Consider the following 1,136,187-nt stretch of genomic DNA (forward strand, 5'->3'; position numbering starts at 1 on the left):
ACTGCGCCATTTCCTTTCCCCAGAAGCCAATTAGAGTATTATTATTTCTTCTTTCCCTCCCTCCTTTATCCCTCCTTTACGGCGCGGTTCGGGTGTCTACCGAGATATATCAGACGGGTACAGTGCTTTGCGCGCTCGCCGCGCCATCTGCCGTGAGGTCACACCGCGCGGCTCGTCGCCACCGCCGTTTGTTATGACGTCACACCGCGTTCTTCGTCGTTGCGCTCGCCTCCGCTTGCTTCGCCAGCTGCGTCGCATGCCTGATAACATGTCGGAGGATGGAAGTGGAGAGCTCGCGTGCGCCTCAACCAAAGATGTGTCGTCTTTAATGCAACAACATAGCTAGACAACCAGACTAACCTGGACTTGCAATCAAGATTAACCAAGGATATCAATGCTATGCCTTAGCTCTCGCTACGTATATCCTGGCATAGCCGAGATAAGGCACCGCCAATTTTCTCTCTCTCTCGCTCCTAATCACTACTGCTCATACGCCACTAGTAGCAGCGAGCCTTTCCTCAAAATCCAACTTTAAATTTTCAGTTTTCTCTTTCCTCTCTTCCTCCCTCCTTTATCCCTTCCTTAGCGGCGCGGTCTGGGTGTCCACCAAGATATGTGAGACGGTTACTGTGCCATTTTCTTTCCTAAAAAAACAACAAAACAAGTGAGTCGACAGCGTTCGTAGAGTTAATTGGCGTCGAGAACATTGCAATGACCATTCCATTTCACGAAAGAAAAAGCGCACAACCAGCTCCGTTAGTCAGTGGTTGTTGGTTGTGAAACTTTATTTCCAGCGTATATAGAGGAGCGACATGAAGTCGCCCCCCGCTTAAACGGCGGCCGCTATCCCTTGGGCAGCGGCGGCGTCTTCAGCCAGCTGGAGGAGCTTGATCTGTATCTCCGGGTCGGGGCTGAGCAATAGAGCCTCCCAATGAGCAGAGTCGGTAATAAAGTGACTCGCGGGTAGGGACTGCGGGCAGTTCCAGATCATATGATTTAGATCGGCTTTCGCATCACAATTTTTGCATTTGTTTGAGTAGAGTCCTTCCGAATAGAAGCTACACAATTGGGGATTTGGATAGGTGTTAGTTTGAAGTTTACGCCAGGCTTTGGCCTGTTGCTTGGAGAGCGTTTTATCTGCTGGGGGGAATCTGAGCCTTGCAAGCCTGTAGTGCTGCAGGATTTCTCTGTAAGAAAACAACCTGTCCTTGCCAGAGTATAGGGCGGGTGGGCTGCACGACCCAGCTCGACGGGACAGTTCTCGAGCTAGGTTATGAGCCGCCTCATTACCAGCAAGGGAAGCATGAGCAGGCGTCCAGATTAGGCGAATGCGCCGCGTGGGCTGATACTTTAGCAGAATCCTTGCTGCTTGTGGGGAGATTCTTCCAAACGTGTAGTTACGTATAGCCAATTTTGAGTCGCTGACAATGGTTTCTGCCGAGGATCCCACAATGGCTAGAGCGATGGCTGTTTCTTCTCCAACATGTGTGTGCTGAGTGCGTATAGTGCCCCCAGTTGAGTGTACCACGTTCCGTGGTGACCACAGCTACCATCTTGTCAGCCGAAGAATCTGCCGCATCTACATATACCACAGAGGTATCATTAATAAAGCGTTTGCCTAATGATTTGGCTCTCTCTGTACGACGTTCAGCGTGGAAATCTTTGTGCATGTTCCGAGGTAGTGGAGGAATGACCAGAAGCTGGCGTATATGTTTGGGAAGGTCAGTTGTGGGTCCGCCTTGTCGTTCGTATGTTATGCCTAGTGTGGACAGAATGTGTCTGCCAGTTGGTGTGGCCGATAGTCGTTCGTACTGCGAGACGGTTACCGCTTCAATAATCTCGCTTAGGGTGTTATGAAGACCGAGACCTAACACTTTCTCGGTCGCTGTGTGCATGGGTAGCCCAACTGCCTGTTTGACGCATTTTCTGATTATGGCCTCCACTTTTTCTTCTTCAGCTGACCTGAGATGTAGGTAAGGGCATACGTAAGCTATTCGGCTTATCACAAAGGCTTGTACTAAACGGAGAGTATTGCTTTCCTTCAAGCCCGAGTGGCGGTTACTAATGCGGCGAATGAGTCGCATAATTTGCTGCGAGGTTCCCTGAAGCTTCCGAATTACGTCACCATTGAAGCCGTGTTCTTGTAGAATTAGGCCCAAGATTTTAATTTTGGGCACTCGAGGAATGGGGACTCCGCGAATACTGAGTTCGAGGGCCGGTGGGGTTTGCGCAAGGGATCTGATGTTGCGGAATATGAGAAATTCAGATTTGGCTGGAGAGCACCGCAGCCCCCTAGGGTCTACATAGTTCCCCACGATATCTATTGCATGCTGTAGTCTCTCCTCGATTTCGGCATCATTGCCCTCGGTGGTCCACAAGGTGATATCGTCAGCATAGAGGCTGTGGTGGAGTTGCGGAACCTGCGCTAATTGGTGTGGAAGTTTCAACATTGCAACGTTGAAGAGAAATGGTGATAGGACCGATCCCTGCGGGGTGCCCGTGTTGCCGAGGGGGAAGTCATGCGAGTGGAGACCTCCTACTTGAAAATGCGCATTTCTACCTGAGAGAAAGTCGCGGATATAGTTGAAGGTGCGGGCTCCCACCCCGAGTTCATGCAGGTTCTCCTAGATCGCATCATGTCTGACATTGTCAAAGGCCTTTTCCAGGTCAAGTCCAAGAATTATTCTGGTGTCCCGCGTTTTTGCCTCAATAATCTGATGTTTGAGCTGAAGCATTACATCCTGCGTAGAAAGTTTTGGTCGAAATCCAATCATGGTCGGAGGGTACAGCTCGTTCTCCTCCATAAACCGGTTGAGGCAGGTATGAACTACGTGCTCCATGAGCTTACCTACACAAGACGTGAGCGAAATCGGCCTGAGGTTCTCAAGGCTGAGTGCCTTCCCTGGCTTTGGGATGAGAATGATCTCTGCCGTTTTCCATATTTGTGGGATGGAGCCCTCCGACCAGCATTTCTGCATATACTCAGTTAGTAATTGTAGCGACACTTCATCCAGGTTGCGGAGGATCTTGTTCGATACTGCATCTGGGCCAGTGGCGGATTTGCACTTTAGCCTGGCAATCTCTGCCCTAACCTCATCCACAGTAATGGGGGAGTCGAGCTGCGTGTTTTCCGGACCAGCATAATCTGGTAAGGCTTGGATAGGAGCATTGCCAATATATCTATCTTTAAGTTCAAGGAAAAGGTCCTCTGGTGGGCCTACATACTCATGCACAAGCTTCTGCAGGTTCTGCCTCTGGGTGGTTCTGCTACCTGTAGGGTCAAGTAGATGACGGAGCAAGTGCCAAGTCCTAGAGACTCCCATATTGCGATCCATTTGGTTGCATATGTCATCCCAGTTTTGTTGAGTAAGTTTAGCTGCATGATCCTCGATCTCCTTGTTTAGCCTAGCTATTCTTCTGCGCAGATTGCGGTTCCACCGCTGTCGTTTGAGTTGGCTCTCGAGTCCTCTCTTTGCCTCCCATAGGTGAAGAAGCCGGCTGTCCGCAATCTCCAGGTGGTCAGCCTGGTCTAACATATGGGTGACTGCTTTGGCATCTTGACAAAGATCCTGTGCCCAGATATCTATGTCTAGTATTTCGGGGGTATCAGCTTCTCGGGCGGCTCTTTTAGCGCGGAACGTGTCCCAATCGACAAGGGTGGGGGCTCGAGCGCTACGACGTTTGGGGCCAGTTGAGGTCACTATTTCCAATATGTAGTGATCGCTGCCGAAATTTTGTTGAGTGTTTATCCATGTTGGAGTGCCCGAATTTTTAGCAAAAGTCAGATCGGGAGACGTATCCCTGGAAACACTGTTACCGCAGCGGGTGGGGACTAGTGGATCTGTAAGAAGAGTCAACCCACACTGTTGTGCGGTGAGCCACAGTTTTCTACCTTTAATGTCCTCCTGTGCATAACCCCAAGCCGAGTGTTGGGCATCAAAGTCTCCCGTGAAAATGACGGGGTGATTGCCTGCGAGCTTCAGAGTCGCCTGAAAAAGCGGGCCGAAGCTTGCTTTCCGTAACTTTGGGCTGCTATAGACATTCAGCACAAACAGACTGTGGTCGGGTTTCCTAGGCGGAATTAATTCGACTAGCACGTGTGTGACATTTGTGACTGGGGTATCGTGCTGTACTACCGTAATATTTCGTTTGACAAGAGTCGTGACTCCAAGCGTTCCACCCCCCGATGAAAAGGATTGATACCCAGCTAGCTTGCTATTGGTTTGTGTCTCTTGTAGTGCGATTAAGTCCGGTCCGTCCCTATTGTTGAGGAATTGTTGGATTACAGCTCGTTTGCGGCTAAATCCTCGGCAGTTCCACTGCCAGATGGTGTAATTGGGTTGTGGCGCCATGTTGTTGCTAGTCGGATACCGCTTCAGAAGAAGCGGGTTTGCGAATTTTTTGAGGAAGGAGCCTGCTCTCTGCTTCCTGCTGCCAGCTGCCTAAGTTAATTCCTGCCGGTGTCTGCATAATTCTTCCATGATGGAAGTCATTGTAATCTGCACTTGAATGAGGGTGCTGTTAGTCTGCATTTCATCATCATCATCATCATCAGCCCTACTACACCCACTGCAGGGCAAAGGCCTCTCCCATGTCTCTCCAATTAACCCTATCCTTTGCCAGCTGCATCCACCCTTTGCCTGCAAACTTCTTAATCTCATCCGCCCATCTAACCTTCTGCCGCCCCCTGCTACGCTTTCTCTTGGAACCCACTCCGTTACCCTTAAAGACCAGCGGTTATCTTGCCTTCGCATTACATGCCCTGCCCAAGCCCATTTCTTTCTCTTGATTTCGACTAGGATGTCATTAACCCGTGTTTGTTCCCTCACCCACTCTGCCCGCTTCCGATCTCTTAACGTTACACCTATCATTTTTCTTTCCATGGCTCGCTGCGTTGTCCTTAACTTAAGCTGAACTCTTTTCGTTAGCCTCCACGTTTCTGCCCCGTAGGTGAGTACCGGTAAGATTTTGCTGTTGTACACTTTCCTCTTGAGGGAAATTGGTAAACTGCCACTCATGATCTGCGAGAATTTGCCATATGCGCTCCATTTCATTCTCTCCGGCGGAGGTTGAGTGGGTAGGGGTATTGGCGCCATCAGTCGTAGGCGGTGACCCAGCCTGCATTTGTTGCTGTTTTAGAGCGGCATTTTCTTTCTTTAGGTCCTCGACCTCACGAAGTAATTTCCCTACCAGCACTTTCAGGTCTGCTAGCTCAGAGGGGTTGGAGTTAGATTTCTGGGAGGCTTTATCTGCCCAGCCTACCTTTTGCGTGCCGACGGCGTCCTGGTTCAAACCGGGGTTCTGTGGCTGGTGTGAAGGAGTCCTGGATTTGGAGGCCGACCGGCCTCTCGGTTCCAGTCGTGGAAAGGAGCTGGATCGATTTGTTCGTCCCCTGCTTTTGGAGCGGCTGCATCGCTCTTTAGACTGCTGCGACTCTTGGCTATGCTGGGTCAGATGTTGGCGTTCCTGTTCCCAGCGGCGTTTGCTGACAATGTATGGAGTGCAGTAGATTTCGCGGCATTTGTTGCTGCCCAGTTCATGGCCCTTACCGCATAAGGCACACTCAGGCTCGCAGCTATGTGTCTCAGGAGGATTGGCCACGCCGCATCCGCGGCAGCGAGCGTTTTTCGGGTCCGGGCAAACGTCTCTGCGATGTCTGAGTTGTCCGCACAAAGAACACACTTCGTATTTTTTTTGTAGAGGCAGCAGCGAATCATGCCACCACCGAAGCTGATCCAACGGGGAACTCGCTCACCGTTGAAGAGAATGAGGACCGTCTGCGACTGCGCACCCATGCGCCGGACTCCACATATTGGAGGATTCCTTGGATGCTGAAGGTTCGCAAGGATGTCAGCGTCCGATAGATGTTTCGGAACGCCTTGGATCACTCCTTTACCACTGCCATCCGGCGTGGCGACATACGAGGTGATGGCGATCTTGTTCTCGCCGTAGATGAGCTCCTTGATGTTTAAGTAGCGTTCCACTCGTACCGCGGAATGGGTGGCCACCAGTAGGGTGTGTTGCTTGAAGTTGAGTAGCATGCAGTCTTCAGATGATTCTGCCAAGGTGAGGCCCGCGGCGTCCCGGATGAGTTGAAAGATGCCGAGTTGGCCACAGCTCTCGAGTATACGGAGGCCGCCCGATGGCCGGAATATCACCTTGGTTAGGCCCTTGGGTAGGCGAGGTAGGTTCGACGCCACCGATTGTCGAGCAAGTCGTCGGCCAAGCTTTTTCGCAGAGGAGTCGGCAGAGTGCCGCATGCTGCCCTGTCCCTGGGCGCGATCGGTTCCATTGTGTGCCGCGGGGTTATTCCTTTGGCGTTCGTGACCGGAGCGTTTCGATTCACCGACGGTGAACCAACCATATTGGTGCGAAACTTCTTCGGAGCTAATGTCAGTCCCCTCCACGGTGACTTCCATGTCCAATGTTGGAGGAAGATCCCACTCAGATAATGCGGCACAGCCCCGTCAGAGCGGGGTCGCTAGGCCTGGCGTGGGCCTAGCGGGCCGTGCGTACCGGCGAGAGCCAAAACGCAGAAAAGTCCGCAGAAACAGGCAAAAAGGGATTTGCCGATGCGTCCGACGGCGTTATCCGAGCTTCGAAGACGAAATCCAGGCAAGAGCGGCGCTGACCGTCGCTGAATTCAGCGGTGGGCATGGGTGAAGCGAGGAGCGTTCGCGCGAGCGTCCGATCCACGCCACGTCCGAGCCGGTTCTCCTAGTGAGTGGAGACATTAATCTGGCTTTCCTTTTGTATATCCTGAATTAGCTGGGCTAATCCACATTATTTTTTTCTTTGCGATGTCAGTGCATGCACATTTACGTCCTCGCGTGTTTGAAAAAAAAATGAAGCTTGGTTTTGAGGAAAGGAAGCGGCGCATTAACTGTCTCACATACCTCGGTGAACACCGGAACAACACTGTAAGGGAATTAATAAAGGAAGGAGTCAAAAAAGAGATGAAGAAAGAGGTGCCGTAGTGGAGGTCTCCGGAATAATTTCGACCGCCTGTATACGTTTAACGTGCGCTAACATCGCGCAGCACATACGCGACTTGTGAGTTTCGCCTCCATCGAAACGCGGCCGCCGTGGTCGGGTTCGAACCAGGGTACTCTGGCTCAGTAGACGAGCGCCTTAACCACTGAGCATGAAAGTTAGTTTTTAGGAAAACACATTAATGGGGTATTACATTTGTCGGTGGACACCCGAACCGCTACATAAGTGAAGAGATAAAGGAGTGAAAGAAGAACCGAAGAAAGAGGTGCCGGCATCAAAACTTTTCAGGAAGCTGTTGCTGTTCCTTAGAAGAAGAAGAAGAAGAAAAGAAAAGTGCACACGCCTGCCTACTGGCTCAATCCGAGCCACACTCGCTGCCGCGTGCTGAAAGTTGGAGAGATAAAGGATAGGTGAAAAAAGATAGAAAGAAAAGGCGCGCGCTAATAAGCCGTGGGCTGCTCGCAGAGGCAGCGCAATACCGCGCTCGGTTGCGGCGGTGGCCGACTGACGTCATAGCTGTCACGTGGTTGCTCAACAGTTCGAGGTCAAGCTCGCGCACACGGCAAAGAAGCTATGGAGGGGAGTAGTACAGCTTTCGCTTTAAAAAAGAAGTGGCTGTGGCTAATTCGCCCTAGCAAGGATACACAGAGCGAAAGCTCTTATAAGCATGGTTAGATACGGTAAAACTTTGGTTCATTTCTATTTCTTCAAGACTTCAGCAAGAGTAGAGAGAGAGAGAGAGAAACAACTTTATTGGCAAATATTTGTAGATCGTGGGCGACAGTACCTCAGTTTGACCCCGTACTGGGGTGACCTCCAAGGCCCCGTGAACAAGCACTTCCTGTGTTGTCCTCTCCTGCTTCAGGCGCAGTTAATTCCAGCTTAGAAAAGGAACCAGCGAAAATAGACGCAAGGCAAGAACAAAGGAGGCACACACCACCAGCGTTGTGGTGTGTGCCTCCTTTGTTCTTGTCTTGCGTCTATTTTCGCTGGTTCCTTTTCTATGCAATATGAACCAACTAGCCCAGCAGTTTGCACTACTGAATTAATTCCAGCTCTCTTCGGAGGGAGCTGGTAGGAGCATACGAGGTGACGCTTAACTTCATATCCCCATAATATATGAGCTTGGGTTGACTATTCCTGACAATTTACGCATGCGGGGTTATACTCCCCTTTCGTAATAAATAACATACTTTGGGGGCTTCGAATGCATCGAGTATGAATCCTTCTTAGCATAGTTGCTCGTGCTTTGCTAAGGTCCGCACGTTACCCGCCGCGGTGGCTCAGTGGTTAGGGCGCTCGGCTGCTGATCTAGAGTCTCGGGTTTGAACCCAACAGCGGTGGTGGTACTGGTTTATTAAAGTAATAGTAAAAAGGAAGGAAAAGATTTTTGCCAGCCCCGGCATCTGCCATCGATACTGAAGCACTTGAGTTGGGGCTGCGGAAATAAGGATAGCAGGCTGAGTGGAGAAATGAAATGAAAAAGGTGAGGGGACAGGTAGAGAGAGGATAGGGGGAGAAGTATTATATACAAACTATTTACGCAATAAATGTGTCTAGGTTGTGCGCGTGATTAGTTCATGATGGAGCAATAAAAACACGCGAACAGCACCGTGTTGACTACAGCTGGAGTGGGGCGTTCAGCTGGCAATCATTCAAGGTAGAACTCGCGGAGCGTTCGGTCACTGCGCGTAACTACCTGGCGGAGAACAGACGGAACGTCAAGCCCGTGTGTTCGAGGAATGCACAGAGACTCACCAATGTTCGCTCACGAGAGCGCGCACTACCCTGCGGCCACAATAGCGTCTTGATGGAGTCTGGTAGTATGGCCCTGCGCCCTATAGGCCGCAAGCATATCGCGACGAGCATCGCCGCACGCGGCACAGTGAAGGAGCAGGTGTTCTAGTGCTTCCACTGCACCGCATCCGTCACACACATCACTCGTCGCGATTCAGTGACGCACCCGTCGTTCCCCGGGCCACACGCAGCCAATGCGCGCGCGGAGGATCATTACACGTTGTGACCGTGTGATTGCGCTACAGCCGGTGATACTGTCGATGCGCTCACCTCCTGCGATACGTAGGTCGGGGTTCTGCTTTCGGAGATGGTCGTGGATGGCCGCACGCACGTCCTCCAGCTCAAGGGGCAGATCGCTGGCAGGTAGTTTGTGTGCAGCGGTCGCGAGGACATCAGCTTTCTCGTTGCCGGTGACGCCGCAGTGACCGGGCACCCACTGTGCACGCACGGCGCGTCCTCTCAGCGCGAGGCGCTCGGTGCGCGAGCGAATTTCCCGCACTAGTGGGGTACCGCGGCCGTTCGATTGCAGGCGGCTGACGGCGGTGCGGGAGTCGCAGAGCAGAGCACTCCTGGGCGGCGGAGGGCCGAGGGTGAGCAGCAGGTCCAGCCCGAGCCGGATCACCATAAACTCCGCCGTGGTGGAGGAGCCCAGGAAGGTTGCGTGTTTCTTGCTGTGCAGTCGCAGGGCGGGGATGGTAGCCGCCGCTGCAAGAGAGCAGCTGTCGCGGGCCACTGAGCCGTCGGTGTACACGAGGAGATGGTCCTGGAGCTCCTCGTGTATGACGGATCTGACCAGAGGAAAAACGCTAAGGCGCCCGTGTGCTGTGCGATGTCAGTGCACGTTAAAGATCCCCAGGTGGTCGAAATTATTCCGGAGCCCTCCACTACGGCACTTCTTCTTGCTTTCTTCTTTCACTCCCTCCTTTATTCCTTCCCTTACGGCGCGGTTCAGGTGTCCAACGATATATGAGACAGATACTGCGCCATTTCCTTTCCCCCAAAAACCAATTATTATTATTGCTTCGCCTCCATCGAAACTCAGCCGCCGTGGTCGGGTTCGGACTACCTCCGGGATCGTCTTTGCCTTAGCGCGTATTTAGTATCCTGTCTTTCTATCCCATCTCTCAGCTCTCCTACTATCTGCACGTGGTAGCGATTGTCGCTCGGATTGAGCCAGTGAGCAGGCCTGTGCATTTTCCTTTTCTTTCTTCCTGGCAACAACATCCTTTCGGGTTCGGATGCGGGTACTCCGGATCACTAGCCGAGGTCGTTTTTGCCACAATGTTGTCAGTCCTAATGCATGCAGCCCCCCTCTCTCACTTCCGCCACATGCCTCAAAAGCGTGATGGAGGCGTCCACTCACCCATGGAGCCAGTTATGCGCCATTCCTTTCCTGAAAATCATTGGAGCCTAGGACGTTGGCAACGCCGGCGTCAATAGAGAGTTTTAGTTTCACGTACGTAGAGGGTTCACGTACGCAAACGTGAGAAGTCTACGTAGCGTGCACGCAGGTGGTTTCAAACCCTTATAGTTACACGTACGCGAAACACGCCGCGCGTTACGCCTAGCGCCATCTACTAAGAAACACAGACACTGGTTGTAGCCAAAATCATCCAAGACAAGTCATTAAGCGAAGCCATTCATAGCGAGATCGTTGCTATGACAACGACCAACGCTACTTCTTCAGGCTTAGCAGCTGAAAAATCGCCCTTCTGTTTGAAAAACAAAAGCTATTTGTCGCTTGAAACCTTATGCGAGGGTAAGAATGGGCAAATCGAAGGCGAATACAGCAGTTTAGATCACCATATCGCCTCGAGGGATTAGCGACGAAGCTGTTATCGAAGTGAAGCGGCGGGCAGGGTGCCGCCATGTTTGTCAACGCTATGTACGCAAGCAACGCAAAGACCGCAACGTAAAAATCCGAATCTCACGTACGTACGTGAGACTAGCGCATATCCCTTGCGTCCTGCGCATGCGCACTGGTCACCCGTAAGAGCTCTACGTACGTGAAGCCTCTACGTACGTGAAACTAAAACTCTCTAATAACACAATGAACGCCGACGGCGGTGGCTGAGTGACGTCATTCCTGTCACGTGATCATAATGTCATGTGAAAAAAAAAAGTGGCTGTGGCTAACTCGCCAGAGCAAGGATGTACTGAGCGAGAGCTCAGTTAAGCATTGTTAGGCATGGTTTAGCTTTGGTTCACCTTTATTTCTTTGTCTTCAGCAAGATCAGAGGGAGAGAGGAACTACTTTATTGCCAAGGATATGTAGATCGTGGGCGACTGCACGTCAGTGTTACCCCCATACAGAGGTGACCTCCAAGGCCCCGTTAACAAGAGCTTACTGTGTTGTCTTCTCCTGCTTCAGCAGCAGTTGATTCCAGCTATCCGGAGGGAGCTGTTACGAGGATACGAGGTGGAGGCTTGGCTTCACATCCCCGTGATATGTGTCTTGGGTTGCCCATTCCTGGCAATTGAGCCAGGCGGGGTTATACTCCCCGATCGTAATAAACGAATACCTGTGGGGGCTTAGAATGGATCGAGTCTGGATCGTTCTTAGCATCGTGGCCTGTGCTTTGCTAAGTTCTGCATGCGGAGGCGGATAAATCCGTCTTCTATCCTTATAGTAGTTATGTCATGCTAGTTGGTCAGTGCTTCACCCCGCTGGTCCGAGTCTGAGTGACTAATCTCCCGGTTCGTCAGACCTCGGGCTATACGATATGCCTCCTCATTCCCCAGATTCCCTGAATGAGCTGGGACCCACACCATTTGTATTAATTGTTGTTGAGTGCAACCCCGCAAGATGAGGGTTGCCGTCTTGCTACCGCGCCTTAACAGAAATTCGTAATGGCCCGCTTGGAATCACTTAACACGGTGTGCGTCGATGCATCCGTGATGGCTAGCAGCACTGTAGCCTCTTCGGCTTCTACAACTGCGGCTGCTTTAACCACAGCCGCGTTAATTATTCTTCCTTCCCCAGTCACTCATATAAGTACTGTCACTTTGCGATAGGTTTGCTTAGCTGCATCGACGTATACTGCATGGGGCTCGCAGTCCTCCGGGTCTTTCAACGCATCAGCACTCGGTTTTCATCTCCCACCGTGTCGGCCTCGAAGCATATTCTTAGGTATTAGTTTGACGAATAACTGATGTCGGAAGACGACCGAAAGTGGCGTTCGGCCTCCCGATTCCATTATAGGATTACTCTTGACTTTGCTTATTATGTATCTCCCAGCCCCAGTACGAGACAGCCTTTCAGTCTGTGATGTCTTGTGAGCCTCAGTTAGTTCGTCTAGGGTATAATGGACTCCTAGCCCGAGAAGCAGTATCTGTCTCAGTGCTGACAAATTTGGGCAGTCCTTGAGCAGCTTTGTACGCCGTACGTATGACAGTGTTCACAGAGTCCTGCTCATTAAGACGAAGGTGATAGTATGGGAAGGTGTGATTCGACTAACAAGAAAATCCTGGGTTAGCATGCATAGATCAGTCTCGTCCATCCTACGATGCTTTGTGGCCGCTCTCTTAATGAGTCCGGCCATTTGGCGTGCAGTCGTTTGTAACATTTTGTTGGCTTCGCCATTGTACGTATTACGCTAGATTAACATACCTAACACCCTGATAACCGGGACTTCCGGCACCGGATTCTCAGCCACAGTGATGTTTATGCTGTCCGTGCTGTTCTTTTGTTCATTTTCTGATTGAATTGATGTCGGACGTCTTCCGACATCGACAAATCGTCAAAGTAATACCTACGAATACGCTTGAGAGGCAGACACGATGGCAGACGAAGAGCGAGGGCTGATGCGTTGAAAGTTGAGTGTGACTGCAACCTCCATGCATTACACGTAGATGCAGCTAAGCAATCCTGCCACAAACTCGCTGTATTTTTTTTCTGTAAATAGTGTACAAAGCTCTCCCCTGTCCTTTCTTGCTATCGCTCCCCCTATACTTCTCGCTAATCGCTCCCTTTTGCCGCCGCTGTGGCTGAGTGGCTACGGTGCTGGGCGGCTGACCTGAAAGACGCGGGTCGATTCCGGCCGCGGCGGTGGAATTTCGACGGAGGCGAAACTCTAGAGGCCTGTGTACTGTGCAATGTCAGTGCACGTTAACCAACACCAGGTGGTCGATACTATCTGGAGCCCCTTCTCCACGGCGTCGCTCATAACCTGAGTCCTTTAACCCCATAAATTAACCTATCCTCTCTTTTCCCCTTTCACCCGGCTGCATCTTGCTTGCTTAAGATATTGTTTTTCTTCACATTTTTGTTTAATAAACCACTACTACTAATACCGCCGGGAAATGAAGAATAATTAACATGGCTGTGGTTAAAGCAGCCTCAGTTGTAGAAGCCTGTTGAAGAAGTTGTTGACAGGCTATCCGCATCGGCGTGCTTGCGTCCAGATTTGGAGACGATCGTCATGTCGAACTGCTGGAGGCTCAGGCCCTATTGAGCGAGGCGGCAGGAGCGGTCCTTCGGACTGACAGCCCAGCACAGTCTATGGTGAGATGAAAATGAAAACTGGTTTTAGCGTTTTTCCTCCATAAAAAAAAGGCGGCTGCGTTTTTATGGAGGAAAAACGCTAAGGCGCCCGTGTGCTGTGCGATGTCAGTGCACGTTAAAGATCCCCAGGTGGTCGAAATTATTCCGGAGCCCTCCACTACGGAACCTCATTCTTCCTTTCTTCTTTCACTCCCTCCTTTATTCCTTCCCTTACGGCGCGGTTCAGGTGTCCAACGATATATGAGACAGATACTGCGCCATTTCCTTTCCCCCAAAAAAAAAACCAATTAAAAATTGGGGAAATGAAATGGCGCAGTATCTGTCTCATACATTGTTGGACACCTGAATAATAATAATAATAATAATAATAATAATAATAATAATAATAATAATAATAATAATAATAATAATAATTGGTTTTGGGGGAAAGGAAATGGCGCAGTATCTGTCTCATATATCGTTGGACACCTGAACCACGCCGTAAGGGAAGGGATAAAGGAGGGACTGAGAGAAGAAATGAAGAAAGAGGTGCCGTAGTGGAGGCTCCGGATCAATTTAGACCACCTGGGGATCTTCAACATGCACTGACACCACACTGCCCTTCCCCAACCCACAATTTCACCAGAAAGGTGTATAAGAAATCCTTTGGCGTCATGAACAGCGCCTTGACCGAGAAGCTGATAAACAGGGGGGGGGGGGGGGGCTACGGCACATATGAGGAGCATGTAAAGCGAAACCATGCTCAGGTTTCAACTGGAAAGACGTAGAAGATCGTCCGCTGGTATAGAGCGCAACTGGGATACCTAGTAGAAGACGAGGGCGAAGACAAGACCGACATTGACAACAAAAGGAGGAGCAATTTCTTGGTTAAACCGGTGCCCAGAAACATGGACATGAAGCACCACGAAGGAAGAAGGGTGGCGAGATCATCGGAGTTGGGCAGGCTCCAAAAGAATAAACAGATGGTTTTGTATGTGGACGCGTCCAGGTACAGAACAGAGGAGAAAAAGATGCCGCCACCGTATGGAAGACGAAGTAACGAGCATTAGCTACTTGGCTTACTACATGTAAATTAAATTTGCTACAATTAGATTTAAGTGAGGTACACTATTGGAATTACGAATTTAACACCTTTGGATTTATAAGTGACGTCAGCAATCAGTCATTCACTAGATATATCAGTGACGTCACCAATCAATCACCAGTTCGATATAATAATAACGTCCCTAATTAATCACCTAATGGGTTGCTATATCGATTTAGTATAGGGCCGTCATCTTGGAATTAGAAAATTTCACCCCGAAGGAAGGTGGTAGCAGACCCGAAGAAATCGAGAAAGGTGTTGAGTAAGAGCTAACGCACTTAAAAAAATATGCAGTGGTTTAACTTACGCAACCCTGGAATTTAGCAAAAAGCAACGACTTACTAAGCGTTTGAGGCTCGTGTATGGAAGCTCCGTTACACGCTCGCGACAGCCGTTCTATATATAAACACACGACCACGTGGCTATGACGTGATATTACATCGTCTTACGACACACCCATCGTATGTCATCACGTGGCTTCACAACACCCCATCGGATGTTCTCAATGTCAAAGGTCACCCAGAGCGAAAGGTCAACTAAAGGCCATGAGTCAAAGTCAGGGCTCAAGGATTCGAAACCAGAACTGTGTCACATATGGTCATAGACGGCTATCCTTGGCTGGGCTGAAATTTGATCAAGGTCATTGTGCTGCCTACCCGAAGATTGATTTACTTGGCATAGTAATGCTTTCCGCTCCAACATTAGCTGCGGTTTAACTACTGCAGAACCTCAGTGGTTAGCGCGCTCGGCTACTGATCCGGAGTTCCCAGGTTCGAATCCGACCGCGGTGGCAGCGTTTCGATGGAGGCGAAACACATAGGTGCCCGTGTGCTGTGCGATGTCAGTGCACGTTAAACATCCCCAGGTGGTCAAAATTATTCTGGAGCCCTCCACTACGGCACCTATTTCTTCCTATTTCTTCCTTCTTATTTAAAAGGTTTTCGCCACTTTTTTCCTATGTGCGATCTTGGTTGTTTTATGGTCGAAAGCTTCGTTGTGCGTTGCCTAAACCCCTGGATCCAGATGCCGTTTGGCGTTGTTGCGTTCGAGTACTGCGCGCGCTATATCCTCCTCGAACGCTGCATGCCCTTGGGTGGCGCTGTGAGCGCGCGAAGCGAGTGGACATACAGCGCATCGTCTCCACCAACTTTTGGCTGGAGCCACGGTTCCTCGGCCGGAACCCCGTCAACACAGCCGCGTCTGTGTTCGCGAAGTCGACAGCTACCTGTGGACACCACTCACACACAGGTGGGGCAACATTTACGCACTTTAGGGCCGATCCTCACTTGCGTTTCGTGGCGACGGCGCTAGGCCTAACGCCTACGCCGACGCTCGGCCGTGAGTGAGTCGCCCACCCGTGTCAAGATGGCTGCCTAAAAAGTACAACGCGGCTACGACCCGGACGCCATGGCCTGGTCCGAGGTTCCTTCAGCTCCAACGCCTGAGAGTCCGGATTCTGCGCCCATCGAGAACCCCAGGCTCTTCAAACTAGTGGAACGCCGCTCCCGCAAGCGGGACGCCGCCTCCAAGAAAGCGGACGCCACGTCGGCAGGCCGCTCAACACGGCACAGCGCTGCTGCGCGCGCTGCAGCGCTTCACGGAGGGGCCCAGTCTAAGACCGGACCCTCTTGGAAACCAAAACCACTGCCGCGTCTTCATCCAGAAGACATCGTCATCATCCTGAAGCCCCGGGTGACCGTCGCTCTCAGGGATGTCTACCAACATGGCGAGGTGGGGACAGCGTTCGCGGACTACCTGGGCGCCAAGGCCGCAGCATCCCTCAGCCTGCTCCCCACATGGGAGCAAAACCTGATCGTCGCAGGCACCAAAGAGCCGCACGTCGCGGACAAGCTTCTGCGGGATTTTCAACTAACATCACCGAAGGGCCAGCTCTCCATGTATGGCCAGTTGAAACTCACTGGAGACGTGTGCCGCGGCGTCATCACCGTGGCCAAGCACGAGACCAGTGAGTCCCTCCAAAACAAGATCCAGCGGCGTGCTGGAGAGCTTGCCGATATCCGCAAGCTTGGCAAATCCGACGTCGCGTCGCTCACCTTCGTGGGAAAAGTGGTGCCGCGATATGTGCATTACAACTCGGAGGTGACCCTTGTGCGTCCGTACAAGAGAACCATTCCGGCCTGCGTGCGGTGCGGCACTGTGGGCCACCGAGCAGACACCTGCCCCTGCCCGGATGAAAAGTGCGGCCTGTGTGGCCAAACGGCGCCGACCGTCGACGGAGTCAAGGCGCAGCATGAATGCAGTCTGTCCTGTGCAGTCTGTGGGCAAGCCCACGCTACCAACTCCCGCGACTGCACGGGAAAATTCCGGCAGCTCAAGGTGCATGGTCCCAAGGCTAAGCGCCCAGAGGTGCCAAAAAACCAGCGACCTGGCAAGCAGCCGAGTCATTCAAAACCAGGTGCCGGTGGCGGAACGCCGCGTGGTGCTCACGGCACCGACCACAAGACATCGTCACCTTCTTCACCGTCGGTGAAACCAGCGCCCGGGAAGAAGACGGCGCCTCCACCGCCCAGCGGCAGAGACACTGGCCACTTCCCGGCCCTCAAGACAATTGGCGCTGCCGACGCCCGGGCATCAGCGCCTCAACACCACAAACAGGTGAGCAGCTGGGCTGAGATCGTCTCCTCTTCCTCCCATCCCTCACCCTCCCCCGTAACCGTCTCTGCACTCGACGCGGAATACAAAAAACAGATAGACGTGCTCCGGGCACAGAATGAGCTTTTGCTCAACAAAATTCAAAATTTAGAATCAAAATTGGCGTCCGCCGCACCGAGCCCGCTGAACTCGGACGCAATGGAGAGCGACGCGGAGATCTCGCCTGCCCTCGTGACAGCCATCTCTGCGATGGAGGAGCCCTTAACCTCTAAATTGCGATATATGATCGAGACCGCCATGGACCAGATCTTGACAAAGGTGAAATCTGCCGTCCCCGCGGTGGTCTTAAAACACATCTCGGACAACCCCCGCCTCCTCCGTCGGACGGGACCCATTAGGGACGTATCCCGCCCTTCAAAATTCACCCGTCTGATTATTGATTCGGACAATGAGGACAACTGCCCCGCTCCTTCCGTCATGACCCCCTTGATGGCGCAAGTAGCTGGCTCTGAGGCAGCCAATCCCTCCTCCTCCCCCCAAGAATTTTAAATCATGGCGAGACACCTTAATCAAAGGAATTCCGCCATCTCCAATTCGGCCATGTCAACTTCAATAACACAGTGGAACTGTAGAGGCTTTAAGGACCGCACTAAGCGGGCCAATTTCCGCCTCTACCTTGAAAATTTCGAGTCCTTACCAGCCGTGGTTGCCCTCCAAGAGCCAGGCCTGGGCGCCACAATTTCAAATTACACGACGTTCCAACAGGATCCCGCGTCTTGTCTTCTTGTCCACAAAGACTACACAGCAAATCTAGTGGATCTCGACCTCCCACTAGAGTACTCTTATGTAATGGTGACCCTCCTACCAGTCCGCCGCAGGGACCCACCGTTGCATATACTCAACGTGTACTGCTCTCCCAAACTAAAGCGAGTGACTTTTGCGGACCTCTTTAGCCGCGCGCTAAGAGTAGCGGGCCGCGATCCCCTGCTTATTGTGGGCGACTTTAACGCTCCCAGTCAGCAATGGGGGTATCGCAAGGAGGAGTCACGCGGGCGTAAGCTGGCGGAGCTTGCGTCCACGTTGGGCCTCACCCTCCACACGGACCCTGTCCACCCAACCCGGCTAGGAAATTCCGTGACACGGGATACGTGTCCGGACTTAACCTTCACTCGCAACATACAACACGCAGACTGGCTCAACACCGAGGAGACCCTCGGTAGCGACCACTGCATCATTAACACTACACTACGCACACGCCCCCTCAAGCGTCCCAGAACACAAGCCCATATCCCAGATTGGACGAAATTCAGGCAAAATTTTAACTCACATGATAATACACCCATTTCCGCGCAAGGCTACACAGCATGGTCCCAACAGCTGCTGGCACACCTTTCCTCGCATGAAACACACATCCAGCTCTCAGAGGCGGTCACGGACGTGGATAACCACCTTTTACCCCTCTGGGAAGCCCGTCGCAGCCTCGTCCGCCGTTGGTGACGCCAGAAACACAACAGAAAGCTTAAAACTCGAATTGCCGAGCTTACCCAGAAAGCGGCAGAGTACGCGGCCCAACTCGCCGACTCCAACTGGGTAGATAGATGCAACACGGCCACGCGACAAATGTCCAGCCGAAACACTTGGCGTCTCTTTCGAGCCCTACTCGACCCAACCCAAACACGAACCGAAACACAAAAACATTTGCAGCGAGCCATGCACCATTTTCCTGGCAACACGACTCAACTGGCACAGAAACTTCGGGACCGGTATCTGTGTACAGCCCAAGACCCCCGTGGATCTGCGTACTCTTATGCAGGCAGAGAGAACACGGAGCTGGATCAACCTTTCCAGCTCCATGATCTGCGGGCGGCTCTCGCCAAAATGAAACGGGGCACTGCGCCAGGACGGGATAAGGTCACCGTCAAGCTTTTGACGAATCTGCCCGACTTGGCATACCAGTCCCTCCTGGAATACGTCAATGCGATTTGGCGCGGGGACACCCCCCTGCCAATCGAATGTAAAACGGCTTTGGTGACTTTTATTCCTAAAGCTGGCAAACCAATTGACACACAAAACCTCCGCCCCATCTCTCTCACCTCATGTGTGGGCAAACTAATGGAGACGATGGTGCGGGATCGGTTATCTACATATCTTGAACACAAACAAGTCTTTGCGAGCACCATGTTCGGATTCCGCCCACACAGATCCGCACAGGATGTCCTCCTGCAACTCAATCGGGAAGTCCTTGACCCCCTCGAATGCCCCCATAAAGACCGGGTAGTACTCGCCCTGGATCTTAAAGGGGCTCTTGACAATGTAACACATGAGATCATACTCACTAACCTAAGTCACACCGACTGTGGCCTCAACACATTCCAATACATAAGCCAATTTTTAATGGATCGTCAATCCTACATTCGAATTCAAGATAGAGACCATGGTCCTTACCTACTCGGCACGCGGGGAACCCCTCAAGGCGCGGTACTTTCCCCTCTGCTCTTTAATCTGGCCATGATGCACCTGCCGGCCCAGCTGAGTGGTGTCGTCGGCGTGCAGCACGCCCTGTACGCCGATGACATCACTCTGTGGGCCACACAGGGCAGCACAGGAGACATTGAAACCAGCCTGCAAACAGCGGCGACGATAGTAGACCGCTACGCCCGCCGCTGCGGTCTTCAATGTTCCCCTCAAAAATCGGAAATTGTGCACCTCCGCCCCTCACAGAAGTGCACAACTAAAATATCTCTCTCTCTTGAGAGCGGTCCCATACGCGAAAGTGATGAGATACGGGTACTCGGACTCTACATCCACAACCACAGGCGGCCAGACACTACATTGGCCAAACTCCGTAAGGTGGGGGACCAGGTGGGCCGCATGGTCCGCCGGGTTTCCAACAAACGCGGAGGGTTACGAAGTAAGGATGCCTTGCGGCTGGCAAACGCCTTCGTAACTAGTCGAATTCTCTATTCGACTCCTTATCTCCACCTACGGAAACAAGAGGAGGACGCCCTTGAGGTCATCCTTCGCAAAATTGTTAAACGTGCCCTTGACCTCCCCATCACTTCTTCAAACAGCCGGCTTATGGCTCTTGGGGTGGTGAACACTTTCCGGGAGCTCCGGAAGGCGCACCTTACAAACCAGTACACGCGCCTGTCGCTAACGGAGTCGGGTCGCCGCCTTCTTCCTCGACTCCATATCCAACGCACCCCTCCAATGGAAGACAGGTTTTGCATCCCGGAACTGTGGAGACGTGCCCTCCACGTGCGGCCTCTTCCAGCAAACATGTCACACGAAGACCATAATGGTCGGCGCCTGGCACGAGCGGAAGCGCTAGCCCGATATTATGGCAACAAAACAGGTGTCTACTACGTGGACGCCTCCGGCCCTCACCACGGGGGATGGTACACGGCCGCGGTAGTTCACAACAGCAACACAATTAACGGCCTAACTTTTAGAGCCCGCAGTGTAACACAAGCAGAAGAGGTCGCGATTGCTCTCGCGGCCTCACATTCCAATTCAAAATACATAATCACCGACTCGGGAGGGGCCTGTCGGAACGTCGAACAAGGCTGCACTCCCTTCCTAGCCTATCGAATATACCAAAATTGCATACGGGATACGGACCCCGCACACCGTTACCTCATATGGGCCCCTGCTCATCAGGGGTTGGCAGGAAACGAGGCAGCAGACGCAGCCGCCCGCGCGCTCTCTCACCGGGCTGTTTTCTCCTCCCCATCCGATCAGGAACCCGATTTTAATCCGGTCTATACATTCAAAGATATTACAACATATTATCAAAATTGTCATCGCCTTTACCCTAGTCCATGTAAAGGCCTGAAGAAGGCGGATGAGCGGCTCCTTCTCCGCCTTCTCACCAATACATTGCTGTGCCCGGCAGCGCTAAAACATTTTGACCCCTCCTTTAGTGGCAGCTGCCCACACTGTAGTGCAGTGTCCTCTGACACCTATCACATGGTTTGGGCCTGCCCCTCCAACCCCGCTATTCCCCCCATCCCCAACCCAACCCGGGAGGACTGGGAGGCGACCCTGCTCGGCTGCCACGACTTACAGGCCCAACAAGCCTTAGTCGGGCGCGCCCGGGCGGCGGCAACCGCCACTGGGGTCCCATACTAGGGACCTCCACCTAGTGCTTGTACGGATCGGACCCTTACGGGCTGATCCAAACATACCTCCTATTCATCCGTAATAAATGTTTTCACCACCACCACCATGCCCTTGGCTGGTTGTGCCGTTCCGTTCGGAGTTTAACGCGATGGCTGTAAGGAGCTCGTTCCGGAGAAAAGTCGGCGTTGTGGGCCGTTGGCGTTGTTACACGAAACACGAGAATGTACAAATAAAAATTTCTGAGGGCACTTAATTCTGCTTACACGCAGATAATGCGAACGCATGGAACAGAACTCGGGTTTTTTTTTACGACTCCAATAGGCCTTGTATCTGCAAATTTTTTTTTATGCGTTGCATATTGCAATCACTCAGTTCAGCCCTTGGGCGCGGCCGGGCAGCCACCAAACCACGTGACGTGACGTCACGACAGCCGGAGAAAAAGCTGGGCCCCAACTCGCGCGGTCGCGCGCGGCCGCAGCCACCACCTGACTCCTGCTCCTCCCGCTAGGGGCGCTGCGCCGGCGCGTGACGTCACTGAGGAAAAGCTGGGCCCCAACTCGCGCGGTCACGCGCGGCCGCAGCCACCAGCTGACTCCCGCTCCTCCCGCTAGAGGCGCTGCGCTATGATTGACGTCACGGCATATGTATAAAAGAGCTGCGCTCTTTCGCCGGGACAGTCTTATAACCCTTTCACACGGGAATTTCGAGGGCCCTCGAACCGATAGTCTATCGACTCAAAGGCGATCGAGCGCTGCTACACGGGCAGTTTCAATGGCGATCGAGTCAATAGCCTATCGAGTCAACGGAGCAGCACGGAACTCCATCGAGATATGCAACGCATTCTTGGCTTAACCAAGCTAAGCCTGGCCATTTTATGTTATTTTTGTTTTCTATTTCTCATTTCAGTTTGTTTATTTTTTATTTCTTTCTATTACCTATGTTTGTCATTTTCCTTTTATTTCTTATTTCTTATTTTTTCATTTATTTTTAAGGGTTTTTTTTGCTTTTTATTCGGTTTTAGTATGCTGACGTGTTTAGTTTGATTGACAGATATAGTGTGACACGTTTCTGCTTACATCCCCGCTGGCGAGTCATGAGCCTATACAGGCTTTCGCCATAAAAAATCGCTTAGACAGTGGGAATGGAAACAAGGGCTCAAATTGCGAGGTGAGTACGCGCAAACGCGCTAAGAAGGCTCGTTGATTCGAACTGAATAGAATTTGTACTTAGTGAATGCGTTGTGGTCTCTACTTCGTGAAGTGTCTGTATACTGATGCGCTCATGAATAATTATGTGTGTGCAAATTTTTAAACGGGACCCCATAAAAATCGCGTTCTGCTTTATAATGCATTTCAAGTTACTCTAATATGAACTAATCACGCGCACATCCTTGACACATTTCTTATTGTGTAAATAGTTTGTACATATTACTTCTCCCCCTGTCCTCTATTCCTGTCCCCTCACCTCTTTCATTTCATTTCGCCATTCCGCCTGATGTCCTTTATTTCCACTGCCCCAGCTCAGGTGCTTCAGTATCGATGGCAGATGCCGGGGCTAGCAAAAATCCTTTCGTTCCTATTTACTATTATTTTTTTAATAAAACCTCTACCACCATTTACTCACGTGAGCTGTTTGAACGCAGCGCCATCTCTGTTAAAGACATGAAGTTAATGCAAATAGGTTGCACTGAGGCATGATAGGTTGGAAAAATGGCCGTGTTGGGTTTAAAGCTCCTTGATCAAATTATAAATGGGGTTTTAGTTGGGTTATGTGTTTGTGTTGATGGAGTTAGGCGTTCCAAAGCGATTCAGGCTATGAGAGACGCCGTAGTAGAGGGCTTCGGTAATTTCGCTGATCTGGAGTTAATAACGTGGACTGACATCGTATAGTGGTTGTGGATTTCAATTTAAGGAACCAGCAAACGAAATCATTGAAGACGTCAACTGGTCCAAACGCTGAGCTCGGTGATAACATGACGGTTCCGCCCCTGCGCGCGGCAGTGTGGGTTCAACACATCGCGACCTCTTCGGTCTTTGCAGACGGGCAGGCAGCGGTGGCCGGACCTGCGTGCGTCATGTTTTGTGCGTGGGCCAACCATTGCAATGTCGTGGGGCGCGCACCGCGCGAGCGCCTGTGATGTAGCTGCTGTCCGTGTGCCCTTGTGTTGAACGAATGCGACGCAAACGAGGACGCAGACCTCCAATACATCCTTTGTCTTTCACTGCATACCTCCGCCTTTCCCTGACGGCGTGGCTGAGGTGTCCACTAATATGTGAGGTTGTTACTGCGCCTTTCCTTTCCTCTAAAATCGCAACGGAGACGCGCAATAGCCAATTAGGGGCAGCATCTCCGCAGCCAATTCGGACATCTTTCGGCGGCGGACGGGCTTTCTTCAGAGGCCTGCTAGAGACTCAAGGCCATTTGTTTCTTGGGCAAGGCGTTGCGCCGAACGGGCGAAGGCGTTCCGTGGACTCCCTGGCAGATCTGCAACACACTGTCGGGTTCGTTTCTTAAAGGCGAAGCATAAGCGTCCTCCAATTTATTTGTGCCGCCTTGTTAAATTTGTTTGGCCAATGCTTTTATTTTCTATGTACGTTAACTTAATTCATCTACCTCGTTAAAACAGACGAGGTAGGTCCTCTGTCGCTGGCGTTCTTTCACTCGAAGACGGCTCTCCTGCCGAGTTACCCGCTACTCCGTTACGCGGTCACGTGGTCACCGACTGCCTGCACCCCGAGCCTTGCTGTTCGGGCAGCTTTGTCGTCAGAGGCTGCCACGCGCTTGAAACGCTCTAGGACGCATTACGTAGCTGCGAGCTGCGTGCAGTGCTCGTGGATCCCGGGCGTGTTTCATGTGAGGCGAAAAGGAGTATCTGCGCAGCAACGCCCTCGCGTACTTGAGCTATCGGTGCGCTGCTCAGAGCCACATCTCTTGGTGGAAATGAGGAGGAGCCATTGAACTAGACACGTTTAACTGCGCAGTCCATCCGTCGTAATTGATTCGCAGGAAGGATATCCGCCGAAACGATTAGCCTCGCAGTGCATTTCAGTGATTGCCTGGATGCCTATATGTCTTGGCTGGTGGAACTAAAATCTTTAGTATAGAGCGAGGGCCGACTGTCAGACCATTGATGCGCAGCGTTCCAGTAGTACCAAGTTGTTGTGGACCTTAGTGTGTGACTTAGCAGTTGAGGTATGCTCGTTAGAGAGGGAATTAAACGCCGCAGCTAACGCCTTGGATGCGTTGTACCTCTACCCAAACTATCCGGAATGCAACTTGCAGGTAGTGCCTAAATAATATTCTTTTCGATTAAAATCAGCTAAGGCGCACACGGAAAGCCATATTTCGGTCTGACCTTATAGCGAACCAGTTGGACACCCAGGTAGCGCTCTTGATCCGTGAATGTCACCATTTGAAACACGATGTCACGTGAGTAAGCTTCGTTGCTGTTGTCGCTCTGCTGCTGTGGCCTGTCTCACTGCATCGAACGGAATAACATTCCTTTTGAGGTAAAGGTGCTTTGGTTTGGTTTGATTTATGGGGTTTAATCCCCCAAAGCGACTCAGGCTATGAGGGGCGCCGTAGTGGAGGGCTCCGTAAATTTCGACCACATGGTGTTATTTAACGTATAATGACGTCGTCCAGTACATGGGCCTCTAGAATTTCGCCTGCATGAAAATTCTACCACCGCGGCCGGGATCGAACCCGCGTCATTCGCGTCATTAGCCGAGTGCCATAACCACAGTGCCACCGCGGCGGCTGAGGTGCAGATTGTGTTATCCCTTGAAGGTAAAAAAAACGCGTGTTCTGAACATCAGCGCTCGTGTACGGGTGCCATGCAGTTGCCTCCCCATATATGCTCCTTTTGTCCTGCTTGCATTTTGAAAGTGACGATCATGTCTTTGTTCGTCGCCGCAGGGCTTCTGCTGCGCACCATTCCCGCTTTCGAGTCAACGAGGCGAGCACATAGACCTAAGCCGTCTCGCCCTTGGCGGGTCTTGCCTTCAACAACACTTCACCGAGTGGGCACCGCTGTAGCTCAGCGGCTCGTTGTAGAGCCAGATGGACAAAAACCGCGGCGATCAAGCACCTCCGCCCCTCGGTCGCGCTCGCGGCCGTTCGCGCGGCAGGGCACGGGCCGTGGTCGTATTGCCCGGAGCACAGCCGTCACCTACGGTGCCTCAATTTCCTGCTGCCATGGCGCCGCCAGCGGCTTTGCCAAGGACTCCTGGTGTTTTGAGGCCTGCGGCGGTGTCCTTGCCGGCGCCTTCGGTGGCGCCGTCGATGCCTGCCCTCGACAGCGTGGAGGGCCTGTCGTTCTCCATCGACAGGGTAGCCATCGGACACTGGGCTCACCACCAGCAGATGGCGGCGATGGCGCCTTCAGCTGTGTTGCCGCAGGTGAGTTATCTCTTGTTTACAGCGACAGCTGTTAAAGGGCCGTTGCCTATGTTTTAGCCCTAGGTCTATGGGATTTAGCATCCCAAAGCGACTGAGGCTATGAGCGTAGTGAAGGGCTCCGGAAAGTTTGACCACCTTGGGTTCTTTAACATGCACTGACATCGCAAAGTACACGGACCTCTAGAATTTCGCCTCCATGGAAATTCGACCACGCCGGACGGGATCCAACCCACGTCTTTCGAGTCAGCAGCCGAGCTCCATAACCACTGAGCCACCGCCGCGGCACCCCTGGGTTTTGGGTCGTAGTAGTAGAATTTCGCAACTGAAAGATGGCTGCCACAGAAACCGTCCGAAGAGTTGCTACAGTAGGCAGGGGAGGGTGAACGAGGAATGTGAAAAGTATGGATAGAGCGGAAGAATATGCAATCGGGGGCATTTCAATTCATAACAACATCTGTTAAAGGCCCGTTACCCTGGGATTCGGGTCGTAGTGCTACACGAGAACTTAAGTGTTACTCTGTAACTAAGCGCATGTGCATGTTGCTCTCAAATTCATTTACTCTATATAATGAAATGAAGATAACCCCCCAGTTGGCCCTCAGTCTGGCATTTCACAGTGGTGACACAGAACACAACTTGCCGAATTTCGCCCGTATACATTAAACGTCTTACTGAATTAATCTAAAGACGAGAAGCTGCTTCAACTGGAAACGGAGCTTTTCTACGCTAAGATGGTGGCCGTGGAGCGCAGGTGTCGCCTTTGCCGTCTGTTTTCGCGGGCAAAATGAAGAGACTTCGATACTGTTCATAGTATCACCTCCTTTCCTGCGGTCCAAGCATGGCCAGAAATCTACCTCACTGTCACCGTGTGTGGGGTACGGAAGGCTTTACTGAGGTCGCCGTATATGCCCGCTGAGATTGTGCGCTTCGAAGAGAAGGAGTAGCATATCCTTGTTTCCAGTGTATATTGTGTATGCTGATGCTGGGGTAATTGAGTGAAGGAGATGATGATGTGCCCAGCTGGAATAGTTTCCAGGGTGGAAGCATTAGGAGATTGACCGTATGGGCTGGAGGTGTATATGTGACACGAGAGCGTGTGGGGCTGTACACATCGCGTACGTTGCAGTGCCCAGTCAGTGTGAATATGAGACCACCACGTCATTGTACGCCACCATCTGGTTGCGGCACTGAGTTGTGTGATGTGTCGCGCGTACGAGCCGCCGGTCTTCGTCTAGCCTTGATGTCATGCGATGGGGCAGGGGGCAAATACTAGGTTAGATGAGGCGTGGGTATTGGTAACGTGAACAGAGATATCGAATGGGGAAAGGCGGAAATGACGAAGTAGCCAGGGGTCCCTTGGAAGGCGCCGGATAATCATGCAATCTGTCGGTTCCGGTGAACGCCAGGAAGACAGGTAAGAGGTAGAAGAGACCGGTGTCCTGTAGTCTGATGTTGACTGGGGAGATGGAAAGAAGCTTCGTGTAAATTGTTTAGGCAGAATCGAGCCTGAGTTGTTGCTTGGTAAGGAAGATTTAATTCTCTAATAGCATGAGGATAGCTATAGTCATAGTTATAAAGGAGGCCGGCGTGATTACATAAACAATTGCCGCCCTATCTCAATCTTGCCTGAGTCCTAAAAAATATAGATCGTATCCTGAAAATGCGGGAGACTAGAGGATTTACGGCTTTGAGAATGTTCGCGACCATTGATTTCAGGCTGGTTATGCTTTGCGTTATGCAGGAGATTTGTTGTAGGTATGATACCAAACACTCCTTAAAGGCAGGTCATTGCTGTTCGAGACAAGTACTTGATGAAGGGTGGTTGGATGAGGTTAGCTTGGGTGGTACAAAGCCAGGGAGAACGCCAGGATGGTGCCTGGCTAGGATGATACTTGGCTGAGCAGGTGTTGACTTGGGCAGCCCGCACTAGAACAAGGTGAGCTGTTCAATGAATGAATGTGGGATTGGATGGTGAGACCTCAGCTGCTGTCCGCTTGTTCCGCGGCGCAGGTGTCCGGTGTGAACGGGAAGGGGGTTGCGGTGAGGTAATTTGCACTGGAAATCTTTATAGTCTGGCCCAAGTTGCCGTATGACTGAGGACCCAAGCTGCCGTATGAGGCAGGACGAGCGTCGGTGCTCCTTCCGATCTGTGTCCAGGTGCGGATGGGGCAGGCGATCACTTGAGGTGTGGTCCGACCGGAGTGCTATGGAGTGAGGTAGGTTGAGTTTTGTGGGTTTTCCGCGTCATAATGGGTGTCGGTTGCAAGCGTACGGACAAGCGTTCATAGAAGATGAATTCGGTGACCATAGACCGCCTGTATACTAACTCAGTCTCCGCTGTCGGACAGAGCACCTCGTATTGAAAGGGGTGGTCCCCTCCGATGTGTTAGCACCACGGTGTGCAGGATTGCGGCTCTTCTTCGTGAAGGTTGGGTGCACAGGTTCAGCATAGCCAGAAAGTGGTTCTGAGCTTTTTAATATGCGATGCCCACACTGTAGGCACTTTTATTGTTTTAGAGCCTTAGTTCGATCTGGTTGGCAGCCATATTGCTTGGACCTATTTGCAGCAGTCAAAAAGAGCAGGAGTTTTTACAGCAGCGCGTATCTGATGTAACGGTTGTACGGGTTGTTGCAGTATTCAAGATCACCTCGTTGATCACCTCAAGAGGAGTATGAGTTAAGGCGTAAGCCTATCTTCGCTCATGAGTGCCGTGGACGGAAGTTGTGCACGGAAATTTTTAGCACGAACTGTCAATCACATGTTGTGTGGTTAAAAAATAAAAAAAGCTAAGCAACAGTTCACAAGCAATTAACGTATATGCAATGAAATAAAACAAAACAAAAACGTTAAAATAAAAAAGCGAAATAAAAAAAACAAATATTACAAAAACGAAATAGTAAAAGTTAACAAAAGTGACGACAAAAAATAAAAATACTGAAAAATAGAGGGAAAGCTGGTTTTTGGAGGAAAGTAAACGACAAGTAACTGTCTCACATATATCGGCGCACACACGAACCGCGCTGTAAGGAAAGTGATAAAGGGAGTGAAAGAAGAAAGGAAGTAAGAGGTGCCATATGGTGATCTCCGGAATAATTTCTACCACCTCGGTATCTTTAACCTGCACCGACATCGCACAGCACAGAGGCGCCTTTTGCGTTTTGCCTTCACCGAAACGCGACCGCCCACGATGGATCGAACCAGGGTACTCCTGCTCGATAATCGAGCGCCCTAACCGCTCAGCCACCGCGGCGGGTGAAAAATGAAGGGAAGGACAGAGGACATGGGTAGGGTTTCGTAATTGTGCTCTTAAGCAGAATTTGCGCATTCGTGTAAATTTAAGTATATCCGTATTGTGAGCGGCGGCTTTGTGTGCAAAGCTGTCTCCTTCACTCTCTCTGTATGCCTGCCTGCAGCAGTTCCAGTTCGCACCGGCCGTTACACCTGGCGACAGTGGCGACTGCGGCCGCCAAGAAACCCGGCGTCGCCGCGACGAGTTCGCCGTGTTCGAGACGTGGCCTGCGCACATCGACAACAAGAGGGGCACTTCGGGCAGCCCCATCAAGGTTGTGGCCAACTACTTCCGGCTGCTTTCCATGCCCCAGTGCTGCATACACCAGTACCACTTGGAGTTCACGCCGACGGTGGAGTCTAGTCGCATGCGGTGCGCCCTGCTCGTGGATTACATGGACATGTTCGACAAGTGCCTCGTGTTCGATGGCATGTCTGACTTGAAGTCGCCCAAGCGGCTGAACCAGGACATCACCGAGGTGTTCCCGCAGCGGCGCACCGATGGCATGATCATCTTCGTGCGCTTCAAGTGAGTCCAGGAACTGGCCCCGTTCAACCCGAAGCTGCTGCGCCTCTTCAACACGCAGATGCGCCGCAACCTGGAGCGCCTGGACTTTGTGCAGATCAACCGGTACTTCTTCGACAAGCGCGCCGTGGCGAGCATTCCGCAGCACGCACTGGAGCTGTGGCAGGGGCTCGTCACGGCCATTGGTCAGCACGATGCGGGCGTCCTGTTGGTCACGGACACGCTGCACAAGGTGCTGCGTCGCGACAGCGTCTTCGACCTCATGTCTCAGATCCAGCACGTCCCGAACTACAAGAACGAGTGCGTGAAACGGGTGGCCGGCTGCATTGTCATGACGCCCTACAACAACAAGACCTACAAAGTGGACGGCATTGACTGGGACATGAACCCGGCCTGCACCTTTCAAACCAAGAAGGGGCCCAAGACGTACGCCGACTACTACCGGGTACGTGTTGCTACTAGTGGCATGTTATAGGTTATGTGCAAAGTGGTCAATTAACTGGTGGCGTCGTCGACATCACATCAGAAACTTCTTCCAATGCATTATGCCAGGAGGGTCCATTCCGAAGTGGTACCCGAATGTTTTCAAATTTGTCTCTCCATCTGGCTCAGCCGCCTCTGACTGAATCGCGTTTTCCGTCCTTTGATGTCTTTCTGTGACAAACCACTACCTATCTGGCATGCAGCTCATTCAGTTTCCTCAAACAGTTATCCTTGTGTTGCAAAGCCCAGCGTATTTGAGGGTTGGTGTGCTTAGCAGTATTGCTGCTGGTACGACTGACCCCGTCTGTCCTTGGTCGATGCCATGTGCAGAACCAGTACGAGAGGCGCATCCGCGACATGCGCCAGCCGCTGCTGGTGGTCCGTCCCAAGGAAAAGGACCTGCGCGCCGGCCGCACGCAGAACATCTACCTGGTGCCGGAGCTGTGTGTCCTGACGGGACTCACTGACGAGGTGGGCAGTCGGTTTGAATGTAGTGCTGTTTGACCTTTTCTACGGAGGCCGCTGTTTATAATGCGTATAACTCCTGTGTTCGCGACTTGGCCGGGGGTTTAAGAAGGAGGCGGGGAGGGATAAGGCCATTGATGCGCTGATCGGCGAGCGTGGAAAAACAACTTGGAAATACAACGCACAGTTGTGGGAGAGGATGAGGTACCGCGGCACGACGCATAGGGCTCTGCAATGACGGCGCAGTGCGCTAAGTGGAAATGGTGTTAAGTTTAACACCGTAACAGTTACAGCTGTGTTCTCTTTTAATGCGCGGCAAACGGAAACGTTTGTCAATTTGTCATGTGGCAAACCTCATGGCACTTCTATTCAGCAAGCCATAGTGCCAGGAAATCTAGTCCAACAATGCCTATACGGCTGTTCGACACCTATTCGGCTGTTTGTCACTCGTTTTTTTTCTTTGTCAGCGTCAGCTGTTAAAGCGGCAGCAGATATAGATGTAGTTTGGTCATAAAGCCCTGCATTCTACCGCGTGATCTACAACAGCGTCAGCCTTAGGAGCTTAATTTAATTCAATTCACATATTACCTGCTTGCTACAGTTGACAGGTTGCAGTGTGCAAATAGGGAAATCAGCTTTTCGCATAGAGCGGAGAGGGGCAGGGCAAGTACTAGACGGATGGTAGAGAAGGTGGAAGGTGATAGGTCGCTAGATAAGAATTCGCTTATTCTCATGACCACGGTTAGAGTCGGATACACCTCAAGAACGAAGCGACTTCTCGCCGTCAAAGGACATCCTTACAGCCAACGGCGTCGGCCTATTCTCATGGCAATGGAGTGAGCGGCGCCACAGTGCAGTGAGGAAACTATCCCTTTTTCATCTGCGACTCCTTGCATTGTCACGCTAAAAAGGTCGTGAGAACCACCGGCTGATGCCAGTGGTCGCAAGTGGGTCCTGTGACGGGGGAAAACCGCTTTTTTCTTGTCTTGTAGGTTATCGCTTATGATTGAGAAAGGAGATTCCCGGGCCAAAGGAATAACAGCTTTCGCCGATTAAGTGGTTAAGCTGGTCAGGGTAGCTCTGCTTAGTCAGCTTATATAGAATAAGTGCCACCTGTTGCTTACAGGATCAGAGGCAGGAGAGCGCTCGAGACAACGGGAGCATGGCTGTCGCAGCGCATTACCATCTGCCACTGCGTCATTCGTGACGTCGTCTATCGAATGCACCGGTCTACTCTACTGAAGTACCAGTCGTCCTGTTTAGAGTAGAGCGCGTCTGCTGTGAATGCAATGCTACTCCACCCTCCGCGGTGGCCCTGTGGTAAGAGCGCTCGGCTACTGAGCCTTAAGACCTGGGCTCATGGCTGCGCGCTTCGATGGGGGCGGAACGCCGAAGGTGCCCAGGTACTGTGCGATGTGAGCGGGCGTTAAAGAAAACCAAGTGGTCGACAATAATGCGGAGCTTAAACTCCCTCAATTTACAATTGATATTTTACTTCGTGGCGTGGATACTTGAGGCTGTATTCCGAAGGTGTTCACGGAACGGGCAGGTTCACTTCTGTCCGCACCGGTTGGTTCCAGCCCAAAACGCGGGCGTGACGGCTGCGTGGCGACACCTGACGTATTTTTTCATGTTACGCCATATTACTATGGTGTTGAACTTAGTACTGCACCAATAATAGGGTCATTGCACTAAGGACGGAACACACGGACGCCGTTAGAACACCGGGTGATGTAAATTGCTTCGCGCCCTCTATAACGGCCTCCCTCATGGCTTGTGTTGCTGTGGGACGCTAAACCCCAAGTACCGCACTGTACCGTTTTAGTTCGAAAACACAATTATGATGGGTTATCCTGGAGCAAGATTTTGCGCTGTTTGTGGCTTTGTGCCATCACTGTCGACGGTGCCGCCATCGTTTACAATCCTAGCGCCACCGCTTGGCCAATATTCTCACCCATAACGCGTCGCCTGCGCGCTTCGCCATCCCCGCACACAGCGCGCTACAGCCGTCAGGGTCGGAATCTCGTGAGCAACAGCTCATGCCATGCCGTGTCTTTTTATGCGGTTCTATTTCAATAGCTAGGGTTTATGCAGTTCTGCTTCCCCACATTTAATCAATTTAGGTGAAAATTCTCTATCATTTTTATTCGCGCATGACCACATAAATTCGTTATTCTATTATATGCCTGGAGGCTATACTTGCGCAGCTTCCAGGGCGTTTCAGTCGGCTATAAATTTCCCCACTAGACGCCGGCTGATTTCACCGCTAGGCCTCGGCCGTTTTGGTTGAACAGGCGAAGCCCGTCTAAAGTTTTTCAAAATGGCGTTTCGACAGTGACAGAGGCAAGAGTGTCCCTATCGGACAACGCTATAGTGGTGCCTCAAATGGACTGTCTGTCTGTATGCATGCAAAAGGCGACAGTTTATAGAGTACCTTTCCTGTGTAAACTTTTACGAGTACTTCGCAGGCGTTATCTTCGGCGGTGGTAAGAATTCCGAGCTTCGCTCCCTTTACTCCCACCCCGCGGGCGAAGGAGAGGTGTTTTGTTAGGTCACATAAGTGATCGCTCTCCGAGCGTGTCAGCAGCTTCAAGCGTGCTACGCTCTATCCGCATCAACGTATTATCCGTGAAGCTTGCTTCGTTACGATGCGCGGCGTACTCGTGGGTGTGCTACGAGATATCCATTCAACCTTTTACGCGATTAGTACGCGTTAACCGAAACGTTCGCGATAAGCCACTACGCCGTGAGCGGGCATCAAGATATGAGGCTGAATGGAAGCGGAGGCGGGGCATTTCGTGCTGCAACTTCCTAAGCGCACGTTTTCCTCATTCGAGTACGCCTTGAGCTGGCTTGACGAGGTTTTACTGCATTACAAAGCTGGTACCGCAAAATGCTTAGGACTTAGTATGTACTAAAAACCTGAAATTAAAATGGAAAGGTTGGAAAGCAGAAATGGGGGTTTGTGCTTCTTCTTCATAAGGTTTGTGTTCGAATTGATTTGAATGCGCTACAAACTTTTTTGGAGCAACGGGCTTGGGGACGGGAAGGCGTCAGCATCTTTTACCGTTCCTTGTAGAACCATAAAGCGTGCCCAGCTTAAGCCATGCCTACATGAATGTATGCAGTTTGTGAGAACTTGAAGATTACGGACCCCGCGCTGTGTCGTGGTCGGTAAGGGCACATGTGCTCGTACAAAGGCTAGTTTGTGCCATTTTTAAAAGTGGTTTAGCATATAATGGGTATACGGGCCTTCTGGGACCCGACCGAAAATCTTTGGCGGTCTCTGAACCATTGAAGCTACCCAAATAGGTGTCGCTGTCCGCCACCGCGGTGGCTGAGTGGTTATGGTTCTCGCCTGCTGACCTGAAAGACACGGGCTCGATCCCTGCCGGAGCGGTCGCATTTCGATGGAGGCGAATTTATGGAGGCTCCGGTACCGTTCATTGTCAGTGCACGTTAACGAACTCCAGGATGTTGAAATTATCCGAAGACCCTCCACTACGGCTTCCCTCATAGCCTGAGCTGCTTTGCGGCGGCCATAGACCGCAAACCACAGTTGCTGTCTAACGGGCCCTTAATTGCCTCGCAGATGCGCGCCAAAGTGTCCGTGATGCGGGACCTGGCTCAGCACACCCGTGTGGAGCCTTCCAAACGGGTGCGGAACCTGCTTGAGTTCATGGACCGCATCAACAACAACGACGCTATCCGCAACGATATGGACAGCTGGGGGATCCGGTTCGACGACTCGCTCGTCAGAATCGACGCCCGCGTGCTGCCGCCCGAGAAGGTGATGCAGGGCAGCAACGCGTACCGCTACAGCGCGGCCACGGCCGACTTCTCGCGCGAGACGCGCAACCGGCCGCTGCACGTGGCCGTCGCCGTCGAGTCGTGAATCGTCCTCTGCCACCGGCGCGAGGAGGCCAACGTGACGGAGTTCGTGCGCACCCTGATGTCTGTGTGCCCGCCCATGGGCGTCAAGATCAGCCAACCACGCCTGGTGCTGCTGGACGACGACCGGCCCAGCGGCTTCGTGGAAGCCCTGCGCCAGCTAGCCAGGACCGCTATGACCTGATCAAGACGGAGGCCTGCGTCGACCTCGGCCTCCACATGCAGGTCGGCCGAGGCTATTGTTCTTTGTCGCCCGAGCGGGTAGCGAGATCCAGTAAACACTCTCGATTCGCTTTTCAAGACTTCTCCGGAGTCTGTTTTTGCGGTGCTGTAAGATGACCATTGTACATGGGGCCTGCGGCTTCAACAAGCTATCCTCGTTACAGCTTTTTCTGCAGACCTCTGGCTTCCTTTAAATTGAATTTTATACCAACAAGAGTTCTTATCATTATTATAGAGCGCCGAGTCCAGCTTCCTTGAAACGCAATTGTAATCATTTGGAATGAGTGTTCGCTTCGCTCTTTGTGTGCAAAATAGGAAAGGTGTGTGCTGTGATGTGGTGTGCTTTTCAAGACTCTAATAATTTATAATCGCCTCATTTCAATTCTTCGGTTGGTTTCATTTGTACAAACGGAGGCTCCAATTAGGCATAACTGGCGAGAACGCCGTGCGAAAAGAGAATAATCACTTCATTTGACGTGGTGAGCAGCGAGAAATTCTCTGGCCAGGAACATCACTGTCAAGTTGGTCGCGCTGTAATCTATATTACTGTCAAGATTAGCTGTTGCCTCTTTTCGCTGCGCTGTAAACAGTTACGCCAAAAGCGATGCGAGGGCTGTCTGGGTGTGAAAGTTGGTCGATGTGTATGTAAGTGTTAACGTAGCAAGGAGCTGTGGGATCAGATGAGGCAAGTAGACTGAAGAAAGCAAAGCCATGGCTAATGCAGTACAGTGCATAATAGTGCCGATGGCCCTCATTGTTTTCGCTACACTTTCCAGGTGATCCTCGCCCGCACCATCGGCAACCGCAAGAACATCCGCTCGGTGGCCACCAAGGTGGCGGTGCAGCTGAACTGCAAGCTGGGCGGCGAGGCCTGGTGCCTGGAGATCCCTCTGGTCAGCACCATGGTGATCGGCTACGACACCTACCGCGACTCGAGCTCACCCCATCGCTCGGCGGGCGCCTTCGTGGTCAGCATTAACAAGAGCCTGACGCGGTGGTACTCGCGCGTCTCCTTCCACGACACCCACGAGGGGCTGGGCCACTCGCTTGCCTCGCTTCTGCGTGACGCGCTGTGCAAGTACTCGCAGTGCAATGACGGCGCTTCACCCGACCGCATCATCTTCTTCCGCGACGGGGTGTCCGACGGACAGATCCCCCAGGTGAGCATTTCTGGTGGTACTCTGTTTACCTGCAGTTTTAACGGGACAGCGTCAGAGGCGTTGTTACCCGGAACACCAGGCATTGGCCTTGTGAGCGAAAACATTCTCCGCCAACGCTGCCCCAGTGTACGACTTCATGGTGTTAGCTACGGGAACTTCGTATTTGCATCGGTATGCTCAGCAAACATGAAGAAGAGTAAATACGAATGTTCGCGGAAACATCCTTTCTAAGACACAAGTAGCGCCGTCTACCTCATGGATTTTGCACTACTATTGCAATGTACAGCCAGCTTCGCTATATCCGGTATATTTCCTGGTTAAATCAGAAAATGAATCTTTTAAACGTGTGCAGCACAACAGGACGAATCGTTTGACACCAACCGGAACCCCCTCCGACAGGCGGTTCGGCCGCAATGGCCGCCTGAACATCCTCGTAATGTACAGTTTGGGGCGGGAAGATCATCGGTGCGAATCTGGCACATATTTTGAGCTTCATCTCAATTAGCAGTTTTGTCTTTCGGAACATGTCACGTCATTTGGCACCACATTGAACATTCTGCATCTTGCTGGCGGCCACTAGAATTTATGCAAATGGTGCCGCTATACTAGCACATATATAACGAGTCGAAAATATAGGTGTCTATTCAGGCGCTACGCAACTACTTTTGCTGTAATGTAGCGAGGTCACCTGGCAACTTTTGTGGTCAATTTGATTTCATTGCATACGGACGCGTCCTTGACAAACGTAAGTAAATTCACGAGCATGACTTTGGCAGGTGGCGCCCACAGAGCAACCCAAGAGGCAGGTAGGCCATCTAGGTCACTTGGCCTTGCGGCGTCGTCGGAGCCTGCCTACCGGATAGGGAGCAAGCTACGCACTATCGCAGATGGCAGTTAATCATTGGTCGCTCAAAAAGAGAAACCTGGGGCGCACAAGGGCGCAGGCACGTTTCTCATTGCTTAACCGCTGAACCACTACGCCAGGAGGGGCATGAGGAGTCCCATGGTTCTATGAATGAAGAGAATGACCTTTTGCATATATAGGAATCAACCTTTTATGCTGTCGCGTCATATCGTTAAGGCGGAGCTTAAATGTTCTCTCCAATATTTGTACTGTCGTCATTGAACTGTATTCTTATTTCTTGGCTTTACAAATGCTCATTCTTTCTAGTTTTTGCCAATCCTTCCTGGACCACTTGAGCTCTGCAGTATTATGTAAATGAAATCAAATAATGTAGGTGCATGTGGAGCGTATTGCAGGTTCGTAGTGCAGGCATTTTGCGCTGTAACTGTAGTGGTGGCGAACATCCAAAATTTTCGGAGCCCTTCAGTACGGCATGCCTCATAGCCTAAGTCGCTTTGTGACGTTAAACCCATGTAATCCGCGAAACATAAACATCCAAATACAAGCGAATCAGGTTTACAGGTAAGCTGCTTACCTAAATTGTAATCGCTTGCTACATAACTATTCTAGTTATTCAGGTAGTCTCAATGAGAGACACGTAGCTGGCCGATGATAATGCCATTCCCTAAATAAATTCCAAGAGTTTCCGTCGAATTTCAGTAGAAATACATCGAAAGTCTATTACTATCAGCAGGAGTTCTCTGCAGGGGATATCAGCTATTAAGAGTTTCCTACATTTACTGGTCGAGAAGCACACCCACGTTCTCTTTGTGGCTTCTAGAAAATCGAATTTCGAAGACGTGATTATAGCCTGATGTATGGCACCGTATGGCCTCGAAAACTGCGTGGCTTGGATGGTGCAGGCGTCGCATCATCAAATCTCTCCCGCCTGGACCGGCCATTGAAGGTCGCAGAAAGAATATGTCTAACCATTTTTATAGATAATAGCATGATTGACCTGTTTTGTAGCCTTCGCCACCACTGGTAATAAATACATGGGCGCGAGGATTCATTGCATCTCGGCAAGCATTTTGTGGGTGCTAAACCGTCCTGGCGAGACAGACTTCGCATTTTGGCCCCGTTAAACTGCAAGTTATTGATAAACGTTTCTGCTATAGCGTGTTTCGTAGCAGGGAAGAGAAAACATTTTAGAGCGATCAGTTGGATTGAGGCAGAAGAAATATGACAGCATTCTTCTTTGCCTCACCAGTCCATTTCATTTTTCATTTTATTCTAATTATATTTCTATTCCAGTTCTGAGTCCATTGTCTGCCACTACCCAGTCTACTCCAGTTGTTTTCTATGGAAATTCTGAGAATGAGGCGATTCCTCATACCACTACCGGCGCAGTGCGGGAGTGGTTATGCGATATCCTTTACAAAATGGTCTATAGATAGTCTATATACTTGTTATAGACTCTATCGCCTTCCTATAGATATTTATTTTTGTCTATTCATAGTCTAAAGACTGCAGACAATAGTCAACAAAAAGTGTATGGCCATAAAATTATAGCATCTGCATAGACTTCCTATAGGATTAGTATTGCCTACAGACTTTTCTGTAGCATTTGTCCATACACAGTCTAAAGACATTATTGACAGATGTCTGTGGAAAGTCTATAGCATTTGTTCATAAAGAGTCTATAGACATTGCAAACAGAAGTAAATGGCCAGTCTATTGACTGTCTAAAGAACTTTTTGTAAGGGATACTTCTGCATTGGAAGGTGGCCGTTTCAAACGCAGCCTTTGAGAACCATGATGTTCTTTCTGAGCTGTGCGAGAAGGAATGGATCCAGGAAGCTTCAATTTCGCACACATCGTTCTTTGGGAGGGTATATATTCTGAGCGGGGGTCTGCTCCTTATCCTCATTCATCGACCCACGTCTTGCTCCTCTCCCCTGGAGGATGACAGTTGACAGGTGGAGGGTGGAGAGAGGGAAGTCCCTTTCAGGTGGATGCTTCACGTAGACACTGCTGGCGAGTTTTTCGCCTTCATGGTCCATTTAATGCTATCACATTAAAAGAAATGGGAGCGGACACTTAAGCTTCGCATTAATGGTATAACGCGATAGCGGAGTGGGTTAGGCTTTCCATTCTCAGCAGTTTGACACCTTTGAACGCATTTTTCATTTTTTTTCAATTGTTTCAGTTAAATTATTGACCAGTCACACACCCTAAATTGTCTTAATTAGCATCGTCAAGCATTGGCTTATCATCCTGAGAAATTTGTCATCTTTGAACACCGCTTCTTACATTTTATTCTTTTTTTAATATTCCAATTCTTCAATTAAACTCAGTTATTTCATGAACTCCTCATCGCCTATCCCACACCAGTGAATCTTCGATCACTAGAACCGCAAATTGGCATGATAGGATTTTTTACGCAGCCCCCCATTATAAAACGCCGGGTAGAATTCCTGCCGCGAGCTAGGCTCCAACTTAGTACGTTTATGCTGCCCGAAACGCTGAATCATAAGAGACAATCCGGAACATTGTGCGGAAAACGCTAGGCATGGTAAGATTTGTTTTTCACCGCCCCAATTATTTAGGGGCCGAATACGACGGCGGCTTTTCGACCGAACGAGATGTATACTCAATCCCCTAAAAACGTTTGGCACTGAGCGTAACAAAGCTTCATGAGATCTGCGAGATATGGTGTAGTGAAGGGCCCGGGGATAATTTAGACCACCAGTGGCTAATTAATATTTACAAGCTGTTTTTAACTTGCATTTACATTGCAGACTACGCGGGTATTTTCACATTTCGTGTCCACTGGAGATGATGCGGCCTCTGTGTTGGAAGTGTGATCAAGCAGGAAAGTGCTGTAGTGGACCACGCTTAACTTTTTGCCGATGCGTTGCAGTGATTACAGAAAGCATTTATTCCACAGTAAACTTAGATTTTTTTCAAGAACGGTAACTTTTTGTAGCAAGGCAGGCTGAATTTCGGACTAATGGAGTAGGATTAGGAATCAAGAGGTTAGGCTCTGAGCATTTGTCATGTACGTGCGCAATTATTTGATTTCCGGGAGTTCTGAATAGCATGAGAAAAGTTGAAGATATTGGAAACCCTGCAGATGGCATCTGCGTGGGCGGTCAATTTTCCATGAGGATGTCATTATGGCTAGAAAGTATTTGACAGGCATGCACGTCTTGCTTGGGACCAGGCTCGCGGCAATACAGTGCGGAAATCGAAAGTTTTAGCATAATGTTTTTTGGTGCTTTCCACATGAGATGACGGAGGCTGTCTGATGTGCAACATGTAAATTCGATGTTGGAAGCCCGAGCAAGTGGCGATAAGCAGATTAGACTTACGCGCGGGATTCCACCACGTTTCATAAATCTACGCATACATGGCTGCCTCTGGGGCTGGGGTGAAAGCTCCTGGTTACTATATGGCGCTACCTGGAGCCCTGGATAGAGCATGCGCAGTGGGTTCTGGCTCGGTTTTTTTCAATAAATGGTAAGAATTGCATGGCATTTTTCATGGCTTCGTGTCATTACGATCTTGTCATCGTGACAACGTTCAGCATCAAAAAGTTCGCAGGAGAAATAATGAGGTGCATGTGGGGTAATTTATTAGAGCCAAAAATGTACCGAAAGTGGGCGGGGCCGGGGAAAAAGTGGCGTGAAATTCGAAAACACAGCAAGTGGACAGAGCTAATGCGTGCTGCCAAATCTGAAAGAACCGGAAGTGAAGACGGAGCGAAGCATGGCGCCAGATTTGGAAACGAAGCGTGGAACCAAGTTAATAAAATCAAAATGGGCAATGATGGAACTAATAAATTTAGTGTGGGAAAGAGGGGCGAGGAGGCGTCAGTGCTTACGAATTCCTCCAATGCGGGTGCTGCAGTGATATCATAATCTTTTTTAACTGTGTTATAATTTGGTCTCACAATCCTCCGTTTTCAGTCATGCACTTTTAACCTTATGTCACCTCTCTGCTTTAGAGCCACCAATCGTCCAGTCACTTTCTGGTAACTTCCAATGCCCTCTCCTGTCAGCAGAAATGCACTGGCAGGTGGTGCTGGTGGCGGCAGCGGGCGCGACTGAAGCGTGTCTCGGGTGTGCGCGGCGCAGGTGAAGGAGTGGGAGATCAATCAGATCGTGGCCTCGCTGCAAGCGCTCTTCCCGGGCGTGCAGCAGAAGCTGGCCATCGTGGTGGTGACCAAGCACATCTCCACGCGTTTCTTCCTGCCGGGCCGTGAGCACATGATGATCAACCCGCTGCCGGGCACCGTGGTCGACAGCGATGTGACGCGCCCCGAGCGGTACGACTTCTTCCTGGTGTCGAAGAGCGTGCGCCAGGGCACCGTGGCCCCGACCTTCTACAATGTCATCTATGACACGACGGGCCTCAAGCCAGACCACATGCAGCGTCTGGCCTACATGCTGACCCACCTGTATTTCAACTGGCCGGGCACCATCCGCGTGCCGGCCCCGTGCCAGTACGCACACAAGCTGGCCTTCCTCGCCGGCCAATCGATGCACGCGGAGCACAACCCGCGCCTCTCCTCTACCCTGTATTACCTCTAAACTGCTGGCGTTCGGGGTTTGCCGACGTTCGCTGGTTTGAGGAAGATGGGAAGGGAGGCTTGCGCCCTCTGCTTTCTTCTGCACTCCTGCGCACAGCATCTAAGGAGTACGGAAAGGGGTAAGCAGGTGTGTGGGATCGACCACAGCATGTCGCCATGGCTGTTCATGAACCAAGCGCCGGCAGAAGCAGGGAGGGCCTTTGTGCCTTTGTCCCGCCTCTGTTGCGCTGTTCACCCACCATGAATTTTTGTGTGTAAATGCTGTCAGTTGGTTTACTTTCCAAAGTTCTTGAAGCAACTTTTTTGTTTGATGTGTTGTCTTTACAAATTGGTTTGCTTTGAATTTGTATTGAAAGTTTTTCTGTGTAAATGTTGTCAGGTGGTTGGTTTGCTTTCAAAAGTTGTGCAAGGAGCTTTTTTGTTTTTGTGTTGTCTTTACAAGTTGGTGTGCTTTGAATTTGTACTGAAACTTTTTGTGCGTAAATGTTGTCATATGGTCTGATTTAAAAGTTGTTGAAGCAATTTTTTGTTCTGTTCTGTTTACATGTTGGTTTTCTTTAAATTTGTATTGAAGCTTATTGTTTGTAAATGTTGTCAGAAAACACTGAAACTGATTTGGTCGGGGAAGTTGTGCCGTTATCATCTGGTAAAAAAAGCCCCCTGAAGCCTGCCAAGTTCCTACATGATAAGTTGATGACAAACCCCATTCCTCTGCTTGCTGCTTTGCTTGGTCTCATAGTTGAAGGGACCATTTGGAACACTCATGCGCTCAAGAGGGGTTAGCTTCTTGTGTGAGAGTAAATAGGCAGAGGGCAGGGGAAGCTAGGTCTTCAAAACGGAAGAATGGTGCTACATCAAGCAGTGTAAGGATCTGAAATTGAAGTTTTTTCCATGTAGCATCTGGGCATGGAATTATTATCCGGCATAGATTTATGTTGTCTATAGATATTTTGATTTGAATTGCGACTGCAAACACTTTATGAAAAACAGTAGTACTGGTCTGGCTAGGATAGTCGCGTAATTTCAGTATAGTATGCTCAGAAAAGCCCCCGAATACTTCCAGGTTTCTACATGTCGAATGTTATGACATTTCCCCGATCCCTTACCTTAACATCATAGTTTACGAGATGGGTTTAAACGCTCATGCCTCAAAAGGGCTAAGTATGTCAGTAGGAGCAGGCAGATGGCAATGGAAGCTCTACTATGTAACATAGGGATCTTTAAATTCTTTGCTTAGGGGCCTTATCTGAGCATAAATTATCAAAATTAGAAACTAAGCAACCAACCTGAGTCGCACGCATTGTATGCGAACTAAAATTATAAAGGACTTAAAAATGCTAATTGCTTCAGAAAGAAGGGTGTTAACTGGAATTGGAATATGCCTAAAGTGCAGTTATGTGATTTATACAAGGCGTGCATTATATAATTCAAGGGTGTATAGCGTAACTTTTCATATTCTTTCCGATGTTTCAACAAGCTTGGCAGTTACCGAGTTTGTGTCATATCGGATGCAGTGTGTCAAAGCATTGAAGTTTGTGTAAATGGTATCAAGAGATGTTGGGCTTCATGTCAGTGAAGTGCTTCTTGCATAATGCCATTTTGTTATTTGGGATATCATACATATGTTGCAGTTGCCCAGCTTCAATTTACTTTTGTGCACTTTTGATGATTTGGACAAACAGATTCTTTTAGATATAATTTCCAGTGTGTTCAATAAAACTCATACTAAGCTTCCCGCTTGAACACTTGCGCTTTATTGATGCAGCATTGGCATGAGACAAGTACTCTGGCTTCCTGGCTGCGGTCTATGCAAACATTACGTGGTTGGGTTCTTTGCTTCGTGTTGTGTAGTGTTACGGTATTGCATGATACTTGTAGCTCTGGTGCTTAATGAAGTAGGAAAGTGATTTGTTCAAAAGCTGCGTAAAACTTACCCATGCTGAAGTTTTCATTTGTTCGTACCAAAATTTGGAACACCAAGAAAGATGCCTGACCACTTGTGTTAGTTGCCCTGAGTATTTTTCATGCCGGGTCGGTATTCTAGGTCAAAACTCCCATTCTCCAGGGAGGCGAATCGAGAAAGACTCCCATGCGTTAAAGATACCCAGGTGGTCGAAATTATTCAGGAGTCCTTCACTAAGGCACCTCTACCTTTCTTCGGTCTCCCTCTTTTTATCCCTTCCCTTACGGTGCGGTTCAGGTGCCCACCGTGATAGGTGCGACCGTTACGGCGTCATTTCCTTTCCTCAAAAACAAATTTTCCTTTTCGATACCTAAACCCCGCTTCACATAGCGCGATTGTCAGCGCAGCGCAGTGTATATGAGCCGTTTTGCGACACCAATTCGCGTCCCTGTCGTCGCAGATTTATTGCGACTGGCTTCCAAGAAGTTCGGCGCATTGCCGCACAGTCGGTGCGATCATTCTGAATACGCCATTCGTCAGTTTGGGCCCCTTGAGGCGCCCTACGGCCAGCTTGGTTCCGACGGTGTGCCGCCTGGCAAGGAACGAAGCTGCGGAAGCCGGGTTTTTGGGAAATTAAAGTGCGTGATAGCTGAATTTAAACAATCCTGCAAATTTAGACAACAAATTGCTGGTAGTTTGGTGGTTTAGTATTGCTAAGTACGAAACATTGTGGGAAAGCATGGTTATTTGCAGGTGGGCCCCACCGTCACGTACCTGAAAGCACGATTGAGGTGTCCACTGACCTATGCAGCCAGTTATGCGGGTCTTGAGCTTTTTCACCATCGTGCCAATTTACCATTTATAAAACGCCGCGTTTACGCAGCAATGTCTACGCCAACCCGCATGCTCCATGTGCCGTGTTCCTGCTGCATCACTGTCCACGCTATCGCATGCCGCGCACATCTGTCACTATCGCAACACTAGTTTGACAATAGTATTGACGAAGATTATGATGTGCAGTGCTCAGCGCGAGAGTGCTGCAAGGCTCTCTCTCCCACTGTCTCTGTGTTTGCGTGCGTGTGTGTGTGTGTGCACGCGTCCGTGCGTGCGCGTGTCTGTGTGCGTGTGGGCGTCCATGCGTGCGTGCCTGCGTGTGTGCGCGTGCGTGTGTGTTGATCACACGCGTGTGTGATCGCGCCTCAACTTTTTCTTTAGGCGTGATCGGCTGAGGTGATATTACAGTGCTTTCGTGCACTGCACAAGCTGCGCCGATCTTTTCGCGCCCTCGAGAATTCAAATCGCAGTGGGGCAATGTTTTTTTCATTTATTTATGGTTTGCCCAAGGTCAAGCTTCACACAATACCTGTGAGCTAGTTTGACGTCGTGAACTAGTGATTTCGCACTAAAATTCCGTTATCTGACGAGGGGCATCAAGAGCAAAATCTTCGTTGTCTTAAGGGCCGTAGCACGCGAGGAGCTCTTTTCGATGACACAGCTAGCCGCCACAGTTTCCATCCTTGTCGTACTTTATTCGTAAAGATGTGCAGCAGGCGCTCACGCAACCCGAACGTCTCCAACCGAAACCGTCACAGGCCATGGTATACCCGCAGCGGCGGCAGACTGGATAGGGCGCTCGTCTACAGAGCCGGAGAACCCGGGTTCGAAACACTGCGGCGGCCGCGTTTCGATGGAGGTAAAACGCAAAAGGCGCCCGTGTGCTGTGCGATGCCAGTGCTCCTTAAAGATCCCCAGGTGGTCGAAATTATTCCGGAGCCCTCCACAACGGCACCTCTTTATTCCTTTCTTCTCTTTATCCCTCCTTTATCCCTTTCCTTAAGGCGCGGTTTGGGTGTCCACCAAAATATGACATCGTTGCAGCGTGATTTCCATTCTTCAAAACCAATTTTAAATTTTCAATGGCATACGCCGCAGCCGTTTGTCGTGTCGGCCCACGCAAAAGCAGTGTCTGGCACACTGCCGATCATCGCCCTCTGTGCTGCCATTGCTGAGGGGCTGTTCACGAGTACCACAACTGCATTTACCGACGAATGGCTCCGCTAGGATTTTGTCCCAACGCGCCACGAGCGCTGCGCAGTAACGGCCGCATCCGTTAGCATATAACTATTCCCGGTCGCCTTTCCCGCGTACTTTCTTATATACGGAGGTCTGAAGCGGAAAAAGTGGCCTAGACCCCGTAGGGAAAACCAGAAGCGGCAACATTTCGGGAGTGGCTGTTCCACTGCAACCAGAAAAAAAATTAATGCAGATTAGCTCGGCTAATCCAGGATATACAAAGCGAAAAATGTCGGCGTTCGCTCTGTTCATCGGTGTTGAGAATGTTCTAGACGGCGATGGCTTTGAGCAAAAGAAGGGCGCATATCTGGCTACCTGGATATACGGACGCCTCATTGGTGCTTTGGTACATGTGGCGGTGGTGAGAGAGAGATGCGGCCTATATGCACAGTGTCACATAAGACACGGCTCACCCCTTGCAGAAAGAATGTGGTGTATCGCGTTCCTCTGCCTTGTGGTCGATGCTACTACGGGCAGACGGGCAGATGTCTAAATGTGCGCCTGACGGAGCATTCTAACTCTCTGGGTGGGAAGGCGAACTCTACTCTGGCGTTGCACGTGCAATCTCGAGAATGCAAATCGGACGATGATCTGTCTCTTTGCACGCCTGACTTCAGCGACACAACTGTAGTTTATAGAAATGAAAAACAAATCTGTCGCGAGATAGTTGAAGCCTTCTACATTGCTAAGGCTAAGGACCTTCACGCTAAGGAATTTGCCTTTTTAGATAACTTGTTAGTAAGACCCTGACATTGAAAAATTTTTTGTGTGCCCTTTCACTGATACGGCTTATGTGCGCGCGCATCTCAGTGCGAGTCTTCGTTGTTTTCTTCCTTTCAATAAAACTTCAGTTGTTAGTCCAGCCTCGTCTTGTTTGCTTCTTCCTTTGTGTCGCGTCTTCTGGCTGGTTTAAAATGAATGCATTAGCGCTGACAGCGTTGTGGCTGATAGGCGGCACTGCAGCTATAGCTGGGCCGCAGTGTTCATTTGGAGATCAATCTCTCGCGATCAACCATCAACTGCATGCCACCTCCCAGCGTGACAGGGACGGCGCGCTGCCTATCCAGTGTGCGGAAGGCAGTCAAAACAGGCTTTTGCAGTTGGACACCAACGCCACGTACATGAAAGCGAGATTGAGGTCTCACTGAACCACGGAGCTGGTTGTGCGCCTTTCCTTTCGCGAAAATGAACGGCCTTTGCAAAGTTGTCAACGTCAATGAACTCTATGAACGTTGTCGGCTCAGTTGTTTTGTTTGGTTTTTGAGGAAAGGAAATGGCACAGTAACCGTCTCACATATCTCTGTGGACACCCGAACCGCGCAGTAAAGGAAGGGATAAAGGAGGGAGGGAAAGAAAGAAAAAACTGAAAATTGAGAGGCGCGGCGCTGCGCAGCGGCGGCACACCTGTGGCTCGGTGCTACTAGTGACGCATGAGCAGTAGTGTCTAGAGAGCGAGATAATTATAATTGGTTTTTGGAGAAAGGAGATGGCGCAGTATGTCTCATATATCGGCGGACACCTGAACCGCGCCGTAAGTGAAGGAATAAAGGAGGGACTGAGAGAAGATAGAAAGAAAGAGGTGCCTTAGAGGAGGGCTCCGGATTAATTTCGACCACCTGGGGTTCTGTAACGTGCACTGATATCGCACAGAACATGGGTGCCTTAGCGTTTTGCCTTCATAAAAACGCAGCCGCCGCGGTCGGGTTCGAACCCACGAACTAGGGAGTTAGAGAGAGAGGGAAATATCCGCGTCAAGGCGCGCGTTGTGACATCACGTGCCTCCTCAGAGCTCAGCCACGGCGTAATCGCAAGTTCGCGGCCAGTAAAGCTTTCGCTTGAAGAGTTATTTGGGAGAAGGAAATGGCGCAGTATCTGTCACATCTTGACGGACACCTGAATCGCGCCTTGAGAGGAGAGATAAAGGAGGAACAGAGAGAATGAAGGAAGAAAGTGGTGCCGTAAAGGACGGCTCCGGATTAATTTCGAATAATAAACCGACTAGGCAATCGCCAAGTCACAGCCGTATGAGTAGCACTTGAGTCTCCCTCGCTGTGTGCGTCTGCTCTGTCCGAGCAACACAGGCATGACCGTTGTAACGACTGCAGACACCGGTGCCAAGTACTCAGTTCTAAGTAGGCCATTCGCTACAACTCGAAAATGGTAACTACGCTTTGTACGGGCACGCAGATTTCTGCTGACGGAGGTCACTTGATCACTCCGACCTGCACAAGCAGGTCCAAGGTAATGGTTCGACAAGAGACGTCACTGGCAACATTCACAGTACTCGAGCAGTGTCCCCGTGACGTCAACCTAAACATGGATTTTTTTAACAGAAAATGCCGCAGTTATGGATCTTCAATCCAAGTCAGTAACCTCCCCGCGAGGCGAGGAAGCCTACGCTCAGCCGTTCGCCTCATCAAGCCTGCCACTTTGTGGCCTTGCATCCTTTGTGGTATTTCTCCAGAACCATTTAACAGTGACTATACGTCTCTTCGAAACCTGTCTTATAATGGTTTGCACAGGTAGAATATTCCGCAATATCACGCGAAATTTTGCCTCCGAGATGACAACCGTTACGATGGATCAGCCATATACGTTCCAGATGACGAAAGATATCATCGCTGATGTGACATCTGCTTTTCCTGCTCCTAGGTTATTCCGTATCGTTATAATTTGGCAGTTTCTTGTTGTCAGGTGATAACCGAATTCTATTATCGAATCCATTTATCGGGCGAAATCGTAATCATACAATGATTTCTGCTCCCAGTCCCAAGACATCTTAAATCAACTTAAAAGTAAAGTAAGACAGCGCTAAAAAAAACACGCGCAAATAGACAGTAGACAGGACGGGCGCTCAACTCCAATCGTCAGAGATCAATCGCTGAAAGACAAGAGTTATATATTATCGTCTCCGAATGATAGCACCAACGGTAGCATTTGCAACTAACATGTTGAAATGGCCGCATTTTATCCAGTTGATCGCTCGCAAGTGCCGGCGTATTTTATGAATCCGTCGACAGTCCCGCATCAGTTAAAAAAAGCAGGAGAATGCAAGCACGTAGACAGAAAACAAAAGCATGAGCGTTTGAAAACTCGGCTATAAGCCAGTCTCTTCGGAGGTTACTTTTCTCCGTCCTTAACGAAACCTATGAAACGCAGGGCCGCTGGTTCGTAGTTCACCACAGAGCCCTGGTCACACTGGCGACGGACTTTGTGGCAAATAGCATTGGACGCCCACAGAGCCAGTTTGTATCGGTTTTTGAATACTCCTTTTCACGCGAAGATTATTGTCATTTAGATGTTAGCGAGAATGTACTCCAGGTATACATTTTACATGGTACGCTTTCAACTAAATATGGCCGATTGTTTCCACGTAACCTTTCTCAAGGCGAACCTAGACAGCACGTGTGCGGAAGAATATCTGACTAAAACTAAAATAACGTGCAGATGCCGTTCCTGCTCATATTGTGGACGATCCTGTATTGGAACGCGACGAAGAATTCGGGCATGCTCCTGACGGTGACGTTGCACGCCTGTCTGGAGCTGAAGCGTCCGTAGCTGCCCCCGTGTGGTCGGTGTCTCGACGGCGACTGTGAGCAGACCGTGAGGCAGGCCCTTCGGAAGAACGTCCGGAGCATGGAGGTCTTCTCTCCCGACTTTAGCGCCGATGTCGACCAAGTGCGGTACGCTTCTAGGGTGGCGCGGAGCCCCAAGGCGAAGCTCAAGGCGTCCACCACGTCCGACGGGTGCTTGGCGTCACCCGCCTGCTTGTGGCACTTGGTCGCCGTCTCCAATAGTGAGGTGACGGCGCGCTCTTGCTCTTCGGTCGTCGTCTTGGGCGAGAGGAAGGCATGCACTATTCTGGTGGCCATGAAGAAGCCCAGAGAGGCGTAGTTGAAGAACTTGTCCGCCTCCCCGTACACCATGGGCGCGAGCAGGACGTAGGGGGACAGGCACATCTACTGGCTCACGTCGGCGAGCAGCTTGCCATCCATGCAAGTGTCGAGCAGTTCTTCGGGCACCAGAAAGTGCGCGTGCCACATGCTCTCCTGGTAGAGGTTAGGCATGGCTGGAAACGTTTCGTAGGCGCTCTCCAGACGGCTCATATTGAGGTACGGTCCCGAGAAGACGCTCTTGTAAGAATACGAGCGCAGGCTATGGCTGAGCAGAATCCGCGCCGAGGTCTCGACACGCCGATTGAGAGACACCCGCTTGACGAGCTGAAGCGTGACCAGGGTCATCATCTCCTTGATGGCGATCACGGTGCGCTGCGGAGCGAGCGTAGATATTTCGAAGGAGCGCCGAGCAGCGGACAGTTCCTTGGCGTTGAGCCACAGCAGACACGTCTGGCTCGCGACGTCCGGCCGGCCGCCTACCTTCACGTTGAGGTCGTACTCGGGTGAGACAGCATTCACGACGTGCGCGAACAGGTACACCGAGCGGGCCGTGTCGTCAGCGAGGGCGAACAGCTGCAGGCTGGTCTTCAGCAGCTTGGGAGCGTCCAAGGCCACCGTCGAGTCATTGGTGTCGTTCAAGCGAGTGTGTCTTTCCACGGCTTGTAGCCAGCTCGCAGTGTCGCCGAGTCCGAGGTGGGGCAGGGCAGTCTTGGTGTCGGCGAGGAGCCTGGACTCGTTGCAGTCGCGGCTGCTGTATGCTTCCAGGATCTTCCGGTGGAGTTCCGGCGCTCGGTTCGTGATTACTTGTGGATCTCCTTACAAAGAGCGGTTCACCAGGATGACCACCGTCTCAAGCAGTGTGGTCAGCCTCGACGGACTGATCAGCTTGTCGTCTTCGAGCGGAGAAACGACGAAGCTGTACTTCAGCTCGAGCGTGACCACCCTGATGACCACTGAGACGGCGAATCGTGCGCTCATGGCGACCATCACGTCGACCAGTTCGTGGGGGCTCCTCTTGGCGATGAGAGTGTCCCAGCGGAGGCCGGTGGGCTCCGAGATGCGCTCGACGAAATAGGCAGTGTCGTGGCGACTCTCCATGTCCTGCGAGCGAGAGAGTTTCACAGAGTGCGGAGTTGCACTGCGAACGCGTCCGGTCTGCATCTGCCGTGAGAGTTGCATGAAACCAGTAGGCTCAGAACAACACGTATAGGGCGCAGTGCGGCCTTATAGTTTGCAAAAATAGTAAGTTCTGTGTGAACCAGAAGAATGTTCCGCATAGAATTAGTCAGAAAGCACTGAAACCCTCACATAGGCCATGAATGTTGTCACCGTACGTACGTATAGGTGCCCGCAAAATTTTTCGGAACACGAAAATTACAATTAAGCATAATTACTGGGCAGCCTAAGAATATGCGGCCATGAATTTAAGGGTGTGCATTGATGTTCCCAGCGTGAACTGCACAAGGCATTCCTCATTGCCTGGCTGCGCTTCTAGTGAGCGAAGAAATTGACGTTATTCTTAATTTGGGCGTTCCGAAAACTTTAGCGGGCATCTGCCCGTTCGTTTGATCTTGTGCCGTTGCCTAGAAAGAGGAGTTACTATCCAAGCTCCGGTAAGTTGGGAGGAGCGTAACACCAGCTGCGCGAGAAGTTTTTCGGGAAGAGAAACATTGCTCGCACAATCACTATGGTGTCTAGCGCCGCCGCGGTGGCTGAGTGGTTATGGCGCTCGGCTGCTGGCCCGACAGACATGGATTCGATCCCGAAAGCGGCGGTCGCTTTTCGAAATGCTAGAGGCCCGTGTACTGTGCGATGTCAGTGTGCGTTAAAGAACAACAGGTGGTCGAAATTCCCGGAGCCCTTCACTACGGCGTCTCATAGCCTGAGTCGCTGTGGGACGTTAAACCCCCATAAGCCATAAACCTATGCTGGCTGTGACAGGTACAGCCAACTGCCAGTGCAGTGGCGCATCGCTAAAGCGCTGTGGCAAAACGCTGATAGTGGCAGGAAGGCTCGCCTCCATCTATGAACGTCAGGTAGATGATTACCAATTCTGTATTTGCGCAATACATATCGCATCGTACCCTCAAGGCAGAGTTAAGTGTCCCCTCCTTTTCGAGAATGAATACCTGGTTTTGTACGTCTACACGGTTTAACCAGGTTAAACCACTACTAAAATCCGATAGTGTTAGTCATATTGAATCTTGAATGTTCCGTGGAGTAGAACTCGGTGTTTAAATAGTTTTTAAAGGTCATAAAAATGCGAGCCCCCTATGTCGCTCAACAAGCGCTCCGTCATCTTGACGCAAGGAAAACTCGGCAAAACTTTAATTGTTCGAGCATTGTGCGTGCAGCAGCAAGTGGGGAGCCTAAGCGTTACATTGCCTCCGCAAAGGGAATTTTAGTGTAACACCCCAAAATATAGAAGGCGCTGTTCAGAGTAGACCCACTCCAAGCACGGTGAGTTCCGTGTAGCCATATGTCTCATGCGTGCCATCCATCTTTTAAGCTTCATTCTCAGGAAATATGGAAGTAAATGTGGCTTCGTTCTGAGGACCACGGGCGGGAGATGGTTGCCGTTTGTGACTGCTTTGAGCCAAATAATTGCGAATTAGAACCCTGCCTGGCAATGAAATGTTTAATTTGGCTTCCTGGCTTCTTTCCGGCTACTCTTAACTTCTATTTTGGCGTATTTACTGGCCACATTTTTTAATCCCACCGTCACCACAGTCGAGAACAGGGCGATTAGGGATCCTAGGGAGATAGGGAGCTTACACGTCTGCGCAGCGCGACTCTAAAGAACGCGACATGTTGAGAAAGATTAATGGGCACGGCGAAACCCGAGGGGTCATATCGCTCACCAAACAATTTGTTTTTTCCCTAGGTTTGCTGCTTGCTACCGTCGCTTCATCGTACAAAGCAAGCTCATCGACAGTGCTCATCGTGCGTGACGTGAGACTACCGCCCCCTTTTCCTCGCCTTCTGCAATCTGCCGGCCATAAAGTGCGCTACGATGCGCACGTGAAATCAGCTACCATATCGGGATGCCCTATAAAAGTCCGGCCACAACAGTTCTTCGCCAGTGGGCAGGACGAAACGAGAGGGATTATGTCGCTCACCAAACAATTTGTGTTTCTTCACTAGGTTTTGCTGCTTGCAAGCGTCGCTTCATCGTACAAAGCAAGCTCATCGACAGTGCTCTTTGTGCGTGACGTGGAAGACTACCGCCACCTTTTCCTCGCCTTCTGCCACCTGCCGACCATAAAGTGCGCTACGATGCGCACGTGAAATCAGCTACCATATCGGGATGCCCTATAAAAGACCGTCCACAACAGTTCTTCGCCAGTGGGCACGGCGAAACGAGAGAGATCATGTCGCTCACCAAACAATTTGTGTTGCTTCCCCAAATCAGTTTGCCTGTCTCCACTATCCGCAGTAATGATATTACATTGTTGGTTTTGCCATTCCCACGGACATGTTTGTCAATTGCTTACGACTGCTTCTGTATGTGTAAATTGCTTGTTTGTGGCGACATCGAAGAACATCCTGGCCCCACAGTTGAAGAGATGTTTGCTCACCTTCAGATGGGGCAGGCAAACATATTAACTGAGCTAGCTGGTATTCGGGAGCGTCTTACATCAAATGAACAAGCTATTACCACTGTTAACATTCGGCGGAATCAATTTGACAAGTTGCTGCTAGAGATTGGCGTGAACACTTCCCAAATCCAAACATTAGAAGACAAAGTTATAGCCTTAAATCAGAACGTTAGCAAACAGTATGAAAACTGACTGATCTTGAAAACCTCAGTCGCCGGTCAAACTTAATTGTCTTCGGTATCAAAGAGCAAGATAAGGAAGATGATGAGGCGTTGCGTAAAGCTGTCATCCGTGACATATTTTTAGAAAAACTGCAACAGTCCTGCAGGTCTGTCGCACGTATTCACCGTCTTAGAAGACAGCCAGAAAAAAGGCCTATTATTGTACATTTTCAGGACTATTTAGAAAAAGAGGCTGTTTTTCGCAACGTACGTAAGATAGAAGGTAGCGGTATATCTATTCAGAATGACTACAGCAAACAACCTCTGAGAAAACGTAAACTTCTATGGGAAACTGCTAAACCAGATGTCGACAGCAGGAAACGTGCTTTTGTTATCAATGATAAACTGAGAATTGATGGCTGCTTCTACGCTTGAGATGATAATCGAATTCAACGAATTGCCATCAGCCGCGAAAGCCAAACTTCTGATGGCGAATGACGCAACACCTGCGTCGTTTCTAAAACTCTGAGAGTTTTAAATTTCAGTGCTAGAAGTAAAGTAAATAAGGCTGAACAGCTTGAATTCCTTCTCCTCAAGTATGACCCACACATTACAATTGTCACAGAAACGTGGCTGCACGGTGGTTTTAGCGACGAAATACTGGTATCACCATCGCATAAGATATTTCGCCGGTATCGTGGATCAAGGGGCCGTGGTATTGCTGTTAAAAAAACACGATTACTTATGAAATACTTCCTCAGATTGATAACCATAAAAGACTATTTGTTAAGATTAACTGTTGAGGACAGGTAGTTGTGGTATGTGCAATTTATAGGCCACCGCCATCCCCTCCCGAGTTCTTGATCTCACTGCGTGACTACGAGCTTGCGCTGCAAAACCGGCAAATTATTATGACGGGTGATTTTAACCTACCTGCAGTGGACTGGCTACATAGGCCTGAAATACGGTTTGTGGATAGCCCTCTTTCCGACACAATGCTTGCATGCGACTTAAAGCAAATCGTACTTGAAAACACGCGCGATAATGGTGACACGGCTAAATATTAGACCCTGTATTTGTTAGCAAGAATATTAGAGTTCGAGGTTTGCGTGGAGGAGGGAATATCGGACCACAAGCTTGTGCAGTACAGTTGCAGCCTTGATAACTGCAAGAAAAAATACATTAAAGGTTGTAAAACTGTTAAAGACTTCAGTCATGCCAATGATCAATCTGTCCTTGACGAACTACGGAAGCTGGTTGACAACTTACCAAAAACTGACATTACTTCACTATGGCAGGCGTTTGTAACTTGCTGTAAATACTGCATCGATGCCTTTTTTCCGACCAATGCATTAAAGCAGAGTGAACAAACCCATAGGTTGACAGAAAAATTATACATTTTAAGCGTAGGCTAAAACGCGCAAAAAAGCGGAAGAACAGAAACTCCGTAGATATTCGCCAATTTCAAACTAAGCTTTCGGATGCATTATTGCTAGCCCGACAAATATTTTTCCAGTACCTTGCCGAACTAAATAAAAACTACCCCTGATAAATTTTGGCGGTACCTTGGAAATAAGAGTACACACCTGCAAGAAATAAGGCAGAACGATAATGTGATTGCGGATCCACAGGAAATTTCCAACATAATGAATGAATATTTTCATTCTGTATTCAACCAGGTTGATAGTGTCACAGAGGCTTCGTCTTCTTGCTACCAAGTGTAAGACATCATATCTTTTGAGGGCGTGTTTTCATTATTGCTAAAAGTTAAACAAAAATCTTCTGAAGGCCCAGATGGCATACATACCGAATTCCTTCCTTCTTCGTCACGCTGAGCCTGTTGCACAGAGTTTGACAGCTTTTCTTTATCTATTAGCACGGCAACTTTACCTGACGATTGGCATGTGGCCCATGTTATAGCAGTCCAGAAAAAAGGTGACCGCCAGCTTGTGGAAAAATACCGCCCAATTTCACTGACATCTACGAGCTGCAAAACACTAGAACACATCATCGCTCACTACATAACAAAGTTTCTTAAAGCTAACAACTTACTCTCTCCATTTCAGCATAGATTTCGGGGGTGTTTGTCGACATGTACTCAACTTTTAACAACTACTCACGAAATAACTCTAACACTTTATTCTTCTGGGCAGGTTGATCTTATCTTCCTTGATTTTAGCAAAGCTTTTGATCGCGTTCCTCACGGCAAGCTTCTTGAAACACTTACAAATTTTGGTCTTCCTGCATTCATCATAAAATGGATAAGAGCGTACCTTTCGAACCGCACTCAGTTCGTGGATGTCAATGGCCATGCCTCCAATGTGTTTCTGGTTTCGCACGGAGTGCCTCAAGGAAGTGTACTGGCACCAATTCGTTTCTTTATCTATGTTAACGATATGACTAGTGCCGGTCATCCTCATGTTAACATCAGGTTGTTCTCAGACGATTGTCTGCTCTTTAAGCAGGTTACAGGCCGTGACGACCAACTTCACTTACACAATAGTATAACCACACTTAATGAATGGTGCACGGCTTGGTCTATGACCCTAAACACTGAAAAAGCGGTCTTACTTCGCGTCACGAACAAAACACAGGCAATTTCATTTTCATATTGCATCAATAATACTCAAATAAGGAAGTCGCAGAATACAAATACCTAGGCGTAACGTTTACAAACACTCTTTCGTGGTCCGGACACATTGATAACATTTGCGCATCCGCTTCCCGAAAACTCGGCTTTCTGCGTCATAAGCTGAAAACAGCACCTTCTGATTTGAAAATGCTAACCTACAGAACTTACGTATCCGAAATTAGAGTATGCAGCCATAGTATGGGATCCCTTTCATCTAAAGCATAAACATAAACTTGAAAGGGTTCTGAGGCGAGCAGTGAGCTTCATTTTCAACAAGTTAGGCCCACTGATTCCCCGTCACAACTCATGGTTGACAACCATATCCCTATCTTAGAATTGCGAAGTACTATAGCACGACATAAATTTATTTTCAGGGTGTATGACAAGTCGCTAGAGTTTAATAGACGGCCATACATTCAACGTTACCTGCCACGCGTGTCAAGGCACCGTCACGCTCACAATTTGCTGCCTTTGCATGCCCGTACTAACTTGTATAAACATTTTTTTTCCTCGTACAGTTAGTCAGTGGAATGGTCTCCCCTCTGAAATTTTTTCCGCCAATAATTTTGACCATGCGCTGCTGCTGTATTTTGGGTCGCGACATTCTGTGACGTTTTTTCCCTACTTTTATCAGGTTATCATTAATCTAAGGGGTAGCGCATGCAAGTTTATTTCTGTGAGATTGCGTAAAAGCAATTCTACGTAACTGATATGCGTGCTTGTTCACTTTTGCTCTGTTCCCATGTTTTTTTCTCTTTCACATGTTAAACGCAAGAGCTTATTTATAACTGATGTTAATCGGAAGAAAATGTTGTACGACATGCCCACCTGCTTGGTCTCATTGACACCGCAGTATTTGTAAATAAATAATAAATAAATAAAATTTCACTCGACCAAGAAGCCATTTGAGAGTGCTGCGTTCAGTTTTTGAGGTAAATGGCGATACAACCACTGCAGCCGCTTCTAAATGCCTCGTGTGCACTTCAGAGGCAGCACGCCATCAATCCTGATGACATACAATGCGCGAAGAGCCGTCAAGCCGTACTGAAGCTGCGGCTTCATATTTTGGATCCTCCTCCATCGAGATGGAGTCAGAACACAGCTGCCAACAATTAGCGCGCGCTTTATCACGCATAATGTTCGATTTTATCATGCATCTTCGGCATCGTTCAAAGACACTTCCGGCGAATGGCCTTTTCCACATGTTATGCAAGAAACATTGCAAATTGCCAAACAGTTTCTAAAGTGTATGCTGAGTGCGTGTTCTTTTAATGTGAGGAAAGAAGATGCGCTACAAAAAAAAACTAGACTGGCTAATGGCAATTGCACGAGTAGGGTTTGGGTCAACGGCTTCAATGCGAAACAGCTTCAACCTTCCACTGAACTGCTGCCGAAAATGTCACAACTATTCTCGCAAGATCACCATCTACGTGCACTGATCAATTAATAATTCTTTTTTAACGCACACGTGGCTTGAACATCAAGCAAATTGGCGAGAATTTTGTGGTGTTTGTTTTGTTTCTTGAGTTTATTCTGGAACTTTTCGTCTCGTTCTTTCATAACTACTGTATTGATAATATCGCTTCTGTACTGTTTGGGTACAAATTTGGCGCCAACATTATATATATATATATATATATATATATATATATATATATATATATGGAATAGTTACATTTGGCAACTTCTAGCTTGAATTCTGGCTCCTTTTAAACATTGGTTCCTCCCCTCCGTTAAATCCATGCTTGAACATTGCACGCTTATCAAATTCGTATAGTGTCATCTGTTTAGGTGTTAACTGTGGAACCGCCGCAGAACTACCTAACTATGGAACCACTGTCACGGCACCTGTGACACCACGCGCAATCAATCACGCTTTTTTGGAACTTCCCCTCGCCTTCAATAAAAAAAAGTTCTAACGGAACGGCCACAAATTCAAGCCAGCAGATGTGACTCGAGCGTTACGCCAGCTACAGTGGCATCACCGCAAGGCCTAAACGTAGTTTTCACCAAAGTCATAGCGTCCACCATCTCTGGATCCGTAAACGCAGCGAAAGCCTCAGCGTTTTGTCAACCTGCCGTTCCCAACCGGTTCCTGCGGACACTGTGGCAGCTAGCCACAGTACCGAAAGGTGGCGCCCGTGACCTCACGTGAAATTTATCTATAGCTCAACATGGGGCCGCCGCGGTGGCTCATTGGTTACGGCGCTCGAGTGCTGACTCTGAAGAAGCGGGTTCGATCACGTCCACGGCGGTCGAATTTGGATGGAGGAGAAATTCTAGAGGCCCGTGTACTGTGCGATGCCAGTGCACGTTAAAGAACCGCAGGTGGTCGAAATTTCCGGGGGCCTTCACTACTGCGTCACTCACAGCCTGAGCCGCTTTGGGACGTTAAACCCCCGTAAAACAAAATATAGCTTACCATGTAGCAGGAGCGGTAGTAAGCGGCCAGCTTCTCGAACGTGGCGTAGGCCCTTGTGAACCCCCGTGGGTAGGAGGTGAGGGCGTCGCGCAGGGCACGGTGCCCCTCGGCCGTCAGCGCCGCTTAGAAGGACGGCGCGGCGCCCCATCGGCCGCACACGTACTCGTAGAAGTCGTCGCACGGCGACACCCACGGCTCAGACACCCTGTCCAGGAACGCCTCGGCCTCCTGCATTTCGATGAGACGCCCCTCATGACTGAGAAACCGACAGAAGTGCAAAAGATTCACGGGGACACCTAAAAAGAAAAGAGTAAAAAGCGGGCATGTTGTCCTTTAGCGCACAGCAATTTACACACTCTGCAAAGAAAGAAGTTAAAGGGGAGTGTGGTGTCCTCTAGCACACTCCCTTTTTATAAAATGGAGCTTACTCCCATTTGACTCCCCAAATAGGCATACTCTTGTTCAGAGTTCACAATATGTGTCGACAGTGCGATAGCACTAGAGTTTGCTGATGCTTTCACCGAAGATGGCGTCATTTCCGATCTGGCGATGTCATGTCCGGTCAGATGAAGTTACCACGCACTCGGGAGAATGGAAATTATCCGACGTGGTCCCGTCACGTCGTTCCAGCCAATCGGCGAATTCTCTGACCAACGACACATTTTTTTCCCCAGTGAGGCTTCTAAGAATGTCGAATTATTAACCCAGGTACTGGCATGCGGAGCCTATCACCGTCTCAGCCGCACCCACAGCAGGACAAAGGACTCTAACTATGACCTCAAATTCGTCTTCGGCCTGACTACGCCCATTGCAGGACAAAGGCATTTCCCGTATCTCTCCAAATAACCGTGTCCTGTTCCAACTGCGGCCACCCTATCCCCGCGAACTTCTTAATACCAACCGCCTACCTCACTTTCTGCCACCCAAATTAACCAACACTCAAGAAACGTGCGATGGGGATAGACGCATAATTGCACAGGAAACGTTAATCATAGAAGAGGCAAACCGCACCCTGCAAGTTGTCTCATTTGCGTGTCTTAACAAATAAAGATAAAAGGAGAAACGTCGAACGTGGCATCAACCACAAGGATATGCATGTGTTATGCAAAACGGGCGCAGTGTCTCAGGCTTCCGTTTACTTGCCTTCTGGTTTATGTAGGCCAGACGGTACCTTGTAATAACAAGGTCAACGAGAACATGAGAAGTCGTCGGAATCGAATTCCGAGAAACGTCGACCAGAACGCTGCGAATATTGTGATAGCGAGTGCTTACCGCTTGTCGGGTTGACAAAGTTCGTCGGCTATGCAAAAGTCCAAACGGCACGGGACATCCTTGAAGCCTCCAAGATATCCGAACACAGTCCGTACAAGTGTGTCAGCGGGATTTCGTTTCATGTATTCTATAAGGAGTTGAAATTTCTCGGTTGCACGAGATGATTGTGTTGGCGCTATGGACGGTGACGAGTATTTACTGCGCATGCGCACCGTTGGTCGCAAAAAGGTCTAAACACGAAGAGGGAAGGCACAACAAGTGCTTGAGGTGTCTTCTTGTGGTGTCTTCCCTCTTGTCTTTGTGTTTCGACCTTTTCACGCTTTTCTCCATCATGATCTTTCACCAACTAGCCCAAACGACAGTCTGAACATTTTAGCGCTGGCAGACGACAGACGAAGGGAAGACGAGACACACAGTGCTACCGCTCTTTGACGGTAGGAAGACAGCGCTGTTCCAGAAATCTCGTATCGACAGTCTACGCTCGTCCCACTTACGTTTAGTGTCTACATCATCTCGCGTGCAGCTTTTGTGTCAAATAACGAATATTATCGTAGCCCTGAACGAGCCGTAATAGGGGAAGCTCACCTCGCAGGCTAGGCATTTGCGCGGAGGCGCACCGATGACGTCAGGCTCAGCGAACAGCCAGGCACCAAGAGAGGCGAGCGCTCCGAGGAACACCAGGGCGACAGCCTGGTTGAGCGCCAGGCTCAGGGGTAGCACGTCGTTCGGCTGTCGGTGCTTGGGCTTCTGGTCCCCGCTGAGGATCTCTCCCGAGAAGCGTCAGTGCACAGCCGGCGGAAAGAAAATGTGTGCATGGAAGAACGCCTTCATGACCAGAACGACGATTACAAACACTGATGAAACATTCTCCACTCAAACCGGCTGGTTCCCTGCCATTATTTTCGCGTTTCGATGGAGGCGAAACGCTAAGGTGCCCGTGTGCTGTGCGTTGTCCGTGCACGTTAAAGATCACCAGGTGGTCGGAATTATTCAGGAGCCCTCCACTACGGCACCTCTTTCTTCCATTCTTCTTTCACTCCCTCCTTACAGCGCGGTTCAGGTGTCCGCCGATATGTGAGACAGATACTGCGTCATTTCCTTTCCCCTAGAACACATTTATTATTATTACAGTCTCCACATCATCATCATCTCCTGGCCAAATTCATCAACTAGGCCGTTCCTACATTAGGTGTCTCCTACATATCTCCAATTACCATGTGCTGTGTCAGGTATCACTGCTCTGGCTCCGTATGCTTCTGAGTCTCATCCGCCCACCTTATTCTCTGCCACTATCACTTTTCTTACCTCGTCTCGTCTTGGAACGCACTCTATGTCCATCAGCGGCCATCGGTTATCTCGCGTCTGGATTACAAGTCTATACTGTGGCCATTGTTTTTTTTAAATCGTAGCTGGATATCACAAAGTCTTGTATGTTCCCCTACCTATTGTGCGCTCTCCCTGTCTCTTAACGTTATAACTAGCATTCTCCTTCGCATAGCTCATTGCGCTGTCATAAATTTAAATGCAAGCTTTTATTTTCCCCTCGAAGTTTTTGCGTCTTATGAGTGGACTGGAGAAACACAACTGTTTTATTCTTATACTAGCAGACTGATAGTCATGACCTCTTATTTAAATACACCCATTTAAGTACTTATACAGCGCCATAATTTGGAGAATGTTGTGAGCAGATATGGGTATGAGCAAAAAAAAGGACACTATTCGAAACGTGCAAAAACACCATCCATTCATATGGTTTTAAGATTTACACAGGGGCAAAATACAGCGAGAAAACCAAAAATTGTAGATAACCCTTGTGTCAGCAACAAGGCCATTTAGAATTCAGACTAAACTTAGCACTACTATGGCAAAAGAAGCTGAAATAAAGTGATTGCTTGATTGATTGATTGATTGATTGGATAACAGGGAATAACATTGCAGGTGCTGCAGAAGCAATATCAGCATGCAGGCAAGTTATTCGTCTCTTTTATGGTGCAGGAAAAATGCCTAAGGTTCGCCTTCACAACACTCTTTTGAAAAGGAGTTCAATGCGCAGTTTCCACTGGAGACATAGCAAGACGTCGGCTGGACAACCTTACCACATATTGAGTCCCTCGAGTGCAGCGCCCTTCCCTCCTGTCTTATTTCCTACCCATCTTATATTCCTGACGCTAAAAAACATGTCACTATCCACAGAAAATTATTTTCAATGATTCTTCACAATATTCTATGCGAAGATTCAGTGTCGCTCTCCTAGAACAAAGCTATTGCACACGCATCTTAAACTCTATTGCAAAGACTTGTTTTTCCCTACCTTCTACCCGTACAAATTCCCGAGCTGCCAACAACACCGACCTACACTCTACCATTCATTTTGGGCCTGCGTGACATTAATTCCTAAGCTTCCCCATCGCTCCTCTTGGGAAGATGCCCTGTCCAGCACGGAGCCGACCCACCAGTGCCGGCTCATCGAGCATGCCGAAAGGATAGCGCAGGCCAGCGGGCTATGGAGTGATCGCCCTTCTTTTTAACACTGCTATGACCAGCACGAACGCGCAACACCAGAGACAGCTGCTCTAGCGGGCCTGCGGGGTCGCGGTCGCACATGGAGCCCTGGACCGAGGGCTCCACTCAAAATTTCCCTCCTCTTCCTCCTAGACCTAAAGAAATTAAATATTGTGTTGCATGATACGCCAAGGCAAACACCTATACTGCGTGAGGGTTAGAAAGCGCTAACTGGCATGGAAAGGACACACACGAACACACACGACGTTCCCTTACGATGAAATACCAACTATCCCCCATAACAGCTCTTGTGATGTATCCTACGCCCATGACGTTTTCCATTCGGGAACTCACGGGCTCAGTTCACCCTCCGACAGGACGTCCGAGTCTTGCTTCATACCTTCCTGGCGTGTGCCAGATGCCGGGAGGTATCGCCCTGGGGATTCGGCTTCCCACTGTTCAGCACAGGTAGCCCCGAAACAATGGCGACCGATGGCGTTCCACTGCGCTTTCAGCTGCTAAGACCATAAATAAAGGACGCTGAGTAACGATGATCGTGGCTTAGCGCGTGACACTTCTTTCTTCTTATGCACGTTATGGCCACATGGGAGAATGATTCCAGTGTCATAAGGCGAGATAGGCGAAGGGAAAGAGAGAAAGATAAAGCTCCTTATAAAGAAGGATTGTATTCAGCGTGTTAACTCCGCTGGCACGTAACTCTGCGCTTTGCACGGGGTTTACAGACAGAAAAGCGGTTTGAGAGGAGCACTGGAAATAGCTTTATAAATTTTTTGTAAAACATGTTGTCAGATAATATTCTTCAAACAATAGTTAAAGTAATGTACCAAATACTGCGTGAGGAATAAAGGTAAATCGGAACATACACATGCATCTTGCGGCCGAACTCGGCGCCAATTTAAACCACGATCTCTCAATACTTCCCTGCTTCGCACCCACTAGCATCTTTAGCTGTTGCTTTTTTCCTGATGTGATACAGCTGTGGAATAACCCAGCAGGGGGGCGCCTGCAGCTTGCAGGCGTCGCGACGGTGTGTGGCGACACCGCGGGTTCCCGAGCATCCGCAGGGACATCCCCGCAGGGGATGATGGTGCACAGTGCATCACCACGGACCCGAGCACCCGCGCCTCGCCGTGCGTGGCATCGCCGTGTCCGGGGAAAAGGGGATCCTGGTGGTTGAGCCGATTCTGAGCGTTTGGACCTTTAAGCCTCTCGGCGGAGGCAACGCACCACTTTGGCCCCAGCTTCCAGTAGACGGCACCTCCGGCCTGACCCGACCAGGGGAAATCGGCAGTCGCTTTTTCCTGTCGTCCTCTACATCTTTTACATTCCAATCTTCTTTCTGATTACTGTCCTGTCTACTCGTCGTTTCTTAGTTTTTTCATTTCTTCATGGGCGGCTAGGGTTAACCTTGTGTGACGAACTACCCTGGTTTCTTCATATTTGGTAATAGTTGAGGTGTACAACTGACGTGGGCAAGACTTGCGTGCCAATTGCTGTCCCGTCCCCTTGTTGGGCTCCGTGGTGGGTGGCTGAAAAACTAAATTTTTTTATGGCTTCCCTCCATTCCTCACCTGATCGCTCTCTAAAAAGAGGGCGGAACGAAGATTTAAAAAAAAATAAAAGTGTCATTCCCAAAATTTCATGTCATTCACAGCAAAGCTGAAGAACAACAAGCAAGACTGACACTGTCCAGCACTCCGAACTTGCAAACATTGTATGGATAGAGGAGATTCCTGTCTCCATCACGTCACACCGATCTTTGAACACAGTCCGAGGCGTCATATCAGAAATTGATTTTGTTCACCTCTCTGAAAAAGAAATGCTTGAATGCCTTGCCGACCAAGATGTCATAAATTTTCAGCGGATAAAGATCAGGAAGGATAACAAGGAAATAGATACGAAACACATGATCCTCACTTTCAACACCAGCACACTACCTGAAAGCATTGGAGTCGGGTACCTGAAAATAAATGTAAGGCCATATATACCCAACGCACGCGATGTTTCTATTGCCAGAGGTTCGGCCACGGCTCACAGAGTTGTCGCGGCCGCAAAACTTGCGCCAAATGCTCCTCGAAGGACCACCAGTCAGTGAATGTGTTGCTGCCCCGCGGTGCACAAATTGTGAGGGAGACCATGCTGCATACTCCAGAGCTTGTCCGTCCTGGAAAAAAGAAAAAGAAATAATTACTCTGAAAACCACTGAAAACATTTCTTTCAAGGAAGCGAGAGAGCGATACGCCGAAACAAACCGATTCTCCTTCACTGCGAAAACAACCTTCGCCGATGTGATGCGTGGGCGCGGCGCATCACACCAGGCTTCGGCACCTGTCCAGGCCGCACGCAGTGGGCCTATTGCAGGGCTATCCGCGCCCCCTGGTGAAGTAGCTGATACTACTCCGCCAACCCCAAAGCAGGCTGCACAGACCCCCGGGTCAGCGGGCCTCAAGACCTCTTCCCACAGGTCGAGGTCTAACTCAAAAATCAGGGTGCATCCTGCACGGTCGTCCAGCGCCTCTGCTGATGCGATGGACACGACCCAGGGCAGCCCTGTGCCGTCCACATCGGGCGGACGGCGGAGGTCTTTGGATCGATCAAAAAAATGTGAGGCTCCGAGTCAAGGGGCCAAATCAAAGTTAATCTAATTTTATCTGCACACACGCACACAACATTAAGATGGGTTTCATAATACACTGGAACTGCAGAGGTCTCGTAAATAACTATAACGACATAAAAGACATTTTAAACACAATTTCTCCTATTGCTTAATGTGTACAGGAAACCAATCTAGGCTCTCAGTACACAAATGTGCTAAAGAAGTATACTTTCTTCCGCTGCGACCGAGAGGGGGCGAGCAGACTCTCGGGAGGCGTAGGAATCATTGTGCAACCTGGCGTAGCAGCTAGCGAGATCAAACTCAAAACTAGGTTCGAAGCCGTAGCAGCCACCGTGGTTGGTTACAAAACCATTACACTTTGTAGCGTATATCTTCAACCACATCTCAAAGTAAGACAGCATGAATTAGAGAGCCTTTTACACCAGTTACCGGAGCCATACTTGATAGTTGGCGATTTTAATGCACACTCTTGTTTCTGGGGCAGTGAGAAAACCGATAGCAGAGGTCAGGTTATTGACAATTTTATACTATCCAACAATATTTGTTTATTGAACACCGGTAAACCTACTTGTTGCGAGATTTGTCTTTTAGCTCTCCTTCAGCTTTTAACGATTTTAAATGGGATGTCTTAGACAACCCGTACGGAAGCGATCATCTCCCTGTTAAAATCTGCCTGTCACCCCCACCATCAGTCACCCAGACAAAACCACGGTGTTGGAAGCTCAATTTAGCAGACTGGCAGCTGTTTAGAACAGCAGCCACGTTAGAAAATATTACGTGAGAAAATCTTAATGTAATAGAAATAAATGAAAAGTTCACAAATTGCATTCTTTCTGCCGCACGATTGGCTATCCCCCAATCTTCAGGTATAGTACAACGCAACCATAAAATGTGGTGGACACGAGATTGCAAAGAAGGAAAAAAAAACAACAAAATAAAGCTTGGGGTATATTTCACCGATACCCCACACAGGAGAACCTTATAAACTTAAAAAAAAGAGCAAAAGCGCGGTACATACGTCGAAATGCCAAAAATTATCCTGGCAGCGTTTCATTTCCTTGATAAACAGCCAAGTCTCTTCGAAAAAAATGTGGGAGGCAGTACACAAAATGGATGGTCGCTACTCTCCATTCACAGTTCCTCTTCTGACCACCCCTGGTGTACAGACAAATAAAAAAGAACAAGCAGACATATTAGGCGAACATCTTTCCACTGTATCTAGTTGCTCTAACTATACCGAATCATTTTTAAAATATAAAAACACAGCCGAAAAAGAAAGACGGCCGATAAAGGGCAGTGCTCACGAAGCATATAATAGCCCATTTACACTACAAGAAATTAACAGTGCACTTTTTTAGGGTAAACAGACTGCACCAGGACCAGATGAAGTCCATTACGAAATGCTTTCCCACTTGCCCGAACATGCTGTAGACTCGCTTCTGAAATTTTTTAAGAAAATATGGTTATCAGGAGATATTCCAGAGGCATGGAAAAAAGCCATTATTGTACCGTTTTTGAAGCCGGGAAAGTACCTACCTCCCCTGGCAATTACAGGCCTATAGCCCTAACAAGCGTACTTCCCAAATCCTTCGAAAGCGTCCTTAACCTTAGATTAATGTTTATATTACAATCCCGTGATCTTCTTGACATCCATCAGTGTGGGTTTAAAAAGGCGTGCTCTACAACCGACCATCTAGTCCGCCTAGAGAACACAGTCCAAGGAGAATTTATACACAAGCAACACTGCCTTGCGGTCTTTCGAGACAGGAATGACACTTCGCACAGTAGTCTCTAACATCCTGTCGCATGCCACTCCAAAAGTACAAACGCTCCACACGCCTGCGTGTCTTAGCTACGCCAAAATGACCGGCGCATGGCGCATAGTGAAACGCGCGAAGAACCCTTTCTGTCCACGACCGAGGTATGACGACTCTCTCCCAAGCGGTTTTCTCTGGTCTCCCTTTCCTGGTTGGCCTCGTGCGCCGACACAGGGTGCCGTCTTTGCCAATGAAATAACCTAGCTGTTCGGGGTGAGACGGTGCGCCCTCTAAGCTTTCGATTATTCGCTTCAGGTCAGGATCTTTGCACTGCTCTGTGCGTAATTCGGCGGGGTCGACTACGGGGACAAACTCATCTATAGCTGCCACGGCAGCTGTGCGGCTGAGTGCATCAGCATTCAGATGTGTCTTTCCTGACTTGTGCTCAACTTCAAAGCAGTATTCCTGCAGGTGTAGATTCCATCTAGCGAGTCGCGAGCTAGGGTCCCTGACACTCATCACCCATTTCAGAGGATGGCAGTCTGTGACTAGCTTGAATTTGCGGCCGTAAAGGTAGCATCTGAAGTGCTTTACGGCCCAGACAACAGCGAGGCACTCCCTTTCCGTAGCTCCGAACTTTTGCTCTGTGGGGCTCAGCTGTCGGCTAGCAAAAGCAACGGGATGTTCTTTGCCCTCGATAACCTGAGATAGCACGGCACCAACTGCGAACTTTGACGCATCTGTGGCCATAACGAAGGGCAAATTAAAATCCGGGTGGCGCAACAGCGGTGCACTCATTAGCTTCCTTTTCAGGGCCCCAAAAGCATTCTCCGCGTTTTCGTCCCAGCGAAAGGCGTTATTTTTGGCTGTTAAGGCGGTGAGCGGCTTGAGAGCTTGGCGAACTCCTCTATGTGCCTTCGGTAGTAACCGATCAGGCCGAGAAACTGCCGGAACTGGCGGACGCTAGTCGGGGATGGAAAATCCGAGACACACATTAGTTTCTCAGGGTCCGGTCGCACGCCGTCAGCTGAAACAACGTGCCCGAGGTATTTCACCTCGTTTTTGAGGAATTGGCACTTAGAGGGCTTCAGCTTGAGACCCGCTCCTCTTAGTCGCACCAAAACCTGCTCAATATCGCGCAAATGGTTCTCAAAACTGTCACTGTATATGATAATGTCATCCATATACACGAAGCACAGCCTCCCCACAAGACCTGCCAGGATAACATCAGCGGTTCTCTGCCAGACAGCAGGGCTGTTGGCCAGACCCATCGGCATTCTTTTCCATTCATAGTGCCCTGAGGGCGTGTTGAATGCCGTTTTCTCGGCATCTGCCGGATCCATTGGTATCTGCCAGAATCCCGCCGCCATGTCCACTACCGTGAAGTACCTGGCAGAGCCCAGCTGAGAAAGCGTTTCCTGTATATTGGGGATGGGGTATGGATCGATGCGAGTTACGGCATTTAGTTTGCGGTAGTCCACTACCAATCGATACGAGCCATCTGGCTTTTCCACCAATAGTGTTGGTGCTCCCCAGGGTGACTTTGAGTGTTCGACAATGCCGCGATCAATCAGGTCCTGCACCTGCCGCTCCATCTCCTCACGTTGGGAGTAAGGAATCCTGTACGCACGCTGGTAAACGGGCGATGAAGTGCCGGTTTCTATCCTGTGCTTTATAACGCCACAGCAGCCCAAATCCAGGTTGGACGCGGCGAATACCTCCGAGTAGTCGTTCAGCAAACCAGCCAGAGCCTCCCTCTACCTGGATTTTACGTGAGAAAGATCGAACACCTTTGGAGCAGCCGAAGGACTAGCATGCTCTACAGTTGCGAGTACCGTATCGGTGGGCTCACGTTTCTCTATCGCAGAGGTGAAGAAAGCCAATGTTTTGTTCTTGGGAAGGCTCAGTGGCTGCTGGCTACAGTTAACCACCCGTAGGGGCACCCTGTGGGCGTCATTAACTGTCACGAGGCGCGCGGCTGCCTTCAGGCCATTGCTGAGAGAGTCGACCGGCTCAAGCACTCCCACGGCGCCGCTCTCTACATCTGAAGGCATAAACGCGTACAAAATGTGCTCCGACCAAGGAAGGACGACCGCCTCATCGACCAGCCTGACGGCAACCCGCGAATATACCTTCTCCAACGATCCCACTGTTTGACGGGTGTCAATATCGGTAATGCGAATCTCAGCCCCGCTCCTGCTCAAAAACGGAACTTTTGAGCCGCCCGCATTAGCCTCTTCCTCAGAGAATGAGACTACTACCTTCCCTTTTCTCAAAAAATCCTGCCCTAATATACCTGACACTCCGTTTGGCAGAGACACCGTGTCCGGGCATACGTAGCAGGGGTGCTCCAATGCCATTCCGCCGAGAGAGAAGTGTAACCGGTAGAGTCCACTTATGCCAAGAGGATCCCCCGTTATGCCTACAAATTTGGTTGCCTTACCACCAGACGCTTCCAACACCTCGCGGTCCCCCTTCCTTCGAAGCGTGTTAAAACTGCTCTCCTTAAGCAATGTCACCTTTGACCCCGTATCTATCAACAATTGCATGCAACAACTATTTAACTTGCAGCGCACAACAGGGCATGCCTCGTCGGCCACACAAGCTACCACCACCTCATCATCCACTGCTCCCTCCCCACGCTCCTCAGGCTGGGGAGGACTAACTAGTTTTTTGTCTCGGTATCTGGAGCCCCGCTGTAGGCTTGCTTAGGGCGTGTCTCGCCTGCTTCTCTTTGTGGCTCCCCACGGCGCACGTTTAGGCAGAACCTGGCGATGTGTCTGCGACCCTGGCAAGCGAAGCATACGATTTCTTCAAAATCTCGCATACCGCGCCTGTAGCTTTGTGGCGGTCTCCGGTTTCCAGCGAATGGGCGCTGTTGAGCGCGCGCATCAACCTGGCGTTCTACCTGCTGAGATAGCAGCTGTTCTAAGCGATCTAACCGCTCTGTCAAGAGAGCAACCTCAGGGTTGAGCACCGCTCTCTCTATGACGCGTACTCTCGCTGCGGCTATCGTTAACGCCTCATTTTGTTCCTCATCCAATGCGGCCTCCACGGCTTGGTCGAAATTGCTCGGCTTGCGCGAGAGCACGAACCGGCGCACGGGGTCTTGCAGACCAGCCACGAACAAAGCGGTCATTTCCTCTTTAAGTATATCCTCCGCGTATTTCTTCTTTAGCTGGTCTCCTTCCTCCTCCCTGCTTTACGTATCGCGCGCTAAGCGCTGAAGCCGCGACGCAAACGTTCGCACGTCAACCCCTACCATCTGTCCTGCGTCACGGAACCTCTGTACCCGCACGTGACGTGGTTCAGTGTCGAAATGCTCAAACGCGAGCTTCTTAAATTCCGCAAATGATTTTGTGGATTTTACCTTTTCGTCTCGCCATGCAAAATCATGAGCAGCTCCTGCCATCTTACACCTCGCCATTCCCAGCATTTGAGCATCGGACCATCCCCCCATTTTCCCAATATCTTCTAGCATGGAAAAGAAATCGCAGATTGGAACCCCTGTCTTATCTCCCGTAAACGTCGGAATGACGCTTCCTAATGCCAGCATGCTTGCTCCGAGCGACGGCTGTGGAGTGGGAGCTCCCTCAGATACAGACATTTTTTTTTCTCAAGCCCTCCAGTGCCTCAAGCCTCTCAAATGGGGGTAAAAGTCCCACAATCAGTCCCGTGATTCTCTTTTGATTACAATTTTGAAGTCATGAATGTCACAGCATTCAGAGGACATTTGCTTTTGAGACCCCACTTCTGACACCAGTGTGATGACCCCCATAATGCGCAGGTCCACACGGGACAGAGAGGCAAAGAGACACCGTATGGCTCAGTTTAAACAAACAGATATATTCAATAATTATACATGATTAAGATTCAGAGGCTGGGGCGTCCGAGCTTACGTGCCGACGACTTCATGGGGGCGATGGAGTGGCTCCGGAGTTGGGCTCGAGCGGTTGCTGGCAGAAGCTGCACGCCGTCGGGCTTCGGCGCTGAAGGCCTCTTGGCGAACGATGTCGTCCTGAGCGTCCCTCTTCCGTACTGCTTGTCGATTTTTATATCCTCTTCTCCACACTCCCGAGGGTGAGGACGCCCACGCCAGAGGGGAAGGAGGGGGGCTAGGGCTTTCACTTGGGCGCACAAACATACCACCGCACTTATGGTCTCGCCCCCCTCACGTGTTGAGCCCGAGGGAAAGAAGGTTGTCTTCGAGGTAGCGCATAGCGTCGGCTGTGGTAAGGCGCGCTCTGGCCCGCTGACAGTTCCCGCGGGTCACTGGCCTCCGCTCTCCATCCATCTACTGACACTCGCTCCTCAATGTAAGGCGCGCTCTGGCCCGCTGACAGTTCCCGCGGGTCACCGGCCGGGAAAGTGGTCCCTTGTCCTGGGATGTGCTCGGGAGGCCTCCCCTGGAACCGCCACGGCAATTGGGGAGGATAAAGCCCGTTTCCCCGCGGCGGCGGCGGCGGGTCCAGTTGGGTCCGGTTGGGCTTAAACCCCTTCGTTCTGGTCGTCACTCTCAAAGAGCATGGCTGGGTAATTGATGATGCCGCTGTCATCTGGGTCTCCGTCTACGCCGCGCCATCGAACGCGGAACCTCGTAGCACACACAAGGAACGTCACAACAGCAAGCTACTTGGAACTTGTAGTTGATTGCCTGGTAGCGGATAAGCCACTCCGATATAAAACAGGCTGGAATATGCAAATAGCTACGCTGAAACATTCAATCACAGATACTACCGGGGTAATGTGCAAACCTGAAGAAATAGATGGGAGATGGCGGGAATTTGTTTTGGCATCTGCTCGTGTTTTGTGTTTCCCTGCCTTCTGGTGGCACTCTGTAGTTGTGGTAGTTATGGCTACCCTTTAGTGGTCATTAGCAATGCCAGCAGTCAGGGTGAGCTTGTCAAGGCCCACTCTGTACGGATTACTAATCCCAGGAGAGTTGTCAGCATACTCTCCACAGCATTTTGAACTTGTTGCAACCCTGGTTGCCTATTGTTTCTGTCCATAAAAAAACATGTAGTCGCTGACATACTCCAAAATTGTGTTATGAAAGCTCTCCAACGCAGTTTTAAGGCCTTTTTATATCTAAGAAAAACCTTGTTCAAATACATGAGACACTGGCAGATGCTGGCTTTGTGCATGTACAGATTCGATGCCCATGTAGCAATGGTGGCATGCAAAATAAAAATGAAAGTTCAGAAGCTAGAAAAATGCCCTAACCAAAAATATAGCACTTGGCTTTAAAGGCAAGTTCATCATTGTTTCGTGGTGCTTCTTTTTAGAATGAAACAACTAACTCATCTAGCTCTCCATGTTATCGTGACTGATGCCTCTGAGACTTGCAGGTACTGAGAAAATATGTTGAACAATGATCGTTATGTTAGCATAAAGTTAAAAAACATGCCAATATGTAACATGTGTGCACAGGCCCCTTCCTCTCTTCTGCACATTTTGTGCTGCAGAGTTCTGGCTATAATTCTGCCGTACTGATATCATTTTGATGGGACTGTAATACAGAAACCTTAATTGTACACAGGTCAGCGTATTTGTTGTAACCCACAGCTGACTGAAATGCCAGTGAACAACCCTCACAAACCTGGGATAAATTGTATGTGTGTTGCAATAAAATGTATCTTAAAACTGCCTTTATCCTTACCCAGGCATTTTTGATGTAAACTGTCTTTGCAATCTCTGTTTTACATGGCCAACCAATTTAGTTCATGACAGCTCATCACTAACTTTTTTTTGTCAGTGTGTGAACACCAAGGGTGCAGTGTTAGGTTACAAGATTACTTGGACACTGAAGACAAATTCTAGTTGCTATGTATCAACAGACTTCTGCATTCCAATTACGAAGTGGTTACTTTAATTGAAAAATTTTTAAGCTGGTAAAGGTAAAAAATTTAGTGCAGGTATCGCCACCACCAGCCCTTTTCTCAAGTAAATTGTGATGGTGCCAAGACTGGTTTCGCACCATTCACTTCTTAGCAGGGATGACAGAGCATTTCTCAGTCTAGATATGAATTTGAATGATGTAGCGAGCAAAAAACTCATTTTTAAATGCAGTTTTTCCAACAATAAATATATATTTTGCTGCTGAAGAAGTAGCGAAATTGCTAAAAAGGGCAGTACAACATAATTTTACTAATAAGAGAAAATGCGTGGACATGTCCTTAGTGTCCCTTTGAGAAGCAGTACGTTTTTTCTTTTGTGTGCTCTGTTAGCTATAGTTGAATACAACTCAAGAATGAAGTGGCAAATGCTTCTCTATAAGTCACCTCGCAAGTTGTTTGCATGGAAGGTACGATAACCTGAGCCAATAGGATGGCGCACAATAAATAATTGAGTCGCTGCGTGCCTACCACACCCATTGCCTTGTGACAGGTAGCTCCATTTCTGTGAATGAAGGTGTACTAGTGTTTAGGCTGTTTATTTATTCAGCAGGTGACACAAGATGTCGTTTTATTTTTTTGTTTGTTTTCGGATGGGTGGACATGTTCGCACAGTGAAGAGGGCATATACGGCCCACTTTTCTTTTTGTCATTACTTGTCCATATTCAGTTCCTTAGTTGTCACGTCACAGTTGTTTGGATAGACATTTATCCACTCCATTGGGGTCTATGCCCAAGGCAGCTGAGTCAAATCCAGGCGAGGGCAGCCACATGTTGATAGAGGTGAAGCGGAAAACACTATGCTTAGTCAGCGCATATGCGGTTGAAATTAATCTGGAGCCCTCCACCATGGCGTCTACAATAGATCATCAGATACATTGTCATTCTAATTTTTGCTAATCTCAATGTGACAGTGCTCAATGTGATCGGCTTGTATACGCAGACGTTTAATGGATAACATTGGCCTGTTAACGGGCTCACATCTCATCTTCATCATCAAAACTCGCATGAACACTGGTGGTTGTGTCCTCCTCCTCTATGCTCATTACAACGCCTGATTCTTTGAGAGGCATCTGCCACTTCATTCTTGAGTTGTATTCGAATATACTAAACATGGAGAAATGTAACTGATATTGTATGTCACTTGCTGATGTGTTGTTCGTGTGGTCTGTGTACAAAACTATTACTCTTACGCCATGATATATTATGTAGTGTTTTTTGTATTATGTAGGGTTGTTTCATTAAACAGATGGCATTGGTAGATTCTGTTTGTACGAGGCGTGATCAGTATATTTTTTACCTCCATGGTCTTTAACACATTTATTACCTCATGAAAGGAAAAGACGTTACAATGAAAAGAAAGTTTGATGTTCCCACTTTACATGTTTTTATTTTGCACATGGCACCACCGATATTGAAGTAGTCACAAAAGAAAGGTTAGTATACATCAGTGTACGGTTATAACAGTTTTTTGAAACCAAATTTTGATGGCAGAAGGTGTTCTTATCAATATCAACCGTCGAATGAGTCATATTTATGGTAATGTGTATGTTACGTTTCCAGTCAGAAGGTGAGTACAAACTGTACGTACATGCAAGATCCAGCTGTGTTGAGTGTGAAAGACGAGGAGCGCAGTGGATGCCCGCTGGCTGCAGCTCACATCTGAGCTCGTGGCACATGTGGATGAAGGTATTTGTGGTGATTGTCAAATTGAGGAGACGGTTATTGCGGGCATTCTTGAACTTGAGGATGCTGAAGGACCGTGCACTTTTGCTTGAAATTTGTCGAAAAAAATCCATCATTCAACGTGACAATGCTTGGCATGACAACAAGTTAGGTGGGAGAACCGCCTTGTAGAATAAGCTGCAGTTTCTGGATGTACTGCCTCACCCACCCATAGTTCTGTCCTAGTGCCTTGTAGCTACTGGCTATTCCTTAGCCGAAGAAACGTTTGAAGACCTTTAGTACCCAGTTGGGGCCATCAGCCTCATTGTTCTCTCAGGGCACGTAAACAATAGTGAATCGATGAAGCAAGGGCATCAGTGTAAGTGGGTGACTATACCAAAAAATGAATTACACCTCTGAAAAAGACACCTGAAGCTTTATTTTTATAATAACATCTTTCACTTTCAGTAATTAGCATATTATAGACAATGAGGCAAATTTTTCAACACACCTCTCAAGCTTGGGATATATGTATGTGAAATGTTTGCATCCGTATAGTCACTTCCTTATTATTGGAAGCTACTTGAGTCATTTATCCCATGGACCAATGTTTTCTGGCCTCATTATCTATTATATTTAAGATGGTTTCCTTGGATTAATTATACTTCTTTTCCTGATGGTTTTCTAAAATTTTTTTTTCGAATATGTGTGCTTCAGCTGAGATGTAGCTTTGAAACAGGACGGTATTGGAATGCCATATGCTTGTTCACACATGTTGTGCTAAGCTTATACAGCGTGGAATGGTACTATACTTGGGATTTAACACGTTAGAGGGACCTATTTAGATCCCCTGTGTTCTTTAAATATGAGCTCAAGTGCGCCGCGTGAAAGACAAGATGAAATGTAATCCATTTATTTCATATGAGCATTATAAAAGGCACACATATTGTTACGTGACGGCAAGCAGCCGTAGACATTACTACATAACAGATGACGATGGAATGATTTAATGGCAGTGGGCCTAGCGCGAGCGCTCCGTGCCGCGCCACTGCCCACTTTGGTGTCTTCGAGTTCGTGACACTACCCGGGGCTGCCGAGCGATCGTCCCGGTCGCGCGTATTGAAAGACCGGCAGTGAAGATGAAACGCAGGGCGCGACGATGAGCGTTACAGGACGGATGAACAGAGAAGAGGAGAAGATGCAGGGCTTCCCGTCACGATGAAAGAGATGAACAGATGATGTTCAGATGAGCGCTCGTCCAGGAAGCTTTCCGGTCATAGCTAGGTCACCTTGAGCCGACGGCCGAGGCCCATGAGCACACCGAACGGCATGAGCAGGGCCTGTGTTCGTATATGTTGGCGGCTTCTAGGGTCGGTGGAGTAATAGGTTCGAGTAGCGGCGGCGTCGTCAAGTTGTGTCTTCTGGTCGGGGCAGGGGATGGGGCTGGGGTGAGTGGCATGGTCGGTTCTGGTCAGGCGGGATGGGGCACAACCGGGCGGTGCAGGCAGGACACACGACCGACGTCCACTGCACACGCAGCACGCCGAAGCTCCAGGACTGGGATGGGGATGAACTCCGCACCTCACGCCAAATGTTACGTGACGGCAAGTAGGTGAAGACAGTACTACATAACAGATGGCAATGGAATGATTTAATGGCGGTGGGCCTAGCGCGAGCGCTCCGTGCCGCGCCACTGCCGACTTTGTCGTTTCTGAGTCCGTGACAATATCAGCTGACTGAGATACGCAGTTCACCCATATGAGTGATACGAGAGCTGCATATTGGCTCAAATGAGTGATATGATGGAAAGACACATATCGGCTCATTCGGGTGATGCGAGACCCATATTTCGGGTCAAACAACTGATACGATAGACACGTATCAGCACATACGAGGGACACATATTGCCGATACCAGGCACACGAAGGACACATACCAGCCCATACAAGCCCATGGGCGACTGCTTTTGCATCCTGAAGAAAGAAGCATTGCATGACTTTACTACTCACCTCAACAGTCTGGAGCCTAGCATACAGTTCACCGTTGAAGAGGAAATCAACGGCCGCCTCCCATTTTTAGATATACTCGTTTCCAGACAGTCCTCACGTCTAAACTTCACCATTTACAGAAACTCCACGCACACCGGCCGGTACCTACATTTTAAGTCCGTTCACCCTGATTGCCAGAAACGTTCTGTGGTGTCATCGCTCCTCCGACGAAAAGAAATGTGTTCCAGAGGAGAAGACCAGATTGCTGAAGATGTGCGTGTACGGCGTGACTTGTCCACATGTGGCTATCCTGTACACGTCATGGACTCCGTACAGCGCCAAATGGAACGTCCTATGCTGCAAGCTAGTCCCGATACCCAGAAACGAGCCGCGATTCCCTATGTTCCTGGCATCAGCGAACCTTTGGCGCGCATATTACGGTCCTACGAAGTTAAGACCACGCATGTGCCAGCTCGAAGACGTCAAAGACAAGCTAAAGAAAGAAAAGTTCCCACGTGTCGTGTACTCGATACCTTGAGCGGACTGCCCATCTGTGTATATCGGCGAATCGGGTGACTCTGAACGAAGAATACGGGATCACCAGAGTGACGTCTGAAACCGGCGCGCAGGTCAAAATGCGCTTGCCGAGCACTCGGTCTCCGCCGCACACAACATAGACTGAGCCGAAGCACGTGTGATTGCAAAAGAAAGGGACAGCAAGTCATGGCTCTATCTGGAATCACTGATTATTCAGACGACAGCGCACACGCTCAATCGAAATGACGGGAACTTGCCCCCAATCTACGCCAGGTGTCTGGGGTCGCTCATGCCCCGAGTATAAATAAAGGACGAAGCTACGTAATGCCTCATTGGGAACAAGGCTCTCGTGGGGGAGCCGAAACGTCATCCCATCTTTTCTTTTGGTCGGCGCCTTCTTCTTTCGTCACAAGGGATACGAAGGACACATATGAAGCCATACCAGGGAAACGAGGGACACAAATCAGCCCATACGAGTGATACGAGGGATACATATCAGCCATACGAGAGACATATTGCCTTATACGAGACACATATTGGACACATATAATCTCGTATGACCACATACTATACACATATAAATTCATACGGAACATATATGCGTCCATATAATATTTTTCGATAGGGAATGCTGGCTACACTATTAGAAGGTCCGTGATGAGGGCGACGACGTCGTTGCACCTCAGCGGCAGGTTCTCTGTGTGTGGAATTGTCTCCTGTCATTTGGTTGAGTATCACCCGTTCCATTATCTGGCGAGGACAATCTTTTGAGGCAGCGTCATAAGGGCCGCGGCAAGTAGCACACGTAAGGACTGTTGCCCGTCAAGAATCGCCGCTGTGTGGCTGAGTAAAACCGTGGGCACAAGGTGGGGAAATTGCACACGCTACTCACGTGTTTTATTGTCATGCATCATTGTCATGCATTTCCGGCACTGGGGAGGCTTCGGGAAGAAATGCTTACCGGCATGCCGAAAGTGCCCAACCTTCACCTACGTTAGAATGAAGACAATTTAGAAGGTCAACTTGTTGCATTTTGTCCTTCCAAGACGCTGAGCTTGCTGTATTTTTAAACCGTTGGTAGCTGATTGAATCAAAATGGGCAGATCAGTGTCGCGGATGGCTACGTCGACGTCATAAATGACGCCTGCCGTAGTGCCACTGTCGATAAGGACATGAGAACGAACGAACGCTGATGCCGCCGAGCGTTCTGATCTTGCTTAAACTCTCAAGCGCGTTCCGGTCCATGACATCATTGGCGACGACATTCCAAAAACGAGTTAACCCCACATCTGTAATCACTCCCGGGACGCGGTCCTCCAAGAACGCAGACGTGTCTTGCCTATTGATGTGGTTGAAATTGTCGGTCGTAGTCTCTGGCACAAATTAAACAGTATGTTCCGATGATCCTCGCTTCGTAGTGGTTGTGGACGTACTCGACGACGACGAGTCCTCACCTTAGCGCAGTCTATGTTTGGGCTTCTTGCTTACGACTCTGATGAAGCCGTCACCAGCCGAAGAGTCATCACAGGTGGCCGAGTACACCACGGTGGCCTGGGTGCTTGCGTCATTCGGGAGGCTAAGACGTTTCCTCCGGGCGGCAGCTGACCGACCGGACTGAAGTTCAACAGCGTGCGATTCCAGCACCGTCACCAAAAAAAGATTCAAAGAATCAATTGTTTCATTATAATGTCGTAAATGGGAAAAAAATTGAAGAGGTGGAGGGACGGTGTTCTGGTCTAGAGCCACTTCATCGTCCGCTAACAAAAATGGTTCAGCTTAAGTGGAAGACAACGCAGCGTGCCATAGAAAAAATGAATAAATGTAATGTTAAGGGAGTATAACACCTACCTTTTGGGATCGTGTTTGTTTGTTTGTAATGTTGCGTAAGGCATTATTATACATAGAGTACCATCTAGTATTCTCTCACGACCGTTAAATAATTTATAATCGCATTTATTGTTCGTCCAGTCTCGGTTTCAACACTCGAACAAAGACAATGACGTCAATGTGTGCTTACACGTCACATGAGCCATGAAAAAACTGCAATATAATCGCGGCTTCTACATTCGTTGTCATTCCGGCATTTGAGGAAGGCTGATTTCTGCACTGCAGTAAATTAAAACGATGAAGCAGCGATTTTGTGAATATTTTTCTATAGCTCACTTGAAAGAAAAGCCCTCTTTGACGTCAAAGCCATCGTACGGCAGCTGCAGCTGAAACTGATACAGCATGACAGAAAAAAAATAAACCAAAAGAACGCGTAGGTCAACTCCACGCAGCTTTTGCACTCACTAAGTCTTCATTTTATTGCTCCTAGGTTTGCTGATGTATGTGTAAGGCATAACGATGTTTAGCCTAGAAAATTAGAACAATTTTTTTCGCTACTCATTCAAGATTCAGGCGCCGATACCAAAAGGGTGTAGTGGTCACCATACGAAAGTTCACTCTGTTTTAGTGTTGGCGATTCATGGGCAGGAACTGTCTTAAAGGGGCCCCGAAACACGTAATCAGTGCATTGTTTTGCCTTTGGTTGCATAGAATGAGTTATAGTGATGCTATTACTATCGGTCGTACCACGTATAATCCGGAGTTTAATATTTTAAATAGCTCGCAAAAACAAATTCATTGCGATGACAATGTCACCATACAGTGGCGGTTTTTAGCATTGGACATGACATCACTCTGTGGGAGCTTGATTATTGGACAAACAGTAAATGTACTGCTAATTGGGTTATTAACTAGAAAAACGTTTCTTCAAGTTTTTGTTTTATATTACATCAACAAAAGCAACTTGTTTTCCTTAGATAAAAGCGATGTAAAGCAAGCAAAACAAAAATACGCCACCAGAGGCTCTCGCTGCTGTTTGCATCGAACGACCTTACGCCTCTCTCTAAACATCCTACGACATAGCACACCACACTTTTGGCTAGTCCCTATGTATCTCACAACGGCTCTGCGGAATCGATCCGATCGAGCCATTGCACTCTATAAGCGCTCATTTCGGTCCCAAGGAAGGATATAAAGAAAAAAGCTCTTCGTTTCACATATAGCAGATCGCATCGCCAGCTTGTGGAAGATCATTGGGCGGCGGCGCCAGATAGCGCCACGTTCCCGTCAACAGCGCGCGCTCCTTGCTCGCCGTGACCAACCAGCGCGCTAGGGCGACGAGCCATGGTAGGCGGTAAGCAGTAGCGGTACGCGCTATGCTAAATGTGTCTGATATCTTGCGCAGGCCACCACACCGTTCCAGTATCTCGCGCTTGAATTCTGATCCAGTTCGGATCGCGTTCGGACCCATAAGTCAGGGAACGTCACTGATCAGCGTTCCCTTCTGCGCCGTCGACGTGACGATGAAGCATCGCTGGGTCAGCTGGGCGTTCACATGGATGATGTAACCACGCAAACGGCGCTGCCAGCCTTGGCAAGAACGAGTTACAGAGAATAGGCAACCATGGAGTGCAAACTTCAGTGAAGTGCACAGATCGGCGGTTTTGATTGGTTCCACTAAGCGTCGTCATTGGGAGAGAGAAATGAGAATGAGAAGCCGCGCGAAAATCGACTTGAGGGTAGCATTTTGTTTGTTTGTATTTTGAAATTTCTTCATTGAATAACTCCCGTTACTATGCATCGATTCTTGCAATCATTTTTGAGCCAGCATCTATGTGACATTAAGAATCCATCTGAAGTGTAACCGACATCCGTTCAAGCAGTGTTTCTCAGCCCCTTTAAGGCACAGTAGATACCTTGAAGAAATGGCCAGCAGTGATGGCACCTGCATTGCATTTATGACCTTCTGTAGTTCATGAAAGATCTGGTTTCATCAAAAGTAGCCTCTTTGTCGAATATGGTTACCTGCCAAAACAAGCAAACGTCAGTTGGTCATTAGTGTCTCTAATTCTTGCTGCTGTGCGCACCGGCACTCATGATCGTTGAATTAAAGTGCGTTCAGTGGATGTGATATTAACCTTTTCGTGCGACAGATTTGTTTGTTGAGTGGAGTCATTGAAGCAATACAAGACATATTTCTAGTTCCAGGCCTTTCTGGCAGCATATTGAACATTCAGTATTCTGGTAATAAGCTGTGTAGGCGGCACCTTGTCTTCATTTTCCCTAATTAGAGCATCTGGCTCTGACGGAGCACTTTCATTCTGCAGTGAAGCCGTAATGGAGGACTCGCCCAAACAATTTGAAATTCACTTTACACATGAATCACTTAGCTGGCAGGAATCATTATTTTGGTTATGTTATGGCACTTTTATGCAAATCTGGCAGTTCTTCTAAGGAATGAAGACAGTATTGTTAATTGTGCCATATATGCACACGATTTTGCTGAACTGCCAAAACCAGCTGCAGTGAAAGCTCTTTAGTTCAAACCTGATTGATTCGAATTTCTTGATAATTAAACTGTGCGACTTGCTCCGTTCATGCTCCATTGGAGTCAACGTGGAATACTCATTAATTTTAACATGTGATGAATGGGTTGCACCACTGATAATTCGAGGTATGCATCGCCTCTCCTGGGCGGCATGGACACGTGGTGAATGAAGTAGTGGTCCCATGAGGTTGCCTTGTTTGTTTGGAGCAACGTGGAGAAGGTAAAATCTGTATGAGACATTTGAGGCCGGGCTCATTTGTGGCGACATGGTGATGGCAGTCGTGCATTATGTCTAAGAATCGTACCTGGCTTCTGCTTGCAAACGCTGATCTCAAATGATTCAGCAGCCTGTGTTGCCACCGCTTGTTGAGGGATGGGGGACGCAACTAGCGGTGACAGAATGTGGCCACGCAGGAGCCTTGCTTGCTTCGTTGTGTGCACAGGCGTGCTGTAACATGCCAGGTTTTCCGAATTCTAAACCACGTAGTCGGGTACGAAACGCAACGGTGCTTTTTCTATGTTTGCTGCATGTCTTCTTTTCCAGTGCACTGGATTGGTGTCGCGTTTTGTGCGATTGGTTGTAGCCACAGCGGTGAACCTGTGCGGGGTGCCATGGCACAGTGGCTTAGAAATTTTTGTTTGCAGTAATTATGGCACCAAAACGCTTCAGGAAAAGATTGAAACCATGCGCGAAGTCGACGCCAGTTCGTTATCAAAACTGTACTGCACCAAAAAGCATGCTCCTCGGTTGGGCAGTTTGCGACCCAAGGTCTGAATGTTGGAAATGTGTAGGTTGTGCTCTTTTTGGAAGAAAAGTAGAATCGCACAGCATTCGCCTGGTTCTTCATTGTACAATCTTGCGATCATGCTTGCAGGCAATCGCGCGCAATTCATGCCTTCAGAGCAGCCTTCTCTTGCGCAAGTTAGGACACACTGAACGCTACCTGCCTCACCTTCAATTTTGAAGGCGAAAAAGGCTTTCTAATAAGTTCTGGACTTAAAATAGATGTTGTTCGTTGCGTTCTGCAAAAAGAAAGAGAAAATGGTGACGTCTGAATGTTTTGGAACAATTAAATGGGTAATGCCACTACCATGCTGCTTCCAGATTACAATGTACCGCATATTCTGTTCACTTTCGTTAGTATGAACTTCAGTTAATTCAAACTGCATCTGCGGCCACGTGAAATTCGTATTAATGAGCTTTTTTTGTACTTAACTGCAGCAGTGCAATTTTGATTGCTGCAACAATGAGGGAAGGAAGCTTTGCGCTTGCTCAATACTATTCTAGCAGCAGTGTGATGTAATCTTCTTACTTATTTGAATGTATGCCCACAGTGATAGCTCATTTGTTTGCAGGCAATTTAATATTTAGTTATACATTCTTGTGAAATTGTTCGGACGTTTTTTTTTGTTCGTTCGGAGATCTTTTTCACTTGCGGACAATAATCATGAGAAGGAAAGAAACAGTTAGCTTCTTGCCCTCCTCCTGATGGGATGGCCGGATTGGGCTAGTCCGTTGCTCGTCGCGAGCAACGGATGGTGATGGCATGCTGGTCGGTGATCGATATACGGCGGTTAAGAGTACGAAGCGATTAGCGGTCTTCGCCCGCTCGTCTGGCGACACGTTGCCGGTTGGGGCAGCAATTCCAACTTCTTGGCAAACAAACTGATTTATTCAAGACGGAATTGATAAAAAGGGAGGTGAGCAAAAGGAAAAAAGCAGTTTTAAAATGCTGTTTAAAAAAAGGTTGAAAACGGCCGAGCTTGAGAATCGGCGCGCTCGTCCCAAGTCATTATTTCCAGCGGGTTTTTAACCCCTTTGATAATTGGGCGGAGCTTTAGTAAACTAGCTCTTGCCCACTTTTAACCAATAGTAGTGCAGTGGAACCGTATGTGCAAGTGGGCGGAGCCCAGGGCTCACCGGTCCGAGCCCAGTGGACCCCGCACCTCCTGGAACGTACAGGGCGCGTGACTCCGCGTACGCAGCACGCTGCATGCACATTGCATCGATTGCCACGCATCGGATTTGCCGCCTCGGCTGACAGAAAAGGAATGTTTTCAGCGGGACAAGGTCGTTTGCCCCCTGCCGGGCAGCAGGGGATGACTCGGCGCCAGAGTCGAAATTATAAGTGCCGGTAGCCGGCATCGATGCACCCTACGCGCGGGCGTAGCACCTCTCAGTAAATTGCTCTATTTCCCACGGGGATGACCGCTCCCGGGAGCGGGGGGAGGGGAACGACCCATCTGCGCCGTGGGATTCTAAGTTAACAGAAACTATTATAACACAGATGACATCTCACAGTCAATTTTCGGTGGTAAAGTTAAGACAGGCTAGCATTATACATGCGCCTTTGAAGTTCCTGGTGTCGAAACTAATTTTTCTATTTCTTGATCCATGTGTCCCCAGTTCATAATATTTATAATTATTTAGAGCCTATATTTTTCCTCTAGTTGTGTGAAACTTTTTAAGCATGACTCTACTTACATTTAATGTGCTTCAGGTCAGGCGTAGATGTTGCTTAGTTTTTGAGTCATTAACAAAATATTTGTGCTAATGCAGCAGCAGGCAACCATGATGACTAGAGCGGAGCAAGGTCTGCTGTGAAAATAGACTCCACGAGGGATGATAGGAAGGTAAGGAGTTTTGTTTAAATGAAACCTAAATACTTCGAGCATTTATGCATGATTGCATTCCTCAGCGCTGCAGGTATCGCAATGAGAAATAAATGTTTCCAGGAAAATGAATTTGCAGAACAAATGAACTGTATACTTTTGTTGATGGACAAAAGATGATCGAGTATTTGCAGGTGAAGGATTATGCAGAGACCCAACAAAAAAAGTTGGTCACGTGAATTAAATGCGAGTTTCACTTCAAGTACTGTGCTATACAAATAGGGAACACTTTTTTGGCGAATGCAGGCACCGGAATATTTTCTAAGGGCTCAGTGTTATTGACTTTTTAATTCATTACTGTATAAGGGGTCTTTGGATTCCATGATAAAGGAATGTTGAGTATGCAACATAAAAATGAAAATGTGCCTGTACATACAGCGTCGCACCGTTCGCTTTTGTCTTCAGGTGATGTCAGAGCCTGTGTTTAAGCTTGGCCAAGAAATAGCAGTTGAAATTTCTGCATGCGATAAAATCGTATACTGTATTTACTCGTCTCTAAGCAACCCCCTTTTTCACAACCGTGATGCATATATAGCACTCATTCCTCTGATATGCGCTGGAACACTGTTTAGCAGTACTTTATTTTTAGAGGTTCAAGGGGTGTTAACAGTACAGCTAATGTTTTCTGTCGCACAAATGTTAACCTTTGTTTTGTTTTTTGTAGACATACGCTGGAAGTGACACATGGATAGCAAAGACTTGTTGCGCAGACTGTTCCAATACTTCACGGATGCTATGTTTTGTCGAGTGTCAATGGGGCTACTCTGGACGCCTGAGGAATTAAGTAACAGGAGTGTGACTGGAACGTTGTCAAATACGTGCCTTTCGCTTGGGAAGACCCAAGCAAAGAAAGCTCTCACACCACAGAAACTTGAATCTGTAAGAGGCACGTTCACCCTGATACTCTTACTTCGTTCCATCATGAAGTTGCTCCTTTTGAGACTCTTAGCTTCGCATATGCAGTAAGCTTCTGTATGCATCAATCACTTTATTGCGAGAGCTGTAAATGATGTAAGCTTGGCACTTTTTGTTTGCTCTCCTGTTGCATACCTCAAGTGGGCATTGCACCCGGCAATGCTAAGCGGTGACAAGAAGCGAAAGCGCATCAGAGCTGGTTTGGAGAAGCTTTCTCCTACAGTTGTTAATGACAAACATGAAAACTGAAAAAGCTGACAAAAAGCTTGAGAACTGCTTTTTTCGGTGTTCTTGGTGTGACGAAAATTCCCAATGCATATAGTTGGACATAATGGCTTGAAAATTGAAATTATCTGAAAAACAAGACCTAGTTGTCTCTGTTCCTTGACGTGTTGCCAGTTTGGCTATTTGGTATGTAAATTTCACTGATTTTGGAAAGAGTTATCTACGAAAATTAACTTTCAGCTGCAAGTAGCCAATCTTTTTCTTTCTGCAAAGCTTCAAATCCGAGCTATTTTTGTTTTATTTAGCTAAGTTTCATTATCAGCTTTGTTCCTTTATGAATATCGGTAACATGGAAGAAGCCATTGAAGGCCGGCACGCGTGAATCGGTTAGCACCGAAAGGCACCTTCTTGTTCCCCACTGAATTAACAGTTTTTCGGCGGCAAAAATTTGCTGAAACAATCTACAAGTGCTAGATTTTGGTATTGGAGGCATTCGGAACCAGCCATTAATCCAAGTGGTTAGGACAGGGGGCAATTCATCTTGGGCAGCCTCAATATTCGGCAGTGTTATAGAAGAGGTAAGATGCCCAGTTTATTTGTAATTTTTTTAATATTGAAACTCGTTTAGAAACAATATCACTGCAGAAGGTATGCTGCAGTGTGTCACAATTACCTTTTTAAAGCCCTATTTCTCGCCAAAGGTTAGGTCACGAGCACCCGCACCTGATGATGGAACCGATAAAACGTAGAACGGCAGATTGAGCGAGTTGGAAATGCTCCATAATATTAAAACAGCGCTAAGCAACAAGGACGAAGAAAAAACGCCTGTGTATGTGTTCCCTTCGTTTTTCGTCCTTGTTGCTTAGCGCTGTTTTAATATTATCGACGATAAAACATCACTCAATGCGTGACATGGGCAAACACATCTAGTTTGTACTGGAGCAACAACCGGAAATCACTGAGTTTCCCTGGCCGTTGTAAGCAGTTGGTGTGAGCATAGGCGGCATTTTATATCAAAATATGCAGCGCGGAGCAGTCTCGAACCAGAATCTTAGGGAAGGATGAGCGTTTGTATTGCAATTTTTTGCATGCATCATGTGAACTATACCCACCTTTGGGGTCATATTTTTTATTTTTACAATTTATATACCTTTGTCAGCGTTCGTTTGGGAGTGGACAGAACTAGAAAGATGCCCTTTCATTTTTATACAGCACTGTGTGGCCTTCACACTGGTGAAGCAAACCGAGAAGAGGCAAGAAAGCGCATGAAATATGTAAGTAAGCACCTGGGACCGAAGTTTTCAGACCTACAGAGGCGGTAACTTCCAGATATATAAGTTTGATTTCAAGCATGTGTGGTTTTCTTTTCCCTCAGCCTTATTTTATTTCCTTATGCTCATGTGTTCTTTGTTTTTCTTGCAAATTGCTTTTACTGACTGTCTTGAAGCTTTCAGTTGCAGTTACTGTTTTCGGATATTGAAATTGCCTTTATGTTCTTAAGGTCATGTTCCTCGTGTTCTTTGTTCGGCATTTCATATTATGCAATTTTTTATTAGTGCAATGCTCTGCATGCGCGAACCGATTGGGGTTAGCTGGAAGAGTTTTTAGACTTGAGAAGATTTGCAGGTTTGAGACCTAGCAAGTGTGGATTTCAATTTTCATGTGTGTTTTTCAGTTTCTTGTGTCTTTCAAGTTTTCTTTTCAAATTTATATTTACTCACTTTTTCAGGGAGGTTTTATTTGTGATATTGAAATAATTGTCTGTTTTTCTGCTGTTCAGTTCACGTTCATCGTGTTCTTGATTCATCAGGTTATATTTAGGGTGTTCCATATTGATCCCTCTGGGTTCTAAAAAACATCGTGCGCAACCTGCTTGCCCATTTGACCTCAAAGACATACCAAAGGGTAGGTTGTGATAGTCCGTGCTTTTCAATAAATAATTTAACCGTCAGAACTTGCCTGAATGGTCCGAAATCTGTGAAAAACTGCATTCTTCTGCGCAGAGAATTTTCGTCTAGGTGAGCGGAGCAGCAGATTTGACAAGCTGCGCCATCTGGAGTTCCGCGAGACCCCCCTCCCCACCTCCGAGCAGAAATCTGCTATCCCGGTCGCCTCTGTAAAAATTCCGCGCGCAGGTGGTTCCAGTTTTTCACCGCTTCCGGACATTCCAGAAATGTCCGACGTTCAACTATTTATCGAAAAGCGGAGACTGTCATAAGTTACCATGTGATCTGTGTTCGAGTAGAAATAGACGCGTGGCTTGGGCAGGATAATTTTTAAAAACAGGACAGGTGATACAGAACACCATTTATCTGCTCTGAATTCATTTCAAAGTATGCAAATAATGTTAAGAGTGAAAAGTCTTTACCGCCCTTTTTTACGAGGAGCGCCGCAGCTGCCAGCTTTCGTACCTTGGCAGTGTGCTAGAATTTTGTTTTTGGGGTTCCTCTTTTAGCTTTTGAATTGTCCAAGATTTGTTCGGAAGCTTAAGGTCAGATATCACTTAGATTCCTTCCTGAATGAACCCGTAGCAGGTCAGTGGCCAGCACATTTTCTACCCTTTGTGGGTGACAAGCTTTAAAGTTCAATGGCCGAGAACCCAACAGGCTGTTGGTCAAAATGCCTAAAGCCTGTAAGCCAAAATACCAAAAAATAATTAACCGACAGAGCAAGCATTTAGAACAGGCTCATAGACTAACAAGAAAACAGAGCAGACCCTCAAGCCCACAGGTAATCAAGGTAACAGAACAATAGATTCTCAAGCCCGTAGACAAACAAGCCAAAAGAGCAACAGACCCTCAAGCCTACAGACATACAGGCTTACGGGTCCTAAATTACGGAATACCTAAATATTCTGCAATTCGCTGATGACGTTGTCTTAATAAACTGCGATTCGCTGGTGACATTGTCTTGCTGAGTCAAAAAGGAGATGAAATGCAAATCATGATCAATGAGTTAGACAGACAGAGCGGAACGGTGGGTCTAAAAATTTACGTCGAGAAAACCGAAGTAATGTTCACCAGTCTATCAACGAAACAGCAGTTCACAATTCAAAGCGAGGTGCTGGAAGTGCTAAAGGAATATGTCTACTTAGAGCAGGCAATGACAGATGATTCGTATCATGAGAGGGAAATAACTAGAACGATAAGAACGGGGTGGAGCTCATATGGCAGGTTCTCTCAGATCTGAGTAGCAGGTTACCAATATCGCTCAAGAGGGAAGTGTACAACAGCTGTATCTTGCTGGTACTTACATACAGGGAAGAAACATGGAGGCTAACGAAAAGGGTTCAGCTTACGTTAAGGACAACACAGCGAGGCATAGAAAGAAAAATGATAGGTGTAACGTTAAGAGACCGGAAACGAGCAGAGTGGGTGAGGCAACAAACGCGGGTTAATGACATCCTAGTCGAAATCACGAGAAAGAAATCGGCTTGGGAAGAGCATATAAAGCGAAGGCAAGATACGCACTGGTCCTTAATGGTGTCTGAGTGGATTCCAAGAGAAAGCAAGCGTAGCAGGGGGCGGCAGAAGGTTAAGTGGGCGGAGAAGAGTAGGAAGTCTGCAGGCGAGCCAGCATAGTGCGTTGTGATCGCTGTCCGCCTTCAACCGTCGTCCGCACAGGTAGGGGCAAAATTTCGACGTAGCCCAAATGATGGCAAGGCACTCTTTCTCAGTTGCCGAATAGTTAGCCTCGGCATTGGAAAGAGAACGGCTAGCGTATGCGATGACTTTCTCCAGCACGTCGCTTTTTTGAACGATAACGGCGCCTTGGCCTGCGCAGCTTGCGTCGGTATGAACTTCAGTATCGGCGTTTTCATAAAAATGCGCGAGTATTTGCGGGGACTGTAAACGACGCTTAAGTTCCTTGAAGGCTCCTGCTTGCTTCGCTTCCCATTTAAATTGCACATCTGCCTTTGTGAGTTGGGTCAATGGCTCCGCGATGCGTGAAAAGAATTTGACAAATCGTCGGTAATATGCGCACAGTCCGAGGAATCTGCTCACAGCTTTTTTATTGGCCGGCGGTGGAAACTGTTCAATAGCAGCTGTTTTCTGTGGGCCTAGGCGTACTCTCTCCTTGCTAATGATATGACTTAAAAGCAGCAGCTCTTCATTGGCAAAGTGGCTCTACTTTGCTTTCAAGGTTAGGCCGGATGACTTGGTTGCGTCTAGTACTTTTGATGCCTTTTCAGGTGCTCTTCAAAGTTCGGGGTGAAGAGAACGACGTCATATAAATGTCGCATACAAATTGCCACTTGAGGCCTGGCAGTACTGTATCCATTACTCGCTGAAACGTCGCTGGTGCGGAACGGAGACCAAATGACATCACCGTGAACTCGAAAAGCCCATCCAGAGTGATGAATGCGGTCTTCCCGCCATCTCTTTCATAGACCTTAATTTGCCTGTAGCCGGTCTTGAGGCCCATTGATGAGAAATACTCGGCGATGCAAAGCTGGTACAGTGTGTCGTCGATGCGGGGGAGGGAGTACACGTCCTTCTTTGTTATGGTGAAAAAGTGGCGATAATCAGCGCGAAACGAAGGGCGCTGTCGTCTTTCTTCCTCACTAGAACGACCGGTGCCGCCAATGGCCTATTTCAAATCTGGATGACGCCGTCGCGAAGCTTTTCTTCCACTTCATTCCTTAAGGCTTGTCGTTTTCGTGGCGACACACGGTAGAGGCTTTGGCGGAGAGGTCGGTAGTGCTGGTCGGTTATAATGCGATGCTTGACAATCGGCGTTTATCAGACCTTCGGCGATGACGAAAAACACTCGCTGTAGCTTTGAAGCTTACTGCGGATATGGGTTGTCTGTTCCGGGGTAGGGCTGGGTTGAGCGGGCGAGTTCTGTTTGTCAGGCGAATCTTCTGCGGTTGGGTAGGAGAGGGCGAAGGAGTCTCGCGCGTCGGATATTTCGTCGAAGGAAGCAATTGTCATTCCTCTCTTTATGCTAGCCGTACTTCGGCTTGAGCATTCCGGAAATCTGCGTTGCCTCTTGCGATGCCGATTCCTCGCTCCAGAAGCAACGCCATGTTCCCGTCGATGAGAGCTTCTATGTTCTTAGCGTCCGTGACACCTACGGAGACCATGACGCTTGACTGAGGTGCGACGCTCATTTGCTCATCTAGGACACGTATAGCAACATGCTGCTCCATGGCTGTCATTGAAGGGACGGCTTCGTCTGTCGAAAGCGTGACGAGATTGGAACGCAGGTCGATGATCGCCTTATGCTCATTAAGGTTATCGGTGCCGAGTATCACGTCACGGGGACATTGCTGTAGTACTGCGAAGGTCGTAGGATATGTTTGTCTCCTGAGGGCAACTCGCGTAATGAGGTTTCCTCCGGCGGTGCGAATTTGTGAGCCATCCCTGGCGGACGTAACTTTCCTCAATTGCGCGAAACAATCCGTGCCCGCATCGACTAGAGCAGTAACATTCCTGCCGTCGATAGTCACTTCTAAGTCGGAGGTCCTGGCTGTTGCATTGCGCGTCGCGCTCGACTTCAGGTTACGGCGTCGTCGCATAGGTGTATCGCGGGTGGACCGTGTTTTCGAAGCTTTTCTGGGTGGCGGCTTCGTTCTGAAGGCAGTTCGCGTCATGGTCGGGGTTGTTATTTTGTGCGGCGTCGGTGCAATGAGTGCAGACTCTTCATGCGGCGTAGCGGGTGCAGCGTCTTCATGGGATGTGGTTGGTAAAGGATATTAGGGTTTGCGCTCGTGAGAAACCTCACCTCCAGGTGTTGCAGTCATTGGTTTCCCCTACGGAGAGCTGGGAGACCTTCCTCGTACTACGGTTGCGTAGCTGCGCGTGGCGACGCAAAGCGCGAGGTTGACGGCGATGGTGAGCGCGAAAAGTGGTTCGTCGTGTACTCCTCTCGACGCAGGTACTCGTCGATTTCCTGCGGACGTTGTCCGAAGCGTGGTCGTTTGACGTTAACGGGAAATCCTCGAAATCCGATACGTCGGTATGGGCAGTGACGAAGATGATTGCCGGTCTAACCGCAATGGAAGCACAACGACCGCTTGTCGGAAGCGCTCCAGGCGTCGCATTTTCTGGGGCTTCAGCGTCAATCATAGGCTGGGCGGGCGGAGCCAGGGAGTTCCCCTCCCCCCCTGTGGGGGGAGGCGTTCAGGAACAAGTCGTTCATGTCGGAGAGCCCGTACGGGTTGTCGTTGAGGCTGAGAATTGCGTACTGAAGCGGTGTAGGTCATGGCCCGGGGTTCTGTGGCTGTCGGGGGTGCCAAATGCCTGTTGCACGTTTTCCCGTACAACATCCATGAGAGTGGCTGATTGCGGCTGTGGGGAGGATTGCAGTAACCGGCGTAGCTCCTCGCGGGTGATTTCGCAGATAATTTCCCGCAAGTTGTCGCTGGTAGTTGTCGTCGTCTCCGGACGGACTGCACAGACAGAGTAAGGGCGGTTGTACTGCCCAGCCCGGAAGTCGAAGGTCTTCTCGATTGTGCGGGCTTCTTGCATGAATTCCTCGACTGCTTTTTTACAGCTGGCGGACGAGGCTGCCAAAGAGCTGTTCTTTTACGTCATGCATTAGAGACTGAACTTTATTTTCCTTGTTCATCGCGGGTTCGGCGGGGCGAAAGAGGCGCTTCTTCTCTTCGACGTAACCGTGGACGGGCTCGTTCGGAACCTGGATCCTGTACTCCAGGAGCCGTTTGGCTCTTTCTTCCCTCACGACACTGGTGAATACTTGCAAACATTCTTTCTTGAATAACGCCGTTGCCGTTAAGGACGACCCGTGGCTTTCGTACCACGTACGTGCTGAGCCATCCAGTGAGAAAAATACGTGTCCAATTTTTGCCGCATCATCCCACTTGTTGAATGATGAAACGCTCTCAAATTAGTTCAACTAGTTTTCTGGGTCTTAGCCTAGGGATCCATTTAAATCTGGCGGCAACCGCAGCTGTTGCAGTACGATCAGTGTCGACATCTTTGGCTGGGTTGTGGTGCTCGTAGCAGTGTCTTTTCGTTGTCGGGTGCGGTTCATCGGGGTCCAGAACTCAGGCTGTTCTCCCTGGAGACGTCGGCTGGTTCAGTGAACTAGGGGCTCGTCCTCGATGCGAAACGCAGGGGGCTGGCGTCGTGACTTGAATGAGGCATCCGGAACATGGAAGGCCACCCAGCACCTCCACCAGTTGTCACGAAGTGGTCACTGCAATCCTAAGAGCAGAAAGGCTGCGAAAATGGTGTCTAAACAAAACTCTTTATTTTGGGCTGACTAGCGCCCACAATGAACTGAATAACTCGGCGGCGGCATAGCAAACAAGCGTGCTCGGCGGTCGTAGAATAAAATTCCCGCCGCTCTCGGCAGTGCTCAATTTAAAGCTTCCATTGAACTTTCGAGATATGGCAAAGCTAGTGTGAAATTCTGTAACAATGTAGAATCGGCTCCGCCTGGGTGCGTTCAATCGCGATAAGTCTGGTCACGTCTTGCATTGCAGACAAAGCGATTAAGCGTCATGCCGGCAGCTTTGAAGAATGAACAAAGAAACAATGCAAAGATTCGAGGCAATATTAACCAGGTTAAGAGGTCTCTTATAGAGACTCTAAAGAATCACCTTACAGATGTCGAAAAGAAATAGGGGCGCAAAGTGAGCGAGCACATTCTGAATTGCCACAATTGCACTCCACCGCTTGCAAACACTGCAGTGTTGCAGAGGAGCAAAACGTAACTACAAAGGCAATAGCTGAAGGTGTCGAGATTGAAAAATCTCGTAGCATGTGTGTCAGTATTCCCTCAATAGGTCTCCCAAAAAAGCACTCCAATGTCTTGCGCAACAATGGAAATGCAAGTATGCACTTAACATCGTGGGATGATGGGATCCCAGCTCACTTGATATGTCAGTTTGTCATTTCTTTCCTTTCATTTTGTTGCCAGGAGCTGCAGTATAAAATCAAGTGGTCTCAGTAAAGACATCCATGGTTACCCTATTGAAAAATCTCGTATATATGTGTTAAATGTGTCTCATGTCCCTCGTATATACGAGGGCCACGTAACCTTTGTACAGATACGAGGGCCTCGACATGGGGATACAATTGTTTGCCTGTTTGCCTGCAGTTACCAAGAACGAGAGCTAAAAGCATTTCAAGCTTACAAACTAGTTCTAAATATGAGAAGCCATCGTACCTGGCCATTGACCTCAGCAAGAACACCTGGATTCCATGGTGCAGCAGGACCCATGCTAGTGGAAGCCTGGAAAGTGTGCAAAGTGTTCGCATTTGCAACAAGAGTAATGTACAGTGTCGGTGAAGACTTAAGGACAAAGGCTTTTCTCTTCAGCCGCATAACAGAGCCATTACAGCAATATTAAAGACCAAGTGACCTTGAAGTGCTAACAGGTTTCTTCTTGCGATACAGAAGCTTCCTGCTTGACTACAGTTTTGAATGATCCGCTACATGAAATATTCTAGGAACATTGATTTCACTACAGCTGAATGCTGTAGCCTTAACACTTTTGACCTAGACTGTACATGGTACATTAAAGGGACAGTGAGGAGAACTCAATCAAATTTATTTTGTAAGCAAAATCTGATAGTTCAGCATTTCATGGCTTTGTTGCCACTTGTCCGAGAGCGAAAGATGCATTTACTTCAAAGAAATTTGCACTCGAAGTTGAAAAACTTTTTCCCGCCACTCCGATTCAAACTCGGGAACTCTTATGACATCACGGCGTACTCTTATGACGTTACAGGACGCAGTGACAAGAAATATGACGTAAACGCAGACTCCGTGATTTTTCGCGGCTAGCGGTGCGGTCTAGCAGCAGCCAAAATGAAAGCTACCGCCGCCACACGTTGAAGGCATGTATCGGGGGTCGCTACCATTGCTTCGTTTACGTTTGCACCGGCGTCTTGCCAGCGTTACCATGGATCCCGTTCCCGAGCCCGATGACATAGTTCTCGCAAAAACTCCGGCCTGCATTTCAGCGACCTCGGCCCCACAGAGCATGCGATGCCTTTGAGGGAGCACGGTTAGTTAGGCGCTGGCGGGTCGTTCCCCCTTCCGCCATGAGCAGCCGTTGCAAATTAAATATCATAACCCCAGTGCGGAGAGTCGCGAGGGGCCAGGACAAGGTCAGTGCGTCGCGCCCATCGGAGGCTGGCCGGGGCTTTGAGGTCAACAGATTGTGATTCCTTGAACGGCGCGGTTGCACGGTGCAGAAGACGGCGTCCAGGTCTCCCACGGTTGCAAGGGCGAGGTTATTTATTTTTTGCCACAAAAACGGATGGGTACTCAAGAGCGCTCGCATTTAAAGTAGGCGGCTTGAAAGTAAGGCCGACGCTTCAACGGCTTCTCCGCGTTCCCGGAGGTACAGGGTCCACTGGATCGGGTTCTCTCGCCCACTTGCATGTACCTTCAGATATGTACTGTGAATGGATTAAATTAGTCGAGAGTTCGAAAAGAACAGCACCGCCCAACGACCGAAGCTATTGAATGATGTCACAACGCGCACCTCGCCGCGGAACCGTATCAGTCTGGTCTGGCTGGCACAGCTGGCGCACTCGGCGCAAAATAGAGACATGCTCTAAGTCTCCGCCTATGTGGTCACAGTGCGCCTAAGCTGCCGAACGCGTCACCGGTCAAGCGCAGTTGTAGTATAGAGGGTCTCGCTTTGGCCGACGTGACGTTGGTGTGCAGTGCGCGCGCATGCGTTACGCCAGGCTATAAACGCGCATTAAAGGGACACTGAGGAGAAATTGAGATTGGCTTGTATCGATAGAATACAAGCTCCTGATCACGAAAACGCAACTCTTACTGAAAACAAAGCTCTTGCAAGGTAGAAAATAGCAAGGACCGAAACACAGGTATCGCCGCCACAGGGCAATCTCGCAAGTACAAGCGTGATGACGTCATAGGACAAGAGACGCCACCTTGGAGGAATGTTCCTTTTTACAAGGAAGCTGCTAAACCTCTGAGGCTGACAAAAGAAGGTTGCGCGGTTCAATATTGCAGTAAGTTCTATATTAAAACCGATAGCGCACTTTTATCACTCAAGGAAGGCAGACAAAACACAACCTGAATGTTGGAAGCAAAGAAAACCAATGCTTGGAGGCGCCACAGGCAGCCACGAGAGTTTCGATTTGTTATGGCGCTTCGCGTCTATGAGCTTTGCGTGCCCCGAGGCTTTGTTTTTGACGCACCTCAATTTACAAGTGCCGAACAGCAGAGGAACTCTAAGTGCCGCTTCAAGTGCTAGTTAACCTTTGAAGGAGCCTGTTAAGGCTGGTCAAATGATCGCCACGGTCGATGAAAAACTATCATGGCACGATGGTCGGTGATCGTACAAGGCAGTTCACAGTATAAAGAGCACTTGTGTCTTCACACGCTCGCCCGGCGAAACATTCTTGGCTGTGCCGGTCAACTTGAAACTACTTAACGGAAATCATTTATTAGGGACGGGAGACAAGGTACAAGGCAGTTAAAAAAAATTGATGGCCTAGCTATGTTAGGCCAGGATATACGTAGCGAAAGCGCGGAGACTTCTGCATCGGAAGAGTGCAATCACTAGATACGCCTCAAACTACAAAGGCCCTTGTTCGATTCTGAGCCTCGGCACAGGTTTTTTTTTTTTCAGTGAGTGGGCGGGGGGTTTCAGTGGCTACCATAGGTGCCGCGACTGAATACGTTGGTTAGCTGTTAAGCGCAGGCTCTGTTAAGGTGCGTTTACACTCCGGGGTAATGCGCGCGCTGCATGGCGACGTCACATCGGCCAAACCGAGACTCTCTATGCTCCAACTGTGCTTGACCGCCGACGCGTTCGGCAGTTTCGGCGCACTCTGACCGCACTGGCGGAGACTTTAAGCATGTCTCTATTTTGCGGAGGGTGCGCCAGCCACCGCCGGCCCGGCCAGACCAATTCAGTTCTGCGGCGAGGTACGTGTTGTGACGTCATTCAATAGCTTCGGCAGTTGGACGCAGCTGTTGTTTTCGAGCTCTCGGCTAATTTAATCCATTCACAGTACACATCTGAAGGTACATGCAAGTGGGCGAGAGAGCCCGACCCAGTAGACCCCGTACCGCCGGAAACGCGCGGAAGCCGATGAAGCGTGGGCTTTACTTTCAAGCCGCCAACTTTAAACGCAAGCGCCCTTTAGTATCCATCCGTTTTTTTGGCAAAAAATAAAATAAATAACCTGGCCCTTGCAACCGTGGGAGACCTTGATGCCGCCTGCAGCACCGTGCAACCGCGCCGTTCAAGGAATCGCAATCCGTTCGCCCCTAAGCCCCGGCCAGCCTTCAATGGGCGCGACTCACAGACCTTGTCCTGGCCCCTTGTGACTACCCGCACTGGGGTTATATTTGATTTGCAACGGCTGCTCATGGCGGAAGGGGGAAACAACCCGCCGGCACCTAACCTAACCGTGCTCCCTCAAAAACATCGCACGCTCTGTGGGGCTGAGGTCGCTGAAATGCAGGCCGGAGTTTTTGCGAGAACTTCGTCGTCAGGTTCGGGAACGGGATCGATCATAACGCAGACAAGACGCCGGTGCAAACGTAAACGAAGCGACAGTAGCGACCCCCGATAGATGCCTTCAACGTGCGGCGGCAGTAGCTTTCATTTCGGCTGCTAGACCACACTGCTAGCCGCGAGAAATCACGTCTGCGCGTACGTCACGTTTCACGTCACTGCGTCCTGTAGCGTCATAAGAGTGCGCCGTGATGTCATAAAGTTCCCGAGTTTGAATCGGAGTGGCGAGAAAAACTTTTTCAGCTTTGAATCCAAATTTCTTTGAAATAAATGCATCTTTCACTCCCGGACAGGCGGCAACAATGCCTTGAAATGCCGAACTATCAGATTTTGCTAACAAAAATAATTTGATTGAGTTCTCCTAACTGCCCCTTTAACAGAGGCTGCGCTTATCCGCTAACCAACGTATTCGGTGGCGGCATCTATGCGCGACACTGAAACCCCCCACCCACTCACTGAATAAAAAAAAAACCTGTGCCGAGGCTCGGAATCGAACCAGGGCCATTGTAGTTTGAGGCGGACTCTACCACTCCGCCATGACGGCTCAAGATTTAACCATGAATAAAGGCGCATCTAGTGAGTGCACTCTTCCGCTGCAGAAGTCTCCGCGCTTTCGCTACGTACATCCTGGCCTAACAAGCTAGGCCATCAATTTTTTTTAACTGCCTTGTACCTTGTCTCCCGTGCCTAATAAATCATTTCCATTAAGTAGTTTGAAGTTGACTGGCACAGCCGGGAATGTTTCGCCGGGCGAGCGTACGACGACACAAGTGCTCTTTATACTGCTAACTGCCTTGTATGATCACCGAACATCTTGCCATCATGGTTTTTCATCGACCGCGGCAATCATCTGGCCAGCCCTAACAGGCTCCTTCAAAGGTTAACTAGCACTTGAAGCGGCTTGGAGTTCCTCTGCTGTTCGGCACTTGTAAATCGAGACGCGTTAAAAACAAAACCATGAGGCACACAAAGCTCATAGACGCGAAGCTCCATAACAAGTCGAAACTTTCCTGGCCGCCTGTGGAGCCGCCAAGCATCGGCTTTTTTTGCTTCCAACATTCAGGTTGTCTTTTCTCTGTCATCCTTGTGTAATAAAAGTGCACTATCGGTTTTAAAACAAAACTTACTTCAATATTGAACCGCGCAACCTTCTTTTGTCAGCCTCAGATTCGCAGCTCCATGTAGGAAGGAAAATTCCTCCAACGTGGCGTCTCTTGTCCAATGACGTCATCACGCTTGTACTTGCGAGATTGCCCTGTGGCGGCGATACCTGTATTTTGGTTCTTGCTATTTTCTACTTTACAAGAGCTTTGTTTTTCAGTAAGAGTGGCGTCTGTATTATCAGGAGCTTATATTCTATCGATACAAGCCAACTTCAATTTCTCCTCAGTGTTCCTTTAATTGGCATCTCCAGGAGATTTTAAAGCACTTTGAGTTTACTATCACATTACACTTCTTGAACCTTGTCTCAGTTGCAAGAAATAATTCTGCAAAATAATGAAATGTAAACAACTAGAACACAAACAAAAACTGCATTTCGACCACAAAGCCATCGCTAAGCAACACTGCTCCGAGCTGCCATAGGTTAAAATTGAGCCTAGGGCTGCTCTGCAGGGAATTTTTTTCTGCTTCATATTATTCGGACAGAAAATTTCCCATTTCCGAGAGGTGTGCAGTGATGCTCATCCCCATGTTTCCGGTTTCTAGATTGTTTGCCTGCATTTATCAAGGATGAGAGCTAAAAGCATTTCAAGCTTACAAAATTATTCTTGTAAGATCGACAATTGGGCTTTGATGCCCCAGCGCCCCGTGCTGAAGAAGGAGCAAAACACAGGCGGAAGACGAGGCTGACAAAGTTCAGTTTGGCACACAGAAACGCTTGGCTACCGAGGTGCGCTGTACTAGCAAAGATTGTGCCCGTCGACACTTCTTGTTAGCACTGCGCACCCAGCCCCTCCACAAGTGTGAAGACGCAAATCAAACAAGAAGTGTGGACGGCCACAATCTTTGTTAGCACGGCGCACCCCGGTAGCCAAGCGTTCCTGAGCACCAAACTGAACTTTGTCAGCCTCGTCTTCCGTCTGTGTTTTGCTCCTTTATCAACACTGGCCGATGGGGCATCAAAGCCCACTTGTCTTAAATTCTAAATATGCGACACCTTCATACCTGGCTGCTGACCTCAGCAAGATATCCGGGTTCTGTGGTGCAGCAAGATCCATGCTAATGGAAGACTGCAAAGTATGAAAAGTGTTCACATTTGCTACAAAAGACTAATGTACAAGGTAAATTAAACGGCAACTTCAGAGGATTTTCAAGCATATTCTGTTCACTATCATATCACACTTCTTGAGCCTGGTCAGAGTCCCGAGAAATAATTTTTCCAAATAAGGAGCAAAGAAATAATGAAATACCATTAACTAGAACACACAAAAACTTGATTTAAATCAACAGATCAAAATATGATGTTAAAGGGTTTTACTGGTAACACTGGTGACTCACATTCTGTAATGCACCAACTAGCTTTAAAGGAGTATAAACACCCAGCTTTTGGGTGTGTGTTTTTGCTTTCTAATGAGGCATCGGGCATTATTATACATGGATTACCTTGTGGTATTCTCCTATTCTCAAGTCTAGCAAGAGAACAGCAGTTCACAATTGGTAGCGAGGTAAGGGAAAAGGTAAAGGAATACGTCTATTTAAGGCAGGTATCAATAGTGACAACTGATCCGGATCATGAGGGAATAACTAGAAGGATAAGATTGCGATGGAGTGCATATGGCAGGGTCTCTCAGGTCATGAATGGCAGTTTACCAATATCCCTCAAGAGAAATGTGGGCTACAGCTGTATCTTACCAGTACCCACCTATGGGGCAGAAACGTGGAGGGTAACAAAAAGTGGTCAGCTTAAGCTAAGGACAACGCAGTGAGCCACGGAAAGGAATTTGATAGGCGTAACGTTAAAGCAGTATAACACCTACCGTTTGGGTGCGTGCTTTCTTGCTTGTAATGATGCATAAGGCATTATTATACAAGGAGTAGCAGCTAGTAATCTCTTACGACCGCTTAATAATTTATAATAGCATTTATTTTTCGTCCAGTTTCGGCTTCAACACTTGAACAAGGACAGTGACGTCAATGTGGTGCTTACAAGTCATGAGACATGAAAAAACAGCAATATAATCGCTGCTTGCACCTTTGTTGTCATTCCAGCAATTGAGGAAGGCTGATTTCAACACTGCAGTAAATTAGAACAATGAAGCAGCGATTCTATGGACACTTTTACATGGCTCCAGTGAAGGAAAAGCCCTCTTTGACGTCAGAGCCATCGTTCGACTGTTCCAAAACTGAAACAGCGTGCCAGAAAAAAACAATTATAAATTATTTAGCGGTCGTAGGCAAACATCACATGGTGATTCATGCCTAGTAGCGCCTTCTGCATCATTGAAGAAAAGAAAACATGCCACCAAAATTAGGTGTCTATACTCCTTTAAGAGACCGGAAGCAGGAAGAGTGGTTGAGGGAACACACGTGGGTTAATGACATTTTATAAAAAATCAAGAGGAAGAAATTGGCTTGAGCGGGGAATGTAATGCGAAGGTAAGATAGCTGTTGGTCCTTAAGGGATTCCAAGAGAAAGAAAACATAGCAGGGGGCGGCAGAAGGTTAGGTGGGCGTATGAAATTAAGAAGTTTGCAGGCATAAGGTGGGCGCAGCTGGCAAGACATGGTTAATTGGAGAGACATGGGAGAGGCCTTCACCCTGCATTGGGTGTAATCAGGCTGATGATGAAGATTCTCCCATGACTACTCAATAATTTATAATCGAATTTCTTTCTCGCACCGTTTCAGTTTCAAGAGCTGAATGGGGACTATGACGTCAAAGTGAGCTTATAGATCATGCGAGGCATGAAAAAATGCAATATAATCGGTGCTGCTACATTTGTCATTCCGACTATTGAGGAAGGCTGGCTTCAACACTGTAGTGAATTAAAACGATCAAGCAGCAATTATATCGCATTTTTTCCATGCTTCACGTTACATATAACCTCTCTGATGTTCATTATGAAAAAACCTGGCGCTATCAAACGACGACACAGAGGGGACACAGCGCTACTCGGCTGTTCTTCACTCGGCTGTTGAAACCGAGACACCATGGCAGATAAATTCGATTATAAATTATTTATAGGTCCCAGGCAAACACCACATGATGATTCATTCATAGCAGTGTCTTCTGAATCATTGTAGGGAAGAAAACATGCCACCAAAATAAGGTGTCTATACATCTTTAAATCTTTAAATTATCATTGGACTTTTTGAAATTGCCGTGCTTGGAGAGCGTGTTCGCTGCCAGAAAATTCACTCCTGACAGGAAGGTGCATCATGCTCACATGAACTAGTCGCTGCCAGAACCAGCCTGCTGGCAATCATGGCGCCAAGGCCGACCATGGATCACGGTGTCTGTATGCTATCGCTTTTACTGCAGAGCTAGCACTCGAATGAAAGGCATTACAATCTGGCCTTGCATGTCGGCCACGCACTGCGTGTGCAGGCATGATGATCCACACTGGCAAATTTTTATTTTTGATGAGTCAAATGCAAGGTGAAGTATGCATACGGTTATTTCTCAGGTATTTTAAGCACTTGTGGCAGAAGACCCGAGCACCAAGCTTTATGGCAACAACCGAATCGGCACACGCAAGGTTATGCTTCATCTTCAGCTGTGAAATGAAAATGACCTCCGTAGAGAATAAAAATTTTGAACAACAAATTTGGCAGAGCACACATGCACGTCAGCCGGCAGCCACTACTTAAAGTGCCCCGACCACCCTCTGGCTGAAATGTCCTCTACCAAGGTTGTTGTGAGGCACCGTCCCTGGAACACACAACCGCAAACAATCTTTATTAAAAGACATTATATTGGAGTTACATATATGGCAAACTAGCTACTTTTCCACGCTCCTCTCCTTCCATTCCCTCTCAGAGGTTTTACTCCCTTCCGCTTGGTCCACTAGCTTTAGTCCTTAATCCCTGCTTGTTCTGTGTGACTGCCCTTCCGTTTACAAGAGTAGACAGCACCCCTTTTGTTTGAAAGTCAAATGGGGAGCTTTCGGTGGTGTCCGCGTTGGGCCTGTTATGAACGGAATGCACACCAGCCGAAGAGGAATAAGGTTCAGATCCAATCGACAGGGATGACCACGGTGGCGCAGCAACAGCAGCGGCAATTTCGACAGCGTCATCAGGTGGCCGACGGCTGCACAAAAAAAGGATGACTAGCTGGTAAGGAGCCTGTTCTTGCCACGCTCGGCTCGATGCAAATGACCTTCCCCCTTTGACTGGTTCCCTGCAAGAAGCGACCGACGATGAACAGTTGACGGAAAGAAGGGAACAGTGCCTTCCAGTAATTAATCATGTCTTGACAAGAGCCGCCCCGACCGGAGAGAGCCCACCGCAGTTGTAGCCCACAGCGCAGCACCGGTGTTTTCGATAGACACGTGAATAATAATTATCACCCCTCGTGAATAATAATTATCAGAGGCCCTATCCGTGTCTCACGTGGCCCGATTCGCTTTGGTATGCCGCATAACCGAAGAATAGCAGGGCTTATAAATTTCCAGCAATACATATATTTAACCAGTATCATGGCACTGAGAAAACAGGCCACCGAGTTGCAAGCCGAAGCTAAGACAACGTGCTGCAATGAGAGAAGTGCGCTGTCCCGCAACGCCGTATCGGTGGGCTCGATACAAAGCTCTCTGTTGCTGAAGGCAGCCTGGCTGCTCCCCCAAACAATAAATATTTTAGACAACAATGCGAGGAGGCAATACGAAAAATGAAACTTTGACCTGACATGAAGCACACAATATATGAGAGAACAAAAAACAGAACGATGCTTCCATTCCACATGCGGTTCTCTAGTGTCCTACGCAATCTTTTACAATGGTAGCATTTAAGCAATATCTCTTTACTACAAATCAAAGATCTGCTACAAAGCTCTCTGTTGCTGACGGGAGCCTGGCTGCTTCCCGCAACCATAAATATTTTAGACACACACAAACAGAGACGCCTGCCTGGCTCTGATGTATGCTGCTATGTAATGTACATATTGCGACTGGTAAGCGTGCGAGTGGTAGTAGCAGAGGCATCCGCAGTAAAACTTCGCCCAGTACATACATGTATCTGTGCAACTGTTCTTGCTGGCTAAGACTTTTCAAGGTCCATTGCAGTGATTTTTCTCTTGGACACCCTCTGGATAAGCTCCGCTTTTGTTACTGGAACACAAGAAATGAGAGATAAAATAATGAAAGCGACAGCAAACACAGGGCAAGCTATGGAAACGGATCAGTTAGTGTGTCGCGTTCATTGCTTTCCAAAAATCATATGATGCGAAAAATTAGCAGATCTGAACACAGCCGATTTCTCCCTGCCTCATGCAATTACTTGAATTCATGAAAAAAATCACGATATATTATTTCGCTCAGAGTGACGCTTACGTCGAGACCTGCTACAACGCGACCACGCAGTTTTTCCCTTCTTTGGGAAGCGTGCGCTGGGCTGCTGTGTGCTCGGATCGCAAGCACAGAGGAAGTGGTATCATAAGCGTTCTGAAAGTGCTCGCAACAGTAAAAAAGCATGTGCATCGACTTTATGTAAAACGCCACCAAGCTTTGCTAAAAGCATTAGGCTTGACTGTACACGCATCACACGTTTGGCACTTCTGAAATCTGACCAAGTAGCGAAGTAACTGCAAAACTCACCTCCAAGCTCCATTACTTGGGCGGAATAGAATGCCTTCTCATCTTTTCCGCCGCGCCAGTAGACGTCCTTTTTTTTGCCTGGTCGCTAACGCCAGTCGGTGAGTCATCATGGATAGGTGTAGCGCAAAGGAACCAAGGACAACATAGAGACGTGTACGATAGCTTTTGCGCCGTCGGTCGAAGTATTTCACGTACGCATAGTTCGCCGCAGCTGACGAACCCATAGTCGAAGTGTCACATGTGGCTGCAAAACACACAATCTAATAACTGTAACAACCGCACACACCGACACGAGTGACGACGCAAACGTTGGACGCAAACGACCGCAGACTTGGATTGGCTTGGCGACGCGCACCGCACAGGGCACTGCATACGATGATGATGATGACCTCTTCTTTACAAACCAGAATAATAAATACGTTTTATTCGTTCAATTTCGTCTGTTTGTTTCCTGCGGCAGAACTTGCGTCTCCGACCGTGATCTCTATACCGCTCCATGTCGCAGCCTCCTCGTGCAGCGCATCCGGCCACCCAGTTGACTGCTGATTGACCGCATGTAGTAGCAGACGACGCGGGGCTCTACACACCATGAAATACTTATAGTTGAAAAGTTGCAAATACTACTTTGAAGGGGAAATAGCTATGAGTTCCGTGTCAAGCTGTGCCACAGAGCGTTGGTCCAACATAACGAGAACCAACTGCAGAACCATCTAGCCCCTCAAATCGGTCTTGCACCTGTGACTGCCCATGGAGTGTGAATAGGGTAGCTTAGTGTAACTCTGTGGGCTCTATCATGTATGAGCTTTATGGTACCACTGTAACCTAAATGTTTGAAGTGTTCTGCGATTTTTGATCGCCACTGCATTAAACAAAGTAGTCGCTATGTGACAAATCGCTTTCGGTTTCGGTTTCAATGCTGGAAGCTATAGTGGCGTGCGGGGCCTGATTGTGCTTTGCGCTTTTTACTTAGTGCTTTAAGCAGAAAGTTTTGTGTGGCTTACGACAAACAGGAAGCACCTATAAAGTCTGGGCCTAGCCGTCAGACGACGCTAGAACATTTTCAGTTTCGGTTTCGAAATATAAAAGCTTCTGTTGCGCGGCTCTTGATCATAAATAACGCTGGGCCCTTCCCTGTTCTCTGCGCTGTAAACAGCAACTTCTTTGTTATCTGCGATAAAATAAACACTTCTTCTAGAACTCCCCTAAATGCAGCAAGTGCTTGAAAAGTCTGTAATTGCTGCAAAAAAGTATTTTCTGGCACGGTGCGAGGTAGATATCATAAGTACTATATTGCCACTGACCTGAAATCAGCGACTTAGGACCAGCAGAGGGAGAAATATAGACTGCTGAATAGGTAAATTGATGCACTGAAAGAATTTATGTTAAGAAATCAGAAGTGTGCAAGGTACGAGGAGGAAGAGGCTATCAAAAAGAAACTGCTAGTGTGCGCTAGAACACGGAACTGGGTAGCACAACCGCGCCCTCGATCGAGGAGCTTCGATCGAGGTGATCGAGGACCTCTGTAATTATGGTTTCGCAGTGTTCTCTGGCACACCGCTGTTGCGTCCGGGTCGTGATGGCAGCGGGTGAAGGTTTGGGCTATGCTCGAGACAATTAATAGTATAGCCAGGGACTCCGGAACTCTTTTTTTTTAGTGGGAGGGCAGGACTTCGAGCTTATTTTGTTGTTTATTTTTTAATGCTCATTTACATAATAAATTTTATATATATATATATATATATATATATATATATATATATATATATATATATATATATATATATATATATATATATATATATATATATATATATATATATATATATATATATTCAATGTTCAAAGCTTGATGCAAAGTATCACGATGCGGTGACGACACTCCAGCTGTCAGGAAGACAACAAAAGGCTTCCAAAATTAACTGTTTAAGGGGCTGACTCACGCCCACTAAGAACTGAATTACTCGGCGGCTGCAATAGGCTTAATCATGCGTGCTCGGCGGTCATCGACCTGAATGCCATGCTGTTCTTGGTCGTGCTGAATTTAAAGCTGTCAAGGAACCTTCGAGTTAGAGAACCAAAAGCAGCAAGAATCTGGAAAAATGTGGAATCATTTGCACGTGGCCATGATCAACGGCATAAGTCTGGTCGCACCTCGCATTCCAAAACAAAATGATAAAGCGGCGTGCCGGAGGTTGTGAGTGCGAACGAACAAACGGAGCAAAAATTTATGGCAATATAAAATTAATTGAAATGAGGAGCTTATAGGTGGGACGCTGTACGCACGAGGAGTGATCAATGCCATTAAAAAAGCCTGTGCATAGTTTGTTTAAATTCTGCTAATCGTGATTATGTACGCGTTCAGGTCGATATATAGTCGATCGAATTCTGTAGGGACATGACCGGTTCAGGTTACTCATATACCAAATGTTTTACAACTGGCTACTAAGCCAAGCAGCTCATGCAGCCCCACTGTGCTTTGAATTAAGAGGTTAGAACTAATATGTGTTTCAATTTTCAGAAATCTGATCCAAGTAGAAGCAAATGGAGATTGGGGGGGCACATCCCCTCTGAAAAATGTGGGGGGGGAGGGGACCTTCCCCATTGCCACCCCCCTGTTCCGTGCTTCTTGAGTATAGCCCCACCTGAACTCGGGTAGGCAGCCCTATAGGTACGGGATCGGCCCACTGGAGTGGGTATATCTCGCATATTTTATATCTGATATTGGTCGCAAAGCCGATGTCTATTGGTAAACAAGTTTAAAACATCCAAGGTGTTCTGAGAGATGTTCGATCCAGTGAAGCATTCGGTCAGGAAAGACCTTTGAAGGCAGTTCGCAGTGTATACCGGATTGTTTTTTTAAGAATATATAGCTTTCGTCGATATATAGGAACTTTTTGGAATTCTTTTATTGACATATATCAAATAAACCCTTCATTTCTGCAAGAAAAAAAAACGCACACGGGTAAGCGGCCCTATAGATACGTGATCGGCCCGCTGGAGTGGGTATATCTCACATATTGTATATCTGACATTAGTCGCAAAGCCGATGTCTATTGGTAAACAAGTTTGAAACGTCCGAGGTGTCCTGAGAGATGTTCGATCTGACGAAGCATTCGGTCAGGCAAGATCTTTGAAGGCAGTTCGCAGCGTATACCGGATTGTTTTTTTCCGAATATATAGCTATCGTCGAACTATAGGAACGTTTTGGAATTCTTTTATTGACATATCTCAAATAAACCTTTCATTTCTGCAAGAAAAAAAAAAAACACATGGGTAAGCAGCCCTATAGATACGTGATCGGCCCGCTGGAGTGGGTATATCTCACATATTGTATAACTGATATTGGTCGCACAGCCGATGTCTATTGGTAAAGAAGTTTGAAACGTCCGAGGTGTTTTGAGAGATGTTCGATCCGACAAAGCATTCGGTCAGGCAAGATCTTTGAAGGCAGTTCGCAGTGTATACCGGATTGTTTTTTTCCGAATATATAGCTTTCGTCGAACTATAGGAACTTTTTGGAATTCTTTTATTGACATATCTCAAATAAAACCTCCATTTCTGCAAAAAAAAACACACACGGGTAGGCGGCCCTATAGATACGTGATCGGCCCGCTGGAGTGGGTATATCTTGCATATTGAATATCTGATATTGGTCGCAAAGCCGATGTCTAGTGGTAAACATGTTTAAAACGCCCGATGTGTCCTGAGAGATGTTCGATCCGACGAAGCATTCGGTCAGGAAAGATTTTTGAAGGCAGTTTGCAGTGCATATCGGATTGTTTTTTTCCGAATATAGAGCTTTCGTCTAACTATAGGAACTTTTTGGAATTCTTTTATTGACATATCTCAAATAAACCCTTCATTTCTGCAAGAAAAAAAAACACAGACGGGTAGGCGGCCCTAGTAAATAGAATGGTTAACAGAATAACTGAATGGTTTGAAAGGGCCAATGCAACATGTTTTTACTAAGAACAGAAATTATGTGGACATGTCCTTAGTGTTCCTTTGAGAAGCAGTATTTTCTTTTGTGTGTTGTGTGAACTATAGTTGAATACAACTCAAGAATGAAGTGGCAAATGCTCCTCTATAATTCCCTTCGCAAGTTGTTTGCATGGAAGGTACGACAACGTGAGCCAATCAGGATGGCGCACACTATATAATTCGGTTGCTGCATGCCTACCACACCCGTTGCCTTGTGACAGGTAGCTCCATTTCTGTGAATGAAGGTGTACTAGTGTTTCGGCGGTTTATTTCTTCAGCAGGTGACACTTCATGTCTTTTTATTTTTATGTTTGTTTTCAGATGGGCGACACGTTCAATCAGTGAAGAGGGCATATATGGCCCACTTTTCTTTTTGTCATTACCTGTCCATATTCAGTTCTTTAGTTGTCACGTCACAGTTGTTTGGATGGACATTTATTCACTCCATTGTGGTCTATGGCCAAGGAAGCTGAGTCAAATCCAGGCGAGAGCAGCCACATGTTGATATAGGTGAAGTGGAAAACACGCCTCTTTGCTGTGCTTTGTCAGCGCATATGCAGTTGAATATAATCTGGAGCCCTCTACCATGGCGTCTACAATAGCTCATTAGAGACATTGTCATTCTCATTATTGCTAATATGTGCTCGGCTTGTATACGCAGACGTTTAATGGATCACATTGGCCTGTTAACGGGCTCACATCTCATCGTCATCATCAAAACTCTCATGCACTGCTGGTTGTGTCCTCCTCCTCCATGCTCATTACAATGCCTGGTCCTTTGAGAGGCATCTGTCACTTCATTCTTAAGTTGTATTTGAGTATAGTAAATATGGAGAAATGTAACTAATATTGTATGTCACTTGCTGCTTTGTTGTTCGTGTGGTCTGTGTACAAAACTCTTACTCTTGTTCCATGATATAGTATATATGTAGTGTTTTTGTGTATTATGTAGGTTTGTTTCATTACACAGATGGTATTGGTGTATTCAGTTTATACAAGGGGAGATCAGTATATATTTTACCACCTGGTCTGTAACATATTTATCACCTCGTAAAAGGGAAAGACGTTACAATGAAAAGAAAGTTTGATGTTCCCACTTTTCATATTTTCATTTTGCACATGGCACCACTGATATTGAAGTAGTCACAAGGAAAATGTTAGTATACATCAGTGTACGGTTATAACAGTTTTTTGAAACCAAATTTTGGATGGCAGAATTTGTTCTTCCTATCATTATCCACCATCGAATGAGTCCAATTTATGGTAATGGGTATGTTATGTTTCCAGTCAGAAGGTGGGTACAAACTGTACGTAGATGCAAGATCCAGCTGTGTTGAGTGCGAAAGACGAGGAGTGCAGTGGATGCCCACTATCTGCATCTCGCATCTGAGCTCGTGGCATATGTGGATGAATTTATTTGTGATGATTGTCACATTAAGCAGACGGTTATTGTGGGCATTCTTGAACTTGAGGGTGCTGAAGGACCGTGCACTTTTTCTTAAAGTTTGTCCTAAAAAAATCCATCATTTAATGTGACAATGCTTGGCATGACAACAAGTTAGGTGGCAATACCACCGTGTTGAATAAGCTGCAGTTTCGGGATGTTCTGCATCACCCACCAATAGTTCTGACCTAGTACCTTGTAGCTACTGGCTATACCGTAGCTGAAGAAACATTTGAAGATCTTTAGTGTCCAGTTGGGGCCATCAGCCTCATTCTTCTCTGAGGGCATGTAAACAAGATTAATGCATCGATGATGCAAGAGCATCAGTGTAAGTGGGGGACGATATCAAAAAAATGAATTACACCTCTGAAAAAAGACACCTGAAGCTTCGTTTATAATAATATCTTTCACTTTCAGTAATTAGCATGTTATAGACAAGGAGGCAAATTATTCAACACACCTCTCAAGCTTGGGATATATGTATGGGAAATTTTTGCATCTGTATAGTCACTTCCTTATTATTGGAAGCTACTTGAGTCATTTATCCTATGGACCAATGTTTTGTGGCCTCATTATCTATTATGTTCTAGATGGTGTCCTTGGCTTAATTTTACTTTTCCTGAGGGTGTTCTAAACTTTTTTTTGAATGTGTGCACTTCAGCTGAGATGTAGCTTTGAAACAGGACAGTATTGGAATGCCATATGCTTGTCCATTCATGTGCTAAGCTGATACAGCGTAAAATGGTACTATACTTGGGATTTAACATCCCACCACGTTAGAGGGATCTAATTTGATCACCTGTGTTCTTTATTTATGAGCTCATGTGCACCGCGTGAAAGACAAGATGAAATGTTATGCATTTAATTTCATACGTCGAGCCTTTTAAAAGACAGATATTGTTACGTGACGGCAAGCATGGTGAAGAGTACTACATAACAGATGGCGATGGAATGATTTAATGGCAGTGGGCCTAGCGAGAGAGCAGCGTACTTCGCCACTGCCCACTTTGTCGTCTTCGAGTCCGTGACACGACCCGGAGCTGCCGAGCGATCGTCCCGATCGCGCGAACTGAAAGACCGGCAGTGAAGACGAAACGCAGTGCGTGACGATGAGCGTGACAGGACGGATGAACACAGAAGAGAAGAAGATGCAGGGTTTGCCGTCACGATGAAAGTGATGAACAGATGATGATCAGATGAGCGCTGGTCCAGGAAGCTTCCGGGCCGTAGCTAGCTAGGTCACCTTGAGCCGACGGCCGAGGCCCATGAACACACCGAACGGCATGGGCAGGGGCTGTGTTCGAATATGTTGGCGACTTCTAGGGTCGGTGGGGTCATAGGTTCGAGTAGCGGCGGCGTCGTCAAGTTGTCGTGTCTTCTGGCCGGGGCAGGGGGCGGGGCTGGGGTGAACGACATGGTCGGTTCTGGTCTGGCGGGCTGGGGCACAACCGGGCGGTGCGGGCAGGAACACACGACCGACGACCACGGCACACGCAGGACACCGAAGCTCCAGGACCAGGATGGGGATGAACTCCGCACCTCACGCCAAATGTTACGCGACGGCAAGCAGGTGAAGACAGTACTACATAACAGATGGCGATGGAATGATTTAATGGCGGTGGGCCTAGCGCGGGCGCTCCGTGCACGCCACTGCCAACTTTGTCGTCTTCGGGTTCGTGACAATATCAGCTCACTGAGACACGCAGTTCACCCATATGAGTTATACGAGAGCTGCATTTGCCTCAAATGACTGATACGAAAGACACATCGGCCCATTCGGGTGATACGAAATCCATATTTCGGCTCAAACAACTGATACGATAGACACGTATCAGCCCATAGAGGCATACGAGGGACACATATGCCCATACGAGGGATACGAAGGACTCATATGCCCATACGAGGCATACGAAGGACACATATCAGCCCATACGAGGGATATGTAGGACTCATATAAACCCATACGAGGGATAAGAGGGACACATATCAGCCCCTACGAAACAGATTTTGGACACATATCAACTCGTATGACCACATTCTAGACACATATCATCTCGTATGACCACATACTAGACACATAAAAATTCATACGAGACACATATGCATCCATATGAGATTTTCTGATAGGGTAGTTAGCTCTTACCTGTCAACTTTGTCCCATCCTTTGGAGTCTTTATTCGCTTAAAACTAATTCCAGCTGTAACTTGCTTTGTCACAATCTTTGCTTTGTTCGACAATGTAATTTGTGTAAATGATCATATTTTCTATTCACATCCATGACCAAATGCTTCTCACGAATGGACCAACGTGTTCAGAGCAAGTCTTCTATTGTCAGCGCCGTTTTGCCACATTCAATCAGAATCAGTGCATTAAAGTGGAATATCAGAATATATTCAACCGCACTAAAAAAAGTTATAAAGCGTTTGCTCACCATTTCAAGCATTCAGAATTGAAAGCACCATCAAAAATAACCTTTTTATTGAACCCCAAGAATAATCTCTCTCATTCTTCTTTAGCGTTCAGGTGTTAATGCTGCTAGGAACGCAAATACGATCTTTTGCTAATGGAACATTTTTAAATCGATTGTCTCTTCGGAGAAATGCAGTCTGTAAATGAAGAAACATTTGCGTTTAGAAATTGAAGGCTTGCTACCTGAAATTCAGGTAATATATTGAGATACTTTCGTGAATTACATTCGGCCAGGGCAAATCATTAAAAATATTTACACCAGTCTACTACGGTACTGATGTATTGATACTGTCCATTTTAATACAACCGAAAATATCTTGATTGTCCTGAGCGTTGTAAACATAGAAACATAGCCCAAAAGCCACGAAGATGTAGAGCGAAGTGTACTTTTATGCGAACGAATATGACAGGCCGTTCAAGCGACACGCTGCTGAAGCCAGATGTCGGTCCCTGCGCTATTTCTAATAGAGACATTCGCTAGAGAAGAAACGCAACGTGCACTCTTCACACCATCGACAACGGATCTGCTGGCCAGGCCCGCCAGAAAAAAGACTGTGTCGCCATTGGAGCACAGGTTTATTCACTAGGACGTCGAGTTCAAATTCAAAAACGAAATCATGCCGGATTAGTGGAATCCTAGCACAATTCTATTAATCTTTTTCGGGAAGAAGTACGGCTTGCAACTGTTTTGCATAGACTGCAGCCGACTTAATGGCCCGATAAGATGACTTATAGCCGCTACATGATGAGCGTCTAAGTGGCTCCCTTCATCTGTTTTTTTTCTTCACAAAACTGCGATCAACTTACGGGCGAGTTCTTGTGCATCAGACGGGCAAAAGAAAAACGGTATTTGAAAAGCCGGTTGCCCGGTTCACGGCAACACCTGCTGAATATTTTTTTAAAAATTTTTTTAATAATAAGTTCAATAAAACTTGAGAGATCCAGTCGGCTTCGCAGGAGCGCCTCTTAGCAATCATAAATCGCAACTACAAAGGATTCGCGGAATCGCGGAAGAAATGCGGAGTTCGGAATCTACATACTCAAGGTGACTTCTCCAAAGGAAAGAGTGCGGACAAAGAGTTAAGGTGACCGACTTTTCTTTTTATGCTATATCCCGTACCTGTGCGTAGCATCTCTATTCAAGGGCACGTGATGTCGCACCGATGGTGACTCTCTCGGATGCCGCTGCCCGTCACGTAGTAGGGCGGACGTAGTTTTGACGATATTTTTGGCCCGAGGTTGCCGGACGTTTACAAATATAAAGCTGAATAGCAAAAATATGCGACTTTTCAGTACCTCTTCATCCACCCTCTTGACGACGTTCCTTTTTACGTGACGCGTGTGGAAAAAGATCTATGAGGCAACGAAGTGTAAGTTTTTTGCTCGACAACAGCTCCCCGCTATTCCCCTATCGGCGGGATTCTGAGGCTTTGATCGGTCATGACGGCGCGTCGATAGGAACCGTCAAGACGAGGGGGCGCGTGAAGTTGCCGTCGCCACCGCCGGCGCGTGCCTGCTCCGGGAAGCTGTGCTTGGAGGGCAGCATTGCTGCGTCTTCACGGAGGTGTCGTTATGGTCGGTGCTGGCTATTTTCAATGCTTAAGAGATCTCTTTGTGAAAATTGGAGAGCATAAGTTCAAATATATTGTACCGTGTCATCATTTAGGCATATATGTACATGAAAACATCGTTGCGTTAGCCCAAAAGGGATAATGCACGCCGGGAAAGCTGGGGACCTCGACTGAACTGCGCGCTTCGGCCTTTGTTTTGGAGTTCGTTCAAGGAGGTTTCAAAGAAGAATGTCACACGTGTGTGGAACATCAGAAGCTCTCCGGCCACCGTGGTTTTCGAGCGCCGAAAACTCGCTATATACCGTTTGCACGCCGAGTATTTATGAATTGAAAGATCATTGACGCAAAGTGGAATTTTTAGATATTCTCAATACCACACGCTATTCTGTGGAAGTGTTTAGTCTGTCAGCAAGCTCTGTGAAGGAAAAAGGGCATAACTTGACATTTACTATTTGGTTTGAGTTATTCCTGGTGTTTACATTCAATGCCAAGTAAGGAAAATTGGAAGACTTTTTGTTAAGAGAAATTGTTTTACAGTGTCTAACTTGGAGCTATTCTGATGCCCTAGATTCTATCTTCAAACAGGACGCAGTAGGTATACAAAATGGAGCAGTTGTTTTGTAATTGTCAGCATTCAGATTTTGCAAACTTTACTGATATGATCAAAATTTTCGTCTTCGGCTTTTGAACACGGATATATTAGCTAGCATGCCGTGTATGCGATAATATTTTTCTTTCGTTGTCTCGTAATTTTGGGATTCAGAGGTTCGAACAATGATTCTCAAAGGAGTCGGGAGCGTTAATGTCCACTTGCCGCCCATAGAAAACTTCCTGCTGCACAGTCATTTGCTGAATTTGTTGTGTACAGATGCATTCTGCTGCCCGTTCAGGCCATCTTATTGTTAAAGAATGGAATCTTTCGTTATGTAAGGCACTGCAACTTCTGCTGTTGATTCGACAACATACTGTTGTAATGCAGTATTGCAACGTGTTCGTAACCTTTCTTTTCAACTGGATATTCTTAATAGAAACACGTTCGCTTCACACTGCTTTGCTAAGACCGATGGCGACCTGCGTGTCAATGAAGAAAACAAATTTCCTCATGATTCGGATGCTGTGAAGAATTGCATAAAATCCAGCATTTCTTTAGTTCAATACACTTAAAGGCACTGATTTGATCATTCTCAGCTTCAACTTTTTGCAGCGCACCTCCCTGACGACAAGCTGTCATTTTGAACCGGTGCTCGGCTTTTTTAGCCGCGTCCATCACGTTGAGGGGTTGAATCTAGCCTCCCGTGCCTCGTCATAAAGCGCGGCATTTTCGCTGCCCGTTTTTGTTCATAACTCAAGTGCAAATTGCTGGCAGCGGAAGAAAGGAGCTTCGGCCAAAAAACCTGGAACTATAAGATTATTGGGTACATTGGGAATTTCTCTTGAACCTTCACAATTAGCATGAGTTCTAGGAGCTTTAATTTTAACAATGCCGTCATTTAGAGGCTATATCCTGTTTTCTTCGCATTTTAATTAGCATGAATTGCGGGTGGTTTGTAAACCACTGACAAAAGAGGAATTGTTAGAATCACGTGCATCTTGTTAGTCAGCTTCAGTAAAATTTAGTGACCCTAACAACGGATTCTCACTTGGTACATAAATGCTCCCTTTCCTGCCCAATCCCTCCCGAGCTGCCCGACGTTTATTATAGATTTAGAGCATACCGTTCCCGTGTTTACGTTACCGTTTACTGGGCCTGGCTAGGGACATCTGCGCATGCGCGGTCATCACACCACCACTAGAAGTTTACGGGATTTCTTTTAGCGTTGCAGTGAGCTAGCGTTTGCAAGTAAACAAACATGGCAGGGCGCTGCACGGCTGCTTCGGACCAAACACAGCACCGCCGCCATAATGTTTTATACCATTTCTCGCTATAAAAGAAGTTTTTAGCATATAATTCGCATGCTTCCTCTAAGAGTAGAGGTTTGATTAACAGCTGGGCTATGTTTTTGAGATAATTTGGCGATTTTCCAGTATCTAATCCTACATCGTGAATATTGTGCGTTATCGTGTGCATAGCCAAAATAGCGCAACGTATGCCTATATGCAGCAGAAGTAATCTGATAGGCAGAAGATCGACGACTTGAAGAATCGAGCAGGATGCATGTGCACATCACAGCGTCTTCATCGTTCAAAAGATTTAGTTGTCCTCCCAGCGTCCATAGAACTGCACACCGCCCCCCCCCCCCCCACGAAGCAAAAGCACAGCTCCAGTGCGCACTACACAGCTAGGGAAATGCAAGTTGCAAGGCGTGAGGCATGTACGATGTCGGTGCGCGGTGCAGCCAGCGGGGATAGTAGCTGTAACGGGGTGATCTCGCACGTTACCGCGTACACGGGACGCACGTCACGCTAAGAGCCTGTACCCACGCAGCACAAATGTAATGGCCCGACAGAGGAACAATGGTGACAAAAATTGGCATGAATATCGGTCCTACTTCGCCTGTTATCAAATACACGAATGTTTCCTACAATGGCCCATCATTTATGCCACAACAGGACCTACTATCAGCCAGTGTAAGTATCAGCAGTGGCCCATTTTTCACGCCCGGGCTGGCCCTATGTTCGGCCAGTAAACAATATGCCTATATGCAGCCACTCTACGCAGAATAGCCCGACATTCGCGCCACTACTATCCACATATCCTGAAAGTCTATTAATACTGGCCCAACATTCGCACCGACACAATACCCATGTTCAGCCGGTCTATACATAATGGCCGCGAGTTTGCGCCACCACTAGGACCATGTTCATTTTATTGACCCTGGTTCAAAATTCATCTCTAATGAATTACCGACGTCCTTTAGAGGTGGGTAATGAATTTCAAGGACAGTTCCAAAGTCAATGTGGTGGTGGTCCTCGTAGTTTTATTTCCCACGCGTTGCTTTGTATTCTACAAGTTGTTTTTGGCCACAACGGTCAATCTTTGATGCTACACTGCCAGTAGACCATTGATGCCTGTGGACTGGGCAGCAACAATGATGTTTTTTTTTTTTGCAGCAGCCGAAGCATGCATAGGTTCTGTGCCTGCATACAAAGCAGGCAGTGCAAATGGATAAAATGACAGAAATAAAGGGTTCAAAGAAGAACATTTATTGTTTATTCGGTGCCAGTACATCCCAAGATGCACTTTGCCTAGACCCACTGAACTGATAAGTCATATCGGCACCAATCATTACACACCTTCTGTAAGAAAACCATTGCACTGCCTTGAAACAATTACCTTGCCAAGCTATTGCACGGTGACTTCTCTATACACCGAAACGGCAATGTGATGTACGATGTGATCGCCAGTGTAAGTATTATCATCGCCGGAAAGATACAAAGGTTAAAATCAAAGAGTGAATCTTGTGGCCCACACTAGGCGAGACATTGCGCCAAGTCGGAGGAATGGGAGTAGTGTGGGAGACGGAACTGTTACATGAAAACCACACGAGACCATTTTTCTGATAGTCCATGGATGATTAATTCAGAGAGATGGGTTAAAATTAGCTGGAAACCAGAATTCCGCGTTTTCCGGTACGCCTGCAAGTCGCCAACACAAAGAGACACGGCACAAAAACTATTACTCATACACTCACGGACCTGCTGCAGTAGAATAAGCGCTTCTGATATTCATCTTGCACAAACGATAGACGCCGAAAGTCTACATGAAAGCAATATGAGTTGTTCCACACTACACTCCACCTTACTGATTGGAAAGTTGCCGTTCAATAAATCGATGTCACCAAAGACGAAGAATGAAAATATATCAGGGCATTTATGTCTGCTTAAATGAAAGAAAGTGCAAGCATTGAACCTTCTAGAAGGCGGGTTGTTTCACGACGCCAGCACGCAATCTAATTATTTTTAAACTGTTTATACTTCTGTTTTTAAAAATGTTTAATTTTTATTTATTTATTTCTTATTTAATTTTCATTTTGTTTGATATTGCACTTTTTAATCATTTTTCTAGTCACTTATGTCGGCTTAGGTGCAGGCGTGCGAGAGCATGGAACTTTCTAGAACATGGGCCTTTTTCTTCGATGCAGTACGCGTCTTTTTTGTTTTATTACTATATTTGTTCGTTTTTATTTATTTTATTTTCACGTCTAGGTGCTATGTCGATGTTCGTTGCTGTATTGACATCCAGGTGCTATGTCGACGTGCGTGGTTATTGTGTCGTCGAAGTGTAATTAGTTAATTGCAACTCATCATCCAAATGTTTCCCACATCAAGATCTCATCACGCACTATCTAACACAATGAAAGTGTAAGATCCCAGCACGCACTACATAACAGAAACTTTTCCAGTTATCTGAACAGAACGACGTAATCATGCGGAGGAAGTATCCCTGACACAAAACACGGGACATTAACACAGAGTATTGTGACGTCGAAGTGCAATTCTCGTGTTTCATTAAATAACTAATCACAAGTCCTGAACCAAATTTCTTCCACAGCAAGATCTCATCACGCACAAATAGAATAAAACTTGTGCACATATGCCTTTTGAGAACGAGACAATCGCGCGGAGAAGCTATGTCGACGTCCATGGCTACTATGACGTCGAAGTGCAATTTTCACGTATAATTAACTAAATAATTACCTAAGATCAACCAAATTTTTGTCGTGGCGAAATCTCAGCCCACACTATCTGACACAAGAAACACTTGGACATTTACCTTTAAAGTATGACGTAATCTTGCGGAGAATGTTATTCTGACAAAAAAACTCGGTAAAGAGCCATTTAATGCTTTCGCATAAAAATATCTCACCATTCTAGGTGCAATCCCTAGCGCACAATGCCAAGGTAGACATTTCTCAATGAGAGTTGGCACGCAAAAGTCGCCCGGGTGCCCTGTCACTTTTTATTTTCTGCCAGAGAAAAATAAAAGTCGGCGCTTATTCAAAGCAGCAATTACTCTAATAACCATATCCATTTCCGAATGCATTTCAAGATTTTAAGTACGCTGGTACTCAGAAATGAAAGCTTGCAGGCCAAGCTACTTAATGTCGTCATAGTTCTGAAAACATATGAAATGTGGATTTTAGCATGCGGAGACTACGAACGGCATCAGATTGATAGTGCATGCGTCCTCGACGCGCCGGTTGTGTGGCTTCGCGCCGCCTTGCTTCCCACCGGCGATACGATACGTGTTGAGCGAGTGTCGAGTAGAGGAGGCAGTTATGCGGCAGGTTCGTTACATTTTTCGGAGAATTTCTAGTTAGCAAGAAAAAGAGCAGCTGAAACAAGGGTTGAGAAAACTCTAGGGGGGCTGATGAGCTGCGCAGTTCATAGCTGGGCGCAAGGGCAAAACAGGTTAGAGAAGGTCAGTGTACATAAAAACACAAAGCAAAAATAACTTCTAACATGCTGGGGGTAGCGCTGTTCCAATAAAGACGTCCGGCCGGGCCAAAACGCGACTGTATGGGACTTCAACGCGATGGGGAGGTGTGCAACGAGTGAAAGTATTCCGGAATGCTTGAAGGATGCGTCGTAGAAAGTTGAGAAGGGAAAAGAGGCAAGAAACCGACAGCCCGAAGATGTCAAACAATTGTCTGCGTGCAAGATGAAAAGCAAGAATGAAAAGCGAGCCCCATGTTTGGCGGCCATAATGTTGGAAGAAGAAAACGTGGCGTTGGCTCATCGATTTCGCCAAAACGGCTCCAAACATTAGAGTAATGTCTGCGGTTGTGTGCCTCTTTGGTTCAAGCAGAGGAAAAAATTCTTACAATAAAACTACCAAAAAAATGGAGCAATAACTAAAATTAGCATGCACAATGCGTGTTCTTCGAGTGTTTCATTTATTATACATGTAGCGCACAAAATAGGATATCACGCGTTCAAGCAGCACCATTCTTCAATACAATAAAATGATTCGATAGCAGAGCGAAAAGTACTCTACTTTTCATACACAGCAATGTAGACAGATCGGCCATGGTCATCTGGCCCGACCTTGCATGTCTGCGCTAGCTTGACTTGACGCGTTACTCAGTGCACAGGAAAGCAAACAAAAACAAGTAGATTTGCGATCGGCAAATACTTCCGATCTGAAAGTAAAATTAATGGAAGCGCCATCAAAACAGAATACCGAAAACACAAAAAAATAACAAAATTTACTACTTTGAAAGAGCTACCCACATTACAGACAGAACAGCGCGTAGTTTGACAGGGAAAACGAGAGACACGACACAAACGTCAGCTATGTCAACTGCGTTTGTCTCTCGCAAGTTGCTACGTTTGAGGGTCTGATAGCTAGCGGTTTGTTGTTAAACACTGTTCTAGATGGGAAGTTCCTGACTATACGGTAACATGGGTGTTTGTGCAGCGAACGGATTTTATGCGTTGCATATTGCAATCACTCAGTTCAGCCCTTGGGCGCGGCCGGGCAGCCACCAAACCACGTGACGTGACGTCACGACAGCCGGAGGAAAAGCTGGGCCCCAACTCGCGCGGCCGCAGCCACCACCTGACTCCCTCTCCTCCCGCTAGGGGCGCTGCGCCGGCGCATGACGTCACGGAGGAAAAGCTGGGCCCCAACTCGCGCGGTCGCACGCGGCCGCAGCCACCACCTGACTCCCGCTCCTCCCGCTAGGGGCGCAGCGCTATGATTGACGTCACGGCATATGTATAAAAGAGCTGGGCTCCTTCGCCGGGACAGTCTTATACCCCTGTCACACGGGCATTTCGAGGGTCCTCGAACCGATAGTCTATCGACTCAAAGGTGATCGAACGCTGCTACACGAGCAGTTTAAATGGCGATCGAGTCAATAGCCTATCGAGTCAACGGAGCAGCACGGAACTCCATCGAGATATGCAACGCATTCTTGGCTTAACCAAGCTAAGCATGGCCATTTTTTTTTAAATGTATGCGCATGTGAGCATAATTCGTCTGGCTGTAAGAGACGTTTCGTTGAGTTCTACGTAAATTCTGTTCATGGGCGACATCCTCTAGCACCAGAGGAAAGATGAAAACCTAAATTATGTATTGGTACCTGTCGTTTAAAGTACGAATGTCTCCTGGACCCGTAGACTATACATCTATAGTATGAGGTAGAACGCACCACGGAGCAATAAATTTATAAAAGAGGTTTTCTGCCGGCACCCCAACGATTTCGTTACATAACTGTGAGTACTACGTTGAGGGATCTAGAGGCTTTTGTTTTTCAGTGCGTTTATATGAGGCAGGAAAGTGATTGTTCTGTCAAAGGTTAGCCCCGCCGCGGTGGCTCAGTGGTTAGGGCGCTCGACTACTGATCCGGAGTTCCCGGGTTCGAACCCGACCGCGGCGGCTGCGTTTTTATGGAGGAAAAACGCTAAGGCCCCCATGTGCTGTGCGATGTCAGTGCATGTTAAAGATCCCCAGGTGGTCGAAATTATTCCGGAGCCCTCCACTACGGACCTATTTGTTCCTCTCTTCTTTCACTCCCTCCTTTATCCCTTCCCTTACGGCGCGGTTCAGGTGTCCAACAATATATGAGACAGATACTGCACCATTTCCTTTCCACCAAAAACCAATTATTATTATGTCAAAGGTTATGCCTAGAAATGTGTTCTCACATTTTACGAGTATCTGTGTTCCGTTCAGGTGTATGAATTGGTCGGCCTGTATGCCTCGTCTGAGCGAGAAAAGAATGGCCGCTGTTTTCTTTGTGGAAAACTCGAAACCGTTCTCTTCTGGGTATGTCATTAGTTTCTTCATTGTCAACTGCGTTTGTCTCTCGCATGTTGCTATGTTTGAGGATGTGCAGGCTATATGAAGACCATCAACATGCACTGAATACAGGATGGACTTCGGCACTAATTTACTTCCGAATTTCATTTTTTATAATAAATAAAGGCGTGCTTAATATACACCCCTTAGGTACTCTATTTTCTTGAATGAAGTTCTTCGAGAGGATTGAGCCTAGGCGTACGTGAAAAGAACGGTTGGAAAGGAAGTCATTCAGGCAGTTCAAAATCCTACCACGGATACCTATGTCCCCTAGGTTGCAGAGGATGGATTCCTTTAGTCTGTGTCATACGCTTCCTCGATATCGAAGGAGACAGCGAGGCAGGCTGTTTTTGTATAAAAGCTTCTGCGCGGTTTCGAGGGGAACTAGATGGTCAGTTGTTGAGCATGAATTTTAAAACGCATTGATGTATTTCAAGAAGTTCACGGCATTCATGCGCAAATGTTAGTCTTATATTTGAGACACTTTCAAAACATTTGGTGAGATAGCTTTTAACCGCTGGCTGGTTTTCTAGGTTTCAGGAATGGCAATATGACTGCTTTTTCCCACACCTTAGGTATGTTTCCTTCTACGAATAATTCCTTAAAGAAATTCAAGAGGGCCTCTACGGCAGGCTGGGAAAGATGGGCAAACATTTCACACTGTATCTTGTCGGGTCTTCGAGCATTTTTGTTTTGCCGGAAGACAGTATTCTATTGATTTCTTGGATAGTAATTAAATTTCATTGCTGCTTTGCACCTCCACTTGTTGGAAACCTTTCTTTTTGGCAATAATTTTGTGTTTTAGAAATGACTGCGTATAGAGCGATGAACGGGAAATTGTAGGGAAGTGTTCCCCCAAAATGTCTACCTCTTTTCCTGTGTTTATTTTTGTGTCATTTTTTATCAAAAGTTATCGTGAATGGTGAGAACCGGCCCTTTAGTTTCCTAACCTGCTTCCACATTTTCTTGTATGTTATTTGACCGTTTATAGCTGAAACATATCTTTGCCATGAGGCTTTCTCGGTACTGCCACGGACTTACTGAGCTTTTGCTCTTGCCTTTTTAAAATGCACGAGGTTCTCCTGTGTGTGGTACCTGCGAAATTTACAGCAAGCTTTATTTTGTTCCTCCTTGCTTCCTTGAAATCTTGTGTTCACCACACTTTGTGCTTTTGTCTCACCACTCCACAGGACTGACGAACAGCGAATGGTGCACTAGTTATGACAAGGTTCGTGAACTTTTCATTTCACTTTTGATTGCTCAGATTTTCTAAAAGTGTTTTTTCTAATGTTGCTTCTGCTCTAAAAATTTTCAACGTCGCGTTTTTATTGGGATAATTTTTGGTGGAGATGTTAAACTGATTAGAACAGGGAGGTGATCGCAACCATATAGGTTGTCAATGATATCCCATTTAGAATCGTTAGAAACAAAAGGTGAACTGGAACATTTATCTAAACAGTCATTTTCCCTGAGGTTGGGGAGCAGTTTGTAGCCTTTTCCGTATTTGAAAAATATACATTATTTGTGTGGAGAAAACCGTCGATTATTTAGCCTCTAGAGTCACTGCGTTCGCTGCCCGAAAAGGGAGTGAGCGTTAAAAGCCCCATCTACAAGATATGGCTCTGGAAGTTCATCAATTAGTTCTTGCAGATCATGGACTTTTAATGTAAATTTTGAGGAAGGTATACCGAACAAATTGTTTTTTTTTGTAGTTGATGATGCTGACAGCAACCGCCTTAAGTTTTTTTTTTTTGATTTCTTGACTTGTGCGCCGCTTTGGACGACAATTTCGACGCCTGCCGAGAGTCTATTTGCCTGCTCGCGATCGCGTCGAAAAGTTTTATAACGTCTCAAAATTTTTACATGCCGTGGACCGAGATTAGTTTCCTGAATATATAAAGCTACTGGCAACATTAACCCTAGAAAATGTGTTATGTCATTGTAATTGCTCAGCCGTCCTCTTAAGTTTTAGAGAACCACAAAAAGTCATTCTTGTGTTTCTGGGTGGGAATGGAACAGAAGGAAATTGCTTTTCTGGGCCCGTTATCAGGGCTATGTCGTTTTGTCCCCCGAGACAGCCGTTCCGCCACTGTAAAGCAGGTGGAATGGGAGTTACATCCATCACCTCACCAGAGGTGCTGGAGGACCGCGACGCCGCAGATGTGTTCGTTTCCGGCCTCACCCGGTGGAGGGAAGTCCTGCGGGGTGCCCACCCTCGGATCGGTGCTCCTTTCTTTGGAGACGGCAGAGCCGCGTTCGCCGTCCATGCTTGCGGCGTGGATGGCCATGCCGTAGGCTTAGTGAAAGTTGCCTGGGCAGATGTTGCGGTGCCACGTTGTGCACCGCTCCTGCGCACCACATCAGCAAAGCTTGTTTTCGTAGAAAAGTTTAAACTGTTCTTTGCGCGAAAGAGTAGTCGCGCTTCTTTAATCGCGATTTTTTCTTTTATGCATTGTATTAATCATTCTCGTCCTTCCATGAGGGACTTAAAATTAAATAGGCGGGGTGATCACCTTTGCAGTTTTGCGCAGCGAAGTGCTGCTCCTTCACTATTTTCGGAAATATTTTTTTTGTGGCACATTTAGCGCAAAATTCGCGGCCACGGCAGCATTACGACACATGGTCATATCTGTGACATTTAAAGCATCTTTCCGCGTTTGGTATGTAATGTCCGACGCTTATTTTGAAATAGCCTGTTTCTATTGACTCAGGGAGTGTGCTCGAGATGAAGGTCAGGACCCGATGTTTTGTGGGTATTTCTTTGTCTGCCTTCCTTATTTTAACACGATGTACATGTGCGACATTCTGTTCTTTTTAACCCTCAAGCATCTCTTCTTCAATGAGGAGGACGAAATCTGATTCAAAAATCACACCACGGACGGTGTTTAGAGAGCGCTGTGGTGTAATTGACCGAAAGGTTTCCTCGAAGGACACAAGGCCGGAAAGTTTCGAGTGTTGGGCTATGTCTCCGAGTTCACGCACCAATTCTTCAGAAGGCATAATGGAGAATAATGAGCCTGGACCCAAGGCATCGTTTAGACAGCTGGGCACTAGTAATAGAGACATGGTTCTCGCGGTGTTTGCTATTTCTTCACAAGAAGAACATGGTATTTTGTAAATGTTTTTTTGTTTTTAGAAAATTTGTGCAGTTGCATCGGTCCGCCCTTTTTTGTGACGGCGATAGCTTTTTCGGAGAGGGGAGCCATAAAATGTGCGTGTTATTCGGCTGTGGTGCCATCCACCAACCAAGGAGCCCTACGAGGGGAGATGGCAGAAACTTGCAAGTGTGTCCCTCCCACGCCAGCTCTACACCAGGAATATAACCAAATATGAAGCAACTCGGAGTAGTAGGCCACACAGGATGACCCTCGCCGCCAGAAAAAAGGAAAAACCAAAAAGTGAACAGGGGACCGGAGAGTTGTCACAAAAATAAGGAAGTGAAAGATAGAGGGGAGGATAGGAAATTGCGACTGCCGATTTACCCCATACAGGTCAGGCCGGAGGTGTCGTCTACAGAAAGCCAGAGCCAAAAGGATGTGTTGCCTCCTCCGAAGGGCCTTAAAGGTGGAAATGCTCGGCATCGGCTCGACCACCACAATCCCCTTCTAACCGGACGCGGCGATGCCACGCACGGCTAAGCGCGAGTACTCGGGTCCGTGTAACGCACTGCTCACCATCATTTCCCAGTGGATGTGCCTGCATGCGGATGCTCAGGAACCCGCTGTGACGCAACTCACCAGCAGCTGCATGTTGCAGATGACCCAGCGCCGGCGTAGTGAGCTGGTGGCGTCGTCATAGCAGATGGGCAGATCCGATCGAAGAAGGCCTGAGGAAGAGTTAATAAGAGCTGAATGGGCGCTTAAGAATGCAAGGCCAGAGATCGCGTCCAGAGGGCACCTGGACAGAATGGTGAGTAGAACTAGGAGGTGACGGCAACGGTGGTGCTTCAATCGGTTACGAGAACGGTCGGCGTGACGACGGGGTTTAAAACTTCCGGAGTAACCGGGTTCGAACCTAACCGCGGCATCCGGGTAGGCGCCCATGCGCTGTGCAATATCAGTGCACGTTAAAGATCCCCAGGTGATCGAAACTGTTCCGGAGGCCTCCACTACGGCACCTCTTCTTTTCATCGGTCAGTCTGTCGCAAATTGGCAACGCGTACCCGAAATATTTCCAATTCCCCGTCTGCTCGCCATAGAAAGTAATGGAACCAATTTCTCATCTCGAGGAACCATTCATAGTTCAGTTTACGCGTCAACGAAATTTTTTCTATGCGAAGCTGTGTTTAAAAATATACATATTGGGAACAATTAATAACTGCGCAAAAGGCACGGGACAAGAAAGAAGAACACGCGTCTCACGTGTGCTTTTTCTCTCTTGTCCCGTCGTTATTGCGCAGTTATGCATTGTTCCCATTATATCGTACCAATAAGGCTCCCACCGCACTCATCTAGATTTAAAAATATATCTTACAATAAAACAAGCATATCGCCGCCCATCTGTGTACTTCCGTAGGTCCACACTGCTTTGTTCTCCTAAACTTTGGCTGGACCCAATTGATCCACTCATTCAAACAGACATGAACACCGCCAATGCTTTATGGTGATGAATATTGGCTGGCTGCCTTGCGAGAAGGCGCCGGTGCAAGCTCCCGTTTTCTTCCAAGCCAGAGTCACAACCAATCCGTCGCCAAAGGACGCAGCAGCCTGGCAACAGCAGCAGCTCGCTTTCCGTAGTTTTTTTTCACGCGTGCATGTGTGCTGCAATTGACACGAGCAAGGCGACTTTCTGTTGGAAGCGGAAGTTCCATTCTTCTGAGGAGCTCAGTGATGAAGCGAATTATTGAGGGTGTTCGTCACACCGACGCATTATTGGATGATGAGAGCGACGCAGAAGATTTAGCAACACCATCTGCACTAAAAGTAATCAAAGCATTGGATGTGCTCCGCAGATTTATTGGTCCCGCGATGACGATGTCGCGATGCAACTGCTCACCCAGTGCGAAAGTAGCTCAGATGACACTCGTGGCGAAAAAAAAGAAGCACAAGAAGCTGTCCGACTTCATTGGAAATAAATGTTTTGGTACTATGTTGTCCAACCTGACAGTGTCTTCGGCTATTTTCCTCTAAACGAAACTTCGCTTGAACGCAATTTTTCGCGCACCCCGTCCGTTTCGTTGTAGCGAGGTTCAACTGTACTGAACAAGGTTGACGACAGGGCGAGTTAGTGCTGATTCAACTCAAACCAAGCTAGAAGACACAACACAGGAGAAGAGATGGGCACAAGATGAGGCTGGACTAACAACTGAAATTTTATTGAAGAAAACTCGCAGAAGAAGATCCGCAAAGGGATGTGCGCACATTACCTCAAAGCAATGAAAGGAGAATAAGCAATGGGAAGTCGCTCTCCTGTTAGTGAATCAACTAAAAAAAGCGAATTCCTTACGGTGAAGGCTCACCAACTGCTTAGCCACACACGTGTCTTCAGCCTCACTGATGTAGTAAGCCTCAACAATCTCCCGACAGACTTATCACTTCCATAAACCACTGATGTGTCGTAGAAATGGGGCGTGCAGAGACAGGTCGTCCCCCGAGTAGCATTCACGAGATTGAACTTGCACTGCCCGATTAGAATTCGCCTTCCCCCCTACAGAGGGCAATTGCTCGAACAGGCGCGAATTCAGTCATCTGCCTGTCTGCCCATAGTAGTTTCAGCCACAAGAGGGCAGAACGCAGTAAACCCTATTACTTTTACAAATGGTGAACCTTTTTTTATATGACACCATGCAATGTAGACGATTACCCGTAGTTTTATCGAGCCTTCTTATAACGGCGGTCCAAATGCCTCCTATCTTGAACTTGGCTGTGAAGACATCAGCAACATTATACTTTGCCGCGACTTTCTTGAGACAGTGCGAAACACTGTGGAGAAAAGGTATGTCAGCATCATTCGTGTGTGTTCCTTTCCCTCGAGCAAGTGAAAATACGCTCTGGAAGGCGGGCGAAATGGGCAAGTGGTAACCTACCGGCCATTAGTTTGGAAACTTGCTCAGAGATTGCGTCCTGAGCGCAGTGACAGAATGACTTACGTAAAGCGGACGTCTCGCATGCAATTGCAAACCCATCAAGTGTTTCAATCATTGCTGACGTTAGCGAGTGACCAATACACCTCTTCACTATCCTTCACCAGCTTCGAGTGGTCCGGTTCATAGCTAAGAAGAGGCTTCGCCGGTCTTTGGATATTTTTCTGCCCAAAGTCAATGAGGCGTTAAAGCCCTGTTTGGAAGAACTTGGCATTGTAGCATTTCATTATGTTGATGACCTAAATGGTCAAGCGGGAACCCAGCTGCCATTAGCTTGGAAACGTGCTCCGAGATTGCATCCTAAGCATAGTGGTGGCATGGCGTACTTAAAGCGGACGTCATGTATGCGATTGCAAACCCATCAAGTGTTTCAATCTTTGATGACCTTTTTCAGTGACCAGTATACCTCTTCACCATCCTTCACCAGCCAGGAGTGGTCACGCTCTGTCAGGATATTGTGGGCGGCTTGATGGTTGGTTGCCGCCGAAATTATAATTAATCGAGCCAACCTGCCCACTACTGCACTCTCTGTAAGTTCGGAGGGGGAGGAGCGACCAACTTCTCCGGCGCGCGTGCGAAAGATGAGATTCGACTGCTGACCGGCGATAGGTGCCACGCCTGATTAGCCGTTGACCGAAGGCATGAGGCGTAGAGAAGTTCCGTAACGAACCCTTTTACTTGGGCAAGAACAACCACAGTATATTACAAAAATAAGTCCAACAAAGTAGCGTTCGTGAAAAGGCGCGACGCAACTTTAACAAGCACAAATCGAGCATGAAAACACTACAATCGGCATAAGAACGAAAGCAACAGGTCGATTAATGTACAACAATGTTACGAGAAGGAAACATAATATAAAAGATTACAACGAGAAACGCAGCAAGCAACAAGAAAGAAAGAATAGAGTTCAAGTAAGTGGGGAGAAACGGCGGCTTAGCTGCGAAGTGGCAATGTCGGGTCGCAGGGAGCGTCGGGCTGCGGTTGCTCGTCGCGGGGCTGATGGGGGCCTGCGGATACGGGTGGACTTGTGCCCTGCGTCTTCGGGTACGCCGTCGCCGCGCTCTACGCGTCCGACCACCACCTAGGCTCGCTTCGTGACCACATTCCTGGCTGACCTCACTCACGACAGCACGCACCGAAATCTCCAGACCAACTGCCCTGTACGCGGCGTTTCCGCCGGCGCGTTTTTGTGGGAAAAAAACAAACCAACACAAAAAAACTCTTCAGGTGCCGCGTACAGAAGAATGCAGATCTTGAAAGGGGAAAAATACACGAAGGAATGTTGAAAGAATTCGGCATAAAGCTCTAATCCAAACGAGGGGATTCTGTGCGGACTACGAGGGATGCCGGGCAATCAACCCGTTTTTGTTTTTCCCAGTGGAAGCGCTCGCCACCTACACGGCGACAATGCCAGGAGGGGGTGGAAGGGCTTTGAGTGACCACCCCAGCGTCGCGATGAGTTAGCCGTTTCCTCTCGGGGGAGAGGGACAAAGTCGTCGCCGCTGCACCGCGACATGTTTCTGGAAAAACAGCGGCGCCTTGGCTACCACTGCCGCAAAAGTCAAGGACGGACAGGGCAGGGACGAACTTTGTGACAGGCTCATAACTAAGAAGAGGCTCCGCCGATCTTGGGCCATTCTTTTGTCCAAAATCGCTGAGGCGTTAAAGCCCTGTTTGGAAGACCTTGGCATAGTAGCATTACTTTATGTTAACTAGTTAATTTTCTTGGACAAGGAGGGCTGAGAAAAGCTGGCACATTAGTTTTAGGAATCTATAAGGCGTGTCATGAAAGCCTACCTTTTACGCCTGAATTTCCTAAACAGAACCATATGTAGTTTCTTGATTTAGACCTGCACTTTGCGGACAACCATGTGTGTTGGCAACACAGCTCAAGAATGGGAAATATTTTAGCTATGAATCGTACCACTCGAGGCTGATGAAGGACGGGTTGGCAATAGCGTGGTTCACTACCGATTTAAAGAAGTCATGGCATCACAGTGTCGAGAACTTATTTTTACAGCAGGTTTCCAAGCTAATGGAACCTGGGTTCCCACTTGCTCATCCTGCGCGCCTGTCAGAACGGGTTTTCACTCACTTCAGGGAAATGAACATTCACTCGGATGATGCTGGCATAGTGGAGTGGGGCAAAAAGGCAGCTTCTATATTTTACCTCTACAGTATTTCGCACAGTCTCAAGAAAGTCGCAGCAAAGTATAGTGTTGCTGTTGTCTTGACAGCTAAGAGCAAGGTAGGAGGCCTCTGCACTGTCGTTAAAACGAAGCTTGATAAAAGTATGGGCACATAAGAAATGTTCAACAGATGCAATAGGAATAGGTTTCATTGTGCTTCACTGCCTTGTGGCTGAAACTAATACGAACAGACAGGAGATGTCTGAATGGGCGCCTGACTGAGCACTTTCAATCTATAGGAGGGAAAAGGCGAATTCTAATCGGGCACTGCACGTTCAATCTCCTTAACGCAAATCGGAGGACAACCTATCTCCTTGCACGCCTGATTTCCGCGATACAGAACTAGTTCATGAAAGTGATAACTCTATTGGGAGGTAGCTGAGGCTTACGACATCAGTAAGGCTAAGGAGACGTGTGCGGCTAAGCTGTAGGTGAACCTTCACCTAAGAATATTGCTTTTTAGTGAATTCACTTGTGTGCTAGTGACTTTCGACTGTTTTTAATCCTTGCACTGCTATGGGGTTTTGCGCGCGTGCGTCTCTTTGCAGGTAATCTTTGCCGCTTTCCCTCACTAAAATTTTAGTTGCCAGACCAGCCTCATCTGGGCTCATCTCCTCTCCTATGTTGTCTTCCGGCTGATTTTAAGATGTAATTCTGAATGCTGGCAGACACCAATTTTAGTCTAGCGCACAGGCCGCACATATAATGATTGCTTATTTATTACAAAGAATAATCCTTGCTTTATCAAATTATGCATAAGGTAAATGACACTGCCTCACAATAAAAAATGACTAGCCCTCATGTCCATAACGCAGAGTTACAGCGAACAACAGGGCGCCATAAAGCTGGACCCATATCCAAAAGCTTGCACTTAAGGCAATGCAGAAAATAAGATTGGAATTCTTACCAAACCCCATCACACTGCAGCGCAAAGAATGTGGCAACCAATAAACAAGAAAGAAAAATGTGACTGTAGGTAACAGCTAATCACACGCAGACAAGCTACAAAGTGAGCCCATGAAAGTCTTGGAAGGTGACGTTCGACAAAAGGTGACAAGATGCATATTTTTATTTTTAAGGTTTTGAAAGCATACTCAGCCCTTTAAATGGCAAATACCTTCGTAAAAAACATAGCATAAGCAGCAAATATTTTAAGGAAACAATTTTTTATGCACTTTATTGTTCTTGAAGCATGAGTATTTGCACAGCAGTCAGTTTAATGCATGCATCCGAAAGCAATGCTATGCCGAAAACTGTACTTGCAGCAAAAGCTTGCTTTACTGAGTGAATATCATTGGCTATTCGCAAAATTTCCAGCCTCCTTCAGGTAGCTGGCACACATAGCACACAACTTGGTAGCTTCCACGACTTCCACGCTACTCTTGGTCACTTGCAGTTGGAAAAAAATTGAGGCATCAGAGAGATATCAAATTTGATGTAGATTGCGTTGTTTTAATGGCCAACTAAGGAAACAAACAGCATTTTTCATAAGCACAATCAATATTTCACACTAGCTTTCTACAGCAAGCAAGGTTTATCCCGACCTCAATATCACTGCCTTGCTGTACGGTCGAGCACGACTGCGTATAGTTCTTTGGTGTAAAATGCTTGCTAGCGCAGAGCCTTCGGCCTCGCTCTGGTTAACGCAGACAACCTCGGAAAGGACAATCGGAGCTAAGAGCTTTGAGTTATAGATACTCAGAAGCTCGGTGATCCTGCGGGAGAACTTTTGGTTGGGTGACACAGTAACAAACTGCTCCAGTTGCTTTCGCTCAATGGACCGCAGCGGTGGCCAAGTGGTTAAGCATCCGCCTCGCATGCGGGAGGTGTGGAGTTCGATCCCCAGTGCCGCCGGCCACCCACCGGTGATACAACGGGTACAAGATTTCCCCTGGTCTGGTGCTCGGATTATATAGGGTAAAATGCTTGGGAAATAGGTGCTTGATCCCGCGTTAGAGAATCCGAAAATGCCTTCTGCATGACACTGTTTGGCCATAGATGCTCTTGCGCCATAAAATGCTTAATCATCATGCTTTCGGTCCACTGCAAAAAACCTGGAACAGCAAAGACCCATCCTCCTTTTTACAATGCGAAAACAATTACTCAGATTCAGCGCACGCATAATAAATGCACTCCTACCTTCGAACAGAGCTTCATAATTATGGTTATAATTGTTGTAATTAAATACCAGTCAGTACATGTAGTTTTGAATTTAATCTAAAATATAAGCAACTCGACGAACAACAATACGCATTAAAAGGAAAATAAAAAGTACCAGCATTGTTTAAAACATCTACGTCACGATAAATATGTCACATCCACTACCCTCTAGCGGTTCTTGAACTTTGTGCACCAGCAAACCACACTTTCTTAGAGGCACAATTGCACACACAAATTGGGTTGAACTTGAGCTTTAAGAATCCTTTTGGGTTACAACAAACCGGACAAACCAGGTTTTACCTAAGAACCAAGGGTCCTGCGAATTGTTTGACAAGCCCAGATAGGCGCCCTCAAGACTACGGCCTCTTTCAGACGTCTCCAATTTTTCCTGTCCTCCACAAGCTGCAGGGTCCTCAAATTTTACTATTCCACCTGGCTCAGGGCCTGCCGCTGCCCTTCCCACTCTTGGAATCCTGCAGCCCTAGAAGATCATCAGCTGTTGCTTTTACCTTACGGCGTGGTTCAGGTGTCCAACGATATATGAGACAGATACTGCGCCATTTACTTTCCCCAAAAAACCAATTATTATTATTATTGCTTGTATTATTTTTGTTTTAGCACTGCTTTCCCCAGAGCAAAACTGCTGGATATTGTACTTTCAACAGGTTTGTGCGGCGTGCAAGGGGCTTGTGTCATGACGAGTAGGAGTAAATATAGCCTAGTGAATTTGTCATGCCACAACTACGGCTGCAGCCAGATATGAATAGGTGGAGCAGCAAAAAGACTTTAGAGATATTTAGAGATTTTTAGACCGGTGGGTTCAGTATTTTGTTTCAAACATGATTGCGAATTGAACACGGTTTATTTTGCATGAAAACAAAGGAATGACATGCATACTGGAGTTTGCAAGGATGCCCTGTGGATATTAGAAAACACTGCCGCCCTTGCTTTATGCTTATCTTTTTAGCTTCATCTATAGCTAATAAACTCCATAAATCATCTGGAAATACTTTGGTTCATAAAGACAAGCTACCGTGCCCTGATTGGAGCACAGTGGACTTTCCCTCAAGCCAAATTTGAGTAAATCAGTGTCTCACTATATTAGGCATATCTAAGTGCAATGAAGATTTTAAATGTATTTTAGAGAGTCAGTGCCTCAAAGGGAAGGTTATGGAAACAAGTGCAATTTTATAAGCTTCGTAAGCACATATGCTTGCCCAATCTACTTATGCATGTAACCGAGAAAGTTGCCTTGAGAAGATATTTACTACTGCAGGTCACAGCACTCCTGTGCCAGGTAGCGGTTTACAAAAGCAGTCTGCATAGATAGCTTACTAAGTAATGTCATTGCGGTTGAATATAAAACTGACAATCCTTGAATATGGAACTTACTAGCCAGGCCATAGGTCCTGAATATAAGCTGCACATATTTCTGCAGATAGAAGTAGCAAAGCAGTAGAGAGATAGTCTTCTAATGAAATGAAAAACAGAATGTTTATCTGGCATTTAAAATCATTGGCCTACTACTAAGCGTGAGAGAGATTAAGAGGCAAAGGCAACGGCGAGGAGGTAGGGAAAATTGTTAACGTTTCGAGAATATAAATTTCAACAAATTTTCAGAAGTGATTTTCTGGAAATGATTTTCAGGAGGCCATACTTTCCAGCTTGGCTCTCCCAGGGGACGGTACTCTAGACCAACCGTCGCTCCCCCAGCGCATCCAGCAGTTTGTACGCGAGGAAGTCGAATGCCAGCTATCTTTGTCTACCTCCCCACCTACGTCTGCACCATCGCTCACTCCCAACCTACAGCGTGTTATCGAGGAGTAGGTCGCTGAAGTCCTGCCACCTCCTCCTCAGCCACCTTTGATCGCGGCTCCTCTAACGTAAGCCGATGCCGTGGTGCGGTCGCAGCCCTCGCCTTCTGCCCCTGTCTACAGGCCACCTACCCGGCAGTTAGAACCCCAGCGACCTGCAACCCCACATTACCGTCCGGTTGCCCGCCCCCGATCACAGCCGCAGCCACTCAGCCCCTGACAATTTGCCACGCCTGTGACGTCGCTGGCCACGTGGCTCGTTTTTGTCGCAGTCGTGACCACCGTCCCTACGATTATAGGCGTGAGCCGACGTACAACCTTCTGCCGTCGCCCTCGCCTGCATCACGGGAGCCGCCTAAGGATTCTTCTCCTAGCTACCATACCCGCTCCCACCGCTCGCCGTCCCCTTCCTGTCGTTCCCGTTCTCCGATTCTCCGCCGCTAACCCACCGTCCACGCGAAAAACTAACGGCCACAGTTCCGGAGGCAAGAACTCCGCCGCCAGCAACTCACTCAAGACCTGTTTCTATGGCTGCCAATATTATTACCGTGTTCGTTGAGGGAATCGCCGTGGAAGTACTTGTTGACACTGGCGCAGCCGTTTCCGTTCTTAGTCACACCCTATGTCGCAGACTCAAAAACGTGACGACGCCCCTTCGACCCGTTTCTTACCGCACAACCAGCGCTCAGGAGATTCGACCGTTAGCAACCTGCACCACCCGCCTGCTCATTGAGAACGGTCCATACACAATCGAGATCACCATCATCGCCCGCTCCTCTCACGACGTTATCCTTGGTTGGAACTTCTTCTCCTCACATCACGCCGCTTTTGACTGCGCCCGTGCTCAGCTTGATGTGTCGCCCTACAGTGACGACCCCTTGTACGTACCCGGTGCTGCTGCCGCTACTGTGGTCGTCTCAGAGGACAGAGACGTTCCGCCTTTCTCCTCAGTGCTGGCGCCTCTTGTGCTGCTCTCTCAGATGCAACTGTCACTTATGCCTCCTCTTTACGATGCGCTGACGAGAAGTCTGTTTTGCTGCCTCATGCCGTGCTGACAATTGGTCGTGGCTCCAGCGCTATTTAGGTTGCCAACCCGTTCTCCTGCCCTACCACTTTATTCCGTCGCCAATCGCTTGGTCGTGTTGCCTTTCTCGATCCCGCCACAGCATACCTACTCGTTGATAGTACGGCCGGCCTTCACGTCAGCGCCATTACGCCTGTTTCCATCACCAATCAGTATTCTGGCGACACTTTTCACCGTTCCGTCGACGCCGCTGTGACGTCTACCCAACGAGACTAGCTTGTCGCCATTCTTCAACGTTTGCAAGCTTTGTTTGACTACCAGCAACCTTAATTGGCCCGCACCACCACCGTTACCCACTGCATTGACACTGGAACCCATGCACCTTTTCGCCAACATCCGTACAGCGTGTCAGCCGCTGAGCGCCGCCTCATTGACAAGCAGGTGACCGACATGCTTAAACGCCACGTGATACAGCCGTCGCACTGCCCGTGGGCATCGCCAGTGGTCCTGGTAAAAAAAGACGGTTTCATTCGTTTCTGCGTGGAATACCGTGATCTTAACAATATTACGCGCAAGGACGTTCACCCTCTCCCCCATATTGACGATGCCCTCGACTGCCTGCAGGGCTATGAGTTCTTTTCTTCATTTGACTTGCTATTCTGTTACTGGCAGGTGACGATGGCGGAGGCCGATCGCCCAAAAGCTGCATTCGTCACACCCGACGGACTCTATGATTTTAATGTCATGCTCTTCGGCCTCTGGAATGCACCTGCCATATTCGAGCGCATGATGGACAACATACTCCAAGGCTCAAATGCACACATGCCTTTGTTATCCAGACGACGTTGTGATCTTTTCCCCGGACTTTCCGTCTCACCTCCAGCACCTGGCCGACGCTTGCCTGCAACTTAATTTGAAAAAGTGCCGCTTCGGAGCTCGGCAGCTCACTATTCTCGGACATGTCGTGTTGAAGGATGGCGTTATTCCGGTCCCAGCCAAGTTGCGAGCTGTGGCGGAATTTCCAAAGCCCTCTACTGTAAAAGACCTCCGCAGCGTCGTCGGCCTCTGCTCTCACTTCCGCCGCTTTCATCGACCCGGTTGCCAAGCTCTTTTCAAGCCACCACCTTTCGGCCTGGTCGCCAGCCTGTGATTAAACGTTGACGACACTCCGCCGCCTCATGACCACTCCACCAATCCTGTGTCACTTCGACCCTCGTTCTCCGACGGAACTCCACACTGATGCCAGCGCCGTCGGCTTCGTTGCAGTACTCGCTCAGCGCAAGCAGGCTTTGACGAATACGTTTTCGCTTACGCTAGCTGGACACTCACAAAAGCTGAAGCCAACTATTCTGTCACCGAGAAGGAGTGTTTAGTCATCCTTTGGCCTATCGTCAAATTTCGCCCCTACCTGTACGGGTGCCCTTTTGACGTGGTAACCGATCACCACGCCCTCTGCTGGCTGTCCTCTTTGAAAGATCCCTCTGGTCGACTGGCGCGCTGGGCTCTGCGACTCCAAGAGTACGACATTCGCGTTATCTACCGTTCCGGCCGTAAACATGCCGATGCTGATACCTTCTCACGTTCCCTTGTACCATCTGAGGCAGCGCCTTGTATACCCGCCCTGCCTTCTTTGACGTTTGAGTCCTCTGATATGGCTTCCGAGCAACACAAAGACCAGTGGATCACTTGCCTCTTAGATCTCTTATCTGGCAAATCGTCTCGACCTCCTTCCCGTGCCCTCCGTCGTCAGTTCCACCATTTCGCCATCCGAGACTACCTTCTTTACCGCCGCAACTATCTCCCAGATGGTCGCAAGTGGCTTCTTGTCATTTCGACACATTTGCGCTCCTTCATTTGCTTATTCCTACCACGATGATCCCCAGTGTGCCCATGCCGTATTCTTGAAGACCTTCACGCGTCTACGACAGCGGTACTTCTGGAGTGGGATGGCCCGTTATGTCCGCCAGTTAGTTCAGTCCAGCACCGCATGCCAGCGACGCAAACCTCCACCTCGCCGACCCGCCCCTCCTACGCAGCCGCTGTCTTGCTCAGCGCAGCCCGTCGAGCGTGTTGGCATCGACCTCTACAGCCGTCTTCCAAGTACATCAATCGGGAACCGTTGGATCATCGTTGCCATCGGCCACCTTACTCGCTACGCTGAAACGTCGCCTTTACCATCTGCTACAGCCCACGGCATTGCATCCTTCATTCTCCATCGCATCATCCTTCGCCGTCGTGCGTCCAAAAAGCTGCTCAGTGATAGAGGTCCTGCCTTTCTCTGAAGTTCCAGAAGCTCTCCTTCAGGAATGCATCGTCGTTTACTGCTCCAGCTCCGCCTACCATTCCAAGACAAATGGCATGGTTGAGCGTTTTTACCACACCCTCGGCGACATGATGGCCATGTATATCGCTTCCGACCATTGTGACTGGGACCGCGTTATCCCTTTTCTCACATACGTTTATAACTCCGCTGCTCAAGCCACCACCGGATTTTCTCCGTACTTTCTCCTGTACGGCCGTGAGCCTTCTTGCACAATGGACCCCATTCTACCTTACCGCCTTGATGCTTCCGACTTTGCAACTCTTTCTCGAGCCGCAACTTATGCCGAAGAATGCTGACAGCTTGCCCGGTCCTTCAATTCTCACGCCCAGCAGCAACAGAAAAGCACCCGTGATCCCCCTGCACTTCCTCCCGCTTACCTTCTTGACTCTTTGGTCTGGCTCTGGGTACTGTCCTCAGGTCCCAGCCTTTCCTCGAAACTTGTTAGCAAGTACCAGGGACCCTACCGTATTCTTCAGCAGATTTCCCTCCTCAATTATCTCATCGAACCCCTTACGCCTTCCCCTGATCATCGTCACCGAGGCCGCGCCACTGTCCGCACGACCCGCCGGAATCCATACGACGACCCCGCCATCGTCACAATGTCCTATGCAGCCAGGATGGCACCCTTTAGCCCGGAGGGAGTTGTGAGACTGGCCTTCGGCTTTAGGATCTACAGAGGCTGGCACTTAACGAAGAATACGACGAGAAGCGCCGAACGCTTTGTCCCTCATGCATGCTCTGGACTGAACGCTGCCTCAGGTCTGTGTCTGGACTGTACCGCGTGTTGTTCGCGACCGCGCGTTTTGCAAGACGTTGCTTATTACATAGTCAATATTTTGGTTGGTTTTATCTGGTTTAACGCTACACAGCGGTGCAGACTACGCGGGACGTCATTGTCGAGGAATGGATAATTATTCCAGTGTGTTGATATCGCAGAGTACCTGCACCTCTAGCATTTCATTGCCAACAAATTGCGACCACTGCAGCTTGAAGTGAACCTGCATCCTTCAGGTCAGCAGCCAAGCACCATAACCATGGCTTCCATTTGGCATGGCAAGCTTAGTTTAGTTTATTTAGGTTTAACGACCCAAAGAGTCTCCGGCTATGAGGGATGTGGTTGTTAATGGGTGACATGCATGAAAGTAGTGACTAACGGGGTTTACAAAGTTCACTACAGAGAGAGTGTGCACTGATGAGGTTTTGAAGTTTGTTTAATCTACAAACGCTACATAAGTGGACCAATAATTCATTACAAGTAAACGCTGCCTATCGCAGGCTAAATGACCTAAAGCACAAAGCAATATGTCCATAACATAAAGGCAAGGACGCAATTTTCTGCTGCCAGCAACCACTGCACTACCCAAAAAGACAGTCAGCTTTTCAAAATGCATGTCCTGCCTAAGTTCATTCATAATTTCAGTTCAAAGTTTTACTTGCATTTATTGCCAACTCACACAGCTCTCTCTCAAACTTTTAGCGTTAGCCCTATGATTTTTTTCAGTGGTTTACGGCAATGTTCGCAAATTTAAACCTTTGTTTGCACCAAACTTTGCCTGACAGCTTTGTAGGAGCAAGGTAGTTTTAAGTTTTTGTTTTGAGCATACTGCAAGGCGCTGTTCGTAACTTCTGCCTGCATGCCTAAGGCATTATATCCCGTTCTTCTCCCAACCATTTCTTTCAAATGCTCTACATCTGTGCACGACCTCACCTAAATGTGCCCTGTTATCACTTCCAGTACCTCACTGCCTATCGTAAAGTGTATTTCCAGATTTTTGAAAATTTTTTCTTGGCTTTCTTCATTTGCGCATTAAGCATTAGTGTCCTCATTCATAAACTACAATTCCTTACCACTGATACTACAGCAATAACATTACAAAACCAGACGTAACTAAGACGGTTTCCACAAGTCTTCACGTTTCCCAAACCGATCCATTCCTAGAAAGAGAAGGTCACCTGATCTGGCGTAGTGAATTCTCGTTCAATGTATGTGATTCTACAAAAAAAGCAACATTGATTTAATGTCACTGCTGCCAAAACTACACTTATCAATAGCTGCATAGCTAGGACTTAAGAATTAGCTTCCTACAATCGTCGAAAAAACATAAACGCACTCAGTAGGCCTTCTCCTCACATAAGTAGGCTGGCATAGACTTTACTTTAAGGACGTGTTTATTCCTCGTTAGTGTTGACATATGAACACATTCATTGCAGTTCGATACTCTTTCTGGTCGACATATTCATAAAGCCGAAATAGGCTACTCAGTGTGTCGTCTCATCGGTGACAAGTTTTTGCTCGCCAGCTCTTCTGTCGAGGCCTGGCTGGGTGACTATCCGAGTCTCGTCCACATCGCTCGTTAAAAAGCCTTTCACAGCGCTGAATACCTGGCAATCATTAGTGCTGCTGTACTCAGTCTAGAGTGACCACAGAGGTTTTATAAGTGCGACCGACCGGTGCAATCCCAACATGTTCTGCTAGCTAGCCCACAGGACCCCGTCAGCATTGCCAGCAAGCACTGACTGTTAGAGGCGCTATCAATGAGGTTCCAATATTTGAGCCTGTGCCCCTTGTGTTCACTTAATGCAGGTGAAAGGTTAAACTAACCCCCAAGGCCAATAATTAAAATTATTTTATGCTCTATTCAGTACCTGTGATTGCAATGGGCTAGAAGGTATCTGTTTATGTCCAGAAGAGAAAAGATTAAAATTGTTATTGTTTATAATTTCGTATTTCTCCCCTCTAAATATCTAGAGCACACGTCGTATGCGCTGTCATGGCTCGGAAGGCTCCGATTTCCTTTCCCCAAAAACCAATTATTATTATTTTTTTGCGTCGTTGAAAAATTGCAACTCATAAACGATTTTTTGATCAAGAATATTTAAATTATGCTCAAAACAAAAACTTTATACATTTACAAACTTATTTTTGCTTTATTTACGGGTATCAAAGCGCTTTCAGTTACATTTGCTGTCATGTCGGGCATTGCGCATGTCGTTTGTAGAAGCTGCGATCCTGTTATCCCACGTCTCCGGGATCGAACCTGACCGCGGCGGCTGCGTTCTATGGAGGCGAAACGCTAAGACGCCCATTTGCAGTGCGATGTCGGTGCACGTTACTGATCCCCAGGTGGTGGAAATTATTCCGGAACCCTCCGCTACAGAAACTCTTTCTTCGTTGCTTCTTTCACTCCCTCCTTTATCCCTTCCACTACGTAGCGGTTCAGGTGTCCTACGATACGCGCAACAAATACTGCACCATTTTCTTCCCCCCCTAAACCAATAAATATTATTATTATTTTGCGCCGTTGAAAAGTTGCCGCACATAAACCTTTTTTTAATCACGAATATTGAAATTATATTCAAGACAAAACATTATAGATTTAAAAATTTATTTTTGCTTTATTTATGGTTATCAAGGCGCTTTCAGTTACTTTTGCTGGCATGTCGCGCATCGCGCATGTCGTTTGTAGAAGCTGCGATCCTGTGATGCCATGACGTGACCCGGATGTCCTAGCAGACGACGACGCAAACGACGCTGTTGACGAATGCAATTTCGTTTGATGCCAGGTAAAACCACTAAGTTGCGAAAAAAATCGTGAAGAACAACACCGTATGTCAAGCTGGCGAATACCGTGGATATGTTTAACGCGAGTGGCACGGCGCAGAACAGTTGCGATGGATTAATTTGTGCGACACTGGCATACTCGCCGGAGATCTTTAAACTTACATCTATCTGTGACCAGTACAAGCCAATTGCTTTGATATCAACAGCGTTACGAAACTACGTCGATACTTGCGTCACACTTCAGGTAATATGGAACAGCGGCTCACGCTCGTCCCGTCCTGTTCGCGTGTACTTTCACAAGCAAGAGCCCACATGGAAACGCATCGAAGCAACCGTGTTTTCGAGTTCATATCATTCGGAGAAATAGGACCATCTTGTTTTGACAAGTACTCCAATTGAAGTTCTGAGCCATTGGGTCACGAACGGTGACGATGGCGCAGAGGACGAGCTAACTAATCGCCGCATAGCAGCCGATATCTCAAGCAAATCTGCAGTAAATTTCTCCACCAGCGCTGCAAACATGGGCATAAAGTCTCATTCGCAGGCCAGTCACTCGCTGCTCGATTTTCTAGCTTTGTGATTGCAAGTCGCAAGCTGCTGAGCCAATCAATGAACGGCCCGAGCTCTCGGCAACGATGTCTCCCACGGGCGCGCCGGGCAACGAACTGCGCTCTGCTCCGGCGGTCCTGTCGCTAAGCCTAGCCGGTTCCACATCGAGGCCGCAGCTGAGTGCACTTCGGAAATGGCTGGCGCTGTGGTGCTACTGTAGTCATCGTTTTGCTGTGAACCCCGTCTCATAGCAAAATAAAGATATGCTCGGTTTTCGCGACACCTTCAGGAGCAGAGCTAGCAGAGGCCAGGCGAGCCGCAGCGGAGCAGCAGCAAAGCCTATATGGGGAAGGCATTTGTTCGTACTGCTGTTATCGCTTACACCAACAACTCGATATTGGCCAATGACACTCCATCCGAGGCTTTAGTATGGACGTGAGCAAACATTACTATCGCATTTTTCTGACCCCGCGGGCGCCATCCAGGCTGGCAGGCCAGCCCCAAGAAGCACGCCCTTGCGTTATCATGACGCTTAATTGTATGTCTGTGGTGCACATTGATGCCACCAGACATCCTCCTATTCGCTCAGATTGTCCTACACACTGTCACACTGAGAACCAGATGATTTTATAGGACTGAGCTCGAGGGCACAGGAGACTGGGCCAAAGTAGACGAAACTCTCCAAAGCGCGGGAATGGCGTCATTCCCAAGACTTGCTCACTTCGCGCGAGAATCAAACGAGAAGGCGGCCCGCAGGTTGCCCTTGCATGTGTTAGCAAGCGACTGCCTGATCGCAAGCGACTGCTGGTCACATGCCCTTTGCGAATTACAAGTCTGAAAGGGAATGAAAAGCACGTTCACAGTAGCGACTCGCAGATTTCGCGCGAGTTAATCCTATTGGTCAGGATGGGACCCTTTTGGGAAGTCGCTCGCTGAAAGATTTCTTGCGGCGCGACATCATTTTGCAGAATTCCTCACTCAGTCTGTAGCGTCGCGGGTATAAACTCACGTCACTTGACCAATATCCGGGTTCTTTTTTCGCCGGGAAATTCAAGCGGAGGCGCGAGGCAGCACCCCATGCGCGCGCCGTTTCTAGGCGTCTGTGCTCAAATGGTTTCAAACACGCCGGTGGTCGCGTTGCGCCTTCGGCTGCATACGCTGTTCTCTAAGTTCAGCTGGAAGTTTGTGTAAATTTCATGAAATATTCAGCAAAGGTAATGAACGACGTCGTGATATATATTTTTTTCTATTTTATGATATGCAGCACGCCATTGCGGCTAAAGAAAATTCTCCGCCAACTATGGATCACTGTTGTACTTAAGAGCTTTCTCTACCGGAGCTTCAAGTACTTAAATCGGTTTAATCAGTAACTTCGAGAAGACCGCATACAAACAACCGAGGGTGTTTAGTTCCGGAAACATCTCTTCTAACACAAAAGCAGCGCCATCTGCCACAAGGACTTTGCACTATACTTGAGACTTACAGCCACCTTCACTGTATTCGGTGTACTTCGTTATTATATATCACTTAATAATTTGTGCAAACGTATGAATTACAACGCGATGATTCATTTTACACCATCCGGAATCCCCTGCGACAAACGGTTAGGCAGCAATCAGCGTCTGACGGTCCTCTGAATGCAATGTTTGGGGAAGACAGGTTGTCGGTGCCAATCCCACACCAATTTAGGGCTTCATCCAACTAATGATTTTATCCTCAGCAACATGACAAGTCATTGGACATCACTTAGAACATTCTGCGTGAAATTGGTGGCCCCCAAATTTGACGCAAATGGTGGTTCTGGGGAATGGGTCCCTTCGATGCTGCTATACTAGCACATAGAAAACGGATCGAAGGTATAGGTGTCAATTGAGGCGCGACGCGCCCGTTGTTGCTTTGTGAGATACTGCGGTAACTATTTTGGTCAAGTTGGCCTTCACTCCAGACAGACGTATTCTTGACAAACGTAAGTAGTAAGAGCTAACGCTCTTAAAAACAAACTTTTGAAACATGATTTTGGGGTTGCTTCAATTAGAGAACTAGTCATGTGTGCATATGCATGCATTCAGCTTTTGAGATAGCCCGGCGATTATGGCGAAAATTTTCTCTGATGGACGATTAACAATTCTTTTTCGCAATTAGGTTACTTAATTACCCGTCATTAGCCGACGCGTATTTTTGTCCCTGGTCTTTTCTCCGCATGCGGTAGTAGCGGTAAAGCATGTTACGTGGCTGGACGAACACGCCACAAACCCAAGAGGACACTCACTTTCACCAGCGCAATTCTTCGTGCGCATGCCGATTGGTGTGGCCGCTGGGTACTTGGTGCCACCGCAAGCACGGGCGCATACATATACACCACTGGCTTCCCCGTCTGCGCATTACAGCTTTCTGGCTTCCAAAGCAGCGTTACTCTTGAGCATGCACTATACTTTCTTCGTCACACTGTCATGCGCGAATTGAAGGGATGAGGGCGCGAGCGGCGCATCTCTTCCCTGCCAATTCTCGTTCGAAGGGAGCCAGGTCTCAGGGCGCCAGTTGCAGACTCGACTAGCTTATGTGAACTGATACTTCATTGCGCTCGTTGCCCGTCACTAACCGATCAGAGCATCTCGCATCGCCTTCGCGACTGGACAGAGTGAACACGCTTTTACTTGCCATTGCTCAATTTGTGTGTATGGCTGTCACACAACGGTGCGACAGGATTTCCAGAATTCTGCAGTAAAACAGAATTACCCTCGACAGGAATCTGGCACACGACACATTTCACGACAAGCTCTTGTGTCTCGCGACAGGCCGCGCGGCAGGCACTTTTGTCGCGTGAAAATAGACGTGCTAGAAGTTTGTCTTGCGACTGAACCCACTAAAGACATTTCCGTCGAGGCACACAGTCTCTGCCGCGCGACACCAGTCCCTCTTTCGCACGACAGTTACATGCGACAGAAACCTATTGCGCGACAAATCCTGTGACAGAGACCTTCGCACGACAAAATACAGGAAAGATGTCGTCGTGCGAGAGAAGCTACTAAAACACCTTTGTCGCGCGAAAGAACATACGACACGAACATCTGTCCCACGACACAAAGCACGACAAGAAAGCTTGTCTTGCGACACAAAACCATGTCACGCGACAGATGTGCGACAAAAAATTCTTTGTGTGTTTTTATCGGGTATGCAGGCTTTCATCAACTGGTTTTGCATTCTTTTTCGAACAGCACACAAGCGCACATCCCCGAGTCGTCGTCGTCATTGTTGTTGTTTATCTCGGTAAATATGCACATACCCACGCGGGGGATCCGCGAAGGTACGGTGATGAATGACAACGAAGTATATGCGCTGAAAAAAAAGGCATGAGGCGGCGGGGTAGAATAGTGGAATGAGAAACCAAAAAAAAATGTTGGAAAATAAACAAATTCAACAAATGCGAAGTACCAGGAATAGAATAAAATACAGTTTTCTGACATGCGGCAGACATGTGTACACGGGTAATAGTGACCGACCAGTTGCAATAATGTAATCATGTAGGGAGAAGCAACAACTACTCAACAAGAATCCCTTGGCGCTCGCACCGAACGAGAAAAGAACTGGAAGAGAAAGGCGGAGCCCTAAACTCGAAAGAGGGACGTCGAAATACTGCTTTCGGTGAAATGCGAAGCGTCGGAAGAGGGGAGAAAATGTTTTATAGTTTCAAATGCCTCACATGAGTAACAAACGTTCGTCGTAGAGAACCGGCATATTCACAAGTACAAATGTAAGTGGGGGATTCTGCATTGCTGAAGGGTCATTGACACCTAACACCGCCTTGCTTTACACGACCGGAGATCCCTTGGGTAATTTAAGTGTTGAAAACACATTTTATTGAGCTGCGGATCACTTAAGCTGGCTTAGATATGTTGAAACTGCTGGAATCAGGAAGTATCCAACAGAATGAGGTGAGAGACGGGAAAGATGACGGGGGCACTGAGAGCTCACCTTGCCAATATATCTGCCACCTTGTTAAAATAGACACCCAACTGACCAAGTACACAGACAAAACACACCTCCCTCACTGTGTCCGGTACAAAAAATTCAAGAGGAGGATTCAATAGAGATTTTCCGGAAGTTTGGAGAGAGGCTGAAACTTAAAGGCTGTCTGCAAGGATAACTACCCGTGCTACATGCCTCAGAATTTTGAGAAGAGCCAAATTGATAGCCAAAAACTGAGCACAGAATGTAGTAGTATTGTCAGGAACACGAACGGAATAGCTACGAGCTAGATCCTGCGAATATATCCTATGGTTTCAGCCTCTCTCCAAACTTCCGGAGGCATCAGTGGGGAGAACAGTATGGTGAGGAATATTCCCTAGGTGTTCAGCAAGATGTCTATGTAGGATATCTGCGGTCATATGTTTCGCATGGGGCGGAAAGACGTGGTCCTAATATAAGACAGGGTCAACGTGCGTATCAAGTCGTTCCAAGATCAGATCGACCTGAATAGGACTAATAGGTAATGCGTGAACCTCACCTGCGGAGGCGAAATCATGTGTGGTTGGAATAGCAGAATGGGAGTATTAACGCTGGGTTGCGGATCAAATGACCTTTGAAAAGAACGCACTGTGAGAAGGTGGCTGCGGGAATTGAGATGGGGGATACGGGCTTCCAGCTAACTGAAAACATTTGAAGCTGATTTTGGGAGCCCGAGGCAGAGCCGTAGGGGACGCCTTTCAAGGTCTGCAGCTTGTAGTTTTCGCTGCCAGAGAACAGGACGCAACGAACATACAGAATGAGTCTCTTATAAGCCTTATACAGGAACAGGAACGTGTCGCGATGCATGTCAAAGTTTTTATGGCCTACTCGTGTCAACCGGCCCAGAACACGTTCCATGTTAAGAACGTTGTTCTTCGTATGCTGGCGCCACTCCAAACATGGGTCTAAAATCACACCTGCGGAATTGGGGTGGAGTGGTAGACTAACGAGGAGAACGAAGGGGTGTCTGGCGGAAATACCACCGGACTCACATTTGCTAGCATTAATTCAATAATTAATTTGGTCCAACCAGTCTTCAAGAGCATTAAGGTATGGTTGCGAAGTTGAATAAAGAGCATGAATATCCTTTGCTGAGGCGAAAAAGCTATAACGTCTGGGTATACTAAAACTGTTAGGTTAGGATGGCTGGGGACGTGCCGGACCAATGTGTGAAACATCAGCTGTGACGGAAAATATTGTTGCGGCGCCCTCTTGATTGAACGTAGGTAATAAAAGAGAAAGATCCCTCTATACGGAGTAAAAAAATGTCCTTGAAAAATTACCCGTCGTGGTGGTTCAGTGTTTAGGGCGCTCGGCCACTGATCTGGAGTCTCGGGTTCGAACCCGAGTGCCCGACTGCAGCGGCTTCGTTTCGATGGAAGCGAAACGCTAAGGAGCCAGTTTGCTGTGCGGTCTCAGTGCACAATAAAGATCTCTAGGTGGTCAAAATTATTCCGCAGCCCTCCACTTCGGAACCTCTTTCTTCCTTTCTTGTTTCACTCCCTCCTCTATTCCTTTCCTTAGGGCGCGGTTCAGGTGTCCGCCGGTATGTGAGACATACTGCGTCATTTCGTTACCCTAAAAACCAATGTTCATTTTCATTTTTCCTTGTAAAATTCACAAATTCAAGCATAAATGTTGTGCGGTGGATGTAGGTATGCTGATTTTTTAATCAGAACCGCGTGCTCCGCGTTGAAATTGGCCTTAGCAGCATGAAGTGTCTCCAAGGCTGAAACTTCACTCTTGCGCATTGAGAGTCGGATTCGGTTCCCTAAATCCACATGCGCGGACCATATGAAACAACCTCGACGAAAGCCTCGATTTATGTGGAGCTAAGGCTGTCAACGTGATGAGCATGCTTTGTGAGGCGACTATGTACTACTCTCTCTATCAACCTTACAAAAATTGAGCCTGAAGCAAATAGCCGTATATTGTCTAATAGAACTCCATTCTCTGTATTTTTTTAAAAGCAAAATTCTATTCGAAGCCTTCCAACCGAGAGGAATAGATGTTTTTCCAGTGATGCATTTATAATATGCAGAAGGCCAGTTGCGTAGTCTTGCGCTAAACTCTTCAACATGCCCTCAGTAACCAAATCAGATCCCGGGGCAGCAGATTGCATTAAGGAAACAATTGAAGAGGAGCTCCAACACGTAGACTTCAGCATAGTCCGAGCTGGGGGCGTGTGTGCATAAAGGTTCCATTCTCGGAATCTGGAAGCGTAAAGCCGGCCCCTGAGCGATGCGTTCAAGGTTTCGCTTAGCCTCCTCTGGAGACAACGCGATTGACTTTGCGCGGTCGGAGGCTGGAGAGTTCTTATTCTGCGCCATGAAATATATAGATCGTTCCCATTCTGCGGTCTTGAGAGATGGGTATTGAAATTTTCATTATATTCCTCCTTTGCTTTTTTGACAGTTCTTTTGAAACACGCAGAGAACTTATAATTTATCCAATTAGCTGAGCTCTGCTTATAGGAAAGAATTTTCCAGGCTGCTTTTCTACTACAACTTTTCTCACACTAGACGGCTGTCTGGCCGGGGCTGCAGCGTACACGAAGAATACAGAGCTCTCGACAGCATCTTGCAGAAATGAAATTGCCCGCTGAGCACTTCATGCTCGAGTTGAGCTCGAATTGAGGCTTTATTACCTCTTGATGTTACCCATGAATTCCCAGAACAAAACGCAATGCGGTTTCTAGAGTTAAAGGTTTTTTTCGGAGAGAACCATGTCCGCTGGCTATTTGAACCAAGAGCCAATAAGCCCATCCTGCCTTACGACTCAGCCCACTCAAAACTTATAAAAAGGAACATCGTGAAGTCAACTTTTATAAAAGCACTCACAAAATCTTGTGAACACAAGTTGCATGACAGTTTCTCGAATCAGGTGTTGGGGCTGACGCAATCAGGGTACCCGCAATTTCTGCTGTCGCCAATAGCAAAAAAAGTCCTGATAGGTATGAAGCATGATAGGGAAGCCACGGAAGACACGCGACAGCGGAACAAAAGGGTTGCCGTTTTGCCGTATCCGCACCAAATATCTCATAATCTTAAGAAAATTGGTTAAAAAGCAGGTGTAGACGTTGTCTTTTCAGCCCCACTGCGCTTGTTCAGCCTGTGCAAAAAATTGAACAAAAAGAAAAAGAACAGTAGCTGTACAACCCGGCACCGAGACCCTTTTGTGCCTTGTGTGGTGGGCGCCGTGTATTCCATCCCTTAAACTTGCGGTAAGGCTTACATAGGCCAAACAGGAAGATGTTTAAATGAAAGGTTAATAGAACACAAGAACGACTTAACTGGGGCGCCATTGAGGAATTTGCCCGCACATTGCCGGGTATGTGACAGCAAAAAGAAATGCATTCCTAACTTTAAGAAGCCAACTGTCTTGAAAAAACATAAAAACCAAATAACGCGCGAAATCATTGAAGCAGCCCACATCTCAGGGGATAAGGAAGGTTGGGTTAGCACCCCTTCTATTTCATTATCTCAAAAAGAAATCACCTTCCTGTCAGGTTTCATCTCATTTTACCCGGTTTTTAGAGGCACACTTCACATGTCGCTTTTTCGTTCTAGCCGTGTTAATTTTTGGCGCTTATCCTTCGTTTCGATATTTTTTTCGTATTCTCACCAGCTCATGTTTTGGTTTTTTTTAGCAAAATCGCGCCCTCAACTCTGTTTTGTCACTCGCGCATACTCAACCCTGTTTTTTCCATTTTGTTTACACATGTCATTCATGCTCCATATCTTTCATCTCTTTGTATAGTGTGATTCCTGTTATCTTTTGATGCCCTGTAAATCGAATGGGTCCCAGTTTGTTCGCGTGGCTTGACCACTCTCTCTGGTGGGCTTTTCTTAATGTGTGTATATAAGTGCGGGTACAGTTTTTGGTTCAAATAAAAGTTGGAAGTTCAGCGCTCTGTACTATCTTCTTCTTCCTTTATGTGTTCGCGCTGCTGATACATATGAATTGAGGCCGACATCAATTTTTTGTACGAAATGTCTATATACATATTTCATGACTGCACCACTTTTTCTGAGGGGAGATCATATAATAGTAAAGGTTATTCGAAAGTTGTCATTACATGTATCTGAGTCCTCTATTGAACATGCTGATACCCCCCCCCCCCCCCTACGAGCTAATAAGTTAAAGGGAAGCTGAAACGGTTCTCAAGTTGCGTGAAAAGCTGTGATTGGTAAGAACGGACCTTGCAATTCAGGTCTAAATTATTTCTCGATTCTCTCCGCAAAAACAGCTGCAATCGCTGCTCAAAGTTGCGCCGCCGACACGCCCTCGTCGCTTTCGGAAACGCCAGGTGGGGGAACAGCAAAAAGGAAGAACTGGCGGGTGTGACGCTATTCCCGGAGATGGTTTATGCTTTATGGGGGTTTAACGTCCCAACGCGACTAAGGCTATGAGAGACGCCGTAGTGAAATGCTCCAGAAATTTCGGCCATCTGGGCTTCTTTAACGTGCACTGACATCGCACAGCTCAGGGGCCTCTAGAATTTCGCCTCCATCAAAATTCGACTGCCGCGGCCGGGATCGATCCCGCGTCTTTCGGGCCAGCAGCCGAGCGCGATAACCACTCAGCCACCGCGGCGGATTATTCACGGAGATTTGGCCGGCCGTCCTGCTTTGCTTGCTACGCTGTGGCCCCCGCTTTGTTGAGTTACGCCATCTACTGTCAGTGCTGTTGCTTTCCTTATCTCGGCGTTCTGTATAATGCTTGAAGCCTGCAAATAAAGCAGTTTTGGCATGGTACTTTTTTCGAACGGCGCTGAGCACACAGTTTGGTAGAATCAGTCGGTTGTTCTCCTCTAGCCTCTTCTACGATAACCTGGCAAACTGGTAGTAGACAGCATGCCGAAACTTCCTGCACAAAACCTTTATTGCATCAATATTTGCCTTTTCGTTATATTACTTTCTTGCCTGTTTGTAAACTTATTGCCTTTTCTAGCTGGTTCACATCCATGCTTAGCTAAACCCACTTCCAGCACTGCGTTACTGATGCAAAAAGTCTAACTCTTTGAGCTCATTATGCAGTGTGCGCCTTTTTGCTTTTTCCAGATTCCTTGCACCCCCTGGAAGCACAAGCAATCTTCTTAATATTTTACAGTGCGCAGGACATGCAGCTACAGGTAATTGAAAAAAAATCTGGTTATATCAACCTTGTATACTTGAGCAATGCAAACATTTGCATTCACGAACGCCTATCTTGGCTGACGATCGACAATGATTTCAGAACTGATGCAAATTTGTCCTTGAGTCAGAACGGAAAATTCGTCGAGCCGCGGTGCCCATATATCTGCCACAAGAAATTCTGCTGGTTATCTCTATACGCAAGAGCAGCAACTATAAATATCTCGCAGCACACTAGTTTTGATGAGCAGCACTGCAAGCTTCGAAACGCAGCCGTAATTGTTGTTCAAAAGCGTGTTCAGCATGAAAAAAAAACACGCACGCGAGTAAGCGCAGAACTTTCGTAGTTGAACCGTACTTGGACATTAGACAGATCAAATAGCGCACACGAGAGGTTCCTGCGTCGTCTCGTCTCTCGCGGTGCAGTACAGGAGAGAATACACTCCAGCTCATCCATATTAGCATTCTTTTGTAGTTCTAAAAGATCTTTAGGTGTAATTAGGCACGTCGCTATAAATAAATAAAAAACAAAACCTTTACCTCACGCGAATTGTGTAAGAATGCCAGCGATTTGAATTCGATCATGTTTGCCGGCGTTACAAAAATTTGGCTGGCCGATTTTTATGCAGCAGTGAGTACACAACTTTTCGACGACCTTTACTTTTTTATTGCCGCTTGTACATGCACCCACGCAAAACAAATGCCCGCTCATGCACCTACGCAAAATATACGGATAAGTAGAGATTTCGAGCACGTGAAAATGTCGCTACTTCACTTTCCCTGGCGGCGCACTCCGCGGCGTCACCGGCTCCGGCGTTTTCTGAAGCTGCTGATCAACGACCAGAACATGTAGGGCGAGAGTCTAAACTGTCCAACACAGCTTCAATTACCCATAATTTCCATAACGCCGTTCTTAAGCCAACCGCAGCAACGTCTTCGGAGCTGACGGTAGATCCTCATGGATAACGTCGCGACAGACCCGGCCAATCGCGGGCAACAGCAGCATTCACTCGGCACCCTGACGGGATGTGAGGCCTTTTCTTCTAAAAAATTGGATTTTTCGTTTATTTCCGCCCTTTTTGAATGAGATATTCTTCCTCAGCGGACAAAAAACTATAATTTCTAGCGCAGAACTCATTTTTTTTAAAACAGTGCTTCAGCTTCCCTTTAAATTTATGACAGAATGAGAAGATCCTCGGGTAAATGTTACTGTTCTAAATTGAAGGAGCGCATACATTCATAGACATCCATGACAAGAGAAGCTTGCCGCAGGAATCTGAACGACTACCCCAGACACTGTGGCACGAATTAAAATCCTCCGCGATGGCTATATTGTTTGCGCCGCTCCGTAAGCTATCCAAACTTTCTGTCCTGTGAATGCCAAGAGGGAAGTAGAAGTTTGCAATAGTTGATTTAGCGCATTGTGGAAAGGATATATCGACCGCCAACAGTTCGCAGTCAAAGAGCATAACTTTTTGCGAAATAGAGGCGCGGTGATATACTTTTGTAGTGATAATGGTTATTAACCCGTCGCCCCTGCGGTTAATGCGACCTACTTTGAAAGCACAAAATTCTTCACTCAATGGATTGAAGTGGAAACAGCAATTTTTTGTGGAAAATCAATACATTTGAATTATGTTTATGAATTAGTTCATGATTAAGGAGGAAATAATGTACGGAGTGGCAATCTCTCCGAAGAACTTTCAGGCCTGCCTTTATTATTGACTGAAGAAAAAGGCAGCAACAGCCTCTTTCAGCGCATTATTCTGGGCGGTTACCTTGTGGGCCCTTTTTTTTTAATTCTCGAACAACTGACTTCCAAGGTGTGGAAGAAGCTCGACGCTTCTCGGAACGGCAAAACATTTCAACATCCATGGTACAGATATCTACGTGAGAAGCACTGCCAGGTGCGCTGTTGGCACGTAACACTCGGGATGCCTCAGGTGGCGACAAGGATGGATGGATGGGAAACTTTATTTGGTACTGCAAATGGTGATAATTAACCCCTAAGCGGGCCACTCCCACGTCGGGACCGGAACGCCAGGCCTCACGGCCACGTCGTGAGCATGCTGGACAGCCCAGAATTGCTCACCCAGGTCCGGGCTGCGAAGTACAGCCTCCCACTTGGACGCGTCCTAAAACGCCGAGTCTTCAATTCTTTCGCAAGACCAGGGCATATGTATGAGTTTGGCTAAAGCACCACAATCCTGGCAGTAAGGCTCTGTATACGTCTCAGGATAAAACATCTTCAGCCTCCGTGGGCAAGAATAAGTACCAGTCTGTAGCAAGAATAATGTATGTGCCTGAGCCCTGTTTAGCTTTGGATGCGGCAAACCGTAAATCCTGCGATTAAGAAGGTAATACTTCGTGATCTCATTGTATGTGGAAGGGAAGTCTTTTGTTCTCGGGGAGTACCGCCACGATTACCAGCACGATTTAGGAGAGATTCAGACGTCGCCACCAGAACAGAGGATTGAGAAGGCACAGATTGGCCTGCAACAAATTGAAATAAAGCCTCGGTAAAATTACACAGCCTCGCTCCACTACCACTGACAGACCCTTATATATCATTAGCGCGAACACAAACAGGAAGAAGATGCAGATTGGACAGAGGGCTGAAAGATGGCATATGGTTTAAGAGCCTGTTTTACTGTGGATACTATCGAAGCAGTCATACTTGAATCTAGTTCTCCAAAAGCATATTGCGCACGGCTCGCGTAAGAATTGCTCTTCCGGTGCAGACGTGCATATGCAACTGCACTCGAGCATTGCATCACTTGAATTATATCTAAACGGCTTCGTACCTCCGCTCGTTTCGAACATTTGACATCACCTGCTGATTGGTTGCAGTTAGGAGCAAACATTGAAGCTGATTAGAGGCGCAGCTGTCAGCTGAATGACCTTCTCCACAAACACGGAATTGGGTCACCGATTTGCACGCTTTACCATTGTGACAGAATCTCCTGCAGTTGGTGCATTGTAGAGGGTGGGGATGCAGAGGGTTCACACCATACACTGTAGGCGAGACCTCAAATTCAGAGGAGAGGAGGAACTAGCAAAAGTTTCTATGACGGATTCTCTCGCTACACGCAAACCAGTTACTTCTCATCTACACCGATGAACATAAAGAAGCCTCAAACCTGCATCCTGAAACTCTTCCTGCCTTTCCCGCCGAGAAGATGCTGGATCGACACCACGAACAATACCTTCGGATCATGCGAGCTGTTCTGGGATGAAGGCTTTCACCAGCGATGACTCGAAAATTTTGAATATGCGCAGGCTTGCAGCCAATGCCTCTGCGGGTAAATCGTCGCACCTCAGAGATCTGTATATAGTGGTTAGTTAGAGAACTTAGCTTCAGTTGAAGAACTTCAGACCATTTCATCTTGATCATGCCCTCACCGATCACTGATTTTTCCGAAAAGCGTTCAGCGGCAAGCTTAAAGGTGGGCAAGCTGCAAAACAGTCTGCCGACCCTCCTCCGCCCAGAGAGGTCAGCGGCACACCTGAGCCAACCGCGCCCTCAAATTCCCATAAACCGCGCCTACATACTTAACCTTACACCTGGCCTAATCACCTTACGCAGAACGGCATCACCAGAGATGAACTCGCAGGCTGCAGTAAGACAAAAATGCTTATCTCTCAGTCAAGTACCAGCAGCTCTTGCCCAACTGGTTGTTGTTGTTTGCCTCACAAAAAGACACTTGCCCAAATAACGATGCCATTCATCGTCGTTAAAAAAAACACATCGTCGGCTTCCCAGTGCCCGCTGCAATAGGAACGGCAACACTGCAGTTCTTCAGCTTTGTGCTCGCTTTAACATATTCCTTTGTTTCTTCATTCTTTCCTTCCTTAAAAAAAGGCCGGTAATTCGCTTCCTGTATACATCAGTAACTGCAGAAAATAAAAAAGTTTCCCGTCATAGAGCTGAATCGCTTTGACTTCCTGTCACTAGACGGCGCCACAGTGCTTACACATAAGGAGCAAGGAGAATTGATTAAACAGTCATTACCGGGACTAATATACTCCGATGATATAGTGCTAATGGCTGACAACAAGGAAGATTTACACAAGTTGATAGCCATATGTGGTACAGAGGGAGATAGATTAGGTTTCAAGTTTAGTAAGGAAAAATTTGCAGTCATGATATTTATTGATGAGTCGGCGAGCATAGAATACAGGAGTTCAAGCTAGAAGTAGTGGAGGAGTACAAGTATCTTGGGATCTGGATAAATAATGGTGTTGAGTATCTGACAGAGCATGAAAAATATGTAATAAATAAAGCTAGTGGGAATGCAGCTGTCATGAAAAATAGGGCACTGTGGAATTACAATAGGTATGAAGTGGTAACAGGTACCTTGAAACGGGTGATGTTTCCTAGCCTGACTTTCTGTAATGCGGTCCTGTGCATGAGACCAGATGTTCAAGCAAGGTTAGAATTTAAACAACGTGGCGTAGGGAGGCTAGCTTTGAGAGCACATGGCAATACACCAAATCAGGGGGTGCAGGGTGATATGGGATGGGCGTCGCTCGAGAGAAGATAAGCTAGCAGTAAGACAACATTTGAGGAGCGATTGAGAAAAATGGGGAAAAGCAGTGGGCTAGGAAAGTTTTCATATACCTGTATATAAGGAATGTTGATAGGAAATGGAGCAACGGAAGTAGAAAATTGACAAGCAGATATCTGGACAGCAGTATGGGGGAAATCAGCAATTATCTGTTAAGAAAAATGTTAAGGAAACAGAAAGAGCTCTGTGGAAAACAGGCATGCTGAAGAAATCAGTACCGGGAACGTACAGAATTTTAAGCAGGAAATTGCCAAAGAAAATTTCTGTGATAATTGTAGTAGGAGCTCTTTGCTGTTTCAGGCCAGGACGGAAGATTTGCGGAATAAGACATATACAGTCAAGTACCACGAGATAGGCACGTTGTGCGTTGCGTGCGCAGTGGAGGAGGAAACGGCTGAACACATGATACTTTTCTGTAAAGGGCTCACCCTACAGTGGAAAGCAGCGGGGCTGATTTATCCAAGGCATTGGGGTTTAAGGACAGTGAAGAGAAAGTAAATTTTAAGCGGGTAGAAGTAACCAAGCGAAGGTTATCTGATTAGTGACTAAAATAGAGAAGAGTAAAATATCATGTCATTGCAAGGTGGCTTGAACCACCGCCCGATTTTAAGGGTTTAGCCATCCATCCATAAACCATGCATCTAAAACACCCGAAGAAGCAACGAAGGTATTACAGTTGTGTTTTTTACACCATTAGCAGCGCAACGAGTTCTGTGTACGGAAGATTACTGTGTTCTGCGTAGAAAAATTGTCTACGAGCCAGGGCAGCTTTTCTAATGCGCCCATGATGCTCATGATATGCTGAGAAAAGTATTGTTAAAGTATATGTAACGTGTCACTGCACAGAAATGTTTGAAATGTATTGGTATTTCTGTTTGCCGTAAAATCTAGGGCATTTTCCATCAAGATGACGCGTTTTAGCCTTACGGTTACTTGTTACGGGAGAGATGGTATGCTGTAACGTGTTCTGGCGTGCTCAGCGCTAACCGGAAAGTCCGGTGTCCGGCAACGCGGTAAAAGCGCTGTAAACACGGTAACCATATTCTACAACTTTATGTTGTTGGCTCGCACGGTACTGATATTGGGTTACAGGATGTTTTCCTGCTTTTTTGCTGACAACAGCACAAAGCACGCATAGTGACGCGAATGCTAAGGTCACTTTTAACACCTTGAGCAACGCTCAAGAAGTATTTGGTTTGGGCTACTTGGTTCATAGGTCTAGTTGATGTCAGGACGGCGCGAAAGGAAAAAGGACAAGAGAGGTACTGAGACAAGAGAGGATTTGCGTCTATATGCGTTCTTGTGCCTCTCTTGTCCTTGTTCCTTTCGCGCCGTCCTGACATCAACTACAGCTGAGCAACGCTCACACGCGTCCACGCAGCAATTAATCACTCAACAAAATACGCAGCCTACTCCTAGAAAAAGGTATTGGTAAAGAGCGGACACTCCCATAAGGCCCTGCGGCCGAGCTGCTGCACTGCCGCCATGCGTCGAGGGTCTGGTCTGACCAATAGTTTGGTCCTCCGAGGTTTTAGACCCGGGCTTTAGCTATGTTTCGATTTCACTTTCGATTCCAATGCTTTTTATTGTGAGTTGCATTTGGCTGCTAAAATCGTCTTCTACATCGTATTTAGTGGAGTCAAAGGGCTTCAGTATATCATTTCTATGCATGCTGTGTATTCAGACATAATAAACTCGCGGATCGCAGCCTTTTTACTCTAAATACCGCCAGCATTCTCGAAGAACCTTAGCAAAGCTGACTTAGTTTGTGAAAATTTGGATTAGGCGATCAGAGCTATTCTTATCACTATTTTTTTGCCGTTATTGAGCAGCTTTTCTCTGTTGCGCACAATAGGGCGGTGTGGTTCCATACAAAAAAAGTTAGTTTTTCTTATTTTCATTTTCACTTGTACAGAACGAATACTGGATCACACACTTCATAAAATTGATAATATAACAAAGAGCAACAAGAAAGAAAATTTGGTAAAGCACGTGCACCATTTGACGTGCAGAAGAAAAAAAGCGCATACGCGCTGCGTGTTTCCGTTCCAGAACATCACCCGTGAAAGCAACACAAAAGCAGTTCCCAAGTATTTTGTTGTGTTCGGTTTTATGACACATCGGCAGCTAAGACCATCATGCGCCAAAAGCACTTTATAATATCTCCGTTTATTGTTTTAGTGGTTTAAGTGTATAAGTTGTTTTGTAACCCTACAGCAGGTTTATAAAGTTTGCATCTTTTAGTGACGAAACAATAGAAGAGATCTTCAATAGTGAATTTTCTCCTAACAGTGAAAAAGAGTGTGATGGGATGTGCTCGCATTAAAATTATGGCAAATGCTTTTTCCTAAGTTTTCCTAGTCCTGCGAACCTGTGTAGTTCAGTTCGTGAGTCTGTTAATCTTTGTTTAATAAATATGCACTGACCACTTCCTCTGCACTCCTTTTAATTGTTATTAAGCTTGCAAGTGAAAAGCAACCAAACAACATTGCAATATTCTAGAACAGGCCTGACAACTGTTTATATGGAAGTAACTTTGTTTCAGATGTCGCTAGCATAAGGTCTTTGTTAATGAAAAGTAGTTGTTTTAAGGCGGTTGATATGGCATTGTTAACAAGAAAATCCCATTTGAGGTCAGAAGTCAGTGTTATGCCTAAGTATTTACTGAGAAGTTTATGAATGTTTATTACTGGTTACAGATAAAGTAACTTAGTTTTTAACATTAATAGTCATCTACCATTCTTCGCACCACTTCGTCACTGGGGCTGAAGCGTTATTGAAATTTATACGGTCACTGACACAGTTAATTCCCCGATAAAGTACACAGCCGTCAGCAAAAAAGTTTAATATTTTGCGAAATACTTGCTGGTAAGTCATTTGTAAAATTAAAACTAATACTGGGGCCAACGCGCTTCCTTGTTGCACACCGGATGTTACATTGTTACTTTATGTTATATGCCACCGGATGTTACATTATGTGTGGGAGGAATATTAGCTTTTTGTCCAATGTTACCCTAAGAATTTATGTTCTTGTTTTATTAGGAGAACGTTTCATTTAAGTACAGGGTGAACTCGGGCTGCAGGCCTCTCCTGAAGGAGGTAAGGACAGCTACAGTTTTTCTTTTTTTGCAAAAACACTTAATCCATTTTTGTCTAACCAATTACCAAATTTATTAATGTGAGTTGTACTTGTCTTTAACACGTTGCTAACCTGAATGACGCGCATGCAATTTGAATGTCATCGACACAAACTGAGTACCTAATAGCCTTTGAGAATACTGTAGCTATAGAATTCATTTTTAGAATCAAAACTACAGTGCTTAAAATGCGTCCATGAGGCTCACCGTTCTCGTGGGTGAAGTTCTTCTACAGTGTTGAACGAGGTGAACTGGAAATGTGCGCTTCGACAAGAAATATTGTCATGCAGCTTAACCTTCTGCCGAGGATGCCCAGATCTGCCAGGTCGTGGTGGATTTCAATCGTCCAGGTGGTATTGTAAGTTTTTCCGTGTCAAAGAAAACTGCCAGACAGCGTTGCCTTTGGATTAATGCTTCTCGGAAAGTGTTTTCAAGCCGGACAAGGTGATTCTCTCGTGAACAAGCCTTTTTGAAGCCGCACTGGTAGAGGTCAAGCAGTTCGCGAGATTCAAGAATAAACATTAACCGAATATTATCTATGCTGTCGAAGGATTTGGCAAGGCAGAAGGTAAGCGCTATTGGCCCGTAGGTAGTAAGAAAGGTTGGCAGTTTTCGAGGTTTCATAAATGGCACAATAACTACCTTTTTTCAAACCTCACGCATGTACGCCGAAATGTAGATTTTGTCAAAAAATTTCAAGAGCGCTTCAACTGCGCGTTTGCACAATAGGCTAACATTTGATTAAATAGATTTTGTCAGGGTCTGGGGCAGTCTGTTTACATTAGTGAGTACTGTATAAAGCTCATGAACTGTAATCAAACTATTGTAAGATCCGTTAGTGTAACCACTCGTTGGAAGTCATTGTTTTTGTGCTGTGATTTTGTACTTTAAGAAAGTGTTAGTATAGTGCACTGAACTAGAAACATGGAAGAAGTGCTTCCTAAGTATGCCGGCCTGTTCGTGAATACTTGTTTGAGCATCAGGGGGCGTCAGGAAAGGAATTGCTGGAGGGGAGACCTTGCCATCAAGTTTGCGAAATTGCTCCCACATACTTTTTGATGTACGACAAATTTTTATAAAAGACACATAACCTTGCCATGAAGTTTTCTCAGCAATATCAAGGTTATATCAAGCTTTGGCCCTCACTTTTCTAAAATTGATTAGGTACACCTGTGTTGGCTATCGGCAGAAAATTTCCAAGGATTTGTTTGGCTTATTTTTTGCTTCTCCTTATTGTCGTCTATACAAGACCTTTTCCTTCTTTGGTACCACTCCCGAAATCTGGGGAATGACTGTCTGAGCAGAGGCAATGATATATTTTGTGAACATCTAATTTAACTCGTCAACGTCGAGCCCGGTCAAAAAGATTTCCTCCAAAGCGCCATTTTGTCGGAAGAGCCCCTAGTCGGCCAAGGCAAACTTGCAATGCCGTGGTTTAATTAAGGTGGTTGATGATGAACATGTTAGACTGATAATGACAGGACAGATGATCGCTACGGAAGATACGGGTTGTCAAGAAATTCCTATTTAAAATTAGTAAAAACACTTGGTGAACAAAAAGGTAAATATAGGCTGCTCATTTTCCGACTCCTTGGAGAACAGTAAGTGCGTTTACCCGTGTTCAGGATGCAGACATTATTTCAGAGAATAAAATCTTCTAGAATCTGGCCTCTGACATCCGTTTGTTCATTTCCCAACAAGGATGAGTATCCATTAAACACCCATCTAAAAATATGGCTCTGGTAGTGGTAATAAAGGTCTTTCTAATTCGTGATGTGTGACGGTTAGGTGAGGTTCAATGTACTAAATGGAATATAATGTTCTGGTTTCAAATTGAAGGACGGTTTCCGCAGCTGCCTCATATAAGGTTTTTTGGCCAATCGGCGAGTTGCAGCACATCCCTGGGCCACAATTGCAGCGCTTTCAGAGAGCCTGCTTGAGTTCTCTCAGTCACAACGAAAGACTTGACACTTTTTAAGTATTTTTTTGTGGGCATAGCTTAATTGCCTGGAGATAGAGCACTATCGAGAAGAATGAATTTAAAATATCTGTTATGTGAGAAAAGTTCTTGAAATGTCTACGACATTTCCAGTGGCATATATATGTCATTCTTAAGACTACTTGGGGATAAGGCTAAAACACTTGGTTAGTGGGTCTTTTGGACATGTAATTGGGATTTTATCTTTTTTTTGCTTTATAGTGCTTTGCCGCCGGTGCAGCGGGAGCGAGGGAGGAGTTGTGTCTATCGCATTCTCAGACATGCTCGACGAACGAGCAGAACGCACGATTGTTTTCAAGTTGGGCCTCTCCACATGGGATGAGGCGTTGATGCCGGCTGCACAGGAAGTCCGCGGGGCTTGTTTTGTGGGTGGTGGCGCAGAACTACCAGCGGTAAACAGGGGCACGTGTGAGCCTGCTCCAGGCTCACTATGTGTGAGCTGTGGAGGCGCCGCAGATCACTGTGATGCTGTGCCTTGCTGTACTACAGTGAAGTGGCTAGGATTTTGTAACGAAAGTTGCTTACGTGGTTTTATGAGTATGTTTCCGTGATCTTAATTGTAATAATTTTTTTTTCTTCCAGGCGGAGCATGCCCGTGAGTAAGCTGGGTGGCTTCCCTCTTGTGTTACGAAAATATGGGGTTTAACATTGCAGTTTTCAGCGGGATGGTCGTGAGAAGCGCATGTGATGCAGGTCCGTTGGCCCCGGCATCTTTGCGAATCGTGGCCGTACCTCTGGAATAAGTTGCATTGAGGTGCATTCGGTATCTATGGTCTGAGTCTGAGGTTTGTGTATCCTTTTTCGACAAAATCAGATAGTATACTACAGGAAAATGTGAAAACTAAGCGCTTCGTTAGTAATAATATTAATAATTGGTTTTTGGGGGAAAGGAAATGGCACAGTATCTGTCTCATATATCGTTGGACACCTGAACCGCGCCGTAAGGAAAGTGATAAAGGAGGGAGTGAAAGAAGAAGGGAAGTAATATGCGCCGTAGTGGAGGGCTCCGGAATAATTTCGACGACCTGGGGATCTTTAACGTGCCTTGACATCGCACAGCACACGGGCACCTTAGCGTTTATCCTCCATTTAGTGTTTCCATGTTATCGCTGCTTATTTTGATTGTGTAGACATTTGTTGAGTTTTGCTCTTTGAATCCGTCTAGGAGTTCTTCTTTTAGGTACTTCAGATCATCATCGGAAATTACTCCGCGAACAGTTCAATAAACGATGCTGGCTGATTGTCACTGGTATTTCTCCAACACGTGTCACACCTAACATTTTATAATCTTTGTGATTATGAAGGACTTCCAACAGGAGGCCGCCACTTGCTAGCTTCTTGATTTTGTAGCCTTGTCTAATACATTCTGTTAGCGTTCTCGTTGCAATAAAGGGTGACACCAGTCGTGCAGTAATGTCCGCGTGCTTGCTGTGGACCACGTGGAACCTTCAAAAGTTTGCGTTTTTTGTTGCGAAAGCAACGCTACGCCAGCCAGCCAGCTCGGCTCGTCGCATCGTCGCACTTCAGCCATATGCCGTGGCCCATGAACGACCTTGAGCCGCCGTTGCCTAGCAACGCCCCAGCCCCGCTGCAACAGATGGCGCCGCCGTCGTTGCTCGCTCCATCAGATGTGCTCCGCTGAGCTAGCAGTGTGCGCCGTGTCGGTTTCTAACAGCGGCGGCGGCATCGGCGGCGGCCCAAGGCCAATTTTCGATTGTGGCGGCGCCGGCGGCGTGAAAAGATAAACCAGAAATTAAAAAAATTATTCCTCTACAGCCTTCTTTGCTAAACTGGTTGAAATTTGAAGGATTTTCGTACATCAGAACAGAATACAGAGTGGTCATTCCACGCCAAACTTCCCAGGCATTGCGCTCGATAATCTCCAATTTGTTCAAAAAAATTCATGGAAACTTATCCTTATGTGCGTTATCAAAGCCTGAAATATTTTTGCCGAAAATATTTATTCGCGAGGTGAGGGCAGTTTGAACAGTTAGAAAAGGCGACAAACCAGGCATCCCTCGATAATTAATAAAAAATTCAAATTTTTGGAATACACGTCACCGGTTTTTTTTATAGACTTTTGCACAGATAAGGCCTCTCGATATAATACAGAGCATACAGATTTATAGGGCATAATTGTTTTTAGAAACCGAAGCAAAGTATGAAAATGTACGATTTCTGCAGTTTTTTGTTTTAAATATCAACGTGCCCTCGAAAATTCGGAAATAGCCGTATTGTTTTTCGAGATGTCTAGTACCTATTACAAATGTCACTGGTGATGAAACTGCATACCTTTAAGTAAAAAAAAAGGTTCTAATGTTGCAAAAATGGCGTTTTTGCCAGAAACACTCGTTAATTTCAGCCTGACGTAGTTCAAGCAAAAATAAAAGCCTTACCGGTTTATATTCATTCAATTCTGAATTTTTTATCGAGGTGATTTTTATTTAAAGCGAGCAAAAAAATTTAAGTTGAGCTCTTACGCCGCAAGTTGTGTCGTATCTTAAAGCTTCTTCGCCGCAGAACATGGCACTTGGAATGGCACAACACTTACGGCTAGTAGCGGATTACTTAGGACAGTTTATTTGTAATCATTTCTAATTTTTTTATAAAAGTAATTGTTATTTAAAAGGGGAAAGTTTCAGAAATGAAAGGCAATAAACTGTTCTCCGTAACACGCTATTGGCCATTAGTGTTGTTTCATTCTAGGTGCCATGTTCTACGGCGAAGAGGCGTTAAGAGACGATGCTACTTGTGGGGCGAGAGCTCAACTTGAAAATTTTTTCCTTGCTTTAAACAAAAATTACCTCGAAAAGATTTGGGAAATGGCTGGTTATAAACTGGTCTACGTAACCCGATATAGGTTGTATGTTTACTTAGACCACCTCAAGTCAAATTAACGAGTGCTTGTGGCTCAGAATGCGCTTTTTGCAACTTTGGAATCTTTTTGCATCGATGTACGCCGTTTCATCACTGTAGCATTTGAAATATGTACGAGACATCTAGCAAAATAAAACGGCTATTTCCGAATTTGCAGGACCACGTTGATATTTAAAACAAAAAAACGACAAACATGGCACATTCCATACTTTTCTTCGATTTCTTAAAATATTTGTGCAATATAAATCTGCATGCTCTGATTTATATCGAAAAGCATTATCTGTGCAAATGTCAACGAAAAAAAAAACAGGTGAAGTGTTTTCTATAAATTTGAAGTTTTCGTTAATTATTATGCAGTGCCTGGTTTCTCGCCGTTTCTAAACATTCAAACCGCCGTCACCTCACGAATAATTTTTTTCTGGAAAAATATTTCAGGATTTTATTACGCACATTAGGATAAGTTTTCATGAATTTTTTGACCAAAATGGAGATGATCGAGCGCAACGTCTTGGACGTTTGGCATGGAATGACCCAAGGGATTGAAGGGTGAGAGAAATGCAAAATGTTCTTCAGGAGCACAAATGGGGCTCTGAATTGCGAGCTCTTGTGGGCCCGGCACGGGCTGCCCATAGGGGCCCGGCGTAGAATATGTGCGGGATTTGCAACTCGGCACCGGGGGGGGGGGAGGCGGGGCACAAGGGCAGCCCAGAGGGCTTACTACATAACACCACGCAGCTCAGTCCGGTCCAGCTTGGGCTAGCCCATCCGAGTTCTCTTGGGCTAGCCTATCCCAGGCTTCCTTGGGCTATTTTGTCTTGGGTCCCTTGGGCTAGCCTGTTCTGGTCCCAATTGGGCTACCCTATTCGGGCCCAGCGTCGGCTACCCGTGCATGGTCCACCTATGCTGTCCCCACAGGGCCTACCTGAACAGCCCAGTGGGCTTCTTAGGGGACACTTCAGTAAAGTCAACAATGGTAGCCCATATAGAAAATATATAACACATAGCTGTATATCTTTGGATCCACCGACCCAATTGATTTAAGGCCCACATTTCCAACCCAGAGATGCTTTTTTCACATCAGTATTTTTTGTTTGGTTTGGTTTATGGGTGTTTAATGTCCCAAAGTGACTCAGGCTATGAGAGACGCCGTAGTGAAGGCCTCCGGAAATTTCGACCACCTGGAGTTCTTTAACGTGCAGTGACATCGCACAGTACACGGACCTCTAGAATTTCGCCTCCATCAAAATTCGACCGCCGCGGCCGGGATCGAACCCGCGTCATTCGGGCCAGAAGCCACTCAGCCACCGGCGGCCAGTATTTTTTGTGTACATGTTACTATTGAAATTACATTCCACGTATCTGACATTACAAGACAAGTAAGAATGCTTCTTATATTTAATTTTTTTCCAAGACATTCGAAGTCTATTTTTGGGCATTCATGTTCACGAAGCCCCAATTAATAGAGAGAAGGGTCGACCCCCTTCATTTGCACTATTCGACCGCCATACCTGTCTCTTGGCCCCCGCAGAAACGCAGCCACTTTGCTGTTAATACCTTCCATGGTGGCTTTTGGAACTCTGCGCTGCACAGCAGCTTTAAAAGTGAAAAAATAAACACATCAAATTGATAATCAGTATGGTGGATAAAAACCACTTTGCACTGTATTAGAGTCACAACTTCCAGAAAAGGCTTCATAGCCCTGTGGGATGCTACAATGTGCAATGCTTGACATATCAGCAAATTTCTTTTGCTGTTAATATTCATAGCCATAATAAGCATAAATATCCATAATATGAATTACTGAAAGGTGCATGAGCCATTAAAGGACTATAGACACATATATTTATTTTATTGCATCTTTTCTTCGGTCAAACAATGCGTTAGATAATAAAATACATAAATTATCAGGTGGTATTTGCCTGCAACCGCTGAATAATTTGTAATAAAGTTTCTTCTCTTATGCGGTTTTAGATTCATCGACCAAACGACGACTCTCGTCAAGTTGATGTTTTGGTCACATGATAAAACTAGAGCAACTGTAATACAGTCGCTGATACGTAGTTTAAATGCAATACGACATTTATTCTAGCCTCTTTCATAGCCTGGAATGACAAAAAATGACCTGTCTGAAATTATACAACCAATTTTCATGCCTCTTGTGAACACCAACATCAAGTCGCAGTCATCGTTCGACTGCTGCAACCGAAACAGCGTCACGAAATTCAATTATAAATTCTTTAGTGGTCGTACATGTATAGAATATCTTACGCACGGTTTGAAAGTCCTTTAAATTTGGATGCCTACTCAGTAATTGATAAGGGAAGTGCTGGAAACCACACCAGGTTGATTGAAAGTAGCTTTTGCATGCATTTTGATGGTGTGTTTACAAACTGTCTATAACCTTCCGAAGATTCACATCTACCCACCAAAAATTGCGCTATACATATATAAATGCTTGCTTTTCGCCCCGCCCCTCCAATGTGTCCCGGAGGGCCACAGCAGTCTTCACTACAGTCTTCATAATACGTTTTGTAGCCTCATCAGCTTTCTCACCCCTATGAGTGTTAGCTTTTTAATCTCAAATAGATTATACAGATTATACAATGCGAACTATTCCATGAAAACCAAACAATGAATCTTTAATAAAACTCCCTCTTCGAGGAGCCAAGTGCCAGTCTACAAAAATTGAGAAGCATGTAGAAAGGGATCATAGAGAGGACTCAAACAGACCTATGATCACAGGGGTGTGACCCAGCCTACTGATAAAAGAATTCTCTATCGTCTTCTATACGCCCTTCTTAGCATCAACATATTAACTTCCTTTTATACATGACTAAATGCCATATGATTCCAAAACAATAGGACATAATAGAAAAGTGATGCCATTATTTTAAGGCCACCTTGAACCATGAAAAAATTGCAGTCTGGAGCAACATGAGTAATGTTAGCACATAACCGTCAGCTGCTACTATGAACAGCAAGACTAATGCTTGTGCAAATTTCTTGTACTAGGTTAGATAATATCTACAGAAAATCCTCATTCAACTACACTAGTACCAAATGATGCTTACGGGTCTACAAATCCAAACGCAACAGGAGACAATTTTCAAGTCCCAACTTAATCTGAACTGCACTCACCATGTGCAGAGGGCTCAAATTAAACTACACCTTAACAAAGCACTATGCATCAAAATTATGTTAAAAGGAATCAAGACGTTGCCAGTAGTTCATAGGCACAATTGAAAGAAACGGAATATACCCAGTTGAAGCAAACACCAGCCTGTTTCTTGTGTGACCCGGTATAGTGTTTTCTGGTGTCACCATGTGTGGTGTTTCGACCAGACCGGGATCTCCGACAGGGGTCCCGATGTGGCGTAGTGTGGTGTGCTTTAGTGTGGTCTGCTCTGGTATTCTTTGCTGTGACCCGTATCCTTGATACCGGCTCTGGTGTTCTTCGATATAGCGTTTCCTGGTGTGCTCGGTGTACCAGTGGATTTGGTGTCGTGGGTGCACCGTACAATGTGTTGATAGAGATGCCGAGAGTTTGGACATACTATCGTGACCAAAATTTAAAAATCCCTGCGAACGCACGTCAAATGGTGTAAAACGGCAAGCACTCCAGATGTCGAGACAGGTGCACTGACATCCAACAATCTCGCTGCGCCGGTCTTCAGGGCACGAGCATTTCATCAGATGGCGCCTGCACGCAGTTAGGCATAGTGTGGCACACACTCGCAGTGTCATAATTTTTCACATGATTGTACACTGAATCATGCACATAACCACACTATTTCTGTTCTTGCTGAGGATGAAGAGGAAGCAAGTGTCGTAAAGAAATAAAAAATGCTCATATTTGCTCAAAAGCATCGTCAGCTTTATTGGTAGACAAAATTGGCAGTATAGTGCAGATGGTGCATCTTTCATCATTGCGTGCACCTTTTCTGAAAAAGTCGAATATGTTGCATTTCTCTAATAGCAGCTTGACTCCAGCTGTGCAGCCACAATGCCTGAAGAACAGAACAAAATTACGAATTTGTGTGATATACAGTATAATAATCAATGTGCAAAGACCACTAGCAAATACTGTCAAGAAATTTAGCTCAGTGGTGCAAACATATACTACACATTGAATACGACTCGCAATGCCTCTGCAGTAAATGAGATGTCTTCTGGTTTATAGTAAATGAATACTACTCACATAAAGCACCCTACTTGCATTCATTTGCTGAAATCAGTTGCTGGATGAGCTAGTATTTCACACTTTCATTCACACAGTGTGACGATGAACACAGATAAGAGAGAAGATGCCGAAAAACGCTTTGAGGTGCCTACACCCTCGCCCCTGCTCGTCATCATGCTCTGTGAATGGAAGTGTGAATTAAGCGTTAAGTGTTTTTCTTTTGTATTCATAGCTAACTGCATATATTTACACCACAACTGGGTTCTGCTGCATCATGATCTGAATTCCTATGATATTTTGGCGTTGCAGCTGATATTGAGCATGACAGTCCTTGTAACACAAAGTCAAGCTTTCTGGGAGCATCAACAGTACTCTAGAATTTCGTGTAGTTTCATTCATTACCAGAGTCAGAGATTCTAATATTTGGTAACCTAGCGAAATAGTTTTATAAAAAAATTGTACTGCTGCAAAAAAATACAAGCAATTAAGAGGAATAAAGGAATTAGAAAAATGATTAGGAGATGCCCGTAAATATGGGCACAAAAGGAAAAGGAGATAAGATGTAGTTCCCTCTAAAAAAATTATTGGATGCGAGAATATTTCAGGTTGACAAAATCAATGTATTGAGATCTGTTATGCACACAGGGTGCAGAACAGTAAAGCACTGGCAGGCTGCCTGTATTTAGAAGACCACTCCTCTTCATTTCTGCCTATTTTGGCAGCAAAGCATAAAAAGCCGACTGCTGAAATTTATTTTAAGATGAATGCTACATACAAAACGACAAGGCTGGTAGGTTAATGATTCGAAAGGAAACCGTAAACAAGATGCTCTCAACCCTGACACTGCTCAAACCACAACAGGTGTGCAAAAAAATCTGCCAGATTATTTTTCCTGCTGAATGTATTGAAACCAAAGCAGCCTTAGCGCACATCAGTTTTGTTTAGGTATAATTTGCTATGCGCATCCTGAGCCTCTGGTGCAGTTCACTGCACAGTTCCTGTAGACACTTGCACACATACAATACCCACAGTAGATTCTGCGTACTGTGCACTGCCCACTATGGTGCCTAGCACTCCCTGTCTTCCAGTGAGATGCACGTCTTTTGGTGCATCCATGCATTAGGGTTCCAGTTACGAAAAATATCCGAGTTGATTACGAGTTAAGTCAATAAGCTTAACCAGTTGACTGGTTCTAAGCAGGCAGATCACTTGCAAGACCCGCTTCTCAAAGCAATGCAAATAACAATAACGGCTTCAGGACAATGTAGTGGAAGGCTCCAAAATAAATTAGACCAAGAGGGATTTTTTAAGCTTCGCCGACACTGTATGGCAGAGCGGCGCCTTTTCCAAAGTAGCAATGTTTACTGCCACACATATACATAACACACAAGTCGCATGATCTCTCCCAACATGTATGCAGCAAAGTATTGCACCCGCTTCAAGCCATCTCTACATACCCCACTGGGCCGGCCTTGCTAAGTGGTAAATAAGTGGCTAAGATATGCTTTGTCATATTCAATGCCGCACAGTATTTTCACCAAGCATGTAGCCAAACTAGCAAAAAAGTGCTCAAGCACACCTATGCTGGAGTAAAAAGTAGCCAATTTTTTTCTACCTGTAAACTGAAGTAGCCGAAGTTAGAACGTGATTTGCAGAACTTTGCATAACAGCTGGACAGGAGAGCAGAGAAGGTAAGAGGAATTAGGGGCTCATTATGTTGTACTTGATGGACTCTAACAGTCACTTCCATCATGGCATATGTCAACTAAACAATAGGCCAGCTAGCATTCAATTCAAGCCTGTTTTCATGCGAAATGCCTTCAGTGATGGCTAAAAGTTATAGCATACAAATTTTCATCGTTAAACAGAGACGACTAGAGGATTCAAGACGATGGCAAATGTGGCGACAGCCACGAATGCCTATACTGAATCAGCATCATATTGGCCTCAGCACTTAAAATTCAAACTTCAGGGCAAATGACTGCTAAGTACAATCAGTCTTCTGTTTCCATGGCATGAGTATTCACTAAAAGTTGTTCATTATGAGTAATTTCACTGATCATGCACTGCCGCACTGCACACAGAGCCAAGGCTTTTAAGCTGTTTTTATCCTCGCACGAGCTAACAGCACACATCCATTAACCTCCTGTAAATAAAATTTAACATGAAGACGTCTACAATTATTTGGTCTCGTCTTGCATGTTTGTAATTATCCTTTGTTTGTCGGATTTATATTACAAACCAAAAACAAACATGAGTCGTAATTCTCACATACACTGATGAAGTGAGTACATGCCTTTGATATACATACAACTAAAGCTAACAGTTACCTCTCAGTGCATCCATTTTTCACCTCAGTGAATTATGATACATCACTCCAGCGCACAAAAACACGAACGAAGAGAATAGACACCCAGGACAGCAGACATATTTTTGTGCGCTAGAATAATGTCTCATAGTTCTGCCCGGAATCAACTATCCCAGCCGTTTATGCTTAGCCTTGTGGAGAACCTTTTCCTTGCCTTCCGCTGTCACCTCCTGAGCACTTGCCACTGGAACTGCATTGTACAACTGCTTCTGTTGACTAGATGGTAGTGGCAGTCCTCTTGTGAAGTACTGCATCCTTTGCTATTCCCTTCATGGTGTCAGATATTGCCTTCTCTACCTTGAATTCAGATGCCACTACAGAAAAAAGAACACGCGTATAAAAATTCTTTGCCATATTCGCAGCCAGAAATATAACAATTGTATTTGTACACTTCACAGCGGCAGTATGCTTTAACGCCTGTTGAATTAAGAAAGTAAGAAATGATATCGTTTATTACCAAAACCAGACTTACACCTAGACGTTGATAGCACCACGCAATAGGGGTAGCTCTGATAGCAGTGTGAAGTACCAAAGGCAACTGTTTGATTTGTATTCTAGAATTTTCAACTTTTACTGCGCAATTACAGAAAAAAATTGACATCATTTCAATCGCAGATTAGTATGTGTAGCAGCAAATACTGACAATAAAAATAGTTGGATCACTGCCAGTGTTTAAATCAACACGCAGTGACTGCTAAGAGTAATTTTCTATTTACAGTTCTTGCCCATCCCTTTGTCAAACAAGTCACTAATGCCGGTTGACCTCCAGTAAAGGTACTGTGTCCTCAACATGCTGCCTAGTTAGCAAATTTCTTGTAGTCAAAATTGAACGAAACATTACTTAACATTTTTTGAACAAGATGCGCATGAGCTATTGATATATTCCAAGGCAAACAACTTAGTGCCTGAGAATAGTGTTCAACGAGGGGCACGCACGCAAATGCGCTGGACTTTCCACTGTTTCCTTATGCAAAGTATTACAGGAGTGCATGGCCTCTGGTGTTCATGCTAAGAAATACAAAATATAAAGAGAAACAAAACTGATGACCAAAGAAAATTTAGACAAGTGCCGTCAATACACCTTATGTGATACTAGAGACTACAGATTCATATTGAAGTAGTAAAATTGTCATTTTGAAATTTTGCAAAATGATCAAATTGTGATGAGCTTATTCAGTATGCCTTTTCTTCACACAAATGGTTTCCTGCGGCTCTGGTGCACTTTAGTTTATTTTATTACAGTGCCTTTAAAAGACAGAAATTGGCCAAGGACCACAAAATGGTAATAAGTGTGCATTATCATTATCATTTGCATGCTTCATGACTTCTTAACGCAACCTCCCATATGACCCACATGATTTGCTGCAAGAGCAGAATTTCAGTGTGCACCATTCACATTCCATGAAGGGCCTGGCTGCATTTTTCAAGCCTTATACTCATTTTAACAATGAAAGTGCCATTGAGCGAGTTTGACAGCAAGCAAAAATATGATTTGAACCCTATAGCTCAAGGCAAGTTTCAAGTGTTCCGTAACAATATGCTTGTAAACATACAACTTCACGTGCCACCACTCACCAAAGTTGCCTTCAGATCTCAGCTTAGGTGTGCATCTAAAGTGAGGGTGGGGTGCTCAGTTATAATGACCAGTTGTCACGGCTGGTACATTGTGCTACCTACTTCAATGATGAAGGCTGTGACAAACTATCCTCCAAAATCTGACATCTGGCATAAAGGCTGAAAAGCAAAAGCAAATGAAGGACCACTGAGACCTGAAATTCTTCGCTGCTTGCGCAGTTATGCACATTATAAAAAAGCTGGCAAACGGCACAAAGTTATACTAGTAATTTGGCTGCAGATGCTCGCTCATTTGAGCCTCAGTATCCTAACGAAAGCAACAAAAAAGACATAACTGTTGAAGAAGGCATAATAAGCGCCGATAAACGCTTATGAGCAGTGAGAAAAACAAATTCTAACCCCTCATAATATTACAAAAGTCATCCAGCGAGGCCACTGTGTCAGTCATCAACTAAAAAACTATTTACCAAATATACATCGTAAATGCCCAAACTCTACACGAGAGCAAAGCATGCCCTACACTTGTGAAACATATTTGTGTCACTGTAAGATTTTTGGCAACAGTAGGCCTCAGCATTAATGGCATATGCTAAAAATTATGAGGGCACCTAAATGATGCTGTAAAATTTAGAATTCAGCCTTTCAGTAAACCGTATTTTGTATAGTACCATGAACACCATCAGAGGACAATGCAAAAATGAAAGGAAAGCTGCCAGCTGCCATGAGGCCTGCCACAAAAAAAAACACACCGAAGAAAAGTGATGCACAAACGAAAAAGAAGATGTTGCACTACGCGGTGACACAACACAAAATACCAGATGAAAACAGGGCACAACCAATGAATGAAAAGAGAAGAACAAAAAGAAGGCAAGCAGTACTAAGCACTGCTACCTTTGCAATTTAAGAACAGTGAAATGTGCAACACCTGAAAAATTCGTTTCAAGGCTTATAAACACGTGTGTTTGGTCACATAATTTTTTAAAATGCTGCATTAAACATTAGAATACATGAATCCCTAAGTGGTATTTGCCTATCAATAAATATTTCATAATTCCATTCCCTTACCTCAGGGTTGATCAACCCAATGATGGCTGTGATGCCTGGTTGGCCTTTAGGTCTGCTGAGGCATGGAAAGGGCTACAATACAAACGTTGATATGCAGTTTTGTTTCACTACAGTATCTAGAACAGCCTGTTTCAAAAGCTGCAATGAAAACAAATGCCATATCAGCAGCTACAATACCAGTTTTCTGGCTTTTCTCATTGCCTAAAACCGACTAAACGTCGCAGCCATCGTTCGGTTGATAATACTAAAACAACAAAAAGAAAGACGATTATAAATTATTTAACAGTCATAGAGCAAATATTACGGGGTATTCCACGTACATTAATGTCTAAGGCATCATTTGAAAGAAGACGCAAGGTGTACATATAATATGCAGTTTCTTTCAAGCTTTCTTTAATTATGATATCAGGTAGCATGCTGAAAGGTTGAGTCAAACTGGTTACTACAAGCTCCTAGTTTCCTCTAAGTGCAGTAGAGCAAGCATATTCACTGCACTTGCAATGTGTCACCACCAAGCAAGTGAAATCGCAAAAAAATCAAAACTCACCATGATAATAACCGAAGAATCAATTTTTGGTGAACATTAACCTTTTTTCATTTAGCACCTGTAGTTTTTTGTGCACAGGCTATGATTGACAAACCCTGGAGTAGTTTGCAGTAGACGGTGCTTATTTTCAACTCATATTTAGAGGCAGTAAAAATATTGCCACTACAGTGAGAGGTTCGTTTAACAGTATCTCCTGCTGGGCTAGTTTGTGCACATTTTGTAACAAAAGTAAAAATTAGCGCAGTTTTTACATATGTTATTCAGTGAGAGGCCGCAGAAGAGAAGCTTACAAGAAAAGCTGTCAAGTCCAATTGATGTTTCATCTTTAAAGCGCATTCATAGCTGCACTATATAACACCATTCTTATTCTTTTAACCTAGTGAAATAAGACGCCTTTGCTGGAGCAGTCTCTCAGGAGTTCCATGTGACATCGCCATTACTGCAGAAGGATGACATGGTTATCCTTCTGATATAATTGTTTATGAGGAGTGCCATGTGAAAAGGGAACTAGAGAAAAGAAGGATAAAAGCATTGTTTTCATGCTATAATATCGCCTTAAAATGCTTCCCTCTAGCCTATTACTTCATATTGGTGTTTTTTAAAGCCTGGCTGCATTGAAGGGGGTCTCTAGTTACTCGTGAAAATGTGGGGAGGGAACTAGAGAGAGAGAAAGAAAGTGCCTGAGCTGAGGCTATGCCAGTGTGCTGGTTGTTGCTGTGCAGCCTTGGAGCTGAACGGCCAGCTCTGGACTCGCTCCTGGCATGAGGGTGCGGGTTTCACTTTTTCTTTCACCCTGTGCGTTGTGCCGTCAAGTTTGCATTTTTTCCGTATCAGCTTTAACAAAATGTGTTCATGATTTTTGCTAAAAATCACCATGAAATTTTTGAAATTACACGAGAAATGTTTTAACCACCAGAAAATAAAAATAAAAGTGCTTGCTTTTTTATTCGAGAAGTGTGCCATGAGGCATAAGTTGAAAAAAAGAAGATGGGAAGGAATGTACGGGATAGAAAGTTAAAAGGAGGAGTGAAGACCCGTTGCGCTGAGGTAGCCCCAGAGGTCACTGATGAAACGGTTGTTCATAGTCCACTTCACATAGTCACTTTCGCGGTTCCTCCGCAGGCCCACCTCTCTGAGGAGCCGTTTTCATAGCAGCCGTCGCTGGGCACGTCCACAACAAGTGCAGCACATCACAAATGTCCGGTGCAGCGCTAGAGTGAGGGCACCTGTCAGGTGCTGGCAGATCATTGGCACGCCACCTATGACGGACAGATGGTGTCAGAGCCACGCCTGCTCGAATCCGCCGCACGGATACCTCCTCCTGTCAAGTAAGGCTATGGGGGAGAGGGTGCGAACATGGAGGAATTAGAGCGCGCGTTCGCTGGCGCAAAACTTCGGAATCGAAAACATGGGACAGGAATGGGTCTGGGGTAAAAGGGGAAGGTGGCGGATCGTCTGATGTGAAGATGAAGCATAACATCCGCTTGAATGATATGTGGATACTGAGCATGGCCGCGAATCCAGTGTATGCGCACAGGACATGGATACTTTGCGCAGAGCACATCAATTGATTACGTAATCCGGACTATCCGTCGAACAGCCTTAAGCTGTTTAAGGGCTGCGCTGAAGTCGGTGTAAATATGAACTGTATTGAATGTTTGAACGAGCGGAAGGGAAGCAATGCCATTATAAATGGCTTAAACTTCCAATGCCATGGGAGTGCACGTATCCGCAGTACACGTCGCGCGACAGTAGAGATGCGGATGAGATGGACTATAGACAGCAGTAACTCCCTTCTCTGCAGAATGTGATGCATCCGTGTATAATATGCACCCTTCAGGCAGATACGCTGCTGATACCAACGGGGAAACAGTGGGCCGATTGTCAGTGATCTGGCAATATGACCACGGAAGAAGTGTCATTATACGATGAAGTTAGAGACACTGTTTTCGAGCTCTATTTGCCACCCGTTGGTCGATGAGTTCACTGAGTGTATTAAGTTGGGCGAACTCCTGCAGCACAGCTGTGGGTGTTAAACGAGGGAGATATGTTATGACGCGCATAGCCTCACGATTGATAGCTTCAAGGGAGTCCCGCTGTCTGCGGGTGAGACGTTGAAATTGTGCCTGATATACTATCCGCGGCTGAAGGATAGGGCGCACAAGATGGCGGGCCGTATGAGCACATGCGCCACCAGGGCGCATAGCTATGAGACGAATCAGACCTAGAGTAGTGTGAGCCGATTTACGGGTGGCTGTCAGCCACGGGGTGCCAGTCCCAGATGTAAGGAGGAAAAGACCAAGAATGCGAACAGTTTCCACCTGAGGAATCGGAGAATTATGTACCGTAATTTTTAAAGGGGGATCTTTCCGTAAGCCGGCTTTATTTTCAATGCGAATGAAACATAATTTAGTAGGAGAGAGTGTTAGACCCAGAGGTGGGAGCCGAGATGTCAACCCATCCAGGGCGTGCTGAACGACTCACTGATGAATAGACGCATCTAGATGACAGCACCACAAGGTTATATCATCGGCATACGCAAGCACGTGGATAGAAGGGATAGTCTCCACGGCTCGAACAAGAGCAATTAGAGCCACATTAAATAATGTGGGGGCGAGAACGAAGCCCTGCGGCACTCCTCTATTAGAAGTGAAGTTACCAAAGGGTTTTCCGTGAACACGCACGCTGAAGGTTCGATTTGCTAAAAGGCGTGAATGGAGAGGAGGAACCGGTGAGGGAGACCAAACGTTTTAAGGGAAGAAAGATTGGCAGAGTGAAGGATGTTATCATATGCCGTTAATATGTCTGTAGCGAATACGGTTCGTACAAGGTGACTCTCCGGAGAGTGGTCAAGCACACCAGCATCCGAAGTTGCAAGGCCGTCCTGCGTCCCAATTTTAATCAATTTGGGAATCTGGGTAACAATCATGGGATTCCAGCCAACACGACATGCATGCGGCTAGGATGTTTTCATAAAGCTTGCAGTTGGTAGGCGTAAGGAAAATTGGACGAAGGGCCGAGAGATACTGGATGCTAACCTGAATTGGGTATTGAAAGCACAATAGAATGCTTCCAGTCTCCCGGGATGACGCCATAAAGCCACACATCGTTAAGGGTATCAAGTAGGGTTTGCAAAGCCCTCCCTTCCAAGTTTTGGAATAAGGGGTTAGGTATGCCGCCGTGCCCGGGAGTAGTAGTAGTGTTTAAACGTTCAATGGAGGTCAGCAGCTCTGCCACGGTGAGGTCAGAAGTAATCCCATCGGAGGGTTCTGTAACAGATAAGTCAGGTGGAGACGTAGCGGTGCAGGCAAGGTTTGGAAAAATTGACGGGCCGCTTGTTGTGGAAATGTGTCCTCATCCACATTTAACGCGAGGCGAATGCTCTCTGTGTAATCTGCAACCTGAGAATTGCGCTCCATGGCGTGAAACACTTTCCAGAGATGTCGATTGTCCTGCGTAGAGGGCAGGTCGGCACACCATGCCGCCCAGCGTTGCCTGCCCAGCCGCTTTGCATAGCCCCGCGCCCGTGTGGTAGCGCGGTGAAGAGTAGGAAGAGCCGATAGGTCATCGGGGTGACGAGTAGCGTAAAGATCCGCCTAGCGAAGAAGAGCCCACAGACTCGGGAGATGTATGTCCGGGTTTGGGTCATCTTCATTTACTGTAGTGGTAATAGTATGAGTAGCGTGAACAGCAGATAGCGTAGACAGGGCTGAAGAGGTGTTGAATGTAGATAAATGATTGTCTGCGCGTACAGATTTCTATGATGTTATTCGTACAGTTCGGCGCATTTTCCGTAGACGCGTAGGTGTGAGGGAAATAAAATAGGGCTTTGATCGCAATCCTAAGTCAAGATCAACAGCCCAGCGAGGGTTACCGGGGCCGAAGCACAAAGTCAAATCAGGTGATTACGGGCCACCTCGTGGGGGGGTAGAAGTATCTGGGTGGCTTAAAAGTTAAAAGGAATGATCCGAAAAGCTTCCTTGGATGTGTGCGCCCCTTGAAGAATTCGATGGGTAACCCCACGCTGTGTGTGCACCGTTGAAGTCACCACCAACTAGAATAGGGATACCCGAGTTGGTCGGACGTAGAAAACGAACCCGTCCCAGACTGGATCATGCGGAGCCAGGACGAATATAAAAAGAAATAAGGACAAGAAATGTGCTTGCAGGTTTTACGACAAGGGCGACAACCTCTTGACGTGTGTTGCATCATCGTGAAATTCAAGCAGTGTGTGCGAAACTGAACTCTGAATATAAATTGCAGATTTACCTGGGCTGAGGGAGGAGGTGGTGCAATGGCGATCGGGGATAGAGGGTTAATGGTATGCGAAGAAACCTGAAAGGCGTGGAAGTGAATTATGCTCTTGCAGTAGGAACGCCCATGCCTTCAGCTTTCCGTCGCGAAGGCAGATGTTCACTTCAGAGGGTTATTAGTGAATCCTCGACAGTTCCACTGCACCAAAATAGATTATGATGCGCTATCTATAACAAGGCCGATGAGCTTCCACGATGACGGATGTCACCTGCCTCATCAGCGCTAATACCTTATCTACTGTCGGTGTAGTCACGTCTAACAGGTGGTCGGAACCTGATTGTGACCCAGTTCTTACTCGAGGTGATTCTTCTGATGATTGCTCTCGAGGTATTAGAATTCTTCTAAAGGATTCAGAACGACGCTGTTCCCGGCGCTGGGTGAGTTCGTCTAGTCGGCGGCGAGCCTCCGCGATTGCATTGTCTAAACCTGTGTCTTCACCTGTGGTATCCACATGTGATGTCTGCCCTGTACGTTTTAGCGTACCATTTCATCCGGGAAGGTGAGCCGCTTGTGCATATGTATGCTGGTGAGGAGACTGGTGAGGACTAGCTTGCCCCTGAGAGTTCTGGTTGGGGTTTCTTACTTGAGAATGCGCCCACCTTGCCGGAAATATCTCCGCAGGGGCGTCGTCAGCATTCGGTCTTTCGGAGGGCACTGAGCGACCCACGCTGCAAGCGAGAAGACAGGAAAAAGCGAAAACACAGAGGAAGGAAGGCCTCAGACGTTGCTTGCACATACCCACTACGGGGGAGTGGCCAAGACAGAGGCGGTTAACTGCTGGGTAAAGGAAAATATAGACGGGAAAAGGAATGGTAATAGTATGTAGTCTTATAGATTGGAAGAGGGAAGGATAAGAGTCCTGTTAACTTGGAGATCGAAGACGGGACAATGGCTTAATGTGCATAATAGTATACAATGCCTGTAATGTTTTAATATCGCACTGATTGAGAGCGGGGAAAAGAAATTTAAATGGGAGTCGCTGCGTTTCTTGAAAATTTTGCACAGCAGAGCGCACACTCCTGTCGCTTTGTCCAAGCAAAGAAGCGCCAATGGAAAGAACAACCGCGGAGGACACAGGCAAGCCCTTTTGATGAAATGGAATTTGCAATAGACGCTTCCTCAACTGAGAGAAGCGGCGGCTGAACCGCAGGAAATGATCTATTGTCTGAGGCTCGGGACAAAAAGGGCATAGTGGGGAAGCCGCCAGTCCAGATCTGTGAAGGGAGAAATTTAGAAGGGGAATCCGGCAACGCAAGCGTGTGAAAGAGACCTCTAGTCTGCGTGAGCGCCAGTCTTTGCTACTCCAAGGATGCAGAAGATGCTGATATTCGGGAGATGATGTAAGAGCCGAGGCAGCAAATTCCTGAAATATTGTGTAGCTGCGAAACCTCACCGCCGCTTTATATGCACACGTTCGCAGGACAGCAACAATTTCGCCGCAGAGAGCGGCTCTTGCTGAGGAATTTGCAACCTCATTTAAGTGAAAGCCCATGTGACCTGGACCCAAAAGCAACCTTACCGAATTTAGATGGAGCGGAATCAAGAACTTAAAGAGGCGTAATGCCCGAGACTCAGTGGGTGAACATAGTGAAGAGCAAATGGAGAGTCTGTGATAACCACGACCTTGGAAACGGTAGTTTCTAATATTCGTAAGGCTAAGATTACTGCTAATAATTCAGCCAGAAAAATTGGAGTCAAATCAAGAAGACGAAGAAAAAAAGACCAATCTAGTGAAGGGGAAAAAATTTCCACACCTGTCTTTTCGCGATACTGCGAGAAATTGGTGGCAATAAGAACATGGGAGGCAAAGGACCTTAGGTGGACCTGCAACAGACCCTGAAGAAGCGGGAAGGGCTGCAGCTTTGCATTCGATGGGAAAATGTCATCGAATTTCATCTTAACAGATGATGATTTGTTATACATTTGGCGGACATCTGTGAAATGACTATTTAAGGGATCAAGGAGGAACTGAACGTAACATTTCTGCGGAGTATGAAAACGAGACCAGGCGGAACTAAAAAAGGCGAAAGGTTGACTAAAAATATTATACTGGAACTGTGAAGAGGTGAGTCGCTCAAATTTAAAAATGTTTGAACTGTTAAAAGTCGAAACCTAGCTGATAACGATAGTATTCGCAGCTCAAGATGCAGAAAAGCATTGACGACATGTTTTGGAAGCCCCAGAAAAAGCCGCAACGCCTCACGCTCCAACAGCACAAGAGGGCGAAGTTTATAGGCAGGAGCTCCTGAGAATAAAACACACCCGAACACCAAAATTGAGCGGACGTACATTTTATAAATCATCACAAGTGTATGCCTTCTCATGCATGACCTAGCACTACAAAGCCTGCGGAGGATGCCAATGGCCCGAACTCCTTTTGCAGAAACTTGCTCAATGTGTGGCTTCCAGGATAGAGTAGAGTCGTATATAACTCCGAGATACTTCACCGTCTGATCTTGAGGTATTATGTTTTTTCTATAGATAAGGCTGATATTTACAGGAACAGAAACCGCACTGCATTTTTACTTGTGTTTCTGTGTCCTGCCTCTACGGCCTCGAAGCGTTCGATAAATGTTGTACTGGGACTGGGACATTCCATCCTACCTGGGCGAACCTGGGGAGGTACGTTGTTTTCTGGGAAGGTAGGACAAGCAGGGGACCCAAACGCGAGTTTGGAGCAAGAATTTTGAAATCAGACACAAACAGCACATGAACAACAGCAGCACGGACCACGGCACTGCACGGCGTAAGTCCTAGCCGGATTTCACGCCGGGATGCACAGAAGGAGAAGAGGGGGGGGAGAGAATTTTCTTCGTCCTGCCACGTGACCTGGCAGCCAGCGCGCTGGACTTGAACGGCGTTGGGAAACACGCTAGGCGCTGACGCGTGGCTATTAGCGTTGCGCGTGTCATGGCAGATATTTCCTGCGAACAATTTCAAAATTGCAGTTAGACTAAGGCGCTTCGGGCCTCCATGTATCATCGCCGTGCATTTTGGATGTCAAAAGCAGGCGACAATGTTTCAGCTTCATGCAGAACAACCTTACAAATTGGTTTCTGATCGTTTCTCTTTTCTTTCTTGTCTTTTACAGACCGGATTAATGAGCTTCACCGCATACTTTTTAGCACAACGCCAAGTTTCACCTAAACCGCATTTTGGCTTATGCTACAAAGATAAGATCTCCAGAACAAGTCTGCTTTACTGAAGTTCAAAAAAAAGTTTAACACTAAGCTTCTATTGTAGCTTTCAACAAAATGTGTATCACTGCAAAAGCTCATTAAATCGAACATCAAGAGACCGTAAAAAATTCAAATTATCAAATGATTCTCCAAAAAACTGACAAGAACCACTTGTGCCAGAGTATACCAGAATATAGGTCGGAAGAGGGGGCCGTCTCAGTAATTGCTGGCAGCCAGAGTTCGTCTACTTATATGATTTTTTGTATTGAAGTGCATGTTACTTAAATTATATGCTTAATTACCTATTCTATGTAGTATCTATTTAGATTGAATGCGGGGAATGCAAGACATTTGCCCACATCCGTCTTGCTTCATCAACATGATGAGTGGTCCAACCCATATACTGAGCATATATTTGCCCGCACTTCACCCATGCAGCTCATTTACATGTGATGTAGGGTATGCAGCCAGGCTAATGTCAGTGGGACTAAATGTCAATATGTGGCGTCGGGCAACGATCGCCAAAATTACGCGTGATGTTTCTGCACTGAAAACTCTAGAATAATCGACGCAGGACTTACAAAGGCTGCACGAAGAAATATAGTACTTGTTTCCACACTCAATGTCGTCAGAGTGATGCACGGGAAGCCCCCATCGGGGTTGCCAGAAATTCACCATCGTATGGTCCAGGTTCATGCACCTACATTTTTGCCACTGCATAGTCCACACTTAGCCCTTTTCTACCAGATATGTAGGTGGGGAATATGTGGAATTGGCAGGAATTGGCGCCGCCCATGTATTTTCTACGCGGTACCCTTCTCGTCTGTAGGCGGGAATATTAATGGTTGCCACACGCAGCTAGCCTCTTTGGATCGTTGAGGGTGCTGCATAGGCAGCCCCTATTGGGGTTGCCCATACATCACCATCATGTAGCCCCATATTTTATGCAGACAAACTGCATGCAGCCGGTGCTTAGCTCTTTCATACCGTGTTTAGGATACAGGCGAGGAAGATGCGGGAATGACGAATGCGCCCACGCCAAGCCCATGCGGGACCAACGTAGGTGCTGCTCAGGCAGCCCAAACAGCGCATGCCTATAACGCTTCGCCACTGTGAAGCCCAAAGTTTAACCCCTGTATTCTCCACACGGGACCCATCTTGGCGGAAGGCGGGAATACTATCTCTTTCCCACACAAAACCACCGTGGCTACCTAAACGTGCTGTACGGGCAGCCCCAAGTAGGGCTCCCACACTTCACCATGATAGAGCCCGCACTTTTGCCCGCATGTATCTGTGCTGGGACCCAGGTGGGCTACCCGCTCTTTTTAAGCCCATGCATAGCTGACGAGGGGCCCACTCAGGCATAAAATGGGCAGTCCGAACGTTTTTGCCAGCACTGTGCCCACGAGGGACCCATGTATGTTTATTGCGGGCAGCCACCAGCCTCATTGCCCATGTCGGACCCGCATGGGCCAGCCACCTTGTACTGCTGGGGCTCTGTAAATCTTCGTTTTTAGGCGCATATTAAAAAAAATAGCCACATATCACAAGCGCGTATGTTGATTGTGTTTATATATTTCTTGCTCACGAACGTGCCGAACCATTTTTTTTCGGCGTCGTACACGCATTTGTTTTCTCTTTTCTATCCTTCGGTTATGCAGGTATTTTTATATTGCGCAGACAGTGAATGCGCCCAGAATTGTTAAGCCGGCACCGACAAGCGTGAGACTCGATATTTTAATCGTATTTGCACTTGTTCACAATGAGATTGTGGTTATACAATATTTTTTACGTAAAAATAAAGGGTCCTCTTCAGTGACCAACTTTTGCCTGAGGAGAAGAGGCAGGGAGGTTAACCGGCAGAATAACCGGTTTTCTTCCCTGAACGGGGGGAAAGGTAACTTTTGCTTGGTTCAGCCCTTTCTCTGTAAATCAATCAGTAGATGTTATAACACGAACATTTCCGCCTGGGCAGTTTGTGAAATCACTTGTTCTGAATATTAATCACCATTTGTTTTAAGTAGCTGTTTGTATAACAGGCTTTTCCCGAAATAAAAAAGTAATTTTTTTTTGCAGCAGGCGAACATTTTTTTAGGCGAGATATGTTACGATGCGTTGATGCCGTTTTGGGGCATATCGCTGATTCCACCCGCAGCCACAGTGCCCGCGACCACCCTGAAGTCGTGATTTCGATGTTCCGAAACCGTTGTTGCTTAAAGTTGCGCCAAGTTGCGCTTTTGACGAAGTTCCGGAATGGCACGTTGCTGTGTATGTTGACGATACTCATATGTAGACACGCGGAGAGCAGGGTTGCTTTTGTTTGTTTTCTTTTGATTCATTGCAACACACTTGACATGTTGATTCCTTGGCATGATTATATGCACCCGAAAGGAAAAAGAATAATCAAACAAGAGAAAATAAAATCTCTAACGCAGCTGGATTTGCAGGGAAAAATATATTCATATTTATAGGGCACGCCATCGCGCCGAGTGAAAACGTGGGCGGCGGCGGTGGCGGAGCCCCGATCAGTTTGCGTCGGCAGCGAGGACGCAGGGAGGGCCGTCGGCCGCGGCACGCCGATACCTCGGCGCACACATCAAGGTAGAGGGAGAGGAGACATCGCCTCGCGGGGGGTATATGTACATATTCGCTTCCCCTCCGTGAATTCTAGTGGTTACGGAGAGCGCGAAAGAGAGGCAAAAACAAAAGAACGAAGCCAGGAAGAGGGAACGCGCTCAAGAGACCGCAGAAGACACGCCGCATCACCCGAGAAGCGTCGTAACAAAGATGCGGCTAGAAAAAGACGCGCCACGTCTAGGAGTGGCTCTTGAAATGCGGAAGCGAACAGTTTGAGTTCTCGAGAGCGTCGTAAAGAGACGCTGTGTAGACGACATGCCGAGGAAACGAAGCTTTCGCAATTAAACTGGGGTTAACTAGACCTAAACCACAGCCAATTTTGTTTTGAAGAAATCTGCAGTCACATCGGTACGCACTCGTTTCGGAGGGCGGTCGGTTGCAAGAAAGAAAGTACCGATAAAAAGTTTTGTATCCAGCCGCGGTGGCAGCCAACCACCATGGAGCCCAAGGAGGGGAGGGGGACCTCGACTTGTGACCAGGTTCTGCCCTCGCCAGCTGTACACCACGACTATAACTAAATATGGGACAGCTGAAGGTAACTACTCCGCACAAGGTTAGTCCTAGCCGCCCCTGAAGAAAAGAAGAAAATCCGGGAAACGCGGAGCAGACAGGACAGTAGTGAGAAAGAAGATCGGACAGTAAAAGATCGAGAGGAGGACAGGAGAAGACAACGACCGATTTCCCCTGTCGGGTCGGGACGGAGGTGCCTTCTAGAGAAAGCTGGAGCCAAAGTGAGTGTTGCCTCCTCCGAGGGGTCTTAAAAGTCCAAACACTTGCCATCGGCTCAACCACCAGGATGCCTTTTTCTCTGGACAGGGCTGAGCCACGCACGGCTAAGCGCGGGTTCTCGGGACTGTGGTGACGCACTGCTCACAATCAACCCTCTGCGGGAAGTCCCTGCGAATGGTCAGGAATTCGTGGTGTCGCAACTCGCCACCGTCTGCGTGTAGCAGACGCCCCCCGCGGGGAGAGTTCTCAAGTAACGAACATCCTCTTCTGGAAAAGACGTCGCAAAAACAAACGGGTGGCTGCACGGTAAATGTGCGCCACGGCTCATATTCTATGATACATGCGCAAAATACGTTCAGGCAGCATAACAAAGGACTTGCAAACATTGTTCTCAGCTCAAGGAACACCAGAAATATTTGTGAAGACCAAAGGAAAAAGCTACCCGAAAAACGACAGGACGCGTTGAAAAGGGCAGTGAGGACAGCGTAACCAGATTAACATGACCGGAGCAGCATCTGCGTCTCTATGGAAATGGGACACGTGAACTCAACCCGGTAGATGCTTGACAAGCGGTTGACCTTTGAGGTGAAGTGGAAGCACACATCGCTACGCCGCCTAGCGGGTGGTGAGACCCTTGCTTGCTCGGCTGCGGAACGGCTCGAGTGTCCGCTCTTTACGCAAGCACGTTTTTCGATGACCTACGAACGCGCGCGCCGCACATTACGGGAGGTTGCACTCTAGCGTTTCTGTCACACATCTCCACATTGCAATTGCACCCGATAACACCAGATAGATAAGACGGACTACACGGCAAGCGCATACCGAAAAGCTCAAAGCGAGAACAGCGCACAGAAGCAAAGCGTGCTGCCGCACAAGGCATGCGCCGTCTGAAAAGAAAGAACGCCCGTCCTGTCCGGCCAATCCCGGTGACCTGCCATTACCTCTCCCTAAGCAGTGGCGCCGTTACCAAAAAGAGCTGTCACAATTGTAAACACACTCAAGACGCGCTCGGCCATTGCACTCAACACACGTCTGCGCTCAGTATCAGACGTATTGCACGACGTAGCGCTGGACATCGCAAGGGCATGCGCGAGGATGACGCAATCCGCCTCGTAATGGCCCCGGCCATGATTCGAATCAAGTATGGTATCCCTTACCACAATATTGATCGCACCGGCGAGAGTAGGATCGATATCCTTATACGTATCCTCTTTAAAACAGCTCTGGGCCTTTCCATGTGCACATGAACCACTAGACTGCTTGCACTTGGGATTCGCAACACGTTTGTGGAAATCCCGTACGCTGTTCTGAAATTCCAACACACTCGTCTCTTCACCACCTCGGCGGGTAGGGCCATTCTTTCAAGTATAGGCGATCCGCAAGCCACCAGGACCATGAACCGGAGTTCTTCCAAATGTTGTCCGCTCATGCCTATACATGGACCCATCCCTCGCCATATGAATCACTAGTCGCAGGCCCCGCGCCGTCAGGCCCGTCGTCGCAGGCTCCGTAGGCACCTCAGGTATGTATGTGGATGTGGTTTCCTTTGCACAGCCCCACAGATATGCTTGCGCTGCTGTCAATCACTCCAACGCCCTTTTTCTTGAATCTTCTTTCACGGCACGGGATCCGGCGGCCTCAGAAGTCATTGCAATAGCTATCACCATCATAATGAGCGACACCCAACACCACAGCTCTCACGTTTTTACCGACTCCCAAACAGCATGTAGAGCCTATACAAGTGGACGCGTCCCGCACAAGGCTCTCCACGTACTGGGCAGCCATATCCAGTATGGTCATGTCACCACCTGCGTCCCAGGACATACAGGTCGCAATGGCAATATGAGGGCAGATCCCCTTGCTCAAGATTACACCAACCATCCGGGGAACACTGACTCTACTCACATACTTTCCTCAGTGTCCACCACCTACACCAAATTCACCCACCATTATGCGCAGATACATGCCCTCGGTGTGGCGAAATTCCGCCATTCACGCACATTACCTGGACATGCTCAAATAAACCGAACCACTTAAAGCCGAACAACGCGGCGCTGGAGCACTGGGAGGTGACGCTGGCCAGCGGCATCCTGGAAAACCAGGAGGCGCTAGTCGCCATCGCCAAAGCATCGGCAGAAGCCAGTCATCGTGGACTGAGGGCAACACCCATAGTCTGCTCCAGTATTCTTTTTACAAATAAATGTTTATTCTCTCTTTCTGTCGCCCATTGGCCAAGGTCGATAGAGCGATGTAGATAAGAGAAATCGTAAGCGTCTAGAGTTTCTGCGCCGAACACAAAACAAAGACGAAGACAGAAGACGCGAGGCAGCAGATTACCGATGCTGTTTTCATTATTCCACGCTCGCTGCGTATTCTTCCTTTGTCTTTGCCTTAAGTTTCGCGAAGAAGTTCTTATTGTGAACCTAACATAAGGTCCAACTACATGGCCAGGATTTTGGTCCATGCGCCGCTAGTTCACAAAGCCGCCACCACTTGCCGCATGAAGTTGAGCTCCTCCTCCTTCTCTTACATTCTTCCTCCCTGGTATAAGAGAGAGACGCTAGTAAGCTTCGCCCATTGTCCACTTTGTGCGTCCTCCCCTCAAGCCCAACTTCTCGATGGGGGGGGGGGCTTTGCGTTTCCGTTTTTGTTTCTTTTTCACCCAGTGTGTTCAGGGCGGGCTGACTGTGCGGCTCCCTTAGTCAGTTCCTTCGCTGGGGTGCAAGTAAAGAAAAAAGTCGGGTTACGGTTAACGCGGTGTACACGCACGCGCCGTCTTCGTCCGACTTTAAGTGGTCATCGCAAAATTAGTGCAGGCATATATGCACATCACGCAAGATATGACTAAAAGTTCCAGAATGCGTACATAACTTTTTAAGACAACGAGAATGCCAATAACGGCTGATAAATACCAGCTTGTTGCTGCTATAATCAGACAGTGGGGCCCTAAAAGCCCAACAGTTGCTCTCATTAAACCCATCGTCGGTAAGCTTTAACACATCACTTATAATAAAACTGAAATTTACTACCTTATTCTGACGCCCGCATCTTCATGACCTTACTGACCAGCATGGTGACGTGACTCGATTACGACTGACGCTGAATACCCCCGGAATGCGGTGTCTCTGTCGTTAACTGTGATTGCTGAGGCGGCCTCAAATAGAACATGGACGCAAATGAGATTCTCCAAAAGGAGGCCACATAAGTTGTGGAGAGAAGTTGAAAACAGCGAACGTTTACACTTTTTACATAGACGTGTACCACTTGCAACCGCCACACATCACTATGCTGGTTGTGAGGAAAGGACAGGTGCAATATCCGCGCTACAATGAGGTCAGCCACATGAACTGCACTGTTTATGAGGGAACCTGGGCAACCAGATGTGCACTGCGATGGCATTTCAAACGTGCACTGCAGTAATTATAAAATACTTGTGGCCTAATTTTCATGAAACACGAAGAACACAAAACAACACAGCGTGACACGATACAAAAAAGTATAAACATCTGATACATCAATACACATACAGCGGGAAAATATTGCATATCGAGACAGATAATCAGAAATACGGCGAGAACGAAGAATATATAGAACACATATAAGCCACTATACGCATAAACAAAACATTTCACACTCGCTTAGTCGTACAAGCGATACTGCGAGTTTTATCACTGAGGGAAGAGACATAGTAAACCGTTACATGCTGCAAGTGTGCACATACTGCTGTACGAAAATTTTGGTGAATATTTCCTTCAAAAGTAAAAAATAATAATAAAAAAACTGAGGCATACAGATTTGTGGAACGTCTTCGAACAGGCAAGGGAACTTTTTGTTATTAAAAGTCAAGTCGGCTGCTAAACACATCGTTTTTGTCTTTCTTTTCGAAGCATTTCACGCAATTTGAGAAGTGATTTTACTTTTGTTGAAATGCCAGCGGTTTTCATTGCGGTCCGCAGTTCAACCGCGTCGATATCCTCGATGCAAGAGGGAGGTGTATCCTCACGCTCCATTTCAGGAGCGCTTCGAGCCCTGTTTGTGCGACTGTCTCCAATTATACCCTCAACCCAGTACAAAGGATGTGTTTCTTTTACGCGCAACTTTTTGTATACGTGAGCGCTATATTCAAGGCCTTTTGCCAGCTTCTGCGCATCGGCGACAGCATTCTATTTATTAGATTTTGCATGATGCAAATGTTTCAACTTATCATTCTTTTTCTGAATGCCTTCGCTGGAAAACCACCCCAAACACTTGAATTCATAATGCTTCTTTGAGGCCTGAAAGGCAAGAATTTGATTATATGGCGTCATTCTTTGAGTCCCGTAACCCTTAAGCCCTAGTTCCCCAAGTTTTAAGTACGTATTATGAAATTTTGTCGTTTCTTGCTCGATGCTTTCGCCGGTCGGTTTATGTTCAGAATGATCAAAAATGCGACTAAGCATTATCCAAGGTGATATGATTTTGTTTTCTATTTTCGGGCAGAGTTTTCCAATGAGCCTCTCTGGCAGCATTTCGAGCAGGCGCTCGCAGGAGTCTCTTTTATTACAGGTAAGTTTTTTTTCTTTTCTTTCGTCCGGCCACAGTTCAAATTTTATACCGCGGCTGTTAATTACCTGCACAATCGCTTCCACATGAGTGCCCTTGGTGTTTAAGTTCGTAACCTTATCGCGGTTGTCTTTGTCCATTGCTTCAACAATCAATCCATCAACCAGGCTATTGACGACTCTAATAAGCTTGTGTAAAATATCTGGAACCACAAAAGCAGGTTCCATGTTGAATAGCGGAACTACTCTCATTCCGTGTTCTGAAGCAAGGCCGTCCTCTCTCGTGGTTTTTAGGGTGCGCAAAAGAGGCTGCTTATTAAACTCCTCTGTGATCGCCCCAGGTCCGCTTCATTCCATTAAATTTGTACGTCAGAAAGGACATGGGTGCCTAGAAGACGCTGACTGCATTGCTTGAACTGTGAGCAAGAACCTTAGATCGGAGCCTATACAGGCTATGATGGGAACTTCCTGTCCCTCCAAGCTGACACTGACCCTTTCCACAACCCTGTTAACTACGTCAATCAAATGCTTCAGACTTTCGCTAATCTGAAAATAGTTTTCAGAAACTTCGACGCTGCGAGCAGGCGATGAAATGTATGGCTCTGCAGCCGGAGGCTGCTGCCATTAGGAGAAAAAAGAGAGTTATCCAGCTATTTCGTGACAACACAGCCATCTCCTATTTTAACCAAAATTGGCGGCGACCTGTGCTCTTCTGTCATACCTCTAATGAATGCGTACTCCGCAACGGCATTTTCAAGTTCGTGCACAAAAGACACCTGAGCGCCAGCTGCTTCTCCTGGGGTTTTAAACACAGCAGTGCTTTCGTCTAGTTTTTGCCTGAATGTTGGCAATCAGTGTTATCAAAACAGTGTTCATCTTTCGTCATCCGTAACGAAGCCACCAATAATTCCGTAAAAATATCTAATGCCTTGAATGTTTACTTCCAATCTGTGTTGTTGTCTGACACAGACGAAGTTTCAGCCTGTGAATCTTCTGAAATGTGAAACTCAATTGGTGACATCATAATTAGTGAAGAGGTTGTGCCTAACCTGGTACTGAAATTGAACACAAAGAATCGACTGTGCCTGATGGTATACGAAACTCATTTCTTGAGCGCTATTTATTATTGATTGCTCGATGTCTAATCATCATCTTCCGTGAGTCGTTAACCTCTGGTGCGGTACCATCATCCTGGGAGATAGCGAAGGTGCTCCATTGATCAAATCCAGTAATGAACAGTTTCTATCTAATTGCAGACAATTTTAATAACACCACATTCGTGCTAAATTTTGGAACACAAAATGTATAAACATTTAGTAGAATTTCTGGAATCTAACAATATGCTCTCAAATTTTCAGCATGGATTTAGGCAAAGTTTCAGCGTCGTAACACATCTAATTGAATTTGTGCACGACCTTAGGGGCTGCACAGTAGGGGCTGCAGTATGTATTAGAAATAAACAAAAAATAAGCGCCAGATCAGAGCACACCACACTGTAGCACAGTAGGACTCCTGTCTCAAATCATGCTCGGCTGGGAACACCAGACGCGATCGCACTAGCGTCTGGTATGACCTGAAAGGCCGTGCCTGCTACACCGCTGCAGTGTAAACACCTTAAAAGGCCAGTGTTATTTTCAAGAGGGCTTCTAAGACCCTGGCTTCAACCAACACAGGTGGCGCTATCGTCCATGCAACTCTAGCCTGCCAAATCCTCTCGGCAAGTAACCGGACAGAGGGCGACAAGAGGTACAAAGGAGGGGTGCACTGACACCGCAGGCGAGGGTGCACAGCCTGCATTTGTTTCCCTGGTCATTGAATGCCTGCTTACGCCAATTTTTTCACTACCGGCGTTGTAATCGCTTCTCAATGTCTTCTAGGCCCTGTCATTTAAGAAGTAGCAGAAAGTTCGATACTTCATATTTATAAATACGAACTTTAAGATCTTTTTCGACCTGAACACTTAGTAAACATATTTTGGTATGGCCTTACAGCCGGGCTCCCTGCTGCTAGCTGGTTTACGACTACGTTATATTAGTCCTAAACTTTTAACTCTAGTTTACTATGAAATAATCACAATGCGCCAAATGAATGCATACAAAACTGAGCTCTTAACAGCTTATCTCAAAAAGTAAATGGAAAAAAAATTTGACTGGTGTGAAGGACTATGGCATTTATTACACTTCACAGAGTACACACTTCAGAATCTAGTCAGTTTTTTGAAAATTGTTGACCTGAACCCAAGCATCAAACCGGTAATAGCCAGGTAATGGCTGAATACAGTGCAAAATTGGCTCCAATAAAAGTATTAATCGCATCTGACAGGAGTGCTACCCAATCCAGTGTTTGAGCCGAAGCACCTCGCTGGTTTTCCAATCACTAGCGTGTAATGGCATACAAGGTTATTGATTGGCATGGATGGCATTCGTTAGCTATTCAATATTAGCCATCCAAGATTCCTCACTGGCGCATCTATCATAGGCAGCAGGGCCAACCCAACGGCTATCCATTATTTCTCGCCCAAGCTTATTCACAGGTTGTTCGCAAAAGGCATCCAGCCCCTTCACTGCCTACCAAATATTTTTCACCCAAGTTTGCCTGCTCGATGTTCACCGCATGCATCCAGGCACAGCCACCAGCAGTCCCATTAGTCGTTCCCCAACGTTGCTTAGCGTGCATTTTGCGCGTCGCACTGCCAAATCGATCTTTGACAAACGTTTAATTTTGGCAAGCATTGTCTATACTTTAGGTTTGTAAATGCCAATTTATATTTCTACATGCATTCAAATTGAGCAAACCAGCAATGAATTTTAATGTTTGAACAATTATTAAAACATATAAAAAGCCGCAGGTCTAGGTGGGTAGTGGAGGCTGCGCGGAAGCGATTAATTAGTCGTGAAGGGTCTTATCAGGGCTCGACCGCTCATAAAAGGCTCCGATGCCGAAGCAGGCCCCGGGTTCGAGGGAGCGGCTGCTCTGAGGGCAGGCCCGGGTGCTATCCCTGCAGCACCTCAGCAATGCGCTTTTTACGGCCGCATACCCAAGTCACAAGCTGCGGACAGGCGCTTGCCGATGTATGCCTGGACAACTTGCACAGCCGTCCTCTCCTTCTGTGATGGCATCTGCACCTACCAAGAACAAAAAAACGTTATTTGGCAAAATTAATTTTGAAGAATAGTAGCTAGGATAGATAGTACATGCAGTAAGGATTAGAAATAAAAAAATACCCTGTAGTCCTCTGCAGATCCTTGCCGAAATAAAAGATTTCTTGGTGAACTTGAGCTGGTCGGGAAAATACATAATAGCCTTCACAACACTGTCCACAAGCTCTGGCAGCTTGCTTGACCCTAGCTGGGCGAGCTGCCGGCGCTGAAAACAAGAAGCAAATTATTGTGAATAGCAATTCCAAATCACAAAAATAGAATGTCTTCTGTTACAAAACACACTGCTCAGCTATTAGGTCATGTATGTTAAGTCTTACAGTGCAAGAAGGAAAAGGAACAATCTTGAAGAAACACGTCGAACCTTTTGCTTTTTCTCGAGAACATATCTGCATATCTCAAACGTGTTTCAACGAGCAGCCGGTTTCTACCCCAACCCAAGGACTGCGTCCCCACAGAGACACATGCGGATGCAATTTACAAATGCAATGTTTCATGTGCCCAGTATTATTATTCTGCGAGACAAGAAGCCTCTATCAGAGAATCAGGCAACACCATCGCCGAGTATTGTGAACGCATCGACCACAAAGTCGCCTTCGGAGATGAGCATCTTAATTGACCGTGAAGGATAATCCGATCAAAGGGAGCCACGTTGAGTCATGATATATCCGGTTCACAAAGGCGACTGTGAATAGAGCTCTGGAAAAGCTCCGCTCCGCGTGCGTTAATAGACTTCGCCACGTGTTAACAGAACGTAAGCGAAGGCCGTTCCGTGCTGATACTGGCTCCCTTTTCAGTCAGCCATCAAGAAAGGACCGAGCTGCTCTCGAAATATTCGGTTGAAAATAAATTATTGCTTGTGTGAATATTTTAAAAGTTTTGTTTCCCTTTTGGATTCTAGTTAGATTGTACGACGATTGCATGAAAGCTCTGCACAAGACATGCTCTGTTCTGGTCATGCAATTCCGACATAACTTCTCCGAAGACGTATGACTCAGAAAAATAAATGCAACGTCTGCTGGTCCACAATGACCTTTGGTTTACTATAATTGAAATTATGAATTTGAAAAGGAGCAATACTGAAGCCGAAGCTCATGACTACTGAATCCGATCTAAACAGAAATAGCATTCCCGGGGAAGAATTTGTTGAAGGATATGTAACGCCCATCGTTACGCAAAAACACATCATGTGCGACCATTAAACTAAATCATGAGAAAAGTCAGCGATATATTATATGGACAAAAAGTTTAACTGTACAGAGAATTTCACCTGAATTCCTGCAGTTTTTTAAACTAGAATTTTAAGTTGGAAGAGCGCTTTTTTCGGCATATTATTGACAGAGAATGCTTTAGATTTCAAGATGTGCTAATTGGCAGTCCGGTTAACTAATAGTGGGCATTAACGTTTTTAACCATTAATGTTACACTTCGTAATTAGTGAGATGCAGGTGGCCCACCTTAAGAAACCTCCATATCTAATTTGGGATTTCGAAAACACGGTTACTCTGGCTGCTCTGACCCAACAAATCTTGTCTACATCGCGCTAAAACACGCGCGCTTTTGAGAACCTTCTACGCAAAGGAACTTCTCCAGCCTAAATAGCAAGTTTTGGGCCACAGCATCGAGGGTAACAACATTTTCGAAACTAGGAAAACTGATTTGGATATTAAATACAGTGGGTTAGCGCCTGTCAATAATTAAGGAGTCTAGCAATAATAGGAACCTAGTTAATTATTCTTTATTTGTTAACCAAGCTGCTAGATAGAACATCTTAGCTGTGTTCTGATGGACCACATTACTGACAATGCTATAGAAGAAGCACTCTTATGGCTCAAGAATCCGATTTTAAAAATACAGAAAATAGGTGAGCTAACACATAACAGCGTGTATTCTGCAGATGGCGGGTCGTTAGTTTTATGTACGTGCAAAGCAATACAGACCAAAATAAAATAAATACATGCACTCACGCAGTAACCAGGAGGCCCCAAATGGTTTGCGATACCTATGAAAAAACATCAACTGCAGAAGGAAAAATCCAAGCCCGAAGAGCTGTGTGCTCCTTCAGTAAACCAAAATAAACGTTGCTGTGGGTGCTGCTACGAACGGCGACGGCCAGTCTTGTTTAGCAATAGCGACAGCCAGTCTCGCCTGTTGGAAGGCAACACTTATTCTTTTACTGGGTGGCTCCGATGGTGATCGCTCCCAGGCAGGCCGTCAAGGACCACGCGGAATGGACCCAGGTGTCAGCTCGTTTTAATTACCTAGGTTTGCTGGTCGGAGTATGAGACCCGAAAGAACGGAGGCCTGAAGGATGCCGGCGCAGCGAGGAAGCGGCCGTTATCTTCCCCATTCGCTGTGACTATGTCGGGGAACAAAGGGGCCTCGTTTCCGGTGGCTCTACAGCGTTGTGAGCACCACGGCGGGCACTGTCCCCAGCCATCACAGGCATTGCACGACAAACGACCACTTTTCGGCTTCTTCTCCTTACCTTGCGTTCGGCGTTCCGCGTCGGTTGTCATCTGATAAAGCACAGGTGCCAGTAGCACGTGGGAACCTTCGACTGGCCAGATAACATCACGTTCAGCAGGCGACCTGAACCCGACCGCATCCTCCTCTCACCCAGACTCAACATGTGACGGGGGCGTGTCCATATGTGCGGGGGTGTGAGTTTGTGCGAACAAGAACAAAGTTTCAGGATGCTCCACCCCGGCGAGTGCGTCCTCAACCTGGGGAATCTAGGGACGACGAACAATATAAAACTCAGCAGCGAGTGCACTAAAACAGCACCCGATTCACTCTTATGAACTCTAAAAATGTAAATAAACCTACTGTACTGTTTTATTCTTTAACGGAGTCCGGCAACGCCCTTCGAAGACGGGGTCTATGGAACTGAAAGAGTCAGCCTACTCCCGGGCCCCTTCGTCTCCAACTCTAATGGCACCTGTCGCATTGAAGCGCAATCCTCAACACTGGTGGCCTGCGATGGGGTTAAAGCCCCATCCCCAGCAACAGGTTGGCAGCGGTATGATGAACCGGGTGACATGGTGCTGCATTTACAGGTGAGTATTTGGTTTTTGCTTTGGATCCTCCAGGCTTAAGAATCTGCTTTAAATATTTGAATTCCTGGTTGATCTGTAATACCGAAATGGTTTCTCAGAATCACTATAAGCGAGCAAAACCAATATTTAAAAGCAGCGACCGTGGATCTGACGAGGTTGTTGAAGTCGATCTTGCTATTGATATGCGAGGAGCTGTCAGTGGAGGTGCCGAGCAAAAGAACAAGAATTTAAATATGTAATCCCATTCCTAAATACGTCGAGAATACACGATAAGCTTGTTGATACGTGGAACCTGGTACAAGAGGTGGTACGAAAGGTTGAAGAAAAAGCCAACTAGGAGGAAAAAGCGCGTAATGAGAAAGCCAAACAAGAGGAAAAAGCGCGTAAGGTTAGAGAGGGAGCTTACCGGAAGTGGGAAAAGGAGAAGGAACGCTATATGTGTGAAGCCGAAAAAGAAGAAAAGGAACTGAAGCGATTAGAGCTTAAACTCGAGGCTCAGAAAAGGTGGCTCGGAATGCTCAACGTGTTTAATGGGAAGAATTAGCGAAGAGCGAGGCTGTCTCTGTCTATACAGCGCCCTCCACGTTCCATTCCGTCGCCGAGCTGGATAGACTTGACGCCATAAGACAAGATTGTGAAACTGCGCACAACCGGCGTGGATACCACACCACAAAGCAAGGCCAAAAGAAAGTGCCTACACAGGGCATCACAGAGTTAGCTAGGTGCGTCTCCGCGACAGCTAGTTCAGAAAACGTGAGGAAAGAGCATGGATGGCGTCGTACAAAGCCGAGCCAAGAGAGAGCTCCGAACACACGCTGTGCAGTGAAAATGGAAGCCGTCGCCGAGTTGGTTAACCGTCACGACGCTACAAAGGGTACAGGTGGCTAACCGGCACAGGTGTGAACGGCATAATTTCCTTAAAGGTAGAGGTTTGACAAGAGAAACAAAGGGGGCCATTTAAGGATCGTGAATCGTGTCAACTGCGAGGTGAGGCGTCACTGCGGCGTCAGTGAACAAGCCAGAGTTGTGTCTACCTCAACGCAGCTGGCGCAAGCTTGCGGACCTCTAGGTGTATTGAAACGCAGTGTTGAAAACCACGTATAGGACAAGAACCCGGTTGCCGACGAGCAGTCAGTTTCTGTGGAAAGCACTCCAAACTATAGGCAGACGGCGGAGGACTACCTTCAGGGAAGTGAACTGCTGAACTCGGGGGTAGATGAAGGTCCGTCTGTCAGCTATCTGGAGCTGATATTCTGCTGAGAAGGCAAGGAGGTCAGCTTAGATTTGGATGAAGGTTTCCAAGGTGTCACTGTAATACTAGAGGAAGCTACTTGTGATCAGGAGACGCACACGGAGCAGTCTAGACGGATGAAAAGGAAAAGGGCAAGGGCCAAGACAAAACGTAGGAAACGTCAAGCACAAAATTCAGTTCCGCAGACAGGTGCTAACGTTAGCAGAGATGGAAATGCAGCAGAAGAAAAAGCAAAACCTTCCCGCATTGAACCTCGTAAATTTGCGGCTAAGGTTACTGCTCAGGCGAACTGCCCAGATTGTTATAAACCTGACCGCAGTAACAGAAAGGGAAGACCGTATCTGGTAAGAAAAAACAGGGGCGAGGATTTGCAAAGGGCATAGGCCTGCACCCTGACCTGACAGAAAGGTGGTAAGGAAGAAAGGAAAGCTACCCGAAAGCACAGAAGGCGTTAGAATGCGCGAATCTCGGTGCATGCGAGCGCAGGTATAGATCGAAATATAACACGCATGCAGGCGTGCTCAGCGCGCGCACTTGTAAAGACAGATGCGTCCTTCAATATCTGCACTGTATTCCAGGAAGCGCGCAAATCGACAGGGTGGCCTTGCTTCCGGCTTGGGGACGAGAATAAAGGGCAGCTTCTCGGTGTAGTCACAGCACGTTACACAGTGTCGGCTACCGACTTTGTGAGCTTTATCAAGGATTTCTGAGTGTGTCGACGAGGCGCGCAGACGACAGTGGCAGTCAGGAAAAGCTTTCTTCAGTTGCCGTTGTCACGAGTTGACAGCAGTACAATGAGTCAGAGCGCGGCTCAGGCGAGTGCGTCTGAAGGGACTAATCCTTTAAACCCGGAGGTGGTGACTCAGCTTTCACCCCGCGTAGCCATCTAATGTAGCAGTTTTTTATTCTTCATTTTTGTGTTTTTGAATGAAGGGAAGGAAAGACTACTTTGTTTTAGGTTAAAGATTTGGATTTGATCAAATGTGACTTTTTCTTATAAATTTCATAAAGGTTATTGTGCCATTTACTTAGCAATGAAGACTGAAGTTGTCGTGAAATCAAATGAGAAGGAACTCACAAGAATAAGTAGAATCGTTCAGATGATACGTTGATTCTTTAATTGGAGCCTTTCGCGACAGACTTTTTTCTCCCTGATTTTTTGGCACAGGTTTGCTTTTGTATGTTGAGTAGATTCGGGCCTGCCAAACATGGTTGAGATACCAAGGGTTTGTTGCTACATTAATGACAGTGTAGGTAATTAATTGCTAGGGCAATGAAAGTACATAATTTTGGTCGCATTTGCATACCCGTGTTTAGCAGCGCGTCATTAGTTAGACTTTTGTGTTATTCGGAGATTAACCCAATGAAGCGAGGCTGCAGAATTTTGTGGAGAACAGCTGTAGCAGCTAAGTGCACAGGTTATGGTGACTAGGTGCAGGTTATGGCGACATTTTTTAGACTCAATGAGTCTAAGACAAGCCCCTCGCGCGTACGGCAATTAGTAACGATTGTGACGCGCTGTCTTATATTTGAGAGTTCAGCTGGGACCGTTGATTCTCAGACCCGAGCGTTCGAACTTCTTTGTGAAGAACCCGTAAATTTTTGAGCGTGGGCGAAATTTCAAGCAGACTTTTGATATTCAGGTGCTATAGGAGGATCAGAGCTTTAATTGATAAGGAATGTAGTTTCTTTTCAAAATTTTGTAGGTTTTGACACACCACCGTTTATCGTGCAACAAGGCAGTCTGCCTTTGGTGATCTCAGATGTGATGCGGTCGCTCCTTGACCCTAACTTCGGGCGAAATTGAGGGGTCAGTATTCCGGAGCAGGATTTTTTTCGCACTAGAGGGAAGCCTCGCGGGTCCTGAGTGAATTACGAGCGCTTACGGGTGAAGCAGTGCTTTGCTGTTTGGAACGGCCAATCTATGCTTTCTTTTGTTGGAGGTTTAGTTTCACAGATCACCGGAGAACACTCAGGCCGAAGAATGGACTAGGCTACAGATGCACCCGCACTGTAAAAAAATCCGCATAATTACATAGAATGTGAGCGCTAACCTTGTTGCCGCAACATGTGCTGCAACACTGCGTTGTGAACGTGCCCTGTAGACATATGATACGGCGCATTCTGCAGCAACTAGGTTAGCGCACACTTGCTACGCAGTCCGCCATAACGTCCCGTGTGCTGTAAATCACAGTGTGTGTGGTGTTTACTTGTGAACATCACATCTACCGTCATGACAAAACACAACATATGTGTTGTAACCTTCATAACACCACATGTTTGTTTCTACACAACTATGTACCATGTTCTGCACAATGGCAGCACTGTCATTGTGTAGTAGTAAAAAGAAGAAAATTTGACGCGTTATGTGACGCTCCATGACGGTCCCATGACGGTTCAAGTTCATTTTTGTACCTTGATAGAACGACGTTTATTTGATGCTGGATGGGAAAGTACAGCGCAAAGAAACACGAGGACACAAGGAAGACGCATGGGACACACGAGCGCTCGTATCTTTTTTGTGTCATCGTCTTTCGCTGCACTGCACATTTACATCATGAATCGCCAACATGCACAGACTGCCACCTTACCGATGCTTCATGGTGCATGATGTGTTTCGTGTGTACCTGGCATCTCAGCTAAAAGAAACAAACTTTGAAAAGACGGGAATTTTCTATATGAAACCAACTGAGGGCTGCTGAAAGTCGTGTGACCTAGCCTGCGTGGTATTTAGGTCTGCAAAGTTATATGCTTAGTAAAGGCAAGTTTTCAGTTATTGGCTTGCAGAATGAATTGCCAAACCAGAAGTTGTAGATCGTCTTGAAGGGCAGCTGGCTTCATTTGCATCACAGTACCATTCACGCAGCTTTATGTATTGACCTTAAACTATTAGTGACCAGCCGCTGGCATATAGCTCTCACCCATAACACACAAAGCCTGATAGGATACAGTGCCTAGGAGAAAAACTTATTTTGTTCTCAGATACACGTCTTGGAATCAAAAAGCGCCGCTGTCTTTGAAGGCTGTTAAAGAGGAAGTAATCTACGTAAATGGTACCTTGGTGTAAACATTTCAGCAAGCAGTTTTTCAGACAATCTACAATTTCGCAATGGAAACTGTTTTCCTTGAATCCAATATTTAAAGATTTAGCTAACTGGTCTTTACTATATATTGAACTTTCGAGGAAGACAATTACTGCAGGCTAGGCCACCGAACTATAAGCAGCCCTCAGCTGATTTCATTTTGTTAGGAACCTAGTCTTTTTAAAAGCTTGGTTGTATCTCAGTGAGGCACCCAGAATAAGATGCACTGTTTTGCTTCACATTACACAGTCATTTTCTATTCAAGAGCAGGTTATGTTCTTCACTGAGGAGCAAGACACACTCTTAATGTTAAATGTGTCGTGTCGGGCATAAAATTTGTATGCATACGTATCCTGCTTTGAGCCCAGGCTGCCAAGACACGAGTTACATAGGAATTAAGCATCCACAGAGTGAGGTGAAATAACCATCATTAAAATTTATAAGATCGGGCAACTGCTAGCGTTATACTGACAGCAGATGCAGCATACTCCCAGCTAGCAATTATATTAATACCAGTTGCCATCCGAGGTATTGCAGTGAAATAGAAGACATATTAGAGGATGACACTTGAGTCTCCTCGCATGTCCTTGTGGCTCAGATAACCTAATTGTAAATTCACATAGATCTTATAGCTTCTTGCACTTCGCAATCACTGAATAAAAACTGCCTTTGGCACAAAATGCGCACAAAGACCAAAGATATTTAGAGAAAAACTGTGGTGTTTTCTGAGTAGTGTACATTGCGGTTTGAATTAAATAAACAAAATGGTAAAGGAAAAAGTATGAAGATCTGGTGAAATATAGAACAAATTCTAATCATCATCAACATTAACCTGACTATGACCACTGCATCTTTGAAAGTAAGCTAATGGCTTGTAGATGTGCAGCAGTTTGTTACATGATATCTAATAAATATTGCATTGAAATTCAATCTTGTCAAAAGCTCTACTTACAAAGATAAAAATGATACAAGTAGTATGCACAATATATACAGAAAAAAATGCATATAAACACGAACATATTTGCATTAGCTCTCAAGTTATTGTGTAAAATGAAACAAAATTAGAGCTGCGCATTTTTCCACTTTATCTTGAACTCCTTGGGCTGGTGAAGGGCGCTGCACACTTTCGGATCCACCGACAGGATGTTCAGAGACAAATTATGGCCCTCTCCGGGTTGATGCCTACGAGCGGCAGAAAAAGAAGTTATATTTAGAAGCTATACCATTCAACATGGATAAGCAAATATCCAGGGCTAGCTGTGTGGATAGTACCCATAAAAGAGTAGGTTAAATTCCTTGAATTCGAAAATTATTGCAGCCAAAATCTCTATAGAATTAACAGTTCATAACACCATTCAAGTAATAGTTATTGCAAATTTTCATGTAAAACAAAGTGCCTCAAATATTTACAAGCACGCACAGCAAGATGCAATGTGCTGGTGTGATAGCTACTGCTTCCCTCAGCCAGCACACATGAAGTTACTCCAGAAATTCCAATTACTCGCTGCATTAAGATGTCGGAATATTTTACATGGCCAATTTGTCCGCAGAAGTCTGCATAGCACCTAACCCGCGTTTTTTTTTTACTGCAGATAACCTCTTATCGCTTACCGAAATATTGTAAACTGAGCCAAAGCCACATAAACACTAGCTCATAGAACTCAGCATGCATTTATAATGCGTCAAATAGCAACTCTAAATTTGAAGAACGTTTACAATATGAAAATTTTAATTTGTTGCTTGATGCCTTGATACCACGTAACTGTTTAGCTCCAACTAAACATGAACATAAAATAATTCTGATGACATCTTCTTAAGACAAGAGATAAAACTGCAACCGCTTTCAAATTACACATGTTGGAACAAAGCATAGCTCAAGGCATTACGGCAGGTTTTGCATTACAGCATATCATGATCAGCCTGGCTACACCCACTGCAGGGCAGAGGACTCTCCCATGTATCGCCAATTATCCCGGTCCTTAGCCAGCTGCGCCAATCCTATGCCTGCGAACTTCTTAATCTCATCCGCCCACCTAACCTTCTGCCGCCCTCTGCTACGCTTGTCCTCTCTTGGAATCCACTCTATTACCCTCAAGAACCAGCAGTTATTACATGCCCTGCCCATTTCTTCCTCTTGATTTCGACTAAGATGTCATTAAACCACGTTTTTTCTCATCCACTTTGCCAACTTCCAGTCTTAATGTTAAACCTATCATTTTTCTTTCCATAGCCAGCTGTGCTGTCCTTTATTGGCCTTATAATTTCTGCTCCATACATGAGTGCTGGTAAGATACAGCTTTTTTATCTTTTTCGCTTAAGGGATAATAGTAAACTGCTATTCAAAATCCGAGAGAACCTGACCTATGCACTCCACTCAGTTTCTCTAGTTACTTCCCTCTCATGATCCAGATCAGCGATCACTACCTGCCCTAAGTAGAGTATTTCCTTACCACCTGCAGCCCCATGCTACGAATTGTGAACTGCTGTTTCCTTGCGAGACTATTGAACAATACTTTGATTTCCTTCATGTTAATTTTTAGACCCACCGCTCTGCTCTGACTGCCTAACTGCATCTCGTGTTGAAACAGAAGTATGCAGCATACAGGACTTCAATCGCAGCCAAGAAGCTTGGTCTTTCAGCCCAATATCACAGTGCATATCCAATCAAATATGTTCATGAATAGAGAGATCTCTTTACTATCAAGAGCATGCTCAATCAAACGCTGAGTTGTGATTAGATGTCACTGAACAAATTAATTTCTTACAGCTGGTGCTCACAGCAATATTTTTCACACAATTGTTTGAGCATGAGGCATTCTAAACCTACTTACATAGGCAGCCAAGCCACCACTGCTCACAAAATCACGAAACCATCATGTGCCACGTTGATGGTAGATGCTCAAGCTACTACAGATGCAGATATGGGACTGCATGAATTATTTTTAAGAGGGGACTCTGAAGACAACATTACATAGCATAGATTAGAATTTTCTTGCCTAACCAATAGGGCATAAACTGTGCAATGCGATGCAAGGCACCACCTCTCAGTAGACTGGAACATGCGCTGTGGTACTTTGTGATAGTATGAGCTAACTTGATGCCTCATGGCATTCTTGAAGCTGCACTAAGCCTCTCTTTGGATACTTTTTAGCAAATCTGATGCATACTGTGTGCACCATATCGGACGGTGTATGCTGAGTGATATTTTTTTAATGTTTACAGACTGTTACTGTAGAACTGTCATGCAACTATGACCATGCTACAGTGCCGTTTATGCAGGTTCATTGCACAATATTGTGGACATTCGGTAATTGGTGTAGCTGAAGAATTATACAACTAAAATGTCTATGTACTTTTATTCATTATTTTAAAGGGTAGGATACTATTGCAAAACTGAACGCTGGCAACATTGGTGAGCCCAGTTGAAATGTGGTTCGAAATATCAAAACTCAAAAAAAGCACCTGAAAGAAGAGCACATTTATAGAATGGTGCTGCTGCACGTTTACTACTTCTACATCACAATATACACAACCTGCATATGTATATGTGGCACACAAATGCAAGCAATGCCATTTTATAAATGCAAGAATATAGAGGCATAGAAAAGCAAAATTAACGTGTTTTTAAATGTGTACTTCGGAAGCTCAGTATCCCAAACCGCACTGCAGATTAAGAAAATTAAAAACTGAGCTCACCTTCAAGGTTGGCAGTCCTTAATTCTGCAATATATTCATGCCCAAATATTGGCCCTGACTAATTTATTTGAGTTAAGTGCCTAAATCATCGGCTCTATCAAGTACATATTATGCGCCTTCTGTACAATCCACCTGTACAAACCACAGCCACATATCTTTTAGTAATTAAAATGAAAACCTACAAACATTACATAAAACCACCCACATATTTGACCTCCTTCTTTTGAGAGGAAGTTTTGTTTTGCTTCACTTGTTCTCCCTTTCGTGATCACACTGCCCGAGCTCATGCTGACCGCAATTCTGTAGGTGAGCACTTGACCGAAAAGGCTTTTAGTAAACCAAGCTGTAAGAATTGAATGTTTAGTTAGGGCAATTAGCTTCGGACCCAGGCGACCTGAGTGTCAATTCACGTCATTTGATGGAGGCAACACGCAAAAGGCACCAGTATGCTGTGCTATGTCAGTGCACATTAAAAATATCCAGGTCGGTAAAATGTAATCAGAAGCCCTCTCTACAGGATCTTTCTCTTGTTATTCTTTTAGTCCTTACCCTCAAATTGCCCTTGAGCTGTCCACTGAGCAGTGAGAGAGCTATGTTTCATTCCTTTCTTTAAAAAAAAGACGTCCTGTATGGCTGTGCGATTCCTTATATTTTCTGCACTTTCAATTTCCAACTACTTCAACAGTCTGCTCCATAAAGGATGTGCACTTTTCCTGGACTTTCAATTTTCAACTGGCTCAAGAATTTGCTTCATAAAGGATGTGCACTTTTTCTGCACTATCAATTTCCAACTGGCTCGACATGAGCAGCAATGTTTCAAAGTTAAAACTGGACAGAAAAGATTTGTGTTTCAGCATAGCTTTATCATGTACTGCCACCGTAGACCACTTCCGCCTGCAGCCAAAGGGCCAGGTGAGCTGCTTAAGGCTGGTGAAAGCAGTGTATGGTTGTGGTACACGGCAGAGGTATATATATAGAGGCCCACAATTCTGCTGTTGCACATGATATGAAAAGCTGTTTTATGACCGTAAAGTTACATTCAACTTTTCTTGTCATAGTACATCCCACATTTTCTAACAATGGGCAAAACAGAACGTAGTACAGGCATCTGAACTTACACTCAGTCATGACGCAAGATGACTGGAACATTTATGAAGACATGAAATTAGCAAGAAGTAAGGTGAGAAAACTACTCAGCACTACTGATGAATGACTTCAACGGAAAGGTAGGCAGGAGGAAGAAAACAAGACTGCCAGGGAATATGGCATAGGTTCCAAGACCAGCACATGGAGGCTATCAGTAGAATTCACAGAATAGTCTGAATCATGAATACCTTCTGCAAAGGGACATACCGAAACCGAAATTATGGACTGGAGAAAAGTTGTGCAGAATAAACAGATGAATTCAAAGTATTGCAAGCAAACAGCTGTTCTGATTTAACCAGGACAGTCAACTTGTATTGAAATGAATAATATTGTCACGTATTGGTGACTGCAGTCGAAGCAGCGATGAAGACGGACAAAAGGTCTTCTAAAAGAAAACTGTTTATTGGGCCGTCTTGCACTCAAAATTGACTGAATCACTCGGCGGCAGCGAAGTGACAAGCGTGCTCGGCGGTCGTCGAGCAGAATGCCCGCCGTTGTCGGCCATGCTCAATCTAAAGCTGATAGCGAATTTTCGAGATAAAGCGTGCAAAGTTACAGTTACATTCCGGAACAACGTAGAATCAGCTCTGCCTGTCTGCGATCAATCGAGATAAATCTAGTCGCGCCTTGCGTCGCAAACAAAGCGATAAAGTGGTGTGGCGGCAGACTTGAAAAACAACTAATACTGCAAATATTCGCGGCATTACTCACGTCTCAAAGAAGCATCGTCCAGATGCATTAAAACAAATAATGCGACTAGTAAGAGAAAAAAAAACGCATCTTGCGAAAATAGAGCATAGAAATGCAGCGGCCTTTAGAGCGCATATTACGGCTTCAGACGGACTACATGGACAACTTCTGGTCGTACGCTGCGTCGCTGGGATGCAGTTAATTGCGTCAAGGATGACTTCATAATCCACTTCACCTAGCCGACGAAGAACCTTGTACGGGTTGAAATAGCGGCGCAAAAGCTTTTCACTCAATCCACGGCGGCGAATGGGCGTCCACACCCAGGCTTGGTCTCCTGGCTTGTATTCCGCGTGGCGTCCGTAGGTTGTAGCGTCTGGCGTCGGACCGCTCCTGATCTTTGGTCCGTAATCGGGCAAGCCTTCCAGCTGCTTTTGCGCGTTGAAGGTAGGCGGCAACGTCGACGTTCTCTTCTTCTGTAACGTTGGGCAGCATGGCGTCTAGCGTGGGCGTGGCCTCCCTGCCAAGGACAAGCCTAAAAGGCGTCATCTGGGTGGTCTCCTGCATTGCGGTGTTGTAGGCGAAGACGACGTAAGGCAGGTTGACATCCCAGGTTTTGTGTTCGGTATCGACATATATGGCGAGCATATCGGCGATGGTTTTGTTCAGGCGCTCGCTCAGTCCGTTGGTCTGTGGATGGTATGCAGTTGTCCTCCGGTGGCTGGTTTGGCTGTAACGCAGAATGACTTGCTTTAGTTCCGCCGTGAATGCTGTTCCTCTTTCCGTGATGAGTACATCTGGGGAGCCGTGACGAAGAAGAATGCACTCCACGAAAAATTTGGCGACTTCTGCTGCTGTTCTGTTCGGTAGGGCTTTCGCCTCGGCGTAGCTGGTCAGGTAGTCGGTCGCTATAATTATCCACTTATTTCTAGATGTTGACGTGTGAAAAGGGCCAAGCAAGTCCATTCCAATCTGCTGAAAGTGCCTTGAGGGTGGTTTATTGGGGTTCAGAAATCTTGCTGGTCGTGTGGGAGGGGTCTCGTCGCTGACAATCTCGGCAGGTTCTCACATAGTGTGGGACATCGGCAGACAGTCGGGGCCAGTAATAATTGTCTTGAATCCGGCGGAGGGTGCGAGTAAACCCGAGATGTACAGCTGTCGGCTCGACGTGTGAAGCCTGTAGAACTTCTTCGCGGAGACAAGCAGGTACAAAAAGGAGGTAGGTTGTTTTGCTCGCGGTAAAGTTCTTCTTCACAAGGACCTCATTCTGCACACAGAAGGAAGACAGTACTCGCTTGAATGAAGTGGGGGGGGGTGAGGAAACCTTGCCTTCCAGGTACTCGATGAGGCCTTTTAGGTCGGGGGACGAGCTTTGCTGCTGAGCAATAGAGCTGGGGCTGATGGGTCCCAGGAAGGCGTCCTCATCGTTCCGGCGGCGGTGTATCTACAGGGGCTCGCGAGAAGCAATCGACGTCAGAGTGCTTGCGTCCGGACTTGCAAATGACGGTGACATCAAACTCCTGGAGTGGCAGACTCCATCGAGCGAGTCGGCCTGCGGGGTGCTTCAAATTGGCAAGCCAGAGTAGCACGTTGTGATCACTGACCACCTTGAACGGTCGTCCGTAGAGGTAGGGGTGGAATTTTGACGTAGCCCAGATGATCGCAAGGCACTCTTTCTCAGTTGTCGAATAGTTAGCCTCGGCCTTGGAAAGGGAACGGCTAGCGTATGCGATGACTTTCTCCAGCCTGTCGCTTTTTTCAACGAGGACGGCGCCTAGGCCCACGCTGCTTACGTTAGTATGAATTTCAGTATCGGCGTTTTCATCAAAATGCGCAAGGATCGGTGGGGACTGTAAACGACGCTGAAGTTCCTTGAAGGCTTCTGCTTGCGGCGCTTCCCTTTTAGACGGCAGGTCTGCCTTCGTCAGTTGGGTCAGGGGCTCGGCGATGCGCGAAGTGTTTTTCACAAATCGTCGGTAATATGCGCACAGTCCGAGAAACCTGCGCACTTCTTTCTTATCGGCCGGCGGTGGAAACTGTTCAATAACAGCTGTTTTCTGCGGGTCTGGGTGTACTCCTTCCTTGCTAACGATGCGGCCTAGAAAGTGCATCTCTTCGTAGGCAAAGTGGCATTTCTCTGCTTTCAAGGTTAGACCAGACGACTTTATTGCGTCTAGTACTGTTCGAAGTCTTTTGAAGGCTCTTCAAAGTTCGAGGCGAAGACAACGACGTCATCTAAATATACCAGACAAATCTGCCGCTTCAGGCCTGCCAGCATTGTATCTACTACTCACTTAAACGTCGCTTGTGCGGAACAGAGACCAAATGGCATCACCTTTAACTCAAACAGCCCATCCAGAGTGATGAATGCTGTCTTCTCGCGATCTCTTTCGTCGACCTCAATTTTCCAGTAGCCGCTCTTGAGGTCCATCGATGACAAATATTTGGCATTGCAGAGGCGGTTCAGTGTGTCGATGCGGGGGAGGGGGTAGACGTCCTTCTTTGTTATGTGTTTCAAGCGGCGGTAATCAACGCAGAATCGAAGTGGGCCGTCCTGTTTTCTCACTACAACAACCGGTGCCACCCAGGGGCTGTTTGAAGGCTGGATGACGTCGTCGCGAAGGAATTCTTCGACTTGGTCCCGGATGGCTTGTCGCTCTAGCGGTGACACACGGTAGGGGCTTTGAAGGAGAGGTCGGACGTGTTGGTCCGTTATAATGCGATGCTTGGCAATTGGCGTTTGTCGCACCTTCGGCGATGTCGAAAAACCCTCACTGTATCTTTGAAGCAGATTCCGGATCTGGTCTTGTCTGTTCCAGTGAAGGGCTGGGTTGATGTCGAAAGTGGGCGAGTTCTCTTGGTCAGTCGGATCTTCTGCGGAGGGGTCGGAGAGGGTGAATGAGCGTCGTACGTCGGATATTTCGTCGAAGAAAGCAATCGTCGTTCCTCTGTTAATGTGTCGGTATCCTTCGCTGAAGTTAGTCAGCAGTATTTTGGCCTGGACATTGCGGAAATGTGCGATGCCTCTTGCGATTCTGATTCCTCAGTCTAGAAGCAACTGCATGTTCTCCTCGATGATACCTTCAGCGTTATTGGCTTTCGTCGCACCTACGGTCGCGATAACGCTTGATCGGGGTGGGACGCTCACTTCTTCCTCCAGGGCCAGGTGAGCTGCTTAAGGCTGGTGAAAGCAGTGTATGGTGGTGGTACACGGTAGAGGTATATATATGGAGGCCCTTAATTCTACTGTCGCACATGAAGTCAAAAGCTGCTTTATGAACGTAAAGATACATTCAACTTCTCTTGTCATAGTACAACCCACATTTTCTAACAATGGGCAAAACCGAACGTAGCACAGGCCTCTGCACTTAAATTTAGTCATGACGGAAAATGACTGAAACATTTATAATAATATTAATTGGTTTTTTAGGGAAAGGAAATGGCGCAGTATCTGTCTCATATATCGTTGGACACCTGAACCGCGCCGTAAGGGAAGGGATAAGAGAGGGAGTGAAAGAAGAAAGGAAGAATTAGGTACCGTAGTGGAGGGCCCCAGAATAATTTCCACCACCTGGGGATCTTTAACGTGCACTGACATCGCACAGCACACGGGCGCCTTAGCGTTTTTCCTCCATAAAAACGCAGCCGCCGCGATCGGGTTCGAACCCGGGAACTCCGGATCAGTAGTCGAGCGCCCTAACCACTGAGCCACCGCGGCGGGTAAAAAACATTTATGAAGATATGGAATTGGCAAGAAGTAAGGTGAGAAAACTAGTCAACACTATTGATGAATGACTTCAACGGAAAGGTAGGCAGGAGGAAGAAAACAAGACTGCCAGGGAATATGGCATAGGTCCAAGACCAGCACATGGGGGCTATCAGTAGAATTCACAGAATAGTCTGAATAATGAATACCTTCTGCAAACGGACATGCCGAAACCAAAATTATGGACTGCAGAAAAGTTGTGCAGAGTAAACAGATGAATTCAAAGTATTGCAAGCAAACAGCGGTTCTGATTTAACCAGGACAGTCAACTTGTAATGAAATGAATAATATTGTCACGTATTGGTGACTGCAGTCGAAGCAGCGATGAAGACGGACAAAAGGTCTTCTAAAAGAAAACTGTCTATTGGGCTGCCTTGCACCTAAAATTGACTGAATCACTCGGCGGCAGCGAAGCAACAGGCGTGCGCGACGGTCGTCGAACAGAATACCCGCTGTTGTCAGCCGTGGTCAGCTGTTGTCAGCCGCTGTTGTCAGCCGTGTTGTCAGTCGAGGTAAATCTAGTCGCATCTTGCGTCGCAAATAGAGCGATAAAGTGGTGTGGTGGCAGATTTGAAAAACGAACAAATACTGCAAATATTCGCGGCAATATCTCAAATATCATTATAGGGTATGCGCAAAAGTGAGAGATAGGGTAGCTAGGCACGATTTTGGTACTTCTTTATGTGGATGAAAGAGCTGATTAAGAAGTACAAACCATTAAGTCCTTTAACTTCATAGAGCTATAGAGGCTAACAAATAAGAACAAGATCAACAGAAAGAGCTTCTGAGCAGGATCTGAAGGTGGAATTTGGGCTAAATGTTGTCAAGAGAAAATTAGCCTTCAGAATAACATATCCTGAAGTGGAGAAACAGCACGGACTCAGGAAGAGATTTACACAGATGTGCAGTTTTTTAGAACAGGTGTTAAACAGGAGTCAATGCACACTCCTTACTTTTGTAGGAAGGACTTATAATTCCAGGTAACGAAGGTGTTCCAGGTAACGAATGTAGCGGGAGAATTCAACAGATACTATCTACAGCAGCTCAAGTTATTAGGACACTAATGATGAATCCAGAGATGTGGAGGGATTGGACGTCTGCAACGTGGTGCCTTAACCATTTTCGTTACTTTTCAACTAAAGTAATGAAACTTCGCCTGCTTATGCAATTTTTCGTTCTTTCTCCAAAAGTGGATTTTCTTTATGTGAGAACAATTCAGTTCTTAAAATAAATACAAATAGTGCTCTAAAATTTGTGAAAACAGAAAATAACCACTCACAAACACTTGTTAATAGTTCATTACCAAGATATCACAAACGATAAGAAGCTCCGTTTCGAACATATTTTTCACTGGATGAATATTTTTTACTTTAATTCACATTCAATTTCAGAGGTCAAAACATGGCAACGGAAGTAATATTACAAAGTGCTGTTCTAAAACATTTCAAAGCAACAAGTAAACTTTAGCAACATTCTGTCGTCTTCACATTTCTCTTTATACAGAAAAAATTATTGCGTTATCTTGAAACGGTGCTGAGATATCCCACTTACAAAACTGACAAGAGCCCAAATTCACATTCTCAGAAAATCACAAAAACAAACAGAAGCCCCTAATAGGCAATGGAGTGCTTTTCAAGAGAAGGAAAGAGCAGCAGCGGGGATCAGTCAGGTGGCTGTATGAGATTAAGATTTTTGCAAAAACTAAATGGCAGTTGCTGGCACAGAGCATGACAACTGGAGCGATATGGGAGGCGCCTTTGTCCCGCCGTGTGACGCAGTAAGGCTTACACTGCTGGTAGCTAAAAAATGTGGAGAGTTGAAGCTTGCACAACTTCCTTTATGTCATGCAGGATATCATTATCCCTCTCTATCCTTACCTGCTTAGTAAGGTGTCTAGTCTTCGAACTTCTGGTAGTGGTCCCGGCACAGATTTGGCCTCAAAAAAATTGTTCTAATACACTGCAGAAAAAGTATTGCAATGGCAACATGTAAGCCCCTACTTTCATTTGTCTCAACACGCAACAAATTTTGTTTACACATGAATACAATCAGTACCTCAATATAGAAAGCATTTAGGCTATTTGTACAAGTAAGGCCATGAGAATCTCTGGACGTTTTTTTTAAAAAAAACAGGATCCAATAATCACAGCTGCAGGATGACAGATGAAATGAAAATGAAACCTGGTTGTTGGGGAAAGGAAATGGCGCAGTATCTTTCTCACATCTGGGCGCACCTGAACAGTGCCATAAGTAAAGGGATAAACGAGGGACTGAGAAGAAATTAAGAAAGAGGTGCTGTAGTGGAGGGCTCTGGAATAATTGGACCGCCTGGGGATCTTTAATATGTACTGACATCGCAGCACATCGGCGCCTTTGCTTTTCGCCTCCATTGAGACGCTGCCGCCGCGGTCGGTTTCAAACCCGGGTACTCCGGCTCAGTAGCCGAGAGCCCTAAACGCTGAGCTACCGCGGCAGGTATGAGTTATGCTCATAAAAACAATTTATAGACATTGTGGGTTCCAGAGCAATAGCAAACTATTACCACTCCGCGAAGGTTGAAAAACAGTGAAAAACATCAGAGAACCAATATACAGCAGGAAACTTCTCCCTAAAGCCGATAATGCACAGAAAGGCAATGGGCTTTACATCTTTACTATGAAATCTGCCATAAAAATAACCTGCAATTATCAGATCACCTATAGAAAACAGGCACTGGAACAATGCTTCGGAGAGCATCACTTTGTATTGTTTCTCAGAGCCGCTGCAGAGGACTTGAAATTTTGCACGAAAGAGTGTGCCCATTGATGCTAACTACCACAATTGAAAAAAAAAACGCTGTTGCGCTACTACCACTAACCTCAAACAAAAGAAAAGGAGTAGAAAGCGCAGAGCCTTCACAGCTCCTTAGAAATTGCCCTACCTTTGTGCCCATTCTAGATGAAGTCACAAAGTGCATTCATAGTGCAAATCATGTTTCCAGGCTTGATGGTTGAACAGTAACCACATTGACAAAAGTGCTTTTGGTTTCGGCTATTTTTGCAACGGGCAAATTTGCCATCCCTAAAAGCAATACACCTTTCAACACACAGCAAAATGAACAGCAGGTGTCCCAGTTGAACAAGGCTGATGTCAATGAAAGCACCAAAAAAATTCTGACAAGCAAAATTGTTGGGGCATCACTAATATGCAAACCATGAATTTAAATGCGCATCACCCGTCTTCAAAAAAGGTCAAACTACTCACTACCCAGTAAAGTTTACTGGTGTACAGTGGATGTTTAAAAGTGTGGTTTTCGACTTTTTAGCTTCCCCTGATACAGAGTGCATTAGTTATTCAGCATTTTCACAGTTCTTACTTACCTGGGAAAAGCACCACTTGATCTGTCCTACTAAATCTGGCGGTGAGGTTACTTGGCGAGGTTGTTCACAAAGTTTCAATTCTTAGTTAGAAAGTGCCTTTTCTTCATTCTCTATACTTGCGCATTTCGACCGTGATGCTGCAGCAGTTGGTCCAGAGCTCTGCTGTGCTAAGTACGTTGCAGACATATTTATGAAGTGTTTTATTGGCACAAGCAGGAAACTGGCTTACACGTCGCATTTCTTTAGTTAGCTTCTTAGGACTTAGTGCAAATCTAGTTGCCAGGACTTTTGCAGGACTGATAAAAAGCAATAAGAACCACAATAATCTCACTGCACCATACAATCTTAACAACGCTGAGTGCCAAAAAATAGGAGATGTGTAAAAAATGAATCACCTTCTCTCTAAATTTACCAGCATTATTATTACCAGCCAAATGTGCCACTGCTGGAAAAACGGCTCCTCCAAATGTCTTGAAATAAATTATTCTTACATTTCATACTCATGCACAAAAAAGCAGAGAAAACTGGAGCAGTCACATTTAAGCATAATACTTCCCTTGACTTGAAGAAGACTACAAATCAGGTTAAGAAATGTCCTTAGCAGTAAGAACATGACCAAATGCAAAATTATTGCCCCATTAGAAAGTGCCACGGGCATATATAAAATACCCAAGAGCTGTGCTGGTGCATGTAGTGAAGGCCATGTGCCATGTGAATTTAAAGGCGGCAGAAGGTGTCTCATGTATCCCTAAGCAAGAAATTTTCTACTGAAAAATCATACTCTACTCCAATTTCACTAGGAATAAAGCTACAAGAAGCACAGTGGAAACAGCTCTCAGCATCATGTTTGCCAACTCCAGCTTCATCCCTGTCGTCCACACTGTTCTGCAACCCCTCCACTGCCCATAAATCTGCCCTTGTATTGTATCTAATGTTCCTTTCTTGCATTGATGAAACAACTGGCTTTATGAAAAATATACAGGTACAAGAATTCAATAGTAATGCATGTACTCGAGCTCGCTATCACCATTGTGAATACCAAGCTTCAGACGGGTGAGGTCAAAAGTTCCTTCCACCACACACACATATGGAAGGCTGGGATGAAAAACAAACTACTCTTCTTGGCCCTGAAGCAGACACGATGCGGTGCACCTATTTGGACTAATGATGCAGACAAGGCAAACGTTCCAGAAAGAAAATAACTGATAATAATCAGAAGAAAAACCTCCCACTTGTCACTATTTTCATACATAAGCTTTGTCTATTTGTTAGCACTGAAGACCATCCTCAGAGCTAACAGGATAGTCACATCTATTAGTACCTGTATGCAGATTATTGCATGAAATACTACCTAATGTGCCCAAGCTGCATGACCTCCAAATTTTGTAATTAATAAGTCTTCATATGCGAGAGAACAGTGTTGAGTTAGCGTGGTAAAGAAAGCTGACTGTGTTTTAATTTTGGGGTTTTTGTATAAAGGACTGACTTGCTAGTCAATATTTTGCCGGTAATTGTAAAAATTTCACTTTCCATATTGATATTTGTTGCCACAGACTGTCCACTCAAGCTTTCTGGTCCCATGTACATTGAAGAAAACAAGCAAAACAATCAGAAAGTGTTTGAAGTGTTATGTATTATAGCATAAATAATTATGTGATTTTAACTGTGTGTTATCAAATATGTAAGCAGACCTGCAAGATTTTTACAAATAGCCTTGCTCAGAAAATAAATTAATGAAGACATCTGTGCAATTTTCATAGTGGAGAGCACTGTGAAGAGAATAATCAAGCTGGGCGTCAGGTGAACACAAACTGAAAGATGATTTCACTAACTGCCTTTGTCCTAATGCACCCACAATGCGAATGTCACGATGGAGATGTCACGATAGAGCACAGCAGTGTAAAATGCAGGCCAAGATCTTTCTTGCTGAATGCTGCATGAAAGAAAAATAGGATGACCACGTCACGAATGAAAGATTGCAAGGTGAGTCATTCATGATAAAGTAGTATGGTCACAGGACACTCTGTCCACAATGGGAATGGTTGTTAGGTACAACCTCACAGGTGTTTTATACAGGGTGTTATAGGGAAGACTAAGTAATTTTCAAAAACAGGATTTTTGAGGTAAAAATATGGCTTCTGCAGCATGGTACTGCTACTGTTGGCGCACGTCAGAAAACTGGCTGAATCATTTTAACTAGTTAGGTGGTTAACAAACTTTCACTAGGTAATTTTAACATTCAGAGCTCGACACCTGGTTACAGTCAGAGATTTGTAGCCAGTAGTTAGTAACCGCCATATCAGTTATTTAGAAATTTGAAAACATAATTACCCACGGTGCTGTGGCCCAACATATTTTGGCTACATCGTGAAAAAATACATGCCCATTTGAAGAGCATGCATGCAAAGCAACCGCTCTAGTGCACGTAAGTAATCGAAACAGCCAAATAATTAAAAAGTTAATTAGAAATTAATTAACCAACTTACTGTCCAGGATAACTACCCAGTTTTCTGGTGTGCCACTACTTGCAGTACCACGCTGCAAAAGCCATAATGTTACCTCAAATATTGTATTTTTGAAAATTATTCTTCCCTGTAACACCCGGCCAGAGTGCAGGGAATGGTCAGGTGCAGTGTTTTTAGAGCATCAAACAACCTTTTGTCTCACTAACCACTGCAATATGCACACTGAGAGAGTTCGCTATGTCACAATGCAAAAGGGTACCGAAGAGGTGTAAGGTGAATTGTTTTTACCATGGTGCTCTGCAAATTGTCTGGTTTTTCTGCATTTGTCAGCTATCAGTCAGCCTAAACGCAACACTTCATACCAAAACACTGCATCTTCATAGATTGTACTGTAGGTGGGGTGCAGAAAATGTGTATGATTTCTGCATGTTTTTCTAATGGCCAGCCATGATCGTGTTCATATACCGTTTATGAGTGGAAGGATTAGTTGGAAGGCTTTCCAACAGAGGTTGCTGCAATGCTACAGTTATTTTTCTTGCTCTCTAGATTAGTACGTATTTCTGGACAGTTTTCAAATGTGTTTTATCAACAATGCCAACTGTCTGCATTACTTGAAGACTGATGGGAGAGTGCTACAGTGTCTGCAAATTAAACATGGGGCGGAAAAGAATGGGAAGATAAAATGAAATGAATAGAAACAGCACATGTTACTTCTGAAACAATGACTGCATTCAACATGATAGCACGAAAACATGGCCCTCATAAAACTGATGCTACATTATGTAAGAATGATTGTTGCTGCCTCTGCAAAGTAAATGTTCTGGCTTTAAATGTAGCTTAAACAATTCCGATTCATGTTTCTCCACCAATTCCAGCAACAAAATCAGTGTAAGAGTTGTCACTAGGAAATCATTGTGACAAAATGAATTTGATAAACCAGTTGACATTCTGCAATAAAAACAGCTTTGACCTAGTAGCTTCAAAACTATGAGGCGCGCCAAAGAAAAAGCTCCTCCTAAAAGCAGTGTCAAAATGTAAAGTGAGAAGCAAAATAAAAAAGTCATCACTATGGTTTGAGATATTACACTACCGAAAACCCCAGCAAAACATGTCTGCGCAGAAATGTGCAAATCCTTTCCACTTTCCAGTAGCAAAGAGATTAATACCAAGTTTTTGGTTGCATGTTCATTCCCTTGTAATGATACGTAAGAGATTAGTGCATACGGGTAACTGCATTTTGTCTTCATGCTGAAAAGTAGCTCATAATTAAAATTTTCTCTTGATGTTACGGTTTCAACAGGCGTTTAGATTATATCACATAAGGTGCTAAAAAAGCAACAATACGCGGCTCATTTCATTCAGTATGATGCTAAAGTCAACCTGCCTCGAATTCTGGAATGACAACGAATTAAGATAGAGCGATTCGATAGCTCTTTTTATGCCACAAGTGAACTATGCTAAGCCTGGATGTGACAGCTATTGTTAGGCCATTTGAAAGCAAAACTGAACAAGAGAAAAAAACTGCACATATTTTTTAGTTGGCAGTTGTAGGTTAATACACGGACGCTAATGCCTTAAGCAAAATTAAAAAGGAGGAAGCACGCAACAGAATCTCTGCATCTATGCTCATTGATATTATGTTCACCAATCTATCTCTTCTCTCGTTAGCCTGACTCGCTTTTGGACGTTAAACCCCCTAAACCAAACCTCTACCTGTTGTCAGGGAGACATTTCTTCAAGGTAATAGTTCATAATTGAAATTTTCCCTCCCATCAGGATAAATCAAACATTAGCAGTGAACATGAATATGTTTGGTTCATGTGAATTAAGCGTCCCAATGCGACTCAGGCTATGAGAGACGCGAATGTCAATATTTACAGCCATACATATGCATCTTTCCTTGTTGACCACAATGAGCAACAGAGCAATGGTAAGGCACCCTGCAAAAAGCAATCATAAAAAGGACTATGCCTACGAAACTTCATGTGAAAATAAAACTGTCAAGTAGACGGACATGCACAAAGATCTTCAGATTCGAGCCGCCGCGGTGGCTGAGTGGTTATAGAGCTCGGCTGCCGGCCCGAAAGACGCGGGTTCGATCGCGGCCATGGCGGTCTAATTTCGATGGAAGCAAAATTCTAGAGGCCCATGTACTGTGCGATGTAAGTGCACGTTAAAGAACCTCAGGTGGTCGAAATTTCCGGATCCCTTCACTACGGCGTCTCTCATAGTCTGAGTGGCTGTGGGACGTTAAAGCCCTATAAACCAAATCAAACCAAACCAGATATTTAAATTCACCTAAAAAGCAACGCACTACTAAAAGACAAACATTAAAAAAGTAGAAATAATTCGAACTATTGATTTTTCGTGGTATAGTAGTCAACTTAGAACATCACAAGCACATGACTGGAAATTCCAGCCGGAAATGTCTCTACCATCTGAGAATTCTTTATAGAATATGATAGAAGGCAGCCATTAAAAATGCCTCACACATGGTTCACAATCCACTACACAATAAGTACAAGGTAGGCATTTCGATGAGCATCAGTGGTCCTGCAAGCATCCACACTGCACTTCCCCCTCCTACCGATTCCTTGATAAGTAGCTTCACTTACTGCCGTAGTGCTCCCAAGCAGTGCAAAATTGTGTAATCAGTGTGCAGTCTCTCGCCAAAGTGGTTAATATATTTCCTCATGCTAAATCAGCATTGGCCCATAAGGCAGGCTGCAGTGCAGAGCTCCGCATGATTTTCCATTCCGTGGGGTTCTTCAACATGTATAGTAACCTCAGCAAAAATGTAGGCATCCTGCTACATAGTACATGGCTTTTACCTACAACACACTGACTGCTATAAAGGTGTGCCAAATGAGTGGCAACTGCCTGTTCTTTCGTCTAATCTGTTTGCTGGCAACTGCACTGTAAAAGCTTCATGGGAGCCAAGCATGGTGCCACTGACGTCACACGGAAGCCATCTATAATATTGCCTCCAAAAAGAGAGCATAAATTAAGGCTCCTGCTACGACAACATCGCAACAAGTACCTCAAGAGATATATTACCACTTCTTGACAACGAACTACACCAAGTAACAATGCTTAATCACATTCACAATGCTGCATCAATAGGAATCTGCACACAAAGCAGGCATTAGCGATGAACCTGGTGTAACGAAGACGACGAGCATATGCGCAAGCCACATCGTCATCGCCTGGTGCATGCTCCTGGCTCAATTGTAAAGAAGACGACGAGCATATGCGCGAGCTGCATGGTCATCGCCTGGCACACGCTCTCGGCTGCACTAGCTGACCCGCTGTTGGCCCTGCTCCCGTTAGGAAGCTTCTCAGAATAAACCCCACCTTACATTTGGTGGAGTTGCGGGGTACGTCCTCTCGCCCTGGAAATCCGCAACCGAACGCTACCCCCTACCGCGATGCCTAACCTCCAACCCGTCCAAGTGAGCCCGGCCGCCGTCATCTGTGCTGGTTCTCTCCGCCAGCGAGACCCCGCTATCTTTAGTGGCACGGGCGACCATGATGTTGAGGATTGGCTCGCATCGTATGCGCGGGTGAGCGCATACAAGTGGGACGCGGAAACGAAACTGAAAAATGTGATTTCCTATCTTACGGGCGTTATGAATCTGTGGTATCGGAACCACGAGGCGGACATTACATCACGGTCTGTTTTCAAATCTAACTTCTCAGAGGTATTCGGCCGCCCGGCAGTCAGAAAACTCCGTGCCGAACAGCGCTTGCGTGCGCGGTCACAGCAGGTTGGCGAGAACTTCACGAGATACATCGAGGATGTCGTCGATCTCTACGAGAGGGTGAGCGCTCAGATGCCCGAAGCCGACAAGATCAGGCATATTCTCAAGGGCAATAATGACGACGCCTTTCAGATGTTGCTGGCGCGAGACCTGCGCACCGTCGCGGAAGTCGTCACCCTGTGTCAGAGCTTCGACGAACTACGCAAGCAGAGGGCTCTGACACGCGAACACACCACGAACGTCGACTCGCTTGCTGGCTTGAATGATGCAAGAGACCAATCATCGCTCCTACCGCACATCAAAAGCTTCATCCGAGAAGAAGTTGCTTGCCAGCTCTCGCTTATTTCCCGCCATCAAGAGCCATCACTACACATAACTCCGAATTTGCGGCACATCATTCAAGAACAGGTCGCTGAACCTCTCCCGCACGCCCCTAAGCCCACACCTCTTGCGGCCCCGCTGACATATGCGGACGTTGTTGCGCGACCTCGTCCACCTACCTATGTTCCGCCTCCTGGTCCCGTTCGAGAGCCGTCTGCTTTTACTTCGCCGCCTGCTCAACTGCGAACCTCCTGGAGCACGCCTGAGAATAATCGACCGCCTGCTCAACTGGGAAACTTCTGGCGCACGCCTGACAACAGCCCGATCTGCTACTTCTGCGGCTTGCCAGGTCATGAGGCGCGGCTTTGCCATCGACGCATGAACATCTCACGAACACCTCCTGAAGTTTCCGGTTACTGGTCCCAGCGTCAGTACTCACCTCCTGCTGAGCCGCCCCTAAGCCGTTCTCTGTCTCCTGAGCACACCGCCTCCTCTGGACACTGTTCGCCTTCTCCACGTCGACGTTCCATCTCTCCGATGCGACGGCGTCCCTCGACCACTCAAGATGAAAACTAGGTGCCGCAGTTCCTGAGGCGAGAACTGCGCAGTCGTCAAAATTTGAAAGGCCTCGTCTGTCTGCCGCCAAGTTAATTGAAGTTTTTGTAGAGGGCGTATCTGTGATGGCGTTTGAGGACACCGGCGCTGCGGTTTGTCATGGATGCAGCGCTTTGCCGATCTTTGAAGAAAGTGAAGACGCCCCTTTCTGGCCTGTCGTTACAGACTGCAAGTGCGCACCTCATCCAGCCGTTAGCAGCGTGCACTGCTCGAGTAGTCATAGCAGACATTCTATATTTGGTTGAGTTCATCGTGCTGCCGTCATGCTCGCATTCGATCATCTTGGGCTGGGACTTCCTATCGCTTCATGACGCGGTCATCGACTGTGCTCGGGCTCAAGTAGCGCTCTCCACGTTGCCGAATCCCGTGCCAGAGACTGAAATTTGCGGTTCCCCTGTTCCTTCCAAAGCTTTTGTCGCCGACAGTACCGATATTCCTGCGTGCTCTTCCGTGATTGTGCCTTTCTCCTGTGCTTGTGTTCGCGATGCCAGTGTCCTCTTCACGCCGTCTCCTACTTTGCTGCGTCGCCATTGCCTGCCGCTGCCTTATGCCCTGCGCACTTTCTCCGCCGGACTCACTGCACTGTGGGTCTTCAACCCGTTTTCAAGCCCCTTCACTTTGCGCCGTGGAGGATAACTCGGCACTGTGCAGCTCTTTGATTCTGTTTTCAACCATCCCGACGCTGCTGCAGAATCACCGCCGGTCGCCATGGACGCCCTCAGCTCACCTACTCCTGCGCCCGCCCCATTGTTGACCGACCTATTCCTTCGCTCTATCGACGCCACTCTACCTCCAACTCAGCGAACGCAGCTTCTTGCGCTACTTGAGGAGTTTCGCTCGTCCTTCGATTGCCACCAAAACGGTTTGGGGCGCACATCGACTGTCGAGCATCACATTGAAACCGGCGCCCACGTCCCTCTTCGACAGCGCCCATATCGTGTTCCCGCCGCTGAACGAATAGTTATTGAAGAACAGGTAGACACCATGCTTCAGAGAGGCATTATTCAGTCTTCCACCAGCCCCTGTGCCTCCCCAGTTGTCCTCGTCAAAATAAAGGATGGCTCCGTTCGGTTTAGTGTCGATTACCGCCGCATTAATAAGATCACACGCAAAGACGTCTACCCTCTGCCACGTATTTATGACGCCCTGGACTGTCTACAAGGCGCGGAGCTCTTTTTTTTCCTTGATTTGCGCTCTGGTTATTGGCAGGTCCCAATGGCAGCTGCTGATCGTGCCAAAACTGCGTTCGTGACCCCTGACGGCCTCTACGAGTTTACCGTCATGCCTTTCGGCCTGTGTAACGCTCCTGCTACTTTCGAGCGAATGATGGATACCGTTTTGCGTGGCCTCAAGTGGAAGACGTGCCTGTGCTACCTGGACGATATCGTTTTCTTTTCACCTAACTTCCAAACGCGTCTATCTCGCCTGCGGGACGTCTTGACATGCCTCAAAAACGCAGGCTTGCAGCTAAACTTAAAAAATGCACCTTTGCAGCCCGTGAACTGACAATTTTAGGTCACGTTGTGTCGAAAGACGGTGTACGCACTGACCCAGCGAAACTTCATGTCGTGACTGATTTTCCTAAACCTTCCACCACTAATGAACTTCGCAGCTTCCTAAGGCTCTGCTCTTATTTTACGCGTTTCATTCGCAGCTTTGCCTCAATTGCTGCCCCTTTGACTAAACTCCTCGGCGCCAATGTCGATTTTTTGACTTGGTCACCCGCCTACAACGACGCCTACAACACCTTACGTCGTCTCCTCACGGCACCTCCCATCTGGCCTCATTTCGACCCGGCGGCCCCGACTGAAGTTCACACGGATGCCAGTGGTATTGGTATCGGTGCTGTGCTCGCTCAGCGGAAATATAGATACGACGAATATGTCGTTGCATATGCCAGCCGCACACTTACAAAGGCTGAGTCTCACTACTCTGTGACTGAAAAAGAGTGCTTCGACATTGTGTGAGCATTAGGCAAGTTTCGCCCTTACATGTACGGCCGTCCTTTCGACGTCGTTACGGATCATCACGCCATTTGTTGGCTTTCCTCTCTGAAAGATCCTTCCGGCCGCCTGGCGCGCTGGGCGCTGCGTCTTCCCGAATACAACATCCCAGTCGTGTACCGGTCGGGCCGCAAACATCAGGACGCCGACGCCTTGTCTCGCTCCCCGCTCCCCGCTCAACTTGCCAGCCTCTGCGAAATCGGAACCCCTGAGAAATCTCCCACCGTCAGTGACATGCCTTCTGAACAGCGCAAAAATCTATGGATTCGTGCTCTTCAGGACTTTCTCTCCGACCCATCGGCGGTTAATCCATCCCGCGCGCTGCGCCGTCAAGCTTCCCATTTTGAGATCCGAGATAACCTGCTTTATCGCCGTAATTATCATTCTGATGGACGAAAATGGCTCCTCGTCATTCCACGCCACCTACGGTCCTATATCTGCTCATGTTTTCACACTGACTTGCAATGCGGTCACGCAGGCCCTTTCAAGACTTACACGCGCCTCCGCCTCCGCTACTACTGGCGTGGCATGTACAATTTCGTTTTTAAATACGTACGCTCGTGACTCGACTGCAAATTCCGCAATTCACCCACTACCCGTACTGCTGGTGAGTTGCAGCCGCTATCATGTCCGCCTCGCGCTTTCGACCGCGTTGGAATTGATTTATATGGGCCCCTCCTCTATACTGCTTCTGGCAAACGATGGATCATTGTTGCCGTCGATCACCTCACGCGGTATGCTGAAACCGCCGCGCTCTCTGCTGCCACGGCACAGGATGTGGCATCCTTTCTTCTGCGTCGGTTCATCCTTCGACGCGGTGCCCCTCGAGAACTCCTCAGCGACAGAGGCCGTGTCTTCCTATCTGATGTCACCAAATCTCTGCTCCGTGAGTGCAACGTCATCCATCGAACTTCCACCGCTTACCACCCTCAGACCAACGGCCTTACTGAACGCTTTAACCGCACTCTGGGAAACATGCTGGCTATATACGTCGGTTCGAACCACACGACCTGGGACCTTATTTTCACGTATATTACATTCGCGTACAATACTGCTACGCAATCTACGACAGGATTTTCTCCTTTCTTCCTCCTTTATGGCCGCCATCCCTCCGTTCCCATTGATACTGTTCTCCCCTACCACCCTGACGCATCTGAGTGCACCACCGTCTCCGAAGCCGCCAGGCATGCCGAAGACTGCCGCCAGATCGTCCGGTCGCTCAAGACAGCTACCCAATCCCTTCAAAAAACGCGACACGATGAATATCAACGTCCCCAACATTTCACTCCCGGCTCTCTTGTCTGGCTATGGATACATTTCAGCACTCCGGCATTTCAGCACTCTTATGGCTCAAGAATCCGATTTTAAAATTACAGAAAATAGGTGAGCTAACACATAACAGCGTGTATTCTGCAGATGGCGGGTCGTTAGTTTTATGTACGTGCAAAGCAATACAGACCAAAATAAAATAAATACATGCACTCACGCAGTAACCAGGAGGCCCCAAATGGTTTGCGATACCTATGAAAAAACATCAACTGCAGAAGGAAAAATCCAAGCCCGAAGAGCTGTGTGCTCCTTCAGTAAACCAAAATAAACGTTGCTGTGGGTGCTGCTACGAACGGCGACAGCCAGTCTGGTTTAGCAATAGCGACAGCCAGTCTCGCCTGTTGGAAGCCAACACTTATTCTTTTACTGGGTGGCTCCGATGGTGATCGCTCCCAGGCAGGCCGTCAAGGACCACGCGGAATGGACCCAGGTGTCAGCTCGTTTTAATTACCTAGGTTTGCTGGTCGGAGTATGAGACCCGAAAGAACGGAGGCCTGAAGGATGCCGGCGCAACGAGGAAGCGGCCGTTATCTTCCCCATTCGCTGTGACTATGTCGGGGAACAAAGGGGCCTCGTTTCCGGTGGCTCTACAGCGTTGTGAGCACCACGGCGGGCACTGTCCCCAGCCATCACAGGCATTGCACGACAAACGACCACTTTTCGGCTTCTTCTCCTTACCTTGCGTTCGGCGTTCCGCGTCGGTTGTCATCTGATAAAGCACAGGTGCCAGTAGCACGTGGGAACCTTCGACTGGCCAGATAACATCACGTTCAGCAGGCGACCTGAACCCGACCGCATCCGCCTCTCACCCAGACTCAACATGTGACGGGGGCGTGTCCATATGTGCGGGGGTGTGAGTTTGTGCGAACAAGAACAAAGTTTCAGGATGCTCCACCCCGGCGAGTGCGTCCTCAACCTGGGGAATCTAGGGACGACGAACAATATAAAACTCAGCAGCGAGTGCACTAAAACAGCACCCGATTCACTCTTATGAACTCTAAAAATGTAAATAAACCTACTGTACTGTTTTATTCCTTAACGGAGTCCGGCAACGCCCTTCGAAGACGGGGTCTATGGAACTGAAAGAGTCAGCCTACTCCCGGGCCCCTTCGTCTCCAGCTCTAATGGCACCTGTCGCATTGAAGCGCAATCCTCAACACTGGTGGCCTGCGATGGGGTTAAAGCCCCATCCCCAGCAACAGGTTGGCAGCGGTATGATGAACCGGGTGACATGGTGCTGCATTTACAGGTGAGTATTTGGTTTTTGCTTTGGATCCTCCAGGCTTAAGAATCTGCTTTAAATATTTGAATTCCTGGTTGATCTGTAATACCGAAATGGTTTCTCAGAATCACTATAAGCGAGCAAAACCAATATTTAAAAGCAGCGACCGTGGATCTGACGAGGTTGTTGAAGTCGATCTTGCTATTGATATGCGAGGAGCTGTCAGTGGAGGTGCCGAGCAAAAGAACAAGAATTTAAATATGTAATCCCATTCCTAAATACGTCGAGAATACACGATAAGCTTGTTGATACGTGGAACCTGGTACAAGAGGTGGTACCAAAGGTTGAAGAAAAAGCCAACTAGGAGGAAAAAGCGCGTAATGAGAAAGCCAAACAAGAGGAAAAAGCGCGTAAGGTTAGAGAGGGAGCTTACCGGAAGTGGGAAAAGGAGAAGGAACGCTATATGTGTGAAGCCGAAAAAGAAGAAAAGGAACTGAAGCGATTAGAGCTTAAACTCGAGGCTCAGAAAAGGTGGCTCGGAATGCTCAACGTGTTTAATGGGAAGAATTAGCGAAGAGCGAGGCTGTCTCTGTCTATACAGCGCCCTCCACGTTCCATTCCGTCGCCGAGCTGGATAGACTTGACGCCATAAGACAAGATTGTGAAACTGCGCACAACCGGCGTGGATACCACACCACAAAGCAAGGCCAAAAGAAAGTGGCTACACAGGGCATCACAGAGTTAGCTAGGTGCGTCTCCGCGACAGCTAGTTCAGAAAACGTGAGGAAAGAGCATGGATGGCGTCGTACAAAGCCGAGCCAAGAGAGAGCTCCGAACACACGCTGTGCAGTGAAAATGGAAGCCGTCGCCGAGTTGGTTAACCGTCACGACGCTACAAAGGGTACAGGTGGCTAACCGGCACAGGTGTGAACGGCATAATTTCCTTAAAGGTAGAGGTTTGACAAAAGAAACAAAGGGGGCCATTTAAGGATCGTGAATCGTGTCAACTGCGAGGTGAGGCGTCACTGCGGCGTCAGTGAACAAGCCAGAGTTGTGTCTACCTCAACGCAGCTGGCGCAAGCTTGCGGACCTCTAGGTGTATTGAAACGCAGTGTTGAAAACCACGTATAGGACAAGAACCCGGTTGCCGACGAGCAGTCAGTTTCTGTGGAAAGCACTCCAAACTATAGGCAGACGGCGGAGGACTACCTTCAGGGAAGTGAACTGCTGAACTCGGGGGTAGATGAAGGTCCGTCTGTCAGCTATCTGGAGCTGATATTCTGCTGAGAAGGCAAGGAGGTCAGCTTTGATTTGGATGAAGGTTTCCGAGGTGTCACTGTAATACTAGAGGAAGCTACTTGTGATCAGGAGACGCACACGGAACAGTCTAGACGGATGAAAAGGAAAAGGGCAAGGGCCAAGACAAAACGTAGGAAACGTCAAGCACAAAATTCAGTTCCGCAGACAGGTGCTAACGTTAGCAGAGATGGAAATGCAGCAGAAGAAAAAGCAAAACCTTCCCGCATTGAACCTCGTAAATTTGCGGCTAAGGTTACTGCTCAGGCGAACTGCCCAGATTGTTATAAACCTGACCGCAGTAGCAGAAAGGGAAGACCGTATCTGGTAAGAAAAAACAGGGGCGAGGATTTGCAAAGGGCATAGGCCTGCACCCTGACCTGACAGAAAGGTGGTAAGGAAGAAAGGAAAGCTACCCGAAAGCACAGAAGGCGTTAGAATGCGCGAATCTCGGTGCATGCGAGCGCAGGTATAGATCGAAATATAACACGCATGCAGGCGTGCTCAGCGCGCGCACTTGTAAAGACAGATGCGTCCTTCAATATCTGCACTGTATTCCAGGAAGCGCGCAAATCGACAGGGTGGCCTTGCTTCCGGCTTGGGGACGAGAATAAAGGGCAGCTTCTCGGTGTAGTCACAGCACGTTACACAGTGTCGGCTACCGACTTTGTGAGCTTTATCAAGGATTTCTGAGTGTGTCGACGAGGCGCGCAGACGACAGTGGCAGTCAGGAATAGCTTTCTTCAGTTGCCGTTGTCACGAGTTGACAGCAGTACAATGAGTCAGAGCGCGGCTCAGGCGAGTGCGTCTGAAGGGACTAATCCTTTAAACCCGGAGGTGGTGAGTCAGCTTTCACCCCGCGTAGCCATCTAATGTAGCAGTTTTTTATTCTTCATTTTTGTGTTTTTGAATGAAGGGAAGGAAAGACTACTTTGTTTTAGGTTAAAGATTTGGATTTGATCAAATGTGACTTTTTCTTATAAATTTCATAAAGGTTATTGTGCCATTTACTTAGCAATGAAGACTGAAGTTGTCGTGAAATCAAATGAGAAGGAACTCACAAGAATAAGTAGAATCGTTCAGATGATACGTTGATTCTTTAATTGGAGCCTTTCGCGACAGACTTTTTCCCCCTGATTTTTTGGCACAGGTTTGCTTTTGTATGTTGAGTAGATTCGGGCCTGCCAAACATGGTTGAGATACCAAGGGTTTGTTGCTACATTAATGACAGTGTAGCTAATTAATTGCTAGGGCAATGAAAGTACATAATTTTGGTCGCATTTGCATACCCGTGTTTAGCAGCGCGTCATTAGTTAGACTTTTGTGTTATTCGGAGATTAACCCAATGAAGCGAGGCTGCAGAATTTTGTGGAGAACAGCTGTAGCAGCTAAGTGCACAGGTTATGGTGACTAGGTGCAGGTTATGGCGACATTTTTTAGACTCAATGAGTCTAAGACAAGCCCCTCGCGCGTACGGCAATTAGTAACGATTGTGACGCGCTGTCTTATATTTGAGAGTTCAGCTGGGACCGTTGATTCTCAGACCCGAGCGTTCGAACTTCTTTGTGAAGAACCCGTAAATTTTTGAGCGTGGGCGAAATTTCAAGCAGACTTTTGATATTCAGGTGGTGTAGGAGGATCAGAGCTTTAATTGATAAGGAATGTAGTTTCTTTTCAAAATTTTGTAGGTTTTGACACACCACCGTTTATCGTGCAACAAGGCAGTCTGCCTTTGGTGATCTCAGATGTGATGCGGTCGCTCCTTGACCCTAACTTCGGGCGAAATTGAGGGGTCAGTATTCCGGAGCAGGATTTTTTTCGCACTAGAGGGAAGCCTCGCGGGTCCTGAGTGAATTACGAGCGCTTACGGGTGAAGCAGTGCTTTGCTGTTTGGAACGGCCAATCTATGCTTTCTTTTGTTGGAGGTTTAGTTTCACAGATCACCGGAGAACACTCAGGCCGAAGAATGGACTAGGCTACAGATGCACCCGCACTGTAAAAAAATCCGCATAATTACATAGAATGTGAGCGCTAATCTTGTTGCCGCAACATGTGCTGCAACACTGCGTTGTGAACGTGCCCTGTAGACATATGATACGGCGCATTCTGCAGCAACTAGGTTAGCGCACACTTGCTACGCAGTCCGCCATAACGTCCCGTGTGCTGTAAATCACAGTGTGTGTGGTGTTTACTTGTGAACATCACATCTACCGTCATGACAAAACACAACATATGTGTTGTAACCTTCATAACACCACATGTTTGTTTCTACACAACTATGTACCATGTTCTGCACAATGGCAGCACTGTCATTGTGTAGTAGTAAAAAGAAGAAAATTTGACGCGTTATGTGACGCTCCATGACGGTCCCATGACGGTTCAAGTTCATTTTTGTACCTTGATAGAACGACGTTTATTTGATGCTGGATGGGAAAGTACAGCGCAAAGAAACACGAGGACACAAGGAAGACGCATGGGACACACGAGCGCTCGTATCTTTTTTGTGTCATCGTCTTTCGCTGCACTGCACATTTACATCATGAATCGCCAACATGCACAGACTGCCACCTTACCGATGCTTCATGGTGCATGATGTGTTTCGTGTGTACCTGGCATCTCAGCTAAAAGAAACAAACTTTGAAAAGACGGGAATTTTCTATATGAAACCAACTGAGGGCTGCTGAAAGTCGTGTGACCTAGCCTGCGTGGTATTTAGGTCTGCAAAGTTATATGCTTAGTAAAGGCAAGTTTTCAGTTATTGGCTTGCAGAATGAATTGCCAAACCAGAAGTTGTAGATCGTCTTGAAGGGCAGCTGGCTTCATTTGCATCACAGTACCATTCACGCAGCTTTATGTATTGACCTTAAACTATTAGTGACCAGCCGCTGGCATATAGCTCTCACCCATAACACACAAAGCCTGATAGGATACAGTGCCTAGGAGAAAAACTTATTTTGTTCTCAGATACACGTCTTGGAATCAATAAGCGCCGCTGTCTTTGAAGGCTGTTAAAGAGGAAGTAATCTACGTAAATGGTACCTTGGTGTAAACATTTCAGCAAGCAGTTTTTCAGACAATCTACAATTTCGCAATGGAAACTTTTTTCCTTGAATCCAATATTTAAAGATTTAGCTAACTGGTCTTTACTATATATTGAACTTTCGAGGAAGACAATTACTGCAGGCTAGGCCACCGAACTATAAGCAGCCCTCAGCTGATTTCATTTTGTTAGGAACCTAGTCTTTTTAAAAGCTTGGTTGTATCTCAGTGAGGCACCCAGAATAAGATGCACTGTTTTTCTTCACATTACACAGTCATTTTCTATTCAAGAGCAGGTTATGTTCTTCACTGAGGAGCAAGACACACTCTTAATGTTAAATGTGTCGTGTCGGGCATAAAATTTGTATGCATACGTATCCTGCTTTGAGCCCAGGCTGCCAAGACACGAGTTACATAGGAATTAAGCATCCACAGAGTGAGGTGAAATAACCATCATTAAAATTTATAAGATTGGGCAACTGCTAGCGTTATACTGACAGCAGATGCAGCATACTCCCAGCTAGCAATTATATTAATACCAGTTGCCATCCGAGGTATTGCAGTGAAATAGAAGACATATTAGAGGATGACACTTGAGTCTCCTCGCATGTCCTTGTGGCTCAGATAACCTAATTGTAAATTCACATAGATCTTATAGCTTCTTGCACTTCGCAATCACTGAATAAAAACTGCCTTTGGCACAAAATGCCCACAAAGACCAAAGATATTTAGAGAAAACCTGTGGTGTTTTCTGAGTAGTGTACATTGCGGTTTGAATTAAATAAACAAAATGGTAAAGGAAAAAGTATGAAGATCTGGTGAAATATAGAACAAATTCTAATCATCATCAACATTAACCTGACTATGCCCACTGCATCTTTGAAAGTAAGCTAATGGCTTGTAGATGTGCAGCAGTTTGTTACATGATATCTAATAAATATTGCATTGAAATTCAATCTTGTCAAAAGCTCTAATTACAAAGATAAAAATGATACAAGTAGTATGCACAATATATACAGGAAAAAATGCATATAAACACGAACATATTTGCATTAGCTCTCAAGTTATTGTGTAAAATGAAACAAAATTAGAGCTGCGCATTTTTCCACTTTATCTTGAACTCCTTGGGCTGGTGAAGGGCGCTGCACACTTTCGGATCCACCGACAGGATGTTCAGAGACAAATTATGGCCCTCTCCGGGTTGATGCCTACGAGCGGCAGAAAAAGAAGTTATATTTAGAAGCTATACCATTCAACATGGATAAGCAAATATCCAGGGCTAGCTGTGTGGATAGTACCCATAAAAGAGTAGGTTAAATTCCTTGAATTCGAAAATTATTGCAGCCAAAATCTCTATAGAATTAACAGTTCATAACACCATTCAAGTAATTGTTATTGCAAATTTTCATGTAAAACAAAGTGCCTCAAATATTTACAAGCACGCACAGCAAGATGCAATGTGCTGGTGTGATAGCTACTGCTTCCCTCAGCCAGCACACATGAAGTTACTCCATAAATTCCAATTACTCGCTGCATTAAGATGTCGGAATATTTTACATGGCCAATTTGTCCGCAGAAGTCTGCATAGCACCTAACCCGCGTTTTTTTTTTACTGCAGATAACCTCTTATCGCTTACCGAAATATTGTAAACTGAGCCAAAGCCACATAAACACTAGCTCATAGAACTCAGCATGCATTTATAATGCGTCAAATAGCAACTCTAAATTTGAAGAACGTTTACAATATGAAAATTTTAATTTGTTGCTTGATGCCTTGTTACCACGTAACTGTTTAGCTCCAACTAAACATGAACATAAAATAATTCTGATGACATCTTCTTAAGACAAGAGATAAAAGTGCAACCGCTTTCAAATTACACATGTTGGAACAAAGCATAGCTCAAGGCATTACGGCAGGTTTTGCATTACAGCATATCATGATCAGCCTGGCTACACCCACTGCAGGGCAGAGGACTCTCCCATGTATCGCCAATTATCCCGGTCCTTAGCCAGCTGCGCCAATCCTATGCCTGCGAACTTCTTAATCTCATCCGCCCACCTAACCTTCTGCCGCCCTCTGCTACGCTTGTCCTCTCTTGGAATCCACTCTATTACCCTCAAGAACCAGCAGTTATTACATGCCCTGCCCATTTCTTACTCTTGATTTCGACTAAGATGTCATTAAACCACGTTTTTTCTCATCCACTTTGCCAACTTCCAGTCTTAATGTTAAACCTATCATTTTTCTTTCCATAGCCAGCTGTGCTGTCCTTTATTGGCCTTATAATTTCTGCTCCATACATGAGTGCTGGTAAGATACAGCTTTTTTATCTTTTTCGCTTAAGGGATAATAGTAAACTGCTATTCAAAATCCGAGAGAACCTGACCTATGCACTCCACTCAGTTTCTCTAGTTACTTCCCTCTCATGATCCAGATCAGCGATCACTACCTGCCCTAAGTAGAGTATTCCCTTACCACCTGCAGCCCCATGCTACGAATTGTGAACCGCTGTTTCCTTGCGAGACTATTGAACAATACTTTGATTTCCTTCATGTTAATTTTTAGACCCACCGCTCTGCTCTGACTGCCTAACTGCATCTCGTGTTGAAACAGAAGTATGCAGCATACAGGACTTCAATCGCAGCCAAGAAGCTTGGTCTTTCAGCCCAATATCACAGTGCATATCCAATCAAATATGTTCATGAATAGAGAGATCTCTTTACTATCAAGAGCATGCTCAATCAAACGCTGAGTTGTGATTAGATGTCACTGAACAAATTAATTTCTTACAGCTGGTGCTCACAGCAATATTTTTCACACAATTGTTTGAGCATGAGGCATTCTAAACCTACTTACATAGGCAGCCAAGCCACCACTGCTCACAAAATCACGAAACCATCATGTGCCACGTTGATGGTAGATGCTCAAGCTACTACAGATGCAGATATGGGACTGCATGAATTATTTTTAAGAGGAGACTCTGAAGACAACATTACATAGCATAGATTAGAATTTTCTTGCCTAACCAATAGGGCATAAACTGTGCAATGCGATGCAAGGCACCACCTCTCAGTAGACTGGAACATGCGCTGTGGTACTTTGTGATAGTATGAGCTAACTTGATGCCTCATGGCTTTCTTGAAGCTGCACTAAGCCTCTCTTTGGATACTTTTTAGCAAATCTGATGCATACTGTGTGCACCATATCGGACGGTGTATGCTGAGTGATATTTTTTTAATGTTTACAGACTGTTACTGTAGAACTGTCATGCAACTATGACCATGCTACAGTGCCGTTTATGCAGGTTCATTGCACAATATTGTGGACATTCGGTAATTGGTGTAGCTGAAGAATTATACAACTAAAATGTCTGTGTACTTTTATTCATTATTTTAAAGGGTAGGATACTATTGCAAAACTGAACGCTGGCAACATTGGTGAGCCCAGTTGAAATGTGGTTCGAAATATCAAAACTCAAAAAAAGCACCTGAAAGAAGAGCACATTTATAGAATGGTGCTGCTGCACGTTTACTACTTCTACATCACAATATACACAACCTGCATATGTATATGTGGCACACAAATGCAAGCAATGCCATTTTATAAATGCAAGAATATAGAGGCATAGAAAAGCAAAATTAACGTGTTTTTAAATGTGTACTTCGGAAGCTCAGTATCCCAAACCGCACTGCAGATTAAGAAAATTAAAAACTGAGCTCACCTTCAAGGTTGGCAGTCCTTAATTCTGCAATATATTCATGCCCAAATATTGGCGCTGACTAATTTATTTGAGTTAAGTGCCTAAATCATCGGCTCTATCAAGTACATATTATGCGCCTTCTGTACAATCCACCTGTACAAACCACAGCCACATATCTTTTAGTAATTAAAATGAAAACCTACAAACATTACATAAAACCACCCACATATTTGACCTCCTTCTTTTGAGAGGAAGTTTTGTTTTGCTTCACTTGTTCTCCCTTTCGTGATCACACTGCCCGAGCTCATGCTGACCGCAATTCTGTAGGTGAGCACTTGACCGAAAAGGCTTTTAGTAAATAAACCAAGCTGTAAGAATTGAATGTTTAGTTAGGGCAATTAGCTTCGGACCCAGGCGACCTGAGTGTCAATTCACGTCATTTGATGGAGGCAACACGCAAAAGGCACCAGTATGCTGTGCTATGTCAGTGCACATTAAAAATATCCAGGTCGGTAAAATGTAATCAGAAGCCCTCTCTACAGGATCTTTCTCTTGTTATTCTTTTAGTCTTTACCCTCACATTGCCCTTGAGCTGTCCACTGAGCAGTGAGAGAGCTATGTTTCATTCCTTTCTTTAAAAAAAAGACGTCCTGTATGGCTGTGCGATTCCTTATATTTTCTGCACTTTCAATTTCCAACTACTTCAACAGTCTGCTCCATAAAGGATGTGCACTTTTCCTGGACTTTCAATTTTCAACTGGCTCAAGAATTTGCTTCATAAAGGATGTGCACTTTTTCTGCACTATCAATTTCCAACTGGCTCGACATGAGCAGCAATGTTTCAAAGTTAAAACTGGACAGAAAAGATTTGTGTTTCAGCATAGCTTTATCATGTACTGCCACCGTAGACCACTTCCGCCTGCAGCCAAAGGGCCAGGTGAGCTGCTTAAGGCTGGTGAAAGCAGTGTATGGTTGTGGTACACGGCAGAGGTATATATATAGAGGCCCACAATTCTGCTGTTGCACATGATATGAAAAGCTGTTTTATGACCGTAAAGTTACATTCAACTTTTCTTGTCATAGTACATCCCACATTTTCTAACAATGGGCAAAACAGAACGTAGTACAGGCATCTGAACTTACACTCAGTCATGACGCAAGATGACTGAAACATTTATGAAGACATGAAATTAGCAAGAAGTAAGGTGAGAAAACTACTCAGCACTACTGATGAATGACTTCAACGGAAAGGTAGGCAGGAGGAAGAAAACAAGACTACCAGGGAATATGGCATAGGTTCCAAGACCAGCACATGGAGGCTATCAGTAGAATTCACAGAATAGTCTGAATCATGAATACCTTCTGCAAACGGACATACCGAAACCGAAATTATGGACTGGAGAAAAGTTGTGCAGAATAAACAGATGAATTCAAAGTATTGCAAGCAAACAGCTGTTCTGATTTAACCAGGACAGTCAACTTGTATTGAAATGAATAATATTGTCACGTATTGGTGACTGCAGTCGAAGCAGCGATGAAGACGGACAAAAGGTCTTCTAAAAGAAAACTGTTTATTGGGCCGTCTTGCACTCAAAATTGACTGAATCACTCGGCGGCAGCGAAGTGACAAGCGTGCTCGGCGGTCGTCGAGCAGAATGCCCGCCGTTGTCGGCCATGCTCAATCTAAAGCTGATAGCGAATTTTCGAGATAAAGCGTGCAAAGTTACAGTTACATTCCGGAACAACGTAGAATCAGCTCTGCCTGTCTGCGATCAATCGAGATAAATCTAGTCGCGCCTTGCGTCGCAAACAAAGCGATAAAGTGGTGTGGCGGCAGACTTGAAAAACAAATAATACTGCAAATATTCGCGGCATTACTCACCTCTCAAAGAAGCATCGTCCAGATGCACTAAAACAAATAATGCGACTAGTAAGAGAAAAAAAAACGCATCTTGCGAAAATAGAGCATAGAAATGCAGCGGCCTTTAGAGCGCATATTACGGCTTCAGACGGACTACATGGACAACTTCTGGTCGTACGCTGCGTCGCTGGGATGCTGTTAATTGCGTCAAGGATGACTTCATAATCCACTTCACCTAGCCGACGAAGAACCTTGTACGGGTTGAAATAGCGGCGCAAAAGCTTTTCACTCAATCCACGGCGGCGAATGGGCGTCCACACCCAGGCTTGGTCTCCTGGCTTGTATTCCGCGTGGCGTCCGTAGGTTGTAGCGTCTGGCGTCGGACCGCTCCTGATCTTTGGTCCGTAATCGGGCAAGCCTTCCAGCTGCTTTTGCGCGTTGAAGGTAGGCGGCAACGTCGACGTTCTCTTCTTCTGTAACGTTGGGCAGCATGGCGTCTAGCGTGGGCGTGGCCTCCCTGCCAAGGACAAGCCTAAAAGGCGTCATCTGGGTGGTCTCCTGCATTGCGGTGTTGTAGGCGAAGACGACGTAAGGCAGGTTGACATCCCAGGTTTTGTGTTCGGTATCGACATATATGGCGAGCATATCGGCGATGGTTTTGTTCAGGCGCTCGCTCATTCCGTTGGTCTGTGGATGGTATGCAGTTGTCCTCCGGTGGCTGGTTTGGCTGTAACGCAGAATGACTTGCTTTAGTTCCGCCGTGAATGCTGTTCCTCTTTCCGTGATGAGTACATCTGGGGAGCCGTGACGAAGAAGAATGCACTCCACGAAAAATTTGGCGACTTCTGCTGCTGTTCTGTTCGGTAGGGCTTTCGCCTCGGCGTAGCTGGTCAGGTAGTCGGTCGCTATGATTATCCACTTATTTCTAGATGTTGACGTGTGAAAAGGGCCAAGCAAGTCCATTCCAATCTGCTGAAAGTGCCTTGAGGGTGGTTCATTGGGGTTCAGAAATCTTGCTGGTCGTGTGGGAGGGGTCTCGTCGCTGACAATCTCGGCAGGTTCTCACATAGTGTGGGACATCGGCAGACAGTCGGGGCCAGTAATAATTGTCTTGAATGCGGCGGAGGGTGCGAGTAAACCCGAGATGTACAGCTGTCGGCTCGACGTGTGAAGCCTGTAGAACTTCTTCGCGGAGACAAGCAGGTACAAAAAGGAGGTAGGTTGTTTTGCTCGCGGTAAAGTTCTTCTTCACAAGGACCTCATTCTGCACACAGAAGGAAGACAGTACTCGCTTGAATGAAGTGGGGGGGGGGTGAGGAAACCTTGCCTTCCAGGTACTCGATGAGGCCTTTTAGGTCGGGGGACGAGCTTTGCTGCTGAGCAATAGAGCTGGGGCTGATGGGTCCCAGGAAGGCGTCCTCATCGTTCCGGCGGCGGTGTATCTACAGGGGCTCGCGAGAAGCAATCGACGTCAGAGTGCTTGCGTCCGGACTTGCAAATGACGGTGACATCAAACTCCTGGAGTGGCAGACTCCATCGAGCGAGTCGGCCTGCGGGGTGCTTCAAATTGGCAAGCCAGAGTAGCACGTTGTGATCACTGACCACCTTGAACGGTCGTCCGTAGAGGTAGGGGCGGAATTTTGACGTAGCCCAGATGATCGCAAGGCACTCTTTCTCAGTTGTCGAATAGTTAGCCTCGGCCTTGGAAAGGGAACGGCTAGCGTATGCGATGACTTTCTCCAGCCTGTCGCTTTTTTCAACGAGGACGGCGCCTATGCCCACGCTGCTTACGTTAGTATGAATTTCAGTATCGGCGTTTTCATCAAAATGCGCAAGGATCGGTGGGGACTGTAAACGACGCTGAAGTTCCTTGAAGGCTTCTGCTTGCGGCGCTTCCCTTTTAGACGGCAGGTCTGCCTTCGTCAGTTGGGTCTGGGGCTCGGCGATGCGCGAAGTGTTTTTCACAAATCGTCGGTAATATGCGCACAGTCCGAGAAACCTGCGCACTTCTTTCTTATCGGCCGGCGGTGGAAACTGTTCAATAACAGCTGTTTTCTGCGGGTCTGGGTGTACTCCTTCCTTGCTAACGATGCGGCCTAGAAAGTGCATCTCTTCGTAGGCAAAGTGGCATTTCTCTGCTTTCAAGGTTAGACCAGACGACTTTATTGCGTCTAGTACTGTTCGAAGTCTTTTGAAGGCTCTTCAAAGTTCGAGGCGAAGACAACGACGTCATCTAAATATACCAGACAAATCTGCCGCTTCAGGCCTGCCAGCATTGTATCTACTACTCACTTAAACGTCGCTTGTGCGGAACAGAGACCAAATGGCATCACCTTTAACTCAAACAGCCCATCCAGAGTGATGAATGCTGTCTTCTCGCGATCTCTTTCGTCGACCTCAATTTTCCAGTAGCCGCTCTTGAGGTCCATCGATGACAAATATTTGGCATTGCAGAGGCGGTTCAGTGTGTCGATGCGGGGGAGGGGGTAGACGTCCTTCTTTGTTATGTGTTTCAAGCGGCGGTAATCAACGCAGAATCGAAGTGGGCCGTCCTGTTTTCTCACTACAACAACCGGTGCCACCCAGGGGCTGTTTGAAGGCTGGATGACGTCGTCGCGAAGGAATTCTTCGACTTGGTCCCGGATGGCTTGTCGCTCTAGCGGTGACACACGGTAGGGGCTTTGAAGGAGAGGTCGGACGTGTTGGTCCGTTATAATGCGATGCTTGGCAATTGGCGTTTGTCGCACCTTCGGCGATGTCGAAAAACCCTCACTGTATCTTTGAAGCAGATTCCGGATCTGGTCTTGTCTGTTCCAGTGAAGGGCTGGGTTGATGTCGAAAGTGGGCGAGTTCTCTTGGTCAGTCGGATCTTCTGCGGAGGGGTCGGAGAGGGTGAATGAGCGTCGTACGTCGGATATTTCGTCGAAGAAAGCAATCGTCGTTCCTCTGTTAATGTGTCGGTATCCTTCGCTGAAGTTAGTCAGCAGTATTTTGGCCTGGACATTGCGGAAATGTGCGATGCCTCTTGCGATTCTGATTCCTCAGTCTAGAAGCAACTGCATGTTCTCCTCGATGATACCTTCAGCGTTATTGGCTTTCGTCGCACCTACGGTCGCGATAACGCTTGATCGGGGTGGGACGCTCACTTCTTCCTCCAGGGCCAGGTGAGCTGCTTAAGGCTGGTGAAAGCAGTGTATGGTGGTGGTACACGGTAGAGGTATATATATGGAGGCCCTTAATTCTACTGTCGCACATGAAGTCAAAAGCTGCTTTATGAACGTAAAGATACATTCAACTTCTCTTGTCATAGTACAACCCACATTTTCTAACAATGGGCAAAACCGAACGTAGCACAGGCCTCTGCACTTAAATTTAGTCATGACGGAAAATGACTGAAACATTTATAATAATATTATTTGGTTTTTTTAGGGAAAGGAAATGGCGCAGTATCTGTCTCATATATCGTTGGACACCTGAACCGCGCCGTAAGGGAAGGGATAAGAGAGGGAGTGAAAGAAGAAAGGAAGAATTAGGTACCGTAGTGGAGGGCCCCAGAATAATTTCCACCACCTGGGGATCTTTAACGTGCACTGACATCGCACAGCACACGGGCGCCTTAGCGTTTTTCCTCCATAAAAACGCAGCCGCCGCGATCGGGTTCGAACCCGGGAACTCCGGATCAGTAGTCGAGCGCCCTAACCACTGAGCCACCGCGGCGGGTAAAAAACATTTATGAAGATATGGAATTGGCAAGAAGTAAGGTGAGAAAACTAGTCAACACTATTGATGAATGACTTCAACGGAAAGGTAGGCAGGAGGAAGAAAACAAGACTGCCAGGGAATATGGCATAGGTCCAAGACCAGCACATGGGGGCTATCAGTAGAATTCACAGAATAGTCTGAATAATGAATACCTTCTGCAAACGGACATGCCGAAACCAAAATTATGGACTGCAGAAAAGTTGTGCAGAGTAAACAGATGAATTCAAAGTATTGCAAGCAAACAGCGGTTCTGATTTAACCAGGACAGTCAACTTGTAATGAAATGAATAATATTGTCACGTATTGGTGACTGCAGTCGAAGCAGCGATGAAGACGGACAAAAGGTCTTCTAAAAGAAAACTGTCTATTGGGCTGCCTTGCACCTAAAATTGACTGAATCACTCGGCGGCAGCGAAGCAACAGGCGTGCGCGACGGTCGTCGAACAGAATACCCGCTGTTGTCAGCCGTGGTCAGCTGTTGTCAGCCGCTGTTGTCAGCCGTGTTGTCAGTCGAGGTAAATCTAGTCGCATCTTGCGTCGCAAATAGAGCGATAAAGTGGTGTGGTGGCAGATTTGAAAAACGAACAAATACTGCAAATATTCGCGGCAATATCTCAAATATCATTATAGGGTATGCGCAAAAGTGAGAGATAGGGTAGCTAGGCACGATTTTGGTACTTCTTTAAGTGGATGAAAGAGCTGATTAAGAAGTACAAACCATTAAGTCCTTTAACTTCATAGAGCTATAGAGGCTAACAAATAAGAACAAGATCAACAGAAAGAGCTTCTGAGCAGGATCTGAAGGTGGAATTTGGGCTAAATGTTGTCAAGAGAAAATTAGCCTTCAGAATAACATATCCTGAAGTGGAGAAACAGCACGGACTCAGGAAGAGATTTACACAGATGTGCAGTTTTTTAGAACAGGTGTTAAACAGGAGTCAATGCACACTCCTTACTTTTGTAGGAAGGACTTATAATTCCAGGTAACGAAGGTATTCCAGGTAACGAATGTAGCGGGAGAATTCAACAGATACTATCTACAGCAGCTCAAGTTATTAGGACACTAATGATGAATCCAGAGATGTGGAGGGATTGGACGTCTGCAACGTGGTGCCTTAACCATTTTCGTTACTTTTCAACTAAAGTAATGAAACTTCGCCTGCTTATGCAATTTTTCGTTCTTTCTCCAAAAGTGGATTTTCTTTATGTGAGAACAATTCAGTTCTTAAAATAAATACAAATAGTGCTCTAAAATTTGTGAAAACAGAAAATAACCACTCACAAACACTTGTTAATAGTTCATTACCAAGATATCACAAACGATAAGAAGCTCCGTTTCGAACATATTTTTCACTGGATGAATATTTTTTACTTTAATTCACATTCAATTTCAGAGGTCAAAACATGGCAACGGAAGTAATATTACAAAGTGCTGTTCTAAAACATTTCAAAGCAACAAGTAAACTTTAGCAACATTCTGTCGTCTTCACATTTCTCTTTATACAGAAAAAATTATTGCGTTATCTTGAAACGGTGCTGAGATATCCCACTTACAAAACTGACAAGAGCCCAAATTCACATTCTCAGAAAATCACAAAAACAAACAGAAGCCCCTAATAGGCAATGGAGTGCTTTTCAAGAGAAGGAAAGAGCAGCAGCGGGGATCAGTCAGGTGGCTGTATGAGATTAAGATTTTTGCAAAAACTAAATGGCAGTTGCTGGCACAGAGCATGACAACTGGAGCGATATGGGAGGCGCCTTTGTCCCGCCGTGTGACGCAGTAAGGCTTACACTGCTGGTAGCTAAAAAATGTGGAGAGTTGAAGCTTGCACAACTTCCTTTATGTCATGCAGGATATCATTATCCCTCTCTATCCTTACCTGCTTAGTAAGGTGTCTAGTCTTCGAACTTCTGGTAGTGGTCCCGGCACAGATTTGGCCTCAAAAAAATTGTTCTAATACACTGCAGAAAAAGTATTGCAATGGCAACATGTAAGCCCCTACTTTCATTTGTCTCAACACGCAACAAATTTTGTTTACACATGAATACAATCAGTACCTCAATATAGAAAGCATTTAGGCTATTTGTACAAGTAAGGCCATGAGAATCTCTGGACGTTTTTTTTAAAAAAAACAGGATCCAATAATCACAGCTGCAGGATGACAGATGAAATGAAAATGAAACCTGGTTGTTGGGGAAAGGAAATGGCGCAGTATCTTTCTCACATCTGGGCGCACCTGAACAGTGCCATAAGTAAAGGGATAAACGAGGGACTGAGAAGAAATTAAGAAAGAGGTGCTGTAGTGGAGGGCTCTGGAATAATTGGACCGCCTGGGGATCTTTAATATGTACTGACATCGCAGCACATCGGCGCCTTTGCTTTTCGCCTCCATTGAGACGCTGCCGCCGCGGTCGGTTTCAAACCCGGGTACTCCGGCTCAGTAGCCGAGAGCCCTAAACGCTGAGCTACCGCGGCAGGTATGAGTTATGCTCATAAAAACAATTTATAGACATTGTGGGTTCCAGAGCAATAGCAAACTATTACCACTCCGCGAAGGTTGAAAAACAGTGAAAAACATCAGAGAACCAATATACAGCAGGAAACTTCTCCCTAAAGCCGATAATGCACAGAAAGGCAATGGGCTTTACATCTTTACTATGAAATCTGCCATAAAAATAACCTGCAATTATCAGATCACCTATAGAAAACAGGCACTGGAACAATGCTTCGGAGAGCATCACTTTGTATTGTTTCTCAGAGCCGCTGCAGAGGACTTGAAATTTTGCACGAAAGAGTGTGCCCATTGATGCTAACTACCACAATTGAAAAAAAAAACGCTGTTGCGCTACTACCACTAACCTCAAACAAAAGAAAAGGAGTAGAAAGCGCAGAGCCTTCACAGCTCCTTAGAAATTGCCCTACCTTTGTGCCCATTCTAGATGAAGTCACAAAGTGCATTCATAGTGCAAATCATGTTTCCAGGCTTGATGGTTGAACAGTAACCACATTGACAAAAGTGCTTTTGGTTTCGGCTATTTTTGCAACGGGCAAATTTGCCATCCCTAAAAGCAATACACCTTTCAACACACAGCAAAATGAACAGCAGGTGTCCCAGTTGAACAAGGCTGATGTCAATGAAAGCACCAAAAAAATTCTGACAAGCAAAATTGTTGGGGCATCACTAATATGCAAACCATGAATTTAAATGCGCATCACCCGTCTTCAAAAAAGGTCAAACTACTCACTACCCAGTAAAGTTTACTGGTGTACAGTGGATGTTTAAAAGTGTGGTTTTCGACTTTTTAGCTTCCCCTGATACAGAGTGCATTAGTTATTCAGCATTTTCACAGTTCTTACTTACCTGGGAAAAGCACCACTTGATCTGTCCTACTAAATCTGGCGGTGAGGTTACTTGGCGAGGTTGTTCACAAAGTTTCAATTCTTAGTTAGAAAGTGCCTTTTCTTCATTCTCTATACTTGCGCATTTCGACCGTGATGCTGCAGCAGTTGGTCCAGAGCTCTGCTGTGCTAAGTACGTTGCAGACATATTTATGAAGTGTTTTATTGGCACAAGCAGGAAACTGGCTTACACGTCGCATTTCTTTAGTTAGCTTCTTAGGACTTAGTGCAAATCTAGTTGCCAGGACTTTTGCAGGACTGATAAAAAGCAATAAGAACCACAATAATCTCACTGCACCATACAATCTTAACAACGCTGAGTGCCAAAAAATAGGAGATGTGTAAAAAATGAATCACCTTCTCTCTAAATTTACCAGCATTATTATTACCAGCCAAATGTGCCACTGCTGGAAAAACGGCTCCTCCAAATGTCTTGAAATAAATTATTCTTACATTTCATACTCATGCACAAAAAAGCAGAGAAAACTGGAGCAGTCACATTTAAGCATAATACTTCCCTTGACTTGAAGAAGACTACAAATCAGGTTAAGAAATGTCCTTAGCAGTAAGAACATGACCAAATGCAAAATTATTGCCCCATTAGAAAGTGCCACGGGCATATATAAAATACCCAAGAGCTGTGCTGGTGCATGTAGTGAAGGCCATGTGCCATGTGAATTTAAAGGCGGCAGAAGGTGTCTCATGTATCCCTAAGCAAGAAATTTTCTACTGAAAAATCATACTCTACTCCAATTTCACTAGGAATAAAGCTACAAGAAGCACAGTGGAAACAGCTCTCAGCATCATGTTTGCCAACTCCAGCTTCATCCCTGTCGTCCACACTGTTCTGCAACCCCTCCACTGCCCATAAATCTGCCCTTGTATTGTATCTAATGTTCCTTTCTTGCATTGATGAAACAACTGGCTTTATGAAAAATATACAGGTACAAGAATTCAATAGTAATGCATGTACTCGAGCTCGCTATCACCATTGTGAATACCAAGCTTCAGACGGGTGAGGTCAAAAGTTCCTTCCACCACACACACATATGGAAGGCTGGGATGAAAAACAAACTACTCTTCTTGGCCCTGAAGCAGACACGATGCGGTGCACCTATTTGGACTAATGATGCAGACAAGGCAAACGTTCCAGAAAGAAAATAACTGATAATAATCAGAAGAAAAACCTCCCACTTGTCACTATTTTCATACATAAGCTTTGTCTATTTGTTAGCACTGAAGACCATCCTCAGAGCTAACAGGATAGTCACATCTATTAGTACCTGTATGCAGATTATTGCATGAAATACTACCTAATGTGCCCAAGCTGCATGACCTCCAAATTTTGTAATTAATAAGTCTTCATATGCGAGAGAACAGTGTTGAGTTAGCGTGGTAAAGAAAGCTGACTGTGTTTTAATTTTGGGGTTTTTGTATAAAGGACTGACTTGCTAGTCAATATTTTGCCGGTAATTGTAAAAATTTCACTTTCCATATTGATATTTGTTGCCACAGACTGTCCACTCAAGCTTTCTGGTCCCATGTACATTGAAGAAAACAAGCAAAACAATCAGAAAGTGTTTGAAGTGTTATGTATTATAGCATAAATAATTATGTGATTTTAACTGTGTGTTATCAAATATGTAAGCAGACCTGCAAGATTTTTACAAATAGCCTTGCTCAGAAAATAAATTAATGAAGACATCTGTGCAATTTTCATAGTGGAGAGCACTGTGAAGAGAATAATCAAGCTGGGCGTCAGGTGAACACAAACTGAAAGATGATTTCACTAACTGCCTTTGTCCTAATGCACCCACAATGCGAATGTCACGATGGAGATGTCACGATAGAGCACAGCAGTGTAAAATGCAGGCCAAGATCTTTCTTGCTGAATGCTGCATGAAAGAAAAATAGGATGACCACGTCACGAATGAAAGATTGCAAGGTGAGTCATTCATGATAAAGTAGTATGGTCACAGGACACTCTGTCCACAATGGGAATGGTTGTTAGGTACAACCTCACAGGTGTTTTATACAGGGTGTTATAGGGAAGACTAAGTAATTTTCAAAAACAGGATTTTTGAGGTAAAAATATGGCTTCTGCAGCATGGTACTGCTACTGTTGGCGCACGTCAGAAAACTGGCTGAATCATTTTAACTAGTTAGGTGGTTAACAAACTTTCACTAGGTAATTTTAACATTCAGAGCTCGACACCTGGTTACAGTCAGAGATTTGTAGCCAGTAGTTAGTAACCGCCATATCAGTTTTTTAGAAATTTGAAAACATAATTACCCACGGTGCTGTGGCCCAACATATTTTGGCTACATCGTGAAAAAATACATGCCCATTTGAAGAGCATGCATGCAAAGCAACCGCTCTAGTGCACGTAAGTAATCGAAACAGCCAAATAATTAAAAAGTTAATTAGAAATTAATTAACCAACTTACTGTCCAGGATAACTACCCAGTTTTCTGGTGTGCCACTACTTGCAGTACCACGCTGCAAAAGCCATAATGTTACCTCAAATATTGTATTTTTGAAAATTATTCTTCCCTGTAACACCCGGCCAGAGTGCAGGGAATGGTCAGGTGCAGTGTTTTTAGAGCATCAAACAACCTTTTGTCTCACTAACCACTGCAATATGCACACTGAGAGAGTTCGCTATGTCACAATGCAAAAGGGTACCGAAGAGGTGTAAGGTGAATTGTTTTTACCATGGTGCTCTGCAAATTGTCTGGTTTTTCTGCATTTGTCAGCTATCAGTCAGCCTAAACGCAACACTTCATACCAAAACACTGCATCTTCATAGATTGTACTGTAGGTGGGGTGCAGAAAATGTGTATGATTTCTGCATGTTTTTCTAATGGCCAGCCATGATCGTGTTCATATACCGTTTATGAGTGGAAGGATTAGTTGGAAGGCTTTCCAACAGAGGTTGCTGCAATGCTACAGTTATTTTTCTTGCTCTCTAGATTAGTACGTATTTCTGGACAGTTTTCAAATGTGTTTTATCAACAATGCCAACTGTCTGCATTACTTGAAGACTGATGGGAGAGTGCTACAGTGTCTGCAAATTAAACATGGGGCGGAAAAGAATGGGAAGATAAAATGAAATGAATAGAAACAGCACATGTTACTTCTGAAACAATGACTGCATTCAACATGATAGCACGAAAACATGGCCCTCATAAAACTGATGCTACATTATGTAAGAATGATTGTTGCTGCCTCTGCAAAGTAAATGTTCTGGCTTTAAATGTAGCTTAAACAATTCCGATTCATGTTTCTCCACCAATTCCAGCAACAAAATCAGTGTAAGAGTTGTCACTAGGAAATCATTGTGACAAAATGAATTTGATAAACCAGTTGACATTCTGCAATAAAAACAGCTTTGACCTAGTAGCTTCAAAACTATGAGGCGCGCCAAAGAAAAAGCTCCTCCTAAAAGCAGTGTCAAAATGTAAAGTGAGAAGCAAAATAAAAAAGTCATCACTGTGGTTTGAGATATTACACTACCGAAAACCCCAGCAAAACATGTCTGCGCAGAAATGTGCAAATCCTTTCCACTTTCCAGTAGCAAAGAGATTAATACCAAGTTTTTGGTTGCATGTTCATTCCCTTGTAATGATACGTAAGAGATTAGTGCATACGGGTAACTGCATTTTGTCTTCATGCTGAAAAGTAGCTCATAATTAAAATTTTCTCTTGATGTTACGGTTTCAACAGGCGTTTAGATTATATCACATAAGGTGCTAAAAAAGCAACAATACGCGGCTCATTTCATTCAGTATGATGCTAAAGTCAACCTGCCTCGAATTCTGGAATGACAACGAATTAAGATAGAGCGATTCGATAGCTCTTTTTATGCCACAAGTGAACTATGCTAAGCCTGGATGTGACAGCTATTGTTAGGCCATTTGAAAGCAAAACTGAACAAGAGAAAAAAACTGCACATATTTTTTAGTTGGCAGTTGTAGGTTAATACACGGACGCTAATGCCTTAAGCAAAATTAAAAAGGAGGAAGCACGCAACAGAATCTCTGCATCTATGCTCATTGATATTATGTTCACCAATCTATCTCTTCTCTCGTTAGCCTGACTCGCTTTTGGACGTTAAACCCCCTAAACCAAACCTCTACCTGTTGTCAGGGAGACATTTCTTCAAGGTAATAGTTCATAATTGAAATTTTCCCTCCCATCAGGATAAATCAAACATTAGCAGTGAACATGAATATGTTTGGTTCATGTGAATTAAGCGTCCCAATGCGACTCAGGCTATGAGAGACGCGAATGTCAATATTTACAGCCATACATATGCATCTTTCCTTGTTGACCACAATGAGCAACAGAGCAATGGTAAGGCACCCTGCAAAAAGCAATCATAAAAAGGACTATGCCTACGAAACTTCATGTGAAAATAAAACTGTCAAGTAGACGGACATGCACAAAGATCTTCAGATTCGAGCCGCCGCGGTGGCTGAGTGGTTATAGAGCTCGGCTGCCGGCCCGAAAGACGCGGGTTCGATCGCGGCCATGGCGGTCTAATTTCGATGGAAGCAAAATTCTAGAGGCCCATGTACTGTGCGATGTAAGTGCACGTTAAAGAACCTCAGGTGGTCGAAATTTCCGGATCCCTTCACTACGGCGTCTCTCATAGTCTGAGTGGCTGTGGGACGTTAAAGCCCTATAAACCAAATCAAACCAAACCAGATATTTAAATTCACCTAAAAAGCAACGCACTACTAAAAGACAAACATTAAAAAAGTAGAAATAATTCGAACTATTGATTTTTCGTGGTATAGTAGTCAACTTAGAACATCACAAGCACATGACTGGAAATTCCAGCCGGAAATGTCTCTACCATCTGAGAATTCTTTATAGAATATGATAGAAGGCAGCCATTAAAAATGCCTCACACATGGTTCACAATCCACTACACAATAAGTACAAGGTAGGCATTTCGATGAGCATCAGTGGTCCTGCAAGCATCCACACTGCACTTCCCCCTCCTACCCATTCCTTGATAAGTAGCTTCACTTACTGCCGTAGTGCTCCCAAGCAGTGCAAAATTGTGTAATCAGTGTGCAGTCTCTCGCCAAAGTGGTTAATATATTTCCTCATGCTAAATCAGCATTGGCCCATAAGGCAGGCTGCAGTGCAGAGCTCCGCATGATTTTCCATTCCGTGGGGTTCTTCAACATGTATAGTAACCTCAGCAAAAATGTAGGCATCCTGCTACATAGTACATGGCTTTTACCTACAACACACTGACTGCTATAAAGGTGTGCCAAATGAGTGGCAACTGCCTGTTCTTTCGTCTAATCTGTTTGCTGGCAACTGCACTGTAAAAGCTTCATGGGAGCCAAGCATGGTGCCACTGACGTCACACGGAAGCCATCTATAATATTGCCTCCAAAAAGAGAGCATAAATTAAGGCTCCTGCTACGACAACATCGCAACAAGTACCTCAAGAGATATATTACCACTTCTTGACAACGAACTACACCAAGTAACAATGCTTAATCACATTCACAATGCTGCATCAATAGGAATCTGCACACAAAGCAGGCATTAGCGATGAACCTGGTGTAACGAAGACGACGAGCATATGCGCAAGCCACATCGTCATCGCCTGGTGCATGCTCCTGGCTCAATTGTAAAGAAGACGACGAGCATATGCGCGAGCTGCATGGTCATCGCCTGGCACACGCTCTCGGCTGCACTAGCTGACCCGCTGTTGGCCCTGCTCCCGTTAGGAAGCTTCTCAGAATAAACCCCACCTTACATTTGGTGGAGTTGCGGGGTACGTCCTCTCGCCCTGGAAATCCGCAACCGAACGCTACCCCCTACCGCGATGCCTAACCTCCAACCCGTCCAAGTGAGCCCGGCCGCCGTCATCTGTGCTGGTTCTCTCCGCCAGCGAGACCCCGCTATCTTTAGTGGCACGGGCGACCATGATGTTGAGGATTGGCTCGCATCGTATGCGCGGGTGAGCGCATACAAGTGGGACGCGGAAACGAAACTGAAAAATGTGATTTCCTATCTTACGGGCGTTATGAATCTGTGGTATCGGAACCACGAGGCGGACATTACATCACGGTCTGTTTTCAAATCTAACTTCTCAGAGGTATTCGGCCGCCCGGCAGTCAGAAAACTCCGTGCCGAACAGCGCTTGCGTGCGCGGTCACAGCAGGTTGGCGAGAACTTCACGAGATACATCGAGGATGTCGTCGATCTCTACGAGAGGGTGAGCGCTCAGATGCCCGAAGCCGACAAGATCAGGCATATTCTCAAGGGCAATAATGACGACGCCTTTCAGATGTTGCTGGCGCGAGACCTGCGCACCGTCGCGGAAGTCGTCACCCTGTGTCAGAGCTTCGACGAACTACGCAAGCAGAGGGCTCTGACACGCGAACACACCACGAACGTCGACTCGCTTGCTGGCTTGAATGATGCAAGAGACCAATCATCGCTCCTACCGCACATCAAAAGCTTCATCCGAGAAGAAGTTGCTTGCCAGCTCTCGCTTATTTCCCGCCATCAAGAGCCATCACTACACATAACTCCGAATTTGCGGCACATCATTCAAGAACAGGTCGCTGAACCTCTCCCGCACGCCCCTAAGCCCACACCTCTTGCGGCCCCGCTGACATATGCGGACGTTGTTGCGCGACCTCGTCCACCTACCTATGTTCCGCCTCCTGGTCCCGTTCGAGAGCCGTCTGCTTTTACTTCGCCGCCTGCTCAACTGCGAACCTCCTGGAGCACGCCTGAGAATAATCGACCGCCTGCTCAACTGGGAAACTTCTGGCGCACGCCTGACAACAGCCCGATCTGCTACTTCTGCGGCTTGCCAGGTCATGTTGCGCGGCTTTGCCATCGACGCATGAACATCTCACGAACACCTCCTGAAGTTTCCGGTTACTGGTCCCAGCGTCAGTACTCACCTCCTGCTGAGCCGCCCCTAAGCCGTTCTCTGTCTCCTGAGCACACCGCCTCCTCTGGACACTGTTCGCCTTCTCCACGTCGACGTTCCATCTCTCCGATGCGACGGCGTCCCTCGACCACTCAAGAGGAAAACTAGGTGCCGCAGTTCCTGAGGCGAGAACTGCGCAGTCGTCAAAATTTGAAAGGCCTCGTCTGTCTGCCGCCAAGTTAATTGAAGTTTTTGTAGAGGGCGTATCTGTGGTGGCGTTTGAGGACACCGGCGCTGCGGTTTGTCATGGATGCAGCGCTTTGCCGATCTTTGAAGAAAGTGAAGACGCCCCTTTCTGGCCTGTCGTTACAGACTGCAAGTGCGCACCTCATCCAGCCGTTAGCAGCGTGCACTGCTCGAGTAGTCATAGCAGACATTCTATATTTGGTTGAGTTCATCGTTCTGCCGTCATGCTCGCATTCGATCATCTTGGGCTGGGACTTCCTATCGCTTCATGACGAGGTCATCAACTGTGCTCGGGCTCAAGTAGCGCTCTCCACGTTGCCGAATCCCGTGCCAGAGACTGAAATTTGCGGTTCCCCTGTTCCTTCCAAAGCTTTTGTCGCCGACAGTACCGATATTCCTGCGTGCTCTTCCGTGATTGTGCCTTTCTCCTGTGCTTGTGTTCGCGATGCCAGTGTCCTCTTCACGCCGTCTCCTACTTTGCTGCGTCGCCATTGCCTGCCGCTGCCTTATGCCCTGCGCACTTTCTCCGCCGGACTCACTGCACTGTGGGTCTTCAACCCGTTTTCAAGCCCCTTCACTTTGCGCCGTGGAGGATAACTCGGCACTGTGCAGCTCTTTGATTCTGTTTTCAACCATCCCGACGCTGCTGCAGAATCACCGCCGGTCGCCATGGACGCCCTCAGCTCACCTACTCCTGCGCCCGCCCCATTGTTGACCGACCTATTCCTTCGCTCTATCGACGCCACTCTACCTCCAACTCAGCGAACGCAGCTTCTTGCGCTACTTGAGGAGTTTCGCTCGTCCTTCGATTGCCACCAAAGCGGTTTGGGGCGCACATCGACTGTCGAGCATCACATTGAAACCGGCGCCCACGTCCCTCTTCGACAGCGCCCATATCGTGTTCCCGCCGCTGAACGAATAGTTATTGAAGAACAGGTAGACACCATGCTTCAGAGAGGCATTATTCAGTCTTCCACCAGCCCCTGTGCCTCCCCAGTTGTCCTCGTCAAAATAAAGGATGGCTCCGTTCGGTTTAGTGTCGATTACCGCCGCATTAATAAGATCACACGCAAAGACGTCTACCCTCTGCCACGTATTTATGACGCCCTGGACTGTCTACAAGGCGCGGAGCTCTTTTTTTTCCTTGATTTGCGCTCTGGTTATTGGCAGGTCCCAATGGCAGCTGCTGATCGTGCCAAAACTGCGTTCGTGACCCCTGACGGCCTCTACGAGTTTACCGTCATTCCTTTCGGCCTGTGTAACGCTCCTGCTACTTTCGAGCGAATGATGGATACCGTTTTGCGTGGCCTCAAGTGGAAGACGTGCCTGTGCTACCTGGACGATATCGTTTTCTTTTCACCTAACTTCCAAACGCGTCTATCTCGCCTGCGGGACGTCTTGACATGCCTCAAAAACGCAGGCTTGCAGCTAAACTTAAAAAATGCACCTTTGCAGCCCGTGAACTCACAATTTTAGGTCACGTTGTGTCGGAAGACGGCGTACGCACTGACCCAGCGAAACTTCGTGTCGTGACTGATTTTCCTAAACCTTCCACCACTAATGAACTTCGCAGCTTCCTAAGGCTCTGCTCTTATTTTACGCGTTTCATTCGCAGCTTTGCCTCAATTGCTGCCCCTTTGACTAAACTCCTCGGCGCCAATGTCGATTTTTTGACTTGGTCACCCGCCTACAACGACGCCTACAACACCTTACGTCGTCTCCTCGCGGCACCTCCCATCTGGCCTCATTTCGACCCGGCGGCCCCGACTGAAGTTCACACGGATGCCAGTGGTATTGGTATCGGTGCTGTGCTCGCTCAGCGGAAATATAGATACGACGAATATGTCGTTGCATATGCCAGCCGCACACTTACAAAGGCTGAGTCTCACTACTCTGTGACTGAAAAAGAGTGCTTCGACATTGTGTGAGCATTAGGCAAGTTTCGCCCTTACATGTACGGCCGTCCTTTCGACGTCGTTACGGATCATCACGCCATTTGTTGGCTTTCCTCTCTGAAAGATCCTTCCGGCCGCCTGGCGCGCTGGGCGCTGCGTCTTCCCGAATACAACATCCCAGTCGTGTACCGGTCGGGCCGCAAACATCAGGACGCCGACGCCTTGTCTCGCTCCCCGCTCCCCGCTCAACTTGCCAGCCTCTGCGAAATCGGAACCCCTGAGAAATCTCCCACCGTCAGTGACATGCCTTCTGAACAGCGCAAAAATCTATGGATTCGTGCTCTTCAGGACTTTCTCTCCGACCCATCGGCGGTTAATCCATCCCGCGCGCTGCGCCGTCAAGCTTCCCATTTTGAGATCCGAGATAACCTGCTTTATCGCCGTAATTATCATTCTGATGGACGAAAATGGCTCCTCGTCATTCCACGCCACCTACGGTCCTATATCTGCTCATGTTTTCACACTGACTTGCTATGCGGTCACGCAGGCCCTTTCAAGACTTACACACGCCTCCGCCTCCGCTACTACTGGCGTGGCATGTACAATTTCGTTTTTAAATACGTACGCTCGTGACTCGACAGCAAATTCCGCAATTCACCCACTACCCGTACTGCTGGTGAGTTGCAGCCGCTATCATGTCCGCCTCGCGCTTTCGACCGCGTTGGAATTGATTTATATGGGCCCCTCCTCTATACTGCTTCTGGCAAACGATGGATCATTGTTGCCGTCGATCACCTCACGCGGTATGCTGAAACCGCCGCGCTCTCTGCTGCCACGGCACAGGATGTGGCATCCTTTCTTCTGCGTCGGTTCATCCTTCGACGCGGTGCCCCTCGAGAACTCCTCAGCGACAGAGGCCGTGTCTTCCTATCTGATGTCACCAAATCTCTGCTCCGTGAGTGCAACGTCATCCATCGAACTTCCACCGCTTACCACCCTCAGACCAACGGCCTTACTGAACGCTTTAACCGCACTCTGGGAAACATGCTGGCTATATACGTCGGTTCGAACCACACGACCTGGGACCTTATTTTCACGTATATTACATTCGCGTACAATACTGCTACGCAATCTACGACAGGATTTTCTCCTTTCTTCCTCCTTTATGGCCGCCATCCCTCCGTTCCCATTGATACTGTTCTCCCCTACCACCCTGACGCATCTGAGTGCACCACCGTCTCCGAAGCCGCCAGGCATGCCGAAGACTGCCGCCAGATTGTCCGGTCGCTCAAGACAGCTACCCAATCCCTTCAAAAAACGCGACACGATGAATATCAACGTCCCCAACATTTCACTCCCGGCTCTCTTGTCTGGCTATGGATACATTTCAGCACTCCGGGCCTCTCCCGGAAATTGCTGGCTAAATATCAAGGGCCATATCGTGTCCTGGAACAATTATCTCCAGTGAACTATATTGTTGAGCCCCTCACGCCGCCACCCGACCTCAGACGCCGCGGCCGTGAGACTGTCCACATCCAGCACCTCAAGAAATACTACAACCCCGCTGTCTTGTCCGCCCCTTAAGTCGCCAGGATAGCTCCTCTTCTGCCCGGGGGCCATTGTAAAGAAGACGACGAGCATATGTGCAAGCCGCATGGTCATCGCCTGGTGCATGCTCCTGGCTCCATTGTAAAGAAGACGACGGGCATATGCGCGAGCTGCATGGTCATCGCCTGGCACACGCTCTCGGCTGGACTAGCTGACCCGCTGTTCGCCCTGCTCCCGTTAGGAAGCTTCTCAGAATAAACGCCACCTTACACTGCTTTCTCCATATTTTTTAGAAAAACTGACAATGACCTACACAAGCGATAACCATGAACGAAATTTGCTCTGCAAAATCTGAATGAGTTAGTGCGTTCACTGAATGCTTGAAGTAAACGATTGAATCCATGGCTAAAAAAAGCACTTTCCTTCCAGCACTAGCTCGATAAAGCCGCGAAACACATATCATTGCAATGGGATCGAGAATAATTTAGCTAACTTGCAGGGCAGTGGAAACTTGAGTGATCCTTTCAATTTCTTAGAGATCATAGGAATTATTCGTTTGAGGCTACAAGAGCTACACTTGGGCTTTGACCCAAGTGCCCACATGTAACCTGCACAAATTCTTTCATCACAATAACTCAAGACTTGAAAAACGTGATCCTAAAGTGAATTGCAGTTTGAAAAAAAGGAAACCAAAAATAAGGTCAGCAAAAAGGATCACAACCTAAACATTGTGGTGCATCAATTAAAAATGTAACAGCTGCTGCGAAGATAAGGAACTTTCAACAGCTATTCAAAACTGTTAAGATGGTAAGAATTAAGGTATCATCATCAAAATGCACAAAGTATGGAGGAAAAACGCTATTTAAAAAATCGAGCATCATAGTTCTATGTGTACTAGACTTAATGAAAAATGATAATCATACAATGAACTGCACTTTCATTTGCTAATGCGTCTGCAAGATGTGCTCTAGGTCCAAACCACATTTATATTTTTTGGGAGCGCGAAATACACGAACACGGAAAACACTTGTGCACAGGACAATGCACTCCACGTATTTCGTGGTTTTAAAAAAATATCAGTTATTACCACACTCTGCCGAAACAAAAATCTTGCAATTTGAACCCAAAACACGTTACAGATAGCTTCGACTACATCGCAGCGCGGTCAAGGATTAACGTCAACCCGGCTAAAAAAACACAAAACTGAATATCCAGCTGGCTGTTTAAGAGCAGAGCATTGCTTGGCAGCTAGGATACCTGCAGAATACAGAGAAGGTTCCATATGCGCGAAGACGAACAAGCTACGCGTTCAGGCGGCGCGGCAAAGTCGACCGCCGTTAGCCCTGTAGCTTGGTATGGAGACGCGCTGGGTGGGACTCTAGCAAAAACTAAGCACGATAGACCAAGAGCTATGGATCCCTAATATTACCCCCTTAACGTCCCCGATTTCCCACATGGGGCATCCTCGCTGCCCCTTTTTCTCGAAACCAAATGGCTCAGGTAGCCGATGGCGGCGGTGGATTTCGCCGCCTGCGTGTCTCTGCTAGCGCGCAGCGCAGCGTCGAGAGGCGAGACACGCGATCTTCACCAGCGGATATCTGCTTTGGTTCGTACAGTACTTGCAAGGTGCGCCGGCGTTCGAAGCAAGGTGATCCTATAACACGAGCACTAATTAGACGAACAAACTTTTGCTTTCTCATTAGCTTAAGAAACGCTGCGCACTTCTTCCGTGGGCGCGAATGGCTAGTTTTACACGCGAGAGCATTGAAGTCCGGCGGCCTCTAATAACGGTATTTTTAATGCATGCGTACATTGGAAGACAGTAGGACGTTTGCTGCACAAATGTATGCATCCAGCACGACATGGATCACGTCAAACGTCTTTGGAACACCGCTGACACGCACCAGGCGCTTTACGCCGCCATGGCCGCCTGAAACGACGGTACTGCGCATGCATCGCTCACTCCACGAGCGCGCGAGCGCGCCGAAGCGCAGATGCGAGCTGTATTTTCCCGCGCAAGAATGAAGTTCGACAAAGTGTAGCATCCTTCTTGCATTTTTAAGCGGACATAGCGCGTGTCGTCTGTATGATGTGTTTTAATTCTTTTCTCATAGAGCCCTGCTCATGCGTGCAAAGATTCAAAAGCTCAAAGTTTAATTGCCCCTTACAATAGTAATGTAGCAGAATACATTTTGAAGTGAGACCTATCGCTGCTCCGCTGCGCTGACTCATGGGGCTTGCACGTTTGGCTTTTTCCCGTAAATGAACAGAAATTTCTTACAGTGCACACAGACGCACATTTAATACACACTACTTCACACAAACACTAGAACACAAAACTAACAAAACTAAAGCAGAACAGAAAGCGTACAAATACACAGGACACAGGACACAGGACAGCGTCTACTACTCGCGTTCTACTGCTAACGTTCACAAAACTAACTAACAAAACTAAAGCAAAACACAGAGTACAAATACACATGACCCGGGAACACTCCTGCCAGCGTCTACTACTCGCGTTCTACTTCTAGAGTTCGGCGATCGTGCTCACGGTTCGGTGCTGATGCAGCGTTGCATGGGTCCTGTAGCCGGCGTCGAGGTGGCGTTCGAAGCGCTCAGGCTGGCGTCGCAGGCAGCGTCGTTGGCGCCGTCGTACGAGCTCCTGGTCCAAGTGCGCGTGGAGGGGATGCTGGTTATGTAGGCGTTGGGGACACGACACCACCCTGATGGGTGGCAACAGCGCTGGAGGCACACGTGGCTGTAGCAGGTGGTTCCGTCAGCCGTTGACTGCCGGAACGGGCTCAGGAACGGCATTAAGTGCACGGAGCGACGCTGTATAAATTGAGATCCCCGGAGCAGTAGCCGCTGTTGCTCTCTTCCACACGATGTGTTCCTGACCCACCGGAACCTCTGCTTCTCTTTTCTTCCCCCGTGCCTCGCAACCCCCTCGCGCTTTTATAACACTGGCGCTGGTACACGTCAGCCCTGTCGTCATCCTCTTCTTATCTCCTCCACCAATCATCTCTTCCCACATCACCGGATACTTCCGCTTAATCTTCATTATTCTTCGGTTAATAGACGTCATCCTTAACGCAATCCTCGTCGTCACCTACAAGCTCCTTGTGTTCACACTTCTATTTCAAACTCTATTACATATGACTTAGGGCCTCTTCTCTCAAGAGTTTTTCATAAAAAACTTCTCACATAATCCTCATCTTCCAACCTTCCAGACAAACTGACTATCTTCTTTGGCTATTCTGGACCCAGCACACAATAGACCGCAGATGCCAAGCACACACCAAAAGCACACCACAAACACAGCACATCAAGTTGCATTTTCGGAACATTAAGACACCACTGCCATTGTCCGTACGGTGTCCTTAATAAACATGTTAATGTCCACAATACACTCCCTTGTATAAGCACATAACGACGACAACAACCGTAATATATATCCCACAGATAGCTAGAGCTGTTCAGTTGGCTCTACTCATGATGTCTGCTCCAACATTATCTCTGCCTTTAATATATTCAACCTTAAATGGGTATTCTTGCAAGGTCAAACTCCAGGTCATGAATTTACGATTGTCCATTTTGGCCTTGATTAAGTACTCGAAAGGCTGACGATCCGTTTGAACTCTATAATGCCACTCATAAAATTAATTGTGAAATTTCTTTACCGCCCATACTACCGCCAAGCATTCCTTTTCAACATTGGAGTAGTTGCGTTCACTAGCCTTAAATCTCTTGCTGGAAAAAAATACTGGATGTAGAATGCGATTTTCTTCTTGCAAAAGTACGGCTCCTAATGCTCTGTCTGATGGATCAGTTCGAAGAATAATTCTTTATCTATATTCGGAGCAAGCAGAACGGGCGGTTTTGCCATGTGCCATTTTAGCATCATGAATACGTTCCCATGTTCAGCAGTCGAATTAAGCTTATTGCTTGCATCGTTCATAGAGCGTTCGGCAAGCGGTACGGCTATGTGCGCACTCAGCAGTTTTTCTTTGTCTATCGAAAGATAAGTGGATGGAAAAAAAATCAAAGTATGCGGGAAGCTGAATACACGGTCTGTATACTTCCTCGACAATTTACCATCGTAGAACAAAAATCTACGGTCGATGATGAAAAAAAAACCTACAGAAGAGGAGTATGAATATGGTTGGCAAAGTAATGGAAAGGTGTTTGTGCTCAAGTGCCAGGGTGAACCGGCAATAAGGATTGCATGTATAACGGCGTCCTGGAAAAGATAAGTTAAATGTGTGCCGCCTTTCCAGTGTCATGCTTATATATTTTTTACTTTTTAATGGCGTCGCCAATCAAGCCTCATCCCTATGATGCTATTGCGCAGTTCTCTTCTTCACGTTCATGAGAGGATGTCAGTCTTTCACGTGATTATTAGAAGCTTAAAAAACAAGCAGATTGAAATTCAAACAGCACTGGATACCCTGAATCTTAGGTTTGATATACTAGCATACACGGAAACATGGTTCACAAATGAAACTGACGTTGTGTATTTCCCTGGATACAAATTTAGAGGCGCGTTCAAAGAAAACCGCCGTGGCGTTGCATTGTACGATATAGAAAATCTTGAATATGGAGCCTTATCAGATTTTCCCTTGTCTGCACGAACTACGAATCGGTTACCTTAAAATGTTCTCGAACACTGCTTGCTTGCATTTTTCGACCCCCTTCTAGTGAAACTGCTGAATATATTCAATTTATGTGCGACCCTTTTGAATATGCATATATTGTAAATATGCCTGTTGTCCTAGTTGGAGATTTTAATATTGCTCTTTTGACAAACATTTAACCACGACGTTATTTTTACGAGGCCATTGAGAAATTTTATTGAACACACGTTATTTAATCACCAACAAGAATACCTTTAGCTAAAAACTAATTAATGGATGCATGTGTTTGAAATCATGAGTTGCCGATTGTCCTATCGGGTGTGCTCACAATTGTTTTAGGCGACCATATACGTATATTTTCTTCGTTTCCCCGGACAAGAAAACGGAAAAAAAATGCCAGCTCAGCATATAGTATATCAAATTTTTAACGAAGAAAATCTTGTTGAGTTTAGATCGGTCATCGAAAGCATTTACTGAAGCAACGTGCACTATGATATAAATTCCAGTATAGAGTAAAATATCTTCCTTCAGTTAGTAAAGAGCAAATATTATACCGCATTACCTTGGACAGTCTGAAAAACCCACAAACAGTCTCGAAAGCCATCGGTAACTAAAAGTTATACAAGCGGATTCAAGCCCGTGATAAGCGTTTTCTCAAATTCATTCGATGTAAAGATCCAGTTTTACTGAAGGAATACAAGAAAATAAGAAATAAGCTAGGTTCCCATAATAAAAAAAAGCAGGAAAAGAATAATACAGAAATACATTTGCACCAGTTTCCAACTGGCCTAAAAAAACCGGAAATGTCTAAATGATCGCCTGGGAAAGGCTACAAGCCTCATTCCTAGCACATTATCACTTAATGATGTTGAATATAGTGGGACTGCTTTGGCAGACAAGTTTAATGTGTATTTTCTGTCCTCTGGTGAGTCGTCTCAGAAAAAAGACAGAAATAAAATTGATCAATATATTGTGTCTCCCATTGGAAGATCTATATTCTTGAATCCGTGCAGTGAACAGGAAGTGTTCACATTCCTTAAAAGCCTAGATAAATCCACTGCCTCAGGTGTAGATGAAATTAAGGCCAACCTAATATAGCTTTTACTGATCTCATCAATGTGCCCTTGCAGCACATATGTAACGAAGCGTTAGCTCAGGGCATTCTTCCTGACGGTATGATAATTTCCAGAGTGGTTGTTTTGCGCAAAAATGGCTCATATGACAATATAAATAACTACAGACCTTAATCTCTCCTTTCTTTGTTTTCTAAGCTGCTAGAATATTTGATCAAAATTAGACTATGCAAGTTCCTTGGTCACCTAAAATTTTGCAAATGAACAGTTTGGGCTTCGTGAGAAGCGGTCAACTTAAATGGCACTGCTCAGTATAAAACAAAAATATTTTCGAATATGGATGATAAACCGTACACAGTCAGAGTTTTTTTTATTACAAAAAGGCTTTTGACCCTATTAAACATGGCATATTTTTTTTATAATCTCCCGTTTTATGGCATTCCAGGAGTTGCCCTACATTCGATCCGCAGTTATCTTTCCGGTCGCGTGCAGTCCACATATCTGAATGGCCGTCAGTCACAACTTGCCCAAATAACATATGTTGTCCTACAAGGGCATATTCTGGATCCAATAGTCTGTATTGTTTATTTTAATGATGCTATTACCATTCCAAGAACCCCTGCAGTAATGTTTTATGCAGATGATACCAGTGTGTTTTTTCATGTCATACATATCAATAATATTCAGGCAGAGGCTAATGCATGGTTACTTGGATTATTCTTATGGTCGAATATAAACAAAATAGATTTAAATGTTAGTAAAATAGAGGTTATTGCATTTAAACCACGCAAGAAGACAGATGATTATAGAAATCAGGTCACTTTCGAAAACAGTGTAATTGAACGCATTTCTCTTTACAAAATTTTAGGCGTCAAGCTTGAAGAACACTGGAACTGGACCCTGCAATAAAAGGATGCATGAAAACATATTCAAGTCACTGTATGTGTTATATAAAATTAAAAACATTGTTCCAAAATGACTGAAGTGGCAGTTATATCACACCCTAATTTATTCGCATCTTCACTATTGTTTATGGATTTGGGGGTGTACAGAAAAACTAACCTCGTGAGGTTGATAAATTTGCGGAAAAAGCCACAAGATATGTCGGAAATCTTGCCTATAAAGATCACACAGGTTTCTAATTTATAGAGCACTCTGTTCTAAAGGTGTATCAATTATTTGACTTGAAGTTGCTTTGTCATATCTTTAAAGATGCAAAGTGTCCCCATCCAAATATCGCGAATTACACTTAAGTAGTAATGCTCCTTACAAGTTAAGACACAGCAACTACCGAATGCCACTTGTGTGAACGAGCTATGTGTTTTCCTATTTCCAAGTGGTTTCCTATTTAATTCCCGATATTGTTAATAAACATACACAGGCCGTGAAAATGATTGAGAAGTATGGGTCCGAGAAATCTTAAAAAGAATGCTTCGTATTACCTGTTTTCTTCTTCTAGCGATTAATGGGTTGTTGATAGAAATATTCATTGTTTCTGATATTTTGTTGACTGTGTAAATTTTATTAAAATTCTGACTTTGTTCATGCCTTATAACTATTCGGTGTATAATTTTGTCTTCGCAAAAGTATTCACTTTCCTCATTGTTTCCTCTGTTTAAAAGTGCGTTCTCTATGTAACAAGTGCATGAAGTTCTTGTTCCTTTATGCTGCCTATTCTAAGCTGTGCGATGGTTGCTTGGGCCTCGTCAGGAAGATCACGTCTGCCTTTTGCCCCTTCACCCAGGACCTTGTCTGAATAAAGAATATCCATCCATCTATACATTCATTCATCCACCCGTCCGTCCATTCGTCCGTTCGTCTGTCCATCCGTCTATCTATCTATCTATCTATCTATCTATCTATCTATCTATCTATCTATCTATCTATCTATCTATCTATCTATCTATCTATCTATCTATCTATCTATCTATCTATCTATCTATCTATCTATCTATCTATCTATCTATCTATCTATCTATCTATCTATCTATCTATCTATCTATCTATCTATCTATCTATCTATCTATCTATCTATCTATCTATCTATCTATCTATCTATCTATCTATCTATCTATCTATCTATCTATCTATCTATCTATCTATCTATCTATCTATCTATCTATCTATCTATCTATCTATCTATCTATCTATCTATCTATCTATCTATCTATCTATCTATCTATCTATCTATCTATCTATCTATCTATCTATCTATCTATCTATCTATCTATCTATCTATCTATCTATCTATCTATCTATCTATCTATCTATCTATCTATCTATCTATCTATCTATCTATCTATCTATCTATCTATCTATCTATCTATCTATCTATCTATCTATCTATCTATCTATCTATCTATCTATCTATCTATCTATCTATCTATCTATCTATCTATCTATCTATCTATCTATCTATCTATCTATCTATCTATCTATCTATCTATCTATCTATCTATCTATCTATCTATCTATCTATCTATCTATCTATCTATCTATCTATCTATCTATCTATCTATCTATCTATCTATCTATCTATCTATCTATCTATCGATCTATCTATCTATCTATCTATCTATCTATCTATCTATCTATCTATCTATCTATCTATCTATCTATCTATCTATCTATCTATCTATCTATCTATCTATCTATCTATCTATCTATCTATCTATCTATCTATCTATCTATCTATCTATCTATCTATCTATCTATCTCTCTCTCTCTATATATATATATATATATAGTAGTAGTAGTAAAGACTTTTATTCGACCATAAGTTATAGGCCGAGCATGTCGACCGCCTGGGCGACCAGAAGCCGCTGTTCTTCCCCTTCAGCGCCAAGCCAGTCGAGCCAGGTGGTGATGGATAGAAAGGGTGGGGGGAAGGAACCCGACTGCTGAGCAGCCGGGCAATAGAAGAGGCAATGGGCCAGGTCCGCATAGATGCAGGGGCAGTTGGGACAGGAAGGGTCCGATCGATAGCGATAGAGGAAGAGGCGGGACGGGGTGATAACTGCATTCATCTGAATGTGCCGAAGAAGGCGAGACTCCGGCACCGTGAGTGATGGATGAGGAGGAGGGTAAAGGCGTTTGTCGAGGCGGAGCTCAAGGTAGACCTCTTTTATGGTGCGGCGAAGGGTGAGCCTCCCACCGTTCTCCGAGGGCTTGGGCCAGGGGATCAACGGTGCCCGGAAAAGTGTGTCGCGGGCGAGCTGATGGGCCAGCTCATTGCCGTCAATCCCTGAATGCCCAGGGACCCAGCGGAGGAAAACGATGGAAGGCTGCAGTGCGGAGACCGCTCGCTCGACCTCCTGTTGGAGAGAAGGGGTCAGGGTGCGTTTCTGTATGTGGTGTATAGCGGCTTGTGAGTCTGAATAGACTGTGTACTCTTGGAGAGAGGGAAGGAGGGCAAATGACTGGAGGGCATGCGCAATGGCGAGGACCTCGAGGGACAATGCGTCTGGAGGGTGTAGATACGGCCCGCTGGTGTGGGTTTCAGGAGAAGGGAGGTGTGGATGGTACAGGGCGTAGCCGCAGGAACCTCGAGGAGCCACGAAGGAGGCATCCGTGTAAGCTACACCCTGGGTATCAAAGAGAGGGGAATGGTGCTGTGCGGCCGCATGACGACGTCCGGCGTGCAGGACGGGGGACATGTTGGCCGGGAGGGGAAGGATACGAAGATTGGGAGCGGGGGTGGGAATAGGAGAGGTAAACGGGGAGATTGGAATGGGCGAGATACCCGCTTGAGTCAATAACCACTGACCCTGACGGGTAAGGGAAAGCCGGGCAAGTTGTGAGTCACGATGGAGACTGATAAGAGAACGAAGAGGATGGAAGAGGCCTGTGGCAAAGAGCTTAGTGGTAGAGGTAGTGATAGGGAGGTTGAGGGCTGCCTTGTAGAGGCCCACAAGGGCAGTCTCGAGAGCGTTAAGTTGAGTCTGATTGAAGGAAGCGTAGGGTGCAAAGTACAAGACTTTGTTGAGGGCCAGCGCGTGGGCAACGCGGCACGCGTGAGCCTCGTGGAGACCTGAGCGTCGAGTGACCACGCGCCGCAGGAGGTGAGTTACAGAGTGGCAGGTGGTGACAGCGCGGTGGAGGGCTTGCACATTCTTAGCCGCATGCAAAGGGAAGCCAAGAACTTTGCACTGTGTGACGACAGGAATGGGAGAGCCAGAAAGGTGGAGAGAGACGAAGTGGTTGTGTGAGCGCTGGTAGGAGGAATGGTTGAGAAGGAGAAGCTCGGATTTCTCAGGAGCAGGAGAGAGGCCAGCGGTGGTGAGAAAGGAGTCGATGAGATCTAGGCCACGTTGCAGGGTGTCCTGTACGTGACCGGGAGAGCCGGATGAACACCAGAGAGTGATGTCATCGGCGTAAAATATATGATGCAGGTCGGGAATTTCAGCTAGCTGGGAGGCGAGAGGGGCCATAGCGAGATTGAAAAGGGTAGGAGAGAGAACAGCACCTTGAGGAGTGCCACGGGTGAGGTGGTGTGGGTTAGACAAGTGGGTATCTACTCGAAAGCGAGCCACACGTTTAGAGAGGAATGAGCGGATATAGGAGTACATGCGGGAGCCACAATCCAAAGAGGCGAGTTGAGAAAGGATGTGATCGTGGCAAACACCGTCAAAGGCCTTGCGAACATCGACAGTCACAAGTGCGTAAATTTGAGTGGGTGTAGGGGACAGAAACGTTTGCTGGAGAATCAGAAACATGTCCTGTGCACAGACGCGGCGTCGGAAGCCAATGAGAGAATGGGGGAAGAACTCCCGTGCCTCAAGAAAATCAGAGAGGCGAGTCAGAGCCATTCGCTCAAGGGTCTTACCAACGCACGACGTCAGGGAGATTGGGCGGAGGTTAGAGAGAGAGGGAGGTTTGCCCGGCTTTGGAATCATAGAAATAAGGGAGGATGTCCAGGAGCTCGGCAAGCAGCCGCTCTCCCAGGCCTCATTGTAGGTTTGAAGGAGGAATTCTTTGGCGCAGTCAGGAAGGTTACGAAGTGTGGTGTATGTAATGGCATCCTCACCGGGAGCCGAGCGTGTAGAATTAGCAGCCAGAGCAGATTCGAGCTCCCGGAGAGTGAAGAATTGGTCCAGATCGGGGTTAGGTCCACCTGAGTACACCGGGTAGGAGGGTGCCAGAGGGGGCGGGAGGTAGAGAGAGGCGAGTTGATCAAAAACTTCGGAGGGAGTCCCCTCAGTGAGGGCTTTAGCTAGAGTGGGAGCAAGGGCAGGCTTACTGCCAAGGAGGGATTTAAAGAGAGACCATGCGGATCGCGAGTGCAATGCAGAATCAAGGCCATCACAAAGAGCACTCCAACGAGAATGCTCGAGGGAGGCGCAGTGGGCGACGATCTCAGCCCGCAGAGCAGTGATCCGGGAGGAAAGTTGGGCATTGTGTGGTTGGGAGCGAAAGGAGCGTTGAAGACGTTTACGGCGACGCCATAAACGGATAAGGTGTGGATCTGGGTCCTGGATTGGGTAACGAGAGCGAACGCGGCGGCTACTGGATGTGAGCGCTGCAGAGATGCGCGACGTCCAGTCGTCGTAGGATTGAAAGGAGTCGGAGGCGAGATTTGTGCGAAAAGCATGCCAGTCAGTGTGAATAACCGGATGACAGCGAGGGATGTGGGAAAGAGAGGTGGTGATATGGATGAGAAAGTGGTCACTTAGAAGAGTTTCGGCTGTCACCTGCCAGTGAAAGGAAAGTGAACCCCGAGAGAAAGTGAGGTCGGGTGTCGTGGAGCGTTGTGAGGCAATGCCCGCTCGAGTAGGAGAGCCAGGAGTATTAAGAAGGGTGAGGTGGCGTTCCTGGGCCAGACAGTGCAGGAGGCGGCCAGGTTTGAGGGTTTGTGGGTAGCCCCAGAGTGTGTGAGGGGCATTAAAGTCACCACCAAAGAGGAGATGGGAGGTAGAAGGAAGAGAGTGAAGGAATTTGCCCAGAGCAGAGAATAAAGAGGAAGTGACAGGGGGGTTGTAAAAAGACAAAAGGACGAGTGAGATGCGGGATCTATCTATCTATCTATCTATCTATCTATCTATCTATCTATCTATCTATCTATCTATCTATCTATCTATCTATCTATCTATCTATCTATCTATCTATCTATCTATCTATCTATCTATCTATCTATCTATCTATCTATCTATCTATCTATCTATCTATCTATCTATCTATCTATCTATCTATCTATCTATCTATCTATCTATCTATCTATCTATCTATCTATCTATCTATCTATCTATCTATCTATCTATCTATCTATCTATCTATCTATCTATCTATCTATCTATCTATCTATCTATCTATCTATCTATCTATCTATCTATCTATCTATCTATCTATCTATCTATCTATCTATCTCTCTCTCTATCTATCTATCTATCTATCTATCTATCTATCTATCTATCTATCTATCTATCTATCTATCTATCTATCTATCTATCTATCTATCTATCTATCTATCTATCTATCTATCTATCTATCGATCTATCTATCTATCTATCTATCTATCTATCTATCTATCTATCTATCTATCTATCTATCTATCTATCTATCTATCTATCTATCTATCTATCTATCTATCTATCTATCTATCTCTCTCTCTCTCTCTCTCTCTATATATATATATATATATATATATATATATATATATAAAATGAGAGCACTCATTTGAAAGCATCCGGGTCATTGTCCTACAGTCGGGTTTTCAAACCGGCCTCCAAAGAGAACAGGGAATCGTATTTCATACATAAATTTCGGACATCAACCTACGGCATTAATAAGAACTTGGGCAATTTTGCCTTCCTCAAAAACCATTCCAATTGAGAAAGAAGCTCCCATCTGTTATTTTCCATTTGTTTTCCTTTTATCCTGCTCACCATGCGCCCCCCCCTCTTCTTTACTCCATGCCGGATTCCTTTTTTCCTCCTTGTCCTCCTAGCCCCCTTCTCGGAATTGTCAGCGGTGGGACGCGCGGCGCAGGCGCTTTCTGACGAACGGCCGGTGGTTGCTTTCTGCAGCGGCTAGTTGCGGGATCGGGTTTCCACACGGCGTCTAGACGACCGCTTTTCCGCCGCTGAGGCGACACGCCGCCCTCGTAACGGTCACTGGTGCCTCTTGAACAAGGCGAAATGATGCAGCCTTGTCGGCTGACAGTAAATTACATTACAAGAGTTATTAACATCTGCACCGCTGGGGAGCGGGTCATGCTATGTGTGCCTTTGTGTTTTGTTTAGGTGTAATCTGGTGTTTTCCTTTTTGTTCTTTTCTTGTTTTCCGTGTTTTCGTTATTTTCCTCTTGTGCTAGAACTTATCGCTTCCTCAGAAGGAAACCTTTCTTGCTTAAGTCTTCGCGGCGAAAATCCAACCCTGTCAGCTCTGCTGCATGTCTGTCACCTCTTTACTTTAACTGGCTTTTTTTAACTTGTTTCACATCCATTCTTCTTTCCCCTTAGTCGACCCCGACACAGAGAGAGAGGGAGAGAAAGTGCCTCCTCTCCCTCTGCATTTAGGACCGTAAATGCGCACATCTGTGTATTCATTCGACTTAACCTTGATGAAGGACTGTCCACCATCTGAAACTGTTTGTGAATAAACCTAGATAATCGAACCAGTTGTGACCTTTTCACTGTATATATATATATATATATATATATATATATATATATATATATATATATATATATATATATATATATATATATATATATATATTGTGGGATACACTGGTATCCCCTCCTCGTCCCCCGCGCCAGCGGCGATCGTAACTTACACGGGCGCGCTGGCCACCAGGAATGTGGAGAGAAGGCACCCCCGCGACTCTGCTCATTTCCGCCCCAGCACTGACGTGACGTCACGGCAGCGCGCTGTCTTCGGCGGAGAGGGTAGCTCACCTAAGCTTGACGGCAACGATTTGCGGCCAGGGAGGCAATGCCCGAAGGGATAAAAGGGAGGAACGCGCGGCGTGAAGCGACTCTCGCTGCCGGACCTTACCGAAGTGCCCCACGGACCCCTTCCGCTGCCCGCCGGCCCCCGAACACCAACGCCAGACGACGTCAACGACCTGGTGAGCTGCTGAATATCTATTTTACGGATAGAACATTCTTCCGCAGTGTGCTTTACCTCGCGTTAGGATAATAAACTATTTCGTAGCGTGCCCTGCCGTTGACTATTTCGTCCGGACCTGCCGTGGCTGCGACTCTGGGCCACGGGTTGGGGAAACGTGTTGCGTACTTGAATAGCGCCTGCGTGTAGCTTGCACAAAAGCTCGCCTTCCCGGCCGGCTGGACGCAGAGCGACCCCATTTCTTGTCGCCCGAACGTGGGGCGAACTAGGCCATCGAGCAGTGACCTTTGTTGAAGTGAACGACTACCGTCGCCCTAACAAAGGATGGCAGCCGACAGGAGTGACTTGCAGTCTTTGTTTATGGTGTCAGATCCAGCGGCACATAACCAGGGCTCCCTACTTGATGCGCCGTTGGAAGGGTTTGAATTTGTGAATCTTGGGCGTTCCACGCGGAATAGCCGAGTAACATCCCCTGACGCGTTGGTAGGACTTAGGCCTGGCATGGGGGCTCCACATCGGGCGCCTCGCCGCTCCGCGGCGCGAACAATGAGGCACCTAGGCCTCATCACACGACGCCATCAGCGGCTGCGCCCAACTCCGGGGGCGTTAGTCCGCAATCATTCGAGGTGCTCTTGCAGAACGCAATGCAGGTTATGCAGAGTCTAGCGGGTATTTTGCAAAACAATTTGCAAGCCCCGGCCCAGTCACCACGTGTTAGGATAGACTTGCCTACCTACACGGGGTACCACGACACTACGGGAGCAAATAAGTACCTCGACCGTCTGCTGCATTATCAGCAAGTGACAGGAATCGCAGACGCCGAAATGCTCGCGCGTGTTGTGCCGGTTTCTTTGACGGAGCAAGCGGCCCGCTGGTACCGACTAGCCGGCAACCGAGGGAGGACAATGGAGGAGTTTTGCGCAAGATTCCGCGACGAATTCCTTCCCGCAAACTATGAGTGGCGTTTGAGGAGAGAGCTGGAGCTCCGAACCCAGCACCCCGACTAGTCTCTGTTAGGGTACGTACGAGCGATGGACGAACTTTGTCGCCTCGCTGACCCTAGCGCCACGAACACAGAGAAAGTTGAGCGTGTCACGAGACAAGCGAACCCGACTTTCATGGCTTACCTGAGAGGAGTCAGGTTCAGAGATTTGGATGAGCTGGCAGCTGAGGCGAACCGCATTCAGGGAGACATCCTCTCTGCGCGAGCGTATCGGCCGCCCCCACCCGCATCGCTGTCACTTGAGCCGCGCTGCGCGTGGAATGGCAGCTCAGCGCGCAGTCCATCTTGAGGTGAAGCGTCAGCACAGTTTGCTGACGAGCGTGTCCCAAGAGGTTGTGAGTTTCCGACCGCGCTTTGGACCCATTCAGCTACGCGTTGCGAACAGCACACGCTGCCGCAGAGCGGAACGAACCGAGGCGAGATCGCGAGGCCGACACGCGGCCCCCACCATCCGCGCCGCGAGTTCGAGATGACCGACCGGAACGGGGCGACCAGCGCCTAGCCCGTCGGGGCCCGGGCAACCGTTGCTACCGGTGCGACCAGCCGCGGCACTTCGCCCACGAGTGTGGCCGCCCTCCCGACCGTGTTTGGTCACGGGCAGGAGGGCGGCCAAAGCCGCCGGTGATCGACCTTCGATCCCGCGCGGCGTACACAGAAAACCCTGGTTTGCTAGTGCCTTGGGCATGCCGCGTAGGAAGTTTTGTTGACCTGTCTGCGCCGTTCACTGAGTTAACGATAGCTCGAAAGAAATTCACCGCGTTACTAGATTCAGGAGCAAGCGCTTCTTTGTTCGGTGACGAGGTGTTAAAGCATCTCCGCGAGAAGAAAATCCGGCTGAGAGAGTGCGATACCACTTTTCGCCTCGCGAGCGGCACAGCGCAATCAAGCGGTGCAGCTAGGTTGGTGGTTCGCTGGGAAATGCGCGTGCGGCGACAACGCCTAGTTCATCTTCCCTGTTTATCTGTTCCTGTAATTCTTGGACGAGACTTCCTAACCAAGACAGGTATTGTGATAGACATCAGCAGCGGAGGCTACAGGGAGCGCACGTCAGGCGCCCTGAAGCCTTTCGCGAAAGCGCCCGCGGCGTCACACACCATTCAGACTCCGAACGCGGTGCGAGCGGGGGGAGACCCTGACAGTGCTGTGGTGTCTTGTCTCGCTTCGTCCCCGTCTTTATTCGCGCTGTATCGCATTATGAAATCCACCCCGCCAGCCCGAGATCCAGGAGGCGAGCGGACCATCGCCGCTGAGGGAGAGGGCAGGGAGAAGGTTGCCGCGGTAGAAAGATGCTCTGCCGCGCAGGGAAGGTCAGCGCACCCCTTGTTGTCGGAAGTGAACAGCGTGACGGAGAGGGAGAAGCCACGGTTGTCATCGCTCCTCTACGAGTACAACGCGACATTCATTGACCGCCCGGGCCTCACTACCCTAGTCAGGCACCGAATAGACACGGGTGACGCACTGCCTTGGAAGTGCAATCCTAGACCAATTAGCTTGGCCAAGAGAAAAGCACTGGACAGCGCCTTAGACGAACTTATCGACACTGGCGTTGTTGAGAGGTCTAACAGCCCTTGGGGCTTCCCGGTAGTATTGGTTCCAAAGAAAGACGATACATATCGACTTTGCGTGGACTAACGCAAGCTGAATGAGGTTACGAGAAAAGACGCGTACCCTCTACCAACCATTTCTTCCTTAGTGTCCAACCTAGGTGGGGCGAAGTACTTCACAACGCTCGATGCTAGCCGCGGATACTTTCAGGTTGAAATGAATGAGCGGGACAGCGAGAAAACTGCTTTCACTTGTCACAGAGGCCTTTTCCAATTCAAGAGAATGTCTTTTGGCTTGGTAGGAGCACCCGCTACCTATCAGCGCCTAATTGACCGTGTTCTGGGAGATGCGAAGTGGCAACATGCGCTCGCGTACATAGACGACATCGTTGTGTACTCAAAAACGTTCGAGGAACACCTGCGCCACTTGAGGGACGTCCTAGAGAGGCTGAGGTCCGCGGGAATCACTTTGAACCCGAAGAAGGCGCAGATCGCCGCGACCCGAATAACACTGTTGGTGTTCACGATCGACAGAGGCCGCATTCTGCCGTGCGATGATAAGCTTGAGGCTTTGCTTAAGTTTCCGTCGCCCACAGATATAGCCGGTCTCAGGCGCTTCCTGGGAATGGCGAACTTTTATCGCCAGTTCATCCCAGATTGCGCAGCGCTGCAGACTTCTTTGACAAAGCTTTTGAAGAAAGGCGAGCGCTGGAGTCGGGGTCACGAGCAAGAGGATGCACTGCGCAACCTCACCAAAGTGATCGCTGAAACGGCTGAGTTGCAGCTACCCGACCAAACAGGAAGTTTGTGATTCAAACCGACGCAAGCGACCTGGGCTTAGGAGCAGTGTTGCTTCAGGAGCATGAAGGCGTTCTCCGTCCGGTAGCTTTCGCGAGGCGTTCGTTGACGCTGGCAGAAATTACTCGGTGACAGAGAAGGAATGTCTCGCGATAGTTTTTGCTCTGCGTAAGTTCGACTACTACGTCGATAGGGTGGCATTTGTGATCGAGACGGATCACATGCGCTCACCTGGCTGAGACGACTCAGCGAGCCGAGCGGCCGCCTAGCGCGTTGGTCCCTGTTGCTGCAGCGTTACGACTTCACCGTGCGCTACCGAAAAGGGAAAAACAACGCGGTGGCTGACGCACTCTCGCGAGCGCCTGTCCAGTGCGAGGAAGGTCACGCGACCGACCGCCCGACAGCCGGAGAGAGTGAGGGACAGACCCGAGCCGTAGACCATGTAGGGAACGCGGATCAACCATTGATCCAGGGCGAGAGCGTGAACCACGTGGACTACGCGAGTTCCGTGGGGATCGTGTTATGCAGGAAGGAGCGGCTCGAAGCTCAGCAGCAGGATCCGTTTTGTCGAAAGGTGTTCGACGGGCTCCGGGAGCCGGGCGGCAGGGCCGCCGCGCACACGGAGACAGCTGGTTTTGCTCTCGGTGCGGAGCGCTCGGAAACAGCTGGTAGTGCTGTGAGCGCGATGGATTCGTATCTGCTGGATTCCGACGGCGTCCTGCTGAGGTATATACTCTCCGAGAACGACACAAACGAGGCGTTCAAGGTGGTGATACCGCGAGTATTGAGAGCAGCACTGTTGCGCTATATTCACGACTCGTGCATCGCTGGGCATGCAAGCGGCCCCAAGACTTACACTCAGATGTGTCGCTTTGCTTCCTGGCTTGGCATGAAAAGGGACGTAATACGCTACGCCCGCTCGTGCCATGTGTGCCAAAGTTTGAAGCCCCAAGGCGGATGACCACCCGGTCTCGTGCACCCGATTAACAGCCAGACGCCCTGGCAAATCGCGGCGTGTGACATCATGGGACCGTATCCTATGACACCGAGTAGGAACAAGTTCTTGCTGGTAGTCACGGATCACTTCAGCAAGTGGGTTGAACTTTTCTTCCTTAGAAAGCTGACGGAACGAGTGATCATGGAGAAGCTGATGGACGCATTCACCAGGTTCGGTTTCCCAGAGCAGCTGATAACGGACAACGCGTCCTACTTCACTGCGAAGGTGTTCGTTGATTCGTGCGCTGCACTCGGCATTAAGCACAAGAAAACGACCACCTATTATGCTCAGTCGAACCCCACGGAACGAGTCAATCGCAACGTTAAGCACTTGCTTGTCGCGTACTCTGAGAGGCACAAAGATTGGGACTCCATCTGCCGGAGATCGCGTTTGCTTTGCGTTCGACCATTAACCGCTCGACTGGGTATGCGCCATCTTCTCTCAATCTGGGTAGAGAGCTGCTGAATCCGATGAACCGGATTCTATCGGACAGCAGGAAGACGCCAGTCGCTTCGTCAGCACGAGCTGAGTACGCGACGCAGCTGCGCGCTAAGATGACGGAGGCCTTACGCAAGGCTCGCCGCAACCTGAGCACCGCTAGGGCGCAGCAGAAAGCACCGTACGACCGCTCGCACCGGGATGTTCACTAAAAAGTGGGCGATCTGGTGTTTCGACGCCAGCACGTTCTCAGCGACGCTAGCAAAGAGTTTGCGGCCTCGCTGGCGCCCAAATTGATCGGGCCGTTCCGCGTGCGAGAGAAACTTTCCTCGCTTGTTTACAGGCTCGAGGAATTGCGGTCTGCGTCTGTGTTGACCTTTTTCAGCGCAGATGGAAAAGAAGCAGGGCACATCAGAACGACACCGTTCCACTACCAACTACCAGCCACCATCCAGCTTCGGCAACGCGCCGCGCCCAAGGCTCGACGCTACACCCCGCCCGCGACCTGCAGTCGCCACCCTGGCAACCCCTGCTACCTGCCACATCGCATCGGAGCTGCCCACCCGTCGACTGTGCGCCACCGCCTGCGGGGGCCCCATTACCACCGCAACCCTGGGTCCTCGCCTGCTGACCAGGTATGCCAGGGCAGCCCAACCGCGGCCTCAACTATAAAGCGCCGCAGCCCTGGCCCCTGAAGCCACCTGACCCAGTACCTCAGGGGCGCAGCCATGGACCTGGCCTCCAAGGCATCGTAGCCGGCGCCAAGGAGGCGGTCGACCGAATTCACCGGAACGGCGCAGCCGCGCGCACTCGGAAGACCGTGACAGGGACCAAGATGCCAACCGTCATCGTGCGGGAGGCCAAGCCCTCGGAGCGAAGCAGCTGATCGGCGGGGGCGTGGCGCGGCCGTCAACCGATGCACCGGCGGGAGCTGAAGAACTTCGAACCTCGATCCCAGGAAGGCGGAGGAGATCAAATAATGTTGCCCCTGATTCTGTGTTCGGGAGGCTTCTTAAGCAGGGGAGGATGTGGGATACACTAATATCCCCTCCTCGTACCCCGCGCCAGCGGCGACCGTGACTTACACGGGCGCGCTGGCCACCAGGAATGTGTAGAGAAGGCACCCCTGCGACTCTGCTCATTTCCGCCCCAGCACTGACGTGACGTCACGGCAGCGCGCTGCCTCCGGCGGAGAGGGTAGCTCACCTAAGCTTTACGGCAACGATTTGCGGCCAGGGAGGCAATGCCCGAAGGGATAAAAGAGAGGAACGCGCGGCGTGAAGCGACTCTCGCTGCCGGACCTTACCGAAGTGCCCCACGGACCCCTTCCGCTGCCCGCCGGCCCCCGTACACCAACGCCAGACGACGTCAACGACCTGGTGAGCTGCTGAACATCTATTTTATGGATTGAACATTCTTCTGCAGCGTGCTTTACCTCGCGTTAGGATATTAAACTATTTCCTAGCGTGCCCTGCAGTTGCCTATTTCGTCCGGACCTGCCGTGGCTGCGACTCTGGGCCACGGTTTGGGGAAACGTGTTGCGTACTTGAGTAACGCCTGCGTGTAGCTTGCACGGAAGCTCGCCTTCCCGGCCGGCTGGATGCAGAGTGACCCCATAATATATATATATATATATATATATATATATATATCGGTGCCGCTGCGGTGGGTGAGTGGTTATGCGCTCGGCTGCTGGCCCGAAAGACGCGGGCTCGATCCCGGCCGCGGTGATCGAATTTCGATGGAGGCGAAATTCTAGAGGCCTGTGTATTGTGCGATGTCAGTGCACGTTAAAGAACCCCAGGTGGTCGAAATTCCCGGAGCCCTTCACTACGGCGTCTCTCACAGCCTGTTTCACTTTGGGACGTTAAAACCCTTTAAACCAAACCTACCTGCCTGCCTGCCTGCCTGTCTCTGTCTGTCTGTCTGTCTGTCTGTCTGTCTGTCTGTCTGTCTGTCTGTCTGTCTGTCTGTCTGTCTGTCTGTCTGTCTGTCTGTCTGTCTCTCTGTTCTATAATCGGGAATAAAGTCGCTGTAGTATCCAGTGAAACCCAAGAGCGACTTTACTTCTTTCTTGGTCGTCGGTATCTAGGCTTGCTCTATATTGACCAAGATGTCGTCTTTCGTCGCGATGCGGCCCATCCCCAGCTTTTGTCTTAGGAAAGAAATGGCTTCAAAGCCCTCCTCACATTTTGATGGTTTTATGGTCAACCTGGCTTGCTGAATTCTGTCAAATAGTTGTTTCAGCGTAATTACATGCTCGTCCTACGCATCTGTTACCACAAGGATGTCATCAATATAGTGCCCACATTAAAAAGCCCCTCCAAAACCTTCCTCATTAGCTTCGTGAATATTGCGGATGCTGTCTTCAAACCAACGGCATCAATTTAAACTGAAATAAAACCGCCGAGCAAGATAAGGCAGTCTTCTCTTTCGACGAATCTTCCGTTGGTATTTGCCTGTACCCTTTAGCTAAATCAAATTTAGACATTAGCTTTTGTGAGCCACCTTAGCAACACCACATCCGCTCTTGGTATAGGTTCAGCATCAGGTACTATGATGTCATTTAGCCGTCGAGAATCTACACAAAATCGGTTAGTATCATCGGGCTTTTTGACAACCATGAGAGATGCATTGTATGCTGACCACAACCTCTCAAGCACACCAAGCTCCAACATATCCCGTACCTCATTTTCAATTGATTCTTGAAGTACTAAATTTAGTCAGTATAGTTTCGTATTTATTGGTCGATCTGTAGAGAGATCTAATTTGCAAAATATGACATTCGTTTTGCCCAACGCATTCTCTTGCTTTGGAGTAGAGCCTTTATCTGTGACCGCAGTGGTGGCCAAGTGGTTGAGCATCCGGCTCGCATGTGGGAGGTGCGGGATTCGATTACCAGTGCTGCCAGGTACCCTCCGGTGATACAATAATTACAAGCTTTACCGTGGTTTGGTGCTCTGATTCTTTAGGGTGAAATGCTTGGGAAATTAGCCTCTGACCCCACCTTGAGAAATGGAAAATACCTTGTTGTATGGCGCTGTTTCTCCGTAGATTCCCTTGCGCCATAAACACCCATAATCATTATCGTCATTATCACCTTTATCTGAGATCTTCTGTCTTCATTCAACTTGGGGTTCATTAGCACCTTATCTCATCCTACAATTTTCTTCCCATTGCACATGGGCACCTCGGCAACATAATTTGTCTGCTCCGCCACTACCGAGCAAGCTACCTTGGGGGCGTATCGTACGGGCACTCTTTCTTTGTATTTTTTCAACATGTTTGCTTGGAAAACCTTCTTGGTGTCATTTATCAATAATTCATAATCCATGTCATTTTTCTTTTGCGTCACAAGGTAAGGGTCCTTTCATTGCATCAGTAACTTACGATCTGTGGGTAGCAGGAGGAGAACCCTGTTACCCGGATTCAGATTTATGTGAGTGGTTTTCTTGTCATAGTAGCCCTAATAGCGTTCGCGCGCCCTTTCCAGGCCTTGATGTGACAGGCTGAACGTTTCCTCCAACTTGTCCCACAAGTCAAGAACATATGTGTATGTTGTCTTGAGATCTGATGTAACCTCTTTGTTAGCCCACAGCTCTTTGAGTATTGTATGTTAACCTCTAGCGGTTCTCTGATACAACATATCGAAGGGAGAGAAACCAAGACACATTTGCAGTACTTCGCTGTAAGCATATAAAAGAGCTGGGAGATATCTATCCAAATCAGTAGGTCTCACCTGGCAAATTTTCCTGATCATATTTTGAGGGTGATATTGATCCGCAAAACAAGTCCATTACACATGGGATGTTACGGTGTTGTTAGCAACTGCCTTACTGACAAGAGGCGCTCAACCTCTTTCATTAGTTCCCGTGAAGTTCGAGCCCTGGTCACTCAAAATTTCCTTCGGCAACCAATAACGCGAGAACATCGCCACAACACCCTCCGCCACTTTAATACTCTCAAAAGTGTTTAATGTAATAGCGTCCGGATAACGAGAGGCCACGTCAACCAGGGCAAGCACTTATCTATTGCCCTTATAGACAGTTCAGTTGGGCAAGATGGTACAGATGCATCTTTTGTGAAACAGTGCAAAAAAAAACTGCGGACAAAACCAAGGACACGAGACGAGCGCTGACCATTAAGTAATGTTTTATTAGCAATACATTGTGCTTATATAGGAAAAACACACACAAAAAGTACATCACATGTTACACTATAATCGATAAAACGATGCCGAGAAGCAACGTGATGCTCAAAGGCCTCTAAGAAAAGCTATCTCTTTGTCATAGTGTGTTACTGATGGTTTCCTAACACACTTTGGCTCTTGACTGATAGGGAAAGCTTGTATTACTTTTCGCGTGGACTGAGAACAGTGCGTGTAAAGCACCTTTGTGCTACGCCACATGACAGTGCAATGGTTCTTCTTCATTACTTCACACTTTTTACAGTCCTTACCAAGTATGAAAGCGCCTTGTTATTCTAGATTATATCTGTGCTCCTCCAAACTTTTTTGAAGCAACGTCTCGTCTGCCCGATGTACAAGGCTCTGCAGGAGAGGGAATTTGGTATGCAAGCCATTTTCGACAAGCGACGAACTTGTCTTTGTGCGCGGTGCAACACCCTTTTCTTTTTCTCATGGTTCCCTATCCCTTTAGATCGCCGGACTTAACTGCTTTAGTTTGGTGGGAGCTGATATAGCTACATGTACTCCATACAGACTAGCCACATTTTTCAGCCCATCGGTGATGCGTTGTACATAGGAAGCAACAGCAACTTTTCCTTTTTTTTCCTTTGGTTGTCATGGGTTTGCTGAGTGTCCTGCTGTTTCACGCACTTGAGCAAACTAGAGCAGGCCTATGTTTCTGTAAAGATTGTTTGCCCGGCAAGCCTAATCCTAGAGAGTTGAGACTGGAAACTGTCGCAGAGAGCATGATGACAGAAATTTGTCACAGAATTCCGAAGGCGGAAACTGACAATGCCGGTTTTAACAATTTTTGAATGACTTGTGTGGGTACTAAGGAGCGGTTCAGTTCATCTAGGTTTGTATTTCGAGCATACATGACCGGAGCCGAACCGAAAGCGTAAATCCAAGCACTGCAACCCATATTCAATGGTGCCTCACAGTTGAATATCAGCCCTACACCAAACTTTCTGAATACCTTCAAAATGTCAGCCATGCATGCTGCTAAGCGATCGCGATCTCTAAACACCAGGTAGTCGTCAAGAAACAAGCGCAGCGGAATAAAATTCTTAATGCTTCATTGAAGCACAGGGATGAAAGGTGTCGTTGCAGAAAGAGTAATACATGGTGTTGCCACATGCTCTTTTCCGAGACTATTGCCCGAAACGGGACGTCGACCTTATGTGTTTTCGCACTGAAAAATATCTCCAGCTGAAGTTTCTTGCACTCGCCAACTTGTGCGCACAGCCGTTCAAGGCTAAGGTTGTTGAGATGCGCCACCGCTTGATTCTTCGTCTCAGCTTCCTTCAAGGGTGATACTTCGAAGTTCTTGACAATCGCTGCTAACGCTTTTTCTTCAAAAGGCGGCAAGAATTTTTGCGGCCTACCTCCGCCTGCAAGGCCTGGAGATTTCTCCTGAAAAATGCTCCATTGTTGCCTTTACACTTAGGAGCATGTCCTATTACCCCGTACGCAGAAATGCGACAACACTACCCTACGAAAGAAGCCATCACTTTTTTGGAGTAATCATCGATCGTAATCTAACATAGAGCCCATATGTCTCGTACATGAAAAGGCGACTGACACCGATCGTTAATGTTCTCTCCTCTTTTGGAGGGAAGTCGTGGGGAGCATCAATACTGTCGGTGCTCCAGTTGTACACTGCATTATCCAAGAGATTCGTTCCATGCAGTATCCCTGCCCTAGGAAACTTATGGAAAACGAACATACGGTGTCGGCAAAGTGTTCAGGCTGAAGCTCTGCGGACGTGCCTAGGACTGCCAAAATGTGCGTCTACAGCCGCAGCAGTAGTCATCGCTGAGGAGAATCCAGTGAATGCTTATGTCTCATTCGAAGCCTTGAGAGCGCATTTTCGTCACCGCTCTCGGAGTTTCGCACACCATCTTGCCAGTCTTCCTGCTAACCGGCCGAGAACATCGTATGCGAAAAATGATTTATCGACGACAGTACTAAAACAGACCACTCTAGAATAATTGCATGAGAAACACGGACACCGACTGCACGTGTACACTGATAGCTCAGTGACCCCTTCCAGTTCCTCGGGCTCCTAGTCATCCCCGTAAAGACTATAGTTAAGAAAGTGAAAAGATCACACCGGATTTCATTGCCTGGTGCAGAACTTACTGCCATTCGTGTCGCTATTGAGCATAACAGTGAAGAAACACCCCATCAATGGGCTGTTTTCGCTGATTTTATGGTAGCCCTCCAAGCGTTACAATCTACTCTTCGTCATGGGTCCCATGAACAACTTGTCGCGGAAATCTGAGAACTCCACCACACAGTCATCAACAAAAGGCACGATATTTTTTACCAATGGCTGCCAGGACAACAGCGGTATCGCAGGCAACCATCGCGCGGATGAGGGCGCGCGAACTGCTCACCATGAGGGTGATTGTGTGTCCATCCCCATCTCGAGAGTCGACGCAGCGAGTAGGCTTAGACCACTGTCACGGGACATCACACATGCCGCGTGGAACTCGGGCCCATTTTCGCATTCGCGTTTAAAAAACCTTGGACCCAGATCTCAAGCTCCGGCTTCCATGCGGCCTACCAAGACGTGAAGCAACTTTATTGTGTCGCCTCTGGCTTGGTGTAGCTTTCACGAAGCACTACTCCTTCTTAATAGGTAAGACTGACAGCCCTGCATGTGCCATCTGCGGGTGTGATGAGACTATAGCCTACATTCTTTGTGAATGCCCTGCCTACAGAGCCGAAAGAGTCTCTCTGCCGTGCACTGGAACATCTAGACCTGCGCCTACTGAAGGAATCGAAGATTCTCGGCAACTGGCCGTTGCGCTCGTCGGCAATGAAGGCCTCCAAGGCACTGCTCCGCTTTTTCAGGACCTCTGGCCTGCACAATAGGCTGTGACTTTACTGAACGCTGTGACTTTGCATAGTGACTTTAATTTCCTGCAACTGTCTTTTCTCCTACCTCTTTTTCTCCCCTCACCCGTTTCTCGCCGTGCAGGATAGCAAACCGGCTAATCGCCTGGTTAACCTCCCTGCTTTTCCTTCTCCTCCACCTTATCATGTACGTGGAAAGGGAAATCGAGAGGGAACTATCGGAACTGTACGTTAAGACCATGAGGTATGTTGAAGACTATCTGGTGTTTACAGACGGCGTTCACTTAGCAGTGCACATGGCTGACATTTTGAAGGTATTCAGAAAATGTGGTGCAAGGCTGGAATTCACCTTGGAGGCACGATCAGACGATGAGTTGCAGTTCTTGGATTTGCGCTTCCGGTTTAGACCCGTCATGACTGTTGAAAATATAACCGTAGATCAACCAAATCGCTCCTTAGTTCCCACTCAAGTCATTCAAAAAATGTTAAAAACGGCATTGTAACTTCCTGCCTTTAGAATTCTTGAGAATATCCTGTCACTTTTCTCTCAGCGACAATTTCCAGTCTAAACTTTCAAAGATTAGGCTTGCCGGGTACTCAAGCTTTAGAGCACCAGAGGCCTGCTCTCGTTTGCTCAAGTGGGGGAAACAGCAGGACACTCAGCAAACTCGTGACAACCAAAACGAAAAAGGAAAAGAGTTGCTATTTTTCCCTACCTACATTGCATCACCTATGGGCTCAAATATGTGGCTAGTCGATATGGAATAAATGTAGCTATATCAGTTCCCATCAAACTAAAGCAGTTATGTTCGGCAATCGAAAGGAAGAGGGTCTACTACCAAATTGCACTCTCCTGCCGAGCCCTCTATACATCGGGAAGACGGGACGTTTCTTAAAGGTTGCAGAAGCACAGAAATAATCTAGACAATAACAAGCAGCTTTCATGCTTGGTAAGCCACTCTAAAAAGTGTGAAGTAAATAAAAAGAAGGAAAATGGTGAGCCTTGTGGCATAGCACAAAGGTGCTTTACACGCACTGTGAGCAGACCACGCGAGAAGAATGGAAGCTCTCAATATCAATCAAGAGCCAAAATCTGTTAGCAAACCGTCAGCTACTCTCAATGACAAAAAGATAGCTGTTCTTGGTGACTTTTGAGCGTCGCATTGCTTCTCTACCTCATGTTTTATCGATTTTAATGTAACATGTGATGTACTTTTTGTCTGATTTCTCCCTTTGTAAGCACCAGGTGTGTCCAATAAAACCTTAGTTGAGAGTCAGCGCTCGTCCCGTGTCCTTCTTTTTGTCCGATGTTTTTCGCGCTGTTTCAGAAATGATGGTATTGCCTTTGCCGGATACTCAAGTGATTGGTTCCACAATGTCAATAGCCACTCTTTGAAACGGTAGGTCGGTGGCTGGCATCTTGCCCAGAGGTACGGGACGAACTCTACCCTTTGGAATTGCACGCTGGCACACGTCACACGAGCGAACAAAGCGCTTAATGTCACTCTATACACCTGACCAGAAGAGCTCCTCTGTGATTCCAGACACCGTCTTTTGAACACCCTGGTGTCTGGCCATAATGGCGCCATGTCCTAAGCGTAGCACAGTCTCTCGCATATCTTTCGGTAACACCAGCTTTTGGACCCGCCTTCCTGAGCTAAATATGCATTCCCTGTGCAGAAGGCCGTTTACCAATTGGTATTCGAATGACGTACGACTCCTCTTTCTTTTCACTTTTTCCCCGACTCTTTCGAAGCAGGCCTTCAAGCCCGGGTCTTCTTTTTGCCTAATGGCAATTTCGCTCGATGTTACGCTCAGGCACATCGTAACAGGAGTAGAGAGCAGACGCTGCGTTGCTCGGGCTGTCGCTTGAGCTCTTGTCTCCACTGCCGACGAGAAACTGACTGCCCCTTGAACCGCCTGAGCTTCCATGGGCCATTCCTCCTTTGGGTGTTCTTCAACGTTGAGAATCATCCACTCAGGATCGGGGATCTCGACACTTCTTGCACCCATAATTTTTCGCAAGATGAGATCGTCGATAGGCTGCCCTGCGCATGTTTTCGCCACCTGTCCAGTTTTTTAAGGAGTGCACACTAGAATCCTGGCTTCAGGAAGTTACCTGACTGTGCCGTCTACAAGAGTGACGGCCAACACTTCCCCTGTAAGATTCTCGTCCTTCGCCAGGCTTCTCTGCACCAAAACCGTGTAGGCTCCGCTCTCTTTATTCACCAAAATAGGACGGTCCCCTGTTTGCGCAACCACCACCGGCATAGGCGCTTTCGACTTAGGTGTTCCACTCACCGCTTAATTTTCTAGCTGCGTGTTCTCTCCTTTTAGATGTGCGACTTCAGGTGGAATGACGAGTTCTGCGCGAGAGTCGATAACGCATGCAGCTTGGTCCTGCGTTCTATATAGGCACTCATTTAGAGTATGTCCCCTCCTCTTACAACCCTGACACACAACCTGTGGTTTTTGGATACCGATACTAGTCCGACAGTCAACTACACAGTGTCCCACCTTGCCGCAGAAAAAAAACCTTACTGGCAGCATATATACACCGCCAAAGGCGCTTGGTTTTGTCGCACTTGTCTCTAGCACCTTTTTTGAGATTCCTCTTTTGCCTTACTCATATTTGTCAGCCCTTGAACCTCAAAGAATTGGTCTGCAGTGTCGGCGAATTCTTCCAAAGAACACAACTTTCCTTCAGGAATAGCGCTAGCGTTCGACTGCAACATGGTAAAAATTGCTCTGTCACCAGCTTGTCACGCACCGCTTCAAACCTTTTTTCTGTGTTTGATATATCAAACCACCTGTCGAAATAGTTGCTCAGCCTGCAGGAAAACTGCTTTGCGGTTTCACAATCCTCAAGTTTCCAGTGCGAAATCTCTCGCAAATCCCCTCGGCCGTAAGCATGAATATTTAGACGAGTGCCTTTTTGACGTTTTCTAGTCCATGGAATCAGCAGCAGACATCCTCCCAGACAAATTCAGCGCCTCCCTACTAAACAAAAGTCAATGCCATGGCCCTTTCACTGCGCTTCCAGCCTTGCCCCAAAGCTATCCGCTCGAATCTTTGCAGGAATGCATCCAAATCATCTCTTCATCAAAAAAAATCCATCCGATTTCTTGGACAAACTCTGGCCGGTATACGAAACTCTGTACACGCTAAGCAACGCTCACCATCGTCTGTGATCTCCTCATATCCTCCCACGCATTGCGCCTGTTTCCAGAAAATCCAGGAGTTGACCGTATCTCATAGAATGCTCCGCAATTTGGACGATCAGTCGATTGCCCAGCTCACGGGGAACTTCAACACATGCTGGCAGAAGGGCACCCTTCCGCAATCCTGGCTTCACGCCAAAATCTTATTCATACCTAGGCCCCACAAACCCCTTACACTTGCAAATATTCGTCCCATCTCACTAACATCATGTCTGGGCAAGCTTTTGGAGCATGTCACACTCGCCCGACTCACCCAACACATGACGGACCAAGACCTCTATCCCCACAGCATGGTGGGCTTCCGACCCCACCTGTAGGCCCAGGACGCCATGCTCCAGCTCAAACAGGATATTTTTGACACCTCATACCGGGCCACACAAAAGCTGTCCACAGCCCCCATAACCGTGAAACTGGAGAGCCGGTACATCCCGGAGGTACACACTCTCCGGGTACTGGGCCTCCACATCCAGAACAACTGGAAAAACACTCTCACCATCCTGAAACTCAAGCAGACGGCGGTGTCGATATCCCACCTAATCCACCGAGTTTCTGGACACCACCGGGGCATGAAGGAGCATGACCTTTGTCGTCTTATTCATGCCTTCGTCCTCAGCCGCTTTCTCTTCACGCTCGCCTACCTGAAACTCCAGGTCACAGAAATCTCCACCCTGGATGCCATCATCCGAACAGCATTTAAGACAGCACTACACCTACCCCTAAATACCTCAACCGAAAAACTCCTCCAGCTAGGCCTACACAACACGATAGGTGAGCTTATCGAGGCCCATCGTCAGAGACAATACATACGTCTCGCGAGAACCACCACCGGCAGACACATCCTACACACCCTCGGTATCAGGATACCAGCCACGGATCCCACACAGCTCCCGGTTCCCCACCACATTCACCGCGAACTACTTATTAAACCTCCCCCTAAAAACATGCCCCCAACTACCACGAACCTCGGTGAAGAGCTCGCGCACGGCCGCTCCACAAAACTATGGCATGGAACCGGATGCCGTTTGGGTGGATGCCGCATGCACAGGCGAGAACGCGGTTGTAGCCATCACGAACCCCTCCCTACAACCGATTGCCACCCTTCACATATCCCCCACTGGCACTTCGGAGGAGGCCGAAGAGGCCGCTATTGCCCTAGCCATCACGCGCACGGAGGCCCAGTATATACTATCGGACTCTAATACTGCCATTCTAAATTTCGCCGTCGGGAGATTTCACGTCCCTGCATTTCGCATATTGAACTCCCTCGCCGAACACCCGCCCCGCCACATAGAGCTCATATGGGTGCCTGCCCACTCTGGGAATCCCGGAAACGAGGCTGCCAAAGCTTTAGCCCCAGGTTCTCTCAACCGGACACCGCCGGCCTCCGATTTGGGGTTCTCACGGAAGCGCATGCATTTCTTCAGTGAACCGACGCAGGCCTGCAAAGCCGAGCGTCGGCTGTACCCCCCACCCCATCCCTCCCTCGACAATTATCATCAGACACTTTGGAGGCGGCTCCAAACACGCACCTTACCCTCCCCTTATATACGCTCGCGCTATCACCAAGTCCACACAAGCCCCTCCTGTACCCTCTGCCCCCACCCTCAAGCCACTCTCGATCATATCCTTTTCCTCTGCCCGGGGGATCATTCCCCGCGGGGCCTGGAGCACCTTACCACTTGGAAGGCTTGGGAGACCCTACTGCGCTCCGAGGACCCGGCCAAGCAAGCCGTCGCCACAGGCCGGGCTGCCAGCGTCATGAGCCTCCGGGACATGAAGGTTTGAGTGCAGTGGGGCCGTGCAGGGGCCCAAGGACCTGTGCGTCCTAAACTCCCCTGTATGTAATAAAGTTTACACCACCACCTTTCCACAAAATAAATTCCTTCTTCCGTTGTATCCTTCTTTTCTCCCGCTCTCCTGCCTCGCGAGCGTCTGCGCGTACTTGCGCCCTTTCCACCCTGTGCCTATTTGCCTCCTCTTCACAGAGACGCATCGCCTGTTGCTAACTTAACCCTAGCTCGAGAGCCAGTTCTATCATTTTTGCCAAATCCATACTTACTGCTGTCGAGAGGTCGGAAAGATCCCAGACAAAACAAAAAGGAACCAGGAAATGAATCCTGGCACAGGCTCGCCACTTAACATTGTCACTGATCCCCAGGGAACACTCAGGTCGAAAGAATGGACTAGGACAACGATGTACCCACACAGAAGCACATTTAATACACACTACGTGACACAAACACTAACACATAAAAGTAACTTACAAAACAAACACAGGTCACAAAGACTACCATTACACACGACCCGGAAACGCTACAACCAGCGTCCACTACTAGCGTTCGGCGTTCGTGCTCACGGTTCTGTGCTGACGCAGCGTTGCATGGGTCCTGTAGCTGGCGTCGAGGTGGCGTTCCAGGCGCTCAGGCTAGTGTCGCAAGCAGCGTCGTTGGCGCCGTCGTACGAGCTCCCGGGCCAAGTGCCTGTGAGGTGATACTGGTGATGTTGGCGTGGGGGGCACCACTAGGATGAGTGGAAACAGCGCTGGAGGCACACCTGGCAGTAGCAGGTGGTTGCGTGAGCCGTTGACTGCCCGGAACGGGTTCAGGAACGGCAGGAAGCCCACGGTGCGACGCCTAAAACTAGAGATCACCGGTGCAGTAGGCGGCGTTGCTCTCTTCCTCCCGAGGCGTTCCTTACTCGCCGGAACCTCCGCTGCTCTGTTCTTCACCCCGTGCCTTGCTCTCTCTCTCGCTTTTATAACCTTGGCTTTGGTACACGTCATTCCTGTTGTCGTACTCTTCTCTCCATAAATCATCTCTTCCCACCTTACGGCATACTTCTTCATCTTTATTCTTCGGTTAATACAGTCCATCCTTACCGCAAACCTCGATGTCTTCTTCAAACATCTTTCGTTCATACTTCTGCTTCAAACCCAATATTGTCTGTGACTTTGGTGATTTGAGTTTTCCTTGGGAGTTGAAGATGCAGTCCAGGAAATCAATGGCGACGCAAGCCCATCTCTTCCTCACCAGCGGTCGTCAACGCTGGCCATTCGAGATTTGTCGAGCCGCTGAGGAGCAGTTACGAACTGCGACAGCCAGTCTGCTTTAGCAACGGCGACAGCAAGTCTCACCTCTTGGCAGCCAACAATAATGCTTATACTGGGTGGCTCCGAGCAACACGATGGTGATCGCTCCCAGGCGTGCCGTCATGGACTACGCGGAATAGACCTAGGTGTGAGCTGGTTTTTAATTACCGAGCTTTGCCGGTCGGAGTATGGGACCCGAAACAGCGGAGGCCTGAAGGACGCCGGCGCAGGGAGCTAGCAGCCGTTTTCTTCCCCAATCTCTGGGGCTATGTCGGGGAACAAAGGGGCCTCATTTCCGGTGGCTCTACGGCGTTGTGAGCACCGCGGCGGGCTAGTGGGCAACGTCCCCGACCATCACAGGCATCGCAGGACAAACGATCACTTTTCGGCTTCCCTTCCTTAACTTGAGTTAGGCCTTGCGCGTCATTTGTCACATGAGAAAGCACAGGCGTCAACGCGTGGGAACCTTCAGCTGGCCAGATAACATTATTCCGACGGCATCCCTCTCTCTCCAAGCATCAAGGTGTGACAGGGGCGTGTCCATATGCGCGGTGGTGTGAGTTTGTGCGAAGAAGTGAAAGTTTGAGGCCACTCCCGCCCCGGCGAGGGCGTCCTCAACCTGGAGAACCTAGGGACGACGAACGATATACAACTTAAAAGCGAGTGGAGTAAACCAGCTCCCGATTCACTCTTATGAACTCTGTAAAAATGTAAAAAACATACTGTAGTTTATGTCCTAAACGGAGTCCGACAACGTCTTTCGGAGACGGCACCTTCGTGGCTGAAATAGTCAGCCTACTCTAGGGCCCCTCCCTCTCCAACTCTGGCGGCACCGGTGGCGTGCAAGCGCAATCTCGAACACTGATGGCCTGTTATGGGGCTGAAGTACCATCCCCAACAGCGCGCGGCAAGCCGTGAGAAACAGGCAGAGAGTGGACAGAAGGCAGAAGCCTCAAAAAGCGCGTAGTCAAGAGGAAATTTCGTTCTTGGCCACGATGGGGCAAAGCGGCAATGGTGTGCGGGCATTAACCTGTCACTGACGAGTTGCTGGTCGCTATCTGCGCCACGCCGCGGGGGGGGGGGGGGGGAGCATTGCAAGGATAGTAATGGGAAGGGCTCGTCGTGTGCTTATAGGAAGGAGGGAAAAGGAGCAAGGGGTAAAAACGCGTGCTTTTCCTCGCGGGCAGCAAGGTAGAGGAGTTTCCAATGCAGGCTAGGGAAGTCGTCGAAAAAAACTAGGCTGCACGCCACGGCAGCCACGGAGAGCCCATTGAAAACGTTCGCGGAAAACGCCGTGCCCGCGGCACTCCTGGCAATGAATCCTCTGTAAGCGGTGTCCATTGCACCGTGCGGCTCAGCCATGGGGCCTGGAAGCGAACTTGGTCTCGTAGATGTCTGAATTGTAAAGCTTCACATGCACATGAAGAGGTTTTGGTAACTGCAAAAGTCCTGGGCAGGTTCGTTTCGCATCGTGAACTGCGACAAGCCATTAATGCTCAACAGAAAACAAATGGGCACGCGAGAAATATATACACGCAGTGAGCGAATAAGAATACCTCAGAGTGAGCGCAGATAATAACTTTAAAGGATAAATACGGAAAGAAGGCAATATATAAATAGCGGATAAGCAAGATTATATTTGCAGTTAAATGTCTCTCTCTCTTTCTCTCTCTCTCTCTCTCTCTCTCTCTCTCTCTCTCTATATATATATATATATATATATATATATATATATATATATATATATATATATATATATATATATATATACCACAAGCGTATGCGCAAAACTGCAAATTAAAGGATTAAAGGACATAAGATAAAGGCCATGATCACAGATCCAGAGATAAAGCGACAGATTGATTGAGACAGCCAGGAAAAAAATAGAGCTGACTACTTCAAGACTGGACAGAAACAGCTGGCCATACGTGAATTGTACAGTTGCGGACTGAACAGTATGGACCACGCTTCAGCGCCCAATCTTATATGACGCGTTTGAAAGTGATAATTACCTGATTTTTGCTTGTATGGATGTAAATGCGGTTCCTATGCTTGTGTTTAAAATAAGGAAGCAGTCTTTCTATTTCTCTTATGATATGCCAGGAAAGAGTTAATTGGAACCTGAAGCCTGTAACCAAGATATTTAAAAAGGTGTGCCTTTGCAATGTTTGTGAAGGCGACTAGTTGTGAGCTGCTATAAGCCGTGTGGCCCAGTCTGCAGCATTTCTACAACCTGAAAAATTTGGAGCACGATTAAGCTTCGTCTTTAAGAGTGAGACGCGAAAGCGTCTTGCAGCGCTGCCAAGGAGTCCACGGAACGCCAAAGCCCGTCCGGCGCGACGCGTGGCCCGCTGGACAATATAAGGGGAGGACGCCTGTCTCACGTATCTCGGTGGACACCCGAACCAAGCCATAAGGGAACGAAATTGAAATGAAAATTGCTTTTAAGGAAAGGAAATAATAATAATAATTGGTTTTGGGGGAAAGGAAATGACGCAGTACCTGTCTCATATATCGTTGGACAACTGAACCGCGCCGTAAGGTAAGAGATAAAGGAGGGAGTGAAAGAAGAAAGGAAGTGAGAGGTGCCGTAGTGGAGGGCTCCGGAATTATTTCGACCATCTGGGGATCAGTAACGTGCACTCACATCGCACAGCACACGGGCGCCTTAGCGTTTTTACTCCACAAAAACGCAGCCGCCGCGGTCGGGTTCGAACGCGGGAACTCCGGATCAGTAGCCGAGCGCCCTAACCACTGAGCCACCGCGGCTGGTAAAGGAAATGACGCCTGTCTCACAATTCTCGCTAAACACCCGTACCGCGCCGTAAGGGAAGGAAAATTTATTTCCGTACGGCGCGGTTAGGTGTCCACCAAGATGCGCCATTTTTCGATCACGGCCAACGACGCCGACGACGCCGGCGTTTCTGCGAAACGAGCTTCTTCACGCTGTCGCGTTAAAAGGTACTCAGTTTTTAGGCTATTCGGCTAATGTTTCATATATTCGCCCAGGCAGAATCGCGTGATAGCAGGAGTTAGCGCCTCAAGACGCACGCTCTCAAAAAGAAAATACGCTAATTTCTGGAGCGCTGCCCCACTCAGCTAGCTTTGCGCTTGCAGTGGCCGCAAAATATGCGCCACTAATCTCCTAATCCGTTCGTGGCCTAGTTCTTTTAGGCGGATAAAAATTGGCAATGGCTCAGCTCAGGTATGCTGGAATCAGCATAGCGAAAGCTGCAGCGGCGTGGATCAGGTGTCCGCCGATATGTGAGACAGGTACTGCGCCATTTCCTTTCCCCCAATATCAAGTTTTCATAAAACGCATGAAACGCCGGCGCACTTTGATGTGTTCAGTGGCACGGTAGGTGTGATCCATGCGAAGGCTGCCGCGGAGACCCGCCCTGATCGGTGGCAGTAAGGGAAGGAAAATGAAATGAAAATTGGTTTTAAGGAAAGGAAATTACACATGTACAGCCGAGGTCACGGTGGCATCGCATGCGCAGGTCATGAAAGTGCGTTCTGCCGTGGTGACGAAACCCGCCGCGGTGGCTCAGTGGTTAGGGCCCTCGACTACTGATCCGGAGTTCCCGGGTTCGAACCCGACCGCGGCGGCTGCGTTTTTATGGAGGAAAAACGCTAAGGCGCCCGTGTGCTGTGCAATGTCAGTGCACGTTAAAGATCCCCAGGTGGCCGAAATTATTCCGGAGCCATCCATACGGCACCTCTCTTCCTTTCTTCTTCCACTCCCTCCTTTATCCTTTTCCTTACGGCGCGGTTCAGGTGTCCAACGATATATGAGACAGATACTGCGCCATTTCCTTTCCCCAAAAAACCAATTATTATTATTATTATTATTATTATTATTATTATTATTATTATTATTATTATTACCGCGGTGACTCAGTGGATAGGGCGTCGACACGCGCGTCGCAATGGAACATTTATTCAATCTGATCACGTGGTCGGTCATGCGGCGAGCCTTCACGTCTTCAGAAGATGGCTCACCCAGCTGGGCAAAAAAGCGACGCTGCAAGCGCTCCGCGTCTTATCGCATCTTGGCTAGGCCCTCTTCTGGCTCCTCAGGCGCTGCTCTCTTGCTTTGCACCGGTTGTTCTTCAGCGAATCTCTAAAGATGATTGAAAAGAAATCCAAGTTGTTAAAAATGTATGAAAACAAAGTCGCTGGCTGATCGACAAAAATTCAAAAAGTATCGTAATAAATTAACTAGTCATTTAAGAAATGAAAAAGGAAATATCTGCATAACGAGTTTGAGTGAAAGTTGCGATGGAAGCGCTCAAGTCGGGATGAAAATAAACTACTTGATTGCAAATCAAGTTCTGCAGGGGTTACTAGTCTCATTCTCGAAGGCCATGAGGTAGAAGGTATCGAGCTTGCAGAAAAGTTCAATAATTTTTTATGGATGGTGTTTCACAACACACACCCACGAAAATTGTAAATACCAATATAAAAGCCCATGATCACAGTGTCTTTTTAGATCCTACCAATGAAAATGAAGTTTGAAGTACTTTTGCTTCCTAAATAAAAACAGAGCATGTGATATAGATAACATTATAAATGTGCCAATAAAATACGTAATTTACAGCATAGCTTCCATTCTCAGCCATATTTACAATCTCGCCCTATCTACTGGTTTATTCCCAAAGTTAATGCAAGTACCAAAATTTATCGTTGCCTACAAAAAGGGGGGTAAAATTGATATGTCTAATTATCGACAATCTCAATACTACCGGCATTTTGAAAAGGATTAGAGGGAATAATCTACAAAAGAAAAATTATTTTTGCTTAAAGTTCAATCTTTTTTCCCCTTGCCAGCAAGGCTTCATCCACGGGAAGTCAATCGAAACAGCGTTATTAACGCAAAAATAAATCATACTGGATGCAATTGAAAATCGAGAAATCTGTATCGTAATTTTTGTAGTCTTTTCAAAGGCTTTCGACCGCCTCAATCAGAAACTGGATTTATATGGCATACCCGTAACGCCCCTAAACCTTATAAACTCTTACCTTCAACATCGTTATCAGAAAGTCCAAATAGGATCCCATCTGTCATCTCAAGCAGTTTGTACTGGTGTGCCGCAAGGCAGCATTTTAGTGCCTCTCCTGTTCATATTACATATAGATTTAAGTGAAGTGGGCACATCTACAAAGACACTATTATTTATCAACGTTTCGACCGCGGTGCGGTCTCTCTCTCTCTCTCTCTCTCTCTCTCTATATATATATATATATATATATATATATAAATATATATTGTAAGGGAAGACTTCAAGGAAGACGTTTATATCAGCCCGCTGGCAAAGACGTGCTCTCAGCGAACAGCACCAAGCGATGACGATGAGAATGTACAGTGCATGAAAAGAGGATGAAGTCGCAGCCAGAGAGGCGACGACGACGAAAGCGCATAGAGGGCTCACACTAGCCACCCGATTCTTGGCCGATCCCCCAGTGTGGTTATGTGCCCTCTTTTGATAGGCTAACAACAACAACAACAACTACCCGCGCGATCAGAAGCGGCCAGCCTGGCCGCGATTAGTCCGATGCATAGCGCCGAATGAAAGGCTTCAGGCGGGAAACGTGGACAATTTCATTCTCGCGGTAACGGCGGTCCGGGGGAGGATCAACAGGGGTGACGTGGTAGTTCACTGGTGAAGTTTGGTGGAGCACCAAGTAGGGAGCAATGAAACGAGGCTGAAACTTGTCACAAAGACCAGGCGTCCGCAGAGGAGTAGAAAGCAAGACTTCTTCTCCAAGGTTGAACGACACAACGCGCTGCGTCATGTCGTAGTGACTCTTGCGATCCTCCTGGCAGGCGTGTGTGTTCAGGCGAGCAAGGTGGCGGCATCGGGCCACGCGGGAGAGAAATTGTTCGGGGAGAGACGGTGAGGAGCTCGCAAGCGTCGAGAAGGGTAGTGGGAGAACGGCCGTACACGAGGAAAAACGGGGAGTAACCAGTGGTTCGTTGCAACGCGGTATTGTAGGCAAATGTGACGAAAGGAAGGACTGCGTCCCAATTCCGGTGGTCAGGTTCGACGTACATAGCAATCATACCTGAGAGGGTGCGATGGAACCGCTCTGTAAGACCATTGGTCTGGGGATGGTAGCTGGACGTCATCTTGTGAAGTGTAGAAGAAGCTTGCAGAACGTTGGCAACAACGGTCGAAAGGAACGTCCCGCCGCGGTCACTGAGAAGCACTTGAGGGGCGCCATGGCGGAGCACGATGGATTGGAGAAAGGAGAAGGCGACTTCGGGCGCCGAGCCATCAGGCAAGGCTGCGGTCTCGGCGTACCGTGTGAGACGGTCGATGGCAGTGACTATCCATCGATTACCTCGTGTAGTGCGAGGAAGCGGGCCATAAAAGTCGATGCCGACGACGGCGAACGGCATGGCGGGGCATCGTAGAGGCTGCAGATCTCCAGCGGCAGGTGAAGTCGCCCGTTTTCGGCGCTGGCAGAGCGGGCAAGATGCTACGTATTTAGCGATGCTGGAGGAAAGGCCAGGCCAGAAGAAACGGCTCTTGACACGGTCATACGTTTTGTGAAACCCTAAGTGACCGGCTGTCGCGTCCTCGTGGAGGGCCTCCAAAATACGGGAGCGAAGTGTACGTGACACCAAGGGAACCCAGCGGGTGCCATCAGGGCAGTAAACGTAGCGGCAGAGCACATCATTTTCGAGTTTGAACTGGCCAAGCTGCCGACGCAACCGAGCGGTAGGAGGGTAGGAAGCTCCCGTGAGACGATTGATTAGCGAGCGGCAATACGCATCGTTGCGTTCGTTCGATGCAAGGTTGTTTAAACCGTCAGATGCGACACAGGGGAGTGCGGCGAGGTGCTGACGAGCTTGTGACGATGAGGAGGCGCTGTGAGATGTGGAAGGTGGAGTTGAAGACAGATACGAAGAGTCCAGAAGAGGGCAACGAGAAAGAGCATCGGCGTCTCGGTGTGTTCGACCGGACTTGTAGGTGACGTCAATACGGTATTCTTGGAGACGAAGAACCCAGCGGCTAAGGCGGCCAGTCAAGCTTTTCAGGCTAGACAACCAGCATAAGGCGTGATGGACTGTGGCGACCGTGAAGTGGCAACCGTAAAGGTAGGGGCGAACTTTATGCACTGTCCAAACGACGGCAAGACATTCCTACTCAGTGATAGTGTAGTTGCGTTCGGCAAGTGTCAGAGTGCGGCTGGCGAACGCAATAACTCTTTCGCGAGTAGTATCACGCTGCAGAAGAACAGCACCAAGGCCGTGGCCGCTAGCGTCAGTGTGTAGAATGGTTGGAGCAGCATCGTCGAAATGGCCAAGGACAGGGTAGTAGGTCAGAGCTAGCTTTAAGTGGTCGCAAAATTTCGTACAAAGCGCCGAAAATAAGAGGGCAGACCGAGGAAACTACGCAGTTGTTTAGTGTGCTAGGGACGGGCAAAGTTCAGGACAGCGGCAAGCTTGTCAGGGTCGGGTCGATTGCCGTCCCGGCTGAAGAGGTGGCCTAAAATTGTGATTTCCTTCCTGGCGAAATGGCACTTTTTGGTATTTAGTTGAAGGCCAGCAGAAGCGAGGCAAGTGAGCACATCATCGAGGCGGCCTAAGTGTTCACGAAAAGTTGAAGAGAAGATAACAATATCGCCAAGATAGCATAAACAGGTTTTCCATTTCAGGCCGCGAAGGACTGTATCAATTATGCGTTCAAAAGTAGCAGGAGCGTTACACAGTTAAAAAGGCATAACATTAAATTCGTAAAGGCCGTCAGGAGTAGCGAACGCGGCTTTTTCCTTGTCGGCTTCATGCATGGGGATATGCCAATAACCAGAACGGAGATCTAGGGTCGAAAAGTATTCAGCTCTTTGAAGAGAGTCGAGGGAGTCATCAATCCGGGGCATAGGGCAAACGTCTTTACATGTGATTTTGTTGAGGGCACGGCAATCAACACAATAGCGCACTGAGCCATCCTTCTTCTTCACCAAAACCACCGGGGAAGACCAGGGACTGGCGGAAGGGCGAATAATGTCTCGGCGGAGCATATCACTCACATTGTCCTCGATGACTTTGCGTTCACATAAGGAAACGCGGTACGGTCGGCAGCGAACAACCGAGGTAACCTCGGTCACGCTGCGGTGCTCAGCCACAGAAGTCTTGCCCAGGGTAGAGGAAGCCACATCAAAAGATCCCTGGTGCTTGAGCAGCAAGTCTAGTAACTCTTGCCGTTGCGACGCTGGGAGATCTGGATTGATGGTGGCAGAGAGGACGGAGAGAGAAACATCCGCGGTGGGAAGCGATGAGGAGGAGCGTGCGGTAAGCACGACGAGGGAAACCGGGAGCATGTCCAATGTGCAGGAAAAAGAAGTGCCTTTGGGTGATACTAGATGTTCACGAGAAGCAAGGCAGCGACGACGGCTGACCCATTTTCAAACCGAATCAGGCTAGGTGCAAAGGCAAGGCCCCTGATCAGATGTCGAGCAGAAGGCGCGATGGACGATGGTATCAGAAGAAAGTCGTACAAGATCTTGACCCCCAGCGGGCAAAACCGTATCAGCAGCGGCAGTGAGGCGATGACAGGGCTCTAGGACTTCATATAATAGGTCGCTCTCAGTCATGTGCACGATGCGGTCACGGCATGAAATAAAAGCACTGACAGAAGATAAGAAATCCCAACCAAAAATCATAAGGTAAGCGCAAGCAGAAAGCACAGCAAATTGTACGTGGTGACGGACACCGTCAATATAAACCAACAGTGCACTTAGCGGATGGGCGAAGGATGACGTCGTTAGCGCCACGCAGGGAAGGCCCAACGTACGGCGTTTTCACCTTCCTTAAGCGAGAACACAAGTCTGCGTGAATAACAGAGACTACAGCACCCGTGTCACTCAATGCCTCTATCTGTAAACCTTCAACCCACGCTGAAACCATATTAGACGGGCGCTCCGAAGGTATTTGTCGGTGTTCAAAGCATGCAGCTTTCCCTCCAAAAACTGCAGCCGCAATTTTTCCGAGCGCCGGTCAGGCGCCGCAGAAGCCGGCCGAAGCGGAGAAGAAGAGCGGCGGAACGGCGAAGGGGATCGAGCTCTGGTGGGCCGACAGCCACGAGGGTGAGCAGAGGTGGGAGAGGTGAAGAAGAATGTCCCAAAGAGTCAGGGAAGGCATGGCGTTGTGGAGAGGGCGCACGAGTAGAGTAGCCGCTTTCGAATGCCGCATACCCGCGACGTTCGTCTTGAAGGCGACGGCGGCAGAAGCGGGAAATATGGCCCCGGAAGCCTCAATAATAAAACATCGAGCGGCTGGGGCGCCAGGGCGAGGAGAACGCTGGCGGTGAGGCTTGATGTGCTAAAGTGGTGACTAGGTCGCGGGGCGGCGCTGGCGTTGGAGGCGGACCGAAGACAGGTGGCATGGCAGTGACCTGAGCGTATGTGGGTGGAGGGCGAATAGCAGGGGTGTCTGGTGCCAGAGAGCAGGCTACTGAGGCCAACTCTTCTTTGATGATGCTGCGAAGGCCAGCACCAGTAGAGGACGGAGCAGAAGGCGCAGGTACGGTGAGGCACGAGAACCGTGAGCGAGAAGCTCCTCATGAATGAGCGCACGAATGAGGGCACGCAGGTCGGAGTCGGTCGGTAAAAAGGAGGCGGCCGGGTCAGGTTGTAAACGAATAGATTGCAGCTGATCGAGACGTTGACAGGTCGCGATGATAGCATCGACCGTAGTAGGGTTTTGGACGTCAAGGGCATTGAACGCCACAGAGCCGATACCCTTCAGGACGTGGCGAACACGGTCAGCCTCGGTCATGGTGTCATTGACACGGCGGCAGAGAGCAAGTACATCCTCAATATAGGAAGTGTACGACTCGGCAGGGCGCTGGATGCGCTCAGAAAGCTTCTTCTTAGCGACTTCAGTCGGAAATATCCGTCTCATGATTTAAGAACCATGTCCGTACAACGTCAGTTAAATAAAAAGACACATTCAGGAGTTTAAGGGAATCGTCCTAGCGGTTGAACGAACTCACGCGGTCGTAGTGGTCAAGCCAGTCATCCACGTCGTCACCGCGGAGGCCGGCAAATATCTGGGGGTGGCGTTGACGGCTGCTCACGGTCCAAGTTGCGGGGGCAGCAGAGGGCGAGCGGGAGGAACCCGGGCCGTCGGCGTTCTCCTCTTGAGGCATGACGGCGAGAGCACACAAGCGACGACCGGAACGCAGATCCAGCGAGAAGCGGGGAAAGAGGATTCGGGGGATCCAAGGAGCACCTCCACCACGTGTAAGGGAAGACTTCAAAGGAGACGTTTATTCCAGCCCGCTGGCAAAGACGTGCTCCCAGCGAACAGCACCAAGCGATCACGATGGGAATGTACAGTGAATGAAAAGAGGATGAAGTCGCAGCCAGAGAGGCGACGACGACGAAAGCGCATAAAATGCTCACAATATATATTTGTTGATGTAATAAAAATATTTTGTATGTATATCTGTGTCTGTGTAAAAAGTTTTCTCTATAGAGTTGGCCGATCGATCGGCCAACACTATAGACAAAATATTACAAACATAAGAAGATCTTCTGATGTTTGTAATCTTTTAAATAGTACTTATATTTCCTGCTGTATGCAATTTAAAAAGGGGTCCCTCAAGTGATCTGCGATCACTTTTTACCCGGACATACCCAAAATTATGATGTAAATAAAATAAACTTGAAACTTGAAACCCTTTATCGATAGCCAGCTCCCAGTCCACAACCGCAGGGTCGGACGAGTTGAGCTTATCATGACTGCGTAGCCGCTCAACGGCTGCTTTTTCCATGGCAATGGCTCTCCGTAGCGCTACTGCATCACACCCGCCTTATACTCACACCGCAGCTCAACGCCTCCCCTAGCGCATTCGCAGTAAGGCGCACCAGCTCTGACGTCACTCGACTCCTCACACATGTGCACATCTGTCTAGGCGCGCGGCGTCTGCTCCACAGTCAGCTGCGAGGCGCGTGGCGTCGCACACCAGCTGCGTGCTCTGACGTCACTCGGCTCCTTGAGCATGCGCACAACTGGCCTTCCAGACGCAGGCGACATGGCGAGACTGAGGGTAGTGTAGCTCTCGCTATAAAGAAAGCTACGTAAATGGAGCCTTATTGAAAATATTTCTGTCTGCTTCAAAATTTACTTTTTCGCGGGCCAATATTTAGGAACTTAGGCTTATCATTCAAATAAATTTTCGATAACGAACAAACTAAGAAGTACGACACATGATTCCCAACAGTGCAAAGAAGGTTTAGCTGAGACACTTTCATAATATTTGCCATTGACTTCCACAAATTTCTATACGTAAGAAATTTCACGCGTGTGAGTAACAGAATACCTATTGCTGATCCTCTTTTCTTAACCACGTAGTAAATATCACATCATACTAAGAGGATGCAAAGGCGCCTCGATCATAAAGCATGCCGGGGATGCGCGAAGATGGCTTGCGTAGTTAAATTAAGAGCTTATATATACGATCACGGCAAGAGTGAGTAGGCGCACAAAATGCGCCAGTGGTCGTATCCAAGTAAATCTTGCTTGTATAGCGCATGAAGCGGTGAACAAAAATGACTGATACACTATACAGTAGTGAGAAGTTTGAATTGAGTAAATAAAAACCCGCAGGACAGTTTCGCGTGTGTAACGAGATTGAATGTTCGGTCGTTCGCTGCAGTGCGAGGAAACAAGTTTTCAGACGGCTGCTATTTTGACAGTTCCAATTTTTTAATGCAGCAATGGCGTCCTCTTAATCGCCAAATGAGTTGTTGCATGCTGAATATCAGAGAACATGTCGTAAGTTCTAACTTATCGCCCACACCACCTGAAAGGTAAGGATATGTACTTGTCACACTGCCTCAGAAAAAAGATATCGACATGCCTCTGAACTCAAGCTCATGCTCGCACTTGTTGACCGGTTTGGGGCCACGCGGAAAAAAATCACAAAGGCACACTTGTCGAAATTCCTGCGACGAAATTAAATTCGTTTGCTAGGAGACTGCATGGATTACAAAAAACGCTGCACAACCCATCGCAAGGAGAACGCCGCGTATTCGGGCACAAGATGCTGGCCGCCCAAAGAACAGAATCTATAATGCGCTGCACTCGAATGCATCTGCAAGCGGAAAGTGGTCTTTCTGAACACGGGCACCCGTGGATCCGTTCTCTGCTTTTTGCCGTACATGGATCGAGGACGTTCTGTTACGACTGGACCTCCCAGCCTGTCTCTACTGTCATGACTGGGGCATCTCAGCCTGTTGCCACAGTTACGCAGAGCTGAGTGACGAAACGGAAAAACGGTGGTGAGTCAACGAAACATTTATGTATAGTATATACCAGGGCGTTGCGTTAACGGCACTGTGGCCAAGAGCACAACGTGCTCAAACAAGGGAAATGGCGAAGCGCCGGGAGAGCGTCTCTCTCGTTGGATGTCGCCGTCTGCTCGTCTCCTCGCGCGGCTAGTTCTTTCATAGCCTCCGATGACTATTTCCTCAGTCAGCCGTTCTAGTCAGGTCACGGCACCGGCCACAGTTCAAGTTTGGCGAATGGACGAGAGGACCTAGGCTGTTTGCAACCGGCAAAGGGCTGCCGGCGAAGCGTCGATTGAGGTTCGAGCCTGCGCTTGCGAGGGTGGAGGGAGGGGATTCCGCAGGCCGTGCTTGGATGAATCATGCTGCAAGCTGCGACATGTCCGAGAGTCCGGGCTTGTGCTGCGCAATAGCGGGCGCACGGCGCCGGCTTCCTCGGAGGCAAGCGGAATGCATGCTTGGGCATAATAGCACCTCCGCCGCCAGGCAATGCGCCACGAAGACGAGCTGATTACACGTGGCTTGGATGCGGGGCGCGCTCGTACGCCAGGCGGCTCCAAGTTCTCGCCTGTGCGCAGCCGCAGATGGCTCCACGCTCCCTTCCGTGAGCAGGTCCCTCTCGTCCGGCCAGGATCACTGCTCTGCTGCCTTGGCTCCCAGGTTGCTCGACCAGCCTCGTTCGGGTATACAGACGGTCATGCTTCTCAGGACAGGTCTCTGATCGTTCTGCACCTTGCTCAGAACCGGCCGACAAGAGGCAACACCCTACACGAGCAAGTGCCCTCTGTCAGCCGCTAAACCACAACACTTCAAGGTCATAAAAACTCTCCTAGCAAAAGTCGTGTCCCCTTTTCGCTTCCTGTTCAACAAGCGGCACATATTCGTCACAGGACTCTTAAAATGAGAACTCAAAGTGCCAAGCACATATAACACGCAGAACGAAATGAATACCTAATAAATTTTGTTCCTTGAAATCACTCGGGCCGGAACTCACAGAGCTGAGCCCGCAAATGAGGACATCCGTTTTGCTCCAGTCTACGAGCGAACTTGATAACTCTTCGCGAAGTGACAAAATAAAGACACGAGGAGGTTCAAGGCAGCTTTGTTGAGAACGTCCAGCTTAGTGCGTACGCGTTCGCGTTTTACTGGCTTCTAACGAACGTTAAACGACACACGCTACTGCGGCAGCTAATGTCTCTTCCTCTTTACTGTAGATGCGCTTGTCGGTCTCTCTGTACTTTTCCTTACAGTTTCTACAAGAGAAACGAGACGAGAACGATTTGCTTTCTCTTGCTGACCAGTTGTCCCTTTCGTTCCGCTTCGCGTGCCAGTCGCGACTTTACATTGCGAGAGCGTAACTCTTCCGATTAGACCATCTGTTCTTTTAACGCGATAGCGTTAAGGACCCCGTGTCTCAAAAAAGCCGTTGTCGTCGTCGAGGGCGCTGGCCGTGAGCGAGAAATCCCAGAAGCATTAATAAATTTATTTCCATTTATTTATTTATTTATCTATTTAGTTCTATACTCTCAAGACCCGAGGGCATTACAGAGAGGAGGGGCATACAAAATCATAGCGGCATTTATTGAACGCTTCATCATTGCTTATTGTAGCGATGGAGGCAGGGAGGTGGTTCCACTAATAACAAGTGCGAAGAATAAACGAACGGAGACGAGTATCAGTGCGGCTTCGCGGGACGCCAACTTTCAACCAGTGGTCGATGCGGGATGCCACGTACGATGAAGGAGTAAGTAATTGCTGAAGAGCAATGTTACGGTAAATTTTTTTTCAACCGACAAAGCCGAAAGTACCTGCGACGGAGAGCAAGGTCAGGAAGATTAAGCGCAGATTTCATAGCAAATACACTAGCAGTTCTTGAGTAGTTGGAAAAAATAAAGCGTGCGTTACGGTTCTGAATGGATTCAATAGTGTGTGAAAGGGCGAGATAACAGAGGTCCCATATTGAACATGCGTATTCCAGTTTGGGACTTATTAAAGCACTATATAGATGGAGTTTTACAGGCACGGTGACCGACGAGAAACGAAGGCGAAGGAATCCAAGCATGCGATTAGCATTATTTGACTCAAATTTAATAGGTATTATCCAGGATAGGTAATTCGTGACGCCAAGGTATTTATAAGATGTTGCTGACATTAGTAAAGAACTGCAAAGGAAAAAGGGGGTGTGATCATTAGAAAGGCGGCGAGAGACTCGCATGTGTTTATATTTTGTAGCGGTAACGGTCATAAGCCAATACGTGCACCAAGAGAAACAGAGTTCAGCTAATCTTATGTAACGCAACACTGTCAAAGTGGTCAGAAATAACGCGATAGAGTACGTAATGAGCAACAAACAATATTATATGGGACGTTAGTTGCGATGGTAGGTCACTAATATAAAAGAGGAACAAAAGAGGCCCTGTAAGAGAGCCTTCCGGAAGTTACAGTGGCAGGACTAGAATCAAGGTTCGTAACGGAGAAATACTGAGAACGATTCGACAAAAACAGTTATTCGAGCCTAAAATCTTCTTGTCAGTACTGAGAGCACTGAGCTTAAGAAAATGTAAATGACAAGAAAAAGTGTCAAATGCTTTGGCGAAACCTAAGAATATGCAGTCCATTACATTTACGTCGTCCATTGCTTGAAATAAATCATTTGTGTAAGACACCAGCTGCGTTTCACATGAAACCGGTTTTCTAAAACCATGTTGAAATGAAGTGAAAAATGTGTTATTTTCTAGGAAAGAGACAAGGTGCGAGTAAATGACGTGTTCAGGGATCTTGCATGGAACACTGGTCAATGAGATTGGCCTGTAATTGAGGGGTGAATGAGTACTTCCTTATTTATGCAAAGGAATCACCTTCTCTACCTTCCATTCACTTGGAATACATCCAGACTGCAAAGATTACGCAAATATCTCACGTAATATCAATGATGAGGATATAGCTATACTTTTCAAAAAATTGATATTAATACCGTCAACGCCCACACAGGAAGAAAGCTTTTCTTTTTGAATCAGAGAGGAAATACCAGCAGAATCAGTAGTTAAAGGATACATTGAAAGATATTCACAATGGTGAACTGGGCGATTAATAATAAAAGTGGTTGGAAACACGAAGCAAATACCTTATTCAGAATATTGCAGCAGTCGTGATCATTTACAGGGTTACTGCATTAATCGTAAAGGACAACAGAATGGATCCTATTATTACTGACCACATTCCGAAACTTTTTTGGAATATCTTTAAAGAGAGACGGTAAGGTTCGCAGGTAGAACTTATTTTTACTTTCCAAGACGGCTTCCATATATGCTGCATTGCAATTGAAATATGCGTTTCAACGGTCAGATGTCCGTGCTGCCTTAGCGCGCCGAAATAGTCTTTACTTTTTGTTCAGAATACGTACTAAGCATGCATTACACAAAGGAGCATTAGAGTTACAATTTTTTCGTTTTTGGGGAATGTGTTCAGTAATTATTGCGTCCACTTTTTCTGTGAATAAAGTCCAGTATGCTGCCCGCAGCTGCGGGTACGCTGCCAGTAGCAGCGAAGCGATCAGGCGCTGAATCCAACTGGCAGACGCGATGCGTGACAGATCCACACATGTAGCATTCATGGCTCATATACAGCTTGTTTGATCGCAGAGAATATGAATTGTCTTGAAAAATTCAGTTAGTTTCTTCCTGGACTGACGAGTGACGTGACAAAAGTCTCCGCTTATCGAAAAGCCAGAGTTTTCAAATATGGGCCGCTGAGAGAAACAGTTGTTCTTTAGTTTCGAGGAAGCGAATTTCTCAATTATGAGTCGGCATTTGTCTTACATTTACGAGCCGAAGCTACGTGCCCGACAAATACTTTCAATACACTGTAGCGCAGCAAAAGACGAGGACACAAGAGACGAGAGACGAACACCACGAGCGCTAACTTCCAACAAATTTTATTCTCCTGAAGCATCACATTTATACACCAGAAAACAGTAATCACACGTGCGAACAGTATCGATTTCTTAGAAAAACGAGCTCTTTATCTGAGAGGAGAATGGAAGGTGTGCTAACGCACGAGCATCCTGACCTATTTATCTTTTCGGCTTCAATGATTTCGCGCGTTAACCTTTCTCTACTTTTTCCTATCACAAGACTTTTATCAAAGAAAGGCTTACAGGATTTTGACTTGCATGCGAGAATGTGGTCAACTAGCGATCCGCCTTGCCCGTTTCTGACGTTGCGAGCGTGTTCCATTAGGCGCTCGTTCAGACATCTCCCCGTCTGGCCGATATAGTGCTTCCCGCATGACAAGGGAATTTGATATATAACACCTTCATCGCACGTGACGTAGGGCTTCTGGTGCCTAGTTGCGCATCCGCGCGCTTTGTTGGTGTTGGTTTTTCCCAGTTTGCACAACGTTGCAAGTTTTTTCGGCGCCGAGAACACGACGGTCGCATTCGCTCGTTGACCAATTCTTTTTAAATTGTGGGAAATCTTGTGTAGATACGGTAATACAACAAGGTTTCTTCGTTCATGAGGAACTGGGTTTGGATTACATTGATTGTCTGGTTTCATTCTCTTAACAAGTTTTTCCGCAACAGAAACTTGAACATGGGAGGGGTATCCGGCATTAGTAAGCCTATTGGACTGCTCTTGAAAACTATCGGTCATCATGTGCGGACAAGATTTCTGGAGGGCATTTCGAAAACATAAATTGACAATACCTCTTTTTATCAGTTTTGAATGAGCGGAGTGATATGGCAGCATCGGCTTGTTGCTTCGCGGCTGGTAGGCCCAGCATATGTGATGAGCGTGAAAGGTGAAGTTAATATCTAAAAATCTAATGGAGTTATCGATGGGCAATTCGCATGTTAAAACAAGCGGTTTAAAATGTTCTGTCATGGTAGTTAAAATGCTATGAGCCTTTGACTCAAGTGAGCCTTGGTCACACTTAACAAGAATAAAAAAGTCATCAACAAATCTAAAGACCTTGATTACGTCCAAGCTCTCAAGGTGGCTGGAAACAGCCTTGTCAAGTTTTGCTAAAAACAGATTACTCAGAATTGGCGCTATGCACGACCCGATGCATATCCCTTCTTTCTGAAGGTAGGGTTTTCCTTCCCAGTTAATGAACGTTGACTGCAAGTAAATAGCTAAAATTTCTAAAAACTGCTCGCCGACACACCCGCCGCATTCTGGAAAGCAACACATCCGAACTCATCTATGCACTCCTCTACACAGCACAGCACCTCGTCGTTCGGCAGCGAGTAATATAGATCCTGAACATCCACTGAAAATGCAACCATGCTGTTATCAGAGCGCGACCGAACAAAGTCTAAAATTTCGTCAGATTTCTTAACCATAAAGGGGTCGTCAAGCGGTAAAAGGTTAAGTTTGCTTTGTAAGTACATTGAAACCGTTTTTTGCCATGTGCCAGTTTCAGAGATGATCACCCTGAATGGTTTTTCCGGTTTATGGGTTTTTGCACTGAAAAACACGTCTAAAAATCTTTTCGTGCATCGCCTATTTCTTTAGCCAGCTTGGTAAGGTTTAACTTGTTGCATAGCTTCTTCGCTTTAGCTTTACTTTTGACATCATTACTTTGTTGCGGCAGTTAAATACAGACGACACGGCTTCGTCAGCCTTGGACTTGTAAAGTTCACAGGATAGAATCGCAAAGCCACCTTCTTTGTCAGCAGGCAGCACGACCAGGTCCTGTTCCTTGATGAAGGACTCGACGCGCTTGAGGGGTAGCTTGGAAGATCCTGGCTTTGAGCACTGCAAAACGTCGACTCCTTCTGAAATGCAGCGGTCGTGTTCCAGTTGCGTTGCACGCTGCGATACTTGGCGTACCATCGCAAGTAGTTGAGCAGCTGACGGCTTGGGCTCCACAGCAAACTTTGGTCCTAACGATAGAACCGTTGATACGTCATCCGGCAGATCCAGGGCCTCCAGGGTGTGGACGGTGCTCCGAGCTGTTTTCGTCCTGCTCGCAAGGTCGGCCCGTAGTTGTGGCAGATGTTGAGCCCACAAGCATTCGGTAGCTTGAGCAGTGATACGCTGGTATTCCCGAAGAGTTCGCCAGGCTGCCTGACTTTCGCCAATCGAGAGAAGTTGAGCCTCGAGGCACTGCCTGTGAAGCCGGGCTTGCCTGTACCACTCGGATTTGGCAAGCTTGCATGCCCTCATGCCGTGACCAGCCGATGGGACGAATCCTCCAAACAACCGCCTCACGTCTTCAGGCAGCAACCTGTTGCGGATGCAAAACGACATTGTGCGTGCACGACATGTTGCAAGCGCTATGAGTGAAACCGTAGCACAGGGATTCTGGTGAACATTAAAAAGCGGGCCCGTTTAATGTTCACCAGAATCCCTGTGCTACGGTTTCACTCATAGCGCTTGCAACATGTCGTGCACGCACAATGTCGTTTTGCATCCGCAACAGGTTGCTGCCTGAAGACGTGAGGCGGTTGTTTGGAGGATTCGTCCCATCGGCTGGTCACGGCATGAGGGCATGCAAGCTTGCCAAATCCGAGTGGTACAGGCAAGCCCGGCTTCACAGGCAGTGCCTCGAGGCTCAACTTCTCTCGATTGGCGAAAGTCAGGCAGCCTGGCGAACTCTTCGGGAATACCAGCGTATCACTGCTCAAGCTACCGAATGCTTGTGGGCTCAACATCTGCCACAACTACGGGCCGACCTTGCGAGCAGGACGAAAACAGCTCGGAGCACCGTCCACACCCTGGAGGCCCTGGATCTGCCGGATGACGTATCAACGGTTCTATCGTTAGGACCAAAGTTTGCTGTGGAGCCCAAGCCGTCAGCTGCTCAACTACTAGCAATGGTACGCCAAGTATCGCAGCGTGCAACGCAACTGGAACACGACCGCTGCATTTCAGAAGGAGTCGACGTTTTGCAGTGCTCAAAGCCAGGATCTTCCAAGCTACCCCTCAAGCGCGTCGAGTCCTTCATCAAGGAACAGGACCTGGTCGTGCTGCCTGCTGACAAAGAAGGTGGCTTTGCGATTCTATCCTGTGAACTTTACAAGTCCAAGGCTGACGAAGCCGTGTCGTCTGTATTTAACTGCCGCAACAAAGTAATGATGTCAAAAGTAAAAGCTAAAGCGAAGAAGCTATGCAACAAGTTAAACCTTACCAAGCTGGCTAAAGAAATAGGCGATGCACGAAAAGATTTTTTAGACGTGTTTTTCAGTGCAAAAACCCATAAACCGGAAAAACCATTCAGGGTGATCATCTCTGAAACTGGCACATGGCAAAAAACGGTTTCAATGTACTTACAAAGCAAACTTAACCTTTTACCGCTTGACGACCCCTTTATGGTTAAGAAATCTGACGAAATTTTAGACTTTGTTCGGTCGCGCTCTGATAACAGCATGGTTGCATTTTCAGTGGATGTTCAGGATCTATATTACTCGCTGCCGAACGACGAGGTGCTGTGCTGTGTAGAGGAGTGCATAGATGAGTTCGGATGTGTTGCTTTCCAGAATGCGGCGGGTGTGTCGGCGAGCAGTTTTTTAGAAATTTTAGCTATTTACTTGCAGTCAACGTTCATTAACTGGGAAGGAAAACCCTACCTTCAGAAAGAAGGGATATGCATCGGGTCGTGCATAGCGCCAATTCCGAGTAATCTGTTTTTAGCAAAACTTGACAAGGCGGTTTCCAGCCACCTTGACAGCTTGGACGTAATCAAGGTCTTTAGATTTGTTGATGACTTTTTTATTCTTGTTAAGTGTGACCAAGGCTCACTTGAGTCAAAGGCTCATAGCATTTTAACTACCATGACAGAACATTTTAAACCGCTTGTTTTAACATGCGAATTGCCCATCGATAACTCCATTAGATTTTTAGATATTAACTTCACCTTTCACGCTCATCACATATGCTGGGCCTACCAGCCGCGAAGCAACAAGCCGATGCTGCCATATCACTCCGCTCATTCAAAACTGATAAAAAGAGGTATTGTCAATTTATGTTTTCGAAATGCCCTCCAGAAATCTTGTCCGCACATGATGACCGATAGTTTTCAAGAGCAGTCCAATAGGCTTACTAATGCCGGATACCCCTCCCATGTTCAAGTTTCTGTTGCGGAAAAACTTGTTAAGAGAATGAAACCAGACAATCAATGTAATCCAAACCCAGTTCCTCATGAACGAAGAAACCTTGTTGTATTACCGTATCTACACAAGATTTCCCACAATTTATAAAGAATTGGTCAACGAGCGAATGCGACCGTCGTGTTCTCGGCGCCGAAAAAAACTTGCAACGTTGTGCGAACTGGGAAAAACCAACACCAACAAAGCGCGCGGATGCGCAACTAGGCACCAGAAGCCCTACGTCACGTGCGATGAAGGTGTTATATATCAAATTCCCTTGTCATGCGGGAAACACTATATCGGCCAGACGGGGAGATGTCTGAACGAGCGCCTAATGGAACACGCTCGCAACGTCAGAAACGGGCAAGGCGGATCGCTAGTTGACCACATTCTCGCATGCAAGTCAAAATCCTGTAAGCCTTTCTTTGATAAAAGTCTTGTGATAGGAAAAAGTAGAGAAAGGTTAACGCGCGAAATCATTGAAGCCGAAAAGATAAATAGGTCAGGATGCTCGTGTGTTAGCACACCTTCCATTCTCCTCTCAGATAAAGAGCTCCTTTTTCTAAGAAATCGATACTGTTCGCACGTGTGATTACTGTTTTCTGGTGTATAAATGTGATGCTTCAGGAGAATAAAATTTGTTGGAAGTTAGCGCTCGTGGTGTTCGTCTCTCGTCTCTTGTGTCCTCGTCTTTTGCTGCGCTACAGTGTATTGGAACTATGTACCAACAAGCCCAAAAAGCCACGCTACTGAAATACTTTCAACGGACACTGAAAGGTTCAGGACTTAAAGAAGAACATCGCGACCTTTCTCCTCTGACTGGGACAAGTTTTCGTTACAGCTGTCTGTTGCGCTGTAACAGATAACATTTTCACGTGTGATTTGTCCTCGAGATCATCTAACCGAGCATTTATAGTGGATGACTCTTCGCGTACTTCCTCGATCACAGCGCTAACAAGGTCACGAGAATTTTCCTGCATGTCTAATGAGTTGACTATAGGACTCAACAGCGGATAAATGAGTGGATAAACAGCGGATAAACAATGAGCGTTACCCCAGCCAGCCGTGAAACCTTCCATTCAGGTCACGGCAGTGGTCATAGTTCCAATTTGACGAATGGACGAAAGGAGCTCGGCTGTTTGCAGCCGGGAAAGGGCTGCAGGTGAAGCGTGGGTTGCGTTTCGAGCCGGCGCTTGCGAGGGGGGAGAGAAAGGATTCCACCGGGCGTGCTTGGATGAATCATGCTGCCAGCCGCGACATGTCGGAGAGTTCGGGAATGCAGCGCGCAACGGCGGACGTACAGCACTGGCTTCCCCTGAGGCCAGCGGAATGCGTGCTCGGGCATAACAGACTCCATATTCGCGCCTCTCTCCAGGGAATCCTCTCACCCAGCGGGCCATTCGCCGCTCCCGCAGATGCTTAGTTCGCACAGATGAGGCAACAACCAGAAATTTCCAGGAAACTCGCGGGCGTTGCACCGAGTTCACTCAGCAACCAATTAGGCCACGTTTCGGGACAGCGGGGTGACCAGGGATCATCATATTGAGTAGTGGGGCAGCGTGCACGCGCACCCGCGTACACGGCGCTCGTTTTTCCCGAGCTTGGGGTGGCTCAACAAAACTCTCCATGTTAACCCAGCGTACGGCGATCAAGAGAGACAGAATGGAAGATTCTATCCTGCGGATGACGCTGCTGCCGCCGCCGAAGACGATGACTCAAAGCTGGGGGAGTGAGGTACGAAGTAGAGCGCAAGCTTTAAAAAGTTCCTAATAAAAGACCCGAATACGTATACGCATAACGCGACCGGCTCCCACACGCCTGCACAAACCCTCAGCCGCGCTCACCGCTGTTTACTTTGAGATCTCGCACTGCGCACGGCTGTCATTGCTACATAGACAAAACTCAAAGGTGCATTCTTAGCTGCTCTTTTTAGCGATACCTACTTTACGGCACCTCTTTGACAATTCAGTGTGGTACCACTTGTGCTCCATGGCGGCGTCGTTGGCCACGTGGTTGTTGAGGTCACGTGGGTTGATCACGTGGTGCGGTCGTTGGTCTCGTGGTTGGTCACGTGGTGCGGAGCAGCTGCTGCTACCGGCGCGCAAAAGCTGCAACAAACAGCTGTGCCCATGCGCCGTGTCAAGTAAGATGAAGATGAAGAAGGAACGTCCAAGAAGGAACTGGAGCGGCTAGAGACTGACTTTGCAATTAAACTGAGCTGGTTCCACTCGGCCAGATGTAGGTATCACGTCACTACAGATTTAAGCAGAGCTAAACCACAGAATTTTTTTCTCTCTTTCGGGGCACTGAGGCCTAAGCAAAATCTAGTTTTCACGGTTTATGAAGTCGAATATATCAATACGAGGCTGGCGCGACATGACGCGTAGAGGCCAACTAGTGCCATGATCAATGTCGGTGAGCCAGAAAAATTGGTTGTACAGTATTGACCAACGTATACGGGGATGTATGCAATTTTGGCGGCTCATCGCAACAGGCAGGAAAACGTTCAACATATGCCAGGATATACACATTTTTTTATAATTGATCTTTACTTGTGAGAAAATATTGACAAACCTACTCAACTCAACCGGTGGGAAAATATTGGGCAGCCATGCCCAATTTTTATACATTGTTCGAAAGCCATCCCAACTTCCGGGACAATATTGACGAACTTATACCAAGATATATCTGATGCTCACTGGCCATAAAGATTGGCATGACAACATCGACCACCGTATGCCATGATGTATGCCACTGTGGCTAGCCATCGCAACTGTCCGGACAATATTCGCCGCCGAAAGCCAGGTTGTACACGGTGTTCAACGCGGTGTTCAAGAGTTATACACCGGTGAATGCCAATTCTGAGGAATAAAGGCATAGCCGGGACATTAATGAACGTGTTCTCGAATCGCATCGCCTTATTGGGGACGCATTGGCAAGAATGCGCCACCGTTGGACACGGATCACCAACGCGTTTACAATATCCGGCCGATGACATGTGCTGTCTGGCAAGGTGGCTCGTTCGCATGACATAAATAAAAAAACCGCATGCACCGCTATAAAGGTTGGCAGAATGCAGGAAAGTTACAAGACTAAAGGGCAGACATTCTCTACTGGATGCTCTTGGGGACCAAAACGCTCAGAAAACAGGCAGCGCGCACGAGGACCGAGCAGGCCGACGTTACAGCTTTTCTTTACACAGCACATGGCAAATGCATCGATGGTTCTCCTACAAACTCACACAAGTGTTGTCAAAAATAAGAATGCCGGAGGTATTCACAAAGAATTCTCCGAAAAAGGTTCTCTCCTTGGGCCGCTTGCTGAGGTGGGGGTCTGGGATTAACACGTACCCACTTGTATATATATACACATCAAATTTAACAAGTTGCTCGGACGCTTTGAAAAATAATTTTTCGCAGTACTTTACTTCTGCCCCCTTGTCCCACTTTCTGCAAACGGAGGCAAAAGCGACAATCAGCAGAACAATCGCAAGTTACCTGCGTGTTTATGAAAATAATTTCGGAGTTTTTTCTTTATACACAAAAGTGCATAATTCGTAAAAATTAGCATCGTTAACATTCAGCATCGAGTAGAACTATTTGGTGCATTCACATTGTGTCATCATTATCATGAGCCTAACTGCGCCTGCAGGACCGGCTTTTCCCAAGTCCCTCGAATTAATCTACTCTTGTGCACACTGCGGCCACCTTTCCGTGCAAATTTTCTGATCTCATGCGCCTCCCCGATTTTCCGCCAACCCGGGCTATGCTTGCCGTTTTCGTTCGCTTCCACATTTCTACCGAACATGTGAGTACGCAATTCAGAAGGTGCTTTATTCACAAGGTTTCTAAATGATTCAATTCTGGTTTTGCGTCAATGAAAATGGCAGGTGCGGTACTCCTAAAACATGAGAACCCAGAACATATTTAGAATATACCTCAGTAACGTAAGGTGGCGGGCCCTTACGGGTCCGAAATGGGCAATGACGGCTGGTGGCTGCCGGCAATAAACCTGCATGGGTCCCTCGTGGGCGCAGAGCTGGCAAAACAAGTTTTGGCTGCCCATTTTATGCCTAAGCGGGCAGCCCACCTGAATCCCACCACAGATACATGCGGGCAAACGTGCGGGCTCCGTCATGGTGAAATGTGGACAGCGCCTCCTGGGGCTGCGCGTACAGCACCTTGAGGAAGCCACGGTGGAATTGTGTGGGCAAATCGATAGTATTCCCGCCTTCTGCCTACATGGGTCCTGTGTATAAAATACAGGGGCTAAATCATAGGCTTCACAGTGGCGAAACGTTGTACTCATGCAGTGTGGGCTGCGTGAGCAACACCTACGTTGGTCACGCATGGGTCAGGCGGGGGTGCATTTGTCATTCGCACGCACCTTCCCCGCCTATATCCTAAACAAGGTATCAAAAAATGCTAAGCATGGGCTGCATGCAGTTCGTGTGCATAAAAGGTGGGGTTACATGTTTGTGAAGTGCGGACAACCCCAATAAGGGCTGCACCCTGCAGCACCCTAAACTATCCAAGGAGGGTAGCTACGTGTGGACAAACATCCACTATTTCCGCCTACAGCCTACAAAGGACTGCGTAGAAAATACGTGGGCTGTGCATGGGCACATATCTGCCATTCCCAAATCTTCCCCGTCTACATATCTGGTAGAAAAGGGCTAACTGTGGACCATGCAGAGGGAAAATGTGTGTTCTAGAACCTGGGTTATACGATGGTGAATTGCGGGCAACCCCGACGGGGGCTTCCCGTGCATCACTCTGTCGACACTGTGCGTAGAACCAGGTAGTATATTTCAGCCTGCAGCCTTCAAAGTCCAGCGCCGATTATTATGCAGTTTGCAGTGCAGAAACATCAAGCGTAATTTTAGCGATCGTTGCCCGGCGACAACTATGGACATTTAGTACCGCTTACACTAGCGTGGCTGCATATCCTACATCACATGTGAAATGGCTGCATGGGTGCCACAGCGATGGAGCATGGGCGCATGGGGGAAGTGCGGGCATATATATGCTCAGTATACGGACTGCTCGTTCAGCACGTTGATGAAGCCAGACGAATGTGGGCAAATAGCTTGCGTTCCCGCGTTAAATCTAAATGGATTCTGCATAGAATATGCAATTAAGCAAGTAATTTAAGTTATATTCGCTTCAAAATGACAATGCATACAGGTAGGCGAATTCCAGCGGCCAGCAGTAACTAAGAGGGTCCCCTCTTCTGACCTATACTCCGATACAAGTGGTTCTTGTCAGTTTTTTTGGGTAATTTGATAATTCGAAATTTTTTACTTTCCCTTGGTGTCCGACTTAATGAGCTTTTGCAGTAATAAACGTTTTTTAAACACAATAGAAGCTTTGAGTCTAACTTTTTTTTGCAGTTGAGTAAAGCAAATATGTTCTGCAGATCATATCTCTTTAGCATAAGCCAAAATGCGGTTTAAGAGAAACTTGGTGCTGTGCTAAAACTATGCAGTGAACGTTCGTTAATCCTGTCTGCAAAAGACCAGAAAGAAAAGAGAAAAACCTAAGAAAACAAGTTGTAAGGTAGTTCTGGAAGGAGCTGAAACATCCTCGCCTGTTTTGACATGAAAACGGCGCGGCAATAATACACGGAGGCGCGACGCGCCTTAGTCTAGCTGCAATTTGGTAACAGTTCGAAGTAATTATTTGCCATGACACGAGCAACGCTAACAGCCATGCGCCAGCGCTTATCGTGCTTCCCAAGGCCATTCCAATCCAGCGCGCTGGCTGCCAGGTCACGTAGCAGGAAACAGCAAACCCTCCCCCCTCCTCTCCCTCTCTGCATTTTGGTGTGAAATCCGGCTAGGCCTTACGCCGCGCCGTGCCATGGTCCATGCTGCGGTTGTCCATGTGCTGTTTGTCTGATTTCAAAATTCTTGCTGCAAACTCGCGTCTGGGTCTCCTGCTTATCGTAGCTTGCACCGCCTGTCACCAATTCAGCCGTTCGCCTACTCTGTAAAAAAGTGACCACGCCGAGAACCATGTAGCCGTTTCATCTTGACAACACGTTCGACTTTAACCGTAGCAGCCGCGGAGCAAGAGAAGAAAGCGGTTACTGGAATGCGTCGAGTCTTCGTTTCCACAACACGTTCGACTTCAACCATAGCAGCCACGAAGCAAGAGAAGAAAGCGGTTACTGGAATGTGTAGAGTCTTCGTTTCCAGGTGAGACCCATAGTGTAGCGCAAGAGTGCGTGCAAAATGCGACCGCGAAAATAAACGAGCGAGCACAAAGGCGAGAAGAAACGGAAGGGACGAGGCTCTGTCAGCTCTCCCCTGTTCAATTTCCTTCGGCATTGCGCGTGAGTCACTGGTTGTTTCCGCGGCAGCAAAGTGCATTCCACATTGAATCATGAACATGCTGGTCTGTCAGTGTTCACAGTTTATGAAGAAATACGCTTGCTATATGGCAGGCACGCGTAGGAGTCCTAAATGTAAATGCGGTAATTGTATACTGCCCAGCAAAACGCGTGACTATTTTTTGGGCTTTCGTGAAGGTGCGTGCCCGACTTCCTGTTCATTATTCGACGTCGAACTTGATCGTGCACTGGTTGCACGCGTGTTTTTGACGCCACTATCGGCCCGTTGCGGACTGCCGATAGCGTGCGACGTTCCGTCTGGTAAGCGTAGTGTTATTCGCTACGCGTATGATCGTCTTTATACTGATTTGACGTGGCGTCTTAAGGCTAGAACACACCTCTACGAGCCGATTACACCACATGTCAAGCTTAGAGTGGGAAGCGTGTGACGCGTCAAGGCATGCAAGCGGCCGAGTGAATAAAAATCATTGCTAATTGTTGACGAATAAGTACCACTAGAAAAGTAGCCCTTTGTAGCCCTTTTCGAATTAAGTGGTTTTGAACAACCAAAGTAGTGCCGAGCTTACCACAAAAACTAGTGTCAGCAAGTGGCGTTATGTATTTGAAGTTTGGCTCTTTAAACATTTTCTTGTGGTTGTGTGAAATGCCAGCAATACAAATAATTATCCGGAAGTGCCAGGCATTGTGGGTGAAAAACTACACAGCTCGAAATTATGATGTTATGCAGCTGAAGTGCCTGTTCTTCAGTAGTGAAGAGGTCTGAAAAGAGCTTCATCGGAGAGGAAGTCTCCACTGTCCAGATTTGGAGCTGTTCTTGTCTGTGCCAGTTCAGCGTACATTGTAGAGTACAAGTATGTATCGAGTTTTCTAAGATCTGTTTTTTTACCTCTGTGTTGACATCAGTGTGTTGCAGTGTCTGCTTTGGACCAAAACATTGATGGCTTGTATTGGCATTCCCCTAATCAAAATAACGTGTGTGTCTCTTCTCAACAGGCCACCATCAGATAGTGCCACTTTCATGCTCAGAAAGAAGCATTGCTTAAATTCAGGGGGGTCTCGGCTCGTCGCAAAACCCCTACCAAGACTAACGAGGAATCTGAGACTCGTCGTACTAGAATGTAGGGAGTGTATGTATCCGAAGCAAGCAACCTTTTTCTTTTTCTTATTAGTGATGGTTGGAACATTTCTCCTGTCTTTTCAAAAATTTCGTGGTGATTTTTATCAAGAATCATTATCACGTTTTCTTAAAGCCGAGACGGAAAAAATGCTATGTACAGCACAACACACAGAGTGGAATAAAAAGGGAAACCCGAACCTTCATAACACGAGTTAGTCCAGAGCTGGCCACTCAGCTCCAAGGCTGCACAGCAACAACGAGCACACTGGCATATCCTCATATCAGCCACTTTCTCTCTCTCCCTCTCTAGTTCCCTCCCCGCCTGTTCTTGAGTCACACGACACCCCCTTCAATGCAGCCAGGCTTTAAAAACACCAATACGAAGTAATGGGCTTAAGGGCAGCACTTTAGGGTGATATTACAGCATGAGAACAATGCTTTTATGCTTTTTTATTTAGTACCCATCTCACATGGCAGCCCTCGTAGACAAATATAGCAGAAGGATAACCATGTCATCCTTCTGCAGTAATGCTGGTGTCACATGGCACTCCTCAGAGACTGCTCCAGCAAAGGCGTCTTATTTCACTTGGTGAAAAGATTATGAATGGTGTTATATAGTGCAGCTATGAATGCGCCTCAAAGATGAAACATTAATTAGACTTGACAGCTTCTCTTCTGCGGCCTCTCACTGTATAACAAACGTAAAAACAGCGCTAATTTTTACACAAACCACACAGAAAAAACAGACAGGACAGCGGCCTTCCTGTCTGTTCTTTCTGTGTGGTTTGTGGAAAAATTAGCGCTGTTTTTACTTTTGATACGCAATGTTACACCAACTAGCCCAGCAAGAAGTACCATTAAACGAACCTCTCACTGTAGTTGCAATGTTCTTACTGCCTCTAGATCTGCGTGGAAAGTAGGCACTGTCTACTGCAAACTACTTCAGGGTCTGTTCAAATATAGCTTGTGCACAAAAAGCTAAAAGTGCTAAATGAAAAAGGGTGAATGTTCACTATAAATTGTTACGTCGGTTATTATCTTGGTGAGTTTTGATATTTTTTTGCCTTTTCACTTGCTTGGTGATGACACTCTGCATGTTCAGTTAATATACTTGATCTAATACACTTGCAGAAAATTAGGAGCTTGTAGTGACCTGTTTGACTGAGCCTTTCGGCATGCTACTTGATATCATATTTAAACAAAGCTTGAAAGAAATAGCATATACTATGTTTGCTTGCGTCTAATTTCAAATGATGCCTTATACACTAATATACAATGACCACGCCTTTATATTTGCTCTATAACTGGTAAAAAAATTTATAATTCTATTTGTCCTTGTTTCATTATTATCAACCGAACGATGGCTGCGACGTTTAATTGGTTATCAGGTCGTCAGGAGCAAGGCTTAAATAAAACAGCATGTCAACATTTATATTGTAGCCTTTTCCATGGCTCGGCAGACTAAATGCCAGCTAGGCATAATAGCCATAATTCGGTTGATCAAGCCTAAACAACATGAGGGAAGGAAATGGAACTATAAATTATTTTTTAGTATGCAAACACCACATAGGGATTCATGTATTCTAATATCTAATGCAGCATTTAAAGAAATATGTCACTAAAATTACGTGCTTATAGTTCATGAAACTAATTTTTTAGGTGTCACACATTTCACTGTTCTGAATTTGCAGAGGCAGCAGTGTTTAGTATTGCTTGCCTTCTTTTTTGTTTGTGCCTCACTTCTCTTCAGTGTTTTTTTGTGGCAGGCCTCATGACAGTTGGCAGTTTTCCTTTCATTTTTGTCTTCTCCTCAGAAGGTGCTCATGGTACTAGACAAAATATAGCTTACTGAAAGGCTGAATTCTAAATTGTGCAGCATCATTTAGGTGGCCTCTGCCTTTCTAGGATATGCCAATAATGGTGATACCTACTGTTGCCAAGAATCCTACATTGACACAAATTTGTTTCACTAGTGCAGGACATGTTTTGCTCTCATGAAGAGTTTGTGCATTTAGAGTGTATAAGTTTGTACATGGTCTCTTAGTTGGTGACCGACACAGTGGCCTCGTTGGCTGACTCGTATTATTATGAGTGGTTAGAATTTGTTTTTCTCACTTTACGGGAGCTTATTATGCCTTCTTCAACAGTCATGTCTTTTTTGTTGCTTTCGTTGGGATACTGAGGTTCAAATCAGCGAGCATCTGGGACCAAAATACCAGTAAAACGTTGTGCCGTTTGCCAGCTTTCTTTATGATATGCATAACTGCACAAGCAAAGCTTTTCAGCCTTTATGCCAGATGTCAGATTTTGGAGGGTAGTTTGTCACAGACTTCATCATTGAAATAGGTAGCACAATGTAGCAGCCGTGACAATTGGTCATTATAACTATTCACCCCACCCTCACTTTATGGGCACACCTAAGCTGAGATCTGAAGGCAACTATGATGAGTGTTGACACCTGAAGTTGTCTTTTTACAAGCATAATGTTACGAACCACTTGAAAGTTTCCTTAAGCTACTGGGTTCAAATTATTTTTTTGCTTGCGGTCAAACTCGCTCAACGGTACTTTCATTGTGAAAATGAGTATAACACTTGGAAAAGGCAGCCAGGTCCTTCATGGAATGTGAATGGTGCACACCGGAATTCTGCTCCTGCAGCAAATCATGTGGGTCATATAGGAGGTTGTGTTAAGAAGTAATGAAGCATTGAAATGAAAATAATGATGCATGCATATTACCATTTTGTGGTACTTGACCAATTTCTGTCTTTTGAAGGCACTGTACTAAAAAGAAACTTTAGTGCAATGGGGCCGCAGGAAACCTTTTGTGTGAAGAAAAGGCATACTGACTATGCTCATGAAAAATTGATCATTTTGCAAAATTTCAAAATGACCATTTTACTAATTGTTTATGAACAAGCACTCTCTAGTTTCACATAAGGTGTAATGACGGCAATTTTCTAATTTTTCTATGGTCGTCAGTTTTGTTTCTCTTTATATTTTGTATTTTTTAGCATGAACACCACAGGCCATGCACACCTGTATTACTTTATATAAGGAAACAGTGGAAAGTCCAGCGCATCTGCGTGTGGGCTCCTCGTTGGACACTATTCTAAGGCACTAAGTTGTTTGCCTTCGGCTATATCAGTAGCTCATTCGCTTCTAGCTCAAAAGATTTGAAGTAATGTTTCGTTCAATTTTGACTACAAGAAGTTTGCTAACTAGGAAGGATCTTGAGGACTCATTAGCTTTACTGCTGGTCAACCGGCATTAGTGCCTTGATTGACAAGGGTATGGGCAAGAACTGTAATTAGAAAATTGCTCTTAGCAGTCACTGCATGTTGATTTAAACACTGGCAGTAATCATACTGTTTTTGTTTTCAATATTCGGTGCCACTCATACTAATCTGCGATTTTCAAAGATGAAATCAATTTTTTTTCTATAATTGTGCAGTTAAAGTTGCAAATTGTAAAAGGCAGAGCAAGCAGTTGCCTTTTGTACTTCAGCACTCACCACTATTGCATGGCACGATCAGCGTCAAGGTGTAAGCCTTGTGTTGGTAATAACCGAAACGATTACTTACACCTGGGTTACACGTGCGCATCGAATGGCTTCCATCCGAATGTCGTTCGGCTCGACTGCCGAACTTGAGCTGCTACACGAAATTTTTCGACAGCATTCGGTTCAGATGCCATTCGAGTCGACGGAGCTCCGCGGAGACATTCCAGATTTTGGAATGCCTTCGAAACGCGGACACAGCCCGAACAGACCAATAGGCGTTGCCGCCGCCATTGCTTCGTCCCGCCCACAGCCGAGCGACTGCTTTCGGCTCTGTGGCTGCTCATATTGTTTTTTTTTTGGTTTTACAGGGGTTTAACGTCCCAAAGCAACTCAGGCTATGAGAGACGCCGTAGTGAAGGGCTCCGGAGATTTCGACCACCTGGGGTTCTTTAACGTGCACTGACATCGCACAGCACACGGGCCTCTAGAATTTCGCCTCCATCGAAATTCGACCGCCGCGGCCGGGGTCGAACCCGCGTCTTTCGGGCCGGCAGCCGAGCGCCATAACCACTCAGCCACCGCGGCGGCCTATGGCTGCTCATATTGATACCCGCTGCTCGATTTTTCTGTATTTGCTTAGCAAATAGCTCATTTTCTGTCTACTTAAGTGCTTGAAGGTAATAGTAAGCCAATGAACATTTACCGCATGATCATGAAATTTCTCAAGCAGCGCGCCGATGTAGACGGCTGCACTCATACTGTTGTTTGAAGCGCTGCGTACGAACAGCTAGGGCTCGATTTCATGACAAAACGCATTCTGCGCTTTAGTTCTATTAAATAAGCTTCTCTTTTTTGTACCGGTCTTACCTATGCTTGTTAATGCTGTCCGGCAATCTGTCGTAGGAAGCACCGATACGATCGCTCGCTTCAGAAACACTTGACAGTCGGGCTGCTGACATCGCGTACGACCGGCGCTTGTCGCTAGTTGTCCCGACATCCTCCGACGCGATCAGTAGTTTATCTTAAACTGCTTTATTAAGAAGTATGATTGGTGATCATTTGCGGTAATTGGAACGGCATAACTTCTTATCCACAAAATAGCAACGGCAACGACTGCTGCTGGCCGTAAAGCAGTGCTGGGCGGGCTAGGTGACCGCGGCGCTTCCCGTACATCGTATGCGCGCCCTGTGATGCGACCAATAGTTGATTTCTGCTCACTGTTGTCAAAACTGCACTCGTTGATCATTTGCTAAAACTTGTGAATTCGCTCTTCACAGACGTAACCCTACGGACTCACTACGCCTAGTCGTCGCGAAAGGGAAGGCAGTCGCCATCGATTAAAATTAAGTTGGCAAGTGCTTATGGCTGGTGAGTGTTCGAGTGTGCACATGTGAAATATACCCGTTAGTTTCGAATATTAACAATGTGGATAAGGTAGAACGGCGAATATATTCACACCGTCGCCTCATCAGCGTGTTTTCGCTAAGCCGCCGGCCTGCCGAGGACATGAAGTCAGACCGTTCGTCGTTCGGCATCGTCGGTGCCGAAGGCCTCAAAAACTTGTCCCACTAAAATCATATATGCTGCTGTTGGCCGTGACAGTGTCGTTGTCACACTAGTGTGACCACCGCCGCCGTCGTCATCGTACACTGAAAACGAGCTGAGGAAATTTCAAATGTGTTCGGAAAGTGTCGTGTAGCGCCCCGGAAGTCCGTCGAGTCAGAATGCAATTCTACTCAGATGTCATGCGAACGTGCCCGTGTAGCCCAGGTATCACTTCCTTGCTTCAACAGGCGTTAAAGCATACTGCTTCTGGGAAGTGTACCAATAAAATAATATAATATACCTTGTTGTGAATATATCTAAGAATTTTTGTACGCATGTTCTTTTTCCTGTAGGTGTATCTGAATTCAAGGTAGAGAAGGAAATGAATGACGCCATGAAGGGAGTCCCCAAAGATGCAGTATTTCGCAAGAGGACTGCCGCTACCATCTGGTCAACAGAAGCCGTTGTTCAATGCATTTCCCGTGAGAAGTGCTCAGGAGGTGACAGCGGAAGGCAAGGAAAATGTTCTCTAGAAGACTAAGCATGGAGGGCTGGTATAGTTGGTTCTTGACAGAATTATGAGGCATCATTCCAGCGCACAAAAAATATGTCCGGTGTCCGTGGTTTCTATTCTCTTCGTTCGTGTGTTTTGTGCGCTGGAGTGACGTTCCATAATTCACTGAAGTGGAAAATGGATGCACTAAGAGGTAATTGCTGGCTTTAGCTGGATTTATCTCAGAGATATATATTCACTCCATAAGTTTATGTGAGAATTACGACTCAGGTTTGTTAGTGGTTTGTAATATAAAACCGTCAAACAAAGGATAATGACAAACATACAAGACGTGACCAAATAATTGTAGATGTCTTCATGTGAAAGTTTATTTACAGGAGGTTAATTGATGGGTGCTGTTAGCTCGTGCGAGGATAAAAACAGCTTAAAGGCCTTGGCTCTATGTGCAGCGCGGCAGTACATGATCAGTGAAGTTACCCATAATAAACAACTTTTAGTGAATACTTCTCATTCCAGGGAAACATAAGACTGACAGTACTTAGCAGTCGTTTGCCCTGAAGCTTGGATTCTAAGTGCTGAGGCCTAAGAGATGCTGATTCAGTATAGGCATTCGTGGGTGCCGTCACATTTGCGATCGTCCACGAATCCTCTGGTTGTTTCTATTGAAAGACGAAAATTTTTATGTCATAACTTATAGCCTTCACTGAAAGGGTTTTGCATGAAAATAAGCTTGAATTGAATGCTTTCTGGCCTATTGTTCAGCTGACAGATGCATGATGGAAGTTACTGTCAGAGTCAATCATGTAGCCTATAATGAGCCCCTCTTTTCTTTTACCTTCTCTGATCGCTTGCCTAGCTGTTATGCATACAGTTTTGCAATTCACGTTCTAACTTCGGCTACTTCAGTTCAAATGTAAAAAATTTTGGCTACTTTTTACTAAATCATAGATGTTCTTGAGCTCTCGTTTGCTAGTTTTGCTACATGCTTTTTAAAAAGAGTTTGTGGCATTGAATATGACAAAGCATATCTTAGCAACTTTTTTTCACACTTAGCAGGGACGGCTCAGTAGGGCCTGTAGTAATGGCTCGAAGCGGTTGCAATACTTTGTTGCATACATGTTGGGAGGGGTGGGGTCATGCCACTTGTGTGTTATGTATATATGTGGCAGTAAAGATTCCGGCTTTAGAAAAGGTGCCGGTGTGCCATACAATGCCAGCGAAGCTTAAAGAACACCACTTTGTATAAATTAATTTGGAGCCCTCCACTACAGTGTCGTAAAGTCATTATTATCTGCCTGATGTAAGAAGCGGTTCCTGCAAGTGATCTTCCTGCTTAGAACCAAACAACTGGTTAAGCTCAATCACTTAACTCGTAACCAACTCGGACATTTTTTGTAACACAAACCCTAACACATAGATACACCGAAAGAATTGCATCTCACTGAAGACAGGGAGTGCTAGGCACCATCGTGGGCAGTGCACAGTACGCAGAATTTACTGTGGGTTTTGTATGTGTGCAAGTGTTTGCAGGTAATGTGTAGAGAACTGCACAAGAGGATCAGGATGTGCATAGCAAGCTATACCTAAGCAAAACTGATGTGCGCTCAGGCAGCTTTAATTTCAATACATTCAGCAGGAAAAATAATCTGGCAGCTTTTTTGTACTTCTGTTGCGGTTTTACCAGTGCCAAGGTTCAGAGTATCTTGTTTAAGATTTCCTTTTGAATCATTAACATTCCAGCCTTGTCGTTTTGTATGTGGCATTCAGCTTAAAATAAAGTTCAACATTCGGCATTTTATGCTGCCAAAATAGGAAGAAAGGAAATGGAATGGTCTTGTAAATAAATGCGGCCAGCCAGTACAGTACTTTTCTGTACCCTGTGCGCATAAAAAGTCTCAATACATGGATTTTGTCACCCTGAAATATACTCGCATCAAATATTTACATCTTACCTCCTTTTTGGGCCGACCTTTACGGACATCTTCTAATAATTCCTGTAATTTCTTAATTCCTCATATTTTTGTTTTCTGCAGCAGTATAAATTTCTTATCAATTTATTTCTCTATGTTACCAAGTATTAAAATCTCTGAGCAAGGTAATGAATGAAATTACCCGAGATGCTAGAGTGCTGTTGTTTGTCTAAGAAACCTTGACTTTATGTTAGGACCATCACGCTAATTATCAGCTGCAACGCCAAAGTACGATAAGAATTTTTATTATGATGCAGGCGTACGCAGCTGGGGTGCAAATATATGCAGTTAGCTACGGATACAAATGAAAAAACACTTAACGCAATAATTCACACTTTCATTCACATAGCACGATGAAGAGCAGGGGCAAAGGGAGAGGCACCTCAAAGCGTTTTTTGCCGTCTTCCCTTTTGTCCGTGTTCATCGTCACACTCTGTGGATGAAAGTACGAAATACTAGTTTATCGAGCAACTGATGTCAAGCAAATGAATGCAAGTGGCGTGCATTATGTGAGCAGTATTGATTTACTATAAAGCAGATGACACTTGATTTACTGCAGAGGCATTGCAAGTCGTATTGAAAATATAGTACATGTTTGCACCCCTGAGCTAATTTTAATTATAGTATTTGCTAATTGTCATTGCACTGTGATTATAATGTATTTCACAAAAATTTGTGATTTTGTTCTGTTGTTCTTCAGGCATTGTGGCGGCACAGCTGGAGTCGAGCTGCTATCAGGGAATTTCAACATATTCGACTTTGTCAGAGAAGATGCACGCCATGATGAAAGATGCGCCATCTTGACCATACTGCCAATTTTGTCTACCAAGAAAGCTAAGTATGCTTTTGAGCAAATGTGAGCCTTTTTTCTTTCTTTACGATAAGTGCTTGCTCTTCATCTTCGGCAAGAGCAGATATGATGTGGTTATGTGCATGCTCCAGTGTACAATCATGTGAAACATTATGACACTGCGAGTGTCTGCCACACTACGCCTAACTGCGTGCAGGTGCCACCTGATGAAATGCTCGTGGCTTTAAGACCGGCGCATCGAGATTTTTGGAAGTTTAATGCACATGTCTCGGCATCAGGAGTGCTTGCCGTTTTACACCATTCGGCGTGCGTTCGCAGGGATCTCTTAATTTTCCTCACAATTGTATGTGGAAACTCGCAGTATCTCTATCAAGACATTGTACTGTACACCAACCGCAGCAAATTTAATGGTACACCAACCACACCATGAAACAATAAACCTAAGCACACCAGCGCCGGTATCAGACAACCGGGTCACAGCCCAGAACACCAGACCAGAACACACAAAAACACACCACACTAGGCCACATCAGGACCCGTGTCTGAAATACTGGTCTGGTCGGAGCACCAGGCGCGATCACACCAGAAAACACTACGTCGGGTCACAGCAGAACCCGTGTCTAAAAGACCGGTTTGGTGTAAACACCAGAAACGGGTTGGTTTTTTTTTTGACTCAGATATATATTGCCTTTCTTTTAACTGTGCCTATGAACTACTTGCGACGTATCGAGTCCTTTTAATATAATTTTGATGCACAGTGTTTTGTTCAGATGTAGTTTAATTTGAGCCCTCTACATATGTTGACTCCGCTTCAGATTAAGTTGGAACTTTGAAATTGCCTCGTGTTGCGTTTGGATTTGTAGACCTGAAAGCTTCTATTTGTACAAGTGTAGTTGAAAGAGCATTTGCTATAGATAATATCTAGCCTACTACAAGAAATTAGCACAAGCATTAGCCTTGCTGTGCATAGTGGCAGCTGACAGTTATTTGTTGTATCACTCATGTAGCTCCAGAGTACATTTTTGTCATGGTTCAAGGTGGCCTTAAATAATGGCTTCACTTTTCCCCCCTTATGTTATTGTTTGGGAAGGACATTCCATTGAGTCATGCATAAACGGAAGTTAATATGTTGGTGCAAGGATGGGCGTATAGAAGACTACAGCGAATTCTGGTATCGTTAGGCTGAGTCACACCACTGTGATTATAGGCCTGTTAGAGTCCTCTGTATGATTCTGTTCTACATGCTTCTGAATTTTGGTTCACTTGCACATGGTTCCTCGAAGACGTTGTTTCATTAAATATTCATTGTTTGGTTTTCATGGCATAGTTTGCTTTGCACAATCTCTATAAATATTTCAGATCAAAAAGCTAGCACTCATTGGGGTGAGACACCAGATGAGGCTACAAAACTATGAAGACAGTAGTGAAGACTCCTGTGGCCCTCAGGTACACATTGGAGGGGCGGGCGAAAAACAAGCATTTAAGTACCTACAGCTGTACAGCGCAGTTGTTGGCGAGTGCATGTGAATCTTCTGAAGGTTTTAGATATTTTGTGAACACACGTCTAATTGCAGGAAAAAGCTGCTTTCAATCCAACTGGTGTGGTTTTCAGCACTTCCATTATCAATTATTTTGTAGGCATCCAAATTTAAAGGACTGTTGGAATCAAATTTTTTGCTTGCGTGCTTTCTTCTTTAAAACTATTCATTAGGTATTCTATACATGTACAACCACTAAACAGTTTATCATTGAATTTCTTCTTGATGTTTCGGTTTCATCAGTCGAACTATGACTGCGCCGTGTAGTTGGTGTTTAAGTCACATGAGGCATAAAAAACGGCTATATATCTGCTGACAGACTGCTTTTCTCATTCCAGGACCTAGAATTGGGTTGATTATATGTCGTAGTGGATAAAAACTACATTTCAGCGATTGTATCATTTTTTCTTGTTGCATCATGTGACCAAAACTTCAACTTCTCGACAGTCACCTTTCGGTCGAGAGAAACGGAAACAGCATGAGAGCAGAAATTCAATTATCAATTATTTAGCGGGGTTGTAGGCAAATGCCACCGGTAATCTATGTGTTTTATTATCTAACACATCGTTTGTCAGAAGAAAACATGCAATAAATTTAGGTGCCTATAATCCCTTAATGGCTCAGGCACCTTTCTGTTATTATTATGGATATTTATGCTTATTATGGTTACGGATATAAATAGCAAGAGAAATTTGCTGATATTTAAAGCATTGCACATTGTAGCATTGCATAAGGTCATGAAGCATTTCATGGAGGAAGTGACTGTAATACTGTGAAATGAGATTTTTATCCTCCATACTGAATATAAATTTGACATGCGTGTTCATTTGTTCACTTTTAAAGCTGCTGTGCAGCGCAGAATGCCAACAGCCATCATGGAAGGCATCAAAAACAGAGTGGCTGCGTTCCTGCGGGGGGGGGGGGGGGGGGGCGAGAGGCCGGGATGGCGGTCGGAAAGCTCGGATGAAGGAGGTGAACTCTTCATCCCAGTAAGTGGGGCTTTGTGAACAAGAATGAACAAAATGTCTTGCAAAAACAAATAGATAAATGAGAAGTATTCGTACTTGCATTGTAATGTCAGATATGTGGAATGTAATTTCAGTAAAAAGATGTACACAAAGAATACTTATGAAGTGAAGAAAGACTCTCTGGGTTGGCAAGGTGGGACTTAAGTCTAATTGGGTCGTTGGGCCCAACGACATACAGCTATGGGTTCTATATGGGTTACCTTTGTTGACTTCCCGCATGTACCTCCTAAGAAGCCCACTGGGACCAGAACGGGCTAGCCTAAGAGGGCCCAGGACGCGCTAGCCTAAGGGAACCTGAAATAGGCTAGCCCAAGCGGCCCCGGTATGGGCTAGCCCAAGGAGGCCCGGAATGGGCCAGCCCAAGGAGATCCAGCGCCCAGCTGCGTGGCGCTATGCAGTAAGCCCGCTGCGCTGCCCTTGTGGGCCCCCGATGCCGAGTTGAAAATCCCGCAGATATCCCACGTCGGGCCTCTATGGGCAGACCGTGCCGGGCTCACAAGGGCCCGCAATTCAGAGCTCCACTTGTGCTACTGTTGTATGTAAACAGACAGCATACTTGTAAGCAGCTCAAGTAAATTTTAAAAAAATCAAAAATTGGCTGCATTTTACTAACTGATTTTAAAGATTTGCTTTCAACCGATGCATAGCCGCGGAACATGATAAAAAAGGAGGCCAGCTAACCTGCAGTGTACCGCCACATCCTAAATATAGGTAAGGCTGGTAAAGCCTTATTAATGACACAAAGATATTCGTACTTGTATTTTCGGCGGCCTGACCGCCCAGAGCATCAGTTAATCGATCAAATAGGTCATCTGGGGTGGGCACTACCCGCGTTTGCGGGGACAGCCTTGAACCTTGTGTCTATAAATAACATGAAGTAAATCAGAAGCAAATCAAACATAACCCTTCCTGCAAGGGTAGGAAGAACCAGCTCGCGTCGAGGGCCTTCTGCCAGGTGCCTCCAGCACAACTACACTCCCACCGTCGCATTGAGCTCTCATTGGTATTGACGCCCTTTGGCACGTAAACCGTTATTGCTTTCTGACAAACACGAAGGAGAACAAGAAGCAGCCGCGGAACCGCTATGCTTATGACGGTTGGTCGGGAAGCAAAAATAATCAGATTCATAATAAACTGCACATCTACAACCAAAAATTTTATCTTTAACCCAAAGTTTCGAAGCCGACTCGGACCTTCATCAGGGGTGACTGAGGGCAGTAGCTAGCGTCTTTTAAGTATGGAGGGGAGGGAAGGGGGTCAAAGGAACGACATCTGTGACGGGAAAGGCGCAGGGGAGGGGGAAGGGGGTTAGCTACGCTGGCGCACTGCAGGGAGGTGGTGAATGGCGACTTTTTTTCGTTGAGTTGAAGAGCGAAGTCCCTGGGTGTATAGTGGGGCAAGTTTAGTTTTATGCGGTTGGTATTGTTCGGGGTAGTTTGGGTATGCCAGGATTCCAGAAGGAGTTTTTTGTGGAAATTTGTTTCGGTTCCGAGGATGCGGGTTTCTTCGAAGTTGATTCTATGGTCGGAGTTCTCAGAATGTTCGGCTACTGGATTGGGTTCTCTTGCGGATTTGCGGACGTTGTTTTTATGTTGCCGAATTCTTTCTTTGTAGCTTGCGATGTAGCTTGCGTCGCAGTCTTTGGGAACAGGTAGGCAAAGCGCAACCGCATTTGTGGGATTGTGTGCAACCTGGAGGCCCGATTGTTTCAAGATTCGGACGATGGTTTCGCTGACAACTCTGACATAAGGTAAAGTGACGTATTTTGGTGGTGGCGTTGGTCTTTGTGCGTTAATTTCTTGACAATGTTGTGTTTTTGACGTCGATTGGTTTTTGAATAGTCTATTGGGTAGCCGTTCATGATGAGTTCTTTGAATATCTTGCATTGTTCTTTTTTTCGGTCGTTCTCTGCTGTTCTGTGCAGCCTGCATGAATTCCATTCTCCCAATATGGGCTTCATAGAGTGTGCCTTGTTGTTTACTTCCCATGTGTCATTTACCTATCAAATCAATGTGTATTAACTTCATGCAGTCTCTATAGACTTGCTGACTTTTTTGTTTTATTTCACTCCTGCAAGCTCAGGAGGCACATATATATGCTGTCTCATATCCCTCTATCCTGACGTGGCTCCGCACCCAGCACAATCTAATAACGTGATCATGCGTTGATTTTTTAATGTTCTATATCTTACTTCTTCATAGAGTTCAACTGTATTTCAAGAATGAAGAGCACGGTCTAACCTCAGTGAATAAGTCTAAATTATACCTTTCTCAATAATATAACTGATCGTTCTGCCCACAGCTACATACACATCATAATATGCAGCAGTGAAAATTAATGCAGTATTTGGCAGCCTCACTATTTTTCACAATTTCCTTGTACTGCAGCACTCCAGGTTTATTTACTTGATTTTGCGCTCTCTCTGTGAAATTCTGTGTAGGTTCTTCTTTTTCTCCAAGAACCCGATATTCCTGCAGTATGTGTTGATGTGGTATTTGTATTTGACTAACGTGTGCTAATGTGAAGTCACACTGACGGTAGGCTGAACCATAGCGGCCTTTGGTTTTGTCTTGAAGAAATTTCAGGTACGGCATCTTTCCCTCCCCCATATTACTTTTATTATTTACTATCGAAGCGCAACAACAGGGCCTTATCGGCTGTGGCTGTATATTTCAAGAATGTTTTGGAAGCCCACTTTCTGTCTATGGGGTGACAGGCGTTTCAGTAGGGACCTTATTTTTATTTTTTTGCGCGAAGAAGCATTGTTCTTCTCCCTCTGAGTGGCGGTTCATCTGTTTGGACGTATAGACTATTTGCGGGGGATGTTCTGTATGCGCTGATTGAAAGCAGCAAACCTAGATTTCCTACATGATCCAGTCGTTCAAATTAAAATGGTCTCGCCAACCAAAAAAATATACTTAAATATTCTAAGCTAGAGCGCACGTCACAGTGGTAAACTTGTATAAGATGTGTTCTATCGGATGACCAATCTTTATTGAAAGTACTTTGAGTAAGTTTGCAATGTGAGACCTTATTATTGATAGGGTTTATGTGAGCTAGAAATTTGCGTTTTTTGTCAAAGATCATAACTAGAAATTTGTGTTAAATCTATAAAGGCAATTTGATTTCGTTTGTTATCAAGATGGAATCGCTTTTTATGCCTCCTTTGAACCACAAAAGAACAGCTACAGATTTCTGTGTAGAACACTGGAATCCATTCCTAATCTTGCCACGCCACAAGTTTCTTTATTGTCAACAGTATTTCTCTCTCTCATGTTGCTAGATTTGCAGATGTGATTGCTATTTGAAGGTCATCAACATATAGCACCCTGCGGTAAAACATTTCCCTGGAAGATGTTCCTCGAAAGAGTTGAACCCAGGCGTAGTTGAAATGAACGACAAGAAAAATTTTCAAGCAGCTGAGCATTTGGGCACGTATACCTAGGTCCGCTATTTCACCTAGGAATCCGAACCTCCACGTAGTGTCATAGGCTATTTCAGATAAAAGGCCATAATAGTCATTTTTATATCAAAGACTGTAAGGCAGTGCATGAATACGTCTCTGACTGCACATCCAAGGCGGATAAGATGGTCAGTTGTTGAGCAGGCATTTTAGAACAAAAACTCTACTCGTCGAGGTAAACTCGCGGTGTCAACTGTGGCGCGCGTATGACCTTCAGCAGACGGAACGGAGGTGCGTCGCAGCTGCGCTCGCTCGCAGCCTCGCTGCGGCGATGAGCAGCGGGAGTTTAATACATGCTTCTTCGGCAGCGGTTGATCAGTCTTGCCATGGATGAAGCGCACGGCGGTCCGAGCGCGTCAACACTTCGCCGGAGGCGCCAGGCTGACCATACTTGACAAAGCTGTCGCTCGTTTAACTAGGGTCAAGCCAGCCTTGGACATCCTAACTTTTTAAACTCACGCAGGTGCTTGTTAACAAGATCACGCGATTCCAGAACAAACACAAATCTGATATTAAGAATGCTTTCGAAGGATGATGCGAGAAGGCTAGTAAGAGTTCTGGAACTGTGACTGATATGGGAGGTTGCTACTTTTTTATATTTCAAGAATGGTACAAGAACTGCTTTTTTTCCGGTCACAGGCATATAAACAAAAACTTTTCTTAAGAGATCCAAAAGTGCGTGTGTCTACAGATCATTCAGACAGATGAGATAGCAATATATAATGTATTCGGTTGACGGCTGCAGCGGCCTGTTTGTCCGCAGAAAGCACTAGATTTATTTCTTAGTTGGTAATTAATCTATTGAAAGGTTCGTTACTGCTTCTACTTGTCGGGAATCTGTTTTCGGCTGTGTTTTTGTGCTTTAAAGATGTCTGCGTGTAACGTGAGCAACGAGAAACTGTAGCGAAATGCTCGCCGCATATGTCTGCCTGTTAAGCCATGCTTGGTTGTGTACCAGGGGTTGTCAGAAGAGGGGCTGTGTAGAGTGAATGCCTGCCATTTAGTTTACAAACCTGCTGCCACAATTGTTTATGTTACAGAGCTGTTTATGGGCGGTACATAATTTTGCCAGGATTCTTTTCCGCAGTTGGAAGGATATTTAGCGCTTTAGGTCTCGCATGTTTGAATTGTATTATCTTCTCAAATCTTGGGTATCTACGAAAGATTAATATCTTTGTGCGGGCTAGTTGGTGCATCATATAAAGTAGCTTATCCAGTGCTTTCGGGTGTCTTTTGTCCTTGTTTCTTTGCGCTGCCGCTTCTGTTATCTAGGAAAGACACTCCATGCTTTATTAGGTAATTTTGTTGCCTCCTTACAATCTCGTGTGCACCACATTTTGCAATTTTGACGCGTAACTCCTCAGTACTCCTGAAGAGCTAAGTGTGCCGCACCAAGTATAGAAGCTGTGCATGTTTCATTAAGTTGTCCAACACTGACGTTTTCTGAATATATTTATTCTGCTCAGTCTGTGGAATGAAGCCTTAAGCGGCATATTTTTGTCGGGCTGATTGCAGGCGAAGTTGATAAGCTGGTGAAAACTGGCAGGTGATCACGTGTATTTGAATTTCCTAAAAAGCCATTTAAAGATGTCTGAAAATTGATGGCGAAGTAAATAATTTTATTTGATTTGATTTTAGGGGGTTTAAAGTATCAATGTTGGTAAGGCTATGAGGGACGCCGTATTGAAGAACAACGCAAATTTCGAGCCCCTGCGGTTCGTTAACGTGCACTCACAGAGCACAGTACACGGCACTCTAGAATTTCGCCTCCATCGAAATCCGACCGCCGCGGCGAAGATTGAACCCACGTGTTTTTGGGTCAGCAGGGGAGTGCCATAACCACTGAGCCAGTGCGGCGGATAGAACTGAAGGATATATCTAAACACCTCATTATCATTGAGTTGGCGGAGCAGTACGTGGGTTTCCCGGTGTTCAGGAAACATACATGCCGAGCGGCATGACTGGGCTCATGTGGGAGCGAAGAAGAGGACGTTCCCGTTCGAACGCGCGCTGCTGGGTTTCTGGCCTTCGGATTAACAAAAGCCTTTTTTTCCGTGCCGCCCTACGTTTGTCGGCGACATTTTGGTGGAGCCGCTGGGTATCGTTCCATGAACGCTCACCCCGTGGGCAACTCTGACGCTGATCAGCGACGCTTGGACACAACACCCGTCCACAAAGCGAGCCGCCGCCTGCGAGGCCTACAACCCGAGTTCGGCCAACTGACAGCGCCGGTAAAAGCCATGACATCCACCGCGGCTAGCCAGACAAGTCAGCACTCCGGGAGTGCCCCGCCATTTGTCCACGCACCTCGATCGCCGCCACCGTTCCACGGGGACAGGTTCGAGGACGTCGAAGACTGGTTGGCCAGCTTTGACCGAGTGGCGAGTTTCAATGAGTGGGACGGCGAGCGCAAGCTGCGCAACGTCTACTTTGCGCTGCAGGACTCGGCCAAAACGTGGTTTGAGAACCACGAAGCTTCCTTTACCACCTGGGAGGCTTTTCGTCGAGAGCTGCTAGCGACATTTACCAGCAGCGAAAGAAAAGAGAAAGCGGAAATCGCCCTGCGCTCGAGATCACAGCAGCCGAACGAGGGCGTCGCGATGTTCATCGAGGACATGACGCAACTGTTCAACCGGGCCGACCCTGCTATGCCCGAAGCCCAGAAGGTACGACACTTAATGCGTGGCGTAAAAGAGCAGCTGTTTGCCGGACTGGTCCGTGACCCGCCACGAACAGTGTCCGACTTCACCAAGGAGGCAATGGGTATCGAGCGCTCTTTACAGGAACGGGGCGCCCACTACGGACGTCAGGCTACTGTAGCAGCCTCTTCCCAGTCCCAGTACACGCCTACGTCGCTGCCCGCCGAGGACCTTCGGGAACTTGTAAGAAGCCTGGTGCGCGAGGAACTGGCGAAACTTCGCTTTGAAGCTCCACAGGTCAGCGTCGCTGCCATTACGGACGTGGTCCGCGAAGAAATCCGACGAGTTGTGCAGCCACCCCCAGCTCCACACCCGGCGCCCTCCGTTATGACGTACAGCGAGGCGCTACGAAGTCCCGGGCCAGCGATGTGAGCCTTTTCCCCCATCGCTCCTGTGCAATACCTGCAGGAGCCAATCGAAACAGCACCCTCCGTGCGGCAGGAGTTCAGGCCCCCCGTGAGCAAAGCGCACGTTTGGTGTACGCCAAACAATCGGCCGCTCTGTTACCACTGCGGAGAGCCTGGCCATATCCTCCGCCACTGCCCCTACCGCAGGATGGGTTTAAGGGGGTTTTCACCTGATTCACCTCGACCACACTACGGTGAAAGACCACGGGATATCGAACAGTACTTGGCTGAAAACGTGCAATCTTCGACCTCGCAGCGACGCCAGTCCCGATCGCCATCCCCAAGGCGGTTCTCTTCGCCCGGCCGCCCGGTATCCTCTGGCCAGTTCAGAGGTACGTCCCCACGCCGGGAAAACTAAAGACGGCGTCCTCTGGGGGTAGGACCGCCGCTGCCGCAGACAGTGAACAGCCTCCATCCGACGATTTTATGCGACGACCCCACCCGCCGACCTTAAAGACGATCCAAACCCGCCGACCTCACCGACAACCTCAGCGACGACCCCATTGACGACGGCACCAAAAACCTCGCCGACAAATTGTCAAACAATTGTTTCCGCCGCCGAAATTCTTGTTGCCGCCGATGGCTATGACGTATCTGCACTCGTCGATACCGGAGCCGACTTTTCTGTCATGAGTAGTAACCTAGCCGCAACCCTCAGAAAGGTTCTAACACCTTGGCATGGGCCGCAGATACGCACAGCTGGTTGCCATGTGGTAACGCCTGTTGGCGTCTGCACCAGCCGTATAAAGATCCGCGGTGCAACTTTCACAGGCTCCTTCGCCGTGCTACGAGAGTACTCTAAAGAACTGATTCTCGGCATGGACTTCCTTAAAGAGTATGGGGCGGTCATCAACCTGCATGAGCAATTGGTATCGTTTTCGACACAGCGAGCCGTTGATACCGACCCCGAGTCGCACAGAGCACCTTTACGCATCTCTGATGACCACACAACGATACCGCCGAGAGCAAGCAAGTTTGTCACAGTCCAGTGTGATACCAGCTCCGGTACTCGGGGCATTGCCGAAGCGAATATGTCGCTGCTACTGTCTCGGCAAGTTTGCGTTGCTCGCGCCCTTGTCGACCTTGTTCACGCACGTACCACGCTCTTAGTGACAAACTTTAGTTGTGAACCCCAACATTTGACGAAAAACACGGTGATTGCCCATTTTGAAGAACTTGACGAACATGCCGGCCAATGTGCCTTATCAACAACGGCTCCCGAAATAGCCGAACAGGACACTGCAACAGCCATTAGGACCGACGTGAACCCTGACCTTCTGACCAATCAGAAACGCCGCGTGGAAAGCCTTATTGACTCTTTCCGCGACTGTTTTGCATCAACATCCAAGGTTCGCCAGACGCCAATAACTAAGCACCGTATTATCGTCGACAGTGACCAGAGACCGCTATGTCAGCGTCCTTATCGTGTTTCGTCGAAGGAGCGCGATGCTATCCGCCGCCAAGTTGCCGAAATGCTCCACGACGACGTCATACAACCATCGACGAGCCCCTGGGCGTCACCTGTTGTCCTCGTCGCAAAGAAGGACGGCAGCCTACGGTTCTGTGTAGATTATAGACGCCTCAATAACGTTACCAAAAAAGTTGTCTATCCACTGCCGCGCATTGATGACTCATTAGACCGCCTCCGCCATGCTACCTACTTTTCGTCACTCGACCTTCGTAGCGGTTATTGGCAAATCGAGGTCGACGAACGTGACCGAGAAAAGACCGCCTTCGTTACTCCTGACGTACTGTACGAATTTAAGGTGCTTCCTTTCGGCTTGTGTTCAGCCCCTGCGATGTTCCAACGTATGATGGACAACGTATTAACTGACCTGAAGTGGCAGCCCTGCCTTGTCTATCTCGACGACGTCGTGATTTTCTCCGACACGTTCGAGGAGCACCTGAAACGTTTGCGTGCTGTCTTCGAAGCAATTCGTTCTGCGGGTCTGTCTCTCAAGCCTGAAAAGTGCCACTTCGCATTTCGGGAGCTCAAGTTTCTTGGCCACATTGTGAGCGCTCAGGGCGTTAGCCCCGACCCAGAAAAGACCGCCGCCGTTGCTGCATTTCTCCAGCCAACAGATAAACGAAGCTTGCGGCGTTTCTTGGGGCTTTGCGCCTATTATCGGAGGTTCGTTCAAAACTTCTCCAAGCTCGCAGAGCCGCTGACTCGCCTGACAAAAGACTCTGAACCCTTTTTCTGGGGCCAAGATCAGGAAAAAGCTTTCATAGAGCTTAAGGCCCGCCTCCAATCTACGCCTATCCTTGCCCACTTCGACGAGCAGGCCGACACGGAAATGCACACAGATGCCAGCAATGTGGGCCTCGGTGCGGTGATTGTGCAGTGGCAAGACGGTGTGGAACGCGTGATCGCATACGCAAGTCGCACTTTGTCCCTTTCCGTAGTGAATTATTCCACAACGAAAAAGGAGTGTCTCGCTGTTGTGTGGGCAATCACAAAATTTCGCCCATACCTGTACGGCCGCCCATTTCGAGTCGTTAGCGATCATCACTCCTTGTGCTGGCTTGCGAACCTCAAAGATCCATCGGGGCGACTTGCACGGTGGAGCCTTCGGTTGCAAGAGTTCGACGTCACCATCGTGTATAAGTCGGGTCGGCAACATAGCGATGCAGACTGTCTCTCCCGAGCTCCTCTTCCGTGCCCACCAGATGAGTCCGACGATGATTCTGCTTTCCTCGGCGCTGTCACCACATCCGACCTTGCCCACCACCAGAGGGCCGACTGCGAACTGCTGCCTCTAATCGAGTACCTCGAAGGAACCGCTCCGTCTCCGCCCAGACTCTTCTCTCGCGGACTTTCGTCGTATTGCTTAATAGATGGAGTCCTCTACAAGAAAAACTACGGCCCGACCGAAACTGCGTATCTCCTCGTTGTCCCAACCGCACTTCGTCAGGAAGTTCTTGCTGCATGCCACGACGACATTTCTTCTGGCCACCTCGGTTTTTCCAGAACATTGGGACGCCTCCGCCACAAGTACTACTGGCTACGGCTTGCTGCGGTCGTCCAACACTACGTTAGAACCTGCCGTGAGTGTCAACGACGGAAGGTACCACCGACAAAACCGGCCGGCCTTCTGAAGCCAATTGATCCACCGCAAATCCCATTCCAACAAGTCGGCATGGACTTACTAGGCCCATTCCCGGTGTCCTCCATGGGAAACCGGTATATTGTTGCTGCCACGGACTACCTAAGCCGCTATTGTGAAACCAAGGCTCTTCCCCGTGGCACCGCGGCTGAAATTGCACAGTTCTTTGTTCACCACATCGTGCTTCGCCACGGCGCCCCCGTGGTTGTATTAACTGACCGGGGAACCGCGTTTACTTCGGCTCTTACACACGAGGTCCTCCGTCTTAGTGGCACCAGTCATAGAAAAACTACTGCTTACCATCCTCCAACGAATGGACTTACTGAGAGGCTGAACAAGACCATCACAGATACGATGTCTATGTATGTCGACGCTGACAATCGCAACTGGGACGAAATAATTCCCTACATCACGTTTGCGTACAACACCGCCCTCCAAGAAACGACGCGCTTCACCCCCTTCCGTTTGGTGTATGGCCGAGATGCCCTGACCATGCTTGACGCCATGCTGCTCCCGGATTGTACCCCCTCGTCTGCCCCAGGCGCTGACCAATTCGTTCGCGATGCAGAAGCCGCTCGCCACCTTGCTCGACAACGCATTCGCCACCAGCAGACATCTGACGCCCGGCGTTACAACCTCCGCCACAGGGAGGTGACTTACCAACCCGGCGAGCACGTCTGGGTATGGAGCCCTATACGTGTGCGCGGTCACTCTGAAAAGCTTCTGCGGCGCTACTTCGGTCCCTACGAGGTGCTACGTCAACTCAGCGATGTGAACTATGAAGTGTACCCGCAAGGAGTTGTCCGGTCTTCTCGCCCGCCCAAGTCTGAAGTCGTCCACGTGTCCCGCATGAAACCGTATTACGCCCGTTAGCCCCTCCCGGAGTTCACATTCAGTGCTGCCGCCACACGCCATCGCACTTTCGGTGTCTCCACACTCTTTATCCCCCTTGCCGGAGGCATCGAGGCGATGCCTCTTGAAAGGAGGGGGGCAATGCCACACTGCGAGCGCCGCCATGCGGCCGAGCGGCATGACTGGGCTCGTGTGGGAGCGAAGAAGAGGACGTTCCCGTTCGAACGCGCGCTGCTGGGTTTCTGGCCTTCGGATTAACAAAAATCCTTTTTTTCCGTGCCGCCCTACGTTTGTCGGCGACAATATCATCTATAACCTGAACTCCCGTATCTGATTTCTGACTTCTCCAAAAAGGGATTCCGTCTTCAGGTCTACAACTACTGATGAGTCTGAAAATTAGTGTAAAAGATTCTCTAAATCCTTGTTAGTAACTTCCAGCTCTGGCTTGAGGTATACAGAGCCCACTGTAATGTTTTATATGTAATAGAAGCTGCTACAGCCTACAACCTAGTTTACTTTTGCCGCGGCGGTGGTTCAGTGGTTGTGGCGCTCGGCCTTTGACCCGGAACACGCGGGTTGGATCCATGCCGCGGTGGGCGCAATTCAAAGGAGGCGAAATTATAGAGGCCCGTGAACTCTGCGCTTTCAGCACGCAATAATGAACACCAGGTGGTCAAAATTTTCGGAGCCCTTTTCTATGTCGGCCCTCATAGCCTGAGGCTTTAGGACGTTATGTTACCATGAACCATGATCCCCTATCTTAGTTTTAATTTTTATTTGACGAGCACCTACTGCACTTTACTGCTGTGCAATAATAGTGACGCTGCCCCAAAGCATGCTCGCCTCCTCTCGATATCGGCGTACAACAATATTATTCAGCACATTCGTGTGCTGCGGACCTTAATTTCTTTATTAGGTAGAACTGGCGATAAGACACAGTGAAGGAAGGATTTCCTTTTCATCGTTTTACTCGTCTTCACTCAGTTTAACAGAATTTTGTAATATATGTGTAAAGAAAAAATTGGTTAGGTTTTCGTTCAACCCAGGGCTTGGAGCCTTTATTTTATTTTTAACGATCTTAGGAGTACCGCTGTCTCTCCGACGTGGACATATATTCGAGGAAGATCGCGCAGGAACACCTGCAATTTGTAGATGTTGGTGAGTTCGGACACCATTGGTTCCTGAGCATCCGCAGGAGGATGATAGTAAGCATGCGCGTCTTTACGGACCAGGGCACCCACGTTGAGGTGTGTGTGGCTGAGCCATGTCTGGTGAAAAGGGGATCTTAGCCGTTGGGCGGATGCCGAGCGTTTAAATCTTCAAGGCCCTTCGGCGGCACCAACATGCCAGTTCGGCCCCAGCTTCCTGTAGATGATACCTCCGGCCTTACGCGACCGGGGGAAACTGGCAGGCCCAATTTTCTATCCTCGCCTCTATCTTATAACTAGACTAATGAAGACATTTTTTTCAGGTTGCCTTCCAGTCACCAAAGTGCAAAGAAAGGCAGCTGAACAAAGTGGAGCCACCAGTGGACGACTTTGAATTGACTCTCGAAAGACCTCTGTGCAACCTCAACTTCGGAAAGCTGCTTGGAAGTGAGCAAGCAGTGGATAAGCTCAGCCTTACCATGACCTCTGCAAAAAAAAATTGAAGCTGCCACAAGGGAGCAAAGAAACTGTGCCGAGTGGTTTTCCCACCGCAAGGGCAGGATAACTGCTTCATTGTTCAAAGATGTTTGCCGTTCCAAACGGCTGAATTGCGAGTCATTAATGAAGAGAATACTTAATGACAACTGCATTACCAGCCTTGCCATGCAGTATGGCATAAATTATGAGCAGTTAGCGAAACAGCGCGCTCTTGCTGCTTTTCAAACAAATCATACAAATTGCAGACTCGAAGATTGCGGTTTAATGATTCATCCAAGGTATCCATATCTTGGGTGTAGTCCAGACGGTTTGCTTGTCTGCGATTGCCACCCCCCCAGCACTTTTAGAGGTTAAATGCCTATATAGCTTGCGGCATGTACATCCGGACGAATTAGAGAGGGGCAGTGCAAGGCAGATTTTTGCTTAGATTCTGCAGGTGTACTAAAGGCAGCACATAAATACTACTACCAAGTTCAGGCACAGCTGCACCTGAACCTGGTAGGGAGCACTGTTTCCTACCTGTACTTGCATGTAGACCTAGGGGGAGCATTGATTCCAGTCAAGAGAGATGAAGGATTCATGGAAACCCACATTAATAATCTTGAAAGCTTTTTTGAGAGCATAATATTGCCTAGGCTGTGAAGAGAGTCGGTTGGTCAATTTGCGAGGACAACATAAGTCTCAGCTGGACGATGCCTTTAAGGTGCAGTGGATATAACCAAGGCTCCTGATGCACAGCAGGAACTTCCTCCTCCTTGCACAGCTGTCTCCTGAAGACGCAGCGGCCATAGAGTGCACTGTTAGTGATGCCTGTGTTCTGCATTTTTTGCTTTATTAGCATGTTAATCGCAGGCACGTTAGCATTTGAAATACATGAGTCAAGCCCTAACAATATTGGGATTGAAGCTGAACCTTTACTGTTCTTGCTGCTCTTTGATCAGAGGGCCCTTCAGATTGCACAGGCCAGCACAAACGAAAACAATCGTTTTTATATGCTTCCTGGACTTGATAGGCAAAGCCTGCTTAAAAATTCGTTAAGTCTTTATCCGATTGATAGCGCGTTCCACATGGATGCGCAGTGAGGCAATTCGCCTGGTTTTTGTCACTTCTTGTTCAGACAGTTGACTCTTTCCTAAAAGAAAACAAATATGAGCATTTCAAACCCAGAGGTGCATGAAAGCTTGCAATGTAGAGAACAGTCTACATACCTCTGGTGAAGGCCGGCACATTCATGCGGATTCCCTGTGCTTCAAGATGTGGCTCAAGCTTGAATCCCCGATCTGCCATAATTTCGTCGCCTGGCACTAAATAGTCCTCCACGCCACATGTCCGAAGTATGTATTTATCGGAGGCCCTTCAAAAATATACATCTGATACAAACATGATTAGCCCATTGGGCGCTATGACTTTCAGAAACTTGATAGGATTTGACCCTTTGTATGCACTGTAGCTCTGTGCCCTTGCCATTAATTTCTTGGGTCTTTGCAACCACGCCTCAGTGCAGTCAAATATGCATGTTGTGCGGTCGTAACCATTCTTCACAAAGGTGTACGGCATACTGTCATAAACTACTGACCGAGGCAGCCACACTACTATGTCTTCCATTACTTTAGCCAAGGTGGACATCATACTTGAGAATATTGTTGACACTGTCGCAATTGAAATGCTGAATCTTCTTGCAAGGTCCCCACAGAGGAGCCCAAGTCTTAGTCTCATAAGTGTGATCAACAGCTGTTGTTCTAAACTCAATATTCCCCCTACTTTTGTGCCATTGGCCCTCAGTAAAATAATGAGCTTATTAAAAGCATTAATTGGGAGGCCAGTGTAGAAGTGTACGTCTTGTGGCGTTAAGTACTGAAAATGAATGCTTCTCATTGTAAGAGGAGTGTTTGAACTGTCTTTTGTGTCTGCATATGTGTGGTCTTGGACTGGTTCCTCCAATTCCCACTGTGTAGAGTTGTCTTTCTTCTCCACCTGAAATAATAAACAATCTTGTATCTTGTTTTGAGGATCCATTTTCTTATATATTACCTTCATTTCTGTTTCCTCAATTGACAAACTGCTGTTTTGTTGGTCAGCGGCCATCTATCGGAGAAATACAGGAAAAGAAAAACACGAAGGCAATGCAGGTTGTCTTGGTTGGAAAAGTGAACTCTGTATGAGCACTCACAGTTGTTTCTTCAAAGCTAGCGTCCAGGCGAGACGAAGCAGCGTCAGTTTTCAATGAGACCTGCTAGAAAAAAACAGGCAACATCAGAAACTACCGTCTGGAAGCTCGGACAGCGTGCAAGTTTATATCCAGTTTACTGCTGCATAGCAAGCTCGTTTTTGGAAATTAATACAGATTTGATAGTTATAGCCATGAGAGTCTAACAACGTGCTGGCAGACAAACACAAGAATGGCAAAAATGGCCTATTTCAGTATGTAGTGGATCTGTATGTGCATGCATGCTTACATCTAGTTTGTTGCTGGTTGCAAAGGCATCTTGAACACTACTGATAACCTGTGAAAGAAAGTGCAGCAGATGGCGGCAATTTAGCTTCAGCAACAAAGGAATGATGAGAGCATGCATTCTTACACTCACTCTGTGGCTGAAAGGCAGGCTGACCGAGTGATGTCCGATACAAACAACCTGCCAACAGAGAAGTACATTAGCTGTGAGTCTACATTCTCAGCACAATGCAAAGCTTCAAATAGTGAATGCACACTAACACTGTGTTTGCTGATTGAGGACAGGCTTGCTGTGGAATCTTCTGTGTTGGATGAGACATGTGCAAACAGTGCAAATAACCCTGATCTCAAATTATCTAGCATGTGATGATGCTTAACAAGCTTCTCCGTACAATAACTCTGGCTTCACTAGAACAGTCATAGCTTCTCGAGACTGGTTCAGTGCAAATGACATGACAAATGCCTCACACCTTTTGTGTGCCATACTTGAGTGTGTTGCTCCAGACGTCACTCTGCATAGCGCCTCTTGCATGCTCAAATATTTTGGGAAAATTTCCCTCAAAGTGCTACACTCTGTTTAGGCAACAAATTGCACAATACACAAAATCATGAGCTCTGAAAGCCAGTGCAGTGCACAATTTCTTTTCTCTGCTTTACATGGTGGCATCAGCATAGATACGTGCGTAAAGCCATCTGCCTGCCAATGTGTTGATGCCTTTGTTGCACTGTATGATCTTTCTAGAAGACTCGCGTTTGTGAAATTGCTGTTCTGTATTTTTTTGTACACGAGTCATTTCTTGCTCGAATGTTTGAGACTGCTGTGTTTTTATTGCTTTGAAACACCTTGCGACCTGTCTGTACTTCAGCCCGCTCCTGTAGAAGCCCGATAAATGTTCACAATATTGTGAAATATTAAATGCGCATTTCTTACATTGTGCGGTGGCGTCTGCTGAACTGCATCAGATGCTTCGGACTCGTCACTTGGGCTTTCTTGTCTCTAAAATGCGAAACAAGTGTAACGTGAGCAACAGGTAGCAAGACAGCAATGTGGGATAGTTGGTTGTACATTTGATGGGAATAACGCGTAACACAAGGAAAAACAACAACTGAAACGACGGCGCTTGGACTTTGATGGGAATAACCCGCTACACGAGTAAAAACGACAACTGAAACGAGGGCGCTTGTCCAAGCGCCGTCGTTTCAGTTGCTGTTTTTTCTTGTGTAGCGCGTTATTCCCATCAAATGTAACGTAAGTTCCAGCATTTCCGTGTACAGACTCAACAATCTGACCTTTCGTTTGACAGGTGGTGGACCACGGTCATCGCGCATCAGGCGTGTGTGGCCGTGGATGACCTCAAACGATTATTATTTCCATTAACGGAAATAAAAAGCGCTCTTGTACATCACATATGGCGGTGGTGAAGTTGTGAAGCTGCACATTTACGTTATCGACAACGTTTTAAGTTTAATCTGCGGCCAGCCAGCGCATATCGCACCGCTGTCGCTGAACGTGCCCGGTGATAGAGCAAGCAATGAAAACAAAAAGTGACAAATGCTGTCTGTTCTTTTACGCACGCAAAATGCAGCATAATAAACATTTAAAGCTCTGCAGCATGCAAATTGCATGTTTACTATACGTAAAACAACCATAATTGTACTCGCCTTTCGCTCGTAGCCGAGATTCAGCATGGGCAGTGGGTTTTGCTCCGTTCGCTTGCCATCGACGAAATGCAGGGAACAGACGCGCGAGTTTGTAGTTGGGGCAAAGCCCTTTCTGTTAACCAGCGACGTCCACTGACGATTCAACTCGGGGTCGACGGGAAATCGGTGCAACATGAACATGTCACACCCGCACTGAGACCTGGACACAGCATGCTTGGCGCAAGTGCTATCGGCGATGTTTTTCCTTTTACGCTGGTTGTTGCCACAGCCGACGACTACGCAGTGCTGACCAGATGAAGTTCGCGCCGAGTACGGCATCGCGGCATTAGTTGCGAAGGGCGAGAAAATCACGATAAGGTACGGATATCTGTAAACAAGCTACGCCGTGAAGGCAAGAGCCGGCGATGTAACAGCCCGCAGCCAGTTGGCTACCGTGGCAGGCTGGAGAAGCGCGCGGTTCGAGAGTATTTTCTCCCTCTCCCAGCAGCCCTCGGTAAAATCGTGTATGCGAAAGAAGCTGAGTAAAAGGAGCCGGATGAGGAGTAAGTGCTATTTTAACTGGCAGTTCTTTCTGGAAAAAGCTATTCAAATACTTCACAGTGTGGTACAATCCGGAGACAGCGATGGCATCACAACGATGGACAGCGATGCACACTTCATTTCAGAAGCATTCACTTTTCACCGGCGAAGCTGCCACAGATGAGCGATTGTCGCGTTCATGGCTACTATTGCTGCAGCATTTAAGCAGCACTTCTTGGTATCTATTGTTTCAAAGTGCATTATGAGGCAAAAAAAAGCAAAACAAAACGGAATGCCACAACATCGCACAAGAACAGGGCCAGTTTGTTTACATCCATGTTTACATCAGACCGCATCTGTCTGCCGCACGTTCTGCGGAGCTACCATTTTGACTATCGAATTAAAAATATTTTAAGAACTGGCTAATGTAGTCCAAAATTTTGCGACTAATGTTTTGTTTATTTCGAGATTTTTGTGTTGTTTTTTCAACGTATGGCATGTACAAACGAATTCTCAATGGCCCCCGAGATTCCAATGGGTATTCGAAGACCTCCTGACAGATCCCCATTGAGTTCGATGTCCATTGACTCATACATAGGAGGTATTCATTGAGGCCGCGCTGAAAGATGGCACGAACGTCGCCGCGGCAAGTGTACCATGTTGGCAGTCGTTTAACGCCAGCACGTGCAGCGTCATGGTACGACGCGAGGTACCCGGCGTGAATTGTTAGTGATCCGTAACATCTTTGCACACTGTTAAATGTGTCAACGTCCACTTTTCTTTGTGGAACACTTATTGTGCATGAATTTTGCAACAGAATTCTGTGCCATGATATAACAGAGCTGGCTGTGCAGCTCGGTAGCAAAACTGCCCAGCTGCACCACACGCAAGAATGTACAGTACGGTCCATTGTTAAAGGAAACATGTGATCGCGTGGCCTCCGCGCTTCACGATGTCCAGCTGCTTAGTCGCGGCGAGAATGAGCGGCATGAGGCGCATGCGCGAAAAGACCAGCCAGCATGCTTACTGCGCATGCGCCTTGCGCCGATAATTCACACAAATTCTCGACGGCAGCGCTCCGCGAATTGCGGAGTCCACACGGTCGCATGTTCCCTTTAACAGTGGACCGTACTGTACACGACTTTCAACTTTTAATATCATTTGATAACGGTCTGCATGAGGTATCATACCAATGACCTCCTTCGAGAGTTTTTTTCCTATGACATCCTTGCGTAGCAACAGCAGAGCAAGAACCCTTTCGTTGGCAGTGTGCACTGAAATTAACTGCACATTCATTTCTAACCCGTGTAAAGCAGTTTACTTGCAGTGCAGGGAAATACATCATGTAAGTACATAACCAGCTAGCTCCAACCTAACAAAATCTCCAAACCACACGCTTTTTGTTGTATGCAATGCAATTACTAGTGTCACTCACCTTCAAAGCCTTCCTTTTGGTCCGTCATAAGGTCTATGGCCGCCTTCAGTCTGATGTTTTCTTTGTGCAGGAGTGCTAACTGCTCCTTTAGGTCACCATTTTCGATGTACAGTGATGTACAGGTCTCACAAATCCCCAAAAGAAAGTTAACATTGGCATTAGCAAAATGTCTGCACTCTTAGCAGTTCACAGCACCACACTCACCTAAGCAAGCATTGTACAGCATGCCAAATGTTTCAGCAACAAAGATACATATAAAGATTCAACAGGTCTCAAAGTGACACATGGACTAAAAACACCCCCATAGTTAAAGGTACTGGAATAATTTAGAGCACATGCAGGTCTTTATTGTGTGCACTGGCATCGCACAGTACACAGGTACTTTGCATTTTGCTACTATCGAAGCGCGGCCACCGAGTGCACACGCTTAATAAATATCTGCCTGGCGGCTACAGCTAATGGAATTGATATTGATTAGAGGCTTTTTTTGCATGGTTTTCATGGTCGTTTAACGTCCCAAACCGACTATGGCTATGAGGGACGCTGCAGTGGAGGGCTCGGAAAGTTTCGACCACCTGGAGTTCTTTAACGTGCACTGACATCGCACAGAACACGGGCCTCTAGAATTTAACCCGCGTCTTTCGGGTCAGCTACATTGATTACTGTGTTGAAGTGAACGTACATGCACGTGGCGGTAGCAGGAAACTGGGCGTCTTTTTTTCAAGCGAAAGAACCCGTTCCAGCTTCAAAGGACAGAATGATCGCATCGCAACCGCATCAAAAGGCGAGAAAAACTGGTAAGATTGAGTCAGAGTAAGAACAGGTGAGATAAAAATTTACTACACGTGGCTGGCTGACATAAGCTTTACCGTCACACTGCCGTTTTGAAAAATTTTCTAGTATAAACAGAGCGCACACAAAAGGCTTATTTACCACGTAGCTGGGCTCTGCGGCCCCATCGCATGTTGTTTCTGCGCGCTTTATTTCCTGCCGGCATTTTTTCTCCATTTGTGTCTGTGTGCCTGTAAAAAAAAAGTCAGAAAAACTTGCAGCACATGAAGGCACAGCTCTAAAGCTGCAGTTTTGTAAACAGTTGAAGCGTACTTACCGACAGCGATGATTTTCGCAGGATGTTTTTCGCCGCGCCAGCGCACGTGGACTTGCGTATTCCATACGCTGGTGTCTTTTGCATTTTGGAGAATTGCCGACGTAATTTTAGTCTCGACGATATCTCGCACAGAGATTACATCAAACACCGCGGCGCTGTCAGTTTTGACCCACTGCACAAGTACGTGCGTCATTCTTCTCAGCAGAGACCGTCCGAGACGTACGAGTGAAAAAAGTCGGACACCACTACCACAGTTGCCGCAGCTACAAATGCAAATAGTGCAAGCACGTGTTAGGCATGCGATCTTTTTTTATTCTCGTACTAGATGGCTTGGTATGGATTCGTTGGATTTGAACGGCATTTGAGCGCGAGAGTAGGATACAAAAAAACAGCAGTTGGTAAACGAAATCAGCTTTTTAACGTTGAACTTTAATAAACAAGCCAGATATCAAAATTTTAGAGCTTACAATTTCTTTCTTGTGATTAGCTTCTTGGTTAGGTAACAAGAAAAGATTGGACTTTTTTTGTCTAGGAAGAATTCCGTGCGGTGCTCCTGAACGTGGTCATGAATGTGGGGGGGGGGGGGGGGGGGGGTCACAGCAGAGCGCGAAATCACGTGTTTTATTCTGTTAACGTGTTTTGCCAAAATCTCGCCTTCAGCTTTCTGATGCCGCTTTAATGGAAAATGAGGCAGTAAAATTCGCAGCTTGACACGATGATTTCAGTATTGGCGCATATCTGTGAACGCGCGGTACACGGTACCGCTCGTGGCAAGGTCTTGCCCTTGACTTCTCGCTAGGAGAAAAAAAATTGAATGACAGTTCAGGAAAGGAAATAGCGCAGTAATTGTCTCACATATCGGTGGACATCGGAACTGCACCGCATGAGAAGGGAGGAAGGTGTGAATGAAAGATAGAAAGAGCTGCCGTAGTGGAAGGCTCCGGAATAATTTTAACCACCTGGTCATCTTTAACGTGCACTGACATCGCACAGCATACGGGCGCTTATTGCGTTTCGCCTCTCGCTTATTGCGTGTTTTTTAAACGCGGCCGTCGCAGTCGGGTTCGAAGCCGGGTACTCCGGCTTGGTTTTTGGAAAGGAAATGACGCAGTAGCTGTCTCACATATCTCGGTCGACACGCGGACCGCGCCGTAAGGGCATTAAGGAGGGAGTGAAAGAAGAAAAGGAAAGTGGCGTCGTAGTAGAGGTCTGCGGAGTAAGTTCAACCACCTGGCCATCACGTCGCACAGCACGTGCACGCGTGCGCCTTTTGCGGGTTCGCCTCCATCGCGAAACAACTAGCGGAACACCATGGCATCAACATGTTTGTGTGAAAATGCGTGTGACTGCACTATAAAGGATTCTGAGGATGCATATATTCAAGGTGCAATATTTATGTGTCATTGGTCCGAACCTATAGCTGTCGCAAGCTAGTCTCCAACGTGTCTAAAACATATGTAAGCTATATGCAAAGAGAAATGCCATGACATCACCCAGATGCTGTACGACGAACGGTTGCTGAAAATTTTGGTGAATGTGATCGGGAATACTGCCACCACATTCCATGCTCGGTTTAAGGCCATATGAAACGCGCGCCGAACAAGCTACGGAAGAGAGTGCAGGAGCTTTCGCTTGAATAGCTGTCTTTTTTTGCACAATATCCTTAAAAAGAGCAGCGTCTACAGGCAAATACGCGTTGACTCATATAAACGAGCGTATTTTTTTTTGCTATCCCCTTGCCTTTTATTATTTTTTTTCAGCAGCCCACCCTGTTTCCAACCGGTTGACCGGTTTGCACGGCCGGCACCTACCTTTTCTTAACGTTTTGTTTTGTTATCCTAAATTTACAGCTAGGTACGTCACACAGTGCTACAAACTTTAGTACAAAATTACTTTGTGTGGCACCATTACTCTGTCACAGACATATTTTAATCGCAGTACATTGATAGTTTCGATTTAAACTCGAACGCTAAGTTTTTGCGCAGTGCATGCTGCGTCTTCTTGCTTTTATTTCATATGCACGCAGTGGCCTAAGCTACAAAATTACACAAGGCTGTCGTGCGCTGTGGAGTTGTTGAATTCGCCTGGAGCCTTTTAGCATATATCCATTTTCTCCCGGCAAAAATTGAGCATTGACAGTCATAAGTAAATATTATGCATCCTGGTTTCAGCGCTTACGCGGCACTTTTGGTTTCGGAAAATTGGTCGTGGGAAAGTTTAAACGATCGATGAATAAAACTTCACGGCAGTCGAGCGATATTAAAGCAAAGAAATATTGTTGTTCCTGATGAAATATATGACACGTATGGCACAGGTGACATATATGATCAGGGCTGGGCTAAGCTGCAATATAGTCATAATATATCCTAAGGATAGAAAATTGAGAGCAACGACAGCCGTACCTGAGGTTCTACTGCGTGTACTGGTTTGGGTGACTGCAGTATGCTGTAGTCAGCCAAACCAGTACAATTATTAGAAGCAGCCTATAGGCTGCTTCTAATAATTGTGCCAGTTTTAAAGCTGGTGCCAGCTGTGTACAACGTACGTCTTTGCCAGAAGCTATAGAAAATAAACCTCTTGGGCTCCAAACTTTTGACAAAGGTATGCATGAATTCATTTATCAGCTGTAGCTGCAGCCAATCAACCTTTTGCCACAGCAGTCAAACTTTTTCGGCTGCCATAGATTATACGGTGTGGTATGGTACGGTATGGTATGGTATGGTATGATTACATGTGAGGTTCAGAGTTCCGAAGATCTGAACTTCCGGATGACGGCCTGCACAGACACCGCAGAGTACACATGAGCTTTTTGTGTTTCGCCATCATCGATATGCGCCCAGAGGCGTTTTTCGATCCACCGCGTATCAGTTTGGCGAGATGTGCTGCGTTGTGAGCGGCAAACACACACACACACACACACACACACACACACACACACACACACACACACACACACACACACACACACACACACACACACACACACACACACACACACACACGCACACGCACACGCACACACGCACGCACGCACGCTCACACACACACACACACACACACACACACACACACACACACACACACACACACACACACACACACACACACACACACACACACACACACACACACACACACACACACACACACACACACACACACACACACACACACACACACACACACACACACACACACACACACACACACACACACACACACACACACACACACACACACACACACACACACACACACACACACAAATATGTCTGTAGTCGCAGATTCACTTCCATTCGTTATGTGCTCGCGTTTAATTCTGGCAGCAACGGTATGTACTTTGCTTTCCTTGGCTACGAACTACTCTAAATTTTGCTATTTTACCTCTGCATTTACAGAAAGATTACCGCCCAATTGGGGCAGCATGATCGAATTTTCTCATACAAATGACATGATTCATCACATATGCGAAGTCCTTGCCATTTGTACCTCCAGTTTTAGTCAAAACAAATATCAGTGGCTGGTTCCTGAACGCAACGCTTGCAGTGCTATATGTGGTCACCGCGTTGAGGTGTGCTGTTCTATAGTTGTTCTAAAATATGATGTAAAAAAAGTGGCATGCACATGTCAGCTCACGTTGAGAATTAGCCATGAACCTTGCATAGCCGATGCTCTGCTAGGAGTACCTACGAATCCGAATCCTGATCCAGTAGAAGACATTGTGCGATCGCACCATCGTGTCTTTTTTATACTAGCATCGCTAGCATCCAGTTCGATCTGCCTTTCCCACGAAATTCGAGTCCTTTGTTCAACCGCTGCTGTTAGCAGCGTGAACGTTCCGTGCGCTGTAGCAGTGTTTGGAAAGGTTCGCTTCACGGAGTTGTCAACATCACGCCTGACAAAAGGTGAGTGCCCTTTGTTTTGGCGGGTGAGTTTGGTTTGTAATGCATGCGTAATCCGCGTTAACATTTACGGAGTGCCTAAAGATACGTCCGGCGTACACACTTCAGCACGTTTGATAAGCGCTAAGACACAAGGGCTAAGCAGAAAACATGGACACAAACGAAGCGCTTCCTCGTGTCCTCGCTCTGTTCAAGTATGCTAAACGTTCACCAACTCGCCCAATTTTCGGTTCTACCCAGTTCATTCTCATTAAAGGTACGGCGGACGTCACTGTAGGTCCATGGCTCAAGTTCGATTCCGAACGTGGCGGTCGAATTTCGATAACGGTGAAATTCTACAGGCCCGTGTACTGTGCGATGTCAGTGCACGTTAAAGAACCCCCGGGGGTCGAAATTTTCGGAGCCCTCCACTACGGCGTCCCTCATAGCCTAAGTGGATTTGGGATGCTAAACCCCCATCAACCAAACCAGGTCCGTGGCTAAAGCCGCGTCCAACGTATGCGTTTCATGCTGTCGGTGCGCCATTGCTACTTGTTATGCGGTCTTCTCTGCAAAGCGTATGCAATAATATAAGGTGCACGCTACATTCGCCTACTTTTGAGGAGCTGCAAAGAGAAGTTTGCCCATTCTTATATATCCGGCTGTCGCTCAGTCATTGCGGCGGCGACGAATCGTATCTAGCTCGTCCGCTCGTCGCGACCCTCCGACATGCACAAAGGAGCCGCGACCTTAAATGCATGCGATTACGTTCAGATGTAGAGAAAGACTTCGAGCACTCACAGACAAGCGTTTTCAGGCGCGGTTGTGCGTGGCGAGCACCACCGTCACTTGCACCAGGTTGCATACGCAAGTGGTGACGCGATGTAAGCCAGCAGATGTGTATTCACTTGCTGTCACCTTGCGGCTCACTAAACAGCCTCTCAATCTGTCACCTTGTTCTGCTCGTAATTTGAGCAAGTTATCGCCAGAATTTGTGGCGGCGGCAGTTGTGCACAGACCTGTGAAGCGGAGTGGTGTGCTTGCTAGGGATTGAGCGCCTGCACACGGCGATGGCCACTGCAAAGCGCCTGCTGGGATGGGGAGTACTCCACCACAAGACACGGGAAAACTGGGGAGGAGCAACTGCAAAGCCGGAAGCGTATACGATTCAGCCACTTCAGGGCAAACATGGACATTTTTTGGGGGAAGACAAGGAAAGTGAGCTGCTCTCAGCTTGGTCTTTTGCACATAAGTTCGCACACATGGAGTTTAGACACCCTCTGGTCCGAACATAGCGCGAGCCGAACGACCTCCTCAGCCATCGCGACACGAGTGAATTGGAGCACGGATGCGGCATGCACTCAACTTCGACTGCGGCTCGCAGCAACGAAGCAAACCTCAAGTTCGCAAAGCTAACTTCGGCACACGACAGAAAATCACAGCTGCGCTCACCGCAGTGACTCGATGGTGGTTGTGGTCGACAGCTTCCAGAGTGTCGTACATTTATTGCAAGATGAAATACTGATTGCTGCCAAATGGATAAAACTATGTTTGATCACTTTTTCATGCACTCCAGCACCACCTGCAACGTAACAAATTTTGTGCTCAGCCAGATCACAAAGATAACAGAAGTTGGTATATATAAAGCAATTGTGCAATGTGTAAACAAATGTTTATTTTTCAGATGAAGCCGGCAGGCGTATATAAGCGGTATCAGCACACTGATGCTGCAGGAATTCCTAGACGCTCAGCACATCGCTACAAGCAGCAGTAGGCTGCTCTGAATGTCTGTCAGGTAACTTTTCCACTGTGGTCCTGTCTGTAGTTACTTCATGTCAGCAAACACAGACAGCCGTTATCATAAGCTTCAGGTTTAACGCTTGATCCATTCTTCCCACCCATTTGCCTTTTCTGTTATATAATGTTATATATGTGGCTTGATAAATTTTATTCTTATATTTTTCCTTAAAAGGTACTGTTGCATGTTTGTGGTATGTGACATGCGAGGCACCTAAGTGGCTTCAAGGGTTTGCATCTGTCATGTCGTGTATATAGCACTTTTCACAATGGTGGCCTTGTCTAGTTCTGCTACATGTAATAAGACTTTATATATAAGTACACTTTTGATGTTAAAAAAATATCTGTACAGTCTACACCAAACCTGTGTACAGTGGTAAAGCAGTGCTTCCAGGCAGTAAAAACTGAAATTAGACAGCAGCCCATATGATTCTTGTATATCTATGTGGCTCTATTTCTTGGGAAGTGTAGCGAGTAGAACCTAGCACATGCAGCACGTTGTTGGTTTTTTGGTGGGGCTCTGGACCACGCAAGTGCTTGACATAAGGAGGAGACAGGTTTTACATTGTATTCTTATGTTAGGAATAACAAAAACAATGACTTAATGCCTGTATTGTGGCTGAAAGGTTTATTATCTGCTGCAGTGGCTCAGTGGGTAGGCGCTTGAATGCTGCACGAGGACGCGTGTTCGAACCTGTGCACGGTGGCTGAGTTTTGATGAAGGCGTATTGAAGGTGCCCATGTATAGTGCGATGTCAGTGCGCATTAAAGAGTCCCAGGTGATCTAAATATAGCCGCAGGCCTTCACTGCATTATCATTCATACATAGCCCATTTTGCTTCGAGATGTTAAACAACAAATACTATACCAGCATTTGTCTACATGCGAAATGCTGTACATCCTGGGAGCTGCACACGGGTATTTCCGACACCAAAACGAGGGCCATTTCTTCTTTATAATAGAATTGTGAATGAAGCCCTTCTGACACCTGGCAGCCCTATTTCTGCATTATGGTCTTTTACCTTCCATGAGGTTTAAAAACAAATTAGAAAAAGGGTAGATTAGTTTATTTTCATAAGAGAAACAACTTTGCAGAATACCAGGCATATGACAGTTGTAAGAAGATGGAGCTTCATACAGGAGTTGAAGAAATTGGATGAGGTTACCACCGGAAATTTTTATAGCAAAGGCATGCATGTCGAGTGATTGAAGCTTTTATCTTCAAGATGACTGAGAGCTGCGCAGTGGTTACTTATCCGTGAACAAAACAATAACAGGAACAACAAATTTAGAAGGGTAATGAAGGTGACCAAAATTCTCTACAAAGAGATGAGAACAAGTCATACTTGTAGAGGTCATTATGCTTACCTGTCCTTACGTCTGAGCTTTTTGCTTGAACTTCTGACGCCTGTACTCATAATTTCCCTTTTATTGTATTCATGCTCCCACCCTGCAAAAATCCCTTGTGGGATTGCAGTATTCATATATAAATAAATAATAAAAACAATGGTTAGCCTTCTGTTCATATACACAAGCTTAAATCATGCAACCACCTCAGTAAATTCATTCAGAGAAGAAAAAACGCGTGTGCATGGGAAGACCTTTTCAAGAGTGGGAAAATGCCAACAGGAGGAATGTCAAAGTCAAAGTCAAAGTCAAAGTCAAATTTATTTTTCTCCGAGAGGAAGAAAGGGGGCAACGGAAAAAAGCTGCACATGCGCAGCTTGACGAAGCCCGGCCCCCTTGGGTACAGTTCAGCAGCAATTCAAGAAAAATAAACAAAGGACGCTCAATGACAAGCATTGTACAAGATATATACATATGGACGACAATGTCAGGGTTTTATACGTGAGATGCAAAAAGTAAGCGGCTGACATAATACAATGCACGTGGTACAGGGCGTAGTTGCAGCAATATGTAAGCAAAAATGTCGTTAGCTGCACGATATAAAGAAAAAAGGAAGGGATATAAAATCATACAGGTGGGCAATAGTGCAGCGGAGGATAAGAAATGAAGCCAGAGACAATGGTGAGGGTATTAACAGAAAGCGGATGCATTACGATCTAATTTTTTGAAAAGTGAGCGTGCAGATTCTGTATTTGTATCAACACCAACGCGACTGAGTGCGTTCAAGAGGACGGCGATGTGGTACGATAAAGATTGATTGCCATATGTTGTGCGGCAGAAACGTTCGACCCATGAATTATTGTGTCTGGTGTTATGACTATGAGTGCGCGTGTCAAGGTTGAATAGCTGAAGAAAATACTGATTATTGGTGCGAACAGCAGTCTTGTACTGGCAAAGAAGGCGGAACGAATACATGGTTTCAATTGGAAGTATGCGATAGGATGCGAAGTATGCGGACGTATGATCACGGTATGAAATATTCGCAATGGCTCGAATTGCGCGTTTTTGACATATTTTTAGTTTATGAATGTTTTCTTTGGATGTGGTCGCCCATACAAGATGACAATAATTAAGTGCAGATAAAAATAAGGCGTTGTACACCATCCTTTTTACTTTTGTAGGTAATATATGCCGATTCCTACTCAATATTCCCGCGATTCTGTTTAATTTGTAGCAAACGTGTTCAATGTGCTTATCCCAGGTTAGGTTTTCTGAGAAAAAGACCCCAAGTGATTTAACGTGCGTTCCTATATCAATTTCATCATTCGCTAGAAATAGCTTTTCTGTGGGAGTGACAGTGGTGTTTCTTGCACGAAAAAGTATTGCTTGAGTCTTTTTTGCATTAATTCTCAGAAAGTTATTTTCGGACCAACGCTTAACAAACTGTAATGCTATATTTGCTGTGTGTATCAAATTGTTTGGGTTATCTCCGGTAATGAAGAGCGCGGTATCATCTGCATATCCAATCCATTGTACCTCGCTTATAGTGGAAAAGATGTCATTTATGTAAAGAACAAATAGGAGGGGACCGAGAATACTGCCTTGAGGGACACCGGAAGTAAGTTTTTTGACGCTGGAATTTTTATTATTATGGCTAACATACTGAGAGCGGTGTTGAAGGTACGATGATAAGAGAGCATTAGAATTTCCCCGTGTGCCATAATGCTGAAGTTTCATTATTAACGTTTTGTGACACACGCAATCAAATGCCTTTGAAAACTCTATATATATGCCTAAAACTAGTTTCTTATGCTCTAGAGCGTTAATAATGATTTCTTTTTGCGTTAAAAGAGCTGATTCTGTGGATTTTTGTTTCAGAAAACCGTGTTGGCAAGGTGAAATGAGTGAATGCTTGCCTAAAAATGAATAAAGACGAATGTGCATAATTTTTTCTAAACCTTTAGAGAACACTGGGAGAATTGAAATGGGTCGAAAGTTATTTATATTATTTTTGTCACCTCCTTTGTGTATTACACTCACCTTGGCTATTTGCATTAGCTCTGGAAATGTATTTAGCTCAAAGGCTAAGTTATACATGCTAGTCAACACTGGAGCGATGATATCAATAATGTATTTAATAGGGGCAATTTGCATGTCATTTGCATCACGAGATTTAGAATTTTTGAGGTTATTATATACATAAATCACTTCACTATGTTTACCACTGCAGACACCTCAGCAAAACAATGGTGACTCATCCAATGAGGAATGCTGTAGAACAATGCTCTAGATGTCAGTGGGAAGTGTGTTCAATTCTGTTCACTCTCATTTAATTACCTATGGTGATTTCAACATGGTGCTTTCAGCATTTTCAAAGCAAAATCTTCATTTTCTTTGGGCGTGCATCTAGTGAAAAGCCACCTTTTTGCACATATGGAACAATTAGCGTTATTGGTAGAAGAGAAAATGGTATGTACAGTGCAGTGCCACTGATTCAAAGTAACTTTTTTTACACAACAGGTTATTTCAGCTGTCTGTTTGGTTAGGTTAACATTAAACACGTTAAAAGGGTCCTGTTAATTTTACTTAGTTAATTTGAATAAATTTTCATTCCCCTTCAAGTTCGAATTATTGCGAGTTGACTATACTGGCTTTTAGGATAATTTTATAATTTGTAATGAGAATTTTATGCTTATTGCATTCGTAGATGCCCTTAAAAAGCAGTGGCTTGCATTTCGGCAAATTTCTTGCAGCAAAAATTTTCTAGAAGCTCTCAGCAAGAAACTTAGATAATGTATTACATAAGTGCAGTACAACTTGTTTACATAAAATTGAACGGCTTATTTGAAACCAGAATGTAAAAATGCATGTTCGCTGAAGATTTCAGAATTGTAAGTTATTAAAAAGGAAACTTTTTTCCCCAAGACAAGCTTCCAATCTTCAAGGCTTCAGCTTGGGCAGCATGCATTGCAGTGACACAACGCCCCTATTCACAAATTCGTGCAGAACGTTGTTTGTGGGAATGAAATTTTTCTCACAAATGTGCGCGTTCGGCCATTCAGAAGAGAAGCCACCAACTTCTCCTCAGGGAATGGCACGTCTCCACTTTTCTCGCAGTTCTGTGAGGCACGGGAAGCAAAATATGGCACCTTTTCGTCGTTGCACTTGTAGCTGTAGCGGCAGCTCATCAGACAAGACGACAGCATCGTTAACAGAAAGCGCATGCTTGCTCACAAATAAATAAACATTTTCATAGCATTCTTCGACACTGTGCTTGATAAGATACCAGAACAAGAAAATTTCACACTGCAAAACGTTGCTTTCTATGCAGTCAGGCGGCTTCCGCTGCGCCATTCACCTTAAAAAGCAAATTGATTTACACCAGCGCTGCTGTAGGGCTGCTTTTGGCAGTGTGCCAAGCTTTCCCATAAAGTTGCAGAGCAGTTTCATGATCATTAAGCGGTATTGGAAAACTGCTAGTACGCTGTGATAGCTCACGGCGAAAAATCGAGCGGCACTCTCATTTATACACGTTTGCATGGAAGCATAATGAAAAAACCACGGCACTTCGTTTTTGTAATTCTGAAGTGCCGTATAATTAAAATTCATACTTCGTAAATGATGTAGAGCAAGGTCGCACTAAATTGTAGCTTATTTGCTGATTTCCAGCAATATTTGTCAAATTATTGCTGACCACTTCATATTTGACATGGTTGTCATTTGTCATATATGGGTGAAATACATACTTATGTGACACCTTGCAGTGGTTTTCTTTTTGGTAACGGAAATAAAGTGATTGCACAGTACCGGAATATAAAAATGTTCCAAGTGCATAGTCTTAATCATGCTGCAGTTGGACTTCTCATGGCAGTTTCAACACCGTCTTTATGTTTATTTGCAGTTCAGCTGATAGAATAGCTGCCAAGATTGAAGCAGCAGTGTGTTCCCCATCGTCATACTTTGAAGGAGAGCAAATGGGAGATATAGGGCATGCTGCAGTTTTTGCTGGACAAGATGCTGATACTGTTCCACAAATGGAGAACTCCCCCGTTACATCAGCACTATCCTCTTCAGATTTTAAAGAGGTGCAAAGGGGAGACATATGTCAAGCTGCAGTTTTTGCTGGGCAAGATGCTGATACTGTGCCACAAATGCAGAACTCTCCCGTTACATCAGCACCCCCTTCTTCAGATTTTGAAGAGGTGCAAAGGGAAGACAGAGGACAAACTGCAGTTTTTGCTGGACAAGATGCTGATACTGTTCCACAAATGGAGAACTCCCCCGTTACATCAGCACCACCCTCTTCAGATTTTGAAGAGGCGCAAAGGAGAGACATAGGACAAGCAGCCATTTTTGCTGGGCAAGATGCAGATACCATTCCACACAGGGAGAACTCTCCTGCTGCACCACTTCGACAGGCTGTAGTTTCAGACCCGCATTACATGGAATCCATCGAGCTAGACCCAATGATATGTGCATTTATACTTATTTTGCCGCACACAAACTGGATTTATCTGTGAATCGGCAGAGCATAAATTGAGGGAGTGCTCCACGTACACAAGATAGTTATTTGAGTAATTTTATCCCCGCATATATAAGAAAAGTTCAAAATATGTTTAGAGATGAAAGGGGTGTGGAGGGTTAATACAAGCCTTGCATTTAAAGAAAACTCATGTGTCAGAGTTGGGTAAACATGGTAGTGCTTTGAAGCTCTAGGAATTCAAACAAGTTGAAATCATAACAGCTTATGCTTTTGTCAAGGGTTGCTTCCTGCAGTTTACACACTATGTGACCAAGTTACCAATAGTTTTAAAGCATTCTGGTGCCAGCGGTGTTTTTTTCTCAGCCCAACCCTTGTTTCCCGGGGCCCAACTGAACCACCACGAGAGTCTTCTTTTGGTTATGGCTCACTCTCTGCGGCACCACAATTAAAAAGAAGCTACAGAAAGCCTTTTGGCTTTGCTCCACAGTCATCTGCCAAAAGGCAGCGAACTACCTGCCACAAAGTACATCTTCGAGAAATATTCTAGAGACCAGGAGCAAGCAATCACAAGCCATTTCTATTGCTCAACTTGCCATAAGTTTATATTGGTGTGGCAGAAGAAGGTGACGATGTTTTGTGTTGATGTGGCCTGAAACATTCAGCTAAGGTGTTGCAGAAGGAAGGGTCGTACTTTCTTTGTTTGGACTGGAGGGCTGAGCACCTTAACCTCCTGAAGGCCAGAGGCTCTCTGGCTGAAAAACCAGGCCTAAAGTTTGATGTTGGGGATCTAACAGAAAGCCCAGTGTACTGCAAACTTCCCCTTGGCCCCGACGACATCACGCTGACATGGAACACAGCTGGCATACCCATCTTTCATTCGTCGGATTACAGTGTGTGGCCATTGGAGTTAATGGTGAATGAGCTGCCTTTCAAAGAACGGATGAACAATTTACTTCTTGAGGGTCTCTGGTTTAGGCCAAAGAAGCCAGACATGCAGTGTTTTTTTATTCCTTTCATCAGGGAAATGAACGAAATGAGCACGAGTGGTTTAAGATGGTCAGACAGGATCGGTGTGAGCCATTTCACAAAAGTCTACTCTGGCCCATGCATTGTAGATACAGTTGCTAGGTGCATGTTGGATAACCAGACACAATTTAATGGGAGTATGGCTGCTGCTGGTGTCTGCACCCTGGCCGCGTCGTCAGGCACGGCAGAGGGCATGCCCGCGTGAATGAAATGATGAGGGCCAGGAAGAGGACAGATGATGATTTCATCAAGGATGCGAAATCTCACTCACCCGGTGTGCTTGGAACCACAGTGTTATCGCTGATGCTGTTCTTTAGCATCACCAACAACACTGTGGTGGACAACATGCATGCTGTGTGTTTAGGTGTTTTTAGAGCTACCACAAACCTATGGCTGAAAGGTGCCCATTCTGGCAACAGCTTTTACATGGGCAGAAAGCTTGCAGCCCTAAACGAGCGGCTGAAGGGCCTCACGCCGCCTTATGAGTTATCCCGCCTGCCTCGCTCTCTATGCCAGAGCAAGTTCTGAAAAGCAACAGAGTTGAGGGCATGGCTGTTGTTTTATTCACCATTTGTTCTTAACGGTCTGTTGCCTCTCCCGTACTTTAAAAATTGGGTCAGGCTAGCCAACATCATGCACTTACTTCTGGCTGACAAAGTTGCCCTTGATAACCTTGCAGCAGTTGAGGCAGAAATTGCTACTTTCATGAAAGAGTACCAGCATTTGTATGGGTTTGTACACATGACATTCAATGTGCACCTGCTGTCGCACTTGTGTGACAGTGTGCGGCAGTGGGGCCCACTTTGGGATTTTTCTGCCCTCCCCTTCGAAAATATGAATGGGATTGTGAAGAAAAGTTTTCATGGAACACAGTACGTTCCACAGCAAATCTGTCAAAAACTTCTATCCCAATTCTTGCCCTCATTGGCAAACACGCATTCATCTTTTGATGGCAAGCCTGAAATCTTACATCAATTTGAAAACCTGACAAGGGGACACAGAAAAATGTTTAGCGTTTGCAAAGGAAACGCAATGACCATTGGTGCTTGCTCAAAAATTCTTACGACGTTCGAAGCTCAGTTCATCAAAAGCAAGGGAATTTCTACTTCATGTCTTATGAAGTTCAAAAAAGTATTTGTTAAGGGGACGAAACTCATCTCCAACTCATTGGACAAAAGCAGTCGGAACAATTCAGTTGTTTATTTCAATGATGGTTCGTTTGGCATTGTTAAATGTGTGCTTGTCACTTGTAGGAAGTGCACTGTGCTCTGCAGGTGTGAGAAAGATGTATATCTGATGCTGCAGGATGTAAGGACAAAGCTCTCAAGGTTCACCATGAGCTTCGCTCGCATGTATTTTTTCGAAACTCGACAGCACTGCAAACTGGTGGATGTTGGTGCTGTGAGTAACAAATGTGTTGCTTTCGCTGTGAATGACAAGCTGTATGCCTGCCCTCTATTCAGGAACATGGACCACTAAGTGGTACATCTGGCTTTGTACATCCTAAATAGCAGGGTACACTTGCCTGGAACATGAACTCTCTGTCGCCACTGCTATGTTCCGGCCTGCGCCTGGTTCAACGGGCTCTTTCAGAAGCGCTCGGATGGCCCAGGTTCAGACTAGGCGGCCACATTTGGTGCCCTGGCCTGGCTGCAGAGCTCGTACCGCATTGTAAATAGCCATCTGCATTTGTTTTGTGTGCTGCATTTAGGAATTCAAGCAATGTCTGGTTTGCAGTGGCAGCACAGCGCTAGGACGCTACATGTGTTGAGCACTTGTAGGCTAGGTTCGCATTTCTTGAATTTCTAATAGTGGTGTTGTTCTACTGCTGCCACCAGTTTTCGGCCTTCGCGTGGTTCAACGGGCCTTTCAGAGGTGCTCGGATGGCCCAGGTACAGACCGGGCGGCCACATTTGGTGCCGTGGCCTGGCTGCAGCGCTCTCGTCTTGTGTGGATGTGCTTGCTTATCAGTCTGTCTCGTGAAAGTTGCCTGTAGGTTTTCAACTTTTTTGTGTGGCACGCCTGATAACATAATGTGTTGCAGCCCATACTGCAGCCGTGTGCATATCCTTTTCTGAGATTCTTGACAATGTATATGCCACTCCTCTTGATGTCTGGGCTGTGTCAACCATCACCTTGGCCGGCACCATTGTTCATGTGTCATAATTATGTTTCTGAGCTTTACGTTTCCACTTTGCTATCCTTTCAACGGCTCGGAAACCAGACCATGCAGTGGTACTCTCGGCAGAACCTGCCTGCTAGAGAGCGCGGTCCCCAGGTGGCGGATAGGGGGCCTGTTCTACGGCAGTGCAGTGACAAGCACAGCCTATGCAGTGGTGCTTGCACCTCGCGGACCAACAGGCAGATGCAGTTTCCCTTAGGAGCGCCGCAGGCAACCATCTTATGGAGCCCTCTCCTCTTACAAACTGAATAAACATGCAGTTTGAAACACCTATTTGTCATATTTCGCATTGTTTCTTCTTTATGAAGCTTCGTGCGGTGTTTGCTTTAGTGAGACCCGTGTAGCATCACATGTGCCCGTAAGCGCTTCGGAACACTTCACATAGTGAAGGTTCCTTATAATGTTTGTGCAGCAAAAACCAATTCAAGAGAAGCTCGACAAATGTAGGGCAGCAAGGGTGAGTGTACACTGAAAATAACGCATTGCAAGGTGCTGTGTTATGGACTGGACAGTTTTATGTGGCCATGAGCAGCGCATCAGCCTTTCATCCGGTATTACAAACCTACTTCACCTTGGGGGATTCCCCTGAAATATAAAACAAACCATTGTTTTGTATCAATGATTCCCCTGAAATATTGCACAAATCATGGTTTTGTATCAATGATTCCTTGTAGTTGACAATTATACAAAGGTCCATGTTGTCTTCTGGTTTGTAGTAGTTCCCGAGTGTGAACACTCAAAGCTAGGCATGCGTGCAGTTTTTGGCATATGCCTGGATACGCTGCTTTATTTCAGCACCTGTGCAGTGGTATTGCCGGAGGAAAGTTTGAATTTGCTGGAGGAGGGGAAAAAAACATAGGCAGCCTTAACAAGTGTGCTCTGCTCCTGCACAGATAGCAGTGACAGGGGACAAGACACGCTTATAAAATGTAATGACTCAATCACTGCATCATAACAAAAAATAGTGTGCGCAGTCGAGCAGAATACGTGGATGTAAATCAAATGAAATAATATGCAGGTAGGCATCAATGAGCAGTAAAAGAATAGAAAAATGCACTACACAGCAGCAGAGGATGAGCTCACGATATCTGAAATGAACAGTGCCTCTTTGCAGAGATGACATACTAATATCAGGGAAACTCGCCTACGGTAAACCTATTCAGCAGAATCGGTGACTGGTAACCAAGCTTTTGATGGCTGTGGTTACTTGTAATGAGTAAAATTCAGATTGGGTTGCGGTGCTGAGTTGGGGTCACTGAGTGATGCCTAGGAGCCACTGATGAAATGGTGTTGTTTTGACTTTTTCTCATGGTTATACCAGTGCAATAGGTGATAACCATGAAGAATAAGTGACCTAATGTTGGCATGGTTAATTAGAAAAAACTAGGTTGTGTTCCACCCAGGTAGATCATAGACTACCCGAAGAGGACAGCGTTGGATTTTGTCATGTTTACCGAGAGAATATTTCTGTCTAAGCATGCTTGAAATTCTTTTATTATGAAATTATCATGTATTTTTAGATCTTTAAAGGTGTCGCCAGACATAAGGAAAGTTGTATCATGTACAGAAATTATAAAACGGGCGGTAGTGCCATGAGTGTCGTTATTCTATAATATACAGATTAAAAACATAAGCCCAAGGATACTGCCTTAATGGGCACTGGTGTGAATTGAATATCTCAACTGCTTCATCATAAAATAATACACATAGGTCATTCAGAATAATTTCAAACTCATACGGTTTTTACTGAACCTGAACTGATTTATCGTTATGCAGCGACACTGACAGACTTTCGACATGCAAGAAAATTGGCCTTTCCAATAACGGGAGAAATGCTAGAGAAAATAGGTTTCTAGATATTTGAGTTTAAGAATGAGAAGCATTACTGCAGTTATTTCCTTGCAAGAACATGCACTGAAACATCTTAGCAGGTACCAACCATGTGGTCAGTGCCAGTGTGGTTTCAGCACTTCTTTGACAAGATCTTCCTATAATCCCCAATGTAACCTGTTATGCGTCTCTCAAAATGAATTTTTTGGGGCGATATGTTCACTTTGTGTACCCATGTAACAATGTAGCACCCCAGTGATATCCCAAATGTCTTCAGTAGTGGCATCGTTGTAATGGTGTCACGTGGCAACTGAGATATGAGCTTTATAAGGAAGGCAATTTGTAATTATGCTTTCATGTACACTAATAGACGCTAAGGTTACAGGATTGATTTGGCATTTTGGTTTCAGATGTGAAGGTATTTTCTGCGGACCTCCGCCTGAAGAATTTGCCAAGAAACAGACTCTATGTCGTAACTAATTAGGATCATATTTGATCAGGCTTGTGTACAAACCCCACCTGCCAGGGTCTTTCGAAAAGATCCCATAAGAAGGGTTTCAGTCGGTAGCTAGCATGTTGAAATATATGGTCCAGACAGCTATGCTATGTATGTTTTGTAACAGTAAAAGCAAAATGCTCAAATGCTTTCGAAATATCGAAACGGGAGTGGGGAAATAGCCCACGTAGGTGATAACAGCTCACAGCAAAGCATGTCAGCCATGTGTAGTTCATTGGCCTTTCATCCGTTGCGTGACTGCTCCTCAGCAGCCTAAAGAAGGTTCCTATAAGTTTTGCTTCTGACATATTTTGTGACACCAAAATTGCAGATGGCGCGCACACTCGCACTAGCTTTCGAAAAGCTGGCTGCCTGGGCTTAAATGCATTCGAGCGTCGCATATGGTTACTGGGTGCAAGCCGTCCGCATTCATAAGAAAATAATTGTGTTCTGCTTATTTTGTAGCACACCGCTGGAAAGGTGAACCGCATTCAGGCACAGTATCCACGGATGCATTGCATTGTGTAATGTTCGTAAATATGGTAAACAGTGCATTGAATCGCTTGAGGTCGGGTTTACATCGGGTTCATAGCGCGTCGTCGTGTCCGTTTTGAGTTGTGCTTTCAATCAACAACACCATGCGGCAACTAGCCGAAGTTCTACATCGGCTTCGTCCTTGATGTTACATGTGTGGAAAAGGTTGTCATGTTTGGCCACCACCGTGGAGGCTACTCCTGCTAGCGAGCTTTCTCTCTTCACAGGATCCCCTCGAATAGTGGTAGAATTGAAATATTTTGCTGCTGCGATGGGGTTGCTTTTGTCTCGTTCAAGTAGCAGCCTTGCTGCTGGCAAGACTGACAGCGCAGTTACAGCCGCATAACCGTGGCTGCGAGCATAATCCGCGGCGTCCCGCATTTCCCAAACTCCTATGCCCGTTTCCTTGCAGAGTCGAAACCAGAACTGAGAGTAAACGCACATGACGGAAACGAAAAAAACACAAAAAAATGAAGTTGAAGCCTTAGGTAGATGCAGGATCCTTTAAGCGTTTTATTTTATTGTAGTGTTTATTTTATTGTGGATAGTATGTGCACTACACATGCTCCAGCTTTTGAGCGCGTTGCTAGTGTTTCTAGTGACGGTTGTCACGTGGTATTTACGTTGTGCGCGCAAGGTTCTTGTCTGCGCACTGGGGTTTTGTCTGCGCGGTAGGGTGACTTGAAACACGTCGGCATGGATCCCGCGTTGCTCGGCGTCATCATTGGCGACAGCCAAGTAAAGTTCTTAAATCGGACACGGTTGTATGTGCCCGCGAGCATGCGTATATGCACATTTAGCTACGGCGGCGCCGACGCACGGCGCCTCCTGGACATAATCAGGAGAATGCCCCTGAAGCCATTGCACTTCGTTGCAGTATACATTGGCGGCAACGACCTCTGCACTGAACGGTCGCCGGAGGACATTGCCGATGACATAAATGTACGCGATCATGAGCGGCTGCGACTGTGTTGAGTGGCGGCTATGCGTGCGAAATGTGGTTTTCGCGGCCGGTAGCACGTGCTTCGCGCAAACTGCGCGACAGATGGCAGGATTATAGCTCGTTTTCCTTGTTTCTTTCCATGTGTCGGTATTAGAAAAGCCGTTACCACAGAAAGTGTTCGGCAGTGGCGTGTCGAGCGTCATTTTCCTGGAGTAAAAGTGGGCGCAGAAAAATTGAATTCTCCACTTTCAAGAGAGAGAGGGTTGGGAAGAGAGAGAAGAATCGAGTGGTTGAGAGGGTGTACATTGCACTGTGATTACTTAATGCATAGCCTGCCGCATGAATGGTCTCTAGCCAATTTTTGTATGCACGTTACATTTCCTCCATGCGCACATGTCTGCATGCTGCTTACAAAGTGTGCCGCAATTGCAAGTAAGCTAGAAGACTTCTTGTTTCATCGTGCAATACGGAGAGAGATGTTGGAATGATATATTGTTCTCATGTACGCAACAGTCGCGTGCTTTGCCACTTTCCCCTCTCACTGCTCTTGTACACCGCAAGAATCAATGTTGCTTGTTTGTTCCATGCAGAAACTAGTGCAGCAGGCAGCCCGTGTGGCCAGAAAAGTTTTCCTTTTTAAAACACCACCGCGGCTGTCCGAGACAGAGGAACAAAAGGAGAGGAGGAGAAGGCTCGATAAATTTCTCGTCAGAAGCCTCGCAGCCTCCGACGATGTGGTGCTGGTCGGCGTGCAGGTAAGAATTCCAAAAAAAGTGAGTCATACAACTCCTATACCCTGCTGATAAAACTGATTTAAGCTTGAACTACACTTTGTTACATCACAAGTGACTAATACGAATCCGTGGACTTACTGTTTCGTCAAGACAAATAAAAGCATACAATGTGATGAGAGCAAAGTCGCACAGAACTTGAAATTCCGCCTTGTCGCGGTCACGCAGTGGTAAATATATCAGAAAGGCACTGCATGCATCTCGGTCCTCTAAGATGCAATAATTTAGTGATTGAAGTTAAAATATACTTTGAGTTGTGTGCGCATTTCCACTGTTTGTCAAATATGTGAGATGTTGCTTTAGTATCGATTTCATTTGGAGGGCCGGTTTGCTACGGGGGGACAGGCAAAACGCGCCCTGTACGCAGCAGATGGCTTCCACGTCTCCCGAGGCTGTGGGGTGAAGGCCCTGGTGAAGGCATTTTCATAAGCAATGAAAATGACATTCCGTCACGTCTTCAACTTCACGCTGCCATGTGGTCGCCAACAGCAGTTGTGGAGAGTATTGCAGTGTGAAGACTGCAGGGCGAAGGGCCATTCCAATGGCCAGTGTCAACAATTCATTACATGAAGGTATGAGAGAGGCACTGAAGGTGCAGTGTTTCTCTGTCATAAAAGTTTTTGCTTTCTGTTTAGTGGTAAATTTAATTTCTGTGATAATTTCTGCAGTGGAGGACAAAAAACAAATGATGAAGGGTGGCAATTTGGGCTAGTTTGTTCATCACAGAAAACCAAAGCCGTGCAAACAGTCAGCGTGTTCTTGGCTTTACTTCTCGGTTGTCATTGTTTTGTCTGCCCTGCTTTGGTTTTCCATAAAAAACAAACTTTTATTTTCAACACATTTCATACTTACTTTATACGTCAAGCATGCTCATACACACCATTAATACAACACTTCACAACGTATTGCCTCGAATGACATGACATCCGCTGATGAAGCCTGTTGATGCAACGTGTGTTCAGTGCTGTGGCAATCTTTTACTAGGAAATAGCATTTCACTGAAGCCTGCATTGCACTACTTGCACTAATGTTGTCCTGTATCGTTCTACAGGACCAGAACATGCAAGAAAGCCCTGCAAAAGCACCACTGCAGAATAAATTTTCTTCCACCGTCACTTATTTTGTATCGCTATCATTCCTAGCATTCATGCATTACCCCAGTGTGAGACCTGATATTTTGGCAATATGTTACGTTCAAAAAGAAGCCAAAAGGATCACTAGCATTCGGCTTTATGGAATTACCGTACATTAAATGCGCAGCATGGCATTGTACAAAACCAGCTTGACGCACAGGGCTAAGATCATTTCGATACTTTTATGTACACCTCGAATGCAACTGTCAAGCATCACTGAGTAGCTGCTTGAGAAGGTGACCAGTTAGCAGTCAAAATGGCTGAAAGGTTCATGTTCTGCTCAGACCCACACAAACGTGCCCACCTTGCAACACATGTTAAGTATACACTCTTAGGAGTGTTCTGCATTTATGAGGTTTTTTTGAATTGGTTGTCGCTCTACACACTAATTATTAGGAAACTTCACTATGCGAAATGTTCCAAAGCTTACGGGCACATGTGACGCTACACGGGCTCACTAAAGAAAACCACAGCACGAAGCTTCATTCATCAATGACCACTGGCTTGGAATTTGCTGTTTTCATCTACTGTGTGTGTTAATCCAGGTAATGCTCCAAATAGTGAGGTCATATGCTAGTCTGGGTAGCTTTGTCATATACATGTTTCGCTGCAAGCAAACTATTCTAGGTGGTTTTTTCATTGAGGATTATGTACAGGTGCGGACAAAAGTAAATGGAGCATGGTATTGCCTTCTAACATTTTTCACGCCTTGTCTAATTGAAATTTCTGGCTATAGTATGCGCCTGCTGGTAGTGGATGCTAGTGCGCTTTGTTATCGATTGACAATGTTTCATTATTGCTAATAGGGAAGGTGCGATTGCACTTCGAACGGAATATCATGCTCTTTTCATTATGTCCGCATCTGTATGTTAAGGAAGCCAGGAGACATAGCATACAAGGAAGGTGTACAGGAATTCTAGTTTTCTTTTTAATTTATGTTTCAAAGAATAGTATGTATTTTATAGAAAGTAGAAGAAAACTACATGCCAATAGTGGGAATCAAACCTATGACCTCCACCTGTCATGGTGCTTTGCCAACTGAGCTATGTTGGTGACTGTGTGACCTTATACTTCTGGTGTATTTGTGTTGCTTGTAACACAAACACATATTAACCCATAACATAAACATACCTTCAGCCTTTTCACCAGTGTCACCTTGAATAGCAGCAGTATATGTGGAACATAGTGTAATACTGCAAGCAGGTCGTGGGTTGGATTCCCATTGGTGGCATGTGGCTGTTTCTCCTGTTTTCTGTAAATAGAAGCTGTATAGAGTTCAAAGGGTTATTTCTGGACACTGGTAGCCGACATCATAAGTTCAAAACTGTGATGGCTTGTCCTGCTTCTCGGGCCTGGTTAATCAGCTTGCGCTGGTCTTCGAGGTCCAAGCTGGACAGGGCCGCCTCTCGCTGCTCTCTTCTGCACTCAAGTTATGTCTATTTATCACTTTGTTTCAACACCATCAATAAAAACAAGCTCTCATTTGCCTGTTCATTGTCGGCTGGCTTCTTTGATATGCATATTGTAATAAGCACCTCATTTTCCTAGCCCTGTCTTTGTTGAGAGTAGTTTAATCCTCGAGGGATGACTTCATTGAGAGTGAGCAACAGCAGCCTCGTTTTGTTTGTGCCACCCAATAAATTTTGCAAGCCAGTCTTGGTATTCATTCTAAGCAGCCCTTTGTTACCGCATGTGAATGTTAGTTCTTATTATTACATTTTAATTTGCTCTTGCCTACCTGTATGCTTGATACTCTAGTTGTATATATATTTCCCCCATGGCTGTACATTATGTTGTGCAGTATTATTTTATTTCGTGTGCTGTGTGTGTCTTTTAACTACTTGAACAACTCTGTTCACGAAATGTCAAGTGCATTCTCCTTTCAGCTTGGTATAGACTAGTCTTTGCACCTGCTCTGCTTTGATGTGTCACTAGAGGCATCATATTGGATTTTGTGCTTTCTAAATGGCTCTTTAAATCAGTAAAAACTTCAGTATTCGTGTTAAATACTTGTGCAAATTCTCATTTTCCTAGCATTTTTGGCTCATATTGAATAAACTGCCATAGTGGTAGAGCGAGGTTTACGACATATTGATGCAAGTGCCCATACAAGAATTTCATATGACTAAAAAATTGCTCTTAAGATATCACACATAATATAGTTATGGACATTGAACACTATATGTAAATTTGCACATCTGGAATGTAACCATAGTGCAGGTACACGGGGTTCCCAAAAAACAAGGGTGAAAGCCCTTAAAGTTTGTGTGTACATGTAGAGAAGTTTCATTGTAGACTATACTTTGCAGACAGGTCAGTCAAATAACACATTTATAGGCTCGACATATAGATTAACCGTGGCATTATTTTCTGTGAACAGTTCAATTGCATGGAATTTAATAGTCCCAATGGTCAAACGCTTTTGAACCACCCAGGACTTGATAGAATCTGCGTGTTCACCATACGCCACGAGATAGCTTTTTAAGCTAGTATACATAGCTTCATGATTTATGGCAGCTATAAATTGTTGTGGACACGATTTATGACTCAAAGTGGCACAAAACAAACAAAACATGCAGTAAAAGGCAGTGGTGGAGCTGCTGCGTTAAATTATGCATTGTGTTTATGCTGAAGCCAAGTAGAGTTTTTGCTCACTTTTGAATTAGAAGGTATTTAGAAATCTTTCACAAGAACTAGACCGAAACTAAAGCCGGCGCTTTGAAATGTTGGCTTCGCGGTCCTTGCATGACATTGTCACGTGTGCAGAGGCGCAGGAACAGGGGTTACAGTGGGACCGACGGCTCCCCCCATTTACAGATCAGGTAGCACAGCTCCCCCAATCAAGGGGCACTTGCTGCACCCCAGATCGCAGGAAAGTCTGGTGTACTCGCAACAGGCTTGAGGATCACACTATATTCGCTTCCAGTCCTGACATTCGCCGCCTTTTTGGATACGCGCGACTCTGCAAAGATAGCGATTTTTCTGTAACACCATTCTAATCACTGCAACTCTAGCGCCTGCATCAGCCCTCAAGAAAAATAATGGGGATGATGATGATTTTTATGAAAGTATCTTTTTCACTCCCCCAGTAGAAACGTATGCACATGTGTCAATATCCAAAAGTTTGAATACTTTGTGAGTAGAGTCTGCTATTCGATTTCAGTCGCACGTGCATTTTCTGTTGGAAATATCTATAGAGTAACCGTGAATTGTGCATTTTCCTGGTCCTATGTACTTGCAGTCAAAAACAGGCGTTTCTAAACAGCGCTCAATATCTTGAGATAAGAACGATCGCGCCCTTGTCACATTGATGAACGTATGCTTTTGTCGTGTGGCCAATCGGCAGCATGCGCGGTAGTACTGGCCGTTACACGAAACACGTTGAAGGCCATTGAAAGCGGCTGCCCTTCGCGCTCGTGGATCAGAGTGAGTGCAGCAGCACGCGGCGCGTCACTGCGTCGTGCCTCCACACAGCCGACAGTGGCTGTGAACGCGCTAGTGCAGTATGTGTACAGGCGCCTGTGCTCCTACCATTTCAGATATCCACGATGCGCGGCGCGCACAAAAGCAGGGCTTGCAACTGAGATAACTGGGTTCTCCGGTCGTTGCGGGAGAACGAACGTATGGGGCCACTCGCATTATAGCCCGAACTGCCGCCTATATAGTTCGCGTTGCGAGCCGTCCCTCTGTTCTTCACCAGCAGTGCATCACTTCGTGCCCTTCAATGCCGATATCTGATGTCAATCGATTGGCCGGTGGCATTAATGTTGAGGTGGAATAATTTAAAGAAGACGATAAATAGTACGTGGACGGTGGAGGCTTCAGTTTCAAGGACTTAATTCTTGCATTTCGTGCATATGTTTTTTCTGAATTTATTACGTTTTCCCTGAGCAACAACTGCTGTTCTATCCAGACTTTCAGTGTTGTCATTATATGTTTTCTTTTTGAAGAGCACTATAGTGACGGGATATCTGGGTTTAAGATATTTTATTTTATGTGTTTTGTTCTGGTATAGTGTCCAGGTGAACTTGCCGGCTTCCGATTAAAGCCGAAATTTTGTAACTTCCTTTTCTTTAAATGATGCAAGAACTGAAATTTTGCTCCGAACTGCAATTTTTTTCTGCTACAAAAGCTGGAATGCCTGCATGCTACATAATACCATTTTCCGCGCTACAAAACCTGATAATGTTGCTACTCGATGCAATTTCTTCTGCTAGAAAACCTGCCTCAAAAAACGAGCTGTCGGTTCCACCACTGAAGGACAGCAAGGTCGAACCCAAGGCTTAAAAGCATGACTTTTTTCTTGTGCACCCTTTGTGATCAAGGCTGAAAAAGAATTGAAGTTTCAAATGCGTATAGCTTTTCAGCCATAGAGTCGCAAGTCTTTGTGACCACACAGTCATCGAGAGCATTTCTTTTTTAAAACTGGGGGACACTAGCTTGCATCTTTGTTGGCATACAACTGAATATAACCCACTAAAGATTGGATGGTTCTGGATGTCATCTCTTTTTATGCCTGTAATCCTGAATGATTACAAAATTATATTTTATTGACTTGGATTTTTTATACTCTGTTAAAGAAGGTTGGATAGCTCAAGGTTTTTATACCTAGGAGCATACATCTTTCTCAGCCAGCTAGAGAAAGTTTGGATAGCTGCCACTCAATAGATGAAGAGACAAACAATTTTAAAGTTATAAACAGCTGGCTAAAGGGGATTTGATGGCTACTAGTGTGCAGACGCAGCTACATACACTTAACTATAGCCAGCTGAAAGAATATTTGAAGACTGCGAATATTTAGCCTCATGTAAACACATTAGTCTACAGCTAGCTAAGGAGGATTTGACGGCAGCTTGTCTATAGCTTTAAATGGATGTACTAGTCTAGCCATCTAAACAAAACAGGTGGCTACAAGTCTTTAGCCTCATAGACATACATTAATCTACAGCTAGCTAAAGAGGATTGGATGGCAGCTTGTCTATAGTTTTAATTGATATACTAGTCTTTAGCTATCTAAACAGAGTCAGATGGCTACCAGTCTTTATCCTCATATAAGTAAATTAGTCTACAGCTAGCTAAAGAGTATTTGATGACAGCTTGTCTATAGCTTTAAATGGATATAGTTCTTACCGGTACTCACCTACGGGGCAGAAACGTGGAGGCTAACGAAAAGAGTGCAGCTTAGGTTAAGGACAACGCAGCGAGCCATGGAAAGAAAAATGATAGGTGTAACGTTAAGAGATCGGAAGCGGGCAGAGTGGGTGAGGGAACAAACACGGGTTAATGACATCCTAGTCGAAATCAAGAGAAAGAAATGGGCTTGGGCAGGGCATGTAATGCGAAGGCAGGATAACCGCTGGTCCTTAAGGGTAACGGAGTGGGTTCCAAGAGAAAGTAAGCGTAGCAGGGGGCGGCAGAAGGTTAGGTGGGCGGATGAGATTAAGAAGTTTGCAGGCAAAGGGTGGATGCAGCTGGCAAAGGATAGGGTTAATTGGAGAGACATGGGAGAGGCCTTTGCCCTGCAGTGGGTGTAGTAAGGCTGATTATGATGATATGATGATGAAGTAGTCTATAGCCATCTAAACAGAATCAGACGGCAACCAGTCTTTAGCCTCATAGACGTACATTAGTCTACAGCTAGCTAAAGAGGATTTGATGGCAGCTTGTCTATAGCTTTAAATGAATATACAAGTCTATAGGCATCTAATCAGAATTAGATGGCTACCAGCCCTTAGCCTCATAAACATACATTAGTCTACAGCTTGCTGAAGAGGATTTGATGGCAGCTTGTCTATAGCTTTAAATGGATATACTACTCTATAGCCATCTAAACAGAATTAGATGGCTACCAGTCTTTAGCCTCATAGACGTACATTAGTCTACAGCTAGCTAAAGAGGATTTGATGGCAGCTTGTCTATAGCTTTAAATGGATATACTACTCTATAGCCATCTAAACAGAATCAGATGGCTACCAGTCTTTAGCCTCATAGACGCACATTAGTCTACAGCTAGCCAAAGAGGATTTGATGGCAGCTTGTCTATAGCTTTAAATGGATATACTAGTCTATAGCCATCTAAAGAGAATAGGACGGTTCCCAATCTGTAGGCTTGTGCACATACGTTTTTCTGTAACCGGCTGTAGGGAGTTCATTGGTATCATGTCTTGAGCTGCGCTGGCATTAGAATCGTCAATAGCCGGCTACAGGTACTCCTGTCGTCCTTTATAGACGATCATAAACGGCCATAAAGGGTGATATCTCACCATAGGCTTTTCTATAGACGGCCATAAGCTATTTTTATGGGTTCTGTGACTCAAAACGCATGCGTGATTGCGTACAATATTTTCTTCTTAAGTACACCTCCGGCCTTTACGGTGTTGAAGAGTTCCCGAACTATATTGTTTGTAATCGCTGAAGTAAATTGTGTAAACTCAGCAGCTTTGATATGACACCTTTACAGTGTAACCCAATGCACAACCAAGCTTGTGGCAGGGTGCTCCTTCTCTCACATTGGTCGCGTTCTATTTCTCGGCAAAGAGCAAAAGTTCCGCTGGACGTTTCGATACGGCAACCGGAACGCAGTGACATCCTGCCGCCGCTCAGAGGCGCAACCGAACCGACATATGTTTCCGGCGTTTCGACCAATCTGGTGTGCCCGTTGCGGCCGATTATGACGCTCTCTATTATAACACAAACTCGGAATACGGCCCCAGTTCTTCCAACTACACGGACAGTTTTCAAAAATACAAAATAATAGCAGAAAAATAAAAACTTCCAATAGGAGCAGGTATGAATGACGACTAAAACATGAAAATTGCAATACAAGAAATAAATGGAGTTTTATCTGCAGAGAAACACAGCAGCAGGCCCAGATAATATACACTACAGCATGCTTTCGCAACTCTCTGAGGCAGCCGTTGCTGCACCATAGATCAACTTCTCCTTCTTGAAAACACTGTACGGGAAACGAACAGACACGAGTAGGCTTGTCTTGCGGTCTTATTTGATATGGGGAAAGAGTGCGCCACCGCTTGGAGGTTCGGTGTACTCCGCGACCTAGCAGACCTAGACATTCTGGGATGGTTGCTGAACTGCCTGACCGGCCTTCTAGCAAATCTTTATTTTCAAGAACGTCTAGGCGCTACCTTATCATTGAGTTACATCCAGGCGAATGGCATACCTGAGGGGTCTGTTCTGAGTAATAAAGTTTTCATAGTAAAAATAAACTCCATAACAAAAATAATCCCCAATTCGATTATGTATTCAGTGCGTGTAGATGACCGGCAAATTGCTTGTATATCCTCCATCGTATCAACATGCGAGAGACAGATACAGGTGACTGTAAATAAGATGGCTAATTGGGCAGATCAAAATAGATTAAAGTTTTCCCCACAAAAATCAGTGACTGTGGTGTTTTCGCTCAAAAGTGGCTCACAGAGTGGCCCCGCCCTATATCTGAATGAATTTGTGCTACCAGTAAAACAGCAAAACAAGTTCTTGGGCATAACATGTGATAAAAAGCTGAAATTCATACCTCGCACAAAAACTTAAAATTAAAGCATCTAGAACCCTCAACATGATCAAGGAAATTTAAATAAATGCTAGGGTTCCGATATGACTTGCTTTTGGCAGATTTGTCGTTCACTAGTGCGCTGCTCTTCAGATTAAGGATGGATAGCCTATGGCTCTGCCAGGCTGATATATTTAAAACGCCTATACCCAGTTAACAGCCTATGTTTCCGCCTTTCATGCACTGCGTACAGAACATTTACCAAAAATAGTCTTTATTTATAAACTAATGAAGCACCTCTAGCACACAGAAGTACAACGCTGACAAGCGTTTACGTACTAAAAGTAAGGTCTCTACCGAAACATATCTCTTACCCAATTGTTGCAAAGTGGACCTCCAGAACACTGTTCAACAGCAAACAATAGTCAATCAGACCTTTGCTTCTCCGCTTCGTGGATAGTTACCACACTTTAGGAATATTAGATACCATCCCTCATGTCGCCCCAAGGCACAGCCTACTGCCCCCCTGGCACAGCCTTCCCAGTCTGTGCGACCTCATGTTAAGACACGACCACACGATCACATATTACAAGAATACCTGGAACTACACGAAAAATCTAAAAACTACACAGTTTTATACTAATGGCTCAAAAAAGCGGAATATATGGGAAGAAGTACTTTTGTTTGGGCTAGTTGGTTCATAGCTGTAGATGATGCCAGTACGAAGCAAAATGGACAAGTACAAAAGAGAAGCAAAAGCACACAACATGCCAGGCGCCGGCAACATATGTGGGCGACGAATGCTGGCGCCTGTCCTGTTGTGTACTTGTGCCTCGCTTGTCCTTCGTTTCTCCGCCATGCAGATATCAACAACAGATATGTCGGACGCGCGGTTGTAAAAGAAAACTGGCAAAAAATCGTAGGGCTTCCTAACTGCGCCTCCGTTTTACTGCCGAATGTTATTCCGTCTGTATATATGTAGAGAAAATAATAAATAACAGCATTAAAAACGGATTAATCTACAGAGATTCACTTAGAGTAATCACGGCAATACACTGCAGAAATGCAGTTGAAACCTTCGTAGCAGACATATTACACAACATGAAAAAAGTCAGAACAAAAGGACACATAATAATAATCTGCTGGGTGCCGAACCATGTTGGAATAAATGGTAATGACACAGCCGACAAATGCTCTGCACAGGCTCGCAGTCGTGCAGTCGAAAAGGTTGGCATGCCCGATAGAGACTGCATGAAATTAATACACAATAGCTTCAAGGCCAAATGTCAAGAAGCCTGGTACAGTGAAGTAACTACAAAACTGCATTTGGTCAAGTGCATACTGGGTGAATGGAAAACCTGTAGTCACCAGGAACGTTTCACGACCAAGTAATTTTATGCCCTCTATTCTTTGGACATACGCAAAAAAGGTGCTATCAAAGTAAATGGAAGGCAATATTAGTGAAATCCTTTGATTCAATACTCCTCGTTTCATGCATATCTGAATAGATACGTGCAGTCTAATTGAGATTGCGCGAATAATGTAGTGCACCAATAAATCTCGCCCATTACAATTAGGAGTAAGAGATAACAAATTTTTTGCTACAGTCACCTTTCACTTACATTTGAAGGTGGGTGTAAATTTTAAGGCTGGTATATGTATCAATACCCAATAATAAGGAAGTTGAATTTCCATTCCGAGTTGCCTCATGCCCATGTCTTGTGGGCCATTCTAACATCTCCATCTGGACTACAGTGCTTTCCACGTTTTCCCGTGCTGCCTCGATTTTCCAGAACCATGGCAAGCTGATGCAAGGAACTGCCAAGGTCCCGGCCGCACAGATAAAAACACCATCATGCATAACGCAAGCATCACCCTTCCTACACAATTACAATGAGCATGCATACAATGACAAGCGTTCCTTGCACACAGGAAGAGGCCGTCTTTCGCGTCTTTTGTTTCTAGGCTGTTTATGCTTTCTTTTTCAATCGAAGCAAATGATATGTTTGTGTCCCTGGCAGTAAACTCAGCTGTGAGTCAGTGCTAATGCTGCATACTTCGTTAATGCGGCGAGTTGGGCTAGTTATAAGCTGTACACTTCATTTGCCCCTCATCAATGAATGCTATTCTTTCTTGATAGTCTTCCTGGACTCAACTCTCAGAGGGTACTTGCCTGCCATTTTATTGCCACCTTATGATTGCCTGTTGACGTACACGAGAGATGGCAATTGTGAAAGCAGTGTAATATTGGCTCTGACTGAGAAACATGCGCTCTACAGGGCCGCAACCCGCAGATGTGCCTTATCTGTTATCATAGCCAGCGTTGTGCTGTAGTTAGGCTATCTAGTTTCCTCTCTTAGAATGGCAATTGTCTGGGTTCTAGCAGGCCAGGCACATGCAACTCTGATGCATGGAGTGCTGCTTACAGTCGTTAGATGCATTTAAATGTGTATTTAAAGATAACAGTCAAAGTGCGAGATTGACTTCCGAGATTCGTGATCGAACTCGGGGGTTATGCAGTTGCTACACGGAATAATCGATCGCCATAGATCATCTCGCACCAAGCTGTTGTGGCGCCACTGTCACAGCCAAAAAATTTGCTGGGAAACTGTTGTAGCATTCGCACAGTTTTCAAAAGGTTGTATTGGTTGTTTTTGTGCAACCGCTAACAATGATAATATGCTTTCCGCAGTGTTTTGTGGCCAGCCTGTCTTTCTTTTCGTTGAAATATGTACAGTCGCGGCCAAAAGTAAATGGAGCACGCTATTGCCTTCTTACATTCTTCACTCGCTTCCTAGCTAAGACTGGCGAATGTGGCTTGTGCAGGCTAGTAGTAGAGGATAGATAGCGTTGTCATCAAGAAATAGTGTTACCTGATGTCCCGTAGGAAAGCACAGATTGCCATTAGAACGAAATGGAGTGCTCCGTTTACTTATGTCCGCGGCTGCACAATTCAGGATGTGTAATCTTTTAGCAATTAAATTGCTTTGGTAGTGCTTCGTTTATGAGTGTTTAAGATTCCAAAGTGACTCAGACTATGAGAGACGCCGTAATGAAGGGCTGCGCCAATTTCGACCACCTGGACGTTTTTAACGTGCACTGACATCGCACAGTACACGGTTCTCTTGAATTTGGCCTCCATCGAGATTCAACCGCCACACCGGAATTGAGCGTCTTTCGGGTCAGCAGCCGAGCATAATAACCACTTTGATTTGAACCCTTAGTGTATAGTTGCTAGCGCTCCATGTCGGAGAGTAGAAGTTTTTACCGCTCAAACACCTTCGAAATCACGAAAAAATCCACACTGTTCCAGGGACTTGGTGCCTATTGGAGCTGCCCATTTAGCAGCATTCAAGGTCTCTTGAGAACTTGATAGACAATCTGTTTGAAAGCATTCGAAATGCCCGTGTGGCACAGTTATTAGATCTTGTGTCGGTTTGATGGTGGGCAGCCTGTGTGCTTGAATAAGTTTTTCCGAATTATTTTGAAAACAGAAGCTTTTCATGGTAGAACAACTTGTGCCCTTTTCGAGATTTTCCACGAAGCGGAATAACTTATCTTTTCGGCATATATTGATACGTTTTTCTCAGATGCTGCACAGTGAAAATTTGTATTCAAACCCCCAACTTGCTGGACTCGGAGAAGCTGAAGGAAGTTTTGGCACTGTGGGACACCCACGCTGAGAAATATAATTAAGGTGATAAAGCCGGTTAAGGTCAACTTGTCTCTCTCTGTTTGCAAGCATGATAAAAATTTGAGAGCCATCCTAAGCAGCATTTTTGCAACACTTGTTGTTTCCTTAAGGCAGGAAATTAGTATAGTGCGTTGAGCAGTGGTGCGGAAGCCATGCAAGGTATTATTGACATCATGCTGGCAACTTCATTTGAAGCTGTATAGTGCTCTTTGAGTCGCACTCAGCTTTCTCGCACTCTGCCGTGCCATGCCCAGCTCTCGCATATTTTTTGGATCCACGCTCAGCTCTCGCTTAGTTTGTGATCCACGTTCAGCTCTTGCACATTCTGCGAGCCATGTTCAGCTCTCGCAGAATCAGTGAGCCGCGCTCAGCTCTCGCATATTATTCAAGAATGTATCGCTCTTTGCATTGAAGATGAGTCCTCGCACTGTGCGTGGCAACAACCACGCTCAGAAGGCCACGCAGAAACCACGCCCAATATTTTCAGCGCGGCATCCTACCTTCCTAACGATGTGGCCTAAAAACAGCAGGCCTTCATGGCAATGCGGCGCTTCTTTTTTTTTTTATTCGAGATGTTTGCCATTAGGCAAATGAGAAAGTGGCACTTCTCTGCTTTCAACGTTAGGCCAAACGAATTCATTGCCTCTAGTACTGTTCTACGCCTTTTTAGGTGGTCTTTGAAGTTCGAGGAGAAAACAACGATGTACTCTAAATATACTAGACATATCTGCCACTTGAGGCCTGCCTTGAAACGTCGCTACTAGTTGAAACGTCGCTGGTGCGTAATACAAACCAAACCAAGTCCTCTTGAATTTGAAGTGGCCATACAGATTGAAGAATGCGGTCTTCTCGCAATCTCTTTCATCGACCTCAATTTACCAGTGCCTGCTCTTTACCTCCATCGATGATAAATACTTGGCGTTGCAGAGCCGGTACAGTGTGTCGTCTATGCGGGAGACAGGGTAGACGTCCTTCTTCGTTATGCTGCTTAAATGGCGGCAATGAACGCAGAATCGAAGTGCGCTGTCTTTGTTCTACACTAGAACAACCAGTGCCGCCCAGGGACTCTTCGATGCCTGAATGACGTCGTCATGAAGCATTTCTTCCACTTGGTCCCGGATGGCTTGTTTTTCCCGTAGCGACACACGGTAGGCTCCCTGGCGGAGAGATCGAGCGTGCTGGTCGGTTATAATGCGATGCTTGGCAATCGTCGTTGGTCGGACCTTAGGCGATGGCAAGAAGCATTCGCTGTAGCTTCGAAGCAGATTATTGATCTGATCTTGTCTGTTGCCGGGCAGGGCTGGATTTATGTCAAAAACGTGCTTCGAATCTCTCTTTAGGTGAATCTTCTGAGACTTAAGCGGAAAGAGTGAAGGCGTCCCGAACGTCGGATAGTTCGCCGAGGAAAACAATAGTCGTTCCTATGTTATTGTGCCGGTAATTTTCGTTGAAGTTCGTCCGCAGCACTTCAGCTTGTCCATTGCGGAAATGTGCAGTCCATCTTGCGATGATGATTCTTTGCTCTAGAAGCAATTCCATGTTCTCCTTGATGAGAGCTTCCATGTTCTTGGCAATCTTGGCACCTATGGTGACTATGACTCTTGATCGGGGTGAGGAGCGGACTTGTTAATTCAAGACACCCAGGGCAACACGCCGCTTCATGTTCGTCATTTAAGGGATGGCTTCCTCCGTCGAAAGCATGATGAGCTTCGAACACAGGTCGATGATCGCCTAATGCTCATTAATGAAATCGATGCCCAGTATCACGTCACGGGAACATTGTCGCAGTACTAAGGTCACATGATAAGTACTTCCCTTGACGGTCACTCGCGCTGTGCATCGCCACGATGGCGTAGTGAGGTGCCCTCCGGCGGTGCGAATTTTTGGACCGTCCCAGGCGGCCGTGAGACCTAACACTGTACCTTTGGTGTTCACGCACTGACAAAAAAAGTTAGTGATGAGCCGTCATGAACTGAATTGGTTGGTCATGTAAAACAGAGATTGCAAAGACAGTTTACACCAAAAATTCCTGGGTAACGATAAGGACCGTTTTAAGATACATTTTAATGCAACACATATACAATTTATCCCAGGCTTGCGAGGGTTGTTCACTGGCATTTCAGTCAGCTGTGGGTTACAACAAATACGTTGACCTGTGTACAATTAAGGTTTCTGTATTACAGTCCCATCAAAATGATATCAGTATGGCAGAATTATAGCCAGAACTCTGCAGCACAAAATGTGCAGAAGAGAGGAAGGGGCCTGTGCACACATGTTACATATTGGCATTTTTTTAACTTTATGCTAACATAACTATCATTGTTCAACATATTTGCTCAGTACCTGCAAGTGTCAGAGGCATCAATCACTTTCATTTTAAACCAGCCAGAAGACGCGACACAAAGGAAGAAGCAAACAAGACGAGGCTGGACTAACAACTGAAGTTTTATTGAAAGGAAGAAAACAACGAAGACTCGCACTGAGATGCGCGCGCACATAAGCACGGGGCCGGAAGATGCTGACGTGAGGTGCGGCGAAAAAAGGTGGCCGCCTTTCCCTACCTCCATGGTGTTTCACACCGACTCAAGAAACTTGCGGCGAAGTATGACGTTGGCGTTGTCTTCACAGCTAAAAACAAGATAGGAGGCTTGTGCGCCAGCGTAAAAAGGAGGCTTGATAAAACATCAAGTGATCGTTCCCGATGCACAGTGTCACATAAGACACGGCTCACCCCTTGCAGAAAGAATGTGGTGTATCGCGTTCCGCTGCCTTGTGGTCGATGCTACTACGGGCAGACGGGCAGATGTCTAAATGTGCGCCTGACGGAGCATTCTAACTCTCTGGGTGGGAAGGCGAACTCTAATCTGGCGTTGCACGTGCAATCTCGAGAATGCAAATCGGACGATGATCTGTCTCTTTGCACGCCTGACTTCAGCGACACTACTGTAGTTTATAGAAATGAAAAAGAAATCTGTCGCGAGATAGTTGAAGCCTTCTACATTGCTAAGGCTAAGGACACGTGTGTGGCTAAGCCGTCGGTAAACCTTCACGCTAAGGAATTTGCCTTTTTAGATAACTTGTTAGTAAGACCCTGACATTGAAAAATTTTTTTGTGTGCCCTTTCGCTGATACGGCTTATGTGCGCGCGCATCTCAGTGCGAGTCTTCGTTGTTTTCTTCCTTTCAATAAAACTTCAGTTGTTAGTCCAGCCTCGTCTTGTTTGCTTCTTCCTTTGTGTCGCGTCTTCTGGCTGGTTTAAAATGATTACTTACCAACTCGCCCAGTCCTCAACCTTGTTGCATCAATCACGATAACATGGACAGCTAGATGAGTTAGTTGTTTCATTCTAAAAAGTAACAGCATAAAACAATGATGAACTTTCCTTTAAAGCGAAGAGCATTTTTGGAGCTTTTCACCTTTCATTTGTATTTTGCATGCCCCCGTTGTTACATGGGTATCGAAAGTGTACATACAAAAAGCCAGTATCTGCCAGTGTCTCAGGTATTGTGAACAAGATTTTTCTGAGCTATAAAAAGAGGACCTTACAAACTGCGTTGGAAAGCTTTCATAACAGGATTTTGGATTATGTCAGCGACTACCAGTTTTTTCTTATGGACAGAAACAATGGGCAATATGGGCTGCGACAAGTTCAAATTGCTGTAGAGAGTATGCTGACAACTCTCCTGGGGATTAGTAATCCGTTCAGAGTGGGCCTCGACAAGCTCACCCTGACTGCCGGCATTGCTAATGACCACAAAAGAGTAGCCATAACTACCACAACCACTCAGTGCAACCAGAAGGCAGGGAACCACGAGCAGATGCCAAAACAAATTCCTGCCATCTCCCATCTCTCATTTCTTTCTTCAGGTTTGCACAGTACCCCGGTAGTATCTCTGATTGAATGTTTCATGGTGGCTGCTTGCATCTGCCAGCATGTTTCATATCGGAGTGGCTTATCCGCTACCATGCTATCAACTACAAGTTCTAAGTAACTTGCTGTGATATGCAGTAAAAGTAGCTCAAAACTTGGCTTAGGCACACAATGCTACCAGCATGAGAGTTACTCTACAAGTGGAAGCATAAGATTTGTGTGGTAAATTATTCGCTGAAGAGAAGCACAAAAGCTGGACCTGCGACATGCACTGTGCTGGAATATGGATGCTCTGAGGAGCACGAAGCATCACATGCTCATAACACAGCACCGGTGCTAAGTTAAGAATATCATAGTGCTCAACCTTGCAGGCAGTTCACAATGAAGAGAGGGGTCTATTCGTGGACACAGTGGGAAGGGATTACCCCCTTTCGTCCGCCACTCCCTGCTTGGTCACATCAGCACGGTCATGAGAATCGGCCGACGCCACCGGCTGGAAGAGGGTCGTTTGACGGGGAAAAGCCAATTGTTCTTAAGCTGTACCCGAGGATAGCTGTTGCCCATAAATCCGTCAATGTTTACGGTCTTTCCCTCTGCATAAGGGTAAATATGCTGGCATGTAAAAATCACTTTACCTTTGTCCATACTTTGCGCTCCTGTGCCTTTCCTGAATATGCACCAATAAGCCCAGCTACAAGTACTCCTTAGAAAACGTGTTATGTTAGGTGCGCTTCTTGAAGGAGCAACAAAGCGTGTTCAGGAGAAAATTCTTTGTCCGTAAGAGGGCAAAGCTGTTCCCTGAGGTTCATTATCACAAAAAACAGCCTCTTTTCTTAAAAATGCACACTACTGGTTGTGTTCTGCACAGTTTGCAAGCTACCTTCCGACTGTCTTTGCTGACCTGGAGGGGAGACATGGACACTTCGCAGTAAAAATGGCTTTGAACGAAGCTTGCACATTTTGGCGCTCACAACTTTCTGAAGAGGTAATCTGATTGCGGCAGGCCCGACCGATACCCGAACAAGGCATCAAGCGCTGCTTAAATCAGCCCGTTAGCAACAACAAAGGTCATTATCAGAACAACTGCCTCAGCCAATGTCGTCGACGAGCCAGGCAGTGTTTCTGGCGTCATAAGCCCAGTACACATTGAGCAAGGAGCACTGCACTATTAAACTGTGGCACAGCACCACCGTGCGGTCCACTGGCACCGTCATCTTAGCCGTCGTCCTGGTCACCGCACTCATCACTGCTGCTGCTGCTGCAGTCACCCTCGCTTGTGGCATCTATCTGCGGTTCCACGTAGTCTGTGTACGACAGAAACCATGGTAGGCCCCTCTGGTATCGTCGTCTCTGCTGTTGTACAAGTGACAACATTCACCGCTGCTGCCAGTTTCGCCTGTGGCGTCCGCCAACGGCACAGACCCAAAGTGGGATTCACTGCTAGACACAGCGACCCTAGAGCTACACGAAACGCGAGCGGAGCAGGAGACAAGTTGGGTTCCGGTTACCAGACGTCGAAGGCGGCGTTTCAGCAGCCTCGCTCGAAGTGAGTGACCGCTGCGCTGCTTTCGTTAGCCAAGTACACCTTGCGACGCTTTGGAATCGTAGATTGGCTGTTCTAGCTCAAGGCGACGTGATGCAAAGGAATTTTTGGCCACTGCTGACCCACTGACTATAGAAGACACGCCATACACGCTTTGCAAAGCTGGATCAGCTGGATTGGCTGGATGCATGACTGTATAAATAGATGGATGGATCAACGTGGCCAAAGGCTTTAAATTGGACAGCGGCTCACGCCAGCTAGCCCGCATCCACCGCAAGGCAGCGCTTTCAGATGAACTGCTAGCAGACGACACACGATGTTTTTGTGACTGCCATTGTAACAAAAGTAGCCCTCGCTGAGAGTTGTTTTTTATTTTATTTCCTTGATTTATTTCACGAAAGCCTGTTATCAGTGACGCATCGAGGATCGTACTTGTAGCGATACAAAAATGCACAGCTGCAACGTTCCAAATCTTTACTTCAAGTCAGAGGAACAAGAAACCGCGGTTGTTATCACATTCAGATTATCCCTGTCTGCTAAAGCTATAGGGAAAACGGTTCAAGGTTTGCCCGACAAGAGAGCTACTAAAAACGCCTTGCATGCGTCTGCGAAGTTCATGACATGTTCCAAAAGCGGAAGCACATTCAGAAACCCCTGGACGCATATTGCTTGCTGCTCGTGACACCATTCCCGCTTACTTGTCCAGACCTGTGAAAAGAAAGATAGAGGCGATTGGAAATCACTCGTGCTGTTAATCTGCTTAATTTTTTAAAGCACTGCAGACACGCTTTCCGTGAAAATTCTTGGAGATGCAGTGAGACGATTTCCGCAGGCAGCATCGAATTTGCGCGCACCGTTTTTCCTCGAAACTGTACACGTGCGAGTCTGTTCCTTCTAGTCCAAGCATTATATTAGCATGTCGCATGTACCTCTCGTTCTCATGGTTGCTGCGCACGTCCTACGATAGCAGTTCGCAATTTGTCAGTTACCTTAATTATTTGTTTGTTGAGATTGAGAGGAGACTTTAATGAATCTCGTTCACTGTGCTTTTTTTCTTGAAGAAATGAAGGCTTTATTTGAGATATGTCAATAAAAGAATTCTAAAAAGTTCCTATAGATCGATGGAAGCTATATATTCGAAAAAAAAACAATCCGGTTCACACTGCGAACTGCCTTCAAAGATCATTCCTGACCGAATGCTTCGTCGGGTCGAACATCTCTCAGAACACCTCGGGTGTTTTAAACTTGTTTACCAATAGACATCGGCTTTGGGCCTCATATCAGATATACAATATGCGAGATATACCCACTCCAGCAGGCCGACTACGTATCTATGGGGCCGCCTACCCGTGTGTGTTTTTTTTCTTGCAGAAATGAAGGGTTTCTTTTAGATATGCCAATAAAAGAATTCCAAAAAGATTCTATAGTTCATTGAAAGCTACATATTCGGAAAAAACAATCCGGTAGACAATGCAAACTGCCTTCAAAGATCTTCACTGACCGAATGCTTCGTCGGATCTCTACATCTCTCAGAACACCTCGGATGTTTTAAAGTTGTTTACCAATAGACATCGGCATGCGAACAATATCAGATATACAATATGCGAGATATACCCACTCCAGCGGGCAGATCACGTATCTATAGGGCCGCCTACCCGTGTGTGTGTTTCTTTTTTTTTTAGAAATGAAGGATTTATTTGAGATATGTCAATAAAATGATTCCAAAAAGTTCCTGCAGTTTGACGAAAGCTATATATTCGAAAAAAACAATTCGGCATACACTGCGAACTGCCTTCAAAGATCTTTCCTGACCGAATGCTTCATTGGATCGAACATCTCTCAGAACACCTCGGATGTTTTAAACATGTGTATCAATAGACATCGGCTTTGCGACCAATATCAGATATACAATATGCGAGATATACCCACTCCAGCGGGCCGATCACGTATCTCTAGGGCCGCCAACCAGAGTTCAGGTAGGCTATACTCAGGAACCACGGAACAGGGGGGGGGGGGGTAATGGGGAAGGTCGCCCCCGCCATTATTCAGGGGGGATGCGCCCCCCTCAGTCTCCATTTGCTTCTACTTGGATCAGATTTCTGAGAATTGAAACACATATAAGTTCTAGGACTCTTTTAATTCAAAGCACAGTGGCGGTGCAAGAGCTGCTTGGCTTACGTATGAGTAATCTAAACCGGTCATGTCCCTACAGAATTCGATCGACTATATATCGACCTGACCGTGTAGATGAACATGACAATGATTAGCAGAATTTAAACAAACTATGCACAGGCTTTTTTAATGGAATTGATCACTACTCGTGCATAGAGCTTCCCACCTATAAGCTCCTCATATCAATTATTTTATATTGCCATTAATCTTTGCACCGTTTGTTCATCGCACTCGCAACCGCCGGCACGCGGCTTTATCATTTTGTTTTGGAATGCGAGGTGCGACCAGACTTATGCCGTTCATCATGGCCACGGGCAAATGATTCCACATTTTTCCGGATTCTTGCTGCTTTTGGCTCTGTATCTCGAAAGTTCCTTGCCAGCTTTAAGTTCAGCACGACCAAGAACTACATGACATTCAGGTCGATGACCGTTGAGCACGCATAATTAAGCCTATCGCAGCCGCCGAGTAATTAAGTTTTCAGTGGGCGTGAGTCTAAACAGTTAATTCTGGAAGCCTTTTCGTTGTCTTCCTGACAGCTGGAGTGTCGCCACAGAAACGTGATACTTTGCATCAAGCTTTGAACTTTGAAAAATAACATATATATATAAAATTTATTAGGTAAATGAGCATTAAATAAATAAATGACAAAATAAGCTCGAAGTCCTGCCCTCACGCTAAAAAAAATGAGGTCCGGAGTCCCTGGCTATACTAATTGTCTCGAGCATAGCCCAAACCTTCACCCGCTGCCATTACGACCCTGAAGCGACAGCGATGTGCCAGAGAACACTGCGAAACTGTACATATAGAACTCCTCGATCACCTCGATTGAGGGCGCGGTTGTGCTACCCAGTTCCGTGTTCTAGCGCACACTAGCAGTTTATTTTTGAGAGCCTCTTCCTCCTCGTACTTTGCACACTTCTGATTTCTTAACATGAATTTTTTCAGTGCATCAATTTACCTATTCAGCAATCTATATTTCCCCCTCTGCTGGTCCTAAGTCGCTGATTTCAGGTCAGTGGCAAGCCACCCTATTCACACTTCATGGGCAGTCACAGGTGCAAGACCGATTTGACGGGCTTGTTGGTTCTGCAGTTGGTTCTGCTTATGTTGGACCAACGCTCTGTGGTACGGTTTGACACGGACCTCATAAATATTTCCCCTTCAAAGTAGTGTTTGTAACTTTTCAACTCTATGTATTTCATGGTGTGTAGAGCCCCGCGTCGCCTGCTACTACATGCGGTCTATCAGCAGTCAACTGGATTGCCGGATGCGCTGCACGAAGACGCTGCGTCATGGAGTGGTATAGAGATCACAGTCGGAGACGCAAATTCTGCCGCAGAAAATAAACAGACAAAATTGAACGAATAAAACGTATTTATTATTCTGGTTTGTAACCAAGAGGTCATCATCATCATCGTATGCAGCGTCCTGTGCGGTCCGCGTCGCCAAGCCAATCGAAGTCTGCGGTCGTTTGCGCCCAACGTTTGCGTCATCACTCAGCACGGTGTCGGTGTGTGTGGTCGTTACAGTTATTAGATTGTGTGTTTTGCAGCGACATGTGACACTTCCACTATGGGTTCTTCAGCTGCGGCGAGCTATGCGTACGTGAAATACATCGACCGACGGCACAAAAGCTATCGTATACGTCTCTATGTCGTCCTTGTTTCCTTTGCGCTACACCTTTCCATGATGCCGCGCCGACTGGCGTGAGCGTCCTGGCGAAAAAAAGGACGTCTACTGGCACGGCGGCAAAAATGTGAAGGCATTCTATTCCGCACATGTAATAGAGCTTGGAGGTAAGTTTTGGAGTAACTTCGCTACGTGGTCAAATTTCAGAAGTGCGAAACATGTGATGCGTGTACAGTCATTCCTAACGCTTTTAGCAAAGCTTGGTGGCGTTTACATAAAGTCGATGCACATGCTTTTTTACTGTGGCGAGCACTAGCAGAACGCTTACGATACCACTTCCTCTGTGCTTGCGATCCGTGCACACAGCAGCCCAGCGCACGCTTCCCAAAGAAGGAAAAAACTCGTGGTCGCGTTGTAGCAGGTCTCGACGTAAGCGTCACTAAGCGAAATATTTTGTGATTTTTTTCATGAATTCAAGTAATTGCATGATGCAGGGAGAAATCGGCTGTGTTCAGATCTGCTAATTTTTCGCATCATTTGTTTTTTGAAAAGCAATGAACGCGACACACTAACTGATCCGTTTTCGTAGCTTGCCCTGTGTTTGCTGTCGCTTTCATTATTTTATCTCTCATTTCTTGTGTTCCAGTAACAAAAGCGGAGCTTATACAGAGGATGTCGAAGAGAAAAATCACTGCGATGGACTTTGAAAAGTCTGAGCCAACAACAACAGTTGCACAGATGCATGTATGTACTGAGCGAAGTTTTACTGCGGATGCCTCTGCTACTGCCACTCGCACGCTTACCAGTCACAATATGTACATTACATAGCAGCGTACTTCAGAGCCAGACAGGTGTCTCTGTGTGTGTGTGTGTCTAAAACATTTATGGTTGCGGGAAGCAGCCGGCTTCCCTTCATCGACAGCAACAGAGAGCCTTGTATCGGATCTTTGAATTGTAGTATAGACATATTGCTTAAATGCTACCGTTGTGAAAGATTGCGTAGCACACTAGAGAACCGCATGTGGAATGGAAGCATCGTGCTGTTTTTTGTTCTCTCATGTATTGTGTGCTTGATGTCAGGTCAAAGGTTCATTTTTCGTGTTGCCTCCTCGCGTTGTTGTCTATAATATTTATGGTTTTGGGGAGCAGCCAGGCTGCCTTCAGCAATAGAGAGCCTTGTAGTGAGCCCACCGATACGGCGTTGCGGGTCAGCGCACTTCTCTCATTGCAGCTCGTTTTCTTAGCTTCGGCTTGCAACTCTGTGGCCTGTTTTCTCAGTGCCATGATGCTGGTTAAATATATGTATTGCTGGAAATTTAAAAACCCTGCTATTCTTCGGTTATGCGGCTTACCAAAGCGAATCGGGCCACGTGAGACGCGGATAAGGCCTCTGATAATTATTATTCACGAGGGGTCTTTAACATGCACACACATTGCACAGCCCTTATGCATACTTGCATTTCATTATCCATTGAAATGCGGTACCCACGCGTCGATCCGCAGCCTCAGTTTCGGTGAATGCTGGCTTCGCTCTTTTATATTATCGGGGATCAGAGCGGATCCAGAAAAAGCGACCAGCGTGGCAGGCTTTTACAACGCACTACGAATAGGGTCCTGTGAATGATCGCTTGAGTTTCTAAATGCATTTTCGCACAGCCTGCTTAATGTTGGAATCAATGACATCCATAAAACAAATTTTGTGATGAGTTAAACGTATTCTGATTTCTTTCAAACTTATTACAACTGTTGGTGATGATTATCAGTTCATTAATAAAATTCGATGTAGAGCGGTGCAGTCTGTGAACACTTTCGCGCGAGGCGTATTATGAGAAAACTGTGGCCGTAAAGAATGACATTGATTTCATCGATCTGCACAGGGATTAGCAGCTGCTGCAAAGTATCTCATCCGCCTCACACAGCACGCGCATAAAATGAAGTTCTCCGCTATCCACGTCTCTTGCATAGTGCGGTAAAGCTCTCAGGAAGCCTTACCGCGCTGGCTCAAGGCAGATCGCCCGACTGCAGTGTCGGGGCACCCGAGATCGATCTCAGCTGCGGAGACCCCGTATGAGTGGAAGTCAAACGCGAAGCAGCTGTTATATTCTCGATTTCAGTGTACGTTACCACCCTCCCCGTGGTCGTCATCGTTCGGGGGCGTAATGGCGTCCCAAGAAGCCCGATTCGCTTTGGTAAGATGCATAACCGAACAATAGCAGGGCTTCTAAATTAACCAACAATACATATATTTAACCGGCACTGTGGCACTGAGAAGACTGGACACTAAATTGCGAGCCGAAGCAAAGACAACACACTTCAATGAGAGATGTGCGCTTTCCCGAAACACCGTATCGGTGGGCTCGGACGCTATCGGCACAGTCTGGTGCGTGCGCTTCACTGCAATGGAAGCAAAGAGCCTGTGCGCTTCTGCATTGTAGCAGACGGCACGAATCACCGCCTCCGGGCCCCTGTGCACCTGCGCCGCTTAGTTTGAATGCACGCCTGATGCGCTCCGCAGAGCGCGGCCACACTGAGCCGTATTCGCATATATTCTGAACGACCCTATACACTGCTTCGCGTTCATTCATCTCGCACTTACTGCACTTTTAGTGTTTCTCTCCGCGCAGTTGAGAGTCACGCACCCAAAAACACAGGAAAGACAAACACGCAGAAGACATGCACACATGTGTAGGTTTGCTTTCCAAGAAATGCTGGAGGGTTTTCGGGTCCCTGCCTCGGATATCCATTGAGGTCAGACAATAGGCAATGGGGCCAGTTATGGGTCAGGTAGCGGCATCGCACCGCTGCCACCACTTGTTAAGATGCAGGGTAGCGTGGTTGGGCTGGAGAGGAGATGTGGAACGATGGAAACTTGACATTTTGGAAAAACACAAAAAAGCGGGTTTACTGGCACTTTGAAGAAACTCATATACATAATTTAGAAAAGAGCAAACAGTAAAAAATAAGGTTAATAGCGTTGAGCCAACTGGATGAGCCTTGTTAAAGAGAACGCTTGTTAATTACCCTAAGGCTCCGCCCCTTCACCAGGCGGGGGTCAATACAATATGTGGCACATTTCTTAACGATGAGAAAACTTGCATATAGCACTTAGCAAGCGGAGGCACTCGTGAGAATGGGTGAGGGAGATTCACAGGTCCGCTGCTCTATCGCACTGTGGTGGAACCGTATTGTAAGCGGCACGTGTCTATTGAAAACACCGGTGCCACGCTGTGGGCTACAACTGCGGTGGGCTCTCTCCGGTCGGGGCGGCTCCTGTCAGACACGATTAATTACTGGAAGAAACCGTTCCCCTCTTTCCGTCATCTATCTATCGTCGGTCGCTTCTTGCAGGGAACCAGTCAAAGGGGGAAGGTCATTTGCATCGAGCCGAGCGTGGCAAGAACAGGCTCCTTACCAGCTAGTCATCGTTTTTTTTGTGCAGTCGTCGGCCACCTGATGATTCCGTCGAAATTGCCGCTGCTGTTGCTGCGCCACCGCGGTTATCCCTGTCGATGGGATCTGCACCTTAATCCTCTTCGGCAGGAGTGCATTCCGTTCATAACAGGCCCAACACAGACGCCACCGAAAGCTCCCCATTTGACTTTCAAACAAAAGGGGTGCTGTCTACTCTTGTATACTGAAGGGCAGCCACACAAAACAAGCAGAGATGGAGGACTAAAGCTAGTGGACCAAGCGGAAGAGAGAAAAACCTCTGAGAGGGAATGGAAGGAGAGGAGCATGGAAAAGTATCTGGATTGCCATATATGTAACTCCCATATAATTTCTTTTATAAAAGAATTGTTTGCGGTTGGGTGCTCCGGAGACGGTGCCTCACAACAATCTTGGTAGAGGGCATTTTCAGCCAGAGGGCGGTTGGGGCACTTTAAGTAGTGGCTGCCGGCTGGCGTGCATATGTCCTCTGCCAAATTTGTTGTCCACAATTTTTTATTCTCTACGGAGGTCATTTCCATTTGACCGCTAAAGATGAAGCATAACCTTGCGTGTGCCGATTCGGTAGTTGCCATAAAACTTGGTGCTCGGGCCTTCTGCCACAAGTGCTCAAAATACCTGAGAAATACCGTATGCATACTTCACCTTCCATTTGACTCATCCAAAAGAGAAATTTCCCTGTGTGGATCATCGTGCCTGCACACACAGTGCGGGGCCGACATGCAAGGCCAGATTGTAATGCCTTTCATTCGAGTGCTAGCTCTGCAGTAAAAGCGATGGCATACAGACGCGACGTGCAGCTAAATTTTACAGCGCACGCACTTCAGAAAAATGTTCAACCAGCTGATATGTACGCTTGTCAAAATTATGCGTGCATTACTTGCTGGCAGCAATATAAACAGCTGGAGGGCGGCAGACTACAGTTGAGCGGAACATATCATGACTGTTTTCTGTTTACAGCCCACAGAAATTATTTCACAAACAGAAATTGCAACTACCACAGGAGAGTCAGTATAGGCAGGGTCGATAATTGACGCCCAAGTATTTAGTGTGTAGTTAACAAATATGCAATAATCTGAGGCTACAACAAGTTGTTTGAGCAGTGCATGTGAAGTTTTTCCCTCCTCCTCCTCATCATCATCAGCCTCACTACACCCACAGGGCAAAAGCCTCTCCCATGTCTTTCCAATTAACCCTCCTATGTGCGGTCAAATGCAAGTTTTTAGAGTGCGACTGCCCGTCACTAATGCTTTTGAGGATATCTCGAAGCTTATATGCAGACTTCACGACAGCACACAACGCACTGAAGGACATATACTTGTGTTGTCGCCGCCGACGTATGCATCTGAGTGCAAGAGTCCGCGGCTGCCCTGAAAAACAAACGTCCTTTCTTTCGCTCCCAAGGATCAGATTTCTAACGTACGCATGCGAGCAATGAGACACAACAGCACGCAAAGCTGTAGAGGGCACTCTCCTTCCGTGATCCGTGGACGGCCTTGACGCCATGATTTTCTGTGGGCTGGTTCTCGCGGCGACCAGTTTATGTGAGCATGATGCACCTTCCTGTCAGGAGTGAATTTTCTGGCAGCGAACAGGCACTCTGAGCGCGGCAATTTGAAAAAGCCCAATGATAAATTAAAGATGTATAGACACCTAATTTTGGTGGCATGTTTTCTTCTCTACAATGATTCAGAAGACACTAATATGATTGAGTCATCATGTGGTGTTTGCCTGGGACCTATAAATAACTAACAATCGAATTTTTCTGTCATGCTGTCTTGGTTTCAACAGCCGAGTGAAGACTGTGACATCAGAGAGGTTATATGTAATGTGAAGCATAAAACAAATGCGATATAATTGCTGCTTGATCATTTGAATTCACTACAGTGCTGAAGCCAGCCTTCCTCAATGTTCAGAATGACAAATGTAGCAGCACCGATTATATTGCAGTTTTTCATGCCTCGCATGAACAATAAGCTCACTTTGAGGTCATAGTCCCGTTCAGTTCTTGAAACTGAAACAGCGCGAGAAAGAAATTCGATTATAAATAATTTAGCAGTCATTGGAGAATCATCCTCATCATCCGCCTGATTACACCCACTGCAGGGTGAAGGCCTCTCCCATGTCTCTCCAATTAACCCTGTCTTGCCAGCTGCGCCCACCTTATGCCTGCAAACTCCTTAATTTCACACGCCCACCTAACCTTCTGCCGCCCCTTGCTATGCTTTCTTTCTCTTGGAATCCCTTAAGGACCAGCAGCCATCTTACCTTCCCATTACATGCCCCGCTCAAGCCAATTTCTTCCTCTTGATTTTGGCTAGGATGCCATTAACCCGCGTTTGTTTCTTCAACCACTCTTCCTGCTTCCGGTCTCCTAAAGGAGTATATACACCTAATTTTGGTGGCATGTATTCTATTCTGCAATGATACAGAAGACGCTACTATGCATGACTCACCACGTGATATTTGCCTACGACTGTTAATAATTTATAATTGTTTTTTCCTGTCATGCTGTTTCAGTTTAGGCTTCAACAGCCGAACGATGGCTGTGACGTCAAAGAGGGCTTTTCCTTCACGTGAGCCATAGAAAAATGTCCATTGAATCGCTGCTTCATTGTTATAATTTGCTGCAGTGCTGAAATCAGCCTTCACCAATTGCCGGAATGACAATGAATGTGCAAGCAGCGATTATATTGGTGTTTTTTAATGTCTCATGTGACGTGTAAGCACACTTTGACGTCACTGTCCTTGTTCAAGTGTTGAAGCCGAAACTGGACGAAAAAGAAATGCGATTATATGTTATTAAGCGGTTGTAAGAGATTACTAGCTGCTACTCCATGTATAATAACGCCTTATGCATCATTACAAAGAAGAAAACACGCACCCAAACGGTAGGTGTTATACTGCTTTAACGTTACGCCTATAATTTTTTTCCGTGGCTCACTGCGTTGTCCTCAACTTAAGCTGAACCCTTTTCGTTAGCCTCCAGGTTTCTGCTCCGTAGGTGGGTACTGGTAAGATACAGCTGTTGTGCACTTTTCTCTTGAGGGATATTGGTAAAGTGTCATTCATAACGTGAGAGACCCTGCCATTTGCTCTCCATCGCAATCTTTTCCTTCTAGTTATTCCCTCATGATCCGGATCAGTTGTCACTATTGATACCTGCCTTAAATAGCCGTATTCCTTTACCACTTCCCTTACCTCGCTACCAATTGTGAACTGCTGTTCCCTTGCTAGACTGTTGAGAATAGGAGAATACCACAAGGTAATCTATGTATAATGCCTGATGCCTCATTATAAAGCAAAAACACACACCCAAAAGATAGGTGTTTATACTCCTTTAAAGCTATTTGGTGGATTACAGAATGTGGCAGCCACCAGTCACCAGTGTTACCAATCAAACCCTTTAACATCATATTTTGATCTGTTGACTCAAAATCAAGTTTTTGTGTTCTTGTTAATGGTGTTTCATTATTTCTTTGCTCCTTATTTGGAAAAATTATTTCTCAGGACTCTGGCCAGGCTGAAGAAGTGTAATGTGATAGTAAAGTCAGTACGTTTGAAAATCCTCTGAAGTGGCCCTTTAATTTACCTTGTACACTAGTCTTTTGTAGCAAACGTGAACACATTTCATACATTGCAGTCTTCCACTATCATGGATCCTGCTGCACCACAGAACATGGATATCTTGCTGAGGTCAGCAGCCAGGTATGAAAGTTTCGCATATTTAGACTGTAAGACAGACAAGTGGGCTTTGATGCCCCATCGGCCAGTGCTGACGAAGGAGCAAAACACAGACGGAAGACGAGGCTGACAAAGTTCAGTTTGATGCTCAGGAGCGCTTGGCTACCGGGTGCGCCGTGTTAACGAAGATTGTGGCCGTCCACACTTCTTGTTTGATTTGCGTCTTTACACTGGTGGAGGGGCTGGGTGCGCCGTGCTAACAAGAAGTGTCGACGGCCACAATCTATGCTAGTACAGCGCACCTCGGTAGCCAAGTGTTCCTGGGCGCCAAACTGAACTTTGTCAGCCTCGTCTTCCGCCTGTGTTTTGCTCCTTCTTCAGCACGGGGCGCTGGGGCATCAAAGCCCAATTGTCGATCTTAGGAGAATGATTTTGTAAGCTTGAAATTCATTTAGCTCTCATCCTTGCTAAATGCAGGCAAACAATCTAGAAACTGGAAACATGGGGATGAGCATCACTGCACACGTCTCGGAAATGGGAACTTTTCCGTCCAAATGATATAAAGCAGAAAAAAAAATTGCCTGCAGAGCAGCTCTAGGCACAATTTTAACCTGTGGCAGCTCAAAGCAGCTTTGCTTAGCGATGGCTTTGCGGTTGAAATGCAGTTTTTGTTCGTGTTCTAGTTGTTGACGTTTTATTATTTTGCAGAATTATTTCTTGCAGCTGAGACAAGGTTCAAGAAGTGTAATGTGATAGTAAACTCAAAGTGCTTTAAAATCCCCTGGAGATGCCAATTAAAGGAACACTGAGGAGAATTTGAAGTTGGCTTGTATCGATAGAATATAAGCTCCTGATAACACAAATGCCACTCTTACTGAAAAATAAAGCTCTTGTAAAGTAGAAAATAGCAAGAACCAAATACAGGTATCGCCGCCACTGGGCAATCTCGCAAGAACAAGCGTGATGACGCCATTGAACAAGAGACACCACCTTGGAAGAATTTTCCTTCCTACATGAAGCTGCGAATATCTAAGGCTGACAAAGGAAGGTTGCGCGGTTCAGTATTGAACTAAGTTTTGTTTTAAAACAGATTGTGCACTTTTATCACACAAGGCAGAGAGAAAAAAGACAACCTGAATGTTTGAAGCAATGAAAGCCGATGCTTGGCGGTGCCACAGGCGGCCAGGAGAGTTTCAACTTGTTATGGGGCTTCGCGTCTATGAGCTTTGTGTGCCTGATGGTTTTGTTTTCGACGCGTCTCGATTTACTAGCGCCGGACAGCAGAGGAACACCAAGTGCCGCTTCAAGTGCTAGTTAACCTTTGAAGCACCCTGTTAAGGCTGGTCAGATGATTGCCGCGGTCGATGAAAAACTATGATGGCACGATAGTTGGTGATGGTACAAGGCCGTGCGCAGTACAAAGAGCACTTGTGTCTTCGCACGCACGCCCAGCGAAACATTCCTGGCTGTGCCAGTCAACTTCACACTACTTAACGAAAATGGTTTGTTAGAGACGGGAGACAAGGTACAAGGCAGTTAAGAAAAATATGCTGATGGCCAAGCTCTGTTAGGCCAGCATATACGTACCGAAAGCACGGAGACTTCTGCATCAGAAGAGTGCATTCACTAGATGCGCCTTTATTCATGGTTAAACCTTGAGCCGTCGTGGCGTAGTGGAAGATTATCCGCCTCAATCTGCAAAGACCCTGGTTCGATTCGGAGCCTCGGCACAATTTTTTTATTCAGTGAGTGGGCGGGGGGTTTCAGTGGTGCGCATAGAAGCGACCACCGAATACGTTAATTAGCGGTTAAGCACAGGCTCTGTTAATGGGGCCGTGAGGAGAACTCTATCAATTTTGTTTGTTAGCAAAAGCTCATATTTCGGCATTTCACGGCTTTATTGCCGCCTGTCTGGGAGCGAAAGATGCATTTATTTGAAAGAAATTTGGATTCAAAGTTGAAAAAGTTTTTCTTGTCACTCCGATTCAAACTGGGGAACTTTATTACATCACGGTGCGCTCTTATGACGTTACCGGACGCAGTGACGTGGAACGTGACGTAAGCGCAGACGTGATTTCTCGCGGCTAGCGGTGTGGTCTAGCAGCTGAAAGAAAGCTACTGCCACTGGACGTTGAAGGCATCTATCGGAGGTAGCTACCGTCGCTTCGTTTACGTTTGCACCGGCGTCTTTCCTGCGTTACGATGGATCCTGTTTCCTAACCTGACGATGAAGTTCTCGCAAAAAGTCCGGTCTGCGTTTATGCGAACTCAGCCCAACAGAGCGTGCGATGCTTTTGAGGGAGCAGGGTTAGGTTAGACGCCGGCGGGTTGTTTCCCCTTTCCGCCATGAGCAGCCCTTGGAAATTAAATATCATAACCCCAGTGCGGGGAGTCGCAAGGGGCCAGAACAAGGTCGGTGCGAACGGCGTGGTTGCACGGTGCAGCAGGCGGCATCATGGTCTCCCACGGATGCAAGGGCCGGGTTAATTATTTTATTTTTCTGCCACAAAAACAGATGGGGGCTCCAGGGCGCTTGCGTTTAAAGTTAGCGGCTTGAAAGTAATGCCCACGCTTCAATGTCTTCCGTGTGTTTCCGGCGGTACGGGGTCTACTGGATCGGGCTCTCTCGCCCACTTCCATGTACCTTCAGATGTGTACTGTGAATGGGTTAAATTTGCTCAGAGCTCGAAAAGAACAGCTCCGTCCAACTGCCGAAGCTAATGAATGACAACACGTACCTCGCCGCGGAGTTTAATTGGTCAGGCTGGGCCGGCAGCGGCTGGCGCACCCTTCGCGAAATAGACACATGCTTAACGTCTCTGCAAGTGCGGTCAGATTGCGACGAAACCGTCGAACGCGTCGGCGGTCAAGCACAGTTGGAGCATAGAGGAACTCGGTTTGGCCGACGTGACGTCGCCATGCAGCGCGCGCGCGCATTACTCTGGAGTGTAAACGCACCATAACAGAGCGTGCGCTTAACCGCGAACCAACGTATTCAGTGGCGGCATCTATGGGAGCCACTGAAATCCCCCGCCCACTCACTGAATAAAAAAAAAAAAACCTGTGCCGAGGCTCGGAATCGAACCACGGCGTTCGTAATTTGAGGCGGAGACTCTGCCACTCCGTCACGACGGCTCAAGATATAACCATGAATAAAGGCGCATCGAGTGAATGCACTCTTGCGATGCAGAAGTCTCCGCGCTCTCGCTACGTATATCCTGGCCTAACACAGCTAGGCCATCAACAATTTTTTTAACTGCCTTGTACCTCTTCTCCCGTTCCTAATAAACGATTTCCGTTAAGTAGTTTGAAGTTGACTGGCACAGCCGACAATGTTTCGCCGGGCGAGGGTGCGAAGACACAAGTGCTCTTTATACTGCGAACTGCCTTGTACGATCACCGACCATCGTGCCATCATAGTTTTTCATTGACCGTGGCAATCATTTGGCCAGCCTTAACAGGCTCCTACAAAGGTTAACTAGCACTTGGAGCGGCACTTGGAGTTCCTCTGCTTTTCGGCACTTGTAAATCGAGGCGCATCAAAAACAAAACCACGAGGCACGAAAAGCTCATAGACGCGAAGCGCCATAACAAATCGAAACTCTCCTGGCTGCCTGTGGCGCCGCCAAGCATTGGTTTCCTTTGCTTCCAACATTCGGGTTGTCTTTTGTCTGCCTTCCTGGAGTGATAAAAGTGCGCTATCGGTTTTAAAACTAAACTTACTTCAACATCGAATCGCGCAAACTTCTTTTGTAAGCCTCAAAGATTCGCAGCTTCCATGTAAAAATGAACATTCCTCCAAGGTGGCGTCTCTTGTCCTGTGGCGTCATCACGCTTGTACTTGCGAGATTGCCCTGTGGCGGCGATACCTGTATTTGGTGCTTGCCATTTTCTACCTTACAAGAGCTTTGTTTTCAGTAAGAGTGGCGGTTTTGTGCTCAGGAGCTTGTATTCTATCTATACAAGGCGACCTAAATTTCTGCTCGGTGTCCCTTTAATGCGCGTTTATAGCCTGGCGTAATGCGTGCACGCGCACTGCACATCGTCACGTCGGCCAAAGCGAGACCCTCTATACTCCAACTGCGCTTGACCGGTGACGCGTTCGGCGGCTTAGGCGCACTCTGACCGCACTGGTGGGGACTTGGAGCATGTATCTATTTAGCGCCGAATGCGCCAGCTGTGCCGGCCAGACCAGACCGATTCGGTTCCGCAGCGAGATACGCGTTGTGACATCATTCAATAGCTTCGTTAGTTGGGCGGTGCTGTTCTTTTCGAGATCTCAGCTAATTTAATCCATTCACAGTACACATCTGAAGGTACATGCAAGTGGGCGAGAGAGCCCGATCCAGTGCACCCTGTATCTCCGGAAACGCGCAGAATCCTTTGAAGCGTCGGCTTTAATTTTAAGCCGCCTACTTTAAATGCGAGCGCTCTTTATTACCCATCCGTTATTGTGGCAACAAAATAAATAAATAACCCTTGCCTTTGCAACCGTGGGGGACCTCGACGCCGCCTTCTGCACCGTGCAACCGCGAAGTTAAAGGAATCACAATCCGTTGACCCCAAATCCCCGGCCAGCCTCCGATGGGCGCGACGCGCTGACCTTGTCCTGGCCCCTCACGACTCCTTGCACTGGGGTTATGATATTTAATTTGCAATGGCCGGATAGGGAAACGACGACTCGCCGGCGCCTAACTGAACCGTGCTCCGTCAAAAGCATCGCACGCTCTGTGGGGCTGAGGTCACTGAAATGCAGGCCGGAGTTTTTGCGAGAACATTGTCACCGGGATCGGGAACGGGATCCATTGAAACGCTGGCAAGACGCCGGTGAACGCAAACAAAGCAATTGTAGTGACCCCCGATAGATGCCTTCAACGTTTTGCGGTAGTAGCTTTCATTTGGGCTGCTGCTAGACCGCACCGCTAGTTTCACGTCACTGTGTCCTTTAACATCATAAGAGTGCGCCGTGATGTCATAAGAGTTCCCGAGTTTGAATCGGAGTGGCGAGAAAAACTTTTTTCAACTTCGAATATAAATTTCTTTGAAATAAATGCATCTTTCACTCCCGGGCAAGACTCGAACTATCAGATTTTGCTTACAAAAGAAATTTGAGTTCTCCTCACTGTCCCTTTATTGTACATAGTACAGTCTTGGTCAGAAGTGTTAAGGCTACAGCTTTCAGCTGCAGTGAAATCAATGTTCCTTGAATGATTCATGTAGCGGATCATTCAAAACTGTAGTCAAGCAGGAAGCTTCTGTATCGCAAGAAACCTGCTAGCATTTCAAGGTCACTCGGTCTTTAATATTGCCGTAATGGCTGTTATGCGGCTGAAGCGAAAAGCTTTTAGCCATAAGACTGCACCGACACTGTACACTACTCTCCTTGCAAATGCGAACACTTTGCACACGTTCAAGGCTTCCACAAGCATGGGTCCTGCTGCACCACGGAATCCAGGTGTTCTTGCTGAGGTCAATGGCCAGGTACGATGGCTTCTCATATTTAGAACTAGTTTGTAAGCTTGAAACGCTTTTAGCTCTCGTTCTTGGTAACTGCAGGCAAACAATCTAGAAACTGTGGAAACGTATAGGGCGGAGGATCAGTGCACACCTCTTGGACACGTGAAATTTTCCATCCAAACGGCATGGAGGGGAAAAAAATTACCTGCACAGGAGCCCCAGGCGCAATTTGAACCTGTGACAGCACAGGGAAGCTTTGCTTAATGAAGGCTTAGATCACTAGACCATGACCACAAACTCTCACCTTTCATGTTCTAATTAGCACAGCATCTTGTGGTAAGATTTAATTGCTGTTTTTTAAATATTCATAATCTTTCATCTGTTAGTTCTGTGCTTCCGAATATTTGGCAGCATTACGGTTGCCAGGGTGCAGTGGAGCCTGAAATAGAGATAAAAAGGCTCATCTATGTTGTCAAAGGCAGCTTGATATGACAGCACACAAACGTGACGTGGTCACCCATCGCGCTGCTCACTCCAAAGAGAGCGATGTGTCATGTTTTATCATTAGTAGCGTTTGCAAGGAAAACTTCCATTTTCGTAATGTTACATACAGGAATCCTAATGAAAAGGATTTTAGCAGTTTTAATGTGGCAAATAACTCTCTCCCCAATCTGTTAAAGGGCTTTATAAAAAGCATATGTGCCGCTGGTTTATTGCAGGTCCACCTCGGGAGCAGAAATTGTCAGTGCAGAGCGGTGGCGCTGGCTTCTTTCCCGAGGTCGAGACTTCTTGTTTTGCATGGACGCCACAAAACTTTTTTGGGGTTCCCCACAAAAAAGACGCTCCTTCCTAGTAATGCTCCTTATCCAAAGAGCCTTAGGGGAAAGAGCGTTCGGAGAAGGAGCATCACCGGCTCAGTATGCCGGCAATTCCTTAAGGCTGGTGCCATGCAGAAGCCTCGGATAAGCTCAGAAAAACTAGCAGCTATGGACAGTAAGCCTCTTTTATTTAGGTACATTTCCTGACTGACAAAGGCATTTGTTTATTTAAATGTGCATGACTTAAATACCTTTATTTTTACAGCACCTCTATGTCTTCAATTTTTTCATGAATAATAGATGCATTTGATGCATACATCAAAGGTGCACGAGCTGCCGAGGATGAGAAAATGCGGAGAGCAGTTGAATGCTACCTGGCGGACATGCTGAGGAACATCAAGTTCTCATCGGCTGCACCTGCCCCTGTAGTCAATGACTGTTGCCCGATAAAAATGATAAAATAAAGGCAGCAAGAAAAATTATTTCATTGATTGCAGCCGGGTATTTAGTGCTGGGATGCTGCATTTGCTGCACTTAAGGGTTGCAAGTTCATTCAGGTAGCCTACATATTCAGAGCTATTAACTGTACACCACAGTACGTGTTGCAAGGTCATTGTATCCCCATGACGAGGCTCTCGTATCTGTAAGAAGGTTACATGGCCTTCGTATATACGAGGGATAGGTGTGACACGTATCCAATACCGTATATATGAGGTACGTATCACACATATATATGTGTTTCGCCATACGTGGAGAGGAACGCGTCTGCCATACGAGCACGTATACATATGAGCATATATGTGGACACATATCTAATAATTGCGTAAATATGAGACACATTTAACACATATATACGAGGTTTTTCAATAGGGCAGTCTTTCATATTATGCACTAAAAAAGATTGTGGACGTAAACATGGCTGTTTGCCGTTTCACAGATATATATCTAGGAATAATTTTGGAAAGGGCGGTCGAATATGACGCATGTATTAATTGGATTTTCAGAAAATTCGGTTCCGCATGACTTTTCGATGTGGAGTTTTTCACTGTGGAGGTTGTGACATCCCCTATCTCTATAAATCCTCCTGTGCAGTAGTAATATAGCAACTCTCGGCCCTCTGTTTCTCTTACCGCTATGAGTAGCTGTTCAAGCTGTTAATGAGAATTTATTAGGGCACTGCTTCTATTAAGAACACATGACATGAAACTAAAATTCGCATTCGCGGTCAAGAACTCAAACTTCTTGTATACATGTCCGTCCTCACGGCTGTTCTAAAGAAAAACTCAGCGGAAGGACGCAGTACGACGCTGAGGTCGTCCAGTGTCACCCTCTGTGTCTTCGTCCTTCCGTTACTTTTGTAGCGACAGCTACATTACGGTAGCATTTCGGGCATTCAGCGTGGCGGCGCGCTACACCGTGTTTGCGCCGCCAAGCGGTTGATCACGTGGTGCGGAGCAGCTGCCGGCGGCGCAACGCCGTGGCTGATCACGTGGTTTGTCACGTGCTTGGTCACGTGACCAAGTTCCACTCAGCCATCTGTAGCAATCGCGTCACTCCAGGTTTAACCAGAGCTAAACCACCGACAAATTTTTTTCTTTAGATCTATGTACCAACTGGCCCCGCTCGCTACCCTACTCTCTGCTGTATTGGAAAGCATTGCTGGCATGGCCAGCTGCAGGAAAACATGCTACGACGTTAGATACAATTTTCAAACCAAAAAATAAATTTTTCGCAATTTTCGAGTTCGTGCCAGAAAGTACATCTGATAGAAGGTGCCAGAAGGTACTTCTGGCATGACCAGGCACCCAAACATATGCAGTGAAAGCAAATTGTAACATGCAGTACAAGAAAAGCTGCTTCAACCCTAAGCTAATGTGTGGCCAGTGCATGGCAGCGTTGTGGGTGGCACAGCCGGAAGCATACATGTGCACACTCATTCAGCGTTAAAGGGAGAGAGATGTGCTATCATTCAGAGAGCATGAATAAAGTGAGGCAAATACGTGAGTCAGTTTAACAACTGCAACACCATAAGTTTTATCATCTTCAGCCTGACTACACCCACTGAAGGGCAAAGGCCTCTCCTATGTCTCTCCAATAACCATTTCCTTTGCCAGCTGCGCCCGACCAATGCCTGCAAAGTTCTTAATCTCATCCGCCCACCCACCCTTCTGCTGCCCCTCGCTACGCTTGCCTTCTCCTGGAATCCACTCCGTTACCCTTTAGCACCGGCGGTTATCTTGCCTTCGCTTCACATTCCCGCTGCAAAGCCCATTTCTTCCTCCTGATATCCCATGAGGAATATTGGTAAACTGCTCTTCATGATCTGGGAGAATCCTTCATATGCGATACACCCCATTCATATCTTTCTACTTACTTCCCTCTCATGATCCGGGTCAGCTGACACTACCGATCCTACGTGGACGTATTCGTTTACCATTTCCAGAACCTCGCTTCCAATTGTAAAGGGCTGTTCTCTTGCTAGACTGTTGAACGTTACATTGAATATCTACCTGTCAATTTTTAAGACCAACCGCTCTGCTCCGCCTAACGCCCTGTTCATGCTTTGCATCTCATCTCCTGAGTTACTTACCAAGGGAATGTCATCAGCAAATCGCAGATTATTTAGGTAATCTCTATTAACTCTTATCCACAACTGTTCTCAATTCAGGCCTCGAAGTAATTCCTGCAAACAGGCGGTGAAGATCATTGGCGAGATCGTGCCTCCTTGCCTGACGCCCTTCCTTATTTTAATTTTATTGTTCTCTTTATGGAGGCCTATGGTAGCTGCGCAGTTGCTATATATATCTTCCAATATTTTAACATAAGGCTCATCTACACCCTGATTCCAGAATGCCTGTATGACCGCTGAGGTTTCCACTGAGTCGAAAGCTTTCACGTAATAAATGAATGCTGTATATAGTAGGTGGTTATATTCTGCGCATTTCTCTACCTCCTGATTCATAGTGCGAATATGATCTATTTTGTAATATCCTTTAAGAAAGCCTGCCTGATCATTTGGTTGATTAAAGTAAGGTTGCCCTGATTCTATTAGGTATGACCTTAGTAAATATCTTGTAGGCAGCGCACAATAAGCTGACTGGTCTGTAATTTTTCAACTTCTTGGTGTCTCCTTTCCTATGAATTAAGGTAATGATTGCGTTCTTCCAAGCTTCTGGTATGGTCGAGGTCATAAGGCTGGTTTTCTAGCATAACTTACCCCCCTCCCCCATCCTTCTAGAGATCTGCTGCTACCTGATCCTCTTGTAGTTGTTTTTGCCTTTTCATTGCTCTTTAATCTTTCTTTACTTCCTTTTCGTTACTGGCGGGATGACGCATTGCTGTGCGCTATTTTCTCTCTCATTAACGCTAGTGAAATCGCCCTCCTTGTCTCTTAACGCATACATCTGGTTTTTACCTATGCCTAGTTTCCTCTTCAAAGCTTTAAGGCAACCTTTGTTCTTTAGAGCATGCTTGATTCTCTCCATATTGAAATTCATTATGCCCGTTACGTTGCTCTTACTTATTAACTTCGATAGCTCTGCTAGTTCTATCCTGTATATAGCATTAGACGCCATCATGCTTTGGCTTTTCCTAATCAGGTTTCTCGTCTCCTGAGATAGCTTGTCGGTATCCTGTCGAACCGCCCTACCGCCTACTTCCACTGCGCACACCGTAATAATAGCCGGCAGATTATCGTTAATTGTATTAAAATTAAATCATCTTCCTCAGTTAAGGCTGAATATCTGATCAGCAGCGACATTCTTTTTTCCTCTATTTTACCTCGTGCTGCTAACTCATAATGGATTTCCTCTTCACTAGCTTCTTTTGCTCCCTGTTCAAGTCTAAGCTAATTAGAGATATTACCATTCTGTGCTCGCTACAGCGCACCTTTCCTAGGACGTCCACATCCTCAACAATGCCAGGTTGAGCGCGTAGTATGAAGTCGATTTCATTTTTAGTCAGCATAGGGGCTCTTTCAGGTACACTTCCTGTTCTGTCGTTCACGGAAGTAGGTATTCATGATCCGTAAATTATTTCTATCTGAGAATTCTACTAATACCTCCTCCCGCTATTCCTAGAGCCTATCCCGCAGTCGCCTACCGCCCGGTCGCCAGCCTTCTTCTTGCCCACTTTCGCATTCAAGTCGCCCATCGGTACAGTGTACTGCAATTTTACTTTGTTCATTGCCGATTCCACGTCTTCATAGAAACTTTCAAAGGTCTGGTCATGATGGCTGGATGCAAGCGCGTAGGCCTGCACCACCTTCAGTTTATTCCTCCTACTGAGCCCAATTACGATAGCTGCCACCCTCTTGATAGTACTATAGAAATTCTCTACGTTGACAGCTATATCATGATTAATGAGGAATCCCACACCTAGTTCTCGTCTAACCGCTAAACCGCGATATCACAGTATGTGCCCGTCCTTTAGTACTGTTTACACCTCACCTATCCTAACTTCACTGAGCCCATTTACATCCAATTTAATGCCCGCTTGTTCCTCGAACAGCGCTGCTAGGCTAGCCTCACTAGGTAAGGTCTAGCGTTGAACGTTGTCAGGTTCAGATTCCAATGGCGGCCTGTCCGGAGCCAGATATTCTGAGCACCCTCCGCATCGCTGCCTCCGAAGAAGGCAGCGATGGCGTAGAAGTATAGCACCCGCCTCGCGTGCAAGAGTACCGGGACTCGAATCCCGGTGCCGCGCAATTCTCCGCCAAGTAAAAAAAAACTCCGTGTGTCGATGGAATTGCATAAGCAGTCGTGGGGTTCGGCCTAAGCTTGGTGACCAGAACCGACAACGCACTGCCTCACCAGAACAGGATTTGACCACCCTGGTGTAGTACATGGTCGCAACCTTCTATGATCAAAGAAATTAACATTCGGCCCTCAGTCCCTAGCGGCTGTGGAGCAACCAACCAAGGTGGCGGTCAGACCTGTGACGCACCATAAATTACCCAACTTCAAAAACATTGCTCAATGATGACTCGCATGAGGTTCTAGATATATTTCAAAAATGTACCAAAATGTGGGCCCTAAAATGGTGCCCCTGTAGGTCTAATATGGGCGGCCCATGTCAACCTCGGAGGGACCAATGTGGGGTTAGCAAGGCGGGCCGCAGTCGGCCTCATGTGGGCTGCCCACATACACACCAATAAGTTCCATTTGGGACTAATATAGGGAGCCCTTGTGGGACTGCCTATCTTTTGCTTGCACTGCTTGAGCACAGTAGACCACCGAGCTACCCCATCGGTCCTGTTTTGGTAGGATCTGGGTAGCTCCTGAGGGCGAATATTATAGCAATTCATCTAAGTTTATCCCTCCAAAATTGGTATGGGACCGATGCGGGTTCAAAAGCAGCGAGTTGAATTCGGGTTCATATGACAGCTGTCTACTCACAATATTCCTCTGGAAATACTATTTGTTGCAGAGTGCTAGTTATACACTGCTTCTGGAGGCAAGCTGGCCAGGGAAAGCCTCCAGCTTCCAGGGTAGCCGTGCACGACAACTTTTCAGGAAGCTTTATTTGAAAAGCTAGCATTTTACATGGCGTTAATGTGGAATGGTTGGCTAGAAAGCATTTTGAAGCACAAATTGATCCTTAAGCAAGCAGTGCAAAGAATGAAACGAAAGGACAATTGGCGCAGCGGAAAAGTAATGTTTTATTTAGGTCGCACCATCCTGTAGCACAAAGTGGGCTATGAAGTGATGGCTCCTCTAGTTTCAATGTGCGTATCATAGATGAGGCCAGGTTGGACGTACGTCGGGTTTGCAACGCGGGCCCCAGTAGCTCTCCCTCCCCTCCCCCCGCTCTTCTCCGCTGCCCACATAGAGCTACCATTTCGGACCCATGCAGGTAGCCCTTGTTGTCGCTGTGCGCATAGGGCCTGCGTTGCTTGATGTCAATAGATAACCGAGCTTGCTGACCATTTTTTAGTGAGATATGGGTAGCCCCCTATATTAAACGGTAGGTTTTCATCTCAGTTTGCACCTACGAAATGAGTATAGAATCAATGCGGGTTAAAAGAAGCAAGCCCAATTGGATCGAGAAAACAGGATACCCACAAGGGGCAGACGTAGATGATATATGGGCAGACCTTCCCCAGACATCCCTATCGTAGCCTCAAGGCGTAATATGCGGCAATTTTATCAATATTATTATGAACTATTCAACCAGCCGAAATTTTCTTTTCGACACGGGAAAAAATAAGCCATGTGGGCTACCCACAATGAGCCCGTTTTGCACCTTTTCCAGGCCGTGCGCCTTATTGCTGGGGTTTACGATGATTGCCTATGCTTGTGTTCCAACTATAGTGAAGTCTGAAGAGTCTCAGGTAACCCACTGTATTCTGATTATTGGGAACAGTAGTTCCTGTGCATTGTATGGTTATTTCGCATCATTTACTTGAGTGCTAGAGCCCAAAGCACTAAAGTTTATGTAATAGAGTAAAAAAATTTGAGAATTATATTACAAATTAACTATAAGTGTGGGTATGTTATGAATGCGCATAATACAAATTTGTGAACAGAAAATATGCATCTGTAACACGACAGAGCCACGCCGGTGGGTTCATCCCCGCTTTAGCCGGTATAGGACGGCAAGCGGCAATGAAGCGACGGCCGCATATGGGCTTACCCCGTTTTTTTTCACATAGCACTCACATTTGTTTTGCATACCCCGTAAAAGACCCCGACAAGTAACCGATGTGGGCAGGCTGTCTGCACGACTGCTTTCTAGCTCTATCACGGCTGAGGTGGCATCCATGCGTTTTTGCGTGTGCAGCCCCAAGTATTCTTAACGAGGTTGTTTTCGCACAGAGCCCACATTTATGTTCCACCTGCCCTCTAGTAACTTAGATGGGAGTGGTGATCATGTGAGGGCGCCATTTCTCCAGCCCCACCGTGACTTATGGAGATGTACAGCGGTTTCGTGTGGGTAACCCCACTAGGTCTAGCACAGGTTTTTTTTATCATAGAGCCCACGTTGAAGTTGCATCTGTACCCCACAGGGATCAATGTGGAAAGCAGTGTGGCATGCCCGTTTCCCAGCCACGATGCGGCATATATGGGACCAACATTGGATTCCAGGGGCAGAACTATTTTGGCTACCAGCGGCTTTTCCAACATACAGCGCACATTAATTTCCATGTGGCTTCATGTGACCTAGATGCGCCCTAGCTGTGCGCCTTCTTTTGCCCTAGATGTGGGCTAGATTTAGGAATGTGGCATGATGTAGCCGTAGCAACACCGATATTGGACTCATGTAGAATCAGCGAAGGTAAGCCCAATTTGAGCTGGCCCAATTATTCCCCACAGGAGACCGACGTAGGTGCATTGGCGGTTACCCCCGCTCCACGTGCCCATGTGGGACCCACTAGGGCCCCCATTGCTTGCTAATTCTATTGTGTAGCAGTTTACATATAAAAAATGTAGAACCTAAACAAGAACTCTCGAGAAACCCAGCTAGTTTGGTTCTCTTTTACTTGGCAATATATTGGTAGCAACTATGTTTTTACACACAATGTCGCTGAAATAATGTTTCAGTTGCGAGTGTAGTGTATCATTTCGCGTTCGTTTTCTCAATCCGCACCTCTTATTAGGCTGTATATTTCATGCACTTTGAACCTGCACTTCTCAGATGATCCAGGTTCATCAAGAGGAAGGAAATACAGCTACCAAAAATAATTTCAATATGAATCTGAAACATTTAAAATCACTATCTTTTAATAATTCTGTTCAAGGCCAACTGAACTGCACAGCTCCAAAGTAAAAAAATTGCTGTCTGATAAGTGCGACACCTAAACTATTGCGCAGCAGGAATGACACGTGCTGACTCATTTTTGTTGCCATAGACAAAGTACAGCTTGTGGGTTTCTCAGTGGGCACAGGCCACTAACCACCGCGGGTTCGGGCGTCGCGCGAGCCAAGGGCCCCGATCAGCCGTCACCACTCGCACCTTGGGGCTCTGCTGTGGCGCACTCAATATCTGCAAAGAGGAGAGCGATTCGCCGAAAAGTCAGATGCCTCCAACTACACGAAGGAGACGTTTATTCACGCGTCCTCTACCGGTACACAGACTCAACAGTCACCAGTTCCCGGGGGTGCGCGAGGATCAAGGCTCCGCTGCGCGGTCGAAGCGACAAGAGTAATGCGCGCCGCTAGCACGCCGCTTCAGGAGATTGTCCTCCCGGCAGTGCTGTGCTCTCGTGTCGGCCGTTGAGCCGTTTGCGAGAGAGAGTGGGCAGTCAACCCAAAGTGCGCCTGCCGGACGTCGCTGAACCCTTGGACAGGCTCGAGCCGCTGCGAGTCGAGGACCCGTTCTGGTGAGTTTGAGTATGCACTTGTCCGAAGGCAAAGGCTGGCCCGGACAGACAGTAGTGTACGCACCTTACGTTGTCTCGGAGGAGCCTCACTCTAGGCTGCACTCGTACGGTCTGGCGGCGCGCGGCCGCCCAGGCGGGTCCCGAATTCCCGCAAAAAGGCACCAATTGCTAAGGCCCTTGGCAAGTCGGCACGGGGCTGCGGCCAAATTACAGTGAATAGGCACCCAGCCACCTCTCCGGCGCCTGAGGCGGGAGAAAGGGAAAGAGGAGAACAACGCGGGATGTCGGCAACAGCCGCGCAAAGGCAACGGCAGGAAGTAAGGATGCACACATCTTCCTCTCCTTAAATACCACCTACCCATCAGTGAATGCAGGCGGCAAAATAAAAAAAATTCACATGAAAAAATAAAACTAGCTACACTCCAGTTTGTGGAGAACCTGTTTTCCCCCTCCATTTCGATGCGGCCCATCTTCATCGTCGGCCGTCGGGACAGACAGCCCCCGGCTGGGCGAGCAGGGAAGTCTCCCTCATGGGGGAAAGGGAACGGCAACGGGAGCGCAACCTCGTTGGTTACGCGGAATTCTGCGGAACCGAGAGAGCCCTTCGGTATCCGGCCAGCGTCACGAGCGGTTAGAGCCGCACGCTCCCGTCACCTTCCGCGGCAGGCGCACGGGGATCCGTTGTGCCTTGCCGCTGGACTTCTGGTTCCACGCAGCGAAGCGAGCGCAGGACGCGCGCTCTGGTCGCCCTCCCCGGCAAATGCTAGGGAATGGCTTTGCCTCAAGAATGCGGCGCGCACGGGAGAACTCGGCCGCCATTATCGGCGCATACAAACGTTCGCCGCCGATACCTCCGAAGTCGCGCCCCTCCCCAGCCGGTAAGTCGGAAGTCCTTCTTACGTAGCCTTCAATTTCCGAGGAATGCCTCGTTGATGTTTTGTAGCTAGCTGGCCCGCTCTGCGTATTGATTGCAAGTGTAATAAATAGCATATGAGTGTTAACGCTGTGTCGTCCCTTCCCTTTGTCGCTCGAGCACGAACCCCTCCGCGGTTAGCGAGCGGGAACGCTAGCTTCATCCGCGGAGTGGGAGTGCGGGTGGGACGGAAGGCTTTGTCCCCCTGTATTTCCACAAGTTCCAGCCATAAACTTGAAAACACGCAGCCAAGAAAAGAAAACAGCACTTCCTTATGCTTCAAGGAAACAAAAACTGAGAACGTGCAGGTTACATACACTGTACACTGTACACAAGGTGACGTGAATGCAAATGTAAAACTTCTTGACAGGTGGATGGCAGCAACGTTCGGTGGCGCAGCCCATTTTGTCGGTGATTCAATGCTCGCAGACTTCAACTTGGGCCGGTAGAAGGACGGACGGCCGGATGTGATATCCCTACCATTAATGACGACGGAGGCCGCGGCAGGGTATTAACCATGCACCCTCGAACACGACGTCATGTTCGGGCACAAGATAACCAGTGCACCCCTCTCGCGCCGGATGAAACAGGCGCGAGCGTTCCGCGGCCTCTTGAGGTGGGGCAACAGCGTGGTGCCCTTCCCGTCCCCATGCTCACGCAGAACCACACAATGGCACAGAAACTCACGTCGAACGGCGGCAACGACCCGCTCATCAGCAGCATCCCGAGGCACCGCGGCAGGAGTCAAAGAACGCACTTTTCACGCGTCCACACAGCCCCAACTTTACCTTCACACCAGCCGCACAAAACCCGGTCCACGACATACGGGCTTTTTAACCAAAAAGCCATCCCTAGACGGAACAGAAGGGACAAAAGGGGCGCTGTACAAAAGAAGGTATCTGCGCTTCAAGCAGATCAGTGTGAGGAAGAGTAAGCTGAAGTTTGCATATGTACAAGTGTGGTTAAATAAAAAACTGAACGCCAACGCCAACGCATAATACATATGTGCATCTCGGAACGTTTCAACAAACAACGGACGAAGAGGAAACAAAAGACGCTAGGAACAGACTAAAATAAACAAACAAATGAATAAATATATGCTCAAGGCTGGAATTGAGCATGCGGCAAACAAAACAAATATACACCGTGCTTCTCCTGGGTGGAGCCCGACGAGAAAGCTCACCAGCTAGCTTAGTCTGAGTGCCTTCGGTAGCGGATGACTCCGTCATCCGGCATCAACCACATTGGTGACTGTCGCATGAGATTGTACCGGTACGCGGTACGCTTGCCTTCCGCAGTACTAGTTGTGCCTTTGCGCTTGCTTGTGATACCAATGGGTACCGGCGCAAGCTCGTCAGACCATGACGCATAGGCCTTCATGTCTGCGATGTGGGCACGGCTGATATTTCTCGAAAGGGGATCCTCAAGCAGACACGCGAGCTGTGACTAGACTCTGACCACTCGGTACGAACCAAGCCACTTAAGGAGCGAGCGATGCTGAGAACCCCTCACTGGCATCGCTAAGAACGTGGTTGCGTTTCAGGACAATACCAACAGCATTAAATGTCAGGCTGCGGTGTTTGCCGTCGTACTGAGCCTCCTGTTGGGCTCTGGCTGCGGCCAAGCTCGGCCTTGCTCTGTTGAGAGCGTGACCAAATCGCTCCCGCAGCATCGACGCATAAGCACAGCAGTCTGCCCGTGTCTGCTCATCGCCGAGCTCGCTTTGCACGTCGTCTGACTTCGGATTCGCCAGCTCCCTCATGAAATTGAGGAAGGCGGGAGAGAAACCAGTTGAGCGATTCTCAGCTGTTCGAATGGTGAACGCAGATTCACTCAAATGGTCTGCCTAATACTTTTGACACTCGGGAACCGCCGCCAGCATTGGCCTGAGCGTTCGGTTAATTCTCTCGGTCAAGTTGTACTGCGGATGGCAGGCTGAAGGGGTGTAGTGCTCAATTCCGAGGGAACTGCACGTATTACCGAACACCTGAGGGATGAAGCGGGTACAACTCGACCCATTTGGAAAATCGGTCAGTGACTAATACAAAGTTAAATGAACCCCTACTTGCTCGTGGGGAAAGGAACCATCAAATCTTAGGTGGCCATCTACTACGGATGCACACTGTCAATTGGTTTCATCATTCCGGGCGGCTTCCCACCCCGTGAGTTCATAGCTTGACAGACATGGCAGAAACAGCAATAGTGAAAAATGTCGCGCTTCATGCCTGGCCACGTCACTGATTGACTCAGTTTTGCAAAAACTTTGGAGCCATTCAGGTGACCTGCCAGTGGTTCGTGAACAGAAAATCGCAATAGTGCGCCGCTCAGACTTTTGTGGATAACCACATTGAACGGGTCAATAGACTTATCATCGGTGGCTATGTACTCCGGGGCGCGCCGCGACACCCTCTAGCCTTTACCCCTCTGCGCCCACTACAATACCAGTAGCGTCACGGCGCTCCGTCTCCCCGAGACCATTGCTCATCTCGCGACAAAAAGAGTGTAAGCAGGGCGACGGAGCTTTACTGACACTGCCTATAATGGCGTCAAATAAAGAAGCCACAAAGGAGCGTTGATGATGAAGATTCACAAATAAGGATGAAGTTCACGTGAAGCGAAGGTTGATGATGGATAATTACAGATGCGGATGGCGTTCCCGAAGAGTGCTCACAGGAGCCATATCTCTGGGCTTTCAGCAGCTCGTTCCGGCTGAAAACGATTCCAGTCATCCCAGAAAAGAGCCTGGTCTTGTCCTCACTAAAGTTTCTAGCCAAAATTTCCGCTCCTGTTTGCGTCTCCGAGGTGCTCACGTGGAGCTTTGCCTCTCGCCCGCTTCGTGAAGCGCTGCTTGCCTGGTTAGCTGGTTAGCGAAATGGGTTGGCCCGTTTACGGGCTCCCCTTCGTTTCCCACAGGCGGCTCGTCCGCTGTTTCGCCACTCCGCTTGCCGGCGTCAAGGCGCCGCTGGCGAATGGGGCACGGGATAGCGCGTCAGCTACCACGTTCGTGCTCCCCTTTCGATACTGCACCGAAAAGTCGTAATGCTGTATCAGGAGAGCCCAGCGCGCCAGCCGACCCGCAGGCTCGCAGAGCCGCATCAGCCAACTGAGCGCACTGTGGTCTGTCTGCACCACGAACTGCGTTCCGTCACGGTAGACGTCGAATTCGCGCAGTGCAAACACGATGGCGATGCACTCCTTCTGGGTCAAGGAATAATTCCTTTCCGAGGGCAGCAACGGGCGGCTGGCAAAAAGCCAGCGGTTGCAGCACGCCATCGAAATCCTGTAGAACTGCTCCTAAACCCAGATAGCTGATGTCCGTCTGGACTACGAACTGTCTGGACAGGTCGGGTTGCCTGAGCTGCGCTGTCTCGACAATGGCACTAGACAGGAGGCGAAAGGATCGCTCTTGCTCGGGCCCCCATCACCACGTGGCAGTCTTTCTCTGTAGCTTGGTCAAGGGAGCCTGCACGCCGGCACAGGCGGGATGGACGACCGATAGAAATTGGCCATTCCCAGAAAACGGTGGAGGCCGCGTATGTCCTTGGACACGGGAAACTCGAGTATGGCTCGGAGTTTCTCCGCATCTGGCACAATAGAGCCCTCGGCCAGCGTGAACCGTAGCAAATGAACTCGGGTCCGCGCTATTTGGGTGCTCGCATGATTCAGAGTCATCCCAGCAGCCCAAATCCTCTCGAGGAAGTCGGCAATGTGGCCTAAGTGTTCATCGAAGGTTCGTGATTATATCACGATATCTTACAGGTAGCACATGGCGTGGTACCATTTCGCTTTCCCTGGGACGCGGTCCATGAGCCTCTGAAAAGTCGCAGGGCCATTGCAGAGACCAAAGGGCATGCTAGTGAACTCAAACAGCCCTCTGTGGCAAGTGAATGCGGTCATAGACCGGTCAGCGTCCACTATCTGGACCTGTAGGTAACCTTTCGAGGCATCTAGCGTTGAAAAATACTGAGCACTGCCCAGGTTTCCTAAGATTGAACGGATTGTCCGGAGCGGATAGGCATCCTTGCCAGTCACCGCAATCAGGCGGCGATAATCCACACACAAACGGTGGCTGTCATTTTTCTTAGTCACCAACACAACCGGAGACGCCCAAGCGCTGGATGAACGACGGATAATGTCCGCCGACAGCAACTCATCCTGCAGTCCATCGATCATCTTCCTTTTTGCCAGGCTTACGGGTCTGTGGTTGCACTTCAAAGGAAGCGCATCTCTGGTGTGGATCTTGCGGATCACTAAAGTAGTACAGCCAGGTTGATCTTTGAAGAGCTCCTCCTGATGCAACAGTGCTATCAAACGAGCCTTCTGTCTGTTATCCAACGTCACCGCGAAGGCGGCCAGTGGCTGTGGTGCCGGGTCGCGCCGCGCCGCGCTAGGTCTCAAAGGGGAGCGTGAACGACGGAACGCTCGACACAAGGGCTTGGCCCAGGTCGCTGAGCGTGGCACTCTCCCAATGCCTTCACTGCGCAGGCAGTTATTGATGCCGGTAGGCACATGAACGGCATCAGCTGGGAAAATGGTCCGTCGTGATAGCCGCCATTCGCAATGTCGACCACAATCCCTGTTTTAAAAATAAAGTCTCTTCCGAAAATCATGGGCACACTGAGCCCTGAGAGGTGGATGAAACACATGCGTCTCGTCCGGTCTCCCCACCTGACAGTCAGCCTCGCGGCGCCAGCAGAATGGGCTACGGCTTTCGCAAGGTTCAATGCCGTACGGTAGTCCCGCAAGCGCACCGAGTACTTTTGCAAGTGACACAACACCTCTTCATTGAACAAGGGAGCACTAGCTCCCGCATCCAGTAACACTAAAAATTCGCGGCCACCAATGGTGACTGGAATAAACGGCACACGCGCACTAGCAAGGCAGCTTGCTCTGTACGCTGAGGGAATCGGCAAAAACCGGGCCGGTCGTCCCTTTACGACCGACCCCGCCGCCGTTTTCCTGCCTCACTGGAGGCATGGCCACGGCGCATTCTATAAGTGTCCCCACTCTTCACAGCGGAAACAGCGCACACCGCCTAGCACTTGGTCGCGGGACAATGCCGCCTCTCCCTTCCTGGGTGCGCCCGCTGCACGGCTAAATGGCCTGCTCTTTCCAGTTTGCCCCTCGGCTGTGCGTGGAGCGCTTGGCGTCCCTCGGCTCGCGGTTCAGAAAACGGCGCAACGCAGGCTCTCCGCCTCCTGTACTTCGTTTTGCCCGCAAACGGCTGCTAAGGCAGGTTGTGCGGGTGGTCGAGAGTGGGGTAAGGGCATGGCTCCTCTCCACTTGTGCAGGCATCACGAACACGGCAGGCAAGGCTCTTAGTTCGATAAGCGGTGCGTGGGTTTCAGATGTGGGTTTTTTTGTGGGCAGAGGCCACTAACCAGCGCGGTTTCGGGCGTCGCGCGAGCCAAGTGCCCCGATGAGCCGTCCCCACACGCACCCTTGGGCACCGCTGCGACGCACTCAACCTCTGCAGAGAGGAGAGGGACTCGCCGCCAAGACACGAGCCTCCAACTTCACGAAGGAGACGTTTATTCACGCCGTCCTCCACCGGTACACAGACTCAACAGTCACCCCATTCCGGGGCGCGGGAGGAGAAAAGCTCCGATGCGCGCTCGGAGCGACAAGAGTAATGCGCGCCGCTAGCACGCCGCTGCAGGAGATTGTCGCCGCGGCAGTGCCGTGATCTCTCTCGTGTCGGCCGTTGGGCCGTTTGCGAGAGAAAGTGGGCAGTTAGCGCAAGGTGCGCCGGCCGGAGGTCGCTGGTACCCTGGACAGGCTGGAGCCGCTGCGGGTCGAGGACCCGTGCTGGCGAGATGGAGTACGTGTAGGGCTCCGGAATAATTTCGACCACCTGCGGATCTTTAACGTGCACTGACATCGCACAGCACACGGGCGCTTTAGCGTTTTTTTTTTATGGAGGAAAAACGCTAAAGCGCTCGTGTGCTGTGCGATGTCAGTGCACGTTAAAGATCCCCAGGTGGTCGAAATTATTCCGGAGCCCTCCACTACGGCACCTATTCTTCCTTTCTTCTTTCACTCCCTCCTTTATCTCTTCCCTAACGGCGCGGTTCAGGTGTCCAAAGATATATGAGACAGATACTGCGCCATTTCCTTTCCGCCAAAAAAAAAACAATTATTATTATATTGTCCGAAAGGCAAAGGTCGGACAGACAGCAGCGCACACACCTTACGTTGTCTCGGAGGAGCCTCTCTCTGTGCTCTGCTCAGACTGTCGCACGGCGCGCGGCCGCCCAAGCGGGTCCCGAATTCCCATCAAAATGCGCCAATGGCAAAGGCCCTTGGAAAGTCGGGGCGGGGCTGCGGCCGAATGACAGTGATTAGTCACCCAGCCGCATCTCCGTCGCCTGAGGCGGGAGAAAGGGAAAGAGGAGAACAGCGCGCGATGCCGGAAACTGCCGCGCAAGGGCAACGCGGCAAGCCCGTATTCCCACAAGCTTTTGAGGAAACTTTTGTTCAATAACGCGCCAGCCAGTGCATGCGCGCTCATTTGTACCGAGATATCGGATTGTCGGCCATATCGTGGACAAGTGGCGCCATCTGCTGCCACCACCGTGATTCTTGTTTGAACGTCTGTTCATCTCGCGGCGGCAGCAATCTTTAGGGCCGGGCTGCACGCGCTAGAAATCTCTCAGACTAAAAATCTTGTGCCTTCGCAATGTCGTTATGTCGAGAAGTAATTAAAAAAATCATTTATGTTAGTACCTCTTCTCTTGACGACATTTGAAAGAATACTTGGAACAGCAACCAACGAGAAGCTTTGAAACACCTCTGAGCCTTACTGGAGCACCTATGGATGCCGTGTAGCCCTGGTAGACCAAACCGTGACGGAAAACTACGTGTCAAAGGGATTCCTGCAATAAAATGGCTGTGTGACATCGAGCTGAGTTTGCAAACTTTCAGACCTTTGAGGTCGCTCCCTGTGACCACCATCATCGGATGGCATGTCTTGCGTGAAATGTACGATGTACACTTACTCTGGCTTTATCTCTCTAAATAAGCATGGGGAACTTCTAGAAGCAATAACAGCAACTGTTTTTGCTCTCGGAGAAAAAATTAAACTTCTTTCATTTCATCGGCACCACTGTGCCTTGAAAAGATACGTCAATTATGACTATGCTGAAGTATGATACTCTGATGACAAACGTCCTCTTTTAAATAAAATTATGGATGTGGCGCTCGGCTGCTTGCCCGAAAGACGCGGGTTCGATCCCGGCCGCGGCGGTCGAATTTCGATGGAGGCAAAATTCTTGAGGCCCGTGTACTGTGCGATGTCAGTGCACGTTAAGGAACCCAAGGTGGTCGAAATTTCCGGAGCCCTTCACTACGGCGTCCATCATAGCCTGAGTTGTTTTGGGACGTTAAATTCCCATAAACCAATCCAAACCAAAATGATGGATGAAGCCAACTTACCTGAAAGGTATTCAAATCAAATCAATTTTTACACCGTAACAAAAGAACTTACGACAAAGACAGGTAAAAGCTGTGAGAAACAGCTTAAGGAGTCCTGACCCCCTAGCCCACCGGCAGCATAGAAGCGTGCGGCTAAGGAGGTACTATACACTTGACCGCATGAGTAAAGCAAAATTGTTCGAACAGGAAAGCACCAGGCTAAAAAGAAATTTAGTGTATGGCATCATTATGAAAACATTTCACGCAGCTGTTTTGGTTTTATAACAGATATGTCAATGTTAGTTTCTTTTATTATGCGATTTAGAAGTGTGGGCAGCAGAAATTTCAGCATTTGATGTACATAATTCGTTCCGCATTTGGCGACGTACCACACATCGGGATGGCGAACATTATAAACAGGGAAGTTCTCCACTAGCCGTGCTAACCTTGTTATGGCATCATTATTTTTAACTAAACATAAATTTTTCATGCGACATACGTTTTAGTCATACATTGATGAAACCTGAATTATGTGGTGCTTCTTGAATAAACCTGCAGGGTGCGAGCGGTATGGGATTTTACAGGCTAGGCGTGAAGCTCTTTTTGGTAAGACGGAAAGTTTACTATTATTTCCAGCTGTTCTTGTTGACCACACATCCTCCGATGCATCAAGACCCCGATTTGGCCAACGGCACCATGATATTGAAGAATACGTCACCCAGCAACCTCCGTGGTCCACGGAGCGTCGTCAGTCCTGATCACCGTCACATCGCCGATCATCGTTTACACCGAATGCGCAGAACGCGCGAGCGACGGGGGCCACTCGCCCAGCCCTCGCCAGGAAAACTGAGGACAGCGAAATCCGGGGGCGTGGTCGCTGGATATCGACGCTGTAAAGATCCACTGACGACTCAGACATCCGGTGATAGAGCTTTGACGACGTCGGCGACAGCAGCTTAACTAACGGACCGTTTCTCAATCGACATACCCGTGCTTCTCGACGGTCACAGCATTAACGCGCTGATTGACACAGGAGCTTAGTTTTCAATTATCAGTGCATCAATTATCAGTGCAAATTGGCAGCGCTTCTAGAGAAAGTTACAGCCCTTTGCTCTAGCGTGCTGATCCGGACGGCGGGGGGCCAAATCCTTACTCCGCTTGGACAGTGCAGGGCTAGGGTCCAGATCACCAACACGACGCTCATAGTTAGCTGCCTGCACACTAAACACAAATCAACCCAGATGGGTGTTTTTGGCTTGTCCTCTTGCATCCTCCCAAATCGAGGTTCGACATACACCGTTTGACTTGGGGCAGATTTCAACACCAAAATATACGGAGGACCTACGGTTGGCGAAGGGAGCAGCTTGGGTGTAGATTTGTACACCACAAAATACGAAGCACTAGCTTGCGCTTGACAATGGGAGTATATTTGGTGTAGATTTTTACACCAAAAAATACGATGTACTTCCGGTTAGCAATGGGAGGTTTCAACCGCGGCGATACGCTTAGCGGTGGCGGCGATGTCGTGTTTATGCAGGTGCCAAGATTTCGCAACGCCGGCATCTAGGAGGAGTAGGTGATGACAGTGGTCCGTTTTTCTATATTGCATTTTTGCTCTTTCTTACAGGGCTACTAGAACTGCTAACTATGTAGGCGGAACAGTGCTAGTTTATTAATCACAATAATCAGGTTCGAATGGGCTTTGTAATCATGAACAAAGCCCAATCGAACTTCAATGTTGAGATATAACAACTAGCCCCGTTCCTTCCATGCCGTTACGAAGTAGTACTGTAAGGAACAGGGCAAAAACGTTGGATGCAAAGTGCATACGAGCGCTGTCTTCACCTCCTCCTGGATGCCTGCGTTGCACGATGGTGGCGCCAAGCATACACACCACGTCCCAGTCACGTCGCAGTGTACTGCCGTACATCGCGAAAACAAAACGAGACCAGCGGTGGCGGCAAGGAAACGTCTTTAATCTGACTCCGCTGAGTATACGGCACTTCTGTAAAAAATACACAAATTATGGCTCCGGCGCTAGCCGAAAGTATCTTGACGGGGTGGTTCGCTATGGGCAAGAAAAGCAGAGTTGGGGAGACGACAGGCAATAACACTGAAAACAAGACCGTAGTAACGGATCTACGTGCCAAATTCCTTCAACACATTTTTCTTCTCGTAAAAGTATACCATCTCTTCACTGTGGTCTAAAAACCGAATCGTTGAAGTTAAAGGACCTGAATGGTGCACAGGCCACTTGTGGGCAGCTCTACTTTGGACAAATAATGTTTGCTATCTCTCTGCCTTTAGAAGTTTTAAAAAGAATGTATTTGTATATTGTATCCTTAAAATCCGTTCATTACTGTTCATTTTTTTCCGAGACTGCAGTTTTAAGCACTTTACAGAACATTGTTACTAGCAGGTCTTAAAAACATTGTTCGCAATTTAACTTGTGCATGCGACTTACATTCATTCCATTGGACGTTCGAAAAAACTGAATTACACAGACCAGCGCTAGAAATAGCACTGGATTATCACAGATGTCAGTTACTAACCTACACACATATCTGAAATATTAACACCAGCAGCATTAAAATGCTGCTTAACATGTCAAGCTTATTCAATTGAAAAGAAATTGAAGAGCCGGCGTAAAGTATAGAAAAGGTCACAAAGACCTGTAGATTACAATTTTATTTTTTTTAAATGGAGGACAATAAACAACATTTGAAACCACAATTCTTGGATAGGTATTACAGGTAGGGACTAACTTGAAATCAACACCTAAAAGTAATCAAAACGATACAATAGCAAATATTAAAAAAGAATGCAGAGTTGAGTTGAAAACTTTTTCGCTACACTTCAGGCTAACTGGTGCTGTCAGGTAAGATTAGCTAAAAAATGTTATGCACCAGACAAATACTTTGGATGAACATAAAATTAGAAAATTATACAGTACATTCCATTTAACACACAATCACATAAAAAGAACAAAAACAACTTTTCACACAACATATGGAGGCCTATGCTCTAGAGAAAGTTTAGGCCCCGAAAGATATGTTAGCAGCCCATTCTAAAAACCCTGTCGCAAATAAAATGGAGCACTCATAACTTATAGGGAAAAAATTAGAATACACAAACACACGCACACATGCCTTTTAATCTCGCTAACAAGTAATAACTAATGCTGAAATACAAGGAATTAGTCAACCTGGTATTACGTGACTGTGCGCACTACAAGCAAAGGAAAAACACATGGGCTAAGTTCAAAGCGGTAAGGACATATGCATTCTGTTTGATCGGGAGAAAGGCATTCATCACCTTCATTTTAGGACGATGTGAAGAAAAATTCCAGAAAAGTTCCTATGGCAACTGATCAGACTGATGACTAGTAACTTTGTGATTTAATAAGTAATTGAATTCCTGAAGACCTGTGTCTAAGCACATATTTGCTTCAAAACTTAATTGCTCACCAAATCCATTATCATCATTAATTTTTTCTCATTAAAGGATATCTATAAATGCTAGCAAATGTGGCATGTTTCGGAACGGGAAGTATATTAAAAAAACAAAAAATTACAAAATGCTGATAGTGCTGCCAGGATCCTGTCCGAGCTAGATGCAAAAAGATAAAAACCATGATTAGCCCATGCAGGAACAAGAAACCAGTGGGGTGAGGATTCTTAGGGACAACGAAATGTTGCTGTTCCTGTTTGTCATGTCTTTCCATGCTGTCACATAATGCGAGTACAGCATTTGTCGAAGATTAGAGCCCAAGGAATTCGCTACTGAGCCTTGTTGTGCATCGCTAGCATTTCAGATCTCTTGAAGGTGCAGCAAATCTGGCCCTGACCACCGTGAATGTTGGACATCCATGGATGCTCAGAGGCCTTATTACGCGGCTTAGAAGCCAAACCCTTTGGCTCTGTACTTTTTGACAAAGGCTCTACAGCAGTTTTCTCACAGATTCATGCTGATATTGTTTCGTTTTCGCTCTGGCCAACTGTATCATGTTAACATTGAAAAGTTATAGCAGAACGGTTTGTGTTCCACTGCCAGTATTCCAAACAGTACTAAAAAACTAGACATGTAAAACATGTACATCAGATAGAAGAGGTAGCTGTGAAGGAAAGACGAAGTGGTTTTTAAAAACTGATGAGCTCAAAACCATCGAAGTGTGGTTTATTTTAAGCCAAGTATCTAAATGCACTCTCAAAAAAGGTCAGCAGAGTGCCTTCTTTAGATTTTCCAAAAGGAACACCCAGAAGGCTGCAAACAGAAGAATCCTCACAGAAGCGATGAGGTTTTCACTACAGGTGATGGCCAATGAACAGGAAAACTGCGCCTTGATAGGTGAGGAGGCATGCTGTAAGTGCTTGGTCCTGCAAAATTAAAAACGAAATATCACTGACATTTCGAACACTTGAAGAGGTGCAAAAAATACTCTTGCATTTCAGTATAATGCACATTATGACTGCAGTATCCTAGGGATGACCTCATGAGTGGGTGATTCACCCCTCCTCAAAGTGAGAAATTTTACATAGAAAAACCATGCTCAACCCAATATTTCGAGAATAAAGTCAAAGAAATCTGATGTTCAAACATTGTCTCTGACAGATTTTTAAAGATAATGGTAAGCAGGCTAATGTACTTCGAGCTATCAACACTCTAGCTTCAACTTCTTTGCCCACCACTATGTGCAGGAGACCTTGGCGTCAAGATTTGTATCAAAACTTTTTCATTCATGATTCGTTAGTATGGATGAATCACTTTGCGAGAATTTTGCTCGGAAACCAAAGTGTCCATATTAAAGAGGTGCGACTGTGCATATGATTTGTTCATTAGAGCCGTGATCACATTTAGTGGGCCATCACAACTGTGAAGAAGTTGAAGAAAATGCTGCAATGGCCTCCCTGCCAACATTTGAAAATCATATTCTAGCTATGAGACAACTGGGCTGCTCAATCTCATTTAATTGCAACCAGTGCAACAGCCTAACTGTAATGGAACTAGAGGCTAAAGAAACAATGGTGAGCCACTGCTCACAAGGGAGCGTGATACAAAGTGCGTATTCGAAAGGTACAGCTGCACACGAAAGCTACCACTCCTGCTTTATCCGTGACATTTGATACATATGGCCACCAGAGGAATTTTTGCTGAGCATCGAAGAAGCAAATGTTCTCTATGGAATCACATTTTGAGCACCTATAACAGCCCAACAAGCAACAATCAATACTCCCAGTGAATCATATTTGTGTGTGTATACTGAAGACCTAAAAATATAAAACTGATATGGTGTTGTTCAAAGTGTATATCGCCATTATACACAGGTTGTGAAGTGGCAGTCTACAATGATTGGATGCCATCGAAGACTACAACACAAAACACTCTTTTCCAAATGAAAATAAAAAATAGCTGCACCGTATCCAGACCTCATTACCATTTGTCAATAAAATGTAAAAACCACAGTCGCAAAAGCAAATAATGGTGATCGCATCTTCATAGTTTCGTGGAAGTCTAAAGAAACCACAACCGTCTCAACATTCGATTATTGGTTATTTGAAAAGAGTGGTAGTGAACAAGCGTGAAAATGAGACGGTAGCAATGCAAATCCCAAAATAGCAGCGTGTCAGTACGCTGAATCTGGTTTAGTCATGAAAGTACTCTATTTTCAGAACTGAGCATAGTTGAAGCAGTTACAATGGCTCCTTAATCCTACTGTTGTCTGTTTTTTAATTGCACGTGTAAATATGCCTGAATTATAAAGAAAATCCCTTGGGGGTCAGCAGCTCCTTACTGTCACTGTTTGCATCCCGCCTCTTTGCAAGATAACGAAACACCAGGGCTTTGTGCCAGCCCATTTCTAAAGTCGATTACTGTCGATTGCATCTCGACCGAAACCAAAACTTGCTACTTCGTTCCGGAACTAAGCGAAACAGATAAAAGTACACAGTTCCACTTGCGCGTTCTTTTGAACGGCCGCAGGAATTCGACCTCGCTCAGTCTCAGTTGCCGTATGGTGTTTTTTTTTCTACACCGTTCGGAAGGTTCCGAATGGCGACAAACACTCCGTTAGAGACGGCTGATGAACGATTGCGGACCTCGTTAGCACACCGTCAGTTCTAGCTGGTGTTGCTTCGGTATTTATGATATCATGTGCACCGTTTTGCCGGTGTTCTCGTCTGGCGATGCGGTGTTTTAAAGCGGACGAACACCGATAAACCACCCATCTCGTGTCATTCGTGTTTAGTGTGTGGTGCTCCGTGACTGTTCTCGTGACCTGCTTTCGGGCGTACATTTTCTCCATGAGAGTTGTGCCGTTATAGACCTGCGGCACAGAACCGTTACGTTTTCTACGGCGAAATCCAACGACACCTCCGACTCTCGTCAACGCAGCTCCCCCTTCGTATTTCCCCTGAAAGTGCATTGATCCCACCGCGCGCCAGTGTTTTTGCAAGCATCGAATGCGATAATGGGCTTCGTGATGGACCTGCAGTCGGAGAGGGCAACCTTTCCTTGCTGCTGACAGACGGAAATCTGCTCGGCCCGAAGCCTTGTCCACCTCCGTAAGAGTCGGTCGGAACTGCTGATTACTAATTTTACAAACGAACCTCGTCACCTTTTCCGAGCTACCGTCATCGCGTGGACCGACCAATTGGCTGATGTTACTGAGTTCTTTGCATGCGATTCCATGGGACGTTCAGACATGTTCCTGGATTGCATCGATATTACCACCGAGCTCTCATGGACTCAACAGCGTGACCTCTGCGCCCTACTGCTCTAATGCAAAACTTGCTTCGCATCCTCCTCAAAAGTGTGGCAAGCGACGATTACGAAGCATCGCATAATCATTTCCCATGACGCTGGCCGCATACGACAGCAGACGTACCACATTTCCTCGAAGGAACGCGCCGCCATCCAAACCAAGGTCAAGGAGCTGCTTACAGATAACATTATTCAGCAATCTAAGAGCCCGTGTTCGTCGCCCGTCGTGCTGGTTAGAACGAAGAATGGGACATTGTGCTTTTGCGTTTATTACCGTAAGCAGAACTCCATAACAAAAAAGTGCGTCTGCACGCGGCCCCACATCGACGACTTACTCGACAGACTTCACCGCGCCAAGAATTTTTCGTCGATAGACCTAAGGAGCGGATATTGGCAAATTGAGGTTGATGAACGGGACCGCGAAAAAACTGCCTCATCACAACCGACGGCTCAAATGAATTTAAGCAGTCCTCTTCGGCCTTTGCTCAGCGCCGACGACGTTTCAGCGCACGATGGAGATTTTCCTGGCTGGCCCTAAATGGCATACCAGTTTAGTTTACCTCGATAACTCGGTGTAGTTTTTTTGAGAAGCCTTCGACCAACACCTTGAACTGAGCACTGTGTTGGATGCCTTGCGTTTGGCCGACTTGACAATTAAACGCGAGAAATGCCGCTTTGGGTACAAAGAACTCACGTTTATCGGTCATATTTTGAGCGCCGACGGCTAAGACCCGATCCCGAGAAAACTGCCGCCGTAGCCGAGTTTTCCCGTGGTACTGTAAAGAAAATGCTGAAGCGCTCCTTCGGTTTATGCGGCTAGTACCCCAGTTTATCGCCGACTTCTCCAAGATCGATGAACCTCTGACCCGTTTAACGCGTGACAATACACCATTCGTCTTGACTGCCGAGCAACAAGCTGCCTTTACAGAGCTGCGCCGACGGATGCACACAACCCCTGTGCTTGCTTACTTGGTGAGGAGGCTGCTACAGAGATACAAACTGACGCTAGCAACATCGAGCTGGGTGCCGCCCTCGTTAAACATCAAGGCGTGGAACGTGTGATCGCATATGCGAGTCGCAGACTCTCGAGCACCGAAATCAACTACTCCACCCCGAAAAAAGAGTGCCTCGGTGTCGTCTGGACCACGATAAAATTTTCGCCTTATATCTACGGTTACCATTTCAATGTTGTCACAGGCCCCATTCCTTGTGCTGGCTGACCAATCTCCGGGACCCATCAGGGCGCTTTGCACGCTGGAGCCTTCGCTTTCAGGAGTTTGATTACAAAATTGCCTATAAGTCAGGAAGTAAACACGAAGATGCCGACACGCTCTCACGTGCACCTGTCGAGCAAGCTCATGACAGCTCAGAGGATCACAATTGTTTCCTAGTTGTGATCAGCAGTTCGGGCTTGGTGGCAATGCAGCGTGCTGACGCTGACTTGTGGTCTGTCATGGATCACCTAGAGGGCCATGCTTACAACGTGCCTCGACACTTTTCCCCTCACTTGTCCTCTTTTTGCATTCGCAATGGCGTATTGTACACGAAAATTTCCAACAACGGTAACCCTAGAGTCACTGCAGCACGGCGGTAAGCAGGGGCGGCCATTTTGTTGTTTATCATTGTTGCCAGATTGCCGCTTCGGCGCTCTCGCCGCTAACCTTGGCCCGGCCATTTTGTAAACAACGTTGTTAGCCACCCTGCGCTGCGGCGGGGATCGTAGCCGTACGGCATGGAAAGCGGAAAGCGCATGAAGCGTTTTCCATCATTCTGCGAGTTGAAACAGCCAACAACGCAGCAAAACGGCATCCTCGTATGCTCTTGTGCAGCTGAAATGCTGCGAGGCGCGGAATCCCTGGTCACTGAGTCGTTCACCGGCAGCACTCGCAGCGTCGCAGCACTAGGACTACCACATTTGCTCGACTGAAAACGCATAAGCCACAAAATGGCAGCCCCCATGAACCGTCGCAGTGTAAACAAATATCACGTGATGCGAACTGACCAATGATCGTGGCGGCGGCACAGAACAATAGAAGAAAAGAGTGCCGGTACTCTAAGTCTTTATTTAGTGACTCTAGGTAACCTGACTTACCTCCTAGTCCTGACATCAGACCTCCGCGACGACATTCTTTCAGCGTGTCATGATGGACCCACCTATGCCACTTGGGATTGGCACGCAGGCTCGCTTGAGTGCGTCAGGTCTATTATTGGCCTAAACTTGCAACGGACATCCACCGCTACGTCAGAGGAGTGTGAGTGCCAGCGTCGTAAGTCACCACCGCTTAAGCCCGCAGGTTTGCTCCCACCAATTGCACCCTCTCGGACACCTTTTGGCCAAGTCATCATCTATATTCTGGGCCAATTCTCTGTTTCTCTGTGTCATCTTTTCGCAATAAGTGGGTAATAGTTGCGACTGATTGTTTGACGCGCTATGCGGGAACTTAGGCGGTGCCGCGGAGTACATCCTCTGAAATCGCGTATTTCTTCATACATCGCATTGTTTGAAGGCACGGCGCCCCGTCTTCCATCATCACTGACAGGGGCACCGCGTTTACAGCGCAGCTCATGCACGAGGTGTTCCAGCTTAGTCACACGACCCACCGGAAGACTGCATACCACCCTGCAGTCAAACAGGCTCACGGAGCTCTTCAACAAGCCCTTAGCACACATGTTTGCAATGTACGTCCACGTACAGCACAAGACTTGGGACGAGATCTTCCAATATGCGACTTTTGCCAATAACGCGGCGATTTGGGAAACGACTCGCCTTACGCCGTTTACCCTCGTCTACGGGCGTGACGTACAAACGATGCTAGACGCCATGCTTCCGTGCACCCCTCACGGTCAGCCGCTCACGCCATACGCCTACGAGTATTCCCGGCACGCAGACGACGCCGGCCAACTGGCCCGTATGTACATCCAACATCAGCAGGCAACAGATGCACAACGCTACAACCAACGACATTCACACGTCGAGTACCACCCCGATGATAAGGTGTGGGTATGGACACCAGTATGTCGCCCAGTCCTGTCGGAGAAGCTCCTGAGCCGCTACTTTGAACCGTACAGAGAGCTTCACCGCATAACGTATGTGATGTATTAGGTCCTCCCCGATGGCACTCTGCCGAGTTCGCGCCCTCGACTTCAGCGTGAGGTCGTGCACGTACTGCGTATAAAGCCTTATTTTAAGCAGTAACGGACGCCTCTTTCGTGCTTTCTTTTGTTTTATTTTTGCCTGCAGCCGTGCAGCGGCCCGTGGCTTGCTTTTCTTCCCCCGTTCACTCAATGTGCACCCACGTCCTAGCTTTATTTTTTGAGGGGAGAGAAAATAATTCCGCCAGGTGTCCCCGGGTGGCGCCTAGAGGGCAAAGAAGTGAAAGACGCGCATGCTCTTGAAGCTGGGACGCTGCTCCAGTGCTTGCTGCCTGTGCCTAGCCCCTTTGGCTCTGAAATTTATTTCTGACAATATACAGAATCTTTGCGTAATCAGGGGTAATGTAAAGAACTGCGATGGCTAGAATTCATGTTTGAAATTTTGCAGCAGTTTTGCATGACAACACACTTTTGCATTTCATAAAAATCTGCAGGCATAAGTTGCTTCGAAGTCATGCTGCACTGGCTGGGACTGGCTGTTCATGGCACTCATGATGGCATGAATATACATATAATCTACACGTATTCGCACTCCGCAAACTCCACGGCAGCAAAACATTTCATTAGAAAATGTATGCATTTTCTTCACCTGCACGTGTGGAAGGCCATTGGATACATTCGCACACAGCTCCCAACGACATGTGGGATGCCACTCTGTCGAAGGATGAATCCCAAAATAAAACGTAACTAATTATTAGCGACGGCAGCGGACGAGCATACCCATGCTACGCTCGTCCGGGTAGAGGAAGGAAAAGAACCTTCTTCCTGCAGCCGGGCAGGCTGTTTTTGTAGCCACCGGCGGTGACGCATGCCTCGCGTGACGCAGCGCTGGCGCTGTGTCTTATCGGCAAGGAATCCAGCGTGTGGCGGTGTTAGGCTGGTCCGGGTGATAACAAGGTGGAAGCTGCGCGGAAATGTGCGCAGAGTGTATCCCCACAGACGTATCGGGCCTTCTGCGGGTCTAATTTGATTCCAGTTTCTCCGTGTCCATACAATTGTTCCCAAAGAGACGAAGCGAAGGTGGATAGCGTACAGTTTCATCCGCTCAGGTAGGGATGGTGGGCGATCCGCAGAGCACACGAAGGTAACCACAACAGATACTCTCGTGGACTGGAACAGGCTGGCACAGAAGGGGGCTCACGGCAGAAGACCGTCAATGTAGACCACAAAACAGAGCCAGGGAGTTAGGATAGAAGGCTGGGTTTCAAAGATCACGAGCACAACACCAAACACTCGAAGATTTTGCGCATCAAGTTACTAACATACAAAGGAACGGAACGCCAAAATGACCCGGACGGCTCTGAACCGGCAACAGCGACCCAGGCAGCGCCGCAACGCAGCGTGAGGTTAGTTAAACATGCAAAGGACTTGCGCCGCCTGTTACGGTACAACGGTATACGGCCGCTCGGTTAAAAATTCTAAACTTAGATAAAAAGAGAGAGAAGGACAAGAAAGTTTTCCTTGTTTAAAAATCTTCTTTTCTATCCGCACAAGAAATGGGGAAAGGGTTGCGGAAGTATCCGGTAAGACAGCGCCTTCCACTTTCCTACGCCTGCCGCTATCAAAGCTGTGATAAAAATCGTGCCAACAGCAACGGCTCAGAGCGTCGTTGTTGCTAACGGCCCGTGTAACCCAATGCTTGATTGCGGTGGACAGCCTTTCGACATGGCTTTGCGTTTTCAAGCCTACGTGATTCGCTTAGTGTCTATTCCCTCGAATTTAGGAATAAACCCAGCGAATAACCGTTCATTTGATTTTTTTTCTGAAAACTTGGTGTGGGGACGCGGAGCAATCGATCCGTTGAAATGATTCTCACGCAAAGATGCCACTTGAGAATCGTGCTGATTTTACTTAAACTAACGCGCGCTATAAGTATTAACAGCTTATAAAATCCATCGTTTAGAAATCCCTGTAGACTAGAGGAGCGGAGGTTTTGTGGTTAACAGTTATCGAATTGCTCCCAAGTGCATAGGTGCAAACAATTAGTCAGCAACTATTGTGCACGACCTTGTCCAAACACGTGTTAATGTGCTCTCAGATGTAGAGCTACCCTGTATATTGTGCATGCGATTTAGAGGGTGGAGCACTGCCTCTGACATGTGACTACACTAAGCCACGGCAATCTCAAAACCACGCTACCGATGCCCTGCACTTTCAGAAGCTGAACTTAATTGCGACAAAGACTTATCCGAGCGTGCACGCGCGTATTGCACGCACAGAAGCTTTGCGAAAGATGCATGACTAACCATTTACAGGAGAAGGAAAGAGGCGAGAAAATAGAAACCGTGAAGCAAGAGAGGCAGTCAATTTATGGTAGCAAGCTGGCTTCGGAGAAAGTGGCGCTGTGGCCTCTCTTTTGTGCTCTGTCTCCTCCAGTGGTATGTAGTGATGGAGGACTGGATTCACGCAGGAAATCGACAGAGGCGGAGGAGCTTTGTTCTGCGCATGACCTAACAGGAAGCGCTCTGGATTTTCACGGTGCTGAGAAGTCTGCGATTCGCGGGCGCGATGATTTCACCTCTACTGCTCAGCTCTAAATGCAGTTTTGTTTTTTTCCCCGGAAACGCGTAGCACTGAAAGCCTAGTGCGTACCCCTCGAGGACTTCCCAACACAATTCGAATCGAGAGATCAGGCTTCCAGGTCACGCGGCAGGTCGAAGTTTCACTGCCATGGTATACCTGCGTGGCCTCAAAACCATCCGCGGATCACACCGTCCGTTCAGCCGTTGTGTTCGGAAGTGGTTTGTACGTTACTTAGTACAAAATCGCTGCTTTAAAATTCATGTTTGCTTTGCCTGGTGATCGTAGATACGGCGGAGCTAGTAAAACGTTCAACTTTCATGCAGTTCGTGAAAATGTGACCACATGTAGAAGTTTGTGGGTTTTCGTCTTAGAAATGTGTTGGACTTTAACGATGGAAGCCTATGCTGCTTTTGCTTAACTGGAACCGGACGACAGTGCAACAAACCAGTTACTGCAAGACGTCAAGTTCTCTTTGTAGGAAATACTTGTTATATCAAGAAAAAATCGAACAAAAATGAAGAACGTAGACAGAACAAACACCACAAGCGTATACAGTGGTTTCCCGGGGCGCACGTTTGAGATTCATTCATAACCAACGTCTGGACCTGTCGACGGAGGTGCTGAACGCAATTTAGGTCGCAGCGGCACCAAAGGTCGCTCGTACAATAACTGTCGCACAGGGAGTCCGAGAGCCCAAAGATTAGCGCACATCTCACACTTGTACTGGCAGATCCACGTTGTCACTCCCTGAAATGCGCCCCTAATTTATAGGTGGCGGCTCGCTGCTTGTCTCGCTAGCGTTGATAGAAGGCGCTTCTGGACTATATCTTCGACGCTCTCACTGCTGTGCTGCTACGAGGCGTAGCCCCTGGCATCCAACAGGCTCTGCGCATAACATGTGCTCATCAGCGACTGTCAAATTTCCGCGCATGCGTAAGGCTTCGAACTGCGAGTGCGTTTCTCGACGCTGCACGATCAGCGTCACGTTCGGCAGCGCTTGCGGTGGGATATTTCCTGTGCGCTACCGTATAGTTTCGCTGTTGAAGGCTGCTACAGCTGTCGCTGCTGCTTTTTGATGTAAGTTTACAACGTTAAGGCGCCTGGTTAGGAAAAATCTGGTGTTGTTCAGGCAGCGTTGTTTTATCCAAAAAGCACATGTCATGCGTCTATTTCTGGAGTAAAAATAATTTAAAATAGCGCCTGTTATGTGAATTGAAAGTAGGCGCATGTCTTAAATTACTTATCTTTCTGAATGAATTATTTTCGGCAAAAACATTCCTCAAATTTTTATCAGGATTCAGAAGCGCGTCTGAAGAGCCACCAGCCAAGCAAGCTTCTAACTAGATCATTTATGCACGCTGATTTGGCTGACGCACAAGATAGGGTGATGTGTGAGTGCCATGTTGGCTGAATTTCAAGGATTCTTCAGTGGTAATCAGTCGAGTTTAGTATATATGGGCTAATGCGTGAAATAATAATAACGTAAATATTACGTGCTTGCATTGCCGTGTGGAGCAGATTAAGAAGAAGGTGGAACTATAGTGGTGTTAATTGTTACCAATATGTGAATGTGAGCAAAGGACTGCGATTGTGGGCAAAGAGAAACCCGTGAAAGATGCCGGGAACGTTTTTGCGTCATACCCTTAACTGCGCGCTTAAGTGCCGGTCAAATTTTTTCTTTGGTTGCTTTTTTTCTGTGTTGGCTCTGTCGAGAAAAAGCCAGATTCCACCGATAACGAAGCTAACAGATTGGAGCTGAAGAGTAGGTCATGGCGGCAGCCGCATGCTTAACCTGTAGCCTCTCATGCTGTGTTTTATGGTGTTCATCAACATTGACTATGAGTATGTGCCACGCATGAACTGCTCTGAAGGTAAAAGTGTGACAGCTGTTAGTAAATATTTTTGTTTCGTTAGCTTCTTGAGTTCTTAACATCAATGAAGTCGGCGCCTTTATACGTATATTTATAAGACCGTAAGCGCTGAATTCTCCTCCAATGAAACTCGTCTTATCAAATTAACAATTTATGATTAAAACATGCTTTATTCATCGATAATATGTACTTACGATATGGGTAATTTCGATTTAAAGAAAAAAGAGGCTTTGCATCCAGTATCAAGCCAGCCGCCACCGCTGTATAATAATCTTGGGTCCTATTCAACGATAGCTTTGCTTTAGTTTCTAACAAGGCTTTATGTTACGGTAAAATATGGCGTTATTTAAGATTGCATCTTTTTATTATTTCTTAGCAATAACGGACACTCACACACTGCTCACGTAGTATAGCTATGTCTGCGAACTGTCTAGTTTATCACTTCAATTTCTCATTCTGATTTGTGGGCTTCTTGCTTAGCCTAAAATCTGCGCAATGTGATTTACAGAAGTATTTTCGGCCCGTGTTTACAAACTACATTTGGCTGTTATGCGAGCACGAAACAGAAGTGTGCTGTTGGGCGAAGCTAGAGCACGGAACGGCAGCAAGACATCCTTCTTAATTGCATTATAATCTACAGTAGCGCACTGAGAAGTAACGAGATACAAAATATGTTAGGCGACAGCCGTTAGAAACATACAGTGATAGAAACAAAGTATCAAGTGAAAATTCCGTACTTTTCCTCCCGCGGTTTTTCGTAGTTTTTGCCCCACTTGCCCAAACGAACATCTATTAATTTTTTTTACTTCGCAGCAACATCCCCGAAAAGTTTTTTTTGTTGCGTCGTGTAAAGCGCTAGTTAAATAAATAGGCACACCTGCTTCGCCAATATCGTGACGCACTGTGAAAATTCTCTTTTTGGTTTTTGGAAGCAGTGCATTTACTTTTGCGCAGCTCCGAAACTAGAGAACAATATTGTTATCCCTGACCTTCCATGTCAGCACGCAGTGGTAGATATCATTATTTGCGCCATGCATTGTTAGGAAGACCAGTTCTGAATTGTAATGCTCGAGACCAAGAATGCGTTTGAAACCGTCAAACCAACAGCCATTTTCAGAAGTGTTCTCTTGTGCCCGATGAGAGGCTCAGGTAGAAATGGATAGGGTTGGCACAGCCGGTGTCAAAACTGTCGGGGAGAAAGGTCATTAACATTTTGGAGAGGCTCCATAGAGATTTTAACGAAGGCCTCAAATGCCAACGAATCGGACTTCTCCCATGGTGATGACGTGGAACACTTCTATACAGTGAGAATAGCACTTAATATCGTGGTCACCGCAGATAGGTTTGTGGCAATTAATTTGAATTTGACTCCGAAGATTTGGTCACAAACCTGATTTGTTCTGCAGTGATGGCCTACCCAGAAAGCCCCCGTATGGGGCTCTTCACATTTCCTGTTTTAGCTATGAATTGTCGACTCAAGATCATTCTGCGGGAAATTTTGGAAAGGTGCAGCAAGTGCTAATTGAGGTTTAGTCCAGCGGTGGTAGCTGTTAAACAAGAGGCAAGGGGCTCAGCGCTTGTTCTTGTACGTCATGGTGCTCTGTTTCATGCCGAGGAGGCCTTGACAAAGCCGCCTCATTGTTAATGCTTCCAGCAGGATGCGCCATCGTTTCCTCCTTTCCCGGAGGTTATACGTGGCTTTGGAAGCAGGTTATGGTACTCAACCAGGCTGCTCAACCTTCTTCGGTACCCAGCCGCAATGTTTGCACCTGCTTCGAGACTGTCGGAGAGGGCGGCATTGCATCGCGTGTATTTGGTACGCAGCCAGACAAGGGAGGCGCTTCCAACCCAATGACTGCCGCCGAAGAAGACGGTCTCTTTGCGCTTTCTACCCAACGGGGACTGCTGCAATTTGGCGTCCCCGTTGAGAATCTAGTGCTTAGGACCTGGGTCGTGCAGTGAGCATGGCCTCAGGAACGTAGCTAGCCATCAAGTTTATATACGCGACCTCAATTAAATCGATTCTTGCCTGATGCTAAGGGGAGTGCTTGGTAATTGAACTTGGTAACTGCCCCTTTTCCTTGCTTTAAGGCGTGCGATCAACTCGGTTTTGACGGCCGCGCCCTTTGAAGAAGAACCGATGGAGACTGACAAACCGAGCTATGCGTGGTCGGTGATCCACGCCATGCACCATGCTGCTTAAGGCAGCCCTGAAGCAGAGCAGTTAGCTTGCAGTCCAGCTTCGGAAGTAATGACGCTTCGGGGCTGCACGTGTCGGTACTATGTCGCCCAACTCCCGGAAAACATGGCGCCGTATATAGGGACGAAAATTTGGCTTGCGCCGGTATACGGATTCATGCGGGTGGTGTGCTTCCAGTGTTTCGGGATCCGCTCACTCTTGCAGGTCTTGCAAGCTGCGTTTTCGCACTTATTTTCTACTTGGGTGGTGGCGCAAAGGTCCCAATTTGTCAGTTTGTAGAATAATGTGGCACAGCGGCTAAAACGCGTTCCGAAAGTGCGCTACGATGCCTGGGTTAATTGGAGACCGTAGCTCTTTTTCTTCAAGTTCTGCAGACGACAATGCAAAAAATATTATATGCGTATGCAAAGCGCAGCTCCTAGCTTTCTTCGTCTTTTTGTGGTCATCTAAATTTAAAATAAAATTTAATGCAGATTTCTTCTCTTCGTGCTTCTATCTAGGCACTGGCATATGTGTCCTCATTGCAAGATCCCTACATATGGCACCTGCAACCCGAACTGGGGGCAATGCTCACTGCATCATCAGATGTCTCTGCGGTCAGTAATAGCGACTTGTGTCTCCCAACCCTTGGATTTGAGCATTTGATTGAATTCACTAAAGCATTAGGGGTATGAAATTGCGCGATTCAAGCCACGTTTCACGAAAATCTTGCACTGTAGAATCTGCAGGCTGGGTTGGCGCGCGTCCTACTGTTGACGGTTACGTCGCGCAAGGTTGGTTTGACTTCTCTGGCTTGGTTAACCAGTAAACCAAGTAAGAAACGACGAATTCGCGATGCCAGCGAGGTCAACCGGTGCCGATTCAGGGCCATTGCTCCCGGGACGGGGACTGTCAAACATGTTGTATCCCAACCGGTGACGGCCACGAGCAGTAATAAAGCATCGGTTCCTTCCTATACCATAAAGTTGATCACACGAAACAGCAAAAATGTTGCGGCGGCACAGAGAATCCAGGGAACTAGTAGAGGCATATCATATTGACAAGGTGGGGTGCAGCATGCATTAGCAAGCCCTCATTATCATTGGATAAACCACGAAATCACCTGTTTGGAGCATGCATTTGCAGCAAGGTAGATTTAATGTGTTCAGTGATGACGCAGTGTTTCTTGAATATTTTTGTCCTGTGTAGTGTTTGGTGGTAATAGTATATGTACACACGTGCGTAATAAATCACCAGTTGAAAGCCAGCGCTCCTGTCGTCGTGTTTGTTCCGTCCTTGTGTTTTTTCCGCGCTGTTTTACCATGGATTCTGGTAAGTACTCTCTAAAGCTCGCAATTTTATTGTTTTATATGTGCCAGCGGTTTGCTAAATAATTTTTCCCAAATCCTGTTGTTTGCTCGACCTGGTGTTCTTGGTTTTGTTAGACGCCTACATCAAGTTAGAAAAACGAGGGCTTGGTCTAGTTTCATGCAAATTTATTGTGGCTTTTTCTGCACGGATCGTAATTGACACACGATGCCTAACGCGCATGATAGGGCGGGAAACCTGCCATGGCCTATGGCTATATCAGAAAGGGCCTAAGCCATTTACTGCCATGGCCTATGGCTATATCAAAAAGGGCCTAAGCCATTTAGGAGCGAAAATTTTGAAACATCTTCACATGAAATCGGTAAAATTGCCAACCCATGCAGCATAAAAATAGAAATCCGATGCTACCATAATGGTGGCTAAAACTTGCGTGGCAAAAAGTCCTACGCCGGCTTTTGGAAAATCCGAGACATTTTTCATCAATGGCCCATTACTCCTTAGACGACTGGGCCTCTGCTTCGCCAGTCTATCGAATGTAGCATATAATTCTTCCCTGGGCTGAGCCTATGCTCAGCCAGTCAGTCAACAATGACCCGAGAGGAGATAGAGGAGAGATTTTTACTGAATACAGGAGAGGCCTGCCTGGTTGGTGACATAGCATGCTACCCAAGGAGAGGGTGCATGAAGAGAAGATAGGAAAAGAGAGCGAAAAAGAGAATAAAAGAAAAAAAGAAAGGGCGAAAGGTGAAATTAAGCATACTCACACTAACACGCTCACAAATGTGCATAATTATCAAAGGGAGTTAGCCAAACCCCTGTCTCCAAGAAAAACTGATAATCCTTTTCTCTCGCGCGCACACGAAGCAGCATCCCTCGAGGGTCCAAGCACACTGTAGGTGCATGGGACCGTCCTAAAGCGTTTAGCAGTGCGTTGCGATGGTTAATAAAGTTTGGGCAACGGCAGATCAAATATGGAAGATCCTCGGGCACACTGCATGTGGGGCACCGAGGGCTACTTGATGCACCAGTTTCATCTAGATAAGATTTATTAAATGCAACGCCCGGGCAATTCGGTGCAAGCAATGGCCCGACGTTCGCGCAAGAAATATGCCCACGCTCAGACATTCCATGCCCAATGGCACGACGTTCGCGCCAAGACGATGTACTTATGTAGCCATCTATGCAGAGCTGCCCGACATATGCACCATGACTATGGCCATGTTCAGCCTGTCTATCAATATTGGGCCGAAATTCTCAGCGACTAAATGCTCACATATAAATAGAACTGTACTAACATATAAATCTGTAATAAGGCAATCTATAAATAATGAATTTGTGTTCGCGCGAGGACTAGGCCCATATGTCAGTTTTTCCACCAATGTACGACATTCTTCCTTAACGCAATTGCCAATATCATTTGCAGGGGGCTTATCATTTTCAAAGGTAACTTAAAAGGGTCCCGTCTCGTGTTATTCCACACCACTTGCTCTGTATGCCACAAATTTTTGCCACACAGCCAAGCTTTCTTGCAAAACAGCAAGCACCCGTTTGATACGTGTGGACTGGCCTACAATACAGACTTATTCTGCTTGTTCTGCCCCTGCCAAAGCTTGCGTATATAACCTCTTACATATAAGCAGCCCGCCGCAAATCAAAGGAACACAATATATTGCAACTACGCTGCCAGTACATCGCGAGATTCACGGCGCCTGGAGCCTTTGAACTAATGAGTCTTACCGGTACTAACAGTTGCAGTGATAATGCATGAGAACTATTGCATGCCTTCGAAGAAAATTATCGCCATGCTCTTGCACCGTGATCTCACAGTATCTCGACGCTGGAAAGAAAATGAAAGATGTATTGAGGATCGTAAATACGATCGTCGCAAAAAAAAAGATGAAAACTATTAAATAGCACAGTGAATGTTGTGCCGCACAGTGACTAGCAAGATGCTAGCAAACAATTGAAAAATTTATATATTATGCATAGTAGGAACAGATATATTACTTCTAAAATATCGAACCGAATTCACCAAATTTTTCTTCCGCCAAATAGGCAATGTCTAATTCTAATTTGCCGTATCACACCCTGAAATGTACATAAATAAAACTCACTGATTGAGATAAATATATTGCTTATTAAACGTGTTTTTATGTAGGATCAAAATTACAGGCCTAAATAATGGGCTTGTCTCTTACGTTTTTTTCATGTAATGCTATCGCAGAGTTGGTAGCATCTCCCCCTAGACATTAAAACAATTTTTAACAAAGTTTTTCTTTGTGGAATAAAGGATTCCATGCAAACACAGCTTGCACAATTTTGTTAAATGCGCTGAATTCAGGAGATTGAGGACTCCTCTATTTTGGAAAAAAGAGCGGTTTATCTATATCGCTTTGCATGCATGTAACAAGGAAGTCATAACTCTGACTTTAAAACCCCAAGAAAGCACTCTTGTGATAGTTCAGGTGTTATTATTTCCTAGGCGACTTAGGGTAAACATTGTTCGAAATGGTAATTACGTATTTTCTGGTCCGTGTTGAAGTGGCAAAGCAAAACAGAAACGGTACGGAAATATATTACTAGTACCCTGACAGGCCTAACGCAGTTGAAGAGTGAGCGCTTCTGCACGAAGCTCGTCAAGTGGAAGCTCGTCAAGGGGGCTCGAATCTCGTCAAGTGGAAACTTCCACTTTTTCTTCGAGCCCTCCTCGTCCTCCGTTAATCTTTTTCTGAGGAAAAAATAAATATTGATTGATTGATACTTATCTTGCACAAACCATAGACGACCAAGGTCCTTATAAACGCCACATGAGATGGGCCACACGAAACACTACATCGCTCAAGAAAAAGCTGTACAACATTTGGTAAATTCATTTCAGGAATGAAGAAAAATAAAGTTCTCACTATTTTGACGGCATTCTTTTGCTCACGGCGTCAAGCGAGACCTTTCTCAATAGAGTACACACGGACCCAAGAAGCACAAAAACACGGCCCGACAGTGGCACAGAAGTTGGGGAAATTGGCATCAATATTGGTCCTACATAGGCTTCTGTTTCATCCGAGACTTTTTCCAACAGTGGCCCATCATTCAAGTCAGGATAGGACCTAGGATCAGCCAGTCTAACTATCAGCAGTGGCACACAGTCCACGCCCGGGCAGGGCCTATGGTCAGCCAGTTTGCAAACGATGGCCCCTCGTTCGCGCCAAGACTAAGCCCATATGCAGCCAATCTATGCACAATGTCCCGACATACGCGCCAAGACTATGCCCATAATAAGCCAGTCTATTAATATTGGCCCGACATTCGCACCGGCACTGTGCCTATAATCAGCGCGCCTATATATAATGGCATCATGTGTTGGCAAGGGCTATGACCATGTTCAACAATTCCATGAATAATAGCCCGGCGTTTGCGCCTGGACTATGCCCATGTCTAGTTTATCCACTCTGTATCAACATTCGTAATTGGTTGTCAATATAATTTACAGATGGAGTAAAGGTGTCAAAAGTTCTTCCTCCCAAGCAGCACAGGTCATCGGCCCAATATTGCAACAGGTTGGTCCCATCCTGGTCCTTTGTAGCGCCAGCTTTGCCAATACAGTTCCAATGTTGGGCCAATTACGTGTGCTGCTTGGGCTTCTTCGCACCTCGTTTGCTTCGAGGTGTTCGGTTATTTGGCGTTGGACGTCTAGCCGACAGCCAGACGATGGACGATTGATGGCACAAGCCAATTCAAGAAGCCGGAAATTTATAACACTTGAAAGGCAGTACAGAAACACCTATGCACAGAAGAAACAGGAGCTATGCACTTAGCTACCAAAGCTCTCTCAAAGTAAAGCTCGTGCTCCAATCTCGCTCTTCACGGCTAGCAGAAAGCCAAGCCCTGTCTACTTTGCTGCGGGAAGCCTGAGGAAAAACCAGAAAACATGAAGCAACGCTCTCCTAAATAGCTTTGTTCGAATGTTCCAGGAACGGGCGACGCCACTGGGACACAGAAAGAGCGTCGCGGCAAGCGTTAAACTAAGTCTCCCTCCCCTCCCTCCCTGTCTTCTCGAGAGCGCTAGAACTTCCAAGAACATAAGTCCGCGAGTGCCCAGCCTTGCCAAGGTCGTGGGTGGAGGAGGTCCTAGGCCCTGGGCTGGGATGGGCTTGCAGCCGCGCGCGCCTTAAGAAATGCTCAGGAGATTTCTTTTTCTATTTTTGGTGCGCGCGCTGGCATCAACTCGCGCTCACTACAGCGGCTTACAGGTGAGTTATAAATATGAAAGTCAGTTGAAAAGTGGGTGTGATGAAGGTCCACCTACTTTTATTCCTCAAGCGTTGCTGAGTATTCTGCAATTTCGTTTTGGCTACAACAGCCAATCTTTCAGGCAAGACTGTAAGCAGCCTTTTGATGTTCGTTGATTCGCCAACAACACTATACACTTCCTATTCTTGTTTTCTACCAGCTGGAGCTTGTATATGTAACCTTTTGCATAAAAGCCATTAAAGCCATAAAATATGCACTGTGGATAGAGCCACTGAACTGATGAGTCATATCAGGACTGTTCGTTATGCTCTTATTGTTGGAGAACTTTCTCACTGCCTTGAAAAAAATTCCTTGCCAAGCTCTTCCACCCTGTCCGCACACCCTACATCGAAGCTCCAAAAAGATGCACGATGTAATCATCTCTATAAATACGATCTTCACAGGAACAAAAGAAAAACTAAAATATGTTTCGTTATGCTCCTTTTGTAAAAGAAGTTTTGCACTGCCCTGAAACAAATATCTTGCCAAGCTCTTCCACGACGACTGCACTCTACATCGAAGCTGCAAAGAGATGCACGATGTGATAAATCACCCAAAATGCGACCTTCGCTGGAAAAATACAAAAACTAAAATAACACAGTGAATTTTGTGGCACACATTGGGCGAGACACTGTTCGCCACACTAGAGTAACATGGGAGACGGAACTCTTACATGAAAGAACTACGAAATCGCTCTTCTTATAATCCATGGGTGATTAATTCAGAATCAAAATGATGTAAAAGTCTCTGTAATCAGGAATCCCGCATTTTCCGGTACGCCTGCAAGTGGCCAAAACAAAGAGACACGGCGCGGAAGTAATGCACATGCCCTGAGAGACCTGCAGCAGTGGAAGAATAAGCGTTTCTAATATTCGTCTCGCACAAATGATCGACGATTAATGTTTTCACGAACGCAACATGAGTCGGTCCACACGATGCTGCACCTCGCTGATTGAAACGGTAGTCAGCTTCGGGTAAATGAATTTAATCAAAGGATGAATAAATTATGTCCTCACAATTCTGGTGTCACTCTTTGCGCACGACGTCAAGCTAGAGATTTCGCAATGAGACTTGGCCCACAGAAGTCGTCCTGATGCTTAGTAACTTTGTCTTTCCCTGCTAAAGAAGAAAAGGTTGGCGCTTAGTTAGAGCAGCAATTATTCCTAAAACCATATTCATTTCCAAATGCTTTTCAAAATAAAAGTACGGTGGTACTCACAAATAGAATATTGCACGCCATGTTACTGAATTCGGTTATAGTTCTCAAAACGTATCAGATGCAGATTTTCGCATGCGAAGGCTGCGAACGGCGCCAGCTTGAACATGCATGCTTCCTCGGCGCGCTCGTTCTGCGGCTTTTGAAGGCTTGGCTGGCCACAGGCGATACTCGGTGACGGAGTCTCGTCGAGAGGAAGAAACGACGATGCGAAGGGTTTGTTCCATTTTTCGGAGAAGTTGTTGTAGCGGGACAAAGAGTAGACGGAAAAGGAGTAGCAGAAAATCTAAAGAGGGTCGGTATGTCAGTACGTTCAACCCGTGGAATGACTCCCACAAGCTGATGAATGTCGTCTTCTACTTGACTGACGTCGCAAAGACCTGGTTTCTTAATCACGAAGACGACATATCCGACTGGCCTACATTCACACAGCAGCTGCGGCAAATTTTTGGCAAGCCGACAGGCCGCTCTGGGCTAGCCAGGAAGCTCGCCGCGCGTTTGCAGCAGCCTGGGGAGTCCTACACTTCTTAATCGAGGACGTTCTGTCTCTTTGCCGCGGCGTCAGTGCTGACCTGCCTCAGTTGGAGTGCGTCCACCACATTCTTAAGGGTATCGGAATCGTCGCTATCAACGCATTGGTAGCCCAGATCCCCTCCAGCGTATCTGCCATTACCACCACATGCCAGCGCCTGGACAAGCTGCAGTCATGCCGTCTTCAGCCAGACCCGAGTGATGGAAGCGTCATCGTCGATGAGAACCTGCGTTTCGTCATCCGTGCCCTGATACGCGAGGAACTCTACTGGCATCCCACCGCTTCGCCATTCCCAATTTGAAAATCCTGCCTGCTACGCCTGATTTGCGCAGCGTCATCAAAGATGAGCTAGCCGGTTTCACCTGCGCTGTGGCCTTCACACACCTTCTAGGCCGCCCACCTATGCTAACGTTGCCTTGAGGCCACGCGCTCTGGTCCCTCCGTCTTGTCCAACGCCTGTCCGTGGTCACGTGGCTGCCATGGTTCTTTATCCCACAGCATCACCTCATGCTCCAGCCCGGCGTACTTTCCGCCCTGTCTGCTTCTACTGCGGGATCCGCTGTCATGTTTCCCGCGTCTGCCGCAGGCGAATGCAAGAGGGACGGCGCGGTTATGCTTCCTTCGAACGTGCACGTGTGCGCCAGCCTATACTTCTGCCATGTCTTTCTCCAAATTTTCCCGTCGCTCTCCCTTACCTCCATACTCCCAGGATGTTACACTGCCTTCTCGTTTTACTCGCAGCCGCTCCCCTTCATCTCTCCCCTTTATCACCTCTTCGTCCCGCCTCGCAGCCCTTCGCTCCTTTCCCGCAAAACAAAACGAAGCAGTTTTTGGAGGGAAAGCTGCTTGCCGTACGAACTGTCAAATTCCTCCTGACCGCCCGATGAATATGTTAACAGTGTGTGTCGAAGGGGTGTGGACTCAAGTTCTCATCGACACGGGCGCCTTTTTCTCCGTCCTTCACCTTGCCCTGCGTTACCTCCTGCGTAGTCACACTTCTATACACCGGGTCGCCTCTCCCTGGAGCCAACGGCACTCTCATACACCGAGCTGGCCAATGCACTGCGCGCGTTTTCACTGATAACCAGCGCTATCATACTGAATTTGTTCTGCTCTCATCCTGCGGTTATTCGCTAATCCTGGGCTGGTGTCACGGATCTCTCCGGAGAAAACTCGGACCGAAAGAATGGACTAGGCGACGGGTGTACCCACACAAACGCACATTTAATACACCCTACGTGGCACACACACTAGAACACGAAACTAAGAAAACTAAAACAAAGCACAAAGACTATAAATACACATGACCCGGGAACACTGCTACTAGCGTCTACTACTAGTGTTCTACTACTAGCGGTCGGCGTTCGTGCTCACGGTGGGTTCGGTGTGGCTGCGGCGTTGTATGCATCCAGTAGGCGGCGTCGAGGCGGCGTCCGCATGCTTGGGCTGGCGTCGCTGGCTGCGTCGTACAAGCTCCCGGTCCAAGTGCCCGTGGAGGTGATTCCGGTGTTGTTGGCGTTGGGAGCACAACCCGGATGGGTGGCAACAGCGCTGGAGACACCCCTGGCTGTAGCAGGTGGTAACGTTCTCTGTTGACTCCCCGGAACGGGCTCAGGCACGGCAGGTAGTCCACGATGCGATGTCGTAGAACGCGAGATCTCCGGAGCAGTAGCCGGCGTCGCTCTCTTCTAGCCAAAGTGGCCCTGACCCGCCGGAGCCTCCGCTTCTATGCTGTTCCCCCCTGTACCTCGCTCTCACTCTCCCATTTATAGCCTCAGTTTTAGTCCACGTAAGCCTTGTCGTTGTCTTCTCTTCTCCACTAATCATCTCTCTCCACCTCATCGAATGCTTCTCCACCAATCATCTCTCTCCATCTCAACGAATGCTTCTTATTCCTCTTCTTTATTCTTCGGTTAATTCGCGATGTCTCCTTCACACCTTTTTTGCTTTAAAATTTAATTTAGGCTCCTTATATATGTGACAGCTAGGAGTTTTTGTCGTCGGTCTCTGCCCTCTCTTCTTGAAACGGACGCCTCATTCACATAGCAGATCCCGACTGGACATCCTTGTCTGACCGTTCACCACCGCGTGTGCTCACTGCTGTCGACTTCGCTCTGCCCCCCTGTCCGTGAACAGCTCATCATTGCCCCTTTAGGCTACGCTTTCAACAGTGATGTGTTAGTGATGCCTGGGCCACTCTGGACCTCCCAAGGGTTCGCTATTGCCTCTTACTTCACAGGCTTCGTCCGCGGTTGCGCAGTTGTCACGGCGCTCATGTCTACATGCCAGTTCATGTTACTAGCGCACGGCGCTACTATTGGCTTCCTGTTTGAGGGTGAGCCTGTCCCTGTCGACACCTACCCGATTTCATGTGCTGTGCTACCAGCGGATACTCCCGCTCCGTGTTTTTTCCTCTGCGCTCGCGGTTGCTTTCATTCCTGACCTTACGTCTGATCAGTCGGCAACCTTAATAGAAGTTCTTATGACCCACCAGAACTCATTTGATGCGTGCATGTCCGCTTTAGGCCAAACTTCTGTAACGTCCCATCGCATAGAGACGGATGGCGCAGCTCTGGTACGGCGACGTGCGCATAGCGTTTCCGCATCTGAGCTAGCGCACGATGATAGAGGACCAGGTTGCAGACATGCTTTCGCGCCATATCATTCAACCGCCTACAAGCTCCTGGTCATCACATATCATTCTTGTCCGTAAAAACGATGGGTCAATTCGTTTCTACGTGGATTACTGTGCCCTTAATAAGATAACCTGTAAAGATGTCTACCCGCTGCCTCGCATCAATGACGCGTTGGACTGCCTCCAAGGCACTGATTACTTTTCAAGCCTCGACCTCCGCACGGAATATTGGCAAAACCCCAATCACGAATCAGACAAGAGAAGGCCACCTTTGTTACCCCCGACGGTTTTTACTAATTCATTGCACAGTGCCTTTCGGACTGTGCAATTTCCCGGCCACATTTGAGCGCATGACAGACCGTGCTACGAGGCAATAAATGGAAGACCTGCTTTTGTTATCCAAATGATTTTAAAATCTTTTCGTCCGACTTCTCCCCGCACTTGCACCGTCTCTACGAAGTTCTCAAATGGCTTACGAAATCCGGTCTTCAATTAAATACCAAGAAGTGCCACTTCCCCATTAAGACCATCAAAGTACTCTGCCACGTCGTTAGTAAGGCCAGAATCCGACAAGATCCTGAAAAATTGCAGCTGTCCTCAATCTTCGTTGCCTCCAACGCCTGAAAGAACTTCGCAGCTTCCTGCGCATAGCGCCCTACTTCCGCCTTTTTATCCGTAATTTCCGATTATAGCGTCTCTGCTCCACATACCATTGACTTCTGAGGCGCTTTATTTGTGGCCCAATGAGTGCTAAGACTCCTTTCACTCCCTCAAGCAGGCGCTCAATTCAACGCCTGTGCTTCGCCATTTTGATGAGGCTGCGCCGAGCATTCTTCATACCGACGCCAGTGAACAAGGCCTTGGCGCTGTTCTCTCACAACGCAACGACACATCCCAAGAGTAGATCGTTGCATACGCCAGCCGTTCTCATGCTGCTGCTAAGCGTAACTACACTATAACAGAGTAAGAATGCCTCCCGTTGTTTTGGCTATCCAGACATTTCGTCCCTACATGTATGGCTGCCGCTTCACCATTGTCATCGATCATCACGTGCTCTGTTGGCTGTCGATATTGAATAACTTGACCGGCCGTTTGGGTCGCTGGGTGCTTCGTCTACAGGAGTCGACCTTCACTATCACGTACAAATCCAGGAGAAAACACCTCGACGCTGACGCCCTCTCTCGTTGCCATTTGCCTGATTCCCAGATCCTATACTCACGCTGCGGCGTCAACAACGTGCTCTACACATCAATCATCCGAGCACTCACTCGACGTCCATGCTAATTTCCTCTCCAATCAGCTGGCTGATCCCTACTGCCGCACAATTATTGCCCGTCTTTGGGATCACTCAGCGGCACCCAACAGTCGCTCGCGCCGGCAGCTTCGGCAGTTCATATTTCAGCACGGAATACTCTACCGCAACACCTACCACACTACAGGTCACCGGGGGGTTCCCGTTGTACCTCGCTCCCTTCGTCATCAAGTTTTAGAGGCTTGCAACGACGACGCCTATGCCGGTCGTCATTTAGGTCACCTGAAGACGTATGACTGTATCAAGAGCTGCTACTTCTGGCCTGGGATCTCTAATAGCGCCTCCAAATACATATTTTCCTGCGTGTCTTGTCAGCGTCGCAATCGTTCATCCTCTGCTCCTGCCGGCCCTCTGCAGCCTTCCTTGCCCATCCGTGCCTTTTTACACCATCGCAATCGAATTGTTTGGTCCCCTTCCCCTTACGCCAGCCGACAACGGTTGTGTTGTCACTGCCATTGACCGCCTGACGCGGTATGCTCAAACAGCCCCGCTTCACTCCGGTGCCGCTTCTGAAGTCACCGAGTTTTTCTTGTTGCGCCGTGGCACTCCTCGTATCCTGATTAGCGACCGTGGGAAGACATTTTTGTCCCACATGCTTGAAGAAGCCCTCCGCGCCACCAAAATTGTTCACAAGACTTCTAGCTATCATCCTCAAACGAACGGTCTCATCGAGTGCTTTCAACGTAGATTGTGGGGCATGATATCTATGTACCGTCTTTTTCAAAAGTAACCGAGCACCAGGGTGTTGATTCTTAGCCATCTAGCGGCGCACTTGGGGCAACTCTTAAGCTGTCAATATGGGTGAGGTAAGAAGACCGTTTGACCTCACCTGTCCATACATTTCGGTTTGTAGGGACACCATATCAGCTCTACTACAAGGCTAAGAAGCGAAACCCCGCTGTTCGGTTACTTTTTACAAAGGGGGTACATTCGGCCTGACCATAAGAACTGGGACAACATTATGCCCTTCGTCACATTTGCCTACAATTCGGCAGTTGAGCGCACCACTGGCGCCCTTTCATCTTGGTTTAAGGCAGTGTTTCATCCTCATTCTATGATACCGCCTTCTTAATTGTGTCCGCATTTCCGCCGGCATCTGTGGGTGCAAAGTTCGCTTCTGGGGTGGCCCATACCCGCCACCGAAGCTGCTCAGGAAGACCGCGAACGCCGCTATGACCTGCATCACCATATTGTCTCCTTTCGACCCGGCGATGAGCCTCTCCTCTAGATACCGGTACGCACGCCTGGATTGTGCGAAAAGTTTCTACAGCGCTACATCGGACCTTATACTGCAGTCCAGCAAACATCCCCCGTCAACTACGCCGGTGTTCCCTCGCACCTTGTCATCGACCACCGTCAACTCTATCAACTGGTTGCTCACGTATCGCGCATGAAGCTCAACACCCGTCGCCCCTCTTCTATTTAATCCGCGGCCAGGGTGGCCGCTTTTCTGCCGTGGGGATATTTGTGTGAGCGCTATGCGCGAACTTCCAATTCTTTCATCTGTTTATTCCCATCATCGTCATAGCTTGGCTGGGCTCTGGGGATCGCGCGCTGAGTTCCTGGCTGTTCCCGAATATAGAGGCCTATGCAAGCCGTGGATCACAATTTTTTTAAATATCACCATTTTCTTTCTAGTCTACTGCCTCCTCACGCTTTATTTGTGCAGCAAGTTGTTCACTTCTGATCCTGTTTATTTGCGGTAAAACCTAAATCCCGCTTTATTCAGATCGTTTCTTCTATCCAAGTGCGCCTAGTTAAATTGTAGTAACGCAAATACCTAATTTATTTCTTTTTAGAGTGAGAATCCTGTGAAAGAGGGATTTTATGGAGACAAAGTTCGTCTCTGTGCTTACCGAGAGCCGGAGATAAAAGCATATTTTATAGCTTCTCAGGCTGTGAATAGCTCCCCGCAGCAATCTTACGAAAAAATCTAGAAATTTGCAATGAACTACAGCTGGCTTCAAGTACCACCTTCGTATCAAATTTTTACTAGTGTAGGATTAGGCTGCGGACTAGAAATCGTAAAAACTGCTGTTTCTTTCGACTGCCTTTTTTTCGATACTATGCTATTCGAGCCGATACACATGAAAAATATCCTAGATGTGATGTTGGCCGCGTTTTTAGTTGCGCAAAGGTATTTGCATGCTAAATGTTTAGAGTTCTAGTGCATCTAATTCTGAATGTCTGTGGGTAGAACAATAAATAAGCTGGAAGAAAAGCGGATAAGACTAGGGTAGTTTTCAGCGTATCTGATGTTTGATTGTTAGTGGGTGGAAGCATTAAATAAGCTGAAATAAAAGCGCATAAGACTAGGACGGCTGATATGTCGCGTTTACACAATTGCGCAGCAGTCCATCGCTCGAACTTTCTGGCGTATCGCGCTCATGTAAAAAAGAAAAATGTGCCAGGAAAATGCACGAATCCCCAAGACAGGGGGCCGATTCACAAGCGCAAGTGGATTGCTTGCGTGAATAGAAAAAGGTATTGGTGGGGTCCCTGTCGGATGAGGATTCGAAGCAACAATTTTTTTGCCGCTTACATCTAATACCATATTGACCAAACACGCTGCTTTTCAAAGTTGTTGCCATGGGGAATTAATACGAGCTCTGCTCAGTTTTCGATCACTTGGCGTTTACATGGTAGTTTTGAGTAAATTCCCGTCAATGTTTGATCCTGTTCAACACGCTAGGCATCTAATTTCAAGTAGCGAAAGAAGCGCAAATAACAAGAACGAAATTGCTTGACGATAACCTTCATTGAAAATAGCAGAGCCATGGGCGGAGTCTAATTAGGTGGCCTTGCAAATATAGGTAAAACAGTGAACTAGGGCCATCGTTGTAGGTGTGATGAAGTGGTACTGCTAATATGAGGGACGCAGCAAACAAGTAGGCCATCATTGCGCGGTGTATTGAATCAACATTGTCAATATGGGAGCTACAGTGCGCAAGTAGGGCCCTCATTAGAAATGCAGTGAATCGGCATTGCCAATTTCGGGGCTGCAGTGCACAAGTTAACACATTTATTACACGCTACGTGGCACACACTAGAACACAAAACAAAAAAAAAACTAACACAAAACACAATGACTATAAATACACGCGACCCGGGCACACTGCTACTAGCATCTACTACTAGTGTTCCACAATTAGCGGTCGGCGTTCGTGCTCACGGTTGCTTCTGTGTGGCAGCGGCGATGTGTGGATCCCGTAGGCGGTGTCGAGGCGGCGTTCGCCGTGCTTGGGCTGGCGTCGCTGGCTGCGTCGTACAAGCTCCAGGTCCAAGCGCCCGTGGAGGTGATGCCGGTGTTGTTGGCGTTGGGAGCACCACCCGGATGGGTGGCAACAGCTCTGGACACACCCCTGGCCGTAGCAGGTGGTAGCGTCCTCTGTTGACTCCCCGGAACGGGCTCAGGCACGGCAGGAGGTCCACAATGCGATGTCGTAGAACGCGAGCTCACCGGAACAGTAGCCGGCGTCGCTCTCTTCCAGCCAAAGTGTCCCTGACCCGCCGGAGCCTCCGCTTCTCTGCTGTTCCCCCCCGTGCCTCGCTCTCCCTCGCCCTTTTATAGCCTCGGTGTTAGTAAACGTAAGCCTTGTCGTCGTCTTCTCTTCACCACCAATCATCTGTGCCCACCTCAACGAATGCTTTTTCTTCCTCTTCTTTATTCTTCGGTTAATTTGCGTCATCTTCTTCACACCCTTTTCCTTTAAAATTTAATTTAGGCTCCTTAATATATGTGACAAGGTCCCCTCTCTCAAAGTTTTTCCACGAAAAACTGCTCATGTCATCCTCATCTTCAAGCCATCCAGCCAGCCGACTATCTTCTGTGGCGATTCTGGACTCAGCACACAACACACTGCAGAGGTCGAGCACATACCCAAGGCACACCACGAACACAGCACACCAAATTGCGTGTTCAGAACACTAACACACCACTGCCGCTGTCTGTACAGAGTCCTTAATAAACATTTTCGTGTCCACAACACACTCCCTTGTATAATAACATAACACCAACAACAACAACAAGGTAAATCCCAAAGACACAATAACACAGCAGCAACATGATATATCCCAGAGACACCCAGAGCTGACCAGTTAGCTCTATCTCTATATAAGTCTAATTTGTGACATATGATCTCAATTTGGCTTGGCCCATCCCATAACCTCTCCCTCTTGATTTGGATTACGGCAGTAATCCTCTGTCTCAATTCAAATTGGGCTTCTTCAGTACCTCATCCCCTCCTGCGTTTTTCTTCCCACTGAACGCGGACACCTCGGCAGCATCACCTGTCTCTTCGGCCACTACCGAACAAGTTGCCCTGGGGGGTACCGCCGTACGGGACCTCGTTCTGCATATTTCTTCAACATATTAACATGGGAAACCCTCTTAGTGCCATCTATCACTACCTCATAATCCATGTCCTTTTTCTTCCGCGTCACACGGTACGGGCCCTTCCACTGCATCAGTAACTTATTATGATCCATGGGTAGCAACACAAGAACCCTGTCGCCCGGATTCAGATTTCTGTGAATGCCTTTCTTTTCATAACATCCCTTGTGGCGTTCATGCGCCTTTTCCAGGCTTTGATGTGCAAGCCTGCATGTTTCCTTCAATCTATCCCGCAACTCAAACACGTATGTGTAAGTTGTCTTGAGATCTGATGCAATCTCATTAATAGCCCAAAGCTCCTTGAGTATTGCAAGTGGACTTCTAACGGTTCTTCCATACAACATCTCAAAGGGCGAGAAACTAAGGCTCGTTAATGGTACTTCGCGGTAAGCGAACAAAAGAGCTGGGAGATATCTATCCCAATCAGTAGGTCTCTCCTGGCACATTTTCTTAATCATATTTTTGAGAGTGTCGTTGAACCGCTCTACAAGCCCATTACACATGGTATAATAAGGCGTCGTCAGTAACTGTCTTAGTGACAAAAGGCGGTTAACATCCGTCATTAGCTCCGATGTGAAGTTCGAGCCCCGGTCACTCAAAACTTCCCTCGTGAACGCATAACGCGAAAACATTTCCACAAGACCCTCCGCCACTTGGATACTGTCAATAGTTCTCAGTGGAATAGCGTCAGGATAACGAGTGGCCACGTCAACTAGAGTAAGCACATATCTATTGCCTCTGGCGGATACGGGAGAGATTGGCCTCACAATGTCGATTGCAACTCGCTGAAACGGTAGGTCGATGCTTGGCATCTTGCCCAGAGGTACGGGACCAACTCTTCCCTTCGGAACTGTGCGCTGGCACACACCACATGAGCGAACAACGCGCTTAACGTCACTCTGAATACCCGGCCAAAAGAACTCGGTGATCCTAGACACCGTTTTTTTGAACACCTTGGTGTCCGGCCATAATGGCGTCATGACCTAAGCGAAACACGGTCTCTCGCATATCTCTCGGTAACACCAGCTGTTGGACACGCCTTCCTGAACTAAATATGCATTCCCTGTGCAGAAGACCATTTACCAATTGATACTCGAATGACGTCCGACTCTTCTTTCTTTTCACTCTTTCCCCGACTCTTTCGAAGCAAGCCTTCAAGCTCGGGTCTTCTTTTTGCCTAATTGCAATTTCGCCCGGTGTTACGCTCAGGCACATCGTAACAGGAGCAGAGAGCGGACGCTGCGTTGCTCGGGCTGTCGCTTGAGCTTTTGTTTCCACTGCCGACGAGAAACTAACTGCACCCGTCTGAGCTGTCGCATGCCTTTCATCCTTTGAATGTTTTTCAAGGTCGATCATCCTCCACTCGGGATCGGGGTCTACGACACCTCTTTCACCCGTAATGTTCCCCAAGATGAGATCGTAGATGGGTTGGTCTACGCATTTTGCCACTACCTCCCCCGTATAATATAGCGTGGACACTAGAATCTTTGCTTCAGGAAGGTACCTCACTGTGCTATCTGCAAGAGTGACGGCCGACGCTTACCCTGTAAGATCCTCGTCCTTCACCAGGCTTCTCCGAACCAAACCTGTGTTGGCTCCGCTATCTCTAAGCATCAATATAGGACGGTCTCCTTTTTGCCCAACTACAACTGGCATTGCTGCTTTCGGCTTGGGTGTTCCACTCACTGCCTCATTTTCCAGCGGCGTTTGCTCTCCATTCAGCTGTGGAACTTCGGATGGCGTAGCAAGTTCTACCCATGAGTCGACAACGCATGCAGCTCGGTCCTGCGTTCTGTATCGGCACTCATCCAGAGTATGACCCCTCCTCTTACAACCTTGACACACAACCTGTGTTTTCTGGGCAGAGCTACTTGTCCGACAGTCAGCTTCACTGTGTCCCACCTTGCCGCAGAGAAAACACCTTACTGGCGCCTTAGACGCGCCGCCATAAGCTCTTGGTTTTGCTGCATCTGTCTTTAGGAACTTTTGGGTTTCCTCCTTTGCCTTACTCAAATTTCTTAGCCCTCGAGTCTCGAGGAATTGGTCTGCAGTGTCGGCGAACTGTTCTAATAACCACAACTTTCTTTCCTTCAGGAATAGCGCCAGCTTTGAGCTGCAAAACGCTAAAAATTGCTCTGTGACCAGCTTGTCACGCACCCCTTCCAAACTTTTTTCTGTGTTTGACATATCAAGCCACCTATCAAAATAGTAGGATATCCTCCAGGAAAACTGCTTACCGTTTTCCGAATCCTCAGGTTTCGCGGTGCGAAATCTGTCACGAAAACCCTCTGCCGTAACCCTGAATCTTTGGAGGAGTGCCTTTTTGACTTTCTCGTAGGCCATGGAATCAGCAGCGGGCATCCTTCCAAACAAATTCAGAGCCTTTCTAACTAAACACATGCTTAATTCGGTGGCCCATTCACTGCGCTCCCAACCTTGCCCCAAAGCTATACGCTCGAATCGTTGCAGATATACATCCAAATTATCTTTCTTGCCATCAAAAGGAGCCATCAGCTTCCTTGGGAAAACTCTGGCTGGTCTAGGAGATTCTGTATCCGCTAAGGAACGCTGACCATTGTCCGTGATCTCTTCATATCCTTCCGCGCCATGCGCCTGTTTCGACAAAATAAACTCCTTCTCCCGTTCTATCCTTCATTTCTCCTGTTCTTCTGCCTCGCGAGTTCTTCTCTCTGCCTCGTGAGCTCTTTTCTCTTCTCGCTCTTCCGCCTCGCGAGCTCTTCTGTCTGCCTCGCGAGTTCTTTCCGCCTCGCGCTTTTCTGCGTCACGAGCGTCTGCGCGTGCTTGCACCCTCTCCTCTCTAAGCCTTTTTGCCTCTTCTTTCTCCTCCTCAAAAAGACGCATCGCCTCTTCCTTGCTTAACCCTAGCTTGGGCGCCAGCTCTAACGTTTTGCCAAGTCCATACTTTCTGCCGTCGAGAGATCGGAAAAATCCGACAAAGCAAAAAAGAAAAAGAAAATGTATCCTGGCATAGGCTCGCCACTTATCTTTGTCACGGATCTCTTCGGAGAACACTCGGACAGAAATAATTGACTAGGCGACGGGTGTACTCACACAAACGCACATTTAATGCACGCTACGTGGCACACACACGAGAACACAAAACAACCAAAACTAACACAAAACACAAAGACTATAAATACACGCGACCCGGGCACACTGCTACTAGCATCTACTACTAGTGTTCCACTATTAGCGGTCGGCGTTCGTGCTCACGGTTGGTTCGGTGTGGCTGCGGCGATGTGTGGATTCCGTAGGCGGCGTCGAGGCGGCGTTCGCCGTGCTTGGGCTGGCGTCGCTGGCGGTGTTCGACGTGCTCGGGCTGGCGTCTCTGGCTGCGTCGTACAAGCTCCAGGTCCAAGCGCCCGTGGAGGTGATGCCGGTGTTTGCGTTGGGAGCACCACCCGGATGTGTGGCAACAGCTCAGGAGACACCCCTGGCCGTAGCAGGTGGTAGCGTCCTCTGTTGACTCCCCGGAACGGGCTCAGGCACGGCAGGGAGTCCACGATGCGATGTCGTAGAACGCGAGCTCACCGGAACAGTAGCCGGCGTCGCTCTCTTCTTGCCAAAGTGTCCCTGACCCGCCGCAGCCTCCGCTTCTCTGCTGTTCCCCCCCATGCCTCGCTCTCACTCGCCCTTTTATAGCCTCGGTGTTAGTCCACGTAAGCCTTGTCGTCTTCTTCTCTTCACCAATCATCTCTGTCCACCTCACCGAATTCTTCTCCATCATTCATCTCTCTCCACCTCAACGAATGCTTCTTCTTCCTCTTCTTTATTCTTCGGTTAATTTGCGTCATTTTCTTCACACTCTTTTCCTTTAAAATTTAATTTAGGCTCCTTAATATATGTGACAGGGCCATCGTTGGAGATTAGATAAAGCGGCATTGCCATTGTGGGGACAAAGAGGACATTCAGGGCTATTGTTGATATCATAAAGGGGCATTGTCAATATGAGCAACACAGCGGACAAGTAGGACCATTGTTGGATACCGCACAGATTGGTAATGCCAATATGAGGACAATGCAGTTAGCTGTGGCGCTATGTAAAGCAAGACACAGCCAACTCTCTCCCGTTATTAGGCTGATGCTTTGTGTTGCTTGCGGAGAAGTCGTTCCAGTTGTTTCTCAATTTCTCTTCCTGGCAGAGGAAAAAAATGTCAGCACTTAGTTAAAGGACCTATTATCCCGAAAAAGATATTCATTTCTGAACGTATTTCAAGAGTAAAGGGCGATGTTACTCATAAAGAGAGCCATGCAGGCCAGGCTGCTGATTTACGTCATAGTTATCAAGAAGTACTGGATGTGAAGTTTTGCGTGCACACAGTACGAATGGCGTCGGATGGAGCGCAAATGATTCTTCGGCGCGGAGGCTGTGATGCTTATCGCCGCCGTGCCATCAACACGCCATAGTCATCGAGTCCGGGAGAAGAGCGAGACGACGAAGTGATAAGTTCCTATCTTCTTCGGCCATTTTGATAGCTCAAAAAGGAGTAGAGAGAATTCCAGAAAAGGTGGATGAGCGGCGCTCGGTGCAGATGGGCGCGGGGGAAGAACATGAACGATGAGGTCAGTATACGTAAAATTATAAAAATAGCACCTAGCGTGGCGAGGGCCAGCGCTGGTCTAAGAAAACAAATAAGCGGCGGCAAAAAGCGACTGTGTGAGAATTGAAGGATAGAGGGAGGTGTAAAACGCGTGAAATACTCCGGAATTCTTCGAGGATCCCTCATAAGCAGTTCAGAAGGCGAAAACAAGGTGGCAAATGACATCGCGATGATGTCAAACTATTGTTTGAGTGCAAGCGGAAAACAAGACTGGAGAGCGACCCTCATGTTTGGCTCTCACAGCGTTGCAAGCAGAAAACGTGGCGCTTGGCCAGATTTCCCCGAAACGGCTCTTGACATTGGCTTAATGCGTGCGGTCAAGTGCCTGTTTTGTTCAGCTTGAGATAAAAGTGTTACTATGAAAATACCAATATTATAAAACGCTAAGATTATCTTGTGCAATGCGTGCTCTTCCAGCGTTTCATATATGATATATGCGATAGTGAAAGGATAACACAGGTACTAGCAACACATTTCATAATACAATGCAATGATTTGCTGGTAGACAGAAGATTCCTCTACTTCTTTACAAAATAAGGTAGACAGGTCTGCCCAAGGCATGGCCATGTGGCCCGCTCATGCCTCTCTACGCTTCCTCAAAATGACGCTACGCGCTGCTTAAAAATTCCTAATTATTCGTATTCAAGCTTTGCGCAAGCAAAAAGCAATCAATATGATTAATATTGGGGTTTGTAAAAAAAACAAGTATTTTATTGAATAGAGACGATGTTTATAGCCAAAAACGTATGCATGCGGCATCAATACAGAATATCCAAAAGCACAGTAATAAAGAAAAATAATGTACTACGTTGAAATCTAGGCTCCTTAGCGGATTGTCACATGCAGTGGACAAGAGACCGTTCCACCTGAGATAATGGGATGCATGTATATAGTGTTGCGTAGGCTCCGCAAGAAACTTCATGAAATACGGTGCTCCACTATCTTATTCATGTGAACTCGGCTGTACATAATGGTCCTTGTTAGCCTGCTTTCGGTTTCGCCAAATTAAATTTCTTCTTGAAGCTACTGGAGGGGTAAGCCTCTGAATCGCCATTCTTCAGAAAGTCTTGCTACCATAGCTTGGCAGCTTGCAAACGAGGACTAAGGATTTGAATTTTTTACCCAAAACACCTTCGGCAGCGTCATATGCTGCGTCAATGACCCATGCACTTAAATGGTGGACACATTTGTTTGCGCTTATTCGAGGTGAAAATGCCTACGTGCTTCATTCACACGACATCTTTTATAGAAATAGTGACTACTTTGCGCCATTTTCGTGATGGCTGTTTTGTCTCAGACCTGAGACAAAGACGTTGATCTGGTATGCTATGGTGGCAGTTAACAGTAGTTGTTATAAGGCAGCACGCATGCGAAGGATTCTGTATAGCGTTTTATAAGACGCCATTATTCGATGTTGCTCTTTTTCTTTGGAGCCATTCCACGCTCGAAAAACGCGCCCTCATCAAGCAGGAAGTGATCTAGGGCTAAGTCGCTGTGTTGCCAGGCAAAACAAAAAGCATCAGAAAAGCTCTGTAGAGAAAGAATGACTACATTAATTGGGTATGCTGTACTGTGGCAAAGCCGCAAAACGGTAAACTATGCACTAGTGTCAATAATGAGGAGATTTCATGAAGCTCTTCTAGTCTGTTGTCCACTTACGTTCATCTTGCTTGGTTTAAGAGGCATATTATAAAGATAGGAGCGCTGTGCACATGCCTATTGTCAAAACAGAAGTTTGAAAACTGTGAATACTGCATAATTTTGTTCCTTGTCTCTCCTTTTACAGTACATTATCTTCAAGAAATAAAGAATAAATTACAGTTTGAATAAGGAAATACGAAAGTTGTATGAAATTTAAATCTCGTTTGTAAGCACAAATTGCAAAAAAAAACATAGTCCCTGCTATGTGCATGCGACATAGGTAATTGAGGTTGCGTGGGAAAAAAGAAAGACCGAAACATGCCGATGCAGCTTCCATGCGCACGAAAAAGATAGCTGCTATTTTTTCTGAATTATGTCAGGAGTATTCGAAGCAAAAAGTTTACTTGCCTCCTGCACCGCATACCCTGATGGCGAAAGACGCCGATTTTCAAAATAGTTGCCTCTGCTTATTCTTAGGTTACTTGGCGTGTTGACATCGGAGTTTTGAATAACTTCGCTTCAATGTTTCATGCTATTTTTGTTGATGAAAAAGACTCCTAATATCAAATAATGAAACAACCATATATATCCAAAGAGATTGCTAGGCGAAAATCGGCTTTGAAAATAGCTGGCAAACTAATGGATGAGCGATGGACTGGCATTGACAATGCAAGGGAAATAGCTGAGAAGTAGGGCCGTCCTCGGAGTTGTAATGAAGACGCATTGCGAACCCGGGGAAAGCAGCGGAGAAAAAATTGTGGAAGGGCACTTTGTTGACCTTAAGTGCGGTAATGGGAAAACCTTTAGCGCGGTTTTGCTGCTCGTGTCACTGATGTCTGGAATTAGCGTAGTCGTTAGTACGCTGGGCAGCGGAACGAAAGGATGGGGGCTCGAATCCCACCGCGCCCAAGGATTTCTCTCTTAAGCAGCAACAGCTATAGCGTGACAGTTTTCGCGGACGTAGGGACGGGCGTACAACGATGAGCCATTAAGGGCTTCCGTCTAAATAGGGCCATTGTCGGAGGTGTACCCAGTAACCAATGAATATGCAGACGATGTTCACAAATGGTGATAATGTCCGTGTATCTACATCCTCTGTTGAGGAGACTATTTTATTCGGATATCTGTTAGTGGATATTCAGAGCATAATCATATATGGTTGTTTTTCTTTCAGCGCATTCGAAGTTTTGGAAATGTGGTAACAACTTACCAGAACCTGATTTTTTATACCATACTTATATATGAACACGCTGAAATTGTGTTCCCTTTGCATTTTCATGATTCCTGTTGCTGCAGTCATATTTTCAGGACCGTATTTCTTCAAGCGGTCGGCTATTTCCCAATTTCACTTTTATTTATGCGTGCAAATGCGTGTATAGTAATAATATTTGAAGAAACTCCTCAAGTTAGACCAACAGCCGCAAACGAAGCGATTTCAAAATAGAGAACCATAATTACAACTCTCTTGACGTTGGACAGCCTTAGGTTATGGGCATCGTCATTAACCGCACCGTTAGCGCCACCACCAGCGCTGCCGCGTCGGGCGCGGCATTGTGATTATTTTTAGCGTTTTTTTTCATGCGTTTATATTTTTGTTTAGCGTATTCACATTTTTTGTTTGTTTTGGCGACAACGTTTTGCTTGTTGTGTACAGTCCTGAGCCCTCATTGCTGGAAGTACTGGGGGATTACGTGGACAAGAGCAATAATGGTGGGTTGTTATGACACTTCTGTCAAGCAAAGTGTTAGTGTTCGTTTATGGCACTGTGTAATTTTCATGCTGGCGATTTCATCAGCCTGTTTTTGAGTTCTGGACTCTTTGAAATGCGTGGTGTTTAGTTAATGCGGCTCGATTTGTCCCCGAAGCGTAGACATTTTACAATAGTGGTGCCGGAATGGTTGTGCTCTGTGCCACTTTATATCTTTAATTATTTATTTATTAAATACCTTTCGGTAGATATTTATTAAATGTCCACTGGACATTAGCTGGTTGGTTGGGATGAAGCAGCATGAGCAATCCCTTCCCTTACGGCGCGGTTCAGGTGTCCAACGATATATGAGACAGATACTGCGCCATTTCCTTTCCCCAAAAAAACCAATAAGAATTGACCTGCCAGACAATATGGAGACCTTCCAATTCGGCACAGGTCATTCCGACAAATTTTTCCCCAGCAACCCCAAAAACGTGACATTGTCCGAATTGGGCCCGAAGCTTACTCCTGACATGCTGACAACATACAAATTGGCCATGGGTCATTGCAAGAATTTGACCTTGGCGATTAAGGAATGCTTCCTCTTTTTGCTAGGTTTAACCAAGTTGAAACCATGTAGTGGACCGTGCCTACCAAGGACGGCGCCTCATGTCCACCATCGTGACTTGCCGTTTGGCCTTGACCTTTGACATTTGCTTTAATGAGCTTTGTCGAGGTGGCGCTACCGCCAGGTTACGTGACGAGACGTCAGCGTATGGCGCTGTATAAACGCGCATAGTCGCGCTTTCTTTATTAGCCATTGAAGGAGAGGAGTAGGGACCGTGTCTAACCATGCCAGAGCTTTCGCTACACTTTTTTGCATAACTGATGTTAAACCCTTCTTTCTATATTTTCCTACTCCCCTTCTCTAACCTCTGCGATCCTCGCTCCCAGCCACTCGCGGTGTCGCTGATCCAACCTGCCTGAATTTTCCTGCGGAGGTTTTTCAACTGCTTTTTCCTTGCTCCTGCAAAAGATTAAATAAATGATACCAACCTATACTGTCGTCGCCTCCTCGTCTCTGGACTCAAAGGGCATAACCTGTGGTTGCCGTGCGGTGAATAGCCACATAACCAGCACGCCGATAAAGCATGGAAGTTCGAGCTGGCGCCATTCGTGCGCTGTGGATGCGAAAAACCACAGGTGATGCGTTATTAGAGCTCTATTATGCGAGCGTAATTAAATAGCATGGCCTGCAGGATCCCATACACCGTGCTACCATCATTTTAGCTTTAAAGTCCCTCGAAAATGTATACAGTAGGCCTGTGATTGCTCCTTTAACTTGAGGCCTAAATAATATTTTCTGGAAAGTAAAAGAAAGCGAGAAAGCACTAAGACGACTTCTGTGTGCCTACTCTCGTTGCCAAGCGTTGAACTTGGCCTCGTGCGCAAAGGAATGCTGCCAGGATGTTGCGAACATTATTTGTCTTTTGAGAAAGATTTTCTCTTATTGTTTACCGCCTTTTCAATCAGCGGGGTGGAATGCTATATGACCCGACCTTTGTTTCCCTCATGAAGATGGTTGTCGTCTGTCATTTGTGCAAGGCGTTAACAAGAAACGCCTGCTATTGAACTGCAGTAGGCCATTCAAAGTATGCGGAACATTTCTATACCGCTTTCCTTTGGCTTGCACCAGAAAATACTGAATTGCCGGTTCGTGAGAATTTTTGGTAAAGTTGTCACCTACCTAAAAAACCATCGACTGTCAGAGCAGTGTCTTCAAGTTGTTTTCAAGTAGGAGTTCTATCGCTCAACGTTACAAGCATGCGGAGCTACGTAGACAAACTCTGATGTTTTTTCGACGAAAAAGGTTCTTTCAGTCTGCTGCGGTCAGCACAATTTTAAAAACTGAGCTAGCCACCTTTGCATGGATTGTGTTACTCCATGCAGAAAAAATTTGTTTAAAGTTCTTTTTACACCAGTAGGGAGGAGATGCCGCTGCCTACGCCATAGCTTTGCTGAAATGAAAAGGCAAGAATGCCAGCTTATAAATTATATATGCATAAATACTATATTAAACAATGAAATGCAGTCATCCGTAAAAAATACTGCATGCTATCTCGTTTTATGACTATTAATACATGTATTTCGGACTGTGACAAAGCTCAGTAGGATTACAAATTAGCGTTTCGCTGCAAAGCAAATTCTATAAATTGGACTACACATATTGGAATTATTGTTTTCGTAGTTTCTAAGGATCACTTACAAATTCGTAAAATTGTTTTTCGAGCAACTTCGGACATAGGTGTGGGACAAAATGCATTTCTATTTAATAATTTTTACTCTTTCCAGCGACGGTAATACTTATGCTGATGATCCCATCGTGAAATTTTTTGCAGCCTCGACTTATTGCGAGGTCAACGTATAAAACCTGGGCGAGTAATTTGTTTCAAGACAGCGCAAGAGTTCACTTGCAATAGGAGTGCTACGACTAGTACCGATGTGACTCATCAGTGCACAGGAGAGGAGCTGCAAGAAGCACTGTATGAATGACTTAACCATGCGATATTAGCTTGCCAAGCTGCGTTGCCTATGCGGAATCATCAGAACAACAGCACTCTTGAGAGTAAACGGTACTTCAATAACCAATGTCGAGGAAGAATATTTAAATCGCCTAATTGCTGACAATTGAAATACGTTGGATAAATAAACTGCTTGCAGTGTTACTCCGTAGTTTTGTCATAGTTACAAAAATTACACATTTTACAAAAAAAATAGGGGTCATAACTAGTTCCGATATCACTCATCAGTCCACAGGAGGAAAGCTCCAAGAATCACATCATGAATGACTTAGCCATGCCATATTAGCTTTCCAGGCTGCGTTGCCCATCCGGAATCATCAGAACAGCAGAACACCTGACAGTAAACGGTGCTTCAATAAACAATCTCGAGGGCGAATATTTAAATCGCGTAATTGTTCAGAAATTAGATACGCTGGATCAAACGACTGCTTGCAGCATTAGTCGGAAGTTTCATATTAGTTACAAAAATTAAATATTTTACAGCAAAAAGCTCCATGGTGCATAGATGGGACCTCTAATTCTATGTGATATTTCTCCACCTGTGTTGTCGAAAATGCCGATGGTATGCAATGTTTGAAGTACCTGTAAGCAGCCAGGCTATTTCAATAACTGAAAAGCGACTGTTAAAACATATTGGACAGTGCTTTGGCAGCAACCTGGGGCAGCAATTTCATTCATTTACGTCGGTCGTATGGCCGATCAGTTATAACTCAAATCCGCCAGTACGTTTCCATGGTCGTCCGGTTATATTCGTTCAATGATAATTTGGCTTTCAACCTCGCCTGCATAGCAAAGGATTTGATCCCCAGATCGCTCCGCTTGCTGTGACCCGTCGACTCCGTATTTGGACGCAGCATCATATATGGAGCAGAACGGCAACTTCTACAAGCCATTATTTTAGACTGCAAAGACACAACCAGGTACCTTCAAAATCAACCCTTCTTTGCTCGTCGCAGCCTTGAGTACATCTTCCCGAATGAGTTCGCGAGCATTCAACTGCATGCCAACTACAAAGTCAGCCTATATTCCCGCCAGCGAGAGGTGGCCCACAGAAACAAGCTCATCAGACTGATGCCTCGCCACAAGGAAGTCAACCCTGCCAATTTCCGTGGAGGCACCCGTTTGACCGTATACAATCTTTCTACCTACAAGTCAACTCAACCCAACTTGCCGTGCTTGAGCTTGGACCAAAATTCAGCGCGGGACGTGCATTGGACAAAACAAAAATAATATGTGCTGTCCAACGTGAAATTATCAAAGTGGACCACAGTCGCCGTGATGAGGCACGAACACGGGCAGTGAGCATTCTTGCTAAACTTCCAAGCCGACAGCCCACATTCACATGCTTGCTGAGGAACGCCGTGCTGTCAACAGCCTGCGGAGGAACCAGGATATTGTTATCCTCCCCGCCGACGAGGGTAATGCCACTGTCATGTTGAACAGGACTGACTAGGGCAAAAAGATGCTGGATCTTCTGCAGGACAGGAGCATTTACGTCGCTCTCAAGAAAGACCCTACATCTAAGTTAGAACGAGAGCTGCAGAAACTACTTGTCGACGTGTTCCACTTCGTACCGCCTCAACATAAGTCACTATACTTCAGGCTCCTCTGCCACAATGGGTCCTCGCCTGCGTTGTATGGCTTGACAAAGATCCACAAGGCGTCATATTTTCTAGCGCTTAGTGAACACAAGGGACGAGAACAAAAATATGCATTTTAGATGTGTTGATGACTAACTTGTAGTAATGAATCTAACATAGTCTGACAAACATAACGATGTGGTGAAAAATGCGCTTGATGTTTTTAATTCCCGTAGAAATCCCAAACAACGAGAGGCTGCAGTTCCTTGATATATAGATTAGGTTTGAAAAGGCACGTGTTTGTTGGATGTATCAGCCGAGAACAAAAAAAAAGAAATTCTAAGTTATCAATCGGCGCACTATAAACTTCTAAAAAGGGGTATTGCCATGAATCTCTTCCGTGATGCTCTCAATAAGTCGTGCGAGCATTGCATCACAGAAAGTGTGAGACTGCAAAAACTTCCCCTAGAGAACGCCGGGTTTCCAGAGGAAACTCTGACATCTGTTGTGGAAAAGCTGCTGAAGGAAGTGAGAACTGGAAGGCGACAAAACCGTGACGATCCCCAGCGGCGGACTCAGCTTGTGGCTATGCCGTATGTTCAAAACATGTCGCACCTTCTAAAAAAGGTGGTGAAAAAGTGTGGCGTCGATATTGTTTTGACTGCCGCGAAGAAACTAGTGCGCTTGTGCCCACTCGTGAACAGCAAGGCAAGGAAGCCAATGTGCACTATGAACCACCAAGGGAAGTTCGTACTATGCAATTTCGGTGTTGTCTATAAAATCCCGCTCACTTGTGGCAAGGCTTATATTGGGCAATCAGGAAGATGCGTTAATGAAAGGCTGAGAGAGCACCGCTTGGCAACAGAATCCATATCGGCGGGCGGGAATCTCACGGTGCACAGCGAACGCTGTCTCAACGAACGGTACCCTGGCGACCCTGACACTGTATTGTGCGCACCAATCTGGCATGAAACAAACCTTCTAGGAACACTAAAAACGTAATCAGAACGGGAAATTTTCTAAGCTATGTGCATTGATAAAGAAGGTTCAAAATGGTCAGCACCCCATCTGTTTATCTATCAAAAAAAGAATTGTTGTTCTTGAAACGTGGCGTTGCTACTGCGCGTGTGTGAATATCAGCAATTGAGATGTCTTATATTGAATGTTTTTTCCAATAAACGAGAGTTGAAGACTAGCGTACGTCCTGTGTATTTGTGTTCTCGTCCCGTGTGTTCACTAAGCGCTAGAAATTATGAGTTCAAACAATATCCAACTAGCCCAAATTTCTGCCTTAATAAATCCACAAGGAGGACGTCCCTATGCGACCGATAGTGTACTTCACCCGTTCCCCCTTGTACGAGCTCTCGGGCTACCTTCACCGCGTCTTCGCGCCGCTAGTCGGGAAAGGATCGACGTTTATACGGAACTCGTACGAGTTCATCGAAAACGTGCGTGACATTTCCTTGGGTGACGATGACTTAATGGTGTCCTTCGACGTTAAGCCTCTGTTCACAAGCGTCCCTGTGGATCTAGCGGTGGATGCATGCGGCGCTGCCCTTCACTTAGACGAGAAGCTCGGCGAAAGAACACCTTTCGAGGCACCGGACCTGTAGAGGCTATTACAATATTGCCTAGAAAACACGTATTTCGTCTTCCGAGGCACCTTCTACAAACAGGTGCATGAAACAGCAATGGGCGCGGCCATTTCGGTCACGGCTTCTAACCTGACCGTGGAAGCTATAGAAAACCAAGCTCTGGAGTCTTTCCAACCTCTTCCTAAGATCTTCCTGCGATATATTGATCATCGCTTTTGCATCATAAAAAAGGATGCACTCACCGCCTTCACACAGCACATCAACAGCATCGCTGAGGCCATGACGTTTACTGTTGAGGAGGAGGTTTCCAACGGTCTACCTTTTTTGGACGTGTCAGTAGAGAGAGATGGCCACCGCCTGTTGTTTCAAGTCTTCAGGAAGCCCACCCACACGGCAGGATACCTTCATTTTAACTCTGTTATCTCTGCATGCCACAAACGTGCCGTTGCGGCTTCGCTAATTCAACGATCCCAGAAAATCTGCTCAAGACCTGAAGATAGTGTCTGGGACTTGATACAAATGCGTCGTGATTTGATGAACTGCGGCTAAACTAGGAATTTTTTGGACTCCGTTGAACGTCATTCGGTGCGGTCATCGGAACCGGTCGGCAGCCATTGCAAAGCATGTGTCGCCATACCTTATGCACCGGGCATATGTGAAGCACTGGGACGTGTCCTGCGCACTTACGACGTGCACGTTTCCCACGTTCCCGCCCGCAAGTTACGGCACGAGCTCGTGAATCTCAAGGCCAAACTAAAGAAAGAAAATTTGCAGGTGTTGTGTACAGAATCCCCTGTGCCAAGTGCGACTATATTTACATCGGCGAGAGCGGGAATTTCGAAAGGCGTCTAAAAGAACGCATCTCGGACGTGAAGAACAAGAGACACTTCCAACGCATTTGAGGAGCACGCCGTATCGGCAGGTTATAGCTGCTAGGAAATTGCTTCTATCATCGCAAAAGAAACGAACTGGCTTTCACGCCAGTATTTAGAGTCCTTGGTGATTCAGACCACCGAAAAAAGACTTAATCGTAACATCGGCAATCTTCCGCCAACCTATGGAAGATGCCTGGAACGATTATTGAAGCCTATTTAAGCGTCGCTGTTCAACAATAAAAATTAAGTGAACAAGGCTTCCGTATGGAAGCCGAAACGTCTGTTTTGACAAAAACCTTTGGCCGGCGTCTGCCGTTTCTTTGTTGAAATGAGTTACTTACTACCCGACCAGACGAGATTTCATCAGACATTAGATTTTATTCAGCAATCTGGGGGCCATTGTTGCAAGTCAGACTGGCTGACCATCGGCCCATTCCTGGCCTGAACGATGGGCAATGATTGTAAAAAGTAGGAATTTGCCCAAGTGACATTGTAGGACCAAAATGAAGTAGGACAGATGTTTGTGTCAAGTTCCGCCCCCTTTATGCCAACGTATATCCGTTGTTGGTGTGCTGCCTGGTGTTATAAATGTGCGGCTACGTTCTTGTACAGTTAGGATGTCGAAGTTACAATCTGGTAGATATCAGTGGAGGTTGGCGTGTTTTGAAAGGATGTAACATAGGTTAGCATGAAAGCAAAGGATGAAACAAAGCAAAGCAAATGACGTATGAAAGGAAGCATTACGCAGTCACTTAAGGAAGGCTCTGTATGATTTTTATGGTTTTTGTATAGTCTCGCTTCGTTCTTCCTACAGGGTACATTATGTGACAGTGCCAAAAGCAGCGTCTCATAGATATCGTATTGCTCATGCACAGATTATAAACTTTATACATAAACCATTCGCCGCACGACTATGCAAACTCTAGCACCTTTATCATGGCCAAGCATGTTTGGGAAGCAAAATCCGCGCGAATGATAAACTGCATCCCAAGTAGCACAGCGTTTAGGGCCCATCTGAGCCCCATGTGGGCAACGTGGGCTTTGGAACCCCCTTTTTACCCAGCTTGGACCTTTGTGGGCATCATGTGGGCAGAAAATTTGGGCTGGCTCATGAGAAGTCAATTAGGGCCCCATACTGGTAATTATGGGGCAATGTGAGCCCATGCTGCCAAGTTCAGCCCACACAGGTTCCTTGCCGGCGACATTAGAGCAAACTTGAAAACGAGTTTGGCTCAATGCAGAAAAACTATGGGCAAGCCCAACTTGGGCAGCCCGCCTACCACCCCATTTGGTCCAAAATGGGCTTTAAAGAGGCTAAACTAGTTTTCATTACCAAAAATACCCAAATGGGGCCTTAGTGGGCTGATTTAATGCAGAACTGGCCTATACACAGAAACATGACGGGCAGCTGTAATTTGGACAGCCCCTCTTGGGCCCAGCTTGGAACCTTGTGGGCATCTTGGGGGCAAAGAAAATTTGGGCTGGCCCATGACATGCCAATTAGCGATCCATATTAGTAATTATGGGGCAATGTGAGCCCATGCTGCCAAGTTCAGCCCACATATGTCCCTTGCCAGCAATAATTCAAACTTGAAAACGAGTTGTGCTCAGTGCAGGAAAACTAGGGGCAAGGCCAACTTGGGCATGCTTAGCGAAATAATGGCGCAGATCAAGTGACAGGACAGCAGGAGAGCACAAACACACACTTGGGCAGCCTGCCTATCATCCCATAGCACTGGTCTACACCAAGTTAGCCCACGCATATAAGCGCCATGTATATGTGCAAGGACAAACCATCTATATGTGGAGGGGCAAACCTGTGCATGGACACATGCACCGGTTTGCCCCTCAAGAACTTATGTGCGACCCGCTAGGGTATTAAGAGGGCCATCCAAGTTGGGCCTGCCCGAGTTCTTTGTGCAGGCAGCTCAGCTACTTCACCGAGACCCTATGCGGGTATAACAGGGCTCCAGGCCAGCTTGTATAGCCCGTGCAGAGCCCATGTGGCATCCGCTAGGGTATTACATGGGCCGCCCAAGTTGCGCTTGCCAACGATCTTTTAGCATGTTAGATTGACTGAAACACCAATTTTGTAACTGCGAATTATATACAAATTTTTGGGGGACAACTTTTTCATGTATTTTTGCAACGTTAGTATGAAAATTTGCAGTGTAGACCATGGCAAAGTGGAAATTCACCGATTTTTTTGGTGTTAATTTATTCTTGCCATGTAACCATAGGCAATGATCAAGACAAAACTTTTTTCCCCATCCATATGTTTGCTTTCCTGTGCTTTGAAATCTTAACGAAAATATGTATAAATGCGACGGTGATGCCTTCATTTTATCTTTTGTGCTTTCCAATGCGACAGTGCTCCGTCGATGCGCCTTACCTTTTGTTACAATGTATGAATGACTGTGAAGGACACTTTCTATGCAGAATTTGCCATATCGAAACCGACCCTCAGCACGTATTGGTCGACTGAGTACAAATATGTAGTACCAACTAGCTTACAGTGCATTCGCATTCTTTCTTTCTTTATTGTTTCCTTAGACACAGTCTAAGAGGGGGTCGAGGCTAAAGGCGTCCACTCACCTGACAAAGGCCTCAGCCCCCTTACACAATGTGAACAAAAAGGATAGTAATTCATACTAGAAAATACATATGTTACATCATGAGACGTCATTATGAGTCTTATAACCCGTTCAGCACTTGAGAGAGCATAAAATTATGATAAATAAAATGCCCGTCTGGATGACGCAGTTGGGCCTTCCAAAATTTTAACAAATTTCAACTTCACTGCAAACTGCTCTACACAGAAGCGACCTGAACATTTTTTTTGTAAGCATATTTATTGTTTTTCCTCACAATTATTTATTGTAAACAACTTGCTTTATGAACAGTTTTACTCAAGAACCTAGTGTACGTATTGACCAGCCACAACTGCTTATAATATTTATTTTCCATACAGTAGAAACAGTTCATTGATTCGCTGCAGTCTTTATAACTTTTCCTTTATGTTTTTTTGATCACATCTATGCCACTGCTTCGCAATGCTGTTACCTTGTTATGCCATTGCCAGCCTTATTCTAATATTCTTGATGGTTTGAAGCAGACTGCTCATTGCAAATCTATAAACTCACTGAAACACCCAGGTTAGGAAAGTAAATACTTAGGTACAATATATAGTTTGGCGCCAGCAGCTCTCGAGAAATATGGCTAGCTGTCTTGCGATCTATCACAGTGTAGCGGCACTAAATTGCCATCATAAGTGTGGCGCCGTCTCGGCTTGCAACACGCGCTGGCTCCGACTGCATGGAGCCACGCGCTAAGGAAAATAAGAGCAGTTTTACACCTGGTTTTTAGCTTATTTTATTCGTCCGCGGCGCACTCGTCTAATTTGTAGGGGACTCTATACTACATAGAGACGGACCCTCCAGAATACCTGTCACAGTGGTTCTCTTGGACAAGTTTTAACACGTAATATGATTCACATTTTGGTTTCTATATTGTGAACATCACTGAGTACATTCTGAATATAAGGTGTGAACTAGCCTCGAAGAACATTAACTGTCATGCAATTGAGAGCTGCAAACTGAGCGGTACATTCTGCACTTTTGCCATGCCTAGTATGCTTATATTATTTCTTTTGTCAAAATCTACCTAAGCTGATTAGTATGTGCCGCACAGTGTTTCTAAGGACCTCATGCTATTATGCAAAAAATGAATAACTGCGCAAAAAGGACGGGAAAAGAGAGAAGAATGACACAAAAAAGAACGTGAAGTTATCGAAGCATTGGAAATCGCGATATTTGGGCCTGAAAATTGTGTTAGCGAGGCTTCCATACACCTGTAGCGCAAGGCGTTGGAGCTTCTTGGTTTTACGTGATGATTATGGCTTTTGTCTTTGCGGTTGGTGCGCATGCGCTTTGTTGTGGAAGGAAAAAGGCGTTGGTGCTATAAACCAGTTGATAGTCTGTGCTTGTCTCGTGTGATTCTTCTCCCTTGTCCCGTCCATTTTGCGCAGTTATTCATTGTTTACATAAAGTCGTACCAACTAGCCCCTCACCGCACTCTCTTAGATTACACCTCATGCTGTAGTGAATGTAGCAGCAATCATCTGGGCGACCCCAAGTGGCATCCTATACATTTTTGTTCATCTGCTGTTTTTGTTCAGTTGCCGGGCTATCATTGCGGCATCTTTTACTCACAGATTTTGTCAGCTCTGATTGCTCATTAAAATTCTGAGCAGTGGAGTACACTCTTGTTGACAACTACAAAAGACTCAAAAATCACAGCTGAATTGAGATCATGCTACATTTTTCTGAATTATTACTCTGTCCATTGACTTAATGGCTTACCGTGTCAACTTTTGACGAAGATATGACCGTTATCTAACTTCTTTGCGGAGAGTTAGTGCATGATCATGCAAACAGCTGGGATGCTGCAAATAGCATGCAAAATGATTTCGTTGCCCTATACAAAGAAGTGCACATTTAACAAAATTTGCTTGTTGGTGCTTGAGCGAGGGGCACTGGCAACACAAGGGGCACTGGCAACCCAGACCAGGGGTATTGAACACCGATTTTGTGCAAACTGATGCTGTCAAATAATAGCAGAAGCAAGACATATTAGGGCTGTGCTAATAGAAGCTTTGGAAATAGAGATAACCCTAAGAGAGGAGGGCTTTTATTTCTTTCACGAGAAACCTTCATAGATAGTCCCAGCTACACCAACAATGCATCGGCCGTGCTGCAATTCGAGCGAAGCAACGTGCCATGCGCATCGGCCTGCAACCGCGGTTCGCACTAAGCAGACAGCCCACATTAAACAGCGTGTCGTCTCTCAGTTTGCTATGCAGCTGACCCATGTTTAACAAGGGGAAGTTTTGGGCCACTTGGTCAGACATGATGTAGAGGAAAAAGAAACCGCAACTTCAGACAGGACGCAAGACTGAGAATTGGTCTTAAGTCCTGTATGAAGTTGTGTTTTTTTCCTCTACAACCTATCAGTGTTCACCTTAACCACACCTATATAGGCCAGACCGAGATAGCATATCTGTGAACACTAACCAGAAGACGTCCTCACTTCAGCAGACATTAGAAAGACATAAAACACTTGTGTGCAACCGAAAGAGCATAGGTAACATGTGTACTCCACCATTATTCCTACAACTCATCAAGAAGATACATTAAAGTAGCTATTTTGTTTGAACAGAACAATAAATGCTGTTTTTACTGCCTGCAACCCCCAACACTCAGTTAAGCAAAACACTCAGATAATACAGCTATGATATGACAACGCTCAAAGTACACAGCTACTACCTATGATACACTAAGCCAAGATACAGTTCTGCTAAATATGATAATGGAGCCAAAAAAGAGCACTGAGAATACACTTCTACCATGATAGACTTCTGCTGACTATGAACATAGGACACAATGCTCAAGATAAACTGTAATATATTCTTAGCTATTAATTATGATGAAGGAGAGGAAACAAAATAAACCCAGTCTTCCACACAACGTTAACACATTTCAAGCGGAATGAACCCACAGGCCACACCCTTATCTCATGAGAAGCATCCTCTGTGCGGAAAATCTTGAGCTGTTATTATGGAAGCGGAGCATAGAAGTTTCTTGCATGAAGAAAGGCATGGCCAAGAAGAAACTTTGGAGCCACCTCTGTCGCACCGACAATGCTGCCTTTGCTTGGTAAGCAACACTAGTCCTTCTCTACACCTCCTTTTAAGGATGATACATCTGTCGAGCGCACAGTCGGTGAGAGTTCTCTCCGTGAATAAGCCAACTCGGGCAATCTTCGGCTCACCTGTCCAAGTGGCTTTCTGCTGGTGCACAACAACCGTTTAACTCAACCAAAACAGTTCTCAAACAGGAAGGCACTGACATTGTCGAGCGGACCATAAATTAAGGCGCCATCTGCAATGTGAAACAGCATGTGTACATTGTAGATCAGAAACTCAGGTCCATAAAGAACTCCACACTTATGTATAAAATACTTCAGGAGATCTGAGGCAAACTTGTTCATCTCTGTCGCAAGAACATCACTGAGCAGAATGCACATCGTCACATGAAGGCACAGGAAGTGTTTGTATTGGTTGTCGTCCAGCAAACCCCGTTGCACCTCAGGGCCAGTGTAGAGAAGGAAAGACCTAAACTCCACTGCCTTCCATCGGTCCAATTCATCAAGGCTTCTGGGCTGCCAAGCAAATCCGGACGGCAGACTTGTTTGCTGCAGTCTTGCACTCATAATGCTCTGCTGCTGTGCGCCGAGACGATGCGGCAATGGTCCAATGTCCACATCGGCAGCAACTTACGGACCACTCCCAAGCACACCGTTTGCAAGTAATCCGCCGGAAAATGTTTCACCACGTCCACATGCAACTCCAAAAGTGGACTTGCAGCGTGGTGGCGGTCAGCGTCGGCCGTTGTTTGGAAAGAATCATCTCTGCGATTCGATTCCCGAAGCAGGACACACGGGGAATGTTTGCCTGTGCTCAATTCTTTCTCCTTTCTGTGTGCAGCGGTCACAACCGTAATAACCAGTACCAGTTGGTACATTTGACATATGAACAAACTGGCGCATCACAGATTACTGCAGCAAGTTAAACACTGTGACATACACCTTTGGTTATGACACCAGAAGCTTCCATAATTTTCATTTCTTATAGAGATAGTCGCAAAACTATTCAATTTTTGTAGGCTTCTTTTTTTGCCACAATAGAGAGAACAAATGGTAGGCTGTCAACTGCATTCGCCACTGAACACAGAAAAACCCAAAAGCCCAGCGAAGAGCTCTTGAATATCGGTAATCCGTCGATGTTCACGTGGAGGTCAACGTTAGTACCTGCAACATCGCGAAGACCGCTCTTCACTCTTTCAAGCATCTGACTTCGTAGGCCAAAATGCCCGTAGTCGTTAAGAACATCAGCTTTTCGCTCAGTCTTCAGTAACGTCCGAGCGTCACGAAGTAACGGGTGGACAAGGCGACGCAAAAGCAGACAGAGTTCATTGACGGCCGAATGGGCGATTGAATGCTTCGGAGCTATGTCCGCTAGCTCTCGTGCAGCATCTGTCGTTGAGGGGCTTGCTTCTGTGCCTTCTTGCGCGATAGACGGATCCTCCTCGGAAGAACACAAATATTTGGCACTTTCATCAGAATCCGCTGGCAAGTGAGATCATTCAGAAACGCCGATTCGTCCAGCGGATGCTTCAAAGCATTCTTCGGGCCTTCAAATTGTGTCCGCATTATCGGCATCGATTTCACTGTCTTCGCGTGCCGTCGTGAAAGGCCCAAGGTCACCCTCGCGGGGGCGGAAATGTCGCGGTAAAAATTCGCTAACCTCCCGGTTCAGCCGCCGGTATTTCGGCCACTTGCTGGTCATTCCAAAAGAGAGCGAGTGCGATCGAGAAGACTCAACCGGAGTGCGCAACGAGCTGGAGCTCTTTGAAGGTAGGTTAATCGATCGGCTCTTCTGCTCAGCCGGCTCAGCGGTCATCGGCTTTCGCGAAAAAACAAAAGTGGTAGAAGCGGAAGTGGCGGAAGTACGTGTGGGTGGACTGAGGTACCTGGGAAGCGAAGTTAAAGCGGCAAACCTAAATTCAGCTTTTGTAATGTTTTCGTCAAGCATAATGACCTCTAGTAAGAGGACTTGAGTGATCACTTTCATTATTTTAATAGAGCTACTACTACTAAATTATTTTCTTCCACCATGACTGTAACTGAGTTACTAGACGAGCAAGCTGGGAAATATCCACAGTGCTGGGATCTAGACGAAACGTGCATTGTTTATGCTCACAATTACTGAGCAAAATTCAGATCACGCTCAGTAAGTAAATCGCAAATTGTAGGCTACTTAAAGTTCTTCCGTGATAAATGGCCTTAAAACCCCTCCATGACGTTTTCTGGCGACCAGGAACTGACCGACGATTAAGGTACTCGGCAATGCTAAGTTTGAGCGCAGCTCTTCAGGTATTTAGGTTTTGTGTTTGAAGCAGGTTTCCTGTGACTGATTGGATCAAAAACGATGTAAATGCGTGGTAAGGCTTATTAAGCTTAAAGAGAAAATGAACATAATAAATAAAATAAAATAAATAAGGAACGAGTAAAGTAATAAAAAAAATAAAACTAAAACCAACAAAATTTCTAGTAATAAAAAACACTAATTAAAAAATGAAAAATTAAGACAGAAAGAAAACGAAAGGCCTTCGCATTTCCGCTCTTAAACAGACTGAAGTGCATTCCTGTAATTTTTTAAAGGCGAAAGCCATTAATAGCTCATCGATGTTGTCCGTCCCTCCGTCCGCGAATTCTGTCACACTATGACGTTATCAATAGCATAATTGCTATAATGCATATACTCTTTGCAATTACTAAGTATAGGCGATTAGTAATTAGTCATCAATCAGTTATCAGCCATTACTTCATAATTAGGTATTAAACAGTAACTGATTAAAAATAAAAGGTAAATATAGACGTACATAAAGGACCTTATGAAAAACCAAAAAATGAAAAGGAAAGTAAAGGAATTAATAATAAAAAGGACAAATAAAAATATAAAAAGAAACGATCGTTAACGTCCCCCTTAGTGTTCCTGAATTTGTAGCCGTGCTGCCCTGCAAGCACTCATTAATTAGTATTTAGTCATTAATAAGCCAAAGTGGGCGGAGAATGGCTTTTGCCTCGTGCACTTAGGCTCGCCCTGAATTTTCGTAGAGGAGCCGCAAAGAAGAGAAAGAGGACCGACATGGAGAAGACGAAGCAAGACGACTAAGACGAGGTGATCAAAGAGGGAGTGTTCTGGGGAACGGCTGCATGTCCCCTTTGATGCGTCAAAGTATATCTATGTTGCTCCTGCCAACTTCTACAACTGAAATTTCAGTGGCCTATCCCAGAAATGAGGTCGAAAGATCCTTAAATATGGATGGACAGTCGATATTTGGACGCCGGAAACAGTCTACTCTCGCTTTTCTGCACGGGGCTCGGTGATGACTGAACGTCTTTTCAAGGTTAATGTGTACAGACAATTAACATTCACACAAAAATATTTTTTCAATTTCCCCCTCGTCTGTTACGAAATTTTTTAGCTCAAAACAACAAGGCGAGATTTTAAGCACAGGGATATGTTTTGCGCTTCTCTGTGTTTCTCCCACGTTACGGCAGTTTTCTGCACAATATTCGTTCATCCCACCAATGCGCGCACCGAACCTCAACTGTGATATGTTGTTGAACATATATAGCTAATTCAATAACTGTCTTATTATTCCTTGTTAAGTTTCCGAACACCGAATGCACTGTGTGGTCACTTTTGTGCAACTTGAAATATGTGCACCATGGCCTAAGGCGCGAACTCGTAGGGGGATGGTGTCCCCTTTTTAAGTATATGCAGCCGACCACCGTAGATTGTGCTCGGCGGCACGGCCGCGAAGCTATAGCAAGAAATCACGATTTGAGAGTCAGTACTTATTGTTTGATTGGAACTAAGCTGCCTTCAGAGCGCACAGATATATGAACAAAAATATACCCAGGAAGATATGACTGAAGATATTGTCGCATAGAAATGGTTGACGTAAGCAGGGCTGATTTACTTGCTTGAATTAGACGCGCAAGACGTTGGAACGCACAAGGGAGCAGGCAGCACGAGAGATGATGAAGGCGAAGCATCTAGCCCTGAGATGACTCATGGCTTGCCAACTGCCAGGAAATGCAGTTTAGCCGCTGTATGGAGCCACTAGAGTAGTTTGTAGCGTAGCATTGCTCCCCCTCTCTTGAAGACACCGACTCGGTGTGGGAGCAATTGCAGGCAGGACCACAAGGGTAGTCGCACTTGTCTGGCGTGTGGTGTAGACACGCTCGAGGGGCTAGCGGGCGTGGTACGGCTTCATCCGAGCGACGTGGACAACTTCGGAGGTCGGCTGTCTAGAAGAACGAACTGTTCCTTGGGGGAGAACTTCGTAGGTAACTTGAGTGAGCTGGCGGAGCACCTCGTAGGGGCCAAAGTATCTGCGTAGAAGCTTCTCAGAGCGTCCCCTCATGCGGATTGGGCTCCACACCCAGACTTGTTCGCCGGACAGGTAACGCGCATTTCGGTGCCGGAGGTTGTATCGCTGAGCGTCGTGAACTTGCTGGTGCCGGATGCGCTGTCGAGCGAGTTGGCGGGCGGCCTCAGCGTAACGAACAAATTGGGCAGCACCCATAACAGAGGGGGTAGCGCTAGCTGGAAGCAGCACTGCATCCAGCATGGTTGTGGCTTCGCGACCATGTACTAAACGAAATGGAGTGAAGCGTGTCGTTTTCTGGACCGCAGTATTATAAGCAAAGGTGACGTAAGGGAGTATGGCGCCCCAGTTACGGTGGTCCGCGTCGACATACATAGAAATCATGTCGGCGATCGTCTTGTTGAGCCCTTCTGTGAGGCCGTTCGTTTGAGGGTGGTAAGCGGTTGTTTTGCGGTGACTGGTGCCACATAGGCGCATAACCTCCTGCGTAAGGGCCGAGGTGAACGCTGTTCCCCTGTCAGTTAAAACGATGGTGGGTGCACCTTGACGAAGCACAATGTTTTCAATGAAAAAGTTCGCAATTTCGTCAGCAGTACCACGGGCTAGAGCTTTAGTCTCACAGTATCGGCTGAGGTAGTCGGTGGCGACCACAATGTAGCGGTTACTCAGAGTGGACTCCGGAAATGGGCCCAGTATGTCCATGCCAACTTGATGGACGGGAACCTGAGGAGGATCAATAGGCTGGAGTAGGCCGGCTGGCTTAGTCGGTGGCGTCTTGCGACGCTGGCACTCGCGGCAAGTTCTTACGTAACGTTTCACAACTGCAGCAACCCTTGACGAGTAGTATTTTTGCCGTATTCGTGCCAAAGTTCGACAAAAACCCAGGTGACCAGAAGATGGGTCATCAAGGCTCGCCTGCAAGACTTCGTCGCGAAGGGCCGTAGGCACGACGAGTAGATAGACAGCTTCTGTTGGGCTGTGGTTTTTCTTATACAGGACGTCGTCACGTAAACAGAACGACGACAGCCCGCGCGAAAAGATTCGCGGGGGAGACTGAGCGCTTCCTTCTAGATACTCAATGAGGGGCCGTAGTTCGCTGACGTCCCCTTGGTGTTGAATGAGGATGGACGTGGGGATGGCACCAAGAACAATCGTCGTCGGGGTCAGCTCGGTTGTTCTCGATAGGAGCACGAGACAAACAGTCGGCACGACTGTGCTTCCTACCAGACTTATAGACGATGGTGACATCGAATTACTGAAGTCGAAGGCTCCAGCGTGCAAGCCGTCCCGAGGGATCTTTCAGGTTCGCCAGCCAACACAGCGAGTGGTGGTCGCTGACGACCCTGAAAGGGCGGCCATATAGGTACGAGCGAAATTTTGTTACTGCCCACACAATGGCCTGGCATTCTTTTTCGGTGGTGGAATAGTTCGCCTCAGACCGTGACAAGGTGCGGCTCGCGTATGCGATTACGCGTTCGAGACCATCCTGCCACTGCACAAGGACCGCACCGAGGCCGATGTTGCTGGCGTCTGTGTGTAGTTCAGTTTCGGCTGACACGTCGAAGTGTCCAAGGATGGCGTGCTTTGGAGACGAGTGCGGAGGTCTTCAAAGGCTTCCTGTTGCTCCAGGCACCAGAACAATGGTTCGGAATCTTTCGTGAGTCGCGTGAGGGGCTCAGCGATCTGGGAAAAGTTCTGCACAAAACGACGATAATAGGCGCAGAGGCCCAGAAAGCGGCGCACACTGCGCTTATCGGTGGGCACAGGAAAAGCAGCCATGGCAGCAGTCTTATCGGGGTCTGGGCTAACCCCTTTAGCGCTCACGATGTGGCCTAGAAAGTTCAACTCTTCGAAAGCGAAGGGACACTTTTCGGGCTTTAGGGAAAGACCGGCCGACCGAATTGATTCGAACACAGCGCACAGGCGTCTCAGGTGCTCTTCGAACGTGTCAGAAAAGATGACAATGTCATCCAAGTACACGAGACAGGACTGCCATTTGACATCGGCAAGAACGGTGTCCATCATCCTCTGGATGGTTGCAGGAGCCGAGCACAGGCTGAAAGGGAGCACCCGAAATTCGTACAGACCGTCCGGTGTAATAAAGGCGGTCTTCTCCCGGTCGCGTTCGTCAACTTCGATTTGCCAATAGCCGCTGCTTAAATCTACCGATGAGAAGTACTTGGCGTAGCGCAGCCGGTCCAGGGTGTCATTAATACGCGGGAGTGGATAAACATCCTTTTTTGTGATTCTGTTTAAACATCTGTAATCAACGCAGAACCGTAGGGTTCCATCTTTCTTTGCCACTAGAACAACCGGCGACGCCCACGGGTTCGTCGAAGGCTGTATCACGTCGTCCTTGAGCATTTCTTGAACTTGGCGGCGAATGGCATCACGCTCCTTCGAAGAAATGCGGTAGAGAGGCTGACATAAAGGCCGTTGGTTGGCGTCAACTATAATTCGGTGCTTTGTGAGCGGTGTCTGCCTAACCTTGGAGGTCGAGGCAAAGCAGTCGCAGAAAGACTGGATAACGCTTTCCAAGCAGCGTTCCTGGTTAGTTGGGAGGTTTGGGTTCACGTCAGTGTTTATGGGAGTGGTCGGTTCCTCCACTGATGCCGGGGCTCCGGACAAAGCGTGCTGTCCCGCGAATTCGCTGAGTTCCTCGAAATACGCAATAGCTGTTCTGCCAGACAAACACTGAGGTTCACAACCAAATTTGGTCGCCAAGAGTTCGGTTCGGCTCCTGTTCAGTTCAACAATTCCTCGAGCAACACAGACTTGCCGACCAAGGAGCAGCAGACATGTTGGTTTCAGCGATGCCACGAATTTTGGTGCTGTTACCACACTCTACAGTAACAAACATGCTGGATCTTGATGGGATCAAAACGTGGTCGTCAGAGACACATAACTTAGCCCTGCGTGGCTCGGTATCGTCGTCGACAGGACCTTGGGTGAAAAACGACACGATTAGCTCCTGGAGGTTGATAACGGCACCGTACACTTGAAGGAAATCCAAACCGAGTATGAGGTCTTTGGAGCATTCGGGTAACACAGCAAAGCAACCAGGGAAATTAACGCCGCGGATCTGAATTCGCGAAGTGCAGACACCGATCGGAGTTACCACGTGGCCACCAGCTGTCCGGATCTGCGGCCCAGACCAAGGGGTCAGAACCTTCCTCAAGACCGTGGCTAACCGTCTGCTCATTACCGAAAAATTGGCGCCGGTATCCACGAGTGCGGTAACGTCGTGGTTGTCGGTGGATACCGGAATTTAGGCGGAGGCCAGTCGGTCGCAGCGCGTCGTCGAGGTCGTCGGGTCAGGTCGTCGTCGGTCGGAGCGTCGCGGCGAATCGTCGGGTGGAGGCTCTTGACTCGGTCCAGTAGTGGCAGCCCTACCCCCGGAGGACGCCGTCTTCAGTTTTCCCGACTTGGGGACGTACCTCTGAACTGGCCAGAGGATGACGGGTGGTAGGGCGAAGAGAACCGCCTTGGGGATGGCGATCGGGACTGGCGTCGCTGCGAAGTCGAAGATTGCACGTTATCAGCGAAGTGCCGATCGATATCCCGTGGTCCTTCACCGTAGCGTGGTCGAGGTGCGTCAGGTGAAAACCCCTTTAAACCCATCCTGCGGTAGGGGCAATAGCGGAGGATGTGGCCGGGATCTCCGCAGTGGTAACAGAGCGGCCGATTGTTTGGCGTACGCCAAACGTGCGCTTTGGTCACAGGGGCCTGAACTCCTGCGGCACGGAGGGTGCTGTTGCGATTGGCTCCTGCAGGTATTGCACAGGAGCGATGGGAGAAAAGGCTCGCATCGCTGGTCCGGGACTTCGTAGCGCCTCGCTGTACGTCATAACGGAGGGCGCCGGGTGTGGAGCTGGGGTTGGCTGCACAACTCGTCGGATTTCTTCGCGGACCACGTCCGTAACGGCAGCGACGCTGACCTGTGGAGCTTCAAAGCGAAGTTTCGCCAGTTCCTCGCGCACAAGGGTTCTTACAAGCTCCCGAAGGTCCTCGGCGGGCAGCGACGTAGGCGTGTACTGGGACTGGGAAGCGGCTGCTACAGTAGCCTGACGTCCGTAGTGGGCGCCCCGTTCCTGTAAAGAGCGCTCGATACCCATTGCCTCCTTGGTGAATTCGGACACTGTTCGTGGCGGGTCACGGACCAGTCCGGCAAACAGCTGCTCTTTTACGCCACGCATTAAGTGGCGTACCTTCTGGGCTTCGGGCATAGCAGGGTCGGCCCGATTGAACAGTCGGGTCATGTCCTCGATGAACATCGCGACGCCCTCGTTCGGCTGCTGTGATCTCGAGCGCAGGGCGATTTCAGCTTTCTCTTTTCTTTCGCTGCTGGTAAATGTCGCTAGCAGCTCTCGACGAAAAGCCTCCCAGGTGGTAAAGGAAGCTTCGTGGTTCTCAAACCACGTTTTGGCCGAGTCCTGCAGCACAAAGTAGACGTGGCGCAGCTTGCGCTCACCGTCCCACTCATTTAAACACGCCACTCGGTCAAAGCTGGCCAACCAGTCTTCGACGTCCTCTAACCTGTCCCCGTGGAACGGTGGCGGCGATCGAGGTGCGTGAAGGACAAATGGCGGGGCATTCCCGGAGTGCTGACTTGTCTGGGCTAGCCGCGGTGGATGTCATGGCCTTACCGGTGCTGTCAGTTGGCCGAGCTCGGGTTGTAGGCTTCGCAGGCGGCGGCTCGCCTTGTGGACTGGTGTTGTAGCCACGCGTTGAGAGCTGACGTCAAAGGTGTCCTCGAGGTCAGCGCACATGGGCCGTACCCAGCACCTCCACCAAATATGTCACTGAGAAACGGTTGACGTATGCAGAGCTGGTTTACTTGCTTTAATTAGACGCGCAAGACGTTGGAACGCGCAAGGCAGCAGGCAGCGCGAGAGGTGATGAAGACGAAGCATCTAGCCCCGAGATGACTCAAGGCTTGCCAACTGCCAGGAAATGCACTTTAGACGCTGTATGGCGCCACTAGAGTAGCTAGTAGCGTAGCAATATATTCTACTGAGACGCCTTGGTATTTCGATGTCAGCCAGATCATATCACTATGCGGTCTGGTGTTCTTGCACCGCCGGTCTGGGTCTAGTTGCACCGCCGCGGTGGCTGACGCTGGGCTACTGACCAGAGTACCCAGGTTCCAGCCCGACCGCGGCGGTTGTGTTTCGATGAAGGCGAAACACAAAACGGTATCAGTGCATGATGAACGTGTGCAGGTGGTCGAAATTATTCCAGAGCCCTCCACTACGGCACCTCTTTCACTCCCACCTTCCTCTCTTCCCTCACATCGCGGTTCAAGCGTCCACGTAGAATTCAGAGATACTGCGCTTTCCTTTCCTGAAAATGCAATTTTCGTATCACTGCTGCACTTTTCGTTCTTTCCCTGACCCTGGTAGTACACTATAGGCAGTACCTCGTGTGTTTAAAGGAATATATAGAGAGCTTTTCTTAAAGGCAAGATACAAAAATCGCACAGAAAGAGGCGCACAGGACGACCCAGCGTCGTGCTGGGTGTCTCTCTGCGTCCTTCTGCTGGTTATATTTTTTTCTAAATATGTAAAAATGATAGGTGTAACGTTATGAGACCGAAAGCGGCAGAGTAGGTGAGGGAATAAACACAGGTTAATGATATCCTAGTCGAAATCGAGAGGAAGAAATGGGCTTCGGCAGGGCATGTAAAGCGCAGGCTAGATAACCACTGGTCCTTAAGGGTAACGGAGTGGATTCCAAGAGAAAGTAAGCGTAACAGGGGGCGGCAGAAGGTTAGGTGAGCAGATGAGGTTAAGAAATTTGCAGGAATAGGTGGGCGCAGCCGGCAAAGGACAGGGTTAATTGGAGAGGCACGGGAGAGGCCTTTGCAGTGGGTGTAGTCAGGCTGATGTTGATAATATATAAGTAGCTTTTAATTGCGTGTTTTATTCTTTGAAATGATGCGTAAAGCTAATTACTATACACTGATCACCATTTGGCATTCGCCATTCATATGCTTTGGTTTCAACAGCAGAGTGGTGAAAAAAAGTTTACGTCGTCCAAGTTCAGTACTGGTGATGCTAGGAATGAAAAGACTGCGGTGTAATCACACTTTCGTCGTTGGGATTTACTACATCGCTAAAATGTTTTGCGCATCACTAACAGGAAGAAAATATTCAGCAAAATTTGGTATCTGCACTCAATGCCGCAGCCAGCCACATTATTTCCTTCTATTTGTTGTTGCTTTGATAAGCCACACTACCAGGTCAAGAAATCTTGGACGCCAGCAAATAACTAATATCATCATAGGATTTCATGACAATTGTCATCTATATTAAGAAAGAAAGCATTAAAAAGTATTTCTGAGAATGGTCACGGTACAGTGTTGTCATGGTGGCGCCAGCGACTGCTCTGTTTAAAAAAAATAAACATATCATCTATCCACATATACAAGGCTGGAAGACCGAAGCGCCAATGTCATTCCGTGGCAGAATATAATCCTAATAATGACGGGAATAAATACCTAGCCGCGAAATTTGCAAAGAACATTTTGCGTCACATTATGCCGACAAATTAAAATACTGATGGAAAACTGTCGATGCTCTAGGAATTGTGCTGACAACCGTTTGCTCTTCAGTGCCGAGCGGTAAGGAAACAAACTGGAACTTCCGGCCCGGACTACTTAGCGCACTGACACGTAAATTCACGGCTCGTATTTGAAATTTCTTCCCCGTATGCTCGCCGTGCCCGTGTTGGAGCTTGTATAGGTGCGTGCAGTGCGTGCAGTCCAACGTGAAGCACCAGCTTTGTCAGCTTTACCATCCGTTTTTGTAAGGCTGCTCTCCAAGATAGGTAAATAAATTTTTGTCAGCACTAGCGTTGGTTTTCAGTAGCCCCTTGGGATTCTACACGTGTAAATGGGACAACACGCATGTGTATGCATACAAAGGCTGCAATGGAGCTGCACCGCTGCGCTCGAGCGCCTGGCTCGCGTGGTTAAACTATCAGCTTGTGTGCAATTTGCAGTTATACATAAATCTCTCTTGCACTTCTCGGGTGCATTATAACTAGCGTTGTTTGCATGCTGACAATCCTAACATGTGACCACCGCTTTGCTGTAGACCGTGGGCTTTGAAAGCGCGGTATATTTCCACCGTAGTGCAGTGTTTTGCTTTGAAGCGGTTGGCGGTTTTCTACATTTGTTGACAGCAACGGTAACTGACGTCTGAGCAGTTGGAAGTTTAGAACGGCATTCATGACAGCCACTACGCAACACCGCTGCTGATGTCAACAGTAGCCGCACGTAAGGTTCCTTGATTACCTTTAGCCGCACGTGGCCGCACAGTTTGCATCGCGGTCACTGCTTAGCCTGTATCGATCGCTACCCCAGCTTTCCGTCCCACGGGACGCTCATTTTTCGAACCTCGCCTTGTGGATAGCACTGTCGCCCTCGTTTGAGCTGCTGCTGGAATCGCTGTTGTCATGCCACAGCTGCACAGACCGCGTTCCTAGCGTAGTTATCCGGCGTCTCTTGGACATTTTGCCTCACAGAGTGCGGAACCCGCAAAACACAACACAGCAAGGACGCTACTACTTCGCAAAAAGCCTACACTTGCTTCTGCCTACGTGCAGGGCACGCCGTGGGCCTCGCACCGCTTTTGCAAAATGGCGGAAGCGCCTCTGTCACGTGGACTCATCTCGGAGCCGCTCCGACTTTTTTCTCGGAGCGCGTCAGAGCGCTCTGAGCTGGAGGCGTGCGCTCATAACGAACCAGCCGAATGTAGTCAGAGCAGCCAGTTTTGACCAGCCGAATGTGCGGTCGCCTCTCAGAGCGATCTAAAGCGAGCAGTCGAAGACACCATAAGAACTGGAGACATCGCAGAGCAGTAGTCGCCTGCTTGAAGTGTAAACACGGGCAAACACATACACATCATGATTACATGGGGGTAACCAGGAGTGTTTCTGAATTTATCCCATTGCAACTAACAGTGAACGGCAAGCTCTACAACAGGTAACCAGGCGTTGGTCGTTAGAGTGCTACAGGACGCGTATCATACATTCGAAGCTTGCATACTCAACAGCAGTAGCTTCATTCCGGGTAGCAGGTAAATATTCTCAAATCAGAGATATAACTGCCGCAATGAAAGAAGCAGCTAGCAGGACACTTAGGGTAAAATCGAGCAGATGTGCGAGAAATAAATGCCGAGGGAATATCTAAGTGGTGTCACCACTCGCGCTACCAAAGCGTGTCAACTTCATTTCTTTGCTACAACTCATACTGGATTAGGGATGCTAACGTATCTGCTTCACGTAGTCAAAATTGCTAGCAAAATATTGTGGGATCAATTCTTTGATAAAACACAGATAGGATAGGATCAGTCTCGCTGTGTCCTCAAGAAACAAAAATGTACTGGAATACCGGGTACATCCGGCATGCCTTTAGCCTGAGCCTTCGGATCGCTGAGACGTGTCTTAAATATGAATTTGCTGGATCTGTACGATGTATTTTTAGCCACTGTCGAAACTAAAATCTGAAAAAAAGATGGCTAGGTCTTACAGTTCAAGAAAGCAATATAATTGCGCTAGAGCCTTGGCAATTCAACCCATTTAATATTGTTAAAGGGGCACTGAGGAGAAATTGAAGTTGGCTTGTATCGATAGAATACCAGATCCTGATCACGAAAACGCCGCTCCTAATGAAAACAAAGCTCTTGTAAGGTAGAAAATTGCAAGAACCAAAACACAGGTATCGCCGCCACAGGCCAATCTCGCAAGTACAAGCGTGGTGACGCCATAGGACAAGAGACGCCACCTTGGAGAAATTTTCCATCCTACTTGGTTTCGCGAATCTCTGAGGCTGACAAAGGTAGGTTGCGAAGATAAATAATGAAGTAAGTTTTGTTTTAAAACCAATAGTGCACTTTTATCACACAAGGAAGGCAGGCAAAAGACAACCTGAATGTTAGAAGCAAAGAAAAGGGATGCTTGGCGGCGCCACAGGCGGCCAGGAGAGTTTCGATTTGTTATGGCGCTTCGCGTCTATGAGCTTTGCGTGCCCCGGGGGTTTGTTTTTGACGCGCTTCGATTTACAAGCGCAGAACAGCAGAGGAACCCCAAGTGCCGCTTCAAGTGCTAGTTAAGCTTTGAAGGAGCCTGTTAAGGCTTGTCAGATGATCGCCACGGTCGATGAAAAGCTATGATGGCACGATGGTAGGTGATCGTGCAAGGCAGCACTTGTGTATTCGCACGTTTGTCCGGCGAAACATTCCCGGCTGTGCCCGTCAACTTCAAACTACTTAACGGAAATCATTTATTAGGGACGGGAGAAGAGGTACAAGGCAGTTCAGAAAACTTGCTGATGGCCTAGCTCTGTTAGGGCAGGATATACCTAGCGAAAGCGCGGAGATTTCTGCATCAGAAGAGTGCATTAGTGCACTAGATGCGCCTTTATTAACGGACGGCCGTAACTTGAGCCGTCGTGGCGGAGCGGTAGCGTTTCCGCCTCAAACGCCGAAGGGGCCTGGTTCGATTCCGAACCTCGGCACCGGAATTCTTTTCTCAGTGAGTTGGCGGGGCGTTTCAGTGGCTCCCATGGATGCCGCCGCTGAATACGTTGGTTAGCAGTTAAGCGCAGGCTCTGTTAAGGGGCGCTTATGCTGCGGCGAGGCGCGCGCGCGCGCGCCCTACACGGCGATGTCACGTCGGTCGAAGAGAGACCCTCTATACTCCAACTGCGCTTGACCGCCGACGCGTTCGGCGGCTTCGGCGCACTCTGACCGCATTGGCGGGGAGATTGGAGCATGTATCTATTTCGCGCCGAGTGCGCCAGCCGCCGCCGGCCCGGCCGGACTGATTTGGCTCCGCGGCGAGGTGCGCGTTATATTCAATAGCTGCGGCAGTTCGGCGGAGCTCTTCTTTTCGAGCTCGGCTATTTTAATCCATTCACAGTACATATCAGAAGGTACATGCAAGTTGGCGAGAGAGCCAGATCCAGTGGACCCGTTGGATCTAGCGGAAGCCGTTGAAGCGTCGTGTGCCGGCTTTGGTTTCAAGCCGCCGACTTTAAACGCGACCGCCCTCGGGCTCCCATTTGTTTTTTGTGGCAAAAAATAAATAAATAACTTGGCTCTTGCAACCGTGGGAGACCTCGACGCTGCCTGCTGCGCCGTGCAACCGCTCCGTTCAAGGTATCACAATCCGTTGGCCCCAAAGCCCCGGCCAGCCTCTGATGGGCGCTACGCACCCCTCGCGACTCCCCGCACTGGGGTTATGATATTTAGTTTGCAACGGCTGCTCTCTGAGGAAGGGGGGAAACCACCCGCGGCGCCTAACATAACCGTGCTCCCTCAAAAGCATCGCACGCTCTCTGGGGCTGAGGTCGCTGAAATGCAGGCCAGAGTTTTTGCGAGAACTACGTCGTCGGGTTCGGGAACGGGATGCATCGTAACGCTGGCAAGACGCCGGTGCAAACGTAAACGAAGCGGCGGTGGCGACCCCCAATAGATGCCTTCAACGTGCGGCGGCGGTAGCTTTCATTTCGGCTGCTGCTAGGCCACACCGCTAGCCGCCTGAAGTCATGGAGTCTCCGTTTACGTCACGTTTCACGTCACTCCGTTCAGCGTCGTCATAAGAGTTCTCCGTGTCGTCATAAGAGTTCTCGAGTTTGAATCGGAGCGGCGGGAAAAAAATTTTCAACTTCGAATCCAAATTTCTTTGAAATAAATGCATCTTTCGCTCCCGGACAAGCGTTAACAAAGCTATGAAATGCCGAACTCTCAGATATTTCTAACAAAAAAAATTTGATAGGGTTTTCCTCAGTGCCCCTTAAACTGGAACATGAGTTGCTTGCTATTTCGTGATGAATTTGTGGCTGTTTGCTCATGACAATAAAAAATATGCCACAAAAATTGGGTCGGATTAAGTTTATATGCACATCGTGATGTCTTGTACGTGACAAAAAATATGCCACAAAAATTGGACTAGATCAAGTTCATCTCCACATCACGATGTCTTGGATATGTAATTGGGAAGCAGACCGAAGTGAAGTTCAGATGCAGTTGAAAAATTGCACTGTAACCCCTGAGATAATAATAATGTAAGCTAGCTGGTTATAAATTCATTTGTAGGGGTTTATTCACTTTCAGCTAAAGAGAGAGTAGTCGAGGTATCAAAGCTTTCTATATTCATTTGCACCATTCCCTTTTCATGTGCCCATTGCAGATTGCCTGTTACCAAACTTTCTGCCTAGGTTAGGATCCAGGAAACGACCTTTTTCTTCGTTACAAACCGCAGGCTAGTTGCTCAGAAGAATCACCCACAGTGCCATATATCCAAATGTTATTTGTTTCGTCCCTTTTGATTGAAATTATAGTAATGCAAAAAGTCACCTTCTGGGAAGGCATTCTCAATGGAGTTGTAGGCATGGAGAATACTTTACAGAGAGAGAGAGAATCTGCAGTTTTCAAAAATTTTTGTTTCTTGCCTGAGTCTTGAACTCAAATTACTGACAAATTCCGGTTTCTGTAAGTCATGAGTTTCTGCGAGGCAAGCTGTGTTGGAAACCAGCAGTGTTGGTATTGGGTTTAGTGCGCCACAAGTGTTAATTACATCCCTTGATGCTTTCCATGCCTAAATTTGCTGCCTTGTATCTTCTACAACCTAGTCTCCTATGCGAAAACCGCAAAAAATGGCACTAGCCGAACAGACTTCACACGTGGGGTCTGCAGACTCTAGAGGCGAGAATTGTGTTTCGCCTTGAATGGGTAAGCTTTTTCCCCTTTTTAAGTTTTTTTGCATGTATCAAAACTTGCTTGAGTGTAGGCTGTAGGCGCTATAACGGGGGCTCAGGTTAACACTAAGGTGGCGGCGGAACCACTGCGGCGACAGTCTCTCGTCTGTTCAGGTTAGCATGCGCTCGCTCTGAGCGATGGCAGTGCGGCTAGGATGATGCCCTTCTTCTTCACAATGGCCCCAGCGAGAAAAAGAGCCATCCTGGCGCGACCTATGGTGCCGACAACACAACCGGGTCATAGTATGGCTTGAGTCGTTCGAGATGCACCGTCTTACGACCACGTCGGCGGAGATCGGCAGATGGTGCGAGGGGCTCAGTAAGGTAGTTCACGGAGGATGTACGCTCTAGGACGCAGTAGAGGCCATGGTATTTCGAAAGTCGTTTTTTTAAATGCCGGGAGCAGTGGAAGGGATCCACAGCCAGACGAGTGAACCGGGTGGGAAATCCGGATCAAGCTGACCGTCGTCATGGCGGTGTTTTTGTACCCCGCACCTACACCAAATCTATCGGGGGGCTAAGGTTAGTGCTCAGGCGGCGGCGAAACCACGGCGGCGACAGAGTCTCTTGTCTGCTCAGGTCAGCAGGCGCTCACTTTGAGCGATGACAGTGCGGCTAGGATGATGCCCTTCTTCTTCTTCATAGCGCATGTATATAATGCAGTGTAGTATACAACCCAAGAAAAAAGCAGCAGATGCCCTTTAAAGGAGGCCCTTCAGCCATTGGTGTCTTGTGACTTTCGTGATGTCGCGGTTAATCCGAGTAAGCCATGGTGAACCCCCTTCAGTGGAGAATACCTGAGGAATTTATGATTTTCTAATGTAACGTTAAGGTTGAACGGCCTCCGAAGAGAACAGCAGTTTACGATAGGTAGCGAGGTACTGGAACTGGTAAAGGAATACCTCTACTTAGGGCAGGTAGTGACCGCAGAGCCGGATAACGAAATGGAAATGACTAGACTGATCAGATTGGGATGGAGGGCATTTGGCACATACTCTGAGATTATGATTGGTAAGTTATGATAATCACTTAAGAAGAAAGCACATGACAGCTCTATCTTACCGGTACTCACGTGTGGGGCATAAAGTGACGGGCAACAAAAAGGGTTCAGCGTAAATTGAGATCAACGCCAAAAGCTATGGAACGGGAAATGATGCAGAATGCGTCAGCGAGCAAACGTATGTTTCTGATAATATAGTTGCACTGGAGAAGAAAAACGCAGGTTATTTAATGTAAATGCAAGGGTAACGGACTGAATTCCAAGGGAAGGGAAGTGTAGTAGGGGGCTGCAGAAATACAGGTGGCAGGATGAGGTTAGGAATTTTGTGGGGATTATGTGGATGCAGCTGGCACAAGGCCGGGTTAATTGGACGGATACGGGAAAAGACTTTTTTGCTGAAGCGGGTGTAGTCAGGTTGATGACGATGAACCCTCTTTCATCTGCCAAACCCTGTGGTGTCAAGCTAGCAGGTCTAAGGGAAATACTATCTGCGACATAATGAGAATCCGCTAAAGCCACTGGCTGCAGGGAAGTCCTTTGAGGGGCAAAATCTGCGTTGATGTTTGAGTTGTATCTAACTATAGTATCATATTGTGTTTCCTGTGTACAACCTCTGAGTCTGTATGTTACTCTTTTAATGCAGCGGCATCACAGTAGAGGGCTGAAGGGTGCATGGCTCAAAGAGATACAGCTGCATCACATGAGTGTGGAGGCAGTGACAGTGGTGGTGACACTGCACTTGTCGAATGGTCTTATTTAACTCAGTAAGAGCTCATTGTTTCAAGTCCGAAACTCTCATTATTCTGTTTCATTTGGTATGGAGACACCACAGAGCAGCAGGTAATGGCATTGAAGTGACCAATCCTATACATATATCATGCGGATTTTGTTTCACACACATCCTTTTTACTACACCTGCAAATGCTCTTGAGGATAATTCCTGTCTCTGGCATGAGATGGGGCAGTGGGTTCTAATTGGAAACTTGAAAACTAGTTGAAATCTACTATGGTTACATGTTTAGGATCACAGGCCTTGCAGTTTTACCTGTTTGCGAACAGACAAAAGGTATCTTTGTTTAAAGGGCTGTAGACACCTAATTTTTGGTCCTTTGTTTTATTGTTTTTAATTATGCACAAGACTACTATACACAGATCACCATGTGGTATTTTCCTACAGCTGCTGTATAACTTGTAATCGAATTTCAGCTCACCTGTTTCGGTTTTGGTTTCAACAGCCGAGTGATGGCTTTACGTCTAGGGCACGTGACAAAGGAAAAACTGCAATATTGTCACGAAGTAGTGACTGCAATCCAGGGAGCAGAACGACAGCGAAAATGCATCTAAACAAAGTTCTTTATCTGGGCTGACTTGCGCCCACAATGGACTGAATAACTCGGCGGCGGTGTAGCAACATGCGTGCTCGGCGGTCATCGAAAAGAATGGTCGCCACTCTCGGCCGTGCTCAGTTTAAAGCTGGTAGCGAACTTTCTAGATGAAGCGTGCAATGTTACTAGAACATTCCGGAACAAAGTAGAATCTGCTCTGTCTGGCTGCGATCAATCGAGATAAATCTTGTCGCGCCTTGCATCGCAAACAAAGCGATAAAGCGGCGTGCCGGCAGCCTTGAAGAATGAACAAACAAACACTGCAATGATTCGCCGCAATATAATTGCTGCTTCGCCGTTTTGATTCACTAAAACGCTAAAGCCAGCCTACCGCAGAAAAAAGAACCGCAAGGAGTGAAGACGTAGCAATTATATCGCAGTTTTTATCCGTCACATGGCCTAGACTTGACTTTGACATCATAACCATCGCTGAACTGTCTACATTGAAACCTAAACAGGTGAGAAAAAATTAGGTTGTTATAAACTATTAAGCTGTCGTAGGCAAATATGACATGGGGATCCGTGTATAGTAAAAGCTTGTGCATTATTAAAAACAATGAAACGTTCAACCAAAATTTGGTGTCTACAGTCCTTTAAGAAACAATTATCAGCTTGAAAGCCATGGCAGAAGAAAAAATTTCCTTTTTTTTCTTACTCCATGGACAATCTGTGTTAGTGGAGGCAATGACTGAGTGCATCCACGAAGATATTTCCTGACCAAGCTAATACAAAGGGCACTCAGTAGGTTATCTGCCCATATATATAAAAAGTATTTAGGAGAAAATTAAACTTTCTACTTATCAGTCTAACCTTCTTGACAATAGCGCGCTAATTTCAATTCACCTCATATGGTTTCTCTTACAACAAAATGAGATGTGTTGCTGCTGCAGGAGGAAACCTGTTACTGCGTCCTTGACAGCATTATCATCAGGCAAGTGTAGCCCGTGCAGAGGTTTCTTCACGTTACGGAAGAAAAAGTAACCACCGGGACACAGGCCTCCACAGCAGGTTCAGTGGTTGAGCTTCATAGTCATTCCCAGATAGTGCAATTTGAAAGACTTGTGAGTTAGAGCATTGTTGTGAAAGAGCAGCAAACTTTCTACAACTTCCCATAATTTCGCTTTGACTGCCCACACAATGCCTAGGTTTATTTTAGAAGCATAGGTGTATCCTGTTATTTGCTGGAGTGGCGTAAACTTTAGTAAAAAAAGACACCTTCTGATTTCTGGATTGCTCTTTTCATAGTACTTCCAGCTGACAATGCCTCATGAAATTTTTTGGAGTGGATGACCCTTTTTCCATAGCCTGCACTCTTGTTTAGACTGTGGATCATCGTGTTTGACTCATGTTCCATCTCCCATGACAGTGCAAGATTGGACGCTTTCTGGATTTTTTTTGTAAGGGCTGCCTAACCCAAAACTGTACTTGGTTGTAGAAAGGTGCAATATGAATGTACAGGAGTGTTGCTATCATAAATTTCATTTTTATTCTTTACTTTGAAAACAATTTACTTGCAAAATGTGGTTTCCTTTCCACCTAGCTTATATTTCACTGCACTTCTTGTCCCGTCACTTCCAATAATTTAACTAGACTGTGCCGCTTATCTGTTTAATTTTAGACTTGCCACAATCTGAACAAAAAAGATGAACTCTGTAATGCTGACAGAACTTATTTCAGTACCCCTTGTATATGTAACAAGCGACATTCTGAAAGTGTTTGTTTTAATAATTAAATATTTGAACCGTGTATTTCTTTCTGTAATTTAGTTTCTTTCCGCTAGCTGTGTAAATTGCCTGGATTGGTTGATTACGTTTTGGACATTCCAGCCCATATAATACCCCTGTCTATCGGGCACCACAAATGCCTATGATAATCAAGTCCTGCGATCGCAGTTTTATCCAAGATCCAAAAGAACAAGCAATGAAACAAGATAGATGCAACCAACAACATTTGAAAAATTATTTTAAAAATACGAATGGTGTCTCTGGGTTTGTTTTTTGTACGCGTGTTTATATTCTATGCACAGCTTTCAAAATAGTAAACGGGTAAAAGTTTTGCAACAACACCGAGAGCCCCTGGTGGCCATGGCACTACACAAAACCTGATGCTACTGATGAGAGTCGCTGCAGCAGTTCTTCTACGGAAGCAATCGTAATAAAAATGTGTCTGAGCTCGACGAATGAACAGAATTCCCGTCTTCGATTTTAGAACTCTTACTTCAGCCGCATCAAGCACAAGAGCGGGCGCTAAGCCTCAACGACTGTTTCACCTTTGGGCTGCACCGTGTAGCTGTGTCGCTGTTCCTTTGAACTTTCAGTCTTATGGGGAAAAGAGGTGCCTTTGGTGGAAAGGCCTGCGAGGAATGCCGTGTGACAGGGGTATAAGTTCAGTTCTCTGTATGTCCATGTGGGCCCTATAATTATCACAACTTTAGTTAGCCTTGATTGTTCATGTCAGCCAGTCATTTACACATGCTCGGGCATTATCGCATCAGTTGGTTGTTGGTTTCTTGCTAGTAGTGCGTGCTGATGTGAATCCGGTTTTTCAGCACAATTACGAATAGTCCTTGGCAGGTTGCCATTTGAACTTTCCCTACCTTTTCCTACTCTCATTGCTGCAACGTTTTTAAATACTAAATAATATTTCCAATTCTCAATCTTTTATTTACTAACTCTTGGCTCTGCTGAATCTCACTGTCAGTTACCTCATTCATCCATGTCACGAACGCGTGTTTAATTATTAGTGCTCTTTTATTCCAAAGCAATTTCACACGCTGACTTTCCCACTTCTTGTTATATCTACATGCAGATATTATGGTATTCATAAGGTAGGCTTTCCATGTGATTGTTTACAGAAATATCAGCCCTATGCTGTGTAGGGAGCTTCACGCTAATGCGATGCATGAGTTGGATAGGAGCGGGGGGGGGGGGGGCACAAGATAGTTGCTGCAGTGGATGCTGGTGGCCCGCTGATTTCATATGGGTGATATGCACTGGCGTGCAGTCGCAGCGCTGCAGTATGACATCACTGCCTGCCACTTTTGCAGTGCACATAGCAGACAAGAACTGCTCTGCTAGCATGCATTCTTCATGCGTTGCATTCCAATTACCGCATGGAATCCATGATCACTGGAGATTTGGCCGGTAGTTGCTGCGCACGACAGCCACCAGAAACTTTCATAAATGAATTCCTCATGAGATGGGCAGCTGTGCTGGTTAGCGCTGCTCTAGCGGAGGTCAAGAAACAGGCCTAACAGCTTCGTGGGCTGAGTTCCATCTCTATTCAGGAATTGAAGTAGTTAGTAAGAGCAGTGCCTCTGTGAAATTGGAGAGCTGGACTTCAGGAGTCTTATTATCCCCCCATTGGAGAAGTTTTTCTACACAAAGGTGGTCATAGACTGTTATAGTCACTGCTCATTAGAAGGCACTAAACTTTTCTAAGTGTTCTTTTTGCACTGTGCACTGTGAGTATGTGGCAGCTGACGCTTGATATTCCGGCTGTGCTTTATCCATGCAGTCTCTTTTTCATGTTGGCTTCTCTCAGAACAGTGCACTGTGCAGATATTAGTGGCCGAGCTTAAGTAGGGAGGTTGCTTTGCCACATAATGATGTTCCATTAATGTCCTGATGCAAGCGCTGATTTCCGATCATCCATGATGAAAAAAAAATACAACTGCCTGGGTCACCACGACTCCACCAAAAAACGAAGCGCACGCCCAAGAAGGTCCAACACGTAATGAGGTTGCATGTCATTTTATATAACCTTTAACGAAACTTTGATGGCCGTCAGGTACTTATTCTGGATGCACCTTGTCCAGGAAGTTTGTATCTATCCCTGAGATTAAAATCTAAAGAAGCACCCTATCTAGGTTACATGTAGTAGAGCTGGGAATTTTTATTTTTATATGAATTATTTATTATTTGATTTATTTTTATGGGAATTATTGTTTTGCCTTTTGTATTATGTTCTATATTTCTAGCCACCTTTGGAGATGAAGGCTTAAAGGGGCCGTGATACAGTCGTTCTTTATATTGCAGCTTCGTAATTCAGCAACTATTACAAAATCTTCTTAATCAATTTTCAAAATTTTAACGCCTTGGATGCTCTCTATATTCTAGAATTGTGATCGAAATTGAGACCGGGGAAACGCCTCCCACTGGCAGCAACTGCCATTTTGAATACATTTGTGACATCATATGGGCACACACGGACCAACATCATCTGCAATCATCGCTGCAATGCGCAGCAAGATCTCTTGTCCCCTGTACTTTTTCGGCAATCAATGTGGTGGTCATCCCTCATATAGGAGCGACTGTTGCTGCAAAAGCGATAAGAGTATAAAGTAGTTTTTCTTCGGTATAGGTAGGGTCTATTCACACTAGGCCGATGCGGCGCCGATCTACAGGCGGCGGACTGGTTGGTATAAAGATGCCGTCACTGCCGCGATGGTGTGTCATGCGATACTGACGACGATGCCAGCACGACCAATGACCGCATATCGTAGTAGTGTAAAGAATGAGCTTAGTGAGATCCAGAAGAGAGCGGATGCTTTTTGGTATGACATTCCTTGAAATTAAAATTTAAAACATTATTGGACCTTATTCTAGCCACGGTGACATACGCGACGTGTGTACACCAGCGAAGATGTGCTTTCAGTCGGCGTCTGTGCACAAAACCCAGCGGCGGGGCAAGTGACATGGGCAAAACACCGCCCGACAATGCCGCTCGTGGCGTGCCGCTAATGCTTGGGCTTGTGCAGCCGAGGGCAAGCTTCATGCCCGGTGAGGCAACGGTCTGAAAAAATCTGCGCTTGCGTCTACTTTATGCGCATCGAAAAAAGCGAAACGGGCGGCTGCGTTTCATATGTTCACGCTTTGATGGCAATTAGCAGTGAACTTTTGCCAGATTTTTAAATTTCTGTCTGCGGTGGACACCCGGCCCTTTTTGTTACAAGGCCTAGCGAGTCCGCAGGATTCGTGTGTGCAATTTTGTTCATAGCAGAGAGCGAACTGATAAGCTTTAGTGTATGCAAATAGTAATGGAGTGTAGCTTTGTCTACACTTGCATTTATTTATATATTCTGTAAAAATGTTTATCTAATGAACTTTGTATTTTATAAAGGCCACGACTGCTTAGATCGCCGGATGTGCGTACAATAAGGGAGAAGTACGGATGTGAACTGGTGTGTAGAGCATATGCTGAGGCTGTCGACCTCCACTGTGGACAATACATTTTTCTGTTTTAATTAATGCGAATTGCCTCCCTCTGAATGTATTTTTAGATTAATCTATTAAAATCAAATATTGGTGACATTGAAAGCAGCAGATACAATTAGCGGGAAGCGCCGCTCCTACGCGAACCATTTCCCAAGCAGGTGATGACATCATTGTCTCTTATTGCAATGTTATTGTAGTGTGCAAACAAGTAAAACTACAATTTATGGACAAGAGCAGATAATATTTAAGATATGAAAAGCCCACCTTGCGTATTATGCCGAGCATACGAACAGTACTGTTTGTGCACAGCAATGTAATCCAACATGAGACCGCATCTGATTTAATCGTCACATTCCTAGGGGACTTTGCATGCATGTAGTCAATGCTAAATGATGTACTATTTATCTTGATACACTCATTTAGATATTGGCGACTATTCATTGGGGCAGGCAGTGAAACATTCGAGTCGCTTTGGCTTTGCCAGCAGCTTGGTTCTGCAAAAGGGCTCTAATGGCTAAGCTATAAGGGCCCTTCCTGGGCGTACGCGATCAGCGTCGGCGCTGTTGGCGTACGCCGGAACGGACGTCGAAAAGGGGAATGCATCTCCATGTTCCAGGTGCTGGCTCGCTTCCCCTCTCGAGTCGACGGAGAGAATTTCAAGCCGCGGAGAGAAGGGGTTGAGGGCGAAGAAAGGACCACTTAAACGAGAAGAAAAGTTCGTGGAACCAGAAAGAGCTTCAAGCCACGAAGAAAGCAGCCACAGAGAGCCCCGCGATCCTCCATTGTAATAAACCGGACCCCTCTTCCGACGTGTACGCGAGCGCCCGTGCGCTGACGCCGATATCTAGCCCGGACAGATATCGGCGCCTCACCGAGGCTCACTGGCGTCTCCTGCAGTGCGCATGCGCAGACCGGTTTTGGCGTACGCCAACAGCGCCGACGCTGTGCGCGTACGCCAGGAAGTACCCTTGGAGTTGGTGCTTAAGAGTTGAAAGGAATGTATGTTCGACTGACACATGCGTGCAGCAGGGAAGCTGTCACATTCGGCACTTTTGTCTGCTCCTTATGCCGCAAGCTCACTGTAGTGACACCTTGTTGTAATTTGTTTAATTATAAAGCCAACAAATAGCTGTTAAGAATTTGGTATCAAGTGACAGAATGCCACCATCATGCACTTCACGGCGTACAGTGGCGAAGGCATGCACGGCACGTGCCGCTTTTCACGTATGGGATCACTTGACTGTTCAAACCACACTAATAACATGCGAATAACATCCGAGTGCAGATAATAAAGCAGGGGCCATTATCTGTTTTTTCAACAATCGGAAAACTGGCGCCACAAGCAAGTCCGCTTTCACAAAGACAGCTAAGCTCGCGTACTAAGCCTTTGTGAAAGAAAACACGGGAAATGCATTTTATTTTGTTATGTAAAACACTTTTCAAGCGACCGCTGTCCACGATGTGCATGCAAGCATGTAGCCAACAGTACGCAGCCGACGACTCGTAGTAGGTATGCTCTCGTGATGTCAGCAGTCAGTGGTTGTCAGACCAGCAATCATTTCGCAATACAGTTAGAACTCGATCTAAAGAAAACCCGACTTATGAAGTTCGAATTCTATGAACAAATTGTGAACAGCGTTCATTCTTCTCGTGAACCCGTAGTAACGAAACAATCAGTAAACCCGATTTACCAGTTTCCCAGGAAGAAATGGGTAGAAAAAAGAAGTGATTTCTTCTTTACTTTTCCCAAAATGCCTCGCAGCTTTTTAGTAGCGCACCAGCAGTAACATCAAGGTGCTCAAGTAATGGCCCAGGTTTTATTTTGACAGCGCAGTAAGCTGCTCCACTGCATGGAGCAATGGGCTCAGTAATCGGCGGCACTTCCACCTTTGATTTGAATCCGTTTTACTTGATGTCGCTTTCATGCGCGACTCGGCTACCTTGGCAGACTTTCCATATGCGCAGGGCCGGGTTATCTGCAAAAGTGATGCGGTAGAGTTCCAGTGCCGCGGCGTTACTATTTTAGATTTCGAAGGGCAGAAAGATTCCGTCCTCTATTTTGCAAATTTCTCGATTTAATGAAATAATTCGTTAAATCAAGTTCTAAGTGTATAAACAAGAAACTTCGTTTTAAAAATATCTAGCACACAGAATCAACTGAAGCTTCCGGGCATTGTAATTTAACGTGTTGGGAACTAAATGCAATTAGCAGGGTATACACGAAAATATGCTGTCACGGCCCTCTTTAAGAGAATCAACTGTAATATAAGAAAAAGCACTTTGTACAGCAGACATAGTGGGAGCAATAAATGAAATTTGAACAAAACAGCTAACACGTAGTCACTTAAAAGTGATGACCTATGCTGGTATAAAGACTCTCTTGTTAGTCTTCACTTTTGTGCCAATGTTGTAGTTGCTTTGTATGCATTTATTTCTTGCTAGTAGCACATCATACTGCAATAAGCGAAGAAAAATATGGTAAACTTGAAAGCAAAAAAATAATGGCAGAATATCTGGCATTCCGGTGTAAGTGTTGGCACTTCATGCAGAGTTTTTAGTCACTCAGCTAACCATTGCAGCGTTATTTTGTTGCCAGAATCAGTGTCGACTCTACATTATGGTTTATGTGCCACCCTGCCTACCACTAGTCGGATATTGTAAATAGTAGTTCTAGTCTTGAATTAAAAGCTGTCTGAAGCTTCCGCTAAGTGCAAGTTATTCATTTGTCCTTGTCTAGTTATGCTGCTGTTCTATTTGCAAAATGAAGAATGGCATTTCATTTAAAGATGAGGAGAGAGTAGCGATGGAACAATATGCTGCAATCAGAGGAGGCCACAGCAGGTAGTAACTACTAAGAAAAGAGTAGTGTACAATTAAACTGCATGTATATGCATGTGTGTACCAGCTGTTTATGCGGTTAAGATTACCATTTTTTTTCTACGTATCAAAGGAAGTATTGAAGAACGGAGCAGTGCAGCAGGGTCATCTGCCAGTCCCATTCGTGAAAGCTGCAGGCATGCGGAAGTTTGCCACGATGTGACCCTGGACGAGGATGATAATTGCAGCGCACCAGAAATGAGGCCGCGAGAATCAACGACTTTTCAGCAGCAACTTCCAGGTGCAGTTACCAAAGAAGCAGACCTTCAGTTGGGCGAGTTAGTATATATGCATCTTTTGTAAAACAGCGTGAACAACGTCAGCCAAGAGCAAGAAGGACACGCTGTTATCCCGTGTCCTTCTTGTTCTTGTCCGACGTTGTTCGCGCTGTTTTACAAAAGAAGCAGAAATATAGTTTTGATATTTTTTCATAACAACCACTTTCTGCTCTGCTTAGCAGTGTATAGCATGCATGGTAATAACTAGACTACCTGCTTGCATATCTCTTTTTCAATCTTAGTTATTTTTTTTATTCAGTGCCAGCGAAGCTTGTAGCTTTCCAAGCCACTGGGAGGTGTACTGTGTGCCTGCATGCTTTTTAACACTAAGTTAGCATTTACTGACAAAAGGAAGGTATAGGGGATATTTTTTTTTGGTCAGTGTGAAATAATATATTGTAATGATTGCAATAATTGATTATAAAGTAAAAGAAAACAACCTAATGCAATCAGATGGGTTTGAACTTATGAGCTTCGAATTTCGCGTTCTACTAACTGAGCACTCGAATCATCTTTCGCAGGTATTTCTTGAGTATAACCTATCCTTCAGATGTTTACGTGCGCCACCCTTGTCTATAGCGCTGGATGTAGTATATCCGGTATAATAGCGACTGAAATGTGATCCAATGGAAGAGTGAGTTTTGTGCGATCACCCTCTCAAATTGGCCATTATAGCCAATTTTCACGCATACCCTGCTTATCGCCTTTAATTCCCAACAGGTTATATTACAATTCCCCCAATTTTCACTTGATTCTGTGCGTTAAATATTTTTAAAACGAATTTTTTTTTTCGTTTCTTTTGCGAGCAGTGCGGACGTGACTCACGTCGGTTCCGTGGAAAGTTGGTTTGTCTGGTGGAAATTGTGCCTATTCATGGAATAATTGTTTGCCATCACCTGTGGAAAGTCACAAGGGTCATCTGGGTGACATTTTCATGAGCGTGAGTGGACGTTTGAACATTTTATGGCCTTTTTGTGTCGACCATGTTTCCCGCCTAGCTAAGCCTACCGCTAGCGGTAAACGAACGCGGCCGCTCGGCGACAGCCGAAGCCCCCGGCGCTCGCTTCGAAACGCCGTTGCATGACCATGGAGGTGACCGTAGAGGGTACGGAGATTACACCCGAAGAATTGAGAACCTCGGATTGGATCACTAAAGTGGGAAAACATGTTAAAGAACTGCAGGACCTCACGAGAGGCGAACGGCGAGGAGGCAAAGATGGAGACGCCAGATTGGAACGCGGAGCCGAATCCGGAGAGGGCAGAAAGATAGCGGCGGAGGCGAACGCCGCATATAAAAAGCTGGGGCAGAAGAACGCGGAGCGCTCAATTGCGTCGTACCTTCCGCGTTTACCAGCTAATGACTACAAGATAATTATTCGGCCGAAGAATGGGCTGGCGCTCGCGAAAGTTCCGACTACGAGGTTGAGTGCGGCGGTGCGTATGGCAGCGCAAATTCCATGGGTCAAAGGGCAGGACAAGGACGTGCTGATTCATAACGACAAACAAGGCACCCTGATTTTCAGCACCCCAGATATGGACACTGTCTGGAAGGTGACCAAGATTAAGTCTATCCATATCGACGACGACGAGTACGAAGTCACAGCGTACCTGGCACCGCACGAGGACTGCGGGCGGGGTGTGGTGCACGGCATCAACCCGAAACTGACCATAGAGGAACTGACAGAGGCCTTCGGTAACCCGAGGAACCCCCCGATACTTGGCGTTAGGAAGATGGGCAACTCCAGTTCGGCGATCGTCATCTTCAAACACGAGACAGTGCCGAGGTGGGTGTACTGTTACGACGTACCCCTAAAGTGCGTGCTCTACAAGAAGCGGTACGAGGTGTGCTACCGCTGTGGCGAGCTAGGACACAGATCGGACGTATGTGTCAGCGCCCAAGTTAAGTGTCTGGGATGCGGAATCATAGCCCCACCCGAGGATCACGTATGCGAGCCCAAGTGTAAATTGTGCGGCAAAGGTCACTTGACAGCAGACCGGAAATGCAAGGAAGCTTTCAGGACCCCTTATACGATAAAGAAGAGGCAATGGGAGGCCAAGCTGGCTATGGAAGTCATGGAAGAGGAAGCGCGGAAGGCGAAGGAGATCGAAGTAGGAAGGAGCCGGTTCGAAAAGCATCAAGGGAGATCCAGGAGTCAGTCAGGAAACCAGAGCGAGTCGAGAGGGAGATCAGAGTCCTTCCCGCGTCTACCGAATCTGCGGGAAGCGGAGAAGCAAAAGAAGGCCCAACCCGGGACTGCGGGCCCCTCCGGAGGCGCTGTCGTCAACAACCCAGCGAGGCCCAAGTCTCCGAGCCGAAAGGTGGGTTGGGTGAGCGAAGCCTCCCAGGATAAACGCGATGAAGAAATCTTCCAGATTAAGGAAGAAAATCGATTGCTTACGGCACAGCTCGCAGCGATGAGCAAGCAAATTGAGGAGCTTATAATAGCGCTTAAGCCTAATGCAGCACCTGCGAAACAATCGCAGATGCCACAAAATCCAGTTGTAAGAGCATCAGAGGAGCAGGGTGCGGCTCAGCCGCCGGCTAAGAAGAGGGCGAAGGAAGTAGAGAAGCCCATAATAGATATGGACACAGAGAAAGTGATAGACATGAAAATAGAACAATTGGAGGCAAAATTTGAGGCCAAATCTAGACAGGACAATGAATGGCGCAAGGCTTTTGAAGAACGCATGTTAGGGATGTTCCAAACCCTCTCAGAGCAGCTGCATCAACGAGATAACAGCGTCGCAGAGCAAATACATCAGAGGGATAATAACCTCACTGAACAACTTAAGGAAGAATTTGCGAAAAGGGACCGGGCGTACGAACACCTCACTCAACAAGTACTAGGAAACCAGATGAATCAGCTGAATGGCAATCATGGCTCACAGATCCAGTAAAACCACCGTTTGGCAATGGAATTGTAGAGGTTTCACGCGCAAGCGTGCTGTCTTGCAGGAATTCCTGAGGAACGGGGACCGACCGGAGCTAATAGCACTACAAGAATGCGGCAGAAAAGCAAAATTGTCGGGGTACAGATCATACGTAGGCGAGGGTGAAAACACGCAGGTGGCCACCCTAGTCAAGCGAAACATCACGGCGGTGCAGCATAACATCGGGAGTACAGAAATAGACCATGCTCTCGTAGAACTGATACCGCGAAGAAAGAGAGAAAGTAGCTTGTTCGTATTAAATGTCTACAGTTCTCCCAAACAAAGGAAATGTGAATTCGGGGATCTCTTCGCAACGACGCGACGTAAGATAAAGAACAACCCGCTGTTGATCGTGGGGGACTTCAATGCTCACCATTCGGCATGGGGATATAAACAGGCTTCAATCAAGGGCAGGAAATTGTGGGACGACATACAGACTCATAATCTGGATTTGATAACCGACCCGCTGCAACCCACAAGGAAGGGAAATAGTTTCGCGAGTGACACAACACCTGACCTCACCTTGACGGGGAGCGGCACTAGAGCCACGTGGTGCAATACAAACGAGGATCTGGGAAGCGATCACAAGATCATAGAAGTGGTGGTAGAAGGAGGCCCGACAATTCCCGGGAAACGGAAGGTAGAGGCCGTAAATTGGGATGCTTTCAGGGCACTCAGGGACAACCCGGCTCCCGTCTCTGACATTGCGGAATGGAGCGATGGGGTGGTACGGTCTGCTAAAGAGGCCACCGAAGCGGTGGAAATCGAGAGGGACAATGAAGCCGTAGACAGGAGATTAATAAATCTCTGGAGGAAAAAGAAAGGGTTGGAGGATCGACTTCGACAAAGGAGATGGGATCGGAATATCAGGAAACAGATAGCGGCTTTATACAGAGAAATTGAAGAGCACGCAATCGCACTCACGAAGCAGAATTGGGGGAACGTCTGCGATCAGATGGAGACGAATATGAGTACCGCACGAACGTGGCGACTTCTTCGCCACCTCTTAGATCCGGATAGCACAAAGTCAGCGTCCAAACAACAGCTGGAAAGACTGGCGCATCAGTTTGAAGGCACTAAGAAGGAACTATTAGAAGAAGTTCGCAACAGGTACATAAATCCCGCCGGACCCGAACCCCTCCCGGACTATGAAGGGGGAGAGAATTCGGAATTAGACGCCCCGCTCTCCCTGGCAGAAGTCAGAGCGGAGATTAATCGCCTGCGGACTAAGTCAGCAGCGGGGCCGGATAGAGTGAGCAACAGAATGCTTCGTAATTTAGACGACAGGTCCATCGCCAACATCGCAACGTACATGCAGGAGTGCTGGGAGAAAGGGACGATACCACAGGAGTGGAAACTCGCTAATCTCATTTTCATTCTCGAGTCGGGGAAGAAACTGGGCCTCGAGAACCTCAGGCCGATATCGCTCACCTCCTGCGTGGGTAAGCTTATGGAACATGTCGTTCAGACGCGGCTCAGTAGGTACATAGAGGACAATGGGCTATACCCAGACACCATGATCGGCTTCCGACCAAAGCTGTCGGCATGCGACGTGATGCTGCAACTCAAGGACCAAATTATAGAAAAGCAAACCCGAGACACGAAAGTGATTGTGGGGTTGGATGTGGCAAAGGCATTTGACAACGTGAGGCACGTGTCGATCTTAGAGAATCTGAACTCACTAAATGTAGGTAAGAGAGTGTATAGTTACATCAAGGACTTTCTTACGAACAGGAAAGCCACTCTCAAGATAGGGGAAGACTCCATCGAGGGCATTATACTTGGTAACACAGGAACGCCGCAAGGCTCGGTGTTATCACCGACCCTCTTCAACATTGCGATGTTGAGACTCCCCGAACTGTTGGCGGACATTGAGAATTTAAACCACACAATATACGCGGATGGCATAACATTATGGATAAATAAGGGGAGTGACGGACAAATTGAAAGCTCTCTGCAAAAAGCAATTGACATCATTGAAGAGTACCTGAAACCCAAGGGACTTAAACGCTCGGCCGAAAAGTCGGAAGCACTGTTCCTGATGCCCCCTGGAAAACGGCGGCTTCACCAAAAGCACGAGGCAAACATCCACCTGTATGTCAATGGCGGAGAGATCCCCGCGGTTGACAGTATCCGCGTCCTCGGGCTAAGGATTCAGGCGAATCGGAAGAATCATGAAACGCTTGCTAGGTTAGAAGCTAGTGCAAATCAGACGTGTCGCCTTATCAGAAGAATAGCGAACAGGCACGCTGGGATGAAGGAGGCGAATCTCTTGAGACTCGTGCAAGCCTTCGTAATCAGTAGGATAGTGTACGTGGCACCCTACCTGAAACTCAACGGAGCGGAACGGAACAAGCTCGAAATCATTATCAGGAAAAGTGTCAAGGTCGCACTCGGCCTACCCCCGAACACATCCACCGAGAGACTTATGAAGCTAGGGGTCTCCAACACTCTCGCGGAGCTCATTGAGGCTGCCCTTACCGCTCAGCATCAAAGGCTACTCGGTTCTGAAACGGGGAGGAAAATTTTAGAGAGATTGGGCTACGAGCCCAAGCATGAACATGCCCGCTCACGAGACATACCACGACAAATCAGGGACAAGATTAAAATCCCTCCGCTGCCCAGAAACATGCACCCCGCCTTTCACGAAGGCAGGCGCAAAGACAGGTCAGAAGCATTACATGCTAGGTATACAGGTCGACAGGACGTCCTGTATACGGACGCTGCAATATATGAGAGCAAAGCCGCACACGCGGCTGTGGCGGTTAAGGAAGACGGAACCCCGGTGGCGTGCTGCACAGTCAGTGGTGTCAAGACAGTAGAAGCTGAGGAAGTGGCGATAGCCTTAGCCGCCAGCCAAGGAGGGGTCAAGGTGGTCATTAGCGATTCAAAAAACGCTGTGAGAAATTACGAATCGGGGAGGGTGACGGAGACTGCCATCCGTATATTAAGCAGGGAAGGAGGACCCAGAGAACTGGTTCTGCTCGTTTGGGCACCAGCTCACCAAGGACTTAAAGGGAACGAGGAGGCTCATTCGGTCGCCCGAGGTCTCACTTACCGGTCGACCCCTGGGACCTCCCAAATCTCTGGAAGTACAAACAGCACAGAGGATATGCGCGCATACCAGGAAATCACACAATATACAGACTAAATCGTCAGATTTATCCGGGAGCGGACAAAACGCTCAATAAAAAAGAGGAGGTTCTTTGGAGGAAATTACAGACAGGGGTTTTTCCCAACCCAGTACTCTACAGCAAGTGGCATCCTACAGTATTCAGGTCAAAGTGCAAATTTTGCGATCAGCCAGCAAATCTGGTCCACATGGTGTGGACGTGCCCGGCTAAATATGATAGCTCACGCACTATAGAATCCTGGGAGGCTTTGCTCCGCAGCCCAGACCCCAACGTCCAGCAAGGCATCATCGGTCAAGCCCTTGCTGCTGCTGTATCCCAAGGGATCCCGGCCGACGGCTAGGGCCGACAGGGGAGATGGACATCTCTCCTGGCGTTCATTGACTGGTGTTACAATAAAGTTGTTTCTCTTTCTTTTGCGAACTGTTTGCTGGTCGGGCAACCTCTGATCGCTGACGTCACGAGCGCATACACGCCAAGCGTCGTCTGCTGCGGGCTGTTGAGGTGCTTGCACGCACACCGTAGGCAGCGGTCGCTCGAGAAGTTTTTTTTTTAGCCTAGCGAAATAAAATATATTTTTCGTGTTCTCTTTTGGGAAGACTTCAACTTGGTACGTGAGCCGAGTGATTCTTTGGAAAGCGGACTTGCTCGTGGTGCCCATTTTCTGATTGTTGAGGAAACAGAAATCGATGGACCGCTTATTTATTTTTTACGCTTAGAAGCATGCTGTTCGTATGTTATGAGTGTAGTCTTTTTTGAGCAGTCAAGTGCTCTCGTATGTGAAAAGCGGCATGTGCCGTGCATGCCTTCGCCGATGTGCGCCGTGAAAGCCGCGGCGTTTTGTAGCTAGCTACCAAGTTCTTGTCCGCTATTCATCACTCGATAATTAAGCTCAAATTATCAAAAAGTGCACTGCAGTAACCTTGAGGCACGAAAGAATCAGAGAAAAGGGCCGAGTGAGACGACGTCTGCCCTGAATGTACGCGTTTGTAAGTCGAAGGTACATTTCCTTCGACTCATAGAACCTTTTTGCAGGAACCAAGCCGCTTGCAAAACCCTACGTAACTCTAATGCTTTCACTGTCTGCACCGATGATTAGTCGCCGCCGTCTAAATGAGTACTTTGAAATAATAGTACAGCATGTTGCTGTGCGCGCACATTGTGTCCCAGGAGTGCGACGATTAGGAGAACTGCAGCCCCGCGTTGAGGTGGTATACATGGCTGTGCGCAAACAGTACTGCTCGTTTGCGTGACACAAAATGCCAGGTGGGTTATCCTAAGCTTTAATATTACGTACTCGTGCTCACAAATTGCACTTTTCATAATTTACACACCATGAAAGCATCTCTAATAAGCACCGATGATGCTGTATTGCCTGCTTGGGAAACTTCGCGTAGGATACGGGCGCTTCCCGTTTATTGTACCTGCTTTCTCTAACAAAGGAGTAAGCCGGGTTAGTTGGTACATTCTTTGCATGGACACAGCGCAGCAGACGGGACCAAGAAAGGAAGACACACACACGTGCGCTGACTATCAGCTGAAAGAAATATATTGCAGCAACGTTAATATATAAATCCCATACATATGATAAAAGCATGAAACCTTAATACTAGGTGACAAGATTCTTCTAATCATCCATCGAGAAATCCGGTTTCTTTTCAAGTAAACAGGAGTGCTGACGCAATTCTCCGCTCGTTGATGTATGGCATACGCCTCAAAAAGTTCGCGGTCAAGCTGGCTCTTTTAGCGTTTAAGAACTTTGGTCCTGTCCAAAGTGGCAGTGCACTGGCATGAGGTCACGTGTTCAGGCAAGTTCTTCCTTGCGCCGTCTTTTATATCTTTATTATGCTCTCTGAGCCTGTCATTCAAACAGCGCCCAGTTTGTCCTATGTATGCTGATCCACACGATAAAGGAATATCGTAGACGACTTCCTTTGTACAATCAATGAAGGCTTTTTCAGGCTTCTTTCCACAGTGTTTTGGCACCGTATCTGCTCGATTCTCAAGCTTGGAAAGTTTTTCGAGCTTGTTTGGCGCAGAGAAGTCCAACCTTACGTCGGACCGCCCTAAGGTTTTTTTCAGCGAATGACGCACGCCGTGCACTAGCGGGATCACAGCAGTTTTCTCTCTGCCCTCGTGCTCCTGCGTCGTTGTTGCCGCTTGCCAGAAGCTTGACCGCGAACTTTTTGAGGCGTATGCCAGAGAGCAACGAGCGGAGAAGTGCGTCAGCACACCTTCTGTTAACTTGAATGAAAAGAATGCAGATTTCTCGATGGATGATTAGAAGAATCATGTCACCTAGTTTTAAGGTTTCATGCTTATATCGTATGCATGGGTTTTATATATTAACGTTGCTGCAATAAATTTCTTTCAGCTGATAGTCAGCACCCGTGCGTGTCTTCCTTTCTTGGTCCCGTCGGCTGCGCTGTTTCCATGCAAAGACTGTTATCGCTTATATCACCAAAATTTAATTTTAGACCGGTTTAGCAAAAAATACGTTCGGACATTACTTGAATTAAGGAAAACAACCAGATATTTTGTCCACAGTCGACGCCGCCGGTTGCTGCCGGCTGCCTTCTGCACATGCTATGCACACAGGGTCACATATATCGACACTTCCCCCTTATTGTACTCGCGTCCTGCGATGTAGGCAGTCATCGCTTTGAGGGCACGGTAGCCAAAACTACGCTCGACAGCTATTTGCAGGCGCTAAAACTTGCGAATTCGCTCTCCGCAATCACCCAAATCGCACACACGAATCCTGCGTACTCGTTAGGCCTCGTCCTGAAAGGGGCTGGCGGTCCACCATCAACCGAAATTCAAGAATATGGCAAAAGTTCCTCACTGATTAGTAACAAAATGTGAAGATATGATATTGTCGCCGACAAACGTAGGGCGGCACGAAAAGGGGCTTTTTTAATCCGAAGGCCAGAAACCCAGCAGCGCGCGTTCGAACGGGAACGTCCTCTTCTTCGCTCCCACACGAGCCCAGTAATGCCGCTCGGCCGCATAGCGGCGCTCGCTGAGTGAGCAGTCTGGCATTGCCCCCCCTCCTTTCAAGAGGCATCGCCTCGATGCCTCCGGCAAGGGGGATAAAGAGTGTGGAGACACCGAAAGTGCGATGGCGTGTGGTGGCAGCACTGAATGTGAACTCCGGGAGGGGCTAACGGGCGTAATACGGTTTCATGTGGGACACGTGGACGACTTCAGACTTGGGCGGGCGAGAAGACCGGACACCTCCTTGCGGGTACACTTCATAGTTCACATCGCTGAGTTGACGTAGCACCTCGTAGGGGCCGAAGTAGCGCCGCAGAAACTTTTCAGAGCGACCGCGCACACGTATAGGGCTCCATACCCAGACGTGCTCGCCGGGTTGGTAAATCACCTCCCTGTGGCGGAGGTTGTAACGCCGGGCGTCAGATGTCTGCTGGTGGCGAATGCGTTGTCGAGCAAGGTGGCGAGCGGCTTCTGCATCGCGAACGAATTGGTCAGCGCCTGGAACAGACAAGGGGGTACAATCCGGGAGCAGCATGGCGTCAAGCATGGTCAGGGCATCTCGGCCATACACCAAACGGAAGGGGGTGAAGCGCGTCGTTTCTTGGAGGGCGGTGTTGTACGCAAACGTGATGTAGGGAAGTATTTCGTCCCAGTTGCGATGGTCAGCGTCGAAATACATAGACATCATATCTGTGATGGTCTTGTTCAGCCTCTCAGTAAGTCCATTCGTTTGAGGACCGTAAGCAGTCGTTTTTCTATGACTGGTGCCACTAAGACGGAGGACCTCGTGTGTAAGAGCCGACGTAAACGCGGTTCCCCGGTCAGTTAATACAACCACGGGGGCGCCGTGGCGAAGCACGATGTGGTGAACAAAGAACTGTGCAATTTCAGGCGCGGTGCCACGGGGAAGAGCCTTGGTTTCACAATAGCGGCTTAGGTAGTCCGTGGCAACAACAATATACCGGTTTCCCATGGAGGACACCGGGAATGGGCCCAGTAAGTCCATGCCGACTTGTTGGAATGGGATTTGCGGTGGATCAATTGGCTTCAGAAGGCCGGCCGGTTTTGTCGGTGGTACCTTCCGTCGTTGACACTCACGGCAGGTTCGAACGTAGCGTTGAACGACCCCAGCAAGCCGTGGCCAGTAGTACTTGTGGCGGAGGCGTCCCAATGTTCTGGAAAAACCGAGGTGGCCAGAAGAAAGGTCGTCGTGGCATTAAGCGAGAACTTCCTTACGAAGCACGGTTGGGACAACGAGGAGATACGCAGTGTCGGTTGGACCGTAGTTTTTCTTGTAGAGGACTCCATCTATTAAGCAAAACGACGAAAGTCCGCGCGAGAAGAGTCTGGGCGGAGACGGAGCGGTTCCTTCGAGGTACTCGATTAGAGTCAGCAGTTCGCAGTCGGCCCTCTGGTGGTGGCCAAGGTCGGATGTGGTGACAGCGCCGAGGAAAGCAGAATCGTCGTCGTACTCATCTGGTAGGCACGGAAGAGGAGCTCGGGAGAGACAGTCTGCATCGCTATGTTGCCGACCCGACTTATACACGATGGTGACGTCGAAATCTTGCAACCGAAGGCTCCACCGTGCAAGTCGCCCCAATGGATCTTTGAGGTTCGCAAGCCAGCACAAGGAGTGATGATTGCTGACGACTCGAAACGGGCGGCCGTAGAGGTATGGACGAAATTTTGTGATTGCCCTCACAACAGCGAGACACTCCTTTTCCGTTGTGGAATAATTCACTTCGGAACGGGACAAAGTGCGACTTGCGTATGCGCTCACGCCTTCCACACCGTCTTGCAACTGCACAATCACCGAACCGAGGCCCACATTGCTGGCATCTGTGTGCAGTTCCGTGTCGGCCTGCTCGTCGAAGTGGGCAAGGATAGGCCTAGATTAGAGGCAGGCCTTAAGCTCTATGAAAGCTTTTTCCTGATCTTGGCCCCAGAAAAAGGGTTCGGAGTCTTTTTTCAGGCGAGTCAGCGGCTCTGCGAGCTTGGAGAAGTTTTGAACGAACCTCCGATAATAGGCGCAAAGCCCCAGGAAACGCCGCAAGCTTCGTTTATCTGTTGGCTGGGGAAATGCAGCAACGGCGGCGGTCTTTTCTGGGTCGGGGCTAACGCCCTGAGCGCTCACAATGTGGCCAAGAAACTTGAGCTCCCGAAATGCGAAGTGGCACTTTTCAGGCTTGAGAGAGAGACCCGCAGAACGAATTGCTTCGAGGACGGCACGCAAACGTTTCAGGTGCTCCTCGAACGTGTCGGAGAAAATCACGACGTCGTCGAGATAGACAAGGCAGGACTGCCACTTCAGGAAAGTTAGTACGGTGTCCATCATACGTTGGAACGTCGCAGGGGCTGAACACAAGCCGAAAGGAAACACCTTAAATTCGTACAGTCCGTCAGGAGTAACGAAGGCGGTCTTTTCTCGGTCACGTTCGTCGACCTCGATTTGCAAAATAACCGCTACGAAGGTCGAGTGATGAAAAGTAGGTAACATGGCGGAGGCGGTCTAATGAGTCATCAATGCGCGGCAGTGGATAGACATCTTTTTTGGTAACGTTATTGAGACGTCTATAATTTACACAGAACCGTAGGCTGCCGTCCTTCTTTGCGACGAGAACAACAGGTGACGCCCAGGGGCTCATCGATGGATGTATGACGTCGTCGTGGAGCATTTCGGCAAGCGGCGGATAGCATCGCGCTCCTTCGACGAAACATGATAAGGACGCAGACATAGCGGTCTCTGGTCACTGTCGACGATAATACGGTGCTTAGTTATTGGCGTCTGGCGAACCTTGGATGTTGATGCAAAACAGTCGCGGAAAGAGTCAATAAGGCTTTCCACGCGGCGTTTCTGATTGGTCAGAAGGTCAGGGTTCACGTCGGTCCTAATGTCTGTTGCAGTGTCCTGTTCAGCTATTTCGGGGGCCGTTGTTGATAAGGCACATTGGCCGGCATGCTCGCCAAGTTCTTCAAAATGGGCAATCACCGTGTTGTTCGTCAAATGTTGGGGTTCACAACTAAAGTTGGTCACTAAGAGCGTGGTACGCGCGTGAACAAGGTCGACAAGGGCGCGAGCAACGCAAACTTGCCGAGACAGTAGCAGCGAGATATTCGCTTCGGCAATGCCCCGAGTACCGGAGCTGGTATCACACTGGACTGTGACAAACTTGCTTGCTCTCGGCGGTATCGTTGTGTGTTCATCAGAGATGCGTAATGGTGCTCTGTGCGGCTCGGGGTCGGTATCAACGGCTCGCTATGTCGAAAACGATACCAATTGCTCGTGCAGGTTGATGACCGCCCCATACTCTTTAAGGAAGTCCATGCCGAGAATCAGTTCTTTAGAGCACTCTCGTAGCACGGCGAAGGAGCCAGTGAAATTTGCACCGCGGATCTTTATACGGCTGGTGCAGACGCCAACCGGCGTTACCACATGGCAACCAGCTGTGCGTATCTGCGGCCCATGCCAAGGTGTTAGAACCTTTCTGAAGGTTGCGGCTAGGTTACTACTCATGACAGAAAAGTCGGCTCCGGTATCGACGAGTGCAGATACGTCATAGTCATCGGCGGCAACAAGAATTTCGGCGGCGGAAACAATTGTTTGACAATTTGTCGGCGAGGTTTTTGGTGCCGTCGTCGATGGGGTCGTCGGTGAGGTCGGCGGTGGGATCGTCTTTAAGGTCGGCGGGTGGGGTCGTCGCATAAAATCGTCGCATGGAGGCTGTTCACTGTCTGCGGCAGCGGCGGTCCTACCCCCAGAGGGCGCCGTCTTCAGCTTTCCCGGCGGGGAGACGTGCCTCTGAATTGGCCAGATGATGGTGCATGACTGGGTGGTGCATGACTCATCTTAGAGACGGCGACCTAGACTGGCGTCGTGGAGGCGTTGAGGGCAGCACATTATCGGCCAGGTACTGCTCAATGTCTCGCGGTCTCTCACCATAGCGCGGTCGAGGTGCGCTCGATGGAATTCCTCTTAATCCCATCCGCCGGTAGGGGCAGTTGCGGAGGATATGACAGGGCTCCCCGCAGTGGTAGCATAGTGGCCGGTTGTTGGGTGTGCGCCACGCGTCAGCTTTTCGAACAGGGCGCGGGTCACCCAGCTCGGCGGAGGGAAAGTACCCCTGCGTTTGTTCAGCAGCAGGGCGGAACGCATGTGGAACTGGCGCAGGTCTCCGCAGAGCTTCCCTGTAGCTCATGATGTACGGCTCCGGCTGCGGTGTCCGTAGGGCTTCGTTGTAGCTGCTGGCGTACGGCTCCGGCTGTGGTGCCGGTGGTGGCTGGACTGCTCGCCGAATTTCCTCGCGGACGGCATCGGCTACAGCTGCAACACTGGCAGGTGGAACATCTAAGCGGAGGTTGCGCAGTTCGCGAACTACACTCCGCACAAGCTCCCGAAGAGCCTCGTCCCCGGCGACTGGCAGGGACGCACAATAGTTGCTGGCCGCAACACTTCCTGGACGACCGTACTGCGCACTGCGATCCTGTAAGGAACGTTCCATGCCTGTGGCTTCTTTAGCGAAGTCAGCGACGGTTCTTGGTGGGTCGCGTATGAGGCCAGCGAAGAGCTGCTCCTTCACACCACGCATGAGGTGGCGCACCTTGGTAGCCTCTGGCATGGCAGGGTCAGCCCGATTGAAAAGACGTGCCATGTCTTCAATAAACATAGCGACGCTTTCGTTCGCCTGCTGTGACCTGGTGCGAAGGGCGAGTTCGGCATTTTCCTTGCGTGCGTTTGTGCTGAAGGTAGCCAGCAACTGATGGCGGAGCACTTCCCAGTTCGTAAAGGATGCCTCATGGTTCTCGAACCATGTCTTCGCAGAATCTTGGAACGAGAAATAGACGTTTCGTAGTTTTCGGTCGTCGTCCCACTGGTTAAAAGTGGCCACACGGTCAAAGCTGGACAACCAGTCCTCGACGTCCTCAAACCGATCGCCGTGGAAGGATGGTGGTGAGCGAGGGGTGAGAACTACAACGGGTGGGACAGTGCCGGAAGGCTGGCCTGTCTGGCTGCCTGTAGTAGACGTCATGGTACGCACCGGCCTCGGTGGCTGACACTCAGGTTGCAGGCCTCACAGGCGGCGGCTCGCTTTGTGGACGGGTGTTGTGTCCAAGCGTCGCTGATCAGCGTCAGAGTTGCCCTCGGGGTGAGCGCTCATGGAACGATACCCAGCGGCTCCACCAAAATGTCGCCGACAAACGTATGGCGGCACGAAAAGGGGCTTTTTTAATCCGAAGGCCAGAAACCCAGCAGCGCGCGTTCGAACGGGAACGTCCTCTTCTTCGCTCCCACACGAGCCCAGTAATTCCGCTCGGCCGCATGGCGGCGCTCGCAGAATGTGAGCGGTGTGGCAATATTGTCACCGATAAACGGTCAAAGCACTCAAAGCCAGGTTTAATTAGACGTGCTACGCGTCCAAGACAGCAGGGAGCTCGTAAGAGGAAGACGAAAACCTCTAGCCCCTCGAGAGCGCAAGGCATGGCAAGTCCCATCTAAAACAGTTCGGCCGCGGCATGCCGCCACTGGATTGGTTGGGACTGTGGCATTACTCCCCCTCTCTGAAGGGCAACGACTCGGTGCCGCAACAGTGAGAAGCACGAAGACAAGTCACTCATAATGGCAAAGCCTTTAGCGCAAAAAAACGAGGACGTGGAAGGAAGACGGGACAGCGCTAACTTCCAACTGGCGTTAATTGAAATACTGAGGCATATATATAGCGAAGCAAGCATAGAAATACACAAAGGATACAAAAGATCACACTCTACGCATGCGCCCACCACTGCAGTCTAGGAAAGCGATTTCCTTGTCAGAAAGATTAACAGAAGGCGTGCTAACGCAGTCCGCTCCCCTTTTCCTAATCAACCGGGCTTCGATTATTTCACGTGTGCAGCGGTCTATACTTTTCGCCTCTACTGTGCATGCGCCGAACATGGGCGCGCATGATTTGCTAGGACAGTGATGACAATGTTCAGACAGGTTACCGTCTCTTGGGTTTGCCACGTTCCGCTTGTGTTCAGCAAGCCTTTCATTAAGGCATCTGCCGGTTTGCCCTATGTATACCCGACCACAGGTTAAAGGAATACTGTATACTACCCCTAGCGAGCACTCCACAAACTTATTTCTATGCTTCACTTTACACCCCGCTGACTGTCTTGGAAAAGGGTCCGTCAACTTACACAATTTTGACAGCTTGTCTGGGGCAGAGAATGTCAACTTCACATCAACCTTTGGCAACCCCCTTCAGCCTATGGGATATGCAGTGCATATAAGGAATCACCACCGTCTTTTTCTTTTCGGCAGATGTTTCGCAACCGCTCTTTTTACGCTTCTTCAACAAGGCTTCCGCCACAGAAACGAGCACTTCTTTGGGATACCCGGCGGGCGCATGCGTAGAGTGTGATCTTTTGTATCCTTTGTGTATTTCCATGCTTGCTTCGCTATATATATGCCTCTGTATTTCAATAAACGCCAGTTGAAAGTTAGCGCTGTCCCGTCTTCCTCTCACGTCCTCGTTTTTTGCGCTAAAGGCTTTGCCATTATGAGTGAGCAGTACCAACTAGCCCAAGAATCAGCACGAAGACAAGGGACGGCACATGTGTCCGGCGGCTGGTGTGGACCGGCCTGAAGGGCTAGCGGGCGTGGTACGGCTTCATCCGTGCGACATGGAAGACTTCGGGGGTCGGCCGTGTAGAGGAGCGAACTGTACCCTGAAGAAGAACTTCATAGTTCACCTCACTGACTTGGCGGAGTACCTCGTAGGGGCCAAAATATCGGAGTAGAAGCTTTTCGGAGCGCTCACACATGCGTATTGGGCTCCAAACCAAGACTTGTTCGCCGGGCTGGTAACTAACAGCTCGGTGGCGGAGGTTATAGCGGCGAGCGGCGAGGGCTTGCTGGTGCTGGATGCGCTGTCGGGCGACTTGGCGGGTGGCCTCGGCGTGACGAACGAATTGGGCAGCACCCATAACAGATGAGGCACTACTAGTAGGGAGCAACATGGCGTCCAGCATGGTTGTAACTTCGCGACCATGCACCAAACGAAATGGAGTGAAGCGTGTCGTTTCTTGCAGAGCAGTGTTATAGGCAAATGTGACGTAAGGGAGTATGGCGTCCCAGTTGCGGTGGTCTGCGTCAACATACATGGAAATCATGTCAGCGATCGTCTTGTTGAGCCGTTCGGTGAGGCCGTTCGTTTGAGGGTGGTAAGCGGTTGTCTTGCGGTGACTGGTGCCGCTCCGGCGCATAACCTCCTGCGTAAGGGCCGAGGTGAAGGCCGTTCCTCTGTCAGTTAAAACGATGGCGGGTGCACCGTGACGAAGCACAATATTTTGAACGAAAAAGTTCGCAATTTCATCAGCGGTACCACGAGGGAGAGCTTTAGTTTCACAGTACCGGCTGAGGTAGTCGGTGGCGACCACAATGTAGCGGTTACCCAGCGAGGACTCCGGAAATGGGCCCAGTAAGTCCATACCGACTTGGTGGAAGGGGACTTGTGGCGGAATAATAGGCTGCAGTAGTCCGGCTGGCATAGTCGGCGGCGTCTTGCGACGTTGGCACTCACGACAAGTTCTGACGTAACGCTGGACAATTGAAGCAACCCTGGGCCAGTAGTACTTTTGGCGTATCCGCGCCAAAGTGCGAGAAAAACCCATGTGACCAGAACATGGGTCATCATGGCACGCCTGTAGAACTTCGTCGCGCAAGGCCGCAGGTACGACGAGCAGATCGGCAGCTTCCTTCGGGTTGTAGTTTTTCTTATACAGAACGCCATCGCGCAAACAGAATGACGACAGTCCACGTGAGAAGATTCGCGGGGGTGACGCAGCGCTTTCTTCAAGATACTCAATGAGAGGCCGTAGTTCACTGTCGTTCCTTTGGTCTTGAGTGAGGACCGACGGGGAGATGGCGCAGAGAAAAATAGAATCGTCGTCGGGATCAGCTCGGTTGTCCTCGATAGGAGCACGAGACAGACAGTCGGCATCACTGTGCTTCCTACCGGACTTATAAACGATGGTGACATCGAACTCTTGAAGCCGAAGGCTCCAGCGTGCAAGCCGTCACGAGGGATCTTTGAGGTTCGCCAGCCAACACAGTGAGTGGTGGTCACTGACGACCCTGAAAGGACGGCCATATAAGTACGGACGAAATTTGGTCACTGCCCACACAACGGCCAGGCATACTTTTTCGGTAGTGGAATAGTTTGCTTCAGATCGTGACAAGGTGCGGCTCGCGTATGCGATTACACGTTCGAGGCCATCTTGCCACTGCAGAAGGACCGCACCGAGGCCGATGTTGCTGGCGTCTGTGTGCAGTTCAGTGGCGGCTGACTCGTCGAAGTGTCCAAGGATGGGCGTACTTTGGAGACGAGTTCGGAGGTCTTCAAAAGCCTTCTGTTGTTTCAGGCACCAGAAGAACAGTTCGGAATCTTCCGTGAGGCGGTTGAGGGGCTCAGCGATCTGGGAGAAGTTCTACACAAAACGCCGATAATAGGCGCAGAGACCCAGAAAGCGGCGCACGCTTGGCTTATCGGTGGGCACAGGAAAAGCAACCACGACGGCTGTCTTATCGGGGTCAGGGCTAACCTCTTTAGCACTCACGATGTGGCCCAAAAACTTCAACTCTTCGAAAGCGAAGTGGCACTTGTCAGGCTTCAGGAAAAGTCCGGCCGACCGAATTGCTTCGAACACAGCGCGCAGGCGTCTCAGGTGCTCTTTAAACTTATCAGAGAAGATGACAACGTCATCCAAGTACACGAGACAGGACTACCATTTCAGGTCGGCAAGAACGGTATCCATCATCCGCTGGAAGGTTGCAGGAGCCGAGCGCAGGCCGAAAGGGAGCACCCGGAATTCGTACAGACCGTCCGGTGTAATAAAGGCGGTCTTCTCCCGGTCGCGTTCGTAAACTTCGATTTGCCAATAGCCGCTGCGTAAATCTAGCGATGAGAAGTACTTGGCGTGGCGCAGCCGATCCAGGGAGTCATCAATGCGTGGAAGAGGATAAACATCTTTTTTTGTGACTGTTTAAACGTCGGTAATCAACGCAGAACCTTAGGGTTCCATCTTTCTTTGCTACTAGAACAACAGGCGACGCCCACGGGCTCGTCGACGGCTGTATCACGTCGTCCTGGATCATTTCTTGAACTTGGCATCGAATGGTATCACGCTCCTTTGAAGAGATCCGGTAAGGTGGCTGACATAACGGCCGCTGGTTGGCGTCGACTATAATTCGGTGCTTAGTGAGCGGTGTCTGCCTAAACTTAGAGGTCGAGGCGAAGCAGTCACAGAAAGACTGGATAACGCTTTCGAGGCAGCGTTTCTGATTAGACGGGAGGTTCGGGTTCACGTCAGTTTTTATGGGAATGGTCGGTGCCTCCACTCATGCCGAGGCTTCGGACAAAGCGTGCTGTTTCGTGAATTCGCCGAGTTCTTCGAAATACGCAATAACTGTTCTGCCAGGCAAACACTGAGGTTCACAGCCAAAATTGGTTACCAAGAGCTCAGTTCGGCCATTGTTCAGCTCGACAATTCCGCGAGTAACACAGACTTGCCGACCAAGGAGCAGCGACATGTTGGTTTTAGGGATGCCACGAGTACCAGTGATGTTGTCGCAATCTATGGTAACAAACATGTTAGCTCTTGACGGGATTAATACGTGGTCGTCAAAGACGCGTAACTTAGTCCCGCGTGACTCAGGATCGCCGTCAACATGGGGTTGAGTGGAAAATGGCACGACCAGCTCCTGAAGGTTGATGACAGCACCGTACTCCCGAAGGAAATCCAAACCAAGTATCCCCGATCAAAACGCACGACAGATTTTTTTGTCGCGCATCTGTCGCGCGACACAATTTTGTGTCGGAAGACAAGCTGTCTTGTCGTGCCTTGTGTCGTGCGACAAGCTTCGTGTCGTGGGTTCTTTCGCGCGACAAAGTTGTTTGTAGCAGGTTCTGCCGCACGGCAGACATCTTTCCTGCATTTTGTCGTGCGAAGAAGGTCCCTGTCACAGCATTTGTCGCGCGACAGAGGGAGTCGTGCCGCGCGACAGAGATTGCGTGCCTCAGCAAAGTTGCCTGTCGTGGGTTCAGTCGCGCGACAGACTTCTATCGCGCCTCTTTTCACGCGACAAAAGTACCTGTCGTGCGGCCTGTCGCGCGACTCAACAGCTTGTCGTGGGATATGCCGCGCGACAGATACCTGTCGTGGGATGAGTCGCGCGACAGATACCTGTCGTGGATTGTGCCGCGCTATAGATACCTATCGTGGGATGTGTCATACGACAGATTCCTGGTGAGGGTAATTGTTTTACTGCAGAATTCTAGAAATACTGTCGTGCTGTCGTGTGACAGCGATAGGATGAAATTGACCAAAGGTACTGCAAAGCGCGTTCATTGTGGCGAGTCGCGAAGAGGATGCGAGGTGCTCTGATCTGTTGGTCACGGGCACCGAGTGAAATGAAGTGCTCATTCAAATTGGTGAATCGAGTTTTCAACTCGCTTCCCACGACCTGGTTCTCTCACCGAACGAGAATTGGCTTAGAGGAGAGGCACTGCTCGAGCACTCACCTAATTCCCTTCTTTTCCCAAATGACAATGTGACGAAAGTAGTGCATGCTCAAGAGTATAATGCGGCTTTGAAAGCCCAAAAAGCTGTAATGCACAAGCGACGAAGCCAGCGGTGCCTGCGTATCCGCACCCGCTTGCGGTGGCGGCATGTAGCTGCAGCTACGACAGCGCCTGCACAGCAATCGGTGTGCGCAAGTCGAATGGCGCTACTGAAAGTCAGTGTCCTCTTGGCTTCTGTGACATGTTCAAGCCATGTAACATAATATACCGCTACTACTACAGGCGCAGAAAAGGCCAAGGACACTTCTATGCGTCGCCGAAAAGAATGTCGTTATAATCGTCAATCAGCGAAAATTACTCGCCATAACCATCCAGCTGCACAAAGGCAGCATGTGTGTACATGCACGCAGTTCTCTGTATAAATGTTCAAAGCAACCCCGATATCATTTTTCCGCGTTCCAGTTTCAAGAGCGTCAGCTCTTACTACTTACGTTTGTCAAGGACACGTCTGTCTGCAGGGAAGGTCAAATTGGCCAAGACAGTTACCACACTATATCACATGCAACAGCGGGCGCGTAGAGCCTCAGTTGTCACAGATACCTTCGATCCGTTTTACATATGCCAGTATAGCGGCTATCGAAGTGGAACCCCGGGGACCCCTATTTGCATCAAATTTGGGGTCCGCCCGTTTGACGCATAACGATCGAAGTGGTGTCATTTGACTTGTCATGTTCCTGAGGATAAAATAAATATTTAGATGAAGCCCAAAATATGTGTGGGATTCGTACCGACGACCTTTCGCCCCCAAACCGTGCATTGCGGGGACTTCCAGACAGCCATAAGGCCTAATCGTTTGTCGCAGAGGGTTCCGGATGCGGTCAAACAATTAGTCTTGTTGTAATGCACACGTTTTTAAAATTCGTTAACTGATATATAAGGAGGAAACATACCGTTTATAGCGAAGGTGGCTGTAAATCGCAATAGTAGTGCAAAATCATTGAAGTAGATGTCGCTGCTTGTATCTTAGAACGAATGTTTCCGAAACGAAACGCCCTCAGATGGTTGTATTTTGTCTTCTCCACGTTTGCTGAGCACCCCAATCTAAACACTTGAAGCTCTCGTAGCTAACGCTCTTAAGTCCAACGCTGATGCAGTGTTGGCGGAGAATTTTTTAGCGGCAGTGACGTGGTGCTTATCATAAAATAGCAAAAAAAAATACTTTACGACGTCGTTCATTGCCTTCACTAAAAATTTCATGACGGTGACACGAAAATGTCGCTAAATATAGACAACAGCGTATGCAGCCGAAAGTGAAATGCGGCGGCCGGCGAGTTTGAACCGATTTGATTTTCGGTCGAAATGAGAATTAAGTCTTGGGACTGACGTCAACCGCGCGCTTTAAAGAGTTTCGCCTGCTTTGACACAGTCTAGCTCCTGTGCACCCGCTCTCGGTCCTCTAAACTACTCTGGTCCCAGTGTGACTGTGTGCTATGACAATCTAAGCGAAAAGGAGGATGTCTGGGGCTTTTGATGTGCACCACGGCCATACAGTTGAGCGACATGATAACGTACGGGCGCGGCATGCCAGCCTGAATACCGGCCGCCAGCGTCAGAAAAATGCGACAGTGATGTTTGTTCATGTCCATACTAAGCCGTCGGATGGAGTATCGTTGGCCAATATCGAGTCGTTGGTAGAAGCGATAACAGGAATACAAACAAATGTCTCCCCACGGCGCCTTTAATTGCTGCTGCTCAATCACGGCTGTCCTGGCCACAGCTGGCTCCGCTCCTGCAGGTGTCGCGGAAATCGAGCATATCTTTGTTTTACTATGAGACGAGGTTCACAGTGAAACGATGACGAGAGCAGCACCTCAGTGCTAGCCAGTTTCGAAGTGCACTCAGCTGCTGCATCGATGTGAAACTGGCTAGGCTTAGCGACGACTAGGGCAGCCAGGGGGTAGTGCGTAGTTCATTGCCCAGCGCGCCCACGGGCGGCGTCGTTCCCGAAAGCTCGCCTCGCTCACTCCGGCTGGCTCACTGATTGGCTCAACAACTTGCGACCTTCACTCGGAAGGCTGGAAAATCGAGAAGCGAGCGGCTGGCGATACTTTATGCCCACGTTTGCAGTACTGGTGAACAACCTTTAACGGCCATATGCTTGGGTTATCGGCTGCGTTGCGGCGAGTCTTAGTTAAGATCGTCCGCGACGCCATCGTCACCCTCCGTGACATACCGGCTGAGAACACAGTACGTGCCGAAACAGCTCGTATTTATCGTAGCGATACGAACTCGAAAACACGGCTGCTTCGATGCGCTAGTGGGCTCTTGCTTGTTAAACTACACGCGATCAGGATGCGGCGTTAGCTAAAGTGAGACGCAAGTATCGACGTAGTTTCTTAACGCAGTTGATATCAAAGCAATCCGCTTGTACTGGTCACCGATTAAGCTGTTAAGTTTCATGATCTCCGGTGAGCGTGCCAGTGTCGCGCAAATAAATGCATCGCAGCTACTCTCCATCGTGCCAATTGCGTTCATCTTATCCACGATATTCGCCAGCTTGAGATACGGCTCTTTTCTTCGCTGTTTTTGTCGCAACTTAGTGATTTTATCTGGCATCAAAAGAAATTGCATTCTGTCAACACCGTCGTCTCCTCCGTCGTCTGCTAGGGCATCCGGGTCACTTCAGGGGATCACAGGATCGCAGCTTCTACAAACGACATGGCAGAAAAAGTAACTGAAAGCGCTTTAGTATACTTAAATAATCTAAAAATAATTTAAAATAAATGCAGTGTCTTTGTTGTGAAGATAATATAAATATTCATGGTTTAAAAAACATATTTTTTGTCGGTTGCAATTTTTTCACCGACACGAAAGCGCAGCCGTCGGCGCCATTGCAGCGCAACCAACGCGTCGTGTTTTGTATTATTTGCCTCTTTGAGGCATTGCTTGAGTAATTGTACGGCGGACACGTGTGAAGAACTCATTAAATCGGAAGGTGAGCAGGAGTGTGTTTTGGAAGCCAACGACCAGGATTTCGGCCTGTCAACATTCGCGAGTTTCAACGGGTAAGCCATGAAGAAAGACAGCGCTGCGACGTCTTGTCATCTGTAAAGGGAACGAAGACTCCTGCGCCGTTTTACTAAGCCTGGATGAATCGCATGGCCGGTGAGTCCCGCTCTGCGTTTCTTTGCTAATGATCTGTATTCACACGCGCTATTTGTATGCGGCTATATAGGGATGTGAGCGGAGGCAGTCCGCCTGCTGTTGCCGCAGCTATAATGTGGCGCCAAAAAAGCAGCGCCTATATCCTGCATGGCAAGTGTTGTTCTCATTGTCTTTATGTGCATTTAGTACTCGCGTGCCGTGGTAAATAAAAATGGCACCAGATATCACAACAGAGTTACGCTTTCACGTGCTAGCGCTTCGACACTCGGTGCAAAAGCATGGATTTGCACTGCGTAGAAGACGATGAGCGAGAAGTGCCGCGCGGCGGAGCGCTCGCGCTAGGCCAGCTGCGCTCAGACACCGCACTTTTTTGCTCAGGGTTAGTACTCATCGGATTAGTGCTTGTGCCTTATTATGCGTCATACTAAATTCTGAGACAGTGATCGCATGCGAAAGGCTAGTTCATATTCATCGCCTTGTCATTTGTAAACTTGTCTGTGCTTCCCCAGTGGAACATAATTTGAGGCAGTGTTATGTCAAAGTTAGATCAATCTTGCCTCTCCTGAGCTGTAAACGTTGATGCTTCCTCTCTTTCTGAGCACTGCGAGCTGTCGGAGATGCAACTGCACAATTATTTAGGTTTTCTACCTTTTTGCTATATCCCTCGCTTTTGCGGCCCGCATTCAAGTCGTTCGCCATTGTCGATGGTTTTTTTTGTTACTTCTTTTCGCTTTGTTATTTATTCTTGGTTGCGTGCCATCAGCAGTGGTGCCGGCGATTCTCCGAGCTCAGAACTTTTCCCAGGGACGGGATCCTACTCACAGACCTCTCTTGGCCGCACTCACGAGTGTTCTTTGGTATTTTTTGTTTCCCTTGCCCTTACTTGCATGGCCAGTCGACAAATTTGTGCAGCTTTTAATCGTATGCAGATTTGTTAAATGCGCTAGCAATTTTTCTATGATGCTAAGCTGTGCTGTGAGATATCAAGCTTCTTGCTAGTGAAGGCATGCTTTTTTCCATTCTCTCTTCTCATTTAACCAAGGCAGACTGGTTGCAACTTTCAAATTAATACCTAGACATTGGTGCAAGGCACCATGATAGGAATTAATGAAAACCTGCACATCCTATATTCAAATTGGTGTGCGGCATTTCAGCCAGCTCATCTTTCAGTGTGGTTATAACAGTCATTGTGACTCTTCTCAAAGGATGAATATGGGTGCATTACATAAAATCTGTTCATTTGTTTTGTCGTGGGCTAGCTCATTGGTTTTTTATTTACTTATACTACGTCTAAGTTTAGTTCTTAAAGCAGCAGACGATTTCCTTTCTTGTCATTCATGACATGGCTACAGCCACTGACAGCTGTTGCTCTGGATGTATTTATTTGCAGTTGCCAGCGGCCAGCATCTATTGGGCCATGCGTGCTTCCTGCCTTCGGCTGTGTCATCCGTCCTGATCCGTTCATGGTAGTTATTCTCTTTCAGTGATGCATATCTTAGCTGCCTATTTAGAAAAATATTTTCAATATAGGCTTGCTGCTAGGTTTAGAAATGCATGAAACTCTACATGCACTTCACAGCAGTACATCAGCTTATAATTACCGGAACTGTAGACTTGTACAAAATATAGTCGCTGATGTAGCTCTTGACACAGCTGCTGTTAACATAAACGTGCTTTGACGTTGCACACCTGTTGCCTGGTATGCATATGTGTCTTCGAAAAGGACCTATATGTTCATTTATTCCTTTAAAACATTGTGCTCTACAATGATGGCTTACCAGTATTTCTGATACAGAGACCAAATTGTCAGACAGTAATGTAACATTGCACGATGACACTAATTCTTTTATGGCATAGCATCCTTGCAATGCACTGGGCAAGCTGCTGTCAGCACAGATTTATTGCTGGTTTATTTCCATACCATATGGTTATACTGCACAGTTTGTACCTCTACCTTCTTAAAGCTGTATACTTAAAAAATTTAAAATTAGTTGAAGGAAAATTCAAGGAAATGTAACAGTAACTGTCTCACATTTTGGTGGACACTAGAACCGTGATATAAGGGAGGGATATAGAAGGGAGGTAATGAAGAGCTGATGCCCATGTTAGGTGCCCCTCTTTAGTTAAACATACCTCACAATTAACACATTTGGTGCAAAACAAACATGGGACTTGCACGCTCACAAGCACCCTCATGTCAGTAAAACAATGTGCCAATGTTGCCGTACTTTAGAGCTTTGCTCTTAAAAGCGCAGCTGACTGCTGCTCAAAGTTGAGAGCAAAAATATGTCTACTTTTCCTCATGTGCAGTCTGCGGTGCTGGTGCCATTTGCAATGGTGATTGACATTGAGTTGCATGATGCGCAGTCCGTTCCTGGAGTTAGCGATTTTGTCTGTCGTGTGAATGTGCTGTTAAATTTAGTGCATAACTATGGTTCTCTAGTTCATTTTAGGTAACTGTGTCCTGTGCCACATGCTACCACCCTTTTTCCCCAAATTTCCTAATCTCATTTAGCCATCTGATTGCCACCCATTCTTGCATTCACCTACTCTTTAAATCCTCCCAGTGTTTTAGTCTGGTATTGCTAATATCTTCTCTGCATTACACATGCATTGCAATTCCTCTTTTTTTGATTTAGTCAAGATATCTGTGTTCCTGTTTCTTGCATAAGCATAAGAGGCGACTCAAGTGCACCATCTGGGCTTGTGATGCAATGTGTAGGGCCCTTCGTTTTTGAGTAAAACCTGGTTTCTCCTTACTGTCGCACCAATAAAGATTTTTAAATATCAGGTTCAATGCAATTTCTGTGCAAATGTGCTTGTAAGAAAGTGTGCTTTGAAAGTGCACAATGCCGAAGAACTGCTGGAGTGTAGTCGATGTCACATAATTCTTCTGACAAATTTTTAAACAATTGTGGTTATTTTATTTCCCTTTTAATGTTTATTGTTTGTCGATTGCTTATAATTTTTGTATAAACTGAAAACTACATGTACTGACTGGTATTTCATTCCAATATTTATACCCATTATTATGAAGCTGTGTTGGAAGGTAGGTGTGCATTTAGTATGCGTGCTTTGAAATTCATTGATTGTTTCTGCAATGCAAAATGGAGGACAGGTCTCTGCTGTGCGAGTTTTTTGCAATGGAGTGAAAGTAGCTGGAGCAGCATTTGCTACTGTGTCACCCAGCCAAAAGTTCTCCCACAGACCACTGAGCTTCTAATATATATGGCTTAAAGCTCGAAGCTCTGGTTGCCCTTTCCGAGGTTTTCTGCATTAACGAGTGCAAGCCCAAGAGCTCAGAGCTAACAAGCAATTGAAACCATAGAGGTTTTCTGTATTAACGAGTGCAAGCCCAAGAGCTCAGAGCTAACAAGCAATTGAAACCATAGAGCTATACACAGTGGTGCTGGGGCCGTGCAGCAAGTCAGTGTGAATTAGGTCGCGATAAACATGGTTTACTGTAGAAAGCTAGTGTGAAAAAATAGTTGCGCTCACAGAAACCGCTGTTTTTTTCTTAGTCGGTCATTCAAACAAAGCAATGCATGTAAAATTTGATATCTCACTGATCCCTCAATTTTTTTCTAGCTAAAGACCAAGAGTTGCATGGAAGTTGTGCAAGCCACCAAGTTGCGTGTTATTTTTGCCAGGGACCTGGAGCAGGCTGGGAAATTAGTGGATGGCCAGTGGTATTCACTCAGTAAGGCAAGCTTTTTCTGTAAGTACAGTTTTTGGCATGGCATTGCTTAGGGATGCATGCACTAATCTGACTACTCTACGCCCGCCCATGCTTCAAGAATAATGAAGTACATGAAAAAAATTGATTGCCAAAAAAAATTGCCGCTTCTGTTATGTTTTTTTCAGGAAAGTATTTGCCATTTAAAGGGCTGTGAAAACCTTAAAACTTATTATGTGCTTGTTGTGGCTTTTTTTCAAATTTCTCCTTCCACTTCTATGTTGGCCTGACCTTGTAGCTTGTCTGCATGAGATTGGCTGCTACCTACAGTTCGCTTTTTTGTTGCTCCTTTATTGCCTGTCACAATCTTTACTTTGCGTGGCAGTGTCATGCATTTTGGGAAGTAATCTTATCTTATTTCTGCACTGGCCTTAAGTGCAAGCTATTGCATGCGGGGCAGGTTTATGGTGTTTTTCTTTTGTTTGCTGTAACTGCAATTTGGCCATGAGGGTTAGAGGCTTAGTTCTTTATTTATTTTGATGCAGTGTCATATACTTCATGCATATATTAATGAAGTAAGCACTAATTTTTGTAATAAATGAACATTCATTATAGCTGTGGCCAATATAAGTCCACTTGACTCTAAATGGCTGTCTTCCGGCCTTCAGTATTACATCTTAAAACCAGCCGGAAGACACAAAACAGGAGAAGAGATGAGCACAAGATGAGGCTGGTTTAACAATTGAAATTTTATTGAAGGAAAGTGGCAAAAGAAGACCTGCAAAGAGATTCAAGGACGCAAAACCCAAAAGCAGTGAGAGGGCAAAAAACAATCGAAAGGCACTGACGTACTAGAAAACCATCTAAAAAACTATTTCCTTACAGTGAAGGTTCACCGACGGTTTAGCCAGGCACTTGTTTTTAGCCTTACTGATGTAGTAAGCCTCAACTATATCAGGACAGATTATTCACTTCCCTAAACCACTGATGTGCCGCAGAAATCAGGCGTGCAAAGAGAAAGGTCGTCCTCCGATTGCATTCACGAGATTGAATGTGCAGTGTCAGGTGAAAATTCGCCTTCCTCTCTATACAGTGAAAGTGCTCTCAGCAAGGCGCACATTCAGATATCTGCTTGTCTGCCCATAGTAGTTTCAGCTACGAGGCAGTGGAACGCAAAAAACCCGTTTACTTTTGCAAGTGGTGAACATTTTTTATCTGCCACTATGCAAAGCGGACGATTACCCGTAGTTGTATCAAGCCTAGTTTGAACGAAGAAGCAAAGGGCTCCTACCTTACATTTAGCGGTCAAGACAACAGCAACATCATACTTTGGTGCAACTTTCTTGGGATGGTGCGAAATGGCGTGGAGGTAAGGTATAGAGCCCGTATTCTTGTGCTGCTCAACTACGTCAGCATCATGTGAAAGGTGTTCCGTTCCCTCGAGAGAGTAAAAACACACTCTGACAGGTGCGCGAGGTGGGCGAGTGGGAACCCAGGTGCCATTGGCTTGGAAACCTGCTCCGAGAATGCATTCTAACCACTGTGGTGGCATGACTTCCATAAAGCGGTCATGATGCATGCGATTGCCAACCTGTCCTTCACCAGCCTCGAGTGGTTCAACTCGTAGCTAAGAGGCTTCCTGATCTTGGGCTGTGGAGCCAACATATGTGGTCTTCCGCAAAGCGCAGGTCTGAGTCAAGAAGCTACAAACGCTTATGCTTAGTGAAAATCAGACATAAAAGATAGGCTTTGACCACATTCCTAAAGATTTCTAAAACGTCTTGTGCCAACTTATCTGAGCCCTCCTTGCGCAAAAAATTAGGTAGCTATCAACATAACGAAATGCTACTATTTCGAGGTCTTCCAAACAGGGCTTTGATGCGGTATCGACTCTGGACAGAAGAATGTCGCGGAGGAACAGTGCAACCTGGGACCCTCTGCATATGCCTGATTTCTGATGTAAACACCGCCTTGCCAACTAACAAAAGTGGAGTTTTCTGGAGTTCTAGTTTCTTGTGGATAGCAACCTGGGCAAGTGCTCTGCAGTGAGCATCGACATGGAGGGCCTGCACTATTCATTGTCACATGATAGACCTCTGAGGCATGTACAAACTGCATCAGGGTGAACAATGAACATGCTTTTACAGATGATTGCGTGATTTCGGTTGCTGGCTTCATGGGGCTGTTGTCCTTTTACTGCAAATCTGCATTTGTCAGTTGGCAGGGCGGTATTTACACGCAGGTCGTACCTTTGGTTAGCAACATTTTTTTGTCTAAAGTCGATAAGGCATTAGAGCCCTGTTTTGAAGACCTTGGAATAGTAGCATTTCGTTATGTTCATGACTATCTAATTTTTCTGGACATAGAAGGGTCAGATAAGTGGGCACAAGATGTTTTAGGAGTCTTTAAGGCATGCGGTCAAGGCCTGTCTTTTACATCAAAATTGTCTAAGCAAAACCGTTAGCAGTTCCTTGATGCAGCCCTGCGCATTGTGGACGAATATGTTTGTCGGGGCTACAGCTAAAGATCGGGGAAGGCTCTTTTTAGCTACGATTCGGACCACTCGTTGCTGGGGAAGGATGGTGAAGAGGTGTATTTGTTGCTGGTTAAGGTCAGTAAAGATGGAAACCCTTGATGGGTGTGCAATCGTGTGCATGACATCAGCTTTACATAAGTCATGCCATCACTGCTGAGGATATATTCTTGTAGCAGGTTTCCAAGCATCTGGGTTCCCACTTGCCCATCTCAAAAACCTGTCATAGTATGTTTTCACTCGCTCGAGGGTAAGGAGCACATACTCCGATGATGCTGATACACATTACTTCCACAGTATTTCAGTCTCAAGAAAGTCGCGGAAAAGCGAAATGCTGCTGTTGTCTTAAAAGCGAAGTGCAAGACAGGAGGCCTTTGCGCCGCCATTAAAAAAGCTTGATTAAACTGGGTACTTGTCTACAATGGACAGTGTCACAAAAAAAGGTTCACCACTTGCAAAAGTAATGGAGTTTATTGCGTTCCACTGCCTTATGGCTGCAACTAATATGGGCAGACAGGCAGATACCTAAATTTGCGCCTGACTGAGCACTTTCACTGTATAGGGGGGAAGGCAAATTCTAATCTGGCACTGCGTGCTCAATCTTGTGAATGCAAATCTGAGGATGACCTGTCTCGTTGCACGCCTAATTTCCACGACACATCAGTGGTTTATGGAAGGGGTAAATCTGTCGGTAGATATTTGAGGCTTAGTACATCGGTAAGGCTAAGGACACGTGTGGCTAAGCCATCGGTAAACCTTCACCGTAAGGAATTTGCTTTTTTAGATGATTCATTAGTATGCCAGTGACCTTTGATTGCACTTCGCCCTTTCACTGCTTTGGGTTATTGTGCGCTTGTATCTCTTCGCGGGTCTGCTTTTGCGGCTTTCCTTCAATGATGCCGCCGCGGTGGCTCTGTGGTTATGGCGCTCGGCTGCTGTCCCAAAAGACGCAGGTTCGATCCTGACCGCGCCGGTCAAATTTCAATGGAGGCGAAATTTTAGAGGCCCGTGTACTGTGCGTTGTCAGTGCACGCTAAAGAACCCCAGGTGGTTGAAATTTATGGAGCCCTCCACTACGGCATTCCACATAGCCTGAGTCGCTTTGGGACGTTAAACGCTCACATATTAAATAATCAAAATCTTTAATTAAATTTTTGTTAGTCCCGCCTCTTGAGCTCATGTCTTCTTGTGTGTTCTAGCTGGTTTTAAGGTGAGTCAGTACCAACTCGGCCAGTCATAAGCTTTGTTCAGTATTACAACATTTTGAATAAAGTGAGAAGTTTACTAGGCTATGTTGCCGGGGATCGTGTCCGCAGCAGTTGTGGGCAACTCAGAAGAGATAGCCTCATACGATTGGTTGTATAATTGGCAGAGGATGATGTGAGGATGCTGCTCGAAAAGGAAATTTCATGATCGGATAATTATTTACAGCAAAAATGTCCAAAAAGTGGCTGGCCAGAGAAAAAGTGCCGCGAATTTTGAAAACTCTGAAAGTAGGTGGAGCTACAGCGTAGTACCAAGTTTGAAAAACTGGAAATATGGACAAGGCCAAAGCTTGGCGCCAAGTTTGAAAACTCGAAATGAGCAATCACGTGACCAGTGATAAGTGTCCTATACTTAACCAGGAGATAGGAAGAAGAATCATAAATTAGAGGCAATTAGGCAATTATTGAGAAGCGAATGGCAATGAACGGGTGATTAGACTGGGCGGGTATTCAGTGAGTGGGCAGGAACGATCCATGGAGGAAAGTTTAAAAACTCGAAATCGCTGCTGGGATGAAATGAGGGTAAAATAAGAGCTAATTGATAACCAATCAAGTCAACGAGAAAACAACCATGGCGCCAAATTTGAAAGGCGACCAGTGTCGAGGTGTCAACGCTTTCACATCTTTTTTGCGCAGGTAGCAGCGATGATCTCTATTTTTCCTTTTTTTTTCAGCCAAGACAAAAACCATTTTTCTTGGCTCATGGGCGATGTATCTAGGAACCTGCGGCAAGGACAACGCTGGAGAGCATGCATCAGCAAGCTCGAAAAAAAAAGCACGGAACAGTAAATAAATATTGATCATTTTCATTTCAATTCTAGTGGTTTTGTGCACGAATTACTCTGGAATGCACAAAGCTTGTGTTAATTGAGAGGTGACCATTAACAAGCTGCGCATTTTTCTGCATTGCCTACTCCAGAACACAAATCCTGTGTTAATTGACAGGTGACATAGTAACGACTGTTACACAGTGTACGAGCACTACACAAGACACACTACAGAAGACAAGGCAAACTACAGAAGACAAGACAGACTACAGAAGTCGACAAACTACAAAAGAGGACAAACTACAGAAGACAGACTATAAAAGACAAGACAGACTACAGAAGACAGGACTACAAAAGACAAGACAGACTACAGAAGACAAGACAGACTACACAAGACATGCACAAAATACGACAAGACTACAGACTACAGAACTTTTCTGTCTTAGAATCCTGTAGTGCGCTTTGACTGGGCCAGGTCTTTGGAGCACTCCGGTAGCACAGCAAAGCAACCAGGGAAAGTAGCACCGCGGATCTGGATTCGTGACGTGCAGATGCCAATTGGCGTAACCACATGGCGCTGGCGGTGCGGATCTGGGGTCCAGACTAAGGGGTCAGCACTTTTCTGAGTGCCGTAGCTAGCCGACTGCTCATTACAGAAAAGTCAGCGCCGGTGTCCACAAGTGTGGTCACATCACGATTATCAGCGATTACTGGGATTTCGGCAGATCCATTCGGTCGCAGCACGTCGTTGTTGTTGAGGTCGTCGGGTGAGGTCGTCGTCGGTCGTATCGTAGCCGCGAATCATCGGGTGGAGGCTCTGGACTTGATCCAATAGCGGCGGCCTTATCCCCGGGGGAGGCCGTCTTCAGTTTTCCCGATGTGGGGACGCGCCTCTGAACTGGCTAGAAAAAGACGGGCGGCTTGGCGAAGAAAACCGCCTTGGGGATGGCGAACGGGACTGGCGTCGCCGCGAGGTTGTTGGATGCACACTATCGGACAGATACTGCTCGATGTCCCGCGGCCGTTCTCCGTAGCGCGGTCGAGGTGCGTCAGGTGAAAACCCCCTTAAGCCCATTCTGCGGTAGGGGCAGTGGCGGAGGATGTGGCCGGGCTCCCCACAGTGGTAGCAGAGCGGCCTATTGTTTGGCGTACGCCAAACGCGCGCTTTGCTCATGATGGACAGGGGCTCCTGTGATACGACGGGTACAGCAGCAGTTGGGTACCGCAGTGAAGGCATAGGAGTGACGGGAGAAAATGCTTGACTCACTGGCCCAGGACGGCTTTGTAATGCTTGACTGTATGTCATCACATAGGGCGCTGGCTGCGGAGCTGGTGGCGACTGAGCAGCTCGCCGGACTTCATCTCGGACCACGTCCGGTATGGCAGCGACGCTTGCCTGTGGAGCTTCGAAGCGAAGTTTCTCGAGTTCTTCGCGCACCAGGCTCCTCACAAGCTCTCGAAGCTCCTCAGTGGGTAACGACGTGGGCGTGCAGTGGTGAGCGGCTGCTACACTAGCCTGACGGCCGTAGTGAGCGCCCCGTTCATGCAGAGAACGTTCCATGCTTGTTGCCTCCTTTGCAAAGTCGGCCACCGTTCTTGCCGGGTCACGTACCAGTCCGGCAAACAATTGCTCTTTGACGCCGCGCATTAGGTGGCGTACCTTCTTGTCCTCGGGCATAGCAGAGTCGGCGCGATTGAAGAGTCGCGTCATGTCCTCGATGAACATGGCGACGCTCTCGTTCGGCTGCTGCGACCTCGATTGCAAGGCGATTTCAGCCTTCTCCTTTCGTTCGCTGGTGTTGAACGTGGCTAAGAGCTCTCGGCGAAAGATCTCCCAGTTAGTGAAGGAAGCTTCGTGGTTCTCATACCACGTCTTGGCCGAGTCCTGTAGTGCGAAGTACACGTTCCGCAATTTGCGCTCGCCGTCCCACTCGTTTAAGCCCGCCACACGGTCAAAGCTGGCCAACCAGTCTTCGACGTCCTCAAACCTCTCACCGTGGAATGATGGGGGCGACCGAGGAGTGTGAAGGACAAACGGCGGGGCATTCTCGGAATCTGACTTGTCTGGCTAGCCGTAGCGGACGTCATCGCCCTTGCTGGTATTGCGAGTTGGCCGAACTCTGGTTGTGGGCCTCGCAGGCGGCGGCTCGCCTTGTGGACTGGTGTTGTAGCCACGCGTTGAGAACTGACGTCAAGAGTGTCCTCGAGGTCAGCGTACATGGATCGATACCCGGCACCTCCACCAAATGTCACCGATAAACGGTCAAAGCACTCAAAGCCCGGTTTAATTAAACGTGCTACGCGTCCAAGACAGCAGGGAGCTCGTGCGAGGAAGACGAAAACCTCTAGCCCCTCGAGAGCGCAAGGCATGGCAAGTCCCATCTAAAACAGTTCGGCCGCGGCATGGCGCCACTGGATTAGTTGGGACTGTGGCAATATGTAGCCACTTGTTTCGCTTTTTTCGATACGGATAAGGTACACAAGCGCAGTTTTTCCGGCCGCCGTCTCACCGGGCATGAAGCTTTCGCTCGGCCGCACAAGCCCAGGCGACGGCGGCTGGCGGCACCGTTGTGCGGCGTTTTCTGCCCGTGTCACTTGCCTCGCCGATCAGTTCTATGCGCAGGCATCGAATGAAAGCAGATCTTCGCTGGTGCACGCACATTGCGTATGTCGCCGTGGCTAGCATGAGATTCAATAAGATTTAAATTTCTTAAGTTTATTCAATGTCATACCAACTAGTCCCCTACCACTCTCTTCTGGTTCCCACTAAGCTGACTCTAACATTACTACGATACGCGATCGTTGATTGTGCTGGCGTCGTCATCGGTCTAGCGTGACAGACCAGTGCGTCAGCGACGGCATTTGTGTACTGATCAACCCACCGACCGTCGATCGCCGTCGCATCGGCCTATAGTGTGACCGGACCCTACCAATACCGAATAAAAACTGCGTTATTATCGCTTTTGTGGTACCAGTCATTAGTATATGGGGGACGACTGCTACATCGATCGCCCGCGAAAGTACAGGGGGGAATGAGACCTCCCTGCGCATATTGCAGCAACGAGAGCAGACGACGTTGCTCTGTGCATGCGTCAGTGACTTCACGAGAGCTTTCAATATGGCGGTCGCTGCCAGTGGGAGGAGTCTCCCGGTCTCAATTTCGATTGTATGTTTTGGAAAAAATTCATCGCGTCCAGGGCAGCCAAATTTCGAAAATTGAATCATAAGCTCTTGCATTAGTTACTGAACCAGAAAACTGCATTATGAAGAACGACCATGTCATGGCTCCTTTAAGCTACCTATAACAGTGGGAGCAAGGGTGCCAGAAAATTCGGGGGACACTAAAGCTCTGCCTTTAAGGGTAAAACAGACAGCGTTAACGGCTCCCGCCTGTGGCCCTCTTTGCTGATACTTGTGAACATACACGGAGTTCACTGCTTGTTTAATCACTAATCAATTTCTTAATTTTCGCCAAAATTATCTCACTCATACTCAGTCACATACAGCAGTAGGCTGCCCTATCATGTGGAATTCCACCTGTCATAGATACCTATAAAGCCTCGTTTTAACCAAGCGACACTAACATGCCGGTGTTGACTAGGAGTATCATGTTTTACTGTGGATGAAAAGGTCCCAGTGGGTTTGATTTCCATGTCACTCTCCCATCTCGAAGTTTACCTTGATAAGCCCGAGTTGTCAGCTCCCGCCATGTCATGTGGCCTCGTGAGGATGCACAATCTGCCGCCAAATCAGTCCCGTCCATGTCACATGAACACGACCACCTGACATAGCCATGGCCATAATTTTACTTTGACAGCACTGACGACATCGGATATTCTGGAGAACGAAGTCTCTAACATTTTGGCGATAGCAAAGGTCTTTGTTCTAATAAAGGGCCTCGATTCTGGCAGCCTTACTGCCATGGGTAGTGCAAGAGGGTTATCGCACAATTTCTACTCTCCCGCCGAATCATGTTCCATGCGACACTCGCTACTGAACATACATGTCTGTCAGTACTGAAAGGAGTGGTGCTGGTGAACATCTCAACGATAGGTTACATGCAGCAAATACCTATGAAAGAAGACTGAACAGCTGTCGTCTTAGCGAAGTTGATAGAGCACCGAACATGATATTAGGCGCTCATAGGTTTGCATCCCACCTTTTTAATCAATTATTTCAATGATTACATTATCAATTTAGATTGACCAACATAAAAAAATTCCCTATGCTTTCATTGATGTCAATGGCTGTAGGCTCCATTCATAAGTGCAAGATATTGCTGTCTGAGAATGTCGCGATGTTTCACTGCCAGTTTAGATGAACCAGAAATTCATAATTTCTGATCAAAGAGGTTCGAATAGAGTAAAATTTTGATATAACAAGCCTACTTTTGGCCTAAAATTTGTTATACACAACAATCGTTCTAAAAATCTGCAAAAGTCTGCAAATAAACCCAAGCAAATGGTGCTCTTGGGGGAACAACAGAAAGGTGTAATAACGAAGAGTTGTTGAATTTAGAGCTTGGTAAAAGCATGCGAAATCTCGCTCTTTTTTCTGTGTAGGAGAGCAGAAATGAACACTAGATGGGGATGCTGGCTCCGCCCAAGTTTATTTAAGAAACAATGCAATCTTTGCTTGGTGGCGCTGAGCAGCATTTGAGAGGACAAAATTCTTCATGAAATCAATTAAATGTAGAGCTTTCTCGACATCAGGCCACAGGTACTTTCTGTAGGTAGCCCTTCAATTTCCTGGCCGTGTCGGCAGCCTCTACGCTTTATAGAGCTCATTCTTCACTTTTCGGTTCACTGTCATCATCCCTAGTTGCATCATCTGCAAGAATCAGCCTCGTCAGCGATTTATTGGTCGGTCAGTACCGGTGCCACGACCAAGTTGTAATGAGCAGAGACTAAGTTCTCAAACGTAACATTCAGAAGCACCAGTCGACATGATGACAAGGTGATCATTCTTCATGTCTCCTTTGGAACGGATGTCAACAGATGTCTGCAATCTTCTGTCTTGCGTTCACAATTGTCGACTGAGTGCTAGATACAACACTGAAGTGCTCAGTAATGTCCCCTTTCGCGCTCGCTGTGGACTACCAAAAATCGACTCAAATGAGACTACTTTGTGCTTCTGCATTGCCATTTTGCGCAACAGAGCTGATTGAGTCATGGAGTGCAGCCGTCTTGCGCGCAGGTCTGCAGATGTGGCACGGGCGCGCGGCATGAGTAGGTGATGGTTCGAGCACGTGCCGGTCATGCGCCTGTCAGCTTGATGCTAGTTCGTACTGCCCCTATATGGTGCGGCATGTAAATGCACGGTCGTTTCATACACACTACTACTGTGGACTATTCAGATGATCAAAATATTGCATTTCTTGCATTTATTACGGCTCCTTGTGCAATTTGAACCATGCGAATACAAAAAAAAACTGCTCCATTAAAACCAATAGCGTGTCAGATTTTGCACTCTTCATTTCGTTATACTGATATTCCGCTGTATTCATGTTTGTTATAACGAGATTAAACTATAGTGAAAGTGCGAATCGAATAGCAAATGCTGTCTGAAATTTAGTTAGAATTATGAACATGAATTTTCATACCCCTAATAATTGTTGCTTGAGTCTTGCTTGCTTGCCTACACAAAGTGGCAGGAAAGTTTTATGCTGATTATATAAAGAATTTGGCAATATATCATAGCATTGATTTTTCACATCGATGAGGTATGGACACCCCATTCTCGCAAAGTGAGTGGGCGACATTCAATTTTATACAGTGCGGTTTCATTTACAGACAACTGTCAAGATTGTCATGACTGCTGTGAATGGCAGTGTGAGATAGCCTGTGGTTTCCTATGACATCACCCTTAGTCGTGGCATTGCAGTTCCAGAGAAGGTCCATAAACTGTGGATATGGGGGCGATTTGTCAGTCTTAGAAATATAAAAGTTATGGTTTTTAAAAACAACTGATTGGCACATCTGCTGCTAGGACCCGGAGCATAAGGCTATAACATGTAACGCTGTCATCACGGTGAGCACATTAACTGCTGTCCAGGCCCCACATTATTTCTGAATTTTAATGCGACAGTGTTATCGATCCTTTGTCACAGAAAACTCTGTAGTGGCGTTGGCCGGGGGTGGAAAGTCCTAATGGAACAGAGAAATAAAAAATTCAGGAACAACTCAGCAATGTTCAGATACACCATATTTCTCTGAGAGGTGGTAGTGGGAATTGAATCCTGTGAGACAGGCACGCTACCCACAGGCCACGAAGCTTTCTCTTTTTCTCTGTTGCTTGTTTTGACAGTTTACTAAAGGTCACAAACAGATTATGTTGTCCATTGCGCTCTCAAAATCGGGAGTGGACATGCGTGACATGCATGTCAGAAACCTCGAACCTTTTCAGAATACAAAGCTGCTCTATCAACCTGAGAAGCTTGTTGTGTTCAAGCTGGATAAATGTAGACCTTATGAATGCGTGAGGCGAATGGGACCCAGTAATGCAGTCGTGTTCTGCTTTTTTTCCCTCAAAACACTCCACATCCTGTACTTTGTAGTGCACCACTATTGCGCTCATCTCGGGAGTACTGACATATTTAAAAAAGCACAGAATTTAAAAAAATATATTTCTGTGCTATGCAATCAGTGTTTGGTGTGAACCAAACTGTGATACCTTTAGCCATACCAAAGCACTCAGAGGAATATGTGCAGACTTTCTGTAATCAAGGATTTTGAACATTTCAGGCTTCAACAGTCGGACAGTGCAGCTCCTAATGGAGATCACAGCTGACATCAAAGAGCTCAAAGGGAATCACGCAGCTGCTCTGCAGCATTGTCTCGGAAAAGAGCTGGTCCCATTGAGTTCCATGGGAGATGTTGAGGAGCTAGAAGAAATCCTTGGAGACCCTGACAGAAGGGCTATTCTGGTGAGCCAGGCTTTTCAGTTGTTGTAAAGAAATGTTTTTAGCATTTCAAGTTTTATAATCTGATTCGTAAACATAGAAATTCTTTAATCAGCACAGTATCTCTCAGCACTGTTTTCACTGGCTATTCAAACTTAAGCAGTTACTTGGTGCTTGAGTTCACGCGGTGAAAAGATGAGCTCAGAATCACCTTGAGTACAGCGTTAAGCCAAAGCTAAAGTGGCAATGGCTTATTTTGGGGTACGGCATGGGTACAGCATTCTAGAAGGCTGCAGTAGAGAAGGTGTAGCTTTTCCTGTTAGCATTCTGAAGTGGCTGCAATGGCACGGTGCTAGCGTAGACAGCAAAGTCCCTCCCGTGAAGGACTCGACACAGATTGATGCCGCGCCTCCCCCCACTCCCTAGATAGCAGGAATAAAATTTCCTGATTTTTATATCGCCAGATTGGCAGTTCAGCAGTATGCTTGCACTTAAATTTATGGCAACGAAAATTAAAAGTACCTGCCTAGAAAATTGAACTTTTCCGGGAACCTGCAGGCATGAAAATATGGAGTGCATGATGACTGCATTTGTATTGCTCTCACAGATTGGCATTTTTTGGAAGTTGCAGCATATTCTTTATCTCTGAGCTGTGCCTTTTTTTTTACCTTTGTCACTCTCGATCAATGTCTTGCAGTTTGCTTGCGTGAAATTTGGTGAAACCATGCTTGGGTTTCCGGTACAGTTAAGAAATATCTGGGGAGGGGGGGGTGGGGGGTTAATAAGGCATGCTTTGTCGCATCACACTGAAAAGCTGTCACTCATGGCTTGAGCATGTTTCGATCAGCTTGGCACCAGCACATTCTTCTTAGCAATGCAGTGAAGACAGTTGTGTCGCTGCATTTATTTTGGTTGCATATGTGTTTTATTTTTCATCATGTGCATGAAATAGCAATTCTTGGGGAAAATTGGCGTCAAAAATTTCTTGTGGCTAAGCATAGATAAACAACGTCTTATTTTCTGTGCCTTGTATGCAATAAATATGAAAATTTATAAATGATCATTCATTATTTATTAGTAATAAACATTTTATTATTATTTGTGCTGTAATGGTTTTCACATCAAGCGACTTGCCTTGATGGGAGGCGACAGAGTGGACGAGGCTACACACCTCATCCTGAAAAATTTCGTAAAGACGCTAGTCGCATTGCAGTTTACTCTGGAAGGTGGAATCCACAGGCGACCTTTTAGGCAGCTTCGCCTGTATAGTGTTGTTGTTGGCGAGTTTTCGCATGCCAAGTTTGTTTTCCCTTGTTTGCACTTTGTGATGTTTCTGGTCCCTCACATTCTCTTTAAGCATTGCGTTTAACTGGTTTCTTGATACACTGTGGCTTTGATTTTATGTGCTAAGCAGTAAATGCAATTATTTTGAGAAGAAATGACGCACAGATACACCCTTTTTCCTTGTATTGCTGGTTCAATTTAACTGACAGCAAGTATTAGGCCTTCAGAATAATCTGCTTGAATAGATGATTGATTAATTATAAAAATGCGCTCTATCACAAGTTCGTCAAGGCTAAGTATCCAAGTACATTAAAGGAATACAAGTCATATAGAAACAAACTAAATAAGGAACTAAAATTGCATAGGAAGTCCTATTTTTGTGCAGAATTCGAGGGTTGTTTCAACAAACCTGATACCTTATGGAGAAAGTTAAATGATGTCTTAAATCGTCGAAAATCAGCTCCGCGAATACAAACTCTAATACTTGGTGGAAACGAAGTATCAGGAAGTGTTCTTGCAAATGTTTTTAATGATTACCTTGTAAACTTTTCTGGTGGTAGTGTGTCGTCTGATATTAGTGAATTTATACCAAACAGAAATTCATTTTCACTTTTTCTTCACCGCTTTACTGAGCACGAGGTGACATCAGTTTTCCTTTCACCAAAAAATAGCTCAAGTTGCGATGCAGAAGGCATGCAGGTTCGCCCTATCAAGTATGTGCTTGATATCATTTCCCCGTACATTACCTATATTTTTAATTTGTCTTTGTCAAGCGCTATCTTTCCTAAACGGATGCAAATAGCCAGTGTGTCGGTATTGTTCAAGAAAGGTGACGTTAATGATACTAAAAATTACAGACCCATTTTTATATTACCTGTTTTTAGAAGGGACTAGAAAAACTAATACTAATGCAGGTTTCGAAGTTTTTTGACAAACATAGCATAATTTCTCCAGCCCTGTTTGGATTTAGAAAACGGTGGTCTACAGAATTAGCACTACTACATCAAAAAGAATTTATTTTATCGCAATTTGAAATTAAGAACATTGTCCTTGGTATTTATATTGATTTTACTAAAGCAGATGATTGCATCCTTCATTCGGTTCTACTTGATAAGCTTGAACTCTACGGTATTCGAGGGCACTGTGGAAGCTTTATAAAATCGTATCTTGATAATCGCTATCAATAAGTTGAAATAAACAATATCCGCTCAAATTTGAAACATATCACCAGCGGCGTTCCTCAGGGTAGTATTCTTGGCCCGTTCCTGTTTATTGTATATATAAATGGCTTAGTAAATATCTATAAAGATGCGAATTACGTAATGTACGCAGACGATGCGAGTATATTTTTTTCATCACCTGACATAAGTAGCCTTGAGAATAAAGCTAACACTGCTCTGAAAATTCTTCATTTATGGTCAAAACAAAATTGTCTACAAATCAATATCAACAAAACAAATGCAATAACCCTTAGGCCCAAATCTAAGCAAATAATCAGATCCGTCAACATTGTCTATGACGATGTAAACATAGAAATTGTAGATAGTTTTAAATTAGTTGGAGTTATTTTCACACAGAATATGCTTTGGGACATGCACATAGAATCGATATTGGGCAAATTATCTCGTAAATTGTTGGCATGATGGTGCGGCTGAGACCACTATTACCTTACAGAATCAAGGTTCTTGTTTCTAACACCCTATTTTTCTCTACACTTTATTACTGTCTGCTCGTGTGGGGTACCACATCACGTACGAATCTAGAAAAAATACATATACTTCAGAAAATGTTTTTGCGAGTACTATTTAACATGCCTTACAATGCCCACACATCAGACTTATTTCCGAAAGCAAATATATTACCCGTGTTTAACCTTTATCATTACAAGTTAAGTCAAGCTTTCAAACGGGAGGTAAAAGAGAATTTACAGTTTCTTCATGAGTTATATAATTTTACCAGGAACACACATTCTTACATCGCAAGGTGTACGGAACAGTGGAAGGTAGTCACTCCGCGTGCCAATCATTCTACACAAAAGATATCATACACACTACCAACACTTTTAAATTTGTTTCTGAAATCAAGTCTTGATATTTATATAACTGATGTACGAGCTTTACGTAAACACTTTGTCACTCAATCTTTCTTAAATAATTGAAGAGCGTTTTTCAGGTAATTTGTGTTTTTGCGCTTATTTTTTGTGAAAATTTCACATGTGGTCAATTGCTATGTTAACCTCCTGCTCAATCGCTGTTTGCCTTGTAAAGGAGGCTGCGGGCTCTAGTCAAGTCGCTTGCCTCTAAAGCGACTTTTACTCGCAGTCTCCTCCATCACTGATGGAAATAAAGAAGTTAATATTATTATTATTATACTTCTTTTAGGGCACTGTAGTTGCTTTGGTGCACAAAAAAAGTAAAAGAACTCTTTGATTTGAATTTTGATTTCTCTGAACTATTACTCTGGTTCTGTCAACTTGCAGTGCTTTAAAAGGGCTCTTTAATTCGATTATTACGGAATTTCAATTCATAGTCGGTTTTTCTTGATAATTGCTGTTGAACACTAAATTTTAACTATCATAGCTTAATGATCTGCTTTATTTACAAGCTTGGTTCTTTATCAGAAAATGATATCATCTGAACAAAACCAAGCCACAAATTGTGGCATTTTTGTTCGAGCATTCAAAAGGCACTGAAAAGGGGGGAGGGCAATGAGGGTAAGAAAAGCTGATAAAACTGGTAGATATTGAATTGCCTATCAGCCTCCTGCAAAAATGTTCAGTATAGCTAATGTAAATCAGAGATATTGGCAGTTACAAACCTGCCTCCATGTTTTACCTCTCAACACCAGCCGCCACAGCTACAGACACAGGAGGGAATAGAAAGGAGGAGGTGCTGCAGTCACCTTCCGGGCCGGGCAAGCACCCGTCCTTTTTCTCTGTATTGCTCGCAAACCAGTGACAGCACTCTGCATCATGACGCCATTTGCGCTAGCCAATGCAATGCGGGCAATCTCGGGCGAACGCCTGGTGGCGTGGGTTGCGGCGCAAGAGCGCGAATTCTCGAAAATGTCCTGCATGTTACCAGCTTGCTCTCGAGGACTTGTACGTGAGTGACAAGCACGCTCAGTGGCATTTCCACTACATAATGCACATATTTGATTCCCACTTTCTCAACCCCTCTCTTGCGACACTTTAGCTTAATTTTGGGCTCTCTAATGTCCACCGTTACTCATATCTAGGCCACCTTCAATTCCAAATGGGCACCGTTATGTTAGAGGCCAGAAAAGTAAATTGGCAAAAAACCCTGCAAAAGGAAAACAGAAGTTGAGAGAGTCGCACACAAGAATTTTTACACTGACATTTGTTAGCGAATATTGTCTAGCATTTGCCCAGCCCTCTTCTAGCTGGGCCAGCTTTAAGATCAGGCCCTGTAATGGTACAGCTTCCTCATTTTATTGGCCTTGAAATTTTTTATAGCGTTTCAGTTGTTTGATCCTTCCTTTTCTGCTCGAGGTAAGCCTGTCAGTTGTTGTGTAAAAAACAAAGGTTTCTCTTAGCATGATGACAATAATGAACCTGATTAGGAGTAAACCATTGGGCGAAGCACCATTCTACGGTATTTACTCGAATATATCGCGACCACGATTGTAACGCGAGGGTAAACATTTCGGGTGTGAAAAGGGGAAAAACTACGGTTGTAACGCGAGGGTAGACTTCGGGCGTGCGACAGAAAAACCGAAAGAACCCGAATGTGATGCGAGGAACCGACATCGCACAGTTCTGAGGGTCAAAGACAACTTTATTGAAATACAAGCCAAACAGGCACTCCTATACACCCTCATCCTCACGGCAGTTGTCGCCGTCACCATCATCATCACAGCTTGACTCTTCTTTGTCACTAGATGCCTCTCGCAGCAGGTCGTCTTCGATTCCGTCTAGAGCATTTGAAATTGAGCATTTCTTAAATGCTCAGTAGCCCAATACATGAGGCAGCCCGTACCAGGCTGCTGAAACCCAGTGGGCAAAGGTAGACGCGCTTGGGCATTTCAGCCTACCTTCAGCTGTTGCTGTTGATCCGCTTTCAATCCACTCCCAGTATAATTGTCGCAAGCGATCCTTGAAGGGCTTTCTCATGCAAACGTCCAGAGGCTGGAGAATGGAGGTCATGCCACCCTGTATAACAACGAGATGCGTTCGGTCACGCTGTAGCTTTTGTTTGATGCCGGGTGTCAAGTCACCTTGGAAAGAGTCCAGGACCAATATTGCATCCAGGTGCAGCAATGCGCCTTGCCTTCGGTCCCTCACGCTTTGAATCCAATATATGACAAGATTTGAGTCCATCCAACCTTTTTCGTGGCAGCGCACGATAACGTCTTTTGGGAAAGTTTCCTTCGGGATTGTCTTCCGGTGAAAAATGTTGAATGGAGGGAGCTTGTGGCCGTCAGCCAAACATGCCAGCATAACGGTAATCCGATTTTTTTTTGCCTGTGCTTCTAAGGCGAACTTCATGCTCACCAGACTTGTGCACTGTTCTGGACATAGGCATGTCCAGATACACGGGGTCTGGTCGGAATTGCCGATATGTCCAAGTGGCATGTTGGTAGAGCGATGAAGATCGATGACGTAGCGCTGGAACTCTCGAAGTTTTGATTCGAAATCCCCTGGCAGCTTTTGGCAAATAGAAGTCGTGCGTCGAAGGGAGAACCCGGCCCTTCGCCTAAACTTCTGCACCCAGCCTCGTGATGCCTTAAACTGGTTTTGGGTCAAACCCGTGCCCTGCGCAACTCCTGTGCTTTCCACTGAGGAATTTCAATGCTTACTCCAAATAGTCGGGAATGTTGCTCGCTAATGAACTCTGCAAGGCGGCGCTCCAACTCCGGAAAGCGGCCTTTCTTGGGCCCCCGAAAGCGTTTTCGCAGGCTGTTGCAGTTAAACAATTCCTCGCGATGTTTGCTCCATCCCCTGATCGTCCATTGGCTGACATCCAGACGTCTTGCAGCCGCTGAATTTCCCACTTTCGCAGCAAGCAGAATGGCGTTGCGCTTGAAGCCAGCTGTATACTGAGCGCGTGAGCACGCCATTCCGCTTGAAAACAACTCGACCGATGATTGATATAGGCCTAAGACTCGAAGCACGGAACGCACAATTATGCACTGGCACTAAAAACGAGAAAGAGCAAAAAAAGCGCGCTGCTGCATGCCCTGCTACCTTTTAGTCACGTGGTCACGTTTCTGCATCAGTTGCAAGGATTAACAGACAGATGGCGGTGGGATCGCTCGATTCTTTGCTGGCATCTTGGCGGCGATTGCGAGCGCTCGGTGCCTCCAAGATGGCCGTTTCAGTTTGTGGTCACAGAGGCCACACAACCTCGCTACAGGTTGCGAGCATTCGTCAAGAGGTGGCGCCCTCTCATCGCGCCTAGTGACAGTTGACAAGTTGGCAGTTGACAGCCGTGCGGTGCGGACGCTTGTCTCGGTGCTCGTCGGATTACGTACGCGTGGTTACCGGGTCCTGACGGACGGACGACTGCGAGAGCGCTTGAATACGACAAATCGATTAGTTATTTCCTTTAATATTTTGAGAGGTTAGATTTAGCCTAGTTTTAGATCTGGGCTAGTTAGGGGAAGTGCTCGCAAAAGAGCAGGTCAGTGACCTAACGGCCGGGCCGTTTCCGGCTGACAGCTATAGATCTGCAGGGCTCACTTGTGAGCCAGGTAGTTAGTATTCCTTTATAGGTGATTGGCTTTAGCGGTAGGAAGAATTTTATTTGAGCACCTGGTTACAAGTGGTTTTTTTTTCTTCTCTAGGATTTTGTGGTAGGAATAATAGAGTGCTGCTAAAATGGTCAAGCAACTGAAGGTTAAATGCAAGGAGTGTGAGACGTAGGCGAATCTGAAAGAAACGCGGTTCGAATCTGTAGAGGAAGCCGAAGGCGCAAATTTTATGTGCAAATGCTGCGTATTAGGTGCACGCCTGGACAGGGCTGACGAAGCAAACACCAGCCTAGCGCTATGTATGTATGCCCTAGAAAAAGAGCTGCAGGCAGAAAGGGCAGAGAAGCGCAAACACCAAGAGCAGCTTAGTGAGTTGTTGAACGCACAAATGGCTGACACCGCCAAGCGAAGTGACATTAGCGGACATTCCAGCGCCAGCCACGTGGATGGGGCCTGCGCTGGCATGGATAGCGATAAGGAGTTAGGTCAGGCGGGTTCAAACAGGAACAGCTACGCACACGCAGCAGCTAGGAAGTCTGTTGGAGATGGAGAGAAGGGGAACAAGATAACTTCCAGGAATGAGGTCACAGCCACAGATAAGAGGCGGCATAATAAACCGGAAGTTTGGATGGAGGAAGCGAGTACCCAAGTACTTATCGGTGGTGACTCAAATATGAGTAGGTGCAAAAGAACTATAATGGAGCGTGTAAAGGCTGATAAGCGGGTAGCAGTCGGGGCATTCCCAGGCAGGAAAATGGACGCAGTACTGAGCGAAACAAAAAATGAACTTTCTAAGAATATTGAAGAGCGCAATTTGGTAGTGATAGCGGCGGAACTAAATGATGTCTTGAATGGTGAAGCCGCAAAAGTAGCGGAAAGATTAGTGGAGGGAGTTGACGATTTAAGGGCGATAGCACACCAAGTCCAGATCGTGGTGTGCACAGTGCCGGTAGTGCAAGGACGGAACGGACAAATTACCAAGGACGTTGTGGCGGTTAATCGGGAGATATGCAAGTTAAGCCAGGAGAAAGGCTTTGAAGTGGCAGACATAAACAAGAAAGTGCATAGAGCAGGCTTTGGCGGAGGCTTTACATGAGATGGCATCCACATTAATAGAAGGCTAGGAGCCAAAATCGGGTGGCGCCTGGCAGGCCGCGCAGTAGCTTTTTTTGGGGGGTCCACTGCGGATCTAGGCATAGGGGTAGGTAGAAGCAAAGTAGAAAGTGTAGCAATGAAGGCTGACGCGAATAAAATGGCCACTAGGAGGTCCAGCAAGAAAACTACAAAAAAGAAATTTAACACTAGGATCAGTATATAAACATACAAGGCGGTAGAAAGAGAGCGAAGTGGTTAGAGATAGAACCGCAGTCGAAGGACGAATGTAATGCCCTCGGGCCCTTAAGGAGAAAATAAATGAAATGAAATGAAGTAGGTGTATACGCGCTATGCGAGACACATCTCAGGGATCTAGAAGACCCGCCATATATTGATGACTACCTCTGGGAAGGGAGCAACAGAACAACAACGGAGTGGAAGGGAGGAGGAGTAGGTATGCTGATACATCGAGGAAAAAATCGACAAAGAATAAAGTCAACTTGCAAAGAACATGTCTGCGTATCGGGCACAATTGCCGGTAAAAGGACATGGTTAGGAGTTGTTTATTTAGGGACAGGGGACAAATGCAGGCAAGAGAACACGGATCTAGTTAAGTGTCTCAATGACGATGTAAAGCAGTTTGGAGAAGGCGCCAATATTATTATGTTTGGGGACAGGAATGGCCACATCGAGGATCTGGATGGATACACAGATTATAACGGGAAGTTGATGCTAGGCTTCTGTGAGCGACACCCTAGTTAGTGTAAATAGAGAAACTAAGTGTGAGGGAGAAATCACGTGGGAATCCCGTAACATGCAAACGACTATTGACTAATGCTTAATCTCGCAGGGGGTGTATAGCAAGCTCGCAATGATGGAAATAGACGAAGAGGTGAAGTACAGCCTCGGTAGTGATCATAAGCGTATTAGTCTACAGTTTGGAGCCCTGCTGTAAAGAGAAATGAAGGGGAGTCAAAAAGAATGCGCGAAATTAAATTACGAATAAATTGCACAAATATCGGCATGCATAGAAGAAGCAATAGAGACACATTCCATGGAAAAGTAGGATTATAATAAGTTAGAACTATTCATTATTACAAAAATAAAACAATTAAAAGGAGTAAACCGCTGGAGAGGAAAGAGGAAGCCACGAAGTTGGTGGAATAAGGAAATTAGGGAGGCCATCGAACAACGACGGTTGGCATTGCGGGAGCACAGAGAAGCAAAGAGGGCGCAGTTATCTGAAGAGTAAATAGGCCTAAAATGGGTATCTTATCGACAAACGAAACAAGTGCAGGTCCTCGTCCAGGCTAAAATAAAGCAGTCCTCTGATCGCGGGCTGGCTGAAGTTAGCGATGCAACTAAAGGGCGGCCAAGAAAATTCTGGAGCCATAAAGGCTGGCTGGGCAAAGTGGATCACAGAAAGCAGGAGAAGATTCATGATACCGAGGGAAAATGTTTACAGGGACATGACACTGTGAACTACATTTCATAAGTTACAGCTGAGTCGTTTAAGAAAGACGATAGAATAATCACCCCAAATGAGGGAGCAACACAGGACAGCACAGTAGAAAACAGCGTAGAACTGACGAACCTTAACTGGAAAAAGGCGGAAGCAAATATTCCAAGATGTACGTCAGCAGGCATCGACGAAATTCCAATCAAGCTAATTAATGAACTTGGCCCAAGAGGAAAGGAAACACTAATAAAACTATTTGAGGCAGTCATAACGAATCAGCAAATTCCGCACAGCTGGAAACAGAGTAAAATGAATTTGATTTATAAAGAAAAAGGCAATAAGACGAACATAAAATCCTTCCGAACGATTACGATAACATCAGTTACATACAGGCTGGCGATGCTGGCGGTGAAAATGAAAATGCAGTCATGGGTAGAAAGTAATAGAGTACTCTGAGAACTTCAGAACGGGTTCAGAAGTGGTAGGCGCTTAGATGATTGCCTCTTCGTGCTTACCCAGTGCATAGAAATAGCTAAGCCGAAAAACAGACCTCTGTATTCAGCCTTCTTGGACATAAGCGGTGCATACGACAACGTGAACAGGGAACTCCTGTGGAACATATTAAAAGGTGAAGGTGTCAGTCATGAGGTAATTAATTTTCTACAGGAAATCTATCGAGAAAATGAAGTTGAAATAACAAGGGAAGGAATTAAGAGTACAACAGCTGTCCAGATACCCAAAGGATTAAGGCAAGGTTGTTCTCTACCACCGCTGCTGTTCTTGCTTTATATGATAAGTATGGAAAGAAGGCTACAAGAAAGCAATCTAGGTTATGGTCTGTCATACACATTAGGCGGAAAGGTTGTTGAGCAACGACTACCGGGTTTAATGCATGCGGAAGATATTGTACTGTTAGCAGAAAGCCAGGAAGATTTCCAAACTTTGATGAATTGCTGTGGAGACGAAGGAGACAGTCTAGATTTCAGTTTTAGCGCAACTTAGTCAGGTGTGATGGTTTCAAACGGCACAACTGATCAGCAGCTTAGAATACAAGGCCATGAAATACGCCGAGTGGCCGAATACAAATATCTCAGGTTATGGGTAAACAACGGGCACATGTACACGGAAACGCACGAACAGCATCTCATTAGAAAAGGGCGAAGAGATGCCGGGATAATTAAACATAAGGCATTGTGGGGGTACAACAGGTATGAAGTCCTCAGAGGTACTTGGAAAGGAATAATGGTGCCGGGGCTTACTTTCGGGATTGCGGTTCTATGCATAAGGGCTGAAGTTCAGTCGCGATTAGAAGTAAATCAGAGAACTGTTGGAATATTCACACTAGGTGCCCACGGGAAAACTACAAACGAGGCTGTACAGGGGGATATGGGCTGGGCAACGTTCGAAGCACGAGAAGCTCAGAGTACAGTACTATACAAAGAACGCCTGAGGAAATTGGATGATAACCGGTGGGCAGCTAAGGTATTTAAATACCTGTACAGAAAGAGCATTGACATACATTGGCGGAAACGAACTACAAAGCTGGCCAGTAAGCTTGCCAGAGACGAGGAAGGAGAAAGAAAGAGCATTAAACGACAGGTTAAAAACGTCGAAGGTAAAAATTGGATAGATTCAATGCAAAAGAAGCATAGTGTAGAACGATATCGATGCTGGAAAAGGAAACGTTTTATGATAACTCAAGAGGCAGTGCCCTCCTCTTTGAAGCTAGGTGAGAGTAACTTAGAACGCGCAGCTACAGAAAAAAATTTAACGAAGAAGATGACACATATGCTGTGTGTGGTAAATCTGTAGAAACAATAAAACACCTTATCCTAAAATGCTATGGTATCCATCCCGATGTCGATGCAGGCACAGTCACTTTTCCTGAGGCCTTAGGGCTTAGAGATAACAATAGTCATGTAAATAAATCTGCGGTGGAAATTAGCAAAAAGCGATTGGAGGATTGGTGGCACAAACGCAGAGAGTTGACATAAGTTTTAAAGTGTAGGAAAACGTTTTCTGAAGAAAATGGCGAATTTTATTAACAACTTACAGCAGAGTAAAAAGAAATAAAGGAAAAAACCTGAGCATAGTGGCAACAACCACTGCCCCGTTTCAAAGGGGACGCTCCTACCTTCCATCCATCCATCCAGTGACTCTAGCTCGCGTCGACCGTTGTTGGCTTGTTCTCACTGGCGTCGTTTTTTTGCGTTTGCGATTAGATTGCCGCTTTGCCCTAGTAGTTGGGACCTGTGGTTCGCGTACTGGTTGACCGGCGAGTTGGAGTGCGTGATTTCGAATGACCAGCACGATCAACGCCCACGTTTGACACATGAAGTAATTTTAATAGTGTGTGTTTGGTGCTCTTCATAGCGTTTTTAAACCTAGTATTCGATAGTAACGCGGGGGGTGATATTTCCTTTTTACTTTCGGTAAAAAATCTCGCGTTACAATCGAGGAAATACGGTAGATTGAGGCAATCTGTGGCAGACCACATTATCAATTGAAACTCTGTCAGTGTTACACTACCTCCTAGAATCTTTCCGTGCTATGCGATGCTGGCACCAGACAAATTGTGCAGCGGCACTCAACTTGTCACTTGCTTGCCTAATGTCGATGTGAAAGGTGCCACTTTCTATATTCTGTTCCACCTTCGAATCCTGACAATGTACGAATGGGCTGCTAACTACTTATGCATCCCCCAGTAGCACAAATGAGGCTGTGAACTGCGGGCCCTTGTGGGCTCGGTAAGGGCTGCCAATAGGGGCCGGACGTGGGATATGTGCAGGATTTGCAACTCGGCATCGGGGGGGACCCTCAAGGGCTGCCCAGTGGGCTTACTGCATAGCCCCACAAGGCTCCGCTCTGGATCCTCTTGGGCAGGCCCGTGCCGAGCCTCCATGAGCTGGCCCGTGCCGGGCCCCCGTGGGCTGGCCCGTTCCGGGCCTGCGTGGGCTGGCCAGTGCCGGGCCTCTGTGGGCTGGCCTGTGTCGGGCCTCCGTGGGCTAGCCCGTACTGGGCAGCCGTGGGCTAGCCTGTACTGGGCCCCTGTGGTCTAGCCGTTCTGGTCCCAGTGGGCTTCTTAGGTGATAACTGGCGGGAAGTCAACAAAGGTAACCCATATAGAACCAATAGCTGTATGCCTTTGGGCCCACCGACCCAATTAGACTTAAGGCTTACCTTGCCAACCCAGAGGCTCTCTTCACATCATCAGTATTTTTGTGTACATGTTACTACTGAAATTACAATGCAAGTAAGAATGCTTATTTATTTATTTGTTTTTGCAAGACATTTGGGCATTCTTGCATACAAAGCCCCAATTACTGGGTGAAGGGCCCGCCCCCTTCGTCCGAAATTTCCGACCGCCATCCCAGTCTCTCGCCCCCAGCACGAACGCAGCCACTCTGTTGTTGCCTTCCATGGTGGCTGTTGGGATTCTGCGCTGCATAGCAGATGTAAAAGTGAACAAATAAACACACATCAAATTGATATTCAGTATGGTGGATAAAAATCACTTTCAAAAGTATTACAGTCACATCTTTCAGGAAATGCTTCATAGCCGTATGCAATGCTACAATGTGGAATGCTTGAAATATCGGCATATTTCTTTTGCTGTTAATATCCGTAACCATAATAAACATAAATATCCATGATAAGAATAACCGAAAGGTGCATGAGGCATTAAAGGACTATAGAAACCTAAGATTATTGCGTGTTTTGTTCTGTCAAATGATGCGTTAGATAATAAAATACATGGATTACCAGGTAGTACTTGCCTACAACCACGCTAAATAATTTATAATCGAATTTCTTCTCTCATGCTGTTTTGATTTCATCGACCGAACGCGGACTGTCGTGAAGTTGATGTTTTGGTCACATGATGCAACTAGAAAAACTAATACAATCGCTGATATGTAGCTTTAATTGACTACGACATTTAATCCAGCCTCTTCCAAGACCTGTAATGACAAAAAATGACCTGTCAGCAATAATATAACAGATTTTTTATGCCTCATGTGAATTAAACACCAACTACACGTCACAGTCATCGTTCGACTGATGAAACCGAAACAGCGTCAAGAAGAAATTAAATTGCAGAAATACTGCACATTGCGCTAGTTGGTGTTGATGCATAGTGGTGGTTCAAAAGCGAAAACACATACAGACCATGTAAGAGACGAGACACACAAACCAGCGCTGAACTTACTACAGATTTTTTATTAGGAAGAAGCACGTCATATATACATACACGAAAAAACAGCGCACATGCGCAGTGTCAACAAGACTCCTAGTGCTAGTACAAGAAAAAACTGCTTTAAAAGCACGTGAATATCTGCAGAACCACTACCCACTAAGTGGCATATTGATTTCTCGAAGCGATAACTATTATTATTAAACGGAGTCGGACTGGCGGCGGTCCGTCGCCGCTGGTGCCTTTTTCCTGTAGTGCCAGATGTTTGTGATCGCTTTCATACTTCATGCGGAATGATCGCGCTAGCTACGCCTTCGCTAGTAACGAAGATAGGCATAATGCCAACTGGCGACAGGTTTCTTCTGTTGTGCGGACGCACAGACATAGCTATGACAACGCCATTTTCCTCGCTTTTCCTCATAGCGGGTTTTCGTGCCGCACTTTACAAAGAACACGCGTGCTGCGCCTTTCAGACCACAGGGACATAGGAAGTGGTGGTACACCGTATGGGGATACACGCAAATCCCTTGTCCCATAGTAACAGCCGCGCGTAATTATCACGCAGTGTTATGCGCGCGCCGTCATGGAGGTTTGCGAGGGAGGGCAGTTACACCACCCCCACTTCTTGACGCGCCGTCGCAGCCGCTGAAACTTTCCCTCTTTCCCCTCTAAGAACAGAGAAACGTCCTCTCCACAGCCTGGGAGAAGGCGCGGTTCTCCCGAGGTTCGTTCGTCTTCTGTCGGAAGCTGCGCACACGCAGGGACCTAGATCTGCCACGGAGACCGCTGCCGGTATCGCCCAGCCACCGCGTGTGACTTGACCTCTGCGGGCTGCGAGCGAGGAGCCACGCGAGGTGACCGAAATCTTCCTCCCCCACCATTTTGTGTGTGTTCCGCCGTTCGTGTACTTTTAATCCCCGTACGCTAGCGGAACACTCCCTCGTTGAGACAGTGGTTTTTTGCTGCTGCTTGTATTGCTCCAGAACAATAAACGCTCATCCGAGTAGAATACTCGTGTTTGTCCCCTCTGGTCCGAACGCGCCTTGATTGCGACTTAGCGCACCGCGGGTTGGGGATCGCAGCTGTGACTGCTGGTGCTGGCACGCTGGTGCTAGAGAGCGTCCGCTGCTTCTAGCCCTTTGAGCCTTATTACAAGAATAAGCCCCATAATCTTGGCGCCAACGTGGGGCCAGAGGTGTGACAAACCGAGTGCTTGTGCAAACGACTGCCGACAGACAGGCTTGCCATGGCGGCGAGCGGTATTGTATTCCATTCCCTGCTGCGGGTGTCCAATATGGCATACATCAGCAACAATTTTACACGAGAGTAACAACTACTGCTGGCGTATTTCCAGAGGTTTAGTAAGGTGTGGGTGCGGGTTAGTTGGTAATGTATTGTAAGACTAAAAGCGAGAACAAAAAACACACGGGCGCAAAGAAAGACGAAGGACAAGCGCCTTTCCTTCTTCTTTCATTGCGTCCGCGCGTTTCTTTTTAGCGCTTTTCGTCTTACAATTCCCAGAGGATGACGCTAGCTCCTGCGATCTAATATATTTTGAGAGGAGCGGTGATTCACGCGACACGCTCTCTCAGAGGAGCCGCGACGCTACGCAATTCTCGCCAAGCGCTCTGCCGCCAGGCAGGGAGTGCATGAAGCAACCTGCACAACATTGCACATCACACGCGGCCCCTAAGCCAGAACTTCGTGGCCAGTCCAACCCCAAAGAGGCTGTGTTGCACAACGCCGTGCGCCTCAGAGAGAGCCTCACGGGCACCGTGCAGAACAACCTGCAAACACGCGCTCCAGAGGCGAGACCGAGGCTACGGTTGGACCTTCCCAACTACGATGGCTATCATGATCTTGTCAGCGCCAACGAGTACCTGGATCGAACTTGACCTATCAGCAGGCGACAGGGCTTTCCGATGGCGAGGTTCTGGCGCGTGTCCTGCCAGTCTCACTGTCTGATCAAGCTGCCCTCTGGTTCGGCCTCACTGGCCACCGGTCACGCACAGTGGAGGAGTTCTTGCCCGTTGATTACGAGCGTCGTCTGGGGCGCCAGTCGTATTTGGGTAGTCAACATTTGGATGAATCCTTACTTGACTACGTGAGGGCGATGGACGAACATTATCGTATCGCGGACCCCTCAGCTCCGAACGGCGAGAAGGTACAGCGTGTCACGCGACAAGCTCACCCTACTTTTGCAGCCTACTTGCGAAGCGTGAAGTTCTGGGATTTGCATGAACTCGCCACGGCAGCCAAGCGCATACAGGCGGACGTACTCGACTCCCGCGCGTATTTCCCAACACCGCCAGCGTCGCAGGTACTTGATCCGCGATGCGCCTGGAACGGATACACTTTCCGCATTCGTTCCCGGGGAGCCAAAATGGTTGCATTCAGTGACGGGCCACTGACAAATGGTTGGCAATTGTCTGACCAAGCGCTCGACCCGTATACGCTTCATATGCGGGCAGCACACGCAGGATCGGGACTGACATGTCGACCCGAGGAGCAAAGGGCAACTGTGGCGATACGCCCGGCAGGAAGGAACGCCCGTCCGGCATGCGGAGACAACTGCCCCGCCCGGCAATGGCGGAACACCTTCTGCTATCGGTGCAACCAAGGAGGGCACTACGCCCGGGAGTGCAGACGCCCCAATACGAAGCGCATTCCGCTGCCCCAACTCAGGTCCTTCAGTATCGATGGCAGATGCCGAGGCTGGGCAAAGTCTTTTCCTTCCTTTTTATTATTACTTAAATGAAACCACTTACTACTGCTACTTTTGGGAAACGAATGGAGCCGCCGGTGAGCAACTCTGCACAGTCAGCGGCAACAGTAGTAGTGCTCAGTGAGTCACACGAACGCCTAGCCCCGGAAGCTTGTCGTTTGGAATCACCCAGGGACAAGCCAGTCCCGCTTATAGAGCTTACGGTTGCTCGACGTTAAGTTCATGGCTTTGCTAGACACAGGAGCGAGTGCATCCCTGTTTGGCGAGGAGGGAAGCGAGCATCTCCGTCGGAACTGACTCCGACTGCGAGAGAGAAACCTCAATTTCCCAATAACCAGCGTTACGGCGCACGCGAGCTATGCTGCGCGGCTAGTGGTGCAGTGGGAGAAACGAGTGAGGCTCCAGCGCCTCGCTCACCTCCCCAGCTCATCGGTTTCAATTACTATTGATAGAGACTTCCTCGCCAAGACGGGAATTGTTATTGGAGCCTGCAACGGAGGATATAGAGAGCGAGCATGCGGCAGCACCCTGAATCCCTTCGATAAACCCCAAAAAGCGCAGGATCGCATTCGCTTTTCGATGCTACGGCCGCAGGCGTACGCAACGATCTCCCGAAAAAGACCCTCGAAACGCCTCCGGCTGGGCTGCCATATCAGCCGGTCGACCGCGCCGAGAAAAAAAGCGCGGAAGAGAACTCCTCCATCCCGTGCCACCCCCTCTCCCCCTTCTGTGCTACTTTGCTCCGCGGCAGCTTTGCTCCGCCCTCTGCTGAACAACTCAGGCATTTCCGTGCTGTACACTTCACCACTCAAAGAAACCTTAACACTACACACTCCAACTCCAGGCAACGGTTCGCAACTCACTCCACAAAACTGGACATTTTTGTCCCATCGAAACAAGACTTTACGTCCGAGGCGACACTTAAACGCAGCACTCATAACTGAAACTGTAGCACCGGTATCCACTAAAGCCAACACAGGTACTCTATCCACTAGCACATTCAATTCGTTTCGTAACATCACTACAGGCAGAGGTATCTCTTCCAGCGGCAGACGTCCAGCGACCTCACCCTCATCGGTCGCGCCGACTAGTTTTCCGGCGGAGGTGAGGAGGATCGGCGTCGGTGTGATGGAGATCGACGAGTGCGGGGAGCTGGAGGTATTGTCGCAATTCTATCCGATGCCGGCGAACGATTTCTCATTTGTGCAGACCATGGGCTGCCGGAATCAGGCTTGTAGGATGGGTACCTGGCAGAAGCGGGTTGGTAATTCAGCCGCGGAGGATAGGTAGAGGAACCGTAATGGGAGTGTTGTCGCTGTCGTCGACGGGGACAAAATCGCGAGATGTGACCGGGTTGGCCACAGCGGTAGCACAGGAGAGAAAAATCAGGAGCAGGCTGCGCCGGCAAGTAGTCATCATACGAAGGACCGGGCCGAAAGTTCTTGTCGTATGTGGCCGGCGTGGGATGGTAAATTCGGAACCGGTGTTCCGGGGGCGATCGCGGTATGTTGCTCGGCTGCAGCTCTCGGGGTACCCGGTGCACCTCAAAGTCCGCTGCGTGAACGGCAGCTGGCGGAGGAGGGCGCGGGGGATACACAGGAGGGAGAGCTGAGGAATCCTTTAAGTAAATGGCCAACTTTGTCCTCTTCTGTCATGTTCGGAGAGACGACCTTGCATAACTTGACGATTTCCTCTATGTACTTCGTACATGTGTCACCGGGAAGCTGAGCCCTTCGCGCAAGCATTTGCTCAGCACGGTTCTTCTTCGCGACTGAGTCGCCGAAACACTTCTTCAGCTCCTCCATAAAGTAGTCCCACGTCGTGAAAGAATCCTCGTGGTTGTCATACCCGGTTAGGGCCGTGTCCGTTAGGGAAAACACAACATTGGCAAGTCAAACGGAGGAGTTTCACTTATTGTAGCGACTCACACGTAGGTAGTGGGTGAGCCATTCATCCACGTCTTCGCTGGTTGAGCCCGCGAACGACCGTGGCTCCCGGTAATGCTGCCGCGAACTGCTGGGCACAGACCTCGGAGCGTCGCCGTCCAGTGCACAGAAGGCGGTAGACCAGCAATGCGACGACTCCAGTGACGGTGAAACAGGGGATCCTTCTTCGGGGAACCAGTATACCCGGCACCTTCCACCAAGATGTTAAGTTCGGGGTTTATTCAAACCACGACGGCCCACTGAAAAACCAGATGGGTTCCAATCTCCAAGCACGAGACCACCAACCACCTCGTTCTCCTCTTCCAGTCTCTACCAAGCGATGCCGACCAAATAGACTAGGCATCGCCTCTTCGTGAGCGTCACAATACTAAAAGAAAAGGACAAATGGTGCCATAAATGGAAGCAACTAAGAACAAACAACTATTACCTAAGCCAGTTTAAGCGCTACCGCTACCTATCTGTGTCTTATGAGGAATAGGAAAAAAGAATATTTTTCTTCACTTCTAGAGGAGAGTCGGGGTAATACGAAAAAAAATGTGGGACATAGTTAATGATGCAATTGGCCTTCGTTCAAGAGTGGATGTTTTGCCTGTATCAGCTAACGATAACACGGCTGAATTATTTATTGCCCATTTTGCCTCCATAGGACCTTCGCAGGCTTCAAGTATTAATATTAATGTAGCCTCGTTAAGACTGCCTGAGCGTGTTCCCAATACTTTCGCATTGCCTGACTTATCAATAGAGGAAGTGATAGCAGCAGTCTCTCAATTGGCAAAGCAGCAGGCCTAGACGCAATACCTGTAAGACTTATCAAAAACAATATTGATATTCTAGGTATCCATTTGTTGCATCTTTTTAATCATTCTCTGAGAAGTGGAGTGTATCCTGACGAGCTCAAAGCCGCTAAGGTTACGCCTGTTTTTAAACGTGGTGAGCGGTCCATGCTATCAAACTATAGGCCAGTTTCAGTATTAAGTGTAATTAATACAGTATTCGAAAATGTTTTCTGCAAGCGAATACAGAGCTTTTTAACTGAGTACAATGTCCTCCGTCCAAATCGGAACGGCTTTCGACCCCAAGGATCCACTTCCTCAGCAGTTCTGATCCTCACACATCTGAAAAATACCGCATTACATAGCAACAAACTGGCCGTAGTTGTTTACTTAGACATATCAAAAACCTTTGACACGGCTGACCATTCGATACTACTGTAGAAATTAGAGACAAATTGTCAAGGGGGGAAAATTTATGATTTAATCAAAAGCTACTTTTCTAGTCGAGAGCAATGCGTTGTTACCAGAACCTATATATCCGCTCCACAAAAAATCACACTTGGCGTGCCGCAGGGCTCTGTACTCGGGTCCCTCCTTTTTTCTGCATACATCAATGACTTTCCATTGTTTCTGAACTATTCTGAAGCTGTTATAAACGCTGATGACACTGCGATATTTTTTACATGATATACATTAGAGGATTGGGAGGGCAAATTAACGAGGAACTTAGTAAAATTTCCCAGTGCTTCGTAAACAATCAGCTCACACTTAACACCGAGAAAACAAAGTATACTTTATTTCACTCAAGAAAAAGAATATTAGCTTTGATAACTTATTTCTAACCTTAAACGGTACATATTTGCTTAATGTCTCCCAAACCATGTACTTGGGTGCAGTCTTTGAATCGGAAATGCATTGGAAGCAGCAAAATAAAATTGTTTGCGATAAATTAGGTTATGGCTGTCATTTGTAATTTGGGGCGAGGGAATATTTTCGTGCACCGATTTTACGCATACTTTACTTCGCGTTTGTCCATAGTCACTTATGTTACTGCCTAGAGACATGAGGCGGTACCTATAAAACATATTTAGAATCAATCTTACGCTTGAAGAAGCGTGCTGTTCGTAACATAACCTTCGAAAAGACAATCGACCCTAGCCGACCACTCTTTGCATACAAACTAAAGATAATTCATATAATAAACACGGTAATAAGAACAAATAATCCAATTCCTCTTAGACTGTTTAGATCGCCGCTGAGACAAGAGCCACCACTAATGATAGATTTCACCTACCGCCTTGTCATAACACTTACGGTCAAAGGCTATTAGAGTACAATGGTGCCCAGATATGGAATGAGATTCTCGATGACATCAAACTCAAACATTATTTTTCGGACTTATTGAATAACATTTTTCTTGTCTGTCCAGAAATTGTGGTACCAAATACGTTTGTGCTTGGTTTTGTACATTTATAAGCCTATTGTTTGTTGTTTTTCAGAATATGTATGTGTTTAACATAGTTGCAATGCCACTATTGTAGCATCTAACGTCTTTTTGTTCATGCATTTTGAATGTCTGCCTTTTTTTAGTAAATATCATTTATTTGGACATTTCACTAGCCGACCTGGCTATGTGCCCAATCAAGTTTTGAAGTATTGGTTTTAAAAAATAAAATGATGATGATGAAAAAAACTCGTGAAAGACTGATGGCACAGCGATGCTGTTTGAGTTTGGTTCGACGGCTAAGTTAACGACTATTATACTCGTCATTTCTATCTATTCCCCTCTGTAGTACTCCCCTCCCCCCCCCCCCCAAAGATACACGAAGACTCAGTCATCAGTACGTAGAAGTGTTTATTTCAGTACCGCCATTCATTTGTCGTCCTGGTCGTGCACGCTTAGGAATGCTCCCTCCAGTGCGTCTTTTCTCTGCGGACCTCCACCTGAACTTCATCTGTCCATGCTGAAGGCTGCGTATTGCCAAGCAGTGCCTCGGTTGAAGTGTGCTCTCTTCTGTCTGACATATCACACAAGTCACCTGCATCTCCTTCTCCTTTCGGCTAGGGCTCTAGCTGATCCGAATAAAGAACGCCTTGTAGTCGCTGTGGTAGACTGCAAGTCGTAGACTTATCATTTGAATTGTAGTGGCACACATGTTACCAAGCTTTAAGTCTATGCACGTTCCTCGAATGTTAGTGCGTAACGCACCCTGGCTATGTGAGTAGCACTGCAAAGCGAAGCCGTTCATCATGTGCTGAATGAGCCATCTCTCCTTTCTAACGTCAACGTTGAAGTCTCCCATAAGCATGACGGGACCTTTGTCGTATATGCCCCGAAGTTTCGTGCTAAAGATTGTATTAATGTCGGCCTGTAGTTCACTGGGAGCAATGTACAGCACGAGGAGGGTTACGGAGTCGCACAAACGAACTGCCAATGCCTCTCCTTGCTCCAAACCGCAACCGCCCTACGTTTGCAACACATTCAACATTTAATCACTTGTACGTACTGCTGACTCAGTGTTCGTTGATCACGGGGAGGGGGTATATGCAGGGCATCTGCAAATCGATGACGTTTCGACGCCGCTTCACTAGCGCGATATTCGGGATGTGGCCGAAGTCGTCGCATCCGTTCTGCGCGCCAGCTTTCGTGCCAGGCTTCCTCTTATTCGGGAGCTGACGGGCTCGGATCGTTTGTCGACTTATCTGGTTGCACACACGCTTCGCTCGGTAACAATGGCTCAGAACTCGTCTTCTACAACTCGCTGACATCCCGATGTCGCCACACCTTTTTGCGTACACGCTTCGCTATGTCACGCGGACTCGGAACTCGAATCCTTTGTTTGAACTCGCTGACATCTTGACGCATGCGTAGCAGCACGACATTCGAGACTGGACCGAAGTCATCGCAACCGTTCTCAAGCAGCGGCTTGTCGGATTTCGCGCCGCGATTCTTCTTCAGGAAAGAGATTTTTTTTTCTGTGGCCTCATCTAACTTCTTCAGAGACACGGCCGCTCTGTCTCGGGCGCCGGAGCGCACCTCCTTTTGTTATACCACGTGGTTATGCAACACCACACAGGGCGTCTGTTTTTTGTATTAGCTGTCGTCCGCTCCGACAGGGGGCGTCAGGCGTCCGTGGGTGACCTCATTACTGCGCACACAGCCACCGTTGCCTACAACGAACATGCCGCTATGCGCAACTTACGGAACAACCTCCGGCTTAAACAGCATTGCTGTTAAAAGTGCGCGTGCCTCTGCTCTTGAACGAATTCTACGGTGTATTCACGGAGCGGCCTGGTTGCACTACGCTGGTTAAGAGCAACATTGAGACAGGCGACGCCATTCTGTAAAAGTGCAATCCTTGGCCAGTCAGCTTGGCTAAGGGGAAGGCGCTCGATAACGCTCTGGACGAACTCGCCACAGGCGTTGTGGGACGTTGAAACAGCCCCTGGGGCTCTTCAGTGGTGCGAGTGCCCAAACAAGGATGGAACTACCCGCCTTTCTGTGGACTATCGACGCCTGAACGTGGTCACACGGAAGGACGCGTCCCCACTTCCGATGCATTCCCTCGATCGTGTCTAATATGGGTGGATCAAAGTGCTTTTCAACGCTCGATGCCAGAAAATGATACTTTCAGGTGGAGAATACTCTGAGTGACCAAAATAAAACAGCTTTCATTTGTCACAAGGGACTTTACCAGTTTCCCGAATGCTGTTCGGCTTAGTGGCAGCGCCCACGATGTACCAGCGTTTCATGGACCGTGTCATAAGCGATGGAATGTGGCACCACGCTCTTGCTTACCTGGATGACATTGAGGTGCATTCGGCGACCTTTGACGAGCACTTACGGCCTCTCAGGGATGCACTGGAATGTCTGAGGTCTCCGGGAATTGCACTGAACCCGAGCAACACCCAGATAGCGGCCACGCGAATAACACTGTGGTGGTTCGCGCTAGACAAAGGACGCCTTGTGCCATGCGGGGACAAGTTGCGGGCTATATTGCAGTTCTCGTAGCCGGCAGCCATAGGCGGACTGAGACGCTTTCTGGGGCTGGTAAACTTTTACCGTGAGTTTGTCCCAGATTGCGTAGCTCTGCAAGCCTCCTTGACGACGTTGTTGTGGCAAGGTGTGAAGTGGAACTGGGGAATCGAGCAAGAGGCGGAACTGCGCCATCTCACTTGCGCGGTCCCGGAAACCACAAAGTTGAGGCTTCCTGATCTGAGCAAGGAATTCGTGATCCACACGGACGCTTGTAAGGAGTAATTAGGAGCAGTACTCTTTCAAGAGCGCAAAGGTAGCCTGAGACCGGTGGCGTTCGCCAGCCACTCATTAACTCCCGCAGAGAGAAATCATTTCGTTACATAAAAAGAATGCCTTGAAAATATATTCGCTCCGCGGAAGTTGGACTAATACGTCGACGGAGTCGCCTTCGTGATTGATACTGATCACATGGAACTCACGTGCTTGAGGCGCCTAGGCGGATCGAGCAGGCGCCTGGTGCGATGGGTGCCACTTCTCCAGCGTTGCGACACTACCGTGCGCTTCAGGAGGGGTAAGAACAACGTGGTGGCGGACGCACTTTCTCGCGCGCCCGTTGATGGCGTGGCAAGAAACAACACCACCAACTCCGCCGCACCCGACAGCCGGAGCAGCGCGACTACCGCGAAGCTCATCTACGCCGCGAGCGAAGAGACAACCCCCCTTCCCACGGCGACAGCGTGAACCACTTGGACTTCGTCACTTCAGTGGTGAGCGTTTTCAGCAGAAAGGAGCCATTGGAGGCACAGGAGGAGAATTCATTTTGTCGAAAAGTGTTCGCCGGCCTCAGGAAGCAGGGCGCCGCGGCCGCGGCGCACATGGAGGAAGCTGGTATTGTTGTTCATGCGGGGCGCTGGAACACAGCTGGTAATTCGGCTTACCTCATGTTATGCCGCCTCGCTGCCTGGCCTGGCATGAAGCGGGATGCGATTCGCTATGCCCGCTCGTGCTACGTGCGCGAAAAGGTCCAGCCGCGTGGTGTACGTCCAACAGGGCTCATGCAGCTGATCAATAGCCAGGGTCGGTGGCAAATTTCAGGTTGTGACACCATGTGACCATTCCCGAGGATTCGAGTGGAAACCACTTTGTGCTCGTTGTCACAGATCATACGAGAAAATAGGGGGAATTGTTCCCACTCGAAAGCTCACGGCACGCCTAATCATGGGGAAGCTGATCAAGGTGTTCACAAGATTCGGCTGTCCCGGGCAGTTAATAACGGACAATGCATCGTACTTCACTGTCAAACTCTCAGTGGTCTCCTGCGCGGCCCTCGGGATTAAGCACAGGCAAACAACCACGCATCATGCCCAGGCGAATCCCATGGAACGCGTGAACCGCAACACTATGCACATGCTCATTGCTTTTGGAGAGATGCACAGCGAATGGGACACCGGTCTCCAAGAGATCGGGTTTGCTCTCAGTTCGACCATGAACCGCTCGACTAAGTACACACCTGCCGCTCTATACCTTAGCTGGGAGCTGACGAACACGAACCCAGTAGAACTTACTCTCCAGGTTCGCAGCAACACCCCAATTGCTTCGTCAGCACGCGCCGACTACGCGATCGGGCTGCGTGCGAAGATGACGATGACTTTTACACAAAGCCCACTAGAATCTGAGCACTGCTCGGGCCTAGCAAAAAGCGCTGTATGATCGTTCTCACGGGGGAATTCACTACAACTCGGGTGTCCTGGTGTTGAGGTGCAGTCACGTCCTGAGCGACGCCAGTAAGAAATCCTGTGCTTCTCTGGCGCCGAAATGGACAGGACTTTATGTAGTCTACGAGAAACTCCCCTCTCTCGTGAGAGTGAGAGCCAAGCTGCTGTGCAGTGCTGACGTGCGTCGCATGGGCCCAGCAGATTTTGAGTTCCCCGGACCTTCTCAATCCATAATTAGGCCCCCGATTTTGGCAGGAGCTTTAGAGGAAGCACAAGCTGGACCACTGGGTCACCAAATTAAATACGGTGGGACCAATGTTTGGATTTTTACCGGACTTGGAAGATTCCACGTGGCCGAGCGGGCGCTAGGCCTAAGAAGGCTTAGCTCGACAACGGGCACTCGCAGGCACCCCGGCTCACCCTTAGGCGACAATGAAGCCCGGAACGGATCCCTGCCCTACGAATTCCCTAGTTTTGAACCGACAATGAGCAGACCGGCCCAGAATTTATTGGAAGCCCAGGAAATGGACGAGGACTACCTCGACGCCACCGACTACGAGAACTCGTCAGACGGGGAAATTAAGGATACTGCCATGCGAGAACAGCAACAAGACGCCCCAAGGGAAGACGTAGCAAATTCGGAATTTTCCCTGTCCAAGCGCCAACAGAAACGCCAACGGAAGAACGAACGGAACACTCCCGAGAATTTTCGATCGACCGCTTAATGTGACCTCGGCGGAAAAACCCCGGCTATTCTCCGCCGGCAGCTGGCGCGACAAATACCGCTACTTGGTACAGCGAGGGAAAGGGAGCGCAGCGGTGGCTTAGGCCGAGGCTGCCACCACTTCTTAAAGACGATTTTAAGATCATTCTGCGACCGCAGGGTCTTGAAGTCAAATCCCAACCTTGCTCATCAAGTAGCCCGCGCTGTATCAGGAGCATGCAACCACCAATGCAAAAAAGATCTGATCATCAGGCTTCGCACCAGTACGAACATCATAATAGTGAGCACGGCAAGCGAGATGGCCGCCTGACACGTGAGACACATTTCAATCTCACTTCTGGGGAAAGCTCATACGAAGTAAGTGCTTACGTGGCAGCCCCGGGAGACACTCGCCGCGGTATGATACATGGAGTGGAGCCCCGGACATCGCTGGAAAAATTGAAAGCCAACCTACGAGTGCGCAGTCAAGAAGTTAAAATCCACAGCGCTCGAATGTTACGACAATCCAAGTCGGCCGTCATCACCTTCGACGGTCCCATAGTCCCGAAGCAAGGCATCTATTGCGCAGACGAGATATGGTGCTACCCGTATCGCCCCACGTGGCAGGTATGCTACATATGCTGTCAACAAGGCCATCGGTCAGACGTGTTTCCGAATCCGGAACTGACGGCGTGCAAGCATTGCGGCACGCAACACCCGGCGGAGGGCCACCAATGCACACCCAAATGCTTGATCTGTGGCGGCAGCCATGTCACCGATCCAAGGAGTGCAAATGACAAACTAAAGAAGACCATAGAACTGCGCAACAACCCCGGCGGCAGCGGAGGCGGCGGCGGCAGCCACGACAGCTGACGACGCAGCCGGGACGACAGCGGCAAAAATCGGAGGTGGTTCAGCTCGGAGGGGGAGACCTCGCGGAGCCGTTCGAGATCCCGGGCGCCAAGGAGCCAGTCGAGGAGCCGTTCACGGTCGTTCCCGCCCCTGGTGCCCCTGGTTGTCCAGCAGCAACAACAGCAAAAGCAGAAGAAACTCGCAAGAAAGTCCTGAGTCAAGGTGAGCTAAAGAGCAGGAAATCCTTGAATTGCTCCGCACTCGGGCGGGGAAACTAAACAGAACACAAACACAAACAACAATAATGCGCTCAAGCAGCAGGAGGACGCGGATAAAGTTATCACAGCCCTAAGACGTGAACTATAGCTCGCCCGTGTCAGCCAGAGCGAGCTAGAACGCCAGGTAGCCCAGCTCACGAAGGCAGTTAAGGAACAGAGACCAAACAGCCGTCCACAGCCGCAACCCGAGCAAATCGAACCGCCACCCTGGCCACACACTGGCAAATAGGATTTAAACAACTTCAAAGCTAAAATGCAGCAGATGTAACTACAAATTACAGAGATACGGAGCTCAATCCGCAAGCAAAAATTCAATGAGAATATTAGAGAATATGTATAACCGTCCCACGGTGGCAGCCCTCGCCAACACAACAACCAACACGGAACCTTAAATATGGCCAACAAAACCTTAAGCCAACAAGAAAACCTAGAAATTTGGCAATGGAACTGCAGACGCTATAGGAGGAAGCAAGGCCTACTTCAACAATACATTCACACAGAGCAAACGCCCGCCGACATTATTGCGCTTCAGGAAACGGGCATTGCACCAACCCTAGGAGGCTACACGTGCTACGAAACCCAGGAAAAAGGAAGGACGGCAATCCTAGCCAACAAAGCAATGATGGCCATAAGCAACGACAGGATAGCTGAAACGGACATAGAGCATGTGATCATAGAAATTATTCCAAAGAAACAGAGGAAAAAGGGCAGTATTTTCATCGTTAATACCTACTGTCCGCCGAAACACAGGAAAGCCAAATACCAAGAGCTTTTTTAAGGCGCCATCAAACTGGCACAGGGCAACACGCTAGTCGTCTTGGGCGATTTTAATGCCCGGGATAAAAGCTGGGGATACAAGGATTTCAATGTTAAAGGAAAGACATTAGCGGAAGCGGCAGAAACTGGAGGCTACACTTTACTCACAGACCAAGAGACTCCGACCACAATAGGAAACAGTGTCAGTACCGAAAGCTGCCCAGACCTCACCTTCATTAGGGTCTGGGACAGGCGCAATTGGAAAACCTAATGGAAAAACTGGGGAGTGACCACTACATAATCAAAACCCAAGTAGCCTCCCATCGACTCAAGCGGCAACTAGGCACTACTAAAATCACAGACTGGAACGCCTTTAGAGAAGCATGCGACGAACACCTCATCAAAGGAGGGATTCAGTCGATTGAAGAATGGGGAAATATTCTGAAGCAAAAGAAAAACTAACACACCAAAGATCAAGAGAACAACACAGACACCCGAAGTAGACGCCAGGCTCCTTAGGCTATGTGAAGCCAGACCTGGTCTAATGAAGAGGTGGAAGGAAGAGAAACACAACAGGAAGCTCAAACTTAAAATAGCAGAAATTTCAATGAAAGCAGAGGAGTGCGCAGTACAGTTGAAAATGAACTGGCAGCAATTCAGTCACTCCCTCAACGGAACTCTGAGCACAGCTAGGACATGGCAGACCCTGAAAGCGCTCATCGATCCGACTACAACCAAAGCAGAAAGCAATAAAGCAATATACCGATTAATCCACCGGTTTTAAGGAAGCGATAAGGAACTTCTGGACAAAATGCGCATCAAGTGCTTCGGGAACACATACCAGAGGACCTATGTAAGGCATTATCGGGAAAAAGAAACTTCAAACCTAGATAGACTCATCACACGAGCAGAAGTCTATGCAGCAGTTCGAAGCACAACTAGGAATACAACAGCGGGTGCAGACAAAATCAACAACGCATTCATTCGCAACCTCAGTGACGAGCTAGTCGCAGTATTAACCGATTTCCTCAACAAGCACTGGGCAGTGGAGACCGTTCCCGAGGATTGGAATCATGCAGATGTGGTTATGATTCCAAAACCGGGTAAAAAGCTACAAATCGAAAACCTAGGACCTATCTCCGTCACATCGTGCCTCGGCAAGCTGTACGAGAGTGTGGTAACGTTAAGGTTACAACAATACATGAAAGATCACGAACTCTATCCCCACAGTATGTTCGGATTCAGGGTGAAACTGTCGACCCAAGACGTACTTCTACAAATCGAAGAAGGAGTTCTAAGTAACGTCCCTAGGGACAGAGAGAACGTACTAATGGCACAAGTATCAAAGGAGCTTCTGGCAACGTAAGCCACAAAACCATCCTGACAGGCCTGGACGACCTGAACTACGGCAGGAGGGTCTTCGGCTACGTCAATGCGTTTTTCTCAGATAGAACAGCGACGATAGGGCTGGGAGAACTCCGTTTGGAGATGTTCCACACCCCTAACAAGGGAATTCCCCAGGGCTCGGTCATCAGACCTACGCTTTTTAACATTGTAATGTTCAGCCTTGCAAAACAACTTCTGGAAGTCGAAGGAATACATCATGCCACTTATGCTGACGACATCACCATCTGGACAAATACGGGCTCATTAAAAAAAGGAAGAAAGACTACAGGAGGCCGCGACCTGTGTAGAGAACTACGTAAACGATAGAGGCCTAGCTCGCTCCATCAAGAAATCAGAACTGCTCAGAGTCTGGAGAGGGAAACAAAACCGCAAATTCCCGAAAAGCGACGAGCTTAGGCTCAACGTCTACCTAGAGGGAAAATCCATACCAGAGAAAACACTCATTAGAACCTTGGACATATGGATACAATCAAACCAACGGTGTACACAATCCCTTGCAAAGGTTCCACGCTACAAGTTGCCCGCATGATCACGCGCGTCTCCCATAAACGCTCGGGCATGCGAGAAGATGACACGCTAAAGCTGGTCAGGAGCCTGGTGATCAGCCGAGTCACCTACAGTCTCCCATACTACAATCCAATCAAAAGCGAAATCCAACAGATTGATGCGATTACACGAAAAGGATACAAAACAGCACTCTATTCACCACAATGCATATCCACAGAGAAGCTTTCAGTACTAGGACTTCATCACAACTTTGAAGAACTCAGTGAGGCACAACACATCGTCCAGTTGCAGAGACTACAGCCGACTCCGTCGCTAAGGGAGCTTCTGCAGAAGTTGGGATGCAACGAACAAATACGAACAAATACAATACATCCAGCGAACCGCAACTTTCGCGGATGGCATACGGGGCACAGTTAGAGTGACCCCCATCCCCAGGAACATGGACCCCATCCTACACGAAGAATGTAGAAAGGCGAGAGCCGAGTACATCTAAAAATCGCTAGCCCCCCAGGCAACAACGGTGCATGTGGACGCAGCGACATACCCCAGAAGGACGGGACCAAACAACCCCAACGCGGTAGCGGCTGTGATAAACTCGGACATGCGGAAAATCATCAGTGCGTCGCTATAGGACTGCACGGTAGTCGAGGCTGAAGAAGTGGCCGTCGCTCTAGTGGCAGTGGAGGGCTACCGGACAAAGCGATCCGTAACAATACTAACCGACTCTCAAACGGCATGCCGAAACTTCATGTTAGGCAGAATAGGTCACAGAGCGCTCCGCATACTCCGCTCTGGGGACCGACCCAAACAAAGCACAGGAGAAGAACCAATAAAACATACTATGGTATGGACGCCAGGACACGCGGGAGTCTAAGGCAACCAAGCGGTCGACAGGGTAGCTCGAGGGTGCACGTTTTACCCAGCTCCCCCCACAAGCGACCTCGAGGGAGCCGAACTTATCCCCAAAGATTACTCGGCAATCTTAAACCACTACAAGGGCTGCAGGAAACGGTGCATCCCACCACATAAATTTCTCTCTAGGGAAAACGCCGTCCCCTGTAGGCTGCTACTGACGGGCTCATACCCGAATCTAAATACACTCAACAAGATGCTACCCACAGAATACACAGACAAATGCCCATGGTGCCATGAAACACCCAAGCTATGTCAAATAACGTGGGCCTGCCAGAAAATAGAGGTGGCACCAAAAATACCTAACTCGAGTGCGCATTAAACACCCACGCTATATCACATAACGTGGGCCTCCAGAAAATAGAGGTGGCACCAAAAATAACAGACCCGAGTGCGAAGCAATGGGAAGGAATGCTCTCCAGCGACCGTCAAGGCGTCCAACTTGGGCTAATCAGGCAAGCACAGCTGGCAGCGGCATCCAATGGAGCCCTGGAGCCCTGGATGAGCGAGCGAGAATGCGGGAAAACCGGCGCCGGCGAAATCCGCAGCAGTGGGTCCGCCTTCGAGTCCCCCGGTCACCCGCGGCAGCGCTTCCGCCCACGAGAGCAGCTTGGTACCCCGCTGGCTCCGCCTCGCAAGCCTTTGGCGGTCGCAGGAAAATGGGACATGATTCGAAAAGACCAGCGCGGAAACAGACAGGGACACGAGAAGAAAAAATACTGACGACAGGACGAGCGCTGTTTTTTTCTTCTCGTGTCCCTGTCTGTTTCCGCGCTGGTCTTTTCGAATCATGTCACACCAACTCGCCCAAACGGCAATTTTGATTGAAAATGGGACGACGAGCCTTTGCCACCCGCCGAGACGGAAAGAATGCGAGCTAAGAGCGGTTGGTGTCACCAGCTGAGTGAAGACGTACTGTATGCTCTGCAACAGGACCAAAGGGGGCGGGATTGCCCCGACCCTGCATGCTGCCCGCATTTCAAGGCGAGTCAAGAGCGATCGCTGCCACCAGCTGAGTGAAGACCTATTGTATGATGCGCAACGGGACCACAGGGTGCGGGATTGCCCCGACCATGCATGCTGCCCACATTTCAAGGCGAGTCAAGAGCGATCGGTGCCACCAGCTGAGTGAAGGCCTACTGCATGCTATGCAACGGCACCACAGGGTGCGGGATTGCCCCGACCCTGTATGCTGCCCGCACTTCAAGTCGAGCCAAGAACCATCGGTACCACCAGCTGAGTGAAGGCCTACTGTAGGCTATGCAACGGGACAACAGGGTGCGTGATTGCCCCGATCCTGCATGCTGCCCGCACTTCAAGGCGAGCCAAAAGCGATTGATGCCACTAGCTGAGTGAAGGCCTACTCTATGCTATGCAACGGGACTACAGGGTGCGGGATTGCCCCGACCCTGTATGCGGCCCGTACTTCAAGTCGAGCCAAGATCCATCGGTGCCACCAGCTGAGTGAAGGGCTACTGTATGCAATGCAACGGGACAACAGGGTGCATGACTGCCCCGACCCTGTATGCTGCCCGGACTTCAAGGCAAGCCAAGAGCCAACGGTGCCACCAGCTATAGTGCCTAGAATATACTGGCTGGTGTGCCGACCGTGGCCTTCCTGGTGGCACCGCGAGCGATGAATGCCGACGGCCGCCGCATGGAGCGCTGCAAGTCGGGAGGGTGCCGCCGAGCCGCAACGCTCTCGCAACATCGGCAAGAGGACGAGTTCATTTTTGCTTTCGTTCAGCTGTAATCGACCAAAGCTGCCATGGAGGCAGCTGACTATAGGTTTCAGGGTTCGTTTTGAGTCTCTGTCGAGGAGCTGCACATTTAGCACTTGTCGCTTGCGCGAAAGCTGCTGTGAAATTCAGCACAACTTCGTGTTTCGAAACACGAAACTTGTGCTGTACATAGATATCTTATATATATATATATATATATATATATATATATATATATATATATATATATATATATATATATATATATATATATATATATATATATATATATATATATATATATATATATGAAGTACTTTTTCGGTAACATTTTCTCTAATAAAGTAGGCGAAACGCTTCGGTTAATTTTATTGGATTATATTTAGATGTTCTCGCTGTGTACGTACTACATTTGCGAACGAGTAAACACATGCAATGTGAATAACGCAGGAAACACAGTCGTGCAACACTCGTTTTTATTCGCGTGATATATCAATCGCGGACATGTTACAGAAGTACAGCAAGCAGGGCCCATATATGCACATGAGAAGCATTTATTGGCAGCGACGCAGTTTTAGAAACTTATGCCGCTGCCTTTGCGCTTCCCTCTCTTTGTTGAGGCCCTTGACAAAAAAACGAAGCCTTAAGAGAACATAAAACTTTACAATGGTAGACAAAACTGCCTTTTCATGCTCTGAGCAGCCAAGTTGAGGAAAAGACAGTGTCTGTAGCTGACTCGAAAATTCAACTAAACTCATTTTATGGAGCTTGTTTTTACTAAAAAACACTGTAAAGGCATCTTCCATGGCCTTTACAGCAGTTGACAAGCTCTGGCTGGGGTACACTAGGCCCCCATTGTCAAAATGGCTACTAAAGTACGAAGCGGCGTCGCCACTGGCTTCAGCTTTGCTTAGACATAGGCAGCCTGCACACTGTGGACAACAGTTCTTAGCAATGATCTTTCTTGCCACGTAGCCTGTAGTGTAGTAGATCAAAGCACTGTGGCTCTTCTTCTCTATGCACGATGCATGGTCACTGCTAGACACGACAGCTTGAAATACATCTTCAGCTTCACTGACGTTTCTGTGGTCAAGAAGGTCATCTATTTTGTCTGAAAGGAACTTACTCGTAATTTCACACACCTCCTTTGGGCTGAGCAGTGCTTTGATTACGTCTGGGTTGTATTTCACTCCTCTAGGTGGCTTTGCCAGGTTGTAAAATGCGAGTAAAATCACAGTCATCAGAAACTGTGACACTGTCGAATGGTCGTTACAGCCAGATGACTGTCTAATTATACCAAAATGGTTTTCAAGCTTATCCTGGCTTAATCTGGATGTTAAAAGATACTTGAAACCCATAGTCGACGTCAGGTAGGACAACAAGCCAAGTGTACTCTTTATGGTAACCCTTAGCCCAGCAGACGTGCTTTCTGTAAGAAAACCACCACCCGTTGGTTTTGCAGTTTGCTCCCATTCCTGCAGATACTCTAGGAAGCCTTTCAGAAATTGCACATTTGGACTGTCAGGCTTGAGTGCCTTCTCGCTTGTTCGCGATGTCATAACACAAATCAGGCGATTCATTTCTTTCACGAAATCTACTGTCGGCTTCACGGTCCTATGTGAGGCTTCAATGTGTTCAATATAAATGAAACGTCCTTTGATGACCTGGTCGCTGAAGAGCTGAAATACGATGTCCACTTTAAATTTTTCAAAGCAGTTTGGCTTAAGGTGTGCAATTGTCAGGCTTGGCACAACTTTCAGTGTAACATTTACTCGATCCGCTTCGAAGGCTGCTAGTACAATACCAATGTGAGCATGCCCAGCTGGTGTCAGGTATCCTTTTCCAACAAATCCATTTCTCACATTCTTCAAAAGGTGTGGAAAATCTGACAAAAAATAGAGCTGCCTTTTAGGATCCACTGGGTGTCTGGTGCTGCTCCGAACGTGGCTTGGAGAACCTTTAAAAAAAAAACTTGCGATCAGTTTCTTGATCACAATATTTAAACATTAGAAACATGAAATTTGCACTAGCACCATGCACACTCTAAACAATCTTGCATTTTGCGTGAAATTACAGCCTTACCCTGTATTCCAAACAGCCGCCACATGTTCCTATTCCAGCTGGCGCCGTCGCATGTTATGCAATCCACGAACAGACCAGCCTTTTCCGCAAGGACTGTGGTTTCCAAAATGATTTTCGCCAGTGTTGGTGCCCTCAAATTGCCCTTTGAGGCAAAAACACCGAGGATTTGCGTCCATTTTTCTGCGGAAAGGTAATCTCTCATAAATGTACGTGCGTTTTACGTATAAAGTTGCGAACTGTAACCAAGAGAAAAAAAAGTTTACCAGTAAATGGCTGCAACAGCACAATCATCCCATGGTCTGCCAGCACATTCTTCTGTTCAGCAGGTGTATGACCCCCAAGGTCAACAAAGCCTTCAATATCACCTGAATTGTAAAACAAAATGCAGAGGAAAAACACCTTGTTTTATGCGCAGACATCTCTCAACACAGATCAGAATATGGCAAAGGTGCTAAACCAGCATAAAAAGAAACACGTGCTAAAAGACTTGACGATCGAATATTACCAGAGCACTGCTCGGCTCGAGCAATATTGTAGTGCTTAGAAGAACATCGTATTTTTCTCATACTGTAAAAGCTCGCTGATTCGGGCTTCAATGGACCGGAAAAAAGTTCGCATAGTCTGAAATTAAGTTCGAACTATCGAATGACCCCGGAAAAAAAAAACTGACAAGAACCGCTTGCATCGCGATAAATTTATTTGGTGAAAGACTTGGCAGTAGTTGCTTGTTATTTTAGATGAGAACGGCGCAACAATCACTATTTTTAGCGGTGGAGCTCTGCCGCTAGTGCATCGCACGCCGCAAGCGCGGAAGATTCACGGGCGATGAATACGGCATTGCTCAGCAGCTCCGAAGCGGCAAGAAAAAAATGTGGATAGGGAAGATTAGCGAAACAGCCAACCAACGCTATAAACGGCGCGTAGCTGGGTTTGGCTGGCTGGCTAGTGCGGTTGGGCGTACGTTTCAGAAAAGCAAAATTGAAACTATCAGTGTGTCCGCTCTTGCAGATGAGGCCGTCCGTCCGCCATCACGCCTGTCGTTCAGCGCACGTCAGAGATGCGCGAGTGATTCTGCAGCACAGAATTCAGCTTTGAGGGTGGCTATTTGGACGACCGCTTGCCGAACCGATACCTGTATGTACACAACCTCCTTTGGGAGCCCGTTCGAATTAACCGGTGCGAGACCCGTAGCTTCCCAAACAGCGAGCGAGCAACGCCATAGACTTGCATAGCGTTGGCCGGCACCGCGCCGGCAGTTCGAGTTATGCGGATTTTCGCATTGCGGGGTTTGAATCAAAGAGCTTTTACCGTATACACAGAACGGTCCAAGAATTCATTGCAGCTATACTCACCAGCTGATTTCACTATTAGGTGCTCCGAAAGCTTTATTTCGTCAATGACGAGGCCACCGTGACGACTGTAAGCATCCATGGTCTTTGTTTTTTCATTTAGGGCATCAATGACCTTTGTACTGAGGCCAAAGCCACCCTTGAAGCGCTGTAGGTACTTTTTCAGGCAAGTTCGCCCTGGCAGAACCATAATAGACTGTCTGCGGAGATGTTCATACAACTTCGGGCTTCGCATCCTCATCAGCATACATTCTAAAATCCACTCATCATCGTATCGCATTCCCTTGTGTTATTTTCATCTTGCAGCAAGGAAACAACTCTTTACAACCAGCTGCTGCTTTGAGGGAAGAGATTTAATTTTGCTGTTAAATGTTTCTTCACTAAGAGCCTCATTTCGCTCTTTCATGTGAGCCACCTGTATCCTTTCATTTGCCAATCTTTTCTTGGTTCTTGACAGGCTTCGAGAAATGTTCCTGCCCTGTTTCTTTTCATCAAATTTTCTGGCAATTTCACTTGTGCTTTGCTTTTTTCTGCACGCTTGGTTTTGAGCCAGAATCCTTTGGTACTTGCAGAAAGCGAAGGATTCGCCTTCAGACCTCACAGATAATGAACACTTCTCAGAAAAAAATCATGCCTTTGTAGGAGGTGTGCTTTCCTGAGGCCGGCTTTATGCCGCATCCATCACAAAGATTTGTCAAGGCAACTTCCTTGATCAAAGTTTCGGCCTCTTCGCAAGTTGTGACGATGTGTTTTGACTTTTCCCTTCCCCTGAGGTAAACCGTGGCTACCACTGATTGTTCATCAAGTAATGGCTTTGCAAATGCTACCATCTTTTCAATGAAGAGGTTAGCGAAATTATTTTTTTCAGCCTCACAATAGGCGTAGGCTAATGAATCGACTGTCACGGATGGCACTTTCATCCATGTCACTGGAATAGCGACGTTGGAGAATGGATGGAGACGATCGTTGGTTGTTCGTGGTCGTTCGTCACCAGCATTTTGCGCTTCGCCAGCGCTTCCTTCTGCAGAAACACAGCGTGGGGTGGTGCACTTTTCAGTTACTGCAGCTCCGCTGTTGGTGTCAGATGCTTCCATGCTCACCGATTCAGCATTATCAATGCCTGAGCACAACTCGGAGGCTTCCGACGCAGCACGCCTGTGACGCTTTGCTGGAGGCTCTTGCTGGCGCAGATTTCTAGTTTTTCTTTTAGCTGACACTTTAGGCAGAATTTGTTCTGGTTAATGCGTGAATATGGAAGGCACGGCGTCGGGTTTCAGGCGCGGTTTATCGCGGGGAAGATCGCTGGTAACACCATTTACGCTGACACTGAATGTGCGCTCGATACAACTGCTCTCAAAATGTTTCTCGCAAACCACAGCAGCTGGCGTCAGCCTTCTGTCCTCTCTTTTGATGTTTCTTTCCCATTCTGCAAGCCGCGTAGCATCAGATGGTGCAGTAAACATGAAAACACGCTCCTTGTTCGAGCGGTAACCGCTTTTACACATTGGCACAAAGCAAGTCTTCTCTTTGCACTGTCGCTTTGGCTTTGACATCTTTTTTGTGCAGTCACATGTAGCTCGTTTAGTGGTGGACACGGGAAAAAAATAATCGAGAGCTCAGTGCATGATTTTACTACACGGTGAAAGCACGCAGAACGGATACACGCACGCACAGAACGCGCGCACAAAACCGACGAAATCACCAGAGAACTGCTCGGAGGAGCGGAGCGTCGACTTTCATGTGCAAGGAGCCACATAGGACAACATACACTGCACCTCAGTCAACAAAATTTCGTGCACAAGCAGGTTAATCGCGCACGCACAAGACCAGGTCGCTGCCTTCTGAAGCGAGAAAACCGCGTCGTCTGCTGCGGCAGCACCCTCCCGACAAGCAGTGCCCTCTGCTGCCATCGGTGGGCGTTCATTGCAAACGGTGCCACCTGCTCCCATTGCGCAGGGCTGGCGCTCGGCACCCTAGCCAGTATATTCTAGGCACTATACACCAGCTGAGTGAAGGCCTACTGTATGCTATGCAACGGGACAACAGGGTGCGTAATTGCGCCGATCCTGCATGCTGCCGCGCTTCAAGGCGAGCCAAGAGCGATCGGCGCCACCAGTTGAGTGAAGTCCTACTGTATGCTATGCAACGGGACAACCGGGCGCGTGATTGCCCCGACCCTGCATGCTGCCCGCGCTTCCCGGGACAGCTGCCCTAGCAGATGGACCATCGGAATCGGGACGTGCCTTCGTCGACCTACTTCTGTACTTGGCTCCGCAATCGTCCATGGGGATCGTCTGCACTGCCTTGCTGTCCTGGCTTCCACGGCCTTCGACGACGGCACCGGAGGCTCTGATCTGAAAGTTTTCTTAATTAGTTTTAATGTTAAACGGCGCTTCGCCAGCCCCACTGGGTACACCGCGCGGTGAACGCGGTCGCTTCTAGGCCGTAGGGCAGTTCTAAGGAGGTGGGAATGCGGGCATACACGCGAATCTCCATTCCCATAGTAAAGGACACGCGTAATTATTACGCAATGTTATGCGCACGCCGTTAAGCAGGTTTGCGAGGGGGGCCCTCACCCCACTCCCGATTGGTTTCGCGCCCTGCAGCGCCGCCGCTGCGGAGCCTTTCCCTCTTTCTTCTTCTAGAACGAGAGACATCCTCGTCTCCACAGCCCGGGAGAACGCGCGTTTCTCCCGAGGCTCACCCGGCTCGTTCGTCTCCTGGCGGGTGCTGTGCAGACGCACGGACGCAGTTCTGCCATAGAGACCGCTCCTCTTATCGCCCGGCCACCGCGTGTGACTTGGCCGCTGTGGGTTGTGAGCGAGGAGCCGCGCGAGGAGGGCGGAACCTTCCCCCCCCCCCCACCACTTTGTGTATGTTCCCGGCACTTTGTGCTTTTCACCCACGTACGAGAGGCGGACACTCCTTCGTTGAGGCGGTTGTTTTGTTGCTGCTGCTTGTATTGCTGAGGAACAATAAATGTTGTGGTTGCGACTTACCACACTGCGGATGGGGGGTCACAGCTATGACTGCTAGGGCTGGCACGTTGGTGCTAGAGAGCGACTACTACATCTAGCCCTTTGAGCGTTATTACAAGAATAACCCCGTAACCGATGACATACCTTTCCCTATGGCTGCATCTGCTCCCGGAAAGGAATTCAACACCTGGGGAAAGTATAACCAGATCGTTCAGTAAAAACACCTGGCGGCCTTCTGTCAACGAATGTGTCGAATGACGAATGTGTCGTTAGTAACCAGTTGAAAAATACACCAGGGCCTGCTTCAACAAGACTCGCTAGTCCAGTCTCACTCTAATCTTCAGACTCAATCACAGCTCGTTGGAGCCTTTATCTTCCGTAGCCGAAAAGCAGCTTGCACGAAAGAAACAAGCCTGCAGCAAGAGAGGAAGTCAAGATTTCAATAAGGCGTAAACCTGGTCTGCTTCGGGCAGTCTCAAAGAAAACTTTTGCCAGTCTTCTTCAACATGGCTGTCATGCGATTGATCCGCCTCGAGTTGCTCGCCAATCGGCTGTTGCGCCGCGAACGAGCATTTCGTGACAGCACCAATACGCTTGACACGTTCAGCGAGAAGCAGCTGCAGCGCCGCTTACGGTTCGGGCGGGAAGACCATATCTCGCCGTGCCAAGCCAAGCTTTTTCGCTCCGGGGTCGAGCCCTCGGCACGTCGCAGCGTTCGGCGTGGCGCTTTGTGCACCGAGCTGCAGGCAATGCTGGCACTGAAGTTTTTTGCCTCCGGCTGTTTCCTGGATTACTTCCGGAGGTGTGATCGGCGCCCACGAATCTACAGCAAGCCGCACAGTACGCCGAGTTGCTGTCGCCCTCGTCCGCCGCAGCAATGATTAGATCTGGTAAGGCTGTCTCCAGCCTTCCATCTTTCCCTGTATGTTGTTACCGCCGCTTGCTTTCTTTGGCTCTGCGTTTTCTCGAATGCATTTTAACCTGTTGCGCAGCTTGAACATCAGCTACCGTACGTACGTGCGACGTCTCAAATGCGTACCTTTTTTCACGCGAAAGGATCGCAAGTAGTGTGTATAGTTGTCGCTGGATGTGAATAATATTTTAATGTTCAAGTGCGTACATCTTGATTCTTTCCTTTCGAGTCGACATTGTGCGATGCTGTGTGATGGTCAAGTGAGATGAATATTATTATAAATGGGACCCCCTTAATATGTGCGCCTGCGAGTGTGTGCAAGCCCGTGCATGACATCGGCGTGAAACTAAAGATGACCACCCCCGTTTTCTTTCCACCTGGCCGTCGTCTAGCCAATTGCAAGATGCCAAAGGCGGCTTCTACGCTGTCGCCGGCTTTCCTTGCGTCGTCGGTGCGCTCGACGGCACCCATGTGTAGATACAGGCTCCCGAAGAGCATGAAGAAGCGTATGCCAACCGCCACTTTTATCACTCGGTTAACGTGCAGCTGGTGGATGATAGCCACTGCCGCATCTTCGATGTTGTCGCACGGTGGCCGGGCGGCACTCAAGACGCGCGGATGCTGTCGAACAGCAATGTGGCCCAATTCTTCGGCAGTGGTGTATACACAGGCTTGCTGCTGGGGGACAGCGGCTACCCATGCAGGCCGTGGTTGATGACATCGTTCCAGACTGCGGACACTGCCGCAAAATGCGCTACATATCTGCGCACGGCACAACGAGGGTGATTGTGGAGAGGTGAGTCTTGATGCTTCGGTGGAAAGCAAACACAGGTACCTGTAGCTAGTTACGCCCTATTGCGTATACGCCTTGTCAAGATGTGAGGAACGCATGAAACGAACAAACGCACACGGCTCTATGTACTCTACTGCACTATGATAGCAGTGCGCAAGTACTCGGCCATGCCACTGTGGAAAAATATGGCATAGGTGTGCACTATTGCTCAGTTTTTTTACATTCTGATTATGCTGTTCAGACAATAGGGCATTAGAAGAAGCTACTTGAACCTCCCCTTAGCCCACGGACTGTGGATGTCTGCAACTCCCTTATTTTGGGCATGGTATGATATTTAATTTATTCCGACTAGCAATACATTCACCATGGCGGGTGATCATAAGCGCACTGTGCTTTCCGCATTTCGTTGGAATATTCAGCGAAGTGAAAATTTACATTACTCAGTGCAAATGTGATTAACTTTCAGACTGTTAATGCATGGTATGCAGTTTACAGATGGCAGCTTTCAAGACACATAACTTGAGGTAGACGCATGTATCAATATTTGCATGCTACGGTCATGTTTGAGGGTGACTGCAGCAGTTACGGGTGATAATTTGCTTTTACAGGACGAGCGGGCAGCTGAAGCGGCGTTTCCACTGTCTGCATAGGGAGCTCCAAATGGCACCTCACCGGTGCTCAACAATCATCTTTGCCTGTTGTGTGCTGCACAATATTGCCAGAGAGTACGCATGCAGTAGCGATGAGGAATGTGTGGTACCGCCACAGGTGCCAGCTCATCCCAGCTGCATGGCTGATAATGGGAGCACAGTGCGAAACGCGCTGGTGCAGCAGCACTTTTCTCACTGTAAGTATCATGATTTTTGTCTAATTTCTCAAATTAATAAAGGAAATATATGTTATCCCCTGTAATACCTTCTAACATATCTGGCCCTGGACTACACGAATGCCCTTGCTGAATCTGTAGTGCGTTTTCTATAACGGATGATAAAGCGACAGCGAATAGAAACATTTTTTTTTCTTTTCGCGCAACGAAAAACCAACTAAGATCAGTGACAAACATCTAAAAAGTTGATAAATATATTTTTTGTTATCCACACAGGAAAACCTAACTTTCAAAATGCAAACAAAAGAAATAAGTTCAAGAAACGCAAACATTAATAAAACAGACATCTGATTGCTTGCTGCTTCTTAGAATGTCATATATATGTATTCTGAACTCGTGCAGACAATATGATCGTTCTTCAAACACTGCTGCTAAAACTTTGAATCACGTATATTTCCGCAAAAGTGCAGGCTGAAATAAGGAATTCAGCCACACCAATCACATCATGAACACAGCGACAGCCGATTCACTTGAGCAGCACATACTGCTTTAAGAAATGGCTGCATGCAGCACAACTAAACACATATCACATACAAGTGTGCTTTTTCAGCAGTATGAAAACTAAATACTCATAACACATGTACTGTGCGATGTCAGTGCACGGTGAAGAACAACAGTTAAAGTTATCTCAGTTCTCCATAAAAGCGTCTCTCATAGCCTGAATCACTTTGGGTTGTTAATAGCCATAAAAACAAAAGCAAATCACTGCTCAGAACGATAAAAGGCTCAAACCGTAATGGGGCTCCAGAAATAACAGATCTGCATCCAGAAACACTGCGGCTTCTATTGGCACGAGTTACGTTCAATCTTTGTCCAGTTAAGAACATCATTAGATCGTTTGCTGTCATTTGGTTTTATGAAGTTTAACAGTCCATAGCAACTCGGCATATGAGGGACGCTGTAGTGGAGGAATCTGAATAAATATGGACATCTGCAGTTCTTTAACGTGCACTGAGATCACATAGTACATGGACATTGAATGCGGGAAAATAGAATCTCTAAAAATGGAATAACATATAACCTTTGCTATAAAGTCGACTGAACTTCAAAATAAATATGGGGCCACTCATCTTCTGTCCCCACCATCTGCCATCTCATCGGTCCTTTCTTTGTTGCAGGTCTAGTTTTTTTTTTATCTAGAGCCTACGTCTCTCTTTTTAAAGAAGTATTTCCAGCTCTAACTCTGCTTTGTGAACCTTTGTTCTGATTTTTGCCTGTGTTGCTGTTAAGACTGCATCAGCAACCGCTTCATATTTGTTGATGACAGCAAGAGCAGCATTACTGACTGCCTTCCAACCATCTACCGCATCTGACAATTTTGCGGCTGCTTCTGTTGTTACTCCTGCTGCCCTCAATTCAACATGAGCAGCAGTTTTTCTGGCTTTCAGAACGTCATGTTTCAGCTCAACATTTCGTCTGTTAATTAGAGGCTCTGATTGTGCTGGGCTGGCTGTGAGAGGCGTGGAGTCAGAGGTGCCACTGCTGCGGGTGCTTGCTGCCCTCTTGTGTTCACGTTTGCTGGCTCTCCAGCTGCTGCTGATGCCTGCGCTTGGGTGGGAACTACTGCTGCTTCCACCACCACTGGTTCTCGGACCGTATCGTCATGCAGACACGATATGCCATCTTGATATGGTAGGCTCCCTTGGCTTACGAGCATCTGAGCCGGCTGTCTCCCCATTTGTTTAAGCAGGATGAAATGTGTAAAACTTTGCTTCTTCGACCGCATCCAGTGGGGCTTGCTAGTCAATGTACACTTCGGTCAGGCTGCTGTGATGCAGCTGGTGCTGCCGCCCTGGATCATAAGCAGTGCCTGGCAAAGCCTGGCCGCCGTCGTCTTGAAGGATCCTGTATGAATTATTTGTGCCTTTTCTGGTCCGTCACATCAAAAGGAGAGTTTGCAGAACGAGTAAGCCACTGGCGCGAATGCATTTTTGTTTGTAGCAATAATGCTGCTGTGTACAGAAATTAGATTTGCCTCTTGAGATTTAAGCCTTATTTGTACAAGAGGTGCTGCATGATGAGATTACAATGTGCCAAACATTTTTGGCACACTGTACGTATTGTTGAATGTCTGAAAGTTTTAAAGCGTTGCTCGCAAGCAAATAAGTGTCATTATGCAAGATAGCTGCCTAAAAGTTATGCTTCACAGTGTACACACACAAATCTAGTGATTGTTTCCTGTCTTTTGTGTGTATGCTGGCAATCTCTACTTACTGTAGCTCAATTTAGAGTGTATTCACTTAGAAGCAACTCACCATCATATATTCAATAATTCTCACCCCATAACTCTTTCTTTCAGTGGCTGAACATGATGAACAGAGTGAGCGCGGTTCATTGCACTCGGGGAGTCATATTATACTTACTCATCTTGATAAACAGCATCAGGTGTGCCCTCCTGCATTGAGTCGCCTGCTCCGACGACGTCCCTGACAGCCTCCAGCAGGGCAGGCAGCCCATACTCATTATGACCAGCACCTACACAATAAAAAATACTGCATTAGGAATTCGCATAAGCAGTGCCTTAGAATGTTTAGCATTACAAGGAATACTTCACAATAAAATGCAGCACTCAGCAGCCATCCCTAGGAGCGAAAGTTCTGTAATGTACTCTGTATTTTTGCGCAGGAAATGTCATTTAGTTAATTGCTTTATTTTTTTACCCAGGACCCTGTGGTAATAAATATTGTCTCTTCGAAATCTGTCGTGCCCAGCGAACACTATTTGTACAAGTGTTGCATGCGACTTTCCTACTTCTCTTCTTTTGTCACATTTCTGCATGTATTCACTGCTTGTATTTGTTGCATGTGCGTAAAATAAACTTTCTTGTGCATTGCTACCATTGCCTCTGGCTTGTATAGCGCTACATGTGCTAGAGCTAATTATAGTGTGTGTCTGGACTGGAAGCTCCTAATTATTAACTTCAACTGCTGCACGAATGTGAAGTTCAACAATCAAGACATCATTCAGACTAAATAAGTGGGCTTTACAAGTGAAAGAGCAACATAGAGACAAACAATATGCTGAAAAAAAAAGACGTTTTTTTGATACGCTCTTTTTCCTTGATAGAGCTTTGTCGTTTTGAGATTTTGTAAGACGCTCCTTGCTATGAAGAGCAAGTTAGTGTTCGATTTTCTTACTTGTTTGGGCTCTAGCTTCACTTCTATCCAGTTATCAAAGTGGCAGTCTTAGTAAAAACTTATAGTGAGGCACACTTACCTGCTTTCTTGTTGTTTCCTGAGACAATCGTCAGGAATCACTGTTCGCTTACTCAGAGCTAGTTATAGTAAATGCCAGTGGTAACGATAGGGGCCTAATAAATAGTAAGATTTGAATGTTGACGCCTAAAATTTTGTTGAACAAATAAACTCAAAAATCTCACACAGGACGCTGCATGCCCGAAAATGTCTTGTACTTGCCGAAATCCATGACACGAAATTAAACAGGAAGAATGTGGTTTTTTCCGCCTTCGTCGATTTGTTGTTCATAAACTGTTATATGTGGATGAGACAACTTTTCTAAGCTTTCTTAGGCAGGGTTGCTTTCACGCGCTCCCATGGAAGTCGGTGTTCGTATGTACTACGCTCGACTGATGGGAGCGGGCCATATTCCAGTGGGCTGCAGTTGCATGGAGCTGCCTGCACAAGTTCACTTTGCGACATAGAGGACCAAACAGCCTGTTCTAAGCATTATGACAAATACAGCATCGTGCGAAACTATTCTGCTGGATGGATCGTTTGAAAGCCCGGTATCTGCGTACTAACCTTGTACTGAATGCAGGGCGCCACAAACTAGAGTCCTTCAGCAAAATTACAAATATCGTCAGAGACTCGTAAGGCGTTTCAGTCGTACAAAATTAGCTGTAGCGATCAGAATCACAGCGGAAGTTTCACTACAAAAAGAAGCGGTCATAAGATCACTTATTGGTTTTTGTGTCGTGCTGGCGCAGGCACTGAATGGCAGTCTTCAGCTGCTGTTTCATATTTTGCCACTTCGTTTTCACTTCTTTCACTTCTCTCTTCGTAGTGTGGGGCGAATTGAGTTTTATGGCAACTTCTGCCCAAGCTTGATGCAGTTTTTTTCTCGTCACAGACGAAATAAATTTGCTGAAATAGGCAGTAGCTTTTTCGCTTGTAATACGCACCAAGTCCATTTTCTCTTCTTCGCTCCAGTGATTACTCTTGAATCACTTGGAGGCCGGTTGCGCTGCCATGCTTGAAGCTGGCGCGTGGGTATGCGGATGTTTGAACGCGGCTCCACCGCTTCTTCAAGAGTGACAGGGGGCAGTTTGGTTTGCAGCTTAAATTTAAAGGCATATGGGGAGGAGAAGCTTTGAGACGGAGAGCAGTGATACTGATACCAAGGGTATGGACTTAATTCCTGCGACTGTGAGTCAATGTACCAACTTCTGAGAGCTATGCAGCGATTACTGCAGCATGCTTTTGCTTTTGCTTCTGGAAACTGCGGACCAAGTTCCTGTGCAGAGGTTACTTTCTGAGCGATTGGATTGTTAGCTGTAAGGGATCGGTGTATGCCTCCAGACTTGTTCGAACCATCCGTCTTTTACGTTCACGGCCCCGCACCGAGAAGCGGCGAATTTCTTGTTAATCCCCGTCGATGTGCCGGCAAGAAGCGTGCAGGACGAGGCAGGCGGGCGTTCACAGGCCAAGGCGACGACAAAGCTAGAGGGAAGGAGAGGGAACGTTTTTCCCGGTACTCACAGAGGTCCTCGTTTTGCAGCGATAATTATTGCGGCTGCGTGCGGAGACACGAGCAGTGACTCTATCGAAGCCGCTATACGCCGGCCGCCCCCTTCGTGACTACGTTTGAGGGGTCATCACTGCCGGGCGAGACGGGTCTGGACGCTCGCGCTTCACTGAGAATAGTAGCCTACGGTCAGCGCGGACGCGGCTAGCAGACGCCGTGGCTGAGCCACCACGACGCCGACGCCCGAGGACAGTGCATACCAACGGCTCTCCAGAAGCGGGCCGGGTTAACGAAACATAGATGTACGACGGGGATGATGACGCGCGTTCAGAGGCAGCAACGACAGGCTGCCGCCGCTTTCCGTATTTTGGGGGACGCCTGTAAACAGTCGTCACGAAGACAAGTAGTTTGTTACATGCAGTGGTAGCGGCTCTGTTGATATTGATAATTGCCGTAATGCTTATGGGATTAAGCCGTAATGAATTGAGCGCACCTCAGCCAAACCATTGCTTTCCAGATAAAATAACCCCCCTCCCCCCGGTTGAAATTGGGAAGGGAGGGTGAAACGCAGCTGTGTGCACAAAATACTTTGGGTCGTTAACGGTGCGTCCAACTTCTGCATTTAGAACGGCCGCGCTGCCGTGGAAAAGTAGAAGGAGGAGGTAAACTTTATTAAACAAGTGGTCTTAGGCGCGGGTTGATGTGACGTTCCCCTCCCCGTGGTGGGCTCCTCTTCTAGGCCGGACGCCAGGTGGCCTACCGACGATATCGTTCGGCGACCTCTTCGGCCCGCTCCCTGATTCGGAGTTGAAGAGGACACCACTCGTTCAGTTCAAAGAGCGCGGGAGTGTGTCCGGATGTTGACACTGAATAGCGGTCAGCTATTAGACACCGCGAACGTCTGTCGCCCTCACAACCGACTTCCGGCCGATTCCCCACCTCATTCCTTGTCAGCGGCTAAATCCCCGGCCTAGGTACAAAAAGTATCTACCGTCTACAATAAGTCTGGTCTGTAGTTCAGGTCTTTCGATTCGTGCAAGCGCTCTACGTCTGCAGGGAAATCCATACTTAGGTTATAATAAGAAGAGATTCGGATTTAATTCTGGACTTAGAGGCTTGCGTTTGTGCAAGCGGGCCCAGGATGTTTTAGTGTTGTTTGGTGGGAACACCAGGCAGTTGTAGTGTATTCTACTATGTACACCACACTGGTTTGGATTGAAATGGTGTACACATCCTAGAGTGCTAGTGTGTTGTGATGTGCATGCCAGGGTGGGTTGGCGTGGTCTAGTGTGCAGCCAGACTAATGTGCACATAAGAGCGTTGGTGTTTATTGAAGTGCACATCAGAGAGATGGTGCTTTCTTGAGCATGTAACACTGCCCACCGAAGCCAATTTATTCGCTCTATTTGGATCCTGAGCAGCTCAGCATAATGATACAATTGATATGTAATTAATTACCTCACACTATAAAATTATAATATCTTTATATCAAAATAATTATGTCTAATATTGCGACGGATTATAGATTCTAGCAAATGTGAAAATTTATTATGACGCGACAATGCAACTTCGAGTCACTTTGAGAGGCTGATTGTGGTCACTCGAAGACACACAGGCGCGAAGTGCCTTTGTCTAACTGCAATTTTGTAATAGTGCGCAAAAATTATTTGTCGTGATACGCGCAACGCTAATAGCCACGCGCCACCGCCTAGCGTGCTTTTCAACGCCGTTCAAATCCAGTGCGCTGGATGCCAGGTCCCGTGGCAGGGCGCAACCCCTCGCTCCTTGTCATCCAGGCATCTCGGTGTGATATCCGGCCGGGCCTTACGCCGCGCCGTGCCATGGTCCGTACTGCTATTGTTCGGGTGCTGTTTGTGTCTTCGATTTTAAAATGGTTGCTGCAAACTCGCGTTTGGGTTTCCTGCTTGTCGTACCTTGCACCGCGTGTCAACATGCAGCTGTTCGCGTACTTTGTCAAAAAGTGGCCATGCCATGAAGGATGGAGCTGTTTCGTCTTGTAAAATACATTCGACGTCAACCATGGAAGCTGCTGCAGCTTTTTTCTTACCGCAGCTGTAAAGGAGGAGAAGAAAGTGGTTACTGCAAGGCGTCGAGTCTTCATTTCCAAGTGAGACCCATAGTGTAGCGCAGCAATGGCCGCAACTTGCGACCGCGAAAGGAACGAGCGAGCAAAAAGTGAGAAGAAACGGAAGGGACGAGGCTATGTCAATGTTGTCCTGTTCGTCACCATTCTGAATTGCGCATAGTTCACGGGTTTCTTTCCGCGGCAGCACAGCGCATTCAACATCGAATCATGAACATGCTGATCTTTCAGTGCTAACAGTACCAGAAAATGCCAGACACGCGTAGAAGTTCTAAATTAATGTAAATGTAGCAATTCGATATCTCCCAACAAGATGCTAGCCCAGCGAAGCGTGTGACTATGCTTTCGGCTTTCGTGAAGGTGGTTGCCTGACTTCCTGCTCATTATTCGCCGAGCGACGTGATTGTGCGCTGCATGCACGCGCGTTTTTGACGCCCCTATATGGGCCCGTTGCGGAGCGCCCATAGCGTGTGCAGCTCGGTCTGTTTAGCATTGTGTTAGTCGCTACGCGTATGTGCGTATTGATTTGATATGGCGCCTTAAGGTTACAGCGCACCTCTGCGAGCCGATTACACCAGCTGCCAATCTCAGGGTGTGTGTGTGGGGGGGGGGGGGGGGGTGTGACGCTTCAAGGCATGCGAGCGACTGATTGAATTGAGCGGTGCGTTGCAGCGCTACCCCAACGTGGAAACCGCATGATCGATCATCTGTTTAACATTGGTAGCGTTGCGTGCAGCTGTAAAGTTCTATTAGTTGCAGGCGACGGTGAATAAAAATCATTGCTAAATGTTGACGAAGTAGCAATAGAAAAGGAACAATTTGTAGGCCTTTCAAATTAAGTGGTTTTGGATAATCTAAGTAGTGCAGAGCTCATCATAAAAACTAGCGTGAGCTAGTGGCGTTATGTATATAAAGGTATTGTGGGTACAAGAATACACAGCTGGAAATTATGATGTTATACAGTTGAAGTGCCTGCTATTCAGTAGTAAAGAGGTCTGAAAACAGCTTCATCGGACAGGATGTCTCTATTGTCCAGACTTGGGGCATTTTCTTGTTTGTACCCGGTGAGCATACATTGTATCGCAAAAGTATGTATCGAGAGTTCTAAAATTCGTTTGTTCACCTCTCTGTTGAGATCAGTGTGTTGCAATATCTGCTTTGAATCAGAACGTTAAAGGCATGTATTTGTATTCTCCTATTCAAAATAACGTGTGTCTCTTCTTTATAGGTCATCATCAGGTGTCACCAATGACATGCTCAGTATGAAGCAGTGCTTAAATTCAGGGGGGTCTCGGCTAGCCTCAGAACTCTTACCAATACTAACGAGGAATCTGAGACCCCCCCCGTACTAGAATGTAGGGAGTGTATGAATCTGGAGCAAGTAACAAATTTTCTTTTTCTTGTTAGTGGTAGTCAGAACATTTCTTATGTCGTTTAAAAAATTTCACGGTGATTTTTAGCAAGAATCATTAATACGTTTTCTTAAAACCGAGATTATTTTCGAATGCGAAGTTTACAGCACAACGCAAAGGGTGGAAGAAAAAGGGAAACCTGCACCCTCACACCGCGAGTGAGTCCAGAGCTCACCGCTCAGCTCTAAGGCTACACAGCAACAACGAGCACACTAGCATAGCCTAGCCTAGCATAGCACAGCCTAGCCTAGCATACCATAGTCAGCTTAGCAACGTTCTCTCGATTTCGCTCCCCACCAGTTCTAGAGTCACTAGAGACCCCCTTTAATTCAGCCAGGCTTTAAAAAACGCCATTAATATGTAATGGGCTGCAGGGCGCCATTATAAGTTGATATTGCAGCATGAAGACAACGCTTTTATCTTTTTTTCTCTAGTACCCATCGCACATGGCACTCCTCAGAGACTCCTCCAGCAAAGACGTCTTATTTCACTTGGCCAAAAGAATATGAAGGGTGTTAATACTCCAGCTATGAATGCGCTTCAAAGATGAAACATTACATAAACATTTAGTCCTACTCCTACTCACCATGCTGACAACTTCTGTTGTAAGCTTTGTGGAAATATGGGGGGACAAAGCCTTTCGCCCCGCCCGCACTCCCACTCCGCGGATGCAGCGTTCCCGCTCGCTAACCGCGGAGGGGTTCGTGCTCGAGGGACAAAGGGAAGGGACGACACAGCGTTAACACTCATATGCTATTTATTACACTTGCAATTAATACACAGAGTGGGCCAGCTAGCTACAAAACATCAACGAGGCATTCCTCGGAAATAGAAGGCTACGTAAGAAGGACTTCCGACTTACCGGCTGGGGCAAGGGCGCGACTTCGGAGGTATCGGCGGCGAACGTTTGTATGCGCCGATAATGGCGGCCGGGTTTTCCCTTGCGCGCTGCATTCTTGGGGCAAAGCCATTCCCTAGCATTTGCTGGGGAAGGCGGTCAGAGCGCGCGTTTGCTGCGCTCGCTTCGCTGCCTGGAACCAGAAGTCCAGCGGCAAGGCACAACGGATCCCCGTGCGCCTGCCGTGGAAGGTGACGAGAGCGTGCGGCTCCAACCGCTCACGACGCTGGCCGGATCCCGAAGGGTTCTCTCCGGTTCCGCAGAATTCCGCGTAACCTACGAGGTGGCGCTCCCGTCGCCGTTCCCTTTCCCCCATGATGGAGACTTCCCTCCTCGCCCAGCCGGGGGCTGTCCGTCCCGACGGCCGACGATGAAGATGGGCCGCACCGAAACGGAGGGGGGAAACAGGTTCTCCATATCCCTCCCTCCTTAAATGTCGGCCTACGGTTGAACCCGTCCATGGATGCCATCGACGAAGGGGCCACGAGCGTTGCGATGATGAGTGCAAGACAGCTCGTACAGGCGGGGTGCCGGGGTCATCCGATGAGCAGCAAGGTCACCAGGCACCCATCCTTGGGTGTTGTTCGCGCCGACGCGCCTTTGTTGGAAGGTAGAGGGGCTCGCCCCCCTCTCTCGTAGCCGCTGCAAACTGCTCGCTGGAGACTCTGCAGCTCGATGACTCATGGCCGCAAGGCAGCAGGCAGAGACCCATACAATGAACAGCAGGCCGGGGCAGCTTCTCTTGAACTCTGCATATCGCTCCTAGGATCTCCAACAGTTTATATCAAAAACAATGGAGACCGCGCAAACTCACCATTTGGTTAAATGCGGAGCAATGCAAGTGCCAAACAATCCTATCCGGCACCGCCCGAACGCTCGGTTCATTTGAACGTAGCTGGCTCACTTCGGACGAAGCACATTCGCGGTTCGCTTTCCGGCATGGTGATGTTAAGCTCACTTGAGCTGCGTTAGCGTCTCTGGTTCCGCGAAATTATAAATTCGCTTCGCAGCCCAAAAAATAAGTTCGTTCGAACAAAGTCAGCTTTCTGTTGTTGAGCGAGACCTCTCGGCTCTAGCGAGGTTAAATATAAAACAAGCAAACCCGTTTGCGCGTGCTTGTGCCACGGTACGACTATGTCCTTCCAAAAGCGACAGGCAGCTCCCGAAGAGCCTTAGGCCTACTCGCTCTTACACTTCCGGGTGCCAACAAAGGGCCAAGGACAATAGCTAGAACACAACGCCACGAGGAGATACGTCTCTGCCAAGGTGACCCTAACGCGAACGGCGCCTACCGCTTCTCGCGGTGTCGCAGCGCCCCGGTGCTTTTCCTGTAATCACGACTGCAATCCAAAACAGCTGACTACGGCACCCTGCTCCCAGAGCCAAAGAGACAGAACAGAGAATATTTACAACTATGTACAAGAAAAATCGGGCCACCCTCCAGGCTTCCGCATTCACTCGCTTCTGGCTTGCTGTTCTCCGTGGACGTCTCGGTCTCGCTCTCCATGAGCGGACCTCGTAGGTTCACCTTTCACAGGTGTACCGATGAAGTGCTCATCAAAAGCGTAGCATGCACGGCAATCCTCCCATGCTGCTATTACGCTCATCTCGCTGTCAAGAAAGCATCTTCGCCTTGTTAGCAACTCCGAATTCGGGTCAGGCCTAACGCTGTTCCAAATCCGGGCGGGCATTCTACGAACCGAACTGACTGCCGTCCCTCGTCCCAAGAGCATGCCACACGTTGGGGCGCCATTGTGGGAATATGGGGGGACAAAGGCCTTTCGCCCCGCCCGCACTCCCACTCCGCGGATGCAGCGTTCCCGCTCGCTAACCGCGGAGGGGTTCGTGCTCGAGGGACAAAGGGAAGGGACGACACAGCGTGAACACTCATATGCTATTCATTACACTTGCAATTAATACACAGAGCGGGCCAGCTAGCTACAAAACATCAACGAGGCATTCCTCGGAAATAGAAGGCTACGTAAGAAGGACTTCCGACTTACCGGCTGGGGCAAGGGCGCGACTTCGGAGGTATCGGCGGCGAACGTTTGTATGCGCCGATAATGGCGGCCGGGTTCTCCCGTGCGTGCCGCATTCTTTGGGCAAAGCCATTCCCTAGCATTTGCCGGGGAAGACGACCAGGGTGCGCGCTTGCTGCGCTCGCTTCGCTGCCTGGAACCAGAAGTCCAGCGGCAAGGCACAACGGATCCCCGTGCGCCTGCCGTGGAAGGTGACGAGAGCGTGCGGCTCCAACCGCTCACGATGCTGCCCGGATCCCGAAGGGTTCTCTCCGGTTCCGCAGAATTCCGCGTAACCTACGAGGTGGCGCTCCCGTCGCCGTTCCCTTTCCCCCATGAGGGAGACTTCCCTCCTCGCCCAGCCGGGGGCTGTCCGTCCCGACGGCCGACGATGAAGATCGGCCGCATCGAAACGGAGGGGGGAAACAGGTTCTCCATAGCTTCTCATGTGGGACCTATCAATGTATTTGCAATATTTTTACTTCCTCAAGATCTGAGTGCAAAATAAGAACCGTGTACTGCAAACGACTTCGGAATCTGTATAAGCATATACTGTGCACAAAAAAGCTAAACGTGGTAAATAAAAACATTGAGTGTTCAACATAATACGTTAACTCGTTTATTATCTTGGTGGGTTTTGGTCTTCTATACTATTTCACTTGCTTGGTGATGACACTCTGCAAGTTCAGCGAACATATTTGCTCTAATACACTTATAACAATATAGGAGCTTGTAGTCATCTGTTTGAATCAGCCTTTCAGCATGCTACCTGATATCATTGTTAAACAAATCTTGAAAGATACTGCATATCACACATTGACCCATGCTGCGCTCACAACTGTTTACATTATCAGTTGGCCAAAATATGTGGCTTGTAATCCACATTTTAAGAAAAAGAAAATACAAAAAAACAAAAAAGACAGGCAAAACAACGATCCCTTTTCTCGTGAACCTAGCAGGAGTGGACGTAGTGAAAAACGGCATAGTAGTAAAAGCATTCAACCTGGCTTTCAAAATGCACACCTTTTAGGAAGCATCAGAACGCAGGGGTACTTACGCCACGCTTTACTGTCTAGTCTTGCTTGGCTCTGCATCTTGACGTGACTAAGCGCATCAAAGTTTTGTTCTGAAGGCAACTGCATTACAGTGCTGACTGTAGAATTACTGTTTTTACTTCCCCCTCTACTAGTGTGGCATCAATTCGAGTTACTCTTCCTGCTTTTTTCATTAAAAAAACTATGGACGCCACATGTTTGACGTATTAGACATTGGTGTACATCGACCACACCGTGATATTCTCTATATGACTGGTAAATATTTTGTAGTTGTCTTTCTTTTTGTTTCAGTTTTAGCAACCGAGCGATAGCTGCAACGTGTAGATGGTTTTCAGGTCATGTCAAAAGCAAAAAACTGGCAATATAACCGCTGATATGGCATTTGTTTCATTCCAGCTCTTGATACAGGCTATTTTACGTTTTTTAGTGAATTAGAACTCCTTACCATCTTTTATGTTATAGTTTTTTTCACGCCTCAGGGGACCTAAAGGCCAACAAGGCATCACAGCCGCCTTTCGGCTGATTTAGACCAAACATGAGGGAAGGAAATAAAATTATAAATTATTTATTGTTATTCAAATACCACTTATGGATTCATGTATTCTAATACCTAATGCTGCATTTAAGCAAAAATTACGTATTGTGAGCACAGTGCGTGAATCTCGTCTTCATCTGTGAATATTATTCATCATCTCGCATCTTCGTCTTTTGAGGAGTCATCTGTGAATATTCATCATCATCTCGCATCTTCGTCTTTTGAGGAGTGGCCGCCATATTTGCCAGCGGGAATAAAGAGCTCGCTTGGTCCACAGTCTCACAAGTGGTGGAGGCTGCTATAGATCCCGCGTCCTCTCCGTCGCCACACTGCAGCTCCGTTCCGGTCGTCACCTGGTCGGACCATCTCCAAAGATGGAAACCGTCGGCCAACAACGCCGTGACGCTTTCGCAGGCCTTGCCGGTGCCTCAGCAGGTGTGCTACTCCTACCTGCTGATCCCTCCGCCCCCCACCCTGACTCCAACGCCCCCGCTGCTCCTATGTCACCTGGACACCCGACATGGGCCGTCACGACCCTTCAGAGCGATCCTCCTACATTTGCGGGTCTCCGTGGTGATGACGTCGAGGACTGGCTCGACCAGTACAATCAGGTCAGTGCCTACAATCGCTGGGACTCTGCCATGAAGCTTCTCCACGTGCCATTCTATTTACCCGCCGTGGCTAAGACTTGGTTCGTCAACCATAAAGATACTATCCCGGACTGGATCCACTTTACATCGCAGCTTCGGCAAATTTTTTGCACTGTTGGTGCCAGCCCGGCCATCTACAAACAAAATTTAGATGCGCGTGCCCAGCTGCCCGGCGAATCTTACACGTCTTACATTGAAGATGTCCTGAGCCTGTGTCGACGTGTCAACAGTGCCATGTCCAAGTACGATCGGGTCTGTCACATTCTTAAAGGCATCGGCTCCTTTGCTTTTACCACGCTGGCTGGCCAAAACCATACCTCAGTCAACGATATCCGCACCACATGTCACCGTCTTGACGACCTCCAATCCCTCCCCTTGCAAGACGCCTGGGACACCCGCCTTTCAACTGATGTGGAGTTGCGCTCTCTCATCCGCTCCATCATCCGCAAGGAGCTGCACGGCTCCACCTTACCGCCGCTGGATTCCCATCAGCACCGGCCTCCGACCTCGCCATTGCGTGATCTAATCAAGGACGAGCTCGCTTCCGTCACTCCTCCCGCGGCGTCCGAACCATCTGTGCCTCTTTGTGCGCCCACGTATGCCCAGGTCGCTGCGTCTCCTGCTCCTCCCGTCTATGCCTCACATTCCACGCCCGTACAGTCGACTTTCGCCTCCTTATCCCAGCGGCCCGCAATGTACCCAGCGGTTTGGCGGCCGCCTTCGCCTCGCCCTATCTGCTACTACTGCGGAAATCGTGGACATGTTGCCCGCGTTTGTCGGCGGCGTCAGCGCGACGAGCGTAACCAGTTGGGTCCCGTTCGCAACGACGAAGCCTACTCATCGTGTGATTACCGCCCTACTTTTGCCTCCAATACTCCTCATCACGACGACACATACTCATCGTTTCCTTATCGGCCAACGTTTCACCCCAACGGTCCTCCCCGCTTCTTCTCTCCATCGACCTCTCCCGACCACTCGCTGATTGTCCGCTCGTGCGCCGCCGCTCCCCGTCACCGTTCCGGCGCTCTTCATCGCCTCTACGTCCAGCCTCTTAGGCACCTGGTCGCAATACGGAAAACTAAATTGTGCAGTTTCCGGAGTTAAAGCTGCACCACTCGCCCACCCTTCAATACCTCCTACGCTGCCGTCGAACTTGTTAGCTGTTAATGTTGAAGGCAGCATTGTAGACGCATTGATTGACACCGGCGCCGCTGTTTCCGTCATCAGTTCTGCTTTGTGTTCCCATCTTCGTGAAGTGCGCACTCCTTACTGCGGTCCTTCTCTCCGTGCTGCTAATGAATCCATGCATCCTTCCGGTCTGTGTACAGCACGCGTCTTTATCAACGGTATCCTGCACCACATCGAGTTCGCTGTACTTCCATCCTGTGCTCACCCTCTCATCCTCGGCTGGGATTTCCTCCACTCCGCGCAAGCTGTCATTACATGTTGCCCTCCTACTCTGGAAATTGTTGACTCCGACCCTTCTGACGCTCCTGCATTTCCATCTCATCACTTGATAAACACCGCGGACCATGTGCTTTATCCCGGCCCCGAAGATGTCATCTCAGTTGCTTCTGCTTACGTCCATGCTGCGGACGTTTTCGCCACAGCCGTGCCCCGTCTTCTATCCAGGGGCATTCTCCTCGTCGCATCCCTTCTTCGCTTCGTCAATGGGACTGCCCTTCTGACTGCGCTCAATACTACGTCGGAGCCCATTCTTCTGCGCGCTAGTACTAAAGTGGCTTCTGTGTCTACCATTCAACCTGTCACCGTTCTTTCCTCGCCACCATCCAGTTTCGCCATTTCGTCCCATCCTTCTTCTCCGGCAGCTATTTCCGCTACCATCAGCGAAGTTCTCACTCCTGCTCAAAAAGCAGAATTGCTTGCCCTCTTGAACAAACATGCCGCTTCTTTCGATACCCAGTCGAAAATCTTGGGCCAAACATCGGCGGCTACGCATCGCATCCACACTGACGGTTCGCGCATCATTCGCCGCCGCCCGTATCGTGTGCCGTCTAGCGAACAAAAAATTATTCAAGATAATGTCACCGACAGGCTCAAGCGCCGCATCATCCGACCTTCTTCAAGTCCTTGGTCCTCACCAGTCGTGCTGGTACAAAAGAAGGATAATTCCGTACGCTTTTGTGTCGACTATCGTGCCCTCAATAAGATCACTCGAAAGGATGTTTATCCACTTCCACGGATTGACGACGCCCTCGACTGCCTCCAAGGTGCTCAATTTTGCTCTAGTCTTGACCTCCGATCCGGCTACTGGAAAGTCCCCATGCATGAAGAGGACAAAGAGAAGACAGCTTGCGCCACGCCAGATGGCTTATATGAATTTAACGTTATGCCGTTCGGCTTGTGCTATGCTCCGGCCACGTTCGAATGCATGATTGACACCTTACTCCGCGGGTTGAAAAGGAAAACTTGCCTCTGCTACCTGGACGACATCGTAATTTTCTCCTCGACTTTTTCTGAGCACCTCGCCCGCCTCGATGAAGTTCTAAGTGCTCTTTCTACGGCCGGACTTCAGTTAAACACAAAGAAGTGTTGCTTTGCTTCCACTCCTATCAAAGTTCTCGCACACGGCGTTAGTCGCAGAGGCATAAAACCAGATCCTGATAAAGTTGCTGCGGTACTGCATTTTCCCCGCCCCACACGGATTAAAGACCTGCGTAGTTTTCTAGGACTCGCCTCATACTTTCGTCGTTTCATCCGAGGTTTCGCATCCATCGCCGCACCTTTGCATCAGCTTCTTGGAGTCAGCACGCCCTTCGTTTGGTCTGAGGCCTGCGAGGCCACCTTTACTTCACTAAAGCAGGCTCTCACACCTGATTCGATACTGGCTCATTTTGATGACAGCGCTTTATCGATTTTTCACACTGACGCCAGTGGACACGGCATTGGTGCCGTTCTTCTGCAGCGCCAGCAATCTTCGACTGATCGCGCGATTGCTTACGCAAGTCGTACCCTGACTGCAGCGGAGCAGAACTACACGACCACTGAACAAGAGTATCTTGCAGTTGTCTGGGCCGTTCAGAAATTTCGCCTCTATTTGTACGGTCGCCAGTTCACTATTGTAACTGACCATCATGCGCTGTGCTGGTTGTCGTCACAGAAGAACTTGTCTGGGCGCCTCAGCCGCTGGATTTTCCGCCTCCAGGAGTATGATTTCACGGTCACCTACAAATCGGGAAAAAAACACAAAGACGCCGACGCGCTCTCTCGTTGCCCCCTCACCTCCGCAGAACCTCTGTGCTCTCCTCCTGTTGCTTCATCGCTCCCAACTACTAATTCCATCGCTACCCACGCCTCGACGGCTGCAGCCATTGATCTGGTGCCCGCTCCCGCTCTCGGCGATGTCGCTTCAGCACAGCGGGCCGACCCTTACTGCCGGACTCTCATTGAACGCCTGATTGGTGCAATGCGGCCTCCAAATGCCCGCCTTCGACGCCAACTCAACTTTTTCAAGCTGCTTGACGGCACCCATCTTTGGCACAATCATAGCTTGTCATTCCCCATTCTCTTCGCCGTGAGGTTTTACAGGCGTTTCATGAAGACCCCGTGGCCGGCCACTTAGGATTCCAGAAAACATATGACAGTATAAAGCGCCGTTTCTTTTCGCCTGGTCTCTCCACCTCTGTCGCCAAATATATTGCATCTTGCATCCCTTGCCAACGCCGCAAACGATCCACGTCTCCTCCTGCTGGCCTTCTACAACCTCTTCCCTGTCCTTCCTCACCCTTCGAAGTCGTTGGTATTGACTTTTACGGTCCCTTGCCACTAACCTCATCGGGCAACCGCTGGATCGTCACAGCCGTCGACCACTTAACACGGTACGCTGAAACAGCACCCGTTCTGTCTGGCTCTGCCTTCGAAATCGCCCATTTCTTCCTCAACGCCATTCTTTTCCGCCATGGAGCCCCACGTGTCCTTATCAGTAACCACGGCAAGTCATTCCTCTCAAGCATCCTTGCCGAAGTTCTTCATGCTTCCCGGACCGCCCATAAAACAACTTCAGCCTATCACCCCCTGACCAATGGGCTCATCGAACGGTTTCACCGCACCCTGTCAGATATGCTGTCTATGTAGATTCACCCTGCCCACACCAACTGGGACGCCATGCTTCCCTTTGTAACCTTTGCCTACAATACTACCGTGCAACGAACAACCAGTTTCTCCCCGTTTTTTCTTGTGCTCGGTCGCCCCCCTATTTTCACTCTCGAAGCATCTTTCTTCTCTGCCCCCACAACCTCTTCCGGCATTTCCTATGACGAATTTACTTCCCGTCTTGCCTACTGTCGCACCATTTCCCGCCTGAACACTGACGCCTACCAAGCCTCCCGGGAAATAACTTACGACTTCAAACACCGTGGAGTGCGTTTCTTCCCTGGTGACGAAGTGTTGCTGTGGACTCCTGTGCGTACCCCCGGATTGTGCGAAAAATTTCTCAGCCGCTTTATTGGTCCGTACACTGTACTCGAACAAACGTCCCCCGTGAACTATCGCGTTGCTCCTGTCCATCCTGCCCATGACCGGCGTTGTAGCGGTAAAGAGATTGTTCATGTGCCGCGCTTAAAGCCCTTCACCCGTCGCCCTACTTCCCTCTAAATTGCGCCCGGGACGGTCGCTTTCGCCCATAGGGGGAGAAAGTGTGAGCACAGTGCGTGATCCTCGTTTTCATCTGCGAATATTCATCATCTCGCATCTTCGTCTTTTGAGGAGTCATCTGTGAATATTCATCATCATGTCGCATCTTTGTCTTTTGAGGAGTGGCCGCCATATTTGCGAGCGGGAATAAAGAGCTCGCTTGGTCCACAGTCTCACAGTATTCACAGTCCTTGAAACTAATTTTTAGATGTCTCATATTTCACTGTTCTCAATTTCCAGTGGTAGCAGTGTTTAGTACTGCTTGCCTTCTTTTTTGTTTGTGCCTCACTTCTCTTCAGTGTTTTTTTTTGTGACAGGCCTCATGACAGCTGGCAGGTTTACTTTCATTTTTGCCTTCTCCTCTGACGGTGCTCATGGTACTAGACAAAATATAGTTTACTGACAGGCTGACTTTTAAATTTTGCACGCATCATTTAGGTGCCCTGTTCCTTTTTAGCAAATGGCATGAATGGTTATACCTACTTATGCTAAGAACCTTGCATTGAGACAAATTTGTTTCACAAGTGCAAGGCATGCTTTGTTCTCATGAAGAGCTTGTGCATTTACACTGTATAGTTCGTGCGTGCTCTCTTAGTTGGTGGCTGACGCAGTGGACTCATTGGCTGACTTTCATATAATTACGAGAGGTTAGAATTCTATTTCCACTGCTTATAAGCGTTTACTGGGGCTTATTATTGCGTATTCTTATTCAACGGTCATATCTTTTTGTTGCTGTACTTAGGATACTGGGGCTCAAATGAGCAATCATCTGGGGCCAAAATACCAGCATAATTCGTGCCGTTTGTCAGTTTTCTCTATGATGTGCATAACTTCAAGTAGGAAATAATTTCAGGTCTTAGTGGTCCTTCATTTGATGTTTCGCTTCAGCCTTTATGTCCGATTTCAAATTTGGATGGATAGTTACAGTCATAGTCCTTATTATTGAAGTTGAATAGTACAATGTGCCAGTCATGACAGTTGGTCATTAAAACTGGGCAGCCCACCTTCACTTTATGAGCACACAAAGCTGAGATCTGAAAGCAACTTTGATGTGCATTGACACCTGAAGTGGTCTTTTGGCCAGCATCTTGTTACGAACCGCTTAAAAATTTCCTTAAGCTATTGGGTTCAAATGATGTATTTTCTTTCAGTCAAACTCGCTGAACTGCACTTTCGTTGTGAAAATGAGTATAAGATTTGTAAAAGGCAGAAAAGTTCTTTATTAAACGTGTATGGAGCCCATCGGAATTTTCCTGCGGCAGGAAATCTTGTGGGTCATATGGGAGGGTGTGTTAAGAAATAAAGGAACCTGGACATGAAATTTATGATGCGCACTTATTACTATTTTTGGACCTATACCAATTTGTGTGATTTAAAGGCACTGTACTAAAAAGAAATTAAAGTGCACCGAAGCCGCTGGAAACCTTTTGCGTGAACGAAAAGCATACTGACTATGCTCATGACAATTTGATGAATGTGTAAAATTTCAAAATGAGCATTTTACTCCTTCTTTATGAACATCTACTATCTAGCGTTTCATAAGGTGTAATGGCAGAACGTATCTCTCATTTTTCTTTGCACTACAGTTTTGTTTTTGTTGATATTTTGTATTTTAGCATGAACAGTACAGGCCATGCACTCTTGTATTGCTTTGTAAAATGAAACAGTGGCGAGTCCATCGTCTCTGCATGTTGACTCCTCGCTAAAAACTAGTCATTTATGGTGCCATGTCTGAGATCTATCTCTCTTGACTAAAACGTTTTATGTGCAGAGGGGTATTGTCTGGGAGTAAGAAATGGAGGCGTAATTGAGAGCGACACCATGCTAACTACGCCTGAATGAAATTGGTTTTAAGTAGGCTAGAGAGCTGACAAGTCTCTTCGTTGTTGCTCAAAGAGGAACAAAGTCGTTTGCCTTGGACTAGTCAATTGCTCATGCATTTCTAGCTCAAAAAATGTTGAGTAATCTTTCGTTCAATTTTGACAACTTCAAATTTGCTGACTAGGCAGCATGTTGAGGACATAATACCCTTACTGCAGGTCAATCAGCTTTCGTGCCTTGCTTGACGAGGACATGGGGAATAGCTGTAATTAGAAAATTGCTCTCAGCAGGCAATGCGTGTTGATTTAAACACAGGCAGTGCTCGTACTATTTTTATTACTAGTATTTGCTGCTACACCCTGTAATCTGCGGTTTTCAACGATGAAGTCAATTTTTCTTCAATAATTGTGCAATCAAAGTACCAAATTCTAAAAGGTAAATGTTGCAGTTGCCTCTTGTACTTCACACTGCTATCAGAACTCAGCACTATGGCATGCACCATCAAACGCAAGGTGTAATTTTTGTGTTGATAATAAACTAAATGATTTCTTAATTTCTTGATTCAACAGGCGGTAAAGCATACTGCCGCGTGACGCTGTGAAGTGCACAAATAAAATTAACAATATATTCCTGGCTGCGTTAATGGCTAAGAATTTTGATAGGGATGTTCTTTTTCTTATAGGTGTACGTGATTTCAAGATACAGAATGCAACGTTCGACACCATGAAGAGAATCCCAAATGACGCGGTATTTCGCAACAGGAGTGCCACTATGATCTGATCAGCAGAAGCTGTTGCATAACAGGAGAGCAAGCTGCCGGGCTAGTTGGTGATGAGTAGCGCTCGTGAACCTGTTTTGTGTCCCTTACTCCGTCCCTCGTCCGGTATTTTGCACTTCTTAGTTTACAACTGTTGCATAATGCAGCTTCAATAATAAGTGCACAGGTGATTGACACCGGAAGGCAAAAAAAAGGTTCTCCACAAAGCTAAGCGTCGAGAGGTGGGCTAGTTGGTTTGGAGCAGAATTATGAGATATCATTCCAGCGCACAAAAATACGTACGGTGTCCGCCTTGTCTGTCCTTTTCGTTCGCGTGTAATTATGCGCTGGAATGATGTTTCATGTTCTTTCCGCAAGGCACTCGCTGAAGTGAAAAATGGACGCACTGAGAGGTAATTGCTAGTTTTAACTGGATTTATCTCAGAGGCAAATACTCACTACAACAGTGTATTGAGAATTACAACTCCGGTTTGTTAGCGGTTTAAAATATAAAAGCACTAAACAATGGTTAATGACAAACATACGAGACGGGACCAAATAATTGTAGATATTCTCCTTATGTGCAATCTTATTTACAGGAGGTTAATTGATGGGTGGAATTAGCTCATGCGAGAATAAAACCAGCTTAAAGGCCTAGGCTCTAGGTGCAGTGCGGCAGTGCATGATCAGTGAAATTATCCATAATAAACAACTTTTAATGAATACTTCAGTATCATGCCCTGGAAACAAAAGACGTACGGTACATAGTAGTCATTGGCCCTAAGCTGGGATTTTAAGTGCTGAGGCCTAAGTGATACTGATTCAATATAGACATTCGTGGGTGCCTTCACATTTTCTATCGTCCATGAATCCTGTGGTTGCCTTTACTTAATAAAAGACGGAAATTTGTATACTATAATCTGTAGCCCTCAGTGAAAGCTTTTTGCACGAAAGTAAGCTTGAAGCGAATGCTAGCTGACAGGCGCCATGATGGAAGTGACTGTACATCATGTGTGCCATAATGAGCCTCTCTTTTCCCTTCCCTTCTCTGCTGTCTTGTCTAGAATTTATGCATACAGTTTTACATGTCATGTTCTAACTCGGGCTACTTCAGTTTACATGTAAAACGTTTTTTTCTACCTTTTACACAAGCATAGGTGTGCTTGAGCTGTCGTTTTCTAGCTTTCCCGCATGCTTTGTAAAAATAGTTTGTGGCACTGAATACGACCAAGCATATGTTAGCCACTTTTTTTCACTCTTAGCAGGGACGGCTCAGTGGGGCTTTTTAGAGATGTCTCCAAGCAGTTGCAATACTTTGTTGCATACATGCTGGCAGGGATCATGCGACTTCTGTGTTATGTATATGTGGGGCAGTAAACATTGCTACTTCGGAAAAGGTGCTGGTCTGCCATATAATGTCAGCGAAGCTTAAAAAACCCCAGTTGGTCTAAATTAATTCTGAGCCTTCCACTGCAGTGTCCTGAAGCCATTATTATCTACCTGATGTGAGACGCGGTTCTTGCAAGTGATCTGCCTGCTTAGAACAAATCAACTGGTTATTAAGCTCATTCACATAACTCGTAATCAACTCGGACATTTTTTCTAATTCGAACCCTAACGTATGAATGTACCAAAAGAAGTGCATCTCACTGGAAGACAGATAGTGCTAGGAACCGTAGTGGGCAGTGCATAGTACGCAGAATCTACTGTGGGTTTTGTATCTGAAAGTGTCTGCAGGTCCAGTGCAGTGAACTGCGCTAGATACTCATGATGTGTGAAGTAAGCTACACCTAATCAAAACTGATGTGTGCTCAGGCAGCTTTTTTTTCCATACATTAAGCAGGAAAAATATTCTGGCAGCTCTTTTTGCAGATCTGCTGCGGTTTTACTAGTGCCACGGTTCAGAACATCTTTAATTTTCATTCAAATTCAGTGGGAGCAAGGTTTTCTTCTAAATGATTAACATTCCAGCTTTGTCATTTCGTATGTGGCATTCCGCTTAAAATAAATTTCAACATCTTTACTTCCGCATTCGTCTAGTCGGCTTTTTATGCTGTGGTGGCGAAATAGGAAGCAACATACGCATCGAGCCAGTGCTTTACTGTTCTGCACCTTGTGCGCATAAATGTCTCAATACACGGTATTGGTCACCCTGAAGTGTACACGTATCAAGTTTTTTTGTTTTTAATGGAACAACAGCTTATCTCGTTTCTGTGCCCATCTTTAAGGGCATCTTATAATCATTTCTCCAATTCCTTTTACTTTTTTGTTTTCTCCAGCAGTTGAATTTATTTTTCTAGGTTAATTTTTCCAGGAATTTATTTCACTAATCATTAGAATCGCTAAGATTGGTAATGAATGAAATTACGCGAGATGCTCTAGTTCTGTTGATTGTCACAGAAATCTCATTTTTTTGTGGCAAGAACTATCATGTTCAATATGAGCTGCGGCAACAAAATATGGCAGAAATTTATATCATGAAGCAGGCGAACCCAGCTGTGGTTTAACTTTACGCAATTAGCCATGAATGGAAAAAACTCTTAGCGCAATAATTCACACTTTCATTTACACCGCAAGATGATGAACAGGGGCAAGTGGAAAGGCAACACACAGCGTTTTGTTGTGTCTTGCCTCCTTCTCCGTGATCTTTGTCACACTATGCGAATGAAAGTATGAAAGACTAGCTCATCCATCAACTGATTTTAAGAAACTTAATACAAGTGGGGCGCCTTAACTGAGTAGAATTGTTTTACTATAAAGCAGAAGACTCAGTTGGTTTACTGCAGAGGCATTGCGAGTCATATTTAATGCGTAGTACATGTTCGCACTGCTGAGCTAAATTTAATGGCAGCATTTGCAAGTTGCCTTTGCGCTGTGATTAGTATAGTGTATTTCACATAAATATATGATTTTGTTCTGTTCTTCTCCAGGGATTGTTCCTACAGAGCTGGAGTGAAGCTCCTATCACAGAAATGCACGATATTCGACTTTGTAAAAAGGAATGCACGCTATGATGCAAGCGGCTTCAGCTTGTCGCACGCTACTGCCAATTTTGCCTACCAATAAATTTAAGGATGCTTTAGAGCAAATGTCAGCAATTTTTATTTCTTTTGATATGTGGTTGCACTTCATATTCGGCAAGAACACAGATGTGGTTATGTGCATGCTGCAATGTACAATAGTGAAACATTATGACGATGCGAGTGTGTGCCAAACTATGCCTAACTGCGTGCAGGTGCCACGTGATGAAATGCTCGTGCCGTCAAGACAGGCGTAGCGAGATCGGTGGATGTTAGTGCGCCTGTCTCGACATCAGGATCACTTGCAGTTTTACACGACTTGGCGCGTGCTTGCATGGATCTCTTAATTTTGCTCGCGATAGTATGTCCAAACAAACTCACAGCAACTCTATAAAGACAGTTTTACGGTACAACAATTACGCCAAATCAAATCGTACAGCAACCACACCAGGAAATACTAAACCAAACCACACCAGAGCCGGTATTTAGACGACCGGGTCACAGCACAGAACACGAGACCAGAACACACTAAAACACACCACACTACACCACATCAGGCCTAAGCCACATCATGAACCGTGCCTAAATTTGCTGTCGCGTCGGAACGCCAGATACGGTCACACCAGAAAACACTACACCGGGTCACACCAGAACCCGTGTCTGAAAAGCAGGTCCGGTGTAAACACCACAAAAAGGCTAGTGTTTTTTTCGACAGGGTACTGCTCCATATTCACGTCAAAACCATCCCACGTCTCTTATAATAACAAACTGCATGCCTGTGAGTGCTATGACTTTTCACTTGGGTATACCTCATCGCATGCGTGTGAAGTGCACAATGGTGTGTAGGATCTGTGTATACGAGGCCGCACAGCAGTGTCCGTAGCAATGATAGAAGCGAGCGCCACCCGTGGCAAAGAGAAGAGTAAGATGTATTATCCAAGATTAGAGGCGGCAAATCTTGCTCGCAAACGTAATGCAGGTTGCATACAGAAAGAACGCGTTCCGGATTGCGGCCGCAAACACAAATGCATTGCAACCGCTGAAGTAGTTTGCGCGCATATAGGCAGTGGCCTAGTGGTCTAGCATACGCCTCGCATGCGGGAGGTGAGGCGTTCGATCCCCACTGCCGCCATATACCCACCGGTGCCGCCATGTACCCACAAAAGGTAGAAGCTTCCCCTGGCCTGGTGCTCTGCTCAACCAGGCTGACATGCGTGGGAAATGGGTTTTTGACCCCACCCTGAGGAAAGGAAAAATACCTTGTGTCATGGCGCTCTTTGCCCGCAGATGAGCTTGCGCCACAGAAATTCACTGTCAACATCAGCATTATGTATTTCAGATTGCCGAGCACTCATTTAAGCACACCTCTAACATGAATCAACACAATGCCGAACTTAGCGTTTTTGCACCATTACATTAAACACTCGTTAATATTGTTCTGCAGTGGATTCGACCTTGCACTTGACGCTCTTTATGAGGGCACATCAGAAAACTAACATCTGTGTCTATCATTACTCCGGATGTGGTTATATGATGAACTTCCCAAAGCACCAAACGTTCATTGGGGCTGGAACCAATGTAAGCTCCAATATCTATCATTCCTGTCGCTTGCATCGCGGTTGTTAGAGCGGAAGGCTCCGGGATCAAGGGTTTACCGTCAAATAAAATCTGGAAGTAATATTACAGGAACTAGAAATCGTTCGTAAAAAACCACGCAGACAACACAAGGCACGATTGTTTGCAATTTATTTCGAAGACCATGACAATGGACCAACAGCTCTGCAGACTGCTAACAAAGCAGTCTTGTCACTTCAAGCCACGACTTAACAGTAACCCTTTCGTGATTACTTTGGCATGCGGACAGGCTTGCAAACATTGGCTTCCATATACGTCGGGCTACTTGAGAAGGCGGGCCGCAGCTGACTATCGCGCTTTAGCCACGTACGTACCAACTTGATAGTAGGTTGCTGGACAGGGGCGGACCATGTGGCGACAGCAGTACCCCTACTTTGCACTGCGGCAGTGCAGTTTACAGAAACATGGTGGTAAGGTTCTTCAGCGAAAAACCTGGCGTTGTCCTGGTGCCGTTGTTGCATCCAAAAACTACATTAAGCGTATGTGAGCGAATTTTAGGGGAAGGAATATAGCTATAAATTTCACTCAGGACTCAAGCTCGCGAACACTGGGTTGCCAGCGAGTCAGGCTACCGAGTAGGGCACGTAGGCACATTGACTTGGTTGAGGTACAAGGATGAAATGGTGATGGCTGTGGGTTGTTAGCTTTCAATCTTGTTGGTTTCACTGCTTTCATATGGTTATTGCGACCAAAAATAGGTGCAGAAAAATGCCCACCTGATTTCACAAAATGCATTGTAAAATTTTAAATGAGCAAAATAAGTGAAATCAGACAGCAGGTTTAAAAGAAATGGCAGGAACACTTAAAGTCAAATTGTCAGTGATGGCAGGATTATTTTAAGAAAATATTAGGTTCCGCCGCGTACATGACTGCTTAATTTTTTTGAGGTGTAGGACCCTGGTACGTTCAGTTAATTATATAGTCCAATACGCATGAGAAGCTTTTAACTCCCATGCACACAAAATTATGATTTTAAAAATAAATCTTTTCTGCAATAAAAGCTAGCTTTCTGTTGACACAATAAATACAAATCAACTTCATTACATGAAGCCTACGACTATACAGCTATCGCCAAAATGGTACGAAGAGTTGATGTATTCGCTATTTTTATAAAGAATACGATATCATCAAAGCGGTTCTTCAGTTTTATCACAAAGAAGTTCAGGAAAATAAATTCACGAATGCAAGGGAAAGTGACGCTGCCAACCACACTGGGATTAGTCTAGGAAAGAAGAAAAGGTTTTAGAGAGAAAAAAGAACAAGCGTTAACACTCGCTTTCAAACCGCGGAGCTAAGAGGGCTACATTTTTTTGAAAAATGTCGATTAAGGGGTTTTTGCACTGCTGTAGCTTCAAGAAGAGAATTAAGTGGGTGATCTCGAGGGGACGGTAAGATGGGCTAAAGCTATTCATAGCCGCAGTTAGATGAATATGACACTGGCACATCGATTTCCCAGTGTTTCTCGCGGAGGCGATACGCCGCTGTTAATATGTACCACATCAAGTCAAGCAGGTGAGAGGCATTCTCCTTTTGCACACGACGAAGAGGCAAGCCGTTCCCTTCATATATTTATATTTTTTCAAGTTAAAATTGCCACGCGGCATAAAGTGTATTGTCTTTAAGGAACATTATGAAACGCGAACAAAAAAGCGTGAGGTTCTGTTATGGATAAAAAGTAACAAACTTCTAGCGTAAATGTATTTCGTCAACCAAAAGTGGAACTTCGAGTCATTATTGGAAGACAGGCCTGCCTAGTGAAGAACACGAGCGTGCACCAGCGAAGTTTTGTTGCGATAGCTACATTACGGTACCTTTCCGAGCCCTCGGCATGGCGTGGCTGTGCCGCCACAATATCATGTTGTTGGTCACGTGGTGCGGAGCAGCTTCCGGCAGCGCGGCGCCGTGGCTGGTCACATGGTTGGTCACGTGATCAGCCACTCGGGCAGCTGTAGCTGTCGCGTCACTCCAGGTTAAACCAGATCTAAACCAACATCAATTTTTTGGGCATGTCCACAGTTGATGCTGCACAGTGGTGTCGGAAGCGTATGCTTCGCAGTAATGGCATTTTTCCGGCGCACGAATTTTCTCACTTCGCCACTGGTGGAAAATTGCAGGCGTAAGGGCCATTTCGATTCGCAGATGGCTGAGACAGACCTCCTCTATTCTTGACAGGCTGGGGTTGGGGTTTTCTACACGGAGGAATGGAACTTGGGAGATTTTTTTATTATTCGAGAAGTGTGCCGTGAGGCATAAGTTGAAAAGGAAGGGGGGGGGGAGGAATGCAAAGGATTGAAAGTTAAAAGAAGGAGTGAAGAACCGTTGCGCTGAGGTAGTCGCACAGGTTGCTAATGAAACGGTTGTCCATAGTCCACTTCACGTAGTCACTTTCGCGGTTCCTCCGCAGGCCCACCTCCCTGAGGAGCCGTTTTCAGATAGCAGCCGTCGCTGGGCACGTCCACAACAAGTGCCGCCCATCACAAATTTCCGGTGCAGCGCTACAGTGAGGGCACCTGTCAGGTGCTGGCAGATCTTTGGCACGCCACCGATGACGGACAGATGGTGTCAGAGCCACCCCTGTCCGAATCCGGCGCACGGATACCCTCCTCCTTTCGAGTAAGACTACGGGGGAGAGGGTGCGAACACGGAGGAATTAGAGCGCGTGTTCGCTGCGCAGAACTTCGGAATCCGAAACATGGGACAGGAACGGATCTGGGGGAAGAGGGGAAGGTGGCGGATCGTCTAATGTATGAAGATGAGTCATAGCATCCGCTTGAATGTTATGTGGATCCGGGGCATGGCCGCGAATCCAGTGTATGCGCACAGGACATGGATACTTTGCGCAGAGCGCATGAATTGATTGTGAAATCTGGAACGTTCCTCGAACAGCCTTAAGTTCTTTAAGGGCGGCGCGGGAGTCGGTGTAAATATGAACTGTACTGAAAGTTGGAACGAGCGGAAGGGAAGCAATGGCATTATAAATGGCTTGAAGTTCCTATGCCAGGGGAGTGCACGTATCCGCTGTATACGTCGCGCGAGAGTTGAGATGCGGATGAGATGGACTTATACACAGCAGTAACTCCCCTCTCTGCAGAATGTGATGCATCCGTGTATAATACGCACCCTTTAGGCAGATACGCTGCTGATACCGACGGGGAAGCAGTGGGGCGATTGTCAGTGAGCTGGCAATAGGACCACGGTGGAAGTGTCTTTAAACGAGGAAGTTTGAGAGACTGTTTTCGAGCTCTATTTGCCACCCGTTGGTCGATGATTTCACTGAGTGTATTAAGTTGGGCGAAATCCTGTAGCACAGGTATGGGTGTTAAACGAGGCAGATATGTATTACGCGCATAGCGTCACGATTGATAGCTTCCAGGGAGTCCCACTGTCTGCGGGTGAGTCGTAGAAATTGTGCCTGATATACTATCCGTGGCTGAAGGATAGAGTGCACAAGCTGGCGGGCCGTATGAGCACGTGCGCCACCAGAGCGCATAGCTATGCGACGAATCAGACCTAGAGTAGCGTGAGCCGATTTACAGGTGGCTGTCAGCCACGGGGTGCCAGTCCCAGATGTATGGAGAAGAAGACCAAGAATACGAACAGTTTCTACCTGTGGAATCAGAGAATTATGTACCGTAAAATTTAAAGGTGGAGCTTTCCGTAAGCCGGCTTTATTTCCAATTCGAGTGAAACATGACTTAGTAGGAGACAGTGTTAGACCCAGTGGTGGGAGGCGAGATGTCAATACATCCAACGCGTGTTGAAGGGCCGACTGATGAATAGACGCATCTGGATGACAGCACCACAAGGTTATATCATCGGCATACGCAAGCACGCGGATAGAAGGAATGGACTCTAGGGCTCGAACAAGAGGAATTAAAGCAACATTAAATAATGTGGGGGCGAGAAGGGAGCCCTGCGGCACTCCTCTATTGGAAGTGAAGTTACCAAAGGGCTTTCCGTAGACACGCACGCTGAAGGTTCGATTTGCAAAAAAGGCGTGAATAGAGAGGAGGAACCGCTGAGGGACACAAAGAATTTGAAGAGAGGCAAGAATGGCAGAGTGAAGGATGTTATCATATGCCTTTGTTATGTCTGCAGCGATTACGGTTCGTACAAGGCGACTTTGCGGAGATTGGTCAAGCACGTCAGCAGCCAAAGTAGCAAGGCCGTCCTCCGTTCCAATTTGTGGGCGGAAACCAATTTGGGAATCTGGGTAACAATCATGGGATTCCAGCCACCACGACAAGCGTGCGGCTAGAATGTTTTCATAAAGCTTGCATATGGTAGGCGTAAGGAAAATTGGACGAACGGCCGAAAGAGATACTGGAAGCTGGCCTCACTTGGGTATTGGAACCACAATAGAATGCTTCCAGTCTCCCGGCATGACGCCAGAAAGCCACACTTCGTTAAAAGTATCAAGTAGGGTTTGCAAAGCCCTCCCTTCCAAGTTACGGTATGCCGCCGTGCCCGGGAGTAGTAGTAGTTTTTAAACATTCAATGGAGGCCAGCAGCTCTGCTATGGTGAGGTCAAAAGTAATCCCATCGGAGAACTCTGTAACCGATAAGTCAGGTGGAGACGTAGCGATGCAGTCATGGTTTGGAAAAAAATGACGGGCCGCTTGTTGTTCAAATGTGTCCTCATCCACATTTAGTGCGAGGCGAATGCTCTCTGTGTAATCTGCAACCTGAGAAGGGCGCTCCATGGCGTAAAACACTCTCCAAAAATGTCGATTGCCCTGCGTAGAGGACAGGCGGGCACACCGTGCTGCCCAGCGTTGCCTGCCCAGCCGCTTTGCATAGCGCCGCGCCCGTGCGGTAGCGCGGTGAAGAGTAGGAAGAGCCGATGGGTCATCGGGATGACGAGTTGCGTAAAGATCCGCCTGGCGACGAAGAGACCACAGATTCAAGAGATATATGTCCGGGTTTAGGTCGTCTTCATTTACAGTAGTGGAAATAGTGTGAGTAGCGAGAACAGCAGAGAGAGTAGACAGTGCTGAAGAGGGGTTGAATGCAGATAAATGATTGTCTGCGCGTAGAGTCCCATGACGTTATTCGTACAGTGCGGCGTATTTTCCGTAGACGCGTAGGCGTGAGGGAGATAAAAATAGGGCTATGATCGCTACCGCAAGTATCACAATCAACAGCCCAAAGAGGGTTACCGGGGCCTAACCACCAAGTCAAATCAGGTGAGTACGGGCCACCTCGTGGTCGGGTAGAAGTATTCGGGTGGTTTAAAGGTTGAACGCAATGATCCGAAAAGCTCCCTTGGATGTGTGCACCTCTTTTGGAATCTGATGGGTAACCCCACGCAGTGTGTGCGCCGTTGAAGTCACCAACAACTAGAATAGGGATACCAGAGTTGGTAGAACGTAGAAAACGAACCCATCCCAGATTGTGAGATGCGGAGCCAGGACGACTATAAAAAGAATCTAGGACATGGGGTGTGCGTGCAGGTTTTACGAGAAGGGCGACAACCTCTTGATGTGTGTTGCACCACCGTGAAAGGTCGAGCGTTGTGTGCGGAACTGAACCGTGAATATAAATTGCAGATTTACCTTGGCTGGGGGAGGAGGCGGTGCAACGGCGATCAGGGATAGAGGGTGAGTGGTATGCGCAGAAATCTGATAGGCGTGGCAGTGCATTATGCTCTTGCAGTAGGAACGCCCATGCCCTCAGCTTTCCGTCGCGAAGGCGGATGTTCACTTCAGAGGCCTTATTAGCGAATCCTCGACAGTTACACTGCACCACCACCGATGATGATGCGCTATCCATAACGAGGTCGAAGAGCTTACACGATGAGGGATGTCACCTGCTTCATCAGCGCTAATATCTTATCCACTGTCGGGGTAGTCACGGCTAACAGGTGGTCGGCCCCTGATTGTGGCCCATTGCTTACTCGTGGTGATACCTCTGATGATTGCTCCCGAGTTATTAGAATTCTTCGAGAGGATTGCGAACGACGCTGTTCCCGGCGCTGGGTGAGTTCGTCTAGACGGCGGCGAGCCTCCGCGATTGCATTGTCTAAAACTGTGTCTTCATCTGTGGTATCCACATGTGATGGATGCACTGGATATGTACGCTGGTGAGGAGACGCATGGTGAGCAGCGGGCTCAGATAAAGGAAGTTCAGGGAAGTCGTTGTCGTCACATGCGAGTGCTGCAAAGCGATTACTTGTAGGAACATCCATTTTTGCAGGCGACTTATGAAACTTCTTCGCTTGCTTCTTCTTTGGACAAGCAGGGGGGGGGGGCGAATGTCATGGTCGGCGATTTGCACAGGGCACAAGGAACTGTTGGTTCATTCATGTCGGCCACAGCTGCTGGATTAGGGCAGGTATTTTGCATATGTCCTTCTTTGTGGCAGTGATAACAAAAAATACGACGAGGTCGGAAGGGCTGTGGTTTGACGATCGCACCGTAGTAGGTAAGGTACTTCGGAAGAGTCAACGGGCCTTGCAGGATGAGCAGGTATGAGCCCCGGTCACCCATAGGCCGTGCTTGCAGTACAACGTGAGTTGAGCACCTAATATTTGCGCGCACCTCCTCGGGAGGGCTTGTGCTGTCGACATGATAAACCATGCAGCGGAGTGTGTCAGGAGCAGATGCAAAATATATTTGCTTCGGGACATGCTTGCTGTCATCCAGGGGAATCCGCGTAACTGCGCAAAGTTTCTGGGCGTCCATCAAGGATGACAAGTTTACCGTGATGGTGTTCGATGGGCGATGGACGACAAACCCGCAGTAGTTCTAAGATCCAAGAGCGTGATTAATTGTGGCAGGGATGGCAGTCATATCAAAGCGCAATGTAGGCTTGATGGTAACGCGGAACGAGTTCGCAGCAGGCGGAAGAGAGCCTTGACTCAGGGGAGACATCTGAGGAGGAGGCTCAGAGGCTGATGACAGCCCTTAGAGGGAATACTGAACTGGCGCGGCGGGCACAGTTTCTTGAGGGAGTGCCACGGGCTCGGAGGCGGTGGAGCAGTCCATGTAACAGGCCAAAGTCGTAGCAAACGAAGACGGCGCAGGCTGGAGGCCCAGAGGCGCTGACGATTGCGTGGGCGTGGAGGCTGCGTCAGGTGGCAACACAGCGGGCATCCGCGTAGCTGTCGTCGACAACGCAGAATCCATGCAGACGCGTAGTGCGGCCTCGCTCGGCAGCGCCGAGCTAAGCCTAGCTTGCCCCTGAGGGTTCCGGTTGGGTTTTCTCACTTGAGAATGCGCCCACCTTGCCGGGAATTTCTCCGCAGGGGCGTCGTCAGCATTCGGTCTCACGGAGGGCACTGTCCGACCCACGCCACACGCGAGAAGACGGCGAAAAGCGAAAACACAGACATTGAAGCAGACACGTAGCCACCCACTAGGTCTTCGTCTTCTTCCAACTTGGGAGATCACTGCGGCACCCGCATTGAGGGAATGTGCAAGCATTGCCGGCTCATCGCCCCTCTTTCCCTAAAGTAATGAAGTTCCATCATCATCCATTTTGAGTTTTCAAACATGACGCAAGCTTTGTTTTCAAATTCTGCGTCAAGCTTCGCTCCGTCCACACTTCCGGTTTTTCAAACGAGTCACGCTTTACCTCCGCCCCTTCCAGTGTTTTCAGGTTGGGCGCCACTTTTGCTCCGGCCCCGTGCACTTTTCGGACATTTCTAGCTATGATTAGTTCACTAATTACACCACATGCGCCTCATAATTTGTACTGCTAGCTTTTTGTTGCTCTGTTAAATGGAATCATTCTTTTACTTATAACTTAATTCCTTCGAATGTTATCATGATGACAAGCTCGAGATGACACGAAACCGTAAGCAATGCCTTATAATGCTTACACATTAAAAGCACGTGTACGCTACCTCACGGAGGCTGTAGATGTTAAACGCGTCTGAAGTGGATCGGATGGCCAAGAGGCACCCGATCCTCGAGCGTGGTCTGCTTTGTAAGCCGCCTCCTCAGGCGGTTTAAAAGCAGACAGCTGAAGCCACTACAGAGAGGAGTAGCACCCCAAAACTGTTTCGATTCACCACAAATATCCACTTGCCCTTCTCAATCTACCCTTTCTTAGCAGATTAGAGAGCCACGCTCTCCTGGCGCCTTTCCCTCCTTATACGAGCGCGATACATGCCATGCGTTTTCTTGCCGATTATTGGCTGCGTTCCAATACTCCCAAGTAGACGGCTACTTAGACGTCTAGACGGACAGCCGCCATCTTGGGACGCGTTCCATTTGTCACAAGGCTTTAGTTACATTATTATGCCGCGAGGCGGCGTGAGCAGTAGACAAGTTCTAATACATGGACACGTAGACGGCTTCCTAGACATCACACTAGACGTCTTGTTAGACGTCTAGAGTATTGGAACGCAGTCATTTATTGCTTCTACCCACTAACGTTCATAGTTGTGCACAGAATAATTCTATATTTTAGTGAGGGCTCCATTACGCCAGCTTTTCGGGTTTTAAGCTTGGCCACCTTGGCTGATCGCGTGGTTGGTCACGTGGTGGGGGCAGCTGCTTTTGTCGGGGGTGCGGAGCGCCGGCGAAATCGAGCTGCACCAGCTGCGCGCATGCGCCGTGCCAAGTGGGGGGAGGGGACAGGGGGAGGGAGTGAATCCACTTGCAAGCACGAAGATGAAGAAGGAACGCTCCTGCGAAAAGGAGTTCCACTCTTCCAGATGTAGCCCTCGCGTCACTCCAGGTTTGAGCAAAGCTAAACCACAGCCAATTTTTAAGCGTGTAATTGCCTTTGCGTAACTAAGAACGCAATCGACTTCATACAAAGGATGTTTTTGACGCCAACTTCTGTGCTGGCGAAGCAAGAAAAAAAATGGCTCTCAAAAGTAAGAGCGATCACTACACTGCTGCTATAGTACGATACAAGGTATAGTATGATACCATATTGCTATAGTATGATACCAGATTACTACTTGGAGCCCGCCCTTTCAAGTTTCAAGTTGGCGAAGGTAGCCCTGTAGTTTAAGGAATAATTGTCTTTAAAAGATTGCGACGTGGAGTGTTCGAGCACGCTTACTTATACGTAGCCTGGGAAGATATTGTCACGAAGTGGCGACTGTAGTCCGGAGAGCAGAGCAGAAAGGCTGCGACAATGGTGTCTAAACAAAACTCTTCGTCTGGGCTGATCTTGCCCGCAATAGACTGAATCACTCGGCGGCGGCGTAGCAAGTCTTCTCGGCGGTCGTCGAAGAGCATACCCGCCGCTGTCGGCCGTCTCAATTTATAAGCTGATAGCGAACTTTCGAGACAAACCGTGGAAAGTTACTTGAACATTCAGGAACAACTTAGAATCAGCTTTGCCTGGATGCGGTCAATCGAGATAAATCTGGTCGCGCCTTCAATCGCAAACAAAGCGATAAAGCGACGTGCCGCAAGCTTTGAAGAATGAAAAAGCAAGCACTGCAAGGATTCGCGGCAGTATTAAATATGCTTTTAGCTCCCATAATTCGCAAACCCAAATAACAACATCTTCTGGAGACATTGCCTCGCTCACTGGAATCTGCGGATAAACAATGAATAAATTCGCTACCTCTATGATAATAAAAATTAACTCGCTCACAAATATAAATATGACACTAAAGTATGATTTAGGGTTTGTCGCTAATAAACGGGAGACATGAACTTGTTGGACAGTCACTGCGTGAAGAAGCAAATTACAAGAAATAACGTATAGATATAACTTAGAATAAATAAAAAAAACAACCATTTCAACCTCTTTAATATAGCTCTTTTAATGCGGCAAACTGTTGGGTCCATTTTACTGTCCTTTTGGCTGTTTTGTATTCATGGTTCTTGCATACGTTTCTGCTTATAAATCTCCCCTTACTTTATAAAAGGTCATAAGTTGTTACCGATAGCAATTATACTGGTTTTTGTTTGCTTTTTTTGTGCACGTTGGTGCATTACTAAGTAGCATATCTTGTCTTTTAAAATAGTTCGGACACTTTGCCATGGCGCCCGCCGACGTGTCCAGTTCTTCGCTCAACGAGAAAATGTATTGATGCTGCTTGAGCATCTGTTATCCTACTGTGTTTTTCACATGTACAGTCTCGGCCATAAAATTACGGAGCATGCTTTGGTGATTCAAGCTCTCGCCACAACTTACCTAACGCAAATTAGGAGGTAGTTCTCGCAGAGCTTAGCATACGTCACTGGCGCGTTCGCGTATTAACAGAAGGCATTCTTATCTCTATTACAGGAACACGTGAAAAAATCTTCAAACCCCGAAGCATGTTCCGTTATATTTTGGCCGCACCTGTACCTCATATACAGCAGTTAAAGACCACGCAATACGCTAGCTAAGTATAGTTATTGTTTTATATTTTTGGTATCTTCAGTGTGACGTTTTTGTCCTAGTCTCAACCAGTCACATGACCGCACACAATGCGCAACTCTTCGGAGCCGTTTTGGCGAAATCGAAGAGCAGGTCAACATTTCCTGCTTCAATGGTTTTGGGCGCTGAACATGAGACTAGTTCTTCATTCTTGCTTTTCCTATTGCACTCAGATGATACTTGTACCAGTTTGCGTCATCATTTCCTTGCCTCTTATCGTCTTCTCATACGCCACCCTTCTTAAGTCCCCCTCTGCTTTAGTCACCTTTTCTGCCCGCCGAGCCTTTTTCTCGGAAGAGTGCATGCCTCCACTGCTCTAGGTGCTAATTTTTCCTTTCTGTCTCACCTAGTGACCTTCCCCATCCTTTTTTACCCTTCGCGCCCAGCTACGCGAGGCACCGCTCACTCACCTTCTCTGCACCTACCTTTATCCCTTATATATATATATATATATATATATATATATATATATATATATATATATATATATATATATATATATATATATATATATATATATATATATATATATATATATATATATATATATTGAATACTGCGGGCAGGCAGAATCTCCAAGCAAAAGATGAAAATACATACGGGGGAAAAAGCAAAGCAATTATGGTAGCACCCAGCATTATAGATACCACTTTCTCTTGCAAAAACAAGACCTCCCTGACACTCGGTCTGGCGTACCATGATGAACTTCCATGCCGCAGCCTCGACTCAACAGGCATGGGCTGTGGTTCGCGCGGCGGCGAATAGCCACAGAGCCAGCCTGCAGAGAGCATGCACGCCCGAACTAATGCTGCTCGTAGCGTGAGTATGCGGAAATTCAAAGCTGGTAGGTTATGAGAGAGAGAGAGAAAGCCGAACGGAAAGGCAGGGAGGTTAGCTAGGCGACGGCCAGTATGCTACCCTACACGTGGGCACGGGAACAGAGGGACAAATAGAAAGGGTAGGTTATGAGAGCTCCGATGCAATTAAGCAGCGTGCCCTTCAAGATCATATTTGTCAGTGCCGCTGTGCTTTTATTTTGAAGTTTCATCCGAAATGAATTTGCTTCGGTGTATGTTTGCTGCTTTGAATGCACGTCGAGTTATTTTTCTCCGTCAGGAAAATAGGAGGCGCCCAAACACTGGCATAAATTTTGTGTGCGAACTATCACTGCGAAATATGTCGCGGGACTTCGTTCGACAAACCTTACAGTCAGAATCTCGCTAACTTTGTTTTTCGTTTTTGGTGGAATGAAATCACCGAGTGGTGACCACGTTTTCCATCAGTGGGTGGAGTGGCTCGATGCATGTTGCGTTCACGATGATGTTGCTCGTCTATCGTTTGCGCAAGAAAAAATTCAGAAGCACTTTCATATGCATTATGGAACTCAGATAAGCATCATATTTTCATACCATTTCTTTTCGGCTGGGCCAACTGCAGGCATGCAAGAAAATGTGTGATCACTGGTTCTAGCGGATTTCAACGAAGTTGTCTCTTAATTTTTCCCAAACTGCATGAATTTTTATTTTTAGCTAACAGTATTAGAGTGAGTTCTATTCAGGCCAAAAGAACTCATAATAACCTGAGCTTTCAGAAAAACTACCTGGTGTCTGCATTTTAGTAAAATGTTGTTTATCACAAATGGTGTACCATGCAGTTAGGGGTAATTTCTGTAAAATTATAAAAGTTCATGTCAACACTAATTAAAAATCAAGAATTACAATACAAAACCGAAGAATGACGTTTTGCTTCAAGAAGTTATTGAAATATACAGCCTGACTAGACAGCAAACCGCATCACCGTAAGAACTGTGGTGGCTCTACACATGTGGCCTTTGTTCCATTGTGCTTAAATGCTACACCTTGACGCTGGTGCGGTGTCTTGAAGCCTAGAACCATTGCTCGTCCAATTCAATGCTTTAGCTCATGATAACTAAGTTGGAGCGCTGAGCTACCTCGTTTCACTATAGCAAAACGGCAAATGGTCTCTTTGTGTTAGCGGCATTCAGAAGCCAGCGGGGGCGCCAAGGTGGCCTTGCGGTTGGTTGCCTGATGAGTGCTCTTATTTCTAAGTCGAATCGTGCAGCTGGCTTCCTATAATCGCGTATTCCTATTTGGCATCATCTAGGTATATGCTGAAATCCTTGGTTTGCTTTCATAGCGCAAAGTGTTTTTCGCACGCGAATTTCTCACTGTGTTTGCCTTCCATCGTTCATGTTCCTAGCCGTGCAACTATCATGCATGTTCCGTCAATCTTTTAGGCAAATACATATTATATTTCATCCGTCTGAAGAGTTCTTCGCATTTTATTGGCTTATTTCTAGCCTTTACTACACTGCACTTGAAGAACTAGCTTCATTACTGGTTTATTTCTTCGTTCATACATGATTTCCAACTTCGTCTCTTTTGCCCACCGCACTTCATTCTGCCTCCAATAGCCGGAGGTTACCTTCTTTGCAGTCCTCATTGAGTATACTAACGCAGCTCCTGACGCCACCTGCGAAATGGTTACAGGATCTCACCCTCAGCTCCACCATAAAATGTGCTAGAGTCCTAACACCGTTTTAACTTAGAGCAATAACTAATTAAGAAGAACATGAAAAACTGAAAATTTGAGAAACCATATAAAATCACTCGATTAGATGGAATATATTTTCTACCGCCGAAACTATGAACCTATATATAGTGGCAAAATTTCGCATAATTGCACAGTGCAGCATTTGTAATGCGCAAGTTGTGGGTTGCTCAGTGGGCACAGGCCACTAACCACCGCGGGTTCGGGCTTCGCGCGAGCCAAGGGCCCCGATCAGCCGACCCCACACGAACCCTGGGGCACCGCTGCGGCACACGCAAACTCTGCAGAGAGGAGAGCGACTCGCCGCAAAGCCACACGCCTCCAAGCTCACGAAGGAGACGTTTATTCTCGTCGTCCACCTGCGCTACACAGACTCAACAGTCACCCCATCCCGGTGAGCGCGAGGAGAAAAGCTTAGCTGCGCGCTCGGAGCGAAGAGACTAAAACGCCGCTAGCACGCCACTGCAGGAGATTGTCCCTGCAGCAGTGGCGTGATCTCTCTCGTGTCGGCCGTTGGGTCGTTTGCGAGAGAGAGTGGGCAGTCAACGCAAGGTGCGCCTGTCGGAGGTCGCTGGAACCCTGGACAGGCTCGAGCCGCTGCGGGTCGAGGACCCGCGCTGGCGAAATTGAGTATGCACTTGTCCGAACGGCAAAGGCTGGCCCGGAAAGACAGCAGCGTACGCATCTTATGCTGTCACGGAGGAGCCTCTTTCTGGGCTCCACTCGGACGGTCGCGCGGCTGCCCAAGCGGGTCCCGAATTCCCGCCAAAAGGCACCAATGGCAAAAGCCCTAGGAAAGCCGGGGCGGAGCTGCGGCCAAAGGACAGTGATTAGTCATCCAGCCACCTCTCTGTCGCCTGAGGCGGGAGAAAGGAAAAGAGGAGAACAACGTGGGATGCCGGCAACATCCGCGCAAGGGAAACGGCGGGAAGCCTGGATTCCCACACCGTCCTCTCCTTAAATGCCCCCTACCCATCGGTGAAAGCACGCGGTAAAATAAAAAAAATCAATTCACATAACAGAAAACTAGCTACACTCCAGTTTCAGCCATAAACCCAAAAATACACACAGCCAAAAAAAAGGTAAAGATAAATAGGCAACCTATTAACAATGGCAAGGACATGAAGAGCAACAGTTCTCATAGTACTGTATTCACCAATAAGAGCAAGAAGGGGAATGCGTTTCAATGATAAGACTCAATCCCTGATTCTGGAAAGCGGACAATGAAACCACCAAGCTGGGGCAGCATAGGTCATTGTAGGAAGAATATCCTAATGATACATTAGGCGCAATTGCGGTTGAAAAACAAAAAAATGACAATGGAACCAATTAAGGAGCTTGTTCATAGATGCAATAATTTTCTCTTGCTAATGATTAACATGGGCAAGAAAGCTTAGTTGGGAGTCAAAAACAACTCCTAATAATTTCATAATGGGTTCACATTTGAGACTATTTGTATAGGCGTACAGTTGGCTTACGTTTGCGCAACGCAGGTACTCCATTAAAAAAATAAAACATAACACTTTTGATGGTTTAAGTGAACACGAAACTTGGCGCACCAGTTTTGAATTACTGGTAAAACATTTGAACCCAATGTTGACAACTCGCGACTTGTCTTTCCAGAGACAAGGAAAATGGTGTCGTCAGAATATGCTTTAATGTAGAAAGGTGAGGGGACAGGGAGACTTAAGAGGTCATAAATTAAAATGTTCCAAAGTAAAGGCGAAATAGGCGAACCTTGCGGACAACCGACAGTAGAAGGCACAGAAAGAGTGCAAGAAGGAGATTGATAGTTAAAATATCGGTCATCAAGGACAGAAGCCAAGATGGAAAATAAATTTCCTGGACAGCGATGTTGTCTTGAAAATATTAAAACCAAAAGGCGCCAAGCATTATCAAATGCACCTCTCAAGTCCAGAGAAATGGAAACCACTGGAACCTTTCGTTGTTTATATGTTTATAATAACTCCCGTAAACGATGGAGAGCCTGAACAGAACTACGGCCATGCTTGAAACCATACTGATTTCTGTGCAGTAGATTATTCTGGAACAGGAAGTACTAAAGACTACCATACAACAAACGTTCGAGCACTCTAACGAAAGTCGAATTAATGCACCTAGGCTGGTAAGAATTGGGAAGGTGCGCTGGTATATTCGGTTTGGGAATAAAAATAATCTTCCCAACTCTTCAAATATGAGGAAAGTAACCCAAATGCAATGCAGAATTGAAAATAGAGAGGAAAAACAAAAGGCGAGCATAACACAAGGCGAGAACAAAACGACGAGCGATCAGATCAGGGCCAGAAGTCCTCAGAGCGATCGAGCTGATTACAGCTTCAGTCTCCGCAGCAGTGAAGGATAAGTCTTGAACTGAGTTGTTGTAAGGCTGAACTATAACGCCGCGAACATGAGTATGGAAAGGAATATCGTAAGAAGAAGTATCCGTGGCGGTCTGAGTACGAAGCAGCAGCTTTACAGTGTCAGGAAGTGTTTCAGTATATGTGTCATCAGAGTACTGAAGAGGAGGAATTAAAGAAGGGCACCTGAGCTTGCAAAAGGTACGTTTGTATGGCTTGTCAAAGAGGTATTTGGGCGTAGCTGTGTAGCAAATATTCAAATAATTATGAGTAAGGCCCGACGAATAAGTTTGCCAGCTAGCTGAGGCTGCGTGCTTTCGGTTGAGGAAGAGTCCGCCTTCCGGCATCAATACCAACGGTGACCATCGCCTCAGATTGTACTAGTGCGCGGTACGCTTGCTTTCTGCAGCAGCAGTTGCTGCTTTGCGTTTGGCTATGATACCAGTGGGTACCGAAGCAAGCTCGTCAGACCGTGATCAAAAGGCCTTCAGGTCTGGGATGAGGCACGGCTGGCTTTCCTCGAACGGGGATCCTCCAGTAGATACGCGAGCGGCGACCAGACTCTGACCACTCGGTAAGGACCAGGCCAATTAAGAGCGAGCGAGACCCTCGAGCCACGCTTTGAAAGACGAGGGGCCATGCCTCTACCCCACCGGCAGCCACCCGCGCATCCTGCCTTTGCAGTTGTTAGCGGGCAAAACGAAGGAGTTGAGCGAATGAGCTCTCGATCCCTACTCGTACATGAGATGAACAGCCTGCGCTGCACCGGTTTCTAAACCGCGTGCAGAGGAATGCCAAGAACTGCAACGCACGGCGGAGGGGAAAACCAGAATCAGCCGCACCTTTGGCCTTGCAGCGGGAGGACACATACAGGGAGAGGTGCCATTATCACGTGACCAAGCTCGCGGCGGTGTGCGCTATTTCCGCTGTAAAGAGAAGGAACACTTGGTTAGGCCTTCTGTGAGGCAGGAAAACGGCGGCGGGGGGTCGGTCGTAAAGGGACGACCGGCTCAGTCTTTGCTAATTTCCTTGACGAACCGAGCAAGCTGCTTTGCTATTGCGCATGTTCATTTTATTCCTGTCGCCATTGCTTGCCGTTAATTTTTGGCTTTACTAGATACGGAAGCCAGTGCCCCCTTGTTAAGTGAAGAGGTGTGGTCCCACTTGCAAAAGCACTCAGTGCGCTTGCGGGACTGCCGTAAGCATTCAATCTTGTGAAAGACGTAGCCCATTCGGCTGGCGCCGCGAGGCTAACTGTCAGAGGCGGAGAGCGGACGAGACGCACGCGTTTCATTCATCTCCCAGAGCTCAGTGTGCCCATGATTCTCGGAAGAGACTTTCTCCTGAAAACCGGGATCGTGGTGGAAAATGCAAATGGCGGCTATCGCGACAGACCATTTTTCCAGCTGAAGTCGTTCATCAGCCCAGCGGCGTCAATAACCGCCTGATCAGTGAAGGCGTTCGGAGAGTGCTTCGCTCAACGACCAGGGCCAAGGCCTTTTGCCGAGCGTTCCGTCATACACGCTCCCCTTTGGGACCGAGCGGCGCGCACGACAAGGCACCACATCCGCCGGCCGCATTTGCGGCAAATTTGAATGACACAAAGAAGACTCGTTTGACAGCACTCTTGCGTCAGTACGATTTGCTCCTCACAGATCAGCCTGGCTTTACTATATCAGTGAGGCACAAGATCTACACCGGAGATGCGCTTCCTTTGAATTGCAACCACAGACCCGTCAGCCTCGCGAAAAGGCAGGTGATCGATAGGTTGCTGGATGAGATGCTGTCGGCGGTCATTATCCGTCGCTCGTCCAGCGCTTGGGTGTCTCGAGTTGTGCTGGTGCCTAAGAAAGATGGCAGCCCCCGTTTATGTGTGGATTATTGCCCTTTGAATGCTCTGACTCGCAAGTATGCCTATCCGCTCCTGAAGATCAGCTCAATCGTAGGAAACCTGGGCAGCGCGCGGTGCTTTTCCACGCTAGATGCCTCCAAAGGTTACCTACAGGTCCAGATGGCGGACGCTGACCGGTCTAAGACCGCGTTCTCGTGCCACAGAGGGCTGTTTGAGTTCACTCGTATGCCCTTTGGTTTCTGCAATGATCCTGCGACTTTTCAGAGTGTCAGATAAAACAGGGAGTCTAAAATATTATTATGAACTACAGATGTTTGAAGAAGATGACGTGGTTGGCGATAAGGATGACGTGGAATAACCGAAAACTACTGAAGGTGAAAAAGAGAAGCATTCGCTAAGGTGGAAGGAGATGATTGGTGGAGAGGACAAGAAGAAGGGGACGACGACAACGATTACGTGGACTAACGTGGAGGAATTACGTGGAGAGAGAGCGAGGCGCGGGGGAAGAATGGGGAAGCAGAGGTTCCGGCGGGTCAGGGACGCTTCGGCTGGAAGAGGACAACGCCGGCTGCTGCACGGGTCTCTACGGCTTCGCACCGCGGACTTACTGCCGTTGCTGAGCCCGTTTCGGGAAGTCAATGGAGGAGGCTACCAACTGCTACGGCTAGGGATGTCTCCAGCGCTGTCGCTACTCATCCGGGTGGCGCCCCTAACGCCAACATCACAAGCATCAACTCCACGGGCGCTTGGACCCGGAGCTTCTACGATGCAGCCAACGATGCCGCCAGCGACGCCAACCCGAGCACGTCGAACGCCAGCTCAACGCCGGCTACTGGACCCATACAAAACTGCATCCGCACCGAACCAACCGTGAGCACGAACGCCGACCACTAACTGTAGAACACTAGTAGTAGTAGACACTAATAGCAGTGTTAACAGTTGTCACAAAATTCGGCGCATATTCGAAGAAATGGGGCTGCGCTTAAGCAATCGCGCCCGCGCGCAGTAAAATAAAACAAAAAAATAGCCGAGAACGAGCCCCTGAGAGGGCGTAGCTTTGCGTATGCTGCTGCCCTTTCCGTTTTGCTCGCCGGCGTGGCGCCAACGGAGACATGGCCGCGCTCTCTCGATTGTTCCAGAAGGTCAGAGCAGTTTCTACTCATTCTCGATGGAGAGGATATATCCTCGACCATGAAGAGTGGTGCCCTCGAGTATCGAGGGAGCCCTCGATACTTTCTGGAACTCAGCCTCCGAGCTTGACCAATGGGTCGCGGGCCCAGTGCGAGGAGGAGCTTGTGCAGTTCATACTGCGTGTATGTGCGCGTCTGCCTTGGCGCAAAGAACCAACAGACGCGGACCGCGTCTATAAATGAGGGATTTAACTGCTTTCCGTCAGCCCGAGCCGCCGTTGAAGCTTCCGAGAAGCGCGCCCAATCGACTTCCGGGAGAACACCACTCGCCGAGCCACGGACCAGCGAGGCAACGTGCGACAGTCTGCGGATCGGCCCCGTCGTGCTTCTCAGGTCGTCGGACTATCGCAATGCCCGGTAAACAAATTGTGTTTTGTTTGTTTGTCTCTCTGTGTTAGTGCACTATAGGTGCAAAGATTTTGAATTCTAATCTCTCTCAAATGTTAGTTTGCACGAGTTGCATTGAATTCGCAAATCACTTCTTATGTGCTCGTACGAGTGATTGTGAAATCCTCTGTTTCGTCTCTTCGCAGTATAAATATTGTTTTGTTTAGTGAACCTTTGGCTCTGACCATTTCTCTGGATTGCGACTGGCGAAAGCTGGGCACCAAACGACCAACCCCTGTGTCACTTGTTAGCTGGTCTCCGGCTGAGCTTGCCATCCTGAGTCGAGGGCATCTCCTTTGTGACCGAGACCGCTACCAGCACACGCTGTAAGGGTGTCTGGGAGCGAACGCAAAAGTGCGCGAAGTGGTGGCACCGGGTAGTGTGTAATGATAGTCTTTTTTGTTTTGTCTTAGTTTTGTTAGTTTTGTGAGCTAGTGTTTGTGTTGCGTAAGGTGTAATAAATTTGTGCCTGTGTGGGTGCACCTGTCGCCTAGTCCATTCTTTCAGTCCGAGTGTTCTGCGGGTAGATCTGTGACAAAGTTGAGTGGCAAGCCTGTGCCAGTATCCATTTTCTTGTTTCTTTTTGTTTGTCTCGGATTTTTCCCATCTCTCGACGGATGAAAGTATGGATTTGGCAAAACTTTTGAACTGGCGCTCAAGCTAGTGCTCAGCAAGGAACAGGCGAAGCGTCTCTATGAGGAGGTAGCAAAGAGGCAGAAAGAGCAGGCAGATGGGCAGAGAGAGGAAAGGGCGCAAGCACGCGCAGACGCTTGCGCAGACGCTCGCGAATCAGAAGAGCGCGAGGTTAAAAGGGCTCGCGAGCCAGAATAGCTAGAGGCTAGAAGAGCTCGCGAGGCAGAAGAACCGGAGAAAATAAGGATAGAACGGGAGAAGGAGTTTCTTTTGTGGAACCAGGCGCAATTCGTGGGAGTATAAGAGGAGATCACGGACAATGATCAGCGTTCCTTAACGGGTACAGAATATTCTAGACCGACCAGAGTTTGTCCAAGAAAGCTGATGGCTCCATTTGATGAAAAGAGAGATGATTTGGACATATATCTGCACCGATTCAAGCGGATAGCTTTGGGGAAAGGCTAGCAGCGTAGTGAATGAACCAGGGCATTGAGCATTTGTTTAGTCGGGGAGGCGCTGAATGTGTTTGGAAGGATGCGTGCCGCTGAATCCATGGACTACGAGAAAGTCAATAAGACACTTCTCCAAAGATTCATGCTTACGGCGGAGGGGTTTCGTGAGTGATTTCACAACGGGACATCTGAGGATTATGACACCGCTAAGCAGTTTTCTTGCAGGCTGAGGAACTATTTTGCTAGGTGGCTTGATATGTCAAACGGAGAAAAGAGTTGAAGGCGTGCGTGACAAACTGGTCAGAGAGCAATGTTTTAACGTTTTGCAGTTCAAGGCAAGCGCTTTTCCTGAAAGTTGTGTTCATTGGAAGTACTTGTTGACACTGCCGAAAAATTCCTCGAGGCTCAAGGGATCAGAAATATGAGAAAGCAAAGGGAGCAAACAAAAAAGGTCCAAGAGACAGATGAAACAAAACTAAGAGCATATGGCGGTGCATCTAAGGCGCCAGTAAGGTGTTTCTCTGCGGCAAGCTGTGACACTGTGAAGTTGACTGTCGGACTAGTAATATTGCCCACAAAACACAGGTTGTGTGTAAAGGTTGTAAGATAAGTGGTCATACTCTGGATGAGTGCCGATATAGAACGCAGGTCCTAGCTGCATACGTTGTAGACCCTGGGGCAGAACTTGTCACACCACCTGAAGTTCCACAGTGTCACGGATCTCCCCGGAGAACACTCGGACCGAAGGAATGGACTAAGCGACAGGTGTACACACACAAACGCACATTTATTACACCCTACGTGACACACACACTAGGACACGAAACTAACACAAAACACAAAGACTATATATACACATGACCCGGGCACACTGCTGCCAGCGTCTAGTACTGCTACAAGCGTCTACTACTACAACCAGTGTTCGACTATTGTTGGTCGGCATTCGTGCTCACAGTCGGTTCGGTGCGGCTGTGGCGTTGTATAGATCCAGTAGCCGGCGTCGAGGCGGCGTTCGACGTGCTTGGGCTGGAGTCGCTGGCTGCGTCGTACAAGCTCCAGGTCCAAGCGCCCGTAGAGGTGATGCCGGTGTTGTGCGTTGGGGGCACAACCCGGATGGGTGGCAAAAGTGCCGGGCGCAGCCCTAACCGTAGCCGGTGGTAGCGTCGTCCGTTGACTCCCCGGAACGAGCTCAGGCATGGCAGGAAATCCACGATGTGAAGCCGTAGTACGCGAGCTCACCGGAGCAAAAGCCGGCGTCGCTCTCTTCCAGCCAAAGTGCCCCTCACCCGCAGGAGCCTCCGCTTCTTTGCTGTTCCCCCGTGCCTCGCTCTCACTCGCCCTTTTATAGCCTTCGCATCAGCACACGTAATCCTTGTCGTCGTCTTCTTCTTTTCTTCTCCACCAATCATCTCTCTCAACCTCACCGAATGCTTCTCCACCAATCATCTCTCTACACCTCACCGAATGCTTCTTCATCTTCTTTATTCTTCCGTTAATCCACGTCGTCTTTTCCACACCTCTTTCTTTCATAATATTATTTTAGGCTCCTTATTATATGTGACCAGGGCTTCCTCTCTCAAGAGCTTTTGCATGGAGACTGCTCACGTCATCCTCATCTTCAAGCCATCCAGCGACTATCTTCTCTGGCGATTCTGGACCCAGCACACAATACACCGCAGATGTCCAGCACACACCAGAAGCTCACCACTAACACAGCACACTCACTGCACTTACGGAACATCAACACACCACTGCCGTTGTCCGTGCGGTCTTCTTAATACACATGTTAATGTCTACAAAACAATTCGTGCTTAATCACATAACAGCAACAATAACATCATCAACAACAACAAGAAGATACATCCCAGATATACCTAGAACTGTTCAGTTAGCTCTATCTGTATACAAGTCTAATTTGTAACATATGACCTGTTTTGCCTGGCCCATCCGGAAACGTCTCCCCCTTGATTTGGAGTAGAACTGTGATCGTCTGTCTTCATTCACATTGGGCTTCATTAGCACCTTATCCCCTGTTGCAGTTTTCTCCCCACTACACGTTTGCACCTCGGAAATATCACGTCTCCTCGCACATGCTACCTTGGGGGCGTACCGTACGGGACCCCTTTCTTCGTATTTATTCAACATGTTTACATGGAAAACGTTCTTAGTGTCCTCTATCAATAACTCAGAATCCATGTCCTTTTCCTACCGTGTCACAAGGTACGGGCCCTTCCATTGCATCAGTAACTTATCATGATCCGTGGGCAGCAGGACGAGAACCCTGTCGCCCGGATTCAGATTCCTGTGAGTGGCTTTCTTTTCATAATATTCCTTATGGCGTTCACTCGCCTTTTCCAGGCCTTCATGCGCAAGCCTGCATGTTTCCTGCAAGCTGTCCCGCAACTCAAGGACGTATTTGTATGTTTTCTTGCGATCTGATGCAATCTCTTTATTAACCCACAGCTCCTTGAGTATTGCAAGTTGACTTCTTATGGTTCTCTCATATAACATCTCGAAAGACGAGAAATCAAGACTCGTTTGCGGTACTTCGTGATAAGCGAACAAAAGAGCTGGGAGATATCTATCCCAATCAGTAGGTCTCTCCTGGCACATTTTCTTTATCATATGTTTGAGGATGTCATTGAACAGCTTTACAAGCCCATGACACATGGGATGGTGAGACGCCGTCAATAACTGTCTTACTGACAAAAGGCGGTTAACCTCCTTCATTAGTTCCGATGTCAGGTTCAAGCCCCGGTCTCTTAAAACTTCCCTCGGGAACCCATAACGCGAAAATATTTCCACAAGACCCTCCGCCACTTGGATACTGTCAATAGTTCTCAGTGGTATAGCGTCAGGATAACGAGTAGCCACGTCAACCAGAGTAAGCACATATCTATGGCTTTTGGCGGATACTGGAGAAATTGGCCCCACAATGTCAGTAGCCACTCGCTGAAACGGTAGGTCGATGGCTGGCATCTTGCCCAGAGGTACGCAATCAACTCCTCCCTTTGGAACTGTGCGCTCGCACACGTAACATTAGCGAACAAAGCGCTTAACGTCACTCTGAACACACGGCGAAAAGAACTCCTCGGTGATCCTAGACAGCGTTTTTTGAACACCCTTGTGTCGGGCCATAATGGCGTGATGTCCTAAGCGTAGCACGGTCTCTCGCATATCTCTCGGTAACACCAGCTGTTGGACTCGACTTCCTGAACTAAATATGTACTCTCTGTGCAAAAGACCATTTACCAATTGATATTCGAATGACGTACGACTCCTCTTTCTTTTCAATTTTCCCCGACTCTTTCAAAGCAGGCCTTCAAGCTCGGGTCTCCAGTTTGCCTAATTGCAATTTCGCTCGGTGCTACGCTAAGGCACATTGTAACAGGAGTAAAGAGCGGACGCTGTGTTGCTCGGGCTGTCGCTTGAGCTCTTGTCTCCACTGCCGACGAGAAACTAATTGCACCTGTCTGAGCTGTCGCGGGCCTTTCCTCCTTTGGATGTTCTTCAACGTCGAGCATTCCCCACTCGGGATCGGGGTCTTCGACACTTCTTGCACCCGTAATGTTTCCCAAGATGAGATCATAGATGTGTTGGTCTACGCATTTTGCCACTACCTGCCCAGTATAATATGGCGTGTACACTAAAATCCTTGCTTCAGGAAGGTACCTTACTGTGCTGTCTACAAGAGTGACGTCCGATGCTTCCTCTGTAAGATCCTCGTCCTTCACCAGGCTTTTCCGAACCAAGATTGTTGGCTCCGCTGTCTCTAAGCACCAATATAGGACAGTCTCCTTTTTGCCCAACCACCACTGGCATTGCTGCTTTCGACTTGGGTGTTCCACTCACTGCCCCCTTTTCCAGCGGCGTTTGCTCTCCTTTCAGCTGTGCAACTTCGGGTGCCTTGACAATTTCTACCCAAGAGTCGGCAACGCATGCAGCTGGGTTCTGCGTTCTGTACCGGCACTCATTCAGAGTATGACTCCTCCTCTTACAACCTTGACACACCACCTGTGTCTTTTGGGCAATGCTACTAGTCCGACAGTCAACTGCATGGTGTCCCACCTTGCCCCAGAGAAAACACCTTACTGGCGCCTTAGGTGCACCTCTATATGCTCTTGGTTTTGCCGCATTTGTCTCTAAGATCTTTTGAGTTTCCTCCTTTGCCTTACTCAAATTTCTTAGCCTTGAGCCTCGATGAGTTGGTCTGCCGTGTCGGCGAACTCTTCCAATGAACACAACTTTTTCTCCTTCAGGAATAGCGAAGCTTTGAGCTGCAGCACGCTAAAAGTTTCTCTGTGACCAGCCTGTCACGCACCCCTTCAAAACTGTTTTCTGTGTTTGACATTTCAAGCCACCTATCAAAATAGGTGGTCAGCCTGCAGAGAAACTGCTTAGCGGTTTCCGAATCTTCAGGTTTCGCGGTGCGAAACATATCACGAAAACCCTCTGCCGTAAGCCTGAATCTTTGAAGGAGCGCCTTTTTGACTTTCTCGTAGTGGACACACCCCTGGCCGTAGCGAGCGGTAGCGTACTCCGTTGACTCCCCGGAACGGGCTCAGGCACGGAAGGTAGTCCACGATCCGAAGCCGCAGAACGCGAGCTCTCCGGAGCAATAGCCGGCGTCGCTCGATTCCAGCCAAAGCGCCCCTGACCCGCCGGAGCCTCCGCTTCTCTGCTGTTCCTCCCCGTGCCTCGCTCTCACTCGCCCTTTTATAGCCTTCGCATTAGTACACGAAAACCGTGTCGTCGTCTTCAGCTTCTCTTCTCCACCAATAACCTCTCTCCACCTCACCGAATGCTTCTTCATCTTCTTTATTCTTCTGTTAATCCACGTCTTCTTCACACCTCTTTCCTTTAAAATTTAATTTAGGCTTCTTAATATATGTGACACAAAGCTAAAATGAGAGCAAACGCCGCTGGAAAATGAGGCAATGAGTCGAACCTCCAAGTCAAAAGCATCAGTGCCGTTGGTGGTTGTGAAAATACGGGACCTTCCCATATTTTTTATTAGATACAGCGGAGCCAACATAGATTTTGTGCAGAGAAGCTTGGTGAAAGACGAGGATCTTACAGGGGAAGTGTTGGCCGTCACACATGTAGACAACACTGTAAGGTACCTTCCTGTAGCCAGGGTTCTATTGTCCAGGCCATATTACACTGGACAGGTAGTGGCACAATGCGTAGGGCAACCCATCTACGATCTCATCTCGGGAGACATTAAGGGTGCAAGAAGTGTCGAAGACCCCGATACCGAGTGGATTCCCGACGTTGTAGAACACGGAAAGGAGGACAGGCCCACGAAAGCTCAGGTGGGTGATGGGGCAGTCAGTTTCTCGTCGGTAGTGGAGACAAGGGCTCAAGCGACACTCCGAGCAACGCAGCGTCCGCTCTCTACACCTGTTACGATGTGTCTAAGTGTAACACCGGGCGAAATTGCAAATAGGCGAAAAGAAGACACGAGCTTGTAAGCCTGCTTTGAAAAAGTCAGGGAAAAAGTGAAAAGAAAGAGGAGTCCTACATCATTTGAAGATCAATTGGTGAACGATGTACTGCACAGATAATGCATATTTAGCTCAGGAAGGCGGGTCCAACAGCTTGTGTTCCCGAAACATAAGAGAGAGACAGTGTTACGTTTAAGACACGACGCCTGTCACCACTTCGCGCACTTTTGCGTGCACTCCCAGACACCCTTAGAGCGTGTGCGGGTAGCCGTCTCGGTCACAAAGGAGGTGCCCTCGACTCAGCGTGGCAAGCTCAGCCAGAGACCAGCTACCAAATTACAAGGGGGTGGTCGTTTGGTGCGCGGTTCCCGCTGGTCGCAAGCCGGAGAATGGGTCGGAGCCAAATGTTCACAAAGAAAACAAAGTTTATACAGCAAAGCGACGATACAGAGCATTTCATAATCTCTCGTACAAGCATATACAAAGTGATTTACAAATACAATGCAATTCGTGCAAAGTAACAAACGAGAGAGATTACAATTCAACAAAATCTTTGCACTTAAAATGCACTAACACAGAGAGAGAAACAAACAAAAGAAAATTTGTTTATCAGGCACTGCGACAGTCCGACAACCAGAGGAGCACGAAGTAAAGAAACCACGGAAACAGCTGTTCCCCGGAAAGAAACACCAAGCTGTGGAAAAGTGGTACAAAGCAGGAACACATGGGATCAGAAACCTGAGCGCCCTTAGAGACACCCAAAGGCGGCACCCGAAAGAAGCGGATGGAAGGCCACCAACATCGCGGCGCCTTTAATTGGCAGCGACATAGAGAAGAGCCGCGCGGGTGGCTACAGACGGCACTTTAGCTCTATACGCCTGCAAGGGGTCTCCTTCCCGAACGATCTCCAGATGTCGGCCACGGCTCAAGTGGGGGGTGGTGATGCGACAACCAAATCGTGTGCACGTGCGGGGAAGACAGGAAGAGTGCCTCGTGGGCTGAGGGGAAAAAACGGGTGGACGGGGCCAATGCGAAGAGTCGTCGAAAGAAGACGTGTGTAATGTTTCTTGAATTCAGCCAGTGTGTTTTATCGTTATTTACTTTTTGTCACCGTGTGATTAATCCGCTATTATTCGAACCCCATAAGTTTAAAGTTCAAAGTAGTAGCATTATCGCTAGGTTCATATGAATCTACTACACATTACATGGTGCCGAAACCCCGGATAAGAAGACACCGGTGAAATCCGAACGGATCCCGAGGGACTCCAAAGACTGAGCTGAAGAAACGACAACATGGGAAAGCTCAAGGCCAAGTGGAGAAGTCGGCGAGGGCAGAACACCATCATGATCAACGAAACTACAGCAGTACTACCGACAGCCGGCGTTCATCAACTGACAGGTCTGCTGCACAGACCACAAGTAAGCAACGATGAACTACGGAAGTTAAACGACGACTTATAGGACAATCTACCCGAGGGAGCTTTCGGGACCAAATTCACCGAGGCCATCGAATACGACGACCTGGCTATGAACACTTTCGGTCTACTCAAGGCTCGGTTAGCAGCTTCGCAACCGACAGCGCCTGCAGTGCCCAACGCCGAATCGACGCAAGCGTCGCTGCCAACACCAAGGCACAGTGGCATAAAGCTCACGAAGCTGCATCAAGAATCATTCAACGGCGAGCTTACCATTGGCAGACTTTTTGGAAATGCTTCCGCGAGACGGTGCATGAAAACCGGAGGTTCTCAAAGGCGAAGAATTATTATTACATAAAGAGCCTCCTCACCGGTCCCGCCTCGTCAGCAGTAAGAGGACTGCAGGCAACAGATGCCTGCTTTGACGACGCAGTACAGATACTGATGCGCCGTTTCGGCGACAAGGGACGAATAGTGCCGGAACACCTTGCAAAATTAAGGATGCTGCCATCAGTGTCGTGTTCAGGAGGTGTCAAAGGACACCGCCGGCTCTACGACGATGTGCGAGCATTCGTTTGCGGGCTCACAGGACTCGGAGTGGCCACGCATGCTTACTCTGCAATGCTTTGCGACATCGTAGTAACAGCGCTGTCGCGAGACATGGTAGTGTAGTTTCATCGACTGAGAAGCCGAGATGCAAAGACCGGTGCATCGTCGCCAGCCGACAGGAGCCCCGCCTCGCCAGCGCAACAGTCCTCTTCTACGCACACATCAGTAAGAGAGAAAGAGCGGTGAAAACAAGATCCTGTCTTTTTGGCCGAGAAGAATCCATATGACATGCAGCGCATAGAAAAACTCACGAATCAGCATACTGCCAGTGCCGCTGTGCTTTCTACGCAATCAGAAAAGACTGAGAAATGCGTGTTCTGTGATTCCAACAAGCACGGCGCTGAGAGTTGCACAGCTGCGCTGACAAAGATAGAGAAGTTAGCCAAAGCAAGAAGGTGCTTTCGGCTCACTAAGTGGGGTCACAGATCTAAGGATTGCAGGAAAAGGATAAGTTCCGAGTATTGCGAAAAAAGACACGCCACCTCAATGTGCAATCTCAGTTGGACAATAGACAAAACCGACGCACCAACTGAGGTCACTGCCACAAACCTGCATGCAGCCGCTAACTGAAAAGAGTCTCACGAGACAGCGCTGCAGACTTTCCGCGCCTTTTCTGTGGGGGACACTAAATACGGCTACATCCGGAGCGTAATGGAAGGTGGAAGCCAGAAAAAATTATTCGAGAGGACATCTCAGAAACACTTGATTTAAAGAGGTTAGGACCGAGCGACTTCCATCTGAACACATTTGGGCAGTCTGTCGCGCATTTACAAAGGTTCCGGTCCATCGAACTTCACCTTCGGAGCAAGTATAGCAGCCAAGAAACCTCAGTACAGGCTATTGAGGTGCCTTTTATATGCAAGGATGCCCAGCAGGTGGCCGCAGATCACAGTGTAGTGCAAAAGATGGAACTCGGAAGAGTGTTGATCGCAGACAAATTTCGCCATCCCGGCATGCCACCTGTCCCAGAAATTGGATTATAAATTGGCGCCGATCACTTCTGGAAATTACAAACTGGTGAAATGCAGCGAAGCAGCGAAAACGAGGGGTTGGAAGCCTTTAACATCAGGCCTGGTTAAACAATCCAGTGGCCGTTCAGTGTGACCTCCAAACTCATACTAGCAAAGAATGTTTGCATATTACGGACACGTCTGCAGACAGCTGTACACTTACCCAGTACGCCGCAGAACTTCGCGAAACTGGACGCCATAGACATCGAAGATTTTCCAGAGACGCCCAAGGCAGCAGCACAGGAGAAGGCGGTTGCAGAAGAAATGAAGAGACAAACAAATCAAATTTTTGTCCCTGAGCCCAGTACTTTATTGCTGCGAGCAGAAAATATAACAGCTTAAATCGCTTGCTAAGAGTGACAGCCTGGATACGAAGATTTGAAAACAACTGTCGGAGAAAAAATGCTGTTGCTGAGGAGTTCCTTACCTTGGAGGACATTGACACGGCACGCAACTTCTGGATTAGATGTGCCCAAAGAGAAGGCTTCGGTGGCCCGCATCTCTGGGTCGTTCGGCGATCTCGCGCTCTTGATGTTACCCAAGATGAGGTCATACAGTAGGCGCTCCATGCATAACGCTGTGACTTCTCCGGTGAAGTACGGAGTTATCAGGTGCACTATGGCTTCATGTTACAGCTGAGTGGAACCATGCACGAAATAAACAGGGATCATTTCTCTTTAAATTCTTCATCCGTAAGCAATTCTCTTTTGATAAAAACGCCGGTACTTCCTGTCTAATAACAGAAACCGAATTTCCCCGAATTTTTCCAGTGAGAACCGGCAATCCCTCAGTTAAAGACCCTGGTCTGACGCACGTAACTGCATAACACAGGACGTCTCTCTCAGTATGCCTGTTCTACGCGGTCGGCACTAATGTCTTCCTCGTCGCTGTTGTACTAAGAGGCATAGGGATGCGACACCTGTGCGACTGGAGTCTCGAAAATTGGGCACGCCACTGCTTTGTGTGCCTTATCTACACATCTGAAACAATTAGCCACTCTCTTGCTCACTAAGTTTCTACGGCAATCAGAGGCGTAATGACCTCCCTTCTTGCACCGGTAGCACTTCACTGAGGGCTCTGGCACTCTTCCGTTCCTCTCCCTTCTTTCGCCTTAAGCAGTGAGCTGACGCTCGCTCTTACTTCTCTCTTCATCGTCCCTCATAAGAATCTCTTTAACCCGTTGAAATTATCTTCCTTGTTTCGCTTCGAACTTCACTGCCTCTCTTTGGGCACTTTGCTTTCCTCGGGACCATGACGCGCACTCTTATTTTATTTGTGCGCTTATTCTCATGGTTTCGCAGCTATTAGAGCCATTTCTCTTTCTCTCTCGGCGGCTTCTCTAGCCATCTCTCTCCGTCTCTCTTTTTCTTTTCGCTCCCTCTCTCCCGTCTATTTCCTGGTTCGCCCAATCCGCAACGTTGGTTTTTTCCAGGCCCAGCTGATGACCCAAGTTAACAATATCTGTTAGGTTCATGTTGGAGTCCCAGCTGCTCAAGCCTCGAGCATAGCTCAACTCGGGGAAGCATATCCAACCGCTTCTGCTCGGCACCTCAAAATATCACTCTGCTGTTAACACTCGTTCACGACCACTTCGTAAACTCCTTCCGACTTTTTCTCCGTCCTCTGCGCTTGCAAAGCACCAAACGCCTTTTCGCGGACACCAGAATGTCACTACTTCACGGACTTTAGCCTGCACTCCCATACACCCTTAGAGCTTGTGGGGGTAGCAGTATCGGTCACAAAGGAGATGCCCTCGACTCAACGTGGCAAGCAAAGCCGGCGACCAGCTACCAAGTGACAGGGGAGGTGGTCGTTTGGTGCCCAGCTTACGCCGGTCACAAGCCAGAAAATGGGTTGGAGCCAAAGATCACAAACAAAACAAAGTTGATAGAGCAAAGGGACGATACAGAGGATTTCACGATCACTCGTAAAAGCGCAGGCAAAGTGATTTACAAATATAATGCAACTCGCGCAAAATTACAAACGAGAGAGATTACAAGTCAACAAAATCTTCGCACTTCAAGTGCACTAACACAGAGTGACAAACAAAATACAATTTGTTCACCGGGCACAGCGACAGTCCGACGACCTGAGGAGCACGACGGGGCCGATCGGCAGTTTGGCGCACGTTGCCTTGCAGTTCCGTCGCTGGGCGGTGGTGTTCTCCCGGGAGAAGAGCGGACGCTCTTTTTGGAAACTTAAAGGCGGCTCAGGCTGACAGACAGCGGTTGAAACCCTCATTTATAGGCGCGGTCCTTGTCTGTTCGTTCTTCGAGCATGGGCAGGCGCGCAGTATCAACTGCACAAGCTCTTTCTTCTTCTCGCACCGGGCGCGCGACCCCGTTGGTCAAGGTCAGAGACCTCGTTGCAGAAGCATTGAGATCTTTCTAGCGTGCCGCCGCCGCCGGCGCGAGAGCGAGTGGGCGAGGGCATCACTTCAGCACGGTAAGCTTGCGCCCATTCCGTCTACAGTGACTAGAAACTACTCGAAAATTCTAGAGAAATCGGCGGCGCTTGGCAATGTTTCCTTTTGCACCGCGCCGGCGAGCGGAGTGGAAAGGGCAGCAGCAGACGCAAAGCTACGCGCTGTCTGGGGTTCTTTCTCCGCAGTGTTATGTTTTATTTTACAGCGCGAGGGCACGATTGCTTTCGTGTAGCGCCATTTTTTCGACTATTCACCGAATGTTGTGACAATGCCATTATGGCCGGACACCAGAGTGTTTAAAAAACGGTGTCTAGGATCACCGAGGAGTTCTTCTGGCCAGGTGTCCAGAGTGATGGTAAACGCTTTGTTCAATTATCTGACGCGTGCCAGCGCACAGTTCCGAAGTGAAGAGTTGGTCCCGTACCTCGTGGCAAGATGCCAGCCATCGACCTACCGTTTCAAGGAGACGCTATGGAAATTTTGGGGCGAATCTACCCAGACTCCCCCGGGGGAATGGATATGTGCTTACTGTGGTTTAAGTGGCCACTCGTTATTCTAACGGTAATCGATTGAAGACTATCGACAATATCACGTGGCGGAGGGTCTTGTGGAGATGTTCTCGCGTTAGGGGTTCCCGAAGAAACTTTTTAGTGACTGGGGTTCGAACTTCACGTCCGAACTAATCAAGGAGGTTGACCGCCTTTTGGCACTAAGGCGGTTACTGACGCCTTACTATCTCATGTGGAATGGGCTTGTAGTGCGGTTCAACGGCACACTTAAAAATATGGTCAAGAAAATGTGCCAAGAGAGACTGCTGATTTGAATAGATATCTCCCAGCTCTTTTGTTCGCTTACCGCCAAGTACCGCAAATGAGTCTTGGTTTCTCACCCTTCGAGATGTTGTGTGGGAGAACCGTTAGAGGCCCACTTACAATACTTAAGGAGCTGTGGGCCAATCAAGAGATTGCGTCATAACTCAAGACAACTTACACATACCTTCTCGAGTTGCGGGACAATTTGTAGTAAACATGCAGGCGTGCACATCGGGGCTTGGAAAGGGCGCGCAAACGCTATAAGGGCTACTATGATAAGAAAGCCACTCACAGGAATCTGAAGCCAGTCGACCGGGTTCTCCTCCTACTACCCAGAGATCATAATAAGTTACTGATGCAGTGGAAGGGCCCTTACCTTGTGACGCAGAATAAATATGGCATGGATTATGAGGTACTGATAAATAACACCTGAAAGTTTTCATGCAAATATGTTGAAAAAGTAGGAAGAAAAAGTTCCCCTACAGTACGTCCCCAAGGCAGCATGCTCGGTACTCGCAGAGGAGACAGATTATGTTGCCGAGGTGCCCACGTGCAGCACGTCCATTGGGAAGACTGTAGGATGGCATAAGGTGTTAATATATCCCAATTTTACTTGATACAGAAGATCACAGATAAAGGCCCTACTCCAAAGCAACGAGGATGTGTTTTCGGTTGTAGCGGGCAAAACTGATGTCTGTTGTAAACTAGGAAGCGCAGAATACTTGACGAGGGAGAGAGTAATTCACAAAAAAACAGGTTCACGAGCACTCGTGAACCTGTTTTTGTGTCCCTTACTCTGTCTCTCGTTCGGTATTTTGTGCTTCCCAGTTTAAAACATGCATTGCCAACCAACCCGGCAGCATGCCCTCCAAAACTGATGTCATATGTTGCAAACTAGATCTTTCTACAGATAGACCAATCAGCGTAAAACAATACCTACTACCTCTAGTAGTTCAAATTCTATTGAAAATGAGGTGCGGGATATGTTGGAGTTTCGTGTGATTGAGAGGTCGTGGTCAGCATACAATGCGCCTCTCGTGGTTATAAAAACCCGACGGTACTAACCAACTGTGTGTAGATTTTCGTCGACTAAATGACATGAGGGTACTCGATGCCGAACCGTGCTGCGAAGAGGAGACGTAGTGTTCGCTAAATTGGCGCACAAAAGGTTTTTTGTAAATTTGACTTAGCTAAAGGGTATTGGCAAACACTAATGGAAGATTCGTCTAAAGAGAAGACCGGATTTTCTTGCTCGGCGGGTTTATTCCAGTTTACATTCATGCGTTTTGGTTTGAAGACAGCATCGACTATATTCAAGAAGCAGATCAGGAAGGTTTTGGATGGCCTAAAAATGTAGAAAACTATATTGATGGCATCCTTGAGGCAACAGATACATAGGTAGAGCATGTAATGGCGTTGGAAAAACTGATAGAATTCAGCAAGCCAGGTTGACCATAAAACCGCAATAGGTGAGCGGGCTTTGACGCCATTTCTTTTTTCGGACACAGGTTGGGGATGGGCCGCATCGCGACGAAAGACATCTTGGTCAAAATACAGCAAGCCCAGACTCCGACGGCCAAGAAAGAAGTACAGTTATTCCTGAGTTTAACTGGATATTACAGGGACTTTATTCCTGATTATGTCCACATAGCCGATCCGCTTGTCGAACTCACTAAGAAGGGGGCAAGCAATAAGTTGAATTAGACATCTAAACTTGGAAACGCTTTCGTGATGTTAAAATGGCATATAGCAAAACCGCTCGTTCTGCTTGCTCTGAATTTGGGTAAAGAGTGTGCTTCGCACTGATGCATCAGACCGATCTTGAGGAGCCGTACTCTTGTAAGAAGAGAATCGCGTGCTACATCGGGTATTTTTTGCAAGCGATTTTCGCTAGTGAGCGCAACTACTCCACTGTTGAAAAGGAATTTTCGACAGTCGTTCGGGCGCTAAAAAAACTCACAATTATCTTTATGGGAGACATTTCCGAATTCAAAAAGATCATCAGCCACTTGAATACTTAACCAAGGCCAAAATGGACGATAGTAGTCATGAGATAAAGTTTGGCCTTGCAAGGATACTAAATTCAGATGGAATATATTAAACGTAGAGATAACGTTGGAGCGGACTTCACGAGTAGAGCCAACTGAACAGCTCTAGGCATCAATAGGATGTATCTTGTCGCTGTGCTAGGTATCTGTCGGATGTATCTTGTTGTTGCTGCTGTTGTGTGATTATACAAAGGATGTCTTGTGGACATTAACATGTTTATTAAGAACAGCGCATGAAAAACGGGAGTGGTGTGTTAATGTTTCGAAAATGCAGTTTGGTGTGCGGTGTTAGTGGTGGGCGTTTGAAGTACGCTAGAGTTCTGCGTTGTGTTGTGTGGCGGGTCCAGAATCGCCGCAAAATATAGTCAGTTGGCTGGATGGCTTTAAGATGAGAATGACGTGAGCACTTTTTCGTGGAAAAACTCTTGAGAGAGGGGGCCTTTTTCACATATGATAAGGAGTCTAAAATAAATTTATAAACGAAAGAGGTTTGAAGAAGACGACGAGGTTGGCGATAAGGATGACGTGGATTAAGCGAAGACTAAACAAGCTGAAGAAGCATTCGATGAGGTGGAAGATGATTGGTGGAGAGGAGAAGAAAAAGAGGGCGGCGACAAGGATTACGTGGACCACCGTGGGTATGTGCCATCGTACTTGAGGCAGCGCGGCGGAGAGCGAGACACAGGCGAAAGAACAAAGAAGCGAAGGCTCCGGCGGGTCAGGGACGCTTTGGCTGGAAGACAGCAGCGCCAGGTGCTGGTCCGGGGAGCCCTTGTTCTACGGCTTCGCATCACTGACTTCCTGGCGTTCCTGAGCCCGTTCTGGAGAGTCAACGGAGGACACTACCACCTGCTACGGCCAGGGGTGTCTCCAGCGCTGTTGCCACCGATCCTGATGGTGCCCCTAACGCCAAAATCACCGGCATCAACTCCACGGGCGCTTGGGCTGGGAGCTTGTACGACGCAGCCAACGACGCCGCCAGCGACGGCAGCCCGAGCACGTCGAACGCCACGTCGACGCCGGCTACTGGACCCATACAACGCCGCGTCCGCACTGAACCAACCGTGAACATGAACGCCGACCGCTAACAGTAGAACGCTAGTAGTAGTCGATGCTAATAGCAGTGTTACCTGGTCATGGAAATTGATAGTCTTTGTGTTTTGTGTTAGATTTGTTTGTTTTGTTTGCTAGTGTTTGTGTCTTGTATGGTGTCATTAATGGTGCGTCTGTGGGCACGCCTGTCGCCTAGTCCATTCTTTCAGTCCGAGTGTTCTCCTGGGAGCTCCGTGACACAGAGGCTCATAGACCGCGTCCTAGGGGAAGCGAAATGTCCCGCCATGTGCTACCTGTATAATATCGTAATTTATTCAAGAACCAGGGATGAGCACTTAAGCCACATTGCCGACGTGTTAGAGAGGGTACGGCTGCTCTGATGACTTTGAATCCAGCGAAAGCCCAAACGCGGCCCCGACTGCAGTTGCTAGGGTTCACGCTGGGCGATGGCTGTGCATTGAGCCAAATGCGGAGAAACTCCGAGCCATACTCGATATACTCGTGTCCAAGCAAATACGGGGCTTCCGCCGTTTCCTGCGAATGGCCAATTTCTATCGGTCGTTCATCTCGTCCTGTGCCCGCGTGCAAGCACCCATGATCAAGCTCTTGGGAAAGACTGCCGCGTGCTGTTAGGGCCCCGAGCAATAGCGATCTTTTCGCCTCCTGTCTTGTGCCATTGCCGAAACAGCGCAGCTCAGGCTACCTGACCGGACAAGACAGTTCGTAGTCCCGACTGACGCGAGCGATCTGGATTTAGGAGCAGTTCTTCTACAGGATTTCGATGGCGTGCTGCAAGTGCTGACCTTTTCCAGCCGCTCCTTGCTGCCCTTGAAGCGGAATTATTCCGTGACGGAGAAGGAATGCCTCGCCATTGTGTTTGTTCTGCGGAAATTCGACGTCTACATTGACGGAACGCAGTTCGTGGTGCAGACAGACCACAGTGCTCTCAGCTGCGGGTCGGCCAGCGCGCTGGGGTCTCCTGATACAGCATTACGACATTTCTGTGCAGTATCGAAAGAGGAGCACGAACGTGATAGCTGAGGCGTTATCCCGTGCCCCACGTTGAAGGCCAGTTGTGGGTTGCTCAGTGGGCACAGGCCACTAACCACCGCGGGCTCAGGCCTCGCGCGAGCCAAGGGCCCCGATCAGCCGTCACCATGCGCACCTTGGGGCACCGCTGCGGCACACGCAAACTGTGCAGAGAGGAGAGCGACTCGCCGCAAAGACACAGGCCACCAAGCTCACGAAGGAGGTGTTATACACGCCTTCCTCCTGCGGTACACGTACTCAACAGTCTCCCCATCCCGGGGACGCGTGAGGAGGAGCCTCACGGAGGAGGAGCCGTCTCGGAGGAGCCAGGGGGATCCCGAATTCCCGCCAAAAGGCAGCAATGTCAAAGGCTCTTGGGAAGCCGCGGCGGAGCTGCGGCCGAATGACAGTTATTAGTCGCCCAGCCGCCTTTGCTTCGCCTGAGGTGGGCGAAAGGGAAAGAGGAGAACAACGCGGGATGCCGGCAACAGCCGCGCAAGGGCAACGGAGGGAAGCCTGGATTCTCAAAAAGGAACCACCGCTTTCACAATGCAGTTAAAGCATTTTCGTGCTGCAGGTGCTGTTACAGAACCAGAAAAAGGTATTTTATGATATATCACATTTTCGATAAAGCTACTTCCAATTACGATGCAAAATGTTTCTCTGACCTAATTTTACCTATCATTATAGATCTAATGACAAAAATTACTCCACGCGTATTTGAAAAAAAAACCACTAAAGAATTCCACAACAAAGTACTCACTGCAAGAATGCATCTACAAAGGGCAGACTACGTTCACGGCGAAGTAACAAATTCCTTTTTATGTTCTCGTTTGCTTAGGACTCATAATGTATGATATCATTTGTATCATATAATATACCCTGTGCAGGGGTTGAAAAATATGTGTTCTATAATAGGTGTTTTCCTATAATTTCCAAGCAAAGGTTAGTCTCCCATGTTATGTTCTCACCAAGCGACATAGATCAATTGTTTCCTTTTTTTCAGAATAAACTTGCCTTCTGACTTCTGCGCTCGGCACATTTCTCCAAACTGTGCTCAACGTCTTTGCATGGAACATTTTCATTCATGAAGAAAATAAAATTGCAAAGTAATTGTATTGGCGTGCATGGGGAGGACCTGCTTCACAAGGTAACCATGTGGGCTAGTTGGTGTGTATCAGACATAACTTCACCAGCGAAAGAACGGGACACCAGGAGAAGAAAAACACAGGACAACGCTGTGTCCTCCTGGTGTCCCTTTCTTTCGCTGGTGAAGTTATGACCTGCTTCACACTGTGTTAGATATTTGCTTGACTAAAAAAGAAGAAATTAGCTTCAACTTTCCTTACTTTTATTATGTGTATTTCGAGGTATGACACGGCGCAGTAGGATTTCAAATCAGCCTTGTGGTACAAGACAAATTTAGTAAAATGGATTCCAGATTTTTCAATTAATGTCATGGTATTTGTTGAGCATCATTTACTAATCATTCTACAAAAATGTTTTGCGAATGTCCTTCCGCACACAGTACGCCATAATGTTCATGCTTCTTAAATAGCTTTTGCCTTTCCTTTTTCCGAGATTCTCGTACTTAGGTTAATCACACCACGCATCTCATTGCAGCTTCGGTGGACTGTGAGATCATCTTGCAAGACCTGGCCAAGGAATTCGCTTCAAGGCATTGCAACTAATCTCTACCACTAGGAGTGGAACAAAAAGTTCCGATATTACTCGAGACTAAAAAAATGTGGAGAAGCACTGAATCTCGAGATCTATTAGCCGCGGATATGCAAAAAATGTTGTTCCTTAAATACTTTGGTAGCCATATTTTTGTGTGTCCACTTGTTGCTTTATGAAAAAGGTTATATATTAAAAAATGAATGAACAAAGCCTTTTCTGCAAGGGAGGTGTGGCACGCGGCCGCTCTTGGGCATATAGGTTGACGGTTTGGAGTGTAGCTGCAACGGCAACTCCTAGACGCTGCTCTTCATAGCCTTCAGAGCTGCACGTGGCAAGTAAGTGAACGTGTCTTAACTACTAGAAGCAAGCCACTCTCACTACCGTATGCCCCGATGGCATGCTGAGCTATGGTGCTTGACTGTTTGGATAATATTACAGGTGAAAGCTTCGGAAAAAAATATTTTTATTACAGATATTGGCACAATGCCACAAATGTCTGCAAAGTAGCTCCCTTGAGCGTCGAAATACTTGTGCCAGTGGCTTTTCTGCTATTTTGAATATTCCCCGGAAGGCAGATTCCTGAAGGTCTTTAAGGGCATTCGAGCAAACTTCTTTGACAGCACTTAGGGTCCCATGGTTGTGTCCTTTGAGGGAGGATTGCACTTTTGCGAATAGGAAGTAACTGCTGGTACCAAGTCAGGACTGTAATCGGGTTGCGGAATTGTTGCGATCTCGTTTATCGTCAGCTGGTCGCTAACCCCGGTGAGGTCTTGCTGGTTGCTTTGTCGTGACGCAGTTTACAATTTCCATGACCGGCAATGGCTAACCTCACTCGGTTGACCTTTGTTTTCAATCTTCATAGAAGCTATAGGTAAAAACCACCATTCACTATCATACCTCACGTACAAATTTGCAGTTTACCACTCCTTTTGCGTTGAAGAAAATAGCATGGCTTTCACTCTGTATTTCCTCAATCGAGCCTTTCGTGAACGAGGTGATGACGGAGTGTGCCATTCGGAACTGAGACGCTTTGTTTCTAAGTAATATTGAGATATCCAAGTTCTGTCTCCCGTGGTTACGTTGTCCAAAAAGCGAGGGTATTCTGCAACGCATTGCAAGTCTTCGCAAGCAGACACTCGCCTCTGCTTTTTCTCGTCCATCAAGACCCGCGGGACGAGTTGAGTTCTGATCATTCATATCACCAAATTTTTATCTATAATGCTGTGCACTGTCATATTATCAATGCCATTTTCATCTGAAAGATTCGCACATTTAAATGATCGTATAAATTCAGCACTTCACGTACACGGTGCACATTCTCATCGGTGCTTGTCGTCGACGGCCGTGCAACGCACAGACCGTCCGCAACACTCTCTTGGCAATATTTGAAGAACTTGTGCAATAGAAAACTGCAGTTTTTGGCATTATTTCATCTTTGAACAATTAGCGAATCATTCCCAACGCCTCCAAAACTAATTTTCTTAGTCCAATACAAAATTCGATGGCGTGCCGCTGTTCAATCGTTGGCTGCATTTTGCTCTTCAACCCGGTCACAAGACAACGGTCTAACAACAACGCGGTGTGGCATAAAGGATCGCTAGCAAACGACTGGCGCTTGGCACGTGCTAAATGCTACATCCCCCGCCACTTCGCATGCGCAGTATGAGCGCGCTGCGACGTGACGTCATGTCAGGAAAAAATTGTTCCCAATGCTTTTTATGCAAACCTATCTGGTCTGCTAGGATCGCCATGCCGTCAAGTGGTATGTGCTGAACTCTGTGTTTCCCTCACGAAAAAAATGGAGGTTACTAATAAATGTTTTCGATCTACCATACAGTGTTCTTGGCAGTAGGTGCATCTGTAAAGCATAAGCGTTTCCTGTTTGGCAAGAGACCAGTTGTAATGTATGTAGACAGTGTACGCTGCAAAGGCAATGACTCTCTTTAGGAGCACCTTGTGGGCTTTCCAGCACGATTTAAACCCTCCACTCAGAACCAGCACAACTCCGCTTGCTCCAGCCACAGCTTTGGCTGCGAAGACAATACCGGGTAATAGCCCGCTGGCAAATTCATTTATTGGGACCTCGCAAATTCGAACAGCCTCCCTCGGTCCCGCGCAAGCAGCAGCACCGCAGAAAGCAGGCAGCGGCAGGCAGCGGGCGCGAGAAACAACCCGGGTAACCTGGGTCGTGGAATTGTGGTTGCGTCTTTTCGCTGTGTGCGGCGTCTCGCTTTAAACTCCTCGCTTCCCGCTGCGTGCACGGCGCGAGCGACGAAGACTTGAAGTGGAAAGGAGGGCTACCCACGTGATGAAGCAGAGAGGAGTTCCGTCTATTTAATTACAACCTACGTATGCGACGAGAGCTGAAGCTGCGGACACGGCCCCGGTACAAGAACGGTATTCAAAGCAAGCCCAGCAGCCCCAAGTTCAGAGCGAGTGGAACGCGTCACCCGACAGAGCCACCCCACCTTCTTCCTCTACCTGAGGCGGAGCACATAGAATGATTTGAACGAATTTGCAATTGAAGGGCGTCTAGTCCAGGTTCAAATTTCAGCGGTCCGTAAATACCGGCCTCCGCCGCCGGCTAAGGAGTGCCTAAAGCCGAGGTGTGCATTGGGCGGCGTTGCGGCGGTAAGAGGTGAGATCCCTCGCACAGCAGGTCAGTGCACGAGTGAGCTGATGCGGTTCGAAATAACACATCGTGCTCTGGATCCTTACAGGTATAGGCTAAGTAGTGCTGGTGCAGAATCTATGGACTTCAGCGCGGCACCGCCGCAAAAGCCAGCACCTTCGTAGAAAGCACCCACGGAGGTCCCTGTATGGCTGAAATGGCTTCAGAACCGCCGGTCGTCACAGCAAGAAGCATGAATGTCTTCACGTTGCTTTAACTGTGGCCAGAGTGGCCATGCAGTCAGATACTGCCCTTCATGATTAGAAAACGAGTCAGGCCGCCAGTGACAGAAGTAGAGTAGGCTGCCAACGCTCATATCATCATCCCCCCCCCCCACCCCCCGTCCGCATTCAAAGCTGGAGATCCAACTGACAGACCTGCTCCTTCACAGACCTCGCAGTCGCGGACGCAATCATTAAGGCGTTGTTGGACACGGGGGCAAGCATCTCGCTAATAGGAGACGAGATCATTTCCCAGCTGCGGTGGAGGTCCGTTCGGTTGCGACAGCGCTGGGTGCCACTTCAGCTAGCTAGCAGAGAGGTGAGGTCATGTGGTGCAGTACACCCGGTATTGCGCTGGGATCAGCGTGCGCGCAAATTTGTTTCGTTAAACTGCCTGCTCTCACGGTAACGGTAATTATGGGTCGAGTGTTCTAGTCGAGCATTGGACTCGTCGTAGACATTACGCGTGGTTGTTACCCGAAGGGCCCGGTCGCCCCACTTAGGCCCTTTGCCAACCCACCGACTGAAACAAGTTCATCATCATAACGCACAGCCGATGCGCCCGCGGCGGAGCGAAATACATCCCACAAGCACCCCCCCCCCCCAACTGTCGAGGTCGGTAATGGCGGCCCGCCTCAATGCGCGCACTCCTAGGTCGGAGAAGAAAATGTGTACTGACCCGAGAGATGTCCGCAGACAAAGACACAATGAGTTTCCCCGTTAAATGCCGACATCAGCAGCGGCGGCCTGTAAACAGGGTTTTACTTTGAGGTCAGACGAGCATATGCAAAAATTACTGGCAGGTGCCAGCGGGCTGCGCGGCCCGAACGTCGCCGCCTCTTGAATTTTTTGTATTACTTTGACGGGATATTCACGGAGCAGTCGGGAAGCACTAGTTTGGTTCAGTACCGCAAAGACGCAGGCGGAGCGCTTTAATGGAAATAAAACTCAAAGCGCCATCAATGCTGCCAGAGGGCAAGTTATCGACGAGGCACTCCAAGAGTTGCTTGATGCTGGCCTCATATGTCGCTCTTCTAGTTACTGGCGTTCCAAGTGTTTCTTGCGCCGAAGATATATCGGACATGACGCTTGTGCGTTGGCAATTGGAAGCTGAATACGGTCACAAAGATGCATATCCCATTTCGAGAATATACGAGATCGTCTCAAATCTCGGTGACGATAAATTCCTTTCGATTCTTCCCACAAGCAAGGGGCACCTGCAAATCGAACTGCGGCCAGGCGACGAGTGAAAATATTACACAATCGCACTTAAGTCTGTTCGAAGCGGAAATGCGAAAACTTTTCCTTTGCTCTTTTTCTGACTCTTCTTCATTTTGATGTTATGGGGAGCAGGCTATCTCGATGTCTATGGCTATTGCGAAGTCCGTTTTCGAGACTGGCAAACTACATCGACGTCCATGACTATCATGACGATCAAACGACCTTCGCTGGACACGAACCGACGACTTTTGCAGGCCTCGAACCCACTACCTTCACCGGGGTTGAACCTATGGCATTAACGGGTGTCGAAATCACGACCTTCACGGGAATCGAGCCCAGTTACTTTGCGAGATTGGAACCCATAAGCTGTGCGGGACTAGAACCCACTACATTTTTCGCTATACCTATCATCATCGTTACAGACATCACCGATAAATTCACCACAGTAATCATCATCGCTACCACCGACAACACTGTCGTTATCATCATTATCAATATTTTATTTTAAACCAAACTGGAAGACTCACTTTCTTGTATAATCAATATGATCTGGAATTGAACAGGTGAAAGCTAGTAATAAATTGGCAGCAGCAGGCGAGGCAGAAATAGCCACACTGAAAGAAACGGTGCAGCACAGAGGAAAGACTCTCATTACAATGAAGCTCGGAACGAAAACGAAAAGTATAGTAGAACATGTAATCTTTAGACTGAACGGTTTGCACGGTGCGAACTTAAGGAAACTGGGAACTTGAGGGAATCACTTATAGAGCTTGCTAGAAAGCTTCATCTGAAGTTTTCCAGCAGAGACATTTAAGCAGCCCACCAGCTGCCTAAGAAAAAAAATATACTGTGCTAATCTGCTTTGCGGTTGTGGCAGGGAAAGAGGCATGATTTGAGGCGAGAAAAAAAATGAATCGGGTGTGTGACTGAAGCTGACTTGAGTCTTTTCTTCAATGGCAACCTAACCGAGATGAATCATGATTTGTTATGGCGTATCTTGGACTTAGTTGTATGCCAGTTGGTAGGACGTCGTGAGTAGCAAAACAGCACGGGACTGAGGCTGGCGCACGCACAAGGTGGCGAAAGTAAAGGGATTCAAATTCTGATGAGTGAAAGGCGGAAAAATCTTCAAAAAGAAGTTGAAAATACCTGTCTTATTCGTGTGAACCGCGAATTTTATGTTGAAGAATTTCTTAAGCAACACCTCAACTACCTTCAGTGAATTACCTTTCTTTACTTGTTTCATGAAATGTTTTAGGCCCCTATTACCACATAATATCATACCTGTTGACAAAAAGATTATGAGTCTACGTAAATATTGCCCGGAATGAAAAGCTGTAGTTTAATGTTTAGTTTAACATGTACATGCTTTCGTGGTCACAGAGATCAATGTGTCAAAAGGTTTCGTACATACGTTTTGAATGCGCACGTCCCGCAGCATAACACGATGGAACCGCCGAGGCGGTGGCATTCCTATTTTTGCAAGCTCTTAGATAGATACTTCTCCTTTAGACGTTATATTCATGCATGCGGAAAACCTTGCCTTTAAAATTACTTGTGTAAATTATGAACTGTTATTGTTAGTGGTGTAGTGCTGTCAGCCTTTTGTTGAAAGTAGATGATGTACTTCTCGTCGAAAGTGGATTGTCTGCCTGGCAGGTGATTTCAATATTAATATCCTATGTCCAATAAATGTCATTGTATCAGATTATTAAACTGTTTGGCGTCTTATGGTTTATCTCTACTGGCGTTGCCGCGACAATAGATACATACATACATACCGTAAGGGCAGGCTTCGTTTAAGACGTTTATTCTAATCATCTGAAAGAGACGTGTTCCGAGCAAACAGCCCCAAGCGATGAGGATGGGAATTACTGGTGAAAGAGAATGAAGTCGCAGCCACAGAGGCGACGACGATCAAAGAGCGTAAAGTGCTCACACTATTGTATGAGTAACAACTACACGCGCGGTCTGAAGCGGCCCGCCTAGCCGTGATTTGTCTGATGCAGAGCGCCGAATGAAAGGCTTCAGGCCGGAAACGTGTACAATTTTAGTCCCGCGGTAATGGTGGTTCGGAGAAATATCAACAGGAGTGACGCGGTAGTTAACTGTTGAAGTTTGGTTGAGCACCAAGTAGGGAACAACGACACGAGGCTGAAATTGGTCGCAAAGAGCAGGTGTCCGCAAAGGGGTAGAAAGCAAGTTCTCGTCTCCAGAGTTGAACGAGAAAATGCGGTGCGTCGCGTCGTAATCACCCTTGCGATCTTCCTGGCAGGCTTCAGTGTTCAGGCGAGCAAGGTGGCCGCGTCGGGCCACACGGGAGAGGAACTAATCGGGGAGAGACGGCGAGGTGCTCGCAGGCATCGAGAAGAAAGAGGCGCGCAGAAGGGTGGTGGGAGAACGGTCGGAAAAGAGGAAAACGGGAAGTATCCAGTGGTTTGTTGCAACGCGGATTTGTAGGCAAAAGTGACGAAAGGAAGGACTGCGTTCCAATTCCAGCGGTCAGGTTCGACGTACATAGCAATCATACCTGACAGGGTGCATTGGAACCACTCAGTAAGACCATTGGTCTGAGGGTGGTAGCTGGACGTCATCTTGTGAAGTGTAGAAGGAGCTTGGAGAACTTCGGCAACAACGGCGAAATGAACGTTCGGCCGGGGTAACTAAGAAGCACGTGAAGGGCGCCATGGCACAGTACAATGGTTGGAGAAGGAAGGTGGTGGTGGTGGTGAAAAACTTTATAAAGTAGAGCAAGCCTTAATTGTTACATCCTAGTGATGGAATTGCTCTTGGATGCGTTTCGTGGCCGGAAGGTGATGCTTCTCAGCGACTTCCAAAGCCCAGTCCACTAGCTGCCGTTGGGCAGCCGGGTCAGGACTGGACACCGCAGCCTCCCATCGCTCGAGGTCTGTGAGTTGCCAATCGGCTGGTGGAAGGAGCTCAGAGCAAGAATAAAGAATGTGTGCAAAATCCGCTTTCGGAGCGCCGCAGAGGGTGCATACTGGCGTGAACAGTCCCGGGTGAACCAGGGCTAAGTGGGCAGGGGAGAGGAAGGTGCGGGATTGTAGCTGTCGCCACGTCACCTGCTGCAATTTTGTGAGAGACTTGTGCGGAGGGGGATACGTTAGCCGTTGCTCACGGTAGTGTAGAGAGGTCTCGTGATACGTGACCATTCGATCTCGAGCGTCTCCCCAGGCGTCACCGGGTCCTGCTCGGCTGAAGAAACCTCGAGCTAAAGAATGAGCCGCCTCGTTACCTGGGTGGCCGGTGTGGGCCGGGACCCAGAGAAGCTGAATAGGTCGGGTAGGGGCGGGAGACCGGCTTAGATGCCGGAAAGCGGGTTCGGAGATGCGGCCTTTCGCAAAGTTACGGACCGCGGTCTCTGAGTCGCTGAAAATGTGGGTCGCCGATATAGTAGCGATGGCTAAGGCTACGGCTGCCTCCTCCGCTTCCGCAGGAGTGGAGGCAATGACAGTTCCTGCCGTAATAGGGGTGTACGAATTGCACACTACCGCCAGGGCAAAGGTGGAAGAGGAGGTGTAAGAGGCTGCGTCGACGTAGACGCTCTCCGGCTGTGCGCCATAGTGTTTGTGTAGGGCTGCAGCCCGAGCAGCAGGACGAGCCGCGTGATGCTCGGGATGCATGTACTCGGGGAGGGGGTGAATGGTGATGAGGTCCCGTGTGCGGCGTGGGAAGGAGAAGGTGTGGGTACAATAGCCAGGGGGTGTAGGCCAATGGCGTCAAGAATGTGACGGCCGGCTAGGGTGGAGGAGAGCCGATCAAGTTGGGCAGATCGATGGGCCTCGGTGAGCTCGGCGAGGGTGTTGTATATGCCCATCTTAAGAAGGCGTTCATTCGACATGTGCCGGGGGAGGTTGAGGGCCGTCTTGTACGCCTGACGGATGAGGCAGTTGACTTTTTTCTCCTCTACTCGGGAGAGGAAGAGATAGGGCAGGGAGTATACTACCCGGCTAAGGACGAAAGCCTGGATCAGGCGGCGGAGGTCGTGTTCCCGCATGCCTCGGTGTTAGCGATTCGTCTGATGAGGCGAACGGTTTGTTGAACGGTAGCAGTAAGCTTGGTGATTGTGGCAGTGTTCTTGCCATTGTTCTGGAGAACCATCCCCAGGATGCGAACTTTGTCTACCTCTGGTATGCGGGTGGCATCAATGGTGTCATCGATGCCAGGTGGGGGAGTTTTGTCCAGTCTTCCCCGAGGGGGGCGAAGGACCAGAAGTTCCGATTTTGTAGGAGAGCATGCAAGGCCGACCTGATGGGCATAGGAGGGCACCACATCTGCCCCCGCTTGTAGTGTCTCTTCAATGGTGCCGACATTACCCGTGGAGGTCCACAGGGTGATGTCGTCGGCATATAAAGAGTGCGAGAGGGCGGGAATGGCTGATAGAGCCTTTGCCATGGGGATGAGAGTTGTATTAAATAGAATCGGGGAGAGTACCGATCCCTGAGGGGCACCTCGGCTGCCGAGGGTGGAAACAGGGGAGGAGAGTGAGCCAAAAGTGATTTCAGCTGTGCGGTGGCGGAGGAAGGCTGAGATGTACTGATGGGTACGAGTGCCGACGTGTAGGGACGACAGGGCGTCCAAGATGGCCGAATGATGTACATTGTCGAATGCCTGTTTTAGATCCAGGGCCAGGACCGCGCGCGTGCGCCTCGTGTTTCTGGGGTGGAGGAAGTCTTCTGAGATCTGAAGCATGATATCTTGGGTGGAGAGGTGGGGACGGAAACCAAACATGGTTGGGGGGAAGAGGAGGTTGTCGTCCATGTGTTCCTGGAGGCGACCAAAGACGACGTCCCATTTCCCTTACGTCTTGCATCGGCAAGATCTTTGAGAAGGAAGGTGGCAACTTCGGGCGCCGAGGCATCAGGCAAAGCTGCGGTCTCGGCGTAGCATGTCATATTGTCGATGGCAGTGACTGTGCAAAGATTATCTCGCGTAGAAAGAGGAAGCGGGCCATACAAGTAGATGCCGACAATGGCAAGTGGCGTGGCGGGGCAAGGTAGAGGCTGCAGATGTCCAGCAGGAGGTGAAGTCGGCTGTTTTCGGCACTGGCAGAGCGGGAAAGATGCGCCGTACTTAGCGACGCTGTAGGAGAGGCCAGGCCAGAAGAAACGGCTCTTGACACTGTCATAGGTTTTCTGAAAACCTAAGTGACCGGCCGTCTCGTCATCGGGAAGGGCCTCCGAAATACGGCAGCGAAGTGCACGTGGTACCACTGGAACCAAGCGGGTGCCATCAGGGCAGTAAACTAGTGGCAGAGACCATCATTTTCGAGTTTCAGCTTGTGAAGCTGCCGATGCAGCCGAACGGTACGAGTGTAATAAGCTCCCGTGAGATGGTTGATTAGAGAGCAGCAATACGCAGCGTTGCATTGATCCGACGCAAGGGCGTTTAAATCGTCAGATGCGACGCAGGGGAGCCCGGTTAAGTGCAGTAGAGCTTGCATCGATGTGGAGACCCTGTAACATGTGGAAGGTTTTGTAGAAGAACGGCACGAAGACTCCAGAAACGGGAAACGAGAAAGGGCGTCGGCGTATCGATGCGTTCGACCGGACTTCTATGTGACGTCAGAACTGTATTCTTGGAGATGGAAAACCCTGCGGCCAAAGCAGCCATGTCAAACTTTTGAAGTTATGCAACGAGCATAATGCGTGATGGTCCGTGGCCGCCCTAAAAATAGGGGCGGAACTGTACAAATGACGGCAAGACATTCCTCCTCAGTGATAGTGTAGTTACGTTCCGCTGGTGTCAGAGTGCGGCTGGCGAACGCAATAACTCTTTCGCGAAAGTACCATCATGCTTCAGAACAGCACGAATGCCGTGGCCACTACCATCAGTGAATAGAATAGTGGGATCAGCTTCGTCGAAGTGGCCAAAGACAGGGTCGGAGATGAGAGCTTGCTTGAAGGCTTTAAAAGCACTTTCGCACTGCTCAGCCCAAGCGAAAACACTGTGAGCAGTGAGGGGCTGACGCAGTGGCACGGCAATGGTAGCGAAATTTTGTCGAAAGTGCTGAAAGTAAGTGGACAGTCCGAAGAAACTGCGCAGTTCTTAAATCTTCTGGGGACGGGCAAAGTTCAGGACAACGGCAAGGTTGTAAGTGTCGGATCGAGTGCTTTTGCTGCTTACGAGGTGGCTGAGAATCGTGATTTCCTTCCTTGCGAAATGGCATTTTTTCGTATTGAGTTGAAGGCCAGCAGGAACGAATCAAGTGAGTGAACCAATCGAGGCGGCGTAAGTGTTCACGAAAAGTTGAAGAGAAATTACAATGTCGTCCAGATAGCATAAGCAGGTTTTTCATTTCAGGCCTCGAAGGAACCAGAACAATGATCTACAATGGAAAAGCATTCAGCTCCCTGGAGAGAGTCAATGGAGTCGTCAATAAGGGGATAGGGTAAACTGCTTTAGAAGCAATTTTGTTAAATGCACGGCAATCAACTCAAAATCAGACTAATTCATTCTTCTTCACAAAACCATCGGGGAAGACCAGGAACTGGCGGAAGCGCGAGTAATGTTTCAGCGGAGCGTATCACACGCATTGTCCTCGACGACTTCGCGTTGAGATAAAGAAGCGCGGTACGGGCGGCAGTGAACGACCGAGATACCATCAGTAACGATGCGGTGCTCGGCAACGGACGTATTGCCCAAGGTAGTGGAAGTCGCATCAAAACAGCCTTGATGCTTGCGAAGCAAGCCCAGTAACTCTTTCCGTAGCGACGACGGGAGATGTGGATTGATGGTGGCAGAGAGGACGGATAGAGAAACGTCTGCTGAAGGGGGTGACGGAGAGGAGGGCGCTTTAAGCACGACGAGAGAAACCGGGTGCGTGTCATACGTGCAGGAAAAAGATGTGCATTTCGGTACACATGAGGATCACGAGAAGTGTTCAAGGCAGCGACAGTGGCTCATCCATTTTCAAACCAAATCAGGCTTGGCGGCAAGGCAAATCCCTTGATGAGATGTCGATCAGAGGGCGCGATAAGCACATCGCCATAAATAGTGGTATCGGAAGTAAGCGTGAAAAGATCTTGACTCCTAGTGGGCAGAACAGAATATGCAGTGGCAATGAGGCGATGACAGAGCTCGGGGACTTCAGATGATGCGTCACTCTCAGTCATGTGGGCGATGCTGTCACGGCAAAGAATAAAAGCACTGGTGGAAGACAAGAAATCCCAGCCAAAAATTATAAGGTAAGCGCAAAGAGTCAGCACAGCAAACTGTACTTGGTGACGGACACAGCCAATAGAAACCCGGAAAGTGCACTTAGCGGATGGGCAAAAGATGACGTTGGTTAGCTCGACGCAGGGGAGGCCATCGTACGCCGTTTTCACCTTCCGCAAGCGCTCGTGTCGTCTCATGTTTCTTCCTCTTGTCTTGTGTTTAGCGCTGCTTCAAGATGACCATGAGTAAGCGTGAATAACAGTGAGGTCAGTGCCCGTGTCAGTCAAAGCCTCTAGTCGTGAACGTTCAATCCACAATGAAACCATATTAGATGGCACTCCGGAAGCATTTGTCTGTGTCCGGAGCATGCAGCTTTCGCTCTAAAAACTGCACCAGCGAGTTTTCCGAGCGAAGGTCAGGCGCCACAGAAGCCAGCCAGAGCGGAGAGGAAGAGCGCCGGTACAGCGAACGGGATCGAGTTCTGGTGGGGAGATAAGGACAAGGCGGAGCACTACTAGATTGAGGTGTACAAAAACGTCCGTAAGTGTCTTTGATGAAACGGCGGTGGTGAAAGGGACCACTAGGAGTACAGGCGCTCTGGAAGACTTAATACCCGCGACGTTTGTCTTGAAGGCGCCGACACCAGAAGCGGGAAATATGCCCCGGAAGCCGCAATAATATTACCAAATCTGGCGGCTGGGGCGCCAGGACGAGTAGAACGGTGGTGTTGTGGTTGGCGATGCCAAAGCTGTGACATGGTCGGGTTACGGCTCTGGTGTTGGAGGCGGACCAAAGACAGGGGCATGGCAGCGACCTTAGCGTACGTGGGGTTGGGTGCCGGGGGGTCGGGTGCCAGAGAGCAGGCGATCGACGCCAACTCTTCTTTAATGATGCTGCGAAGGCCTGCACCATCAGAGGACGGAGCAGGAGGCGCAGGTTCACTGAGGCACGCAGAACCGTTTGCAATAAGGTCCTCACGAATTATCGCACGAATTAGGGCACCCAGGTCGGAGTCGGCGGGCAAAAGGGAGGCAGCCGGGTCAGATAGCAAATGAATGGATAGCATCCTGGTGGTGCCTGCGTGCCCATTTCTGGTGAGGCCATTCTGCGGAGGAGATTTGGCCAGATCTAAGGTTAAGTCTGTAGAAGCGGTCATTGTGCAGTTGAGGGCGCGGCTGGCTCAGGTATGTCACTGACCTCCCCTGTCGGAGGTTTGGCATCCTCCTTTCCCAGCTTGCCCACCCAAAGCTTGCCGCTGGACATTTTTTGGAAAAATGCAATTGACGTCATCCCTGTGGGTCTCGTGCCAATAAGTGAGGGATTGATCAAGATGAAAACCTCTAAGGTTCTTCGGCAGAATCTAAGGTCTCTAGCTACCCACTACCTCCAGATCTCTGAGGTGTGACCGTTTGGCCGTAGAGGCAATTTTTAAGTCCTCTGACATTGCTTGTGTCACAGATCTGCTTCATTGCCAAATTTTTCAGTCATCAGCGGTGAAAGCATTCATTCCCGAAACGCCCGCATGCTCCAATGGTATTGTTCGTAGAGTGGACACAGCATCTCCCCCGCAGGAAATACTGAAGGAGTTTCAGGATGCAGGGGTGGGGTTCTTTCTGACTATTAGTCCCGTAGAGAATTGAATGGTGTGCGTGTAGCGGCAGAATCAGTTATAACACTTTTGCTGGCGCCTGCTGTCCTTCTGAGCTCAAGGTCTGGTCGATAGGGTACTGTGGGGATCCTCTGCAACCCCGTACACTTCAATGCACCAATTGTTGGCGGTTCGGTCACAGTGGTAAGGCGTGTAAATCGGCGACCCGCTGCCGTGTTTGCGGAGAAGGGCATTAGGATGAGAGCTGCGCCTCTGATTAGCCCCAGTTTTGCCTCGACAAGTGCTTTAACTCAGCTGATGTTGTGAACTGTTCGAAGCGAGCTGACGAACAAAGCCTGCTAGATATATGTCAAGCGAAGCGATGATCGAGAGCAGATGCATATGCACTTCTGGATCGGAAGAATAATACATATGCCAGCCTTGCGCGAAGCTTTGTTACAGATATAGAGTCAGGTTTGACTACTTCCATAATGTCTTCAGTAAAACAGTCCCTTTCGGTGGTGGTCGAGCGAATGCTGTGCAATTTCACCGAGGCTTTATCTCAACTTGCTGCAGGCCAATCTCTGCCTTCTCAATCATCTGTTTCGGCGGTGTCACCTGCGTTGCTCCCAAATTGTTTTGCTAGTAAGTGTCACTCCATGTCGCCACCTGACACATCCCGAGTCCCGCCTGCTAACAGTGCTGCTGGCAATGTCTCTCACGTAGATATCTGTAACACAGATGTTGAAATGCTCAGTCCTTTCCAGAAGCGTCGAGCACCTTCCGCATTCTCGAAATCAGCTGTTCCACAAATCAAAGCAAAGAAAGGACCCCCCAAAGTAATCCTCTAGATTGATGTGCTGAGGGAGGGTGTTGCTGCCTCTTTCATCAGTCAATAATCATGGCGGGTCTAAAACTTCTGGAATGGAATTGTCGTTCCGTACTTTCTTCTCTCACGGATCTTGAATTACTTTTTCATAAACATAATCCAGATATTCGGATTTTGGAAGAAACGTGGCTCTCTTCATTTTCATCATTTTCAATTAAAAAATTCTGTTTTCAGGGTAGATCGAATGAATGGAATGTTGGTGGGTTAATAACTAAGATCTCTACAAAAATATGTCACCGGGAATTATTCTCGCAGAAAGTTATGCTCTCTGACTGAGTAGTTGGCGGTTGAAATCTCCCTTCCATAGTGCGCCAAAGTAACCAATGCTAACATGTCCTTTCCTGTATGTGTTCACAGGAAAGACTGTATGGATACGTTACTCAGCGGCGCAAACAGCACAGTCATCGCATGAGATTTTAATTCGCACCACAGTGTCTAGGGTAGTCGCTCTCACTCCTGCGGCCAGCTTCTCTGGTCATGGATATCTGTGAATGTTGTGCGCTGCTGCTATTCGGGAGCAGTAACCTTTATGCGAGGAGTTTCTGGTTCAGTCATAGATTTAGCATTAGCATCTCGTGGGGTTGGAGTATCTGCATGGTCAACAGTAGACTTAGGTACATCCAGTGACCACTTTCCAATAAACATTGCTCTTATATCCTCTGCTATCAGAAACGATGGTGCAACCATGAAATTTGTAAACCACATTACATATAAAAAATTGATATCTGCCTCACTTCCCTCCATAGTTAGCTGAGGTCGAGCAGAAAGAGCTCAGCGGGCAATTTTCTTACTGCAAGACGCTGCTGAAAGCTTTGTATTCTCTGTGTGCGCTACTGTCCCTGCAAGACAGCCGTATCCTTGGTGAACGGAGGAGTATGCGAAAGCTTATCGTCGTAGAAATGCAGCCTGGAAAAGCCTTTCCTATATTCAGAGCCCAGCTAATTGGATAAATTATAAGTTCTACTCTGCATCTTTAAAATAAACTATTAAAAGCAAAAGTGGAATATAATCAAAATTTAAACACATATCTCCCAAATACTCAGAACAAGAAGGCTCTATATAGATTCACGGCGCAGAATAACAACTCTGGCCTCCTACCGCATAAAGTCAATGGTATTGTCTCCGCAGGAAGCTAAGCAAAACCTTAAACGTATCGCTTAGGGGCTGGCTTTACGTTTCCAAGTGCAGAAAACGGAACCTTTACACACTCACACCCCCAGCTCGGACTATCCTGAGGTCGACGTGACAGAGCTCCAGCCAATGGTTTTCTCGATGCAGTCTGCTGCCCCGGGATCTGATGGGGTTACTGTGGGCAAGTTAAAGATTTTAACGCAAGACTTTCTAACTCACCTTATGGATATAGAAAATGCGTTATTGGAAAACTCTTGGATTCCTGACAGTTGGTGAATTGCGAACATAATTTTACTTTTGAAAAATGCGGAGAATGGATTTCAATTAGACAATATTCGGTCGATTGCTTTAACTTCAAATGTAGTAAAGCTAATAGGAAGAGTAGTAGACAGTCGCCTCACAGAGCATGTTGATCACGTTAACGACCTCAGCTCCGCACAGATTGGCTTTCGTCGAGGTCATTCTTTATGGTCCACGCATGTCAAACTCGAGAGCCAAATACGACTCTCAATGCGCAAGAGAGAAGTTGCGGCCTTGGTGAAACTTGACTTGATATGCTAAGCCCTATGACAGCGTTTTGCACACGGTTCTTATTAACTACCTTGTTCAGCTACGTCCACCGCCCTACATCTATGCTTGGATTTGTGAACTTTTAAAAGATAGATGTTTCATCTGTGCACTCTTAATATTTTCACGCTTAAGGCCTGCCACGCACCGGTTTTAAGCGTGAAACGCGCTCCTCGATGGCATGAACTTCGTTTTGAGTACCACGTGACTGAAAATAAGCGTTTTTTTCGTCCATACAAGCGTGATATGCGTTCACGAAACCCCCACTCGCTTTCTTCTACGCGTAATTCAAGATTCCATGCGTGAGGACCGGAAACCTCACGCTTGTAAAAACCCGTGGGCCCGATCTCCCTTGTCCTCAAGCACGCATATATATATATATATATATATATATATATATATATATATATATATATATATATATATATATATATATATATTCTGATACTTATCCCCAACGGAGACAGACGACGCGGCCGTTGCTCGGTTTTGATTTGCTGCTGTAGCTTCCTTTAATTTATTCTTTCTATCATGCGGAAGCATTGAAAGGCGGCGCTCGCTTCAGTGATTTTGGCGGGAGAACGTGGTGTCGCCGCCAGAGCCATTGGAGCTACCGGCCATAACATTCTCTTTTGTGCGTCGGGCCCACCTGCGTTTCAAACGTGTGCTGTGGCGTGCTCGTTTCTGAGGGTGAAGAGTGGCTGAAAAGCAACAATGTTATGACTACGTTGATAACGGTTGACCGGCTTGGTGTGCCGCGCAGTAGGTGCAAAAACGCCGAGTACGACTGCACAGAGTTCACGTGAAACAATGGCGCCGCTCTCCGCGGACTGTGGGCGCTCATCGGCCATTTTTGAATATTTAGGTAAGCAAAGTATTTTTAATGTCTTCAGTAAGTATATGTTTCAGAATATTTTCCGAGCAATCACATTTTCAGAGTAACGTGTAAGAAATCTTGTTTACCTCCCAACTTCGCCTTAGGGTCAGGTCACGTTCTTAGCTGCCACTTGACTCGGGTCGAGTGGTCGGCCGGGAGAGATGACAAGAAGAAAAGAGAGTTGCTCTCGCTGCCGTTGCTGTGAGTCGTCTCGTTCGCCATCCAGTTTCGCCCCTTTCGGCATCTTGCGCTCTTTAGCATTTGCTCTTTGGCACCAAAGTTTCGCGGCCGCGTTGCGGTTCGCGTGTGTGGCAATTTTTGGGAGTAGTACCAGCGGCGCCCATTGAGCCTCCTGGCTACTCTCGCGTGGGGGCAGAAAGCGCCTGCTCCCACCGTTCTCCGCAGAGAGCATCTAAAATGAGACAAATATGGCATACCGCAATTCACAGTCGAAGCGAACATTGTGATGCGTTGAAACTTGTCATATTACATAGAACCGGCGCTTTAAGGCCACACTAAAAACGTGCCTGTTTGTGCTGCACACCGCGGCTGGAGTTCGCTTGTTTTATGAGAGTGAGCGACGCATCGATCTAATAGTAGTGTATTGAACTCGCATGTGACTGTGGGCGGCACTACAACATAATTTTATATTTTATGATACAACTCGGTTACCCTTACGAAATTCAGTCTGCTGGGTGAAGTCGCAGTTGTGTGTAATTAATATTAGCATTGCTGGGAGGCAGCACATATAGGTTTGCGGTCTGGTACGTAGAGCCAGTGCTGCGCGGGCGGGGGTGTTAGCTGTCGCGGCGGCTAAGATGCAGCACAGTGGCGGTCATGCTGTGTTCTCGTAATGACAGCATACGAACGGGCATAAAGGCTATTCTTTTAGCAGCTGAAGAACAGCAGACGTTTTAAAGCCGTGAATTCGGATTTGCACATTTAACTGCAGATCCACAAAAAGCCGTGACAACAAAAAGGCCGTGCTTGGTTTGGTAAAGACTGTTCCGACTAATAGCTTATCTCTGGAATGCCATTAGTGAAGTTCGCGACGAAAGCTTTATTGATACAATGAACCGCATCCACAACGACCTCTAGGTTGAGGATTTTTTCTGATTTACGAATACTTTTCAGACCCTGTGCTGTGCGCATGTTCTTTCGATGTAAATATAGTTACTATACATTTCAACATAGCGACTTTTATTACAATCATTTAAACAATTTGCGACCCTTTTTTGTTTTTCTTGGATGTCATGAACTCTCCTATACTACGAAATTTATTATTATGAACCCATATGTTTATAAACTTCGCTTGTACCGTCAACGGCAAGCCGCATGATAAGCTATAGTAAAAGCGGTCGACAAGAGCACAACGCGAACACCTCGCCTCTGCAACATAGCAGAGGTCAAGAACTACTGGAACGGCTCCTTGCAGTTGGTTTGATGGCGTGAGCTTGGAATCGATGGTAGTATATACCGTATTTCTGCTGAGCATTAAGTTTGCTGCTCGGCGTATTGTTGCATTCCTATGAGGCATTGCTTCCTTAAACAATTCAACTCTACGCCTTAGAAACAAACGTAGAATCTGGCGTTTTTTTTGTAGTGAGCAAATTAGTTGCAGGTTGAACAAATCAACAACGTATCCACATACGAGGTGCTCACAAAACAACTCCCCGTTGTTTTGTGCGCATCACGTATGTGAGTACATCGTTGATTTGTGATGCGTAGTGCCAACAAACCACACCACGTTGTGCGTAACTGTGGAGGAATAAATAATGCGATCAAAGTCAGTTATAAACAAAAACCGATAAGGCGCAAGCTAATATTGTACTCTTTTGTTCAGACCGGTCTCCGCCACCTGCTGAAAAGTGCAACCAATAGGGTCCTGAGCCCACGGCGAGGGAGGATTACTGGGGAACAACCACCATGGCTGTTGATAGTAAGTTTCTATACGTCTGCATTTCGCCAGCTTTTTCAAAGGTATTTCGTCTTAACACAGCTAAGCGCTCTCTTCACAGATGACGACTAACAGTCCTGTAAAGTGAAGCTCATTACACATAAGCTAATGCGCTCGGGACCAAGAAGAATTTCTGCAATATGCAGCTCTGTGATGAGCCATGAAACGAAGCAGCGGCGAAAGTGGATGTCGTACCCTGGCTTCAACACATACCTGCGGCCATGGCTCACATTAGATGACCCAGTCTCAACGGAGAGTAAATAGTTTATAACAACTGAAGTTTCATGCTCAATTCTAAACATGTTCGCTCTGCCAACACTCGCATTTTTGGGCCGTGTATAACGATGATTTAACGCCGCAGTGGTAATGTGAGACTGCGCTAGTTAAATAGTTTATATAAAATTGTAGTTATCTCATTAAGTGAGATTTTTTAATGATTCACTCTGTCAGGTAGCACTTTATTTTGTTAATTTTATATTTGCCAGGTTCCACCCGCAGTCATCGTTGCCTGTGCATTTCGTGGGGCAACAGGGAGCAGCTGGTATGCTGCAGAGAGCCCGTGCATTTGTCAACTTGCAACGCGACACATCTCAGAGAAGATCTTAGTACTTTGTGCATATTACGTAAAGGGCATTACGTATACTGAGAATTTATTCAAGCAGTTGTAGGATGTGCCGGTAGAGCCGAAATTACACACGCGCAAAGAAGTTACAGGATTTTGTTGTCGAAAATCCACTTTAAGAGAATTATAGCCAGGCCGGAATGAAAAGCAACCAGCGCCTTCCTGGCGACCTCCACATCGTGGTGACTCGGACGACAGCCCGAACGTAACCAGAACCGGAGGACCGAAGCTGTACCTTCGAATTTCTGCCTCGCCATAGACCTCCCGCAATATCAGTGGCGCCTAATCCCGCCCCGGGACCCGTCCCGAGTACAGTTGTGGCAACTCCGTCAGCACAGCCCCATTGCATCGTTAGCGCAAGTGGAGGCCCAGCTCAACGTCAGCGGCGTGTCGTCCCAGCTTTGGCTGTTTCTCTTCGCCAAGCGGCCGCTGCCCGCCAACGTCTTTGACCAGCTCGACCTTCTGACGCCGGACGACCGTCTGTTCGATGGACTGAAGGCAGCTTTTTTCCGTTTTTTACGGCGCTCCACTGAACCGCCTCGCTCCCAGATATCCGCCACATAGTGGCGCACCGGGCTCGAGTACAGCTGTAAGCACCCGTCCGACAGCGTCTCCAATACTCCAGGCTTATCAGGCTGTCTCGGAACCCCGTCACTTCTGGCTGCCAATCCTCTCCCGCCGCCCCTGCTCTCCAGGCACCCGCGACTCTTCCGGTACCGCCGGCTTTCTCGGTGCCCCCGGCCCTCCCAGCAACCTCGGCTCTCCCGGTGGCCTCAGCCCACCCGGCTGCCCCAGCCCTCTCGGCGGCCTCGCCTCTACCAGAGCCCCCTGCCCTGCCTGTGTCCTCGGCTCTCCCGGTGGCCTCGGCCCTACCAGCGGTCTCGACCCTTACGGCGCCACCGGCCGCCTCCCTGCCACTCCAGTCCAGCGTCTCCGACCCAGCAATCCATCTTCAAGACACATGAAGTGGGCTCAACAGCAGCAAAGCACACCGCCCTTCGCTGACGTTGTTGCCATTGCCTCCTGGCGATAAGGAATGCTCAGCAGCAGCATGTGCGTCGCGTTTTTCGGCATTTCCATCTGCCTCACCACCCCAGCCAACAGCTGACTAGGACTCCGCATAGCTGTCGAAGCAGCAGCCAACTGTTCCTAACACGCTCTCGGCAAAGCCACAGCCTGCCTGCGACACCCCTAGCCCCTACAAATATCTGCGACGCACTAATAGTCCCACCACGCAGGTTAAGAAGGCCAACCCGTTGTCAGCAGTACCATGCATGCCGAATGTCGCTCACTGTTCTTTGCGTGACAAGGACCCTGAACTAGTGCCAGCGCCTATCCTCAAGTGAAGCCTGGCTACTGATGTGGGCCCTTCTTGTGCCCCTCGATGTTTGCACCTTCAAAGCAGCCTGACACCCGTGGCTCGGCCGTCGCAAAGCAGAATTTCAACGGGAGCTCAGCGGACACGACCTCGTGCCTCCAGCCGATACCATTTACACCCAAACTGCAGCTTCATCAGCCGCCGCTCTGCTCCCGGATGCTGTCATGGCACCGGGGCCGCGTTCGATTGCCGCTACCTCACCAACGTTCTCCTTCGTGCACGGCTCGGCGTTAGTGACAAAGGCGTCACTCGTGCGCCCGCTCGTCTCTTTCAAGCTAATCTTTCTAAGGCTGGCTCTGATCATGTCCTAGCAGCCCCATGCTGTCTACCACAGCCAATCTCCTGCCTGAAATCTCGCTGCGCCCGCCGTAGCCGTTCTCTGGTTACGGGGCAGCTCGGCCCGGCATCACCAACGCTAATCTCGCGACCCTTAACACACCTCGCTCCCTCTGGCGCCACACCCCTCATGCGCCGGCCATCAACTGCTGCACCTTAACCACCAACACGTGGTACACTTTGCAGGCTGACCCATCTTCTTCGCCGGCCCCTCTACGTACCTCGATGCCCCCTGAAACCTCGGCAGCTGAGTCACAGCCAGAGTCGCCCGGACCCCGGACGGCTTGCACGACTCTCGACACATACCGACTGATCATCTGGGAGGGGTGGGGGGGAGGGGGGTGGGGGGGGGGGGCTGTAGCGCCCCACGTAGCCGGCGCTGGCGAAGTGCTGAAGAGGCCGAAGTTTCCTCAGCGCACGCAGTGGAGAACGCTCGGGACCTTGGCCAGGGCCGAACGCTGCCGCCGCCGCTGCGCTGCTGACTCCTCTTCGGCAGCCCTCAATAACTGTGGCCGTGGTCGCCTCACGGAAGGCGACCTCCACAAATGCAAAGGAATTTTATTGTCAATAAACGGAACACAAATTTCAATATCGTGATACAACTTACAAAGCAACACAGTGTTTTCTTTCACTGTAACTTTCAGTCTGCGCTTTCAGTTCAAATTTCACAGCCTCATAGAATCAGATCCCAACACCTTCGCAGGTACTTTGTTAAAATAGTAAGATATATAGAACTGTCGTCTCAGTTTGCCCTAGTGTAAACCCTTGGAACTTTATAAGGCGTTATGTGCCGAAGCGACTATGTTTTTTATATGGCTGTTTATGCTTTTCTGGAAACTAATTTCTAAGAGCTACGAGTTGCACCTACAAATCATGCAGAGGAATAACGCCTGCTTTAATCGTTCTCGTTGGCAGTGCCTTAAAATAAATTGGTGGAGATTTAGCACAGGTATATATCATCAAGTTTCTTGACATCACAAGCGGCAAAAGAAGCATACACTGAAACACCATATCTCAGGAAAGACTCTCCTTAATATCTATATACAGCCTGACGACGTTTACAGGTGTAGTGCATTTTATATGACTAAGCTGCACAGAAACAGCACGCCGTTGCTTTAATAAATACACAATTTCGAAAAAGCAAGCCAAGAAGAAATCAAGATACAGGCCGAGATATTTAACACTGTTCGAATTGGGCAACGACGAAAATTCACCATTGGCACAGTAGCTACGGCGCAGCATATGCTTTTTTTATAGCAGTTTAAGTTTCGAAAGTGGTTCAGGCTATGAGGGACACTTTCGTGGAGGGCTCCGGAAATTTTGCCCAACTGGGGATTTTTAACATTCAATGACATCGCATAGTACATGGGCCGCTAGAATTAAGCCACCATCAAAATTCGACGGTCGCAGCCGTGGACGAACCCGCGTCTTTTAGGTCAGCAGCCGAGCGCGTTAACCATTCAGCAACCCTGGCGGCGCCACCATGCAGAAGAACCAACTCGTGAAGATCTACATTCCTGTGCACATTTCTGAAACGTATAAACGCACTTTTCCTTTTGTTTATGTACATTCGATTTCCAGAAAACGCGTCTATTTTTTGACATCGTGCTGATGTAGTTTCAGAGTCAGTGGGCTTGATTCATGGTTTATTACTAAAGCTGTGTCATCAGCACACTGATATAGTTGTGCATCAAATTTTTAGGCTCACCGTGTCATTTATAATAATATTCAACAAAAAGAGTCACAAACAAAACCTTGTGGAAGGCCATGGTGAATGTCAGAACAATTACTAAATTATGCTTAATTTTCTCTACTTGTTTACGGTGCGAAAGTTAGCTTGCAAAATCTTTTGGTTATGAACCACGGATTCCAGTGCTTTACAACCTATGAAACAAAACAGAATGCTCAAACGTATCGAACACTTTTAATGAATAGAAAAACAACCAAAAACACGTTGATTCTCATCCAAATTACCATTGATAAAATCACCGGAATCTTCAATGAGCTCAACCTTACAAATATTACGACGTAAACCGTGGTGTACTACTCCGACATGAGTACTCACAAAAACATGCCATATTTGTGGACAATTTTTCCATCCGAATGCCAATGACTGGCACTATGGCAAATGGTCTGTAGTTTGTTTGATCTGTCTTTTTTCCCGACTTGCAGATTGGTCTTAGTACTGACACCTTCAGACCTGGCGGTGTTTTTTCTATCACAAAACAACCATTAAGCATATGTAAATATACTTTAAGTTCGCAGTAAATGTTTCGCCAATCACGCCGTGTAATCCCATCGCATCCTGTTAGTTTTCTGTCTGGCAGCGTCCTGATAAGCTTCTACAAATATCCGTCATCAAAGATGGAAAAGCAGCGGAATTGTTTTTTTTTTGCCTCAATATTGGGTGGTAGGAAAGTGAGTTTGTTTTTTAAGTTTCCTAATAGATAATATAAACGCTTCATTAAGAGGGTACAGATTCCACAATGGTAGAAGGAACCTCTTTCCGAAAAGTACAATGCAACATCTCATCCAAACTAGTTTTGTTCTTTCGGCCTAATAACTCAGCACAAATATATTGCTTCTTTGCTAACCGCAGCACTGCAGTAAGTTTATTGCGATGTGCCATATATTCCTCTCTCAAGGCATGATTATCGATGTCTTGTTTATAGTCATACCAAAGTTTGTCTTTTTCAGGAGTTTGTTTAAGTATATCATTCGTTGTCCATTTCTTCTCTTGATTTTTTAACTTGATTTTAACCTCCTTAGTGGAACTGGCATACAGCTCATCAAACTTTGCTACTAATAAGTCATAAACATCAATATGTGTGAGTTAGCAGAGACCTTCAATTGAAAGTTTGGACGGGGCTCCACAAACACTCCTTATCAATAATTTTTATTGTTCTATTAGCCTGACCCGACGTTTTGCTTCCTTTCTTGAGAACACAGCATTATGAAATAATGATCCGCCACCTTTCTTCGTATTACTGCTGCGTTAGCGCTGTTATTCAGTATTCTGGCTGCTATATGGTCGATGCACGACTGGGTAAGTCTCGTGCCCATGACCTCTTTCCTGGTGAAACTATAAATCATATACTCTCTTAAGTATGCAATAAGTAAATCTAGAAAGAACTCAACGCCGGGTTTCCTTCTGAAACGTCAATATTAACGTCTCCAGCTAATATTACAATAATTTGATTCGGGTGTGTTAATGCAATGTCAGAAAAAAATTGTATCGAGTATTTAGCTGGGAGGGTGATAAATTGCTAGCACAACAAATGTCTCGTCTTTGTAACTGAGCGAAAGAGCTACTACTTCTGCCGCAGTAAAACCACACGCTACTCTTTCAATGTTGCAACATTTTTTTACAAATCCTAATACACCACCTCTCCTACCAGAGTCCCGAAAATAAGAGAAATATCGAAAGCCTTATATAATGAATGTACCAGACTCATTCTGTTTAACAATATTTTTAGTCGGAAATACAATATGAAGGTACCCAAACAAATCAGACAAGTATATATTTAGTAAATCCCAGTGCTTCTTGATGCTTCTTATCTTGATCACGACAAGATCTAGGGCAGAATTGAGAGTTAAACAAACTTTTTCTATGTGTATTCCAGTAGCCAAATGAACCGAAGTCCTCACTCACGGATACTCAAGCTTGTCAATGTCACATTCATTCTGAACTCTTATAGCTCTGGTGCTATAAGAATTCCGCGCAAAGATTCTTCCATTTTAACCGTTACAAACTTGTATTCTTTGCTTCCTGTTTTGTTTGCCACAGCAACTTCTTTGAGGAGGCAGACTCTCATTAATGTACACGTCTTCTTCCTTCAGTGCGTAGCGTTTTTTTATCCACAGTTCCCGAACAGTATGTGAATTGAATTTCACTGGCACAGCTGGTTTATTTTCCTTTTGGGCAGGTACTCTGTGCGCAACCTCTACCTATTGAACCGTAGTCATTGGAATCTGTACAGTACCTACCAGTGACCTCAGTATAACATCGAGGTCCTCATTTTGCTCTAGTGTGAGACCACGGATTTCTATGTTATTGCGCCTTGAGCAGGCTTCCGTGTTTTCAAGGCTTTGCTAAGATAACTCAACGTGTCAGCCTACCTTGCAAGGGAATTTGCCCTCTCCTCTTATCTCTCATTTAAGGCAGAAACATCAGCTGAATGCGAAGCCACAGACACCTCCTTTACTTCATATTTAAAGGTGAGAAGTTATATTGACGTCTCAATGCCTGCTATTTCTTGCCCTTGCTTTTCATTGTGTTCAAGCACTGAATCCCCCTTCAATCTCTGAGACTCTATAGCTATGTTTAGCTTGTGAGTTCTGGAATTGACTTTGGAAAGTTTCTCATTTAGTGAACAGTTAGCTTCCATGAACTTATTCGTAGTAGGTTGCTTTCCATCACCTCATTGTCTGTATGAGAATTTTCTGTATCCCACTAATGCGCACACCTCGACAAGTCTGGCACGCACAGATTTATTTGTTCAGTGCTATCAAGGATTTATTTGCAGTCCCAGAGCATTTGATAGAGCGATAGGAACCTTATAATCACTGCAATTCAAACCCATGTCATCACGCACTAGATTTGAACACACGCCACAAAAAAATGAAAATTGCTTTCAGGAAAGTAAATGGCGCAGTAACTGTCTCACGTATCTCGATGGACAACCGAACCGCGCCGCAAGTGATTTGGCTTCTGGCTCACTTGAAGGCCAAAACCGCACGCAACGCGAAATTATTACGAGGTATCGTAGTGAAGCATTCGCCTCAAAACAGGTGGTTTTAAGAGACATAGAAAGGGGAAAAAAAGGCGCGTGTACCAAGCACGCGTGATCGAAACGCCAAGAGTACGTTGATCGCACTCCGACGAAGTGAAAAAATTTGAAGCAATTCAGAATAAAAAAAATTAGCTGCGGTTCAGCTACTACTGGGCCTGGTTCGAGAGTGAAAACTGTGGTTTATCGGATAAGTAGACGTGTCTTGGCCTCTGACGTTGAGTGCGTTCTGCACACTGGATTGGCCACTCACCCCCGGGCCAGGTGGCGGTTAATTAATGGTTGATCGTGAGGGGTTGGCCACACAATGAACGCTGATGCTTATTGCTGCAGTGACGCGTGTCTGACGAAAAGTTGTCGGCGCTAATGCATGCAGCCCACGTCCCACTCTCCACACCGCCACGCATCTCAAAGCGTGAATGAGGCATCCACTAGCCCAGGGTGACAATTATGCGGTTTTGTTTCCACAAAATCATCGGAGTCTAGAACGTCAACGCTAACGCCAAGGAACAGAAAGAACTTCTACGGTCTGTAGCTTCAGTACCGCGTTTCTATTACAACGTTTTGAATGGCAACGTATGCAGCGCACATCTGTCACTACCTCCACGTAGATTGAAGCGCGACTTAGGTGTCCACTGGCCTAGGGGGCAAGTTACGCGCCTTTCCTTTGCTTTCGGCGAAATTTGAAGATTGGTTTTTAAAACTGGATTGGAAGAAAGGAAATGGCGACGTAACTTTCTCTCATATATCGGTGCACACCCGTACCGGTTTTGAGGAAAGGAAATGACGTAGTAACTGTCTCACATATACTGGCGGACGTCCTAACCGCGCCGTAAGGGGTTTGACCTCTGGCTCACTTGAAGGTCGAAACCGTAAGCACCGCGAAATCGTTACAAGGTAGCGTAGTGAAGATTTCGCTTCAAAAATATTCGTTAGCAACTCGCTCCGCACCCCGTCCGACTGCGACCCGTCCAACATCCGAGGCCGTTTAAGTATCTTCTGTCCGTTGCGCCGCAGACTAGCAGCTTTTTTGCTGGTTTTCCTAGTAAGGTCGCTAAGCAGCTGCTGCAACCATTCCGTCTTGAATGGCTGTGTAGTGACGTCATGCTTAAATGATATAGCGGTTCGGGTGCCTAATCATTCCCTTACTTCGTGTGCTATTACTAAAAGATTATCGGACCAGTACTTTGTTGCTTGCCGTGTATCTCTAAGAGTTTTGTTTCCTTCAACGCCACATGCGCGTGAAAAGTTTCTAACCAAATCAAAAGTACAGATCATTTTGGTGACCAACGAAGTTTTCAAAAAAAATTGCCATGCATTTTGCTTGGGTTTCCTTTCTTCTTTCACTCCCTCCTTTATCCCTTCTTACGGCGCGGTTCAGGTGTCCAACGATATATGAGACAGATACTGCGCCATTTCCTTTCCCCTCAAAACCAATTATTATTATTATTATTTTGCTTGGCCGTTTTTGATTGAGGATAGTCCTCCGTAAAAAGTGCACGATAGCTTTCGTCAGCATATGGCGCCTATCGATCGTTTCTTCACATTTTCTAGAAATAAGGAGTGCGGAAAAAACTATAATTGGATCAATTGTAATTTTAGGCAAGCTACATCTCAGACAGCTTGTGTTTGGAGAAAATGCAAACTTTCGCCTAATAATAAAGGCCGCCATTTAGATTGTAAAATTGCTGGAAACAAGGTTGTCGCTTTTCTTGGCACTGCAAAACGCCGCTTTTTCTTTCATAAATATAATAAAGCATCCAAAAGTGCTGGGAAAGCCTGGTCACTCAGGAACCATCTCGGAAGGAAATGTGACTCCGAAAAATGTTTTGTAGGATATTTCACCAGACACCATAGTGAAACAGCGAGTATGTTTAATATTTCTTGTGTCAGCCTTCGAACGAGGCGTCCGCTAGGCCTCGGCAATTCCTGCCTCTCAGGGACTCTGTCAGCTTCCGCCTTTTTTCCGCGGCTTTCAAAACACTACTTCGCCAGGATCATTCTCATGTTTCGAGCGAACAATCCGCCTGGAGTGAATGGCATGATTTTAGCATGCTGAGAAGAATCTTTCAGGCGCTTTCATATATTGGGCTTCTTATGTTAAATGGTTCCCTACATACTGCGTCTGCATGTATTTTGCATATTATCTCAGATTATACAAAAAATTGTACTGTACGTTATGTGTCCTTTCATTCAAAAGTTCTCAGTTCTGTCAGACCAACAAGTTTTTTCCTGCAAGGCCGGGGAACAGCTGCGCTTCTGGAAGAATTTGCAGATGATTTGTACTCTGCTTTTGAACACAGTCATTTTAGATGCGCATTGTTCTTCGACGTATCTAAAGCCTTTGATGCAGTTTGCGGCGACATATTACTTCGTAAGTTATACCACATTGGTTATATGGGGCCCTTCCACGCAGTATTTCAAAACTATCTCGCCAGCAGGCCACAAATGCCTGGTATAAGCACCAAATATAGTAGCAGCAAACTATTTCTTAGTGGTGGTGTCCCTCATGGTTGTTTTTCCCCTCTTGTCGTCTATATATTATCAATTATTTTGTCTCAGCAATCCCAAAAGGTAAAGTGTTCCAGGACGCGGATGATATTGTCCTTCTTATGAAGCGTGTTCATTTTATTACAGCAATCAGTGCAAAAAGCTATGCTTTGGTTTTCCGAAAACAGCCTTACTATCTATCAAAAGAATTCAAATAATATATGCTTCAAAAAAACCCTAAAGAGTGGAGACACTTCCATTCCAGTGTACCTTAATCGCCGAGACTGCATATCCTTTGTGTGTACTCCTTTCGAGTATACGAACACACATAAGTATCACGGTATTCATTTCGACAGGGGCTTCTCCCGGCAAAACCGTGGGGCGCACAGGTGTGTTCAAAACATAGATTAGTAGCATGTTTACGCTTTAATGTTAAAACCTTGTCTTCATTTCACAATCAAATAATGATTGTTAATTCCTTTGCCTACAGTGTTTTCGGTTTCAGGTGGTTTAGATTCCATGTAGAAAATAGTACATAATGATTTTCGCATTGTGCTCCTGATGTTGGCAGAACCGTTTTGTTAACCAATTCGTCAAAATCAATTTGTAAAAATAAATTGAAAGTATGGCTTATAATCGCGTTACATCATCAAACAGAGACATTTTTCATGAACTTGATTTTGCTTTCTGCCCCGCCGCGGTGGCTCAGTGGTTAGGGCGCTCGACTACTGATCCGGAGTTCCCGGGTTCGAACCCGACCGCGGCGGCTGCGTTTTGATGGAGGAAAAACGCTAAGGCGCCCGTGTGCTGTGCGATGTCAGTGCACGTTAAAGATCCGCAGGTGGTCGAAATTATTCCGGAGCCCTCCACTACGGCACCTCTCTTCCTTTCTTCTTTCACTCCTTCCTTTGTCCCTTCCCTTACGGCGCGGTTCAGGTGTCCAACGATATATGAGACAGATACTGCGCCATTTCCTTTCCCTCTAAAACCAATTATTATTGTTATTATTTTGCTTCCTTTAAATCTTTATTTACTTCTACGGTCGTGCAACGCAATTTCTGGACCTATGCCTTCAAGCACCCGCACACCTCCCCGCGCGAGCAGCATAAAAAAAATGCGCTTTATTGTACCGCGTTTCTCGACTATGTATGGAGCAGCAAGACGCTGCATATATCTCAAAGGTACAAAATATTTTGCCAGATGTACATTTTCCTGTGGACTCGTGGACTCAGTTGAAGAGTTTATTAGACAGGCTGTAATATAGGTATATGAAAACAGCTTAACGCAAAATACGAGATCAGAGGTGGACACACCACGAGCGCTACTAACAACAAATAATTTATTGCAACGAGGCAATTAATAGGAAGGACGTAGACACAAACATACAAAAAATAAGGAGTCGCCGCCACATCAGTAAGAATTTATCGGCTATCTAGGAATGCTACCTCTTTGGACAGAAAACTAACAAATGAAGCACTAAAACAAACGGCGCTCCTTTTGCTAATTGCGATGGATTCTATAATCTCTCATGTGAGCTATGTTCCGTGCTTCAAGATTTTGCAGTAATTTAGGTCTGGCTTACACGCGCCTTCTTGGCAATCACGGTAATGCAGCGTGAGGTTACTCTTGGGATTCGAAGTTAACAACTCAGCATGCTCTCTCTGGCGATCACTTTGCGTTCCTCCACACGCGCTGCACTTGCGACGACTTGTCTCTTGTCAATCATTAGGCAATCTATAGTCCATAGCCCTTAGCGGCGGACGTAGTGCCTCCTGTATTACCGCGAGTGCAACGTGCTAGTGCCTACATGCGCCTTGTACTCTCCATACATTGCAACCTACTTGTTTCAAGCGCAGACCTCAGTATTTTGTAGAGACCGAAGGGAGGAGGCATGACTCGGACACACGAGATGCCTGGCGCTTCGGCGCCGCTCGTCGTTCAGGTGAGGTAACTTGCACCTGCGCGGCGCTGAAACTTCAAAATATCTGGCCGTTCTGCTCTCTTGCTCTTTCTTTCGTTGTTTCCCGCTCCCTGTTCGCATTCGTTTTTTTTTCCGAAGAGTAAAATCAGTCTCCACGGAATCTGCACGCTGTCAGCACGTGTCATTACATGCTGCAGCAAGGGCGGAGCCTTCGCTACAAAGAAAAGGGAATATGCAGAGCAAACAAACGCATGTAAGAAAGACAAATACAAGCGCTGACACTACCAACTGAAAACGTTTTATTTGCACGTGCAATAGATACCGAAAAAGGCAGGAAAGATAAAACATCAATTGGTCGACCAGGACGTAAAACAAAAAGGAACCTGAACAAGGCCAGACACTTATCTAGGAAAGCGGACTCAAGATTTCAGACATAAGAGTTCCTTCTTAAGGACGGCAATCGACGGTGTGCTGACGCAGGTCTCCCCGCTTTTGTTGATGATGAACGCCTCTAAGATTTATCTCGCTTTCTTCGTATGCCTTCGCAAAACGCACGTTTCATGTAGCTTTGATTTACAGCTTTTGCAATTTTTACAGTGCAATGGCAAATTGCTACCTGTTCCAGTCCTTATTGAATTTGCGTTATCACGCAGCCGGTCACTGAGGCAACGGCCAGTCTGACCGACGTACGTGCGGCCATAGGTAAGCAGAATTTCATAAACAACTCTATTCTTACAGTCAGTAAAGCGGGTTTCACGTTTTTGGACGCATGATATATTTTTCTTTCCTTTTGGTTCATTTTTCGGCAAAGGCCGTCAAGTTCGTTTCGTGATTAAAACGCAACACGGATGCCAACGTGGTTTTCAGCCTTGTTTAATCGTTGCGATACGGAATGCACATATGCAAGTGCGAGTCTTCTTTTGGTCAACCTGTGAATAGTCGCGCTTCAATTTGGTTTCCGGTATTCTGCCAGGAGCCCCCCTGCCAGATCCATGAGGAAGGCCAAGGAAAACCTGCCGATTCCAGCGTCTTGATTTGGGGTGCAAAGCTGGCGCGCACTCGATGTTGGCATGATCTTCTGAGTGCATCTTTTATTTATGCGATGGCCATACTGCGTTCAACTACCTTTGAGCGCGGAGACTCGAAAAGCCGAGGACATTTTTTAGAGAGGGTGCGTACATCCAGCATAGATGGTGTGGGACAGAAAGTCAAAACTAGATCCAGGAACCTCAACTGGTTGTTTGCGGGAAGTTCCCTTCTCAAGGTAAATCCAGAGATGGTTGCTGGAAAGCAGTCTGAGATGAGGTTCACATAATCAGTGGTATGGTCCCCTGGATGACAGTCGAACAAGAGCAGGTAATAGTCAACAAACTGGAAGATCCGTGTGGTCCTTAAAGTGTTGAGCTGTCTTTCTAGGTTCCTGTCATCGTATGCCAAAACGAGGTCGCTAAGCAGGAACCAAAGCATACTCCTTTTTTCTGGCTGTAAATATCACTTTCAAAGGCGATCAGGGACAACCACAGTTAACATATCACAAGATCCAGGAATGTGTCCACGTTAGTGCCACACGCATTCTGGAAACGAACGGCGCCATAGTCTTCGATGCCTTCATTGACTACGTTATAATGTCAACATGTGGTAGGGGAATAGTACAAATACTTGGCATCGACTGAGAAACCACTCACTGATGAGAGATCGGTCACGAAGGTAATCCGAAACATCGGAGGTCTTTCGCACGAGGTAGAGGTCGTCGACCTTTAGTAAGGCCAAGAATGTTTGCAGAAAATACTCGAAGGGCAGGTGTCAAGTTCTGCGTTCTGAAATGATGACACAAAAAGGAATCCGTGCTTGTGAGTCTTCGCTGTGAAGAATATGTCCTTTGCTGTGAGCAACATCTGCATCCCCTGAGAACACACTCGACAAACTGAAGAAAACCGTTCTGGAGCGTTTGAGACTTGTGGTCAAGGCAGGCTCCAGTGGCTTTTTTCCAAGGAAGAACTTTGAGACCAATGTCCCGCACAGCTGCTGCACCACATGCGGCAACCAATGTGCGACCAGTCTTCTCAAGTGCGCGAGGTTCCCAATCCTCAGGAGCTGTTCCTCCTGCGACTTCCATAGTCCACGCGGATGGTTCTAGCTGGCTAGGACGATGTGGCACACAACCAGCTACTCAAATTGCTGACCGTATGGCTGACTGCCGTTCGTAAGCCACGGTGCGCATGGCCTCTTCACGGGTTTCCGAGAAGGCAGACGGATTATCTCAACTGGAGACAATAACTGGTCCGATAACCGCGACAGTTGAGTTGCTCACAACTTCCGGTGGTAGTGAACTGTTCCAGACGCAGCCGCACATGACGTGGAGCAAAAACATAGTCATGCAACCAATCCGGCGAAGTTAATCTGCGCATCAACTGGTATAACCAAGGTTTTGAGGAACCAGCCACCCGCGGCAGTATTCCTTGCTCGTGGACGGGAAACGCACCGGTCAGTCACTAAGGGCGGCACCGGCCAGCATCTCTGTCGCCTGTTCTTCGTGGTCGTCCGCATTAATGGCACGCGTCTCATAGTCGGCACCGGAGCGAACTTTCTATCTGGGCTGCAAAAGGACGGATACGCTAGCACGGCAAACCCTCACCTGCTTTACACGCATTCAACAACACCGCGATTTCATCACACTAACTCCAGTCAATGACGGCGTTATTTGGGTGAGGCGCTTTTTCAAGCGGTTGTTCCTGATGGCCGACATCAGTATTGACATTTTGCGGGTACACTCCCTGAGCTACTTCAACCTGTACTTAAGCGACTGTGATCGCCGGCTGAAAGACAACTTAATGTCGCTTCCACTGCGAGGACAGAAGTTATAAATGTTGTCTTCTGGAATCTGCCGGTTTCGTCCGACATCAACGTGTTGCAGGATCATGGCCGAATTCTCCGCGCTGAAGAAGCTGTGAAACAGAGCTTTCTATGAGGCACAAGGTGACGCACCTTATAGTCACCGCCGACCACTTCTCTCAGCTTGACCCCGATGGCTTTCTGGACACAGGCTTGAAAACGCTGGTCGGGAGTTTGAACATGTGCTCCAGCTCGGCATATTTTGACCTGATTTCTGCAACCGGTCGTCTGCACTACGCATGGTGCGTAAAAAACTGGAATTCTGAACACTGGCGTCGTTGAGGTGTTTACTGTGCCCTACACGCTATAGAGTAAGCTTTACAGTTCCTAAAGGAATGCATATACATGCAAGCACTGCACATGCGTAAGTCAGGAAAATCAACTAGTAGCAAAAATCAAACGCATATGCTCTGATACGAACGGCACAACCACTTCAGAATTGTGTCCCGTTATATTTGATGCATTGTTTATGTGGGTCTTCTTCTTGATTGCTCAGAAATTGCTTCGACAGGATTGACTTGGACTGAGCGTCAAATATGTAGCTATTTAGTGGCGAGGAGTTATATTTCAATGAAAGTTTTTGTAAGTAAAACGAGCAATTGTTTGTTTCTTGTTGAAAAAAATGCGCACATGACGGCCCAATAATTAGACAAAAGTTAGGAAGTCTCTGTAGAAACTGCTTGTAAGACAAAATCTACGTGAAGCACGAATATCATAGAAACACGACACGGGCAGTATGTTATAGTTCGCGAACAAGGGACTGGCGTCAGAGAGGTAATGGTAGCTTGCAATGTACCGGAGAATTGTTTCATTAAAGGACTGTAATTTTATTCACGTCATTGTTTTTTTTACGCTACAAAGTATTACGCTTGTAGATGTGTCAAGCAAATAATACATGCTATATTAGGAGCATGATTGCATTATCAGGAGCATTCGGCAAAGTGAGAGAGTTGAAACCGGAATGGAGTTTTTTTAGCATTTATCAGTGATATGCCGGTTGTAGGTCAAAGGTAAAACATTCTATCAATATCGTCAAAATATTTCTTTCGGGGTTAGGAGGACGGTTTAAGTTGATTTTGCTTCTTTTAAACTACGCAAATTATCTAACAAGACGTTTTTACAACAAAATGTTTAATGAGGCGCGAAAAGTTAAGCATCTCAAGCCCTTTCGAAAACAATGGAATTCGGCTATTCGGCCTGTATTTAGCCGCCATGTTTTTGTCATCACTTTTAAAAATGTCGAAGTCTGGGCGTTCCATTTCGTCAGGAAACACGCTATTCACTAGCTTAACTACATTCACTAGCGACTTGCTTGTGAACTTGTTACCGCCAACAAGGATCGTATCAAGGTCTGAGTTTGTTTACTTCGCATACTAATTTCCAAGCTACACTGGGTTCTTTTGTAGCAGCACCAAATAAGAGGTGATGATAATATGCAAGCTTAGGCAATATAATCTCGGCATTAATTTTATTCCTTGTCTTCATGAATTCCCAAAACGCCCCTCAGGTACGTGTGCACGGAAAAGAGTGGTACAAGCGGTTTTATGCCTTGCCATTCAAGTGACGTCACGTGAAACAAGTTCTTTTATAAACTTTTTTTTAGGGTTTCTGTGTTTTGAGAAGAAACTGTTGCTCATATAAACTTGTTAATCTTTGATGAAAAGCGGAATACGCCTCATACGCGCATGTCTTTCCAGGTATAAAAGAACAGTAAGATGCCGTTACTTTGTTCTGAATGAGTTCATTGCTTTAGCTGTAACGCACTGAAGGAAAAAAAATTTCGTGGTATGGCACTTTTTCACGTTGTAGCTCCTGGAAAAAAAATGAACACACAATAGCGGTTGCTTACTTCACATACAATTAAGCGGTTACCCAGGAAGCACGCCATTAATGAACCACCGATTACATAACCGTGCCGAAAATAGGTACCAACATCCGTCTTTCATTCGCATGTTTGCAAATTGCTACATTTTATGAGCATGGCCCAGAAATAGAACGATGTTCAGCGACTATGACTGCCAGCAATGGCCCTAAGGTCACTGCTAGTGCATGAATCAATATGCACGATCAGTGGTTTTCTAGTTATTTGCATAGCAGGGCTGCCTGCAGGAATTTCCAGTATAACAAACAACTTGCTCTACCAACAACACCAGCGGTGAATTACAGCACGCAATTAGAGGTACCGTTTGCGGTTTTTAATACCTTGGGACTTTTCACAGTATATTGTGTAATTTGTGAGAATCATGAAACTTTCAAATAATACTAGAATCTGTCCTGATGCAGTGTAGCACTTGATCACAATTAAGTGGTTCAAACAATCATACCGGGCATATTTTATTGAAGCACCACTTATTATCACGTTTGCCGCCGTTCTGATTCTTCAGGTCGGGCTACGCAGCTTGGCAAGCTGATGTGGCAGGGCTAAGACATCTATAATATGATTCGCGGCGCTGTGTCTCCAGTGAACTGATCAGTCGTATCGTAACTACTCATGGCACTTGTATCGCAAGAGAAACTTTTCAGTCCCCTGTAACAAATTCCTCGTCAAGCTTTTGAACGACGACCTCGCAAAACGACGGTGTAAAGAGACGCACGTTGTGATTATCAGCATAAGTATGACCATAGCACGAAAAGGCGAAATTTATTAACACTTTGAATTTTGCGGAGCACAGTGCGTAAGAAGATACTCGCAAAATATTCCTATAGGATAAATTGTAAATGATGCGTAAGGACTATCGCCGCATTAAATGTAAAATTAGAATCGAATTTTTCATATTTGCCTTGCACTGAATTGCCGATTTCAAATTGTAATGCACAGTTTCACACCCCTGAAACACGCATATTAAAATTCATCAAGTTAAATTTAACACTGAATACAAATGAACGCAATTTAAGCTTTATTAGTATATTTGCGTGTCTATAAATAACGAGTTTTTTTTCCACAAATCTTGCGCCTCAGGTGACAGAATCTCCCCTGAATGCACGTCAAAGAACAATTTTGAACAAATATTTTTTCTGTTTGGAATAAACTACTTCGTGGAAAAACGGCTTGAAAAGTCATGCGAAATGCGCTGAAAGCCGCAGACTGGGGGCATAATAATTTGCTCAAGAAACAAACCGACAACACCGAATTGAATGCTATACTTTGAAAATCAACAAATAGAAATTTTTGAAGAGCACAAAATCCTTGGAGTCTATTTTTCGTGTTATTTAAACCGGGATGCCCACGTCGAACACCTCTGCCAAAAACTCTCGTCAGTCTGCGGAGCCCTCTCGCGATGCCGTGAAACTTTACCTTCGAAATGTAAATTTAAAAATTATTATGCATTATTTTTCTCTCACCTTAACTACTGTAGCTTAGTATCGGCCACAATGGCTAAAAATAACATAAATAAGCTTCTGGTACTGCAAAAGAAAATTGTTAGAATAATCGCCGATATAGATATCATGACTACTACGAAATACGCCTTCCAAGGTCATAACACTGTCCGGTTTGATGTTTTGTATTATTTTAAGTTATTGCAAAAAATGTATTTTTCCACGGCATCTATCGTCAGTTTTTACTCCACCTTAGTATATTTAGACACGCGCGGTGCTAACATATATACAAGAAGTACGAGCGCATGGAACATACCCCGCTTTCGCACCGACTATAAATTACAAATGTTGTCTTATAATCTGCCCCATGTTTTAAACACTTATCAACATACAACGGGATGTACAAAAGCTGAGCTGCGGAAATATTTTGTTCAAATACCATTATATGCCTCCACTTGTTGATTGTTGAAAGTTTTGCTTCAGTGTTAATGTTTTTAATGTTTTTTTTCAACATATGTATGGCCATTTTAGTGTTCTAAATTTTTTTAAACATTATTCGAGTCAGTGTATATATGTGTCGAGTGTTTTTTCTTGAAATATTATACTACTGTATGTATGACGAGTTTTGAAAATTTCTTGTGCCGTTCGTGTGCTACTGCTTGTATGGGGACACAGTCAAACTGCCCATGCCACTTTAGCCAAGAAACCCTCCAGTTGAAACTGGAAATAAACTTATTTGTATCTGTATCTTTGTTTTCAAAAAAGTAAGTAGTTTGAGTCGCTTCACGTGCATGTAACATTGGAGACAGACCTCTTACTTGAAAACTACACAATACTTCCCTGAGAGCCCATGGCTTTTTAATTCAGAGGCAGCTTGGGCAAAATGGGCTACAACCATGAATTCAGTACCTTCTGGTAGACCTGCAAGTGGCCAAGCTATAGAGATTTGGGGTGGAACTGGACACATGTTATAACTAGCCTGCTGCAGTGAAAGATTAAGCATGTATTATTCACATCTTGCAGGAACGATAGACGAACAACGTCCTCGTGAACACAGCATGTGTCGGGCCACATGACACTCCACTCTGCGGATTGAAAAGGTGGTCAGTGTGCGGTTAATCAATTCCACAAAAAATTAAACATAGTTCTCCGCATTGCGGTCGCATTCCTTTGCGCACTAAGTCAAAGTAGACATTTCGCAATGAGAGTTGGCACACAGAAGTCATCTTAGCGCTTTGTCGCTTTCTCTTTTCCTGCCGGAGAAAAAACTCGGCGTGTAGTCAAAGCAGCAATTTCACCAGAAACCTCACTGCTCGAACGTTTTTAAAGTGAGGGGACAGTTGTACTCAAATATAGGATGTTGGAGGCCAAGCTACTGAATTAAGTCACAGTTCTCACAACGTGTAAGGTGTGGATTTTCGCTTGCGCAGAGTACGATGGCTGACTGACTGAAAGTCTTTATGTTCAAAATATGTACAGAGAGCGAGTGGAGTGGTCTTTAAGAGGCCTTTCCTTACAAACACTAGGTTGGCTTCTCATTACAGGAGCCGATTGGCTGTAGCTGCTGCTCGGCTGCGCCATACCAGGGTTTTTCGGCTCGCCAGGTCAGAGCAGCCGAGCAGGGCCGCCTCCCAGTCCTCCCGTGCAGGGTTAGGGATAGGGGGAAGGTGCGGAGTTGACTGGCATCACCCACACCTGTAATAAATGTACGAAGACTTTTCTCTACTGTGCTGGCAATCCCCTGTGCACGCAGGGTCTAAATGTTTGATGACTGCCGGGCACAGAAGTGTTTTAGTATAAAGGCGAAGGAGTAAGCGTTCCTCCTCCTTCGTGAGGCTTTTGCAGGGCTTAGGTAACATTGCATATCCGAATTAGAAATATTGGATGATTTTCTTGAAGGTAAAAGCCGGATTGGGGTCGGAGTTCGCATTGGGGGTAGTCGACGGCGATTCCCGTAGAGTGAGCTCGCGGGCAGCGGCGTCGGCCGCTTCATTGCTCTGGAGATCTGAGTGCGCAGGAGTCCATATTTATGTGCGGGACGCGGGAGCGCTGAGATAATTGCTATGCTAAAATCTTCGGTATGCTAAGTAGGAAATAAAGCCCCTTTCGATGTTCCTGCAGGCCGCTCGCGAGTCGGTAATGATGACCCGCAAGTCCTGATCGGCGGCGGCGAGCGCGATTGCCTCCTCTTCCGCATGACTAATGTCTTGTGCTTTGAACGTAAGGCAGTTCACTGAGGTGATTTGGTGGATGACTGCGGCCGTGTAGCAAGCCCGATAGTGTTGGATGGTGGCATCCGCGTAAAATGCTCCATGTTTGTTTCCATAGCTTGCCATGACCTCCGCCCTATGGTCGTCTCGTGTCATGTTGGCTGGAAGAGGGCGTACGTGCAGGGCGTATCTCCGGATTTGGGGGATCTGCACGCGCTCTTCCCTCAGTGTTGGATTGTGGATGTGAAGTCGGGCAAGCAGGCGGCGACCCGACGGCGTCTTTGAGAGTCTTGTGTAGTGGTTTGTCAAGTGTGCTTCTCGGAGCTTCACCAAGGTGCTGACCATCCCCAGGCCCAGGAGGCGCTGGTCGGATGTGGTGACTGGGAGGTCGAGAGCACGCATGTAAGTCTTACGGAGAACCATCTCATGGGCTTTCTCGTCATGTTTGCGAAGGTGGAGATAAGGAGTAGAGTACAAGTCTCGACTGGTTACGAATGCATGCGCCAGCTGCAAGAAATCTTTGCACCGTAACCGCCCGCGCTTATTTGAAACCCAGCGGATTATGCGGCCCACCTGTCCCGCACCTTAAGCACCTCGAAAGAACAGCGCACCTGGAGTGTACTGTACATCCTTTCTCTGTGCATTGGTTATGTGGTTATTCGCCGCGATACCAGCCATAGGGCAGACACGTCTAGTCTAATTGCAGCATTACAGTGGATTGCGCTACGCCATAGCGACTGTCGGAGACAGAAGGAGACGACGAGGAGATAGGCTCATTCTCTCTTTTTTTAAAGAGAATTTTGTCGTCGCAAGAGGATCGGTAACTCAAAAATGGCGAAGGCAAATGCAGAAAGGATGAATGAGCGGTGCTGCGCGTAGCTGGGCTTGAGGGAAACAGATTGTGAGTACGTAAAATCAGAACTAAAATAAAAGCGCTTAGTGCGGTAGGGGCCAGAACTCTCCAGAGAAAACGGCTCGGTAGGAAGAAACGGCGAATATATGACGCTTGAAAAAAAGGGGAATGGGTGAAACGAGCGACAGCGTCCCGGAATTCTTGGAGGATGCGTCGTAGGCAGTTGGCAAGATGTTGAGAGGAAAGGAAACGAGGAAGCTAAGGTGTAAGAATACAACCTGAGAGCGAAACGAAACGCAAGAATGAAGAGCGAGCCTCATGTTCGGTGCCGGAAACATTTGCAGCTGAAAACTTGAAGCTTGGTCATCAATTTTACCATAAATGGCTCTAGATACTTGCGTATTGTTTCCACTCGTGTCCTGTAACTTCTTTGGTTCCAGATGTGATTAACATGTGGCTATGAATAAGCAGAAGTGTGGAACAATGACGACAAATAGCATGCACAATATGTGTTCCTCTAGTGTTCCATATATCAGACATAAGGAATTCAAATTAGCCAAAGGCACATCTAAGCAGCACAATTTGTCAATGCAATAATCCGCTGTCGCAGCGGAGAATCCTCTACATTTTATGCGGAAGGTAGTCAGCTCAGCCCGATCCATGGCGATGTGGCCTGTCGTCACATGTTCTTGCTAGCGAAGAAAAAGCAAAGAGAAACAGGTGCAAGTCCGATCGGTAACAACTTCCCATATCTATAATAAATAAAGACGATATTTATAAGCAAAAATCAACGCAGCAGCGTTAAGCACAAAATAATCAAAAGCACAGTAATATGACGGAACAATTTAAAACCATAAAAAGCTAGCCACGTTAGATTCGCGGTTTGAGATGGCTTGGCAAGTTTTAGAGGAGGTCACGTAAGAAGCAATTCGGTTTTTTGCAGCAACGTATTTTCGACGTGCTCTTTCCATCCAGCATCTACAGGAAGCCCGTGAAATACTAAGAAACTACGGGATTGCGCACTTACGCTACCGTGCTATCGCACTGACAAGCCTGCTATGAATGAATGATGCATGCGCGCTCACCGTCTCACGAAGTGGCGGCGCCGCTTTAAGCGTAGCCTTGAAAGTGCACTAGCACATTCTTCCTCAATGACCTCAATGACCTAAACAGGTTTTGAGCCTTTGACCTACGCATTGAAATCTGTTTGCGTTATTAAGCTTGGCTGACTTTGCCTTCTTTAGTGCCGTACCACAATTTGCTCACGATTTAATTTGATGTATTCACTTCCACTTGTCTGGGCTGTGAGTTGGCTCTTGGTGGCAGCGGGAGTGACTGGGTCCTCGATGGCGTTTCCTATTTTGGAAACGACGTCCAGAACATTATCGTGTTCCTGTCTTTCGATGGATTTCGTTTCGATGTGCATGTTCTTTGAGTATTGCACTAGACTCACAGTTCTCTTCTCGTGTTCTCCTGGATTACCCTCAAGCTGAGCGCATTCACCACGAAGTGCTTGATTCCCATTTTGCAATTTCAGCGTGTACCCTATCTTAGGTTTTGGTAATGTAAATCTGCGAAATACGCGCTTAGGGCTGTTTCTAAATTGATTTCGCATCTCGCTGATTTCCGTGCAAATGCCTCGTTCGGATGCCTCACGTCATAACATTGTGGGTCCGTGCGATGTCTGGAGAGTGTCGATGTCAGTAGCAGTTAACTTGAATGCGGTGTAGCGCACATGTACACCAGAGGTATCAAGCTGTCGGTTCATCATCGTCCTTGCAGGATTTTTTCTCTTTAAGCTATTCGGACGACAAAAAGGTGCGCCGTCCTGCTGGGGGTGGAGTTCTTCATGTTCGTGCCATTTTGGAGGCAGAAAGAGGATTAACCACGCTAGAACGCTACAGGAGGGGGTGGTTTAACACATTTTTTCTTCCAGAAAAGACGCTCTTGGTCACGGTCTGAGCGCTGGTGTTGCGCGAAATCGCTGTTGCTGATCGGTCCTAAAAAGGCGTAACTATAATCCTCTTCCAATGGCTTGTCGACAGGGGCTGGAGACAGTTAGTCCGCATCGAAGTACTTGCGTTCAGATTTGTAGACGATCATTGGTGTAGGTACCGTCGAGAGAGACGGCTGGTGGTATCCTTCAAACTGGTAAGCCAGCATAGATGGCAGTGATAGCCGACCATTTTTAATGGTCGTCCCTGCAATTATAGGCATAGTTTCTACGTAGCCCAGATGATGACGAGCAATCCTTCTCGGGCGATGAATTGTTCGCCTCGGCCTTTCGCAGGGAACGGCAAGCGTGCGCGATTACTTTCTCTACTGTATCGGTTTTCCCAACGAAGATGGCGCCAAGGTGCACACTGCTTACGCAGGTATGATTTTTAGTCTGCGTTTTCATTGAAACACGGGGTGACCGGAGTAGAGAGTAAGCGATGCTGAACTTCTTTAAAGGCCCTTGCTTGCGGAGCTTCCCATTTAAAAGGCACGCCTGCAATTGTTAGCTCGGCCAAAGGTTCGGCGATGCGTGAGAAATGCTTGACAAGTCGTCGGTAACGTGCTGTTACGGTTCGCCTACGACGCGCGGTATAGCCGGCGCGGATGCAACGGACGCCGGGGCTTCGTTCAAAGTGGCGGTCATTTTGACCCGTTCATCGCTGCCGCAACGCTTCCCGCCAAGCGCGTCCAGTCAGGTTTAATGCCACGTGTCTTCGTGTGTGCGTGTGTGTGTGTGTGTGTGTGTGTGTGTGTGTGTGTGTGTGTGTGTGTGTGTGTGTGTGTGTGTGCATGTTTGTGCCTACGCTTGTCAAAGCGCAGCAGCCGGGGAGAGGAGCTCCCCAACTGGGAGGCGAGGAGGTCTGACCGGCGCCGGCCCGGCGGACGCGGCACGTCACGTTTCAACATGTCCGTGCGTCGCCATCTCGAGCGCCTCCTCCCGAGCCATTCCTTCTTGCCCTCGACTCCGAGGGTATAAAGGTAGCTGCCCCGGACGCCAAGAAGAGACTTCGATTTCTTCCGTCGAGTAACGTGGTCGCCCTGACCGACTGCTCTTTTGCGATGCAAGAATAAACAAATTGTTCTGTTGGCAGTCGACTCATCCTTTGCCAGGACCTTCGGATGTTTCCAGCTGTGCCCCAGGCCGCCAAGCCAACGCTACCCTTAGGGCTTGAGACCCATTTGCAACAACTGGTTGCCAGCGGTGAGATCGCGACAACGGAGGCCAGCAGCGAAGATATGCGGACAACTGTATGCTGAGCAGCACAACGACCATCCGGGAGCAGTGCAACGAGCCCTGTGTGATGACTGGTTGCCTGCAGCGGAACGACTGCGCTGAATTCTTGGCTGCGAGGTTTGGTGAGTGCGGGACTTTCTTCTTTTGAGTTTTGCCAGGCTTTTGTTAGTGTCAGAAACAGAGCTGGTAATTGTGTTGTCGTTGCTGCCGGGTTAGTTTGCGGCAAGACAATAGTAGGCAGTAGAGAAAGCAGCATTCGGAGCAACCATGGATTTGAAGTCGTTGCGCAAACTGAAATTGCTGGAGCTTGCAAGAGAGTTGGGTCTGGATGTCTCAGACAAACTCAGAAAACCAGAACTGCTAAGGGCTATTCTTGAGTTGGAGGCTGAGGATGACGAGCTGTCGGAATGCCTTGAGACCATTGAGGAGAGGGAGCAAAAAGAGAAAGACGAGCGCGAACGCAAAGAGCGAAAATAGGAGCGCGAACGTAAAGAGCAAAAAGAGAAAGAGGAGCGCGAACGTAAAGAGCAAAAGAGAAAGACGAGCGCGAACGTAAAGAGCAAAAAGAGAAAGACGAGCGCGAACGTAAAGAGCAAAAAGAGAAAGACGAGCGCGAACGTAAAGAACAAAAAGATAAAGAGAAAGAAGAGCGCGACCGTCAACACGCTTTGGAAATGAAGCGTCTCGAGGTAGAGATGGAACGCGCTCGTAACGGAAGTCAGGCACACGGTGCAGGAGAACGAGTATCGTTCAAAATGACTGACCTGATGCGGCCGTTTAAGCTTGGAGAGGACATTGGTTTGTTCCTGGTTAACTTTGAGCGAACGTGCGAGAAGCAGGGGTTCTCTCGGGAAACGTGGCCGCAGCGCTTGCTCACTTTGTTACCCGGCGAGGCGGCCGACGTAGTCGCTCGCTTGAAGAGAGAGGAGGCAGAGGATTTCGACCAAGTGAAATCGAGTCTGCTAAAAAAGTACAGGCTGTCAGCGGAGGCGTTCCGTCGGAAGTTTCGGGAAAATGAAAAAGGCAGAAGTGAGTCATATACAGAGTTTGCCTACAGGCTTTTGTCAAACATGCAGGAGTGGCTGAAAGAAGAGAAAGCGTTTGGTGACCACGAGAAAATTCTGCAGTGTTTCGGGCTGGAACAGTTTTATAGTCGGTTAACTGAGAACGTGCGGTACTGGGTCTTGGATAGGCCAGACGTTAGTACAGTGGCTAAAGCCGCCGAGCTAGCCGAGGAGTTTGTGACGCGTCGGGCTCGCGGAGCTAAGGACGGTCAAAAGGGTGAATTTGGCTCCAAGTCTGAGAGGCCGAAGTTCACACCCCTGAGAGCAAGGGGGGACACACGTAGTGCGGATGCGAGTGAAAGCAGTCCCACCGAACGTAAGGAGACGGCGGCAGCCGAAGCCGAACGCAGAAAGCGGTTCGAGACGAGGCAAGCGCGTGTGTTATACGTGCCAGAAGCCGGGTCACTTTTCGGCGCAGTGTCCAGAAACAAAAAGAAAAGTCGTGTGTTTGTCATTATGTAGCACTGACGATAACATGAAGCTTCTCGAGCCTTATATGCGAGACTTCCTCGTGAACGGGAAAGAGTGCCGAGTGCTTCGTGATTCCGCAGCTACAATAGATGTAGTTCACCCCTCTTATGTAGAACCCGATATGTTCACGGGCGAGTGCGCATGGATCAAGCAAGCCGTGGAAGCTCATAGCGTGTGTCTGCCCGTAGCAAAAGTGCTTATTGAAGGACCTTTCGGAGCACTTGAGACGGAGGCCGTAGTGTCATCTATGCTGCCCCCCCCCCCCCCCAGTACCCGTACCTACTTTCGAACAGGTCCGATCACCTCCCGCGCGTGAAGGGGCTTTTGATTGGTGAGGCTAGCGTTCAGGCCTTAACCAGATCGAGAGTTCGGGAGCTCGCTGCAAAGGCGGTAGTTGCGGGGCCGACGTTGTCGAACAATGAGAAAGGGTCGGAGGCGCAGCAAGCTGATATTCAGAGCACGTTCGAACTGAATAAAATTGAGCCTGTAGCGTTGAAGGCACCAGGTACTGGACAGGAAATGCCCGACACGGGAAAGTTAGAAGAGCTTCCGGTCGAGCTTCCGGGACTAGGCTCAGTGACGAACAGGCAAGACACCGATCAGGTCATTAGTGACTTAATCATTAAAGCACCGCTGTCGGCTGAGCAGAAATCCGAACTACACCAACTCTTACAAGAGTTTCAAGGTCAGTTCTCTGAGAGGCCTGGTAGGACTTCAGTTGGGGAGAGGAGCTCCCCAACTGGGAGGCGAGGAGGTCTGACCGGCGCCGGCCCGGCGGACGCGGCACGTCACGTTTCAACATGTCCGTGCGTCGCCATCTCGTGCGCCTCCTCCCGAGCCGTTCCTTCTTGCCCTCGACTCCGAGGGTATAAAGGTAGCTGCCCCGGACGCCAAGAAGACTTCGATTTCTTCCGTCGAGTAACGTGGTCGCCCTGACCGACTGCTCTTTTGCGATGCAAGAATAAACAAGTTGCTCTGTTGGCAGTCGACTCATCCTTTGCCAGGACCTTCGGATGTTTCCAGCTGTGCCCCAGGCCGCCAGGCCAACGCTACCCTTGGGGCTTGCGACCCATTTGCAACAATGCGCACAGACCGAAGAACGTGCGCATTGCGATCTTTACGTTCTGAGGTCGAAACTGTGTAACGGCAGGTGCTTTCTGCGGGCCCTGACGTACTCGGTCTTTGTTTACGATATGGCTACAAAGAGCAGCTCTTCATAGGCGGAGTGGTAGTTTTGTGCTTTCATATTTTGCCCATACAGATTGATAGCTTCCAGCGCTGATCTATGCCTTTTCAAGTGGTCTTCAGTGTTCAAGGCGAAGACAAAGAAAGTAATATTTTTTCCGCAGTAGTAAAATCGTTGCAGCCTTGGGGCTCTTCAACGGATGGGTCACGTCGTACCGAAGCATTTCTTCCACTTGGTCCCGGATGGCTTGGCCTTCTCGCCGCGGCTCACAGCAGCGGCTTCGGTAGAGAGGTCGGACCTGTTTGTCGGTTATAGTGCCATGCTTGGGAATGGGTGTTTGTCGAGCCCCGACGACGAGGAAGAAAGCATTGACTGTATCTTTCAAGAACAGTGCAAATCTTGTCGTCTTTCTTACGGCGTCGTGCTGGAAGTTTGGCCATTTCTGTAATGGAAGGCTCTTACAGTGATAGCCAGCCGTCGGTCTAAGAGAAACCGCGTGTTTTCCTCGAGGATGGCGCACTTTTCGGGACAATAAGACTTTACTGGGGCCGTATTCCGAATTTGTGTCATAATAAAATGCGTCGTAGTGCGGATACTGAAGAAGCTTGGGCAAGTTGCTGTAACATTGTCTGTGCACTTGTCTCGTCCTTTGTCCCTTGCGCTGCTGTAAAACAGCGTCGTAATGCGTCGCAGAGGCCACACCTGATTGGTTAAATGCCGGAAGCGGGTGTTGGTTCTTTTGCGACTGTGAGCTGCGGCAGTATATCACTACGTTCCGGTTGCGGCAGCGAACCGGATAGCGGCGCTATTGCTCTTTGCAGGAAAATTGAGCGCGACCGATGCGATTGAAAAAACGTTCAACCGAGAGTTTAGTTGCACATCAGATTCCATTGTGAAGGGGTAATATCAAAGCTGCTTTATTTACCCAACGGACTTCAACAAATAGAAATATATTTCAGCTACTCTATTCTGCATACTTTACGCAACTACGCATGGCTTTTCATTGACAGAAGGCGGCCGCTACAGCAGTCGATCGCCGATGCTAGTTGAAAGACGGGTAGCTTGCCCGCACAACACGGCGCAAAATACGTGCTCCGTGACGTGCTAAACGACTTGTCGTCTGCAGCACGGCTGAATGTAAGTTGGTGCTGTGATCGGACGGTTGTGCGGACTGTATTTTACTTTTTTCATTCTTTTTATGCAGGCCCCGGCTGATCTCTTTGGTGCTGCTGTTAGGTTTTAATTTTTCTGCAACAAATAATTCAAAGAATGGATATAAAAATCATCTGGCAGTATTTCTCTTCATATATGCGTTGGGAGACTTCGCAGACGAGGTTTTCATAGATTCGCCATAGTACAAAGCGAACGCATGCCCACACTGGTGCCTGAAAACTAGCTTGCAAGCAAACTGGCGAGCTCAGTGCAGAGCAAGAACGCCATGAAGAACGCATGCTGCCACTTCACATCTCCCAGAACATGGTTCATTAGGCGCTGCTAAGTAGCGGGTGCTATTACCAAGCCAAAAAACATTCTTTTCAATTGGAAAAGACCTCTGTGACAAGTGAAAGCAGTTTTCTCCTTGCCCCGCTCATTCCTTTCAACCTGAAAGTATCCGCGGCTAGCATCGAGCGTTGTGAAGCACTTCGCTCCACTTAGGTTGGACATTAGGGAAGAAATGGTTGGTAGAGGGTACGCGTCTTTTCTCGTAACCTCATTCAGTTTGCGGTTGTCGACGCAAAGTCGATATGTATCGTCTTTCTTTAGAACCAAGACTACCGGGAAGCCCCAAGGGCTGTTAGACATCTCAACAACGCCAGTGTCGATAAGTTCGTCTAAGGCGCTGTCCAGTGCTTTTATCTTATCCGAGCTAATTGGTGTGGATTGCACTTCCAAGGCAGTGCGTCACCCGTGTCTATTAGATGCCTAACTAGGGTAGTGAGGCCCGGGCGGTCAGTGAACGTCGCGTTGTACTCGTAGAGGAGCGATGACAACCGTGCCTTCTCCCTCTCCATCATGCTGTTCACTTTCGACAACAAGAGGTGCGCTGACATTCTCTGCGCGGCAGAGCAGTTTTCTACCGCGGAAACCTTCTCTATGCCCTCTTTCTCAGCGGCGATGGTCCGCTCGCCTCCTGGTACTCGGGCTGGCGGGGTGGATTTGTCATGGTCTCCCCCCGCTGGCGCCGCGTTCGTATCCTAAATTGTCTGCGACGCCGCGGGCGCTTTCGCGAAAGGCTTCAAGGCGCCTGATGTGCGCTCCCCTGTAGCCTCCGCTGCTGATGTCTATCACAATACCTGCCTTGACTAGTAAGTCTCGTCAAAGAATTACAGGAACGGATAAACACGGAAGATGAACGAGGCGTTGTCGCCGCACGCGTCTTTCCCATCGAACCACTATCCTAGCTGCAGCGCTCGATTGCGCTGTACCGCTCTCGAGGCGAAAAGTGGTATCGCACTCTATCAAACGGATTTTATTCTCGCGGAGATGGTTTAACACCTCGTCACCGAACAAAGAAGCGCTTGCTCCTTTATCTAGTAACGCGGTGATTTTTTTCGAGCTATCGTTAGCTCAATAAACGGCTCTTCCTACGCGACATGCCAAGTGCGCTAACAAAGCGGGGTTTTCTGTGTACGCCGCGCGGGATCGAAGGTCGATCAATGGTGGCTTTGGCCGTTTCCCGACCGTGTTTGGTCACGGGCGGGAGAGCGGCCACAGTCGTGGGCGAAGTGCCCCGTCTGGTCGCACCGGTAGCAACGGTTGCCCGGGCCCCGACGGGCTAGGCGCTGGTCGCCACGTTCCTGTCGGTCATCTCGAACTCGCGGCGCGGATGGTGGAGGCCGCTCGTGCGGCCGCGCGTCGGCCTCGCGATCTCGCCTGTGTTCGTTCCGCTCTGCGGCAGCGTGTGCTGTTCGCGACGCGTCACTGAACGGATCCAAAGCGCGGTCGGAAAACCCCCAACCCCTTGGGACACGCCCGTCAGCAAACCGTGCTGACGCTTCAGCTCTGAATGAACTGCGCGCTGAGCTGTCATTCCACGCGCAGCGCGGCTCAAGTGACAGCGATGCGGGTGGGGGCGGCCGATACGCTCGCGCAGAGAGGATGTCTCCCTGAATGCGGTTCGCCTCAGCAGCCCGCTCATCCAAATCTCTGAACCTGACTCCTCTCAGGTAGGCCGTGAAAGTCGAGTGCGCTTGTCTCGTGACACGCTCAACTTTCTCAGTGTTCGTGGCGCGAGGGTCAGCGATGCAATAAAGTTCGTCCATCGCTCGCACGTATTCTAACAGAAACTCGTCGTAGTGCTGGGTTCGGAGCTCCAGCTCTCTCTTCAAACGCCACTCGTTGTTTGCGGGAATTCGCCGCGGAAGCATGCGCAAAAACGCCTCCATTGTCCTCGTTCGGTTGCGGCTAGTCGGTACCAGCGAGCCGCTTGCTCCGTCAAAGAAACTGGCACAACACGCGCGAGAATTTCGGCGTCTGCGATTCCTGTCACTTGCTGATAATGCAGCAGACGGTTAAGGTACTCATTTGCTGCCGTACTGTCGTGGTACCCCGTGTATGTAGGCGTCTATCCTAACACGTGGTGACTGGGCCGGGGCTTGAAAATTGTTTTGCAAAATACCCCATAGACTCTGCATAACCTGCATTGAGTTCTCCAAAAGCACCTCGGTTGATTGCGGACTAACGCCCACGGAGTTTGGCGCAGCCGCTGATGGCGTGGAATGATTAGGCCTAAGTGCCTCATTGTCCGCGCCGCGGAGCAGCGAGGCGCCCGATGTGGAGTCCCCCATGCCAGGCCTAAGTACTGCCAACGCGTTAGGGGATGTCTCTCGGCTATTCCGCGTGGAACGCCCAAGATTCACAAATTCAAACCCAAAATTATGAAAGCAGTTGAACAGTAACTAGATGAATTGTTTTGTGCAATGGCAAAGATTAAACAGAGGCACTCATGGCTCCCCTACAACTCCATCTAGGTAGGATAAAGAGAGCCTTCCTCTTCCTCTTTCAGCGTCTTTTAGGTTTCAATGGCTCCAGTGCCCGAAAAATGCCTTAAAATTCATAGCCAGTGGTCTAGCTCTCAGTACCGCCATAATGGGTTGTCGCACTGGCATGCGCCGTTGTTTATTAGTCCACGCGTTTTGAACCAGAAGTACACAGCAAACCAGGAGTACTTGCTTTGTAGCACGTCACTTCTTCACAACGCTAAGGTATTTTCGTTTGTGTGAATGGTGATTGCTGATGTTTTATTGCTAGTTCTGCAGAAGAATTCCATTTGCGGAAAAACAGAATTTTTTTCTCTATTCTTCTCTAGCTTAGATACCAAATTTAGCCAAAAAGCAGCCAAGTAGTCAAGCTCAAATTCTGTTAGCAAAGAGGTCCCAAAAGGTGTAATGGTAGGCGGTCTCATTGAAATATGCCATGCCGTCTCTCTCAGTTTATCTTTTTTTTCTATATGACCTAAGCTTGGGTGTGTTGCTGCCCTTTCCCCGGCGCTTTACCTTTTCCGCACCGCTCTCCTTCGTCTTTTATCTCCCAAATGGTCTTGTCCAAGAAGACTTGTACGCAAGCAATCTTAAGGGCGTTAGCTCTTATTCATAACCTTTCTTGATTTCCTGGTGTCTGCTGCCAGCTCTCTTCGGCGTGAAATTTGCTTTCTGAGGAATTCAGGATGGCGGCCCCTATAGTAAATCGACGTAGCAACACAATAGGCGATTGATTCGTGGCGTCATGAGTATATCGAGTTGGTGATCGATTGGTGAGGTCACTGATTTGATGACATGATAAATAATGTCAAGTGATAATGTTTATTCGCTTATAACTAAGTATTAATGAGGTCATATCATAAAACAAATTAGATAATTGGAATCCTTTGGATGAGTATAATATATTAGGCACCAATATTAATTAAGTTATTAGTTATCGTTCGACTTAAATTTTTAATGCTTCTAATTAATATAACCGATGACGTCATGATCTCACTAATGGAACAATCGCAACGGGCTCGATATGTATAATATGTTAGACATCAATATCGCCTAACTAGCTTGACATTTATTGTTAGGCTTAACATGGCGGTCACGACGTCAGCACTGCAGCTCACAAGACGGCAGGCGCCCGCTCGCCGTGTTGAATGGAAAAGTCGCCCAATCACGTGGTATACATTGCTTCAACGATAGATTGCGGTACCAGACAGGTAGCGCTCGTTACTTCAACGTCTTCCAGACAGACGGTGGCGGCATAATGTTTATCAAACGCTGGCTAAATTCTCTGCTTTTTCAGCAAAGGGCTATCCTCTTGCTCTCTGACTTCGCTCGGCGGCGCGGCGTCAAAGAAAGCATGTCCGCACGAGCCGTAAAAAAATTTAGAAGGTTGCAAAAATAGTGGGAATAACTTCGAGCGTGCTCAATGACTCAGTGATGCCCCCTCCAATTCATTCGCGCCGGCGGCGGCGTATCGCAAGAAAGAACTGGAATGTTCTCTAAGTCGTTCTCCGCGCCCGAACACTGAGGAAGCTCGCCTTGGCGCGAAGAACGAACAGACGTACCTGACGCGAGTCCATTTATGAAGCTCGTCAGCCCGACCCTCCGTTCAAGCTTCAGAGAGGTACGCCCGCATGACTCCCAGGTCAACACAACTCGGCCAGCCACGGAGCAGCGAGGCAGCGCGTTTCACTCTTTAGGATGGCCCCATCGTCGTCCTTCGGTTACGGGATTGTAGCAGTGCCGGTGAACAAATTGTTTTGTTTCGTTGCCTCTCTCCTGTGGTAGTGAAGGTTAGGTGCGATTTGTCTCTTGTATTTTGCTCTGTGTCCAATATTACTTGGAACGAGTTGCAGTGTATTGTAAATCACTTTCAATGTGCTCGTTGGAATGATTAAGAAATCCTCTGTATCGCCTCTTTGCCGTATGAACTTGAATCTTTGGCTCCGACCCATTCTCAGCTTTGCGACCGGCGAAAGCTGGGCGCCACACGACCACGCCCCTTATCACTTGGTAGCTGGTTTCTGGGTCAGCTTGCCACTCTGAGTCTAGGGCATCTTCTCTGCGACCCAGACCACTAACTCCACACGTTGTAAGGGTGAATGGGAGTACACGCATTAGTGCGCGAAAAGGTGACAGAGATTGAAGGAAAACTCTATGCTGTCTTCCAGGCCAGTTATGAGTCTTTCACGGTATTCAGTCACCATACACTGCAGGATGGGCGTGAACATTCACCATGAACCTTCCGGTATAGGCTGAATTTTAATCCAGTTCGTGTTTAGTAGAGGGCTCGAAATTAGATTAGCCCACTTTTATTTTTCAAGGCGAAAGTCTTTAATTGCGCATGCTCGCGTCCGACCGTCCGTCCGTCCGTTACGCTCTTCTACTCGATGTGCACGATGAGACTCGAACCACCATCCTTCCATTATGTAGCTGAGCTTGCTAACGACTACGCTACTTCCTTCCAGCGCATATTTAGTTTTCCTTCTCTAGGACGCTAGAGAGTGTTTGCGGAAAGGCGTCGGATGAGACGGATGCCTCCCAAACACCCTCTAGTGTCTCCAGCATTTAAGATTCACAAACAATTGTGTACCTAACACGTGAACTAGAGATCAGTGACACAATCAGCAACACCGCGCTAAAAGCTACCGCCTCAGCGCACTTTAGGTCAACAAAGTGCCCCCCTGAATTTTTTCTTTGCATAATATAACTGGAGCATGTAAACATTTTTTATTTCGCCTCAATCGAAATTACTGCAAAGCGTCTGAACCAAATTCGTTTCAACTCTTGCTAAGCAGTAGAACCGCTTCAACACAGCCGCCACTCAGATGCCTTGGAGAAGGAACAGTTACAGACCGAAACAGGTTTCTTATTCTGCCTGCGCTGCAGCGGTTTTGCCAATTTCTAGCGGGCAATTTCAAGTTCTGTGACGCACCCTGAGGCAATGAAATGAGCTTTAGATACTGGCTTTACGAGAGCCTGAATGTAGCCTGACAGCCTGAATGGAGCCTCCGCCAGTGTGTCCAAGTAGGAGGGTGCGTCAGACGCCTGCTTCGTAAAATCTTGGGCTAAATTGTCGACATCTTCGTTCCCGAATTTCCTAGCATGTGCAAGAACCCGAACTGCGTTAGTGTTAGGGCTTGCAGTCTACATACCTGTTAATGCTCCATCAGATGCTCTGCATTACTTGGAGTGGTCTTATCTAGACGCACCTCAATGATTTCTTTAATTTTTGTACTTAATAATAATATGTATTTATTCTGCCTTTTGTGAATAAACGTTCAGTTGCGAGTCAGCGCGTGTGGTGTCAGTTCAGTCTACGTACTTTGTATTTTGCACTCTTTTATTTTTTCTTAAATGCAGTGCTAATTTGCTCAAATGTCAGTATTATTCCAGCTAATTTCTAGTGCCTTGCGCATTTTCGTCAGTGACAATCGACCTCCTATTAAACCAGCTTTTGTGGCAGCCTTAAAAGCTGTTCGCGCGTACGAGGCGCGTTTTGCTTCTTGACATGCGAAGCGCGCCAATTGTCTTGTGGAGCTGCAACACCTGTGCGGTGGGCTTCGACTGGTCTAGAGCCTAGCCACTGAATATGCCGCATCATTCCTTCGGAATTGTGGTCTCTTTCACGCTTCTACAGGGATTGTGTACGAGTTGCATGTAGGCGGCGCCTGCTGCATCGCAGACTTTACCATGAGTTATGCGACTGGGCAGAGAAGCACGCACACCGAATTCTTTTGAAATTCTGCACGTCCGTGGTTGCGTGTCAGAAAAACGCCATCACCGCCGGGGAGAAAAGTGCTTGTTTTAGGAGGGAGCCACATCCCAGACTCTCATCGAAACATGTTGGAGCTTTGAGTTTTTCTTTTAGTCAAAACTTTACAAGATGGAAAAAGTTTCCACTGCAAGAACCCTCTCCAGGAAAGTTCTTGTGGAAGAGCGATCAAGGCGCACTGTGGAATGTGTAGAGGCCATAAAAAGAACTCGTGTTAGGACTAAACGCAAATGTTTCTGGAAGCCTCTTGTTAATTATCTGACTTCTAGTGAGCAGCGGGCAGTTCTTTTCGTTAAAACAGGATACTTTATTATTTTGCCCACGGTGCTTATCAAGGAAAAGGCCGATGGTGCGATGAAGAATAATGTCAAGCCTGTTAAGATGAAAGCTGCTAAAGCAAAGCAGCAGACTTTGCACCTCTTGTCTTGTTTGAATCTACAGCACTTGATCTCTAGCGTCAAAAGGCTGGAGGCTTAAAGTTTAAGTCTTCTTTTCGACCAAAACGCATAACGAGGGTATACCATACCGCGCTGTTGTTACTCGGCGGTCGACTCTGCAATATGTTGTCTTGGGCAGCATGTAAAAGCACTTAGGTGACCTCGCCATTGAAGACCCGGACACGAAATTATTTGGCTGTTTTGGATTTACATAGACACCAGAACTCTGGAACAGTCTGTGCGCTCAGAGTTGACGCTAAGGGTCTATTCTACTCGCTCCAGTATGGCAGTGTGTTGAAATTTGTTACTGGCTGCTTTACAGGCGATAATAATGAAGATTGCTTTCTGAATGTCTGTGGTATTTCGGTCACTTCTTTTTGAACTTTTACCTTCTTACCTTGCTTCCACCTTCGTAGAATGGAATGGCTGTCTGTTTGATAAGAAAACTGGAGTATGCATTAGTTTAAAAGTAGCTCCAGTACTTAGCGATATTTTTCTTTATATCATTGACAGGTGAACTGATAAGAATGGCCTTTTAAAAAAGATGTTCACGTGCGTTGACGGCTATCTGGTATTCGTAGACAGAGCTTATTTTACCTAGCGTATAACGGATATAGTCAAAATCTTTAAAGAAACTGATTCGGACTTGCGTTCACCTTCTAGCCGCCAGCCAATCATTTTGCAGTTCCTAAAGTCAAACTCGGTTTTCAGCAGGATCAGGTGTGCTGGAAGTATTTCGAGAGTTTCGTGAAAGCGATTTTTAACTTTCATTCAGGACATTCCAAAATTTTGAAAGGCGGCATTCCTGTGGCGTGACTGGAATCATCGTTGCACAAGTCATGTATGACTTGTGAATGAGTTTGAAGAGTGAATGAGTATGACTTGTGAATGAGACTCAATGAATGAGTTTCCGTGAACAAGATAGCACATTAGGGCTGGCTCATTTTCCCGATGACATCTTGTCTCTCGCCTTCAACAAGGTGCTTAAAAACGTTAAAGATAGCATGGAGGTACCGCCCACGATTGCTGAAGTGCGAATAAAATAAAAAAGAAAACGTAGCTCTTGTTTCTTATGTTCATCGTTTCTCTAAAACAATGTCGGTAATAGGTACGCTATCAGTGTGCTTTTTCGGCCCCGGAAAAAGTTGGCAGAACCTTTGCTACGGTTGGCACAAGATCTGGTACTGATGTGCTTGGTGAGGCTATAGAATGTGCTGAGAACCATGTAAACCATTACGTCACTTGAGGAAAAGCGGCGGTCTACAAAATTCTGCTCTCTTGTGGTAGCTCGTATATCGGTCAAATTCGCCGATGCTGAATGTTCGATTGCAGTAGCATAAGCTCTCTCTGAAACAACCACCATCTGCAAATCTAGCGAAGCGTTGTAGTGAATGTCGTGTCTGTGAGCGTTTTCTTGACAAAACCGAAATTGTTTTGGCATCGTAATCAAATAAGAAAAGAAAGTGTTAGAGGCCTATCATATCTGTAAGAATAGGAATGCATGTTTTAGTGATCCATCAATTTTCCTGCATGAAAGAAAGCCTTGATATCTAGATCCACCTCACTGATTTCTTTTCTTTTGTTGTTTTGTTATTATGTATTAAGGCGAAAGCCTATATTGACTCATACTCGCGGCCAAGGCCACGTCCATTGCAACGCTGTGTTCCATGAATAACGGGGAAATAATCAAGATATGAAAAAACGAACTTTAGCATCAAGTCGAGGGTAAAAATATAAACCCGACACCAAGTTTTATGACTGTAGAGTGATTAAGTAACTAATTATAGCCAATTATAGCAAAAAGGGAAGAAAGCAACCAAATGCGTCGTTATAGCAGGGACGTCGATATAGGCACAGGAGAGGGTGACGTTGCACCCGAGGTCGTCATAGAAATGCCGCGCACGCTGGTGATGCCACCTGCGCGCGCGCGCCTCTCTTAAGTTGCGCGCGACGAGATTCCTCGCAGCTGTCGAGGGAGTAGGTTGTGCGCCACCTCCCTCCTATTGTGTCGCCGTACAAATGGAGTCTCACGGTGCAGGTGAACGTAAGCATGCTGCGTCTCCTGATGAAGCCTTTGGGAGTGCCACTGGTAAGGTAATCTGCGAAGCTAGATTCGCAGTCAGCAAGGCCAAAGGCTTTCGCCTTGCCGTACTTTAGATTAGCAAAGTGCTCCCGTAATTTTTTTTAAACTGCGTTTTGTGAATAAAGCATCCGTTGCGAGTCAGCGATGGTGGTGTCTCTTCTGTCTACGTACTTTGTCTTTTGCGCTTTTTTGCAAGACGCAGTGCCAACTCGCTCAAATGTCAGTATTAACCCAGCCCAGGCTGATCTGTCAGGGAGGGACGCAGTCTTTGACGTTGTGTGCCGCCGCAGGGCAACTGATCTGTTGGATTATTTGGAAATGGCGTTTTTGGAGTCGCCAATGGCTCTACGAGTGGCAGGGTGAGCGATGGACAGCGCTATTGCAAATTCTTTTGCAGCTGTAGGAGACTAAGCCTGCGTCATGGCTGCGTTAAGTAGGGTAGCACGAGCTGCGGCAGCACATGCTATGTAGGTGCTGGTATTGCATTTCGTGGCATCGACACAGACTACGTGTGTGTCATCCATATGAGTGCCCCGTCAAAAATTCATTCAAAGTGCCTTCAAGGGACCAACAGTATTTTTGACTGTCCATCCGCACTTCTTGTCTGCATTTTTACATGCACATGCATGAATCTGAAGGTCTTGAAGTAACCTGCATTGGCTGCTCTGTTTGTAAAGGCGCGAGTCTGAAGGTGTTGAAGGCATCTCTATTGGAACTCTGTTGGTACTGGCGCGTGTCTGAAGGCATTTCCATTGGAGCCTGTTTGTGTTGGCGCGAGTCTGATTGTGCTGAAGGCATCTCCATTAGCAGCTCTGTTTGCACCGGCGCGACTCTGACGGTCCTTCAGAAACCTGCATGCAGCTGCTCTGCCTGCGGGCGCCGTTCTGAAAGCTCTGTATGCATGGGGCTTCGGCTGCATGGCTGCCATCTCTTCGGCGGAAAATTATACTGGCAATCAAGCTGACTTAATTGTAAGTGTGAATCAGTTAGCACAAACATTCTAGTATGACCAGCACAACTGCTCACAAGTGGCGATTTATGGGGCAATAAAGCAGCTTACGAAATTAGTGTGGGTTATACACGTGCGCAGAACGTACTACGCGCAAACCGACGCGTGCTTCTGATACAGAGCATATAAATCCCTCAGCTCCCGAAATCGCCGTAGAGCACATTACGTGATCTCATATTGTCGTGCGCTGCAGCTTTTAAAATTTACTCCACTGGCTCGATTGTTTTCATATAACAATAATATGGCACGGTAAGCGTCTCAGGTTTGACAACTGTAGTTATCTGGATTGGCCAAGCGTATATGTACGTGCGCGACGTACGTGCAAGCCCAAATAATCGATCGTGCCTAATTGGATCGCTCCCACTCAGGCAGGCGTCTGCGTTTCCTGAAGCGCATTTATGAAACCGCTCATATGCATTGGCGAAAACCCGGCTTTGGCGGCTTATCTTCCTTCGTTCTCGGCGCAGGCGATTCCGGCCTCGCAGCATGCATGCTCGGCGCGAAATGCAGCTACATCACAAATACATTGCGCAGTTTTATCTACAAAAAATTCCAATTGAGGCGAATGAATTTTAGAGCTGCTACATTAGGATGCACACCACAGCGTCGGTTGCGCCCAATACGTGAAACGCCCGGGCAAAAAAAAAAGAGTTTTGGTATTAACACTTTATAGACTCGGTCCTTCATCGGTTCACTCCGTGGAGTGAAACCGCGCTGTCAGAAGGGCTAATTCAATTCCGGAGAGTACGCGCGCATGCATATATGTGCGGCGCAGTGGTTACACGGCCGGGTGAACTATTCTACGCATATGCACCTACCCTCACTTTTTCAACAAGGTGCAGGCGCTGCATGCATTATCGCCGCGCAGACGCGCATACGCGCACCGAATTTTATTAAGAGATGAGTTATTCACGCATCATTTCAGTCGGGGATTCTATTAAACGCAGCGCTCAGCTTACTGCGTGGCAAGAGTGCACCGAATGCACATCTGTTCAGGCTACACGACATCGCAACCCTACTACATTTTTTTCCCGGAGATAAGGCCGCGGCGCAACTTTTCGATCGAAAGAATTTTCACGATTCTGGAAAGCGCTCTACATTCGCGCCGTCGAAACCGTGCAGTACACGAGTACATCGAAGTCACCCCGAGGCGATCGATGCAGAGCCACACAGCTTCGTTAATCGTGTGCGTCATGCAGCGATCGAGTCACTCCGAGCGCAAGCAATGTGTATCGTTGAAAACATTTAAGTTCCCTACGTGACAGGTACAGCTTGATGTAATTCAAGGTCGCACTGGGAAATGCACAGATTTATGGCTAACCCTTTCCCAGCCCTCTGCTATGTGTCACACTAGAAGAACGGGGACTAACCAATACATCACACTAAACGACCAGCATCATTGGCTAGAGCCTCCTTTGAGGCGTATTCGCCCGAACGTTTTTCGTATCCCTGTAGCTAGGTGTACAGCAACTTAGTCCACAGCAGTAGCAGATCTAGGTCTCGTTACTCACCCACACCTATCGAACATATATGCGTCACAAATAAGTGCACTCAGTTTCGAGGTTGTCATCACACCTGCAGATATGATTTATTATGCATGTTGGACAACAACAAGGCAGAGGGAATAATAAATGGTTAAAAGGAACATGCTGAAACTGAAAAGACATGCCAGCAAATTATGATAAAAAATACAATAAATAATTTATAGTCAAAAAAGCAAACATTTCAAACATACAAAAAACAAGCAAGAGAAAGCATAATCATCCTATGAGGCTGCAAGGCTGGGCATATCCTTCTCTCATGTAAATGCGATCAATGGATTTCATGTGAGCCTGTTTGCCAATGTCCTCTCATGTTTGCACTAAATACTTTGAAGCATAAACGTTACAAGCATAAAAGGAACATTCACATTTGTTTCGTAGCTGTGACCTCAGTTCGAATGTTTGGAAGACAGCAAAAAGGCATCTACATGACACTCTTTATTGGGCTGACTCGCGCCCATAAAGAACTGAGTGAGTCGGCAGCGGCACAGCAACAAGCGTGCTCGGCGCTTGTCGAAGATGATACCTGCCGCTCTTGGCTGTGCTCACTTTAAAGCTGACAATGAACTTTTGACAATGTGACGATATAAAGTTGCCTTGCTTCACACTGAAGATGTAGCATAATTGTTGCCAGCTGCAATGAATTACGTGGCCAAAAATATGAAAAACGTTGGCTCTGAGGAGCTACTTCAAAGGAATACAAAAATAAAAATTACACTGAAACTACCTTCATGAACTGACATCGTACATCACTGCCGTATCAGTCCCTTTCCTTTTGGTTTGTCACTTTACACAAGTACGAAAGATTATTAATATTAAAAAAAGAAACATACTACTCAGCCGCATCATCAAAACGGTACAATTATTCTGATCAGTAGGTGGATGCTGGCACTGCACATGCAGCACATCAAATACGAGCAGTGAAGCAAGCAGTTGTTGGGAGTGGAAATATAGACAGCCTGCACTGTAAAAAATTCCAAGTACATAACATTATGCGCCATCAACTATTTGAACATAAAAAGAACAGGTCTTCTTTGGTGTCGAATAATCAAAACTATGTATAATAATGCTGCCAATTTGAGCTCGAAAGTATCTGGACATTTGAGGGATGCAGCCAATGCGTGCATTGAAAATAGTTCTCAGGTGCTCAGGAAATGCTGGAACAGGGTGTGGCACACCGTAAGCACATGTGTGGTGGCTGCTTGTGTACTAAGCTGCACTATTTCTCCTGGAAATATCCAAATGAGCTGGAAGCTCCAAATTCTTTTCCAAGCAATGACAGGAATGGAGCATAATTCACTGTTAAGCGACCTGCATATGCACCATCTTGGCTGCTGAAACAAGCCGCAGTGTGCGGCCAATTGCATCTTCGAAGGGAAATGTGGAAATGCCCCACAATGGGCCAAACCTGCGAGTGGCTTTAGGTAGGTGCAGCAGCTGATGAACATTAAATGTCATTGCTGTATCATCACAGAGCCTAGCTAAGTGATATACAAAAGACAGCAATAACGCTTCAGCTGTAGAGATGTCACTCTTACTTATGCAGCAACAGAAACAGTGCCTTCACGAGGAGCGCAGTGTACCATGTATGGTCGAGGCAGAAGATCCGACAAGCATAGGACACTATAAAACAAATGCCAGTACCTTGCCTTTCAATAAGCACGCTCTGAGAGGGGTCGCGCAGTTCTCGAGAAAGTAATTAGAGTCTTAATTGTGCACAGTCTACAATCCAAAAGCCTGACATGCCGCCCGATGTAGAAGGCTGAGCCGGTAATTGAAAGCCACAGTTCCATCAGCTGCTTTGCCACGCCCTGAAGTACGCAACGCATTGTTACGTTTCGCCTACGACGCGCGGTATAGCCGGCGCGGATGCAACGGACGCCGGGGCTTCGTTCAAAGTGGCGGTCATTTTGGGCCCGTTCAGTGCTGCCGTAGCGCCTCCCGCCAAGCGCGTCCAGGCAGGTTTCAATGCCACGTGTCGTCGTGTGTGCGTGTGTGTGTGTGCATGTTGGTGCCCACGCTTGTCAAAGCGCGGCAGCCGGGGAGAGGAGCTCCCCAACTGGGAGGCGAGGAGGTCTGACCGGCGCCGGCCCGGCGGACGCGCACGTCATGTCTGAACATGTCCGAGCGTCGCCGTATAAGGCGCATCATCCAGAGCCGTTCCTTCTTGCCCTCGACTCCGAGGGTATAAAAGCCGCTGCCCCGGACGCCAAAGAGAGACTTCGATTTCTTTCTTCGAGTAACGTGGTCGCCCTGACCGGCTGCTCTTTTGCGATGCCAGAATAAACAAGTTCTGTTGCCAGTCGACTCATCCTTTGCCGGGACCTTCGGATGTTTCCACATTTGCCCCAGGCCGCCAGGCCAACGCTACCCTTGGGGCTTGCAACCCTTTTGCAACAACTGGTTGCCAGCGGTGGGATCGCGACAACGGAGGCCAGCAGCGAAGATATGCGGTCAACTGTATGCTGAGCAGCACAACGACCATCCGGGAGCAGTGCAACGAGCCCTGTGTGATGACTGGTTGCCTGCAGCGGAACGACTGCGCTGAATTCTTGGCTGCGAGGTTTGGTGAGTGCGGGACTTTCTTCTTCTGAGTTTTGCCAGGCTTTTGTTAGTGTCAGAAACAGAGCTGGTAACTGTGGTCGTCGTTGCTGCCGGGTTAGTTTGCGGCAAGACAATAGTAGGCAGTAGAGAAAGCAGCATTTGGAGCAGCCATGGATTTGAAGTCGTTGCGCAAACCGAAATTGCTGGAGCTTGCAAGAGAGTTGGGTCTGGATGTCTCAGACAAACTCAGAAAACCAGAAGTGCTAAGGGCTATTCTTGAGTTGGAGGCTGAGGATGACGAGCTGTCGGAATGCCTTGAGACCATTGAGGAGAGGGAGCAAAAAGAGAAAGACGAGCGCGAACGTAAAGAACAAAAAGAGAAAGACGAGCGCGAACGTAAAGAACAAAAAGATAAAGAGAAAGAAGAGCGCGACCGTCAACACGCTATGGAAATGAAGCGTCTCGAGGTAGAGATGGAACGCGCTCGTAATGGAAGTCAGGCACACGGTGCAGGAGAACGGGTATCGTTCAAAATGACTGACCTGATGCGGCCGTTTAAGCTTGGAGAGGACATTGGTTTGTTCCTGGTTAACTTTGAGCGAACGTGCGAGAAGCAGGGGTTCTCTCGGGAAACGTGGCCACAGCGCTTGCTCACTTTGTTACCCGGCGAGGCAGCCGACGTAGTCGCTCGCTTGAAGAGAGAGGAGGCACAGGATTTCGACCAAGTGAAATCGAGTCTCTAAAGAAGTACAGGCTGTCAGCGGAGGCGTTCCGTCGGAAGTTTCGAGAAAATGAAAAAGGCAGAAGTGAGTCATATACAGATTTTGCCTACAGGCTTATGTCAAACATGCAGGAGTGGCTCAAAGAAGAGAAAGCGTTTGGTGACCACGAGAAAATGCTGCAGTGTTTCGGGCTGGAACAGTTTTATAGTCGGTTACCTGAGAACGTGCGGTACTGGGTCTTGGATAGGCCAGACGTTAGTACAGTGGCTAAAGCCGCCGAGCTAGCCTAGGAGTTTGTGACGCGTCGGGCTCTCGGAGCTAAGGACGGTCAAAAGGGTGAATTTGGCTCCAAGTCTGAGAGGCCGAAATTCACACCCAGGAGGGCAAGGGGGGACACACGTAGTGCGGATGCGAGTGAAAGCAGTCCGACCGAACGTAAGGAGACGGCGGCAGCCGAAGCCGAACGCAGAAAGCGGTTCGAGACGAGGCAAGCGCGCGTGTGTTATACGTGCCAGAAGCCGGGTCACTTTTCGGCGCAGTGTCCAGAAAGAAAAAGAGAAGTCGTGTGTTTGTCATTATATAGCACTGACGAGAACATGAAGCTTCTCGAGCCTTACATGCGAGACTTCCTCGTGAACGGGAAAGAGTGCCGAGTGCTTTGTGATTCCGCAGCTACAATGGATGTAGTTCACCCCTCTTACGTAGAACCCGATATGTTCACGGGCGAGTGCGCATGGATCAAGCAAGCCGTGGAAGCTCATAGCGTGTGTCTCCCCGTAGCAAAAGTGCTTATTGAAGGACCTTTCGGAGCACTTGAGACGGAGGCCGTAGTGTCATCTAAGCTGCCCCCCCCCCAGTACCCGTACCTATTTTCGAACAGGTCCGATCACTTCCTGCGCGAGAAGGGGCTTTTGTTTGGTGAGGCTAGCGTTCAGGCCTTAACCAGATCGAGAGTTCGGGGGCTCGCTGCAAAGGCGGTAGTTGCGGGGCCGACGTTGTCGAAGAATGAAAAAGGGTCGGAGGCACAGCAAGCTGATATTCAGAGCACGTCCGAACTGAATAAAATTGAGCCTGTAGCGTTGAAGGCACCAGGTACTGGAGAGGAAATGCCCGACACGGGCAAGTTAGAAGAGCTTCCGGTCGAGCTTCCGGGAATAGGCTCAGTGACGAACAGGGAAGACACTGATCAGGTCATTAGTGACTTAATCATTAAAGCACCGCTGTCGGCTGAGCAGAAAACCGAACTCCACAAACTCTTACAAGAGTTTCAAGGTCAGTTCTCTGACAGGCCTGGTAGGACTTCTGTCCTTACTCATGATATAGAACTTACCTCCCCAGAGCCAGTACGATCCAAGGCGTACCGGGTGTCACCCCGCCAGCGCGATATTATGGAGGCTGAGGTAAAGAAAATGCTACAGCTCGGTGTTATTGAGGCGGGTGAGAGTGATTATACCTCCCCTTTGATTTTAGCTGAGGTACCGGGCAAGGAACCTCGTCCTTGCGTCGACTACCGCAGGCTTAATTCCATCACTAAGGATCAAATTTATCCGATCCCTAACATCGAGGAGCGCCTTGAGAAAGTTAGTAGCGCTCAGTTTATTTCCACCCTAGATCTTGTCAGGGGTTATTGGCAGGTTCCACTTACAGAAGAGGCTAGTAGGTATGTGGCGTTCATTTCACCAATGGGAACATTCCGTCCTAAAATTTTGAGTTTTGGTTTGAAGAACGCGCCATACTGCTTTTCTAGCCTCATGGACAAAGCGTTGCGGGGACAGGAAGAATTCGCTTTACCGTATTTAGACGACGTAGCGATATTCTCCGCATCCTGGTCTGAGCATATGGCACACTTGCGGGCAGTGCTAACCCGCCTGCGCGAAGCGGGCTTGACAGTCAAGGCTCCCAAGTGCCAATTAGCACAGGCCGAGGTTGTCTACCTCGGTCACGTGATTGGACAGGGTCGTCGCCGCCCCTCTGAAATAAAGGTGGCCGCTGTGCGAGACTTCCCGCAACCGCGCACGAAGACCGATATTCGGTCGTTCTTAGGTGTCGCCCGCTACTATCAGAGGTACATCCCCAGGTACTCCGATATCGCGGCTCCCCTGACGGATGCTCTAAGAAAAACAGAGCCCCAAACAGTCGTCTGGAGTGAGACAAAGGAAAGAGCTTTTAGCGCCCAAAAGAGCGCCCTAACAAGCCAGCCTGTGCTACGATCGCCAGACTACAGAAAAGGGTTCGTTGTTCAGTGCGATGCTAGTGAGCGAGACATGGGCGTTGTACTGTGCCAACGGGAAAATGGAGAAGTGGAACACCCCGTCCTATATGCTAGTCGTAAGCTGACCTGTCGTGAGCAGGCGTACAGCGCCACCGAGAGTGTGCGTGTCTCGTGTGGGCCGTTCAGAAATTGTCATGCTACCTAGCCGGCTTGAGGTTTATCATTGAGACGGATCACTGCCCTCTCCAATGGCTTCAGACCATCTCTCCCGAAAATGGCCGCCTCCTGCGCTGGAGCCTCGCTTTGCAACAATATTCCTTTGAGGTGCGTTACAAAAAGGGGAGTCTCAACGGTAACGCCGATGGCTTAAGTCGAAGCCCCTAACGTAGGAATCCGCCTCAAAGTTGTTTGTTACTGATGTTTTCTTCCTGAGGCAGGATTTTTAACATATTGCTTTTGTTTAGTGTTTCAAAGTAATTATGTGCTTTCTAGTGCAATTTTCCAATTTGTGGACGCGTTCTGAGTGCTGCTTGACTACTGTAAGGACCTAGGCAATAGTATAAAAGGGGAAAGAGCCTGGCAGAGCTTAGTGAGGGTTGTCTCGTGCTTGCTGACTGAGCGGTTGCGTTTCGGCGTAGTTCTAACGCTTGCTGGGAACGAGCACAAAAATGGCAACTCTCCCGAAGTCACTTTGCAGTGTCCTGTGTGATCCTGAACCTGAGAACGAGGCCTTCTCTGTACGCTGCGCTCAAGCAACGTCGAGGGACGACCGCTTTCGATTACGAGCATCATCGAGCGACATCCCTCTGGACAGCGGATGCAGTCCCCTGACCATCGGGATCTCCTTCTCCCGGCGGGGCGGTCTGTTACGTTTCGCCTACGACGCGCGGTATAGCCGGCGCGGATGCAACGGACGCCGGGGCTTCGTTCAAAGTGGCGGTCATTTTGGGCCCGTTCAGTGCTGCCGTAACGCCTCCCGCCAAGCGCGTCCAGGCAGGTTTCAATGCCTCGTGTTGTCGTGTGTGCGTGTGTGTGTGTGCATGTTGGTGCCCACGCTTGTCAAAGCGCGGCAGCCGGGGAGAGGAGCTCCCCAACTGGTAGGCGAGGAGGTCTGACCGGCGCCGGCCCGGCGGACGCGCAAGTCACGTCGGAACATGTCCGAGCGTCGCCGTATCGGGCGCCTAATCCAGAGCCGTTCCTTCTTGCCCTCGACTCCGATGGTATAAAAGCCGCTGCCCCGGACGCCAAAGAGAGACTTCGATTTCTTCCTTCGAGTAACGTGGTCGCCCTGACCGGCTGCTCTTTTGCGATGCCAGAATAAACAAGTTGTTCTGTTGCCAGTCGACTCATCCTTTGCCGGGACCTTCGGATGTTTCCAGCTTTGCCCCTGGCCGCCAGGCCAACGCTACCCTTGGGGCTTGCAATCCATTTGCAACAGCATATAATCTGGCAGTAGGCCCCATACAAGATCAAGGCCCTTCAGTCTGAGAAGTGGAGATGGCCCCTTGAAGCCTTCAAGGGCTGCATCTGGTCTCCTTGCTTGCCGCATTGCCTCCAGCACACACCCGTGTGTCCGTTCACAGGCTAGTTTTCCATGGTAGATGTACTTGATCGTGCCTGCAAAAGTTGCGTAATTTGCAGTTCCCGGGATTTCTGTGATAATGTACAGCTTGCAAAATTCAGCCTGAACCTTCCACTTGCATTGGGAGTGAAAACCAGATGTAATGTATACAAGTACCACCTATAAATCTGACAGCCTAGCACCAAAACATACCCAACACATGTCAAAAACTATAAAAGTATTATGCTTTAATACACAGTACATTCACCTATTTGAATCTGCTGGTCTGCATTGGGAACAGCGTTCAAGCCACATAAGGATAGGAAGTAGCTCTATATTCATGAGCATGTTTGTACATTTAAATCCATGCTTTGTTTCAGCCAACTCTACTTTAGCACATTTAAAATACCATTTTGACACCTTATTAACTGTCAGTCGGTATTACTGTGGACGCCTTATGAAACAAACCACCTTTGAAATTGTCACTGAAACTAACCATTAACACTTGTAACTTCCTCAAGGCACGAGGTGCACCCATAATAGGTGCCTGCTTGAGGTCTCTCGGTCACATCGAGGCTTGATACTTTTGAAGAATGTTTTTTTCTGTGGTCCTAGGTTAGTCTCCTGGAGACACAGTGCTACCGGGGAGAATGAATTTAAAATATCTGTAACTTGAGTGTAGCTGTTTAAATGTCCACGAGAGGTCCAGTGAACTAGAAAAGCCATGATTGTAGACTAGTTAAAGATAAGTTTTAGTAACTAGGTTTTTGGGTCTTTTGGACCTGTGATATGGACTTTATCCCTTTTTTTGCACTCAAGAGAGCTTTGCCGCCGCTGCAGCGGGTGCGAGGGAGGAGTTGTGTCCATCACCTCACGAGAGGTGCTGGAGGACTGCGGCGTCACCGCGGGTGTCTGCGTTTCAGGCCTCCCCTGACGGGGGGAAGTCACATGGGATGCCTACCCAAGGGCCGGCGCTTCCTGCTTCAGGAGTGACAGAGCAGCCTTCACTGTTCCTTCCTGGGGCGTCAATGGCCCTGCCATCGGGTCGGTAGAAGCCGACTCGGTAGGTGCCAAAGTGCTGTGTGGGGAGGCGCCCCTGCGCACCACATCAGCGAAGCTGGATTTCGCTGTGAAAGGAAATTGGTTGGTGAGGGCAAACCGCCTTCTCGCTTCTATAAATGAAATATTTTCTTTGGTCTTTAAGGTGATTATCTCATTTTCCTTTTTCCAGGACGGACACGCCCTGGAGTATGCAGCATGGTCTCCTTCACAGTTTGCGCATAGTAGTCTTGCGTCACATTCCTCAGAATGGGGGTCTTTCGAAGCGCAATTCGCGCAGGTTTTTCGGCCGCGGCAACTTTGTGAGCCGTGGCCAAACTTCTGGCAATTCAAACATCGGCGGGGATTTGGTATGTAGTGTCTGACGTTGACCTTTATATATCCAACTTCGTTAGCTTCGGGCAAGGTGCTGGTGTTAAATGTTAGGACCATTTGCTTAGTATCTATTTCCTTCCTGTCCTTGCGGATTTTGATTCTGTGAACGTCAATTACATTTGGTTAGTTAGTCGTTGAAGCATTTCGGCTTTTGTCAGATGGATAAATTCAGTTTCAGAGTTTACGCCCCGGACTGTGTAGAGATCGGTGGGGAGTCACGGAGACAGAGATGTCCCCTATAGACGCAATGTTTCAGAGTTTGGAACATTGTATGCTGTCGCGTAATTCAAGCAGTAAGTCACCGCTGGCCATTTTTGAGACCTTGTAGCCGGGGCCCAAGGTGTCGGTTAAGCATTTCGACACGAGAAATGGGGATAATATACGTGCTTGCTTTCCTTCACATTTACTGTGTATGACATAAAACTTCGTGAATTTCAGTTTCTTTTTGGCAACAAAATCTGCTGTTTTGTTCCGCCCTCTCTTGAGAGAGCGATCTGGTTCTGAAAGGGGGGAGCCATAAAAAAGTAGTTTTTCGGTCATGGTGCTAGCCACCCACCACAGAGTCCAACAAGGGGACGGGACAGGAACTTAAAAGCAAGTCCTGCCTACGCGAGCTGTACACCTCAACTATAACCAAATGTGACGCAACTCAGGGTAGTTCGTCACACAAGGTTAACCTTCGCCGCCAGGAAAAAAGGAAAAGCCAAGAAGTGAGTAGGATGTAGGAGAGTTGTGAGAAAGAGATAGGAAAGTGGAAGATGGAAGGGAGGGTAGGAAAAGGCGACTGCCGATTTCCCCCAGTCGGGTCAGGCCGGAGGTGCCGTCTACAAGAATCTGGTGCCAACGTGGTGTGTTGCCTCCGCCGAGGGGCCTTAAAGGTCCAAACGCTCGGCATCGGCTCAACCACCAGGATCCCCTTTTCCCCGGACACGGCGATGCCACGCATGGCGAAGCGCGGGTGCTCGGGTCCGTGGTGATGCACTGTTCACCATCACCCCCTTGCGGGGATGTCCCTGCGGATGCTCGGGAACCAGTGGTGTCGCCACTCACCAACACCTGCAAGCTGCAGGTGCCCCCCCGTTGGGAGGTGGAGTCGAGGAGTCAGCAAAGGAATGACAAAGGCAAAAAGGGAAATGAGAGAGAGAGAGAGAGAGAAAAAAAAACTTAACTGAAATGCGCCGTATGTGGTAGTTGTGCAAGTTACGGGGCGCCTCAGGCGCAACCACTGCCTGGCTCTTTCCAGTTCTCTTATTTGCAATCGATTCCGCAGTGGTCCACCGCATCACCTGCAGCGGTTCAGGATGCACTGCACCAAATCCCTCGATTCCCAGCGCCCTCTGCACCGACGTCCGCGATTGACGTGGGTGCAGCCTTGGTGCCGCTTTGGTGCAAGAAACCGCGACACCAGCCTCCAAGGTGGTACAAAACAGAAGTGCACTTGCAGACGGATATCAGCAGACGATGCATGTTACCATGGAAATACTAAACATGAATTAAGAGACGTTTTGGCTGTGGTCAACAGTTTCGGTGTCATTCTGCGAGAAAATGGCGCTAAAACTACGTGACAGCTGCAGGGAACTTTCTGTGTTTTGTGCTGTAGCTGCCATGCTAATTGCGACAGAACGTCAGTGTGGGTGCGAGTTCACACAAGACTTATAGCGCAACGACGGTGTGCGGGCTGTTGGCAAATTGCGGGCAGGACGAAAGCGAGCGTGTTTGCTACAACCGGAGCCGGTACCTGTCTCATGTCATGCAGGCGTATGCTGCTGATTTGACGCTGTTGGGCCATTCTGCTAACTCCGGGGCTAGCGCTAAGCGCCGCCCTTCGTTGCGTAGGCGTCGGAAAATATGCAGGGACCTTGAATACAAGCGCGCCGAAAGTTCTTCGAGCGTCTCTTTGAGTGTATGAAAAGCTTCGTGCATTTGCATTTGAAATAGCTTGCGACCACGCTTTTATACCAGTTCGGAATTCGACTACCGTCGGTTCAAGCACGTGAGTTGCCGCATGACAGCACGGAGTCGGTTTCCTTGTATTCACGATGGGAAGAGTAGAACTACTCCATAACAAGAACTATGAGATGTCGTCGTCGTCGTCGACAAATATCAACTCCATAGCCGACTCAAGACTCGTAAGGCACTCAAGCACCGCACACAAAAAATACACGCGAGAGCTCGACACCTCCACGGCTAGCAGACGACAAAACCTGCCTGCGCGCGCTCCATTGAATATTGTCGCACAGATGAGGTATGGCGCTGCTGACGCGCTGCACCTGCACCATGGAACTGGTTCTGCACCACACTGGCACCAGCGGCACTTTTTCAGAATTGGTGATAGAGACCGCTTGGGATCCGGCAAGTGCGAACGCGCTTCGTAACGGCTCTGTACAAGCACGGCGATTTCGTCCGAATTTTGACCCATGCAGTGCCCATCTCTTAACTGCACCGTTTGTAGTGGTGAGCGCTACCATCTGCTAAAATTTGGTGGCCGTCGGTTCCCCCAGGGTGGGCCCACGGGCCGAAAACCGCCCTTTACCGATCAGCTGCCGCACTATGCCTCGCGCCACTTTGCGCTAAGCCTAAGCCGCTTCGACCTCCCCTATATCGACAGTATGGAGGTCCAAGTGATCGGAGAGACCATTAACCTAAAGCACTATGATCCCAGAGACTGCACCCATACCCTGACTTTTACCCGCCCGTCAGAAAGGAGCACCGAAAATCCAGTACTAGGCGAACGCCACCACCGGCTCACGACCTGCAGATTCCGTACACCAAGCGTCCCAGCTGCGCGCGACTCGTCTCCCGGCGCAAAGGTAGCAACGCCAGCCGTGGATGCCTGAGGATGCCTACGAGATAGTGTTTCGTTCAAGCGGGGAACTTAACTTAAACGACCTTCAACCGCGCCAGCTTCGCCTGGCCCTCAAAACTGCAGCCAAGGACCTCCAAGCTCCAGACGCCACCAACTTGCGTATCCACCCCCTTGCGTATACACTAGTAAACGCGCCATGTGCTTTTTAATTTTTTTTTCTTTGATGTACCCTGGGTCCCTTTTTTGGATTTATTTCGGTGTTCCTATGCCAACTTTACATTTACTTACCCTTATGTCAACAGTTCTGTATTATACTGAAGTGTATCCAATTTTTTACTGATGATGTATAGTGCCTTGTTCACTTGTCTTTATTTGTCTCCTTTTTAATTTGTGGTTGATGTTTTGCCGCCCCCTTACACAATGCCCTACGGGCCTCTAAGGTAGTTAAAATAAATAAACCACACCTGCACGGTGAATACCCCGCATCAAGCCGAAGCGCTACACCTGGTCGCCATGAAACAAATCTCAATTCCATCCCAAGCCTACACCATCACCGCCTACATCACCCCCGCCCGGATGGTACAGTAAGAGGAGTAATCACTAACGCCTGCTGGGAAGAAATCCCAGCACAGATTCTGGAAGACCTGATCACGGGAAGCCCTGGCGTCCCCATCATTGATGCACACCGCATGGGACAGACCCCTCGATCGTCCTCACCTTTCGGGCGGGTCTGGTGTCCCGAACCATCTACTACGAAGGCGGACGCTACAGCTGCACTTTATATAAAGGACACCTGGACGCTTGCACAAACTGTGATAAACCAGGACATAGCGCGGATGTGTGTACCCTTCAGCGCACGCACAACTGTTCAAGATGCGGTATCCCGCACCCTCGAGAGGACACCCTGACATGCAAACCAGTGTGCATACTCTGTGGAGGCGCCCACATGACGGGACTAAAGGTTGCAGAGCGAGGGAACGCCGCTGACAGCCCGCTTCACAGCAACAGCACATCTCCCGCACACCGGAGCCAGACGCAGACCGCGCCACCGTTCGTCGCACCAGCAAGTCTCACTCATCGTCTCGTCGCCGCCAGGACCAACATCCCCCACTTTCCTGGGCACCCAGAGTAGCAGGCAACAGCCTCAAAGCTACCAGCAAGCCCTCGACCCCCCCCCCCCCACACAGGTGGACCACCATGACCGGGAGCTCCAGGCCCTGCGAGAGGAGCTGAGTCGTCTTACCTCACTCATCAAGACCCCCACCTCCAACCCTCTACCGCTTCCGCTAATAGTCCCTCCCACGCAACCCACGCTGCTACCTCAAACAGTCCCTGAAAACATGAAACAATCGGACTCCAAAACCCCCACCTCACCCCCACCCAAGAAAAAATGCACAACAGAGTAACCATCCGTCACCAAGGCCGACCTTCAATACCTAGAGGCCCGCATGGACGCTAAGCTCGCCGAAATGAATGCGCGTCTAGAGGCAAAATTCAATCACTTCATCGACCACCTGTCCCAACGCTTCGAGCAACAAATTGAAGTGGAAATTACGCGCATGGTGCGCACCCTTGAGATGAGCCTAGCACGGTACGACACCCGCCTCCGAACAATAGAGCAAGCCCTTCCCTCGCTGCACCTGCCCAATCCCCCTCATCAATCCCGCTCACCTACCCCACAGGACCCCCTACCCATACCACCTACCCTCACCCCACCGAAGCTAGAATTTGGCGGGGCGACCACCTAATTCCTTATCAATTCTGCAATGGAACTGCCGCCACTTCCGGGGCAAGCGCGCACCACTCCAACTCCTCGTACCCACACTTCCCACGCCCCACATCCTCCACCTTCAGGACACACATGCCCCTGCCAGACTTGGCATCTAAACATCCGCTGACTCGGACGCAACGAATACACCCAGGGCTTCCACAGTCACACATATCTCCATTGCACAGCAAACGCATCAGATAACCTCCGAGACGCCCTGCGTGATAACAGAATCCTTGCCAGATGCACAATCCACACCATCTATTTTTATTGCAATTATATACCACACACGTTCTCATCCGATGGCTTCATTGGAAAGGCTACTGCGTGATCTCCATCGTATTGGAGGCAAGCATCCATTGATTATCGGAGGGGGACTTAAACAGTCATCATATTGACGGGGGCTACCGCACCACCACGGGACGAAGAAGGCGACTCTGGTCCTTGGTGCAAGAGCTCCGCCTCACAATACACAAAAACTTTAACACTCCCACGAGAATTGGCAACAGTGTCAGTGGGGACATGAGCCCGGACTTGACACTGAGCCGCAACCTTGCGGGTATTACGTAGAACACAACACATCACACATTAGGAAGCGACCATTATATCCTCTCTGTTACAGCACCGTACAAAAAACGACCCATCACCTAACACACAAACTCACCGAATGGTATGCGGTCCGCGCCTCACAGGCGGCCCTTCCTGACGCTCCCATTAGACATCGACCAGTGGGTGGTATCCCTCATGAACGATGTCTCTGCACACACTCGAACCCTTGGCACCACAACAGATACGCCCACTCTAGACACTCCCGTGTCCATCCTATGGGAGGCCCACCATAGCATCCTAGAGCACTGGAAAGGGAAAAATCTCAATCAGACCCTTAAAAAGCGGCTAGCCGCATTGCAAACACAAATTATTGAGCACTCTGACACTCTGAAGAGCTCTGCCGATCCAACTGGGGACAGATTCGCGACAGTTTGGCTGGCAATCTGTCCTCTAAACGCAGTTGGCAACTCCTCCGTCACTTAAATGACACCACGCAATCCAATACAGCCACACAACACCACGTCACATGCCTTACACAGGACCGACCTTTCCCCCGACGCAATAACCGATATACTTAGGCACACACATACAACTCCCGGTACCTCAAACACCCTGCCCCCTATGCCGGCACCCCGAATGCCAATCTCGACCTGGAGATTACGGAAGCAGAATTAAGAGTGGCCCTCCTGACTCTCCGCTCTAGATCCACTCTAGGAGTTGACCGTATATCAAATAGCATGCTCCGCAATTTGGGCGATGAGTCGACTGCCCAGATCACGGGGTACATCAACACATGCTGGCAGGAGGGCACTCTTCCACAATCCTGGCGTGACGCCAAAATCTTATTTATACCGAAGCCCCACAAACCACTTACACCTGAAAATCTTCGTTTCTTCTCACTAACATCATGCCTGGGCAAGCTTTCGAAGCATGTCGCACTCGCCCGACTCACCCAACGCATGACGGAGCAAGACCTCTACCCGCACAGCATGGTGGGCTTCCGTCCCCGCCTGTCGGCACAGGACGGCATGCTCCAGCTCACACAGAATATTTTGACCCCCTCATACCGTGCCACACAAAAGCTGCCCTCGCCTCGGATCTCTCCAAGGCCTTTGATCGCCTAGACTATCAAGCGGTCATGGCGACACTCTCCCCCTTGAACATAGGTGAACGTATGTACACATAGATTCAAACATTCCTTACTAACCGCACGGCCGCAATTCACTTCGGTCTCCACACAACCCGCTCATACACCATTAGAGGGGTTGGCACCCCCAGGGATCTTTCCTCTCCCTTTCCTCTTCAACGTCACACATATCCCCCTTGCCCGCTAACTACAAACTATTCTCACCTTCCGCATACACTCTATGCTGATGATATCACTCTATGGACCACCCATGGCAGTGATGGAGACATAGAGACTACTCTGCAGTCCGAAACTACCCTCACCCAAACACATGCGTGGGGCATCGGACTCTCATGGCCTCCGGAGAAGTCACAGCTCCTCATACTCCGCCCCACAACCCGAAACTGGACCCCAGCCCCCATAACCCCGACACTGGAAAACCGGTACATCCCGCAGGTACACGTTCTCTATGTACTGGGCCTGCACATCCAGAACAACGGGAAAAACACTCTCACCATCCAGGAACTCAAGCAGACGGCGGTGTCGATATCCACCTAATCCGCCGAGTTTCTGGACACCCCCGGGACAGGAAGGAGCATGACCTATGTCCTCTCATTCATGCCTTCGTCTCAGCCGTTTTCTCTTCACGCTCGCCTACTTGAAACTCCAGGGCACAGAAAGCTCCAACCTGGATTCCATGATCCGAATAGCATTTAAGACACCTCTACACCTACCCTTTAAATACCTCAACCGAAAATCTCCAGCTAGGCCTACGCAACACGATAGGTGAGCTTATCGAGGCCCACTGACAGACACAATACATACGTCTCGCGACAGCCACCACCGGCAGACACATCCTACACACCGTCGGTATCAAGATACCAGCCACGGATCCCATACAGCTTCAGGTCCCGCACCACATTCACCGCAAAATAATTATTAAACCTCTCTCCAAAAACATGCACCCCACCTACCACGAACCCAACTGCAGAGCTCGCGCACGAACCCCGCTTTACAACCGATTGCCAAAATTCACATATCCCCCACTGCCACTTTGGAAGAGCCTGAAGAGGCCGCTATTGCCCTAACCATCGCGCGCACGGAGGCCCGGTTTATACTATCTGACTCTAAAACTGCCATACTAAATTTCGCACACGCGAGGGATCACGTCCCTGCATTTCGCATACTGGATTCCCTCGCCGCACACCCGCCCCGCCACATGGAGCTCATATGGGTGCCTGCCTTCTCCGGCAATCCCGGAAACTAGGCTGCCAACGCTTTAGCCCGAGGTTATCTCAAGCGCTCAACGGCGGCCTTCAATCTGGGGTTCTCACGGGAGCGCAAGCATTCCTTCAGTGAACTGATGCAGGCCTGCAAAGCAGATCGTCGGCTCTACCCCCACCTCATACCTCCCAAGACAATTATCACCAGAAACTTTGGAACGGCTAAAGACACGCACCTTACATTCCCCTTATATATGCTCGCGCTATGACCAAGTCCACACAAACCCCTCCAGTACCTTCTGCCACCCCCCCCCCCAAAGCCATTCTCGATCATATCCTTTTACTCTGCCCACTTGGGAGGCTTGGGAGACCCTAGTGCGTTCTGAGGACCCGGCAAGCAATCAAGCGTCACAGGCCGGGCTGCCAGCGTCATGAGCCTCCGGGACATGAACGTTTGAGTGCAGAGGGGCCGTGCGGGAGCCCAAGGACCTGCGCGTCCTAAACTCCCCTGTGTCTATTAAAGTTTCCACCACCACCAAAATTTTTAAGGAGTTGTGCCATGAACCAGCACTGAATTGAATGCAGCTCTTGTCTACCTCACCAGTGAGGATGCGCCGCCCTCACTTATGAACGGTTTGACCGGTTTTCTCTCTTTGCCTAGGAGGCATGGCTTGCAAACGTCGCCACTCAATTCCGTGCTGTGCAACCAGAGATGCGATTGTCTTTGGGGAAAGCACTCCTTAAAGGCGCCAGTACCGCGTTCGAAATATCGAACGGCCTGCAAAACTGGAGAACAATATAGTATGCAACCAACTATAATTTTACATAATATTTTAAGGTGGTAGTCTTTCTGTTCGATATAGGCACTAATTCGAAAAATGCGGGTTCGATATATCCAGGTTCGACTCTAGTTTAATATTGGCAGAAAAATAGAAGTAGTGATAAAGCATGCAATGTAGCTGAGCATTGTTTTAACCGCCTGAGAGAGAAAAATATCTTTAGGATAACCCAGTATTGAACATTTATAGCTGGGCATTTCTTCACGAACCTGTCTAAAACATAAGCGCATGATTTGCCGTAAGAGAGTCTCGTTTACATGGGGTACCTGCTATGGCAGTAGTGCACATTCAGGCTGGAATGAAATGCAAAGAGCGCCTATGAAGAATACAAAACATTTAACCTGTTTACTTTCAGCTTGAGTATGCAGCTAGCCTGGTTCCTGTTACAGGTTAGGAGATCTACCTAAGTACGCATATATAAACTCTTTCGTAGTAAATGCCCCGCTGCAAAGTAGAAAAGTACAGCGCATGTATGTTCGCATTTCGTTCGTTCCAGCCAACTGTAAATGCAGAGCGTGTCTCTAATGCATATCATTATCAGTGAAGGCTGTCATATCCAATACCAAGGGGATATGTTAAACCTCAAAGAACTCCTTGAAGGCAGGAGTCTGGAAACAAGCCTCTAGACAGATTTAATGTCTAGCACGGCATATAAATTCTTCTGCATTAATAGCGGGCATGTAAGGTCACTACAAAGTGCTCCTGAATTTCATCAAGTAAAGCTTGCTTGGGAGAACGCAAAAAATGGTGAAGTGCAATCTATAGCAACAATATTGCATAAACTGTAAGCAAGGTGAAAAAGAAGGCAATGTTCGGGAAGCACCTTCAGACATTCAAGAATAAAATGATGAGGCATGCTGATAGGGCTACTTGAACAATAGAAAATAGCGACTTTTGCTTAATTAAAATGAACGCTTTTCTGACCATGCAATGAAATAGAGCTTTAGCTCATAAAGCTTCTCATCATTCTTGTTAATAAAAAGGAATTTAAACGATGGAATGCAAGACTCCCTGCACAATAGCATTCTCCTCACACTTCGTTAGACAAGCCAAGGGTTTAGCAGCATGTACTTGTGCATGTGTTCATTTTGCAGCGTCATTCAGTTGAAGCGACACAAAATATTTATTTCCACATTAACCCGTGTACGTAACATCATCACAAAAAATATCTTTTACACTCGACAGAACTACAGCAAAACAGTGGCGTGATCGACACAAGACAGACTCTGGTGGCACACTGAGAGCATGATCTGAAATCAGGTACTACAGACCTGTGGCGCTATAGCGGCTGAATGGTAGTGTTTCGTTGCCGCCTAAATGCTCTCGTGTGCGACAGGCGGGAGCGCTCCACTACAAAGCAGCAGTTAACGTTTGCCACTATTCTTCTAATCAAAAGTGCCCCTCATCGCGACTTCTTCCAAACGTTTTTGCTCCCACTAGAACGAAGCAAATACACGGGGGGCTCGAATGGGAAAGACGCGACATGTTATGCTATCATGTCATCATCTTAATGTAAACGATGCATGTGCTCTGTTCCGGACCGCCAATCAACTTAGAGAAGGCAAAGATACTTATGAATAAACAACAAAGCACGAAGCTCTCAAATTTCAGTGAACATTAGAAGTGGCGCAAGCATCTTACCTAGCCAATAATTCGAAGCTAAGCAGCGGAACAAAATATATCAAGGCCAGGATTGAGCAAACAGAAAATCTTGGAGGAAACCTAAAAGCCGCAACAAGCAATGAGAGCATACAGGATCGAAATATAAGCAGTGGGAGACAGTCAAGAAGTTAGCTTCGATTTGCTGACGGTGCTGCTAAGTATTTACGACGATAAATTGCAGTGTATCTTTAAAGACCTGAGCAGAGAAAAATTGCAGGCATAAAAAGAGTAATTACAAACCACAAGTGAAGTCCAATAGTCTCCAAAAGAACAACAGCCTATGATGAGTAAGTGAACATTAGAAGTTGTAAGGAAGCTCTACGTAAGCCAAGTAGATTTCCAGAGCTAGACCATAAGAAAGAAATTACCAGGAGATTCAGAATTGACTGCAGTCAACTCGGTAGGCATTCCTCTGGTTAGAAGCAGCCTAGTGATTTTGCTCACAAGAAAACCCACATATAGGAACGTGAAGGCAAGCAAACGGTTTGAGATTTAATTCTGGATGATTAGTAGGCCACAGAAATGAAAATGTTCGCAGTAACACTGGACTGTGCCAACACTGATTTCAGACCAAGCCTGAGTTGTCAATATTCTGGCAGAAATAAAAGAAGAAAATGAACCTGACAAGGGCATACGATACAGAGAATGAATCACCAATGTTCTCTTAGGGCAAGAGAATGAATTTGATGATGGATTTTATTGGCACAAGGGCATCTGTGGCCAAAGAGTGCCGTAGAACAAATTAATTTCATCTACTCAAGCTGAGGTAAGAGACCTATTTCCCAATCATTTCATTCCAGATATGCCGTAATGAAATCAGCTTGTATACATTGTATCACAACAAAATTAATTTAAATCGAAGAAAAATGTACCTGGAGACAGGTGGTTACAAGCTCGCCAGATAACATTAGGAGATCTCATCGGATTGTGTGGCACGCAGCTGGTGCAAGACACAGATACTTAGAGATCACTAGAAGTTGCCATTGTCCTGAAGTAAAAGTAAACTAAGCGATGACGATAATGATGTTGGCTACACTCCTGCTCGAGCTGTTCAGGATGAGCTCAGGTTTCGTTCATTCAAAAGAGGCAAGTTTGCTCCGTGTGACAAAAAGAAATTATATAAGTTCACCCAAGAATTGATATCTTGGCGGTATCGGGCTGCAGGTGCAGATGAATTAATCCTGCCACAGAGAAGAGCTACACAGAGCACAAAGCATTTTAGGCCATTCGTATACTGACAGCTCTTAACAAAATTTTATAACTGTTTTAATTGCACAAAAATAAGAACCAGTTTGTGTTGTCCACGTTATTAAGGTAATGAGGCTCTCCTCGAAATTCTAGCAAGAGCTATACTGCAAGTTGTCTCAACTTAGTTCCTATAGCATCAATGAAGATCTTAGACAAACGCAGATTATTCAAGTAGACATTTTATTCATCATGGTGCGCCCAGCAATTTTTAAATTATAGTGCACAGTAATGCAGTGGAGTGCTTGTGGCACAAAAACTAAACCTTAACAGCAAAGAGAACACAAGCTATAGGTAATCACAAATTGCCAAATTTTGAGTGTTTGACAGAACAAAAATGAAAAAAGCCTGTCCACAACTAGAACAAAACAGGGTAATACCGAGCACACATTTGAAAATTATTTCATCCAAATCACAACTCGGGTGCTCCAGCACTCTTCAGCCAGCATGCCATGAAATGTACCTTAGTTCTGGTAGCTGTAAAGAGTATACAGCTGATCCGGCATTTTGATAAGTGAACAGTAACCCTCAATGACCACCAGGCTTAATGCTTTTGAAGAGGATGTTCTAGTAACAAGATGGCAGTGAAACACATAGCAAATTATGCTAGCGTAGCAGTGAAAACCGTTAATCTGAGAGTTCGCTACCATGGAACTCTGAGATAACTCCTAAAGTGTTGTAATCGAATGCAAAAAACGGTTGCCTATTTTATAAACAAAATTCAAGAGGTTGCAATGCAATGGCACGACAGAATTGCTGAAATACAGCACTAGCGATACAATGTACACCTCAGGCAAAAACATGATCAATAGAACATGATCTTTTATTCTTAATTATCAGAATTTAAAGAACCTTGCTTTCCTTGCTCTCATGCAAAATTAAGTTTAGATCGTGAAAGGCCTCCAGAAGACAAGGATACAGAAAGAGATGGCCACACATAGTGCGCTTACTTCCAGTGTCTTTTTGAACTCGTCCACGATCTAAACATGGGTAGCAACTAGCCTAAACTCCGCCGTTATTCCAAATTAAGCCTTTCACAACGTGGAAGCCCCTTTCACCATAAAAGGTGCACCTTAACTGATCCAACACTTTTTTCATGATATGTTTTCTTTAACAATAATCACAGCTTGAAGAGTTTTCAGTAAAACATGCTTTTTTATTCTGCGAATGTATGATGCCAGTGTTCAATGAAATGGCCCTCTCCCCATCTTGATGATTGCTCGAAATCAGGATTTATTGAATCATGAAGCACAGGCTCTGCTTGATTTTTATGTTTTGCGACGTGCAATCCTTCTACTGGCCTTTATGTAGCAGTTTTGTCTACTTAGGTTAACTGTGGCTTTTATATAAAGGTGAAATAGTACTTTGAATGCGAATGGCTTTTTAAAATGCATTTAACGTACAAATAGGGGCTTTAACAGCGCCTGGTGTAAGAAAAATCAGTGGGGGGATCGCAGCGGTTGCCTAGTGGGCTGAGCATCTGTTGCTCGGCTTATATAGGGTGAAATGCTTGAGAAATTAGTCGTTTAAATGGCTAGTTTAAAACTTGAAATAAAGATGCAGCAATAGATACAAAAAAATGATTTGTGTGCTCGCTCATACATGACATCAGCTAATCATAACATAGCGTTGGTAGTAAAAAAATTCATGCGCGAAGCATATACAAGCAGTGTTCTTGGTCATATCTTAACTTCTATGTGCTGTTATGGCGTGTTGTGTGCTAGGAAAAAAAGCAGGTAGTGAGCAGAGTTGTGCTACATCCATTCCTCTGGTCGAATTCGAATCATGTGAAGTGCACCTGAAATTGTTTCATACACAAGTATATTTCTTGCAACAGAACAAAAAGTTTGCTACCCAATGATGTGTTGTGGTTTAAACTAGTAACGAGCATTTTACTACTCTATTTAACACATTATGTAAGACAGTGATGCTGGAGGCACAAAACTAAATATTGTGAGGTAACAAGAGCGAATATGAGCAATCATGTGTTTAAGAGGTGTTGTCAATATACATGTTCCTGAAGGAACTAAAGTTATCCTTCGGAGCATTCAGAGCAAGACAGTTTTGCTTAATGCCATTTTCCAGAACAGGCCTTTCATGAACCAGCTGCAAATGTAAAGAATCTGACATTAAAACCACGCTATGCATATTCTAACGCCAAAGTAGTTGAATACAAGCAACTGTGGGGCCGCCGCGGTTGCTGAGTGGTTACGGCGCTCGGCTGCTGGCCCGAAAGACCCGGGTTTGATCCCGGCCGCGGCGGTGGAATTTCGATGGAGGCTTATTTATAGAGGCCCGTGTACTGTGCGATGTCAGTGCACGTTAAAAAACCCAGGTGGTCGAAATTTCCGGAGCACTTCACTACAGCGTCTCTCATAGCCTGGGTCGCTTTGTGACGCTAAACCTCCATAAACCGTAAAACAAACAAGCAATTTCTATACTAAACCCCTAGTTTTATGGTGGGTCTGTACTGCAGAGTTTTCACTCAAGGTAGTGAAAAGTATCTGCCATCAAACAGGCCTCATCTTGCTTAAAGCAACAAATAAATACTGGGGTTTTAAGGCAGGAAAGAAGTTACAAAGTTCTTTCTACAGGTTTTTAACTTCAGGCTAGATATTTGAAAGATACAAATCCCTTTCCTGCAATAATTGAAGTTTCAACGAATAAAATTTCCCTCCTTGTGAGCGTAAAAGCGCAAAAACACAAGGACACAGACTAAGTCCTTGTGTTTTTGCGCTTTTACGTTCAGAATGGAAAACCAACTCGCCCAAATGCAGCCATTATTGATTTTCATCGTCACAGCGGAAATGGTCTTTTATTTTACGAGTGACCTTTCAAAAGTCTGAGTTTCATGGCAGCTGTAAAAGTAGCCCTGATTAAGAGAAACAAGTCACGACACTGAACCAAGCCCCGTGGCCGGAAAACGGCACATTTTCTACAATATCCTCATAATGTAGCTTTAAAGTAAATTTTAAATACAAATTCTTTGATTTCCTTCATGATTTCTCAATGGTGTATGCATACAAAGCTAACCGTGCAAGATTTTATCTGCACATAGTAGGAGCTGACATGAAAGGTAATTCGCCATACAAAGTGTACATGGTAGAAAGAGAGTAGGCAGATGGTTTCCTCACACTCTCGAAGTGAACAAGAGAGGGCAAAACATCAGGGTGCTTGCCAACGTTTAGACAAGAGGACTTGTTTTTGTCTGGGGTCACCGTATCCAGAGGAAACTTAGAATCTCTCAAGTAGAGGGTTGTCCACCCTTAGTGCGAACACGGGAGCGCATGCCTGTGCTCTTTGGAGGGCCACTGCGTCCGACATCGCCACACATCGAAGTGAAGTGATAGGCGACACGAACCACCACATCCAGGTGCATCTCCTCCTGCACCATTTTGCAGGAAGATGGGTGGCTGTGTCGGACGCAGTGGACTTCTAAATAATGCTGCCATGCGCTCGCATCTTTGCACTAAAATTGTCCATCTCTGTACATTTCGGCACTGGCGTAATTATTTAAAACGCCTTGAAAATGGCCAGATGTTTGACGAGTACTTCACATTGCTGACTTATCATTTTGTTCACCCTATCACCCAATCCCAACCCATCATTTACCCCTGCATCTTCCTTTTCTCTCCTTTCCTTTTTTCTTTAGTTTATCGTTGCACTTTTTCCCTATGCCCTGCACCTGCTCATGTCAATTCTCAGAACCCTTAGCGTCCACAGTCGTCCGCCCCCCTTCTTTTTGCGTTGTCTACGAACCCGCCCTCATTTTCTCTTTTTTCTTGAAATTATTTTGCCCTCCTCCTTAGTATTTCATTCTGCCAAGCTGCTTAACTCCTTTACCCTAGTTTTTCAGTTTAAGGCAGCCAGCCATACCAAGCCACCTGTGCAGCTTCACACAAATCGTTTCAAGCCCACTGCGTCTCCACGCTTTATACCCCGGGATTCCTTTCTACAGAGCTGGCCTTTTCTTTTCACAGTTTTGCAGGTAAACCGGTTAATCCTCTTTAGAAGCCATCACGCCTGGACAAGGTTCACGTTCCCCATTATAACACCCTTCCCATATCGCACCCTTGTTTCACACACCAGGCCTTTCGCCTTGAAGTGAAAATCTTATTTAAGCCCCACCAATGATGAATGCTTGGCCAAACGAAGACATGTCCTCTTGTAGAAACATCGGCAAGCACCTGAAGCTTTTCCCACCCTTATTCAGTTTGTGAGATACCGGGGATAAGTGGTCGAGCAGCCATAGCACAATAAAGCACATTTTATTTACACGAAAGGCTCAGTGCCTTTAGTCCTGACCACATTCTGAATCATGCTTTGGTGGCTTAGTATACCAAATTAAGAGACATGACAACAATACCTAAACTGTCAAGGCTATTATTTGCTATATATGAGATTATAACAATGTCCTACAATAATGAAAACAAACCACCAGAATTGACATCAATGTAAAATTTAGCTGTAGCATACGGCCCTAACATGGCAATCTAGTTAAACGTATATTCTCTTTTCGCACTTTTACAAAGCTCGAGAACAGAATCTCATACATAGTGCCAAAGAAAAGAGTGCATAATAGTACCACTTATGAGGTGTTTATCGGCAACTGCTATCACCAAGGGTATGTAAACGTGCAATCCAGAGTAGCAGAAAGTCTGAAATATGCGCAATTAAAACGAGCCCTATTCTAAGGTCATATTAGAATAGCCGCCATTACTTTACCAACAAAATGAAACTGTACCAATCATACCTGAAGCAGAATAGCTTTACCCCTAGAAAGTCCTGCACTATACACAGTACCAAGATAGCGCTAAAGGTACCCTGAATCAACCACCATTAAGCATATGAAGTAAAATAAGACAAGTTTGATGGTTACATTGTTTCACTTGTTAAGGAACTATAGAGACCAAATTTTTTTCTTGCGTGTTTTCTTTTCTAAATCGATGCGTTAGAAATTCGTGTACATGGAGTACCCGTTGGTAATCGGGTACGACCACTAAATAATTGTAATTAAATTTCTTCTGAACGCTGCTTCGATTTGATCAGTCGTACGATGACTGTGACACGTAGTCGGTGTTTAGGTCACATGGGGTAAAAAAGGGCATATGCAATTGATGACACGTCAGTTTTTGTCATTGCAGGTATTGGAAGAGGCTGGTTTAATTGTCATAGAGAATTAAAACTACATATGAGAAATTATATCAGCTTTTCTATTGTCATACAGAATTAAAACTACATATGAGAAATTATATTAGTTTTTCTAGTGCATCACGTATCCAAAAAATCAACTTGGCGTCACAGTCGTCGTTTTGTTGACGAAACCGAAACAGCATGAGAAAAGAAATTCAGTTATAAATTGTTCATCGGTTGTAGGCATATACCACCCAATATTGCATGGATTGTGATGTCTAAAACATCGTTTTAGAGACGAAAATGCGCAATAAAATTAGGCTTCTGTAGTCTTTTTTGCACCCTATTATAAGGCATCATGTCATCACTCAAATTTTATTTGCCTTGCTGTGATATCAGGGCAGTTGAGTGATTTGAATAATTCCTGACAGTTGATGCTTCTTGCTCATTCCATTCACTCGATATTATTTTGTGCAGTGACCGTTTTCTGGCCACAACCTGTGCACAAACATCAAGGCACCAGTCAACAACAAAGACGGCTGTTAAAAATAATTGAGAACAGAATGAAAAATTTAAAAAAGCACAAGTATTTTGTTTTCAGAAGGCTACAGAAATCGTTTATGGTTTATAAGTGTTGAACATCCCAAAGACACTCAGGCTATGAGGGAGGCCGTAGTAAATGGCTCCGAAAATTTCGAACACCTGGGGTTCTTTAAAGTGCACTGACATCACACAGTATATGGGCCTCTAGAATGTCACCTCCATCGAAATTCCACTGGCGCAGCCGGGATTGAACCTGCGTCTCCCGGGTCAGCAGCCGAGCGCCATAACCACTGACCCACCGCGTCGGCTCTACAGAATGCCTTTCGCGCCGAAATGAATGCTCGAAATATCATCATGAAGATTATCGTACGCGGCCACAGAAAAAATCACAGTATTTTTTATTTTTTAACAAAATAAGAGGAAATTACAGTCAATGCTGCTTGAATTGATTATGTCTTAAAATTTTAAAGTCTATATTTTGTGTAACTGAAAGGAAAGTTAGTCTAGCTCATTTTTCCTTGGCCCTGGACTGACTGCTGGCTCCACTCTAAACTGTGATCAGCCTTCGATGCACTTCCATGTCAAAGTATCAAGAAGTAAGTCACAGCATCCAGCATGATGTGGCACTTGTATGTCATCAATTTATCCCCTGGCTCTTCGAGGTTCCAGAACACATTAAATATCAGTCAATATCTGCACTGTACATAAAGTTCCTTATGGTGCGGTACATCTAGACAGAAAGCATGATAGATTTGTGGATTAGATGAATAAGTTTGGGAGATAAAAAGGACTCAACTGGCGCAAAACAGGATTAACTGGAGAGGTATGGGAGATGCCTTTGTCTTGCAGTGCATGTGGTCAGGCTGCTGCTGATGATGATGATGACAAATACTGCAGTATTGGCCTGGGGCAGCGGAGTGAAAGGAGCCATGACTCAGTGGCTTGAAAATGATGTGAGAGGGTTCACTGGACAAAAACAGGAATTTATACACTGAATGACCCTATATGTATTACGAGTGCACGCACTGGAGAGGAGATAGCAGCTGTGGACGCAGCTTTCCATCGAAGTTTTGAGTCTGTCGAGAATGCACTTGAGGTAATGTATTCCCTGTTTTTCTGCCGAAGGCAAATCGTCAGCGAGTGGAGCTGCTTTACTGTTTATTGTCAAAATCTGCTGCCCACAGTAAAGGAAACTAGGGTGTAGTAAATACAGCATTTTATATTATGCTTTGATCACATGTAGCGAGAATGAAACAGAATATAGACTTGTCTTCTGATGTTTGCACTCCTTACTTTGCGCTAGAGGAAAATGAATTTGTGTACAGTTAACCTACTGCTTGCCACTTTCCTAGAAGAAATGGATCCAGGTCTCAGAAAGTCTACAGAGAGAATACTGATGCTGCTTGAGCATTTTTCTTAACCGTTTTAAAATATGTAGAAGTTACTAATATTTTACGGCCTGATTATGTACTTTATTCTTTGCAAGGAATTTGAGGTTGATGAACGGGGAAAAAATCAGTAATGGTGCCTTTGGTACTTAGCATCTGGACAAACAGCTGACCCACTGGGCGTCCCCAGGGGCTCTGCTACCAGGCGACCCTAGCAACAGCAGCCAATTGTCATTATCCAAAGGAACAATGGGAATGATTACCGAAACGTTAAGTTTACCGACAGCAGATACATGAACTCAAAACAGCTTTCCACGGTTGTTGCAGTGGGATGAATGGCTACAAATCTCTAGATTATTTCTGGTAGTAAACAAATTATCAGAAGACCATCTCTTGCGCAGAATCGTCGCAAAACGCATTCGACACGCAGTACCGACATGAACAGTTTGTGTTTAATTGAATCCAAAAGCTCACCCTTGTCGACCAGTGTTACTTCAAATAGAGACAGAAAGCGCATGCACGTTGTACTGCTATTATCGTGAACATAACATGCGACAAAACGCAGGGTTACAAAATCCGCTTTTAGAGTTTGAGAAAAAATGCTCACCTCACAAGTTCGCCAAACCGGAGACTTGCCTTGCGGCTGCCGGCAAAGGCGCTCGCGATGCACAGAAACAATAAAATCCAAGGTCGTGGAATATATTTGAGATTGACTTCGGCAAAGGCGCTCGTGATGCACAGAAACAATAAAATCCAGGGCCGTGGAGGTTATTTGAGATTAACTTGAGAATTTAATAGAGATCTGCGTGAGGTTGTACATTACATAAGGTGAACACTAGCAAAACATTAAAAAGGCGCAGAGGACTGAGGCCAGAGATAGCACTGTAATTTAAAAGAGGAAAGCACATTCCAGCAAGCCAGAATGAACACACGCAAGCAGTTATGAGAACAGAGAACGCAGAAAATGAAACTTTTTTGTCAGAAGGAAGAGCACAATGCTTATTGTTATGCTGCTTAAAAAGTTGGCATCTAGTCGGCCGTGCTCAATTTAAAGCTGATAGCGAATGTTCGAGATAAACCGTGCAGAGTAACTAGAACATTCCGGAAGAACGTAAAATCAGCTCTGCCTGGCGGCGATCACTCGAGATAAATCATGTCGCGTCTTGCGTCGGAAACAATGCGATAAAGTGGAGCGGCGGCAGATTTGAAGAATGAACAAACGCTGCAAAGATTCGCGACATTACTCCCCTCTCAAAGAAGCATTGGCGCGATCGTTTACAGCACATAATGCGACTAACAACAAAGAAAAGGGATTGTGCTAAAATAAACAGTGTGTGGAAATGCAGCGTTCTTTAGTGCGCATAAGAGGGCTTCAGATGGACGACCTGTACAACTTCTGGTCGAACTCGGCGTCCCTGAGATGCAGTCATTGCGTCAGGGATGGCTTCATAATCCGGTTCGCCTAGCCAACCAAGAACCTTTTACGGGCCGAAATAGCGGCGCAAAAGCCTTTCACCCATTTCACGGAGGCGAATGGGAATCCAAACCCAGGCTTGGTTTCCTGGCTTGTATTCTGCGTTGCGTCATCGTTGTAGCCTCTGGTGACTGTCCGCTGCTGGTCTTTGATCCGTAATCGAGCAAGCCTTCGAGCCTCTTCTGTGCCTTGAAGGTAGGCGGCGACGTCGACGTTCTATTCTCGGGTAACGTTGGGCAGCATGGCGTCTAGCGTGTTCTTGGCCTCCCTGCCATGAACGAGCCTAAAAGGCGTCACCTGGGTGGTCTCCTGCACACCGGTGCTGTAGGCGAAGGCCACGTAAGGCAGGATGACGTCCCAGGTATTGTGCACGGCATCGGCATACATGGCGAGCATATCGGCGATGGTTTTGTTCAGGCGCTCGGTCAGTCCATTGGTCTGTGGATGGTATGCAGTTGTCCTCCGGTGGCTGGCTAGGCTGTAATGTAAGATGGCTTGCGTTAGTTCCACCATGAATGCTGTTCCTCTGTCTGTGATGAGCAAATCGGGGCCCGTGTCCCAGAAAAATGCACTCCACGAAAAATTTGCCGACTTCTGCTGCTGTTCCGCTCGGTAGGGCTTTCCCTTAAGGAGATGCCATATCTGGACTTATATAAAAAACAGATCTGGCATATCAGGAATTGAGCAGATATGGCATATCTGGACACATATGGGCCAGATAAAACATGTCTAAATAAATAAATAATTGGTTTTGGAGGCGCTAAAAACATGTCTGCCCAATTCCTGATTTAAATTACCAGATATGGCATATCTGGTCAGGTATGCCATATCTGCCCAAATTCCTGATTTAAACTACCACATATGGCATATCTGTTCAGGTATGCCATATCTGCCAAATTTCTGATTTGGAGTGCCAGATATGGCGTGTTTGATCAGATATCTGTAGGATTGATGATTTAAAGTACGGGATCTGGCCCAGATAGGGCATATCTGGCCCAAAACCCACATGCTTAAATGTAGATGCTGTCCGATTTGCTGTGCCTAATATGATCTCCATGACCTTTTCTGTGTTTCACATATATCTGGGCATCATTTCTGCCCAGTGTTGACTTTCCTGTAGATGCAATATGCATATGAATACAAATCAGCAACGGTACCATTTTTATTGACCGACTATATAGGAGCCCAGGCCTGCAGTACAGTGGATACAGGGCAAGCCACGCACTAAAGTCACAAGAAGACGAAAGTGGATGTAGTTCAAGAAGGATAAGTGGATACGGGGTAAGCCGCGCACGATAGTCGCGATAAGATGAAAGGCAGCTGTGTCAAGCTGCTTTTTTGCTACGCACGAAAGGCTGGCTTTTGGTGTTTACAAAAGGGTTTATGCTGCCCTCAGGGAACCATAGTGACAGTAATCAATCGATAAAGCGGCGAGCCGTCTGCACGCAGCTGAACACTAACGGTGAGCGCTCTTACTCCCCCCTTCATAGTGCCACAAAAGATCATCCAGCAAGCTAGCTTATTGAAGTTCTTATAAGCGCAGCAATTGCCTATGCACTTAAGATAATATAGAGGGTAAATGCTGACAAAAAATTCTTTTTTCCGACGAACGAGTACAACCCAGCACAAGCGTCTTCTCCTGCTGGTCGCGTTAGTCGGCCTTAAAATATGCTTCTCAGCAAATTTATGAGGATATGGTTGTACCACGTAATACAGGACTTGGCCCAGCTATTTTTGGGCGTGATAAAAGTTCAAGAAGAAGGCGTACTGTCTCATCTTAACGACGCTCACAGATACCGGAGTCGTCGAAACACCCCCGCCTTCCTGACGGGGACACGTGCGCCGCCGTGATTGGCGCGCACGTCGTGCTCAATTGAAGATCTGAGCAAATTGTGTAGTGAAAAGCTCAATCAGCTGTTTCCTGCACAGATAGCTGCTTTGCGTTTTCACTGCGCATATCGCTCAGCTTCGTTCCCAAAGACTGCAAAATTATCCTCTCTGAGAACTCCCACCCCTTCTTCGCGGCCGTGGTCTTGGTGTAGGCTGAAATAGATAAAAACCACAGTTAATTAACACATGACATATTATAAATGCTCGTCATTTTCAGCATATCTCTCTTTATATCAACTTCAGCCAAATTATTTCATGCATACATGTATCTATTTAACTGATTCTGTACAACTAAATGAGTTGAACGTGTGCTTTGAGAGTAACTGCTGGAAAATAAATTAGTGTATATTTCAGCTCTGTTTGAGAGCACTTATTTTTCTTCAAATGAGCAAAGAGCAACGGAACACAATAATTATTATCAGATATAGAGGCAGGGTGCTTTGATTTAAAAACATGCACATCTTCCATGGAAGTGAAGTCTGTATGTGTGGGCTCAACAAAAAATTGCTTAATGATTGGAAGTGCTTTTTTATTCTCCTGAACTGCCAACGAGCAACACAAGTAGTGACGTGACAGCCACAGTTTCAGTTTTCAAACGTATGGCAACACGTGTGCATGAGGTTTATCGTCCCAAAGCAACTTTGGGAGATTTTGCACCACCGATCAAAAGACCTTCATTACAGCCCCTCTGATATGCAATTTCGACCGCAGTAGATTTTTTAAAGTGCACTACCACGCGCAGTACTTTTCCAAAAATTTAAGCCCTAATATAACCTTATTATACTTCTGAAAAATTCCTAAAATGACAACTTTCCAATTAACACATTCTAGTGCTGGATGCAGGCCACTTATCACCACAAACTTCATATTATCATATGCCTGTCTAACTTCCTGCTACCCAAGCTGTGCTTGCCTTCATTCCCTTCAAATCCATTCTCTTACCTTAAATGACCATGCATTAATTATTCGGCTTGGCATTATACACCCTGCTCATTCTGTCGAATTTGAAAAATATTGATGGTGCAGACCGGTGCAAATCAATACAGATTTGCGTGTACGCTGGGCAGGCTTTGGGGAAACAGCCAGCTGGTTTGTCACAAAATGACAAACAATGCATCACAGCAACAATTAAAGTATATCATATATCTTAGCACTCATACTCCACCTTGCTCATACAGCCAGTGCAATCAGTTAATTTCTCTCATCAGTAAACAGCAATAAATGACAAAAAAACTGTGTAGTGCACCTCCAACAATGAGCAAGGGCACCCAAAGACTAAGGCGGAAACAAGAGAGCAGCTAATTCAGCAGAAACGAAACAGTCACAGATCAAAAATGCAGGAACTCACACAGAATGGATTTGACCGCAGCTGGCTCCAACGGTGGCTGTTTCTCATTAGGCCTGTGCGGCCCCTTGGCACGATTGCCTTCCACTAAGCAAGTCAGCAGAGCTTGCTCCGTAAACACAGCTGTCAGCATGGCACGGGCAGTCGCTGTCTCAGTCTTCGACAGTTGTTCAATGTTTTTGACGGACAATGTCGCCACAAAAACACCACATCCAGGCTCCAACTCCATTACCCGCAAAAACAAAGCACACACCAAATAAAGTTAAGTTTCATGTGCAAATCTAACCTAACAGTGCCATTAAAATTCCCTAAGTGGACATTGAGGAAAAGATAGCTTGTATCAAAAGGCTACTGCATTCTAATAAAAAGGAGACCACTTCTACAGCAAACTGAGTTGTAATAAGTTAAAACGAACAAAAGGTACTGGGGGCCCTTAGGTCTCCTTATATTCTGAGAATGCGTAACCATTAAGTGCTACTGTTTCATTTTCTGTTGCATTTTTTAACAAAATTAAATGCGCTTTTGCATGGTTTTTGCGTGGTTCAGCATTTTATTTTGGATTCTACTCTCGAGAGTTTTTCAATGTTATATGATGTGACACTGTAGCCTACCGTTCAATTGTTAATCACAATTAACTAATGGTTAACCAAGACCTGTAATTAGGCATGTCCAATTAAGTTCGGCATCAGCTATTGAATCATATATAATTTGATGCTGTAGCCTAATGTTAAATTTTTAATCACAGATAATTAATTAATGTTAATTAAGACCTAGAGTTAGTTCAGTGCAGTTACACTTGACAGAAGCTATCCAATGATATAACACTTATGCTTCACATAAGCTACACAGACACTATTCTGTACATATACGCCGTGCACACATGAGCCATGTTTTGCATTAAAATATAGGTGTTGCCATGAGTGCACAATTTCTCATAAAAACGAGTGTCGACATAAATTTTCAAGCCTGGATCTAAGCGCCTAGGCTGTAGCGACTAGTTGTTTTCGGTGCAGATGCATGTCTGAATAAAGTGACAGGAATATTTTGAATTGAATTTCCTCAGGCTTAATAATATTAATTGGTCCCCGGAATGTTGCGCAACAACCCTCGTCAGTTTTGGAAATGCATTAATTCCTAACCCTAGCAACACAAGCCCTCGCGACGATGATAACTCTGCCGTTGCCAAACAGGATGTTGCCGAAGTGCTTAACCAAAGCTTTAATTCTGTATTTACTCGTGAACCAGACGGTTATCTACCTGATGTTCCGTCCTTTGGTTTCCCTGTTATGCCCGATATATCATTCGAACCCCATGGTATTGTTAAAATAATTGACGCTTTGAAACTAACCTCATCAGCAGGTATTGATGACATTAATGTTAAGGCACTAAAAACACAAAGCATGTCACAAATAACTGCTCTCTCTCATATCTTTCAGCACTCTATCTTACATCAGGCATTGTACCGTACGACTGGAAAGTGGGTAAAGCCATTCCAGTACCAAAAAAGGGCCTCCATCTTCTCGTCACAATTACCGTCCTATATCTATTACTAGCGTTCCATCAAAGCTAATGGAACACGCAATCTTCTCTCACATCACGAAATTTCTAGTTTCTCTTAATTTCTTTCACGCAAACCAGAACAGATTAATAAAGAACCTTTCTTGTGATACACAATTAGCTCTATTTATTAATGAAATAAGCGCTAAACTTCATCTCAACATTCCAGTGGACACCTTTTTTTTTAGACTTCGAAAAAGCCTTTGACAAAGTTCCACACAAGCGGCTTTTTTTGGAACTCTCACATCTTAATCTCAATTCCCTTGTTCTTGCCTGGATTCGTAACTTTCTAACTAACCGGCAGCACTTTGTTTTTGCTAATAAATGTTCATCCTCCCGCTCTTCTGTTATTTCTGGGGTACCCCAAGGCACAGTCCTCAGGCCCCTTCATTTTCTCATTTATATAAACGATCTACCAATTGACATACGCTCTAATATACGCTTGTTCGCTGATGATTGCGTTTTTTGCAGTCCTATACTCATTAACAATGAGCACCAGCTCCTTCAATCTGACATAGATTGCATATTATCTTGGTGTGATAAATGGCTAATGTCGCTTAACGTGAAAAAACTTCTCTCCTTTCCTTCCACAGGCGTCACTCTGATCCATCTTCAGAGTACTTTATGCTAACTCAGAAATCAGCGCTGTAACAACTTAAATATACTTAGGTCTACATTTAACGCATGATCATAGGTGGTCATACCGTGTCACACAAATTTCAGAGGAAGCTGATCACGCCCTCGAGAATTTTCGGCGAACATTACGTCTAGCACCACCATCGTTGAAATCACTAGCCTATCTAACATTTGTATGGCCTAAACTTGAGTACGCATGCGCTATCTGGAACCCTAATCAAAATAACCTTTCTAATACGCTAGAATCAATTCAAAACCGCGCCTCTAGGTTCATCTTCTCTACTTATTCTTATCATGAAAGTGTCACCAAAACTAAAACGCAATGCTCATCTCTCAAGTTTAACTAGCCGACGTCGCATCGCAAGATTATGTCTGTATCACAAGTTCTATTATCATGTTCCGCACGAGTCGGTTATCATCCCAGCCTACCGCACCTCAAGCCGCACGAACCTTGAAAAGACCAGCTATCCTCCGCCTGCCCGCACATCTGCTCATCAGTCCTCATTTTTTGCACGCACCGCAAAAGGCTGTAATGACTTACCCGGCCACGTCGTGCTTTATACGGATCCATCACTAGTGAAGTCATCGATTGACGCAATATTATGCCCTGTTACCCACTCGCTCATGTAATACCCCTTCAATGGGGCCTTTGAGGTAGTAATAAATAAATAAATAAATAACGTCATATAAAAGTAAGCCTTTTCTTGCTGCCAATGAAGGGAGCATAAATATGCTCGTTTGTCTTGCACTGGTTGTTGCTTTGCTTAAGCAAACATAGCTGTGTGCACCAGCTTTTTCTGTAAGAAAGCTGGAACCTGTAATGTGCGGAATTTGTGCACTTTATATCTCCTGGCATGAAAGGAGTTCAGGAAAGATTTGTGTCTGGCCGCATTGATCTCACAGGTCATGAAAAAACAAAAAAAACACAGGCTTGTTGCTCTATGGTTAAACAAACACAGCTGCTACACATCCCCAGTCATTTTTGTTTGTTTTGTAGCAGTGTGGCACAAACTGCATCTTACAGGTGCACATCATGCCACAAGTGAGGAAAAATCAGCGACTAAAAAAGAAACATCCTTTCCTTTGCATGAGCATAAACGAGAAATGGATCTCTGCTTGCAGAATGTGTAGGAAAGTTCACCAATGTTTCATGACAATATTCAGTAACTCTCTAGTCAAGCATGTAAACCTCAATGTATACCAGAATAATTTTTCCCCATGAACAAAGATATAACTTGTATAAATTGTACCCTCAGAATATTCATTACGCGATGCCTGAAAGGAATTGCGATGTGGCAAAGGATGTCAAGGATTAGTAGAGGTGTCTATTCATTTCGTGCTTTGTGGAAACATTTTTTTTCTCTTTAAGTTTAAGTTTGTTCTTGCTATTTGAACTGCATGAAAATATCTGTCTCAATTTGCTCCAAATTTTTACTACTTTTATCTTGATTGAAAAAATGTTTGCTCACACATCACAATATTAGATGTTTGGATGAAACTGAAACCCGTGTTAAAGACATACAGGAGAAGTAATAGTCGCAAATTGAAGCAAGATATTTTTAAAGAAAAAATTGGCTTTATGAAACAGGAACAAATATTTTCTATTGTGTCATTTCAGTTTCAGTGAACTGTTTTTCTTTGTATGAATGAATGATGTGTATGATCATCTTATAGGCCATCACGTTTGTCACGCTTTGAAGTGGTAGGGAAAGTTTTGCTGCAGTAGTCAGGGAGAAACATTTAAAGATAAAGAATCTGAAAAGATATTTTGATAGGCACCCTGAATATATTGAAAAATTACACGGGCACACTTAAATCTGCTTACTTGTCAAAATGTGAAAGCATTGCGGGTTCCTTACAGTGTACTGTTACGAGTTCCACGTGCATTTCTACTGGTCAAATTTGGAAAAAGTCAAATTTCTGGAGTAAAAGGACAAAATTTGGGGCTGGCCCACTAAAATTTTCTTCCAAATTTGCAAGTGGCTACTGAGGTGGCCACACTTATATTAGGTTAGACATCAATTTCTGTCAAACTCAGATGAAGTCATATTTTGGAGGTCCCCATAGAGACCGAATTTCGGGGTGGGCAGAAATAAGTTTGGAGGGCACCATTGAATTGGTCATTGTCGAATTAGGTTAGACATCATTTTTGGTCCAATTCTGACGAGGGCAAACTTCAAGTGTCCAGAAAAGGGGCCAAATTTTGGGGATGGCCCATCCAAATTTGAAGATGACTATTGATTTGGCCGCACTCAAATTAGATTACATACCAAATTCGGTCAAATTTTCTGGCTATTCAGGCTAACATGCTCTGATAACAGTTCTTACAGACACGCTCTGTCCACAACTTAATTTGCTCCAATAATTAACGAATCATTTAAACATCTCACTAACCTAATTACTCCAACTATTTACATATTTTTCTAATGAACTATTATGTTAATTATCCGTGCAGTTGGTGATTGACAGTGTGCGAACCGTTCTGATGACACACTTGACGACAGGCTCTGTCCACGCCAACTATGACCAAAGAAATGCTTTCGCATTAAAATTACCCAATGAACCTAACAAACGGCATGCTCTGTGTGTGGCTGGTATAAAAAAGTCTTTTCTGATGTGATGAATGATGAATAGGTGGCTAATGCGAGCATTTGTATTTAATGATGTGCAAGGTTGCTACAGTCTTGTGAGTTGCGTCATCCTGTAGCGAAAAAAAACAATTGTAACGGCTGAAATTAAATGGTGCAAATTTCCAAGAATCTTGAGTAGCCACATGACTTATGGAACCAGGCTTCTTGTCCTGAGTGTGCTTTATAATTTTACAAGATCGAATACCAACTAGCTCAACTGTCGATTCTGCTTCACTGCCACACGATTATTACACCTTATAAACATTGTAAATAATGCACAAGATGAATGGTGCCACACACTTGACAGTGCATGAACCCTTCTTCCGACAAGCGGAATCTCTAACTATCCTATACATTATGGCTCACGCTCATCGCTTTTGGGAAGCTGGAAAAAAAAGTAATTTTCTTAATATGTTTCTCAGTTAATAGAATACAGCTTAAAATGCAAAAAAAAATATTTTTGACTATTTTAGGATGAGCGCTTCCACACCACAACTTGCCCAAAAAGTACTTTTGTTGCATTCTGGTAACTGCATACAAAGGGTTGCACTGAGTGTATCTCTACAGACAAAGGCAGGGCATGTGAAGAAAATTGTTCATACAAAACTATGCAGTGGGAAGAAAATGCAATGCAAAACAGTTGAGACCTAGAGGCTGGCTACCCCACAGGTTCAAATTTGGCTATCTCAAGGGTCGAATGCGGCAAACAGACACTGCTGGTAATGTCACACTTTCATTGAGCTCCTGCCCTGTCTGCATTTAACTGTTTAAAAATGAATCACTGGTTTCACTATAAACACTACTCCAATATACTAAGAACCTTTTCTTCAAATATTGCAATATGAAAGGAGGTTGTCTCGTTTCTTATAGGACAGTTCTGCATTTTTTTGCCTGATGTCAGCCAATTGAAACAATTGGACTTAACAGTAGAATTTCTCTCAACTGCAACACTTTCAAAGAGCAAGAAAGGTGAAAGATCTTAATTTACTGCCTACTGAAAAGCTGTATGAAAATACTGCATTGCATATTTTTTCAGTAGAGCTGTATTCCACGCTTGTTTAAGACGAAACATTTTTTACCTAGGTGTTCGTTACAGCCACAAGATGCATTTATGAAGCGTGACAGATGTGAACAAAAAGGCGTCAAAAATGCCTTGAAAATTCAATAATACCAGAGAAATAACCTCCAGACAAGAGAAGAGAGTGCAAAGCCTCATGGCATAGCTATGTCCAGTACAAGACACTGCAGTGCACCTTCAGGCAGGAACATTGCGCACAGAGTACTTACTCCAGGGTCGCTCCATGTGTGCCGCAGCTGTGATGACATGTCACGTTAGAAGGTGCCGCAGCTGCGCTGACTCCAGGAGCCTGCTGTTCATTGTGTATTGGTCCCACAGCACCTTCTCCAGGATCTTAAGCGGCCTGTGCGTAACTGTTATCAGGTGGTAGTGTTGAAGCATCTGTTGATTCTTCTCCAGATGGCCCAGCTTCGTCCATGATGGGTAGTTGCCGAGGGCAATTTCTTTGCTCCAGTTCCTTGACGAGCTTTTCAGCTCTTTTGGGGTAGCCGTCGACTCCTAGTGCCAAAACGATACCGCGCACTTTAGCAAATATTGATAGAAAGCTGTAGTAAGGAAAAAAGTTGGCAGAGGGTTCTCTTATAAATTATTTACCACGGTTAATGCAGGAAATAACACAAGTGCAAATGTACGTATACGTTTTTCTGAGAACAATCTACTGCCAAAAAAGTGCAAAAATATTCATATATTCTTGTAAAACTTTTTATGCTATAACAGTAAGCATCGAAACCATGGTTTGGGCAGGAATTTATACATTACATCGGCAAAGAATGCGACACCATAGCCAACTACAGCTATGTGCCGCGCTAAAACTTAACATGCAGCCCAAGCAGTCAGGTTGCTTTGTTTTTGTTGTTGTGTGTTGGTTTTAAAGGCGCATAAGCAACTGAGGCTATCATGCACCAAACACAAGGTTAAAAGTCTGATGGGTGTATTATTGACTGCAATTGTTCTTTCAAAAAGTCATTGATCTAACAGAAGAAACTTACTTTAGTAATTCCTCACTTACCCCTGCAAATGTTCATTTTCTTTCCTTAAATCTTCAATTTCCTTGTGCAGATCCACTTGGTGGGCTTCTTTGATAGAAGCTAGAAGGTTGTCATCTTGTTTCTTTCGGCAGTGTTGTTTCTAATGATATTAAAGAAGAAAACAATTTGAACACATCTTTGCAAACATTGCATAAAAATAGAGCTGCAAAAATTATAAAATAAGCCAGACGGCTACTGGTCATGAACTCTGAAAGCCTTACATCCCCAAGAGATTGCAGAACAGACAATAAGGTATATAGGAAAGGTTTCTTTATAGAACGATTTTCAACTGTGTTTTTGCGACACTGAACTTGGGTGCATAGAAGAATACAAAGAAAAAGGCTTCACTGGCAATAACAGCGCAGTCTGCCTCTAGCACCCTGTGGCACAGGGAGAGATTTTTTTTTATGTGTAAGCAATAGTAGGCTCATGCCACAGAAAAGTGTTTGCTGAAAATGTGTCTGCCTGCAATCCAAACCTGACCTACGTAGACCCCTAGAACTGGACTTTGTCAGAATTTGACAAAGATTGGTGTCCACCTAATTTAAGTATAGCCAACTCAGTGATGAATTCAAAATTGAGGTGGTCCATCCACAAAATCTGGCCCACCACACACCTGATATCTGACTTCGTCCGAAGCTGACCAAAATTATAGGTGCCCAACTTAATCTGAATAAGGCCATTTTAGTGGTGACTCCCAAATACAGGTCGGCCACCTTCAAAATTTGAAATGCTTCGCATTCTCTGGGCATGAGAGGCTATGTGCACCCTTGGAATTTTTTTTATTAGACTCGACCTTCATATACCTTTTCTTACATGGGCACTTTCATTCTTAACTGAGTGCATTCCTGACTTACATTTGAATAATACTTCTCATACAACACCACATGGTCAAGAAGGTAACCTGCTGTGTGTACAGGTATGCCTGCCATGTTTATCTTGAAAACTTTTTTACTGCCTGCAAGGCTGTGTTCCTTCTGCTTCTCTCTCTCCTGTCATGATAGATGAAGTTGAATGCTATGAAAAGTACCAGTCTACGGCTGCTTTATGGAGCAAGAGAATTATTTTTCTGTGCATTTTCACCACACAACAGACACAGCACGTACAGTTATTGATAAGTGGCATGCACTGTTTTGAACCAGTAACAAAAGACATCTTAGAGCTGCCGTTGAGAAATGCAAAAAATACTAACGCAAATGAAATTTATATCACGTCTTAGACCTGCCCAATTACAAATGCAATCACTGTTTTACACCTCAAAGCCTTGCTATGTGCTGTGGTCTACGAAAGCAGAGAGAATATACAGATCAGAAACAATTTTTTATATATGCAGTACCAGTTACTGCACAGCGGATAATGGCGAAAAAAAATAATTGCAGGTGTCTATGCATGCACGCGCGGGCGCGCTCGCACGTACGCGTGCGCGCACACACACACACACACACACACACACACACACACACACACACACACACACACACACACAAAGCCGAGAACGTACAGCGCTACCAAGAAATAGGGAGACAATATCATGCCTTTTTCCCGGACTCTATTCGTGCAGTCATGTTCTGAAGTGAAATCATTTTTTCCATTTTCCGCATGAGCTTGTGTGCGTCCTCGTAAATGAACAAAAAATTTATGGTTGGGAGCAAGTACAAAATGCGCAGCACTCAATAAAAAATTATTTCTTCTTCAATGCCTACAATCCGAGACATGCAGCACGTATCAAATTTTCCACATTGATGTAAGCACTACAAAATAATTCTTTCTCGAATGAGAGCATTTGGATGCTGATTCGGGTCAAATGGCAGTTTAATTACCATGGCGTAAAAATTACCGCCGCAATACGTCGCTGCACAATCCTTTTCTGCGAGCGCCCTTTGTTCAAATTGGCCTTGTCTAGAATCGGGAACTATACACGCACATGAAGCTGCCAGCACCAGTATTTAACTGACCACACGCCTGCAGGTAATTTAGAATTGCACAAACGTACGTCTTAAGGAGCGATTTGAATATCAGGGCTTACCTGAAACGCCGATGAGTGTAGCAGCGAACGACCCTTGATTTCGCCACTGCACAACAACTTCGCATCCCTCGGCAAGGTCTTCGCCAGTCTTGCTGCTGATGCGATTCATTTTCAAGACATCATATGTCTGCTCATTTTCAAAAAACACCAGGCCGTAACGGTACATTGTAGAAAAAAAGGCCGCGCACGGATGAAAGAAAATCCAACGTTTAGACGGTTATAATGTTGAGCAAACCTGGACCACATTGAACGAGCGCAAATACCCAACGGCGTGAAGGGACCGTACTCTAACCGCCAAACTGCCAGAATATAACGCGCGCTTATGTGCTTTTTTTTTCTCATATAGTTTCAGTTTCAGTCATCTAAGCGGACACGTCTTGGTCTGTTTTGGTCGTGTGCGGCATGAAATATGACTATGTGAAATATGACGGGCTTGCGAAAACGAACTAAGCAGCGACCGGTTTTCTGCAGGTTTTGTGCACCGTACATACATGAGTTGAATTCGTCTATGGCATCACAACTGCCATACGAAGATCGAAACCGAAACTAAACAACCTAAAAATTGATTTAAGAAATGTTTATTGTTGTTTAGCGCAATTCATGTTACTTTCGTGTTTAGTTTTTTGCTGTGCATCCCCTTAGATACATACTACACAACTAAAATTTGGTGTCCTTACTCTTTTATGAATCCTTTGGCGGAGCCTTTTCCAGATGTCTTCTATCCTCCTCCAAATTCAAATGGGCTTGGCGGCGTTCGGTTCTTGGTTCTAGTTCGGTTAGGGTGCCTCAAACCATGCGCGCGCCTGGCGCGCGGCGCGCGCATCGAGGCACCCTAAGAACCTAAGTTCGGTGTGTTCGTTGCGCACAGTTGTTCCTGCGGCTGGCAAAGCGATACATGGTACTGTGTCTACGCCTATTGGCCTGCTCAACGAACAACACTTGGAGTACGCCAGCGTGAACAACTCAGCGACGTAAGTATACATATCACCGAAGTGAGCATGCTTATGGAGAGCTAGAGCGGTGTGCTGCGTGACAAATAGCGTACTAACGTGCGTACCTGCTTTGTTTCTGCCACTGTGCTTGGGCTTTTATCATTCGTTTCGCTGTACTGCAGCACTTGAACGAAGGGATTATCTGTGACAGCCGCTACGTGCGTTAAAGTTTTGTATATTTTGCACCGCCTGGCACGGCTCGAGCCCAAATGACCCCACCACGTGTTCGGAAATGCATGGCCACAATACTGTTTCGGGTTTCTATTTCATGTACTGGGAGGGCCAAGAGTGAACGGGACGTGTGCGTACATGCTCTATCCGCTGGCAATATCACACGGCTGTTTCGCGAGGCAGAGCTCTAAACTTTTTTTTTTCTCAAAACATGCGTCCTGTGAAAATTCATTTGTGATATTACCATGCGTATGGCGTGGCAGTTTTGTTACAGAGTATGTCTGAATTTTTTCCTATCACGTAATTTTATTGCTTGTTCAAGTAAAAAACTTGCAAGTGCATGAAAGGTGTATAGATTTTACGCTCGAATGTTTTGTCGCATTGTCTAGGGTGCAATATGCTTGACAAACTATTTCAAACACTTTGCTCTTATTCCGTCAGGTACAAGAACTGTTGTGGTTTCGTTGCCACTCAAAGATGGATCCAAGCAGAAAGCGCGGCCCTTACAAAAAGTACCTGTGAAATGCTGGACAACTAGTAAGTCTACACTTTTCACATGATCTTGACTCAGTACATTGATTCAGACATGTATATAGGTAATGGTTGCTGCATGAAAGCAGACAGCTCACTAGTATGCATGGGCAATGGATGCATTAACCTTCTAATCACTGTCTCATATTTAAACCAGAAATGTGTTGAACTTGCTTAGCTGCTTTAAGAAATAAATTATCATTCTCAAATGTAAGGTTGGTCATCATTAGAAAGTTCAAGCAGGATAAAAACTTTGCTGACTTAAATACATGTTTATAATTAGAAAAAGGTGCGATTGGAGGAAATACGAGGCCATGAAAGTGAAAGCTATAACTGTCTGTAGTAGCAGCGAGAGGCACGCCTTCCTGTGTTGCTTTTGGCAAAAAGCTCTCTTGCATTTTATGTGAAACATTTCATGTTAAACATAACTACATGGTTTGTCTGTTGCGTGAGTTTTGGGTGTCTTATTGCCTTCATGTTTCTGACTAATTTGGAACAGGCGACCTTCTTTGTCATTTTAGATTTCATATACAAGTGTACTCTTTTGTTTAACATTTCATCTGTAGAAACTGAAGTTTTGTAGTAGTGAAAGGAAACATCATTTTTTATGCTGTTCTCATATGTGCACTCTTTGATTCTATATTTCTCCTAGTTTGCACTGAAATCTAAATGAGGTGCAGATGGTACTAGGCTAATGGACAAATTGATTAACATGCCTTGACTCGAACATTTGCTCCATATGACCAGAAACATACCTTCACTTGAATCGCTCCTCGAGTTTTGGAAAAGATTGATGTCCTCAAGTATATCTCTAAGTTGCGCCGGTGTTACCTTGAGCGCTCCTAGATCGCTGCTCTGCTTATATGAGGGTTCATAACGGCGCTCACCTTGCACTGGTGGCAGCTGTAGAACTCTGACTCGAACTGTTTCATATTGCACTCGTCCGTATACTCATTCTGTTGATCAGTTCATATCAACTGAATTCATTGGCAGCTTTCCTACCAGGCCTCCTAGTACTAATTCCATGAAGAATGAGGAAGTGCCATCAGGGACTGAGATCTTATTGTTGGAAAAACAAGCCTTCGAGAGAAGCTGACTTACAGATAGCGGCAAATTGTTTATTGCTAGAGCAACGGAGATGCTAGCGGGTTCATTTCGGCGGCTGGCACGGCAGAGCCTCAAGTGCCCCCACCTTCCCCTGGGCCGCAATTCTGAGTGCCTGCGGACCGGTTTCTGTACTGTGAAAGGAAGCAAATGGGTAGTGTTTTGTTGAGTATGGGTCCTAGGCCAGGATAAACAAACCAAAAAGTGGCATTTTTCGGTTTTAACCGATGCCATAATATTTTTACCAGCGGATATTTATCAGTGTTTTTCGATTAAAAGCTGAAAATATCGAGCCTACTGATAATCGCGTAATGATGCTGTGGCATGGGCACATTTCAAGCCATCTTTGGACACCTGAGAAATGTTTCACAAACTACCGTGTGCCAAGTTGTGGAGTGCAGTTGGCGGCTAATAGCGAGCTCGGTGTACGTGACAGCTTCCACATACAGCTGCTCACTTGTGGAGAATGGCGTGTTGCATACAGGAAGTTGGGGGGCATCGGAGAAACTGTCAACCTGTGCGAGCATCTTGTATGTGCGCACCAACAGCTTGCCTATCGCCTCAGGGTATGCATGTCTTTCGATGCATAGTGCTGTCCAAGGAGAGAACTGATTTGCTTGTTCCACAAAAGGAGTGTTTGTGGTCAGCAAAAGGCACGGCTTTTCAAGCACATGGGTAATTACAGCTCCCAGCTTGCTTTGAACCCGCAAGTGCCGTTAGTTTTTAGAGAGTTGAACTCTTTGGTTCGGGTGCATGTGTTGCAACTTGCTATAGAAGCATGCGCTGTTTTCACCTCACCTGAGCCCTGACCTTCGCGAGGGCAAGGGAAGGGTAACAAATTTTACACGAAACCCAAATAAAAATAACTAGCTTTCAGACCATTCTTGTACACCGTCTTGTTCTACATGGGCTGTGCGTCGCCAGCAGAGGCTATTTCCACACGCAAATGTGTTTCCAGACATCTTTCACTGCATCTGCTGGTTCATGCAGCCCACAAAACACGTTTTACTGGGCTGTGAATGTATAAATTGCTTGTGAAAGTTGTTTAGCAGACTCAGCATGATTAAATATATATGTTACTTAGAGTGGCATGCAGATTGTGGGCCACATTTTGGCCCTAATCTTAATCTTTGTGGGCAATTCACGCCACCTCGAGTGAAAGGAGATTTCTTGAGGAGGCTTTCCCCGCAGAAATATTGAAATCATGAATCATGATTGACCCAAGAGTGAAGGAGCAGCTGTTTTCTCCATGTTTGTGAAAGTGGTCGTAAAAGTTTTTGCTGTGTTCTGTAATAGCCAGCACATTGGATTCCCAGGTATTAGCCACTGCTATGCCATAGTTAAAAGGCTACACATTCCCATGGTCTCTTTAAAGAGACCAAGGTTAAATAAGGAGTTGGCTGTATTGCGGACTAATTCTATGGATAAATGATATTTTTCACTGAAAACAGAGCCTTTATAAACTACAGAAAAAATACACATGTTACCACTACCTGCCATTTTTGTTCAAATGAGGTGCATAAACAGCAGCACTTTTTTCTATTTATGCATATATATTAGTCCACACTGGTTTCCGTTTCATTGAAGTCATTTTATGTTACCTAGGAATTGGACACACACACATTACAAACAATTTTATTCTTGCTAAACATCAGAGACCAGCATGTGAGCTGTGTGGAGAAGAGATGACAGTAATGCTCATTTTATGCTCGTGTAATGGACTGGATAAACTGAGAAAAAAACACTTCCCAGATTTTTTTTGAGAAACCTATCCCATTCTATCCCAGCCTAATCTTAGGACAATATTCACTCTTCAATATCTCATGTGTCATTTCATTCTTGAAAGAAGCAAAGCTTTTAAACCAGATATTATTTTTTATACAACCCTTTTGATATCTCTCACCTATATACACACTAAACCTTGCGTTTGGCGCATGGTGCCCTTAGTAGCCTAGTGCCATTAAACCCAGCCCAACCGAACATTGGTTTCCACTTCAGTTGTTGGTAGCTAATTTCAATAGAAAAGCAAGAATATATTTTTGTTTTTAAAAAGAGCTGTGAAGAAAGCCATGAAATACCAAGAAATTGATCTCTTCTAACAATTGCAGTTTAATCAAGTTGTCCTCAGTGTGCCTTCAGGCATGGCCCTACCTGCATATTGCAACATTGTGCATACAGTCTTTTATGTCCCTTTTTGATTCCTTTATTTACATTACATTTCCTGTGCTTTGCCATTCTGTGCTTTGCTATCCGCTTCCTTCATATTGTTACAATCGGAGGAAAAGGTATAATTTACCATTGAAAGCACGTTCAGATTGTTGCAAATATAGGAGAATGTATAATGTGCCATTGATAGCATGCTCACTGGGGCGCAACCAGAAGCGAGCCTGACTTGGCTTCAAGTAGGAGTACTTCAAAGAGTACATGCTGAAAATTGAGTTGCTACAAATGTTCGTGTGAAGTACAAAGACTTATAATTTGTATTTTAGCTTCCAAAGGAAACCTGCCGGCGCTAGCAATCATCGTTTGCAGCAAGCTCCAGCGAGGCTTCTGGCTTCAGTGAGACTTCTGGTTCCAGCGAGACTCCTGGCTCCAGCGAGACTCCTAGCCACTGCGTTAGTGGCACTTCGTCACCCTCAGTGCTGGACGATGGACAGGGTGATGTAACCAGTGCTGCCTCATGCAGTGATAGTGAGGAGGATGATCCAAAGAACTGTTCAACATCTGAGATCGATTCTGCAGGTTCTGGTAACCCAATCACTTCGGGGAGCCTCGACACTACTAAGCGTGTACTTTTTGAGGGCAGAGCTTTCAGCAATGTTGACGCATGCATCATTTTAATAGTACTGTTTTTTTTAAGTTTAAACTAACCAGAGAGTGTTTGGACCAGATTTTGTTCATTTTTCAGCTCTTTTGCCATCTTCCAACACACTTGCAAACACGACATTTAAATTCTTCAAGTTGTTCCCAGGATTTCAAAGAGGCACAGAAGTGCAGACACACTTTTTTTGCACAAAACTGTCAGGAATATCTCGAAGTGAATATGACAGCCTGCCCCAGCTATGATGAGGAGTGCCAAGATACGCGTAGCAGTTTTTTATATGAGGTTGACTGACACATTACGGTCATTTCTTGAAAACGACAAAATACATAAGTATTTTATGAAGAGTGAGTTCAGCCAGTTATCTCCCTCTAGAAGATATTGTGGATGGCGCAATGTACCAAGGCAGTGCTACCCACTCATCAGAGTTTAACTTCACGCTCCTCCGGAATACTGATAGTGTACAGGTATTCAAGAGTTTCATAAGTTTATTTTGGCCAGTCCACTGCGTTATCCCTGAACTTCCGCCTCTCATTCGAAAAAAATTTCAAATCCTGACACTCTTGTGGTTTGGTGTGAAACCATTGATAAACACATTCTGAAACCTTTGTTTGGAGTTCCGTCGCCTTGCAAATAACGAGCTTACATGGAGACACCCCGAAAAAGGCAAAACTGTAATATCATATGTCTTTGCTGCTGTGTCTTCAGTTGATGCTGAGGCAAGAGCGATAATGCAAGGAATTCGGCAATTTAATCGGTTCTATGGTTGCTCATTATGCGAGCACCCAGGGAAATCTCAACTGCTGCCAAGCAAAGGTCATGTACACGTTTACATCCCTGGGAAAACGTACACTCTAAGGAATGGTCATAGAATGAGGCGGCAAGCTGAACAAGCTGTCAGCAAAAGCCATCCGGTAAAAGGTGTTAAAGGCCCTACTATTACAAACCTCATCCCAGGTTTCGACTGCAGCACTGGCTTCGTAGTTGATTATATGCACTGTGTCCTCCTTGGGGTGGTGAGAATATTTCTCTGTCTTTGGTTTGACACTAAACATCATGGTCAGCCATGGTACATTGGGCGCCGGGTAGATCTGGTGGACAGCAAACTTCTAGCAATTAAGCCACCAGGTTACATAACTAGAACTCCGCGTTCCCTCAATCACAGGAGCTACTGGAAGGGTAATGAACTGCGTGGATGGCTTCTGTTTTATTGTTTTCTTGTTCTGTTTGGCATCCTACCAGATGCTTACCTGGAGCACTTTAATCTCCTTGTTAGTGGAATCTATATGTTGCTGTCAGAGTCTGTTTCTCTCGAGGAGGTTTATGTGGCAGAAAAATTGTTATTCAAATTTGTTGATGGTGTTCATGCCTTATATGGGGCACGCCACTGCTCCTTTAATGTACATCAGCTTTTGCATCTTGCTGAATCAGTGAGAAACTGGAAGCCACTCTGGTGCACATCAGCATTTCTTTTTGAGAACAGGAATGGGCAATTGCTGCGCCTTATTAAAGGAACCCCGAGCATTGAAAAACAACTTTCACAATTAGTTGGCTTGAGCAATGCGCTGAGCACTCTCCAGAATGAGGTAAAGGAGATGTCTGATGTCGATTTTGTGTTACGCAAGATTGAAAGTGTTCACTTCACGAAGTTGTCGTCTAATGCTGTTATTTATCATGGTGCATCATGCCGACCAAGTGCAGTAGCCAGAAGGGCTTTGATTTCACTCTTATCTTCAATGGACAATGTCAGTGTGTATAGAAAAGTTACAATTGGTGCACAGACATTTTCTTCAGTGCTCTATGCAAAGGAGCCGAAGCGAAACAATTTCACAGTTTTGATGTAGTTGGTGAGGAGAGAACCTTTGCATCAATTCAGTGATTTGCTAAGTATGCTGGAGAACTCTATATAGTTGTAAACAGGCTGCTTGAGCACGCCGAGGAGTACATACACGGAGGGACAGGATTCATACTGCCTCATGTTGTTTCCACATATGTAAATAGCCAGATTGATGTGATTTCAGTTCCGCGAAAGCCGACCAAATGTGTAAAGGTGCTAGATTTTGTTCGTATCTCTCCAACTTCATACGAGGCAAATTTATAACTTACAAAGGCAGAAAAATGCATTGAGCAGTGTGTTTATTCGCATAGAAACACCAATTTGTGGGGAGTTGTACGTGCAGTCCGTGGGAGTCGCTCCACAAGTTCTTTGTTCATGTGTTCTTAGCTACAGGCGCTGTAACATTTGCTGCTAATCTCTTTCAGTGGCGTTAATGCAAGAACACTTTTCTGCAGTCCCTGCTGGTAGTAGTACGAGGACGCTTCATTAAAATCCGTCTTCTAGTTCATAATGCGCCTTTAACTTGTTCAATTTGAAAGGTGTCACGTTCGAAAGAAAGCGTGGAAAGTCTTGTTTTTCAAACGAAAAGATCATTTTTGACATTATCCCCACCAACAATGATGCACCTGTGTCGATAAACGAGCGTTTGTTTACTGTCAGGAAATGAGCTTGCTGCTGACTACACCAACTGCGCATCGCATTAGCGAACTTATTCTTAGACACAAAGTGCATGCCCTTCAGCTCTTCCTTCAGCTTTGGCAACAGCAATAAGTCACATGGCACTACATCTGGACTATCCGGAATTATATTTATCACCTGGTAGCTGACATGACAGCGCTTGGCCGTGCTTGGCCACACGTTTGAAGACAACTGCCACATTAAAGAAGGTGCAGTTGTGAGATGTTATGCCTCAGAGCGTATATGCCTCAGAGTGTTATGCCTCAGCCCATAGCTGTGTAGTAACAATTGAAAGGCATGCGCTTTTTGTCTGACAGTAGACTCACCAATTCAGTGCGTAAATCTCCAGCGGCCAGCCCCATTCTTCTCTGATGGTGCACAAACACCAGTGTATCGTTAATGCACGTTCTTTGTTCCTATGGTAACATAAAAAATGAACTTTTTTATTGAAGGAAAATGTTTCAAGCTTTCTTGGGATTGCGGAATCTTTGTATTTGAAGAGACCAGATGTTACAGATGTTACAGACCAAGAGACCAAACTTTATGAACGGCCCTTGTATATGTGTGATTATATATATTTGGCTTGTTTTCCTTGAATGTCTTTTGTACAATTTGTTTTATCTGCTGCACAAGGTGCAGTTGTTTTTCAGCTGCTCAACAAAGATTTAATGATAAATTTCTCAAGTACAGCCTGATTTATGCTGTGTTGGCACCGGTATGAGCTTCATGATGCCTGTGTATTGATTTGTTGTAAGGGATATTTCCTCTGCTGCTTTGCGGTTTTGCACGCTTTCAAAATAAACATTGCGAAAACCCTTTTCGGTTTAACCTTTACTTTCTGGAAACACGTGTACGTCACACACATCTGAATATTAGTGTTCATTGCTTTTCAACAGGCACGGAAAGTTTCCCTTAGCTTTTTTTCTGTGGGCAGGATTTTGGTGTGGGCAGTTAGCACATAAAAGCTCGTTATGCTCTCACTGGGTTTTCAACTACATTTGCTCTATTACACATCGTTGTTTTCACAGTCAAGAAAAATATTTCTTGAAAGTTCTCTCGTTGCTTAAAAATATGCTGTCGAGTGCAGATGGCTGCTGCTGTAAACAAATTGTCATGTTTGCATGCTTTATACATAGTGTTCAATATCTATCTATCCAGGTTGCAAAAACCGCTTTGCAAACTACTGGACTCTTAGGGCTCAAATGCGACCACAAGGTACCTTGTGATAGTCTGCTTTTCGGTATGTAATGTAACGTGAACTTGCCTGCAGTTTACACAATCGGCGAAAGATGAAAATCAGCTGCGGCAGCACTTTTCATCGTGGCGAGCAGAGCAGATGGTTCCGCAAGCTGCATCATGTGGCCAACTGCTAGGCCCGTCTGTACCCTAGCTATGCGGGCACTGCAGCGCAGTTACCCAGATGGCACAACCTGTAAAATTGGCTGCTTCTCTTGTTGACAACTTTTGACGAAAAGTTGTGCCGCAGCCGACTGCAGCTTCCGATTCTGGAAAATGCAGGTGTTAAATTATTATCAGAAAATGTAGACCTAGTCAATTCGCCTGCAGTTAGCGTTTGGGTCCAAACTGTCCAGTATTATGAGCAGGGGAATCTTTTATAGCGTGGACAAATAAACATGGATCACCTGGTATAATGATGTGCATTTGAAACCCAAAGTATAATTATGTCAGCATACATACATGCTTACAAGAATTATTTTGAAATATTGAGAGTCCTAGCTTCCCTAAATTCAACACAAATATATATGTCAAAACTAAATATGTAGCTAGGCCATGCTGAATGTGTCAAAAAAATTGAAGCTGGGCCACATTATGCCAATATTGAATATATTGCGTATACCGTAGATGAATTAAAGCTAAATGTATTGCTGCATAATGTCCCTAAGGTGCCCAGTAATGGCAGTGATCTGGCCTTATGTAGCGATGATGCCCAGATATAGCCCTGATTAGGTCGTATGAGGTCGCAATGCGCCCAGATATGGCCCTGATCTGGCTGTAATAGTTCGTGACAACGCCAGGTATGGCCCTGATCTGGCCATATAAGGCCGTGACGATGCCACATAAAGACTTGATCTGGCCATATAAGGTCGTCACGATGCCACATATGCCCTGATCTGGCCATATAAGGTCCCGTTACCCGTTCAGATATGGATTATATTTTGCCTGATATAGTCAAATCTGAGCAATAAAAGGGCAACATTTGGCACATATATGGCCATATATGGCCTGATTTTGACCTTTATCTGCCCAGATATGGGTTAATTTGCGGCCCTATATATTTATATCTGGCCGCATATAAAGCATATCTGGACCAGATATGAAATTTTCGTAAGGGTTTACCTCGACGTAGCGGGTCAGGTAGTCGGTCGCTATGATGATCCACTTATTTCCAGACGTTGATTTAGGGGAAAGGGCGAAGCAAGACCATGCCAAGCTACTGAAAGGGTCTTCGGGGGTTTATTGGGGTTCAGAAATCCTGCTGGTTGGGTGGGAGGAGTCTTTCGCCGCTGACAATCTCGACAGGTTTTCCTCCAGTGGGCGCGGCGGAGGCATAGCGACAATGTCGCTCACGAATCCTTTTCTGTTTTACGTCCTGGCCGTGCTTTTCAACTACCCGACACCTTCAACCGCCGAGGCACGCTGCAGCCTTTCTGCAACAGTGGAGAAGGATTACTGCATGGTCAACCCTACCAGTCCCCAAAAATGCGACATCAATGACATGTTCCTGACCATGCGCACTTGGATGTCACCACCTGCCTGACATCCCTTGCCGACATCGGCTACGTGAGCGGCCTGGCAGTGTAAAAGAGCGACAACTTCACGTATCCCTGCCAGTGGGCGCGGCGGAGGCATAGAGACAATGTCGCTCACGAATCCTTTTCTGTTTTTCATCCTGTTGAGAGACGATCACCTTGCGTACGTCTATCGCAGTAACAATGTCTTCCTTTTGCTTCTGCCGTGCCCACGGTCTTTGAATGATGTGCTTACTATGATTTACTATTGATTTGTGAGTCTGCTGCCTTCTTGCGGTGATGTAGAAATAAACCCGGGACCATCTACTGAGGAGATGCTTTTCACTTTAATTGAGGACGTTCGTGAACTCAAAGTTTGAAAGACACTAAAAGCAAGCTGGTCGATACGTCTTCAATTGATCACACGATTGATGTGATTTCGACCACCGTGACGGATTACACATGTACAGTAGATGAACTTCAGTCAACTCTCGAGAAACTTGCTTTGAAGGTAGATGATTTGGAGACTAGGAGTAGAAGAAACAGCCTGATTGTGTATGACATATAAGAAGATACAGAAGAAAACCATCAAAGCCTTGAGAAGATCGTTTGTGAAACCATGCTGGCCGACACTCTGAAAGTACCCAATTTGGCGATCGAGCGTATTCATAGAATCGGTCGCCCGGCTGAAGACAAGTGCCGACCTGTAATTTTTAGCTTGTGGACGGCAGAAACAAGGCTAACATTCTCATGAATTGCAGGAAGCTGAAAGGCACAGAATATAGCGTATCGGAGGACTTCTCACAGTGGGCACACTGAATCCGGAAAAAACTATGGATTGCTACTGCTGAAAACAGAACCAAGGGAGACAAAGTCATGCTGTCGTTAGATAAAATCAAAATAAATTTTAAGATGTTCCGGTGGGATAAAGCACAAGATAAATTAGTTCCACTTTGTTCAAGATGACAGCCTCAATACAACTACAGAAGGAAAGGTTTCGTGTAAATCGAAAACAAAGTCACATTGAAGCAGTTAAACAGGAATTTCGTCTTCTGGATATTAATGCTTAAAGCATTCTGAATAAAACTGAGAAACTTGAACGACTTTTGTGTACGTACGAGCCGGGCGTTGCAGTGCTCACTGAAACCTGGCTGCATGATAACACCCCCGATAAAGACGTGATAACTGCTCGCACGAAATTGTCCGCCACTACTGCAACTATAGAGGTGGTGGCGTAGCCATTGCGATAACGAAAGCAACGGATTATACTCTTCTACCACATGACAGTAGTGCAGAAATGGTCTGGCTTCTGCTTCATACTTCCAAATACAGCATTCTCGTTGGCACGCTTACAGGCTACCAAATTCAGACTTGAGTAAAATTGAGACACTGTATGAACGCATGAACACAAAAAGCGATACGCGCATGTCATTTTGTGCGGTGATTTTAACTTGCCAAAGATAAACTGAGACTCGTTGAGCGTCTCGTCTTCGTACCAGCATTCTGATTTGCTACTTGATATTGCTTTTTCATTTAATTTGAAGCATGTCGTGGTTGAACCTCCGCGGGTCACTGCGACCACGAGTTCACTTTTAAATCCTGCGTTTGTATCTGATGTTATCGACGGCCTCGGGTTTAGGTCGATATTATGCCTGGCATATCCGAACATGACCTAGTGACCTTCAAAATCAAAATGGCACGTCTAATTACACGCAGAACAACGAAACAATTTTATGGCTTTAATAACACTGAGGATGAAAGTATTCTAGATGTTCTTGAACAAGACGGCGACAAATTTTATGCTGCGCAGATTGACGGTGACATGAGTCCGAATGACTTGTGGTTAAACTTTAAAAATACGGTGTACAGATGTATGCATCGGTACGTCCTACTGGGGAATAAAAAAACCACTGCCAGAGTCCTTTGATTACACATGGAATACTTCTTTAAACGCCGTATAAAACGAATTTCCCACAATACATCCAAAGTCGGACACAGTACTCTGGCATCACTTCGCAGAGACTTAAGAAACACAAAAGGTATCAAAATTTCAATACTATAAAGTTAAACTGCACAGTTGTCTGGTTTATGCCCACGAACCTTCTGAGCTCACCTAACAGAAAAAAAGACCCAGTAAACAAACTGAAAATAAATGGTGTGGACGTTAGTGATAACCAAAAAATAGCTGCAACGTTTAATGACTATTTCTCTTCTGTGTTTCTGGTAGGTGATGACCGAACAACTGATTTCAGATCAGGAAATCTTCAAGTACCCTATCTTACTATAAGTGAAGCCGGCATTTTATCCGCTCTTCTTCACCTGAATATAAAGAAATCATCTGTGCCAGATGACATTCTGAATAAGTTTCTTACCAGGTACGCGGAATGGTGCACGAAATACCTCTTTATTCGGTTTCGTTTATTTGGGTTTAACGTCCCAAAGCAACTCATGCTGTTCATGCTATGAGAGACGCCGTAGTGGAGAGCTCCGGAAAGTTCGACCACCTGGGGTTCTTTAACGTGCACTGACATCGTACAGCACAAGGGCCTCTAGAACTTCGCCTCCAACCTCTTTACTATTTCAATGCTAGTCTGCATGGAGGTCCCCAGTGATTGGAAACTGTCTAATGTTGTCCCAGTCCATGAATCTCGTAATCAGCTCCGCGTTACAAATTACAGGCCAATAAGCTTCCTGTGCACTGCAGTTAAAGTAATATAAAACTTCATTTCTAAGCACATCACAACGTTCTTGGAGGAAGACAACTTTTTAGCTCAGTCACAAGATGTTTTCGCCGTGGGTTATCAATTACGACACAGTTATTACATACTACCAACGATTTCTTCTCAGCTCTTGATACAGCAGGGCAAATTGAGGCCATTTTTCTGCATTTTAAAAAAGCGTTTGACCGATTACTCCAGTATAAACTTTTACTTAAACTTAAGCACAACATAGAAAATAAACTAATTCTGCAATTTCTTGACTCATACTTATCCCACCGACAGCCGTATGTGCAGATATCTGGTTCAAGTTCGTCGGTCAATCCAGTGCTCTCAGGAGTGCCGCAGGGCTCAGTGCTCGGGCCACTTCTTTTTCTCGTATATTTAAATGACCTCAACTGCGATTCTACTGCGCAATCTCGTTTTTCGCAGATAACTGCGTAATTTGTCACGCAATTCTCTCCGAATGCGACCAGCTAATTATAGATAAATATATGGGTGCTATTAGTAATTGGTGCAGCAACTGGAAAATGTCGTTTAATGTTAGCAAGTGCAAACAAATGATCATAACCAGGAAATAAGTTCCGTTGATGCACTCAAACAAAATTAACAGCGTCTCTCTTGAACGAGTAGATGAATTTCAGTACCTTGGCGCAACGATCAGTTCGAACCCAAGCTGGAGCCAGCACAATAACAACAAAACATCAGTACCATCTAAAAGACAATTGCTTTTAAAATCCGGCTAAATCATGCTTCCACTAAAACAAAGCTTGTGACGTATACTTCCCTAGTGCGTCCATTGCTCGAATATGCTGACGTAGTATAGGAATCGCATACGAAAATGGATGCCAAATGTATAGAGCGTGTCCAAAAAAGAGCACTACGTTTCATTTTCAACGCCTACAGAAGACAGGTATCGATATCTGATCTTCTTAGCCGTTCCGGTTTACCCTACTTGGAATCTCGTCGCAAAATGCATCGCTTAAAATTATTATTCCACATCGTCAATAATCACACAAGAATAGACTTTGACAATTATATGCAGTACAACAGACGACAAACTCGGCACGAACTGAGTTGTTCGCAGAAATTTTGCTGCCTGCCTGCAGGCCTTTTTTATTTTCCTCTTATTTTCGTTGTTGACAAAGAACTGTGCAATTGTATCCCCACTCCTCCCTTGGCCACCAAAAGGTGGCTGGCAGTATTGATGAAATAAAAAAATGAATATAAAATAAAGTGCGACATCGACAGACAGTCGGGGCCAGTAATACTTTTTTTAATGCGGCGGAGGGTGCGAGTAAAACCGTGATGTCCAGCTGTAGGCTCGTCGTGTGACGGCTGTAGAATGTCTTAGCAGAGAGAAGCAGGTACAACAACGAGGCAGGCTGTTTTGTTCGCTGCGAAGTTCCTTTTCATGAGGACATCATTCTGTACACAGAAGGAAGATAGTCCTCGCTTGAATGAAGCGAGGGGGTGAAGAAACGTTTCCTTCCAAGTACTCGATGAGGCGTTTATTGTCGGGGTCCGAGCGTTGCTTCTGTGCAAAAGAGCTGGGTCTGACAGGTCCCAGGAAGGCGTCCTCATCGTCGTCCGGCGGCAGTGCATCTACAATGGCTCGTGAGAGGCAATCGACGTCAGGGTGCTTGCGTCCGGACTTGTAAACGAAGGTGACGTCAAATTCATGGAGGCGCAGACTCTATTGAGCGAGGCGGCCAGAGGGGTCATTCAAATTGCCAAGCCAGCACAGCGCGTGGTGATCGCTGACCACCTTGAACGGTCGTCCGTACAGGTAGGGGCGGAGTTTTGGCGTAGCGCAGATGATGGCAAGGCATTCCCTATCTGTCGAGTAGTTAGCCTCGGTCTTCTAGCGTATGTGATGACTTTTTCCAGCCCGTCGCTTTTTTTAATGAGAACGGCACCTATTCCCACGCTGCTTTCGTCGGTATGAATTTCAGTATGGTCGTTTTCTTTAAAATGGAGGAGGATCTGTGGGGACTGTAAACGACGCTGAAGTTCTTTGAAGGTTCCTCCTAGCGGCACTTCCCATTTAAATGGCACGTCTCTCTTCTTCAGTTGGGTCAGGTGCTCGGCGATGCGCGAGTTTTCCACAAATGACTGTTAATATGCGCACAGTCCGTGGAGTCTGCGCACGGCTTACTTATCGGCCGGCGGTGGAAACTGTTCAATAGCAGCTTTTTTTTGTTGGTCTGGACGAACTCCCCCCTTGCTAACGATGTGGCCTAGAAACAGCAACTCTTCGTAGGCAAAGTCGCACTTCTCTGTTTTAAAGGTTAGGCCAGAGGAATTGATGGCGTCTAGTACAGAGTCGATCACACTTGTCTAGAGTGCTCGAGAGGTGCCATCTTGGGAGGGTATAAAGCGGAATTCTAAAGCACATATTGACTTTCACTGATAGTGGTTGCGCTGGAGAGCAACAAAATAGACACCTGAATCGCACAGGCACCAGCGCCTTACCGCTAGCAAAGCAGGTGCGAAAAGATTTCACTTCATTTGCTCCGCAGCACACCGCCCGAGCGCTCTAGACAATTGTGATCGAATCTGTACTGTTCCAAGTCTTTTGAGTTCCTCTAGAAAGTTCGAGGCAAAGACAACGACGTCATCTAAATATACCAGACAAATTTTCCACTTCAGGCCTGCCAGCCCAGTATCAATTACTAGCTGAAAAGTCGCTGGCGCGGAGCTGAGACCAAGTGGACTCAAAGAGTCAATCGAGAGTGATGAATGCTGTCTTCTCGCTATGTTTTCCGTCAATCTCAATTTGCCAGTAGCCGCTCTTGAGGTCCATCGATGAGAAATACTTGGCGTTGTAGAGCCGATCCAGTGTGTCGTCGATGCGGGGGAGGGTGTAGACGTGCTTATTTGTTATGTTGTTCAGCGGCGGTAACCAACGCAGAATCGAAGTGCGTTGTCTTTCTTTCTCACTAGAGCAAACGGTGTCGCCCATTGGCTGTTTGAAGGCGGGATAACGCCGTTTCGAAGCATTTCTTCTACTTGGTCCCATATTGCTTGTCGTTCTTGCAGCAACGCACCGTAGAGGCTCTGACGGAGAGGTCGGGCGTGTTGGTCAGTTATAATGCGATGCTTGGCAATTCGTGTTTGCTGGACCTTCGGCGAGGACGAAAAACCTTCGCTGTAGTTTCGAAGCAGATTGCGGCTCTAGTATTGTGTGTTCCGGGGCAGGGTTGTGTTGATGTCAAATGTGGCCGAGTTCTTTTGGTCATGCGAATCTTCTGCGGAAGGGTCGGAAAGGGCGAAGGAGTCAGGTACGTCGGATATTTCGTCGAAGAAATCAATCGTCGTTCCTCTCTTAATGTGCCGGTATTCTTCGCTGAAGTTAGTGATCAGTACATCGGCCGGTTCATTGCGGAAATGTGTGATGCCTCTTGCGATGCTAATTCTTCGGTCTAGAAGACACTGCATGTTACCCTTGATGATGGCTTCAGGGTTAATGACATTCGTGGCGCCTTCGGTCACGATAACGCTTGAACGGGATGGGACACTCACTTTTTCCTCCAGGACACTCAGTACAACGTGACTTTCTAGAGTTTTCATCGAAAGAATGGCCTCCTCCGTCAAAAGCGTGATGAGCTTGAACGCAGGTCGATGATCGTATGATGCTCATTGAGGAAATCTATGCCCAAGATCACTTCGCGGGAGCAATGTGCGAGAACAAATGTCTCAGAATAGGTATGTCCTTTGAAAGTCACTCGCGCTGTGCATCGTCCTGATGGCGTAATGAGGTGACCCCCTACGGTGCGAATTTTTAGGCCGTCCAAAGCCGTCATGACTTTTCTCAGCTGCGCACCGAATGTTCCATTCATCTTGGAGTAATCGGCTCATGAGTCAAATAGAGCGGTAACTTTCTGGCCGTCGACAGTCACTTCTATGTCGGATGTCCTGGATGTTGCATTGCACGTCACCCTCGGGGTCGAATCACGGTTTCGTCGCGTATGCGATTCGCGGATGGGGCGTGTTGCCGAAGCTTTTCTGGGTGGCGGCGTCGTTTTAATTTGCGTCGTGGTCGGGGTTGTCATTTTGTGTGGCGTCGGTGCAGCGAGTGTAGGTTCTTCATGCGGCGTCGCGGGTGCAGCGTCTTCATGGTGCGTGGTCGGTGGAGGATCTTCGGCGTTTCGCTCGTTAGCAACCTCACCTCCAGAGGTTTCTGTCTTTAGTTTCCCCTACGGGGGCTGCGAGACCTTCCTCGTACCGCGGGTGCGTAGCTGAGGCGTGGCGATGCAAAGCGCGAGGTTGACGACGATGGTGAGCGCGAAAGGCGGATCGGTGTGTAGTCCTGTCGACGCAGGTACACGTCGATTTCCTGCGGACATTGGCCGAAGCTTGGTCGTGGGGCATCAACGGCCAATCCTCGAAGACCGATAGATCGGTACGGGCAGTGACGTAGAATATGACCGGCCTCACCGCCGTAAAAGCACAATGGTCGGTTGTCGGAAATCCTACAGGCGTCGCATTTCCTGGGGCTTGAGTGTCGTTCGTAGGCTGGGAGGGCGGGGGCTGGGAGGCGGCGTTCCGGAACAAATTGCTCATCTCGGGGAGGGCGTAGAGGTTGTCGATGGGGCTGAGGAGTCCTTCCCGCAGCGGCGTAGGTCATGTCCTAGGGTTCTGTGGCCGTCGGGGTGCCAAGTGCCTCTTGCACTTCTTCCCGTACCACATCCATCAAAGTCGCTTTTTGCGGCTGTGTGGAGGATGGCAGCAATCCTCGTAGCTCCTGTCAGACCATTTCACGGATAACTTCCCGCAAGTTGTCGCTGGTGGTGGCCGTCGTGTCCGAACGGATTGCACAGGCAGAGGAAGGGAGATTGTACTACCGAGTCGGACGTCGAGGGTCTTCTCGATCATGCAAGCTGCCTATATGAATTCCTTGACTGGTTTTGGTAGCTGGCGGACGAGGCTACAAAGGGTTGGTCTTTTACGCCGCGCTATAAAATCTGAACTTTCTGTGCCTCGGTAAGCTCGGGGTCGGCGTGGAAAAAGAGGCGCTTTGTTTCTGACACGTAACCGCGGACGGGCTCATTCGAAAGGTGGATCCAGGACTCGACGAGTCGTTCGGCTGTTTTTTTCCTCACGACACTGGTGAATACCTGCAAAAGTTCTTCCTTTAATAGCTCCCACGTCGTCAGGGAAGACTCGTAGTTTTCATACCACGCGCGTGCTGAGGCTTCCAGAGCGAAAAAGACGTGCTGGAGTTTCGCCGCACCATCCCAGTTGTTGAATCGTGCCACGCGCTTATATTTTTCCAACAATTCTTCTGGGTCTTCTCCTAGGGATCCATTGATAGTAGGCGCGTTCGGCTGCTGCTGCAGTATGATCGGGGTCGACATCTTTGGCGAGGTAGTGGTGCTCGTAGCGGCCTCCTTTCGCTGTCTGGGGCGGTCCGGCAGTGTCCCGAACTCAGGCTGCTCTCCCCGGAGACGTCGATTGGCTCGGTTAACTGCAGGCTCGTCCTTCGGTGCTAAGCGCAGGGGGCTGGCGTCCCGACTTGAAGAGGGTGTCTGGAACAATATTGGGTACCCAGCACCTCCACCAGAAATAGCATAGTGGTGACGGCAGACGGAGCGATGAAGACCCAAAAAACTTCTTCCAAAAGAGAACTGTTTATTGGGCTGACTTGCGCCCACGACGGACTGAATCACATGGCAGCAGCGAAGCGACAAGCATGCTCGGTGGTCGTCGAACAGAATGCCCGCCGCTGTCGGCTGTGCTAAATTTAAAGCTGATAGCGAACGTTCGAGATAAAGCGTGCAGAGCTACTAAAACATTCCGGAACAACATAGAATCAGCTTTGCCTGGCTGCGATCAGTCGAGATAAATCTAGTTGCTTCTTGTGTCGCAAAAAAAAGCGATAAATATGCGTTGCGGCAGATTGGAAGAAGGAACAAACACTGCAAACATTCGCGACAGTATATACTTTACCAATTGTAAGAGGCATGCGGTAGACTTGCAGGGGGAGTATTTAGTAAGTCTTACAGCAGTTTCTACAGTGCTGGCACTTTTCATTTCTTACATCGCTGTAATATGCTAGCACAGGGTAGAAAGCTTGTAACTGAACAGAAAAATGAATGGCCATGCTATGTCTTAGCCACATTATTAGTACCATAAAATATATGTTTCGAAAAAGGAACTCCTCATATTTAAGTCAGCTTTTCATTCTTAGTGTAAGACTGGCCTTCGGCTCTAGAATCTTCAAAGGCTGGCGCTCAACGAAGACGACGACGAGACGCGCCGAACACTCCGATGATCGAGCGCCGAACGCTCGGTCCCTCGTGCGTGCTCTGGACTGAACGCTGTCTCTGGTATGTGCCTGGACGATAGCGATGGTTGTTCGTGACGCTGTGCTTTTGAAGACGTTTCTTATTACAAGTGGTGGAGGTGCCAACGATCCCCTCGCCGTGAAGCTTCGCACCCTCGCATTGCCTACCGCCTCTGCAATGCCTGAGACTGAGACCGTTACCCAAACCGCTTCAACGCTTCCGTCGGCTGTCTTCTATTCCGGCCCTGCGCGGCAGCGTGACCCGACCATCTTCAGCGGCACAGATGACACGGATGTGGAGGATTGGTTGGCCTCCTATGAACGCGTAAGCGCATATAATAAGTGGGACGATAGCGTCACGCTCACCAGCGTTATCTTTTATCTGAGCGACGTAGCCAATATCTGGTTTCGAAACCACGAGGCTGACATCTCAAGCTGGGCAGCCCTAAAAACCAGTCTCACAGAAGTCTTTGGCCGTACCGCAGTGCGAAAGCTTCGAGCCGAGCAACGCTTGCGAAGTCGGGCCCAGAAAAACCGGTTAAAACATCACCAGTTATATAGAAGATGTCGTCCTCCTCTGCAAGAGTGTCAACCCTTCTATGAGCGAGGTCGGCAAGATCAGCCACATTATGAAAGGCATTGAGGATGATGCCTTCCAGATGCTCGTCGCTAAAGATCCCCAAACAGTCTTCGGTGTCATCGGCTACTGCCAAAGCTTCAATGAGCTGCGCAAACAGCGCCTTTCTACCCGGTGTAGAGGCTTTCAGGAGGCCGCACTTTGCAGCTTGGCTCTCCCTGGGGAAGGTGCTTTGGACAAACAGTCATTCCTTTAGAGCATCCGGCAGTTTGTACGTGAGGAACGCCAGCTATCTTTGTCTACCTGCCCGCCTACGCCTGCGCCGTCGCTCGCTCCCAACCTACAGCGTGTTATCGAGGAGCAGGTCGCTGAACTCCTACCAGCTCTTTCTCAGCCACCCCCTGATCGCGGCTCCTCTGACGTACGCCGATGCCTTGGTGCGGTCGCGGCCCCCACCTGCTGACACAGTCCACAGGCCACCTACCCGGCAGTTACAACCCCAGCGACCTGCAACCACACCTTACCATCCGGTTGCCCGCCCCGTATCACAGCCGCAGCCTCTCAACCCCTGGCGCACACAAGACAACGCCCTATTTGATACGCCTGTGGCGTCGCTGGTCACGTGGCTCGTTTGTGTCGCAGTCGTGACCACCCTCCCTACGATTATAGGCGTGAGCCGATGTACGACCTTCCGCCGTCGTCCTCGCCTGCGTCACACTTGCCGCCTCCGGATTCTTCTTCTCCTAGTTACTATCCCCTCTCCACCGCTCGCCGTCTCCTGGCCGTCGTTCCCGTTTTTCAATGCTCCGTCGCCAACCCCCCGTCCACGCGGAAAACTAACCACCGCAGTTCCGGAGGCAAGAACTGCGTCACCAGCGACTCATTCAAAACCTGTTTCTGCGTCTGCCAATATTATTACCGCTTTCGTTGAGAGAGACACTGTCGAAGCACTTGTTGACACTGGCGCAGCCGTTTCTGCTCTGAGCCACGTCACACCCTCTGTCGTAGACTCAAAAAAGTGACTATGCCCCTTCCTCCTGTTTCTCTCCGCGCGGCCAGCGCTCAGGACATTCGACCGTTAGCTGCATGCACCGCCCGCCTGCTCATCGGGAACGTTCCCTACATAATCGAGTTCATCGTCCTCGCCCGCGCCTCTCACGACGTTATCCTTGGTTGGGACTTCCTCTCCACACATCAGGCCGTTATTGACTGCGTCCGTGCTCAGCTTCACTTGTCGCCGTACAGTGACGCCCCCTTGGACGTAACCGGTGCTGCTATCGCTACTGTGGTCGTCTCAGACGAAGCAGACGTTCCGCCTTTCTCTTCAGTGCTGGTGCCTTTTCTTGTGCTGCGCTCTCGGTGCAACTGTCACTTATACCCCCTCTTTACGATGCGCTGACCAGAAATCTGTTTTGCTGCCTCATGCTGTGCTGACAATTGTTCGTGGCTCCAGCGCTATTTATGTGGCCAACCCGTTCTCCTGCCCTACCACTTTACTCCGTGACCAGTCGCTTGGTAGTGTTGCCTTTCTCGATCCCGCCTCCGCATACCCCCTCGTTGATAGCGCGGCCGGCCTTCACGTCAGCGCGATTACGCTTGTTCCCGTCACGAATCAGTCGTCTGTCGATATCTTCCACCGTTCCGTCGATGCCGCCCTGACGTCTACCCAACGAGGCCAACTTTTCTCCGTTCTGCAGCGTTTTCAAGCTTCGTTTGACTACCAGCAACCTTCCTTGGGCCGCGCTACCACCGTTACCCACTGTATTGACACTGGAACCCATGCCCCTTTGCGCCAACGTCCGTACCGCGTGTCAGCCGCTGAGCGCCGCATCATTGACGACCAGGTGACCGACATGCTCCAGCATCACGTGATACAGCCGTCACACAGCCCGTGTGCTTCGCCAGTGGTTCTGGTCAAGAAAAAAGACGGTTCCATCCAATTCTGCGTGGACTACCGTCGCCTGAATAAGATTACACGTAAGGACGTCTACCCTCTTCCCTGTATCGACGATGCCCTCGACTGTCTGCAGGGCTCTCAGTTCTTTTCTTCATTGGACTTCCGCTCTGGTTACTGGCAGGTGCCGATGGCGGAGGTCGATCGCCCAAAAACTGCATTCGTCACACCCGACGGGCTCTATGAATTTAATGTCATGCCCTTCGACCGCTGCAATGCACCCGCCACATTGGAGCGCATGATGGACAACATACTCCGAGGGCTCCAATGGGACACATGCCTTTCTTATCTAGACGACGTAGTAATCTTTTCCCCGGAATTTCCGTCTCATCTTCAGCGCCTTGAGACTGTTCTTCTCTGCCTGGCCGACGCTGGCCTCCAACATAATGTGAAAATTGCCGCTTCGAAGCTCGGAAGCTCACCATCCTCGGACACGTCGCGTTGAAGGATGGCGTTCTCCCGGACCCGGCCAAGTTGCGAGCTGTGGCCGAATTTCCGAGGCACACTTCTGTAAAAGTCCTCCGAAGCTTCGCTGGATTCTGCTCCTACTTCCGCCGCTTTGTCCGCAATTTCGCCACCATTGTCGACACCCCTGACCAAGCTCCTTTCCAGCCACCACCTTTCAGCCTGGTCGCCAGCCTGCGATGAAGCGTTTACGGCACTCCGTCACCTCCTGACCACTACGCCAATTCTTCGTCACTTCGACCCTGGTTCTCCGACGGAACTCCACACCAATGCCAACGGCGTCGGCTTCGGTGCAGTATTCGCTCAACGCAAGCAAAGCTTTTACGAATACGTTGTCGCTTACTCTAGCCGGACACTCACAAAAGTTGATGCCAACTATTCGGTCACCGAGAAGGAGTGTGTAGTCATCCTTTGGGCGAACGTCAAATTTCGCCCCTACAAGTACGGGCGCCCTTTTGACGTTGTCACCGATCAACAAACCCTCTGCTGGCTGTCCACTTTGAAAGATCCCTCTGGTCGACTGGCGCGCCTGGCTCTGCGACTCCAAGAGTACGACATTCGCGTTATCTATCGTTCCGGTCGCAAACATGCCGATGCTGATGCCCTCTCACGTTCCCCTGTACCATCTGAGGCAGTGCCTTGCAAATCCGCCCTGCCTTCTTTGAAGTTTGAGTCCGCTGATATGGCTTCCGAGCAACGCAAAGACCCGTGGATCACTTGCCTCTTATATCTCCTCTCTGGCCAATCGTCTCGACCTCATTCCCGTGCCCTCCGTCGTCAGTCGCACCATTTCGCCATCCGAGACGAGCTTCTTTACCGCCGCAACTATCTCCCGGATGGTCGCAAGTGGCTTCTCGTCATTAAGACACATCTGCGCTCGTTCATTTGCTCTTCCTACCACGATGATCCCCAGTGTGCCCATGCCGGATTCTTGAAGACTTTCACCCGTCCACAACAGCGGTACTACTGGCGTGGGATGGCCCGTTACGTCCGCCAGTTCGTTCAGTCCTGCACGGCATGCCAGCGACGATAGCATCCACCTCACCGACACGCCGCTCCTATGCAGCCGCTGCCTTGCTCAGCGCAGCCCTTCGAGCGTGTTGGCATCGACCTCTACGGCCCTTCTTCCCAGCACATCAACCGGGAACCGCCGGATCATCGTTGCCATCGACCCCCTTATTCACTACGCTGAAACATCGCCTTTACCATCCGCTACAGCCCACGAAATTTCATCCTTCATTCTCCATCGCATCATTCTTCGCCATGGAGCGCCCAAAGAGCTGCTCAGTGGTAGGGGTACTGCCTTTCTCTCTGAAGTCGCTCCCCCTTCAGGAATTCGTCGTTCACCGCACCAGCTCCGCCTACCATCCCCAGACAAATGGCATGGTTGAGCGTTTTAATCGCACCCTCGACGACATGCTGGCCATGTATGTTACTTCCGATCATTTTAGCTGGGACCGCGTTCTCCCTTTTGTCACATACGCTTATAACTCCGCTGCTCAAGCCACCTCCGGATTCTCTCCGTACTTTCTCTCATACGGCCGTGAGCCTTCTTGCACAATGAACACAATTTTACCTTACCGCCCTGATGCTTCCGAATTTACAACTCTTTCTGAAGCCGCAACCTATGACGAAGTATGCCGGCAGCTTGCCCGGTCCCTCACATCTCACGCCCAGCAGCAGCAGAAAAGCACCCGTGATCCCCCTGCACTTCCTCCCACTTACCTTCCTGACTCTTTGGTCTGGCTCTGGGTACCCTCCTCAGGTCCCGGCCTTTCCTCTAAACTTGTTAGCAACTACCAGAGACCCTACCGTATTCTTGAGCAGACATCCCCCGTCAATTTCCTCATCGAACTCCTTAGGCCATCCCCTGATCATGGCCGCCGAGGCAGCGAAATTATCCACACGACCCGCCTCAAACCATACTACGACGCCGCCATCGTCACATCGCCCTAGGCCGCCAGACTGGCGCCCTTTCGCGCGGGGGGAATTGTAAGACTGGAGTTCGGTTTTAGAATCTTCAGAGGCTGGCGTTCAACGAAGACGACGAGAAGCGTCGAACACTCCGAAGCTCGAGCGCCGAACGCTCGGTTCCTCGTGCGTGCTCTGGATTGAACGCTGTCTCTGGTCTGTGCCTGGACGATACCGCTGGTTGTTCGTGACGCTGTGCTTTTGGAGACGTTTCTTATTACATTAGCATTGATCTTTTGCAAGTTGCCAAGGTTCTAATGTCTTCAGTGGCTATCGTCAGGCCCACTTGTTTGTCAAAGCTCCAGAGTACACGGTGGGCCGTGTCAGTGCAATCAAAGTAAAATCTGGATAGAAAGTTCACGCTTTCAGAGTATTTCTAGAAAAAAACTGCTATTATTTCCTGCTCAGGATGAGGGAACAGCATCGATGGTGCACATCCTCATTGTCACTGTAGGAATTATGGCTGCTCGCTGCTTTTTGGCGACATTTCATTTATCTTCAGGAAGAGCAGGCATTAATAGGCGGAAATAGGTGCATACTAAATTAAACATTGCAATGTACAATGATTTGTTGTGACTGTGCTTTTGTTATCCATGAAGCAGTGAGCGTTTTTGATGGCTGTGTAGCAAAGATGTGACTGCTACACTGCACTGCGTATAGAGATTTGTTTGCCCATGCGTTTGGATTTCTCAGTATCTCGTTTCCTTATTAAACGGCTGAATAAATTGGGCTTTCATCTTGTGGACTTTCATCATGTCGGCAATGTATTTTCAACTGGTGTTCAGTTTCAGTTTGGAAGATTTGTCTAACCGTTGTCTGTGTCTAAATGTTTTCTAATTGTTGATCTCATTACACTGCATTTCTTCTGAAACCAAATGTATCAGTAACATTTTATCAAAAGTTACCCTGTAATGTGGCTAGCAACGTGGCGAAAGCATTTTTATGAAGTCAACGTTCTTCTTTAAACATTATAGCCAACTAAGCCTTATGTTATTTAATGTTGTCCACAATTTGTACCATTCACTGAACGTTGAAGCAAAATTGTACGCTACTTGGGTCTAATCAGAATATCATCCCCCCTCGGATATTTAACATTGCGCATGGGGTTAATCTCAATAGACATGGTCACGGCCATTCGACATGCTAATTTGCAGGCATTGTTTGCTAACAGTAAACCAGACGGATCAGAAATAGGACGTCATGTGACGCCTTTAGTCAGCGGGCCAACGGTTTGTCGTGTAAAAGTTCCGAAACATCATAAGCCTCTTCTGTTTTTGCTACCTTTTAGCAAGTTATTAGTTCGTTTGGTGGAAGCCAACGCTGATGGGGTCATCCGTCTGGTCGTGTTAAGTTTTTAACCCTAAAATAGAATGTTTAGGTTTTTTCCCTGCAACGACTACGGAGGAACACGGATGTTTCATTCAGCACTGAAGTGCGGTCATTGCCTACGTTTCATCCAAAGCAGAAATGGTTCCATTTTCAAAAAAGAGAAAATCTACGATTTATGTGCGAAATTTCTTGCAGTGTAGACAACACATGCCGCGTCGCAAAGCTCGCAAGCACAAGATAGAGCTCCTGTTTTATTTGCTGTTTGGTTCTTGAACTCGCCAAAGAACTTGCAAAAAATTCATCGTCGTTATGAAACTTGTGTACGCTCATTAAATAATAACAAAAACTGGTGCGGTATACAGCCATTTCTGTTTCGCTAGTAGCGTCCAAAAGCGCACCTGAAGATGTATCACAGTGTGCTAGACTTTCGGATGGAAAAGACAGCCGCTGGTAGCAGCGCTTCATCAACGTTGTAGTGTTCGGCGCGCTGTCGCGTCTTTTTGTACATGTGTTGCGAATATTCCACGAGAGGGCAGTGACCTAGGCTGCGCGTCCGGTTTTGTTTTATTTTGTTTTGCTTTGGTGCACGCCGTTAGAAGAGGACTCATGCCTTTTTGGTCAGTCTCCCTATTCGTCCTTGCGGTTTCATTCGCTGCTCCGGACGGCGGGGCTATCTGCCGGCCTCGACCTTGGACCCCTGTCCCCTTAGCGAAGGATTGCGAGACCACCTAGGGAGGACCTCCGGGGGTAAGAGAAAACGCTGACATCAGTTCTGAGCTTTCCTATTCGTCAAAACTGATGAGCCGCAGTTAGCAGTTTATTTTTACGTGTGGAAAGGGGCGCGAGCATCTTCGGGGTGTACCTGCGAAGGGAGCCGCGCCCGGTTGCTTTTTTCTCTAACTACTGCTAGCTGACAGGCGCTCGGTCTGGCCGAGTGCAGAGGGAGTGACCGTTGAGAGCTGGTGGAAGGCGCGCCAGTTTGACTGTTGGGACGCGGTGTCCCTCGCCTTTGAGCAGGCGGTCGGCTAGGCCGGCCGCGGATAGTTGTGGCCGTATACTGACTTTTGTTTGTACTCATTTGTAAATAGCCTGTATAAAAGTTCGTTTCTCACTAAATCGCTTCGCCGGCAAGTCATATCATCGAGAAGCCTGCAAGCGGTGCATCCATTTTCTGGAAAACACCGGACCAACACCACCGGCAAACCTTTTACTGGCGCAGTCGACAGTACTGGTGCTCTGCAGCGGCTCCGAGGAACGGACGAAGACATCCACGGAGAGAACGACGAAGTTCGGCATCCAAGGCGAGATACCGTAAAGACGACAGGCTACGGGGGTACGAAGGTGCGAACCGCATCGGGCGTGAAACGCCGAAGACAAGGCCTTCAACAGACACAGAGTGGTATCCCTGAGCAACGGCGGCAGTTGGAACATTCAAGCGGACACGGGTTTCTGAGGAGCGGACACGGGCGCTATGGGACACCAGCGGAGGGGACACCTTGGTGAGAGGCCCCGCCGCTGCGGCTCATCATCGCGACAAGTGAGTGCCGTTGCGGAGGAAGTAAGCGAGCTCCTGGTGACGGGCTTCGGAGGCTGTTGGGGGCGAAGAGAGGCGACATCCTGGTGCGAAGCCTCTGGAACTGTAGGAGTCGAAGAGGGGACGCCAGCTGAGGAATATCTTGGGCGAAAACTGGTGCAAATCTGCGGAGCAACGAGGAGGCAACAAGAGGCCTCCGAGGAAGAGTGTGCTGCAGCCGTGGGAAAGGACGAGGCGGCATCTGACTGAGAAGTTTGGAGAGGTCTCAGGAGCTATGGGCAGCGACGCGACGGCAGAGTGAGTCCCCCTTCCCATTTGCTTGCCTCCGTAGCGCTCGAGGCGCAGGGTTAGGAAGCAACGGGTGCGATGGCCGCATTCAGGTGTTCGAGTGGGCAATACGCCAGGCGCGCCTTATGGTCCAGGTTGGACGATGTCAGCCTGGAATCCCTCGAGCGCGAACTAGCGATAGCCAAACAAAAGTACAGGGAGATGAAAGAATCTCTCCAGAAAGAGCGAAGTGCGCAGCAGGAGGTGATACCGCTAGAGCGAGCTCAGAGCCGATCACCCCCTCCGGATAGAGGAGACGCAACGAATCGCTGAGCAGTGTAACACAGGATGTGGTTAGTTGCTGCAGCTTGAAGCCGGTAACGATCGAAAGCGCTTCGGGCGAAGCGCAAATCCCGGCAAACAATGTAGAGATTGCTGGCGCTGAGTTGCCGGATGCTGCTCAGTCAGCAATCCAGGTTCAAAAAGAGAACAGCAGTCCCTACCGGCTGGCTTGGAGATTAGCCCCGTGGAGAGGAAGGCCAATAAAACCCATCGGTGGGCGACACACGTGAGGGCATGACGGACTTTTACGCTGAACCTCATGAGCATGAGGAAAAGGGCGACTGGCCAGGCGCAGGCGTCCAGTGTGAACTTTCTTTGCGCATCGACATGGAAGCGGTGCGTCTGGGTGTTTCACCCATGACGCGGATGAAACATCGAGCTCAGAGGTAGCGGCGTCGCTTGAGGCGCAGGTGTCGAAGCTGACTAGAGCTGGTTCTGAGACAGCGGACACGGGTACAAGCAATGCTACAGTGGAGACATTGCCATACGGAGGATCAGCTGGTGTGGACAGTGTCTGCGTCCTTTACCGTCAAGAGAGTACGGAAACACGTCCAAAGTTTGCGACGCACGCCAAATCACGGCACGATCTTGGCGTGCCTTTGCCTATGCAGCCCGAAGGACTGGCGTCAAGCGTAAAGACGCTACAGCAGTTGAGCACGCAAAGCATGAAGGCCTCAGAAAACATGGCTCTGTCCATAGTGAAGGCGCACAGCCTGAGTGCGCTGACCGCCAACGAGGGTCGTAAGGTGGATAGACAGCAGCGCAAACGGAATGTCACTGCGCTGACCGCCTGTGCCGCACCGATATTCGGTCGTAGACGGCGGGTGCGAGTGTTCGACCCGGGAGGACGCCGCTGAATCGTAGGATGCGTTGGCCATGCCCACTCCACCTTTAAGAGGCCTCGTCACGTCCCAACAAGGATCCGTATGCAGGTATGCAACACGGCTAGCCTTGGTAGCACGTCTCGAGATGAAACATACGGCTCGAGTAAGCGCGGATGCAGTAGGTGTGTGGGGGGATCCAGAGTTGGCAGGACTCAGTGTTCAGGGACTGCAGACATGGACATGACCGAATGTTCTTGTGCGGCAGTTATGCTGATTTTACCTTATGTGCTTCAGTGATTACCGACAGTGTGATATAAACTGCTCGGAACTGTCTTTGTTTGCATATTAAAGGTGTTTGAGCGCCCAGAGAATGATGTGCTGTCTTAGCTACAAGATTGAGAGTATTTGTCATAGGCACTGTCGTTAGCATTGTCATTAGCATTGTCATCAGCATTGTCATTAGCATTGTCCTCGGGATGGGTGTGAGTGTGTGACGAAGGGTCGCGGCATGCGGGCTCGCAAGCTCCTGTTGCTTGCTCGTGCAGAGGTAGTCAACCGCCACTTGCCGAACCCTTTTCGTTGTTTGTTGCCTCGGCTTATTTCTGAATAGATTAGCCGAGTCTTGGGGGGAAGGTGTCCCCATTCGTCCTTGCCGTTTCCTTCGCCGCTCCGGACGGCGGGGCTATCTGCCGGCCTCGACCTTGGACCCCTGTCCCCTTGGCGAAAGATTGCGAGACCACCTAGGGAGGAACTCGGGAGTAAGGGAAAACGCTGACATCAGTTCTGAGCTTTCTATTCGTCGAAACTGATAAGGCGCAGTTAGCAATTTATTTTTACGTGTGGAAAGGGGCGCGGGCATCTTCGGGGTGTACCCACGAAGGGAGCCGCGCCCGTGTGCTTTTTGTCTCTAGGTACTGCTAGCTGGCAGGCGCTCGGTCTGGCCGAGAGCGGAGGGAGTGACCGTTGAGAGCTGGTGCAAGGCGCGCCAGTTTGACTGTTGAGACGCGGTGTCCCTCGCCTCTGTGCAGGCTGTCGGCTAGGCCGGTTGCGGATAGTTGTGGCCGTATACTGACTTTTGTTTGTACCCATCTTTAAATAGCCTGTAAAAAAGTTCGTTTCTCTTTAAATCGCTTCGCCTGTAAGTCTTATCATCGAGAAGCCTTCAAGCGGTGCATCCAGTTTCTGGAAATCACCGGCCCAACACCACCGGCATACCTTTTACTAACTTACACAGAATTAAATCTAAGTTAAAGCATAAATTTGCGCTACCTTCCACCAGAGCAGAGTTGGCCTTTCAAAGCATTCCTTTTGGCGCCACCGTTTGGCAAAAAGTGTGCGGTTTTGCCGGCACTGCGTCGCCTTTTCTTATGCCTGGCTCAATCTCAACGTTCTTTCCGAGGACAGGAGCCACGGGGGCTCCGAGGCGCGCTTTAAATTCCACGCTTATTGGATGTTCGGGTCTGTCATGTGAAAAAAATGAATTTACGGCGCATTTTCGTTCGTATTATCTTAGTTCATCCCACATGGTTGTGCTTTGTAGCTCAGACGCCCACCAATTGTTCTAAAGCTTTTTTTTATAGTAGCTCCACCCTCAATCATAATAAGCGAGCGTTCTTTATAACTGCGGATGTTATAAGTGGGCTCGATAGTAACATTATGAGGAAAGGCTGGCGGCGGTTCAATTCATCCACCATAGAGGCACGCACAAATGCCAGAAAGATAAGGTTTCGTATTTATCTTGGCGATTATTAATTATAAAATGTTAAATCAGTCTCAACAGTATGACTGTTCATCTCCAAGAAATGCTGTTAAAGTTTGGATGCCAGCTTCACACCTAACATATTTTGACTGTCTGCTGGAAGCTACCGGCGGGGCTTCCCAGACCGAGGCTGCTCTTCTCTCGCAACCGCCACCTGCTACGACGGACACAGCCCGAGATTGCCGCCTCCCATGACTGGCAGGTGGTGATCACAACACAAAGTCACCTGACCTAATTGGCAGCTGGATCATCCCTTTCAGAGTTCTCGCTCACGCTACTCAAAACGACGACGAAACTAGCGTTTGCGCTGAAGGGCAAATTTGACACTCTCGCGCTAAAATCTCGATCGTCTCTGCAGGGCTCTATGCTCTCGAATGACATCTTTACTGAGTGCCATTTAAAGCTTCTGTGCAGCAGCGAACTTCTGTAGTCAAGTAAAATAACTTTTAGTTCAACAAACATAGAAGCGCCTGTGTAGCCGGGGTATAACTAATGTGCAAATAAAACATGTCCAGTAAACAGACAACGGTAAAAGGCATCTTACCTGCCCTGTTGTGTCATCGCCACGCACCTCTACAGCGTGAAAACCGAGGGATTTGATGTTTGATTTCAGGTGTAGTGCAGGATATCGATCGAGAAGCGCAACGTCTATAGTCGGTGACGAAAAAGCTATCCTCGCAATCGCCTCTCCTCCGGCAGTGTATAAGCGAATTGCGCTTCTATGCAAAAATATATAGTTTTTAGGTATTTAATTGCATCGTTGCGCACTTTATTTTGCAACAACTCGAAATAATTTATTTATTTATTTAACAATACTGTCAACACTCGTGTGAGGGTTCTTTCAGAGAGGATATAAAAACTTCATAAAAACAGCATTATTCACAAGCACTGAATACATCAGCATGAAGCAGTACACACAGTAAAGCATAAAATGGCACTTTCAAGCAAACGGTTAACCTGAGATTGTTCGAATTTATGCAGATAACTCTGTTCCACAACACACATTGGCAAGTCATTCCACATTTCAATTACATAGTGGAAGAATGAATGTCTGAAAATTTCACTACGGGCGTAGCACGGCTGAATTATCCGACTATGATTTGTTCTAAAACTTCGTTTGCCTGGTGCTTGTATGTATGCTTCCATATGGATACTTATCTCTCCTTCGAGCATCTGCAATATTAACTTCAGCCGATTTTTTTTGTCTACGCATTTCTAATAAATCCAGGTTACAGGAAGAGAGCATATTGGCAACTGAGTCTGTCCTTCGATGTCGGCAGCAAATAAAGCGTACTGCGTACCTCTGAACTCTTTCTAATTGTTTCTTGAATGAATTCTGGTTAGGGCTCGATACTGCTCACGCGTACTCAAGGATTGACCTCACAAAAGCTTTATATGAAATTAGACTAACATCCCATGTGGCATGCTCTAATTTTTTCTCAAAAACATAACCTCTGGTATGCTTTAAAGCATACCTCTTCTATATGTGTGCCCAAACTTAACTTTTGTGTTATTGTCTTTCCTAGATACTTAAACTGAGTTACGTTTACCAAACACTTCTCACCAGTGAAGTATGGGAAAAAAAGAATAGGTTTCTTCTTTGCGTGGTGCGTGTATGTTTATTTCGAATAATTTATTGCCATGTCGCATTTTTTTGCACCATTCGCTTAATGCCTTTAAATAGTTATTAATTCTTAGCTGGCCGTCCGTGTCTCTATCTGTAGAACAAATTAAACAGTTATCTGCGAATAGCTTTAGTCGTACATTTGGTTTCATGGCAGCAGAAATATCTTTAATATACACCAAAATTAACAACGGTCCCTGAACAGAACCTTGCGGAACTCCTGAAAGCACTGCTAGTGAGACGTACACATGATAATCCATTTTGACCACCTGGTGACGATCAGTTAAGCACGCTTTGTTCTATTTTACAATATTCATTTTATTTCCTGCTCTTTCCAGTTTAAAAACTAATTGATTGTGTGGCACGTTAACAATTGCTTTCGCAAAATCTACAGGGATTATGTCAATCTGCTGCTTCGCATCAATCATCATTGTCAAATCATGAATTTTCTCTACGAGATGTGTAGTGGTGGAAAGGCCTGCTCTGAATCCGTGTTGGTGCGGGTAAATTATACAACTTGTTTCTAGGTGATGAATGATGTGCTTCGCTATATTATATTCCATACGTTTACAAGAAATCGATGTAAGAGATATTGAGTGGTAGTTATTTTCAAGTGTTCGGTTACCCCCTTTAAACACCGGAATCACTAGTGCATTACGCCAATCTTATGGTACAGCACGGGCGTGCAAAGATTTGTGGAAAATAAGTTTAAGTTATCGCGATGCCCACTCGGCATATCTTCGCAGAAACTGGGTTGGTATGTTGTCTGGTCCATTGGCATTTTAGCACCCAAATAGAGGAGCTGCTGAAATACGCCCTCCCTTGAAATTATGACATCATTCATTTGACTAGGCAACAAGCGTTCTGAAGTAAGGCCTATGTTATCTTTGGTTGAGGTGAATACAGACTGGAAAAAGTTATCTACTATATGCTCCTTTATTATAAGTACCTGATTTTCATGCTTAATCTCCTCTATTCTTTCCTTCCTGTCACTAAAGTATCGCCAGTACTTTTGCGGTGACGTTTTGAGGAAGCGGCTAATTGTCTCATCGAAGAACTTTTTTCAGCTTTTTTCAGTGCTTGCTTCAGCTCAGCAAGAAGTCGCAAAACTTGAAAACATTTATTTTTCTTTTTACGTAGCCTTTTTATTTTACGTTTCATATGAATGATGTCCCTGGTGATCCAGGGGCTTCGGTGCTTCGTCTTTTTAACACGAGTTCGAATATACCCTTCAACGCAGTGTTATACAATTTTGTTAAATTGCTGCCATAACTCTCCTACTGCTTTAAAATCATAGTCAATTTCAAAATTATCAAAGGCTATTTCCAGATAGTCAAGAATGAAGGTGTCGTCCACATGCTCATAATTCTTAACGCGCACAGGAATATAAAGCCTCGAGAACTCACTGATTCTAAGTGGTATCGCAACAACTAAACATTTTGTGGTCAAAGACATCATCTTCAGCGGTAACAGTCTTTTCTTCTGTATTATTTGAGAGGAACACCAAGTCCAACAATTAGCGCGAATTGGGCGTTATTCTTGTATCCTCTTGCACAACGTGTTTTAGGTTATACGCGAACATAATTTCCCATAGTTTCTCTCCGTTAGACGAATCAGTACCGACAGAACATAGGCATTGCCAATTTATGTGTGGTAGGTTAAAATCGCCAGTCAATATCAGTCTCGTGTTTGTTTTCACATCCGCACTTTAAAAAGCGTTTAGTTCATCAAAGAACTCAGGTGAAGCAGAGGGTGGGCGGTACACAGTTTCGATAATGTAAGTAACGTTATAAAACTTTAACTTGTAGCAAACTGTTTCAGCAACATTGAAATCCATCAACAGAGCAGATAAAAGGCTTTTTTACTATGATATAAACGCCCCTACCACGTGTGCCTCTGTCTTTTGTAAACTTTATATAGTCAGGAGGAACCACGCAGTCATCAGATTATCGTTATTAGACATGGTTTCTGTTATTGTTACAACGTTTTAACTTGTGAAAGGAGCAAGTATTCTAATTCTGTAGTCTTATTAACAATGCTTCTCGCATTCAGACTTCAAAGGCGTAGCTATTTCAGGGATGACGTGTCCAACGTCGACTCTTGATTAAGGAATCAAGGTCAGCTACGCTGCCTGGTTCATCTGACTGGTGCTGTCTGGAATTATCAGCCTTATCTCCGCGGCCGGTAGACAGCAGACAGCGTTCGTTTCGCCTGTGATCCCAGATATAGGTTTCGTTGTTTACGCGAAGGTTATCATGGACAAGGAAGCCTTTTTAGCCCTGTCTACGACTGCGCTGTCCCATAGTTGTCGGCATACTTCTACAGTTTCTTTGGCATAGTCAGGGCTAATACGCCAAGAAATTCCTTTCAGATTTTGTTCCTTTTTCAGGACACTCGTTTTCTCTGGAACCGTAAAATTTAAGAACTGGTCTACATTTCTGTTCTTGGGCTTTACCAACGCGATGAATTCGCTCCAGTGTGTCAACCTGCACATAGGCTTTCGAGATATATTCTCCGCAACAAGTTAATTCAGTTTTTATTCTCTTTCCGTTTCAGCGTCTGTCTCAGTTTCAGTGACGCCAAATACTAGTAAATTGTAACGTCGGCTTCGGTTCTCATTATCGATAACTTTTGCAGCCTGCTGCTGGACTATTTCTTCTAACTTACTAATCATGTTATTCATCGCATCAAATGCATCAAGAAGGCTCTTTAAGATGTCAGTGTTTGCGCTCACTGCAATAATAAAAATAATAATAATAATTGGTTTTCGGGAAAAGAAAATGGCGTAATATCTGTCTCGTATATCGTTGGACACCTGGACTGCACCTTAAGGGAAGGAATAAAGGAGAGAGTGAAAAGAGAAAGGAAGAAAGAGGTGCCGTAGAAGAGGGCTTCGGAATAATTTCGACCACCTTGGAATCTTTAACGTGCACTGACATCGCACAGCACACGGGCGTCTTAGCGTTTTGTTTCGATAAAAACGCAGCCGCCGCGGTTGGGTGCGCTCACTGCAACAATTTCACCTTTAATGTCATCCATATTATGCGCTCACTGCAACAATTTCACCTTTGATGCCATCCACCACACGCGCGAACTCCGCTTGGTTCTCAAAAATTTCTTCGAAATTCTCAGTTACTTTTGGCTCGGGATACTTTTCAACGTCGCCCGATATAAGCAGTAAAAGCAGCATCGACAAGCAGTCGTACAAAATTTCACAACACTTTCGAGGGCACGCAAGGCTATCCAGAAGCGGTTGTCACTAAAATAAGCAATCGTATTGCTTGAAACACTCGCCTCCAAAAGCTGTAGCGGAAGCTTAGACATGCTGCTTGTCAGCCAAGTGACGTGCCTTCTGAAGCAGTAGTCGCTGCAATGCTCCTTATGTACAGCGTTGTTGTGCTCGCGCTTCCTTCCTGCTGTGGAGTTCGGCAAAGTTGGGCATGGGGAGGATTCCCTGAAGACCACAGCGAGGGTGGGTGAGCCCTCTGGGGGAGACGTGGCTGCAGGAATGCCGGAAGCAGCGACGACAATAGCGTGCCCACGAGTTCGAACAGGAATACCGGAAGCAGCGACGACCATAAGCGTATTCGTTCCGGTCCTCACCCCGACGAAGTGCGGTATCAGTGTGGTCCCCTTCGGTCACGCTGCATTTGAACAATTGCACGAGTTCCGCACCTTCGACAGAGCTTCCGCGTTCCGGTCACCAGTACAAGATCTTTCAACCCCTGCTGGGTGACAGCCTGCATTCCTGTGTCATGCAGGCGCCTTCCAGGTCAACATGGGCGCGGTCCGGGCACACGTGGAGGCCGCGTGGACGACAACGTGATCGGGTCCTGTTCTCTTTCCCTCGACCGAGCTGCGAGGAAACATCAGGACCGCCCTGCTGTGGGTGGTACCATCAATGTCATCGTGTGATTGGACATCATTCTTCGAACTGTATTCCCCAGCTAGGGATCTGGGGAATACGAAGAGTATTTAGGGAGCTGCTGGTTTGGTACCAGAAGAGAGCCCCCTTCATGAGAGACACCAGACTCCCGACTGCTAAGAAGCTCTCTTTACTGAGAAGCACTCTCAGTTGCCCGTACTTGTACATAATGTAAATAGTCCTTGTCTAAAGTTTTCCAAGTTTTCTTCCTCCGATCGTCCTCGTCTCTTCTCCGGTCCAGTCACGCCACCTGAATCCCAACAGCGTCGAATGTTGACGTCACAGATGGCATACGGTAGTCGAAGATAAGGCATTCCACGACATCATTTTCACGAGGCACGCGGAAGAAGGCCCTTCGTTGACCGTTGCTGGGTGTTGTAGCAATGAAAATCCACGGCAAAATCGGCAAAAGCAGTAGCGGATGCGTAGACATGTTGCTTGCCCAGCCAAGTGCCGTGCCCTATCAAGAGCATAATTTGAGTTCAGTGCATACTAATTAAAGTAAATCATGTAAGCTGTATTCATGCGGTAACCAAAGAAGGCTCTCGCGGTTGTGGTCGGTCAACTACTTAGAAAAAATTGGCTGAAGGCTTAGCTTGGTTAAGCCTGGAAGATTGCGAAAGCAGATCGTTCCAGCCTCGCCTTGTACACATCATCCGACATAGCGCAAGGCAGCGCGCCGACCACTGCGAGGAGCCGAGCTGTAGCCCCATTTATCCTCCTAGCGTGACGTCACACTAGCGAGCGCCCTCTCTCGGTAGCGCCGCAGCAGCGGCGCGCAAGGCCTCGCCTCCACCATCGATGCCGCGAGCTGGGGCCCCGTCTCTGCTGGCCAAGGGAGCGGCAAAGCCGTCGCTAGTCTAAATTCGCTCACAACGGCGCCATACCACCATTCGCAAACCAGAGCGAGGGTAAAGATCAGCCGTCGTTTACGATATCCACTTCAGGGAACTCGGTTAAGCATCCATCTTTCCTTTCTCCGTCGCGCATCGAAAAGCAGCACAGGCAAACGCACAGTCGCCGCTCACTATATCCGTTCCAAGAGAGGCTCCAGACAACCCGCCGTGCTCAATTCTGCCGTAGTGTAGGCGAAGGCTGCACAAGAGAGAACTTCGTCCCACTTGCGATGTTCAAAATCGACATACATAGAACGCATGTCTTCTACGAGCGTTCGGTTGAGGCGGTCAGTGAGTCCGTCTACTTGCGGACGATAAGTCGTGGGATTGCTGTGACTGGTGTGAGTAAGCTCGAATGGAGACCGCATTAATTCAGCCGTGAAGGCGGTGTCACAGTTCGTGATGACGACCGATGGTGCACTGTTACGCAAGACTATAGATGTCAGAAAAAACTGAGCCACCTCGGTCGTAGTAGCGCGGAGAAGGAGCTGTGTATATGCGTACCGCGTCAAGTTGTCTGTCGTCACAGCAGTCTATTTCTTTCCCTGATGACGACACAGAGAATGAGCCCGGAAAGTCCCCGACAACTTGTTGGAAAGCTGCTGTACGTGGTGGTATAAGTTCGAAAAGCCCTGCAGGTTCAAGGGTGGCGTCTTTCGCTGCTGGCAGTCCCGGTGCATCTTCACATAATGCTGGACTAAAGACAGCAACTTGGGACAGTAGTGCATCGCACGAATGCGTGCGAATGTTTGGGTGACACTGATATCGCCGGCCGATGGCTCGTTGTGCAGGTGTGCAAGATTTTTGGGAGATAGCTAGGATGTCATAACCAGTATAGAAAGGTTTCCTTCTTATGTTCGAAGCCCCTAATGTACAGGATGTGATCTTGAAGCCTGCACGAGCAGAAGCAGCGGACGAATGCCCGCGGAAGAGCGACGTCAAGACCCTCGAGGTGCTGTAGGAGCGGGCGTAGTTCGGGGTCAGCCCGTTGAAGCTGGGTCAAATCGAACGACGTGAAGACAGCAAACAACGGGAAGTCGTCCTCAGTGTGAGGCGGGCAACGCCAACAGGTGCATGCGACAAATAGTCGGCATCGTTGTGCTAACGGCGGGACTTGTATACAACTGTGATATTGTATTCTTGGGGCCGGAGGATCCACCTCTTAAGCAGACCCGAGGGGTCCTTGAGGTTGGCAAGCCAGCATAACCAATGATGTGAAAGATGGCCATTCACATCGCGCAACGGCAACCATACAGATAATAAATCTATCAGTCAGTCAGAAAAGTAATCAATCAAGCAAATAATCATTTTATTTTCATCATATAATGATGAGGGTTGGTTCAGGTTAAAAGTGGAAACGCCTTCCACTTGAAACAGTCCGAACCCCCGTAAACATGGCTTGCCGCGTGCGGGGACACGTGTTCAAAAAAAGAAGAAAAAACAACACGTCTAAGATTTGCGTGAGATATAAAGCGCAAAACATTTGGCACATGAGATAACATGACAAGCAAGGCGGTCACAACTTCTCAAATATACCACAAAAAGAAGTGCGTCAAGTGATGAAAATGCGGTCTCAGGCACAAACATAAATGGCATTACAGCTGTTAACATATGTCCCGGATGTCTTTTGGACTGCAGGTGTCAATACAGACGTTCAAAATAAATTTATTTAGCAGTACTGGAACGTTATGGTGCAGCACTTGATGGCCATATGTAATGCGCGAGAACGGGACCCACCAAAACTCGATGTTTCGAAGAGTATATGTTTGATCATTTGGCTTTAGCGCGCACATGTCTAAAAAGCTATCGTGGATAGTGTGAAGGGACTTTTTATACCTTGTGGCTAACTAATATTCGTAAAGTTTCAGAATTTTGATTATATTGACGCGGGTAAACAACTCATCTTTGTGAGCTCGATATTCTGCATTTGCAATAAAACGAATTGCTTTCTTTTGCATTCGAAAAAGTTTTTGGATATCTGTCTGCGTGGTACTGCCCCAGACCAAAATCAATATCTGATATAGGGCAAAAATAGTGCATTGTACATTATGAGTTATATTGGCGCTGGTAAACAGGAGCGATATTTTGCAAGAACACCCGTGAATTACGAAAGTTTAGGTACAACATGTACAACAGACATAATATTCTGTATGGCAAAGGAAGGTTCGTCGTGTACTACTTTATGAGCGTATCTATGAGCATGAAAATCAGAAAATGATCACTATATCACTGCAAAGAACACCCGAACGCCTATCGCTTGCGTCAATATTCGAGGTAAAGAAATTGATTTAAGTGTCTGTGCGGACGGTGACACGGGTCGCAGTTTCTGTAAAACCAGCGAGTGCATTTGACTCTAGGATCGAAAAAGCCTCTGTTCGAGCAGGAGAGCGTTTATGGATATCAATCTTAAAATCTCCTCCAACCCGATCAAAACGCACGACAGAATTTTTTGTCGCGCATCTGTCGTGCGACACAATTCTGTGTCGCAAGACAAGCTGTCTTGTCGTGCCTTGTGTCGTGCGACAAGCTTGGTGTCGTGGGTTCTTTCGTGCGACAAAGTTGTTTGTAGTAGGTTCTGCCGCACGACAGACATCTTTCCTGCATTTTGTCGTGCGAAGAAGGTCCCTGTCGCAGCATTTGTCGCGCGACAGGTTTCTGTCGCAGGTACTGTCGCGCGACAGTGGGATTCGTGCCGCGCGACAAAGATTGCGTGCCTCAGCAAAGTTGCCTGTCGTGGGTTCAGTCGCGCGACAGACTTCTAGCGCGCATCTTTTCACGCGACAAAAGTACCTGTAGTGCGGCCTGTCGCGCGACACAACAGCTTGTCGTGGGATATGCCGCGCGAAAGATACCTGTCGTGGGATGAGTCACGCGACAGATACCTGTCGTGGATTGTGCCGCGCGATAGATACATATCGTGGGATGTGTCATACGACAAATTCCTGGTGAGGGTAATTATTTTACTGCAGAATTCTAGAAATACTGTCGTGCGGTCGTTTGACAGCGATAGGATCAAATTGACCAAAGATGCTTCAAAGTGCGTTCACTGTGGCGAGTCGCGAAGAGGATGCGAGGTGCTCTGGTCTGTTGGTGACGGGCACCGAGCGAAATGAAGTGCTCATTCACATTGGCGAACCGAGTTTTCAACTCGCTTCCCGCGACCTGGCTCTCTCACCGAACGGGAATTGGCTTAGAGGAGAGGCACTGCTCGAGCACTCACCTAATTCCCTTCTGTTCCCACATGACAATATGACGAAAGTAGTGCATGCTCAAGAGTATAATGCGGCTTTGAAAGCCCAAAAAGCTGTATGCACAAGCGGCGAAGCCAGCGGTGCCTGCGTGTCCGCACGCTCTTGCGGTGGCGGCATGTAGCTGCAGCCACGACAGCGCCTGCACACCAATCGGTCTGCGCAAGTCGAATGGCGCTACTGAAAGTCAGTGTCCTCTTGGCTTCTGTGACATGTTCAAGCCATTTAACATAATGTACCGCTACTATACTATATGCGCAGAAAAAACCAAGGACACTTCTATGCGTCGCGGAAAAGAATGTCGTTAATCGTCAATCAGGGAAAGTTACTCCCCATAACCATCCGGCTACACAAATGCAGCATGTGTGTACATGCACGCAGTTCTCTGTATAAATGTCCAAAGCAACCCCGATATCATTTTTCCGCGCGTTTCAGTTTTAAGAGCGTCAGCTCTTACTACTTACGTTTGTCAAGGACACGTCTGTCTGCAGGGAAGGTTAAATTAGCCAGGACAGTTACCACACTATATCACATAGCAAAAGCGGGCGCGTAGAGCCTCAGTTGTCACAGATACCTTCGACCCGTTTTACATATGCCAGTATAGCGGCTATCGAAGTGGAACCCCTGGGACCCCCATTTGCATCAACTGATATATAAGGAGAAAACATACCGGATTAGCGAAGGTGGCTGTAAATCGCAATAGTAGTGCAAAATCTTTGAAGTAGATGACGCTGCTTGTATTTTAGAACGAATGTTTCCGAAACGAAATGCCCTCAGATGTTTGTATTTTGTCTTCTCCACGTTTGCTGAGCACCCCGATCTAAGCACTTGAAGCTCTCGTAGCTAACACTCTTAAGTGCAACGCTGATGCAGTGTTGGCGGAGAATTTTTTTTAGCGGCTGTGACGTGGTGCTTATCATAAAAAGCAAAAAAATACTTTACGATGTGGTTCATTGCCTTTACTGAAAATTTCATGACGGTGACACGAAAATGTCGCTAAATATAGACAGCAGCGTATGCAGCCGAAGGTGAAATGCGGCGGCCGGCGAGTTTGAACCGATTTGATTCTCGGTCGAAATGAGAATAAAGTCTTGGGACTGACATCAACCGCGCGCTTTAAAGAGTTTCGCCTGCTTTGACACAGTCTAGCTCCTGTGCACCTGCGCTCGGTCCTCTAAACTGCTCTGGTCCCAGTGTGACTGTGTGCTATGACAATCTGAGCGAAAAGAAGGATGTCTGGGGCTTTTGATGTGCACCACGGCCATACAGTTGAGCGAATTCTTACAGGTACCTTGGCGTCGGAATAACGAACAAATTAACATGGTCAGATCACATTATCAAACTTTGCGCAAGCACTTCCAGAGCTCTTGGCTTTATCCGAAGATCACTATCAATGTCCCCTGCACCAATCAGACAACAAGCATACGAAACATTCATTCGCGCTAAAATGGAATATGCCTCAGCAATATGGAACCCTCACCAGGTCTACTTAATACAACTGCTCGAAGCTATCCAGAATCGGGCAGCGCGCTTCATAACGTCGCAGTATTCGTCTCGACACAGCGTTACCAACCTAAAATCGTCTCTCGGCCTTGAACCATTAGCATTCCGCAGAAAAGTATCAATTCTTTGTATTTTCCACAAACTATACTTTAACTTCCCCGCACTACGCCAGACTTCGTTATCCACTCCCTTACGCTCATCTCGCTGATTATTCAACTCCCTCAGCATTCAGCGGTTGCATGGTTCATCCAACGCTTTCAACAAATCTTTCCTTCCCATCGCCATAGAGGAATGGAAATATCTTCCTGAAACCGTTGTCATCGAAACTAATCCCACCAGATTTAGGCAGCTAATAACAGACCACTTGATCCAACTATAGCTACTTCCCTCGCGATGCTCTGCGTGCAATTTGAACTGCTTGTGTTATTGTGACACCCCCCCCCACAAGTGTTTTCCCACTTATTTAATTTCCGTACTTTTTAATGTGTAATTTTTATACCACTGCTTTGCCATATATATTCTGTTCTATTTGAATCACCTGACGCTAATTTCACGTCAAACTTGTTATTCTTGTTATTCTTGTTATGCTTTTTTATGCTTACATGCCTTTGTGTGTCCGTTTCACATCACTGTCTTCCCCCCCCCCCCTTATGTAATGTCCCAGACGGGATCTTTAAGGGTTCAATAAATGATGATGATGATGATGACATGATAACGTACGGGCGCGGCATGCCAGCCTGAATACCGGCCGCCAGCGTCAGAAAAATGCGAGTGTAATGTTTGTTCAAGTCCATACTAAGCCGTCGGATGGAGTATCGTTGGCCAATATCGAGTCGTTGGTAGAAGCGATAACAGGAATACAAACAAATGTCTCCCCACGGCGCCTTTAATTGCTGCTGCTCAATCGCGGCTCCCCTGGCCTCAGCTGGCTCCGCTGCTGAAGGTGTCGCGGAAACCGAGCATATCTTTGTTTTACTATGAGACGAGGTTCACAGTAAAACGATGACGAGAGCAGCACCTCAGCGCTAGCCAGTTTCGAAGTGCACTCAGCTGCTGCATCGATGCGAAACCGGCTAGGCTTAGCGACGACTAGGGCAGCCAGGGGGTAGCGCGTAGTTCATTGCCCGGCGCGCCCGCGGTCGGCGTCGTTCCCGAAAGCTCGCCTCGCTCACTCTCGCTGGCTCACTGATTGGCTCAACAGCTTGCGACCTTCACTCGGAAGGCTGGAAAATCGAGAAGCGAGCGACTGGCGCTGCGACAGAGCGATACTTTATGCCCACGCTGCACTACTGGTGAACAACCTTTAACGCACATATGTTTGGGTTATCGGCTGCTTTGCGGCGAGTCTTAGTTAAGATCGTCCGCGACGCCATCGTCATCGTCCGTGACGCACAGGCTGACAACTTCAATTCCAGTACGTGCCGAAACAACTCGTATTTTTCGTGACGATACGAGCTCGAAAACACGCCTGCTTCGATAGGCTAGTGGGCTCTTGCTTGTTAAACTACACGCGACCAGGATGCGGCGAGTGCTAGCCACTGTTGCATATTAGCTAAAGTGAGGCGCAAGTATCGACGTAGTTTCGTAACGCTGTTGATATCAAAGCACTCCGCTTGTACTGGTCACCGATTAAGCTGTTAAGTTTCATGATCTCCGGTGAGCGTGCCAGTGTCACGCAAATTAATGCATCGCAGCTACTCTCCATCGTGCCAATTGCGTTCAACTTATCCACGATATTCGCCAGCTTGTGATACGGCGCTTTTCTTCGCTGTTTTTGTCCCAACTTAGTGATTTTATCTGGCATCAGACAAAATTGCATTCTGTCAACACCGTCGTCTGCTCCGTCGTCTGCTCCGTCGTCTGCTAGGGCATCCGGGTCACTTCAGGGGATCGCAGGATCGCAGCTTCGACAAACGACATGCCAGAAAAAGTAACTGAAAGCGCTTTAGTATTCTTAAATAATCTAAAAATAATTTAGAATAAATGCAGTGTCTTTGTTGTGAAGATAATATAAGTATTCATGGTTAAAAAAACAAATTTTTTTGTCGGTTGTAATTTTTCACCGACACGAAAGCGCCGCCGTCGGCGCAATTGCAGCGCAACCGACACATCGTGTTTTTTTGTATTATTTCCCTCTTTGAGGCATTGCTTGAGTACTTGTACGGCGGACACGTGTGAAGAACTCATTCAATAGGAAGGTGAGCAGGAGTGTGTTTTGGAAGCCGACGACCAGGATTTCGTCCTGTCAACATTGGCGAGTTTCAACGGGTAAGCCATGAAGAGTTCTTTGACGTCTTTTCATCTGTTAGGGGAACGAAGACTCCTGCGCCATTTTACTAAGCCTGGATGAATCGCATGGCCGGTGAGTCCCGCTCTGCGTTTCTTTGCTAATGATCTGTATTCACACGCGCTATTTGTATGCGGCTATATAGGGATGTGAGTGGAGGCAGTCCGCGTGCGGTTGCCGCAGCTATAATGCGGCGCCAAAAAAGCAGGGCCTATATCCTGCATGACAAGTGTTGTTCTCATTGTCTTTATGTGCATTTATTACTCGCGTGCCGTGGTAAATAAAAATAGCACCAGATATCACAACAGAGTTACGCTTTCGCTTGCTAGCGCTTCGACACTCGGTGCAAAAGCATGGATTTGCACTGCGTAGAAGACGATGAGCGAGAAGTGCCGCGCGGCGGAGCGCTCGCGCTAGGCCAGCTGCGATCAGACACCGCACTATTTTGCTCAGGGTTATTACTAATCGGATTAGTGCTTGTGCCTTAATATGCGTCATACTAAATTTTGAGACAGTGATCGCATGCGAAAGGCTAGTTCATATTCATCGCCTTGTCATTTGTAAACTTGTCTGTGCTTCCCCAGTGGAACAGGATTTGAGGCAGTGTTATGTCAAAGTTAGATCAATCTTGCGTCTCCTGAGCTGTAAACGTTGATGCTTCCTCTCCTTCTGAGCAATGCGAGCTGTCGGATATGCAACTGCACAATTATTTAGGATTTCTACCTTTTTGCTATATCCCTCGCTTTTGTGGCCCGCATTCAAGTCTTTCGCCATCGTCGATGGTTTTTGTGTTACTTATTTTCGCTTTGTTATTTATTCTTTGTTGCGTGCCATCAGCTGTGGTGCCGGCAATTCTCCGAGCTCGGAACTCTTCCCAGGCATGGGATCCTACCCACAGACCTCCCTTCGCCGCACTCACGAGTGTTCTTTGGTATTTTTTTTGTTTTTCTTGCCTTTACTTGCATTGCCAGTCGACAAATTTGTGGAGCTTTTAATTGTATGCAGATTTGTTAAATGCGCTAGCAATTTTTCTATGATGCCAAGCTGTGCTGTGCGATATCAAGCTTCTTGCTAGTGAAGGCATGCTTTTTTCCATTCTCTCTTCTCATTTAACCAAGGCAGACTGGTTGCAACTTTCAATTTAACACCTAGACATTGGTGCAAGGCACCATGATAGGAATTAATGAAAAACTGCGCATCCTATATTCAAATTGGTGTGCGGTATTTCAGCCAGCTCATCTTTCAGTGTGGTTATAACAGTCATTGTGACTTCTCAAAGAATGTATATATTTTTTTTTTTTTTGATTCAAAGAATGTATATGGGTGCATTACATAAAATCTGTTCATTTGTTTTGTCATGGGCTAGCTCATTGGTTTTTTATTTACTTATATTACGTCTAAGTTTAGTTTTTAAAGTAGTAGACGATTTCCTCTCTTGTCATTCATGACATGGCTACAGCCACTGACAGCTGTTGCTCTGGATGTATTTATTTGCAGTTGGCAGCGGCCAGCATCTATTGGGCCATGCGTGCTTCCTGCCTTCGGCTGTGTCATCCCTCCTGATCCATTCATGGTAGTATTTCTTTTTCAGTGATGCTTATCTTAGCTGCCTATTTAGAAAAATATTTTCAACATAGGCTTGCAGCTAGGTTTAGAAATGCATGAAACTCTACATGCACTTCACAGCAGTACCTCAGCTTATAATTACCGGAACTGTAGACTTGTACAAAATATAGTCGCTGATGTAGCTCTTGACGCAGCTGCTGTTAACATAAACGTGCTTTGACATTGCACACCTGTTGCCTGGTATGCATATGTGTCCTCGAAAAGGACATATATGTTCATTTATCCCTTTAAAAACATTGTGCTCTACAATGATGGTTTACCAGTATTTCTGACACAGAGACCAAATTGTCAGTCAGTAATGTAACATTGCACGATGACACCAATCCTTGTATGACACCAATCCTTGTATCCTTGTAGCCAAAAGTTCTCCCACAGACCACTGAGCTTCTGAATACCTATGGCTTAAAGCTCGAAGCTCTGGTTGCCCTTTCCGAGGTTTTCTGCATTAACCAGTGCAAGCCCAAGGGCTCAGAGCTAACAAGCATTTGAAACCATAGAGCTATACTATACACAGTAGTGCTGGGGCCGTGCAGCAAGTCAGTGTGAAGTAGGTCGCGATAAACATGATTTACTGTAGAAAGCTAGTGTGAAAAAATAGTTGCGCTCACAGAAGCCGCTGTTTCTTTCTTAGTTGGTCATTGAAACAAAGCAATGCATGTAAAATTTTATATCTCACTGATCCCTCAATTTTTTTCCAGCTAAAGACCAAGAGTTGCATGGAAGTTGTGCAAGCCACCAAGTTGCGTGTGATTTTTGCCAGGGACCTGGAGCAGGCTGGGAAATTGGTGGATGGCCAGTGGTATTCACTCAGTAAGGCAAGCTTTTTCTGTAAGTACAGTTTTTGGCATGGCATTGCTTAGGAACGCATGCACTAATCTGACTACTCTATGCCCACCCATGCTTCAAGAATAATAAAGTACATGAAACAAATTGATTGCCGAAAAAAAATTGCCGCTTCTGTTATGTTTTTTCAGGAAAGTATTTGCCATTTAAAGGGCTGTGAATACCTTAAAAATTTTTATGTGCTTGTTGTGGCTTTTTTTTCAAATTTCTTCCACGTCTATGCTGGCCTGACCTTGTAGCTTGTCTGCATGAGATTGGCTGCTACCTACAGTTTGCTTTTTTGTTGCTCCTTTATTGCCTGTCACAATCTTTACTTTGCGTGGCAGTGTCATGCAGTTTGGGAAGTAATCTGATCTTATGTCTGCATTGGCCTGTAGTGCAAGCTTTTGCATGTGGGGCAGGTATATGGTGTCCTTTTGTTTGCTGTAACTGCAGTTTGGCCATGAGGGTTAGAGGCTTAGTCCTTTTTTTATTTTGATGCAGTGTCATATACTTCATGCATAAATTAATGAAGTAAGCACTATTTTTTGTAATAAATGAACATTCATTATAGCTGTGGCCATTATAAGTGCACTTGACTCTAAAATGGCTTTCTTTAGGCATTCAGTATTACATCTTAAAACCAGCCGAAAGACACAAAACAGGAGAAGAGATGAGCACAAGATGAGGCTGGTCTAACAACTGAAATTTTATTGAAGGAAAGTGGCAAAAGAAGACCTGCAAAGAGATTCAAGCACGCAAGACCCCAAAGCAGTGAGAGGGCAAAACAATCGAAAGGCACTGACGTACTAGTAAACCATCTAAAAAACTAATTCCTTAGAGTGAAGGTTCGCCGACGGTTTAGCCAGGCACTTGTTTTTAGCCTTACTGATGTAGTAAGCCTCAACTATATCAGGACAGATTTATCACTTCCCTAAACCACTGATGTGCCGCAGAAATCAGGCGTGCAAAGAGAAAGGTCGTCCTCCGATTGCCTTCACGAGATTGAACGTGCAGTGCCAGGTGAAAATTCGCCTTCCTCTCTATACAGTGAAAGTGCTCTCAGCCAGGCGCACATTCAGATATCTGCTTGTCTGCCCATAGTAGTTTCAGCTACGAGGCAGTGGAATGCAAAAAACCGGTTTACTTTTGCAAGTGGTGAACATTTTTGATCTGCCACTGTGCATAGCGGACGATTACCCGTAGTTGTATCAAGCCTATTTTTAACGAAGAAGCAAAGGGCTCCTACCTTACTTTTAGCGGTCAAGACAACAGCAACATCATACTTTGGTGCAACTTTCTTGGGATGGTGCGAAAAGCGTGGAGGTAAGGTATAGAGCCCGTCTTTTTGTGCTGCTCAACTACGTCAGTATCATGTGAACGGTGTTCCGTTCCCTCGAGAGAGTAAAAACACACTCTGACAGGTGCGCAAGATGAGCAAGTGCGAACCCAGGTGCCGTTGGCTTGGAAACCTGCTCCGAGAATGCATTCTAAACACTGTGATGGCATGACTTCCATAAAGCAGTCGTGATGCATGTGATTGCCAACCTGTCCTTCACCAGCCTCGAGTGGTTCAACTCGTAGCTAAGAGGCTTCCTGATCTTGGGCTTTGGCGCCAACATATGTGGTCGTCCGCAAAGCGCAGGTCTAAGTCAAGAAGCTACAGACGGTTATGCTTAGTGAAATTCAGACCTAAAAGATAGGTTTTGACCACATGCCTAAAGATTTCTAAAACGTCTTGTGCAAACTTATCTGAGCCCTCCTTGTGCAAAAAATATTAGGTAGCTATCAACATAACGAAATGCTACTATGCCGAGGCCTTCCAAACAGGGCTTTGATGCGGTATCGACTCTGGACGGAAGAATGTCGGGGAGGAACAGTGCAGCCTGGGACCCTCTGCACATGCCTGATTTCTGATGTAAACACCGCCTTGCCAACTAACAAAAGTGGAGTTCTAGTTGCTTGTGGACAGCAACCTGGGTAGGTGCGCTGCAGTGAGCATCGACATGGAGGGCCTGCACTATTCATTGTCACATGATAGACCTCTGAGGTATGTGCAAACTGCATCAGGGCGAACAATGAACATGCTTTTACAGATGATTGCGTGATTTCGGTTGCTGGCTTCTTGGGGCAGTTGTCCTTTTACTGCAAATCCGCATTTGTCAGTTGGCAGGGCGGTATTTACACGCAGGTCGTACCTTTGCTCAGCAACATTTTTTTGTCTAAAGTCAATAAGGCATTAAAGCCCTGTTTGGAAGACCTTGGCATAGTAGCATTTCGTTATGTTCATGACTGTAATTTTTCTGGACATAGAAGGCTCAGATAAGTTGGCACAAGATGTTTTAGGAGTCTTTAAGGCATACGGTCAAGGCCTGTCTTTTACATCAGAATTGTCTAAGCAGAACCGTTAGCAGTTTCTTGATGCAGACTTGCGTTTTGTGGACGAATATGTTTATCGGGGCTACAGCTAAAGGTCGGGGAAGGCTCTTTTTAGCTATGAGCCGGACCACTCGTTGTTGGGGAAGGATGGTGAAGAGGTGTATTTGTCGCTGGTTAAGGTCAGTAAAGATGGAAACACTTGATGGGTGTGCAATCGTGTGCATGACATCAGCTTTAGATAAGTCATGCCATCACTGCTGAGGACGCATTCTTGTAGCAGGTTTCTAAGCTGCTGGGTTCCCACTTGCCCATCTCAACAACCTGTCATCGTATGTTTTCACTCGCTCGAGGGTAAGGAGCACATACTCCGATGATGCTGATACACCTTACCTCCTCAGTATTTCAGTCTCAAGAAAGTCGCGGGAAAGCGTAATGCTGCTGTTGTCTGAACAGCGAAGTGCAAGACAGGAGGCCTTTGCGCCGCCATTAAAAAGGCTTGATAAAACTGGGTACTTGTCCACAATGGACAATGTCATAAAAAAGGTTCACCAGTTGCAAAAGTAATGGAGTTTATTGCGTTCCACTGCCTTATGGCTGCAACTAATAAGGGCATACTGGCAGATATTTGAATTTGCACTTGACTGAGCACTTTCATTCTATAGGGGGAAGGCAAATTCTAATCTGGCACTGTTTGCTCAATCTTGTGAATGCAAATCTGAGGATGACATGTCTCTTTTCACGCCTAATTTCCACGACACATCAGTGGTTTATGGAAGGGATAAATCTGTCGGTAGATAGTTGAGGCTTACTACATCGGTAAGGCTAAGGACACGTGTGGCTAAGCCATCGGAAAACCTTCACCGTAAGGAGTTTGCTTTTTTAGATGATTCATTAGTATGCCAGTGACCTTTGATTGCACTTCGCCCTTTCACTGCTTTAAGTTATTGTGCGCTTGTATCTCTTCGCGGGTCTCCTTTTGCGGCTTTCCTTCAATGATGCCGCCGCAGTGGTTCAGTGGTTATGGCGCTCGGCTGCTGTCCCAAAAGACGCAGGTTCGATCCTGGCCGCACCAGTCAAATTTCAATGGAGGCGAAATTTTAGAGGCCCGTGTACTGTGCGTTGTCAGTGCACGCTAATGAACCCCAGGTGGTCGAAATTTCTGGAGCCCTCCACTACGGCGTCCCTCATAGCCCGAGTCGCTTTGGGACGTTAAACCCTCACAAATAAAATAATCAAAATCTTCAATTAAATTTTTGTTAGTCCCGCCTCTTGAGCTCATGTCTTCTTGTGTGTTCTGGCTGGTTTTAAGGTGAGTCAGTACCAACTCGGCCAGTCATAAGCCTTGTTGAGTATTACAACATTTTGAATGAAGTGAGAAGTTTTTTAGGCTATGTTGCCGGGGATCGTTTCCGCAGCAGTTGCGGGCAACTCAGAAGAGATAGCGTCATACGATTCGTTGTGTAATTGGCAGAGGATGATGTGAGGATGCTGCTCGAAAAGAAAATTTCATAATCGGATAATTATTTACAGCCAAAAATGTCCAAAAAGGGGCTGGGCCGGAGAAAAAGTGCCGCGAAATTTGAAAACGCTGAAAATAGGTGGAGCTACAGCGTAGTGCCAAGTTTGAAAAACTGGAAGTATGGAAAAAGCCAAAGCTTGGCGCCAAGTTTGAAAACTCGAAATGAGCAATCACGTGACCAGTGATAAGTGTCCTATACTTAACCAGGAGATAGGAAAAAGAATGATAAATTAGAGGCAATTAGGTTATTATGTAGAAGGGAAAGGCAATGAACGCGTGATTAGACTGGGCGGGTATTCAGTGAGTGGGCAGGAACGATCCGTGGAGGGAAATTTGAAAACTCGAAATCGTTGCTGGGATGAAATGAGGGTAAAATAAGAGTTAATTGATAACCAATCAAGTCAACGAGAAAATAACCATGGCGCCAAATTTGAAACGCGACCAGTGTCGAGGAAGCATCAACGCTTTCACATTTTTTTTGCGCAGGTAGCAGCGGTGATATCTATTTTTTGTTTTTTTCAGCCAAGACAAAAACCATTTTTCTTGGCTCATGGGCGATGTATCTAGGAACCTGCGGCCAGGACAACGCTGGACAGCATGCATCAGCAAACTCGAAAAAAGATGAAACAGTAAATAAATATTGATCATTTTCATTTCAATTCTAGTAGATTTGTGCACGAATTACTCTGGAATGCACAAAGCTTGTGTTAATTGACAGGAAACCATTAACAAGCTGTGCATATTTGTGCATAGCCTACTCCAGAACACAAATCCTGTGTTAATTGACAGGTGACAGTAACGACTGTTACACAGTGTACGAGCACTGCACAAGACACACTACAGAAGACAAGGCAAACTACAGAAGACAAGACAGCTTACAGAAGACAAGACAGACTACAGAAGACAAGAAAGACTACAGAAGACAAGACAGACTACAGAAGTCAAGACAGACTACAAAAGAGAGGAAAACTACAGAAGACAGACTATAAAAGACAAGACAGACTACAGAAGACAGGACTACAAAAGACAAGACAGACTACAGAAGACAAGACAGACTACACAAGACATGCCCAAAATACGACAAGACTACAGACTACAAAATTTTCTGTCTAAGAATCCTGTAGTGCGTTTTGACTGGGAAGAATAGCTTTGAACCTCTTTTTGTTCACGTATTCCAAGATATTGTCAACAAAAACCTAGAAATTACTTATATTATAATCAGGAGGCCGGTAAATTACACAGCGCATGTAACCACGTGATTTCAAAGCTAGACATTGAATATCTGCATTGATAATGCTGGACTCCGGCATCAGTTCGAAGTCCAGCGCATATTTTACCAGAACTGCCACATCCCCGCGATTTTGTGTGATCGTTTCAGAAAAAGCTTTGGTAACCTGGGGGTTTTTATACTTCGTCCTTTGAGCTATACAAACTTTCTCTTAACATGACCACGTCAAACTCAAACGAAAATTGATTTAAAAACTTAGCTAATTCTCCTTCTTTATGTCTTACGGAACAGATATTAAGGTGAAAGCATGTCAGCCTGATATCTTTGTGGGAACGAACAACGGCATTTACATCAGATTGGGGCATCACCATTTTCATTTAAACGATCTTGTCAAGATCCTGTGTTTGTCGGTTATGAACATCAGACGACTCATATTTCTTTGCAAGCACCTTTCCGTTTTTGACCGAAACAGACCTCCACTTATGTTCTTTCTTTTTTGATATATGCATTTGTAGTAACTGCTTAACTACCGGGCATAAATGCATAAATGTTCGTTGATGATAACGAGGGCGCCAGCGCAGTGGCCAAAATTTTCTGTCGAAATGCGCATCTTTTTCGCCTTCTGTAGCACTGCAACACGTTTGGAGCGGTGTCGGAATTTGACTACAATATTCGGCGCAGCATCTCAGCTGTTTGTACACGATGACAAATCTCAATGTCGTCATCAGCAAAGGGCACGTTTAGAGGTTCCCCAATGTCGTGAAGAATCTTAGGAAGATGCTCGTCCTGTTGTTGACGTATGCAATTTAGTTCAAAGTTACAGACCCTAGAATACTGCTCGGACGCTGTGATCCTCTGCTCATGCCAATTTGTAACATTTTTCAGTTCTTGGCATTCAATTTGCAGTTTTTCATTTTGCTATTTGAGTGTCTTGTTCTCGCACAGCAGAGTGTCGTTTTCATCACTTAGAAACGAGAGGCTTCCCTTCAGTTCCCGTATTTTAGTCCTTAAATCTCTTTCCATCTTAGCTTTGAATTCTCACATCTCCTTTCTTCACTCTTCACGAAATTAGGCCAGCTCAGTCATCTCGAGCTGCTACCTGAGTGGCTCAATGCACAGTACGCAACAGAAGATTCTGCAAGCAGACAGGGCGGAAATACACACAGAGATTCAGTGATATAAAAAATTGATTCCCAACCTGCAACAGTGCCAAGAAAAGCATCACACGATGCGTCTATGCCGCCAGTGCTGCCGCCAAGTGGTCGCGGCGCCGTCCTCCAGCCGCCTTTATAGCAGCTTCTCCTGGTGGGCGTGTTCCACTTGCGCAAGTATCTTGGCCACTATCTTGTGCACGAGCTTTGGATGTGATCGCTGGCGAAGGGTAGATTGTACAGCAAAGTCTGCAACAATGCCAAGAAAAGCTTCACACGACGCGTCTATGCCGCCCGCGCTGCTGCCAAGTCAGTCAGAAAGTCGGAACTTGCTGATCGCCGAGACTACCAGAGGGCCTCAGCTTTAGAAGCCTGCGCTATTGCCATTGAACAGAATAGCACCGAGACCAAGAAATCTGGCATCGGTATGAACTTCGGTGGCAGCTAGTTCGTCAAAATGGGCGAGTACCAGGACAGTCTGTAGCCGCCTCCGTAACTCGTTGAAGGCAGCCTCTTGATCCTCTTTCCATGCAATAGGGATATTATCTCTGGTAAATAGTGCAAGAGGTTCAGCAACTATTGAATTTTTCGGCGAAACGTGTGTATCAGGCGCAGGGGCCCAAAAACCTTGGAAAGAAATGTTTTTATCGGTCGGGCGCTCTAACTATGCCGCAGCAGCAGTCTTCTCGGGGTCTGGGCGAACTCCCTCAGCACTTATCACGTGACCAAGGAAACAGAACTCCTGGACACCGCAGTAGCATTCCGGTGTTTATCGTCACCTGCTTGGAACCAAGAGCCTTTAGCACCATTAACCGACGGCTGAGCTGTTCCTGGAAGGTAAAAGCAAAGGTGACATCAAGGTACACTAGACTCGCCGGCTGTTCGTGTCAATCCAGAGAGAACGGCGTGCATCATCCGTAGGAAGGTTGCTGGTGCGGAAGACATGCCGAAAGGCAGCACATTGACTTCATAAAAGCTGTCAGGGGTCAAGAACTCTGTCACCTCTCTGTCCCTTTCATCCGATTCGATATCGCAGTTACAATTTTAAGGTCCAGTGAGAGAAACATTCAGCACTACTCAGTCGATCCAAGGAGACATCGATACGCGGAAGTTGCTTTACATCGCGTTTCGTGGCACAATTTACTTTCCTATAATTGATAGAGAATCGCAATGTGTTGTCTTTTATCTTCACCAGCATCACACGTAAAGTCTAAGGCTGGTGGACGGTTGTACAATGTCGTCAGTAAGCATTTCTTGCACTTTATTCAGCATAGACTTTCGTTGTATCGGCAACACTTTGTATGAAAGCTGGGATATCGGGGTTACCTCCTCAGCAACAATAATGCGGAGATTGGCTACTGCGGTGTGCCCTACCTTCAAGGATATGGCGCTGACTCTGACCTTCCTAGAAGCCGTGATTGATGTAGACAGAACACTGGCTGCATCTCGTCCTTCTGGTGACTGCGATTCCAGAGCACATATTTCAGCGGTGTCAACAAAGTAGCTAACGTATGTGACGGCCGTTCCTCTCGTAATCGACTGAAATTCGGTTCTGTAATTGGTACGGAATAATGTAGCACAGCGATTCCGTATGCGACAAGCCCTCTTGCACAGCTGATCCCCTTCTCTAGTAAAAAGCTACGTTTCTCTCCGCCACAACACTGCTCAGTCGCTTTGCACTGGTATCATAACGCTGCACCACGGCAGCACCGTCGAGTAGTCAGTAGCAGCGCGCAATCTGTGCATCACGGAGTTGCTCGGGTCAGTCTGCGCAATGGCTTCCCTAGTAAAGGAACTGTGCGTGAATTTGTACGATAACAGATATTTGTGTGCGATCACGCACGTTTTGTGCAATAACTCGCAGAAGTTGAGCGTGGATATGTGTGTGGTGCGTGTGTCCTGCGTGGACATGAGCGTGTACTCTGCGTGGATAGGCATCCACGCACACTCTATCATATCAGTGTACATATTCGTGAAAAAATTGTGGACTCTGTGTAGACATCTCTCCGCGCAGAGACCCGGCGTGGGCACCTGTGTGCTGAGCGATGGCTGGCCCAGGCTGTGCGTGCCTCTGTGTATGTGCTGAGAAAGCTCCCAGAGGCTGTGCGTGGCCATATGCGTGTGAACAAAGCCCACAGAGGCTGTTCATGGTCATGTGCGTGTTGGGTTATTAGCAACAACTTGTCGAGACTGTACAGGCCTGTTCAATATGGAAGGAAACAGAGTTTGAGCATTCACGTAATGATTACTTTTTAATCATATGCAACAGGCACACGTTTTTCTCGTGTATAAATTGTCTTTTGACATATAGTTTTAATTATTCATTTTCAAATTCAGTAGAGAAATAACCAAAAAATTTATCTTTTAGCGAAAACTGCTTAACTTTGATTCTGCATTCACCTTATATGACACCATGCGCACTGAGCAAGTACTTGTCGACATTGCAAGTTCACTGTAAATTAATGCGAAAAGCGAGTGGCTAACGGCTCTTACAGCATCATTTAGTCCTTCTTTTAACCAATTCTGAAAGTTACAGATATGTTATAGATGCATGATGAAAGCCGTCCCTAGCGCTTATGTTGTTGGCCATTATGCAGATGAAAGTCACATTTCAAAATAAGAAGCAATACAACCATTTGTTGCATGCACTCGGATCTAGAAGAGTCAATGAACTGGTATAAATCCGAAGGGTAACATTGTGTGTCAGGTGCAACAAACGTGCTAGGGTATATAACCGGGTTCAACCAAACATGACGTGCAAAAAACGATTTGTGAGCTGTAGCAGGAATGTAAGAGGCAATTTCCAATTCTTAAGGTCATTAGCATAGATTTAGATGCATTTAAAGAGGCTTTGTAAGCCCCACTGAAAAGAGTTTTGAATTCACTGCTGCTGTCAAAAATTCAGAAAGTAGCGCCGACTCTTAATTTCAATGAGAATTAAATAACAGATCTATTATTTATTCCTAGTTCGGCTCCAGAAGAAAGCCAATGAATCTCAACTGTGCCAAGTATATATATACCGCACCAGCATTGCATGATGCATGATGAAGTTTCGGATCTTATACGAGAACCCTCTTTTATGATTGGAATCGTCACTCCTGTCTCACTCTTCATTTTTCTACCATCTGTTTTAAAATTTGCACTACCACAAAGACAATCTGGATGCTATAATGTTGCTCTGATATTGACGAGAGTCACACTCGAGATCAAAAGCAGCCCAACAGTTTGCTGCACAGGGGTGGATTCAATGCAGTGGAATAACTGTGCACGGTAAGCAACGTTTGTAAGGCGTCAAAATTTTCCTTGGAGGTTGTAATTGAGTTTAATCTTGTTTCGTATGGAGAAAGGAAGCTAGAAGTTGTAGCAGATTTTGAATTCCAAGCTCTGCTAGAGAACTTCACTAGCTGATCTACACACATAGAGAGAGCATGAAAAGATTAGGTCAGCAGTGAGGTTAAACGGACACTGAGGAGAACTCTATCAAATTTTTTTGTTACCAAAATCTGATAGTTCGGCATTTCATGGCTTTGCTGCCGCTTGTCTAGCAGCGAAAGATGCATTTGTTTCAAAGAAATTTGGATTAGAAGTTGAAAACGTTTTCCCCGCCGCTCCGATTCAAACTCGAGAACTCTTATGGCGTCACGGAGAACTCTTATGACGTCACAGGACCGAGTGACGTGAAACGTGACGTAAACGGAGACTTCGTGATTTCAGGCAGCTAGCGGTGCGGTCTAGCAGCTGCCGAAATGAAAGCTACCGCCGCCGCACGTTGAAGGCATCTATCGGGGGTCGCTACCGTCGTCGCTTCGTTTACGTCTGCACCGGCGTCTTGCCAGCGTTACGATGGATCCCGTTCACGAACCCGACGACGTAGTTCTCGCAAAATCCCCGGCCTGTATTTCAGTGACCTCAGCCCCAAAGAGCGTGCGATGCTTCTGAAGGAGTACGGTTAGGTTGGGCGCCGGCGGGTCGTTTCCCCCTTCCTCAGGAGCATACCCCAGTGCGGAGAGTCGCGAGGCGCCCGGACAAGTTCGGCGCCTTGCGCCCATCGGAGGCAGGCCGAGGCTTGCTACACATCTGCGACGAGCAGCGCCGTGATCTATCTGTGCGCCCTATAATTGACTGCCTCCGAAGCGTCCCTTCCCATCTTGCTCTGCGCCTGTTCGGCGGCATCACGATATTCTGCACCGTCGCAATATGCACCCTGGTGGCGCCGACCTCTTGCTCGTCGTCCCGACGCATCTCCGCTCCACAGTCCTTGCCCAGCTTCATCACGCTCCTACTGCAGGGCACTTCGGGGTGTCCCGCACGTACCACAGCGTGCACTGGCGGTTCTTCTGGCCTGGACCCTACCGCTCTGTCCGTGCTTACGTTGCTGCCTGCGATCAATGTCAGGGCCTGATATGCTTGGGTATCGGGACCGAGGCCTTCACCGCATGACGATGAACTCTGCAGACGACTGAGGGAAGCCTTCAGGAGGGTTGGTAAACTTGAAGGTTTATTTACATATTTACACCAGAAGCAGGGAGACCAAAAGTCAGAGATGAAGTCCCGTGAAACCAGCCAAATCGCGGCTTAAATACAGTGGATATTCCCTAGGCACCTAGCTAGGGAAACCGGTGGCTGATCAAGCGTCCAATGGGCAGACACACTCTTCATAGTCTCTTCCCTAACCCCGTGACCACTCCGCCCTCACAAATACGTGCACAGGCGATAAAGAATCCTGGCGCCTTGAGGTCCTGGAATGCTGTTTCCGACGGGTTGACTAGGTGCATAAGGTCGTTGGCTTTGCGGGCGGTAATCCCCTCCGTGGGAAAGAAGCGTCCTGACGTCCCAGTGAATTCCAGAGGGTAAAATGAATCAGCCGTGTCCGCCCCGCTTTGTCTGGCCGCGCAGGTGCAAGCGAGCGAGGAGGGTCCGGCGCCTTTGTTCGGGTCTTTCTGACGGTCCACGTGAGGACGCAGTTCGAGAGAAATGCCGCATTCCATACTCCGGACGAAGGGATTAGAGGCCTTTCGTCACAGCTCGCCGTCGCCAGGAGCCGTTCCTAATCCTCTTCTCAGGACGACAGCTCCTTTGGTCAAACATAGTTCGATGGCGCCTGCCGGGCTCGTCTGTTCCCGCTGTCGGGGCCTCCGATCACAACAATCCGTCCGCCGTTAAGAAGACGCCACGAAGTGGTTGCAGCTGGTTGGTGCACCACGAATGGGCGTCAGAGTCCCTGTCGGCCTCGTAGTATTCAGCCCACTTGACCTGCAGAGCTGGCAAGGGTCTTCAAAGGAGCATTAGCGATCAGATCTGAGCTCAGCCCCTACCTCCGGCTAGGCAGTACGCGGCAGCCTCAGAACATTGCCAGGTCTTTAATACGGAGCAATATGGCTGCAAATTTTGGATGACTTAACATTCGCCAACAGCTCATGCCCGGAAGTCTTCTGAACCAAAACTAGTTCCTCTTTTCGTTTTCCTTTTTTCGCAAAGACATGCGTCGATCTCGGGTGGCTCCTTAGAACTTTACAGTGCAAGGGTGTTGGACAGCGCCGCGTTCTCCTCTCTATCTTTCTTGCATGTTGTGTCCCCCTCCGACACCCACGCGTTCTGTGGCGCCCTTTTGTGTGGAAGCTGCGCGCCCTTCTGCGCAGCACGCCGCACGCGTAACCTGTCTCGCGACAACTCCTGTCGTGGTCCCACAATGGAACAGGTGGCTTTCGCCCTGCACGCTTAGTTGGTTGGTATTGCACGCGACGCCTTCCTGATTTCCTGTGCCGCGGCGAAGATGTCGGGCCGTTAGACTGCTGATTAGTTTTGACACTTCCGCTGCTCTTGACCGGCACATCCTTCTTTGCCTGCAGCCGCCTTCGGGAAACTACCATTGTTGATTTTCGCTTTCTGCCATCAGTTCTCTCGGTGCCGTCGCGTGTTGTTAAGCTGCCGGCCATGGCCTCAACACCAGCAGCCGACGTAGCATTTGGCAAATGCTTGTCGCGTTCTCTGTTTTTCTCGCGCAGCGAAGCCACTCGCTTTTTGCTCTCAGTACCAGGTGACGGTTTCCCTGACGAGCCGGTCGCTGCTCTTTCTTCTAAACAAGGTAACTCATTTTCTTGCGGTCGGTCACTAGCCGCTGTGATTTCCTCATCACTGAGCTTCTCTTTGTTTCGATGCAGCGCTGAGCCGCATTCTGCGCTTACAATCGAACTGTCAGCGGGTGCTATCCGTGGGCCACTACCCGTCGGCAACTCAAAACAGTCTGCCCGCATTTGCATCTCCGCAAAGCGTAACACTTCGCTGTTCATAATTCTGGATATCGGAGCAGCGTCATTGCCATTCCGGGTTACAGTGACATCGCACTTTTCAACTAACGCTGCTCTCTGTCTGGGCGCTTCAACGCTGCTGTCAAGTGACTCTGCGTTACGCTCTTCGACGGAAAGCTCTCCTTCCGTGCGGTGACATACAAGTTCGCCGCAGTCTTTCTGGCGCGGAATCTGTGCCTCATTTGCCATAGCGGCATCTGTATCAGGGCTAGAACCGGCTCTTTCTCTGCTCTTGCGAGCAACAATTGTGTCCCTAGCTGGCCAAGCAGGGTTCGTGGGCTGGTCGCTGCACCCTGGTGGGAGCGCGGCCCGCTGCCATCACTACGATCTTTAGAGTGCGCCTCTGTACATGCCGAAAAAGTGGAAGAGGGCTCTTTTTGCCATTCCGTAGGTGTCGGCATTCTCGTCGGACAGCCGCGCTAACACGGCGCCGACAACACAATTGAGGATGGCCGTCAACATCCGTGGCCAGTCGCACTGGTCTGCCTGCTCATCTGCGCAAATGTTTTCAAAATTTGCGAGAAAATTTTGGAAATTTTCTCCTCTTCTAAAAATTCTCAGATGCGCTCTCGCTCTTTGCCATCTGAGCAATTTAACTTTACGCCTGAGCTCTTCCAGTTCTCGTTCGCGTTGCTTCTCTATCTCTGCCTAGTTTGCCACTGTGTTCAGCACCCCTAGCCTAGTGCGTTCTGCCTGTGCGGCCTGAGCTATCTGTAGATCAAGCCGTTTTTCTCGACCTCTATTTCATGCTCTCTATCCTGCTCTTCGCGCTTCCTTTGTTCCTTTTCCTTCTCCAACTCCTCCTTAATTAGCTCCCAACATTCTACTATCTCCTCCTCGTCCCCACCGAAATCCTCAATTGCCCTAATCAATTTAGGTTTTCTACGGATCGACCCGAAATCAATGCCCAATTCCCCGCATACGAGAACAAGGTCTGGTTTGCGCAGCTTCTTGCAGTCCATGACTATTTAAGCAACGGCAAGTCTCTACTCACGTGGTCAGAGGAGCCCCGGCTGCCTCTTACACCAACCTTCGATTACCTAGGCTAACAATTTTCCAAAGTTGTAAAACCTGGCAATGCTCCATGAGAAAGACCGCGCACGTACCATACCAGAGTCAGGACCAGGCGCAGACCATCCCACATCTGCCAACCAGATGATATGCTTGGGTATCGGGACCGAGGTCTTCATCGCATGACGATGAACTCTGCAGACGACGGAGGGAAGCCTTCAGGAGGGTTGGTAAACTTGAAGGTTTATTTAAATATTTACAACAGAAGCAGGGAGACCAAAAGTCAAAGATGAAGTCCCGTGAAACCAGCCAAATCGCGGCTTAAATACAGTGGATATTCCCTAGGCAACTAGCTAGGAAACCCGTGGCTGATCAAGCGTCCAATGGGCTGACACACTCTTCATAGTCTCTTCCCTAACCCCGTGACCACTCCGCCCTCACAAACACGTGCATAGGCGATAAGGAATCCTGGCGCCTTGAGGTCCTGAAATGCTGTTACCGACGGGTTGACCAGATGCATAAGGTCGTTGGCTTTGCAGGCGGTGATCCCCTCCGTGGGAAAGATGCGTCCTTACGGTCCCAGTGAATTCCAGAGGGTAAAATAAATCAGCCGTGTCCGCCCCCGCTTTGTCTGGCAGCGCAGGTGCAAGCGAGCGATGAGGGGACGGCGCCTTTGTTCGGGTATTTCTGCCGGTCCACGTGAGGGCGCAGTTCGGGAGAAATGCCGCATTCCATACTCCGGACGAAGGGATTAGAGGCCTTTCGTCACAGCTCGCCGTCGCCAGGAGCCGTTCCTAATCCTCTTCTCAGGACGACAGCACCTTTGGTCAAACATAGTTCGATGGCGCCTGCCGGGCTCGTCTGTTCCCGCTGTCGGGGCCTCCGATCACAACAGGCCCAAAAACGGCCCCGCTCCCCTTAGTGGCCCGCTTCAGACCGTCGACATTCCGACTGACCCATTTTTTCGTGTTGGTCTCGATCTGCTCGGGCCTTTTGCGACATCAACTTCCGCGAACAAGTGGATTGCCGCTGCGACCGATTACACTACTTGGTACGCTATCACGCGCGCTATCCGGACCAGCTGTGCCTCCGATGTCGCCGACTTTCCTCTTCATGACGTCGTCCTGCTTCATGAAGCTCTCCTCATCTGCTTACAGATACTTTCTAAAGTAGTTCGCGACCTTCTCCGCTCCTTGTCCACCCGTCACAAGTTCACAACGGCCTACCATCCCCAAACAGACGGTCTTACTGAGCGCCTTAATCGCGCACTGGCGGACATGCTGTCCATGTATATCTCCGACCACCATCGTGACTAGGATGTCAGTTTACCCTTCGTGACGTTCGCCTACAATTCCTCACGCCGTAATACCACCGGATACTTCCCCTTCTACCTGCCCTTTGGCCGCGACCCGTTGCTTCCCTTTGAGAGCCTACTGCCTTCTGACGATTCCACTACCAGTTATGCTTGTGACACCATTGCCCGTGCTGACGCCGCCCGCCAAATCGATAGGAATCGTCTCCACGCTTTTAAGACGGCTCAAAAACGTCGTTACGACCATCATTGTGGCGTCCACTACCCTTCCGGCTCCCTCATACTCCTCTGGCTCCCTGCACGCTGTGGGCGACCGTGTGAGAAGCTCCTGCCTCGTTACGTAGGTCCTTACCGCGTCTTGAGGCAACTAAGTGATGTGACCTACGAACTCACGCCACCCCCCCTCTCTTTCCGTGGCCACCTCCACACAGCTTTTGCACTACGCCTGTCTTAAACCCTACCACTCTCACCCACCCCCTAGGCCTCCCCGGTAGAATGCCTTCTTTCGAGTGGCGGAGAGGTAGAGGTTGTGTTGCAGTACACAGTCGCGAAGCGAAGAAGCCATGTCGCTGGGCAGTCGACGACAAAGACGCTGCAGGTAGTGCTTGAGCGACCTGGTTTTCTGGTGTGTCTTCTGTGTACGGCCTATCGGTCCTGCTGCTTTACTAACCCTGTAATATTATACAGCATGAAAACAACAGTTTCATTGCCTTAGGTTTTTTAGTAGGCTTTTTTGGCCAGAGAGATGTGTAGAAATATTTGCATAAGCAGTTATATTGGCGTTCGATTGAAGCAACGTACTATCAGCACTGAATGAAACACGAACAAGAGAAACAAAGTGGCAACAAAAAACACTGACATATTAGCTCCTGGAGTAAAAATATATACGAGGTTGATTAACATCGCAAGAGTCTTCGTGCCTTCAAAGTTAAAATAATCTCAGCTAGTATTGAGCTTCTCCTGGCTAAGTGTTTTGAACATCGGGGCTCAACTGGCTTGTTCGCGTTTCCTTTCTTGCTCATAGTACAAAAACTCCTCACTCTTTTCTGCTGAAGCCACTGGAAGATCATTTTTGTATGTTGCTATGGGCCCACATAGGTAAATCTTCACATAAAATTCTCTTCGCTCTCTTTTTGCTACCCGGCACCTTCTCCAAATTTCACGTGGTGGAGACTGCACCCGGGGAGCAGAAAGACAGCGAAAATTGCGTCTGAACAAAACTCTTTATTTGGGCTCGCTTGCGCCCACAATGGATTGAATTGTTCGATGGCAGCGTAGCAACAAGCGCGCTTCGCCCGCGTCGAACAGAATGATCGTCGCTCTCGGCCGTGCTCAATTTACAGCTGATAGTCAACTTTCGAGACGCGGCGTGCAAAGTTACCACAAAATTTTGGAAGAACGTAAAGTCAGCTCCGCCTAGATGCGATCAATCTAGATAAATCTCGTCGCGTTTTTCAAGCAAATTTATAAAGTGTCGGGCGGGCATGCGTGAAGACAGCCTCGTGCTTCTCGCCCAGACGTTCGCGATCAGCAACATCGCTTACGTTGCGGCCTACCTCAACTGGCAGGTGACTGACAGGACCAAGACCAACACGCTGATCAGACGGGCTTAGAAGACAGCGCTCGGCTTAAAGCAGTAGACACACCAAGTTTTGAAGTGAAGATGGTCATGCGGCACGACTTCTTGATGAGCACAGGTGTGTTCCACATAGTTTAACCGAAGGCTTTGCGTGGAACACATTTTAATTTGGTTTTATATATCTCTCAGGAGAACTGTTCACCTAGCCGCGCCCATCGGCATCAGTATGATCATACACGTATTCAACCAGCAAGCAAAGCAAAGAAAGTGGTGACGCGTCTCTGACATCATCATGCAACCTATGGGCAGATCCGCGGCAGCCCTCTCAGTACTTACACGGCGCTGTGACGCTCTGGGTTGGTCGCCATTTGAGTGCGCGTACAATCTTCGTCGTTCAGTTTTGCTGCTGCTGCCTTCATTCCAACGTGTGCCTGTAGCTACCTATGGCGTTTCAGCAGCATAGCTTTTCATCTAAACGTGCTAAGATTGAGTAGCTGAGTGCACGACTTCATAGTGTATGCAACGTTGGCTTGTCGCCACAGGCCATGCCGCACTACTGCGTAGCGGATGAAAAACTCAAAGCCTGGACAGACTTTGTACGCCATGCCGGACGGACTGATTGGACGCCTGGAAAATACAGTTCAATTTGTTCGCTTCCTTTTTTCTGACGATTGTTATACCCGGAGTCCGACATGCCAGGTCAAATTTTTGAAAGAACGGATGCAGCTGAAGCCTCGTGCATTGCCCACTATACAACCTGCAGAGCGTGTCGGCGCACCGGATGAAAGCTGTGGTGTAGTGGACAAATATCTGAGGCTTGAGGTTTATACTCCGCAGTTTTAAGTCCGCATGCGGCTGCACTTCGACGGAGGACACCACCTCGAACGTTTGTTTTCAATACCATTCCGCGGTTGGACTCCGATGCACTTGCAGCTGATACGTCGGACATGCTTAGCGTCAAACCGGAGTTGTTCGAGCCGGGGTGTGCGACACTTGCTTTGTATGCCTCACTCTTTAGCAGGTAATGTTCACGGGGGGGGGGGCGCTTACGCGCTTACACTCGGCCAAAGAGTAAAGTCTTCAGGTTCCGTTGCCCTCGCTAACTGATCTGCGCCAAACTTTACTCTGCGAGCGCTGCGCGTTTGCGGCCCTATTCACACGAGGTGCATGACGCAGCCACGCAGCGCACGCTTCTGCCACTCGGCCAGCGTCGTTCCTGTCATATGCCATAAACGGTACGTTGTTTTCGAACGTTATTCAAGGGCACGATGGGCAATGTTTGGTAGGCAGCAGCACTTTTTGACGTTGCAGCAGCAAGTGGGCCCAGGCGGCGTCACAGTTGTCTGGGGTAATAAAGGCCAACCAGATAATTCCGGCAAGGTCAAGCCTATGGCTGCAAGCCAACGAAAAAGAAACGATGCCGCAAAAGTAAATGTGTTTGTGCAATTTTGTTGGCATGATGTATTCTCTAACTTGCACTAAAAAAGTCTTGTCACGCCACAGAGGATCTGTACATTCTTTTAAACATGACTGCCTAAGCCTCATTTTTTTCCTAAATATGAATTTTTAGCGTTTATTTTGTTTTGTTTTTTATGCTGAATTTCTGTCTCGGTTCATCTCCGGCAGTATATGCACGGCAGGCGGACCCCGTGCATGTCGGACACCAGTCACGGCTACGAAGTCTGACGCGGCGACATAGTGCTCAGTGCATATGCTGATGAAGCCCAGACAAGCGGTTCTTAGGACAAAACTGAGAACAGTTGTAGTGCAGGCAGAGGGCATGCGGAAGATGTCGGTACGTAAGGGTGCATATCAAGTTGAAAAGGGGAAAATTTGTAAGCATTGTTACAATTATTTTAAAAGTTTTGTTGCGCACACTGATTCCAGCTGTTTTTAAAGTAGTAGGCTGATTTATTTTTTGTGACACTGCATGTACACAAGGTTTTGCCCTAGTGATTTGTCTAGATCTTGTGATTTAATGATTTCCAAAACGTTTCTATTGCACCGAGAAACAACCCACTCACCCACCAGCATTCCTTGTTCAAGTTTGAAAATGTTTTTTTCCAAAGTGTGCGTCTCTCATAGCATTTGTCATGCATCTCATTTATACACTGACATAGTATGATGGAATTTTCAGGATGCCAAAATTATGAGCGTCCACCACCACACTGCTGCAAGACATTCCCCATGACAGGCCCACTCCACTGCCCACAGAGCCATTTTTTAGATATCAAGACAACCCTCGTGACATCTCGTATCAACCTTCTGGTTTGGTTTGGTTTATAGGGGTTTAACGTTCCAAAGCGACGCAGTCTATGAGGGACGCCATAGTGCAGGGCTCCGGAAATTTCGACCACCTGGGCTTCTTTAACGTGCTCTCACATTGCACAGTACACGGGCCTCTACAATTTCGCCTCCATCTAAATTCTACAGCCGCGGCCCGGATCGCACCCACGTCTTTCGGGCCAGCAGCCGAGCACCATAACCACTCAGCCACAGCGGCGGCGATTAAGCTGGGATGATGTGTACCACTCAGAGGACGTTGATGCAGCCTACGAGTCGTTCATTTCTACACTTAAAATGATTTATAAACAACATTTCGAAGAAAAGACTGAAAGGGTGAAAGAAGAAAATCAGAAGCCCTGGCTTACTAAAACGCAAATAATGATGATAAAAAGGAAAACAAAGCTTTTTAAAAACTTTCCGAGTACTAAATCTTTGAGCGACTTGACTAGCTATAAAAATATCGGAACAAGGTGACTGCTCTTTTAAAAGCGCGAGAAAAGAGCATTCTTGAATGTTCAATTTGAGGTCTGTAAGGGAAGCAGCGACGTTTGAAAAAAACTTAATCATTTATTCACTCGCGCATCAACTGCATCTCCTGTCAGTGGATCTCCTGATTGAACTGTATCTCCTGACATCGCACAGTACACGGTCCTCTAGAATTTTGCCTTAATCAAAATTTGACCGTCGTGGCAGGGACCGAACCCGCGTCTTTCTGGCCAGCTGCCGAGCGCCATAACCACGCGGCCACCGCGGCGGCTTGTACCAACCTTCTCTGGACAGGCCTAAACCGCAAGAAGCCCTGGAATATTATTGCAGCTGCTACTGCTATGCTACATGCAGCATATAGTTAAACTAAATTTTGCTCCTAAATGAAGCAGGCCGCATTTTCCTTCGAAGTTACACACATTCATTCAGGGCGTGCTTACAGGTGACGATACGGCAGCTTTTGGAACATAAAACGTGTTCCTAGAACAAGAATAATTTTTGGATGATGGCTTTAAGCAAAACGCTAGCAGCAATAAGAGCCACATAGAACAGAGCACAGTTTTGCCTGGTTCTCTCGTAGCTACTTCCTTGAAAGCTACGAGGGATATTATGAAGGGAACAAAATACGTACTTGAATTTCTGCCTTGAACGATTTGCATGCTAACTATTGTAGTATAGCATGAGAATATTTAGCTTGTTGGTAGACACTTTCTAGCCCTACAAAGAATATGCAAAAGAACTTGAAAAATATATGGCACGTAAAAGTGAGGACAAATGGGAAGAGAGGTATAATGTTTGAAGACGTTCGAAACCTTCGTTTCGGGGAGTGCAACCCGCCTTTCTCCTGCGGCCGCTCTGCGCATGCGCCCCTCGTCTCCAGCTGCACTCGTTCAAAAAGAAAACCACCAGCTCTTACAACGCATGCGCAGTTAATGTTAGTGACAGGTCTATGCTACAGGTGGTGGCCGCTGTCAAGCACACACTTTCCACTCCACAGACACACCTGAGTCCTCGTGGAACCAGATCATGCTTGCGTCTCCCACGTGCATTTGATTTCAGCGAGTAGCTGATGAATTTTCGACACTCTCCAGAGGGCGCCACATCTTGTGAAAAAGAGGTATTAAAAGGGCTCAACAGCTACGAGGCAACTCAGATTTGAACTTTTTCTGTCGATAGATGGCAGCACAAAAATACCGCAAAAAAGAGGTAACTTATATTAGCCCTCCAGGTGTGTAAATTCTACCGCGACACGAAAGTATTAGTTCTTCCGCGAACAAAATGTAGGGCCGAGATCTTTCTGTGTATATCCTGCCAAAGCAGGCAGCCGGAAGCACAAAAGAATAACCCGCCTCTGGGGGTGGTGGTCACAGAATGGACCTTTTTCCAGTAACCCATCACTCAGCTGCCTCAAGGAAAAGTACGTTTTTCGGTTTGGGTCCCACTTAGCTCCCTCGCATCTTTTCTGCGAAAATACATTTACAATGATAGGGTGGCGTATACAACCTGTAGTTAGAAGCAGTATTGGTTTCGCCTAGCCAGAACAGATGTGTGTGATTCACCTTTTGACACACCTCTGGAACACCTCCACGTCCGCACTTCGGCCGGCTATTCGGTATTCCGCGCATTCCTCCGTCGCCACACGCAATACAAGTCTGGTGACCGTGTACGAGTATGGACGCCGATTCGACGACGCGGCCTCGGTGAAAAGCTTTTTGCACTCTCATTGTTTGCGCTGCCAGTGTTTATTTTGCATTGTTTTTGCTTCTGTTCACCTTACTTTTCGATTAAGCATCCGGCCGGTGTTTCTTTGACAGAAGCAATGCCGCGAAACTGTCGTTATCACTTTGTTATGCGAGATGCGATCAGCGTTATCTAGAAGGAATACGGCCAGGTGCGACTATTTCAACATTATTCTATGTTGTTGTAGTTATTTTTAGCGCCTTATATTGAAGGATCCTCTTCGATGACCACCGAGCACGTTTGTTGCTATCAGCGTCGCCGAATACTTTAGTTCATTTATGGGCGATAGTCGCTTCTGTAACTAAATTACTGTTGAAATAATTCTTTTCATGTCTCCTTCACTGCTTATGATTTCACCACAGAACAAACCAGACTTGGGCAAAAGTGTGAGAAGTGTGGTTTGCAAAACCACTGTGATTGTTGCTATTCCTGGTAACTTTGAACGCGAATTTTGTCACTGCACAAGCGACTACCTACTTTTCTGGAGAAAGTTTCTATTAGTGGTTTATTGTTAAAAATAATACAATTGCCGTTTAATCGAAGATGGCCGCGGCAGCCACGTGAATCGCGTGTGCTCTTTCTGTACACAAAAACGGCAGCTCAACTGAATTGTTATAACGTCACGGGTTTGGAAGCGAAAATTCCACACCTACAATGGTTTCCGAAAAGTTCTCATTTAGAGCTCTGCTTTTTATGTTTTATATAATATATATTTATAAGTATTATATATTTTATATAAGTATTTATATAGCGCCTCTTCATGCGTTCTTCTGATTAAAATATGCGACTTTTGGAAGCGTAGTGCGGGACGTGCGACTAGGTGTGGCGCATACTGAGGCGTATGTAATTGGGAGAATAAAGACGGTTGGGCAACGCTTGACACATGCGAAACCGGTTCAGAAGCAAAACTGAATGATTTGGCCTGTCAGGCCATGAACGTTTAGCATCACGTTATTTACACCACAGAGATGTCTACTCTGGAGTTGGGGGCTCGGAAATGCACGAGCTCCTTTCTGCAGATAAGGTGCACGTACCCATGCTTACCCAAGTACACTGCACAGCACCTGCACTGATAACGCGAACATTCTGGCAGAGATATGCCTGGTCGCAAGGAGAATTCGGGAAAAAGAGCGACACTCGACCAAAGATTCGTTAGATAACCGAAGTTTCGATGCCGATTCGTCACATTCTGGTTTCAGTAGCTTGGAGCCAAAGACGAACGTTGGCTTCGACCAGTTCTCATGACGTCGCAGTTGCAGTGTAGCACACGCTGAGCAGGAAAATGAAGGAGGCGGTCCTTTCTTCCATTGATATGGGCTGTAGCACTGCCATACATAGCAGTTCGGGACTACAGCGTGAAATCGCAGGTGATTGGAAAGTGCCTCAGTGAAAGGAGGTTATTCGCTACGTCATGACAATCATTCTACGCCATTAGCCCTGTTTTCATCAACACGATAGCGTCGGGTCGATTAGGGGGTCGGGTTGAGCATGGTCAATCGAATTCAACCAGTGGCTGTTTACATGAACTCGATTTTAGCGATTAGAGACCGGTTCAGCTGTAGCGACACCAAGCGTCGAGCAAGCAGTAGCAGCCTCCAAGATTGAGGCACGTCATCGCTGTATTGAAGGCGCGACGGCGCACGTGGAAAGCAAGTTCGCATTTATCCTCTCCCCTCTCAATAACCCTACTTTTCGACCCAGAAGCGTTTACAAGTACAACGGTTCAGGGTCGAGTTGAGTCACCTACCCCTTACGGCGGAATTGACTGGACCCGACCCGTCGACTCCTGCCTCGGCGTGCGTACGAGTACCGGTCTTCGAACAACCAGGCGTGTGGGTTCATGTAATCGCCGCTATCGGCTCGAGGCCTTTTTATGAGGAACATTTGCAGCTTCATTCTTGACTTCTATCGACACCTGGGTCACTGCTCCCCTGCGCTGGACAAGGAACAATGCTGCTCTCTCACACTGTCCTGGATAGGGAGCCCCCTTCCTGTGCTTTGACACTAACAGTGCCTTGTTGTATGGCTACCTGGAGGAAAAAAGGGGGGGCGCGCTTTTGGGTGTGTGCTTGCATTCCACTTCCTTTCCGCACCAAGAGCTCGAGCAAAGAAGAAACGCAGAAATCTTTTCGGAATACAGCCCAAGCAAGAGAAAAGAAAAGAAAGAGCTCAGGTTCGTCCAAGTTCTGAGTAAAAACCTGCGCGCACGAACGCAGGCAACCAAGAGGTTGGTGGCAGAGTGTAGTATAGACAAAATATTCGGACGCCAGATGGAGCCACGTCGCGCTAGCTAAATTTGGCGCAAATTTGAAATCACCGCAGAAAATACATACACAAGTTTCAGAGCCTGTAAAACGCATACTACGCTCAAAATGAATGAATATTGCGGCTTGCAATCAATAAAGAAAAATGGAGAAAATGTTGCGGACGAAATTCTGATATCTAGTTTAGTTTTTTCACGAGATGACATGAAGGACCGACATATCTAAAAGTGCAAATGTTCTGGATATTTACCTCTGATTTCTAAAAAATGAAACTTAAAAATTATATCTTTCTTTAACATTTATTCTATTCACTCAATAAGAAAACGCTGCCACAGACCTCATGAATGTCGAGAGCCATTTTTAGACACACTACAGCTTCTGAAAGTTCCCATGTATTAGAAAACACTGTCACTGGTGAACCCTCTTAAGCTGGGGTTTAGCTACAGGATTAGAGCAGCTTGTTTGTTTTCACAGATCATCTGATGAGTCCTCCTCCACAAGGAAGTTTACGGTGTATGAGCAGTGCTTGCTGGACCTGACGAAATTTTGCCGGATCTGTCACCTCCCTGCAGAATTGCCAGTGGAGGTAGGAAAGAGATGTTTGTTTTCTTGCCGCTGGTTGCATTTATCTTCATGTACTAGCTTGTCATATCATCTGTTTCATGATTGTATATTGTGCTTGCAGGCAATGACTGGAAACGTGGGAAGTAAGTCGCATGTAGCCCTGAAAATTGCCTCAAGCTTATCACTCGCAGCCGCACACATATTTGGCTGCTGACCAGGTCCTGGTATTCTTCAGTGACATTACCTTCTTTTAACATGCAACCTCATATATTTCAATCCCCTTCAAAGGGAAACTTAACCCACTGCCAGGAATCTTATAAGCTTCAGATTTTATCAGAAGACCAAGCCATGATTGCACAGCGAAAGTTTATGTTTTCCCAAAGTCTTAATTAAGCATTTTCTGTTGAGTCCTCATATCCCCACAGCATGTCTGAACAAGAGTTACAAAATATTCTTTATGTATATTCTTAATAGAAATCGATATGTAAAAAATCTGCTTCTCTTGAGCAAGTTAAAGCACTAATCGTGAGAAAACAGGCAAAATAAAATGTGCCCTGGCCATAGCCGTACGATAACTTTCATAAAACGCACAAGCATTCATCATGAAATCGAATTTTTGTTTTAATCTCACACGCCTCACTTTGTGCAGTTCTATGGATGATTATGCACAATTCAGGTCTTTTTCCGAGTTCTAATTTCTCCACATTGCGCCTTTTGCACGATAATTTGACAGCAGGTATTCCACATAGACAGGTGTGAGTGCAGTACCTCAAGGGGATATAGAGGCCACTTGTGATGCGCCCTGTTCAGGGATGTGACAGAAGGTGGTATAGCTTCATAGCCAGAAGCGTATTTCATGACTTCTTTTCCAGGTATGCAGCTCCTGGCCATGGCGACAGCCACATGCTATGGCGGGCAAATACACAAATTCCAAAGCCAGCAGAAAAAAAAGAAGTTGCCTCTCGATAACATTGAGATTGCTGCTGCCGTCTTGTTTACTGGCTGCAGCCCCACACAGTCTCTCCGGTTCCTGCAAAACGCTGGTATCAGCTGCTGCTCTAGTGCACGTACGACGACATCCAGAAATCTGTGCTGATTCCTCCACTGAAGCAGCTATTTATATTTATCATTCTCTAGTAGAACACTGTATATTAGATAAGAATTAATTGTATTGCTATGGGGAGCTTTCCCCCCAAAACAGTATTTCGCTGAGTGGCACTCAGCATCCAGAAACTAGAAGACTGCTCATGCGCTCTTAATGTCAACTCCAAAACCACAGATAAACATTTCATCGTAGACTGGCAATACTATCCCTCTCTGCAATGCCACCATCCCGGTGGGTGCTAGGCGGGCAATGGCGAGTGGGAACGATAGCGGTTCATACGTGTCACATGTACTATTTTGGAAGGCAGTGTAGCGAATGAGCTCTTGCGATGTGGTGGTGCAGTCTTTTACAAAATATATGACATTAGTCACTATGCATGAAACGCTGTAAAGGCCCGCGCGACATGACAGATTTCTCGCGGGATTATACTGCGGGACGGGAGCCAAGAAAATAGAAGAAAACTTGAAGAATGGTGAACGATGTGGTGGTAACTGTTTTTTCGGCATTTTTAAGACTCTTGGGGTAGAAAGCTTGCTACGAGCAATCTGGCAGGCGGCGTTGGCTCGAGCAATGGCATCACAAGTTTAAGTACTGATGGAGTCGGCTGCGGGCAGCCAGTTGTCAAAGGGCAGCAATGGGTCTCATCCAAAGCGAATATAGAAGCCAGAGCATCCAGCGGTATCATAGCGAGAAGAGTCATAACCTAAGGTCACAAATAGTAGGCTAAAATCCATATTCCAGTGATCATTGGTTACATACGTGCAAACGATGTCTATAAGCATGCAGTTAAGATTTACTTCCATACTGCTGTTCGTCTGAGGTTGATAGGCCGTGGGCAGGTTGTGACGAATGCAGCATGGACAAATAATTTAAACAGCTGCTCTAGAGAGTAAGCAGCGGCTACAGACAGAGGGTTGACAAATGTCATGACGCAGTGTGCATGTGGATTGAATCTGTTGCAAGTACTTTCCGTTTACTGGGAGCAATGCTGCCACACAGACGAGGTCTGTGTTTGTAAGACAATTGAGGTTACAAGCATTTTACTTCTTAAAAGATATTCGAACATTCAAATCATACACACTAAAAAACCCTGCTTTGGTTTTGTTAGGTCTGGAAGGAAGAACAGCAGGCACTTATCGAGCAGCTGAAGGCAACTGGTGCTGCGGCCAACCAAGCTCGCTGGAGACAGCCGTGCAGACTCGCCCGGGTAAAGACAATGTTATCAGCATAGACCTAAGTGAGAACTGAAAATGGCACAGGGCAGTCAAGCACTCCATAAACTACGACGTTCCAAAGTGGGCTGAGAGGCGAACCCTTGTTTGTTTCCCTAGCTTGGATGAGCTGCGCCTCGACAGTAAAGGCGAAATAAGTACATTGGTTTAGGCTAGTTGGTTCATTTGTCGCTTCAGAATGCTCCACAAAACTCATGTCATCACATGATAAATATAATTTTTGGGTCAAAGTTCTGCAGGAGGATGAGAAATGAGCTGAAAGAAGATGGGCAATGCATTCTTCCACCCAGTCCGGAAATGAAATTAGCATTGGCGAAGCGTTGAGAGGCAGTCAATAGAGCATATGGAATGTCTGAAGCCAAATTTGGAGGGATGCAGAAGGCTGTGGCGACTAAGAAAAAATACCAGGCACGAGAATAAAGCAACCTTTCGAAAGCCATGACAGGAAATTGAATTCACCGAAACGATTCTTTTTGGTGCCTGAGCAACGAAGGGCACGCAATGCTGAACGATTCGTTTGTGGGATCTAATATTGAAAAGGGCCTGAGGTGGGATAAGAAGCGGTGGCCAGCGAACAACAGGTCCGCTCAGCCGGAGTGCTTACAATGTTCTCCATGCCCATGCCTGGCTCCTCTTCTTCCTCAGATCTTGGAAAGTCAGATCAGCAGTGTGTAGGGGTGCGTGTAATATGTGTCCTCGGATGTGCTGTGTCGGATGTTCCAGCGTATTCCGGCGTAGCCAGCACCAAGCGAGCGGGACAACTTCAGGCTCAGCGTTGTGTCGGCGCGTGCTGGTAGCGGAACCGGCGACAGTGTATACACTACAGTTTCCTCCGCTGAAAAAGGAGCCACCCTGTCCACTTCCCGATCAAAACTCACGACAGAATTCTTTATCGTGCATCTGTAGCGCGACAAAATTTTGTGTCGCAAGACAAGCTCTCCTGTCTTGCCATGTGTTGTGCGACAGAGGTTCGCGTCGGGGGTTCTTTGCCGTGACAAAGGTGTTTATAGTAGGTTCTGCCACACGACAGACATCTTTCCTGTATTTTGTCGTGCGAAGAATGTCCCTGTCGCAGCATTTTTCGCGCGACAGGTTTCTGTCGCAGGTACTGTCGTGCGACAGTGAGCATCATGCCGCGCGATAGAGATTGCGTGCCTCAACAGAGTTGCCTGTCTTAGGTTCAGTCGTGCGACAGCCATTTAGCACGCCTATTTTTTGCGTGACAAAAGTGCCTGTCGTGTGGCCTGTCGCATGACACAACAGCATGTGGTGGGATGTGTCACGAGACATATACCTATCGTGGGATGTGTCTTGCGACAGATACCTGTGGTTGAACGTGTCGTGTGACAGATTCCTGCCGAGAGTAATTCTGTTTTAATGCAGAATTCTGAGAATACTGCCGCGCCGTTGTCTGACAGCGAAAGGATCATATTGACCAAAGGTTCTTTAAAACGCGGTCACTGTGGTGAGTCGCGAAGAGATTGCGAGGTGCTCTGGTCTGTTGGTGACGGGCACCGAGCGAAATTAAGTGCTCATTCCCAAGGCCAGTCGAGATTTCAACTCGCTTCCCGCCACCTGGCTCTCTCTCCGAACGAGAATTGGGGTAGAGGAGAGGCGCCACTCGAGCACCCACTTCTCTTCCGATCCCTCATGACAGTATGCAGAAGGTTGTGCATGCTCAAGGGAATGCGGCTTTGAAAGCCCAGAAAGCTGCAATGCACAAGGGACGAAGCCAGCGGTGTCTGCGTATCCGCACGTGCTAGCGGTGTCAGCATGTAGCCGGAAACGACAGCGCCTGCACACCAATCGGCGTGCGCAAAACGAATGGCGCTACTAAATGTCAGTGTCCTCCTGGCAGTTGTGACGTGCTCATCAAGCTATGAACCATACTGTACCGCTACTGCTATATGCGGAGAAAACGACAAGGACACTTATACGCGTCGAGGAAACGAATGTCAATAGTAGCCAATCAGGGAAAATTAATAGCCATAATCAGCCGGCTATCACAAAGGCAGCATGTACAAAGAATTTACTGGCACGCAGTTCTCCGAATAAATGCACAAAGCAAGCCCGATATCATATTTTCACGTTTCTGTTTTAAGAGCGCATTAGCTCTTGCTACTTACGTTTGTCGAGGACAGGTCTGCCTCCAGCGAAGGTCTAATTGGCCAAGACAGTTACAACACTATATAACATAGTAGCAGCGGGCGCGTAAAGCATCAATTGACACCCATACCTTCGATCCGTTTTATATATGCCAGTAGAGCGCCTATCGAAGTGGGACCCCGGGGACCATCTTTTGCATAAATTTGGGGGCCGCCCGTTTGACGCAGAATGTTCTAAGTGGCGTCAAATGAGTTGCCATGTTCATCATCATCATTAGCATCATCAGCCTTACTACACCCACTGCAGGGCAAAGGCCCCTCCCATGTCTCTCCCATTAACCCTGTCTTTTGTCAGCCGCATTCACCCTTTGCCTGCAAACTTCTTAATCTCATGTGCCCACCTAACCTTCTGCCGCCCCCTGCTACGCTTACTTTCTCTTGGAATCCACTCCGTTACCCTTAAGGACCAGTGGTTATCTTGACTTCGCATTACATGCACTGCCCAAGCCCATTTCTTTCTCTTGATTTCAACTAGGATGTCATTAACCTGTGTTTGTTCCCTTACCCACTCTACCCGCTTCCCGTTTCTTAACGTTACACCTATCATTTTTCTTTCCATTGCTCGCTTTGTTGTCCTTAACTTAAGCTGAACTCTTTTCGTTAGCCTCACCGTTTCTGCCCCGTCGGTGAGTACCGGTAAGATAAAACTGTTGTACACTTTTCTCTTGAGGGAAATTGGTAAACAGCCACTCATGATCTGCGAGAACTTGATATATGCGCTCCATCTCATTCTTATCCTTCTAGTTATCTCCCTCTCATGATCCGGATCAGCTGTCACTACCTGCCCTAAGTAGACGTATTCCGTCACAAATTCCAGGCTCTCGCTGCCAATTGTGAACTGTTGTTCCCTTGCTAGGCTGTTGAACGTTACCTTGGTTTTCTCCATGTTCATTTTTAGACCCATCGTTCTGCTCTGCCTGTCTAACTCATTGATAATGATTTCCAGTTCACCTCCTGAGTGACTCAGCAAGAAAATGTCATCAGCGAATCGCAGATTATTTAGGTATTCTCCATTTATTCTTATTCCCAACTGTTCCGAATTCAGGCCTCGGAATACGTCCTGTAAATATGCGGTGAACAGCATTCGCGAGATAGTGTCTCCTTGCCAGACGCTCTTCGTTATTGGAATTTTATTGTTGACTTTATGGAGGACTATAGTAGCTGTGCAGTTGCTATATATATCTTCCAATATTTTGACATAAGACTCTTCTAAACCCAGATTGCGAAATGCCTTTATGACGGCTGAGGTTTCCACTGAGTCGAATGCTTTCTCGTAATCAATGAAAGCTAAATATAGAGGTTGGTTATATTCTGCGCATTTCTCTATCACCTGATTGACAGTGTGAATATGATCTATTGTAGAATATCCTTTACGAAAGCCTGCCTGATCATTTGGTTGATTAAAGTCTAACGTTGCCCTGACTCTATTAGCGATTACCTTAGTAAACGCTTTGTAGGCAACAGATAGTAAGCTGATCGGCCTGTAATTTTTCAAGTCCTTGGCGCCTCCCTTCTTATGCAATAACATAATGTTTGCATTCTTCCAAGCTTATGGTACAGTCGAGGGCATAAGGCATTGCGTATACAGGGTGGCTTGTTTTTCTAGCACGATGTCCCCACCATCATTCAGCAGATCTGCTGTTACCTGATCCTCCCCAGCTGCTTTTCCCCTTTTCATTGCTTCTAAGGCTTTCTTTACTTCATCTGTCGTTACTGGCGGGATGCCGAATTGCTGTGCACTGCTGTCTTTCTCATTAGCGCTCTGATTACATTGGCTACTGTACAGGTCAGTGTAGAACTCTTTGGCTACGTTAACTATCTTATCCATATTGCTAATGACATTACCCTGCTTGTCTCTTAATGCATACATCTGGTTTTTAACTATGCCTAGTTTCCGCTTCACTGCTTTTAGGCTACCTCCGTTCTTTAAGGCGTGCTGGATTCTCTCCCCATCAAACTTCCTTATGTACGCTACCTTGCGCTTATTTATTAACTTTGATAGCTCTGTTAGTTCTATTCTGTCGATAGGGTTAGACGCCCTCATGCTTTGCCGCTTCTAAATCAGGTTTTTCATCACCTGAGATAACTCTCCGCTATCCTGTCAAACTCGTTTCGTTTCGTTTATGAGGGTTTAACGTCCCAAAGCGACTCAGGCTATGAGGGACGCCGTAGGGAAGGGCTCCGGAAATTTCGACCACCTGGGGTTCTTTAACGTGCACTGACATCGCACAGTACACGGGCCTGTAGAATCTCGCCTCCATCGAGATTCGACCGCCACGGCCGGGATCGAACCCGCGTCTTTCGGGCCAGCAACCGAGCGCCATAACCACTCAGCCACCGCGGTGGCCTATCCTGTCGAACTGTCCTACCGCCTACTTCTACTGCGCACTCCGTAATTATTGATGTCAGATTATCGTGCATTGTATGAACATCAAGATCTTCTTCCTCAGCTGAAGCCGAATATCTGTTTTGCAGCGCTATCCTACACCCCTGTGCTTTCCTTCTTACGGCGAACACGTTAATGGTCGTCCTCTTTACTAGCTTCTTCCGTTCCCTCTCCAAGTCTAAGCTAATTCGAGACCTTACCATTCTGTGGTCGCTACAACGCACCTTTCCGAGGACGGCCACATCCTGAATGATGCCAGGTTTGGCGCATAGTACGAAGTCGATTTGATTTTTAGTTTCACCATTGGGGCTTTTCCAGGTCCACTTCCTGTTTTCTCGTTTGCGGAAGAAGGTGTTCATGATGCGTAAATTATTTCTATCCGCGAATTCGACTAATAACTCTCCCCGGCTATTTCTAGAGCATATCCCACAGTCACCTACCGCGTGGTCGTCCGCCCGCTTCTTGCCCACCTTCGCATTGAAGTCGCCCATCAGTACAGTACTGCGATTTTACTTTATTCGTTGCCGATTCTACGTCCTCATAGAAACTTTCAACGGTCTGGTCATCATGGCTGGGTGTGAGTGCGTAGGCCTGCACCACTTTCAGCTTGTGCCTCCTATCAAGCCTAAATACTATAGCTGCTACCCTCTCGATAATACTATAGAGCTGCTCTACGTGGCCAGCTATATCCTTATTAATTAGGAATCCCACACCTAGTTCTCGTCTATCCTCTAATCCGCGATAGCACAGTATGTGTCCGTCCTTTAGTGCTGTATACGCCTCACCTGTCCTCCTAACTTCGCTAAGCCCTATCACATCCCATTTAATTCCCGCTAGTTCCTCGAACAGCACTGCTAGGCATGCCTCACTAGATAAAGTTCTAGCGTTAAACGTTGCCAGGTTCAGATTCGAATGGCGGCCTGTCCGGAGCCAGAGATTCTTAGTACCCTCCGCTGCGTCACAGGTCTGACCGCCGCCGTGGTCAGTTGCTCCGCAGCCGCTGGGGACTGATGCCGAGGGTTAATTGTTTTGATCATAGAAGGTTGTGGCCAAGTACTACACAAGAGTGGCCAAATCCAGCTCTAGTGAGAGAGTTCGTTGTCGGTTCTGGTCGCCGAGATCAGGCTGCACTCCAGGCCTGTTTATGCAATTCCATCAACACGCGGATTTTTTTTTTTGAAACCCGGTGGAGAATTGCGCGGCACCAGGATTCGAACCCCGGTCTTCTTCCACGCGAGGTGGACGTTCTACCTCTACGCCATCGGTGCCAGACCCATGCCAGTTTCCATGTTCCTCAGGATTAAATTGATATTGAGATGAAGCTCAAAATAGGTGTGGGATTCGCAACGATCACCTTTCGCCCTGAAACCATGCATTCCGGGGACTTTAAGAAGTCTATTACGGCGTAACCGTTTGTCGCAGAGGGTTCTGGATGTGGTTAATCGATTAGTTGTGTTGTAACGCACACGTTTATGCAATTTATCAACTGATATATAAGGAGGAATTATGTCGTATATAGCGAAGGTGGCTGTAAATCGCAATTGTAGTGCAAAATCCTTAAAATAGATGGCGCTGCTTGTATCTTAGAAGGTTTGTTTCTGAAACAAAACATCCTCGGATGTTTGCATTTGGTCTTCACGTTTCCTGAGCACCCAGATCTGAACACTTGAAGCTCTCGTAGTTAACGCTCTTAAGTCTAACAGTGATCCAGTGTTGGCGGAGAGTTTTGTTTCGCGGAAGTGAGGTGCTGCTTATCATAAAATAGGGCAAAAATACTTTATGTCGTCATTCATTGCGTTCGCTGAAACTTTCATGACAGTGACACGAAAATGACGCTAAATATATAGAACAGCGTACGCAGCGGAAGGTTAAATGCGGCCGCCAGCGTGTTTGAACCAATTTCAACATGGACGGCCAGAAACGGCGCGTGCATGGGGCGCTGCCTGGCGCCTGCGCTTGAATTTTCAAGTGGAGCAAGAACCCTGATATTGGTCAGGTGACGTGGCATTATATTCCGCGACGCTATAGATTGGGTGAGGATTTCCTTGAAATGATGTCGCCAGCCACTTCCACAGAAGGGTGTACTTTCTCGGGTCTCTGCCCATACCCGCCTCCCTCCCCCCCCCCCCGTGACAAATGGGCTTAATCAACTTGCGCTGAATCTGGGACTCGCTGCTCTGAACGCAACTTTAATGCCCATTCAGACTTGCATGTCGCAAAGAGGATCAGACCAGCAGTCGCTTGCGATCACACAGCAGCTCAACAACGCCATTTCTCACACCTGCAAGGGTGACCTGCGGGCCTCCTTCTCGTTTGATTCTCGCGCGAAATGAGAATGAAGTCTTTTGACTGACGTCAATCGCCCGCTTTCAATTGTTTCGTCAGCTTTGGTCCAGTCTAGCTCCTGCGCGCTCGCGCTCGGTCCTCTTAAGTGCTCTGGTTCCCAGTGTGACAGTGTTACGACAACTGAGCGAAGAGGAGGATTTATGGCGGTTTTGACGGGCACCACGGCCATACAATTAAGCGTGATGATAATGAAAGGACGCCCTTCTCGGGGCCGGCAGGCTAACCTGGATGCCGGCCTCTAGCGTCAGAAAAATGCGATAGTTATGTTCACGTCCATATACTAAGCAGACGGATGGTGTATCGTTGGCCAATATCGAGTGGTTGGTACACACTAATAATTTTCACGCGTGGTAAGCTTGAGTTTCGATGATTTTTCGACGCTTATCCTAAGCGTGATGTGATTTCACGCTTAGTAAGTGTGAGTGTCGACTGAGAAATCGCACTTCCTAAGCATGACTCACAGGAGGAGTAACGCTAGCCAAGCGTGAGTGGAGGCAATTTTTTGCAGGCTTGTTTTAGGCGTGGTGCGCTTTCAGCGCTCACGCTATTCATGCGTCACTGGCGATCTCCCGAACGCTATAAGCGAAAGAAAGGTTTTTCACTTTGTCAATGCGGCATTCTCTTGTTGTGTAGGCCGTCAAAAAACATTTACAAGGAAGCTGAAAGGAGGAAATTTTTGTTGTGCCGCATTTATGTGATTTACGGCTGCTTGTAAAATACTGATGATTACTATTAAATAGCTAATTACAACAATAACTTTAATCTCGCGGCTATATGCAAACAAGAACACTGCGCTGGGAGAACGTAACAAAAGATAGCTAGCATTTTAGAAAATCAGAATGTCATTTATAGTACAAGTAAAAAGCAAACAATAACCCATTCCTTCATTAATTCGTTGGCTACTCTCACCATATTGTACTTAGCGGCACATGTCGCGTGCTTGTGCACTGCTCAAGAACGGCAATTCGTCATTCTGTGCTATGTTGCTTGAAACGACTTTGCCTTCACAACAACGCTTTTTCTCGCGTATATACTGAATAACACGCGGGTATCTAAGCACTTAAAAAGTGGCCTAACTACGCTTATTCACTGCCGTCCCTTTACAATCATAGCATGAGCCTGAAAATTCTAAGAAGTAAGTTAACATTTTGTTTTTGTTGAAACTCTGTAGTTTCATGACATCTTCCTAATATGGACTGCGTAGCCAATGAAATAACATAAAAAGAAGGTCACCTCATTTCAGCTTCGCTTAGGAGCTGCATTATGAAAATACACATTCCATAAAGTCGATAGCTTTTAAATAATGCCAAAAATAAGCTTAGAGACCACGAATTTGTTTAGTTTTGTGATGAACCCAAGTTTCGTTGAAGGCAGTGCAAGAGAAATTTTCATAAAATACATTGCGCATGAGCAACTTATCGGTCCTACAACGAACCCTTTGATGTGCATTCTTATGGCGTCATCACCTATACGTTTATAAAGAAAATAAGTAAGGCATGTGGCTAGGTTTTACACGTGAAAGCGAAGCTGATGAGGGCTATACGAACGCGAAGTAAAACGAATTTTAAATATGAGTGGAACTTTTTATTGATCATAAGTTACAAAAATGCTTCTCTAGAAGGACAGTTCAAGAAAAAAAATTTATGAAGTAGAAAATAGGCTCAAGATGCATCCTTGATGCGGTTGTAAGGGATCGCATGAAAACTGCTATGTAAAGTCAAGCGGGAATTAAACTCGAGTACGCATATACCTAATTTTCCACTTTGCCAGCAGATATTAATTTATATCTATTTCATGAATAGATACTTCGGTAGCCCTTTTGCCCTTAAACATGAATCAGGTTTGTGGTGCGCAAGTACACAGGTGAGATATTTTGCTTCCTTGGCACACGCTGTTTGCTTTTCATTCCGCCCTGAGTGTATGCTTCTCCCAATGTGGAGCTTCGACATCAAAATCCCGCAGCCTTTTTTGCGCGCGTGTAGTTTCGACTATACCGGCACATCCTAGCACAGCTTTAATAGAGTCTCCGTATACGTAATGCCCTTTACGTAATATACGCACAAACGAAGCACCAAGGTCTTCTCTGAGATGTGTCGCATTGGAAGTCGACGATTGCACAGGCTCTCAATCTGCAGCATACCAGCTGTTTCCTGTCGCCCCAAGAAATGCACGAGCCGACGATGACTGCGGGTGAAATCTGGCAAAGATAAAATCAACAAAATTAAGTGGTACCTGATGTAGTGAACCGTTGACAAATCCCACTTAATGAAGAAGCTATAAACATATAAAAACTAACTGGTTCGGCCTCACAATGCGTCTGCGGCGTTAAATCTTCGTTATACACGACTGAAAAACAAGTAGTGTTGGCAGAATGAACCAATTTAGAATTGCGCATGAAACTTCAGTTGTAATAAAAGAATTTACTCACCGTTTAGGTTGGGGCAGGTAATGCGAGCCTTGGCCACAGGTATATGTTGAGTCCAGTGTATGACATCCAGTTTCGCCGCTGCTTCGTTTCATGGCTCATCACACAACTCCTCCTTGCAGAATCCTTTCTTGGTACCGAGCGCATTTGCTTTTGTGTAATGAGCTCCACTTGACAGCACTGTTTCAATAGCTTTAGTCGTCATCTCTGAAGAGACCGCTTAGATCTGTTATGAAGGAATACCGTTGAAAAGCTGGCGAAATGCAGACGTATAGAAACTGACTATCAAAAGCCACGGTGGTTACTCCCCTGTAATCCTTTCTCGCCGTGGGCTCAGGACCCCATTGGTCGCAATTGTCAGCAGGTGGTGCAGACTGGGCTGAATAAAAGAGTTCAATATTAGCTTGCGCCTTATCAGTATTGGTTCATAAATGGCTTTGATCGCACGCTTTATTCTTCTATAGTTACGCACAACGTGGTGTTCTTTTGTGCGCACCACGTGTGTGAGTATGTCGTTGATTTGTTCAACCTGCAACGCATTTACTCACTACAAAAAACGCCAGATTCTGCGTCTGTTTCTAAGGCGCCGAGATGAGTCCTTTAAGGACGCAATGCCTCATAGGATTGCAACAATAAGTCGAACAGCAAAGTTAATGCTGAGCAGAAATTACGACATATACTATTATCGATTCCAAGCTGACGCTACCCAACCTACTGCGAGGAGCCGTTCCAGTTTTTGTTGACCTCTGCTCTGTTGCAGAGGCGAGGTGTTCGCTTTGTGCTCTTGTAGACCGCTTTTACTATAGCTTATCATGCGGCTTGCTGATGGCGGTACAAGCGAAGTTTATAAACATATCGGTTCAGAATTATAAATTTCGTAGTATAGGAGAGTTCATGACACCCAAGAAAAACAAAAAAGGGTCGCAAATTGTTGAAATAATTGTAATAAAGGTCGCTATTTTGAAATTCATAATAACTGTATCTACATCTAAAGAATATGCGCTCAGCACAGGGTCTGAAAATATTCGTCAGTCAGAAAAAAATTGTTAACCCAGATAGAGTTCGTCGTGACCACGTTTCTTTGTATCAATGAAGCTTTCGTCGCGAAGTTCAGGAATAACATTACAGACATAAGCTATTAGTCGCAGCAGTCAGTACCAAACAAAGCGCAGGCTTTTTGTTGTCACGGCATTTTTGTGGTGCTTCAGTTAAATGGTTAATTGTGCAAGTCCGAATTTACGGCTTTAACACGTCTGCTGTTCTGAAGCTGCCAAAAGAACAGCTTCTCTGCCCGTTTGTATGAGGTCATTGCGAGAACACAGCATCACCGCCACTGTGCTGCATCTTTGCCGCCGCGACAGCTAGCACCACTGCCCGCAGCAGTGCTGGCTCTACGTATCACACCGCAAACCTATTTGTGCTGCCTCCCAGCGATGCAGATATTAATTCGTAAGGCTAACAGAATTGTATCACAAAATGTAAGGTAAGGTTGCAGTGCCGCCAACAGTCACAGGCAACTTCAATACAATACTTTTAGATCGATGCGGCGCGCACTGTCTTAAAACAAGCGAACTCCAGCCGCGATGTGCAGCACAAACAGGCACGTTTTTAAAAGTGTGGCCTTAACGCACTGGTTCAACGTAATTTGACAAGTTTCAACGCGTCGTAATGTTCGCTTCGACTGTAAATTGCGGTATGCCATATTTATCTCATTTTTGATGCTCTCTGCGGAGAACGGTGAAAGCAGGCGCTTTCTACCCCCCCCCCCCCCCCCGCGCGAGCAGCCAAGAGGCTCAAGGAGCGCCGGTGATACTACTCCTCTCTCGAAAATGGCCACCGACGCGAACCGCAACGCGGCCGCTAAACATTGGCGCCAAAGAGCAAACGCTAACGAGTGCAAGACGCCGAGACAGGCGGAACCAGATAGCAAACGAGACGACTCACAGCAATAGCAGCGAGAGCAACTCTCCTTTTTCCTTGTCTTCTTTCCCGGTCGACCACACGACCAGGGTCAAATAGCAGCTAAGAACTGGACCTGACCCTAAGGCAAAGTTGGGAGGTAAATAAGATCTCTTACACTTTACTGTGAAAACGTGGTTGCTCGGAAAATAGTTCGAAATCATATATCGAGTGAAGACATTAAAAATACTTTGCTTACCCAGATATTCAAAAATGGCCGATGAGCGCCCACAGTTCACGGAGAGCGGCGCCATTTTTACATGTGAACCCTGGGCAGTCGTAGTCGGCGTTCTTGTACCTAAAGCGCGGCACACCAAGTCAGTCAGCTGATGTCAACATAGTCATAACATTGTTGCTTTTCCGCCACTCTTCACCATCAGGAACGAGCACGCCACAGCACACGGTCAAAACGCAGGCAGACACGACGCACAAAAGACTGCAATGGCCGGTGGCTCCAACGGCTCTGGCGGTCAAACCACGTTTTCCCGCCAAAATCACTGAAGCGAGCGCCACCTTTCAATGCCTCCGCATGATAGAAAGAATAAATTAAAGGAAGCTACAGCAGCAAATCAAAACCGAGCAACGGCCGCGTCGTCTGCCTCCGTTGGGGATAAGTATCAGGATATATATATATTCGTGCTTGAGGACAAGGGAGATCGGCCCCACGGGTTTTTATAAGCGTGAGTTTTTCGGTCCTCACGCATGCAATCTTGCATCACGCGTAGAAGAAAGCGAGTGGGGTTTTCCTGAACGCACGTCACACTTGTATGGACGAAAGCGATGCTTATTTTCAGTCACGTGGCACTCAAAACGAAGTTCATGCCGCCGAAGAGCCGGTTTGACGCTTAAAGCCGGTTTGTGCAGGCCTGTAAGCGTGAAAATATTTAGAGTGTAGAAGCGATAACAGGAATGCAAACAAACGTCTTCCCATACAGCCGTTAGTTGCTACTGCTCAATTGCGGTTTCCGGGCCTCAGATGGCTCCGCTCCTGAAGGTGTTGCGGAAACCTAGCATATCATTATTTTACTCTGACACGAGGTTCACAGTAAAACGAAGACGAGAGTAGCACCTCTGCGCTAGCCAGTCCTGAAGTGCACTCCGCTGCTGCATCGATGTGAAACCGGCTAGGCTTAGCGACGACTAGGGCAGCGAGTGATGAGCGCGCAGTTCATTGCCCGGCTCGCACGCAGGCGACGTCGTTGCCTAATGCTCGGCTCATTTACAACGGCTCGCTCACTGATTGGCTCAGCAGCTTACGGCTTGCACTCGCAAGGCTGGAAAGTCGAGCAGCGAGCAACTGGCCGGTGACTGTGCTATACTTTATGCCTACGTTTAGTGTACTGGTGAACAACTTTTAACGTCCATTTGGTTGATGTATAGGCTGCGTTGCGGCAAGTCTTAATTACGCTCGCCCGCGACGCTATCGTCACCTGTCGTGACGCACACGCTGAGAATTTCAATTCCAGTCCGTGCCAAAACCCCTTGTATTTCTCGGAACGATATGAACTCGAAAATACGGTTGTTTTGTGCGCTAATGGGCTCTTGCTTGTGAAATTACACGCGTAAACAACGCGGCGTATGCGAGCCGATGTTGAACATTCGCTAAAGTTTGTCGAAAGTATCAACGTAGTTTCGTAACGCAGTTGGTATGAAAGCAATCCGCTTTTACTGTCAAGTTTGATTACGCTGTTAAGTTTGATGATCTCCGGTGAGTGTGCCAGTGTCGCGCAAATTATTGCCTCGCAGGCACCTCTCTGTCGTGCCACTCGCGTCCAACATATCCTCGATATTTGCCAGCTTGAGATACGGTGCATTTTTTCAATTTTTGTAGCAACTTAGTGATTTTATCTCACAGCAAACGAAATTGCATTCCGACAACAGCGTCGTGTGCTCCGTCGTCTGCTGGGGAAGAAAGAACAAAGAGGTCATAATACGGCTTCAGTCGCTTGACGTGGAGGATTTCGCGGCAACGGCGACGCAACTCCGCTGAGAGTTCAACAGCTCAACGATGTAGTTGACAGGAGAGGTTTGCTCGAGAACCCGGCAGGGACCATGATAGAGAGCAAGCAGTTTCCGAGAAAGGCCGGGGTAATGTGGGAGGCACTGAGAGCCACACAAGTGAGTCGATGGGATAGGATGTAGGGGCCTCAGAGGGGTCACAGTGATGTTTTGCTGCTACTGGTTCTGCGTGGTAAACGACTAAGCGAGATTACTGCATTATTCGGTGTACGTTGCGGCGTAGGAGAGTGGCACGGACTCAGAAATCTCGGTGCGGTGGAAGAGGAAGAGTATCCATCGCGCAGAGGGGCTCGTGGCCGCACAACAGAAATAAAATAGAGAATCCAATGGTGGTTTGAATTGTAGTGTTATGCGCGTAGAACCTTGTCCCAGTTCGAGCGGTTGGAGTTCACGTACATAGCCAGCATGTCAGTGAGGGTCCAGTTAAAACGCTCAGTCAGGCCGTTCGTCGGAGAGTGAAAAGAGTAAGCGGTTTGGTGGATAATGCGGCATTCTTTGAGGAGGGCCTCAATAAGGTCAGATAGAAGTACGCGTCCACAGATGCTGAGCAGTACTTGAGGAGAACCACGACGTAGAATCGAGTTCTTTTGAAGAAAGTAACTAAGGTCACGGGTGGACGCAGACGGCAATGTTGATATTTCTCTGTAATGTGTGAGATGATGGAAGGCCACGATAATCCAACGGCGACCAGCCGGAGTAGAAGGAAGGAGGCCGTAGAGGTCTACGCCAACACAATCAAACGGGCGGGCAAGAGAGGGTAACAGCTGCAATAAAGCAGGCGGGTTGTGGGGAGGAGTTTTACGTCATTGGCAGGATGAACAAGACCTTACAAAGTGGCGAAAAAGCGGTACATGCCTCTCTACTAGTACAGCAGACGCAAACTGTGTAGGTTGCCAATACGTCGCTGTGTGCACCCTGGGGTTCAACATGGAAAGCAGCGAAAATCTCTGTGCGTAGATGGAGGGGGATGAGTAGGAGTCATTTGCGTCAGTCAAACAGTTAATTGCGAAGATAGAGCAGGCCATCCCGAATAGAAAAGAGACGGGCTTGATGTGGGATTGCACGTGACGAATGATCTGTAGCATGAATTTAAAGTCAAGAATAGCGGCGATCTATGGGTCTTCCCACTGATGTGTAGACATGTCTGCAGCGGCAAGCGAAGACAAGTTGGAAGCAGAAACTGGGTCAGACGATGAAGCACAATAAAGCGGTGAGCGGGAAAGGGCGTCCGTGTCACTATGCTTGAGGCCAGAGCGGTAAATTACGTGAATATCATACTCCCGCAATCGTAGAGCCCATCGAGCGAGGCGGCTTGATGGGTCTTTCAGAGAGGCCAGCCACCACAGGGCATGGTGGTCGGTGACAATACAGAACGAACGGCCGTAGGCATAGGGACGAAATATGCAAATGGCCCAAATAATGGCCAAACATTCTATTTCTGTAACAGAGCACTTTGCCTCCGCTTATAGGCCACCACATACTCAGGGAAACCAGCTTTGTGTTAGGTGAGAACGGCACCTAGTCCAATACCGGTGGCGTCAGTGAGAATTTCAGCTGGCACAGTGGGGTCACAGTGGCTCAGTATAGGAGCCGAAACCTAAAGGCGGCGCCGAGTTTCGAAGCCATCATCACAAGCAGGCGTCCAAGCGGACGGGTTAGATCTGCTGGCGAAAAGCTCGGTCAGAGGTGCGATGATAGAGGCAAAATTGGAGCAGGATTCAGACCTAGAAGTGAATTATCTGGGTCCTGAAGGGCCTGCTCAAGAGAAAACCCAGGTAGGAGAAAACAAAACAGTCTAATTAGGCCTTATGACCTTGGCATATGTCAGGTTATGATTTTTAGTGAAGAACGTACGTCAAGGTTAAAGAACTGAAATTCCTTAAAAAGCTTACTTTTTGTGCCCGTCCTGTGTTTCTTTTTCTGCTGTGTTTTGTGCCCTTCTTTCCCGCTGCCCTCAAATGTTTCAAATGAACTTTTGTGTCAGTGGCCTTTTTAATCTCTGACAGTTCACTCAGAGTAATAGACCCTCATAAAGCAGCTAAGTGCACACGCGCTACAACAATCTACCGATAAAATAGCATGACAAAAACACAGTTTCACTACTTCTGTTAGGTGAGGTGTTTTGATCAGATGCTTTTGTTCAGCACTTCATTGTTGCTAAATAAATAATCTACTGCCATCAATTGCAAATAGTTCTTTAAGAAATTTCGAGGGTAGTGCAGCTAAACGTTTTTCTATGTATTTCTTCGCTCTTTCATTTTTTGATAGAAAAGGAATTGTCTGCATGTCTAGTAACTTTTCATCGTTTTGAAAGGTTGTGGAGAACATACGATAGACCAACTGCCTTCATGCATTTATTTTTCCTTTCGAAATGGGGTTTGTGCAAAAATAGGTCAGGGGGAAGAGTTCACGGCGGGCGACACAAAACGGCGAGCAGGACGGCGGGCAGCGCCGACGGCCAATTCAAAAACAGCAAGCGATCTTGGGCAGTGCGGCGACACTTCGTCTTTCATCGGCGCCTCGTCTCCATCGGCGCTCCATCAGTGATCTGCCTATGCGGCGTCACGCCCGGCCGTCATGGTTCGCTACACTTTGTAAACGCAGTCACATAAATATTCATCTTAATCTCGTAAATAAAATGAGGGGTGTGCGAATTCATAGACTATTGCCTAAACACCTTTCAGCGTGTAGTTTAATTCAAGAATGAGGTTTGTGGTTTCATTAACTTTTTGATCTCCCAGACCTGCTTGGGTTACGAGGAAACCCATACTAGAGGGGTCCAGATAATTTTGACCATCAGCTCATCATCGTCCTCATCACCACCACTACCACCACCAACCTGACTGCGCCCACTACAGGGCAAAGGCCTATCCAATGCCTCTCCAGTTAATCCTTTCCTTAGCCAGTTGCGCCCACCTTATTCCCACAGACTTAATCTCATCCGCCCTTCTAACTTTCTGCCGCAAAGTCAGTGCCTTAATATGTACTGACATTGCAGAGTGCCAGACGTCACTGCTGGTGGTGGAAACATTTATTGCGAATATTACAAAGGCTGCAGGCGAAGCCCCCCACATGGCACTTGGGAGCCCTCCTCGTGTAGAAAGGGCCCCTTACAAAGAAAAAAATAACCCTTGGAGGGCTATCCTAGAGAGAACACTAGTAATGAACTAGCGCTGTTCCTGATCGGGAGTACTGGTGAGTAGAATTTCCCAGTAATCTAGGGACACCTCTGGTGCAGGAGGATGTGGGAATGAGAGGCGGGTGATTAGTATGTGTAGGACGTCTCTAGGTGGGCTACAGAGTTTGCAGGTCAGGGGAAATTGATCAGAAAAGCGGGCGTGGAGGAGGCTTGGGCATGCTGTTGTGCGCATTCGTAGCCTGCGCGAACGGGCAGCTTGTGCACGTGTTTCGCCTCCACTGAAACATGGGCGTCCAGCTAGGAGCAAACAAAAATGATGTAATGAAGATCCCTTGAAGGAAGCCCTCCAGCCAATAGCGTTAGCTGGTTGTCATGGTGTCACTGTGAATCTCATTTCACCGAAGAATTATCAGCGACCCAATGCTGTCATGTTAGGAGATTAACTGTGACGTCACGAGAACATGTTCATGCTATTGGCTTGAGGGATTTTTCTGAAGCCCTCAACGGGGCCCTTAACGGGTTTTCAGTTCCGTCTTACTATAATGGTGCAGTTAATAATAACTGGCTGTTATGAAACTCTTTCCAGTAATCAATTTTAGTGTGACTAGTCAAAGAGTGAGGTGGCTAAATTGAAAGTGGAGGTTAAGGAATGCAAAGATTTTGTTCTCAAACGAACACCAAAAAGAAAGTCCAGTAACTGTGGGGTTCGTTGCAGCCTGTTTTGAGAACACGCGAATTAGTGAACCTCTGCGGAGGCATGAAAAAAATTGCTGAGTAATGTCACCTCTGCATACAGATACTTATTTATTTCATATTGAAGTAAACTGCTGTGCGCTAGGCCGCTATGAAGTATTTGCAAGCGTGTTCGAACTTCATTCGCTGCAGTTCCAACCTGATTTTTTCTTTTGCTGTTTATTCTGTTCATGGCTGCAGGGTACCAATAAAGGTGTTGCTGCTTTATCTGTGGGGACTGCTCAATGATCATTTTAACAAGGTATGATAATGTGAAGTGAATTACGTATTATAGTAATGTTCATTGTAAAACGTGGACTAGAAGACTGAGTTCTTGGCAGCACAGACAAAGTCAACATGGGCTGAAGGGGAGCCTAAGTTTGCTTAGCCAAATTTTTGATGAGAGGTTGTCTTCATCTGGGCAAAGCGCTCCAGTTTATTATCTTTCTTTTCCTTTTTCTGCTTCAGTCCAGTCTCCTTCATAACCTTCGCTGCTTTTTTCTCTTTTTTGCTGCTTTTTTTTCCTGTCTCCTTAGCCTTTGCAGCCCATTTTACATCCTGGCCGGCACACAGCACTGCTGTCAGACCTCCCAACTGTGCCGTTTACAAACACCAGCGAGGAATTGTTTATCCTGTGCATGAGCCTGACTGAGGTGGCGGCGAGAATCTCGACAGAGAGCCCTGCAGACCCCCTGCATCAGTGCTTTGTGCATGCCCTCGGTGCTCGCCTTAGGTGCAACTTGTGGAGTTCGGAGTCACTCCTGCCCTCTGGATGTGCCCTGCTGTGACGCTGTGCATATCCGCCTGAGTAGAATCTTGTCATGGCTTCCCTCTGCAGCAGCTTTGCTCACCAAGGCTTGAGTCCGAGAAGCCGGTAATGTCATATACTTTTACCTCTTTTCATTTCGTATTTTCTCTCTCTTCATTTTTGCACCTCAAGTACTTTTGTTATCAGTTCATTCTCCTAGGTCGATAATGCTACAACCTTTAAACTACCAAGCCTTTGCTTTGGCCAGTTTGTCCCATTTAGAACGCTTTGTCTTTAACCTCTTCTTCTCCCGTTTTTTGTTCACTTTGGTTTATTTGCATTTTTTCCTTCTCACCATTTTGCGTTGTAATTTTTTCCTCTTTCCCGTCTCACCTACTTGTAGCATCTTCTCTTTTCTGTGGCATTTTCAATTTTTTGTTGACATTTTGTGTCTTATTTTTTCTTTCCTGCTTACAACTCTACATTTCATTCTTTCTGCCGTTCTCTTAAAGGGACACTAAAGGGAAATACACAGTTATGCTAGACTTTTAAGGTAGAAAAAATTGATAGCAAACTTGTCATTTTTATCAAAAACAACGCTGTTATAAGCCAGAAAACTTTGTGAAACTCTGGCACACTTGGCTCTGCCACTCGAAAATTTGTGCAGTGGCAGCGAGTGACGTATTTAAGAACCAATGCTATTTTGCCCTATCAATGGGCAGTTAGTGCTGCAATACAATGTAAACAGGCGGCGAACATAGCTGATAGCGCGAAGAGTCTCGTAATTAAAACAGCGCAAAAGAGACAACAGAAAGAAACAAAAGAAACAGGAGCGCTGAAGGTTTTGCCCCATATTCTGTGCACTCAGGCTGTATGCAGCCTTTGTACGCAGCAGGTTCAAAACCGCCGAACACTCTTTTGCAGTCTCAGTGGGAAATTATTGTCGACATACGATGAAAGTAGCTCGGCTAGCATACCAGACACTGCTAAGGCTCTCGTATATAAAACAGTGCAAAACAGATGATGGAAACAAAAGTTAACTGCTAACATGACTGCTGAAGCTTTTTCATTGTATTCTGTGAATTAAAGCTGCATGCAGCCGTTTCACACAGCAAGATCAAAAGTGGACGCCATCATCGGTGTTCTTGCTGTGCGTGCTTCCTATGCAGCCCGTTGAGCGATTTTATTCTCAATTAAGCTGTCGAATCGGCTGCTTTGTGCGGGCTGCGGGCTTTATGAAATTTGAGTGCTTGTTCTTTTATGCACATGTACACGTACATAGTGCAACGTACGATGTTTTCCATTTTTTTCTATGCAGAAAAAAGCGAATGTGCTTTTAGATGTGCTAAAATTACATGCGAAGTACTGCATGCATACACCGTCACCTCTCAATTGGCTCATTAAAGAGAAAGATTTCTAGTGCAGATCACCGTACACAATTAAGAGTGGGCTCTATGTGCGCGAAAGAGCGAGCGACGCGACGAGACGGCTCGGCGACGCTCGCTCCGTCAGTTAGTGGGCAACCTCCCATGGAAGCGAAGCGTCAGGCGACGTGCAAAGCTGACTCCGTGCTTTGCGCACACCAGCTTAGTAAACATGCCCGTAACCTGTTCTCTCTCTTTAAAATTTTGTGAGTGTGCCTCATAGTCTGAACAAAAGAAATGTTTCCTCTACGGCAGTGTGTAGCGGCAGTGAAGATAACCAAGACGGCGTGCTTGCGAGACAAAGTCACATCACGGATTCACGGGGGACGTGTGCTTTGGTTCGGAGCCTGTGAACTTCGGCTTAGTAAAAAACACACCAATAAACTGTCTGCGCCAATCTGCTTTGAGCAAACTATAATATACAAGTGACAATGCGCGCCGCGCCGTGTTTCTGCACGTATATACATTTGGAGCGTAGAAGACGAAGTGTCCCTGCTAAGGTGGCTGCACTATCGCTCGACTGAAAAATCTCGCCATCCGCATAAATACGTTACTAATATCAAGAGAAGTGACTTCGCACATCTGAGGAAGCCCCCGAGGATTAATGCGCCATCTGGCGTGGTGGCAGTAAGCAAATGTCCTTCAGTCATCCCGGAAGCTGGACTGGGCTCCGAGGCTAGGCCTAGAGCCACCGGTGACGCGCTGGCAGCGGTGGCTTCGCCGACGTCGGTCCCTGCTCCCGGTCCATCAGCGGCAGCGCTCACCCCACCTTCTTCAAATGCACCAACAGCCCGTGAGCGATCTGCCGTGGCGGAACTGGGCAATGGCTGCACAGCCCTCCACTGCTAGATGGGGTTTCAACCGTGCAGCGTGAGGAGCAGAGCTCTCCAATGGACCTGTCTTCAGCACTTCCATCCGTGCCACCGGCTTCTGCAGTTCTTAAAAGCGCCCTTCAGGGGACACTGCACAGGATTCATCTCCTTCCAACTGCAGCTCACAAGGCAAGCGTTCCTGCCCACCGTAAGCCAACCAGGTGGCTGCGCCCACATCGGGATCGCTATCGTAAAAAAGTGGCCTATAAAGCTCTGCCTTGTGCATCGTTGCAGCGATGGCGTAGAGGTAGAGCGCCCGCCTCGCGTGCAAAGAGACCGGGGTTTGAATCCTGGTGCCGCGCAATTCTCCACCGGTTTTCAAAAAAAAAAATCCGCGTGTCGATGGAATTGCATAACCAGGCCTGGAGTGCGGCCTGATCTCGGGTGACCACAACCGACAACGCACTCTCTCACCAGAGCGGATTTGGCCGCCTGGTGTAGTACTTGGCCACAACCTTCTATGAACAAACCATTAGCCCTCGGCCCTCAGTCCCCAGCGGCTGCGGAGCAACTGACCACGGCGGCGGTCAGACCTGTGACGCAGCGGAGGTGCTAAGAATCTCTGGCTCCGGACAGGCCGCCATTTTAATCTCAACCTGGCAACGTTTAACGCTAGAACTTTATCTGTGAGGATAGCCTAGCAGTGCTGTTCGGGAACTAGCGGGAATTAAATGGGATGTGATAGGGCTTAGCGAAGTTAGGAGGACAGGTGAGGCGTATACAGCACTAAAGGAAGGACACATACTGTGCTACCGCGGATTAGAGTTAAGGCGAGAACTAGGTGTGGGATTCCTCATTAATAAGGATATAGCTGGCAACGTAGAGGAGCTCTACAGTATTAACGAGAGGGTGGCAGCTATAGTAATTAGGCTGAATAGGAGGCACAAGCTGAAAGTGGTGCAGGCCTACGCACCCACATCCAGCCATGATGACCAGACCGTTGAAAGTTTCTATGAGGACGTAGAATCGACAATGAATAAAGCAAAATTGCAGTACACTGTTCTGATGGGCGACTTCATTGCGAAGGTGGGCAAGAAGCAGGCTGACGATCATGCGGTAGGTGACTATGGGATAGGCTCTAGAAATAGCAGGGGAGAGTTATTGTTCGAATTCGCGGATAGAAATAATTTACGGATCATGAATACCTTCTTCCGCAAACGAGAAAACAGGAACTGGACCTGGAAGAGCCCCGATGGTGAAACTAAAAATGAAATCGACTTCATAATATGCGCTAAAGCTGGCATCATTCAGGATGTGGGCGTCCTCGGAAAGGTGCGCTGTAGCGACCACCGAAGAGTCAGGTCTAGAATTAGCTTAGTCCTGAAGAGGGAACGGAAGAAGCTAGTGAAGAAGACCATTAACGAGTTAGCCGTAAGAGGGAAAAGACAGGAGTTTAAGATAGCGCTGCAAAACAGATGTTCGGCTTTAACTGAGGAAGACGATCTTGATGTTCATACAATGAACGATAATCTGACATCAATAATCACGAGTGCGCAGTAGAAGTAGGCGGTAGGACAGTGCGACAGGATACCAGAAAGCTATCTCAGATTACGAAAGATTTGATTAAGAAGCGCCAAAACATGAGGGCGTCTAACCCTACCGACAGAATAGAACTAACAGAGCTATCAAGGTAATAAATAAGAGCAAGGTAGGCTACATAAAAAAGTTGAATATGGAGAGTATCGAGCATGCTCTAAAGAACGGAGGTAGCCTAAATGCAGTGAAAAGGACACTGTAGGCATAGGTAAAAACCAGATGTATGCATTAAGAGACAAGCAGGGTAATGTCATTAGCAATATGGATAAGATAGTTAACGTAGCCGAAGAGTTCTACACAGACCTGAACAGTAGCCAATGTAATCAGAGCGCTAATGAGAAAGACAGCAGCGCACAGCAATGCGTCACCCGCCAGTAACGAAAGATGAAGTGAAGAAAGCCTTAGAAGCACTGAAAAGGGGAAAAACAGCTGGGTAGAATCAGGTAACAGCAGATCTGTTGAAGGACAGAGTTGACATCGTGCTAGAAAAACTAGCCACCCTGTATACGCAATGCCTTATGACCTCGACTGTACCAGAAGTTTGGAAGAATGCAAACATTATCTTAATTTATAAGAGTGACGCCAAGGACATGACAAATTACAGGCCGATCAGCTTACTATCCGTTGCCTACAAAGTATTTACTAAGGTAATCGCTAATAGAGTCAGGGCAACGTTAGACTTTAATCAACCAAATGATGAGGCAGGCTTTCGTAAAGGATATTCCACAATAGATCATATTCACACTATCAATCAGGTGATTGAGAAATGCACAGAATATAACGAACCTCTATATAGAGCTTTCATTGATTACGAGAAAGCATTCGACTCAGTGGAAACCTCAGCAGTTATACAGGCATTGTGTAATCAGGGGGTAGAAAAGCCTAATGTCAAAATACTGGAGTATATATATAGCAACTGCACAGCTACTATAGTCCTCCATAAAGTCAGCAATAAAGTTCCAGTAAGGAAGGGTGTCAGGCAAGGAGACACGATCTCGACAAAGCTGTTCACCGCATGTTTACAGGAGGTATTTCGAGGCCTGAATTGGGAACAGTTGTGAAAAAGAATAAATGAAGAATACCTAAATGAGCTGTGATTCGCTGATTACATTGCCTTGCTGAGTCACTCAGGAGGTGAACTGCAAATCATGATCAATAAGTTAGACAGGCAGAGCAGATCGATGGGTCTAAAAATAAACAGGCAGAAAACCAAGGTAATGTTCAACAGCTTAGCAAGGGAACAACAGTTCACAATGGCAGCGAGAGCCTAGAAGTTGTGACGGAATACGTCTACTTAGGGCAGGTAAGTGGCAGCTGATCCGGATCATGAGAGGGAGATAACTAGAAGGATAAGAATGGGGTGGAGCGCATATGGCAAATTCCCGCAGATCATGAGCGGCAGTTTAACAATTTCCCTAAAGAGGAAAGTGTACAGCAGGTTTATCTTACCGGTACTCACCTACGGGGCAGAAACTTGGAGGCTAACGAAAAGAGTTCAGCTTAAGTTAAGGACAACGCAGCGAGCTTGGAAAGAAAAATGATAGGTGTAACGTTAAGAGATCGGAAGCGGGCAGAGTGGGTGAGGGAACAAACACGGGTTAATGACATCCTAGTCGAAATGAAGAGAAAGAAATGGGCTTGGGCAGGGCATGTAATGCGAAGGAAAGATAACCGCTGGTCCTTAAGGGTAACGGAGTAGATTCCAAGAGAAAGTAAGCGTAGCAGGGGGCGGCAGAAGGTTAGGTGGGCGGATGAGATTAAGAAGTTTGCAAGCAAAGGGTGGATGCAGCTGGCAAAAGATAGGGTTAATTGGAGAGACATGGGAGAGGCTTTTGCCCTGCAGTGTGTGTAGTAAGGCTGATGATGATGATGATGATGATGAAAGCTCTGGCAGCCAAAAGCATGACAGACATTTCGAACAGGATTCTTCAGGCGAACCTGGACGCGTGTCTAGGGACCAAAGGTTTCGTGGCTTCACGTCTCGAATGAAATCTAATACCGACGCTGTGTGGCTCCTGACTTTGGCTGCTGTCGAGCATCTGCAAACGCTCAAGTGCATATAGATTACAAGTGAGATCTCGGTGCCAGTCCACGTCTACCTAGTAGAAGGTTCTGACCTAAAACGCTGTGTTGTTTACAACGTCGACATTGCCGAAGACCAGACGACCCTCCAGCGTGAGCTGTACTGTCCAACCCACCGTGTCATCCAAGCGTGGTATATGCGCTCGTGCATCGTCACACTACAGGGCCTCCAACCCTCCCAGGACAACTTTATTACTATGGCTGTGTTCGGTGGCCTCACCCTTACAAACCGAGTGCTGTCTATTGCTACAGCTCTTTGAGACCTGTTCACATGCGTTGATCATGCCCTTTTGCAACGCAAGAAGAGGCTGGGCCACATGGCACACCATCTTACAGGTGCGGACTTTGGAAGAGTGACGACCAGGAGATCACCTCTCCAACTTTGCCCAACCAAACAGAAACCAACTGAGAAGGTTCGCGTGGGATCCGTAAGCAAGTGCCTCCTAATGAAAACAGAGCCCCGATACAGCCATCCAACAGGTTTGCGGCTCCTCATTGGGATGAAGACGACTGGCCGGAGCTTTCTGAGCACAATCCACCTGCAGCCCCTGCCCAACAGTCATACAGTGATAAAGTGCGCAAGGATCGCCTCGTCTTTAAGTTACGCAAAAGCACAGCATACTGGAACCTCTGCTTGAGGACATATGGCAGCAGTTGACGACCAAATTGCCCGCCTTTTATCCGAGGTCTCTGAGCTACGGCAGCGCCGTGAACTGCTTGCTCGCCGCAGACAATCAGTGGAATCCCACTCCACGCCAATCAATGCTTCTGCGCATTCCAATACGTCCAGCCCTCATGCGTTTTTCGCCGACTATACCAGGTCTTCTGCATTACTGCAGAATAAATCAACAACATCCCTCCTCCGATTTATGGTAAACAAGCTATCGAACCTGACATCAGTTCTATTACAATGCTTGGAAGCCTAATCGAAAATGACGAGTACACGTAGTTCTGGTGTGCTCCAATGGAACTGCAGAGGCCTCTCCACAAAGCTGGGAGAGCTGAAATCTCGACTTTGCATGAACAAGCTCCGGGTGTGGGCCTTGCTCCTGCAGGAGAACAATGGCTTGCCATCCATTCCGGGCTTTAATGAATACATGTCTCCTTCAATGAACGACCGTCGTGTGCACACTGTTGCCCCTCCGGGAAAGGTGGCGGTGTACGTTGATGCGCGTTTTCCTGAAGTTTGCTTCTCTCTAGAAAACTGGTGCACATCATATCAAGACGTAGTCGCAGTGGCTGTTAATCTTCCCCATGGCAACTGTTGTGGTCGTGTTATTCTATGTAAGACCCCCGGTGGAGGTCCCTCCCGCATTAATCTTGGGTGGTTATTAACTCTTCGACGACCTCACCCAGGGTGGCCTGTTTTACTCGGTGGTGACTTTAACGCCCCTCATCCGGACTGGGAGTACCCCACTTCAAACCCCCGCGGTAGGCGTATGCGGGACGCATTGCCGGATCCGCTGATTGTTTTACTCAACCATCCAGATTCAGTAACGCGAACTTTGCGCCATGCTCGCAGTCCAAAATATTCTCCGCACCTTACGTGGTGCTCAGGACCCGGGACTCCATCGTGGCACCTTGAGCCAGACTGCTGGGGTAGTGACCACCATCCTATCATCATCGGTCTCGATTCATCAAGGGCCCGCCGATTACGCCGTAGGTGTTTTGTGGTCAATTGGGACAAGTTTCGCACCACCGTCGAAGATCTCTCTCTGCAATCATCTACACTACTTGTGGACTGCATACAAACTACGCTGAATAAGGCCACTGCTGCCACCTGGACGGATGTGAATCGCCCGGCGCCGGTTGTGGGTCTGCTTAACCTGTGGACTACTCGCCGACAAGCGGAGATGGCAGCTTCCCGAGATCCGACTTCAACGCAAGCACGGACAAGGCTGAATTACCTTACTGCCAAGGCTCGCAGATATGAACGCGATCTCTCGCGACGGCAGTGGCATGCGTGGTGTGATCAGTTCTGGACAAAGTCATCGAATGCTGCTCTCTGGAGAACGTTTCGTGCAATGAAACATGGTTCCCGTCGTTCTGACGCAGCGGCCACAGCATGCTTCGCAGCTAACATAGCTGCGGATGATTTCGCCAGAGAGGCAGTGCGGACGTTTTTCCCAAGTATGTGTTGCCCCCACGGGTCTTAGAGCACCCTTGGCTGCCATTACAGCATATGTAGATGGCCTACCATCTACAGCCGACGCCGAGGGAATTGCAAGGCCATTTTCAATACCCGAGTTGCTTGCAGCAATAGACGAGGGTCGTCGGAAGACTGCGCTCGGTCTGGACTCCATTCCGTACAAGGTTTACAAGAACTTAAGTTCCGCTGTACTGCCTCAACTCCTCTCCACGATTAACAACGTATGGATAGAAGGCGTAGTACCAGAAACCTAGAAAAATCGGACACTGTGATCCCCATACCAAAGCCGGGAAAGCCGCCGACAGACCCCGGACATTTCCGGCTTATATCGATTACGCCAGCATTATGCAAGCTTACTCAAAAAATGCTTGCCACACGACTGTCGTGCTGGCTTGAGCACCATGGTTTCTACCATCCCGCCCAAATTGGCTTTCGTACGTCCATAGGTACAGAAGATGGACTGGCTGTCTTGGCGTCAACAGTTCTGGCCTCAACTCGCAGCCACAATGTACGTACTGTACTAGCCATGGACGTTGAAGAGGCGTAAGATAATATCAGTCAATCTGCCATCCTGGAATCGCTTGACATACTGCATTTCCCCGTTAGAGTGCGCAATTTTGTTAAATCCTTCCTTGAAGGCCGACACTTTGCAATACGCCACGGTGCCATAGATATTACGTCGACGTTTGCTTCTTCAATTTGTCTGCAGCTTTCAGTTAGCAAAACCACGTTCGCGTCAGTCGCCAACCGCTGGGGGCGCCGTAATCTGGCTGCGACACCAATACGTCTCCATCTATCCTGAGCTCCAATTCAAGAAAGATCGACCGTAAACATCTTGGGCTTGAAATAAACGAGTCAGGAACAGGTACTGTTTCGCTTTCTCGGGCTAAAAAGCAAGCAATGCAGGCGTTGGGTCTGATTAGACGCATTGCTCGTAAAACAGGTGGAGCCCGCTCTCATGTTGCATGACCGCTGGTGCGGGCGGTTGTACAACCGCGCCTCGTTTATCAAGCCCAATGCCAGCATTTGACGAAGACTCAATGAGATCGTCAAGAAGCTGTTTTTTTCATTTTCATTTTCATTTATTTACCCTAAGGGCCGTTAGGCGTTACAGAGGGGAGTGGAAATAACATACAAGTACAAAAAACAAAACAGCATCTAAAAAATTTGAATATAGTTACAGCGCACACTGGTTTAATATCAATAACAGTACTAGCAAAAGGCAGCATTACACAAAACAAACCGCAAAAGAAAACAGCAGCTAATAAAATAAAACATACATATAGACAGCGACTTATATAAAATTAGTAACAGCATTACGAAAGGCAACAGTATCAGTAATTTTAGCAATATCGTGGGGAAGGTGATTCCAGCTGACACAAGTTCTGGGTATGAATGAATCGTCAAAACATCTCGTGCGACAAGGGGGGATCTAAGCTTTGTGGCGGTGATCAATGCGTGCTTAAATATACGATGGTCTTTTTAACAGCCTCTCTTTAACATAAGGATTATGATAAATTTTGTGAAAAGTACATAATGAAGCTATTGACCTGCGATGGGAAAGAAGCGGGAGGGAAAGGTTAGCTTTCATGGCAGTTTCACTACTAGTACGATGATAGTTGGAAAGTATGAAACGACAACCCCGGTTTTGAACTCATTCTAAGTCAGAAATGAGAGATTCGACCCCAGGGTTCCACACCGATGAAGCATATTCCAATTTAGAGCGGACCAAAGCTTTGTAAAGTAGTAGTTTTAATGAACTTGGTGCACATGAAAAATTTCTGCGAAGGTATCCAAGGATGCGGTTAGCGTTATTTATAATGTCGCCAACATGACGTTTCCAAGACAGGTTAGAAGAGACATGAACACCCAGATATTTATAAGACGACACAGTTTCAAGAGTGATGCCATTAATGCAGTAGGTAGAGTGTGTAGTAGAAAGACGAGAAATGGGCAAATGCTTGCATTTAGTAATGTTTAGCTTCATATTCCACAGGTTACACCAATCCAGTACCTTGTTAATATCTGACTGAAGAACAGATGTATCATTATCGTCATTAATTTCGCGGTAAATAACACAGTCATCGGCAAAAAGACAAACGGAAGACGATATAGTAGTTGGTAAGTCGTTTATATAAATGAGAAAGAGGAGGAGCCCAAGAACGAACCCCTGAGGCCCATCAGACCCGATAGGCGAGGAATATGAATTGACGTTATTTGCTGTTAAGAACCGACTTCGGTTTGAAAGAAAACAATACAACCATGCAAGTAATGTGGAATCGATGTTAAGGCTGTTTAGTTTAAGAAAAAAAAGCTCATGTGAAACCTTCTCAAATGCTTTAGAAAAATCCATAAATATAAAATCAGCATGAGATCCGCGATCTAGAATGCAATGCAAGTCATTTGTGAAGCATATGAGTTGCGTTTCGCATGAAAATGATTTACGGAAGCCGTGTTGGGCATTACTGAAAAAGCAATTGGATTCTAAAAAGATAGCAAGATGAGAGTAGATGACATGTTCCATGATTTTACATGGAATGCTGGTGAGCGACACAGGGCGAAAGTTATCAGGGCAATGTTTATCGCCAGACTTGTGCAGCGGAATCACCCTCCCAACCTTCCAGTCATTGGAAATACATCCTGTTTCCAGAGACTGGTCAAACAGTTTGGTAAGGATCATTGAACTGTACATCTTTGTATTAACCAGAAATTTCGAATTAATGTTATCGACGCCACAGGAGGAAAAAATTTGGCAATGGGGGTCATCGCTTGACCTCCCCGCATTACCCCGATCGTGGCACTCCAAGAACATGCGCAGCTGAATACACTAGATGAGCTGGTGCAGCAATGACGCGATGCTCGCCGCCTAAAGTCCAGCCTTACACACACAACGTGTGCACTCAGGGCATATGCTTCATCGATATCTGTTCTACAGCCTCCCCCGCCAGTTCTTCCTCTTTGGCATTTTGTGCAGCTAAGTGACAATAAGCCAACTGATCTACGTCGGCCATCATCTACCCGCGCGGCATCGTCGTTTCGCGACCGAATTAAAGTGCAAGACGCCAATCTGCCGCATGGCTCCATCGTTGTGTACGTTGACGCAAGCATCCAGGTCTGCGAAACAACAACGGCACTTTACTGTCCTTGCAAGCCTGCTGTGAACAAAGCGTCAAGGTTTCGCCTCTCAGAACCTCCTTCCTCCTTCTGTGCGGAGATGCTTGCGATTGAAGAGGCACTCTGCTCTGTGGCCGCCGTTCCCATCCTGCCCACGGCCCGCACTGTCATTCGCACCGACGCCCTTCACGTCACACGCCTACTACGACGAGTCAGTCGCACCCATAAATCTGCCAAGACATCCATCGTCTAGCGGCACGCATCCCGCAGCAAATCCGTATTCAGTGGGTCCCGGGTGACCTCATGAGCGCACAAAGCCGCGCAGATTCTGCGACCCGCCTTTCGACCCCAACATCGTCTTTGCCTCGAGTCCTCACTCTGGATAACAACAACATCCTTTTAACAAGAAAGGAGCACCTCCGGTGCCGCACACGTGCTCTAATCCCTCGGTGTGCGGTAACTCTCCCCCGTGGTCTTGCCTGTGCAGAGGAGGTTGCGGTTCGAAGGATACGGGTTGGGGTTGCCCTAACGCCAGCTATGACACGCAAGTGGCCGCATTTCAAAGATTTATAACCCCGCCCCGGGTGTCCAGTCTGCAGGAACAGAGACTGTGAGGTGGATGTCCACCACCTGTTGTGGGACTGCCCGGCGCTGAAGCCGCCGAGAATTCGGCACCAGGCGGCAGTGGGACTCTCACCGGACAATCCGGATTGCTACATTGCCTGGACACAGGGTCCATATCATCGTTCACTTCGTGATTTCATCAAATCAGCCCACCTTTTTTCACTTATTTAAGCAGCTTACTCATCTCTCACTTCATAGTTTTAAGCCCTGAGGCAATAAACATCGCTCCAAGAAAATATACAGTTGGAGCGCAGTGGCACGGTGGATCGAGCACCGGTACCCTCGTCTCGGCACGCATCTCCTCCTGCAGTACGCCCGCTCTTATAGCCCGCTCAAATATAATAAGCCCTCCGTAACCAACAAGTAGATTGTTCTCACTATTTAAATTAAGCGGGTCTGCCTCACTGCTACAGCAAAGCAAATATTTTCTCGACGGTGGCGATGAGCAAGACGACGCGCTTGTTGAGGCCACGGTGGTTGCGGCGATCTGGTATCTCTGAGGAGAAGCTGTAACAAACCATGGACAAACCTGAAACGGCTGTGTGGGGCTCTGATTGGCAAATCACGTGGGGGACTTCCGGGCGACGACCGAAATTTTCTGTTGGTGCACATCCGAGCGACGAGACAAGCGACACAGCAAAAATGCTTCGCCCGACGGCGTCGCTTGCCGCCGTCGCTTTCGCTTTCGCATGAGTTTTCGCCTACATGAAGTGCAGGCTTTAAGGCAGGGTTCTCCACAAGAAAAACGTTAAACCAGTTTATTTGTGTTTCACATGATTATGCGTGCATCTTCTGCTGATAGCTATAGCGGCAGGACGCAGACTGTAATTGAGTGCAGTGTACCTCGATTCCTTTCCGCTTACAGCTCACAGGAAGCCATTCATGACGTAGCAAGCACAACAAGCACAGAAGAGTCATTATAAGGGTTGTCGGCGATACACTTACTCTGCCGTGAGTCAACAGACACGCTCACCAACCAGTGCGCCGACTGACGATAAGTATGCGCGCAATTTTTTACTCAGATATAGCGTTTTATGAGGAATGAAAATGTTAGAGCACGAATGTGCTAATCGCAGGCTTTTCAGCATCCCTCGAAGCATTCATGTGCATTTCGTGATATCAAACAACGCACCAAAGGGCCACACGCTTGTGTTATTTCTGCCGACGTCTGCATGTGTGAGCATGATGAGCTGTTTGTTCTGCAGGCTGTGGCTGCCCTCGATAACCTAACGCAGTTTCACACCATTAGAGCTTGCAACGAGATGGGGCAGAGGTGGCTGGCACAGCCACGTTGCTGCCATGACCACTTCGGTGTTGACTTTAGGTTTCGGGCCGAATTTCCAGTCATTGGAAGCGATACCCTTGATTGGTCAGACGGCAAATTATTTCTCGCCGGCACTTTGAGTATGGAAGAGATTCTGGACTTTCATTTGTGGTTTTCTCAGCAACGCATCCAATTTTCCGCTTAGAAAAAACGTCGGTAGTGTTCCCACATAATAATATATCCGTCTTGCGTGGTTTGACACTTTCCTCGTGTGCCCAATTAACTACTGTTCTGCACAGTTTCTAGTTTCTTTATAGTTTATATGAACAAACGTTCTTTGGAAGTTTTTGTGCTTTTTTTATATTACCACTCTTTGTGGCATATTGTGTTGCTGTTTGTTTTTCAGATTTGAGCTACTACCTCACGCATGCCTTCTTTCAACTACCAACTTTGCGTATAGTTATGTCGTTTTCTGCTTTGTTTTGATTTAGGTTTTTCTTGCGTCATGAAAAGGCATCTTGACATCATGCACTTTGGGAGCCTCTCGCGTTTTTCACATCCCTGTTTTTTTCTTATTTTAAGCATTTAGCTGTTTTTCACCTATCTTCAATTCGTTTACGCCTGGCAAAGCTTTGATGTTACAGACTCGTACTCTTGTTTGTTTTTATCCTTTTTAGAAACGACAAGTAAAAGGGGAAAGTGTTCATGATGGGGAGGGGGGTAGTATTTAATAGGCCCTTTGCTCTGAAGAAGTTCTGGCTAGGAGAACAAGGTTGTCATATGGGAGGGCAAGCTATAATTTGAAATCGGTTGTCCAGGAAGGCTGGCTTTAAAGGGGACTCAAAAATTTGACTTGCGAAACAGTGCTAAAGAAATACGCCAGCTCAGCAGAAAGAAATGCAGGAGGTGGTAGAGTGTGAATGCCGGCTTGAAAAGGTGTGTGTCGCAGCATTGAGAGCTCCCACCAGTGGCATCGTTGAATTGATTCGGTTACCTTGGAAAAACAAGGACTTCACCTATTGTGAAAATATGCTTGCTGTATTCTGAAACATTTTGGGTACGCTGCTTATCTTGAAGTAGACTGGCTAGCTTTGTACTCATGATTTGTAAAATAGCGTTGTGCTGATGAACTGACTGTCCACTCTTTTATGGTTTATTAGAGCCCGTAGGCAACAGTGGCCTGCCGCCGGTTCTGCAGTAAGTGCATGGCCAAATAAGGACACTTGTACTTGCATAACTTTTTCTCAGAATTCTGAAGGCATCACATTGCATGCTGAGCAAGGTTTATGCAAACTTAAAGCAGAGAGCCATTATCAGTTTATTGCAACCATACAGTGAAGCAGTACAGTCACTGACTATGGCGCGTTTCACTTGCATGCGATTTTCTCCGGCGACGCTGCGAAATTTTTCGGTCTGCGACTGTGGAGGGACGTCGGTCTTGTCGAATACAGGTTGCGATCGAGTTCCGTTCGGCTGATATTCAGTCGCAGCGTCAGTGTGCTCGCTCTGCGACTGAACAATGGGGAGCGCCGAGACGGCGTGAGACGTGGGATAACGTGGGAGCTATTGCCGAGGTGGAAGTAAAACTTTATTCTAATCAAAACATACGAAACATTGCTTTGCATCTAAAAATGCGCTGATCATAAAATCATCAACACATTTCGTGGGACCTTCCTGTCGCGTTTATTAATCGGTTGCCTATGCAAACACTGTCTGTCTCTCGTACCGAAAGGGAAAGGTCGAATAAAGAGGTGCCCGAAAAAAGGGGTTCAGAAAAAAATATATTATTTTTACGCACTTATTCTGATGCAATAGGCTTGAAAAAACCTTGAATGCGCTTTTGTAGCTGCTCTAATTATTGGCAACCAGATCACCCTGAATCTTGGAGAAGGCTATGCGCTCACTGTAGGCGGCTCAAAAGCTACTGCTTTTAAATGGTTTACGTAGGACAGCAGCACCTCACATGGTGCGCTGATTTTTGACTCCGCGTCGTCGTTCCATGGGGCAGGAGAATTTTCAAAAATTGGAGTAGAACTGTGTTGCAGCTGCATGAAGCAGTGCTGACCTTGTGACACTGCTCAATGAAATGGGATATATAAAATTATTGAGGAATGAGGTGATCACCCAGCTGATGCAGAATTATGGTACAGCGTGTGAAATAGTGCTTCATAGACACAGTTATAGGAGGGAAAGATTTGATTTCATGATAGTTGTGCTTGCTGTCCATCTGTAATAATTAAGAATGAAATGCACACAGGTATTTTCGACCATCTTGAGAGCAGCAATCTGGTTTTACATCAGTAGGGCCTCATGCTAGCAGAGATCTGTTTGTTTTCAAAATCCTTTATGTAGTTACTTGATCCATGTGTCGACGTGATGTGCGCTTCTTTTTGGTCGAAGAGGTCGGAGACTAGAAATGGCGCTGACACACATGCATGAGTGATGCAACAACCGCGCCTTCTGCTTATGATTGGCGGTAGCTTTCACCATTTTCTGCAAGATTGCACTGCGTGTATTTATTTCCATGTTGCGTTCGAACGTTCCAAATCAAACAGCTTTAACAGTGCATGGTTATAATTCTATAAAAGATCCAGAGAAAACATTTTAATGTCAGTTGAAGTTTCCTTGTACGCGAGCCTTCAGTCTTCTAATGAATGGAAATAAAGTCATTGAATCTGTTGATCTTTGCTAATGCATCAGAATTTCTTAAATTTTGTGCAGCTAAACGTAAGTGTACCTTAATGACAAAAGTAAGTGGTCTTTTGCTGACCACTGCTCACTGTTTCCTTCATGCAGCTACACCTTGGGAATGGGGTGCTCGTCAGAAATGACAAAAAATGTGGCCGTTTTTTTTCAATAATGGCCGCGTTTGGGCGAGTTGTTTTCCAAACTGAACGTAAAAACGCAGAAAACAAGGACACAGAATAACACAGACAACACAATCGCTTACTTCCAACTGATTTTGTTTCATGCAAGAAGCGGGATTTTATACACTCGATAATGCCTGCATGGTATTAAAACAGAGTGTTGACAGATGACAGTCGTTGAGCGACACACTTGAACGATGTAAGATAGGACAACTCTTTTTGTGAGAACAGAATTGACGGAGCACTTACGCAGTCATCGCCAGCTTGCGCTGTCTCCAAAGCCTCAACGATTTCTCGCGTAATTTAACATTTGTTCACGTAAAGGACTTTGCACTTGTGAAAGAGAGGACGACCACCCTCTTTTCTTCGGCTTTTGCATTTTAGACACTGAATGCTCATGTTCCCCCTCCCTTTATTATTGCTCACAACATAGTCATACTCACCCAATCGCTCATTTAGGCATCTTCTCGTTTGGCCTATATAATATTTACCACAGGATAACGGCACTTTGTAAACAACACCTTCTGTGCATCTCAATAACGGTTTTTGATGCCTGATTGTGTAATTAGTTTTCCTGCGTTTTCTGAAGTGATTTGCTTACATAATGAGCTCAACTTATTTGGGACAGAGAACAACACGTCAAAATTAACCCTGTTGCCAATTTGTTTAAGATTGTACGAAAGTTTATGCTTATAAGGAAAGACTGCGCATTTATTATCGGCTGTTTCATCTCCGGCTGTTCCTGAGACTTGGCTTTCCATTTTTTTTTCTTTTTGATAACCCCTTCCGCCACAGAAACCAGCATGTGCAACGGATAACCCACAAGTTGCTACTTGTTGGACTGCAGGAAAAGGTTTTTTCAACTGCATGCTCGCATAACTTTTTTATACAGTTGACAAAACCTCGATGAGCTTCCTTGATCTCTCATAGGTTCAAGTTTCGTGTTGCGTGTCGCAGGGCGTCGACGTTTTAAAGAAGTGTCCGACGACAAACCTCAAGTTTCCCCTTTAAGTGTTTTGAGAGCCCAGAAGCAAGACGTTTTTTGTCTTCTTCCTTGTGATAAGGAAGGTGGTTTTGCCGTGATACCCAGGAATCTTTTTCCTGAAAAATTCCTTCGTGCTATTGAGAAAGTGTTTTAATAGGCAACAAGGTATAAATCTGTCAAAAGTAAGAGTTAAAGCAAAAAAGTTGTATATCTACTTGAATCTCACCCGCTTAGCTCAGTCTGTAGGAAAGGCCAGTGGTCTAAGTCTTAACATATTTTTTTCCGCTAAAACACACAAAATGAAATGTCCCTTAAGAATTATCGTTTCGGAAGCGCGCACCTCGGAAAAATCTGTCTCTGGCATCCAACAGAAAAGTCTAAACAGCTAGTTGTTGATGATCCTTTCATAATAAAAAATTCGAAAGTGTAATTGTTTTTCTAAAACAAAGTGAAGAAACGGACATGGTTGCCTTCTCAGTCGATGTAAAACACTTTAACTACTCGTTTCCGCAAAACGAATTCTTGCAGTGCGTTGAAAGATGTATTGAGAACGCTGGCCCCATTGCTTTCCAGAATTCAGTGGGAGTGAGTGTTGGGAGACTTTTAGAGCTCTTAAGTACATATCTTAATTGAACTTTTGAAATTTGGGGCGAAGACCTGTTTTTGCAAAAACAAGGAATATGTATAGGGTCCATAGTTGCTCCTTTGTTAAGTGACCTATTTTTAGGTGAATGTAACAGAAGGCTTTTTTCCTGTCTTGAAGACGTACGGGTGTTAAAAGTTTTTCGTTTTGTGGACGATTTTTTAATCTTTTTAGACACCACTTCAATCGCCCTCGATGATGTGCTAGGAAGCGTTTTAGATCATTTTAAGCATAGCTATCTCCATTTGTCGTCACGCATGAACTTTCTGAGAACACTAGCATATAGGCTTTCTCGATATCAAGCATAGCATAGGCATAGCAAGCATAGGCTTTCGCGATTACTTTTTAGAAGACCACACCTGCTGGATTTATCATCCCAGTGATGAAAAAATGTCCTTGCCTTTCATTTCCACGCATTCAAGGCTCATAAAAAGAAACATATTTTGTTTAGGGTTTGTCAACTGCATAAATATGTCATGCGAACATGCAATTAAAGAAAGCCTTTTCTTGCAGTCCAAAAAGTTGCAAGATGTGGGTTATCCGTTGCACATGCTGGTTTCTTTGGCGGAAGGACTTATAAAAAAAAAGGAAGCCAAGTCTAAGGAAGAGCCGGAAACGACAAAGCCGATAAAAAAATTTGCAGTCATTCCTTATAAATATAAGCTTTCGCACAATCTTTAAAAAAATGGCAACAGTGTAAACGTTGACGTGTTATTCTCTGCCCCAGATATGCTGAATTAATTATGTAAGCAAAGCACTTCAGAAAACCCAGGACAAACTGGTTGCACAATCAGGCATCAAAAGCCGTTCGCAAGATGCACAGAAGGTGTTGTTTACAAAATGCCGTTATCCTGTGGTAAATATTATATAGGCCAAAAAGGAAGATGTCTAAATGAGCGTTTTGGTGAGCATGACTTTGTGGTGAAGAATAATAAAGGGAGAGGGGAACATGAGCATTCATTGTCTAAAATGCAAAAGCAAAAAAAGAGGGTGGTTGTAATCTCTGTCACAAGTGCGAAGTCCTTTACGCGAACAAATTTCAAATTACGCGAGAAATTGTTGAGGCATTGCAGATAGCTCGAGATGGCGACGGCTGCATAAATGTTCCGTCTATTCTGCTGTCACAAAAAGAGATGTTCTATATTACATCGGCCATGTGTATCATTCGATTACTCTTATCTTTCACCAATCTGTGGTAATGCCTTGCAGGCATTATTGACAGTATAAAATTTCGCTTCTTGCATGAAATAATATCAGTTGGATGTAAGCTCTCGTGTTGTCTTATTCTGCGTCGGTGTATTTTGCGCTTTTACTTTCAGCAATTTTTTCACTTAATTGTTTAAGCACTGTGTAGCAGTGGCCCAAAGAAAGAATTCAGGTCTATATTTATGAAATTCTTCAACCGAGCCCTTAATTTTGAAACCGTTGTGTGTTTTTCTTTTTCTGGTGCCTTTGAAGTTTATGTGGGCAGAGGGCACACAGAAGTGCCGACCAGCATGCGGCTGACGAAAATGAACCGCTATACTGCGGAAATGTAAAATGATTTCAATAAATAATTGCAAAGTTAACTTTGAATCAGGCAATCATTTTGTCTTCATCCTAGCACGTCGTGATCAAAGTAGAAGACATGTTGGCCACAGATAGGTCATGCTTTCTGAATTTAAATTCAAAATTCTTCTACACAGACAATTCAGGGTGGCCTGTGATCCATGTGTATGCTCACATTCATGAAAGGCATAGGTAGAACAGCTTTGGCATGTTTCATGCATCGTGCATAAACTAAATCCTAGATAATCCCTGTATCCTGTATGGGCAAGTTGTTTTAATGACTATAAGTCCAACACATTTATCCCCAAATCCAGTAACTCCCATGTCCCGTAAATCCCAAGTCCCATGACTGCTATGTTCCATAACTCCCGTGTCCCACAACTTCCATGCCCCATAACTCATATGTCCAATAACCCTGTATATATAGGTCCTATATATGTAGGTTTTATCAGTAAGGAAGGCATACTTTAACGCAAAAAACCTACTTTTTAAATTAGTGAAAGGCTTCCATGGAATACCTGGCATACTCGACACTAGCACGCCACGTTGTGCTGCTAGTTTTCTCGAAAATCGTACCAAAATTCTGACTCAACCCGTTGTCGTTCAGCGTTCCAGGTGCATACGATTTCTCCTGCCATGTAGCTTACATATGCCCTTCAAGATGGAGGTTGCTTGTCATAGGGATTCGAAGCGACGACAATTCGAGTATAAACAGCTTCCCAGAGTTTCCCAGACCATCGCATCAAAATGACGGAAACGCTCGCCGTACAACGTTCCAGGTGGTGTCATACGCGCGCGCTAGCGGATGTCCGTCCGAAAAATCTGAAGGTCTAAATCTTGAGTCCAATGACATGCATACTCGGCCAACCTCATCGTCGTGCAACCAGAGTGTCCTAGGGTTCGCGGTCTGGTGCACAACCAATACACATACGCATAAACTCCTATAAAAATAATTGAATGCAAATAGAAATATTGCGGGTAAATACTGCACCCAGGGACAGTAATGCGATCGGAATCCTGTACGTAAGGAGACTTAGGAGTCTCCGCCAAATTGTTTTTTAGCCTAACTGCTTTCTTGGTTTTGGTTTTATTGCTTTAATCAAGCAGCCAGGCCACCGTGGTGTACTCGGCCACCAGTGCTGACCCTTCAACTGACGACGGCTTCATCAGAGTCGTAAGCAAGAAGTCCAAACGGAGACTAGGCAAAAATGAGGACTCGTCGTCGTCGAGTACGCCAACGATTACTACGGAGCGAGGATCATCGGCACATACTGACCTATTTGTGCCTGAGACTCCCACCGACAATCTCAACCACATCAATAGGCAAGCCACGTCTGCGTTCGTGGAGACCCGCGTCCCGGGAGCAATTAAAGATGTGAGGGTAAATCGTTTTAGGAGTGTCGTCGCCATTGATTTCATAGACCGGAACGCGCTTGAGGGATTGAGCCACATCAGAACGCTCGGCGGCATCAGCGTTTGTTCCCATGTCCTTCTAGGCAGTGGAACTACGACAGGCGTCATTTACGACGTCGACGTCCGCATCAGCAACTCTTGTCTGCCAATTTTGATTCAACCAGCTACCGACGGTGCAGCTGTACTGCAAGCTCAGCGCCTTGGGAGGACAAAGTGCATCAAGTTGACCTTCCAAGGGGACTGCATTCCAATGGACCTCAAGGTTGGGCACTTTCGGCATGCCGGTAAGCCTTTCTTCCTGAAGCCTCTCCAGTGCCGGAAATGCATGACAACAAAACACGTGAGCAGTGTGTGCAATTTCCCCATCGTATGCCCACGGAGTACTCAGCCACACAGCGGATATTCTTGCCGGGCAACAGTACTTACGTGCCAATTGCCGCGGCCCTCATGACGCTGCCTCAAACGATTGTCCTCGCCTGTAAAGAGGAAGGGCGATACTCAAACAAATGACAAGAGACAATTACAAACACAGAGAAGCTGCAGCTAAGGTGCAACGACGTCGTCGCCTTCGTATCAGACCTTCTAAACGTGTAGCAAGCATTGGGAAGGATTGTCCAAGAATTTCCGCAACTTGTCCTCCCCCACCACATATTACATTAAGGATTGGGAGCAATAAGACTGGCGAGGCACAAACGGTTGTCGCAGACGGGCCTTGGCCATCACTGCCTGAGCTACACATACCCGCAGTGACCAAGCAGGTATTGCGTACTCAGAGTCCCGAGCGCATTGCTAATCAAGCACAAGTCACAACTGCGGTGCAAGACCGGGACCGCCAAGTGCATTGGCCATCGCTCCCGAAGCACCCAGCACCCACCCATGCACCGCGCACCCAGTGTGTTGAGCCTACTACTGGTCGGGTAGGAGCTCAGAAACCCGACCAGGTCGCAAACGAGCAAGTGATTGCAATGCTAAAGCCAATCATGAATTCCATGCGTGTGCTGCTTTCCAGCGTGCACTTACCAGCTGCACAGAATGCACTGCAGATGCTGTATTTGTTGAATCCAGTGTTTGCAGTTGTCCAATAGCTGGCACAACGCATCCTCCAGCCTCATCCTTCCGAGAAGAAATCCGATGCTTACGTTGTCATCAACATTATCAGCCTCAACGGGAAGCAGCCTTTCATGACACTGAAGCATCTGCGCTGCCTTCTGATGGAGGGCCCTCGATCTGTTCCACTCAGGTCGCAGCCGTCGGCAGCCCTCAATGTGTGCAGGCTACAGCTGCAGCGGCGTGTGACTCACAGTGTTTGTGTCATTGCCTGTCGTGCTTGCTACGGACCACATTTTTCTACTTCTTACTCTTTTACGCCCCCTCATCCCTGTCCCCCTGTGCATGGTAGCCAAGAGGAACATTTTACTGGTTAACCTCCCTGCTTTTCCTCTACCACTTCACTCTGTCTCTTTTTTGTCCCAATAGAACTCCGGCTACACTGTCAGCACGCATCAACCCAGATGGATCCTGCGCCTTTCCTATCCGAAGCCCGAGCACAGTGTAAGGATATTTTGGGTGTTGTCACTGCTCATCCGCCGCGGCGGTGAGCGCGCACAGATTATTCTCGCCCTCTAGTACATGCGCCGACCACAGCGGCGCCGGGGCGCTGCGTTGAAAGGTCTACTCGCTTGCGGAGCGGCGGACGCGGCTAGGCGGTTTGCGCAGCTTTCGGTGCCATTTAAGCTGTGTTTTTCGGTGTTTTGCGCTGCCACAGTGCGTGGCAAGCTCTGGACGTAAGATTCTCAGCTTCCACGTTTTGTTAGGCGTGGTGCGGGAACAAAGTTTTCTAGAACCAACTTTTGTGTCGCGGTTTGGGAGCAGCCCCTGTGGTCGTTATGCAAGCGCACATGGTGGCGCGGACCGGTGCCATGCATGGTCGTCGCGGCATATGTATGTAGATATTGGCTACTATGTGTTCTTTGTTGCGGTAGCAGACCTGAGGGATCCAGCTGGTTCCAGAAACCGATTAGGCACGAATATGGGTAAGAAGTGCTTTGTAACCAACTGCGGATCGGCCTAGCAGAGTTTTCCTCATCAAGCGCAACTTTTTAAAGTTTGGTCGCCAGGCAATCATCGGAGCAGATAGAATATTGCTAAGAAGCGACCACGTCTGCGCGAAGCACTTTCCCGAGCATACGATATGAAATCTCACTACGGCGGATTGAATAGCAAGGCGCTTTTAAATGAAGCCAAGAAGCCGGTGCTGTCTTCGAATGCTGTGTGCAGTATTTTTCTCGGCAGTCCCAAAGCTCTGACAAAAAAAGGCAAGTTGAAGAAAGCCGCCTAGAAAAAGACAGTCTGCAGCCACGTGCGCAAAGTAGGCAATCAAGTATAAGGAAGCGGTCCGCACCCACCGCTGCCGCACTGCCCTCGGGGCCGGCCTGTGAAAAACAAAAATATGCCGATTCATCATAAAGCCCTCAAAAGAAATTCCGCACAGGTGGCTAGAGTTTATCATGCGTGTCAGCTGGTCAAAACACATGCCCTTCTTCCACCATGAAACTTTGAGGCGCCTCCTCACTTAAGTGCAAGCTCCATATTCATCGGCATTCATGGTGCTAAGATTTGTTCTCTTCAGCACTGGTCCGGGTACTAAACCTTCTATAAGTGCTCAGCGTTACCTGTACATGCCGTGGCAGCTGAGCAATTAATTTCTGTTGTTGATCTCGAGGCCAGTTTCTACCCGCTGCTAGTTTTGGTGCAACAAAACACGATGGTATGAAAGGCAGAAGGCATGCCTGTAAGATTTATAACAAATAGGCAGCTACATAAATTGCCGGGCCCTATAACGCTCGGTGGAGAATTTCTTGACCCAACATTATTGAAGTCAACAAATCGCTTTACCACGCCAACTGCAATAATTCTGAACTGACCTCCGCCAATTCCCAGTTTAGAGTCGCGTAAGTATTTTACCTATGCGCGTGCACGCCAGTCTTTCTTTGAGGGAGACAAAAGTTCGGCATCGTCGGTGTCGGCGTAAAAGATGAAAGGAGAAATGTCAGGGGAGTTTTCATAAACCATTTTTGCGTCGCGCAGTTAAAACTGCACTGCACTGGCCACTAAGTTTCGGTCCCTGTGGTCGTTCGTATGTGAAGGCGTTCCGCAACGCGGCACAAGAGCCCGGGTTCTATTCTCGGCTAGAAAGGCATTATTTTGATATAGGCGAAGTGCGGAAAGGCCCTTGACGTTTCTCTGCAATTTAAAAAACAGCAGTTGGCAAACGTTCACCATGTCCTCTAAATGGCGGGCGTAATCTCAGAGTGTCGGAGCATTACATTGCCCAAGCATTGCTTGAATGTACGCGTAGGCTTTTTAACCCAAATCTTAGAGCATGGGTGTTGCGGCCGACAGTTTTATATTTTAGAGCCAGTGCGGTTAATTAGCTGTCGGAATTTGAGCTGCTGAACGAAAAATTACTTTGCATTGAACGCGTTTCCATAATGAGCTCGGTAGGATCGCAAGGCGGCGACCTACCAAGTGTTCCGCGCATTCATGTAGTCCCAGCAAGTAAAACGCGGAGTCGCCCAAAATTATTCGCCGTCGACAGCAGTTTCAACCCTTGTGTTCCTCGCGCACCTAACAGCGAACGTAAGTACATGCCACGGCACCATGAATCGCGCAGCACCTGCATTACGGCGGCCGCTAAGCAGGCAACTATACAAGTCGGCCGTGTGGCGCCATCTGTCGGCGTTCGAGAGAAGCGCAAGGAGCAGCGAACAAGATATGGTAACACCGCCGGGCGCAGTGTCAGCACCTAAATATATTTTTACACCGTGGGCCCAAGTTACTACGTCAGATTTTGGGGTCGATGTTCAAAAGAAAAAATACGGAGCACTTGCAATTCGCAACTGCGGTTCATTTGGGGCAGATTTTTACCTCATATTATGCGGAGTACCTGCGGTTGGAAACAGGTAAAGATTTAGGGCAGATTTTTGCCAAAAGTATAACAAGTACCCTTTTCAGACAACTGAAGCCGATTTTTCCTTTCTTTCGACAGTTAGCAATGGTGAGGCTTTAACCGCTGCGGTAGCTAGAGCATTTAGGTTCGATTGCACATTGTAATTATAAAAGCAGATCGCAGTTACTGGTCGCCGCTACTGGCAGGCGTGTGGTCGCCGCCACGAGCTGCTGTGCTTTTCTTCTCTCACAGCAGGGTGCGGGACCTTTGTTAGTCTCCTCTTTCGCCAGACCGGGCGTGACACTACCGTCTGCCCTCTCCTCCTCTCAAACAGCGGTGACGCCGCTTTTTCTGGTACTGGGCTACGACGCTGAAGCGCTTCTGCCAGCCTTCTACGGTGCGTGCGATAATGCGTCGGTCACCTTGTTCGTGCTGTCCCGGTGGTACTAAATGGTGTACGCGAAACGTTGCAACGTCAGCGCCCATCTGGCGAGTCTGACTGCCGGGTTTTGAGCCTCTTTAACCACGGCAGCGCCTGGTGATCTGTCTGCACGGTGAAGACCGCTTCGTGTATGCACATGTTGAACTGTGACAATGCGAACATGATCGCCAGGCGTACCTTTTCCGTCACGGAGTAATTTCGCTCTGCCGACGTGAGCGGACGGTTACCGAACGCGATAGGGTGCAGCTTGTCCTCGTATACCTGCCACAAAAAAGCTCCAACACCGTAGTCACTAGCATCTGTCTGCAAGACAAACTGCTTTTTCAGTCAGGGGAGGCGCAGACTAGCGGCATTCGCTATCGCGCGAGCCAAGGCACCAAACGCGTAACTCTGTTCCTTGCCCCAGACCTACTTAGAGCCTTTACGCAACAGCAAGTTCAGCGGCCTTGCAAGCTCCGAACAGCGAGAGATGAATTGCCTGTATAATGCAACCATCCCCAAAGACCTCTACAAGCTTTCACATCCATCGAGCAGGGATAGTTCAGAATTTCCAGCAGTTTGACATCCTTCGGTCTCAATGTGCAATAATCCACGACAAAGCTCGAGTGGTTCTCTCATGTCGATGCCAAATGCACTTACATTAAATTTATGCTTATACCGGCACGTCTCATTGTTACTAAAACGGAATTCATTTGGATGAGATGCTCCTCGAACGACTGCGAGAATATGGCAACATCGTCGAGGTACGCCATGGCGTAGTTAAACCTTGCATCGCCCAGCACGATGTCCATAAGTCACATGAACGTGCTAGGGGGTTACAGAAACCAAATGGCAGTAGAGTAAATTCACAGAAGCCGCGGCGGCCGTTGAAGGCAGTTTTCTGAATGTCACCTCCGGCAACCTCAATCTGCAGGTACCCTCTGCTTGCATATAGAACTGTGAAGCACTTCACGTTCCCTAACGCGTACACCCCTGCCTCGATCGAGTGGAAAGGGTACGCAACCGTAGGCGTAAGTCAGTTGAGCTTTCGATAATCAACACACAGCCTGACTGGCCCATCTTTCTTCGGTGCTAGAACCACTGTTGACGCCCGGCGACTTTTATAGGGTCTCACCGCACCGGTAGCAATCATCTCGTCAAGGGTACAGTCGAGAAGCTGTCTCTTGTGCGTGCTTAACTGCCTCGGGTTGCACCTGAAAGGGCGCGCATCACACCTTTCAATCTCATGCTGAAGCAGGTCGGTTCTGCCCGGTTTCTCCGTGAACCAATTCGAAAACGAGAGCAAAGTTTCCGCAAGCCTTTGGCGCTGATTGATGGGTCCTGGACAAGATGCGACAATTGCTTCGAATGGGCCACCGTCTTTCAGTATCTCGAGTGAGCCCACCCCTGCTTTTTTGTCGCTCAGGCGTGGACACCCGCCTTTTGCGCATGGCAGTCGGGAAGGGGTGCGCTTTTGAAGAGATTATGGGGGCGAGCGGGCTGTAGCAATAGCCATTCTTCCCCATGTCGAGCAAAATGCCTTCGCTAGAGAGGAAATCCCCTCGCAGAATGACTGGTATTGACAATCCAGACAGATAGACGCAGCTATGTCGCCGCTTTCTGCCGTCAAAGCGCATAACGAGACGCACGGCTCCCTCTGCCTTCGCCGCCCAGGCTGTTAAGCTTAAGGGATTTCGGCCGGTCTGACACGGATGTTGCCTATGCAGCAGGCCTCGTACACCTCGTCACCGACCAGTGACAGCCTTGAGCACGTGTCTACGAGTGCGTAGTCGCATCGACCCGCTAACTGAACTAGCATAAATAGGCTTGTGTGGGAAATTCCCTGCGCTCCACAAGCGAGCGGCACAAAGGCCTCTTTGTCGCCAGGGAGGCGGGCAGACGACGCGGCATGCTAGTTCTTTTCCTGACCGGCGCCTTGACCTCCGTGAAATTCTCCTGCCGACGGGGAAAGGCCGGTGCCATCACTTATTGCCGCCAGCGTCCGTCGTTTATCTGCGCTCGCTTAGCTTGACACTCCCAAGCCAGGTGACTGGTTGCAATTCCAGCAGAGCCGGTCGTTCACCCGCCACGTGGACGGGGTTCCTGCATTCCACGAAGCGGTTGGGGACGACTCTCCACTTTCTCCGCGCATTTCTTGCGCTCGCTCGGTGTACGACGTCTGTAACCAGCGCGACGCCTCTGCTCAAACGCGCAGGGGTCAAGCGCGCGAGGGACAGCAGGGGATTCCGCACGCCTTCCCACGGCCATTGGCTCTGCGCCCCGGCCCCTTGTCGCAGGGTCTTGGCCCTCATCCCAGTCGGATCCCGGTTCTAGCGAATCGGCTGGCCTAGGGGGTGGCTGGTAGTGCAGTTCGGCAAGTAGATCCGCCTAGACGGCCTTGGCCTCGAGGTTCGCAAACCCACGACCCCGCAAATACGGCTTGAAGCGTTTATGGAACTGCCTGATCACACTTGCGACCTGTTCTTTTTCGGTTGCTGTCGAATCTGCCCTCTTGTAGAGCTCCTGAATTGCGCGTATATACTCGAGGAGGATTTCCTCTGCGTGTTGGATGCGCAACGCGAGCTACTCCAGCATCCGGCGCTCGTAGTCAGGCGGTATGAACTCGGCACGGAAGCGGTGTTTGAAGTCTGCCATCGACTGTAAGGTTGGCTTTCCGCGCCTCCATCGCGCCGTGCTCTCGACAAGTGCTACAAGCAGGACCTGCCTTAGCATCACGTCATCTGGGGCGCTGAGAGCCGTCTGGAAGTCCTCGAGTTGTAAAAATCCGTGGACTGATGTGGCGTCCATGTACCCGGAAAAGGAGGAGACCTCGATATTTATCCGCGGACGCGACGCTGTCGCTGATGCTGCGGCTTTGTTGGCGCCAGCCACCGAACCGACCTGACGGGTCAATGCGGCAAACATCTCCATTACCTGCCCCATTACGAACGTCCCGTCATGGTTTGCGCGTGTTCCGCCGCGTTCCTCGCCTCACTCCTAGCTGCACTGGCATCCAATGCCGTGGCATTAAGTGAGATAGACTTCTTAGGAGGCATAACTCGTTTAAAATGAGGAGATAAGGCGAGAGACTACCCTACGCGCGGCTATTTCAAGCCCGCGTCAACTGCCCGGTCACAGAGGCTAACTCACGGCGACAGCCACACACACAAAGACAATCACATACAAAAATGTCTATCTACAAAGACGACAAATACACAACAGAAAACGGTCGAAAACTACAGAAACCAAGAAAAAACTAATAATAATAATAACTGTTTTTTAAGGAAAGGAAATGGCGCAGTATCTGTCTCATATATCGTTGGACACCTGAACCACGCCGTAAGGGAAGGGATAAAGTAGGGAGTGAAAGAAGAAAGGAAGAGAGAGGTGCCGTAGTGGAGGGCTCCGGAATAATTTCGACCAGCTGAGGATCTTTAACGTGCACTGACATTGCACAGCACACGGGCGCCTTAGCATTTTTCCTCCATAAAAACGCAGCCGCAGCGGTCGGGTTCGAACCCCGGAACTCCGGATCAGTAGTCGAGCGCCCTAACCCGTAGAAAATGAAACGCTATACAAGTATCTACCACGCGTATCTACAAGTATCTACCACATCACGGCTTACCTTCGCGCTAGCTCTAGTAGTCCGGCGTGGTCCCAAAACAAAGAGCGCCTGCCACGAGTCTGGCTGCCTGCTCCAAAATTGGCAGACGAATCATCCACAAGCTTGCTAATCAAAGCGCACGTTGGACGCCATTATTTTTGGGCGATTCGTCTGGGCGAGGACGGACAGACAGGGAGACTCAGGCCAGCTAGTAAGAGCAAAGGTTTATTCTCACATCTAGTTGTCGGCAAGGACAAGGTGTCTTCAGGTCATGAGGTCAGCGGTGTGCATGGCAGGGTGCAAGAGAGCGCCTCAACGGTCGGGCCTCCCTTAAATAGCCCCCCTCCCACCGCACATTCCGGTTCCGCCTGCCCCACTAGGGAAAGTAACGGTGGTCGAGGGTATGCAGGGGGAAGCCCGGGACTTGAGTGGGCGGCCCGCGAGTGGGCCCTACACACAGTGGTTCAATATATCTCTAAAGCTCCTTGATAATAAAAAGAAACGTCTATTTAGAACAGCCAAACTCACTAATGTCGTCGGCGCTTGGTCGAGAAATTTTACATCTGAAAAGGTGTTCGAATCAATCAGCGAAAGCCCAACGCGGATTCTAATCGTCCACTTTGCCCAAATGCTCCGTTCTAGTCCGCAGAAATTCTGGAATGTTATTAATCCCTCGCATTTGAAGGTTTTATCTTACATAGCTCACAAAACTGCCCAGTTTCTGATGACGAAGCTGCAGAATTAATAAATCTTTCTTTTTGAGCTGTATTCACAAATGAGCCGTATGACGAAGCGCGTGAAGTTAATTACTGCTACCATCTCACAATGCCTGAAGTTACATTTGACCCTAATGGCATGATGAACCTCATCGAATCGCTGAAGCCCACGTCTTCAAATGGCAACAATAATCAACTCCAAAGTACTAAAAACACTAAAACGACACGTGTCATCTTATCTCGCATATTCCAGCAGGCCCTTTCATCTGGAGTGGCCCCGGCCGACTGGAAAGTGGGCAAGGTCATTCCGGTTCCAAAAAAGGTCTGTCTTCTTCATGCCAAAGCAACTGTCCTTTCTCGCTTACTATTGCTGTCTCGAAGGCAATAGAACATTTAATATACTCTAGCACAATTATGTTCTTAATATGTATCAATTTTTTCATCCTAGCCATATGGTTTTTTAAATGATCTGTCTTGCGAGACACAATAAGCACTATTTGCTAATGGCATAAGTTCTTCTGTTCACATTAACACTCCTGTAGACGCAGTGTTCATTGACTTCGAGAAAGCATTTGACAAGGTTCCTCACACATGATTTTTTCAAAACTTCCATACCTAAATATTAACCCTTCAGTGCTAACTTGGATCCATTCCTTTCTCACCAATTGTCAGCAATTCGTATAAGCCAACAAGTGTTCATCGCAAAAGTCGCGTGACGTCTCCGGTGTGCCTCAAGGTACTGTTCTTGGCCCCTTACTCTACCATATCTACATCAACGGTTTGTCGAATAACATATAATTTAAAATTCTCTTGTTCGCAGATGACTGCGTAATATATCGCCCCATTTGTAGTACTACCGATATAGCCGCATACTAAATGATCGAAATCTCAATGAAATCTCAGTTTAACAAATGGTTTATGTGTATCAATGCTAGTAAAACATCCGTAATACATTTCCATCGAAACCCCTCCTATCCACTATCCAATTACACCATTTCTGGTTCAGTAATCTCCTGTGTTCCCTCCTACAAATACTTAGGCATTAAAATAACCAGCAACCTTTTGTGGAATGACCAAATCTCTGCAATAACAAACGATGCTAACCAATGCCTTGGCTTTTTTCGCCGTTATCAAAAACTCCCGTGCCCCTCTGTAAAACATATGGCATATCTAACATTCAGTCGACCAAAATTACGGTATGTATGCGCATTTTAGGATCCGCAACTACCATACCTTGCTAACACTTTAGAATCAGTACAAGGTCGAGCCGCTCGCTTTGCTCATTCTGACTACAGCTACTTTACTAGTGTACATCGTCTAAAGTCTCAAGCTAACCTGCCACTTCTCATTCATCGGCGTAAAATTTCTGGGCTTTGTGTTTTCATACATTTTATCATTCAGAGCTATACAGCTCTGTTAGCCTGCACCCTCACCGGACTTAGCAACGTGTCAGCCACAGCAAAAGTGTTTATCCAACTCCTGCCCATACTGCTGAGCATCTTTTCTCATTTCAACATTGCAACAGTGCAACAGTGCAAAAGGCTCTAGTCCACAGCATTTCAAAAGTTATATCGACAAAATTATTTACTGATATGTTAACTAACATCCACTTTGGATGTTGTACTGATATCTCTCATGTAATACCTCATATCTGGGGCCCTTGAGGTGTATTCTAAATAAACAAAATAATTAAAACTATTCCGTTTCATATCTTTCGTCGGTCACTCTCACCCAGAGAAATTCAAAAGGAGAATAAAAATGGCAAAATTATCTTCCTCTTCAAATCAAGTGACAAAACAAACGCACGTAATTACCGCCCCATGTCACTGACTTCTTGACCCCGGCGGGATCCTCGTACACATCATCGTAATAGGCGTTGCGCAGCATCCCGATAGTCCCTACTACATGTTTGCTAACCAGCAGGGGTTCAGAAAAGGCTTCTCATGTGAGACCTAAATATTAGAATTTACTAACTAAATGCTACATAATATATCCATGACGAGCCAACCGCCGGCCATCTAGGCTATACCCGCACGTTGGCTAGAGTACAGCGCGGATCTACTGGCCGAAACTGCCGGCGAAAGTGAAGCACTATGTACGAACGTGCATCGAATGCCAACGCCTTAAATCACCCTCTGAAAAACCAGACGTCCTACTCCTCCCTCTTCAAGTGCCAAAGACACGTTTGAAGCGAACTGGCATGGACCTTCTGGGATCATTTCCGACGTCTACTGCCGGGAATGAACAGATAATTGTCGCCACCGATTATCTAACTCGCTACACGGAGACAAAGGCTCTGTCCAGGGGTACCGCCACCGAAGCAGCTCTATTCTTCGTTAAGAGTATTGTCTTCAGGCATGGGGCTCAGACACTCACTATAACTGACAGCGGCCGAGTTTTTGAAAACCGTTCTCCGCCTCAGCGGTACCAGTCATCGTAAAACGACGGCCTATCACCCCAAAACCAATGTATAATGGAACGCCTCAATAAGACCATCGCAGATATGCTTTGTATGTAGGTCGACGTGGACCACAAGAATTAAGACGAAATTCTTCCGTTCGTCGCATTCGCCTACAATAAGGCACAAGACACCACTCGTATGACGCCTTTCAGCCTCCTTCATGGGCGACCAGTTACAACTATGTTGGATGCCATGTTGATGCTGAATGCCGACGGCGACGATGTCGATCAGGACGCCTAGGGATTTGCACTGCGCGCAGAGGAAGCTCACCAACTAGCGCTTGTGCGATCAGAACTAAGTAGGAGTATGCTGCACGACGCTAGAATCTTCGCCACAGATATGTCATATATGAACCTGGCGACCAAGTGTAGGTCTGGACGCCTATTCACCTCCGTGTACTATCCGGAAATCTACTACGGTAATACTTCGGGCCCTATGTTGTGCTGAGACGTTTAACCGACGTAACGTATGAGGTAGTGCCAGACAGGTTATCGACATCTAAGCAAAGCCAGCAACAAGTCGACGTCGTCCCTGTTGTACGTATAAAGCCGTACCACTCGGACTGATCTTTACGTCTTCCTTCCTTTTGTTGCCATCGGGACGATGCTTCCTGAGGAGGGGGGCAAATGCCGCATAAAAGAAGACGCCCAAGATGAAGACTAGGTCTACGATCACGAGGCTGGAAGAGAAAGAATCTGAAACGCAGGACTCTTTCTGGTTGACCAGTAAACCGCTGACCAGCCCTCGTTGGAGTCGTACCGAGTCGTGACAATATCAGCGGTAGCTTTCAAACAGACCGCATAACCTCTGCCTTCTTTATAGTATTTGACCGCATCGCGCAATCATATTTAATAGTTAAAATCACCTGCCTTAACTTAGACTCACTACCGACCTCTTGGATAATAAATTTCTTGCCATATCGCAAGACGTTTACAGTTTTTAAAGGCCGTCAATCTCCGTTTAGCAACGTACTCTCTGGTACACCTCAATGTAGCATCCTGGGCCTATCCTGCACCTGCACCTCTCAAGTGCAGGACACCCACCATCTCTTTTGGCTTCTGCCCCCGAAAAGCTGCTGATCAAACAAGCTAGCAGGCCCTATAAAATCGACCGAAACAAAGTTTCGGTTATCCCGCACCATTGTGGGATTTCTCACGATATTAAGCAATCGATCTCAAGGCTGGCGTCAGTAGTTTTTTCCGCACCACAAACCTCTATAGAATATCCAAGAGATTGAATGCGGAACACTCGACCGTCGCTTGTTGAAAGCATAATCTACAGCGCTTCGTGAAATGCTCGAAGAACATCGTCTACTCCATACCGCTGTACTGTGTTAAACGGTGTATTGGCCAGACTGAGAGTTGCCTAAATGTTAGGCTATGAGAGTACTCAAAAGATGTTGAAAACAAGTCGGCCAGAAAATTTTTTGACCACTTTCGAATATGCACTAATTGTACTCCCGCCCTCAGAGACACCGCAGTGTTACCTATGTGGAAGACGCAACTAGGAAGGAATATAATAGAAGCTGATGAAATTGAAAAAGCTGGTAACAGGTGCGTTATCAATCCCTCTGTTTTGCTTTCAGAAGAAGAACTCAAATATCTTGCGCAGCAATAGCCATAAAAACTTGCAACCCTCCTCTTGGGGTATCAATTGAATTGATATGTTGATGTGTGAAATTTTTTTGTTGCGAAAGCAACACTACGCCAGCCAGCGAGCCATTTCAGCTCGTCATGCACTTCAGCCGTATGGCGTATTCCGTGGCCGACGAACGACCTTGCGTTGCCGTTACCTAGCAACGCCGCAGCCGGTCTCCAACAGATGGCGCCGCCGTCGACGCCGCTGCCGTCGCCACAGGCACCACCAGATGTGCGCCGCTGGGGTAGAGGGAGAGGAGATGTCGCCTCCGGGGAGGAGGGGGATGGGTGGTATATATATATATATATATATATATATATATATATATATAGGCTCTTCGCCTCAGTGTATTGTAGTCGTTGTGGAGAGCGCGAAAGAGACGCAACAAAGACAGAACGAAGCGAGGAAGAGACAATGCGCTCAAGAGACGCCAGGGCGCGCCGCACGACTCGAGAAGCGTCGTAACAAAGAAGCGGCGAGAAGTCGCGCCACGTCCCGGAGTGACTTCAACTGCGGAAAAGACCGGTTTGAGTTCTCGACAGTGTCGGGATGACACCCTGCGTAGACGACGTGCCGAGGAAACGAAGATTTCGCAATTCAACTAGGGTTAACCAGAGCTAAACCACAGCCAATTTTTGTCCTGCAGTTTATTGCAGAGAGAATATGCTGTACAGTATTGTGCGTTTTTATCGCTGACACTTTCAAAAATTTCCCCGCTTCAACCGCTGGCTCGTTTGCGGTGAAACTGCACACAGAGCTTGCGTATTATGGTAACTTTTGTATCGTAGCAAGTTTGACAATGGTACTTACTTAGTTCAGGCGCACATGATGCGAAAACGTAAGCGTCTACGAGAGATCGGCGAGCCAAAACCCGCAGACGACGCTTTTTCGCTGAAGGGCGGCAGGGGCGCCATCTGTTTTGGGTAGTAGAAACCGTCACGACAAGGCCGCCGAGGCGAGCATTGCAAACAATATTCTTTAAAAGGTGAAGCCTCGTAAATCTTTTGTTCTGATATTTTTCCGCTTAATTAGTCGAAAATTTTGTAAGCGCTTCAGTAGGAGCAGACGAAACGACAGGAACGGCATATTCAAACGCCCCGCGCTCCTTGCAGCGCTCTCCTCGATGGCCTTGTCGGGACGCTTTGCGCTCCTGCAAACAGATGGCGCCACTGCCGCCGTTCAGCGAAAAAGCGTCGTCTGCGGGTTTAGGTTGCCGATCTCTACGCAGACGAATATGTTTTCGCATCATGCACGGCTCAACTAAGTAAGTACCGTTGTCAAACTTGCTACGATACAAAAGTTACCATAATACGCAAGCTCTGTGTGCAGTTTCACCGCAAACGAGCCAGCGGTTGAGGCGGGGAAATTATTGAAAGTGTCAGCGATAAAAACGCACAATACTGTATAAAACCAAGCAATCTTGAAATAAAAACCGAGTTGTTAGTCCGCCATCTGTCCTGTCAAGTTTGTTCCTTCTAGTTGTGTCTCTCTGCACTGAAAAAAATGCCACTCGAACAAGAATTTGTTCACGTTCGGATCAGGTTCTGGTTCACGTCTTTCGGGTTCGATTCCGCGTCCGGCTCCGGGGAGATATTCCGTTCCGGTTCGAAGCGGTTCGGACTGGATCAAGCCAGTTCAGAACTACCAGCAACCGACGGAAACGGTTTGGTTTGTGGTTTATTGGTATTTAACGTCGCAGAGCGACTCAGACTATCAAAGACCCCGTCAATAAGGGTTCTTGAAACTTCGAACACCTGGGGTTCTTCTACGTGTGCTGACATCGGACAGTACACGGACCTCTAGAATTTTGCCTCCATGAAATTTGACCTCCAAGGCTTGGATTTAACCGCCGTCTTCGGTGCAGTAGCGCAGCGCCATAACCACCGAGCCACCACGGCGGCGGTACGGAGACTCGTTTTTATCAACCTTGTTATGCTGCTTGCATTACCCTGTGATTGGTTTACGATATAAAAATTCCAGAATTTGCATATATCGCTAGATGTTCTCACTTTACCCAACTGAATTTACTGTTTTTGCGACACAAAAAAAGAAATTTACTGCAGAAGGCGCCAAATCATATCAACTTATAATTATTGTAAATCGGCTGTGTGTGCACTGAAATCCATCTGATAAGTTATACTGAGTTGTAAGATGGCAGATATTGCGGCTACAAAACCCTCCAGCCTTAGCAGTTTCGGAAACCCCATCGCGCGAGTATAGGTCTTCCTTGAATCTCGGGACCACTGCTTGAGCTCTCTACATCTGCACGTTACCGCACACCACTGAGAAAAGAAGCTGTTCTGTATTGCCAGCTATATATAGACAGACACTTTTTTCATCTCCCCATAACCGATGCCCCAGCACAGCTTTTGAGATGTATGCTTGAAGTAGCTGTCCGTCCTCACCCCTTCTCCGGTCCCCGATCCTCTACCACAAGGGGATAAGAATGTCCACGAGTTGCTCAATCGCACATCCCCCAACTAACAAGAGCCCCATGGGAACAGTGCCTCTAGGCGCTAAGAGCGTACCAAACATATTTTATTTAAATCTCTTTTTCGAAGTCGCCTTTGTAAGTCACGTTATACATCTAGAGCTCATATAGGTCAAGTCACGATATTGATTTTCCCTCTCTCTCTTGTGCGATGTTGCTGCATCCAGATGTTAACGTGGAGTGGTAGAGGGCGGGTCTCGTGAGTGACCCGGGGGGGACGTACTTCGCGACTGGTGAGTTTGAGACAGGCGTGCAGGTCTGCCGACGTTGGCACTTGGAGAGGCTTTCCTCAAAATTACCTATTTAATACAATATTTACAACTTATTTACATATGCCGACAGATTCCGGCCTCTCCACTTTAACTAAAAAAAGACAAAACTCCAACACTCTCGCGACTCCGGACCACCGTCGGCCACCACACGGCCAACCCACCCGGCCGCCGCTCCAACTCTGCGACCACGGGTCCACCACCGGCCGCACACGACCGATCTGTCCGGCTGCCACCAACCAACCTCCCGCGTTCTCCTTAGCGCGCACACATCTCCTTGTCCTCCCGCCAAAACTACACCCTCAGCCAATAGGTGACTTTCCCGCCACATTTCGGAAGCAACATATCACAACACAAAAAAGCACACAATATAAAACACACGCCTTGCAACACAAAAGAAAAGCACAAAATATCGAACACGCGGCTCGCTGCAAGCTGCCGTGGCTAACTAGAAACATGCCACAACGAACGGAAGAAAAACCATTTACGACACATGCGTCCTGTTAGCCGCTCTGGCCTAGGGTGCCCGGATGCCCGCTCGCCTCCGGCGCTGGCCCATAGAGCAAGCGGCCGTGGCGAACTAGAAACATGCCACAACGAGCGGAGAGAAACCCTTTACGACACATGCGTCTGATCGGACCATTCCCCCTCGCTTAGGCCGAGGCTTCCGACACTCGCGCGCGACGCCGCCCTGAGAGCCTCTCCCTTTTGTCGGCGCGTTCCCCTGCTCCCCTTCGGCGGCCCTCCTCACGCCTTACCACGACGTACGCCAGCTGCGTCGTGACAGGTCAGTACCTTCAAAAACACGGGTAATCGTTGCTTCTCGTTAGAAGTTTGAAATTAAGGCTTTGCCCTATGCTGATCATGCGCACTCCTTTGTTTTTATAAAAAGAGTGTGATAAAAGAAGCAGGCTTGACTGGGTTGCACTTCATTTCTGCATGGACTCGAATTTGCAATACCTTCAGTGCGTCTGCGCTGCGACGTTACTGCAAGTGCTACATTGTGCAGAGAAGCAGGGACTTGTGCTACAGAGAATAATTGTGAGTTTTCTGGGGCGTTACCAAAAAGGGTCCGAGAATCGACAGAATTTCTTGCTCCCTCGAGCTAGCCTGGCGAATCTGTCGCTGACATTTCTTTTTTTTTATTCGAGAAGTGTGCCATGAGGCATAAGTTGAAAAAGGAAGGGGAGGGGGGCGGGCTGCAGCAACTTCTTTCAGGGTTTTTGTTTTTCAAAACAACAAACAAACCCATCCTGCCGCCATGCTGAATAGGTGGATCATCTGTCGTTTCTGGACATAGACTTCAGAGAATTTGGGGTGATATATTAGGTTTCCTCACTTCCTCTTGTTTGTTTTTTGCCTAGCCACTCCAGAAGACAGGAGGCAAAGCTTCTGATCTGTCACTTCTTTTTCTGCTCATATTTCTGCAGCCTTACCTGTCATCTTTTGACACTGGTGTGTTAAAGCTAGTTAAGTGGATGAAGATGATTTCTGCAAAAATCTTCATTACGCTTCAAACGTGGCCCGTGCGCGCTAGGACGTGACTTTGCATCAAGACAAGTTTTTGCCGCGGTCGCAGAATTGCTACCTGTGCGAGCAACGAGAAACTATTGAGCAATAATATTATATTTTTGGGTCATGACACCGCGTTTTCTTTGGGACATACTTCAGCAGATATTTGAAGAGATTGAGATAACGCCTTACACTAAAGTTTCTGCCTGTGATGAAAGACTCCAGAATTACGTGGAAAAGTTTTGTTCTAATAGGACTGTTTAGAGTCAGGAAAAGCCTCATGATAGATAAAACGCCAAACCACTGCTTCCAAAATAGTCACTGTTCAGAGAAGAGTTCATTTTAGCGCAAGATGATATACGAGGACCACCTTCAAACTCCTGACTGCTTGTCCTTCCTTATTGTGCGATAACTACGCCGCTGGGACAATTTCTCTGTGATGGTGGCGTGATGGTGACCTGACGCCGTATGCTGAGATCGCAGAATTCAACGCGGTCAAGTCAGGCACGAGGAAGGTCAGGGAGGTTTCTGATATTTCATTCAACAACAGTGAAAAGAAGCTTCGAAGATAGACAAGTAGCATCGGTAAACCAAGCCTCTCTGGTTCGCCGACACTGGTACGAATCCTACTCGAGGCCAGAGTTTGGTAGTCTCTTAGTGCGAAAGAACTGCTTAACACGGTCCCAAAAAGAATAAGTCTAGTAAGATTGGGTAAGTTCGGAGGAGCGTCGCGCGATCTGCACCCAATGGGATGGTGACCTTGAGCGGGACCTAAGCCAAACCTAGAAAGCAGCAGACTATGCATAAATAAAATAAATATTGCTGTGGTTCGGTTTCGAAGCCACTGCGGCAAGAACAGGTTAGCTTCGCTGGCCACTCCACATGAGCACTACGCTATCGCCACAGGTGGTCACGCCTGGTGTTAAACTGCAACGAATATTTCGCGCTGTGCATTGCGCATTGTCTTCTTCAACTTCCATTTGCTGGGCGAACAGATGAGATCTGCGTATCCTAAATCAAAGTTTAACATGGGTTAGCGACAACTTTTCTTCATTTTTTTCAGCAATCGATGCCCACAAATGTACTATTACTATTCTTATTGTGCGAGTGTTTCCCGCCTAGAGATCCCATTTTTTTTAACTGCTTAGGCGTTGGCAAACTTAGCAGCAATCTAAAAATTTCTTCTTCTTGTGACCGGCCTTTATGAACTGAAAAATGCTGAGCTGTACTCAACTTTTTAACCATTCTTTTAATATAGATTGATTACCATTCCTCGCCGCTTTTTATCTTCCGCAAAAACTCGAAGGTGGGAGAGATCGTTCCAGTTCATATAACAGGTGACACTGATTCCTCCAATAATTACCGCCTCATTTCATTAACATGGCTTCCGAATAAAATTTTACGGCACATAAATTATTCACACAATATTGAATTCCTCAAGACGAATTCTTTCTTACAACGCCAAGGATAAAAGTAATAATAATAATATTATTAATAACAATAATAATAATAATAATATTAATAAAGTTTATTTTTCCATCAAAAAGATAGAGGGGGCCGGGGGTAAAAGTTGCAGGACAGCTTCACAAAAGCCCATGGTCCCCTTTACACGACGATACAAAGGCACACGTGAAGTACACAAATTGCAAATGTAGTGTTTATGGCTGGACAAAAAGGTGAAAAATGCTGTTTACATTCATGGCAAACAAAGTGGCGTAGCTCGCGAACCGTAGTGCAACGTAAATCAAGTACGTTATCTTTTAGCTGATTTAAGAAGTAGGCAGGATGTGGGACAGTTTCTCAATGTAATAATTCGCACGATGAGTGACCACCTTGGCTGTAGAATGGCTGTAGAAAACTCTCTTCTTGCGATGCCCAACTCTTTTCTTTTATTACCGACTTGTTTATTGGTCAATATTCTTGATACGGATCGTAAATTTGTGGGCTTCTCGCGAGCTTTCGATTCGTTTATCACGGTATACTGGTTTTCAAACTTTCCCTTCTTATTACTGACCCGAAGGTATTTGCATGGGTTAAGGATTTCTCTTTAACAGGAGCCAGTATGTAACCGCTAAAGAACTTAGGTTCAGACTATATTTGGCATTCTCCAGTATACCGCAAGGATCGGTACTAGGTCACCTGCTTTTTCCTAAATACATTAATGACCTTCCTGATTATCTCTAATTCAAGCATTGGGCTGTAGATATATGCACATTGCGCTGTACATAGGCTCTACAAACATAATGGCGACTGTGTAATCTATCACAAAAATTAAATTCATTGATTTCAGTTAGCTTCAAGGTGATCTCAGTAGTGTATCATATCGGAACAACAAATGGCTAATGCAGCTTAGCACAACTAAATCCAAAGACGTGCTTGTTTCCATCCGCTCCGGCTATTGTGATATATTCGAACATTCTATTAATGATACTCTCCTGTCGGTTGTTAACTCATATAAGTATATTGGCCTTCATATTACAAGCAATCTTTAATTGAACCCGAACGTTAATAGTCACTAACAATCTCACCATTTCTCTTGTAAGGATTGAGAACCGCGCAACAATTTTATTCTCTGTAATTATTCACTTGATTATAACATCATGTCCTATATAAAAGGCATCTCCTTGACTTTTCAGTATGTCAGAAGCACTTCCGGCTCACTCTATTTTCGTAAAATACATTACATTTCTTCCTGTGTTTGTCTGTCTGCGCTGTAAACCCCGGTCAGATTCACTACTAGTGACCGCCTTCTCTGCTCCACTGTCTCTATGTCACTACTAATTAAACGATCACCGCTCAAAGTACCATATATCTTCATTTCTGTTTGGTTTTAGGTATGAATTGTAATATAATGCATCACTCCTTTCAGTTGCGCCTGGGAGCCTTGAAAGTATGCAAAAAATAATTATTATTTCCGCCAGACGTTTAGATGACCCAGCAGAGCCAAACTATGAGCCAACCCTGCTAAATGCTTGCTTTCTCACGTCCACTCGGTTTAAACACGTTAAAACACTACACTTTTACCGTGTGTGTGCATGTGTGTGTGTGCGTGCGTGTGTGTGAGTGAGTGAGAGAGAAAGAGAGAGAGAGAGAGAGAGAGAGTGTGTGTGTGTGTGTGTGTGTGTGTGTGTGTGTGTGTGTGTGTGTGTGTGTGTGTGTGTGTGTGTGTGTGTGTGTGTGTGTGTGTGTGTGTGTGTGTGTGTGTGTGTGTGTGTGTGTGTGTGTGTGTGTGTGCGTGCGTGCGTGCGTGTGTTCTAAAAGCTTTGCTTCTGCTTTGCAGTGTGTTCTAAAAGCTCAAGGCACGAAATAAAATCACTCTCATCATTAAAAAGTCCAACACACTGCAAAAAATATACATGAACGGTAAAAACAAAATACATGATAGCAGGCCCTGATGTCCCGCGCCAATGGAAAAAATATTTGGTAACAGTAACAAAAATAAGACCATTTCACAAGGACGTCGAACTCTGCACTATTGCTCTAAAAAAATGCTACAGCCATCTGGAAGACGTTACATTAACGAGCGTTAGTTGTTTCGTTTACTAGAATTGGCATGAATGAGATTAAAGAGAGGTACACCAATAGAAATACGACAAATTTGGCATCTTGGATTTATAAGTGAGGTCACCAATGTATCACCAAATGGATATATCCGTGACGCCATCAGTCAAATATTAATTAGATATACTAATAACGGCACCAATCAATCACCAATTGGGTTCCAGCATCGAAATTACTATGGGGGCCGCCATCAAGAATTTCGCGGACTAAAAAATTTCACGCCGAAGGTAGGTGGTAGCAGACCCCAAGAAATCAAGAAACCTTTCCTCCTCATTGTAACACATGTGGCATGCCCACATCCACACTTTTCTAATACCTTTGGGAATGTCGTTCCCCACCTGGCAGTACCGCTAATCCCCAATCCCACTCTTTCTACCTGGGAGGCTGCTTTACGGACCGCTCAATCCACTGACCAGAAATGACTGCTGGATCGGGCTTTATGTGCAGCACAAGCCGTGGACGCCTGGACCAGTAGGGAACCGCCCTAGAAAATTTGTTTCTTCTAATAATGTTGTTCCCATCCATCGAACGTGAAGAGTGAGAGGTAACGCTCTTAACTTTGAATGTGGGTTACCTCAGCTAATCCAGGGTATACAAAGCGAAAGCTGTCGGCGTTCATTGCGTTCATTGGCGTTGGCAATGACGCCGGTGATTTTGAGGAAAGAAAGGGCGCATAACTGGCTCCCTGGTAAGTGGGCTCATGCGCACTTTTATCTACGGGGCTAGTGAGAGAGATCTGGGCTGCACATATTAGCGTTGAGAAAGTTGTGGCTCACACGCGGCACTGGGAAATAGGCTGCATCTTTCATTTGGCGATGAACCTCTCGCGATAAACCATTAACTGCCACCCGCCAATGTGCTGGTGATGGTGAAAAGCGTTTATTTAGCTATATATACAGAGAGGCACTCAAGGAGAGGCCCCTAGTGGGTCTCGCCCCTTACATTACAATGCGGAGTCCCTCATTCCAGAACCCCATAGGTCCTGACCGCTGCGCAGGTCTGCCGAACCAGGACCTGTTGGGCACATATTTCCTGACAGCCGAGCAGAGCCGCCTCCCTGTTCTCTCGGGTAGGGGAAGGGGGGATGGGGGGGACAGGATTTCTGCCTGCGTGCCCAAGCCATGTGAAAAGTGTCGGCCACCTCCCCACAGAATGAGCATCGGCCCTCAAAAGAAGAATCAAAGTGCTTGAGAACCGCCGGGCACAGCAGGGTGTTTGAATAGAGCCTAAGAGAGTTTGTTCGCCAGATTTACCCAGTTCCTTAATAGGAACCGGGTAGCGTCAGTGTTCGGCACGATAGTGGTCAGTAATATCTTTAAAAAGAACAACAGAACTGTGATCTGGGTTAAGGCCCTCCCAAGGAGCGCCTGGTGCCCTGTGAGTGCGCGGGCTGCCTCATGGGCGGCTTCGTTACCTGGCATGCCTTTGTCGCCGGGGACCCATACGATTTAGCGATGACTTGGATCGCAGTGACGAGTACTGTGGCGGAGAATTTGGTGTGCAAGTAGAGTGATGCAACCGAACTCAAAGTTATGACAGGCTCGGCGAGAATCTGTCATGATGAATTTAGAGTCGGGATTGGAGGCTGCAAGGGCGATCACTACCTCCTCCGCATGAGTTGAGCTGGGCGCTCTGAACGAGAGGCCGTCCACCTGTTTTCCCGCGTGTATGACTGCAACCATGTACCATCGCCCCCCCCCCCCCCTCTCCCCCCGGAGTGCTGGGGCCTGCAATGTTGACGTAGAAGACGTGTTTGTTTCAGCCATAGTGGCGCTACAGGGCATCCGCCCGCGGCAGGCGCCGGTTATTGTGGACCTCCTTGTTAATCTCTGTCTGAAGCGGTCGAACGTAGAGGGCACGTCTCCACAGTTCGGGCACTCAAATCCGTTGCATCGTATGATGGTCATGTTTTGTATGTAACCGGTCCGAGAGGCGGCGACCGGACACGGTCTGGAGGAGACTCGTGTATTGGTTTACGAGATGCGCCTCGCGAAGTTTCCGATAGGTGTTCACCACCCCCAACGCGAGTAGTGGCGCGTTGGAAGTGGAGATTGGGAGGTCGAGGGCTCTCTTGAAAATTTTGTGAAATACAACCTCCATAATATCTTCATGTTTCCGTAACCGGAGGTAATGAGTCGAGTGCAGTACTCGACTAGTTGTGAAGGCATGGGCGAGCCGCACCGCATCCTTACTTCGCAACCCTCCTCGCTTGTTGGAAACGCGACGAACCATTCAGCCCATCTGGTCGCCGACTTTGTAAAGTTTGGCAAGGGTTGTGGGTTGTGTCTGCCTTGCGGTGCTGATTAATGAAGAGACCGAGTATTCGGAGCTCCTGCGCTTCATGGCTGGGCCGCTGACGAGAGTAAGCTGAACGGAGATTTCGCATTTCGGAGAATGTCAAATATGCACAAATTCAGACTTGGACGGGGAGCACTGGAGGTCGCAGTACGTAGCATTTTGGTCTACTATTCTCGCCGCTGCTTGCAGGCATTCCTTCATGTCTCCCGTTTCCCGTAGTAGCCCAGACGCTGATGTCATCGGCGTACAGTGCATGCGGAACACCGCCGACACTCGCCAGCTGTGCCGGAAGGGGCATCATGGCAATATCAAAAGAGGGGACACCACAGCGTCTTGTTGTGCGCCTTTCGTTCCTATCTAAAACAGGCCGTACTCGGTCTCTTGTATGCCTATATAGGCCAAGCGGTCAGTTAAGAAATGTTTGATGTAGTTGATTGTACGAGGACCGCAGTTGGTCTCGCTAAGATGTTTTAGTATGACGCCTTGTTTATTATTGTTAACCGTACCCTTCAGATCGAGTACTAGGTCTACTTTTTCATTGTGTCGGTGTTCTGTGGGTTCTAGAACCTAGCGATGAAGCTGTAAAAGGATGTCTAGTGCTGACCTATGAGGCCGGAAGCCGAACATGTGTCGGCGAAGGTGTTCTTCACTCGAGATATTAAGAGAGGAGGTCACGGACTATCGTTTCCATCAATTTCCCTACTCATGAAGTGAAGAAGATGGGCCGGAGGTTGTCTGTGTTTGCCTGTTTCCCCACCTTCGGGATAAAGGTTACCAATGATTTCTTCCAATCGGCTGGCAACGAAGTGTCTCCGGTCCAAATGGCGTTGATAAATACAAGTAAAGCTTCGTATGCCCGATCGGGAACGCTTGCGAACAGTTTGACTGTGCCCTTATCCCTCCCGGGCGCCGTCCATCTGCACATTTTGGCAAGCGCCCCGCGAAGGTCGTGAAGCTGGAAAAGCTGATCTAGTTCCGGATTATCACTGCCTGCGTACGAATAATCCTGCCCGCGCGGAACTTGATCCTTTTTGAGATGTTGTGAGCGTAAGACGTTTGCTAGCTGCTCTGTGTTTTTTTCAAAATTGTGTATCGGGCAAGTGAGGTGTTTCTGGGTTTGCGAGCGTGTTTGTGTAGGGTCTATGAGACTCCTAAAAAGCCGCCAAGTGTTGCGGCTTGACATCTGTCTTGCTGCGCTGTTGCATCCATCTACCCCGTCATTTTCAGCGAGGTGGGCAGCATACTGGGCAGCATGCTGGGTGAGGTCAGAGATCCGAGCGCGGAGTTTGCGATTGTGTTTCTTCCGCCGCCATCGTTTAGTGAGGCTGCATCAGGTGTTCATCCACGTCCAATGCATGCTCCGTAAGCTGGATCTGCTTTTAATGTGAACGGAGGTTTTGCATGAGTCCGTGTGCCCAAGTGAAGTAGTCTTGATCCAAGAGGGAAGTTCCTGGGCGGGCCTGGCGGAAAGCATTCCAGTCGGGAACTTTGCATTGTGCAAAGGGGCAATATAAGAGTCGAGTGTTCAATATGCAGTGGTCGCTACGGAGGGTGTCCTCAGTGTTGATCCAGTGTGCGTGTCGGATATGTTCCGTTAGGGTAACGTCGGGGCAGGTGTCAGGAGCGACGGAGTTTCCTACACGTGTCGGGTGGGAAGCGTCGGTTATAAGAGTGATGCCAAGCGTAGATATAAGTTCCGCCAACTTACAACCACGCGACTCTTTCTTCCTATAGCCCCACATGGGACAGGGGGCGTTAAAATTGCCCACTATCTTGAGGGGATTGCCACCCGCGATCCTTAGCGCTGTGCTAAAGATGTTAGAAAAAAACATGTTTTTTATGTTTCGGGGGCAGTAGATATTAGGGATCTGTTCGTCGTATAGAGGGAGGACAGAGAATCACGTACGAGTATTACAGATTGAGGTCGAGATTAAAATCCTGCGCTGGTGTAGGTGTTATTGACTAGGAGACAGGTGAACGAGTCTCGTTGAAAAGTGCTATAGCCCGAGAGATTGACCGCATCGACAGTTTCTTGCAACGCAAGGACTGCGGCGGGAGTTCGAAGTTGTTAATGTACACCCTTAAGTTGGCACGTTTCTTCCTGTCTTTGAAACCCCGACAATTCCACTTTACAAGGGAAAGATTTTGCTGTTTTTACGGAGGCGGCGCCCTCTAGGGGGTTGGTTGGGAGGGGACGCAGCCATGCTGATTTGAAGGGCAATTGCCTTGGAGAGCCGGCACAGGTTCTGTCACCTGCAGCGGGAGCGGTTCTGGCTCCTCCGAGAGTTCCGTAAGGTCAATGGGTCGGTTGAATATTGACGACTGGTTCGCGTCTTTCAGGGGTCCCATTCGGCGGAGAAGCCGAGGGTATGACTCTAGCCATGTCTTAAGGTTGGCTGTCACGGCCGGCGGGCGTAACTGCGGTGGTGACTGCCGTGAGAGGTGGCCTTGGATTTGGCCAAAATTGGACATCTGAGTCGTTAAATGAACGAAGGCATTTTCGAGGGTTGTGAAAGGCATGTCAAAACTAGAGGGTGTCTGGTCCACCGGCGCATCTTGCATCGGTTCTGGAGCTGCCTGGGCAGTGGGCGGGTAGCACCGAGCCGCTTCTAGCGCGTGAATTTTGGCGTGGAGTTGAGCATTTTGTGCCCGGAAAGTCTCGAGCTCACGGCGGATGTCCGCGACGTCAGAGTTAAGGGGGCGGGGAGGAGGAGGAAGATTTAGTGGAAGAGAAAGCAGGGGAGTATGGGGAGGCGGACGAGGCCTCTCTCAGCTGCCTAGCTTGTTCTGTGATGTCTGCTTTGGCGCGCAAGACAGGGGGCCCATGTGAGCCGGGAAAACCCTGTATTAGAATACGGGGGGGGGGAGGGGGGTCACGTGACGCTTTCTAATTAGTTGATCGATGAGGCTTGGGGGCACGCCTGGGCAAGGCGCCCGGCGGTGGCGCTTATCCGATTGTGCCCTGCACTATCTTGTTGCTAGGCGGGGGGGGGGATTTCGGAGCTGGGCCAGGGCCCGGGGCCACTGCACTCTGAGTTTGTTTTCTTTGACCGATCGTGTTGCTGGGTTGTTGCAGCAGTCAGAATTTGGCTTTGCAGTCTTGCAAGCCCGTAGGATGGCCGCCACCGCAGACGATGCAGGAGGGATGACACTCGTTGGGCGCCATTTTGCGGTCTTCGAGGACTGTGACCATTTGGCCGCAGCGTCCGCAGCGATTTTCTTGAGGATTCGGGCAAAATTCCACGCGGTGACCGACTGTGCCGTATCAGACACACGTGGGGATAGTCCGCTTATATTCGCGCACCATAGTCATCATAATCATCATCGTCATAATCATTATCAGCCTGACTACACCTACTGCATGGTGCCCCTCACCATAGTCGCCACACTGTTATAGTGCACTTAACGCGATGCTCTAATCCATGAAGGTGAGCAGGGCAATCGTCGACTTCCACAGCTTGCGGATGAAAGCTATCTCTCCTCCGCGCCACTGGACTTTAGATTTCAGGGTGGTAGAATTTTCCTGCTCATGGATCGTAGTAATCCCCCTGAAGACCTCACCGTCCAATTTAGCGTGCACAACCACCGAAATGGAGCCATTGAAAGAATTAAGGTTAAATTCACGAGCAAGCACGTTCGCCGCATTGACGTCTTGAGACGTAGCGATGATGATATTCTGGTCCCAGATGAGCCAAATACTAAACGTGTCCACCGCAGAAGCATTTACATAGGCTGAGAGCAATGCACCAAGCTCACCGTTCTGGAGGACACCGTTCTGGAGAGAGATCGTCACTCTGGGCTTGATGACGATCGTGAAATATTTTTGTAGACTCGAGGCATAGCGGTGTGCCGGTATTTCTTCGATACCACTGTTTGAGAGAGCTGAGGGCTTCAGCTTGCATTATTCGTATGCACAGAGACAGGGGCACTCACGGATGGTTCGTTGGCCGCCGAGGTGTTCAGGCATTGCTGGCCTTTACGAAGTGCCACCAACGAGACAAGACGATTGTCTACTATCTCCTGCGTCGGGGCGGAAGTTTGAGGCAAAGACAGGGAGCCTGAGACAGCTTATGTACATGTCATTGTCTCGGGATCGTACCCGCGTCGACGCTGAGCCCGCCATGGCGTCCGCGAAAAACGCTCGAGACCGGCTACTTAGTTTTGGGCTTAGCTGGAGCTCCCACAAGGAAAATACATAAATGGGCTTGAAAGGTCCAAAAATTGGCCCACCAGGTCGAGAGCGGTATCTTCGAGGGCCGGGTTATCCGTCTAGCAGAAGCAAAATGTCCGCTGTCTTACGGAAGTTTTTGGTAATCCGGACAAAAATTACCGGAGCCGTAATAAGGCGCATCCGCTCGAGACGCGAGGTGGCCGCATTCCCGTGCCAGGGTGGGCGCGCTGCCTATCCAGAATGCGGAACGCAATCCAAGCAGGTTTCTTTAGTTGAATATCAATGCTCTCTACATGAATGCCAGATTAATGTGTCCACTGACCTACAGAGCCAGATATGCGCCTATCCTTTCGTGAAAATGAACGGCGTCTGCAGCGTTGTCAACGCCAGTGAACACAATCAACGCCAGCGGCTCACTTGTTTTGTTTGGTTTTTGTGGTAAGCAAATAGCGCCGTAACTGTCTCACATAGCTCGGTGGACGCCCGAACGGAGCTGTAAGGGAAGGGATAAAGGAGGGAGGGAACGAAGAAAGGATGGATGATCAAATTGAAATTGGATATTGAGAAAAGGCGCGGCACGGGGCAGCGGCGGAACACCTGCGGCTCGGGGCAACTAGTGGCGCATGCGTAGGCTAGGGACGCTTGGTGGTGGTGGAAACATTTATTGCCGAGTACAGAGCGGGAAAAACCCCCTAACATGGCACGAGGCAACCTTTAGGGGGCTGCCCTTACAAGACAAAGGACAGCCCTTGGACGGCTATCTGCTTCAGGGTGTCTGTAATTATCCGGCGCTGGTCAGCGGCAGCGGAGCTAGCCAGGAGAGTCTCCCAGTATGGCTCCACCATGGTTGTGATGTAGGGTGTGGGAAGAAGGATATGTGAGGAGGATAAGAAGGAAGTCTCCTGGTTTTCCGCATAGCTCACAAAAAGAAAGGAATTGATAGGGGTAGCGGACATGGAGAGTAGGGTATGGAGCAGTTCGGGTCTGGAGTCGGTGCTGGTGGAAGGCCAGGTGGGTTAAGGTGAGGGAGGGAGCCGGCGGTGCGTAAACGCGCGGGGTATCTAGGTAGTAGTTAGGAATATCTTTGAATGTAAGCCGACACACCTGGGATGGTGGAGGAGGTCCAACTCCAGCCCGGAAAGTGAGACCTCGGGCGAAGGTGTGGACCTCCTCGTTACCCGGGAGGCCTGCGTGTGTGGGGGTCCAGATGAGGGTTACGAGGTGGGTGGGGTGCCAGAAGCGTAGATGTCGAGCCGCGGTGCGGATTATCAGGTCATTGGCGAAATTCGATAGGGCGGATTTTGAGTCCGAGACAATTTGGGTGGCAGAGGTGGAGACGAGAGCGATTGCAATAGCAGCTTCCTCTGCAATTTGCGACGAGTCTGTGATGACTGCGGGCCTGAGTATTAGCGACGGCGAGAACCATGCAGGAGCCCGACGAGTACGCTGCCGCGACCACGTAGGCTACCTCGAAACTGTTGTCGTGGAGCTTGTGCAGGGCTTTGGCGCGGGCTGCCCTGCGTTCTCCGTCGTGCTCGGGGTGCATGTTCTTAGGGATTGGAAGGATGATGAGATGGGAGCGTAGGTGTAGAAGTAGGAGAACAACCTCTGTAGGATCGGTGATCGGAGTGATGCCTAGCCGACAGAGTGCGGCCCGCCGCGGTACTCAACAGGCGAGTCAGCTGTGCTGTTAGGGTGTCTTCTGCCAGCTCCTAAAACGTGTTGTGGGTACCGAGATTGAGGATCAGGGCAGTAGAGGTGCTGGGGGTAGGAGGAGAGCAACCTTCGTGCAGCTCCTGAGGGGCGCGTTCATGCGGTCCCGCTCCTTCTGCTTTAGGGGGAGATAAGGGAATGAGTATGCAGTGCGGCTCGTGATGTAAGCTTGGGTGAGGAGGAGAGTGTTACGCGGTCGCAGAGGCGCGCGCCGGTTCGCCACGGGCTGAATGAGACGGGTAGCTTGCTAGGCATGGGTCTGGGGAGATTGGATGGCGTTCCCATGCGCCCCATGAGAGTGAAGGACGAGGCCCAGGATGCGAATCTTGGAGACCAGGGGAATGGGGTGGTTTCCTAGAGTGAGTCAGATGGGAGGGTTGGTGGGGTCGTGCGGCCTCAGGCGGTAGATGAAGAGTTCTAATTTAAAGGGGGAGCAGGCTAGGCCACGAGCGAGCGTGTGAGTCAATGATGTTGAGTGCCAACTGTACGTTGTGTTCCATGTCGGCGTCACTGCCTCAATTATCCCAGGTAGTGATTTCGATAACATAGAGGCTGAAATGTATTTCGGGTATTTGGGCGAGTTCGTGGCGGAGTTGGAGCAGGGCTATATTAAAGAGAATAGGAGACAGTACATCATCCTGAGGGGTTCCCCGCGCTCCCATTGAGACGCCGGACAGCCGGTGGTCGCCCATGGTGAGTGTGGCTGTTCGTTCGGAGAGGAAATCGCGGACGTAATTGTACATCCGTGGGTCTACGCCTAGGGCGTGTAGGCCTTCTAGGATGACTGCATGGGTAAAGTTATCGAAAGCTTTTCTTAGGTCGACGCCGAGGATAGCCTTGGTGTCACCCGCGGGGGACTAAAGAAGGTGGTGCTTGAGTTTTAGAAAGTCGTCCTGGATGGACAAGCCCGGGCGGAAACCAAACATGCACGAAGGCATAAAGTTGTTCTCCAAGTACCGGCTGATCCGGGTCTGGAGAAGGCGCTCCATCACCTTGCCCGCACACGACGTAAGAGAAATGGGACGGAGGTTAACGGAGAGTAGTTTGCCGGATTTGGGAATAAAGTCTACTTTGGCGTCTTTCCACTAAAGTGGGAGGGCGCCACGCAGCCAGCAATCGTTGAAGTAGTCGGTTAGGGCTTTGACGGAGGGGGAATCGAAGTTGCGGAGTGCCCTGCGCACTCCGTTGGGGCCAGGAGCTGAGGCCGCGTTGAGGCGCTGAACTTCTGCCCTCACTTCCGCCTCGGTGATCGGTTGGTCGAGAAGGTCGCTGGAGGAGCCTGTGTAGTCAGGATGGTCTGTGGAAGGATAGGCCGGAAGTAGAGATCACGAGGCTCCTGGCGAAGTTCCTGCGGGGAGGCCTCGGATGTGTGTATGAGCTTTATGAGGTGGTGTTTTGATGTGTCTTGGACTGAGTCGAATCAAACAGATGGCGGAATAGGTTCCAGGTCTGGGGCAGGCTCATGTTGCCGTCCAGCTTGTTAAAGACCCACAAAACCCCCTCAAAATCTCCCAGAAACATCCCATAAGGACATTTGGAATGTCCCCAGGAGGTGCTCATTTTTCCCGAAGACATCCAAAAGACGTCCCCACAACTAACCGTGTCCAAAAAGTTGTGCGTCCCGGGGACGGCCTTTAAAGGTAAATGCTATATTTCTCGGCCCTGTCTAAATAAAATTATTTCTTCTATTTCATGCAGACTTCAAGCATTTAAGCACAAATATGTGCCAAATTTCAGGCACATGCTTACGTTACAGGTGGTGTAATACATCTGTCCACTTGCGTAAATGCTTGCTGGCTAGGCCATTCAGACTTAAATGTTTACATGAAATGTGCTTTAACAAGGTGAAAATTTGGGCTGGTTGGTGCATGATCTTGTGACGGGGCACGACGCTTCATAACAACCAGATTTTTAATGCACATTCGTCGAATATATACATCTCGCTCGTATATAAAAAAAGAAAAAAGCCTGAAAAATGCCCAAGATGTACACGTGGCGGAATATTAAGACACCGCACGCAGATAATCAAATTCTCTGTCACGAAGCGCTATTTAAGGCATGCAGAAACATACGTCGCTCTTTGGTCGGATGTTGTAGGCTTTTGCAATCTCCCTGCTTTGTCGATCAAAATATGACGGGATGACCATTGTGTAGGTAAGCTGCGGAGCGCATTCATGCTCTCTGCAATTTTTGCTAAGGGCGCCATCAGAAATGAATTAGCAAAACATTGCAGAGAGCATGAATGTCACCTGCAGCTTAGGAACACAATCATCATCACGTCATATTTTGATCAACGGACCAGGGAGATTGAAGAAGCCTTCAACATCCGATAAAAGAGCGACGTATGCGTCAGCATACTTTCGATAGCGTTTTGTGACAGCGAAATTATTTGCGTGCGTTGCCCTAATATTTTACCACGTGTACATCTCATGCGTTTGTTATGCTTCTGTCCTTTCCTTATGCAAGCGCAAGATGTATATATTCGACGAACGTGCATTAAAAATCTGGTTGTTAGGCAGCGTCAATTCCCGCCTCTCTCTTGTTTGTTTTGTGTTGCGCTGCTTCCGCCAAAAGGATGTGAAATATGGTAGAATTTTACACACAAAGGAAATATGAATTCAAAAAGTCGCCCGATCCCGCCCATACAACAGGAAATAGCAGCACAATACAGATGTAATTTCAGTTCATTAGATGTGCTCTTTGCATTTAAATGAATGCAAACAGGAGACGCATATGTATGCACCATTTAACATACAATGCGCGTAGCACTACGCCACCAGCATATAATAATGGCAAACTTTTTCCTAGCTCTGAGAAATCTGAAAAAAATGAAAAATGAAGCAATAAAAACGTAATACAGGCTGAAAGTTGACGCACCTTAAGCAAGCATTCTAAAGGGTACAAAAGCATATATGCACACGCAAAAGCAAACGCATGTAAAGCGCAACCTGGGTGCCAAAAGAATATACGAGATGGGCGTACGATACAGATAAGCGGTTTCAGGTCACGGATATTCTGCAGGTTAAAACCTCCCCCTCGCTTTGCCTCTCGCACGAGCCTCGAAGTAAGCTTGAGCGTGTTATCAAAACAGGAAAAAAATTTATTCTACGGGGCGAAAATAAAAAAATGAGCATAAACCAACATACCTTGACGATGTTGCCAACGGAAACCCGGGGATGAAATAAAATGCTGCAACTATATACATGAGTTCAACGAAGCCTTCTGGCCTGCGCCTTCTCACGGCACAGCGAACGCTCAAACATACGCCTTACATCCTCGTTACACCCCTCTTTTATTTTCCTGTGACTAAGTGTGGAGATAAGACTGCTTGGAGCCGGATGGAAAGGGGCGACGTCTTGAGGTAGGAGTCCTGGCGCGCCGCACCCATTGTACAGCAGACCGCGCGTGCGGCACAATACGGCGTGAGAGGCGAGATCAAGGGGATCAAGGCACAAGTAATCCGGTGGGGGTGGGTTGAAAGTCAGCGCCGCGAACACAACACAAACTATACCGCTGCGACAGTGCGGCAATGTAGGTAAAGCAGGTTAATCCATCACACTCGCAGCAAGAGTCTGGTGGGCTTCCGAAGATCTCTCCCGCCTATGACCGCAGGGGACAGCCACGCTGCCACCAACAACACGCCACAGTCGTCGGAGGCGCTGAGGAATGCAGCGTGCGCGCTCGTAGTCGCCCATTGCCTTGAAATCCGCTGCCGCGAACGACGCCTGTAAGAGCGCCATAATGGTGTAGGGCCTTGAAGCTGCGCAAAAGACTTGCGATGCGCCGCGCTCCGCTGCATCTGTTCCAAAAGAAATGATGTGGGCACGCCGAGGTGCGCGGGAAAGCTGCCATTATTCCGTAGCTACGAAGTTTACGACAGCCCAGTGATGAGAGCAAGAGCTGCAGTGCGCTGGGGCTTGCGCGCGAGCGGCTAGGGGCTGCGCGAATACGTGTGCGCAAGATGGCTTCCGTCCAGCGATGAAGCCGGGCGAGCGCAGCGAGGAAGCCGGGCGAGTGATGGGAGGCCATTTCTGCGCCCGTGCTAGACAGCGGCGCAACAAGGACTGCTGGTAGTTGGAGATTCCTGCAGGGACCGCCGCACCGTGCTGCAGTTGAAAACACTATAGAAGACTGGCACGTTGGTGACTGCCGCTCCCGGCGGTGCGATGAAAAGGCAGACCGCCGTCGCCTGCCTGCCTGCAACATGGAGCCGACGGCCTACGAGAGAGATGCGGGGTGAAAAGCGCTTCCTTCGGCTGTTCGAACAAAACGGTTTGATCTCTCAAAACGGCGAGTGCAAGTGCAAATCCTTATATCCCCGTAGCTTTTGGCGCGAGGGAGAGAGAAAAGGGAGCGAGGAATCAATTTGTATTTTTTGTTGAAAAGCATTGGTCCCAAAAACGTGCTCCCAGTTATCTTTCTGGGACCAAAATGCTATGATTTGTTTTTGTTTCTGGTTAACACCCTCGAAACGTATCTAGGCCATTAGTGGGCGCACTTCCCTTTTGCTTGTGTTTTTGTGTCCTGCCTCTACGGCCTGGAAATGTTCGATAAATGTTTTACTGGGACTGGGACATTCCATCCATTCTGGGCGCACCTGGGGAGGTACGTTGTTTGCTGGGGAGGGATTCCCAATTTTTGCGAGACAGAGTTGCAGCATGCGTCTCATTCCCCTTGTTGATCCGGGCCAGCCGGCGTCTGAGTGTTCTATTCCAGCACTGACGCCGCTGACGCACTGACGCGAGAGTTGGGGTAGGAGCGGCCGGGGCCGCTGGGGTCGGTGTAGGGGTAGGGGTTTGGGCCTGCTGGTGGGCATGCAGCTGTACCTGGAAGCGGAGGTTGGTGGTATTGAGGGAGGGGAGCTGCGCGCGGACATGCAGCAGCTCTTCGTAGATTGGGTTGGCGAAGTCCTAGGAAACTACGCGTGTCCCGCTCACTTCGTTGGTGCAGCGGCCTCGTGTCTGGACAGGTGGTCTCAGTGAGACTGGAGGCGGTGGTGGCCTGGTTCCAGTCCAGGAGCGGGACGTGGCCTTGGGCTTGTTAGGGGTGGACGGTTCTTTTGGTGCGGCAGGCTGCAGCACCGGAAATAAATTCGATGTGAGCTGCGGGGCCTCGGGCTTGCGGTTCGTGGAGCGGCTGCGGTGTTGGGGTGGAGCCATACTGGTGGGAGTCTGGCTGGCGTTTGCATCGCCGGCTCGCTTGGTTCCCCAGTACCTCTTTGGATGAGGTACGGGGTGCGGAACTGCGCCTTGTACGTTCTGTCCGCCGTCAGGTGCGTATACCGCAGACCTTGCATAGCGGCGTGCAGGAGTGGTCCTCAGGGGGTTCGACTTGGTCGCAGCCGGGATAGCGGCATTGCTTGGGAGCAGGGCACACATCCGCATGATGGCCGAGTGTGCCATAGTTCCGGCAGTGATCCAGCTTCTTTTTGAAGAGGTAGCACCTATATAGTACAGAGGAGCAGTAGATGTGCTTGGGCACCCCGTCTCTTTCGAAGAGGACGATGATGGACTCTGTCGAGCCCATGCGTCTAATGTCGAGGATGGGAGGGTTCCAATCGTGACTGAGACGGTCCTTGATGTCTTCGTATGAGTGGTTCAGAGGGAGGCCTTGGACCACGCCACGGGCGCAGTCCTCCGGTGCCGTTTTGTAAGAGTATGTGTCGTAGGCGTTGCCTTTGATCAATATGGACTTGATGTCGAGGTAGCGGAGTCTGCGCTGCGGGTTGGAAGTGTTGATGAGGGTGAGATGTTGGATGGTGCTGATGACTGTGTCGGGCTTGGCCTCTTCAGGTCCGAGGCAGGCTGCTTGCAAAATGGCATCGCGAAGCACAACGGCGTTCACCGTCGGAAGGCTGAGGCCGCCACGGGGACGGAGGATGATGTTATGGTCGTCGATGGGGAGCTTGGGATGGCGTAGGGAAGACAGTTGGGGTGGCCGGGGCCGGTGCCCGGCCGGGCTTGAGGCATATTCAGAGTAACGGTGGGAGGGAATTTGAGATTGGAGCTTCGCTAGTCGTGCGCTGATTGCCAGCAGTTAGTAGAGGTAAGTTCCGATGGAGATATGTCTTCTCGCTCTACTACAATGGGTTACATGCCGCCGTCGAGGCGCCGACGCGCTGGTGGTCCGAGCGCGAAGCTGTGTCTCTAGTGGCGTTCGGTATCGGCGGCTGCTGCGCCGCGAGGCTTAGCCTCAGCGCAGTGGGGTGATGAAAAGATATGAACTTGCCTCTTAATGTGGTGCTCCACGTCGGGAAAGATTGGTATCGGCAGGTTCCTGACGAGAATCGGAGGCTGATGACACTAGTTTCAGACGGCTGGCATGAGTCAATGCGGACGTAAACGATAGTTTGCGGAGCGTGTGTGCAGCGCGTCCGCTCACCCGGTCTCCGAACGCCGTTTTGACTAGGGACGCTTACCCGACATGCGCCGCTGACAAGACTAGAAGCCGCCACTTTGGCCCAGTGGTTAGGGCGCTCGGCTATTGATCCGGAGTACCCGGGTTCGAACGAGACCGCCGCGTGTGATTCGATGGAGGCAAAACGCAATGGCGCCCGTGCGCTGTGCGAATTCAGTGCACGTTAATGATCCCCAGGTGGTCGAAATTAATTTGGAGCACTCCACCTCTTTCTTCCTTTCTTCTCTGAGACCCTCCTTTATCCGTACCCTTACGGCGCGGTTCAGGTGTCCGCCGAGATGTGAGCCAGATACTGCGCCATTTCCTTTCCCCAAAAACCAATAATCAAATTTTTTAGTAGTAGTAGTAAGTGGTTCTTATTAAGAGAATAGTATAAAGGGAGGAAAAGATTTTTGCTAGCCCCGACATCAGCCATCGATACTGAAGCACCTGAGCTGGGGCAGCGGAAATAAAGGATAGCAGACAGAATGGAGAAATTAAGTGAAATAGGTGAGCGGAAAGGAAGACAGAATGGGGGAGAGGTAGTATACACAAACTATTTGCACAGTAAGAAATGTGTCCAGGTTGTGCGCGTGATTAGTTCATGATTGAGCAAGAAAAACTACGCGCACAACACTATGTTGACTACAACTGGAGTGGCGTGTCCAGTTGTTAGTCATCCAAAGTAGAACTCGCGGAACGTTCGGTCACTGCGTGTACCTACCTGGCGGAGAACTAACGGCACGTCAAGCCCGTCTGATCGAGAAATGCACAGAGTCTTACCAAGATTCGCTCACGGGTGCGCGCACTGCCCTTCGGCCACAATAGCGTCTTGGGGGTGTCTGGTAGTATGCCCGGCGCCCTATTGGCTGCAAGCATATCCCGACGAGCATCGGCGAACGCGGCACCGAGAAGGAGCAGGTGCTCTGACGTTTCCGCTGCTCCGCATCCTCCACACGCATCACTCGTCGCGATTCTCTGACGCTTCCGTCGTACCCCGGGTCACACGCAAGCAATGGGCGCGCGGAGGATCATTGCACGTTGCAACCTCGTAATTGCGCGATAGACGATTGATACTGTCGATGCGCTCACCTCCTACGATGCGTGGGTCGAGGTGCTTTCTAGCCTAGCCTAATGCTAGGCTAGTGCTGCTCTAGCTGCTGGTCCTTGGACCCAAGATATTAAACTTAGTTTTGGAATATGGCGGAGTGCTAGGCGCACTATGGCACAGGTCGACCCTGTATTGCACAACATCGGGGATCGGCCCGGGGCCTATGGGACTATTAGCGCGAGCCTTTTCTTTCTATCTTTCCTATGCTATCCTCCTATCAAGCGAGCGTGGCTCGGCTTAAGCCAGTATGCTGGCTCGTGCACTTTCCTTTCTTTCTTCCTGTCAGCAGGAACAGCAGCAGGAGCAGCAGCTACAAAAAATTTGGAGCGCGCTCAAGCTTCGTCTTTAGGAGGGTAGACGCGACAGCGTGTTGAAGCGCTGCCAAGGAGTCCGCGGGACGGAACGCAACCGCCCGTTCGGCGCACGCGTGGCCCGTTGGACAATTTAAGGAAAAGACGCCTATCTCACTGTCACCACTTCGCGCACATTTGCGTGCGCTCCAAGGCACCCTTAGAGAGTGGGGGAGTAGCGGCCTCGGTCACAGAGGAGGTTCCGTCGACTCGGCGTGGCAAACTCAGCCGGAGACCAGCTACCAAGTGACAAGGGGCTGGTCGTTTGGTGCCCAGCTTTCGCCGGTCGCAAGTCAGAGAATGGGCCGGAGCCAAAGGTTCACAAAAGAAAAGTTTATACAGCGAAGAGACGATAAAAGGATTTTACTATCACTGGTACGAGCACATACAAAGTGATTCACAAATAACCATGCAACGCGTGCAAAGTAACACTTGAGAGAGATAAACACTCAACCAAATCTTTGCACGTAAAGTGCACTAACACAGGGAGAGACAAATAAACAAAACACAGTTTGTTCACCGGGCACTGCGACAGTCCGACGACTTGAGGAGAACGACTGGCCGATCCGCAGACTGGCGCTCGTTGTCTCGCTGGTCCGCGCTGGGCGAGTGGTGTTCTCCCGGGAGTCGAGCGGGCGCGCTACTCGGAAGCTTGAACGGCGGCTCGGGCTAACAGACGGCGGTTGCGGCCCCTCATTTATAGGCGCGGACTGCGTCTGTTTGTTCTTCGTGCCAAGGCAGGCGCGCGCTTACACGCAGCTTTAACCGCACAAACTCCTTCTCCTTCTTGCGCCAGGCGCGCGCCCCATTGGTCGAGCGCGGAAACCACCTTCCAGAACAATCTAGAATGAATGAATGAAAAACTTTATTGAATTCTTTTGGTCAGTTCCGGAGAGTCTCCTTGCAGCTGCGTCTTGGCGCTTGCCGCAGCCGCCGCCGCCGTCGGGGGCTCCTTAGCAAGGGTGGTCCCTCATTCCAGGGCTCCACTGGTCCTGGGCACCTCGCACGCGTGCTGCACCAATGCCCTTTGGGCGGTGAGCTCGCTGCTGGTGAGCAGGCCCTCCCATTGCTCCGCACTCGGGTTAGTCTGTTTGTGGAAGGTGTAATTGTGTTTACACTCCCATGTGACGTGGTACAGTGTCGGGACGTCCCCGCACCAGGGGCAGCTGTCGCTGTACTGGGTGGGGAACATTTTGCTTAGGACGTGTAATTTAAAGAAGGTGCCAGTCTGCAGCCTCCTTCAGCTGACCGCTTCTTGCTGTGTGAGGAGTTTGTGGGGCGGGGATACTTGAACCTGCAGCCTCTGTAGTGATTTAGGATGTCTGCGTACGTCGGGTCCACCATCGAGGGGTTCTCGAGGTCCTCCGTCAGCAAGGCTCGGTGCGTGATCTCGCGAACCCGGCTGTCAGCCCTCGAGTTGCCCTCGACTCCGGTGTGTGCCGGTACCCAGAAGACCTTTTGCTTCGCTTTGAATCCCGAGGCTCTCGCGCCGAGGAGGATGCGTAGGGTCTCCCTGCAGATCCTTCCTTGCTGATATCGTCTGCAGGCCGTTTTGGAGTCCGTTATTATAATCTGTGGCTTGTTACTGCGGTAGCCTTCGACCGCTGCAAGCGCCACAGCGATCTCCTCCCCTTCTGCCACCGTACGTCCTCTCGCGGATGCGCAGCTGATCGTGTCGCCCGTGTGGTCTACGACCGCCACCGCCACTCTCGTGATGTTGTTGCGTCTATCCCTCGGATATAGTCCTGCGTCCGTGTACACCGTGTTTCCCTGCGTGGCTAGGTGTCTCTCCACGTATTCTGCTCTTGCTTGTCTTCTGGCCGCGTGTAGGTTGGGGTCCATGTTGCGCGGCAGTGGGCAGATTTTGAGGGTTTGCCGGATTTCGTCCGGAATGTTCTCGTCCGGATCTGCTGTGGTTTCCACTCTGTGGCCATGTCTTCTCAGGAGTTGCCTGCCTGTTTCTGTAAGTTCTAGTCTTTCTAGCTGTGCGTTCAGCTGGGCCGCCGCCAACTCCTCGAAGGTGTTGTGGACTCCCAGCTGTAGTAGCTTGTCGTTCGGGGTTTTTCTCGGTAGGTTTAGTGCGGTCTTGTAGGCTTTCCGATCATTCGCGACACGCTGAGTCATCGGTGCGGGAGCGAAAGGGGGGGATGGAAGGGTATCCTTTTGCGCGAAAGGTTACCCCCTTTCTGTCGACAAGCAAAAACTTCTCCAACATTCGAGAAGAATCGACGCCGCGCGCGTCTGTGTTTACTTTGGCGCCCCGACGGCGAGCTGAGTGAAAAGCACCTTGTGCTCCCGGGGGTTCTTCCCCGCTGTTTTTTTGTTTTACTTTACCTCGCGCGGGCGCGATTGCTTAGGCGCAGCGCCGGTTTGTTTCGAACATGAGCCAAATTTTGTGACACTGCCCCTACCTTTAAGAATATTGTGCAGCAATATTCACAAAACACAAAATTCGTGAGCACATGCTTGCGCTCAAAATCTATTTTGCGGACGCCAGAATACATACATTCAATCATGTTCTTACATACATGGCACTTGACAATAGTCACAATGTACTTCAACACATACCAAAACTCGGCAACACATTAACACATTCTTCCAGAGAGGGAGCGCACAAATACGAGGCGTCCGTTACGTTATCTACTTTCTAGATAAATTTATTTAATTTAAAAAAAGAGAAATTTAAAAGAGATTAGAAACATTCCCCTTGCACCTTGGTTTCGGTGACTGTTGGCTTCATTAATATATTTGTCAAACGAGCACCTCATTTCATTTGCCTTGTCTGCTAATAGCTTAACGGGGGTCTCGGTTCTGGCAGTCTTGATGCCATAGGTAGCACAAGAGGGCTCTCGCCCATTTTCCGCCTTCGCCTTTAGAGGGCGTGCTACGTCACATCGCGGTATTACAGGACGTGCTACGTCCACCGCTCTGGACGTGGGTGGCGCCGGCGAACACTCTCAAGGTTCGCTTACACGCAAAACATAAATACCTACGTAAGCAGCAGACTGGACAGCCGCCGCCGTAGCTCAGTTGGTAGAGCACCGGACGCGATATTCGAAGGTCGTGGGTGCGGATCCCTCCGGCGGCATGCTTGTTTTTCTGCTGCTTTAGAGTAATTTTCTTTAAACCAATTGATTGGCATTACAAATTTTAAAAAGTTAGAAACATTCCCTTTGCACCTTGCTTTCGGTGACTGTTGGTTTCCCTAATATATATATATATATATATATATATATATATATATATATATATATATATGTGTGTGTGTGTGTGTGTGTGTGTGTGTGTGTGTGTGTGTGTGTGTGTGTGTGTGTGTGTGTGTTAGCAGACAAGGTATAGGAAATGAGGGGCCCGTTTGGAAACTTATGGAGGGAGCCAACAGTCACCGAAACCAAGGTGCATAGGGTAACGTTTTTTTTATTGTGTAGTGCTTATGAGTGGGATAATAATACTTAGATTAATAAATCGTATAAAGAAAATTACTTATAAAGCAGCAGAAAAAACCATGCCGCCGGTGGCATCTGAACCCACGGCCTCCGAATATCGCGTCCGCTGCTCTTACCAACTGAGCTACGATGACGGCTGTCGAATCTGCTGCTCACGTGGGTATTTATGTTTATTGGGTGTATTTATGTTTATGACGTTCCACGTCACGCTCGCGGTATTACAGGACGTGCTACGTCCGCCGCTATGGTCGAGGGTGGCGCTGGTGAACACTCTCAAGGTTCGCTTACATCCAATAAACATAAATACCCACGTGAGCAGCGGATTGGACAGCCGTCGTCGTAGCTCAGTTGGTAAGAGCACCGGACGCGATATTCGGAGGTCGTGGGTTCGGATGCCACCGGCAGCATGGTTGCTTTTTCTGCTGCTTTATAAGTAAAATTTCTTTAAGCGATTTATTAATCTAAGTATTATTATCCCACTGATAAGCACAACACATTAAAAAAAATAACGCTCCCTTATGCATCTTGGTTTCGGTGACTGTTGGCTCCCTTCATAAGTATATATATATATATATATGTATATTGATAGATAGAATAAACTTTAGTTTCCAACGGATAAGGTGATCTACCCACCCCCGACACGCAGGTCAGGGGGCGGGTGCCCCTGCCTCATATGCAGGCTTGGAGGGCTTGGGTCCCAGCAGCCTCTTCAGCCAGTTCGACGAGCAGAAGCTGGAGCTAAGGTCTGAGCTGCGCAACAGGGTCTCCTAGGTGTCCCTACTGTCTATATTTTGCGTCCGTCCGGGAGAGTACGGGCTTTCCCATATTATGTGGTCGAGGGTCTCTCTCGCGCCACAAAGATTGCATTTATCGCTCCTGGCCTCGGGGAATATGTTGTTCGCCATAACCAGGGGCGGGTACGCATATGTTTTTAGCCGCCTCGACGCGACTGCTTGTCTTTTGTCCAATTTGGGATCTGGCGGGGGTAGCAGTCTACGTGCCAATCTATGGAGCTCGTGATATCTTCATATTTTAGCATGCGCTCTCCGCTCCCTCGGTCATCGAGGGGCCCTGTAGTGGCTCGGCAGTAGACATCTCGAGCCAGCTCGTGGGCCGCCTCTTTGCCGGGGACGGCTTCGTGCGCCGGAGTCCAAATTATTTGAAGTTTCCTTTCCAACTTTCTCTAGCCGAGGATCCTTGCCGCTAAGGGTGAGATCCTTCCCTTGATAAAATTTTGTATGGCACTTTTGCATGCGACTGATGACAAACTTCGCTTCCGTTCCAACGCAAGCTAGCGTGAGCCCAGTTTCTTCGTCAACTTCTATGCTCCACCCGCGCAATGTCGCAGCTGTCGTGGGGTTGCCCCGTCTGCTGACGACTGTTGCGGCTGTAAAATCGCCATCACCTCCCACCGCCTCTACATAGGCCAGCTCATGTTCGAAATTTTGCGAAATCTAATTTCTAATGCCTCGGCTCATTTTTGCCTCCCGTGTTTGTTATATTCTGGGTGCATGTTTTTTTCAGGGGAGGGGGGAGTGAATCATCAGATTTTGTCTGACTTCCATATCTACCTCCACCTTTTGCGTGGGACCCCTATCCAGTTTGATCCCAACTTTGGTCAGAATATCTCTTCCTGCAGTGTCCTCGTGCTGCTAAGTCTCTCAATTTGAGAGTTTCGCACCGCCTCCGCCCATTCTGCCCATGTGGTGTGCCACCTTAGAGCCATTAGTCTCTCTGTTGATGTGCATATGGGCAGACCCAGCACTCCTTTTACGCATTTGCTTATCAGAGGCTCAATCTTCTCTTTTTTCGCCGCTTTTAAATCTAGATACAGCGTTGCGTAGCTCACCCGGCGGAAGATGTACGCCTGTACCAGTTTAATCAAATTTCTTTCATTTAACCCCCTGCCCCTGCTGGCTACCCACCTATTTAGGTTCAGGCTCTGCATGACGTGATTCTTCAGCCTTCTGATAGTCTCGCCATTATGTCTGTCTGACTGGAGAATCTCGCCGAAGATTCTGATTTGCTCGACTTTTGGTACCTCCATACCCGCCACTTTAATTTTGATCTCCTTTGGTGGCTTGCACCTTAAGTGCTTCAGATTATATATAAATAAATATAATTTCGGCGGTGAGCACGATAGGCCTCTCTCGGCTGCGCAAACGACTGTGATGTCGGTGGCGGCCTAGAGCAGGCTTTCCAGGGCCGAATTACTTCCTCGGTTTACCCAAAGAGCGATATCATCCGCAAATATACTACATTTTAATCCCTCGAGCTTTGCCAATTGCTCGAGGAGCTTTCTCATAGCGACGTTGAAGAGCAGAGGAGACAGCACCGTTGCCTGGGGCGTACCCTTACTCCCTAGCTCAATTGCGGGGGATTCCAGCGTTTGCAACTTCATGCAATCAGTTCTGCCCGTCAGGAAGTCTTTGATGTACCGATATGTCCTGGTATCTACATTAACCTTGTTCAGCCCTTCCAGGGCCGCCTCATGTTTCACGTTGTCGAAAGCCTTCGTGAGGTCCAGCACCAAAATGGCTTTCGCATCTTTTAACCTTGAGTCTATTATGTCATGTTTGATTTGGATCATGACGTCCTGCTTACACAAGTGAGGTCGGATCCCGACCATCTCATGTGGACACTGATCGCCCTGCTCCATGAAGAAATATTTTAATACGAAAACTAGAAAAGCCTCCTCAATTGGCAATTATGCGACCAATTTCCTTAACTTCATGCGTTTGGAAATTGATGGAGCACGTCGTCCAGACCAGACTGATTAGCGTGTTTCTGAACAAATTTTTTTCCTTTTCAGAGTTCATATTTTTAGAAATTTTCATATCGTTTGCTCTTGTGACAGTATGTGTGATGTATTAACATTATAATTTAATATAATAGTTGCATATGTTAAGAGAATATACATGCAGTTTTATTCAGTAATTATCATAGCTTGATAGTCGTGCTTCCCAATTTTTGCAATTCAACTTCATCTTTTGTGCTGAGGAAGACCCCACTCCCCGTCCTCCCAAAAGTCCCGTGCTTTGGAAACTCCTCCTGTATTGCTTTTACTGTAATTATGATGTGTGAGACTGTGCCTTCAAAGATGTTATATGACTTCGTGCACGTGATCCAGAATATGTACGCAGGAGAACATGCTGTTTGATATCATGATAAAGCCATGGCACTGGGCCGGCTGGCATCGAGCTTGGCACTTGGTAACCTTGCAGTGCTTGGAGGGATAACAAGACCCGTGGCCTGGCTACCCTCTCAACGCTATTCTGCCAGCTGTTACTCGCCTGAGCCTATCGACCAGGGCAGCTCATCAAAGGCTGCTGTCAGCCACAACTTTCTGACCATCCTCAGCGCCTTTCAGCACAACCAGCAAGTCCAACTGCGATGGGCCGCTAAAGTTTCATGAACGGTGCCCAAGTTCTGGCTCCGAGTTTGGCAAGACTACACTTTATAACCCCTTTCCCACTCTACGACCTCCGCCCAATGTCACCTGCTGCATCTGCATCGCTCTCATGCTCTAGCGCTGGAGCAGCACAAAGTGGGCATGCTCAAGCTACGTTCGTCAGAGTAGCCACCGCCTGGTGCCACAAACAATACTACGCAACCATGGCGGCAGCACGTGAGTAAAGTTCATGTGCAATAAGAGTATTTTTAAAATTCACAAGTTACCAACCGTTTTAGCTTCTTTCATGGCCAGAACAGCCAGCCAAGTGTGCTGAAAATTGCGCCCCTCGCATGCGGATACCACAGGCAAAATATGCCGGTGCATAGCTCCAAAATGCATGTACATTCTGGTGTTTGAGTGTATTTGTTGAAATAAACGAACTATATATATACATTCGTGCTCCTTTTTCTTGCCTAGGCAGTGCTAGAGTCAGTTTATTCGCAAGCCATAAGCGATACTACTCGCGGTAGTAGCACATGCTGCCGCCATATACGTTTAGTACGCTTGTGGCTCGAAAATAATCACAAAGGGGCTCTGCATAGCCAAGGTTAAGAAGCACAATGTACGCAAAACGCGTTTCTTTCAAGTACTGGTCACAAATAGCAATGCGTACACGTGAGGTGAGCACATGCACCTGCAAATTTTACAATGTGGGACCCATATGTTTGGGATACCACTTTAAGCTCATTGAGCTGTGTTTCACTGCTTGGCCATGGAAGATGCCTAAGGTGGCACGTAACGCATTTGTTTCAGTAATAATATGATTGCACACGAACAGCCGTGGCAACAGCCTGTGCCGATTTACGTGCGGATATCACAGTGTAGCAATGCACACACAATGGCTAATTCAGATGTGGTATCAGGCGGTGACTGCTCCAACCAGTTTTGCTCTTGGGAGCCAGATGGCTTTGGCGCTAGAGTGGGGCAGCGAAGATTGTTGGGAGGGATCAAGTGAGGTGAGCAAGGCAGTGGGAGGGGCATGAAAGCAAGCAGAAACGTTGACAGAGAGGGAGAAAGGGCTGGTTCGCTTTTGACACAGACTTTCCTCGAGATACTTCCGGCCTCGGTGGCCACGAGGGGTAAAGAGGAGGATGTGGGGAAGCAGAGGTGTGGGAATAAGAGGGATTCATACGGGCGATGTAACCCCTCTCTAAGTGACGGCCGCTGCATACACGTCCCGCCTTCGAGAGTGCTGCGGCGACGCAGCTTCCGGTTTTGCTGCGGCGCTCACCGCCGACCAAAGAGGGGGCCGTACGTTGAGCCTGTACGCTCAGTCCCCGCCTCCTCGGAGGATGTGGTCTTCGGTGGCATGCGGGGGGTGCAGCCCGCTGTCGTCTCTCTTTTTTTAGCTGTTCCCCCTCAGGGCTTCTTTTCTCTCTCCAATCTCCCTTCCTTAGATGTATCTATTCTGTTTCCCCGCTGGGCTTTTTTTTTACCAACACAACCCACCAAGGAAGCATTGTTTTGGCCCCTTCCTTCCTTTTCAAAACTTCTCAGTCTGTCTCCAAAGCCCAGCCACTTCCCTCATCCCTCTCGGTGGCTCCCTGCTGCCCATGTGAATCGTGAATTGAAGAGCAGGGGAAGACTTTAGGGGATTGGTTACGTTGCTCACCTCCTATCCAAATACATTAACGCCAATGCCCCTCGTGTGAATACCGCTTAAGCGGCAGTGTTCACTGGAGGGTGGGGGTGTAAATATTATCATGTTGAATTTTAATGGCGCAACCGCAGCTTTGGTCAAACAGTGATTTCTTACACAACGTGGGGTCACAGACCAATTTTCGAAGCATTTCAACCCACAGCACGGAGGCAGTTGAAAACCTGTACACAATTTATCAGCGGTGGGTTCCTGGAAGCACCGTAGACTTAACTCCGCCCCTCCTGCATCCGAGCCAGATGCGAAGAAAATTAACAGAGGCTGCAGCGGTTGCTTTTGAGGAATCTAGAAAGGGTGACAGTCAAAGCTACATTAAGCACGTAGCGTGGCAGCACTGATTGCACTGATTGTTGCGCTCTGTACTTGTCGTATGTGTTACTTTATTGTGTCCTGTGTCCTTTGCGCAAGTACATTTTTTGATTAAGCCAGAGCATAGTACCCTTCCCGAGAACCTGCCTCTTGGGCCCGCTGTGTCCATTGTAGGATATTTACTTTCCTGCAGCAGGCTTCTTTATTTGTGCTTTATGCACTTCCTTGAGAGCTTGATTAATGTTCCCGCTATGCTAATACAAATGTTTTATGTGTGTGTAGGTGCACTGTCTGCCCGCGACTGTTGGCTGAAGCTGCACAGTATCATGCCAGCACAATGGCATTGTGGCGTTACCAAATAAACTTGAAATAAACATGTACCAACCAGATCAAGTTTCCACTACAATCTAGAAAGATGTTTAAATCCGGAACACTTGTTCTATGGTGTAAAACGCACACTGACAACGCTGGCCATGATTTAGAAGAGTCCCAATTCCTAGACGAGTCCCATACAGACGCTCCGAATAACCCCGAGGCTTTGAATAATCACGGGTCCCCGATTAATAAAAGGGAAACGATCAATTCGCGGGCTCCGATCAATTCGGGGGGCCCTAATCCTGATCCCCGAATAATCTAGAAAACAGGTCCTGTTTCATAATCCCGGTTTCTGAAAGTGTTCAAACCTACACACATTTTTTTTCAACGCCCTTTGCCACTTAATAAGTGGCAAAGGACGTTGTTCTCATTAGAGGGAAGGAGATGTTTGAGCGTGAAACCACGTAAACATTTTGTTATTGCTTACTGTATGCGCATGCGAACTCCTCTTGTATAGCTGATCTGATAGCCCACACTGTTTTTAAAGATGGCCAGCACAGGCCCTTTGCGCTCAGCATGTAACCTGCTTGCCGCCTGCCAAGTACCAGGAATTAACGTTACCTCAATGTTAAGTCTGCGTCGCCCTGTTCTGGGATGGCAATCATGACAAAATGCGCCCCCTGTTAGATTCTGCAATTTTCGGGGCCTTATCATGTGGCTTAATATGAGGCTGTCAATATAGTAAAGAAGGTGGCAGAGGTTCTTTTCATTCCGATACGAGCGCACGCTCCTGCTACTAGTGTTGTTCGTCGGCCGCAGGGCGACTTCTTCCTCCCTAGTAGCCTTTAGAAAAATTTCCAGTTGTTCTCTTGTTTCTGAAGCGTTAGTTCGGGCTCACGTACACATAAAGTTGCGCACATGCTCGTCAGGAGTTGGCGTGAAAATATTGTGACATGTGGTAGGAATTGCTTTTTCTTGAAAACCTTATCGTCATTTTAATGAAAAGGTATGGGCCGGCCCAGCCTTATTCTGTACAATGGATACGTCTTCCAATCGCATTATGTAGTAGGGATAGGTAATTTCACCAGGGAAAAAGGAAATAAGTGTGGGAGGCATTCACGGTCGGGGTTTTATGTGTAAGAACGCCTGCTCTCCTCTGGAGAAACTTGTAGGCAGTAACCTAGCCACTGCATGTGGCTAGGCCGAGAACGCGCATGGCTGCGTGATCACGTAAGGCACGCTGTGCATGTCGCTCGAGCTCGTTCTGAGCCCGGGCCAGTGTTCGCCTACCCGGGCAATAAACCGTTCGCTGGTCTTGCTTTCCTAAACTCGATATCGTATCAGAAGTATCCCGACTTCCATGGTGAGCAAAACCTGCTCGGGGCCCATCCGATTACCGGCTACTTCTCTTAAGGCGGTACGCGTCAAAGCAGCATCTTCGGCTTGGACTACGTGGCTAAACATGGCGTACTTCGTCAACCAGCCGCCCGAGGCCTTGTGCTTCACGACTATTGCCGAGTGGCCGAAGTGGAGGAAACGATTCGAGCGCTTCTACACACTTTCCTGTCTTTCTGCCTAACCGAGATCAAACTAAGTCGACACACTCCTCTACTTGATGAGCGACCAAGCCGAGTACGTCTTCGCGACCTTCGAGCTCTCAGGAGAGAACGCCCGGAGCATAGAAGTTTTTTTTTTTGAAGCACTACGACGGGTACTTCGGCGGCGCAACGTTAACTTTGAAAGGGCTCGGTTAAACAGAAGGGTTCTACAAGAAGGCAAGTTCGTGGAAGAATTTGTCACTGCGCTTCACACACTTTCTATCAACTGTGAGTACGGCACCCTCCTCGAGGAACTGGTAGGAGGCCGGCTGTCGTCGGCGTTCAAGGTCATCAAATGTCAGCGAGACTAAAACTTGACGAAGAACTTACCCACCCTTCAGAAGGCGTTGGACTCCATCAGGCAGACCGGTAGCGTCCGTCAACAGCAAGCGGAGCTTCACCCTGACACCGGAGCTTCACCGCCAACAAGGTTGCATCAGGCAAGCACCAATCTGGCACCATGCAGAGGTCACCCATGGCAACGATGGACGGTCTCACTTAGAATCAAGGCCAAATCCACGCCCATAAGGCGACTACGTCTCGAAACCGGGTCGCTGGTGCGGAAAAGCCCGACACCCACGTGCAATCTGCCCAGCGCGGTCCCAGGTGCGCAAGGTTTGCCATAAGAAGGAACATTACTCGTCTGTCTGCATGCTACTCCGGGTGGACATCAAAGAAGCACCTGGCCCTGACAGCGAACGAACTTTCATCGGAGCTGTTTCATCCTCTGATACGTCAGCATGGGAGGTGACTATCCTTGTTCGAGGCCAACCCGTCAAATTTTGGATTGACACGGGGGCCGACAAATCAGTCCTACCGCCCGCAATTTTTAGCAGGCTCCAAGATCAGCCTCCGCTGTCACATGCTCTTCGCCAGCTGTATGGTCTCGGTGGGCGGTTTCTCGTAGCCGGAGGTGTAGCACGTCTTCAACTCGCGTACCGTGGCCGCCAAACGCTCAAAGGCGCCTACGCGCTGGAATATGTTCACACTCCCCTACTAGGAAAACCCGCCATCAGCGACTTGCAGATTTTACCCTTCGTCAGCACCATCGCATGGAAGGTGAGCCCAAGAGACGAATAATACCGTGCGCAGCAGCGCCGAGACAACAACAGGCGACATGGCGTGCGTCAGCTTCCAATTCTTCTCGAGGGGAATGAAGTCTGGGTAACAGACCTGAAGAGGACAGGGATCGTGAAGAGGCCCGCAGGGGAGCCTTGGTCCGCAACCGTGGTCACTGGAGACGGCACCGTGCGGTGCAATCGGATCTATCTTGTTCCGTATCCCAGGACTGTGAGAGGAGGTGAAGACAACTAGGCATCTATGTATACGGATGCAGATACAGCCGTAGACGACGCGTCTCTAGGCAGAAGTTCTCTGGGTGAATCACCCGCAACCTCTGTGGACGCCTCTTCGCGCTATCATGCCAGGAGTAGACGCTGTGTAATTCCGCCCAAGAGTGTCTCGTATCTTTCAGGGTAGAAGTTTTAGGCAGCAGCATAGCTACTGCATGTAGCTAGGATGAGAACGCGCCTGGCTGCGTGATCACGTCAGGCACGCGGTGCGTGTCGTGCGAGCCAGTTCTGGGCCTGGGCCAGTGTTCGCCTGCCCGGAGAATAACCGGTCGCTGGTTTTGCTTTCCTCAAATCATCAAATATTATACCCATATTCGTGGGCAAAATATACCTAGACGAGTTTAGTGCCACCGGGCTAGGCGTTCCGCGTCCGGGGGTGCCTTCAGAGAGCCCTGACCGCAATCAATACCAGCTTGCGCGGCCTTGGTCTGTCGCTGAGCGCGGACAAATCGGTGGCCATGGCCTGCGTTTCGCGCTCGCGCGCGCACTTTGCGCCACTGTCACTGGACTGGACTCCGATTCCATGGCGTAAATCGGTGCGGTACCTTGGCCTGGTCATCGACTGGCGCTTTTCCTTCCGCCCCGCGGTGACCAAGGCCTGTCTGCAGATGAAGAGGATCACCGCCGCCGTGCACAAGCTCACCGCTCGAGGCCAGGACATCTCCCAACAAGCCACGCTGCGTCTATACAATGCCGCAGCTTTGGGGGCGGTGGTCTATGCGCTGCCCCTCGTCACGGTGCGCAAGCGGTGCTGGAAGAAACTCGAGCTTCAGCACCGCAAGTCCCTGCGCGTGTGCCAAGGCCTGCCCAAAAACTCGCAGTGCGCCGCAACGTTGGCCGAGGCAGGAGCGTGGCCACTTGAGCTCCAAGCAGCGCGCAGGGCATTGAATCACATCGACCGGCTTCACCGCGCATGGGACGGCGGCTCGCTGCTGCAGCGTATGCGCTCGCACCCGCGCTCACGAATGGGCGCGGCGCTGGTCGAGTATGAGCAATTGACACAAGGCCCACCCCCCTACGGCTCCTGCGCGCCCTGGCCTGCTGCCTCGGAGGTACAGCGAGAGATCGTCGGCATTGCGGGAAAGCGGAGCACACCACTCTGTGCTGTGCAGCAGCTGGCCAGAGTCGTCATACACGAGGAGCTCCAGGACCATCTCCTCGTGTACACCAACGGCTCAGTGGCCCGCGACAGCTGCTCCCTTGCTGCGGCGGCCACCATCCCCGTCCTGCAACTGCACAGCCAGCAACAAGCAGCCTTCCTGGGCTCCTCCACCACGGCGGAGTTGATGGGGATCCGGCTCGGGCTGGACCTGCTGCTCACCCTCGGCCCTCCGCCGCCCAGGAGTGCTCTGCTATGCGACTCCCGCGCCGCCCTCAGCCGCCTGCAATCTAACGGTCGCGGTACCCCACTAGTGCGGGAAATTCGCTCGCGCATCGAGCGCCTCGCGCAGAGAGGTTGTGCCGTGCGTGCACAGTGGGTGCCCGGTCACTGCGGCATCACCGGCAATGATGAAGCTGACGACCTCGCGACCGCTGCACACCAACTACCTGCCAGTGATCTGCCCCTTGCGCTGGAGGACTTGCGTGCGGCCATCCACGACCATCTCCGAAAGCAGCAACCCGACTCAGGCATCACAGGAGGTGAGCGCATCGACAGTATCACCGGCTGCCGCCCACTTACACGGGCACAACGTTCGATGATCCTCTGCGCGTTAATTGGCTGCGTGTGGCCCGGGGAACGACGGGTGCGTCACGGAATCGCGACGAGTGATGTGTGTGACGGATGCGGTGCAGTGGAAACACTAGAACACCTGCTCCTTCGCTGTGCCGCGTTCGCCGATGCTCGCGCGATATGCTCGCAAGGCATACTACCAGACTCCATCAAGACGCTATTGTGGCCGCAGGGCAGTGCGCGCACTCGTGAGCGAACTTTGGTGAGCCTCTGTGCATTCCTCGAACACACGGGCTTGACGTCCCGTTTGTTCTCCGTCAGGTAGTTACACGCAGTGACCGAACGCTCCGCGATTTCTACCTCGAACGATTAATAACTGGACGCCTCACTCCAGTTGTAACCATCACAGTGCTGTGCGCGTGTGTGATTTAATTCCTCTAAAATGAACTAATCACGCGCACAACCTGGACACATTTCTTATTGTGTAAATAGTTTGTACATATTACTTCTCCCCCTATCCTTTCTTCCTGTCCCCTCACCTCTTTCATTTCATTACTCCATTCTGCCTGCTATCCTTTATTTCCGCTGCCCCAGCTCAGGTGCTTCAGTATCGATGGCAGATGCCGGGGCTAGCAAAAATCTTTTCCTTCCTTTTTACTATTATTTTTAATAAAACCACTACCACCACGAGTTTAGTGTTGCTCACTCATTGGGAAAATATATCTCTTTAATAATGCCTGGCGTCTCTGTATTTTCTCGTGCCTAATAACCACTAAAGAGTCCGTGTAAAATGGGATCCTCTCTTACTGACATATAGCTATTTATATCCTTTAGGCATAAAGAACACTGCAAAGCTCCATCACAAGTAGGTACGGGTGGTCTGACGTATTGCCGTCTTTTTGCATGCATAACTCAGTTTGTGTCGGGCTAGTAATAGGCGCTTTTCAGCCGTTGCCTATAACCGACGCATCCGTATGAGCGATACACATTCCTGCGTGTCAGTGAAGGGTGGGCTCTCACTTTTACGTGGTTCTGCATTCAATAAATTCAGGTTGAGCGTTAGTTCTAGCAGGGCCGTGTTGGTTCCAGTGGCGTTCTTATTACGCGCAGCATTTCTCCAGCTCTGCAGAAAATCCGTTGTCGTCGTCAACGGCGGAGGCGGGTTGAGCAAAAATACCGTATTGGTAGAAATCAAGGCTAGGTTAGATGTGAAACGACGGATGTTAGGTGCGATTAAAACATTTAAAAAATTATGTTGAACACTTCTCGGCTGAAATGCCGCCACATGACTCAAACGCTATTAGGACATGCAAGTATATAAGGTAAATAAATTGCCCTGGAATGAAAACTATAGTAACTAGTCAGGAATCGAACCCCTGAACCTTGAAACCCTCAGCTCATGAATAAGTTGTTCTGCGTCACCTATTGAGCAGCCGATGTAATCAAAACGCCGCTGAGAGAGGTAGAAGCGCATGCAATGCGACATGCGCCATTAACGTAGGAGGAAGTAAAGAAAGCCCTAGGAGTAATGCAAAGGAGGTTAGCAGCTGGAGAGATCAGGGGACAGCAGATCTCCTGACGGACGGAGGAGAGATTGTTGTAGAAAACTATCCAGCCTGTATACAAAATGCCTCAGGACCTCGACATTACCAGAAGCTTGGAAGTACACTAAAATTATCTTAAATCATAAGAAAGCAGACTACAAGGACCTGAAATATTACACACCGGTCAGCTTACTGTCCGTTGCCTACAAGGTTTTTTAATATATACATGAACAGTAAAAGAGAGGTTGGTGCCGCAATAGCGGCTCCAAATGCTGCTCTCAACAATTCATAATTACCACTTGTTCCGACGACATACAGTTAAACATAACATAGCAATTAAAACAAAAGTACAAGCGTCAGGATAAGTAATAATCATAAGTGAACATTAATGCTCTGAATGTTAACAGAAACGTACACAATAAAATATACACAACTGATATGAATAAACAAGTAGAGAAAGAAATAAAAACGCTTGTTTTCTGGGAACACAGCAAAAGCAATTGACAAAAATTTTGAAGCACTCACGTATACAGAGGTAAAAACTCAAACATTGGCTTATCCAATTCTTCTAAGCTAAAAATTCCCAAGGGTGCCCCTGTTCTCAAAGCATTACTTCCAGAACGCAAGTTCTCGCGTTTGCTGGGCACACCTCGGCCACGGGCCTTACAGCTTTTGTAGTTTTGTAGACTTAAAGGTCTTTTGTCATGAGCGTTTAAGTCTCCCTTCAGTCGCAACTTACAGTTGTCAAGCACTCGGCAATCTAATAATAGCTGAGCCACATCCTCACTTTCTTGGCCATACGAACACAGTGGGGTCCCTGCGCGGCCAATTCTAGGAAGTGCTTCGTGTATGCCGTTCCTAAACGCAATCTGTGAAGGAGCGTTTCTAAACTTCATTCTTGTAATGTGTAATATGGGTAATTATATATACAGGATGCTTCACCGAAGACTTTACACAATTTTTAAAAATATGGTTTTTGATTTCGAGGAGCCTTTTTCAGCATAACATTGTCAGTGGTGCAGCACGTCAGAATGCAGCTAAGATGTGCTAGCTGGCAGGCTGGTTAACTAATATTGAAAGTTAACTTTGTAAGCATTACTATTAGGCTCCTTAATCATTGAGAGACGTGCAGTGCACTGTAAGTAGCATTCATATCAGTTTTCAAAATTTATATAATGTGGTTACCTCGGCACTGTGACCCATCAAGATTTGGCTATTTCAGCAATTTGCATACAGTGGACAGGTTGCTTTGCCTGCAAGCTTCTCGAAAGCGCTTGTATTTTGGCGCGACGCAGACATAATTTCTTAGGACAGAGCAGTGAGGGTAACTGAGCTTTCGAAATACAGAAAATTGATGTAGATATTGCTTACGGTGGCCTAAATGCATCTCAGTGATTAAGGAGTGTAAGAGTAAGAAATAAAAGGTAATTTTTCAATAGTAGTAAGGCAGCCTGCTAGCCAGCATGTCTTAAATGTATTGTGACGCACTAAAATGCTGGCAAAAATATGCCGGATAAAGCTCTCTTCAAAAGTCTGATTTTTAAAAATTGTGCAAAGTCTTGCTGAAACACTGAAACACCTCGCATGTAAGTTCCAGTATAGAAAATCGTTTCATACATGCAAAAGCCTATGTTGGTTTTAGTTTATTTCAAGAGGTTGACACTTACTTGCATATGCCAAAGCATTTCACCACAGATTGTGGGGAAAACTGTTTTTATTGTCCTCAACATGCGCTGAAATGCTTTATTTACACTAATGCTTGGTTATATGCTTATTTGTAACCAGTATATAGTCTCAGCTTTCACGTGGTGCTACTTTGGTAGACATTTTTAATACATGTGCAATATTGCCTTACTACAGGAATCTGCCAGTGATGATGGCCTAGGGTACACGCCATGCTCTCTTTTCATCGTTGCAAAATGTATAATTTTCTGCGGTACCACTCTCAAGCGGACAATCCTGATTTAAATCTAGTTTTGTGCAAGAGGGAGTTTTCTTACTGCAAAAGCTTTGCTATATGCGTCGACACCCTGCCAGTGATGCACGCAACCAACCAATGCCAGGCTTTCAAGCGCATGTTTTTGGCGCACTTTGCTTTCAATGTTCTGTACCCCAAGGAACCAATCCTTTGCTTGGAGGTCAAACAGCGCTAAGCACAGAGCTCACTTCTTAACTGAGTTGTGGTAACCTTTCTTCTTTATGCTTTGAGACTTTTTACACGTGGAGTAATGATCAAGCTGCAGCTACCCGCGATTTATCATAGGACTTTTTTATAACAATGCCGATAATTACAAAAGCAATCTTGAAAGGCGGAGATGTTTGCTGAACCTAATAAAAAAATCAACTATGAAAAGAAATGTTGCTGCGGCTTGGTTGCTGCAGCTTGTAAAGAAGTTCTGTAAGAAAGTTAATGCACGTATTCAGAAAGGAAACAGAGAGCTCTGTCCTGTTTGCTTCCTTCTACACCCCTCTCCTCATTTTCACGGTTGCATTCTATGCACTTTTTGTAGGAGGTATAGATATTATACAAGGGCAGCACAGGATATCGGGCAGCAATTTTACCGAAGTGTGCATGTGTGCCCTCATGCCGGTAACCCTTTGGTAGTCAGGCAACCATTCATTTGTTATGGGTAGATGAGAATGTTATTCCAATTAGATGAGTTTTATCTGTCATAGGTTAGTAGTTTGCAGAACTTATCACTATGCTTTCGCTCTTTTGCATGCAGGTTTTTGATAAATTATGTGATTCGCATTTCCACTGCAGTTACTGGGAAAGGTTTGTGATCAAATTTGTGATTCGCTTTTCCACAACGGTTACTGAGGGTATATTGGTATAGTGCTCTGCCTACTTTTAAGGTCTGGCAGCAGATGTGGTTCTGGCCTTATCTGGCCGGCATGGTATTTTAAGCGTTAGGACCTTTCGGCTCTTAATTTATGAAAAATTCATCCGACTTCCTTCGGTGTTCAATTCAGAAGGTACTTCTCATTTTGCAGCAAATATTATTTGATCCATACATATTACTCGCTTTCTCAATATAATGTGGAATTGATCTGTAGTAAAAAGTTGCAATATATTCTGACCTTTTGTAAGTACGACAGCAGCCGACTTAATAATAATACATGAGCATATGCCTCTACCAAAGCTACACAAGAAAATCTTAGCATCACAAGAAAAGGGAGATACAATTAAGTGATGCAAGGACGGTTTTCCATTGTCATAATTTTCGAAATAAATGGGAAGGGGATCGTATGTCTTTATATTGATAGCAGTGGTAGAACTTCCACTGAGGCATCGTGGAAGCCATAACACGACACTTTTTCTTGAAGTTCATGCATGGTTTTATGTCAGTTTCCCATGCTCTTACTTGGGGGACGATCTTTGTGCAATCTTAAAAAAAATGAAGAACAAATTGGAACCGGTAAAAATAGGGTATACATAGTAGCGGCACTTGGTGTGCAATGTATACAATGGAGCCCATAAACCTTGTATACACTGGTAAAAAATTGCCTTTGCTGCAATACGGCCTTTGCGCTGTCATGTGTAATTTCAATTAAAACCACGATACTCTGTTTTTTCTTTCCCTTTGCAAAGAGATGTGCCCTTGTAAAGCGATAATACTGCCTGCACACAGATATGCAACTTTCGCAAGTGCATTGAAAGCGAAATGCTGATTGTTTACATCATTATTCACGGTGTTTCTGCATTTTTTTTCAATGCTTCCGTTACTCACCGTAATGCATGAATGCGCACTGAGTACATAGAATTCCACATGCAACACCTGAGAACGTGTCTTTGTTTAGTCTGCGTTTGTTTTTCATCTTCTCTAGTTGAAGTTTGTAGGTTGGCACATGTGCGATCTGTTTTTTATATTACCGTAATATTCACTATGGCATTTCACTGATGAAGAGCATAAGGGATTGCAGTCTACTTCTAGGTACCTGAAGTAAGATATGGTGCTGGACGGGCGAGTATGCAATCTATTGCGCCAGTGAAGTGTCCATTATAGCTACGCACAGAAATGGTTACCATAAGTGTTCTAATAAGTCATCAGCCTAGTCTTCTTCACTAAAAGCTCTTTCCTTTGGCCCCTTTGGTGGCTCAGTGGTTATAGTGCTTGATGCTGGCCCGAAAGACGCAGGTTCAATCCTGGCCACGGCCGTCGCATTTCGATGGAAGCGAAATGCTAGAGGCTCGTGCGCTGTGCGATGTCAGTGCACGTTAAAGAAACCCAGGGGATTGTTATTACCGGAGCCCTCCATCACGGCATCCCTCATAGCCTGACACGCTTTGGCACGTTAAACCCTAAAAACCGAACCATCCTTCTTTTGAGTGGAGGAGTGAGAGAACTAGGAACGCTTGTGTAATGGTGTACTGAGTTCAAAACAAATGAAGCAGCTCGTTTGAGTTTTCTAAAAACTTTGTCATTAATGAAGATTCTGGGAAGACGGGTACATCAAAAGGAGGAGGCCATTGTCGTTATGAAGAGCAAACTAGATAATTGTTTCCAGAAAGCTGAGGCATTGAATGAAATGAGCCAGTGCTCCTCTATTAAAATATGAGCAATTGTTCATGCATCTCTGGCACTACATTGCACAGGGAAGTACTTGAATGAGTGTTTTTCTATCTTAATGAGGGAAACTAGTTTTGGAGGTGAATTTTGGCGGGGAGCGATTAAATTTTGCACGCTTATTGGGAGCTGCACAAAATGAATGCATACAAAAGTTTTACTCCTATATCTCTAGTAGTTCAGACATTCAAAATTTCTTTGTGCTTCATTCTTGTAACAAATTCGCAGAAAGCATGTCATCGCAACAAAACAAAATACAAGCCTAAAAACACCCTTATATTTTATCTACGAGGAAATTTCATGCTGTGACATTCTCAAAATAGTTTTATTTGTGACGTGTTTTTCTGCACAGAACTCTTAGACCAGAATCCTGAGCCGTTCTCTAATACGGCGCGATAGATGACGACTGGAGTCGAGGGTAGGAATTCACCTGCAGCCTGCGTGCGAGGGTAAAAAAAATGTAGTATATATCCAAGCTTTTGTAGTGCACTCATTACAGTGATGACAAATCTGTGACAGTTTGAAAAAATGAGATATTAATTCAGAAATAAAGGGATGTCACTTCATAAAAACTGTATCAAGGAACACAATGCAAGAAATTGCATGAACATTCATGAAGCCATTGTCAGGTTATGATTTCTGTAAGCAGAGCAGTCATGTCAAAAGATTCGAAAAAAACTGCATTTTCACAATGATCTCGGCAAGTTTTGCTGCCTACGGTCACAAAAAATATTTTTAAATTGAGTTCTGGGCTATTTCCTAGAAAAAATCAACTGCGATATAATTAGAAAAAAACACCTAGATACACACCTAGTGTCTTCTAAAATCTGATTTGTTTTCTATATTTTTGTGCTTTGAAAGAAGCATCTCCCCTTAAACATGGGATTTAGTTTACATTTCCTCCTCCTACACCTCATCTTCATCAGCCTAACTACACCTGCTGCGGAACAAGGGCCTCTCCCATATCCCTCCAATTATCTGTACCCTGTGCCAGCTGCGTCCATTTATTTCCTACAAGCTTCCTAATTTCAACCGCTGACCTACCTCTCTGACACCCTCTGCTACGCTTGTCCTTTTTATTCCAGTCCGTTATATGCCCTGTTCATGCCCATTTCTTCTTGATTTAAACTGGGATATCATTAACTTGTGTTTGTTCCCTCCCCCACATGGCTCTCTTCTCTGACCTTACAGCAGAATTTTCCTGTCAGCTCGCTGTGCCGTCTTTAACTTGATTTGAATCGTTCTTGTTTCTATATTTCTAGATTGCACATTTTTCTAGTTTCTAGATATCTTGTTCTTGTTTCTTGATTGTCCAATGAATAAGTGCAGTCGATATATCACTGTTATATACTTTTCTTACTGGCTAGCTGCTTTTCATGATTTGAGATTACTTGCCAAATGTATTGCACCCCATTCTCATTCTTAAATTATTCGCCGGAAATAAAACATGTTCAGTTAATTCTTATTCACTCCAAGTGTATTGTGGGGCTGCTAATTTTTGTATGTATGCTGCTATCATGAACGTCCGTTGATTCCGTGGAAAAGCTGCTACGTTGAGCACTGTGTTCAATCGCAGGGACGCAGAAAATGACTACAGTCCTATACATCCCAGGCAACAGTGATACACTGTGTGATACGCGCAAACTGCACGTATGGAAACCTCCAAGCTTATCAGTGAATTAGTGCTGGTGAAAGACAAGTAAAAGTAAAAAAAGGCTGCCACTGTCTAGAAGACCTTGAACTAACGAGCGTCAACGGAGCGATCGGCGCCTAGCGCCATCTATCAGAGAAATTATGATGCACGTCTACCCGTTGCCGAGTTACACCCCCTCAAGATACGTCCCAAACGGAATTTCCTTCATTTGGGCGTTCAAGTTGGGCGTAGATTTCGGCTTGCGGTGCGATAAGGTAACGCCTCAATTAGCTATTAAATGTATAAACGTTTACCTATTATTTTATTGTGGTTTTATTTCTATACCACAACCCATAGAATTTTATTTGTCTACCAAATTTCGTACACAACTGTACCCGGATGGGTGCACCTTGTGGTCGGTGTATATATATAGTGGAACGAATGTATGCATATATAGTGGTCCCGTAACAGCACAGTTTTGGTACCAGATATAGGATATTTGTTGGTGAGGGTGGGAAGGGATGGAAGAGCACAACCAATTTTATTGGCCGCCATCTTTGATTCGAGACACCGAAACTATGCCTCCATTTTGTCCATGACGTCATACACGTGGAAGAAATGGGAGGGCACAACTAAATTTAATGGGCGTCATCTTGGATGTGAGAAACCGAAACTATGCCGCCGTTTCGTCCTTTGATATCATACTCACATAATTGCACCACTATCCACCACATTGAACCGTTAATAATCATTGGCACGCAGCAGGTGGTTGTTTCTGTAATGCTGTTGTAGATGGCGCTAAAGTCCCATTGCAAGATGTGCTGCTTTCTAGTTGCTACCACAGATGGCGCAGTGATCTCAGGGCGGTAGCAGACCTCACGAAATTTGAAACTTGGTGAGTAAGAGCTAAAGCTCTTAAAAGACATTTCTCAGCTCGCATACTAACTTCCCTGTCCTGACTGCATGTAAACAAAACAAGGGACTGAATAAAGATTGCAGCAATGTCTTTCAGAATCGGCATGTGGCTTTGGTCTTACGAAGCATTTTAGATCTGTAAGTCACAGTAATGATTGCGTGCAGGCATATGTGCTTGCAAAAATAAAACGCCATCATAAATATATCCTGAGTCTTTAAATATGCAAACAACAAAGGATATGCTGAATCACAACCGCTGAAATCTTTCACTAGTCTATGCAATTTGTCTAGGTTCCACTATATACGTTGTACTTAAAGAAATGCACCTACGCTTTTCCCCCATCATGAGCAAGGCTGCTTTCTGACAGCCGAAACGTCATTTCACTTGTCTTCTGGCTGCAGCTGCTTTAGTTGCCATTGTCTACAGCCTTTGTCGAAAGTTTAGAGCCCACTGGGTTTGCTTCTCAGCCATTAAGTGGGGCTTCCGTAGTCCTGCTCATTGAAAAGCGGTTGGGCGAAAATTCTTCCCTTCAGGAAATTTTGATAAACACGGTGTAGCACACAAACCTTGGGCTGTAAACGTTTCACAAAGGGGTACCGTCCTGACAGGGCGGCTATCTATGAAACTCCTTATATTGAGTTTTGAAAAGACATTTCCTTTGAAGGTTGATCATAGTAATTATTTTTTGTCAATGTGCCTTAATGGCTGCTTGCCCAGTCAATATCATAGCTAAAGTATTCGATCTGCTTGGTAAGAGGTCTGAGAAGGGTTTTACTTAACATTTCTCTTAAAATCTAAGATCGCTATAAGAAAAACAAAGTGGAGGGAGCCTACATCAAACAGTAATCTAAGGCTGCGGTTTGGGGAAGTTGTTGCTGGTTCATAGTGTTCACAGTGCCAGCAGGCAGGGACATTCACTTGTGGTGTGCGTTTGTGTTTGTCGCTGTCACTGTAAAAACATGTCACAAGAGTAATAATTACCCTAAACCAATCAAATAAACAAAACCGCGTAACAGGCGATTGCAGCGCTTCTGCCCTTCAAAATCCAGTAGCTGTATTGTCGTACCGGTGATCAAACATCACACATCCTGCATGTGATGTAAATTCTCAAGCCACTTGGTCAAAGCTGTGGTGCTTAACTGAGTGTTCTATAAAGGAGATGACAAAGACAAAGCAGATGACTCATGAAAAAGAATACGATGGCCCTGTGTTTTCGCCGCGTTTCGATCGCCATGATTGTCTGCGCCCGACCTGCAGGCTGCCCTCAGACTAATATTTAGTATATAAATATGTCCAGAACGGTAGACTAATGGGCAAGTTGGTTCATGACAGCTGAAAACAAAGGACACGAGATACACAGAGAGCTAAGCTAACTCCCAACCGAATGGAACTACGCAGAGATCGTTCCCATACCAAAAACAGAAAACCACTCCCTCCTCACGTCATACAGGCCAATTTCGTTCATTGCACATGTGCTAAATTGCTCGAACACATAATATTCAAACACATATCTGTCTTTCTGAATGACAACTCATTAATTAATACCAGACAACATGAATTTAGGCGAGGGTTTTCCACCGTAACTAAGCGCATCGAAACAGTTCATGATTTAGAAGCAGCTTCAGATAAGCAAAGCAAAGTTCACCTAATTTTCCTCAATTTTGAGAAAGGATTTGACGGCGTCTCTCACTCATAATTACTGCTGAAACTAAGGCCCATACAAAAGAACAACACCTTAATTATCTGGATTCAAGAATACCTCTCTTTACGGAAGCAATGTGTTCAAGTCAATGATGCAGCTGCTTCTTCCGCAAACGTTCCCTCAGGCGTTCCACAAGGCTCCGTTTTAGGTCCGCTATTCTTTCTGATTTTTCTAAATGATATCACCAGTGACATAAGCTTCAAGATCAGGCTTTTCGCAGACGACTGCGTCCTGTATAATGAAATACGTAATGCGAATGACCAGGCAGTTTTAAACACCTCCCTATCTAAAATACAAACTTTGTGCTCGAATTGGTAGATGACTATTAATCTTAAAAAGACCGTGGCAATGACCGCTACACGCAAAAAGAACCCCTTAACATTTGCTTGTTACATTAACAACCAGCGCTTATCGGTCGTTTCCAGCTAAAAATACTTAAGAGTTATTATTTTATCAGATCTTTTGTGGAATGAACATGTAACAAACGCCCACAATAGAACTATGAAGAAATTTCGATTTTTAAGGCGTTCGTTAGGGAACGCTTCACCTGAAATTTAACTTTTAGCCTACAAAACATTTATCCGACCCGTCCTAGAGTATGCCGCGATTGTTTGGGATCCACATACACAATCTATTATTGCCAAAATTCAGAAAGTTCAAAGAAAATCAACTAGGTTCATCTTTCACTCACACAGCTGGCGCACGTCCCCATCGTTACTTCTAGAAGCTGCAGAACTGAAAAGTCTCGCATTGAGACGTTACCGGGATAATATGAAAATTTTCTATTTACTCTATCATAACCATCTGAGAATAGACAAAAGTTTATACATTCTGTCAGCTAACCGCCGCTCTGATTTAATATTCAGCTTCCTGTATCTTGCTTGCTGATTTTGATGTTTTTGAATTTGTTGACTTGTGTGGTCCACTCCTGCTTAAGGCCTGATAATAAGACTGGCAGTACCTGTAAAATAAATAAAATAAATAGAAATGTACATGACCACGGTGGTAATGAAACTGATATATTATTGCACTATCTTGATCAATACAGCAAAGTGCAAAGGAAGTATGTGTAATCCAACAGCAAGCAAAGGCACGTGCCTTAGCATGATCTGTTGTCATTGCCATGGCGCATGTTCGGCCAGATATGGAAGTTCTTGTTTCATCATTAATACCAAAGCGGTACTAACACGAGTTTCATCTGCTTTTTTACCGTAAAATTTCATTATATACCTGGCCGCTTTTTCCTTATGCTTTCTAATCACACGTATGTGCGGCTGAAAACAGGGGGATGGATGGATGGATGGATGGATGGATGGATGGATGGATGGATGGATGGATGGATGGATGGATGGATGGATGGATGGATGGATGGATGGATGGATGGATGGATGGATGGATGGATGGATGGATGAATTGATGAACGGACGGACGCACGGACGGATGGATGGATGGATGGATGGATGGACGGGCGGACGGACGGACGGACGGACGGACGGACGGACGGACGGACGGACGGACGGACGGACGGACGGACGGACGGATGGACGGATGGATGGATGGATGGACGGATGGATGGATGGATGGATGGATCGGGCGGTGGCTCAAGCCACCTAGCCACGAATTATGAAATTTTACTCTTCTATTGATTTTAGTCACCAGTCAGATAACCTTCGCTTGGTTACTTCTGCGCGCTTAAAATCTTTTTTCCCTTCGCCGTCCTTAAACCTCAATGCCTTGGATAAATCAGCCCCGCTGCTTTCCACTGTGGGTTGAAGCCCTTTACAGAAAAGTATCAAGTGTTCAGCCGTTTCCTCCGCCTCTCCGCACGCAACGCACAAAGTATCTATCTCGTGGTACCTGACTCTTTGTGTTAGTCCTCAAAACACCCGTCCAGGCCTCAAACAACAAAGAGCTTTCTCTACAATTATCAAAGATATTTTCTTTTGGAATTTCCTGCTTAAAAATCTTGTATTTTCCCAGTGCTGATTTCTTCAGCAATCCTGTTTTCCACAGAGCTCTCTCTATTTCTTGGACTTTTTCTTAACCGATAATGGCTTATTTGCCCCTCTGCTGTCCAGGAATTTGCTTGTCAATTTTCTAGTCCGCTTTCTCCATTTTGTATCAACATTCCTTATAAACAGGTATCTGAAAACTTTCCTTGCCCACTGCTTTTCTCCCATTTTTCTCAATTTCCCCTCAAATGCTATCCTACTGCTAGCTTCTATGCTGCGGAACGACGCCCATCCCATATCACTCTGTACCACCTAATTTGGTGTATTGCCTTGTGCTCCAAAAGCTAGCCTCCCTACGCCACGTCGTTTAATTTATAACCTTGCTTGAACATCTGGTCTCATGCACAAGACCGCATTACCGAAAGTCAGGCTAGGAACCATCACCCCTTTCCACATCCCGCTTACCACTTTATATCTATTTAATTCCACAGCGCACTATTTTTCAAGACAGCTGCATTCCTACTAGCCTTAGTCATTACATATTTTTCATGCTCTTACAGATACTGACCACCGTTATTTATCCACACCACAAGATACTTGTACTCATCCACTCCTTCTAGTGTGAACTCCTGTATTCTATGCTCGCCGAACTCGTCATTAAATATCATGACTCCAGATTTTTTCTTACTAGACTTGTAGCCTAATGTATCTCCCTCTAACCACATGTCTATGAACTTCTGTAAATCTTCCTTGTTGACAGCCATTAGCACTTTACCATTGGCGTTTATTCGTCCCGGTAATGACTGTTTATTTCATTCTCCTTGCTTGAAGAAAGAAAGGCTGAAGCCTAGTCTGCTCCTCTCTAGCTTGGTCTCCAACCCTTGCAGGTACAATATGAATAACAAAGGAGACAGAGGACAGCCTTGCCTAAGCCCCGCTGTATCTCAACATGCTCTGATACATTTTTTTCCTATTTTATAAGCACTCTGGTACCTATATATATATATATATATATATATATATATATATATATATATATATATATATATATACATATGTGTGTGTGTGTGTCTTTTAAAAGATTAATTTTAATTACTCCATCTTTTACATACATTGTGCCCAGTATGTCCCACAGATACTCTTAAAAAATGTTGGCGTAGGCTCCCTTAATATCCAGAGATGCTAGCCATAGGGGTCTGTGTTCCTTTTCAGCTATCTCTATACACTGCGTCAATGAAAACGGATTGTCCTCCAACCTCCTTTGTTTCTTGAACCCATTTTGTAGCTCCCCTAGCACCCCTTCGTTCTCCACCCAAGCCTGCAATCTGTCCTTTATAATCTGCATCACCACCCTGCATACCACAGATGTCACTGTTATGAGAGGGTAGTTACGTACGTCAGATTTGTCCCCCTTTCTCTTATATATCATGTTCATTATACTCAATAGCCATTCATCGGGGACATTCCCATCCACTATCATTTTATTCACTACCTGTATTAATGTTTGCTTGGATTTTTGTCCCAGCTTCTTCATTAACATAATCGCAATACCATCTGGTCCTTTTCACGTGACACTTGGAACCTTCTTCTCTGCCCTTTCCCACTCTCCTTGCTCAAGTGAAGTTCTTGCAGTAACCGGGCTATCTTCCTTCGATAAATTATGTGCAACATACCTTTCGTTAATTTTTTCTGTCATACTTGTTCCTATGTGTTTTATTGCTTCATCCCCTTTTAGTCGAATACCCTGATCTGTAAAAATGGACCTTCGTTCTAGCCTAGTCTTATTACTCATTGCAATTAGATGCTTCCAGAACTTTTGAGCTGCTTTACTATTCTTTTTATTTACTTTTGACATCCATTGGGCACCCTTTCTTTTATATTTCTCATAAACCAAATAGGATGCTTCACTTCTACACTTTATGAAGGTATCCCATTTTCTGTCCACTTCAACTTCCGATTCCCCCCTCTTCTTGAAATATATGTGTTCCCTGGACGCCTCCTGACGTTCCTCTATCGCCCTCTTGACCTCATCTACCCAACAACTCTTGGGTTTGCATCTTTTCTCTTTTAGCTTTACTCGCACCTTGGCTAGCTCTAGCTCCAGTAATCGAGTTTACTTGGTATAAGTCCATTCTGATTCACTATCCTCAAAAATTACTTTCGCAGTTTGTTTGGATGCTGCTTCCAATTGCTTTTCTGAGTAAAAATTCCCCTCTGGTTGTTCATCTCGTTTCAGTGCTACATTGGTTTCTCTTCTGAGACTCAACGTGATACGCCTGTGATCACTACCTAGACTTCTGGAAGAATGTTCATCTATGCTCATTACCCCTAAGCTATTATACACCCTCAGGGACATTAGTGCATAATCTATCGTCGAGTGGAGACTCCCTGCCTCCCATGTTATGAGCCCTTCACACTTCTTGGTACTGTTGCATAAAACTAAATCATGCCTGTCACACATGTCCATCAGAATGCTTCCTGTCGAATCTCTGTAGCCATACAGGTCTTCTATATGTGCGTTCATGTCGCCTAAAATAATTATCTCGCCCTGTCCTTTTAGCTCATCAATGTCGATTACAATGCATTCCAACATTTTCCTGTTTTCCTCTTTGGCATTAGCTCCTGTCCACAGGCATACAAAGCCAAGGGAGGAACAGCGTTTGCACTCCCTCTACTGGACAGAAAGGCAGTCTTTTATGACAATTTGTTCCATATCGCCATGGTGTTTAAGCAGCCGTTCTATGAGGTACCTACTCGCTTGAGTAGATGAAGCGCACAAAAACACAGCACACAGGAAAGGATGACACGAGACACGCGCCTGTCTCGTGTCTTCCTTTCCTGTGTGCTGTGTTTTTGTGCGCTTCATCTAATCAAGCTATGAACCAACTTGCCCAAGAACGTGTCCTACTGAAATACCTACTCGCTTGCCAGATGCAACCTTTAGTGCAAGACAGAGGTATATGGTAAAGAACGCTTTCAGCACAAGGTAGTAAAGGTTCACGGTGCTTTTTGTTGCAAACAGGGGGTGGTAGATCTCTAGAACTTACCATCGCCTAAAACCTCGCGAGCTTCATGTACGCGGACATAACTTTTACACTGATTCTACTGGCAACCTTTTTCAGGTTGCGACTTACACTATGCTTGAAAGGAATAATGCCGGTTTTCTTACCGTTTTTTTCTTTTGACCAAAACCATTATCTCCTTGCTTCTTCGCTGGCATGCTACTGGTCACAGCTGATAATTGTGGTTGGTAACCTGTGGCTAAAAGGCGTGAGACCTGGCTTTTTAAAGCTGAGGCTTTGAAATTGGTGGCATGACGGCACAGGCTGCTGATACCCCCTTGTCACTAAATTGGAATTAACAGTGCCACAGGGAAGGAGGAGCCTATTGTCTACTGGTAGAATGAGCCAAGAATTATGATGTGGTGAGGACTGAAGAGTGAGTTCTGAAAATCGGGTCACCATTTTCTCACTCCTGTCAGTCTGTAAATGCAGAAACAACAGTAGTGGGATCAGGCCAGTCAAAGTAATAATGCTGTATATTCATATACTCATCTGCAAAAATTACAATTTTTGCGGCACCTAACCCTGCTAGGCACGTGCAGAGTTTTCTGCTGTAAAATGATAAAAATATGCAAGTCAAAAAAGTGCAAGGCAGGAGTCATTGCAAACACCACTTTTTAATAAAAATAGAACATTCCAATGTAGAGTAGGTTGACAGGCGTAATGAAAGTAGTAATGAAAGAGTAATGAAAATTGAATTCTAATACCTGTTCTGTTCTAAAAGAAGAGAACTGTGTGGTTGCCAATGACATCCTCAAAACTGGCTAGTACTCTCCTTTTGTGAGGAAGAGAGTAACATAGCGGGAGATTTTTAGCTTTTACTGTTTTTTATTTGAAGTGTGGGAGAGACGTCGGTGCGGTCTGTTGAGCTGGTTTGTGCAACAAGGTGGACACTATATAAGTACACTCATGGACAAAAGTTTCCGTGATGCGTATTCGCAGAAAAAAAAAATTCGTTCGTTTCCTGCATAGCCAGTCAGATAGGATCCGTATAGCATATGGAGCGCACATGTATCCTCATCTTCCTATGCATTTCATTAACCTCCTTCTCGTGACCGCTTCATAATTACTTTTTTTGCAAATCTACATCCCGCAAATTTTTGTCCATGACGGTACCGTATATGATTCAATATTTATATTATAAATAAATTAAACTTACTGAGCAAGCTTTTGTCTTTAATTTTAGGGGCAAGATTATATTGCGAATTCGCTGTCAAAGTCGTACGTGCGCAGTTTTAATTTTTTTAAATAGGCAATCTTGCTTAAAATACAGAGCATCAAATATATATTTGAACCAGTTTTCAGATGCGTTTATAAACGCATTTGAAAACTGATTCCGTTCGGTTTCCTGCATTGCCTAATTAAAATGGCGGCGCTGCGTGTGGTGCCATCGTCGAAATGAGGTTATCTTGTTCTGCATCATCAAATATACAAACTATGCCTGTATTCGGTGCATAAGAAGTGGGAAGGACCATTTCTTAGATATGCAATGCGGGAAAAATGGGAATGCGTATTTTTGAAGTTTTATGTTTCAAACTATACATCGCCAATTGAAAAATTTTAATGCAAGCGCTTACCATTGATGTGGTTGGGCGTAAATTTTGCAATATAACCTTACCCCCTAAAATAAAAATATAAAAGACTATTACTGAATTGTTGTTAATCCATCATCTAATTAATGTTTGGTATGGGGCACATATTGTTCGTCTTGCTCTACAATCGAGTTTAACAGACTGCACTGATTTGTCTCTCACACTTTTGGAAAAAAAAGTATGTACAGGCTAAAAATATCAGCCTGTTGACCTTTATTGTCCATTGAGAAACGATGAAAGCCATTCTTAGGGGGGATAAGTTTGGGGTGAGGAGCCATTGCAAACACCAGTTTTGATTAAAAATTGAACATTCCCATGTGAAGTACGTTGACAGGTATAGCGTCAAGAGAAGAGAAAATTGAACCTGTTCTATTCTGAAATGATACTAGGTTTGATGCATTGGTTTTATAAAATAAAGTGATGATGATGATGATGAATCATATCGGATTGTCAATGGATAAAGTTTTATGTTTGCAACAGAAAACTTTCCGCCTGCCTAGCACGATTGGGTGTCATAAAAATGATAAGGTATATAAATAATTCAAGGCTAAGGAGCGCAAAAGACAGAAATACGCCGAGAAGAATACGACAACACGACACAAGCGTCCACTCGCAACTGAACGTGTCTTGAAAACAAACAGCAATATATACGCAAAAAGGCGAAAAACAAAGCAACAAGAGACTAAAATTCAATGACACCACACCAAGAACCTTAATCAGGAACGAACTGCACGCGCATCAACAAGATATCTAAAGCAATGCAGTGAGCATTGGCACAAAAGAAATACACGACAAAAAAAGAAGTGTAAAGTAAACCTATTTCATACGCCTTATGAAGCATAAGAATTCCTTTAACCAATACCGCTCTATCCTGGCTGACCACTGCCGGGAATGTGCTCGGCTGGGAAAGTGTAAGTAATGCACGCCAAACTTTGAGAAAACCACTGTTCTTTTTTCGCACCATAATCAATTCACGCGTGAATTAAGGGAAGCATATTACATCTAAAATCAATTGACACGTGCATTAGCACCCCTTCATCACCCTAACACGCCATGAAATAGCTTTCCTTGATGATACATGATTTTGTCTCGTGTATTTCTTCTTTCGTGCAGATGTTCACTGCATTGCGTTAGATATCTTGTCGATGCGTGTGCAATCTGTTTTTGATTAAAATTCCTGGCGCGGCATCATTGAGATGTAGTCTCTTGTTTGTTTGTATTTCCGCCTTTTTTCTAGATATTGCTGTTTTATCCCAACAAATGTTCAGTAGTGAGTGAGCACTGGTATCGTGTTGTCGTCCTCTTCTCTGTATTCGTCTCTTTTGCGCTCCTTAATCATGAATACGTACCAACTAGCACAATTGCTCACGTTATCGCAATATAGATGATTACATGGTCTCACTATATTATCACAGTGGCCGACTTCCACCACTGCTGTTGTTTCTGCGTTTAGAGAGTGATTCCAACCTCATTATTTTAGCGCAGAGCTATAAAAAAAATGGCTGTGGCTTAGCTAGGCTATGCCAGGATACGCGTATCAAAAGCTAAGCTTGGTTAGCCTTGGTTAATATTTATTGCAAGTTCAGGTTAGTCCGGTTGTTTGGCTATGTTACTGGCAGAGACACGTTATTTTCCAGTCTTTTTAACGTCCCACAATAATTTTTGTCTAGCTATGTTGTTGTTGCTTTAAAGACGACACATAACGTGCCCTTCTCGCGGCGGCATATTCACGGCGTTTAGCCAGCCGTTCGTGGCGCTGTGCCTCTGTTTCCTGAGCGATTATTTTCCTCTTCATCTCGTTCTAACGTCGATTCCAGGCTTCCTTCTACTTAGAAGACTTGTTGCCGTCCATACTGCATCCTCAACTGTTGTTGCTGCGCACGCGAGCTCTCGTTTTCAATCCTCCGACATGTTATCAGGCATGCGACACAGCTGGCGAAGTGAGCGGAGGCGAGAGCAACGACGAGTGAAGCAGTGTGACGTCATACCAAACACAGGCGGCGGTGAGGCGCGCGGTGTGGCGTCATGCCAGATGGCGCAGCGAGCTTGCGGCATCCACCCAGCTGGGGCGGTTTCTAGGCCACGGCTCAAGATCTCTGTGCCTCCACGGAGCACCGGCGCGGCGAAATCGCAAGTTCGCTGCCAATAAAGCTTTCGCTTTAAAATGGCTGTAGTTAGCTCTGATTAAACCCTGAGGGACGCGATAGCTACATCTGGCCGAGTGGAACTCGCTCAGTTGAATTGAAAGTCTGTCTTTCGCCGCTCCGCTTCGCTGGGCGTTCCTTCTTCACCTTCGTCCAACTTGACACGGCGCATGCGCAGAGATGTTGCACGCCGAGCCGCCAGAAGCAGTAGCTGCTTCGCACCACGTGATCAAGCCATATAAGCAACTTGGCCGCCACAGAGCTCAAGTGGTTCCATGCTGAAGGGTCGAGGAGGTGGCGTAGTGTAGCTATCGCTACAAAACAAATTGGAAGGGACACTTAAGCTCCACCTCAAGGGTATACCGGGAGAGTGTTAATGGCTTAGTTGGCATATATGCCGAACTGGTCATTCTCGACTGTACATTCACAGATCCCTGGGAGCCATCATACTAATCCTGGCACAATGATGCAATAGTTAAGCTATGTGCCACAGCCCTGCGCTGGCAGGTACTGCCACCGATGCGGCTTGTGCGGCCCAGGTTGCTCTTCTCGAGCAGCCTCTCGTGACCAGTCATTAATTTAACTGCCAACTGAAATGGTGGTCCGATTCCTCACAATCCGGCGGGTAGGTTATGATGAGGTCACAAGGTGACATTACCTAGGTAGCTGCCCAAGCTTGTTTTCAAGAGAATTTTTTGTTCACAACACCGATGACTACGGATTTTCTGCAGAACGGGAGCCTTAACTCTGTCCATTAAAAGCTCTTCTCACAGGATAGCGGGCACTTTGTATTTTGGGACAATGCAACAGAGTGCGTGCCAGGTGTTTCACCTGAGATGCTATGCAATTTTAAAAAATAGGCTTTTTGGGCTAGAAGAGTGCTCTTTTCGGCATAGCATTGTCAGCGATGTAAAGCATCAGAATACACCTAGGACGAAAAACTAGATGGCTGGTTTACTGACATTGAATAATTTACTAACTATTACTCTATTGAGAGGCTTGCAGCCCATTGTAAGTAATATACGTAGAAGGTACTAAAATTTCGAAAACGCAGTTGCCGTCGGCTCTGTGGCTCAACAAATTTTAGCTATTTCGATGAGATACGTGCGTTGGAGGGGCTGTGTTACCTGCAGGCTTCTCAAAAGCGCATGTTTTTTGGCGTCATATAGCGAAAATTTGGCCACCTCACCAAGCATAACTGCCTTTTCAAAATTCTAAAAACTAATGAGTACAAAAGTTGGCTACGTTTCTCTAAGTAATTATGAAGACTAATACATGTGCCACACAGGCAAATTTGATGCCATTAACCGCTTATTACCCTAGGTGTGAATGACATTCGTGCGGCGCTGTGTGCATAAATTTAATGATATTAGCCTTACTCCCATTCGCTACCTATTCAGTTTGCTACAAGTCATTTGTCTGGGCAAGCGCATACTCTTGCTCCCATTCCACATGCAGAAAAGCACGTAACTTTTTTAGTAACAACTTCCTGACCACTAGTAAATGGGAAATTCATAAAAATTAAATCAGTAGAGGCATCTCTACTGACTTTTTGATGTGAAGGGCGCCATTTTACCATCACTTTTGACAGATAATCTCGGCTTGTGCGCTGTGGTGTGGTCACACTCGAGTTTATGGCTACTTTTCGAATTGTGAACAAAGAGCAGCGGTATTTTCTGCGAAATATTTTATATATTGCATTTTATTAACATTTTCGTGATACTGTGCTCATTGAAACTGTTTATATTTAGGTTAAATTTTTCACCGCCTTGCAAGCATTATTGTTACGCTGATTTTCGTATAATGACAATAAATGTGGATATGTAGCGCCAACTCTGAAAATATTGGCATTAAGAAACTTAATGCCTTAATCATTTGCTGCCATTTCTTGTGCGCGTGTGGCACGAGTATAACATTAATACCTAAATGTTAACTTCTCAATATTTGCTAACAAGCCTTCTAGTTAGGACATCTCAGCTGCATTCAGATGTGCTACACAACTGACAATGTTTTGCCGAAAGCTGCTCTTCGGTCTCAAAACGCATACTTTTAAATATTGTATAAACTCTTTGGTGAAACGCCCAGCATGTAAGTAGCAGCTGTCTGAGTCAGGATAATGTCACATTCACCAATCTATGAATGTCAGTTTGTAAGGAAAAAGCACATAAATATCTCCTGAAAACTTATTACTGTCTAGCATAACATTTTGCTGCGAGATCTGGTTTTGTGTAAGTGAAATAGGGAATACTGATGATTCAGCCTACATTTTAATTAAATACACAGTCTTCCACTGTGGAGTCAAAAAGCTCTTTGGAAGCACTTTGAAGACAAAGCACTTTTATTCATATATACAGGGGTCTGATTGCAGAGACACTTAAATTGTAATTTATAAGCTACAAAGTAGCGAGAAACAAAATACACGTCCGCCGTGGCCTTATTTGCAAACAGGCTACAGTGTATTGACGCATTTATCTGTGTGAATCATAGAGCCCTCAGGCTACCCAGCAAGCTATTTCAAAGTGTTGTTCATAGAGTCCTTAGGGGTACAACTAAAAATAGATTTGAGCGAGAAGAAAATTTTTAAATTAATATTTTCAGCAATAGATGCATCCTTATTGCTACCACATAAACAAAAAAATCAGGAAAGCGCCAAAAAATGAATTTTTAATCACAAGAACAAATTGCATGTAGTTGTTTTCAGTATAACTTTAACACCCATTTAAGGTGTTCAGTGAGCATTTTTTTTGCAAGCAACACAACCCAAGGCTTGTTATCACCCAATCCAAATTATCAATCAGGAAAGGTTCATTTTCCCTTGAAGTCTTCGATTTTGTAGTGAACTCTAAAGATTACTCAGTATATCATTGCTGTACACAACGAAAGTACAATGTGGGTTGCAGAGGAACTTCTTTTGGTTTTATGAAGAGAGAGTTTGGTAACCTGTTTCCCCCCTCCATTTCCACGCGGCCCATCTTTATCGTCGGCCATCAGGACAACACCGGTTGGGCGAAAAGGAAAGTCTTCCTCATAGGGGAAACGGAAACAGCGACGTGAGCGCCGCCTCGTAGGTGGCCCGGAATTCTGCGGATCCGGCCAGCGTCGTGAGCGATTGCAGTCGCACGCTCTCGTCACCTTCCGCGGCAGGCGCACGGGGATCCGTCGTGCCTTGCCGCTGGACTTCTGGTTCCAGGCAGCGTACCGAGCGCAGCAAACGCGCGCTCTGGTCATCTTCCAAAGCAAATGCTAAGGAATTGCTTTGCCCGAAGAATGCGGCGCGCACTGGAAAACCCGGCCGCCATTATTGGCGCAAACAAATGTTCGCCGCCGGTACTTCCGATGTCGCGCCTCTGCCCCAGCCGGTAATTCGGAAGTCCTTCTTACGTTGCCTTCTATTTCCAAGGAATGCCTCGTTGATGTTATCCAGCTAGTTGGCCTGCTCTGTGTATTATTGCAACTGTAATAAATAGCATATGAGTGTTAACGCTTTGTCGTCCCTTCCCTTTGTCCCTCGAGCACGAACCCGATCCGCGGTTAGCGAGCGGGAACCCTGCATCTGTGGAGTGGGAGTATGGGCGGGTCGAAAGGCTTTGTCTCCCCTCTATATTTCCTCAATGGCGCCCAACGTAGGGCCAGCTCTTGGGACGAGGGACGACCGTCAGTTCGGCTCGTGGAATTCCCGCCCGGACTTAATCAGCGTTGGGCCTGACCCGAGTTCGGAGTTGCTAGTAAGGTTAAGATTATTTCTAGATAGCGAGACCAAGCCCTCCACGGAGAACAGCAAAACAGAAGCGAGTGAATTCGGAAGCCTGAAGGGTGGCCCGATTTTTTTCTTGTATATTGTTCTAAGTATATTCTCAGTTCTGTCTCTTTAGATCTGGCAGTCGGGTGCCGTAATCAGCTTATTTGGATTGCAGTCGTGATTGCAGGAAAAGCACCGGGCCGCTGCGACAACGCGCGAAACGGTGGGCTCCATTCGCGTTAGGCTCACCTAGGCATAAACGTATCTCCTCGTGGCGTTTTGTTCTAGCTATTGTCCTTGGCCCCTTGTTGGCACTCGCAAGTGTGAGAGCGAATAGGCCTAAGGCTCTTCGGGAGCTGCCTGTCGCTTTCGGGAGGACATAGTCGTACTGTGGCACAAGCACGCGCAAACGGGTATGCTTATTTTATATTAAACCTCGCTAGAGCATAGAGGCATCGCTCAGCTACAGAAAGCGGACTTTCTTCTAACAAACTTGGTATTTTGTGGGCTGCGAAGCGAATTTATAATTTTGCGGAAGCAAGACGCTCACGCAGTTCAAGTGAGCTTAACACCATCATGCCGAAAAGCGAACGCGAATGTTCTTTGACCGACGAGTGCCAGCTACGTTCAAATGAACATAGCGTTTGGGCGGTACAGGATAGAATTGATTGGCACTCGCATTGCTCCGCATTTCTCCAAATGGTCAGTTTGCGCGGTCTCCGTTGTTTTTGATTCAAACTTTTCGAGATTATAGGAGCGGCATGCAGAGTTCAGGAGAAGCTGCCCCGGTCAGCTGTCCATTGTATGGGTCCTTGCCTGCTGCCTTGCGTCCGTGAGTCATCGAGCTGCGGAGTGTCCGGCGAGCTGTTTGCAGGAGCTTCGAGAGCAGGGGAGCTAGCTTCCTACCTTCCAACAAATGCGCGTCGGCGCGAACAACACCCTCCCGGCACGCTAATTTTGGGTGCCTGCCGCGGGACAAGGAAGGGTACCCGGTGACCTTGCTGCTCGTGGGATAAACCCGGCACCCCGCCTGTACGAGCTATCTTGCAGTCATCACCGCAACGCTCGTGGCCCCTTCGTTGTTGGCCTCCAAGGATGGGTTCAACCGTAAGCCAACATTTAAGGAGGGAGGGATGTGGAAACCTGTTTCCCCCTTCCATTTCCACGCGGCCCATCTTCATCGTCAGCTTACAGGACCACACCGGTTTGGCGAGGAGGGAAGTCTTCCTCATAGGGGAAGCGGAAATAGCGACGTGAGCGCCGCCTCGTAGGTGGCGCGGAATTCTCCGGAACCGGAGAGGGTCTCTTCGCGATCCGGCCAGCATCGTGAGCGATTGCAGTCACACGATCTCGTCACCTTCCGCGGCAGGCGCACGAGGATTCGTCGTGCCTTGCCACTGGACTTCTGGTTCCAGGCAGCGAAGCGAGCGTAGCAAACGCGCGCTCTGGTCGCCTTCCACAGCAAATGCTAAGGAATGGCTTTGCCCTAAAAACGCGGCGCACACGGGAAAACCCGGCCGCCGTGTTCGGCGCATAAAAATGTTCGCCGTCGATACTTCGGAAGTCGCGCCCTTTCCCCAGCCGATAAGTCGGAAGTGTTTCTTACGTTGCCTTCTATTTCCGAGGAATGCCTCGTGATGTTTCGTAGCTGGCTGGCCCGCTCTGTGTATGAATTGCAAGTGTAATAAATAGCATGTAAGTGTTAATGCTTTGCCATCCCCTCCCTTTGTTTCCCTCGAGCGCGAACCCCTCCGCGGTTAGCCAGCGGGAACGCTGCATCCGCGGAGTGGGAGTGCGGGGGGAAGGAGGGGGGTGGAAGGCTGTTACGCCATATTTCCAGAAGGGGTACTGGCTAAATTCATTGCTGTACATTTCATGAAAGTGAAATGTGAGATTTGCATTTATTTATTTGAAAACACCGCAGCTTTCTTGCATTTTGTTATTATTTTTTGAAGGCAATTAACTACACAATTTCACTGTAGCAAGTGTAGAGTGGTTCTAGCCTTGCTTCAGTGCCATTGCAGGTGTGAATCCTGGCAGGGAGACAATAATAGTAATAATATTATTATTAATAATAATAATATTAAGAAGAAGAAGAAGAAGAAGAATGATAATAATTGGTTTTGGAGGAAGGAAATGGCGCAGTATCTGTCTCATATATCGTCAGACACCTGAACCGCGCATTAGGAGAAGGGATAAAGGCGGGAGTGAAAGAAGAAAGAAAGAGGTTTGGAGACAAAGGCAGAACACAGAAAGAAAAAGCAGCATGGCCTCTCTCCAAAGGTTGCTTCCCTCATCACGTCATTGCAAGACTTCAACATTTAAATGTTGTCAAACTTCACAACTGCTCAGATGAACGCTTGGTGGTCACGTAGTGATAATGCCAAAAGCTGGTGGCATGCCTTATGTGATATTGCTTGTATCACACTGCTTCATGTAGTACCAGTGTCAAACTAGGCACAATTTGCATTTGCTTACTGTTTCATTTGACGGGTTGTATTCATAATAGTTACTTCCCTCATCACATTGCTCCACGACTAACGTTTAACCATTCTGAAACTTAGAAACTGTTTAAACCGATGCTTTATGGTGACACTGTGATATTGTGATTCGCCTGTGATATGCCTTATGCACTGTTGTTTGTAGCTTGTTTACTCATGCTTTACTGCTGTCAAGCAATGAGCAGTTTGCGTGCACTTGCCATCGCAGTTGTTCATTTCATTGTATTACTATTCTCAGTATTGTATTACTATTATCATTTTTATAAGTGTAGTAGCAAGACTTTATACTAAGTCGAGTAAAACACATGCAATTTCTTTGAACATAACGGTACACGTTTCTACTGTACTTGCCATTGCTGTTCGTTCTGCGTGATTTTACTTTTATTTTACTTAGCTGTTGTGTCACAGGAAGTGTAGGCAGGGAAATTTTATCTTTGTCTTGAGTAATCTACCTAAGGTTTACATTAATTACGTGATGCCGAAAGATAATACATAGTAAAATAGTAGTCATGATGATATTGTCTTAATTGACGTATTCTATTCTTGACACTACTTGTTTCCTTGCTATAGAGTGACAAATGCCACTCAAAAGAGGCCCTCAATCCAATGTTGTTCAGAGAGTGCCATGTAGTTTTTATTATTCGGCTTTACTGCACCTGGCAACCTCTGGAATGTTAGGATAGCAGGTGAAAGAAGATGAACATTCTCATGAAAATCTGTTGTCATCGGCTGGCTGCCGTAAGAGGCATTTACCGTTTCATTCTTAAGTTGTACCAGGTTTTAGATAGTCATGCACTGCGTCATTGTTTTAGCTAACGTTAGCTTAAGATCACAAAAGCAATGGAGATAAATTTTTCCACAGTATGGTATGGCATTTGGCCAGGTTAAATGTGCCAAACTGACACATCTGCTACGAGAAAAGCCATAGCCGGTATCTTTAGATTCCACCATTTCTTAGACTCCTCTGCTTACCTCGACTACTTTGCAGAATAACTCCCAGTATTCATGAAAGATGGCCAGTAGTAGAAGGGGGGGGGCGGCTTCATACTTTATAGTCATTGACTTCATTTTAGTTCTGGCAGTTCCAAGTTCCTGCAGGAGTGCCCTCACGTTCGGCTTCTTTATTCAGCTGTGAAAATACCTAAAACCTTTCTCCCTTCAATCGTTAGCTGATCATCAAAGGTTTTAGAGGCACTGAACCTCAGCAGTACATTGTCATGTGAACATATGTGTGTTTCTTTGAAGAGGAACGGCCAGTACCCCTTCACGACCAGGACTCTTCTGCTGGTGTTGATCACCTGCCTCGGTGAGGGATATGACTCAGCCAATAGCTGTGCGGCTCGAGAGTTGTTTGCGGAAGCTAGTCTGAATTGGGTTTGCAGCTCTTACCTCTTTTTTTCTTGCGTTTCAGCCATTTTTATGGATGGCAAGCCAGGTTTCCAAGCTACACAGCTATAAGAATCCTCTTTTGTAGTCAGCTGCCACGGTGGCTGAGTGGTTATGGCGCTCGGCTGCTCGCCAGAAAGACGCGGGTTCGATCCCTTCCACGGCGGTCGAATTTAGTTGGAGGGGAAAATCTAGAGGCGCGTGTACTGTGCGATATCAGTGCACATTAAAGAGCTGCAGGTGGTCAAAATTTCCGGAGCCCTTCAATATGGCGCCTCTCATAGCCTGAGTCGCTTTGGGAAATTAAACCTCCATAAAATAAACTAAACATTTTTTGTTTAGGCAGACATCATTACATTCATTTCAAAAGAATTTGCATTGATTGTTGTTAACTGACCTTGTCGCTGTATTTTCTTGTTGAATTTATATGTGCAATTCTGTTTTGTTTGTAATTCTGTATATTAACACAATTTTCCCACCTGCTATGATCTTGTGTATAAGATCGAGTTTTCATAAATAAAAATAAAATAAAAATAAAACTCTTCATCGTCTGGACTACATCGCTTCGTACATTCAGAACTGTGCCTCTTTTCCTTGTTCCATCTTACAGCTTCCAAAAAAGCGTTTCCAGTCCGGTAGCAATGACAGTACCACTGAGCGTTTGCTCAAACGTTTTTGGAAACTTGCGTACAATTTCACTTGAAACTGAGGAAGAACAGCGCAAAAACATCCAGGACTAAGAACTTGCCCAACAATACACCTTGATTACTTGCAACTGCGCGCAGCACTTTGAACCCAAACTTCTGACAGCAGGCGAGCATCCCATCACTTACTGTCCTCAACATTTCTTGACATGCTCTCATGAGTTGGGGAGGAAATGAGTCCCATGGAATGTAAAACGCTAGGTACAGCATGCTCATGGAAGCCTCACTTCCTTGTGCAGTGGACATCTGTAGAGGTGGGGACGCGGCTGAGTGGAACTTTTCTAGTAAAATGCGTCTACTGACCACATTCAGAAACATTAGGTCAGCTTTCACCACATAGTTCAGGTTTTCAAGTGATTGAACTCCATAGCCCAGTAGAGTCTGTACAGTGAGTTATATCGTTTCTTCATTCATATGTGGCAGCCAACTAGCAATGTACTTTCGCAAGTCCATTCCACTTGTCAAAAGCATGAAATCAAGCAAAATCTATTATAGCATGCCTCAACACCACAACAGGGTACTTGTAGCAGGCGAATTTGACTGCATCAATGGAGTCCAATCTAAGGAGGCTTTCAAGTTCCATGCATTTGAAAGGACTGTCACTGCTTACAATGTTGTTGACTGGCATAGCAGGATAATATTTTGTGTAGACGGTTCTTACAAGAAAAAGTGGTTGTCATTGCTGGCAAGTCTAAGCCTGATTTCACCAAAGGCAGGAGCCTCATAACGACAAGCATGCCTTTTTTGTAAAACAGGCCGCGGGTAGTAGCTTGATCTGTTGAGAATGTATTGCCTTGGTCAGAGATTACCTCAGGTACTTCCTTTTGTATTTCTGGTGTGCAAAGCTCGTTCGAGAATGAGAAAACGTTGACAAGGCCAACAATGCCTTCTCGCGTGTTCTTATATACCAGATGAAGCTGATGGCGCTCAGAATGTGTTCGCGTCAAGTTCCTAAAATTCTGGAAATTGTATGCACACTTATGGAAACAGCTGTGCTTGATTTCACACCTCATTGTGAACATTTGTATCAGTGGGCCAAACTGCGTGATCAGAAAAGGGTAATGAAGCAAGGAATGGTGCTCAGGTTCCGTCGGAAAATTGGGGAACAGATTTGCTGTGCCTGCCAAGTTATCCTCTATTATGTCTTATAGCCTTCATAACCATAGCGATTGAGAGATTGTGAGGGTATGTGCAGTAACAGGCTGGAAAACTTCAGTAAGCAAGTCAACTTTCTGACAGACATCATTTTCACTGGATTGAATGAAACCAAAAAGGAACAATGGAAGAAAGCGCAACATGTTCCAGTTTTGAGCAACATGGGCTTCTAGTGATGAAGTTCACATGGTCAGTCATCAAAATCACCATGTATGAAGTGACAACAATTTTTGCGCTCTTTAAGTCTTGTAGAAAAATCCACTCGAGAACCATAGGAAAATATCTAATGTACAAACAAACGTAAAATGAAACAATGCAGTTAAATAATTCATGTGCCAAACAAGGAGGGATACCAGGAGCAAACACATGAAAAAACTTCAGTTCATTGAATAAGGAACTAAACTTCACTCTCTTCTCTGTTCTTGAACCATTGGCTTGTAGTACTGATATAGCAATATTGTAATTAGCTGGCGTTCTGATTTCTGAAATGCCTGACAGTGCATTGGGAGAAAAAAGGTCAGCTCGTTCAGCTGTCCCAACCTACAGCTGTGACTTGCAGAGCTAAAATTTTCTACAAAGCTTCCAGTTCCTTGGCTTCCGAGGTTGTCTCCTAGAATGACAGTCACAGTGCCAAACAAATGCATTCCTCTTGAAGTTAAAATCTGGTCAGCTTCCAGCCTCCTCACATCATCTGGCAAAGGTGCGAACACTTAAGCCTGCCCGAAATATGCAAAATCGTTTTCATTGCAGAGCAAGTACCGGTTGAGGAAAAGATCTGCGTATCTCTTCCATGGATAGCGATTACTAAGCATTAAATAAACAGCCAGTTGGATTCAAGACCTCAAATGCTTCTGTGCTTTAGGATACTCCTTGTAAAGTGGAATAGACTTGAACCTGTTGCCATCAGTGAAATCTTTCAGGACCCCAGGGGTCTCAGGCAGCATCCTGTCACACCGTGCATTCACCTCTTCAATCTCCAGCGCGGCTTCAAGAGTATGTAGTATTGGTACGTAATTAAAGGTAGCATTCCCGTTCATTTTGTTTTTCCTCAATAATATTTCGACAGGTGATACATACAGGGACTGTCTCTTGAAGAAAGAGGAACGGCTATGTTCTATTATGAACACATATTCTGGCGCCCGATGCAGTGCTAAAAGGTGATCACCTTCGAATGTTTCGTCTATCAATTTTCAATATTGTCACTGCCGAAAGGCTTTTCCCTGAGCTTTTATTTCAGATAGGACACCATTGCTGAAACATTTGCATTCTGTATGTCAAATATAGCCTGAGCAATAATTTGAACATGGCGGTGTGATAACAGCCTGAGGTACAGAGGGCCAAAATCTAAGCTAACATGGTCCCTAGATGTTTCTTGCATGCTACCTTGACATGGCTGCAGTGTACTAGGTAACTTTTCCTCATCTGGTACATCATTCCTAGTTTTTACAACGCAATGTATAGGGGTAACCATTGTTGGAACAGGCCTAGCCTCTTGAACTTCTACATCTAGTGCTATGCACAGGTACTTCCCATGGTAACGTTAAACATGAAAATAAAAAGATGCCTTTTTCGCAAGCTTTCTTACATAATGGGCTTGTGCCCTTTGTACCTTGAAAAATGTGAAGTTTCAGGTGGGAAATTAAAGGCTTGTAGTCTTTCCAAACTTGTATGCAAGTATCGACAGTGAAGACTAGCTCACATGGCTTCACGCTGATGACAACACCACTTCCTTGTTCAGAATGTCGAACTCTTCTGTCTTCATGGCTGAACTGAGCGTAGAGTGAGCCAACTTTGGAAAACTTTCTTTGGCAGTCTTGAAAGGGGCATTGTCCAGGTTTTTCTGCAAAGCTACATGCCTGAGAATTGCGTAAAGTGAAGAGCTAAGACGGCCATGTATACTGCAGGGGTACATCTGAAAAGACCATTACAACGATGAACAGCATTATTAAAACCAAACATTAACGAAGAACTACACTGAGCGACATGAAATTCAAGAAACATCATCCCAGCATTGATCTCATATTCCTTTCACACTGCAGCACGCTTTTAAATACGTGATAGCAAAAATGCTGCAGCGGTATCATTCAAATCGGTTTAAAGGATTATAGACACCTAAATTTTTCGTGTGCGTTTCTTTTTTGTAAAGATTTGTAATGCATTATTATACATAGATTACCACCTGTTCTCCTACGACCGCTAAATATTTTAATCGCATTTCTTTCTCGTGCTGTTTTAATTTTGGTTTCAACAGACAAGCGATGACTGCGACGTCAAAGTGTACTTATAAGTAGTCACGTGAGACAAAAAACCTGCAATATAATCGCTGCTGCCTCATTCGTTGTCGTTCCGGCTGTTAAGGAAGGCTGGCTTCAGCACTGCCGTAAATTAAAACGCTGAAGCAGCGATTATATGAACGTTTATCTATGCCTCACGTGAAACAAAAGCACTCTAAAGTCACAGCTATCGTTCGGTTGTTGAAACCGAGTCCGAAACAGCATCACCAGAAAAATTCGATTATAAATTCTTTGGCAGCCGTAGGCGAATATCAAATGGTGATTCATTCGTAGTAGTGTCTCCCGCATCATTATAGAGAAGAAAACAAGCCACCATATTTAGGTGGCAATACTCCTTTAGTACAGGTAGCTTTCAAAATCTAGCATGTTCTGCAGCGATACAAACATGTTAAAATTCTGTCCCAGTTGACCAGCTCGAATTGCCAAGACACATTAAGTGGAGAAGACTTTTGACAGCCACTGTATATTTGGAAGTGTTGATTTGGCTTTTAAATTATCCTAGCCCCATTAATATGTGCCTCCTGAATGACATCTTATCAATTTGTAAGGTTTTACATACGAGAGAAATGTTTAGTTTGGTTCATATGGGTTTAACGTCCCAAAGTGACTCAGGCTATGAGAGCCGCCGTAGTGAAGGGCTTCGGGAATTTCGACCACCTCGGGTTCTTTAACGTGCACTGATATTGCACAGTACACGGGCCTCCAGAATTTCGCCTCCATTGAAATTCGACCGCAGTGGACAGGGTCGAACCCACGTCTTGCGGGCCCGCATCCGAGCGCTATAACCACTCAGCCACCACGGCGGCTGTACGAGAAAAATGTATTCAACTCTATAAGCCATGGATTTAGGAGCTTGTGGTAGAAATGTCTGTGCGGTTTATATAACGGCACATAAGCCACTGTGCATCCTACTGACTTCCTTCCTTCAAAAGGTGGCCATGAATGTTTTTTCAAGCTAAACTGCAGTCTTCTACGTTCAAGTTCAAAATATAGTTTTGCAGTGATATATATTGTAAGGTAACTTTCTTAAACGCTTATTAAGGTTCTAGAATGATCCACTAAAAATTATTCGGGAAGTTCACATTATTTTGGTGTGAAGTGCCGTCGCATGCCACTGCCCACTTGCTGTACGGGGGTGGGGACCTTGTCAAGCGTTAACCGCTTTTATCCCCATCCCTCCAACACTGCATGGTGATGGAAATAAACTATTATTATTATTATTATTATTATTATTATTATTATTATTATTATTATTATTATTATTATTATTATTATTATTATTATTTAAGACGATATGCTGAATGAACGAAGACAAGTTTTGGTAAAAATAGCGCTGCTGATATGGAACCTGGCAAAACTTCATTAGCACATGTCTTCCATTTTCCCTCTATTCGCACAATGTATGGAAACAAGTGAGTTTTAAACTCATGCTACACAGATGCGCTTAAATAAAATTTGAGTCTGCTGGCATACTGCATGGACTCCCAGGATGATTCATGGGAATTTCCTAACTCGTTCAAACGGTTCAGCGTTCACTCGCTGTGTTGCAATGACGCTTCTGACGTTGAGTTCAGCTTTTGCTTGCTCATGCCTTTACAGTGTGTACGATACAAGAGTAATGTCACAGGCTGGCGGCGGGCGCCGCTCACAATAGGTCGGTGGACCTGCTCATAAGCTAACTTGTGGCTCATTTAGGCTGAGATTCTGATGATGATCTGAGTCATGAGTCTAGACTAACATTCAGATCATGATCCGGGTCAAGAGTCTGAGCTCAGGCTTAGATAATGATCTGTGTTTAGAGACAACTGTGTGCACTTTAATTTTTTCCCTCCACGTTTGCTGATAGCGGAGGTGAGAAAAAAATTACTGCCGCGTCCAAAAACGCTTGAGAGTGACTATTTTTGACGTCTGAGGGCGACTAAAGAAGGGGATTCTGTAGAAACGAGGAAGACAGTGTTATATCCCCTTTAGAATATGCGAATGCAGCATTTAGCCACATGGAGAAGTGTCAAGCAAATTTGAACTAGTTTCTCCGTGTTTCTGCATGAGAGGCGGGGGTCCCATTCTATGGATCATTTACGTACCTCCAGGCTGCATTATTCACAGCATTCCCATGTTCATGGGAATAGGTTTACTTAGGACTGGTAGCGAGAGCTGATCCGGATAATGAAAGGGAAATAACTAAAGGAGTAAGAATAGGATGGAACGCATTTTGCAGGTTCTCTCAGATCATGAATCGTAGCATACCTAAATCACTCAAGAGAAAAGTATGCAACAGCCGCATCTTACCGGCACTCAGTTATGGGACACACACATGGAGGCTAACGAAAAGGGTTCATGTTATGTTAAGGACAACGCAACGAGCTATGGAAAGAAAAATGATAGGTTTAACGTTAAAAGACCAGTAGCGGGTGGTGTGGGAGAGGGTAAAAAATGCGTTAATGACATCCTAGTCGAAATCCAGAGAGAGAAATGGGCTTGGCGAGGGCATGTAATGTGAAGGCAAGATAATCGCTCGTCCTTTTATTCTTCTGCTCTTGTTAATCTCCCATTGATGAAAACCACAAATGAAAAAATAAAAAAACATCCCCTATTCTTCTTGGTTTCAGCGACTGTCAGCTTGCCTCGTGTATGTCATACTTAGCACCTCTTTCCATTACCTTGTCCGCTGGTCCTCAAAGGGTAACGGAGTGGATTCCAAGAGAAGGCAAGCATAGCAGGGGGTGACAGGTTAGGTGAGCAGATTAGATTAAGAAGTTTACGGGGATGCGGTGGCTGCAGCTAGCAAAGAACAGGAATAATTGGAGAGGCTTGGGAAAGGCTTTAGCCCTTCAGTGGGCAAAGTCAGGCTGTTGATGATGTTAATGAGCATCAAAATAAATCAATGAGCCCAAATGAGTGATGAGTCAAATGAGCGAATGAGCCCCGATGAACTGTGAGCTGAAGCGAGTCGCCAGTCGTTGAGTCGCGGACCTCAGATGACTCTACAGTGAATGAGCCCAAGTGAGCTCTCTTGCAAAATTGTTTAGTAATGTTGTTTAGGAAATTTTTATACAAATGTTAATACAACCTATCGAGATTGAATAGAAAGTCTCTTAAATGTGTATATTCTTTGTAGTAACAACCTATCAACAGCTTTCCGAGAATTGGCCACCGTTATCCAAAAGACTCAAGTACGTAGAAAGTCTTTATACTTCCTATCATCTCCTTATCGACAGTTTCTACATTCTGCCTATCGACCACTTACCAAAAATGTCTACCAACATCCTATCAATGGTCTTCTGACAATTCGCCACAGTTATACAAAAGACTCAATTACAAAGAAAGTATAATTCCCACCCATTAACTTATCAACGTCTCGAAATGTGTGCGTTAACTACACTGTAGGACATTTTGATCAACATGGTTTTAGCACTCCAAATCATTTTGTGAACTCTGTATCCTAGCCTGTTTAAAGAGTAACAGAAGCAAAATACAAATTATTAGATTCATTTAATAAACACAAGCCCTTACGTACATAAGCACTACAATATATGCATTATACAACAAAATACCTTACAGAGAATAGGGGAACAGAATACTGCCTTCGGCCCAGAAACCTTAGCCGTCTCAGTTCCCTCTTGCTAACAATGAGTGACACAAAGAAACTGTCTAGCGGTTTTATATGCTTTATGCAAAGCCCTCATCCACCACTAAGTAAATGTTATCGTCTGTAGACATTAGAAATATAAACGGCTATTCTTTATGAATATAAAATCTCATCAATATATATATATATATATATATATATATATATATATATATATATATATTAGATGTGAATACTTTGCAACTGATTGATCCATGCAAGAAAATGTCAACAGAAATTGAAATTATAAATAACAGGATTTAGTTCACGACATTTTGGTAGAAGCAGCCATGCTCAAGTCTTCTGCAGCATTTGAAACAAAAGCTGTGTGCTTCGAATGCTGTAACACCCCTGGAAAAGGCTGGTCCTCCAGTCGAGATTTAATGGATTAAATCCTGTTATAAGTTTCTTGTATACGAGGTTTTCCAGCCGACCTCAGATGCTGGCAATGGTTAGAGACGTTGCTGACCGTTCCCGTGACAGAGACAAGGAACGGCTCATCGGGGATGGTGAGGATTGCGTCATGTGCAATGTGAGTCGAGAGCAGAAGGCAGCCCCTCCGTTCAATATAGTATTGAACTGCCTAGAATGCAACAATTTGACCGTTCTGCAGTCGGACAAGGAAGGGGGCTTTGTTGTAATGCCGCGAGATACATTCAATGAAAAGGCAATGGCTGCCATCGACAAGAATCTCAAGCCTGTACAGTTTCGTGTTTCTGGGAAGAAATCGGCTGCACTCGCACTTTTGAAGCAGTGCCAGCTAGGTGGCTTGGCAAAGAAAGTGGACGGCTCAAAAACCGGCTGCCTGGAAATATTTTTCATAGGAAAGACGCACAAACCTGAATGCCCGCTTAGATCAATTGTCTCAGAAAAAGGTGCGTGGCAGGAGCATGTGGGACATTACCTAAGGGACAATTTGAAGAGCTTGTTGGGAGAAGACCCGTTCCAGATTCGCAGCTCATTGGAACTTGTGAATGATTTGAGAGCCGGCATAATGGGAGCGGCGACTGCCTTCTCGCTAGACGTTGAGGACTTGTTTTCCTCTGTTCCGCATGATGGTCTCTACAACGCAGTTCGCCAGAGGATAGACGACACTGGAGTCATGGTGTTTTAGAATACAGCCGGCATAGGCGTGGACAATTTTATGGAGCTCCTGAACTTTTACCTCTCGTCCACTGTCGTTTCTTTCAGTGGTAGATTTTTGACCCAGAAGTCCGGGATTTGTATTGGCTCGTCAGTTGCCCCGGTATTGTGCGATGTTTATCTGGCTACAATGGATAGAAACATTCATAAGAAACTGAAGGATAAACATGTTGTCAAAAGTTTATAGGTATGTGGATGACTACCTGGTAGTCATGGACACAGCTACCATTGACCATTTGCCGGAGGCCGCTAGTAGTATCTCCGAACTGTTCAAAGGCTTTTTTGGTGGTCTGAATTTCACCAATAAGTTGCCTGTGGATAACAGCATCCAGTTTTTAGACGTGTTGCTTCTTTTTAAGGACGACCATGTTTTCTGGTATTACAACGTGAGGTCTAGAAAGAGTTTGCTACCATTTGACAGCGCGCACTCAAAGTTAATAAAAAGAATGATAGTAACAAACGCACTTCAGGCGGCGGTAGCCAAGAGTTGTGTGCATATGGCAAAATCAAGCTTTGACAACCAGGTACAGCGCCTCTACTCTGCCGGGTACACGCCTTCTTTAGTTACTAATATATGTGAGGCGATGGTCAAAAAGTTAAAGAAGGGGAGGCAGGTCGGGAAGGAGCGAGAGAAGAAACGCGTTGCAGTCATACCGTACCTTCACAAGATGTCCCACAACGTGATAAAGGTAGCAGGACGGTATAACGTCCAGGTCGTTTTTTCCGCACCGTGCAAGCTATCGAGGATATGTGTCTTGAACAACAAGGCAAGACAGGCGACCTGCACTACGAGACACGGGCAACGGTGCACACACTGCCGGACAGGGGTTGTCTATCAGATACCCCTAACGTGCGGTTGTGTGTACATAGGCCAGACGGGAAGATGCTTTAATTTCAGAGCCAGGGAGCACTTCCTCAACGTAGATAAAGGGTCTGGAAGTAATCTAGCAGACCACTGCAACCAGCCTCGACACAAGTGTAAACCTATATTAGAGAACACAAGGTTCTTAGCAACATCAAAAAACAAAACAGAAAGGGAGGTCATTGAAGCCTTCTTTATTGCTAAGGCAGGGGACAGTTGCGCAAGCACGCCCTCAATTTCACTGCACGAGAAAGAAATGCGCTTCCTTGACCATGCCTAAAGATTACTGATTTTACGTGTTCGCCTGCCACTTCCCGTTTGCTCATAAATTTTCCTATGCTAGCCCGTGCGCATTCTTCTCAGGTTTTTTGGTGCGGCTCATAAGTGGTAATTGTCCAAATTCTGTTTTTACATGCGGACTGTTTTTTACCTCTTAACTTATTGGCGTTGACAAATTTTTGCTTTTTAGGTTGTTTTCATTTGGTTTTAGTTGTTTGTGGCATATGTAGGGTTGCATGACGTATTATCTGTTTTTAGATTTCTGAATCTGCTTTCGCTTCGCTTGCTTGGGCCCTTTTAGGCTCGCTCTTGGTTGTTGTTAAAGTGTTCTTGACACCGCCCTTTGGCCACGATGTTGTTTGGCAGTTGTGTTTTTTCTTTGTTTTTTTCCTTGGTTTTTTGCTGGTTAAAGTCCTTTTGATATGCTCACTTCATAAAGTTTCACCCCTTTTTCACTTTTTGTGGTTTTTCCTTCTGGTTCAAGCATGTGTTGGCCGCCCCTCGATGACTGTGGATTAGGTTGTAATCTTTGGCCCCCCGACTGTCACGTGGTGTTTTGCCATATATGGTGCTGGGTGTTCCTCGACAATAAAGAGCTGTTAGTCAGCGCTCGTCCTGTCGTCAGTGTTTTTTCTTCTCGTGTCCCTGTCTGTTTCCGCGCTGGTCTTTTCGAATCATGTCACACCAACTCGCCCAAACGGCAATTTTGATTGAAGTCAAAAATGTCAGAATTAGGGCAATACTTCCTTCATTTCTCGGTAATATATAAAAAGAAAGCTGGTACACTACTTTAGCACCTCGATGCTTATCCAATCTGCAAATTTGAAATTGTGTTTTATATTTAAAGAGAAAAAAATTCTTGAAAATAGCCTCGCTTGAGACTTGTAGTTTTTAAACTTTTCTTCCAGTAAGCGACAACTTCCTCAAAATGACTGAAGTAAGCCAACATATTCCTTCTTACCTCTACATTTAGCACGAAAAATACATGACGGCTTCCTCATCTAGATGCTTACGTGACTGCAACCTTGCGAAAATGAGCTGTTCTTGAAAACGCAACCTTTGCCACGACGTCGTTTATTTTATTTTATACCTTTTCCCCTCAAATATTATCATTTTACAAAACTAAACTCACTGTTGGACTACTGAGCAATGTGTGCAAAATATATAATATAGTCAAGAAAATTAAAAATATTAAATATTTACGCAGTTCGATCTCTCGTGGAATCACCTAATAACAAACTTTTGATCTATTAAAGTTAGGCATCTAGTTGCAATTGAGAAATTTGTAGCTGATCACTAGCCATAGCCATATCAGTTTTTAGAATTTTGAAAACGCAATTACCCTTTGTGCTGTGGCTCAACAAAATCTTGATTTTTCGACTAGTATAAAGCACTGGAGCAATTGCTTTGCCTGCATGCTTTCTAAAGCGCCTGTATTTTCGCAAGATGCAGTCAAATTTTATAGAGCCACAGTGACGAGGGTAATCGCATTTTGTAAACTCTAAACGCTGATATGCCTACTACTAACGACATGCTTCAAGTCCAATTGCAACCATTTGCTTACCTATGATAGTAAAAAGTTTGTTATCAGAAATTAGTTAAACAGCTTACTGAACACAATTCACTGGCTTTCCGATGTCTGCCACACTGGTAATACTATGCTGCAAAACTAATATCTTAAATCCAAAAAGCATCTTTTTGAAAATTACTTCTTTCTCTCTGAAACACCTTGAGTATATACTATATACTCCTCACTTTCCTGTACAATCGGAAGTGAAATAATTTTTTCTGTAACATGAAGGTTCCATGAGCCACATAACAAACTTTTGGAAGAAACTCTGTGCATGCACACACATACACACACTTTGAAGCACTGTTGCTGAAGCAGTAAGAAATCAAAGTGGTTCCCTCTTAGCTTCCTGAGAAGCCAGTCAATCCAGAACAGTAGAGGCAGCCAAAAATCGTGACAAAATGAAAGATGTGAAGCACTCTGTTGCAAGCTTGAAGTGCAGCAACTTGGAACTGGAGACATGTGATTTGCTCCATGTAACTAGATGTGGATTTTTACATTTGACAAGAATCAAATGAAGCTACATGCTTTTATCAACACTTTACAGCACTACAATATGCACATTTAGACTCAATATTTCTAAGGATGTGATTGTTTACCTCTATAAAGAGCTAAAAAATCTCTCCCAGTGAAACAGCACTTAAACTGTTTTAAGACTGACGTTCAAGGCGGCAAACACTAGCGAATAAAAGCCCTGTTAAATATGTGTGAAAAGTCCACAACGATGTAGGTATCAAGCATTGAGGTAATTTTTATAAGCATATATCAATACAAGGACGCTGAGTGACCTGGTTGGTCCGCTATTTGGTGCGCCATCCTGTCCCTTGTCCGCAATATCAGCCAGCGCCCTTGTCGTCAATTGTCTGCATTAATAGCAGGAAGAGGTAGCTTTATAGCCATGAGATGTGTGCATCCACAGCACCAATAGGTAGCTTCCTCCATGGCGGAATGCAGAGGCAAGAAAACTCCGCAAGAGACCGATTCGAAGAATATAGTTATAGCGAATTCTTTCGAAATCAAACCTTGGAGAGGCAACAATCAGCTAAATGTGCACTAAAACGCAGAGCTCAGAGCGGGTTTGATAAAGTTGCTGAGTAATAAGCACTAAAACGCAGCACTTAGAGTTTGTTTGATAAGGTTCCTGAGCAACAGCACAAGCAGCATCACAATAATATAAAGAAATGCAATGCTTCCTTGAACGAGCAAAAGTCTTAACATGCGGTTGCGCTCAATTCTGCCTCCACACTTGAAGACTGATATACACAGCAACTGACATTAACATGTTATGCCTAGTTGGACGACTACAAAGAGATATTTAGTCATTCCAGTCTTTTGAAAATATCTTGCACGCCACCAAAAGTGAAAATTATTTCTTGTTTCTTGACTAGTCTATACTAAACTTCAGGCAGCTTTAGCTCTCAAAAGAGGTAGCTCAAACACACTGCAATATAAATTGCGGACGTTTGTTTCTCTTAGAGCAGCAAGGAGAAAGTAACTCTACTTGCTGTTCAGTTTAGATAATGTGTCAGCATTTGGAGCTATGGCAGGGAGGGGGGGGGGGGTAAAATGTATCAACAAATAGTACACTCTCAGAGGAACCAGTTTCCTGAAATAGTACGTTTGCTGTTTAGTCGCGAGTTTTGCTGACAGAGTACGCAGGTGAGCAAGGTTGTCGGGGTGCCAGAGTGGCCTTTTCTAAAGCAAATAAATCAAAACTTTAAGGCCCACACTGTGTCAGATGCAATGCTTCTAAGTAAAGCCACACAGACGTACGAGAAAGAAAAGCATCAGCAACGTGCCCCTAAAGGCATAGATGGGCTGACAGTTCTTTACTTGTCCCGCAGGACATCACTCCAGTGATGAGGCATGCTCATATCAGTATAAGTTAATACAAGGGTAAGAAGTAAACAAATATATGTGTTCCAAAGAACATAAAAATGAGTACCCAGGTTGTTTTTAGGCAATTACATGCCCCTAATTGCAGCATTAAATGCCTCGTGAAAGGCAATTAAATAATTTTCACAGCTTATTGCGAAAATTGAAGGCACTGGAGGTGGGCAAAGTCAGATGCGTCGGTTCAAGTAAACCAATGGGTCTGGTTAAGGTCATGGCAATCATTGTTGACGTAAGATCAGCTAGTGCAATGCAGCCAGTAATTCAGTGTCGGTATGAATTAAAAACAAAAATGAATAAATTGTGAAGAAGATGATGACCCAGACAAAGCAGATGACTCGTGAAAACGAAGATGGCCCGGCGCGTTAGCCGTATTGTTATCACCACGTGTGTCTGCGCCCGACAAGGTTGCCCTCAGATAGTTCTCGCCGCTGCTGTCTCCTCCGAGCTCTTTTAAATAAACCCCCGCCTTACATTTGGTGGAGGTGCTGGGACACAGCCCTGCAAATTGCGCAACCGTACTCTCCCGCCACCTGCGATGCCTCACGACGTTCAACATCAAGCCGTGCAAGTGGGCCCAGCTGTTACCTGCCCCGGCTCCCTTCGCCAACGGGACCCGGCCATTTTCAGTGGGACCGATGAGCAGGATGTCGAAGATTGGCTCACGTCTTACGAGAGTGTGAGCCTTTTTAGAACAAATGGGACGATGCCACCAAACTAAATAACGTAATTGCTTATCTCACCGGCGTGGCTAATCTGTGGTATCGGAACCACGAGGTGGACATCCGCACCTGGTCTGCTTTCAAGACAACCTTCTCCGAGGTGTTTGGTCGTCCTGCTGTTCGGAAACTGCGCGCCGAACAACGCTTGCGTGAACGGTCTCAGCAGGTCGGCGAAAGCTTTACCCTTTACATAGAAGACGTCATTGACCTATGCAAGCGTGTCAGCCTCAACATGTCAGAAGCTGACAAGATTAAACACATTTTGAAGGGGGTTGACGACGACGCCTTTCAGATGCTGGTAGCGCGCGACTTGCGCACCGTTGCTGAAGTCGTCACCCTCTGCCAGAAGCTTCGAGGAGCTGCGGAAGCAGAGGCTCCTGACTCGACAGCACCCTCGACAGGTTGAGTCGCTTGCTGGACGGACACCAGCACCTGACACCTCATCGCTGCTGCAACAAATTGGACTTTCTTCAGGAAGAAGTGGCGCGTCAGCTTTCTCTTCTGCCAAACCCTATAGGGCAAGCTCCAGATTTGGCTCCGGCCCTTCGACACGCCATCCAAGGGCAGGTTGCCGAGGCTCTTCCACCCGTCCATCCGCCACCACCTGTCGCCGCTCCACTGACATATGCCGACGTTGTCGCCCAGACGCCGCCCCCTCTGGCCGCTCCGCTGACATACGCGGACGTCGTCGCCAGGCCTCGACCGCCTACCTATGGATTGCCTCCAACACCTGCGCGAGCGGTGGTTCCTTCTCTTCGGCCGGCTCCTCGAGTCAGCAATCCCTGGCGCACCATCGACAACCGGCATATCTGCTACAATTGCGGCTTGCCTGGTCATGTGGCCCGGCTTTGCCGCCGCCGTCTCCCAGTCTACGCGCCACCTCCTCCAGCTCCCGCGTACCGGCCTTTCACGAGTCATCTGCTTTCTCTGGCTCATCTTCTTCACAATATTCTTCACATCTTCTTCACAATCATCTTCTTCACAATAGATGATGCTGTGGACTGTTTGCAAGGGGCGGAGCTCTTTTCCTCCCTCGATGTACATTCTGGGTACTAGCAGGTCCCCATGGAAGCGGCCGATGGTCCCAAAACTGCTTTTGTGACCCCCGACGGATTGTATGAATTTACTGTGATGCCATTCGGCCTTTGTAATGCCCCTGCAACCTTCGAACGGATGATGGACACCATTTTTCGTAGACTCAGGTGGAAAATGTGTCTATGCTACCTCGACGACAATGTCGTCTTTTCCCCCAACTTTGAAACCCATCTATCCCACCTGAAGCACGTTTCGACCTGCCTCTATGAGGCTGGCCTGCAGCTCAACTTGAAGAAATGCCGTTTTGCTGCGCGTCAGCTGACAATTTTAGGACACGTTGTCTCTAAGCAAGACGTTCTTCCCGGTCCATTTATACTTCGCGCTGTAGCAGACTTTCCCAAACCCACTTCCATCAAAGACTTGCGCAGCTTCTTAAGTCTGTGCTCTTACTTTCGGAGGTTTATTCGCAACTTTGCTTCGATTGCTGTGCCTTTAACACAACTGTCCGGTAGTTCCGACTTATCGATGTGGTCTCCGGCGTGCGACGATTTGTATAACACCTTGCGCCGCCCCCTCACAGCGCCGCCCATACTGCGCCATTTCGACTCGACCGCTCCTACCGAGGTCCACACGGACGCCAGTGGTGTCGGCCTCGGCGCCGTACTCGCCCAGCGCATCTGTGGTTTTGATGAATACGTCGTTGCCTACGCAAGCCGCACACTTACGAAGGCTGAAACTAATTACTCCGTTAGCGAAAAAGAGTGTTTGGCCATCGTATGGGCCCTTGCCAAATTCCGCCCGTACCTTTATAGCCGCTTGTTTGACGTTGTGAGGACCATCATGAGCTTTGTTGGCTTTCTTCCTTGAAAGACCCATCCGGCCGCCTTGCCAGATGGGCTCTTCGTCTGCAAGGATATGACATCCGCGTGGTCTATCGTTCCGGCCGCAAGCATCAAGACGCTGATGCCCTGTCCCGCTGCCCACTTTGAGCCGAGATCGCCAGCCTTTCCACCTCTGACGTCTCCCCGTCGGCCCTTCACATCAGCAACATGCTCTCAGCGCAACGTACTGACCCCTGGATCGCTTCTCTTCTCGAATTTCTCTCCAACCCCATGGCTGCTTCTCCATTCCGTGCTCTCCGCCGCCATGCTTCCCACTTCGTGATTCGCGATAACCTCCTCTATCGCCAGAACTACAGCACCGACGGCCGCAAGTGGTTACTCGTTATTCCTCGCCACCTGCGCACGAACATATGCGCCTATTTTCACGCTGACCCACAATCCGGTCACGCGGGAGTTTTGAAGACATACACCCGCATCCGGCTGCGCTATTACTGGCGCGGCATGTACACCTTCTTACTTAAATACGTACGCGCCTGTCTCGCGTGTCAACGTCGTAAGTCATCTTCTCATCGTTTTGCTGGAGAGTTGCAGCCACTCCCTTGCCCACCACGCCCTTGCGACCGTATCGGCATTGATTTCTACAGCCCGCTTCCGTACACTGCGGCCGACAACCGTTGGGCTATCGTTGCGGTTGATCATCTGACGAGATATGCCGAAACCGCCGCCCTTCAGTCTGCGACAGCGACAGACGTTGCCTCCTTCCTTTTGCAACGTTTCGTCCTTCGTCACGGTGCACCTCGTGAACTGCTTAGCGACCGCGGACGCGCCTTTTTGTCCGGTGTCGTTCCCGCCCTGCTCCGCCAGTGCAACATAGTCCATCGTACCACCTCCGCCTATCATTGGCAGACGAACGGCCTCACCGAGCGATTTAACCGCACCTTCGGGGACATGCTCTCTATGTATGTCGCATCCATTCACTCGAATTGGGATCTCATCCTTCCTTATGTGACTTTCGCCTACAACACCGCCCCGCAGTTCCCTACTGGCTTCTCTCCTTTCTTCTTTACGGCCGTCATCCATCTGCTACAATGGACACCATTCTGCCTTATGAACCTGACGCCTTCGAATATACCCCTGTTTCCGAAGCCGAGCAACACGCGGAAGATTGTCGCCAAATCGCCCGGTCACTCACAACTGACGTCCAGTATCTCCAGAAATTCCGCCACAACAACGCTCACACCACATCGCACTTCTCTCCTGGTGCGCTTGTGTGGCTCTGGATACCATCAAGTACTCCTGGCCTCTCCTCGAAATTTTTCGCAAAGTATCATGGCCCCTACCGTGTCCTGGAGCGCACATCTCAAGTTAATTGCGTCGTCGAACCCCTCACGCCATCTCCCGATCTCCGCCGCCGCGGCCGCGAGAGAGTTCACATCCAGCGTCTCAAGCCTTACTACAACCCCTCCACATTGTAGTCGCCGTAAGTCGCCAGGATGGCTCTTCTTCGCCGCGGGGATGATTGTGGAGAAGACGATGACCCAGACAAAGCGGATGACTCGTGAAAACGAAGAAGATGGCCCTACGCGTCAGCCGTATTGCTATCGCCACGTGTGTCGGTGCCCAACCTGGTTGCCCTCGGATTGTTCTCGCCGCTGCTCCCTTCCTCCCAGCTCTTTTAAATAAACCCTCGCCTTACAAAATATTCAAAAGATTCCAAATGCATTTCAACTGCACAGTGCACTCGGCTTTGACAAAGGGAGTGTGAAAGAACAATAATCTCAGCAACACTCATGACATATTAAACAAATGCATTTCTTCTGTACAGCTTCAATATCAGCTTCAGAGGTTTTTATGTAAGGGAAGGATAATTTCATATGGTACGAATTATTTATGCTAGCCACACCTGTGCTTATAAGGTACAGTGTTCCATTTGAACGCTAATATTCGATAATGTATTGGCCATTCTGCTATGTCTGTCATTTATCACAGCACTGGCACACTTCAAACTTGCCGTGCCTTGTAACAAATAGGTACTGGTGAAGTAAAGCTATGAAATTTAATTGCTGCTTTTCGACCACTGCAGATATGTTATGCAGCACACATTTTTTTTTATTTCGTCTATAATGTGGTCAAGATTCCCAACCAGAAGCATGAGCATAACAAATTTAAAAAAAGAATTACACGCTATAACACAATGCCCTTGGTTAGAGCGGTGCCCTTGGTTAGAGCGGTGCTCTTGACGCCCGCTATACCTTTTTCCTTTCCTGTTGGCGCTCTTTCAAACAATAAAACAAATGCAAGATATATATATATATATATATATATATATATATATATTAGCAGACAAGTTAAAGTAAATGAGGGGCCCGTTTGACAAACTTTAAGCGATTCTTTAATCTAAGTAATATTATCCCACTGACCAGCACAACACAATAAAAAATAATAAAAATAACGTTCCCCTATGCAACTTGGTTTCGGTGACTGTTGGCTCCCTTCATAATATATATATATATATATATATATATATATATATATATATATATATATATATATATATATATATATATATATATATATATATATATATATATATATATATATATATATATATATATATATATATATATATATATATATTGACACAGGTGATAGAAGAGGAGGACGAAGGGAACTCAGGCGATAGAAGCAGAGGAAGAAGAAAATCTTCATGCTCGTGCTCGCTCTACCGGCTGTGTAGATCCTTGGTCCCCGAGTGTTTTTGATGTACTATTCCTTACAAATCTCGTGGAGGCAGTGCTGGGTACGCTTCCAGACCCGCGCAGCCCACCTGTGATCACGGATCTCACCCCGTTCCACCAGCGCCACGGCCGCCGCCTGCGAGGAGAGTCCCCAGAGTTCGGACCCCTACCGGCAGCCACCAGGACGACACAGCCTCGGACGTCGGAGGAGCCAGCTGCCATGTCAACTGAGAGTAGGCTCCCAGCTCACATCCTGTGCCAGCAGCCACGAACACCCCCGTCTTTTCATGGCGACGTGTTCGAGGACGCCGAGTACTGGCTCGAGACATTCGAGCGTGTCGCCCGTTACAACGGGTGGAGCGATGAGCGGAAGCTCCACAACGTGTATTTCGCTCTCGAAGAGTCGGCGCGGACATGGTTCGAAAACCATGAGGCTTCGTTTTCATCCTGGGAGGCCTTCTGCCGCAACCTGCTCGCCACTTTTCCAAACGCCGACCGCCTGGAGCGAGCTGAAGCTGCGCTACACTCGCGCAACCAGCGCCCGAACGAGAGTGTCCGCATGTTCTTTGAGGACATGACCCGCCTTTTCAAGCGCGCGGACCCCTCTATGTCGGAAGACAAGAAGCTTCGCCATTTAATGCGTGGTGTCAAGCAGGAGCTATTCGCGGGACTCGTGCGCAGCCCACCGCGCACTGTGGCCGAGTTTCTCAGCGAGGCGGCCACCATGGAGAAGGCTCTACAGCAACCAGCCCGCCAATACAATCGTGACGTCAACGCCTTCGGACCAGACACCTGTTCTATGCATCTCGGAAGCGCCCCGGACGACTTACGCGAACTCATCCGTTCCGTCGTCCGGGAGGAACTCCAAGCTCTTCGGACGCCTTCTAACATGCCATCCTTGGCGTCGCTGACTGACGTCGTCCGCGACGAGGTGCGCCTCGCAGCCCAACAACAAGCATCTGAGGTACCCCTCCAGCTTGACGCAAGACCCACGTACGCTTCTGTACTCCGTCAAGCTCCGACGTCGGGCTACACCATCAATGCCGCGGCTCCATCAGTGCGGCCACCGGGTCCCCCTCGTGACCCCGCTCTGCCAGCCTACGAGCGGACGCGTAAGAGTCAAGTGTGGCGGGCCCCAGACCGTCGGCCCCTCTGTTATCATTGTGGCGAGGCGGGTCACCTCTATAGGGCGTGCCCGTACCGCCGCGTGGGCTTGCGGGGTTTCGCCCCGGACGACCCCTGCCCTCGCAATGGCGAAAGGCCACTTGAGATAGCCTCTCACCTATTGGAGCGGCAGACTCTCGTCACATACGGTCGCCGCGGGTCTCGATCACCGTCCCCAATGCGCTACCGTTCTCCAAGTCCCCGCGGAGCGCAAAGCTATTCCGGACGCCGTTCGCCCAGCCCACGCCGGGAAAACTAATGCCGGCGGCCTCCGGAGGCAAGGCCGCTGCTGTAGGGAAATGTGAAGATCCTCCGCCACCATCACGCCGATACGCCATTTCGCCGGGGGCAGGTAGCGACAGCATCCGACACGATACCTCCGATTTGTACGTAACAATTGATGGAGTCGACGTCTCCGCCTTACTCGACACCGGTGCCGATTACTCCGTAATAAGCCGTGCCCTCGCCCAAGAATTAAAGAAAGTTTTGACGCGATGGTCTGGGCCGAGCATTCGTACTGCTGGGAGTCACCTGATTACCCCTGCTGGCAAGTTTACTGCAAGGGTCGGCATCCGTGGTTTTCTGTACGTCTGTGAATTCCTGGTACTGTCCGTGTGTTCGAGGGACTTGATCCTGGGCCTCGACTTTCTGCAGACTAACGGCGCTGTCATTGATCTGAACGAAGCCCGGATCACGTTCTCGACGAAACAGGCCGTGGCGCATACCGACAGAGATCCGGGAATCAACGCTCTGCGTATAGTCGACGATGACATGATGGTGCCACCATGGTCTAGCGTCCTGGTTCTCGTGAGACGACTTGTTCCACGATTACGAGGGTATCACCGATAGCCACCTCCCGCTGCTGCTCGCGAAGGGAATAGCCGTCGCTCGAGGCCTCGTCCAGTTGCATAACGGTTGTACTAGTGTCCTACTCATGAACTTCGCCAACGAGGTTCAGCACCTCGCCAGGGACACGGCTGTTGCCTTACTTCACGAAGTTACTGTGTTGCCTGATTTATGCGCCGTCGGGGCCAGCCCTCAAGACGAGGCCGCACCATGCCACGCCCTGCAGACCGTGAAAATCAACCCGGACTTGGCACCTGAGCAGAAGGATCTTCTGTCTGCTCTTATAGCAGATTTTGCAGATTGCTTCGCCACCAGCTCCAGGGTCGGTCGTACACCTGTCGCCAAGCATCGCATCATCACAGACGAGGCCACGCCGCCTGTATGCCAGCGCTCATACCGTGTTTCTCCTAAGGAACGCGAAGCCATTAAAACGCAAGTCGATGAAATGCTTGCAGACGATGTTATTCAGCCGTCAACAAGCCCATGGGCGTCGCCCGTGGTCCTCGTCAAAAAGAAAGACGGCACCTAGAGATTCTGTGCTGATTACCGGAAACTAAACAACGTGACCAAAAAGGACGTTTATCCGCTTCCCAGGATTGACGATGCCCTCGACCAATTACGTGACGCCAGGTTCTTCTCCTCATTAGATCTCAAAAGCGGATACTGGCAGATAGAGGTGGACCAGAGAGACCGAGAGAAGACGGCTTTCGTGACTCCAGACGGTTTATACGAGTTCAAGGTGCTCCCGTTTGGTCTTTGCTCGGCGCCGGCCACGTTCCAGCGTATGATGGACACCGTTTTATCCGGTCTGAAGTGGCAGTCTTGCTTGGTGTACTTAGACGACGTCGTCATTTTCTCGCCTACCTTCGATCAACACTTGGACCGGCTGCGCATCGTGCTTCGAGCCCTGAAATGCGCGCAACTAACGATCAAGCCCGAGAAATGTCATTTTGGTTTCACGGAACTTCGCTTCCTTGGCCATGTTGTCAGCGCACAAGGCGTTCTCCCGGACCCCGACAAGACTGCTGCCGTCTCCAGTTTTCCGCGCCCAACCGACAAGAAGGCACTTCGACGTTTTCTGGGCCTCTGTTCTTACTACCGGCGCTTTGTGCCCGATTTCTCCAGAATAGCTGACCCGTTGACAGCACTGACTAGAGACGAAATGCCCTTTCTGTGGGGAAGCGACCAAGAAGAAGCTTTTCAGGAGCTCCGCAACCGCCTACACAGCCCCCCGATACTCGCCCATTTCGATGAAGACGCCGCCACCGACATACACACCGATGCCAGAAATGTTGGCCTTGGGGCGGTACTTATCCAGTGGCAGGACGGCGTGGAACGCGTTATCGCTTACGCGAGCCGAACACTTTCGCGATCGGAGGCGAACTATTCGACGACAGAGAAAGAATGCCTTGCGGTGATCTGGGTCATCAGCAAGTTTCGTCCATACCTGTACGCACGACCCTTCCGTGTTGTCAGCGACCATCACTTGTTATGCTGGCTGGCAAGCCTTAAAGATCCGTCCGGCCGGTTGGCTAGGTGGAGCCTCCGTTTGCAAGAGTACGACGTGACTGTCGTTTACAAGTCGGGCCGGCAGCACCAAGATGCGGACTGCTTATCACGCGCGCCCGTGGACCACGCTCCGCAAGAAATCACCGAAGATCTTCCTTTCATTTGTGCTCTTAGCCCATCCCATGTGGCTCAGCTTCAACGAACGGACCCGGAGCTAGCGCCGCTCATCGAGCACCTGGAAGGTCACAGTGGTCGGGTTCCGCGTGTTTTTTGTCGTGGCCTGCAATCCTTCACCATGCGAAATGGCGTTCTCTACAAGCGCAACTTTGGAAAGTCCACCGAAACATTTTTACTCGTGGTGCCCACCCAGTTACGACCTGAGATCTTGAGCGCTTGTCACGACGAGCCGTCCGCCGGCCACTTGGGAGTCAGTCGCACGCTGTCAAAGATTCGGGAGAAGTACTATTGGCCCAAATTACTTCCATCAGTGCAGACCTACGTGCGAACCTGCCGCGACTGCCAACGTCGGAAGTCTCCACCCATGAAACCAGCCGGATTTCTTCAGCCAATAGCGCCACCGAAGATCCCTTTTCAACAAGTTGGAATGGATCTCCTTGGCCCCTTCCCGAAGTCATCCACTGGAAAACGGTGGATCGCTGTTGCGACAGACTACTTGACACGTTATGCTGAGACCACGTCGCTTGCGAGCGGAACTGCTGCCGAAGTAGCCGAGTTTTTTGTCCACAGCATCGTCCTGCGTCATGGCGCCCCTGCGGTCATTATTACTAACCGTGGGGCAGCTTTCACAGCCCGCCTAACCCAGGCTGTGCTGAAACTGACGCACACCAGCCATAGACGTGCGACGGCGTACCACCCGCAGACCAATGGCTTGGTGGAACGGCTCAACAGAACTCTGGCCGACATGCTTTCCATGTACGTGGATATAGAGCATAAAACCTGGGACCAGATTCTGCCATACGCTACATTCGCTTACAATACGGCACTGCAGGAGACAACGCGGCTCACTCCCTTCCAGCTTGTCTTCGGCCGTCGAGTTAGTACTACGCTGGATGCTATGCTGCCTGTTGACCCCCACTGCGAGAGTGACCCTGACCTCGACATCGCCACTTTTGTGCAGCGCGCGGAAGAAGCGCGGCAACTGGCAAGGCAGCGCATACACCGTCAACAGCAACTAGACGCTGGCCGCTACAACCAGGGACGGCGCTTCGTTGCCTACGAGCCAGGCGACTATGTGTGGATTTGGACGCCCGTTCGTCACCGCGGGCTGTCTGAAAAATTACTCCGTCGATACTTCGGCCCATACCGTGTCCTCCGCCGCATTAGCGACGTCACCTACGAAGTTCAACCCGCCACCCAAGCCAGCTGATCCCACAGACGCACGCTTACCGACGTTGGGCACGTCGTTCGTATGAAGCCCTACCACGACCGACCACCCGATTGAACTTGAGGCTGACCGCTGTGCCCTGTTCTATGTTGTGATCCTCGTGCCTCACACTAGCACGCTCGCTTTCTGCTCGTCACTCTAGCGCACGATGGCCGCATCGGGGCGATGCTGCAGGGGAGGGAGCAATGACACAGGTGATAGAAGAGGAGGACGAAGGGAACTCAGGCGATAGAAGCAGAAGACGATGAAAATCTTCTTCCTGCTCGTGCTCGCTCTACCGGCTGTGTAGATCCTTGGTCCCCGAGTGTTTTTGGTGTACTATTCGTTACAATATATATATATATATATATATATATATATATATATATATATATATATATATATATATATATATATATATATATATATCCTGGACCAAAAGATTTTTGTCAGGCTACTAGTAAAGACCAGAAAAAAACAACCGCCTCTGATACCCACACATACCTATTCTTTTACAGGTGACATGTTTGATATCCGGTGTCAATGGCTGATAGACTGCACCAGCATGTCGATGATGCCATTAACCTCAGGTTGAGGTAGCGTTGGCTGAACGACAGATGAAAACAGGTGCAATAGCAGCGTGATAATACCGGTGTGCTTGCTGCACTGTCCTTCACTGCAGGCGTATATGAAAAAAGGCTGAATTAGATGCTTTCGTAAACATAAAGAAGCAACATCGCATTACAGCCTCTAGCGGATCAGTACAATGTATTCAGGAGTGCCGGCTAATGAGCCATTACCTTTGCATCCATTAGTTTGCATAAAAAGGTTCACAAATTCACAAAGTAAATTATAGTTTCCTTAGAGTTATGATTCGCGAATCACGTTATACTTTTATCGCTTCAGACTGAAAATGGGTGAATGACATTCAGCATATTGCACGTAAATCAAATAAAACTACAACAAACCTTCCACTGTGCCATTACCTCAGCTGCAGTGCAATATAATCTGTCGGCTGTATTAAAACCTGGTTTCGTTGACCAAATTTGTTAAGGAACGTATCAATTGATGCAACTTTGACGATGAACGGGCAATGTTTCATATCGAGTAAACGCTTAGGCAGCAGAATCAAATGACGCATGTAGCTACAAGCACTTTTCGTTATAATGGTGTACTTTTTATGGGCTGCTCCTGTTCAGTCCGAACAACACATAAAGCGGCACCCCATAGTTCTCGGCGTGCAACCAAATTCTATAACGTACCTTTTTCGCAACCGCGTTGGTGCAAAGAGCGCAAGAGAGCAATCTAAAAGCCGCATAGCTGGCACGCAAGCGCGTCAGAACACCTCCTCTCAGCAAGCGATCCTGTCGTGCTCGCAATTTGCACCTCACCGCGAACAAGACGTAAAGAGCAAGCCTCAATGCATTCGCAGCCCTCATGCGTCCCCACGACCCAACACAGAAGTAATTTTACAGTTCTCTACTTACATTCGTCAGCAATGGCGGTAAGCCGTTTCTTCGGTCGGGCGTCGGGCGCTGGGGGCTCAGGCGTAGTGTTGAATGCGGTACGTCAGAGCCGTTTTTGAGAACTCCATGCGTGTAAGAACGTCTTACGCCGCGCAGGGGCCATCTGTAAGCTTCCGAGTTCAGTCACATTACCACAACACTAACGAGGCCGCACATTCAACAAAAACAAGCTGAAGAAAGCCACCACAGCTACTACCGCCAGAACTCGACACAAAGACTGCGTTTCAGCGTACTAAAAGAGATAGTTTAGCACACGGCCGATAGTAAGCATGGGGCGCTCAACCCCGCAACCGGCGAATGAAAGGGCGGTGCTAAAGTCGAGTAATGTTAAACGCTTTAAAACAAAACTGGTAACGTTATATTTTCCGCATACTTGCTGCAATAAAGTACAAGGTATTTTAGTTTAATTACGAAAGCAGTTGATCGATAGTGATTTAGGCAAACAAATATGACTACTCGCAATCAGCTGTTCCTGGCGGTACGGCGAACGAAAGCTTTGGAAAGCGGGGCGCGAGGTAGCTCCAGGCGACGGAGCTGGGCTCAAGCGGAGAGCTGCGTCACTCAACGGCGGCACTATCTATCTGATTCTAAGGCTCTAGCTATTCCGCCGTAACTGCGTCGCAGAATCAGGAATGATGATGTTGGCCAGCTTCACTGGTTTCGGTTCTTGATTTTCGCATATTGTGTGGCTTGCTGTGCTCTGCACAGCTTGAAAATGAAAATTCGCTTTGAGGAAAGCAAATGGCGCACTGGCAGTGTTACATATCCCGATGTTCACACAAACCGCGCCGTAAGGAAGGGAAAAAAGAGGGAGCCAAAAAAGAAAGGAAGGAAGAAGTGTCGTAGCGGAGGGCCCGGAATAATTTCGACCATCTGGAGATCTTTAATGTGCACTGCGATCTCACAGCACACGGGCGCATTTTGTGTTTCGCCTCCTTCGAAAGGCGACCGCCACGATCTTACTCTTGCCATTTTGTGTATGTGAGTGTACCCTGAGAACGCAAGCGTCCGCGCGCCGCCGTAGAGCGACATGCGAAACTTCGTGCAAGCCCGCGCTGCCGCATCACCTGTTTTGTGCGCGTGTCCATCGCGCCATTGAGCACCTTGCCCGCTCTGTGCTCGAGCGAGGCCCGCTGGCAGTTTCACTACCGTAGTATTTTATGCGGTACCTTGATTAAATTTTTGCCTCTGCCTTTCGTGGTCCTCGACTCTGCATCACGTCCGCCCCACAATATACAGTATTTCTCGCTATTCGAAGGACTGTAATCTTGAATCAAGGGAAAGGAAAGCATTATTTTTGTAACACTGCTTACCACGTTGGAAGTGCGGGCAAACAAAACGCGTGCACACACACACACACACACACACACACGCACGCACGCACGCACGCACACACACACACACACACACACACACACACACACACACACACACACACACACGCACGCACGCACGCGCACACGCACACACACACACACGCACGTACACACACACGCACACACACACACACACGTACACACACACACACACACACATGCACACACACACACACACACACACACAAAAATAAAGCTGTGTCAACAAGCATACAGGATAACAAGAAAAAATGTGAATAGAATAATTTCATGAATGAAACGCTGCATATTCTGCTATTCCCGTTGCTTCGCATCCTAGCCTTGAATCCCTTACGCGCGGGAGTTTGTGCTCGACCTTATCTAATTTCTCATAAACATGTTCTTTTTTTTCTTTCGTAACTGAATTTTTTTCTGAACAATGTCAAGATATAGTTATTTTCCCCAGGGAGAGAAAAAAATGATTGCGCATAAATTTTTGTTCATAATTTAGAACCAATTCGCCAGTGTAACGGTTTTATTTAAGAATGTATTGGCTTCTTTCCTAAGCATTACAGAAACAATGCTTCCCGTTACGACTCGTTCTATGGGAACTGGGGTTTTCCAGGGAAACATATTAATACGTTTAAAAAATCTTCTCACCATTGTTATTTACAAGAGCCCACTGAGGAATTTTTTTATCGTCGTGATTTTTATTTCAGGTGATGTCTCATTTTCTAGGAGGAGGGATAGACATTTTATTGAAATAGCAAAACCGACGTTCTTGCAGGTGAAGCCCCTACTCCAGGGCCCCACGGGTTCTAGCGGCTCGCTCGGCTTGGTCCAAGGTTTCTTGCTGGCTTCCCAGGTCCTGCCGGGCGAGTCGCGCCTCCCACGACCATTCAAGTTCGTTGCTTGTGACGAGTGGTGACTTTCCCTCTACTGGATTTGTTCACGACGCCAAGTGATATGTTTGAGGGTTGGTGTGTCGCAGCATCAAGAACAGCAGTCATCGTATTGGGACGGGTGTATCTTGCAGAGTGTGTGTATGTTGGGATACGTGTTGGTTTGTAGGCGCCTCCAGTCCCTGGATTGCCAGCGTGTGAGTTAAGCGCCCGGAGCACCGGTCATGTTCGTTCCTACTGCCACTTCACTGGACGTGCCTGACTGAAATAAACATTCAAACGTCCACGCAGTCTGGCCTTTACTCGAACCTCCAGCTGCTCTTGCTCCCTTTGCGAATGCATAGTCGGCGGCAGCGCTTCTCACGAGTTCTATGTGATCGTGTGTTCATACGACCTGAGGTGTGTGCGCACGGCATCAAGCATAATTGGTAGTCGGGTGCTGCCAGCCCCCACCGCCTCAAGTTACGAGTCTCTCACCATAGCTTAATCTTGCATTCGGCTGTGCGCTGCCCGATAGCGTCTGCGCAGCTGACATTCTTAGTGGGGAGTCACTACTTAACGAGGTGAAAGCCTACCAAGAATCTTGTGTGAAGCCTCGGAGTAACTCGGGTGTGCTCGATCAGGTTAGTTCGTAGGAGCGTCGAGCCAGGTATAGCCAATGGGAAGAGGACGTCGCGCCAGCTGCTGCCGAGCGAAGAGTGTGTGATAATGAAGAGCGATCGATAACCGCGTTTGTGTGTATATGCATATGCCAGTGAGGAGAGGTGAATAATTAGCAGATGCTTTCAGACGTCTACTTGGTTTAAACATTGCAACTCAACATTTTTTTCTCGAGTTAATCTGATTCATTGCATTACGGGAAAATAAAAATACAGCTAACACTGCATTTTTCCTGGCCACATCTTCGTACCGTGTTTGCGTTAAAGGAGATGCTACTAGAAATGCAGAAGACGCACTGCGCCGGTGCTTTAGCTGTGCTCAAAACGGGTCCTCCTCACATTCTAGATTATGAGACCGGAGCTCTTACAGCTTTTTCGATATTCGAGGCTCCTCAGTCGCTTTGAAACGCAAAAGGCGCCCGTGTGCTGTGTGATTTCAGTGCACGTTAAAGAGCCCCAGGTGGTCGAAATTACTCCGGAGACCTCCACCACGGCATCTCTTTCTTCTTTCACTCCCTCCTTTATCCCTTCCCTTACAGCGGGTTCGGGTGTTCGGGTGTCAGTATATTTCTACTGACAACAGCACATAGAAAGCAGTAAGAAAATTGTACCAACTTTCTATCAACAAACGCTATAGAATATGCTCGTCTAAAAGATTATGATTGCTAACCTTTATTTTGTGTTTGAGGTTGCTTTAATAGCCTTTAATTGTTCGGCTATAGTACTTGATTATTTTAGGCTTTTATTCACATGACCAAACGTGTTTTTCTGATTTCTAGTATATTTTTACTCATAACAGTGCATAGAAAGCAGTAAGAAAAATCTATTAAAATAGAATGTCCTCTGTTTTGAAAACACGTTTCTATACCCTGATTTGATTCCGAATTAATTTGCTCGAATAACACTGGACGCTTTTCGATATTGAAAAATTGTTAACTAGCTCCGACAGATTTCACTATGCACTCAAGTAAGATGTCACGGTTATGCGAACAATAGTATTAATGACCTGAAGCCCCATGCCGTTCATTTATTTCTCTCGATGTGTCGAACTGCACTAATATCTTCTAGTAACTTTCTGCTGACAGGAGTATATGCAGAGAAGTAACCTTCTATTACCATTTTTATTAACAAAGGTGCATAGAGTGTAAAAATTATTTTCTATTGCTATTTACTCACAAGGGTACATACAAAGAAGTAACTTTCTACCAACTATCTATCAACAATTGTTCATAGAATGTAAAAATAACTACAAGGTTACACAATCTAAAGAAAGTGGATAGCCAATCTTGTAAGGGTTGTGATCGCAAGTGAGTGAGTTCATGAGTTTGAGTGAGCCTCTATAGGTTGACCAAACTTCAGTGAGTAATCCTGAGTGCAGTACTCAAGATTTTGCTGAGGCGCACCGGTCAGTCCTGCTAGACCGAGAGCGACACCAACACGACCAACGCGTATCATATCAGAGCGACAGCTAGGTTTTTCAGCCCAACGAAAGCAAAAACCTGACCATCAGTTCCTACGCCAATCCTCGGAAGGTCGCCGCGCTCAGAGAAACCATTGCTATAAGGTGCTGCGCGACTTCGGTAATTATAGGGAGCGAATTCTCAAGTTTTGTTTTGACAGCAGTGATTTGAGGTTGACCATTTATTAGAGATGCGCATACGAGTGGGAAGAGCCGGTGTGACCCATACTGCCGAGCGCTAAATACTTTGTGTGGCCGACAGCAATCGTCGGTGTCGCTTGTAGATAACAAATTTGGCCGCCTAAATTAATGCGAACGGTCACTGAACATATCTCTATATAAGTTTATTCAAAATCAAGTATTGGTCCTACACGATGCCAAAAACCCGGCAATCAATTGTTCCCAAGCGGGGGATCGCATCGGCTCTCCCTACTGCGCTCGTACTACGGAAACAAGCTAGAGTACAATCAGTGAAATTAAAATTATTTCACGTATATAGAGCAGCACAGATTGAGTTTTATGTCCTGTAAACGTTCTGTTTGTGCACGTTTGTATGCAGCACAGAGTGCATCTTCATCGTCGGCATATTCTTAAAGAAATTTCTCGTCCATTAAATACTGAATGGCCTGCTGTTATCTTAGGCCACCAATTTAGCGAGTATTAGCGAGTATACGAGTTATTTGCTGAAAAGAATCAGAGCAAAGCAAGCAGAAGGTATCGAAATCAACAGAAACATAGCCGTAGCAGATGCGCAGCTCGCTGTGAGTGGGGCAAAGCGATGGCGACGGCTGTAGCTCCGTGCGGACTCTTGCTTAGAAGGCGCAGCGAAGTATCAAATGTCACATCCTACCTGAACGGAGCGTCACTGACGCACATTGCGTGGCAGCGCAAGTTCAGCAGCCGAGTCGAATGACATTCGGTTGACAGCATTTGAAACGCCCGCGTAGGATATGAATGAAGTGCATAGTTAGCGCCCCAAACATTGTTTTGTTAATTCTGGTGCGATTACGGACAGAACGGATCGAAAAAAATAAAAAATTTCATTAATATACCAGGTTCCTTTTCTGTAGCACATGACACACTCTTCGGACTGCGCTGGCCCCTGCAATGCTATTTCAGCTAAAAATGATACGCCAATTTAAATCTATGCTAGCTTTTTGCACCTACGTGCAGATAACTAAATAAAACTAAAAAGATACGATATATACTTGCGACCACATCCTGGATGAGAAACGAGTTTGAAAATCCCGCGCTTTTTGACGATCCATGGTAACCAATCGCGTGTTTGCACCTAAAATTTTCCCGCCTTTATTCACTAATTTTGTGGTGCGCATATCTGCCACGCAAAGAAAAACCTGCGGGCGTTTCATTTTTCCGCAAACAATATCTTCCGTGGGCCTCACTTGTGTCCTTGCCTTCTGCGCGCTTGTTTGGCAGGCAGGCGAGACGAGGAGGCGCCCGTGTTCTCGCCGAGCACGCGTAGTGACCTTCAGTGAATGCTCCAGTTTTTCTCGGGCAATTTCGCTGTCAGTCGCTGCCTGGCTCTCGCCGTGTACTCTGTGTATTCGCCTGCGGACACTTCTGAGGAAAATATAATTTCGGTTTTGTAGATAGGAATTCAGTTGTGTTTCCAATCACATCACGCAGACGTGATGTCGGCTACATCTACACAGCATGCACGAACCGATGCTGAAGCGGCTTTGGTACGCACTCTACATTTCAAAAGAAAAGCATTCGCTCCTAATGCCACGTAGGATTTCTTTGCAAGCGCATTAAGACGCTCCAAACTAATTGGGGAGAATCCTAGCCTTGGGGTCACCAGCCTTTAATGGCAGCAAAAGCAGTCCGTTCACTCGAGATTTTGCAGGGTCCGTGGCGATTAATTTTTGCTGACCTTTTCAATAGCAGTACAAGCCCGCAACAAGACTCCCAAAAGTGTTTCATTCATGCTGGTAAAAAAGTGCATCACTCACGTTGTGTGCAAAAAACCACAGACGAAGCACACCGGTGTCCCCGCTGATGACCGGATTGCCGCCCTTCCGGACGATTATAGATTTTTATGGCGCAAGGGCATCTATGGCCAAAGAGCGCCAAGGCACAATGTGATTTCGTCTTCTCAAGGTGGGGTCAAAGACCCATTTTATAAGCATTTCATCACAGATAAGCCGAGCACCAGGCCAGGAGAAAGCTTGTACTCATTGTTTCACCGGTCGGTACCCGGCGGTACTGGGAATCGAATCCCGCACCTCCTGCATGCCAGGCGGATGCTCAACCAGCCGCCCTTGCTGCTTTTGGCGCCATTGCAAGAATGCAGGGCCGCAGCGAAAGTACTGACTGCAGAATGTATATTCTTCTCATCTCATGAGCTAATATTGCGCTGAATAACTATTCTGACGCTTAAAATATGCGGCGTGGTTAGCAAATGGATGCAGGCGTTTTGAAAATAACTTTTTTTTGTAACAGAGAAGTCCACGTGACCAGTTCTGTCATTTGACGGGTATTGGATCCTAAAATGGCACATTTGTTTCTCTCTTGAACGTGTTTCTGTCATGGTCTCATAACAGACAATTTCTATAGAACATAAAATGTTCTGAAAAATGCCTGTAATTGCACACACATTTCTTACAGTGTAATTTCAATCTCATTCATGAAGCGCGAGAGGTATAGGGTGCCGTTCATGCCCAGTTGTCAGACGGAAAATGTGGCTACAGGTCTCCGTTGTTCGTAACACAACAGACGGAGGCTGCCGTGCCACATCAATTACTAGAGCTCTGGAAGTTGCTTGGGGAACTCCCAAGCGCATGCGGAGGCCCCTAGCTAAGAGTCTTTGAAGGCGTTATGCCATGTCTATGAGTGTGGCCTCAGACACTCTCAAGCTGCTACTTGCACCTTTTCGTCGGACAATGGCAATAAAGTCTTTCATCTTAATATTATTTTATATCTTGAAGAATCGGCAGAGGAGATGCAATTTTTAAAGAGATTTAACTCTTACTCATCACGTTTCGAGATTGCGTGTGGTCTGCTATCGCCCTGAGATCACAGCGCCATGTGTGGCAGCTACTAGAAAACAGCACATCTCGCATTGATACTTCTAGCTCCATCTACAATAGCATTGTAGAAACCACCACCTGCCGCGTGCCAATGATGCCGTCACGGTCCAGTGGGGTGGATACAGGTGAAACTATGTGAGCTTGACGACAGTGGAGGAAATGGCGACATAGTTTCGGTTCCATGAATTCAATATGGCGGCCAATGCAATTTATTTTCTAGTATATTTCTATTGACAGCAGTGAGAAAGCAGTAATAAAATTGCGCCAACTTCCTATCGACTAATAATAATAGAATACGCTCGGCTAAGAGACTGCGACTGCTGAAAATTTGTTTCGTTTCCAAGGTTGCCTTAGTTGCTTTGACGTAGGGGAGAAAATGGCGACACAGTTTCGGTTCCATGAATTCAATATGGCGGCCAATGCAATTTATTTTCTAGTATATTTCTATTGACAGCAGTGAGAAAGCAGTAAGAAAATTGCGCCAACTTCCTATCGACTAATAATAATAGAATACGCTCGGCTAAGAGACTGCGACTGCTGAAAATTTGTTTCGTTTCCAAGGTTGCCTTAGTTGCTTTGACGTAGGGGAGAAAATGGCGACATAGTTTCGGTTCCTTGAATTCAATATGGCGGCCAATGCAATTTATTTTCTAGTATATTTCTATTGACAGCAGTGAGAAAGCAGTAAGAAAATTGCGCCAACTTCCTATCGACTAATAATAATAGAATACGCTCGGCTAAGAGACTGCGACTGCTGAAAATTTGTTTCGTTTCCAAGGTTGCCTTAGTTGCTTTGACGTAGGGGAGAAAATGGCAACACAGTTTCGGTTTCTTGAATTCAATAGGGCGGCCATTAAAATTGATTATCGGCATTATGACAACGGCTATTCATAAAAAGTTTGCCCAATAGAGGACCTAGGAAGTTGCAACAGTAGAGGTTCCACCAAAAGCAAAGCCTTCACTTCCCGGAGGTTCTTTGCTTGTGGTATGACTGTGCGCTTAGTGAAAACTAATATGTTTTGAATAGACGGAAGGATATTTATATCGTATATTAAACATATTTTGCATCCATAAATGAACTAAAAGTATGCATCGAATTGATTCCTGAAGTGTTATGCTTGGTATTCGAAATATGTTCTGAAAATTTGAAAAAAATATACGTGACTTAAAGTATGCATTGAGCACGTTTCAAATACGTGAACAAAATGTGTACGCAATTTTAGCATCTTGCAGTGTATTAAAAGAGTGCTTTCGTAAACATGAAATAAATTCTTCTGAAGTATACTTGAAGTTTAACAAACGGGCAGTCACTCCAAACATATTTGAAGCACACTTTTAACTGTCCTTGAACAATATAGCACTCAAAATTGTGTTTTGGGAAATGGCATTTCCATATTGGCAATGTATTTAAGGTGTACTTTCATAAATATGACATTAATTCGTCCAAAACGTACACTTCAATTCTAACAAATGAGCTGTCCGCGTAAACGTACTTGCAGCACATTTCAAGCTGCCGTTGAACAATCCAGTGCTAGAAATTGCGTTTCGGGATATCACCTTTGATTGTTGGCAATGTATTTAAAGTGTACTTTCGTAAATGCGAAATTAATTCGTCTAAAGTACACTTCGATTTTAATAAGTGAGCAGATCGCTTAAGTATATTTTCAGCACACTTCAAGCTGCCGTAGAACAACTTAGGGTTCGAAATCGCGTTTCGGGGAACAGTGAAAACGCGCGCTTTTCTGCCGTCCTTTCATTTATGATAACTTCAAGCAGGAAGGCAATCACCACTTATATAAATTACGTGTGGACAGCGTGACAGCATTATACCGGCAAGGGCGGGCCCGTAAAAGCCAGCGAAAAGGGCCCCTTGTGGCAAGTCCGACAGGCTCCCCTAGACGCCCTTGTATTTGTTGGTTGACAGCTCTAATCCTCTTCGATGCGGGACGCAAGTTACGACTATAGCAATTCGGTTGAAGATAGGCCCCAGATTCGAACGCGACCGCTTCGATACTTTTGCGACAATTTGGGGCCCACTGCCTTCGCAATAGAAACGCCTCACCGGTCAAGATAATGTGTTGTCTCTCGAGGTCAGAGTAGCTGGTTCTGCAGTAAGTATCTAGGCAGGATGAGCTGCACCACTGAGATGAAGATTTGACTCCAGAAACTGGTGCTGGTTTAGGTACCATTTGCGCTGGCCGAGGGGAAGAACGCTGAAGTGAGGCAATTGAAAGATCCGAAATAGGACCTTACATTTGACCGTTAGAACGCTCCCTAGTAAGCTTCTTCAATGTGAGAGCGGGTGGCACAGCTCAAGAAGTGGAACTAGAATGCTGCACTTGAGTGCTTGAATTTTATCCTGCACCCTTCTGCAGCGCAGGCGCATACGACGCAGATTTTGAAGCTTGGAGTTTGTCATGCTGCATTTGATTCTGGCGCCTTGAATTTACTCCTTCCAGAATTGGTGGAGGTGTTTTTTTTCGAAGCGAGCTGTCGTGAAATATTTCGTGACGCCAGAGGTTTGAAGCAGCTCTCTTTTGCCGACAACCCGAGAAAGAAGCGGCATTATTACCACTACATTTCGCGAACTTTGGTTGCAGGAGCGATTTGCACTAGGTGTTCCCATGGCTCTCCGAACAAATCTTGCATCGGCACGAAGTGTGCCAGTTCTTTGCCATGTGGACAAATCGCTGACCGTTGTAGTAGCAAAGTGCTGGTCTAGAGTGCCTTTGCACAGGACGACTAGTAAAGCCCAAGAACGCCCTCTGGCATTCAGCGGTTTGCTCTGGCCGTGAGAATTTCTGAGTATAGGGTACAGGATTCCACCGCTCCATCCTCTTGACGCCGGTGCATGGTCTCTCGGTTTGTTGATCAATCCGGCATCCCTCAAAAATTCTAAAATTGCCTATTGCTGTACTGGAGAGGAATGCAGCGGATCTTACCGACGTTTCTTGTGAAGGACTGGGCAATGGAAAGATTCACACCTACTCGAGCCACTGCAGATAGCAATAACAGACGCTTAGCTGATGCTTGCGAGGAAGCAGACTGAGAAGCTGCCATCTCTATTTATCCTAAATAAATTAACTTCCTCCTTTGAGGCGGAAATAATTTCTGACGAAAATCTGGGCACATTTGCCAAACGTTTCGGCCCTCTTGTGTCGGACGGAACATTACAGGAAACCCTTCCGATCGCTTTTTCATGTAGGAGACAATTATAAACGGGGCTTCATTACATTCAACATAATGCAGCTCGCTCTGCACGGCCTGTAAGGTGCCCTCACTTTAATTGGCACTTTCCTAGAGGCGAGGTTTTTTGTTTGCCACTTCCTATTGAACCTCTGCTAGAGGATGCGTTGTCATAGTTCCAGCCTCTCAAGCACCACCAGTAATAGTGGCTTGAGGATTTTGTTCAACACGTGCTGGCCAGCCGGCAATTGACTGCATTCAGAAGTGGCATTCATTATGCCTAGGATACTTCTGGAAACATGAGGCCGGGGAGAATGGGAGGTTGGAAGGCTGGGGGTTGGTCTCCAACCACCACGGTGTCTGCGGAGGCGCGAAATCAAAAAGAACGCACTCCGTACCTTGCACTCTACCTACCCGAATCCTGCTGGAACTCTTGCTGGTCATATGAGGACCAGTGGGCTCTCAAAACAGCGATCGCAAACAAAATGCAAAAAAACATGATTAAGTGAAACGGGGCAGCGACCCAACAGGAACACCTCTTCTTCTCCGCATGACTATGGTATTATTAAGGTATTTACTACGGTAATCGCAAATAGAACCCGGACAAAAGTAAAATTCAATCAAACAAAACATAAGGCAGGCTTTCGTAAACGATACTCAACAATTCAGCACATTCACACTATCAATCTGGTGATAGAAAGTTGTGCAGAACACACCCAACCCCTATATATAGCTTCATTGACTGCGAGAAAGCACTCTACTTATTGAAAATTTCAGCAGTCACACAGGCATTGAGAAATCAGGGCGTAAAAAAGTCTCATGTGATACTACTGGAAGATATCTACAACGACTGCGCAGCTACAACAGTCCACCATAAAGCAAAATAATTGCTGATGGCCTAGCTTTGTTAGGCCAGGATATACGTAGCGAAAGCGCGGAGACTTCTGCATCGGAAGAGTGCATTCACTAGATGCGCCTTTGTTCATAGTGAAAGCTTGAGCCGTTGTAGCGGAGTGGTAGCGTCTCCACCTGAAACGCGAAAGGCCTGGTTCGGTTCTGAGCCTCGGCACAGGTATTTTTATACTCCGACGTAACGCGCGTTTATACTCTGAAGTAACGAGCGCGCTGCACAACGACGTCATGTCAGCCAAAGCAAGACCCTCTATACTCCAACAGCGCTTGACAGTCGACGCGTTCGGCGGCTTCAGTGCACTCTGACCGCACTGGCGGGGACTTTGAGCATGTCTCTGTTTCGCGCCGAGAGCGCCAGCCGCCGCCGGCCCGGCCAGACCGGTTCGGCTCCGCGGCGAGGCACGCAGTGTGACGTCATGTGCCTCCTCGGAGCAGAGGCGCGGCTAAATCGCAAGTTCGCGGCAAGTAAAGCTTTAGATTTAAAATTTAGAGGTCACTGCGTCTAACCACATTGTAGGAATGCGAGAGAATTGAATAATTTCTTCTTTCATATTAATTCAGCCTTAATTCATTTTTTGTGATTTTACTATATTTCACATATTAATTCTTATTTACAGTAAATTATTTACTCAGTACCAATTTCGGGTGTTTCAATTTGGTGCCACGCGTTGGCTCCACCCACAATTCTGATTTTTCAAATTTTGCGCCACGTGCCGCCCTAGCTACGCCCACTTTTTGGGCATTTTTGCTCTAATTCACCAACCACACTATCGGCGTAATTTTTGATCATCATTCTCAAATCATCATCTTTAGATTGTAACCACTCGTTTGACGCAAGCTTTTCATAGTACCCACAACGCATTCTGATGCCACTTTTTGATGACATCACCCCGCCAATCATAGCGTAATAATGGTTTGCATTAATAAAATTACAATAAGGAACAGTGCATGAAGGGAGACGAGATCTCGCCAACGCTATTCATCGCCTGCTTACAGGATATGCCTGTATTCCGAGGCCTGTATTGGGAACAGTTAGAGATATGAGAACACCTAAGTAATTTACATTTGGCTAATGACAATGCTTTGCAAATCACTCGGGAGATGAGCTGCAAAGCATGATCATTGAGTTAGACAGGTAGAGCAAAGCAGTGGGCGTAAAAATTAGCGTGCAGAAAACCCAAGTAATGCTCAACAGTCTCGCAAAGGAACAACAGTTCAGATTGGTAGCAAGGTCAGAAATTGGTAATGGAATAAGTGTACTTTGGGCAGGTAGTGACCGCTGATGAGGTTCATAGCGTGAAATAACTAGAACAATAAGATCGGGGTGGACAGCATATGAGTGGTTCTCTCAGATCATGAATATGATCATGGATATATGATCATAAATATCCCTTAACAGAAAAGTGATACATCTCTATCTTGCCCGTACTCACCAAAAGGCCAGAAACATGGAGGAAAACGGAAAGGGCTCAGGTTACGTTAGGAACAACGCAGCGAGCTAGGGACAGAAAAATGGTACAACGTTAACACGACTGAAAGCAGAGAGAGTGGGTGAAGGAACAAAGGTGGTTTAATGACATATTAGTAAAAATGAAGGGGAATAAATGGTGTCGGCAGGGCGTCTATTCTGAAGGCAAGATAACCGCTCGTCCTTCTTTAGGGTAATGGAATGAATTCCAAGAGAAGGCAAGTATAGTAGGGGGCGGCAGAAAGTTAGATGTGCAGCTGAGATTCGAGAAGTTTGCGGAAATACGGTGGCCGCAACAGGAAAAGGACGGGTTAATAGGAGATACATCGGAGAGGCCTTTGCATTGCAGTGGGTGTATTTAGGCTGATGATTATGATGGTGATGAGTGAACCAGTGCGATGGCATAAGGCCACAGAAGAGAGCGCAAGTGAGTGCTCTGTAGTGTCCCTTCCTTCTCTTTCCATCCGCTCTTTTGTCTTTGTGTCAACACGCTCTTTCGTTACTAGCACCCTTACCGCTTGACAGCGAGGCAGACACGCCATCGCTAGGCCATGCAGTCATGTTTCTACGGCTTGGTTAAACCGGGGCTTCATATGCATGTCGTGTGGTCTTTCACATTGTGATTGTTAAACAGGAAACAATGTTCCTGTCAGCTTGGCCAAGAGCAACCGCTTACGAAGCCCATAAACACTCTCGGGTTAATAAACATTCATCAGTTGATGAGTTGAGCCTGATGTAGCATTCGGTGTTGAAGTATTGTACGCATATGACGCCTGACGATTTTATTCTAGCTTCTCCTCCCCTAGATGATATGCGTTTATCAAGGTTAAACTAGTCGTTCCTGCCGTCTTCGTCTTGTGGAACCGCTGTGTTCTTTCGCCAGACTTACGGATGACTAGCCGAAGGACTCTCAGCTCGCACTCCGCTTGCAGCGTCTCGTTTTTCCAATTTTGAGCTAGACTCTTTTAGTCCGTTACTCTTTTCTTCCATATTTTAGCCCCGTAAACGTAGCTGGGCTATTTTGGTTCTGCTCATATCTGCAAAGTATTTTCTCATGCTGTGTTTGAATGTTCTCTCTCCAATCGTGCATCAGTAGACCATATATTGAATTTTTGTCGATAATCAATAACTGTACATACATGTGCTATTTCCCCTCATTTCTACGTTAGTGGCTTGCAACTTATATTAAATATTAGACGGGTAGAACAATGTCTTGCGATATTTTTCTATTTGAGGTGTAATTATTGGTTCTTCGTTTCACTGTGATTCAAGCCGCGGGTTCCTGCACCTGAGGCACTTTCTGTCCATGTGACCAATCGATGGATGTATACGTCAAGCGTACGCTATTTCACTCTAGCAGCTTGTGTTGAAGGCGGTCTTGAAACTTTCCTTTGACGCCTTGCTGTGAACATTGCAGTTCGAGCTGTAACTAATAAGTTGAAAACGTTTCGTTTCCTCGGCAGAGGAAACAAAAGGAATACTGCAGGCCACGCTTGTTATTGGGCTCAGTCAAGTTAGAAGCTGCGTCTTTTGTGTGCCCTTAGTGTCGTTTTGCTCTTACACCATTTTTGCGCCATTTGTATACGTATTGTGCTAGGTAAGTCGATATATTTTTACTTTTTCTTGATATATGCTCTTTCGATTTATTTGTGATGCCATGTTGCGGTGTATACCTAAAACTGCTTAACTATGTATCCCTTGCAGTTTTTGAAATTAAAAACAGCCATTGCCAATGCACTAACTGCCTAATGGCTGCTGAGTGGGAGAAGTTTTTTTATTTTTATGCTCAAATTGAGCGTTCCGTCCGCGTGTCATTGCTGAGCAAATCTCATCGGCTCTATTCAGAGCGTTTTAAGAGCGCTTTTTGAATACTTACGCAATGTCTTTGGGAGCATATTTGCAATCAACTAGGTACACCGTATTACGTCCTTTCTTTAACCTTCCATCTATTAGCATGCTCCTGAAGGTGATTTCGCCTGTTTCAAAGGAGCTCTAGAGACAAAGTGATGTCACATAAGGCAGAGTAAGCAAAGACATTTATGGAGACTGGTAATCTGGCGCAGAAAAACTTCTGATTACAGAACTTTCTCACTCTTTTGAATTGAAACTGTGCTTTTCCATGCACTATAATACGCTGCCTAGTTAGCGACAGGGATATACGTTGCGATGGCTTAGCAGTGTGTTCAAAACGTTTGCGATACTCGAAAACAAAAGTTGACAAAATGCCAAACGGCACATGACGCAAGCGCATGCTACAATTCTTTATTTATAATCCAAGAGCAGTATATATACACATAAACACAGATATTCACGAAACCACAAACGCTACCGTCATTCGTACATGGGACGTTGATATCGACCCCGCATCTGGACCTCTATCATATCAATTTCGTTGTTTTGCCAGCGCAGCTGAGTTTACGCACGTTCTTCTGTGCACTGTTTCACAAAATTTTCCTTTCAGTTTCTTTTATTCTGTTTGCCTGCAGTTTCCTTCCAATGGAAAAATGGCTTGCGACTGTTTTCGCAATGGCTGCAGTACTGCTCTGGATTTCCAGGATGAGTACTTTTTAATATATAGACCATGAACCTGCGCTTCAAATTTCAGATACGATTGACCGACTCGTGGTTATGCATAAGGAAGACCATGGAAGGAAAGCCATTGCAGTCATTCGAAATACTTTCGATGAACTGGGCGCGAATAAAAAAGATATGAAAGAAATGAGACAGGAAGCAACCAAATCCTGTGCCCGGCTGTTTTTGGATAAGGTTTCGGAAAATTTTAGAAAGAAGCATGTAACTCAGATTGTGGCCATACTTTTCCGTTAAGACGTACAAAGAAGGCGACCCTTTCAGGATTATCGTGGAGAACAAGATTATGTGAACAAGTCATGTAGCCAGATACCTGCAAGTGCAACTGCCCATGCTGACTTGTGATGATCCATACATAGCGCAATGATCAGAGGAAGACATCAGCTTATTAAAGAAAAGTCCACCGGCGACGTGTTTCTCTGTGGATGTTGAAGACACGCTCTACTCAAATCCTCAAGACTGCGCGATTTCTGCAGTGTAAGAGTGTATTGACAGCTACAGATCTACGAAGTTGGAGAATGAATGTAGGACGACCGTCAGCGGGTTCCTTGAACTGCTTCCGATGTATTTGAGAACCCTCTATGTGCCGTATGAAGGGAAAGTGTACGCGCAGCCAGGAGGCATACGCATTGACTCATGTCTATCTCCTGCCCTTTCGAACCTGTACATGAAAAATAGAGACCACATCATCAATTCAAAGCTCAATAGCAGAAATATCTTGCCATGCTTACGGTATGAATAAAATTTTTTTATTCTGCTTCAGTGCGAAAAAAGCTGGCGTGGTTGACTCTGAAGTGATCGTCACGGTTTTTAAACAAATGGCTGATGGCCACCTTTTTACCTATAAATTGCCAGAAAAAGCGATAATAAGACTCCTTGAACTAGAAATACAAGAAACCCTCGTGCGACTATGCTGTTGGTGTCATATCAAAGGCTATAAAACAATATTCACAAATGATTCCAGCCAGTCCAACCTTCTCAAAAGAAACGTTGCCCACTCGTGGATGTTGGATAGTTTTATGAACCCCTGCGATAACAAAACGAATGAGAGTATGAGGCTACAGATCAGTCAGTTGGTCGATAGTGATATCATGATCGCGTGAGTGCAAGAGAAACTGCTAAAAACGGAGGTGCTGACAGAAACGGCCAAAAGAGAACAGCTAGTTATACCATATTCACAAAAGTTGCTTTGGTGTTGGGGGGTTTAACGTCCCAAAACAGCTATGAGGGACGCCTTAGTGAAGGGTTCCGGAATTGTCGACCAAATTGGGTTCTATAATGGGCACTGATATCGCACAGTACACGGGATTCTAATATTTCGTCTCCATCGATATTCGACCGCCGCAGCCAGGATCGAACCCTCGTCATAAGGGGAACAGCCGAGCACAATACTCACTCAGCCATCTTGGCGGCATATTCAAAAATGTCGCATAGATTGACGAAAATGGCAAAGAAACACTAAGTGAAGGTTTTAATTAGGGTACCAAAAGCTGATAAGCCACTGGGCCAAATTAAATTAGAAAGCAACAGTGAAAAGCGCAAGGAATGTGAGATCGCCGATAAGGAAGGATTCATACCGTGCCAGAAAGACATTATAAGTGAGATTACAATATCGAAAACAATATTTAGGGCAATCAGCGAGATATGCTAGCACGAGGCTGCTTGAAGATAACAATGATTGCGGAAAAATTGCTCACCCTGAAAATCTAGCCCAGTATTGCAGCCGATTCGAACAGTTGCAAACCATTGCCTTGGTCGCGAATACAAGTTCTGACGCGCATCGCCGGAAAACGTGTGCGGGAAGGACAGCGTATATTTTTTTTGTGAAAAGAGGTGATTATTCAAGTATGCCCAAAAGTACCATGACCACTCCCATGTGTTTCAGTTTTGTCGGTTGAAGGCGATGTTCATGGGTTGCGGTCTGTTCTAGAAGATATTGCTGGAGCTAACGCATGTTTTTTACCGAACATAAAATGATCAAGGTTAAGGAAAAAAACAGGCAACAACGTAACAACACGAATTGTGATGCTTACTCGAAAGAGAAGGCGTGCAGTCCAATTATTAAAAAAATCTGTTTTTTATCACAAAAAAATTTCCGAGACTACCAGGGAATACAAACTCACCATAAAAGTTGCAAGCGTCGAATACTTCTCTAGGCTAAACGTAACGTGAAAAAAATCCCGAAATTTATTTCGATGCGTTTTTAGAGGGTGCGGATATGAGTCGATAAGTATCAATGAATTAGTTCGTAATGACCAGGTCGACACTGACGACGAAAGTAAAGCAACGTGCCTTCACAGCTACTTTCGTTCTGTTTGTTTAGCTAAATAGTACTTGCACTCTGTACCGCCTGTCAACAATGAGCCGAGGATGCTATCAGTAGAAATTAGCATAGGTGGTATTCAGCGACTTCTCGAAAACCTGGACGAGGGTAAAGCGATTGGACCTGATTGTATTTCGCCACATATTCTTAAAAGATGCTCCCTACCTTTTTTCCTTTATTCTTATTTGTTTCATAGCAAATCTTTAGAAAAATTGTCCTTTACTCGATGATTGTGAGTGTTCTCATGTTCCTCGTCAAAAAGGTCGTCCCAAAAATGATGCCTGAAATTATAGACATATATCATTAAAGGCTTTAGCACGCAACATCTTATCCTACATACGCCAGTAATGAGGCATATAACAGAGAGTAAATTGTTAATTTAAGAACAGCTCGCGTTTCTCAAGGGTCTGTCTTGCACCACCAAGCTGAGTGAAATTGATCACGACTTGACATCTGGTGTCGATGAAGGAGGCTTAGCTATTGAGTTTTCTGATTTTCATAAAGCTTTTGATACAGTCTCACACTCGCTTCTCGTTCACAAGCTTCTATTCATTTGCATCCGCTGTTCTGTACTACAATGAAAACAAAGCTACATCCTTAATTAGCGGCAGTGCGTTGTATTAAATGAGAAAAAATTCCAGGAAGGTAAGTGTTGCATAAGCCGTTCCGCAAGGCTCAGTTTTGGGACCTCTTTTGGTATATTTTTTTATTTATTATTGCTACCTTCGGGGCCATACGTATTTTAGAGGGCAGTTATTATAAATCATAGAAAAGGAAAAAACACTAAGACTTTGCATACAAGCATTATTTTCCCGGTTATACAATTCAGGAAAAGAAGTAACGATAAGAATTCTGAGCGCTAGATAAGAAAACAAACAAAGGTAAAAGGCGTAGGCAAAGCTAATGGAGAACAATAAGTACATTTGTTGTGAGCATTAGTATACAATGTTAGCTAAGCTGTTATAAAGGCGCAGGTTGTCTCGATTGCTGGCTGTCGATCCGGAAATGTGGTTCTGCTCATGTACGGGGAACGAACGGCAGTAAACAAGCTTTTGTTTCGTGTGAAATTATCCCGGCTTTGTGAGGGTGATCTAGCCGTGGAGAGACCAGAGACGGAGGAGATATGATTTCATCCTGTAGATTCGGACAGCTGTAAAAAATTTTACAAATAAACAGAACCGTGAAAAGTGTTGACGGGAGGCTAAAGATTGAAGTTTAAGCGTGTTTTTTATGAAGATGACACTTTTAGTAGGAATAGAGTTAAAGAAGATGAAATGGGCAGCGTTATTTTGCACGAGGTTAAGCGCAATAATTAAATTTGTGTACTTGGGGTTCCAAATTATAGATGCATATTCTTGTTTGTAGTTTGCTATGGACAAGGGTTTTATATAACATGATTTTTATGGAGATGATGCGTTTCTCAGAAGGAAATGCATCATCTGCGCGGTTGTATTCCCCGCGACTAAGCTGTGTACCAAAAAATTGCCTCTGACCACGAGGTTTTATGTTTTCAAACAGATTTAATACGAATTCAGACCTGGTACACTATTCGAAAGATGAATTTAAAAGACAAGAAGTGCTTTTTTGTCTGTTTTATCAGAAAGAAAAAAACATATTGAATCCCTGTACAACGTTACTTACGCTATATTTCGTAAAGAAGCTACATATAAGTATTTAGACGTAACACTGTCATCTTATTGCTCATTAATGTACATATTGACGACTTGGTGCGCAGAAGTAGTATGCCACCGAATTTCATGCAAACAAATTTCCATCTCAGCTTAAAAACTTCTGCCTATATGAGCTGCGTAAGATCTATTTTCAAGTATGCCTTTGAAAAAATTCGAAAAAATTCAAAACTATGCAGGTAGGTTTGTCTTGCGACGATTCAGAAGGAAGTAGAGTTTAAAAACCATGAAAGAGCAACTAGAATGGCAACTACTTGCCGCCCGCAGAACAAAAATAATGCTTAGACTGTGACATACAATAAAGCAGAATTAACAAATACCACTCAAAGGCCCACACTATGTTTACAGGCGCATTGACCACTGTCTTAAAATTCGCGAATATCACGTGAATACTGGCACCTATGAAAATTTCTTCGTTGTTGAAACAATGCATGAGTGGAATCGATTAACATACACATAAGTGTGTTGTGTGAATGAAGCTGTATTTTCTTCTATCTTTTAACCGTCCTGCTCTAAAGCCTTCGGGCGCTGCAGGGTAAAGTCTGAATTATTCTTGAATTATTAATATTATGAATTATTATTATTATGAATTATTATTGAAGTCTGACGTATTAAGAATGATTCCACTGGCCTGAAACTGTACGCAAGCAGAAGGAACAAATTGAAAGGGAAATTGTGGAAGCTTTCGTGATCGAAACAGTGGACACAGGAACGTGTGTAAGTATGCCATCTGTCGCGCTGACGAAAAGAAACTGATGTAATAGAAGTGCAGATGCGGGGTCATCGCCAAGGTCACGTGCAGGAATGCAGGAAGCGTTTGTGGTTACTTGGTTGTCTAGTCTAGGTGTATACATTCGCCTCTCTTATGAGAAATCAACAATTGTAAATTGGCGCTGGTTAGCTGTGTCGTTTGTAATTGTGTATCCTTTTGTTTCTATGTAGCGCATGTTTCGAATATGATCAAACAACTGGACCACGTGTGAGCATTGCTTGCAGTGTAAACCTAGCATACACAAGATGCCACACGTAGCTTGATAAATTCCAATTGGTTGTTTTTTCGTCTCCATTCTAACAATTAATCAGCATAAAACATATTACACTATTAATTTCTTATTAGTGAACTTCATAAATGAAGGAAATCAGTAAGTAGAAACACTGCTCTGTGCGTTCCTCGGTGTTATTCTTACGTTTGCCATAGCAAACCGCTTAATTCCAAACTATTTTCTTCTGGATAGCTTAACGAGCTAAAATAATGCAGGATTGCACTTAAGTATGCTTAAGAGCGTAAATGTGCAGGCCCTTCCCTGTCCTCTCTTTCTTTCTTCATTTTTTTTTGTTTCCCACCTTTTTATGGTTGTTTTTGTTTTTTAAAGTATTTTATTTCCTTATTTTTTTTTATCTTTCCGAATATTTATGTCACTTTTCTTCCTTCTTTTTTATTTCAATACATTTATGTTGCTTAAAAATTGTTGCTTAATGAACTTTGGCCATTTTATGTTATTTACCATGCAACTTATGGTTGATAGTTACTGCGGACAACTTCCCTCCACAAACTTTCTTCTACAACTTCCGTCCACGCCACTTATGAGCCAAGGAAGGCTTACGCCTTAATAAGTTCAGGCAGTCTTGAAGTGACGGTAGCATATGTTTCTCGCGCACCTTCTGCCGTCGCCATTAAGAACCGTTCCACGCGACGCTCTTTAATTCAAAGCGTATTAGTCCACTGCTATTGACCAGGGTGGTATTCGTGAGCACTTTCTAAGTTAGCGTGCGCGTTACACGAATTCAACGAAAGCAGAATAATCAGCCGCTGTTAACGTAGTTTAGTTGGTAGAGCACCGTGCGCGAAATTCGAGGTGATGAATTGGGATCGCATCGGCGACGTGATTGTTTTTCTTTTAACTTTTATTCAATTTTCGCCCAACCTAAAAGAATTGCACTATGTAGTTACCATTAAGACCAGAACTTAAAGAATAGTAAGTAGAGAGATACTCCTTTTGCTTTTTTGTTTTCTATTGGTTTTTTACGACTTGTTTACAAACTTACAAAACTTTAACGCTGTGACTTCTTGGTGGACTACAAAACTGATGGCTAGAACGAGCAGTAAAGACAACCAAGGAACCCAATAATCACAATGCTTGTGTTTCTTAGTGTCCCGAAAAACGTTTGATCTCACTCCTGTGCCCTGTCACCCGAAATGATCCGCGGTCCTTCAAACCCGAAATATCTAGTGCTTTATTTATAATTATTCAACGATCTACTCTGAAGAGCGTGGACAGTTTCCATCTTCTTTATTGCTGGTGCTTTAAGATTAGGCAACCAAGAAAATGACTAGCATGATAATATTATTCCAGTTGCCACACATGTAATCTCTTGCATTTATCTTTTTGGTCGGGAGTGCAGAAATTACCTCATTTAGTTCGTTGTCAATGACAGTAGATTGTTGTGTTGTGTTGCGTTTTATGACACACAGGCAAGTAAGGCGGTCATGTGCCAAGCCCGAAAGTATAGGAGAAATTTTCTGGGTAATTTTAAAGAAATTAGGAAAATTGCCGGTGCTTTAGATTGCCTAAATTGCTAGAATTACCTCCTGGTGACAAAAGGAAAGATTTTAGAAACTGGTGCTAATAAAATTATTAAACAGGGTCGGGTAACCTCAGTGGCCATCCTTGCCCGGCACGTATCTCGAGGCTCCAAACCAATCAAAGACCTCAGACATTTTCTCAGGAATGAGGAATGGCTTAGGCATATCAGGCGAAGCACTGGGTGATTATTTAGATTTCTTGAAGTAAACCTCAAGTTAAAAAACTAAAACCAGAGGTCATCTCATTAATTGCAATATCACCCAAGAGCAGAGCTGGGTCAAAAGGAATGCATTCATTATAAAATGTAGACCACTTTGACCTTATCTTTTCCAGTTCAGAGCACGAAATTAAAATGTGTTTTGCTGTATCTTCATCTCCACGTGTGGAAACTGGTTTGTCTTTTTTCGTTAGCAGAAAGTTGTGAGTAATGTGCGTGTGGCCGACATGGAGACCGCAGATAGTTTTTTGAAACATTTCTGGTGGGAATGCCTATAACTGGCTTTACGAAGTGCAGTTTGTTATTTAATGCATTGATGTAAGCGGATTTTCATTTTTCATTGCGTTAAGGCGTATTAAGAGTAGCAAACATTAAAGGGTAGATTTACTTCCATAATTTGCTTGTCACGATCGAGAGCATCACACAAATCTGATTTTTCGTCACCTTTTACGCCGACATAACTTGTTTCAAAGCAGTTTTATGTTTTATCCTTGCGTTATGGCGGTTATTATGCTGTGTGTGATGCCGCCAAGCAGCGGAGTCATTGCATTTCTAGAGTTAACGGCTGTGAGCGCATTATGAGAATCTGTGTATATAACACTAGTTGCGAGGCTCTCATTTACTATTTTTTCTACGGCTACATGGATGGCGTAACAATCGGCCGCGACGACGGATGCGCACATTGGAAGTATCACTATTTTATTCCAATTCTCTGTTCCACGGCGCTTCCGATGTAAGCATCTGCTTTTGAACCCTTGAAATTAACAGCTGTGAAAGTACTGTATTTTTCCTCGACTATAAGAAACTCCTGTATTACGCCTTGCGAAATTTGTTTATTGTGGAACTGTGTAAGAGAGAAATCGCATATTGCAGAAAAATGGTACCTTGGAGGGAGTGGATCTCGCCATCGAGAAATGTTTGGCAATGTGCTAGTACGCCGACGTTTTGGCACAACTCCTCAAACCGCAAGAGCATTGGCCGGGTAGCTTGCGGTTTGTTGTTAAAGTGTGTTCTAGACGGGTACTTTGCAGCGACAGGGTAACAGGTGATTCTGCACTGAATTGATTTTTAGAATGTTCGAGCATGTTAGCGCGGCTCTTCTCTCTGCAAGTGAGGTTTCGTTGGTTTCTACGTACAGAATGTTTATGGGTGACATCCTGTGTGCAGCAGTAGGAAGACGTAACCTTGAATTATGTATTGGATCCAGTTGGTTCAGCTACGATAAATAAGTGATAAATTTGTAAAAGACATGTCCTATCAGAACCCCAGTGTTTTCTTGAGAGTGCTTTAATATATTCAGTGCTCGAGAACCTTTCTTTTCGAGGGAGTTTATGTGTGGCGGGAAAGTGTGCCTTTGTCAAGCGTTATTCCTAAAAAATTTAGGCTCATAATTTACTGGTAGTGTCAATTCATTCAGATATAGAGTATAATCAGTGTGCAACCCTCTTCAAAGCGAGAACAGAACTGCTACCAACTTTTGTGTGGTAAACATGAAACTATTTTTATCGGTCCTTGTCGTTGTCTTGTTTACTGTAAGCTGTAATTGTCTCTCGCATGTTGTGACGCCTGAGGATGTGCAGGCTATTTGAAGATCATCAACGTGGACTGAATATATGATGGACTGTGGGATTATTTTCGTTACGGAATTCATTTTTATAAAACAGGTGTCCAGCTTAATATACATCCCAGAGGTACTGCATTTTCCGGAGTGAGTTCCTCGAGAGGATGGAGCCTTCTCGTTCCTCGAGAGGGTAGAAAGGAAGTAATTGAGGCAGTTCAACATCCTACCACGGGTACCGGCACCCTAGGTCGAGGAAGATCTCAAACCACCAGGTTGTATCCCATGCTTTCTTCATATTCACGAAGACTGCAACACAGTGCTGTTTGTGTATAAAAGCTTCTCGGATAGTATTTTCGAGGCGCCCTAAATCGTCGCTTCTTGAACATGCCTTTTTAAAACCGCATTGATGGATATCAAGAAGTTCGCAGCATTCAAGGACAAATGTTAGTCTTTAATTCAGGTCACTTTCAAATGATTTGGCGAGACAGCTTGTAAAGGCCATTGGTCTAGAGCTACTAGGCGAAGGCGGTGGTTTTCCAGGTTTTACGTAAGACACTATCACGTCTGTTTTCCATGCCTTACGTACTTTTCTTTCTAGTAATGTTTTGTTAACGAAATTCAACAGTGCTCTAGAGGCACTGTTAAATGATGAGAAAGCATTTCATTGTGTATCTAATCGGCCCATGGAGCAGTTTTTTCCAACCTAAGAATAATATTTATTTCCTAGAGAGCAATTAAATTGTTGTATTGTCCTTCCCCCTCCGCTTATGGAAAGTCTTTGACTTCGGCTATATTTTTGTTTTAAAAATGACTGCGTAAACTGCGATACACAGGAAAATGCAGCGAAATGTTCCCCAAAACCGTTTTCCTGTTCCCATATGCTTGCTTGTGTGTCAAGTGTTGTCAGAAGAGGAATTGTGAACGATGAGAAGTTTACGTTCAATTTTCGAACCTACCTCCACATTTTTTTTAGATGTGGCTTGACCGTTTATAGATAAAAGATCTCTGCCAAGAGGCTTTCTCGTCACTGCGACGGACGCACCGAGCTTTAGCTCTCGCATTTTTAAAATTTACGAAACTCTAGTGTTGATCGCTTGTAATATTTACCCCAAGCTCTCTTTTGTTTCCTTTTTACTTCCCTTCGTTCTGTTGTGGACCACACTTACTGGTTTTGCAGAACCACTCCTGAAGCCTGTGGAATAGCTAAGTGTGCAGCAGTTGCGACACAATTTGTGGACTTTCGTTTATCTGATCGACGCAGAGATTTTATAAATCTATTTTTTGTATAATAGCTCTCGCTGTAAAAAGATGCCAATATACAAAATGAAGCTTTCAACGTCTCGCTTATGTTCGGCTGATTTCCGGTGGAGAGGTTAAAGTTATTAATATACAGGGAGGTGATAACTGCCTTATAGGACGATGGGAGCTATTCTCGTAATAATGCTCAAAGTGCTAGAAGCAGTAGTCGCTCTCAAGCATCATCGTGTCAGTCCTAGCAGTCAGCGCTGAGAGCCCCAACGGCGGTGCGGTAAGTCACAACCACGGCGGATTCGGGATAGAGGGGACAAACACGAGTATTCTAATCGCATGAGCGTTTATTGCTCCCGACAAATACAAGCAGCAGCAACTAAAACAGCCGCCGCAACGAGGGAGTGTTCCGCTCACATACAGGGGTGAAAACCTTAAAAAGGCGCGAGCACACACAAAATAGCGGAGGAGGAAGGTACCGCTCTCCTCGCGTGGCTCCTCGTTCACGGCCCGCGGCGGTTAAGTCACACGCAGTGGTCGGACGATAACGGCAGCGTTCTCCGTGTCCGTGGCAGATCTGCATCCGTGCGTGTGCACAGCTCCCGCCAGCAGACGACCCAGCCTCGGGAGAAACGCCCTTCTCCCGGGCTGCGCAGAGGAGGCGGAGGCCAGCGTCATTGCCCTCACTCGCAAACCTCCCGAACGGCTCCAGAATATTGCATGATAATTACGCGCTGCCATTCCTATGGGACAGGGGATTCGCGTGTATCCCCACATTCCCCCGTACTTAATCCTACCATTCGGTCGAGAAGCGACTTCGTTCTACGAGGGGTGTACCGAGTCAGGCGGGCGAAACGGTGTTTAATTTTAAACCATTTAGGTAAAGTTTCAGGTCGAGGCCACCGGTGCCACCGTCGAAAGCCGTAGACGCCAGTAGAGGGAGCAAGTGCAGACGACCTTCATGGACGACCGTGGAGTCAATCAAGTATTGAATGGGATCGATGACCGCAGGCCCCGCTTCGATGGCCAAATCGGCCAGGGCAGCTTTCAAGGGACGCGCGGGCGGCAGGCAGGCTCGGGCAATTACGCACCGTGTTGTCCCTTTGCATAGCGTACAGCAGGCCTCCACTCAGCTGGTTGCTGCGCTCGCTCTTGGCTCGGCCTCTTTTCCTTTTGGCGGGGGTGGCAAAGTCGCGTCGATTCATTTTCCCGCGGCCACCAAGAGCTTGCGAGGCGGGCCAAGCGGGGTACCAAGTTGCTCTCGTGGGCGAAGCCGCTGCCACGGGGGCCGGGAGAAGCCAAGGCGGCTCCTCTGCTGCAGTTTTCGCCGGCGCTGGTTTCCCCGAATTCTCGCTCGCTCGTCCCGCTGCCAACCGGAAGCAGTTTTTCGGCATGGTTGTTCGGCAATCAAAGCGGGCTCTTGGTTATGAAGTGCAGCCGGTTTCCCAAACGGCCTCGTTCTGGATGTCCGAAGCAGCAACGTTCGTCTGAGCGTCCGCAAGCTCTCCCACGGGCTCCCTGCGAAGGCTCCCCTGCGGCTCCAAGGCCGTCTTTTCTTTCTAGTCACTTTCCCATTTTACATTTTTTGTTTACGTTAATCCAACCCCGCTCGGTAATTTCGTAAGAGAAAGCGCGTGCTCGCTCTGGAAGCCACACTGCGAAATATGAAAGGGGTCTTCAGTCCATATTAAGCCTGAGAAATTAGTCCCAGTGCGTTGGCCAGAGTTCTGCCATGGGCGCAAGTTGTAACGAGCCGCTGGGATCTGTTGTCGAGCCTTGCCTCTCGGTGTGGCTGCATGCTGTCGCCTGAGAGCATTCTCCACAGGCCACTCATTCCCTATGTGAAAGTATGGTTTGAGGTCACGAACAGGCACTGGTCCGCCGGTCGGTCTTAGCGTCAAGTCCGCCATCCTGTAGAGGAATAAGGAAAGTTTCTCCCTAACTGCACACGGACCCGTTTATTTCGGCGCCAGAGAAGCAGCGAATTTCTTACTGGCGTCACTGAGCACGTGATTGCGCCTCAACACCAAGACACCCAGGTTGTAGTGATTTCCCGATGAGAGCGACCATACTACGCTTTCTGCTGGGCCCGAGCAGTGCTCAGACTCTGGCGGGCTTTGGGTAAAAGCCCCGTCATCCTCGCGCGCAGCCCGGTCGCGTGGTTGGCGCATGCCGTCGAAGCAATTGGGGTGGTGCTGCGAACCTGGAGAGTAAGTTCTATTGGGTTCGTCAGCGCCCTGTCAAGGTTGAGAGCAGCAGGTGTATGCAGTCGAGCGGTTCCCGGTCGACCAGAGAGCAAACCAAACCTCGGAGAGACAGTTGTACCAGTCGTTTTGCGTCTCCCCAAATGCAATAAGCATTTGCTTAGTGTTGCGTTTCACACGTTCCATTGGATTCGCCTGTGCGTGGTACATGGTTGTTTGCCCGTGCCTAATGCCAAGGGCAACAACGAGTCCACGACGAATTTTGCAGTTTTGTACGATGCATTGTCCGTTATAAACTGCCCGGAGTAGCCCAAAGGTGTGAACACCTCGAACAGCTTAACCATCAATAAAACGGAGAGTTGAGCGAGTTGGTACATACTGCTGGGAATAATAGCGCGTAGACGAGGGACAAAGAAAGTAGAAGACGACATGACCGGCGCTGACTAACAACTGAAAGTTTATTAGAAAAAACACGCAAAATATACTCATTTGACAACCACGGGCGCGTGCGCAACACCAAAAGCCACATTGATAAATCAATCATTTAAATCCAGATACATTAGTTAACAGTCATGAACTGTTACAGAGTGGGTGCTCACGCATGAGTCAAAGTTTTTATGAATATGAAACGCTTCACTCATTTCTCTTGTTAGTTTATCTTTGTGTTTGTACAGGATTCTAGTTTTATTAAAGATGAGTGTACATGATTTTTCAGAAGAATCAGGCTGGTTATTCTGGGGACAGTTCCTATTCCTTTCTTTGTCCCTCGTCTACGCGCTGTTATTCCCAGCAGCTTAACCATGATTACGCATGCCGTCAGCTTTCGAAGTGTGAATAGTTCCACCCATTTGCTGAACTGGCATGTAAGAACGCGCAGAACTGATTACAACAGGTTGCCAAGGACCCTGGCTATTGATCGGCTGCATGAGGCACGGTAGGCGTCCACCACCCGGCTTGACCCTTTCACACACGGCGCATGCGCCGGCGTAGCGAATCGCATCCCACTTAATGCCAGGACAGGTAGCAACGCGGCACAGCTTGAGGTATGTCTTAGGGCCTCTTGCATGCCCATCGATGCGTGTGTCATGAAAGCAGCGTAAACGTGCTCCTCTCTACGTGCGTGGAATCACCACCTTGAAGGACTAGTGTGTAACCTTCCCGGAGGGGATATATCCATCGCGCTCACAGCATTACCAGCTGTGTTAGACCGCCCCGCACAGACACCAATACCAGTGGCCGCCAGCTCCAAGATCCCTCAAACAATTTTCGACAAAATGGATACTACCGATTTGCCTTCAATAGCTCCTTTCTGTTGAAAACGCTCACCACTGAACTGACGAAGTCCAAGTGGTTCACGCTTTCGCTCTGGGAAGGTGAGTTGTCTCTTCCTTCGGGGCGATGGGTGAGCTTCGCGGCAGTCGCGCTGCTCCGCCTGTCGCGCACGGTGGAGTGGGTGCTGGTATTACTTCCCAGGCCGTCAACGGGCGCGCGCTAAAGTGCGTCCGCCACCACGTCGTTCTTACCCCTCCTTGTAGCGCACGGTAAACTCATAACGCTGAAGGAGTAGCGCCGATCGCGCTAGGCGTCCGCTCCGCTCGCCTAGGCGCCTCAGCCATTCGTAAGTGCCATGGGATCAGTCTCAGTCACGAAGGCGACTTCGTCGACGTAATAGTCAAACTTCCGCAGAGCGAAGATAATTACGAGACATTATTTTTCTGTCAAGGAATGGTTTCTCTCTGCGGGCGTTAATGAGCGGCTGGCGAACGCCACCGACCTCAGGCGACCTTCGTGCTCTTGAAGCAGGACTACTCCCAAGCCCAGGTCACAAGCAACCGTGTAGATCACAAATTCCCTTTTCAGGTCAGGCGCCTCAGCTCTGTGGTTTCCGCGAGCACGCAAGTGAGATGACGTAGTGCCGCCTCTTGCTTGGGTCCCCGATGCCACTTCACACCTTTCCTCAACAACGTCCTTAAAGGGGCTGCGAAACACTGCTTGAACTCATGCCGGTTACACTTCAGATACAATCTTTATGTCACACAGGAGCTGACTCAAAAATATTTACGAGAATCGATGCATAGGAGCCGGAGGTAATGGATGAAGAAATTTCAGAATACAAGCAAAGAAAATGCTGCCCTCAACTCGATTACCGCGCAGCTTCCCGTCCCCATTTCCCTCTCCCAATGACGACACTTGGGGGGACCAATCAAAACAGCCCATCTGAGCATGTCGCGGAAGTTTGCACTTCATGGTTGCCTGTTCTCAGTAACTCGTTCATGCTAAGGTTGGCTGCGTCGTTTCCATGGTTAGAGTGTCGTTTATATGTTTCCAACAATCACCGTAACGCACAGCTGGCCCAGGGCTGCTTCGTCGTCACGTCAACCATGCAGAAAGGAACATTGAACAATGGCCTTTCCTGATTTATCCGAGATCGTTTGCAAGATATTGCGACGGAGTAACGACCTGCGCGTTGTTCCCTATGGGGATACGCCGAGAAACGAAGACGTGCTCCAAGCTAGCCCGCCAATAACCACTGTGCGCGGCGTTGACGCCGCCGTTCATCCAGCTACTCCGCCGCCGCACGGTGACCCTGCACAAGCTGACAATGTGCACTGCTAAATGTGGAACGATTGGCTTTTTTTTCTATGCGTCCTTCCTTGGCACCAAAACGAACGCTTGTGCAAAGCAGTGGCTTGATCAGATCGATTCTGCGAAGCCGGTCTCAATATGTATGCGTGCCCAGCGAACTACGGACGATGTACGATGTACGCGAATGGACAGAGATAGCGCTTGGAAAATTATTGCGTCGTGGCCATTGTCACACTGCGAAACGTACCGGCGGAGCGACTGTTATGAGATTACGTTCATTTCTAACCTATAAAGAGAAAATGTGTGGAGAAAAACACAACACTCAGAACATAAACAAAATGCTAATTCATCCAGGTGCACATGCGGCCAGTGTCAAGCTATCCTAATGGCAGCGGAGCGGCTCTACTGCCGAGATCTCGCGCAGTGCGTATCCCGGTTGGACGGCTGCCTCTTCGAGGATGAGTATTTTTTCATCCTCTGTTTGGACACACACATGCTGAAAGTCGCATACGGCGATCTTATTGAGAGGGGCCGTGAGCCCGACATGGATATCAACAAGTAGCTATTTCCCGAGCTGCATTATCTTTGAAAGGCGCCAGCGCTAGTTTGCGGGTCTAATGTATTCCACATTTTTTTCGTAATGAGGCCTCGTAACAGAGAAAGTATGGCACTACCGCATTTGCTTCAAAAGTGAGTGCTGTGCATCAGAAGCAGCCTGAACAGGTTTTCACATTATATGGGGCTTGATCACAGGCCCAGGGACTCTGGAATAGAGGGGGGGGGGTTGCCTTTCCCCTCCAAAATTTTTCCACAAAAGGCACGCCTCTAGATCTCTGACATAACCTTCAAATTTAAGCAGCTATGAATGTAAAGCAGAGTGCGCTGAGCTTGTTGCCTTCTTAGCAAGCCTTAAAAAGTCTAATTTCAGTAACGTAAATTTCTTTGCCCAAAGAAATTGTTGACCGAGCGCTGTTCATGAGCATGATTACTAGCATTGAAAGAGTATGGAAAAACTTTTAATACAGTGAATCACTACTCATGTGTACCTCTCTGTAAATATAAAGTTACTAATTTCAAATTTTATATGGATAAGAAATACTCTTTGAAACAGTGAGGTAGGAATATATGAACAAAAATAAAAATTGAATAAACATTTAAATTAAGCATGGAATTAATCAAAACAACATAAAAACTTGAACACCTGCCCCCACTCGAAAAAGTTCCAGAGTACCTGCACTACCTTTATAACATTTATAGCATTATTATGCGTCTTCAGTTACCCGCCGCTGACTGCTCAGCGCGAGCAGCAAGCTGAACAGTTCACATGCAAATATTGGCAGCTTCTGCAACTTTCTCAGTCTTCTATTTGTGCATGCCAAAGCAGACAGTATGCCATTGCTTTCACTGATGCAGTTTGTTCATTTAAAATTATTGCATAATTTCAGGTGCAAAGCATCATCAATAGTGTATATTGAATGTTTAACAGCATCAGTAACGAATTGCATTCTGGTAGGAATAAAACTGAAAATTTCAGATTTTTTAGAGAACATCTCTGATAGAGCAGAAGGAAATTTAACCCTCCCTGGAGATTCACTGCATAATTTTTGTCTGGTGCTAAATTTCTACTTCATGACTGTAGTGTGTTTTAAGAATGCCACTTGTACTTTTGACCCAATTTTTAAAAAGATCATGATGTAAAAAATCGTCCATTTTAGGGCTCTTTAAAACGGTCATCCGTGCAAAGAAGTGAATGAATACAAGCACGTTCCGGAGCCACACCAGAAATTATGCGTAATGTAATGGCGATCATCTTAAAAACTTTCTTCTGCATTCGTATTGCATGCCTGGCTTCAAGTGGTTGTGCTTGACGTATTGCAACAGGTTTTAAGTATAGCCTCTAGCCGTTTTCGGCACATTATAACCCAGCAGCGACTAACGCAGTCGCGAAACAGGTCGCGTACTCTTTTGTGCACACTGTAACTGTAACGTCCAGAAAGAAATTCCACCCATAGGCAGCTATGGAGACAATTTACAGTGATACATTTCTGTCAATGGAGTGTATGCTAGACATTATAGTCAAACGAATATGCATTAGATCTGAGTAATTCCAGATATCACAGTATGACAGAGTTCTTTACTCTTTTCTTTCCAGATGATATCGTTACGTGGCGTACCGCCAGTTCACGCGATGGATATGGGGGCGGCTTGGTATTGAGCATCGCGAAGTCATCCTTTCGTGTTCTGTGTCGATGATAAGAAAAATGTTCCCATCAGGATCGTACACAGACTTCAAACCCCCGAAACTATAAAGGGCAAAAATAAAAATATGCCAATTTCCATAAAATTTGTGCCATCAACGATCCAGCTTCGTTTAGTTATACTGTGAATAACCTGCACCCCAACAATGCTACATGTGGTACTCTAAGCCACGAAGCAAACAGTATTCCAGACACTGACATAACATAAAAGAAAACATAGATGCGTAACTTTGCTTTCGTTCAAGGCCCATCGTTATAGGGTTTGCACTTTTCATAATTGTGAGGCCAAATATGAGTCCCCTGCTTTTCAGCGGAGTGAGAAGCCAGTCTCTCTTGCACCAGCAATGTACTTTGGGAAGCCTCTTTTTGTGCCCCTCCCACTTCGGGAACCCATTTCTGTGTGTGCTTCACGGCCCTGCCAAAAATAATATAGTTCTGACAGCAAGGTAAAAGTTCCTCCGGCATTGCACTACTTTTTTCTTTAGCATGAGCAACTGTTCAATGTCCATAGCATACCAAGAAATACAAAAGGTCTGTCTTCCTGATGTGTTTCATGCACAACCCCTAATTCTTGCTGCAGAGCCTACTGAAGCAAAAAACACCCGATTCAAGGTAGCAAGGCAAAGCAACTCTTAGTTACAATGGCGATGCCTAAGAATGACTCCAGCATGTTAAGGCTACACAGCGCATGCCTGAAGCGCACCCGATTTATACTGCTGTGGGAGCACAGGTAAAGCACACAATAAGGTATTGCTGTGAAGCCACTACTCGACAACCTGCCAGCATGCCAAATCCCAGTGCAACACATGCAGCAACATCAGGCATCTAGCAGAAGTAGTTCACTGAACCAAGGCCACTGAGAGTGATGAACATTGCAAGCAAGCAGAATAAGCAAAAACAGACGAAGCAACCTGTAAACAGTGTTAGGAACAGTGTCACTTAGTGGTTACGGCTGTAACAAAAAGCGCGGAAAGGGCTTCTCAAAAGAAACTGTTTAATGGGCAGACCTGCGCTGTCGTGGCGCAGGGGTTCACTCGAACACGGGCTCCGTCGGGTAGCGTGTCCGAGCCTTCGGGCTGAGGAAAAATGGAACTTGGAAGTTGGGAAAACATAAACAAACGGGTTTACTGGCGCATTTAAGAAACTTAGTTACATAATTTAGAAAAAGAGCAAACAGTCACAAATTAAAAGCTCACAGCGTAGAGCGACTAAAGGAGCCTTGTCGTCAAGGCCCAGAGCAATCGTTCCAGCTTAGGGTGCTTGCTAAATACACTAAGGCTCTGCCTCTTTCACCACACGAGGCACAGATCGGAAGAGTCACAGCACATATCACGCGGAGCTCCGTGGGAATGATCGGGGAGGATACCGAGGCTACTTAGCCCAAAGCTAACCAGGCACTTCTCAGTCACGGTTAATTTCGGGAAGGCGCCTTTGCCCACTTCCTTTCGCCTTCTCCATTGTGGGTCACGTCTCGCGGCGAACCCGACGTAGTGGACGCCATCTCCTTCCCCCCCCCCCCTCTCCTGAAGATCATGGGAAAGAATCCGCAGGTAGTTTCGCAGAGACATCTTTTTTTCTTTTTCATGGGGTCAACGAGGGGTCAAACGACGTGTCCCCAGCAAGGTTGTAACAGCTTCATCTCCCTCCAGACGAGGCTCGACGGGTAGCAGTCGCCGCTGCTTTCCGAAGAGAAGACTTAATTGCTTGCAGATGAACGAACACTTCTCCGTCGCTCGCAACAATGACTTCTTACACGTTGAACAGATTCTTTTGAGGTTGCTCTGAAACTTCAACCACATGCGCAAGCAAGCACTCAACTCTGCTCCAAGGGAACTAGTTCAAAAGAAGGATTACTACAATCTGGTTACTATAGCTGTTGGAGAAAAGCCCACACTAAAAAAACTCTCAGGACCCACATATGCCGAGAAAACAAAACATACTACTACACACATTCAGGCACATAAACGGACGGAAATAAAAGCTTAAGTAGCAATTTTGGATACCTGAAGAGCATGCGGGACCGCTAAGGAAGAACGGCTAAGTGCGTCCCCGTTTCAATTCAATTTGCCCTTCTTGTACTTATGTCGAACTCATACTGCTGCACAATCAAGCTCCACCTCAGATTGCAATTGCTCTTTGATGTCGAGGTTTGCAGCAAGGAAAGGGGTCAATGGTCCATTTTACAATGAATTTTGCGCCTCCGAGATAGCATTGTAGTTTCCAGATAGCCCAAACAATGCAAGCGCACTCTTTTTCGACGCGTAGTATGCATCTCTCAATAGCTGAGTTTTCGGCTCAGGTAGAGAACGGGATGTTCGTTGCCGTAATCATCCTTCTGGCAGAGAACGGCACCTAGCCGTCACACTGGACCGTAAATTCTCGGTCGCAATACGGAGCTCGCAAAACCGGCCGGCTAATCAGTACCGCCTTCAGGTTTAATAAGGACGCTTGCCTCTTTTCTTCCTAAACTACATTTGTCGGCTCTCTCCTGCGGAGAGCACCGGTCAGGGTCTAGTGATTGTAATATCCCGCAAGCTCTAAGAGTGCCCTAATGTCAGTCTTTCTTCTTGGCCGCGGGAAGTATGCTACCGCCGATATTTTAACCTCACTGGGTTTCCTGAAACCTTGGCCTACGTTGTGGCCCAAATAGTCGACGGTTGCCCTCGTAAGGCAACACTTCTCGGCCTTTACAGTGAGCCCAGCGTGACGCAAACGGCTCAGTACTGCTCTCAGATACAATAAATGGTACGCCCATCAATCTGAGAAGACAGCATTGTCGTCCAAGTAGGGCACCGCAAATGCTTCAAAGCTCTTTAAGGGCTTGTCCATTAGACCGGAAAAACAACCGCAGACCTAAATGTGCCACAGATAGGTATGCATCCCAGTAGCGCTTGTTTTCATAGCAAACTCCCCTAAGTACGCGCTTTAGAACTGAATGCCACGTTTCTACGCTGTTGCTCGGCGGACGATGGCCTGAGCTGTGCACTATCTTAATGCCGTACCGCTCTAGAAATGAGATCGTGAGGGCACTCGTGAATACACTACGTTGATCACTTTGGACCTCGCAAGGGCAACCAACACGGGCAAAGACTGATAACAGGAAATTCACCACACTCTCTGACGTCCCCTCGCGCAGCGCGACCGCCTCTGAAAATTTCTTGGCAGGGCATAACATGGTGAAGATATAACGACACCCTGACACTGTTATGGGCAGTGGCCCAACTACATCTATCACCAACCGGTGAAACGACTGAGTAATGATCGGTACTAAACCCATCGGCACTTTTCACTTACCACGAGCCCCTTCCGACCTGCTGACATGCGCCGCACGGCCTTACAAAACGCTCCATGTCCTTAATACATCCAGGCCAATTGTAATCTTGTAAAAGCCTCTGCTTTGTTTTCCTGATTCGCAGGTGGCATGATTGCGAATTGCCATGGGAAAGACGCAGTAAGTCTTGTCGACACTTCTGGGGAACGACTAATTGGTCTCGCCCCACTCCACGCTTATCCTTGCATTAGAGATAAAGCACACCGCCTCTCAACTGGAAAGCAATATTCTCTTTTTTTCCCTTACTCTTTCTGTGGAGCTTTCTGATCTTCTGTATCGTCGGTTCATTTGCTTGTTCCATACCTAGCTCTTCTTGGTTCTCAGTAGCGTCGTGAAACTGCATGACACTGGCGGCAAAAAAAAAACACTCTTTAGGATTCACTCGTTCCGTGGTTGGTCATGCTTATTGGTAGGCTGACCGGTCTCGGGTGCCTCGTTAGTGCGATTTTCTAAACCCTGTTCATCCATTTCTGCCCCAAGTTTAACAGCTATTTCCTCCGCTGTGGAATTCTCCCGAGTGAGCTGTGTTGTAAGTTCTCGCGCCTTCGAACGTGTTAAAGCGTGCACAACTCGGTCTCCAAAATACATCCTTTTCTCCTGTAATTACATATCTGATAGGTTGGCAAAAAAATACGGATAGCATTTAGATAGCTTTCCTGAAAATGCAACTTCGGTTGTAATCGTAACGAAAGGGTCCCCAATTATCACTGCCCCTATAGGCAAGCACACGCTTTGTCCGTCCACCAGCTGTCGGATCCATGCACATCGGCCTGTGTAATCGGGCGGCGACACATACGACGTATGGACAACATCCATCTTTGCGGCTGAGTCGCACAGCACCCTGCATTGCCTCCCGTTCACTACCAGGTCATGCATGTAAGGTTCAGACAGCTTCATGTTTTTATCGCAGTTACTGAGATACGAGAACGCAAGTTTTTCTTTTTGGCAGTTCACTGCTCTGTGACCCGGCTCATTGAATCTGTAGCAAGTGAGCGGCCTCATAGCCTCAAACACGACTTTTTCTTTCTTCGCTTTGCACCCTTCTCCTTGTCTTCCTTTCGCTGAGGCTTATCGGACGAAACCCTTCTTTCGTCTTTCTCGACTGTAGAGCGCCCAAAGTGCCTCTCGTGACGGTAATTCGCACTCCTTCCGAAATTACGGGGCCCATGAACTCTAGTGTTGTTAAACTGCCGGCACGAAGCATACTCCTCAATGAGTCCGGCAGCTTTTGTCGCAGACGTTACGTTGTCCCGGACCTGTAGCCAATTTCTTTCCTCTTCAGGGAGGCAGTCGTAAAAATGCTCAAACAAAATTCTCTCAACTACAGCGTCCCGGTAACTGTAGACCTCAGTGCTCTTTAACCATTCGACCAAGATCACTTGCAACTTTTACAAAAAATCGGGATAGCTCTCGTCCCTCGAATTCATAGCTCCCTGAAATCTTTGCCTGAACGCCTCGACACTTAGTCTGTGTTTTTGTAGAAGGCAAGCCTTGACCATCTCGTAATTTATGGGGGTTATTCTTGTAATAACGCTCAAACGGCTAGAAGCAGTACTCGCTCTCTAGCACCGGCGTGCCAGCCCTAGCAGTCAGAGCTGTGACCCCCAACCCGCGGTGCGGTAAGTCGCAACCACGGCGGATTCGTGCCAGAGGGGACAAAGACGTGTATTCTAATCGCATGAGCGTTAATTGCTCCCGAGCATTGCAATTAGCAGCAAGCAACAAAGCAACCGCCGCAACGAGGGAGCGTTCCGCTAGCGTACGGGGGTAAAAAGCGCAAAGCAGGGTGGAACGCACACAAAACGGTTGGGGAGGAAGGTTCCGCTCAACTCGCTGGTTCCTCGCTCACGGCCCGCGACGGTCATTTCACACGCAATGGCCGGGAGATAACGGCAGCGGTCTCCGTGGCAGATCTGCGTCCGTGCACAGCTCCCGCCATAAGACAAGATCCCGGGAGAACCGCGCGTTCGCTCTTTCTCCCGGGCTGTGGAGAGGAGGTCTCCGTTCTAAGAGGGGAAAGACGGAAAGTCTAAGCGGCGGCATCGCTGCGGGGCGCGAAAGGAAGCCGGGGCGGCGTGAGTGCCCTCCCTCGCAACCCTCTCGAACGGCACCTGCATAACATCGCGTGATAATTACGCGCGACAGTTACTATGGGACAGGGGAGTCACCTGTATCCCCACATCCCCCCTCTTTAAATTGCCGTACGGCAGCGAAGCGACCGCATTCACCGAGGGGTGTACAGAGTGGGTCCAGCGAAACGCCGTTTGACTTTAAAATCAATTAAGAAAAGTTTCAGCTCAAAGCCACCGGTGTCGTCGTCAAAGGCCGTGGACGCCAGGACAGGAATGCCGTGCAGACGACCACCATGGACGACCGTGGAGCCAAGTACTGAAGGGGGTCGATGAACGCAGGTCCCGCTTGAGATGGTCAGTCGGCCAGGACAGCTTTCCGCGGACGCGCGGGCGGTAGGCAGGGTTGGGGCAATTAAGCACGGTGTTGTCCCGTTGCATAGTGTACAGCAGGCCTCCGCTCAGCCGGTTGCACCGCTCGCTCTAGGGCCCGCCTTCTTTTCCTCTCGGCTTGGCGACAAAGGCGCTTCGACCAATTTTCCTGCGGCCGCCCAGGGCTTTGCGAGGCGGGCCCAGCGGGGTACTATGCTGCTCTCGAGGGCGAAGCCTCTGCCGCGGGGGACTCCAAGGCGGTTTCTCTGCGGCAGTTGTTTGCGGTGGTAGATACAAGCGCCGGTTTCCCCGAATTCTCGCTCGCTCGTCCCGCGGCCGACCGGAAGCTGTTTTTCAACATGGCTGCTTGGAGGTGCAGCAGGCTCTTGGTTCTGGAATGCGGCCGCCTTCCCAACGGCCTGGCTTTCGATGTTCGAAGCAGCAACGGTCGTCTCAGCGCCCGCCAGCTCTTCTCCGGGCTCGCCGCGAAGGCTACTTGGCGGCTGCAAGGCTGCCTTTGTCTCCCAGTTACTTTCCCATTTTACACATTTTTTTAAAACCTAAATTAACCCCGCTCGGTCTGTTGCGAAGAGAAAGCGTGCGCTTGCTCTGGAAGCTACAGTGCGAAATATGGAAGGTGTGTTATGTCCATATTAAGCAAGAGAAATTACTCCTTGCGCAATGGCCAGAGTTCTGCCGTGGGCATAAGTGGTAACAAGGCACTGGGCTCTGTTGTCGAGCCTTGTATATCGGTGCGGCTGCCTGCTGGCGGGGGAGGGTGTTCTCCACCGGCAGCTCGTTCCCTCAGTCAAGTAGGGTTTGAGATCAGTGACATTCACCTGCCCGCCGGTCGGTCTTGGCGTCAAGTCCACCAGCCTGTAGATGAATAAGGGAAGTTTCTCCCTACCTACATTAGAACCCGTTTATTTAGACGCCAGAGAAGAAGAGAATTTCTTACTGGTGTCGCTCAGGACAGGCTTGCGCCTCAACACCAGGGCACCCGGTTTGTAGTGAATTTCCCTGTGAGACCGATCTTACTGCGCTTTCTGCTGGGCCCGAGAAGTGCTCAAATTCCGGCGGGCTTTGTGTAAAGCCTCCGTCATCCTCGCGCGCAGCTCGGTCGCGTGGTTCGCGCGTGCCGACGAAGAAATCGGGGTGTTGCAGCGAACCTGGAGAGTAAGTTCTACCGGATTCGTCAGCTCCCTGCCAAGGTTCAGAGCGGCAAGTTTATACCCGGTCGAAGTGTTCACGGTCGACCTGAGACCAAACCCAATCTCGGGGAGACAGGTCTCCCAGTCGCTGTGAGTATCCGCAAATGGAACGAGTATGTGCTTGGAGTTGTGGTTCAGGCGATCCGTGGGATTTGCCTGGGTGTGGTACGTGGTTGTTCTTTTGTGCTTGATGCCAATTGGCACACAGAAGTCCACAAAGAATTGCAGTGAAGTACGATGCATTGTCCGTTATCAACGGCCCGATGTAGCCGAATAATGTGAGCACCTCGATCAGCTTCCCCATGATTGCGCGTGCCGTCAGGTTTCGAAGTGGGAACAGTTCCACCCATTTGCTGAAATGGTCTGTTACAAGGAGCAGAAGATGGTTTCTAGTCGTAGTCCTGGGGTAAGGTCCCATGACGTCACAAGCCGCAATTTGCCAAAGAACCTGGCTATTTATCAGCTGCATAAGCCCTGTTGTGCGTCCACCGCGCGGCTTGACGCTTTGGCACACGTCGCACGAGCGGGCGTAGCGAATCGCATTCCGCTGCATGCCAGCGCAGGTGGCGATTGGGCGCAACTTATACGTCATAGGGCCATTTGCATGCCCAACAATGCGTGTGTCATGAAAGTAGCGTAAAAGTGATCCTCTCAACGTGCGTGGAATCGTCACCTTGAAGGACTTGTGTGTATATTTCTCGGAGGGATACATCTCTGCAGGATGCGATCGTAGTCGAGCAGATAGGAATCCATCGCGCTCACATCATTACCAGCTCTGTTCGAACGCCCCGTACGGGCAACAATACCAGTTGCCTCCATGTGCGCCGCGGCAGCGCTGCCCGTCTCCCTGCGTAGAACACTTTTCGACAAAATGGATCCTCCCGCTGTGCCTCAAATTGCTCCTATCTGCTGATAACGCTCCCCACTGAACTGACGAATTCCAAGTCGTTCACGCTTTCGCCCCTGGAAGGTGGGTAGTCCCTTCCCTCGGGGTGTTTGGTGAGCTTCGCGGCAGTCGCTCTTCTCCGGCTATCATGCGCGGCGGATTGGGTAGTGTTGTTACTTCCCACGCCATCAATTGGCGCGCGCATAAGTGTAAAGTCGTAACGCTGGAGGAGTAGCGCCCATCGCGCTAGGCGTCCGCTCGGCTCGGCTAGGCGCCTCAGCCACTTGAGTGTTATGTGATCAGTCTCAATCACGAAGGCGACTACGTCGACTTCCGCAGGGCGAAAAAAATCGCGAGGCGTTATTTTTTTGTCACGGAATGGTTTCTCTCTGCGGGCGTTAATGAGCGGCTGGCGAACGCCACCGACCTCAGGCTACCTTCATGCTCTTGAAGCAGGTGTAATTAAGCCCAGGTCACAAGCGTCCGTGTGGGCCTCAAATTCTCTGTTCAGGTCAGGCAGCCTCAGGCTCAGCCTAAGGCAGGCTCTGTGGTTTCCGCGAGCGCGCAAGTGAAATGGCGTAGTGCCGCCTCTTGCTCGGGTCCTCAATGCCACTTCACACCTTTTCTCAACAATGCCGTTAAGGGGCTTGCAGAGCTGCGCAATCTGGGATAAACTGGCGGTAAAAGTTCACCTGCCCCTGAAAGCGTCTCAGTCCGCCCATGTCTGCTGGCGACTGAAACTGCAAAATTTCCCGCAGCTTGTCCTCGCATGAGGGAAGGCGTCTTTTGTCTAGCGTGAATCCCAACAGTGTTACTCGGGTTGCTGCTATCTGGGTCTTGTTCGTGTTCAAAGCGATTCCCGCTTACCTCAGCCTTTCTAATACGTCCCTGAGGTAGCTTAAGTGCTCATCAAATGTTGACGAACACACCACAATGTCTTCAAGTTAAGGAAGAGCGTGGTGCCATCTTGCATCGCCTAGGACACGGCCCATCAGACGCTTGTACATCGCGGGCGATTCGACCAGGCCGAACGGCAATTGAGTAAACTGGAAAGTCCCCTGTAACAAGTGAAAGCTGTTTTCTTTCGGTCGCTGGGAGTCATATCAACCTGGAAGTATCCTCTCCCAAGCAGCAGAAGTAATTGGCCCAACATTGGAGCCGTATTGGCAAGGGCCAGCCCTACAAAGGACCATGATGGGACCATCCTGCTGCAATATTGGGCCGATGACCTGTGCTGCTTGGGCTGCTGGGATAGAGCGTAGTCAAGTTCTCCGCCCCACCAACATTAGACACGATCGAGAGAATGCTCGGAAGTGGTTATGCGTCCTTCCGTGTCACCTCGTTCAGGCATCGATAGTGCACACAAAGGCGGGTAGTTCCATCCTTTTTGGGCAACAGCACCACCAGAAACCCCCAGGGGCTATTTGAACGTTCCACAAAGCCTGTGTCGAGAAGTTCGTCCAGAGCTTTATCGAGCGCTTTCCTCTTACTAAGCTGATTGGCCGAGGATTGCACTTCCACGGAACGGCGTCGCCTGTCTCATTTTTGTGCCTAACCGGGGTAGTGCAGGCAGGCTGCTCCGTGAATACAGCGTCGTATTCGTTCAGGAGCACAGACAAGTGCACATTTTCGTTTCCCGACAAACCGCCTGAGTTGTTCAGCAGAAGGTGGGAGCTCTGCGCTGCCGCCGCTGCGCAGAGTTCCACCGCAGGGGGACAGGGGGTCGCACGGGAGGGGAGGAGTTCCCTTCTGCGCTTTTTTTCTCGGTGCCGTCGACCGGCTGGTATGGCAGGTCGGCCGAAGGCGTTTCGAGCTGCTTTCTCGGGCCATCGTTGCGTATGTCTGCGCGCGTAGGATCTGAAAGCGAATGTGTTTTGAAGCTTTTGGGGGCTTAACCAAACGTTTCTTGTTGCCACATGCTCGCTCTCTATATCCTTCGTTGCAGATTACAATAGCAATGCACGTCTTGGTGTGTAAGTCTCTACCAAGATTAATTGGAACCGATAGGCCGAGGAGGTGAGCGAAGCACTAGCGCCTCACTCTTTCCTCCTACCGCACACACAAGGCGCGCGGCACCGCTCGCGTGCGGTGTGCCGCTGGCTAATCCGAAAGTGAGGTTGCTCGCACGTGGTCGGAGACCGTTTCGATAGAGATTCTCGCATACCTAGTCGCCAAACAGGGATGTGCTTGCTCCTGTGTCTAGCAAAGCCATGAACTTACGTTGAGCAGCCGTAAGCTCATTAAGGGAGACTTGCGCGTTGCTGGGGGGCTCCAAACGTGAATACAGCGGGGCTAGGAGTTCGTGTGACTCACTGAGCAACGCTGTTCACGCCACTAGCTGTGCACTGTTGCTCACCGGCGGCTCCGTTCGTTTCCCGAAAGCGCGTGCTCTTGGTCCACGGGGCGTCTGCACTCCAGGGCGTAGTGACCTCGTTGGTAGCACCGGTAACAGAGGATGTTCCGCCGTTGCAGGGCGGGGCAGTTGCCGCCTCGCGCCGGTTGACCGTTCCCCCCTGCCGGGCGTATCATCGCAGTTTCCCTTTGCTCAAGCGTCCTCGGATCAGCATCTCGTTCCCGATTCTGCGTCCCTTGGCCAGGTACAGCGTGTGCTGCCCGAATAGCGTACGTGTACGTGTCGAGAACTCAGACAATTTCTAACCGTTTCTCAGTTGCCCTTCAGTGAATGCAACCGCTTCGGCACCCCCGGAACGAATGCGAAATGTGTCCCCGTTCCAGGCGCATCGCGGCTCAAGTGCCTGCGAGGCTGTCGGTAGTGGCCGAAACGCGCGGGAGGCGAGTATGTCAGCCTGTATGCGCTTGGCTGCGAAGGCGAGTTCATCCAAATCCCTAAACTGCTTGCCTCGTAGGTAGGCTGCGAAGGTAAGCGGTGAGCTTGTCGCGTGACGCGCTCTACCTTCTCGCCGTTCTGAGCTGAGGGGCCCATGATACGATAAAGTTCATCCATCGCCGTCACGTACTCAAGCAAGGATTAGTCCGGATGCTGGGTACGCAGCTCCAACTCGCGCCGCAGACGACGCTCGTAATGTGCTGGCAAGAACTCCTCGCGAAACCTAGCTCGGAACTCCTCCATTGTGCGTGACCGATGACAAGCAAGGCGGACCCAGCGGGCAGCCTGATCTGTCAGTGAGACTGGCACGACACGCTGGGAAAGTCCACCCGTAGCCTCGGTCTCGTCTCTGAAACGGGTGTTTGCAGGTTGTTCTGCACGATACCCGTGAGGCTCTCTATGAGGCGCAAGGCGTTGCGCAACACAACCTCTTGGGGGTTGGCCTGCCCAGGAAGTTCAGGCTGAGGGGCCTCGAAGGGTGAGCGAGGCTGCGCAGGTTGCGCCACGCTGCCGCACCTGGCGGCATAGCGCTTGGCGAGAACTGCCTAGCGTTTCCTCTCATCTGAACCAATGTGTCGAGTGGATCACCCCGGCTCAAACGACATTAGATCGCAAGGGCTAGTGTCAGCCTGTACGAATACACCGGCAGTAGTTGTTACTGCCGTGTCAACGTTTTGCTCCTGAGATGCCAGATCGGACAGCTACAGCAGGGGCTGGAAGTCAATCTCGCTGGCCGCCATGCCGCCATGGCTAGCCTGTGTGTCGGCAGTCGGTCATATAGACACTTGGTTTGTCACACCTCCAGCCCCACGTTAGGCGCCAAGAATATGGGGGTTAATTATGTAATAACGCTCAAAGGGCTAGAAGCAGTACTCGCTCTCTAGCACCGGCGTGCCAGCCCAAGCAGTCACACCTGTGACCCCCAACCCTTGGCGCGGTAAGTCGCAACCACGGCGGGTTCGGGCCATAGAGGACAAACACGAGTATTCTACTCGGATGAGCGTTTATTGCTCCCGAGTAATACAATTAGCAGCAAGCAACAAAGCAACCACTGCAACGAGGGAGTGTTCCGCTCGGCTACGGGAGTAAAAAGCACAAAGTAGGGTGGAACGCACACAAAATCGTTGGGGAGGAAGGTTCCATTGACCTCGCGTGGTTCCTCGCTCATGGCCCGCGGCGGTCAGTTTACACGCGGTGGCCAGGCGATAACGGCAGCGGTCTCCGTGGCAAATCTGTGTCCGTGCGTGTGCACAGCCCCAGCCAGAAGACGAGCGGGCCCCGGGAGGACCGCGCGTCGGCGCCTTCTCCCGGTCCGGGGAAACGAGGTCTCTCCGTTCTAAGAGCGGAAAGAGGAAGTCTCCTCGGCGCGTCACTGCGGGGCGCGAAAGGAAACGAGAGCGGCGTGAGCGCCCACTCTCGCAAACCTCCCGAACGGCACGTGCATAATATCAAGTTATAATTACGCGCGACAGTTACTATGGGACTTGGGTTCGCGTGTATTCCCACAAGTTGTCCGCGTCCTCCTTGCTGAGCCGCGCGACAACCTGCGCTGCCTCGTAGGGTAGAACCGTCAGTAGCCTCTGAGACAATGTGTCTCAACTGCGGGGCAGTTTCTCGCACGTTCGTTCAAAATTTGCTAGATACAGACCAATATTGCTGATACCACATATGGCTACATGTGCCTAGACATCATGAATTTTGCTTCCTTGTTGAAAAAAGGTACCACTCGCAAGGAACAATTGCCCGATCTCTTGCTCAGCTCCACTTCAAACTTAAGGGGTTCTAATTCCCGCTCCTGTTTTTTTTGTCAGCCTCTCTTTCACGTTCACGCCTCTGTTCCTCTTTATCCTGCTCTTTCTGCTGTCTGAGCTGCTCTTAGTTTTTTGTTCTTTGAGGCTCCACGCCTCACTGAGCTCCTCATGATTTGCCCCATGGGTTTTCGCGACTTCATGTGTTTTCGCGCCAAACCCTTTGTATCGATCCGCAGTTCTGAAAACAACAGCAACAGGTCCGGCTTGTGCAACTTCTTTAGGTTCATGATAGTTCTGTCTAGGCTGTTTCCAAAAATCTATGCAAAAATACCAAACCTCTACGATTTAAGCACAGGTCTCTACTAGTTCTAAATTTTAACCATCTTTTAGAATCCGGTCCACATCCGAGTAAAACCAAGCACTCACCCAGGCATGTGGCCATGTCACGAGACAGCTGCTCTCCCGCTGGTTGAGCGTTGTTGCCGCTGGTAGGTTCCGATCTCACCGCTGGTCACCAGTTGCCGCGGCGCAGGGGTTCACTCGAACCCGGGCTCCGTGGCGTAGCTTGTTCGAGCCTTCGGGCTGAGGAAAAATGAAACTTGAAGGTAGGAAAACGAACAACAAACGAGTTTACTTGCACGTTGAAGAAACGTGATTGCATAATTTAGAAGAAGAGCAAACAGTCACCAATTAAAAGTACATAACCTCCAGCGACTGGATGAGCCTTGTCGTCAGGGCCCAGAGTGATCGTACCGGCTCAGGATGCTTGTTAAATACACTAAGGCTCCCTCCCCCTTTCACATCACGAGGCACAGATCGGAAGAGTCACCGCACATAGCAGGCGCAGCCCCGTGGGAATGGGCGATGATGATAAGGATGTCCGCTGCTACTTCGGCCAAAGATGTACGTCCATCCAAACCAGGTATTTGTCAGTCACGGTTAATTTCGGGCAGGAGCCTTTACCGGCTTCCATGCGTCGTCTTGTCCATCGTGGGTCGCGTCTCGTGGCGAACCCGGTATAGGGGAGCCCATCTGCTCCCTCCCCCTCCTCTTGAAGAGCGTGGGAAATATTCCGCAGGTAGTTTCCCAGAGACATCCTATTTTATTTTTCGTGGTGTCAACGAAGGGTAAAACGAGTTGTTCCCAGCAGGGTTGTAGCAGCACCCACAAAGAACTACATGACTAGGCGACGGCATACCAACAAGTGTAATCGCCGGTCTTCTAACAGAACACCCGTGCTCTCGGCTGTGATTAGTTTAAAGCTGACAACGAACTTTCGAGATACAGCTTGCAAAGTAATTACAGCAGTCGGAAACAACTTAGAATCGTCTCCATCTGGTACGATCAATTAAGCTGAATATGCTCAAGTCTTGTATAACAAAGAGCACGACAACTCCGCGTGCTGGCAGCTTTGAAGAATGCACAGATAACGAATAGAAAGCGTTGCAGCGTTATCTCCCTCTTAAAAAAGTATCGATCTGATGCTTTACAGAAAGAGAATTGTGGGCAAAAATAAACACCAAGTGCCAAAATAATCGCTGAAATTGCTAGCACAGTGTCCATTAGCATCCATAGTAAAGCTTTAGCGCACAACGTGTAAAATTTCTAGGCATGCATGGCGTTACTGAGTCGATGTTGCTCTGTAGGGGCCTATTTCGTAGTCTGTCATACACGATGAACGATCTTCTACAAAAGATTTTAACTCAGTCTGCGACGGCGAATGGACATGCACACCTATACATGGTCACCCCAATCATATTACGCATAGCGTGAACGTAGACTGTCGCGTAGGGTGTCGGTGCACTGTTTGTCTACGCAGGATCGGCAGTCGTCGTGCTTCTTTCATGCGCTGTAGGCAGGCGGCGCTGTCGATATTGTCTTTTTTGACAACGTGTGGCAGCATGACATTGAGCGTGGTCGTGGCCTCCATGCCATGGACGAGCTTGAAAGGCGTCCTCTGTAAAAGGCGAGCTTAAAAGGCGTCCGTGTTGTAAGTGAACATGATGTAAGGCAGGATGACGTGCCAAGCCTTGTGCTGGGCATCTAAATCCAGCCCGAGCATGTCAGGGATAGTTTTGTTCAGACGTTGAGCAAGTCCTTTGGTTTGCGGATAGTACGCAGATGTCATCTGGTGGCTTGTTTGGCTGTAAAGCAGGATGGATTGCGTTAGCTTCCCATGAATGCTCTTCCTCTGTCCATAATGGGTCCTTCTTGGGCGCTGCGTCGCAGAAGAATGCACTGCACGAAAAATTTGGCGACTTCTCATGCTGTTCTGTTCAGTAGGGCTTTTGCCTCGGCGTAGTGGGTCAGGTAGTTTGTCGCTACGTTACTCCACTTTGTTGACTTTCGGAAAATCCAAGCAGGTCCATGCCACTCTGTTGAAAGGGTCTTGATGGAGGTTCATTAAGGTTCTTATTCAATCAGGTTCAATAAGAAGCTTATTTCCACAACACGGCGTTTTCATTTACCTTGAGACTAAAAGAGAATGGAGAGGAAAATTTGTGAAATGCACTCACTCGATGCACTATGCATGCTCAGTGCCGTGCTGAACCATGAAGGTGCCGTGACGACTACATCACTGAACGTAAGTTGCTTGTGTGATCGGACAGTTGTGCGGACGGCACTTTACATAGTTCATCTCTTTTATGAAGGCACTGCAAGAACCACGAGGTACAGCTGTTAGGTTTTTGTTTTTTCTGCAGCAAATAAGTCAAAAGGTTAGCCGAAAAAATATTTCTGTGATTCTCTTCTTATATGCGTTGGGACAATTCGCAGGTGAAGTTTTCATAGGTTCGCCATGGTACGAAGCGCACGCATGCCCACGCCGATGCCTGAAAACTGACTTTCCAGCTAACTCGCGAGCTCAATGTAGAGCCAGGCCACTGCTGTCGAGAGTCGTAAGGGGCGCCGAAAAACCTTCCGTGGAATGTAAAACGCGTCGGTGTAGTAGCACGTCACTGACAACTGACCATACTTGCACAACAACCACTTAACACTGTTTAACACTATAAGACGTTACACCCGATCCTGATGCAGGATGCTCCAACAGCTGACAGAGAGTTCTAGAATAAAAAATGCACGTTCTCACGCAGTAAACGCAAGCATATTCGGGACATTTTGGTTTATGTTAAATCATTCAATGTAGGCAGACGGGAAAACTCCGCTGATAGTGGCGCCATCCGGTTTGAATGAAGAGATCAATTTCTACAACAAAGCAGTGCTCGTTATGCCTAGGAGCTGCCGAATCATCCAATGAAATAAAAAGCAGTCCAAATTTATCATCCGTGTCATTTGTTATAGGCAAGATAAGACAAAGAGAAAGCCCTGCACTCAGTTAATAGCCAGTTCACGTGCCGAAAAACGCACTAACACAGATGAGTTCACATCGAAGCGAGAGGCTCCGCTTTATAGTGCCCCGCCACGTTGGCTATCCTTTGTACGCTATGCGTTTTGCCCGGATTCTTCGACCCCTTTCGCTGCGTCCAAACCACCCCATCTGCTTCCGGCATTGTGACGAATCATGTGTGCCCGCTGCAGCAAATTATGACGCTTTTTATTAAGACACAAGCTCGGAATACGGATCCTGGTCAACCTCATCAAATTGAACATGACACATACGAGTTGGCCAGCTCAGCTCATCTTACAGAAAAGGCGTACCGACGGCTGGCCACAGAGTGAGGCATATGACAACAGCCGAAGCGTGAAACATTCCCTCGCCAGCACCTGCATCCTAAAATTCCTGTCATAGCATCAGGAAGAAAAATGCCGACACAGCTCCAAGACTACTTAGTAGAACGACGCAGAAAAAAATGAGTGGCCACCAACCTCCTTTAAAAGCAGGAAAGAAATGCAATGTATGACGTCATTGAGAGAGTGCACTACACACCGTGTGATTAATGAATTCGCCAGCCACACTACCAGCAACCCAAAGAAAGGGAATTGGAAGCCCGGAGCCAGGTGGCCGGAGAGATAGAAAGCAGGCGATTGTGCACCGCGATCAAGTCTGTGCGAATGCGGGTGCGATAGCATAAACGAGTTGAATATAACAGCGTCTATATTTGAGACTTATCACAAAGACACAAAAAGAATGATATTGGCAAATATTGCAGGTTAGGGCACACTCCATGGTAGTTAGCTTGCACGTCACTTATGAGGCATGGGAGAGTCATCTCTGCCACCAAATCTGGCTGTGATCTGGTCAGTCAGGAAGAACATATTTTGCTGAGGCAGGTCGAAAAAACGTCTTGCTCACAGGAGATTATGTGTCTGGCTTTGATCTTTCGTGCAAAATTTGACCACATTTTTCAGCCATTAGCACCTAAAACATTGGCGAGTAGTTTCGGTGAACTCTGTATTCGCATCCTCTGTGTACTAAAGGTCAATATTTCCTGAGTGCTTAGTTTTGCAGGGTGAATGTCAGCACAACAGAGTTAGCAAGTTTCACTACTGATTCCATTTCTCGAGACTCTACGTGACGCACTTCTCGCCGCACATAGAACACCTTAAGGTTTTAAGTGAGCGAGAAGGTCATTCTCCAAGTACCATGTCGAGATGCCCTTGATAATAAAAGTGTTCACACAGCACTGCGCACTGCGTCAACAGGGCTTTCAATCATGTTTCGTCGATTGGACAGGACTGCAAAAGGATGTCGGCCTGGTCTTCTGTGGAAATATCCAGGCGAAAAATCTGTAGTGTTCAGAATCAGCTGCAAATCAGTGCAAATCTCTCAAATACTAAAGGGCCGTGAAGAGCATTATCAGAATCCTCACCACTTGTTACTTCAGATGACCATTCATTTTGAAACACTCGCTGTCCACGTCGACCATGTCATGGGGGCAGCCACCTCAGGACAGTCGGCCACCTCGTCACAATCCACGATCGTTGAGTCATCCTGATTGATGAGACTGCACTGGTTTGGTGTTCATCCCAAGCTCTGGATGCTGCGTGCAAAGTGAGGCCATGGCCATCTTCTCTGCACTGGCGTCCGATTGCTGCCATCTCCTTACAACTGCTGGCGCCGGAACAACCGTCCCCTTTTCGTAGAGACAAGTACTGCCTTGAAGACGTGGCCGTCTTCCCATACTCGAAATAGTACCAGTTAAAATATGACAGCTGAGGTGACAGTGTACCGAACAGTCTTCATCCTCGTCCTCCCTCGTAACAAACCTTTTGTGCCAAGAGTCAAGGACCTCTGGGCAAAGCTTTCAAGGGGCGCCTAGTTCACAAGGCTTGAATTGAAAAACACCGGTGGGCAGAGCTTGACACCGACGCACAGAGGCTTGTCACAATCAACATGCCCCAAAACGCCTGTGCAAACATTGGTCATTAGTGTGGGTGTTTAACAGTGGCGCCATAGACCAAGGTGTCAGCACGAAAACTGCAGTTTTTAGGTGGCTGATCAGCTGACGTTGCTAGTTGCCTGACGACAAATGCGGCCAAGTCCAGGACTGGGGATGAGTCAGGAGATAGATGGCGCACAAAAAAGCTGTAGGGTTTTAACTTAGTTACACCCATTAGACATGCGAAAACCTGTGTTTTGCAGGGCTGGCTCATGATTTTGCTTTGCTGTGTGGTCGGCACGTCTGGCGACGATAATAGTTTCACAGTAGAATTAGTTGATGACAATGACGATGTGCAAAGCACAACGTGAAAGTTGCGTTGCAGTTCTGGCGTGATCGGCTGCGGTGATAGCATAGTGCTCTTGTGCAGTGGCAAGCGAAGTTGATCTGCACGCACTGTCGCGGGTTCAAGTCTCAGTCGCAGCAATGTTTCTTTAATTCAACACGGCGTAGCCTTGGCGTTGGCATAAACCAAACTGGCAAGATTCTTGGCCGATGTTCGTGAGCGTATGAGTGCTTTCGCACTAAAATGCTCTAACTCCTCATCAACTCCTCAGCAGGTGATGAGTACAGAATTTGATGCAGCCACACCAGCCTTCTATGTGCAGGGCTTACATTTTGGTGAGAGGGATAGCCAACGCTGCCCAGGAACAGCAGCAGTGCCGAAGTTGTGAGGGCCAAAGCAGTCAGCGTGGATTTACAGCAGTGCCGCCGTGACAACAAAAGTCACTTTTCAAAAGCTACTTGAGCACGCCCTGCTCGTTGAGAGAGCGGGATCCAGTCCATAAATAGTTGCACTCGTTGCGCAGCGTGACTGGCGTGCGCCAATGAGCTCCTGCTTTGTGTGCCGTGGCGTGCAAAGTTCACTCATTCAAGGGTTGTGGCTGCTGCTCCTGCTGCTCTCATTCCGTGCCTGTCTGAAAGAAGTGCAGTAAATACTACGGTCGATAACCTCTTGCATGAGTCCTGGAACATACCCTGCAAAAGAAAACAGTGTTATGTAATGTGTATCTAAACTTGATTTTCACAATACAAGTTGTTGCAGTCTTGACTGGGCACACAACTTCTCCTTTTCTGGCCCACAGTTGCTTCCTTTTCGATTGTCGCTCCCCATCCTTGGTGACTGCTTGAGCAAGGCTAGTGCTTTCATTGTGATGGACGATGGCTAGCATAGTCCTAATCATATAACAAGATATTAAGATCAAATGTACAAAAGAGCAGTTAGGCTTATTCTTCAATATATAAAGCAAGACAGCCACCTGTGAAGGGTGTGCCTTGTACACATAATGTCTGTGGAAAATGACGCTGACTTTGGGTCGAACTTGATCAACACGCTGTGGCAAGACTCGAGGTTGTATGTCTGTCCGAATGCCGAAAGTTTCTCAAACTCTTTCAGAAACAGCCTTTCGGATGCAAGTGTAACCAGTCGAGCATAAGCTGGTGTGCCTGAAAATTTTCAGTTTTGAGTGGATACAACTGCAGGCACAGAACATGACTGTACCGGTTGAGAGGCATTTTCCATTCGTTATGCTGTTGTGCAGGCACCTTGGGTATATGTCACCATGCCCAAAATGTATGTTGCCAACATGGTTCAGCATGCCTAGAAAAAACAGTCACGAACACACTGTTATGCAATTTAGTGCTAGCAACATTTTTATCTCGTAATTACACCAATGCACAACATCAGATAGCAGTTGTCATCAAAAGTATATTTGAGAAAATGCCAGCTTTCACAGCAAGTCACCTTGGAATAAGGTCACAAGTGGCATAGGTGTGAAGCGAGGTATTTCCTTGCGACACATGCGACCCAATTTCAAAAAACCTCAGTTGCGCAGACCTCTACAAATAAATTTAGATATAGGTCGGGGGACAAGTCAACCTTAATCACAGAAGACAGTGTGATTATGGCAGAACACTCCCTTTTGAGCTTCAGGATCATTTTTTTCAGTTTGCACATCTAATTAGCATACCAATCCAGCATGGCTCATGAGGGCTTTACTGCTAATCTCTTTAATTAACAAGTGCAGAAATATTACTGGTTGTGTTTCACGAATGAAAACTTCAAGGCTCTTAAATTGCCTAATGGTTAAGGAATGATTTTGCAAGCTTACTTCTCCATATGGGCACCAGAAGTTTTCCATCCCCTGCACTCACTGGAACGCACCAATATAGGTGGTTGACCACAGGATGGACTCAGTGACGAAGGTTACTGCAGCCTGTCTTCTTGTTCGCGGCGACCAGCCTTTTCTTTCTCGATGCAATTGAGATGCTGGTTAGGGCGATTTATTTATTTTTTCACGCACAAATATGCGCTTCACAAATGTGTCGCACACAGACAAAGCATGCAGAAGATGAAATACGCAGTACAAAGGTACAAGGACGCAAAGAAAGCACACAGACACAGCATTCTTTCTGTCTTTGTCTGTGCTACATATTTCAAGTTCAAATTCCACCGACACAAACAAGTATCTACTGGTGAAAAACCGTGTGTTCACCTATAGTATGACCACCTCGAGAGCAGCAAATAAGTGACAAGTTTAAATACATTGATTTGAGTGAAATGTTTCATCACAGTGCATTGTATGCCTATATAAATTTTAATAAGATGAGGAACTTTGTGCATAGCATTGAACTGTTTTCTACCCATCACACGATCATAATGTAGACTCCCAAACCTATTGTCTATACACTAAAAGGCCAACAGAGCGTTGAAACACGGGCGGCTCCGATGGCCGTCGCATGAATAATCTGTCTGCTCAACGAAACGGCAAGGAACTCTACTGATATTTTGACGGCCTTCAAGCAGTGGTTGCGGGCAATCTCAGACACAGGGCTCGCAGCACAACGCTTGGAAATAAAATAAAAGCACCATCATAATCAAATTCAAAATATACAAGTTCGGTGGCAGATCGAGAAACATGTCAGATGACAAAGCGCAGCAACATAGTACCATTGCGTCAAGCAGTACAAAAACAACAAACACCAGTTTCCTCACAGGTGCATCATGAATGCTACTGAAGCAGAGTTGACATCTGAGCTAGTCGGTTTTTCATTTTTAAAAATTAAATAAAACGCACTTGGGACAACAGACAAGGGAGACCTACAAAGGTCAAGGAAAATGCTCTGAAACTCTTGTAGCGTTTAAACCTAGAGAATTTGCGCTCTAGCGTTAAAAAGGCTGAAGGCCTAAGGCTCGAAGTCTTCTTTTCGGCAAAACGCATAAGGACGACATACCCTTCCGTGCTATTGTCACTGAGCGGTCGAGTTGGCAACATGCCGTTTCATGCTTCCTGCAAAAGCACCTAAAAGGTCTTTCCTTAGCGGACCCATATCAGACGCCAAATTCTTTGGCTATTCTTTGGCTGTTGTCGACTACCTTAAGAATCATAATCCTAAAGGAGTGTCTGCATTTAGTATTGATGTTAAGGAGCTCTTCTACTTGCTGCCACATGACACACTGATGAAATTTGTTAGTGATTGCATTACCGAGGATAATGATGAACATTGCTTTGCCAATGCCTGTGATATTTCCGTTCCTTCGTTTTTAGAAGTGCTGTCGTTTTATCTGGCTTCTACTTTTGTTGACTGGAATGGGCATTTGTTTATTCAAAAGACAGGTGTTTGTATCGGATCCAAAGTAGCGCCCGTCCTCAGTGATATTTTTCTGTCTCGAGTTGACTCTTATATAGAAAAGAATCAGTGTGGCCTTGCAAAAAAGATTTTCAGGTATGTCGATGAATATCTGGTGTTTGTTGACCGACATGAATTTACAAGGAGGGCGGTGGACATTAATAATATTTTTAAAGAATATGGGTGGGGATTACAGTTCACCTTTGAAACTCCTACAAACGATTTCCCGCAGTTTCTTGACACAAAACTTCATTTCATGCAGGATCATGTGTGCTGGAGGTATTCTCAGAGGTCTGATAAATCACTCTTAAATTATAAATCAAGCCACTCAAAAATTATGAAGTGCGGCTATGCTGTCTCCTGCTTAGGATCGTCTTTGCTCAAGTCGTGCCCTCACGAAATGAAGAAAAGTTTCTGCGAGCAAGTGAACAGAGTAAGATGGGCTCGATTTCCAGAGGACGTGTTGTTTCTAGCTTCTAACAAGGTGCTCGAAAAAGTAAAAGAGTTCAATAGGTCACTTCTTAAGGTGTTCTGAGGAGCAAAAGAAAAATATTGCAGTCATACCTTATGTTCACCGGTTTTCTCATCAACTAAAAAACGTGGGTAACGGATATGGCGTTAATTTTCTCATCTCTGCCCCTCAGAATGTGAGTATTGTTTGTGCGAAGTTTGCTGTGTGCTCTAGCCGCGGTGTATGTGATAAAAGAAAGCGGTGCACTGCGAATCACGGGAACCGGTATGTCAGATGTTCAGAAGGAGTGGTGTATCACATTCCCTTTTCTTGTGGCCGCACCTATATCGGTCAAAGGGTCGCTGCCTTAATGCGCGCTTGCAAGAGCATTTTTTGTCATTGAATAAGTCGCCTTCATCTAATCTGGCGCAAGGAACGCGAGCGGACGCATGCCATATCGGCTCCGTCAAGTGTCGCTATTGCTTTCGGCGCATCAATTCTGCCTCTCTTGAAATTTGATCGAGTGGGTCCCTAACATCACCAGGACTCTGGAGACGCCAAATTTCATCAGGTGGGCCCAATTTTCGCTTTGCTAGGGGAGATTGTCACTTTGCCACGAGGAGCGGGCGCTAGGCCTAACGGCTGCGTCACTCCCGTGGCGGCGACACCCTCGCCGCATCTCAAGATGGCTTCCCAAGCCCCTCTAAGGGGCTACGACCCTGCCGAAATGGCCTGGACGACTGTTTCGGCACCTCAACATGAAGCTCCCGCGGAACCTGCACGTTTCGAGCACGAGGAGCTCTTTCAACTTGTCAACCGGCGCGGCAGAGCCGGCTCCAACACGGCGGCTGCCACATCGGCGGCGTCCCAAGCCAAGCAGCAAGCCCTCACGCACGGGCCTGCCTCATCGCGTACAAAACAAGCCCAGTCGCGTCAGTGGAAACCCCGCCCAATGCCACAGATGCACCCTGAAGACTACGTGGTCATAATCAAGCCCAGGGTCACCGCCGACCTACAGAATACGTTCCGACGTGGTGAGTTGGGCAAATCCCTGAACTCGCACCTCGGTATTTCTACTGCAGAACACGTTCTAAATATCGTCCCCGCCTGGGAGCAGAATCTGCTCGTTCTGGGCGCACGGAATCCACACCTTGCCGATCGCCTGCTCGGCGAATTCAAGTTGTCGACAACCAAAGGCACCCTGCCCGTACACGGGCATTTGAAACAAACCGGGGACGTGTGCCACGGCGTCATCGGAGGCATCGCCGACGAAGAAACCAGCGCAACGCTCACCGCCCAAATTGCCTGGCGAGGCGGCCAGATTGCCAACATTCGCCGCCTCGGAAAATCATCCATCGCGGTGATCACCTTTGTTGGAAAGGTGGTCCCGCGGTACGTCCACTACAACGGGGAACTCACCCCCGTCCGAGAATACAAGCGCACTGTGCCGGCCTGTGTGAAGTGCGGTACTGTGGGACACCGCGCGGACATTTGCCCCACGCCTAACTCGCCCAAGTGCGGCCTTTGCGGCCAAACTGTGACTGTGACGCAGGACGGCCTTGCGCCACACGAGTGCAACCCGTCCTGTGCAATCTGTGGACTAGCCCACCCCACGGGCTCGAAAGATTGTAAGGCAAAATTCCGCAGACTTCATCTTGCCGGAGTCAAGCTCTCCCAACATGGGGTAACCGAGAAGCCAGCGCCTGGAAACAGGCAAGGTGCCCCCGTCGACGAAGCCACTGGCGGAGCGGTACGCGGCAATCACGCCACCGGCTCGCGCGAGGGAGACATCAACGCGGCCTCCTCCTCTCCCGGAGTGAAGTCAACGGGAGAGAAGAAGCGAAAGAAGAAAATGAAGAAGAATAAGCAGGCGCCACCACCGCCCCCTAGCGGAGACGACGCCAAGCACTTCCCCGCCCTCAAACCAAGTGGCGCTGCCGGAGCCCGCGCCCCGGCGCAGCAGCAACACACTCAGGTGAGCAGCTGGGCAGAGGTCGCCTCCTCCCCTCCCTCCTCCTCACCCTCGTCCCCCTCCTCGGCTTACGGCATTGATGTCGAAAGCCGCCGACAAAATGAGCGGCTAAGAGCACAGATCGGGCACTTGCTCACCAAAATTCAAAATTTAGAGGAAAAGCTAGCTGCTGCGACGGGTATACCGAGTTCCGACGCCATGGAGAGTGAGCCCGAACTGCCGCCCACGTTCGAGTCGGCAATGGCCGCAATAGAGGCGCGTCTCACCTCCCATTTCCAGAAAAAGCTAGAAACGGCGATGAGCTGCATGGAGACCAAATGCTCGGCATCGGTCCCTGCAGCTATCAGCCGGTGCATGAAATCCAACACCACCCGAACGAGCCGGCGGTTCGAGGAGATCCGAGCCTTCAACAGGCACAAGAAAATTATCGGCACTCCCAGAGACGCGGATTCGGTGAACTCCAACCCCGCACCCCAACCCGGTGCTGGCTCTGGGACGGAGTCCCATCAGCCCCCATCTGACACCTCCATTGCTAATGATGGCAGGACGACCTAACAAGCGTTTCCCTCCTCCGAAAACACACAAATTGGTAACCGTAACGCAATGGAATTGTAGAGGCTTCAAGGCTCGGCAGAAACGCGCGAACCTGCGTCTCTACCTAGAAACTTTCGAGGCTTTGCCCGCCGTGGTCGCCGTCCAGGAGCCAGGAACGGCGGCCAAGTTGACTAATTACGCGACGTTCCAGCGAGACCTCTCGTCCTGTCTCCTCGTACACAAGTCGTACACCGCCTCCGAAATTGACCTCGAGCTCAATATACCGTACTCATACGCCATGGTAAGGATCCTTCCTCTTCGACGGTCGGATCCTCCCCTACACGTACATAATGTATACTGCTCCCCGAAACTGAAGCGAGTGACCTTCGCGGACCTCTTTAGCCGTGCACTTAGAGGCGGGTCGCGACCCCCTGCTGATTGTGGGCGACTTCAACGCCCCTAGCCAGCTATGGGGCTATCGTAAGGAGGAATTGCACGGACGCATGCTGGCGGAGTTGGCGTCTACACTGGGGCTCACCCTCCACACTGACCCGGCATTTCCTACGCGCGCAGGCCACTCGGTGACCCGAGACACATGCCCGGACCTCACCTTCACTCGCAACATAAGACACGCTGACTGGATCAACACCGAGGAAACTCTCGGCAGCGACCACTGCATCCTCAACACCACTGTTTATACACGCCCCCTCAAGCGCCCCACCACACAAGCACACATCCCCAATTGGACCACCTTTCGCCAAAATTTCCCATCCGACGCCAACACGAACATCACAAAGCAAGGCTACACGAATTGGTCCCAGTTAGTCATATCGCACCTTCGCTCTCACGAGAAGCAGATACAGCTCACAGAGGCAGTCACGGACGTGCACAACCACCTCCTCCACCTCTGCCAAGCGCGCCGCGGCCTTACGCGCCGCTGGAAGTGCCAGAAACACAACAAGAAGCTCAAAGCGCGCATTGCGGACCTCACCCGGCAGGCAGCAGAGTACACGGCCCAACTCGCTGACTCCAACTGGGTGGAACGCTGCAACACGGCGGCTAGGCAAATGTCGAGCCGCAACACATGGCGGCTGTTCCGAGCCCTCATCAACCCAACGCAGACCCGCACAGAAACGCACAAGCAACTACACAAAGCCATGCACTCGTTCCAAGGAAATACAACGCAGTTGGCACAGGCACTCCGGGATCGCTACCTGTGCACAACTCAGGACGGCCGCACATCGGCCTTTTCCTACGCAGGCAGGGAAAACTCGGAGTTGGACAAGCCTTTCCAGCTTCACGATCTGCGGGCCAGTCTGGCCATAATGAAGAGGGGCACCGCGCCGGGCCGGGACAAGGTTACCGTCAAACTTTTGGCGAACCTTCCTGATTCAGCGTACCAGTGCCTTCTAGAATACAATAATGCGATCTGGACGGGGGAAACCGCCCTCCCCATTGACTGGAAGACGGCCCTTGTCACCTTCATCCCGAAGGCCGGGAAACCAATCGACACGGACAACCTCCGCCCCATCTCTCTCACCTCGTGTGTGGGCAAATTGATGGAGACGATGGTACGGGATCGGCTGTCCGAATACCTCGAACAACACAACACCTTCGCCGACACCATGTTTGGATTTCGCCCACACAGATCCGCACAGGATGTCCTGCTCCAACTCGACCGCGAAATCTTGAACCCCATCACATACCCCCAAAACGACAAAATTGTCCTTGCGCTCGACCTCAAAGGAGCGTTCGACAATGTAACTCACGAGGTCATACTCACACACTTGAGTCAAACTCACTGCGGCATCAATACCTTCAATTACGTGAAGCAATTTATCACGGACAGACTATCATACATCAAAATACAGGACCAAGAGCATGGACCTTTCCTGCTCGGCACGAGGGGGACTCCACAAGGCGCGGTGCTGTCCCCTCTGCTATTCAACATAGCCATGATGCGCCTACCTGCCCTGCTGGGTGCCGTCGAAGGGGTCCAGCACGCGCTGTACGCCGACGACATCACCCTCTGGGCTACGCAAGGATGCCTAGGGGACATGGAGACCAGCCTGCAAACGGCCGCCAGCATAGTAGACCGCTATGCCCGAGACTGTGGTCTGCAATGCTCCCCGCAGAAATCGGAATTCGTGCATCTGCGCCCCTCGCGCACATGCTCGACACAAATCAATCTCTCCCTGCAAAGCGGCCCCATTAATGAATCCAAGGAAATCAGAGTCCTCGGACTCTTCATACACAACCAGCGACGTTGCGACACAACACTCGCCAAGCTCCGGCAGGTGGGGGACCAGGTGGACCGCATGGTCCGCCCGGTTTCCAACAAGCGCGGTGGGTTACTATGCCAAGACGCCTTACGGCTGGCGAACGCATTCGTGACCAGTCGAATCTTGTATTCGACTCCCTACCTCCACCTGCGGAAACAGGAAGAGGATGCTCTCGAGGTCATCCTCCGCAAAATCGTGAAACGCGCGCTGGACCTCCCGGTCTCTACCTCTACCAGCCACCTCATGGGTCTGGGGATGGTGAACACTTTCAGGGAGCTTCGGGAGGCCCAGCTCACCAACCAATACACTCGTCTCACAAAGACAGGGTCGGGTCGCCGCCTTCTAGCCCGACTTCACATCCAGCACACCCAATTCACGGAGGAGAGATGCCGCCTTCCCGTACACTGGAGACGCGCCCTCCACGTGCGGCCTCTCCCCACCAACATGTCCAAAGAGGACCATAATGGCAGGCGCCAGGCGCGGGCGGAAGCCTTGGACCGCCATTTTGGGAATAAACCAGGAGTCTTCTACGTGGACGCCTCCGGCCCGGACCCCAAGGGATGGTACACGGCCGCGGTCGTCCACGAGGGCAAAACAGTAGACGCCCTTACTTTCAAGGCCCAGTCAGCAATTCACGCAGAAGAGGTCGCCATCGCCCTGGCAGCCTCCGACTCCTCCTCCAAATATATAATCACCGACTCGCGAGGGGCTTGTCGAAACGTCGAGCAAGGGTGGGCTACTCCCCTGGCTTATCGCATCTATCAAAATTGTAGCCGAGACTCCGATCCTGCGCACCGATCTATTATTTGGGCTCCAGGTCACCAAGGCCTCCACGGAAACGAAGCAGCCGACGCTGCCGCCCGCGCGCTCTCTCTGCGGGCGTTTCCCTCGGGACCCGACGATGACCAGGACTCCGATTTCAATCCGGTTTACACTTTTAAGGAAATATGCGATTACTACAAATCCACCCACCAAACTCTTCCCACTCCTTGCAAAGGGCTGGTGAAGGCCAACGAGCGGGTACTCCTGCGCCTGCTCACTAACACGATGCTGTGCCCGGCAACTCTAAAGCATTTCAATCCTCAATTCGACGGCCGGTGCTCACACTGTGGGGAGGTATCGGACACCTACCACATGGTGTGGGCCTGCCAGCAGAACCCATCCCTACCCCCTATCCCAAACCCCACCCGAGAGGACTGGGAGGCGACCCTGTCCGGCTGCTGCACCCTCCAGGCCCAAAGGGCCTTAACGCAGCGTGCCCGGGCTGCGGCAACCGCCAATGGGGTGCCTGACTAGGCATCCCCACCTAGTGGTTGTAAGGGCGTGACCCTTCAGGTCACGGACCCCAACACCTCTCCCCATAATTAAAAAATGTTTTACCACCACCACCATCTAATCTCGCTAAGCACTGTTCGAAATGCAGCGGCTGCAAGCCCTTGCTTGACCAAGCTAAAATCTTGTTCCGACACCCTAATCAGCTAACGAGAGAGATTTCAGAGACCTATCACATCCGTAAGAATCAGCACACGTGTGTTGCCGACCCTATGGCGGTTTTGCATGAAAGAGAGTTTTCTTATCTTGACGCACCTGCATGAGCACTTTTCCTGTTACGCCTGCGCGATGGCATTTGTTTTGTTTGTGAATGTTTTGCCTTTTGCATGTTTCTCGAATAAACGCCCAGTTGCGAGTAAGCGCTTCTGTTGTTTGGTCTCCCTTGTCTGTTGTCCTAAGTGCGCTTTACATATTTCTTGAAAATGAATGCTACTACAGCTTGTCCAAAACAATAGGCTTCATTTCAAGAGTGATATGTAGCTGTACCAAATAAGCGTTTTGTTTTATGCCTTTCACGTTATACTTGTTGGTTTATTGCCAGCATTCCTGCAAAATTGGCAGCAATGGCGGTGGCACAAAACGGTAGTGTGTGATGATGTAACCTCTCGAACTTGAGTTTGCTGTGTAACGGCATAACAACTCCTTCTGTTTCAATGCCTATTGAGAGTCTCAAGGTTCTCCACTCAATAGCTTTTAAAAATGCCTACATGACAGGGGTGTTAGCTGCTGCAACAAGTGGTTGTGGCCACAACTAAATGCAAAACAAAATAAAAAGAGAGACAGCTGGCATTCTTGTGGTCCCTGTTCATGTTGCCAGAAAAAGTTGTACATTTTTACATGTTTAGATATTAACGATTTCTCACAGGAAGGTTCATTCTCATTCTCAAAATGCAATTCTCATAGGCACAAAAGGCTGTCAATGCATTACACTGATCGCTTACCCTTTGCAACATGCACGCGTAAAACTTGTGGTTAACACATGGCTCATGCACTTGCATGTGCTTCTTGATGTCCGGGTGACGGCTTGTTGTTAGTGATATAACAGTCACACCCTTGCATCTCAGCTCTTTCAAGTCTTTCACAAGCCCGTACTTCTCCATGGCATTGCTTGTTAATAATTTCCTACTCTGAAAATGTGATGTGATGCATCCCAGAATTATACAACGAGTACAAAAGTGGCAGCCGGCTCCCACATTCAAAGAGGACAGACAGAAATATCACACTCACCTCTCCCATCTGCACTTGGACAAAATGAATGACTTTGCCGGAATCTGTGTCCATGATGCTGTAAGTCAAGTATTTGGCCGAGAAACCTCGCGAGTCACATCGCCCATACCAGCAAAGTGAAGCGGACCATCTAGTGCCTCCAGCATATTTTGCTGTTGAGCTTCGCACATCTGGCAAATCAAATCGTGTAGGATCAGCTTCCAAGCAATGCAGAGAGAAATGCTTCACGTGCAGCCTCTTGGATACCATGTTGAACTATGGATTGCATTCTTGTCACTTTCAGTATTTTTCTCAGTCTACTGCAACATGTTCTGTACTGAACGCTGGTGAAAGGGAAAATATAGGTCAAGAAAATGTCCCCACCACATACATTATGCACAGAAGTATCACGCATTAGACAGCAACTTTCAGATGCAGTAGCACTTGTTACATACATGTCTGATAGCTGGCTGCAAGATGAATGCTTGATACATAAATGCAAACAGCTTGACAGCACACCGATGCCCTCTTGTTGAAGTATCCGCCGCCACAACCGGGCTCGAGTAGCGGCGGCGGCGAGCGCTTTGTACGGCCTGCGCACTGGGGGGGGGGGGGGGGGGGGGGTTCTGTCTGCCTCCGCTGCGTGATCGTGGCGCTGCGACCCTACCGCTCCTCAGCCGGCTCACTGGCCTCTCGCCTGTGAAAGCTTTACTACGCCAGCCAGCGAGCCATTTCGGCTCGTCGCGAACTTAGCTGTACGTCATATGCCGTGGCCGACGAACGACCTTGAGTCGCCGTTGCCTAGCGATGCCGCAGCCGCGCGCCAACAGATGGCGCCGCCGACGACGCCGCTGCCGTCGCCGCTCGCTACACCAGATGTTTTCCGCTGGGGTAGAGGGAGTAGAGCTGTCGCCTCGCGGGGTATATATATATATATATATATATATATATATATATATATATATATATATATATATGCGCTTCGCCTCAGTGTATTGCAGTCGTTATGGAGAGCGCGAAAGAGGCGCAACAACGACAGAACGAAGCGAGGAAGAGACAACGCGCTCAAGAGACTCCAGAAGAGCGCGCCGCACAAGACGAGAAGCATCGTAACGAAGATGCGCCTAGAAGTCGTGCCATTACCCGGAGTGACTCTTCAACTGCGGAAAAGGCCTGTTTGAGTATTCGAGAGCATCGGAATGAGACGTTGCGTAGAGAGCGTGCCGAGGAAACGAACTTTTCACAATTAAACTGGGGTTAACACGAGCTAAACCACAGCCAAATTTTTTGAAGAGCGGAAAACTATTCGGAATCTTTTCAAAAAGTATATACTCAATCCGCAGGCCTACACATGCCTTGCGTATTGATGTATTCGAGTTGATTAGTATTTGGGACCAAAGGTGATGACAATTTGTACCGTATAGTAACGTTATGCCACATATCTCAACTATACTGCCTTTTATGGTCGCAAAAGATCCTGGTCACTATTCACAAAGGGCGTACACTACCCGTTCGACTGCGAAATGAAGCTAGCTGGCAGAGTTAGATGCAACACTGAAGACGACTCAAACGAGCAGAAAATTATCTCTGGCATACAGGTGTATTGTCTAAGAGACTTCTAGATGAAAGATACTAAATCCCAAGTGTTATAACTTCGCCTGCATTTCAGCAAGCTTAGTTCAAAACTAATCGTTTATTTCACTCCTAATGAAACGGAACTCCTAGGAATTCACTCATACTTAATTCCAACTTCAATGACTAATTAAACTACTGGCACCTGTTTTTGGGAAGGTCAAAAAATAACCTCAAAAAATTTTTGTTTTACAGAAAAAAGCAATAACGCACGTAATTGGAACCAGTTTCATAGCCTGCATCCGTCCTTTTTTCCTTGAATATATAATTATCTTAACATTATGCACGAATATCTATGTCCAACATTCTCGAACAAAAATTTTGAATACTTGAAAACGTCAAGGTACTAATTTACAGAAATCTTGAAGGTAAGGGAATATTTGAAGGCGCTGTTTAACAAATTTCGAGAAAGTACGACAATATAGACTGCTGTAGTATAGTCTAATAAGGATTTAGAAAAGAAAACTGTAAACAATCAGAACCGCGTTTAGGTAATCGCCGATTTATCCGAACACACTTAATATGGAATGAAAAGTGAATATACGAGGAAGAGAAAGAAAACTCAAGTTTGGTTTAATCCTTGGTGGTTTATAGCATACACCTACATACATTTTACATGCCTGTCTCACGTGCGCTCCATAAGCAACTTGAATTCATTGCTTCCTACCACATTCATTGTAATTAGCTTCCGACGCCGCATACACTGAGAAAGATCGTATATGTGATTCAGTTGGAGAAGAACCTCAAATTGAGCCATGATGAGTGTCCATCCACCAATTATCGCGTGCTTAAATCCATTACACCGTGAACCACCATCTGCAGTACGCTTTCATTGAGAATGCACGACAAGTGATAACTGTGCAAATCGTGGGTTTAACAAATTTATACCTGCAATATCTACACTGTACTTGTTTTCTTTTCTGAAACTTGAATGTGACATCACTGACCTCAGCCTATGGAACTCGCCCGCTTTAAAAAATTATTTACGGGCCGATCTGCTGCAGTAAATACGTTATGTAGCGAAATTAGTGTTTTGCTTAGGCATCCGTCGGTAATAAAAATTCGAAGGCATCGACGCAACATGCTATCTTAGAAAGGTGATATACGCATATGATTCAATAAGATTCCAAGGTTTCTACCGATTAGAGTGAACAACCACCTATATTCTTGCGTGCCTACTTCTTGAGCTTGTTTACTTTAGCTGGAACCATCACCTGCGGTTAGCCACTAATCTGTAGGCGCGACAAGTGATTACCGCGAGAACAAAATTGATCACAGTATAAAACGTGGATTGATCCCCGAAGTACAAGTCCTGTAGTCGCTTTGATTCCTGAAATGGGAGGGTGACTTGTCGGTAATATTTAACAGCCTGCGCTATTTGAACAATTAACCTCTGTAGTTCTATCTCCATAACGTACATGTCTGTGTTTGTCCTCTGGTTTTTGTTTTTTTCGCAGCGCCGATGGTCGTTAATCAGCGCTCGGAAGTGCGAAACGGTGCGCGCACCACCAGCCGCCACAGATGCGAGCGGCCCGTGAACGGTGGGATCACCGCGTTCCTAGCCGCGGCGGAGAGCGCGACTAGCATAGAGGAGCCCCAATTGTCCGCGCGCTCAGTGCGGAGGCCGTACAAAAGAACGCGCGCTACCCTCGAGACCGGCCGTGCCGCAGCAACTTTTCTGGACTGGCTCCAGAAAAACAAATGGTAGCAGACAGCAATGCGTTTCCAGATTCCTTTTTGTTAAACACGGGCTGTATCATCCATGTCAATCTGTGCTGCTCCATGCATACTGCTGTCACATGAAGGGCAGAATCAGTGACTCTAGTTGACACTTTACAAGGTATCTATTACTGTCTACACAGTGAAAACAATTCCTAAAACTTTCCTCCAAAACGATGATGTTTCTCTGAGAGTGTGCTGGTGCGCTTGGAGTCTCAGAACCTCTGTAAAAAAATAAATCTTGTATGGTATAATAAATCTACAAGAACAGTCACAATTACTATTACAGCAGAAAGTCGGAATACACTTCAGAGATACAACCTTTATGCGTAATGTTTGTAGACTAATTTATTGTCTTCTCTAGTAATGATTCCCCAATAGACGTGTTGGTGCTTATGTGTAGCGCCATCTTTTTGGGCTAACCTGAGCTATTTACAACTTGTATCCTAATTGCTGTGGGAGCTGCTATATAGCACTACATGTAGAAAATTACTTGGTCACTAGTCGTCAGAGCAATCTACGGTGAGTGAATGTGGAGAGATGGACGTCCACATCGAACAGCGTGTAAACATACAATTTTTTTGACAAGCTTGCCAAGACAGCCACACAGACGTATCAGTTCCTTCGTGACGCTGGCGGTTTTCGAGTGACACAAGAGGTTTTATTTCACGGAGAACGTCGATGAAAGACGACACAAGGCAGGGTTCAACCTCACGGAATGAAAACAACGTGGCTCGGATAAGAAAATTGCACATAAAGACCGTACCAATACCGTCCGCATGCTATCGGATGCTCTCCACTTTAATAGCACAACATGCCAGCAAATTATGCGTGAGAACTTGGGGAAACGAAAGCTGAATGCCAGACATGGGCCGCACTCCCTCACACAGGATTAGCGGGACGCGCGGGCATCAGTGAGCGCTGATTTGATCTCCGAGGCACATGAAAGTTGCTGCATTCGACGACAGTATCATTGCTAGAGACGAAACATGGTGGTTTCAATACGATCCGCAAACAAAGAGATAGAGTGCCGAATGGTGGTCCATAAGTTCTCCGGCGTCGAGGAAGGTGCGGCGACAAAAGACCAAAACAAAGACGATGCTGATAGTTTTTTTTTTTGATGGTAGACGTGTCATACACCCTGAGTTCGTCCCACAACGGTAGACGGTGAATCAGGAGTTTTATAACCACGTACTTCAACACAATACTGATGAACTGCGATGCCGTCGCCCCGACCTAAGCGCATCTGGACAATGGAGCCTTCTCCACGATAACGCAAGGCCGCACACTGCTCTCAGCGTGACAAAATTTCTCGCCATGCACAGCATTACTGCACTTCCCTATCCGCCATACTGGACTGACCTCTCCCCATGCGATTTTTTTTCTGTTTACTCGTGTGAAGACATCTCTAAAAGATCGCTGGATGGGGAGCGTCGAGGCCATTTAATACGCCACAACAATGTAGCTGGCCGCTCTGCCAAAAAAAGCGTTTTTCAACGTTTCCAAGACCTCAAGAATCGTTGGAAGCTGTGTATAAACTGCAAGAGAGACTATTTTGAAGAGATTCTGCACAAATGATTTCAATTTTAAACCCATTTTTTAATGAACTCAGTTTCAGAACTTTAGGGACAAATGTAATCACTGCAGGAGTGAAAGGTTCAGGCTAATGTAAAATTAAAAACACACAAAATTGACTCATCACGTGAAGGCTCATAGGTGCCATCACCAGGGAACTTAAAAGGGGGTGGCTCTACTGCTGAGAGTGACAATGCATGCTGATGAGTCAGTGGTGTCGAACACTTTACGACGAAACCTGCAACAAACTCCAATGATGTGTTCAAGGAATCCTCAGATGTGCCATTTGCTTGGCATTTTGTGATGTCAGCTGCAGGGAGCAACACAGGCTCTGTCTGCGTCCATTCATCTTTCATGGCTTTTATCTGGAAGCTAGCCTGTACACCTGAGAGAAAAGTGAGGCATTTGCAATTACACTAGGCATGATGGCGCTTAAATTAGTAATGCAAATCTAAGCTAGTTGTCAAGGACTTGAAAAATATACAACAAACAAATAATCTACGCACACGCGCTGCGTCAGTCTATTGCTAAATATCCGAGTTCTCAACCAGAATTAAATTCCTATAAAACGCGAGTATGTCATTCTTGGAACAAAAAGTTACTTATACACTTCAGTTGTATCATGCGTATGTGTGAAAGCAGTGACCAGCCTGCAGTAGTCGTGGTCTGTTCTGGCAATTGTTGGCAGCTGCAAGGAAATGCTAGGGTGAAAATGAAACACTCGTGCATCAACATACAACCTGGACACTCAGAAAATGTTTTCATGTACTTTCTCTGCAATGTTCAGAGTAGGGCCTGATAAGCCAAGCTTAACTGGTGAGGGAACACCAATTTCCACATTTGCACCAAATCCAAGATAAAATGAAGTCTGGTCTGTAGGCATCTAGGTAAAGAGTATATGTTTTAGCATAATTGCTTTTCACACCAGACCGAACACATAACGTTTAAAATCTCACGCTTAAGCTTGAAGTAGATGATATCTGTGGTGCAGAAACCTCAGTAGAATCAGGTTCGTCACGTTCGGTCAGGTGGCCCTGAAATATGCAGTGATGAACTCCTTGAACTCATATATTACCTGTATATTGTCGCGTAGTGGTGAGGGCAGTCGAAGGAGCGATGAAAATGGACAAAAGGTCTTCTATAAGCAAACTGTTTATTGGACTTACTTGTGCCCAAAATGGACTGAATCACACGGCGGCGGCGAAGCGACAAGCGTCCCCGGCGCTCGTCGAACAGAATGCGCGCCGCTGTCGGCCGTGCTCAATTTAAAGCTGATAGCGAACTTTCGAGATAAAGCGTGCAAGGTTACTAGAACATTCGGGAAGAACGTATAATCAGCTCTGCCTGGCTGCGATCAGTCCAGATAATTCTAGTCGCGTCTTGCGTCGCAAACAAAGCGATAAAGTGGTGTGGCGGTAGATTTTAAGAACGAACAAACACCGCATATTCACGGCAATATCATCATTTCACCGGCAGCTTTCATAACCTGTTATCAGGAAAACAAAGCTTGAAATCAGTGGCAGCCTCTGCAAATAGGCAAAGGTCACACCCTGCCACACTACCTGTTGCAAAAAACCACTGTTAACATATGAAGAAAGATGCCTTAGAGAAATGAATTTCTTTTTTATAGCTCTATATCGACTCAAGTGGACTACAGACAGGTTTATGCTTTTATGTCTATGTTCACACTTTGCAGCCGCAACAAGAAACCAAAAGGTTCACATTCTATTCAGTGCTTCGCACATTGATAAAATTTCTTTCGTCTTTTTTGTTTTATTTCTGCCCGTTTCGGTCGCGCGGGTAAGTCGCAGGAAAGAAAAAGGGAGAGCTTGAAAGCGCGTTTCATTTGCTTTCTCTCGTTAACAGACGGTGCGGGGAGAAAAACGGGAAGGCGCGCGTCACAGTGGTGTACCGCTTACGTGGTTTACTGCCCTTCGTTTTTTTTTTTTTTGCTAGCAGATAATGTGGCAGGGCACGGAGAAGGCTACTCTCCCACTAAAGAAAACTTTGTGCGCTTGTGCGAACTTTCACCGACCTCCCCGGTTATTTTTATTTATTTACTTATTTATTTATGCATTTCATACTGGCGGGGAGTTTTTCGGCCGCCAAGGCTTCAAAATTGGTTACAATGCGCTACAAGACATATCGAAGTAAGGCGACGAAAGAACAACCAAATATAGAAACACCAAAAAGACTAATACAGTGGACTATCAACACTTTCCTCGGTTTTTCTTTCCACCCAGCTCATTTTCTATTATCTTCGACACGCCGCGCGGCCGATGGCAGCGTGATAATATTAAAACGGGGGAAGGCTGTAGGCAGCGAGAGAGTGAAAATAATTGCAAATAATAACGCCAGCTTGAGAATTTGGTTTGTTTTACTCCGCACAGCCGCGCTCGAGAGGTCGACGTGCGCACATAACCCCAACAGGCTGATCCCCGTTGGCCGACAGGCGAGAGCGCTGCGAGCGGCTGATGGGCTATTACTCGTGACGATAGCTCCTTGAGAAAGAACAGCGGTAAAAGCATCATAACCTCATTCATGTATTAACTTTGATAGGCTCATGAAACTATAACGTGGTGTCATGGATCTCCCCGGAAAACACTCGTACCGAAAGAATGGACTAGGCGAACGGTGTACCCACACATACGCACATTTAAAACACCCTACGTTACACACACACTAGCACACGAAACTATCAAACTAACACAAAACACAAAGAGTATAAATACACACGACCCGGGAACTCTGCTACTAGCGTCTACTACAAACGTTCTACTGTTAGCGGTCGGCATTCGTGCTCACGGTTGGTTCGGTGCGCATGCGGCGTTGTATGGATCCAGTAGCCGTCGTCGAGGCGGCGTTCGACGGGCTTGGGCTGGCGTCGCTGGTGGAGTCGCTGGCTGCGTCGCACAAGCTCTCGGTCCAAGCGCCCGTGGAGTTGATGCCGGTGTTGTTGGCGAGGAAACGAACTTTACACAATTAAACTGGGGTTAACACGAGCTAAAGCACAGACAAATTTTTTGAAGAGCTGCAAACTATTCGGAATCTTTTCAAAAAGTATATACTCAATCCGCAGGCCTACACATGCCTTGCGTATTGATGTATTCGAGTTGATTAGTATTTGGGACCAAAGGTGATGAAAATTTGTACCGTATAGTAACGTTATGCCGCATATCTCAACTATACTGCCTTTTATTGTCGCAAAAGATCCTGGTCACTATTCACAAAGGGCGTACACTACCCGTTCGACTGCGAATTGAAGCTAGCTGGCAGAGTGAGATGCAACACTGAAGACGACTCAAACGAGCAGAAAATTATCTCTGGCATACAGATGTATTGTCTAAGAGACTTCTAGATGAAAGATACTCCATCCCAAGTGTTATAACTTCGCCTGCATTTCAGCAAGCTTAGTTCAAAACTAATCGTTTATTTCACTCCTAATGAAACTGAACTCCTAGGAATTCACTCATACTTAATTCCAACTTCAATGACTTATTAAACTACTGCCACCTGTTTTTGGGAAGGTCAAAAAATAACCTGAAAAAATTTTTGTTTTACAGAAAAAAGCAATAACGCACGTAATTGGAATCAGTTTCATAGCCTGCATCCGTCCTTTTTTTCTTGAATATATAATTATCTGAACATTATGCACGAATATCTATGTCCAACATTCTCGAACAAAAATTTTGAATACTTGAAACCGTCAAGGTACTAATTTACAGAAATCTTGAAGGTAAGGAAATATTTGAAGGCGCTGTTTAACAAATTTCGAGAAAGTACGACAATATAGACTGCTGTAGTATAGTCTAATAAGGATTTAGAAAAGAAAACTGTAAACAATCAGAACCGCGTTTAGGTAATCGCCGATTTATCCGAACACACTTAATATGGAATGAAAAGTGAATATACGAGGAAGAGAAAGAAATTGAGCCATGATGAGTGTCCATCCAATATTCTAGACCTCTTATTCCTCAGTGAAATTTTCCATGAAGGAACCGCTGAAATTGATGCAGGCATTTCAGACCACAAATTAATTTCTTTTTTATCAACAATCAACGTGAATAGAAGAAAACAACGCGAACGATTTAAGGTTAGGGACTATGCTAAAGCAGATGATACATCAATTATCGATTACTTAGACCTATACCTAAATGTTGTCCATGATGATGTCGAGCTTTCATGGCAAAATTTCAGGGACATAGCCTCTTATTGCATTAACAGATTCATTCCACTGAGAAGTGTCAAGAAACCTCCATCAAACCCGTGGATAAACAGAGATATTATCCAAACTAAGCGAAAACTAAAGCGAATGAAGAAACATAGCAGGCAGAGTTTGTCTTCCAAAAAATTGAAAACTGAATTACTAACAAAAGTGAAAGCAGCCCGAGATAAGTTTTTCAGTCATGATCTTGTTGATTTAATTTCACATGCCCCATAGAAGTTTTGGCGTTTTTTAGGTCAATCTAAACAGGCAATTCATAAAATTAAGGTTAATGATGAAATAATTGAAGACGCTTCCAGTATTGCCGAACACTTCAATGATTATTTTTGGAGTGTGTTTTCTGACGTGGATGAATTTGAACATCATAACAATGATAGGTCTTTTGTACATGACATTGTGATTTCCAGGCAAGGTGTTTTGGATATGCTCTTAAAAATTGATGTCAGGAAATCTGCCGGGCCGGATAATATACCAAATGCTTTTTTACGACGGTATGCGGAACAGATATGCGTTTTTTTAACTGACTTTTTCAAATTATCATTACAATTAGGAGAAATACCATCTGACTGGCGTACCGCAAGAGTTGTTCCAATTCATAAAAAGGGTGACCATCTTACAGTATCGAATTATCGTCCCATTTCTATAACGACCACTTGCAGCAAATTATTAGAGCACATTGTCGCAGGCTTTATTCGTCAGTTTTTGACAGACCATAATGTCCTCTCTCCATTTCAACATGGGTTTCGAAAGGGACTGTCGACAACAACTCAACTTGTGTCAGTTGTTCATGAAATCTCTCAGGTGCTTGACACGTCCGGGCAAGTCGATATGCTCTTTTTTGATTTTAGTAAAGCATTCGATAAGGTTCCCCATGGAAAATTACTCCACAAACTAGAGCGCATTGGTCTTCCTACAAATATTATAACATGGATCCAGGCCTACCTCCGCCATAGACAGCAATTTGTTGAAATAAACAAATGTACTTCCAATATCCGTCAGGTAACTTCTGGTGTACCGCAAGGCAGCGTATTAGGACCACTCTTATTTTTGATCTATATTAATAATATAGTCGACGTAATTCCTGATGATGTCCATGTTAATTTATTTGCGGATGACTGTGTCATTTTTAGAAAAATTGTTTCCAGGAACGACAGCAATTACTTACAGGAATCAGTTAATGCTATCCGTGATTGGTGTGAACTTTGGTGCATGGAAATCAATGTAAACAAAACAGTTTTGCTGCGAGTCACACGGAAAAAAGAACCTAGTGTATTTTCTTATGTACTTAACAACACAATAATATCTGAGGTTGAAAAATACAAGTATTTGGGTCTCACATTCAACAGTAAACTCTCTTGGTCAAACCATATTTCCATTACATGTTCAGCAGCATTGCGCAAATTGTGGTTCTTGAAAAGGAAACTTAGAAATGCACCTGCAAATACTAAAATGTTAGCATACAACACATTTGTCCGTTCCAAACTGGAGTATGCAGCAGTTGTATGGGATCCTCATACTAAAAAGAATATAATGAATTTAGAGCGTGTTCAAAGGAAGGCTATCAGATTCATCTTTAGTAAATATAAAAGAGAGGATTCTCCGTCTTTAATAATGTTTGCAAATAAAATCAGTACGCTGGAAAACAGGCGGAAGATAAGTCGTCTCCAATTTTTACATAACATTATAAATGGAAAAAGCGCACTTCAGCAACCTCATTACGTAAAACCTCTAAGTTCACGCCAGACAAGACACAGGCATAACCTTTCACTTACGCCAATATTTTCTAAAACAAAATCCCATATGAATAGTTTCTTTCCGCGTACTATACATGAATGGAATTCTATACCTGTCGATGTATTGCAGTCACAAAACTTTGCAGAAGAGCTGGAAAAACATCTTTCTTCCATAAACTAACTGACACAAAACCAGTGTTCACAATCTGATATGTTTTCCTAACTCCTTCACTTTGTGATGCCTTTTTTTCCCCCAGAAACAGTTCTGTTGTTCTGAGTAAAAATTGCCCGCCTGTTTGTTATTTCACATGTGCCACTCTTCATGTTTTGTTCGTTATTGTGCTGGTGCCAGAGCGTATTCATTGAGTAACACTGCTACACCCAGCATTATTTTTCGTTAGTGTTTATTGTTGTTTTGCATTGTCACACTTTTTACTGTATTGCCCCTCCTGCTAGGGCCAGTTTATTGGCCTGCAGTATCAATAAATAAATAAATAAATAAACTCAAGTTTGGTTTAATCCTTGGTGGTTTATAGCATACACCTACATACATTTTGCATGCCAGTCTCACGTGCGCTCCATAAGCAAATTGAATTCATTGCTTCCTACCACATTCATTGTAATTAGCTTCCGACGCCGCATACACTGAGAAAGATCGTATATAGGATTCAGTTGGAGAAGAACCTCAAATTGAGCCATGATGAGTGTCCATCCACCAATTATCGCGTGCTTAAATCCATTACACCATGAACCACCATCTGCAGTACGCTTTCATTGAGAATGCACGACAAGTGATAACTGTGCAAATCGTGGGTTTAACAAATTTATACCTGCAATATCTACACTGTACCTGTTTTCGTTTCTGAAACTTGAATGTGACATCACTGACCTCAGCCTATGGAACTCGCCTGCTTTAAAAAAATATTTACGGGCCGATCTGCTGCAGTAAATACGTTATGTAGCGAAATTAGTGTTTTGCTTAGGCATCCGTCGGTAATAAAAATTCGAAGGCATCGACGCTACATGCTATCTTAGAAAGGTGATATACGCATATGATTCAATAAGATTCCAAGGTTTCTACCGATTAGAGTGAACAACCACCTATATTCTTGCGTGCCTACTTCTTGAGCTTGTTTACTTTAGCTGGAACCATCACCTGCGGTTATCCACTAATCTGTAGGCGCTACAAGTGATTACCGCGAGAACAAAATCGAGAACTGAACCCTCTGCATATGCCTGATTTCTGATGTAAATGCCGCCCTGCCAACTCGTTATAGTTTCTTATGGACAGCAGCCTGCACAGGCGCTCTGCATGGAGCATCGACATGGAGAGCCTGTACTATTCACGGTCACATGATTGACTTCTGAGGCGTGTGCAAGACTGCATCAGGGTGAACAGTTAACATGCTTGTACAGACGATTGAGTGATTTCGGTTGCCAGCTTCATGGGGCTGTTGTCCTTTAGTGCAAATCCGCATTTGTCAGTTGGCATCGCGGTATTTACATTCAGGTCGCACATCTGCTCAGCAACACTTTTTGTCTAAAGTCCATAAGGCATAGATCCCTCTTATGAAGACATTGGCATAGTAGCATTTCGTTATGTTCAGGACTACCTAATTTTTCTGGACATGGAGGGTCAGATATGTTGACACAAGATGTTTTAGAAATCTTTAAGGCGTGCGGTCAATGATTGTCTTTTACATCAGAATTGTCTAAGCAGAACCGCTAGCAGTTCTTGATTCATACCTGAGTTTTGTGGACGACCATGTTTGTCGGGGCTACGGGCCAAGATCGGGGAAGGCTCTTTTTAGCTACGAGTCGGACAACTCGTGGGCTGGGGAAGGATGATGAAGAGAAGTACTTGTCGCTGGCTATGGTCACTAAAGATGGAAACACTTGATGGGTGTGCAATCGCGTGCATGACATCAGCTTTACATAAGTCATGCCATCATTATGCTGAGGACGCATTGTAGCAGACTTCCAAGCTAATGGCAGCTAGGTTTCCACTAAGCAGAACCGCTAGCAGTTCTTGATTCAGACCTGAGCTTTGTGGACGACCATGTTTGTCGGGGCTACGGCCCAAGATCGGGGAAGGCTCTTTTTAGCTACGAGTCGGACAACTCGTGGGCTGGGGAAGGATGATGAAGAGGGGTACTTGTCGCTGGCTATGGTCACTAAAGATGGAAACCCTTGATGGTTGTGCAATCGCGTGCATGAAATCAGCTTTACATAAGTCATGCCATCACTGTGCTGAGTCCGCATTGTTGCAGGCTTCCAAGCTAATGGCAGCTGGGTTTCCACTTGCCCATCTCACCAACCAGTCAGAGCGTGTTTTCACTCGCTCGAGGGTAAGGAACACATACTGGGATGATACTGATATACTTTACCTCTACAGTACTTCACACAGTCTCGAGAAAGTCGCGGCAAAGCATAATGTGGCTGTTGTGTTAACAGCGAAATGCAAGAAAGGAGGCCTTTGAGCCACCAATAAAGCAAGGCTTAATAAAACTATGGGTAATCATCCACAATAGAAGTTGTCTCGTAAAAAAGGTTCACCACTTGCAAAAGCAATGGACTTTATTGCGTTACACTGCCTTAGGGCTGCAACTATTATGGGCCGACCTGCAGATATCTGAATTTGCACCTGGCTGAGCACTTTCACTCTTTTGGAGGGAAGGCAAACTCTAATCTGGCACTGCACGCTCAGTCTTGTGAATGCAAACCTGAGGATGACCTGTCTCTTAGCATGCCTAATTTCCACGGCACATCAGTGGTTTACGGAAGGGAGGAATCTGTCGATAGATAATTGAGGCTTCCTACAATGCTAAGGCTTAGGACACGTGCGGTTAAGCCGTGGATAAACCTTCACCCTAAGGAATTTGCTTTTTTAGATGATTCATTAGTATGCCAGTGACTTTTGATTGCATTTCTCCATTTCACTGCTTTTGGGTATTGTACGCACGTACCTCTTCGCGGGTCTTCTTTTCCGGCTTTCCTTCACTGAATTTTTTTTAAGCCTCCTCTTGAGCTCGTCTTGTCGTGTGTTGTCTTCTGGCTGGTTTTAAGGTGAGTCAGTACCAACTCGCCCAGTCAAAAGCCTTGTTCAGTATTACAACATTTTAAATGAAGTGAAAATTTTACTAGGCTATGTTGCCAGGGATCATGTCCGCAGCAGTTGTGGGCAGCTCGGAAGAGATAGCGTCATAGGAGTGGTTGTGATTGGAAGAAGATGATGTGAGGATGCTGCGAGAAAACAATTTCATACTCTGATAATTATTACTGTCAAAAATGTCCAAAAAGTGGCCGGGCCGGAGCAAAAGTTCTGCGAAGTTTGAAAACGCTGTAAGTAGGCGGAGCTACAGCAAAGAGCCAAATTTGACAAACTGGAAGTCTGGACAAAGCCAAAGCTTGCACCAAGTTTGAAAACTCGAAATGGGCAATCTCGTGACCAGTGATAAGTGACTGATACGTAACCAGAGGATAGAAAAACGAATGATAAATTAGAGGAAATTAGGTAATTAAGGAGAAGAAAAAGGCAATGAACGGGTACTTAGACTCGACGGTTATTTAGTGAGTGGAACGATGCATGGCGGAAAATTTGAAAACTCGAAATGGTTGCTGGGATGAAATGAGGGTAAAATAAGAGCTAATCGATAACCAATCAAGTGAACACGAAAACAATCATGGCGCCAAATTTCAAAGGTGACCAGTGTAGAGGAGGCGTCAACGCTTCCACATTCTTTTTGTGCGGTGATCTCTATTTTTTCTTTTCTCAGCAGAAACAAAGACCACTTTTCTTGGCTCATGGGCGATGTACCTAGGACCCTGCAGCCAGGAAAACGCTGGAGAGCGTGCCTCAGCAAGATCGAAAAAAGCACAAAACAGTAACTAGAAATGAATAATTTTCATTGCAATTATAGTGGTTTTTTGCATGAAATAATCTGGAATGCACAATGCTTGTATTATTTGACAGGCGACCATTAACAAGCTGTGCATTTTTTGTGCATTTCCTAGTCAAGAATACACAAATCCTCTGTTAATTGACAGTTGACACAGTAACGACTGCGACACAGTGTACGAGCACTACCCATGACACACTACAGAAGACAAGGCAAACTACAGAATACAAGAGATTCCACAGAAATCAAGACAGACTACACAAGACAGGACAGACTACAGAAGACAGACTATAAAAGACAAGACTACAGGCTACAGAAATTTTCTGTCTTAGAATCCTGTACTGTCTGTTGACGAGGTACATATGCCAAGTTCCTCTTCACTGCTGTTAGGCTTTGAAGAGAATAGAGCATGCGTCCTTAGCAGCATGCTCTATTCTCTTCATATGAAACTTCCTTATCGGCTACCCTTGTGTCTTATTTATTAACTTCGATAGCTCTGCTTGTTCTATTCTGTCTAGGGTAGGACGCCGTCATGCTTTAGTGTTTCTTAACCAGATGTTTTTGTCTCCTGAAATAGCCTGCTAACATCCGGTCGATCCAACCTATCGCCTACTTGTATGGCGCGCTCCTTGTAGATAACAGTGAGAACTTCATTGCTTGTATGAACATGGATATCACCTTCCTCAGTTAAAGCCGAATGTCTGTTCTGCAGCGAAATCTTGAACTCCTCTACTCTCGCTTCTGCCGCTAACTCTTTAATGGATTTCCACTTCACTAGTTTCTTCTATTCCGTCTTCAAAGATTGGCTTATTTGAGGCATTCACCATTCTGTGGTCGCTACAACGCACCTTTCCAACGACCTCCTTATCCTTTGCCATAGCATGGTGAGCGGATATTATGAAGTCTAATTTGTAGCCTCGACATTAGGGCTCTTCCAGGCCCACTTCCTGTTCTCTTGTCTGCGGAAGAAGTTATTCATATTTAAGCGGGAAGACGGCGACGAGAGTGAGCGACTGAACGGGTGGACGAAGACGACAACGAAGTTCTGTGAATTGTGTGCCGCTCGTAGCTGTTACTTCGCTGGTGTACATTGCTGTAAATATATTCTTTCCCGCAACATATTCGGTGGAGGTGCGCCTTTCCCCTACGTCTACCAACGACGGAGCTCCGCAGCGGCCGACAGCTGCCTGCACTCATCATGACCCAGGACGCCTGCCAGCAAACATCACTATTGGCCATGCCATCACTCGTTGTTTCTGCTCCTCGTAACCCTGGGACATTTTCTGACACCGACAAAGTTGACGTGGACGACCTGATCCAGACGCATGAACGCGTGAGTATATACAACCGCAGGGATCCAACCCTTATGCTCCCTAATGTCATTTTCTACCTAAAAGACACCGCCTTAGTCTGGTACGAGACTCACGAAGATGACTTGACCAGCTGGGATATCTGCAAGCAGAACCTTCGCGACCTGTTTGGACGAACGCTCGGCCGAACACTCGCCGCTAAGAGGGACCTTGCATCCTGAGCTCAAGCTTCTACGGAATCCTATGTTTCGTGCATTCAGGACGTGTTGGCCCTCTGCAACTAAGTTGATAATAACATGCCCGAATCTGACAAAGTGGGTCACGTGTTGAAGGGGATCGCCGAAGATGCCTTCAGCCTGCTCGTCTACAAGAATTGCACTACAGTCGACGACATTATTAAGGAATGTCGCCGCTTCGAGGAAGCTAAAAGCAGGCGTTGGCGGCTGAAGAATGGAGTGTGTCGTTGCATAAGTCCTAAGTGCATGCGTGGAGTGCGATAGACTGGTCTTAAAGCTGCGCGCTTCACGGCGCTGCTGCACCAGCTCATCAATGGTATTGAGCTGCGCATTCTCTTGTAAAGCTATGACCAGTGTGATACATGGAAGGCACATAATGGTTCTCATAGCCTCTCGCCAGTTCTTCCCCCATGGAAGTTTGTACAGCTCAGCGACAACAAGCCAAAAGACAATCGCCAGCCAACATCTGCTCATTCGGCATCACTGCTCTGCCAGAAATTTGAGGAACAAGATGCTTGCCTGCCTGAAGGATCCATTGTTGTCTGCGTAGACGCAAGCATGCAAGATTACAAAACAAAAACAGCTAACTACTGCCCGTGCAGACCTGCCCTGAACCAAACCTCTTGGTTTCAGCTTACGGAAACCCCTTCGTTCTTTTGTGCTGAGCTCGTTGCAGTTCAAGAAGCACTCTGCTCTGTGGCCGAATTAACTATGCTCCCTTCGGCCCATGTTGTCATCGGCACTGACGCCTTTCAAGTTGTCCGGTTGCTACGACGTGTTAGCCGCTATCCAACGATGTTAGGACATCCACCGGCTCGCGGCATGCATCCCGCAGCTAGTACGCATTGAGTGGATCCCACGGGATCTGCTGACCTATCAAAGGCAGGCAGATTTAGCGACCCGCCTTGCAATTCCAAACTCATCACCACCTCGGCTCCTTCATTTGGACAATTTTACCCTCCTTTCATCAAGAAAGGAACTCCTCCGGCGCCGCACACGTGCTCGCATCCCTCCGTATGCGGTAACCCTCCCCGCGGTGTTACCCGTGCAGAGGAGGTTGCGCTTAGGAGGATCCGGGTCGGGGTTGCCCTCACACCAGCCATCACTCGGAAGTGGCCTCAGTACCGAGAACTGTTTCCTCGGCCAGGGTGTCCGGCACGTAAACACGAGGAAATTGAGGCCGACATTCATCACTTACTGTGGGACTGCCCAGCTCTCAAGCCTACAAGCACCCGGCACCTAATGGTAGCAGGTCTTTCGCCAAGCAACCCTTCTTCATACATTGCCTGGACGCAGGGACCATACCATCGTTCTCTACTGCACTTCATGAAATCAGCTAACCTTTTTCTATTCATTTAGATCCTTCGTCACACCTTCACCCATCATTGATGACGTGGGGCAATCAATTTCGCTTCCAAGAAAAAAGCAGGCGTATTAGCCAGCCGTACACACGCCTCCCCAACACGGCTGCCACATCCTCATGGGAAGACCTGCTGCCCCGGCAAACTCCTGCGCCTCCAGAAAATGTGACCCGCATCATTCGACGCGAACCCGAAGCCATGTCCCCTGCCTCCCTGCACCTACGTGATGGTGACAACCACTTGTCCACCATCTCTATGGTACCAGCCGTCGTCCGTCAAGAGCTTGCAAATCTTGGTCACCAACCCGTAAGCCCCGTACGTCCTTCAACCCCACCCGACATCACTGCGATTGCTCCTGACCGACCTTCCTACTTCGCTCCACGTCGACCTAACCCTAACGACTGGCTGACACCCGACGACAGGCTTATTTGTTTCCTCTGCCACCGTATTGGCCACATCTCCCGTCACTGTCGCAATTATTGGTCCCGTCGTAGCGCATACAATCCTCTCAGATGTCACCGCAACGAGGAACAGCCCAGCCAGTTCACGCCCACTCCAGCCCGGCAGACAGCTACAGTCAACGGCCAGTTTTCCCGCCCTAGCCGATTCCCGTCCCCCCTGCGTCGGCAGTCTCGTTCGCCCCTCATCCCCAGGATTCTGGACCACGCGCCTCGAAAAACCGGTCGCGCCATCTCGCGACAGCCGGCGGCGCGGCGGCGCGTAACTCAATGGCGACGAAAAATAAAAATTGATATTTCGTCGCGCATAACAGTTAGAAATTAGCTCTCTCGCCTAGATGTTAAATGCATCTTAAAGTTTCATTTAGTCGAGTTTCATCGATGTAGCTTACATATTGCGTCTGCCATGAGCAATGATCTATGACAGCATGGAGCCTATGGCAAGGTCCTGAAAAATACCCCACTTGACTTCAATTTATCGCTCACTACAGCCCTATTTTAAAACATATCGACAAGCTCTAGCAGGTTCACGTAGGGTAATGTCCTACCTTTAAGGAAGTATAAGGTATTTTACATTTCAATGGCGTAAAAGTCTTCCTGCGCTATTTCACTATTGATCATGCATCATCAGCTTTTTCATGAAACGTGTGGCGCCCTCTCTCGGTGCGTTGGAAAGGCACACGTCCCTGCTCGCGGCCGGGCTCGAGTAGCGGAGGCGCTCGATTCCGGCCGTGCCCTGCTACAGTGTCCCTGCTTTGGTAGGTTGCTTTGGGAGGCTGAGCCTGCCGTACGAATGCGCAGTTTTATCAAAAGTGCCCCCATCGGAGGGAGGCTATGGCCATGGGCTGCTACATAAAATGCTACAAGAAAGCGTATGCCTTCTATGAGGTATATAGAGGAAATTATAAGAAGACTGTTTTGCTTGACAGGTACATTTTTCATTAAGCGCGTACAGTGACCACACCGGCATAGGTGATAGTGGAATTGCGTACGCAATAACAGTGCAAAGCAATGAAGCTTCTAGGTACTTTCGTTCAAGCAGTGAAATTTGTAATTCCCGGACGCTCATACTTAGAGCTCACTCACCGATACTTGTATATGGTTCTTGCACTGTGCATTCAAAATTGTAAAATCGTGTCTTAATGTCTACATTTCAACACTCATGTTATTAGCCTCAATAGCAGAAAGCTCTTCCAATCTTTTGTCGATGTGGTGCAAGTGCAGCAAGGATGCGTTGAAGTGAATGTTGCATGTGTTGCACATAAGAGGCGGCAAACCTGATGCTGCGTTTTATGCCAGTAGGTTATTTGTCCAATGTAACAATTAGTAGTGTGGTAGCTCACATTTTTGTCTAGGTTGGTAAAGTGCTTCTCACGATTCGATCGTTCGCCGTCGAGAAGGGGTTTACCATTGCTGTAATCGATGCTAGTTTCGGCAATTCTGTCAAAGATGTACGTGAAGGATGAACCGCTAACGAAGACTTCATAGAGTGGCATGCTGGGAACTATTCTGAAGAGTGTGCCATCAGTTCGGCAAGCCAGTAACTACGCCGTTACCCAGAGCAGCAATCAAGAGTCAAACTCTAGTAAAATGTTCTTGATTATAATTTAAATCTGCTAAGAAATGAACAGAAGTTATTGTCGGATAACACGATGTTTAAAAGATTACTGGTTTTCTCAAGTACGGTGACTCGGCGCTCCACCCAACCCGTTTGTGCAATGCGCCGCTAGCGCGATTCATTAGCGACAGGACGCTACATGCTCGCGGCCCTGAATATGCAGTGAATTTACCGTGTTGCGAATATGTGCAACAATACCCATAAGCACTTTCGCACGAGTGGCGCGAACATATTTTTTTTTGCATAAGTTCCAACCTACCCTCGTTTTTTTTTTCTGCCGCTCTCCTATCTACTTTTCGCTGTCCTCTCTCTTTGCTTTTAATTCCACCGGTTGCAGTTCCAGTGCTTGAGGGATTAGATAGCAATCACTGGGCCGGCAACAATTTAAGCTTCCTTTTTGTATTCTCGTCAGTTGTTGTTGCCTCTGAAGCTGTTGGCAAACAACTACTTCTTGGATGTATGACTCCCGGGGAGTTAGCGCGGCTTTTTAAGCGCACAAACCGCGGGAGTCAGAAGAGGGAGCCGTTTCCACGGAACGATCCAGCGACTTTTAAATGTGCCATGCATCTCCATGTTCCTGGTGCTGGCTCCCTTCCCCTGTCGAGCGGACGGAGAGAATTTCAAGCCGTGGAGAGAAGGGGTTGGGGGGCGATGAAAAAACAACTTAAACCGCGAAGAAAAGTTCGGGGAACCTGAAATAGCTTCAAGCCATGAAGAAAAGAGCCACCGAGAGCCCGGCGATCATTCCATTGTTATAAACCGGACCCCCCTTCCAACGCGTACACGAGCGCCCGCGCGCTGATGCCGACATCTAGCACGGACGCCTCACCTAGGCTTGCTGGCGTCTCCTGCAGTGCGCATGCGCAGACCGGTTTCGGCTTACGCTAAGAGCGCGGACGCTGAGCGCGTACGCCCAGGAAGGGCCATTCGAGTTGGCGCCTCTAGGCCTTTTTTGGGGTGGGATGACTGTCTTTGAAGTGGCACAGGAGGCCTCCGATAATGATGTCCGGCTTGTGTGTAGTTTGCATCCCTTCCTTTCTGAGAACACTGGCCAAGGTTTCGCAGACACCCTTTACTAACTAACTGCATACGCGTTTTTGCCACCAGCGTGTCCTTAGCATAAGCATATCGAGTTGTTTTCGTTGCATCCTTCTCAGTTTTAGATGATACATCGAGTGAAGAATCTTGGATATCCATTGCCTAGAAATGTTTTCTTTTGATGATGAGTTTTAATGGCGCACTGGCAACCTCGCACCAAGCGCAATGGGTTGATGTGTTTTCTTCAACACAATGTTAGGTGGAAGACCATTTTCCGAGCAATTCAACTCAAGAAAACCAAGCGCCAGGCTTCGAGAAAACTTCTACCCATTGGAAATCAGTGGGTACACGGCGACACTGCAGAACGAATCACACACCGTCCTCGAGCCGCATGCTCAAAGCGATGTGTCATTGCTGTTGTCGCTGATTTTAAAACAAATATGCAAGAATTGGGAATCGTCTTAACCAAAACTTGCTTGAATTCCACCCTACCCTTAGGGCACAATTTTCAGCACTGTTCCTCCCAAAAAGGCTACGGGAACAAGACGCACAACACGCAGCATCAAACGAATGAAGAACGTGGAGAGGCGGTAACGGAAAGGGCCAAGGATGATTTGAGCAGGTGCATAGGCACGGAGAAATTCTTTTTCAAGAGCTACACGGGCAGCCGGTAGCAGGGTGGTAAGAGGGAGGAAGAAAAGGACAGTGGGGAGGGGTCTCCTGCTGTGCCTTTGCCTGCCTTTCTTGTTTTTTCTCCTTTTACTTTTCCTCGAATCGTGGAGCGCAGTCCATGGTTGCTTTTTGGATGCGCTATGTTTCTGTTCCCTAAGGTGCGAAGCACGAGCTGCACGACATAGTCGGCGCCTCTGCGAAAACGGCCCGGAAAGGTCATGGACGCACTCTTGCCTCCAGGCGGTCACAAAAAAAAACTTACAACCGCTAATGTGTCAGTCCTGGCAAATGATTTCTCCACACGCAGGCAAAAATCTCCCAAAAAAGACATCAGAATTTCTGCAGAAGATTCTTTACTGCCTTGAGCCAAACTAAGGAATTCCACCAGCCTTGTTAAAAACACAGCGCATGGCACAGGTAGACAGTGCCACCAAAACCAATTTCGGACGAGTTAGCGTGGTTACGCCAGTTGCAACTAGGAGTGCTAGCACTTCGGTTTTCAGTGCTGTTTCAGTGTTCGGTTCCGTCGCGCATAGATGCAGCTGATGAAGACGACGATATCCAAAATACAGCGCAAGAGACTGGTATTTTATGACACAGAATGTTCGGCTGCGGCGGTGTGGCAGTCGACGGCGGCAAAAAAGCGCTCCGCTGCCGCCGACGCCGGCGAATCGCCCGGAAAAACGCTCCATGCGGGCCACGCTTAACGCAGTAACCAGCAAAACGTATGCGTTCTCGCCGCCTCGGGTTCGAAACTCACTCGCGGCCGTAAAACATTTTCGATTATTTTATTTCAGGTCAAGTAAATTTCAGACATACAAAGAGGCCAAGTCGAAATCCAAAATTGAAGCCTCAGTGCTGCAATGAAAAATGCGACCCCGTTAGCCCGCTGTTCTACCAGCTCGTGGAGGCAACGGTTGGTACCAATGCGGCCACTCGATGCAACCGCATAACCGAGTGGCCGTGGCTCTCATCTGCTCACTCACTGAAAAAGGCAGCGCGTTGGAAATGTTTTCCTTAAGCCCCAACTCGATGGGCACATTATTCCGGAGCCCTCCACTACGGCACCTCTTTCTTCCTTTCTTCTTTCACTTCCTCCTTTACCCCTTCCCTTAAGGCGCGGTTCAGGTGTCCGCCGATATGCGAGACAGATACTGCGCCATTTCCTTTCCCGAAACACCAACCAACCAACTCCTTTTAAAAGACAGCTGGTTCACATGATCTTTGCCTCGCGTCACTGCACCCTAGGCCAACCAAACACAAAGAACTATTGACAGGTTACTCTTGACGTGCAGCATTCATTTTCTCAGAAGTGAATGGACAACTTGCAGAATTGCTGGCTTAAAGGACGGTTTCTTCCAACAACCCACGTTAGCAAACCGCGTTTTCACTTCCTGCTCTGCTGACTAACGGGGTTAGAATGAGGAGAGATGAGTCAGTCGTCCTCCACTGTATTCTGTTTCGAAAAGGTGAGGGGGGCTGCCTCCTATCCTGCGGGAACATGAAGCCCCGACGGTCGCCACCAGCTGTAAAAAAGAAGTTGTCGAAAGGTTACAATGATGTTTTCGATCGTTTCAGCGACGGTGGGGGCGCAAAGCGGGCTCTTCCTGAAGCGGCGAGCCGGTGATCACTCTGCGCGGCCCGTGCACTCGCAGTGGTTTGGAGCCTAAGATACGCGTCAAAAATGAGCATATTCTGTTATTCTACAATTTGCGAACAGTCCAAATAGCAAACATGTTGTTTCTGCCAACATGTAATGTGTTCAAAAAGCAGTGATTAAGTTCATTCTGCAGGTTGGTAACGAGTTTCAGCCTAATGACCCGTCTGTTAATCAGCAACATACTCGTTGCTGATTAACACCATGTCGTCAACACCACCACGACACCATGTCGTCAACGCATTCCTGTTCGGAGTTTTGTTCATGCTGCCAACATAGCCTATTACAGCTGCATGAAAGCAGTGCCGTGCTTGAACACTTAGCTATAGTATGGTGTATATGGTAATATTTTAAGGTGGGCGTTAGCAGCAAACACATTTTTCATCGAGCTTCAGTCCATTCTGGTCTAGAATAAACACGTCTTTCTGGCCACGACGTGACTGCTAAAGAGCGACATGAATGGCAAGAACTTCACAATGTACATATATTTCTCGGATATAATGCGTAAAGTGGTTGTATAATTGTGAACGCTTCTTGGCAACCGTCGTCTGCTCACTCGATCACAGCGTTTTTCCCCGCCAGTCAAAAACCTATTTTCAGCGCTAACTTCGACTGTACTATAAAGCTCGAATGACCCCCTGGCTGCCGCTTCAAACAACAGCTACGTTGCCTCTTCTTTTACCGCATATATGCGACCGACGTACGCTGCAGATGGACTATATATAGTCGGAAATTAGTCTGCAGTAAAGCTACGCGCACATTCAGGGCCACCGAACAGAATTCCTCCGCGAGAAAATGTAGACCACTTGTAAAACTTTTCTGTTTACCTAAACAAGCAGTCAATCAACGTCGAAATTGTAGGCTCAAGGATTTTGATGTTTCTGGCTGTTTGATGCAGTCCAACATTAAAAAGTTGATTTTGATCACTGCTGTAATATTACGCTGCGGAATGGCCATTGTTACCAACTGCTGATTTTTTTTTTTTTCAATGGTATCCTTATAAGGCCAGCACACAATAAATACACATACCGCATTTACGCGGGTAAGGGCCGCACTCGTGTAGGCACGAAACAGCGTTAGACTGTCTGGGTCATTAAAGTAGTTTATTTACGCTTTCGGATAAGTGCCGAAAGAAAAAGAAAGTGAACGCGCAAAATAATTACGCTTCAAAGTGTTCATCGCACTTCACCATGCTAAGTTCGCAAGTTTCAACGACGCGGTTTTTGCGCGCGCGGCACTTGCGAACTAGCGATTCCATGCGAATATCGATAAAGATTTATTTCTAGCCTGTAAAGCAGCCAAACTCAAGCATAGGATCGTATTAATGACCAAGAATCATTTACTGCTGCTTATCTAGACTCTACGTTGTGACACCTTTGGTGTGATTTTTAAAGAAGCCGCTTTGCTTCCATAAAGACTCACGCTATGACATCGGCGCCATCACCGCCTCGTCCGCAGTACCGTACTACCGCCGCGCCACCTCTAAGAGCTAGAATGACCGAATTCTCTTGACGAGTAGCTATCTCGACCCGCTCCTCACATACCTTCAACGTCTACTCTCTCATACAGATAAAGGGACCTCTCCAAACTCATTTTTCGTAGAAGAATGCGAGATTGCCGTCTGTAAACGAGTGTTTTTGGCTGGCAAACTGTAGAGGACGCTCGATATTCTGCAAGTGTGCTCCAAGGGCCGTTTTTGGGTGCACGCGCCCAAAGTCGGCGCTCTTAACATACGACAGAACCGGTCTATGTATGCCCACTGCTGGAGACGCCGTCCAAATACATCGGCGCCAGCTCTAGGGCGCTCGAGCACGTGTTGGAAGCAGGGTCCGGTTAACGGCAGTCGGAGTACAGCGGCGCTCTCGGGGGACTTTTCTTCATGGCTTGCAGCTCTTGCAGGTTCCCAGAACTTCTCTTCGCGGTTTAAATTGTCCGTTCAGCGCCCCTCAACCTCTTCTCTTCACGCCTCGAAATTCTTTCCGTCCGCACAAAGAAGCACCAGAGTATAACACAGTTTTTTCTACCTCTTTCATTTCATTTCCCCATTCTGCCTGCTATCCTGCTATCCGCTGCCCCAGCTCAGGTGCTTCAGTATCGATGGCATATGCCGGGGCTAGCAAAAATATTTTCCTTCCTTTTCGTCATTATTTCAATAAAACCACCACTACTACTACATGCCTCTGACGCCGTTCTGTTCTCCTCAGTACTCAATCCACATGGTCTTGGCCCGCCTTCGCGGCGTGTATTGGCGCCTGAGAAATGGCTGTTGGACAGACTAAGAGAGGAGGAAAAAAGCCAGTGACTTTTGTTTTTTCAGAGCGAGAACCTTATAGGGTGTGCGAGTATCGCATTTTTGCCTGCGAACTGAATAGTTTCGAATTATTATGAATATAGGCAAAGAAAAAATACATGTTGCTGGTAACGACTGAAATGCGCTAACAGACGGGACAGAAAAGAAGAACACATACACATGCGATGGTGTCTGTATTCTCTTCCGTACCGTTGATGCTGTCCAGTCGTTTGCGTCAACATTCACCAACCAGCCCGACCTAGCCCTCTTCAGTGAACAAAATATCGACAGTCAAAAAAAGTTTTTCGCACAACAGAACAAGGAAATATGTATCAGACCATAACTTTATTTTGGTCGTTATTGTGGAGGGATTCACTCGTTTGGTTTTACGAGGTTTAACGTCCCAAAGTCCGGGAAATCAGCTTCGAAGGCGCAGCAAAGGTGTCTGCATTGGTGGAAGGGGTGGGTGGACAATTTTCAATTCTCAGAAAATAAGAATGGTTTAGCCGGGCCGAACACATGTGCATGTGCATGGAAGAAACACACGCCAGAAGTGGAAACGTTTTGCATTCCATACGTGAAAGGCGTGAGCGAGACGCTGGCACGCATTCTCGGTAAAGAAGGGTGCTAACAACGCACAGTCTATTGAGTGGCTTTACGACTACCACCATCGGACGCCTTCTTCCCCCCCCCCCCCAAACGGCCGTCACCCAAAAGAAAGGGCCCAAGAGGTTGTATACCAAATGTCCTGCTCGGTCTTCCCGGAATCGTACATAGAGGAAACGAAGAACTTCGCCGAAATAATGAGGCAACACAAAGCGGACGTCCGACAAATGAACCGTGACCGTAGCGCTGCGGCCGAACACTGCGAGGCATGCGACCACCGAATGGACGTTGACGGCACTAATGTACTGGAAACCGAAGCTAACCCGCACAGGAGGCTTCTACTTGAGTCGTGGCACATCCAACAGACAGGGAAGAATGTTAATCGCTCCCTGGGGACACTTCCCGCTTCTTACATCCATGGTTTGCAGCCACTGACCCGGATGTCTTCAACACGAGGGCTTAAAAAGCCGAGGTTCGAACCATCCGAGGGTTTGTCGACAGCCCGGCGCCGAGATGCGGCGATTTCCCTGTTAATCCCCGTCAGCAGGAAGCGTGCATGGCGAGGCAAGCGGGCGTAGACCGGCGAAGGCAAAGACCGAGCCAGAGGAAAGGAGCCAAGACGTTTTCCCGAAACCGCCCGCCCCCCTTCGCCCGTCTAAGGAAACCACCGCAGTGATAGCGTAGCATAGCGCATGGTCAGCGCGGACGCGGCAAGCAGACGCCGCGTCTAAGCCGCGACGGCGTCGAAGTCAGAGGATGGGGCATACCAACGGGTCCCGAGAAGCGGGCCTGCTTAACGAAACGCTGAAGCGTGTTCAGAGGCAGCAACGACAGGCTGGCGCCTCTTTCCAGATTTTGCGGGGACGCCTGTCAACAGTCGTCCCGAAGACGAGTAGCCTACAACTCGCAGCGGTAGCGATCGGTTGAATATCGGTAATTGGCGTAAAGCTGGGAGCCGCATGGGTATGTTTTGATGTATTTTCATATGTTTCTCTTTTTACTTTTTAAGGGAGAGAGTTTGAGTAATACTGCGGAAGAATGGGGCGTGGCACGTAAACCTGTTGGCCCAAGCATTTCGAGGGTTCATTCCCGGAATTACATTTTCTTATAGCAATTTAGATGTGCTGTGTATTTCAGGGAGAGGGTTTGAACCTTGCCGAAATTGGAGGGCGTGCCATGAAGTTTGTAAACCAATGATGGGTTAGTTTGCTGTTGATTGGGCGATGCAAGAGGTGGGCCGGGTTTCTAGGTCTTTAAAACCAGGGTCCGGAGCCATGGCAGATCGTTCTGAGCTAGATTTAGATCCCTTGCATCTTCGGCGGTGCCAATGAAGGAAGATTTTCCCTTAGCCAGTTCCATGTAACCGCCATCGCCCCCCATACACCTTGCCCTCGTCTCCCGCATAGCAGCTCATAAGGAGGAAGATCAGGCGTTGTCCTCCCCAGAGGTTTGGAAAAACCACGTGACCTAATCAGAAAAAGAAAAATTAAGCTTCGTAAATAAAATACTTTCCGAAGTGGGTTCCGCACCAACGAAGGGAACCCGCCGCATTGGCTCAGTGGATAGGGCGCGATGTCAGTGCACGCTAAACATCCCCAGGTGGTCTAAATTATTCCAGAACCCTCCACTACGGCACCTTTTTCTTCTTTTTTTTTCACTCCCTCCATTTTCCCTTTACGGCGCGGTTCAGGTGTCAGCCGATATGAAAGACAGATACTGCGCCATTTCCTTTCTCAAAAAACCAATTTTCAATTTTTACTTTCAAGGTTAGTTTCTTATAATAATTGGTTTTGGGGGAAAGGAAATGGCGCAGTATCTGTCTCATATATCGTTGGACACCTGAACAGCGCCGTAAGGGAAGGGACAAGGGAGGGAGTGAAAGAAGAAGGGAAGAAGGAGGTGCCGTAGTGGAGGGCTCCGGAATAATTTCGACCACCTGGGGATCTTTAACGTGCACTGACATCGCACAGCACACGGGCGCCTTAGCGTTTTTCCTCCATAAAAACGCAGCCGCCGCGGTCGGGTTCGAACCCGGGAACTCCGGATCAGTAGTCGAGCGCCCTTGGTTTTGAGGAAAGGAAATGGCGCAGTAACTGTCTCACATATATCGGTGGACGCTCGAACCACGCCGTGAGAGGACTGACCTCTGGCCCACTTGAAGGTCAAAACCGTAAGCACCGCGAAATCGTTACGAGGTAGCATAGTGAAGCTTTCGCATCAAAAGTTAAGGAAAATAATGTTGCCGGCCGTGGCAATTGCTATCTAATATCTTAACCTCCCGAGCTGCAGCCGGCGGAGGAGAAAGGGAAATGATATCGAGGAGAAATATAAAGGGGAGCGATAGCAAGGAAGCACAGGATCGAGTATTCGGGTGTGGCTCAATCCCCGGTCCGCTTTTGGAGGGGGGTGCCATTCACATTCCTGGCTTAATATCTCATATGGGCCCTTGAGGCTTGGGTGTTACGCATATTTTTGAAAGTATGGCGGAGTGCTTGGCGTAACGCACTCTGGCACAGGTCAGCCCGGTATTGCACTGCCTCCGGGATTGACCCGTGGCCTACGGGCTATTGCGCGCGCTTTTCTTCTGTCTCTTTACTCCCATCTTTCACCTCCTACTATCAGCACGCAGGCAGCTGGGCGTGGCTCCGCATTGAGCCAGTAAGCAAGCCCGTGCTTTTCCTTTCGTCCTTCTGTCGACAACTCAACTCAACTCGAAAAAAGGAAGCACAGGGGCTCGAGCTGGGTTTGGGTATCGTCGCCTTCATCAACTTCCATTCGGGGGGCGTGAACTGATCAGCTTGGCTGGCCATTGCATTAGAGCAGCACGCCATCGCCGCAGCCGAACACCACGCTGCAAGCTTTCTCGTTCACAGCTCGTCAGTAGACTTAATTGTTGTCCGTAATTTTTTTCCCCGTTGCGAAAAAACTTGACAATTATGGTGAGTCAGGTTATAACTGCAACCTCTTTCGAAAAAAAAAACTGTCGTGTAAACAAATGCGCAACACAAGGTTCTTACTGATGCTTATACGGCCGCTAGTTCTGTTCTGTCACCAGTCATCAGATTTTCTGTACAGCAAAACACCATTTACCATGAAGACACAGACCGTCCCACGGGGAGAAGTTGGGTGCAGCGCTAAAAAAATTCTATTCCACGCATTATGCTCTGGACTCACTGAGTGATAGCTGGGCCTTGGCACAATTCTGAAACGTTTAGCCATATCTTGTGTGATGTGAATATATACCGCCAGTAGTTTTTGACAAATGGCCCCTCAAAGTCGGACAAAGACGGGGCGTGTACACCGCTTCAACCCATCCCGACTTCTTTCTTTTCTTGCACCGCAGTAAAGGAACAGACTAGGGGAGCCGCACAGTCAGCCCGTTTCGAAAGCGCTGGGTGGAAAAAAAAACAGAAACGCGAAGGGTGCCCCCCTCCCGAGGAGCTTGGCTTGAGGGGAGGACACACAAAGCGGACAATGGGCGAAGCTTACTAGCGTCTCTCTCTCAAACCGGGAGGAAGAATGTAAGAGAAGGAGGAGGAGCTCAACTTCATGCGGCCCGTGGTGGCGGCGTTGTGAACTAGGAGCGGATGAACCAGAATCCTGGCCATGACACCGTCTCTCCTCTCCTGGCCCTACGTACGCTCGCAAGCGGAAAACTAGACACTGCAGTGTCTGGAGGTTATGCTGCAATACAACCTCAGTCCCAAAATCGTCGCTTAGCCCTCCGCGCACACCAAAATTTGCTCGCTATTCATGTCGATGGAGTCCCTGTGAGAGCCCTGATCGATACGGGCGCGCACGTGTCCGTCATGAATTCAACCCTCCGACGCCGCCTCAGAAAAAAACTGACCCCTGCTCCCACAACCGTTCTCCGCGTTGCCGACGGCGGAACGCTTCCTGTGGTTGGACTATGCACAACCCGTGTGACCATTTCCGGCCGCCATACATCCGTTCTATTCTCTGTTCTGGACCAGTGCCCACATGACGTCATTCTTGGCCTCGACTTCCTGTCTTAGCATTCAGCCCTAATCAACTGCGCCACCAGTGTTGTCCAGCCTGACCTACTCCTTTCTGCTGAGTCACTGTCCCCAGTTGTATCTCGCCTTTGTGCTGTTGACTTTGACCGTCTAACGCCTAAAGCCGCCACTTACATTTCTTTCTCATCTGTTCCTCCTGTCCCTGATGGTCCCTACGTAGTCGCTCCGGACCTTGACGTTGCCCTCACGCGAAGTATTGCGCTTGCGCACACTGTCTGTACAATGTCGGCCAACCGGGCGTACCTTCCGGTTCTGAACTTTGGCTCGTCTATCCAACCGCTCCCGCAGGGCATCTCACTCGCCACACTCTGCCCGGCTGCCAAATGTGTCATTTCAGCCGTGGGCACCTGCTCACCTTCTACTCACCAAGGCCTGTTGCCTGAGGATACATCAACCGAGAAACCAACTAACGACTACGACGACATGATCTCTTCTGACCTACCGCCGATGCGAGCTCACAATCTTAGTTGCCTTTTATCATCTTTTCGCGACATCTTCGACTTTGATGCCCGTGGTTTGGCTCGAACCTCTGTAGTGACGCATCGCATAAACACTGGTGATGCCGCTCCTATCCACGGACGTCCGTACTGCGTGTCCAGCGCTGAACGCACCGTCATCAATCAAGAGGTGGACAAGATGCTCACAAAAGACATCATCGAGCCCTCGTGAAGCCCTTGAGCTTCACCAGTTGTCCTGGTAAAAAAGAAGGACGGCAGCTGGCGCTTCTGCGTTGATTACCGGCACCTAAACCGCATCACAAAAAAACCTATATCCACTCCCGAGGATCGATGATGCATTAGATTGCCTCCACGGCGCCAAATAATTCTCTTCAATTGATCTTCGATCGGGGTACTGGCAAATTGCCATTGATGAAAAGGACCGCGAAAAGACCGCCTTCATGACGCCTGATGGCTTATACCAATTTAAAGTCATGCCATTCGGATTCTCTAACGCGCCGGCTACCTTTGAACGAATGATGGACTCCCTTCTTCGCGGCTTTAAGTGGTCGACCTGCCTCTGCTACCTTGATGATGTTGTGGTTTTCTCGCCTACTTTTGCCACGCACCTCGAAAGCCTCTCCAGTATTCTGACAGTGTTCCGTAACGCCGGACTCCAGCTGAACTAATGGAAATGCAAATTCGGTCACTGCCAACTCACTATTCTCGGACACCTGGTTGATGCTTGTGGTGTCCGCCCAGATCCAGTCAAAATTCAAGCCGTCAAGGACTTTCCTCTTCCTAGGTCGTCGAAAGATCTGCGCAGCGTTGTCGGCTTGTGCTCCTATTTTCGCCGTTTTATCAAAGATTTCGCCTACATCGCTTGCCCCCTCACCGACCTTCTGAAGAACGACATCCCCTTTAACTCGGGCCCTGCTCAAGAGCACTCATTTTCCTCCCTCGTTCAATTGCTAACCTCTCCGCCCATCTGAGCCCATTTTGACCCGTCGTGTCCCACAGAGGTTCGCACCGACGCCTCCGGATATAGGATCGGTGCCGTGCTAGCCCAACGTCAACAGGTACAAGATCGCGTCTTCGCTTATGCCAGCCGCCTACTTTCCGCCGCCGAGCAAAATTACTCCATTACTGAGCGCGAGTGTCTCGCCCTTGTCTTGGCTGTAGCTAAATTCCGCTCGTACCGGTTCGGCCGCTCATTCGCTGTTGTCACCGATCACCACGCTCTCTGTTGGCTGCCTTCACTAAAAGATCCCACCGATCGCCTTGGTCGCTTGGCTTTGCGCCTCGATGAATCTTCATACTGTGTAGTGTACAAGTCCGGTCGTCGCCAACAGGACGCTGACTGTTTATCCCTGTACCCTGTGACACCACCTGAGCTAGAAGACGCTGAGACCCTGCCCTGCCTCTTAGCTATCACTGCTCTCACCGATATTGCCAACGAACAGCACCGACTCATCTTTACGCCCTATCTTTGATGGCCTCCGCACTGCAAATCGATCTCCGTCTCTGCAACTTTATGTGCTCCAGAATGGCATTTTAGATCGCTGCAATCTACGCTGCGATGGTCCGCCATTGCTGCTCGTCATACCCCAACATCTACGCTCTTCTGTCGTTGAAGAATTGCACGATCTGCCTACAGCCGGCCACCTTGGCGTGTCCCGCACGTGCGCTCGAGTGAGGCACCGCTTCTTTTGGCCTGACCTGTATCGTTCAGTCAAGCGCTACGTTGGCGCTTGCGACCTGTCTCAACGTCGGAAAAGGCCCTCCGCTCTGCCTGCCGGTCTCCTACAACCCAACGACGTACCTACGAAACCTTTTCACAGTGTTGGCCTCGACCTTCTTGGCCCTTTTCCCACGTCCCTCTCTGGCAACAAGTGCATCGCTGTCGCCACTGATTATATGACTCGATACGCCATCACGCGTGCTTTGCTTACCAGCTGCACTACAGATGTCGCCAATTTTCTTCACCAAAACATCAGTCTTCACCATGGCGCCCCTCGTCAACTGCTCACCGACCGTGGTCGTTATTTTTGTCCCGAGTGATTAATGACATTCTTCGTTCGTGTGCCACGCAGCACCACCTCGCGACAGCTTACCATCCACAACCAACCAGCTTACGGAACGGCTCAACCGCACGTTCACCGGCATGTTAGCAATGTACGTCTCGCCAGACCACCGAAATTGAGACGCTGTTTTGCCTTATGTGACTTTTGCATATAACTCTTTACGGCATGACACAACCGGCTATTCCCTTTTCTACCTTTCGTTTGGTCGGCACCCCATCTTGCCTTGGGACACACTCATGCCGCCTTCTTCAGTCGCCACCACTTCTCACGCTCAGGACGCCATCATCTAGGTCTCGACGGCGCGCCAAATAGCCCGTAGTCGGCTCCGTGCCTCACAAGCTTCTCAGAAGTCCGCCTACGACCGCCATCACCGGGCGGTCGAATATGAATCCGGACCACTCGTCCTCCTCTGGACGCCGTCACGCAGCGTCGGTCTCTCCAAGAAGCTTCTTTCTCACTACCGGGGCCCTTACCTTGTGGTGCGCTGTGTCACCGACAGGAACTATTAAATTGCACCCCTTGCGTGCTCGCCATCATCCTCTGGCCCCTCCACCGACGTCGTTCATGTCTGCCGCCTAAAATATCACGACGTCAATACGTCGCCACTCTAACGCCGAGACGGCGTCTCATCAGCCGGGGGTCCTGAAGCGGGACGACGACGACGAGACTGAGTGAATGAACGGGTGGACGAAGGCGGCAACGAAGTTCTGACTGTGTTCTGAGTGCCTCTTGTAGCTACTCCGCGGGTGTACATAGCTGTAAATATATTCTTTCCCGCTACAATATTCCGCAAATTATTTCTCTCTGCGAACTCTGCAAATAACTCTCCCCTGATATTCCTAGAGCTTATCTTATAGCCGCCTGCCTTCTGGTTGCAAGCCTGCTTCTTGCCTACTTTCATGTTGAAGTCGGCCATCGGTACAGTGTTTTGCGATTTTACTTTGTTCATTGCAAATTTCACGTCTTGATAGAAGCTTTAAGGGATGTGGTCATCAAGGCTAGATGTAGGAGCGTAGGCTGGCACCACCCTCCGCTTGTACCACCTATTTAGCCTAATTATGATAGCTGTTATCCTCTCGGGAATACTGTGCGAAGATGAAACTAAGGGGGTAGCTGCAGAGAAGAAATACGACGTTCGGGGACTGCCATCTTACCTTCAGTAGCGGCGGCCAGATGAGCTCTGTTCAACTGCATCGCGTCGATGCTCCGGCAATAAACTGATGACCCTAACAATTTGGTGGAGGCGCTGGGTTCGTCGTCTCCCACAAGACGCAGCCTGAACAACTGGAGCTTCGCCGGAGCCGTCGTATTGCTGGTCTCAAATTCGTGCCATTCACGATGTAGCAGACAGCGGATACTGCACGAACATCAACTGGGGGCCATCCTTCCCAAACTGGTAATGTGCCGTCCACCCCAAACCAGCCCAGCGGCGCATCCGTTCCTGGAGCGCTGTCCCTTTGCTGGGCAGGCCGGTGAAGACATTGACGAGTGACCCACCCACTACGAACGCGTGAGCCGCTATAACCACTGGTATTCGGTCGCAAAAATTGCTGGTCTCAAATTCGTGCCATTCACGATGTAGCAGACAGCGGATACTGCACGAACATCAACTGGGGGCCATCCTTCCCAAACTGGTAATGTGCCGTCCACCCCAAACCAGCCCAGCGGCGCATCCGTTCCTGGAGCGCTGTCCCTTTGCTGGGCAGGCCGGTGAAGACATTGACGAGTGACCCACCCACTACGAACGCGTGAGCCGCTATAACCACTGGTATTCGGTCGCAAAAATTGCGAATGTATGGTTTTCTTGACTCAAACCGCCCTGCTGTGGTATGAGAACCGCGAATACTCATTGTCCACAAGGGAAAGGTTTGCCGATGATCTCAAACTAAGCTTTGACGCACTACTACGAAGAAGAAACAGGCTGAAGAGTCCCTTGCCTAGAGGGCTCAAGCTGTTGGCGAGACTTGCACTAGGTACATCGAGGCTGTTCTCAGCAGATGAAGTGAACTAGACTTGTTGGTTAAGGTTCATATATAAAACAGCGCGAAAGACTGGACGAAAGGAGAACACCAAACAAGCGCTGTTTTTCAAGCAGTGTTGTGCAGAATGCAGGATTACGAACAGCATAGAGCGCAAGGGACGAAAAAGCGTCTGATGTGTAAGAAATGAACTACACATGTGTGGCGATCTAGGCTTGCTGGTGAAGGTTTATGCTTAAAACAGCGCAAAAGATGAGCTGTTTTAAGTTTGAACTGTTCTGAAACGGTGCGAGACATTAGACGCTAGATTGTCTCAACAGAACAAGATACGACATCTCCTCAAGCGTATTGCAGAAGATATCTAGCAGTTTCTTATCGCCGTGGACATCAAAATTTGGTGTCAGATGTCTTCCCGCACTGCCGGACAATCGACGCACTCAAAACTCGCCGTATCCCGCCCAAGTCTGGACGCCTAGCCAATATTGCGACGTTGCCTATTATCGAAGTGTTTCCATCGCAGACTTTTCTTAACACAATGCGTGAAACAGTTCAGGGCGAGCTGGTACGATGTGAGCAGCTTGCCTGGCTTGTACGAAAACATCTTCTTTGGAAGTCCGCCTGGTTGGATTCTTGAAACAATAGTAGAGAGAAAACTGACGCCAGACATATTTTATGTTTGCCCAACATTTCAGGGACCAACCCAGTCCCTTCTTCAGGGGTGACTAAAATAGGTAAATATGTGCCAGTAGCAGCGGAGGGCTGGTTTCGTTCTTCCTTTGCTACCACAAGGCGCAGTATGCTAACTCACGCGGAGGGGAGCGTTCCTGGAGTCTATTCATCACCCCTTTTGTCAGCCGGATGTGCTATGACTTGACATGCCGCTTCTTGATCAGGTTTGGCTCCATGGTCAAGAAGCTCACCTCCTCGAAGGCTATTGCATGGTCGGAGCGTTCGCATTGTTCGGCGAGGGGATTGGCTTTTGAATGCATTAGTTGGATCTCATTCTTTCGTTGCCTTATTCTTTGGTGGACGTTCTTTTTTTCTCCGATGTACGACGTCGAGCACTTGGAGCATAAGGTATTGTAAACGACGTTCGGTTGTTTTTTCTGAGGAAGCGGTCTTTAAATCGTGGCAAGAAGCGCCTGATTTTCTAAACAGGTTTTTGATTCACGCAGATTTCACGTTTTCTCATAATGCGCACAGGTGTCTCGCTGGTTCCCCCTCACGTATGGAAGCACAACTGGCGCGCCTTTCGTTGTTTTGCTACTGTCTGGTCTCTCTCTGATCCGAGCCTGACGGCGACCAACGCGTCAAATAAAGCTACGTGCGTATCCATTCTTCTGTAGATGGCAAAACCAGTGGCTTCTCCGCTTTGGAGGAGCAGATTGACTTTGCTCACATTAGGAGAGAGGAGACGACGGATGCCTTGCGGCTAGTCTGGTGGTTAGTACTAAAATTTAGGTATTGCCTTTATGAGTCGGATTCCCAACACCAAACATTAGATCTCGTCCTTTTCTTATAAAGACGTCTTGTTTAAATATTGGGTGGCGTCAGTTTTCTCTCAACAATAGCTTTTCCGGCCCTCCGACTTCGCTCATCACAGCTATCTTGTACTGGCCCTGTGCCTGCATGGCCTCCGATTTCCACAACTTCATCAACCAATGCCACCGAATACACCTGCCGCGACGGCCTCGGCATTCCATATCCAAGACTACCCACCCTTCATACAGCTTTCACGCCATCAGCGCAGCGCTCATTGCTTTTACTCCGACCATACATCATGACGACCATCTGAGGGCTTCGGTTCCTAGATCCACCATCTGGTTATTCATCGCGCCCTACCATGATAAAGTCCATTGAAGCGCCTTCTTTGGACCGGCCCCTCCCTGTGTGCTACCGGTGCGCGTCGCTAGTAACATTTCCCGAAGCTGCCGTCTCCGCCCGTCATCGCGATACCACTATCTGGCGCCATTCGGTCTCCCGCGCTCCGATCTCACTCTGGCACTACGACATCAACCGCATCGGTTCCTGTACACCATTCCCCATTACCACAGTGTCGCTCCCCACCACCCTTGCTGTAAAACTAACTAGCGTGCCCTATAGAGGTGTGGTCGCTGTACAATGTGCGCTGCAACCCGACATTCCTCCACCTGTCAGCATGTTAAAGAACAAAGTTCAAATGCTTGTTGAAGATGTCTCTATGACTGCGTTGGTTATGAGTTCCTGTCATACCGCTTCTGTCATGAGTTAATTTCTTTCATGAGTCATGACATGAGTCATGAGCTGTGTCATGAGTTATGGAACACCTCTACGTTTCCAGCTACATCCTTAATGTCGTGAAATCCCACACCTATTTCTTTATCCACTAATCCACGATAGCGCGGTATGTGCCCGGAATTTTGTACTACTTACGCCTTACCTGTCTTAATTTCACTAAGCTCTATGACGTGCCCTTTATTGCTTGCTAATTCTTCAAACAATGCTGCTTGCTAGCCTCACAGGATTATGTTCTTGCGTGAAACGTTGCCGGGTTGTTTCTGATGATGGCCTCAACAATATCGCTATATGACTTCAACGCTGTCACTGCGCGCTTTAGGAGACGACAAATCTTGAGAAACCGCCTGCAGCGGTCCCCACCCCTGTGCAATGGGAGGCCCTCCGAGGAGCGCTGGCGGCACGTGACTAGGTTCAATCCGAAGGTGGATTACCGTGTATACTGATGGGAGGGGGGGGCTTACCATGATGAAGACAGCAGATGAAAATGGTTATCTCCGAAGATTGTACAGCAGGCTTGCTCCTACGTGAGCAGCCTGGTTTCTTCTTCTGCTACGCTCCCTTATGTGTGCCACTTCATCCCATTCGCGTCTCACCTCGCTTTTCCCGCTTAGTGGCAGCCCATTTTGTTGTTGCCATATCATTGCATTTCTTAGAGCCAAAACACCTTGTGCTGCTCCGCTGATACATTCCATGTTGCGTTTCTTTATACTCGTTTCTTTGTCCTAGAATAACTCGACTTTTTAGGCTCATTATGTGTGTTTCACTCATCGGGCTAGACCATGGCTCGCGAATCCCGGCTCCAGTTAGGTAAGGCTTTGATCTTTTGTCCAACGTGAGTTATAACTCTATTACTGGTGTTCCCCACTGGTGTTGCGAATTGCTCTTGGCCTTTAATGTCGCCTCCTTTATGCTGAACTATGTCAGGAACTTTAAAATCATGTTACGGTACTCGCAGTTAGCAGTGAAAGATGAGCTGTCCGTGCATGCACCATCAGACCTGGCTTCATTACGGGAAACGTGCCAAGAGTTTTCCAATTTTTTAGCCTGCTCGTATTTCATAAGATTTATAAGCCTGCTTCCTCAGCTAGCACCCTTTGCATACATTTTTGGAGAAGGCAACTTTCACTGGATGAAGTGTCACCTAACCGGCACTCTGCTCAAACCTCGCCTCCTGGCCGTGGTATAGGCACCTGGCATAGAGATCGTGAACAGCGGCTAATTTTCCAGTGTCAAACGTTGAGAGGCGCTTAAAAAGAATATCTCTTTCTTTTATGAATTAGTGGAGTACGAAAAGGAAATGGCAATTTTCGAGTGCACTCGGCTCACGCATCTACTAACTGTCACGACATTGAGACGTACAGCGTGGCTGCTAGAACCAATCAACGTTTTGCTAAGTGCTTTCAGAAAGAAGTGTAGCCGCGTACTGCATCATCCCCATTAAAGACGAGTTTTGAGTTAAAACAAACCGCGGTCAGTGACGGTCTGCTTCAGCTTCTACACTGCTTGCAAGAGACGCATGGCAGAGGCAAAGCACAACGCTACCCATTTGCCGAGCATGTTTTTGCCCAGCCCTTACAGACTAAGCATCGAGCGGAAAAAAGATGGCACTCTGTAATACTCAAGATCACATCAAAGATATTAATAAGAATTTCTAGACGATGCTGGTGGCTTTCATAGAGAATCTTAGCGGGAATCCAGGTTTTGGCCTTCGTCACAAACATAATGGTAACTCGGGTTTCTGGCTTTACCGCGGCAGTATAGAGTCTCGGTAGCGAGCGTCGGCTCCATACCGCGCGTGCTATCTCTGACATAACTGATTTGCCTTCTCCGTGGTGTTCTAGATACACTCATGATCAAGATCATTCTTGCCTCCTGAACAGCACACTGAAGGAGGCTAGAGGGAACCTTGACTTTTTCCGCCTAGAATAACTGCAACCAACGCAAAGCAAGGCAACCGCAAGGGCTCTCTGTTGGCTAGAGAGTGCTCCGTCGCATCCACTCGGTGATGCGGCTGATGAGCATTGAGGCTCACTTCCTCCATGATGGAGCGGCACTTACCTGGCAGCAAAGCGTGCGTCTAGAATATTGTAACCACTTCGTAATGCGCTAGGCGGCCGAGCAACCAGGCGCGTCAACATGGCCGACCTCAGAATGGGCCACAATAATTCACCAACCACTTAAGCTCATCTGAGTGGCCTCCAGGCGAATGGCACGTTTCTGGGGAACAAGAGCGGTGACTTGCACGGTCACTTTGACTGTTACCCAGGTGGGACTTTCCTAAATCGCAAGACACTTGCAATCGCGCTGTGACGACCCCATATACTGCACGGAACCACACGGGACGCAGAGCCAGACACCGTTGGACTACGTTGAGAACAAATATATTGTAAGCGCACTGTGAGATCCCCCCAACCCCTCCCCACCTGACCCCACATCCTCTTCCGGACCTCTTCCGGGCGTAACACAGAGCAGCACTGAACTCCCAAAGATAAACCCAGAAACCAAGCCTCTTCTTTTAGTCCACACTGAGGACAAAAACGTTACCATATTTACAAAGGAGCTGCCACTTTCTGCGCGATCAAAAAGGGAGGAGAGGATATAGCGAAAAGAAGCCAAGTATCTTAAGAACAGTGCATGCTCTCCTGCAAAGGTACTACTTTATGGAAACTTTAAGGAAACATAACTGGCAACTCCAGCATGAGGAGCCAAACCGCAAAACAGGACGTGAATGATGCAGGCGACAACGCAGGGCGGTACTGAAAACTGAACATTTATTGAAAAAACAACAGAGCTTATACGGATTAGTTGCACGTGTAATCTGGCAAACAATCGTAAAATGAAGTTGTAACATGAGGAAGCAGTTCAATGGCAATCATGACGAAAACAATCGGTACGTCGAAGGGGAGGAATCCGAGCAGGGTTGACACAACTAACCTGCGGAAAACCAAACAAAACAACGTAGTCAAACACTGACAGAAACTTTAATTATTTCTGAAAAATAGACACAGGAACGAGCTGACACTCTTATTTGGCACTGATCGCAGGATGGCGACAGCCTCGACAATTTCCCATTCCATCCACCCACTTCTTCTTCATATGATCTCTGTGCAATTCAGCTTATTATAGCAATCTTTGCAACTGCGACACCGAACGGGCAGGGCAGATCCTCCCGGCCTGCTCAAGGAACGCGCATGTTCTTGCAAACGAATGTTTAAACATCTGCCAGTTTGGGGGATATAAAATACCAGAGAGCATGCAAGAGCATGCGCGTTCCTTGAGTAGGCCCAGAGGACCTGACCTGCGCGTTTGCTGTCGCAGTTGTAAAAACTCCTAAGCTAAATTGCACAGAGATCATAGGAAGAAGGAAGGTACACTTGGAAAGGGAAATTGCCGAGTCTATTGCCATCCTTAGATCGGAGCCCGATATGTGTGTCAGCATGTCTTCTGTGTATTTTTCATAAATAATCAGCGTTGGTGCGAGTGTTTAACTAAGTTATTTTTATTTGGTGTTGTGCAGGTTAGTTTTGTCATCCTTGCTCGGTTCCTTTCCCTTCGACGTACCGATCGTTTTTGTCATGGTCGGCGTTGTACTGTTTTCTCATGTTTCATCCTCATTTTACGATTGTTTGCCAGATTACACGCACGACTGATCCATATAAGCTCTGTTGTTTTTTCAATAAATGTTCGGTTGTCAGTACCGCCCTGTGTTGTCGCCTGCCTCAATCCAACCCTGTTTTGCGGTTTTGCTCTTCACGATGTTCTACCAACTGTTCTACAACCAAGTCCTCCTAAGTGGCAATTCAAGTGTCGTAGCTCAGGACTATGAGGATGTTATTAGTTGCAATATAATGCAGAGTTAAACATTTGTTAACTTCGCCTGGTAGATGCCATTACTCTGATTCAGCTTTCTTAGCTGATATCGGAATAACCGTGTTCTACCGGCTAGGTCTGTGCTATTTAGTGACTTCTGGAACTCGGCGGTGCTCGTGGCAGGGGACTTCCCCAGGTGTTGCCTGCGCGGAAGCATTGCGCGCTTCATCTTCCAATAATGTATGAAATAGATCAGGTGGCGTTCCTGCCGTAACCGCTGGCGCTTGCCGGACAAATGCAGGAGAGGACGTTTTCTGCGGACTATCTGCACGCTCTGTCTGATTGCCCACCCCGTCTAAATCTTAGATTTCACTTCGCTTATTTGTTGAAGACAAACCTGGTGCCAACTTCAGGTGGTTTGCATGCATTGTGATCAGGCGTTGGTTCACGTCTCTGATTTTGAAGGTTACTGGAGAAAGCTTCTCGATAACCTTACATGGTCCTCTGCACTTCGTCTGGAGCTTTCTAGCTAACCCTGTCTGCACTTGGCAATTTTTGATGTACAAGGTGCCTCCCACTTGGAACGGCACAGCTCTGGCACCGCCATCGTGCATCTCTTCCTTCTCTTCTCCGCATTCAATATTGTCTTCCTTGCAATTTTTTTTTGCAGCCTGCAATTGCGATTCGAGTCACACCTTACAGTCGGCCAGTTAGGCGTATGGGACGCGAGAGTGAGAATCTGGAAATTCACTGCGCTGATCTGGGTCTCTGCCGTATAGGAGGAAGAATGACGTTTCACCCGTGCGTTCGTGCGCAGTGGAATTATATGCAAACATCGCACAGGAAAGCTACAAGTCCCAGTCATGCTGGTAACACGAGACAAAACGCGATAGAAATCCGGTAATAGATTCGTTTAGTCCCTCCACCGTGTTGTTGCAAGCAGGATGGTATGGTGTTGTCTGCTTCTTATTTTTATTAAGCAACTCTCATACTCTCCTCATTAGTTGCGACACGAAGTTGGTTCCTTGGTCTCTTAAGAGCTGCCTAGGGGTACATGTCAGAGCACGATCTGTGCGACAAAAGTTCGAGAAACCGTGTCTGCTTTTTGATCTCGGATCGACACCCGTTCCGCGTATTTTGAAAGGGGATCTACAAATACTAGTATGACCTGTTTCCAGAAGTGGTTGTGAGCAACTGGTCGACTATGTACATACTAGTCCGCTCCAAGGAAGCGAAACCTCAGGGAACATCTGAATTGATGCTGTCCTGCTGCCCTTGGGTGTTTTTCTCTTTAGACGGAAATCACACTTTGCGCAGTATTCCCAAACGTCACATCGCAAGCCACTCCAGAAGTAGAACCGTTCCACTCCAGCCGGCGCAAGGCGCGTCGTGAAACACACAAAGAACCCTTTCTGTCCACAACCTAGGTATGACGGCCCTTTCCCAAGTGGTTGTCTCTGGTCTTCCTTTTCTCGTTGGCCGCGTCCACCGGTACAGCGTTCCGTCTTTACCAATGAAGCAGTCTAATTGCTTAGGGTTAGACGATTTTCCCTCTATGCTTGCGATGATTTGCTTGGTGTCGGGATATTTGCGCTGCTCATCGCATAACTCGGCAGTGTCAATTACAGTGACAAAATTGCGTACAGCTGCGACGATGGCTTGCCGGCTCAGCGCTTCAGCGTTCATGTGTGCTGTGCCTGACATATGTTTCACCTCAAAGGAATATTCTCGCAGCTGTAGATTTCATCTATTCAGCCGCGGGTTAATGACTCTCATCACCCATTTCAGAGGATTGCAGGCTGTGATTAACTTGAACTGCCGGGCGTAAATGTAGCACCTGAAGTACACTGCCCAAACACACGCGAGGCACTCCCTTTGAACCGTGTGAAAATTGATTTCGCTAAGCAAGATCACCTCTCAGCCTGTGTCTATCAGCCATTCTAGGCAGCAACCATTTATTCTGTAGCGCACAACATGGCAAGCCTCATCGGTAACACAAACCACCAGCGCTTCATTATCCCCTGTTGTGTTTAATAGTTTTCTGACACAGCACGTGCATCCTCTGTACAGTCTTGCCTGGGACAAGTCTCAAGCCCTTCATTTTGAGGCTCACCTCAAGCGCGCATTTGGGCAGAACCTCCCAATCTGTCCTCGACTCCGGCAAGCGAAGCAAACGATCTCCTCAAAATGACTCATGCCGCGGATGAATCTTTGTGGCGGTCTGCCGTTCAAAACGAACGGGCACTGTTGAGTTTCTGTTTAATCCCCGCGTTCCACGTGATGCGCTAGCACCCCTTATAATTGGTCTGGCCACTCTATCAAGAGAGCAAACTTGGCGTTCTGCTGCTCTGTTGCTTGGACGACGCATACTCTCTCTGTGCTCAAATTTAGCTCCTCATATTGCTCCCCATCGCTTGGCCTGCGCGGCAGCACGCACCGACAAACAGGGTCTCGGAAACCGTTCACAGATAGGGCGGCCTTTCCTGTTTCAAAAGCTCCTCCGTGAATTTCTATCTTAGCGGGTCCCCTTCCTTTGTTTCTTAGCGTTTCGCATGCTAGGCGCTGAAGTCGCGACGCAAACGCTCGCAAATCCTCTCCTACCAGCTGTCCGGTCTTGCGGAACTTCTGCAAACGCATGGGATGGGGTTCAGTATCGAAGTACGCGACCGCGAGCTCCTTGAATTCGGAAAATGATTTTGAGGACTGAACCTTTTCGTCTCGCCATGAAAAGTCATGAGCAGCTCCCGCCGTCTTGCACCTTCCCATTAACTGCAGTTGCGAATCGAACCATCCTCCTAGTTTCTTCTAGCATGGATAAGAAATTTGTGAGGGGAGCCTGTAAATGTCGCAATAACGCTTCATAATGCCAACATGCCTGCTCCGAGTGATGGCTGTGGAGTGGGAGCTGTTTCAGATATCGAAATTTTGTGCGCTAATGTCCTTCGGTGCCTCAAGCTTGTCACATGGTTGTAAAAACCACACAGTCTGTCCCGCAATGTCCCTTGGATTAAAATTTTGAAGTCTTGAATATCGCTACATTCTGAGAAGCTTTGTTTTTGAGGCTCTACTTCTGCCACCACGTGTGACGACATGTGACGAAATTTCGTTTCGTCAAACATTTTCTCGCATTGAACACTAATGCAAATTTCTACTTGTTTCACCCTTGGAGCACACTTTGGAATAAGTTGACGACCTCTTCACAATATATGGTGGATTATACACATATAATTCCACTACTTCTCGTAATGCAGCTCAAAATTTTGCGAGCACTCTGTGATGACAGAAACGTATTTACACTTGTAAGGTCGTCATGTGCTGCATCCTGCTCTGGTCTCTTTTGCTTGTATCTCTTTTTGCATTTAAGCCTCTGAGGACGCGTCGCCGGGAAACCAGGCGTCTTTGCAGGAAACTTTTGTTTGTCTTTTGTTTGTGGTTCGCAGTGGCGTTCTGTACAGTTGCACCCCCGAGCCGCGTGGCCGGGACGGCGCGCGCCTCCGTGGGGGGTACTTCAGTTTGTCTTTTTTTCTCGGTGGGAGCGATGTCCGGACGCCTTAGGCGGCACGGTCCGCGCGTTCATCACCCGGCTTTTGATGTGTTTGTTTCCGCGGATGAACTCCGACTTCGCGTGGAGTAAGCATGAGTGTACTAGTGATTGTGTCAAGTCTTTTCGCACTGACATGGCAGTCACCAGCTGTCTCTATAGACGGCGCTTAATTCGCGCATTATTTAGCGCACGGGGCTCCGGACGCCTTCGACAAACCACACCGTGCGCGTCGGTAAGGTGGCTGTGTTTGCGTTTTTCTTTGCCGTACCTCGGAGCCACTGGTCGTAAATTTGCGCTTCTCCGCGGGAATGGATTTCCTGGCATGCCGGACCGGGGCCCAGACGCGTCGGCATCCCAGTCCCGTCGGCTATACATGCATTCCCCGAAATCGTGGGACAGTGACTTTGGGAATGTGGGAGTGCCGAAAGAATAATTACTTCTTTGGATGAAACCCTGCGACGGCCGCGAGCTCTGAGCGGGATGGCAGTTGAGGTCGGAGCTCGGTAGGCAACGAACTTCTTCCGGTATGCTCGCATAGGACGACGGACTGTGCTTAGTCCAAGGGCGGCCCAGCTCAGTTCATCTGTATCTATGCTGCTCTCATCATTTTAACTGCACTGCACTTTTTATTGTTGCAATGAAGTGTGTAACTAAATCAGTTTTCTCAGTTACTCCGGAAAATTCCTGAGGTTTATGTGGCGAATCAGGGAAACAGAGCCTACGAAGAAGAAAGAAGAACCAGAAACAACAAGTGAATAAGGAGAAGAAGCAGTCACTGACCATAGTCGAAAAAAGAAAGACGTTTCGAAACCCGTACGGGTTTCTTGTTCACAGTGAGCAGGACAAGAGCGGTGGCGAATTTATATCCGGAGAATGTGACGTAAAGATCGGGCGTAGATGCCTGGCATGGGGCCAGCGTTCTTGTTTAATGTTGCTTGAGATGTTTGGATGAATAGCGATTCCAGCAGAAGGCGCGTCGTCAGGTTTCTTTCCTTAGATAAGATGGAGGCATTTCCCCAGTCAATCTGGTGGCCAGTGTCGTGTGCATGACCCGCCAGCGCATTTGTGGCATGCTTTTTGTTTTTCACATCACGTTGGTGGTCCTTTATGCGTCTTGAGAACTTCCCTGTCTCACCGATGTAGGCATGATTGCTGTTCAGGCATGGTATTTTGTAGACGACTCCTGGAAACTGCTCATTTGGTAGTCGGTCTTTCACATTCATTAGCTGATTCCGCAGCTTGCTGACAGGCATGTGGGCCACGCGTAAGTCGTATTTTGAGAACACACGAGACAACGCTTCGCTGATACCAGGCATGTATGGAATGCCTGCTCGTGTTCGATATGTCCTACAATCAGTGGTAGCTGGATGTGCAGCTCGTTCTTGTACCTTTGATATGAAGCGGCTCGGATAACCGTTGGCTGACAGTTCTTCGTGCACTCTTTTTAACTCCTTTTCTTGATCTTCTCGACTTTTGCAGACACGTGTCGCACGTTTGGTCAGTGATGTGACGACGGAGGCTTTGTGCGCAACTGGATGATTTGAGTGAAAATTTAAGTACTGGGCGGTGTGCGTAGGCTTTCTGTACACAGAGAACGAAAGGCGATTGTCCCTCCGCTCTACCAGGACATCCAAGAAGGGAATGCGGTTTTCTTGCTCAAACTCGGCCGTGAACTTCAAGCTTGGTTCGACACTGTTTAGTTCATGTAGAAACCGCGACGCGTCCTCTTTCCTTAATATGCAAAAACAGTCGTCGACATACCGGTAGAAGACCTTGGGTGCTGGAGTGAAAGCATTCAATACCTTGTCCTCTAGTGCTTCCATGACGAGGTTTGCTGTGGTGACCGATATGGAAGCGCCCATCGCAGTGCCTTGGGTCTGTCTGTAGAACTTTGAATTAAAGGAAAAATACGTATTGCTTAGGCAGAACCGTAGCAGTGTGCTCAGCTCTGGAACGTCGAAGGGCGTACGACTTGCCAGATTGCGGTCCTTCTCCAACGCTTCCTCGCACGTGGAAACGGCTAGGTCAACCGGGACACTGGTGAAGAGTGCCGTGACGTCGAAGGAGACCATTACGTCCTCTGCGTCCAATTCCAAGTCATGCAGTTTCTGAACAAAATTTGAAGAGTTCCCGATGTACGTCCTAGTCTTTCCGGATAAAGGGCTGAACACTTCGTGCAGGTACCCCGAAAGTCGATACAGTGGCGACCTTGTGAAGTCCACTATCGGACGTAGGGGGACTCCAGGCTTGTGGATCTTCGGTAGACCGTATATAGCAGGAGCCGAACCATTTGTGCATAGGAGGCGGTAGTAAAGTTTCTTGTTATCCGGGGGCACGAGCTTAAATAGGCCAGCCAGCAGTTCTTGCAATTTTGTTTGCAATCTGGCCGTAGGATCGCGTGGTACAGACAAGTAGGTGCCGTCGTTCAGTAAACCGATCATCTTGTCATTGTATTCACTGCGGTTGAGCAGGACGGTAGCATTCCCTTTGTCTGCCGGTAAGATGGCAATCTCCGGGTTCCTTCTGAGGTCGCGTATGGCTCGTTTCTCAGCCACAGAGAAGAGGGGCTTATGCCGCCACTTCGAGAGAACGCCAATGGCGCGAGTGCGGGCTTCATCTCGGACGTTCATAGGTAGCAGGCTTACCGCACGCTCAACCGCACAGATTACCTTTTTCTTTTCTGGTGGGCGATCTGTATTAAAGCTCAAACCGCGGCAGAGGACAGAGGTTTCAGCTGCGCTTGGCTTGTAGGAGGAGAGGTTCACCACAACCTGTCTTTTGTTCTCTTTCTTTGGAATCCGAAGAGCGTCAATCTTCTTCTCATGCGATGCCTTGCAATGCCGTTCTCTTACTGCTGCCGTGTAGTTGGCGTGCAGTTGTACGTCCGGAAAGCGCTCTTGGACAATGTATTCGAGCTGTCTCCGCGCGAAAAACGAGTCGGTCTCGAGGCGCTTTATCTTCGGCCGGCATTCCTGAACACGTGCAAGTACCAGTTTTCTTTCGGCGTGTTGAATGATCTGGTGGCCCCAGACGGAGTGGACGGGAGTTTTGAGACGGAGAGACTTGGGTAACAGGTTCTCCCACCTGCATGTCAGGTTGAAGTCTAGATGGGTCTTGAAGGCTGCGACTCTTGAAGTTAGTGAAACAAAGCGACGTATCTTGGTGACCACATCTTGTCCGTAAATGCTCCGAAAGTTCATGTAGTCAAGAGTTCGACGGAATCCGTCTGGTCAGGCATGGTGATGCAATGAAGTGAAGTAGCAGTCACTGACCATAGTCGAAAAAAGAAAGACGTTTCGAAACCCGTACGGGTTTCTTGTTCACAGTGGGCAGGACAAGAGCGGTGGCGAATTTATATCCGGAGAATGTGACGTAAAGATCGGGCGTAGATGCCTGGCATGGGGCCAGCGTTCTTGTTTAATGTTGCTTGTGATGTTTGGATGAATAGCGATTCCAGCAGAAGGCGCGTCGTCAGGTTTCTTTCCTTAGATAAGATGGAGGCATTTCCCCAGTCAATCTGGTGGCCAGTGTCGTGTGCATGACCCGCCAGCGCATTTGTGGCATGCTTTTTGTTTTTCACATCACGTTGGTGGTCCTTTATGCGTCTTGAGAACTTCCCTGTCTCACCGATGTAGGCATGATTGCAGTTCAGGCATGGTATTTTGTAGACGACTCCTGGAAACTGCTCATTTGGTAGTCGGTCTTTCACATTCTATAGCTGATTCCGCAGCTTGCTGACAGGCATGTGGGCCACGCGTAAGTCGTATTTTGAGAACACACGAGACAACGCTTCGCTGATACCATGCCTGACCAGACGGATTTCCGTCGAACTCTTGACTACAAGGAGAAGAAGAGAGAAAAAAGCGAAGAAGAGCAATGCCTTAAGAGGGCGACGAAGAAGAAGAAGAAGAGCAATAAAAATTTTACTGGCGCAGCCGGCGACAGGATCACTGTTCCCTGTCAGACTTCGGCGACCTTCAACCCTTTCCAGAACGAAGACGACCGGGACGATGGACCATGCCTGAGTAACGTCTCCGCCGGAAGAGGACAGCAGCATAAGTCCACCAGCATTGCGGCCAACGGACCGAGCCAGCAGTGCTAAACGCGTCAACGGAAAGGCAGATCAGTGCTGAGCAACCGTCGTCGCAGCAGCCGTCGACTCCTAACGCAGAGGTCGACGGGAGGAACAACCGGTTGTTAGTGTGCCAAGGGAACGACAGATCAGCGCTGCCGCACTAGCGTGACAGCAGCCGCAGAGTTCCAGCTCAACAGATCGAGCAGAGTTGACACAAGCGGCACATCGGCCGCTGACGTACTAGCGGTGTGCTTTCGCGTTTGCCGAGCCTCACATCAAGCGGCGGCGATGGAAAGCAAAGGACGGGGACAGTGCCTAAAATCGGCCTGAGGGCGAGACCCAACCGCATCAGACGCGGGTGTCGGGGACGACAGGGCATGCTACACCTGTAGCAAGGTGAGTGGTTCTGCTGGTCCTCGGAACCCATTGACGTGGAGCTAAGGCGTTAAGTTGAGTTACGGGTATTTTGCATGATACTGCGTAGCGGGGCAGTGGTGGCAAATATGAGTACAGACGATACTGCGAATCACAGCACAGATTTGAGTGTGGATTGAGTGACGGGAACAGAAAGCGCGACGGGAGCAGCGAAGGGGGCAGGTGACGCCGCCGATTCAAATGCGGCCATGCGGCGGCTGCAGACGGAGTTAGAGTTGAGGAAGACCACGCTACTTATCAAGTGTGAAAGAACCCGGCAGTTGGAACTGCAAACCGGTTCACCGCACTGCTCGCAGGCGGGTGGGCAGCAAACGCGCGAAGAGACGCTGGCGCATTTCTGTAAACGTCTAATGAGTTTGCTTACTCTCATTCCGACAGCTCCGGAAGTACCGGTATAGCTTGAGGGAATCGAGGGCATGTTTCACTGCTATAAGGTGCTGTAAAATGTTAAAAGCCATTTACTTTTGCCTCTGATAAGCGGAAGAATTCCCCACCTTTTCTTGAAGCTCTCTACCGAAGAGCTCGACAGCTACGATGGGGTCAAATAGACCATTCTGTCCGAGCTCCGACTTTCCCCAGGTAACTACCTCAGGCAGTTACGTAGTGCTCTGCCAGCGCGAAACGAGACCTGGCAACACTTCGCGCCGCGAGTTCAGAGCTACCATGCTTTTTGCGCGTCGGCGCGGAGAATTAAGACGCTCGACGACCTGGTTGCCCTGAACGTGGCAGATCAAATGAAGCAGCCGTTGAGCACCGAGTTATACAAATATGTCAAGCGAGAGCAAGGAGACCTCTCTGTGAAGCCTCACTATATAGCGAAGCTTGTGGAGGCGTTCGAGGATTGTGAGGGAAGAGGCTCGGGAAAAAAGCAAATTTTCTTGGCCAAAAGCCCCTTCGCGGCCCACCAACCGGCACCTTCGCAAACGGCTGCTCCAGCTTCGCGGGAAAGGCTGCATACTTCGAAGCCCTCGGAATGCTTTATTTGCAATGGCCCCCATTTGACGCGGTCATACCCTAAAAACCAGGGAAATGGCAACACGCAGAGGAAGAGCGTAAACAGGATAGCTCAAGGAAAACATGACGCCGCTGACAGCTACGGCGACATGTACGTATAGATAAGGCCGGGCAGAGGGCTACCGTGAAGAGTCAGTCCGGTGCATAGCCTCCGAAGACGGAATGACTGGCCTTTCTAGAGTACGCCGACTTGAGGTGCGGCTAGGTGGTTCTGAGGGCGCTGACACCGGCGCTGAAATAACGGTGATTATAGAGGGCGCTATGCCTAGCAGCCTGATGGAGGAGGTAGGAAACGTCACGCTTGTTGCCGCATTTTGTGCTAAAGTGGTAGCGAGACGAGCCAGGGTGCCACTCAGCTTAGCTGCAGGTCGGGATCGGCATGTTAAAGAAAGCGCCTCACTGCTATGCGCCGTGATGCAGGAGCAGGCGTCCAAAGAGCCGACTGCTTGCTTTCCGCCAAGGATTGGCACATGCTAGAATAGGCGCGAAGCAACGCTTATGAGTTCACCGACCAGAGCATAGGGGTGGTCGACACACGGGACGCAGATAGCTGAGGGCAGGAAAAACCTGTCTTCGGCAAACGCCGAGACAGATGATAGAACGGAGGAGGTACTCGTGGCCGCGAGCGAGATGCTCCCCGAGGAAACAAGAGAATGAGGTATTCCATAATGCGGAGCGGTAGGACGAGAGCCTGGCGGAAGCCTGGCGTCTGGCCAGTCACGGAATGTTCGTGCGGGATGGGCTGCTCTACCACACGGACAAAATTGCCGGCATACTCTACGAGCAGCTGCCGAGGGAAAGGAGAAATGATTCTGGCGCATGAGTACTCGTGGGGAGGGCACCTCGGGAAGAGGAAAACAGAATTAAAATGAGCTTCCTCTGGTCAGGACTCAATGCGGATATCAACGAGCATTGTCGGACCTGTCATGAATGTCAAATGAGGTCCGACTGCCGAACAACAGACCGAGTCCCTATCACATCGCTCACGCGGCCTAGTTACCCCATTCAGGTGGCGAACGTCGATGTGGTCGGATCGCTGCGTCCCCCATCAGCAAGGGGACACAAATATGCCATTTGCGTCACTGACCTGCACACACGATTGCCAGAGGTCCTGTGCCGAAGATCGCTTACAACAAGCAAAACGTGTGACGCGCTCCTCGAGATTTTCTCACGCACTGGCGTAGCAGAGACGATATGCAGTGATCAGGGCAATAATTTTGCAGCGCAGATGACGCAACTGTTCTGTGAGAAAGTCGGCAGCTCGCCGCGGTTCTCTACGGTGGAGCATGCTGAGAGCAACGGTTCCACAGGAAGATGGAACCGCGTTTTCAAAAACATGCTGTGTCATGTAATCGACAAGGGCAGGCGTAAATGGGACAAATGCGTACCTTTCCTGCTCTGGGCATAGCGGGATGTGCCGCATGACACGATGGTAGTTTCTCCATTCCAAATGCTATGCGGTAGACGCCCGACCGCACCCCTGTCTATACTACCGAAAACATGGGCTGGAGAGATAGATAATCCCAACACGTTGAGAGAACCGGCAGCCCGGTACTTGGAGAAACTGCGGGGCCGATTGCAAGCTGCGGCTGAAGTGGCGGGTCTGACCGCCACCAAGAAGCAGGGAGCATATTCCACGCACTACAACCGCCATGCGCAAACAATAACATTCAACATCGGCGATGAGGTTTCGCACGAAGAGCCATGGAAAGCTCGACGCGAGATGGTGCGGCCCCTATAAGGTAAGTTCGAAACCCCGCCAAAATTTCTACTAAATAAGAATGGAAGGCGACAAACGGAATGTTGTCCATACCAACCATCTTCGCCCCTATCATGCACGAGTAGGCACACAAGAGTTATTTTGGTGAGGATACTGAGTTCAGAGAAGTTGAGTGTGCTCCACGGTCTGAAGAGCAGCTCAGCAGCGGTCTGCCAGTCAGCGCGACCCGGCATTTGACTGCAACCAGATCTGCAGACACGCGAGCTGGTTGTATCATACAGAGATGTGTTTCTGAGGCTGCCACGAAGGGCCCGCATCGGAGAACATATAATAATGGGGAGGGCTACAGCCTGAAAAAGTGCTATGCATATCGCATACCAGAGCTCCACAAAAAGGAGGTAGCCAGACAGGCGGATGATATTGCCACGAAAATTTGCAGTGTTTGTTCGTTTTTCAAATCTGCCGTCACCCCACTTTATCGCTTTCATTGCGACGGAAGACGCGACTAGATTTGTCTCGATTGATCGCAGCCAGGCTGAGCTGATTCTACGTTGTTCCGAAATGTTCTAGTAACTTTCCACGCTTTATTTAGAAAATTCGCTTTCAGCTTTAAAATGAGCACGGTCGACAGCGGCGGGCATTCTGTTCGATGACCGCCGAGAACGCTTGTCGCTTCGCTGCCGCCGAGTGATTCAGTCCTTTTTCGGTGCAGGTTAGCCCAATAAACAGTTTTCGTTTAGAAGACCCTTTTGTCCGACTTCATCACTGCTTCGACTGCCTTCACCACTACGTGACATCTGGTGGTGGTGCTGGGTAGCCTTCCATGTTCCAGACGGCCCCTTCAAGTCGCGAAGCCAGCCCTCAGCGCTTCGCACCCGAGGAGGACCCAGGAGCTCAGCGAGCCAGCCGGCGTCTCCAGGAAGAGGACCCTGAGTTCGGGAAACTGCCGGACCGCACCAGACAGCGAAAAGACGCTGCTACAAGCACCGCCACCTCGCTGAAGATGTCGACACCGATCATACTGCAGCAGCTGCGGATGCCGCCAACTTTCAATGGATCCCTAGGCAAAGGCCCTGAAGAATGGTCGGACTAATTTGAGAGCGTGGCGTCAATCAACAAGTGGGATGATGCGGCAAAAATTGGACACGTGTTTTTCTCATTGGATAGATCCGCACGCACGTGGTACGAAAACTACGAGTCGTCCCTTACGACATGGGAGCTATTCAAGAGAGAACTATTGAAGGTATTCACCAGTGTCATGAGGAAAGAGCCGAACGACTCCACGAGTCCAGGATCCAGCTTCCGAATGAGCCCGTCCATGATTACTTCGATGAGATGAAGCGCCTATTTCGCCGCGCCGACCCCGAGATGACCGAGGAAAAGAAGTTCAGTTTTTAATGCGCGGCGTAAAAGAACAACTCTTTGGTAGCTTCGTTCGCCAGCCGCCAAAAACAGACGAGGAATTCATGCAAGAAGCCTGCACGATTGAGAAGACCCTCGACATCAGAGCTCGGCAGTACAATCGCCCTTCCTCTGCCTGTGCAATCCGTTCGGACACGACGGCCACCACCAGCGACAGCTTGCGGGAAGTTATTAGCGAAATCTTCCGAGAGGAGCTACGCCGATTACTGCCTTCCTCCTCACAGCCACAAGCATCGACTCTGATGGTTGTGGTACGGGAAGAAGTGCAACAGGCACTTGGCACCCCGACGGCCACAGAACACCAGGCCATGACCTACGCCGCTGCAGTAAGGACTGCTCAGCCCCAACGACAACCCCCACGTCCTCCCCAAGATGAGGCACTTGTTCCACAACGCCGCCTTCCAGCCCCCGCCCACCCAGACTATGACCGACGCTCAAGCCCCAGGAAATGTGACACCTGGAGGACTTCCGACAACCGGCCGTTGTGCTTCCATTGCGGTGAGGCCTGTCATAGTCTTCGTCACTGCCCGTACCGACGTATCAATCTTCGAGGATTTATCGTTAACGCCCCACCACCACGCTTCGGACAACGTCCGCAGGAAATCGACGAGTACCTGCGTCGAGAAGAGTACACGCCGAACCGCTTTTCGCGCTCACCATTGCCGTCAACCTCGCGCTTTGCGTCGCCACGCCGCAGCTACGCACCCGCGGTACGAGGAAGGTCTCCCAGCCCAAGTAGGGAAAACTAAAGGCAGCAACCTCTGGAGGTGAGGTTGCTCACGAGTGAAACGCCGAGTGTCCACCACCGACCACGCACCATGAAGACGCTGCACCCGCGACGCCGCATGAAGAACCTACACTCGCTGAACCGACGGCGCACAAATGACAACCCGACCACGACGCAAACTGCCTTCAAAACGACGCCGCCACCCAGAAGAGCTTCGACCACACGCCCCACCCGCGACTCGCATACGCGACGAAGCCGTGGCCCGACGCCGAGAGCGGCATGCAATGCAAGAGCCAAGACCTCCGAGTTAGAAGTGATTATCGACGGCCGGAAAGTTACCGCTCTAGTCGACACAAGAGCCGATTACTCGGTGGTGAATGGAACATTTGTTGCGCAGCTGAGAAAAGTCACAACGGCTAGGGACGGCCCACAAATTCGCTACGCGAAGGACCACCTCATTACGCCTTCAGGACGATGCACAGCGCGAGTGATTGTCATGTCAAAGGACGTACCTATCCTGTGGCCTTTATGCTACCGCAATGCTCCCGAGAAGTGATCCCGGGTTGTATTTTCTTAATGAGCACCAGTCGATCATCGACCTGCGATCCAAGCTGATCACGCTCTCGACGCACGAAGCCATCTCTTCTATGAAAACTCGGGAACCTCACGTTGCCCTGAGTGTCCTGGAGGAAGAAGTCAGCGTCCGACCCCGTTAAAGCGTTATCGTGACCGTAGACACCACGGAAGCCAATAACGCTCAAGCCATCATCGAGGGCAAAATGCGGTTGCTTCTAGACCGAGGAATCAGCATCGCAAGAGGCATCGCAATGGCCAGGCCGAAGTACTGCTGACTAATTTCAGCGACGAATACCGGCACATTAACAGAGGAACGACGATTGCTTTCTTAGACGAAATATCCGACGTACGAGAGTCCTTCGCCCTTTTTGTCCTCTCCGCAGAAGATTCGCCTGACCAAGAGAACTCGCCCATTTTGGACATCAACCCAGTCCAGCACCGGAACAGACAAGACCATATCCCCAACCTGCTTCAAAGCTACAGTGAGTGTTTTTCGACATCGCTGAAGGTGCGACAAACGCCAATTGCCAAGCATCGCATTATAACGGACCAACACGTCCGACCTCTCCGTCAAAGCCCCTAACGTGTGTCACCGCGAGAACGACAAGCCATCCGGGACAAGTCGAAGTGCTTCGCGACGACGTTATCCAGCCTTCAAACAGCCCATGGGCGGCACCGGTTGTTCTAGTGAGAAAGACGGCGCACTTCGATTCTGCGTGGATTACCGCCGCTTGAACAACATTACAAAGAAGGACGACTACTCCCTCCCTCGCATCGACGACACACTGGACCGCCTCTGCAACGCCAAATATTTCTCATCGATGGACGGCTACTGGCAAATTGAGGTCGACGAAAAAGTTCGCGAGAAGACAGCATTCATCACTCCGGATGGGCTGTTTGAGTTCCAACTGATGCCATTTCGTCTCTGTTCCACACCAGCGACGTTGCAACGAGTAATGGATACAGTGCTGGCATGCCTGAAGTGGCAAATTTGTCTGGTATTTTTAGATGACGTCGTTGTCTTCGCCTCGAACTTTGAAGAGCACCTCAAAAGACTTCGAACAGTACTAGATGCCATCAAGTACTAACGTTGAAACCAGAGAAATGCCACTTTGCCTACGAAGAGCTGCTGTTTCTAGGCCACATCGTTAGCAAGGAGGGAGTATGCCCAACCTGCAGAAAACAGCTGCTATTGAACAGTTTCCACTGCGGGGCGATAAGAAAGCAGCGCGCAGATTTCTCGGACTGTGCGCATATTACCGACGATTTGTGAAAAAATTTTCGCGCATCGCCGAGCCTCTGACCCAACTGACGAAGGCAGACTCTCCAGCCTGTCGCTTTTTTGAACGAGGACGGCGCCTAGGCCCAGGCTGCTTGCGTCGCTATGAACATTAGTATCTGCGTTTTCATCAAAATGCGCTAGGATCGGTGGGGTATAAATGACGCTGTAGTTCCTTGAATGCTTCTGCTTGCGGCGCTTGCCATTTAAAGTCATCGCATACGGTAGCCGTTCCCTTTCAAGGCCGAGGCTAACTATTCGACAACTGAGAATGAGTGCCTTGCCATCATCTGGGCTACGTCGAAATTCCGCCCCTACCTGTAAGGACGACCGTTCAAGGTGGTCAGCGATCACCACGCGCTGTGCTGGCTTGCAAATTTCAAGGGCCCCTCTGGGCGACTCGCTCGATGGAGTGTGCGTCTCCAGTAGTTTGACGTCACCGTCGTTTACAAGTCCGGGCGCAAGCACTCTGACGCCGATTGCCTCTATCGAGCCCCTGTAGATACACCGCCGCCAGACAACGATGAGGACGCCTTCCTGGGACCCATCAGCCCCAGCTGTTTTGCCCAGCAGCAACGCTCGGACCCCGACATAAAACGCCTCATCGAGTACCTGGAAGGCTAGGTTTCTCCACCCCTCGCTTCATTCAAGCCAGGACTGTCTTCCTTCTGTGTTCAGAATGAGATCCTCGTGAAAAATAACTTTGCAGCGAGCAAAACAGCCTACCTCCTTGTTGTACCTGCTTGTCTCCGCGAAGAAGTTCTACAGGCTTCACACGACGAGCCGACAGCTGGACATCTCGGGATTACCCGCACCCTCCGCCGCATTCAAGACAAGTATTACTGGCCCCGACTGTCTGCCGATGTCGCACACTATGTGAAAACCTGCCGAGATTGTCATCGACGAAAGACTCCTCCCACACTACCAGTAGAATTTCTGAACCCCATTGAACCTCCCTCAAGGCCCTTTTAGCAGATCGGCATGGACTTGCTTGGCCGTTTTCCAACGTCAACATCTGGAAATAAGTGGATCATCATAGCGGCCGACTACCTGACCCGCTACGCCGAGGCGAAAGGGCTACCGAACGGAACAGCAGCAGAAGTCGCCAAATTTTTCGTGGAGCGCATTCTTCTTCGATACGGCGCCCCCGAGGTGGTAATCACGGACAGAGGAGCAGCATTCACGGCGGAACTAACGCAAGCCATCCTGCGTTACAGCCAAACCAGCCAACGGAAGACAACTGCAGACCAACATCCGCAGACCAATGGACTGACCAAGCGCCTGAACAAAACCATCACCGATATGTTCGCCATGTATGTCGATGCCGAACGCAATACCTGGGATGTCATCCTGCCTTACGTTGTCTTCGCCTGTAACACCGCAGTACAGGAGACCACCCAGATTACGCCTTTCAGGCTCGTCCATGGCAGGGAGACCACGACCACGCTAGAGGCCATGCTGCTCAACGTTACAGAAGAGGACGTCGACGTTTCCGCCTACCTTCAACAGGCAGAAAAAGCTCAAAGGCTTGCTCGATTACGGATCAAAAGAAGACGGGAAAAAAGAAGGACGAACTAAAAAATCTTTTCTTTGGCTATGTGCCGTTGCGCTGGAATACTATGAACGTGAATCAAGAATAGAGAGTTTTAGTATAGCGTACGCAGACATACGCAAAGGCATAGCGTACGCTATAAAATAGCGTGCTGCGTACTGCGCATGCGCTAAACGCTTTTCCGAGCCGAGGTTTAGCGTACGTGCGCGTTAAGTACGCTATTTCTCGAATTTAGCGTGCGTGCTCTTGCGTACGCTAGGAAAAATAGCGTTGTCAAGATGGCGGCGCCCACGTCCCCCGCTTCGGAGAGAATTCGTCAATGTTGTTGGGTTTTAGGTATATTCTGTGCTTTAATTGGCACACGTGATAATCGCTTTGCCTTGCCTCGCCAACAGCATAAAGAAAGAGGGGTAAACTTGCCCAATTTTTGATTCTGTGTAACGATTCCGCAGCTCTTAACCCTAACAAGACAGAACCGACTGTGGATTGCCTTGCTTTGGATTCTTAAGGAAATGTAGTCACAGCCATGCCAAAAGTAACCGTTTCGGCGGTTAGCTGGTCCGTCTAGGCTAGCCACGAAGCCCGTCGCAGCAACGCTGCGTCGCAGTGCTCGTAGCACGTGTGTGCGTTGACATCGTGGTCGTACTTCTCAGATGGCAGCCACCGTGTTTACAGCGCATAGAGTCTGCATTGCTGTTCACGCTCGCGGATCATCACGGCTTCAATGTCGTCCCAGCTTAAAAATGCTAGGCAGTAGCGGTCCGAAAGGATGCTAGTACGCACCATGACGTTATTAAGAACCTCGCTCGGTTCGTTTACCTAAAAAAAGTCTGAACCCTACCTCCACTGTGCAGAGCACGAACCATTTGGCCATGCAACCGGCGTGATGCGACTTGGATAACCTTGGCCATGCCTTGGCTAAATAGAAAAAACAGTCACAACATATTTTCACAATTTAAATCCAGATGGCGCCACTGCAACCTACGCTATCGTTGCGTTCAGGTTGGCATACGATAAACTAAAAGTGGTCGTGCGACCTCCTCTGTTACCTCCCGCTTAATGCTTGCGTATAGCGTACGCAAGCGCTCACACGCTATACCAAAAGTCTCTAATACCAACTAGCCCAAGAATTGACTCTACGGATCAAAAATCAGCAGCGGTCTGATGCCAGACGCTACAATACACGAGGACGCAACGCGGAATACAAGCCAGGAGACCAAGTCTGGGTGTGGACGCCCATTCGCCGCCGTGGATTGAGTGAAAAGCTTTTGCGCCGCTATTTCGGCCCGTACAAGGTTCTTCGTCAGATAGGTGAACTGGATTATGAAGTCACCCAGACGCAATGACTGCATCCCAGCGACGCCGCGTGCGACCAGAATTTGTCCATATAGTCCGTCTGAAGCCGTATTATGCGCGCTAAAGGCCGCTGAATTTTCATGCTCTATTTTCGCAAGATCAATTTTTTTCTCTTACTAGTCGCATTATTTGTTTTAATGCATCGGGTCGATGCTTCTTCCAGAGGGGAGTAATGCCGCGAATATTTGCAGTGTTTGTTCGTTTACCATATCTGCCGCCACACCACTTTATCGCTTTGTTTGCGACGCAAGACGCGACTAGATTTATCTCGATTGATCGCAGCCAGGCAGAGCTAATTCTACGTTGTTTCGGAATATTCTAGTAACTTTGCACGCTTTATCTCAAAAGTTCGCTATCAGCTTTCAATTGAGCAAGGCTGACAGCGGCGGGCATTTTGTTCGACGGCCGCCGAGCACGCTTGTCGCTTCGCCGCCGCCGAGTGATTCAGTCCATTTTGGCTGCAAGTCAGCCCAATAAACAGTTTTCTTTTAGAAGACCCTTTTGTCCGTCTTCATCGATGCTTCGACTGCCGTCACCACTACGTGACAATATCCTAGATTTAGGTCTAATATATCCAGCCTCGAGTGCATTCGCCCACCCCGTCCTGTGTGTCACTAAGAAGGATGGCTTACTCGGGCTTTGTGTCGACTACAGGGTCTTAAACGCGGCAACCGTAGACGACGCTTTCCCTATGGCACGTCAACAGGAACTACTCTTTCACGTGGGTGGTGCGGCATTCATTACCCTAATAGACCTCGAACGAGGATATTGGCAGATCTCACTAGCGGAAGAAAGCCAGGAGAAAACAGCCTTTGTTACCCATATCCGGCAGTTCGCAACGCGCGTCGTGCCGTTTGAATTCAAAAACGCCGCAGCTACATTTTAGAGCCTTGAACGATCTGCTAAGAGTACACCAAGAGTATGCTTGGGCGTACTTAGACAATATAGCAGTTTTCTCCATAACGTGGGAGGAACACTTTGATGACCTTCTGACGGTGCTCGGCACTCTGCGCAAGGCGACATTCAAAGCGAATCTACAAAAATACCAGGTCGCGGCTCCGTGCATCAGATACCTGGGGCACGTCTTGGGATCAGCACAGGCGGCTCGCCCCGAAAAGGTTGCCGCCATCAGTGAGTCGTCGACACCTCGCACAAAACGCGAGCTGAGAGACTACGTGAAAGCTACGCGGAATCCGCTAGACCCCTCACCGCGCTCACATGAAAGTACCAAATTGTATACCCTGGAATTAAGAGGCAGACGAGGTTTCAGTATGCTAAAGGCAGCACTTTGCACTGCGATGATGCTCTCGACTTCCGACCCCGAGAAGCCGTATTGGCCATTCGTGGATGCTTCCGCATTCGCAGCCGGGGCCTGCTTGGCCAAAATGAATGACTCGGGCAGGGAGCTGCCCATATCATTTGCGAGCCATCGGATAAACCAAACGCAGATGAAATAGGCAAGCGTTGAGCGGGAGCCTGCTGTCATCTGGGCGCTCCGTAGGTTTCGCACGTGTCATGTCTGACCACAACCACCTTGCCTAGCTCACCTCCAGCCAGCCAGTCGGCGCAAAGCTAGCTCCATGTTCGTTGGCCCTGCAGCGATACAACGCGACGGTAACTCACAGGAAAGGAACTGCTCACGCGAATGCTCACGCACTGTCACGCCTGCCTCGCTCACGCGTGGACGCAGTCTCGAACTGAACACCAGAAATAGCTGTCGCCGCCTGTGGTTTCCGAGGGCAAGCATAGGGACCACTACTGGGGCTGTCTCCGTGTGAGATGCATCTGCATGTTGTCATGTACGCCTCTCATGTGGCGACAGTCTGTGTTTCATGTAACGCGACAGCATATTGTTTCTGCATAAAAGTTGCGTTCTGGGCATTAGGGTCATGGAGGAAAAAAAACTGAGGGGGGAGCATCCGGCGAGAGACTTGAAGCCTAGTCGTAAAGAGTAAAAATGCATTAAAAAGATGAGAGTTGGTCCCCCCGTGACTATGCCACGTGATAGCGTGCGGTTGTATCTAGCGTCGCCGGGCGCGCACACGCGCGGTCTACCACGGCATACTGACTGTAGATCAACCTCCTTGCTTTAGAGGGCCGCGCAGTCGCGCGATCACTACAACATGCCAACACCAAAACACTGACTGGGACAGCGAAAGAACGGGGAGGAACCGGCTTCAGAGCGCTTGGCTGGCGAGCACTGGCCGCTTGGCGTCGCGCACCCTCCTCAGTGTTTTTTTTCTTCCGTGAGTATGGTAGTGTTAACGACGACCTTTAATTATAAACGTATCGTGTGCAACAACCAGTGAGGCTGTTGCAACGATCTTGGAAAGAGCGTGCAAGGTCTTCATGTGCTCCAGCTTGCTCGCGTCTCTATTTCTTTGATTATTATTTTTTTCATTTACACCCCCGAGGCCGCGCGGCCGGGACGCCAGGCGCCTTCGGAGGAAACTCTTTTATGTGGTTGGTTTGTGGTTCGCAGTCGCGCGCTGTACAGTTTCACCCATGAGCCGCGTGGCCGGGACGCCGCGCGACTCCACGGGTGAGGAGGGGGGAAACTTTCCTTTCTCTTTTGTTTGTCGGGCGGAGAGGTGGCCGGACGCCTTAGGCGACACAGTCCGTGCGTTCATCACCCGGCGTTCGATGTGTTTGTTTCCGCGGGTGTACTCCGACTTCGCGTGAAGTGAGCATGAGTGTACTAGTGCTTGTGTCGGGTCTTGTTCTCGCACTGACATGGGAGACACCATCTGTCTCCACTCACGGCGCTTAATTTCCGCACCATTAGCACACGGGGCTCCGGACGCCTTCGGCAAACCACACCCTGCGCGTCCGTTAGGTGGCTGGGTTTGCGTTTTTCTTTGCCGAACCTCGGAGCCACTGGTGGTAAATTTGCGCTTCTCCGCGGGATTGGGTTTCGTGACATGGCGGACCGGGGCCCAGACGCGTCGGCTGCCCAGCCCCGTCGGCTATACTTGCATTCGCCGAAATCGTGGGTTAGTGATTTGAGAATGTGGGAGTGCCGAAAGAATAATTCCTTTTTTGGAAGAAACCCTGCGACGGCTGCGAGCTCTGGGTGGGGCGGCAGTTAAGGTGGGAGCTCGGGAGGAGACGGACTTCCTCCCGTACGCTCACTTAGGGAGACGGACTGTCCTAAGTCCAAGAGCGGCTCCGCTCAGTTATTCTGTATCTATGCTGCTGTCATCACTTTAACTGCACTGTACTTTTTATTGTTGTAATGAAGTGTAGAACTAAACTAGTTTTCTCAGTTAATCCCGCCAATTCGTGAGGTTTATTGAGCGCAGCAGGGAAGCGTGACCTACGAGTAAAAATGAAAAAAGAACAAGCAACAACTACTGAAGAAGAAGAGAGAAGAACGCGAGGAAGAGCAGTAAAATGTTTACTGTACTATTTATAATTATCTACTGCACGAGGAGAGAGGCTGCCTCCTTAATAAGCTTTGTATCACGACGCAGCTAACCTCCGTCTTGGTAAGGCGTGAGGAGTGCCACCGAAGGGGAGCAGGGGAACGCGCCAACAGAAGGGAGGGGCTCTCAAAACGACGTCGCGCGCGAGTTCCGGGTGCCTCGGCCTAGGCGAGTAAGGAATGGCTTGTTTTTGAAAGTCGGTCGGTCTGAAACACGAGACGACGACAGGACGGCTTGGGTGGACCAGCGTTGTGCGTTTTTTTTTCTTAACATTCTTGCTGGCTGGTGTTGCAAATGGGTTGCAAGCCCCAAGGGTAGCGTTGGCCTGGCGGCCTGGGGCACAGCTGGAAACATCCGAAGGTCCTGGCAAAGGTTGATTCGACTGCCAACAGAACAACTTGTTTATTCTAGCATCGCAAAAGAGCAGCCGGTCAGGGCGACCACGTTACTCGACGGAAGAAATCGAAGCCTCTCCTTGGCGTCCGGGGCAGCTGCCTTTATACCCTCGGAGTCGAGGGCAAGAAGGAACGGCTCGGGATGGGGCGCACGAGACGGCGACGCACGGACATGTTGAGACGTGACGCGTCCGCCGGGCCGGCGCCGGTCAGACCTCCTCGCCTCCCAGTTGGGGAGCTCCTCTCCCCGGCTGCCGCGCTTTGACAAGCGTGGGCACCAACATGCACGCACACACACACACACACACACACACACACGCACACACGAAGACACGTGGCATTGAAACCTGCCTGGACGCGCTTGGTGGGAGGCGTTGCGGCAGCACTGAACGGGCCAAAATGACCGCCACTTTGAACGAAGCCCCGGCGTCCGCTGCATCCGCGCCGGCTATACCGCGCGTCGTAGGCGAAACGTAACAGACCGCCCCGCCGGGAGAAGGAGATCCCGATGGTCAGGGGACTGCATCCGCTGTCCGGAGGGATGTCGCTCGATGATGCTCGTAATCGAAATCGGTCGTCCCTCGGCGTTGCTTGAGCGCAGCGCACAGAGAAGGCCTCGTTCTCAGGTTCAGGTTCACTCAGTACACTGCAAAGTGACTTCGGGAGAGTTGCCATTTTTGTTCTCGTTCCCAGCAAGCGTTAGAACTACGCCGAAACCCAACCGCTCAGTCAGCAAGCACGAGACAACACTCACTAAGCTCTGCCAGGCTCTTTCCCCCTTTATACTACTGCCTAGTTCCTTACAGTAGTCAAGCAGCACTCGGAACGCGTCCACAAAAGAGAAAATTGCACTAGAAAGCACGTCATCACTTTGAAACACTGAACAAAAGCAATATGTTAAAAATCCTGCCTCAGGAAGAAAACATCAGTAACAAACAACTTTGAGGCGGATTCCTACGTTAGGGGCCTCGACGTAAGCCATCGGCGTTACCGTTGAGACTCCCCTTTTTGTAACGCCCCTCAAAGGAATATTGCTGCAAAGCGAGGCTCCAGCGCAGGAGGCGGCCATTTTTGGGAGAGATGGTCTGCAGCCATTGGAGAGGGCAGTGACCCGTCTCAATGATAAACCTCGAGCCGGCTAGGTAGCATGAGAATTTCTGAACGGTCCACACGAGACACGCACACTCTTTCTCGGTGGCGCTGTACGCCTGCTCACGACAGGTCAGCTTACGACTAGCATACAGGACGGGGTGTTCCGCTTCTCCATTTTCCCGTTGGCACAGTACAACGGCCATGCCTCGCTCACTAGCATCGCACTGAACAACGAACCCTTTTGTGTAGTCTGGCGATCGTAGCACAGGCTGGCTTGTTATGGCGCTCTTTAGGGCGCTAAAAGCTCTTTCCTTTGTCTCGCCCCAGACGACTGTTTGGGGCTCTGTTTTTCTTAGAGAATCCGTCAGGGGAGCCGCGATATCGGAGTACCTGGGGATGTACCTCTGATAGTAGCCGGCGACACCTAAGAACGACTGAATATCGGTCTTCGTGCGCGGTTGCGGGATGTCTCGCACAGCGGCAAACTTTGTTTCAGAGGGGCGGCGACGACACTGTCCAATCACGTGACCTAGGTAGACAACCTCGGCCTGTGCTAATTGGCACTTGGGAGCCTTGACTGTCAAGCCCGCTTCGCGCAGGCGGGTTAGCACTGCCCGCAAGTGTGCCATATGCTCAGACCAGGATGCGGAGAATATCGCTACGTCGTCTAAATATTAAAGCGAATTCTTCCTGTCCTCGCAACACTTTGTCCATGAGGCTTGAAAAGCAGTATGGCGCGTTCTTCAAACCAAAACTCAAAACTTTAGGACGGAATGTTCCCATTGGTGAAATGAACGCCGCATACCTACTAGCCTCTTCTGTAAGTGGAACCTGCCAATAACCCCTGACAAGATCTCGGGTGGAAATAAACTGAGCGCTACTAACTTTCTCAAGGCGCTCCTCGATGTTAGGGATCGGATAAATTTGATCCTTAGTGATGGAATTAAGCCTGCGGTAGTCGACGCAAGGACGAGGTTCCTTGCCCGCTATCTCAACTAAAATAAAAGGGGAGGTATAATCACTCTCACCCGCCTCAATAACACCGAGCTGTAGCATTTTCTTTACCTCAGCCTCCATAATATAGCGCTGGCGGGGTGACACCCGGTAAGCCTTGGATCGTGCTGGCTCTGGGGAGGTAAGTTCTATATCATGAGTAAGGACAGACGTCCTACCAGGCCTCTCAGAGAACTGACTTTGAAACTCTTGTAAGAGTTGGCGTAGTTCGGTTTTCTGCTCAGGCGACAGCGGTGCTTTACTGAGTAAGTCACTAATGACCTGATCGGTGTCTTCCCTGTTCGTCACTAAGCCTAGTCCCGGAAGCTCGACCGGAAGCTCTTCGGGAACGTTTACCATCATTCACACCACTGCTTCCCGTTGTCTATAGGTTTTGAGCAGATTACAGTGGTAAACTTGCTGTGCTTTCCGTTTTCCTGGCAGACTCACCACATAGTTAACGTCCGACATTTTTTGAACAATCCGTGCTGGGCCCTCCCACTCCACGTCGAGTTTGTTTTTTAGCGATGTGCGCAATATCATTACCTCATCGCCCACCTCAAAACGACGGGCCCTGGCTGTCCGATCATAATAAACCTTGGCCCTCTGCTGGGCCTTTGCCATTGCTTCACCTGACAACTCCTGTGCCCTTCTTAAGCGTTCGAGGAGACTAAGCACGTACTCGACCACTACTGGGTCGTCGCCCCTGCCTTCCCACGAGTCTCGAAGCATGCGAAGCGGAGATCGCAGCGAGCGACCGTACACCAGCTCAGCTGGCAAAAAACCCGTAGCCGCATGCGGCGCGGTCCTTAATGCAAACATCACCCCAGGCAGACACAGCTCCCAATCACTTTGTTGTTCAAAACACAATGCTCTCAACACGGGCTTCATGACGGAGTGGAGCTTCTCAACGGAATTCGACTGTGGGTGCTACACTGAGCTGTGTAACAGCTTTACCCCACACCTTTCGAGAAAGGCTGTCGTCAAAGCGCTAGTAAACACTGTGCCCTGATCTGACTGGATTTCCGCAGGAAAACCAACTCGCGCAAATATCGACAGTTGTGCATTGACTATCTCAACTGAGCTGAGTTCTTTAAGCGGCACTGCTTCAGGGAACTTTGTCGCTGGGCAGATCACAGTCAAAATGTGTCTGTACCCCGTAGCTGTTACCGGCAGAGGTCCCACTGTATCCATAACGAGCCGTCTAAAAGGCTCCGTAATGATAGGTACCGACTTCAACGGCGCCCTCAATTTGTCCCCTGGTTTTCCAACCCGCTGACAGGTGTCACATGTCCTCACAAAGTGTTCTGCGTCACGAAAACACCCTGGCCAATAGTACTCTTGCAAGAGACGGTCCTTAGTCTTCTTAACTCCTAGGTGTCCGGACCACGAACCGCCATGCGACAAGCGCAACAGATCCTGACGGTAGCACTGAGGCACGATCAGCTGATCGAACTCGACTCCCCTGCGGTCTAGATACTTCCGGTACAAGACCCCATCTATTTCCACAAAACGAGCATTTTTCTTGGCGATACCTTCCTTGACATTGCAGCGCATGTTTTCTAGGCTGCCATCCTTTTTTTGCTCGGCTATCAAAACCGACCGGCTGACTTTTAGCAACCTCTTAAGTCCATCTGACGTAGGCGCGATGAGCAAATCTGCACATAGCTCTTCTAACTTTCCCGTGTCGGGCATTTCCTCTCCAGTACCAGGTGCCTTCAACGCTACAGGCTCAATTTTATTCAGTTCGGACGTGCTCTGAATATCAGCTTGCTGCGCCTCCGACCCTTTCTCATTGTTCGACAACGTCGGCCCCGCAACTACCGCCTTTGCAGCGAGCTCCCGAACTCTCGATCTGGTTAAGGCCTGAACGCTAGCCTCACCAAACAAAAGTCTCTTCTCGCGCAGGAGGTGATCGGACCTGTTCGAAAATAGGTACGGGTACTAGGGGGGGCAGCATAGATGACTCTGCGGCCCCCGTCTCAATTGCTCCGAAAGGTCCTTCAATAAGCACTTTTGCTACGGGCAGACACACGCTATGAGTTTCCACGGCTTGCTTGATCCATGCGCACTCGCCCGTGAACATATCGGGTTCTACGTAAGAGGGGTGAACTACATCCATTGTAGCTGCGGAATCACGAAGCACTCGGCACTCTTTCCCGTTCTCAAGGAAGTCTCGCATGTAAGGCTCGAGAAGCTTCATGTTCTCGTCAGTGCTGCATAATGACAAAAACACGACTTTTGTTTTTGTTTCTGAACACTGCGCCGAAAAGTGACCCGGCTTCTGGCACGTATAACAGACGCGCGCTTGCCTCGTCTCGAACCGCTTTCTGCGTTCGGCTTCGGCTGCCGCCGTCTCCTTACGTTCGGTCGGACTGCTTTCACTCGCATCCGCACTACGTGTGTCCCCCCTTGCTCTCATGGGTGTGAACTTCGGCCTCTCAGACTTGGAGCCAAATTCACCCTTTTGATCGTCCTTAGCTCCGCGAGCCCGACGCGTCACAAACTCCTCGGCTAGCTCGGCGGCTTTAGTCACTGTACTAACGTCTGGCCTATCCAAGACCCAGTACCGCACGTTCTCAGGTAACCGACTATAAAACTGTTCCAGCCCAAAACACTGCAGAATTTTCTCGTGGTCACCAAACGCTTTCTCTTCTTTGAGCCACTCCTGCATGTTTGACATAAGCCTTTAGGCAAACTCTCTATATGACTCACTTCTGCCTTTTTCATTTTCCCGAAGCTTCGGATGGAACGCCTCCGCTGACAGCCTGTACTTTTTTAGCAGACTCGATTTCACTTGGTCGAAATCCTCTGCCTCCTCTCTCTTCAAGCGAGCGACTACGTCGGCCGCCTCGCCGGGTAACAAAGTGAGCAAGCGCTGTGGCTACGTTTTCCGAGAGAACCCCTGCTTCTCCCACGTTCGCTCAAAGTTAACCAGGAACAAACCAATGTCGTCTCCAAGCTTAAACGACCGCATCAGGTCAGTCATTTTGAACGATACTTGTTCTCCTGCACCGTGTGCCTGACTTCCATTACGAGCGCCTTCCATCTCTACCTCGAGACGCTTCATTTCCAAAGCGTGTTGACGGTCGCGCTCGTCTTTCTCTTTTTGCTCTTTACGTTCGCGCTCGTCTTTTTCTTTTTGCTCTTTACGTTCGCGCTCCTGTCTCTTTGCCCTCTCCTCAATGGTCTCAAGGCATTCCGACAGCTCGTCATCCTCAGCCTCCAACACAAGAATAGCCCTTAGCAGTTCTGGTTTTCTGAGTTTGTCTGAGACATGCAGACCCAACTCTCTTGCAAGCTCCAGCAATTTCGGTTTGCGCAACGACTTCAAATCCATGGCTGCTCCGAATGCTGCTTTCTCTACTGCCTACTATTGTCTTGCCGCAAACTAACCCGGCAGCAACGACAACCACAATTACCAGCTCTGTTTCTGACACTAACAAAAGCCTGGCAAAACTCAGAAGGAGAAAGTCTCGCACTCACCAAACCTCGCAGCCAAGAAGTCAGCGCAGTCGTTCCGCTGCAGGCAAGCAGTCATCACACAGGGCTCATTGCACTGCTCCCAGATGGTCGTTGTGCTGCTCAGCATACAGTTGACCGCATATCTTCGCTGCTGGCCTCCGTTGTCGCGATCTCACCGCTGGCAACCAGTTGTTGCAAATGGGTTGCAAGCCCCAAGGGTAGCGTTGGCCTGGCGGCCTGGGGCACAGCTGGAAATATCCGAAGGTCCTGCAAAAGGATGAGTCGACTGCCAACAGAACCACTTTTTTATTCTAGCATCGCAAAAGAGCAGCCGGTCAGGGCGACCACGTTACTCGACGGAAGAAATCGAAGCCTCTCCTTGGCGTCCGGGGCAGCTGCCTTTATACCCTCGGAGTCGAGGGCAAGAAGGAACGGCTCGGGATGGGGCGCACGAGACGGCGACGCACGGACATGTTGAGACGTGACGCGTCCGCCGGGCCGGCGCCGGCCAGACCTCCTCGCCTCCCAGTTGGGGAGCTCCTCTCCCCGGCTGCCGCGCTTTGACAAGCGTGGGCACCAACATGCACACAAACACACGCACACACGAAGACACGTGGCATTGAAACCTGCCTGGACGCGCTTGGCGGGGGGCGTTGCGGCAGCACTGAACGGGCCAAAATGACCGCCACTTTGAACGCAGCCCCGGCGTCCGTTGCATCCGCGCCGGCTATACCGCGCGTCGAAGGCGAAACGTAACACTGGCCAGAGCGGCTAACAGCGACGCATGTGTCGTAAATTTTGTTTCTCTCCTCTCGTTGTAGCATCTTCTAGTTGGCCACGACAGCTTGCATAAAGGCGTGTGTTCGATATCGTGTGCTTTTCTTTTGCATTGCAAGGCGTGTGTTTTATATTGTGAGCTTTTCATTTGTGTAGTGATATCGTGCGTCTGAAAGGTGGCGGAAGGTCACCTATTGGCTGCAAAAGAGTAAGTTCTAGCTGGAGGATTGCCTACTGGCTAAGGATGTAGTTTTGGCGTGAATTCCAGGGGTGAGTGCGCGCAAAGGATAACGCGGGAGGTTGGTGTGTGGCAGCCGGACATATCGGTAGTGTGCGTGGCCGGTGGTGGACCCGGGGCCTCGAGTTTGAGACGAACGTTCCTTGAGCGGCAGCCGGACAAGTTGACCGTGTGGTGGCCGACGGTGGTCCGGGGTTGCGGGAGTTTGAGCATTTGTTTTTGTTAAAGCGGAGAGGCCGAAATCTTTCGGGTGTACATATCATAATAAATAACTTTTTGAGGAAAGCCTTCCAAGATTTAACCTCAGAAAACTTGCACGCCTGTCTGAAACTCACCAGTCTCGATGTGCATCCCCCGGGTCACTCACGAGAGCCGCCCTCTACTACTCCACGCTAACATCTGGATCCAACAACATCGACGAGGGACAGAGAAAAAATTGGGACTCTTAGTATGAGGTACATCTCGTACATTTAAATGATACCGAGAATTTGGTTCTAAATATAGTTGTTCTCCTCGGAGTAAAAAATCCGCAAGTTTTTTTCAGGTACGTTTACAAAATGACGCGAAAAATTTCAGTCCAGGGACAACACAATGTGCTTAAGACGTCGTGCAAACAAGTTATGTATGCGAGTGTTTAATATTTTTAACACCTAGGATATTACGACTGAAAGAAATTGGCGGTATTTTGCTCTGATTAAACTTGGAGTGAGGCGATAGCTACAGCTGGCCGAGTGGAACTTGCTCAGTTTGATTTGATTTGATTTATTTTTCTTTGTGATGCAGAAAGATGAGCACGAGTAAAAGGCGAAACGCCTGACGATGGCTCTTGCCCCGCATACAGTTTGGCACAAACGTTAAACATATCTTTAAAACGTTTTACGCCAAAGTCTTCTGGGGGAAATAAGAAAGAGAAAAAGTAAATAAATCATGTAACGAAAAAATAATAGAATACAACAAACAATAATTCTTACATGCCGACACGAAATACTTGGTACAAAGATTGCAAATATAACAAGATTCTGATCACTGTTGTTGCAAGCTTAGCAACAACAATATAGCAACATCATAATAAGAACACAACAGTAGATACAAAACGATAATGCACTCCTAAAAAAGTAGCAATTAGGGACATAAACATGGCAGGTTATGTGAGTTCAAAGTTATTTTCCAGCAGCAGAGCTCTAAGCGTATTTTTGGAGACATTAGCATCAGATCTGTTAATTCTTGTAATTTATTTAGAAGAGATCAGCTGTTTTATACTCAATATGTTGTCGTCCGTAATTCGTTCTTATTTTTGGCGGCCGTAAAGTTTATTTACGGAGTGTGTATGCTGGAGCTGCATTAGATTTTTGTACACTCTAAAGCTTCGCTTTTTTATTTGCTGAAGCAATTTGAAATAATAAATTTTATTGACCTTTAACATTTTGTATTTCAGGAAAAGCGGCCTTGTCCGCAGTAGCTCCGGTGGGCCGTGATATTGCTCAAATATTCTTAACACATTTTTTTCGGGCTAATTAATATTTTGCAACTGTGACTTGTAGTGGTACCCCAGACTAAAGCATAGTAAGAAAGCTTGGAGTAAAAGAGTGAGTAATAAAGTACAGCTAGTAGCCGTTGAGGGATGAGTGGACAAATCTTAAAGAGGCCGCCAATTGTTTTACTTAGGTCAGCTATGAGGCTGTTAACATGAGAATTCTACAACAAGCTTTCTTCAAACCACACGCATAAAAATTTTTGGACCTTGACGTGAGCTATTTCTTTGCCATCAAACAAAATTTCTATGGGAGATATCCAAGGCTTGTTTAGCGGTGCAAGCAATATGTATTTCGTTTTCTCAATGTTTATTTATTTGGGTTGAACCTGGTAGACAGGTGGAACAAATAGTTATTGACAGGATGCTTAATATACGGGAGTGAATGGCTAGAGAAAAATACGTTTGTGTCATCTGCATACATGATTAGTTTTGTGGTATTAGGAATAGAACTGCAAAGTTAGTCTTTCACCTCTTCGTTTCGCTCAGCGTTCCTTCTTTATCTTCATCCCACTTGACACGGCGCATGCGCACAGCTGTGGCAGCTCGGTTTCGCCGGCGCGCCACGCCGCCAGCAGCAGCAGCTGCTCCGCACCAGGTGGCTGGTCACGTGACGAACCACGTGATCAGCCACGGCGCCGCGCCGCCGGCAGCTGCTCCATACCACGTGATCGACCACCTGACAGCTTGGCGGCGTAGCCACGCTTGAGGCTCGAAATGCTACCGTAATGTAGCTATCGCTATAACAGTTTGCAGTGAACCAATAGCGTTTTTCAGAAAATAGTGAAATTATGATGAGCAAAGGAAATATTATATTCAAGAGATTTAGGTGATGAGTAGACACGAGAACAGCTCTTTCGACCAGACGCTGAAACGTTTTCCCTTTACAATGCAGGCGTGGCTTGTATTACTCTTGCCTTGGTTATCGGCGGCCTCGTGTAATGCGATACCCCTGGCATCGTCACCCCTGGCATCGAATCACGCTCGTGCCAGCGCAAGCGATGGGATGCTTCCTTCGCTTCCTGCCTTCAAGCGCCTCCTGTGCGCCGCTGGAGTGCTCAAACTCACCTTCAAGCAACCTCCCGGATCGACAGCGGCATAATCGGCAATGAAGTACTTAAGAAGCCAGCTCAATCGTTTCCCCTTTACAATGCAGGTGTTTACAAACCTTCCTTTTTAAGCGAGGAGGAGTAATGACGTATGCTTGGTGCTGTTTCTGTGTCCTCGGGTATTGAGCAAAATTTTTTGCGGATGTTTTTATAGTCTTGAATTTGTTAGGCTCCGGTGACACTGACAGCAAACCCGGGCCCCCAAACCTGCGCTGTGATTCGCTTCTTGACATCCGAGTCCTTGCCCTCTGATTCCGGGGATCAAATGAAAGTTATTTTTCTGTTGCTTAAAGATGTTCATACACGGTCTGTGTAAAGTTCTAAAATTCTGAGAAAACTTGTAGCCGATGGTAAAGCTTTGTAAACGGGGCAAAAAAAGAAAAAACATTGGAACCAAAATCACGGCTACACAGAACCGTCTAGAAGCACTAGAAGAAAATTACAAAACTTAGAAGTGTGCAATGAAGGTTCCTCTATACAAACCCAAAATGATGAACTTTCTGAGATACTCAGCACTTTGCAAACACGAATAGAAGATCATTACGACAGGTCTCCACGTAACAACCTATTATTCTACGGGATTCAAGATTCTCATGAGACATGGCAAGAGACAGAAGAGAAACTAACTTCTGCTCTTAACAAATGTCTAACTGATCCCCTTCTTCCCGATGCATTCGAATGCGTGCATTGCTTGGGAGATTTCAGGCCATATAAATGTCTCCCTGTCAAAAGTAAGTTTTTCAATTGAAAAACAAAAGATGCGATTCTCGCTAAACGTAATAGTCTGAAGGACACTAAAGTCAACCTTACTGAATACTTTTCAGCTGCAACAAGAGTCGCTCGTAAAATGTTTCTTGAGTTTGTTAAGAGGCAACCTGGTGCCCCAAAACAGAAACTGCGCTATAGTGACAGTTGCATATTAGTGACATATAATATGCATATAGTTGCATATTAGTGACAGCTGCTACATGTATGACTCGGACACAAACGCTATCGAGAACATTCCGACACGCAGGGCAGGCTGTGGTTCTCCCGCAGCCGATTGCGAGCCGAGCACATCCTAGGCACACATAAGGGTGTAGCGTTTAGGCATCTATAGCATTTGTATCAGTTCTTTTCACAAACATCAGAGGTGTTCTTAAAAAATATAACACGCTATCAACTATAGACACGTGTTCTTCAAAAGTTATTGCTCTAACAGAAACCTGGGTAACCGCGCATCTCCATGATTCTGATATCTTTCTTTACTCTCATCGTTTGGATTCTTTCGTTGCCATCGTGGAACACAGACAGGCGGAGGCGTGCTGCTGTCGATGTCAAACGACATCACTTCATCATGTATATATGTTCAGACTTACTTAGAAATGGTATGGGCAGCAGGAACGCCTAATTACCAAAAAGCCATAATAGGAGTCTGCTATCATCCACCACCTTTCTCCCCCACCTTCTGCAATGAGCTTCACAATGTCATTAACTCCGTTACTTCACGTTTTCCCGCATCTTCGATAATTATGCTAGGTGATTTAAAATTTCCCAACATTATTTGGAGCTCGAACATTCCCAAGTTGTCGCCATTCTCGTCTCTAGCTAGCGAATTTTTGGATCTATGCTCAGTTTTCTCATTACAGTAAATGTGCGCGCAAGCGACATGACTAACAGCTAATACTGCCAGTATACACTACAGATTTAGTCCTAACTAGTCGACCCGCAAGTTTCACCTATAACTCATCTGCCTGACCTTTGCGATTACGCTCTCCTTAACTTTTTCATTTGGTCAACTTGTCCTGAATCTAACAAAAGGGTAACAATGGTAGCAGATTATAAGCGAGCTAATTTTCAGGCAATAAACACTGCTCTCTTCTTTCATTGACATTTTTCTTGACGGCATCAACAATCATACTCTTCAAACTGACTGGAACATCTTTCGGCCAATGTAGACCAGCTCACTGAACGGTTCATTCCTCAACGCAGCAGCATCAGCCACAGTAATGTTCCCTGGTAGCGCAATTATATCAAACACTTATCTAATAAAGACAAGCGAGCTTGTATCGCTAAGCTTTCCCTCACCATAAAACGTTGGACTTCGTACTCGGCTGCATACGAGCCATACGTGCAGGGCAAATAAAGACTCAAAACACACTTTCACTCACAGGTTCTTCCGTTTATGCTCACAACAATTATTAAAAAATTGCCACGTAAGTAACCCCGTAGCTGTTGAAAATAACACCCTGGCCGACTCATCTAGTGACCCTATTCCTTCAGACCTCCTGCGCCACAATTCTTAACGATTCATTTGCTGAGAACTTTTTTGTCATACCTGCTGCACACAAATCTACATTTCATAATCACCACTATGAAACTATGTCGCCAATATTATTCGGTACTTCTGGTGTCATTAAACTTATTCATAACCTCCATCTTCATTCCGCTCCAGGTTGTGTTCTTTTTAATCCTACGTTTTTAAAAAACTTCAGCCTATGTTCCCATTCTGATAACAAAAACTTCCAAAAATATGACAAATCTATCCTACCGAAAGAGTCGCAAATTGGAAAAGTGATTCTTGTCTACAAGTCGGGTAGCAGAACATCTCCCCTAAAATATCCTCCCATCTTCCTGACTAGCACATGTTGCAAGATGTGAGAACATATATTATTTAAATATCTTGCTAAATTTCTTGAATCGAACGCTTTCTTCTCATTGGCATAACATGGTTTTCGAAACTTTTCTAATGCGAAACTCAACTAACATGTTTTAAACATGAATTACACCGTATTCTTGACCGATAATCACTAGCTGAGTGTATATATCTAGTTTTTAATAAAGTTTTCGATAAAGCATGTCACAGACTCCTCTTATTGAAACTAAATAACCTTAATATTGACCCCAAACTACTGAAATAGAATGAGTGTTTTCTGCCTAATCGCTCACAGTTTGTTACCACTAAAGGTTTTAAGTCCGGTTTTATTGATGTGAATTCAGGCGTTCCTCAAGGCTCAGTCCTTGGGCCCCTTTCTTCTTAATCTACATTAATTATCTTCCGTATCTTGTTAACTGTCATATCTTTCTTTTTGCGGATGATTGCGTTCATTTTAGAGAACTTACCGATACCAACGACAGCTGTATACTTCAGTCTGACCTTACCACTGTAGCTAACTAGAGCAAGAAATGGTAAATGCAACTAAATATTAACAAATGCGAAGTCATGCATGTTTTAAGAAAATCTACCGCCCTTCTTTCGTATTACATTGATAACATTTTTAAGAGTCTTTAATATCATATAAATATCTTGGCATTTACATCACTGATAACCTAGGCTGATCTCTTGATATCGAGCACGTCATGAACAACACTAATCGCATGCTAGGATACTTAAGTCGCAATTTTTCAACGTTTCTTCTTATTTGAAACTTTTTTTGTAAAAAACACTAATTCGCTCCAAACAGGACTATGCAACATCAGTTTGGCATCCTACTTATGACAGTGATATTACGGCTTTTGAGACGGCTCAAAAAAACTCTGTGCGCTTTATTCTCACTAAGTACAACCGCACTGCAAGCATAAATACAGTTATGTCTAGTCTTTCTGTTCTGTTGCTGTCACTTTCTCGCAGAGTGTATCGTATCACTTTGTTTCACAAATTGCACCATCACCCCATACTTCGCGGTCGCCTTATCCACAGCCATTTTAAGTATTACATCGTACTGATTATACTCATAAATTCGGTTTTGATTCTTGTAATACCCAATATTTTCCTCATTCAATTTTGCCGCGTACCTCACGAACCTGGAGTCACCTTCCCAAAAATATTACCGACCTTAATAATTACGAGATGTTCCGCAAAGCTATAGCTAACATTGTATTTTCAGTTGTTATTTTAATTTGTGTCTGCTGTATGCTTTCTAAATTTTTTCTTGTTTTTTCCACTCCCCCTAATGTCTCTGCGCCTGAGGGGAAAACTAAACATATAAATGAATAAAGGGAGTTTATTTCGAGGTTTATATAATAATAATCCAAAGAGTTTGGGAAGAAAGAGCATTAGACTAGTTTAAACCTTTCTTTGTATGCTGTCTAGTGTTATCTCCAACCTTATTAGCTGGTTATATGACTGCTATTCAGTTTCAATACATATCTGCTGGCCACAATGTACTACAGTTGTACATATTTCGTGTGTACTATAATGATTTAGTCAAAACTGTTTTCAAACTGATAGCGATGTTTCTGCACTCGATTCATAATTTTGTTCGCACCGACCGACCAGCATACTGACTACGTAGAGCACACCACGGTTTCTAGTAGACCACTGCCAATGGCTTTTATTACGAGGTTACACACGTAGGAATCTGTTACTTCTATATAGTTCAAAGAATCAGATTCTCCACTTAGTTCTTCCAGTTTTCCTCAGCATTGCCCATACTATTTATTCGTTTTCTTGACTATTACCTGATTAGAGAGCACAGGACAGGGTTACTTGAAGTGTCCTGCAATGCCAACCAATAACCATAGTGTAGTCTGCCCTGAAACTTTCCTGGTCAGGTCATTTACAGCTCTTGAATCAGTTTTTACGTTTGCCACTTTACTAAAACTTCCTAAGATCTAAATGAAACTTTCTTCTAGTTCAATGTTTCCTGTTAGGTTCGAGACATTCTTTGTCTGAAATCAATGCTGCGTACTGAAAACCGCAAACGGTGGCTACCCTGCATTAACACTTGCCGTTGCTTCTTATACCTTGCTTTCAATGTGGTTAGTATCACTCACCTCTCTCACTGACACTTGCCCTCAAGGTTTTTGATATCCGTATTTGCCGCCTTCCTTCCACACTCTCAGGAGGTGCAGTGCTACAGTAGGGAATGCCGTATTATTTTATCTCCTCAGTGAAATCGTTTGGACCAGCTCTTCAATTAGCGCGAAAAGCTGGGTTATTATAAACCGCGATTTTTTTATCACTTTGCACCCTTGTGTTGGGTGCCAGTTGAGACCCGTTTTAAAGGCGCCATCGACGCAGTCATATTAGCATATATGCCCATCGAACTGGTGGCTGCAGCAAAGAAGCTCTCACCGAGCGTCTTTTCAGGCACGATGAAAGAACAGGCAAGCTTGCGCGAAAGGCTCTCAAACCTACTCACGCTGCTACAGATCACGATACTCGGGACTCCCAGTAGATCACTGCAGTCAGGATATCAGATGCAGCAAGTAATTTCGATGGGGAGAGAAATTTTGTTAGAAACAACACGCATGAATCGCACGGATGCGACCTGTACGCTGTGTGAGTAGTAGACATTTAGGCCACGTTCACTCAGAAACACATTTTTTCCTAAGGAAGGCAGAACAGAGGAAGGCAAAAGGTACCACCCGTTGCACTTATATCGTTTAAAGGTTCACATCCCTTATTTTCGACTACAATACATTATCTATTGAGCATGCGCGCTCAGTGCGTTAGTCTGGCCGAAGGCAGCGAAAGCTAGATACTTCGCGTTTCTATTTCTCTCGCTTCCTTCACGGCACCTTATTAATCTGCGGTGAAGTTATAGCATCTGGAGTCATATTTTACAGGCGGACTCACCAGCTTGTTCAATGCCAACATGGCGTTCCGTATGTGGATAATGGCAGCTACCGATGCGTAAAAATATGCTTCAATGCTGCTATAAAGATGCATTGTTGAGGTTTCTTTATTAGCCCATTTTACACGCTGCAGGCATGCTTATTTGTCTTTTGTGGCTCTCTTTATTCAGAGAAGAAAAGTGAGCCCCTGATACCTGTTACTTTATGTCATTGCACATTATTCGCCAAATATAGAGGATAACACATCAAAGACGTGCTCTGTAGCTATTGCTCATCCTCATCGCCGAAACCCTGTCACGTCGAGAATCAAAGCCATGAAGATCACGGTCCGGGCTCCTCGGACATTCCACCTATCATGTCCTGCAAGCTGCGGCTCGCCGCAGAACGAGTTGACAGCACATCTTGGAGCACCCCTCTTAAAGTCCGAAGACCCTTCTTTGTATTCAGGGTCATTCAGGGCTCTTACAGAGCCTGTGAAGTCTTATTACATTGTTTTTTTTTTGGGGGGGGAGGGAGAGCGCCAAGAGTGTTGCCGCCGAGCCACAATCCAGCAAGTCCTCACGATCTTCACTGCTCTCGCGACACGAAATATATGCCTTCAGTTCAGAAGTGCCATCCAAAGACATTCACCTTCTACTTTCCTGGCGATTGGCCTCAACCAGAGGTAAGCATCCTTACGAGGGCAGCCCTCACGAGGGCGTCCACACCCTGACGTGATAAGGATTTCACTCGGTGAGGTGAGAGAGGATCGGCGCATGAGAATTGATGAAGACGAGGGTGAAAGAGGGAGGTCTTAAGGTGAGGGCGAAGGAGGGCACGATGCTTGCTATGAGGGCAAGGGTGGAGGCCAGAACCGTACTTCGGGGTAACCTGTCTTGTATGTGCTGTCAATTATGGATTTTCGTTTTAGAACGTAAGTTTTAGGGCGAAGGTTCGAGGGGAAGACCTAGTTTCAGTAGTCAGGAAGTACACTAGGCAAATACTAAAGTCAGGGGAGCCGCACGCTTTCTCGCTCGCCGGGCACGTGTTGTAAATAAAACAAAGAAATTTGTACGGATAGCCACTCCTGGTACTCAAAAGGAAAGAAAGAATACAAGAAACGGCAAAGAAACCACTCCTGGTCCTCAAAAGGAAAGAAAAAATTCAAGAAACGACAAAGAAGCGGGAACTAAAAGCAGCAAACAGTCGAAGCACTCGGTGAATGAAAGATAAATTTGTCAGAAATACAGAAATATCTTGGCGAGTGGACTGCACGGCTTTGAGTTAAGGAGGGCACGTTTATGAGGAACTGTGCGCCGACGTGCGGCAGTCATTTGAACGTCATGATAATAATTGAGTCATGCCTATTCGAACCGACGCGGTTAAAGCCAAAGCGCATGATTGTATGGCTGTCTCGAATACAACCAATCGCGGCGCACATGGAGCGTCTCACGCTGTGACCATGCTCACGCCAAAGTGGCGACGCCGCTTCTTGTGCAACATTTTTCGCCTTTCGGTCGTTTCAGTGTGAGCTTTGTGTGCTGCAGCTAGAAAGCTCGTATCAGTATTATTCGAAACAAATTTTGTTCGAAAAAATCTTCCAGAACAAGTACTCGTTTGGTTTACGGGGTTTTTACGTCCTAAAGCAACTCAGCCTATGAGGGACGCCATAGTGGAAGGCTTCAGGAAATTTCGACCACCCAGAAAAAGTACTGATGTTAGACATTGCAACTATGCTGTCGTTCTTCATCGATGATGTTCCGCTTGTTTTCTTGACCAGCGTTACGTTGATAACCAGCGTTGCGAAGAGAACACTTTCTTGAACGCTAGCCGTTTATTTTCATTTATTTTACACAGTGCTAGGCAGGTGCGCCCAGAAAAATCGACAAATACAAACTCTGAAACAGGCCGAAGTCCACGCCAGGCGGCCCGTTATGCTCAGACTATTCAAGAGTCTTACACTAAAACTACTTGTTTCAAAGGCGGTTGTGGCACCAAGCGAGGTATCTGCTCCCGTTCTCAAAGAGGTCTAAACCCGCACCTAGATAAATCTCTGTCAGCCTTTCAGTCACGACCGGATCGGACCGTCTCGTTCGGCAGCCACAACACAACAGCCCTGGTTCGCTCTCGGGCGCACATTCCAATTATTTCGCGCCAATTGCTCACTTTTAACTAATCACTGCTCTGCGCGCTATCTACGACAGAAATTAAATATTACAAAACAAAGGAAGAACACAACTATTCCCGCGCCACTTCCACCAACCGTAGGTGAGATACTGAAATCTCAGCACGTGCGTGGAGCCTAGGGTCCGCCAACACCCGAGCACCATGGCTTGAGCCAAGCAGTGCAAAATAACATATCTTGTTTTTCAACAGGACGCGAACACTCACATGTTTCCCGGCATTCGGTCTCCAGTAGCCATCTCCAAGGGCTTCGGTTTGATATGCCCAAGGGCGCCCTCTGGAACAGTGGAATCGCCCGACACGAAACGCGATAAAATGCCGCCCATTGAAACCGCGATATTTCCCATTGAATTTGAAATGCTCTTCCGGTTCCCAAAAACCGCATTTTGAATATTTTAACCAAAACTAAAGATATTATAGACAATCTGCATTCAAAATAGTATGCCATATAAGGTATACATCAAGCATTTTCGGCTTCAAATCTAATCAAGGCGACGACAATGACTAGCGGAGGCTTCGAACGTTCGTTCATCGTGCCACGAGTTTTGGTGCAGAAAACGCGGCTTTCTCTACCCCTATGCTTGCCACATCACAAGTAGTTCTTTTAAACTGTCTGCCTGTTTCGGCATCAGTTCCTTCATGCTCACATCAGTGCGGGACTCCAAAAGAATTTGAGGAAACCAAACAAGCCGTAAAATATATGAGAAGCTTAGCTAAGCGTGCGCCGGGATGAAATACCCGCGAATCGATGGAGGGAACACAGTCAACGAAGGAGACGACGTCTGGGAGGCCCTGGCAACTTGCACGAGAGTGCATGGCAGAACAGCCCTGCGTTCACCCACAGTGAATGGGTTTCTTGAAGGGCCCATTGCGCGTTGCACGGCCTTTCGCGGCATCCAAGCAGTGCAAACATGACGCATTAAGCGAGCTGTTAGAGATGAGGGGTCCTTGAGTGAGCTGACTCTTTCAGCGCCGCAGGTCCCTTCTCCGAATGACGTTGTCGGACTTGGTTATGAAGGAAACTGTACAGGGGGCTTATTTTACATTAATTACAAGATTTTGGAACCCATTGGAGGGTGATGGGGGAAGGTCGGAGGATCTGAGAAGATCTGAGGGTGATCGAGGATTCCTTCTCACAGCACTCGTCGTCCGGTTTAAAAAGGGTCCGGTCCCTAGGATTCCCCAGGTTCGAGGCGGTCTTCGCCAGGTTGGGCGTGGCCTAACTTGCGTTGTCGTACACACACACACACACCACTTCACATAGGGACACTCCCCCGTCACATGCCTCGCCGGAGAAAGAGGGTGCCGCTGGACAATCGCCCCCACCAGAGAGAGCGTTGTCTTCGCGTCCGAACGACAGTTCTCACGCTCCGGCCGGACACGTCTTCCGGGAAGTCCGAATGGGCGAGGCGGCGGCGAGCAGGCACAGTTGAAGGGGTGAGTCTCCCCTGCTCGGTTCTGGCGGTCGCTAACTGCCTCTGTGCCGCACGGTCGATCTTCCGGGAACAATGTTGTTTTCAAACGGCAGTGGAATCCTCCGTCTCGATTCCAATAAACCTCGCGAGGACCGGCCGTGAGAACCGAGATGCCTATCGCCGTGCAGGGACCCCGGCTGCAGGTGTCCTGGCCGAATACGCAGCTGAATCAGACCACCGGCTGTCGCCAGAAACCTTACAGCTCCTCCGCGGCCCGAAAAATCTCGAATGTCCAGCGTTGACGACCGCTGGGCAGGAATGGATGAGATGGCGTCCGTGTTGGTCCCCTGGATTGCAATATCATCGCCCACAAGGCAGAACCCAAAGCACCACCAACAAAGGAAAGCGAAGGTGGGACGTTCCAAACAGCAAAGCACTGCCCCACCCGCAAGCGCTCGGACTTCGCCAAAGAATCACCAGGCTTCTTCCATTGACAACAATACACTTTTAAAAAAATTGTGTTCAAATTTGGGTTAATGTTGTGCCGACTGAGCGCGAAACATCTCCTTTTGAAACTGCCACAGCCGGATTACTCGGAACAAAGTAAAAAAAAACACTCACACAGGAGGAGATTCCTCTTAGTTCTCCCGCTTACATCAGTCTTCTCAAGCCATCAGCATTTCCGTGCAATTTCCCCTTCTTATAACGCACCGAGAAATTGTACTGTTGGGGAGCCAGACTCCATCTGAGCAAGCGACCATTTTTGGGGGACATCTGTCGCAGCCATGTTAAAGGACAATGGTCAGTCTCAAATACAAACTTTGCTCCGTACAGGTAACACGACAACTTCTGCGCTGCCCAAACTAAACACGCGCACTCTTTTTCGGAAGCGCTGTACGCTTCCTCTCTACTGGTCAGTTTGCGGCTGATGTACAGAACTGGGTGTTCTTCATGGTCGAAGCCAACTTGGCTTAAGACAGCACCCAGCCCTCTATCACTGGCATCACACTGGACTATGAACTCTTTCCCATAGTCAGGGGTCCTGAGCAAGGGTCGGGACACGAGTGCTTCCTTCAGGCTTTTGAAGGCGTTTTCTTTTTGGTTATCCCAACTTACGTTAGTAGGTGCTCCCTTTCGCAAGGCGTCAGTTAAGGGACTAGCCCTATGTGAGTAGTTAGGAATATATCGCTGGTAGTAGATAGATAGATAGATAGATCTTTATTTCAGACAACAAGGTCTCGGATACAGGGGCAAAGTACCCAACTAATCCCAGAAATGAGCGAATGGCCGTTTTCGTCCGTGGTTGCGGAAATGCTGCGATCGGGGCAATCTTTAACTCGGATGTGCTCCTAGTTCCCTGGCCTACAACGTGGCCCAAGTACGTCACCTGTGCGCAACCAAATCTACACTTTTCTGCCTTCAGTGTCAGTCCAGCCTGTCGTAAACGGGAAAACACGGTATTTAGGTGTTCTAGATGCTCTTGCCAGGTTTCCGAAAAATTGCCAAATCGTCGAAATAACGAAGTGCAAAGCACTGCATGTCCTTCAGTACGATGTCCATGAGTTTCGAGAAGCTGTAGGGGGCATTCTTCAACCCAAAACTAAGGAATAAGGGTCGAAAGGCTCCCGCTGGGGAGATGAAAGCGGCATACCTGCTCGCGCTTTCTGAGAGGGGAACTTGCCAATATCCCCGTACGAGATCGAGGGTGGAAATGAGTTTCGCGCCGCTCACCCTTTCTATCCTTTCCTCTATGTTGGGAATCGGGTATAGCTTATCCCTGGTAATTGCATTAAGCTTTCTATAATCCACGCAGGGACGAGGATCTTTCCCTGGGGCCTCAACAAGAATTAGCGGTGAGGTATAGTCACTTTCCGCTGGCTCTACAACCCCTAACTCCAACATGCGCTGAATTTCCGCGTCCATTATTTCTTTTTGCCGCGGTGATACCCTGTAGGGTTTCGACCGTACCGGCTCATCAGAGGTGAGCTCGATTTCGTGTGTCAGGAGGTGTGTCTTTCCCGGGCGACTGCTAAATAGGTGAGCGAATTCGCTCAACAACTGCTTTAGCGTGTCGACCTGTGTCCCGCTTAGGAAATCTGCATTCACGGAGGGAGCCAGAATGTTGTCCACGTTGTCACTAGCGTCCGCACCTCCCTTCCAACCCTGACTCTCGCTGTCCAGCTCTTCTGGTTCATTTAGAGTCAGATTTACGATCCCGCTGCGTTCCACGAACGGCTTCATCAGATTGCAATGATAGATTCTCACCTGCTTTCCCCTGCCTGGAACCCTTAGCGCGTAATTCGTCTCCGAAAGTTTTTGCAACACTTCTATTGGACCATCCCAGTGAACTTCCAGCTTGTTTTTTCTCGATGGCCGGAGGATCATCACGCGATCGCCCGCGGTGAAACCTCGAAGGCGAGCGTTTTTGTCATAATAGACCTTGGCGGCCTCCTGGGCAGCTTTCATATTTCGATTTACTAATTCCCTCGTGTTGTTAAGGCGGTCCAGTAGCTTAAGCACGTACTCAACCACTGTCTGTGTCTCTCCTGTCCCTTCCCACATTTCTCTCAGCATTCGGACGGGAGAGCGGAGGGCTCTTCCGTACACGAGTTCTGCTGGCGTAAACCCCGTAGATTCGTGGGGGACTGTTCGTAAAGCGAAAAGTGTGGCCGGCAGACAATCCTCCCAGTCTGCTTTATGCTCATAACAAAGAGCGCGTAGCACCCGCTTCAGCACCGAATGCCATTTCTCTACACTGTTGGACTGCTGATGATACACCGAGCTGTGCAACAGTTTTATTCCGCATCTTTCTAGGAATGTGGTCGTCAAGGCGCTTGTAAAGACCGTCGCCTGATCGGCTTGGATTTCGGCCGGAAATCCTATTCTCGCGAACACTAACAAAAGGGCATCAACTATTTCTGTGGAGCTCAAGTCAAGTCCTTCAACGGAATTGCTTCGGGAAATTTTGTGGCGGGACATAGCTTAGTAAGAAAGTACTTATAGCCTGATTTCGTGTTAGGCAAAGGGCCTACTGTGTCTATTACAAGCCGGCGGAAAGGTTCCGAGATCAATGGCGCAATTTTAAGTGGAGCCTTCCATGTCTCTCCCGGCTTGCCCACGCGCTGGCACGCATCGCTTGATTTTACGTAGCGTTCTGCATCTTTGAAACAATCCGGCCAATAATATTCCATTAATAGGCGCTCCTTTGTTTTATTGATTCCCAGATGTCCTGCCCAGCCATTTCCGCGGCAGAGACTCAGAATGTCCGCTCTGTATTTTTCGGGCACGACCAGCTGATCAAATGTTTTGCCTTTTCTGTCCTGGTAGTGTCGGTATAGTAAGCCTCCCTTCTCATGCATCGTTATGTTGCGTCTCGCGATGCCCTCTTTAGCTGTAAGGTGCAGTCTTTCCAAAGTGGGATCCTGCTTCTGTTCTTTTGTTAGGGACTCCCTGTTCATCTGCAGAAGGCGATCAAAACTACGCGATGTTGGAGATAAAACGGATCCTTCAGCGTTTTCTGATTCCTCTACCGACTTAAATGTTGAAGTCCCTCGCCGCTCATTTGCTCGGTGAGCTGTATGGCTTTCATTCCTCGTTGGTTCACTTCCCTCCTCATTTGATTGCAACGATATGCTGGCTGGTGCATCTCTGGCTACCGTAGGTTCGGGAGTCTGACTTAGTTGAGATGCGAGCTGACAAGTTTTCGATCTTGTCAAAGCTTGTATCACCCCGCTTCCGAGTTTCTGGCCTCTCTCGCGTAGCAATTGGTCTGATCGATTCGAGAAGAGGTAAGGATATTGAAGTGGGACGGCCTTAGAAACTGCGGCCTCAGTGATTAGCTCTCCAAACGGTCCACAAATTATCACTCTAGCTATGGGAAGGCATACACTGTGTTCTTCTACTGCCTGTTTTATCCACGAGACTTCTCCCGTAAAATCGGCCACTGACACGTAAGACGGGTGGACAGCGTCCATCGTCGCGGCACTATCACGAAGCACCCTGCACGGTTTCCCGTTAACGTGCAGCTCGTACAGGTATGGCTTAAGGAGCTCTAGATTCTCGTCGTTATCCTCGACGCACGAGAACACCAAATGTTGCTTTGTACACTTGGCTGCAAAATGCCCGACACCATTGCAGTTGTAGCAACGAAATGGCCTACTAGCCTCGAACTCTTTTTTCGCGGCTTTGTCTGCTCCCTGTCTCTTCGCCTGTTCTTCACGGTTTTCTGGCGCTACCTTCGTTGCCTCTGATTGCTCCGAACTTCTAGCACTTCGCGTCTTTCTGCTAGGCCCTTTATCTCGCATCGCGTTTCGAGCGTGTGACGCACCCTCTTCAGTGCTCAACCTTCTGCGCGAAACGTACTCCTCTGCTAGCTCAGCGGCCCTTTCAACTGTGTCGACTTTTTCCCTGTCTTGAACCCACAGTTTCACCACTTGGGGAATGCTTCGGTAAAATCTCTCAAGGCAAAAACACTCAATGATTTTGTCTCGGCTTTCATAAACCTCGGCTCCTTTTAGCCACTCTAGCAGATTCGTCTTTAGTTCATACGCGAAATCCGGATAGCCCTCGCTATCGTTTTTCATTGCGTTCCTGAAGCGCTGTCGGAAAGCTTCGGCTGACAGCCGGAACCTTTTTAGCAGGCTGGCTTTGACTATTTCGTAGTCAGCTGCGTCTTGTGTGCTAAGTCTCGCTATGACTTCAGCTACTTCACATGGCAAGTGTCAGAAGCCGTTGCGGCCATGTACTGCGGCCAAGTTCTCTAAAAGTTTCCCAGGTACAATCCTATGTCCCTTCCACTTTCATAGGGCTGCATGAATCTGTTCATTCTATATGATTGTACATCGCTTGCTCTTTCTGGAGACCCGGCTCTCGAACTGTCGCCTTTTTTTATTTTCGCTTTCAAGCTGCAATCGCTTAAAATTTTTTGTTCTTTTTCAGCTTCCCACTTTTGCCGTTCTTTCTCCTTTTCCCATTCCGCTTCCCCTTTTCCTTTTTCTTCCTGTACCAAATTCCACGTATCTACCAGCTGATCGTCATCTACGTGCTTTTGAATTGTCTTGCATATTTCAAGTTTTGTAATTTTTCCCTGTACTTCTTTTGACAGTTCCTCGCATAACAACAGCAAGTCCGACTTTGACAATTTCTTAAGGTCCATGACAATGCTTTCTCCGCTTTGGCAATGCTATCTTCAAAATGTTGTGAGATTACCCATTCTCAATAGACATACACTTCCCAGTGATTCTAGAATATTCTCTCAAAATCTGAAGCATGGCGAATCCTATAGCAAAATACCGAAACGCTTACCGGTTGAGAAATCACGATGTCGCACGGTCCATCCCAGCTGCTGCCAACCAGTTGTTAGAGATGAGGGGTCCTTGAGTGAGCTGACTGTTTCAGCGCCGCAGGTCCCTTCTCCGAATGACGTTGTCGGACTTGGTTATGAAGGAAACTGTACAGGGGGTTTATTTTACATTAATTACATGATTTTGGAAACCATTGGAGGGTGATGCGGGAAGGTCGGAGGATCTGAGATCTGAGGATGATCGAGGATTCCTTCTCACGGCACTCGTCGTCCGGTTTAAAAAGGGTCCGGTCCCTAGGAATCCCCAGGTTCGAGGCGGTCTTCGCCAGGTTGGGCGTGGCCTAACTTGCGTTGTCGTACACACACACATACACCACTTCACATAGGGACACAACCCCGTCACATGCCTCGCCGGAGAAAGAGGGTGGCGCTGGACAATCGCCCCCACCAGGGAGAGCGTTGTCTTCGCGTCCGAACGACAGTTCTCACGCTCCAGCCGGACACGTCTTCCGGGAAGTCCGAATGGGCGAGGCGCCGGCGAGCAGGCACAGTTGAAGGGGTGAGTCACCCCTGCTCGGTTCTGGCGGTCGCTAACTGCCTCCGTACCGCACGGTCGATCTTCCGGGAACAATGTTGTTTTCAAACGGCAGTGGAATCCTCCGTCTCGAATCCAATAAACCTCGCGAGGACCGGCCGTGGGAACCCAGATGCCTATCGCCGTGCAGTGACCCCGGCTGCAGGTGTCCTGGCCGAATACGCAGCTGAATCAGACCACCGGCTGTCGCCAGAAACCTTACAGAGCTTTAAAACAGGAAATTGCCTGGAGTAGGACGAGACGGCGGTGAGCGAGCGGCCCGCGCACGTAGGTTTGTCTCGCCATTTTGTATCGTTTTTCGATCGCTCGTGGCGCATAAAAAGTGTTTTTTTTGTTACTAGACTTGAATTATCATCTGCTGATTTTTTATATTAAGGACATCATAGGAGCTTCACTGCAGCGGAAAGCTGGCATCGGTCTTCGGGAAGATGCTCCAAAGAAACTAAAATTCACAGCTTGGGGATCTGGATTCGAACCCGCGGCTGTGCCAACAGATCAGTTTAGCTGGTCGCTGCTTCAGACCAATAAGCTACTGCCGTGGGACTTTTCTTTCAAACGTAGTATTTTTCACACTGAGGGATTTTAGGGAAGGCCAAGGAAGAATCTCAAAAATCCAGAGCAACAGATCACTCGAAGAGAGGTAAACGCACAAACTCATTTCAGAGGTCTTATATAAATAACAATGAAATGTTATAAGCGCAGGTCACATGCACGGATGCAGTGCGTGTCAGAAGCAAATGCATAGTGAAATCTTGGGGCTCAACTCAGAATTGTCGCGGTTTTGTTTGACGTATTAGGTCAAACAACACACATACGCGCAACAATATAAACATCTAGCCTCTTGCCCAATGGTGCCTTGTGCGTTTGTCTTAGTGTCGCCAGTAGTTGCTCATTATGAAAATAATTTGAGTTATAACTATAAATCACTGTGAGGGAGGGTCGCTTACGTGAGGGTGAGGTCGAAGGAGGGAAAGCAAATTTTTCGTAGTGAGGGGAAGAAGGACATTTCACTCAAAGTGAGGGCGAAGGAGGAAAAGTAAAAATAGGCAGCCTGCCCATCTCTGGCCTCAACTGATGCTGTGCTCAAAGTGCCACGACACAGCTTCGGAGGTTTGCGATCGGGCCGTATAGGGTGGCCGCTGCCTGCGCAGGGCAGATTTAATTGAAGATATATGGGAGCAGCTTTCACCCTGCAATCCTGTAGTCAGGTTTATGCTGATGATGATTAGAAATGATGGGTCTTGAGGAAAAACGATTTAAGGAACACGAATCTTCATACAATTTTTTTATGTATAATTCGAAGATAAAACGCCTATATATAGCTCCTTAAAAATTTTGGAGCGTAGAAACTAGTTATTTTTAATTTTTTGGGAGGCCTGCTTTGCTGTTGCGTGCAAAACTAAGAGCTGTCGAATGATAGAAAGTATTTATCCTTAGCAATTTTGAGGAAAGTTGCTGTTAACCGTCCAATAAGAACTGCAATTTTTTTAAAATGAAATTGTATAGGATCGAGCGAAAACTCGTGCGTCTCCCACGGAATCACCGAATAGCTTTCCCCTCCAGTCTGATGCTATAGTCAATTGGCACCACTGCAGGCCCTAGCCCGGATGCTGTGTTTAGCAGAAGCCACCGCAAATGGGTCGTGGCAGATTTCTCAGCTATCGACATGCTCTTTCTTTTTTCGCACCAGCCACCATTCTGGCACTCATACTGTCCTCTCGCCATTGCGTTATTTTATTACGGTTACTCATTCTTCGTATTTCCACAGTTATCACCCTGCGTGTGGCTCCCAACGCAAGCGCAGTCCGCTGCTTCCACGGTAACCATTCTCTGGTGGCGGATTCCTCTGCCCCTGCCACACCCTGCTGCTTCCACGGAAACCTCGTTTCGATTAAGCATTCGTTCTCTGGCGACGCGCCCTCTTTCTTGCACGCTAACCACCTTCTAGACGATTGCCATTGCAATTCATCTTTAAACAGTGCAAAACACAGGACGTAGTGAAAGAAACACGAGACGACACGAGCACTACGTCCTGTGGTTCGCGCGGCTTAAAGATGAATCTATTCCAACTTGCCCAGTTTTCTGTTCTTGTGTCATTTCAACTACACTCTTGTTAGGATTTCGCAAGTTCCCGCCTCGTCCTCCTCATTGTTCCAAGACAACAACTTTCAGCCTGCACGCCGTTTGAACCACTCACCTGTACAACATTCTTGCACTCTGGCCATCACGTTTTCCTGCTTGCCCCTATTCATTCCAGAATAACTACCATCCAGATGGTTCCCGTTGTATTCGGCCACACCTCCACACGTCCTCCCCTTACACAGTAAGCATGGTATGGGAGCCGCCGTCCAGGTGGCTGCTCTCAATCCGCGGCAGCCATCCTCTGTTTGGGGAATTCTGTGTTCTCACGATACCATCCCCTTTCTCCGATAAGCACTATCATGATGGTTCCGGGAGTAATCACTCACCGGCTACGCATTCCGTCATTCTAGTAAAACTCTCATCCTTCCTTGGTAGCCGCGCTCCTAGTGGTTAAAAGCAAGGCGCCTACCGGTGACGCCCACTTTTACGACTAGTACTACTACAACTACCACTGCTACGTCTGCCATTATTAATAGTACTCGTGCTGTTGAGACTGACAGTACTGCTAATACTGCCAGTAATATTGCCACTAGCACTACTATTACCACAATATATGCTATCACTACCACTATTAGAACATTTGCTACTCTTACAACTACTACAACTACCAAAGCCACTACTACTGCTCTTAATCACTAATATTTTCACAGCCTGCGCTATAGGCTGTGACTTTTAGGGACGCTGATTTTCTTAGTGACTCTTCTTTCTGTTTCATGTTTTATCCCCTCATTCCTTTCCTCCCGTGTAGGGTGGCAAACCGATTATTCTTCCGGTTAACCTTCCTGCCTTGTCTCTTCTTCCTCCTCCTCCCACACTACTGCTATTATTGCTCCTACAAGTACTATTACAGCTATGGCTTGGGGTATCCGAAGAGGAATTTTCACGTCGATTATGGCAAAAAGTGTTTCGCACAAGGCTGCAGTGAACAGCCCTTTCAAAGCGAATCAACTCCAGCCTACTTTTCGTGGCTTAATGGCTTCTGTGCGATTTCAATCGAGAAAAAAATATGAGCAGTGGACGACGGCCCCACAAGAACTTCGTTTGCACCAGGCATTCCGGCTTCGCTGCTCCGTTTGGTTCGCTCCAGGAATGGTGCTTGACTCCGCGGCCATCTTCTCAGCGGCAGAAAGACCGCGACCAACGCCACAATCTTTTCCCAGAAGTTGGGATTCAGCAAACACACAAAGTCGCCCATCGATACTCCTCAGCCTCACTCACGGCTACGTAGTGTACGCGAAAACATAGGGGCAATGTGTTGGGAACTTTTAAAGTACTTCCACCACAAGGTATCAGCTCTACCTTGTCGACAACGCGTTGTAGAAAGCTCTTCGTCTTTCTGACTTGGGGTCGACGCCACACTGTAGTTGTCGTGGCAGGGGTGGGATCAGCCGGCGTCAGCAATTTTGAGTGCCGCGTGTTTGCTTCTCGATTTGCCAGATTTCTCTAGCGCAGAGAGTTGACCTTTGTGTGTATAGATTATTGCTTTAAATGTTCTTCGGGCCCAGAATTTGGTGGGCTGTGTACGAAATTTCGCTGAGTTCAAACGGCAGATAGTGCCATGTCAGAATTCAAAAGCTTAAAGTTCAAGACCTTCTTCAAGTCTGCCGGGAGCTTGGTATTGCAGTTGGCTGAGCATACCGCAAAAGGCAAATTTTGGAGCTAATCTAGGCAGAGAAGGAAAGCCCAGAAAGCGCAGCTCGATAGAAAACAGGGAGCCGAACAATTAGAACATAACTGCGGATGAAGAAACTCGAGACAGAACCTCTTCGATTTCTACGGGGCGCATTGTTCCTTCAGTTAGAGAGCTCAAAAGCCAAATCAACTTTATTTCCAACCTACAAGTTGCGGGTCCTCAGGCAAAAACCTGTCACAGACAGCTTGACTGAGCCCTGGGGGCGCCCAGGCAGCATCACGCAGTGGACTTAACAGCACAATCAAAATATATGAAGATGAAGCTTATATCTCGATAAAATGCAGTGCTTTCACTTCCTAAAGAATGATACACAAAGAAGATGTCAAAAATGAGTATGAACATTAAGCTTATTAAGTGCAGTGTTTACACTTCCTGAAGAGTTATGAAGTAATATTGAAATATTATACATTTCATTTCAATATATATAAAAACCAAAACACGCCAGCGCATTATGATGCAAACAAAAGGTAATCTATTGAAAACCAATCAGTTGTCCGTCGTTCGAGTAGTGGTGTCAGTTTTTATTGTTAGTGCCATTTATTTATTAATTAAATTATTGATTTCTTGCCATAGCTTTCTTGAGTTGTTATATTTTTCAGCAAATAGACAATGACAGGTGTACATTTTTGCCTTCCTTAAATCGGCATTTAAATTGTTACGAAATGCCTTGAAATGCTTTAGTTGAATAGTATCACGTGATTGCAGAAAAGCGTGGTACATTTTGTTTTTTACTTTTATTCTCTTACACAAGGCGGTCGTAATCCAAGGCTTGCATATTTTTTACTTCGGTTAAAATTCTGCACATAAGGAAAGCGTTTCTCATAGGCCTTAAATTTGCTGAGGAAAAGACGATACGCTTGACTTGAATCGCATTCGGCATAGATACTTTCCCAGTGAATATCTTGTACCGCAGTGTAAAATTTTTCGAGCGAAGCAGAGCTTATGTCATGATAAGTAGAGCTATAAATGACTTTCTGTTTGGTAATCGCTGTCGGAAAACATGTAAACACCGGGAGGTGGTCACTGATATCCAGGGAAAGCACACCTGATAAGCTCTGGTCACAAGGTACATTGGTAAAGCAGATATCGAGAAGTGTGGCACTGGTATCGGTAACACCGGTGGGCAAAGAAATAATTGATCAAGCGAAAGTTTGAAGCATGGTCTCTAGGTGGTCAGAAGACGAATCTTCACTGAGCATATCGGTATTCACACGACCTATAACTAAGAATGCTTTTGCATTGAATGAAGGCTTGACAGAAAACTTTTCATGAATTCAAAATATTGGGACTTGTATCCTAACGGTCGCCTATATACAGCTGCTATAAGAATATTTTTCAACCGTACCACAAGGCACTCAACACTGGGTGTAATGGATGTTAATTCGTCGAAAATTTTACAGGTAACTGAGGCACTGATGAACATAGCAATTCCACCACGTCTGTTCGCGGGCCACATGATGCCGTGATAAATGTAATCTGGTATTGTCGGTGGATCATCAGTTACAGAAAACCAGGATTCTGTGAATAATATAGCATCAAATTTATCCGATAAGTCATCGAAGAACATGCGCTGATCATGCATTTAATTTTTATTGCTTCGAGCATTTAGGTGAATTGCCCTGAAGTAGTGAGACCGTAGTTTAAATTATTTGCTGAAATTGTCAATATTATAGTATTTACACTCTGGAGCGGTAGCCATATAGCGGTTAGTGCGAAAGTGAGTTTGAAGAAGCATTGCAAGTCCTACTATTGCATTTTGTTCAAATTTTTTTGGCAGGTGATTCTTACCATGCCTGGTGAATCTGCCTTCTTAGAACAAATTTTCCGCTTTGTGTCCACACAAATTTCCATCCTGGCTTTTGTTTCTGTGCTACTGCGGCTAACACAAGCTGTTTGACCTGCCTAGTCAGATGTTCATTGACAAATACAGAAGCATCGGTTTTGAAACCAATGTCTTGAGTGGATAAACGTGCCTTTCTGGCTTTAGCTAATACAGCATTTCGCTTGTCACGTCACACAAAGCGTACAAGTTCTTTACATCAGACTTGTTGGTTGGTACTCTGTGGCAAATGTCAACGTCTTCCTGAGTTACCGGCTCCCCTACCTTTTTAAAAATCTTCTGCACATTGTCAAAAACATCGCTATCAGGTACACCCTTAATATCAAGGTTATTGGGCCGTGAGTACTGCTTCAATTCTGTGATTCGCATGTGCAGTTTCTGATTATCTGCAGCGAGTTCTTGGCTGCATTTGCGTATCGCGGCAAGTTTCTCACGTAGAGCGTTTTTTTCTACGGAGAGTGTGTTGACATTGTCACAAGATTCACTACAATATTCTACACTGTTTGAAGGAGCAAAATTCAGAGCGAATTGCCCGTTTAAAATCTACAAGCGTCTTACTAAGCTCCTTCACGTTTGACATGACAACTAACTGATTCAAAACACTAGGACAGTTCTTTGACAGAAGTGTGCGCAACAACAGTAAGATAATAAAAATGAGGAAAATGGTCCTTACCTGTACGAGAAAGAACTTGGATGAGCGTTGTAAAAACCGCATGCACTGCTGCCGAACTGAGGACAGCGCGCGAAAGCGTCCCGCATGTGTAGGCGCGGTCTCTGGCTCAGTAGGACACGGTGCAGGCGTGGAAATGTCGACGTTCACCAGCTGATCCCAGAGGATAACGGCGCAACGATGCTCGCCGCAATCGACGCTTGAGCTTGTAAGACACCTTCTTTCCCAGCGCAGCTTGTACCCACACAGAATCCAACGGATCGCGCCGAAGAAAGTATGCGCTCCGAACCTGTACGAGAAAGAACTTGGATGAGCGTTGTAAAAACCGCATGCATTGCTGCCGAACTGAGAGCCCGCGAAAGCGTCCCGCATGTGTAGGCGCCGTCTCTGGCTCGGTAGGACACGGCGCAGGCGTGGAAACGTCGACGTTCACCAGCTGATCCCAGAGGATAACGGCGCAACGATGCTCCTCGCAATCGACGCTTTAGCTTGTAAGACACCGTCTTTCCCAGCGCAACTTGTACCCACGCAGAATCCAACGGATCGCGCGAAGAAAGTATGCCTCCGCACCTGTAGGAGAAAGAACTTGGATGAGCGTTGTGAAAACCGCATGCACTGCTACCTAACTGAGGAGATCGCGCGAAAGCGTCCCGCATATGTAGGCGCGGTCTCACGGTCTCTGGCTTGGTAGGACATGGCGCAGGCGTGGCAGCGTCGACGTTCACCAGCTGATCCCAGAAGATAACAGCACAACGATGCTCGTCGCAATCGAGGCTTTAGCTCGTCAGACGCCTTCTTTCCCAGCGCAGCTTGTACCCGTGCAGAAGCACACGGATCGCGCCGAAGGAGGTATGCGCTCTGCACCTGTACAAGAAAGAACTTCGACGAGCGTTGTGAAAACCGCATGCACACCTGCCAAACTGAAGGCCAAAATGCCAAACTGCTGTCAAAACGAAAGGCCTTCTGCTGCAGTTTAGAGTGGTCGCGGTCAGAACACTTTTTTGTGAACTTTGAACACACATGCGAAAACAATGGCTTCGAATAAGACGAATGGCCACAAAAATTGACTGTACTTTCCTGCGATGCTTCCAAGGTAGTCGAACGCCTGAGCAACGCCTTAGCGCTGTCGGCCACTCACTGTGTTGCTTTACAGCTCCCCGACAAGACACGGAAGGAGCTGAAGCAGCTGCAAGAAATATGTGTCATCACTCAAGGCGCATATCCTATAGCCAGGTGTACCCAATGGTCGCAGTGACGAAAGCTTTGGGGATTACTTCTGATATGCATGCAGTTCACAGAGCTTAGAACGTTCGTTCCTCGAGAACGGCACCGATTCTGACATCACAATTACGTCTCAAATTTACGAGTGCATTTCTTGCCCTTTTAATAAAAAAATCACACGGTAACATCTCTCTACGGACATCAATACAACTTACAAAACATTTTAACGCGACAGCATTAAGGAGCTCGTGTCGCAGAAAAGCCGGTGTGGGCGTCGGCGGCGTTGGTAGTGAGCGAAAAAATCTCCTACTCCTCGCAATATACCCCACTGCCCCAATAGATAGCGCGCGGCTGCAGCGCCTCCCGCTCGTCTCGTTCGGGCGCAGAGAGGAGCGAAAAATCCCTCCTTCTACTCCTCTTCCTCCTCCTCGTAATATACCCCACTGCCCCAATAGATTGCGCGCGGCTGCAGCGCCTCCCGCTCGTCTCGATCGGGTGCAGTGGGGCCGTACGGGCACGCAGGAATCACGCGGCGAGCGGCGCACAACGCTGCATACATCCAAAGCTCGTTCACCAGGAAGCTTGCTGCTTGCTGCCCGTTCGTTCAGCGTGGAAGCTATGCTGGCGTTCGTGGCATCGGGTTTGTTGAGAACGATGTGCCGACGAACTACGACTGCAACTTGAGCCCTGCGCGTTTCGGCAAGGCGCCTGGCAGCCCTTCTACGTGGTTTGCGCTCCACGCGTCCGTTTCACCGTACGCAGCAGAGCGATTCGTGTAACTGGCAAGGCGTCGTGCCGAACGGGGGATGGCGGTCCGTGGATTCCCTGACAGTGCTGCAACACGCTGTCGCTTTCCACTCTTAGAGGCGGAGCTTAAGCGTCGTCCAATTTTTTTCTCCATGGGATAAAATATTCCACCCAGAGACGGCTTGCTCCGTTTTGCGACGTGTGCTGAATGCGGGAGACTGAGTACACTTTTTTCAACAATGGAAGCACTATATCATAATCGCTTTGCATACATGTAACATGGCAGACGGAAATCTTACTTCAAAACTACACCAAAACACTATTCTGACAGTGCATGGGTGTTTAATGTTGAGCCTCCGCGGGACAAAAGTTGTTGGAACAAAAAAATTCCGTTTTTTTCTGGTACACCTGCAAGTGGCCGAGACAAAGAAACACGGTACGGAAATTATACACATATCCTCGCAGGCCTGCTGCAGTGAAAGAATAAGCGCTTCTGATTCTCATTTTGCACAAACTATTTGCGGACAATGTCTTCATGAAAGCATCATGAGTCGGGCCATATATCACTAAACCTCGCTGATTGAAAAGGCAGTCAGCGTTCGGTAAATCAGATTCACTAAAAATGAAAAATAAAGCTCTCACCTTTCAGACTGCACTACTTTGCGCACGATGTTAAGCTCTACAGTTCCCAATGAGACGAGGCACACAGAAGTCCCAGTGCTTTGTCGCTTTCTCTTTTCCGTTTGGAGAAAAAAAAAATGTCGGTTCTTAGTCAGGCAGCAATTACTCCAAGAAGCATGCTCTTTCCCGAACGTAATTCAAGATAAAAGTACGGTGGTACTGACAAATAGAGTCATGCAGGCCAGGCTGCTTAATTACTCCAAACGTATCAGATGAGGAATTTCGCATGAGGAGAATACGAACGGCGTCAACTTGCGCGTGCCTGCTTCCTCGGCGCGCTGGCTGTGTAGATTTTCCCTGCCTGTCCGGTCGCAAGCGATGCTCGTGGCTGCCGAGGAGGGGAGAAGAAGATGAGGAGATAGGTTCATTATATTATTAGGATGATTCTTGTAGAAACAGAAAGAGCAGCTAAACAACGGGTAAAGCAAAATATAGGGAGTGTGGATCAGCAGCGCTGCTTATAGCTAGGTGCGAGCGGAAAAGAGGTTATTGAAGGTCAGTATACATAAGTCAGAAAGAAATAAATAGCGCCTTACCTGTTGGGGGCCTGCGCTGTTCCAAGAAAGAGGCTTCGCGGATGTGTCATAGGCACTTGAGAAGCTGAAAATAGGCAAGGAAACAACAATGCTAAAATGCCAAATAATTGGGTGAGCGCAAGAGGAAAAGCGCGAATGAAGAGCTGGTTTTATGTTCAGCGCACCAAATAATAATAATAATTGGTTTTTTTGGGGGGGGAAAGGAAATGGCGCAATATCTGTCTCATAGATCGTTGGACACCTGAACCGCGCCGTAAGGGAAGGGATAAATGTTGAAAGAGGAAAACGTGAAGCTTGTACATGAATTTTGCCAGAACAGATCCAAACATTAGCGTTGCGTATGCGGTTGTGTGACTCGTTTGTTTAAGCTCAGATAAAAGTGCTACTAGAAAAGTATAAAAAATTCTGGGGTTACCTAGTCTGCTTATGTTTTTTTGAGAAAAAGGAAATGTTTTTGATAAAGAGATAGAGCGCAGTAGCATTTTACGATCCCCGACTCCGCACCTTTTGTAACAAAAGACTCATCACATTTTTGTGGCGAATTTTTTGGCCAATGATTCAGCACTTTCTGTGACCCATTTTGTATCCATGATTGGGGATCATGATATACAACTTTCAAGGCCACGAATCAATTGCTTCCTCAAACAATAATTCAGTTCATGACCACATTGATTATGATTTTAGTCGTCATCATCATCATCATCATCAGCCTTACTACACCTACTGCAGGGCAAAGACCTCTCCCATGTCTCTCCAATTAACCCTATCCTTTGCCAGCTGCATCCACCCTTTGCCTGCACACTTCTTAATCTCATCCGTCCACCTAACCTCCTGCCGCCACCTGCTACGCTTACTTTCTCTTGGAATCTACTCCGTTACCCTTAAGGACCAGCGGTTATCTTGCCTTCGCATTACATGCCCTGCCCAAGCCCATTTTTTTCTCTTGATTTCGACTAGGATGTCATTAACCCGTGTTTGTTCCCTCACCCACTCTGCCCGCTTCCGATCTCTTAACGTTACACCTATCATTTTTCTTTCCATGGCTCGCTGCGTTGTCCTTAACTTAAGCTGAACTCTTTTCGTTAGCCTCCACGTTTCTGCCCCGTAGGTGAGTACTGGTAAGATTATGCTGTTGTACACTTTGCTCTTGAGGGAAATTGGTAATCTGCCACTCATGATCTGCGAGAATTTGCCATATGCGCTCCATCCCATTCTTATCTTTCTAGTTATCTCCCTCTCATGATCCGGATCAGCTGTCACTACCTGCCCTAAGTACACGTATTTCGTCACAATTTCTAGGCTCTCGCTGCCAATTGTGAACTGTTGTTCCCTTGCTAGGCTGTTGAACATTACCTTTGTTTTCTGCATGTTAATTTTTAGACCCATCGATCTGCTCTGCCTGTCTAACTCATTGATCATGATTTGCAGTTCACCTCCTGAGTCACTTAGCAAGGCAATGTCATCAGCAGGTCGCAGATTATTTAGGTATTTTCCATTTATTCTTATTCCCAACTGTTCCCAATTCAGGCCTCGAAATACCTCCTGTAAACATGCGGTGAACCGCATTGGCGAGATCGTGTCTCCTTGCCTGACGCCCTTCCTTATTGGAATTTTATTGCTGACTTTATGGAGGACTATAGTAGCTGTGCAGTTGCTATATATATCTTCCAGTATTTTGACATAAGGCTCTTCTACCCCCTGTTGTGATCGGAGGCCCCGACAGCGGGAACAGATGAGCCCGGCAGGCGCCATCGAACTATGCTTGACCCAAAGGTGCTGTCGTCGTGAGAAGAGGACTAGGAACGGCTCCTGGCGACGGTGAGCTGTGACGAAAGGTCTCTCATCCCTTCTTCCGGAATATGGAATGCGGCATTGCTCCCGAACTGCGCCCTCAAGTGGACCGGCAGAAAGACGCGAACAAAGGCGCCGAACCCGCCTCGCTCGCTTGCACGTGCGGCCAGACGAAGCAGGGGCGGACACGGCAGATTCATCTTACCCTCTGGAATGCCCGGGGCCGTCAGGACGCCTCTTTCCCACGGAGGGCATCACCGCCTGCTAAGCCAACGACCTTGTGCACATGATCAACGCGTCGGAGACCACATTCCAGGACGCCTCTTTCCCACGGAGGGGGTCACCACCTGCTAAGCCAACGACCTCAGGCACCTGCTCAACCGGTCGGAAACAATTCCAGGACCTCAAGGCGCCAGGATCGCCTGTGCACGTGTTTGTGTTGGCGAAGCGGTCACGGGGTTAGGGAAGAGACTATGAAGAGAGTGTCTGCCCATTGGACGCTTGATCAGCCACCGGTTTCCCTAGCTAGGTGCCTAGGGAATATCCACTGTATTTAAGCCGCGATTTGTCTGGTTTCACGGCACTTCATCTCTTACTTTTGGGTCTCCCTGCTTCTGTTGTAAATATGTAGCTCTTCATCTCTGACTTTTGGGTCTCCCTGCTTCTGTTGTAAATATGTAGCACTTCATCTCTGGCTTTTGGGTCTCCCTGCTTCTGTTGTAAATATGTAGCACTCCATCTCTCACTTTTGGGTCTCCCTGCTTCTGTTGTAAATATGTAGCACTTCATCTCTGACTTTTGGGTCTCCCTGCTTCTCTTGTAAATATGTAAATAAACCTTCAAGCTTACCAACAATCCTGAAGGCTTCCCTCCGTCGTCTACAGAGTTCATTGTCATGCGGTGAAGACCTCGGTCCCGATACCAAAGCATATCACCCCTGATTACGCAATGCCTGTATGACTGCTGAGGTTTCCACTGAGAGTAATGCTTTCTCGTAATCAATGAAAGCTATATATAGAGGTTGGTTATATTCTGCGCATTTCTCTATCACCTGATTGATAGTGTGAATATGATCTATTGTGGAATATACTTTACGAAAGCCTGCCTGATCATTTAGTTGATTAAAGTCTAACGTTGCCCTGACTCTATTAGCGATTACCTTAGTAAATACTTTGTAGACAACGGATAGTAAGCTGATCGGCCTGTAATTTTTCAAGTCCTTGGCGTCTCCCTTCTTATGAATTGAGATGATGTTTGCATTCTTCCAAGCTTCTGGTACAGTCGAGGTGATAAGGCATTGCGTATACAGGGGGGCTAGTTTTTCTAGCACGATGTCTCCTCCATACTGCAACAGATCTGCTGTTACCTCATCCTTCCAAGCTGCTTTTCCCCTTTCATTGCTTCTAAGACTTTCTTTACTTCATCTTTCGTTACTGGCGGGATGACGCATTGCTGTGCACTGCTGTCTTTCTCATTAACGCTCTGATTACATTGGCTACTGTACAGGTCTGTGTAGAACTCTTCGGCTACGTTAACTATCTTATCCATATTGCTAATGACATTGCCCTTCTTGTCTCTTAATGCATACATCTGGTTTTTGCCTATGCCTAGTTTCCTCTTTACTGTTTTTAGGCTACCTCTGTTCTTTATAGCATGCTCGATTCTCTCCATATTAAACTTCCTTATGTCGGCTACTTTGCGCTTATTTATTAACTTTGATAGCTTCGTTAGTTCTATTCTATCGGTAGGGTTAGATGCCCTCATGTTTTGGCGCTTCTTAATCAGATTTAATCAGATCTTTCTTCACCTGAGATAGCTTCCCGCTATCTTTTCGAACTGTCCTACCCCCTACTTCTACTACGCACTCCGTAATTATTGATGTCAGATTATCGTGCAAAGAATGAATATGAAGATCATCTTCCTTAGTTAAACCGAATATCTGTTTTGCAGCGCTATCCTAAACTCCTGTGCTTTCCCTCTTACGTCTAACTCGTTAATGGTCTTCTTCTTCACTAGCTTCTTCCGTTCCCTCTTCAAGTCGAAAGGGGCGCTCACATTAGCGGGAAAACGCGCAACGCCGGGCGTTTCCCGCGTGCCGCTTCCCGCCCAAGCCGGTTTTTCTCCCGCGGACAGCCTGCTCTCCCGTCCCGCGGAGCGATGGGTTCGGTACCTATTTTTCCCGTGCCGGTGACAGAACAGCCAATGGGCGCCGACCGTGAACCGTGACGTCGGTCCCAGTTCAGTGACCCCGTCGGCAGAGGCGGAGGCAGCGCGCGTCCGGCGGCCGGCCCCGGCCGGCCGGGGCACTCGGCGGCTGCTTTGCCAGGGCGACGGGAGGGGAGCTAGCAGGGTGCGCTTTCCAGTCTTCTCTAGTGTCACGTGAATATCCCCTTCTCTTTCTGCTCGTTCGGGTCCTCCCTCAGCGCCTCCTCTCTCCACATTCCAAGACAACCGCAGCGAGAAAACGCGCGTAGTGTGAGCGTCATTCCGAGGAGCTGCGAGGCAGCGTCGACGTTGACGCTGTGCCGGCGCGGGAAGCTTCCCGCTAGTGTGAGCGCGCCTTAAGCTAATTCTAGACCTTACCATTCTGTGGTCGCTACAGCGCGCCTTTCCGAGGACGGCCACACACTGAATGATGCCAGGTTTAGCGCATAGTATGAAGTCGATTTCATTTTTAATCTCACTATTGGGGCTCTTCCAGGTCCAATTCCTGTTTTCTCGTTTACGGAAGAAGGTATTCATGATCCGTAAATGATTTCTATCCGCGAATTCGTCTAATAACTCTCCCCTGCTATTTCTAGAGCCTATCCCATAGTCACCTACCGCGTGATTTTAGTCATGACTCATCAATTCGGACTCATGACTCATATATACTATTATCGGACTCTCTCTCTCTCTCTCTCTCTCTCTCTATATATATATATATATATATATATATATATATATATATATATATATATATATATATATATACCAACTTACATGCACATTCATCCATGGCACACACTTTGCTTCCAGATTTTGTGTCCACGTTTTGCAGAAACCTCAGCTGCCGACATACCCTAGTATTGCTATCGCATTATTATGAATCAGCAACTAAAATAAGCATGAACAAGGCGCTATTCGAGTGTTTTATATAGCATAGTGTGGTAAACAAAGGAGGAAAACTCATGTCCAAGCTACAGCATTCATAATTACAATACAATAATTCTCTGGCAGAGCAAAGAATACCCTACTCTTTATAAGCAACAACGTAGACTGGTCGCCGTGAGTCGTAATCATGTGGCCCGCTCGGGCTTGTGTGCGTTAGCTCAAAATGACGCGATGCGCTACTCAACGCAAAAATTCCGACCCCTTGATAATAAAGGTTCGCGCAAAAAAGAAGCATATAGAAACGAGTAGAATTGCGATTCTTAAAAACTTCCGATCTTTCATTCGATAAACGTGGTTTTCATAAGCAAACAATGTATTCAAGGGCCTTCAGTACAAATTACCCAAAATTACAGTGAAATAACAAAGCAATTTATGACATTAAAAAGCTCTACAACTTAGGTACTTTGCTCTAGACTAAAAAATGCTCCGCTGTACACAGAAACCCACTGATAATGCGTTTCTAGAGGGTTTTCTTTAACACGAGTTACGGACTAAATGTCAGAAACGGCTATGCCGTATGACGGTTGTTATATTCTTGGTAGCGAAAAGTTACGTCATGCTAAGCACGAAAAAGAATTTGATATTTGGCAACGAATACGTCTGCTGTGCTCCAAGTAAAGATTCCGTAATGTGTAAGCAGACTGCCTCTGTTCGCTCGAAAGTGATTTGATCTAAAGCGCAAATAATCTGCTTTGCAATTGCGTCGTTTTCGTAGTATATGCACATGCGTCTTTTTGTGCATCTTCTTCCCACAATGTTCGCAGCAGATATGGCAATCCAGGTGCCAAAGAATTAAGTGTTATGTACAAGGCCTTCCTTTCCGTATATTACGTAGAGCATGCATACAAAGAATGCAGCATAGAATGAAAGAGTGGTGTTTGGGTGAGTAAAAGAATATACGTTTTTTTCATGAAAAACTGCACACAATGTACCTCTGCAAATTGCAGACGTTTTCATCTGATAAGCATAACAAATAATCCTGATTCAGTAGGCACACAACCCCAATTATGTTCACAATACATTTGAACCATCCGCTTTTGAAAAAAATGGCTCTCGTAGAGGCTTGCAAAAAGCCATTTCCTGAGAACCCAGCCTTTAGGATTCTTTGCATAATTCATTCCTCATAACAGTAAACAGCAAAAACCACAGGACCAAGAAGGAGACAAGATGTGCTGGAACAGACACCACTGTGTGCATGAAAGTCTTTACAGTTGTCTGTCATTTTGTGCAAATAGGAAGTAGCTCAGGATGGGTGCCAAATTTATTTCAATGCAGATGCCTCTCTGTACATAATTTTTAATGTACAAATTAGCGATTTAGGAACAACAATGCTAACGTCTTAAAAAGGACGAACACTTACCGACAAGCAATCAGGATGCGCACTTCGCCCAAAACCTTATGCTTTCACGCGCACTTTTTGTTATATCAGCATGTGTATTCATTATCTCAAATGTACCCATCTTTGACGTGAAGTGAAAATGCAATTAGCGAAATTAGTCTCAGCTGACTATGGTATTTTAGTTTGCCAGTTTGCCTCAAAAAAACAGAATTTTCAAATTTTCAAGTTTTCAAAACGGATTCTTTGGAGAAATTTAACCGAAGACCGTAGTCATGAGGCCCTTTTCAAATTTATGAACAAGAAAACCGAAGTGTCCTCATTTGTCTGATGCAAAAAAGAGGAAGATATGGATCTTTCTGCTTCTTCAACACGTGTGACACGTTGGAGAAACTGTAGTTGAGCAACTCCCTGTTCGTGAAACTCTACATTAAAGAAACACACGATTGGAATAACTACTCATTAGAGAAACACCCTGTTGAGAAACTCCATGTCGGAGAATCTCCAGCTTGCCGAAACTCTGTTGGAGAAACTCTTTGTTGTAGAAAATCTATGTTGGAGAAACTCTCTGTTGGAGAAACTCCATGTTGGAGCAAATCCCTGTTGGAGAAACTCCCAGTTAGAGAAACTCCCTGTTGAAGAAACTCGCTTTTGGATAAATTTCATATAGACAAAACTCTTTGTTAGAGAAACTCTATGTTAGAGAAACTCCCTGTTAGAGAACACCCTGTTGAAGAAACTCCCTGTTGAATAAATTTCATGTTGGAGAAAATCCCTTTTAGAGAAACTGCCTGTTCGGAGAAACGCCCTGTTGGTGAAATTCTATGTTGGAGAAACTCCGTGTTGAAGAAACACTCTGTTGCAGAAACTCAATGTTGGAGAAGCTCCCTGTTGGAGAAACTTCCTGTTGGATAAACTCTATGTTGGACAAACTCCAGGTTGGAGAAACTTCATGTTGGTGAAACACACTGTTGGAGAAACTCCCTGATGAAGTACGCCATGCTGGAGAAACTCCAGGTTGGAGAAACCCTGTTGGAGAAACTCTGTTGAAGAAACTCCCTGTCAGAGAAACATCCTGTTGGAGAAACGCCCTGCTAGAGAAACTCAATATTGGAGCAATTCCGGGTTCGAGGAACTCCCTGTTGGAGAAACAACATATTGAAGAAACTCTCTTTTGGAGAAACTTCACGTTGGATAACTCTATGTAGCAGAAACTCCCTTTTGAAGAAACTCCATGTTGGAGAAGGTCCCTATTAAAGAAACTCCATGTTGGCGAAACACTACATTGCAGAAACTCTCTGTTGGAGAAACTCCAGGTTGGAAAAACTTCACGTTGGAGAAACAACCTGTTGGAGAAACTCCCTGTTGAGGAAATCCATGCTGGAGAAACTACCTGTTGGATAAACTCCCTGTTGGATAAACTCCATTTTAGAGATAGTCCCTGTTGGGGAAATCTGTGTTGCAGGAAATCCCTATTGGAGACAATTGCTGTTGGAGCAATTCCATGTTCGAGAACCTCCATGGTGGAAAAACACCATTTTGGAGAAACTCCCTATTGAAGAAACACCCTCTTGGAGAAAAATTATAATGAAGAAATTCTATGTTGGAGAAGCTCGCGGTGTGAAACTTCATCTTGGGGAAACTCTATGTTCGAGGAGCTCCCTGTTGGAGAAATTCCATGTTGGAAAAACTACCTGTTGGAGAAACTCCTTGTTGGAGAAACTCCCTGTTGAGAGAAACACCCTGTTGAAACTATGTTGGAGAAACTCCCTATTGGAGAAGCTCTGTGTTGGACAAACTGCCTTTCGGATAAATTTCATGTTTGCGAATTTCCCTGCTTGTGAAACTCCATGTTGGAGAATCCCCCAGTTGGATAAACTTCATGTTGTACAAATTTTATTTTGGAGAAACTCCAGGTTAGAGAAACTTCACTTTGGAGAAACTCTGCTGGAGAAACTCCAGTTGTAGAACCTCCATGGAGGAGAAACTCCCTGTTGGCGAACCTCTCTGTTTGAGAGAACACCTGTTGGAGAAACTGCATATTGGAGCCATTTTTTGACGGAGAAACTCCCTGTTAAAGAAACTCAAAGTTGCAGAAACAATGTCGCAGAAACTCTCTTTTATAGAAACAAGCTATTGGAGAAACTCCCGGTTGGAGTAATTCTATGTCGGAAATACTCGACGTTGCAGACATTCTCTGTTGTGGAAACTCCATGTTAGAAAAATTCTCTGTTTAGAACCTTTATGTAGATATTTCATGCTGGTGAAACTCTATGATGGAGGAACTCCCTGTTGGAGAAACTCTGTGTTAGAAAAACTCCCTGTTGGACAAACTCTCCGTTGAACAAACACCATTTTGAAGAAACTCTATATCAGAGAATCTCTGTTAGAGAAACTTCATGTTGGAGAAAAAATGTTGCAGAAACTTCCTTTTGGAGAAACTTCCTGTTGGAGAGACACTGCATGTAAGAAAAACTATGCGGGAGAAACTCCCTGTTTAGAATCGCCAAGTTGGAGAAACTGCTTGTTGGACAAACTAACTGTTCGAGAGAGTACATTGGAGAAAGTCTGTTGGAAACGCTTCATGATAAACTCCCTGTTGAGAAACTCTATGTTGGAGAAACTCTATATTGGCGAAACTTCCTGTTGGAGACAATCTTTGTTGGAGAAAATGCCTGTTTGAGAAACTCCCGGTTGAAGAAACTCAATGCTGGATAAATTTCATGTTCGTGAAACTACCTGTTGGAGAAACACTCTGTTGGACAAACTCCCTGTTGGAGGAACTCGCTGTTGAAGAAACTTCCAGTTGGATAAATTTCATGTTGGAGAAAATCTATTGAAGAAACTTCCTGTTTGGAGAAACGCCCTGTTGGTGAAACTCTATGTTGTAGAAACTCTATGTTGTATAAATTTCATGTTGGAGAAACTCCCTGTTGAATAAACTCTATGTTGGACAAATTTTATGTTGGAGAAACTCCGCGTTGGAGAACTTTCACTTTGTGAAACAGCCTGTTGCAGAAACTCCGTGTCGAGGAACTCCATAATTGAGAAGCTCCAGGTTGGAGAAACTTCCTGTTGGAGAAGCTTTCTGTTGGAGAAGCTCTCTGTTGGAGAAACTCAATGCTGGATTAATTTTCTGCTCGACACTTCATGTTTGAGAAACTACCTGTTGAAGAAACTGCCTGTTGAGAAACTCCATGCTGAATAAACTCCAGGTTGGAGAAATCCCTGTTGGAGAAACTTCCTGATGGAGAAACTCCATGTTGTAGAATCTCCCTGTTGGCAAATCTCCCTGTTGTAGAGACTCTGTTGAAGAATCTTCATATTGCAGAAACTCTCTGTTTGAGAAACTTCATGTGGGATAAACTCCACATTGGAGAAGCTTCCTGTTAGAGAAACTGCATGTTGCAGAATTTTCCTGTTGGAGAAATTTCCTGCTTGAGAAATTCTACGCTGGAGAAACTCCATGGCGCAGAATCTCCGTGTTGGAGAAACCCCCTTTTGAACAAAATCTCTGTTATAAAAAATCTATGTAGAAGTAAATTTCTGTTGGAAAAACTTCATGTTGGAAAAAATTCTTGGTGCAGAAACTTCGTGTTGGTGAAATTTCATGTTGAAGAAACTCTATGTTGCAGAGACTCCCTGTTAGAGAAAAACTGATGAGAAACTCCATGTTGAAGAATGTCCAGGTTGGATACTATGTTGGAGCAACTCCCTGTTTGCAAAAATCTATGTTGGAGAAACTCCCTGTTGGAGAAACTCCATGTTGGATAAGCACTACGTTGGAGAAACGCCCTGTTGAGGAAATCCATGCTGGCGAATCTCTTGCTTGGGGAAACTCTATGTTGGAGGAACTCCCTGTTGGAGGAAATTTATTTTGCAGCAAACCCCTGTAGGAGAAACTCCGTGTAGGAGAAACTACATGCTGGAAAACTGATTCCCTGTTCCAGGCATTTAACCTTTGGGAAACTCCCTTGTGAACAAACTCCTTGTTGAGAAACTTCATGATGGAGAAACTCCAGGGGGGAGAAACTCCCTGTTGGAAGAACTCCATGTTGGAGAAACTCTATGTTAGATAACCAACACTTTGGACAAACTCCCTTTTTGGACAAACACCATTTTCGAGAAACTTCCTGTTAGAAAAACTATATGTTGGAGAAACTCTCTGTTGGTGATACTCGCTGTTGGAGAAACTCCATATTGCAGAAACTCTATATTGGAGAAACTCCATATTGGATAAACACCACGTTGGACAAACTCCTTTTTCGAGAAACTTCATGCTGGAGAATCTCTCTGTTAGAGAAACTCTGTTAGAGAAACTTCATCTTGCAGAAGCTCCCGGTTGCAGAAACTCCCTATTGAGAAACTCCTTGCAGGAGAAGGTCCAGGTTGGAGAAACTCACTATTGGAGAAAATCCATGCTGAAGAAACTTCAGGTTGGAGAAACTCCTTGCTGGAGAAACTCCCTGTTGGACAAACTCCATGTTAGAGAAACTCCAATTTGTAGAATCTCCCTGTTGGCGAATCTTCCAATTGGAGAGACTCCCTGTTGAAGAAACTCCATGTTGCATAAACTCCACGTTGGAGAAGCTCCCATTTAGAGAAACTGCTTGTTGCAGAATCTCCCTGTTGAAGAAACTTCCTGCTTGAGAAATTCCATGTTAAAGACACTCCATGCCCCAAAATTTCCCTGTTGGAGAAACTCCCTTTTGAAGAAACTCTCTGTTGGACAAACGCTACTTTGGAGAAAATTCATGGTGCAGAAGCTTCCTGTTGGTGAAATTCTATGGAGAAACTTCATGTTGGAGAGACTACCCGTTGGAGAAAATCCCTGTTGAGAAACTTCATATTGGAGAATCTCCAGGTTGGAGACTGTTGGAGAAACCCTCTGTTGCAGAATTTCCCTGTTGAGAAACACCATGTTTGAGAAACTCCAGGTTGGAGACTATGTTAGAGAAACTCCCTGTTAGAGATACTCTATGTTGGAGAAACTTCCTGTTTTAGAAATTCTCTGTTCGAGAAACTTCATATTGGAGAAACTCTATGTTAAATAAGCACCGCGTTGGCGAAACTCCCTTTTGGAGAAACTTCATGCGGAAGAATCTCGCTGTTAGAAAAACTCGAAGTTGGAGAAATTCCATGTTGCAGAAGCTCCCTGTTGGAGAAACTCCGTGTTGAGTAACTCCATGCTGGCGAATCTCCAGGTTGGAGAAAATCTGTTGGAGGAACTCCCTGTTGGAGAAACTCCAGTTGGAGATCTCTCCGTTGGAGGAACTTTTTGTTATAGCAAATCCTTGTTGGGAAAAACTTCGTGTAGGAGAAACCCCATGCTGAAGAAATTCCCTGATCGAAAAATTTCATGTTTGAGAATCTTCCTTTTGAAGGAACACCCTGTTGAGACACCTAATGCTGGAGAAACTCTATGTTGGAGAAACTTCGTGCTGCAGAAACTATACGTTGGAGAAACTCCATATTGGAGATTCTCCCTGCTTAAGAAACTATGTTGCAGGAACACTCCATTGGAGAAACTCTGTTTTAGAAAATAATGGTTGGAGAAACTTCACGTTAGAGAAGCACCCTGTTTAAAAACTCTGTTGAGGAAGTTCATGCTGTAGAAGCTCCACGTTTGAGAACCTCTCTGTTTTGAAACTCTCTGTTGGAGAATCTCCATGCTGGAGATTCCCTATACCCTGTTCGAGACACTTAATGCTTGAGAAACCCCTTGTTGAAGGAAGTCCGTGTTGAGAAACTCCATGCTGGAGAAACTCCAGGTTGGGGAAACTTCCTTTTGTAGAAACTCCATGTTGGAGAAATTGCCTGTTGGAGAAACCCCATCTTAGAGAAAATACGTGTTGTACAATCTCTCTGTTGGAGAATCTTCCTGTTGGAGAAACTCCCTGTTGGAGGAACTCCATATTGGAAATATTCTCTGTTAGAGAAACTCAATGTTGGATAAACTTCAAGTTGGAGAGACTCCCTGTTGGACAAACACCCTTTTCGAGAATCTTCCTGTTAGAGAACTATATGTTGATGAAACTCATTGTTGGAGAAATTCGCTGTTGGAGAAACTCCATAATGGAGAAACTCCCTATTGGAGAAACTCCTTGTTGGATAACCACCACGTTGTAGAAAATCCTTTTTGGAGAAAATTCATGCTGGAGAAGCTCCTTGTTAGAGAATCTCTATGCTGGAGAATCTCCATTTTGCAGAAGCTCCCCGTTAGAGAAAATCCCTGCTGAGGAACTTCATGCTGGCGAATCTTCTGGTTGGAGAAACTCCCTGTCGGAGAAACTCCATGCTGGAGGAAATCCTTCATGGAGCCAATCCTTCTTGGAGAAGCTCCGTGTAGGAGAAACTTCATGATGGAGACATTCCCTGTTCGAAACACTTCATGTTTGAGAAACTCCCTTTTGAAGAAACTCCCTGTTGAAAAACTCCATGCTGGAGAAACTGCAGGTTGGAGAAACTTCCTGTTGAAGAAACTCACTGTTGAGCAACTCCATGCTGGAGAAACCCCAGGTTGGGGAAACTCTCTGTTGGAGAAATTTTGTGTTGGAGAAACTCTCTTTTGGAGAAACTCTATGTTGAAGAAACTCCATGTTGGATAATCTCCCTGTTTGAGAATCTCCCTGTTGGTGAAAATCCCTGTTGAAGGAGCTCTATATTGGAGAAACTCTCACTTGGAGAAACTCCATGTTCCATAATCTCCACATAGGAGAAAATTCCTTTTTGAGAAACTCCATGTTGAAGAAGCTCCCTGTTAGAGAAACTATGTTAGAGAAACTCCATTTTGCAGAAATTTTGTTGGAGAAAATTCCTGTTGAGGAACTCCATGCTAGAGAAGCTCCAGGCTGGACAAACTCTCTCTAGGAGCAACTCCCTGTTGGACAAAGTCCAGTTGGAAAATCTTCCTGTTAGAGAAACTTCATGTTGGAGCAAATCCTTGTAGGAGGAACTCCATGCTGGAGAAATTTCCTGTTCGAGACACTTCAAATTTGAGACAATCCCTTTTGAAGAAACTCCCTGTTGAGACACTCTATGCTGGAGAAACTTCCTGTTGGAGAAACTTCATGTTGTAGAAACTTGCTTTTGTAGAAATTAGATTTTGGAGAAACTGCGTGTTGGAGATTCTCCCTGTTGGAGAACAATGTTGCAGAAACTCTCTGTTGGAGAAACTTCCTGTTTTAGAAACTCCAGGTTGGGGAATCTTCAAGTTGGAGAAACACCCTGTTGGAAAAACTCCCTGTTGAGGAACTCCATGCTGGAGGAGCTCGATGTTGAAGAAACTCGCTGTTGGAGAAACTTCCTGTTGAAGAGACTCCAGTTGGTAATGGAGTAGGCACGTTTGGGGCGCGCCTCCATCGCAATGGTTTCACTTAGGATGGAGTAATGATCCGATCCCCAGAGAGATGGTGATCGGCGCCATGTCGCCTCGATGCCTCTGGATGCGAAGGCAACGTCGATGCAGGAGCCGGTTGTTCCGCGTCGTCGAAAGGTGGGCTCGCCGGTGTTCAAGGGGGTGAGTCCCAGCTGCGTTGCTGCGTCGTGCAGGTCGTCTCCACGCGCGGAGTGGCGCGCACTGCCCCACGCACTATGGTGGGCGTTAAAATCACCACAGATGATTTGACGCGGGGCACAGCACGAAGACACAGCACGAAAACACCGCGCGTTCCACGCGACAGCTGGACGCACATAAACACTGGCCACCGACGTGTCAGCACCACCGACGCGCACTGTCACCACCACGCACTCCTGGGCGTCAGATGTCGCCGCCGCCGAGCCGACGAGGGTGTGCTGGACGTCCTGCCGCACGTATATCGCGCACCTTGATTTCCCGGGGAGATGAGATGTGACACAAAAGGGAACTGCAGCATAGGTGGGCTCCTCGCACGTGGTGGCTGAGTGGTAGCCAATGTAGCCAGGTAGCCGCATCTGGGGCTCCCCGTCATGTGAACGTACGTACGTCTCCTGCAGCGCGATAACTTCCGGCGAATCCTGTGCGATGCGAACTCGCATTTCGGAGTACCGCGCCGCAAGTGAGCGCACGTTCCACTGCAGGATGGATGGTATGCGGGAGGGAGTCCGGCGGCTAGCCATCATGCTGGCTTATCTGTGCGGGAGCACCCGCTACTTCTAAGCAAGCCCGGTGTCCATCGGTGCCCTCTGGGAAAAGTGCGCTGAGGGCGCGCAACGCCAGTTTTAGGCGCGCGATCTCCGCGTCCCGTGCGTCAGGGGGCTGGCCGTGAGAAGCGGCCGCAGGCTCGGGCCGCGCTGTACGGGACGCCGGGCAACCGGATAGCCGCTGCCGCTGCCGGCGCTGCCGTTGCTTCTGTGTCTGCTGCTGCTGCTGCTGGGGTGTTCCCCTGACGACCTGCGCATAAGAAAGTGCGCGCGGCGTCTGCTGATGTTGCTGGGCTGGGGCCGCTGTCTCAGCCTGGACGACGGCTCGGACAACCCGCCTGGACATCGGGGCCATGGATGTGGCCATTAAAGTGGCCACGTGACGCTCCCGCTGCCAGTGCGGGCACGCTGGGTCAATGGCTGCGTGCCGCCCCCCGCAGTTAATGCAGCGGGGCTTGCTCGCGCAGGTACCAGGCTCGTGCGGCCCGCCGCAGCGCGTGCATCGGGCAGGAGCACGACACACCTCAGTGGCATGCCCCAGGCTGGCGCACTTGGCACACTGGAGCGGCCGGGGACGGCAGGGGCGGACCGCGAGCCTGCGCTTGAATATGGTGATGAACGCCGGGGGTGTCGGCGCCGCAAAACGGAGAGTGAGTGTGCTGCCCGACAGAGACGCCGACACCATCGGCACCGTTGACTCCGCCGCCGCTAGCAGCTCCTCCGCCGTCCTGCGCCCGTCCACACCGAAGACCAGGCCGGAGCTTTGATTCCGAGGAGGAGGCTCCTTGGCGCAGACCGGCACGCCGCAGATGACGGCTGTGGCTAGCAGGACCTGGAGAGCATCGCTGCTCCCCGCGTGTACTGCCACCACATTCCGCCGCATGTTTACCAGGACGGTGAGGACGCCTGGGCGGGATCCGATCTCCTCGGCCAACTCCCAGCCCTGTTCCCTGGTGAAGGCGGTGCCCCGGTTCGCCGGCCGAAACAGCACCGTCCCCACCAGGCTGGACGGGACCTTCACGGCTGCCGCGGCTCGCTCCAGGGCAGCTCTCCGACGCCGCGGCGCCTTGGTAGTGATAATGCGCCACGGGACCAGGCTGGCCCCAGCATCAGCGTCGCCGCTGCCTGCGGCGCATTGCTGCGGCGCGCCGAGGAGTTGGGCGCGCTCGCTGCCAGCAGACGAAGCTCCAGCCGCAGCCTCGTCTCGTGCGGCGGGATTTGGTGAGGTCGCACCCGGTTTTCTTCCGGACGCCGTCGCCCCACCAGCAACAGCAGCAGCATCAGCAGCAGGCTGGAGGTCGGCTCCATGGGGCTCGTGCTGGGAAGGCCCTGCTCCTTCGAGTGTGGAGGGAGAGGGAACAGTGACGGTGGGGGGCCTTCGAGCTTCCCGCTTGGCCACCGCGAGTCCCTTTTGGTTTCCGAGTCCCTCTCCTCCTCGGACCCCGTTGAGCGTCGCCGTTTCCGGAGAGCAGACTCGTCCATTTGGGTGCACATGCTCTCCTCGGCTGCAGGTGTCCGCGGTGAGCCCGCAGCAGCAGCATCAGGGGGAGAGGGCATCACAGCCGGTTCCCCAGGAGTAGCAATGGCGGCAGGAAGCGCAGGAGTGGCCAGAAATGGCGGGGAGGGAGCCGCCATGGAGTTCTGCGTCTGGTGAGCGAGCGCCATGGCGTCCCTCAAGGCTAGAACGCGTGGGTCCGCCGGCGACACGTCCAAGGTCCCGATGACGGACTCAAGGTTCTCCGAGGTGGTGATGAGCGCCGCCGTCAGGCACCTCACCGTGTCCCGCAGATCAGCGATCTCGGCCTGCATTCGCCGAATGGTGCTGGACGACCTTCCTCTGGACGGCGTTCGTCTCCGTGATCGTGAGCGTGAGTGGCCTGCCCTGCGTTGCTGATTGTCACCGCCAAACACAGGCCTTCGCTCGTTCACGGTGTCTGTGGCCTCCATGTGGAGACCCCGCAACGCCGCGAAGCCTTAGGCCCAGCGTCCGAAGGAGCAGAGAGCTAAAAGACACGTCCGCTCGCTTCGAACGCCCACCGAAGAATCGTGCCATAATGTAGGATCCCGGAATAATTTGACCACCTGGGGATATTTACCGTGCACTGACATCGCACGGCACACGGGCGCCTTAGCGTTCTCCTCCATAAAAACGCAGCCGCTGCGTTCGGGTTCGAACCCGGGAACTCCAGGTCAGTAGCCAAGCGCCCTAACCACTGAGCTACGCGGCGGGTAAAAAAAGAGCCCGAGGTGGTCTAAATTTCCGGAGTCCACTGCGGCGTACTGTGCGCGTTTTAATTCCTCCAACATGAACTAATCACGCGCACAACCTGGACACTTTTCTTATTGTGTAAATAGTTTGTACATATTTGTTCTCCCCATATACTCTCTTCCTGTACCCTCACCTCTTTCACTTCATTTCTCAATTCTGCCTGCTGTCCTTTATTTCGTCTGCCCCAGCTCAGGTGCTTCAGTATCGATTGCAGATGCCGGGGCTAGCAAAAATCTTTTCCTTCCTTTTTGCTATTATTTTAATAAAAACCACTACCACCACCACCACTGCGGCATCCCTCATAGCCCGAATCACTTTGGGACGTTAAACCCCAGTAAGCCAGCCAAACCTTAAAAGCACGCATGCGCAAACAAGTTTGCTAGTCGATATTTTCTTTGGTGAAGCTGTGGCCGTCGCTAGTTGGATGCTGCTAGAGGTAGGTATTTTAGGAAACCAGGTAGTTAATGAAAAACGCACGTTGCGGCGTACTAGGTTAAGTTTAAGAAATAAAATATTTCTTCGCAAAAAATGATATGAACTCCTTAAAGCGCTCTGCTTAGCACATCGATAAATTGCGGATTATATCGTCCCACAGAATAGGGGTCAGTTTGGATCGCAATAATGAAGGGCGTAGCACATTCCAGGACTGCGCTTACTTGAGGCTGGTCGCGGGCTGTCAGAGCCTTTCAGCCAAGGAACATTTACTTGCTGGATTTCGCTGCCTCGGTTCAGAAATGGTGTATAGAGAGTCTATAGACTCCTTATAGACTCTCTCTCTCTCTCTCTCTCTCTCTCTATATATATATATATATATATATATATATATATATTGTCACGGAGTTCTCACGGAGAGACGCTTCAACAGCTGGAGTCGGCAAGAGGAGACGGTAATGGCGGCCGATCCGCGATAGCACGATCGCCACCTCATCGTTTTCGCGGACAGCTTGCATCACCTGGCAACACTAGGTGGCATTATTCCCCCCTCCGAAAAAGAAGGGCATCGCAGTGGGGCCGCCAGCAGCGTAGGCGCGCTAAGGTTCAGAAGGGAAACAGAGAAGGACGTGAGGAAAACGGAGCACACACAGAGTCACAACGGAGGGCCGCTAAGCCGTTATCGGGCATAGTACGGCTTAAGCCGCACAACGTGCACAATGTCAGAGCTGTTGGGCTGTCGACGGCTCGGTTGCGCGGCACCGTCGGGAACCACTTCATAGGTAACATCACTGATACGCCGTAGCACTTTATAGGGGCCAAAGTACCGGCAGAGTAGTTTCTCGGACAAGCCCTGGCGGCGGACAGGTGTCCACACCCAAACTTGTTCACCGGGATTGTAGTCGACCTGTCGGTGTCGAAGGTTGTAACGGCGCGCATCAGTGCCCTGCTGCTGGCCGATGTGTACGCGGGCAAGCTGACGGGCTTCTTCAGCGCGTTGGGAAATTTCATGAACATCGGGTGCGAGTTGGTCGTCATCGAGGCATGGTAGCATCGCGTCAAGCATGCTCTGGACTTCACGTCCATATACAAGACGAAAGGGAGTAAAGCGTGTAGTCTCCTGGAGGGCCGTGTTGTACGCAAATGTGACGTACGGTAGCACCTCATCCCAAGTTTTGTGCTGAACGTCTACGTACATTGACAGCATGTCCGCAATGGTCTTGTTTAAGCGTTCGGTTAGCCCATTGCTCTGCGGATGATAAGCTGTGGTCTTGCGATGGCTAGTGCAGCTCAACGTAAATATATGGTCGATTAGCTGCGCTGTAAACGCTGTGCCTCTGTCGGTAATAACGCACGAAGGGGCTCCGTGCCGCAAGACGATGTTTTGCATGAAAAAGTCGGCGACCTCTGAAGCTGTGGCACAGGGTATCGCCTTGGTCTCGGCGTAGCGAGTCAAATAGTCAGTAGCGACTATGATCCACTTGTTTCCTGAGAGTGACAACGGAAAAGGACCGAGAAGGTCCATTCCTATTTGATCGAACGGAGAGCGGGGTGTAGTAACGGGCTTGAGAAAACCCGCCGGCTTAAGCGGTGGCGTCTTCCGGCGCTGGCATTCACGGCAGCTTTTTACGTACCTTTGGACATCGTCCGAGAGTCCGGGCCAGTAGTACATGTTGCGTATCCTGGCGAGCGTCCGGGAAAAACCCAGATGGCCTGAAGTGGGCTCGTCGTGGCATGCCAATAAAATGTCGGCGCGAAGATCGGCCGGAAGTACCAGAAGGTAAGCTCTTTCTTGGCCTCTCGAGTTCTTCTTGTATAAGATACCTTCGCGCAAACAGAAAGAGCCGAGACGTCGAGCGAAGTGTCGTGGTAGAGGCATGGCGTGACCTTCAAGGTTGTCAATCAGCGGTCGGAGGTCCGTGTCAGCCCGCTGCCGGGCTATTATGTCCGATGCATTAGGTATACCGAGGAAACCGCTGTCGTCGTCGATTTCGGGACCGGAAGAGTCGAGTGGTGCACGCGACAGCGTGTCGGCGTCTTCGTGTTTACGGCCCGACTTATATACGATGGTAATGTCGAATTCTTGGAGCCGTAAACTCCAGCGGGCCAATCGTCCAGACGGGTCTCGCAAATTAGCCAGCCAGCATAGGCAGTGGTGGTCGGTTACGACTTTGAATGCGCGGCCGTAAAGGTAAGGGCGAAATTTCATGGTGGCCCATACGACAGCAAGGCATTCCTTCTCTGACGTAGAGTAATTGCGTTCGGCGCGGGAGAGAGTACGGCTAGCATAGGCTATAACTCTCTCAATGCCCTCTTGGTGTTGGACAAGGACAGCTCCAAGACCGATATTGCTGGCGTCGGTGTGGATCTCGGTGTCGGCCTCTTCGTCGAAGTGTGCAAGAACGGGAGATGTCTGAAGGCGTTGGCGGAGCGAAGAGAAAGCCGTCTTTTGGTCTATTGCCCAAACGAAGGAGGTGTTGCTCCTGGTGAGGCGCGTCAACAGCTCTGCAATCTTTGCGAAGTCCGCAATAAACCGTCGGTAATATGCACAGAGACCCAGAAAACGCTGGACAGCTTTCTTGTCAGTCGGAGTAGGAAAATTGGCGACGGCGGCTGTCTTGTCGGGGTCGGGTCGAACTCCGTCGGCGCTCACAACGTGACCGAGGAACCTGAGCTCTGTGTAACCGAAGTGGCACTTCTGGGGCTTCAGCGTAAGGTCAGCGGAATGGAGGGCTCTGAGGACAGTTCGCAGGCGCTCAAGATGCTGTTCAAAAGTTTCTGAAAAAACGACAACGTCGTCCAGGTATACAAGACAACTTTGCCACTTGAGGCCGGTGAGGACAGTGTCCATCATCCGTTGAAACGTCGCTGGCGCAGAGCACAAGCCAAAAGGCAGCACTTTGAATTCATAGAGGCCATCTGGTGTAACGAAGGCAGTTTTTTCGCGGTCCCGTTCGTCCACTTCAATTTGCCAATAACCGCTCTTCAGGTCAATGGATGAAAAGTACTTAGCACGCCGTAATCTGTCCAGGGAGTCATCAATGCGGGGCAACGGGTAGACGTCCTTTTTAGTCACATTGTTTAAATTACGGTAGTCCACGCAGAATCGAAGTGTTCCATCCTTCTTTTTAACAAGGACAACAGGCGAAGACCACGGGCTTTGGGAAGGTTGAACTACACCGTCATCAATCATCTCCTGAACTTGCTTTTGGATTACTTCCCGTTCTTTGGCGGAAACGCGATAAGGCTGCTGGCGGATAGGGTGAGCGTCGTCATACGTAATGATCCGGTGTTGCGTTAGGGGCGTTTGACGAACTTTCGACGAAGAAGCGAAACACTGTTTATACTCAAATAGCAAGTGCTCTAAGGCCAGGCGCTTTCCTTCGGGGAGGTTGCAGTTGATGTCGACATTCGGAACAGATTGGTCGTCAGTGGCGCGCGATGATTGGTCGTCAGGGGCCGCTGCCGCGAACGCAAAGCAGACCGGAACATCCACAACCGCTTCAGCGGTAGCGATCGCAGTTCCAGAGAAAAGGTGCCGGTGCTCTGGAGAAAAATTTGTAACAAGGATCGCAGACCGGCCAGCGCGAATTGTTAGTAAGCTTCGAGCGGCGCAGATGCCTTCAGTCAGGAGGAGCGAATGATTAGCCTCGGCGACTGCTTCAGCGTCGTGCAACTCAGCACAGGCGACTTCAATCAAAACACTGCTACGGGGCGGAAGTGTGACGCTGTCGCGAGTGGTCCAAGCTCCGGTGAAAGTCCCTGCAGCCTCCGGCTGAAGCGGTGTACCGGGGTGTCAATCAGCGCAGGGCTGGCGGCACGGCTCCCTGGAGGGGTTTCTTGCATGGGATACTCGTACCCAGCACCTCCACCAAATTGTCACGGAGTTCTCACGGAGAGACGCTTCAACAGCTGGAGTCGGCAAGAGGAGACGGTAATGGCGGCCGATCCGCGATAGCACGATCGCAACCTCATCGTCTTCGCGGACAGCTTGCGCCACCTGGCAACACTAGGTGGCAATATATATATATATATATATATATATATATATATATATATATATTGCCTTCCTATAGATGTTCTATGTCTATTCAAAGTCTTTAGACTGTCTATACAAAAAAGTCTACTAAATGTGTATGGCCATAAATCTATAGATTGTATACAGGATTTGTAATGCCTAGACAATGTTCTCCTAGGTTTGTTTGTAGCGAATTTATTGACTTTATAGACAGAAGTCCATAGACAACCTAAAAAAAATGTTTTGCAAGGGCTGGACGTCCTGCCGGCTACTTGGTCCTATTTAGTTCCTGTAATTCAAACTTGGCAGCTTCCTCGGTCTCCTTGGCTCCCGTAGGAACTGTAAAAGTCGGCCGGTCCGCCGGTTCTCTGTTAAATGGAGAATTATGTTGGCTGCCCTCTTCCCATTTGCGCTTTACGTGGGCGCGTTCTGCCGCTTAATAACGCGACAGTGTTAAAGGCCCGTTCCCCTGAAAATCTGGTGTTGGCGTTGTCGGCACCGGCGTTGTGAGCGAAGAATGACGGGAATGGCTAAGGCAGGTGGCCTTCAGAGAGAAACCTAGGAGGCAGGTGGGCCACCTAGCTAACGCGATCTTGCGGCGTCACCGCAACCTGTCCACCGGCAAATGATCAAGCTGCCCACCGTGGCAGGTGGCAGTTAAAATTAATGATTGATCGCTCGGTACGAGCAACCAGGGACGCGCAAGGCCCACAGTTGCAAGTACCTGCCATCCCAGGGCAGCGGCGCTTCGCTGAACGGCGCGGCCACATCCTCAACCGGTTGTTCCTGCTTATGCAACACCAGGCACCGTCTTCCCTCAGCCGCCGGCCTACACTGCCACTGACTCATCAGCCTCTACCCCGCCCCTTCACAAGTGTAAAGACTCAAATCCAACAAGAAATGTGGACGGCCACAGTCTTTGTTAGCACAGCGCAGCTCAGTACTCAAGCGTTCGTGAGCACCAAACTGAACTTCGTCAGCTTCGCCACACTTCGCCACACCGCCAGCACCGCCTCGCTAGCAGCGCCAGCAGCGTCAGAAACTTCGCCTGCACCGACAGAAATGTACACGCGCCTCATCAACCTCTCTGCCGCCGGCTTACCTTCCTGAATCCTTGGTTTCTCTTTTTGTGCCCTCCTCCAGCCCGGGCCAGTCTACAAAACTGCTGAATAAATACCAGGGCCCCCATCGCGCAGTTCAGCAGACATCTCCAGATAATTATCTCGCCGAGCCCCTCACGCCATCGTCTGATCATCGCCGCCGCAGTCGTGATAATTGTCCACTTCAGCCGCCTAAAGCTCTACTGCGACCCCGCTATTATCTCGTGCCTTTAAGCCACCAGGATGGCGCCTTTTCACCCCGGAGGTATTGTAATTAAGACACAAAATACGGCTTTGACATCCCAGTGGCCAGTGCCGACGAAAGAGACAAAGCAGACGGAAAAGGAAGCTGACGAAGTACAGTTTGGCGCTCACGAAGGCCGGACTACTGAGCTGCGCTGTGCTAACAAAGCTTGTTCCCGTCCACATTTCTTGCTTCATTTGCATGTTTACACTATATAGATACTCATATTATATACTGCATATATTAAAAGTGTAGATATGGAGCGTTAACCAACTTTTGTCTCGTGTTTCCGTCTCCGCTGGAATGTTGTGTTCTATATTCGACATTGCCGAATCATGCCGAGTTACGATTCGTCGTTTCTTCGATTCCATTGCAAGAGTGAACGTTGTTTCGTACAGTTATCGCAGGCTTACGCTGAAGTCCCTTTGGAGTAATTCATGGTTGTGTCAAACCAATTGGTAAGATATTCCATAACTATGTCTTCACTTCGCAGTTAACTTATGCAGAAAGCCACTTCTTCGCTGGATATGAATTTCTTGACAAGAGCGTGGAAGTGCTGCCGACGCCATTTTGTTGCCGACGGCGTTCTAACTTCTGGAGTTTTCCTGAATAGCACAAGCTTCGCCGTTTGGAAGGCCAGCCACCTTCTTCGGTCAACGAAAGTGTGAGATTCCTCAAACTTTTCAACGATTGCCCTAATGAACACCTTGCATGATCATGATATGTTTGCTGATGCAAGCTGTACTACTCTGGTATCGAGAAATTCTTTTGTTCAGCTTATCCAGCTTTCTGTGGTATAAGAAATCATCTTGAAGTCTTTTAGTCCCTGTAGGGTATTTTCAGCGCTCTGCGCTGATTTCGCGCTCCTTAATTAACAGGAGGAGTTGCAGTGAACTTTTCAACAAAAAGAAATACTGATAATGATGACTTCCAGCGCCAAAACCCAGGACATCATTACGGACAGAATGAGCCTCCGGGACATGGACGTTTGAGTGTAGTGGGGCCGTGCGGGGGCCCAAGGACCTGCGCGTCCTAAACTCCCCTGTATGTAATAAAGTTTCCACCACCACCATGGTGTTCGTACCCTCGTGGCATTCGGAACTGTTTTACGGTTCGGCATGGTTTAATCCTTCAGTTGAGTAGAACCACAACCCAGTTAAAAATAATTTGATTCACATGTGGAAAAATTTGAACATTTGCCCACACTTAAAGTCTCGGCTAATGATTGGACACTCTCGGCAGCTCCTCGAAAGCTGTCCGCGCCACTCACGCCTGACGTCCGTGAGAAGTTGTCGCTCGGTATGTTCATGAAAATCTCATTGTGCCGTATGCATCTTTACTTCCTTTGTCTGCCCTTTGTTAAGTGGTTTCGCTGGGCTAAAATTGCGGCAACCGAAACGCAATTTTTTTTCTTATCCCATTGGTATCGTGGCAAGATCAGACTGATTTCTAAGTGAAAGAGGTGCATTGTCTTCACTGTAATTTCTAGAATCGCCTAACTGCCAGCTTCAGCGGAGTAACACTCCTAACAGCTGAATACAGTCACTCATCCAGTGAATTTGCCATGCAACTCGCGTCTTGTGCTCGGCGGCAAAATTTGCCATTAAATAAACTTTCTTTTCATTCGTGGTGAACCACCTAGCATAGCTACATGCATTCTAGATGTCCAGGTTCAACGATTTGAGAGAATGCAACCTTCGAATGATAGGCTCAGGATTTTTGCACTCAGGTAGCGCTTGAGAATTTTCGCTATAAGTATATATTGCTCCTTAATTCAAATGGTATTAAACAGCAATCCGCATGTCTAAACAACTGAAAGTTAATGTGAGGATGTCAAAGGCAGACACAATCATTTACAGTGTGAATATGAGGCGAGGGTGACGAAGAATTCTGCAGTCAAGTCCATGAAGCTTCGGCCTCTCATTGATAAGGGCACTCGAGTGCTGCGTCAGAGTACGCGGGATCAATCCAGTCGGCTGAGGCGCGTTTCGATGGAGCCGAATCACGACAGGCGCTCGTGTGCTGTGCGATGTCAGTGCACGTTAAAGACCCACGGGTGGGCTAAACTATTCCGGAGCCCCCCACTACGGCAACTCTTTACAACCATTAGCCTCCTTTCCCATACGGTGCGATGGGGGTGTCCACCGAGTTGAGGAAATTACTGCACCGTTTCCTTTCCTCAAACAGCCTATTTTTCAAAAGCCAATTTTCATTGTACAGCACGCGGCTGTTGTTTTTTTTGCTGTTCGTCGATTGGGTAAAACAAAATAAAGTGTAAAAATATTGTCTCCGGTTCGCCTGAATCTGAGATTCTAATTTGACATTGATTAAAACTTCGATGCAACGCCGCCAGTACACAATCAGAGTTGAAAGCAAGCAAGGGTTCCACTTATAAGTTGAATTTTTTCAGGAGAAGCCTCTTTCTGGACTACTAATTTTTTTGTGCGCTGGATGCATTAGCTAGCAGTAGTAATCAAGCAAACACCGGCTCCATTTGCGGTTGTTCTGTTTCGAACTTAAGATCCGGCTATTGTTTGTGTCTAAACATGAGCTTATTATCTCGCATTGATGTCCGCCACCAATTGGTTTTGTAAGTAGATGTCTCGGCCACATGTGTTATTTGCTCCCATGTACCCTTTTTTGTACACATTGATTGCTGGTCTGGCAGTTCAATAGACTTCCCTTTTAAAGCGAGAGCCTTACTAGCCGCGAACTTGCGATCACGGATATTTCTCTCTCTCTCTAGATCCCTAGTCACTAGTGCGCATGCGCCACTAGTTGCACCGAGCCACAGGTGTTCCGCCGCTGCGCATCGCAGCGCCGCGCCTTTCCTCAAAATCCAACTTTCCATTTTGAGTTCTCTCTTTCTTCTTTCCCTCCCTCCCTCCCTCTTTATCCCTTTCTTTACAGCGCGGTTCGGGTGTCCACCTAGATATGTGAGACGGTTACAGTGCCATTTCCTTTCCTCAAAACCAAAACAAAAAAAAACAACTAAGCCGACAGCGTTCATAGAGTTCACTGGCGTTGTCAACTTTGCATAGGCCGTTCATTTTCGCGAACAAAAAGGCGCACAACCGGCCCCGTGGGTCAGTGGAGACCTCAATCTCGCTTTCATGTATGTGGCGTTGGCGTCCAACTCCAAAAGCCTGCTTTGACTGCGTTCCGCACACTGGATGGGCAGCGCGCCCTCTCTGCCACCCTGGGAGGTGGCATGCAGTTAATGGTTGAGCGCGACAAGTTTGTTCACCAAAGGAACGCTGCGACGAAGCTATTGCTGCACTGCCGCATATCAGCCACAACGCTGTCAGCACTAATGCATTCAGGCCACATCTCGCTCTCACCACGGCCACATGCAACAAAGCACGAAAGAGGCGTCCGCATATCCAGGGAGCCAGCTATGCGCCCTTCCTTTGCTCAAAGCCATCGTCATCTAGAACATTGTTAACGTCAATGCCAATGAACACAGTGAACGCCATCATCTTCCGCTTTGTATATCCGGGATTAGCTGAGCTAATCCACATTTAATTGTTTTTGTATTTATTAAGCGTATGTAGCTATGGCTAACAAGACTGTTTCCATAAAGTTCTTTATTTTTGTGGTCTTCCGAAACTTGGAATCCCTTTTGTTCACCTTGCAAATATGGCGCGATAGTGTTGAAGTGCCCGTGCGTTCGGTTGAGGATTCCTTGGCGCACCAATAAGCAGATATCGGCACGCTTTTCACGTGAAATCACATCCTGCTGTATTACACGTTATCGCACAGAATAACCCGCCGCGTTAGCTCAGTGGTTAAAGTGCTCGGCTACGGATCCACAAAAACAAATTATTATTATTAATATCCTCCTGAACGAACATATTTTAAAAATGGTCGAACTGTTAAAAGGCGAAACCTAGCTGATAACGAAGGCATTCGCGCCTCAAGGGGCAGAACAGCATTGGCGACATATTTTGGAAGCCCCAGACAAAGGCTCAACGCCTCACGCTCCAAAAGCACAAGAGGGCGAAGTTTATAGGCGGAAGCTCCTGAGAATAAAACACACTCGAACTCCAAAATTGGGCGGACGTACATTTTATAAATATCAAAAGCGTATGCGTGCCTGACCTAGCACTGCAAAGCCCGCGCAGGATGCCAATGGCTCGAACTCCTTTTGCAGAAACTTGCTCAATGTGTGGCCGCCAGGAGAGAGTAGAGTCGTATATTACACCGAGATACTTCACCGTCTGAACTTGAGGTATTATGTTATTTCTATAAACCAGGCAGATATTTACAGGAACAGAAACTGGAAATACTAACAATGCGCATTTCTTCACATTATGGGACAGATGAATTCTTCCTAGTCAGTTGTCAAGAACATTCAGGTAATTTTGCAGGGCTCAATAAAGAGTGTGAATGTCACCTGCTGATGCAAAAATGCAATATCGTCGGCGTACACATAATTGGTTTTTGGTTTTTGGTGGAATGGAAATGGCGCAGTATCTGTCTCATATATCGTTGGACACCTGAACCGCGCCGTAAGGGAAGGGATAAAGGAGGGAGTGAAAGAAGATAGGAACGAATAGGTCCGTAGTGGAGGGCTCCGGAATAATTTCGACCACCTGGGGATCTTTAACGTGCACTGACATCGCACAGCACACGGGCGCCTTAGCGTTTTTCCTCCATAAAAACGCAGCCGCCGCGGTCGGGTTCGAACCCGGGAACTCCGGATCAGTAGTCGAGCGCCCTAACCACTGAGCCACCGCGGCGGGGCGCGTACACATAAGTTTTCATATTTTGAATGCATGGAATTGAGCTTAGAAATATGTTAAAAAGAACAGGTGAGAGAACTGATCCTTGCGGAACACCTCTTGTCTGTGGAAATCTCCTTAAGGAAACACCATTTTGGCAGCAGTAAAATTCTCTATTTTCAAGAAAAACAGAAATCCAGGCTACAAAATAGCTTGGCAAGATGAGTTCCTGTAATCTTAGTAATAGAGTCGAGTGCTCCACGCTGTCGTATGCTTTACTGACATGCAAGGTGACAAGCGCAGCAAACTTTTTCTATTGCGAGCTAATTTAATAAGACTCTCAAGGTCAGTATGAGCACACCAAATTGAACAACACGGCCTGAAACCAATTTGACATGGATTCAAAACAGCATTTTCTGAAATGAATGACATGACACGGCTGAGAAGGACCCTTTCCACCAATTTCACTAGGTTCGATGTTAACGAAATAGGGCGTATATTGTCTAAAGTTAAGCCCTCCCCTTGCTTTTTAAGCAATAGAACTATTTCAGCAAGACGCCACTCATGCGGTATCCAAGGACCTTTAATAGAATGGTTAATTAGAGCCAACAGGTCTGCAGGAGATTCATTGAACAAAATTTTGATCATAGATGAAGTGACCTTATCGGGGCCAGGAGCCGTTGGGGATAAGCGCAGAAGATTTTGCGACAGCTCAGGCATAGAGACCTCAGTGAAATCACTTGCACGCGTGCACTATATCTATATATATATCTACATCTATATGCACTATATCTATATGCATGCGTGCACTCAGCATTCCACCAATTGTTCGCGATTGCACCCTTTGTTCTCTTCACCAAAAATTCAGACTTTTGCCTTGCATGGTCCAGTACTGAACATAGATGTGCAGCCTTGCTTTCGGCACTTCTCTGTGCGCGAGTGTCTGAAGTGATTTGGAGGGCTGATTTTAGCGTGTCTTTAAAGCAATTGTAATTTATTACCGTGCGCTGATGTCGCTCAGGAAGAGTTAATTTACACGCAAACTTGAAACTAATCGGTAGATGATCACTGTTTGTTGCACAGTCAACAGACGCGCAAGACATAACAGAGACTCCTGGGGAGGAAAAAATTAAATCCAAGGCAGAGCGGCATTGACTGCGAACAAACGTAGGCAATCCGGAGTTGTTGCAGATCAAGTTGTTGCCAGAAGCCCAATCAAATAGTCTAGAACCAAAGCTGTCTGTTTTAAACCTCCAAGTCACATGGTGCGAATTGAAGTCGCCAAGTAATAGAACCTGAGATCGGCTACTAGACATGAGTGAGTCTAGCGGCCGAGTGTCACGCACACCAGACGGGAAATATGCATTAGCTACCGTAAAGGGCTGTTGACCTGGGACACTGAGGTCAACCGCAAGGATTTCACGTTCATTGTCCGCATATTGAAAAGAAATGCATGCCCTGTGGCAAAACTTTGTAGATATGAGCACTAACAACCCTCCCCCTCGTGATGACCGGTCAAGCCGGAACGGATGGTAATCCTTGAGACGATAATTGAAATTTGAAGTTAGCCATGTTTCCTGTAAAGCAACTAAATCTGGTAGAAGCTGATTGCATAGGCAATTTAAATCTATTGAAGCTGAGAATACATCGACAATTCCACTGGAGTAGGCTTAAGAACCCTATCTTGGCGGAAGTGCCGCAGCCGCGAATGCCTTTTCTAGAATCCTGGTCTTAGCGTTTTGACTTGCGTTACTTTTCTTTGTCTTTGACTGGGGGCAAGATGGACCTGCAATATTCAGAGGAGACCCACTTCGTTTCTGGGCGCGGAGATCAGACTCCATATCCATACAATCCATAGAGGATGCGTCCATAACGCTATTCGAAGGAGAGGCCTGAGAGGTCTTTTGTTGCTCACATTGTTTTTGGCCCTGTGGAGCGGAATCGATTACTACAGAAGGAGGGGTAGCTTCCGAAGCCAAAGAAGACAAGAGCGGAGCGGTGGACGCCTGCAGAAGATTGGTCATCTGAGCAGCTATGACCTGCCAAATGCACGTGGACACGGTTTCCATAATGCGATCCATTGCATTTGCCACAGCTTTCTCAACTGCCGCTGTAATAGCCTGGGACCAACTAGAATCCATTATGGGTGGGCATTTGGCGGCTACACTAGAGCAGGCTGAGGCTGTCTCCTTGACTGCGGCAAAATCCTCTCTCCGCGTGCATCTGCTCTTGTCTATAAGCTCGAGCACCTGAACTTCTTGTGCTCGTGCAGGACAGTCAGGCGAATCAGCAGGGTGAGCACCGCTACACAAACATGTCTCTTGCTGTTCAGGACATTCCTCTCTGCAATGACGTTCCCCACAGGCACAGCAGCGTAAGGCCGATTTGCAGGCTTTGCAGCTGTGGCCAAATCGCCAGCAATTTTGACACTGAAGGGGCCGAGAGTTAAAGGCATCTACTCGAAAAACCAATGGCCACACCTTAATCTCTGACGGGCAAAATCATCCTGAAATGGGGCAATGACGGACTCCGTAGGAATTTTTACTCCGTCAACCATCCTGCTGCATCGATGGACAGCAATAACTCCCGCAGGCGAGAGGTTCTCAAGCGTTTCCGCAGGGCTCATTCGAGAGTCGACCCCTCGGACCAAGCCCTTGGAACATGCTAGATGAGGCGGAATGAATGCGCTCACCGGGTGGCTGGCGAAGGTCGTAAACTTTAGAATATCGTCAATACAGTCTTTATCCGGCAACCGGCACAAAATACCACCCCTGCCAAACTGCCGGACATCAGTAATGTGCATAAAGTGCTTCGATGTGGACTGAAGGGCCGCCTGCACTGCCGCCGGGTTGTTCAGTCAGATAGCGCCTCCATCGGAAGGCACTAATGCGACTGGAATGCTTGAAACACCGCTGCGGAAAAAGAGATCAATTGGGAGCTGATCTTTAGGAAGAGATGCCGACCAAGGGGAAAACCCCTGGCCAGGAGAAGAAGTAGACATTAAGCTCTCGTCCCGCACCCATTCACCCCAGAACAGGAGCAAACAGGCACAGACAAGAAGGAGAAATTTAGCAAGCTAACGCAACACCGCCAGGTACTTAGCCACTGCCCCGCAGCCTGGGTAGCTGAGCCACGTCAACAGAACAGCGACCAGCGAACAGAACAGAGCAGCTTCGTCAGGTTCGTCTTCCGTCTGCTTTGTCTCCTTCGTCGGCCCTGGCCGCTGGGGCATCAAAGCCCAATTGTCTGTCTTACAATATCTGTGTGTGTTTGTGTTATACAAATATATATAGTTTTAACTGTATAATTTATATAATATTGATGTCGGAATATCTCCATTACCACTTTTTAGAAAGCGCGTGACGTTGTGGGCGTCCAAGAAAATATGTCTGGTGATCATTCGATCACAACTGTAGAGTGAAATATGAGCGACCTGATGTACAGTTCCCGCTACGTCTCAGCTAAGCTTTTGCGTTTGGTATCCATAATATGATACGCGACGTGTGAATACTTGCTTAATATTTAACCAGTCCTCGCCCTTGATATCAATTTGATGGTCATTGCACGTGTCAGCGAGAGATCTGCTGTGCAAAAGAATTGTCATTTAGCAACCTGTTCCCCTTGTCATCACATCTTTCGAGGATTACTTACAGAATACGGCGTGTGCCAAGATCTGGCAGCAAGTTAACTGCATCGGGTTGAAAACTGTTCAGCTTTTCTTGTAAACTAGCACTGCCCTGCTCGCGGACCTTGCCCACCAAACTAGCCTGTTCCTTCGGCGCCAGTTTTAAGGCACAGACTTAGCCATCTTGCTCAAGTCTAGCTGTGGCTACGTAAGACCCAAACCGAGTAGGTTAGCAGGCACGGTGTACTCTGTGTGCGGTGCGCAAATGCAATTGTTTTCAACATTCTTTCCTTTATGATGCGGCTGTTATATCCCCGGAATGTCTGAGTTGGAGTGCTCTTGAATTTTCTTAAGGCTACATCTCTCCCTCTCGATGATGGCCTCTTGGATTTGTTACAAATTCACCATAATTTATATCACACTAGTGCATTTGCAAGCAGCGGTACTTATTACTGGCAGCTAATTGCAATAAGAACAAAATTGCTGTTGACCCAGCTCTGTTAGGCCATGATATACGTAGCGAAACCGCGCTGACTTCTGCATCAGAAGAGTGCATTCACTAGATGCACCCTTATTCATGATTTAAGCTTGAGCAGTCGTGACGGAGTGGTAGAGTCTGCAACTCAAACGCCTCAGGCACTGGTTCCATTCCGAGCCTCGTCACAGGGTTTTTTTTTCAATTCAGTTAGTGTGCGGGGGGTTGCTCCTATAGATGCCGCCACCCAATACGTCGTTTAGCAATTAAGCGCAGGCTCTGTTAAGACACGTTTATACTCCGGCGTAACGAGCGCGCTGCACGGCGACGTTACGTCGGCCAAAGCGAGACCCTCTATGCTATGCTCAAAACTGCGCTTGACCGCCGACGCGTTCGGCGGCTTTGCGCACTCTGAGCACTGGCGGAGACTTGGAGGACGTCTCTATTTCGCGCCGATTGCACGAGCCGCCGCCGGCCCGGCGAGACCGGTTCGGCTCCGCGGTGAGGCGCGCGTTGTGACGTCGTGTGCCTGCTCGGAGCGCCGCCACGGCGAAATTGAAAGTTCGCGGCCAGTATAGCTTTCGCGTTACAAAAAGGACGTCACCATCACTGACAGCAGACAGACACTAAGTTTATTAGCGCTGCAGTTCAAGTAGGCCGGATGTGCATTATCTTTCCCGCCTCAGGGACCCAGTCAGCCCGTTACACGAGCCGAGCTTGAAGGCCCGGTTCCATGCTCCAGACCATCCTCCTCGCAATCAGGAGGTGCTGGGTTCAAACCGCAGTGCCGCCGGGCACCCACCGGTTTTTAATGGGCACAAGATTTCCCCCGGCCTGGTGCTCGGCTCTTCCGGGTGAGATGCTTGAGAAAAGGGTCTTGGCCACAAATGGGCTTCTACCGCACGAGGCGGATTTAGCGTTGTTGACGGCGGAACTTATCGCTGATCCGTCAGAGCAACTGTAACGGAACGCAACGATCCGTCAGAGCAACTGTAACGCAACTGGAGCAACGCGGACGCCACGGGTTCGAACCCGGGCCCTCCGGATCAGCAGCCTAGCGACGTAACCCCTGAGCCACCGGGGCGGGTGGTCCAATGACCCAGGGAGCCAGTTATGCACCCTTCCTTTCCTCGAAATCACTGGCGTCTACTGCGTTGTAAACTCCAACGCCAATGAACACAATAAACGCCAATACCTTTCGCTTGGTATCCTGGATTAGCTGAGCTAATTACCATTCATTTTTTTCTAAGCACTGTTATGCGCATATTCTAGTCCTACGCAGTAGCCGACGTGCCTGCATTCCCTTTCCTAATCGCTACTGAGGAGCAGTGGGAGATTGCGCTGCGCAGTATGGAACTGGGCCTTGAAGCTCGGGTCGTGTAAAGGGCTGACTGTGTCCTCGAAGCGGAAAAGCTCCTGGACATCCGGCCAACTTGACCTTCAGCGCGAATAAAAGTGTCTGTCTGCTGTCGGTGGCTGTGGCGTCGATTTTTCTTAATTGTACTTATTGCTAGTAATAAGTACACCACTTTCAAATCCACTCGTGTGATTTAAAATATGTTGACTATAAACAATTAAAGACGCAATAGTCAAGGGGGCGAGCTGCAGGATTAAGGAGAATGAAGAGCACTCCAACTCGGACATACCGCGGACTTTACAGCCGTATCATGAAGAAAAGAATGCGGAAAGAATCGCATGTATACACTAAACACAGTATACAACGTGCCTGCAGATCCGCTAACCTGCTCGGGTTGGGTGTAATGAAGTAACAGCTACAGGCTTTAGCTGGAATTGTACATCTATGACATCGCACTGGCCACGGAGGAACAAGCTGGGTTGCCGGGCAAGGTCCGCGATTACAGTAGGGCTAGTTTACAAGAAAAGTATAACAGTTTTCACCCCGGTGAAATTACTTAAATTTGCAGCGAGAGTATGGCACACGCCGTAGTGACGGCTGTAAGCAGTCGTCGAAAGATGGTGTGAGAAAGGTAACAGCTTGGGTAAATGACAGCTCTTTTACACAGCAGATCTCTAGCTGTCACGTGCAATGGCCTTCAAAGTGTCGTCATAGGCGAGGACTGATTAAATATTAAGCAAATATGCACACGTCGCTAATCATATTATGGCTAGCAAGCGCAAAACATTAGCTGAGATATAGCGGGAACTGTACATCACGTTGCTCATAGGTCGCTCTGCACTTTTAATCGAATGATCACCAGACTTATATTGTTAGACGACGATAATGGCACGCCCTTTCTAAAAAAAAGATACCGGCACTGTCTGGAAGTCGTTGAAGCAACGAGTGCTGCCTGTTTAATTTATTAAATTGAAATGAATTGGATTAAAGTGAGGTACGCCTTGCATGTGAGAGGGGCTCCCGAGGGAGGTGGTTGTTAACATACGACTGCACGCGCCCCGCCTAGCCGAGCACAAGTAATTTTAGTGGGCGCCATCTCAGCTGTGACGTCACAAGAAAAGGCGCCATTTTGAATTTAAAAAACCAAACGTATGCGGCCATTTCGTGGTTCCTCTTCTATCCACCATACTTGACAGTGACGTCACCATTGGCAGCCGAATTTGGCTGCCATTTTCGATTTGAAACCCCAAAACTCTGTCACAGGAGATCTTCGAATAACACGTCATATCACGTGGTTTGACTTCTTTTCGCCACATTGGATTTTGAGGTCATCATTGCCACACGAACTTAGCCGCCATATTGTATTCCTCGGACTTAATTTCACGTCGGAGGCAGGTGGTAGCAGACCCCAAGAAATCGAGGAACGTGATGAGTAAGGTGTAACTCTTAAAAAAACGGAATATAGATATTCTGACTGAAATGTTAAATACACTATACAGTTAGAACTGTATGTAATTATAACACACACACAAACTCACAGACACACAGGATATTCGGAGGTCGTGGGTTCGGATCCCACCGGCGGCAAGGTTGTTTTTTCTGCTGCTTTATAAGTAATTTTCTTTAAGCGATTTATTAATCTAAGTACTATAATATCCCACTGATAAGCACAACACATAAAAAAACACTCCCCTATGCACCTTGGTTTCGGTGACTGTTGGCTCCCTTCATAGGTTTGTCAAACGGGCCCCTCATTTCCCTTAACTACTCTCTCTCTCTCTCTCTATATATATATATATATATATATATATATATATATATATATATATATATATATATATATATATATATATATATATATATATATGTATATAGTTGCGGGCACGGTGAACGCATCCGAATATGGCCTCAAATGTGCTCATCTTTGCCTGTCTGCAGGTTCCGCTACTGACCGGAGCATTTACAACGCCATCAACTATGCTCAGCGAGCTGGAGTACAGGCCGATCGCCGAGCCTTATCTTCAACTGCCCTCAGTGACGGCGAGGTGCGTTGTATACAACGGAATCTACCCCAGAAGTATTCACCGATCACCGTCGATCACGATTCCGCCCATTGTCTACATAAGCAAGCGTCTGGATCCTACTCAGTTGTGGGCACGGCACGCATCCGAACGTGGTGTCAAATGTGCTCATATTTGCCTGTCTGCAGGAAAGACCGAGTACACCTTCGTTTCGAAGCAATCATTTCTCTCTTACTCGTGCCGTGCCCCTGCACACTATTATTGATTTTGTGTGATTGCTGGTTCGTATTTCTTAAGCTTGTGACAAGTGGAGATGTTGAGTTCAACCCGGCTCCCCAAACGTTGATGAGCAGCTGGAACAAATTCTTCAAACACTAAAGGAACGTACGAAAACGCTTGGTGATATTAAGCGCTACCAGCGAGCAGTGCAAAAGGACGGTAATGAAAATGGTACTGCTATAAAAATTCCCGAAGACCGTCTAAATAATCTTGAATCTGCATTTTCCAGTGTAACCAAGACACATGAAGTAGTGAACGAGTTAAGAAAAGATATCACTCAGCTTTCGAAAAAGGTAGATGATCGTATTTGGACAGCCCGAAGAAGACCGTGGAACCAGAGGTGGAGGTGTTGCCATTGTTTACAAATCCAGTATTATCTGCGTTGAAATACCGTCACCACCAGACCTAGAGTGCGTCTTGTGCAGTATGAAAATCGGTACGTACTATCTCTTTCACAGTCATTGCGGTGTAAATACCCCCGGGTACCGCTGAAGATTATATACGGTGACTAAATTAATATGCAATACCCCTGTCTGCTAACACAACAAAGAAAATTATAATAGCTGGGGATTTCAATCTGCCCCATATAGACTGGATAAATTATAAGGAAGGTACAGTTGATGTGGCAACATCCCGTGCCTTTTTAGATCTCGAATTGTCCATAAATCTGGTTCAGCTTGTCAGCACGCCTACACGAATGCATGAATCCGGAAAATTCCTACTTCATTCAGTCTTTCCGAGTCAGTCAGCAACACATTATCATTCACGCTGTGACGTCACGACTGGTCTTTCCGACCATATGAGGGTAATCGTCCGACAGCCCATCAAGCGTCAAAAACCCCACTCCGCAAAAACAGCGCTAGTCCCTGATTTTTCTAGAGCAGACGATGTAGGAGTACTGGATTGTCTAGAACAAGGCTTCGACGGCTTCAGTGATTTTGTAGCTCTTGAATCAACATCTGTAAATCAGGCTTGAGAACGGTTTAAAAATGTAATTCACAAATGCATAAAATCCTTCATTCCTATGCGCATCAAGAAAGTTTGCAAGAGAAATCCATGGGTATCGCGGAATATTATTCACATATGGAGCGCCAGTTGAAACGTATGAGAACAAAATGCACAAATACAAC

The 1,136,187-nt window shown here is 47.4% G+C and overlaps 2 protein-coding genes, 4 long non-coding RNA genes and 2 pseudogenes across 6 annotated transcripts; 6 read left to right on the top strand and 2 right to left on the bottom strand.

The window, feature by feature from the left end:
- The first annotated feature begins 29,390 nt into the window (after positions 1 to 29,390).
- Positions 29,391 to 34,172, top strand: LOC144109638 (piwi-like protein 1). The gene is made up of 3 exons (XM_077642456.1): positions 29,391 to 29,774; positions 30,143 to 30,283; positions 33,870 to 34,172. Exons 1-3 carry the CDS (start codon positions 29,391 to 29,393, stop codon positions 34,170 to 34,172), a joined length of 828 nt encoding a protein of 275 aa, XP_077498582.1.
- A 57-nt stretch (positions 34,173 to 34,229) lies between these two features.
- On the top strand, positions 34,230 to 40,989 carry LOC144109639 (piwi-like protein 1 pseudogene; annotated as a pseudogene).
- Positions 40,990 to 263,388: 222,399 nt separating this feature from the next.
- LOC144109640 (uncharacterized) lies at positions 263,389 to 277,849 on the top strand (annotated as a pseudogene).
- Positions 277,850 to 304,259: 26,410 nt separating this feature from the next.
- Positions 304,260 to 957,683, bottom strand: LOC144111508 (uncharacterized). Its single transcript, XR_013310070.1, has 5 exons — positions 957,574 to 957,683; positions 760,240 to 760,414; positions 593,036 to 593,206; positions 424,157 to 424,242; positions 304,260 to 304,461 (listed from the first exon to the last, which is right to left on the bottom strand). It is a non-coding gene; the product is annotated as an uncharacterized LOC144111508 (long non-coding RNA).
- LOC144111258 (uncharacterized) lies at positions 334,152 to 335,350 on the bottom strand. Its single transcript, XR_013310013.1, has 3 exons — positions 335,306 to 335,350; positions 334,947 to 335,012; positions 334,152 to 334,196 (listed from the first exon to the last, which is right to left on the bottom strand). It is a non-coding gene; the product is annotated as an uncharacterized LOC144111258 (long non-coding RNA).
- Positions 490,056 to 491,991, top strand: LOC144110265 (uncharacterized). Its single transcript, XM_077643105.1, has one exon. The coding sequence runs from the start codon at positions 490,056 to 490,058 to the stop codon at positions 491,865 to 491,867; it is 1,812 nt and encodes a 603-aa protein (XP_077499231.1). The 3' UTR covers positions 491,868 to 491,991.
- LOC144110314 (uncharacterized) lies at positions 513,162 to 520,014 on the top strand. The gene is made up of 3 exons (XR_013309803.1): positions 513,162 to 513,218; positions 515,403 to 515,470; positions 519,901 to 520,014. It is a non-coding gene; the product is annotated as an uncharacterized LOC144110314 (long non-coding RNA).
- On the top strand, positions 773,957 to 775,587 carry LOC144110468 (uncharacterized). The gene is made up of 3 exons (XR_013309847.1): positions 773,957 to 774,109; positions 774,676 to 774,751; positions 775,503 to 775,587. It is a non-coding gene; the product is annotated as an uncharacterized LOC144110468 (long non-coding RNA).
- Positions 957,684 to 1,136,187: the final 178,504 nt, after the last annotated feature.

The sequence above is a fragment of the Amblyomma americanum genome, chromosome 11 (genome assembly GCF_052857255.1).
Source record: "Amblyomma americanum isolate KBUSLIRL-KWMA chromosome 11, ASM5285725v1, whole genome shotgun sequence".
Taxonomy (NCBI): Eukaryota; Metazoa; Arthropoda; class Arachnida; order Ixodida; family Ixodidae; genus Amblyomma; species Amblyomma americanum.

Coding starts and splice junctions, on each gene's coding strand:
- LOC144109638 (XM_077642456.1), top strand. CDS start 29,391: ATGCGCCGCAACCTGGAGCGCCTGGACTTTGTGCAGATCAACCGGTAC. Junction 29,775..30,142: donor CGTACGCCGACTACTACCGG/GTACGTGTTGCT, acceptor TGCCATGTGCAG/AACCAGTACGAGAGGCGCAT. Junction 30,284..33,869: donor TGACGGGACTCACTGACGAG/GTGGGCAGTCGG, acceptor ATTGCCTCGCAG/ATGCGCGCCAAAGTGTCCGT.
- LOC144110265 (XM_077643105.1), top strand. CDS start 490,056: ATGGAGGTGACCGTAGAGGGTACGGAGATTACACCCGAAGAATTGAGA.